We start from the raw sequence: 1,153,433 nt of genomic DNA, 5'->3' as shown, positions 1-1,153,433 counted from the left end.
CCTAACTTTTGTCACTGGATTTTGATGATTCTGGAAGAAGAAGTGAGACTGATGACTTGGTTCATCTTTGCTGCACGTAAATTCAGTTCATATACAAATCAAAACATCACTCCATGCTATTATTGGTCCTCTTTAAAAATGAAGAAATAACACAACAATCATAATAACTCTGTGCCAGACACCATGCTAAGCACTAGGGTTTCAAAGGGAAATACAAAAACCGGCCTAGCTCAGACAAACAACTATGTATAAACAAGACATGTACTGGATAAATTTGAAAAAATCAACAAAGGAAAGCGTTGACAATTAGGGAGGACTGGGAAAGGTTTTTTGTAGAAAGTAGGATTTAGGTTTGAATTTGAAGAAAACCAGAGAATCCAACAGACAGAGTGATGTAAGAAAACATTCCAGTTATAGAAGAGAGCCCCTGAAAGAAAATATAGAATGCTTCATGAACATCCCCTTTTCTAGACACTTAAGACTCATCAATTCTAAAATCAGAAAATTATCCTTCTTTGATTTTGCCCCTGGTCACCCTTTCTCAGTATTCTCGTCCTCAGCTTCTCAGAATCATTTGAGTTGACCACAGAGCCCCTCCTTTGCTCTGCCCTCAGACCACAAGTCCTCCTTCTAGTCCAGTTCTGGAAGTCATCATCTTAAGAAGCATCCCCTATGGAGATGAGATCTGACAGATGGTTTTGTGGGTGCTACAGACAGAAAAAAAGATCTTGCAACTGAATTCCTTGGTGCTGTCAAATGGTTCAACATCAGGAATGGATATGATTTATCCATGAAAATGACATTATAGATGATACACTGACATGTGCTTTTCACCCTAAGGACCATGGGGCTTTTCCATCTGATTTGTAGCTGAAACCTTCATGTGGGCCATCTCCCTTTTTTAGAATGTGAAATCCTTGAGAGGAGGGACTGTTTTGTTATTCTAATTATATCCCAAAGGCTTGGCAGAATTCAGGCATTTTTGGATCAAAAGGTCAAACAGGCACTGATGGTCTAAGATGAGGCAAGAGTCCAAAGACCAGATATAGCAACAGATCTGAGCTCATCCAAGTCTTATATTCCCCAAATCTGTACCTATTCCTGCCCTTTGGCTCACCCTGACCCCATCATCTTCTTCACTATGGTCACTATTATACCACAGATACCATTTCTTTTGGTGAAAACATGAACTTGAGTGGCAGTAGTCTCTATGTGATACAGCAGGTCAGTGCTACAGAAGGGTATTAGGAAAAAGGATGAAGGATTACATGATCATAGATGCAGAGTTGGGAGGGACATTAGAGATCAGTGAATCCAAATTTTTTTACAGATGAAGAAACTGAGGCACAGAGAAGTTAAAGTGACTTATTCAGAGCCATACAATTAGCAAATATCTAGAATAACATTTGAACCTAGATCTTCCTGATACCAGGTTCAGAGTTCTATCCATTGTTCCATGATACTGGTGGAGTCAGAAAGAGTTTCACAAAGGGTGGCATTAAATCCAATCATTAAAGAATGATGAAAAGGGGAAGAAAAGGCAAGATAATAAAGACAGCAGCAACAATAATAGAATTTAGCTTTATAAATATTAGCATAGATAATGAGATAAAGGAGATATTATTCCCATTTTGTTTATGAGAAAACTGACACAGGGTCAAACAAGCTTATGAGAAAACTTGCACAGGGTCAAACAAGTTGGCAAACATCTAAGGATATATTTGACTTCAGTTCTTCCTGACACTACAACCCAAGAGATCAACATACAAATCTTCTTCCCAGACTAATTTTTAATGACTGGACATATATTCAATCCCAAACTTTTCAGTAGACATACTGCCATTTTATCACCATTAAGTTCTATTGATCATAAGTTTCTGGGTTTCTCTTTAAACTATGTGGGTCAACTATTGGTACTTTGTGTAGTAGTTGTAGAAAAAGTAGCAGTAGCAGCAGCAGCAGCAGCAGCAGCAGCAGCAGTAGTAGTAGAAGTAAAAGTAATACTAGTTATAGTAATAGAAGTAGTAGTTTAGTAGAAGTAGCAGTGGTAGAAGTAGTACTAGTAGTAATAGTAGAAGTAGTAGTACTACTACTAGTAGCAGAAAAAGAAGAAATGGAAGTAGTAGAACTACTACTACTAGTAGAAGGAATAACAGTAGTGGAAACAGTAGTGCTAATAGTAGGAGAAGTAGTATTATTGCTACTAGTAGTAGTAGAAGTAGTACTAGTAGAAGTAGAAATAGGATCAGTAGTAGAAATAGTAGTAGTAATAGTGATAGTAGTAAAGGAAGAAGAAGTAACAGTAATACAAGTAGTACTAATATTAGTATCAGTATCAGTAGTAGTGTTAGTAATAGTAGTTGTAGAAGTAGCAGAAATAAAAGGAGGAAGAAAAGAAAAAGAAGGAAGAGAACAAAAAGGAGTAGGAGAAAGAGTAAAATAGAAGGAATCTGGGACATAAATTAGCTCAATCTCTTAATTTTATACATTTGAGAAGCGAGGACCAAAAAAATAAGTGAATTGCTTGGTTACAAAGATAGGGAGTAAGTAGAATCAAACTGGGCAATGATTTCTGAGCACTATCTAGTTTGTTTAGACGAGATAGGATTAAGACTTTATTAAAAAAAAAAAAAACCTTCTCAAACCATTTTCTCCTCTGGCTTTATGTCAATACTATGGACCTTGCCATCTACCCTTTGTCTTAGGGCTTTGGAATCTTTCTATACTCCTTGCATCTAACCTCTCTTGTGTATGTTGTCTCCCCCAATTAGAGTATGAGCTTTTTCAGAGCAAATTGTTTTTCCCTTTTTCCTATCAGGAGCATGGTGCTTAGATTATAGCAAGTGCTTAATAAACAAACTTTTTTTATACATTCACCATCTCATTTAATTTCATCCTGTGAGGTGTTATTACTAATTTTATAGATGAGAAAATTGAATCAGATGGAAAGAAGAGGAAAGGAAAGGAATATATAAGCATTTGTAGTGCCTATTACATACCAGGCACTGTGCTAAATATATATATATATATATTTATGATACATATATATATATTTATGATATATATGTATGTATGTGTGTGTGTATATATATATATATATATATATATATACACATAAATATGTATAGATGTGTGGGTATGTATGAATATATACATAAGTATGTATATATGTGTGATTATATATGCATATATATATATAATATTACAAATACACAAATCACAAGAACCTTATAGTTATGATCTCTATCTTCCAGATGAAGAAATGAGGCAAGCATAAGCTAATTAACTTGCCCAGAGTCATATAACTAGAAAGTATCTCAGGCTTCCTTTCTAGAATGTGAAATCCTTGAGAGCAGGGTCTGTTTTGTTATTCTAATTATATCCCAAAGGTTTTCTGAACTCAGGTCTTCCTCACTGCTTCAACAGTTGCCTCGTACCTAGATCAGAACTGTTCAAATCTCAGCCCTGAAGGGTCCTACCTGAGTCACTGGGGGCAATTCCCCTACTCTCCATAAACTTCAGTTAGCTAGTGTCTAGCAGGAATAAGAATATTATCTCACCTCGCTACCTCATAGGGTTGTCGTGAGGAAAAAACTTTGCAAAATTAGAACATTATAAAAATGAGAAAACTATTATTTTAACATTCTTAAGTAAGCTACATGGGTCACAGGGCTATAAAACTATAGAGCAGGCAGACTGTGGAGATGATCCATCCAACTCCCCTCCTCATTTAACTGCCAAGGAAACAGATCGGGGAGGGGGAGCAGAACTTAGGTCTCACAGTCCTGTCTCCCGAGGGAGTCTCCCAAGTCCTGTATCTTTGCCCTTTCCAGTCCTGCCCCTAATGTGGCAGCCCATGAAGCATTTACCTACTCTCCCAGCTCTGATGGAAGGGGATAGATCCAGAAAGCACAGGAGTTCCTCAGAGCCCCCAGCACTAATGTGAGCATTCAACAGGTGGCACCCTTCCCTCAGTCAGAACCTTCCAAGCTGACTTGGGAAGGCAGATCCAGAAACCAGCTGAATTTCTCTTCCAAACAATTGTATCAGTAGTAGAAATAGAGATCTCAAAATAGAGATCTTTCCCTGAAGGTCGAGGCTGAGTGGTGCTTCAGATAACTTTGAGTTAAGCTCGTGGGAGCTTTTGAGGGGTACACAAGCTTTTCCACAGAGTCTGAGACCAGACATAGATATAGACTACGGAGTGAATCTGAAGAGAGGAGAGTGTCAGATGAGGGAAAAGGTCATTTTGGGGGGCCACAGACGCTGGTCCAGAGGCCTGGGGCAATTCGACAGCTTTTCTTAAGGGAATATTAGAGGGCTTTGAAGTTTGTCAGAAAGGGCTTGGTCCCTGTAAGCCATATGAGCAAGAGAACATTGAAAAGTATTAATATTTTCCTAAGAAGGCTGCCCAGATTTAGCATTAGAGGATGTGGTTTGAATCTCAGAGATCCAGGGGTCCTCAAACTACGGCCCATGGGGAAGATGTGGCAGCTGAGGATGATTATCCCCCTCACCCAGGGCTATGAAGTTTCTTTATTTAAAGGCCCACAAAACAAAGTTTTTGTTTTTATTGTAGTCCAGCCCTCCAACAGTCTGAGGGACAGTGAACTGGCCCCCTATTTAAAAAGTTTGAGGACCCCTGGAACTTTAGGATCTATGTGATTCTGGATAAATCAACTCCCCTGTTTAGGACTCAGTTTCTCCCTCTGCACAATTTCATTTCCTGCCCTCATAAATTAGTAAAACTTGTCCCTAAGTATTCTCTATGCTCTATGCTAAGTATTCTCTATTCCTCTTTGGCATTTGGCAACATTTTTATATTCTTTTAAGGCTGGCAGAGACAGTGTGGAGTGGTGGAGAGAGTGCTGGATAAATCCTACTCTAATTTATACTAGCTGTTACTCAGAATGCCGAACAATTCTTTATGTTAAAAACTACAGGTCAAATGGTTGATCTCTTTAGCATCTAGCTGTCCTTGTACTAATGAAATCATGGAGACAGTGGAAAAAAAAAAAGAATAATGATAATGAATTCAGCTGCAGAAGAACTGAGTTTCTCTGATGCCCCACTTCCCTGATGTGTCTTTAAGTTTTCAGGGCTCTCTCCACTCTAGTGTTGCTTTATTTTCTCATGAGAGTGTCCCCACCATCCCCTTCTAGAATATGAGCTCCTTTGGGAAAAAAAAATTGAATCCCTAAACCTAGCAAAATGTCTTGCCTATGTTAGGCCCTCAATAAATGTCTGCTGAATTCAATTGAAAAGGTCGGAGTCAGTGATCCATGCAGTCCCTCCCAGTTTCAAATCCTATGATCCCTAGTTATTTAGCTAACATTAGGAAACCACGCGTGCTGGCAGAATTATGAGAAACAAATGAACATGGCTAAAAAAGATGGCAGTCGAAGAAATATCAAACAGAGGGGAGTCCTGGGGTAGAAAAAGCAGAGGCCTTATGGGGAAGAAGCAAAGGAATGATTTATATTCAAACATCAATATTACAAAAACAAATAATTCTGAGAACTTGAATAAACTGATGGAGAATGAAATGAGCAGGACCAGGAGAACAATTTCTATAATGGCAACAACACTGTCAAATAAACAACTTTGAAAGCTTTGAGAGCTGAGAGCATTCCTGATTCCAGAGGACCAGTGATGAAATATGCTCTCTGTTACAGAGAGGTGATGGATTTAGGGTGCAGCATGAGATAGAGATATCTGTTTAGAGCTATTGAGGGAATTTGTTTAGCTTTACTGTGCATATTTATTGCAAGAAATTTCTTGTTTTTTAATCTTTTCTTTTTCTCCCCAATCAGGTGGGGGTGAAAGCAAAAGAAAATAGATTTATGTTAATTAAAACAAAATATGAAGGTGGCAGTGGAGGGAGGAGGTGCTACAAATAGGAAATGCTACATACACTTTCATATGAGCTCTCTATGATTAGTTTAACTTAATTGATTTATTTTGTTAGAAGAGATCTCTCAGGAAATGGAAATAATCTGTAAATATATGTAGTATAAAATAAATATATTAATAAAACTAAAAATGATTTTGAAAATGTAATGAATCCCACAGACATGCCCAAGGGCATTCATACTTTCTTATGGCAGCAGGGGCCTCAAAGACTCCATGCTAGAATCTCTGCGGCTTCTGCTACCATGGGACACAACTGGACCCTCAGAATAAGTCCTTTTGAGGGGTCCATAGAGGTGGGGAGTTTTGGGGCATCAGAAGGCCCCTTCGCAAGCTGTGACTACCTAATGCTAGGCACCCAAAAGATCCAGCCAGAAACCCATAATCTGTAAATTCACAATAGTTTGCCTGGGGCTCTGGGAGGAGCCAAATCCAATTCAATATTTAGTGTTAGATTATTCATTCTATTTCTTTGTTCTTACACATGATCACTGATCAGTAATTTGACCTTATTTCCTAGCTCAGCTGATCTCCCTCCCCATTCTCTACCCTAGTCAGAAAACATATTTTATGTATTATGGATCTATTTGTTTATTTTCAAAGTTGAGCATCTCAGAAAAAAAAATTTTAGATTATCCCCATGATCAAATGACTCAAATGACATGGCCTAACATGATATGATGATAGTGATAGTAGTCATGCTATAACCCATGACCAAAGTAACCCTAGACTCATACAGACCCCAGTTCATATTCTGGAGACTTATCAATAATCACACACATTGACTCATGCATCTAACCAAAGAGTCCCCAAGGAACATCATTATCTTCCCTAGAGATATTCTGTTTATCTCCTGAAAACAACCTAGACTGCTAAAGCACTACGACTTGAGAATTGTGAGTCAAGTGGGTTGCTGGCAATGTGCTATATAATGCAAATTATTAGAATTATTATACTTTACAAACTATGGGGAGGTTGTATTATCATGGGAATTAATCCGAATGGTTGCCAAGCAGGAACTATAACTGGTGCATCCCCAAGCCCACTCCACAAAAGCTCAGCACCCTGAAAGCAGAGACTAAGGACACAATTTTTTCTATCATGGCATGAAAGATATTGATGCCAAAGTCACCAGACTTTACAGGCTAATTGTGCATTTTCTCCTTTGTACATTGTCTTTGAGACATCCCCATACAGGACATTCCATTTATTTCCCATCACCTTATCTTTGCACAGCTTCTCCTTTTGCTTGAATATAGTATGCTTTTATTTATCTCTATATTTGTTGTTTCTACCCAAAAGAATGAAAATTTGAGTGAAGAGCTCCTTCTCTTATTGTGTATGGTACTAAAAAGACTGTCTCCTAGAAGGCACTTAGTATTGCTTCTTGAAATGAATGAATGAATGAATGCTTGGACTTATATCCCAGGCTTCTTTTGCCTATCCTTATTATCTTGAGAAAATTACTCCCCTTCATCTCTGAGCCTCAGATCCCTAGCCCATAAATGAGAAGCTTGGATTATGTGAGTGCTAAAGTCATTTAGAGCTCTGATAGTTTATGCTTTTATGATTCCTCCCAATAATGGGAGTAAGATTGGAATAGAACCTTCCCTTTTTCCTCCTCCAATAGTCTCTTGGGTTTGTGAATGTAAGCTTTCAAAGATGTGATGTCATTGAATGACTATGTGGGAGTTTCATCCTTCTGGCAGTGACCTCAGTCCATCCATCAAATAAGTACACCCTTGATTATACTGCAGGACAGAGGACCTTAATGATCAGTTGGAAATTATCTCAGGTTATTTCTATACTGATTCACTGAAATGTTCACCCTGGGAGTTTCTATAATAGGGGCTAATGTTAGTTCTGTGGTTCTCATATGACCCAATTGTTCACTTCACCATGCTTTTTGGAGAATTCATGAGTATTGAGGTATGTTTTCCTGCATTCTGAAGAAGAGTTGTTGAGATTACCCAAACATTTAAATGTCAAGAAATATTTCCCAAAGCTGATTCCACCCACACCCTGAAATTGCAACCATTGCTATACTCACAACATAAAGAAAGAAACTTTTTAAGGAAGGATCTACATGGAAAATCACCCATTGAATAAAAGAATTAGGCTATGCTTGAACCAGCTAAAAGATGGGAGATATTTAGCTTAAATCAGGGGAAACAGAGAGAACATGACTTTTACCTTCAAATATTTGAAAAGATGTCATGTGAAACACAATATTTATTTGTATGGACCCAGAAGGCAGAAAAAAAAGCAATGCAAGGGAGTTACAGGAAAAAATAATTGTGGGAACATTTTAGGGACTAGTACTGTCCCCAGGGGAAAGGAATAATTTGAGATATAATATTTTGCCAGTGGTTGGAGGCATTCAAACAAACAGTAGACAACTACCAGACAGGCATTATAGGATCACAGATTCAGAGCAGAAAAGGACCTTCAGGTTCATCTAGTCTAATTCCCTCAGTTGAGGACTGAAGGCTATAAATGATTTATGTGACTTGTCCAAGCTCATGCAGACAGTAACTGAAAGATTGAGTATTTGAATGTATTTTTTTCTGACTCAGAAACAGCTCTTTGCACTTTTCACTCTTTCTTTTTTACTATGAAGGGGAACCAAGACCCACTGAGATTAACTCACTTCTCACTGTCACAGAGGTAGAAGTAGAAAAACAAGAATATAAAATTGGATTTTCTCATTCTAAAACTAAAATTATTTCTTCTATATCACTGTGGAATCCTGGTATTGGATACAAGGTTGGACTAAATAATCTCTAAGGTTGCTTTCAGGTATCCAATGTTACTCTTCAATTTCTGTTACTCTTTTGAAAATAACCAGTCATTAATTTAGCAGCATTAGAACCAGTAATTTTATCATTGCAAACAAACAAACAAACAAACATACACACACACATACTACATTTTGGAATTAATCAATGAATAAGCATTTAAGGGCAGGAGCTATGCTAAATTTTAGGAATCAAACACAAAAAAGCAAGACAGTTCTTTTCCTTAAAGATTTCATATTATCACAGGGGAAGATGATTCATATAGGGTAGTACAGAGGCAGAGAGAAGTATTTTGGGTGGGGAAATCAGTGTGAGAAGAGAGTGGAGTCACAGGGATAATTTATCCATCTGTCTTTAATAGATACGATGATGATGATGATGATGATGATGATGATGTGATCACTCTTCTTAGAACTATCCCCTAGGTGATATAAGAAGCAGGAAAACCTGAGTACAAATCCCAACTCAGATACTTACTAGCTGTTTGTTCCTGGACAAGTTACTTAAGCTCTCTGAGTCTCAATTAGCTCATCCATAAAATAGGGATAGTATCTGGTCCACAACATTGTTATTAGGAGCAAATGAGATCACATATGCAAAAAGTAATTAATAAAAGTAGAAGTCTACATTGGAGATGAATAGACTAGATGGAGTGGATACACACCCAACAATAACTAGAATATGGCAGGATTGGGAGAGGTAGAATATAGAAAATAGATAGTATGGCTTAGGTTAGACTATGGCATAAGAAAACTGTGGCTACTTAGAGTGATAATCAAGTTATTCATTTCTACTCTTTATCTATGGGTGATCTTTTCTGTACCATTGATCCCAGTCAGATGATTTGTCCTGGGCCTGCTAATACCCCCTGGTCCCAGTTCAGGAAGCCCTCCAAAGTTAAGGGAAGGTTCTATATATAATTTACAGCCAATCAATCACAAATTCCATTGTGGCTAATTCAATTACCATGAGTAAGCATAGCCAGAATAGTTAGGTAGTAATAACAATCCTTCAAACATTACAGAATATTTGTATAGCAACTTGCAAGGTAGGTGGGGCAGGGAATATTATCTTTATTTTGTGGAAGAAACTGAAGGCCAGGGGAATAAAGTGGTTTCCCCACATTCACAGGGAAAATACAAATCTGTTCAGGATTGAAACATAATGATTTTTAGGGTAATAAGGGGCCATACTATTTACTGAAGTCTATATGAATGAGTTCAATTTATTATTAATATTTTGTATTTCTCTCAGCAGTGCTGTATTATATCCCTAGCAAATGCTTAATAAATAAATTTATCGAATGAATGACCTTACAGATTATCAACTTCAACTTCTTCCACTCCATTAAAAGATGAGGAAATTGAAGAACATATAGGTTAAGTCACTTGCCTCAGGCAGGAGAGGCATTCTTTTTACCAATTAATTTGTGGTTCCGCATCTGATGCATTGAAAATTCTGAAGCCAAACCTAAAGCAAGACCATTGAATCCCCCATCACGTGGTAAGATTTTGGTATCTATTATCTACAAGACCCTAGTCACCCTGCTTCCTTGCTCAATTGTTTTGGTACCTGGCTTATAGTTTTTTTTCTTTACCCCAGCTCCTGACTTTATACTAGACTTATTGATTCTCCCTCAAATATTGCAACTATTCAGTTCTCCAACTTACTCACATATCCCCAAGTCAATTCTCCACTCTATTTTAGCCATATGTCAAGATGGTCATACCCTTGATCTTGCCATCACCCACAAATGTACCATGTCCAGATTCAAGTATTCTGAAATTTCCTTGTCTGAACATAATTTATGGGCTTTTCCCCTCTCCCTCTGCCTTCCTTTATAGGGTCCAACATTATAGGGTCTTCAGCAACATTATGACCGCTAATCTCTTGATCCCCTCAATTCTCACCCAGACCATCTTCCCTAGAATAGCTATCCTAGACTCTTTCCTTCATGTTGACCTGTTGTTAAATCAATTCAACCATTTAATTTGCTGCTCTCTTGAATCCATTATACCCAGTCAAACCCCAGATTTGTATTACTTTCAGCATTTGTCATTTTCTCACTTACACTCATACAACTGAATAAAAGTGGAAACATTCCCAGTTGTTCTGATTGGATTTACTACAAATTTACATTTATTATTGTTCAGTCATTTCAATCATGTCCAACTCTTTGTGATCTTGATAAAGACATTGGAGTAGTTTGCCATTTCCTGCTCTGGCTCATTTTACAGATGAGGAAACCAAGGCAAACAAGGTTGAGTGATTGGCCCAGAGTTACCCAGATAGTAAATTTTTGAGGTCAGATTTGAACTTTGCTCTTCCTGACTCCAGGCCTAGAACTGTATCCCCTGTGCCACCTGGCTGCCCCAAATTTATTTTATACAATCTTAATTGGGCCCTCACTACTGCTGGGCAGTCCTGCTATAACTCTTATCAATTCATCATCAGACTCTTCATAGCAGCTCTTCCAAAGCTCCTTATCCATCTCATATTTCTCATGATTCCATTCTTTCCACTGAGAAACTAACCTAGGAGACCCATCTGGGCTCCAGACTTTAACCTGATTTACTTAAATTGAACAGTTTTAGAATGTTAGCGCTCAGTGGGGGAAATCATGGACTAAGTGACTGTTTTGAAAGAGGAAATCTTGATACATAATCTTCCTTCTAACATAATAATTATGTGGCCATAAGCTTAGGTTTATGGGTTTCTGTTGCTTCATTCATAAAATATCAGTATTATAATATCAGCATTATCTACCTCAAAAGAATGTTGTGAGATTAAAATGAGATAATAAAAATGTTTCATAGTCATACATTTCCCTTTTCTCATTAGGAATGCAAACAGTCACTCAAGAAACATGTATTAAGTGCTTACTACATACCTAATAATTAGGCCTGGAGGTACACAGAAAGTCAATAGCATGGTCCCTGACCTTGAGGAGCTCACTTTATAATGGAGAACACAATCTATACACAATTATTCATCTATAAGACATGTACAGGATAAATGAGAGGTGATGTGCAACCCCAGAAAGTCAATGTGTCTGCTTAATTTTTTTCCCAGGCATAAGACCCCATATTCTTCACTACCACCCCCCTCAAAGGTCCTTAGCAATCATTAACAACTTTACTTGGAAAAGGGCTAAGTCAAGTAAATGTACTTTTTTTTTTTTTTTTACAACTTTTACCCTGGGTGGTTGTTCCACTTCAGCAGCCCTGACATGTCCTTTATGGCAGGAGGCAAAACAAACAGGCCCTGGCCTAGGCCTGGGGAGGCCAGAGAGGAGAAGCTGAAAACAAAACACAATTTACTTACGATTAAAGTGCTGAGACGCTTAAAGCCATTACATTTCAGTTAGCGGCTAAGTGAAAATGTAACTACTTTATATATTTCACCAAAATTAAACTTAAACCTACAGAATTAGGTTTATTAATTTCTGTCAGGACTCAATGGGGAAATAAGAATAGCCATTCATTAAGGGCACACAATTACTGGAGACAAAAATGAAGGCCTGCACTATTAGCCATAATAAAACTGTTGAACACTGAGGAAATTTTCATTAAATATAATCCGTTCTTTATATTACTACACTTAATCCTTGCTGTCTACTTCTGTGTTTCCTCCAACCTATTTAATTTTATTACTTAACTTTTTATAAATGTTTCTTAATATAATTATGATTAAATATGGGGGGAGGGGGAGAGGATAACGTTATTCTCTTAAAAAGAAAAGGCTCCTCCCCCACTCCTATGAAAAATGGTTTTTACAAAGACCAAGTACTAAGTAGGCCTTCATTATTGTGTCAAGGCTCAAATAAGAGAAGAGAGTTGCATAAATAAGGAAGAAATCTGCCTTTAAGCAGTTGCATTCTAATGCTTTATATTAGCCATTTTTAAAAGTTCTTTGCCTTGCTAAAAATTGTCTGTAAATATTTGTGGGGTCACACCATATAATTATCAGACATGGATCCCCAAATGCTATTGTTCACACCATGGCAAAATATACTTGTTATTCATTCTGATGCTCATTTTAAACACATTCTGGGGGATGATTCAGAAAGTCTAATATCAGATAAAGAATTAAAGGAAGAGCTAACAATTTAATGCCAGTGGTGGGATTATCTAAGGTCTGATGGCAGAATTGATCATGTGATTAAAACCATGAAGGGAAGAGGAAGGTCAGGTTTGCTATATATTTCCCCCTGAGACGATGTGGTTGAGTTGAGAGCCATAGGTTCTAGTTTTGACTCTTCCATTTATTGACATCTTGACAGTGAATATTTGGTTTCAACTTCCTTTTATTTATTTTTAAAATGAACAGAATCAAAAGAATACTGTATATAGTGACAACAATATTGTTTTAAGAATAACTTTGACTATTAAAAACTAAATTAATTACAAAGAACATGTGAAAGAAGATGCTATTTATATCCCGAGAAAGGATGGGTAAATAGAATCATGTATAGAATGGTTTTACAAGTATATTTGTAAAACCATTCTATATACAATTTATATAAATAATTGTGTGTATACCTTCTATACATAATTGTGTATACATAAATATGTGTATATATATTACATACATATATACACACACACACACATATACATATACTTATTTTTGTCTAATAGTAGCTATCTCTAGGGTAGGGGGGATAAAAAAAGGAAAAAAGCTATATGATAATTTTATTACATATTTAAAAGGAATAAAAAGCTTTACATAATACATTTGCAATTTCATACATAATCATCTTCTTTTTCTATGGCATTATTATAGAAATGCTTTATTTCTAAAAGTTCAGGATAAAATAAATGAATTTTGTTTTTGGCAATTGGGGTTAAGTGACTTGCCCAGGTATCAGTAAGTATTAAGTGTGTGAGACTAGATTTGAACTCAGCTTCTTCTGAATCCAGACCAAAATCTATCCACTGCATCATCTAGCTGCCCCATAAATGACTTTTTAAAAAATGGAATAAATATTCAGAAAAATAATGCCTATACTATATAAATATAGTATAGAAATGTATTTTACCATATAAATGTATTATCTTCCAATTAGCCTATTTATAAATTATTTGTAAATAAGTTTTTTGCATGCTGTCCCCCTCTTTTATATGGACACTTTTGCTTTGACTTATAGTCATCAAGATCTTTCTGCAGCACTTAGAAGTTCAATGACTTGTGGCTGGGTCACCTAGTCAATACATATAAAGAGCTAGAACTTGATCTTTCTGTATTCAAGGCTGAATTTCCATTCATGACAAGATGCAATTATATCTTATATAGTAACTATATATAATTATATATATGCATATAACAATATATACAACTATATCTTATATAGTAAAGATTCATGATTTCATATACTACTAAGTTTTTCTGCTCTTCATTGTATAAGGAAAGATTCCTATATGTTGATTCTTATTAAATTCATGATTTTAAAATAATGCTTTTGAAATAAATGCTAACTATAATAATCAGGAAAGACAGAAATGAAGGCCAGTTCTTAAGCATAGGAAATGAAGAGGTTAAAAAAATCTCTATTTTCAGAGAATACGATGGTATATTTAATAAACTTGAGACTAAAATAAATAATTGAGATAATAAATGGCTTCTGAAAGATAGTGGGATATAAGATAAACCCACAGAAATCCTCTGCATTTCTATAGATTGCTTGCACAAACCAAAATAAATTAATGGAAAGAAAAATACTTCATCTTCCAAAATCTGTGATTTCATCAGTGTGGATACTCCCTCCTCCTCTACTCCCAATCAACACAGATGGCAAACCTTCCATCACTCAGTAGACAATTTTTTTTAACAGTTGATTGGCCAAATTTTTTAGAAAGCCCAAGAGACTGGAAAGAAAAATCCGTCATCCTGAAACCAATGTAGTGAGGAATCTCTCTGAATTTAGCTAAGCTATTTTTGCATGGTAGACATAATACATCCTTTCATATATTTTCCAGTGTGGTTGGGACCTGATGGAACTTGCACTCTGACAATATAGCCCTCATAAACCCATGAATATTTTCTCTCCATGATGAGAAATTAAGAAGAATATTGGAGAAGGGAAAAAAATTATGTAAAATAATTTTTAAAGTGTTAAATACCTGATCTTTAAACCTAGCAAGACATATATAAGCCCTTTATGAAACTATCTTTAGTTTTAAAATAAATATAATAATTAAATAATTGGCATAATATTCAATGTTATGGCTGGCTCAAGCCAATATAGAAAAACAATTATATGAACTGATGCAACACTAATTACAATACCAATGGAATAGTGCATATAATTAAAGTACTAATGAAATTCATATGTATGAAAGAATAAATTGAAAAGGATATTTAATGAAAATAAAGAAAAAATAAAAACAAGGAAGTGTGAATTACATTGCCAAAATTATATTGTAAAACAGTAATTATCAAAACTATCAGATATAGAATTCTTTGGCATTTAAAAAATTTGGGATGTGGATATTTTTTCTACAAATATAAATGATATTTCTACAAATATATACAAATATAATTGAAGATTTGCTTTGGTCAAAACAATCCTCACCAATTCTTCATTTTCCTCTCAGGTTTATTAAATAGACTATGATATCTTCTGCAAATAGAGATATTTTCAAATGATAATAAATAGCATCCTATATGAACTATAGTCAAGAAATGACTTTTGAACTTCATAAAAAATTACAAAATGAGGTAGAAATGATTAAATTCAAGTTGTCATGTGATTATCTTATTTGAGTTGTATAATTCTATGGAAAATTAAAAAAAAAAACCCCAAACAACTGGGATTCTTGTTCATTCTCATTCTCTCTCTCTCTCTCTTTTTCTCTCTCTCTTTCTCTATTCTTCTTCTTCTTCTTCTTCTTCTTCTTCTTCTTCTTCTTCTTCTTCTTCTTCTTCTTCTTCCTCCTCTTCTTCTTCCTCCTCCTCCTCCTCCTCCTCCTCCTCTTCTTCTTCTTCTTTCTTCTTCTTCTTTTCTTCTTCTTCTTCTTCTTCTTCTTCTTCTTCTTCTTCTTCTTCTTCTTCTTCTTCTTCTTCTTCTTCTTCTTCTTCTTCTTCTTCTTCTTCTTCTTCTTCCTCTTCTTCTTCTTCTTCTTCTTCTTCTTGTTCTTCCTCTTCCTCTTCTTCTTCTTCTCTATCTCTCTTTTTCTTCCCTAATTTTCTTGAGAAAGGTAATAGCACACTGCCAAAGAAGAATCTTGCAAGGAAGAGAAAAGATGAAAATGGTAATCAGCACCAAGGCTTGAATGAACAAGCCTGGCAATATGCTTTTGCTTGACTTACCACAACCTGACATAATATAATGATAGGTCTCTTCAAACTCAATTGCGCTGGTCCTTGGGCAAAGAGCCCAAGGGGACCATTGCAAGACCTACCCATTTCTTTTCTTTTTCCTTATTAAAGCCTTTTATTTTCAAAACACATGCACAGATAATTTTCAACATCCACCCTTGCAAAACCTCATATTCCAATTTTTTTCCCTCCCTCCCTTCTCTCCCCTAAATGGCAAGTAATTCAAGTTATTGAGTATATATGCAATTCTTCTATACATATTCCTACAATTATCATGCTGGACAGTTTAAAAAGAAAAAAAATAAGAAAGGAAAAAAAAGCAAGCAAATAAGAACAAAAAAGGTGAAAATACTATGTTGTTATCCATACTCAGTTCCCACAGTCCTCTCTCAGGGTGCAGATGGCTCTCTTCATCATAAGGAACTAGCCTGAATCACCTCACTCTTAAAAGCATCCAAGTCCATCAGTATTGAGCATCATTTAATCTTGTTGTTGCCATATACAATGATCATCTGATTTTATTCACTTCACTTAGCATCAGTTCATGTAAGTCTCTCCAGATCTTTCTTAAATTATCCTACTGATCATTTCTTATAGAAAAATAATATTCCATAATATTCATATATCATAACTTATTCAGCCATTCTCCAATTGATGGGCATCCACTAAGTTTCCAGTTCCTTGCCACTACAAAAAGGGTTGCCACGAAAATTTTTGCACCCTGTGTGCCCCTTTCCCTCTTTTAAGATCTCTTTGGGATATAATCCCTGTAGAAACACTCCTGGATCCAAGGTTATGACACAGTTTAAAAGTTCTTTGGGCATAGTTCCATATTGCTTCCCAGAATAGTTGGATCAATTCACAACTCCACCAACAATGTACAGTGTCCTAGTTTTCCTACATCTTTTCCAACATTTATCATTATCTGTTCTTGTAATCTCAGTAAATCTTGGAAGTGTGTAGTAGCACCTCAGAGTTGTCTTACTTTGCATTTCTTTGATCAATAGTGGTTTAGAGCATTTTTTTCATTTGACTAGAAATGGATTTAATTTTTTCATCTGAAAATTGTCTGTTCACATCCTGTGACCATTTATCAATTGAAGAATGACTTGTATTCTTATAAATTTGAGTCAATTTTCTATATAACTTAGAAAAGAGAATGCCTACACTTTTTATCTTGGCAGAGTCTGTTAATGTTTTTACCCTGCCAGTCTAGTGTTGGAAATCTTAAATTCACATCCATGCCACAAAGAAGCACAGTTCTTTAAGAGAAACTAATACTGATTTTTTAAATCAATAGAACAATTGAATAACACAGATAAAACAGTATTAGGATAACACACATAATATAATATTAGAACTCAAGGTAGAAGTAGACATTTTTTCCTATGATGAGTTCAAGATTGCAAAACACTGGGGAAAGAAATCATTGCCATTTGGAAAAATTGAAGAGCAGTATAACTAGAAATGTAATTAAAAGTAGATTTCATATGTTATGGTATAATTTAAAAACAGATTCATGACTTAAATATAAAAATTTAAAATAGAATGGATAAACATGTGTGTACAGATATATTATATATGTTATATGTACATATATGTAAATGAAATTAATGGGATATAATTTTTTTGAAAAAATGTCACCTTTTAGACATTTTGTTTTATTGAATCAGGTGTTTTTTGGTAATCAATACTTTTTTTGGCAAATCAATCAAATGCAATGAGATCCTGTGATCTTATATTGTCCACATTTTTAAGTTATTTATAATATGTTAAGAGGACCATTGCTAAATATTACTTGGAAAAACCCAATTATTGACTATGAATATTCTCATTGAGGAAGTCCTTGATTCATATGTAGATGATTCTCATAACAATTTCATATAAGTGAAGGAGTAGGGCTATAAGTTGATCATAGTTGAAATGCTCTGAAATGTTTGTATTTGTCCTTCAGATACCTTTCATATAAGTCACTCAATACCCTCACAATTGTATTTTCTCCAACATGAACCTTCCCTAAATATGCTATATCCAATCCAATTCTCCCCTCCCATTTTTTATAACTGAAGAACATCAGCAAGAGATATAGAATCACTCAAGATAATTTGACTTTTTTTCTACAGATCCATGCAGGAATGGTAAATAGATGAAAAACTGTTATTAAGATTTCAACAAACATTTGGACACTCCATATATCTTACGTGGAGTCTCACACACACACATGAATATGTACATACATGTATACACGTGGATATGTACACATTATATTAATGTATGTATATATAATTACTTTGTATATGTGTACAATATGTAAATTTATGTATTTATACATGTATAGATAAATACAAATGTATCTTACAGTATAGGTAAAGAAAGAAACAGATATAATGGAACAGAAAGTAAATAATGGATTTCATCGTTTTCAGGAAATTACAAATATTTTATATATTTGGAGCTGTAATTTCATTTCTGTAGGCACTCTTCCATCAATGAAGATTGAGGCCATAGACAATCTGTCTATTCTGTACAACTTTTGGCTATTAAACAAGTTTTTGAAGTGGAAGGATTGATTTGGAAGAGCTATTATGACCAGAGAAGGAAGAATAAACAAAGTATAAAAGTTTAGTGGGTCATATTTAAGCCTCCTCTTTTGTGATAACAACAAATCTTTCATAACAATTAAAATTATTCAAATGCTCACTTGGGGAAAAAAAACAACTTTTGACCAACTTTTTCATTTGATTACCAAATAATTTCACTCAAGAGTGAGGGCAGGGTTGTCACTCAACATATCAGATGTCTTCCTCCCAGAGAGGATATGGCTTGTCTACCAGTTGCTCCCTAATCTAGCTTGCATTTTCATAAATACATCAAGGCTTGCAAAATGCTTTACATATTTTAATTCATTTGCTCCTCACAATAATTCATTACTATATGATATATGCTATTATTATTCCCATTTTGTTGATGGGAAACTGAGGCACAAAAAATTAAGTAAATTGTCCATGATCACACATCTGATAAATTTCTGAAGTGGGATTTGAACTCTAAGACATCACTTAACTTCTCCTTGATATTTCCATACAACCTTTTTTGTCTTATATCTTCTTGTCCACCTTCTTAACATCACTACTCCTAACTCTTTGCCCCATGTAACAGCCTTTTCGTATTGATCATCTGCCATTTCATTGACTTTTAGGAGATATTCAGCTTTACTGCTTTGGAAGCTTTAATGTCCTATGCCTAAAGTCACACAAAATCATCACAAGAATACTGGCATTTGGAATATGAGCCTTTGTTATCACTAAAGCAAAGTAATTAATAGCCACTTGAATAATTTTTTTTATTTAAGATAGTAAAAACAGAAATTAAAATAAATTAAAGATACTATATTCCATCCCCTCAACTGGTATATTAAGTTGGTATATTATGTATGGTTAAGGTGTGTAAAATCCAATGCTGGTGAGACTGTGAAAAAACAGGCACTAATTTTATAATACTAATAATTTTTTTTGGGGGGGGAATAATTCAATAATTTTGCAAAGTGATTGATGATGAAAAGCTATTTTTAAAATCATCAGGAACTCTGCTAAGTGATGTATTCATAAATAGAAAAGTAAGACAGTCCCTACTTTAAAGGAGCCCACATTTTAATAAACTGAAGCAATACCAATTAGGGGAGTGGTTATGATCAGGAAAGTTTTTGTTTTGGGAGTCTTGGAATTGGTGAGTGGAGTCAATGAGCAGTCAGATCTTATAGCCCTTTCTAGAAGTAATGGTCGTATTGATTTGATTCCTGTTCCTAGAGCAAGATATGGCATGTATATTGGTAGGGGCTAATGAGTGGAACATGGGAAAAACAGAGGATACGCACACTACATCAGGGAAGAAGGCAGGATTTCTCAAGATATCCAGGATGGGCCAGCTAAGTAGAGTGGTTATGTGCCCTGGAGCACCACTCCTGGAATCAGGAGCATCTGAGTTCAAATCTAATCTTTAGACACTCAGTATTCAATAATTGTGTGACTGTGCAAGTTATTTAACCCCAATTGCATCCTCCTCCACAACCCCGCCAAAACCCCAATTGTCTAAGTGTGAACTGAAGTCAATTAGCTACATATAGTCATTGAGGTGAATTTATATTTACTCTCTGGATAATTCAGTTCAACAAGAAGTATTGAGTAGGTCAACTTATTGTGGGAAAAGACATATTGTCTGGTCCTAAAGGAAACTGCTTTTCCAGGTGTGTAGAAGGAAGAAGGGTAGTAATGGAAAGAAAGCAAGATGGCACAAAATGGATGAATGATACTACAGACCCACTGCCTTGATGAAACTATGCCCTAAAGAAATAAATAAAAAGGAAAAGCATAAATCAATCTGTTCAAAATGATAATAGAAGCCTTATTCATGATAAAAACAACAAAATTATAGAAAAAATTATATTTCTCATTTGTGTATTTGGTTTTGTTGTTGTTGAACAATTTTAGATTTAATTTTAGATTAAATAAAACAATGTGGGGATGTTAATATCCTATCTACATAGTACCTTATGCAGTGTGACTAAGTGTGTTGTTAATCATTTCATAAATGTTGAATATATCTATTAAGTTAACAAATATTTGCTGATTGAATATGAGTTCTTGTTGCTAGTTTGATTAACCTTGTGCATGTATCTGTCCTCTCAGTGATTTCTAGTAAAATTTGTCTTATCTTGATCCTACCTTGTTATCTAAGTCATCTGGTCCTGCCTTAGACATTGAATCTCTGTAACCCACCCCATTCCCACACATACACACACACACACACACACACACACACACACACACACGTACACCATTATTTAATTGTTGTTTGTTGTTACTGTCATTGTCATTTTTGTCATTTACAAAATCCATGGACAATCTATAACCTGTACACTTTTGCTATGAATGGATGAAATAGTAAATATAAAGGAACATGAGAATGTTGGGTATCCAAATTCAACTGCAAAGGCAGTCCTTGTACTCAAGGAGCTTGCATCCTAAAGGTGAGACAACACAAATAGAATATGGTAATGGATGGGGAAAGTTACTTTTTATTAGAAAATTACTGGGATGGCAAATTAAGCAATAGGCAAATAGATTAATGCACCTTTTCTAAGAGCAAGATTTGGGAGAGAAGGACAAGGCAACTGGCAAGAAAATGGCTAGAGAGTAAGTGAAACATCACTAAGGTCTGCTTAGATGTGGCAAATCAAATGACAAACTCACTTATCAGAGCGACCAGTGCCCTAGTGTGGGCATTCTATAAACGAAAAGATCAAGTCTTCCAGGGAATGACCATTAATCTGGGCAGCAAGGCAGCTGGGATAAGAATGGTAAGGAGTATGGAGATAGCCACATGCAGGAGAATGTTTCAAACTGTCTTCATTCTATTCCATCCTGCCTCACATATAGATATACCGTATCCTTGCATATGGATATGTCATACTGAACCAACAGGTGGTAAATTAGAGATAACCTTTGAGCTGGTAATCAGAGAGGCAATTCTAGTGTATCATGCCTATTTATGGGTATGATAGTGTGGTCAGTCATTCCATTTGAACAACTCACATGATTTCTTCCCTTTATTGAAGAAAGTCATCCCACCCCTTATAACAGAGAGTGATTTTTAAAGAGAAATTAGGTGGGGCAGTCGATAGAGCACCAGTTCTTAAGTCAGGAGGATCTGAGGTCAAATCTGGTCTCAGACACTTAACATTTCCTAGCTGTGTGTTTCTAGGTAAGTCACTTAACCCCAATTGCCTCAGCAAAAAAACTCCAATAATAATAAAATAAAGAGAAAGTACCTTCTTATAGTCAGAAGCAAAGGGATGTAATAGACAGAACATTTGAATAAGAAAACCTGATCTCAGGGAGTAATTGTACACTTTACTTCTGAGACTCAGTTTCTGAACCTGTAAAATGGAAGACAATAACATCTGAGAAACCCACCTTACAGGATTGTCAATAAGGATAATACATTGTAAAGATTCACTTTTTCTTATTTTTCCTTTTTTTTTTTTCCCTAACAGTATTAGTGGTAGCATTCGGCCTGAATGGAATCTTGGGGGAGGGCACTTCTCCTTCCATTCATTGTAACTTATAGAACACCCTCCACCCTTAGAAAATACATTGAAAAACATTATTCTTCAGAGAACTATTATTTTGTCAGTCTGAATGCTTCCTCCATTGATACTAATCAAAACCCTTTCAAAAAGTGGTAGATTGTAATGGGCTGAAGCTCGAGTTGAAGCACTGAGGTCCCAAGAACATGAGGCTAGATAGTAATTGGACCATATTCTATTAATATATATATATGCTTGGAGAAAGAATGGCCCCGCCCACTCTTTGTGCAAGTCCTGATGTATTGTATAGGAAATGACGATTTTGGTGGGTGGAGGCAGAGGGATGGAGAGAGAAGCCAAAAGAGGCTGCTGGCTGGCATCTTGTTGCAGCTATTCACATTGCTAATCCCCCTTCACCTCAAAAAGAATAAAGATTGAAGAATTTCCCTTAACCTGAATTCCTGACTCTGGCTGATTTTAAAATATGCGGTCATCACAGTAGATAACCTCCATGAATGGCCAAAGTAAAAAAGCTATCTATTGGTCAATATGCACGTGATTTACTTTCTTCCCCTTAGCTTGTTCTTTATGTGAGAGACACAACAATGAGAGACATTCTAGTCATTATTATCAATGGGATCAAACCAGCAAGATTCTATACTCCACTGGTACAGTTCCTGAGAAACTAGATGTACTCAAACACCATAATGATGTTAATGAGAAGGATGAGAAGAGATGTGAGACAGTAAAAAAACCTGAGTTACTATTATCTAGTGTGGAGCAAAGTCAATAACTAATTTCTCAGGGACAAATGTTAGCCTAGGTGAGTTTTTTCAATCATTGTTTAAGTTGTAAATGTTCTAATTGAGAGGCGGGGATACAGTATAAAGAGCTATTTAAACAGCATGACATTGATAAACATTATGAATTTGAGGAAAGGTATGAAATTGTTGAACATGTTGCTTATTTCAAATATCATCCCATGGGATAATAATATCAACAACACTAACAACTCACATTTAAGTAGTGTTTTAAGATTTCAAAGGCTTTACACAAATGATCCCATTTAACCTCCATAAAATTCTATAAGGCAAAATAAATTCTGCTATAATCCACTAATTCCCAGAATATCTGAACTGGATGACACTTTAGTTCATAGAACAGGGAACAGAGATGGGAGTGGCCACAAAACTTAGTCAAAACTGGAAAAGATCTTAGAGATCATTAATCCAATATCCTAATTTTACAGAAAAAAATTAATATAAAAGATCTAAGTGATTCTGAAGATCTGGCACATGGAAAATAAACTAGATTTGTTCCTCTCATCTCTAAAAGGAAGAACTTATTTCAGGGAAGCACCAGAACAAGTCATAGAGAGGCAGATTTTGGATCAACATGAGGAAAAATGTCCCACCCATGAAAACAGAACAAATGTGGAATAGACTACTGACTCATGACAAATCTATTAAAGTTCTGTATAACAAAGTTTTCTGCATGGAATATGGACCACACAACAAGATAGGGAGGGGCAGACTAAGACACCTTTTCCAGGGGAAATAAGCACAATTAAGGACAGAAAAACAGTTAGAACTAAGGGTGTTACCATGGCCTGAGGAGGTCATCAGGAATCTCCAAAGACTAGTGACCCCTTAGTGAGGGGTATTGCAGAAAAGAACCATACATAGCTATAGTGCATACTCAATTATCCTTTAAGTCACTTTAAGCTCTAAGATTCTCTGATGCTGCCCGAATAAAGTGACAAAATAATATGGGTTAATGGGGATAGTATTCTGAAACAAGAAGAGAAGATGAATGTATTGGAAAATTTAAATAATGTAAAACAAAATATAACAATAAAATGTATTTTTAAAAAGAAGTAAATATAACAACTGAAGCTGGATCATGTGATATCCAACACGACAATAAAAATTGACATTGCTTCTCTAATATAATCACAGAATTTGATTTTAATTACCCTATCCAGTGGTTCTCAAAATGTGATTTTTGCTCCCTAAGGAGTTCCTAAGGTCTTCTTAAGGATCTTCTGAAATCAAAACTCTTTTTGTAAAAATACCAAAATGGTTCATTTTCTAATATGGTAAATATTCACATACATATATACAAGTGTGCCTATATGTATATTTTTATATATGTATATCTGCATATATATATACATGTATGTATATATATATATATATATATATATATATATAGAGAGAGAGAGAGAGAGAGAGAGAGAGAGACAGAGACAGAGACAGAGACAGAGAGACAGAGAGACAGAGAGATAGAAAGAAAAAAGTGTGTCTCTGTGTGTCTGTATATATATATATATATGTGTGTGTGTGTGTGTGTGTGTGTGTGTGTGTGTGTATATATATATATATATATATATATATATATACACACATCCCACATAAACAAAAACTCTTGGTGGTGGTATGAGGTTCCTTAACTAATTTAAGAGGATAAAGGAATTCTGAGACCAAAACAGTTGAGAACTTCTACTATATCCCAACTCACATTTGCTGTGAAAAAAAACCCTGATATGAATGACAGTGTCTTGAAATCCAAATTGCTTTACACAAAATGTAGAGGGCTTGTCAACCCATGATGATTTTGAAGAGAAGCTCCCTTAGTTCTGGGCTAACTTTGATCCATGTATTTGAGGTCACATGGATTTGAGTGTTTCTGTCAATAGCATAGACTTTTATCATCTTTACCTACCTATTCTAGGTAACACTTATCAAAGCTATAAGCACTACACAGGGTTACAGTTGACATTCTGATAGAATTTGTGGCTTGTATATATGCCAAAGTAGTACAGAGACTACTCCTCCATTATCTCTCAGTCTCAACACAAAACCAGCTTTCCTTCTAAGTAAGCTTCATTTACTTCTCTTCTAAATCTTTTTTTTTTTTTTTACTGGTTTTGCACATTTTTTTCTAATGAGTTAGGTGCTGCAGACTACTCATACTACTATGAACCTCCCTATTGCCCCTTGTCTGACCCTCAGCTTTAATTCTCCTGGGACTGTAGTATTCTATGAGTCATCACTACACAGAATCATTGAAAGGATATTGATGAAGTCAAAATGGCAGAGAGAAGCCAGGGCATTGGCTGAGCTCTCCCAGTCCCCCACAATTATTGTAAGGATTGTGCCCCACAATCAACACTAGATCAAGCCTCTAAATGGATTCTGGAATAACAGAACCCATAGCTTATGATATCTTGGGGTCTTCAGGAAAGTTCTATCTCACTTGAGCAGGAGGGAATGTGGTCTGGAACAGGCTCAGCTCTAGGAATCGAGCAGGAGGCTCTTAGTTAAAATACAGATTAGCTGCAATGGTCTCTCCATTCTGACTCAGAGAGCCAAAGGTTCAGCAGGCCTTCTATGAGACCTGTAACCCAAGTGCAGAAGGAAAATTGTGAGTCCCCAAACCCAAGAATAACAGGTGGGACAAGGCCAGGCCAACCCAGCTCAGTGGGAAAGCCACTGACAGCCCCAGCATGGAAAGTCAGTGAGAGAGCCCTGTCTTCCTGCAAATGAAGTTTGGGACAATCTTCCCTGTTCCCTGGGAGCAAAAAACAATAAGGATTCTAATCATAGGAAGGTACTATGATGACAGGGAAAATCAGAAAACAAAACCTAAAGGGGACAGCAATAACAAAAATGCCTACATATGAAAGCCTCAAAGGGAGATGTGAACAGCTCTCAAATTCAAAGGGGTCTCTTGGAAGAAATAAAAGTAAATTTAGAAATAAGGTAAAAGAGATAGAAGGACAAATTTGGGACGAAAAGAGCTACAAAAGGGAATTATGGGAAAATAAAAGTAAACAGCTTGGTGGGTGGGAAAGCCAGCAGTTTGGACAAAAAAAAAAGACAGTAATTGACTGAGGGCAACAACTCCTGATATAGAATTGACAGAATGGGAAAAAATTCACTGAACAAAACAAGTACTTAAAAAGTATAATTGTCCAAATGGGAAAAGAGGCAAAAAATTAACTGAAAAAATAATTCATTAAAAATTACAATTGAACAAATGGAAGTGAACTCAATAAAATGACTCAATGAGGTATCAAGAATCAGTTAAAAAATTAAATAATGCAAAAACAGGAGAAAATGTAAAATAGTTCATTGGAAAAATAACCAATCTCAAAAATAGATCCAGGAGAGATAATCTAAGAATTATTGGACTACTTGAAAGCCATGATTAAAAAACAAAAGAGCCTGAACAACAGCTTTCAAGAAATCAAGGAAAACTGCTCTCATAGCCTAGAACCAGAGGATAAAATAGTCATTGAAAGGTTTCACTGATTGTTTCTTGAAAGAGTCCCCAAAATGAAAACTCCAAAGAATATTGCAGCTAAATTCCATAATTATCTGATCAAGGAGAAAATACTATGAAACAACCAAAAAAAATTTAATGTCAAAGAGCCATAATCATGATTAGTTAAGACCTAGAGATTTCCACATTAAAAGATCAGAGGGCCTAGAATATGATATTCTAGAAAGTAAAAGCACTTGGACTGCAACCAAGAATCAACAAACCAGAAAAAACTGAGCATTATCTTTCAGGGGAAAAGATGGACATTCAATGAAATAACATTTCTGATGTAAAGACCAGAACTGTATAAAAAATTTGTTCTTTAAATGCAAGACTCTAGAAAAACATTAAAAGTAAAAAAAAAAAAAAAAAGGCAACAAAGCACTATTTTATAGATAAAAATTTTTACGTTCAGGATTACACATAATTTAAACAATATCAGATTGCTTCCTGCCTTGGGGGAGGGGAGATGTAGGAGAAGGGAGGAGGGAAATTTGAAACACAAAGTGTTAAAAAATGAATATTAAAATGTTTACATCCTTACATAGGAAGACAATATTTGTAACTCTTTACAATTGTATCTTTGTTAGGGAAGTTAATATTTACATAGATGATGTGATTATGAATTGATCTTAATATAGTGACACAAAAAAGAAATTAAGGAATGGAAAATGTATTGTACTGGAAGAAAAGGAAAAAGGACATAAAATGGGGTAAATTATACCACATGGAGAGATACAAAAGTGCTATAACTTTAGAGGGAAAAAAGGGAGAGTGATGTTAAAATCTTAATTTTAATCAGATTTGTCTTAAAGAGGAAATAACATACATCTTTAGTTTGGTAAAGAGATTTGCCTCATCTTATAGGGAAATTGGAGGAAAAAGGATAAAGAAAAGAGGGAACTGATAAAAGGGAGGGTAAATTGAGGGAGATAGGGGTCAGAAACAAAACACTAGTGAGAAGTGGAAAGGAGAAAAGTATAAATAGGGAAAATAGGATGGAGGAAAATACAGTGTTAATAATCATAATTGTGACTGTGAATGGGATCAACTCTCCCATAAAAATAGATTGAAACAAAATATTTCACCTTTTTTTTGTTTGTATTTTTTTTCTCATGATTTTTTCCCCTTTTGGTCTGATTTTTCTTGCACAAAATGAAAAAATTTGGCAATATGTTTAAAAGGATTAAGATGTATAGCTTATGTCAGATAGCTTTCTGTTTTGGGGAGGGGGGAGATAAGAGAGGGAGAGAAAATTTTTTTGAACACAGAATCTTTCAGAAATGAAGATTGAAAATTATCTTTTCATATATTTGAAAAGAGTATACTGTTGAAAAAAATAATTAATTTGAAAGGATATTGATATCCTTGTGCTAACTTGGGAGGAAAAAGATGAAAGGAAGAAAATTTCAAACTCAGAATTTTACAAAAAATGAATGTGAAAATTATTTTATGTGATTGGAAAAAAATAAAATACTATTAAGTAAAAAGGATATTGATAATTACAACTATGCATTTTGTAATTTTAGCTAACATTCATATATTGCTTTAAGGTTTTCAAAATAATTTATAAATCTTCTCTAATTGGCTTTTAATGATGGTCTATGAGATGTACTTTTTCCCATGGCACACTTTTCTAAAGGTAACCCAGCTCACTCTTCCCCATATTAGTTTTGTGCCTTGCATATTGTACTTTCCCAGTGACTGCCCCACTATTAGAGTGTTAATGTATATTATTAATATATTGATGGTTATCTATACATTTTCATTTCATAGTCTAGGAAATAACCATTTTTTATCCACTTTTTTTTTTTTTTGCTGTGTAGATAGGTATATTACATTCTTTTTAAAAACTTATTTATAAGAGGTACATATGTAACTTGGGCCTTGAGTTGGTGCATTGACTAGAGCCCTGGACTTGGAATCAAAAAGACCTTTTTTTTTTCCTTTTTCTTTTTTTCCAATGTATTTATTTTTAATTCACATTTCTTTATGACTCACATTGGAAGAGATAAATCAGAGAAAAGGGGAAAAATCACGAGAGAGATAAAAAATAGAAAAAAGGAAATAAACTTACATTCACTATCCATAGTTTTTTTTTTTTTTTTTTTTTTTTTTTTTCCCTTTCTGGATGCTGATGGAATTATCTCTCTAAGGTCTATTTTGATTGCTTAAGATCCCTGAATCAATGAGAAGAATCAAGTCTGTCATAGTTGATCATCATAAATTCTTGCTCTTGTGGTGTATAATGTACCTAATTCTGCTTGTTTTTGCCTTACTTATAGAAGGCTCTTCAGTGTGTTTTGAAATATTATTGTTCTGTAAGAAACGATCTGCAGGATGATTTCAGAAAGGCCTGGAGAGACTTACATGAAGTGGTACTAAGTAAAGTGACTAGAACCAAAAGAACATTGTATGGAACAAAAAAGATTATATGATGATTAATTCTGATGGATGTGACTCTTTTCAGTAATGAGATGATTCAGGCCAATTTCAAAAGACTTGTGATGGAGAGAGCCATATGCATACAGAAAGAGGATTAAAGGGACTGAATGTGGTTTACAACATAGGATTTTCACCTTTGTTGTGGTTTGCTTGCTTTTCTTTTTTCTTTCTCATTTTTTTCTATTTTTGATCCAATTTTCCTTATGTAGAATGATAAAGGTGGAAATATGTATAGAAAAAAGGATGGGTGGTTAGGGAGAACAAACAGAAAAGAGGGAAAAAAAAACTGAGGAGGTGGTAGACAGAAATAAAACAATAGTAAAGTGTAATCGTATAAAAACAAACAAAAAAAAGATTGTAAGGAAAAAGAGGACAAAACAGAGTAAAGGTAGGAAGGAGGGAAATACACAGATAGTAATCATAACTCTGATTATGAATGGAATGAAATCTCCTCCCCCCAAAAAGAAATAATTAGCAGAATGGATTGAAAAACAGAATTCTACAATATGCTGTTTACAAGAAATACACTTGAATTAGAAAAAAAGATAAGGTAAACAGAGCAGAATCTATTATGCTAAGATAAAGCAAAAGCAATAATAGACCCAATTAGAAGAGATAAAGGAGGAAAACTATATTTTTCTAAAAGTTACAACAGAAGATGAAGTTATAACAATCAATAATAAATATATGTACCAAGTGGTGTATCATCCAAATTCTTAAAATAGTTTATGCACAAGCAAAAACAATGCAAATAAGATTAGGAGAAAAAACAGAAAACTGGAAAATATCTTTATAGCAGTCATCTTTGATAAAGGCCTCATTTTTCAAATATATAGAGAACTGAATCAAATTTATAAAAAAAAATAAGCCGTTCTTCAATGATAAATGGTCAAAGGATTTCAATAGGCAATTTTCAAAGGAAGAAATCAAAACTATCTCTAGGTATATGAAGAAGTGTCCTAAATCACTTTTGATTTGAGAAATGCAAAATAAAACAACTCTGAGGTGCCATCTCATATGACAAAAAAAGAAAATGATGAAACACTGTTGGTCAAATTGTGAACTGATTTAGCCATTCTGGAGAGTAATTTGAAACTATGACCAAAGGGCAACCAAACCATGCATACCTTTTGATCCAGCAATACCACTACTAGATTTATATTCCAAAGAAATCATTAAAAAGTGGGAAAAGATCCACATGTACAAAAATATTTATAGTGGTCCTTTTCATAGTGGCAAAATATTGGAAATTGAGGGTATGCCCATCAATTGAAGAGTCCCTGAACAAGCTGTGGTATATGAAGATAATGCACAATAGCAATAAGAAATAGGCAGATTTCAGAAGAATCTTGAAAGATTTGTCTGAAGTGGTGCAAAGTGAAATGAGTAGAACCAGAAAAACATGACCAATGTCAGCAACATTGTATGATGACAAACTATGAATAACTCAGACTTTTTCAGCCACATAATGATCCAAGATAAGTACAAGGGGCTTGTCAAGAAAAATGCTATCTACATCTAGAAAAAGAACTGATGGACTCTGAATGAAGATTGAAGCATATTTTTTTTTTACTTTACCCTTTTTATGTTTTTTTTCCTTTTGATCTGTTTCTCATTTCACAACTATGACTAAAATGGAAATATATTTTACAGAATAGCACGTTATTTCCTTGCAAGTAACTCTAAAATCTATCTATCCAAGCCTCATCTCTTTGTTAATCTCCAGTTCCACATTGTTAATTTCCTGTTAGACATCTCCTACTGGATGTCCTATGGGCTTTTCAGACCCATTAGGACCAACACAGAACTCATGATATTTCCTCAAAAATCCTCTCATTTTCTTAAAACTCCCTTATTTTATGTTTAGAGCATCACCCTCCTTTGAGTCACCAATGTAAACAACTTTGGTATCATCTCCAATTCTTTATTTCCCTCTCCATATCCAGTTTCCAAGTTATATCAAAGGTGTAGACAGGTTCATAATCTCTCTCCCATCTTTCTATATGCTGATATGGATTCACTCTATTTCACATTCTCTTTCTTCTCACCTGAACTTGGAACAGTGCCCTAATTAGTCTCCATTTTCCCATTCTCCCTTCTGCATAATCCAATCTCTTCACAGCTTCCAAATCGATATTCCATAAACACCATCTATGAAATTCCCTTGCTCCAGAAGCCTCAGTGGTTTCTTATTGACTGTAATACAATACAAACTTATTTAATTCCCTTAATGATATGGCTCTCTCCTATCTTTTTTGTTTGGCAGATTTAACATTACTCTGTTCCTGTACTCCATAAACTATTCATATTGGCCCATCTGTTTGTTTCCTATACATAATATCCCACAATCCAACTCTGAGACTTTGGATCAGCTGCTCCCCAGAATGCTCCCCTCTTCAATTCTGCCTCTTAGAATCCTGAACTTTCTTCAGGGCTCAGTTCAAGTGCTGCCTCCTATAGAAAGCCTATGTGGACCATTTTTCAATGCTAATATTCTCCATTCCTTGAAGTTATTTTCTTTGAATATATTTTACATTGCTTACATATTGCTTTCTCCTCCATTAATGTAAGTTCCTTGGTGGCAAGAATTTTTTTGACATTGTATGCTAAGAGCCTGGCACCCTCTGTGGCTTTTTTATTTTTTGTGAGGGATAGGGAGAAGGGAAAAATTCAGTCCTATGATTTCATTGGTCTCTGTAATTCATAATAAGGTAACTTCCTACTGACATAGATTAGCAATTATTCTATTGTTGGATTAGAGAATTACCCACAGAGCTGAAAATTTAAATGCCTTGTCCAGAGTCACATACCTAGTATGTGTCAGAGATAGTTCTTTAACTAAGGTTTTCCTGAATCTTCACTATCTTTTGTCAGCACATAATAGATATTTGAGAAACACTTGTTTAATTGAACTGAATTGAATCTTCATATTTTGTAAGGATTCTGTCTTACATTTAAAGTTCAAATAACAGTGTCAAATGGTGCAGTAGATATTGATAATCAAGGGTAGTCAACCAAAGAGTTCTCTGCAATAGCTTTCCATGAGTCATTTGCAATGATCTAAGCATGAGGAGAAGCTTTTTGAGAAAGAATCTTCAGATAGTCACAAAAAGTCTAATTTTCCCTTTTTTTCATAAGCTAGCTAGTGAGATTGGGAGAATTACAGGTAAGGAGAAGACTAATGATTTTGGAGTGAAGTCAGGAAAGGGAAATTAAACCTTCCTCAACTGTCAATGTGTCTGTACTTCAGGATGCTGGAGATCAGTTTGGATGTGAAATTTTAAGAAAAACATGAACAATTTGAGAATCACATATGAACTGATCATTTCTCTCATGTCCACAACCAATTATTCATTGAGATTAAGATTTTCCCTTTTTATTTCCTCTATAAGAAATCAGCTTCTTGTAAGTTATTCAGTCAGCTTCTGAAGGACATTTCTGATACATGAGATTGCTTTTCATTCTCATGTGAGACTCCACCCAATTAGGTGATCTTACAAATAGAATCCAGTCCAAGCAAGACTTTGCCCTTAAGAAATAAATCCCTGTCTGTCTTTAGTACCCTTCTTTAGAATTTAGAGTGGTCTAGCTTACAAAAGAAACCAAGCCAACAAAATCTGGGTAAAGAAGACTTTTTTTTTTTTTTGCCCAGATTGCTAGAGGCAGCTGGATTTCATACTTAGGTGATATGGGAATGATGTTATATTGGAAGACTAGTTAAAGGAAAATTGGAATATTTAATATTTCCTAGTAGAACAGGAGCTAGGAGTAGAAGAAAGGGCATACAGCATGAAATCAAGAAATCAGGATTCTAATTCCATCTTGCACATGTCATTAAAGCTCCTTGAACCTCAGTTTCTTTATATGCAAAATGAGGATTGTTGGAAAGCTCCAATATAAACTGCTTTGAAAGCAACTTTTAAAGTGTTACAGAAATGTCTATGACTATTACTATTGTGATTACTATTACTATTACTGCTGCTATTACTACTACTACTGTCTAGTACTAATGAGCTCTCATTTTTCCATACACACAACAGAGCATAAGTTTAGTTTCTTTTTAACATTTGTTTGTTGTTATAGAGGTTGCATGGATACTATATCCATGTTCTGTCCAAAGGCTTTGTTTATAAAACTTTCTCTTCACTATTCACCGAAACACAAAGCCTAGTAAACAGTCTCTGCAGGCTCTGTTGGATGGTGATTGGCAGTAAGACCACAGATGACAGGCCTATTTTTTTTGGCTTTCTTCACAATTTCTTTAGACTCCAGATAAGCCCCGGGAGGCTATTCAGCATCATTACTTCCCTGATCAGTGGAAAGAATGATGAATTTGGTATCAGAAGATGAGGAACTTCCTCTGATTCCCAGAAATTCAATTTATAATCCTGTGCTTTATTTTTCAAATCTGTAAAATGGGGACTGATAATGGAACGACTTACCTTACAGGGTTGCTCAAAGCAAATTAGTTTGTACACCTATAAATAGTATAGGAAAATTATTTTGAAAGATAATGGGAGGTCTAGCAGCCTTGCCTATCACATTAATAAACGAATGGAATCCCAAATATCTTGAGTTTGGGATATCATAATGAAGCATTTTGCCAGGAGATAAATTATTCCTATAGTTCCATTCACCAACTTTTCTCCTCAGCTCTCTCTGGATCCCTGAGACAGCATGGCATAGAAGAGTAAAGCTTCTTAAACTGTGGGTTGGGAGTCCAATTGGGGTGTCACATAATTGAATGTAGGGGGCACAAAAATTGGCAACAATAAAAGCTTTCTGCATATGCAACAACCAAAACTTAATTCAAAATAAAATGTGCAATGAATTGGAGAGTTTCTGGCCATGTATGCACATGTCGCATCACACTTTCACTGCATCCTTGGTTCTGAATATACAATGTGCACACTTTGCACTTTACATGACTTCCCACCACACAATGCCAACAAATGCTGCCAGAAACAACTCAACTCAAACTAGAGATTCTTGTATGTTATGAATTTCAGTGTTTTTACTTTACATACAAAATTTTCTGCTCTTACAGAAACTTATTAGTTTAACTATGGAAGATAAAGGTTTTTAATATTTTCCCACCATAATTCCTCAACATATAAGCATCAGTAATATATCTTTGGATTGTATTGTTTAGAATGTTTGGTTTTTAAAATTGCTGTTATGTCATTCTTTTACAGAAACATGAGTGTTTAATTGCAGCAAATAAAGACAAAAACTCTTTAATAATATTTCTTCACCATCACTGCCATATATGTAAATGTGAACATCATTTAAAAAATTAAACATGAACAAATATAATTTCATAAACAAGAGTTAGTATTTATTTAAGAAATTATTAACAATGTTTATTTATATTTTTGGACAAAAATATTTTGCAGTTATGAATAAGTAGCTAAATTCAGACAAAAGAGGTAAAAATACTTATGACAATGCAACAGTCTTTGCTACCAGGTTAAAATATACCTAAATTGATGAGAAAAAATATGTCAAATCATTTTTGCAATATAAATTTACTTCTAATAATGATGATGGTTAGAATTTCCTTACTTGATTTGTAATGAAATTTTGGCTGTGGAGAACATGAGAACAGCCAAACTAAAATGACATCTTAATGCCAAGCATGCAGCATAATACAATAAGCCAATGGAATATTTTGAGTGACTTTTAAAATCTTCAAATAAAGAAGAACAATGTTTTGAGAATTTTGTACTGTAAATGCAAAGTATTTATTTGCATCTTATGATATTTCTTATTTAATTGCAACAACAAAATAGGAGATTTTGTGTTACCTGCTCCTGTTAAAATGTCAGAATGGGAATGATATGGGAAAAATATAGGGATAAAAGTCCTTTATCAAATGATACTGTTTCCAAAAATATTGCTGAAATTAGTAACGACCAATTCCCCAGCTTATTATCAGTCTTATGTAAGCCCAAAGTTGGCAATTCAATTAGATAAAACAATTGCTCTCTAATATGACACAATTATTACTTTATGTAAGATGTTTATAAAAGTAGCATACATGAAGAATTGTTGTTTTGTTATACTTTGAAAGGGCACATAAGAGTGAAAGATATAAATCTTAAAAGTCACTGAATTTTTTTTAACAAATGAAGGTATATAGAGGAAAAAACTATTGAAATCGATACAGATAGAACTGAAACAATGGTGGGCGAGAATGTTAGATTTGTAGCAAAAATTAGGCAATGAACATATCATTTTTATTTACTGCATGATCCATCAGGAGGTACTTACAGCCAAAAAATATGAAGTTAGATGTTGTGCTTCTTGACATTATCAAAATAATTAACTTCATTAAGAGTTGTGCCCTTAACAATCATTTATTTTCAAACCTTTGCAAAGACATGGACTCTGATTACAAAAGCTTATTATTTCATGCAGAGATAAGGTGGTTCTCAGAAGGGCAAATTTTAAACAGATTATTGAAATTGAAAGGTGAAGTTGCTATATTTTTGACTGAGAAGGAATCTGATTTTGTTCATTTTTTCATAATGAGTTATAGCTTTCAAAACTGTGCTATTTGTTGAATATTTCTTTTAAAAAGTCTATGTTTGTTCAAAGAAAAAATTGTAACATTTATGTTAAATTATAAAATTGAAAGTTTTATTTAAAAAATTAACAAATGAAACAATAGAGTAGATAATGATTCTCTAGAAATGTTTATAGCTACAGGTGGTCTTATAATTGAAAATAAACTTCCCAAATATTTAATTGCAAGTGTTATAATTGATCATCTGAAGAGCCTGTAGACACGTTTTCAGATATATTTCCCTTCATATTTTGATTCTAAAAAATTAAGTTGGTTCATAAACCATACTCAATTGAAAATGTTTTTAAAAAATCATCTGCCATTAAAAATTCAAGAAGAATTTGCTGAGTTATCAAGTGACACAAGTTTAAAACTTGAATTTCCTTTTGAAAAAATCATTAAGTGAATTTTGGTTTGGGATTTGGACAAAATTTCCAACAATTTCTTAAGTGTTCCTAATCATACTTCTGCCATTTTGTACTATATATTTATGTGAAACAATATTTTCAGCATTGATGATTATAAAATCAAAATATTGATCAATTCTGAAAAACATTAAAGATGCTCTATGTCTAAAGTATCAACTATTCCACCAAAATTTAATTCTTTTTTAAAAGTAAAGAAGCAGGGGGCAGCTAGTTGGTACAGTAGATAGAGCACCATCCCTGAAGTCAAGAGAACATGTTTTCAAATCTGGCCTCAGACACTTAACACTTCCTAGCTGTGTGTTTCTAGGTAAGTCACTTAACCCCAATTGCCTCAGCAAAAAAAAAAAAAAAAAAAAAAGTAAAGAAGCACATCAATCTCATTAGTAGACAAATTTACTTTCATCTTTAATAAATGACAAAATGATATGTATACCAAAACATTATTTAAAATATATTTCTTTATGATTTATTATCAGCAAATGTTTGATTTGAATATCCATTTTATATAGCTGTATACCTGGTGCCACATCATAATTTCTGAAGTGAAAAAGGTCCACAAGTGGAAACAGTTTATAAAAAAAAAAAACTGTCAGAGAAGAAAGAAGCCAGGATTCATAGTGGAAGGACCTGGTTCTAAACTTACCTCTCCTACTTACAGGAGCTACTTACAAGCTACGACTATGGGTGACTTGTTTTACTTCACCATGTTCCAGTTTTATCACCTAGAAATGCATAATTCAGGCTAAATGAATTTTAAGTCTTTGATCCCTAGAATCAGTCATCTGGAGGTTTTTAATGATTATGTCTATAGGTCAGCCTTTAACTGAGTAAAGTATCCAGATAACTCAATTTTGCTTTCACTCCTTACCTAGAATGTTGACATTGGGCATATCTGGCTTCAGGAATCCTAAGATCATATATTTAGAGAAACTCTTTTTTGTAGTTAAGGAAACTGAGACCCAGAGATATTAAGTGATTTACCTAAGATTCTTTGAATAGAAGTAGGCAGGAACTGGTGTCTCAGGAACATTTGCTTGGCTTATACATTATTTAATGAGACCATGCTTGCTGACCTCTTCAGGTCCCTCTGAAATGGCTCTGGGAATGCAGCTGATCTGTGATTTGACAATTCCAGTGAAGGGAATTAAGGGATTCAAAGAGGAAATAGATGTGAAAATCCCGTTGGACACATGAAACACTATCCAAATATAAGGGAAAGAAAAAATCTTGAGAAGATATTGACAATAGTCATTAGTGAATTAGCAAGGTTTTCTCTATTTAAGGTTTTGAATCATCGCTCCAGTATGGTAGGGGAAAAGGAGTGTGATAGTTACACATTACCCTGTACTCAAATCTCAACATTGGTACATGAAAACTATATGTCTGTGAAACATTTATTTCTTCTCTCTGAGCCTTCTTTATTTACAAATGGGTTAATAGTTCCTGCCCTCAGAAACCTCAAGATTCTTGTAATTCCAACATCCTTAGGAAAGCACTTTACAGTCAAATGTGATGGGGCAGGGTGGAGTTCTGCCACTGCCTTTTTTCCTCTTTAAAAAAAAAAAATTCTTTGTTACTAAGGGAAAGTCTCTGAACTGGAGGAGGGTTAATTGGATATATTCCAAAATGAAATAGGTATGAATAATTATTTTAAAATTCTATTTATTTTTTTATTTTTTACTGAGGCAATTGGGGTTAAGTGACTTACTCAGGATCACACAGTCAGGAAGTGTCACATGTTTGAGATCAGATTTGAACCCACTCCTCCTTGACTTCAGGGCTAGTGCTAGATCTACTGCACCATCTAGCTGCCTCTATTTTAAAATTTTCTTAAAAAGCTTTGGGAATAGAGTAGGATCAATTACATTTCTGGAATTGGTGCTTTCCTCAGTAACCTCTCCTACAGTCTTAGTTTGATACCCACATAACTTACTCATAAATGTGTTATAATCTCACTATGGAGTTGTAATCTCCTGTAGAGTAGGGACCATGTTTCTTTTATCCATTTATTTTTCCAAATAGTAGACATGAAACCTTGCACATATTAGACATTAAATAAATGGTTAGTACAGTGAGTATATATGTGTAGGGGTGTGTGTGTGTGTGTGTGTGTGTGTGTGTGTGTGTGTGTGTGTATACAAAGAGACACAGAGAGAGAGAGAGAGAGAGGGAGAGATCGACAGACAAGATTTTAGTTGGAAGAGACCTCAGATATTATGTAGTTTCATTCCTTCATTCTCTGAGAGGAAATTGAGTCCCAGAGAAAGAACAAGACTAGCTCTAGGTGATATAGATAGCAAAGACGGTATATGATTTGCTTCAGTTCCCAAACCAATGCTCATCTCAAATAATTGGATAAATTGTAAAGAGACAATCTCTTGAGCATATTGATGATTTTTTTTTTTTTAGCACATTGTTGATAAGTCATCAAGGAGATACAGTGATTTTTAGACCTGACTTCAAATCCTGCCTCAGAAATTACTATCTATGTGATTTGGACAAGTCATCTGACTTTTCTGGGTCCCTTTTTCTGCTGACCTTCCAAGTGCTTTTTTGTGTCTCTGGGCTAAGAAGTCTGGAAACTACCAGCACTGTGGCTGTCTCAGAGGTTGGACCCAGTTTGGGGTAGGGCTGGATCCGGGGCTGTGCCAGGTGTACCGTGCCCTGGGACTCCCACCCTGATATCTCAGACCTTTTCTGCTGAAAAAGTTCTACTTCTTTTTGGATGTTCTGATGGTCCAAAATTTATTAAAGTCATTATTTAAAGGAATTTGGAGCAGTTTGAGGGAGAACTTGAGCAAATCCCTGACTTTACGCCATCATTTTGGTTCTGCCTCCTTGAAATAATTTTATAGATGAGGAAACCTAGGCAACAGGGTTAAAGCGATTTGTCACACAGTTTATAAGTGTCAGAGGTCTGATATGAATTTAGGATATTTAGTATTCCCTACTTCGGGCCTGGTGATATAGCCATTATGCCTCTTAGTTCTGTTGACTTTTTTTTTTTTTTTTGGTTTGTTTAAGACAAAACTAGTTTTCAGGATGTTTTTGAGGAAAAATAAAGGAGCACTTTCTCCTTTCATCATCATCTTTAGACTATTACCTCTGTGTCAGCAATTCATTCCAGCTTGGCTAGTTAATTCCACAATGGTTCACTGATGCTGATGCTCAGCTCTTAGAATCTATACTCCTTCCTCTGAATCCATCTCCATAGACTTTGTAAGTTCTTTCAAGAACTTCCAAGAATGACACAGTCATCCTTGCAGTTCAAAATTTTCATAAATAAATTTAATAAACAAATAAGTTTATTTGTTTATCACTCGTGTCTGGAAAGGAATGCTTGTCCCTCTGAACTATACACCTCTGCCAATCAATTTTCAAACCTCTATCACATTAGAAATCCATGACATTCAAAGTTACTCTCAGAACCCTGAGAGAGAGTAACAGTAATCATCTTCTTGGGACCTAGGCTACCAGTGCTAAATGGAAATGAAAGGCATTCCCAGAGATACTCAAACATTGAGTTCCTGAATGAGTGTAGAGACCGCTGATAATTCAGTTCAGAAGTACAAGTTTAATCAGATCTAGAGGTTAAAAGGGCTTTAGAGATCATTTTGTCCAACCCTTAGATTTTACAGCTAAAGAAACTGAAATCCAGTGCTAACTTTTACTACTGCTATTTGTAAATACATCACATCCTTCATACACTACAAACTCTTTGAAGATAGAAACTGTCATTTTTCATCTTTGTATCTATATTGCCCTGTATCTAGTACAGAACCTGAAACATAACAGTTACCTGTAATTTCTTTTATCAGGAAGACTGAAGCTGTAAGTAAATTTAATTCAGAAGTTCTGACTATGTATACACACTAACTCCAGCACCAACATGAGAGAAGTGAAAAAGTGGGGTGAGGATGGGATAGGGAGGTTGAACTAGGCAGTTTAAGGAAGAATGAATGAGCCCAGGTTAAAAACAAGACAGGTAAAAGCTCCTATGTCAATCAGTAGTCAGATCTAGTCCATGAGCAGCTGCTACACTTATAGCCTGGAACCTAATCTAGATGGCCAGACAGTCAGACAGCTAGACAGACAGACAGACATATAGACAGATAGATAGATAGATAGATAATCATCCACAAATCAGGTTGGCATGCTAAATATATGGAACCAAGTAAAGGAAGCAAATGGGTCAAAGTCTCCAAGATTTCTTGAGTACGAAATATCTTCTTGACATCTTTGCTGTCTGGAGCTTCAAAGAGAGAACAAAGATTCACAAAATCATAGAATCTCAGAGTTAGAACAAACCCCAGAGCTCATGTATCGTAGAAAGGATCTCTTCTACAGAGCCCCAATCCCAATTCATCATTTAGTTTTGACTTGGCAATAATAAGAAATAGTATTAGAAGGCATTTTAAAATTTGCAGACTATTTTACTAGTATTCTCACATTTAAGCCTGATCACAAATCTGTGAGGTACAATCACAAACATCTCCATTAAAAGATGAGAAAGCTGAAAGATTTAAAACTCCTTGTTTGTAAAATGAATAGTTGCTCTGAATGAATTGTTAGGTCTCTTCAAGATCGAAATTTATTTTCCTATGTATTCATGGTCATTATTCATGGTCATATATAAGTAAGATATGAACTCACATCTCAAAATCCATTCTATGACATTGCTTTTATATTTTCTATGACAGTTATCTAACAACAGAGAATCCACCACTTTCATGGTAATCCTTTTCATTTGGACAGCCCTACTAGACTGTTTTTCAAACCAGATTGAGTGTAATAGAAAAATTTCAAATCCATTGGTGAGTTAGAGGGGAATATATCCCATATGTGTAAAGACATCCTTCAGCAGAATGGGTGGATCAAAACAATTCATTCCAGAGGCCATGAAGGTGACTGAAGCAGGTATTGTAGAGAACTTAGAACTTAGTCAAACTTCAAAGAAATTAAGGTCATCCACTAATTTTCAAGTCATTGCTGGTTGTCTTGATTTTTGGCTCACCACTGATCTTGAAAGATTCATTTAAATTGAATTCACTCACAAATCAAGTAATCACCCCATGATGTCATTGGTCTTTTCTGAAAATGAAAGGATCAACAATAACAATAATAACAACCTATTAAATTATCATTAAAAAGATTTTCCCTAAAACAGGCCAAAATTTACCTCTCAAAAACTTCTAACCATTGCTTCCAATTCCCCTCATTGAAGCAAAACAAAACAAGCCTGATTCATCTTTTCCACTACAACTCTAATATTTAAAGCCAACAATCACAATCTATTCCCATAACCTTCTTTTGGTCTTATCTTCTTCAGGCTAAACATCTCCAGTTACTTCAACAGATTTTAACACAAATCTCATCTTGTTTCCTCCTCATTTCCACTTTTCAATGTCCTTACAAAAAATGATGTTCAGAACTGATCAGAATGCTATAGATGTGGTCTGATCACAGCAGAGTAGTATGAATATCACATGGGTTCTTAACCTGATGTCTGTGAACTTTAAGAAACATATTCTGAAAATTATATTTCAGTATAACTGATAATTTTATGCATTTGAAAACACTTTTCTTAGAAGGGATCCATTGGCTTCATCATATTGCCCAAGGTATCTGACATACAAAAATGATTCATTGAGAACCTTAGGCTCTTCCCTTATTTGTTCTAGACATTATATTTTTCTTCTTTTGGGGTTGGCCTAGAAAGTTCCCAATTGGATGTTAAGTGGCTAGAACGTTTTCAAATGAGGGTGGAAATCCATGACCACCACTGCAGTTTATGGAGCAGCCAGCCTAGATTATTTTGATGGACATAGTTTCCAAGGCCACATCAGAGACACAAATCCTTCTCAGGACAGGACTACCACAAAGGTACTACAGTCAGGTGATCAAAGTAATCATCCACTAGACAAATGTCTTCCAATAAATGTAACTTAATGGGCCAGCCAACTTAGACTCTGGGGGAAAGATGGCAAAGCAAGTTTGGAGTAAAAAACCTTCCTCAGACAGGCATGCATTTTCAACCTTTCTCAGAAATGGGGGAGAAATTGGTTTTCTTTATTAATTCCATCTCCTCAAGTTCCCAATTTGGTGACAACAGTTATGTGTGGTAACACACTTAAACCTCACAACTAGCAGAGTTAATTTAATGAAATGAATATTCTTGAGATGACCTGAAGGAAAAACATATATCAATCTCAAAACTATCAAAGCCTCCTGACACGTCTTATTGTAGAGCTCAGAAAAAATAAACCATTTATGGAGAAGATTAAGTGGCGATGTGGATTTGCTTTTGACATATCTTGTCTCCAAATCTAAGTGGAGGATTTATTAGAGTGCTCTCATGTCAAAGAGATCTCATTTATATGATAACACATCTGTAATGTTTTACAAGTGCAGCAGTCCTAGTTCAAAATGGGGCTTTTTGAAGTCCTAAATGATAGTACCTGGAGAGGTATGCATGATTACAGTGCGTGGTGGCAAATGAGAGACGGCGTCTTCCTCCTGCTCTCAGCATTAATCGTCAACACAGTGGGGCCATAAAATCATAATTGCTTCTTCAAAACTTATCATATAACTGGTACAAGCTGCAGTCAGAGAAATGGTAGGCAGGAGAATGCCTTCCGCTCAGGAGACTGAGATCCTCTAGTGCTGTCTTTTGGCCCTGATACTTGGCTGCATTAGATCATGTCTAGGAATGACCCATGAACCAGATTTGCCCCAATAGCTATGTCATTCTAGAAGGAAGGAAGGAAGGAAAGAAGGAAGGGAGGAAGAAAAGAAGGAAGGAAGGAAGAAAAGAAGGAAAGAAAGAAGGAAGGAAAGAAGGAAGGAAAGAAAGAAGGAAGGAAAGAAGGAAGGAAGGAAGGAAGGAAGGAAGGAAGGAAGGAAGGAGGAAGGAGGGAGTGAGAGAGGGAGAAAAGAAGGGAGGGAGGGAGGGAAGGAGGGAGTGAGGAAAGAAGGAAGGAAGGAAGGAGGGAGGGAGGGAGGGAAGAAGGAAGGAGGGAGGGAGGGAGGGAGAGAGAAAGGGAGGGAGGTAGGAAGGAAGTAGGGAGAGAGGGATGCTGGGAGGGAGGGAGGTTAGGAGGAAAGGAGGGAAGGAAGGAAAGAGGGAAGGAAGGAGATAAAAGGAGGAGGGAGGAAAGAAGAAAGGAGGAAAGAAGAAAAGAAGGAAGGAAGGAATAAAAGAATGAAAAAAGAAAGAGAAAAATAGAGAAGGAGAATGGAAGGAAGGAGGAAAGAAGGGAGGGAGGGAAGGGAGAAAGAAAAGAAAGGGAAGGAAGGAAGGCAGTCAGGAAGAAGGGAAGAAAAGAAAGAAGCATTCATTAAACTCCTATTGTATGCCAGGCAGTATACAAAGCACTGTGAAAATATCCCCTCTGATTCAATATTTTTCAATCAGCAAACATTCATTAAGTTCTGACTATATGCCAGGTACTATGCTAAGAATGTTATATGCAATGTCTTCAACACTGTTAATGTAAAAAGAAATCATTAAAAAGTAGCTGAATTCTAATAATTTTTAAAGTAATGATAATTTTAGTGAACAGATAAGAAAACATTCTTCTCTCTTGATGGCAGTGTCAGGGGACTTCTGAGATGGAATGTTGTTAGATAAATTCTCTATATGGTATGTTTTAGTATAATTATTTTTCTTTTTAATAAGGGAGGGTTTCATCTGGGTGGTGAGCTTTTTAAAATTTCTTCATTATTTTTTTATCTCAGAAATTACTTGCAGCATGACAAAAGACACCAAGCAAACATACATATCTTAAAGGAAATATAAAGTTCAAAAAATACAGCAAAACCACCTCATTAATTTAGAAGAAAAGGAACATTTCTATTATGCCTAATTGCAAAACAAGATCAAAATGAAGATAAAGCAACAAACGTTTTTCCCATTTAGGATTTATATTCAATGGAGTTATTTGAAAAATCCACACATGCACATATGTACACAGCAATGCATACATAGAAATGAACATATTATTCACTAACAGATTGAACATTGTTCCTATAATTATAGTAGGTAATGTTTATAATAGTACTCTAAAAGTTTATATAGTGCTTTATATATATTATCTCATTTGATCTTTCTAACAATCCTATGAGGTATATGCTATTATTACCCTTTCATTCAACTTAATTAATTTCAATTATCCATTTTATAGATAAGTCTCAGAGATTAAATGGCTCATTCTTGGTCACACGGTGTGTAAGTGTCAAAGATGGCATTTGAGTCCAAGTCTTCTTGACTTCAGGTCTATCAAAGAAATAATGAACTAGGGATTCTTAACCTGGAGTCTGTGAACTCTACCCAGTCCTGTCCCCCACCTCTACCCTTCACAACTATATTAGTACAATTATTTTCCTTTCTAATCTTATGTAATTTATTTTATGCATTTAAAACATTATTTTGATCATGTGTCAATATATTTCATGATAACATCAAAGGGGTTGGTGCACAAAAAAAAGTTAAGATTCCCTGTACTATCCCACTGAAAAATATAGAGTACTGAGGTTCAAGCTTAGAACACCCAGTTCAAATCTTCCCCAAACACTTAATTAGCTGTTTAGCTCTGAACAACTCACATCACTTTTCTCAACCTCATTTTCCTCATCTGTAAAATAAGAGTGTTTGTTCTGATGGCCTCTAAATTCCAGGTTCTAAATCTATGATTCTAGGATCCTAATTCAACAAACATTTGCTTAATATCTGCTGTGTACAGGGCAGGTGGACAATTATAGCAGATAAGACACACTCCTTGACTCATAGAGTCTATAATCTAGTAAAGAAAATGTTGGTCTAGCAACAACTTTATGAGGTAATGTAACTATAATTACCCCCATATATATGGCTCAGAGAAACTAAATGATTTATTCAAATTCAGACATCTGGGACACACCAAAATCAAGATTTGAAATATGGACTTGAATTCAGTTTCATCACTTTTCTACTATAACATATTGCCTCTTCCATCCCAAGCCTGGAGCTTTGTCCTACTCATCAGGACTCACATCAGGGGAGGGAGAATTCATGAAGCAAGGCAAAGAAGAACATACCAATGATTCAAACCAATCGCAAGAGTTGGGAATAAGAGGAAAAAAGACAAACATGGGGCAAACAAGGGATGAAACATTTCCTCATCCTTCTTTGGACCCCTTTGGTAACTTACTAAACTCAGAAGAGATTCTTACACTATTCTCGGCAGCTGAGAATATGATGTAATATGATGTAATCATGTAGTGGACAGGGAATAGCAGGAGATGTCACAATGGTTTTGGTTTCTAGTACCCAAAAGTGTAGGAAGTTAGGTGACGCCAGGTATAGAGTGCCAGATCTGGAGTCAGGAAGACCTCAATTCAAATATGTCTTCAGATATTTACTAACTGTATAACCCTGGAATAGCCACTTGTTTGCCTCAATTCCTCATGTGTAAAGTGAACTGGAGAAGGAAATGGCAAACCACTCCAGTATCTTTGCCAAGAAAAGCCCAAAATGGGATGATGAACAATCAGACATGACTGAAACAACACATTAGTATGTGACCTTAATTCAGGGTGATAGCCTCTGAAATTTCAGGATGTCCCCCAAGTCAACATAACTTTTCTTTAGGAGTCACACTCAAATAAGGAAAGGGTAGTTTAAGCTCTTAATATCCTACAAAAAACAGACAAAACCCCCAGAAGTTCCAAACTGTTTAGAAATTAATTATTGGATGGGCTATCTCTTAGAGTTCAGTGTTCACAACACACTGCCATCTCTTTGCTGTTGTAGCCTAGACAGCTGGATTTTTCTTTCATCTAATCAAGACATTGGCTCTGCAGATTGAAATGATGTATTTTCAGTCCAAGTTGGGATACTTCCCACTAAGATACTTAAATATCTTCAGTCTGAAAACAAAAATAGCAGGTATTTATATCATATGTTTTGTGGCTTATAATTTCCTCCATATAAATTATCTTCCTTGATTCTAACAACAACCTATTGGATAGGTCTTATTGTCTCCATTTATAGATCTGAAAACTGAAGTCGTCTATCATAGAATGAATATGTTTTGCCCAAGGTCATCAGGTTCCTAATGGCAGGACTCAAAACCAATTCTTCAGACTCCAAATCCATGGCTTGTTCCACTTTTTCACAACTGCCCTCAAAGAAATCATTATTTTTAATGGACAAAGTGTGCTAATGGACTTTTCTTCTAAAGATCATGAGGCTTAATTTATTTTCTAAAGTGATACTAAATTCTTTAGTATTCTTTAGCATCACTGCTCATCAATTTAGTATCCCTATTCAATTTAGAGTAATCTGAAATGGAAAACTGACTCAAGACAGCCTTTATTTATCACTATGAGTAATATTAGGATGACTTTGCACTTTGCCATACAGCTTAACTGACCTATCTGTTACTCACAGAATACTTTTTTCTCCCAGCTCCAAACCTGGAAAGCCATCCCTCATACCTAGAAAGCACTCTTTCCTTATTTCCTTCTCATAGTTGCTTTCTTCCTTTAACATACAGCTCAAGTACCAGCTTGTGAATGAAACCTTTGCTGACAGTTCCCCACCCATCCATCTAAATGCTAGCCCCCTCCTAACCAAAGTATAGTTTATGGAACAATTTTGCTTATATTTAGATTTACTTACTTTCTATTAGGGTTGGGCTTTTTTTGTTTGTTTGTTTTTGTTTTGTTTTAGTTTGTTTTGCTGAGGCAATTGAGGTTAAGTGGTCACACAGCTAGGAAGTATTAAGTGTCTGAGACCAGAATTGAACTCAGGTCCTCCTGACTTCAAGGCTGATGCTCTATCCACTAAGCCATTTAGCTGCCTTTGTGTTTGTTTTTTTAATATAAAACTTACTGCAAATAAGAATAGTTTCATTCTATGTATTTGCATCTTTAGGACCTGACATATAATAGACATTTAATAAATATTTGGGGTGTACAGGTATTCAAGAAGAACTAGCACCTTTAGTGTGGGGGCTTGCCAATTTCTTTTCAGAGCTGCTTTCAACTTTTGTGTTCACCTGGCACTTAACTCTCACCCACAGCTCCAAGAAGTTGTACCATTCACAGCAACCACACCTTGATGAAACATCTTTGCAGATGGGCTAAACCAGGTTGAGAATAATCTATAGAGTTCAATCCTGTTAGTGAGTTAGAGAAATGTCTATTCTAACCATGTAAAGACTTCCCTTGGTGAAATAAATATACAGATGAGAACAATTTGTTCCAATGGCCATGAAGGGCATTGTGGAGTGCTTAGAGCTTAGTCAGACATAGAAGATGCCAAGGTTATGCAATGCAACCTGAGCCATCACCACTACTCCTGATTTTTGTCTTGTCATTCGATTTCAATGATTCTGGAAGAACCAGTAAAACTAATGACTGTACAATTCTGTCTCACTTCAATCCAATTCACAAGGAAGCCAAAACTTAATCCTCTTCTATCATTGATCCTCCTAAAAAACAAAATACAAACAATAATAATAAATATTTGTGATTGATTGATTGCTATGGCATTTCCTGTTCAGTTTTGTCAAAGTATTTGTGATACCATTTGAGACTATTGTTTACCAAAGATATTGGAGGAGTTTACCATTTTTTTTCTTCACCTCATTTTACAAATGAGGAAACTGAGGCAAACAGGGTTGTGTGACATACATAGTAAGCATCTGAGGTCAGATTTGAACTCAGGAACATAAATCTACCTAACTTTAGACTAGACACTCTATCCACTTTGCCACCAAGCTGCCCCAGCTAACTTAGGGCTTGCTTAATTGATTGCTATAGAGACTAACATCTACTACTATTATGATTACTGATTCTCCAAAGAAATGTTCTGCAATCATAGTTACCCCTAAGATGATAATCCTACAAAGGGGGCTACTCTTACAATGGCTACTAGCTATGACTAACTAATATGGCAACAAATGGAATGCCGACCATTGTGAAACCAACCATGATGACAATGACTATGATTCTGACTACTATGACAAGAATGAATGCTTATGATAATCCTTCCTATAATAGCTCCAAAGTCAATGTGTCATAATGGACTGAGGCGTCAACCAATTCAGGAGTCAGGAAAATGGAGCTTCATATCCTGCCTTAGACATACTAGCTAAGTGACTCTGAGCAAGTCACCTAACTACTCACTGCCCCAGGCAATTTTCTAAAAATAAAACTTGTAGATTGGCAGAAGAAATTTCTACATTGTGAGTTTGCAAACCACTTTCCATATCTGTATGTGTTTGTTCTCTTGTTGTTTTTGTTGTTGCTGTTGTTTTAGGTAGCATATAATTCTATACAACTTTATGATTTCCAAAGTACTTTATTTCCCCATAATTATATGAAGTAGAGAGTAATGACAGCTCTCTCCCATCTATAGTGGAAGAATCTGAATTCAGTGTCATATCTAATTTTCCATAGCTTTTAAGTGACAATCAGGATTCAAATTCAAGTCTTTTTTTTTTTTCTTTTAAACAATTGTCAGTGAAGACTCTGTTAGTTGATCAGTCAATGAGTCAAAGAACATTTATTAAGTGTTTACTATAGGTCAGGCACTATGCTAAGCACAGGGGTTACAAAAAGAGTCAAAAGATGATTTTTCTGTCTCTCTCCCTCTGACCATCTGCCTATCTTTTTCTCTCTCAATCTGTTCACTTCTATCTTTTCTTCAAATAAATGTCTGGCCAGCATGATGTTCCTTTAACTGTAATGATTGTATTTAATTTTCATTTTAAATTCATACCATTGCTACATATTGGCATGGTGTCTAGTGCCAACTGATCCAGCCACAAGTCTGCTTTCCATTTAGGGATTGGACTTCTCTGGGTTAGACATATGCAGAGGTCTGGCTTAATGCATAACCCTAATTATAACGTGGAATGAAGCTGTTGCTGACTGCAGCACTTTCAGGCCTAGAATCAAGGAAAATATCTAATGGGGGGAGAAAAGATACCCAAGCTCCACCTCCTCCAGCTGCCTTATCTTTACACATTTTTTACATTAAACCTTTTCTTAATTGAGTGCATAATACAGCTATAAAACAGCAGTTTAGATAATGTAGTCTTCCTGTCAGTTTCTATAGGTCTATTCTAAGCTTAATGGGATTTTTTGTTAGTGTTTGTTTTTTCTCCTCCTCCTTCATGCTTTGCTAAAATGGGCCCCAATTCTCATTAATGATGTCTGCAGTTTTGAAGCCATGGAGGAAACATAAGCTAGGAAGAGCCATTTCCTCAATTGGTGCAGCATGCTTTGAATCTTCTATACCCACTAAATTTCAGGGAATTTGGGCAAAACCCATTTGCCTCAGGGTTGGATGGAGAGGTGACTATTCCTAAATATGGTCCCAGAGGTACAAACTAGAAAACTTTACTATTTCAGTCCCTTTGCCCAAACTGTTCCCTATCTCTGTAATGTCTTTCTTGGCAGTAATAGAATTCACCCTTAAAAGTTGAATCAAAATACAATTTCTTCCCAGAAGTATTTCCTGATCTTCTCCCCAGTCGGTAATGACCTTTCCTCCTCAATAACACTATGTTGATACTTATCCTATATTCTCTTTGTTAAATCATAAACTGGGAATAGCATGTACCAAAAGTTTTAATGAAGTTTTAAATTTTATTAGCTTAAAAATTGAATAATTATATGATATTTATAATAGCTTAAACTATTAAATCTTAAAGCTACACCAAGACTGGCAACTCTGGGGACAAGAAACTTTCCTGAACACCAAATCCTCCTTGTAGAAGGAATCAGACCTATATGATCAGCTAGGTGGCACAGTGGATGCTATAGTGGGGCTCAATCAGGAAGATGAATTCAAATCCAACAACAAGCACTTACTAACTCTATGACCTTGGAGAGGTCATAACTTTTGTTTTTCTCAGTTTCCTCAAGTGTAGGATGGGAAAAAAAGTAGCATCTACCTCTCAGGATTGTTGTGAGAATTAAATATTATCAAAGCACCTGGAATATAGAAAACACTAGAATAATATTATTACTATCTTTATTACTCTAAGTCAACATGATAAACTCAGACAGTGTTAAGAGAGGTTGTGATAGTAACATAAATCTTTTTTTTTTCTGTTTTTAAGCATAGTCTAATGTGTCAGACTATCACCACTCTGGATATGTCCCTTCCTTCTAACTAACATTATTATTATTATCAGCAGCAGCAGCACTACCCTTTTTTCTTTTTTCTTTTTTTTTAATTTTTATTTAATAATTACTTTATATTGACAGAATCCATGCCAGGGTAATTTTTTTTTTACAACATTATCCCTTGCACTCATTTCTGTTCCAATTTTTCCCCTCCCCTAGATGGCAAGCAGTCCTATATATGTTGGATATGTTGCAGTATATCCTAGATACAATATATGTTTGCAGAACCGAACAGTTCTCTTGTTGCATAGGGAGAATTGGATTCAGAAGGTATAAATAACCCAGGAAGAAAAACAAAAATGCAGATAGTTCACATTCGTTTCCCAGTGTTCTTTCTTTGGGTGTAGCTGCTTCTGTCCGTCATTTATCAATTGAAACTCAGTTAGGTCTCTTTGTCAAAGAAATCCACTTCCATCAAAATATGTCCTCATACAATATTGTTGTTGAAGTGTATAATGATCTCCTAGTTCTGCTCATTTCACTTAGCATCAGTTCATGTAAGTCTCGCCAGTCCTCTCTGTATTCATCCTGCTGGTCATTTCTTACAGAACAATAATATTCCATAACGTTCATATACCACAATTTACTCAACCATTCTCCACTTGATGGGCATCCATTCATTTTTCAGTTTCTAGCCACTACAAACAGGACTGCCACAAACATTTTGGCACATACAGGTCCCTTTCCCTTCTTTAGTATTTCTTTGGGATATAAGCCCAATAGAAACACTGCTGGACTACCCTTTTTTCTAGAATCTCTACTACTTGGAAGTGTACGTATCACAAACTTCCATGGCCTGTGTTTGTAAAGTGAAAATCCTGGAGGAAAAAGTCATCTATCCTGCAATATCAGAAGTAACTGATGCTCTATACCTAAATGAGAACTTACCCTTCTCTATTAAGTCTTTATAAACTCTCTTGGAATTAATCAACAGAGAGAAGACACAAGAATTAAGAGACATAGGGAAAAACTTGTTATAGGAGACTGGATGTTACTGGAAATTTGTAGGAAGTCAGGCAAGTCCAGATATGTCCCCTTTATCTAATAATGACACTACTTAGGTTCAGATCCTCATGAACTCACACTTGGACTTTTGTAATAACTTGCTGGTTGATCTACCTACTATAAGTCTATTTTCTATTCAAACTGCCAAAGTGATTTTCTTAAAATATATGTCTGACCAAGTTATTCCTCTAACTCAATAAATTCCAGTGACTCCCTATAACTTCAAGGATCAAATATAAAATGTTTGGTTTGGCATTTAAAGTCTTTCATAACTTACCTTTCCAATCTTCTCATACCTTAAACCAACTTTCCCTCATATTTTCTTTAATCTAATATCACCAATACATGAATTTCCTTACATTTCCTCAAACAAGACATTCTATTTCTGAACTCTAGGAAATGTCTTTATCCATTCTCCAGGCCCAGAATGCCCTCCCTTCTCCTTCCCACCTCCTAGTTTCACTGACTTGACTTAAGTTTCCCCTAAAGTCTCACAATCTCCAGGAAGTCTTTCCCAATTTCTTTTCATTCTCATGTCTTCCCTCTGTAGATTATTTTCAATTTCTCTTGTATTTTTTGTAAATAGATGTTTATATGTAGTCTTTCCCATTAGACTTTAGAGCTAATTTGAGTCAGGGACTGTTTTTTGTCTTTCTTTGTATCCCTAACTCTTAGCACAGTATTTTGAACGAAGAAAATCCTTATAAATATTTCTTGTCTGACTAGCTGACTTAACCTTTCATTGTCCTAGGCAACTGCCTAAGAATATAAATTGCTGAGAAGATGCTAATCTGCATTGATAGCTGGAGTTTTCTTACCTAAAAGGTCCCTACATCTGTTAAATCACAGATATCTTGTTGACATACTAAAGAATGTCAGATGATAATAACCAGTAGAAGAAAGAACTCAAGATCATGTCAATGAAGGATTTATGGAAGGACATTAAGCATGAAGAACATAAGATTAGGAGAGGACATGATAGCTGTAATTGAGCTTTTGAAAGCCTATTATGGGAAAGAGATTAGACTTAGTCTGTTGTCATGGTGGGGCAGAATAAAAACTAATGATGAAAGTGCCATAGAGGCAGATTTAAAACTAACATGTTTCCTAATGATTAGAGTTCCAAAGTGATGGGTTGAAGAGGATGAGAAGTAGATTGTGTAAACTCAGAAATATCACTACTTGGATCTCCATGTGGGAGAGAGGGTTAGGCAGCTGATGAGTAGTGTCTCTCTCTCTCTCTTTTTTTTTTTTAACATGATAACTTTATTATATATTTGAAAGGAATAGCAAGCTGTATATGATAGATTTGCAGTTTCATATGAAATCATCTTTTTATATTGTTATGGAAATGCTTTTTTTTCAGTCTATGATTTAAAAATTAAATAAATACAAATTTAAAAAAATATTCATGCATATCCTTTAATTCTCCTCTCAAGATTGAATGATTCACATACGCCAAGGGTTTCCATTCAAGAGAACGAACTCTTATAGAAGATTACAATTCCATCAATCAGATTTGTTTGGTTTAATAAGCAACACCCCTTTCTCTCAAGATTGGTAAGAAGTGATCTTAACTATTCATATCTTAGAGCAGTGATTCTCAAAGTGTGGTCCACGGAATCCAGTGAGTCTTTGAAATCCTTTCTGAAGGTCTTCAAAGTTTTTTGTTTTTTTTTTTTTTTTTTTATAATGTGGCAAATATCTATAAATTTAACTCATTTTAAACAATTTTAAGCAAAAACTCTTTGGACAGATCATCAATAATTTTAATAGTATAAAGACACTATGAAAAGTTTAAGAACCACTGTTTTAGAATGTATTATTAAATATCCCAGCTATTTGAAAGAGATAAATATTTCTATCTTGTTGATTGAAACTGAATAGAACTTCTACCACCATCAAATCCAAGCTATCATTGTGATGATTGTGAAAGAAACCCTATTTACTTGCAAAGAATCCATTTGCTCCTACTAGAAGACGATCAGGAGGTTGAAAGCCATTATTTTTCAAGCCCATTCCAGTTTGGATAGCACTACTTGTTGAAAAGTTTTTCCTCACATCAAACTTAAAATTGTCCCTTTAAACCTTGTATCCTTCATGAGTAAAGACTTTCTTTCTTTCTTTCCTTCTTCTTCTCTCTCTCTCTTTTTTTTTTTTTTTAGAAAATGTTTTGATTTGTATTCAGACTCAATCAGTTACTTTTCTGAATATGGATAGGATTTTTTCATCATAAGTCTTTCAGAATAGTTGCGGATGATTATACTACTGAAAATAAGAAGTAATTTATAGCTGGTCATCCCAAAATATTACTATGAAATATATTTATATACAGTATATTTCACTTTGTTCTTGGAGGACTTGCCAGGTTTCTTCTTTTCCTGAGAGCCTCCTGCTCATCATTCCCAGTGACCAATAATATTCCATCAGAGAAACTTGCTTCAATTTTTTTTTTTTTTTTTTTTACAATTAGTATTGCAGATTTTATTTCCTCTCATTTATTCTCTCTCTCCTTTCACCCTGGCCATCTTCAAAAGTATTTTGCTACTGACCATTCCCTCCCCTAGTATGCCCTCTCTTTTATCACCTACCTCTCTCACATATCCCATTCCCCTCCTATTTTCCTGCAGAATAAGATAGATTCCTATACTCCTGTTCAGTATATATGTTATTTCCTATTTGAGCCAATTCTTTTGAGAGTTAGGTTCACTCACTCCCCCTTTTCTAACCATCTTTCCCTCCACCATAAAAGCTTTTCCTTGCCTCTTTTTTTTTTTTTTTTATGGCAGATAATTTATACCATCCCACTTCTCCCTATCCTTCTCCCCAGTACATTCCTCTTTTACCCCTTAATTTCATCATTTTTTAAAAAAGATATTATCCCTTCATATTCAACTCATACCTATGTCCTCTGTCTATATATACTCCCAACTGCCATAATGATGAGAATGTTCTAATGAATTATAACAGCCTCCCATGTAGGCGTGTAAACAAGTAAACCTTATCAAATCCCTTAACATATCACTTTCCTGATTATCTCCCTATCCTTCTCCAGAATCCTGTATTTGAAAATCAAATTTTCATTCAGTTCTAGTCTTTTCATCAGGAATGCTTGAAAATCCTGTTTCATTGAATGACCAACTTTTCCTCTGAAGGATTAGAGTCAGTTTTTCTGGGTAGGTGATTTTTGGCTGCAGTCCTAGCTCCATTGCTCTCCAGAATATCATATTCCAAGCCCTCTAGTCCTTTAGTATAGAAGTTGCTAAATCTTGTATTGTCCTTGGAGTGGCTCCACTATACTTAAATTGTTTCTTTCTGGACACCTGCAGTATTTTCTCCTTGACCTGGGAGTTCTGGACTTTGGCTATAATATTTCTTGGAATTTTTCTTCTTGGGATTTCTTTCAGGAGTTGATCAGTGAATTCTTTGAATTTCTATTTTATCCTCTGGTTCTATACTCTGAAGACAGTTTTCCTTCATAATTTCTTGAAAGATAATATCCAGGCTCATTTTTGATCATGGCTTTCAGGAAGACCAACAATTTTAAAATTATCTCTCCTGGATCTATTTTCCAGATCAGTTGTTTTTACAATGAGATATTTCACTTTTTTTTTTTTCTATTTTTCATTTTTTTTTGGTTTTGTTTTGTTGTATCTTGATTTCTTATAAAGTCATTAGCTTCCATTTGCTCAATTCTATTTTTTAAGGAATTATTTTCCTCAGTGAGCTTTTGTATCTCCTTTCCCAGTTGGAAAGATATTCTTTTCCTCATTAGATTTTTATGTTTTCTTTTGTATCTCTTTCAATTCTTTCCCTGATTTTTCTCTATCTCTCTTACTTGATTTTCAGAGTCTTGTTTGAGCTTTTCTTTAGCTTGAGTCCAATTCTTATTTTTCTTGGAGGCTTTGAATGTATGAGCTTTGATTGTTGATTTTTGACTGTGTGTTTTGATCCTTTTTGTCACCATAATAACTTTCAGTGGTCAGATACATTTTGTTTGTTTGTTTTCTGCTCATTTTCCTCACCTATTATTCTGCTTTTAACTCTTTCTTAAAGTAGGGCTCTGTTTCCAGGGTGGAGGCTGCACTGACCAAGCTTTAGGAGTTTTTATGCAGCTGTTTTCAGAAATCCTTCTAGGAATTTGACCACACTCACTCTTTTTCTGCCCTGGAGCTATTATGTGTATTCCAGGCCCACTGTAGTTGTAAAATGTACTATGCTGGCCAAAGCTGGAGCTGTGCTGATCTGGGCTGCACTGGGACTGAACACCAGACTTTCACCCCATTGCCACAGACCTTCTCCACTGATCTTTCAAGTCTTTCCTGTTGTCTCAAGGCTGAAAGGTCCAGCAGCCTTCAGCACCGCTGCTGATTCAGCGGTCCTGCCTTACTGATATTGGGGTCTGGGCTGGAGCTGGGCAGGAGTCAGGCCAGACCTAATCCAGGATGGGATTGCATACTGGGTTCTCATTCTGATTCCACAGACTTTTCCCCCTGATCTTCCAACACCTGTATCGTATGTCTGAGAGCTCTGCAAACCATCAATACTGCTGCTGATTCAGAGGTCCAGCTGGGGCTACATGCTGGACTCCCACCTTTACTGCTAAGCTTCTAAGTTGCCTTTGGCTGAAAAAATGTTCTACTCCATCTTTTGGGATGTTCTGATGCTCTAAGATTTTTAAATGCCATATTTAAAGGAATCTGAAATAGTTTAGGGGAGTTCTTACTTTTACATCACCATCTTGGTTCTGCCTCCTTGTGTTTTTTAACTTTTAGATTTTATGATTTTATTATTCTACTACACTGTTTTAACATCTAGGAAAGAGTGAAATAGGTAAGCTTTCCTTAAGCAAAGGGGGTCTAGAAGATAATGTGATTCCAAGAAAGTATTTGCTAAGAACAGAGAAGGGAAAAGAGAAATAGAGAAGGAGAAGAATACAAGTGTACAAAAATTCAAGAAAAGAAACTGAGTTCAGGCTCAGAAATATCTGGAATGGCAGGGCAGCAAAGGCTGGTTTCATGACTCAAGAACAGAAAGTCAATTCCCAACCCTTGGAAGATCAATGATTACCACTGGGTGGAATAACTCAATGGTAAGATGGTAGAAGAAGCCCTGGTAGGCAGTTTAAGGGCATTAAATCTAAGGGAGAGACAGTTTTGTTATGTTTTATTTTCTTGCTATGCTGTGGGTTCATTGTGAAAGCAATGATTCATAGGTATATATGTAGTAATAAGGTATAGTAGAAGGCTTGGCCTTCCAGGAAGTACTTATTTTATTCCCCACCATCCCATGTTCCTTTTGATAATTATCAATGAGAACTAAGAGAAGGAGAGAGAGAGAGAAAAAAAGAGAGACAGAGAGACAGAGAAACAGGATCTGGTACCTGATCTGGTAAAGAATAAGACTCAATAGATTCATTATCTAAGTATTACAATCATTCCTGTTTCTCCTCCGAAATCATATTACTTTTGAACAAAAACCATTGTTGCTCTTTTCTTTGAGCAACATTCCATAACTTTATATTATACAATTTGAAGTTTTTCAAAGAATATAACCTTTTAGTTTTTGAAAATTTATTTTTGCTGATGCCTTTTGTTTTTGTAACTCACTCACCTCCAAATATACCTTTCCTTGACTCTCTTACCCAGAATTTTATCTTTTGTAAAAAAAGTTTAAAAACAAAGAGAAAAATGTAGTTAACAAAACTAAACACTTGACAGTTTATGCAATACCCTTTTATAGTGAAATTGACTCATCAACATAAACATGGAACATGAAAAATTATATAAAAACTAAATTCCTACTAGTCTTTTAAAAACACATGTATGTATATTTGTATTCATGTGTTCAGTAATAATAGCAATAAAAATGTCCTGTAATATTATCTCTAATTTATCCTGTATTTATCTTTTTTTTTTTCTACATAGATGTTTGCATGTTACAATCCTCATTGAATTTATCTTCTTGAGGTCAAAGTCTTTTTTAAACTTTTTTTTTTTATCCCTGAAATTATAACAATGTCTAGAATATAGTAGGTGCTTAATAAATGCACATATTAACTTCATTTTCCTCTACTTGCTTGTATCCCTTTCTGACCTTAATTTTGCTTACTTCTGTGAATTTAAAATATTTTTGATACTTTTTGACATATCTGTCATGATCTATTTATCTCCCTTCCCCCACTAAATAGGAGTACACCATTGTAACAAATAGGTAAAGGCAAATAAAAAAAAGCAATCCATTGGCCAATATCTCACTTTGTATCACTAGACCATTCCCTCTCTATCAAGAAGTAAAGAGGTATATTTTATCAAGTCTTCCAAAGTTGGTTGCTACTTTGATTGGCATTCTGAAATCTTTCAAAATCATCTTCATCAATATAATTGTCAAAGCTGTGATGTAACTTGTTTCTATTCATTTCACTTTGTATCAGCTCATAGAAGTCTTCTTATTTTTCTCTAAATCTATTATATTTGTCATTTGTTATGCTGTGATAATATTCTATAACATTCAAATTCATATCCTAAAATTTGTTCATCTATAGAGTGCACTTTTGTTTTCAGTTCTTTTTTATAACAAAAAATATAGCAATTAGTGGACAACTTTCTCTCTATGACATTCTTTAGTTGAATTAATTGTGGATATATGGGCAAAATAAGGTATTTTCTGCCTTCTAAAAAGGCAAAATAAGGTATTTTATGAGCCAGAAAGGTTATATGCCTTAAGTTGTAGTGATAATCTCATTGAGCACCTAACACAGAGCCTGACATCTAGTAGTCATTAATAAATATTTGCTGAATAAATAAATATAGTTTCCTAGTTTGAACATTGCTTAACCTCAAGCTATACCTTAATTGGAAAAAGGCAATAACAATTATTCAGTAAGAAGAGATCCAGAATCTGTATAAAAGAGTACTTAACAAGAGGCAAAAAGCACTTGTGTGTGTATGTGTGTGTGTGTGTGTGTGTGTGTGTGTGTGTGTGTGTGTGTGTTGGAGATTGGGGAAAATTCAACAATGTTTAGAGTCATGTATCGGTCAACCTAGCTTCTGAGTCATATCCATATGTGGCCATTAATTTGTCCAGTCAATCTATTGGGTACTGGGGTCAGACTAATGGAAAAGTTCACCTTGATTAATCAGATTGACTTTGCTTCAATCCATACCTGCCATAAAAATAATGGTTAAAATGCATAGGGTGACCTTATTAGCCAACTCCTTCTGAAAATCAAATCAGCCCTACCTTTGCTGATTTCCAAGAGATATAATCAATAGTTCCATGGTTCCCCTCCGAGGGACTCCGAGTTGTAGAATGCTTGGTCAAAGCAACCTTCCTTGACCATGATTACCTGCTCCTTCATATCAATACATATCACTCCCAACTCTCTAGTTTCTCTATCTCATTTTTAACTCCATGTCTACTTTGCTCTCTGTAATGTTTATCCTAATGTTAGCAAAGCACTCCCCACATAATTATGTCCCATACCCTTGAAGTTACATTGTGTATATAAATGTTTTGTATTTACTTATGATTACATGTTCTTTCCCCAAAATAAAAATGCAAGCCTTGAAGAGGAGATGCATATGACTTTGTCTTTGTATCCCCAGTACTTGTTACTTAGAACACAGCAGGTACTTTTACAAAATTAGAATGAGTTAGAAACAAAAGAATTACTCAAACCCAGGTTTCCTCCATGACTAGTCCAGGCCCTTTGACTGTAATTCAAAGTGATGACCACCTTTCAAAGCTTAGTGGACTGCAAGGATATGGAGATAATGAGGTCATTGAAGGAGAAGCCATTGGAAATTTGGGTAAGATCAACGAGAGCACAGCTGGACAATTTAATTTTCTGAGTTTACGAGGCAAGATGAGATAGGGTTCCATGAAAATATTGAATATTGGCAAAGGGGGAGGAGCTGTGAATCTGGAGTCAGGCTGATATTTGGGTCCAGATCCTGTTCCCAACAGTTGCTATAGACAAGTCACTTCCCCTATCCAAATCTCAGATTTCTAATCTCTAAAATGGGGAAGATGGACTAAAGATCATCTAGGACTTCCCTTCCAACTTTACCTCTTGTAATTATATAATCTAAAGTATATAATCCTAGATGTGCAGTATTGATTCCTTTTTTCCCCTCCATGTATAAGTTTCATTGGTATTTCCTTAGGTTGGAAGTCATTGGCTCAAATGCAGCATTTTAATCTGCAATGCACTGATCCTCACAGGAGATGGGTGCTCTTATTCCCATTTTATAGGTGAAGAAATTGAACATGAAAGAGGTTAATTCCTCTGTTCAGTGCCTTATCTTTTAATTATCTGAAGCAGGATTAAAACTCAGCTCTCCCAACATTTTATCACTTTATTCACTGTACCACCTAATTGCCACCTCTAGTTAGTATTGTCTTGCTAACTGTGTTTGTCAGAGATCAGAGTCTTCTGCTGGGTTCCTTCTGGTTTACATATGCTGTTAAGGGTCAGATACCTTGTGATAATGAGATTTCCAGAGGGAAATATGTCATGAAATAGTGTAAACCTTATTAGGGGCTGCAGTATAAATTCTTTTGCCAGAACTTGAGTGAATGGGAGGTCCAAGAAAGGCAAAATTCTGATGAGTGGAAGAGAGAATTGCTGGATTAAGTAGTTGTTTAGTGAAGGTGTTTCTGGAAGGTGGAGCTAAAGATGATACCAGTTGGAACAGGGGAGAAGGGAGAAAAGGAGAACAGGAGATTCTAATTTCAAACTTTCCCACATCTCTTATCTTTTTAAGGGCCAGGCTTGGCCTTCTATGCACCATGTCAGGAATTCTCATTTCCCATAAGTAACTGAAAAAGACCTGCACTGGTGTGGGATTTAGTAGGGGAATCCTGGAGGAAATCCCACATGTAAAAGTGACTCAAGTACAACAGAAGAGCTGGCAAATCCCAAAATCCTGTCTCTCCCCAGCAATAAAATCTACGAGGTCTCTGAGCATGGTACCTGGAGACCTTCCCACTGAAATTAATATAAGTGCTGGGAGTTTTACAGTATGTATGACAACACAAAAATTATGCCCCTTCAAAGCCAAGAAAGATCACAAGCTGAAAATATAAGGCCAATTAGGAGAGCTGGAAGGAAAGAGGCTCCAGTCCTTATGTGGTTTAGCTTCTTGCCCAGACAGCAGGCCTTAACTAAACCCAGATGGTGGACTGGAAGGAAATGTTCTTTCTACAGAGGACTTCAAGAGGTCATCTAAGCCACAACCCTGCCTCCAGAACTATAGCAAAAAATGCCCAAGTGGTTTTTCAGCATCAAACTTCCTTAAAGGGATAGGAAAATGGCAGACCTTTGGGGACTTTGATGGCTAGTTTCACTTGTCACCTGGTTGCCTAGAGAGTGGCGAATACGAACCAGGACATAACTCCTGAAAAGAAAAGTCTTCAAGGAAGGACTTTTGGCCAAAGAAGGACTCTCTTTTCAGGAGACTATATGAAACAACATATGGATGACCCTGATTGCTGATTTACCTCCCTTGGCCAACTCAGATGAAATAAAAAAAAGGGGGGGGGAATGTGTGTGTATGTGTGTGTATGCATTCATAAGAGAGAACGAGACAGATAGAGAGAAAGAGAAAGAAAAAGAGAGAAAGAGAGAGACAGAGAGAGAGAGAGAGAGAGAAAGAGAGAAAGAGAGAGAAAGAGAGAGAGAGAGAGAGAGAGAGAGAGAGAGAGAGAGAGAGAGAGAGAGAGAGAGAGAGAGAAATGCTATCCTGAAGACTGAGGTCTAGATGATTTCTCAAATTTTCATGATTCCTTAACAGAGAAAATTCTCTTTTAATATCAATTTGGGCTATTTACAACTTACTCCATGGGCAAGGAGTTGGGATACATAATTATAGTTTTTGTTCCCTCCAACACTTTGCATTTGAAAATCTCAATTCACTGGCATATACCAGTTTGTGATTGCCTATCATGTCCAAAGGATTCCGAGTACCCAGTTTTCTAGATTTGGGACATGTATCCCTTTATTTCTAGATGAATGACACTTAGATATCCAGCCTAGAGTGGAGATCAATGGCCATTGTCTCTGGACATGATGGTCTTAATCTTCTGTGTTTCTTGGAAGTGAATGTTCAATTACAGGACCCTCCTACTACATCTATTTTATTTGAGAATAGGTGTCCTGCTCTAATGCTAACAGTACCAGTAGTAAACGAATGTAATGATGAGGCTTAATTCATGGACTCCTATACAAGGCAAAGCAACATAGGTTCTTCATACTTGCTAGTTGTGTGACTCTGGGCCAGTCATTTAACCCTGTTTGTCTCAGTTTCTGCATCTGTAATATGAACTGGAAAAGGAAATGGCAAAACACTCTAGTATCTCTGCTAAGAAAACCTCAGATGGGGTCACAAAGAGTCAAACAGAACTGAAAATGATTGAATACCAAATATTATAACAGTAAATAGAAGAGTACTTCTATAGACTTTAACTTAACACAAATCATCTTTTATACAATGACTTGGGTTTGAAGGCAATTCTGGCTATGTTAATTTTTCACAAGTCACTTCCCCTTTTGGATATCATCTGTAAAACAAGAGGTTTGGACTGGATAGGTGATCTCAAAAATCCCTTTGAGCCCTATATTCTAGGAATTTCTAATATGTACATATTATTATCTCTATTTTACATGTAATGAAACTGAGATTCAAAGAGGTCAAATGTTAAATGGCTCATTCATATTTCCTTACCTAGCAAATATTAGAGTCACATTTCGAATCATTTTTGTTTTAACTCCAAGCATGGGGCTCATCCAATCTTTCCACACTGACCAGTACAGGAGAAGAAATCAGTTGCCAACTAGGACAAGAGTTTATCCCAGAATGAGAAGCAAAGAAAGTTATTTCCTTTGGAAATACATATAGATGCATAAAAACAGTCTTTAACTTCAGAAAACTCTATGTTTGATATCCATTATAGCAGGAAATAATGTCCATTTTAAAATCAACCCATCTCATCTTGTTCACTCATTTAGAAATGATGATGACAGTGGCTCCTTCTCCAGTGCCTGGAATGTACTCACTCCTCATGTGTACTTCATAGGAACCCCCTCTTCTTTCAAGAATCAGCTTAAGTATTGCCTTCTGCAGCAATTCTTTGTTGATCCCTCCCAATTGCTAACACCTTTTCTCCATGCTACTTTATATTTCAGTTTATTTTATTTAGATTTACTTGTATATGCTGATGATAAATGCTTAATGATGATTACTTATACATATGCTTTTCATTCTCCCGTGTTGAAACTATGCATATATGTATTAATATCTATCTATATACATACAATAGATAGTAATTATAAAATCTAGGGAGATGGTAGATACAACATAGACAGTAGGTTATTTTAGATAGGGGAGTATTAACCAATGCTAAGTGTGTGAGGGGGGATAATAAAGAGATACTGCATGCAGAAAATATCCCTAAATCTCACATTTGGGAGTTTTAGATATAAAATTGTAACTATATTATAGAATTATAGATAACTATATCTCTCTATATACATATGTACATATGCATATATGTTCAAGGTTAATATAAAGTAGTATGTGCTAAAAAGTAAAGTAGAAAAAGAAATTTTGCTTTCAGAGGGCAGAGATATTGGGAAAACCAAAGTAACTTTCAGAAGATACAGATGTGACGCCATGGGAAAGGTCAATGTTAATGTTAGGTTCAATAAGTCTTACCAAAATTAAAACTAAAATCTTTGCTATGAGCTGTGTTGGGATAGGAGTCTCACAGCTAGACTAGATGTTCTGATAATTGACAGGCTTTAATGGTGCTAATTTAGTCAAGACTTTTTTACAGGTTACTTGAATTTGAGCCAGAGTTAGGACTGACTAGATAATTTCCTGGATTTTTGCATTAATCACCCAGGTGCTATGGTGTCAGGTTGACATAGTCTTAACCAATGTCAACCCAATACCCAGAAACACATTACTGAGTGTTGACTCATTGTCTCAAACACTCAAGCACGGTACACTTGATGCTGTTTATCTTCTAATTGGTGAATGTTGAAATGTTGAGTGGTTTGGCAGTCATGGATTCTGTTTCTATTCCTCCTCCTCAGTTGGGGTAGGGGAATACAGGATCTTGAAGCATTTGAGGAGAGATAATCCCTTCTTACAGAACCTCAATAAAGTCATGGAATGAAGGGGACTCTAGTAAAAAATCTCTTAAAATAAAATTTAAAGCAAATACTTCAAAACCTGGGTTTAAAGCAGGGATAGTGGAATTGGCCATTTATATACACATTGTCAGAGCTGGAATTATCCTAGGATGCTTAGATCATAGAATATAGAATATCAGATCTGAGACATTAGTACATAGGATGTTAGAACTGAAAGGAATGTTAGATTATAGATTGTTAAAATGAGGGATCTTAAAACATAAGATATCAGAAATAGAAGAAGACCTTAGGATACAGAATGCTAACATCAGAGAGACCTTAGAAAAAGAATATCAGAAATAGATGAGAGCTAAAATACTGTTGATTCCATTCATTTGTATAGCTAAGAAGGAAGCTCTCCAAAGTCTATATCTATTTTTTTTTGAGTGTGTTGTTCAGTCTATCCAGCTTTCAGTTTGCTTCTCTATGATCCCCCAAAATATCCAAGTGTTTTTTCAGCCTCAAACTTCCTTATGGCAGACCTCACTTTTGGGGGAGGGTAGAAGTTTCACTTCTCCAGTGTTTTGATAGATGAGGAACTAAGGTAAATAGGGTCAAATGACTTGCCCAAGGTCATGCAGTTTATATTATTTGGGGGCCTCATTTGAACTAAGGACCTTCTAGCTCCCGGGTGGTGCTCTATCTCCTGAGTCACCTAACTGCCCCATATCTATATCTAACTATATGTATATTATGTATATGTGTATAAATACATATGCATATATATGCATGTATATATATATGCATATATATTTATTCACACATACATTTATACACATATTTATCTACATTTATAGTTCTAGTTAGTTAGGAGCTGACACTTAATCTGGTTCTTTTCAAATTGGTTCAATCCATGATAAGCTTGGATTTTACAGCCCAAGAATATGTACTATCCTTAAAACAATTGATTGGAAATCAAATTCTCAGTAATCATTTGTTCGACCTGAGCTCCAAAGCTAACAAGATAGCCATGAGTTTCCTAGCATGCTACAACTTGCTAACCATGAGTTGTTGAAGGAGAATGACTTTGGCTTGCTGGCCAACATGTTAAACAGAAGCTTCAGGCCAAGGCTTTGACAGGCACATAAGCATGGTGTAGGGAGTGCATTACGAACACCATGAGCCTCAGAATCACTAATAATACAGAGAGGCCAGATAGGAAGTGGGGAAAGAGAGGGGCATTTGGATCATGGCCAAATTGGGAAACAGGTTGGATTTCTCCAGAGAATTCCCTCCTCAGGTACCTCTCCTGGTTCCCTCTGTTGTCTGTCAAGGAGTAAGGGCATCCTAAAATGCACAAGCAAGGGGTTGGGACTCGACATGTGTCTTTCTAAAGAGATTTCTTTTGTAGAATAAGCCACAGGGAGGGAGGGTAAAAGCCTATGTTTAACTCGTGGGAATTATATTAATATAGAACTATTGCCTCTAAATAAAATCCAATTCCATATTAATTAAGCACTCACGATGTTAAGAAAACTGTGTTTGACTCTGGAGAAAATATCAAGCTTAGATAAAAAGGGAAGAAGACACACATAGAGATAATTATGTTATGAGGAGGAGGCAGGTTGGTAGAGTGGAAAGACTACCATCTCTGGAGTAAAAGGACATGGATTCAAACTGCAACTCTGAGATTTATTGCTTATGTGACCTCAGCAAAGTCACCTGCCTTCTCAGGACATCTATTTTCTTATCTTAGGAATGAGTCATCTCTTTAATTCCTAATGGTCCGACATAGCTGATTTTATAACATGTGAATTAGAGATACAAAGAAAATATACTTTGAAGTAAGATGGACAATCCCTTCCTAATAGTAGGAATTTGATGATGCTTCTAGAAGTAGAAGGGATTTGAATTTGATCATGGAAATTGGATGTAAATTGGATATAATAATAATAATAATAATAATAATAAACAAGCAAAATTTATATGATACTTTAAGATTTGGAAAATACTTTATTTATAAGTGTTCTTTCATTTTGTCCTCACAACTACATTGAGAGGTAGGTGCTGTTACTATCTGCATTTTACAGATGAGGAAACTGAGGTAAGTAGAGTAATCTCTGTTTACCTTAAAGGCTTTTACCTTTAAAGACTTGCCCGGGATCACATAGCCAATTCCTGTCAAATGCTGGATTTGAACTCAGGTTGTTAACTCCAGGCCTAGTGCACTATTCACTGTACCAGCGAACACCATAGATGGAAGGAGGGTTTTCCAGGAATAGGGAACAGTGTAATTATTCACCAGAGTCAGGAGAGTCTCAGGTAAGAGTTCTTAACATTTTTATACCATTGCTCACAACAGGGAAATCTCATCAAGCCTGAAGACACCTCTCAGTATAATATTTATAAATGCATGATATAAAATAAATGGAATTACCAAGGGTCATTTTTGACTCTTCATGCCTCTTTTGGGGTATTCTTCACAGAGATACCAAAGTGGTTTGCCATTTTCTTCTCTGGCTTATTTTACAAATGAGAAAACTGAGTCAAAGAGGTTAAGTAACTTACACAATGTCACATAACTAGTAAGTGTCTGAAGCCAGATTTAAACTCAGGATTTCCTCATTTCAAATTTGATGCTCTATCCACTGCTCTACCCAGATGCCCACAAATAGTTAACAAAATGTTAAGAAAAAAAAAGTTCAGAGATCTCATGTTAAGAAGCCCTAGTCTAAAATATATTGAATTCAAAGAGAATCTCAGTCTGCTGAAGTATAAAATGTGATGGAGGCTGTGCTTACAGATTATTGAAGATCCTTAAGGAAATGAATGACTTTATCACTTATTTACCAGAGAAAGATAATAATGACAACAGTTTGAAGGGTGGATTGAAAGGGATAGAGAAGAAGAGGCAAGGAATGGCAGGATAGTTTAAGTAGTTTAATAACAGTTTAGGCAGTTTTTGATGAAGTTTGTAATAGGGATATAGTGAAGAGAAACAAAGGGGAAAAAAACTGAAGGAGGAAGCTATTCCAGGGCCTTTTCTACTTCAGAGAGGATATTGGACTCTAAGAGTTTATGCAACTCAAGATACCCTTGAATCTGTGATAATGGGGGCTCCAGGACTCTTCCATAGCTCCACAGTCTTTGCCCTTTCCTAATATTATCTCCCACAAAACATTGGAAAGCATCCCTCCAAATGTGCTCTCTGAAATTGCCCACAGTTACCTCCAGAGATACGGTTTAAATAATGTCTGGCATTTATTGGGGCTACTCTGTCCTTTGGTTAATTACATTCCCAGTTCGAAGAAACAAGTGAAAACAGCCCTTTCATAACAAGATTCTTCCTGTAAACTGCAGTCATTAGATGAGGCTCATTAAATCACATTATAGCCATGCGACTCCATTAGCTCATTCTTGGGGACCAGAATTAGGCAGGAGAAAATTCCTGAGTTTCCTTCCCCCCCATCATTCCCCACCTCCAAAAGCCAATACTCCATTTCTGATAACAATAACAGGGAAATCATGGCAGAATTTCTATACTGGAAGAAAGGTTTCATAGGTTTCAGTGAGGGGGGGGCAGCATGGGGAGAGGGACTGATTAGTTTGCAGAAGAAGAAAGGAGGGCATCTCTGTGTCAATCAGTGCACAACTTTGGGGCTAGTAAAGCTTGCTGATGAGTCATGTTGTTTACTGGATCCTTAACAAAGGAGAGTGTGGGCGCTAACTTCTCAGCTCTATAGAAGATCCCTGCTTTCCTGCTGCCAAATGTCCTCATCTTGGCTCTATTCAAAATACAAGGAAAATGAACTTCCTACATATGGGGCCTAATGACATTTAGAGAGCACAAATCTGAGAGTCAGAAAAATATAGTTTGAAGGTCTGATCTTCAGACTTCCCCAGCTTTCTGATTCTGAGAAAGTCACCTCAGGCCCAGAACCTATATTTCTTCATTTTTTAAATAGGATTTAGGGACTGGATCTGTGATTAATTTTGCATAAGGAGCATTCAAGCAGGGAAACATTCTTTATCAATACAGGTCAGTACCTTCTCAGAAACTTATAAGCTCAAAGAATTGCCTGGAGCATTGGAAGATCAGGTTGATATGCCCAGGGTTAGCTAGGATCTGTCAAAGGAAAGATCTGAACTTGGGTGCTCCTGGCTTATAGGCTAGTCCTAGCCACTGTGCTATACTTCTCTTCTTTAAAATAGGACTAGTAATGGATATACTGTTTCATATGTTTCTTGTGAGAAAAGCTCTCTATTAAGTGGAGAACAATTTCAAATCATTTCTATGAAACTTATATGAAAAATAAATTTATATACACATATATACGTGTTTTTGCACATACAAAAAAGGTGTTCAAGGAAAATTAACATCTCTTGTGGGAGGATTTGCTGAGTCCTTTTCAGAGCTGCTCATTGACCTTTGGTATCTACCTTTCACTCGACTTTCAATGATGACTCCAAGAAGCTGTAATGTGCTGGCCACATCCCATAAAATCTCCTTGACAGACAGGTTAAACCAGGCTGAGGGTAACTGACAGCCTCAGACTCAATAGTCAGTTAAAGGGAAGCTTACCTCAAGGATGTGAGAACTTTCCCTGGCAGAATGGACAGATGAGAACAATCTGTCCCAATAGCCATGAAAGTGGCTGGAGCAGGTCCTGTGGAGCACTTAGAGCTTAGTCAGACATTGAAAAATGCCAAGATCATACACTGCATTCTGGACTATCAACAGCCATCTTGAGTTTGGTCTTGCCATTGAACTTCAATAACTCTGGAAGAGAGAGAGAGAGACTGATGACTATGGAACTCTGCTTCATTTATATCCATTTTGCCCATGAGTGAAACATTGTAATGTCATTGCTCCTCATCAAAATTGAAAGAAAAGCAATGAAAAAACCACAAAATGTTGACATGTATATTGAATTGGGTACATACATGTATGCATGTATGTGTACATATATTTTGTGTCTATTATATGTATATACATAACATATATATTATATATGTAACATGAGTTGCAATGTGACATGATAAAGGGCCAGCCTTAGAATGAGGAAGACCTAGATTCTTCCTCTGAAGCATGTTAACTGAGAGACCACAGGCAAACCACTTAACCACTCAGTACCAAACACATCTCAGAGCCTATATAGGTTGCAGAAGATAATGATCAGAGTAGTAACGAGTGTTTCTAGAGAACTTAAGGTTTGCCAGATTCTTTACATCTGTTATCTCATTTGATGAGCTCAAGTTCTGCAATTGATAAAAGGAAAGACTGTCCTTAGCCAGTGAACAATTGTTGAACAATTATGTTATATACAGTCCACAAAAATCTTAGTCCAATTTTAAGCAAAGATTTTTGGGATATCATGTTATTCTTATGAATAATATATGTACGTAAATAAGTGTTTAAATATATATAATGTTTATGAATAAAACTGCATATATTGTATATATTTGTGTATATATTATATATACGTGCATATAAGCATATACACATATGAATATATTTACAAATTTATATACATCAGAAACTTATTGGACAAATCACTTAACTCTCTTTGCTTTGGTTTCCTAATTTTCTACATGAGCTAGAGAAGGAAATGGCAAACCACTCTAGTATTTTTGCCAAGAAAATCTCGAATGGGATAACAAAGAATCAGACATGACTGAAATGACTGAAAAAGAAACAACAATAAAATATGTTATAGAGATACATTTATGTACATAGTGACTATGTCTTTTCATTCTGTTGCAATGATGCTTGTGTACTTACATATATACATACCCATTTTGAGATCTTGCATGTTATGGCAGATAAGAATTTTCAGAGTCATTTTATACATCACATGCATTTTGACATATGTCACATACCACATATAACATACATACATAATTAACTGAATTTAAGTAAGTGGCTCTTACCCTAACTTTGTTTCATGGACCCTTCTTTAAAATAATATTTTTAAATGATGAATAAAATACTAACTTTTAGTTGAAAGAGAAACTAAAGAGCTAATTTGTAGCTCTTTACTGTTTTGTAGGAGGCAGGTAGAGAGTGCAATGGAGCTGGAGTTAGGAAAATCTGAGTTCAAATCCAGCCTTGGGTACTTATAAGGTCTGTGACTAGATAAATCTTTGTTTTCCTCATCTATAAAATGAGGATAATAATAGCACCTCCCTCACAGAGTTGCAAGGGTAAAAATGAGACAATATTTGTAAACCTCTTTGCATACCTTAAAGAGCTATATAAATGCAAATTATTATTATTCATGAAACCCCTGAAATCTATCATGAACTCTTTAGGGGTCCTTGAAGCCCAGGTTACCAAGTTAAGAGCCCTGTATCTGAGTTTTATATCTTTATCCTTTCAGTGAGATATAGCTGGAGTAAGAAAAACCATTTACCTACACAGTCATAATCAGGAATGACTATCCAGTTGGAGGGCCCTGTCCCAATTATAGCCCTTGGACTTTTTTATATAGAACTAAACCATTGGTCATAGGATTGAACCACTGGTCATAGGATAAAGAAACTTATGTCTTCTGTCTCTTCCACAGTATGTACTTAAGGAACTATTAGTACAGAGGTTGCCTAGAAATGTTTATTGACTGAATGAGCGACTATATTACCTGCTAGCTGGGCAGGGTGTTGATTAAGAGCTAAATAATGCTTTCCTGTAGCCAGTCAGGAGTAGAGAATTGGGCAGGAAAAGGTAGGTCTCCAGGATCTGTAATTCTACAGGGTATACTGCCGGGAAGAGTCAGGCTGAGAATGTTGATGAGTCAAGTGCCTGGGAATCAGTAACATCGGGATTAGATTTTCCTTTGATCTACACATGGGTTTCAAAGTAACAGGAAAAACATGTCTCTGTTTCTGCTAAACACAAATTGCCTGAAAATGGAGTTGCAGCTGTTTCTGTGGGCTGACTTCTGACAGGCTCTGGGGTCTTCTGTCCTTAGCTCTTCCACCAATTTTGACATATTCCACTGACAACTCTCAGAAAGGTTCCAAGAGGCCAGAGATGCCTACGTGCAAATGGGCATGTTGTCAAACTGCTAGAAAACAAGCTTTCTTTGGGAGGAACCCTGGGAAACACGTACAGTTAACTGAAGGGAAAAGGGGTGAATATCCCATTGTACTAGAATCTGGTGAAATGCACATCTGGAGTATCAAAGTCAGAGCTGAGTATCCCACTTTAGAAAAAAAAAAGATATGAGTTGGAGAATATCCAAAGGGTGATAACTAGAATGGAAAAAAGTCTCAAGCCCATGCCATGTAAGGATCAGTTTAGTTTAGAGAAGACTCACAAAGGACATGTCCGTCTTTCTAGCCTTCTAGAAAACAGGAATTCCCATTGAATGGTAACAAGAGACGGCATACCAGCACTGAGGTCCCATTGGTTAGCTGAAAGAGGAGGATCATTGCAAATGTACTAAGGCTCCAAACAACAGGGTTAGAAAATAATGTAGAATCAGAGGATCCCAGCTGGAAGAAAACTCATAGACCATCAAATCCCATCTATGAGCAAGAACCCTTCTTGTGACATCTCTGACAAGTGGTCATTTAGCCTTTATGAACAAATCTCAAATAACATAGAACTCAATACTTGCCAAGGCAAATCACTGAGTCAGAAAGTTCTGAATGCAACTTTATTTAATAACTGTGTAGTCTGAATGTGTTGCTTAATATCTTTGAGCCTCAGCTTCTTCTGCCATATCCAAGTGGGATTAGACTTACTCTCTTTGGTCCTAGCTGTAAAAAACTAAGAAAATATAATGGAAGTTGCAAAGAGGCAAATTTGGGTCTCATCTCAAGACCATCTCAATGGATGGGTGGTAATAGAAGGAGGGAAAGAATTTGGGATTAAAAATAATAATGTCTCAAACAAACATTCTTAAAGTAAAAACTATCCCAAAGTAAAATGGTGGTTTCCCAAAGTTTTGGGTTTCTTTTTTGGAAATCTTGAAGAAAAGGTTTGATGAATACATGTTGAGTATCAGATGAATCAGATGGCCATTGAAATCTCTTCTAGTTGTAGAATTCTGTAGTTCTGTAAAAACCAGACCAGGAGCTAAGAGAATTAGAGTTAAGTGGCTCTGCTACCTGCTGTCTCCATGACCTTTTCTTCCCTGGGTCTTTCCTTATCTGTAAGATGAGGTGTTCAAAATGAAGAGAATTATAGCTCAATCAGCTGATAAATATTTAAGTAACTACTCACATTCTATATTGAAGATCCCTCCCCCCCACTACTTTTTTTGTTGTTCTAAGGGTTCCTTTTAGCTCTAATGGGCTACAATTCTCTTTGTTAAAGATGACTTAAATAAGTGAGCTCTTTTCCTGCTTATGGGGGAAAAACTATATTAGACATAAACACAGTTCTGCAAGAAGTTAGATTACAGACCAGTAATGATACTGGATTTTATATTCAGACTTCACTGTGATTAGGCCCATTTCCTCATAGTCTGCCATGCCCTTTATTCTTACACCTATCTCCATGTATTTACTCATGCTGTTTACCTTCCCTGCAATTTATTCCATTTTTATTTCAGCCAAACTAAATCTTAGTTAATCTTCAAAACATTATAAAGCATATACATGCATGGTGTGGTACGAGTGAATCTCATTCCCTGATAACTAGTTAATAAACTAAATGTCCACTTGGACTTCCAGTACCAAGTATTCTATATCATCATCATAGTTAGCAAAGCAACAAGAAAAACAAAACCTGATGGCCAATAAATGGGAACTGTACCCCCTCTACATTCCATAATCTTAATGCAATGAGAAATTGCTTTGCTTCTAGCAATAGCTGACTGTTTTGGCCAAACCCATATCATAATTACCAGCTAGAGTAGAGCTTTTTTGTTTCTCTGTTACTCATGTCACATCCCAGAATTCACATGGCCACTTTCCTATAGTGTCAAACACATATACAATGTGAATAGATTCAATATTGAACCTATAGCCAAGAAAAACTTAGACCTAAAGGTAATTAATTGGCTTAATGGAAGTGACCTTGTAAAGATGACATATTTCTTTCCTGTTCAAAATGATCAAAAAAGGGACTAGCAGTATCTCTACTCGCTCATGTTTTCGTTTAGCTCATATCTCTCAAATAGTTGCTTATATATCTCTCAATGATACCAAATCTTGAGAGAAAAGGAATGAATTGAATTGTAGCAAGAGACAATGTCCCAGCACTGAGGACCCATTGGTGAGCTGAAATGGGAGGATCATTGTAAATGTCATAAGTCTCCATATAACAGAGTTAGAAAAGAATATAGAATCAGAGAATCTCAACTATAAGAAAATTCATAGACCATCTAACCCCACCCATGAGCAGGATCCTTCCTGTGTCTTCTCTGACAAGTGGTCATTCAGCCTTTATGTGCAGCCCTCAAATAAAAACTCAACATCTGTCAAGGCAAATCATTGAGTCAGGAAGATCTGAATGCAAATCCAACATGAAAAATGTGCTTAGTTTCTCTTTGCCTTAGTTTCTTCTTCTGAAAAACAGAGATAATAATAGGATCAACGGAGGTAATATATGGAAAGTTCTTTTCACTTTCATATTCTATTTCATCTAGACCCTAATTTGTTCATTTAATGAATCCTCTCAAATGTGTTACATTATTCAAATTTGCACTATATATTTGTGTTGCACTGGAACCAATGACTATGTTTTACATAATTATAACCTTAAATAGTACAAATGTAAGCACTTCAAGGGATTGATTTTTTTTGGTGGAGATTTATCATTCAGTAATAATCATATAATCCATTATTATGGGCCTTTTTTCTATTACCATTTCTCTTTTGGGTGATTCTAATGCTTAAAAGTTTTTACTCATTTAGAGCCAAAAGCAAATTCTATACATGGTTTTGCACTCTGAGGCCAGACAAAATCTGTAACACATCACAAGAGAGCCCTTCAAGTACTTAAAGAGAGACATAACCTCCTCCCTGGGCATTCTCTTCTCCAGGATAAATATCTTCACATAATTCTTAAGCAGCAGCATCTCTAGACCTCTTAGGATCTTGCTCACCCTTTTGGATTTTGTTCATATCCTTTCTCAAATGTGGTGTCAAGAACTAAACATTCTACTACAGGAGAGCTTTAAAAAAAAGAAATTAATTGGGGGGGGGCATCAGTGTTTGATCTAGATGGAGAAAAATCATTTAAAGAAAAAGGCATCAGTCATTCCAGAATTGTGTAAAACCTGGAAACCATTTTGTAATTGATGATTCCAGCATATTTCTGAAAGTGGAGTGGTACAAGTGGGGATTGAAAGAGGTTAGAGAAGTTGAATTAGTCTTAATGTCCTTCCTCCTCTCTTGACTAGAGAAGGATATCATAAACTTTGAGAGGTCAGAAGATACTGGATTTCCTTTTAACATCCTAACCCCCCCAAAAAAACAGCTTTATTGTTGTGTCTTCCTTCAGAAGGATATGAGCAAAATACAGATACACTGGAGCAAAAGCAGTTTCATAAGTTCTGCAAGAAGTCTATGAGGAAGCTATATCATGTTTACAGAAATCCATAATATCATCAAAAGGTCTCTTAAGAACTATATTTAACCTCTAGCAGACTTTTTTCTAAGCTTGAGTCCACGTTCTCCTGGACTCCATCTATACATATAAAAGAGCATTTCCCCAATTTGGGGAGAGAAGGTTTTAACTAATTGTACTTATATCACTTTAGTAAATATCCCTTTCTTAAATTTAATATCAGAACTGATGTAAGCTTTATCATAAAAAAAAATACACCCACCCTCTTGAGGTGCTTTAAAATTTGAAGGAGAAAAGTATCAACCACTTTCTATGGAATCAGCTTACTGTTCTCCTATTTCCAACAATAAGCTGTTTGATCTGGTGATGATCTTGAAGATCATTTATTACAACTCAGGAACTCAAGTTTAAAGGCAGGATGTACTAAAAAGTAATCCAGAAATTTTTGGCCATATATGATCACTTAGTCTCCACTGAGGTTAAATCAATCTTTTCCCTGTCCATCACACCCACTTTGCTCATTCTTACCTCTCGACTTTTGCTTTTCCCTGTCACCAAAGTTGTCTTTCCTCCAACTTTCTCTACAAATCCTACCAATCTTTCAAGACCTAGAACAAAGCTCACCTCTTCCATAAAGTCTTTTAGAACTACTCCAATACAATGATGTGCTTTTCCTGGAATATTTTCTATCACTTTGGGTTCTTCCCACCCAGGTCAGCATCTATAAAGTGTCCCAAAAGTTTCAGGCAATTTAAAGTCAATAGATCTTTTAGACTTTAAGTTATTAAACATTAAAATGATACTGAGATTTGGGGGACACCTTGTACTTGTTCTTTCATCTTTTCATTCCCTAGGGTTTTTTCTTTTCACCGTGATGATAATTTCTCTGAGATATGGGACAATGTTTTGTACTTCTTTGTGCTTAATACCTTAATACCAAGTGCTATGATAGGCACATTGTAGATGCCCTTTGTAGTGGGGAGATAGCAGCATATAACAGAGGACCTGTTGATTTAGGAGCAGATATCTGCTACACATACAATTATCATAAGAAAGGATAATTTTTTTCACTTTCCTGAAGCTCTTCTTCTTTACCTATGAAATGGACATATGCAACTCAGTTCTAATTAGGGTGTATTTCAAGGTGTTATTATTTGAGGTTATAATTATGTAAAATGTGGTGATAGCTTCCCTCCCAATATAAATATGCAATGAAAATTCAAATAATGCAACTCCTTCAGGTGCTCCTTATTCATACTAAAAAGCATCTAGCTTAATGCTTATTATATACAAGACTGTTGGAAGGAACATGCTATATAATGCACTATAATAATAATACTATAATGTTATAGTAAAAATTTATTAGTGTATTTTCAAATGACCAGAAATCCCATCAAATTCCATCAAACAATACAGATCTAGGCATAAAGGAGCTCAATGTAAGGGGCAGTAAGGGCTAAGAGGGCATCATAATACACGAACCATGTTTGGAGTCAGGAAAACCTGAGTTCAAATCTATCCTCAAATACTTATTAACTGTGTGAGACACCTTGAAAAAGTCTCTTCATCCCTGTTTGCCTCAATTTCCTCATCTGTAAAATGGAGTTAATAGTAGTTACTGTCTCCCAGATTTGCTATGACAATCAAATGAAATCATAATTATGAAGTGCTTAGCACAGTATATGGTTTGCAATAAGTGCTATATGAATGTGTATATTACTGTTATTGTTGCTTTTGTTGTCATCATTGTAGTTGATTATCTTCTGAGTGAACTGAGTAGTAATTACACAGAATTCAGTAAATGGAGTGAACTGGACAATGAAAAGATGGCTGTCTCTGTGATACTTGGTGAGCTGAGAAGTGGATAAGACAAAGGGCACAGTCCAATTAATTATTTCTCACATGGTCTATGAAAGGGATATGGTTCTATGAGAAAGTTTTGGATTTAGTCACAGGACTTGAGTTCTAATATTTTTACTGATAATGGCAATAATGATGATAATGACATCTTTGTACAGTGCTTTAGAATTTGCAAAGTGCCTTTATATGAATTATCTTATTTGAATTTCACAACAATCCTGAGAAGGGAGGTCAACAAGGATCCCCATTTTAGAGACAAGGGTACTAAGGCTTAATAAGATTGAGTCTGTACCATTGGTACAGAATTAGAAAATATCAGAAGCAAGAGTTGAATGCATTTCCTTCTGATTCCAAGTCCACTGCATAATACAACTTAGAGGGATTACATAATCATTGTGATCATGATAATAATGATCATTTGGATAAAGCTTTAAGGCTTTGCACGCATCACCTCATTTGATTGAATCCCATAAGCCCATGAATACAGATCAGTGGACCAGCATTCAGTTGGGTTTGCTTTTCCTTTGAGTGTGGAGACAAAAATAGAGAGGATTTTGTCTCCATTGTGGCTGATCTTTGTAGAGGGCTGCTAACCATTGCCACTGAATCCTTTACAGGACACTTCCCCTCAAGTTGCTATGAGAACATGAATCATCTCTTCCATACAATGGCAGCAACTGTAACCCTCAGGATCAGCCTCTGATTTGTTGCTGTTTGTTCTGTGCTCTCCACAAGATAAGCTGTTGTTATTGCTTTCTTTGGGAACAAGCACGACATGATTGCTGGAGTGTTGAGAATAATTGGACCAAATAGTCATACGATTAATGCAAACAGAAAGACTTCATCTGTTTCCAGTACAGCCGATGTACTTCTGAGCTTGGGGGGAGGCTAGACTCTCTTTTTATTCTCTCTATTTATGAACAAGTAGGCTTGAATTCATTGCTGCATATCAGTCCCTATCCGACTTACATTGATTGCAGAGGAGAAAGGCACCTTGATGGGGTTGCTTACCCTGGTTTACAAAATGAGGGGATTGTCTCTAGATGACCTCTAAAGTTCCTTTTAAACCTAAAACTATTATCCTAAAAGTTATCTAATCCAAATTCACTTTTCAGAAAAAATAAACTGAGGTATAGGTGAACAGTGATGATGTAATTAAATACTTTCAGATCTAGCAGGAATGTAAGCCCTTCATGTTTACTGAGGAGGGAGCTCAGATCCACAATTCAGTGATTTGTCCAACTAGTAGATGACAATATCCAGATTTTCTGGGACCAGATCTACACTGGCTTATGCTTGGACCAAAGAATTACAGATTTTGAGAGGGAAAAGATCACCAAGGTAATTTAAACCTAGCCTTTTATTTTATAGCTGAGAAAACTATGGACCAGAATTTGTTAACTAAAGTAAATAAGGGATGCTACAGAGGTAGCAAGTGACAAAGCCAGGATTAGAACTCAGATCCTGCAACTCTAAATCCAGATCTTTTCCACTGTACTGTATGGCCTTCCATGACACCATGCAACCTCTACTCTATGAGGAAGTCCATAATTAATTATCCTGTGTTCTTTTGTCATCAGCCCAAATCACAGAGAGAGCCAAGCTCTTTATTGCTTGGTTTACTCCATTCCCTAAATTCTATGTAACCAAAAAAATGGGAGAGTGAGAGGGAAGCAAGAACACAGCATTGCTTTCCAATTTTGTGACCCCATATGTTTGTTTCTTGTAAACACAAGATTGTGAAGTAGATTTGACTCTGAATAATCATAGTTGTTTTATTTCTGCCTCATCTCCTACTCAAATAATCTAGGATCTGTGTTTTTCTTGCCCTGGTGCTTTAAATCAAAGGATATCACAGTCCTTCTACACTTTAATAGATGGTCTGATGAGTTGATGAAGCTGGGGAAAAGGAAAAAAAAAAGAATTATCCCCTTATGAGATTCACTATCTTCACAGGGTAAGAAGCTCTTTCAGGCATAACACACTCAGTCTTTCTATTCACCACCCAGTAGTAAAAGAACATGGTGATGATGACTTGATTTATACATACATACACTTATGCTGAGTAACTATCATCTCCCTTCATGCAAATCAGGAATCCCAAGATGCTTTGCAGACATTTTATCTTAATGCATCAAACATCTTAAATGCATGCTACATGTTATGGGGGAAAGGTCACTGATTATAAATTCTGAAGACTGGCCTGAGTCTCAGCTCTAACAAGAACTAATTGTGGGATCATGGGCATGGCTCTTTCCCTCTTTGGGACCACCTTTGATCATCAAAAGGCCTGGAATAGTGAAAGGGACATGGGAGGATCAGCTGAAGGATCAAGATGGAAAGTTTTTTAAATTTTAGGGGTTTTCTGTTTATTGGGGGGGTTGTTTGTTTTTCCCCACTTAATATCATTTTATTTTTTCTAATTATATGTAAAGAGAGTTTTCAAATTCATTTTATAAGATTTTCAGTTCCAGATTTTTCTATATCCCATCCTCTCTTCCTCCCACCCCAAGACAATAAGAAATCTGACAGAGGTTATATACATATAGTCATATTAATAATATCTCCACATTAATCATGTTGTAAAAAAAGAATCAGAATAAAGTGAAAACCAAAAGAAAAAACAACAAGAAGAAAAGAGAAAATAGCATATTTTGATCAGCATCAAGGCTCCATAATTCTTTTTCTGGATGTATACAGAATTTTCCATCAAGAATCTTTTGAAATTGTCTATTATTTTATTTATTTTAGTTTTTGTTTTTCAAGGCATTCGGGGTTAAGTGACTTGTCCATATTCACACAACTAGTAAATATCAAGTATCTGAAGCCAAATTTGAATTCAGATCCTCCAGACTTCAGGGCTGATGTTCTATTCACTGCATCACCTTCATGCCCCTGAGGTTTAATTTAGAGAAAAGAAGACTTAAGTATAGGTTTCCATGACAGTTATTTTAAATTATTTGAAAGGTTATCATCTTCCCAGAGAGAAGAACTGGGAGCAATTGGGCATAAATAAAAGAGAAGCAAGTTGAATATTGGAGTTAGGAAAAATTTTTCTAAAACTTTGAGTCATCTTGAAAATCAAATGATCTACCTTGAGAAGCAAAGGGCTGCCCCTCATTGGAGGGCTTGAAGCAGAGGATAAAAGAACTCTTGATATATAAGCCATAGAAGGTCTACTTTGTCAGATGTAGGAAGAAAAAGGTGGCTACTGACATCTCTTAAAATGCTGAAATTCGAGGATTCTAAAAAACTCATCATTAAAAATGGAAAGAATGATACTTGAATTACATAAGTCTCATTATGAAGCTATTGACCTCCTTGATTTCTTTAAGTTCAACTAAAATTTCATATCTTAATTTTTCCTAATTGCAGGGTCTTCCCTCTTTTTAATTAGCTTGTATTTATCTTGTATTGAACTTGTTTGTACATATTTGTTTCTTTGCCTCCCTTATTAGATTGTAAGCTCCTTGAGGGTCCAAACTATCTTAGTATCTTTTTTGAATCTTCAGCATTTAACACAGTATAAAAAAGAATAAATTCTTAATGGTTGATTGATAAGACTTTGAAAGTTATGGAAGCAATAGTGATCATCATGTATTGGAAAATCCTTTATAAGTCTTCTTCATGACTATTTCAAATCCTAATATTGCAGAGAAACTTGAGAAAATGCACACTACAATTCTGTCAGAATCTGTGACTTCATCCCTATGGGTCCTCACACAATCTATACCTCTGATGTCTCTACACATCCTGGTACATGGTCTCATGAGATGCTGTGGCCCCAGAAATTCATTTCCTTGTAACCATCATTTTGGTACTGAGCTTCTGACTGGGCACATGTATGATCATGTAGATATATTTCCTTGACCTACTTTCCTTAGAGAACTTTGAAAGGGACTTTATGGAAACAAATACTAGTGTTGCTGTGATTTTCCCCCTCACCCACCAAGAATCTGGCTGTAGCCCTTAGCAGGGTTCTGCTTTAAGTTTGATGAACTGCTCCACAAATGAGTTTAATTGTTTTTCCCTGGTATTACACTAAATGGAATGAAGATTAAATCCAATTAAATAAAAGAACAAGCTTGCACTGACTTTGGCAGAGAGAGTCTCATCAATTTGTGTTTGCACTTTGCAAAAGAAACATGCCTGGCACTGCTTATATGGAACTGCCCCCTTGGGCTTTGGCCTGGGAAGTCTATCCCACAGGCCTCATTGGAAATCTGGGTACGTTTTATACAAGCTCCCTTCAGTGAAATCATTCGTATATATTCAATAAACATTTTTTAAACACCTACTGAGTGCTTGGAACTGAATGGGAGGAGTGGAAATAAACAAAAATTAAATAAGACACAGTCATTTCCCCCATGGAGTTCATAGATAAAGCTCTGAGAGAAGAGGACAGTTTTGGTGATCTTCTGAAGTCAGAAGTTCTAGGTTCAAATCCTATTTCTGACATTTATTAGATGTGAGATTTTGAGCCTTACTTTTCTCATCTTTTGATATCTGATATCATTTGGGTCTATTGGATTTATTATCCTAGGAGATAGACTTTGAGCAACTTAATATAATTTACACCTCAATATTCACATTTGAAAAATAGGGATGATACTATTCAGACTTTGTACATCACAAGGCTTTAGTTGTTCAGTCTTTTCAATCATCCCTGATTCTTCATGACTCCATTTGGGGTTTTCTTGGCAAAGATACTGGAGTGATTTGCCATTTCTTTCTTCAGTTCATTTTATAGATGAAGAAACTGAGGCAAATAGAAAAATAGTAAAAACAGTGATTTGTCTATGTCCCACAGCCAGTAAGTATCTATGACCAGATTTAAACTCAGGAAAGTGAATCTTCTTGAATCCAAGCCCAGCCTCTAGCCATTGCTCCACTTAGCTACCAACACACAGGGCTGGTCTAAAATAATAACTTGGTAGACAATAAAGCATAGTACAAAAGAGAATTATTTTATACATAGCAATTGAGGTATGATAGGAGGTCATGAAATAGTATACTATATACTATACTATAGGTGAGGAGGAGCTATGTCAGTGTAAGTCCTCTGAATAGATCAAACCTTATAAATTGATCAATTAATAAGCATTTATTAAGCACATATTCTATGTAATATGTTCTAGATACTATAGCTATAGATACAAAATGAAGAAGTTTATATTCTATTTGGGAAGCTACACATGCATAAATATATGTTGCTCTTTGCACACAATATTACATCTCTGGACTTGAGACTTTTTCTCTAGCTGTCTCCCATGCCTGGAATTCTCTCTCTTCTCACTTCAAACCTCTGACTTTCACAGTTTTCTCCAAGTTTAAAAGTTCTGCCTGATGTAAGAGGTCTTCCCTGGTCTTCCTTAATTTTAGGGTTTTTTCTTTGAAATTATTTCCAATTTTTCATAATTGTTTATTTACATAGTCTTCTTCCCATTGGTCTGAGCATTTTGAAAGCATAGGCTGTTTTTTACTTTTATTGTGTTTCCAGATCATCTTTCTGAGTTCAAATCTGTTCTCAGACACTTACTAGCTGGGTGACCCTGGCAAGTCATGTAATATTATTTACCTCAGTGTTCGTCTCTGTAAAATGAACTGGAGAAGGAAATGACAAATCATTTAAGTATCTTTGTCAAGAAAAACTCAACTTGGATCAGGAAGAATCAGACAACTAAAATGACTTATGAAATATTATTCCCATTTTGCATAGTACCTAGTGCTATATATATATGAAATGAATGAGTTGATTTGAGTATTTCTAATTTCCTCCCAGCCCAATTGATGAAATCTCAGAAGAGGAAGATAACAAACAACAAGCTACCTTTGAGTTCCAAATAAAAATTTTCACTTAGTCATCCTTGCATAAAGTGTAATATTCTGCTCAGTGGAAAGATAGCATAACTTGCCATTGACAGGTCAAAGATCAGCCACATCTTTTGTGGCCTTAAAATCAAGCCTCCCAACTCTGGAGCCATCTGAGGCACTTCAAGAGTGTGACTTCTATCAATAATAAGAATCATCCATGGAAGAATACCCTTACTCTTAAGAGAGAATAATTCTTCTCATCTTGGGGAGAAAGAAACATATCTTCTCTTTTCAGAATCAGCCAAAAGCTACTCATTAGGGATAACATATGAAGGAACAAGGAAAAAAGTCATAGCAGCTCCTTATAGTATGACTTCTGGGAAGAGAGAAGTGAGTCAACAATGGAATAGGGAACTAGTTGTAACATTTGAGTTATGAGATGCTGAAAGTGTCAGTCCTCAGGAGCTATGGTAGACAATCTGCTCCACATTGAGCAGCCCATTGGGTAGCAATAGAAAGTTAACCCAAAAAGAGAAAGGGTACCATGGGATCCTTCAGTACCAGAGATGTGCATTTCTCTGGCCACCTATGCTCACCATATGTGTGCTTTATTACCAATGGATTCTATGCCCCTTTTCTTCAACTGTTGTATGTATTCAAATATTATGTATATTGAAAGGACGATACAGCCCAGAATATGGGAAAGGATATTTTGTACCTACTTTTCTTACAATGCCATCTCAGTAAATGTCTTTGTTTTGAGCTAATTGTGTCTATTGGCTGATTCTTAGCACACCAGTGTAGGTCCAACAGATAAAGTTTTAATAATGTAAACTCACAGAATCTTGAAGAAAGCAACCTACAATTTCTAGGTACAGGTTGCAGAAGGGGTGAGACCATAAGGGATGTTACATACATGAAATAAAGACCAGCTTCTTTTTCTGGGAAGGGCAACAGAAAATTTTGAAAGAAACAAGGGGTTCTAAGAGGAGCATATTCCATCCATGAGCAAAACCAGTGTAAAGATAGATAGAAGATAAAGCATACATATGAGGGAATATAAAAAGTGTCAGTCTAGCCAAGTTCTTAATAAAATAATTTCTAAATGAAATAGTATTTATTTTTAAAGTGTCTAATGCAATGCCTGACACAGAGTAGATATTATAGAATGTTAGCTGTTGCTGATGCTACCACCACCACCATAACTACTACTATTACTACTACTACAACTACCACTACTACTGCTTTTCTTTTCCTTCTCTTCTTTCTCCTCATCATCCACCTCCACTATTACCTCCTCCTTTCTTCCTCCTCTTTCTCCCTTTCTGCCTTCTCTTCCTTTTCTTCTTCCTCCTTCTTTTTCTCCTCCTCCTCCTCCTCCTCCTCTTTTTTCTTCTTCTCCTTCTCTTTCTCTTCCTTCTACTATATTAACTATACAGTAAACAGAAGGAAATAATGTGTTTTTTATTTTTTTATTAAAGGTTTTTATTTTCAAAACATATGAATGGATAATTTTTCAACATTGATCCTTGCAAAACCTTGTGTTCCAAATTTTCTCTTCCTTCCTCCACCGCCTCTCCTAAATGGCAAGTAATCCAATATATGTTATATATGTTAAAACATATGCTAAATCCAATATATTTAAACATATTTATACAATTATTTTGCTGCAAAAGAAAAAATCAGATCAAAAGAGGAAAAATGAGAGAGAAAAAAATGCAAGCAAACAACAGCAAAAAGAATGAAAATATTATGTTGTGATCCACACTCAGTTCCCACAGTACTCTTTCTGGGTGTAGATGGCTCTCTTCATCACAAGACCATTGGCCTCAATCATTTCATTGTTGGAAAGAGTCATGTCTAGCAGAATTGATAATCACATAATATTGCTGTTGCTGTATACAATAATCTCCTGGTTCTGCTCATTTCACTTAGTATCACTTCATGTAAGTCTCTCCAGGTCTCTCTAAAATCATCCTCCTGATCATTTCTTATAGAACGATAATATTCCATAACATTCATATAACATAATTTATTCAGCCATTCTGTAATTGATGGGCATCCACTCAGTTTCCAATTTCTTGCCACTACAAAAAGGACTGCCACAAACATTTTTGCATATGTGGGTCCCTTTCCAGAAGGGAATAATATGATAAAGTTTAAAGGGGAAATTGGTACCAGGCTGTGAAAGACTTTAAAAGCTAGATAGGGAAGCTTATAAATTTGATCTCAGAGGCAATAGAGAGCCATTGAAGTTTGCTGAGTAGAAGAGTAATATGGTCAAACCTGTATTTTATGAAAATCACCTTGAAAGCAATGCAGTGAAGGATGCTCCATGAGTTTGGGGTGTGGATTGTAAATGATATTTCCTACAATTACTGTGAGTTATAAAGAGTGCTATTGGTCATCTCACTGTGATATATAAACTCTATCCAGGCCCATAGATATGAAGCCATGAACCAATATTGTAGTTGCTGATGTCTCTATCTCCTGATAGAACAGTGGTTAACATTCCAGAACTTGAAATTGGTAGGGAGCTCCACCTAATACAAAAAACTCTTTGTATTAGCTCCTTTGATAAATTTGATACTTTGAAAAAATGACATTGCATTAGCAGGCATGTAGCAGGGACATATGGTTTAGTGACAATTGACAGATTTGAAGTCAAGGGAATTCCAAATCCCTTAAATGAACACATCTGAACAGGTCACTTCTTAACCTTTCTGATCCCCAGTTTTCTCTTTTGTAAAGTGGAGGTGATGCTAATGGAACTTCCTTTGTCAGCATTATTATAACAGCAGCAATATTTTATAAACTCAAAAACTGTAGAAATGTGGAATAACCCCCAAAGCAGCATTGTATAGTGATAGTAATATTGCAAAGGAAATGAATCATCCCTAGCTTTTGGATGAGCTATGCCATGGACTCTCTCTCTGTGACCTAATGTCTAAGGCTTGTGGGATCTTAGAATTAGAAGGGGGAGGAGGGCTTAGGGGTCATCTAGACCAACCTTTTTATTATTAAACTCCAGGAATTGAAATGACTAACCCAAAGTCATATAGGTGGTGAGTAGCAAAGTCAGGTTTTGAGCCCTGTTCTTTTAGCTCCAAATCCAGACCTCAATCCTACAAAACATATTGTTTTCTCATTAATAAAATGAGAGATTTAAATGAGTAAAGGAATAATAATGGTGATCATCTAGCACAGATTTTCTCAATTGGTATAATCTTAAGAGCAAAACTTTTACAGGATTTTGAAAAAAGGGACATCTTATCACTTCTATTTTTGATCCATAAAATATTACTACCATAGATGAATATAGTCAAAAATAAAAAAACTCCAGACTCTCAGAAAATCAGATAGAGATCTTAACTACCCCTGCCTCAAAAAAGGAAATAGATTTAGCAGTAAAGAAACTACTAAAAAGAAAAAAAATTAACTCCTGGTCCGAATGGATTCACAGAAGAATACCATAAAAAATTTAAATAGTTAGTATCTATACTTCAACAATTATTCTCTTTTTTTTTTTTTTTTTTTTTAATAAATTTTATTTTATTTAATAATAACTTCGCATTGACAGAATCCATGCCAGGATAATTTCTACACGACATTATCCCTTGCAATCACTTATGTTTCGTTTTTTCCCCTCCCTCCCTCCTCCCCCCCCCCCCCCCAGGATGGCAAGCAGTCCTATATATGCTAAACATGTTGCAGTATATCCTAGATACAATACATATTTGCAGAACCAAACAGTTCTCTTGTTGCACAGGGAGAATTGGATTCAGAAGGTAAAAATAACTCGGGAAGAAAATCAAAATTGCAAATAGTTCACATTCATTTCCCAGTATTCCTTCTTTGGGTGTAGCTGTTTCTGTCCATCATTTCTCCAATGAAACTCAGGTCTCTTTGTCAGAGAAATCCACTTCCATCAGAATACATCCTCATACAATATCGTTGTCGAAGTGTATAATGATCTCCTGGTTCTGCTCATCTCACTTAGCATCAGTCCATGTAGGTCTCTCCAAGCCTCTCTGTATTCATCCTGCTGGTCATTCCTTACAGAGCAATAATATTCCATAACGTTCATATACCACAATTTACCCAGCCATTCTCCAATTGATGGGCATCCACTCATTTTCCAGTTTCTAGCCACTACAAACAGGGCTGCTACAAACATTTTGGCACATACAGGTCCCCTTCCCTTTTTTAGTATCTCTTTGGGGTATAAGCCCAATAGAAACACTGTTGGATCAAAGGGTATGCACAGTTTGATAACTTTTTGGGCATAATTCCAGATCGCTCTCCAGAATGGCTGGATTCGTTCACAACTCCACCAACAATGCATCAATGTCCCCGTTTTCCCGCATCCCCTCCAACATTCATCATTGTTTTTTCCTGTCATCTTAGCCAATCTGACAGGAGTGTAGTGATATCTCAGAGTTGTCTTAATTTGCATTTCTCTGATCAATAGTGATTTGGAACACTCTTTCATGTGAGTGGTAATAGTTTCAATTTCTTCATCTGAAAATTGTCTGTTCATATCCTTTGACCATTTATCAATTGGAGAATGGCTTGATTTTTTATAAATTTGAGTCAGTTCTCTATATATTTTGGAAATGAGGCCTTTATCAGAACCTTTAATTGTAAAGATGTTTTCCCAGTTAGTTACTTCCCTACTAATCTTGTTTGCATTCGTTCTGTTTGTACAAAGGCTTTTTAATTTGATATAATCAAAATTTTCTATTTTGTGATTGGTAATGGTCTCTAGTTCATCTTTGGTCACAAATTTCTTTCTCCTCCACAAGTCTGAGAGATAAACTATCCTACGTTCTTCTAATTTATTTATAATCTCGTTCTTTATGCCTAGGTCATGGACCCATTTTGATCTTATCTTGGTATGTGGTGTTAAGTGTGGGTCCTTGCCTAATTTCTGCCATACTAATTTCCAGTTATCCCAGCAGTTTTTATCAAATAATGAAATCTTATCCCAAAATTTAGAATCTTTGGGTTTGTCAAACACTAGATTGCTATAGTTGACTATTCTGTCTTGTGAACCTAACCTTTTCCACTGATCAACTAATCTATTTCTAAGCCAATACCAGATGGTTTTGGTGACTGCTGCTTTATAATATAATTTTAGATCAGGTACAGCTAGACCACCTTCATTTGATTTTTTTTTCATTAATTCCCTTGAGATTCTCGACTTTTTATTGTTCCATATGAATTTTGTTGTTATTTTTTCTAAATCATTAAAATATTTTCTTGGAAGTCTGATTGGTATAGCACTAAATAAATAGATTAGTTTAGGGAGTATTGTCATCTTTATTATATTTGCTCGGCCTATCCAAGAGCACTTAATATTTTTCCAATTATTTAAGTCTGACTTTATTTGTGTGAAAACTTTTTTGTAATTTTGCTCATATAATTCCTGACTTTCCTTTGGTAGGTAGATTCCCAAATATTTTATGCTATCAACAGTTATTTTGAATGGAATTTCTCTTTGTATCTCTTGCTCTTGGATTTTGTTGGTGGTGTATAAGAATGCTGAGGATTTATGGGGATTTATTTTGTATCCTGCTACTTTGCTAAAATTATGAATTATTTCTAATAGCTTTTTAGTAGAATCTCTGGGGTTTTCTAGGTATACCATCATATCATCTGCAAAGAGTGATAGTTTGGTTTCCTCATTGCCTACTCTAATTCCTTTAATCTCTTTCTCGACTCTTATTGCAGAGGCCAGTGTTTCTAATACAATATTGAATAATAATGGTGATAGTGGGCAACCTTGCTTCACTCCAGATCTTACCGGGAAAGGTTCCAGTTTTTCCCCATTGCATATGATGCTTACTGAAGGTTTAAAATATATGCTCCTAACTATTTTAAGGAAAAGTCCTTTTATTCCTATGCTCTCAAGTGTTTTTATTAGGAATGGCTGTTGGATTTTATCAAATGCTTTTTCTGCATCTATTGAAATGATCATATGGTTTTTGTTTGGTTGGTTGTTGATATAGTCAATTATGTTAATAGTTTTCCTAATATTGAACCAGCCCTGCATTCCTGGTATAAATCCTACTTGGTCATAGTGTATTATCCTGGGGATGATTTTCTGTAATCTTTTTGCTAATATTTTATTTAAGATTTTAGCATCAATATTCATTAGGGAGATTGGTCTATAATTTTCTTTCTCTGTTTTCAGCCTACCTGGTTTAGGTATCAGTACCATATCTGTGTCATAAAAGGAATTTGGTAGGACTCCTTCAATCCCTACTTCTTCAAATAGTTTATTTAGCATTGGAGTTAATTGATCTTTAAATGTTTGATAGAATTCAGATGTAAATCCATCTGGTCCTGGGGTTTTTTTCTTAGGGAGTTGATTGATAGTTTGTTCTATTTCTTTTTCTGAGATAGGAGTGTTTAGGATATTTACTTCTTCCTCTGTTAGTTTAGGTAAGCTATATTTTTGGAGGTATTCTTCTATTTCATTTAAGTTGTCGAATTTATTGGCGTAAAGTTGGGCAAAGTAACTCCTAATTATTGCTCTAATTTCCTCTTCGTTAGTGGTGAGTTCTCCCTTTTCATTTTTAAGACTAACAATTTGATTTTCCTCTTTCCTTTTTTTAATCAGATTTACTAAGGGTTTGTCTATTTTGTTGGTTTTTTCATAGAACCAACTCTTAGTTTTATTAATCAATTCAATAGTTTTTTTACTTTCAATTTTATTGATCTCTCCTTTTATTTTTTGAATTTCAAGTTTAGTGTTTGATTGGGGGTTTTTAATTTGTTCCTTTTCTAGCATTTTTAGTTGCAAGCCCAATTCATTGACCTTCTCTTTCTCTATTTTATACAAATAGGCCTCTAGAGATATGAGATTTCCCCTTATTACCGCTTTGGCTGCATCCCATACATTTTGGTATGATGTCTCATTATTATCATTTTCTTGGATGAAGTTATTAATTATGTCTATAATTTGCTGTTTCACCCAATCATTCTTTAGTATGAGATTATTTAGTTTCCAATTATTTTTTGGTCTACTTTCCTGTGGCTTTTTATTGAATGTAATTTTCAATGCATCATGGTCTGAAAAGGATGCATTCACTATTTCTGCCTTACTGCATTTGAGTTTGAGGTTTTTATGTCCTAATATATGATCAATTTTTGTATAAGTTCCATGAACTGCTGAAAAGAAGGTGTACTCCTTTCTGTCCCCATTACATTTTCTCCAGAGATCTATCATATCTAATTTTTCTAGTATTCTATTTATCTCTTTGACTTCTTTCTTATTTATTTTGTGGTTTGATTTATCTAATTCTGAGAGTGCAAGGTTGAGATCTCCCACTATTATAGTTTTACTGTCTATTTCTTCTTGCAGCTCTCTTAATTTCTCTTTTAGGAATTTAGATGCTACACTACTTGGTGCATATATATTTAATATAGATACTTCTTCATTATTCATTCTACCCTTTAGCAAGATATAGTGCCCTTCCTTATCTCTTTTGATTAGATCAATTTTTGCTTTAGCTTGATCTGAGATCAGGATGGCTACCCCTGCTTTTTTGGCTTCACCTGAAGCATAGTAGATTTTGCTCCAACCTTTTACCTTTAACCTGCATGTATCACCCCGCTTCAGGTGTGTTTCCTGTATACAACATATTGTAGGATTCTGGCTTTTAATCCATTCTGCTAACCGCTTCCTCTTTATAGAGGAGTTTACCCCGTTCACATTTATGGTTAAAATGACCAATTCTGTATTACTTGCCATCTTGTTGACCCCGGTTTATGCTTTTCTCCCTTCTTACTCCCTTACCCCCTCCCTTACCCCCCTTCCCAGTATTAAGCTTGTGAGCTCCCCTTGCTTCTCACAGCCCTCCCTTTTTCAGTATCCCTCCCCTCCCCTTAGAGTTCCCCCCCCCAACTTACCCCTTTCCCTCCCAGTTCCCGTATTCCCTTCCACTTAGCTTATTCCTTCCTTTTTCACTTTTCCCTTCTCACTTTTCAATGAGGTGGGAGAAGTTTCACCATAGATTGAATATGTCTAAAATTCTTCTCTTACTGCCAATTCTGAAAGCAGTAAAATACTCACTATTTTCATTCCTCTCCATTCTTTCTCTCAGATATACTAGGTTTTCTTTGCCTCTTCATGAAATGTAGTACCCCCACTTTCCCTTTTTTCTAGTACAATGTCCTTTCCTCAACTAGTTTCTAGAACAAGGTATACATGTATTTTTTATACATCTTTACAGCCGAAATATAGTTCCCAAGATTAATCTTTACCTTTTTAGATTTCTCTTGAGTTCTGTGCTTGTAGATCAAATTTTTTGTTAAGTTCTGGCTTTTTCATCAGAAATAGATGAAATTCGCTTATTTCGTTGAATGACCATCTTCTTCCCTGGAAAAAGATGCTCAATCTCGCTGGGTAAGTTATTTTTGGTTGCATACCAAGTTCCTTAGCCTTTCGGAATATCATATTCCAGGCCCTTCGATCCTTTAATGTGGATGCTGCCAGATCCTGGGTGATCCTTATTGTGGCTCCTTGATACTTGAATTGGGTTTTTCTAGCCGCTTGCAGTATTTTTTCCTTTGCCTGAGGGTTCTGGCATTTGGCCACTATATTCCTTGGTGTTTTGATTTTAGGATCCCTTTCAGTAGGGGATCGATGAATTCTTTCAATGTCTATTTTACCTTCTGTTTCTATGACTTCTGGGCAGTTCTCTTTGATAATTTCCTGGAAGATAGTGTTCAGGCTTTTTTTTTCATCATACTTTTCTGGAAGTCCGATGATTCTCAGGTTGTCTCTCCTGGATCTGTTTTCCAGGTCTGTTGTCTTCCCCAGAAGGTATTTCACATCCTTTTCCATTGTTTGATTTTTTTGGATTTGCTTGACTGATTCTTCTTGTCTCCTCGAGTCATTCAATTCCAATTGTTCGACCCTGATTTTCAGTGAGGTATTTTCTTCACTCACTTTTTTAAGATCTTTTTCTAATTGTCCAATTGAGTTCTTTTGTTCTGTGGAATTTTTTTCCATTTCGCCAATTTTGTTTTTTAGAGAGCTGTTTTCTGTTTCCAGTTCACTAATCCTATTTTTCAAGGATTTGGTTTCTTTATCCACTCTCTCTTTAACTGACTTCCCCAGGCTCTTTTGCCAAGCCTCCCTCTCCTTTTGCAGAGCCTCCCTCTCCTTTTCCCATTTTTCTTCTAGCTCCCTTGTGAGAGCCTTTTTAATTTCCTCCATGAGATTCATCTGTGCTGAGGGATATAAGGTCTCCTCCTTCGGGGATTCACCTGGGGACTGTTTGTTTTTAGTCTCCTCAGGGTTTGGAGTCTGCTCTTTATCTGTATAAAAGCTGTCCAGGGTTAAATTCTTTTTCAGTTTCTTGCTCATTCTGTCTATTTATCAAAGACAAACTATCAAAGAAACAGAAGGAAAAAAAACCCCTTGAATGGAGGCTGCTTTCTTTGGGGGAGGGGCAGGGTATTCGTGAGGCACAGGTCCTACTGTGCTATGGCGCCTGCGCACTGAGATCCGAGCGCTCTGAGATCCGAGCGGGCTAAGACACTGTGGGGGAGGGGTGGCCAGGTCCCTAGAAACTCCAGCTGTTTGGGATTGTATTCTTCACCCCCGGTGTTTTTAGCTTCTCTGCTGGGCTGCTGACTTGCTCCTATAGCAAAGCTCTCACCGCAGAGATGGCTGCGGTCCTACCCCCTCTCCGCTCCACCCGGTTCTGAGCTGCTATCTGTGCTCTGGTTGCAGCTGCTGCTACCCGCAGACTGCTTCCAAATACCGTCCCCGCCCTCGCGCAAAAACAGACCTTTCTTGACGAGTCTCAAGGATGGTTTCTCTTGGTAAGTAATTGTATGGTTTTTTTTTCAGTCGAGCATTAATTCAGAGGCATGAAATGAAATGAATAGTGAGAGAAAAACACGGAGATTACACAGAAGTGTATTTCCTCTCCGCCATCTTGGCCGGAAGTCCTCAACAATTATTCTCAAAAATGGAGAAAGAAAACATCCTAAGAGAGCCCTTTTTATATAACAATTATAGCCCTAATACATAACCCAGGGAAAGATACAACATAGAAAGAAAACTAGAGATAAATATCATTAATGAATATTGACTCCAATTTTTAAAGCTTCTTTTATTTTCAAAATATATACATAGTTTTCAACATTCACCCCTGCAAAATCTTGTGTTCCAAATTTTTTTTTTCTCTCTCCCTCCTCCTCACCCCCTTCCTTGATGGCAACCAATCCAATATATATTAAATGTGCAATTCTTCTATATACATTTCCACAATTATCATCCTGTGTGAGAAAAATCATATCAAAAAGGAAAACAAAATTAAAACAAGCAAACAACGACAAAAAATGAAAATACTATGTTGTGATCCACCCTCAGTTTCCATAGTCCTCTCTCTGCATACAGATGGTTCTCTCCATCACCAGTCCTTTGGAACTGGCCTGAATCACTTCACTCTTGAAAAGAGCCATGTTATCAGAATTGTTTATTACATAATCTTGTTGTTGCATACAATGTTCTCCTGATTCTACTCACTTCACCCAGCATCAGTTCATGTAAGTCTCCATGCTCCTGAATCAAAGGGTTTGTGCAGTTTGATAGCCTTTGGCCATAGTTACATATTGCTGTACAGAATGGTTGGATCAGTTCACAATTTCATCAATAATGCATTAGTGTCCCAGTTTTCTCATAACCCCTCCAAAATTCATCATTATCTTTTCCTGTCATCTTCCTCAATCTGGGAAGGGTGTAGTGGTATTTCAGAATTGTCATAATTTTCCCTTCTCTGATCAATAGTGATTTAGAGCTTTTTTTATATGACTAGAAATGGTTTTAATTTCATCTGAAAATTGTCTATTCATATCCTTTGACCATCTATCAATTAGAGGATGATTTGTACTCTCATAAATTTGAGTCAATTCTCTATATATTTTAGAAATGAGGTCTTCAACAGAACCTTTGGATGTAAATTTCCCCCCCTGATTTTACTGCTTCCTTTCTAACATTGTCTACATTGACTTTCTTTGTACAAAAACTTTTAAAGTTAATATAATCAAAATTATCCATTTTTAATTTCATAATGCAATCTAGTTCTTTGGCCACAAATTCCTTCCTTCTCGAGAGATCTGAGAGGTAGATGATTCTTTCTTTTTCTAATTTGCTTATAGTACCACTTTATATTTAAATTATGAACTCATTTCGATCTTATCTTGGGAGAGGCTGTTAGATGTGGGTCAATGCCTTTCTGCCATACTAATTTCCAATTTCCCCAACAATTGTTTGTCATATAGTGTGTTATCTCAGAAGCTGGGGTTTTGGGTTTATCATACACTAGATTATTATAGTCATTGACTATTGTATCTTGTGAACCTAACCTAGCCCACTGATCAATTACTCGATATCTTAGCCAGTACCAAATAGTTTTGATAGCCGCTGCTTTAAAATATAGTTTTAGGGGAAAAAATATGTATATGATGTTATCTGGCAGAGCCAAGCTGCCTTCATTTGCATTTTTCATTAATTCCCTTGAAATTCTTGACCTTTTGTTCTTCTGGATGAATTTTGTTATTATTATTTCTAGCTCTATAAAATAATTTCTTCAGTGTTTGATATGGTACTGAATAAGTAGATTTATTTAGGTAGAATTATCATTTTTATGATATTAGCTTGGCCTACCCATGTGCACTTGATATTTTTCCAGTTTGTTAGATCTGACTTTATTTGTGTGGAAAGTGTTTTGTAATTGTGTTCATATAATTTTTACTTTGTCTTGGCAGGTAAATGCCCAAATATTTTATATTATTTACAGTTATTTTAAGTAGAATTTCTCTTTGCATTTCTTGTTGCTGGACTTTGCTGGTAATATATAGAAATGCAGATGATTTCTGTGGATTTAGTTTGTATCCTGGAACTTAGCTAAAGTTGTGACTTGTTTCTAGAAATTTTTTTAGTTCATTCTCTAGGATTCCCTAAGTATAGCATCATATCATCTGTAAAGAGTGATTATTTGGTTTCCTCATTACCTACTCCAATTCCTTAAATCTCTTTTTCTTGTCTTATTGCCAAAGTTAACATTTCCAATACAATATTGAATAGCAGTAGTGATAGTGAACAATCTTATTTAACCCCTGATTTTATTGGAAATGGTTCTAGTTTGTCACCATTACATATGATGCTGTGCTGATGGTTTTAAATAGATGGTACTGATAATTTAAAGGAAAACTTCATTTATTCCTAACTCTCTGGTGTTTTTATTAGGAATGGGTGTGGAATTTTGTCAAATGCTTTTTCTGCATTTATTGAGATAATATGATTTTTGTTAGTTTGGTTATTGATAGAATCAATTATGCCAATAGTTTTCCTGAATTTCTGGTATAAATCCTACTTGGTTGTAGTGTATTATCCTGATGATGACTTACTGTAATTTCTTTGCTAATATTTTATTTAAGATTTTTACATTGATATTTATTAGGAAAATCAGTCTATAATGTTCCTTCTCTGTTTTGAACCTATCTGATTTAGGTATCAGCACCCTATCCTATGTCTTAAAAGGAATTTGGTAGGATGTCTTCTTTTCCCATTTTCCCAAATAGTTTGCATAATATTGGAATTAATTGTTTTTTAAATGTTTAGTAGAATTCACATGTAAATCCATCTGGTCCTGGAGATATTTTTCTCAGGAAGTTGATTAATAGCTTATTCAATTTCTTTCTTTTTTTTTTTAAAACTTATTTCCAAGTCTCATAATCTGGACAATCTATATTTTGTAATTATTCATCCATTTCACTTAGATTATCAGATTTTTTTGGCATACAATTGGGCAAAATATCTCCTAATTATTGCTCTAATTTCCTTTTCATTGGTGGAAAGTTCACCTCTTTTATTTTTGTTACTAGCAATTTGATTTTCTTCTTTTCTTTTTCTAATCAAATTAAGTTTATTTTGTTGGGTTTTTCATAAAACCAACTTTTTTTTTTATTTTTTCAATAGTTTTCTTATCTTCATTTTGTTAATCTCCCCCTTTATTTTTAGAATTTTTAGTATTTAATTGTAGGTTTTTAATTTGTTATTTTAGTTATATTCCCTATTGATTGATCTTCTCTTTCTCTCTTCTATGCAAGTAAGTATCTAGAGATATAAAATTTCCCCCTAAGAACTGCTTTGGCTGTATCCCATAAATTTTAGTATATCGTATCATTATTTTCATTCTTTTGGATGAAATTATTAATTGTGTCTATTTTTTGTTGTTTTACCCAGTCATTCTTTAGGATTATGTTATTTAGTTTCCAATTAATTTTTGGTCTTTTTCCCCTTGGCCTTTTATTGCATGTAATTTTTTATTGCATTATGTTCTGAAATACATAGGATTCCCTAAGTATAGCATCATATCATCTGTAAAGAGTGATTATTTGGTTTCCTCATTACCTACTCCAATTCCTTTAATCTCTTTTCTTGTCTTATTGCCAAAGTTAACATTTCCAATACAATATTGAATAGCAGTAGTGATAGTGAACAATCTTATTTAACCCCTGATCTTATTGGAAATGGTTCTAGTTTATCACCATTACATATTCTTTTTCTGCTCTTCTACATTTCATTTTGATGTTTTCATGCTCTAATACATGGCCAATTTTTATGTAGGTTCCTTGTACCACCATGAAAAAAAAATGTTCCTTTCTGTCTCCATTTAATTTTCTCCAAACATCTTTCATACCTAGTTTTTCTAGAACTGTATCAAACTCCTTAAACTATTTCTTGTTTATTATGTGGTTCAAGTTATAGAGTTCTTATAGAGCACGGCTGAGATACCCCACTAGTATAGTTTTGCTGTCTATTTCTTCTTGCACCTCCATTAACTTCTCCTCTAGGAATCTGGATGCTATATCACTTGGTGCATATATGTTTATTGATATTACTTCTTTATCCTTTAGCAAAACATAGTTTCTTTTCTTGTCCCTTTTAATTAGATCTAGGTTTTGCTTTTGTTTGATATGAGATCAGGATTGCTACCACTGTTTATTTTACTTCAGCTGAAGCTTAATAGATTATGCTCCTTTTATCTGTATTCTATATGTATTACTCTGCTTTACATGTATTTCTTGTAAACAGCATATTTTAGGATTTTGGCTTTTAATCCAATCTGTTGTTTACTTCTGTTTTATGGAAGAATTCATCCCATTCACACCCACAATTAAAATTATGAACTATGTATTTCCCACGTCTTATTTTCCTCAAGTTATGGTTTTCTCTTTCCTTTCCTCCTTTCCCTCCTCCTTAATGTTTTGCTTCCAACCACCATTTCCCTCAAGCAGGTCTGCCCTTTTACTGTCCCTCCCCACTTTTCTTATCCCTTTACCTTCTATTTCTGTTCTCCCTTCTATTAGCCTATCTCTTTTCTTTCTCTTTTCCCCTTCTATATACATATAAGGTGAGACAAATTTCTCTATGAAACAAAATACATCTGATATTCTCTCTTTGAACCAAATCTGATGAAATTAAAGTTCACACAATGCTCATCCCCCTCCCTTCTTTCCCTCAGTCATAATACTTCATTTTTGCCTCTTCATGTAAATTAAATTACCTCTTTTTATCTCCCCTTTCCTCTTCTTCAAGTAAAATTCCTTTTTCATCCCAGTTTCTTTTTTATATTATCACAATAAAATCAAATCAAACCTATACCCTCTAACTATACTCTTAATAAAGATACAGTTCTCAAGAGTTAAACATATCATCTTCCCATATAAGGATGTAAACTTTTTAACCTTTAAAAAATATAATTTTTTTTCTTTCCTTTTTACTTTCTTATGATTCTCTTGAGTTCTATATTTGAAGATCAAATTTTCGGCTCATCTCTGGTCTTTTCATAAAAAATAAATTAATTTCATCTATTTCATTGAATGTTCATCTTTTCCCCTGAAAAATAATGCTTAATTTTGCTGGATAGTTAATTCTTGGCTGTAGTCCAAGCTCTTTTGACCTCCTGAATATCATTTTCCAGGCTCTTCAGTTCTTTAAAGTAGAAGCTGCTAGGTCCTAGGTAATCATAATTGTAGTTTCTCAATATTTGAATTGGGTTTTTTGGCTGTTTGCAATATTTTTCCCTTTATTTAATAATTCTGAAATTTAGTTATGATATTCCTTGAAATTTTCATTTTTGGGTCTCTTTCAGGAGGTCATCAGCAGATTTTTTTCAGCAGCTATTTTACTCTGTGGTTCTACCACATCCAGCAATTTTCTTTGATGTTTTTTTGAAAGATGTTGTCTAGGTTCTTTTTTTTATCATGGTTTTCAGAGAGTCCAATAATTCTTAGATTGTATTTCCTGGATCTCTGAATATCCAGGTCAGTTTTTTTTTTTTCCTGAGGAGGTATGTTACATTTTCTTCTATTTTTCATTTTTTTTGTTTCATTTGACTGAGTCTTGATGTCTCATTAAATCATTCACTTCCATTTGTTCAATTATAATTTTTAGTAAATTATTTTCTTCAATTAGCTTTTTTATTTCCATTTATATTTGGCTAATTGAACTTTTAAATGAGTTGTTTTGTTCATTGGATTTTTTTTCCATTTCACAAATCCTGTTTTTGAAAGAGTTGTTTTCTTTTACCATTTTGCCAAATCTATTTTTAAGGGATATTCTTCAGATAATTTCTATTTCCTTTTCCAAATTCTCCCACAAAGCTCTCATTTCTTTTCCCCATTTTTCTTCTAACTCTCTTTAGTGGCCTCAGTATTTGAAGTATGCTTTTCCTATAAAAGCTAGCTGTCAAAGATATTTTTGCTTTTTTGTTCATTTGTAAAGGTTGAGATGTGCTCTTAGGGAAAAGGGGAGATTGTCCCAACCTTTCTCTACAGACAACAGCAGCTTTCACCTACCCAGGGGCTGGTGCTTCTGACTTCCTTCCTGTGCTGGGGGAGCATGGCCAACTCTCTTATTATGCTGATGTCAGATCATATTTGCCTTCTATAGTTGGACTGAAGGTCTCACAGCTACTCTGCTGATCCACTGGCTTCTGAAGCAGGACATGACAGACAATGCTGCTGTATTTTGGCTAAGAGATTGGCTCAGGAAAGCCCTTCCACCCTGGATTCCTGCATGGGGCTGCCTCCCTGTTTGTCCTTCTCCTCTTGTCTCCGGTGGAGACAGACCTTTCCTGAAGTTCTTCTAAAATACCTTCTGCTGGAAATTTGTTATACTCTAAATATTTATGTGTTCTGTCACTCCAAAATTGGTTCAGAGTTTTGATCTGGTGTTAATCTGAGTAAGCTGGGAAGAGCTGAGACAAAAGCCTGTCTACTCTCTGCAATCTTGGCTCCACCCTCCACTTCAAAATTTTTTTTAAAAAATCTTGTTAAATATAGTAATTTATTCAGGATATCATTAATTGTGACCAAATGATTAAGATATTTAAATAATGGATAAAAGATCATTTACATTGAGAAAATAACTAACAAAATCATATTAAAACCCCAAACATTAAAAACTGCATGTTATTCTCAATAGATACAGAAAAAGCTTTTGAGAAGGTATAATACTTTTATGTTAAAAAAAAAAAACATCTCAGAAAGCATAGGCATAGAGGAATCTTTTTATAAAAATTATAAAAAAATCTATCTGAAACTACTATAATCTTTTCTAGTAAAAATGAAAGTGAAAAAAGATGTTCAATCTTTTCACTATTATTTGTTATAGTTCTGGAAATGTTAGATGTAGCAATATAATAAGAAAAAGAAAATGAAGGCATAAGGATAGAGAAAGAAAATATAAAAATATCCCCATTTGCTAATAATAGGATGCTTTTTGAAAGTGCTATGAAATCAACAAGATATGATTTGAGATAATAACATTAACAAAGTTGCAGGCTACAAAATAAATCCTCAGAAATAAACATTGTCATACAATAACAAAACACAAGAAGCAACAACAAAAAATGGGAAAAAATCCTATTCCAAAAAGCTATAAAATTTATAAAATGTCTGGGCACACAAGAGACTTGTATAGATTCAAAATAGTTTCATAAAGAAATAAACACTTAAATAACTAAATATTTAGTATTTATGTCTAGGCAGTGCCAACAAAATAAAAATGATAACACTGCCAAAATTATACTATCTATAGTCTTTGGTACCAAACTCCATTACTAGGTTTATACTCCAAGTCATCATTAAGTCAAGAAAGAAGCTATTAAAATCCCCGTTTGTTGAACAGCTAGATGGCAATGTGGATAAAGTACCTCAGACACTTAACACTTCCTGGCTGTGTGACTCTGGGCAAGTCACTTACCCTCAATTGCCTCAGTAAAAAATAAATAAATGAAATCCCCATTTGTTTCAAAATATTTATAGCAGTACCATAATATTCTTCTCTAAAATGTAATCTTCTCTGGGAGCAGGTTTCTTGGGGGAATTCTGGGGACAGCCTTCATTTCAGTTCAGTAATTACCCCAAATGCAGCCAGAAGTTAAAGTCCAAATTCTTTGTTGTCTCTTTCCAAATCTAGTCTCCTTTTCTGTGGCCTGGTTAGCTTCCTTAGAAGCCTTCTGTAGTCTTGATTCTGAGAGCTTGAGCTCTGGCTTCTGAATCTCCTGGTCTGATTCCTGGTTGAGGCTCCTAGCTTATATATGCTGTCTTAAAGGTGTGTATCTTGTAGAACTCTAGCAAGTACTAAGTACATGCACTGAACTAGAGAACTATTAAATACCATTCTAAATAATCATTGTCTCTATCAATTCCACTGACTTAGCATCTTGTTTCAAGTGCTGGCCCATAACAGTACTTTTTTGATATTGGAAACAAAATAAATACCAATTCATTGAGGAATGATTAAACAAATTATAGACCATAAAGGTAATGAAATATTCTTGTGCTCTTAGAAATAATGAGGGCAATATATATATAGCAAAATATGGAAAGTCTATACAGAGTGAAATCAACAAAATTCAGAACATAATATACATGATACCTATAACAAAGTAGATAGAAGGGAGAGCTAAAAACAACAACAAAAAAACCAAAACAAAAAATAAAAAAATATTTGTAGTTAAATTATAAATATATATATATATATATACACATATATATATATATAATTTTATATATAAAAATAAAATATAAATGAAATGAAGAGAAGCAAGAAAACATTCTCATCCTGCCCCTTTATGGAGCTGGGAGATCATAGGTATTATACATTGCATGTTTTGAGACTTTTTTTAAAGATACCATTCAGTTGTGCTGACTTTTTTTCTTCCTAGAAAAATATAATATAAAAAATGATAAATGGAATAGATACTTGGGATAATTATTGTGACAAGGGGAGCAGGAGATATCAATAAAATTTCATTTGATTGTTAAAAATTATATTCAAAGAAGAAAAAAATTTAGTGTCTCTGTAATTCTTCAGTTCTGTGTATAATATTTTAGGAATTAACTCTCTCTGCCTCTGTCTCTTTCTTTCTCTGTCTGTCTATCTCTCTCCTCCCCACCACTTATATATGCATATACATATATGAATATATGCATGGATATGTATACATGCACATACATATACATGTGTTTGTGTATCTATATATGAGTATTTTTTCCTTTGAATGTGAACTTTCAGAAAACACACTATTTTAGGAATTAATTTTTCAGTAGAATCATTCTAACAATACTACATAGGTAGTCCCTTGGTTTGTGGCATATGAGTAGAGTCAACCTTCCAATTTCCAGTGAAAACAATACCAAGTTGAATTTAGCATTATGGCAGAATTTGACTCTTCATATAGCATCATGGATTGATGTCTTGCATTGACATCCAGCCTATGCTGAAAAGCTTATGATCCAAAGATGGCTCAGCTCTATCCCACAAACATAAATTTGGGAGGCCTGATCAAATAAGAGAATCTTTCATTTGATGCTTTATCTAAAAACATACTGCATGTTCTAGACTGAGATAAAAGAAAAGGACAATCTGAAATGAAATTGTAGGGCCACATTCTCTTTCCCCTGCCCCAATCCTGTTCCTATCCTTAATGCACTGGATACAGTTGGTTGGCTTAATGGATTGAGTCAGGATTTAGGGTGACCTGAGTTCAAATCCCCTTATTCACTTTCTAGATGTGTGACCTTTCTTTCTAAAATATGAATAAAAAATAGCACCCATCTCATAGGTTTGCTATGAAGATCAGATAAGATAATGCATTTAAGGTGATTTGCAAACCTAAAAGTGCTATATAAATGCTAGTTGCTTATTATTATTAAAATCACCATTATCCTACAGAACCACAGAAACTTAGACATAGAAGAGATCCAAAAGGCCATTTATTCTAACCTACTCTGGGAAATTATGCCCTCAATGACAAACCTGACAAGCAATCATCCAAACTTCCTTTGAAAGCCTCTGCTGAGTGAACACCAATATTTCTAAAAGCAACCTGGTCCAATTTTGAATAGTTCTGGAGGTTTAATCTACTTCTTTCAATCTACTACCGTAGAAAAGACTACAAAAATCATGTGGTCTTACTTCCTTATTTTATAGATTAGGAAGCCCAGAATAAACAAATGTAAGTTGGTAGCCAAGTGAAAATTTATAATGACCACGTATTTAAAATCAGCTGGAGTCAGGAATTCAGGTTAAGGGAAAAATCTTCAATCTTTATTGAAGTGAAGAGGTGAAAAAAGATTGCGATAGCAATATGGGCAAGAAGGATTGCGATAGCAATATGGGCAGCTGCGACAGGAAGCCAGCTAGCAGAGAGAGACCTGAGCTGAAAGGCTGTCGCAATGGCAATGCGAGGAGTCTCTCCTCCCCTTCCTTTTCCACTCCCCTGCCTCCACCCACCAAAATTGTCATTTCCTATACAACACATCAGGACTTGCACAAAGAGTGGGCGGGGCCATTCTTTCTCCAAGCTTATATATTAATAAAGTATGGTCCAATTACTATTTAGCCTCATGTGCTTGGGACCTCAGTGCATCAACCCGAGCTCAGCCCATTACAAAAATTAAAAATCAGCTCTTCAGGGCAGCTAGATGGCACCACAATGCACAGAGCATTGGACCTGGAGACAGGAAGACGAGTTCAAACAGGGTTGCTGTGAAAATAAGAAAAGAGAATATTTGCAGAACAACTAACTTTGTGCCTGATACATAATACATACTAAATTAATGCTAACATCAAATTTATTAATTAATTAACACTAAATTAATACAAAATTCTCTCCTCTTTCTTTCCTTTTTACTCCTTTCTTTTTCTTCTTCCCTTCTTCCTTTTCCTCCTTCCTTCCTTCCTTCCTTCCTTCTTCCCTCCCTCCTTTTTCTCTTCCTTCCATTCTTTTTCTCTCTCTTACTTTCTCTTCCTCCCTTCCTCTTTCTCTTCCTTTCTTCCTCTTTTCTTTCCTTTCTTCTTTCCCTCCCTCCTTTCTTCCATCTTCCCTCCCTTCCTGCTATCCTTTCTCCCTCCTTTACTTTCTCCCTCCCTCCTCCTTTCCTTCCTTCCTTCCTTCCTGCTTTCCTTGTTTCTTTCTTCTTTCCTGTCTTCCTTCCTTTTGCCTTTCTTCCTCGCTCCATTCCTCTCCCACTCTTTTCCTTTCATCCTTCCTTTCTTCCCTTCCTCCTTCCTCTCTTCCATACTTCCTTCCATTCTTTTTCCCTTCCTCTTTCCTGCCTTCCCTTCTTTCCCCTTCCTTCCTTCCTTCCTCAGGCCATTGCTTATATGGGTGATGGATAAATAGGCTAGAATTTTTCGTAGGTGGGTTTGATTAAGTCTTCCTCATCCACCTAGGATAGTAGATAAGATTGCAAGAGTGATGAGGATATTTATATTTAGGCACGGGGCAATTTGGTAGAGGATGGATGTGGGGGCAATTTTTTGTTATGTTAGAAGAATCATTCTGGTTAGGAGTGGGATTCCTTGTGTTACTTTAGGCACTCAGAAGTGGAAGGGGGTGAGGCCTAATTTGATTGAGAGGGCTAGAGTTATTGAGATAGAGGCTCATTGGTCAGAGAGTTAAAATAGTGTCCATTGGATTGTCGACCATGCATTGCAAATGATGGTAAATATTATTATTATAGAAGTGGTGGCCTGAGTGAGGAAGTATTTTGTGGCAGCTTCTGTGGCATGTGGGTTATTTGCTTCCTTCCTTCCTTCCTTCCTTCTTTCCTTCCTTCCTTCCTTCCTTTCTTCCTTCCTTCCTTTTTCTCCATCTACATTTTTCTGTCTATTATACCATTTCAGGGAAAATTTTGGTTTAAGATCTTCATCTTTGTTGTTGGACATGGGTGTGACTATCTCTCTCACTTATTTTATGTTTTTCATTTCCAAACAGGGAAAGAATTGGACTTGCTGACAATTTGGAGCACTGGAAATTAACTCTGAATATAACCTGATTTCTTTGCATTCTCCTAAACTGAGACTGGAAAATTTTCTCTTTGCATTTCTTCAGCCAGTATTCTAAACTACTATTTACTAAAATAATAATCCCTTTCAAATTCACTGCAAACAATTTTGCTTCAGGCTGTTGCTACCAAATGGTTGGTCACTTCCAGTAATGACCAATTTTTCAGGGCCTATTGCTTAAGTGATTAAGCCAGTTATGATTTCCCAGGGCATATGCTATGGATAGGATCCATTAGCACACAGGAGGGCTGCTGGCTGCAGTGCTGAGCTGGAGGGTAAGCTGTTTGGGTTTGATTTTTTTTTTCAGAAATTTGCATACGCTTTAAGTCTATGAAGGGTATGGAAGAAAAAATGGGGAAGAGTTTTAATTAAGCTGTACCCTTTCCTCCTCTCCATTTATAATTTTACTTCTTTAGTGGACCTTTGACTGTCAAGATATGGTTTCTCTGGGCCTGAATGTTGCTAAGGCTGAGGAATGTTTGAGAAGGACCATCAATTTCCATAGATAACCTACTTCTAACCTGAAATCCACTTCAGCCTCTATTTGAGCTAGTTAAGTGTCAGTGAAGAGAGTACTGTGTCAAAAGTAAAGAAACCCTGAGCTCAAGGTGGCCTCAAAAACTAGCTATGTGATCCTGGGCTAATAATTTAACCTGTGCCTGCCTTGGTTTCCTCAACTGTAAAATGAGGATAATAATGGTCCCTATCTTGCAGGTTTGTGATGAGAACTAAATGAGATCTACAATTAATAATTTATTTTTCCTTTTCTTTATTTCCTAGTGGCAAAACTAGAAGATTTTTTTGAGATCCTTTATGCTAATCTACTCATTTAAAAGAGGTAAAAAACTGAGGGCCTTAAGAGGATCTCGATTTGATTTTCAGCTCTGCTGTTTATCAGCTATACAAGTTACTTCTTATGTTAGAATCTTCCTTCCAGTTCTTAAAATGTTTTAATTAATAATATATTTTATTTTACCCCAAATACATATTAAATTTTTTTTAAAACATTTGTGTTTTTTTTTGAAGTGTTGAATTCTATATTTTATTTCTCTCTCTTTACTCCCTCCCTGAAAAGGCATCAGATATAGGTTTTAGATGTGCAACCATGCAAAACTTTGCCATATTTACTCATTTTGAACAAGATCAATCAGCATTTATTTATTTAGGGAAGGGGGAAGCAATCAGGGTTAAGAGACTTGCCCAATGTCACACAGTTAGTAAATATCATGTGCAGAACTTGAATTCAGGTCTTCTTGGCTCTAGAGTTGGTGGTCTATCCACTGTGCTACCTATCTGTCCCTCAGCATGTATTTATTAAGCAACTACTATGTGAAAAAAAAAATTAGTCCCTATCCTCAAGAAGTTTGTACTCTATTATTCAATGATCTCTAAGCTCTATTTCACTTCTAAATTCTGTGATTCAAAGTGACTTGCTCATGAAATAATAACTGGCAAAGATAGGATTCAAAATACAGAAATTTGGCTCTTCTATATCCCCATTTTGTTTCTGTCATGTAGAAATAGGTACTGATATGCAAGAGAGGAGGATATTAAGAAGAAATCTTTCTTGCCATTTTCATGGTAGCAAATAATTGGAAATTGAGAGGATGCCTATCAATTGGGGAATGATTGAATTAATAATTGTGGTATATGAATGCAATTGAATACTATTCTGTAATAAGAAATGATGAACAAGAAGATTTCAGAAAAATCTGAAAAGACATATGAACTGATGCAAAGTGAAATGAGTAGAACCAGGAAAACAAGGCACATAGCACTGGCCACAATGTGTAATAATGATTCAGCTCTTTGCTTTTTAGCAACACTGATCTAAGAGAAGTAGAAAGGACTCATGAAGAAAATATTATCCATATCCAGATAAAGAACTGATGGATTCTGAATGCAGATCAGAACATTTCCCCCTTACCTTTTCTTTCTCATTTTTCCCCTTTTCATCTGTTTCTTCTTGTATTACTATTATTAATATGGAAATATGTTTCACATGATAGCACATATATAAACTATATCAAACTGCCTATATCATGAGAGGTAAAGGGAGGAAGAAATTTTTGAAATTCAAAATATTGTAAAAATGAATGCTAAACTTTTAAAAATTATTATGACAATTTGATATATAGACAGGGCACAGGTGTGAGTTGAATATGAGAGATAATATCTAAAAATGATGAAATTAAGGAGTGAAAGAAGAATGTCTTGGGAGAAAGGAAAAGGGAAAAGTGGAATGGGGCAAATTATCTGCAATAAAAAAGAAGCAAGATAAAGCTTTTACAGAAGAGTGGAAGAAGGAGAGAAGAGGGTGAGTGAATGAACTTTACTCTCATTAGAATTGGCTCAAAGAGGAAATAACATATACACTCAATATGGGTATAAGATATGTTTTATCCTGAAGGAAAATAGAAGGAAAATGGGATACGGGAGGATGGGAAGGGTGATGAAAGATATGGCAAATTGAATTAGGGAATGGTCAGTAGCAAAACACTTTTGAGGATGTACATGGTAAAAAGAGAGAGAGAGAGTAGAAAAAATGGGAAAATGGTTAGGTATAGAAATTGTAAACAGAATTTTAAAAGAAGTTTCTCCGATAGGGCCTTATTTCTCAAACATAAAGGGAACTGAGTCAAATTTATAAAAAAATAAGAGCCATGCTCCAATTGATAAATGATCAAAAGATATGATTTGTGCCCAAAGGGCTATAAAATCATGTACATAATTTAATCTGAATACCAAAAAAGATTTTTTTAAAAAACAGAAAAGGATGTATACGTTCAAAAATATTTCTAGTAGTTCTCTTCTCAGGGCAAAAAAAAAAAAAAAGAAATTGAGAGGATGGCTATCAATCAGGGTATGGCTGAATAAATTGTAATATGTGATTGTCCTGGAATATTATTATTTTGTGGAAAATGATGATCAGGATGCTTTCAGAAAAAATATGGAAAGTCCTCCATGAACTCAAGCAAAGTGAAATGCATTGGATATAAAGTAATGGCAAAGTTTTGAGATAACCAGCTATAAATGACTTTGCAATTCTCAGAAGTACAATGATCCATGACTATTCTAAAGGCCTTATACTGAAAAATCCTATCCATACCCAGAGATGACCTATGGATTTTTTCACAACATGACTTTTATGTAAATGTTTTGCATAACTTCAATGTTGTTTCTTAATGGGAATTAGACTGTGAGAATAAAGGACAGAACTTAGGACTCAAAAGTTTTAAAAGCAAACATTAAAAAAGTTGTTTTAAATGCATTTGAGGGAAAATATTAAATATTTTTTTGAAATGAATGTTAATATTCTTGACATCTAACTGGGAAAAATAAGATACTATTTAATAAAAACTAAAATAAAACAAAACATGCAGCCATTTCCTCATTGGCTTCGTGAGACCATTGGAAGCATTTATGACAATAGCAACATGGCATAGCACAATGAAAAGAATGAAAAGAAATAAACATCTCTTAAGTAACTACTATTTACCAGGCAGTTGTGCTAACTACTTTACAAATATTATTTCATGTGATGCTCACTAGAACCCTGGGAGACAAGAGTTATGTACTATTTCCTTTTTACAGATTAATCTAACTAAGAAACAGAGGTTAAGTGACTTGCCCATCATCATACAACTTATAAATATCTGAGGCCAGATTTCTAACTCTCACCAACTCCAAGTCCACCAGTCAAGCCACCTCACTGAACCTGTGATTTCACTGATACAGGGAATGCACTTTATCAGTGCAGGTCACTAAAATTTATGGTCCTAGAGAGTTGCCTACAGCACTGAAAAGTCAATTTGTCATCATACAAGCATTTTGTGTCAGAAATGACACTCAAATACCAATCTCCCTGTCTATAAGATCAGTTACCATTTGTAGAGCACTTTCGTGCTTACAAGCTGCTTTTCTGTGTTATCTTCACAATCCTGTGACGTAGATACTATACTTGTCTTCATTTTACAACAATTCTGTGAGGTAGGTGCGATTATTATACCCATTTCACAGATACGGAAACTGAAGAAGAGAGCAATTAAGTGATTTGGCTAAGCATACATATTTAACAAATGTCTGAGACTGAATTTGAACTCAGGCCTTCCTGAATTCAAGTCCAGCAATGTTCTATATCTTATGTATTTGGTAATAGATAGCATGGCTTCAGTTGAAAGGGTTCTGGGTTATAATTCAGGCACTACTACTACCTGACTGTCCTTGAACAAGTGAATTTTTTAGTCTCCATTTTTTCTTTCCAAAAGTATGAGAAGGAAAGATTAAATATTTTCTCAGATCTTTTCTAGGTCTAGCCTATGATTCTCTAGTGGTTCCAGTTTAAAAAAAAAAAAAAAACAACAACAACAGAATACAATTAGAGACAACAGGTGGGTGCTGTAGTCTGGGAGACTGGGAGGCGAAAGGGCAAATCAGACAGGAAGAATAGAAAGGGTAGGGGCAAGAAAAAAGGCAAGGCAAAAAAAAAGAAGAGTGGAAAAGAAAATCTGCTGTGGTACAGGGGTTAACTTTAATATAAGCGGAAAATAAAGGAGAAAGAGAAACTAGGAGAGAAGGAACAAATTACATAATATAACAGATTTAAGTGGCTTATGTTATCAGGGTCTAGAAAGGGACCTTAAAAATCATCTGCTTATGTTTCTACTATACTTGTATCCCAAAGAGATTATAAAGGATGGGAAAATGACCCACATGTGCAAAAATGTTGTGGCAGCCCTTTTTGTAGTGGCGAGAAAATGGAAACTGAGTGGATGCCCATGGTCTATGAATGCTATGGACTATTGTTCTATAAGAAGTGATCAGCAGGATGATTACAGAGAGTCTGGGAGAAACTTCCATCAACTAACCTTAAGTGAAATGAGCAGAACTGGAGATAATTGAGCGCAGCAACAACAAGATTATACAATGATCAATTCTGAGACGTGCCTCTCTTCAACAATGAGATGATTCAGGTCACTTTCAATGGTCTTGTGATGAAAAGAGCCATCTACACCCAGAGAGAGGACTGTGGGAATTGAGTGTGGTCACAACATAGTATTTTCACTCTTTTTGTTGTTGTTTTCTTGCATTTTGTTTACTTTTTCATTTTTTTCCCTTTTTTATCTGATTTTTCTTGTGCAGTATGATATTTATGGAAATATGTATAGAAATATTGCACATATCTAACATACTGGATTACTTGCCATCTAGGGGAGGGGTTAGAGGGAAGGGAAGGGAAAATTGGGAACACAAGGGAAAATTATTCAAGTATATACATACATATATACATACATATGTGTGTGTGTGTGTGTGTATGTTGCTTATGCAATTGTAGTTAAGTGACTTGCCCAGGACACACAGCTAGAAAGTGTTAAGTGTCTGAGGCCAGATTTGAATTCAGGTCCTCCTGATTTCAAGTCTGGTGCTCTATCCACTGTGCTTCCCCCAAGCATATATTTTGAAAATAAAAAAGCTTTAATTAAAAAAAATTATGTTTTCTCTCCTTTCATACAGGAGAAAGCAAATCAAACACAAATTATTAGTTCAATATCATAGATGTGGTCAGCAAATGAAGTAGGATTTGAATCTAGACCCCAGCTTCCAAATCTATTCTTCTGTACCATACACACCTCATTTAAAAATATATTTATTTTATTCTGAACTTAAAAAAATAAAACAAGCATTTCTAATATATTAGAATAAAAAAATATATACGAAACTGCAAATCTATAATGTAAAACTTGCTATTCCTTTTAATATATAATTATCCTGTAATTTAAAAAGATTCTTTTCTTGGGTTCAAGTTCTGTCATTTTTTTCTTCCTTCTTCCTTCCATTATCCTCTCTAGCTGATTTGAAATTATCTGAATTTAGATGTTTTGACTACTGTTGAGCAATCCATTAGTATATGAGCTCTACAAGAACTATTTTTTGCCTGCTATAGCACTGTACGTGGCACATAGTAGGTACATAATAAATGCTTATGGGTTGAGTGACTAAGTTAGACTGACTTAAGAATTCAATCAATAAATATTTTATTAATCACCTACTATGTGTTAAGAACTATGCTAAGCTCTAGGCACATCATGGTGGTGGTGGTCTTCCTTGCTATTTGTTGCTATTGCTTCTGCTGCTGTTGTTGCTGTTTTTGCTATTGTTGCTGCTGTTTTTACTATTGCTGCTGCAGCTACTGTTATTGCTCTTTTTGCTTTTGCTATTGTTGCTATTGCTGCTTCTTCTTGTTGCTGATTTTATTATAGCTGCTGCTGCTGCTATTGATGTTTTTGCTGTTACTGCTACTGCTATTGCTGTTGCTATTTTTACTATTGCTGCTGCAAGTGTTGGTGTTGCAGCTGCTGCAGCTGTTGCTGCTGTGGCTATTGTTGAAAGTGTCCACACTGTATAATTACATGTATGGTTTTCTTGACAAAGATGTTGAAGTAATTTGCTATTTCTTTTTCATTTTACATATGAGAAAACTGAGAAAACAGAGTTTAGTGACCTGCCCAGAGTCACACAGCCCGATGAGTACCCAAAGCTGGATTTCCACTATACCATGTTGCAACTCCTGGGCTACAGAGGAAAAAATTCCTGCCTTCAAGAAGCTCACAGATTAATGGAAAGACAGCATGCAAACAATTATGCCCAATAAGTTATTGAAAGGATAATCAAAGGTGATCAACAGAGGGAGGGCACTACTATTGAGAGAGGATTTCCTTTGCACCTGGGACTTAGAGACAGCCAGGGCAGCCAGGAGCAGAGAAGAAGAGGGGGAGAATTCCAGACAAGAGGAACAAAAGAACTGTGGTCTCTGAGTTTCTCCCTGCTGTAAACAGAGCCAAGAAAAGTAATTATCACCATTCCATCCAGCAGCATATCGCCTTGATGATGTGATGCAAATACTGGTCTAAAAGGTACCTCCTCGAATTCCTATTTCAGAGGGATAAGAGCTGGGGGGGGGGTCGAGCACCCAGATGTGTTTCGGTGACTGAGCAGATGTGAATCAAGCGGCCACAGGTGCTAATGGTGTCTGGCATGGCATTTGCATGCATCCAAAGCCACTGCAGGTGTCCTCTCTGTGAACCTATCCCCAGGCTCATCCTGGAATTAGCAATGGGCTTTAACCGCAGAGAGAAGTCGGGGTTTCAGCACTTTCTCAGCATTTGTAAATAGGCAGCAGTTTCTATCATCACCTTCTCACGGGGACATGCCAGGTCAAGGGCAAAATAGTCTAATGATGTCTGGATCGGGGATTAGTGATTATCTTTGAAACTTCTAAATAAAGAGAAGGTTTTTTTGAATGAATCACTGCTGTTTGTGGTCTAATTGACTTTTTCTGGAAAGATTATTATTAATAGTTAATATTATTTATAAAATAATTCCTATTAATCTTAGTATATGACATTTATATGGACTTCCAAAGTTTGCAGAGTACCTAATGGCTATCATTTAAGTTGAGTCTCACATCAATCCTGTGTAGATATCAATGCCTGTCAAATTTATCTGATAAATTATTTTCACAGTTGACAAAATGGAGACAGCAAATGCTCCCACAGCCTGTTGAGTATCAGAAACAAACTTTGAGCTCAGACCTTCCTGTCTCCCAGTTCACTAGTTCACCCACCACTCCAGATTCCCTCTATAGAAAAGACTTTTTATAAAGGGATGAGAATGTATATATTTGTTTTATCCAAAATGGTCTGAGATTTCTTAACCTCAATCCTCTCAGAAAATTATAAGGACAAGGTATTTGAGCTTAAATTGTAAAATAATCTGTTATAATGGCTACATTTAGAAATAACTGTACTGTTCCCACTATCTGCCTGAATTAAACCACTTTCTTTTAATTTTTTAAAAAAATTTTTCTTTCTTTTTTTTTTTTAATAATTATAACTTTTTATTGACAGAACCCATGCCAGGGTAATTTTTTTTTTTACAACATTATCCCTTGCACTCACTTCTGTTCTGATTTTTCCCCTCTCTCCCTCCACCCCCTCCCCCAGATGGCAAGCAGGCCTATATATGTTAAATATGTCACAGTATATTCTAGATACAATATATGTATGCAGAACTGAACAGTTCTCTTCTTGCACAGGAAGATTTGGATTCAGAAGGTAAAAATAACCCGGAAAGAAAAAACAAAAATGCAAACAGTGCACATTCATTTCCCAGTGTTCTTTCTTTGGGTGTAGCCGCTTCTGTCCATTATTGATCAATTAAAACTGAGTTAGATCTTCTCTTTGTCAACGAAATCCACTTCCATTAGAATACATCCTCATACAGTATCATTGTTGAGATATATAATTATCTCTTGGTTCTGCTCAGTTCACTTAGCATCAGTTCATGTAAGTCTTGCCAGTCCTCTCTGTATTCATCCTGCTGGTCATTTCTTACAGAACAATAATATTCCATAACATTCATATACCACAATTTATCCAACCATTCTCCAATTGATGGGCATCCACTCAGTTTCCAGTTTCTAGCCACTACAAACAGGGCTGTCACAAACATTTTGGCACATACAGGTCCCTTTCCCTTCTTTAGTATCTCTTTGGGATATAAGCCCAGTAGTAGCACTGTTGGATCAAAGGGTATGCACAGTTTGATAACTTTTGGGGCATAATTCCAGATTGCTCTTCAGAATGGTTGGATTCGTTCACAACTCCATCAACAATGCATTAGTGTCCCAGTTTTCCCACATTCCCTCCAACATTCATCATTATTTTTTCCTGTCATCTTAGCCAATCTGACAAGTGTGTAGTGGTATCTCAGAATTGTCTTAATTTGCATTTCTCTGATCAATAGTGCTGTGGGAACACTCTTTTATATGAGTGGAAACAGTTTCAATTTTATCATCTGAAAATTATCTGTTCATATCCTTTGACCATTTATCAATTGGAGAATGGCTTGATTTCTTATAAATTAGATTCAATTCTCTATATATTTTGGGAGGCCTTTATCAGAACCTTTAACTGTGATGATGTTTTCCCAGTTTTTTGCTTCCCTACTAATCTTGTTTGCATTAGTTTTGTTTGTACAAAGGCTTTTTAATTTGATGTAATCAAAATTTTCTATTGTGATCAATAATGGTCTCTAGTTCATCTTTGGTCACAAATTTCTTCCTCCTCCACAAGTCTGAGAGATAAACTATCCTATGTTCCTCTAATTTATTTATAATCTCATTCTTTGTGCCTAAATCATAGACCCATTTTGATCTTATCTTGGAAACGGTGTTAAGTGTGGGTCCCTGTAAAAACATTTTCTTGCCTGAAATTAATGTAACCCGAACCAGGGCACCCTCTAAATAGGAGTCTTCCAGTTTCAATTTGCTCCCATTTATCTGAGCAAACATTTAGTGATAGAGGCCATTGCTTCATTTTAAAGATGAGAGCCACAGGCTGGGAGGGGGACTTGCTAATGGTCATATAGTTTCTAAATGTCAAAGTTGATAATTGAACCCAGATCCATTATTCTTTGTATTATGCCACGTCCGCATTCAATAACCTAGATATATCTGTTTATTGCTGTGTAGAGGATCCAGTTAGGGAATTTACCAGAAAAACAAAAAGTCAACTCTTGATAGTCATTTTAAAGGTTTACCTCCTTATGTCTTCCTGAGTTCCAACCCAGAATGGAAGTTGAATTCATTTAGTCTCTTTGGACTTTGAGAAAAATAAGTTTCCAATCCAAAATTATTCTTCTCACACCTTCAAACCCTCCTTCCACCAATTCCATTGCTTTCCTGTTTTCTGGAAACTGACACAGTACACAAAATAAATAACACAGACATTTAATGATAAATTGCATTTATATAATACTTTAAAGCAGGTGCTTTACACATATTAGCTCAACTGATTCTCACAGCAATCTTAAGACATAGATCCTATTAGGAGTTCCATTTTTAAGATAGGGATACTGAAACAGAAAGAAGAGTTGAATCACATTCACCAGTGTCACACATTTTGTAAGTGTCAGAGACAAGACATGAACACACATTTTCCTGATTCCAAGTCCAACGTTTTTATTTAGTATTTTATTTATTTAGATTTCCAACCTTGTACAAATCATTAACTTATCTTACCTTTATTATCCTCATCTATTAAATGGGGATAATAATGGTACCTACCTCCCAGAGTTTTTGTGAGGATCAAATGAGATAATATATAAAGCATTTTGCAAACATTAAAATTATATGTACATGCAAGATTTTTCTAATATCTGGGCACTGAGTTCCCTGGTCACCACTTTTAACTTGCCTGTTCTAAAGCTTTCTCTCTCAATGACTCTGCGCCTGGCTATAATCAGAATTTTTCCTCATTTTCCCCAAACCAAATTCATCTAAATGTCCCAATTTACTTCCCATTTCTATCTACTCCACCTATGTAACACAGAAAACAGGCGTCCTCATATGTACCAGATGTCTTTCTTCACCCAGACAAGGATTAGCATAAGACATCAACATATCTTACAAGGTCAATAGCACTTCAATTCCTCCAGGCCCAGACAGGTTAAGGGTAAACTTTCAGCCTATGTATGATTCACAGAAAACCCTGAAGGTAGGAAACACCCTCCCCGTGTTTCCCTTGAAAACTGGTTTGGGTGGGTAAATATGGCTGAAGTGATCACCTGGATAGCTCTTATTGAGGAGGTTGTTCCCTGGGGCCAGGGCCAGAAAGAGAAAACTAGGGAAGTAGTGAAACCCAGTGGTTCCTCTGTTCACACCCCTTTTTCACCAGTGTAGAAGAATAGATTATACATGTGCAGGATGGCTGAGACATGCCTGGACAAGAGATCTTGGAGAAAAAAATCTAAAGGCTTTAGGGGACTGGGAACTCAATATGAATCAGTGGTGTGACATGGGAACCAAAGATGCTAATGTGATTCTAGAATGCATTAACTGAGGAACAGTGATCAATTCCCAAAAGCTGGCAATGGCGCTGGTATCCACTGTCCTTGGAAGACCACAGCTAGAGTACTTTGTTCGGTTGGCCATAAAATATTTTTTGTTGGACATTGATTGACATCTCTGAAATTTTAGTGTCTATAACAAGATCAACCAAGATAGTAAGAATACTGAAGACTAAGTCATGTAAGGGTTTGCAGAAGAAAAGAGGAATATTTAAGCTAGAGAAAAATAGAATTGTAGGGGAGAGAAGAAAGATCCTTGTTATCTGAAGAGCTGTCATATGCGAAAAATGTTAGACTTGTGTTGTTGTTGTTTTCATTCACATCTCTTGGGAAAATATAGATGTAGATTTTTGGTCCTGTGTAAGGAAGAGACTTTCTAAGAATCACAGTTTTGTTTTGTTTTTAATAGAATGGATGAATATGAGAAATGAGTTCCCCATCACTGAAAGTCTTCATGCAGAGAATGAATAATCACTTAATGGAAACATCCAGAGGCTTTCTGTTTTAGGTAAGAGATTGGACCAAATGACCTCTGACATCCCTCCCACTCTTTCATTTTAAGAAATTCCAATATTAGAGATAAGCTCTATATCCAAATGGAAGTGCTCTTATCACCATAAAATCTATTAACCGCTTGGACATCTCCAGTGATCCCGATCTTTTTTCCCTAGACCCAGATGACTGGAGGAAAAAAGTGAACCTGGTTAATTTGCATAGTCCTGCCTCACTTTAATCCAATTCACTTGCATGTTATAGCATCACCTCCCTGAAGTCATAATCCAATTCACTTGCATGTTATAGCATCACCTCCCTGAAGTCATGGTCCTCTTCAAGAACTAAATACAAACAACAACAATTGGCCACTTCCTCAATGATCAGAAACAGGCATACATAATTTTTACACTCATCCCAGGGATTGTGTGTCCAAAATAATACCAGAGGGCAATGGAGAAAATAATAAGCTCTCTATGAGTTCTTAAGAATCTAATTACTTCTGTCTTCTAAATCTCAAACTGCTTTCATGAGTGGAAGTGTCCATCTCTTTAATTTATGAGGTGAAATGTGTATATATTTATATAAATAGACTCATGATTCATCTCCTTCCCCACAGGCAAGAAACTCTTTCTATCTAATGTGCTACATTTCAATAGACTTCAATTATAAGCATGGCATAATAGGGTGGACCCTATCACATAAGCCCATTCAACTATATACAGTTCTTCATCTATATTCAGTGAAGTAAAATGAATAAAACTAAATATTTATCACAGACATAGGCATAAAATTAACTAATCTATTGCTGGCTACTTCCCCAACACAGGGGAGTTTCATCCCCATTAGTGAGTTTCATCTTGGAGCTTGTAAGCATCCACCATTTATTTGCTTTTCCATTCATAGATTCTCATAGGATTAATGTCCAATCAATGGGGAACTTGGGATCCAGAAACTGAGATCCCCAGTCCTTCCCTCTTTTCCTCCTTGATTTGTACTTTATTGTTCCCAGTTGGCTGATCTAGTTTCCCAAGTGTGTCCTAACACGGTTGATTCTTTGATGAGGCAGCATTGGATCATTGGAGTGATCAAGTTCAGTGGAGGGAGATTTTCCTGTTCCAAGCTGATTATGTCTGCCTATAATCACTGAACTTTTCCCTTCACATGGCCCTGACTGGCTGTGTCCTTTCTGGTTCTGTTCCAATCATCTCATCCACTTTTAAACCTTTTTTAAAATTTTAAACTTAAATATAAAATAAAGGGGAAACATTGCCATGTGCATAGTAAAATATGAGAGGATTCAAAATATAAAGCAATACAATTCAATTTCAAAAAAGTTTGTTTAATACTACACATTGTGTTCAGAGCTGTCCCATCTTTTCTTTGGTTTTCTTTTGCTCTCTGCTATGCACTTTTTAGTTTATTTTTCCTTGTCCTTCCCTCTGCAAAAGATTAGAATTAAACTCAGATACATTCATATATAACATACATATGTATACATAGATATTTATAATCATATACATATACATTTATATATATGTTACACCATACTATGCTTATTTCCACTTATCCTCTGTTTCTCTGAAGGTTTCTTCCTTCACAAGTCCAAACTTTCTGTATTTTTCTAAATCTACCAATTCATCATTTCCTACACCACAACAATATTCCAATCTCATGCTTTCCAGTTATTTTAAATAGTCTAAAACAATATTGATTAATATAGTTGACACATGGTATATTTTTCTCTTTTGGTAAAATCTATTAAAACTTTTTTTTGTCTGATATCATGATTTCTACCTTCTGCTTTTTTTACATAATAAATTCTACTCTCAATCTTTCTCTCTCATTTTTATGACATTTCCTGGAAGCAATATATTGTTGTGTTCAAAATTTTAATATATTATCTTTTTCCATTTTATGGGTAAATTAATTCGGTTCATATTCTAACCTACAATTGCTAGTTATTTATTTTTCTCTTTCCTATATTTCTCATCATCCCTCTCACTATTCTTGTCTTCACTCCTCTGCTTTGCTTTTACCCCTCACCCTATTTCTATCTCTCTTGACTCCTATACTTTACTTATATTCTCTACCTTGCCTTGCCTTCCTGTCCCCTCCCCCAAACCAATTCCCTTGCCTTCTTATCTTTTTCCTGAATTTAGAAGAAATTAAAAGATTTTTATACTCTTCCAATGAGAATGAGGCTTCAGATTTTTTTTTGATATATATTTTTTCCTTATTTATATGAGATACTTATTCTTTTTTCATTCCCTACCTGGTTTATATACACGTGTGTGTGTGTGTGTATGTGTGTGTGTATATGTACATGTACATATGCATACATATATGTATATATACCACCACCCCATCACATTCAGCTTAATCCAAGTCTTTATTTCAAATCACCTTAATAAAAATGACACAAGAAACAATTGATAATATTTTCATATATAAAAAGTAAATGATTCTACTTTATAAAGTTTATAAAGTTTACTTTATATTTTTCCTAAATATTACATGTTGAATTTTTCCTTAAGTTCTGCTGTTTTGTTGCTAATATCTGAAAATCTTTAAGTTTATTAAATATCCATTTTTTTTCATTTTTAGGATTATATTTAACTTGTCAGGGTAAGTTATCTTTGGTTATATAACTCTAGCTCTTCTGTTCTATGAAATAAGTATTCCAAGATCTACAATCCTTCAGTATAATAGCTAGTAGGTCTCATGAAATTCTTGTGGAAGCACCACAATATTGCAATTGTTTTTGCTTTTGACACTTCTGAAATTTTCTCCTCAACGTGGGAGCTTGAAATTTTGTCATAATATTCTTTGTAAGTTTTCCTGTTGGTGGTAATAAGTGGATCTTAGAACATCATTAGCTTCTCTTTGGCAAATGCTAGTTTTCAAGGAATTATTTTCTTTCTCAAGTGTTTGGTTCTCTATTTCAAGTTGGTTGATTTTGTTTTTATCATTTTCTTGGATTGTTCTTTTTTTGTTTCTAATTTTCCCTCAATATCTCTTTTTTGATCATTAAAGTCCTTTTTGAATACTTCTAAAAAAAATCTTTTTTTGCTCTTGGGACTATTTGATATTTCTCATTAAAAAGAGTGATTTTTTTTTTAGCTCCTTTATCTTCCTCTAAATATGAACCCTATGATCTTAATCCTCATAGTAGCTATCTATGGTTGGGTTATTTCTCCTTTGCTTACTCCTTTTTATTTTGTTTTATGTCCCAAACCTCAGGTATTTTTTGCGGTTATTTTCTGTGGTCTGTCCTAGGCTCTCTTCTCCACTCCTGCTAATCCAAAAATGATCTTATTCCCTGAAGTACCTTTGCAACTACAATTGTAGTCTCTTCCCTAGAACTGAAATCAGGGACTCCACTCTCTTGCAAGTGCCCTCACCACATATGTGCTAACTCCTTTTTCCTGGTCAGCACAAATGGGGAAAAGTCTGGTCAGCAAAGGAGTGCTTGATGTCTCTCCAAAGTGAAAGGTCCTTAATTTCCTCCTACTATCTATGAAATAAAAGTTTCTAAGACTGAGGCCTTCTCCCAACTCAGGTGAAACACTGTCCCATCTCCTTGTTGATTGTACAGAGTTGGTCTATAAATATTTGCACTTTGACTGAGGTCTTTTTAGGGTCTTCTTTTATAGTGTAAGGAGAACAACTGCTTTACCTCAACTTTTGTTTATTTCTACTGCTCTATTTTCCCTCTGAAGCAACATTCTGTCTCTTTGGGAAATCAAAAGTTTTCTGACTTACTTCCCCATCTTCCCAGAGTCCTCTCCTTAGACTCATCCATTTATCTTGGAGAACATACATTCTTTCAGAAGCTTTAAGGCCTTGACTTAAAACACTATAATAATGGTTTGTTTCTTCTTCCTTTCCCTGCCTGGATAGAGAAGAGTGTATATGATGAAGGCTGATTCAGGGAAGTAAAAGAGTAGGGGAAGAGAATAGATTTTTTTTCAATCATTGAAGCATCCATATCTTAATTTTTTTTCTATGAACTTTTGAAAAAAAAAGGAGAATTGTGAAGTAACTAAAGATTAAAAAAAAAAAAAAAGCACCCAATACCTTTCAATCCAGCAGTGTTTCTACTGGGCTTATATCCCAAAGAGATCTTAAAAAAGGGAAAGAGACCCACATGTACAAAAATGTTTGTGACAACCCTTTCATAGAGGTAAGAAACTGGTAACTGATTGGATGCCCAATAGATGGAGAATGGTTGAATAAGTTATGGTATATGAATGTTATAGAATGTTATTGTTCTATAAGAAACAATCAGCAGGATGATTTCAGAGAGTCCTGGAGAGACTTAGATGAACTGATGCTAAGTGAAATGAGCAGAATTAGGAGGTCATGGAACATGGCAACATCAATATTATACAACAATCAATTCTGATAGATGTGACTCTTTCCAACAATGAGGTGATTTATGCCAGTTCCAATGATCTTGTGATGAAGAGAGCCACCTACACCCAGAGAGAAGAATGCAAGAACTGAATGTGAATCACAACATAACATTCTCACTCTATTTGATGTTGTGTGCTTGCATTTTGTTTTCTTACTCATTTTCTTTCTTTTTTGATCTGATTTTTCTTGTGCAGCAAGAGAATTGTATGAATATGTTTATACATATTAGATTTAACATATATATTTAACATGTATAACATATATTGGATTGCTTGCCTGGGTGGAGGAGAAGAGGGAAATTTAAAACACAAAGCTATGAAAGGGTCAATGTGGAAAAATTATGTTTTGAAATATGAATATGTTTTGAAAATAAAAAAAGCTTTTAAAAATATAAAACAAAAACAAAATATAGCACTCAACATGATGTAGACATAAAGGGTGTTACCCTAAACAAATTAGGTGAGCAAGAAATAGTTTACCTATCAGATCTATGGAGAAGGAAAGAATTTATACTAAACAAGAGATGGATAATATTATGGAATGCAAAATGAGTAATTTTGATTACATCAAATTTAAAAGAGTTTGCACAAACAAAACCAGTGTAATCAAGATTAAAAGGAAGGCAAAAGAACTGCAACACAATTTTTTACAGCCAGGATTTCTGATAAAGGTCTCATTTCCAAATTATATAGAGAATTAAGTTAGATTTATAAGAATAAGTTATCCCCCAACTGATAAATAGTCAAAGAATATGAATGAAAGGATGAATGAATTGTGTTATAAGAAATGATGAGATGGTGGATTTCAGAAAAAACCTGGGAAAGCTTACTGAGCTGATACTGAAAAAAGTAAGCAGAATCAGGAGAACATTGTGCATAGTAATAGCAGCATTTGTGAGATGATCAAGTATGACTGCCTTAGCTCTTTCCAGCAATAAAATGATCAAAAACATTTTCAAAAGACTCATGCTGGTTAATTCCATTCACATCCTGAGAAAGAACTATGAAGCCTGAATGTAGATTGAAGTATACTCTTTTCACTCTTTTGTTGTTGTTTTTTTTTTCTTTCTTTTGTTTTTTTCCCTTTGTTCTGATTCTTCCTTCACAAAATAACTAGTGTAAAATGTGTTTAACATGATGTATATATGTATATACATATATATGTATAACCTAAAAAATGCAACACTTACTGAATAGATTATTTAGTGGACCTGCTTCAACAAATCACTATCTGTCTCTGAATGCAATTTCTTTACCTATAAAATAAGGTAGATAAACCAGGGGGTATCTTTTTTTTTTTTGCCATGGAGTATTTTGGCATGTTTTCTATAGCAGCTAAGAATGAGAGGCAGTTAGTTGGCACAAGGTAGAGTGACAAGTTTAGTTCATAAACTCATCTTCATGAGTTTAAATGCAGATGGTGGATTTCAGAAAAAAACCTGGGAAAGCTTACTGAGCTGATACTGAAAGAAGTAAGCAGAACCAGGAGAACACTGTGCATAGTAATAGTACAGGAAGGAAATAGCAATCCAGTATCTTTTCCAGAAAAACTCCAAATAGGGTCATGGAGAAGTGGACACAAGTGAAATGACACAATACATATGCATATACTATATATGCATGTGTTAGAACACACACACACATATATATTTAAAATGATAATTTATGCATGTATATATTATATTATAAGGTATACATATTTGTTACATAAATATATAATAATTATACATATGTGCATATATCAAATAAAAGATATATAAGATATATATTTGTTGCATAAGACAGAACAACTATATAATTCATATTATATACAGCAAATATATATCATATATTATAAATATACATATAATATGTACAAGAAATATGTCTAATGACTATATTTCCATATGTTTACTTTTTTTTGTACTCATCCAAATACATTTTATGCACTTAAAAAGATTATTTTGAGAAGGAATCAATAGGTTTCAATACACTGCTAATGGTGTCCATAGCACAAAAAATGTTAACGAATGCAACCTTCCTCCTAGAATGTCTCTGAGATTCTTAACAATTTATGCAATGTACAAGAGGCAAGCTGCAGTAACCAAAGGTCTTGGTCCTTTAGGCACTTCCACTAGTATCCATCCACCCCTGTGAATGATGATAGAAAGGACACTGAGTTTTGTTGTCCTTTTTGTAGAATAACATACACTTTTGGCTTTGTTTCTTCATTTGTGAAATGAACTCATGAGCCAAGATGATCTCTGAGGTCGCTTTTAGGCAGGGATGTGCCTGCAAATGTTTTACAAGCAGCTCTCTGAACATGTGCTTTTAAGTATAATAAAGTGCCTTATTAACATTTTCACCATCACTTTCTTAAGCTTTGGCAATCAGGTAAACAATTTCTCAAGCCCTGATTTGTAGTTTCTGTATTTGTGTTCGGGCTGGTTCTAACTAGCTTCAGCACACCCCTGCTGTTAGGGCTAAATCCATGATCTGGTGATTATTCCCAAGGTCATCCCAGGTACTCATCATTCTCAGGTGATCATCCCACCCACAAGGCAGCACAATCTACTTTCCTCAACTTCTAGGAGAAAGCAAAAATCTGCCACTTAGGTCAAAGCCATAGAAGTTGCAAGAGGGGCAGAAGGAGAAAAAGGGGAAAAAGAACAAGAGAGAGAAAAGCAAGGAAGAAGAAAGAGGAAGGGGAAAATAGTTCCATAAGAGTGAGACTTTTCTAGGAAATTTTTTGGACAAAGACCAGTTAAAAGACAGGTGCTTTTCCCATATCTCTATCTTTCTCTTTATTCTCATTGCTCCTCTACTTTTAGGGGGACAAATGTAAGGAATGGAAGGCTCATGGCTCAGAGCTATGTCAGACAAATCAGAGGAAGTTAAAATCTGGTGAGAATGGAATAAAGTCACAAAACTTTAGAATTGAAAGAAAGGATTCTTTTGAGTCCTTCTGCAACATAGCAGACAAGAGGTCTTCCAGCTATTGCTTAAAAAATTGCAAGGGGAAAAGGAGAAGCAACTCCTTATTAAGGCATCCATCTTATATTTGTTAGCTTATTGTTCAACAAGTGAGGGGATGAGGTTTCTGATGAATAAACATAATTTTTTTTGTATTTGAAATTATAAAACATCTTACATAAATTATTTTATTTGATAGCAATAACCTTTAATATAAATAATGTAAGTATTATTATCCTCATATTACAGATGGGAAAATAAAGTTTTGCAGAGGTTGGGTGTAAGGTTTACAAATCTCTGAGAAGGGTAATGCAAAGATTATTGTCCCTTTTACAAAGCTGATGAAACTGAGGCTGGAAGAATTAAAATACCAAGTTGACACAAATGAGTCAGAAGCAACGGTCTCCTGATTCCGAGTTCAGAAAATATATATGTCCAAAGCACTGTGCTAGATACTAGAGTTACCAAGATAGTTATTGATTCTGTCCACAAGGATCTTAGAATTAAAAGAAGAAAAAAATAAATAATACATAACTAGGTAGGAAAGTGAGATAGGAAAAAAAAATGAAAATGCCAGGCCAGGGGAGTAAGAAATATGAGGATAAAGATATTTCTATGTTAAGTAAAATGAGTAGAACCAGGAGATCATTATACACAGCAACAACAAGATTATATGATGATCAATTCTGATGGACATGGCTCTTGTCAACAATGAAGTGATTTATACCAGTTCCAATGATTTTGTGATGAAGAGAGCCATCTACACACAGAGAGAGGACTGTGGATAACTGAGGGTGGATCAAAACATGGTATTTTCACTCTTTTTGTTGTTGTTTGCTTCCATTTTGTTTTCTTTTCCATTTTTTCCTTTTTGATCTGATTTTTCTTGTGCAACATGATATTTGTGGAAATATGTATAGAGGAATTGCATATGTTTAACATGTATTAATGATCACTTGCTGACTAGGGGAGGGGATGGGGGAAGGAAGAGAGAAAAATTAGAACACAGGGTTTTGCAGGAGTCAATGATGAAAATTATCCATGTATATATTTTGAAAATATAAAGCTTTAACTAAAATAGAAGAAAAGAAAAAGAAAACTACACTGGCATTTCCTCTCCTTTCCCTCCAAAAGAAATCTCTAACACTTGGGTGTGTCAGGAAAGGTTTCATGGAAAAGGTAGAATTTTGAATAGGAAGACACATAAACAGGAAGAGCTGGGACATAAGAGGAAAAGGGGCCATTCCAAGTTATGGAGAGCCATTCTAAACAAAAGCAGGACAGTACAGTATCAGAGCAAGGCACAGGAAAGGTGCCATTTTGGCTGTAAATTATACTATGGCAAGGAATATGACATAAAGCAAGTTTAGAAAGATAATTGAAGGTTTTGAATTGAAATTTTTCAGGTGTTGGTATTTTGTTAAGTAGTCAATAGGAAGCACGGAAGACTTTCTAGTGCAAGAATTCTCATTACTCAAGCTATGGATTAGGAAGGTTGTTCAGGTGGCCACCGAAAGCAGGCTTTTACTGTTTCTTCTACGATCCATTATCCTTTGCCATGATGTAGTACAAAGGCTAAAGAGAGTGACTCCAATAGCATCTCCCAATTCAATAATAACCTCTTAAAATCAGATGGACCAAAGTTTCATGCTTAAACCATATTTAGGCCTCAAAACAACAATGATAAAAGTGTAGGGACATACAAGGACCGGTAACTTCCTCAGGATGCAGAGGCAGCTCTCATATGATAAAATCAAAAAATCCCAAATATAGATTGCCCCTAACTTGATCTTCCCTAGTTCACCCTGTGTCTTCTCCTGGGGCTATAAAGACATATCTTCCAGGGAGAAGTCTTATTCCCTGTACCTAAAGAGAGGGGCCTCTTTGAATTGAGTGGCCAAAAAAATCTGCTTTATGTTTTATTTTTAACCTGGGTATCATTTCTTCAAAATACAGAATTCCCACAGAAGAAATCCTTCTATCAGTACAGAATGACACTTCCTAGCTTAGAGTTTTAGGGAACTGTCCAGATGACAGGGATTAAGGAAAGTTCCCAAGGACAGGCTTCCAATATCTGTCCACAACATAATTGAAGTCCAGCATGACTACTGGACACTAAGACCAGTTGCTTTGTATGCCATTCTCCTGCCTGTCTATTATAGTCTTATGTTATATAAACAAAAGCAGGGCATTCAAAAAAGTTAGAATCCTATTCTTTTTTACCCATCTCAAACCACTTTTGAAGTCAGGAGCCAAGAGCCTGCCATCACTGGTGATCTTTAGGCAAAAGCTAAATAGGAACTCATTAAGGAAAATGGAGAGGAGATATCTGCTTGGGAAGTGTTTGAACTGAATGACCTCCACATTCTTCTCCAACTCTGAGCCTCCAAGATTCTATTATTCTCTTTCTTCCCCTCGGCATTAAACAGGAAAGCTTCCTCATGGTCTGCCTTGCTACTGACTCTCCCATGGCATATCCTGGCACTGTCAAGGTGGGTCAAGAGAGGGAGAGTCTCCCTCCCTCCCTCCCAAGGCTGAATCATCCTCTTTCTTTTCACTGGGGGACAAAGGCTGGGCAACTCTGGATGAGAGCCTAATGGAGAAGTGACTCATTCTATAACATGACTCATATTTATTACATAAGAGCAGATTGAGTCTGTTCAGGTAATCCATGTGCTCCATTCTGGCTCCCAGGGAGTCAGAGAATGGCCTCATGCCCAAGTGAGGCAGGGCTCTTACCACTTGGCTCATTTGAGGAGTCAATAGTGTCAGTAGAATGAACAATGGGTAGGGACCAAGCTAAGTGCACATGGACTGCAGGATTGGATCATGCTAGAGTGGAGTGTTTCTCAAAGGGCGTTGGAGTTTCGGCAAGATGTGCCTTCAATTGGATGGAACATTTATCTGAAAGAGCACATGGATACCCAGATTGCTCAACATTCCTATAATGGGTTTTGATTCTTCATGGCAAAGAATAATACTGTGCCAGGGCAAAAAAGAAAGATTGAGAACCATTGCTTTAAATGGCACATCTTCCAGAATGCTCAATACAATCCCAGATTTAGGACTGGAAAGATGCTTAGAATATAGTCTAAGTGCTTTATTTTATATATAATTAAATAAATACCAAGAGAATTTAATTTAATTCTAGGTCTTCTTGCTCCAAACCTAGCCCTTTCTTCTGTACTAGTTTCTATTCTATCCTGGGCAGTTAAGTGGTTCAGAGCATGGAATCTGGAGTCAGAAGGATTTGATTTCAAATCCAGTCTCCAACACTTACTAGTTGTGTGACTTTAGGTAAGTCACTTAAACTTTGCCTCAGTTTCCTCCTAAAATGAACTGGAGAAGGCAATGGTAAACCACTCTAGTATCTTTGCCAAGAAAACCCCAAATGGGGTCACAAATAGTTTAAAACAACTAAACAACAAACTTATACCCTGAGCCATAATTAGTAACTTTTATACCTGGGAAAGATACTATATCTTGTTCTTGGAGCAGTCATATAAAGTATGGTCTCAAATCAGAAAGTGGAGCTGGGGGGAGGAATAGGGTTGTAGTAAAGATCAGCAGAGCAAAGTGAAGGAAGACAGCATTCCAGTCCATTACCTGGTGGCTTCATTTTAATTAATTATTTTTGCTTATTAAGGTTTTATTTATTCAATTAAAGGATTATAAATGCTAACAGGCTAATTGCATGAGCTTTTGTACTTGGATATTTAGTTTGTATTTGAGGAATTAGAACAAAAGTGCCAAATGCACACATAGCCCACAACACTCCACAGAGTAGCTGAAATCAGACTAAAATATAATAGGGAAACTTTTAACAAGATAAATAACTATACAACAAAATACAGATAATGTTAATGTCTGGCTTTCTAAGTTATAGGGAGTCTTATCTACAATATAGCGGTCCCCCCCATTTCTTTTTAAGTTTGACACAACTGAGGTAGAGTGAGTAGAATTGTTTTGTCTTCATTGAAACTATCTTGTGCAATGAGCAGTTTGTATAAAAAGAGAACGCAAGAGAGAGACCACTGGAGGAAGATGATATTATTATAATAGGATTCATTCATTCATCCATGAAACATTTACTAATCATATATTAATTATATGCTCCTGCCTATATTAGATCCTTGGGAAAACACAATTTACATGGTACCTATTATTATAGAAACTATCTAGGATAAGACAAAATGACAATACAATAGGAGGCACAGTAGATAGAAAACCAGATCTGGAGTCAGGAAGACCTGAGTTCAAATTCAGCTTCAGACATTTAATAGCTTTCTGACCTTGAATACTTAAACTCTATTTACCTTGGTTTCTCCATCTTTAAAATGGGGAGAATAATAGTATTTACTTTCCAGGCTTGTTATGAGGATCAAATGAGATATTACTTGTAAAACACTTAACACAGTATCTGGCACATTTAAAAATACTAGTTATTTTTATCATTATTATAATGTCTGATAAATGTTTTAAAGAAGAGCCAGCTGAAATTCTATATGACACCTGGGAGGGAAAGTCATTACTGATCCCAAAAATAATAAAGGTTTCCCAGTGGAGTTAGCATTTGATTGGGGCCTCTAGAGATATTTGGGACTATTCATTCATTGGCTAAAAATAGGTTTGTGTTGGGAGAAATAAAGAGGAAGTAGAGGAGAAAATATCAGTAAGGAAAGGTATGGAAGTAGAAAAATATAGGGTAAATTGACTGGTATTAATATAGCACAGAATTTAATTAATAAAAACAGCTAGCATTTATATAGCACTCTAAGACTTAACAAAGAGCTTTACATATGGTAACTTGTTTAATCATCATAACAACTCAGGGAAGAAGATGCTATTATCATCCCTATTTTGCAGATGAGGAAGCCTAGGCAAAATCTGTGTGTGTGTGTGTGTGTGTGTGTGTGTGTGTGTGTGTGTGTGTGTGTGTGTATGCTCAAGGTTTCACAGCTAGGAAGCATCTTGAGGGATATTTGAATTCAGGTCCTCCCAATTCCAAGCCCTTGAGCAATCTCCATTTTGCCATTTGTGGAACAGGACAGAGTATAAAATATTAATGAAAGTATCCCCTAATTTCAGCCCAGTATTGCTTGGGCTCATCCGTATCATGCTCTATAATATTGTACATACATGATAATAAGGAAGCCAAGTTTAAGGAATGAGTCCTCCTGTAGGCTTTTTGAAAGGGAACAGAAGAACATGGTTGATGAATTTCCACAACCACTATTTTTTCTGATCTTGATTTCTGGACTGTTCCTCCATGCAGCTATGTTGTCAGTCACTAGGGGACTGGTAAATAGCACTGATGCTCTTCCCAGAGGTCCTCACTATGGAAACAACTTCAAGAGTGAATCCTTCTAACTATATGCCATTGGAAAACACAAAGGACACATAGAAAAGAAGGCCACAAAGATGTGCTCAGACCTGGTCCTATTATATGCAGGATTTATACAGCAAACAAGTGAGTATCTTTTACAGGTTACTACAAAGGAAGAAGGGAAGGATGATGACACTGTCCTTGGACCACGAGTCCCACATCCCAGCAGGGCTCTCTGTGCAACTTTGCAGAGAACCAGGGGGCAGAGGCTGGCAGAGAAAACCTAGATTACCCTTGAAGCTTTGTTAGGAACCCTAGAAATGCCAGGCTGATTCGCAAATGCTCATCAGTATTAGACAAATACAGGAGATAGATACAGTGCTTCAAAGGAAAAATAGGGGGAAAATGGCTTTGAACTTAGTCTCTAGTCACTTTCCTATCGGATCATCCTCCTCCTCTCCATAGAATCGATGAAGTCATATATAGTCATATATGTATTCTATGACTATATATAGTCATAGAATCACTGAATCTCAAATTCCATGGAAGCATAGACTTAGGAACAATGGTTCCTCAGAGATCAAATATGAGTCAATGAATAAGCATTTATTCTGATCTTTCTTGTGCAGCAAGATAATTGTACAAATATGTTTACATATGTTGAATTTAACATACATTTTAACATGTACAACATATTGGATTACTTGCCATCTAGAGGAGAGGATAAGGGGAAGGAAGGGAAAATTTGGACCACAAGGCTATGCAAGGATAAATGTTGAAAAATTATACATGCATAGGTTTTGAAAATAAATAAAAAAACTTTAATAATAAGAGATAAGTATTTATTAAACCCCTATCTACCAGAATACTCTACTGGAAATTAGGAATACAGAGGAAAAAACAAAATTGTTTTAGCCATCAAGGATTTTATAGATAATAAATATATGTAAAGGTATAAAAAAGGCAGCTAGATGGCTCGTGGATAGAATACCATTCTTGAAGTCAGGAGGACCTGAGTTCAAATGCAGTCTTATTAACTGTGTGACCTCGGGCAGAAAGTCAATCAATGCCAATTGCCTATAATAAATAAGAGTGATTAAGAAGGAAGATAAGGTCCCAACAGCTAGGGGAGGAAGCCAGAAAATCTTGATTTAGAAGGTGACCCTTTCAGACTCAGTGAATGCATAACTAATCTCTAGAGGAAGCATTCTATAGTGAGTAAAGTGTATTCATTATAATCATGAAACTTCAGTTCCAAGCCTGCCTCAATATTTACCATTTGTAGAATCAAAAAGAAAAAAAAAGTTTCTTAACCTCATAGCCTCACTTTGCATTTGTTAAAGTCTGGTACTACACATTTTACAAGACTGAGGTCAGCATGCAAATGTTGATATCTTTGGTTTCCAATACCATTTTCATTTGCAAATAGATTTTTTCTGTTTTCCCACATATCCAGTTTTCCCTTATAACCAAGATGAAAAAGTGAAAAATCAAAAACACTGTCCAAACCTTAACAACAGTATGCGCTAAGCCAGACAATATATGCCATATTATATATCTCCAATCTTCCACTTCTGCAAAGAAAGGAGAGGTTGATTTTCTCATCTCTTCTCTGAGACTATGCTTAGTGATCATAAATACAATGTTCATCATACATGCACGATCTTTTTTTCCTTTCATTTACGTTGTTATAGTATGACATTCTGCATCCATTCCTATACTTCTCTGAAGCCTTCATTGACCTTGTTCCTTACAGGGCAGTTATTGTACATCATATTCAAGTACCATGATTTACTTAGCCTTTCTCACTTGGGAGATGTCTACCTTATTTCCAATTCTTTGCTCCTAAAAAAGTGCTTCTGTGAACACCGTGTTTTGATTGGGGTCTTTCTTTCCGGTTTTGACCTTGTTGGGATATTTATATAGCAGAGGGATCTCTGGGTCAAAGAGCATTTACAGTTTAATCACTTTTTAAAGCACAATTTCAAATTGCTTTCCAAATTAGCAAGCCCATTCCATAGCTCCCCTTATATTCTATTAATATGCCTCCTGTTCTAGAGTCCCATCAAATATCATTTTGAGTTATTGTCATTTTAGCCAATTTGAGATTGATTGATATTTTTGTATCTGATTACTTAACACAATAAGCTTAAGTACTTATCCAATAAGTACTTAACAATAAGCTTAATAAATGATTGTTCTATATAAACACAGATTTTTTTTCTCTACCTTCTCCATTTGGATTGTTTTATGAAGATTCTGAGGATCACCTGGCAAGGTAAGGTACCAGATATTAAAGTTGTTTTCTCCAGCTAAATTGCCAACAATTAGACTTTATTGCAGAAAACCCAGTTTTGATGGGCTGATCACATTGTTTGAAAAATACATTATTACAGACTAAGCTTTGAAGGATATATAAATATATATAAATATATTTACATGTATATGTAAGTATATATGTGTATGTATATGCATATGTATGTATGCATATATCTATATATACCCACATGTGTGCTCACACACACACACACACACATACACACACACACACACACACACACACACACACAAGCCAAATATCTCCTATACTCAGGACTTTTCATTCTAACAGTAGAGATAATACATAGAAGGGAATGGTAGCCAGGAAAAGATGTTTTGGCCTAGGACTCATAGGGATGGTGAATGGAATAAATGGATGGTTCATTGACGCAATCTTTCTAGAAGCAAAGCAAACTTTGATTAAAGCTTTTCTATAAAATCCTCAATGTATTCATTTAGTTTCTGCTTATAGACTTTTAGTAACAGAGAGTTCATTACTTGCTATGGTAGTCTTGCTCACTTTTTGTTGGGACGTGAAGCTTTCTTCTTGTTCTTCCTTCTGAAGCAGATAAACTTTATGGTTTTTTTCCATGTAACAACCTTTCAAATACTTGAAGAGGATAAACACTTTCTCCCCTAAATTCAAAGGTTGTTTTTTTTTTTTTTTTTTGGCTCTTTCCTCCCAGTCACAATCCTCATTTGCTGTCTTGGGAAGACTTTGCTGCTTCACTTGCAATAGGAAGGGATGTGCAGGGCATCCCCAAAGTCTTGGTGCAATTTTTCAGCTTCAATAATTATCAGTGTTTAAATGCTCCAAATTTACCCTACAAAATGGTTAGTTATTTACATTTTAAAACTTTGACAGTTTTTTCAGTTGCTACACTTTGTAAAAATTTAATAGCTACTACTCAGTGATTGAAAGGGTTGCATTTGAAATCCAAGCCTTAAGATAATCCAAAGATTGAGGTCTCAAGTGCATATACAACAGGTTTGATGCGGGCCCACAAGAGAAAAATCTAATGGAGCTGGATCAGATGACCTAGATGGCCAACCAAGAAAACTTCCTTTATTGATCTCCCAGTCTGAGAAAGTGTCATCTAGAAAATTTCACACAGGCAATGCATAATGACAGGGATTCTCTGTTGTTAAGATTAAAAATATATTGTTTAACATTCACAAAACTAAATGGTTTAAAATCTTTTGCAACAAACTCTCAAATGATATATCTGTAAGTTTGGAGGATTTATATTTATGAAGTTACTAAAACTTAAAATTACATGAAGACTTTGGGGATGCCCTGTACTAGGATCTATTTTTCCTACTGTAAGTAAGGTCAGGACCTCCTGGGACAAATGGAATTTCTCTAACTGTGAAAAATACATACAGCAGTTCTGTGCATAGCAACAAATCCCATTTAGGAAACTAGGCTTGGGAATCCAAAGGGAGCTTAAAAAGGAAGGTGAGATAAAAACTAGTTAAATGTGAATATGGCCTTAAAGTGATCAAGGGAAGATATCACAGTGGGCTAGAAGACTTCATGGAAAAGAAATTTGACCTTAAACTTGAAAGATAAGTAGAGCGAGGGAGAGTGGGGAACAGGAAATTCCCGAGAATATAAAGGATCTTGAATGACAAGCCAAGGAGGTTAAGGAGGATGAAGATGAGGATTGAGAAAAAGTCATTAGATTGGATAATAAGCATGCTTTGGGCAAATTGAAGAATGCAGTCTGAGGATGAGATGAAAATAAGATTTCAAGGAGTAAAGGAAAGAGGAGTTAGAAAGGAAATAGAAAGAAACAATGGGATTCAGACTACTTTTTTCAGAAGTTTGGTAAATGAGAAGAAGTCAACATTTAGAGTATGTTAGATAAAGATTAGAGGAGATGAGATTTGTCTTTCTACATTGAGCAGTATTGAGGATGGATGAAGATGGATGGGAAAGAAGCCAATAGAGAGGGAGATGTTGAAGATAATGATGAGAAAGAAGAAAGAGTGTTGGAAAAAAGTCTCATTAGAATTTGAAAAAGAGAATGGTGAGCACAAGTTTAGGTCTTATTTTGGATGCTCTTCTCTCTCTACCTTCTCTATCTGATTTGTCTCACAAAGATTCTGAAGATCATGTGGCAAGATAAAGTACCAGACACTGAGGACCTTTCTCCATCTAAGCTTACAAGTATTCAACTCTACTGCAAAGAGAGAAACTCCAATGGATTGGGCACATTGTTTAAATGCCAAATATGTGCTTGCCTAAAGGACTATTTTAATTTAAATTTTATTTTTATTTAATAATAACTTTGTATTGACAGAATCCATGCTAGGATAATTTTTTTTTACAACATTATCCCTTGCACTCGCTTATGTTTTGTTTTTTTCCCCTCCCTCCCTCCACCCCCCCGCTAAGATGGCAAGCAGTCCTATATATGTTAAATATGTTGCAGTATATCATAGATACAATACATATTTGCAGAACCGAACAGTTCTCCCGCTGCACAGGGAGAATTGGATTCAGAAGGTAAAAATAACTCGGGAAGAAAATCAAAAATGCAAATAGTTCACATTCATTTCCAAGTGTTCCTTCTTTGGGTGTAGCTGTTTCTGTCCATCATTTATCCATTGAAACTCAGTTAAGTCTCTTTGTCATAGAAATCCACTTCCATCAGAATACATCCTCATACAATATCGTTGTCGAAGTGTATAATGATCTCCTGGTTCTGCTCATCTCACTTAGCATCAGTCCATGTAGGTCTCTCCAAGCCTCTCTGTATTCATCCTGCTGGTCATTCCTTACAGAGCAATAATATTCCATAACATTCATATACCACAATTTACGCAGCCATTCTCCAATTGATGGGCATCCATTCATTTTCCAGTTTCTAGCCACTACAAACAGGGCTGCTACAAACATTTTAGCACATACAGGTCCCTTTCCCTTTTTTAGTATTTCTTTGGGGTATAAGCCCAATAGAAACACTGCTGGATCAAAGGGTATGCACAGTTTGATAACTTTTTGGCATAATTCCAGATTGCTCTCCAGAATGGTTGGATTCGTTCACAACTCCACCAACAATGCATCAGTGTCCCCATTTTCCCACATCCCCTCCAACATTCATCATTATTTTTTCCTGTCATCTTAGCCAATCTGACAGGTGTGTAGTGATATCTCAGAGTTGTCTTAATTTGCATTTCTCTGATCAATAGTGATTTGGAACACTCTTTCATGTGAGTGGTAATAGTTTCAATTTCTTCATCTGAAAATTGTCTGTTCATATCCTTTGACCATTTATCAACTGGAGAATGGCTTGATTTTTTATAAATTTGAGTCAATCCTCTATATATTTTGGAAATGAGGTCTTTATCAGAACCTTTAATTGTAAAGATGTTTTCCCAGTTTGTTGCTTCCCCTACTAATCTTGTTTGCATTCGTTCTGTTTGTACAAAGGCTTTTTAATTTGATATAATCAAAATTTTCTATTTTGTGATCGGTAATGGTCTCTAGTTCATCTTTGGTCACAAATTTCTTTCTCCTCCACAAGTCTGAGAGATAAACTATCCTATGTTCCTCTAATTTATTTATAATCTCGTTCTTTATGCCTAGGTCATAGACCCATTTTGATCTTATCTTGGTATATGGTGTTAAGTGAGGGTCCTTGCCTAATTTCTGCCATACTAATTTCCAGTTATCCCAGCAGTTTTTATCAAATAATGAAATCTTATCCCAAAATTTAGAATCTTTGGGTTTGTCAAACACTAGATTGCTATAGTTGACTATTCTGTCTTGTGAACCTAACCTTTTCCACTGATCCACTAATCTATTTTTTAGCCAATACCAAATGGTTTTGGTGACTGCTGCTTTATAATATAATTTTAGATCAGGTACAGCTAGACCACCTTCATTTGATTTTTTTTTCATTAATTCCCTTGAGATTCTCGACTTTTTATTGTTCCATATGAATTTTATTGTTATTTTTTCTAAATCATTAAAATATTTTCTTGGAAGTCTGATTAGTATAGCACTAAATAAATAGATTAGTTTAGGGAGTATTGTCATCTTTATTATATTCGCTCGGCCTATCCAAGAGCACTTAATATTTTTCCAATTATTTAAGTCTGACTTTATTTGTGTGAAAACTTTTTTGTAATTTTGCTCAAATAATTCCTGACTTTCCTTTGGTAGGTAGATTCCCAAATATTTTATGCTATCAACAGTTATTTTGAATGGAATTTCTCTTTGTATCTCTTGCTCTTGGATTTTGTTGGTGGTGTATAAGAATGCTGAGGATTTATGGGGATTTATTTTGTATCCTGCTACTTTGCTAAAATTATGAATTATTTCTAATAGCTTTTTAGTAGAATCTCTGGGGTTTTCTAGGTATACCATCATATCATCTGCAAAGAGTGATAGTTTGGTTTCCTCATTGCCTACTCTAATTCCTTTAATCTCTTTCTCAACTCTTATTGCAGAGGCTAGTGTTTCTAATACAATATTGAATAATAATGGTGATAGTGGGCAACCTTGCTTCACTCCAGATCTTACTGGGAAAGGTTCCAGTTTTTCCCCATTGCATATGATGCTTACTGAAGGTTTTAAATATATGCTCCTAACTATTTTAAGGAAAAGTCCTTTTATTCCTATGCTCTCAAGTGTTTTTATTAGGAATGGCTGTTGGATTTTATCAAATGCTTTTTCTGCATCTATTGAGATGATCATATGGTTTTTGTTTGGTTGGTTGTTGATATAGTCAATTATGTTAATAGTTTTCCTAATATTGAACCAGCCCTGCATTCCTGGTATAAATCCTACTTGGTCATAGTGTATTATCCTGGGGATGATTTTCTGTAATCTTTTTGCTAATATTTTATTTAAGATTTTAGCATCAATATTCATTAGGGAGATTGGTCTATAATTTTCTTTCTCTGTTTTCAGCCTACCTGGTTTAGGTATCAGTACCATATCTGTGTCATAAAAGGAGTTTGGCAGGACTCCTTCAATCCCTACTTTTTCAAATAGTTTATTTAGCATTGGAGTTAATTGATCTTTAAATGTTTGATAGAATTCACATGTAAATCCATCTGGTCCTGGGGATTTTTTCTTAGGGAGTTGATTGATAGTTTGTTCTATTTCTTTTTCTGAGATAGGAGTGTTTAGGATATTTACTTCTTCCTCTGTTAGTTTAGGCTAACTATATTTTTGGAGGTATTCTTCTATTTCATTTAAGTTGTCGAATTTATTGGCATAAAGTTGGGCAAAGTAACTCCTAATTATTGATCTAATTTCCTCTTCGTTAGTGGTGAGTTCTCCCTTTTCATTTTTAAGACTAACAATTTGATTTTCCTCTTTCCTTTTTTTAATCAGATTTACTAAGGGTTTGTCTATTTTGTTGGTTTTTTCATAGAACCAACTCTTAGTTTTATTAATCAATTCAATAGTTTTTTTACTTTCAATTTTATTGATCTCTCCTTTTATTTTTTGAATTTCAAGTTTAGTGTTTGATTGGGGGTTTTTAATTTGTTCCTTTTCTAGCATTTTTAGTTGCAAGCCCAATTCATTGACTTTCTCTTTCTCTATTTTATACAAATAGGCCTCTAGAGATATAAGATTTCCCCTTATTACCGCTTTGGCTGCATCCCATACATTTTGGTATGATGTCTCATTATTGTCGTTTTCTTGGATGAAGTTATTAATTATGTCTATAATTTGCTGTTTCACCCAATCATTCTTTAGTATGAGATTATTTAGTTTCCAATTATTTTTTGGTCTACTTTCCCGTGGCTTTTTATTGAATGTAATTTTCAATGCATCGTGGTCTGAAAAGGATGCATTCACTATTTCTGCCTTACTGCATTTGAGTTTGAGGTTTTTATGTCCTAATATATGGTCAATTTTTGTATAAGTTCCATGAACTGCTGAAAAGAAGGTGTACTCCCTTCTGTCCCCATTACGTTTTCTCCAGAGATCTATCATATCTAATTTTTCTAGTATTCTATTTATCTCTTTGACTTCTTTCTTATTTATTTTGTGGTTTGATTTATCTAATTCTGAGAGTGCAAGGTTGAGATCTCCCACTATTATAGTTTTACTGTCTATTTCTTCTTGCAGCTCTCTTAATTTCTCTTTTAAGAATTTAGATGCTACACTACTTGGTGCATATATGTTTAATATAGATACTGCTTCATTATTCATTCTACCCTTTAGCAAGATATAGTGCCCTTCCTTATCTCTTTTGATTAGATCAATTTTTGCTTTAGCTTGATCTGATATCAGGATGGCTACCCCTGCTTTTTTGACTTCACCTGAAGCATAGTAGATTTTGCTCCAACCTTTTACCTTTAACCTGCATGTATCACCCCGCTTCAGGTGTGTTTCCTGTAAACAACATATTGTAGGATTCTGGCTTTTAATCCATTCTGCTAACCGCTTCCTCTTTATAGAGGAGTTTACCCCATTCACATTTATGGTTAAAATGACCAATTCTGTATTACTTGCCATCTTGTTAACCCCAGTTTATGCTTTTCTCCCTTCTTACCCCCTTACCCCCCTTCCCAGTATTAAGCTTGTGAGCACCACTTGCTTCTCACAGCCCTCCCTTTTTTAGTATCCCTCCCCCCCCTTAGAGTTCCTCCCCCTAATTTACCCCTTTCCCTCCCAGTTACCGTATTCCCTTCCACTTAGCTTATTCCTTCCCTTTTCACTTTTCCCTTCTCACTTTTCAATGAGGTGGGAGAAGTTTCACCATAGATTGAATATGTCTAAAATTTTTTTCTTAATGCCAATTCTGAAAGCAGTAAAATACTCACTATATTCATCCCTCTCCATTCTTTCTCTCAGATATAATAGGTTTCCTATGCCTCTTCAAGAGATGTACTACCCCCACTTTCCCCTTTTTCTGGTACAATGTCCTTTCCATATCTAGTTTCTAGAACAAGGTATACATGTATTCTTTATACATCTTTATAGCCGAAATATAGTTCCCAAGATTAATCTTTACCTTTTTAGATTTCTCTTGAGTTCTGTACTTGTAGATCAAATTTTTTGTTAAGTTCTGGCTTTTTCATCAAAAATAGGTGAAATTCGCTTACTTCATTGAATGTCCATCTTCTTCCTTGGAAAAAGATGCTCATTCTTGCTGGGTAAGTTATTTTTGGTTGCATACCAAGTTCCTTAGCCTTTCGGAATATCATATTCCAGGCCCTTCGATCTTTTAGTGTGGATGCTGCCAGATCCTGGGTGATCCTTATTGTGGCTCCTTGATACTTGAATTGGGTTTTTCTAGCTGCTTGCAGTATTTTTTCCTTCGCCTGAGGGTTCTGGCATTTGGCCACTATATTCCTTGGTGTTTTGATTTTAGGATCCCTTTCAGTATCAATGAATTCTTTCAATGTCTATTTTCCCCTCTGTTTCTATGACTTCTGGGCAGTTCTCTTTGATAATTTCCTGGAAAATAGTGTCCAGGCTCTTTTTTTCATCATACTTTTCTGGGAGTCCGATGATTCTCAGGTTGTCTCTCCTGGATCTGTTTTCCAGGTCTGTTGTTTTCCCCAGAAGGTATTTCACATTCTTTTCCATTGTTTGATTTTTTTGGATTTGCTTGACTGATTCTTCTTGTCTTCTCGAGTCATTCAATTCCATTTGTTCGACCCTGATTTTCAGTGAAGTATTTTCTTCACTCACTTTTTTAAGATCTTTTTCTAATTGTCCAATTGAGATCTTTTGTTCTGTGGAATTTTTTTCCATTTCGCCAATTTTGTTTTTTAGAGAGCTATTTTCTGTTTCCAGTTCACCAATCCTATTTTTCAAGGATTTGATTTCTTTATCCACTCTCTCTTTAACTGAGTGGGATGACTTCTCCAGGCTCTTTTGCCAAGCCTCCCTCTCCTCTTGCCAAGTCTCCCTCTCCTTTTGCAAAGCCTCACTCTGCTTTTCCCATTTTTCTTCTAGCTCTCTTGTGAGAGCCTTTTTAATTTCCTCCATGAGATTCATCTGTGCTGAGGAACAGATGATCTCCTCCTTTGGGGATTCACCTGGGGACTGTTTGTTTTTAGTCTCCTCAGGATTTGGAGTCTGCTCTTTATCTGTATAGAAGCTGTCAAGGGTTAAAGTTTTTTTCAGTTTCTTGCTCATTCTGTCTAATAATCAAAAACAAACTATCAAAGAAACAGAAGAAAAAAAACCCTTGAATGGAGGCTGCTTTCTTTGGGGACGGGGCTGGGTGGTGTTGCCGAGCTTTTTCTACAGACTATGAGCACTAGTGAGGCCCTAACAGGACAGCGATGGCTGTGCTGCGTCTGCGCTCTGAGATCCGAGCACGCTGAGATGCTGTGGGGGAGGGGTGGCCAGGTCCCGAGAGACTCCAGCTGTTTGGGGTTGTATTCTTCACCCCCGGTGTTTTTAGCTTCTCTGCTGGGCTGCTGACTTGCTGCTGGAGCAAAGTATCTAATCCTGTAGCAAAGCTCTCCCCTCAGAGACGGCTGCAATCACGCCCCACCCCATCTCCGCTCTGCTCGACTCTGAGCCGCCTTCCATGCTCTCGCTGCAGCTGCTGCCCGCAGCTTGCTTCCGATCTAATAACCGTTCCTGCCCTCGCGCAAAAACAGACCTTTCTTGTCGAGTCTCAAGGATGGTTTCTCTTGGTAAGTAATTGTATGCTTTTTTTCAGTCAAGCATTAATTCAGAGGCATGAAATGAAATGGATAGTGAGAGAAAAACGTGGAGGTTACACAGCAGTGTGCTTCCTCTCCGCCATCTTGGCTGGAAGTTCCTAAAGGACTATTTTAAGGAGAACTCACGCAAAGCAAATGCTCACATGGTTGTCAGAAGAAGCAATACAAGCATACTCTGAAGATTTCATTAAAGAACTTGGACTCAATTGTGAGAAAGGGAGTCACTAGCAAGGGACTGTCCTCATCAAAATAAATAAATAAATAAATAAAAGCTGTCCTTTCTGAGTGGAGCAGAATTGCGGCAGCCAAAAAGAAATATAAGATGAACAAATTTAGACTCATCTCCCTTCCAAATATTCACATAAACTATTTATGCCCAACATATGGTAGAGCCTTCCAAGCTTAAATTAGTTGGATTAGTCACACTCAAACACCTTGACCCCAACATAATGATGTTATTTGATCTTCTTCAGGAAGTTCAACAACCAACCAATCATTAACACTTAGATATTCAATATCTTCACAAAGATAACTCTTACATATAGATAGATAGATAGATAGATAGATAGATAGATAGATAGATATAGATATAAATGTACCTATATCTATATAGTTCTAATCACTCTCCTGAGTTCCAGTCCTATTTATCCAACTGCCTACTGGACTCCTCTTGCTGCATTTCCCATAAGCATTTCCAGTCTAACAAGTACAAAACAGAGCTCATAGCTTCCCTAAAAGCTCACTCCTTCTCACTTCTGATGAGAGAGCAATAATTCTTTTTTAGACACCCAGATTTTCAAACTGAGTCATTCTTTCTTTTCAATCTCATCACTTCTCCTTCCCCCCCATTTATATCCAAATAGTTACCAACTCTACCTACAAAACCCCAATTTTTTTCCACTCAGATCATAACTAACCTTGTATCTTAGAGATTAATTTGCACATAAGCTGTTAATAAATTATTCATAAAATGTAAGGTTATTGAAGTACAGAGATTGTTTAATGTTTATCCTGTGTACCTAATATTTAGCACCAACATGGTACATTTATTGTTATTATTGTTCAATCATTTCAGTTGTGGCTGACTCTTCATGACCCCATTTAGGGTTTTCTTTGCAAAGATACTGGAGTGGTTTGCCATTCCCTTCTCCAGAGCATGGTACATAGGAAACATTTAATAAATGCTTGTTTGTTTTTGATTGAATAATTGATTGGTATCCATAAAAGTTTCAGTTTGATTATCACCCTTGAATCCATTTGTAATTCCTCCATTTGTTAGTTCCTCCCAAATTACCTTATCTTTATATTATATCATTTTTCTCTTATCTATGAAAATGTTCTCCAAGTAAAATGTCAGTTCTTTGACGTTATGAACTACATCATGTTTTTATCTGTATCTGAAGCACCCAGTAGTTACTGGAACATAGACAATGCTTAACAAATACCTCTTGGGGAACAGTTAGGTGGTATAATAGATAGAATATCAATTCTAGTGTCAGGACAATTTGAGTTCAAATCTGACCTCAGATACTCATGAGTTGTATGATCCTGAGCAAATCATTTAATTTGGATTGCCTCCAATAAATAAATAAATAACTTTTGGTTTATTGTTGGTTGTTGAGGGAAGAAAAATGATTCTGGAAGAAGAGGAGAGATAGAGATGAAGTCATCAAAGTCATTGAGTTATGTTCCTCTTTTTGGATACTATCTTACAATACTTCTGGTTTTCAGACATTTTTGTTACCATATCCAGAATATATAAATTTTAGCCATGCAATAAAAAAGTTAAGATCCCCCAAGTGTCTGCCTATTCCAATGGGATTTCTTTGTCACCAATTTGTTCTCTCATATTCTTGAGTTCTGTGTCTGTTGTCCTATTTATGGTTTCCAGGTGTTTGTTAGCTTCATCCCTGAAAGCCAAGGAGGGGGAGGAGAAAGGAAAGAAGGGAGACTGGGGAGATGGGAATGGGGCTGTTCTCACAGGAATCGGTAACAGGGAGCACATCTGTGAGAACAGCTGGAGACAATAGGCTCTGTTCCCAACCAGGTGCAAAAGGAGATGGAACTAAAACACCAGATGTTACTAGAACCCTAAATGGACCCAGTAAAAATGCTGAGGATCTCAATTTCACATAGTGTTTGATTATCCAGCATGAACTTTATAAGTCAGAGTTGGTGGATTCACTCTGGGGAGTTTGTGGTGCTCTGGAGATTTATTTTTGGTTAGTTTGTGGATGTTCATCCTGTCACTCACTTGGTCTTTGGAAAAACTGTCCTCCCTGGTTACAGTTCAGAGTTGCCTCTGCCTTTCAAAGATATTAGTCAGATTCAAACTCTTTCTATCTACTTTGTATCACACTGTTTAGAGGTCCATGTGTAGACCATATCAGACACTTAGTAGATATTTGTTGGATGAAGACAGAGAGCATCATAAAACTATGTTTCACGTTTGTGTGAATTCAGAACTAATGTACTATGAGCAGAGATGACCTCTATCCTTAACAAATGTTCTCAAGCAGGGTTTCAGCTATTCCTTATTTTAATTCAAGATAATTGTTTTTCAGTGGGAAAAAAAATCAGGATGAGGGACTGTCCCAAGGATCCTGGCACAGACTATGGGAATATATCAAGAGACTGTACTTTGGAAGAAGTCAGGGATATAGTAACTGGAAACAGATAAACATATGTACACATATACATGGAGATAAAGAAACAAAAAGATAAAAAAAAGCAGAGACAGAGAGAGTGTGAGGGTGAACAAGAGAGAAGAGAGTGAGAGAGCAGATGAGAGAGAAAGAGGGATGGGGAGACAGAGACAGAGAGATAGAGAGAGGAAAGAGAGAGACAGAGAGACAGAGGGATAAAAACAGAGAAACAGAGACAGACAGACACACAGAGAGACAAAGGCAGAGTGATAGGAAAGACAGAGACAGAAACAGACAGAAATAGAAACAGAAACAGAGGAGAGGGAGAAAGAAAAAGGTGACAACTTGTTGCAGTGAAACTAGAGAATTCTAATAAATCTGGGTAACCCTCCCTCTGTATCTCTCTTTCTCTGTCCCAGTCTCTCTGTCTCTCTCTGTCTCTCTCTCTCTCTGTGTCTCTATCTCTCTGTCTCTGTCTCTCTCTCTCTCTCTCTCTCTGTCTCTCTCTCTCTCTCTCTCTGTGTGTGTGTGTGTGTGTGTCTCACACACCACACAAATACGTTTATCTAGCCTTAAAACACTAGCAAGATAGTACTACTACAGAAAGTAGTACAGAAAGATTTATATACTAAGTAAAAGCTGGGTCAATATTGCTACCTTTCCTAGGGCTATTGACAGTTCAAGAAGTTATATTTCTGTGTCCTCAACAGAAATTCTCTTTCTTCCTTAGAGTGATAGCAACAAGAAGCTTCTCTGAAAACTAAGACTTCCTACCTTCATGATACCGAAGTGGGATGTGTTCTCTGCTTCCCCCTTAGCTGTCTTCAAAAACTCGAAAGTCTCTTATGTGGAAAAGACCTGTCTGATTTATTTTGAGCCCCAAGTATAGAAATAAACAAAATAATTGGAAACTGAAAAGAGAGAGAATCAAGAATAGTCTAAGAAATTAAATCCTAACAATTAAAACTGTCCATAAATGGAATGGAATTTTTGAAAAATAAGTAATGAGTTTGTCTATCAGGGCATTCATATTTTAAGAGAAAGGATCATGTTGTTCAAGAGACTTCTGAGATCCCTTCCAGATCTGAAATTTCTTTTGAAATCTAAGATACTATGCAGATGCATGCTGTCTGAAAAAATGAACAAGACTCTAAATTCAATTACCATAGTTTGCATCAATAGCTCCTGGTGGCATAGTGGATTAAATTCAGGTCTGGAGTAAGGAAGACTTGGAATTCAATCCTGCCTCAGCTAATTACTATCTGTGTGATCTTCCTTAAGCCAGTGAACCACCATTTGCCTCAGTTTCCACATTTGCAAAATAGAATAATAATACCTATCTCCTACTTTCCAGGGGCTTAATGAGGATCAGATGGAATAATAAGCATAAAGCATTTAGCACAGTGCCTCACAGATTGCTATTTTGATCACAGAATAATGTCTTGATTTATGTATGAAGTGGATTTAAGTGAGACAGAGTTGCACAAAGTCATCAACCTCACTCTCTCTTCCATCAGAGTCCAGTGGCAGGACAAAAGTTAGGATGACTGATGATGGTCCAGGATGAGATGGATGACTTCACGACCAAGCACCAGTCACTCTTCATTTGGTTGTGGACATTCTTGGGTTGCTGGGGAAACTGTCAGAATATTACTCTTTTATGAAGGGAAAAAGAGAGAGAGAGAGAGAGAGAGAGAGAGAGAGAGAGAGAGAGAGAGAGATACATATATATACATACATATATATGTTATATCATGAAATATGTTGTAATAATACATAAAAATACATAATACATATGTGTAGTATAGAGCAGAGGATGTCCAGCAGAGTCCAAATTGAAGAGAGATTACCTAGGGATGAAGATGTCCACCTAGTGCTATAGCTTAATGATGACATTTTGCTGAGAACATCAAGCTGAGAAACATTGCAAAGGCTTCTAAGGGAGATCCAAAAATAGATGAGAGCTAGCTAGTAGAAAGTAAATCTTTACCATATTATTTTACTCTACCAAATAAAGTGCTTTTGTATAGTCAACAAACAATAGTGAAATTGAGACTCCCCAAATTCTGTCAATTATGTGACTATATGGTCTGCCATTATATAGTATCTGAAAATGCCTACCTGTTCCCTTCTAATATCTCCATCAAGGATACCTTTAGTGAATATGTAAATTATTCTTATGAAAACTTTGTAGAGAGAAGAATTGGGCACAAATAATAATTTATTGAAAAAACATTATTGTTTTTTCAGTATTATCTGGTATCTTTTGCTCTCAGGTAATTGGGAAACTGATTATGTCCTTAAAGTTTTGCCCCCTCCATCACTGAATTTTTCTTCTTTATTTTTCATATCTTTGTTTTCTTTTGTTTTCATTTCCTCTTCATTCTGAGGCTCACATAGTGACCGTGATGGTATAGTACAAATTTAGCATTTCTGATGTCATTTATAAAGAAAAAACAATATGTCCTAGAAATCTTGGCAGATCTCTTGTTTCACCTGTTTGTTATCCTTCTTCAAGTTTCATATTTAAATGAACTCAGAATGCTCTGACTTAATTAGGTCTCACACCAAAATTATAAAAGCTTACTTTTCTCTCCGATTTCATACTGTTTCAATGAAGCAATAGTACTCATAATTTTCCATTCTCTTTGATAGTGTTACTGTACAAATGATTTTATATTATAAACCTGTGTTGCTTTTTACTGTTATACTTCTCATTTCGGAAGAAAGCTGACTAAAGTAATTTCTAAGGTCTTTTGGCTTTCTTCTTCTGTTGATTTCCTTATATCTGTTGTACATCTAAAGGAAAATGGGATAACTCATACACATCAATTTCTCTTCTTTATGAAAATTTTCTATCTTTCTGCATCAATAGTTCATTTAATTAGATAATATCAGAGTGGTTCTGATTGCACATCTTATATTTTCATTTTTATTATTTCCTGTAATTTAGTGTTGACTTGATTGTTGCTCTAAGTCAAAGTCTATGTAGAAAGACAACTGATTAAAAAAAAAAAAAAAACAACAGCACTGGAAGTCAGTTGTTTCATACTTATTAAGATATCTCCAGTTTCATTTATAATGTTCTTGGTGTTTCTTAAAAACCAAAACCCCCAAAATTAGTGGAATGTGCATATAAAGCTTCTGGTCTATACTTCGCTTGTGTTCATTTTTTGATTTTGAACCACATTTTCCAAATCTTTTTTGGTCACTTGTAAATTAATATCACTATGTGCTAAAATTATTTGTTGATTGAATCTTTACAGATTATCAAGTTCTTCAGATAATTCTTATATTTCTCCATGTTCTGAAGCAGGTATTGGTACACAAGTGGTTACCTTCATTGTAGACTTTTTGCTTATATTAGTCATTAGAAGACCACTGAAAATGACCAAGTGAAGAGAAAAGATCATCAGTGAAACATAATAAAGAATATTATTCTTCTCTTCTTCCTCACTCCTCCCTAACCCTGCCCCCTTCCCCCCCCCACATACCACACACACACACACACACACACACACACACACACACACACCTCTTAAAGCTCTAAACTGCATTAAGACTTTTGGGACAACACATGTTAACAAAAAACAAGCTATATGTAGTAAATTCATAATTTCATATTCAATCCACTTTTCTTAATCTTCTTTGAATAGAGATATATTTATGCTGGTGAAGAACAACCATCCCATGAAATAATGCTTCTTTGATAAAACCAATCCCATCAATTGCTTTGTTTGCCTATACAAAAAGAATGTTTGAGCCAAACTTCCATTTAGATGCAACTTCTTTCTATCTTATGATTTCATTTATAATGTGAATGTTAATGTTGATATGATTTAGTTCCTCCAGTGACTTTTTGATCATTAGAGAAGGGTATCAATAACATTTAGGTTCATGTTTATAGACCATCTAAACTATTGAGTTCTTGATACCCCATTTTCTATCACTGTTATTATTTTTAATAGAAAAAAACGGAGTGAGTCAGAAAACTGAGAGTTTTGGATTTTTGTTGTTGTTATTACTCAAGTTGATGTGACCAATGCATTCACTACCCATTGGACAGCCTATTGGTAATAAGTTTTTGCATACTCATGAAGGCTGATTCATGAAAAGCACAAACTGTTTGTCACCAGAATCATATTTGAAGTCTTTTTGAAATGGTAGAATTTGTCACATTTTTTGGTATTTGGGGATCATAGAATTTGAGAATCCAGAATCTCCTGTGATAAAGCATTAGACCAGAACAAGATGCATATGCTGCTAATTATAATGTGTGATATCATAAGTGTATTAGGTGGGTACAAAATAGTTTCTGAGATCTGAGGGAGAGGGTTATTCAAGAAGGAAGATTTATTACCCTATAGCCAATCCCCAGGCATTTTTCACCTAGTAGGTGGAACTAAAGAATGATGAGGGTGAACAGAATAATGATAAAGTATTATTAAGCACTTTCTATCTGCCAGGCATTGTGTTGAATGTATGGATAAAAATACAAGCAAGCAAAATAAGGGAAATCTATGGACATTTTCTCAAACTGTCTTCTTCATAAATTACAGAAATGCTGAATTTTATTCAGAGACTAATAAAAATAAAGATTTATCAATTTTCTTATTCAACTTCATAGTCCCCTGATAACCATTTGTAGCTTATAACCTCTAATCTACTCCAACACCCTTCTTTTTAGAACAATACTCCTCCTTCTACTATGTTATAGTGGATATACAGAGAGCACAGACTACAGACAATGAGTGTATCTGACCAACAAGTTAAATCCTGCCAGATCCAATCAGAAAAGATAAGTCAATGGGCTGGATTTTTGGACAAAGATAGACTAGGTGAGTGTATAATCAACTTGTGTGCTGCTAGGTGACCTTGATTCTTTTCACTTAAGTGAGGAATGATATATTCAAATATGAATGAACAATGGGAGACCTATCAATAAAGTCCAGGATTGGGGCATCCAGTCTTTTGTCCAAATCTCATGTCCTATACAACACAGATTCCAATGTGGTTAAACTTTCATTTTTGAGGCTAGAAACAAAGTCATTCAGTAAGAACAGAACTACTCTTCAAAAAGATTGTTTCTTGCCCAATAACAACAGAAGGGCTCCTGTCTTTTCCTGGGTACAAATCTTATTTGCTCAGACAAAACATTTGCTTCTTTTTTTCCCCCTCTCTCTAAGGCCTTCTCCAAATATTCCAAAATGAAAGGGTCTGGAGGAGATAGGCCATCAGTAAATTTGCCTCTGATTCAATATCTTTTTATACAAATGTTATTTGTAAACTAATCAATAAACTTTTTCTTTTTGTTGTTTGCACCTTGAGAACTCGTGGCAGCGACTGCTGAACCATGAAAGAGCTTTAAATAGAGATCCACCTCTCACAGCCCCTTTCTTTCCCTATAGAACTTAGAAGCCAAGCCAGGCTGTTTGCACTCCGGGCCATGTACAACTAATCTTTATGGAAATATTCAGATTGACTAAGTGAACTGGAGGGTTTTCTGTTTGGCAGAATAAGGCAAGTAAACGCATTCCTGCTCTAGAATAAATCACTGGTTTGAGGGCCTGTGTTTTCTTTCCTTTCCTCCCCTTTCCCTCCACCCCAATTCATGCCTAAATCAGAAAATTCTTGATTTTTTCCTTTTTTTTTCATTTATTTATCTGTTTGTTTATGTCTCTCTGTTTATTTATTTATTTGTTTGTTTGTATTCCCCCACCCCCACCCCGTAAAAAGACACTGACACCTTAATATTCATTTGAGTTGAATTGACAGGTCTTAGTGAAAATAGCATCAAACCTGGACTTGGATGGTGTTTTATAAGCTTGGCTCTGTCCCTAATAATGTGTAAGCTTTAGCAAATTACTTCTGACTCTCAGTCAGCTTTATAATTTCACCTTTATAAAATAATTAAAATCATTATTTAATTACAATGCTATAATATTTAAAAATAAACCTTTGCAATATCTCTCATCTTTTATTTTTTTTTTGTGACAACACTGAGAGCTAGTGTCCCCTCCCCCCTCCCCCCACCACCACCATTTTACAGATCAGAAAATGGAGGCAAATGAGATTAAATGAGAAGCAGGATTCATGCACAGGTCTTTCTGATTCTTAAGTCCAGCTTTCTATCCACTGGCCTACATTACTGCCAATAATGACAGCTAGAATCTATATCAGGGATTTTTAATTTTTTTCCATTTGTTACCCCTTTTTGCTTGAGAAATCATTAAGGCACTCTAAGCATGCAGGTATATAAAATAGATATATAAATAAAAAATTTGCTGTTAATAAATCAAAATTTCATGACCCCCCCCCCATACACATTCAGGTATTGGATGCCACATAGAGTAAAAACACAGTTTAAGAAGGTTTGATCTATATAACCCAGTTTTATAAAGCACATTGCATGTTACTTCCATCAATAAAATGGGAGTATCATTTTTTTCTTTTGTAAAGCATTGTCTCATTCAATCCTTTCATTTTGGTGGGAAAATAGACCAACAAAAGTTAACTGTCTCACTCTATGTCACTTAACTAATTAGTAGAAGAACAAAACAGAACCAACATCTCCTAACAACAAATTCAATGCTCTCCCTTAAGTTTAGGAACTTCAATAAATATATCACCTATGTAGAATGTAGTGCCTTGACAATTTCCAACTTTAATTTTTATTGATTTGCTACTAATTGAATATTGAGTAACAAGCTTATTATGAACCTACCTTTAGGATACCAAGCTCTTAGGAGTGGACAGAATGCTGTATTTAGAATAAGTTCAAGTCCAGTTTTAGACACTTCCTAGTTGTGTGATTCACTTCATTTCAGTTTGTCTCAGTTTTTTTTTTTTAAACCTGGGCAATAGAAATAATAATAGTACCTATCTCACAGCATTGAAGAAAGTATCAAATGAGATATTTATGAAAGTGTTTAGCATAGTGCCTGGCACATAATAGGTATTATATAAATGTGAATTTTTAATCTGTTATCCCACTAGCCAATCTGATGGAAAATTTGTTTCTCAGTTAACTCTGCCCTGTTCTTTCCCCACTTCTAGATTTGATCTGACTCTGCCTTTGAGAACCCTTGTGGCCACATTGATCTAGCCATTTGCCTCATCAGAATAAGGGATCATCCTTGCTTTTAGCCCTAGAGGTGGAGAAATCAAGTTCCAGAAAGAGGAAGTATCAACCAATCAATACTAGTCAACAAATAATTATTAAGCACCTACTATGGTTTGCCTAAGATCTCACAGTAAGTCAGGAAGAGTCAATAATTATTAGGAATAGCCTAGCACAGGGCTTTGTATATAGTAGAAACTTAATAAGTATTTTGCTTATTTATTCAATGAACTTCTAAATAGGAAGAGTACCATATAGTCCCTTCCCCCATAACAGAATTTGGGAGAGCAGTTATGCTCCCTTGCTCGCCTTACTAGATGGCTGGCCAAACCATCCTCATTTTTATGTATGCTAGGAAGTAGGTAAATTTTAAAACTTCATTTAGTTTATGAATTAAAATATTGGGGGAAAGGGTGCCCATCAATATCCCAACTTGGCTATTTATCATTTTAAGCCTTTCTTAAAGCCAGGCTAACTTCAGAATTCAGAATATACATTAAAAGCCAAAGGCAAATGAAATTAACATACCCAGGGAATAAATTAGTGGCTGTCTAGGGGAAGCATTGGGATTCATTCCTGTCTAATGTCCAGTGAAAAATTCTCTAAATCCAAAAAGACTGGGAAGGAAGGGGGAAAGATGTGCAGCACAGGACACTGGATTCAGTGCAAAGAACACTGGATTTAGTATCAGAGGCATTGATTTTGTCCTGACTCTGCTAGAGATTCTCAAAGTAGAAAGGGATAGTTAGTTAGCAAGTCCAACCTGGCCTGGAGCAGGAATACCCTCTGCACCATTAGTTAGCAGGTAGTCTTCTAGCCTCTGCTGATCATTTCTATTTTATCCTCGATATAATTCTCATTTGTACATAGTTGTTCATATGCTATCTTCCCCATTGGATTGTGAGCTCTGAGAGCAGGGATTGTTTTTGCCTTTGTTTTGTCTACCCAGTGCTTAACAGCACTCCTAAGCACAGGTATGAGTTAACAAATGCTTGTTGATCAACTTTGATTTAATTCTGGCTATAGCTGTTCATTGAAAGGAAAATATATATTCATCCCAGAGTTCCAACTGTCTGGAAGTATTTGGTTTGAGAACCTTGAGTCAGGACTGAAATCAAAAAGTTCTGAGTTCAAATAGAGCTGCAGTTACTTAATAGCTATGCAATCCAGGCAAATCTTAACATCTGCTTGCCTAAGTTTTCTCAACTGTAAATCAAGAATGATAATGACTGACTTCCTAGAATTGCTGTAAGAATCAAATGGGATATCTGGAAAGCTAACCTTGCCTTCCCATAATTTCTAGTAATTACTCAAAGTTTTGTTTTCTAGGGCTAGAGCAAAAGAAGTCTATTCTTTCATGAGCTTTCCTCAATCTATAACCTGCAAGATAATACCATCATCTACCAACAAGATTATAGTGAGGAATCAATGAGGTAATAAATTTAGAGGGTTTCTCAAACTTTAAGGTATTATGTATATTAATTATTATTATTATTTACATATAGCCCTTCAAACATGTGAAAGGCAGGTGTTCTGTCCCCCTTAATCCTAACATTGCTCCTCCTTTAAACCAATTCTTTTTGGAAAAGTCACGTACCTTCCTCTCATTCTGTTTGTTTTCATCAATAAAATGAGAGGGATTTAACTGGACATAGAAAATATAGCTCTTGTGACTGTCCCATGAAAGGCCCAAGATACTGACTTTCTTAAAAATGTAAGAGATGTATTACATAGATGCATTACATAATTATGCAGAAATGATTACACAGAGCAATAATTGGGCCTTGAAGGCATCAGTCTAGATTGTTTTTCATTTTATTTTTTTCTTTTTACCTCCTCCCTTTACACAACATTTTTGGAGTTTCCCCTTTGCTCAACACTTGGTGACAGTGGCCGTCCTTAAAACAAACACTTTGTGTGTGGTGTAGTCGATCATTGTAAGTCGCTCGACTCCACGGCTACAGTGATATAAATGGATCCCCACGCAACGGGATGGTGATTAATGGTAGGAGACCTCGGGAGGCACAGGAGCTCCTACTCTCCCCTTGCAGTTGGCATTCACCCCACTCGCTCAGCCACCACACTAAGGGATATATAATAGACATGGGAAGACCTATAAAAGTAACATCTGAAACTGCTGTTGAGCTGAGTATTGATTTATTCATTACGATAAATTTTTTGTCATCACTCGGCAATTGCTCTATCGTGGGAAGAATTGATGTCTGTGGTTGGAAGCAAGGGCCTCCTGTGCAAAACTTTTTCCCCCTTCTGTAATTTCCTGTAACTCTTCTGAAGAATCATTATTCCTTATTACATGGCTCTGGCATGCCACCTATTTAGATAAATGTCTGAACAAGTATGCAGTAAATATTCATAGTTGCTCATGTGTCAACAATATATGTCGCTAATTAGATAATTTAGTGGTTCAAATAAATAAATAAGAAAATAGAAGAACACCCTGGAAAATAGTAGTGTGCAAAGGATTCTAATTGTGTGCCCATCAGCAAAATAACAACTTTCTGGTCTCTTCAGGAAAGCCATCTCAGACACTGGAAACCGATTCAGGGTCTGCAAGAATATTAATTTACTACCAGTCTGCAAGAATGCCCATGTACTACTGGTCACTGAGTTAGTAATTTAATCTAATGGATTTTATTTTCTTCATCTAGAAAATAAGGGAAGATAGAGTAAATGATCTGCAAGGGATTTTCCTGTTTGAAATGTAATCCTATAAATTACAGAGATTATCTGTATGCAGCCAAGCAAATGGACCATTAAGGATGGATAAAGCATTTCTGCAGTTTAACTAGTCTTTCTCAAGCATATCTACTAGAACTCATGGGAAGTGAGTGATTGCTAGACAGTATATGTCTGGGAATGTGATTCTCCATAGTTATTTTTTAGGATTTCTTTATAAAGGAGGAAGAGAGGAAGAATGAAAAAAGATGTAGTGGGAAGAGAACTATTCCTATGCAACCTGAGGCAGGCCACTTTGTCTTATTGACCTCAGTTTTCTTGGTTGTAAAATGAGGAGATTGGACTAAAAGACTTCTTACTTTTTAAATATAATATCTGAGGATTGTGTGAGGAAGTGGTAGAAGAGGGAATTGAGAAAAAGGATATCAAGAGAAATAGAAGGGAGAAAAACAATAAAAAAGATGAGGAAATCTAGGTTTTTGTAATTACAATTACCATGATTTATTGTCAAGGTTTTACCACATTCATCAGATAATCTGTATATAATAACAACTGATATAATGTTATTGTGACTGCAATAAAAGAATGAAAATTATAATAGTAATAATTATTTTATTATTATAAAATAATGAGATCTTAAAGATCTCATGAGACCTCAAGTCTGGAAGTGGTTATTTTCCCCAAGTTTTATATGGGCTATTTGTGAAAAATCATTTTTGTAAATCACAGATGTAGCCCCCATCTGTGAACTAGATACTGAATGAGCTAGAATAGAGGGAAGGGACAAGAAGGGAATGAACATTTATATAATACCAATTATATGTCAGGTACTAGGCTAAGTGCTTTATCAGTATTACATTATTTGTTCCTCATAACACCCAAGTGAGGTAGGTGCTAAAAATGAGTCACAATAGAACCAGTTTTGGTCCTTCATATACACATGTATGCAATCTTCTGTGCCTCCCAAGCAGATGGAAAAAAGGGGAAGACAGAGAAAACTTCTGGGAAAAACTCACATGAAAGTGAGGAAACTTATCTTTCCTGCACATGTGTATAAGAGTCCATTTGTCCACCATTTCTTTTAGATACTCTGTTCAGGGTTAGCCTGAAGATCTATTGCAAACTCTTGAGACTAGAGTCACCCCAAATTCAGCTCTGGGCTATGAACTATCTCCCAGTGGGTTGGAATTTTCATCGTCTTAGGTTTTTGTTCCTTAATTTCCAAAGCTCAAACACACCAAAGTGGGCATAGTTCTAGTGTTTTCTACTCAGTGGAATACATTACATGAGTCATATTACTCTAATTAAGTTCTACCCACAGTTCCTCAAGAATACCTCAGGACTCCCCATTCCATGTGACTCATCATTTTCTCAGTTCCATTTTTGATTTTCCAAGTTTGTATCCCAAGATCCTTTCATAAACTTCAAATATTTCTAATATCTGAAATCTGTCTCCAGGGAGCATTTGCTCTTTTGCCTCTCCATTTTGGCATTATATAGCAAATAATTTTATGGGAACTACTCTGTAATGTTGTTTGGAATGTGATTTTGATACTTATACACCTCTTCCATTTTCATTATTTTTTATCATTTCTCTTGAAATTTTTGACCTTTTGTTTGACCAAATTTTATTTTATTTTTGTCTCATTTTATAAAGTAATCCTGAGCAACAAGAGGATACAGTAAATACAGTACCAGGTCTGTAGTCAGGAAGACCTGAATTCAAATCCAGTCTCAGATACTTACTAGCTGTATGACACTGAACCTTACTTGTCTGTTTCCTCATCTATAAAATGAGCTAGAGAAGGAAATGGCAAATCCCTAACTTTTCCAAGAAAATCTCAAATGGGATCACACAGTCAGAAACTACTGAATAACAATAACAACATGAAATAAATCAATATAATTAAATAGCACCACACTAAACCACTAAAGTAGTGAAAATAATATCATTTTAGTATTTTGGCATTATACAACTATGAATAACAAAGAGCTCTCTAATTATTTGTCTTCCTTTATGTCTCTGAAGAATATCTTATTGTATTCATGCAAGTCCTTACTAGGTCTTGTTATGTTGACTCTACTATATTTAATTACTATATTTAATTCATTTTGTAACTATTTTAATAACTTTATCTGATTTTCTAAGTACTATAATTATTTTTGGGGTTTTGTTCATAATCATCTATTTGCATAGATCTGTGTAGGTCTGATCATGTTACTTTCCTGCTCAATAAAATCTAGTTAGCTCACTATTGTTCTAGCAAACAATGTTAGCATCTCTATTTGGCTTTAAACCTTCCCCAAGTTGAGCCCAGCCTACATTTCTGTTTTTATTATGCATTACTCTTTGTATACTCTATAATTCAGCCAAATTCCTGAGCGGTTCCTCACTTGGTACTCTGTGTTCTATCTCTGTCTTTAAAACAGCTGTACTACAATACTAGAATACATTCTCTTACTTATGTTATGATCACTTGTTTCCCTCAAAACTCAAAATGTCACCTTTGCTATTCCTCATCCCCCAGGTTCTTGTGTATTTTACCCCCAACTATACTTTTATTTATTTTATATTATTTATTTATGTACAGATTGCCTCCCTGATAGAATGTAGCTTCTTGAGAGTAGAAAGTTTTCATTTTTATTTTTCAATAGTGTTTACCAAATGGTAGGGTTTAATAAGTATTTTTTTTGCTTATTAATTTCCTGGTTAAATAGTGCTTTTATTAACTTTTTGTTAATCCTTATACTTCTCTGAGTGAAGGATCATACCACCAGAGGATATAGACAGCATTGTGTCTTATTTGGTTTCTTTACTTCCTCAAATACTTTTTCCTCAACATACTGTCACACTTGACATTTCTAGATATGTATCAAATGATAGTGGTAGCAATAAAAACCTTTACTTGACCTGTTATCTTGTTTCAATAGTTTATAGTGTTTCTTCATTAAAGATTCTAGTTTATTATGTTCAGCAAATATCCAATTATTTCAATTGTTGTGTCTTTGATATAAATGAATTATGTATTCTCTCAAAGATTTTCTGCATCTTTTAATATAATCACATGATTTTATTGATTTTGTTAATATATGTGCTCTATAATGTTTATAGTGTTCTCTACTGTACCATGAAAAACGATGAAAGATTATTTCAAAGGATCCTATATAGTTTGAACTGACAGAGTGAAGAGAGTAGAACTAAGAAAAAAGTTTATATAAGGATAACAGTGTTGTAAAAAAAAATTAGCTCTAATTAATGCAGTGTCCTACCATGTCTCCAGAGGACTTATGATGAAGTATGTTATCCACCCTCTGCCAGAAAATTGATTGACACAAAGTGGAAAAAGAGACATACAAATATGGATGTGACTACTATGGGGATTTGTTGTGCTTGACTACATTTATTTGTTACATGGTCATTTTTTCTTCTTTTTTATAAGAAAATAAAAGCAGGATAGTTTAAAAAGTAACATATAAGATATTTCATATACTCTTTTGAAAAGTAACCAGAATGTAGTGAACATTTGCAATTTCATAAATAATGTTCTTTTTGTGATCTATTGTACATACAGAGATGCAATTTTTGTTTTAAGATCAGAATATTAAAGTTGTCTGACATTGCTTAGCTGTGTATATTATCACCTAAGGCTAATGCTCAGTGCTGGCTGAGGAGCAGGGGGAGTGAAAATTTGAAGAAATCCTTCCAGAATTTGTAGAATGTCTAGTGCCTTCCCCTTTGCCCTCAATTCCTTCTTCCTTTTCATTCTTTTCCTCCTTTTCTTATTCTCCTCTTCCTTCTTGACCATTCTTTCCTTTCTCTCTTCGTCTTTCTCCTTTTCTCTCTCTCTTTCATTCTTTTATGTTCCCTTCATTTTTTCTGTTTCTTCCTCCTCTCTTCCTCTTCCCCCTCAATTTTTACCTTGCTTTCTCCTCTCCACATTCCTAATTTTCTTTCCACTTTACCACGATATATCAATAGCATGTTGTTCCCTCAAAAAATCTGAAAGATTAAAAGAATTATATTGTAATATTACATAATTCTATTACAAAGAAACCTTCCAAGAGATCAGGGGAATGCATTGGGTTTCCAAAAGTTTCCAGACTGCCTAAAATTGAGCAGAAATCTCCTAAATCATCTAGCCATGGATCCTGTCTACATCCAAACAGTGATTTCCTTCAAGACTTTTCCCCATTCATCTCTTTGGAAAGTTCTATTCGTGCTATCCATGGTCCTGTTCCTATAAGCTCCCGGAAGAGCACTGCTGCAGTTTGCTTTGTACCATGATTTGCATTGGATGAGCCAGCTCTCACACAGAGTCAGGGACTGGGGCCAGAGCCAGACCAACTGGGCGGGGGTGAGACAAAGGGCAAAAGAGAAAGATTATAGGAAGGCTCAATTGTGGAATCCCCTAGCTTAAACTTAATAACACAGGCAAGGACTTTGGGCTTCTGATTCAAGCTTTCCTATTACAAAACACATTTGGATTTTTTGAAATCCAAGCCTGGCCCACCCAGGATCAGATTTTATTGTACCTCCTAATTCACTCTAGCACATCTAGGATAGATACTCCTAGCCCTTCAGCCCCACCCTGACTGTCAGTTTGAAGCCTCTGTAATCTAGTTTAGTCTCTTAGTTAATTAGAATGCCATTCAATAGTTATCATTGTAGGTAAAGAGAATGCCATATATAACCTAGGACTTGAATATTTTGTAAAGGTTCCCATGGAGAAAGAAATTGAAATTGTCCAAATGTGGTCGCATGTAGTAAGGCAAAGGGTCACACAAAGTAGGAATTGAATACACATGTGTCCTGAATGTTAAGGAGGGCATTCTGGATCCAGAATAAATGAGGCTAAATAGCCTTCAAAGTGCCATTCAGCTTAAAAAAAAATCTATGATTTTGTGAAGATTAGGTCCTTGGATCAGCTGATTATTGCCATAGTGTCATTGCTAAAATCATCCACCAGATGAGTGGGTGAATCTTCATGTGAGACAAGCAATTAAGCCCTCTCTAACTTCCAATGAAAGGTCACAGAATTAGGCATCTTGTGTGCCACCCTACTGGTAAATCTGTGTTTAACAATTTTCTCCTGAAGAATGGCTCAATAAGTATGTAATAAAATATTGTTGTTCTATAAGAAATCATGAGCTGACTGATTTTAGAGGGGAAAAAAGCCTGTAAAGAATTACATGAACTGATGCTGAGTGAAGAAAATAGAACCAGAAGAATATTATACACATGGAGAATATTATACAACAGCAAGATTGTGTGATGGACTTGGCTCTTCTCAACAATTCCCATAGATCAAAGACAATTGCAATAGACTTGGAATGGGAAATGCCATCTATATCCAGAAAGAAAACTATGGAGACTATATGTGGATTGAAGCATAGTATTTTCACTTTTTTATTTGCTTGCTTTTTCTTTCTCATATTTTTTTCTTTTTGGTCTTATTTTTCTTTCACAACATGACAAATATAGAAATATGTTCAAAATGATTGTTCATATAAAACCTATATCGCATTGCTTGCTGTCTTTGGGAAGGGGGAGGTAAGAGAAGGAAGGAGAAAAAAATTGGAACTCAAAATCTTATAAAAATGAATGTTGGATTCAAAACTGTTCCACTTGTTCAGTGATGAAGATAGCCATCTACACCAAGAAAGAGAACCATGGGAACAGTGTGTGGAACACAGCATAGCATTCTTACCCTCTCTGTTGTTATTTGCTTGCATTTTGTTTTCTTTCTCAGTTTTTCTTTTTCTTCCTTCTTGATCTTATTTTTCTTGTGCAGCAAGATAACCGTACAAATATGTATGCATATATTGGATCTAACATGTATTTCAAAATATTTAACATGTATTGGACTCCCTGCCAGGTAGGGAGGGGATGGAGGGAAGGAGGGGAAAATTTGGAACAAAAGGTTATGCAAGGGTCAATTTTGGAAAAAATTACCCATGCATATGTGTAATGGTCTGAGGCTTGAGTTGATGCACTGAGGTCCCAAGCACATGAGGCTAAATAGTAATTGGACCATAATCTATTAATATATATGCTTGGAGAAAGAATGGCTCCCACCCACTCTTTGTGCAAGTCCTGATGTGTTGTATAGGAAATGACGATTTTGATGGGTGGAAGCAGGGGAGTGGAAGAGGAAGCAGAAAGAGAGACTGCTGGCTGGCGTCTTGTCATGGCTGCTCACATTGCTATTGCGACTGCCCTTCACCTCTGATCCCTTTTTCACCTGCAATCTCCCTTCACCTCTGCTAGCTGGTTTCCTGTCACAGCTACCCATATTGCTATCACAATCCTTCTTCACCTCTACTGAGAATAAAGATTGAAGATTTTTCCTTTAACCTGAATTCTTGACTCCACCTGATTTTAAATACACGATCATCACACATATGCTTTGTAAATAAAAAGCTTTAATAAAAAATAAAAATGAGCATTGGAAATTATATTTCCATGGATTTGAAAAAATAAAATATTAAGAAAAAAGATTCACTGGAACAAGTGCAAGATTTTGGAGGGGCCAACAGTGTCACAATAAAGTTCTCAGGGCTAGAGTTGAGGTTGGGATGAAGATGGAAGTTAAGAGTAAGGTGCTGAACTCTTTGACAAAAAAGAGGGAGAATGGTCTAGAGACTGGTAGATGAATACAAGAAGGATTTGGACCAGGTGACATAGAAGAGTGGACCTTCAACCTCAAAAGAAAAGAATGAATGTTATGGCTCTAGTTTAAGAGGGCATGAAAGAAACAGCAATCAGAACCAAAGAGACTGGCCAAGGTTTCAGGGTTTCCTGGGAAGAGCCAGGTTCCTATTATAGAAAGCAGGTAAGAAAAATAGTATATCGAGAGACCCAGGAAAAGGTAGAATATGTTTAAAAGGAAAAAAAGACAAGAGTTCCAGAGGATATAAAAGAAAAAGACAGAAGAGGCTATGGAATTTGGAGGGTTGTTCATCCAACTTGTATCTGAACAGAAAACATAACCATATCACCTGAGGAGGTTCAGCCTTTAGAGGAAGATTTCAAGCGACAGACAACCTGTTACCTGCCAAAGCAGTCTCGTCTTTGCTTTCACTCTAAAGGTTTTCTTTATTTCAAGCTTGAAGCTCTTTCTCTGTACCATCTGGCTATTGCTCTTCATTCATCTGTCATGGGCCCAAGTATAATAACTAGATAGTGGAAAGATCTCTCCTTACCAGGAGTACCCTTAACTTCTATTCTCACATTCTTCCCTGGCTTACTGACATCCTGAAACCCCTCTGAATCATCTGGGCAGTGGAAAGATTTAGTATCACAAGGACACTTTCCTTTCTTGTCTCTTTTCTTCAGCCTGGTCATTTGACTGCTTACACTCCTTGAAAAAGATTGAAATCAAAAGTCCTATTCCTTTAGATGAGACGTCTTCCTATTCATCATAGCTCCACACTCTGCCATCATACAGCCCTCTCTTCTGATCTACTCATGTAACCTAAGAACTTTGGCCTTGCCATCCACCCCACCACTACTCCTTTGGGATTTCTGGATCTTTCTGCCAGCATTGTGGTGGAATATTCTTTTAATATGTTTCCTTCTCCAATTAGAGTATGAGTTACTTGAGTGCAGCAACCATATTGCTGTTTCTTTTTGTATCCCTAGTACTTGATAAATACTTCTTTATTCTTCATTCAATTTAATCATTCATTCTCTCATTCATTCATCTTCTAGAAAATAGTCCTTTAAGAACTTAAAGCCAGCAATCATGACTCCCTCCCAATCAGATCTTCCTGTCTCCAAGTTAAGTAGCCCTACATCCTTCAATTAATTCTCTCTCTTTTTTTGAGGCAGACAGGATTAAGTGACTTGCCCAGAGTGACACAGATAGGTAAGTGTCTGAAACTAGATTTGAATTCAGGTTCTCTTGATTCCAGGGCAGGGATTCTAGCCACTAACTAATTCTCTTGAAACAAGGTGGTGAGATTCTTCCCCATCCTTAATGTCTTCTTCAAATGTGTCAATGCTCAGAACTAAACATGATTTTATATATTTATTATATTAGGGTAGACTTCAGTAAGATCATCACCTACATTGTCCACCATTCTTCTTTTACTGCAGTTTAAGAGTTCATTAGATACTATTTGGCTGCCAAGTTAAACTGTTGTTTGTGAGTTCACTTAAACCTGAGATGCCCTAATGTGTAGCTACCATGACAAAATAACCATACAATAATTGCAGCAGTGATGATATTGATAATGTTGCTAGTGCTGATGATAAAATTCCTCTTTGCCAACCTTCCAGGGATAAAATCTGTATTTAGTTCATTTAGTCCTTGGATTCTCATCCATTATGGGCTCCATGCCCAAGCTCAGGTACAAAGGAGATAGCATTATAAAATTTAAAGTCTTTTCTAAACCATGAAAAGACATTTCAAGAGATAGTCGGGGAGGACTTTCTCAACAATCCTCTTAATATAGGTGAAATACATTTTTTCAAGAGAGAAAAGTAATAAGTCTGAGAAAGATCTCATAACAAACTGGTAGATGAATGCTGGATTTTCTGAATAGGAATAGGACTGCCTGCCTTTCTCAGAGCTGCCAAAGTCTCAGTATGAAATAGTGGGTATGGTGGCTGATCTGAAGGGAAGAAGAGTTGGGTTCAAATTCTAACTCTCATTAGCAATGTGGCTAGGTAAATCACATAACCTCTCTAGGATTTAGTTTCTTCATCCACAAAATGAGGAGTTTGACTGTGATGACCTTCAAAGTGTCTTCCAGCAATAATGCTGGATCCTATGATCCTATGAAATGTCTTAGCACTTTGGTTGTTGTCAAAATGCTTCCCCATGAGCTTCAGGCTGTAAATGCTCCCGATAACACGTGTCAGCACTGTGACTTCAGGACAGCTTCAGAGCAGGAATCTTAATGTCTAGACAGTTTAGGCACCTTAGATATTTACTATTCCTGAAATGCGGATAAAATTCATTGTTTTCTGGTATGTCTAAATTCCTAGGATAAAAGTGAGTCAGTAAAGGCCATTTTTTCTCATTCTTTTATTACATGACTCAATAAAAGGCACTGATTCTGAACTTTCCCCCCACTCTTTCCAAAGATTATTTTAGAGAAGAATGCTGATATTCAGTCATTAGCTTATTGCCTAGGTTCAGAAAAAAAAATGGAGTTGGCACCTTTCAGTCACCACCTAGGAGTAGGAGTGGGAGAAATTGGCCCAGTTAAAGTGGATCTTCAATTACTTTTCCCTTAGCAAAGTAAAATTCTGAGGTGTCAACAGTATAGTTCGGGACTGTTCTTGTGCAAAAAGGCTCTCTCACCATTGGCTCTGAAGTTTTACTTCTATCATTGGAGAAACATGACTATAATCAAACTTCTGGTCACAGCATCCTTTTCACCTTGTCTATTTCTCCTTTTTGTAATTATTTTAAAAAAATAAGCACACTACTATTGCTGCTGCTGCTGCTATTACTATTACTACCACTACTACTACTTCTATCACTACTTCTACCATCCCCACTACTACTACTATCTCTCATCACCACCAACACTACTACTACTACTATTTCTATTATTACTACTACTACTATTTCTATTAGTATTACTACTACTACTACTATTATTATTATTACTACTACTACTACTACCATTACCACCCCCATCACTACCACTACTACTATTACTACTACCACTATGAGATAGTTAGATGACCCAGTGTAGAGAGAACTGGGATTGGAGTTAGGAAATTGTTTAACCATTTTCAGTTGTGTACAACTCTTTCTAAAACAATTTGTAATTTTCTTGACAAAGATAATGGAGTGGTTTGCCCTTTCTTTCTTCCTTCAAGTCATTTTACAGGTGAGGAAACTGAAGCAAAAGGGTTAAATGACTTACCTGGAGCCAAGTTCAAATCCATCCTCAGACATTTATTAGCCATATGATCCTGGGAAAGTCATGTAATCATTGTTTGCCTTAACTGGAGAAGGACATGGAAACCCATTTTTGTATCTTTGCCAAGAAAATCCCATGAACATGACTGAACAACTAAACAATAACTAAAAATGATGATGATGATGATGATAAATGACCTTTGTATACTGCTTTTAAAATTTTAAAATATTTTATATACATCTTCTTGAATAAAATGATAATAAGACTGAAAAGTCTTTATAACCCTTAGAAGTAAGTATTACAGATATTGTTGTTTCCAGTTTCCAAATGAATAAACTAAGGTTTATAGATGTCATGTGATCACATATGCTACATGTGATAGGGCAGCCCAAGATCCAATAGATCCTATCAAACTGCAAAGGCTCAGAGTTTATGCCTGATATATTTTTTGTGCAAGGATCAGCCCAGTATAGTAGAGAAAATTTCATCTCCAAGTTAGGAATAGAACAAAGAATTGTTTAGTCATTAGCACCTATTCCCCAGTGAGCCACCCTCACCTTACTCTCAGCTCAGTTTAGGGTTACCAACCTTATGAATAAATGCTAAACCCAGACTGTCATTTTGAGGTGCCTCAAATCTTGCCCATTTCATTCCCAGTTTAATTTAAAATTTGAATTTCTCCTTCTCAACAGCAATTTGTCCCCATAAAAGTATCCTCTTCTACCTCTCTCTTACCCACCTTCTTTTAATGTGTTATCCCCATTTAGAATGTAAGCTTCTTAAAATGAGGAACTGTATTGTTTGGATAGGTTTATAGTCTCTCCATTTGTCACAGTACCTGGCAAATAGTTAGGACTTAGTAACTATGTTGTCGATGTATCTACCATCTATTTAGAGATTGACTTCCCATATTCTTATAAAGGAGAATACCACATGAATGAAATTGTAGATCCACTAAATGCTGAAATCTCAAAATAATATGATACACACATATCATACAAAATTCATTTTATTAACACCAACATTCTTTTCTAATGGTGTTATATAGGTATGGTATAGCCATATATGGATATCACCATGTATAAAGAATTATGATTATGGGGATTCTGGAAAGATGGTGGAGTAAGTCAGAAATTTCCAGGCTCTCCAGATTTCCTACACAAATAAATACAAAATTGCCAGAAAATGAATACAGAAAAAGTAAAAATAAAGGGATAAAACAGTTGTTCCCCTAAGACAACTTGAGAGGACCTCAGTGAAGACTCCCAGATTATTCCTCTGAATCAACAAATACTAGACTCTGAGGGAAGCAGAAAAGACCTCAAGAAATTTCACCTCTGGAATTCTTGCCTTGTAACCTCAGGAACTTTCACCTCACAAGCTTTCATCTAAAGAACAGCAGATGTCAAGTGAGGAAAAATAGAAGGACTCTTGCTATTTCTGGAAGTCTAGGCTAGCTTGCTGATCAGGCACAATGTCTGATGTGAGTGAACAGTGAGCACACAGCAGGTGCATGTGGTACCAGAGGAAACAAGAATGTTTTGGGAATAATGTGATTGGAATTTAGAAGAGGAAGAAAGGAATCCCTGAGGTTAAGCCCCAGACAGAATTCAGAAAACAATGGTTAGAAGGACCAGAGGCCTAGGGCAACATTAACCACAATTCAGGAATAAAACTTGATAGTAATAATATTAAGCTGCTTAAAATAAAGGACAAATTAAAAATAAATATGAGTAAGCAAAAGAAAAAGAAGCTGACAGTTAATAACAACTTTGGTCTAAAAGAACATATGGTTTCATAAACAGAAGAAGATACTGAGGTAAAAAAATGCCATTCCTTACCCTAAAGAACTATAAAGTAGTTGCAAACCTTAAAAGAAATCATGGGAGGACTTACAAAGGAATTACAAAATTAAATAAGCAAGAATGAGGAAAAGTTGAAAATAATTCAAGAAACTTATAAAAAGGAAGTTAATTAATTAAAAAAGAGAGATTCAGAATCACAAGGAAAAAATAAAAAGGAATTCAAAAATCAATTAAGAGAAAATAAGAAAGAATTAGGGGGAAAGAAATTCAAGAGAATTGTGAAAAAAATTAACCAATTTGAAAAGGAGATACAAAATCTAAAAGAAGAAAATAACTCCTTAAAACTAGAATTGAGCAAATGGAATCAAATGATGTTACAAGAAATCAAGATATAATAAAACTGGAAAAGAATCTGAAACATCTCCTTAGAAAAACAATTGATCTGGAAAACAGATGGAAGAGAAACAATAAAAGAATTGTTAGAAATTTGAAAGTTATGATTAAAAAAAAAGAATCTGGTTAAAATATCTCAAGAAATTATTAAGAAAAAATGACCTAAAGTTTTAGAACAAAAAGGCAAGTAAAAAGGGAAAGAATTCATGATGACTACTTGAAGATTCTAGGAAGAAAACTTAAATAAATGATATAGACAATTTTCAAAATTCCCAAATTAAAGACAAAACATTACAAGCAACAAGGAAAAATAATTAAATTCTACAAAAAAAATCAGGATTTCACAAAATCTAGCAGATTATACACTAAAAGATTGCAGATCTTGGAACATTATATTTCAAAAAGCAAAAGCGCTTGCATCTAATAATAAACTTATGCAGCAAAGTTGAACATAATTTTGAATGGAAAAAATAAACATTTGATAAACTGAAAGATTTTCAGATATTTTTAAGAAAAAGACCAGAACTCAATAGAAAATTCAATATAAAAAATTCAGAACAATATAAGAAAATCATTAAACATTAATTATAAGACTCTGACAAAGACTAAATTGTTTACTTATTATATATGGTGATGTTTTCAATATTCTTAAAAATCATTCTTAAGGTAGTATGAAAAAGTTGTAGCTGAATAGTGTATTATGAATTAATGATTCTAAAAAACAGAGTTGGGTAGGAAAAGATAAAAAGAAGCAATTATCTCATAAGAACAGGGTGTGAAAAGAACAATATAGAAGAATAATATAGAAGTGGGAGGGGAGGGCTGATAATGTTGGAACTTTACTCTCAGTGGGATTGAGGAAGAAACAAAGTAAATATCTGAAGATATTTAGAAATCTTCTGAATTTCTAGAGAGGTAGAAGACTGAGGGATAGAATTAGGAAGGGACTTTTTAAAGATTAGGAAGGTGAAGAGAAAGGACAAGGAAAGTGATTATGGCAGAGAAGGTTAAGTAAGGAATAAGAAGGTAAGGTAACTAAGATAGGGCAAGAAGACAGGCTGAATATACAATAGTGAGTAAAAAAATAAGATGAAGGAAAATTCACAAAAAGTAATTAGAATTTTGTCAAATCTCTAAGAAGATGAGTCATTCCCCAATTGATAAATGGTCAAAGGATATGAATAGGCAGTTTTCCAATAAATAAATCTAACAAGTTATACTCACACAAAAGTGTTTTAAATCATTATTGATTAGAGAAATACAGATTAAAACAACCTTGTGATTCTTTTTATTTACCATTTTATATCTACCAGATTGGCTAAACTGATAGAAGGGAAAAGTGACATATGTTGGAGGAATGGAAAAATTGAGACATTGAGTCATTGTTTGTGGAATTGTAAAATGATCCAACCATTTTGAAGAGCAATCTGGAATTTTGGCCAACATCTTATCAAATTACCTGTATATTTTGATCCAACAATATACTATTTGATCTATTTCCTAAAATGATTAGGAGAAATGGAGAAGGACCTTTATGCTTGTTTGGAATAAACATAAATTAAAAATAGAATAAAAGACTTTTGATTGCAGATGACCCAACTGGTAATTAAAAAAAAAACATACACACATGTTTACTTGCATGCACGCATGCACTCACATTCATAAAACGGAAGCTCAGAAGAGACACAGACTTAACTAGAATCAAACCCATAGAAAGTGGCTATCTTTAAGTCTTGGCTCTATGTCCAAGCCTCCTTCAATTAGATTTAAGCTGTCTCTGGAATGGTGAGAGCCACCATACTTTACCCACAGAGATGGGGCCTATCTCTGGCCTCAGTATTCCATGATACAGAAGCCTGACTTGCCTCAAATTTTATTAAATAGCATCTAGGCACAAGTGATTGAGAGGTGAGAGAAGTTTTCTAACATTTAGAGCAGAAATTATGGAAACTTAGAGACCAATCCCCCAATTTCTTCATTTTAATGGAAGAGAAAATGGAGTTGAGAAGGGAAGTTGACTACCTAAAATCACATACCAGGAATGCAGTCAGGTCCTTTAACACCCAATCTAGCACTCCTTCCACTCTACCACAAGAGCAAAAGTCAAAGAGTAGCAAAAAGCTTGTGGAAGCATCAGAATATAATGGGAAATTATTGAGTAGAGCCAAGGGAACTGAGATTAAATACCAGTTCTGTCATCTCTGTGTCACCATCATTTCTTACATCACAGTAGTAATCCATCAAAATCATATACCATACTGACTGCTAAGCCATTCCCCAAGTCAATAGTTTTCTCCTCTGAGGGTCTCACTTTTCTTCTCTGTGAAAATGAAGATCTTGGATTAGTTGCTCTCGAAGGTTCCACCCTTCCAGTTCCAAGTGCCAGGAGCTTTCTCTCTGACGCTTTTTGTCTATGTAACTTGAGGGAAGTCAGTTAGACTTTCAAGGCCTCAATATTTTTCTCACCGTTACGAAATTAGAGGGTTGACTTAGCCTGGGTGAATAAGAGCTCTCTCTCCCTCTCATTCCCTCTCTCCCTCCTCCCACCTCTCTCTTTCTCTCTCTCTCTCTCTCTCTCTCTCTCTCTCTCTCTCTCTCTCTCTCTCTCTCCCCCTTTCTTTCTCTCTATCTTGTGGGGATGGTGGGGAGAGAAATGATGATGAGAAGGTGCTTGGAGCTTCTGAAACCAAAGAATACTGCTGGGAACAAACGAAAACCATAATAGTTCTATCCTTATACTCACTTTCCATTAGTAATCATTATTTTTGTTCTTTTCCCTGGACTGGATATTGTTGCTTTTATTTTAAATAAGAAAAAATCAAATTCATGCAGATATACATATTCACATACCTGTAAAAATACATATATAAATGCACCTAGACACATGTATATGCAGATACCATATACATCTTAATTGAAGTGTCTTGTTTTTTTATATTATAACCATTTATAGATTATTCACACTTCATCTTTTATAACAAAGTAATAATGGGGGGAAAGTAATTTACATGATAACAGTTATGTATTTAGAGGGAATAGCAAGTTGTACATGGTAGATTTGCAGTTTCATGTGCAATCATCTTTTTATTGTACTGTGTTATGGAAATGCTTGTTTTGCTCAGTGAATTGAAAATCAAATAAATTTGTGATACAACAAATAACAAAGTAAAACAGTTAAGTATAACTAATAATACAGTGACTTCATCTGAAAGTGCATGCAGAATTTCATAACTCTAGCACTCCTCCAATTGTTCTTAAAAAAACAAACTGAAATCTAATTTTCTCTCCCATCCCCTACCTTTCTGGGGAGGGAAAGCACACAAAGAACAAGTCTCTTGGAATAAATGTGAATTTATATATATACATACATACACATGTATGTATATCTGTGTCTCTGTGTACAGAATAAATATATTTAAGAGATCACTAAACAATCTCTCCTTAAATCAAACCATCTACATTGGTTAAAACTTTAGACTTTTATCAAATAAATGGAATGTCTTTTCCATTACTTTATCATATCCTCTGGGAAGCCTAGAAAATAGCCAGACCAAGAAAAAGAAAGAAAGTGAAAGGAAAAAGGAGAAACTGGGGATTCAAGATCAGTACTTTTGAAAAGATCTGACCCATGCCCTTCAACAAACAGGAACCTTGCCAAGTAAGGCACATGCAACTATGGGTCTAAGCATGGAGATTGAAACAGTATCCAACCTCTGCTTGAAATCCACCACTGATGGAGAACCTACCACTTCATGACCTACCTTTGATATGTGATTATTAGGGAATTCTAGCATCCAGGAGAAATTTGATGCTTCACAACTTCAACTCATTGTCTCATCCTCTGTGATCAAGTTGACCAAGTTCCATATTTTCTCCAAATGACATGAGTTGAATATTGAATACAGGATCATCTTCCCACAAAGAACTGATAAGCAGGTGTTGGGAAAAGAACACTGAATTTGGAGACAGAGACTTGAGCACAATACCCTCTTCTGCTTTTTATTTCCTCTATATCTTTGGACAAGATTCTACCTCTCTCAAATTTGTTTCTTCTTTTGTAAGATGACTTAAAGGATAAAGTGTTGAATCTGGAAGCAGGAAGACCTGAATTCTAATCATAGTCCAGACACTCACTTGTTGTGACCTCTGTCTGTCTGCCTTAATTTTCTCAATTGTAAAATGAGGACAATAAAAGCATTTGCCTCCCATGGGTATTGTGAGGGTAAAATGAGATAATATTTATAAAGTGCTTTGAAAACTTTCAAGTGCTATATAAATGCTAGCAATTATTAAGAGGTAATTGTATCAATTTTTTATTTGGCTTAAAATCTATGGTTCTGTAATATTATAGTATTTCATCAGTTCTAAGTAACAGAATTCTTGAAAACTAACACAGAATAGATACAGACAGAGGTCACCAAGATGGTGAATAAAAGCATTTGGACAATGGTGTATTGTAATTGGAGATTTACTGTACTTAATCATACTAGCATTCTGACACTGAGTAAGTCTCTAAACTTTTTTAGCCTCAATTTTCTCAGTTAGAAAATTAAGATAATAATAATTGATAAAGAATAAATATTTCTGAAGTATTTATTATGTCAAGCACTATGCTAAGTTCTAGAGATACAAAGAAATGCAAAAATGTTCTTTCCGTCAGGGAGCTCATTTTCTAATGGGGGAGGCAACATGCAAAAAAAAATGTGTACATACAAGCTATATAGAGTGTTGTTTATGACAGGCAACTTCAGAGGGATGGCACTATAACTGGAGTGGGGATGGGGAACCAGACAAGTCCTCTTGCAGAAGCTGGGATTTGAAAAGGGACAAGAGTGGTAAGTAGAAAAAGATAGCATTCCAGCTTTCTGGAATAGCCAATGGAAAGGCAATTATACCACTTCCCTCCCAGGGTTGTTGTGAGATAACATGTAAAGTGGTATCTAAACCTCAAAGTTCTAGCTGCTATTATTACTATTATTATAATTGTTCTTATTTGCCTAGAACCAAGCCACCTAGATCAGCAAACAAAATGAAGGATGCTTAGCCTGGAGGAAAAGATAACTCTGGGAATGATAACTGGCTTCAAGTATCAGAAGCAAAGGGATTGACCTTGTCCTGACTAATTATGGAGGACAGAACTTGAAACTAGTTGGAAGCTGTAGGGTCCCTCCCAGCTTTAAGATTCCATGATTCTCTTAAGAATTCTTGGATTGGCTCAAAAATTGCAAAATTAAAGAAATGTAAAAGCAGAATTGGCCTTAGTTCAAATTGGGGAGGAAACAAAGTTTTCCTCTTGCTTTTGAGGACCCTTTTCAGTTTAAATGCTACCCTCCCTTGGAGGTTCCCCTCCCCCACATTCCTTCCTTCTTCATCCTATTTTTCCTCCTTTCTTTCCTGGCAAATGTCTACCCATCAAACCTCACCAAGGTCTGTGCCAGGCATGAAAACTAATCTATAGAGCCACTCCCAGCTGAGGTGTCAGTGGGTGGTTTTTACTTTTCCCAAAGCCATATTTGTATTTTACAGTAGCCTTCAGGAATCCGGAAATCTGACTCAAATAGAGGGATGGATTTCACACAAGCCAGGAGGGAGTATATTTTGTGGCCTTTCAGAGCCCTCTAAATTATACCGTGGAAGTTTCTGCTTGCTCTGTATTCCTTTACATGGGACCTTCCTTCTGTGGGGTCAACCAATGAATCTCAAAAAAATAAAAACAAACAAACCTAGAACAGAAAAGACTTTTGACCAGGAGTCAAGGATCGGCTCTTCTCTCTGGCTTTGGGCTAATGTCTCCCCTTCATAGGCCCTAGCATCTTATAAAATCTATAAAAAGGCAACAGTCAATGGATAGCTAATGAACACATTCAATACTTTTTATTATTATATATGCTTTTTTGAAACAGAAATTGATTGTCATGTATTTTGAATTCCACATATTGTGAATTTTGAATCTGTTGGGCATATGACAATTTTTTTTGTTTTTATTTTTGTTTTTTCCCCATCTTTCTTTTTCTATTTTGTTCTTTTTTTTCTTATTTTGCATTTAAGTTTTAATTAAATAAATATATGAAAAAGAAAATAAAAACTAAAAAAAATCAAATATAAGTATATACAAACATATACATACACACAGAGAGACACTAACACATATAGGCAACAATTAGATAAGATGATTTTTTAAGATCCCTCCAGTTTTTTTAACTGTGACTACAAACTCCCCACAAATTTTACATTCTGCCCACAGAACTAAAAGATCAGGTAAGTTCTTCCAATCTAGAAAATATTAGAAACCTGACTAGCCAGAATCAATTAATAAGAATTCCTTAAGTAAGTACTAGAGGCTGACACTGTATTAATAGCTAGAGATACAATAAAAGAAAACAATCCTGGCCTTCAAAAAGTTTACATTCTAATGGGAGGGGGCAATGAACCAATTAGAGGAAGCTGAAACCCATAGAGAAGAATTGATTTGCTCGAGTAACCTGCAAGGTGAATAAGTAACAGGTAGGGATATACAAGGTACATACAGGATACTACAGAGTAGATATAATGAAGGCAACAATAATACATACTAAGTGTAAGGAGAGAAGGACTGGAAAATCTCATTTCTAATCCAGTCTGGGAAGGTCTGTCTTCCTTTCACAGACTCATGCTGAATCAGGTTATAATCAACTTTTTATAAGTGAACTTTTGTAACTAAAAATGTCAGGGAGAAACAGTCACAAAAGGTTTCATAAGAACTTAGGGAGATTCCCTGGAGGTTGTGGGGGAGAAAGAGAAATAAGCAACTCCAAAGATACAGAATCTCTAGCCTCTCTCCTTTTGTGTGGGGGTGGGAGAGAGGAGGCCACTAGGATCTCCAAGGAGGCCTTCATTGCCATTCCTTGGCTAAGAACCAAGGGCAGAAATTCCCAGCACTGGGTTGGAGACACCCCAGGGATTTGCCAATTATCTTTAGACTAGAGTTAACAGTCTCAAAAACAAATCCATTTTAATTCTTTCTCTCCATCTCTCTCTTTTTTTTAAAAGTACTTCTCTGGTGTAAACTGGTCACTTTATTTAAGTTTTTGAAAGATTTGAGGTAATTCCTAATAAAGCTTTATAAATCCATGCTTAGAGAATAGCCTCACCCTTCATATTGTGTGAATGAGAGGGAGCCAATCATTTGGTAGAAATCCAGACCTCAAGTCAGCCAAATTCAAGTAAAGATAAAATGAATGCTGGGCTCACTCTAGTCTCCACTCTGGTTACTTTTCATTAAAAAACAAAGAAAAACTTTTTTTTAAAGAATCACAGAATGACAGAGCTAGGAAGGATTGTAGAAATAATCTTGATCACTACTCAGTTAAAGTGAGAAAAATGAGGTCCAGAGAAGGGAGGTGTTTCGTTGAAAGGTCCATAGTCATTTATTTGGTAGCAGAGTCAGGGCTAGAACAATGGCCCCTGAGTACAATATTCTTTCCATGTGAGGTTTAAAATGTTTGAGAGATGTAATTTCTGGGTAGTTAGTCACTTCATTAATAATGATAACATTTCCAGAAAAGAAATCAGGGGTACTGTCAAATGCCAAAGACCTTCATAGTGATTGCTCAAGGCTTATATGGCCTTGGAAAAGTGGGTGTTTCAGAGGGTGGCAATCAACTCTGCTTAGTTAACAAGTAATGAGAGAACATATTATTATAATGAAGGGGCTGAACTTATTTTAGTGTACCATGATTATGACATTTATTTCTAAGTTATCCTTAGATTCAGAAAATCCAGACCAAAAAATCTATATCTTCCACCTAAGTTTGAGAAGAAAAAAGGTAGTTTTCTCTTAAATTCTTTGGAAGATTGGTTGGGGGGTCTAAAAGATGGAAGAAATTTAATTCAATTGCATCATCAGTAATGTCCTTCAAAAGACAGAACTTTGAAATGAAGATTGTAGAAAAAAGGGAACTCTGGATCTCCTCAAATCACTAGTTCTAAATAATCATTTCTCTCATCCACCATCACTTTAGAAAACATATGAATAAAATTAAATTGCATATGGCATTGAATGTATTTTAGTTCTCATTCAGTTTGACTTCTTAATAGCCTTTTACATTGGTGATAACTCTTCCTCAGAGATATTCCCTCTACCCTGGGTTTAAGAAATACTTTGCTTTCCTAGTCCTTCTCCTGATTCTTTAATCACTTAAAAAATCTTTCTTTTTGAATGGTCTCTTATTCTTTTTTAAATTTAGTAACGTGGGTGCCCCCTAGATTCTCTTGATTTATACCTTTTCTTGGGTAATCCCACTAACCCTACTCCAAACCCAATTACTATGCAAGTAGACTCTCTATGCAAGAAGACTCAAATCTCCATCTATATCTCTGACATCTCTTTCATGCCCTATACTTTTATGTCCAACTTTCTGTACAACTTCTCTACTTGGTTATCTCACCAATATTTCAAAATTGTTATGATCCAACCAAGCTTATTGGCAGTCTAATTCAGTGTTGACTGGAAGGAGAGTGGAACAAAGACATTGAAATAATTGGAAGCAGAGCAACAAATTCTTCCTTTAAAAGATCTCCTCCAGAACAGATATAGAAAATATGCCAGACTAAATATTGATGGTGATATACAAAAAAAGATATACAGTGAATCATTTGATTAGCCTGCTTTTCTATAGAAAGAAAGACAGAGGTTTGGGAACATAAGATCTGTCTAACCCCACATCATGAATTTTATTGCCCATGAAGAAACTGTGTACTATGAGAAGATCAGGAGAGAAGTACATACCAAATGCCAAATTACCAATTAGTAACTTTCACACCCATTAGTCAATTCAATTCCAGATGGATTGATAAGGGAAGCTATTTCCTCAATTGTAGTATTCCTGCATAGGAAAATCTGCATGGTGTTCCAAGAAACAAATTCAGAGGTAAGCAGCAATGCTGTTTTTTCAGACCATCCCAACTCCCAACCTCTCCCCTACCATGAGCAGAGAAGAACTGGAAAAGAAGAGAAAGAAAAAGAAAAGAAAAAAGGAGAGAAGACTACTTATTGTAGTCAGTAAAAAGGTGGGTTTGAATCCTTCCTCTGACATTTAGCAACTGTGTAATCATGAGCAACTCATTTTACCTTTTGAACCTTAATTTCCTAAACTGTAAAATAGGGATGATGATGATGATTCTGTTGCAATTTATAACTAAAACTTATGGAAGAATAACCAGGAAAGGAAACCTAGAACAAAGAGAAGCCTAAAGTTCCATACTGAATCAGAAGAGCTTCTAGCTGACTAATAGGGACTAACTCCAGGATTCTACTGTTGGCTAGCTACAAATTTAGGTTAGGAACTTACAAAGCTTAAATGAAGGGGGCACAAATCAAAATTTGCCCTGATTTAGACCACTTTCATGTTACTGAAAGCTTGCAGATTTCAAGCTTATTCCTAAATTCTGAAATAATATAACATGCTTTCCCCAAGAAAACATCAAAGAAAACCAAATCTTCTCTTCATAAGTGTGAAGATCTTAGTATTAACATCAAATCTGAAGTCAGGAAATAAGTTGGGAGAATAAGTAAACAAGATAAGAATTCCACTATAAAGAACCTTCTATGTTGGTAGAGAATCTCAAAAAGGCAAATAAAGAAAATTACCTTTTAAAAACATTTGCAAGCAAATTTTCAGAAAAACACAGTTTCAGTTCAAGTCCAATCAGAATGATTGGAAAACATTAAGCAAGAGTTTTTAAAAGTCAAAAGAAGTGTTTTCTTATAAAGAAATGAACTCTTGAGGAAAATATTCAGAAAAGAAATGAGAGTCATGGAAGAGAATTAGAAAAAGAATTAACTAGTTTAGCACAAAAGATATAAACCTTTCCCAAGCAGCATATCCCCTAAAAAATAGAATGAATCAAATAGAAACTAATGACTCCAAGAGACAACAAGAAACATTAAAACAAAATTGAAGGGCTGAAAGAAAAAAAAGAGAGAGAAAGAAAACATAAGATATCTCGTAATCAAAAAATTTGAGCTGGAAGGTAGATTGAAGAGGAAAAAAAATAAGTATCATTAGGTTTTTTAATGCCTCAAACAAACAAAAAAAGAAAGACATCAAGAAATCATTAAAGAAACCTGTTTAGTTCTCTTAGACCCAGAAGACATAGTTCTAAGTCTTATGATCTTAGAAATTCAAATATCAAGATCCCTGTCTTCATGGTAATTATAATTCAATAATGATTTACCACCTAAATATTGATAAATATAAGACAATACACTACCATAATAAATGTACAGGAGTGGTACATAAGATCATGAGATTTAGATACTAAATTAACTTATAGATTATCTAGTCCAAACTGAATCCCAACCTCATTTTATACTGTATGTGAAAAAATTGAAGCCCAGAGATAAAGTGATGATGGATGAGCAACAGATGGAAGGTTTAATCCTAGGTATGTAACTCAAAGTCCAGCCTTCTTATAATAATTTGATTTTTCTTTCCCCCATATCTAACACCAGTGCTCTGCAAACAGGATATGCATATTAACCATATGATAAATTCAGTTGGTCCTTGAAGACCATCTCTCTCATTATTTCTTTGTGGTGAGAAAATTCTGAGGAAATTCTTAGGGGGTGATGGAGTTGTTGAGGTGATCTTTGAGGCTGACCTTGAACAATATTCCTGAAAAACTATCTTCCTTGATAAACAGCTAGAAAAAGGTTTTGCCAATAGAAAAAGTGTCAACATCTCTCATTCAAATTTCCAGAGAGCTACTGAGGTATTCTCTGCTTATGGGTCCCTTCTCCCAGATCCTACTTCTGTTTTCTAAATTTTAGGAATGAGAGTTTAGTCCAAGCAAAGCAAAGAGGCCTCTCAGGGCAGGCAGCAATCAGCCTTCCTAAATTGGGATTGCAGTCCCATAATTAGCCAAGCAGCCAATTAAATCAGCCAAAGAGATAAAGCTTGGCTAGAGCCCTAGCAAGGTAAGCAGACCTACTCCAAATTATTCCCTTTCCCCCAGACATTAAGCTAAATGTTAATTAACCATATGGGCCCAAAGGAAAGGAATAAGCTGCTTCTCATAGTTCCACAAAGGACTGAGCAAATCCCCAGGGGCAAATTTTAGATGTCATTTTCAGAAGCATCTAACTTACTTGCCTCCTTTAGAAATAGGCATGAGAGGCCAAGAATGGGAATGTAACTGGAACCCAGATCTCCTGATACTCAAGTTAACACTCTGTTTCTTACTTCATTTATCTGAATAAAATCCAAGTAAGCTTTTGTCTTCCTTCAGGGAAAAAGAAATAGAAATGTAGGCAAATTCCAAATGATCAGTGGCTTTTCCCACTATACCATTTAAGTGTTCCCATAAAAAACTCATGGGAAAACAGTTTAGGATCACCTAAGGAGAAAAAGCAAGAAAAAGCTGTGTTTTATATCAATTGTTTCAAACTCAGATAGAAATAGAATCACTAAATTGCGCAGATTCCTTATAGGTGCATATTGAGTTAGAAAACTCTGTGTTAACATTATCTATGTTATATTGTATTTGTTTTCATTTTATTAAATATTCTAATTATACTTTAATCTAACCCAACTGCACTGGGGAGTGTTGTTAGAAGTATTCGATTCCAGCAAAGTGAACATGAACGAATTGCTTGATCTCCAATAGTCTCTCTCTCCTTTTTTCATCTGTCAAATGAAGAGGTTGATTCTACTATAGTGGAAAAGAACAATATTTGATTATTAGATTTAGATTATTAGATTAGATTTAGAATACCCAAATATGAACCCTAATAATGTTCCTCATTAGCCATGGGTAGTGAATATGCTCTGAGCTCAATTTTGTAAGGCCAGTTACATCTTCTTAGAGTTTTAGGATTGTATTTGAGGGATCAAAATATCTTTCTCTAATACCTTTGGCATAAGCCACTATTCCAGATGAGGTTCCCACACACAGCTAGCCACCAGTTAATAACTAGTCCCCAAAGGTATTTATTTCTAAGCTGTGGTAAGAACAGAAAGCAAAATATTATCCTTATGTGCAGCACTTCCAGGAATATTCTTTTCTATATCATCTCAATCTCTGAGAAAAGTAGATTCAGGCTTTATACAATTTCTACATAGCATGGACCTTTCCCTGGATTAGCTGGAAAAAAATGGAGGGAATTCCATTAAGACCCCAGGGAGGGAAGGAAAAATGTTTAGATCTATGCCTGGTCTATGTTTTCAGTAATTGCATGGAGGAGTTATTGAGTGGGATATACCTCATTGATTCCAGAATAAACTATAGCTTCATCAGTACCATCATGATGATAATAGGCTCTCCAGACATTTGAAAATGTAGAGTAGTATCCTATGAACTTTTCTTTTATTTCCGTGACTCTAAGCTTAACATTCATACATCTATAATCATTTCTAATAGTAAAGAAAAGAAAGGGACACAAGAAAAATTCAGAGGCTACTTCTACCATATTGCCAGTGAGTGGACATTTCATCTTGAATGGAAGACCAATGGTGAGAGGTATCCACTTTAATTCATTCATTTCTTGAAGAAATACTTATTAGGCACTACTATTTTTCATACCCTGAAAAAAAATCAGGAACAGTTTATTCTAAAGAAGTTCACATTTTCTGGGGATTGAAGTTTACATTCTCTGGGGATCAGATAAGTAAATCCAAAAATAAAAAATAAATTCAAAGTAATATTTAGGTGGAAGAAAGATTATTGTACCAAAAATTTCTAACACTGAAATCCTTTATTCATGATGAAACAGATCGAGAATGTTCATTCATTCAACAAACTATGTGCCAGTCCCTATGTTAAATAATCAGGGTTCAGATATGAAATTAAAATAATTCCTACCTTCAAGGAGCTTACATACTTTTTAAAATTTTCTTTTCTTTTTTTTTTAATTAAAGCTGTTTATTTTCAACATTCACCTCTGCAAAACCTTGTGTTTTAAATTTTTTTTCTTTCCTTCTTCCCACACCCTCCCCTAGAAGACAGTAATGCAATGTTAGACACATGCAATTTTATATATATTTTCACAATTATCATGTGACACAAGAAAAATCAGATTGAAAAGGGAAAAAAAAGAGAAAGAAAACAACATGCAAACAAACAACAATAAAATGGTGAAACTATTATGTTATGATCTACACTCAGCCCTCACAGTCCTCTCTCTGGATGCAGATGCTCTCTTCATCACAAGACCATTGGAACTGGTCTGAATCACCTCACTATTAAAAAGAGCCAGGTCCATCAGAATTGATCCTTTTGTGTAATCTTGCTGTTGCTGAATCCAATGTTTTCCTGGTTCTACTCACTTCAGTTAACATCAGTTTATATAAGTCTCTCTAGACCTGTCTGAAATCATGCTGCTGATCATTCCTTATAGAACAGTAATATTCCATAATACACATATTCTATAACTTATTCAGCCATTCTCCAACTGATGGGCATCCACACCGTTTCCAGTTTCTTGCCACTACAAAATGAGTTGCCATATTTTTGCATATGTAGGTCTTTTTTTCTCCTTTATGATCTCTTTGGAATATAAACCCAGTAGACACACGGCTGGATCAAAGGGCACGCACAGTTTGATAACCCTTTGGGAATAGTCTTAAATTGCTCTCCAGAATGGTTGTATCAGTTCACAACTCCATCAACAATAGATTAGTGTCCCAGTTTTCCACATCCACTCCAATATAAGTCATTATCTTTTCCTGTCATCTTAGCCAATCTGAGTTGACAGCCTCAGAGTTGCCTTAATTTGTATTTCTCTGATCAATAGCGATTTAGAGTATCTTTTCATATAACTAGAAATACTTTCAATTTCTTCATCTGAAAATTATCTCTTAATATCCTGTGACCATTTATCAATTGGGGAATAGCTTGGATTATTATAAATTTGAGTCAATTCTTTATATATTTTAGAAATGAGGCATTTATCAGAACCTTTAAATGTAAAATTTTTTCCCAGTTTATTGCTTCCCTTCTAATCTTATCTGCATTGGTTTTGTTTGTACAGAGTTTTTGACAATGTAATCATATATAATATAATTTGGGGTCCCTTTCAGGAAGTGATTGGTGAATTCTTTCAATGGCTATTTTACGCTCTGGTTCTAGGACCTCAGGGCAGTTTTCCTTGATGATTTCCTGAAATATAATGTTTGGGCTCTTTTTTTAAATTATGGTTTTCAGATAATCCAATAATTCTTAGATTGTCTTTTCCAGGTGAGTTATTTTTCCAATGAGATATTTTATGTTTTCTTTTCTTTTTTCTTTTTTTTTCATTTTGTTTGAAGTCTCTTTTAGTCATTAATTTCTGTTTGTTCAATTCTAATTTTAGCAAATATTTTCTTCAGTCAGCTTTTTTATCTTCTTTTGCATTTGCCCAACTGACCTTTAAAATGAGGTGTTTTGTTCATTGGATCTTTTCCTTTTCACAAATTCTGTTTTCAGTGAACTGATTTCTTTTTCAAATCTATTTTGTAAAGAGACAAATGCTTTTTTTCATTTTGTCAAATCTATTATGTAAGGAGTTGTGTTTTTTTTTTCCATTTTAGTAAATCTATTTTTAAGTTTTCTTTAGATAATTTGTTTCCTTTTTTCAAACCCTCTTGCAAAGTTCTCATTTCCTTTCCCCATTTTCTTCTAACTTTCTTTTAAGAACCTTTTTGAATTCTTCCAAGAGAACACAAGAGATGTTCTTTGGGGCTTCATCTGGAGATGATTTGTCTTTAGGATCTTCAGAGTTTGAGGTCTGTTCTTCTCTTTCTCCATAAAAGCTAACTATGGTCAGAGTTCTTTTTGTTTTTTGCACATTTTTTAAAGGTCAAGGTCTGCTCCTAGGGCAAAGAAGAGATTTTCCCAAGCTTCCTCTACAGAGGACAGTAGCTTTATGCTGCCCTGAGCCAGTGATGCTGATTTCCTGCCAGGGCTGAGTGGGTGTGGCCAAGTCCCAAACTATTCTGGAATTCAGAGGCTCACTATTTGCCTTTTGTATTTTCATTCCATGTCTCACAGGTACTCTGCTAATCTACTAGCTTCCATCCAGGACAAAGTAGCCAATAGTGCTGTATTTTAGCTAAGAGCCTCCTGGTAGATTCCCTAGTGAGAGGAGACCACACTGCCCTGGTCCTTGTTCTGTGCTGTGCTTGGCCCCTCCCTCTGTGCTCAATTGAAACAGACCTTTCATGAAGTTCTTCCAAAAATATTTTCTGCTAGAAATTTGTTACACTCCAAATATTTGTGGGTTCTGTCACTCCAAAACCAGTTCAGAGGCTTTATCTGGTGTAGATCTGAAGGACACCAGGAAAAGCTCAGATAAAGACCTGTCTATTCTCTGCCAACTTGACTCTGATCCAAAGCCGATATTTTCCTCACTGGTTAAAGAAGTCATTTTCTGCCTCCTGGATTCTTTACTTAGCCTTAATCACTGATTAGGAATGGCCTCAGTCAACAAAGATGAGTTAAAAACCTTATGGTTTCCCACTGCATCCAGAGCCATCTCCAATTGTCTCAATCTATATTTTGCTATTGGAACCAAATGAACTGGAGGAGAAAGTCAAGCTGGTGACTTTGCACAGCCCTCCCCCACTTCATTGCAATTCATTTACATGTCATGATATAACTTCCCTGATGTTATAGCTTTCTTTGAGAATGAAGACCAAAGAATTATTATTAAGCACCATTCATTGTAATAAGCACTGGGTTGCAAAGAATAGCAAAATGTAGTCCTTATTTTCAAAGACCTGACAGTTAAGGACTTAAGAGTTGAAATGTTATGTTGGAAGAATAATAAATCATTCAATTTAGATGGAATATAGAAATCACTGAACAATATTGAAATAAAGCTTGGAAGGCAAGTTGGAGCCAAATGGTGGATGGATGGATTGATGAGATGGGAGATTGATGAGTTTGGTTTTTGTATATTAGAGGCCATGTTTATGTATCAAAGACAAAGTGCTTTACATATGTTAACTCAATTGATTCACATAACAACCCTGGAAGTAAGTGCTATTATTACCAATTAATATATGAGGAAGCTGAGATAGAGGTTAACATTAAACCCAAGGTCACAAAGTTAGTAAATATCTGAATCCAAATGTGGCCTAAAAATCCAGATCAATTAGACTATACATATATATAGTTGCATGGGAACTAGGTGAATAGAATCAATAGAGGATTGAATCTGAAGTCTGGAAGATCTGAGTTCCAATGTGAATCTAGACTCCCGCTATATGACTCTGGGCAAGTCATTTAACACTAAATGAGCTGGAAAAGGAAATGGCAAACTACACCAATATTTTTGCCAAGAAAATCGTCAATGGCATCAAGAAGAGTTGCACAAAACAGAAAAACAAATGAACAACAAAAAATAGAGTGCTGAAAGAAGTTTGAGTTTTGATTGATGAATTAGAATTAGAGATGGTAAATGTTGGACTACATTCCAAAACAGAGAACAGTAAGTTCTGCAAACTGCAAGTCAATGGACTGGACTTTTATTTCTGGGAAAAACATAAAATGAATTGTATGATCATTTAGTAAAATTTTATTTATGTCCTTTGTATTTATATCACCTACATTACTCCTATTACATCCCACCTCCCACCTATCCCCTTTACAGAGAGCTATCATTTATAATGTCAAATAAAAAGAAAGGAGAAAAGTTTCACAAAACTAACACATAGGAAAAAATCAGAAATTATATACAGGGCTCTATGCTTAATCATCTACCATCTGTTTAAAAAAGGGAGGATGAGATAGGATGAGAAGGAAGATAATACCTCATATGTCTTCTCTGGGTCATAATACTTACTGAGCATGGAAAATAGGTGCCACGATTATCCCCATTTTAGAAATGGGGAAATAGGCAGATAGATTTTGTGACTTGCCCAGGATCACACAGTTAGTAAGTGAGGGTAGATTTGAATGCAGGTCTTCTGCCCCAGACCTAATACCTGTGACACCAATTGCCTCAGTGGGACTACAGCCTCTCATTCTGGGCTCTTGCTGTTACTAACAAAGACTAAAATTGAATTTATTTTTTCTTTATCTCTTGCCTTATTGATATAAAAATTACTTTGCATTAAAATCCTTAGTTCTTTCTCAAGTAAACCATACTTAGTAATAATAGTATTAATATATTTTAAGGTTTGCAAAGCACAATAAATATTGCCCCATTTCCCTATTCTATATCTGTGCTATTGATTTTTAAGCCTAAGCATATGATTTTACATTCCTTGCTTTTAAATTTCACCTTATTAAATTTGGTCCATTATTTTAACCCGTCAAGTTCTTTTTTGATCCCAATTGTGTTTGTATAATATTTTGTATAAATATTAGCCATGCCTTCCTCCAAGATCTATGACAACTACAGATATGATCAGCATCTTTGTCTCTGTCTTTATACAAACCACTAATAAATAGTTATAAACTAGAATGAGTAGCATATAATTTACTTAGCTACACTTAAAGATACTTCTCTCCATGCCAGCCCTGAAGAGTCATCATCATCAAATCCTTACCAGTTTAGAGATCCTGGACAAGATACAACTCTATTTGCCTCAGTTTCCTCATCTGTAAAATGTGCTGGGGAAGAAAACGGCAAACCATTCTAACATCTCTGACAAGTAATGAAAAAAAACTCTAAATGGGTTCATGAAGAATCAAGCACAATCAAAAACAACTGAACAACAAAAAACAAACAATAACCAAATTGATATACTTAATTGCATTTTAATTCAGTCTGAATCCCTCTATTTTGTTCATAAGAATATGGGATAAAACTTGGTTAAATGCCTTGCCTCCTACTATATATAATTCTTTTAATACACCAGTCTTGGAACTAGTCCATTCATAGACATTTATTAGGGGCTTAACATGAGCCAAGAGCTGTGTGTGTGTGTGTGTGTGTGTGTGTGTGTGTGTGTGTAGGTATATATAGGATCTACACAAAATAAACACATGATAACTTCAAAGAAGGGAATAGAGGAAGAATATTCATTCATTCATTTAACTTGTATTAAGTACCTACTACATATCAGACACTCCACTAAACAATCAAAATGGATAGACAAAAAAAAAACAGTCTTTACTTTCAAGGAACTTATAACTGGGGGAACAAGAGGAAGGACAGCAGAGACAGCAGCAGCAACAACAAAAGATCTACAGAAGATCAAGAGGATATTACAGATGCATATAGACTAGAGGTAGACAATTCTGGGTAAGGAGCAGCCAGTGTGACTGAATTTTAAAAGGGTTTTAGAGGCATAATGAGGAAGAAAATAAATAATTAAATGTGAAGAACTTTAAATACCAGAATAGTTTATATTTGATATAATGAGATAATAGGGAGCCACTAAAGGCTATTGCGGGATAAAAAAAAAAGGGTACAATGATCAGATGTACATTTTTATTATTTATTAAAAATAATTTTATGTTATACATGTATATCCATATTTTACATATTTCCATATGAGTCATGTTGGGAGAGAAAAATCAGAATAAAAGGGAAAAATCACAAGAAAGAAAAAAAAAACAGAAGAAGCAAAAAGGTGAAAACAGTATGCCTCAATCAGTGTTCACTCTTGATAATTCTCTCTTTGAATGTATATGGCATTTTCTATCTAAAGTTTATTGAAATTGTCTTGAATTACTGAAGTGCTGAGAAGAGCTAAATCGATCATAGTTGATCATCACACAATCTTGCTGTTCCTGTGTACAATTTTTTTTTCCTGATTCTGCTTACTTCATTTCATGTAAGTTTCTCCAGGCTTTATTGAAATCAGCTTGTTCATCAGATGTACACTTTAAGAAAATTGCTTTGGTCATTGAGTGAAGAATAGATAGAAACGAGAAAATGAGCCAGGGAGACCAAATAGGAGTTTATCTTAAGAGCAAAGGAAGGAGGTGATGGCCCAAGCCAGTGTGGGAGGGGATAGAAGAAGACTGTAAGAAATGTTGTAGAGATAGAACCCTTGCCAAAAAAGGAAATTGAATTTATTTCCTTTCTTTTAGGATATTACATGGGTTCTTAGTGATCATCATATACCCCTAAGCTTCTGAGAAGATGCAACTTTCATAATATATTCCAAAATATGACCAAGGAGGAACTGAAAAGAGTCCAAAGTTTGAAAAATATACTTTCTTCCTCCTTTTCTATATCAACATTACAATTGTTTCATTTCAGTGCCACTGCACCCCTTCCATCTCCTCATTTTACCAGATATCGGGGAGAATGTAGTTTTTTCGCAATTTTCGCATAGGTCAGTTTGAAAAAAAAAAACAAGGCAGATTCAGGAGAGCAGACAAAAGATAAATTTGGCTTGGCAATGTGTAGGTTCCTTATAAGGGTACACAGTGAAGTGATAGGAACAGTGATTCTTCTCAGTCAAACAAGGAAATACTAGGAAAAATCCAAATAGCAACAAAGGCTCATTTGTTTGCATTGAAGACAAACCTTTGCTTGGAGCAGATCATTTTTTAATAGCTTTTTATTGACAAAACATATGCATGGGTAATTTTTCAACATTGGCCCTTGCAAAAATTTCTGTTCCAACTTTTCTCCTCCTCTCCACTCTTTCCCCTAGATGACAGGTAGTCCAGTTAAATATATTAAAGTATATGTTAAATACAATATATGTATATATATTTATACAGTTATCTTGCTGCACAAGAAAAAATCGGATTTAGAAAGAAGGTAACCTAGGAAGAAAAACAAAAATGCAAGCAAACATTAATAGAAAGAGTGGAAATGCTATGTTGTGGTCCATACTCATTTCCCAGTGTTCTTTCTCTGAGTGTAGCTGGTTCTGTTCATTACTGATCAATTGGAACTGATTTGGATCCTCTCATTGTTGAAGATAGCCACTTCCAACCAAATTAATCCTCATATAGTAGTGTTGTTGAAGTGTATAATGATCTGGTTCTAGAGCAGATCAATTTTTAATTACACTCAGCACAAGTCTCATTGACATCAATAATGAGAAGAATGTTGGTTTTGGAGTCAAGGGATGCTAGAATTCCTGTGTTAACATTTAGTGGTTGGGTGAGCTTAGGATAAATTATTTCCCTTCTCTCAAACTCATTTTTCTCATCTGTAAAATGGAGAGAAGTCAACAAGCCTTTACTAAGTGTCTTTTATATACTAGGCACTGTTCCAAGACCTTAAGGATATAAAGAATGATTTAAAAAATAAGAAAAGACACCAAGGTCCTTTCTGTAGCTAAAGCATTGAGCAGTCAATTCTACTGTAAAGAGCACAACTGTGATAGGCTGGCCAGAAGAAGCAATACAAGGATGCTCTCAAGGGTCTTTCTGAAGAATTCTGGAATTGAATATGAAACATGGAAGACACTGACAGAGAACTACCTATCATGGTATACCCAAATCAAAGGAAGTTCTGTATAAGCAAAGAAAAATTGCAATAGTTCAAAAGAAATATGAGGTGAGAGACATCTTCACTCCAAATGTTTATGTAGACTATTTGTGCCTGATGCTGGTATGTGCAAAACTCATACTGATCTGATCAGCCACAGTCAGCCACAGTCAGCCACACTCTATTTGGATCCCAAAATAATGGTAATTTTTGTTCTCTTCAAAAACAATGGATAACAGCCATCTTTGTGTGTATGTGTACACATACGCAAATGTATATATATATGTGTGTGTGTGTGTGTATATATATATATATATATATATATATATATATATATATATAAAATAGGTGCATATAAATATAGCTATATGTATAAGCACATACATATATAATATGTCATATATGCATATGTATAAACATACACATATTTATGTATATACACATACACATGGATTTTAGAGAGAGAGAGAGAGAAAGAGAGAGAGAATAAATGAAAGCTAATATCAGAAGAAAGGTGCTTATATTAAAAAGGAACAGTAGGAAAGATGTCTAGGATTTTAGATTTTAGCTGAGAATTTAAGGAAGGCAGGAGATAGAGATAAGAAAGGAGAACTCAACATTTCAGACACACGGAACAGCTTGTGAAAATGTATTTGGACAAAGGAGTGTCTTGGGCATGGATTCCTGATCCATGGGTCAGTGCTGCAATCCTAGAGTATATGGAAGGGAATAAGACATAAGAAGATTCAAAAATTAGGAAGAAGCCTCATTATAAAGGTCTGATAAAAAAAGAGGATTTTATATTTGATCTTGAGGCAATCAGGAACTACTGGAAATTGTTGAAGAGGAAACTGTTGTGGTCAGAACTATACTTTAGGAAGATCACTAGTAAAACTGAGTGGTATGGGGACAAACTTCTACCATGGAAATCAACCAGGAGGGTATTACAATAGTCCAGTTACAAAGTGATGCTTTTTGGACTGCCTGCCTCACAATACTGACCAAAAAGAAAGCTATACAAATGTCAGTTATTAGTGTCTCATACGAACTGCACTTGCAAATGTATCATTTTGGATAGTATAGCTCTATCTGTACAAGTGTTGTTCTTTCTTTCTTTCTTTCTTTCTTTCTTTTTTTTTTAACTATCCTCTCATCCCCAATTACAGACTTATTCAATCCCTCCTCCTCAAAAATCCCTTTTTTCAAAATGAGTTCAAATGACCTGGAAAGTTTAGGACACATTCAAGGAGAATACATTTTATGAGGAAGAAATGGCTTTCCAATAGTCACTGTGATGGAAGTGGTAACAGAAGCCTCCCTACTCACCTCCTTCTGTACCTGGAGACCATGAGTCCTCTCTTAATTGCCCTAAAGAATGATGTCTACCCAGGCGTACGCTATAAATAATAAATTGGTGAGATAGTAAGACCTAGAACTATTATGCTGGTTGTCCTAAAAATCTGCTCCAAGTAATTATGAGCCCAGTAGAATGTCTACATTTGTAACTGAATTTTAATTAAAGAAAAAGGTGGTGCTCATTACAGGAAGAAGTGCTGTTTAGGGATTTAAATGCAGGTCGGGAAAGAAAGAAGGCTGAATTTGATTGCTCCCCACTGCTCCCTCTTGGACACCAGCAAGTCACTCAATTCCTCTGGGTTCAATTTCCCCTGTTTTTTAAAATAGGGATAATAAAACAGCGAGAAAGCACATGAAGATATTTGGTATAAAGTAACAAGCAGCCTGATTTTCGTCTCCCAGCTCTTCAGAGCACAACTCTCTTTCTCTCTCCAGAGCCTTTATGGAAGAAAACAGTTTCTCCTTCATACCTGCTCAGGGAGAGGTATTCTCTGTCCCCATCTAATCTACATTTTCCAAAAGAGCCCAGACAATTAGACCAATAAAATATGATATAGGTGAGCCCTATTTTAAGAAAGCCCGATAGACATCCTCCTGAGGTAGAGAAAAGTAGCTTTAAAATGTTCTGTAGTTAGGAAAGATAAGTTGTTCTGATTATAAAAGAAGAGAAAAAGAAAAGGGAGAGAGAAAGGGGGCGGGGAGGGGAGAATGACAAATTGCTTCCAAAAAGAATGCTGGATGTGAAATTAGAGGAGCTGAGTTCAAATCCTTAATCTATCGCTAATGACTTCTGATGATGAACTAATCACTTAATCACTTTAGAGATTAGTTTGGGGTTTTACTAGATGACTTTTGACCTCTGAAATCCCGAACTATGGGACTAGATTATTTGGGTAGATCATCATAGAGAAGTCCAATTCACTCACACATACTCCCAGAAAGATGTATTTTTTTTTAAAGGCAGTACAACAAACAATGGTCAAAAATCCAAAGAAAAATAGCACAAAAATCCAGGATTATTAAAACAAACAAACCAATCTGAAGTCACTGGGAAAAGATTCTTCCAGGAAAATTATTACCATAGGTTTAAAAAAAAAAAAACTAGACTCAGACAATAAATAATCATAACTATGAGTGTAAATATGAACTAACCAATAAATGGAAGAGGATAGCAGAATTATTAAGAAAGCAAAATCTAATAATATAGTATTTACAAGACACAAACTTGAAACATAAACAGTTATTTAAAATGATGGACTGAAATTGAATTTATTTTGTTCTAGGTCAACTTAAAACTAAGGTATAGAAATCATGTTCTTAGAGGAAATAATTTAAAAAGTAATTAGAGATAAACTAAGAACCTACATTATTTTTAAGAGCACCAAATACAGTTAAATACTATCAATAATATGTGTTTGTATATACATATATATGTATGTATATATGTGAGCATTCACACACACACACACACACACACACACACTCTAGTGATATAGCATCTAATGTTTGATGAAAAATTTAATCAATAATTCAGCAAAATTATATTATTTGGGAACCTCATAATACTTATTTTGAACTTAGAAAAATCAAACAAAAATATAAATGAGGAAGAAGTAATGGATGTGAATAGAATTTTATAAAAAAATAAATGAAATTGATCTCTGATAATTTAGGATAAAAGCAATATGCAAAATCTCAAGTATTTACAAGCCATTTACAAAAATAAATTGATACAAGAGTATAAAAATCCCAAATAAATGTAGAAAAGCAAGAATATTAAAAATTATTTACTGATATAGTAAAAAATCAAGGCACGATATTAAGCAAAGCATTTAAACTCAAAGAAAAACTAATTTCTGTGACCATCACAAGGTAAAAAAAAAAAAATTTGAAAGACCTAAAATTTTTGTTTAATTCTATGACTAGCCACAAAAGCAATTGTCAGAATTATATGAGGCACTGAATAATAATTAAGCAACTTGCCTAGATTCACACAATCAGTACATGTCAGAGGCAGAACTTGAATTCAGGTCCTCTGTATAGGAAGAACCAAGGAAGAAGCATGCTGCCCACCTCAGAGAAAGATTATGGCCTAGAGTTATACAATAAATAATGCATTTCAAGACATAGCCAATATGTGGATTTATTTTGCCTTGTATGCATATTTGTTTCAAAAGAGGCTTTAATTAATTAACTAATCTATTTATTTTATAAAATTTATTTATCCATTATAGAAGAGGGTTAACTTGAGAAAGAGATAAAGTCAAATATTGATTTAATATTCAATATTTGATTTCATCCTATAATTGATTCTCTTCTTAACTGCCTAAACCATGTTTCTAAGTTCAGAAGTTCAGCTTTCCTCTCTGAGCTAAATTGTCCCATAAATCCCCTTAATTTAAAGAAATATATTATCTTTACACATCTTCGTGCCTGTGCACAATTAAAGAAAATCTGTTATCTTACTAAGGAACCTTGTATATCCATATACAATTAAGGAAGATCTATTATCTCACTAACAACCTTGCAAGATGCAGGTGGGCAAAAAGCCTGTTATCTCTGCTTCATTAGTCATTCTTCAAGAAAGTCTATTAACCATGAACCTAGCTAGCTATGCAAATGGACACCATCAATGGGATTTCCAGAACAATAAGATGGAAGAAAGGGTTGTGGCAAGTCCTGTATTCTAGTCTTCCATCTAATTGAATTATTTTCCATCATTTATGATGTTTCAGATTTTGTAACCAATAATATTGTTTTCCATCTATGATCTTTCTATTCCTTGTTTTCTGGTACTTTCTAAAGCTTAAAAAAAGTTAGTAAAACTTACTTTTAGCTTGTTGTCATTCATCCTTTGTTTTTGAAGAGGACCAATGATATCATAGAGTGTTATCTTGAACTGTGTGGTGATGTGGATTTAAGTGAGGGAGAATTAATCCAATTCTCTCTTCCTGAGTCATGGAAGGTCAGTGGCAAGGCAAAAGTCAAGACAACCAAAGATGTCCCAGGATGCAGTGAATAACTTTGCTATTTTCAATGTCTGACCAACTCCTAAGTGCTCCAAAACATCTTCTTTAGCCATCTTCATAGCTATTGGAATAAACTGTTCTTATCTACACAATCTACTTAGGAAAGCTTTCCACATGCTTGAAGTAGATATCCCTCTAACTCACCAATGGGTCTCAAGTCTCTCAGTTATTCTCACCTGGTTTAGCCTGAAAAGGTTTTACCAAAGTATGGCTGCCACTACAGCTTCTTAGAGCCATAGATGAGAGTTGGTAAGAAGACACAAAACATGGATAAGGAGTCAAAGCTCATCATCTCACACCAGAGGTGCTAGTCGTCTCTGAACATCCCATACACAAGGGCTATGTAGGAATTGTAGAAATAAGAACAGTATCAATAACTCATGTCCTATGTTTAAATTTAAACCAAGTATTGTCCACTAGCATGGCATCAAAAGTTAAGACCATTTTCCCCTCACTTTTTTTTTACTCTCCTGGAGGCCAGACAACAATGAAGAAGAGGTAAGCAGAAAAGGCTGGAAGCAGAAAAGGTTGTTCTACAAAGTCTTTTATTAAAGTCAAATATTGTTTGGATTAAAAACATTTGGAAACTACATGTCTACAAAGGACATGTTACAAAAATTGATGAATAAATCAATATAAGGTTTGCTCAATAAAAACTAGTTATTGCAAATCCCCGCTACTACTTTCTTACTGTATATAATTTATTTTTGTAAATGTATTTTGTATGTGTATTTGAAATTTACTCAAAAAAATGATAGAATATGGTTTAAAAAAATAAAAATGTCAAGGCATGTGGAGAAGTAAAGAAACTAAAAATAATTGTATTAGGTAGAATTTTATTTATTCTCTTCTAAAATGTACAAATGTGTTAACTACAAGGGAATTTTAACTTACTGAGGAGTATAAGAAATCTTTTTTTTGGTAATTTCTAGACTTGCCATTAAATTGGGCATGCTAAAAACTTTGTCACTAAGTTTACCTTAATTTCAATTATGAGAGATATGGTGCCGGGGGCGGGGGGTAGGGGGGGGAGGCTAGTGATAGTTTTGCCTTCCAAAAAAGAAATGTTATTATTAAAGTAAAATTTAAATGCACAGAAAACAGAAAGATGTTCAGGGGAAGACAAAATACATTCAAATATTTTTAATAAAAATTAAAATCCATTAAAAAACTAAATCTCTAATCTTAAAACTTCACCACATCACTGAATTTTAGATCTGGAAGTGACATTGACTTTCTTCCTCTTCAATTTTTCCACAAGCAGTTTGTCTGAACATTTATTTTGGTCCTGTACACCCTTCCTTGTATCACAGTAATTTGTGTCAATGTCATTTGTAAAATGGGGGTAATGATAGCACCTACTTCCCAGAGTTGTCATGAGAATAACTTGAGCTAATATTTGTAACGCTCTCAGCCAAACTAAAAGCACTATACTAGCTAATTAATTAGTATTACAGGTACCAAAGATCCAAACAGAGTTTCTGTCACACCTGTCCCTTGTCCTTTAGCAAGGGGCAAAAGCACTTGTCCTATTATCCACAGAACCAGAACACATGCCCTAATTCCATGGAGTAATCTTCAGCTCATCCTAACTACCACTGGATAAAATGGTCATACTTCTCCACCAGAATTTCACCATCCTGAATAAACAGATGACAAATACTTGCATCACAAATAAATATAGGGCCCAAAATAACCTTGGAAAAGCAACAAATCAGCTGTACATCATCCCAGTATTATTCCAGACAAAATTGTTACCCACAATCACCTAAACATAACATTGACCCATAAAAATCACAGTTTATTTTTTAATAGATGTCATCACACAGAATACTCATAACCTCCAAAGTATGTGGAATGAAAAGCTCTCAAAACATAACGACCTAATGAAAGGAATCAAAACCATGTGGGACACAATAAGAAGTACTTCTCATCCCCATTATTCTGTCTGCTACTACTACTGATGTTCCTAGTGATTCTAAAACAAAGGGACAGTGGTAGTAGTAGTAATAGTAGTAGTAGCAGCAACAGCAGTAATAGTAGGTAGTAGCAGGAAATAGTAGTAATAGAAGCAGCAGCAATAATAGCAGTAATAGTAGTAACAGTAGCCGTAGTAATTGTAGTAGTTGCAGCAGCAGTAATTGTAGCAGCAGCAGCAGTAATAGAATAGTAGTAGGAAAAACAGCAGCAGCAGCAATAGCAAGTAGTAATTATAGCAGCAGTAATTGTAGCAGCAGTAGTAATTGTAGTAGCAGCAGCAGCAGTAATAATAATAGTAGCAGCAACAGCGGCAAAATAATAGTAGAAATAGTAGCAGCAGCAGTAATTGTAGCAGCAGCAGCAGCAGCAGCAATAGTAGTAATAGCAGTAGTAGCAGCAGCAGCAGCATAATAGTAGTAGGAATAGCAGCAACAGCAGCAGCAGCAGCAGAATAGTAGTAGGAATAGCAGCAGCAGCAACAGCAACAGTAGTAGGAATTGTAGCAGCAGCAGTAATAGTAATAATAGCAGCAACAGTACTAATAGTACTAGTAGTAGCAATAACAGCAGCAATAGTAGAAGAGGTAGCAGCAGCAGTAATAATAGTAATAGCAGCAGCAGCAGCAGCAACAGCAGTAGCAATGGCAGTGGTAGTAGAAGTAATGGTAATTATAATAAACAATAATTACTACTAGCATTTATATACCACTTACTCTGTGCCACAGTATTAAACACTACAAATATTATCTCATTTGTTTTTCACAATAACTCGGGATATGAGTGCTATTACTAACTTCATTTTACAGATGAGGAAATTGAGGCAGATAAGATCAGATGATTTTCTCAGGATCACATACTAATAAGTATCTAGAGTCACTTTTGACCTCAGGCCAAGTGCTCTATATCCATACCTCCTCCTGGCCATATGATTTTCTCTCTCACCAGAGAGAGAAGGATGCCATTACACAGCTCCTGTCTTCTTGCATCTCAATGAATAAACTTGTTCAAGATCCTCAGGTTTTACATTGTGCCATACCATGACCATTCTCAAAAAAGGGCACAGTGACTTGCAGTAGAGTTGGCCCTAGGGGTAGGGAGACATGGTAGCTCATAATATAATTAGATGGATAATGTTTGACCTAAGCCCTTCCAACAGTTGCCCCAGTCATTTTTAACTTCTTTGAATAAATTCTTCCCCCTTCTCATCCTTCCACGTACTCAAAGTTGCTCATATTTACTGCCAGACACAATGTTTCTCCAAATGATACGTCTCTGAGTAAGCTCTGTCTCCAGAAAGATACCACTCCTCTATTGAACATCACGCCCTCTAAGACCTTAATCTATATTTCTCCTAGTAATCGACTCCAAAAACCGATTTGATTTGTCTTATAGCAGATCACTTAAAACCAGTTCACAGATTATTTGGTTGGATTTACTATTTCCTAATTTCCCCCAAATGCTTTGAAATATTTTATTTTCTTACTTTGCAAACACTCCTACATAATTCTTTTCTCCGATTGTTATTCTTCTGTTTAAAAAGTAGATTTTTATTTATATCTTTTAGATTTCCTAGATTTCCTGCCCCTCAATTGTTTATCAATATCTGGATAATAACCTGCATAGTTACCATGCTTTGAGAAACCTTTCCACATGGTCCAGTGCTACATTTGAAGTCGGAGGAGCTGAATTTATTACTGCATGTCTTTGGGTGATTCTTTCGTTTATTTGGACCTCATCTATCTATAGGGGGGTGAATTTAATGACCTCTAAGATCCCTCACCGTTTGAAGCCTATGAACTTCCAAACCTTTACATTAAAACTTTATAGGCAGAATGAGCATTATCTCAATTTATAGATGAGTAAAATGGGATATAAAGAAGTGTTCAGCCTTTAAAGCTCTTCACAGCCTAGCTTCTTCAAATCTTACCAGACTATTTATTTATACACTACTTCCTATACTTCTCTAGGGTTCAGCCACACTGACTCTCTGCCCTAACTTTGTGTAACTACTGACCCCAGCCATGAACTACTCCCTTTCCTCATCTTTTTTTTTTTTTTTTAATCCCTGTATCTCCATAAGACTTACCAAAAGTACCATTTGATTCAAGGGGTTCTTTCCTGTTCTCTCCCAAACTCTAAACTGCTAGTACTTCTTCCTTAAGGAAGCTAGGTAATGCAATGGGTAGGGCTCTGGACCTGGAATCTAGGAGGCCTAAATTTAAATCTGTCCAAAAGATACTTTCTTGGACATACTACTTAATCTCTTTCTGTCTCAACCTCATTGTTGGCAAAATGGAAATAATAATAGCATTGTTTTCCTAGGGTTTTTGTAAGGAATAAATGAGATATTTGTAAAATATCTTAATACCATGTCCAATACATAGTAGAAGTTATATAAATACTATATAATATTTAGTTTATTTCTTCTACATATATGCATATATGTATGTATATCTATCTATATAAGTGTATATATAATATATGCATACACACATGTATATATATACATATATATGTGTGTGTGTGTATACATTGTCTCCCCCATTAGAATGTAAATTCCTTGAACCATTTTGCATTTTACTTTGTTATCCTCAATACTTAGCCCAATGCCTGTTCATAGAAGGCATTTAATAAATGCTTGTTGGTTGACTGAAGTAGCAAATTTTATCTCTACTTGTAATAAGTCGTGTCCTGACATCTGGATACAGAAACCAAAGGTGCTGAGAATCAGGCTTAGACTGAATAGAGGAAGAATATTTTAGGTCAAGGCTGATTCTAGGCCCTGAGGGGATCATTCTGCTCTGTTGTATAAGAAACTGTGACCTGATTAGATTCTTTAGAGTTTGAGTAGTATGAAACCTGCATCAAAAGAGTTAACTAATTCTTTCTTCTCTCCACCCTCCTGGACAAGAGCATGTTTTTGTTTGCAACTATCTATTTGACATCACAGGCCAAGACTTTTCAGCAGTATTGATGAGTGATTTCTGCACAGACCCTCAGGTGGCTAAGCAGGCTGATGAGTTTGTTGTGGCAGCAGGAAAGACATCATCAACTCCTTTTTGATGTACTGTTTTCCTCTGTGGCCAGAATTTATTAGAATTGAAATGTATTTTTGTAAGCACAGTGTAGGAGGAAGCATCTTGGTCTTATCAAAAGACCTCAGCAAAAGTCCTATCTTGGATATTTACAAGCTGAGAAAAGCATCACAGGATATAGTGATTAGAATGCTGTACTTGTAGCCAGAGGGGAAAAAAAAAAAAAAAAAAACAAACAAACAAACAAAAATAACAACTGGGTTCGAATCCTATCTTGGACACTAAGAGGCAGTGTGACTTAGTGCATAAAATTGTGACTTGAATAAAGAAGTCTCACAATGGGATAGTGATAAAATAAAGACCTTTTTCCCATATCCTATCTATGATACTGACAGGCAGTCCAGTTTAGTGGATAACTGAGCAAAGATCCAAATCTGCCTGATACTGAACCCCAGTTTCTACATCTGTCAAATTAGGATGTTAATATCAGGCTCTGCTTCCCAGGGATTTTGTGAGGGTCTATGCTAAAGCATAAAAAGTGCTTTGCAAATCTTAATTAGACAAATTAAGTTGGTATTATCACTGTGTAACTGTGCAAGTCACAACCTTTCTGACCTTCAACTTCTTTGTAAAATAAAGCCAATACTCCCCGAAATACCATCTATCTCAGCCTCCATTGCATGAAAGATGTGTGTAGTGCCTTGCACTTATAAAAAAAAAAGAAAACCTATATAAATCCCAGTTATTATTACTATTATTATCCACTTGGCCACACAAAAGAATCCTTTTGCTCAAGTCTCTATTTCCTGATTTATGAAGGAGGGTAATAGTATTCCTTCATGAGATAGTGTTGAGGGAAGCCAGGCAAACCACAAGATCCCAGTGTCAATGTAACGGCTCTTATCCTCCTTGAGCTGTCGCTAAGAGAGAGAGAAACAAAGAGACAGACAGAGACACAGAGACAGAAAGACAGAAAAACATTGAGAAAGACAGAGACAGACAGAGATAGAGAAATGGCAGGAGGAAGATGGAGGTGGAGAAACAAGAGACAGAGAGAGACAGAGACAGGAACAGAGAGACACACCCAGAGAGACAGAGACAAAGAGGCAGAGGCACACATAGAGAAAAAGACAGAGATAGAGACAGAGACAGAGAAAGACAGAGACAGACACGGACATTAGAGACACATAAACAGAGACATAGAGAGACAGACAGAGACACACAGAGAAAAACAAAGACAGAGAGAGAGAGACAAGGACAAAAAGAGATTTGCGTGGGCGCACACACCCCAAAGTTTGTTGTCTTGATGGGAAGCAGTGGAATTCAAGAAATGCTGGAGATCACTGGTGCAAAATTAAAAGTGTAAAACTTTCTACTCTTTTTCCGGGGCAAAAAGGGAAAGACCTGAACCGGCCCCTAGGTTTATAGGGGGCTTTTTCTATGTGTGCTAGATAGGTCTTTGAAAAGCAGTCCAAATTTTTGGATCCCTCAGAATTAGAATAGTAGGGGTGGGTGGGGTGGGGGCGTGGAGAGGAGGGAAGAGTGTCCGGGAGGGGCGGGGCGGAGTGGCCCCTATTTGGTCAATAACAGCCCTTTGCTGCAGTCTCGGTTACTTCCCTCCTCCGCATTATTCAGATTCATACATTGTGTTTGCTTTTGTATCCAGCACACAACAAGGGTCTCTTTGTCCTGGTACAAAGGCCAATCAACTATGTGCTGCAAATAAGCCTCATCCTCTGCTGGCCATTATGAGTAATTGTACCGGCAGTTCCCCCGTCCGCGAGGACCGTAAACCTATATTAAAAGACAATGGTGGAGAGAGGCCATTGAGCGGGGATAGTCCTCTGGTAACCCTCCAGGCCCCGGACAGACAACAAGGAAGGCATTGATGGGAGACAGAGAGAGTCAACTAAGCCCCAGCGGTGCGGGGATGACCACATTGCTGGACTGTAATGTGGCTTTTGTTGCTTTTGTTCGGCAGGCGGGCGATGCTCCCGGGCACATCAGAGGCCCAGCTGTTTAGATTGCTGCCCGGGAGGGCCAGGGCAAAGGGGCAACGGGCAATGCCGCCCCACCCCCATTCCCTCTGCGGCTTGCTCTCCGCTGGGCCCCCTCATGGCCCACCGTGGGGTCTTGTTCAGTTATAATAGAGATTGTCAAAAGAGAGGGCGCCTCGGCCAGCTCCCCTTCAGATGCTGAAAGTATTAATTCATTAAGTTTCCACGGCAGTCTGACCGAGGGTACACCCCGAGTGTCTTGTGCCCATTTACTGTTCACTAAAGACAAAATGGGTACCCACAATGGGAGAATAGTATGTGCTGGGGCAGGAGGGAAGGGGAAGAGGAAAAAGAAAAAGAAAAGAAACAGGAGGGAGATGGAAAAGAAGAGGAAAAAGGAGGAGGAGGGGAAAGAGGAGAGGCAGCAGCGGGGTAGATAATGGAGAAGAACTAACGCAGAGGTTAATAATGTTGAATTTTGTTGTTGTTGTTCTATTATTTCTTAGCTTGGGAAACTCCCTTTCATCACTGATGCAGATAAACAACTATTATGTGACTTACAATTTTGGAAAGTTGGGGGGTTGCCCAGCGCCACTGAGAGGTTAAATGACTTGCCCAATCAGGGTCACACAACTACAACGTTTCAGAAGTACCACTTGAATGCAGAGCCTCCTTTTTTATTTTCTAGAATACACTGGCTTTCATCAGTAAGGAAAAAGGGGTGATGATAATGGTTATAACTCATTTTTCTAGAGCATTTTCATATTTGCAAAACATTTGACAACAGCACTACTATCAATATAGATGCTGCACAAGTCATCTCCATTTTATAGATGAGGAAGAAAAGAACCAAATGACTTTTTATCCAAATTAGTTGCTTTTAATCTTGCTTGGGCATAAATGTTTGCATGTCATTTTGGTCTTTGAAAGTAAAAAGTTTTCACAAGATATTTGGTTTTGGTATTTTCTATTTTTAACACATTGTAAGCATTTAAGATGTGCTTGTTTTCTTGACTTGCTTTTGGTTATGAGTCAGGAGCAGACTTTCCCCTCTATGTCATGTTACCTCTCTCCAAAGTGATCAAATTCCACTTGACTTTTGTGTGGGCCTGGCCTTCAGTGAAATAAAAATGGGTCTACTATTTTCCATGATCAGAAGTAGAACAGAGGATACTTCTGTCTTTTTGATGGCCTTGTGCCAAGGAAAGAAGTATGTATCTCTTAGAACTGAGGAGTTTTCTCCTCTGTAAATGAAAGGATTGGGCATCAGGGAATGACTTCTAAGGTGACTTCAGCTGTAAGTCTTAAAACTGTCCAGCTTGTTGCTGATCTTCATCAGTAGAGGGAGTTTCCATACTGGAAGTTACAAAATGTAACTTACATTGTAATTACAAATCCAGATTTTTCTTTAAAAGTTTTTTTTTTAAACTATTAATCTAAAAGCTTCTGAAATAAATAACTTGTTCTTTTTCTTATTACTCTCCATACTGTCTATACTCATAGTTCCATGACCAATTATACATAAAAGCTTATTGCATTATAAAAAACAAACAAGCAAACAAAAACTGGCCAGGACTTTTCAGATGAGCATCCTGAACTTTCAACTCAGGTTCAGGTGAGTCTTCACTATGAGATGGAAGAAGGCAGTTTGGTGTAATTGGAGAAAAGGGCTGAATTTGGAATCAGAGACCTGGCTTCACTTTCTAATTCTGTTCTCTGGATGATGACTGCTTACTTTGGGCCTTAGCTTTCCTCCATAAGATAAAAAGGCTATTCAGAAAGATTATTATACATAATAATGTAGCTTTTGTACAGAAGAAATACCTAAGGAAAAAGATTGTTGGATCAAAGAGTACTATACTCTTGGTTTAGGAAGAACCTTGGGCTCCACATCCCCAGCTGTACCAGGAACATTTTCCCGTCAGGCAAAAACAATTATGATTTTGTGCTTTTCCATATTTCCTCCCACAAATAGTCTGGGTGGGAAAGTGACAGCAAAGGACAAGACTGGGGACAGAGAAGAAATTTCAAGGATTTGAACCCTCTGCAATCAGGGATCAGGTTGCTTCAAGGAGCCAAAAATGGTTCTATGGCTGCCAGGATTTGTTAAAAAATAAAAACAAAAAGAAAAAGTAAACTAAACTAAAAAACAAACAAAACTACCTAGAGAGTAAGGATACCTTACAGTTTAATTAAATCTTTCATACAGGACTGTCATTTTAGGGCCCCTCCAAGGGATGGATACATTTTTTTGCATTGTGTTTCTACTGAGGTAAGAGGTCCTGAAGTTATCCCCAAGAAATTTTGTCCACAGGGTCAGACTTCTTCAGGAAAGGGAATTATTTATTCCCATCAGGTATATTTCCAAAGAAAATAAGACACTTTGATCTCTCCCATTTCACTCCCCTCAATCTGAACACTCTTATCACTCTGAAGATAAGACATTTACTTTTCTGGGTGCAGGAGATTATCTGAATAAAATGAGGTTCCTCTGACACCCTATATTCATCACATCTCTCTGGGGCAATTGTGACTAGGGGGAAAAAAAAAAAAAAACTATGTCCTTCATTACAGCTGTGGTCAAGCTTCACAAGGGACATGTATGCTTTTTTTTTTAATCCAGCATCCAGCTTTGACCATAAATCTCATCTCATTGTCTTTGAAGTAGAGGCATCATCTGCTTGATGAGTCAGAAATACTTCAGTGCAGGACAGACAGGGACTTTGGGAGCTCAGTTCTCTTGAATACTGCTATCCAAGGTTTGGTATGGCTCATGCTTGTGCCTTAGGGCTCTTGGCCCTGAGCAGGTTGGTTAGTGGCCTGAGCAACGCATTCACAATTTGCTCAAAGTAGCATTTCAAAACAAAGAAATATATCAGGTGAAAAACAAACCTTGGAGTATTTTTTTCCCTCTGGATGTATTTTATTTTAACCTACTTTAAACAGCTTTGAATGTAATATGGTCTCAAAACAGAGTACTTTGTTCCAACAGAAAAAAATGATAATAAACAATGAACTTGTCCTCCAATATATGAACTTATATGGACTTCAGATTCCTTGTGGACAGAGACTATTTTTTGCCTTTCTTTGTATTTCTAGCACTTAGCATAGTAGTAACAAGCACTTAATGGGTGCTTAACAAATGCTTCTTGAGTTAGAACCTAGAAATATGAATTCATCAAACATGTGGCTAAAGGAAACTTTAGAAGATAAAATGTAAATGCTAGAAGGACCTTAAAAGATAATTCTAGTCAAATTTTCTTTTTTCATTTTATATATAGGGAAATAGAGGACCAAATAGAGAAAGTGATTGCTCAAAGCCACATAACTTATATGGCAATAGAATCTTTTTGGTTGTTGTTTTTGGTAAGCAGGATTAAGTGACTTGGTCAAGGTCACACAGCTAGGAAGTATCATATGTCTGAGGCAAAATTTGAACTCAGGTCCTCCTGAATCTAGGGCCTGTGCTCTATCAGTTATACCAACCTCCCTCTCCTGTAGTAGAAATTCTTTTCTTGATGTCTGTGGAGCTGTTTTTTTTTTTAATATTCTGATGACAATATTCCAATATAAGTGGTTTTCCTTGTAATCTCATATATCTTATTTTTATGCATTTAAAAATATTATTCAGAGAAAAGGTCCATGGATTTCACTGGACTGCTAAAGTTTCAGAACTTTTGTCCTAAATCACATATGAAGATCTTGAAGAGCAAAGTCAACACATGTTTTTGCATCCATTTTTCAGGGTATTGCCTACAGACCCTGCTGTCAAACAGTCAAATGACTTCAGCTACCTTGGAAATAGCTATTCATGAGAAGGGGTCAATTCAATTAAAACAAAATCAATTACACAAAATGATTGGTCAAACCTATTTATGATTTGTCATCATCAAATGTAGCTGTCAGTATACCTGATTGGATTTGTTTATTTGTAAATTCCCTTTGAGCTCTAGCAGTCTATGAATTATTCTTTGAGCTTACCAGATAAGAGAACATGTAGCTCTGCCATTTCCAGAGATCACACTATGCTCTTAGAATTAAACCACAAGAGCTTTTTTTTCCTTTCTTTCTTTTTTTTTTTTTTTGTGTTACCTCACTTTTTATTTATTTATAATTTTAAAAGTTATTTTTACTTCCAATAGTATTTTCTTTTTCCAAAGACATTTAAATATGGTTTTCAACATTCATTTTTGTAAAACTTTGTGTTCTAAAATTTCTCTCTCCCTTCTTTACCTCCCCCATCCCCAAGACAGCAAACAAATCTGATATAAGTTAAGTTTGTGCAATTCTTTTAAACATATTTCCACTTTTGTCATGTTGTGCAAGAAAAATCAAACCAAAAGGGAAACAAAACTACAAGAAAGAAAAATAAACAAACAAAAAAGTGAAAATACTATGCTTCTATCCACATTCAATTTTCATAGTTTTCTCTCTGGATGTGGATGATATTTTCCATAACAAGTCTATTGGAAATGTTTTAAATCACCTCATTGTTGAGAAGAGTCAAGTCTACCATGGCTGATCATCACAATCTTCTTGTTACTGTGCACAATGATCTCCTGGTTCTACTCACTTCACTTAGCATCAATTCATATAAGTCTCTCCAGGGCTTTTTGAAATCAGCCTGCTCATCATTTCTTATAGAACAATAATATTTCATTACATCCATGTGAGGCATCCACTCAATTACCAATTCCTTGACATTACAAAATGGGCTGCTTCAAGCATTTTTGCACATGCAGTCCTTTTCCCTCTTTTATGATCTCTTTGGGATGCAGAACCAGACTTTGCTGGAGCAAAGGGTATGCACGGTTTGATAGTTCTTTGGGCATAGTTCCAAATTGTTCTCCAGAATGATTAGATCAGTTCGCAATTTCACCAACAATGCATTAGTGTCCCAGTTTTCCCACATCCCCTCCAACATTTATCATTATCTTTTCTTGTCATTTTAGCTAATCTGAGAAGTGTGAAATGGTACTTCACAGTTGTCTTAATTTGCATTTCTTTAATCAACAAGGATTTAGAGCATTTTTTCATATGACTAGAAATGCCTTTAATTTCTTCATCTGAAAATTGTCTGTTCATCTCCTTTGATCATTTATCAATTGGGGGATGATTTATATTCTTATAAATTTGAGTCAGTTCTTTATATATTTTAGAAACGAGGCCTTTATCATTAACACTGGCTGAAAAATTTTTCCCCATAGCTTTTTGCTTCCCTTCTAATCTTGCATTAATTTTGTTCTGGAAGAGCTTTTCAATGGAGGACTCTGAGCTTTCTATTATCCACCTGTGTGGGCCCTCAGAAATCCCATTTCATTAAGACATTGCTTGTTTACTTTATGGCTCCATAGAGAATCAAGCACAGAATAGAGAAGGAACCAGAGTCCTCCAGTCAAAAAGTCTAAGTTTTAGTTGCTTAGTTGTCTAATGACTATGGCAAAGCACAATCTCTCAAAACTGAGCTCAGTTGTATTGCTGTTTGTTATATAGTTTGTATAAAGTATTTGTATAAAGTGGGGGCTATAATACTAGTGTTCTGTAACTCACAATTAAATATTTTCTAAGTTCTTAATGTGCTCTAGGTACTGGGCAGGCATTGGGGATATAAAAAATGAAGAGTCTCTACTTTCTGGGACATTCTTATATTCTGCTGGGGTTATGGGGAAGAAAAAAGATAATATTTACATAGATAAGAAAATGGAAAATACACATTACATAAATAGAAAATGATGGAAAGGGAAGAACCTAGTACCTTAAAAAAAATTTAATGGCTTCTTACAGGTGGTAGCAATTAAAATAAGCTTTAAACCAGTTAGGAGTTCTAAAATGAAGAGATAAGGAAGGGGGATCTTTTAGCCATGGGAAAAGATTACTTAGAGACATAGAGTCAAGACAAGGGATAGCAAAGTTCAGTTTGATGTGTTGGTGGGAAAACATATGTAATCACCTTGGAAACATCTAGTTGAACCAGATTGTGGAAGTCTTTAAATTCCAAAGAACTTATACTTTATCTTAGCAGTAATAGAGAGTCATTGATAATTCCTGGAGAAGGGTGGGAGGTGACATGGTCAAGCTTGTGCTTTATTAATATCAATTTGGCAGTTGTAAAGAGCAAAGTGTGGTCCAGAGAATCCTGGGAGTTTCTGAAACCCTTTCAGAGGATCTACAAATTCAAAAAAAATTTTTTTGTTATTTCTAATATGGTAACTGTTTAAAAATATAACCCACACAAACAAAAATTCTTTGGATAGATCCTCAAAATTTTAATAGTATAAAGATTCTGCAAACAAAAGTTTGAGATCCACTGGTCCAGCGGATGAATAAGAAAGGGAAAAAAAAATGAAGAGGAATTAATTAGGAACTTTGCTTGTAAATCATTTTGCAAAGTGTATGATATAATGTAAACTCTGATACTCATGTTAAAAAATGGCTCTGGAGAGAACTGATTCAGATTCACAGAGCAATGATTTGTTTTCTTCCTGACATTCATCAATTAAAAAAAAATAGCATTTCTTCCCTTTCCTCTCTCTCTCTACTTGTGAGAAGGGACAAAAATCAAAAGCACCTTCTATTTCTCAGACTTGCCCAAAGCAAATAGAATTAAACACTGGTCCAAACACCTCCATCTATTATCCTGGTAGAGAAACAGGGGTTTCCTTTCCATTGCCTGAATAATGTTCTTGGAAGCCTTCATCATCAATAAAGCACTCTGGTGATATTTCAAGGGCCTAGAATAATGAATAACAATTAGGGACATTTAAAAAGTAATATTTTTCCCTGCAATTTGGAAATTGATGTATGAATTTGAGGACCCTCCAATTTCATCAAATAAATGGTTTCTTAAGTCAGTACTTTTCATCAGACTGGAAACCCCCTCCCCTCCAGAAGGTTAGAAGAATTGGCATACCTGTTTGCCAATTCATTCATTTTGATGCTAAAGAAACTTAGATATTAACCAAATATGACTACTCAAATTAAAGCCAAGCAGAACCTTTTACCAACTGGGGATCCAGCCACAGGAAATCCCATTGGGTACTTAACCACACAACTTATCTTTCTCTAAACTTTTGCTTTTTCTCTTTTTTGTTTGATTTTGATTTTTTGTTTTTCTGAGAAGTCCAACAGAAAGTTTTGTCAAAAAATCTTGGAACTAAAAGGACAGAATTAGTGAATGAAATAAGCAATGGGGCTCCAGGAAAGCATGATGTATTATTATTACTGTTTACCTAAAGCAGTCCACAATATCTTTCACATCAGTCTCCTATATCTAATACCACTGTCCCTGCCCTGGTCCAGGCTCTGATGACCTTTCCTCTGTAATACTGTCCTAATCTCCACTCATTCCCTTCTCCCATCCATTTTGATCACAAAAAGCCAGTGTAGTCTTACAATAGATAGGTCAGACTATGTCCCAGAATCTCAGCATCTCAAAACAGGAAATGATCTCAGAGCTCTCGACTTCCTACCTGTGCCTGAGTAGTCATTCCCTTTTACAGAAAATATCCCTGAAAAATGTTCAGCTAGCCTGTCTGTCTTGGAAGAACTCCAGGGAAAGGGAACCTCTTCTGCTTGATCACAGCTCTAACTCTTGTTTTTGTTTTTGTTTTTTTCACTAGGTCTTATTGCTTCCATAGTACCTAACTCAGCACTTGGCACATACTAGTTACTTATTAAATGATTGATTGCTTCTATCCATTGGTCCCCTAGGGCTAAACAGAACTGTGTAATCTATCTTTCCCTATTTCAAATCCTAACATAAAGGTCCCCTGAACTAGGCAGGTCTTGATTCCTCCCACTCAAAAATCTTCTGTGACACCCTATTGTAAATAAAATAAAACAAAACATCATCACTTTAGTCTCACATTTAATATCTTCCACAGGCCTTTCTGATGGCTCTTTCTGGCTTCATTACCAACAATTCCTTATTTCTGAATTATGTTTCAGGAAAATTAGCCTCCCTCTTCTATGATCTGTTCCTTCTTCTTCCATCTTCATGCATACCCTTCTACTAAATCTGATTCTTTGGAAATCCTTTTGGTTAAATTCAGGTGCTACCTCTTTTAGGAAGTCTTCCTTATTCTCACAGCTAAAACTGAATTCTCCAGTTTTTATAGAGTGAAGTCTCTTTCCTAGAGATTTCTATCTGACATAATGTTCTGCCTTTGGAACCTGAATTTGTTTAACTCTTTTGAACCAATGATGTAAAGAAAGCCACATGGATCATTTTTAATCTTTTGGGTGCAGAATTGTGGTAGTTGATCAAATTATTAATCCCAGGACCGAGTTAAATTAATTTATTTTCATTTTTTTTCTCTTTCTCTCATCATTGGGCCTTACCTTAAAAAAGAAAAAAGGAAGGAAAGATGGAAAGAAGGGAGGAAGAAAGGAAAAAGGAAAGTGAGAGGGAAGGAAGGAAGGAAGGAGGGAGTAAAAGAAGGAGGGAAGGAAGGAAGGAGAGAAAAAAGGAAGGAAGGAGGAAAGGAAGTAAGAAAGGAGGGAAGGAAGGAAGGAGGGAGGGAAGTAAGAAAGGAGGAAAAGAAAGAAGGAAGAGAGGAAGGAGAGGAGAAAGGGAAGGCAAGGAAGAAAAGAAAGAAAGAAAATGAAAACCTTAAAGAAAAAGCAAAATAAATTCCCACGATAGTCAAGTCCAAAAATATCCAAATCTTACTCTGCACTCCATATCTTTCACTTCTCTGTCATAAGGTCGTCAACACACTTTATCACTGGTCTTCTGGGATCATGATTAGTCATGGCATCAAGTAGTATTATTAAGTCTTTACAAATTATTTGTCTTCATGATTTTGTTGTTACTATACAAGTTTCTCTTTCAATTCTCTCACTTCACTCAGTATCTGTTCACACAAATCTTACCAGATTTTACTACAACCATTCCTTTTGTCCTTTCTGATGGCACAATAGTATTTTATTCCATTTCTATACTCAATTTGTTCAGCCATTCTCTAGTTGATGGACACACCTCTGTAAATGGTTCTCTGCCAACATTTTTTTGTACATATGGGCCCTTTCTTTGATCTCTTCAGAATATAGGCTTGGTCAAGCTTTTATCTTCATTTATAACTTGAGAATCATACTCACTTGTAAACTTTTGGCTCCATGAATGCTAAGACCTCATGATTAAGCCTCATCTTTTTTTGTAAGCTTCCTAAAAGACACAGAGTTCAGATGCAGGAGAATATCTAGTGTATTGGCAAAAGCTTTGGAACTAGAGTCAAAAGAAGTAGGTTCAAATTTTCCCTTTGTAACTAGTTATGTGTAACTGTGGTCAGGCCTTATCCTCTCTCTCAGGCTCAATTTCCCCTTTTGTAAAACAAGATGATCAGCAAGTTTCTTGTATCACTTTCCTTTCCCTCCCCCTAATGCCTTCTAGTCAGAATCCAAATTCCTTGAAGTCAATTTTTCCCCTCATTTTTTATGTATCCAAAACCTAGTTTAGTGTTTAGTCTCCAGTAGATGTTTAATGAATGCTTGTTGGATTGAATGGAATGATCAAACTATAGTTATCTGATTTATAAAAAAGTATCATTATTGTTGTTCAGTCATATCTGACTTTTTGTGACTCCATAGACCATGCATAGAGTTTTCTTGGCAAAGAAACTAGGGTGTTTGACATTTCCTTCTCTAGTAGATTAAGACAGAGATGAAGTGATCTATCCAGAATCACACAGCTAATAATAAGTGTCTGAAGCCAGATTTGAATTCCTGACTCAGGGGTCACACCTGAGCCACTCAGCCATCTCTAATAGAAAAATACAATCATCTTCAATTCCCCAAAACCAAGGGAGAGGTCCAGCTGCCAGGTACTAGATACAGCCATGTATCTTCCTCTATCACTAGCACAGATGGGTAATAAGCCTCTTGACCACACTTTGTCGGACATTGGGTGGAGGTATGATAAGGAGCATGAGAGACTTAGTTGTTAAATATATACAAATGAGATGGTTGCCAATACTTTAGTGAGTCCGATGCTGAGCTGCTAAAGCCACTGTCCTATCCTAGACAGCAGCCCTGGGGGCCTACAGGGAAGCAGATTCTAGAAGCACACGAGCCATTCAGGACATCACACCACAGAGGGCTGGCTTTTTGCCTGTCCCATGTGCTTTGTCAGCATGAAAGTCAAAGAAATGAGAATGCTCTTTCAAATTGCTCATCTGAAAGTGGTCTGTGGGACAGGAGGCTGCAGGCCTGGCTTTCTACTCTGTCCCTTTCATAATCCCTGCTCAGATGCTACCAATTCTGACTGGGGAAAATCTCATGTTTCAAAACCACAACCTGTAGATTTTACCTTAGGTTATTTCAGAAAACTTAGATCTGTTAGAAACTTTAAAGATCACTTACATAATTTTTTGAATGCTTAAATTTATTGCTATTTCCCCCATTAGAATGTAAGCCCCTTTAGAGCAAAGACCTTGCTTTTTGCCTTTGTCTCTAGGGTACCTAGCATAATGCCTAGAATAGAGCAAGTATAGAAAATAGATCTGCAATTTCATTGATATAAAGAACTCCCAGATGAGAAAATTCCCTCCATCAACACAATGCAGCTTACACCCTTATGGTTGTTTAGAGTAATGAAATATTAAATGACTTGTCCTAAAATCACCTAACTAAAATATTTCAAAGGAGAGATTTGAACTTTTATCTTTCAGTTTAGATGCTGATTCTCTACATGTAGTAAGCATTTAATAATCATCATAAAAAAGGAAAAAGGACCCATATGTGCAAAAAATATTTGCAGAAGCCTTTTTTGCAGTGACAAGGAACTGGAAACTGAGTGGATGCTTATCATTTGGGGAATGGCTGAATAAGATATGGTATATGAATGTTGTGGGATCAGCAGGATGATTTCAGAGAGGCTTGGAGAGACTTACATGAATGATGCTAAGTGAAATGAGCAGAACCAAGAAAACATTGTATATAACAACAACAAGATTATGTGATGATCAATTTGGACAGACCCACGTCCTCTTTTCAACAATGAAGTGATTCAGTCCAATTCCAATAGATTTGTGATGGAGAGAGTCATCTGCATCCAGAGAGAGATTGTGGGAACTGAGTATAGATCACAACATAATTTTTCACCTTTTTAATGTTGTTTGCTTGCTTTTTGTTTTCTTTCTAATTTTTTTTCATTTTTGATATGATTTTTCTTCTGCAGTATGAGAAATGTGGAAATATGTATAGAAGAATTGCACATGGCTAACATATACTGGATTACTTCCTGTCTAGGGGAGGATATGGGAGAAGGAAAGGAGAAAAATTTGGAATCCAATGTTCTGCAAGGATAAATCTTGAAAACTATACATGTATTTTGAAAATAAAAAAGCTAAAAATAATTATCGTTGATCCATTGCAGACAGCTAGATGGCAAAGCAGTAGATAAGAGTGCTTGTGCTTGGAATCAGGAAGAATTCTCTTCATAAGTTCAAATCCAGCCTGAAATACTTACTCTACTCTGTCGATACAAACAAGTCACTTAATCCTGTTTGCTGCAGTTCTTTATCTGTAAAAATAACCTGGAAAAGGAAGTAGCAAACCACTCCAATATCTTTGCTAAGAATATCTCAAATGGGGTCACAGTGAATCTGAAACAACTGAACAACAACAAATTGATTGATTGATTTAATGCAACTACTTCATTTTATACTGAAGGAACTCAAATTCAACAGAGGCATAGTGATTTTCCAATATTACTTAGGCAATAGGAGACTTAAGAAATCACTAATCAAAAAAGCATTGATTGTGTTTACTGTGAGCTAGGATTTGTGCCAAACATCAAGGTTGAAAAAGAAGGCAAAAGACCATGCTGGCACATATGAGGTTTTTTTTCTTTCACGTCACAGTGTGGACATATTAAAATTATAGTCTACTGAAGCCTATGGGACTTTTCTTTTCAAATGAACTCTTTTCCATCTATGCCCCCCCCCCCCATATTGTATTTCTATAGTTGGTTATTTGAATCTAAGGGTAGAACTTTATTTTTGTCCTTATCGAATTTCATTTTTTTAAGATTTGGTTGCTTGTTTTAGCCAGTTATCATCCTTTTGGATCTTAACTCTCATTCAATAAATTAGGTAGCCATTCTAGTTTTGTATTCTAAATACATTTTATAGAACATCACCTATTTTGCCATCTAAAATCTGAAATCCCAGGTGCATAGATAAATCCCTGGAACAGTCTTCTAGAGATCTATTTCTAGGTTGAGGACTACATAAAGCATCTGTATTTTCCTCAACATGGGAAGTCCTCTCTGTAACAATTCCTTCCACTAACACAGATTGCAAACTATTTACACTAAGTACATATAGTCTTAGCAAGTCTCTTGAGGCAGAGTTAATATTTTTCAGATCTTAAAACCCCAAATAAATGTGAAATATAATTATTATTATTTTCCTTTCTACGTGGGAGGAAAGAAAGGAAGGCTCTCTCTTCCCAGTAACATCCTCTAGCATTTTCTCCTTTAGCAAAACCTTCTTTAAAATACATATAAGATTGGTTTTTGTTTTGCCATGTGCTACTTGATTCAATTTGACCGAAAACATTGTCTTCATTGAATTGAATATAGTCATTTTCCAGCACAGTTCAGGCATGAAGGTAATTAAGACAATGAAGACACTGATACGCATTTGAGTAGCATCTTAAGCAGTCCCCCTTTTAATCCTCCTATTAGCTTGGTTTTGTTCATGCATGTGTGGTAGAAATCAGTAACATATCAACCCTATCACCAGCTCAGACTTTGAGATGCCCTGGGGAAAGGCACCATGAGTATGAGGAATAAGGTTTTAATGCTATTAGATCTCTCGTATTTTTGGCACACAACGCTCGCACATGTGATTAATTCTTGGGAAGTCGAGAGTTTGAGATCTGGGTTGTTTAAATACTGTGGCCTTCAAGTGAACTTTCTAAGTTCTAAAATGGAATGAGCCATAATACCTTTTGAGACAAATGTACCTTTGCAAAGTTCATTTACAGACCCAATGACCCCCCAGTCATTAATTCATTCCCTTAAAAATACCAATAACAATCCTTCAAATTTCTATAGGATTTAGATGTTGATAAGGCACTTTGAAGTAGGAAGTACATTGTTATCTCAATTTTTCATATGAAGAAGCAGGCTTAGAGAAGTAAGATAACTTGTCCATGTCTACATAGCTTATAAATGACATAGTTACGATTTAAACACAAGTCCCCAACTTCACTGTTCTTTCCACTATATCTTGTTTACCATTCATAGGGAAGCAGTTAGAAGCTGTGAGACTTGTGTGTTTGTCACATCAATAGTACATTGATTGGAAATCAGATCTTTGAGTCAGACACAACTCTATCTAACACTATCATTACTAGCTTTATACTTTCTTTTTTATTATTATAGCTTTTTATTGATAAAATATATGCATGGGTAATTTTTCAACATTGACCCTTGCAAAAACTTCTGTTCCAATTTTCCCCCTTCATCCTTATACCCCTTGCCCTAGATGGCAAGTAGTCCCTTACATGTTAAGTATGTTAAAATATATGTTAAATACTATATATATATATATATATATATATATATATATATATATGTATATACATATTTATACAGTTACCTTGTTATATTATCTTGTTATACCAAAAAAAATTGGATTTAGAAAGAAGGTAAAAATAACCTGGGAAGAAAAACAAAAATTCAAGCAAACAATAACAGAAAGAGTGGAAATGCTATCTTGTGCTTCACACTCATTTCCCAGTGTTCTTTTGCTGAGTGTAGCTGGTTTTATTCATTACTGATCAATTGGAACTGATTTGAATTCTCTTATTGTTGAAGAGGGCCACGTTCATCAGAATTGATCATCATATAGTATTGTTGTTGAAGTGTATAACGATCTACTGGTTCTGCTCATTTCAATTAGCATCAGTTCATGTAAGTCTCTCCAAGCCTCTCTGTATTCATCCCTGCTGGTCATTTCTTACAGAACAATAATATTCCATAACATTCATATACCACAGTTTATACTCAGCCATTCTCCAATTGATGGCATCCATTCAATTTCCAGTTTCTTAGCTTTATTCTTTCAAGGATAGCACCTGGCTGTTGTTCTTCTGACAAAGCTTTTGAGAATTTAGAAAAGTATTCAATTTAATTCAACAAATATTTGTTAATTGCTGACTATGTCCAATAAGTAGAAGCTTGATATTGTGGATAGAGCACTGGACTTAAGACTTAGTTGTGGATAGAGCACTGGACTTAAGACTTAGGAAAGCCTCATTTCAAATTCTGTCTCTGACACTTGCAAGCATGGACAATTTATCTAATTTTTCTGAGTTCCTGATAACTCTCCTACAAAATAAAAGAAAGCTCTGTGGGAACTCCACCAAAGAAATTTAAGATTGTTACTCTATTGACTTATCAGTTTTTTGTATTGTACTGTGCAAGGATCTGGGGATACAAAAAGAAAAACAAAGGAAGTTCCTAACCTCAAGGAGTTACCATTCTCCTGAGAAGGTAAACAATGAATGTTATTAAATAGTATCAGAGGAGAACTTCAATGGTTATTGTGCTCCAAAGTCATCTATTCCAATGTACTTCAATTATGTTCAATTATGCTAAAAACTTGAAACTATGTTTTTAGAACATGAATATGCCAGGTGTGACATGAGTAGTTAGTGACCCACTGGTCACTCAATGATAAACATTGCCTAATACTTCTCAGCCTAATATTTTGAAAAATTATCTAATTCATCCCTGTGATAGTGTAAACTAGAAGAAGATCTTGCCTTTGGTAGAAGTTCCCAAGTTTCTTTCCCAGTTTCATTCTCATTCTTCTGCTTTGTGCATCAGATTTTAGCAGGATGGAATGAAACTTCAGAAATCTACCTTTTATTTCTAGGTCCATGATTTCCTGACTTTGGTCCATTTCTTCCTTCAGTAAATATTCCTTCCCTTCCTTGGCCACCATTTCCATTAGTTGTCCTTTGCCCTATTGTGAAGTCCTTAAAAGACAAGAGTTCTTTTTTGTGAAAGATTATTGTAATGCAGTGGTTTAGACCATGTCTGACAAGTGATCATCCAAGCTTAGAGACCTCCAGGGAGAAGAAAACCACTAATTCCTGAAGTAGTTCAGTCCACTTCCAGAGAACTCAAATTGTTGAAAAGTTTTATTTTGTTTTGATTTCTCTCTCTCTCTCTCTCTCTCTCTCTCTCTCTCTCTCTCTCTCTCTCTCTCTCTCTCTCACACACACACACACACACACACACACACATACCAGCCTCATCACTTATATTAGGTTGACATCTATTTATCAACTTCTTTGGCCATGCAGGATAAACTGAATCCTTCCATATCACATTCATTCAAATAACTGAGGATTTCAGATTTGTTTTTTCCAAACGAAATACCTGCACATCCTTTACTATCCTTCATATGATATAATTTCACTTTGGGATCTGGTGCCCTTTAATGTTCTGGTTACTTTCTCTAAATGCATTTTTTTTGTCACTCTCTCTCCTATAACATGGCACCCAAAACCAATCAGGGAAAAGGACAGTGGGGTGCTCCTTTCTCTTGGTCCTGACACTACATCTTTATTACTCAATTAAAGACTGGGTTATCTTTTATAGTTGCCAGAGAGTGGCAACTTTATTTTTGGGGGTGGGTTGTTGTTGTGGAAAGAATTTAGATTTGGAATCAGAGGACTTGGCTTTGAATCTTTACTTTGTCACATGTTGCCTGTATGACTGTGGGCTTATCACTTGACCTTTCATAGCCATGTGTAAAAGGAACAGATTGTAGTGAATGACTTCTAGGTCTATGATTTTTAAATCAATTAAAAAAAAAACAAGATCTAGTCCTATACAAATAATTTCTCATTTGCTGCTCACAATAACTCTGTGAGGCAGGTGCTGTTATTATCCCCATTTTACAGATTGAAGAAAGTTAGACTGAGAGAGATGACTAGCTCAGGGTCATATAGTTGGTAAGTATTTAGAATAGGATTTGAATTTATGTCTTTTTGACACAAAGTTTAACACTGTCTATTGTACTAGATTTCTGCTGTTGAAATTTATTAGCTATCAATACTATCAAATATCAGGATCAGGTAATGGAAGTTCCCATGGTCTAGGACTGAGCAAATGCCATGCCTGTCAAATTCCTTTTCAGCAATTCAAATTATTAGCTTTATCTTCTTACTTCCTGTTATCATCAGTTTCAATAAAATATACTTTCTATGCCTTCCTCAAAGTTATTTCTATGAATCAGGGCTCAGAACAGAGTCCTGTGGCACTGCCTTAGAAACTTATCTCAAGACCTACAGTGATCCATTCCTCACCATTCTCTGGATTCATAATTGTGCGTGTGCGTGTGTGTGTGTGTGTGTGTGTGTGTGTGTGTGTGTAAATTTCACTAATTATATTGTCATCCAGATCATGGTTAATAATTTTAATTTCATCTTTGCATTCATTGCCTACTTCCATGACATGAGGTATGTCCCATTGCCTTCATGTCCATAACTTTCACTTCTGAAATGGAAGTTAATCTTTTTTTCTGTAGGATACAAGGAGGATTAGTGGAACATATTCTCTTCTTTGCCTTTAACTCTTCTGAAAACACAAAAGTTCATCACAGAGGATGTATTATATCCCAGCAGCACAACAACCACATCCAATAAACAGAAGACAAAGAGTTAACTCTGTGTATTCTGACCAGGAGTATCTGTGCTTACTGACCAGCTGATAGGGGAATCTCTCAAAGGGCCTACACACTAAGATGCACACAGCACCCTAATGTCAATTACCTATGACTGAGCCCCATACCCAAGACACACATAATCAGAAGTAAATGGCAGAGCAGGAGAAAGGGCAGTAGACAGCATGAGTCTTTAAAAAGTGACATTCCCAGAACCTCCCCTATGAGCTGGATGGAGGCTGATAATTTGAGTGACAATGCCAAGCAATAAATAGGCTACTCATATGAGGATTTACAGATTTTAAACAGCATAAGCCACCAACCACATATCAAACTTGGATATTCTGTGGCCAAGGTTCATCATCATCATTATGATCAGATGAACTCTGGATTTGATTATGTTCCTTTCCCCCAGATGAGTTTATTTGGAATCAACAAGACTTCCATTGGAGCATCTTATTATCCTCCTCAAGGTACACAAGTAGGCTTGGGGCTGAGTTGAACACCAGAGGAACCCAGGAAGACCCCCAAAGTCTCACAGATTGATAAGCAGTAATGGAATTCCCAGACTGCTTCAGGTAATGGAAGTTCCCATGGTCTAGGACTGAGCAAATGCCATGCCTGTCATATATCAACCATGATAAAATAACAAGGGGGAATGGGTTGTAAACAAGAGATAACCAGGGAAGAGTTTCTCTTTTGCTGGCTTTTATTCTATGATTGTTTGTCCAGGAGAGGAGAGCATATGAAAGCAACACTAACCACAATGCTGTGAGAAAGTTATTTAATGTGCTTGAACAGTAAACAACTCTCTTTCTCTGTTTCTAGAGCTTTGTTACTATCTATATTGTATTATTCTCTATGATGCATTCCATGGAGGGCATGATATTGCTAGTGTCTTGGATTTTTCTTTCTCCTTCTTCAGTCTCCCAACTGGGAGTGTTACCTATGAGGAGTAAGTAGTTTGCCAAGATTGTTAAACATAGGATTTAAAGGGGGCAGCCATGAAGAACTCAGCAATCAAAAAGCTTGACCTGAAGGCTTTCCATGCCATGAGAATATGGTCTAGTAATCTCTGGGTTTTGTGCTGTGTTTATCTTCCTTGCCTGAGGTACTCACTAACAGTGTTTGTACTAAATGCAAGCAGTGCTTCCTGTTTGGGGAAATGGGTTTGAGGAGCATTTCTCTACATTCCAGCTTAGTAAAGTCAATGAAGAGATATTGGGCAGGGTGGAAGAAATACCCTGAGAATAACATTTTGAGGAAGTAGGGAGTAACCAAACGGGAGCTAGGAATTTGACAAATGGGGGAAAATATTGACACAAAAAGAAACTGAAGGATCAGAGGATCAGGCATTTAGGGATGGGAATCTTGGAGATCATTCATTCCAACTACTTTTTTTATAGATGAGAAAATGAAGGCCCAGAAAAGTGAAATGAGAAGAAATTGAACCAGGAGACATTACTATAAGTACAGATCCACAAATAAACTGCAAAGTTTCATGGAGTAAATATCAATACCTTTCTATTGATTGATCAACTGATCAGTAAAATGTATCTATAATTATTAGAGGATGCAAGAAAACCTCTGACTTCTCAAAAGATAAAATGATCTAGATTATTGATTGATGACTTCCTGATGAGGGTGGTAAAATTTAGAACAAGAAGAAAAATCTACCATTGGTGAGATTTAGATGGAATCAGGTTCTAGGTCAATATAGGTTTTTCAAATTAAAGTTGACTATAGTGTAATGGCTCACTGGTAATAATTTCCCCATCAGAGGTGATATTCAAGAAAACAAACACTCGTCAAGGAAGTTGTACAGTGGGTTTCTATGTTAAGGAAGAAGATGAACTATATTTATAGTTATGTGGCTTTGAGAATTTCCATCTTGGCCAGATGAAGAGGAGAGTTCACTCTATCTACAAGTATTGATTATTTCCCATGTACCCAGACCTATCTGTATTGGTGATATAGACTAAAACATATCATACAATGAAATATGTTGTTGTAATCATTCAAAGAGATAAAATACTGGTAGGGAGACGTGATATAAATGGAGGAATTGCAAAAAACAAAAATTATAGTGAATCAAGGGTTCTTCATTTTTTTTAATATTAGATTTTCTCGGCATTCTGGACAAAACAGTGGATCCCTTTTAAGAGTAATGTTATTAAATATATAAAATAAAAAGTATAGAATTACAAAGGAAAACAACTATATTGAAATATTAACAAAATATTAAATTCAAATTGTTATCAAAACATCAAAATTGTTACAATGTTTAAACAATCTAGTTGATGAATCCCAGGTTAATAGATATTATTATATCATAATGAGCTGATGAATGTTTGCCAAAGTAATGAGTGCTGTGGCAATTCAGAGAAAGTTTGCTGCAGTTTGGAATAATCAGGAAGGGCTTCCTGGACATGGAAGAGTCTAGGTTGGATCTTGAAGGGTAAGAAATTGAAAAAAAAATGAGTAGTTTGATTTTCCCTTAGAATATTACAGATATAGATTCCCAATGGATACAGATTCTGGCTCAGAAAAACATAGGGTTTCCTGCCTACTAGTTTCTTCCATATACAGTTGGCTGCCTTGCCTGGATGAGCAGCTCATGTCCCACTCTGTGCATTCCTTCCTCAGTCCACTGAGTTACGAGTATGCCATTTGAAGAGCTTTCACATTCATCTGTCTCCAGGAACAATTATAGAAGGAATGTTTACTTTGCTTGATAACATTTATAGTTCATCTACTGGGCAAATATTTGTAAGTCCTTTTAAAAAAATCTATTATTAGGAAAACTCTTGTAAGAAAAAATGTTTTTCTAAAACATTTTCCGCTTCATGCTTTGGGCTATGTGTGTGTGTGTGTGTGTGTGTGTGTGTGTGTGTGTGTCTGTGTGTAATTATGTGTATCTGCCCATATCCTTCAATTGAGCTTTAATTTTGTACATAAATAAAAAGATATTTTCATATTAGATTATAAACTCCTTGAAGATGTTTCTTATACTTGTTTCCAGAGTAATGGGTAGAACTTACAGAGATAGACACTTAGGTTTGAAAATTTCATGTCATTATCCAATTATATTAGAGTTGGAAAGCACAATACCCTCTTTTCACAGATGAGGAAACTGAAACCCAGTGAAGTGACTTGCCCACGATTATAATGGCAATCACTTACTGAGTTCAGATTCTGGTCATGTCCAGCAATATTTTTAGATTATTATAATATGTATGCAGCCTGTGACTGACCACTGTCAGGGTTACTACTGAGGTTTCCTTGTCAGATGCAGTGAAAAGTAGATAGCTTCCTAAATTGTCTTTTTGTATCCAGTCACTGCAATCCATATTCCACATAACTATCAAATAACTGTTCTGAAAGGATAAAATGTGTCACTTCCACGCTCAAGAAGCTTCAATGGCTCCCTATCATCTCTAGAATAAAATGCATATTTCCTCTATTTGATTTATAAAGCTTTTCATACTATGGCTTCAGACTCTCTTGCCAGGATAATTTCCCCATTGATGGTGATATTCAAGAAGACAAACACTTATCAACGAAGCTGTAGAGTGAGTTTCTATATTAAGGAAGAGGATGAACTATATTTGTAGTTACGTGGCTTTCTCTGTTTCTGCTTGTTTGTCTGTCTCTCTTTCTTTCTTTCTCTCTGTCTCTGTCTCTGTCTCTCTATCTCTGTTTCTTTCTGTCTCCCTTTTTCTCTGTCTCTCTATCTCAATCATTGTGACTGTGTCTTTCTGTGTCTTTTTATCTGTTTCTCTCTGTCTCTGTTTCTGTCTCTGTGTTTCTGTCTGTATCTATGTCTCTGTCTCTCTCATATACACACATACAGAAAGATAACTATAGCTAAATTAGCCTATTTCCTCTTCTCCATTTTCTGTTGTGATCTCTTGTCATAGGTTATCCCTCATGCCTGGAATGTATTCCTTTTTCCACTTCCATCTCTTGGAGTACCTCTATGCCAATTCTTTCTCTAGGCCTTTTGTTGATTTGTACCCACATCCCCAGGTCTTTAATACAGTAGGCACTTAACATATGCTTGTGAATTGACATATCTTCTGAGATCCCTTTCAACTCTTAGGTTCTTGAATTTTGATCTTTGTATCTATTGCCAAGCTCTTGCATGGAATCTTGTGCAGAGTTAGAACTAAATAAAGATTTGTCCGGAAGAATCACCAGACTCCCTTTCTTCCATTTATGCAGAACCTAAATTGGGCATGTCACAATAGATGGTTATCATGAGTATCTCCTATTTGGAGGTATTGTCTCTCTAGGGCAGTTGAGACAGAAGGAGAGCATAGGCCAGTTGTTACTGACTACATTGACACATCAGAAAAAGGGAAGAGAACAAATATTCAATCATTGCAAAAAGCAAGATTCTGAGAATACAAGTTGAGTCTGACAAATAGTCAACTCCTCTAAAGTCTCCACATCTTGATCCCCATCTTGGCCCTTCACCACTGTACCTGGCTTGTGGCTTTCCATAATCACTTGAATTTTATCACTTCATAGAATTCATGTTCCCAAATAGATATGATTGTACTTTGATCTCAATTTTACCTGTGTTCCTCTTTCTCCAGTGATTACTTTAATCATTAGCAAATGTTGGCACTCTTCAGGGGATAGAACACTTGTAACCAACCTTCTTTCTATGAGCTTCTTCTTAGAATAACACACATATGCTAAGTCTTTACAACTTGGTAACACCTGCCAAAATTTTATGATTCACTGGCACAGATGCTACAATAAGGAGGAATGAGAGGAAGACTTTAAGATTTATATGTAGCCCTCAGGTACCTTTATTCTTTCTACTCCCCTTCCTATTCTCCTGATTTAGATTTATAAATCATCTTAGGCAGATTGAGAGACAGGATTCCATTTAGGGTGATTCAAAAAAGCATTCTCTGTGATTACTTGCATACTGGGCAGAAGTTTAAGTTGTGTACAATCAAGAATGAGAGAGGGACTGTTTCAATGGGAAAAGTGAGGGAGGCTGCCTAACATAAACAGCTGAGCATAAATGCCAGTGCAGACAGCAAAGAGTTCCAGGGATATGTGGCCTCTGCAGGTGGTGCAGACTCCGCCTGGTGGAGAATCTATGGGGAGGAATCTACAGGAATCTACAGCTGTGTTGGTCACTCTGCCCTGGTTGCAAACTAGTAGATCAGCAAAGAAATTATAAAACAACCAACACAAACACAAAAGATCAATACTGAACCCCCAGACTCCAGAATCTCACAGGACCTGGCCATGCCCACCCAGCATAGGAGTGGATCAACACTGACCCAGCCCAGCTGCAGATCTTGGAAAATCTCTTCCACCCTAAAGGCAGACCTTAAATATTTTTAAATGAGTAAAAAAGTAAATAGGACCCTGATGATAGACATATTCTATGGTGAAAGAAAGGGACAAATTTCAAACCCTGAGGAGACTAAAGGCACAATGTCACCAGATGAAAACCCAAAAGGTAATATAATCTGATTCCCATCATGCAAGAAGAAGATTTTTTTTAAAAAGAAGAAATTTTAAAATATCTTAAAAGAGAGCTAGAAGAAAAATGGGGAGAGGCAATGAAAACCTTGCAAGAAGGTTCGGAAAAGGCATATAACTCATTAAAAGATAGATTTGATAAAATGGAAAAAGAAAGCAACTCCCAGAAAAACAGAATTTGTGAAACAGAAACAGAAAATAGTTACTTAAAAAGCAGAATTTGTGAAATGGAAAAAGAAAATAATTCCTTAAAAACAGAAATTGTGAAATGGAAAAAAAAATTCCATAGAACAAAATAACTCATTTACAAATACAATTGGACAAATACAAAAAGAAGTAAAAAAAGTAAATGAAGAAAATAATTCACTAAAATTCAGAACTGAACAAATGGAAATGAATGACTAAATGAGACAACAAGAATCAGTCAAGCAAAACCAAAAAATTGAAAAATTAGAAAAAACTGTAAAATACCTAATTGGGAAAACAACCAACCTGGAAAATAGATCTAGGAGAGACAATCTAAGGATTATTGGACTCCCTGAAATACATGATGAAAAAAGAGACTGGACACTATCTTTCATGCAAAGAGAACTCCCCAGATATCATAGAATCAGAAGGTAAAATGACCATTGAAAGAATTCACCAAATGCCTCCTGAAAGAGACCCCAAAATTAAAATGCCCAGGAAAATCATGGCTAAATTTCAGAACTATCAAACCAAGGAAAAAAATATTACAAGCAACCAGAAAGAAAGAATTCAAATACTGAGCAGCTACAATAAGGATTACTCAGGACCTAGCAGCTTCCACATTAAAGGTTTGAAGGGCCTGGAATCTCATATTCCAAAAGGCAAAGGAAGTTGGAATGCAGCCAAGAATAAATTACCCTGCTAAACTGAGCATTTTCTTTCACAGAAGAAGATGGACATTCAATGAAACTGGTTAATTCCATTTATTTTTGATGAAAAGACCAGAGCTAAACAAAAAATTTGACCTCCAAATCTAGAACTTAAGAGAACCATAAAAAAGGTAAAAAGAAAAAAAAAAAAACTTTTGAGAACTGTATTTCTGCTATAGGTATACATAGAGAGTACATCTATAAAATGAATTTACTGGGATAATATAAAAACAAAACTAGAGTTGGAAAGAGGATTGTAATAGAAAAAAGGGGAGGGGCAGTTAGGTGGCACAGTGGATAAAGCACCAGTCCTTAGGAGGATCTGAGTTCAAATCTGGCCTCAGACATTTAACATTTCCTAGCTGTGTGACCCTGGAGAAGTCACTTAACCCCAATTGCCTCAGCAAAAAAGAAAAGAAAAGAAAAAAGGGGAAAGTGGAGGTAAAATGAGGGAAATTACATCTCAGGAAGAGTGTGAATCTTACTCTCATCAGATTTGGTCCAAAGAAAGAATATTAGATATATTTGGTTTCACCAAGACACACCTCTCATCTTATAGAAAAGTGGGAGGGGAAAGGAGAAAAGGGAAGTGGTAGGCTAAATAGAAATAAAAAGAGAAATAGGAGGGGAAAAGTATAAGAGAGGGGAAGGGTCTCTAATGAGGGAGGACTGCTTGAAGCAAGTAGTGCTCATAAGTAGAATACCATGAAGGAGAGAAAGGGGAAAAAAGAAAGAGAAAAGTATAATTTGGGGTTAATAAGATGGCAGGAAATAAAGAATCAGTAGTTTTAACTGTAAATGTGAAAGGGGGTAAACTCTCCCATAAAACATAAGTGGATAGCATACTGGATTCAAAACCAGAATCCTATAATATGTTATTTACAAGAAACATATTTAAAGCAGAGTGATACATACAGAATAAAGGTAAAAGACTGGAGCAGAATCTATTATGCTTCAGGTGAAGTAAAAAAACAAACAAACAAACAGAGGTAGCCATCCTAATCTCAGTTCAAGCAAAAGCAAAAACTGATCTAATTAAAAGAGATAAGGAAGGAAACTATATCTTGCTAAAGGGTACCACAGATAATGAAGCAATATCAATATTAAACATATATGCCCCAAATGGTGTAGCATCTAAATTCCTAAAGAAGTTAAGAAAGTTGCAATAAGAAATAGACAGCAAAATCATAATAGTGGGAGATCTCAACCTTGCTCTCTCAGAATTAGATAAATCAAACCACAAAATAAGAAAGAAGTTAAAGAAGTAAATCAAATACTAGAAAAACTAGATATGATAGATTTTTGGAAAAAATTGAATGGAAACAGAAAAGAGTATACTTTCTTCTCAGGACTTCCTGGAACCTACACACAAAAAATGATCATATACTAGGATATAAAAACCTCAAAATCAAATGCAAAAAGGCAGAAATACTAAATGCATTTTTTTCAGATCACAATGCAATAAAAATTACATTCACTAAAGGGCCAGGGGGAAATAGACCAAAAAGTAATTGAAAACTAAATAATTTCATCCTAAAAAATGAACGGATGAAACAGCAAATCATAGACATAATCAATTACTTCATCTAAGAGAATGACAATAATGAAACAACATAACAAAATTTATGGGATGAAGTCATATTGGTAATAAAGGAAACGTTTGTATCTCTAGATGCTTACTTGCATACAATAGAGAAGAGAATATCAATAAATATCAAAAAAGCTGGGGAAAAAAACAAATTAACCCCCCCTCACATACCAAATACCAAACATAAAATTCTAAAAATAAAAGGAAAAATCAATAAAATTGAAACTAAAAAAACTATTGAATTAATAAATAAAACTAAGAGTTAGTTTTATGAAAAAAACAACAACAAAATAGATAAACCTTTAGTTAATTTGATTAGAAAAAGGAAAGAGGAAAATCAAATTGTCAGTCTTAAAAATGAAAAGGGAGAACTTTCTACAATGAAGAGGAAACTAGAGAAATTAAGAGTTACTTTGCCCAACTTTATGTCAATAAATTTGACAATCTAAGTGAAATGGAGGAATACCTACAAAAATATTTATTGCCCAGATTAACAGAAGAGGAAATAAATTACTTAAATAATCCCATTTTAGAAAAAGAAATAGAACAAGCTATTAATCAATTCCCTAAGAAAAAATCCCCACAACCAAATGGATTTTCATGTGAATTCTACCAAATATTTAAAGAACAGTTAACTCCAATACTATATAAACAATTTGAAAAAAAATAGGGGATGAAGGACTCCTGCCAAATTCCTTTTATGACACAGACATTGTACTGATACCTAAATCAGGTAGGATGAAACCCTATTTCCCTAATGAATATTGATGCAAAAATCTTAAATAAAATACTAACAAAGACATTAGAGAAAATCATCCCCAGGATAATACACCACAACCAAGTAGGATTTATATCTAGAATGCAGGGCTGCTTCAATATTAGGAAAACTCTTAGTATAATTGGCTGTATCAATAACCAAATTAATAAAAAACCATTTGATTATATCAATAGAAAAGCATTTGATTGTAAGAAACGACCAGCAGTATGATTTCAGAAAGGCTTGGAGAGATCTACATGAACTGAATCCTAAGTGAAATGAGCAAAACCAGAGGATCATTATACATGGCAACAACAGCACTATATGAAAGTCAATTCTGATAAATGTGGCTCTTTTCAACAATGAGATGATTCAAATTAGTTCTACTTGTTTAGTGATGAAGAGAGCCATCTATACCCAGAGAGAGAACTGTGGGAACTGAGTGTGGAACACAACATAGTATTCTCACTCTCTCTGTTCTTACTTGCTTGCATTATGTTTTCCTTCTCAGTTTTTCTTTTTCCTCCTTCTTGATATGATCTTTCTTGTGCAACAAGACAATTGTATAAATATGTATACGTATGTTGTATCTAACATGTATTTCAACATATTTAACATATATTGGACTACTTGCCAGGTAGGGGAGAAAATGGAAGGAGGGAAAAATTTGGAACAAAAGGTTTTGCAAGGATCATGTTGGAAAAATTACCCATACATATGCATTATAATAAAAAGCCTTAATTAAAAAAAAAAAGAAAAAAAGAATGAGGGAGGGAAAATGAGCAGTCAGATGGTGCAGTGGATAGAGTACCTTGTCTGATGATCTGAGTTCAAATCTGGCTTCAGGCACTTAACTCTTCCTAACTGTGTGACCATGGAAAAGTCACTTACCCCTAATTGCCTCAAGATAAGAAAAAGAAAGAAAGAAAGACTGAGGTGGGAAGATTAAGAGCAATGATGAGTTTTTAGAATGGGGAGGAATCACTGAGATGCAAACAAAATTAGAAAACAGCAAAGGAAGAGTAGTTAACCATGGTATCAGAGGAACTACAAGAAACTGAAACACAATGTAAACAAGTGGGAGGAGCACTCAGATTGGTTCCTTGTGGGATTTGGTGAAGGAGAGGGGAACTCTATCTCAGTTATCATGGTCACAGAAGAAGCTACAATATTTTTGAGTCTTCCTTTGCTTTTGTTATGTTTCCTCAGTATTTTTACAAATGGGTAGTTAGGATCATACATGACAGGTTATCTTTTCCCAAGAAGTTTTTTTCTCCAAGGTTCTTTTCAACATGGGGCTTCAGCTCAAAGGAGTATCTCAGAGTAATAGCTGCACCGGGATGGTGCTTTATCATTTACAAAATGGTTTACCTGTATGTACTACAAGAAGCAACTTACTGATGGCATTTCATGACCATGATTTGGTCCATGTGTGTGGGAATGATGCTGTCCATAAGTGGGGCACGTTTCCTATTTGTACAACAGGGAAATTGACCTTGACTGAACAACCTAGGTAAAGCATTGCACCGATGACCTTTTACAATTGTGGGCCTGGAAAAGGAGAAAGGAAGGAAGGCCTGGGGAAAGCAATCCTCTTATTGACTTGGCATCCCTCCTGGGCTCCCTATGAAGCACAGTCACTCTCTGAAGCCACAGGAGAATGAGCCGGATGGCTTCTGGCAACAGTGGTGAGAAAGGAAAGAAGGTTGAAGAAGGCCACATGGTAAGGTACATGTTCGGTGTGAGAAAATGGTAACTGGAAACAGCTTATGACCTGACCAAGGAACTTATCAGAAGACATCAAGTAGGTATCATGGTTATTGCCAGGAAACATCTGGTTTTGTCAGGAAACTGATGGACTTTTCTAATGAAGGCACATCTGTAGTGAGAGGAGGGTGGGGCCCGAGAACATGAAGAAACATAAACTCTTGAGGGAGAAATGTAATTTTAAAAAATCCTCTGGTGGCCTTTTTCCCTTTTTGGCTTCATCAAATGGCCTTGTTAGTATTTATCTTGGATGGATTTGATGCAGGTAAATAATAAATGTCAGGGCAGGATAAGAATTCTGAGAGAAGAACTTTGATTGGAAAAAGGGCCATTTTCCTGTTCAAATTGTCAAGGAAGAAAAAAGAAATAAACCCACCTGAGTTTGGAAAGTCTGCTTTGGCTTTTCTTAGGAGAAGTAAAAACATAATATCGCAAGCTAAGTTTTCTTGAAACTATTATCAATATCTGCTAGTAGACTGCCCGATTAGATTCCTAATTAACTTAGGCCCCAAGGTGATACATGATTCTCATAGACCAGTAATAAGAAAGTATCTATTTGAATATTGTGAAGATTGCTGAGTAAAGATAAGAGAGAAAAAAAAAAAACTTTGATAAGAAATTCTAAAGTAGAGAATGAAAGAAGAGATAGTAGTTTAAGATATTTAGATATTTCTAAGTACATGGGGTTAAGAGGTCAACACGTGTTACATGTGGTTTATGGAAAAAGGCAATAAATAGAGACCAGGCTTACCTGGGAAATTTTGGACTTTTAAGGTAATGATTTCCAGGATGGGAATCAGATCTGATTCAAAGTGTGTAAAGACTAAGAACTCTTTATAACCAGAAAGAGACCATTTTGCTTAGGAGTGACATTGACCAAGGAATGAAACAAAAAGTTTGGAGAGTTAGAATTTCTACTATAAATAACAAGGGTTAATTAGCAGATAAATCCAAAGCATATCAGCACTCATTCTCTTTGTCTTTTTATAGTTTACAAAGCCTTCGAGGTAGATAGCAAAGTACTGTCACCCCCATTTTATAGAGGATGAAACGAAGATTCATAGAATTCACTGGAGGGACTTTTTCCATGATCACATGGTTAGTACATTTTGAGTCCAGGACTCAAATCCGTGTTTTCTGACTTTTAATACCATTTTAACAATCAAATTAACAAACACTTATTTATTATTTATTTATTTGCTGCACGCATAGCACTAAACTGGGCACTGGAGTCACAAAGATGTATCATAGACTCAACCTCTAGGAAACTTACAATCTATCGGTAGATGTCACATTTATACAAACTTTAGAAAAATGAGATCTGTGCAAAGAAATGGTTCAGGCAAAGATCTGTGACAAATTTGAGGTTAAGTAATGATTTTCATCTGGGAGTGGGATTGGTTGAGGAGCTGGAGGATTTCTCAGAAGAAAGGACACCTGAATCAAGGTGGACAAAAGATAGAATTTGAACAGATTTTCCTGGAGGCCAGAACTGTTCACAGAGGACATTTTGCATCTTCAATCTGATGGTCAATACTCATTCAGTATTCCTGCAGTCTCTTTCATTGTCCAGCTGACCTGTGTATTACCATCTGCATGTCAATGATGATATACCTGATCCAGAACCATGTATTTCTTGCTTGATGGTTATGGCCAGTTCAACTAGGCAATGATATTAGGGGGGAAGGGGAAGGGATAAGGAAATATTATACTTGTCCTATGTTGGTATGGTCCCCATCACTATTGCTTGAGCCACTAAGATTTCTATGTGAAGGTCAGGTCCTCTTCATTTCCTTCAAAATCTAAAAAGTGTTTCTTCCTAAGCCAACAAAAAGGTCAGTTCTGTTGGACATCTTTAACTTTCTGTTGACCAAGCCATAGGTCTTCTGTCTTCTGCAAAGTTCTATGATTTTCAACTTCTTTGTTTTTGCTTACTTCTGAAATTCTATCATCTTCCTCGCCCTGTCTCTGAATTTTGAAAGATTATCTAACTTAAATGCTATTCTAGTAACCTAAATACTATTCTAGTAAATCTCCCCTAATGCCCTTAATTGAATCCTTCTGACTTTGCCAGAAATTTGTTTATATCTCCATTTTGATGTAACATTTTAATATACACAATCATTATTCAATCAATGTATAAGTATCAATCATATACCTACTATATGTTATCCTATGTTTGAGACTTATAAACAGAAAAGTGAGGCAATCTCTGCTCTCATTAGGCTCACATTCTCATAGAAGAGACAAGGCAGCTAGGAGACAGTGAATAGAGTCTTGGACTTGAAGTAAGGAAGGTCCAAGTTCAAACCTTGACTCAATGGCTTATTTGTTATGTGACTCTTGGTAAATCAGCGTCAGTTCCCTTATTTATAAAATGAAAATGATAATAATAGAACCCATCTCTTAGAATTGTTAGGAGGATCAAATGAATTAAAACACATAAAAGCATTTTGTAAATCTTAGAGCAATATGTAAATGCTAACTATTGTTTTAAGTCCATGTAAAAATAGATTCAATATAAAGTTTTAAAGATGAACAAACAAAATAACAAACACACACATACACAAAGTAGGTATATACAAAGTAGTTTGAGAAGGAGAACACTAACAGGAAGAGTAGGAAAAGCTTCATGCAAAAGATGGTTTTCAGGATGTATATATTTTTTCTTTTTTGAGAGGACAGCCAGGCAGGGAGGCAATTAGGATTAAGTAACTTGCCAAAAGTCACTTAGTAAATATATGAGGCTATATTTGAACACAGGTCCCCCTAACTTCAGGGCTGGTGCAAATTAAAACAATTTTGAGGTTCTATCTCATACATTAAATGACTTTCCTACAATCCAATAATTGTTTGTTGTCTTTTACACTTGAAGAAGACCAAAGTAACATCACTAAAAAAGAGTATATGTACAGGATAGCAGACTATGATGAGGAAACCAATATGAGCTGGGAAGGCTCTACCATAGCTTGAGTACAAATAGTCTGCAGGAACATTTGGAGTGGCAATATTTCTAAATTTGTGAATCTCCTACTTCTTTTGAGCTACTGAAATTCTGCTTTTCTCATAGAGCACTGCACTTTCTTCGATGTCATCATGCCATACTAAGTGGTTTTTTGCCACTGTCTTCCATGTCTTACAATTGAGTCTTTTTATCATAGCAAAGAACTAAAAATTAAGAGGAGGTTATCAATTAAAGAATGTCTGAACAGTTTGGTATGTGGATATAATGTTACTAAACCATAAGAAATGATGATAGGAGTGATTTCAGAGAAGACTTCAATGGAATGATACATAGTAAACTGAGAAGAAGGAAAGAAGGAGAGAGGAGAAACAGAGAGAAGAGAAAGGGGGAAGGAGAGGGAGGGAGGAAGAGAGGGAAGGAAAAGGAAGGAAAGAATGGAAAGAGGAAGAAAGATAGGAGTGGTGAGAGGAAGAAAGGACGAAAGAGAAGGTGGGAAGAAGGAGGAAGAAAGGAGGAAGAAAAGGAGGGAGGAAGCAAGCAAGGGAGAGAGGAAGGAAGGAAAGGAGGAAGGGAGGGAGGAAGGGAGGAGATGAATAAAGAAAAAGAATAAAGGAAGGAAAAAAGAAAAAGAGGGAAGGAGGAATGGAAGAAGAAAAAAAGGAAAGGGAGAAGGAAGAAAAAAGAAAGGAGTAAAGGACAGAAGAAAGGAAAGAGGGAAAGAAAGAAAAGAATCATTAATGCTTTTTTCCCCCAATTCACAAAAAAAAGAACAGAAGGAAAACTCGAAGTAATCACAAACAAGCAGGACACATTTGAAAGTTAAATGTTGACATTATTATACATTTAAAAGGAAAAGAAAGCTGTATTTAAGACATTTATAGTTGCAGGCATATTTTTTCTCTGTGTTCTATATGGAAATACCTTTTTTCTTTGGCATTTAAGTGCTCAGTAATGTTTAAAATAGGTATTACTTCCTCTTTGTATTTATCCAGTTCTTGGCACAAAGTAGGCACTTAATCTTTGCCAACTGATTGATCCGTATCTATATGAAAGTCATGGATCTATAACATCTGGAGGCAGGGCTGTTTTTATTTTTCAGTGTGTTCCCAGACACTTAGCATGGTACCAAGCACATAAAAGGACTCCACAAAAGCTTCTTGACTCGACTTGACTATAATTAAGCAGTACAAGGCTCAGGCCAGAAACTAGTAATACCATGAAATCTCATAGCACTGAAACAAGCCTAAAGAAAGGAAGATCTGCTCTGGACCTGGCATCTTTCACATGGGAAAACATAGGTGTGCAGCTGGGCCAGGCCGCACCCTGGGACCTCTGCAGCTAGCCCTCGGTTCCTCTTTACAAAGCCTGCATCCGGTGCCTGTGAATGGCTAAGGTGGTCTGAGCAGCATTGTCCGAGGCCTTGGTAATAAACTCTGCCAAAAGAGTCCATAATTCTGTCATGGAGCTCAGCAAATACAATGAGCAACCAGAACAAGAGGCCAGGGCTGGGCCGCTCTTTAACAATAGTGCCGTCAGACAATCTATCAACATTGCCTCTGCTTTGTCTCATCACCAATGGCTTTCTTTCTCCACGTGGGCCTGTTCTCCATCATTTCACTCACATGGACTCCTTATGGCCCAGCTGGGAGATTTCTCCTTGGGCCTGAAATTCAATTTTATTTGATTTAATTCAATTCAAGAAGTATTTATTAACTGGTTATTATGTGGAAAACACTGTTCTAAGAATTGAGAGAGAGAGAGAGCAATTATCAATAAGATAGAATTTCGTTCCTGGTTCTCACTCTGAGACTCTCATCTAGGCTTCTTGTATCATGGACTATATTAAGAAGTCTGGCAAAGACAACAAATAGAATAAATGGAGGCAACTAGGTAGCTCAGTAGATAAACATCTGGGCCTGGAGTCAGGGAAACCTGAGTTAAAATCAGGCCCCAAAAACTTACTAGTTGTGTAATTCTGGGCAAATCACTTAATCCCTATTTGCCTTAATCCATTGGATAAATACATGGTAAATAATGCTTGTATCTTTGCCAAGTTAACTCCATATAAGGTCATGAAGAATCAGACAATACTGCATGACTAAACAACAATAATGCAATACACAGGATTGCAAAAGAAATCAGTCAAATGGAAATAATGAAGACTTTTTTTTTCTTCTCATCCAAATTCATGGAGACCCTCCCTCTTAATTCTATAAATCCTCCGAGGGTTCGTAGGCTTTAGTTTAAGAACACTTGGTCTGGTGGAAGGTTAAGACCAGTAAATGCTGGTAATTTGGTATTGTATGGTATGGTAATAGATCATATAGTATTTACTAAAATATGGTAATATACAATATTGCACAATGATATATAATAGAGGTGCAAAGTGCTATATTTATTTTGAGGGAAAACAATGTAGTGAGCAGAGGGGATCTGAGAAGGCTTTTTGGGTGGAGGTGAATCTGAGTTGGGCTTTAAATGATGGGTAATATAGAGAGCAAGTCTTTGAGACAGGAAGACCTGGATTCAAATTCTGCCTCCAATGCAGACTGGCTTATTTGACTCTCAACATGTTTCCCATTGCCTCAATTCCCCAAGCAAGTCTTTAGGGCTATATATAAGTTGCATAGCAGGTGCTGGTTTGTATTAATAGAAGGAATTTCTTTACTTGAAGTTCCCAATCTGAGAAGAGAAGAAATACAAAATATGAGAAGACAACTTCATTCAAAGCATGGAGATGTGCAGAATCTGTGCTGGAAACAAAGAGTTGACTAGTAAAGAATAAAACATATCAAGGGAAATACTATTAGCTAAGACTAGAAAGAAAGGATGTCATGAGACTGAACAGAGTCTTGGAAGTCAGGCAGAGTCGTCAGATTTCTAAAACTTTGATCAGAGCAATGAATAATCAGGATGGTGAATAATCAGGATAGTGGCCATGATGTATAGTGATTTGTGAATGAGGGGAAATGGAGAAAGAAGAATCAGGGACATCGATTAGAAGGCTGATGCAAAACTCCAGGAAAATTTTGAGGAACCAGGCTAGTATGTCAGCTGTCATATATCCTGTGGAATAATTAGCCATCTCCCTTTTAAAGAACAGGGTCTCTTAAGGTGCCCACAACCTTCCAAGGAGTCAATGGATAGATTTCAAGGAATCCATCAACTTGGTTGGGAAACTATCCCATCTTTACCATTCTACCACCACACTGCTCAATCAAGCTTGAGAGTTTGGTTCTTTCTTTCCCTTGTTTATTAACTTGTTAACTAGAAATACCAGAAGGAATCACCCAAGTCTTGCTTCAGGTTTTGCACTAGCAACAGATGAACCTCTATACTGGAATAAGGATTATTTGTGGAATTCTTAGCAATTTTAAGATAAAAAAATAATAGAATGTATACAATTATCATGTCCTACTGCACTAATGGATAAGAAAGATTAATGAGCTGACATTTATATTATATTTTAAGGTTGACAAATCCCTACATTTCTTAAACAGATTATTATATATCTAATTTGGATAATTAAAGATAGTTAATATTTACTTAATGCTTAACAGCTTACAAAGTGCTTTTCGGGTGTTTCTCATTTCAATTTCACAATTCTGGGAGGTAAGGGATATTATTATCTCCATTTTATAAGTGAGGAAATTGAGAAAGAGGTTAAATAACTTAACCAGGATACTGTAACTAGTAAATGTTTAAAGGAAATTTTCTTTTTTTATTAAAAATTTTTATTTACCAAATGTATGCATGGGTAATTTTTCAACACTGAGCCTTGCAAAGCCTTCTGTTCCAAATTATTCCCTCCTTCCCCCCACCCCCTTCCCTAGATGTCAGGTCGTTCAATACATGTTAAATATGTTAAAATATATGTTAAATCCAATATATATATATATGTACATATACATATATATTTTTATACAGTTATCTAGCTGTACAAGAAATATTGGATCAAAAAGGAAAAGAAAACTGGGATAGAAAACAAATGCAAGCAAATATCAACAGAAATAATGAGAATGCTGTGTTGTAGTCCACACTCAGTTCCCACAGTCCTCTCTTTGGGTGTAAATGGTTCTCTTCATCACAAGAGCCTTGGAATTGATCTCAACCATTTCATTGTTTTTAAGTTGGGGAATGACTGAATAAGTTATGATATATCAATATTATGGAATATTATTGTTCCATAAGAAATGATCAGGAAGATGATTTCAGAAAAGCCTAGATAGATTTACATGAACTGATGGTAAATGAAATGAGCAGGACCAGGAGATCATTATACACAGCAACAACAAGGGACATAACTCTTTCCAACAATGAGATGATTGAGATGCTCTTGTGATGAAGAGAACCATCTACACCCAGAGAGAGGAAATTGAGTGGGGATTACAACATAGCATATTCACTCTGTTGTTGTTTGCTTGCATTTTGTTTTCTTTCTCATTTTTTCCCTTTTAGATTGGAGTTTTCTTGTCCAGCAAAATTGTCGTATAAATATGTATGTATACACATATATATTGGATTTAATATATATTTTAACATGTTTAACATATTTTGGATTACTTGCCATCTAGAAGAGAGGGTGAGAGGAAGGAGGGGAAAATTTGGAACGCAAGGTTTTGTAAGGGTCAATGTTGAAAAATTATCCATGCATATGTTTGAAAATAAAGAGCTTTAATTAAAAAAAAAAGTGTGGTTTCATCTAAGAATGAGTCCAATGATCTATTTGGAAACACAAGTGTTTGAATGTTTTATCCACCTACTTCTCTCTCCAAACTTCTTTCTATCTCTCCTAACTAAGAGATATGGCATAGTTGATAAAGTGCTGGAGTTGGAATTGGAAAGACTTGACTTCAAATCCTGCTTCAGATAACAAATAGTTATCTAGTTGGGACTGGGCAAATCATTTGATCTTTCTCATCCTCAGTTTCCTCATCTGTAAAATGGGGAATCATTTACACAAGGTTGTTGTTGTAATCAAATGACATAATAGGTGTAAGGCACTATGAAATAATGCTAATAATTATTACTGCTACTTCTATATATTGAGTAGAGAATATTGAATATGGAGTCTTGGGACTTAAGTTCAAAACTCAGTTCTGCCTCTTATAATACTTGTTAAGGGACCTTAGGGGTATCTTCTCCTCTATGTCTCAGCAGCTTTCTCTTCTTAAAGAGTCTCCTTCTGTTTCTACAGCTTTCTCCTGTTTGGAGATCTCTCCACCCCAAGTTCCTTTCTCTGATTGGTCATTTCCTCCAGGAAATTTCATTTTAAGAAAGATGTTAACCCATCCATCCAGGCAAGCCATTTTTACTCCTTGGATACCATTCCAGGCACAGCCCACTTCTTTCTCCACCATGAGTTCTCAAGAGTACCTCTGCCTAGCTCAACTTTTCAGCTCCCTTTTATGTGTTCTCATCCCTTATTATAATATAAGCTACTCTGGGACAAGACTGTATTTTTGCTTCTATTTATATTCCCAGAATTTAGCCCAGAGCATGCCATATAATAGGCACTTAATAAATGCTTATTGATTTGAATTGACTTGACCTCCGTTTCTTACTTTGTAAAAAAAAAAATAATAGAGTTGGACTAGAAGATTGCTAAAGTGTCTCTCTACTTATTTGTGGCATTAGGATAAGAGCACAATGCTGAGAGAATGCAGAAAGAGATGCTTTCTTAACCTAGCTTTTCCAATAATTCTAACCTATGTTTGAACCTATGGTAACCATCACCATGAAATGGTGATGAAGAGAGAGAAATAGAGTGAATGGAAGAGACAGAGACAGAGGTACATAGATAGATAGATAGATTTTAACCTCCTTTGTACAAACTTTTAAAGCCTTTCTGGACACCAATAATAAAATAGAAAGACTTAAAGCTAAAGGAGATGATTAAAATAAATTAATAATTAATTATTGAATTAAATTAATTATAATTTAATCCAGTGGTTCTCAATGGCTTCCACTATTTGGGATTTAACTTGCCAAACTCTAGTCTCTCAGCTCTCCTTTAATGTAGTCCACTTAAGCATTCAGTGTGCAGAGACTCCTAAAGACAAAGATACTGTGTCATGGACATAGGACTCTAATTCATTCACTTTAATTTTCACAAGAGGAAACTGAAGTCCAAAGATAGGAAGGAACTTGCTGAAAGTCGTACAATGAGTTATTGGAAAAGGCAGGATGAGAATCCAGCTGTTTAGACACTGTCTCCTAAATGAGATGCTACAAGTCTGTTGAATCTGGTTGGAAAAATAGCATATAACAATCATTTATCTGGTACAGACAGCTTCCATTTTATAAAGCAGGGGCTTAATCTTTATGAAGATTGAAAGTGACATGTCCAAAGTCCCTTAGTGAGATGCTGTCAGAAGGAGCATTTGAACTCAGGCATCCTAGATCCAACACAGTTTTCATGGTACTAAAATGTATATGCTCACTGTTGACTTCAAAATTAAAGTTCATTATCACTATCCTTAAGGGCCCTTTGAATAATTCTTGTTATATTGGGTTATCTTGTTATCAAACTTTACTTAAAATTCACCATTTTCTCTGGGAAATATAGTGCCAAGCACTTGGGGAAATGCCCCAATTTCTTTCTTTGCAGAATAGTATAATACGAAATCCATTCATTCACTCATTCATTAAAAATAGATAGCAATTGCTTTACTACCTGCAGAGCATTTTGTTTGGTGTTAGTTGACAAACAAGATTCAATTAAGCCATGAAAAAATTTTACTCTATGAAAGTTTAAAGACTAGTAGGGGAATAAGATACAAACAGTTGACCATGATGCAATGGAAGGTATAAAAACATCTTGCTCTCTCAAATTCTGAATGAATCTGAATATATGGGAATAAGACAAAACTGACTTCAATAATGCCCTGAACTGCAGACTAGGGACATCATTGAAAGGCAAAACAAAACAACATATGATATTAAGGAGAAGCTGATGTACTGAATAGCTGAGACAAACTTGCTTTGCAAACCTGAAGTAATATAAAAGCATAGGTTATTTTGCTAATGGGCTTTTATATGTAAAGGCAAATTGAATCCTGTCATTTTGAAATGATCTCCACCAAAAGTCTATTGTGTCTACAAAACAGTGTTTTTGAGAGAAAAGTCTTTAGTATCATTGGTTTTTATCCATATATCATAGGGTCTTAATAAAAATTTAAATACCATCGCACTTTAATTATATTGTACAATGGTAGGTGTGTTAGTCTTCTATATGGCATCACCTCCAATCTTGGGATTTTTTTTTTTACTTATGGCTGTGAGGAGAAAGATCGTAACATTTTGTGTAAAAAATTCCAGTCCTTGCAGCCAAGTTAGCCATAAACTTGACTTGCTTCACTGGGAATAATGGTTCTCTTACGTTCCTTGAAATGACATTGAATTATAATGACTGCAATTGCTCCTTGGATCAATCCAAAGAAATAGCATTTCCATCAAAGGAACTTGATTTTCATGAATTGAACTGTTTCAGAGTATTCATCCTTTCATGAAAATAAAATCACATGTCTAGATCCCATATTTTTCTTGGAAAAATCATTTAAAAATTTGAACTACCTGTGAAATACAGACATAAGATGTCCTCTCCACTTAATCTATGGTTTCAAAAATTCAACAATTAATTATTAAAATAATCCTAAATTTAAATTCAACAAATATTTACTTACTACCTATTGTGTTTAAAAACCTGTATTCAGGAATGAGGAATATAAAATCACAGGAGCATACAAAAAAATAACATGATGTCTGTTTTCAAGAAATTTACAATTTAGAAAAGGGTTATAGAAGGAATTTGAACAAATATGATACAAGGTGTTGTTCAGTCATATTTGACTTCTCTTTGTCCCCCTTGGGATTTTCTTGGCAAAAATACTTGCCATTTTTTTTCCCAGTTCATTTTACAGATAAGGAAATTGAGGCAAATATAGTTCCCAAGTCACACAGTCCATAAATGTCTTAGGCTAGCTTTGAACTCAGCTCCTCCTGATTCTGGGGCTAGTGTTCTATCTATTATAGCACTTAGCAATCTTGATATAAGGTAGAAATGTTATAACAAGGTGATCTTCCTATTCCTAATCCACTACTCTAGGCAGGTCACACTCCATTCTTCAAAATCATTCAAAGACCTGGTCTTGACTGCTAAACAAAGTTTAAGCTTGAATCTAGCATAACCTCCTTAAGCTGACTTCAGTCCACCTTTCCATGCAGATCCCGATCTATTCTGTTTTCCAGCCAAAGTGGATTATCTGCCATGTCCTACTACATCTCTTATTCCATCCTGAAATGCCTTTCCCTTTTCTGGCCTATTGAGAATCTATTTAAGATCTAACTAAAAATGAAATGTTCTCTATGAAATCTTCCATGATTTCTTCCTTCCTATTCTTAGGCAAGGGAAATTTGCCTTCATCTACTCTCACAGTATTTTCAAATAATCTTTTGAATTTTTGATATTCTAATTTATGATATTGGTCTGAGTACATACCTCACCCAAGTTTTAGGCTCTGCTTGATGGCAGATATCAAATCTTGTTTATATTTGGAAATATTCCAGCCCCATGAACAGGGATTTGTAACAAAGGAGACATTTAGACATTTCATAAGGTTTATGGAATGAATCAATATATAAATAAGTGATAATTTGGATTTTCAAATAGATTTTTTTAGCTTCCATTCAGATACCTAGTGTTTTATAGACATAACAAAATTTTCAGAAAGTAGTTGAATATTCTTGAAATGAATGACAATGTCTTTACCAGACATTAAATTTTTCAGAAAGTAGTTGAATATTCTTGAAATGAATGACAATGTCTTTACCAGACATTGAATTTATCAGAAAACTTTCACTCCTACTATTCCCATAATTCTCCCAGCTATCTTGATTCCAATTATCTCCTAAGAGTTCAACAAGAATGAGAAATAGGGAGCCCTTATCCTTTCTTTCTCCAGCCTTCATTGCCCATATCCTACCAGATGCTGGAAAACTTACTCTTCTACCATGCTAACTCCCTATTCTTAATGCTTCCCAGAACTGGGCTCTATTCCATTCTTAGCTATCATTTTCTTCTGAATGTATATTGGTTGGAACATGGCTGCTCAAATCATTATAGTGAAGAAATCATTAATTATAGGCATACCTCAGAGATATAATAGGTTCAGTTCACATCCTCACAATAAAGCAATTCACACATTTTTTTTTTTTGGTTTCCCAGTATATATGAAAGTCATCTTTATTCTATGGCATTGTCTAGTAAATGTGTAATAAATAGCGTCATATCTTTTTAGAGGTATATATCTTAATTAAACTTTTTGTGGCTACAGATGCTAACCATCATCTAAGCCTTCAGTAAGTCATAATTTTTTTGTTAGTGGAGGGTCTTGCCTTGATGTTGGCTGCTAGTGGCTGTGGCAATTTCTTCAAATAAGGAAACAATGAAATTTGCTTTATCTTTTGAATCTTCTTTGACTTGACCATTTAGAGAACATTATAGGATTATTAATTGACCTAATTTAAATATTGATACTTAGGTAATATGGAGACCTAAGGAGGAGAGGAATTGGAATAGATAGTTGAGTAAAGCAGTCAGAACCCACTCACTATTTATGTATTAAGTTCACAATCTTACAAACGAGTTTTGGGATGTAGGCTAAACAATTACAATAGTAACACCATAGATCACCGATCACAGATCACCATAAAAGATAAAATAATAATGAAAAAGTTTGAAACATTGTAAGAATTACCGAAGATGTGACCCAGAGACCTGGTATGAGTCCATGTTGTTTAAAAAAAAAAAAAAAGGATGGATAGACGAGATTGCCACAAAATTTCAATTGATTAAAAATGCAATGTTTGTAAAGCACAATAAAACAAACTATTCCTATACAACATCTTGGTAATATTATGAACAATCAAGCCTTTCCATCTGCCCTGTCTATGAAGCCTTCCATAGATATTGTTCCTCAGTGTGAGATGCTTAATAAAGGCTTTTTCTATTTGTATTCCAAGAGCTTAGCATAAAGCTTGGCACATATAAATATTTAATAAATGCTTTAAATGATCAAATTTGTTTAAAATGCTTAATATGTTTTTCCATTCCTTAAAATGCTTTTCCATTATATTAAAAAGTTTATTAATTTTAGCATATGCAAGTCCTGTTCTAGGTATGGGGAATAGGCTATAATACCAACAAATAGTATTCCTCAAGGAACTTACAATCTATTGGAAGGAGAAAGTATATACACACTTAAGTAAATACATAGTATATTCAAGGCAAGACAAAAATCAAGAGGGAAAATTAATAACAATTGCTAAGACTAGGAAAGATTTAATATGAAATCATATTAAATCCTCTGAAGAAAGCTAGGGATTCCATGAGACAGGAGAATACAGTGCAAGCTGGATGTGAAGGACCACTTATACAAAGACACAGAGGATGACAATATTAAATGAGCCTGAAAAGATGGATGGGAAGCAGATTGGGAATGTTTTTTCATGCCAAACTGAGTATTTCATACTTTATTCTAAAATTTTCAGAGAATCACTGAGTATTTTTGAGTAGAGAAGAGACAAAATCAAATTTGTTATAGAAAGACCAATTCATTAGTTCTACAGTGGATGGAGTAGGGGAAGAGAATTCCCAGAGGCAAGAAGATCAATTAGGAGAATATTGCAGTAGTCCAGGTGAGAGGTAATGAGGCCTGAACTAAAATGGAGGTTATATAGGTAGAGAGAAAATGTAAGAGATGTTGTGGCAGGAAGACATATAAGAAAGCAATTTATTGGTGAAGTAAAGGAAAGCACTAAGGATGATCTCACAACTGTAAACTTAGCTAACTGAAAGGATGGAGTACTTATAATTTCAATGAAAGATTTGGTGGAGAGATTAGGTCAAGTGAAATGATAATGAATTCTGTTTTAGACATATTGAGTTTGAAATGCCAATGGAGCATCCAAATAGAGGTATCTAACAGGCATTTGGTAATAAAGAACTGGAGCTTATGATTCAAATAAGTGGATATGTGGGTTTGGGAATCATCTGCAAAGACATGACAAACAAAACAATTGAATGGGAGAATACCAAGCAAAAGAGTATAAAGGAACAAAGAGACCCCAAAACAACACCTTAAGGGAACGACTACATTTAGCAATGAGAGAAAGATGACATAACAGGAAAAACAAAAATATACAAACTTTGAAAATCATTGATTTTTTAGTTTAAATAGTAATAATCTCATGATTTCCATTTCTTTGTTGATTTGAGATCTGAAAAGCACTTGTTTTCCAATGATTCTATGAAATAAAAAGTGCAAATATTAAAATCTTCATTTTATAGGAGGATAGCGATATGCAGAGAATAGAAATATCTCTGTTAATGTTTACATGGCTACTGCTTTTTGAAGATAGGATTCAAATCCATGTTTGCTGACTTTAAATTCCCTTCAATAAAATTCAGCAAATATTTATCCAGTACCTACTATATTGAAGGCATCTAGCTTGGTTCTGCAAAGACAAATGTAGATAAAATACAAATTCTACCCTAAGGTGCTACCAGACAGAAGGTTTTATAGTTAGTACTGGAAGCAATAGGGAACCACAGAATTTGATTGACTAGGGAGATGATAGCATCAGGCTTGAATTATAGGAAGATTAATTTAACAGCTGAATGGTGACTGAAATAGAATGGGTCCAGACTTAAGGCAAGAAGATCTAAAGCATGATCCTCACAAAAATGGACTGATTCCCATTTTATAGGCCAGTAAATATAGGCAGTTCTTACTCCACATAAGGGAATTGTCCTGCAGCCCTCTACGTTAAGCAATTTTTACCTAATGTAAATTTTCCTCTGATATGGAAGAGAGAGAAGGGAGACAGGAGAGGGCAGCATGACCCTGGAGGGAGGGGAATAATACCTCAAGGAGAGGTGAAGGCCAGGAACAAAGGAGAGAGAATAGCAAGAGGAACTTGCTGAAGTCCAGGGACAAACATTTATATGGAGTACTGATAACTGAAATACAGAGACTGGGGGAAAAGGTGGCAAACAGGGCAAAGGTCTCATCTCTCTATGCTGGAAATCTCAAACCAAGTCCCCATCAGGTGGCTGTCAATCCGAAGGTTTCTTTAGTTATTTTAAAGGTTTATTGTTGTTGTTGTGGTGGTGGTGGTGTGTATATATGTGTTTGTGTGTATTTTCCTGAGGTTTTTTAATACATAATTCTCTCAGAATTCTTTATGTGAAGTCAAATTTGTATAAAACAAGACCTGTCTGTATAGTATAACTAAAATGAGGAACAGAGACATTTGAGCATAGGACACCTGGAAGCAGACCTAATAAACCTGCCTTTTAATTGCTAGCAAAAAGAGCATTTTCTGAGTCAATGTAATATCAGAGCCCCTGCTGGAGAAAACATTCAGTGCATTCCTCTCCTGTGGATGGAAAATGCCACACAGTGGAAACAGGAGGTTCAAACTTGGTAATGAATTAAACCCTATTGATTGATGGGAGAAAGGGCTGAGACTTGGGAACTCATAGAGAAGCCCTGAGAGGTAGGAAGCCCACAATAATTAGTTTGCACCATTTTTGTTGTTTGCGTTTTAGGTATCAGATCAATAAAGTAACATTAATAATTAAGGACTGGGATAAATATACCAATTCTAGATTAGAGCTCTGAGCTTTGAAATTGCTTGTGTCAAAGGCTTTTTCTTATGCCCTGATCTCCACAAATGTATAGAACAACTGAATTCAGAAAGAAAACTGAAGCTCTCCCACCTGAGGTTACTTGGGAGTTCTATTCCCCTAATTTAGGCAAAAGGGAGATAGGTCTTTTTTCAAAGAGTTGTTTATTGTTTTGGTCTCCCCATTCTTTATGAGAAAGCCTCTCAATAACATTCTTCAAGTAAGGGACAGTAGCTCAGAAGAAGCACCATACTGGAAATTCAGCTTGGACTGTTTTGGGATGGCCTTTTCATCAAAGACTCATCATTTACTAAAACATTGTCCCACTTTTATTGGGAGATAGCAAGCATGACCATAGAACATAGGACAATGTGATATTCTGGATAGAGTCCTAAATTCAGGACTTTCCCGAAAGGAAAATCATTGTGGCTACTTATCAAACTCATGGAGCAATTTCAATTTTTTAAAAGATGTATTGAAGATAGGAGCAAGGACAAATAACTAAAGATAAATAAAAGTAACCACTTAATTAACAGGTATTTACAAAGCTCTAACTGTGGACTAGACAGTGCTTGAAGAGTTGGGGATATAAACAAAAAGAAAAACATAATAGTTACCTTCAAGGGACTCACAATTTAATAGGGTAAATGATATATTTACTATGTACATATAAGATTTAACTATAGATATTACATACATCTATATTAATATGTATGTATAAATATATAGTAGCTATGTCTCTTATAATATTTTATAAAGTATATAATGCATGTGTACATATGTAGTATGTATATATGTATATATATGCATATATGAGTACATATAATGCACAATATAGTATATTTCTATATACTCTGTGTATATATGTTCTCTGTATTTGAGTGTATGTGTTTATGTATGTGAGCATTTGTATGGTAATCTTAGAGAAAAGACCCTAGCAGATGGCAGGAACTGGAAAGATCTCTTGCAGAAAGTTCTTTAGAATAAGTCTTGAAGGAGTCTAATAGGTAGAGATGAGTAGGGAGAGCATTCCAGTCATGGGGAATACTTATAGATAATTCATGGAGTTGAGAAATGGAGTGTCTTGTTTAAGGAATAGAAAAAAGATCAGTGTTGCTGGATCATAGATTATATAAATGCAAGTAAAACACAAGAAGAACAAAAAAAAAAAAAAAAAAAAAAAAAAAAAAAAAAGAAGGGACCAGATTGTGAAGGGCTTTGAAAGTCAAATGGAATTTTACATTTCATCCTATAAGTAGTAAAGAGTCTCTGGGGCTTACTGAGTAGGGCAGTGACTTTTTCAGACTTGTACTTCATTTTTTTTTCTTTTCTTTTTTAATAGTATTTTATTTTTTCCAAATACACATAAAGAGTAAGACTCTTTTTTTTTTTTTGTAAAACTTCATGTTTCAAATTTTTCTCCTCCCCCCTCTCCAAGATAGCAAGTAATCTGATATAGGTTAAATATGTGCAATTCTTTTAAAAATATTTCCCATATTAGTTATGTTGTAGGGAAAAATCAGAAGTAAAAGGAAAAAAAATCACAAGAAAAAAAGGCAAACAAAAAAGGTGAAAATAGTATGCTTCAATCTGAATTCAGTCTCCACAGTTCTCTCTCTGAATTCAGATGGCATTTTCCACCCCAGGTCTTTTGGAATTGTCTTGAATTACCATATTTTTAAAAAAGATCCAAGTCCATCACAGTTGATTATTATGTAATCTTCTTGTTTCTATGTTCAATGTTCTTTTGTTTCTGTTCACTTCTTTCAGCATCAGTTCACGTAAGTCTTTCCAGGATTTTCTGAAATCAGCTGGCTCATCATTTCTTACAGAATATTTCATTACATTCACATAACTTAACTTATTCAGCCATTCCAAGTTGACAGGCATCTATTCAATTTTCAGTTCCTTGTTATTATAAAAAGGGCTGCTACAAATGGTTTTGCACTTATGGCAGATCTGTAGTTTAGGAAGATCACTTTGGCAAATACATGGAGGATGGACTAGAGCAGGAAAAGGCTTGAGGAAGATAACCAAGCAGCTGATTATTGTAATAGTCCAGACATGAGTTGATGAGGGCTTGAGTGTACAGAAAGGGTTGTATAAGACAGGGCTTCTTAAACTTATTGCACTCACAATCCCTTTTCACCCAATAAATTTTTATGTAACTTTAGATACATTGATATATAAAAAGGCATACAAATCAAATATTGATAATAAATCATAATTTTGTGACTCCCTTCATCAGTTATGTTCCAAGTGAGAAGCACTTAACTCTCATTTTGATTCTGTTTTCTCTTTAAAGGGGATGGTCTTTAGCTTGTACAGTTAAAGAAGGAGTTCTGAGTGGATGATGAAAGAGTATTTAGCTAACCTTAGTGAATTCAAGAAAGTAGACCAAAGTAAACTATATATTGAAGCAGGGCTTCTTAAACTTTTTCAACTCATGACCCTTTTCCACCCAATAAATTTTTATATGATCCCAGCTTGGATCTAAGTCAATCTGGTAGCATTTGTGCATGTACAGTGCAAAGTGTACATGTTGTGTGTTCAAAACCAAGTCTATAATGCAGTCTTGTGATGCAACACAGACAAGCACTGCCAGAAACACTTTAGATTTCATTACACATTTGATTTAGAATTAATTTTGTTCAGAAATCTTTTACTGTTGCCAAATTTTTGTGACCCCCCCCATTCACTTACATGATCCACAGTTTAAGAAGCTTTGTCATAAAATACTGAAGCCATTGGCAGATATGATTTCTAAGCTGTTCTCAGTTACCACTGAAAAACTGGGAATGAAGAGGTGCCTCAGAACCAAGAACAGTAAATATTGTTCTTTTTTTTCTTTCTTTTTTTTAGTAAGAGTCAGCAGGCTGTAAGCCAGTGAGACTGATTTTAATTTCTGGAAAATACTAAAACATATTATTAAGGAGATAATCTGAGATCACTTAGAAGGGGAAGCAGTGATCATTAAAAACCAACATGACTTCATCAAGAACAGGTCCTGTCAGACCAACCTTAGGTTCTTTTTAAGAGGATAGCTATTCAGGCACATGAAAAGAACACAACACGTCTGGTTTTCAACAACTTCTCTCATGCTATTTTTATGAATGACTTAGGAGCTTAGCAGAGTCAGAGTTGGCTGAATGAATTCTAATGGGTTACTGTCATCTTGGAAGAAAGCCTCTAGAGAAATTGTTAAGAAGTGTGTTCTTAGTCCTGATGATAATCCACATTTTTATCAGTGACTTGGAAGAAGCCATTACTGGATATGTTTTCCAATCTGTGAAAGATAGCTAACTAACTTTATGATACTCGGGACCCCAAAAGATCTCAAAAGGACAGAATATTGGCCTAATCAAATAGAATAAGATTCAATAGGAATAAATGTAGTATTTTATACTTATGTTTTTTAAAAAGGTGTTTCATAAGTGTAGTTACATAATAGTTTTTGTGAAAAATAACGGGTTATTAATGGTCTGAGAGTTCAGTGTGAATCCATAGTTTAACACAATAGCCAAAATATTTAATGCTATTCCCAGAATTCACTGAGAATCATAATTTCCAGAACAAGGTTATCATACTGTTTTATTTTCTCTTGGTCAGACTATATCTAAATACTAGGTTCACACCTAGTACCTAGTACTTTGGGACACCATATTTAAAAAAAAAAAAAACTGAAGAATTATCTATAAGAGTACATAGGTAAGATGATAAGACAAAAGGAGACCATTCTATATAAGGAGTGGTTGAATCTGATAGGGATGATTAAGGAAGTGATTCTTTAGCTGAGCCTTAAAGGAGGAGAAAGATTTCAACAAGCAGATGTGGAAAGCAATCCATGCCAGCCATGGCATAGGGAATGCCAAGCTATGAAAAAAAAAGTACAAATGATAAGAAGGACTGATGGAGAAATGGCAGATTCTTCTGTTAGCTCAGTTTTAAAATAATATTCAGAGAAAGAAAAGATAAAATAATATCCAACAAACAAAAATGTACTTATCAAGTATCTTCAATATCCAAAGCTTTTTGTGGAACATTGTATTTAATAGACAACTTGAAAATATAGTTAAATTAAGCCTTTAAATAAAATTAAACCATATTCTAAAAATATGTTTGGGCTGTGGGTATTAATACAAATGCATTCTTATATCAAATGCCATTACAAATATAAATGCCATTCTTCAATATTTCTTCCAAGAACAATTCATAACCAAAAGACTGGAATGTACTTCAGTGATGACAACAGTAGGACAATTCTTTACAACCAATTGCCGCCTTTTTAGTAATTAACATGTCCCATATGGAGTGAAAGGTCATTCCTCATTCTCTTTCAGGCACAGTCTTTAATATTTACCAAATAGTGTTGTATTGTTGGAAATGTCACAGGTGCTAAATCACAGAGGTGATTATCCATGGGTGATTCATGATGACTTTGTTCATTAAGAAAATTACAACTAATTTATTTGGGTGTTATATGTGCTCTCCTCCCAAAGAATCCAAGTTGATTAAAAAAGTGAATTATGTTCACCATAGTTTCCTGAGTCAATTTCACCCATGCAACATGAGCCATAAGTTTCTCCCAATTGAAATTCAAGAAGAAGAATGTCTCACTGTCATTTTCATTTCACTTTGGGGCTCTATGAGAATTCTAAATTTTAAGTTTTCTAGAAAGAAGAGATTAAAAAGATTCAAAGGAATAAATGATTTTGTTTTTTGCCTTTCTAGATGGGAGTAAAACCATATTCAATTCAATTCAATTCAATTCACGAACATTTCTTAATAGCCTTCCCACCATAAGTAGAGCCCAGAATCTTATTAAAGTCATACTTCAATACAACAAAAGATCTGTGATTTCATCAGCCTGAATGCTGAATCCATAGTATCTAAAGATTTAGACTAGGAAATAATCTCAAAAGCCATCAAACCCAACCCCCTCTATGAGGGGATCTGGACAAATAAGGTGACTTGTCTAGATTTATACATGTATTAAATGGGGGAAACTTTTAATCCAGATCTTCCTGACTCCAAATATAATGTTCTATTCTAATACACCAATGCAAATCTTATGAGACAGAGATAGAGACAGAGTTGCTTTTGCTGAAAAAAATCATCTCCAAATTAGGTAGGAAGAAGGCAGGGTTTTGAACCATTCCACCCTTAGCTGAGCTGATTCTCAGAGAAAGAAATACATAATTTGTATCCAAGCCTTTACTCAAAGCCTTTCAACTTTTTAAAAATTACCAGAGCTCCTGTTTCACTGGCAAAAATGTGAGAATCTAGAAACCCCCAGCATTTGGAGAAAAAATTTGTGCAATGCTGGTACAAACAGCTCTAGCAATTTAGTAAAAGAAACTTGGGTCTCAATTCCTTTATCTGTAAAATAAAGGAATTGGACTATATGACTTCCAAAGTCACTTTCAACTCTAAATGGGTGATCCTCAGATTCATATTTTTCCTACTTCAAGACCTCTCTCTATACGCCTCTAATGTAGAGGAATCCACCTCCTCCAGAGGTATATTGTTTTACTTTGTTTATGTTCAGTCCTGTTTGACTCTTTGTGACCTCATTTGTTTCATTTGGGGTATTTTGGCAAAGATATTGGATTGACTTGCTATTTTCTTCTCCAGTTCATTTTTTCAGATGAGGAAACTAAGGCAAATAGATTTGATTTACTTGCCCATGGCCATATGAATAGAAAATGTGTCTGAGGCAGAGTTTGAATTTAGGTCTTCCTCTGACTCCAAGTCCAGCACTCTATCCATTACATCACTTACTTGAACCTGTTCTATTTTGGGGCAACACTAATTGTTAGACTGGAGATCAAGAAGGATTTCCTAAATGTATGTGTTTGCAATTTCCACCCTTGGTCCTGGACCCACCCTACTGGGCCAAAGAGAAAAAAGTTAAACTCTCTTCTTTTTGTTTATAGTCTTATTTACTGCTTATTTGTTGTTTTTCCTGTTTTTGCTATTTAATGCTATCTCCCTGCTTTATTTTTGTCATCATTGTTTGCTTTTGGGTTGATAGTTCCCTTTTCTATGCCCATAGATTATGGAAATTTAGACCAGGCAATAGAGACATTGAACAACCACCAACTACTACTAATAGAACCTGATGGACGCCCCATCCCTTCTCTGGTTTCCTCGATCTCTCTCTCACTAGACTCTCCTGATTCTCCTTCAAGTTCTCTGGAAAGAGCCTACCCGGGACTGAAAAGTCCATGATTTCTAACCTACCCCTCCCTGGAAATTTAAAGCTAAACTCCCAACAATGAACTGTAGTCACCCCATCTCAACATCCTCCAAGAAATGTTAATGCATAACAGTGGGCTCCTATGCTTCTTAGTCCCCAGAAGATGTCTGTATGGAAATGGAAATATTCATCCCTTAACCTTAACCTTTGAGGAGAAAATAATGAGAAGATTTCTCTACCCCCAAACAAAGGAGATGTTATTGAATAAGAAGATAAAGAATCATGGCATCATAGAGTCAGAGATGGATGAGATTTCTGGGACCATTTTATTTTACAAATGAGAAATTAAGTCCCTAGGTCCTTTTCTTCAAGATAACTGACCGAATGCAGAGTGATAAGACCACAAGTCAGGCAGAATCCAAATTGTGGGAATTAGAATCCTCTTTAAATTGACACTTACCTTCCCATTACATCCTCCCCATAAACACTCCCTTAGTGTTACTTGATGAGTTAGTTGTAGGAAGCTCAGAATTGGAGAGTGCAGGGATTCTGGGAGTAGAGACCTCCTCAGGGATGGAGTCTTAGGCATCAAGCCTCTAGTCTTGGTGCTATTCTCCAAAGAAGGCAAATAAAAACTGAGAAACTTAAAGAACTCCTGACTCTCATTAAAAAGGTATTGAAAGAAAGAACAATGGGAAATTATCGTGGCTTGTCAGGATTAATGAGATATTGTTTAGGGGCAGCTTTGAGTGTAAGTGAGGCCCCTAGGGTGAAGGCCAGGGGAGTTTGATGTAGAAAACAGTGATCCATAGGTTTGAGATGCTCTTTAAATACTAATAATTTAGATGTGTACAATGCTTTTCATCTCATTATGCTCTGAGTAAACACATTGCTCTTTAAATGACTATTAACAACTGGTCCATGTACATTAATCAAGGCCATCAAAATGAAGAGTATCTGCTGCAATCTACAAATTAAGACTGAAGACCTTGGGCTTGGGAAGCCTGTAGTTTTCCTTCATCCCTGACTAACATTTTTGGATGCTAATGATAACGATACAGAAACAACAACAATAGCTAACATTTATGTAGCATTTTAATCTTTGCAAAATATTTCTTATAGAGTCTTTCAAATGAAACTCAAATATGAGAAAGATGTAATTATTATTCCTCCTTTTAAAAGGGGAGAAAATGTGGCTTGCAAAGTTTAAGTGACTCATGAAAGGTTTTGTTGCCCAATCATATCCAGTTTTTGTGGATCTTCTTGGCAAAGATATTGGAGAAGTTTGTCATTTCCTTCTCCATATCATTTTACAATTGAGGAAACCGAGGCAAATAAGGTTAAGTGAATTGCATAAGATCACATAGCTTATAAGTGTCTTGAGTCCAGATTTGGATTCAGGAAGAGTCTTCCTTACTCCAGGCCTAGCTCTCTATCTATTGTGCCACCAAGCTGTTCTTTTCAAAAGTTTTATAGCTAGTAAGTTTCTAAGATAGAAAACATAGGACAGAACTTAGCTTAAGAAAGTCAAGGTCTTCCATTGCATCCAGGGCCATTTCTCATTGTCCTGATTTATATTTTGACACTGGTCCCAGATGGCTCAGGAGGAGAGGGTGAGGCTGGTGACTTGGTACAATCCTGCTCATTTAAGTCCAATCCATTTGCAAGTCAGAATATCACCTTCCCAATGTCATGGTTCTTTTCCATGACAAAGTACAAACAACAAGATAGAATTGGATGACTGTTTGCTTTAGTTCTTCACTGTAAAATGAGTTGTAAAAGGAAATGACAATCCACTCCAGTATCTTTGCTAAGAAAACCCAAATAGGATCATGAAGAGTCAGACATCATGGAAAAAACTCTACAATAACAAGATAGGATTATGAACTCAAGTCTTCCTAACTCATCATCCAGGTTTATTGTTATTACTCCAAACTACTACTTTCATGACCACTTAAGAAGACAAGACAAAAAGATCTATGTCTGAGTAAGATAAAATAAACTGTTTAAAAAGATGAGTTGACCAATCCACTCTAGTTACACGGTTCTAAATAGCTGAAGTCAAGAATATGTTTAAGTGTTTTTTTTTAATTCATTCCTTCATTTATTTAATGTACATTAATTAAGTGCCTACTATTTTAGAGCACCATACTGGGTTATTAGAGAGTTTAAAAAATGCTAGTTTCTTGAGATATCTAATTACTTTATTTTTATCATTTCATCATACACTTAACACAGGGCTTTAAGCATAGTAGGATAGTCATTGTTGTTGTTATTGTTTGTCATTTTTTCTTGAAGGGGATCATGTTACCAGGAAGGTGCTATACATTGTCCCAAAAACAGAAATCTAGCCTTTAAACAACAAGAGGAAGGTTTCAGTGATGAAAATTTACATTCCTTTTCGGCAGAGCAAGTGCAAATAAGGCTATATGATACTTTTTGTGGACAGAAGAAAGGGAAAAAATAAGGAAAGAAGGAAAGAAACAAAGAAAGGAGGGAGGAATGAGAGACAGAGAGAGAGAGAAAGAGAGAGAGAGAGAGAGGGAGAGAGAGAAAAGAGGGAGGAAGGAAAAGAAGGAAGGGGAGAGGGAGGGTAGAAGGAAAAGGAGAGAGGGTGGAAGGAAGGTGCAATGTTGCCCAACTGTCCAGTTTCAACTGGGTCCCAAGTGAGACAACTTCTGCTCCTGCTTATAGAGATTGTTTTTTTGTCTTTCATTCTCAAAGATTACCAAATGAATTGGATTGAAGTAAGGAAGAGCTGTACAAGGTTACCTGCCTCTCTTTCCCCTTCAGAATCATATAGGTCCAATGGCAAGATATAGATCTACCCAAAAGAATGTAAATTTTGATCACTGAGACCTCCCAAGATACCTTGGGGTTCACAGGCTAGATTTCTTCTCTTAAGGACCTTACCTTAATAACTTACCTTACCAAATCACTGGCTTATTGACTGGCCAACAATAGGTTCCAGGCTAAGTCCCAATTGAGAGAATAGTACAATTAATAAATTTATTAAGCACCTACTATGTGCCAAGAACTCTATTAAGCACTAGGTATACGAAGAAAGGCAAAAAGAAAAAAAAAAGGTCTCTTCCCTCAGGCCTTTCACAATCTAGTTGGGATGGTAACATACAAACAGAATAGATAAGAAGTATTGAGAGAAGACATTAGAATTAATAGGGATTGAGAAAATATCTCTTTAGATGATAGGATTTTAGCTGGAACTTGAAAGAAGTCAGGGAAGCCAGGAGGTAGAGATAAGAAAGGATAACATTCCAGACATAGAGAACAACCAGTGATAATTCGCAGGCAGGAGTGCATGAAGAACTGTAAAAAGTACAGTGTCTCTGAACCAAAGAATAGGGCAGGAAGGGAGAGGGAAACAGTGCTAGCATTGTAAAAGGCTTTTAAAAGATAGAGGATTTGATATTTGAAACTGGAAGCAATAGGGAGCCATTAGAGTTTATTGAGTAGGAAGTAGACATGGTTAGACCTGTGTTTAGGAAGATCAGTTTAACAGCTGAATGGAGGATCAATTGGAGTAGATAGAGAGTTATGAAAGAAGACAACTAGCAGCAAATTGCAGTAGTCCAGACATGAGATGATGATGGCCCTTACTAGAGAGGTTATAGTTTCAAAGTAAAGAACTGGACTTTTTTATATGAGATATATAACAAAGATTAAATTGGCAAACCTTAGCAATAGGGGGAGGAGAAGAGCAAGGTAAGAGAGTGAGAAGTCAAAGCAAACACTTGGATTGTGAGCCTGTGGGATTGGGAAGATGATAGTATTTCATAATATTAGAGAAAATAGGAAGAGGATGGGGTTTTGGATGACAAGACAATGAGTTAAATTTTAGACATGTTGAGTTAATGATATCTATGAGACATCCACTTGAAGTTATCTACTAGGCAATTAGAGATTCAAAATAGGAGATCAGCAGAAAGATTATGTAGATAGATAGATAGAGATATAAATATAGGATATATATTGATTTTAGAATCATCAGCGTAAAGATAATAATTGAATACATAGGAGCTGATAAGATCTTCAAATATGGAGGAAGAAGAGAAGAAGGCCTAAGACAGAACTCTATAGGACATGCTGTGGATCACCAATAAATATTTGTTGACTTAATAAAGTATGATTACTTCCTTGATAGAGCTTACCGTCTGGAAACAGTTTTATAAGACACAAATACACATAACTGTAATACAGAATAACAGATAATATCCTGTGCAAACAAAATTCTGTCTTCAGTCTGAAGAGAAAGGTAATTTCTGACATCAAGAATTAGGGAAGAATTCCTAAGGAGATGATATCCAGTTGAATTTAAAGGCTGAGTAGGATTTCTTTCTTTTTTATATATATTTTATTTTATTTTATAATAACTTTATATTGACAGAATCCATGCCAGAGTAATTTTTTTACAACATTATCCCTTGCACTTGCTTCTGTTCTGATTTTTCCCCTCCCTCCTTCCACCCCCTCCCCTAGATGGCAAGCAGTCCTATATATGTTAGATATGTTGCAGTATATCCTAGATACAATATATGTTTGCAGAACCAAACAGTTCTCTTCTTGCACAGGGAGAATTGGATTCAGAAGGTAAAAATAACCCGGGAAGGAAAACAAAAATGCAAATAGTTCACATTTGTTTCCCAGTGTTCTTTCATTGGGTGTAGCTGCTTCTGTCCATCATTTATCAATTGAAACTCAGTTAGGTCTCTTTGTCAAAGAGGATTTCAATAAACAAAGAGGAGAAGAGAGGAAAATTCCAAATATAAATACCAGAGATGACCACAGGCAGAAAGGTAGATGGATTGAGAGAACATTTTGGAAAGAGTAGAAACATTTAACTGGAGAATATAGTGTGGGGAAAGGAGTTATGATAACATATACATAACTCCTTCCTATGATGCTTTTCACTAATGTCCTCTTTTACTTCTGCTCCTTTTTGAAATTCTTCATCTGTTTGATGTTGCAGCCTATTCACACTCACCATGTCTCTCTTCTTTGACCCTTGTGTGATATTCCATAAGGTATATTATTTTGGCAACTACATGAAGGATACATTGGAGGTGGGAAGACTTGATAAGAAGCTTTTACAATCGTTCAGGCCTGTTGTGATTACAGTGAGTAGACTACAGTGTTGGCAATTCACAGTGAATCAAACACAGCATTTCAGAGAAGGGAGGGAGTCTAATTTTACTTACACATGAACAGGAACTTCTTATACAATATCACTGACAAGTAGTCAGCCAGGAATCAAATTGAAGGAACAGATTTGACTGGGATATCCATATGAAGGATCAAATAAGCAGGAAATGTGTGTAACACATATAATGTGGGGGGACAATTCTTGATGCTTGACAAGCTTTGGGTAAATTTTTTGCTAAGTCTGCTCCTAATAAGCATTATGTGTATTCTGTTCCCTGTTGAGCATCCCATCTTCCACCTAGCTAGCCTTCTACTATACAGCACTCTTCTAAGGGAATCTAATACTTTGTCCAATATCTACTAGACTGGTTGTAGTTAGTAAGCAGAGGGTGGTTATATTTTTTTCAGTAGAAAAAAAGTTCAAAATAGATAAATGAACATAAGGTTGGATGGGTGGGTAAATAGAAAGATATAGTTATATAAAGATAGATCCTTTATTTAATACTTAGTATTAAATATTATGTGTCAGGCACTGTGCTGAGTATTGAGTTTATCAATATAAATAAGTAAGTTAGACAGTCTACTCTTAAAGAACTTACCTTCCAATAGGAAAATATAATAGGGAAATTGGAAAGGAGAGAAAAGGGAGTAGTATAATACATCAGCATATTTTAGAGATAGCTGGCAGTTGGAAGCTTGGAAATGGTCAATACAAGGTAAATGTTCACTTATCAGATCTCAGTGTGGTTTTAAGAGTAAACAAGATTTCAGCTAAGAATAATGGGAACTTATTTGATTATGAAACATCTCCTACTTAGAAAAGACCTACAGTTCTCAGTTCACCACTAACAGAAAAGTATCTTAGTACACTTCTTCAGTCAATGGCAACCAATCAGCTGAACTAATCCTATTTTAACTAAAGTGCTAAAAGAAGATAACTAATATCCAGGATAAGATCTTATCTGCTCTTTGAATTCTTCTCTGTAGAACCTCAATTCTACTGTCCTTTGACTATGTATCACAAATCCAAAATCCATTTTTATTATTGGTCCTCAAGACCTGGCTGAGGCAAAGATCCCCAAAGTTCTATTTTCTCAGACGCAAAAAGATCACAGATTTAGAGCCGAAAGAGAACTTAGATACCACTTAGTCTAAGCCTCTCATTGTGCAGATTAGTAAACTAAGATTCAAGAAGGTTAAGTCACTTGTTGGTAGTTACAGAAATTAAAATTTAAACTCAGATCCCTGGCTTCAGAATCACTTCTATGTTTACCCTAATACGTTACAATTTTAGACCAATTTTAGACACATCCTACTCTTCTGTTTAGCACAAATGACAAGGGTGGAAGAAAAGTTCAAAGGCTAATGAAGTTGATGCTGCTTCTTATAAGCAATAATTCTCAGATGGTCTATTTATCTGTTTGTCTGTCTCTGTCTTTCTGTCTCTGACTTTGTCTCTGTCTTTCTGTCTCTGTCTCTCTGTTTCTATCTCTCTCTGTTTCTGTTCTCTTCCCTTTTCCTTTCCTTCTCCTTCTCCCTCTCCCTCCCTCTTATGTAATACTTGGAAGGAATTATTGTGTTCCTTCTAAGTTTTCTCTTTGCCAGACAAGACACAAGCACCTTTTCATGGTCAGAGTATTTACACATTTCTAAAATTTGTTAGAGCTTCCATTCCTTTGTCATAGCCTTTGAGAAGTTGGAGACATCTACAGGTTCAGGCAGAGCCATAAGTAGGGTGGTATAATGAGAGTTTTTCTCAATGGTAAAGAAAGTAAAAGATACTGACAATACTTCAGTAGGTAGAAACATTTGACTTAATGGATAGTTATCAAGAATACTTAGTTTTAAAAAATCAAGTTGTCCTGCTTCTTTCCCTTGGTAGCAGCATCCAACATGAGCACTTATTCTTTCCTAACCTACCACATTCTTCTCCTTTCCCTTGTCATAGCCTACTTAGTTCCTAAGAGGAAAGTCAGAAATAAGCACTACTCTGTTCCAGATACCATGTTAATCACTTTACAAATGTTATTTCAACACCTATTATGTCTTGGGAACTTTTTCCCCTCACATTTATTGTCCTCAGAATCATTCCCTTCCTATGGGACTCTCTCCTAAGATCTTTCCCCAACTTCAGGGAACCTTCTATCTCTAGATCAAAGCTTCTCCTTTCCCCAAAATCCAAGGTCTTTCCCTGGGGTCTTTACTCTATTCCTGCCAAAACCCAATTCAACTGCACTGGATCCGACATCACCATTGTTCAGTGCTACTCTGGGCATTGGAAGATTGATCTGAGAAACAGCATTCATGAATGCAAATAATGAGAGGACATGTAAGGGGAAAATCAAAGCTGTAGCTTTTAATATAACAAGACAGGAAAGTGAGAACCTAAAAACACACTTTAGGGTGGATAGAATTTGAATCAGTAAAGTTTCTGGATCTTAACTAGTCAATTAAAACTTCCTGAAGGATGTGAAATTTTTAGATCATTCGAAATGACATTAGAAAAGTCAACCATTGAGAAGAACAAGATGACTATCCCTGGGAAATGATGCTATTCATGAAAAGGTTAATGGTGCAGGTATAAGGACAGTGACTGACAAACACAGAAGTGTAAAGAATTGCAAAAGTACTCAACTAGTCCCCCTCTCATGTTATAGATGAAGAAATTAATGCTTAGGAAGGAGACAATGAGGTCATAAATAGAAAAGAAAAAACATCCATTATTTAATGCTCTTGTCTTCATACCCAGTTTTAGCTTCCACCATGTCACAAGATGCTTTGAGGGGGGATATTTTTATAGAATTTAAATGGACCACATAAGTAATCTAGTTCAATTTCTTTATTTTACAGAGGATGAACTGAGGTCCAGTGCCTTGCTTTGATGATCAAAGTTAAGAAGCACCAGATCTGAGACTCAAATTCAGGTCTTCAGATCTAAGTATATTATATATATGCACACACACCTACATATATATATTTGTGTGTATATGCACACACATGTATGTAAATACATAAATATATACATATAAATATATGTAAATGTATATAAACATATATACATGTGTGTATGTAAAAATATATCTTATCCTTTCTACTATACTAAGAGATATTTCACAAGACAGAGTAGTGAAGAATATATTTTAATGATAGTTTATTAAACTTTTGGTGATGATAATATTTATGTAGCTTTTAAAGACTTTGCAAAGTGTTTTACAATTATTATTTTATTTGATCATTAGAACAACCCTGGTGGGGAGAGGTAAGTATTATTATTATTCTTCATTTAGCCAATGAGGAAACTGAGACAAACTGAAGCTAAGTGATTTTTCCAGGATAACATAGATTTGAACTCTTTCTAACTCCAGATTAATTTCTATTTCCTTTAAACTATTGCTATCAGATGGATGTACGTTTAACGTTCTTGGTCTACATCCTTTGGTTGATCTAATTGCCCAAACTACTTCTTGTGTCTTCTAAAGAGATATAATACTAGTTAAAGATATGGGATGGGTTAGCTATTAAATGTTTTATTTTATGTTCCATTGAATTGCAAACTACCTTTCTTTCTAAAAGATGATAACTACTCTTAAAGGAAACAAACAAAAACCCTTGAAAAATCCCCTAACTCAAACAAAATTGAACCCTTACCTAAGCAGGAGTAAAGATCATTCATCAATTTCCCCCAGGAGCACTCTCCAAGGTGCCATTAAGAGTGCTCAAGAAGATCATCTTCGCTCTGCTGATAAAATAGGTCAAAACTAGGAGAGTGTTATGGTGATAAAATGTGATCTATTTTACATCTTAAGTGTATCTTACCATCAAAAACAACTTGACCCCTTTGGAGAACTTTTTCTTCATTGTAAATCCTTAAAGCTGCTTAGAAAATCAGGCTCATGGGCCAATCCTGACCTGAGGTCTTTGTCCATTTTCCTAAATGACTGTCAATCATTCTGGCTTGAAAATAAGTGCTGTCTCTTATACTGAACTATTTTCAACTGTCTTCTCATAGCATTTTTGAATTTGAAGGGATGCTCCCCTTTTATTTTGGTCCCGACCTAGAATTTCTTTTCTGGGAAATATTAAAGGTTTTAAAAGTTCTTTTACTGAAAACAAATTTTCCACTTTTTTCTTTCTCTTACTCATCAGTAATTATTGATTTAATGTTTAATAAGTGTCAAGCATTGTGCTAAGAACTAGGAGTAAAAAAGGTAAAAAAAAATCCCTCAAAGATCTTTTCCTTAAGAAGCTACTATTCTAATTGGGGGGATGACATAAAAACAACTGTTTACATATGAAATATAGATAGGTAGACAGATAGAAAGATAGATACATAGATGGATAGATAGATATTTAGATGGATGGAGAGATAGATATGTTAAATTGGAGGTAATTTTATAAGGAAGACATTAATGTAGAGGGGAGGGGGCAGAGCATACCCAAAAAAGTTTATTGTAGAAGGTGGGCTATGAGCTTTGTTTTGATAGAAGCTAGTTTGGTGAGGAGAGAAAAAGGGAATTCCAAGTATGGAGCTGCCAGTGAAAATCATTGTTCTATAACTTGTCCTAAAGAGTCACCAGGTTCACTGAGACATTAAAGGACCTAGCTACAAGTTGGATTAGATAGTTTCTGAAGTCCATCCAATTCTGTGAATCTACAATTTTCATCTTATACCAATTTCTTCTATGTTCACTAAATTCTCCAAATGGAGTTCAATCAACATGGTAGAAACCTTCTTTTTTGTCTCTTAGTATTAAATTGGTAGTGATGTAATATGGGGGCTTTTCATCTATTATCCCTTGATTTCACTGTATTGTTACTCCATTGCCCTTACCAGACATATAACTCTTTGAAGATATTGATGGTATCTCTTGTGCTTGATTAAGTATATAATTCTTCTTCAGTAATCTGTTCTAGATTATACATGTCCACCACAAATCTATTTATTTAACACTGGATCAGCTCCAGTTTTGATCTTTGCTTATTGTGGTTTCCTAAGATCTGCAACCATCATTGTTGCTGGCAAACAGCTCTTGCCAAAAAGAAGGGTTTTTGTTTTGGAAAGAATCTAAGGTCATCAAAAATACTGTTCAGTTTCCTAAATAGAATCAAGCCAACTTTCTTCCTGTTATTCAATTTTTAAATTCATTGCCCATTTATAGTAGTCTATGTATAGATTGACTGGTTTTGTGGACTATCTCTATCAAATAGTCAGTCAACAATCATTTATTAAGTGCTTACCATATGTGAAACATTGTGCTAAGTGCTGGGAATGCAAAGAAAGGCAAAAATAATTCCTCTCTTTGTGGAACATATTTTCTATTGGGGTAGATAATATACAACTATGCACATATGAGAAATGTACAGGGTAAATGACAAATAACTTCAGAGGGAAGGCACTATTGGTATGAGAACTGGAAAAGGCCTCTTGCAGTTGGTGTGATTTGAAGTGAAACTGGGAAGAGAGCAGAACTGAACATTGAATTCTAGGCATGGAGGACAGTGAAAAGATCTGGAGTTAGAAGACAGAATGTTGTATATAAGGAAGAACAAGAAGAAAAATACGGAAGGGAGTGAAGTGCAAGAAGACAGGAAAGGTAGAAAGTGAACAGTCTTTAAAAGCAAATTTTTATTTGATCCTAGAGGCTGATTGGAAGCTACTGAGTAGGAGATTGAGTGGGAAATTGAATAGTAGAGTAACATAGTTAGACCTGAGTTTTAGAAAGATCATTGGTATTTATCTGAGTGGAAGATGGACTTGAAAGTAGAGAAATTTGGTGCAGAGAGACCAATCAGAAGCCTTTTGCCATATTTTAGGCATGAAATGATGAGGCTCTATATCAGGGTAGTGGCTATGTGATGAAAGTTAAGGGGATGTAGAGGATAGATACTCCAAAGGTAGAAACAATAGGAGTTAGTAAGAAAATAAAGATGATATCTGTATACTGTAATCTGAAAAATAGAATTTTTCCCATCTTTTTTCACCTCTATGTGGTTTATTAGACTGTATTTTTGTACATTTGTATAGCTCACTTAGGAGATTCTATGATATTCCAGGATATGTTATAATCAGTACAATATTATCCATAAAAGCTGAAACACCTGGAAGACATTGTCATTTATAGGGAATCCTCTTTTCATTTAGTTTAGGACATAATAAGTGTTTAATATTTTTTTTCATTCTTTTCCTTAGTCTCTCTTGGACAACTTTATAAGAATGGAAAACAGCTTTTTTTGAGGATGTAACTTACAATGTTATACCTCTCTTGCTTTTTAGTATTCAGAGATTCTAAAACAAAGTTTCTCTCTATTGTTATGGCTCTTCAGCCACCTTGTATGATCTTAACACATGTATGTAAGATACTTTGTAGGAGGAGAGCCATTGAAGCTGTATTTTGCTCTACCTCTTATATTTTCACATGCATATATGGTCTATGATCCTTGTGGTCCAGATTTCCATAAATATCATCTGGTCCACTCCTTCATTTTATAGACATCTAGAAAGGAGAAGGGACATGTTCAAGGTCATGTGTCTAAATCAGGAGAGTGGCAAGAGTTGGAATCATGTAATCACAGAGCATGATAGGTGTGTTCTTTGGGAGGGAGAAGCAGTGAATATTAGTGGGAGGTGAATCTTAGATCCAACCTATGACCAGAAAGGAGAGCAAATGTGAATACAGTTGGCAAACACTAGAAAGACTGAAGTTTGAAAGAGTATATTTGAGCAAGCTCAGTAGCAGTGACCAGACCTCCCAATGTCTGAGCTCCTGATCTCGTGCTGATCTGTCTTGAATCTCTTCTGAAACCACTTTTATCACTCATTTAAGCCCCCCGTCAGTGCTCTGGAAGTATTTTTCTTCCTTTCTCCATCTGGTTTTTGATATACTTCTGAATCTGTCCTGTAACATCTATTCCCCAGGTAGGATTGTCTTTTCCCTTACACTGTTTGCCTAATCCTATGCACATGTCTGCTCTGTTTCCTACAGGAAATAACAGGACCCCAGCATCTTTACTCCTAGCAAAGAACCTTTTCTAATGCATCCCTCTGTTTCTCTTTGTTCTATTACCCTGACATTTTATTAGCCTCCATTGTTGTTATTATAAAATAAATCAGAAGAATTTTAAAATATTCAGTGGATGAAATCCACAAATGCTGTTGCTCATCAGTGATTCTCTCACAGCTCTGATACTTTAATTGTGCGAGAACAAATACTCTAACCCATTACTTTCCTATCCCAAAGAGGAAAGAACAAGAGGAACTGAATGATCTCATCCCCTCTGGGAATCACTTTTTTTCTATCAAGAAGGAAGTCTGTCTCTTAAAGTTGGCACTGATATTAGACGCTCAGCTGTCAGGTTCTTCTCACATTTATTCTGAATGAACACAACCCATCCATCAGTGCTTAAAGAGTTTTCTAACAGTACATTGACCTTGAATGTGGCACATTGATTTTCAGTAACGCATCGCAAATAGGGTCGTTACTGAGTCATCCAACAGTGAATGTGATTGGGAACAGATTTCTGGAATTCCAATACAGTGCCACCTGCCTCCGATGATGGATCAGCCTACTGTAAACCATCAATCCTCACCTAGCGCTAAAAAATATGACACCTGGATGAAATTTATCATTATGTACAGTGGGAGGCAAAATAAACGTATCTACCTGGGCTTTGCAGCACTGGGCTAGCCTGTAGGGACATCAGCTTGTTTTGTTTACAGCAGCATTTATTTACAGAGATGTTTTTTATAAAGACCCCCCCTTTCACACATCCCCATTCCCCTAGGGGGTAGCAGTGGTGACAAAGATGTAAGCACTATAGGGAATTAATTCTGCAGCCAGGATTGAGCTAGAGATAAAAAGTCTGGATCTTAAGCTGTTAGAGGTTAACACTGGATCAATTAAGGTGATTGTTTCCTAGATTGCATCCGACAAATATACACACACAAAGGGGATATTAGTGAAATGGGAGAGGAGGAATACATAGAAATTAACTGATGCTAAAGTAAAAATCAAAAGGGAAAATGATTTTATGTTCTTTTAAAATGTCCAATCATCTTTTGAAAGAAAAGAGTTCATTTAAAATGGGACCAACAAAAGATTTCCTGAGTTTATAATCTCCTGACTGGGCAAGAGTTACCATTTTTTTCATAAACTTTAATAAGCTTTCAATGGCTTTATGGCCCTCAAGATTCATAATTATTTAAATCTTTGGGATCTGTGCTGATTATCATAGATGCTAGGATGGAAGGCTGCTTTGAATATAGGTTGTTCATACATTAATATGTACTATGCCTTAATGCTGCATTATAAGAATACCAATTCGTGTTTCATCCAAATTCCCCCAGGTCTTAGTTTACTTACCTCTAAAATAGAGACAATAACATTTAATTTTTGTATCCTCAATATTTATTTATTTTAATATAATATATAATTATAGCTTTTTATTTTTCAAAATACATGCAAAGATAATTTTCAACATCCAAACTTGCAAAACTTTGTGCTCCAAATTTTTTCCTCCTGCCCCACCTTCCCCTTCTCCTATCAAGTAAGTAATATAATATAGGTTAAACATGTGCAATTCTTCTAAACATATTTTCACATTAGATAATAATATTTATATTATCTACCTCATAAGTTGTGAAACTCAAATGTGAAAAGGCATATTTATCAAAAATGTTCGTGGTTATGCTATTTTTCTAATCAAAGATGGCACATTATGATTTTTAGAGCTTTAACTAGGGTGAGGTGATTAGGGTTTTGCCTCAGAGTATCCAAATTTAAGAGGCACTGTTAGCATACACACTCCTTCAACAGAATAGTTACTATACTTAGCACCTAATTAGCAAGAGTAATTTGTTAAAATAGGACACTCTCAGATGCTTAGTATTTGCTTGTTTCTTCTTTGTCAGTGTGTATCTCTTTCTTTCTATGTCTCTCTGTTTCTCTTTGCTTTTCTCTGTCTCTGTTTTTTGTCTTTCTGTCTCTCTCTCTCTCTCTCAATCTCTCTCTCTCTCTCTCTCTCTCTCTCTCTCTCTCTCAATCTTTCTCTCTCTCTTTCTCTCTCTCTCTCTCTCTCTCTCTCTCTCTCTCTCTCTCTCTCTCTCTGTGTGTTTGTATGTGTATGTGTATGTCTCATTTGCAAGTTAACTATTGTCCCCACCAATGGCCAGCTGAAAGTTACTTACTTTTCAACACAAGATGCTAAGAGAAAGAAAGGATTTGGGGAGAGCAGGGAAGAGAATTAAACAGGAAAGCAGCAGAGATTCAGACATTGCATTAGAATCAACATAAGACTTAAACCTGGAAAGAACTAGACAACTTAAGTAGAGAGTATAAATATATACATAATATACATATGTTTGTGCACACAAACATAAAGGTACATATGCATACACATATATGTATGCATACATATATGTATATATTGAAGTGTGTGTGTGAGAGAGAGACAGAGATAGATAGAAACAATGGCAGAGACAAAGAGACACAGAGAGAGAGAGAGAGGAATGAAGAGAGAAGACTTCTTTCTTCATTATTACCTTCCCCTCTATTCTCTTCCAGTTTCATGATGAAAGTATGTATTTTATCCATCTCCTTTCTCTTAATGACTTTTACAGACACTGCAAATAAGCCATTAGGCAATGGCTGAAATGAAAATAAGCTTTGTCCATGAATCAGAATCTATTTCTATATTCTTAAAAATAGGGTATGACTTTGAAAGGTCAGTGTGATGCCACAAGGTTCAGTGGTCCACCTGGGCAAGCACAAGAGGTCAGGATCAGGCATATACATACATTAGACCAGCTGCCACTGAGCTTCCTAGACCAGGATCAGTCTCTTTAGTTTTTTCCTCATCAAGTAGTCTTTATTATCTCTAAAACATGCACTCTCTTCCAAAATTCTTTGTCACTGTACTTATAATGTAATTAAAATGGCATTAGATGTGAAATCAGAAATCTGGAATTTAAATACTGGCTTTTATGTTTTCTACTTATATGATTTTGAGTAACTTACCCCCCTTCAACTTTCTCTTGGATGTAATGTGAATTATTTTTAACTTTGTGTTGCTTTTTTCACTTAAAAATTTTTTCTCTCTAGTTCAACTCAGAAAAAGAAAGAAAGAAAAAGAAAGAAAGAAAAAAGAAAGAAAGAAAGAAAGAAAGAAAGAAAGAAAGAAAGAAAGAAAGAAAGAAAGAAAGAAAGAAAGAAAGAAAGAAAGAAAGAAAGAAAGAAAGAAAGAAAGAAAGAAAGAAAGAAAGAGGGAGGGAGGGAGGAAGGAAGGAAGGAAAAAAGGAAAAGAGGAGGAAGGAAAAAAGCAAGAAGCCCTTCAATTTGACCTTAAAATAAGAGAGGGATCCACCAGGAAGGCAGCCAGGCATGTAGTCTCAAAGACACAGTCACAGAGATGCCAGGTCATACCATGTCTGAAGGGAGGCCTTATTTCCCCATAGTCTCTAAAAGGGTACCTCATTATCATCACCAGTTAAAAGTAATAATAATCACCAAAATTTATATAGCACTTTACAATCTTGTGACCTCTTTTTTTGCTTCATTTATACATCATAACAATAATTATCAAGTAAGTTTTCCTATTGTCCCTTTTAATAGATTAGGTAACTGAGGCTGATAGCAGTCAAGTTATTTGTCCAAGGTCATGCAGTTATCAATTGTCTGAGGAGGATTTGAAATCAAGATTTCCTGAGCCCAGGTCCAGCATTCCACTAGAGCAGGGAAGAGGAAAGTTCTAACAGAGAGGGATCTCTCAATTTTCAATTCAGTGTATTTTCCCTAAAGGAGTGATAGACACATAATGCAATATCAAACCTATACTTAAAGATTGTCCAAGCTTGTTATTATTAGCTTAACCCTTAAGATCCCAGGGTTACCTCCATACTTGAATGAGACATCCATCCAGAAGGGTGCCTCTTCAAAAGGGTGAACCAATGTGACTCTGAGTCCACACTTCCAAAGGAGCATCAGTGAGTACTATTTAGGTAAGTGTGTAATGACATTTGGCTAATTACAAGTTGCTTGGATGAAAGAAGGGGTTCAAGGGTCTGAATTTCATAATTAATGTTTATAAGACACAAACCTAAACACAACATCCATGTCTTGGGGTTGGTTTCTGCTGTCAGGGAGACCTGAAAGGCTTACTGCCAGATGATAGGAGCAAACCCAAACCTGACGTAGTAATGATAGACTAAAGTTTACTTCAAGCTGTGGGGATTTGGGGAGGTTTGAAAGTGCCTATCTCCCTTTCACTATGTAATTAAAGCATCTTGTTGGGGCAAAGAGCAAGCCTGCCCTACAATACCAATGAGTTTCTTGAGCACTTCCCCTAGGACACATGGAAGATAGGAAAGGTACCAGTTTTGGAATCTACTCTCTCTTCAAATGTCCAAGGAGCAGGGATTTTGTGGACCCTTCTAGAACATGACTTAGCTCATTATTTTGCTACCAAAGCTTCAGGCTTTCTGTGAGCAGCATTGAGAGGACCATAGCTTAAAGCTGAAAGGATGAAAACCAAGTTTCCTGACTCCAAGGACAATGATATATTCACTCAGTCATCAATCAGGTTCTGTTCTAGATATGTTGAGGTTTAAATGTGTAAGGGAAGACATGAGATATGAATAGACAGAGTGTAATTGTTGAAAGAAAAGGGCAATAGCCTAAAAGGTTCTGTTATTTTATACTTTCTTAATGCTCCTTAGGTCCAATGAGAAGCATTGATTAGAATAGTCAGAAACAAGATTTGATGAAGAGTGTTCCAGATTTGGAATCAACTAAATGTATTCTGGCTCTTCCTGTCTGTATGATCATATTAAGCTAACATGCTCTTTCTGAATATTAATCTCTTCATCTACAAAATAATATTCCATAATATACCTCCCTCATATAGCTACCAGGAGAATTAAATGAGATAATGAATGTGCATGTGCTGTGTAACTTTCCTATGAAGCCACATATTAGTAAATATAAAGGATTGTTATTATTGAGTATGTAGAGATAGAGTAGGATTTCATTATGGGCATCCAAAGGGATTACTCAAATCTAGTTCTGTGTAGATTGGGCTGGGAAGGAAGGAGGCAACTTTATGCACAGATTGACCAGCACAAGCTGACGATTTATAGAAATTTTTGGAAGACGCTAGAGGTCTTATTGGATCGTGTATAAAGAAGGTATTTGCATTGAGTGGAGAAAAAAAGAAATATCTGCAGAAGAAGAAAGGCTGACTCCAATCCTGACATTACAACTAGCTATGCAGTTTTGGACACATTGCATTTCCTAGCCATCCTTTAAAGATCTATTTACAAATTATCTTCTCTAGAAAACCTTCTCAAATTTTCCTATCAACTCTTAAGATCTATGTAGTCTTTGACAGCAACTTTGTAACTCTGTAATGCACTTAATTAATACTGTGTCTCTTATGTGTTCGTGTTGTATCTCCTTTCTCTCTCTTCCCTCCCTTTGTATTCCACCCATGTTAACTGCAACTGCTCTTTCCAAAATTATCAAGGATCTTTTCAATGCCCAATCAAAGGAATTTTCTCAAGGCTTCATCTTTCTTCACCACTTTACAGCATTTAATTATTTGGCTGATCTCTCTCTCTCTCCGCCTAAATACTCTTTTGTTTTATTTGTTTGTTTGTTTTTGTAATGACTTCTTTTGCTTCTCCCTCTAACTGTCTGGCTACTATTTCTCAGTCTCTTTTGCTGGATTATAATTCATGTTCCTCCCTCTAACTATGACTATACTTCAAGATCCTCTCATGTTCCCCTTTCTCTTATCTTTTTTTTTTTTTTACTTTCTCAGGGTGATCTCATTAATGTCAATGCCTTCAATTATCATTTCTATCAGATGAATTCCAGATTTATATACCCAGTCCTTGTCTCTCTCCTGAGCTCCAACCCTATTTCACCAACTTCTTCTTATATTTTTCCAATGCATATTCTAATTCAACATGTCCAAAACAGAATTAATTTTCTTCTCCCCAAAACCTATCTTTTAATTTACATTGCCCACTTCTCTGAAGGATGTCATCATTTTCTTCTAGTAATATAGATTTATAATCAAAAAATCATCCTCAGGTCCTCGGACTTGCTTTTATTCCACATAACCAAACAGCCACAGGTTCTTGTTGATACCTCATCACTATTTTCACATCCATCTTTCTTCTCTCCAATCACACAGCTATTACTCTGGTTCAGGATCTCACAGATTTCTCATGTGAACTACTGTGAAAGCCTGATAATTTATCTCCTAGCTACAAGTCTCTCTCTCTAATATATCCACTAGAGAGTTATCTTCTGCTCAAAAAAAAAAAAAAAAAAAACACAACACACAAACAAACCAACCCCAAACTGGTTTATTGTTTCTACAATAAATATTTTAACAACAAAGAATCTTTGTTTTTGTTAATGACCTCTGTATGTATAGGAATAGAATCTCTGAGTCAAATGGTATGCATATTTTAGTCACTTAGTTTGCATAATTTCAAATCATTTTCCAGAATGATTATATCAATTGAGAGTTCCACCGACAATGCAGCCACATACCTTTCTACAGCCTCGTCAAAATTTCTTTTCACATGTTTTGTCATCTTTTCTAGTTTAATAGATATGAAGTAAAACCTCAGGGTTGTTTTTGATTTGCATTTTTCTTATCTTGATCTGGAGCATTTTTCATATAATTGTAAATAATTGCTACTTATCTTTTAAGAACTATTTGTTCATAACCTTTGACTATTTATCCATTGTGGTGACTCTTGGTCTTAAATTTTTTAAATCAGTTGTCTATGTATCTTGGATAGCAAACCTTTTGCAGAAATACTTAAGGCAAATAATTTTGTACTTATTGACTATTCCCCTTCCCTAAGTATATTAACTTTGTGCAAAATGTTTTCACTTTCATATAATAAAAATTATTTATCTTCCCTTTTGTAATTGCCTTTATCTCTTGTTAGGTTATGAATTTATCACCTAGCCATATTTGTGAGAAGTATATGATCTGCTCTACTTTAAATTTTTAATGATTAAGTAAAATATAAGGTGTAGAGCTAAAACTAATTTCTGCCAAATTTATTCCCAGTTCCCTCAGCAATCCATATCAAAGCGACAGTTCTTTTCTAAGTCTTTTATGTTTTTGGAACACTAAGTTATTATCATCAAATATTTCTTATTCTTTCTTGTTCATTATGTTCCATTTATATAATTCTCTATTTTTGATATCAAATAATTTTGATGATGATAGCTTTTTAGTATGTTAAAGGTCTAGATATTGTTTTCCCTTCATTTCTACATTTTTTATTATTTTTCTTGATATTCTATGTTTTTTTTAACCTTTAAAGGCATTTCTTTTATATTTTCAATTGTTGTTCTGTTGCTTTTTTAGTCATGTCTGACCCATCATGAACCCATTTCAGGTTTTATTGGCAAAAATATTATAGTGGTTTTCCATTTCCTTCTCTAGTTCATTTTGTAGGTAAGTAAGCAAGGGAAAAAAAAAAGGTTAAATGACTTGCCCATGATCATATAGCTATCAAGTGTCTGAGGCCATATTTGAACTCACAAAGATGAGTCTTTTACACTCCAGGGTCAGTAAATTTTTGCATTGTGCCATCTAGCTGCCCTTAGGTAATTTTGTAAAGTATCCCTTTGCCAGTTTGAGTTTCTGGCATTATTTTTTTTATAGCTTTGATATTTTTATTATATTAGAGCAACTCATCTATGAACATTAAATCTTCATCTAGCTATTGTTATTTCTCTTAAGATATTTTTGTAATTGAATCTGTATTGGTATTGACTTGCTTTGGAAAATTGACTCCAAAATATTATTTTTTTTCATTTTATACATATGTTTAATGTGTTTGTATTATTATTTAGACTCATATCCTTCTTTGCCCCTCTTCTATATATGTGTGTTATATTTGTGTGTATATATACATATATGTTGTGATATGGAAGCCACTTGCTAGTGGCTGCTGGATGTTATGAGAGCCACCTACCAGTGACTGCTGAGGATCCAACTCAAACCAGCAGAATGGATCCCTTCATGTGAGAGGATGATAATGATAATACAAGGAGACTGAGAGGCAGTTGCTTTGTCTGACCTCTCTCCTCTTCCCTCTGCCTTCAGTTTATTTCATTCCCAGTCCAAAAGCAACTCCTTCAGATGTTATGATTCCCAGCTGTGAGGCTGTCTGAGAATTGACCTGCCCCTTCACCTAGGTATGGTCCTTAACACATATACATACATAATATAGAAGTGTTGTTGATTTTGTGGGTTTTATTTTGTAAGCTCCAACTATGCTGAAGTTATAAGTTATCCTAAATAATTTCTTTTAAGGACCCTTAAGATATTCTTAGAAAACCATTGTATCATAACCAAATAGAAATAGTTTTATTTCTCTTCTTTGTGTATCACTATGTGTTTAATTAAAATATTATAGCATTATTAGTGTTTTTATAAACAGAGCAAAATTATTCCCTTCATAAGTATTCAATAGAGATAGTGTGTTATAGTAGAATACAAGATTTTGAGTCCATAAGAATTAAGTTCATATTTTGTCTCAGATATCTGTTAACTATATGGCCATGGAACAGTTAGTTCTATAAGCTTAGATTCAGTTTCTTCATCTGTAAAGTGGAGATAATAACTACTCAATATATAGTGATATTGAAAATCTTGAAGAATTAAGTATGAGATGATTATAATGATGATGATGGGGATGATGATTTCATTCTCATCTTTTTGGTAGAATACAAATAAATATGATTTTGAGATGTTTCTAACTTGATATAATTCTTTTATATCTAGTATAAAAGTAAATATATTGATGGCATATAAATTATATATGTGTGTGTATATATTGTACATATGAATACAATAAACAATTTCTATAATTGAATAAAAATATTGAATGATTAAGCTCATCTTCTTCAGGATTCTCAGAGGTATTTTGGTATAACTCCAGTTTATCACTAGCATCATTATTAAATGTTCAGTGAATTAAGTTGAATTGTATTTAATTGAATTAAATTACTCTTCTCGAATCTCAGTTTCCCTATCTGTAAAATGGGCATAATATTATCTGCCAGCTCTCACAGAAAGATAATAAGTAATCTAAATTTAGAAAAAACAAACAAACAGAGGTTCAATCATTTTTTGATGCTGATTATGGTGTGGAGAAGGGAGAGAAGGACATAGGGACAATGAAGTTGCCAGTACAACCAAAGCTTCTGCCAATAGAGCAGAACAGTCCAGTTCTTGTCCTTTCCCTCAGTAGCTGGGGAGTTTCCAAGTCCTTCATCATATGTACTCAGAATTCAGGCTGTGTCTGTCTGATGAAAAGCAGTAGATCGAAAAAATGGTCCATCTGGGCTGTCCAGCTGTCTTAATGTCCAAATCAGACCAACTACACAATTGATTCAATTGATTGTGCAGAAATCAGTCCTGGAGACAGCTAAACACCCCAATCAATTCAGTTTCCATCTGCAGACAAGCTCCTGCTTTAATTTATAAACCCCAGGCTCAAATCTGCTCTTTACTTTTCTACTTTCCAAGTAGGAAAGCACTGCCCTGGATGTAAAGCAAGAGAAGCCCTACATAGGGGGTTGTATCTAACCATGGCTTTAGAAATAGGTACCATAGAGATCATGCAATCAAATCTCAAATTTGGAAGGGACTGATTTGTTTTAACCGGGATGACAGTAGTATCAACTGAAAGCTGAAAAGGACCTGTGTGTCTTTAAGTTCAACATCCTCATTTTATATATGAAGAAACTAAATCCCACAGAGGTAAAAGTCTCCTTAGTGGCCATCGCCTGATCAAGAAGTCCTTCTATAATATTTACAATAAGTAGCCATCCAGTCTTTTCTTGAAAAGTTTCACTGAGGGCAGAGACACTGTCTCTGGAGGCAGCCCATCCCATTTCGAAACAGAATTATTATAAAGTTTTAGTTTGCCTTAAATTCTATATTTGCTATTTCTAAATTCCCATTCATTGGTCCCCTGAGGTGGTGAGGGAGACAGTCCAAGATTAATATCCCAAATCTCCTCTTCTTGAAACTAAATATGTACAGTTACTTCAACTAATACTCATGCAGCAGAAAATCTAAGTTCTTCAGCATCCTCATTTTCCTCCTCCAGATACTTCCCAACTTGTCAAAAATCCTTCCTAATTGAATTATCAAAGAACTTCTACTGTTTTGTTTTTCAATTTAGTTATTCTTTCCTAAGAGATAGATTGCAATACATCCGTTGCCTTGTTAGTGACTGAAGACCATATGATTCTGAACTTGGAGTCAGAAGACTTTGATTTAATTGCAGCCTTGCTCTTTGGTAATCCACAAAATCTTGGGTAAGTCAGTTAACCTCCATAAACTTCAGTTTCATCCTCTATGAAATGAGAAGGTTTGGGTCTTATAGCCTCTCCTACCTATGAACTTATATTTGTTTATTATAAGAGACAGAAGATGATAATATTTGTCAGCAAATTATGTTGCAGTGCCAAAAATGGAAATATTCCTGGTCTATCCCACAGGTTACTAGTCCATTATTATATAACTTAGTATTTATTATTAATGAAATGACTGTAGATACATTTATTCACAGAAAATAGCAAAGAAAATAGCAATTGGGAAGACTTTGGCTGTCTCCCACTGTCAACTTGTTTATTATCTAACCTCATTTTAGTAGGTTTTTTTTTTAAGGCTCTCTGGCTTTATCTACATAGATACAGCATGGGGAAAAATAATTTTTCATTAGTTACTTGGCATGACATAAACCACCTTCCTCTGCTTTTTACTATTTCATCAAATCCTAAAATTTTTAACCTGTACTATGATTTTTAAAAATTGAATTCAGTTAAACAGACATATTTGACAATGTCTGCAGAAAGCAACTAACAACAACAAAAAAAGATTTTTCTAGTCACAGTCTGAAAGAGAAGGCAGCATGATATATTAGAAAGAAAACTGTAATGGGAATTGGGAGACCCGGATAACAGTCCCAAATTCTTCTATAAACCTGTGCAACCAAGGTAAGTAGATGGCACAGTGGATAAAATGCTGGGCCTAGAGTCATAAAAACCTGAATTAAAATCTGACAGATATTAATCACCTATGTGACTTTCAATGTCATTTAATTTCTATTTGATTCAGTTTCTTCAAATTAAAATGTGGGTTATAACAGCACTTCATTTGCAGTGTTATTGAAGGATCATATGCAATAATATTTATAGTGCCAGTCCTGGCATATCATAGGTGCTATTCATATGTCCTAACCATAGGTAATACATTCTTCCTCTATGAGTCTCAATTTCCTCATATTCAAAATGTAGAGTTTTCACTAGATGACCTCTAAGTACCTTTTCACATTTAATGTTTTAGATTTAGTTGATAGAAATTCTTTCTAATGATCCATCTATATGGTGTCACAATGATGGTGATTCAGAGATACAATTCAACTTGACAAATATTTATTATTTATTAGTCGTTTTCAAGGCACTGCATTCTGGATTGAGGATATAATACTGGAAAATGGAAATGTTTTTGACAAAAGGGGTTCACATTATTTAATACTTTGAAATTATTGAACCTCAGTTCCCTCATCAGTTTAAAAGATCACACCAGTACTCCCAAATAAGTGTGACATAATGGTGGTACATAGAAAGCTGACATCAGAATCATGAAAAACAGGCTCAAGTTTTTCTTCTGACAAATGTTTCTATTGTGGCTCTTAGAAAGTCCCTTTGACTCTCAGTGTACTAACCTCTCCAATTCTTTAAAAAATTTATTGTATTTATAATTTATGGAACATAAGAAACATTGTTATAAGAAAACATAAGAAAAAAAGAATTGTTATAGCATAATATAATTACAATAATTATAAAATAAAATTAATTTAAAAATAAAAAATTGATAAAAATTACAAAATAAAAATAATATAATTTTTAAAAAACTTAAAATAATTTTTAAAAATTTGCACATGAAACTGCAAATCTATTGTGTACACATACTATTCTTATAAAATATATAAACAAGTATGTAATTTTTTTTTCTTTCTATTTCCTTGTTGGGGTTTTCTTGTTGGATTCTAGTTTCTAATATATTCTGCTACCTCCTTCCATTTTATGGGTGAGTTTATCCCATTCACATTCACAATTATGTTTATTAATTATATTTTCTCCAATCCATTTTTTCTGTTTTATTCTCTGTAGTGGGCCAGAACTCTGAAAGGGTATGCGTGAATCTAAGACAGCAGGGTGCTTGTAGTTAAGTACCTACTCAATGTGAGATGGTGGTTCTCTAAGCACATAACTGATATAATGTAATGATGTGGTGATATGATGTTCTACAACTGCACATGCCCAGTCTGGTGTCATAATATAGTCACATTGGGGTATTTTAAGGATGTCCCAGAGACAGAGGGCTCTCTCAGCCGCAGTGATCTTAGCCACAGAGAAGACTTTAGGCTCCAGACTCCAGAATCCAGACTCCACTTTTGGCCAGCCATGTATCTGCTCTCCTGCCTCCTTTGCTACACTCCCCCAACTAAGCCCAAGGCTTCCGGCTGATCCTGAGGCCCACCAGAGAGCCAGCCCAGACCCCTCTCAAAAGTCAGATTTTGTGCTTATTACTATTTTCCTCGACCCTCCATCCCTTCTATAATTCTTCTTTTTCTCTTATTCCCTTCATCTCCCAGTTCTCTATTGAGTAAAATAGATTTCTATAACCCAATTGAGAATCTGTGTATGCATACATATATATTCTTCCTTCTATAAACTAATTCTTATGAGACTGAAGAGGAATTGTTGCCTGCCACCACTACGCCATTTTTCCCTCCACTGTAAAAATTCTTCTTGGTGTGCCTCTTTTATGTAAGAAAATCTTCCTCTTTCTATTTCTCCCTTGTCCCAATGCATTCCTTTTTCTCATTTTTTCAGATAATTTTCAAATAATTGTCTCATACTCACGCCCTCTGTCTATATAGCCTCTTCCTATCTGCCCTAATAATAACAGTTCTTAAGAGTTAACATGTATCATTTTTCCTATATAGATATGCAAATAATTTTATTGAGTCCCTTATGATTTCTCTTTCATATTTTCTTTCTTAGGCTTCTCTTTTGAGTTTTGTGTTTCAAAGTGAAGTTTTCTATTCAGCTATTTTTTGGGGGGTAATTACCCATCAATAATGCTCTAAATTGATTTCATTAAATGTCCATTTCCCCACAAAGGATTATGCTCCATTTTGCTGGGTAGCTGATTCTTCATTGTAATCCTAGTTTTTTTTTTTTTTTTTTTTTTTTTTTTTTTTTACTTATGGGATATTATATCCAAATATTTCTACTCCCTTTAATATGAAAGCTGCTAGAGATTTGTAATCTTCTCTGTGACTCTGTGATATTTGAATTTCTTCCTGGCTGCTTCAGGTATTTTCACTTTGACTTAGGATCACAAGAATTTGCTATGTTATTCCTTGAGAGTTTCATTTTGATATTTCTTTCAGGAAGTGATTACTGGTTTCTTTCAATTGTTATATGATCCTCTGGTTTTGGAATGTCAGTGAGGTTTTCTTTCATAATTTCTTGAAAGATGCTGTCCAGGCTTCTTTATTATTTTTTTTCTTCATGGCTTTTAGATAGTCCAAGGATTCTTAAGTTATCTATTCTGGATATATCTTCAAGGTCAATTATTTTTTCCAGATATTTTACTTTTTCTTCTTTTTTTTTCATTCTTTTCATTTTGTTTGTCTGATTCTTGATTTCTCATGATATTAGCTTCCACTTGCCCAGGTCTAATTTTTAAGAAAATATTTGAGTGAGCTTTTGTATCTCCCTTTGCCTCTTACCAATTTTGCTTTTTTTAAGGAATTTCTTTCTCCAGTGAGTTTTATACCTCTTTTTCCATTTGGCTTTCAAAAGAGCACTTTTGTTCAGTGAATTTTTGTACCTCTTTTAACCATTAGGCCAATTCTGATTTTAAGATGTTGTTTTATTCAGTTTTTGTACTCTTTTTACCAAACTATTAATCCTATTTTCATAACTTTCTTGCATAATTTGCATTTCTTTTTTTTTTCAAATTATCCTTCACCATTCTTCTCTTTCTCTTTTTTCATTCTTTCAAGAATTCTTTTTGGGCTTGTATCCAAGTAGCATTTTTCTTCTCAGATTTTTTTATAAGTGTTTTTGCATTGTTGTCATCTTCTGAGATTGTGTCCTTGTCTTCCCCATTTTTGTAGTAGCTTTTTATGGTCAAGTATTGTTTTACTGTTGTTGTTGTTTGTTTGTTTCTTTTTGTTGTTTTCAGCTTATTGTTTTTCTGGTTTATTTCTTGACTTTGAACTTCATATTAAAATTAATCTCTACTCATCCAGAGGTGAGAAGGTACTATTCAAAATTTCAGGCTTTTTCATGCTGCTATTCTAAGAGCTAGTTATAGGGATCTACAAGCTTTAGTTGCTTATGAGGTTATGTAATCTGATGGGAGGTGTAGTTACTGTTCACTGTGTCTGTGTTCTCATTTTTATCCAGAAATGGCTGCTTCATCCGCAATGGCAAGTACTAGTACTCCTTTTGGCTCTGGTACTATGATCAGGTCCCATGCTCACCTTCAGTTGGAAGCATTAGAACTTTTCTCTGCCTTGGAATTGTCACCAGGCTCCCTGTTCCCTTGTGAGTGACCACAGGTGCCCTTCTCTGACCTAGAATTGTGATCTAGAACTATATATGAGCAATAAACTTGTTAATCCGTACCAACTGTACATAGTGCCAACAAAGAGTCCCTTATGATCTTTTTCTAATCAGTTGTTCAACTGTCTTAGAGTCTCTGAACTTAGAGCTGCCAGTGCCATAGTGCTTCTAAAACTCACTGCTGGTATTGCCACTGAATATCCTTCCTGAAGTCATGGACCTTTCCTGTTGATTTCCTAAGTTGTCACAGGCTGGACAAATTGTCTCTCCTTGATATTTTGTTGGAACTTCTGCTACATAATTTGATTTTATGCTTTATTTTTAAGTTGTTTAGAAAGGAATATTGGGAGACTGACTAGGTTGTTATTTCTACTCCACCTCCTGGGTTCAGCCTCCTTGAAAGCTTCTTCATTAATAAAACTGCCTACCCCTTTCCTCTACAAAATATGTTGTTGTGAGGTTCACATGAAATAATATATGTTAAGTGCTTAGTAATTATTAGATATTGTTATTTTATTAACAGAGAATTGGATGCCAATAGAGTCAAATGTGTTGAAGTCAACTCCTAGCTAGCTAATGAGAGCCAGTTATTAAATTTTCAGTGTGAGCATTCAGAGCACTTCAGAAATTGGCATTAGCTTGATTTATTTTATTGATTGTCTAGACTTAGAAAGTCATGAAAAATGTTAATAATACAGATTAAACTTAACATTTTGTCTTTTTTCCAAAGAGCTGGATGTCAAACAGTTAGCAATATACCCTTGGATCAGAATATTGCCTTATTTAGAAGGGTAATAAAGAGGAGGTCCAAACAAAGTATTCCAGGAAATGTGGAGGGAGGGAGGGAGGGAAGGAGAAAGGGAGAGGGGGAGAGAGAGAGAGAGACAGACAGACAGACAGACAGAGGAAGAGAGACAGAGACAGAGAGAGAGAGCGTACAGGAAAGATGGACAGATAGAGACAGAGACAGAGAGACAAAGAACTTTACCTGACATTGGTGCAAATTTCGTGGAAGAAGTAGCCCTGGAACCTAAAAGTAAGAGAAAGCTAGAGATAAGAAAGGAGAGATACATCTTTCCAATCATGTTGAGTTATCAAAGAAAACGAACAAAAATCAGGAAATACTAGTTCTGGGGAATAGTTAACAGTCTGATTTGGTAACTATATAGAGAATATAAATGAAGTAATGTGGAAAAAAAAGGTTAGGAACATCTGGAGTAAGGAGTAAGCAAAGCATGTTGTTTAGTAAATTGCCATTTTATCCTATAAGTAATTGAAAGTCATAACATTATTTTTAGGCGGAGTTGTGACTCAGAAATGCCTCCTATGAAGATTATGAAAGCTGCTATGTGTAAGATTGATTTGAAAATGAAAAGATAGTAAAGGAAAAATTAAGAAATTATTTCAAAGAATCAAGTTAGAAGTTACAAGGTCTTCAATTAGAATAATGATGGAAGGAAGACACAAAGAAAAATGTTATAAGTATTGTGAAAATAGAAGCTACTACACTTGGCAACTGATGGGACATAGCTACAAGGATGTGTTAGTTGATATTTAACAACTAGCGCTTTGAAAGACAAAAACTATTCTAGACACACATTTAATTTTAACCTACATTACTAATATTTCTTTCATTATTTTAGGTTGTCTAAATAATTGACAAAACAATGTCAAGACCACATTTATAGCATTTACTGTTTTCTAATTTGTAAATGCTCACATTGAAAAATCTGATAATAAGCTTCCTTAGAATAGAAAAAGCTATTTCTATCATACCCATGGAGGTGAGAAAAAGAATAGAGGAAATTTTTTAAATCTGAGGTTTAGATACTTGAGGACTTGGATAACTATTTGGTTTTCTAAATTTCTGATCTAAACAATCCTGTGGAAAAAAAATGACATATGCAGCTATTCTGCTGTGTGTAAGTACCATCTAAAGCAATGTTTTTACTGGAGACTCTCAATGTTTTTAAGACATTTGGGAATTTCTAGTCATCCACAGAAGGTCTTATGAAGTTCTTGCCTTTAAAAAAAATCCTCAAGCAAGATGAATTTAAAGTTCATAGTATTGCATGGTGCTCTTAAGTAGGACAGAGAATGGAAACATTGCACAGTTAAACAAATAATAGACTGAACTTTCTCCAAAAAAAGTTCATTGGTCTAAGTAATCCCGAAACTATCAGTCAGCTCACTGATTTTAGGGGGGAAAATAACATTCATTATTCCATTAAACTTCTGGGAAATCAATTCTTTGGTACCATGTTGACCAAACAATAAGTGACCTAACAGAGAAATTTTCATTCACTTCTTTGAAGCTTGCAAGAGTGCAAATAAAACAATGAAGACAATCCAAAACAATCTGCTTTCCCCACAATTTCATCTTGCTTATGTAGATTCGGAAATAGTCATTGGAAGAAGATATTACATATTTCATCTAAGATATCTTTATCTCATTTTATATAAGAAATCCTGGTATCTATTTCTCTCATTTAGGGAACTTCTTATTGACTTGCTTAGTAATCTCACACCTTTGAATAAGGGATCTTCTAACTAACTTGGCTGCAGAAGCAAGAATTTTCTACTGTATTCTATGACAAAATAGTCAGACAATAAGCCACCCAAATGCTTTACCTATTTCATCTATTTTAGTGGACCAATAAGATTATGTCAGTCATTGGGATCGATGGTCTGGCATTAAGCTATTTAATATAATTAAAATTAACTGACACAAATTGAGAATGAGATAGTTGGGAAAAGATCACTTTCCTCAAACATTTTCAAGTGGTGTGATAAGAAAAAGGTATTAAGCTTGTTATTCATGGTTTCAAAAGATAGAATTAGGAGAAAAATTAGATCTGTTCAATTCAAAGAAGAACTTTTTGATAGTGTTGTCCAATAACATAATGGACTTCCTCTGGAGATCAATGATTCATGGATGTAGAGTTGGGGTGTCTCTCCGGGACCATCAAATCTACCTTTATCCTTTTTAAAGGGGAAAATGATGCCCAAAGTAGTTAAATAATTTGTCTGAGGTCACATAGGGGCCAGAAGGGTGGGATTCAATTTTATTTTAATTCTGGTCTCAAACATGTTTTCTATTTTATATGCACTGTCTATATTACTTGAGAAGACAGTCAAAGCCGATAATTCCCCACCATTTCAGGATTTCAGAGGGACACCATATAATCACTTATCAGAGATTCTACAGATGAACTGATTCCTGCTTTTACAGAAGTTGAAAATGAGAAGGGACATCAGAGGCCATTTAGTACTGCTTGTGAATGAAATTAATCCCCATTATAATATCATAGCTGACAAATAGTGATCTAGCTTTGGCTTCATGACTTCCAAAAGTGGGGAACCTATAACCTCTCAAGGCAGCTCAAACCACTTTTGGATAGCTATATTTATTTGAAAGTATCCCCTGATCTACCTCTTTGCAATTTTTGACACATTATTTCTACCTTAGGTCAGGTCTAGACTACATCAACTCTGAAATCCTTTACAACTACAGAATTCTAGGATTCTCTTTGATTTTATAATCTCCTTTAGGGAAAGAATGAGATTCATGCAGGGCCAATTTTTGTATTTTATCTTGTACATTTTCCCCTTCAGTATTCTAATGTCTTTCCAGATATCAGAGTCAGAATTAAGTATAAGTAACATTGTCATCCACCTGTGATGTGACCTATTTGGAGAACAAGAAGCACTTTATAACACTGCAAAATCCACACTTTTTAACTACCATAACATTCATCTCTCTAAAGTTGGGATTTGACTTATGCTCTAGTGAAGCAAGGGTAATAGGTTTACAATCTGACTACTTTGTTGGGTGCACTCTATCGTTAGTAGACAGTAAGATAAAATGATCCATTTTTAAACCTCCTCTCCAATCCAGCTTTCACATAGTTACACAATTATTGTTTTCTTAAATCATATTTTGGTTTTGTATCAATTACATATAAAAGCAATTTACAACATTTTAGTGTTTTTTTTTAAGTTTTGAGTTCTAAATTCTATCCCTCCCTTCCTTTCCGCAGTCCTATCTAGTATGGCAAGCAATCTGATATAAGTTATACATGTGCAATCATGTAAAATATTTCCATATTAGTCATTTTGTAAAATAAAACTTGAACTAAAAATAAGTTCATGTAAGCCCACATTTTTCAGAAATCATTCTTTTTGTCATTTCTAATAGTACAATAATGTTTCATTACAGTAATATACCACAACTTGTTCAACTATTCACCAATTGATGGGCATGCTCTCAATTTCAAATTCTTAGTCACTATAAAAAAGATAGCTTTAAACCATTTTTATACAAATAATTTCTTTTTCTTTTTAAAAATCTCTGTGAAACCTAATAATATTATTGCTGAATCAAAGAATTGCACAATTTCATTGTCCTTTGAGTCTAGTTCCCAATTCTTCTCCAGCATCAAAAGTTCATTGGTATCCCAATTTTTCTTTTCTTTCCTTTTCTGTCCCATTAGCCAATCTGATAGGTGTGAGGTGATACTACTATAATTATCTTCTGAAGGTAACTCTGATGATGTCCTTCTGCCTATGAATTCAAATAGATACTCCTCAGCTTATTATTGAAAGCCTTCCCAAATCTTTCTCCAAACAACTTTTCAGCCTTATTTCATTCTAGTTACTTTCACACATTTTCTAGTCCAGATAAAATGCTCTCAAGTTGGTCTTTGAGTTCAGAATGTGATTTGTCTCTGCATTCCAAAAGGCTATCTCCTATGCCCATAAAACTCTTCTTTATCTACACTACCATCCATATTTCTTATCTTCCTTTAAGATTCAGTTTAATTATATTACATAGAGTTTTCCCTAATCTTTGTTAGAATATTATTGTCACACAACTTGCCTTCTCTTTTGTCCTTTTCACTCCCTTCCTGATATTCCCTTATCTGTGTAGACATCATATTCCTTGCAGTGGAATATATTCTTCTTAAGGGAAAACATTGTTCTAGTTTGCTCTCCAGAGCTTAGAACATATCGGAAGCTTTATAACTTTCTGTTGACTATACCACTTAATCCTCAGCATTTGCGCACAAATTTTTTTAGCATATAAATCTTACAGCTTCTTGATGGCTTCTATACTTCTTCCCTAAGTTTCATACCATTCTTCCACAAAAAGCAAAGCATTCTTGAGTTATCTTATATATGAAATACATGTCAGGGGGTGGCAAGGAGATGCTATAGGGCTTTGTGAGCATGTGTTGGTGTCAGTGTGGATGAGTATATAAACATATTTGACTTAGGACCTCAATTGAAGCAAAGAATAATAGGTTTACAATTTGCTTTGTTGATTGAACTCTACCTCTAGCAGATAGTAAGGTAGAAGGATAAATTTTTAGCTTCCTCTTCAATCCATCCTTCACATAGCTACTTAAGTTATCTTCCTCAGCCTTGTCTGGTCTCCTTTCATGTGAAATAAGCAAAAACTGTAAAGGACTTTTAGCTCTTCCTCTAGATGTTTTTACATTATCCTGTACATCCTCACATTGCCTTATTGTTGGGCAAAGGGAAAGTAAGGTCTCTAGGTGAGAACATCCTTATATTTATCAGTAACAGACAACCCTCCCCCCATACACACACCAAGAAGACCTGAGCTATAAATATTGGAAAATATATGACTTTTGTAGTTAACTAAGTACTTGTTGATGAGGGAAATTCATTATTTCCTGATAATTTGGATTTCTGTATATACCCAGGATTTTGTGCTATTGGAGCATTGAGTGATAAGCTGAGCTGAAATGGTATAGCCCAGACTAGAATCACTAACTATCAGAACCAATACTCAAAGAACATCTTGACCAAATTCCATAACAACTGCTACAAATGTCACAAGTTGTTATCCAGTTTCTACTTGATATATAAGGTACTCCTTTCTATGTAGCATTAGATATACTGATAGGAATATGAATCTTTACATAGAGCTGAAACCTCTTTCTCTGCAACCCTCTACCTCTACTTCAATTCACCAAATCTTAGTTCTGTTCTTTAGAAGATAACTCAGCAAATATTTGAAAACATCATTTTCTTCACTCTGTGATTCTGCTCTGTCCATGCTGTCTGATTAAACAAAGATTCTAAGAATAAGGCAGAAGAGGAATTTGGTGGCTAGGCTGACCTGTTGGGATACCAGCCAAGTAGGAGGTGACGAGTCAGGTGTGGAATCACTTATATTAGACAATAGAGGAAGGAAGAGAAAGGGTTGTCCCAGAGGAGTGGGAAAGGAAAAGGAAGGTCATCAGAGGAAGCTACTCAGACAGGCTGGACTGTGAATGTCCCACTTCCCATCAGTGCTCACTGTCCAACAACTTTCCTTTCCCATCACATCAGCTTCCAACTGTCTAGGCAAGAAACTAGAAATAAAAGAATTTTTTAAATCTTCCAAGACAGTTTAATCATTTTGAAGTTTAGTTATACTATGAAAAAGAAGGGTTAACAATGCAAGAAAGATGTGCTTTTCAGAATAAAGTAACCTGGAGAAAATTGTGGTCATGAAGTCAAGAGATATGCTTGGTTCTATGTATTAGTTCTATTACTAACTGGGTGACCTTGAATTAGTCATGACCTTAACAGAGCCTCAGTTTTCTCATCTGCAAAATGAGAGTGATAACACTGCCTAGGGGATATAGTTAATAGAGTTCTGGACCTAGAGTCAAGAGCTCTTATTTTTCTGAATTCAAATCTAGCCTTAGACACTTCCCAGGTACATGACTATGGGCAAGTCATTGCTGTTTGCCTCAGATTCTTCATCTGTAAAATGAGTAGGAGAAGGAAATGGCAAACTACTCCAGTACCTTTGCCAAGAAAAGCCCAAAGGGGACCACAATGAATTAGGACTGAGAAGACTGAGCAACAACAACATACCCTCTATGGAGTTCTTATGAATTCAATTCAATTGACCATTTATTAAATATCTGCTTTGTTCTAAGTATTGAACTAAGGAAGGAGTGAAGGAATAGGAAGATAATAGAAAAAGTTTCTCCTCTCAGGGAGTTTACATTCTATTGAGCTAAATTCTATTGCATGAAAAGTTGAAGGGAACACTTTGTAAATTTTAAGGGATTATAGAAATGTGATGTGTTATACTATTAGTGTAGTAATAACTACATGTGGTGCAATGAATAGAGAGCTACCTTGAAATTCAAGGCAACTGAATTTAAGTCCTGTCTTGGACACTCATTGGTTGTAAGAATCTGTACACGTCATTTAACCTTTTAGTTGTCCCTAAGCAATTCATTGAGACTATGGGCTACAGAGTAGTTTGCTCATCTAAATGGGTACAAGAAGTTTATTCACTGGGAGTTCCCCAAAGCAGGTAGGAATAAAACCCAAACCCAAAAGTTTTATCCATAAGATGTCTCTAAAGATCTTTGATTTGCAGGAATAACAGCATTCAGGACTAAAAACCAGGATCTTACCTGCAAAGGGCAGGAAAGAACCGAAATATCTCTACCTCTAATCCAGGCATCATGTTTCTATTGACCATGTTTTCTAGTCACACTGGATTCATTCAGCTTATAGACCACTAAGACCCTGCAATTTTTTAAATATAAACTGCTTTCTAGTTCTGTTTCACTAATCTTGTATTTATAAAGTTTATTTTTAAAATAGGAACATATAACTTTATATTTGACATTAAATAAATTTATGATCTTTTCCCTTCTGTAGTCTATGGAATCCTAGTATTAAAGATGCTTAGAGGTAGAAGTAAATTTGAAGAACACCTACTTCAACCCAACAGAAGCATAAATCTTCTCTATAGCATTCCTAAAATTGAGTCATCTGACCTCTTGCCAGATCAACAATGCTGAAGAATGAACTAAATTTCAGAAAAGAAGGAAAGGAACATTTTACTTTCTATCAATTCAAATTGTTGTCTATTTCTCTTTGAGTGAAGTAAATAGAGTGTAGGTCTTGGAGTAAAGTTCTGAATTCAAATCCCACCTCAAATAATTACTAGCTATGAAACCCTGCACAAGTCATTTAATTTCTATGTGCCTCAATTTCCTCATATGTAAAATAGGAATAATAATTATTATTATTATAGTACTTCTTCTCTCTGGAGCTAATGTAGACAAATTTCATCCTTCTTCCATATGACAATCTTTCAAATAATTAAATATAATCATTATGTTCCCCTAATTTTTTTTTTTGTTTTCTAGGCCAAGTGCTTCCCATTATATCAAATGATCTTCAGATGGAGTCATCTCATGTACCCTCAATATTTTGATATTTGCTTTGGATGTTCTCTTACTTGTCAATATTTTTCTTAAAATGTGGTATCTAGAAGTGGCTTTTCTAGCAGTCTAGAGAGATGGTAGATATCTCCCCCCCAGATCTTGATATGATACCTCTTTGAAGGTAGTCCAGATTTGAGTTCATTGTTTAGCAACTGACTCAAGTAGAACATGTCTGGGTTACTGAGTCTAGTGATGACCTCCACAGTTTAGGAAGGATATTGACAAATTAGATATTATTCAGATCATGTTCTTCTGAATAATTATTCAGAAGGTTCTTGAGAACTTCCCATTTGCAGACTAATTGGAAGAATGAAGAATAGTGAGCCTGGAACAGAGCAGATTTAGAGCATGAGGAAAGTGGGGAAGAAGGTGGGGGCTATGGAGAAGATTCTGGCTGTATTCAAGTCTCTGAAGAACCTCATTTTAAAGACAGAATTGATTTACTTTTCTTTTCTTGGACCTGAAGGGCAGAATTAGCAGCACTTGTTAGCTGTTGAAAAGATATAGATTTTGGGATTCATGTCAGGAAAAATATCATGGAGCCATCCTCTCATGGAATGAGCTACTTAGAAGGTAGGGTGTTCTTCCTCCTTGGAAGTATTCAAGTAAAGCCATATAATCATATCAAGGATTTTTCAGTGGGCTGATGGATAAAACACTGAACTTAGAACAAGAACCCACTTGAGTTCAAATCCAGCCTTAAAAACTTATTGAGCAAGTCAATTGGCCTCTGTTTGCCTCAGTTTCTTCAACTATTAAATGGAGATAATGATAACACTTACCTTTGTAAGTCTTTGTAAGACTCGAATAAGATAACATCTGTAAGATATTTAACAGAGTGTCAGGCACATATTAGATACTAACAAATTATTACTATATCTATGATTTAGGAATATCTAGATATTCTCTGGTATCCTTTTCAAGTGTGAGGTTCTTTGTGTGAACATTTGCTGTTAGACTGACAGTCTAGCTATATATACAGATAAAACTTCACAGAAGAGACAACTAGAAGCTACTATATCTGTGTACCCATATTTGCCAGTAAGCTTTTTATAAAATTGGTAGCTTTACAACATTCACATTCCACTTACTCAACTTTTACTTTACGGTGCACACTCTCTACTGATTTGTCACTTTTTTGGGGTAAGATTATGTCTCTGAGTAAGCTGATTAGTCTTAGACTGATTGTTTTAAAATAACTCAAGCAGCATCTGAATTTATTTACATACATGATATTGCCTTCTATAAACACAGCTGTACGCCAAAAGAAAATTCCACAGTATTTTAGGAAGTGAAGCCAACAGTTTAGCTGTAATAAAGGCAGCCTTCACTTTCTCCCTCTTCTTTTCTGGACTGGGTTTTACTCAGAGGATTGGGCAGAAATAGTTACTGCCCAGAAGGCCCATAGGTACTTGGGGAATGGGATGATAGCAGCTGTAGGGTGCTGAATCCCCTGGATGCTGGCAGGCACTATCCTTATTAAGGGTAACTCACTGATATGGAGAAAGAGCTCAGGGCTAGGAGACAGGAGACCTGGTTTTAGAATGCCAGTCCTGCTGCCTCTGGAGCTGTGAGATGATGGACAATTCTCCCTTCTTAGGTTTAAGTTTGAGAATCTGTAAAATTAAGAGGTCAACCTAGTTCATCTCAAAGTTTCCCTCTAGCTCTGGCATTCTGGAAGCCTGCGTTATGTGGCAATGCTGGAATGCCATGGCCAGTGGGCACAGATGGTTGTGCTTAAGACATTTCAGTGATTCAAGGATTCATTGAGAGAGTTATCCTCTTTGTACCCACATGGTTTTCAGTTCTCTATACCTGTATGAGCTGCTGTAGAGAAATTTATGTCTAGTGTATATATATATAGGATATATTTTATGTGTGTGTATGTGTATGTATATGTGTATGTGTGTATAGCAGGAAGAGTGCTCTCGTGAGATATAGATAGATAGTAATATGAATGAGAGAGACAGACAGACACAAAGACAGAGTGAGAGGACAGACAGAATGAAAAAACGAAGGATAGAAGAGAGTGAAAGAGGAAGAAGAGGAAAATGAAGGAAGAGGAGGAGGAGGATAGTGAAGGAAGAGGAGGAGAAGGAGGAGGAAGAGAAGGAGGAGGAGAAGGAGGACAAAGAGGAGAAGGAGGAGAAGAGCAAAAAGAAGGACAAGCAGAAGAACAACAAGAAGAAGGAAAAAAAGAAGAAAGGAGGAGGAGAGTGAAGTGAGCAAAAGAAGAGAGAGGGGAGGAATAAGAAATAGAGAGAGAAAGAGTGGGGACAGACAGAGAAAGAGATAGAGACGGAGACAGAAAAAGATAGAGGCAGAGAGACAAAGAGAGAGACAGAGAGACAGAGAAATATCCCTTAGTGGTCAATTGTACATGTTGGATCCCCTGATCCCCTGATAATAAATACAATCTATCACTGATACATAATCAGGCCTTGCCAACATAGGAAACAAGTACAGTCCTAATGAGGGAGGCCACTCTAGTGGCCTTTGCCTCTTAAGACCCCTGGTTACTTCTACATCATAATAAAGCATGGAGAAGAACTCCAGTTTATCACCATGAAAATAAACTCCTGGATACCAGAACGACTTGACATTTCTCTTTATATTCCTAGCCCCATGCACATAGTAGACACTTAGGAAATGCTTGTTGAATTTGAACTGAGAATTTATTTGCTCTTTAAGCAACTCAAGTTTTTCAGCCACCCTCAAAGTTTTAATAGATACATCAGGAGACAGCATTCTAACTAAGTCAGATGTTTCAAATGTTACAAGCATGGAATCAGGCTAAAACATTTGAAGACATTTATTCATTTGAATGTGCCAAGCATTTATTAAGGATCTATTACACATCAGTTAACTACACTAGATGCTCAAGATAAAAAGACAAAGAAGAAAACAGTCCCTGTCTTCAGCCTGCATACATTTTCCTGAGCAAAAATCATTTTAATTAAGGAAAAGGGATATGGACTTGACTTGATATCTCAGTCAGTGCATGTTAGCAACTTCTCAGCTATGTATAGTCTTAAAGGGATGGTAGTGACATTGCAGGGGTCCTCAAATTACAGACCACGGGCCAGATGCGGCAGCTGAGGACGATTATCCCCCTCACCCAGGGCTATGAAGTTTCTTTATTTAAAGGCCCACAAAACAAAGTTTTTGTTTTTACTATAGTCTGGCCCTCCCACAGTCTGAGGGACAGTGAACTGGCCTCCTATTTAAAAAGTTTGAGGACCCCTGAAAAAGAAATAATATCAAACTCACAAAGAAAAGGAGACCAATAAATTGCATATAAGAATCCCTGAGGGTCACAGATTAATTTAGAAAATCACATAATTACCATTATCTATGTTCTATTGTGTCTTTTGTTTATTTTGTTAAATATCTCCCAATTATATTCGAGTCTGGTCCTGGCTTCTTTAGAGAGAATTGTGGACTAAATGAGGTGTTTATCCTTCTGGCCTTAAGCACTGAGAGGTTGAGACTTGTTCAGAATCATTAGGTAGGACACCAACACAGGTATTCCTGGCTTAAAGGTTCTCTAGACACTCTGTCATGCAGCTTCTTTAAATGGAAAAGTAAGAAAAGCATGTTCAGAGAAGGTATGGAGGGAGTAAAGAAAGGGAATGGTTTAGAAGTGCATTCTGTCCTCATGATGAAAAATGCTACCTCCAGAGAAAGGACTGCTGTTGCCTGAATATAAGCTAATGTATATAATTTTACCTCCCTCCCTCCCTTCCTTCTTTCCTTCTTTTCCCTTCCTTCTCTTCCTTCTTTTCTCCCTCCCTGCCTCTTCCCTCCTCCTCCTCCTCCTCCTCCTCCTCCTCCTCCTCCTCCTCCTCCTCCTCCTCCTCCTCCTCCTCCTCCTCCTCCTCCTCTTCCTCCTCCTCCTCCTCCTCCTCCTCCTCTTCCTTCTCCTCCTCCTCCTCCTCCTCCTCTTCCTCCTCCTCCTCCTCTTCTTCCTCTGCCTCCTTCTCCTTCTTCTCCTCCTCCTTCTCTCTCTCCCCCTCCTTTTCTTTTTCCTCCTTTCCTCCCTCCTTTTGTGTCTGTCTGTCTGTCTCTCTTTGTCTTCTTGCATAAAATGACAAATATGGAAATGTGTTACATGATTAAACATGTAAAAACCTAAATCAGATTGCTTATTATCTCAGGGAGGAGGGGAAAGGAAGGAGGGAAGAATGGAATTTGGAATTCCAAATTTAAAAATAAAAAAGATAGCACATGTTAAAAATCATTTCACATGTGATTTAGGGGAAAATAAAACATGATTTTTCTTTTAAAAAGAAGTGTATTATGGTCTATAACCAAAAGCACAAACTGCTTAGACCCTATTTTCTATATGTTTTAAAATGTCATTTTCATTGTATCTTCCATAATTAGAGTTTTCTATTTGTTTCCTAGTCTATTGATTAATCACAATTTAAAAATTAATTTTAGAAGGCTTTGTTATGGTTGAAATTATTTATAAAACACTTTAAAAGAGTGCTATAGTGGGCAGAGGGCTAATATTGGTTTCAGAAGACCAAGGATCAAATCTAGTTCTAACTTTTTCTAGATGTATGATCCTAGACAAATCACTCTGACACTCTGAGTCTGATTCTTCCTTTGTAAAATGGGGTGGTGAGATAATTAATTTTTGTTCTTTCATAAGATCTTGGTAAGAAAAGACTTCATAAACCTCAAAGCACTATAGAAATGTCAACTGTCATTGAAAGAGAATGATTTAATCAACAAATGATCATTTTGTACTATTTGAACAGAGGAACCTGAATGAAGGTAACAGAAATGTGGAAATTTTGACATTTCTGCCATCAAAGAGCCTAAAATCTAGTTGGGGAGCAAAATTACACTGAAATATTGAAATGACTGTAGGATCTCATCAAATTGGGTGTTCTCTCCCACAATGCAGATAAAGCAATCGTATGTACTTATTCATCACATTGACTATGAGTGTGGATAAGAGGGAGCTTATTACACCATAAAAATGATGAATATGAAGATTACAGAGAAGTATGGGAAAAATTTACATGAGATAATGCAAAAGGAACAGAACCAAGAAAACAAAATATACAATCACTTCAACAATGTAGATGAAAAGAACAGCAAAATCTGAATGCTATGACTTTATAATGACAAAGTTTTGGGTGAGAAGAAATGATAAAATAATAATTGATAATAATTTGTAGTGCTTTAAGTTTTGTAAAATACTTAAAAATATTATTTATTTTTATCTTCACAATAGCACTGGGAGGTGTTATCTCCATTATATAGATAGGGAAACTGAATGGGCAGGGGATAATGATTATTCCAGTTTAAGTATCTAAGGCAGCATTTAAACTCAGGATGCTGTGCTCTGTGCCCTTCTAGCTGCCTCTCTGCTTTGCAAAGCTGGGGGACTATAAGTATGAGATCTTGAATATACTTTCAGACTTGGTTGATGTGTTTGGTTAGTGTTTATTCTGAATTATAAAGGATAGTTCTTTTGAAAGAGGATATATATATATATAAACATTAAGGTAATATCAAAGATAACACATACATTTAAACAGTTCATCACAGAGAATTCAGTGAGATGCTGGTATTTTCCCTCACTTTGCATTTGTTATTCCTTGGATCAATTAAAGAGACATGAAATAATCATAGCAATAATGAAAATAACAAAATTTGGACTTGGAGTCAGAAAGAACAGCATTCAAATAATAGTAGGTAGCATTTGTTTATGTAACCCTTTAAAGTATTTACTTTCAAAGTATTTTACAAATATTATCTTATTTAATCCTCATGAGAGCCCTGGGAATCTAATATTATACAATTTTAAAGTTGAGGACATTAAGACAATTATAGATTAGGTGACTTGCTCAGATTCATAAAACTCTTAAGTATCTAAGGCCAGATTTTAACTAAGGTTTTCCTGATTTTAGGACCAGCACTGTATACAGTGCCATCTTGGTGAGTCATTTTCGCTGAATCAAGTTTTTCATGATACCATTTGGGGTTTTCTTGGCAAAGACAATAGAGTGGTTTGCCATTTCCTTCTCCAGGTCATTTTACAGATAAGGAAACTGAGGCAAAAAAAGGTTAAGTGACTTCTCTGGGGTTATAATAGCTAGAGTCATATAGCTAATAAGTGTCTGAGACCAGATTTTAACTCCTGTTTTCCTTATGCTAGGACCAACACTCTATCCAGTGCACCACCTACCTTACCCTGTGCTACCTTGTCACCTCAAATACTAGTTGTATGATACTTACAAGGACTAATGGGACTAATGATGTCTCTCAGAACCTCCATTTCCTCATCTATAATTTTGAGGGTAATTATCCCCATAATATTTATTTCACTTCTTGGTTGTAAGGGTTAAAAGAAACCAATCATGTAATAAAACTACATTACAAACCTTAAAATACAACACATATGACATTCAAGGCACTGTATAATTATAGCCTATCCCAAAAAACTTAGGACCATTTTAAGCTTTAGTAACTTCTGAAGTCTAAATTTTACAACCATGCAAAACAACATTTGAAAGGCTGATTGTTGAAATTTTTCAAATATGTATGTCTTCCTTATGCAACTTCAATACAGCTATTGTCTGTTCAATTTTTCTTAGATTTCCTTAAGTGCTTGTTAACAACTGAAACGATTGCCTTGTAACCTTAACCTTATGACCATCCAAAGAGTGAAGTTTGGCGTACCTACATGACAGGTTTGAAGACACTCCACAGGAAAAAAAAGGCTAAGAGAGATAGATTGGGTAACTGAAGTGGCCCATCTTGAATATCTTCTGTACTCTTGTTGTGAGAAAGTCTCATCCAGGAACTGCTGCATACACAATACCTAATGATACAGTTCCCTTTCCTGTTAAATTAGAATTTCAAATGTCAAAATTTGCAAAACCAACAAGGAAATTTCAACAATTAAACTTTCAAAAGATTTTTTTTTTTTTTTTTTTTGGAAACTGGCTGTGATGATAGCAGATCTCTGGACATAGTAGGTACTTAGAAGATTTTTTTTTTTTTGAATGACACTGACTTTTGCTGTTACTATTAGTAACATTTAAACTTCAAAAGTTTTTAAAGCTTAAAACTGCACAGAAACTTAGGGACAACATGCATGTATGAATATGTGTATATGTATAAATATACATACATATATACATATATACACATACATATATGTGTGTATATATATATATACCCACAAATCATGCACACATGTGTCTACATATTTATGTGGGTACACACACATAAATCCATATATGTATATAAATATGATGCATGCATACATGTATATATGTAAAAAATTGCATCTATCAAGTCATTTTGCTAATAGCTATTAATATTCTACCCATTTGATACATAAAAAAACTGAGAACCAAGGATGTTTGATAGCTTGCCCACAGTCACACAATTAATAAGAAAAAGAGGTAGGAATCCTGACTCCAGATACCAGAGATATCATATTTTCAATCACAGGTTAAGAGAATATTTAATTAAATACACATTGTTCTGGAGAGGTTTTCAATAGCACAGGGTTTCAGAGTAGTAGTCTGGTGAAGAGTGAAATAGTGGTTAAGGGAAGCTTCATGGAGGAGAAACATGAAGGACATATAAGGTGTTTCAAGGTAGGAGAAAATTGAAAGCCATATTAGAGAAGGACAAATCAAGGCATAGAGTTGAGAAATGAGGCTGGACTACTCATGAGACAGAAGAGCAAAGGTTATATCTTAGGGATGAAGTACAAGCTAGAGACAGAAGAATATATTTATCTATTTCTCCCTTTTATGCCCAAGTCCTGGGATCCTTACTTCCAGATCAAGCAGAAAATTTATTACCAGTAGAGTTTGTAAAGTGCTTTATATGCACAATAAAATTTGAGCTTCATATTAATCGCAAGGGGTAGGTACAGACCTGAGGCTCACAAAGATTAATTACTTTGCCCAGGATCATACAACCAATGAGGGTCAGATGCAGGATTTGAATCTAGGTCTTATGACTCTTGGCTCTATACTCTTGTCTCTTATGTACTTGCCATTGTTTGTGGCAGTGAGTATGACCAAACTACTATCAGGAGGCATAAGACAGCCACTGCAAGAATTAGTATAATGCAAACAATTTCTACTAAGGGCCTATTATGTGCAAAGCTCTGCTATCATCACAGCCTATCTTAGACTAACTTTCAGCTCTCCCCATGATAGCCTCCTGGGACAGCTCCATATTGACAAAGCAGAGTCACTCTCCCAGCTCTTCAGAATCATTGAGAACTAACTCTTGATTATGTGCTGGGAATGTAGAGAGTATGTGGTTAAATAGATGAATTCAATGAGCCATAGATAGATCCATAGAACTAGAAGAGACAGTGGTAATGATGTTCCATGCTTACATTTTATAAATAAAGGAAAATGAGACTCAGAAATAAGATGGCTTGGTCAGACATAGCCCAGAAGACATAGCCAAGGCAGAATTCACTTCTAAGAACAAGTTCCCTCACTACCATGTTTTATTTTTACAGTTTCAAAAGAGACACATAATCTTTGTTTTTCTCCCTAGTTTGAGGGATACATGAAAATATCTATTGAAATCTTTCTCTTCTTTCAAGATTCAACTCAGTCATCATCTTCCCTGGTCTTCCCACATGAAAATGCTTTTTGCCTCCTCAGATTTTTTCTGGACCTCTTTGTTTGGTTTTCTTCTATCCACCTAATTTTGTCCTATTGTACCACAATGATTTGTGTATATGTCACACCCCACTTAATAGACTCCAAGCTCTCTCATTTTATACTATTGCATTGCCAGGACCAAGGATAGTGGCTTGCACCTCATAGGTGCTTAATAAGCCTTTGTAGAATTGAATTGAATATCTGAGCCACAGAGTTGAGCTTAGTTGAGCAAATAAGCTCATTACTCAAGAAAGTAAACATTTTGAAGTTGAAGTAGGAGCAAATTGACACAAGGACTTTTCCTCCCAGAAAGTCTCTCTCCTGATAGCTTTAGCACAGCTTCAGAAGAGCATAAGTGAATATGTATGTGATCTTTGATTTAACTATCCCATTCAAAGCATGTGCAGATTCCCTCCACCTTCCCTTGTCCCCTTTCTCCCTTCCCCCTTCCCTCTTCCAAAGTATAGCCTATCATTAGCTGCTATCTGGAATTGACAGTGGAGTAATTTGAACTCTGCCTCCCAAGGGCCTATTCCTTTACTTCCCGCTCCAGGAATAAGGTGTGTATTGATTAGATATCAGACTGTAATTGGGCTCCAATCTCTCTGCCTCAAGATATATGATGGAGATGACAGGAAACAGATACCCTGTTGCTACTTGTAAATAGTCTGGTTGAACAAAATGGTTGGTAACCACTTCAGTGCCGTGAACTTTTATTACCAGACCAGAGTCATTCTATCACTCAGGTCAAAATATTTTGGGGATGCTATATGTATGTGTGTGTGAGGGGGTAGGGAATGGAGGAAAGAGGGAAATAAGCTTCCCTAATAAAGCTGAAATGCCACTCAATGCCCCCACCTCTATCCTCTGGGGATGTTCCCAGGCAGTGGTTTACAGTTGGATAATTGTGCACAAACCATTTCATTGAGGAAAAATTAATTGCATCCATAACTTTAGTCTGATCGAGTGATTAATGTAAGGAAAGAGAGGGAGAACAGAAAGTCCCTGAGAAGGTGAACCCCAGGGGAAGATCTATAGAATCAAGAGGACCAGGCTTGCAGGTATTGGAGATGATGTAGCAGAAAAATTAGGCTGTAGATAGGGAGTGCCCATAGGTCAAAATTTGGACAGCGCCAGATGCTATACCACTCACTGTTTGGTTTAAAAGTCAGTCTTAAGTGTCCCCTCTCAGAATATTACTTTCAATGATCAAAGAAGCTACAATGTGCTGATTTGTAGGCTTGGAAAAGAATCAGAGGTACATAAAGACATGGAGTTAGAGCTGAGAGAGACCTTAGAGGTTATTTTATCCAATCCCCTGTAAACCTGGGTTAGCTTGAGATCCTTTCTCTGGATAGATATCAGGGACTACTGTTTTCCCATTTAGGGCTAAATTGTGTGTTGTCAGAAATCAAGTATAAGGGTAAAATTACTTTGCAGCTAGCTATGGATGCAGGCACCTCCATTCTAGAAGGAACTTCTCCAGTTATGTTAGAATAGCTCTCTCCTTTTTCCCCATTAAAATCCTGGCCTAAAATATTTTTTACTCCCACTTACCTGCAATTCTTTCCATATGCTGTTGATCAAATCTCTGCTTGTGTTCTCTGAGGCTATTGGGAAAAGATGCCAGAGAAACAAACACTAAGGAGAAATAAATGTGACTTTATACATTTTTAATGTGTAAAGTTTAATATATTTAATAAATTTTAATTTAATTAATTCAATAGAATCTAAATGCATTTAAATAATGGCTATGGTTCATCTTCATGTCTTGCCAGCAGTTTCATCTACTTATTTGTCATTTCGGTAATCTTTGCCCTGTGAACTTGCATGAATTTGGGTCATTTTAAACTAAGATAAAGGAAAAAGCTATAGCAGTTTGATCCTCTCAAAAAAAAATCTATGGCTTCATATAAATCACTATAGGTTCAACTTTACAGTCTTGATATGGGGGAGGCTTCTATCAGCAAACAGGAAATCAGGCTATGTCTAGACTTTACTGTGACAATCTTGCCCCCACCCTCCTTCTTTATATCAGAAGGAGCTAATCAATGAAACTTTGAAGGAGGAAGTAGTGAGAGGAAGGAAAGGTTCTCTGACTGGGTATCAAATGCTGTCTTTCTGCAGTGGATAAAGATGGGCTAGTCTGAAATATCCAGCCTCACTGAGGATGTGAAAAAACACCAAATTCTGAATTGCATCATCAGCATTGTTCCCACTTAAGATTGTGTTTAATTAGCCCAGGGAAGAACTGTAGAAAATAGCTGGGGCTGTTTGTTTCAGTATAAAGAAAATGGATAGAGAAAATCATGTGTTGCTGGTAAAGCCTTAGAATACAGAGCACAGAATCTCAGACCTGAAAGGACCCTTAGAATGTAGAACGTAGAAATGTCAGAACTAAAAGGACACTTAGAATATACAGCACAAAAATGTCAGAACTGAAAAGACCCTTAAAACCTAGAACACAGAAACTACAGAACTGAAAGGATCCTCAGACTGTAGAATACAGACATGTCAGAGCTAAAAGAACCTTTAGAATGTAGAACACAGGGACGTCAGAGCTGAAAAGATCTTTATACCCTAGATCACAGAAATGTCAGAATTGAACGAACCCTAAGAATATTGAACACAAAAATGTTAGAACTGAAAAGATCTTTAGAACCTAGAACACAAAAATGTCGGACCTGAAAGGACCCTAAGAATGTCGAACATAGACATGTCAAAGCTGTGTGATATAGAACAGAGAACACAGAAAATCAGAGCTTAAATAATACTTAAAATATAAAATACAGAATGTTAGAACTAAGATGGATTTAGAATACAGATAGATATGAAAGAGAGATAGATACAGAGAGAGACAGACACTGAGATAGAGGAGAGGGGGAGAGAGAGAGAGAAAGAGAGACAGAAAGACAGACAGAGAGACAAAGACATAGAGAGAGAGACACAGAGACAGATAGAGACAGACAGAGGCAGATACACAGAGACCAATAGAGACAGAACAACAGAGACAGACAGAGACAAATAGAGTCAGATACATAGAGAGAGATACAGAGAGATATACACAAACACAGACACACTGAGAGACATAGAAGCAGAGGGAGAGAGAGAGAGACAGGGAGAGAGAAAAAGAGAAAGAAAGAGGGAAGAGGAGAGAGAGTAAGGGAAGAGGAAAGAGAGGAAGGAAGGGGAGAAGAAGAAGGAAGGGAAGAGAGGGAGGAGAGAGAGAGAGATTTTGTTCCAGACACTGCACTAAGTATTTGGGATACTAATATAAGCAAACAAGAGTCTCTGCCCTCAAGAGCTTACATTCCAATCTGAAAAAGCAACAAAAAGAAAGTTGGCAGAGGAGGGGGCAGTTTGTATACAGTGAAACAGTTGGGAGATATCCAGGAGCAGCTTAGAATCTTAGTTCCTAGAAAGATGAGATAAAATCTATCATCTATCAGAACTGGGAAACCTAAGGATAAAGTCCAAAATTGAGGCAAGGGAAATAAGATAGCTGAAGATGATTGACAGCAAAGTGAGCAGATTGAATGTCAAAGCTGGAAGCACCTTAAAATAAGTAAAGTCCACACTGAAAGGGATATTAGACATCATCTATACAACTCTACCTCCCACCCCTTCATCCTCAGTTTTACAGATGAAGGAAGTAAATTTCAGAGGGAAGGGCTTGATTCAAGACCCCACAACAATTTCTTAGAAAAAGCAGGAGTAGCACCCATTTGTCCTGGCTCCAAGACACTGGTATTTTGTTACTATACTGCATATCCTCCTTATGAACTACAATTACTTCTTTCCATGTGATTTCTAGCCTGGAATAGATGTTTATGCTGAGTTCTCCTTTTTCCCACCCAGTTTATGACTGAATGATTTTCCACCTGCATTGCTATCCCCTGCAATATTGAATATTAGTTTGTTTTCTCTTGTTCCATCCCAAATTTGGAGAAATAGAAGGACCCCGCAATGGAAAATTGAAGGGTTCTTCTTAGACTCCAAAATATTTCACTCTTTTATCCCTTCATTATGAGGCTACACATTCCTGTAAAGGAGAACATTCCTCCAAAGCCTACAGTTCTCTCTGCCTCTGTGTCACATGAAATTCAGATGATCCAAGCATTAGAATCTCTATGGAGAGGCAGTGTGGTACCATGGAAAAAGCAGAAGACCAAGGCTTAAATCCCAAATCAGCTACTAGTAATCAGTAAAATGTGTCACTGTTAAAAAAAATGGGGGGGGAGGTAAAGCTCAAAAGATCTTCCTTGCTCTTGTTGCAAAGATGTGAGATTTTAATCAATATATGTGTGCAAATGAAATTTATAACTTCCCTGTAAGAATAATTTATCCCATGAATTGGTTCCCCTAAACAGGAATATACAGAGAATGCTGGCATTCAGGGATGAGAAGAGCCTTAAAGATTCTCTAAGTCAAACAGCTTAGGTCACACAGTTAGCTTGTGACAAAGTCAAGACTTATGCAGATCAACCAGATCTTCTGATTTTCAGTTAGAAGCCCTTTCAAAAGTCTTACTATACTTTCTTTTTCCAAATATTTTGTTTGCCTATTCTTGTGTGATGATGTTAATAATTACCATTCACATTATGCTGAGAAATCATCAAGTTTTTTTTCATTTCAAAAGAAAAGTATTCCCCAAAGATTTTACCCTTAAATGATAGCACTTCATTTGTTCTTCAGTTTTGGATAAAAAAATTATAAATATGTGCATGCATGCACATATATTCTGTGTGTACATAGCACAAAACATACAAATTTAATATAGTAACATTGTTCCCCATCATATAGATATATATGTATATACATACATATACATATATGTACACACCCAATATACATGCATGGACACGTATTCACACATATACAGCAAATATACGATTTGTGTACACACACCTCTCTTTAAAACCAAACAGAATTATTAGGTTAGAAAAGCACAAGATGCTACTACATTTCCTGGTTTCAAAACAAATAGCCAGATGAAATTTATGTATACTTCTCACTCACATATCCCATCTTTCTTTTTTATTATAGTTTTTTTTTTAATTTTCAAAATATATACCTGGATAATTTTCGACATTCACTACTATAAAATCCTGTGTTCAAAATTTTTCCCTCTCTTCTGTCTACTCTTTTCCCCAGTAGGCAAGTGATTCAATATATGTTAATCATGTGCAATTCCTCTACACATATTTCTAAAATTATGCTGCATCAGAAAAATCAGATCAAAAAGGAAAAAAATGAGAAGGAAAACAAAATGCAAGCAAACAACAAAAAGAATGAGAGGTGGGAAAATCAGGACTTTGGGTAGAAAGGGCTAGGACTAGAGGGTAATTTCTACTCCAAGAGTTCCTGACAAGGATGAAATCACACATCTGGACCCCAAAAAATAAAGGAAGGAGGGCTGCAAAAATATTAACAATGACACTATCCCTATTCTCAAAGAGTTTACATTCCAATGGAGGAGACAAGTACACATAGAATATTCATAAATATTAAGCATACAAAGAATTTTAATATAAGATTGTTTGTGAGGAAGGATATGTATGAGGGAAGGAGTGGAGATCAGGAAAAGCTATCCCTTAACCCAGGCCAGGTCTGGCCAATCAGAACTCAAAACAAAGCATGAGCTAGCTGTCAGTCTTGGTCAGAATATTTCCTTTTTACCAGAAGGAGCAATCTGAACCTCCCCATTTAAAGTGTAGTAACCTTTCATAATAGTCCCTAAGTACATGGATATATTCTAAGCAATTGTTTGTGATCTTTTTTTTTCTCAAATGTCAACTTTATTTAACTTCTTAGAAAATTTCAGTGTAGCTTCAAACTTGAACAAACAAGAGCTTCAGAGTAAAATATAAACTTTAGCAACCTCAATAAAAAGAGATGGCAAATGTCTGTCACTGTTTGAGCAGTTATTTCAAATTGAGGAAATGTTATGGGCTGCAAGAAGCTCATCACATCACAGTCTCATTCAGAAGAGCAAGACATGTAGAGATAGTATCATATCTTTTGGGCTCAAAGCAATGCTTATGTACCATCCCCATTGTACATGACAAATGGTATGAGGAGCCTTTTTCTTTAGCCTCAGACTATGTAGTCCCTCTGAGCTACACACCAGCCTGGACTCTGCTTTCCTGTCTGTATTTTGGTCTTCTTTGTCAGTCCTTTGCTGAAAAACTTTTCTGATATCTAGGCTTGGCTTTTACTTAGTCCCCTATTTTTTTGCTTTTCCAATGACTGAATCCCCTCCCTTTCCATGTGACCCACTTTTTGACAGCAAGATTTTCCATACTAGTTGACCTATTTCATACTCCACAAAATGGCAGCTACCAACTCTGATCCCTTTCTGGCCCTGGCTCTGGATTCATATATGTGGGGTTCAAGGGAAAAGAGACCCATTTCCTTATATCCATAACACCCAGATTCTCTTGAATTTGGGAGAATTATCATAAAGAGAGTATCGTAGAGAATTTCTATGATAACTGTTGGATAATTGGTTTTTTTGGGGGAAGGAGTCAAGTGCATTAATTATAACCCTAATTATAATAAGAATTAATGTATGAAAGAGGGTCTGAGTTTCTAAATCTTTCTACGTATTAGACTTGAGCTCACTGAGAACAAGGATTATTTTTCTGATTTTCTTTGTTTTCTCATTGTTTATCACAGTACCTGGCACATAAGGTAACAAAAGTTTGATTGACTTGTTCTATAATCCTGGCAAGGAGCAGTGTGTTATGTGGAACAGAGAGGGTTGACCAATTCAGCAAAACCCTGGTTTAAGGCCTACCTCTCATATATATTGTCTATGTGGTCAGGAATTAGTAACTTAACCTCTCAGTAACCTCTAAGAATTTGTTGTCTAAGACCAAAATTATGGAGGCAAAACTGATGTACATATATGGTGTAGGGGGCTAAGGCTAGAGGATAATTTCTACACCAAGAGTTCCTGACAAGGATGAAATCACACATCTGGACCCCAAAAAATAAAGCAAAATCTTGCCAAGAAAAATCCAGCCTATATGGAATAAATAGTAGTGGTATTCATCTATGAATCACAGAAAATGTGTATAACAGCAGAGGATTTAAAATTGGAAGGAACTTTATACATCAACTATTATAATACCCCTGTGTTATAGGGCCAGGAAAAAATGCTCAGAGAAAGGGCGTGGCTTGCCCAAGGTCACAACTTTTACTTGACTCGTTAGTAAATTCAGTGATCTCTATTCGATGAAGTATAATTTCCAAATGTTAGCAAGGGGATGTGCAGAATTAAATGCATGCTTAGTGACCTTGATAAATGAGAGTGGCTAGGGGCCAGGACTGCTGGACTATGACTATTTTCCACATGGGAAACACTGTGCCACTGGCTGGGAGCTGTCCAATGTTTAAACTTATTTTAAAGAGGAAGAAAGAGGGTGTGTATTTCTGTGTCACTATAATACTAGGGTCAATGCCCATTGTCCAATATAATGTTGATCTGTTGATAAAATAAGCCTGGACCAAAGCTAATAATAATAATAACAACAATGGCAATAACTGAAATTCCTATTATGTTTTAAAGTTTGCAAGGCATTTTACATGCATCATCTTGTTTGACCATGTGAAATTTTACAAAAAAGGAAATTGAAATGTCAAGTGACTTTTTTTCTTTTTAATTATACTCCCAAGCATCTAGCATAGTGACTTAAACACAGCAATCACTGAAGAAAAGCTTATTGACTGAATGACTTGACCACTAGGATATGTTTGAAGGGGTATTGGAAAGTAGTTCTTCCTCATTCCATGGCTATACCTCTATCTACTAACACACTGCTATTTATTACCTGTCTTGAAAGGACACAGATTTTCAAAATAGCAGAGCCAGGATATCAACTCAGGTCTTTTGAATCCAAATTCCCTAATTCTTCTGATTTAGCATTCTGTCTTACTTTGTGGTAAGCACTGAGCATTGAGGCTAGAGTCAGGGAGACCTGAGTTCAAATCCAGACTCAACCACTTTACTATGTGACTCCAGGGAAATCATTTCCTTTCTGTCTGAATTAGTTTCCTCAATTATAAAATGAGAGTGGTTTTACTGCACTTACCTCTCAGCATTGTTGTAAAGATTAAATGAAATAATATTTAAAGTGTTTAGCACAATGTCCAGAATACAGTAGCTACTTAATGAATATATGTCCCCTTCCCCATTTACTAAAAAAAAAAAAAAAATGTATTTTGAGTATATTTCCCCAGAGTGGAATTGGAGACCTAAAGAAAAATTTCAAATTATTCTATCCAATAAAGAGGAAAAACAATCCACGTAGCTAAATAATTGAGGTGTGTTTTGTGTGTGTGTGTGTGTGTGTGTGTGTGTGTGTGTGTGTGTGTATGTGTGTGTTTGTGTTTTCCTGGCTGGAATAATTTGAACAATTGCCTCTACTCTCCACTTCACTTCATTGTCTTCATCATTAGCTACTGACACCCTTCTTAGAGTGAAAATGATATTTGAGTGAATGGCTTGAATCAATTCCTTCTATTGCTGGTATTCAACTTGCACTTCTCAAATTGCTCACCATTCTTCAGGGATTGCAGTATAAGCACGAAGGCCATTCAGAGTTCCCAGAGTCAGTCCAAAGAAACAGCCTTGGTTTCTATTCTGTTCTTTCTGCTTACTTTCCCTACAATATCACCCCCAACCCCATTCCATCAGCTTCAAACTTCTTGGGCTTGATGATTCTTTTGAAAAACTAAGCATTTCCTTTAAAGTGGTTTTTGGACTCTTGCAGCAGCCTGTTTATGCTGTTATAGCGAAAGTTATGTCAGGTTTCCAACAGGCACCTTTCTCTTCAGCTCAGCAAACTGAGCAAAATAACCATTTTGTGCATGAAATTACCCCTGGTCTGCATGTGAGTCTGGGCTGCTCAGCATCCTCCACCCTGATGATCTTCCCTTGGTTTGAAAATTGGACCCTGCAAAAGGATGACTTTCTTCCTGCCAGGTTCTAAAATTGCTACCTCCTGGAAGAGAAAGTATTCTGCATTGGTCCTAAGTAATTGTAAGGACTGATTTTTTCTTCATTTCATTTTTATTATTTATTAAATTTGCATCATCAGATTTCAGTAATAGTTATATAGAATATAGGATGATAGATTTATTGTTAAAAGGGGCTTTAGAAGTCTCTAATTCTATACCCTCATTTTAAAGATGAGAATTTAGGATTCAGACAGATTAATGATTTTCCCTAGGTCACATTGGTGATAAGTGGCAAGCCTAGGATTTGACCTTAGGTATTCCATTTCTTAATCTAGAATTCTTTGTACTGTATCATGCTTCCTCCATGTTTGAAGAGGTTTGAAGAGGCGTCATAAGAAAGTTCACAATCAGTACAATACTACTACTTGGGAGACAATATGGTCCAATGACAAGGTCATTGGTTACAGGGTCAAAGGACATAAATTTGAAGCCCAATCTTCTCATTTCCTGCCTGTGTAACTTTGAAAAAGAATAATCATTTTTAGCCTTAGTTTTCTCATCTTTTAAATGAACTGCATGATATTAGATTTGATGGTCTCTTTTAGTTCTGTGTCTATGATCTTGTGATACTCTAGTAAATCCTGTTGGAGAAATCATGCCAAGCAGAAACTACAGTAACTCAAAAGAAACAAAATATGAGGAATAAATATGATATTGGTCCATGACAATAATAATAATAATAGAAATTCTTGTGTTTTAAAGTTTGTAAAATTATATATATATAATCTAATTTAACCCTCACAACAATCATATGGAATTTGCCATCTGTATCTCAGAAGCATGACTATTATAGTGTAATAGAATTGCAAGATTTAGACCTGAAAGGACCTTATAAATCAACTACTTTATTTTATCAAGGAGAAGACTCAGAGAGGCTCAGGAAACATAGACATTTAAAGATAGATGGGATTCAATTGTTCTTGCAGTCCCAATTCCAAAAATTCCTCCCCATCTTCCCTATAAGCGATCAAAATCCCAATCAAGTTTATCCCTCCTCTTCTCCCACACGAAAGGAAGAAGCAAAACAATGAAGCAATGGGTAGGAAGGAGTTGCAAAGGGACAGATTTAGACTCAACATAAAAGAAGTCCTCCTAACCATTAGAGCTGTAGAAGATAGAATTGCCTCTCTTAGTATGCAATGGGTTTCTCTTCATCGGAATTTGTCAAATAAAGACTAAATATCTACATGTTCAGTAAAATTTAGATGACTCATTTTTGGAGAAGTCCATCCAAATATAAGTTGGATTAGAGCCCCTTAAGTTTCTTTCCAACTTTGCAAGTCTATGATTTTAATAATAGCTGATAACAAATAACAATAACTATCATTTATATATTATTTAAAGTTTGTAAAGCTCTTATAATTAAGATCTCATTTTATATCCCCCAAAATCCTGGAATGTTATTATTTCCGTTTCACAGATGAGGGAACCAAAGCAAACAGAGTTTAATCAACTGACCAAGATTACAAAGCAAGTAAATGTAAGAGGCCAATTTTCATTTCAATTTCCTGACTAGATCCAGTGCAATGTCCCTTGCAACATTTATCTGCTTACAAAATCAGTTAAGCTCTGCAAAATAAATATAGATATATATATATATATATATATATATATATATATATATATATATATATATAATTCAACAACAAGTTCAGTTCAACAAACATTTTAAAGTGTCTACTTTTGCATAAGGCTCTGCCACAGAAGCCACAAAAGATGAAGGGCCTCTTAAGAGAAAATGTAGGAACATAGAAACCTATTTGGAGCTAGAAGGAATCTTTTGATTTTACAGTGGAGGAAACTGAGATTCAAAAGCTTCTGTGATTTGTCTACTTTCAGAATGTGCTACGTGGCTTATTGCATCATTGGACTTAAAAGCAGAGCTCAAAATCTCTCAGGCTATAGCTTTGTGATTCTGGGGGAATCATTTCAACTTTTTGGGCCTCAGTTTTCTTATCGGTAAAATAAAGTTAATATTAGGACTTTCTTTAGTGAGTTGTTGTGAATACAGAATGGACACATTTTATAAGGTTCTATATAAATGCTAGCTATTGTCATTATTAACTGACTCACTTTTATTCTCCTATATAATAACACTATGAAAATTTCACTTATAGAGAATTCATTTCTCAAACACATTATTCTCCCATTCTCCAGTCTTATTGAAACATACAATCTGAATGAGTTCTTACAGTCTTCCTACTTCTTTGACAGGCTATTCAATAGCACTCCCAGCAAAGTCTTTCATTTTCCATGTTAACTAATGCCATCCATGAGACTAGGTTACTTGCTGGTGCTCTTAAGTATTTCCATGGGATTGAAAGCACCTGATTTTTTCTTTTCTCTCTTCTGGTCCCACAGATTTCCAGGCTCCTGGCAAGTGAGGGTGAAAATAAGGAAAGAAGAAGGGATCAGAAGAGATGCGACAGGGCATGAGTGATGAGAAATTACCACCTAACTAAAAGAGCACACACAATACCAAATCTCCATTCCTGGCTTCCCATATAACTCAGTTTAAAGCCTTTCTTCTGTACTTAACCTTTCCCACTCCTCCTCTTCTTCCCTCTGACATTACCTCCCATTTTATCTAAATCTATTTTATACCTTTATAGTTGTTTACCTATTGTTTCTTCCATTAGAATATGAAATCCTTGTTTTTTTTTTCCCTTTTCTTGTATTCCCAAGAGCTTGATTCTAATGCCCAGCACATAGTAAGAGATTTCACAAATACTTGTTAATTGACTGATCTACAAGTGGGTTCTAGAACTGGGCATGAAATATTTCACCTGGATTGTGAGATTTCATAACCAATCAGAAAAGAATAGATATTTGCCTTTGTAGTGAAGGACATCCATGAAGAAATAGAGGCAAATCCGAAAATTATTCATTGGTTCTGCAAAAGCAGAAAATTAGGTGAAACAACATTACAGGAAAACAATTAGCTTCGTAGGAATGATGTCATAAATGGGCAATGGACCAAACAATGCTAATACTAGGGTTTGGTTATAATGAATTGGTAATGCTATTGTTAAATGACATTGGAAGTCTGTGAAATGGTGTTTCCACAACATAGATCAAAGCATTCTTTGCACTATGGAAGTCCTAGGGTAGGACCTTAAAAAAGCCCATAGAGGAAAAAAAAATTCACAAAGTTATAGATAGCACTGTGTGGTTTATAAAGAACTTTCCTCCCAATAATCTTATCAAATAGGCAATGAGAGGTTTCTTATTCCCATTTTAAAGAGGGAGAAATAGAAGATCACACAAATTAAATATATTGCTTATGGTTTCATAGTTGGGAGGCAAGTTTTAAAATCAGTTCTCCAGAGTCTCAAGTATAATGTACTTTCCGGCATTCCTCATAAACTCTCACTGGTGCCTAATTCTATCTTTTTCTCATTCTCTCTCTCTCTCTCTCTCTCTCTCTCTCTCTCTCTCTCTCTGTATACACACACACACATATATAGTACATATAAGTATATATGTATATATAGTACATATATACAAATATGTATATATGCTATATATACATATATATGTTATATATATGAGTATATTTTCCTTGTCCATCTCTTTTTACATTGTGAATATGTTTTGCTTTGATAACATGCTTGTAATTCTTACTTTAGATTCTCTTAACAACTAATAAATTTTGTTCTAGTCCCCCTCATTTTTATTCTATCTAAGTATTGTTGTTTTTAAAGTGTTTTTTAAAAAGTAACAAAGTATAGGATTTTGCTTTCTTAACTAAACCATGTATATTCAAATATTTGTATATGTAATGTTTGTTTGTTTTTGTTTCAGAACATGGAAATTCCAGGAAGCTTTCTTAAAGCAAATGTTAAACATATCATTTCTTCACCCTCTGTTAAGTAAAATGTGTCCTGTTGGTGTGTTAGTTTAACCACATCGAAAAAGTTAACAAAAATAGGCTAAAATCTAATGAAAAATCAATTTAGGGCTCTTTCTGTGAGAGAAATCTGAAACAAATAAAACAGCTCACTTTGGAAACTTGAATCAGAAGCTGAAAAAAAAAAAGGCCAATGTGTTTTTAAGATACTTCAAGAATAGAGGGACACAAGGAACGCAGAAGAAAAATGCCTTTGAAAATCCTCCTCTTCTGCAGGTATCTTCTTCAAAACCACATCTGACATGGATCTAATTTCCTTACTCAATAACTTCATCATTAAACAGTCACACATCACAAGCAACATGTTTATCATTTTAACATTCCTTCAAAGGATCAGGTTTAAATTATGGATGGAGAAAACACCATAGGTTCTGTTCTTTGGAGGGGGAGAAAGATCTATTAGCGTTCTAGAAAATGAATATTTAATACCATTTGAAAGACAGATTACAAGTGTAGTTCAGATGTGTTAACCCTTTGAGCTCATTCCAGGACCTGGAGGTAAGAAATGATTCATTACGCAGTTTACCACTCTTCTGGATGTCACAGAAGGGCCAGAACAAGCTGAGAAAACGTGATTTGGTGATAAGGATTTGGTTTGATGTTGGAGGGACTGCAAGCAGACAGGCACATTATGTTCCTAGTGGAGCTTTGAATTGATTCAATCCCCCTTCTGTTTGATCCTGGACAATTTTAACTTCCCTAGACAAAGAGGTGGCTGAACTGAATGGTCTCAAAAGTCCTTTCCAGTTCAGAATTATCATGATGCTCTTAAAAATTATCTGGAATTATTCAAGAAAAGCCACTAAATTGCTTATACTCTTTGACTTAGAGATCTCACTTGTACATATATAAACACACCAAAGAGGGCAAAGATAGAAAAACAGTCTCTATATGTACAAAAATATCCAAAATCTGATATTGAAGTTCCAGAAAGTCAAAAGCATGGTCTTTCATTGCTTCATCTTTTTACCTTGTCTCTACAACTAAAATGTCATCTGCAAGAGAGTGGGGCCATTTTGATATATTTATCTGTTGCCTATTATTCCATACAGTGTCCAATAGCTTTAAGTAGATACTCAAAAATTTCTTATTATTCTATTGACCATCACTTGACTAGGCTATGAGTAGGCACACCAGATAAAAAAGAATCCCACTTAAATTAAGCCAAATGCCTTGTGGATATAATAATGACCAATCTGATCTCTAAAGGAGAGATTAGGAGACACCTCCTTTCTTTAAAGAAGTAAGGACTATATCTGAAGACTAGAAGATGCCTTCCCTGACTCATCCATTGCATCACATAATATGAAAATATCTATCATATAAAAATAAAAAGCATCAGTAAAACTTTAAAGGTAACCAAAAAACAACCATCAGTTCTCTTTATTCTTTACCCTATAGACACAGTCTTAGGAATTCCCTTTACAAATCTGTTCCCAACTGGTAAGCAGAGGAGCAGGTGTGCAATGAAAAATTCTTAGCATCTTCTATTCCCCCAAAATATCTTCACCATCTACTTAAAAATCCCATTGTCAGAGTCATTCCTCTGAATGCACATAAGGCCTGTGCCATATTTAACATGACTACTAGTAGTATGTCATTTTTATAAATGAGCATATTAGAATTTAAACTCCCAGATGAAGATTGTTTTACCAAACAACCAAAATATCACTGGGGATACTATAGCCAAGAACATATTTAGTATTTTAGCAGTTTTTCTTGTCTTATTCTGTTCTTTCTCTAACCCATCCTCCCCACCAATTACTGAGTAGTTATAATTCATTAATATAATAGTGTCTCCTCTACTTCAGTGTCTTACCATTGTCTACTGGATAAAGTATAAATTTCTCTGATATCTAAGGCCCTTAAAGCAAATCCAGTGTAATTGTATTATTCAAAGTCATATTTCAGCTTTTCTGAAAAAACACAGAATTTACTAGTTTGATCTCCCTTCTCTTTCTCAAATACGTCTCTCAATCACTTAGGGCTTAATACATGCATAAGAATAGTCCTCCAAGTGCAAATATTTGCCACCATTGAAGAAATTCCAAAGAATATGCTTCTCCACTCAAAGAAGTTGCCAAAGAAGAATCCTTGGTGTGTTCTGAGAATTTTAACAGAATAGAAGCTTCTTGAGGAAAAGAATTATTTTCATTTTTTTTTTTATAATTCCAAAATTGGTACAATAGCTGTTATATAATGGGTGCTTAATAAATAATAAATAAATAAATAAATAGTAAATGTTTTTTTTGGAGTGAATCAGAAATTGAGGAGATGCCCATCATTTGTGGAATGACTGTGATAGATTTTGTGGTATATAACTGTGATGGAATACTATTGTGGCATAAGAAATTACAAATAGGAAAAGCCTGGAAAGACTTACATGGATTGATACAAAGTGAAATGAGCAGAAACATGAGAACTTTGTACACTGTAATAGCAGTACTTTACAATGATCAACAGTGAATGACAACTGTTATCTGCATTGCAAGGGTCTAAGATAATTCCAAATGACATATGATGAAAATGCTATCCATCTCCAAAAAGAAAGAACTGATGGAGTCTGAATGCAGATCAAAGCATACTTTTTCTTTTTTTTTCCCCCTTGGCTTTTTTTGTCTGTGTTTTCTTTCACAACATGACTAATATGGAACTACGTTTTGCATGACTAAATATGTATAGCCTATGTCAAATTGCTTGCCTTCTCAATGAATGAGAAGAGGGAAGAAGGAAAAGAATATTATCAAAATTTAAAAAAAATGAATGTTAAAAATTATTTTTACATGTAATTGAGGGGAAATAAAATATTAAATGAAAGAGACAAAAAAAGTTTGCTGGATTAAATTTAATTAAGTTGAATTCCTGAATGGAATAAGATGTCAGCTTCCCTAGGCGACTTCTTTAAAGGGGATGATACTCCTTTGAATATTTGTGATTATTCTGTTATTTGCATGTGCTTTATTAATGTGTTATTAATGAATCATTCTCAGTGTTTTAGTATATATTCTGTATTGATATTCCATATATATATATATATATATATATATATATATATATATATATATATATATCTGGAGGTCATAATGAATTAATAACTCTTATCCAGAGAATATAATCATGATCTCAGGTGGATCTCTGTATGTGAAGCATGTATTTTACTTATAATGAGATGTCTATTTAAATGGTTCAGTACAAAAAAATCAAAGTAGAAAAATCACAAGTACAGCTAATGGAAAATAAGTAGAAAACATACAGGTCACCTGATGACCAGCATGCATGTAAAAATTAATATACAAGAAATCATCAAGGCTGAACATGAACCTAAAATGAAGAGGTTCCTTCCTTATTAGCACTTTAATGTAGCAAGAGAGAGAGATGACAGGGATTATTTTCACAGAAATCCCCAAAACACTAAAGAGCCAGCAAAACATCTCCAGCCTTTTGAGTGGATTCCCTATGAACTCTGTACAGATGGTCACTACCACAAATTGCATAAGATGACAATATGAACAGTTCACATTTCTTAAATACTCAAACCTTGATGAGGCATTTTCCTTATAAGGTTCCATGAGATGGGTGATTATTATCTTCACTGTATAGATAAGAAAACTGAGACTGAGGGAACTAAATGATTTGCATACCATTTTAAGGTTTTTAAAATCCTTGAGTTGAAAGTACACTTTATGTTATATTTATTCTATATTATATTAAATTATATTCATTATTTCAATTGATTCTCAGAAACAACTTTCTCTGGTAGATACTATAAGTATTATCTCATTTTGCAGATGAGGAAATAGGATCAGAGAGGTTAAGTGAGTTGCCCATCAGTACACAGCTCGTAAGTGTCAAGCATGGGATTTGAACCTAAGCTTTTCCTGGCTCCAATGTCAGCACTCTTTCAAATAAACCACTCAAGTGTAGATGCTCAGACTGCCCACATGATTAAGCACATAGATTCATCAAAGTAGAAAAATCTATGCATACAGTATGCCCAACACAGGCAAGCATGCATGTATATACAATTGAATTACCAAAAGTCAACAGAGGTCAACAGACTATGAAATCCAGGGTAATGAGGCACTCTCTACTCAGGGTTCCTCTACTCCCACCCCTCCTCCCAAGCAAGCCTTGGGAATTCCTATCTCAGAATCTTTGCTCTTCCCCAGTCTGTAACCTCCCTCCCTCCCTGCCTTCCACTCTTTGGATCCCATTTTGTCTTAAAGAATGAAGTTTGTGACAGTAATTCATTGCCAGTAGAAATTACAGAAAGATTATCTTTAAGGAATCCGGATTTTTGCTGATCAATGTGAATCATTGGACAAAATGGCGGTAACGTATCTGCAAGCTATAAAACTTTGTCACCAGCTGAATGCTTAGAAAGACATTATCAGGAGGATTATATGCAACATGACCTTGTTGTAACTAACACACAACAAATGCAAAGACGAGTCTCAAAACAAGAATTCAACTGATAAACTATACTCAAACTAAAACATTCTCAGAGACAAAATTGTTGATTGTTCAATGTTACACTGATCCATAAAATTTAAATACAACATTTTAAAATAAATAAATAAGTTTATATTCATAACTTCCAAATAACATGGGATTAAAACTTTCAAAATATGGACACCTTGTGGAAGGAAAAATACTCACATAAGAACTAGATTAAGTACAAACCATCTTCATCTTCCTATCTGATGCTTTTTTTTTTCCTTTTCAATTTTTTTTTTTTTAAAGAAACACAACATATACAAATTTAGAGACATCTTCACTTCAAATACTCATTTGGACTATTTGTGCCTAACTTGTAGAGTTCTTTGAGTTCATAGTGTTCTGATCAGACACAGTTGGACACCGTATCCCTTGACCCTAACATAGTGATTTTGGTCCTCATGGAGAAGGAAGAATGACAATCACTGAAAATATTCCAACAGCTTCTTCAATGAGCCTTCAGAGAATGAGATTACATGCACCTGTGTCACAGTTCATGCATGAAACTTTATATATAAAAGAATAATAGCAGGTTAGGAACTTTTCCCAGGACTGTTCCTTGGAAAAAAATAAAGAACAAAATAACAATTATATTAATAACCAATATTTATAAAGTTTTTTAGATTTGTGAAGTTCATGACTTCCATTTTCTTACTGGAGTCTCACTACAACCACAGTGTGATATATACTACAGACTTTATTATTTCCATTTTACAAGTAAAAAAACTGAAGTCCTAGCACTCAGCAAATACTATATACATAGCAAGTACTTGTTCAATGTGTGTTAACTGACTAGTTAAAAATCTTTCCCATTCGACAGTTGCCCCCATATTGGATTTGGAATATTGATACTGAAGCACTATCACTCCTCTACCTGGTATGAGTTCAGCTCATGTTTGGATCATTGCAATAGCCTGCTTATTAGTCTCCATACCTCTAGTCCTACCTTCCACTCAACCATGGGAATGACCTTCCTAAAGCATAAATCTGACCACATATCTACCATACTCAATAAGTTCCAGTATCTGCTTATTATCTCCAAGGTCAACTATAAAATCCTCTGTTTGTCTTTTAGAAACCCTTCACAATTAGATCTTTCCTAAATATTTCCATTTTCCCCCTCAAATATTCTGTGATCCTATGACATTAGCCTTCTCCCTGTTTTTCCCATATAACTCACTCCATCTTCCAGGTTTGTGGCTTTGTCCTCTCTGACCCCCACTTTTGGAATTCTTGCTCTTCTATCCACAACTTTGAGATTTCACTGTTTTTTTTTCCCCAAAACTGCTCAAATCTTACCTTCTGCAGGAATCCCTTCTAAGTTCCAATACTATGTCCTTCTTCTGCTTCCTATGGACAGCTTGCCTTTGAGATTACCTCCAATTTACTCTGCATATATCCTACATGTACTTATTTGTTTTTGTCTTGCCTCTCCCATTAAAATGTGAGGTCCTTGGATGCTCATGATATCATTTACTTTCCTTGTGTTGCCATGGCTCAGTACAGTACTTCCCGTGTAATATACATTTTATAAAAAGCTAATTAATAGAGTGACTAACTGAACCTCAGTTTTCCCCTCTGTACTATAAAAGAAGTTATCTAAGCCCAATATGTTGTGATCTCTACTCCTATTAAGTGAACTTTTCTTTGGTAACTATCATATAATTTCCTAAGTTCAGTTTTTCTTTAGAAATCCAATTCATGTGGTTGGGAATCCAGGAACTATTGAAACTCACCATCATTTTGGGCCCTGATTATCTTCATGAATTAAACTGACCTCTTTAGAGCCAGAACCAAATAAATAAATAGCCCAAAACAAACAATTAATAAAATGATTTTGGTCAAGCTATGAAAAGGTTGTGATTATCAGCCTCCGCAATGGCTCTCAAAACAAAATCACATCCTTTCACGGTATTAATTTCTGCTTGTGGGAAAGAGTGGGGTCTGAAGGAACCTTTTCCCCCTGGAAACAACTGTTGTTCTCCCTGTTCTTGTTGTGGGCCATATAACAGAAAAGGGAACAGCCTCCTCTATGTTCCCTCCCAAGCATTCTCTAAATATTCACATTCTTAAGATGCCAGCTCCTTCCTTATTTTCTCAATTCTTTATTTGTTTATCCTCAAAAGCTCCTTTGTAGCTGCCCACAGAGATCTGGGAAAATGTATAGCGGAGCCCTCCCTCCTTAGACCCTACAGTAGAATACCAAAGCCTTCATTCTCCAACTGGAAAATTTTCCTGTGAATAGATTCACTCCCCAAGGAGGTGAGATGGGGGAGGAGAGAGTGAGGGCACAAGAAGCATTCACTGCTTAAAATCTGTAATATTTCTTCAATTAGATTCTAGTAAGCATAGACACCTCAAAAGTTAAAGAGGCTTAAAAAACAGAATTTTGACCCACCTCAATGGAAGTTATTATATCTTGAAGCCACTTAGATTATGAGGTAAGAGGTCAGTGAAAAGAGATTCAGACTATAAGTCAGGACACTTTGATTCAAATCCTGACTCATCATGACTCTCAAAAGCTATGTGAGAAAGAGAGAGAGGGGGAGGAAGGAAGGAAGGAAGAAAGAAAGGAAGGAAGGAAGGAAGGAAGAAAAAGAAAGAAAGAAAGAAAGAAAGAAAGAAAGAAAGAAAGAAAGAAAGAAAGAAAGAAAGAAAGAAAGAAAGAAAGAAAGAAAGAAAGAAAGAAAAAAAGAAAGAAAGAAAGAAAGAAAGAAAGAAAGAAAGAAAGAAAGAAAGAAAGAAAGAAAGAAAGGAAGGAAGAAAGAAAGAAAGGAAGAAAGAAAGAAAGGAAGGAAGGAAGGAAGGAAGGAAGGAAGGAAGGAAGGAAGGAAGGAAGGAAGGAAGGAAGGAAGGAAGGAAGGAAGAAAAAGAAGGAAGGAAGGAAGAAAAGAAACAAAAAAGAAAGAGGCAAAGAAGGAAACAAGGAAGGATGGAAGGAAGGAGAAAAGAGAGAAAGAACAAATTCGCCAGTGACAAAACAGCTATTAAGTTTTAGGGGTAGGATTTGAAGTCAGATCTATTATGATGCTGTCTGGTATTCTTTTCCCTAGGCCACACTGTCTCTCAAGTACTCTAAAAAATGTAGTTGTTGTCATTATGTTGTCATTAGGCAAGAACTCCCAGGTATTTTTTTTTTTTAGTAAGGTGAGTCAACTAGCATTTATTAAGTGCCTACTATATGCCAGGCAATGTATCAAGTACTGGGATACAGAGAAAGGCAAAGAACAAGTCCAGTTCCCAATGACTCCAATGGAGATCTATAAATAAGTCAGAATCCTGCTGGCTGTGAGCTTCCCCTGCCCCTCCTCTCCCAGACAAAAGCAATCTCCCTCTTTATAAACCAGTCGTTGCACATTGTCTGAATCTCTACTTTGTACCTATCCCACTCTTCCTTGTATCACAATTATTTCTATATTTGTCCCTCCCAATTCTACCTTTTCCCCTCACTATTAGATTTTAAGATTCTTGAGAGCTGGACTAGCTCTTCACTCTCTTTGTATTTCCACTTCTTAGAAAAAGGAGTTTCACTGGATAGACATCGATTTGAAATTAATTGGAAAGAATCTTCCCAACAATTTTTACAGTTCTTAGGGGATAAGGACTAGTCAATCTGGGTTTAAATGATTTGCCCAGGGTCACACAGCTAGTAAATCAGGTCCTCCTGATTCCAAAGCAACTGTTCTATCCACTGCACCATCTATCTGTCCCAATTATTATACTTTTTTATTGTATTAAAAGATGCACCTAACTTCCATTTCTTTACAACTGTCTAATTCATTTATCTCCTTAATTCAAAACCCCTTTATTCACTGAATTCATAAATTTAAAAAAAGCTAGTTATAGTTCTTCCTTGTTTTATATCCATTACTTAAGTAGCAGTGTCTAAAACATACATTATAGAGTGACCCAAGATCACATTGGTCAAATCAAGGCATTTGTTCCTTTCTGAGTACATATCAGGAAGGACCTTGCTAGGAGGAAGACCATACTAGCCAGATTTTTGAAGGGACTAAATATTATATGTCAAATAAAGGTTTTAGTGAAGGAATGGAAGAATGTATACTTTGGAGAATTGCAGGAGGGGAAGATGGTGGTGGTGGGGAGGAACACACCATTGATTATCTTTAATCAATTGATTTAGCTTTTATCTTACATAGGCCCAGAAGAAAGGACCTGGAATAACATGGGGAAGAAGGGAGAGGAAAATTGCACAATATCAGATTTGGGTTCAATATAAGCAAATGCTCTTTAACAATCAGAGCTATTCAAAAGGGAATAAGCTGTCATTGGAAGGGGTGTTAGCTGGCTCTCTTCTGCTTGAGATCTTCAAACACAGCTTAGATGATGATTAACAAGGGGATCCTTGTTCAACTACAGGCAGGACCACATGGCTTCTGAGATCCTAACTCTGGCATCCTATGATTCCAAACAAGTCTATGAGGACTGTCTGGGGTCAGCAAGCAATTGTGCAACTCAATGTTCAGGAGTTCTTAAACTAGGGTCCATGAGCTCATTAAAAAAAAAAAGCCGTTAACAATGTTTCAACGTAATTGGTTATCTTTGTCATTCTATGTATTTATTGTTTGTATTGACAAATTCTTAAAGGGGGCTCTTAAGCTTCTCTAGACTCCCAACAGGGTCCATGATATTAAAAATCATCAAGAACCTTTGCCTTAGGCAAAAAGGAACTGCTTTCTCCCTACCTTTCCATGGTCTCACCAATATAGTCTACTGTAAGATGAAGTTTGTAGCCAATTTTCATTTGTGAAATCTCTATTAATCCTTAAATAGTTTCAGTCACATTAAATGCCTGACTCTGGAACTTGAGCTTTCAAAGAGAAAAATTAGATTTCTTATGATGCTTCACAGCTCATAAAATCATAGATTTCTTTAGGTCTGGAAGGGATATTATTGTTCAGTCGTGTCTAACTCTTTATGATTCTATTTAGGATTTTTTTGGCAAAAATATTGGAGTGATTGCTATTTCCAGCTCATGTGACAGATGAGGAAACTGAAGCAAACAGCATTAAGTGACTTGTCCAGAGTCACAAAGTAGCAAGTTTCTGAGGCAAGATTTGAACTCAGGAAGAGGAGTTTTCCTAAATTCAGGTCCAGCACTTTATTCACTGTGCTATCTAGCTGTGCTAGAATGGATTTTAGAGATCCACTAAAACAACTCCATTTTTTCAAATGAGAAAACCGAGTTCCAAAGAGATTAAATGAATTGCCCAAGCTGGCATAGATAGCATATACCAAAAGTAGAATTTGAACTGTAGTTCTGTAGCCCCAAATCCATCAAGGTTTCTAATACACTATTCTGTCTCCTTTCTGTCAAAGTCACAGTTTTTTTTTGCCTCAGAATTAACAAGGAACTGCCAAAAAGCTCCAATGCCAGGACAATAGCAGTGGGGGTCCTCATTAGGGATATATAATTATCTGAAATTTCAAAAACTAGGGGATGAAAAGGTGAGTAATCCAAAAGAGTACTGGTGCCAAAATAGTCCAATCATTCACTGTGAGATGAAGTAACTAATTCTTGGGACTGGGCCAGGTTAGGGAAAGTTTACTATCCATCTTGGGGTCATTAATTACTGCCTCTCCTATGTCTGAAAAGTCATGTTTGCACTTGGCTAGCCTGGCTGAAGAGGAAAGCAGACCCATGGATTTGACTGTGAAAAACAAAGTATAGAAGCTATGTTTTTATGTGAGTGAAGCTAAACAGTCAAACAAATTCAACAGGACAATGTCCACTTCCATTCTAAATATTATCTACTCATGGTGGAAAATATCTGGCAGGTGGAAAAAGAGTTCTACCAAAGGAATTAGCAACCTGGTTTCCACCAGCATCAATGGACTCTTAGGTACACAACCAAGAAGACAATTCAATGAACACTAAATATGATCAAGACATTTGTTCAGATGAAATTCTTCTGCTAATAGATCAGTAGTTAAATTATAAATGAAGTTACCCAATTAAGAAATTACAACAATCAATAGACATCTGCAAGAAAATTCCAAATCATGAATAATCAGAGGAATCCAAATAATCATACCAATGTTTATAACTCATCAAATAAGCAAAGACTGAAGAACCATGTTGGAGAGGTTAGGGAAATAGAGTTATTGTTGGTGGATCTGGGAATTGATTCAGCTGTTTCAGAAAACAATTTGTAATTATGACTAGAAGATTTCCATACCTTTCTAAATATACATTGTTTCTTCTTAAAATCAGATGAGAATTAAGTTCCAACATTACCAGCTCTCTATCTCCACCTGCTTCCTCTGTTTTAGTTCTTCCTTTCATGCCCTATTTTTGTAATATAATTGCTCCCTTTTACCTTTTCCTATTCAATTTTGTTTTTTAGAATTTCGCCATCATACACAACTCAACTCCAACTTTTGCTTCAAGCTACCTTAGTAATGATGACAATTTTAAAAACACTGAAAACTTTTTTCATATATAATAACTTAACAGTTTGATCTGAATGAGTGCCTTACAATTAGTCTTTAATGTTTACCTTATATTTCTTCTGAATCTTTCATATTATTGAAGAAAACTTGCTAAACTATCTATATACTTTGACCTCAAGATTCTAGTAATAAGATTATGCCCAGAGGTTACCAAAAGATGGGAATGGGGGTGAGGGAGGAGGGAAATTCATATCTATACAAATATTCCTGAATATTTATGGTCATCTTATTTTTATAATAAAAAGATAAGAACAAAATAGGGACAATATTTGAGAAGTGGATGAACAGATCATGCTATATGAATGCAATGGAATATTTCTGCACATAAAGAATGACAAATATGAAGAATTCAGAGGAACATGAATGGCATATTAAGTGACAGTGAAAAAGGCAGAGCCAAAAGAACAATGCATACAGTGACTATGATAATGGAAATGAAGGCGATGTGGAAAGGCAACACAACTGTCCAAATTCAATCTTAACACTCCACTGGTGAATTTAAAGGGCAATTATGTCTCTGGAAATATCTAGGTGCGGGGTTCTGAATGGTGTTTTGTTGTGTTGTTGCTATTTTGTTTTTGGTTTTGCACCATTGACTCCCTTGGCAACAATATAGTAAAATCTGATGTCTTCTATAGACTATAAAGTCTATAAAGTCTTCTCAGTCTATTGTTGTTAAATGCATAAAAGTACATAAAATACAAAAGGAGGCAATTCTACTGAAATAGTTATAAAAAGTTTTTGCTGCTGCTGAATTGTTTCAGTCATGTCTGACTCTTCCTGACCCTATCTGGGGTTTTCTTGGCAAAGCTCCTGGAGTGATTTTTCATTTATTTCCTTCTCCAGTTCATTTTACAGATGAGGAATTAAGGCAAACAGGGGTAAGTGACTTGTCCAGAGTCACACAGCTGTAAGTGTCAGAGACCAGATTTCAACTCCTGAAAATGAGTCTTCCTGATTCAAAAGCCTACTGCTCTATCTACTGTACCACCTAGCTGCCAATATAAAAATACTAAAGTTGAACAAACAAAAATAAAATATGATGGAATACAGATTAAGATTCCTTGAGCTAGTTAAATATATAGAAGATTTGGAACCAACAAGACTTAAATTAAGATCCTGCCTCAAATACTTACTTGCTGTGTGACCTGTGCAAGTCTCCAACCTCTGTGCCTCGACTTCCATGTCAGAAAAAATAAATTTAAAAATGAGATTTTTGCACAGTATAAAAAGATGTGACATCCCTACAGGCAGTTTGGTCAGCTGAACCATGTATCTTTCCATGCACATGTTCTCCACCAAGGAAGATCTTCATGGGATAATAAGGTAGGTAGGCTTCCAGTTATTATATGTTGACTTGGAGAACTGGTTCATCTTGAAGAAGCAGTACCGACTGCTTCTAGGATTCAACCCTGAGCTTTAGTCCCCTAATTTTGCCAGTGTTTATCATGTACTAATTAGCATTTAATAAGGAGCAACTAGGGAGCCCACACCTGAGACAATAAACCACCTCATCCCAGTTTGACTGATGAAGAAACTCAGATTAAGGAGAGTCCACACAGCTAATTGTTGTGGGGGAGGGGAAGTGGCACAATTAGCACTCGGAGCCTCTTGGATAAAAATGTCCTTGAAGTCAATGGCAACCAAGCCAGGTAATTAACTTTCTGAGACTCCTTTTTGAGTCACCAACTTGAGTAACATAATTATCAGGAGCTGGATCTGTTTCAACCAAAGCCAAGTTCTGCAAAGTAAAATGGATCCAATTAGCTCCCCCAAATCCTCCCCACCAATTTCTCCTTCTGGGGCCCTTGCACAACTCAGGAGTTCTGTGCCCTGACTAGGTATTGGGTAAGTTGGATTTGTGTGGATTTGCAGGCTATGTGCCTGACTTTCCTAGGCAAGGAGTTAAGAGAATGCTGGTGTTGATTAAAAAAGAGTGCCAAACTTCTCCTATGCCACTGAACCCTCTCTAAAGGCTGAGGTTAGCATGTGTAGTAAAGAAGGAATGACCCTCAGAGCAAGGGAGACCTGGGTTCAAGGTTCTGCTTCTCATAAGTCTAGCTGTGTGATCCTACACAAGTCACTCCATTTTTTTTAGCATTCTTGAAAAAATTTTAGAATGTAATTGTCATATATATAATATAAATTTATGTTTAATTAACACACTTTTTTTAATTTTCCTCCTTTATTGGAAAAAAAAGAAAAACAAGAACATATATTTATATCTATATTTTTTATTAACAAGCATTTACTTTCTTTCATTTTCTTTCTTTATTAAAAAAAAGAAAGAAAAAACAAGATACATCAAATGTTCCTATTTAAGCTGGTCAAATTTCCACATTAACTATGGACAAAAATATATCTAATTACTACAAATTGTATAAACTCTGCTGACCTACATGAGTATAAAGAGGTCCCTCACCTAGGAATCTTTAATATCAATGAAATCATAGACCCAGTCCCTCATAGAGTGAGGGTTTGATTCCTTCCCTTTCGGGCCATTTATCAGTATCCCTCTGGCATCATTTTTTGGGAAACAAGTTCTTTCTTTGGATTGCTGAGAGGGACTGAGAATGTTTGGCAATGAAGCAATAACCATGGGTGGTTAACCTATGAGAGTCCAGATTTTTAGAGGCCTTTTGAGGCAGAACTCTTATACCTTTCTTACTGTATCTCAGCTCCTTCCTACCATACCCCCTATACTCTGCCCAACAGGATGGTTAACTGTCTCTAATATAGGGCCTTTGCTCTCCAATATGCAGAATCTTTCCCACAAGATTCTCTAAACCTTGCCTCCTCTTCTCTATAGTCTCTATTTATTCACATCCAGCCCATTTCTGAAACCCTAGTTCTCTTTCATGAAACCTAATGAGTGACCTTTGCCTGATCTGAAATCATGACTTTTTTTTGGATCATGCTTATTTTCTCATACTTTGGATAGAGTGCTAAAGCTAAAGTAAGAAAGACTCTGATCTTAGATACTTACTAGGTGTAAGACCCTGGAGAAATCACCTCATTACTGTCTGCCTCAGTTTCCAACTGTAAAATGGGCAACCTAGATGGCACAATGCAGAGAGCATCAGCCCTAAAGTCAGGAGGATTTGAGTTCAAATCCAGCCGTGCAGTTGTGATGAAGTTACTTAACTCCTGTTGTCTCTAAAAATAAATGAATTTTTACAAACTGTAAAATGGGGATAGGATAATAATAGCACCAATCTTTCACAGAATTGTTGCAAGGATTAAATGAAATAATATTTTCCAAAAGCATGTAGAACAGTGCCTAGTAAATAGTAGATACTACATAAATGCTCATTCCTTTCCCTTACCCCATTCTACCTATTAAACTAATTTTGCTAACATGAATAAGAGGGAAGATGGTATCATCAGAACAAATTAGGATTGATGTGTCAGTCTTTGGTTTCTAATCCTGGCTCTCTTGCTCCCTTGCTATGTGAATCTGGACAAACCACTTTCTTTCTGTAAGCCTTAGCTTCCTCAACTGTGAAATGGGCATTATGTATAATATTTTCACTATCTTCTTCACAGGATTACTCATTTTACAATCACCACAGTGTTATAGAAATATGAGTTACCAATATTAATGGAGTAGGGAAAATCGCTGTGAACTGGGCTTAGCTCAAATGCTGCCTTCTATGATTTCCCTGTTATTTGAGCCCTTTTTCCTATAATACTTTGGATTTTGACTTTTCCCCTCTTACTTTGTTTTGTTTATGTTTTTTTTTTTTTTTGGTAGGCAAACTAGGCAATCTTTTGTCTCATTTCTTACCTAGCCTTAAATTACCAAATCACTGAATGGGTGTTGCCTCAAACAAACTGAGACTTGGGAAAGACTTCAGTTTAAAAAACCCAAGGTCTTCTATTGTACCTGGAGTCATCTTCAGTCATCCTGATCTTGCCACATCAGTCTTGCCACTGAACCCTGATGTCTCTGGAGGGGAGAGTCAGCCTGATGATTTTCCACAGCCCTGCCTTACTTAAATCCAAATTACTTGCAAATCATTACCCCCCACCCAAAAAGTCATTGGTTCTCTTTGAGAATGAAGGACAAACAACAAACAATAGCAATAACAACAATCAACAATGTATTTACTTTGTAATAATAACAGTAGTTGCATAGTACAAGTATAATATTAGCATTGAATTATATATAGTAGTATAGCGGTCAAAACCATGGAAATTAAATCAACTGGTGTTGAATGGTAGAAACAGAATTAGAATTCAGGTTTGTTATACATATAATTTTACCATTTATTAAAGACAAAATCAAATTTGCATACTAATGAGATAGCTGCAGTTATTTAAATCTTAATTTTTTAAAATTGTTTTTAATTTTTTAAAATTTTTATTAAAGCTTTTTATTTTCAAAATATATGCATGGATAATTTTTCAACATTGACCCTGGCAAAACCTTGTGTTGCAAATGTTTCCCTTTCATCCCCCCACCCCTCCTCCAAATGGCAAGTGATCCAATATATGTTAAGCATGTCAAAAATATGTTAAATCCAATATATGCATACATATTTATACAATTATTGTGCTGCACAAGAAAAATCACATCAAAAGTGAAAAAAAATGAGAAAGAAAACAAAATGCAAACAAATGACAAGAAGAGTAAAAATGTTATGTTGAGATCCACACTTAAATACCACAGTCCTTTCTCTGGGTATAGATGGTTCTCTTCATCACAAGATCATTGGAACTGGTCTGGATCATCTCATTGTTGAGAAGACCTATGTCCATAAGAAATGATCGCAGTATAATCTTCTTGTTGCCATGTACAATGACCTCCTGATTCTGCTCACTTCATTTACCTTCAGTTCATGTAAGTTTCTCTAGGCCTCCTAAAATAATCCTGCTGATCATTTCTTACATTCCTATGCCATAACTTATTCAGCCATTCTCCAACTGATGGGCATCTACTCAGTTTCCAGTTTCTTGCCATTACAAAAAAATGCTGCCATAAACATTTGTGCACATATATGACCCTTTCTCTCTTTTTTGATCTCTTTATGAACCCAGGAGAAATGCTGCTGGATCAAAGGGTATGCACATTTTGACTACCCTTTGGGCACAGCTCCAAATTGCCCTCCAGAATGGTTGGATCAATTTCAACTAGTGTCCTAGTTTTCCCACATTCCCTCCAACATTCATCATTATCTTTTCTTGTCATCTTTGCCAATCTGAGAGGTATGTAGTGGTACCTTAGAGCTGTCTTGATTTGCATTTCTCTAATCAATAGTGATTTAGAGTACTTTTTCATGTGACTAGAAACAGTTTCAATTTTTTCAATGAAAATTGTCTATTCATATCCTTTGACTATCAATTGGAGAATGACTTAGAATTCAGGTTTTTCTGATTCCAATTTCTTTCTAATATACCATGTTGCCATTGGAAAGAATTTCAAACATCATTTATTTTAATTCCCTCAGTTTATAAATAAGGAACTGAAATCTGGAGAAGAGGTGCTACTTACTCAGTGCCTAATAGTCCTTAAATGGCAGAATTGGACCTAGAATTTGAAACTCCTGATTTCTTTCTGGTTCATGGTCTTTTCCTACTGTGTACTACTAGGAAAACTGGGGGGAAATACAAATTATAGGATGAGGGTTAGAAGAACATTGTGATCCAGGCAAGAATCTCTGAATTGACTGTGAAGAAAATACAGAAAAGGGAAAAAGAAAAACTGTTTTTAAAATGCTCATTTTATTCCAGGGATGGCTTTTTGAGTAGTTTTGACATGAAAAATCCCTTTTCAACGTTCTTTAGCCATTCAGTGGCTCCCTGAGACAAGCCAGGCTCTGTCAGAAGCTGGCAAGAGGAGGCAAACCAGACGAGGCTTTCTCTGAGGCCATTTGTGACCACAGTGGTCCAGAGTAGCCCAAACCTTGGTCTATAGCAGAAAGACACCTAAGTCTCTGTCTTCATGGTTGGAGTGGAAATTGCCAGGGAGTCTGTAGAAATTTGTCACTACTCTACAACCACCAAGAAATAAAGTTGATATATCTGAAGAGGGAATAGGGAAGAAATGAAGAAATATTTTTTTTCCAGTTCAATCCTCAATCTGCTTTAGAAATAGGAGTAGGGTAACTTAGGAATGAGAAAGAGGAGGAGAATGTTGGGCAGGTTGCAACCAGGGCTTCTTTTTATCACTTGACTGAGTTGAGCTTCCCCAGATCAGTCAGTTCTTGCCAAGCCAGTGCCTGTCTGATGGTAAAACCCTTTGAAGCTACCTACAAGTCCTCTTTCGGGGAAACATGATGATGAGCCCAAATCCCCTTTGTGGACCATCTCTACATTGCCAGTCCTGTATTACACAGCTAGGGGAGAAAATGAATCCCCTGTAGAACCAGCAATAGCCCCACCCACCAATAGAATGTAGATGTGATCATGAGTTCCACTTGAATGATTCTGCCCATTTTCCTGGAAGGAAACCAGGAGTGATTCAAAATATTTTTACGTCATTGAATTGTTGAATGTAGAGCTATAAGTAACTTTAGAGGTCCTTGAATCCACCCCTTTATTTTAAATGAGGGAATGAAAGTCTAAAGACAAGATGAGATTTCTCAAGTTCTCTCCTAAGCTTTAAACCCAAATCTCTAACTTTCTGGTGTTTGAGAGTTCTGCTACTATTTTTCCTTTATTTTCGAGGAGGAACTATGACATCACAGGATGATGTCTTGACTTGTTTCTGAATTGAATTTAAGTGAGGCAAAGTTGCACAAAATCTCAGCCTCTTCCAGAGTCACCAAGGTCTATTGGCAAGGCAAAAGTCAAGGCCATGATGCAGTGGATGATTGTGGCATCTTTAATGTTTGACCAAGCTCTAAGAGCGCCACACTGCCTGCTTCAGCCACTTCAGGGCCATTAAAACAACCCATTGGAGTCAGAAGAACCATTCAAAATCAGGAAAAAAGGAGATGCTCTTGTCAGAGACCTAGACTTCAAGATAAAGTAGAGGATATTGGATTTATACTCAAATCAGATTTGTTACCAATCATCCAAGTGACCTGGAACAATTCATTTCAACTCTGTTTCCTCATTATAAAATGAGAATAGTGGACTAGATGATTTCTAAAGTTCATTAAAGGTCTAAATTCTAATACCCATATCTTTCTTTTTAGCTTCAAAGCACCTATAATACTATTTCTCCTTGCCAGACTACATATGACTTTATGCCTAGAGATCAGAAAACTGTCAACCCTGCTCATCTTGCTTTATATCTTCATCCCAGTTTTTAAAGCTAGGAGGGACCTTAAAGATCATTTAGTCCCAGGGTACTTCTTTATTTCTTTTCCATAGATCTTTTTGGGAATTTTGTAAAATCTATGGATTCCTCAGAATAATTTTTTTAAATAATAAAAGGACATTCTGGATTTCAAAAAAGTTTAGTGAAAATTAATTTTCCACTATCTAATGCTATAGGAGCTTTGTAATTTCTTCATAGGACTTTCAACAATCCATGGAACTCATATAAAGAACTTCTTATATGGACCAATTCCTTTATTTAACAGACAAGTGAGAACCAGAGTGGAATGACTTGTCCTCAGTATGAGTATTTGTTAAATAGCAGAACAGAAAAATTCAAGTCTTGGTTCCCTGACTTGAAATCTAGTGCTCTTTTTTCATTGAATAATACATTGAACAAGAAAGGGTTAAGAATAGAGCTCTTGGGCACATCATCGGTGCATTAATCAACCTTCTTTGGTTCTGGTGATGACATTTGAAATCCATTTAGTGAAGCATCTCTCAATCCACAGATATCTCATCTACAGGATGTTAACATAGATTTCATATTTACTCTCATTCCTAGCACTGGATCATCTTACAAATTTGACAGTATGAATTCTGTGTCTATATTTTGTAGTGTAGTAAAAGTACTGCCCTTTAAGTCAATAGCCTGAAATCAAAGTCTAACTCTCACTTTATCTTCATGACCAAGGACAAGGTATGTTACCTCTCTTGAATCTCAGTTTCATTACCATTAAAACTAATGATGATGATGATGATGATGATACTATGAAAATTGTTGTGAGGCAACAGATTTGTCAATTTACTTAAAGTATTATAGAAATGAAAATTATTGTTAATGATGATTCATGACCAGTCATGATATACAATAGAGGAATTTGTTTAGCATGACTATGCATGTTTCTAGTAGGGTTTTCCCCCCTTTCTTTTTCTTTGGAGAAGGAAATGAGAAGAAGAGACTTCTTGTTTAACAAAATCTCAATTAAAAATAGACTCTAAAATTATGACATATTAAAGCTTCAGAAGCCTGGAAGGTCATCTAGTAGAGCTCTTAGAGACCTTTTTGGTCTCAGGACTTCTCTTAACAATTATTGAGGACACCCCTTCCCAAAGAGGTTTTATTTAGATGAATAATATCTATTGATATTTACTGTTAAGAAATTAAATGTCTTAGTTTAGGAAGGGCAGGTGAGACAGAGGGCCAGACTGAGTTCAAATCTCAACCTCAGATACTAGTAGTGTGAGCAATTTAGTCTCTTAACCCTGTTTGCCTCAATTTTCTCATATGTAAAATGAGTTAGAGAAGGAAACAGTAAACCATTCTGACATCTTTGTCAAGAAAACCCCAAAAGGGGTAACAAAGAGTTGGACATGACAGAAAACATCTGAACAACAACAAAAATGTTATTATGAAAATGATTTTGACCTTGTAGAGCCTCTGAAAAAGTTTCAAGGATGTCTAGAGATCTCCAATTGAGAACCACTGATCTGGCCTAATCCTTCATTTTAAACGTAGAAGTAACCAAATCACAAAAAGGGCAGGTGAGATCACCTACTCACAGCGAGCTAGCTCTCTTACTGTTTAACATTGCATGTTATGTCTTTGGACAAGAGACATTTCCTGAAACCTCTCAATTCTAAATTCTGACCTATTCTGCCCACTCTGAAGAACACTGAGCCAAAGAACTTGTATTTGAAACCCAAATGACTCTACCATCCACTGTGACTATAATCTCTATGACCTCCAACTAATCAACTTCACTCTCTGAGGTAGTTTTCTTTCATCTGTAAAGTGAAGGGGTAAATTTATATGATCCCAGTTCTCCTTCTAAGAACCAAACTCCCCGATCTTCCATATCCTTCACCCCAAAGTAGCTAAGATAAGTGCCATTCATTCCTGCCTTCTCTGCCATCTATGTAGCAAGTGAGTCATTAGTACATCTCAAGACACTGAAGATTTTAGGATAACCTGAGGCTCCCAGATAGGCTGGAGCCCTTGGCTCACAGTAAGGAGCCAATCAATGGGCTTTTAATACTAGATGTTTTAAAAACACATTTTACGTCTCTGGTGTGAATGTCTGTATATCAGGGATAAGGGTGTTGCCTGGTTGTGGAAAAGGAGGTTATTGTGTTCACTTGAGCATTTTGAGGCATTGAGGGAGCCTTGCCTTTCCATGAAGCTGAGATTTATTGAGCTGAGTCAAATTACAGTACATCCTAACACAGCCTGGAATATAATTGATCAGCCCTGAAACACTCTACTGCATTGCATCACCAATTTCAAGAAATAGCATGTTCTCAGAAATAGGTATGATCTGGGAACGACCCTGGGGCCAAACTCTGCCCACAGGAAGATCCATTCTAGGGGATTTGAAATCAATGGGAGGGGCACCTGAGTGAATTCAGCTATTACCCACTTTGTTTAAGGAATCAATCCAGTTAGCAAGCATTTGGCTGTCTCGAGTCTCTCCTTATAAATGTGCAAAAAACAACCCCTCTGAAAATTTCTGGATAATAAATCATAGCATCATAGGTCTAAAAACCACAGAGGCTCTCTGGTCCAGCTCCCCTTATTTTACAGATAAAGAAAATAAGGCTGAGAATGGAGTAGAGAAGAAGTTACATCCTATAATCCTGGGCAATTTGTGAGCAAGTCACTTCTCTCTGTTTACACTTCTGGAAAATGGGGATGAAACAGGATAGCTCTCTGTAAAACATAAAGAAGTGGGAGCCTCTACCCTCAAACATATATCTCATCAAACAGTTGGTTAAGTTGTTAGGCCTCGAATTAGCAAGCTGGATTCAGCTTGTGAAAAGGAATAAGAATTGGAGTTGTGATTTCATTTGTACAGGAAATAACTGGAAGAGGAATCTCCCTCTATTAATTCAAGTTGGTACCTTCTCTGAACTATTTACCCAACCTCATGCAGCCAGGATGTGTCAGAGAGAAGAATTGAACTGAAATTAAGACTGAGAAATTGGGTACAATCAATCATGTTTGTCTTACTTCATTTTCTGTGAAGTATAGAAAATATTCTAGATTTGGGGTTCTGACTTTGGATACTGGCTCTGCTGCTGACAGCTCTGGGACTTTGGGCAAATTATATTCCTTCCTAAAGCCTTAGTCTACCCTTTGTAAAATCAAGGGGTTAGACTAGATGTGTACTAAGGTAACTTCCAACTCTGCCTACTTTGTCTGTCTGTCTTTCTCACTCTGTCTCTATGTCTCATTCTCTGACTCTGTGTCTGTGTCTCTGTCTCTGTCTCTGTCCTTTTCTCTGTCCGTCTCTCTCTTTCTCTGTGTCTCTGTCTCTCTCTCTCTGTCTCTTTGTCTCTCTGTCTCTCTCTGTCTCTGTCTCTCTTTCTCCTCATCTCTCTCTGTCTCTCTTTGTCTCTCTGTCTCTGTGTGTGTGTGTGTGTGTGTGTGTCTGTCTGGCTCTGGCTCTCTGTCTTTGTCTCTGTCTCTCTCTCTGTCTCTCTTTCTCTCTCTCTTTCTCACCCCTTAGGACCTTTAAAATTCAAAACAACAAAAAAATTATATCCTGAAAATCTAAAAAAGCTTCATAAACTCTGAAGACTAGCAACAATTTGCAGAGCAAGTGTTTATTTTGCTTTCCAAGAGGTTGGATGCTCAATGAAGTAACACTTGGAAACAGAGACATGTATGATTTTTATTTACTGGCATTTCAACAAGAAGGGAGACTTTGCACAGGACCAGAGGAAGTGTCCAGGAGTCTGCCTGCAGCATCGTTCACCCCCAAGGCATTCCAGAGTGATTTAGAAACTTTATGAGGCTTGAAACATAGCCACCTTTGGCATGAAAAGCATCAACACCTCCCCCAATGAGGACAGGATGTGTAGGACTGAGCCAACTGAAACTCCTGATGGAATGCAATTACCACTTGGGATTATCAAAGACCACCTGGAATAAGTCCAGGTTGGGATTTTAACTCCTGGGACAGACATCAAAGGCCATAGAACACAAGCATCTTGATACCTGGGGAAAAGCAGATCAGGGTAGTCGAAAGAGACATTGGGACTCATATGCAGATTTTATTGATCGATTCATTCATTCTTTCATTAAACAAATTTTTATGTGCTGTTTTGTGTTGAGAGCACTGAGCTCAGAGTTTCAGATACAAAGTTGAGATAAGATATGGTCCTGCTCTGATGGCACTTTGAATCTAATAAAGGAATGAGATATAGACCCAGATGTCAATTATACGCAAGAATATGAATCTCCTCCCCTTCCTTTGGGTACCCCAGGCTTGGGGGTGTCACTGACTTGGAGGAGAAACTGCCACGGATTTTGTGGCCAAAACCACATCCTGCATGCTATGAATCTGCCTCTCCTCCAAGTCCTTTCTCCAAGTACAGACTTGGTTTGGCCTTGGTGAGCTGAGGAAAACAGAGAGCAATGGATCACCTCTGTACCCTATTTTCTCTTCCCATGCTCCAGGGGTAAGGGTGGGGGAAGTTGGCAGAGATGGGCAGGATTTCCCCAGGAAGGGATCCTGGAGAGCATCAGAGGGAAGCAAGAACCATTCTGCAGAGAGTGTGTCTCCTGTGTGAGGCTTGCAGGAATTTTGAATTTATAAAAATGAGTGTCTTTATATGGTCAGTGGGCTGAGTGGAGGAAGGAAAAGAATTGTGATTATGTTTAAGTAAATCTTGAACATCCATGTCTGTGTCTAATTAGACTTATAAACTCACCGGGTGTGAATTCACTGTCATTGCTATCCAACCCCACTTTTTAGGCTATGGAAGTGTAATGTGGTAATAATGGATTGGAAAAACGCCAATTAACAGACCCTTGTGTGACTGGGAGGTGGAGCCTACATATGGATCTGGAGGGCAACCCAATGATTTTTAATATATGATGGCTATCATCTACATAGCACTTTAAAGTTTGCAAAGCACTTTTTCATGTCACCTTATTAGACCCTCTCAATAACTCTGGGAAGTAGGTGCTATTATTATCCCTATTTTCTAGGAAAAAAAGCAAAATAAATAAATAAATAAATAAAACAAAAATTAAAAAATGACAAAACAAAACAAAACAAAACAAAACAAAAAAAAAAAGATGAGAGACCAAGTGACTTGTTCAGGGTCACACAATAAGAATGAGACTAAGAATTTAAACTCAGGTTTTCCCAACTCCAAGTTAAGCACTCTATGTAGCTGGTTTTCTGGATGCTATTTTGATCTGGAATGGGAGGTATCTTCTTAGTCCTCCTTAACCCTCCTTAGACTTTTGTACATATTCTTCTTCCCACTGCACTGAATCAATATATCAGAACATCCTTTGATATAAGGATATATCAGGAGGAGAATGGGGATGGAGGATAAAGATGCAAAAGGAAAGATTTGCTGGCATGGTTAGCAAAAATTTTCTTAGGACCAAATCCTTTCTCAAACTCTTCAGAAAGACTTAGCCATAAACTATCTGGGTTCTATGAAGTTCTGGAAGAATATTAGATTAGGAATCAAAAGACCTGGATTTAAATTCTGTCCCCACACCTAATGTAGGGTCTGCCACATAGGAGCTGCACATTAAATGTTTTGAATTGTTTGAATTGTGTAGAGTAGAAAGAACATTGATTTTTCCAGAGTCAAAGGCCTGAATTCGAATTTAATGTCTGATGCTGTATGATTTGGGGGAATGTTATTTAATTTCTCTAGGTCTTAGTTTCACCAATTATAAAATGAGAAATTTGGATTAGATGGATTTGGGGATTCATTCCTTCTCTAGCTCTCCGAGCTTATGAATTGATCACTACTTTGAAAAGTAAAGAATGAAACAAAAGGGAATAAGCCACAGAAAGGGAAAATGTGATAGAGTAGGGAGAGAAAAGTTGAAAGAAACTAAGAGTATGTTATATTTCTCTGGAAGGCAAGGACCAGGACTATTCCTGTTTGCTTCCTGGTATTTGCTAAGTTAGGGGAAGGTGATTGGTTTCCAAGGGTATAGTAGGAGCAGCCATGCACCCAAGGATCATCCAAGAATTGGAAAAGTGTAGTTTTATACAAGTTAGAAATTGCCTAAGCTCTTAAACCCAGTGTAAAGAAGTTAAAAATATAGAATATAAACATAACATTGTTCTGGTTCAGGTGCAAATGAAAAACCATCAAGCTGGTAAAATAATTTTATTCTCATTTTCAAATCATGTGCACACACACACAGTGGGTACAAGATAAAGATTGAGTTTGAGGGTTTGTTTGCTTTCTTTTGCTTTTTTAAATTTTACTCCATTTTAAGATTCTTTCTGAACTTCATGTGCTTAAAAATGGTTATTTCCTCCATCCTGGGTCATAAAACCTGAAGCCCCATTTATCTCTTCCTGCTAAGATCATGTCAGCCTGAAGGCCATAGCCCAGATTTCTGGGACAAGCAGCTATCTCTGGGATGAATAGCAGGAAACCCACATGTGCCTGAGGTTGGGGAGGGGAGCAGGGAGGAGGAAAAGGAAGCTGCCTGCTTCAGTTCATGTCACTGAAAGAATGATGGTCAGATCTCCCATCTCGCCATAACAGCTGTTTGGCTAATAAAAATTGACAGAGTTTGTCATAATCAGTCTGTTCTCTCCAGCGGGAGACTTTAAGCTGAACATTTGGGGATCTTACGCACAAGCAGTTACTGAGTGAATAGGTTGCAAAGATGAGGCCATTTTTTTCCCTCATGACTGGGAAACCCATTGCAGAATGTAATTCCCAGAACCAGGCTTGGGTGTGAATTTTTAGAAACCCCATCACATTCAAAATGGCCCCTGTGAAATCCCAGGAAATCAGAGGGCTTCTCCAAATACCTAATAATTTTATTTCATTTTAATCAATGGCATTTTAGCTTTGGGATATTTTAACTACTAGACTCCAATTTGGTTAATAGGATCATAGATTTAGAATTGAGGAGGTTCTTCAAGGTCATATGGGCCCAGCCACTCCTTTTTCAGAGAAAAAAATTGAGGACCAGAAATGTTCAATGACCTTTCCCAAAGTCATGCAGTTAGAGGCTATCTTTAAAATAGTGTCCTCTGGCACTGAAGCCATATCTCTTCACTATGTTTCCCTTTTAAACCATCAGAATTTCAAAGAAACATCAAATAGAACATAAAAAAGGAAGGAGGGAACATCTGTCTTGACATTCAATATTCACACATAGATGACAGGCAACATTACCAGTGGATCTGTAATATTATTTATGTAAGTATAACTTGAATAATATGGCCTCCCAACCCATGTCTTCCCATAAAAACTCTATTGTGGCCCAAACCAACATGATGAAGCCCTTCTCACATTCTCTTGACTTCCCATAAATCCCAGCAGAGCACACAAATTGGCCCTTGGTTATCCCTCACTTTCAGCAATGACTGACCTGACTTTTCTTCTAGTGATTCAGTTTTCTGATCACATTCTTCAAATCACTTCTCCTGAATAAATTCCTTGTTTGTAATCTGTCACAGTCACCAAATCTTACTCATGCGGTCCCTATCAGCCAATTTCTATCTAGTCCTTAAAAGACTATAGGTTTTAGGTGAAATTTTGCTTTATTTCATTTATTCCTGAAGAATATTCTTATAAAAACACTAACATTTTAAATTGGGGTGGGTTTTTATATATAGGTACCTCTTTCTAGAGAAACAACTATAGTAACAGAAAAAGACATGAATGGAGATGGAGAATTCCATAGTACATTTTGTCACAGTGGGTTGATGTACATCTTATTCTGGCACACTTTGTTCTACTACTCTGACCCCTTTATCCCTAAAGGGTATGGAGAAGATCAACGAAAATGTACTTTGCAGACTGTGTCGATAAACACCATCTACCCACTACTTGATTCTTCATTGACCTTGGGCCAAGTGATTTCATAAAATCACAGAATTTCAGGATTAGAAAGGATTTCAGAAGTCAAAACTCTTTCCCATACCTGACCAAGAATTTCCTCTGAGCATCCTTGAAAAGAGATCATTCAATTTCTGTCTGAAGTAATGAAGAATCTTTAGGACAACTGTAATTGTTAGAAAGCTTTTCCAGACATCCAGTTCAAATTGATCTTTTTGTAGTGTCTATTCTTCTGCCCTTTGGGGCCAAGAGATGGTCCTCTTTCCTAGGAAATATCATGCTCCATCTTAAATCTTTTCTAGGCTAGTTCCTTCAGTTTATGATTATAAGGATTTGTCTTCCATTCTCTCCTTATTTTATTCATTCTCTTCTTACATTCCCCAGTTAGTTAATGTCTTTCCTAAAATATTATGTCCAGAAAAGAATACAAAGATTTTAAGCATACTTTTATCAGAACCAAGGAAAATGAAACCCAACTGCCACCATTGTTCTGAGTTCTAAGCATAGGTTTCAGTTCCTAGATCGATAAAACAATACCAAAAAACTGAAAAAAATCTGGATTTTGGATTTTGAAGGGTTTTTCCAACTCTGATAATCTAGGAATCATGTAATCCATGTGATCTTTAACTCTGATCCTGTCACCTTCCTTCATCATGGCTGGTTTACATCTTGTTTTATGTCTCTGAAGAAAAGGGCAAGAGATAGGACTGGCTTAATAAAACTTTGTTGACTTGCTTTGACTTATTTCCTTGGAACAGTCCTAGGACTGACCTGAAGGTTCTGGGCTGTGTCTCTTTGGGTTTATCCTTATTGTACCCCTTTTGAATCATTATTTTTTCCTGATTCTGAGTCTTTGGAAGCCTCCTCAATGGAAGAAGAGTCCAGGGTAAGATCAACAACAAAGTTGAGAAAAGGCAGAGAGAGAGAGAGAGAGAGAGAGAGAGAGAGAGAGAGAGAGAGAGAGAGAGAGAGAGACATAGAGAGAGAGACATAGAGAGAGACATAGAGAGATACACAGAGAGAGAGACAAAGACAGAAAGGCAGAGACAAAGTCAGAAACAGAGAGAGACAGCCTGATTTCATCTCAACATCTCAACAGAGTCCACACAAAAAGAAAATGGGTTAAGAATGTTGAATACATACTTCAGTTATTCCCTTGCTAGGTTAGAACAAAAGGGGGTTGAGGGAAAAGACAGTCTGTCCAGAAGGAAGACTCAAAAAAAGTCTTCTTAGTGTTCCATGGGTAAAATAACTGGAAGACTACCCCTTTTAATTAAATAAGGAATATCTGTGTATCTCTCCAACTTTCTTCTTTGTAGCAACATTCATATCTTCCTTGATTTCTCCAGATTTCTCTGGAGAGAAATGGAAAAATAGATGTCTCATTAGAGAAATGGTAACTGCAGTTCTGATTTTTAATTTTTTATTTTATTTTGACTTAAAAATTAAAATAAAACAAGCATTTACATAACATAGTAAAATAGAAAACAGATGATGTTCAGGGACTGTAGTTCTTAGGAATATAGGAAAGTTTGCCAAAGATAGAGGAGTCTTTAGGATGTGATGGCGCTTGAGGAAGGGTATAAGCATTTAGATAGCACTGATCATGTACCCAGTCCTGGGCTAAGTGCTTTTTACAAATATTGCCTCAGTTGATTCTCATAACAACCATAAGAAATAGTTGCAATTATTATCCCCATTTTGCAGTTGAGGAAATTGAGGCAAACAGGAATTAAGTAACTTGCCTAGAGACCTGGATCCAGGTCTAGCATTCTATCCACTGAGTCACCAGCTGCCTCTAATGACATAGAATAGCAGAGAATGTGGGGAGAATTGTAGTATATAGACACCAGAAGGTCAGAACTGCAGGGAAGTTTGGGACAAAAATCTTGGAATGGCAGAGGTGAAAAGGAAATGGAAGGTCATTGCTGAAGGATTCCTTAGGACACATCACTTAGGATTTCAGAGGTGGAGGGAACTATAGCAACTCGAACTGTGAAAGACAGAGCTGAAGGGACCTCAGAACAGAGAATTTTATTGCTAAAATACAATGTAGAATCTACCTAATCTCAACCTCACAGAGAGAAAACTGAGACCCAGGGAGAAAAAAATGAAATCCATCCTCTGGCATTTTAAAATGCAGTTTGTTTGGGCTCATTCCTATATGGTGAGATACGATTGTTTGAAGGATGTAAATGACAATCCTGAAATCATTTTTCTTATTCACTTGGGACCTGGCCTTGCACAGGGCAGAAATATAATAAATGTTTGCTGAATTGATTTGAATTCAGATGTCTAGAGTGCACCTGACCATTTGCACAAATGAGACTATAGCCCATTTTGTAATCATATCAACCTTTCATAACTAATAATTAATATTTGCATTTCATAAGTAGAGTGATAGAAGTTGTGATAAGATGGCAGGAAGAATTATTAAAATAGATTTCCAAGCCATCCCAAGCCTGTAGATGGTAAGAAATTACCCCCCTTTGCTTTAAAGTAAGATGTGCTTATTAATTGGTTTCTGTGAAAAATGGGAGACCTTGGTGTAGAGTTTCACTGCTAATTGTTTCTCTCCTGTCAAGGGGACAGTTTCACCCATTCCTGATGGAAACATTAGCATAACGACTCTTGGTATTGCTCTAACTTACTTCTGTATCTTTTCCCTTAAGTGATTTTCAGCTCATCTTCACTTGTTATTTCCTAAACTCAACATTCTATCTTCTATTCTGATGTCTTTCTGTACACCCAGGCTGTCATTCATACCTCCAATTCACTCACTTCTCACCTCTGCTTCTTAGAATCCAGAGTGTCCTTTAAGGGTCAGCTCAGAAGTCATGTATCCTGCCTGTTCCTCACCAGTTATTAGGGGAGCTTTTCCTAATCCCCTTAGATGTTGGGTTTTTCCTCTTCAAATTATTGTGTATATATTTATCTGATCATGGGTTCTATCCCTCTGCTTGATGAGTGGATGGATGGATGGATAGATGGATGTATGAATTAATGGGAAGAGGAAGAAGGGAAAAAGTTACTAATTGAACACCTACTGTGTTTAAGCCTCAGCAGTAAGCTCCCTACATGTACCTGAAAATGGCATAGTAGAGTGAACACACCAATCAAATAAGTGTTGGAAATTAGTCACAAGTGAGCATCTTAAGATTCTGACCTGTAAGTACTTCTGAAAATCATTGTAAACTACTGTATAAAATAAAAATGTTAATGTTTGTTTTCAAGAAAAGTTTATGAGTATTTGATTTTTCAAATGTGTCGACACTGTTTAAAAGTTACATTTCCCCAAATTAAAAAAAAAAAAAAAAACCTTTGCCAGAGGGATATATCTATGAAAATTGCCTAGATTTTAAGTCACATAACCTCATACAAACTAGGTGCTTTACAAATAATCTCTCTTTATAATTGATGAATGAATGAATAAGTGAATGGATGAAAACATTCATTTAGCAATTGCCATATGCCAGGTACCATATTCAATTCTAGGGATTTAAGTATAACTCTTACCCTCAGGGTGCTTTCCTTCTAATAGGGTGAAATTACATGTACAAAACACTAGTGGTTATGGAAGAGAATAAGTCATAGAGGTAGTAAGCTGATCCAGTTGGAAATTAGATGCCTTCCCCTTTCTGAAAGGAATGGTGTTTTTGATTTGATTAGTCTTCCCATTCAAATGCAAACTCTTACAAGAAGGGAGATTGAACACACTTCCAGTTTAACATGATGCCTTGTACACAGTAGACACAAAATAAATATCAGTGGTCTTTGAATGGAAATTCCTGTTTGTCCTTCTTTGGAGAACTTGCTCACCCCGTGGTGAACCGAAGTTCCAGGAGGTGTCTATCTTACTCATTTCTTTGCTACCAGCATGAAGTCAAACATATGTATGTATAAAAGGTACAGCAATAACTCCTGTCTCCTTAAATCTATTTCAAACATCCTGAGGGAAAGGGGGATTTTAAAAGAATGACAGTGTTTGAGTGAATGAAATTATTGCAGAATGATGACTCTGTTATAGGGTTTAATGTGAATTTAATAAAAGGAAGAATGATTCCTACCCCCTGCTTACCAAAAATAGGCAGCTTGACATGGTTATTACTGGTTTAAAAAATACATGTAAGTATCCTATTTCAACTAGTTCACTGTGAAGAGTTGAATTCAAACAATTTTTCTCCAAACACAGCAGGGTACCATACTACCTCATCCCATAATTCCTAAATAGAGCTCCATAATTCTGGTGTCAAGTGTAAAAATAAAAAAAAATAAATAAAAAATAAAAAGATGCTTAGAGGGCCCTATTATCTAGAGACATAAAAATCTGCCATAGGCCACTCACTGTATACCACAAGAGTTAGTGGATCTCTTGATACTAGAGTACGGTAATAATAAAATGTGAACTGCTTTTGTTTTAAAATCGAGAAAGAAAATATAGAAAAGCTTGTAATTCCTGGATGTTTGGGCAAAAAAAAAAGCTTCAAAAAAAAAAGCATTTTGAGATGGCAGCTTTTACGTCATTGCATAGTTTTAAAATCTACATTTTAAAATTAATTTCCATGAGAATCAAGGGAAGAAACCAACTTAGCAGCTGTATTGAGCATTATCATTATTGTCATTGTGGTTATATAAAAGCTGACATTATTGTAGCAATTTTAAGTTTGCAAAGCCTTTAGTGAAATAATATTATTCAATCCTCAGAGCCACTCTATGAGGTGGTTATGATTATCCCCATTTTGCAGATGAAGTACCTGAGGCTTTGTTCATGCCTTTTGCCTCTCTCAATCCACTATACTTGTCCAATCCAGGACATTAAAAACCACAGCACCATTAAAAAATCAAGTATCGTTAAACCTGGGGATATAGATAAGGGATGAAATAAGCATTTATATAGCACCCATTATGTGCCAGACACTGTACTAAGCACATTACAATTATGACCTCATTTCATTCTCAGGACAACCTTGGGAGAAAGCTACTATTTTTTATCCCCATTTTATAATTGAGGGAACTGAAGCAAACAAGTGACTTGCCTAGTATGGGTCTGAGTTTGAATTTGAACTCAGATCTTCTTGATTCAAGAATCATCAGTCTATGTATTTTGTCACCCACAATTATCAGTATAGTTTTCTTACAAATAAGGACGATAATGACCAAGATGGATGAAATTACCTTTGTCAATTTTACATTCATATTGGCTCAAGATGTCATAGTGAACAAGAGTACTTGGACTTGAAGTCACAGGACATGATTCATATGGAACAATAAAAAGTCGAGAATCTCAAGGGAATTAATGAAAAAAAATCAAATGAAGGTGGTCTAGCTGTACCTGATCTAAAATTATATTATAAAGCAGCAGTCACCAAAACCATTTGGTATTGGCTTAGAAATAGATTAGTTGATCAGTGGAAAAGGTTAGGTTCACAAGACAGAATAGTCAACTATAGCAATCTAGTGTTTGACAAACCCAAAGATTCTAAATTTTGGGATAAGATTTCATTATTTGATAAAAACTGCTGGGATAACTGGAAATTAGTATGGCAGAAATTAGGCAAGGACCCACACTTAACACCACATACCAAGATAAGATCAAAATGGGTCCATGACCTAGGCATAAAGAACGAGATTATAAATAAATTAGAGGAACATAGGATAGTTTATCTCTCAGACTTGTGGAGGAGAAAGAAATTTGTGACCAAAGATGAACTAGAGACCACTACCGATCACAAAATAGAAAATTTTGATTATATCAAATTAAAAAGCCTTTGTACAAACAGAACGAATGCAAACAAGATTAGTAGGGAAGTAACAAACTGGGAAAACATCTTTACAATTAAAGGTTCTGATAAAGGCCTCATTTCCAAAATATATAGAGAACTGACTCAAATTTATAAAAAATCAAGCCATTCTCCAATTGATAAATGGTCAAAGGATATGAACAGACAATTTTCAGATGAAGAAATTGAAACTATTACCACTCACATGAAAGAGTGTTCCAAATCACTATTGATCAGAGAAATGCAAATTAAGACAACTCTAAGATATCACTACACACCTGTCAGATTGGCTAAGATGACAGGAAAAAATAATGATGAATGTTGGAGGGGATGCGGGAAAACGGGGACACTGATGCATTGTTGGTGGAGTTGTGAATGAATCCAGCCATTCTGGAGAGCAATCTGGAATTATGCCCAAAAAGTTATCAAACTGTGCATACCCTTTGATCCAGCAGTGTTTCTATTGGGCTTATACCCCAAAGAGATACTAAAAAAGGGAAAGGGACCTGTATGTGCCAAAATGTTTGTGGCAGCCCTGTTTGTAGTGGCTAGAAACTGGAAAATGAATGGGTGCCCATCAATTGGAGAATGGCTGGGTAAATTGTGGTATATGAATGTTATGGAATATTATTGCTCTGTAAGGAATGACCAGCAGGATGAATACAGAGAGGCTTGGAGAGACCTACATGGACTGATGCTAAGTAAGATGAGCAGAACCAGGAGATCATTATACACTTCGACAACGATATTGTATGAGGATGTATTCTGATGGAAGTGGATTTCTCTGACAAAGAGACTTAACTGAGTTTCATTGGATAAATGATGGACAGAAACAGCTACACCCAAAGAAGGAATACTGGGAAATGAATGTGAACTATTTGATTTTTGATTTTCTTCCCAAGTTATTTTTACCTTCTGAATCCAATTCTCCCTGTGCAGCGGGAGAACTGTTCGGTTCTGCAAATGTGTATTGTATCTAGGATATACTGCAACATATTTAACATATATAGGACTGCTTGCCATCTTGGGGGGGGGAGGGAGGGAGGGATAAAAACGAAACATAAGTGATTGCAAGGGATAATGCTGTGTAAAAATTATCCTGGCATGGATTCTGTCAATACAAAGTTATTATTAAATAAAATTAAATTAAAAAAAAAAAAAAGAAGAAGTCACAGGACATGGATTCCATTGTCTTAGAAATAGTTCCCTAGGGGTCTCAATTTCCTCATCTGTATAAGTAAAATTTAAAAAATTGTATTTTTGGAGGCCATATTACTTAATTTTTCTGGACCCTTATTCTCATGGTGCTCACTATATGGTTAAGGGACCCTTAGAAGTCTCTGAGATCCTTTTAGGGTGTCCATGATGTGAAAACTATGTTTATAATGACACTAAGATATTTTCATTTCAAATATGATAAATATCAATAGATATAACTAAGAGTGTCCTGGTGGATATTTAGCAACCATCTCTTCTTGGAGGAAAAATGTATGCACAATACACTTTTGAGTTTACTATGAATTATTAACATTTTCTCCATCACTTTCTTAAGTCTGGACAATCAACAAAACAATAAATCAAGCCCTCATTTGTAGCTTGCATATTTCATACTGGAAATTTAACAGTTGTCTTTTGTAAGCCCATTTGACTTGGCTCCAGAATACCCCTGGATATAACCCATATAAACAAAAAGCTCTTTGGGGGAAAGGGGTCCTCATTAATTTTTAAGAGTGTTAAGAAGCCCTGAGACCCACAATTTTGAGAACCACTGCCCTAGGCAATTCTCTAAACTCAAAAGTTAAAAAGAAGTTGCCTCTGCATCAGAGAAGAGAATTTCTACATTCTGAATTCTCTACATTGGTGAAGTCATGAATCCAGAATATATAAATACACACAACATACTAGCTCAATCTCTTTAAACATTTAATGACTTCCAAAATTTTTTCCCAATAAAGAAGAGATGCTAGGTGACTCAATGGATAGGCCTGGAATCAGAAAAATCTAGACTCAGATCCAGCCCAGATACTTATCAGCTACTGATGAGTAGCTAATTTTTGCCTCAGTTTCCTCATTTTTAAAAAAGAAGATAATACCATCTATTTCCCAGGATTTTTTTGAGACTCAAATAAAATAATTGTAAAGCATTGAGCAGAATGCCTAACACATAGTAAACACTGTATAAATGTTAGTTACTATTACTACCACCATTACTACTTCTACTACTACTCTGCTACCACCACCACTACTACTATTACTAATACTACTACTACTACTATCACTAACACTACAAGTATCATTACTATCACACTACTACTAGTACTATTACCATCACCACCACTACTACTACTACTACTATCACTCCCATCACTACTACTACTATTACTATCACTACCATTCCAAGTACCACTAATACCACCATATTATTACTAGTATTACTACCATCACCAGCACCACTACTATTATCACTACTACCACTCCCACCACCACCACTACTACTACTACTACTAGTACTGCAACTACTAATATCACTACCACTACATGTACTCTACTATCACCACTACTACTACTAGTACTAACACTATTACTATCACTATCACTACAAGTACCACTACTACCACCATACTACTACTAGTATTACTAACATCACCACTACTACTACTACTATCACTACTCCCACTCCCACCACCACCACTACTACTACTACTATAACTACTCCTACTCCAACCACTACTATTACTACTAATAATACAACTACTACTCTCACTACCACTACAAATACCACTACTACCACCATACTACCATCATACTACCACTAGAACTATTATGACTACCATTACCAGGACCTTAAAGATTCTGCTTTTCCCAGGTGGTTTTTGCCCAGTCTACATGGGGAGTGTATGAGAAAATGGTTGAGATGCTTTTCCTTGGAAGGGTATCTATTCTTCATGTAGTTGAGGCAAGTCATAGACTCTCTCTGGACCTCTGGTTCATCATCAGACTCATGAAGGGAAATCTTCCTGATTTTCAAGCCCAGAACTCTATCCTCTGCACCTCCTGGTTGCCCCAGGCCAATCTTACTTTTTACAGAAGAACACATGTTGGCTATGGCATGTTACACCCAGAGTGAACAAGGCAAAATTGCCTTTATCTTCACCATGCCTGAAGTCCAGGAGGAAGAGGCAATCTGGTCCCCGATGAGTGAAGAGCTAGGATCAATTGTCCTAGCTGAATCATGTCCAGAACAAGCCCTTGTAGAAGAGACTGTCCCACTGAGCCTTGTACACCAAGCCACATGGTTTCAATTGGGTCAGAGCCCAAGCTTTGGAACCCCAAGCCAGAATGGGAATCAGGTCACTGGCTGATGTGTTATTGGAAGAGCCCTAGGCTCAAAAGGCAGTGGGTAGTGATCAGCCTTCCAATACTGGATCTATCTCTTGAACCATGAGGACCTTATACAAATCTTTCACTCTCTTTTAGCTTCAGTTGGTGACCCCAGATCTCTCTCACCTCTGACCTTTAGTTTGTAATTTACCCCCTGAACTACCCTTTAGGTGATGGGTAGTTCAGGGGGTAAATTCCAAACTGAGTGACTTTCTTCTTCAGCTATCTACCTCATAAAAACATGGGTTATATTTCATAATTTTCTCCTTTGGGCAATATTCCCTGGCATTTACATATAACTTGGAGATTGGCTAAACTCTATGACATAATTCCCATTTGAGATTCACAACGAGCCTGTGAGGGTGTGCTATAATGCTTACTGCATTGTACAGTTGAGGAAACAGAGGCTGAGAGAAGCAAAAATAACCAGTCTAAAATCAAAAAGGTATCTGAAGCAGTATTTAAACCCAGGCCTTATTGTAGGAACTGGAAATAAATTTAGAGTAATTAGAGTAGTAAATTTAGAACAATAATTAGAGGAGTAAATTTAGAGGTGGAAGAAAATAAACAAAGCAGCTAATGGATGAGGTTCAGATTGGTTAAGAAGCACAGGGGCCAGCAGAACAGCATTTGAACCAAACTCTTTGTGACTCCCAGTACATTAATCTATGTTCAAATGCCACGCTAGATGTAACCTGGCTGTTAGAAAGGCAGTGATACAAATGAAACATAACAATCAGCATGGGGACAAGACAGAAATCAGAACACACGTTGATCAAGTTGGGTAGGTAGTCCAATCTTACTATGTGACGAAAGTCTTCCTAGTGTGTCTTATGGACTCAGAAAATCTTATAAGCAATTTGATCTTGCCAGGAGAAAGAAGTAAAAGTTAAGTGACTCATCTGTGATACAGGTATGGAGGTATCACCAGAGCTGGAAACAGAATGTGTGGGTCTGATGACTCCTCCAAATCCATTCTCACTACCAGGAAGACCCTGGAGAAATAAGAGAAAGAACAGCAATGGGTAACTCCACTGAGGAAAGTTCCTTTGCCTGTGCTTCTCTAAGCAAGGGGAAAGAGAACCACCAGACCTAGTCATTCATCATATGAGGAAAGGAACAGAAAAAGAAGATAAAAAGGATCTCATCTTAGCCACTTAGCCAGTATTTAGCCACTCATTGCTCTTCCTAGACTCTCCAGTCTCTCTGGAGTAAGGGTTCTTAATCCTGGTTGTTTTTATTTAATTTGTGCATGTGTGCGTGTGCGTGTGTGTCTGTGTGTGTCTGTGTGTCTATCTGTTATGGAACATTTTGATAGTCTGATAAAGTCTATGATTCTCTTCTCAAAATATTTTTAAAGATGTACAAAACTGGCTTTACAAATCAAGTCAATGACATCGAGATAGTCATCAGAATACTTTAAAACAACATAATTTACAGATCTAAGTTTAAGAAGTCCTTGAAACTTTATTCAAAGGCAAAAGTACAATTATCTGCATTGTTCTATGGATTTTTTTTTCTTGGCAATGCCATTTATGTCCCCTCCTTTCCAGCCCCACTGATAGTACTTTAGGACAGTTCCTCATCACCTTCCCTTCTATAGTTTTCTTGCTTCCCGTTTCATTCCTCTCGTTCCTGTTGTCCACTCAAAAACCTTTGATGGCTTTCTATTGCCTGTAGAATAAAAAACACACTCCCAAGCCCTTTTAATTTAAGTACTTCCACAATCTGACTACAACGTACTTTCCCACACTCATTTCACATTAATTCCCTTCATGTACTCAGTGTCTCAGACAACCTGAACTATTAGGTAGAATAGTAGTGATTTGCTCTTGGGTTCATGCCTTCATTCAAGCTGTCCTGAATGCCTTTAATATACTACCTCCCTTCTCTCTCTCTCTCTCTCTCTCTCTCTCTCTCTCTCTCTTCTCTCTCTCTCTCTCTCTCTCTTCTTTTTCTTTTTTCTCTCTTTTTCTCTCTCTTTTTTTCTCTCTCTTTTTTTCTCTCTCTCTCTCTCTTCTCTCTCTGTTTCTCTCTTTTTCTTTCTCTTTCTGTCTCTCTGTCTCTTTTTTTCTCTTTCTGTCTCTTTCTCCTTTTCTTTCTCTCTCTGTCTCTTCTCTCTCTCTCTGTCTCTTCTTTCTCTCTCTCTCTCTCTCTCTATCTCTCTTCCCCCTCTCTATCTCTCTTCCCCCCCTTCCTTCCCATTTTTATATATCTTCCTACCTATCAATCTATTTATCTACCTATCTGTTTGTCTGTTGGTCTATGCATCTATCTATTTAGCTGTCTGCCTGTATATCTGTCTATCATTATCATCAATAATTATAACAACAACAATAATAATAATGATAGCTGGCACTTTGCTAAGTGCTTTGCAATTTTCATTTTAGTCTCACAACAACCCTGGGAGGTATTATTCTCATTTTCTAGATGGGGAAACTGAGGTAAACAGACATTAAATGACTTGTCTAGCATCCTACAGCTATACAAAAATCATCTTATTTCCAGGTTCAGAGCAATTAAATTCTATCCAACAAGAGAGACAGGGTTGTCTAGTGATTAAAGTACTGGGGCTACAGTCACAGAGAATGGAGTTCAAATTTAACCTCTGACATGTACCTTGGAAGTCACTTTAACTGAGCCTTAGTTTTCTCATCTGCAAAATGAAAAACTGGGACTGAATTATCTTTAAGGTGTCTTAAATTTATGATATAATGGAAAAGCATTTATCAAGTTGCCCAAGCATTGGGGATACAAAGACAAAAATGAAACTAGCCCATGCCCTTAGAACAACTAGGTAGCAAAGGATAGAGGATAAGCCTTAGAGTCAGGAATGTGACCTGAGATATTTTCTAGCTAGACAAGTCATTTAACCCCAGCTGAGAAAGAAAGGAAGGAAGGAAGGAAGAAAGGAAGGAAGGAAAAAAGGAAGAAAGAAAGAAAGAAAGAAAGAAAAAAAGAAAGAAAGAAAAAAAGAAAGAAAGAAAGAAAGAAAGAAAGAAAGAAAGAGAGAGAGAAAGAGAGAAGGGGAGGGAGGAAGGAAGGAAGAAAGAGAGAGAGAGGGGGGAGGAAGAGAGAAGGAGGGAGAGAAGGAGAGATGCATGGAGAGAGGAAGGAAAACAGAAAGAAGGAAGGAGAGAAAGAAGGGAGGATGAGAAGAAGAGAGAAGAAAGGAGGAAGGAAGGAAAGAAGAAAGAAAGGAACGAATGAACGGAGGGAGGGAGGGAGGGAGGGAAGGAAGGAGGGAGGGAAAGAAGGAAATAAACTAGTTCTTGCTCTCAAAGAGTTTATATTCTATTGAGGGAGAATAAAAATAAACATACCAGACATATATTAGAAAAATAGACATACTAGCTCTGATGAAATTGTCCTGATGAATGAGTCCTGTCCAACCCATTAAAAGTAATCTCTCCTTTCTCAAATTTTCTTCGAGCATTATTTCTAGATCTTTCCTTTGCCCATATTATGTTCTAATTTGTGTTAAACTTATGTACACACCATATCCTACCCTTCAACCCCCATCTCACCATTTGTTATTAGTCTCTTTGAGGGCAGTGTCCAAATGTCCTCGTTCAGTGTGTGTGTGTGCGCGTGTGTGTGTTGGGGGGGGGGGTTGTTCTTAGCACAAACACTAAACTAAAATAGAAATGAACACAGCCTCTCTGAAAAGCTTGAACCCTCCCCTTAGTCCAATAATCACAACAGGAACTTAGATATAGCCTCTAAAATTAAAAAAAAAGTGTTTTACTTATTAACCTATGACATAGAGTGAAGAATTGGTTTGTGTGGCCTCTCTTATGTGGACTATTTTCTCTCAGTGATGTTAGAAAAATAATTCAACACATGCCTGTCCTGCTGCCCACTCCAACCTGATCCCAGGTAACTGCCCAGCTGCAGCTGGACCACTCTGAGCTCCAGCCCAAACAGAGCATGAGATGAGTTTAATGGATTACTGGGGAGTCCGTGATTGCTGGGCAAAGCACCTGTGGAGTCCCCCCCATCTCCCTTCCGTCCCACTGAAGGAGCATGGAGAAAGGAATTGGCGCAGCCCTTGCTTTATGAAAGGAAGTATTTTGTCATTCTTCATGCTTTCATTAAGAGGATTTAGAGCAGAGGAGGCTGAAATGGGTTCGTGTTGGCACAAAAGTGGTAGATTAATAGGAAATCTTGAAAATAGTGAAGCATCTGATTCCAGCTTTTCCATCAACAAGCCCAATAAACCAAGATGAAACTATTAACATACAAATAGACAGGCTTCTGATTAAAACAGCAGCCTCCAGACGGCCTGGAAAAGACCTCTTCACACAGAAAGCAATTATGATGTGGAATGTAGTCCGATTCACCTCCATTTGCAGCAAGCTCGGAAAATCAAAATGTAACGACTCATAATTTTGTAGAAAACACTGTTGGGAGGGGGGGGTAGATGCCTGGACTTTATTATGATTTTTTAAACTTATAAAGAATGCAACTTTACAAGGCAAAACCCTCATGGATCTGAAACCTCTTCCTCAGAGAACTAATGTGTCATGCATACACACGCATCGACAAATACGAAAACGGCCTGTTTATAAATGAATGGATCTGTTGGACAGATTTCCTGAAGTTAATGGGTTTTTTTGCTGACGTGCCACTCAAACTGGCCACTTTAAATAAACAGTCTTTGACTTTTCGTTTTCATTCCATACCAGGAGCCAAATTCCTCAGCCTGAGCTCCTTTAGCCACACGAAAAGGGCTCAAAGTTCTAATTCTAAGAGGTCAAATAGCTATTACTATTGGGTTCTCTCGAATGCCGGGGGAAAACCTATTGCTACCCTGTGTCATGGACTATCTTCTCTCAGTGACATTAGAAAAAGAATTCAACTAAACGCTCTGTGTCTTCATTGGACTGTCCCCATGTTGGCTAAAGTATTTTCAATAATATAAAAAACATTTAAGGGTCAAACATTAATTAAATGCTGAGACTACACAAGCAGAAAAATAAAAACAAACAACAAATAGAAAAAAATCTCTGCTCCCCAAGAGTTTACTTTTAATTGTGACAAATTGGGACTTTTCTACTTTTCTTGCCTTCTTACACATCACTCCATACAAGCTATGATCCAAACCTCCTGGCTTACCTCACATCCCAGCCTCCATTCATCTCCCTCGAAGCTTAGAATTTCCTGTAAGCCTGAGTTCAAGTGCTGCTGTCAGCAGGAGACTTTTCACCATATTTCTAGATGCTAGTTGCTTTCCTTCTGAGCTTGCCTTGGATGTATTTTCCTATATTCATGCTGTCTCCCCTTCTTAGAATGTAATCTCTTTGAAGACAAAGTATAGTACCTGATATATAGTAAGCACTTAACAATGCTCATTTTTTGAGTACTTTACACGAATTCTATCATTTAATTCTCACAATAATCTTTTGTGGTAATTATCCCCATTTTTCAGCTGAGGAAACTAAAGCTGAAAGGATAAATCATATGCTTCAAGTTCAGCACTTAGCTCAGTACTTGGCATGTAGGAGATATTAATAAATGCTTATTTACTTGGCTTGACACAGTTAATAAGTGCTTGAGGTAAGATCCAAATCCAGTCCTTCCTGAGTACAAGTCCAGCATTTTACCCAATATTTCCAGATGTTGTTCATGGCATAAACCACACATATAGTACCATGGTAGGCACTGAGATTTATGTAATAATGAATAAGATATAGTCCTTACTTTGAAGATGCTTAGAATCCCATAAGAAATGAGAAGTATCACTTTGATAACTGACATTCTATTGGCCCTTAATTTTATCCAGGTGGGTATTACCTAAACCAACAAAGATAGCAACCCTTCCAAATGTTCTCATGCTCTATGACTTTTGTTCATAACTTTTCATAAACTCTCTGTGAGGTCTTTCTGAGAACCAGAGTCCTTATTCTTCTTCTCTTAGTAACTCAGGATTACCAGTGCAACATTCAACGGTTTGTAAGTTATTTCTTATGAGCCAAATTCACCCCACTTCTACCTTTCTTTTTTCTTCCACTAAAAATCTCCAGCCACACAAAAATAGGCAGCAGACCAGATTTGGCCTGGAGGGAGTAGTTTCCTTATCCTTCCTATAGTGATCTTAACCAATCTGTAAAAGAGAAATTAGCTTATTCTGCTCTGTCCCAGAAGAAAGAAGTAACAACTATGGGAACATTAAAGAAACAAGTTTGGGCTTTTTGTCAGGATCAGGAAAAGCACGGAGTAACTGATCTAATCTCAGTCTTACAAATCAGGGTGAACAAGGAGCAGAAGAGAAACAAGAACAGAGAAGGGTGAGATAAATGTATGTCTACAATAGGGCTTCTTAACCAGTTTTGGGCCATGGAACCAGTGGGCAAATTGGGGTAGCTTACAGGCCTTGTCAAAGTGGTAGAGTATATGAAAGTTGAGGTCAAAACTGACTTCAAACACTTTCTGGATGTATAACCCTGGGAAAAGCATTTTAACTTTTGCCTCAGTTAATAATAATAGTACCTGCCTTCCAGGATGGTTAGGAGAATCAAATGAGATGAAATTTGCAGTGTCTGGGACATAGAAGGCACTATGTAAATGTTACATATTCTCAAAACAATGTTTTTGAATACATACCAACCCCCCCCATAGGATTGTATGTAAAAAAAAATTCATTATATTTTAAATAAATATGTAAATCTTTCCAAGTCTGCAGATCCCCTGGAATCTATTCCAAGACTTCTTAAAGGTTTATGAATCTCAGAATAAGAACTTTCCATCTAAAACTATTTATTTGAGTTTTGAATCTTAATTAAGCTTATTGTTGTTTCCAACCTATTATATACAATAGAAATCAGCTGTTTTTCTCAGCAATGCATGCATGATGTGACATCCTGAGATCCATCAAATCTGATGGCTATTACTTATTTCTGATGATTTCTGTAGGGACAAAGGATAACAACAGGAGCAATGAAGAAAGCATCCATCCATATTCCATCTCTTCTCAATAAGTTGCTGAGTACTATTGATTCCACCTCCTTAAGGTTTTGTATACTCATTATCTTCTCACCATTCCCAGGACCTCCATTCAAGTTCAAGGCCTTATCACCTCCCCCAGCTTCCTGCAAAAGGTCCCTGTTTGATCTCTCTGCTTCTAGTCTTTTCTCTCTCTAATCCATCCTTCATACAAAAATTTATATTTTTAATGCATAAGTCTGACCATGTAATTGCCCTGCTAAAGAAGTTCCAATACTTTCCTATTGACTCTGGGTTACAATTCAAATTCCTCTCTTTGGTATTTAACACAATAACTCAACAATTTAGCTTTATTTCAATTTTCTTGATTGAGTTCCCAATATTCAGTCTGCTTTTCACTCCATCACTCAGCCTTCTCTCCCACCAAGATGCTCTGCTTCTTCAGGTTTCTTATTCTAGAAGATCCCTTTACTTTTCAGCCCCATTCTCTGAATGGTGGCTCTTTCCCGTGTCTTCATTTTTGACTAAAAGAGGTCTACCTAACATGCTAGATGCCTTCATAGTTTTATCTCTTGGTAATAATGAAACATATGTGAGTTATCCATCAGGTATGCCTCACTCTCCATTCCTGATCAGCCTATCTATCATGATTTTTCTAACATTTATTTCATTGGTCAATAACCTTTGGAGTATTTCAGGGAAATATTTGAGGATCTTTATTTCAGGGAAAAATTTTGTGGGTATTTTTTGAAGGGGGCATCTTTAAAAGGAGACAGCTAGGTGGCTTGAAGAATAAAGCATTGCACTTACATTCAATAATATTTGAGTTTATACTAATTAGTGTAACTGGGAAGTCAATTTAACTTGAATATATCTTAATATATCAGTAAAAATAAAAACAATAATAGCACCTTACCTCATTAGGTTGTTGTGAAGATGGAATGAAATAATATATGTAAAGTAAATCTTAAAAATAAATAAATATAATATAATATATGCATATATACAAACACACATATGTTTATGTATATACATTATACACACATAAAATAGTTGGGTTGTCTTTATTGTTATTTATTAAATTAATTTTGCCATTTCTCAAAGGCAATAAATTCTATTCTTTTCCTCTTGTATAGTTTTGGACTCAGTTCACTGACATATTATCTATCTAATATGATGTATGTATTTATATGTGTGTAGATATACACATATACACATACATATATACACATACATATAGAAATCTATCTATCCATCTTTTTCTATATCTCTGTCTCTTTCTTTCAGTAGCAAAATCTGAATCTAGATTCTCTTACTCCAGAGCCAGTACTCTTTCCACTATACCATACTATACTGCTGGGAGGAAAATATGTACACATTGTCCTTGGATGGACAAGAAACATACAACCCAAGAGATATTTGTTATCCACTTAGTTTTTCCTAAATCAAAAGACAAATTCTGTTAAATATCTTTGACTTATGGACCTCATCTTAGACTGTGATATTTTGGGTCTTGATGCAAGCAACTCAGAATTATTCACATTCAAGAATATCTGGAGAATTAATTATCTATAGAGAATGTCTCTTCCATTTGATTTACTCTATTCTAGATCTTTTCCATGACAGTAGAACATACCTTTCGAAATTTTGTTTCTTTGGCTAAATACTTAGCTTGATAGTAATTACTCAAGGCTTTTCAAAAATGGTTATGTCTATTGTTATATTGCAAGGAATTTTTTTTCATTTTAACTTGTGTGTGTAAAAAATATTTTATTGGAGAAGAGTCTTTAAATCAATGTTTTTCTCTACCAAATCAACTTTGTTTTGGTCTCCCTGAATCATTAAGTATTTCTCATTCAAACAAGTTATAAAATTCCATATCCCCTGGATAGCCTTCTTGGACTAATTAAAAAGAAAATAACCTGGGAATGAAAAAATCTAGATTCCAGTATCAGCTCCACCATAGGACATGGCCAAATAGCTTTCCTTTTCTAATCCTCATTCCATCAAATACAGGTGAAAGTGTGATGATCTATACACTTTCCAAGACTGCTCACTACCCTGTGGGAAAATGCTAAAGAAATAGGATCTATGTTAATGAATACTAGTGGTATATGTTTAACAACAGACTTGAGGGAGTTAAATACACACAAAATGCTTTTTAACTTTAATTTGCATTATTAATATTTTCTATATCAGATATATAGATACACATATGTACATATATGGATACATATATATTTGTATGTTTATGTGCATATATAATGTATATATAAACTTTTCTCTATCACTATCACTTCTGACGTCCAACTAATACACATAATGATAAATTAAGTTCTGAATGATGTTTTTACAAGATATAAATGCTCATACTGAAAATTATACAATCAGTTCTTAATTTTGAGCTGCCTCTAGCATGCTACTGCTCACAACCTTAATTTTTCTGTTGTCCCACCATATTTTGCTTCTTTGAAGGCACATAATGTTAACTGGTTATTTATTTGATTCAGGTACTAGTTCACTATTTATCTTTTATCTTCAGATCCTTTATGTCTTTCCACATCAGTATCATTTGCTTTGCTTACAAGTACCTCTAAATCTGGGATCCTAAGTGTTTCATTTGACCTGTTGTTGTCATGCTTAGCTAAGCATTTAGTCAATCCCTCTTTTTGGTGAGTTCAGTCCCTGTATGTACCAGTTAACTATTCAAAGAAAAGTGTTTCCTGACCACAAATTGCCCTCTGAACCCAACCAGTTGTCTCAAAAAAATGCCTACTGTTGGCAAAACTGCACTGAATTTGTAGTAAGACCCAGGATTTGAATCAGTGTTTATACTTAGCAACTGTGTAACCTGTACAAATTTTATTCATTTTTTGGGACCTGATTTCCTTATAGGGAGAAAATAGGGATTTGATTCTAATCTAGAAAATTCTTTCCTGCTCTTAAGCCTCTGATACTCTAAGCAAGAATGAGATGGAGATGAGAACAAGTATGGAAGGTTCAGTAGAAAAGCATACAGTGTACATATGCCTAATAGTGACTCAGAAGCATCACCTTCTTGCAAAGAAACTAACCTCTTCTTTGTACCTCAGTAATTCAGGGTACTAATCCAAACTCACACAAAAAGTAAATTCTGTTCATGTTTCAGGATATTTTTTAGGTTTTATTTGTATAGGATTCATTCAATCAAATAAAGATGCCTAGAATAGAAGCCAAGGATATAGCCTGGGGGAAAAGAAGAAATCCCAGCTCTGCAACTTATAAATTGTATGAATTTTGGCAACTCTCAGTTTCCCCATCTGTAAAATAAAACAATTACACTAGATAATCTCTAAAGTCTCTACTAGATCTAAATCCTTTGATTGGTTCCCTAATCTATTCTATTTAATAATAATAATAATAATAGTTAGTACATGTTATTGGTCAGTTGTGACCACTATCATGACTTTATTTGGGATTTTCATGGCAAAGATATTGGAGTAGTTTGCCATTTCCTTCTCTAAGGAAATACCATTTTACAGATGAGGAAACTGAGGCAAATAGGATAAAGTGATCTTTCCCAAAGTCACACAGCTAATAAGTGTCTGAAGATGTATTTGAACTTAGTTCTTCCTGACTCCAATCCCAGCTTTCTATCTGCTGCACTACTTACTTAGTCTTCTAACACATATTATACTTTAAAGTTTGCAAAGCACTTACCAATGCTAAATCATTTGATCCTTATAAGAAACTGTGTAAAGTAGAAACTATGATTATTCCCAACTTATAGATGAAGACAATGAAACTCAGAAATATTAAGTGATTTGCCTCCAAATTATTAGTCATACACAGTCAATTAGCAATTAAACAGTTCCTGTGTTCCAGGAACTGTGTTAAGCAGTGGGGACACAAAGGCAAAAGACAGTCCCTTCCCTTAATGAACTTACAATCTAGGGCATCTCATGATCCAATGAAAAATAATGGCGATTAAGTATCTGAAATAGGATTTTACTTTTTTAATTCCAAGGCCAGTGCTCCATCCACTGTTCTGCCTGTTGTTTTTTTGTCTTTATTTTTTTTTAAGATAATTGATGACATCACCAGTTACTCATTCAATAAATCAAAGAAAGTATTTCTGATTGGTTGAATAGGGATGGACACTAAATAATTCGACATGGACACCATGAACAGATGTTGATAATTCTTAATATTCTCTTAGTTTCCACAATATCCTGTCTAATCCCTTCAAGGAAAGTCTTTCTATTCCAAAAATTTGTCCCCATTGAATATATAATTATTTACCTGATGGAACTTTGTGAGTAAATATTACTTTAAAATAAGATATCTTTTTTTTAATAATGACATGGTAGAAATTGTCAGTCTAGATATATCAAAATATTTCAAATTCATGAATCATTAAATTTGCCTGTCTGAAAATATGAAATGGCCTACCTTCATTCAGTAAGTTCTAGGTCAAGTATACATTCTAGCTGGTCTTCTTTGTGATTATGGTGCAGAAAAATGTGTGGAACCCTAGAGTCATCATCATCATCATCATCATCATCATCCAGTCTACTATAGGATGGAAAGAAACTTATTCATTTATCATCATGATTTGGAATCCAATCAGGTTTTCTATATTTCATAATTTTGGTTTTTGTGTACTGAATTTTGGTTTATTTGATCAAATTTCTTGGACAATTTGTGTTCTCATTCTCCTCTCCTCCCCCTGATAAAAATCTTTTTTGAGGGAGAACTTTATTGGTTATGGAAATGTTTTTCAGTAAGCAGTCTCCTAGCAAGGAACTTCTCATTGACTTTTATCCTCTGTGATTTAATGGATATTCAATAAATATGGTTTGGTTCAGAGAAAGAAATTACAATTTTTTTTAACATTATAGATAGATCTGTCACTGATCTCCTTCCCAATAATTGCTCTTTAATGTGTAGGTTTGTCCAGGAAAGAGCTTTCTAATACAACCAAATTCAACTAAATTTAATCTCAAATAAACATTAACTTCATTCCATTCAATTTGACAGATATGCACTGAACTCCTACTGTATACAGGTCCTACTGAATCAAGGATTAATTAAACAAGGTACAATTTTTGCCTTTGGAGAATTTACAGTTTAATAGGAGGCATAAAACATATACAAAGAATTTCAAATTATAATTCAATTAATATCTATGTGAGTTCTAAAGAGTGACCTAAGAGACTCACAAGATCTCTTTTACTGGGGAGATCAGTGAAGGCTTTATAGATTCTAATAGGATAGGGCTCTTCCTCTACTGATGCAGATTTGCACCTTCTCTACAATTTAAGAGTCTTAGAAACTTGCCTAGAGCACAAAGTGGGTAAATTAATTGCCCAGGGTCACACAAGCAGTATTGCCAGAGGCAAGACTTGACCCTAGTACTTCCTAGCTTCATAGTTAAATCTCTATGTCACACTGACTCTCTTAGCTAGAATTAGTAGTTAAAATATAAAGTGACCAGACAGCATATCACCGGCACCCCCTTCTCCCCTGCGCCACCTTGCTCATTTCCCTGCTGCACTCAATAGCCTCCTCAGATCTGCTCTCCAAGGAACTTTGGGTTCCTGACCATGGACACAGATGCCCCACCACCTTTTGCCTCAGGCACAAATATTACTAGGTGCTTGACTGTTGGAGCAATTTAAAGAATAAGGAATTCATGAATTAAAGTGAATGGAAACTTGTTCCTCTATTTTAAAGTTATGTCCTTGTGGATATGAAAAGAGGTTATTGCTTTTGGAGGAGAAAGGTTGCTTTTCGTTGTTGTTGTTATAATTGCCTCGTAGCAAAAGTTCAAAATTAATTCTAAAATAAATTTAGATATTTTTAGTGTTACTTGACCACATCCATATCTCCTGGGTGGGTAATGTCTCAGGAAAGAGAGGTGATAGCCCATCAGATATAACATCACCCAAAGCCTACATGAATATATCTATTTCCTTTCTTCCTCTCCTGCTTGTTCAGAGAACGTGCTGAATTTAGCCTCATCTAATATCTAGGTTATTTTTCAGGCTAGTTCACTACAAATATTATCAAGGTTTAGGAAAACATTTCAGGCCCCCAGCAAGGGTTTCACTGAAGCAGATGTTACTGGGACGCCAGGGTACAAGATAAGGTGTTTCCTACCACAGGAAGTTTCTTCTCATAGCGAGTTCACGGTTGATATTTACATAGGAAGGAAAGTCAGACTCAAAACAAAAAAATAAAATAAAATAATAATAATTTCACAATGTTTCATGTATATGTTTTTCAAATGCCCCAACCCAAGTAACCCGGTTTGAGAAAGACTGACCCTGCATTTCTGAACTGATCCTTCCTTCTAATCTCCGGGTTTCCCTCCTAAGCATAAGACGCAGTGAGAGGTTTGCCTAAATCCACTCAAAGAGATAAGCACCGTTCAGCTTTGAATGTTCATAGCTGTTGTGTGGGAAATAACTCATACCTCCTTATTTATCTTCATCCTCACTCCCCCCAGTAACCACGGCCACATGCACCCCTCCTCAACCAACCAAGCAAATGCCCAAAGATGTTCTCCACAAATGGATTAGCAGCTGAAATATTTGCTTTCATTTCTAAAGACTTCACTTCAGAGCTTGTTTGTCCAATTCTATAGTTCAAATTAATTTCATACTTCAGGGATTTGCTGTGTGCACTGACAGAGTCAATGACAGAAAGGGAGTTTTATCGGAAAGGGTGTTAGTGGGGGGACTAGAGGACTCAGGGGATAATTTGGTAATGGGCTATGGAGACTTCCTTTTCTAGGTCATTGGTTCAAATCTAGAACCTGCTTGGCAGTGATTGAAAATCATTACTCTCTGACAGCTGCTTGATGATGGGCCCAAGATGGGATGGAGTTTCATTCTGTTCCTTCAGCATACTGTAAAACTGGAGTTTATAGTAGAGAAGCCAGGGATTAACAGGAAGCAAAGTAACTGAATTGTCAGCTCCTTTTTCCCCAGTGAAATACTTACTGTGAGAGGTGACATAGGAAGTCAGTTTGTAGAGTCCAAGTGGATGATTAGACTAGAAAAGGTAGGAGGATTTGGGGGCTCATCTTTTGTCAAAAAAAAATATGATTCCATAGTGAAAAGATACAAGATGGGAAAAAATGTTTAACAGTCTCTATCAGTCAGTCACTTACTTGGGGATGAGATGGAGTGGGAGATAGAAGGAAGCCAAAATAAGGGAGACATGGAAAGTATTGATGGCACCTGGCCACACAAAAGAGTTGTTCGAGGAGAGAGTCCCAAATGTAATTTATATAACAAATAAAGATGCAATATAGGGAGAACTCTTCTTGTTTCATTGCTTCTGTTTAGATTCACCAGCTCTTGGAGACATTTGTAGAGATCCTACAAGAAATTAGTATTATCTTTCTTGGGCTGCAAGGACCTTTTGCGGGATGAAAAATCCGAAGATAGATGGGAAATTATCTAGTTACAACCTTTTCCTTCATCCAGAATTCCAGTGTAGCCGTGATAAAGATCCGTGTTTTTAAAGAGCTTTACAAAGTGTCTTTATCATAATATTCCCCTCTGAATTTCATAGTACAAACATTATCTCCACTTTACAGATGAGAAAAAGGAGGCTCAGAGAGAAGTAATTTGCCCAAAGTGATATCTTGAGAGGAGATGGAACCAAGATTTAGATCTAGCTTCTCTGCTTCCATGACCAGTGTTCTATATTCTTTAAGCTTCCCTTCATAAAAATTCCTTTGGAAGATAGATACCAAATAACAATAGAAAGTGCAATGGATTTAGAATGAGAAGACCTGGATTTGAATCTTACCTCTACTTCTCACTGACTAAATAAACAAGTTTCTCTCTGTGGATTTCATCTTCCTTCTATGCAAAATGACTAGTTGATCAAAACTGTAGAGGTAAAAGGAAGCTTAGAACTTCATTTTTTAGATGAGGAAACTGTTGAATGACACATGACCTCCCTGAGGTCACCACATACAGAATTTGAACCCTGGCCTTCTGATATGGCATTCCTTGAACTGTGCCAAAATTGTCTCCCACACTGATTTTCAAGCTCCCATCTAGCTCCAAATACTATATATGGCCCCTTTATGGTTTAACATTCCAGGCCTTTCACAATCTGACTCCAACCTACCATTCCAGTCTTAAAATAAACTATTCTAATTCATCTTAAGCACTAAGATACTAAATAAACATGTTACTATTGTTACTATTTTTATGTAATCTCTGTTTAGTTAGAAGGACAATAAGCATTTACCAAGTACTGATGATGTGCTAGGTCCTAGGGATATAAAGAAAAGTAAAAATATGGACCCTCTCAAGGAGTTTACAATTCAAAGGAGAAGACAATTAAGAAGTAATTAAGTACCTTTGAGCTACATATAGGAGAGTAGACAAAAGTCTATCAGAGAAAGGAAGGCAACAGTAGTAGCTGAAGGAACTGAGAAAGGCCTCCTACATGAGTTGAGATATGAATTTGTTCTTGAAGGAAGCTGAGGAAACTAAGAGACAGAAGTGAAGGGGCAGAGCATTGCATAAATGGGGAGCAACTAATGCAAAAAGGCAGTCAGGAGATGGAGGGTTGTATCTGGAGCACATCAAGGAAGCCAGAATAGTGGGATCATAGATTGTCTGGAGGAAGGCAATATGGAGACTGGAAGGAAAATGGAATTTTAGTGCAGTGGATACAGCCAAAAAAAAAGACTGAGAAGGAGAACAATATCAGAGGGAAAAATTGGAGAAGAGAAAAGATTTAGCAGGAGAAAGTACTTAACAGTTTGAAAGTCTTCAGAAAGATCAAGAAAAATGAAGCTTATGAAAAGGCCTATTATTTTGACCATTTAGAAATCAGTGGCAACTTTCCAGGAGGCAGTTTCAGTTGAGAGGCAGAGATTACAGAGGAGTTAGAAGTGCTTGCAAGAAGAAGGAGAGGCACTAAATGTAGACAACTTTCTCAAAGAGAAATAGACATATTGGATGATAGCTAGTAAAGATGGTGTAATCCACTGAGGAGTTTTTAAGGATTGTGGATTTGAGGGTTTTCAGGATTCTAACCTCAAAAACAATGGTAAGATCTTGCTCTAGAAGATTTTCTATCAAATTAGACATTCAGAATTTGCTTTACACAGACTGCCAAGGATAGCTCCAAGAACTTCATCATCATTTCCTTCATCTTCATCATCCTCACCACAATTGTCAGTGCTTATATAATACTTTAAGATTTGCTAAGTAAACCTTATCTCATTTGATACTCACATTGATCCTAGAAGATAAGTGTTATCCACATTTTACACATAAAGTAACTGAGTCAGATATCACAAGGCTAGCTAGCATGGATCCTAAGGCAGTATTCAAACTCAACTCTTCTATACTCCAGCTCTAGCACTCCATCCAAAATACCACATGATGAGGATTTTGGGAGGACATAAAAATAAACAAAACACAATATCCTCCTCTGGCATTTTGTAAGACTTAATTCATTCAAAATATTTATTCATCACTGATTATGTACCAGGAACTCTTCTAGGTCCCATCTTGAAAGAGATTACAATTTAATGAGCAGAGACACCATATAGATAGATAAGTAAATGAAAAAATGTATACAGTCAGATGATGACCTGCCAAAGAAGTACAAGTAGGGGAAAAGCAGAGACATGAGAAAGACATTTTATAGGAGATACCACTGGAGATTAACCTTGAAAGACATAAGTGGGTTTAAGAGATGGGGATGAACAGGGAGTGCATTCCTAGCTTAGAGGATAGCATCATACCAATACCAGGAGGCTTGTTATGCTTGTCCTGAGCTTCAAGTGAGAAAATTGGTATAAGCATCAATCTGGACAAGAAAGAAAAGCAATGATTGGAGCCAAAACAGAAACAATTATTATTTACAAGATTCTGAGCCATGAGAATCCAAACAATGACCAAGTGAGGTGGGTGGCTGGGACCTGTTGTTGGCCAATCAATAAGAGAATGAGAGGTGTCAGAAAGCAGTAACTCAGAGAAAGCCTGATGAGAAATTCAATAGTAGGCCAGCATCTATACTTGAATGTTTAACCACCAGAGGTCTCTCTGTGATGTTGTCTTATACTATTCACTAATAAGGATTAAATAAATACATTCTAGCTATATATGAGTATATATACTGGACTGGTTTGCCATTTCCTTCTTCAGCTCATTTTAAAGATGAGGAAACAGGCAAGCAGGGTTAAGTGACTTGTCTGGGCTTCCACAGCTAGTAAGAGTCTGAGACAGGATTTGAACTCATGAATATGAATCTTTCTCCCTCCAAGATGAGCAAATATCCACTGATAGCTAGCTGGGATTAATGGAACATATATGTTGTTCAGGGAGAACTAACAACACTGGTGTGAGGGTTTGATCAGCCTTTTTCCCAACTGCTCATTCACTTTGGGTATCTTCCTATCACCTCCTTCTCAATTGTGGCTCCAAAAAACTATGGCATCCACAATCACCACACCTCAGTAAAACCATCTCTGCACATGAGCTAAAAATTGAGTTTTGGGTACCCAACATGCCTCAAGCATGAGTTGGGAGTGTCTACCCTAAGCATGTGAAAACTTTCCCCAGCAGATTTGGTGGTTGAGAACAATTTGTTCCAATGACTATGAAGGTGACTGAAGCAGGTGTTGCAGAAGGCTTAGAGATTGGTAAGATATCAAAAAAACCAAAATCATTCATGCATCCTGTGCCATCATCAGTCATCCTGATGTTTGTCTTGTCACTTGACTTCAATGACTCTGGGAGAAAGAGACTGTTGACTTTGTGCAACTTTGCCTCACTTAAATCCAATTCACTCACAAGTCAAGACATCACTCCTGATGTCATTAGTCCTTTTTTGAAAACAAAGGATAAATCACATATAAATATATACATTCATGATATTTCCAGACATTATTTCCAGACACTTCACTCATCACCAAAAGTTTCTGTAAGGTATTATAAATTCTCTCTGGTTCTCAGATAGTCAATTACCTCCTTTAGCTCTGCCCTCAATTCACCTTGATGATCTAAAGATTTTGTGCATATGGACCTATCCAGTTATATTCTTAGCTCATCCCTACTTACAATAAAACAATAACAACAACAACAAAAAAATACTTTTTCCTTTCCTGTTGCACTTTGGTAGAGTCTTTCTGCCTTCCAACAAATGTGGATCAGCAAACAGGAGTATGATGAATCTGGGCCCTACATTGTCCACTGTAAAATGGATTTGATCAAAGGATGTAACATGATAAGTGCTTCCAATTAAAAAAATGAAATTGACATGGTGATATATTCCTAATTATAGAAGAAAAGGAATCAAACAAATACATTAAGTAATACCCACACAGATTAGATGTCTGAAACTCTTCCTAAGATCAAACAACTCCAACCCTTATTAGTCTTCACTCAAGGCACAACCTAGAACTTGGAGGAACTTTGTGTCAATGCTTAGATTTATTATTTATTATCATATTACATTATATTATTACATAATTATTTTACATCAATTTTTATTAATATTATATTTACCCTCTAAAACCCAAGAGTTGAAAGGACACAGTTAAGGGGCTCAGATTTAAATTCCCCCAAATCACCTTGCTTAAAAGAATGGGGAAAGTCAATTATTCATAGTGTTCTTAGGTGAATTTATTTAGATAATTGTCTTGATATTCTTCCTAACTCATATTTTAATGCTAGTTAATGTGGCCAATGTCTTTTCTTCTCTTTAAGTGAGTACAAAGGTAATACTTTCCACAGAATATGGCCAGCCTAAGTCTATGAATTCTGTACAAGCAGCCAGACAGTTATTTCTTGCTGGACAATTCCTTTCTTTTTAAAAAATAATAATAAATTCTAGATTGGCCTATATACTACTTCAAATCAAGGTAAACCTGATTCTGTCCACTCTGACAGTTATATTAATCAAAAGAGTAAGTACTCATACAGACCTTTAAAATTCGCAAAGCACTTCACAAATAGTATTTCAGTTGGTATTCTCAATCCTGGGAAGTACATTTTATTAACCCATTTTATAGATGAAAAAACTGAAATTGAGAGTAGTTATTAAATGACTTGTCCAGGATGGCAGAGCTAGTTTCTAAGGCAGGATTCAAACTGACATTTTCCTGACTCCTGTTGCTTAGTGGCCAGGTAGGTCAAATTTTTAAGGACAGGGTCAATTCAAGATATGAGACCCACAATTTGTTTCCTAAGTTCATTACTTCTTTCTTATTTTCTTTTCCAACTTCAAGTGGACCAGAATGAGGAAAGAATTTCATCTCTTTCCTTATCTTCATAATGAGGATTTGTTACCAATTAGTTACTCATTAAAATTTATTAAGTGTCTGTGCTAAACAATAGAAATACAAAAAGAGACAAAAAGAAACAGCCCCTGACCTCAAAAAGTTTACAATTGAATGGAGTTTACAATCTACCATCTTGTTTAAAGTGCAGTAATAATTTCTAAAAGGAAATGATATTAGAGATTTTGTCTAAGATCCCTTACAACTCTCATACTCTAATTCATTTTATGTTCTATGATTACTTTCATTTCTGAAACATATTTTATACTTATAAGGTTTTAAGTGGCCTTCTACCCTTAATATTCTTTCTTCCTGCTTTTCTCCTTCTCCCACAAGCAGAACCCATCTGGAAAGTGCTACTGCTCTCATTGATTGGATGAAATGGGAGTCACCAACTACATTTCTTCTGATGAGATGAAAGTCAACTGGACTTTACCACTCTCCCCAGGACGAAGAAACCAAAGCACAAGGTTTAGTGACTCACATAGGTACAAAGTGACAGATCCCAAGTTGTATCTTTTTTTCAATGAACCATCCTGGTTATGGGAAATTGGATCTGAAAGCAATTCCCAGCAAGGAGCCCAGACATGCTGAAGAGCACATCTCTGAATGACGGGCCAGCCAAAGGAATATGATTGTACTGAACACACATAATTAATAATTGGGAGGGGAAAAGAAGCTGTTTTCCCTTGTAATTAAGTCACTCTAGAAGAGCTAATGAATGGCATTAATTACACTTGAATGAATCAAAGGCTAGGAGATTGTGACCTGTTCCTGGGCGGGACCACAGACTAGTTAGTTTAGAAGGAAGATTTACTGTTACTCTCTTTCCTAGCTAGCATTAATGACTGTGACAGAGAAGCCAGTGCTGGTGTTCTTCATCATTTCCTTGGTGCCAGCTTTGGTTCAGAAAAGAACCTTGGTCTTTGCATTGCCCAAGAGAAGTGTCTCCCCTCCCCCCATACCCTGAGAAACTCCCTGGGTTAATTTCAGGAAATGGGAAATGGATTCAAAGCTTCCCTTCAGCTATCCAGATTAATTTCCTATAACCCAGAGTCTAATGTTCCCACTAGTTTGAGCCAAACAACACAGGAAGGAAGGGCTCCCTTTGGCAGCACAGACAATGGGTCCTAGAAAGTCATTTTAAGGCTTCGGAGATATGCCTGGGACCACAACATTCTGAGAGCTTCTTATTTGGTTTCTCCAAATCAGAGGTTCTTAACCTTTTTGTTTGTCTTTTGAACTGCTTTAGCAGCCTAATGAAATATGTGAGCCCTGCCTCAGAATGTTTTTATATGCATAAAATAAAATACATGACAGGACAAAGTAAGCTAATCTTATTGAAATACAATTCTTGATTATTTTTTAAAGAAACAAATTCATTAGATTAATAGAAACCACTTATAAATAAAAATAAACTGAAGGAAGACCCCTAAGGGGAAAAAAAAACTCGTTATAGTAAAAAAAAGTCTCTAGATTTGAAACTAAAATAAGGATGGCTAGGTATAGAGCTATTAAATATTCAAGATCTTTTTCCCTCTAGTTCCTACTCAATCTAGATGCCTAATCTACTGTTACTCTTGACTCTAACACAGATCGGATCCTTCTGATTTCTAAAAATTCCACTTGAGATCAGAGATGCTGGTTTTATTAGTGTAATCTGTATTTAATGACCTGATGCTTCTCATCAATGCCCCAGAACACTTATACTAGTGTTATTGCAAGGATCTAGAAGACACTATATACAACTTGGAAAAAGCTTAGTCATATAGAACCCCCAGATTTCTTGAAGGAACAAAAGCAATAGGAAGTCTCATAGACAAAAAAAAACAAACAAACAAACAAACAAACAAACAAACAAAAAAACAGGTACCTTAGGGGCAGCTAGATGGGGCAGTGGATAGAGCACCAGGACTTGAGTTCAAATCCAACCTCAGACACTTAATACTTCCTAGCTATGACCCTAGGTAAATCACTTAAACCCAATTGCCTCAGGAAAAAAAAAAAAAAGACATCTTCAGGATTATCTCTTTCCCTTACCCCATCATCACCCTCATATTGTTCTATCAACAAGACTTTATTCAGTATGATGGTGGGGGGTATATAGAAGAAGGTTTTTTTTTTTTTTCCCATCTTTCTCCATTTAGTTGGGAAGCTTTGCTTTGTTTAAGCAGATCCATACTCCTCTTCCCTGCTGATTTGTGGGCCAGGACTAAGGTTTCTATTTCTGCTTTCTGCAGGATCATCAGGAATTACGGATCAGCAGGTCATTGTGCACTAACCCCTCATGCAAAGGGCAGGCTTTGCCTCTAGGCCAGAGCAACCCCACCCCCACTTCAATCCTACCCCTATAGGAAGAAAGGGAGTTGCCCAGATAATGGAGCTGTGAGATGTTCATGTTCTATGTATGCTAGTCAAAAGAAGGCCTTATTAAAAACCTAATGCCCAACTCTCTTGCCCTTATGTCAACCCAATCATACTGCAGTTTCAGGGTAGGAAACTCCAGAGGAAAAGGGGAAAACAATCAAATGCCATATGGGGAGGAGCTTTTGTAATTGAATTAAACCAATGAGGTCTCACTGAGAAATCTGCAGCCCTGGACTCAGCAGGGCCATTCTGTGCCAGCCGTGCAGAGGAGGCTGGCACAATGATTTTCTTTCTCTCCCTTTCTAGTCCATTCCCCTATATGCTTTTTATAGTAAGAAGACTAGTGTGGAAGTCAGCCTGGATTAGAGTTCTGGTTAAAAGATACTGAGCAAATCATTTTTTTACTTGTGATTTCTTCAAGAGTTTTATCCAAGATGACCTGATCAGCTGCTGGTAGCTCTCAGCTTCTCTGTTCTCCCTGCCCTCACAGTCCCAGATTAAGAGAAGCATAACATAAATTATTATTTATAATAATTTATGTAAATTAATACACAAATATATTTATTTATAACATAAATAAACATTAGATCTGATAGCAGTTCATGTCTCAGTATCAGTCTCAGGTTTTTATTATGTTTTGGTTTTTTGTTTGTTTTTCTGTAAAACAGGGACAAAAAGTACTTCATAGGATTGTTGGAAGGAGAGTGGTTTTGTTACCTGTATTGTTTTTCTAGACCTGTGACCTCATCCAGTTGAGGAACTCTTACTGGAAAACCAGCTTCTATGACTATCAATCAGCTACTCTTAGGTTTTACTTTTCTTCATAGCCCTAGAGCTTAGAACAGTGCCTGGCATATAATAAATGCTTAACAAATGTTTGTTGATTGACTAACTGTAACCTATAATCTTAAAAAGATGATGGACCACCAAGACTTTAAGATACTTTTCCTTGGTCACATAACCAGTACCTCAATCCCTTTCAATTCAATTCAATAAGCTTTTATTAAATGACTATCATGTGTTTAGTATTGAATACAAAAAAAAAAGTCCTTTTCTTCAATAAATTCTAATGGGGAGGAAACAAAATATATACAGAAAAATAATTTTTAAAATTAATGTTTTTTTCTAATAGCAAGGGTAGGAGGTTAGCCATAACATCATGTTATTGCTATTGAGATATTAAATTTTTCATTTACATTTACAAAGATGAATTATTATTAATTATTCTTTCTTCTGATTTCATAGAATAAAAGATTTAGAGTTAGAAAAAGGACCTTAGAGACCTTCTTGAACAACCGCCAGATTTTACAAATGAGAAACTAAGGGCAAAAGAAATTGTGGCCGGCCTAGAGACTTTAGTCCCTGAAGCAGCATTTTAACCTGGGTCTTCCTGATTCCATATTTGCCACTTTATTAATTAAAATGTGTTGCTTTCCTTACTACTGTGTTTCAGGGGAGTTTGAACTGGGATGGATTATATATTCTCTCCCTAATGGATTTGGAGGAATCCCAATGACCAGGAAGCCCCCAGCACCTTCCTCGTGGGTCTGTTCCTTTCTCTCTTGTTGTTTTATTTTGTATTCATTATGTTTCACCTATTTTTTTAAATTTATGTAATAAAACAAGACTGTTCATATCTATCTTGTATACTCATAGTAAGAGCCTGCCTCAGAGGAGCTGGAAGCTCCTTTGGGAAAACTATTACATCATGATGGGTACCTTCCTCTGCACAGCAATGTGATTCTGCCCATCTACATTCTGCTGCCAAAAGCTATTCCAATCCCATTGCTCTGATCTGATGCCAATCCCAAGGCAAGTGAGAGGGGTGCTAGAATCCCCAGGGGGCTAGCAAGCAGGCAGGCTCACAGCTGCTCAGGCACATGGGGATCTGGGTGGAGGACTTCCAATTTCAGCAACATAGCTTCCCAGGGCCAGGTAAGTAGGCAGGCAGGCAAACTGCCATGTGCCCCAACCACCAACAATATGCATAGCTCTCAAGATGGGTCCCTGCACAGGCTGGCAGGACAAAATTTATATAAAAGGAAAGAACCTCAGTTTCTCCATCTGTAACTTAGATATGTGTTTATTTGTGTGTGTATGTGTGTATATATATGTATAGATATATATGTTATATACATATGCATATATGTACACACATAGAAACAGAGAGAGAGAGAAATATTTACAAAGTTGCCATGAGGCTCATTTGAAACTTGTATACAGAGTTACAGAGTGTTTTGGAAATCTTAACAAGAAGTTCTACCAACTTTACCTGCTACTATTACTGTTAATAACAGTTAAGGACTTAAAAATGAAAGCCACAAAATGTCAACATGAGACAAGATCATGGAGGCTATCCATTCAGAGAGTTCCTCAATTTGAGAGGTAGCTGAGTAAAACAGAAAGGGCACTGAATGTGGTATCAAGATTTGAATTCAAATCCCACACCAGATATTTGCAAAGTGAGGGACTGAACTTTTTGGTTTCCAATGTTCCTTCCAACTCCAGATTAATATTATATAATCCAGCGGTTCCAGAGATGAAGATAACCTCAAAGATAGGAAGTTAATTAAATGAATGAGTGAATGAATGAAGCATTTATCAAACGTCTACCATGCGCAAAGCATCATGCTAAGCTAAGAACTGGAGATACAAAGAAACTTAAGATGGTCTTTTCTCTCAAGAAGCTCACATTCTAATGGCCAAGATCATAAACAAAATTTCTAGCAAATCTTGAACAATAAATTCAATGATATTTGGTAAGGAAGGGACTGTAAATTTCCATCAATCAATCCAACCTACTTGTGTGACATTTGTTAATAACTGCTAGGAAAAAATGTAAATAAAAGCCTTCTAGGTATGATTCTTGGTGCTGGAGATGCAAAGAACAATCAAGAATGAAACAATCTCTATTAATTTAAAGGGTTTACATCCTACTTGTTAAGATAAGAGTATGTAAGATCTTAAAAGAATAAATACAAAATAAAAACAAGGGAGGGAGAGAGGGAGAGTCCTAGGAGGAGGTAGGAAAGGTTTATGTAGAAAGGAGAGCTTGAGCGGCATCTTGAGTATGGTAAAAGGACTCTATGAAGTGGAGACAAAAGTATTACTAAGTCATCAGAAGGGGAGATAGAATACCATGTATGAGAATGAACAAGAATGTCAATCTGGCTGTACCATAGAGTGTACACAGAAGAGTAATGTGTAATGATGCTATAAAGGTAGGTTGCAGATGGTTTATAAAGGTCTTTGAAAGCCAAATAGAAGAGTTAATATTTTATTTTATTCTATAGAGGAAAAGAAACCACTGGAGGTTTTTGATTAGTATTCATATATAATCAACAATAATCAATTATCATATGATTAATATATAACTATTAATTAATACATAATTAATGATAATTAGCAACTCACATTTATATATATATATATATATATGTTTTATAATTTATGCCTCATAGTCAATTAGTAAGCATTTTAAGCACTTACTATGTGCTAGGCACTATATTCAGTAGTAGAGATTAAAAAAGGCAAAAATAGTCTCTGCCTTCCATAAGCTTGCTTTCTAATGAGAAACACAACAACCAAAAAAACTATGTACATACTAGATATATGTGTCAATGAGAAAAATTACTAGGATTGGATACATGGAAGACCCAGGAAAGATCTTTTATAGAAGGTGGGATTTGAACTGAGACTGGAAAGAAGCCAGGAGACAGAGGTAAGGAGCAAGAGCATTCCAGACATAGTGGAGCAGAAGGGGGAAAGTCACAGGCTAAGGAGACAAAGAAACATCATGTGTGAGAAGTAGCATAAAGGCTATTATTGTCCTCATTCTGCAGATAAGAAAAACAAAATTCAGGAATGAAATTGCTGATCCCATATCTATTAAGTGGCAGATGCCAAACTGAGAAAGTTTTGACAAATGGTTTGCTAAAATGCTCATAAACTAAATATATATATAGCCAGAGGAATGGCCTCACATTTCATTAGCGTGAAAATTCAGGAAATTAAAAAAAAAATTAAAGCCAACTTTTCCTGAAGACTTAATTACAAAGCATGTGATTTTTATTCATCAAATGAACTAAAGAAATTCATTTTAACTAAACTTATTTTAATTAGCAATTAAACTTTACTTAAAATTTTAAAAAAAAGGTTTACATGAGAAATTTATATATTTCTGGGCACTCCAGTAGCATACCAACATATATTGAATTTCCTGATCTATTTAAGTCTAATAAGTCAATTGGCCATTGTTATTTCAACACTTTAATAAAAAATATCGATGTGGGTAATTCCTGCAAAGGGGCAGCTCAGTCTGAATTTTCCTAGGTGTCCTTCTCCTATTCTATTCTTATTCATCTCTTTCCATAAGTCCTTCATAGAGGAGCTATAAAATATATCAGGGGACTTCGTCTAAATTCTTAAACATTCTCTGACTACCTTCTTCTTATCATACAATTCACCTTTTCTGATTATATTTTTTTTTTGTATAATGCCATTTATACTACTTCAAGTCAAGTCAAGTCACAAAACACTAAATTAAGCATTTATTAAGTACTGGAAGCCGTTAAATGTTAGGTATGTGAAAAAAGGCAAAAACACTGGGTCTACCTTATGGGGGAGACACCATGAGAACAGCTATGCACAAACAAACAAGATACAAACAGGATAAATTGGAATTATCTTAGAGGAAAGACACTAACATCTAGGGGAACATAAAAAGCTTCTTGAAGACATTACCTGAGACTTGAAGGAAATCAGGAAGCAGAATGAGGATGGAGAGAATTCTAAGAATGGGAAGTTGGCCAGTGAAGATTCCCTGAGTCTGAAGCTAAAGTGTCTTCTTCATAGTATAGCCAAGAGACCAATACCACTTGATCTTATAACATGTGGACGAGAGTGAAAACCAAGAAGATGGGAAAGGTAAGAAAGAGCAGCTTATGAAGGGTTTTAAAAGCCAAACAAACAGAGGATTTCATATTTGATAGTAGAGACAAGAAGGAGTCCTTGAAGTTTACTAAATAAGGGGGTGACATGGTCAGATGTGCACTTGAAGTACTTCAGCCTTCCACCAACCATATCTTTCCATTGCCCTTTGGATCAACCACTTTATTCATTCCTTGAAGAATATGAGGTTCCATGATTCACAGTGATATACCATCATCAAAAAGAATGTTACTTTTAAAGATGAATTTTTATATAGAGAAGCCTATTGGGACTAATGAAAATGGGAAGCAATTTCCCCTATATGCTGACCAGATCTCTTTTTCTGAAATTTGGGGTCTGGCCAACATATATCTACTGATGAAATCATTCAAAGGTCTGCCTATCCAACTGCATGACAGAGGGTGGACAATAGACATTCAGCATAGATTTATATATATTTTTCCCGCTTTTCAAGCCAAATTCTTTTGAATGGTTAAAAATCTCACTTAGGAGACATTGTAGTATTCCAGATCTTCAAGCCATGAACATAATGTCATCCACAAATAGGAACATCTGGAAGAGCTCATCATATACAGGGAATCCCTGTTTCATTTGGATGCTATATGGGACATCTTCCATGGCTATGATAAACACATTTGTTGAGCAGATCTCTCACTGTTCTTTTTTTTTTCTTTTGCCTCATTTGATACTTAAAATAAGAGGATCATTAAACAAAGTTTTTTGTATGATTGCATCAATTGAAGAATTTTGGATAACGAATGATTCTGCCACTCCTTCTCATGTGACTGAAGGCAAGTCTTTTCATCTCTGAACACTCTTTAAGATTCCTTCTAGTTTTAAACCTGTGATCCTTTAAAGTTGTTCATTTTTAAAACAATAACCAGAGCAGGCACTTGAACTGTCTAAAACATGCAGTCAGTAGCATGATTGTGAAGAAAAGATTGAATAGAAATCTTACATGTTTTCTTCTTATATTTCATCAAGGATATCCTTAGTATGTGTATAGATTATATCCCTAACTATTTAATAGAGATGAGAAAGAAGGTATTTGAGTCAGTATTATAGATGACTACCACGGTGCCTCTTTTTGATAATAATACTTCCCATAAGACTTTTCCAGTCAACTTTCCCCTCTTTGAGATAACTTAGCAAGAGAGATCTCATGCTTTTCTCATTGGTTTATCCAAGCATGGATGATTAAATCTCACCACTCTTTCTTTCTTCAACTTCATTGTTGAATTTTAACTCCTTTATATTACATACCAGTGATGCTGTCAATAATACCATATTTTTAAAAGAAATCTTTCCCATTTTTCACTTGTTTGCTGTCCTATTGGTTTCATTTATAAATATTACTGAGGTGTCCTGGCTTAGAAGAGTCTCATACAAAATTTACTTTCTTCTCCATATGGTAAATCCCTTGGTTCATTCTCTCCAATTATCCTGTTTCTATCTTATTTATAAACAGTTGTTTGCATGTTGTCTTCTCAATTAAATTGCAAAATCCTTGAGGCTGAGAACAGGAACCATCTTTATTAGTGTCTGCAATGTTTAGCAAAGTACCTGGAATTAAAAAAAAAAAACTTAATAAATGTTTATTGACTGATTGACTGATGGGATCATTTGGAAGGGATATTAGAAATGACCTGGTCTATCATCTTACAAATGAGGAAACTGAACTCAAATGATTTGTCCTGACTTTGAGTCTAGCACTCAATTCAGTACCCCACCAAAAGATCTTTTAGTAATCTTCTACCATTCCCTTAGTAATATTTTTTAAACAGTTTATTTCTTAAATCTGTATTTCCTGTACTTACTCTCTCTTTGTGTCTCTCTGTCTGACTGTCTCTTTTTGTCTCTCAGTTTCTCTTAGTCTCTGTGTCTGTCTTTCTGTCTTCCCCCTTTATTTCTTTCTCTCTTTCTCTTTATAATGGGGATAAGTGTTTTGTGGTTAATGAGGTTTTTGAAGACTTTTGGTTTTCTCATTGTGGTGATTGAATTAGTTAAATTTCTGTAGGAAATGATGATTAGTCTCTAGATTATACTCTCTATCCAATCCAATTTTCTAATATATTCAGACTACATATAAATATATACATGAGCAAATATAATATTAGTGTATATTAGACTATAGCTATTTTATACAATGTCTGCCCATCTTTTTTCTAACTTCTTCAAACTTGTTGTTGATATTAACCTTTATTAATAACTCAAAATTTCTGCAGGTAGATGGCCAATGTAGAAATGACTCCTGGAGTTGTTTTCTTTTAAGATAGTCATTTTCACTGTGACATTTGTGGCCTACTGTTTCTAAACTATTCTTGCTTTCTTATTGAAGAAAGGATCTAGAATATATGGATAGAAAGATTAAAAATATTCTACAAACCATTTTAAAATTATATTTTCCAACATAATCTTCATTATCTTCTCACCTTAGCTCTGAAGTCACCAAGTACCAATTTCTATATTGACTTGGTTTGAGGAAATTTTGTCAATGTTTTCATAGAATTTCTCTATTTTATCCTCTGTAATATAAATTTGTGCATTTATTTTCATAGTTGTCTTTTTACTTATGTGGATCATGAACACTATTGAGTATAATGACTAAATTTCCTATAAATTATTTTTGTCATCTTTGGAAAGAATATAAAGTTATCTTTTAATTACTTCTCTAAGGCTGAGAGCCTTCCATCTATTTACCCAGAAGAGCTTTATATCTTCTGGCTTAATTTATCGTAAGACTGCCAAGGATGATATTTTCCAGTTCTTCCAAAAGCACGTCAATGTGTTGGTCACTGAAAAATGACCACACAGTTAGAGGTAAGTTAATGTTTACAAGTAGCTCTAAAAAAATGTTCAGTTTTTAATACCTATGCCATTGTCACTTCGGGAAATGAAAGGATGCTTCAGTAACATGATTGAGGGCAGACACCTTTAATTTACTTTGTTAATGGAGTTTCATGGTGAAAGAATTCACCATCTTTTGGCCAACCAATGATTATAATGATGGTGAGAGGAAGTGGGGGTGATGATGATGATGATGATGATGAAGAAGAAGAAGAAGAAGAGGAAGATGATGAAGAAAAAGAGGAGGAGAAATATTATATAAAGGTAGATCTATGTATAAATAGATCTTTTGTATTTATCACTTTAAGTTTTGTGAAGTATTTTCCATAAATAGGTGTTATTTTTATTCCAATTTTATAGATGAAGAAACAGTCAACAGATATAAGTACTCGTCCAGAATTACCAAGTTAGTGTCTTAGGACAATCTTGAACACAGTTTTTTTCCTGATTCTACTTTCAGTACTCTATTCACTGTACCAGTAGTGATGATATGTATGGAAAACTTTTGTTATAGAATATTATTTATGAACACCACTTGGTTATAACAAAGATTGGTCAGGAAGTACCTGTTCAATTTCATGAGATCTAATCAATTTAATACATTTATAGAGTATGCACCTTGGTTGGAAAGAACATGTTCTAGACTAGGCTCTAATAGGGGCAACATAGTAATTCATAGTTGTTATTCAGTTATTTCAGTCCTGTGTGATTCTGCAAGACCCTATTTGGGGAATTTCTTTAAAAAATAATGGAGTGATTTGCCATTTCCTTCTCCAACTTATTTTACAGATGAGGAAACTGTGACAAACAGAAGTAACTGATTTGCCCAGGATCACTCAGCTAGTAAGTGTCCGAAGCAAGATTTGAAATCAGGCCCTCTTGACTCCAGGTCTAGCATTCCATCTATTGTGCCACCTAACTACCCTTTCAAAAGTTAATAAAAGGAAGTTTATTTAGCCATAGCATGGATATGATTCTAAGCAAGGAGAAAGCACTGGCTCAGGTAATCTCCCTTGTCTGTAGACAGAAACATGTCTGGTCAGCATGACTCGTATGGCAATGAGACATCAGCCAAATTTGAGCAGCATTAAAACTCTCTGTGGGATGGCTTCTTTTATGTCTTTAGGTGACTAAAAGTTTCATCAATGAAGTCTTAGCCCTCAGGAGCAATTAGGTCAATGGGACAGATTCTTTGCATGTTAGAAAAAAAACTAGTTTAGTCTACATAGTAGAAATCATAATAGATATTGCTTTTACCATCAGGCATTCGCCATGTGTCTTATCTCCTCCTGAGATGACTGAGACATTTCTCTACTCCAAAATGATTGATGACTGACATCCAAAAGGAAGCAGCTCCTCCAGAGACTCCCTCTTCTTCAACTATAAGAATAGTTCAAATGACTCTTGCTTGTATTCTTTTTCTCATCCTTTCTCTTTGCCAGATTTCTGTACTAGAGCATAGCAAGGGGAAGGAGGAGGGGAATTTTTTTCTTCTACCCCCAGTTAGAGGCTAATGAGTATAATGAGATGCTTGGGTATTATATATCTCTCATATTTGTTCATATGTATTTGTAAATCTTTTGCATCTCATACATTTTCAGTGTGGAGGAAATTAAAAGCTCTCCCCTACCCACTGCCCATATTTTATACTGAGTGCCTATGTGGGAGTTGAAAATCCAGTTAAATACATTGGGAAAATCAACATATGAACTATATACCTAAACTGTATTTTTAAATATTTTCCTGGCAAAGTCCAAGTGGGGACATAACAAGAATTAATGACACTTTTGGAGTCATCCTCTAGAACTGGATCATTCAGCAAATGCATATTCCATTTTACTATGTCTAAGAAACCTGTGTTTGGTGGTATTAGAGTGATAAAAATAGAAGTGACATGGCCTTTGCTCTTAAGGAACAAGTGATCTAGTAGGAAGGAATAACATGTATGTAAACTCTGATAAATACTAGACATAAGCAAATAGGAGGACACTAAAAATAGCTCTATGTTAATGGAGAGAAGCTACTTTAAGAGAGACCACAGAGAGTAATAGAAGAGAACTGAACTTAGTCAGAAAAGTTGAGTTCTAATATTGGTTCCACTGATGACAGTTGGGACCTTGAGCAAAGTTACTTCACCTCTGAGGAAAGAGATGAGGAGAGGTAAAGTAAGGAGAGGAGAAAAGAGAGGAGAAGAGAAGGGAGTAGAGGGTGAGCAGAAAGCAGGGGGAGAAAAACTGATTTCTAATGTCCCTTTTAGTTCTAATTCATGTGATACTATGTCTTTGGGTCAGGGAAGGCTTCATGAAGGAGACTTGGAGTGATAAAGAGATTTGGCCAGTGAGTGGCAAGGGCTGGATTTGAACAAAGGTTTTTCTGACTCCATCTTGCTATTTATTGGACCAACTTCCCTCTCTAATTCTAGTCAGTATTTTTTTTTTCTAAAAGTAGTAGGACATTACTCATTTTTTTTTGAAAAGGGACACAGCATGGTCAGATTTGTTCTCTGAGAAGATTATTTAACAACTGGGTAAAGGAAGGATTATGGACTAGAAACTGGAAGATTAGTTAGAAGGCATTTATAATGATGTTGTTCATCCTTTGTTTTCAAACAGCTCCAATGACATCATGGGGTGATGTCTTGACATGTACTTGTGAATTAAATTGGAGTAAGGTAGAATTGCACAAAGTTGTCAGCCTCCAGAGTTGTCGAAGTTCAGTGGCAAAATAAAAGTCAAGATGATGGGCAATGGCCCAGAATGCAGTGGATGATCTTGGTATCTTGGATGTCTGATCAAGCTCTAAGCCTTCCACAGTGCCTACTTCAATCATCTTCATGGCCATTGGAACAAATTGTCTCATCTGCCCATTCCAAAAGAGAGAAGTATTCTCATGCATGGGGTAGACAGTCCCCCAACTCACCAATGGTTTTGAGGCTTGCCAGTTAAAACCTGGCAATTTCAACTTGGTTTAGCCCATCTGCCTAGTGTTCCCACCTCTTCCCAGGTAATTGGGATTGAGTGATTTACCCAGGGTCATATGTCTATGTATAATATTCTTTCACTAATAATAATGTGGGTTAATAGCAGATGGTTATATGAAGTGTCTGAAGTTGAATTTGGACTCAGAAGCTCCTGATTCCAGGGCTTTATTTACTGGCCACTCAGCTGCTCCCTACAATTGATTTTACCTAGGTGTGGCCACTAGACAAATTATAAGTTCTGAGATGGGTGACAGGTAGACACAAAAAAATGGATGAGCAGTCCTAAAAAGGGTTCTTCAAGCCCTCACATCAAAAGTTCGAGTCCTCCCCTAAATACTTCAGCATTTATAGTAATCTGAGAGAAGCAATAAGGGCTTGAGCCAAGGAATAGAATGGAAGAAACTGAGGCAAGAGGTATTTGGAGATAAAATGAACAGGTGCTCCTCTAAATGCATTAGTTTTTGAGATGACATTATGAACCATATTTATGATAGCAAGCTATGAAGTCACCATGTGGTTCAATGAGGAATAAAAATCTTCTTGGATGTGGAGCCATTGCTACTGGATTCAAATCTCATCTCTCAAAATTAATATATATGTGACTAAACTTCCTAGAACTCAATTTCTTGGGCCATACAATGAAGGAATTGGACTAGATACATTCTAAGGTCTTTGCTAGATCTAAATCTAGATCTCATACAATAAAGACAGCTCCCTTCATTATCATTAATCTTTCTGCTCTAGTGAGGAAAAAAAGGCAAATAAACACATTCTTTGTATTTTCAAAGAACTGGTAAAATCAGTCCACCAGGAGAGCTCCCTCACTGTGCTGGGTTTGCACCTGAGGGACCAGGTTTGCTGATCCTACCAGGTTAAAATGACTGAAAATCAATTGGACTTGACAGCTGTGGAAAAAACTCAATGTACAAACTGTTCAGCAACAAAGCGTCTTCCAGCTGCTACAAAATGAGATGGCAGCAGAGCCCCACTCACTGCCTGTGATCTCCCTACCAGCTTTCAATTCCCAACTGTCTAGCCAGGCCCTTTCATGGCCAATTCTATCTCTTGTAGGAATTCCCAGTTTCCTAGATATACATTCACCCTCTTGGATAACTCCCCAACAATTAGGCAGTTAACTCATTGATGAACTCGCCAAATACACATACACACAAATACAATAAAAAGACTAATAATATAATAAGAATAAGAATACTTCAATGATCTATGATTTTCTTGAAACAAGTAACTCTCACCAAGACTAAGTCCAGTTCTTCCAGTCTTGGTAAGTGATTTTATTAATGACAGGAGCTCATGGTCAAGTCTCTGATAATCTGCATTTCTCTAGACTGGTCTTTTAGAGACAGTCTGTCATCAATCCATCTCCAATTTACAAGACTTGCAGGAGTTTTTCCTCCTAAGATACAGACTTTGAAAGCCCAGGGTCCTCTTAAGAAGGAGAAAAGGCATCAGAACCTTGAGGAGAAGATATACAAATGTATGTATGTGTGTGTGTGTGTATATATATATATATATATATATATATACACATATATACATATATGTATATATATATATAGGTACCAAAAGCTGGGTGATGGATTCCAAAAAGGAGTCTTGGAGAACTTTTTATCTTATTAAAGCTTTATATTGTATGGATGTGAGTATGTGTGCATATATTCACATAAATGCATATATGCATAATCTATATACATATATTCACATATATATAATATCTATACATGTCTATGTGCCCTTTTGCATATATTAATTGCAAGTTGGAACTAAATGCATATAAGTATTATGTGTATAATAAATATACAATATTAAATAGTACATACATATTATATATAAATATGTATGTTATACAAACGCACATTTAGTTCCAACTTTTGATTTCATCAATGTTAGAAAGTTCTGAAGTGGAAACCCTTCCCCCAACACAACCTATGCAAATTATTACTTCATCTGAAACTTATAACTTTAGAATGCTGCCTGAGAGATCCTTAAAGATTGTCTTGTATCAAAGGTAATGCTTAAACCTATATTGTCCTTGCTCCAAGGACAACCCTTTTGCCAACAACTATTTCTCAAAAGGAAAGAATATGCCCAGGAACTTAAAGAGTATTTTAAAGAAGCATTATGACATCATGGGTAGAGAGTTGACCTTGAATTGGGGAAGTCCAGAATTCTCTGACCTATCTCTAACACATGACCATGTGATCCTGGCCAGGGCTCTTATGAGGAAAGGCAAAAGTCAGTCCTTATTCTCAAAAAGCTCTCAGTCTTATGGGGGAAATAACATGCAAATAACTATGTATAAACCAGCTATATTCAGGATAAATTGTAACTAAGGAACAAAGGAAAGGCATTAAAATTAAAAAGGATTGGTAAAGGTCTCTTATGAAAAGTAGGATTTTGGCCAGGACTTGAAGGAAGCTAGTAGATGAGAAAATAAGGAGAGAAAACAATCCAGGATATGAGACAGATATACAGCAAGGAAGCATCTGGGGACAGATTTGAACTTTAGTTTTCCTGACTGGAAGGTCCAATACTTAATCATCATCACCATCCCCACCACCCCTACCACCCCCACCTTCTTGTTGTTATTGTTTGTTGTTGTTGTTGTTGTTGTTGTTGTTGTTGTTGTTGTTGTTGTTGTTGTTGTGTTGTTGTTGTTGTTGTTGTTCTTCTTCTTCTTCTTCTTCTTCTTCTTCTTCTTCTTCCTCCTCTTCCTCTTCCTCTTTTTCTTCATCTAATATTTATGTAGCACTATGTGCCAAGCACTGTGCTAATCATTTTATCTTATTTGAACTTCAGAACAACTCTGGAAGGTAGGTGCTATTATCTCCATTTTACAAAAGAGAAAACTGAGGTAAATAAGGTTAAGACTTGTCCAGTCATACAGCTAGTGTCTGAGGTTGGATATGAATTCAAGTCTTCCTGACTCCAGATTCAGTGCTCTATCCAAAGTACCATCTAGACATCTAGAACACTAGGCATAAGGCATTTGTAAGGCATTTGATCACTAAAAAAATGGAGGACACAAAAACTTCCCACAAGTGGGAAGAAGAGATGGAATGTCCAATTGTCCAAATCCAAAATCATTTTCCTATTTCAGATCTCCACTCAGCACAATATATGAATAAGTCTTTGTTGTTAGCTCTACTTTGTAGATTTATCAGTCTCTGTGCATAAGCAGAGATGGGTCTCAGCTACTACTCAGTCATTCTTACTTACACTCCTTCTGTCACTGCAGACATAAATGCCCTGTAGGCTACTCTGTTTGTGGTGTGAAGAGTACCCATCACACGCACATAGAAACCACACCCATGTGCTATTTTCTAAATTCAGAAATGGCTTTGTGGCTCAGATTATTCTAGTTTAGATTCATCTTCACAGGCACATAAGGCAGTCACGCTACATATCTGGATAGCTTCAGAATATCTTCTAAATTAGGTTAATTTACCATTCATTAATTAATCATTAATTAACTAGCTCCTACTCTAGGGAGTGACACCAAGTGACTGAAGGGGAACCTTGATCTCCCAGCTGAAAGAGTTTTCTCCCTCTTCAAAGAATTCTGGGTTCAAGTTCCATCTCTAAAACATACTGGCTATGAGATCCTGCATAAGCAAGTCACTTAATTTTAGAGCATCTTAGACCCATGGTTCTTATGTGTGTCCATGAGAATTCTGGGGCTCTCTGAAAACTTTTCAGGTTTTCTACAAATCTACATCTTTTCAGGGGCTCTACAAAGTCAAAATTATTTCTTTTTATTTCTAATATCATAAATATATATTTATCACACATCTATCCATCTATCTAACATGAGCAAAAATACTTTGGACAGATTCTCAATAATTTTAATAGTTTAAAGATATGGAGAATGAAAAATTGAGAACCACTCTCTATGACTAAATCTCAGAGTAGGGGTCTTCCTGAGTTAGGAAAAAGAATTTCTTTATGGAAGAGTTTCTCTGCTAGTGAAATCACAGGCCAATCCTTGCTCTTGAACACTTTTTCTAAATCATTTTTCCCCAAAGATCTCACTTCATATTACAGTTATCTGTGTCAGTCAGTTAGTAATAAACATTTATTAAGCATCAATTCTGTGCCAGATACTGTGTTAAGCACTGGAAATACAAAAAGGCTAAAGATAGTTCTGATCTTGAGAAGCTTTCAGTCTAATAGAGGAACTAATAAGAAAACAAAGATTTACAAATAAGCTATATATAGGAAAAACTGGAAATAAATAAGAGAAGAAAGGTATTAGAATTATGTGGGAGAGACTTTCTATAAAAGTTATGGACTTATTTGCAGGTTTTAGGGATCATGTTATTTTTACCTTTGCATTACAAGTGCTGAGGAAAGTGCCTCTCATATAATAGATGTTAAATAAATGGAAAGAGTAATTTGGAACTATGCCCAAAAGGTTATAAAAATCATGCAAAGCTTTGGATTATAGAATAAAAACACTAAGCATATATTCCAAAGAGATAAAAAAATCAAATAGAAAAAAAATATATGTACAAAAATATTTATATTAGCTCTTTAAGTGCTGATAAAGAATTTAAAAGTGAGGGGATGTCAATAAATTGCATAATGGCTAAATAAATTGTATATGAATGTGATGGAATACTACTGTTACAAGAAATGATTAGCAGAATGCTAGAAAATCCTGGAAAGATGTACATGAACTGATGCAAAGTTAAATGAGCAGAATCAGGAGAAGACTTCACATTGTAATAGAAATATTGTAGGATGATCAACTGTTAATGACAGCTATTGTCAGAAATACAATGATTTAAAACAGTTCTAAAGGATTTATGAAAGGTGCTATCTTCAAACAAAAACAAGAGAAATCTGAAAAGATTGAAGCATACTTTTTTTCTTTCCTTCCTTTTATTTTTATTGGTATTTGTTTTGTTTTATGTTTTCTTTCATACTTGACTTTCATGGATATGTGTTTTTCATGCTTATACTTGTATAACATGTCAAATTGTTAGGCTTCTTAATGGGAAGGGGGTGAGAGGGAAAGATTTGAATCTTGGAATTTGAAAAAAAAAGAATGTTAAAATTGTTTTTGCATGTAATTTGGAGAAAATAAAATGTTTTGTTTTGTTTTTTAAAGTGGACTGAATTGAAAATCTAAGATTGGATTCTACTTTCATCACTTACTAGCCATATTGCCTTAGGCATTTCATTTTCCCCTTCCCTGGTGAAATCCAACTTTCTTGATTTCGGTTTCTTCTATACAATGAGAGGGTTCTCAGTGATGTGAGTGTTTCATCAGTTATGCTATTTAAGCCTCTTTGTTTTTGTATAGTGATGAGAGTGTCCCATAGCTAATTCTTCACATCAGTACAGAGGCACAGAAATGTCCTGTAGGTTTTCCTATCTAAATGATCTTGTTAACACAAATTGATGTTAACGTTACCTTAATTTCATCATCTAAGCCCCACCATATCAGATCTCAGATTGAGGTTTGGATTACATGAAAATTTGACTAGTCACACAGTTTAATTGCAATAATATTTGCATTGATAAAGTCTCTTTCATCTAGAGAATCTCAAGAAAAGCAGCTTTAAAACATAAATTACAAATAATTATGACTTTCAGAACAGCTAACTATTATGTTCACTTTACAAATAAGCAAACTGGGCTGACAGAGGTAGTGTCACAGAGTTAACAATGAGAGCTACCATTTAGAGGCTCTCTTTTGGTTACCAAGCACTTTAGTTAGGTTATCTCAATCAAACTTTCGAAAAGCAGTTAGAGGGAGGCAAGGCAAAGATTGCAATCCTTATTTTACAGAGGAGGAGATTGAAGCTCTGAAAGATGAAGTCACCTGCCCAGGGCCATAGAGCTAGTACTTGGCAGAGGGGTGACTTTAAACCATTTAATACCAGTTCTAAGGCTTCTAGTCACAGGCTTCTGAGAAAGGACACAGAGCAGCCCTATGGGAAGGCTGTCTTTGAAGCCAGTTTAAACCAGCAGAAGTAGAAAGACTGACAAGAAGATATATTGACATGAAAGGTATATGGGGAGCAGAAGAGATGGAATCAAAAAAGGGTGATCACAAAAGGTAGGAAACAAAGAGAGAAAGGGGAAGAGAATCCCTGAGAAAGAAAAAAAAATATCAGAAAATGTTAATCTGCCTTACTCAAACCTTTTCCTTTTCTTCTTCTTTCTTCTCCTCTTCCTCTTTCTCCTCCTCCTCTTCTCCTCTTTCTCCTCCTCCTCCTCCTCCTCCTCCTCCTCCTCCTCCTCCTCCTCCTCCTCCTCCTTCTTCTTCTTCTTCTCTTTCTTTCTTCCTTCTCATCTTCCCCTATTCTCATTTATTTTTCCTTCTCTTCTATCCTACAACAGCACTTTTCTTCCCTCTTGGATGCCAGTGGAAAGAAAGCCAGGAAGTCATACCAAGTCAGAAAGACTTCTGGTATGGCTCAAGGACAGACTAAAATTTGCCCTCTCTGCAGCAGTTTGGCTTCATTTTGAATTCCTCATTATCTGAAGTGGCGTTTCTAGAGGAGAAATTGTTTGAGGATCATAGTAGTTCCAAGATCACACTATTAAGAGACAAGAAAGATTAGGAATCTATAATGGTAGAGGCCTAATATACTACGAAAATCACATATCCCAAAATATTAACTCTCCCTGAATTGAATGTGTTCCCTGAAGTGTATATAGGAGGAGCAGTCAAGAGACTAGAATTTATGACCTTAGATACTAATTTCTCTTCTTTGTGATTTAATGTCTTTACCTATAAAATGGAGATAATATTTTCATTACCTATGTAATTGTATCACAAGAGAATTATGGAAAAGGCTATGTAAACCTTACTTTAACATTCTAGGGAAATAAAGAAATTATTATAATTGTTATCTTTTACCTCAGGGGGTTACTGGTAAGGGTTAAATGAAATTATGTATAGAGCAGTGCTTGAAACACTTTAAGGCAATATACATAAGGACTTCTCAGCCACTGGCTCTAAATTTTGACCCTTTCACTTTGGCCCTTGTCCCTATCTCTTTCTCTACTGGAAGGTTGGAATCCATAGGATGGGACCACTTTGGGTCCTAATAACTGAATTTTCCCCTATACTGTTTTGAATCAAGCCTTTATTTCACTTCCTAGCCACTAGCTCTATATTATGTTATCCAAGGAAGATCATCTCTTTCTTCATTCCCCCTTTATATTCTGTTTTCTCTTATTGGAATTCAAGCACCTTCCATTCCTCAGTTGATAAATGATCAAAAGATATGATCAGGCAGTTTCCAGAAAAATAAATAAAAGTCATCAATAGTCAAATGAAAAAAAAGTGCTTTATATCATTATTGGTTACAGAAAGGCAAATTAAAACAATTCTGAGATAACCACTTCACACTTCTCGGATTGACTCACCTGACAGAAAAATAAAATGACAGATAGTCCATCCATTCTGGAAAATAATATGGAGCCACTTCTAAAAGATTATAAAACTATACATATCCTTTGACCCATAAATGCCGCTACTAGATCTATATCCCAAAAAGATCAAAGAAAGGAAAAAGAACATATGTGTAGAAAAATATTTATTGCAGCTCTTTTTGTGGTGACAAAGAATTGGAAACTCAGGGATTGCCAACCAGTTGGGAAATGGCTAAACAGCCAATGGCTAAACATACCAAACAAGTTGTGGTATATGAATGTGAAGGAATATTATTGTGCTGTAAGGAATGACAAACAGAATGGTTTCAAAAGAACCTGGGAAGACCTAAATAAACTCGTACAAAATAAGTAAGCAGAACCAAAAGAACCTTGTATTAGAATTGTTGTATGATGACCAACTGTGAATGACTTAGCTACTCTGATCAAGATAATGATCCTAGACAATTCCAAAGAATCTATGATAAAAAAATGTCATCTGCTTCCAGGGAAAGTATGAACTTTGAGTGCAGCCTGAAACTTAACTATTTTTAAATATTTTTTCTTTTTTCTTATTATGTGTACATTTTCTTTTGCAACACGACTAATATGGAATGTATTTTGCTTGTCTTCACATGTATAGTTGATATATTACTTGTCTTCTTAAGGGGTGAGGGAAAGATGGGAAAGAGAATTTTTTGAATTAAAAGAGACATTGGGGCAGCTAGGTGGCGCAGTGGATAGAGCACCAGTCATAAAGTCAGAAAGACCTGAGTTCAAATTTGACATCATATACTTAACATTGCCTAGCTGTGTGACCCTGGGCAAGTCACTTAACTTTAATTGCCTCAGGAGAAAAAAGAGAGAGAGAGAGATGTTAAAAATTTGCATATAATTGGGATATATACACATATACAAATATATACATATATTTGTATATAAATTTATAAATACAAATATATACATTATACACACTTAAAAAATAATTTAAGCCCTTTGAGGTCAGGAATTATCTTGCTTCCCTACTATTCATGCCAGACACAAAAAAGCATTTAATATCTCTATCTATCTATCTACCTATCTATCATTACAGCAATATAAATGTCTGTACACATAATTAATATATGCAGGATTATAACTTCTTGATTCAAAGTTCTTAAACCCAAAATCATCTTCCATGTAATTATTGGTTTATTTTTGGAAGATAGTCTGATTGGGGTTGGGTGGGTAGAGGAAACAAAGTATTAAAAGATTTAAAAATAACATACAATTTGCAATAAATGACCATTTGTGGTCCTAATAAAGTTATGAAGAATTGCAATTCTCTTCTTTTGATGAATTAGTAGCTCACCATGTTTGTAGCATGTTATATGTATTCTTAGAAATATCCTCTGTGCTGGTTAATTTTTTAACTACTTTTTTTTTCTTTTTGTTGCACTGAATAGAAGGGTAGAGTATATCTTGAAATGACTGTTATGGAAAAATAAAAGACATTTGTAAAACTTTAAAAAAATAAAAAGAAATGATATAAAAAGAATGCCTAAATTACTGTGTTTTGTGACACCTGGATAGAAAGTGAAAAACTCAGTCATTTGGGTTTTCTAACTACCCAGTTCTAGGAAACATGAAGACCAAATGTCAGTATGATTTTTATTTTTATTCATGTGGCTGATATAATGTAGATACAGTTACTATGTCTGATAAAAGTCAGACAAGGAATGATACAATAAAAATACAAATTAAAATGCTTTCAACCTATTTTTATGGGATGGCATCTTCCCCTCCCTCTAAGAAAGAACAGGAAGAAAAATGCTACCAAAAATGTTCTTATACTTTGAACTTGAATAAAATCTTAGAATTGTAGAAGTGGAAGAATCCTTTGAACCTCAAGTATAAGAACTGGAACATAAAAGAAAGAAGGTAGAAGAGGTAGAAGGGAATGTAATGCATAGAATGTCAGGGCTAGAAAGAATGTTAGAACACAGAATGTTACAAAGGGGTGACACCTTAGAAGTCAGAATATTAAAACTTGGTGAAATTTTAGAACATAAATTGTTATCAGTGCTGGAAGGAACCTTAAAAGTGATATACAGTTGAGATAATGAGATGCAAAGAAAAAGGAAAAAAAAATAGTCTAAAGTAATAAAATAAGTTAAACAGCAGAGGAGGAACTAGAGCTCAAGTTTCCTAGTTCTTGGTCCATTGTTGAATAATTGTATTTTCAAATGGCTTCATTAACCTACTTAGATCAGCAACTGGGTCTATGCAGAGAACTCTAACCCAAGCCTAGTTATGAAACCAATTGGAGAAGAGCCAATTTCTTCATTTCAATCGAGCCTGGGTGGAAGGAAAAAACCAATCAATTCCGATTTGGATTGCCAAACCACACGGCTCCCTGTGAAAGTCAAGAGTTGTTACTATTGGCAAAGGGTGTGCAACACCCTATGGTGCCTTGATTGAATTAGATCCTGCACCAACAGCATTAACTCAGCAATTTCTTCTCTGCGATGCGGCGAAGAAGTTATTAGTTCATCATTAAGAAAAACCATTTGCAGAAATTGGGGGAAATTTCTTGCAGAGGGAGCTGTCTGCCCTTGTCCAGAGGAAAGTGAAGGGGCCCAGATCTGTTTCCTTTTAGGCCTGATTTCAGAGCAGAATGGGTCGCTGGCAAATTTTAGTTTCCTAAGGGAATTTCTCTCCTGGATCCAATGCAGGAATCTTGAAAGGAACTCCAGGAAATGGAACATGTTCGGTGAGGAAATCCCTCTAGAAATACAATGGCTACAGAAAGAATATGGATTGTCTTTCTGGGCAACAAAGATGACCAAAGATTCAGATAAATACAAACTTCCTCTGTGGGAAGGTTTCTACCCTAAAGAATCAGTTCCTATCTCCAAGTAGAGAATCCAAACTTGTTTCGGAAGGGTTAATGGTATATCTTCTCCCTTTGGCATCTCTCCCAGCCTAAATCAAGCCTGCTTCATCTCATATGGAAAGGAAAGACAAACTGTACAGATTGAAAACATCTGTATAGTGAGTGAATGAACCACATGGCCACAGTGTCATGCCGAGATCTACTTATAACTGTCCCCTTTTGTTTGACTTTAGAAGAACAGCACAAATAAATACAGTAGGTTTTGTTTAAACAAAGAAGACTCTGATCAATAGGGGTTTGTATAGCTTACGACCTTCAACCATAAACAGAAATTTGAGGTAAAATCCACAAATCTCAGATCAATTACCCGATTATTTACCCTTTGGCACTCTGAAGGTTCAAGTCTCCTTTGCATATTAAACAGGGAGGGGAGAGAAGATGAGAAGGACAGTATAGAAGGAATGGGGAGGGTCATATGAATTTATAATTGTCAGCCATTGGGGTTATGCCAGCTGTAGCTTTTCAGTGTAAATATGATAGTGTGGAGCATATAAATCATTTAAGATAAATTGTAAATTCCAGGACATTTAAGCTGATGTTCCTAGGAGTTTTTATAGGCTTTTTGAAAGATCCAACCGTCTGCTATTAAGCCTCATTATTATCAGTGAAAGAATACTGTATATAGACATGAAGCCCTAGGTTCAAATCCTGACTGTCATTTAATATCTTGTATAACATTAGGGAATTCTTATTTCCTTCTCTCTGTGTTAGTATCTTCATGTGCAAGAGGAAAGGATTTTATTAAATATCATACATGGTCCCTTCCAATTTTAAATCCCCAAACTTTTTGAACTATGATTTCTTATAAATAAAATCCTGTCCCAGGTCCCAGATAGTATTTCAGAGTGAGTGGGAATCTGAGAGATCTAACATCTTACCATCTTGGTTACATTCCCACCTTCCCATTATTTTAGGCACAGTTTGCACTGCATTGTAGGACATGGGTTTGGGGAATCCAATGCCTTTAGAAAATAATTCTACAAGGCTCTTCTCAGTTTATATAAGGTCTCCTTTCCTAGAGACTAACTGAGTACACCTGCTCCTGACCTCCAAATTCTCTAACACATTTCACTGTTGTTCCTTACAAAGCCTCCTACCACAGCTTCATCCTCTAGTTCAGGACTAGTTCAATTCAACAAAAATATAATAAGTACCATTCCTCCCACTCTCAACAATCCTGAGGCTCCCTAATGAAACATCCTCCTTTCCAAGCATTTCCTATATTCCCAATTCTTTCTCTTGCTCTCTGACCACCTTTTAGCAAAAGGGTCTGACCCCACCCCTCTCTCCAAATCCCATGAGAATCTGGTTCTTCTCCAACAAATTAAAGAGATATTAATAGATGAAGGCATAGCATCCACATTTCATAAATACATCCATCTCCTCCCCTCCCTTAAGAGACAAAATATTAGATACAATTTTAACACAATTTGTGTTAAATCATTCATTCTTTAGCATAGAACTAGGTTTGAGTAATAGGGAAATTAGCTGAAATTCACAATAACTATCCAAAAATGGAAACCTCATTAAGCTTGACATTATGCTTCTGCCAAACAGGCCCATATATTGTTCTCCTTTCTTCTTTCACATGCATGTTTATTGAAATAGCTGTCTTCTTTCAAGCTCCTGCTTAGGTGTTGCCTCTTCCATGAAGCCTTATCTGATCCTCTTAGATAAGAGAGATTCTACCCTCTCTCCTTGAATTACTTTAGTGAGTGTTTGAATTAAATGGTTGACACTGGAATAAAATATTGAATTCTAGATTTGTTTATCTAAGAATGGATTAAATTTTGAATAAGTGGTATCATAAATAATGCCCAATTCCATTACTTTAAACCACTATTCATTGTGTTTCTAGCATAACTGTTGGCCAAACTGCTAATAGAATCCAAATGGAAGGACTGGAGTGTTACTTCTTGTCCTGAAATTTTGTCTATACCCTGAACACTGAAAAGGAACACATAAAGAAGAAAAAAGAGGACTCCAAATCATCCTTGAATAACTAAGAGTCCAAGATCTCATGGTCCAGGCTCATCTTTTCATTAATCTGCTCTGATATCAACAGCTCTGATTTCATTCTGAATGATACATCCAGATGTCACCCATTTTCCACAGGGCCTATGTCTTCTATCATTAAAATGAACTCAGCAAAATCATAGGTATGAAGAAGAAAAGTCCCTTAAAGGTCATTTAGTTTAACCAACCCTCCTTTCTTCTGTCCTCCTCCTCCTCCTCCTCCTCCTCCTCCTCCTCCTCCTCCTCCTCCTCCTCCTCCTCCTTCTCCTCTTCTTTTTCCTCCTCTTCCTCCTCCTCCTCTTCCTTCTTCTGCTTTTTCTTTTTCTTCTTCTTTTCTTTCTCCTCTTCCTGCTCCTCCTCTCCTTCTTCCTCCTTCTCCTCCTCCTTCATTATCATCATAATCATCATCATCTTTTTTCTTCTCCTTCTTCACCTTCTCCTTTTCCTTCTTCTTTCACCTGTTTTTTTTCTCATTAACTAGCTATAATGTCACCAACAGAGTTTATTGAACAGAGTTTTATATTTTTGCTAAAATCACATACAAATCAATTATATATTTTATTTTTCCTTCATCCAAACAAAATCTAGTGATGCTATTTCTGTCTTTTGTGGTCTTTGGCGGGGGGGGGGGGAGGAGGGGGGAAGGGATTAGAGCTCTGACTGATATCTTCACATGTTTCTATAGGTTTTGCTTAATATTTATGTTAATGAACTAAGAATCATATAAAAGAGTTCATGTATTTTGTAGACTGTGCTCTAGAATCCTATATATAAAAACAAAAACTTTTATCATCATGGGCTGCTTTGTATTAAAATGAACTAAGTAGATATAAGCTTAATTCTGTATTACTTATGCTTTACTGGGTCTCTAGAAATGTCAAATAATACTATTCTTGTAAAGGTGCATATACTGAGTGAACTCCAAGAAAAGCTATTGAGAAGAACACATTTATCAGTGGTAATATAGTATAGGATCTAAGGTCAGTGACCTTAATCTTCACAATGTTACCGATTATCAGTGTGACTTTAGACAAGTAATTTCCTTCCTCTGAACTTCAGTTCATCATTGATTAAAAACAGGCTAGTAATATTTGCCCCTCTTGCCCTATAAAGCTGTTGTGAGTCTCCATTTAGATATTATTTACAAAACAAATTGAAAAATTATTCCTAGGATCTACTACAGCATTGTGAAATTCCAAGCTTTCTTCAGAGTTCAGTTCAAACCACCTGCTACCAGAGGCCTCTCCTGATTTTCTTCTAGACATTCTTTATACTTCACTACAAATGGCTTTGAATTTGCCTTTTTATGAATTTTGTATTTATTTACTTTGCTAAGTTTTCTTCTCCATAAGAAAGTTTGCTCCTAACCTAGAGTTTTCTTCTGGCCCAATTCCTCCTCCACTCAACTGCCAGATTGAGTACAAATTATGATACTATCATACTTCTACTCAATAATTCCACTGACTTTCTATTGTCTTTCAGATAAAAGATAATCTACTCTCTTTTAAAATCCTTTGAACCTGATCTAACTTTCCCTTCTCTTCTCTTCTTTCACTCTCTGGCTCTCTTTCGCTCAGTCTCTCTATCTCTCTTTGTCTGTTTCTCTCTGTGTGTCTTTCTGTGTGTCTCTGTCTCTCTGTGTGTCTCTGTATGTTTCTCTATGTGTCTCTATACATATCTCTGTGTATGTGTCTCTCTGTCTCTTTGTGTGTCTGTCTCTCTGTCTCTTTCTCTGTGTCTCTGTATTTCTCTGTGTCTGTCTCTCTGACTGCCTCTCTCTATGTCTCTGTCTCCATCTCTCTCTTCCTCTGTCTCTCTCTCTAGTTGTCTCTCTGTCTCTGTCTTTCTGTCTCTGTCTGTTTCTGTCTCTCTGTCAGCCTTTGTCTCTGTCTTTCTCTCTATATATCTGTCTGTTTCTTTCTGTCTCTCTCTTTCTCTTTCCTCCTTCTCTCTCTGTTTCTTTCTCTGTCTCTCTCTATCTCTCCAATCTACACAGTCATCTATTTAACTATCTATCTATCATCTACAGCACAATAGAGCACAGTCTAGACTCAGGAAGACCTTGGTTCAAGTTGAGCTACCCTAGAGAGACTTACATGAACTGATGCTGAATGAAATGAGCAGGACCAGGAAATCATTATATACTTCAACAACAATACTATATAATGATCAGTTATGATGGACATGGCCATCTCCAGCAATGAGATGAACCAAATCAGTTCCAATAGAACAGTAATGAATTGAACCAGCTACACCCAGGGAAAGAACTTTGGGGGATAACTATGAACCACTTACATAAAATTCCCAGTCCCTCTATTTTTGTCTGCCTGCATTTTTGATTTCCTTCACAGTTAATTGTACTCTGTTTCAAAGTCTGATTCTTTTTGTACAGCAAAATAATTGTATGGACATGTATACACATATTGTATTTAACTTATACTTTAACATATTTAACATGTATTGGTTAATCTGCCATCTGGGGGAAGGGGTGAAGGGGAGAAGGGGAAAAGTTGGAAAAAAAAGTATTGTAATTATCAATACTGAAAAATTACCCTCTTTTCCTCTCTTCCTACTTTCCCCAAGCACAATTTTCTATATGTAAATTTTTTAGATTCCCCAACTTCTAGGGCTTTTTCTCTAAACAACTTTGTATTTATTCTAGTATGTCTACATACATTTACAGGTATACCCACATGTGCACACACATATATTCATAACATGTTGTATAATGGCTATCTTATAAATGTGTGATATATTCCATATAATGTATTTTTATTTACTCAATTATCATGTCTATAGTGGGTTTTATACATGTATATACACATGCATGCATGTCATACAATGCCTATCTTATATAATATATGACAAGTTAGATTCCATATAATATGTATCATATTTACTCAACTATCATGTCTCTAATGAGTTTTATATATATACACATTTGTACATATATGTTATATAATACCTATTTCATACAATATGTAATAAATTATAATTATAATGTGTAACTATTTATGATATAATATATTAAAATATAAATACATAAATATTGTATATAAATATAATGATAAGTGATAAAATTTAACATATGTCCTATTTACTTGACTAACCATGTTTGAAATAGGTTTTGTTGATTGAAAAAAAATAAAAAACAAATTTAATGTTTAATACAAAAAAATCCCTCAAAGTAGTCATCAAGTCTTTATTTGAAGACTTATGGTGGTAAAGAATTTACTATCCCTTTAGATAACCCATTCTACTTTAGGACAACTTTTTTCTTATATCAAGCTAAAATCTGCCTCTGCAACTTCCAACCATGTACTTAGTTTTTCTCTCTGGGTACAAATAGAATAAGTTTCTTCCCCTTCCACAAATGCTTCAGGACAACTGTCCTAAACTCTCCTTATCTTTTCTTTCTTTTATACTCCCCCTCTTCCCATAGGACATGATTTCAAATCCCCTCACCATCTTAGTTGTCTTATCTCCAATGCATTATTCCCTGAATCCTATTTCCATGATTTACTTTGGACAAATTATGTAATCTCCTTTCACTCAGTTTCTGTATCTATAAGATTAGGTCCCTTCCAATTCTAAATTTATGATCCTCAAAAAAAGAAGAAAAAAAAAAGCAGGTGAAGGAAAGACACATATATACAAAAGAAATTATAGCAGCCCTTCTTAAAGTGGCAAAGAACGGAAACTAATAAAGTCCATCAATTAAGGAATATTTGAAGGAAATTATTTTAGAGAAATCTGAGAAGATTTAGAAGAAGTGATACATAGGGAAATCAGCAGGACCAGAACAACTTAGACTATAAGAGTAACAAGGGAAAAAATGAATGGCTCTGGAAACATTCTGATCAATGCAATGACTAACTACAATTCTAAATGAATTATGATGAAAAATCTGATCCAACCAACTGAATATGCATAATGAAACACACTTTTGAGGGAATATATTCAATGTGGATAGTTGTTTTGCTTGACTATGTGTGTTTCTTGCAAAAGGTTTCCTTTTTTTTTCTTTTTCTAAGGAAGGGAGAAATAAACAGAAAAAAACAACCAAAGTTTGTGTGTTGAAAAAATAAAATATAATTTAAAAATTAATTGTCTTATGATGTCTCTTTAAAAGTCTTTCTCAGAACACCACAATAGGCTCAGAACTAGTTTGGCAGTCAGACTGATCAGTCTCCAAAGTGCTATATGGACACATGCATATGTATACATGCAACTCACTCCCACAAGCCTGTATCTACATTCATGAAAAAGATGGGCTGCAACATGTCTGGTCTATTTATAATGGCCCTCATTGAGACTCACAAAATAATGAATCTAACTTCAGTTCATCTTCCCAGCTCTAGTTCATGCTACTCCTTTTCCAGCAGAGAGTAGTTTGAAATGTACTCCTTTTCCAACATTTTGCATTTCAGCCATAATGGATTGTCAGCTACTACTATATCCTCTGGCTTCTGAGCATTCACAGGTTATTTCTACTGGCTGCAACACAATCTGTCCTCACCTTCATCTCCTCTTTCTTCAAGGCCCAATTCTTCATCTATGAAGTTTGTGGTTCCCACAGGTGACAAAGTTCTCTTATTTCTAAAAAATACTTTGCATCTCTCCTTTGCTCCTACTAGCTTCATCTTTTATCATGCACACATCATGGATAGAAGATAAGAGATTTAATAATCCAATGGGACTATAGGGGGCATGTTGTCTAGTCTCCCATTTTATAACATGCCACATAGTGGATGGAGAATTCCAGTTGGAGGAAAACACATCTCAAATTCTGTCAGACATTTACTAGTTGTGTGGTTCTGGGCAAACCACTTAACTTCTAGCAGGCTCAGTTTCTTTCACTGTAAAATGGGGATAATTATAGGGTTACAGGAATGATTAGAGGAGATAACACGTAAAGTGCTTTGTAAACATTAAAATACTATATAAATGCTAGTTGTTTTTGTTATTATTGCAGATAAAAATTGGAGAACTATAATTGTTTAGTGATATGTCCAAATTTATATGGGTAATAAGTGGTAGAACTAGAATTCAAATTCAGGTCCCTTGGCTTATATAATATAAATAATGTAATTATCTCTATTATTATTAATGATTTATAACAATTTAATTAGGTTAGTCATACTTGTACCATCCAATATGAATATACCTGTATTAGAGATACCAAGGACCTGCTTCTAGGAGACAAAAACACTGGAGCTTGCTTGGACATTCCAATTTGACCTACCATGAGGTTGGGAACAATTCCTTTCTTCATTGGTTCCATAGTTAAAACAGCTTACATTTGTGATTCTACCTGTTGAAGGCACAGTCACTCCCTCTTTTCAAATCCATCCAAAGACGAAGGCCAGATACTGAACTATACACTGAATGGAGCAGAATCTGAGAGCCACTAACTTCTCCCCTTAGCCACTGTGACTTTGAGAAAAGGGCTTAAGACTTGGGTCTTGTTTCATCTGTCATTTTCAGTTCTAGATACAGGGAATAGAGTTTTAATCTGGCCATTGAAGCCATGGAGAATTGGAAGTCCAGATTTTAGGCTGGATATTACTACCAATCTAGCATGGAAGTCTTGAGAAGTCTAAGATCCCTGAAGGTAAATCCAAGGATTTACCTTGAGTTTACTACCATTAATGCTAATAAGGAACTAAACTAAACTGTGAAGCTAATCTCCCTCCCCTCCCCAGAGATCAAGTTGGTATAGGGGAGAATATGTTCTAAAGTATTGAAGGAAAATATTTCTATGCTTACTTTTGTTCTATCTTTGAAGCAAATATTCCCTTGTAAAAGTGGATTCAGCTGTTAAGTGGTTAAATGGAACTGGAGTGCTTGGGCCCCTTAAATTGGGAAAACCCAATCTATGAAAGCTTGAGCCAATAGCAAAGGTCAGAAACCCTCCAACCCTCTCAGGGTACCAGAGAACCCTAAGGAGGGATGAAATGTAACACACCTGGTTTTCAAGCAGTAAAGAACTAGAATAGCCACTGTTAAAACAATAATAATAATAATGCGAGAGGGTGAGGAGTATATACATTTATGTGGTGCTTACTCTGTGCTAGTTTTTTTTACAAGTATTATCTCATTTATTCTTCACAATAACATGGGTGCTTTTATTGTCTTAATTTTACACTTGAGGGAACTGAGGCAGACAGAAATGAAAGTCACTTGTACATTCAGCTAATGAATGCCTGAGGTCAAATTTGAACTCAGGCTTTCCTAACTCCATGCCCAGTGCTCTATCCACTGTGTCACTAGGTTCCTCTGAGCCATGAGGACAATATCAGTAACAGTAACAAGGGCAATGACAATAGCAATTAACATTCTAAGGTGCATAAAATGAAGTATATTATTAGACTGCAAGCTTCTTGAAGGCAGGAACTAATTTATTTTTTCTGCTTTGTTCCCTCTGTGCTCAACATAGCCCCTTATATGTCATCTGGGTAGAAGTCCTGTCTTCTTGCACATGTGGAACTTTGCAGCGCCTACAGCCCTTCCACCCTTGGCTCTCAGGATCCATTTGCCTATTGCCACTGGACATTCTGGGGCACTATCAACCTCTGAACCACTGTTGAATTTCAAATCCGTTCTTGGTTGGGAAACCAATCTGAAACTTGATTCAGCTTTTTGAAAGTCAAAGTGGCCTTTGCATTTGGAAATTAACTTTTCCTAGCACCTGGGGGTAGTTATTACTTGTAGGACACTTTAGGAATTTAAAGTTGATTGATTAATTGATGGTAAAAATTATATTATGTAAATGCAAATGCAAAATTGAGTTGAGTGCTCACTGTGGCCCGAAAGCATTTTTAAAAGGCCAGGTTAGGCCTGAGGAAATTAGAAGTTTTTTAGTCCTTGCTATTAAAAAAAATAATAAGTCAGACTATAACAATGCCATGAATGAAGGCCAGAGTTTCCTTCTCTTTTTCCGCCATGTTATCGCAATGTATTATCACAATGTAACTATTCCCCCTGTAAACTCTGATGTAAAGGAATCAGACTGAGCCTTTTGTTAGAGTCTTTTTTTCCCCTTGCTTCTCTGTCTTATCAAGCTTATGAAGCTCATAAACATCAGAACACCAAACAACTTAGGCAGATCGAAAGACAAGGCCTGAAAACATTGTGATAAAATGAAATTGAAGATGGTGCCACAAAAGAATCCGTGGCCATTAATTTTTATAGCTGATGCAGCTACTAATATTTTATGAGGTTTGGAACTATTGATATATATTAAAAAAAAACACCCTAATATCTGCCCTTTGTCTTTTTTGTTTTAATACCAGAGATGAAACCAAGTTGTTCTTTGGAGCCAGCTGCATCCCAGCTAATAGCCCTTTTCTGCAGAAAATGTTGCTTTCCTAGATTTTCTCCGAGGGAGAATGGTTTTATTCCATCACCACCAACACCCCAATCTTGCCCCACAGAAATTTGTGAACTCCTTTTCAAAGTATTTCCTCTCTCTTCTCCAGTTTTTCCAAGACCTAGTTCTATCCCACGAGGATTCAGTTTACCAAGTCTCTGGACTGAGTTGTATGCAGTGCTTCTATTTAAATGTAGATTTCTCCTTTCCATTGGGGAGTCTAGTGAAAGGTTTTCCACAGCAGAATTAACATCAAGGTGAAAACAGGGACCTGGGTAAAGGTACAGTCGTCCCTGAGCCCATGCTGTGAAGGGCTCATTCAAATGGCCCAAGTCATTTATTCACCACTTGTCTTGTATACCACTGGGAGCAGCTTTGCTAGGCTCAGATCTATATATTTACTGAGGGCAGGATACAAAACTTCAGGTCAAGGAAATCAGATGGTAAGGGCCAGTCCAGAGACCATTAAGAATGCCTTGCCTAGTGCATTGGAGGGTTGGATTTGATGACCTTTTAGAATTAATAATAAATATTATTACACAAGAGTATTTAAGGACAGTATGTTATCTGTTTGGCATTTGGGAACTATTCATTTTCATAGGCTGGAGAAGGGGAGAGAGAGCAGCTGGTCCACTTCAGAGCAATATGGGGTATCCTGGACTGTTCCTTCTAGAATAATATTAGCTAACATTTATATGGCACTTTAAGGTTTGCAAAACACTATATAAATATTATTGTACTTAATTGTCCCAACACCCCCTGGGAGGCAGGTGCTATTATTTTTTCCATTTCACCAGTAGGGGAACTGAATCCCATAGAGCTTTAATGACTTGTCCAGGGTCATACAACTAGTAATTGTACCAAGGCAGGACTGGAACTCAAGTCTTTTTACCTCCAAATCCACCACTCTATTCACTAGGCTATCTAGCTGTTATCTTATAGCTTTTGTGTAACTTACAGAACTACTATTAGTCAAAATAGCTAGAATTTACACCCTAGGAGTTCTCTACGTAACTCAGAGCAGGGGACTAAAAAGTAAGTTTCAAAAGGGAACAAATTAAACACTTATCAGGATCAAAGGCAGATTTTTTTGACTTAGGAGATCCAAGATAGCTGACTAGGAGTTTTATTTAGTTTTATCATTTGTCAACTCTTCATGACCGCTTTTGGAATTTTCTTGGCAAAGATAATGGAATGCTTTGTCATTTCCTTTTCCAGCTCATTTTACAATTGAGGAAACTGAGGCAAATGGAATTAAGTGACTTGTCTAGGGTCACATAAGTAGTAAGTGGCTGAGGTTGGATATGAATCAAATCTTGATTGCAGTTTTGATGTTCTCTCCATTGTGTCATCTAAGTGTCCATCAGGACTAAAGAAGTCTATTAACTTTCAGAAAAAAAGGATATGAGTTTATAGGCAGTGGTGAGAGTACTAATGTTGGAATCAAGAGAACCATAAGTCACAGTTTTGATTCCTAACTCTGACACTAATTGTGTGACCTTCAACAAGAGACTTTGCAAATTATAATCTCAATTTTCTTATCTCTGAAATGGGACTAGCAACCATTTCACTCCCTGCCTCATAGAAATCAATAAATGAAATTTCAGTTATCTTTATATTTTAAATCTGGGCTTTACTATTTTCCTATGAATTTAGAAGCAAAGAAGTATAATCAAAACCTGCCTATAAGATTTATCAGTAACTGTGTGAGCTGGGGCCTCAGTTTCCTCATCTGTAAAATGGGTCTAATAATCATTTCATTCCCTGTCTCATAGGAATAAAGTTTCAGTTATCTCTCTATTTAAATCTGTTTTTTTTCTTTTCCCATGAAGTTAGAATCAAAGGAAATATAATCAATCCTGCTTATGATATTTACCAATAACATGTGAACATGAAGTAGGTTAAAATACCCTCTCTGACATCTTTGTGACCTTGGACAAATAGCTCACCTTCATTTAGCCCGACATACTGAAGATGTTTCAGCTAGTTAATAATAACTGACCTCTTACTTCGACATTTGCCAAGTGTTTACTATCCTGTTTGAGTCTCACAATAACAGCCCTGTAAGCTAAGTAGTACAAGTTATTATCAACAATCTCAGAGACATGAAGTGATTTATCCAGGGTCACAAGTGTCAGGAACAGGATTTAAATCCAGTTCTTATAACTAAACCCAGACTTCATCCATTAGGCTATAGTGCCTAGTGCTGATCTTTAATCTTTTGCCACCAAAGTCCCATGATCCTGTGAGAAGATTAGCTAGATCAGTGATGTCAATCTCAAATAGAAATCAGTGCCAATAACCATACAGGAGTGTCCTGGTGCATTACATATCACCTTAGCTTTATAATGTAATATTATCTAAATTATTGTACTTTTTATTTATTTTGTTAAATATTTCCCAATTACATTTTAATGTGGTTCAGGAGGCACTCAGGAATGTTGTAAGCCAGGGCCACATGTTTGACACTTTGAGGCTAGATGACCTTATAGTTCCTTCTAGTGCTAAATCCTAGGACAGGTTAAAAATAATTATTAACATCCTCAAGAAGGTGATAGGAAGGAAGGAAGGAAGGAAGAAAGGAAGGAAGGAAGGAAGGAAGGAAAGAAGGAAGGAAGGAAGGAAGGAAGGAAGGAAAGAAGGAAGGAAGGAAGGAAAGAAGGAAGGAAGGAAGGAAAGAAGGTAAGTATAGAAGGAAGGAGGGAAGGGAGGAAAGGAATAAAAGAAAGCACAAAAGAAAATCTTTCATGAACTAAAATATTTATAACAAAATTGTTGGAAGCAAAGAACTAAAAACAAAGTAGGTGTCCATTGATTAAGAAATAGCTAAACAAATTATTGCATGTGAATATAATGGAATATTACTGTGCTATTAGAAATGATGAATACATACAGAGGAGCATAGAAAGATTTATATGTACTGATACAGAATGAAAGGAGCAGTGCCAAGGAAACAACATGCACAATAACTACAACAATGTAAATGGAAAGTACAATCATCAAAAAAGAACTGCAAATGAACATTTAAAAATTGTTAAGAATAAGCATGGTCCCACAGAAGAAATAGAAAAAGACACTTCCTTATACTGGGTTTTAGAGTTAGTGAGAAAGAATCCACAGGTGTGGGCCATTGAGAGATTCTTTGGTGTGTTTATTTTGCTTACATATATTTTTTTAAAAATATTTTGTCTTATGGGGACTAGCTCCCTGGGAGAAGAAGGAAGACACAGGAGAAATTTTAAGTGATTTAAGAACAAAAGATATATTAAAAATTATTTTTAAAATCATTATCACCATTTCCCTATCTACCCTTTCCCTTTCCTGTCATAAATGATAATGGTTTTTTTCTAGACTATTTGCATCAGAGCCCAGCCAAAAGCAGTAGAAAGTGATTGTAGTTGAGAGACAGCATAGGAGAAGTTAACAGCTTGCAGAGATAACTGAGGGGGCCTGAGATAACATGGAACTCCATTGGGACTCCAGAAAAAGATTCAAGGTTCTTCCTTCCCCCCTTTGACAATCTGATGGAAAGCACCAGAATTTGCACCTCATCTGGTCTAAATATTCCATTTACAAATGAACATTGTCCTGCATCATGGGTTATGGGCGATTTATGTTTATTTAAGAACTCAGTTTGCAGGAATGTTTTCCAGACGTGTGGTTTGCCGCAATAGACAGTTGTTGATATTCTGTTCCCATGAGCATTATAATATGTTTTAAAATTGCGACACTTTAAAACCAGATGTTCCTCATAAGCTGAGCAGAAAAGGAGCTGGGTAGGATTGTCATTTGGCATGAAACCTAGACTCTTCAGGCATATGATGGAAATGAGCCCCATGAAGGACTCCATGAATTCTCTCCTGTGAAAAGGATTTAAAGAACAGTAGCTATAGCATATAGGGTATCCTCATCTCTATCCAACATAGCTTAGGAAAAGGAGAAGCCATCCATAGATCACCTACCTCCTTTGATTCACAGAACTCTTAAAATGTTTAACAATTATATCACTAGTGTTCAATTGCAGTCTTATCTGAGATTATTTGGATAATTCTTTGTCAACCCTTAGGTTAGATAATTGGAGATAGGCTGAAGTGTGTCAAAACTGGGCCTAGACAGCACTTGAGGCTACATTTAAAAAATAATAGACTTGAGAAAGCTGATGTTTTCTATAGCACTCAGCATGGACCAGGCATTGTAGTAATGTCTGGTTCTACCTACCATTCAGGATCCTTGGATAGAGCACCAGCCCTGGAGGCAAGAGGAACTCCGAATCTGGCTTCTAATACCTACACTAGATGTATCACCCAAAACAAGTCACAACCCCAAGTGATTCCAAAACAAAAATAGTAGACTGGCAGTCAGGAGATCTAGGCTCTTGCCTTTAAATTGCTATAGGTATATGTAGACGGCACTGATTCAAAGGTTCTGAATTCAAATTCTGCTTTTATGGTGGCTGCCTGTGTGATTCTGGATAAATCACTTAAACTCTCAGGGTTTCATTTTCCTAACCATAAAGTGAAGACAGTTCTATAGCTATGATTCACTGAGCTTTATCTTCCTAATCAATCAAATGAGGGAACCACTAAAGTCAACCTTATAGTTCTCTCACATGCTGGGATTAAATGATGCCATGATTTTCTGATTCTGTTAGATTTGAACCTATTTGAATTTTGAACCTAGATTTAATACTCTGTGCTGTTTGGAGCCTGCCAACATGTGATCTTAGCTGAACTATAGTTGTTACCCCTCTTTGGGGATCAGATTCCCCATCTGTAAAATAAGAGAATTGGAAGAGATCTCTAAGGTCTCTACTAATCTATGTTTCTAGGTCTTTGGGGTTCCCGATAATGTGTCCTGAGATCTTAACCATCTAGACTTAAGGGCACAATTTTCTTAATTCAGTTCCATCCAGTTTAAAACAATGACTATTAATTGGTAATGGCATGCAAGGCTCTGTGCTAGGAAGAAAAAAAATAGGGCAGTCCTTATGTAACCTCAGTTGGAAATAATTGTTGGTTCAGTTGGGTCAGAATGAGTCTCTGGGTTTATATGAACCAAATGCTATCTTGAGGACTTTTCAATAAGCATACCACTTTTTGGATAGTCCCTCAGTTCGAAGAACATCAGAACTGAATTCATTTTGCTTCCTCTCAGGCCGTCCCCTGGGAAATTCAGAATTTATCTCACCTTCTCAAGGAGACACCATCAAGGCTGGAACAGAAACCTTATCCCTAAGGAAACAAGGATGCAGGGCAAAACCAATTCACAATATCAAGGAACTGATGCTGTCTAGGGAACTATACCCCATGTTCAGGAAAGAGTTTAGGAAACAGAGACAAAATCTAGGTTATGCACACTCCATAGAATTTGACAGGGAGAAAGGAAAAATCTAAATATAGTGCTTTAGGAAAATATATGGCAGAAGAAAATGCTTGAGAGATCAAAGAAAGTATTCAAGGAAGAAGGAAGACATACACTTGAATGGACTTTAAAAGAAGATAAAGATTTTAATAAGTGGAAAAGACACAGAGATAGGAGAGGGCAGGATAAAATCCAAGAGTGGTTATCAATATAATTTGATGGGACAATAGACTGCAAGAATGATGGTAGTGTGAAATAAAATTAGAAAGCCAGATTATGAAGGACTACAAATGCCTGGCTAAAAAGTTCATATGTTATCCAGGAAAGAGCTACAGAAGATTTCTGAGCCAATGAGTAATATTGTCATTTAAATTCTTTGTGGGAGAGAGCTTTCTGATTCTGTCTATGGTATTTTCTAACTTTGATATTTTTTCAATTTACAAGTATTTTTTTTTCCTTTTGCCAACTCCCTAATTAAAAATAAAATCAAAATACATATAACAAAAGTGAAAAGTCAAACAAGAAAAATTCCCACATTGACCATATCCAAAAATGAATGTCTCATTTTTCACCTTGAGTCCATCATCTCACTGTCCAGGAGGTGAGTAGCATTCCCTATTTTTGGACCTTTAAAAATTGAATAAATCAAACTTGTAAAGACTTTGAAAGTCATTCGTATTGAAAGTGTAGTTGTTCTCCTGGTTCTATTCATTTCACTCTGCATCAGGCCAAAAAAGTCTTCCCAGGATAGTCTGAAATCATTCCTTTGTCATTTTTTATGGCTCAATAGAATTCTGTTGCATTAATATGCTACAAATTTGTGCACCTATTTCCCAATTATTTGCCTCCTGTAGTTTCTTGTTCTTTTCATTACAAAAAAGAGGTGCTATAATTTTTTTTTTTGTTACATGTAAGTCATTTTCCTCTTTTATTTGATGTCTTGGGAGTATAGATCTAGGAGTGGCATTCTTAGATCAGAGAATATATTTAATGACAGTTTCAGATTTCTTTCTGAAATGACTCTTCAAATTTTCACCTCCACCAAGAGTACATTGATGTGCCTGCTTCCTATAATACAAAGAACCCCATTAGTTTTTCTGTCAATCATCAGTCCAGTCCCAAGTATCTGTGTACAGATCAGACCACTTCTATTTCCAAGTAATCCAAGGAAGTTTAAAAAAGATCTAACTATGAAATATTTTAGCATTCATCAGAACCTTGGCCTTCAGGTTCATTGTACCACATCCTATTGGCATTTGTCCTCATCATTCATGAATCTTTAAAAAATTTTACTTTTATGTGAGTTTTCCAACCAGATCTGTGCCACATATTAATATTCAAAGGTTCTTGAAGTCATCAGTGATTCAGCTAGATGAAATGAGTGGCCACCATCAAAAGAATAAATGGGATCAAGTGTAGTGATAAAAGATTCCCAACTTTGAAGAAGAAATTCCTAGCACTGCAAGGAAAAAAAAATTCATCCTTCATTTCTTTTTCAAAAACAAATTAATCCAATATTTCCATATGACAGTATCTCACTCACTTGCCACTGTATCTTATATCAAGGATAAAGAATCAGCTCCCTGTTCCTAGATTTTCTTTAAATACAACATCAATCCTGATCTGATCCTATAATATAGGTCACATGGTAAAGAAGGGAGGAAAGGCTCCATTATAATTGAATAAATGAGTTCAGTAGTGTTCCCTGTATGCAGTGGGACCTCAAAACTCTAAAACAAAAAAGAAGCTTAGTCACTAAAGAAGCATTCACAAGAACTAGTCTGTAGATTTTTTTTAAAGCACTAAAAATTTTAGTGAACCACAAATTCAGTAATTCAATAATATTACAAAACCTTCAAAACAGGTACTCTGATCTTAGACTACATGAAGGAAGGCAATATCTAGAATAGGAAAGGTGATCATCAAAAGGCTGTTTAATATAGTTTTAACCATCACATTTTAAGAATGATCTTGATGAACTGGACAATAATTAGAGAAGGAAAAAAATGAGAAAGGAAATGGGAATCAGGCTATATACCAAGATCAACTGAATTAACTGGGATGTTCAAATTTGATGGGTCATGAAGAAGATCCAGAATTTAACAGAAGAATTCTAGGATATTTCAAACACTTTTATTGACTTTATCTTCCCATAGCAGCAACATCTTATCTTTTCAATATAGTTATTTTTTCAGTGATGCATGTACAACAGTAAGAAATGGAACAGCCCTAACTCCAAAGCATTAAAGATGAGCATCACACAGAAGGCAATGGAGTAGGTGAATGAAGGCTGCAACATAAAACTAATAAATAAAACTAAATGCCAAATAAATCACAAAATAAACCTAATGAAAGACTCCAAAGAAAAAAATGACAGATGACAAATAGATTACTAGAGTGTTCCACTTCTCAATGCTGGAAGCAATTGAGGAAGATGGCTAGCACTTTGGGTGGACAACTTTATGGTAAGATTTTGGGAGAATATGGGGAAGAGCCACAGAAAATATCTTCTTGGAGGAAATTCCAGAAATAATGAGATCTCAGAATCATTTTTTATCTGATAGTTTAAGTTTGAGGGAAAAAAAGACATAGGGGGAACATAACTTCTGTCTTCAACAATTTCAGAATTTGTCATATGAGAAAGGGGTTTGGACTTATTGTACTTGGCCCCAGGGGGCAGAGAACTAGGATCCGTGATAGCAAATTATAGGAGAGTAGATTTCAGTTCCATTTAAAGAAAAACCTCCTAACAGAGCTATCAAAAAGTGGAACGAGCTGCTTGGCAGGCAGTGTACTTCCCCCCATAGGAAGCCTTCAACTACAGATTACATGAACACTTGTCAGGGATTCAATAGAAAAGATTTCTTCTCAGCTAGAGGTTGGATTCGACCTGAAGATAGCTTCCAGATTTTGGATCCTGGGATTCTATAAAGAAGGTATCCAGAGGATTATGGACCATTAACAAAGAAAGAGACATGGTTTAGTTTGGTGCTATACTAAGACTGAGTATGGGTCATAGCTAGTCATTGGTAATTCAGAATTGGGAGACATTACCAAGCCCTGTTCTCTGGGCCAGAAATAGATCAAGATAATATACATAACATTGAAGGCCCGAAAGATCCTGAATGGTAGGTAGAACCAGACATTAATCACTGCCTCTCCCGTTATAGTAGTAGATGGCACAGTGGAAAGAACTCTGGGGCTGGAGTCAGGAAGAAATGAATTCAAACCTGGCATCCAATGTTTTCTAATTGTGTGACTCAATAGCTTTTGCTTCCTTTTATACCTCTATTCTTATTACAATGCCTGGTCCATACTGAGTGCTAAAGAAATATTAGCCGCCACCACCAGCACCACCACCACCACGATCATCATCATCATTATCATCATCATCATGTAACCTATAAGCAGCCCCAGACAGCTCACAGCTGCTGGTTGGCATTGGTCAAGGAAAATTTCTCTTTTGAAGTTCCCTCTACTAGTGACATCATAGATCTGAATAGTAACAAAGGCTACAAACATGTTTTTCTTCAGTTGAGGTCTCTTATGTGGAGCAATACTTCTTGTAGTCACATCACATGTTTGATCAATGCTCATAACTGACTTAGTCATTCACTCAGCTCTAATTTTGTCCTTCTCCCTCCCTAATAAGATTCTTCTACCACTCTGTACAAAGCTAGTACAGAAGGGAATCAGCATGGTCTGTTGAATCTATTCCAAGACACCCTAAGTGCAGCTAGAGCCAACAGGTTAAAAATGTGACCTGAAACCTGGGATCCCTCAGAGGGTGTTTTCACACACCAAGTGAATGGGGTCCCCACTGAGCAGCATAGATGGAGCAAGCAGGGAAAGAATGCTGGCCCCCAGTGGCCACATATTTGGACAAACACAAAGCTGTCCTGAAGAACTATACTGCGGGGTTTGGACAATTTTTACAAATACATTTGTCTTTTCAAGAAAAACAAAATCAATGAGAGACAACACAAATGCCTTTCCTAACTAGAAATGGAGTCTTTCTTGGCACAGTATAATACATTGCTCATGTGGCTCAGTGGCTCAATTCCAAATAGCACCTTAGTCATGAACTGAAGTACAGTTATGTTCATTCTAAGAATCAAAAAAGATTTTCAGAATTGTAAGACCCCTACTTTAGAAAAAAAATCCTAGTTTTACTGCTGGAATAGAACATCATCTAGCCTATCCCCTCATCTCAAACATGAGATCATGTAACCACCCTTGTTGTGGTATGGAATAGAACCCTGAGGTGCACAGAAGCTAAGTTACTTAACCTAGATCTCACTGTGAGTGATAGAGCCAAAGCTTGAAACCAAATCTCCTAAATCCTAGATGAATATTCTTGTACCTAAATTTCAATCTCATTACTCTGTGGTTACATCTAGCTTTTCACCAGGAGGGATTTTTACTTAAAGCAGAGAACACAGAATATCAAAACGGAGAGAGATCTTAGAACATAGAATGTCAGAGCTAGCAGGAGCTCTAGAAATCATCTTGTCTGATCTCATTTCTTTCAGATGAAGAAATAATACCTCCATAAGATTAGGGCTAACTTCATTTTCATTTTTGTTTTTCTTCCCGGGTTATTTATACTTTCTGAATTCAATTCTCCCTGTGCAACAAGAAAACTGTTTGGTTCTGCACACATATGTTGTATCTAGGATATACTGTAACCTATTCAACATGTAAAGGACTGCTTGCCATCTGGGGGAGGGGACAGAGGGAGGGAGGGGAAAAATCGGAACAGAAGTGAATGCAAGGGATAATGCTATAAAAAATTACCCTGGCATGGGTTCTATCAATAAAAAGTTATTTAAAAAATAAAAAAATAAGATTAGGGCTAAATTCATTTTCAATAGCTACATTGTTAAAAGACAGAACAACAAGAAATTTATTTAAGCAGTTTCAACTACCTTGAAATAGCTGCCTACATTTTCATTGAAACAGATTTTGGATTTGGTAGATTCAAATCCAAATATTTGAGGTTATTTTCATCAATCAGCTCAAATTTGTTTTTTTAATTCTAAAGTTCTTTAAAGTAACCATCATATAAAGGGCCAGGGAATTTCCCAGAAGTCAGAATTCCTTTCCTGCCTACACACATACCCCTTCAGACAGAACATCCTTAAAACACAGATATTAGAGATGGCTTTTAAGATGAGATCCCCCCAGGTAATGTATTCATTGGATCTCAAACTCTACCACCATGAAGCTCTTCCCCATCCTTAATATCACAACCAGAATCCATGTTCTTTTGATCTATCCTCTAAAAAAACAAATCCCAGTTTTGGAGAAGTAGAACTCTCCAAGCCAAAGATATTCTGAATCCTTAATAGACAATTTGCTGGATTCTCTGGATTCCACATTCTGACCAACACAAGAGTGCCTTCATTAAAAGAAGCCTTGAGTGCACTATTTCAAAATTACATAACCACTCCATGACAGATTCCTGCCGGGATCAGACCATCCATTGGTCATGTCTGGAAAAAACTCAGTCTTTCTCAGAGAAACAAAGTGTTTTGCCTCCTATGTCTAGGCTGGGCTGCCAACATCAAAATGGAACCTGGTGTAGCTGGGGCTTGCAGTAATTACACCTCAGGCAACATAATCATTCCAGCTTGATGTGATCATAATAAATAGGCCATTTTCATTTGAATTATTGCTCAGCAGCTTCCCACAGGTAAGCACATTTTCCCCTAAGCCAACCAGTAGACAGTGGCCCACCCATTAAAGAAGGCCCATCCCAGGTAAAGGGGATGTGGCATCTTCTGCTGGGCAGAGAAAAACCACAGAGTTCTAAAAGCCAGGAATCAATGGCCTGGTCATCCTTCACTTGGAAGCTGTTTAGTTTCATTCTCTGAGCTATGTTTTAGAAAGGATGGTAAAAAGCCTGTAGAATAAAGCATAAGAGAACCAAAGGTAAATAGGGAGGTTTTACCTAGTGAAAAAGAAAGCAGGGGAAGACATTCTTGCTGGCTTCAAGTACATATATGAAGTTTTATCCTATAAAAGAGGGATTAGTTTTATTCTGCTTGGCCCTCAGGGGCAGAATAGGAATAACGGGTTGAAGTTATAAAAAGGCAATACTTTCATAAGAGTTTTCATATGACACAGTCTTAGTAAATGCTAAAGTCTATCTATGTAACACTTTAGGGATCATTAATAAGTTGTTCAGAAAAAAGGATATAGTGATCACAAAAAGAGGGCATGGCTTCATTAAGAATAGGTCATTTTTGAAAATGGAAATATGTTTAGAAGACTTCACATGTTTAAGTTTAACTATATTTGATTGGTTGCTATCTTGAGGAAGGGGGAGAAAGAGAGATGGGGAAAATGTATTTGCATACATGGAGTGTTTCAATAGTCAGTTTAAATTTAAACTATTGAAGTTTAATCTGCACTAAAACTTGAAATATTGTGAGTGTATGTGTGTGTGTGTCTATGTCTTTGTGAATGAATACATTTATCAAATTTATTCCCTTCAATCATTCAATCAATAAACGTTTATTAAGCACTAACTAGATGATAGTCATTGTTCTAAGTGTTAAGCACTGTGATATTCCTTTGTTATTTATACACACACATACATACATATATATATATATAAACATAATATATATGCATATATATACACATATATGTATATATGTACATACGTATATATATACTATGTATGTATGTGGACATATAAACAATATGTATGTGCAGGTATTTAAATACAATATTATGAGAATTGGTCCATAACTTTCACCAGACTCCCAAAGAGATTCATAACAAAAAAATATCAAGAATCCCTACCCTGGATAGTGTCTGAGACCTCTTCCAACTCTTGGGAAATTCTGATTCCAAATCTGTAAATCCAAAATTCTGAGTTCCATTTTTGTTCCTCAGATTGGATGTTCCAGGTTACTTCTCCCTTTGAACCTTAATTTCTTCATCTGTCACCCTGAGATAATCACGTTACCATCTGACTCTCAGGGCTATTGGGTGGGGAAAAAAAACTGAAAATCTTATTGAAATATAAAGCATCCCTTTTTCCTCTCTGGGAGCTTATTTGGTATAAAAGGCAGAGGCCAATAATGGCTACCATTAATGAGGCAGACTCTCCTCAAAAAAGATTTGATTCCTTTTACCTTGGTACATCCTCCATTCCCTGGACAGGCTGCTCAGTTGGCCAGTCAGAGCCTCAGCCACCTACAAGCTTGGGGAATATCAGGGACTGCTCACTTAAATGCTTCCATCTAACAGGATTTGTCTCATTTTCATAATAAGGCACCAGAAACAGTTCTTTTGACACAGAGCCATGCTTCATTGAAGTTATATTTTTAACTTCATATCACTTTCTATTTTGAGCCATGTTCGAAAGATTCTAAAGAGCTCCTCGATGGGATTGAAAAGCAAGAAACAAGACTTGCTTTGAAAGGAGGAGAATATGCTTCTTTATACTTCCATTAAGACTCCTTGGGCTCAGTTTCTTGAGAAAAGGGAGCACCCTAGACCCAGTGAAAGCTCTATCTATAGAAGACTTTGGAATCTTCTAGCTCAATCATACCAACAAGATCTAACTGATTTATCCCTTTCAGCTCCCCCCAAAAGAAAAGTGTCAATTAAAGCTAAAGTTGCATCTCTCCTATAACTTGGCATAATATTTTATAAAGAACAAGTACTTAATAAATGCTTGTCAAGTTAAATTAAAAAATGATTTTGTTGCATTACCTTTTTCTACTAGACTATAAATTCCAGTGAGGGCAATGACTAATTTTAACTAAACTTTGACTCTCCCTTAGCCCAAGCAAAATACATGTTTATAAACAACTGACCTCTAGTTATATATGGGAAATGGGGATATGGAGAGAAATATAAGGATTAATGATTAACATTAAGAGAATAGTTATTCATTCCTAGAATGGGAAGAATCAGACAGAAATTAGTATTATCAAGCATTATGTATTTATCAAGCACTACATGCCAAGCACTATGTTAAGTGATGGGGATGCCAAGAATGGCAAAAACAAAAATAGTTCCTACTTTCAAGGAGCTCAGAATTTAGTGAGAGAAACCATATGGAAACAATTAGTTACAAACAATATATTGATTTTATTGTTTTTCAGTTGTGTCTGATTCTTCTTGGCAAATATACTGAAGTAGTTTGCTGCTTCCTTTTCCAGCTCATTTTACAGATGAGGAAACTGAGGAAAACAGGGGTGCCCAGAGTCATATAACTAGTGAGTAAGAAATATGATTCTTCATGACTCCAGATCCAGCACATTATTATCACCGAGTCACCTGCTTGCCCATAAAAATAAAATAAACAGGGTATGTTGGGGCCAGTCTTGAAAGGGAAGGCATTAAAGTTAAGGAGGATTGAGAAAGGTTTTTTGCAGAAGATGAGATTTTAGTTTAAATGTGAAGAAATCCTGGGAAGCTAGGAAGTAGAAATGGGGTGGGAGAACATTCTAGATATGGAGGACAACCAGAGGAAGACTTGTTTGGGAGTAGAGAAAGGGAAAGAAGATAAATAGAAAGCATACTACTGGACATTGATCCAATGTGTCTATGAGGGATGGGGAAAGAGGAGGGTTCCTCCTGTAGGCTAGCTTCTTTCAGTCTTTATTTTCTGAGTAGCATAAGAGTACATCCTTTTTAGAAGTCTCAGATGATTCCAATAATAGAAAATCTGGAGTGAAAAGCAAGAGGGTTAAGGTGACAGAACCCAAACCCACATTTATTTTTAGGTCTCCAATCTATTCTTCAAATCACTGCCAGAAACATCTTCTCATACTTTGATCTACTCAACAATTCATGTGAAAGTATCTGGGGATTTTAATTGACCACAACTTCAACTTAAGTCAATAGTAAAGTCATAATTGTGGTGGGAAGACTGGGAGTCTTACCCAGAACTCCATGTCCAGAGGAGCACAATTCTCCTCTACAGCCCAAAGGTCATTGTCCCTAGAACTTGCTGTTTTCTCATTGCTGGTGGCAGGAACATGATCCATTAGGCTCCAAGTTATCAATCCCAGGCCAGCTTTTGGGAAATGGGTTTTTCCCTTTCCTAGAATGACTGTCAAGAGTTCCCTGAAATTCCATTCCTAACTCCAGAAAACCAGCATCTGTACTATCATTGCTTCACCCAATAAATTGAGCCTCCTCCATCATAGATTGTCCTCTGTACCAATAATCCCTTCCTCTACTAAGTTTTGATACCATTTGCCAGATTAGGAAGACTGATGCTGATACGCAAAGTACTCAGAGGCAACAGAATTTGGCCCTGTATTGCTCAAAGAAATTTCTTTAAAACCCTTGGAGGTAGGTAGGTAGAATAAAATCTTATTATCATTCCCATTTAACAGATAAGAATAAGTAAGGTCAGAGACAGACTACACTGATGCTTGGTTATACAGAGTTAGGAAGCCAGGACTTAAACTCAGGCATCTCTCAATCCATATTGAGGGCTCTTTCCTCTCCATCATTCTGTTTCTTTTAAAAATGAATGGTATTCCTATGGAAGGACTCATAGAGCTGTCATTCCCACCAAATTCCAAGAATTCAGTCAGTCAGGTTTTGCTGGTGTTATCGTTAATAATATATCCTCTAAAAGTTCTAAGCATGAATTATTTGCAGTCAAAGTTTAATGATAATGGCAAGCTTCGTGCATTAATTCCCGAGGCTGAATAATGCAGTACCTGTGCCCAGCCGGTCGATAGAATTTATATTTCTCCAAATGTTCCTCATCTTTGTGCTCACAGAAAAGATAATCAATCCTTCCTGTGGGCCATAGCTCAGCCACAGAGGAAAGACTTGACTTCCTTCATTGAAATCAGTGACAGACCTCTAGCTTCTGTTTACAAAAGAGACTTCACTCCATGGTCTGGACTCCTCAATAGAGCCTCAGACAATAGTTAGTTATTAATTAATGAGGGTTTTCCTCACAGACCCATTGCTCGAACGTGTTCTCATGTTGCTGACTGGGCAAGGAAACTCATCTGGCTGAGAGTACATTAGATCCTACCCTCAGTCCACACTAAGAAAATAAAAACCAAGACTCCGCCCTTATGGATTCTCTCCTTTTTTCTAATTCTCCTTTTACTCTGCCATCTTCCTTTTCTTTTTCTTGGATGTCCTTTCCTTCCAACTGCTAATCCCTCTCCATATCAAACCTTCCCCCTACAAAATTTTAAAATATATGGTGGAGGAAATGATGGTCTGTTTGATGAAAGCAAAACTTTCTTTCTCTTGAAGCTAGCAGAACTGTCTAATGTCAGGTCTTTCTATCTACAAAAGAAATCAACACAGTAGAAAGTTAAGGCTGACTATTTACCACATTCCCATAAGCAGTAGAACTAGAATCTTTATGACCAGTAGACATCTCTAAGTGGAAAATACCAGCTCTCTCCAATTTTATCTATGTCAAGGGTAAGCTTGGAGCAATAAAGGCCTATATCTTTAAAAGAAATGGATGGAGTTCTGGACTTTGTTCAAAATATATCTTCAAGTGATTCTAGGTGTCATCATTTCTTTGGGACTAGGTTTTCTTTTCTGTAGCATATTTGAGATTCAAAGATAATTGAGGGATCCATGAAAAGATGGCATTTATAAGGATTGATGAGGGCTTCCTATATAAGATGAAATTTTAGTTAGAACTTAAAGAAATCCAGAGATATCAGAAGGTGAAGAAAAAGAGAAAGAGCCTTCCAGGCATAAAAATCTTGTTTATGGAAAAGCCAGGAAGCTAATGACACTGGGCGGGGGGGGGGGGAGAGAGGGGAGAGGAGAGAGAGAGAGAGAGAGAGAGAGAGAAAGAAAAAGAGACAGACAGACAAAGAGACAGAGAGAGACAGAGACAGAGACAGAGAAACACAGAGAAAGATAGACAGAGAAACAGAGAGAAAGAGAGACAGAGACAGAGATATGACCATAGACAGAGATAGAGAGACAGAGGACAAAGTCAGAGAGCTGGACAAAGATAGATGGAGGGAGGGAAAGAAGAAGGGAAGGATGGAGGGAGCAAGAGAGAGGAGAGAGAGAGAGAGAAAGATGGACAGAGACAGAGAGAGAGGCAGAGACAGAAACAGAGACAGAAAGAGGAGAAAGTCAGAGAAATGGACAAAGACAGAGAGGGAGAGGCAGACAGAAGCAGAGTGGCAGAGACAGAAAGACACAGAGAATCAGACAGACAGATAGAGAGAGAGGGAGGAAGAGAGGGACAGAGGAAAGGAGAGACGGAGAGAGAAAAAAAGAGAAAAAGGAAGAGAGAAAGAGATGGACAGAGACAGAGACAGACAGAGGAAGATAAACAGAGAGATGGACAGAGATAGAGAGACAGAGACAGAGACAGACAGAAGCAGAAAAAGGGAAAGAGAGAGAAGGAGACCATGGGGGTGATGGTAACATGATTGGACCTGCATTTAGGAAAATCGATTTAGTGACTGAGTGGAGGACAGATGGAAGTGGGGAGATACTTGAAGTAGGTAGACCCACACTCAGTCTAATACAGTTATCCAAGCAATTTCAGAGGAGAGAAGAGGACTTATTTGAGATATGACACAAAGATGGAATAGACAGGCATTGGCAACGGCATGGATATAGAATATGGAGTTAGGAGTGAGAAATAGTGAAGAGCCCATTATCTCTTTTGGGAGGCTGAGGGATTGGTAGGGTCTTTCCTTTACATTAATAGGGAAGGTAAGAAGGCAGAGGATTTAGAGGATAAGATAATAAGTTCAGTTCTGGACATATGTGTACTGGACAACCAGTTTGAGATGTTTAAAAGACAGTTAGAGATGCTAGCTTGGAAATTGGGGCAGAAAAGTTATATTTGAGAAACATTAACATGAAAATATAACTAAATTCATGGAAAGTGACAAAATCACCAAAATGGGACTAGAACACAATAAAGATTAAGAGCTTCAAACTAAACAATCTCTAATGTTCTTTGTAGTTCTAAATCTTGTCTACTTCCAAGTTTCAGACTTAAACATCCCTTTCTAGGGGAAATCTTTACTAGTCCCCTTGCTGCTGGATTACCTACTGTCTCTTCTGGATGGCTCTTGTATGAATCTAGGTATATCCACATGTCTTTTTCCTTGTTTGAATGTAAGCTCCTTGAAAGCAGAGACTGCTTTGACCTCTCTCTTGCTTAGTACAATATATGATACTTGTTTTGTAAGTTATTATGAATGATAAATTAAAATGTGAACTTTTTGTTTGATCAATAACAAAAAAAAGTCTGTATGAGTATCATATATCTTATAAGGAAAATGAATGTAATGATACTTGTGCTAATCACCTCATAGATAGTCTTTTTTTTGAACAGAGAATTCTCCTTACGATGATTTTGGGATTAGAAGGGCTGCCAGTAGAATGGTCCCTTCCCTCAGGGATCCTTAGTAAAGTCGCTGAAGAAATTCAAGAGGTGATTGGGGGGGCGGGGTACAGTAGTGAATCCCTCTAAAATTCTAATTGGAAGCTCTATTTTACCTCATAAATTAGTGGTTTCTAAAAGCAGTAGCCAGGATCTTATGGAGAACCATGGTCTGATTCCAAGGGATATGTAATCGATCATTTTCAGAAATGAGAAGATGGGTTACATCGCACCCTCCCCAGTGTAGCCAGTTGCAAGATCTTCCATTAACCTCCATCACTCTCTCTAGTTCCTCTGTGCAAGTGTCTAGTTCCCTTCTGTATTGAGCACGGGCCACAACACTTTTATAACCTAATCCTTCCCTGGGGGCTCATAGCAGCTGCTACCTAAGGCCATTGGGAAAAAATCCCTTCTCCCAGCATGTCCACCCTCTAGCCCCTAGATCATTTTGTAGCTCTAGGAAAGTAACCGGTAAGTAAAAGCCCCACTTTGCTCTTTGTGTTTTGGGTAGATAAAGTGGGCTCCACAGCACAGGCAAGTATGGAATATGGATGGGTTGCAATATGCCTTGAAGATTTTATGACATTATCTTTCCTCCCAAACCCATCCCTTTTCTAAATGTCCTATTTTTGTCAAGAACACTCAAGCTGCCACCTTTGATGTGGTCTGTCTTGTAACTTCAAATTCATCTTTGACTTCTCACCCAACACATCCAATCAGTTGCCAAATCTTGTCATTTCCAAATCCATAATATTTCTCTAATCTAACCTATTCTCCCAGTTCAGAAAGTCATTATGCTCCTTCAGGCTAACATGACCTCTCATCTGGATAGTTGCACTAACCTACTAATTGCTCCCTGTCTCAAGTCACTCCTCTTACCAATACAATCTGCACCCAAATGCCAAAGTGATTTTTCTCGGGTGTGGATCTGAACATATTCTCTCTTACTCAATAAATTCTAGTAACTTCCTACTGATTCTACAACTAAAAAGTATTATAGCTTTATCTCATTCACTTTAGTTAGTATTGTGTTAAAGGTTGGTGATCTATACTATTAGTAGTACTATTGTAAATAGATGTAATTTGCAAATAAATGGATTTACCTATAGTAGAGGTACCTCTTCTTTTTTTTTTTAAATTTTATTATTAATGTGGTACATGATCAAAAGAGTTTAGAGACCACTGTCTCAGGAGCCAGTAACATATTACTTATTATAAAGAGCCATACTTTTGAAATTGTTCTTAGGTCTTGGCTATGTTATCAATGATCTATGTAACTTCAGGCCAAGGTCCTTCTCTCTGGGTCTCAGTTTCCTCATCTGCAAAAAAAGAAAGGGTTGGACAGAATGTTCTTTAGGGTCCCCTCCAGCTCAGTCTTCTGATCTGTATAATATGGTACAGGACCTCACCAAATTGATGATGGTGCTGTATCTGTTAAAGGTGGCAGTGGGCGGCAGCAAGTTTGTCTCTCAGTGCTGGGGTCTCCCCCTGAGATAGGGAGATTTCTATCTTGCTCTTTTCTCTGAGATTGATTTAACTTCAATGTTTTACTGTTGGCCAGCAATTCTCTCTGCATTTTAAATCCCACCTTCCTTAGGTGTGGAACTGAGACCTGTCCTCTCCAGGCCTGAAAAATTCCGTCACATAAATCATAGAGCAAGGAGATTTTTATGCAAAATAAAGCACTTTCCATGCCTTTCCCTCTGCAATGATTACATGATTTCCCCCTGAAACTGAACAATATACGTTTCATAAATAGAGCCTCCTCTCTGTTAGCAAACCTTGAAAATGGATTATTTGTTGGCTTTGCATTCCCTCTTCCAGGGCTGCAGTCATCACAGGGCGGTTGGTGTGGGTACCCAGAAAGAAAAGAGAAATTAAAAGTAAAAGTGATCAGTTACAGTTAGTCTATTCTCCTAAGAGAAGGAATTGCCCATAGAGAACAGCAAACAGCCTATCGAGAACATGGATCATGAGGTACCTCCCAGTGCTCTTGACCCTGAGTCTTACCAAAAGTCACAAAACTACAAACTGTCAGGAGTAGAAAGATCCCTAAACAGAGAACAACAGAACTTAGATTCTAAAACATAAAATGTCAGACCTGGAATAATGTAGCAGGGAGATCTGACACTCTCATTTTTACAAAAAGGGAAACTGAGGCCCTAAGTGGAGTTGCCTGAAGTCACATCATTAAGTTAAAGATGGAACTAGGATTCCAGTGCATGACTTCTCATTCTCATCTATTTCTATTAAACCTTTTCATGTTCTCATTCAAAAGTTTAGCACTTCTCTTATTAGCTAAGTTAAATGATTTCATTGGAAGGATATCCAGGTTGCCATCTTTGATGAGTATTTTGCTTTTGAAAGACTCATTCTGTTAATACTCCTAAGGAAACTGATGAGGAGGGAGGGATAGAAACTTAAAGGCACTTCGGGATAAAGCCCTGGGACTGCCAATGTTTCAGAGCATACTATTTTCTCTCCATTTAGAAGGAAGAATGTCCCAGAGATGTTCTGTATCTTTGGGTATGACTCATGCTTTAGCTGAGTCCAACACAAGCCATAACATTGCCTATGAAAGGGTGAAAGGAGACACCTGTGGGATGATAGCAAAAGGACTAAAGTGAGAGTCATGAAACCTGGCCTTGATGCAGATTTCCCCCTTTGAAGCTTACTAGTCAAGTAACCACAAGGAAAACAACTTCTCAGGTTGCAGTTTCATCCTTTATAATACTATTAAAACAACAACATTCCTGAAGATTGTTACGAGGAAGATGCATTTAAAGGTTATATTATTATTGTTGCTGCTATAACTACTGTTACTATTACTACTACTACTGTTACTATTACAACTAATATTATGACTATCACTATTGCTAGTACTGCTGCTATCACCATCATCATTACTATTACTACTACTAATTTTACTACTAGTATTACTATTGCTACTATTACTAATTTTACTGCTAATATTATTATTACCACTGCTACTCCCACTATTTTTACCCTTCTACCTAGAGGTGAGAAGGTTATAAGTTGCTTACTAAAGAGCCCATAGGGAGTGAAATAAGGATGGTATGGTGGTCTAAGCTTTGAACTAGTTTTAGACCAGACACAATTCTAGGAAATAGATGCTATTATTATCCCCATTTGACAGATGAAAAAATTGAGGCTGAGAGAGCTAAGTGACTTTTCCACCTACTTAAATGTCTAAGTCTGGATTCCAACTGAGACTTTTCTCACTCCAGTCTCAAGGCTCCTCAAAGATTCCAACTTAAACTTACATTCTGAGCAGCTGATAGGAAAAAAACTTACCTCAGTCACACTTTTTTATAAAATTGGGAGCTAGAAAGAATGATAACTTACCATGTGTGTTATAGTAGGGATTTTTTGTATTTATGAGTTATACTAGGCTGACAAGGTCTGTTCCAATTCCGAAATTCTCTGATTCTTTGATCTTTAAGTTTATTGTTTAGTTGTATCCAACTCTATCTGTGTACTATAGTAGCACAATACTGTCCATGGGATTTTGTGATGCACGTGAGGCTAAATAGTAATTGGACTATACTCTATTAATATATATGCTTGGAGAAAGAATGGTCCCTGCCCACTCTTTGTGCAAGTATATATATATATATATATATATATATATATATATATATATATATATAGAGAGAGAGAGAGAGAGAGAGAGAGAGAGAGAGAGAGAGTATACATATAAATATATAAATTTCTATTTAGCTTCACGTGCTTGGGACCTCAGTGCATCAACTCGAGCCTCAGCCCATTACAGGATTTTCTTGACAAAGATATTGGAGTGGTTTGCCATTTCCTTCTCATTTTAAAGATGAAGAACCTAAGATAACCAGGGTCACATAGCTAGTAGGTGTCTAATGACAGATTTGAATTCAGGTCTTCCTTGATTCCAGGCCTATTATCTATTGAACCACCTAGCTGCCTTCAAGATTAGTGGTATCAAACTCAAAGAGAAACAGGGTCATTAAATTGTATATAGGGATTCCTATTGGCATCTGTATTGACTTAAGAAATGACACATTAGCATTATCTATGTTATATTATATTTTAATTTATTTTGTTAAATATTACCCAATTACATCTCAGTCAAGTTCTGATCACCTTGGAAAATGTTGTTGCCTATGAAACAACTCTCCACCGTATGTGTGACATCTCATTTTAGGATCAATCAGTAATCCAATTTTCCCCAGTACTGAAGAAAAATTGAGGCCCAGAAAATGAAAATTTCTTAACCAAGTTCCCAGATGTAACCTAATCCTCATTAGAATATAATTTCTTTGACCCTGAATTCAGGGCTATTTATATTACATTGTGCTACCTCTGTGTAGGATTGATCTGGGTCAACATAGATTTCTTTGGATTTTCACACTTAGCACTCCCATTTAGTTCAGATATATAGTTCAGGGTCTCTGACCCTGGTCAGTCTGAGAAGCAACAAGGTGGTACCATTGGTCCTGGAAAATAACAGTTACCCTTCAAATTTAGTCAGATCAGCACATTTGGAACTTAATATAATATAGATAATACCTAAGAATTAACTTTTGTTTAAATTGGGCTTCTGTGACTGATAGTGGGGTTCCCATTACTCTGGATCTATCTGGATATCTAATTGTTTTGGACATGGATGAGATTCTTGGATCAGGTATGATTTTTACTAAACTGCAGCTGATTTGCCTTACAAAACTCCTTACTGAATTTATAGTGTAACAATTTAAAGGGAGGGTGCTTAAATATTATAAAGAGTAGACTAGTTTGAATTATGTTCCAATATTCTAAAGCCTTCATTTACATGTAAATAACTGATATGCTCATCATAGTGATTCTTATCTATTCCTTCAAAGAATCTCATTTTTTTCCTTAATAAAATATTATGGTCTGGGTTTGATATATTTATGAACTTGAAATTAAAATTCTTTAAACAAGCACTCCCTTGTTTGGACTTTTCCTTAATTCAGAATTTTTCTCACCTTACCCCACCTGGCTCCTATCGAATAGAAAAATTAACTTTCATCCTGAGCCCTAGTTCTTCTAATTGGTGAGCATCTACCATAGCCAGCCCCACCTTTGACCAAATAGTTCCAAGCCATCTTCATCCCAAACTCCTGCCTCTCCAACCTCTACTTCCCACCCAGTACTATCTCTTTCTGACTGTCAGCTTTTGATTGATGAACATTTTCCAAATCTAGCACCACCCTAGATCCACAGTGCTGCCTCAGACCCATTTTTGTGACATATCAGCCACCTATGTACTATTTAAATCAATACTTTTATTCCTGTCAATCAATCACTCTATGACTCCACTCATTATCTCTGTAACATCTCTAAACAAAACACTCCCTTCTATATATGTTGCCTTCCTCTGTTAAAACATAAACTTCTTGAGGTAAGGTAGGAATTTCCTTACAATCAATGCTTATAAGATCTGGGAATCCTCATTAAAATTTACAATCACACTATTGAGTCAGGTTCTCTAGAGCAAGATTGTATCTCTTCCCTCATGTTTCTAGGTTATCCCTGAGAGATCTAGGATGACTTTCCTTAATGTCATTGGTACAAACACCCATTATGGTATGTTTTCTCCACTGTAAAAAGCCAGTGATAAATGCCTTAATTCAATTTAACCAATTAACTTTTAGAAATGGGATAGTTGTTATGGCTGTGGTTCAATAGTTAGAATTATGTCCAATTCTCTATGAACCTTTTTGGGATTTTCTTGGCAAAGATACTGGAGTGGTTTGCCATTTCCTTCTCAGCTCATTTTACATATGAGGAAACTGAGGAAAACAGGGTTAAATGATTTGCCTGTGGTCACATAGCTAATAAACATCTAAGACCAGATATGAACTCAGGTCACCAAATTCCATATTCTGTGCTCTATCTAATGCACTACCTAGCTGACCTACTAAATAGGATGTTTACCACAAATATATAACAAAACCAAAAGCATAAACATCTTCTCTTCCTCTCCTCCTGGAAGCACCTGAAGCCTGGAAGCTGTAGGCAAACACCATTATAAGAGCACCTGAACGAATAGTCTCAAACTTACTGTCACTACTACAAACATTTGTCCCATGAACCACTTCCAAATACTGGATTAATCTATATCCCAATCATTTTTGGATTGGATCCTTCAAGTCATTCCCTAGAGCTTCACTTCAAGAAGTCTGGAGCTTGGCCAATTACAAAATCTAATTTGGACTCTAGGTTCTGGACCTCTGGCAGTACACCATTCTGACCTTTTGAAGCTCATGAATTCATGAAGGTTTCCAATACTCCTTTACTTATTACAGGAAGAATGGACACAATAGAGAGAGTTAGAAGCGATAGTAAAGCCATGTCTATACAGACTCCTGTGTGGACTAGTGATGACCGATTAAGACCTGAGACCTCTCTCTCCTTTAGGAGGTATACAACATTTCTTGACTTTACAGGTGACCAAGCCAAAAAGAGCTAGAACAAGGAGACCCACTTTGGCTGCTTAGTGGCTTTGAAATGCATCCCAGTTCCAGTTCCACAGCCAATCAAATAAGCTACTCATCCATCATCACATGATTAATGGATCAGAATAAGTTGTCTACACATGCACCAAAATACATATGGAAATTGTGTAAGTCAAGCATGTTGTACATGCTTAAAAGGACTGGACTCATTGGTTTATTCCATCCCATTCTTACACTTTTTTTTGTATTTTTTTCTAATGCTTAGTACAATGTCTGACATATAGTAGGCACTTAATAAATGCTTTATTTCATTGATTCATTCATTGAAGGTACAGTGGCTTTTGGTCAAAAAAAAAATCTGGATTCAATTCCAGCCTTGAATACATCCTGAATCTATAGCCACTTAACTATTACAAGACTATAAATAACAGAAAAGGTGCCAAAAGTATTGATAGAAGGAGTTCTTAGCAGGAGTTCCCTAAATTACTGAAATCACAGGTCCAGAAAAAAACAGATAAGCAATTAAATATAAATATTTTAATCAATATAGTAATGAAATCTTAGGATTTAGAAGAGGGGTTCCAGGGGTTATTCTTATTCACTCAAACCCCTGATTTCACACATGAAGAAATGGAAATTCAGAGAAGCTAAGGTCTTGATAGAAGGACAAAGGGAGAATTCACATTATAGTGGCAAAGTACAGATTCAAATCAATGCAACTGATTCCTAGGTCAGTGTCTTTCCCAGATACTGACCCTAACTCTGTGATATTTCATGATGTGGTGTAGGTTTAGAGTAAGGGAAGGAGCTTATGATGGTTTTCCTTTACCTATATACCAGCTCCCACTCCAGGACAACTAGATCCTTCTGCAACCATATCCCATAGTGAGTTTTCACTTGAATGGATGGGATAAGGGGAATGATACACTTGGAACAGCTTGTATAAGCAGAAATAAAACCAACAATTGCACTGAAGAAACTTTTAGTTTGTGCAGCCTAATTTTCTAAATCCGTATCAGAATAGGAAAAAAAAAGCGTTGATCCAGGAAAGTTAGGTTTAATTATTAGCTCTGACACTGACTCATTGCGTGACTTTAGATGAATTATTTCCCTTAGTTGAGCTTTAGTTCCCCTCTCTATAAAATGAGAGGTTTGAGTCTAGATGATCTCTGATGTTCCTTCAAATGTTTTTCAATATTTTTTTGAGGAAAAACTAGCATAACCTACAAGACCAAGTTTCTCAGAGACATTGCTCCTACCACATCCTTCCTCCTCCTAGGTATTAAAACTCCTACTGTGCCATTACACAAAAGGTCTCTGTCTGGCTCCTTTACTATCCTCCTGACATCTCAGAAAGAGAGCTCTGAAGGAGAAAGGACAATTTAGGAAACATTTTTCTAGAACCTGAAGTAGTTTTCCTTTTATTGGCTGACTATAAACAGTCCTAGAGAAACAAGGAATTTGGTGGCCTTGTCTGGAAGTAGCAATTGTCCTTCCTAACCATAGTTCATTTGCCCTATATTCCTGGTTGTAGCAACAAAACTGAAGACAAAGGGTGATATCTGGGAATTACTGATAGAGTTAGTTTTTCTTAGGATCCAATAACCCATGGTCAAAACATGCATGCTCATTTGAGCTCTCTATAGCTCATTATTTTCTTTAAAAAATTGCCAATTATTTATGGGTAACTGGATCAACTTAAGTATGATTTGGACTTTTATGAGAATATACATTTTAAACTATAGCTACCAATATGGCCATATGTTAGATCAAAGGATCAACCTCCAATCTGCCAGAACAGAAGGTACTGTACAAATGCCAAGGCAAAACTGGTTATGAACATCATGTCTGCACCCTTCTTCTGATTCAAGGTATATAGGAATCCAAGAAGGAATTAGGGTCATTATTATGAAAAGCAATACCAGAAATTGTAAGGTGTAAGATGCCTTAGAATAGAGAAATCAGAACTCCAAGAGATTTCAGAGAATATGTGATCAACACTTCAATTTATAAATGAGAAAACTGAGACCTGAGAAGAGGTGTTTGCTTCATGTTATGCCATGACTAAGGGATAGTAGCATGTCTTCTGACTTCAAACTCATACCTTTCTAATCTCCCATTGCTCTCAAAAACACTGAGAATAAGTTCTTCAAAAACCCACCTTTGTAAAATAGAAAGTGGACTAATTGGGTCACTTTGGGGGAACTCTTAAGTGATTCTGCCTACTCTCCAACACCATCATCACCCAACCCAGATTATATATCTCTACAGGTATTACCATAAGCCAAAGTAACTGAGACTGTCCCAGAGTCTCAGTCAAGTGCTTTGTGTCCCTGGATCCATAACTATCATGAATTGGGTCCAATTTATGGAATTACAGATATAGAGCTAAAAAGGACTTTCAATCTTATTTTCCAACTCCCTCATTTTCCAGATGAGAAACTGAGGCTCAGAGGTTAAGTGACTTGTCCAAGTTCACACAAGTATCCAGTAGCAGAGTTAGGAATTTGAATTCTGGTCCTTTGACTAGAAATCTAGAATCCTTTCCACCAATTATGACTCCAATTCTTAATGCAGTCTTACTGGGAAAGCCACTACTTTCTTGGTCTCCACCAAGAAAATAAAGGGTTAATGTTTCTCTAGAAAATATGTGTGGTTTTTTTTTTTAAAATAAGTGTTGTCTTTAACCACAACAGAGGATATTTGCTTTTTCTCAATGAGAAAAAATAATTTCCCATAGGTCCATATAGCTCATACTGTGAATCACAGACCAGAACTCAAATTTAGTTCCAGCTTTTATAAATGTGTTCAATGACCCTACCATCTAATTTTATTAGAATACCAGAATTGGAAGAGATCTCAACATTTATCAAGCCCAACATCTTGCTGAGCAGGAATCCCCCATGGAGCATTTATGACAAATTATCTAGCCTTCTCCTGAAGAACTACAAATGATGACTAACCTCCTACTGAATAAAGGTGACCTTTTTCCCTCTTGAAAAGCGCTAATTGTTAAAAGTGGGCCTCAGACACTTATTAGCTATATGAGCCTGGGTATATCATATAACCCTGTTTACTTCAGTTTCTCATCTGCAAAAATGAGTGGGAGATAACTCCTGTATCTTTGCCAAGAACACTCAAGTGGGGTCACAAAGAGTCAGACAGTACTGAAAATGATTGAGGAGAAAAAAATCACTCATGTCTAGATCTAAGATATTAAATTCAGAAAAATTCCTCACAGTTTAGCCAGAAGATGTTGAATTAATTATTTTGAACATGGAAATACTTGAAGAATATTTATTAAGTTATAGGAATGTTTGTGTTAGTTAATCAGTCAATCAACAAGCATTTATTAAGTCCCTCCTATATGCCAGGAACTAAGTGCAAAATTACCCCAAATGCATTAAAAAGACAATTGCTTATCTGTAGGAGCTTACAGTCTCCTGGGGGAGACAACACACAAATAACTAGGTACAAACAAGCTCTAAACAGGACAAATTGGAAATAAGGAAGTAAAGGCACTTAGCATGATGTCTGACATATAGTAGGTGTTTAACAAATGTCTATTATTGACTGACTAAAATTAAGAGGGAAAAGGAAAAGTTTCCTGTAGAAAGTGAGATTTTAGTTGAGACCTGAAGGCAGCCAGTAATAATTAGCCTGATTCCTGAAAATTTGGAATAATAGGTTTCCTAGAATTAGGTAAACTTAAATAATTTAATAAAAGTAAAGGATAAGTTCTTTGATTATTCCTCTCCAAGGAGGTAAGATTGTTGTCAAGTTATTTCTGACTCCTCCTGACCCCATTTGAAATTTTCTTGACAATAATACTGGAGTTGTTTGCCATTTTCTTCTTTAGCTGATTGAAAGTGACTTGCCATGGGTCACAGAGTTATTGGTTTGCCATTTCCTTCTCCAGTTAATTTTACAGATCAGGAATTGAGGCATCTCCTTGAGTTATTTGAAAATACCTAATTGATAGCCCAAATGCTATATAAACTATTTGAAAAAATAGGGAATGAAGGAGGCCTACCAAATTCCTTTTATGATACAGACATGATACTGATACCTAAACCAGATAGGTTGAAAACAGAGAAAGAAAATTATAGACCAATCTCCCTAATGAATATTGATGCTAAAATCGTAAATAAGATATTAGCAAAAAGACTACAGGAAATCATCCTTAGGATAATATACCATGATCAAGTAGGATTTATACCAGGAATGCAAGGCTGGTTCAATATTATAATTGACCATATTAATAACCAAATTAACAAAAACCATATGATCATCTCAATAGATGCAGAAAAAGCATTTGATGAAATCCAACATCCATTCCTATTAAAAATGCTTGAGAGTACAGGAATAAATGGACTTTTCTTTAAAATAATCAGTAGCATCTATTTAAAACCATCAGTAAGCATCAGTAATGGGGATAAACTGGAACCATTCCCAATAAGATCAGGAGTGAAACAAGGATGCCCACTATCACCATTACTATTCAATATTGTATTAGAAATGCTAGCTTTGGCAATAAGAATTGAGAAAGAGATTAAAGGAATTAGAGTCGGTAATGAGGAAACCAAATTATCACTCTTTGCTGATGATATGATGATATACTTAGAGAACCTCAGAGATCTACTAAAAAGCTATTAGAAATAATCCACACATTTAACAAAGTTGCAGGATACAAAATAAACCCACGTAAGTCATCAGAATTCTTATATATCACTAACAAAATCCAACAGTTAGGGTTACAAAGAGAAATTCCATTTAAAGTAACTACCAGTAGTATAAAATATTTAGGAATCTATCTGCCAAGGGAAAATCAGAAACTATATGAGCAAAACTACAAAACACTTTCCACACAAATAAAATCAGATCTAACCAATTGGAAAATATTAAATGCTGTTGGACAGAGTGAGCAAATATCATAAAGATGACAACACTACCTAAACTAATCTATTTATTTAGCACTATACCAATCAGACACCGAAAAAATTATTTTAATGACCTAGAAAAAAATAACAACAAAGTTCATATGGAAAAACAAAAGGTCAAGAATTTAAAGGGAATTAATGAAAAAAAAAAATCAAATGAATGTGGCCTAGCTGTACCAGATCTAAAATTATATTATAAAGCTGCGGTTACCAAAACCATCTGGTATTGGCTAAGAAATAGACTAGTTGATCAGTGGAATAGGTTAGGTTCAAAGGACAAAACAGTCAATAACTTTAATAATCTAGTGTTTGACAAACCCAAAGACCCCATCTTTGGGGATAAGAACTCACTGCTTGACAAAAATTGCTGGGAAAATTGGAAAGTAGTATGGCAGAAACTAGGCATCGACTCACACTTCACACCATACACCAAGATAAGGTCAAAATGGGTTTATGACCTATGCATAAAGAATGAGATTATAAATAAATTAGAAGAACATAGGATAGTTTACCTCTCAGACCTGTGGAAGAGGAAGGAATTATGACCAAAGAAGAACTAGAGATCATTATTGATCACAAAATAGAAAATTTTGATTATATCAAATTGAAAAGTTTTTGTACAGACAAAATTAATGCAGACAAGATTAGAAGGGAAGCAATAAACTGGGAAAACATTTTTATAGTCAAAGGTTCTGATAAAGGCCTCATATCCAAAATATATAGAGAATTGACTCTAATTTATAAGAAATCAAGCCATTCTCCAATTGATGAAGAAATTAAAACTATTTCTAGCCATATGAAAAGATGGTCCAAGTCATTATTAATCAGAGAAATGCAAATTAAGACAACTCTAAGATACTACTACACACCTGTCAGATTGGCTAGAATGACAGGGAAAGATAATGCGGAATGTTGGAGGGATGTGGGAAAACTGGGACATTGATACATTGTTGGTGGAATTGTGAATATATCCAGCCATTCTGGAGAGCAATTTGAAACTATGCTCAAAAAGTTATCAAACTGTGCATACCCTTTGATCCAGTAGTGTTACTGCTGGGCTTATATCCCAAAGAGATTTTAAAGAAGGGAAAGGGACCAGTATGTGCAAGGATGTTTGTGGCAGCCCTCTTTGTAGTGGCCAGAAACTGGAAACTGACTGGATGCCCATCAATTGGAGAATGGCTGAATAAATTGTGGTATATGAATATTATGGAATATTATTGTTCTGTAAGAAAGGACCAGCAGGATGATTTCAAATAAGTGGAGTGGAGTAAGTAAGTGGAGAGACTTACATGAACTGATGCTGAGTGAAATGAGCAGGACCAGGAGATCATTATATACTTCAACAACAATACTATATGATGACCAATTATGATGGACCTGGCCATCCTCAGCAATGAGATGTACCAAATCACTTCCAATGGAGCAGTAATGAACTGAACCAGCTACGCCCTGCAAAAGAACTCTGGGAGATGACTATGAACCACTACATAGAATTCCCAATCCCTCTATTTTTGTCCACCTGCATTTTTGATTTCCTTCACAGGCTAATAGTACACTATTTCAAAGTCAGGTTCTTTTTGTACAGCAAAATAACCGTTTGGACATGTATACATATATTGTATTTAACTTATACTTTAACATTTAACATGTATTCGTCAACCTGCCATCTGGGGGAAGGGATGAGGGGAAGGAAGGGAGAAGTTGGAAAAAAAAAAAAAGGTTTTGTAATTGTCAATGCTGAAAAATTACCCACGCATATATCTTGTAAATAAAAAGCTATAATAGAAAATTTTTAAAAAAGAAAATATCTAATTGAAGTGGCAAAGATAGTACCCTTGTTTTAGATACTTGATGACACATTCACACCTAATCCAGACATCAATGGAATTAATCAAAGCTTCTAAGTGGAGAGGTATTTATCAGCTTCTACAACTTTTACTTAGGATTCCTAATTTTGCTCTTTAGGGTGGACTAAAAGATAATTTATTGCTTATCTACGTATAGTATTTTAGTTACTTGAAGACAAAGACTATAAAATTTTATCTTCCACCATCTTCCCTCCTTAAATTTTCTTTTCTTCAGTAAATCAACTCTGTCTTCTGCATCTGAGCCTTAGCTAACATCAATTACAGGCCCTCCATGATTTTGCTGATGTTCCTTTGGATATGATTCAATTTGTGAATGTCTTTTATCCAATGTATTGCCCAGACTATGCAACAAGCCTCCCAATTTGACTTGGCAAAGTAGAAAAGAGAGTTTCTAACATCACATCTCTCTGGACTCTGTGCATTTATTGATGCAGGCTAGGGTCACATTAGTTTTTGTGTTTTCCATGTCATACTCCTGGCTCACATTGAGTTTACACACAGGTTCACAAAAATTCTGAGATCTTTCCCTCTCAATATGCTGTTTAATCTATTGGTCTGCTGCCTAAATATCAGTTTCTCAATCAGCCAATTAAAAAGACAGTTCTTTTTTACTGCAGTATCACATTCCTAGAACTATGATAATAACAACAATAATGATGAATGTGAGTATTATAGTAAAGTACTCAACAAGTATTTATTAAACATTTGCTTTGTATCCAGAACTGGCCTAGGAGATGGCAATATAACAACAGAAAAAAAATGAAAAATCCATGCCCTCAGGAAGCTTACATTTTAACATCTTTGTTTTTCCAATTCATATTTATGTGGTACTTGAAATTTATAAAGGAGGCAGGGTATTCTAAAATATACAGGGAGTTGGAACTCAAAGCTACTGAGTTCAAGTTTATCCTCTGACGTATACTGGCTATGAGACAGTTAGGTATATTGGACCTATAGTCAGGAAGTCAAATCTGACCTGAGATACTTAATTGGGTGTTTGTAGGCAAGTTATTTAATTTCTTCCTCAGTTTCCCCATCTGTAAAATTGGGGTGATAATAGCAGCCATCTCCCAGAGTTGTTTGAGGATCAAATGAAATATTTATAAAGTACTTTGTAAGCCTTAAAATCCTATATAAATGGTAGCTATTATCATAATTATTATTAGACAGATGCATTATTATAACATTGTTTTGATAACTGTTACTACAATTAGGAAGTTGAAAGGTGCAAAAGCTAAACAGTAATAATAATAAATATATTTTTTTTCCAGTTCTTTACCCCTAAGGTCAAAGACTACCCTTGTGATTTATACATCCATGGATTTATTTATGGCATAAGTAGTTTTCAATGATTGGCTCCCAAAAATCAGAAAACTCTTCTTTCCTATCCTTTCATGTCTTAAAGATTCTCCCACCATTATTCAATTGGGCATATCATGGACTGATCATCAAATATGACTCTTAGTTGAGAAATTCCACTGTATCTGCAGTCAGAAGATCAATATTAAAATCCCAGATGGTCATCTTCCTACCTATGGGACCTTGGGCAAAACAGTTCCTTTCTCTAAGTTTTGGTTAAATTGCCATAGATTATACATTTATATATAACTGGAAGATCTCTGGGATCCCACAATGTTAAGATCCCAGGCCTGAGATAGAAGTTCATGCTTCTGGGAAACTCAGAGGATGTTTTTTAGCTTATAAGGAAGAGAGTTATCTTCTTGAGAAATGTCCTGAAAACAAGAGGAGAGAGAGATGAAGGCGCACATATTTATGTACCAGGAAATTACACATTTCCCTGAGTTGATTGTATTTTTGCTCACCAATTGTCCGGTGTCAGGAGGAATTATGCTCGCTGACTGAAGAGGGGGTCACATTTATGGATTTTCTGCTATTATCCTGCCTCACCTCAAGCTTGCGTGGATCTAACACACTGACAAATACAACGTCTGTGAGTGGTCTTGTAGCAACTGTGCCTCTAGAGACATGGGAAGCTGAGCACATGCCACAATGGGTGTGATCTTGCCACATCACCCAGATTTACATCTGCTCAGTATATTTTTAGCTTGACACATTTCTTGTCACTGAAATGAAACTGGAGCTGTCAAACACAATTGAGAAAGAAAGGACCCAGCTTAGGCTACATCTCCTCAAGCAAAGCAGAGTAGAGTTACCTAAGAGTTACCTAAGTGAATCTTCAATGGCTCCTATCCAAAAGTGGAAGGAGCTGTCTCATTAGGTAGTGAGGTTTCCATCATTAGAATTATACAATTATACTACAAAGTTTAGAGAGATAGCTAACATATTGGATGATAGACTCAGAGGTTGAAAACATTTCAACATGCTAGAACAATGAACTGAAGATCAGATTGAAAGGAACTAATGCACAATCCCACACTTGGATTTAAAAAGTCACCTGGGGAGTGAGGAGATATGGTACTAGACAAAAGGTCATACAAATAATCTAAAATGTTTTAGTGTTTTTTTAATGGATTTTTTATGGATTATAATGATGGTTGACATTACCATAGAATTTTTTATCAAAATATTTTTATTAAATTTATTTATTATTTGATTTTCCACAGTGGCATCTAAAAACAATTTTATCACTCTTTTAAAAACTTTGAGTTCCAATTCCTCTCCCTTCCTCCCTCTCCAACTTCCCTCTTTGAGAAGGCAAGCAATTTAATATATGTTACACATGTATCATCATACAAACCATTTCATATTGTGAAAGAAAACAAAGACCAATAATAGCAACAACAAAAATACCCTCAAGAAAAACAAAGAAAATTTATTTTTTTAAAGTATGGTTCAATCTATATTCAGACACTATCAGTTCTTTTTTTGACTATGATAGAATTTTTCATCTTTAGAGTTATCTTAGATCATTGTATTGTTGAAAATAGCCAAGTCATTCACAGCTGATCATCTTACAATATTGCTGTTATTTTGCATACAGTACATTTCACTTTACATCAGTTCATATAAGTCTTTCCAGCTTTTTCTAAGAGTATCCTGCTCATCATTTCTTATAGCATAATAATATTCCCTCATAATCACATACCACAATTCATTCATCCCTTCTCCAATTGATAGACCTTCCCTCGATTTCTAATTCTCTGATGTCAGAAAATAACTGCTATAAATATTTTTGTACAAATAAACCCCTTCCCCCTTGGCTTTTTATCTTTTTTAAGATACATATTTAGTAGTGATACTGCTAGGTCAAAGAGCAGGCATGGTTTTATACTCCTTTAATCATAGTTCAAATTGCTCTCTAGAATGGTTGAATTAGTCAACAACTCTACAGATGAGGCATAAATGTCATATTTTTTTCCTGTATCCCTCCTACCATTTTTCATCTTAATTTTCTGTCCTATTAGCCAATCTAATAGGTATGAGGTACTACCTCAATATTGTTTTCATTTCTACAATCAATAGTGAGTTAGAACATTTTATATGGCTATGGATAGCTTTGATTATTTCATCTGAAAACTTCATATCTTTTCATCATTTATCAACTGGGAAATTTCATATGTTTTTGATAAATTTGACTAAGTTCTCTATATGTTTAACAAATGAGGCCTTTATAAGAGAAGCTTGCTTCAAAATGTTTTCAAAGTTACTTTTGTTAACTGTATTTATCTCCATCCTATTCTCCCCATTCATTCTATTTTCTTTCTTTCTTTTCACCTTATACCTCCTCAGAAATGTTTTGCTTCTGACAACCTTCTTTCCCAATCTGCCCTCCCTTCTATTACTCCCCTTTTCTGTTATCCTCTTTTTCTCTTCCTTTCTTGTAAGACAAGATAGATTTCTAAACCCAATAGAGTGGATTTATATAGTCCCCATTTGATTTAATTCTGATGAGACTAAGGTTCACTCATTCACCTATCTTTATCCCTCTTACCTCTCTACTGTAAAAGTTTTTCCTTGCTTCTTTTCTGTGAGATAATTTCTCTCATTCTACCTCCCCTTTTCCTTTTCCCAGTACATTCCTCTTTCACCCCTCAGTTTTTTTCAGATTTCATCCCTTCATTTTCAACTCATACCTGTGCCCTCTGTCTATGTATAGTCCTTCTAACTCCTCTAATAATGAGAAATTTCTTATGAGTTACAAGTAACACCTTCCCCCATAGTTAAATTGTATTAGGTCCCTTATGATACCACTTTCCTGTTTACCTTTTTATGCTTCTCTTGAGTCTTGTATTTGAAACCAGATTTTCTATTCAGCTCTAGTCTTTTCATCAAGAATGCTTGAAAGTCCTTTATTTCATTGAAAATTCACTTTTCCCCCTGAAGGATTATATTCATTTTTTCTGAATGGGTGATTCTTGATTGTAATCCCAAATCATCTAGTTTCTAAAATATCATATTCTAACCTTTCTGATCTTTTAATGTAGAAACTGCTAAATCTTGTGTTATCTGTCCTATAGCTCCATGATACTTGAATTGTTTCTTTCTGACTGCTTGTAACATTTTCTCCTTGAGTTGAGACTTCTGGAATTTGGCCATTCTTGGGAATTTCATTTTGGGATCTTTTTCAAGCACTGATCAGTGGATTCTTAAATTTTCCATTTTATTTTCTGATTCTAAAATATCAGGACAGTTTTCCTTGATAGTTTCTTGGAAAATGATATCTAAGCTTTTTTTTGACCATAGCTTTTAGGTAAGTCCAATATTTTTTAAATTCTCTCTCTTGAAATTATTTCCCATGTCAGTTATTTTTTCAATGAGATATCTTACATTGTTTTCTATTTTTTCATTTTTTTTCATTTTGTTTATTTCTTGATTTCTCTTAAAGTCATTAGTTTCCATTTGCTCAATTCTAATTTTAAGAATTCAAGAAAATTTTAATATTTTCTTCAGTGAGTTTTTGTAACTTCTTTTTCATTTGGCCAATTCTACTTTTAAAGGAGTTTTTTTTTTTCAGTGAATTTTTGTGCCTCTTCTTTCATTTGGCCAATTCTGCTTTTTAAGGCATTCTTCTCCTCATTGGCTTTTTATACCTCTTCTACCATTTGACCTAGTCTGTTTGATAAGGTATTATTTTTTCCAGTATTTTTTATGTGTCTCCTTTATCAAGCTATTGACTTGCTTTTCAAGATCTTCTTGCATCAGTCTCATTTATCTTCTAATTTTTTTTCTCTGCTTTCCTTACTAATTTTAAAGATCCTTTTTGAACTCTTCCTAAAACCAATTCATTTTTTTCTTGAAAGCTTTGTATGTAGGAATTTTGACTTTTGTTTTGCTCTTCCTTGTCACTAGAGTAATTTTTTGTGATAAGAACTTTTTTTCTGTTGTTTGCTAATTTTCTCAGCCTACTACTTGAGGATTAACTCTTTGTTAAAAAAGTGTTCTGATTCCATGGGAGAGGGTGTACTGACCCAAGCTTGAGGGATTTTGTGTAGCTTTCTTCAATTTCACTTCTAGGAATCTGTAAGTTTTCACTTCTTGCAAGATGATATGATCTAAAGAGAGGAGTTTACTACCTGTGCTCTGGTCTCTGAGTGATCACAAGCCCTCTTTTCTACCCTGGAACTATGTTGAGGGTCCACCATCCCCTTCTACTATATCCACAATCTCTGTTATATTAATGCTCTTCCTTTCCCTGGGACTGCTACCAAAATTATAACCCAGACACAAATAAGGGTGCTACCTCAGTGCTTGCAAAGAAATCCCTATAATCTCCTTCTGACCAATTATTCAACCTTTTTACTGTCTGTAACATATTTCAGGAGCAGCCACTGCCTCCCAAGTTCCCAAGACCTACTCCTATTTTGCTGTGGTTGGGTCCATACTGGCTCTATCTCTGCTGGATTACGCTTTACTCTCACTCTAGTGCAACAGATCTTTCCTGCCAACCTCCTAAATTGTCTTGGGCTGGAAAACCATTTTGCTCCATCTTATTGTGTTCTACTGTTCTAAAATATGATAGAGTCATTATTTAAAAACATTTTGGGAGTTTGGGGAAGAGGTTAAGAGAGTCCCTGCCTTTATCTACCATCTTAACTCTACCACCTCTCCATAGCATTTACAATTTTCTTATTGATACTTTTCTTCTTCTTTATGGCATTGTCATTTTGAAGTGACTTATCCCAACTCTACCTTAAAAAAAGAACCCTACTTTGTAATAAATAAGTATAGGTAAGCAAAATAAATAATACATTCAATACAGTAATCTTTCTAAAGAGTATGCTTCATTTCACATCCCTAAATCCTCCACTCCTCTGCCAAGAGAGTGGAATTGTACTTTTATAATCAGTCTTCTAAATTCATTCATTCATCTTTTGGTCACTTCAGCAATCAGAACACAGAGAGTCTTTCAATGTTGTTATTGTTGTTTTTCCCCTACATTACTGTAACCATTTTGTACACTGTTTCCTTGGTTCCATTTGTTTCACTTTGCCTAAGTTCCTACAAATCTTTCCATTTCTTTGGATCCCTCATTTCTTATGGCGTAATAATATTCCACTGCATTCTCGTTGATGTAATCATTCTTCTCTTGATGAGTACCCCCTATTATATTTGCAGTTCTTGACTATTCTGATTAAAAATGAAACAAAGATTATAAGAGATAAAGGCCTAAAAACATTGGTAGAGAGATACTAAGGGGCTGATGAAAGGACACCAAAAAAGTACGGCTCTTTATATTTTTGTACTTCTGAGAGTACTTTTATGAGTATGTTTGTAGGTATATACTTATTTATGTACTTACGTACTTTTCCATTTTCCTTTTATCTCATTTGAAATTAGGGGTACATTACACCTAATGTTATCTGAAGTTTCCAGAACACTATATACATCATTTGCATTTGGTCCTTCTCATTTTCTAATCTAGTTCTATCTCTTTCCTGATTTTAAACCCAAGGTTCTTGTCACTGTGCCAGGGCCTAGTTACAAACTCAGTTGGAGTCACAGTGTAAGGGAACAGCCCCAGTCTGAAAGCTATTGTTTTCTAGCACCAAGCACAAAAGAGATAGTGTCAGAGAAATATGATTGAACCTGAAATCAAAGCACCTAATTCTGAATTCCATGTCTTCCCTTGGGCAAAACCAAGGTATTGAACTGAACAACTTCTAAAATCTCTTATAGCTCTAAAATTGATGATTTTTTTGGTTGTTTTTAGGACCTCCATGACTTAGGAATGAGGAGAGATGGGGATTATATATGGCAAACTTTGAATCTTACAATCCACTTTTAAAAATAGTTATTCAAGAAAAATAATTCCTTAACTTACTCTTTCTCTGATTCTGTATGTCTCTGTCTCTGTCTTTATTTCTCTCTTGGTGTCTCTTTCTATCTCTGTATCTCTCTCTTTGTCTCTCTATCTCTATCTGTAAGTGTGTGTATGTGTGTGTGTGTCTCTGTAGGTCTGTCTCTGTCTCTGACTCTTTTGCTCGCGTGCACGCACACACACACATACACACACACACATACATACATGCATACATGCATACACACCACTGGCAAAAAAGGAAGGAAACCTTTTCAAAAGTCCTGAAAATACTTAGTATTTTCCCCTAAGGATGTGTGACCCTGTGGATTTGCTTCAAAGAGGTCATTTAATTGGGTTGCTTAATTTCTTACTTATGTTTTTGTTTGAGTCATATTATTTTTGAAATGTTCTCAGTCACGAATATGATGGAATTCTGGCACTTGACATATATGTGGTGTTTTTATAGGTGAACATCTGTGGATACTCATTGTACAAATTCTTGAAAAGGTGAGTACTTAGTGTCCTGAAGGACATTTAAGGTACCACTCCAGCTGCTGTTGCTGCAGAAATGATACAAAATCCTCTGGGAATATATTCCCTGGACTGTCACCTGGCTAATCAAGTATATATCATTAATCATTCCTGTCTCAGACTTTAGAATATTACAGATTTAAAGCTAGAAAGAACCCTCCAGATGATCAAATCCAATCCTCACATTTTACAGCTAAGACATTGGTTAAGTCACTTTATTTGGTAAGAGATTTATCTAAGGTAACATAGCTAGAAAGAGACAGCAGTTAAGAGTGGAATTGAAGTATGCTGATTCCAAATACTATGCATCTCTCTCCCGCTGTCTCTCCCTCCACCACATGGATAGGAACAGATTTCCTGATATAATAATTAGCAAACATTAAGTTCTGGGAATAGAATAAAAACAACAACAACAACAACAACAACAACAATATTAATACCTATCCTTCAGAAGCTTACAATCTAGTCAAAGGAGACAACCTCTATTAGTATGCTAAATATAATACGTGTATAGATATATGTATCTGTGTATATATGCATGCATATATGTGTGGGTGAGTGTGTGTATATATATATAATATATATATCTGTATATATACATGTACATAAGTATACATGTAGGTGGGTAGATAGGTAGGTAGACGTATGTATGGATAGATAGATAGATAAATAGATAGACAGGCAGGCAGGCATTCAGATAGAGAGAGAGAGAAAGAGGGAGATAGATAGATAAATAGATAGATAGATAGATAGATTTTTTGTATATATGTGTGCTGTTATTGCTGTTCAGCCATGTCTGACTCTGAGACCCCATTTGGAGTTTTCTTGGCAAAAACAGCTTAGTGGTTTGCCATTTTCTTCTCTAGCTCATTTTACAGATGAGGGTCGCACGGGTAGTAAGTTATCTGAGGTTGGATTTGAAGTTAGGTCTTCCTAAGGCTAGGTCCTGAGCTCTATCCACTGCATCATCTAGATGTCTTATATGCATGTATCTCTTGAGAATGTATTTTTTGTATTCATACACAGATAAACACATATATGTGCAAAAAAATACAATGTTTCTGTTTTTCTTTTGTATAAAATTATAAGGATATGTGTTGTCTCTCCCAATTGACTAATTCTTCAGAGCAAGAATTGTTTCATATTCTGTTTTAAAACCCCAAGCACTGAACACTGTGTCTGGTGCTGAAGAAATATTTATTGAATGGTTGGTGGGTAATGTGTATTTCTGTGTGCATATATTAGTATGTATGTATATGCATATGTTTGCATACATGTGTTTATGTGTGTATTTATCTCTGTGTTTTTGTATGCATATGTATATGCTAGTGTGTATGATTAGGGGAAGATGCCAGAGCTAGTTTTGCATTGTGTGTATGTATATATATGTGTATGTGAGTGTGTGTACATGTGCATGTATGATTATGAGGAGCTGCCAAGGCTAATTCTGCATTTTATGTATGTGTGTGTATGATTATGAGGGGTTGCCAAGGCTAATTCTGCATTTTATGTACGTGTGTGAGCACGTGTACATGTGTGTGTGATTATGGGGGGGGTGCCAGATCTAGCTTTGCATTGTATGTAGGTATAGATGTGTATGAACATGTACATGTGTGTGTGATTATGGGGAGGGGGGGCATGCCTAGTTCTGACTTTAGGAGACTTAAGGAGGTGATGCTCAATAAAGACTTGGGACTAGATGAAACCATTAGTTAGAGGGCACAGGTTTGCATAGATGATGGGCTATATACACTATAAATGTGTCAACTGACATAAAAAAGTTAAGAAACCCTGATCTATTCTAGCCATTTTCCTTTTAGAGAAAATGAAACTGAATCTCAGATGAGATGAAGTGACTTTAACCTAGTCAGCAGCAAAACTAGCATCCCCATCCAGGTCCTCTGATACTCTAGCAGCTGAAGCTTTCCCATGTTGACCCTCTCACTCGAGCCAGGTTAGGTTTTTGAATGTGTATTGGCGAGTGAATGTTAAATTCAAGGGGTGATCCTCACTCTGGGTCACTTCTTCCCCCTTGTGTAAGGTTCAACATTCAGGGAGACACTAATAGTCTAACCCTTAATTGAAGGATCTGCCTGGCAAGGGTCATATCCTTTCTGCAATTTAAGCTACTGTTGTATGAATAGGCCCTCTAAATTTATCCACTCTCCACTTTTCCAAGGCCTGGACCTCTCTTACATACTACTAATAATAGCTGACACTTATACAGTATTCTAAGCCTTGGAAAGAATCTTCCTTACCTTATTTCATTTGAGTCTCATTTTTAGCATATAAGATTGGTACTACCAGTATCAGTATATCCATTTTACTAAGGGGGAAATTGAGACTATAAGGAGGTAAGTGTCCTGTGCAAGGTCACATAGCTATGAAAAAGGGATTGTGAAGCCAGGTCCTTCTGACTGTAAGCCCAGCACACTTTCCACCAATCAACGTTTGACCTTCTATTCCCAAGGGTAGGACTGCCCCAGCTCAGGCAGGGACTCACTGCTTCTGACACATTTGTTACAGCCCACATCTTCTTTCAAAGGACTCAGAATGAGAATGGCATATTCATGCTCATTTCTGCACTGACCTAATTTCACCCTAATTGCCGAAAAGAAATTCCCCAATTTGTTATAGTGCCACAGCGATGTGGAGTGTCTAGGTTGGATTTTTTTTTTTAAGTTTTTAATTAAAAAAGGCTTCAGGAATTCCCTAGGCTTTCTCTCCCACAGCCTTCCAACTCCCATTCCTTCTTATGAGCCATTCTGATGGAGTTAGGACAAGTACAAAGGAAATAATGATGGCATCTTTGCAGTTCTTATTCAGTTGCTTTTAACACAGAACTTTCTATACAAGTCAACACCATCTCCAGTCCCTTTGCTTCACCTCTTTGGAGCTATTCCTTGTGTCCTCCTTATCTCTGCTGGTTCAAAATCCAATCTTCTTGCCATACTAGGTTACTAGAATAGAGAGGAACTAACAGCAACAAGCTGGCAGCTTACTGGTGGCCAGAAGCTAGACACATAAAGATCAGATTCTGCTTAGGGAGTTTTGCCTTTCATAGCAACTGGACAACCAAATCCCAATTTCTGAAAAGCTAAGATCTTGGAAGAACAAGATGCAGGTGTGAGGGATCATGTGCAAGCCTTCATTAAATAAGGAAACCAGTGTCCATTTCCATAGGATTTTTTATAGCTTACAAAAAAGTTTTTCACATTTCTCCTGGAAGTCAGTGAACTATGGTGGAAAGAACACTTAACTAAGAGCCAGTGGACACCGGGTTTAAATGTCACCTCAGACATATCACATCCCATTCCAGATATGAAGATCCAAGTTTAAATTCCATCTTCGATATTTATAAGATGTATGACAGATATTAATTAAATCATTTAATGTGTCTGAGTCTCAGTTTCCTCATCTCTAAAATGAGGTTAAATACTAGCTGTTAATGACTTACCTCCCAGGACTATTGGGAGAATCAGATGAGATAATTTCTTTTCAAACCTTAAGACACTAAGAATAAAAAAGCATGTGTTATTAAATAATACTTAGGCAATAGTAGGTTCAAGTCATCAAATTGTCCTGTTTGCCAGCAGCTAACTACAAATGCCCTACTCCATTCAAGTACTATCTGCGTGTATGTATGTCTGTGTGTGTGTGATATACACATATAGACAAAAAGACTACATATATATACACATACATACACACACACACACACACACACACACACATATATACATATACATGCAGAGTTTATATATTACATAAAGGTAGTTTATATATACACATTTATATATACACATATATTCATACATATATACATCAATATGTACTTCTTGAAAACTAAGTTACAAGAGCAAGGGAAGGAAGGTTTATCCATTCTCGTTTCTGTCACTCCTTGTGGTCAATTTGATAAATTCTACCCACTAGGCTTGATTAGATAATAGGCTATGAACTCTAATCCAGTCATCTGATGAGTCCTTCCCTAGTATTGGACTCATCACTTGCACCCAGACAAGTAAAGCATCCAAACCAGTAAAATTCCACGAGACAGGTCTCCCTCTCTCAAGTCTCTCCCCACTCCAATCTATCTTCTAGTATATTGCAATATTGTTCTTCCCAAAACACAGATCTGACCATGCCCCTTCCCCTGCCCCATTCAATAAATTCTAGTGACTCCGCATTATCTCCCTAATCAAATATAAAACTCTGTTTGGCTGTTAAAATCCTTGGTAACCTGGCCCCCTTCCTACCTCGCTCTTGTATATATCCTATGATTCAGTGACAGAGGACTCCTTGCCATTCCTTTCACAAAGGTTCTTTATGTCCTGTCTTTGTGAATTTACCCTGGTTATCCCCCATTTCTGGAACTCTCCCTTCTTATCTCTGCCTCCTGGCTTCCCTGGCTTTCTTCATGTCTCAATCCTCCTTAATCTTACTGCTTTCTCTCTAAGACTACATTCAATCTTCTTGGTATTTATCTTGTTTATATCTAGTTATTCACATGTTGTCTCTCTCCCATTAGACTGTGGACTTCTTGAGAACAGGGCTTGTGGTTTGCCTTTCTTTGCATCTCCAGTACTTTAACACAGTGCCTGGCACGTAATGGGTACCTCAAAATATTATTAATAACTTTACTCATGTAGCCCCACCATACTCACTGGGTTCCAGAGATTGGGGTTCTCATTTGCTGAGTGCTTGATTAAAGCTTGGTACAAGGGCTGCTTTATGTTTTTATCTCTGTCTCTGGGCTTATAGGAGTCCTTTGTTTCATAACTTTCTGCAGTGGTGAAATGAAAGCTGACCCATACCACTAATATTGTACATTGAGTATCTGGGCAGGAATTGGGGAGCCCTGTTGTACATATCTGGGGAAACTTAAATATAAAATATACTTAAGATTTATTTTAAATTTTCATCCTGCAGAATTCCAATTGTGAGCCTAATATGCTAAAGAGACAATGACTCTTAAAAAAAAGTTCCCAGATCTGAATCTGATCCAAGTGATTCAAGCCTCTTTGGAGAGTCAGAGTCTTAGAAAATATAAAATATGTATGTGTATATATAGTAAAAAAAAATTTAAATAGTTAATAAATAATTTTGGTGGGTGAGGTGGATAACTAGATAGGCCTTCTACAGAGGTTGGTATTTTCTAAGCCATAAAAGAAGCTAGGGTTTCTAAGAGGTAGAGATAAGGAGAAAATGCAAAAAGTTAAAAACAAAGGTCTCCAAAGCTGTTGCTGCTCCATCAACTTCCTCATTATGTCTTTCTTGGGAGCCTTGAAGACATAAGCAGAACTGGTTTTGCTTGCAAATCTGATTTAAAAAAAAAAAAAAAAAAGCTTTGCAAACTTCCCAGGTATGGACACAGGTGGTCCCTCACAAAGAGAGCCATGCACTCTTCATGTCGAGCTTTTTGATTCGTGCTACATTAAAATAAACCTTCAGTGTCAGCTGCTGGGGCTCACATTATGACTATTCTAAATGTATCGTTTTCACCAAGATGTTTTCAGTATTAATCAACTGGGTACCATGGATTTGACGCTTTGGTATTGGAATACAGGTTTTGTCGTTATTTATTTACCGAGAGGGAAATAGAACAGTAGTTCCATTTGCCACTCCTAAATTTATTGTCAATCCTTCTGTGTGGTGTAAAATTGTTAGTCATCTCCAACAGCTCTCGGAAATAAGCATTCCAAATATATTCTCCTACTGTACATAGATGTGCTGATCCCACTCCTTGCAATTTTGCCAGAGAGTATCTGAAATAGTAGATCTAAATGGTAGGGAATGAATCTTTGGAAGGAAAACATAAAAACTGGAGGGCTTCTTAAAAGCCTAGGAAATGTAAGGAATTGGAAAGAACTACTTGGCCCACTTAAATGCTCCCCTCAAGTTAAATCACCAGCCTGGCACTGGGGCAGGCAACATTTACTCATGCTTATCTCTGCAGCAAATATCAAGAGCAAAGACTTTCTATTGTGTGTTTCACTCACAGTACTCATGCCATCTCTTCAGGAGCCCCCTAAAAATCCCCCTCTAGATATCCCTACAGTGTTCATGCTATGCAGACACAAAGCCCACCTTCTATACTGCTCTTCCCTTTTTTGTCTATTACCTAAATTAGGAAAACTTGCCAGAAATAGCAGCCAAAGGTACTTGCATTTGTTTGGCTTAGGACAACATAGAAACCCCCAAACTTTTGCAGCTCCTTAGCAGAGCTGATCTTCTGAGATATAGCCAACAAGCTTTTGTGGTAGCACAAATTTCCTTGGGATAGAAGCACTGGGAAGTTATCGTTCCAAGACTCAGAAGGCACCCACCATCTCAGCTCTAGAGAAAATCAGCAAGAAGATGGCCATCCTCTCACTCTTTAAGAAGCTACATACACAAAGAGATGTTTTCACATGATAAACATTCTAAGTTTTCCCTGGCCAAACAAAACAGGGTCCTCAATAGGATCATGTTCACAGACAGAATCCTAGAAGACCCCTGGATTTTACCAGCAGCCTTTCGATAAAGGGAGCCTGCCTAAGCAATCCCTCAAGTAAATCCAGACATAGCTGCACTCTCTCCCCTTTTAATCAACCTAGCATGTGGTTAGCACTTTCTGTTCACTCCAGTTGTATAAAAGTTGCATGGATGGCATAAATTTCAAATACCAGAGTTAGAAGTAACCAATAGGATCATCTAATTCATAGGTCCTTAACTTGGGTTTCTGACATCTCTCTCTCTCTGTCTCCCTCTGTCTCTGTCTCTGTCTCTCCTCCCCTCCCCCCCCCCAGGTCAGGCAAAAAACCAAGAAGAAACATTATTAATCCACAGATGACATCCAAAAGGCATGAAACCTTATTCCCACCCCCAAGGAACTTATAACTATAGCACCAACAAATCATTTTTAGTTGAAATTAACATTAGAGTTTAACAAATTCAATCATTTCATTTTACAAATAAGTAAATTGAGAATCATAGAGGAAAAAAGACTTCCTCATTGTCATAAAGCCAGTAAATTAGGAGGTTGGGGATTCAAACTCATACTCTTGGATTCCAAATCCATTTCTCTTTTCACTGCAAATCCTACATGAAAAGCAGAATTAACTCTCAACAAATAATCAGAAAATAATATATGACAATCTGCCATCCATAGCTAAATTTTGTGGAAACAACCAATGGGAAATATGATCAGAGAAAAAAGAGCACTCATGAGAACTTTCTTCAGTCTGAATCTCCTTACCTATAAAACAGGGACAAAAACTGTTTCACTGACTTCTCAACAAGGTTATTGACAGGGGCAAATGAGATAATGATGTACCAGAGATGAAAACACCAGAAAGTCACCATTCCAAGTGGGACTCTGGTCCCAGAAGGCTTAGGAAGCCAATTTCCATTCTGTCACAAGACCTATATCTAGATAATAAGGACAGCTGCTGAGAAATCCTGCCCCACACCCTACCTCCTGACACTCCATCCACATCAGAAATCTCTTTTCATCCAAAAAAGAAACATTCCCATTTATAATGATTTGCTTCTCTTACAGCCGTGCAAGGCATCCAAGTAGTGTTAAACGGCTGAATCCAGTTCTGCTCAACAATCCAACATAATAACAAATGTTTTTATTTTATTTTATTCTATTTTTCCGAACCATATGGACTTCCCAGTTCAATGCATCATCGCTTGTTTACTCTTCAGCAGCTGTCAGCACCCAGCTGATGCTATAGAAACTCTCTGATGCAAAGTTCCAAACCGCAAGTATATGGAAATCATCTTCCCAAACCCTCACATCCCAACGGAGAATTTCTGGAAAGAAAGGGGGGGCACCTATAAATAACCTCAATTTTACTATTGTTTCAGCTGTGATAAAGCAGCCTGAGGAGCTGCTTAATCAAAGGCAGGCCTTGACCTTTTGCAAGGTACAATTTACATCTCATAGCCAAATGCAACTTTGTGCTTTCGTCTCTTAATTACTAAACTGATGATTCAGAAGTCAGCCCTGAGAACGGGAGTTTGGAAATGTGATCCCCTGTTGGTTTTTCGTGCTCTTTTTATTTATTTATTTATTTTCACTGTGATCATGAACAAAAGAAGCCCCATGACCCTGAAAGCCAGCCAAAGACATTCAACCTGGCCACACTTCCCGGCATCTCGTTCCTTTGTCATGAAAATCAGTTGCCCAAATTCCATCCCAGAGCTTTAGCACGTTAATAACAATAACCTGCTTATTATGAAAGATGCTCTGAAGGCTGTCCTGATCTATTTCAGAGCTCTATCCAGAAGCCAAATTGGTAAAACATTTTCCCTTTGGATGGCACACCTCTTCTTGGTTAGTCTCTCTCATAAATTCCTATGAGTTGTGGCTATCTGGAGGCAGATGTTTCATGGAAGAGGAGAGAAGTAGACTTGGAAACAGGATTGATATGTTCATCTCCTAGCTCTGAAACTTAGCACTTGTGTAACTTTGAATGTTAGTCATTTGAAATCTCCAAGCCTCAGTTTCCCATTCTATAAAAGGGTGATGGTCATTTTAGTCTCCTTCATGGGCATTTAGTGATAAATGTCCTTCATAAATCTCAAAGCACTGATCTTACGCACTAAACTGTGAGCTTGGAGGGCAAGCCACTGCGTTTTATCTGAGTATCATATTTCTTTCAGCACTAATGATCTCTGTATGTGGAACTTAATAAATGTAAATGAAATAAATGAATTCAGTTGTCTAAGGTAGAAGTTGATAATCCTTTTTGGTTGTCATGGATACATTTGGCAATCAGTAAAAAAAAAAAAAGAACTTTTTAATTGCATAAAATAAAATATGTAGAATTTCCAAGGAAACCAATTATCCAGGGTACCCCAAAAGTTTTCTTATTTAGCTATCTTCATGATTTCTTTTGAGTATTTTCTTGGCAAAAATTTCCTTCTCCAGCTTATGTTGCTGATGAAGAAACCGAGGCACGAAGGATTAAGTGATTTGCCCAGAGTCACACCATGAGTGTCTGAGGCCAGAGTTGAAACACAGGTCTTCCTAAGTCAAAGCCTGGCACTCTATCTACTGTACCACCAAGATATGCCCCTAAAACATCTTAATGAAGCCTAAAAAAAGCCTTAATGTACTTATTTTTCAACATCTTATATAATTATTAATTGTTCACATATTTTCTGTTTTTTTCTCTTGTGATTTTTCCCATTGTTCTGATTTTTCTTTCCCAACATGATTCATAAAGAAATGTATATTTTAAAAGTTAATATGTACATATACATATATATAGAAAACAGTTTATACATATATATGTATATATATAATATATATATATACACATACACACACACACTTAAAACCAGAAAAAAATAAAACAATGTAAAAAAGAAATAGTTACCAGGGAAAGCTAGGTGGCTCAATGGCTAGAGCACCAGCCCTAAAGTCAGGAGGACCAGAGTTCAAATCTAATCTCAAACACTTGACACTTCCTAGCTGTGTGACCCTGGGCAAGTCACTTAACCCCAATTGTCTCAGAAAAAAAAAAAAAGTTATCAAGTAAAACAAAACAAAATAAAATTAGCTGTTGGGCCCTAGGCTACGAACCCCTGATCTAAGGTCTCACAGTTTAGAAAATGCTTTCCTCAAAACAATTCTATGAAGAAAATAGTGACCCATTTAACAGATGAGAAATTGAAATTCACTTGACAAAGAAGTCCCATAGCTTACGTACAAGTGAAGTGCAGGTGTTTGAACCCTGTTCTGCTTCTGATTTTGATTAAGTAAACATTCCACTGACCACAGGAACTTCTAAGGTCAAGAAATAATTTAGGGAAGGGTGAAATAGGCATTAATCAATTGAGAACACACCTAGATTGTTCACTAGCTGTGAACAAAGCCCAGAAGGGACACCTTATTGAATCAAAGACATTTCAATTAAGTGCCACAGGAAAGAAATCTGTTCTGATTGGTCATGCCTGGAGGAACTTGTATTAAAGGACCTGCTAGTTCAGAACAAAGAATTAGCAGAACATGGGGAACCAGAGAGAGTAGGACTGTGTTATGGTGAAGAAGGGAAAGATCAAAGGAGGACCATTGGCCCTACAGACATCTTTGGTTAATGACATCTTCAAGGACTGAGGGAAATACCAAGAAAAAGTCTATTCTTTCCCCAGTTTCCTTGCTGGGTGCCTGTTTATTTACTCTGCATTTCAGGAAATTGGAATTTTGGCTCTACCACAAAGAGGCCAAACATTATCAAAAAATAACTATAAATATAAATGAAGGCAGAGAGCCAAACCCCTGCTTAAATGGTACGAGTTTTCCTGACTGGGGGCTCAGAGTAAGTGTGATGGTATTCCTAATGTTTCATATCATAAAAACTCTCTGAAGCAGCAGAGAAGGGAACCCCAAGGACCCATTGTATTGTGTTGAGGCTTAAAATAACCTCATTATTGTTAGAGTGTTGTGCCACTTTTAGATAGCCCTGAATTTTATAAAGTTTTCTTTAAATCAAGTTTAAAACTGTCTTTAAGTTCAATGTACAATAATGTCCAACCATTCCAAGGCTGTGTGTGAAAAATGAAAATAAAATTGTTAGCAATGACTAATAAGCTGTGACTACGCATACTGAGCTTAGCTGAGTTTCATCAGTCCTTCCTTCATTCATTCATTCACTCATTCATACAACTGAGTAAGACTAGGTGACACTAGAAACTGAAGGTGAATCTAAGATATATTGCTATTCTCCTTCAGAACAGTCAGGTAAACTTAGCTCTCCAGACAGGATATACACTTATAGACAATTAATATGCACCTCCTGTGTGTTTCTTTATACTCGTCACTTCAGACCAGAGAGAAGAAACATAATTAGTAAACTCTGCCTTCAGTGAATATAAAAATTATATCAGATCCCTTATTTGCAATACTTTACAATTCATAAAAAAAAAAGCTTTATTCACATTTTACAGATGAAAAAACTGAGGCTAAGGGAAAAAATGGCTTCCCTAAGGTCACACCGATAAATAAGTTTTAGAAGATTGTTGATTTCAAGTCTCTCTCTTTCCATTATTCCACAGTGATCAATCACTAATCATTGATTAAATGTCTAATATGTGCCAGAAGATGGGGATACAGATACAAAGAATGAACTGATGACCACTTTAAAGGCTCTTACATGAGGAACATGGGATTGGGAGATGTTAGATCATTTGTACTGGATTATGCAGTGCCTTTACATCTGTCAGTCTCAGTTTCTCCATTTGTCAAATAGAAAGTTTGGAATGATTTCTTAGGTACCAGTCAGCTCTAAAATTCTGTGCTTTAAAATCCTGGAGAAGAGGATACTATACCCAAAAGGGTCCAACAGGGCAGTTTAGAGCTGCCTCTTGGCAACTGTTTTTGCAGCTTTGCTAATGAGCAAACTGGTCAGACCAGTCTGGAAACTCCAGTTCTTCATCACTTTCCTCAAGTATGCGGATTCCCAAGGAGAAGACATTATACATTCTCCAGGGACATTACATCATTTAACCACCATGGTGAAATCTGACCTGGGTCATTTTGATAAGGTGAAACAGGCTCTCAATTGACAAGACAAGTCTTCCCAAAGAGGAAGTCCCTAATATCCTTCACAGCCTCCCCCACCCCCATATACACATCCCTCTAAACTCTATCTAGTCCATAACTAAAGTCTGCATTTTAAATGAGGATCTTTTATTAAAGCAGGTGCAGAATTTGTGTGATCCCAAGCACACAAACCACATGCATACTTATACATATCCCATTCATCTAACACTTCAAGGTTTGCAAACCATTTTCCTTAGACCTCTCTGGTGTTCACAGAAATTTGGAGTGTGAGGGGACATTATCCCCATCTCCAGATGTAGAAACTGGGACTCAGAGACTTCTTCAAATGACTTGCCTAAAGTCACACAGCTATTAAGTGCCTGAGGCAGGTACTTTGAATCCATGTTTTAATAACTTTAAATATAATACTTTGTCCTTTATGCATCATAGCCTTATTAGCTGTGCAGTTTCTGAGAAGTTTCTTAAGGTTCTCAGTAAAACATGATTAGCAATGTCCTAATCCTTCTCTCTCTCTCTGTCTCTGTGTGTCTGTGTGTCTATGTGTCTGTGTGTCTGTGTGTCTCTCTCTCTCTCTCTCTCTCTCTCTCTCTCTCTCTCTCTCTCTCTCTCTCTTTCTGTCTATCTGTCTCCTCTATGTATGTGTGTCAATGATTATCTCTCTGTGTCTGTCTGTATTCCTGTGTGTTTGTGTTTCTCTGTCTCTCTCTGTTTTTGTCTCTTTGATTTTGTCTTTGTGTGTGTTGTGTGTGTGTGTCTGCCTCTGTTTCTCTCTCTGTGTGTCTCTATCTCTCTTTGTTTGTATCTATGTCCCTATCAGTTTCTGCCTCTCCTTCTTCTTTGTGTGGTTCTCTATTTCTATTTCCTTTTGTCTGTTTTTGTGTCTCTGTCTCCCTAGCTTTCTATTTATGTGTCTATCTTTCCGAGTCTCTTCGTGTTGCTGTTTTTCTGCATTTCTCTCCCTCCTTTTCTCCTACTCCTTCCCTGTCCCCCTCTCCCTTCCCCCTCCTTTCCCCCCCTCTGTCTCTGTCTTTCTTTCTCTGTGTGTGTCTCTCTCTGTCTCTGTCTCTCACATACACATAGACACATACATACACACACACACACGCAACCAAAGACTTGTGTTCTCTCCTAGGAGCTTTCAATATTAATGCTAATACCATATGGCAGAGATATAATACCAAACCACCTTCTTCATAAGAGGGCAGCAACCTAATCTGACAGTTTTAGAATGTTCTTCCAAGGCCTAATACCAATACAATTTGCAACATTTCGTAGAAAGTGGTAGAGGCCAGGCTCTATCAATCAGCTCATGAAAATAAGTCTAGACTAGGAACCAGGAGATGTGGGTGGGAAGATCAGTCCCAGAGAAGGGGAGGAGCAGGAGCATGGATACTACTCTTTCATTAGAATAGTTGGTTTGAACCATCTATTTATTATCTTTGTGGACTCAAATAAGTTGCTCACTTTGCTCATTTGCTGAAGGAAATGATTGGATTAATTAAAATTTCCTCCAATTCTAAATTCTACAACCTTGGGTGCTCTAGATGGAATTTTTTTCATCTATAACATAAAGGGGTAGAATAGAAAATCTCACAGATCACTTCCCCCTCTGAAATTCTATAAAAGTAGTAACAGTTCACATCTACTTAGCACAATACCCTTACAAATCCCTCTTATATATACTGGCTCATTTCATCTTCACAACCTCTCTCCTCCCTGCCCATTGCATCTTAAACTGATTTTACAAATGAGAAAACTAAAGTACATGAAAGGGAAATAATTTTTGCAGAATCACATAGCTGATAAATGGCTGAGCTGGAACTTAGAACGGTTAAGATTTAGAACCAGAAGGAACCCTAGGGCTTAACCAATCCAATCCTTTCTTTGTCTAGATGGGGAAACTAAACCTCAGAGATGTAGTCACATCCCCAAGACCTCATAGGTAATAAATACCAGAACTTGAGCTGAAGTCCATAGTGATGTGACACTGTACCCAATTTTCTTTCCACTATACCAAGAATGGCAAAAAGGCAGTCAAAACTCTCCCTACATCCACCTTTCCTCACTCTCTCTTTCATTTTCCTTAACAATTCACAGCCCTGGCTAAAGAGATCAATTCTTCCAGGGGAACGGGAGAACAATAAATGCATTACTGAAAGCAATTGGTTTAGAGAACAGCAGTTATTTAATCCATGAATTCTAGCAGTTTCTAACTCCCCCATTAGAGTTACCACTTGGGCCTCTAAACTGTCCCAGAGAAAAGGGAATGTTTCTATTCATGAGAAAAACAGCTCTACTTTTTACACCCACCTCCTTCCCTTTCTATAACTGCTATTAGTACAACTCAAGAAAATACAAGTTTTAGTAAGTCCTTTAACCAGCAAAAAGGAGCAAATTAAGTGGAGGATGAAGGGAAGACAGGATTCTCCCTTGTCTACCAAACAGCCAAATCCAATAGAACTTTTGGCTTAAATTCCAGGTGAATCAGTTGACTTATTCTCCCCTCTGAAAATTCATGGTGCTGAAGTGACAATTATCATAAAAATTATTTCTTTAGTCACTCACTCAAAACATTTGATGAGTACCAGACATGAAAGCAGCTGAAGTAGGTGCTGTGGAGTGCTTAAAGCTTGGTCAGACATCAAAGATGGCAGGTTCATCCAGTGCATCCCCTACCATGTCCAGTCATTTTCACTTTGGTCCTGCCACTGAACTGCAATGAATGGAAGAATGAGTCAGGTTGATGGCTTTGTACAACTCTGCCTCCCTTAAATTGATCCATGTATGAGTCAAGACATCATCCTTATGATATCATTGGTCCTCTTCAGAAATAAAGAACAAAAAACAAGAGCCTACTAACATCAAAATGCCACTCTAAATTTTAGGGAAGATACAAATATCTGATTTCGGTTCCTGTTTTCTCAGAGCTTACAGGTTATTGAGAGAAAAGACAAAAGTACCAATAACTGATAAACCAGAAAGTAAGATTTTAGTATAATGGAGAGATTCAGAAAGTGTCATAAGAAATTTGAGAGATTGCTTTTTAGCATTGGGGAACAGGGTTGGTTGAGAAGACTTTGCAGAGGGAACAGTCACAGTCAGGACTCACAGAAAGAGAAAGATAAACAGTTGGAGTTCATCCCAAGCATGGTGATTGACAAGAATACAGGATTTAGACACAAATAGGTGATAAGGAGACCATTTTGGCAAGAAGATGGAATATCTTAAAGGGAGTAGAATGAGAAAGGTTGGAAATGCAGTTTGGTGGCAGATACGGAAGGCTCTGAATACAGGCTTAATAATTTATGTTACATTCATTAGGTAATGGGGAGCCCTGAAGATTTTTGAGCAAAGGAGTACGATGTAATTGGAGCAATGCCTTAATTTGATGACTCAGGCATCTGGCAAAGGGTTGATTGGAGAAAGAAGAGAATGGAAACAAGGAAATTGGTTGAAATAGCACAGATGGGTAGATATAAAGACAGAAACTAGAGTAGTGACAGGGGGATTAGAGATTAGGGTACCCATTCCAGAATTATTAGTAGACAAGGAAGTTCAGAGTGAAGGGAGATTCTGGCTTAAGGGTTAGACCTTCCTTCCAACTTAGATTCTGCAACTCTGAGACTAATAGGGAAAAGAAAATGAATTAAGGGAAAGATATAGTGGGTAGGGACAATAAATAGCAAATCAAAGGAGAAAGGACACACTCCTCTGCATACTGCATTAATCACCACCAATACAGCAGCTCTATTTTTATACCAATATTAAAGGATAAAGTCAATGCAATTTTTGCATTTTCCCTCTCCTTCTCAAATTACTTAGGACTCAGAGGAGAAAAGATGACCTGCCAGTTTGCTGACTGGAGACTTTAGACTGAATTGGTGAGACAGTAACTATTGTGTATCCGGCGTAGTGCCAAATGATGATTTATCAATCATCTGACTCATTTAATCCATACAGATATTTTCGTCCCCATGATTTTGAGGCAGCCCTTACTAATCCACTTTGGACACAAGATTTTCCTTGTTTGGTGGCCTATTGTGATTAAATGGGGAATTAGAGGAGAGGAGAGAAAGCTGAGACTTTGAGTCGGGAAGACCTGGATTTGAAATGACCTTCAGATACTTAAATGCTAACTTTGCATCATGGCAAGTCACAAATTCTCTGGATCTCATTTTGCTTAACTGTAAAATGGGATGATAGCATGTACCTCATAAAGTTGTAGAAATCAAAAGGGACAGATAAAGTGATTTGTAAAACTTAAATCACTATATTAATTTAAGCTATTATTAGTATTATTATTTTTTCTCCCACTGCTACTCAGTTATCAAACTTTCACATTGTACTGCAGTACAATGAAAGCCATTTCTCAATAACAGAATTAAGCTGACCATAACACATTCAATTTGTTTTAATGGGTCATTGGCATTCATTTAGGTGGCTTGGCCAACCACTGATCCAAGATATGCATTAAGACAGGCAAGAAACTGTACCAAGCAGCAATAGCCTTGCCCACTTATTGGGGGCACTCCTGACATCTAGGTTTCCTAATTATATTCCATGTTAACAGCTAGGTACACTGGAGAGAAAGAAGGCAGATTTGTCCAATAAGGCGAAATCTCAGAGTGATTGTTTAGATGATCCTGAAGCTTTTCCTTAGTTGAAGTAACAAGAAATGAACAGAATATTTAAGTTCTGAAAATGCCCAAGGATTTTGAGGCAGGAAATGGGTTGTCACAGATCACAGCTGACACACGTTATACAAAGAGCGATTTATCTTCCCACATTAACAGCCCCTTAGATTGAAATCTGTCTTTATAATGTTTTACCTGCACTTGAGTGATGGGCAATTGAATTCATCTGTTTCTACTTTGCTAATTTAGTCTGCAAAAGAAAACTTCTCTTGTAGTGACTTTAAAGATGAAAAAACTGCACAGATTATATTCTTGAATATAATTATTCTTGTGTATTTGAGGGTTTGTATGATTCATATATGTTTATATTTGTATATAATATGTTATGTATATATATCTATCTATACACATACACACATACATATACATACAGACATATACTGGAAATAACACTGGTATTGGATTCAAAGATGCCCTAGGGTCAGGTCCTGAATTTGCCATTTCCTAATTAAATGTCCTTAATTAAATTAGTAGACTCCTTGGAATTTGGTTTCTTTATGTGGAAGGAGAGAAGGAAGAGAGGGTGGAAGGAAAGTAGAGAGGAAGGAAGAAAAAAGGAAGGGAGGAAGGAAAGAAAGGAGGAAGGAAGGAAGGGAGGAAGGGAGGAAGGGAGGGAGGGAGGAAGGGAGGGAGAAAGGGAGGAAGGGAGGAAGGGAGGAAGGGAGGAAGGGAGGGAGGGAGGAAGGAAGGGAGGAAGGAAGGAAGGAAGGAAGGAAGGAAGGAAGGAAGGAAGGAAGGGAAGCAGAACAAAAGCATTTATTAAGAACTCACTCTAGGCCAGGCACTGTACTATATTATTATTATTTAATAATAAATATTTTCTCATTGACCCTCAAGATAACAATGGGAGGTAGGTGCTATTATTATTATCCCCATTTTACAGATGGGGAGACCAAAGCAAACAATAATTTGCCCAGGATCACCCAGTTACCAAATGCCTGAGGTCAGAGGAGCATCTAGGTCTTCCTGACTTCAGCCCCAGCCAAAACTGCCCCTTAATGAGTCGGTCTTTCACAGGCCCAGTCACAGAACTGAATACAGATAATGAGATGTTTAACCAGCTGATCCTTTTATAAGATGTAAAAGAGCTCTTTGAGTGACTTAGAAAAGAAGCAATGCCATAGAATGAAGAATTATAACCAAACCTCCAGGTAAGCTTTTCAAGTCAGTTTGGTGAATGGAGAGCCACAAAGAAGATAATACCCAATGCATGAGTAAAAGCTATATAGAGCTAGGAAAAGAAAAGCTGTAAGAGCTTATATGGAGTTAGGAGCCTAGAAGCACAGACAGAAGTCAGGAAATCGGGGAGCAAGGTTGATTGAGCCAATGAGCTGAACTTCCTTCTACCCCAAAGACACTTTTATCACAATAGGGTAATGCTATATCTCCTTATCTCTTTGAGCATCATAATAGACTTTTCTCTGGACAGAGGGAAGTTTATTTACATTTATTTGTTTTAAACACTGTTTGTTTATTTGATAAACTCTGCTAACCACTGGCATTTTTTAGTCAGGTTTTCTTACTGGAAACATATGAAAGGGCAACATCTCCAGAGAAGAAATAGAAATAGATCTAATCCTGAAGTGTTTTGCCAGAAGTACTGCTCTGGCTGGGGATTCAAGGAGCCTAAAATGATAAAGAGAATTACAAATCCATTGAAACTGCTTCCTAGGAAGGAAATACTTTATACTTGGAAAATATCTGGGCATCAAGTTAGTAGTACTGTGAGGGGCAAGTAGGAGAGATTAAACAGCCAGTGATTTAACAGTCTTGATTACCATGAGACTGCTACTCACAGCACAACAGTGTTCTGAGGCAAGTCTATTGTGACCTGTAAGATGCCTCAGTTACTATTAATAAAATTATTCATGTATAAGATATATGTGTAGGTATGTGTATATACATGTAGCCCATGGTCCTGACAACTCATCTTCCTCAGACACTTATAAGCTGTATAATCCTGGGCAAGTCACTTAATCCTGTTAGCCTCAGTTTTCTCACTTGTGAAATGAATTGGAGAAGGAAATGGCAAATGTCCAAAAGGTGGCCAGTAGGATGATAGAAGGTTCAAGTTCATGCCTTATGGGTTAAATGAACTAGGAATTATGGTTAGTCTGAAGAAAAGGTCATAGGAAGAATATGCTAACTGTGGGAGTCTTTAAAAGCTTGTCCATAAAAAAGGGAGTCAATGTTCCTTTATCAAACTCCAAGGAGCACAACTAAGACAAATGAGGAGACCTAGGAAATTTAGGTTGCAAATAAGGAACAATGTCCAATCTCCTAGAGTTATACAAAAGTGCAGTGGACTGGTTACAATAGGTGCCCTCTCATTAGAGTTCTTAAGGCAACACTGGATGATCATTGGTTGAGTATATTGTAGAAAGAACTTAATTTAAGCTATAGTTGGACTCAGTGGTCATTGAAGGGACTTCCAGTTTTCAGATTGTGGTTAACTTTGATTCATTTGTAAAGTGCTCTAATACAGACACAAACATATATACATGGGTACAATTTGTTGTACCTTTTTTTTGAAGCTTGAGAAGTCATTTGTGTCTTTGTTGATCTCTTTCCAGTTATAAGTTCTACTCATATGTCAGCAGAGCCTGAATTAGGAAAAGTTATTTCTAAAAGGGAGGAATTTTCTTTTTTTTTCCTTTTTTTCTTTTCTCCCCTATCTCACTCTAGAGATAGTCATCATTACACCTAAACAAAATAAATATTATCTAATTTGATCCTTCCAACAACTCTAGGAGATAGGTTTTTGTTTTTGTTTTTTTTTTTTTACTGATTTTATTAGATAAGGAAACTCAGGCAAATAGTAATTAAGTGATATGCTCAAACTCACCCAGCTAGTAAGCATCTAAGGCCATATTAGAATGCAGGTCTTCCTGACTTTTGGTTCAATGCTCTACCCAGAATTCCACCTAACCATCTCTAGAAATGGTGAGGAAGGTAGATGGCAGAGGACTCAGTGGATCTCTTTGGTGGTCCTGTGAAACTTGTAGATTCTTTCTCAGAATTTTTTTTAGAATCCAAAATGGAAGGAAGCAATAAATGGTGTGTTTTTTTATTCTGCTGGACTCTCTGAAATTTTTCCATGAACTTTGCTATAAGGATTCTTCCTATATATAATGTTGGTTCAGAACAGAGAATAGCCTAAACCATTAAAGGTTTTCTGAAGGATCATTATGTTGGAAGGGATCTGAAACACTTGGAGTATAATGGAATAATCTAACTGGGGGAAAAAAAGAAACCATAGTGGCACGGTAGAGAGAGTGCCAAGACTAGAGCCAGGAAGATTCATCTTACCAAGTTCAAAACCAGCCTCAGACACTTAGTAGCTGTATGATCCTGGATAAATCACTCAGCCCTGTTTACCTCAGCTTTTTCATCTGTAAAATGAACTGGAGAAGAAAATGGCTATCCCTTCTAGTATCTTTGCCAAGAAAACCCCAAATGAGATAACAAAGAGTAGGGCATGACTGAAAAATCACTGAATGACAACTGTCCTTCACCATCAGAATAGTCTGTAGGTAAAAAGTAGGTTGGATCACAATCTACAACCTCTCCCCATTTACTCCCATATATTCACCCACCATTGATGAGTACCTACTACGTTCCACTATATCAGACTGCCTCCAGCCATGCTTCCCTTTACTCCTCAGACCTCTCTTTTTAGCTGAACATTCCTCTTTTGATTTCTGGTTCTGTATCATAATCAATTAAGCCTGATATAGCTACTAGAAAAAGGTCAAACTTTGGGTCAATTTACCTTTCTTGTAACTTCATATGCCATAATAGCCCTCTTTGGCTACCACTCCTATATGCACACATGTGTATCTATATACATGTATATATGTAGATATATGTCTATATAGATATAGATATATAGAAATCTACATCTACATGCATGTATGTATGTATACCTGAAATACCTAAATGACTACCTCACCTAGCTATTGTGAGTGAGTTATGAGGCTCAAATGAGAAGGCACATATCAAGCTTTTATAGATACATGATTCAGCATGCTGGATATACTATCTTTCTCAATAAAGCTAGGTTCCATGTAACACAGCTGGTTTGTATTTATAATCCGCTCATGGAAATTACTTTTTATTCATGTCTTTCTTGCTCTGTATATATGAAAATGTGTAGATACACACACCTCTCCACACCCCTATATACACTCAGAAATATGCACTTATATATTTATGTTACATGTTAGAAATTCACATATATATACATATACAGTTATACATATATATGCATGTATACACACATACACACACACACATATATACACACATATATATGTATGTATGGGTAGACATCTGTTATTTTCTCCTATTAGAATATAAACTCCTATAGGGTTAGAATTGTTTTTATTTTCCCTAGTATTTAACATGGTGCTTAGCATATGGTACGTATTTAATTTTTTTTTTCATTCCTTCAGTTAGATGGATTAAAAGAATGTCAAAGGACTTGATCTAAAGAATAGCCATTAATGGTTCAATGTCAATTGGAAGAAAATCTCTTTCCTGAGTCCTCTGCTGCTTAATGCGTTTGTTTTATTTTGTTTTTTTAAACCAATGACCTGAATAAGTATATTTTTGTCACTTATTAAGTTTGCAAATGACACACATCTAGAAAGTACAGCATTATGCTAGATGATGGAATAAGAGAGGAAGTTTGGCTTATTGTATGGAGCAATGGCCTTGAACAAAGAAAGACTTGGTTCTGAATCATATTATGCATGTAAACTTACTTTTCTCAGTTTAGATTGTCTCATCTGTAAAATGAAGGTAATAATAGCTATAGGACTTATCTCCAAAGTCTGTTATGAAGTTTGGATTAGATTACGCATGAAAGCACATACACATTTTAAAATACTATATCTATGTCAGTTATTACTAATCAGAATCCCTTGTCAGTCTTAAATGATGGTAAGAATGTACCAAGATGAAATATAATAGGATAGATGCAAAAGCTTGTAATTACCTTCAAAAATCAATCTCATATGTTCTGGAGAAGAGGGTTATGAGTAAACAGAGTTTCCCATGAGAGGTTATAAATACAAGCCAGCTGTGTGACATGGCAACCTGGCTTCATTGAGAAAGGTAGAGTAGCCAGCATGATGGATGATATATTTATGAAAGCTACATATGCTCCTTCTCATTAGAGCCTCACAACACACAACAACCCTGTGAGATAGAAATGCCAGGTATTATTTGAGAAATAAAAGGACTTCTTAGTGGTCATATTTCTAGTAAGTGGAAAGACAAGGATTGAAACCCATATATGTCTCCTGATTCTTAGGTCTGATGCTAGGAGTTTGCCCCACTCAGATCATAGGATGATGAGGCATCCACTTCTGAGAAACACAGTGACAAGCTGGAACATGTATAGAGGGAATGGATGGAAAATCTCTACCATATATGGAAGAGCTGGAGGAATTGAGAATATCTCTTCTAGAGAGGAGATGGCCAGAGGAACATAATAGTCACATTCAAACACATAAAGGTCTGTCTTTTGAAGAAGGGATTAGGAGTGTTCTGCTTGGCCTCAGGGTTAGAGTGGGAAAGAACCAGGACCAAGGAAAGAAAGATAAGAATGCCATAAGAATGGATGGAACCAGAGCTAGCCCCGAGCAGAACAAATTGCCTTAAGATCATCTTTGTAGGTCTTCTGTTGGAGGCTGAATGATCACTTAATCCTGAATTTTGTAGAAGATCCTGTTAAGGCAGGAATTAGTCAACAAACTCTCCAAGTATCCCTCCCTCCAACTCTAAAATCCAAAAATATTTGAATTTTCCTTAAACATGTAACATGGGTTTCATAAGAAAATGGACATTTTTACTAAGTTGTATTTTAAAAAATAAAACTAATGTGCCTTCATTCTTTCAGGCTCCTGTCCTCTTCCTTTTTAAACTACACACACACACACACACACACACACACACACACACACACACACACACAGAGGACCCTAACCTTCCCTATCTGTTTTATTGACAAAGGAGGTCACACCCACTGCGAGAGAGTCACATTTGTAAGTCTTCACTTTCCTTCCCCTAATACAATTAGCCAGATGGCATGGCATTATAAAATGAAAGAAAAAGCTAAAAATATATTGATTTTTTTTTCCTTAGGGGTCATAATATTGAAAGTATCATTCCAAACCAAGGGAGAAACTCATTTCAAAGAGAATTATAAATTTAAAACAGTGACATTTTTAAGAGATGTATAACAGAAAAATACAAAAATAGGCCTGTTATTCTATTAGCCAGTTTGGATTTTCCCTAATATAATACTAAGGGCTTGCAACTGCATCAGAAAAGTCACTACCATTATTAATTTGCCAGATAAATGGCTTCTGTATCTTGGAACTTTAAATGAAATGGAATTCACTAATCCTAATTGGTTTGCCTTCTACCGGAATTATTTCCCATTAGTTCAGCCCGTTTCCTTCTTTTTCTACTTGAACAGAGGAGACTTCTCCAGCTCAAAGCCTTGGGGTATACTTCGTGGGTTTATTAATTACCAGGTCTTCATTCAAAGGGGTTAATTAAGCAATAACTTTCTGTTGACTGGAGTATACAAAGGCATAAAAGGCTCGACTTCTCCTGCTGATTAAGCACTGAGATGATGGTCCCCATCCTTTTACTACATGTGATCCAGTAAAATAAAATTCTTTCACCAAGTTTGGGAACATAACCAGCTCAAGATACTTGGTAGCAATGTAAAGGAGCAGAATTATACTTCATCAAAGGATTAGATTAAAAACAAACAAACAAATAACATAACAAGGTTAAATGGGTGAATTTTTTTTTTCTTCACCCATAGTAACAACAGCTCACATTTCTGTTCCTGCTTTGGTTTTACAAAGCACTTTGCTCCTCATTCAGTCAGTCAGCAAGCATTTTGAGGGCTTCCTATGTGCCAGGATCTGTGCTAAACACTGAGAGTGCTGTAAGCCTCTAAAGCAGATGGCACAGGTATAATTATCCCAAACACTTGGTGAATCAGTTCAGCGATATACTACTCTCTACTTTTGAATTCCTTGCCTCCTTGTCCCAGTGCTGATCACTCCATTCCAAACACCAATCCCGAATTATTCCCACCATCTGCTTGCTTCACTTTTTTTCATATGCTGCTTAATGGAAATGAAGGAAGCCACAAAATTGTTCTTCTTGTTGCCCTTCGTGTTCAATCATTTCATCTGTGTCCAACTCTTTGTGACCTTATTTGGGGGTTTGCTTGGCAAAACTACTGAAGTGGTTTGCCATTTCCATCTCCAGTTCATTTTACAAATGAGAAAACTGAGGAAAACAGGGTTAAGTGACTTGCTCAGGGTCACACAGGTAGTAACTATCCATGGAAGGATTTGAATTAATGAATGAGTCTACTGATTCCAAGCCCAGTACTCTATCCACGGAGTCACCTAGTTGCCAAAAATTGTACTTAATAGCCACTAAAAATGTATGTTATCTAATCACAACAGAAACGGGCAGCTAGAAGGTACAGTGGATATAGTGCAAGGCCTGGAGTCAGGAAGACCTGATTTCAAAGGTGGACTCATATGCTCATTATCAATATAACCCCTGGCAACTCACTTAACTCTGTTTTCCTCAGTTTTCTCATCTGTAAAATAAGTTGGAGAAAAAGATGGCAAACCATTTCAGTCTCTTTGCCAAGAAAACCCAAAATGAGGTCATGGAAGGATCAGGCACAACTGAAAAAAATGACTGAAAATAACAATTTTAACTGAGCCCTCATAAAAGCAAAGCAATCCTTCTCTTCCTTTAAAGCTTTTCTTCTACCTTCAAGTACCCCCTTTCCCCATCTCACCCCATCCTCTAAATGTAAAACAAAACAAAAAATGGCAACATGTGCCAAGAGCTTATTTTATATCCTTCTGACACTGCTCCCTTATTCTCTCTTTTACTCATGTCCAGTGAAGAGGTAGCCTTTCTCTTAGCCAAGAGTAACCACTTTATCTTTGATTCCACCCCCTTTCATCTTCTCCAACAGAATCTCCCCTATCATCATTGCTCTCTGTCATTTTCAATTGTTCCTTCTCTAATAGCTATAAATATACTCATGCTATCCTAATCTTTCAAAAACCTGTACTACCTCTCAGCGTCTCCATCTAAACTTCTTGAAAAACCTTTCTAGATGAGACACTTTCCTCCCTTCTCACTGTCTTATAAACCCTCTACAATCTGGTTCAACTAAAACAGTTCTCTCTCAAATTATTCATGATTGTTTATTTGCCAAATCTAATGGCCTTTTCTTAATCCTCATTCTTCTTAACCTATCTGCATCATTTGATTATGATGATTACTTTTCCCTTCCAGATATTTTCTCCTCTCTGAGTTTTCCTGACATTGCTTTTATTCCTTTTCCTACTTAGCTAACTAGTTTTTTTTTTTGTTTTGTTTTGTTTTGTTTTGTTTTGTTTTTTGGTAAGCCTCCTTTATTGGATCTTCATCCACGTTTTATCCACTATTTCTAGATATGACTCAAGACCCTCATGGAACCACTCTTCTTTTTCCTCTGCATCATCTTACATGGAGATCTCCTTAGTCATGAGTTCAATGATCATTTCTCCTCTCAATAAATCTGGCTCTAATCTCTTTTCTGAGCTATGGTTCTATATCACCAGCTGTCAATTGAACCTCCTGCCTATTATGGCCTATAAGTGTCACAAACTCAACATGTACAAAATGGGACTCATTTTCTTTGCCCTTAGATCCAACTCCTTTCAGAAATTCCCTATTACTTCTATGGATAAAACCATCCTCCCAGTCTCCCACATTTGTAATCTTATTATAATATTCAAATCCTTACTCTCCTTCAATCAATATATCTGTTGTTCATCTTTTATTCTTGAAAAGGAGCAGTGACATCAGGAGGGTGATGTTTTGATTTGCAAGTGAATTAAATTTGAGTGAGACAGAGCTGTGCAAAGTCATCAGGCTCATCAGTCTCATTCTTTTCTTAGTCATTAGAATCAAGTGGTAAGATATGTCTAGATGACTGGTGATGGCCCCCTCTCATATATGTAGCCCATTGTCAAAAAACTTGAATTTAAATATGGTTCTATTACTTACAAAAAGCTTGTGTGATCTAAAGCAGATCATTTTCCCTTTCTTAGTTTTAGTTTTTTCTTCTTATTTTTTTTTATTTTTTATTTGTGAAATGAGGCCATTGGAAGAGATGAACTTTAAGGTCTTTAAGAGCCCTGAATTTTATGTATATATGAGTGCACTGGATTCAGATGGAAACAACAATAACAAAAGCAACATGACCACTTCCTTCAAAAGTTACAATTTAATAAAAGGCACACAATATGTATACAGTAACTATAATCCAAGTTAAAATGTGAAGAGAAAATGAGACTCAACAGAGAAGGAAGAAAGATTAGAAAGAGAAGAAACATTTGTTAGGGAAGCTAAAGGAAGGCCTTAGAGAGGAGGTGACAGCTAAAGTTGACCTTGAAGGAAAAGAAAAAATTTAGTAGGCAAAGGCAGGGGAAACCACCTTTTCTAAAAATGGGAGTCTATGTTCAAATGTGAAGAGAGAAAACTATTCAAGATAAGATCATTCAATAGCCAGTGATACATTTGACTGGAATATAGAATCCACAAAGGGGAACAACAGAGAATAAAACTAGAAAGATTAATGGAATCCATATTATGATGGACTTTGAATGTTGGATTAGGTGCTTGCACTTTATTTTATAAGTAGTAGGATATGCTATCAAACAGAAGAGAAAAAAAAGTGAATAATAAATGGAAAATAAGCCAACATAATGAATGACTCTGCCAAAAAAAAAAATCCCTAAAAACAAAAAAACCTCCAGTTGTTTTATATGTGCCATTTTTGGAATAGTTATTAATGACTTTATTCAGAAAGCCCTTCTAGTTAATTAACTCAGCACATGGGGTCATTCCCTAAAGGCAGGTTGGGGTAAATGCATAATACACTTACAGGAAAGCAAGGTAGGATCTTGGAAGGCTGACAAACTTCTTAACAGAAGAAAGCTAACAGGTGGTTGATTTGTGAAAAGCCTGCTTCACTTGAAATGAGGTAGTAAAACAGTTTAAAAAGAAAAGAAAGGTACCTACTGTCCTTTGTAAGGAGTAGGAGGAAAACATTTAGAAGGCGATGATCAAACCTTACTTCCAGAACAGAGAATGTCAAGTAGCTGGAATCAGTACAGAATATGGCAGAATCTAAGCTTTTTAAAGATGGAGTCTGGTTTGTTTGTTTTTTAAACTTTTTATCTCTGGTGACTGGAATGTAGTAGATGCTTAATTAGTATTTGTTCAAATGAATTCAATAATGTTATAGAATCATAGAATCATTGGTAAAAGAACCTAAAAACCTGCTGAGTTCAATAGTTGAGAAAAGAGAGTATTTTAGTGACTTGTTTGTAGCCACACAACTAGTAAATATATCTCTGATAAAGGATTTAATTTTGAACCCCACAACAAGTGGCCACACAACTAGTAAATGTATCTCTGATGAAGGATTTAAACTCAAGTCTTTCTGAATCCAAACCTTGTGCTCTCTATACATTGCATTGACTAGTTGTTAATGGCCTTTGTACATCTTTAATCAGTCTTCACTGAAATAGATTAAAGTAGTGTCCAGGTCTTAATGTCATATTTTAGAAAGGAGACTAACAAGCTATGGCATATTCAGAAGGTGACCAGGATGATGAAGGGATCAGAAAATCATCCTATATAACAAAGACTGGTTGAAGGAACCAGGGAAACTTAGTCTAGAGAGAAGATGGGAAGGAAATAAGCATTTTTATAATGCCTATTATGTGTTTAGCTATGCACTTTACAAATATCTCATTTGATCTTCACAACACCTTCCCTGAAATGTTTTTGTCCCCATTTTACTTTGATTGAGGAAACTAGAACAAACAGAAGTAAAAAGGCACAGAATTACAAAATTTGAAGACTATTCCATTGAAGGAGTAGACTTACTCTGCTTGACTTCAAAAGACAGAAGTGTAAGGAGCAAGAAGTTAAAAAAAAAAAAAAGGCAGATTTCAATTCAAAATAAGAAAAAAAACTTCTTTAAAATTAGACCTGCCAAGCAAAAACATGGGTTGCCTCAGGGCTTATGGATTCCCCTTTATTGGAAATCTTTCTACAGAGGGATGATCACTACTTTGTCAGAGAACCATGAAGGAATTCCTGCATTAGGACTAAAAGGTCTTTAATTCATTAGGCTCTGATTCATCAGATTATCTTATCTGTTACAATTGTCTATGGAGAAAGGAATGGGCTGGGTCATATAATATCTTGATTTCTGTTAACAAATTATCAAATTAAATATAGACTCAAATGAGCACCAAATCAATGTTTCTACTGATCTAAAGCCTCTATTCTAAGAATATTTGAATATTTATCAACAGAAATATAAGATAATTATGTTATTAAAAGCCCTAAGGAGGGCACCAGACTATGTCACACTCTTAAGAGTTTTACAGAGTTTCTAGTTCTGATGACAAAATGCATGCAGGTTCTAATTCATAAGGTCCAGCCACTTTATAGTCACATCCCCTATAAAGGATTGCTGAATTTATTCCTCATATAAAGAGAATTTCATATAGAAATCCTATAGCATCATTCCATATGGAAGCCAAGCCTACCATATCAAACTGGTATATACTGTACAATATGTACTCATTGTGGACCACAATATAGCATTTTCCCTTTTTCTGTTGTTGTTTGCTTGCATTTTGTTTTCTTTCTCAGTTTTTTTTTTTTTCCTTCTTGATCTGATTTTTCTGGTGCAGTAAGATAGCTGTATAAATATGTATACATATATTGGATTTAACATATATTTTAACATTTAACATGTGTTAAATTACCTGCCATCTAGGGGAGCAGGTGGGGGGAGGAAGAGAAAAATTTGGAACAGAAAGTTTTGCAAGGGTCAGTGTTGAAAAATTACCCACGCATATGTGTTATAAATAAAAGCTTTAATAAAATAATAAAAAAAAACAATATGTACTCATGTCAGAAAAAATAAGATACAAACTCAGCAACTAATGGATACCACAAATTGATACTGATATACGCCATGAGTAGGGAGTCCTCCAAATAATCCAAATTACCCAGATGAGTATCCAGCTTCCTTTATGGATACTATATCCCAAGAACTTCCCCAGGTTCCGACCAGTATCTGGCCATTGGCTCCCTGAAATACCTGTGTTTCCAAAATTAAGAGGACAGAGTAATTGAGCCCTCTCCTATTCTTCCTGGATCCCAGATTTTAAAAAGGGTAGGACACAGGCTTTCTCTTATACTATGATTATAGAGCTTAATGTGTTGACTGAAGGTGAGAGCAAGAAATCCAGGTGATACCTCTTTGTAGCCATTAAGTACGGCTCTGGAGATTTTTATTTCCTAAGTTGATTTCACTGTGCATTTGTGTTTTGTGGTTTTTTTGGTGCTTGTGTGTCCCAAGAGAATGTCCTGTACACTGTACCACTGTATGGCCTGATGGAAGGTAGTAAACACAAAGAGCACCAAAGAGTTTGGCAGAGAACTCTTTGTCACTTAATCAATGAAAGCTACATCTTTGAGAATACCTAAATTCTTCCCTAGGTTTTTGGACATGCTTGTGTCAAAGGTCATAAAACCATAAGTTTAGATTTAAAGCTAGAAAGGACTTTTGAGAATATTAAGTCCAACCATATCATTTTACAGAAGAAGAAACTTAAATCAAGAGTTTACTTTAGTAAATTCCCCAAGGATCAACAGACAGAAAGTGAAGGCCTAGATCTGAACCTTAATCCTCTGTCTAACTCCAATATTCTTTCCACTGTATCCTGCTTGACACATTTTTTTTTTTTTAACCTTTGATTTTAAGATTTTACTTTTTAGGTTAAACAAGTCACCACTAAACATTCTTCACTTAAAAACTATTTCTAGCAAAATAATACCTCACCAATTCCCTAGAATCTACTCACAAGTCCCTGAACAGTTAATAATCATAGGACCCTGATACTTTGGTACTAAAAGATAGTCAGCGTAATTCTATGACAAAAAAAAAAAAATACAACTTGTGTCCTCTGGGAATGGCTATTAGTTTGTTCATTTTAGGATTAGTTCAACACCTAAAGCAGAAAACCTCAAACCCTCTATAAAATACATTTATTAAATAATTATTATGTTCCAATCACTGTGCCAGGTGGGAATGGGGGAAAGAAGAGGGAACAACCATTTATTAAGCACCTACTAGGTTCCAGGAAGTGCACTAAGGGCTTTGGTTGGTGGTGGTGGTTGGTCTTCCTTCTCAAAGGCAACCAAAATGACATCACTATATTAGAGTTGAATTACAGTGTGTCCAACTATGGCTGATCAGACCAATAGGAGCTTGGAGTACTCTGCCACAGGTTAGACACAAATAGTCCATAAAAACATTTGGGATGGTTTCTCTAATTTTGCACATTTTATTTTCATTTCTTCTGGGCTAATTCAATTCTGTTTTATTCAAAGAGCACAGCACTTTCTCTAACGAGGGCACAAGTAATCCCTATGAACATTTGAGGTGGATTCTCCATCTCACATTTCTTCTGAGCTAATTCAATTCTTTGCTCATAGAGCATAGCATTTCTTTGATGAGGGCACATTATACTGGATGGTCTTATACCAGTTTCTCCCATGTCATAAAATAGATTCTAAAGTTCTTAAGAGATACTTTGAGTGTCCTCATATCACTTTTTCTGACTACTTTGTGAGTGTTTGCCCTATGTGAGTTCTTCATTAAAATATATATATATATATATATGTATATATATATATATATATACATATATATATATATATATATATATATTTGGCATTCAAAGTGGCCAGCCCAATGGGAGTTGTGCTCTCTGCAATAGAGTTGAGTTCCAGAAAGGACCTCAATGTCTGCTATCTTATACTTCCAGGTGATCTTCAGAATCTTTCCAAGACAATTCAAATGAAAGTGATTCTGTTTCCTGGCATGGAACTGGTATATTGTCCAGATTTCACAAGCATACAATAATGAAGTCAATACAATGACTCTATAAACCGTCAATCTTGCAGTCAGTCAGTCTATTACAAATATCTCATTTGAAATATTTGGAATACAAAGGCAACCAAAAAATTCCTGATATCAAGAAGCTTCCATTCTATTGGAGAAATATGATATACACAGTTAAGTCCAAAAGTGTAATTTGATAAGGGAAAGGAAGCTAATAGCTTAGGGGACAAGGGCAGGTTTCCCTTAGAAACTGTGTCTTGAATGAACCATGAATCTTAGCCTCAAGCATTAGATAGAGCACAAGAGGAAGCCTTCACCAAGTATTTCTCTTTTTTTCATCTCTTGAGAAGCTCAATCACCATGTACCCTAGTGTTACTGCAGATCTAGTGGAAGAGCTGGCAAACAGAAGCACCTTAAAAGCAGAGAACTTTTGATTTACCTGTGGACAGAGAGGAAGAGCCAGGGAATGTGGGGAAGAACATGGGCTCTAAATTATAAGAAAGGTGGCTGAGAGGTCAAAGCCTCCCATTCAAGCAGGCAGCTGAAGAGGGTCATGGATCCTTGACTGGTGTGGAGGCAGAGTGCTCAGGTCCCACCAGGACCTGCCCGAGATCTCTAAGACCCTGTCCAGAGGCCACTGTGACTCAGGCCTTGGGGGAACTGCCTGGCTTGGGCTATAGCATTTGAAAGAACAAAGAGGAACAGTTGTGACCTGGAGTTTACAAATGTTTTTCTTACAGAACCGCAGGGGACAGTCTCTTTGGTGAGTGCGTGTACCAGATGGCTGGGGCTTGTCAGCTGGTTACAATCAGACCTTGCACCACTGAGTTAGTGTATCCCACACACTCAGCAAGATTCTACTGAGTGGAAAAACTCTGATTTGCTCCATACCTAGAAAGTGCGCTCTTGGGGTTTGGGGGCAGAATCCAAACCCAGCAAGGAAGCATAGAAAGAAGGTCACGGAAACTGGAGGCATCTCGCCCTGTGCCCGATGTCTCAGTTATGGTTTTTGGTGTCAGTGTTGGGGAGAGAGACCAGCTGGTTCGTCAAGTTGGCATAAGCTGAAAAGCAGGAGGGGTTGGATGTTGTAATATGAGAAGAAAAGAGAAAGAGAGACCGAGAAAAAGGAGGGAGAGAAAAGGGGTAATAGAGAGATAGAAAGGGAGGAGATGAAAAGGAAAAGAATAAAGAGAGAAAAATGAAAGGAGGAAAAGGAGAGATAAAAAAGAGAGAAAGAGTTAGAAATGAGGAAGAGAATGATAGAAAGGGGGAGATGAGAAAGAAAAGAGTAAAAGGAAGGAAAGAAGAGAGAATCAAAAGAGAAAGAAAAAGACAAAAAGAGGGTTGAGAAAGGGAGAAGGGGAGAATAGGGAGACAGAAAAAAGGGGAAGGTGAGAAAGAAAAGAATAAAGAGAATGATATGAAAGGAGAAAAGCAAGAACTAAAAAATGAGAGAAAGAAAGGAGAAATGAGAAAAAGAAAAAGGGGGATGAGAAAGAAAAGAGTGAAGAGAGGAGATGAAAGGAGAAAAGGGATAGATAAAAATAGAGAAATAAAAGGAGAAATGGGAAATAGAAAAAGAGAAAAAGGGAGATGAGAAAAAAAGTAAAAGGAAGAAAAGAGGAGAGAGAAAATAGACAAAAAGAGAGTGAGAAAGATATGAGAATAGAGAGACAGAGAAAAAGGGGGTGTGAAAAAAGAAGAGAGCAAAAAGGAAGGTGAAAAGGGGAAATGAAAAAAGAAGAAAACAGAGAGAGAAAGGAGAAGAAGCAGAAGGAGAAAAGTATAAAGAGAATGAAGATAGAAATAAAGAATACAAGAAGGGAGAAAGAGAAAAGAGAAATGCATAATAGTGTTACAGAAAAATAATGAGTATGAGGAAGGGGAGGGAAAATAGAAGAGAAATAAAGAGGGTTAAGAGTGAATGAGTGAAGGAGCTAAAGAAGGAATAGAAAAGAAAAGAGAAGGGGAAAAGAGGATGAAAGAAGAGATAAAGAGAATAAGAAAGGAGGAGGGGAAGAGGAAAGAAAGAAGAAAGACAGAAAAAGAAAGGAAGAATTTGATATATAGTCTGTATAAAAACCAAACAATTTTAAGAGTCTTTTTTTCAAAGGGTGGAGGGTTGGGTTAGGATGGATGTGGTAGGGATCTGAATGACAGCACTATCCATGGAATATACAAGATAACTGAGTCCTACTGAGTATCTCTGGTCACACATATGGCTCAGCATTGAGAGACTTGCTTTGGGATAATGAAGGAATCTCCTCATTGCTCCTCTGGGCCTCCTTTTGCCTCTATGAAACATTGGCCTTCGAGTCAGGAAGAACAGCCCACTCACCAGACCTTAATAAGAATGACTATGACTTTTGACTCATGTTCCTCCATCCCTAAACATCCCACCCCCCCCAACTTCTTATTGCCTCTGCAGCTGGAAAGGCTACCCAAACACAAAAGCAAGCTCTTGAACTCTACTTCCTAGAAAAGCCTTTGGGTGAACTTCAAGCCCCAGCTTACTATTCGGCTTATGCTTCTTTTCATAAGCACAGGTGATCAAACAGTAATAGACATGAGCTTTTGAGGCATTCTGAAGTTCCTCATTCACAGAACTGTGAGCAGGAGAAGAGTTCTGTGACTGCAGTGAGATGGCAGAGAGCACTGTATTTGGAAGCAGCTAGAACTGAGTTTGAATCCTGTTTCAGTAAAGTGACACTAAGGCAATAATTTTACCTCTCTAGGCCTCCATTTCCTATGGGAGCTTGGGCTCCAGAGTCTGTCCAGCTTTAAATCCATGGCTTTGTGATATGCTAAACCTTTTCTAGAGAAGATGATCACTATCTGGGAGATGAGCTCAACCCATGCTCTTGCACCAAGAGATATGAACATTGAGAAGAGGTAAAGGTGAAATGGCTATTTTACTAAATTTTGTATTTTCTTGGCAAGGAGACTGGAATAGTTTGATATTCCCGTCACCATCTCATTTTACAGCAAAAAGTTATCTTTTGCCAGATTTAAGCTCATGAAGATTAATTTTATCTTAATTTGCATTTAGGGGCTGTTTATGTTTTAGGTGTGTGTTGTATGCATTTGTGTGTAAAGGAAGTAAAGAAGTAAATGGTTGCTCTACCTTTATAAAAGGGAATTTGTTAATCCCTATGAGGAAACCACAGACCTGAATGAAACTGCTTTTTTTTTTTTTTTTTAAAGAAAGTGCTTCTTAATCTGGAAGTCATGTATAGATTTCCATGAATTCAAGTGGGGAAGAAAATTCATCTTTATTTTAACTAATCTTTGATTTCATTTCTGACTGAATCCAACCCTCTGTCTATTTTGTACCTTGCCATTGTGTTTGGAGATCAGAATAAATAAAGAGGTAAAGTTAGTTAAGACAATTTTTATTTGCTTTCCAACCAAAGAAGAGGGAGAAAGGAGAATTGGTATAAGCAAAGCAGAAAATGTGTGAATACTTCATCCATTGGCATAACTAGGTGGTATATTGGTTAGACCTCTGGGCTTGGACTCTGGAAGATTCATCTTTATAAATTCAAATCTGGCCTCAAATACTTACTGAGCAACTCATTTAACTCTCCTTGCCTTAGTTCCTCATTTGTAAAATGAGTTAGAGAAGGAAATGGCCAACCACTCCAGTCTTTTTACTAGAAAACCTTAAATGGGGTCACAAAGAGTCAGATGCAACTAAACAACAACTTCACTCATCTGTTTAAAACAGATCTGAGAAGCCTTTTCTTCCAGCTCCCTCATTTTATGAGGAGAAGGCTGAGATTGAGAGAAGATAAAGTGATTTGACCATGTTCACACAGGTAGTAAATATCAGAAATGGAATTTGAACTCAATTCTCACTGAGCCTTACATTTCAAGAGGTCCATGAACTTAAATGGGGAAAAAATTACACCTTTATTTTCATCAACCTCTAGCTGAAATCTGGCATTTACTTCAATTACTTAAAAACATTTTTTTTTTTCCGGGAGAAGGAGTTGTTTACAGAAATCCATGATATGGAAGTGGTGAGGAATTCCCGCTTATTCCATTGTATCAAACTCTTTCAATTAGTAATTAGAAAAAAAATAGTATTTAGGGCAATATGGATTCTATAGGGAGATACAGGCACATTATTAAAGATTTCCTTCCCTTGAATAGATAACTCGATGAAGATATGGTAATAGATACTGTAGGCAATTGGGGGAAAGTGAAGCAGGTCCTTGTGGGATGGAAGAGTTTGTAAAGACCTCATGGAACAGGCAGAACATGAGTTAGATCTTGAAGACTTTTGAATGCAAACAATGGTTGGAAGGATTTGCTGTAGTGTCACTTCTTAGATAAGGAGGGTTTTGATCCTCCTTCTTGATCCTCTTATTAACAGTCTGTTACTAACCCCCTTCAGAATTAATTTGTATTTATGTTCTGTTGATGTGCCTATTTAAGGTGATGATTATAAACCATTTTTACATCATGGTTCCTCTTTGGCAGTCTTATGAAGCCTAAGAACATCTTCTCAAAATAAGGCTTTTAAATGTATATTATAAAATACATAGAGTTTCCAAAACCCAACTTATACTAAAATAGCATTATCAAAATATTTAAAAAAAAAAAACAAATTAATTGACCCCATTTTAAGAATCTCTGTTTTGTGTCTCCTATTAGAATATAACATATTAGAAGTCAGGGACTTTTTCAATGATATTGTTTCTCAGAACTTAATACAGTGCCAGCCATAAGGCACCTTATAAGTACTTATTAGATTGACCTCAAATTAAAACATCCATTGGTTTGTGTGAGCATTTTGTGTGTGTGTGTGTGTGTGTGTGTGTGTGTGCATGCTTGCATACTTATGAAAATACATTTTAACAAACCAGATTCTATGTGGCTGTTTGAGAAAATTCAGTATCTACTTTTTGTCCACCCTTATAACCCTCCAAGTTTCAGAAAATCTTAAAATCTTAATATCTTAGACTTGGAAAGGGCCTTCCAGGATATCTAATTTTACCTCCCATTCCAGCAAAGAAGGGTAGACATTCAACCTGCTATAGTATCCCTAAGAAGTGATTGTCACATCATGTGTCTTGGGTGACTGATCATTGATTAGAAAACTTGAATTGTGGAAATTACTAGATATTTTAAATATTGACTCATACCTACCACCCATGTGACCTAGAACAAGACATGATCTCCCTGCCCCTGAGTTTCCTCATCTGCTTTTTTTTTTTTTTTTAAAGCAGGGGTCGAAGGTAATTGAATTAGATAGTAGAAGGAGTCCTTTCCAACTGAAGATTTGTGATTCCATGATTTTTAATGTTTTTTCCTATTCTAAATCCCAAGATTCTTCTGCAAACATGACACTCTAGTTTTAATATCATGAAAATCTGCAGCAAGAAACCACAAAAAAACCACCTCCTTGGACAGTAGCATTTGAAATCACGTAGGTCCACACACCTCTCTATATCCTTGAGCTAGAAGGCTTGTTCTAACCTGCTTATCGTTCCAAGGCAAATAGAAGGCAGCCTTGCCTTTTGTAAGGCATATCCAAGAATACTTAGAATGAAATCAAAGATGTGAAATAAGTCTCTTAGATCTCTTAGCCTCAGTCATTTAGGAGAAGAGAGTTGTAAAGTGTCTGATTAGAGATTGGGTTTGGTGCCTACCCAGTGAAATCCTTTGCCTTTCCAACTAACAAATAGCAGAGGTATGAAAGGAAACATTCAGCCATCCTACTCTGAATAGGAGGAATTAGTTAAACTAGCTCTTCATGCTATTGAATCCTTCTGTCTTAAGTGCTATTACATCAGTATTCTTGATTTTGGAAATAATACCATGACTTCTGTAAATCAGAGATAGATAACTGGGAATTAAAAACACAGGATTGTGGAATATTGTCTCAATCTCCCAGGTGATATCTATGCAATTAAAAACAAAACAATAAAAAGATAGAATTTAGGAAGTAGATCAATGCTGGCAAAAAAAACAGTCCTGTTGGGATAAGTGTTCTCCTTTTATTCAGCTCGGTCTAGTGGAAAGAGTACTGGCTTTCTTGTCAGAAAACTTGGATTCAAGTTATTTCATTGATATCTATAGCCATTTACACCTCTGTTCCTCTTTTTCCATATCTATAAACTAGAAATAATATCTGTGCTATTTTCCTCCTGGGGAAAAGTATTTTGCATATTTCAAAGTTGAATATTAATATGATTGCATGATCTGGGAATGTCTGGTAAAATTTAGTACTGTCTCTGTAAAGGGAATGTAGTTTTGAACTAGAAGTCTCTAATACCCTAAGAATGCTAGATGGATCAGTCCCTGGAGTGCTAGATTTGATTCAGGATGCCCTGAGTTCTAATCCTGTCTCAAACACTTATTACTTGTGTGATCCTGGGCAAGGCATTTAATACTACTGAATTTTAGTTTGTTCATCTTTAAAATGGGAATAATAATAGTATCTGCCTCCCAGGATAGCTGTGGAAATCAAATGACTTAACATATACTGTTTTTTCAAACTTAAAAATGCTGTATAAATGCTAGCATCATCACCACCATTAATAATAATTTCCTAAAGCATCATCCTGTTATATCTATTTTATTGGTTTGAGGTTTACATTTTTCCTTGCTAGAATGCCAAAAATAAGTATGAGGACACACTGTGAAGCTCAGCATTCCCTAGATCATCTAGTTAATGTGTTTTGGTTTGAATTTTATGCATAAAGGCACTCACAGAATTTAACATCCGTCTCTGTGTTGCTTGGAATCAGACCAATGATGAAACATGAAAAGTCAATGGAGCAAATCTGTAAAGTAAGGAGATTGGACTAGATGAATTCCTGAAGTCTTCCAGTTCTAAGTCCCATCATACTACATATTTTGTTCTACTTCAACTTATCAAGTAGAATGTTATCTCCTTAAGGGTAGGGAATCTTTTTGCTGCTTTTTTCAATCGATATATGCCATGGACTTACAACAGTGTTTTATCCATAGTAGGTTTTTACTAATTGTGGACTAAATTTAATTAAGAACATTTTATATTCTAGTCCCAAGATCCTAATCATCATCATTCTTCTTCCCCCAACACAAGAGACAGTCTTCTAGTCACTGACTGGAAGAAGGAAATGAAACCAATTGATTCTAGAATGGAACCATCTATACTTATATCATTCCTTCCTTCACCCATCCCAAGCTGTTATTAATAAAATAGACTAAAGGTTAATTCTAAAATTTGTTGAAAACCTACTATGTGCAAAGTGTTAAAGATACCAAGATGCAATAGAAAAACTGATCCTGTCTTCAAGGAGTTTATATTCCACTAGAGGATAGAAAATGTAAAATGTAATATAATTGGAGAAGGGATAGATAGTAACATCTAGAAACAATCAGTAATGATTTTCCAGAGGAGATGGGTTGTTGGGTAACAATTCAGTTACTCTAGAGTTTTAAAGTTTATTGCTTTCTTCACACTAGCTGAAGAGAGATAATAATTGTTTTCTTTCCCTCCCCCCCCCATTTTACAGATGAAAAAACTGAGGTTTGAAGAGTGACTTGATAAAGTTCACACTTTCCTTGTAGATTGCAGAGACAAGATCTGAGATAGGGTCTTCTGGTCCCAGTGCAGTGCTACACCAAGCCCTCTTAACTGTGGCTTCTAAAATAGAACAAAATAGAAAGGTTATACTGGAATGTGAGAACATGAACATGAGTTCAAGTGCTTACTTTGTCACTTTTCTTTAAAAAATACATTTTATAGAGCTTTTGCTTTTATATCACTTTTACTCCCAATTTATTTTGCCTTCTCTCTTCAGAGAGTTATGAGAGAGAGAGAGAGAGAGAGAGAGAGAGAGAGCGCCAAGTCAGCAAAAATGTCTGACATTGATGATGTTCCAATATCTATAGTCCCTTATCTCTGCAAACTGTGAATTTAATGAAATCACTTCCCTGGCCCTCAGTTTCTCCATTTGTAAAGCGAGAGAATTGAACTATTAACTCCCTCAGGCCCTTCCCTGCTCTGACATTTTATGATTCTCAGAGCAGACATAATCAAAATGACTTTCAGCTGCTGGTCTTCTGACATATTCATCATGCCGAAATCTGTGTCAATCACTTAGACAAAGAACAGTGAAACAGATGGAATGAGTGAATAGTGCTGCCATGTAGTTTATGGAACACATAGAAATGAAATGCAAAGAGCTCTGGCTGCAGAGGCGGGAAGCATGGAGTGCTTGTCCCACCTTAGTGAGCAAGCCCCTTCACTTTACTGGGCTTCAGTTTCTCCCTCTTCAGAAAGAAGACCAGGGATTAGGTCATCTCTGAGCTGGTCTTCTGCTCTAAGATTTAGAGCTCTAAGACTTTTTTTCCCCCCCTGAACTATGTTGGTTGAGTATGAGCTAAGCCCCCAGATTTTTACTCTAAACCTTCACACCACAAGTGACTCATTGCTAATCTCTTAATTTAGGGATGAAATCACCATAATCCAAAATGAGTGTAAAAGTCCCAACCTCCCTTTTGCATTAAAAGCTAAAGAAATTACAGTTCTCAAAATGGTTGGAAACAGAGTTGGAGGAGGGGGGAAAGAGGAAGTGTTCAGCCAAGAAGAAATCCTACAGTGCTTGGGACCCCAAGGAGTACTCTTTGGCTCTGTCCTAGCCAGAACACTCACATGGACTGGTACTAAAGGCTACTAGAAAACCCCCCAAATATGCATTTCATCAAATAGAAGAGTGTTCCAACTCTTCCTAATGTCCCTGCAGGGACAGAGCACAGTTGCTAATCAGGGCTGTGCCTGTCTGTTAGAAAATCCTGAATCCCCTTTTCTCCTATTCATACCGTCTCCCAAACACATACTTACGAGCATAAATGCATCCATGAATGTGTATACTCTCACCTAATAGACTGGAGCTTTGAATTACCACTTCAGAAAGCAATAAAAGCAAACTTACCAGGTGGATGGATGTGTGTGAGAAAAAGGGAGACAATGCAATTGAATGCTACCAACTTTCATCAGAGATCTACTCCTTCAGAAAAGTACCCTGTGATTAACTCAGCATGAAAAGATGGGCAAAACTTTTAACCATGGTCCCTGCCCTGAAGTAGTTTTTAGTATAGATCCCAGCTTCTTAAACAGTGGTTTGCTACCTCAGTAAATGTTTGGTTCTATATCTGTTTTATATATCTATATTCCTGAGATCATGAAAAAAAAGTCTTGGGTGAAAAAGGATCATGAGTGGAAAAAAGTTTAAGAAGCCCTGGTCTAGATAATGGAGAGAAAACATCACGATAACATGGAAAGAGCAATGGATTTGGAGACAGGACCCTGGTTCAAAAGCTACTTCTCTGATTTAGTACCTCTTGTACTAAATGACATCTGGGTCACATCTAGATAGTGCCATAGTGAATTATGAGCTGGGGCTCAAGTCAGAAACATTCATCTTCCTGGGTTCAAATATAGTTTCAGATAGTTACAACCCAACATGATCTTGGGCAAGTCACTTAACCCTCTTTGCCTCAGTTTCCCTTATAACATGAGCTGGGGAAAGGAAATGGCAAATTACATTGGTATTTTTGTCAAGAAAACCAAAAATGGGATCACAAAGAGTTGGACATGACTGAAAATGACTGAACATGAACCACTTACACCTTAATACTTTGAAACCCCATAGAATGAAGGGATTTAATTAGACAGCTTTTAATCCTTCTCCCAACTCTAAATATATGAACCAATTATCAGAGTAATGAATCAGGGAGTAAGCCATGAGTGACTACTATGTCACTATTATGTAAAGCACTACTGTGTTTTACAAATAATCTCATTGGATCCTCACACCAACCCCAGGAGATAGGTGCTGTTCTTATCCATATTTACAGTCAAGAAAACAGCTTTTCTAGACTCAGTAACTGAATCCAGATTTGTACTCCCTAGTAATACCCACTAGAGTTTAGCACAGTGTAAGCATTTAATAAATACTTGTTAACTGATTTAGTCATACTAACAATCTTTTTAAATTTCTGTAAGAAATCTGAAGAGCAGATCATCTGGGGACGACAGGGAAGAGAAGGGAAACTTCATGGATTCTGTGTGTTTCAGCTGAGCCTTAAAGGTAAGTTAAGAGAAAGAAGAGATAAAGAATTTGTTTGTTTGTTTGTTTGTTTTTTGGGGGGTGCAATAAGTGGCTGCATTCTAATCATAAAGGACTATAGTAAAAAAAAAAGGCATTGGTTTAGGAGAAGAAAAGAGAAACACAGAGAGAGAATCCCAATTGCCCCTTTTGATAGTATTGGGTTTGGAAAGTGAAATGGCCTAAGAAGTAGTCTCCATGAAGAATGGAATGCACATAATGCTCATTGGAAAAACATCCTACTATCCTTTCATTTTCCAGTGAGAAAAGAGAGAGGGTGATGAAAAGGGTGAAGGGAACCCCAAGTTCATGAGTGAACATCACATCATCAGATTTTAATCTGAATATGTATTTAAAACCTCAAATGTCATCTCACTGGCATTGTGTTCACTCATATCAGGCTAGAACTGTAAGAGACCTTAGAGATTATCTATACTAAAGGTGCCTTTTTTTGTATGTCCTGGACCTTTTTTGGCAGCTTGGTGAGGTCTATGAACACTTTTGCAGAATAATGTTTTTAAGTATACAAAAGAAGATAATAATACTAAACAGAATTTATGTGTTCTAAGCTTTACAAAGCACTTCACAAATATTTCATTTAATTTTCATAATACCCATGACTAGATAGGGTAACATAGGAAGCAGACCAATAGAAATTCAAATCCCAGACTTTTTGACTAAATCCAAGCAAGGTCCTTTCCTTTAAGACCATGACCTTCTGATACTTCAAATCCTGTTGTATGTGTATAGTTTAGTCTACAGTGTGGTATAATTCAGAGGATCTTAGTCTTTTTTGAGTCATGAATCCCTCTGGCCAATCTGGTAAAACCTATGGAATTCTTCATAATAACTAACTAGCATTTATATAGAGTTTTAAAGTCTGTGAAAGTGTTATAAATGTTATTTATTTGTGTTTTTAAATGAATAAAATAAAATACATCTGATTACAAAGGAAATCAGTAATACTGAAATTGTTATTTTTTTTTCTTCTTTTGCAGGCCATTAGGTGAGTTGTGTGTGACTGGCAAGCGTTCAGCATCTGAGGTTGGATTCGAACTCAAGTCCTGATTTCAGGACCGATGCTCTATCCACTTCTCCATCTAGCTGCCCCTAGTTTTCGTTTGGTTTTCATTCTCAGACCTCAAGTTAATGTCTTGCCTTGAAATTAGAAAAACCTAAGTTCAAATTCCCCCTCTAACTCATGCTTGCAATGATTTAACATCCGCATGGACGAGGGAACCTTGTTTATTAAAAGCAAGTGATCTACCTATGTGAAGGGGCTTTCTACGCCTGGTCTGCCTAAATAACCGAGAGTTTTGTGCCAGATGTGTCCGAATAAAAGGGGCATTTTGTGCCTGGTCGGCCTAGATCTCCGGTAAACTGGGATAAAGGGGGTCTCTGTGCCCTGTCTTCCTAGAAGAAAAGGGGCTTCTATTTTGACGCAGGTGAAGTCTCCGACCCAGACCAAGTCACAGGTGTGTTATAATTCGCTTGGATGGTGTGACCTTGCCCCAGTCGTGTTACCTTTGTGAAGAGCTTGGCTGAGGTAGCCTCTGGGACCCCCTCCTTTTTTGGAGCCTACGCATCCCAAGCTGGGTCAATGCATTGAGATTTTGGGGGGGATTTTCAGAGCAGCCAGACTTGGTCTTCCAGGTCTCCCTCTTGGGCCATGTGAAAAGTCAGTAGTGATGGGCAGGGTGAGCTTTAGAAATGAAGGGAGGAGTACAACCGACTGCAGGCTAGTGATGATAATTTGCAAAAGGAGGAGAGAAACTTGAACTCTGGCGTCTCCAAAAAGCGCCCTGTTTGTTTTTTGGCAGAGAAAAGCAGCCCTGGGCCCCCGGGACTCCTGGCTCCAGGCCCAGCCGTGCACACCTCCTATTGGCCCTTGTCCGGCTGTTGCTGAGCGGGCTGCCCAATGACCGCCAAGGACTTCGACAAGCCCCACCCCGCTCTTGGCCCGATCTCCATCCCTGCAGACTGGGCTGTGGCTGTTCCTCACCCTGGGGATTCAGAAAAAGGCCAAGTTTTTATAAAAGAAGCTAAGGCAGCAGGGCTGAGGCTGAGGCCCCAGTGCCGCCGACCCCAGGGGCCCAGCTCAACTTGTCAGACCCATTTAGTTTAGGGCCCTCACCCTTGTTTCAATTTTTAAAGATTTACAGACTTTGAGATCCCCTAAAGCAACCCTTTCCTTCCCCCCATTTTACAGATGAAAAAGGTGAGACTGGAGGAAAAAAAAACACTTGCCCTAGTTCTGACTCTTAAGGACTCTACTTAAAAAATGATCTCGTCTGGTCTGGTCCACACCCATCCCAACCCCACCCATACACTTGCAGGTAAAGAACAAGAGGGGAAATTACACTAATTTTGGCTCTTGAGAATATTACTAATAGAAAGCACTGGATAGATGCTTGTTGTCTGCTTGACAAAAACGAAAGACCATCTGACCCCTTTCTCATTTTACAGGTGGAAAAACAGGTTCCGGGATGGAAAATTGCTTTAGTTATTAGGTTATTTATTATTTAGTTATTTAAGCTAGAAAAGAACTTAGAAATATTCTGGACCAACCACCTTTCCCTCCCTTTTCCACTTTCTCTTTTGAGGAAATGGAGGCCCAGAGAATGAAAGGTCCACCTACTATCTCTTACAGTCAGTGGAAGGGCTAACACCAGAACCTATCTGGTTCTCTTGAACCCTAACTCAGTCCAGCCCAGCTTAAGCCAGCCAGGCCTGTGATCTTGCTTGTATACTCCACACTGCTCTGGCTCTAAGAGCCTAAAGGCAGAGGGCAGGACTCAAGTTTTTCTTCTGTTTTCCTGTCTGTCTTTAAGTCTTTAAGTTGTTTTTTTTTTTTTTTTGATTTAATAACTTTATTAACTTGGAAAACTCCTGGATGATACTAGACTTCATTTCCCAACATTTCTCTCTTCCCCCTTTGCTCTCTCTGCTCCTCAACTTTTGGGTCTCTTCCAGGGCTAAAGCTTCTCTGAAAGTTTGTTATTAAAGGGCATTGTTAACTCTTCTGGGTCTGTTTCCTGATTCTGGCTTTCTGGAAAAAGCCAAGAGAAATCTAACAAAAAGTTATAGCACAAGTCCACTTTGCCAACCTAAAGGGTCTTGAATGCTACGTGAACTTGATTTTGGCAAAAAAAAAAAAAAAATCAGCCCTGAAGGAATTGTATATGTCTATCTGTGTGTGTGTTACTGTAATTTGATTTTAATAGTATTTTATTTTTTTCAAATTTATTCAAAGTTAGTTTTCAACATTCATCTTTGTAAAACTGTGTGTTCCAATTTTTTCTAACTCTCCTTTTCCTTTTCCCTTGGCCAATACAGAAAGCAATCCAATATATAGGTAAAACATGTGCAATTCTAAACATATTTGTCATGCTGTACAAGAAAAATCAGATCAAAAGGGGAAAAATCATCAGAAAAGAAAAAAAAAAACACAAGCAAACAACAACAATAAAAAGGTGAAATACTATGCTTTGATCCTTATTCAATCCCTTTAGTTCTCTCTTTGGATGTGGATGACATTTTCTATTATAAGTCTATTGGAATTGCCTTGAATCACCTCTTTGTCGAAGAGACAAGTCCATCAAAGTTGATTGTCACATAATAAAGCTTCTGCTCAGTTCATGCAATTCTTTCCAGGCTTTTCTGAAATCAGCTGGCTCATCATTTCTTATAGAACATACTATTCAGTTACATTCATATATCATCATTTATTTAGCTATTCCCCAATTGATGAGCATCTACTCAATTTTCTAGTTCCTTACCACTACAAAAAATGCTGCCATACATATTTTTTGCATATGTGGGTCTTTTCCTCTTTTATGATCTCTTTGGGATACAGACCCAGTAAAGACATTTCTGGATGTAAGGGTATGTACAGTTTGATAGCCCTTTAGCCATAGTTCCAAATTGTTTTCCAGAATGGTGGGATCAGTTTACAACTCCACCAACAATGCATTAGTATTCCAGTTTTCCCACATCTCCTCCAACATTATCTTTTCTTGTCTTCTTAGCCAATCTGAGAGGTGTGAAACCAGAAAGATTCTGAGGAGGATTTTGATACAAGGACTGTCAAAAAAGAGCAGAGCTGTTTTTTTGTTTTGTTTTGTTTTGTTTTTATTTAACTTTTTTGACTTTCTTTCCTATCCTTTTGGCAGTCTGGTAAAAATCTGTGTCTCCTTCTCTTAATAACATTTTAAGTACATAAAATAAAATACTTATAAGATTACAAAAAACTCAATTGCATTAAAGTTTATATATACATATGTATATATGTACATATGTATATGTAAACTTTTTTAAAGTTCATGAATACCTGATTAAAAAACCCCTATCTAGAAGCCATGAATGGTAAATCTGACAGCAAGAAACTATTGTAATAGGTGGGAATGATATTCTAAAATTCTAGTGGCAGAAGTGAGAGAATCAATGTTCAGGATATTTCAGAAGGAGAATCTGTACAACCTGATGACTGATTGAATATGAAAGGTAAGAATGAAAGAGATCCTACATCCCTCAAGGTTTCAAACATAAGGAGACTGATTGAAGAGTAGTGCCACAGACAAAAAATAGGGAAGTGAGATAAAAAACAACAGGATTGGGGGAGGGAGAGGAACAATATTTTTCATCACCTTACTGAGGGAAAAGAGATACTATTTTAGTGTTTGATGCTTTGGGGGGCAGGGGGGATGATAGGAAGTTCTATCAGAATTTATTTCTTCCTTTATTGTGTCCACATCTGGTATCTCAGAAAACAAACAAAACAAACTTGGACCTCATTTTCTTAAAAAGAACATACCATCACTGACCTCAATTCTCATGTCAGAACAGGAGCCTATTGTGATATAACTTAAATGCCTCTGCTGCTGTTTCCCTTTTGTCCAGTCCCAGTGTTGGAGGTCGTTATACTTAATGTTCTCAAATTTTTCTACCAGATGCCAAATAAGGGTCCCTTAGATTATAGGCATCATAGACTTGCTAATAATAAATATCCCTGAACATGGACTAAGATCTCTTGGATATTTCATTTTTTTCAATGGGAAATCAATCTGGTATATGGAAATTAGCAAACATCAGGTAATAGTTTAGAAAACAGAGCCTGGACCAAAATGATTTGCTTGGAACCACAGATTGAATCTTTGGAAATGAAAGTTAATATTGGGTTATGCTATATACCATGCTCAATTCTCTCCTTGGGTTTGCATGGAAATTACAACATATTCCATCGGCCTGAGGCAAAAAGATGAAGCAAATGAAGTTTGTCATCAGAATCTCTACCTCTTCAATCTCAGTTCCCTTTTCTTTTTTAGTGACTACATCATGCCCTCAGCCTTCCTCATTTCAGGGCTTCACCTACTCTACCACTATTCTCCTTGAATAGTATCACTTTCTTTCCCTCTCTATCCCCATTAAAAGCACTTACCAGTCCAGTGAATAAACACTGGGCCTGGAATCAGGAAAATCGAATTTAAAATCTGGCCTCAAACTCTAGCTAGGTGATCTTGGGCAAGTCACAATCGTCATTTGCTCCTTTTCCTCATCTGTAAAATGGGGTTAAGCAACCTCTCAGAGTTGTTTTGAGAATCAAATGAGATAATATTTGTTTTTTTTAAAAAATCATACAAACCAGGCACATCATAAATACTATATAAATTCTTATTTCCCTTATGCTAACTTTCTCTCCACTAAATCTGTTCATTGAAACTTATAAGTCAATACCAGACTGTTTTGTGGTGGTGACTAGCTTTTCTAATCCTTAATAAAATATTTCTATTAGTTTGTATGTTGATGGCTTAAATTGAGTACTTTGAATACTAACATCTATACAAGGTAGGGATTATTATCCCCATTTTTAAAATCAGACAACTGAATATAAATATAGATATATAAAACATATACATACATATATATACATATACATTTATAAAATACATACATACATATATGCATACATATATATATTTATATAACCATATAGATAATAGGGCTCCCCAGTAGGTAATTAAATGACCAAGACTCAACTAAAACTGCTTTTCTGATGATTATTAGCCTGTTCTGTTCCCTTTCTAGAGTTCTTTGTATTTTCAAAAGAATACTAGTTGGTAAGTTAGAGCTTTAACCCAAGAGAATGATGAAAAATTTTAGAAATCATGATAGAGCACTGGAAATAAATTTGTCTGGACCCCTAAAATCCAAACATCACAAAGGACAACAACTTTGGGTATACATAGAGCTACTCCTGCAATTTGCCTTCTCACTGCACAGCCAAGGGCCACACTACCCATCATTTCTGCCCCTACTCCTTTGCAAAGTACTTAGGAAGATCATAGGGTAAGAGACTGTTGAGACAGAACACCACCCCAGGCAAAGTACAAACATTCTTTGAGAGTGCTGGCCTTTTTGCCAAATGTTTCCACCCTTAACATAGAGTAACCATGTTCTACCATCTCATTGCTCACTTAGGTGTGCCTACGTTCAAATAGAGCAGGCAGGCAAAGGCCACTCACAGAAAAGATGATGGGTCAGAAAGGATCCACAACCCAGCTGCAAGTTCAGAGGGTGTTGATAATATAGTAATCATTACTGATGTTGGATCTGTTACCAATATGTTAGTTACACTGGGACTGAGACCTGGGGCGGTTTATAGAACATCCTAAAGGATAAGTCTTTCCCCAAGGACATATTCAGAAATCACAAATACGGGTACAGAGGGAAAATCGTTCAGGTGAGCAGATTTCTCAAACTGTGCTGCTATTCCACAGTCACCACACTTCACACGTTGTTCTCTCTTTTCCCACTACAATCTCCTCTCCAACCAGTTACATGGTTCAGTTTAGGATACACCCACCCAGAGACCTCAGTGCCCCCTTTTTAGATTTTTTTTTTAAAGATATGCTGCCTATCAGCAACCTCAAAGGAAGAGAGAGGGTAGTGTCTTCATTAGAACTATTGACAACAGCTGCTTCCTTCCTGCCTCACAGCCCAACTTCCCTGCCTCACTGACTGTGCTAACATTAAACTCAATGGGAATCTGGGATTGACTTCCGACCCCCAACTGCTGTTGTTCTGCTCACTGTTACTCCGCTGCCCAGACATCTGCCTGCATCTGTTCTCAGTTCAACAACAAGTATTAAGCACTTACTGTATGAAAGACCCCATGCTCAGACTCAGGAATAAAAAAAGAAAAAAAGAAAAATGGCAACATTTCTTCCACCAAGAGATTACAATGTAAATAAATAGTCTATGATGAATAGATAGGTGGTACAGTGGGTAGAGTGCCTGGCCCAAGTCAAGAAGACTCATCTTCTTAAGTTTAAATGCGACTTCAGATATTTATTACCTGCTTGACCATGGGCAAGTCACTTAAGCCATTTTGCCTCAGTTTTCATATCTGTAAAAAGAGCTGGAGAAGGAAATGGAAATGGCAAACCACTTCAGTCTCTTTGCCAAGAAAACCACAAATAGAGACACTGTGAGTTGGACCCAAGGGAATAACAACAGGCTATGACACATATTGAAATAAACCTTATACCAGAGAGTAGGTAATACAAGCAAAGGAAAGACTGAGACAAAGAGAACTAAGGAAAACTGAGAAAAGATGGAAGACAATCCTCATAGAAGCTGGACCTTAAAGGAAGATTTTAAGGAAGGAAATAAGCATTTATTAACCCCTACTATGGGCCAGGCATTGTATTAAAGCTTTATTTTTGTTTTTAAACAAATATTTTGATTGATTTTCACATCAGTTCAGAAAAGCTAGTGCTATTTTCTCCATTTTATAAAAAACTGCAGCAAATGGAATGAAATGACTTGCTCAAAATCATCTAGCTAGAAAGTATCTGAGGACACATTTGAACTCAGGTCTTCTTGACTCCAGGCTGCGCTCTCTATTCACTATACTACTTAGTTGTTGTTGTTGTTGTTGTTGTTGTTGTTTTTTCATTTTAACAGCTACAGATGAAAATGGAGTACCCAAGCATGATGACTAACCGAAGTAGGAAAGGGCAGGCTGAGATTAAGGAACATCTAGTATCAGTTTGGTGGAAACGAAATTTATGAATAAATGTAACATAAGAGAAGATTGCAAAGGTAGGTTGAAGTCATAGGATAAAGGTCTTAAACATTAAACTAAGAAGTTTGTATTTAATCCCACAGGTCAATGGGTTCAACTCAAATAAAAAACTACAGTCACTAATTCTTACCCCATAAATCCATGCAACTATGTATTGACTTAGTTTTAAAATCAATGTTATGCTTTATTGTATTTTAAATTTGTTTTGTTTTAACTACTTCTTATTTACATTTTAATTTGGTTCCACTGATCTCAAATATGTGGCTAGGTTGTTTGTGCCTTAACCATTAAAAAAAAAAAATTCCATGGGGAAAGTTAAATGACCAAACTTATGCCTTGTATTTTGGTTCCTAGAAGGAAAAGATTGAAATTGAGATAGACTAGAGGCCAGAAGGTTGGAGACTTCTACCAAATTTCAGACAACTAATGATGAATGTGGTAAAGTAGGAAAAGGGAAAATAACCTAGAAGTCAAAGATGTGACCAAGAACGACTTAATAGGAATTGGCAATTTAGTAGATATAGCACAGATTAAGGGATGAGGGAGATGAAAGAAGATCTAAGAGGACTCTGAAACTCAAAAGAAGGAAAGTTTGGGTGATCTGTTTTAGCCAACTTTGACAACGCCCAAAAGTTGAAAGTGGGCTTAGCAACACAAAGTCAGATCTAGAGTCCATGTAGCCATCTTCAGCCCTCTTTCTTTCATGAACGGGGAAAATGGAGATAAGAAGAGAAAGAAGAGGAGGAGGAAAAGAAGGAGGAGGAGGAGGAAGAGGAGGAGGAAGAGGAGGAGCTGGAAAAGGAGAAAGAGAAGAAGGGGAGAAAAAAGAAAAGGAAGAAAAAGAAGAGAAGAAAGAAAAAGAGGAAGAAGAGGAGGAGAAGGAGGAAAAAGAGGAGAGAAAGTAGAGGAAGAAGGAGAAGAAAGAGAAAGGAAGAAAAAGATATGGAAGAAGAGAAAAGGAGGAAGAAGAGGGTGAAGAGACAGAGGAAGAGAAGGAGAAGGAGTAGGAGAAAGAAGAGGAGGGAAAAGAGGAGGAAGAAGGGGAGGAAAGGGAAAGGAAGAAAAAGAGGAAGAGGAAAAAGAGGAGGAGAAGGAGGAGGAGGAGGAGGAAGAGGATGAAGAGACAGATGAAGAGGAGAAGAAGGAAGAGAAAGAGAAGGAAGAAAAAGAGGAAGAGGAAAAAGAGGAGGAGAAGGAAGAAGAGAGGGAGGAAGAAGAGGAGAAGGGATAGAGGAAAAGAAAAAAAGGGGAAAAAGAGGGAGAAGGAAAAGGATGAGGAAGAGGGAAAGGAGGAAGAAAAAGAAAAAGAGAAGGTAGAAAAAGAGGAAAAGGACTAAAAGGAGGATCAGAAAGAAGAGGAGGAAGAAGAGGAAGAGGAAGAAAATAAGGAAGAAGAAGAGGAGAAAGAGGGAGGTTTTCTGGGCTTTACATTTTTGATAGATTTTCCATGGATGTCAGTTGGCTCACTATCCCAGTAAGAATACTGCCTCCTGCCCACAGAACATAATTGTCAATGAATTCAGATATATGGTATGAACTAAAGAAGACTGTATTTCTCTTTTCAAAATCTAGTTTATCTCATTGATCTTTATTTTTTCTCATCTTGCTTCTGTATTATTATGTTTCAAGTAGGCTTCCCATCTGTATGCAGATCAAGTTTGAGATTTTGAAATAGGATCTTTGCATTTTTTTTCTATTTTAATTAGTATTTAGCAGAAGCTTAGGAAAGACTTCACAATTGTGCATCTTGAGAATTCTTTTTTCTGACTTCTTTCATTCGTGTTTTCACTGAAAGCAGTGGAGAAAAATAAGAGTCCTGGACATGGAGGAAAGTAGAGTACTGGTAATGGTATCAAACGAAATGGCTTCTAGACCTAGCTCTACTAATTATTACTTGTGTGACTTATCCTTCATGATCTAAGAGAACATTGGTAAAAATTAATAGGAGAGGAAGAAGTCAGTTCTATATAAGGGGAAAACAAAACAAACCTCAACATTTAGAGCTGTCCAAAAACAGAATGGACATCTTCGAACAATTCTGCTTTTCCCATTCCTGGAGGTCTTCAGAATCCCACCTTCTGCAAAAAGCCTTTCCTGGTCCTCCTTAATTAATTTCAGTGCAATTATGAAATTATGTTCATTTTTTCCTCTATTTCTTGTATAACATAATTCTTCACATGTTATCTCCCCCATTAAATCACGAGCTTCCTAAGAGTAAGGGACTCTTTTTGTTTCTGTATTTTTCCCTTTACAACTCTAGGGCTTAACACAGTACCTGGTACATAGTAGTTACTAAAAAATGTTTGTTAATTTGGCTTGATTTAATTTCAAACAAATCCTAGATGGCCACTTGTTGGAGATTTAGAAGACCAAGGGGAGCTAGATGGTGCAGTGGACAGAACATTGTCCCTGAAATCAAGAAGAGCTCAGGTCAAATCCAGACTTACACATTTAACACTTAATAGCTGTGTGATGCTGGGCAAATCACTTAAATCCACATGCCACAGAGAGATTTAGAGGACCAGATTCCTATGTGGGTAGTGGATTGAATAGTGTGCATGATATTCATAATAAAAATCATTGGATCTGGGGTCAAAAGAACTGGGTTAATATCTTGGTCCCATTTGACTTTGAAAAAGTTATTTCCCTTCTCTGGGCCCTGATTTCCACCTCATATAAAAATGAAGTATCCTTATGTTTCTATCTTATAATTCACAGAATCTGTGATTGTGAAACAATAGACCTTTGTGAATCTCAATTTCCTCCTCCATAAAAAAACAGCATAATGATTTGAACTGTCTACCTTACTGGACTTTTAAAAAATAATTAAAGTGCTATAGAAATATGACCTATTATTATTGACTGTAAAGGGTCAAGGAATAGTTGCTCCATATATGTTATATGTATAGTCACCTCAATTATACTTGAAGGGGAAATTGGAGATGGATTTTATCTTTAAATAGTTTATCATCACTGTAGAAAATGGGAAGACCTAGAATTGTCCTGAGCTGTACATATTTCCCTTTTAAAAAACAATGACTATTTTTGTACTTGCATCATGCTTTGTAATCATTTCTGTTCATCACTCTCCACAGTAAGTATGGAATTATCATCCATTTGACAGACAAGGAAATCATGATGCAGTGGAAAGAACATGGAGTTTAGAATAAAAAAGACCCAAGTTTGATTTTCTGCTTTACCACTTATTAGCTGTGAGACCCTGGGCAAGACTCAAGCCTGTTTGTCTCAGTTTCCTCCTCTGTAAAATGATCCGGACAAGTACATGGCAAACCATTCTAACATCTTTGCCAAGAGGACTGCAAATGAGGGAAGAGTCAGACATGAGTAAAATAACCTAACAATCATAATAGCTTTCTACCTGTGTAAACCCCATGGGCAAGTTCATTCCCTTCCAAAGGTCAAATACAACCTACAGTGAACCATAACTTGATTTTTGAATTTTTCTTGATTAGTTGACTGACAGGGAAGCTTGTTTCCTTTTAATGGAAGGAGCTCTCCAATAGCAGAATGGGCTGCCTCAGGAGGTTAGCGCCCTCCTCATCTTTGGAGGTGACACCAGGGAGTCAGAGTTGGAAGTAACAATAACCTCAGAATTAACTTGGTCTAGTTAACTTGGACTTGAGTAGGAATATTTTCAATAACTTTCCAGTATGGTGCTCATCCATCTTTAAGATGTCCAGTTAAGGACTATAATCAGAGGCAAGCTATTTTACTTTGGGGTAACACTAATCCTTATAGTTTTTTCTTACATCAAACCTCTTTCAAAGTTTTTTCCATTGCTCCTAGTTCAGCCCTCAGGGGGTCAGGCAGAAAGGAAATGTAATTTCCCTCTTCCACATGACAGCCCTTCAAATATTTGACAATAGCTATCATGTCTTCAAGCAGAGATTAGATGACCCTTTATCCAGGAGTCATGAGTGTATGAGGGAACTCCTGCTTAGATGGGCTATAAAACATATAACTCATAATGTTAAGATTCTATGTTAAATGCTATGTTCACAGAATATGTCTTGTGGTAGCTATAGATAGGGGAAACTCCCATACCCACCTCATTTTATATATCAAGAAACAACAACAGTCATAATAATAATAATAGCCAACATTTATATAACACTTTGAGGTTAATTAGTGAAATATGTTTATTTACATTATCTCATTCTCAGCACAACCCAAAGTGATGGTTACTATTTACCATCACTTTTTTTTTACAGATTAGGAAACTGAGGATCAGGGAGGTTTAAGTGACTTGATTAGAGTCCCATAGCGATAAGGATTTGAGATGGGATTCAGACTCTTGTATTCTTGATGCCAAGTCTGGTGCTCTATCCATTATAACATTATGCCTTTCCAGAAATTAAGAAGCCTCCTAAGGACTTCAGAGAAGCTTAGAATTAGACTGAACTAGCTTCTGCCATCAAATGCTGTGCTCAGACCCCCAGCCATTACCCTGTCTCTCCAGTAGCACTAGCAATTAGGCGCGCAGTCCCTCATCCCCAAATTGCCGACAAGGAGAGAGAAGCAGCTGAATGTCACTGCAGGATGCAGAAGATGGATGATGGGGTTGGCTTCCTCTATCCTATTGACTCAGACAACACCAGTCTCTCCATCTCTCCTGTCTGCATCACCTCCAATTTATCCAGATGGACATCACTGTGAATTTCAGTCTGGACTGGAGTTCTTAAAGCTTTGGCAAGAGCAGCAAGTACATGGCAGAGACCAAGACTTTGGGCCATTAGAAGGTCTGAGCTGTGGTCATCAGGAAATAGGAAAGTCCAAATTTGTGCTTGTCTAGAATCACTGGCTGTAAGTACTGGAAGGGTCCTAAGGGGGAGTGAATTTAAACCCCTTTCTTTATTTTTCAGATACAGAAACTGATAGATTGGAAGGCAAGTATCTTGTCCAATGTCATAGATCCTGTTAGAGGGTAAGCTGGGATCCACATAGAGTGATTTAAAGTCCAGTATTCTTTTTATTCTAACATGTTTTTTTTTAAAGCACAAAGGAAAATCTGAAGGGACGAGAGAGACAAAAGAAACCAAGTTCCCCAAGCAAGGAGTATAAACAAAAAGGAATAATTAAAGCAGCAATGGGGGGAGTCTGATGGTCACTTCTGACTTTGTGTCTTGAATTAGTACCACTTGAATGAATGAAAACTTATCAAACTCCCTCATTTTTCAGAGGAAACTGATTTTCCAAGCTCAAACAAGGTATGAGGGACAGAGCCAGATTTTGAACCTAATTATGCTAATTCTAAGTTTAGTGTTCTTTCTGTTGCTATTATTTCTGACTTCTTAAAGAAGGTTATGGGCTGCTGGGTAGTACCGTGGATGGATTTCTGGAGTTGGACTCATATTGAAGGATACTATAGTAGAATGAGTCCTGGATGTGGACCTAGAAGTCTTAGGGTAAAACTATGTACTCTGTCACTGCCTACCTTTGTGATTTGGGACCTCTTAACCTCAAAGCACCTTTCTCATTTCAAGAAGGAAAAATGGTCAGTTTTGGAGGTTCCTTATAGTTCTAGTTCTATGACTCCTTTTTTCTATTCATCAAAGGTCAATTTGAACTCAGGTCTTCCTGACTCCAGGCCCAAGGCTCTTTCCACTGCTGTACCCATCCTCATAAAGAAGAATTAGAGTGTTGGTGAGGAAGGGGACCAGGGTAGACCCCTATAGCATGGCTAAAAATAGCAAAGACATTGGGACAGCTAGGTGGCACAGTAGATAGAGCACCATCCCTGAAGTCAGGAAGATCTGAGTTCAAATCAGACCCTGGACACTTAACACTTCCAAGCTATGTGACTCTGGGCACGTCACTTAACCCCAATTGCCTCAGCAAAAAAAAAAAAAAAAAAAAGATAGCAAAGACATGCCAAAGTAGCCTGGTTCTAGGTAAGCTAAGGTGAAAATTCACATTTCAGTACCCTTCTCTTTGATGTGCCTCAGTTTCTTCCATTGTCAAATGAGGGCATTGAACAAGATGATTTCTGATATCCCCCCTTTCAGTTTTAACATTCTAAATCCTGTGACTTCCTTGCTTCACAGTGGCTTTAAACCTCATTCTTTATTAGAGAAGGTCCTTTATGTTCTAGTTGACGTAAGTGGATTTACAAGCAATGACTGGCTTTTTATTTTGTTTGAATTAGCTTCTCTGATTGTTACTTCCCTGTTCTGACATCTGGACCCTATCTTCTCTGGAGACCATGATGCTTGTCACTTTTATAATCTAGTTATAAATCCAAGAGGACCTGACATTAGTCTAAGGAACTTATCCAATACCATGTATTTATATCATACAATAAAAAGACCATAAGATGACATGTGTGCATCAGTACCAGCACTAGTCCAAATCCCTTTCTTGTGGTCTAATCCTGAGAGAGGTAGCAATACCGCCTCCACCCCTCCAAAAAATCAATGATGAACTAGAATAATACAGAACTGAAAATTGCTATGAATAGCTCAGGAACATTGGTCCATGAGCAGATTTCTATTTGAGTAAACAATATTACCCTTTCAAATACATTCATTGGAGGTAAGCAAATTTACTAGTTACAGATAACTCAATCAAGAATGTACACTTGGGAAGGAGCATATGACCTTAAACATAGTAGGTAATTAACAAAAGTTTATTTTATCGAATTGCTTAATTTGACTAGTACAATCCCTTTGGTATCTTCTGGCTAAACTTTACATATGTGTAGTCTTCCCCTTTAGAAAGTAAATCCTTGGAGGGACTTTTTTTTTTCTTTGTATCTTCAGTCCTTAGCTCACTGCCCAGCACATAGTAAATGCTTGATAAATTCTTGTTAACTCACTAAATCCATGTATCATCTCTGGCTACTTAGGTCAATGTGTTAAATTGATTCTTTCTTCTCCTTCACTCCCCACATACAATCAGTAGCCAAGTCTTGTCTTTTTTTTTTTTTTTTTTTGGCTGAGGCAATTGGGATTAAGTGACTTGCCCAGGGTCATACATCTAGGAAGTGTTAAGTGTCTGAGGCTAGATTTGAACTCAGGTCCTCCTGATTTCAGGACTGGTGCTCTATTCACTACACCAACTAGCTGCCCTCCAAGTCTTGTCTTTCATACTTCTGCAACATCTCCTGAATCAGAACCCTTCTCTTCAGTCACATGGCCACTGCCTCTTGTTTAAATCCTTAAAATCTCTCATCCAGAATATTGAAATTATCTCCTAATTAGTCTCTTTGCTTACAAGTCTCATCCCTATTCAATCCATTCTCTAAAAAGGTGTAAAATTGACATTTGGAAAACACGTCATCTCGTTCCATACCCTATATCCCTTCTCTAACCTCAACAAATATCTTCAATGACTTTCTCACCTTTGCAGTAAAATGCAAAATCCTCACCCATGCAGTCACCAAAATCTGGATCCCATCTATGTTTCCATTTTTATTTCCTATTATATCCCCTCATTCACTTTTTCTGCTAGTCATGCTGACTAGACAATTGTCTCTATATTTTATTTCCCATCTCTTTGCCTTTCTGTGTTGGGTATGTTCCCTCCTGACCTCTTTCTCCAAGGATCACTAGCTTCCTTCATAATATAGTCAAGTAATAACCTATATCCAGCCTTTCCTTCTCTTCTCTTCCTTCTCTTTAATTCATGGTATTCTCTCCCTTTTGAAATTATTCTGCTTTACTTTGAACATAATTATACTTACTTTGAACATCTGTGGACGTGCTAAAGACATTGCAAATTACTCACCTACCTTGTGTGGCCAGGAAGCTTTCAGCAAGAGTTCCAGGTCTTTATTTTATCCTCACTAGCAACTTTTTTCCTATCTTACTGCCCCCAGTTACACTCATCTTCCACCAAGGTTCTTTTTCCAGTACTAGCTTGATTCCAAAGCAGAGCTAAGATCACATATACAGACAATGGTCAACAAATGGTTGAAATATTTCCCTGGATCTGCTAGCTGAACCAAGATCCCCACCCTACCTTCTTTCCATCTGGTAAGTTATTTTATCCTTCTATCCACATCCCTCTTAATATTTGTCTAATCAGAAGGCTACCTACCTCCCTGTACCTCCCCACAGATATCACTGAAAAAATTTCTTCTATTCATTAATATTAAATTAGCTCATTTTATGCCAAGGAAAGCAGGATCATACCTTATCCTATCACACCTTCCCTAGGACAGAAAGAAATAAAGCCTTGTATAAGGTGCAAAGATGTTTGGAATGCAATCATAAAATCATTGATTTAGATAGGAAAGGGAAAAGTTTAATACTATTATTTTACTCTCATTATTGTCATTATTGTACAGTAGAATGAGGGCAATTAGGTGGCACAATGGATAGAGCTCTAGACTTGGAATCTCGAAAGACTCATCTTCATGAATCTAGCCTCAGATTATAGCTATGTGATCCTGGGCTGGTCACTTAACCCCTCTTGCTTTAGTTTCTCATCTATAACCTGAGCTGGAGAAAGAAATGGCAAACTACTCCAGTATCTTTGTCAAGAAAACCCCAAAATAGGGTCACAGACACTCAAAGTCAAGAAGAGTTGGACATGATTGAATTGACTCAACAACAAAATGGTGGGATGGTTAAAACAAAATTAGGTCTCCCACACACTGAACCTTTGCAATTTCCCAGGAAGACTATGCAGTCCAGACTTGCTGTGTCTGTGAATACTTGGCTTTCACAGTCTCAGAAGCATTGCTATATGTCACATAGAATTCTGAAGGGACCCGGAGGGTGCATGAAGCAAAGTCCAGGGAAGCACCGAGATGTCAACATTTTCCAAGGGAAGCGTGTTCTCGCAGGCATTAGTAGACACAAGTGGTTCCAAGAGTTCAGGTTCAGTTAAGCTTTGGACAAACACCTGGGGCTCTTGGAGACTTAATTAAAACAAGCTTTAACTTAAACATTTTGTGAGGTACGCCCATTGCTAATTTCCTTGGCCAAGTTGGGGTTTATGTCTGTGCAACGGTAATCCTGTAGTTACCTAAAAACCAAGTGTTCAATTTATGAGCACTAATCTTATTTCATCTCAATTCAAGAGTGATCTCTCTCTGTCTCTGTCACTATGTACATATTCATATTTACATTAATTTATATGTATACATATATGTCTACATAAGTCTGTTATATATAAAAGACAGCATATGCTGTATTTATATGTGTATATATATATATATATATGTACATGAGTCTGTTATATATAAAATATAGCATGTGCTGTGTTTATATGTGTATATGTATGCATATATGCGTACATGAGTTTGTTATAATAAAATATAGTATTGCTATATTTATGTGTATATGTATGTGTATATGTGTACATATATACACATATACATGCAAATGGATGCATCATACATACATTCATACATATACAAAATAGACATATATACTTATACATGTATAGATACATATATAATATGGGCATAAAGATGCATACATATGATGATTAATGTGGTCATACTCCAGAGTTCTGGACACCAGCCCCCTTCTGCAAATTGTTGTTATCAAGACCCCTTTCCTAGTATAAACTTAAAATAGTGTAAGCAGTTTCAAAGTTTCAGAAAAACTTCACCTTTACAGCTCTTAGCTGTGGGCTAGAAAGCTTGGCCACCCAGTTTACTCCACAAGTCAGTCTAAACAGCATATTAACTAGTGTTGGTTAGTAAGCTGCTAAAAGAGTGGAGGCCCTCTTTGAAAGATAATGAACAAACTAGATGAGGTACAAAAAGCTTTCTGGGAGAGAAAATTACTTGTGCTAGAGAGGGATGAACTTTAAAAGCATTCAAAGCCTTTTTCAGTTTGAACAAGCTTCAGATTTATATCTAAAATTCCGCAAAATTTCTGTCAATTGGAGGGAACCCTAGGGCTGAGAATATCCAGAAGATAAATTTTCCTTGCATGAGCCTAAATGAAGAAGAGGGATTTTTTTTTTCCTATTCTTGTCCATGAGATACTGATTATGAAAGCGCTTTGAGAAATATGTGTATTTATTATTTTCACTCTGTTAGTCCCATTTTCCTTTAGGGAAAGATGACTTACTTTTGCAGGAAGATTTTTCTGATCTCCTTCTGTTGATTATCTCCAATGTTTCCTGTTTATATTTTGCATATGTATGCATATAGATATTTGCATGTTGTTTACCCTGTTAGACTGGGAGAAAGAGCAAAGTCTGTTTATTTGTTTGTTTGTTTGTTTTGGTATTTCACTGCTCAATATGGTGGCTGACACATAGTAGGTCTTTAATAAAGGTTTGTTGATTTGTCAAAAGCTGTCCCTTTGCCTCTGCCATCCCTGGAAATACAGAGAATTGGGAAGCCCTGAGATGTAAACATCTGGTACAGCTTTATTTCCAACTCAGTGAATGCTCCACTGAAGGAATGAGCCCAGCAGGATGCTGGCTCAGCTCTGTTGATTCTCTAAAGGAACTTTAAAAGCCTCCACTGGCACACCTGCAGGCAAGCCCTTTCCTTTGCCTACAATTTGCCATCTTTCAGTTACGTGACCTTTCTTCTTTGGTGTCTGCAAGCCCAGAATTCCCTCCTCATGTAGGTTTCCCTACCTGTCCCTCACCTTTGCAAATTTCTGCACTGGTCTATTCCTGCGGTCCCCTCTGCCCATAGACAGTGCTCAACCAGATTCAGTTCTTCCCTGGGTAACCTTGAGATCAATGTTCCCTGAAAGGATGAAGTTTTCAATCAGTTCACCCAACATTTAGTAAGCATTTGCTATGTGTCAACAATGGGCTAAACGCTGAGAAGATGAATACAAGCAAAAAAAGGAAAATAGCTTCTGGTCTCAAAGAGCTTAAATTCGAATTAAGTCAACATATAAAAGAAAGCTGGGAGGAGAAAAGAGAAAGAGGAAAGTCAGGAATTTAGACAACACTGGCCTGAGTGTACACCATAAAATGAACCAGTCATTCATAGGGAGAGGCTGAAGGGATGCAGGATCCATCCATTGTTTGAAGTCTAGGGTGAAATGAGCTTCCAAGATGAAGAGAAAATCCAAGAGAGTCAGAAATGTATCTTGAAATGGAAACAATTATAATTTAAAAAATTAAAAAAACAATGAATAAATACTACTTAGCCTTCTGTTATTACTATACCTCCCACTGAATACTGCCCCCTCCTCAGTGGTTCTGGTCCCATTTTTACACATTCCTGAATGATGACCTCTTCATAATACACCCTAAAACATGCTCTGCCCATTCTAACTTTTCTTCTGCCATATGCGTTGGCTATGGAGATCAGTATCCTACTACATTTCACCAACCCATGACAAGTATAATTTTCCAGACAGTGTGTAGGAAGAAGGTAGTGAGTCATATTACATCCTATCCCTGAGGTATACCTCTTTCAGGGGCCCAAATCTGTTTTGTCTTCAGGAATATGTGGCCCATGAACAATAATGCTGAAAAAAATTAACTTTAATAAAGAAACAAATTTCTCTAAGACCATGAAATGTCCCTAAACCCAAACACTGAATGGTGAGTTCCAAAAGGACATCATCTTCTTGAGGGAAGGGCTATTTCCTTTGATTCATTGTATTTCCAATTTGTAGGTGGGTTCCCAACAAAAATTGTTCTAGATTTTCAATAAATGTTTATTGCATTGAATTGAATTTAGCTACCTGTTGACATTTTCCTAAAGGGCAAATCCCAAATGCTTGTGATCAAAACAAACAAACAACAACAACAACAACAACAACAAATGACCTTGAATTACATCGATGGAACATAGGAGATCTAGGAATTTAGAATAGTCACGGGTATAAATAGGGGAGGAAAAGTGAAACAAACTAAATTTCATTCTTCAAAATTACTACATATAATAAATGCACAATATCATCTCCCATTAAAATTTTCCTTTAGTTTCTGATTATAATCTGGAAGTGAATCTGAAATCTCAAAGGCTATGTCCATTGAGTGCAAATACCAGCAGGTCCTAAGAAGCTGGAAAATCTCTGAGGAGGGTCTAGTGACAGCCTTCGTGACTGTCTATTATGCTACAACTCCCTTGACCTTGTCCTTGACCACCTAGCTTCCTTTCAAATTCATATCAAATCCTATGTAGGAGTCTTTTCCTGGTCGACCTACCATTCTCCCCCCTCCCTCCACTGCCTTTCCTGCTCACATTACTTCAATAAACCCTTTACACAGATTGTATTTACCTACAGACATGTTGTCTATTCTATTACAAGATATGTTCTTAGAAGACAAGAATTGTGGGGTTCTGTTGTTGTTTTTGTTATTTTTCTTGTAGCCCGAACACTTAGCTCAGCGTGTTGCACATAATAAGTGCTTAATAAATTCTTGCTGACTTATTGTCATACAGGACTTAACTATAAGGATATAGAGGCTTTTTCCCAAGAAGTTAGGCTATCAGGAGGATAGCTTTTGAGTTATAGCAGCTCAAGAAAGTTGTTTTCAATAGGGGAATCATGACCTGTATCAATGGAGGAGATATTCACATGGACAGAAATCATTCATGTTCGGATGCATAGAAGTATGTAACAAGAAAAATGATACTGGTATCTAAATTTCCTCATGGAATTTGTAATATAATTTATAAAGGACACGAGAGGTTTTGTGGAACATAAGAACTCTCTGAAACTCATTTTAGGTAATACTGAACAGGGACTTTTTATTATGTCAATGACATAAACAAATATAGGATATTGGGATGGTTTTTACCATCCTTTCCATAGCACTGAAATACTCAATTAGAGCCACTAAAGTTCTCATGACCAAGTTCATTCAGCTATGGTTTAGTTCACTGAAAGTCAGGAGGGAAGTGAGGAAGGAGGGCAGATGTAAGCACCCTGTATTGACCTTATCTCCTTGGTATTGTCCAGAAAGCAATGGAAACACTTTTCACTATTGGGAGGTAAAGGGCTCAGAAAGGCATTTTTACATATTAGTGATGACCCTTGCATCTCCCTCCCTCAAGTATCCCCTGCTCCGGTTGCTACTTGAAATGTCCTCCTCTTCTCTCTTCTTTCTTCTTTTCTTTCTCTCATTATTCCTCCTCCTGTCGATTGAAATGTGAGCTAGAGAGTAGGGACTAATTTTTTATATTCCCATTACTAAGCACCATGCCTGGCCCATAATGGATGCTTAATAAATACTCATTAACTGACTAACTGCGTCTTATCCTATTCTTTTTTTCTCTAATTTCTCCTTCTCTTTTTTTTTCCTACTTATATCTTTTCTTTCGTTTGCTTTCCTCTCCTCCCTTCCCTTTTCTCTTTGTCTCTGTTTCTCTCTCTGTTCTATGTGTGTGTGTATTTCTCTCTCTCTCTCTCTCTCTCTCTCTCTCTCTCTGTTTCTGTTTCTCTCTTTTCCTGTGTCTGTCTGTCTCTCTCTCGCAAACATTTCTCTCTTCTTTTCCTTTTTTTCTTTTCTCTCATCTTTCTCCTTTTCTTTGCCAACTTTTCTCTCCACTTTCCTTACTTCCTTTTATTTGTCCTCTGATTCTCCTTCTTCCTCTCTTCCCTCTTCCTTGACCCTTCTCTCTCTTCCTTCTGTATCTTCTTTTCTTCAGACAACTTGACCTTAACTTCTACATATTTAAAGGAAAAAACTCAACTCTTTGTTTCCTCATTTAAAAAAAGTCACGTCTAATGTTGTTTTAAAATTTTATTTAAAAATACATTCTATTGATTTTGTCTTTGTAGCACAAGCATTTCCCACCCATCTTTCTAGCTTAACTATCCCTTAAGGATTTATTGGGCCAAAACATATAATATAAATGACATTTGACAATGTCTACAATATGCTATCAATGTGCTCTCCTGCTTCTCTGCTTTGAAGGAAGGAGTAAAAGAGTCACATTTTTATCTCTCAAAGATTGGTAAAAGGCTTCAAGGTCACAAATGAATCAGAAAGGCAGTTGAAAAAACATTGAATTTGTACCCAGATCTCAAAATCTGTCTCCTAATAATTCAGTGACTTTAGATAATTCATTATGTCCTTTTATTCTCATTTGTAAAACTGGGATGATAGTGATGCTCGAATTACCTATTTCCCAAAGTTGTTAGGAAAATCCCTTCCAGGGTTTAGCATAGTACCTGGCACAGAATAGGTGCTTAATATTATTGGTTGATTGATTGGAATGTAAAGTACTGAAAGGAAGCACTAGATATTATAGCCTGGATAGGTTTCTGCCCTCTGTGGAATGACCTATCCCCTGCCATCACGGGCACATTTGGACAAGATTTATTTTATAGGAAATTGCTAATTTACAGTCCATTTAGTAGGATGACTTCATCATCATTATTTATGTAAAAATTGGATTTCAAAATCATCAATATTGCCTTATTGACTTACTGTGTTTTGTCATGGAGAGCATGAAAAGGCAGGGGGACTTACGGAAGAAGGGTTGTAAAAAGATCCTGGGATGGTTTTAGTTTAATTTTAGCCAATGAAGTTGTTTAACCTGGATGGAGATTGCAGGATTTGCTTTCCTTCCAGGGAAAGTTTTGCACTAATCCTTGCAGAAGCCTGTTTCCTATTGCAACTGCACCTGAGTTTTGCAGTTTCAAAGTAAGACTGGGAGTGTTCAAAATTGGTACTTCCTTCATTGTGTGTTCCTCCCTCTTGCCTAGGGCCATGCAACCTGACATCCCCATTGGGTTCTCTGCTCAGTTGTACTAGGAATTGAGGTGACATATTTGCAATTAAAGGGTGATGTCAGTTGATACAATGCCACAGACATCAGTTAAGTATTATTCCTTAGAAAAGAAGTTCAAGATTCAATGCAAGGTTGGTAGTGATCCAGGGACCTGACTCATTTGGACTTTGGTGAGAGTCCCAGCTAGCTAGAACATGTTGGAGGTTTGGAAGCTTCTTCCTTTTAAACTAAAGAAGTGAAAACTGAAAACAAATATCAGAATAACACCACACCAGACAATAAACCATTACTTTACTGTTTAGGGGCTCTGCCAGTTTTCCTTCTGTTAACTGGAAAAGCAATGAAATTCTCCTATATTTTCTTCTCAGTCATTCATGCACAGAATCATCATGGAAACTAGGAATTTCAAAGCTTGATGGGAAATCATAGGATGCATTCTGAATAGAAATCCTTTCCAGAATCTCTGGCAAGGAGATGTCTAGCCTCTGCCTAAAAACATGCAGTGATAAGGACTTCATCATCTCACCAAGTAGTCTGTACCAATAAAATATTCTTCTTTCTCACTTCCAAATTCTGGCGTCCTGGTTTCGTTCATAACTCAATCCAAAGCCCATGTTCTATATAAAATTAAATCCTTCCTGGACCACCTCTGCAACTGTCTTCCCATGCAAGGATCTTCATTTACACTGTATCTAGCCTGTAGATACATAGTTATTTATATGGTATCTTCTTCCATTAGAATGTGTGCTTCCTGAGGCCAAAGATCTATTTTTGGTCTTTTCTTGTATCGCCTATCATATAATAAGCACTCAGTAGATGCTTGTGACTTCCCTCTTAATGTTGGGACTTTTCCTTTTAAGATTAACTCCAATTAATCTTGTAAAAATAATAGTAATAACAATTTACTAACACATGTAATGTCAACTACATGCCAGGCACTGTGCTAAGTGCAACAACAACAAATAACTAACTTTTATATAGTATCTACTTAAAGTGGTTATTCAGTCATTTTAGTCAAGTCCAGCTTGCCACAACTCATTTTAGGGTTTTCTTGGCAAAGGATGGAAGTGGTTTGGTCTTCAGTTCATTTTACAGATGAGAAATTGAGGCAAATAGCATTTAAAAACTTACCCAAAGTCACACAACTAGTGTCTGAGGCTAGATTTGAACTCATAAAAGGAGATGGTCCTGATTCCAAGCCCAGTGCTCTATCCAGTTAGCCACCTGGCTGCCTTTACTAGGCATTGTACGAATGCTATGATAACAACAACAACAACAAGAAGTATTTATATAGTGCCTACTCTGTTCCAGGCATTGTGCTAAGTGCCATAATAAATAATAATAATGATAAAAAATAATTTTTCTATGGTACCTATTATATGTTAAGCACTATGCTAAGCATTTTGTGATTATCTTATTTGATCCTCACAGCAACCTTAGGAGATAGGTTATATTTCCCATTTTACAGATAAGGAAACTGAAGCAAACAGGTCAAGTAAATGACCCAAGACCACACAAGAAAGCATCTGAGATCAGATTTGAACTCAAGTCCTCCTCCAGTCCCTGCAGTCTGTTCACTATACCACCTACTCCCCTAGTAGGAACTTAATAAATGTTAGTTGAGTTATGATTAAATATTGGAATTTTTCTTTACAAGCAGATGTAAAAAAAAAAAAAAAGGGAGGGGTGAAAAAATTTACATGATAATTTTATTATATATTTAAAAGGATTAGCAAGTTGTACATAGTAGATTTGCAGGTTCACATGCAATCATCTTTTTATTATATACTAGTTATAAAAATACTTAGTTTATTCCACAAATTAAAAATTAATTCTTTTTTACCAAAAAAGGAGGGGCAGAACAAAAAACAGCTATAATCTACCTCTTTGCCACTTCTACTAATTGGGGTCAATCAAAATCTTCTTCTATAGGACGCCCATTCAAACCATGTCCCTTCTAGTTTTAGTTCCTCCTATAGCATAGGCCATTCTAGCAAATCTCTCCTTCTTCATATGTTGTAGCGTGCCAATGTTTTACTCAAAAAAGACAATAACAATGGCCTAAAGGTGCTCTGTCCAGGTTAGAAAACAATAGATCTATTAGCTCTAGACACTAATAATCACTAGTATCACATAGTACTTTGGGTTTGAAAAGTGCTTTACAAAATATTATCTTATTTATTCCTCATAATAGTCTTGTTAAGTAGTTATTATGCATATTCATCTGTTTTGCAGATGAGGAAACTGAGACCGATAGAGTTTCAGTGACTTGTCTAGATCTTACACAGCTAGTAAATGACTGAAGACAGATTTGAATTCAGTTCTTCCTGATTCCAGATTCCAGATTCCTCACTTCACCTAACGAAGTTGTAAGCTCACATCCCACTATTGATTCAAATGATGATGCCCTGTATAGGACTCTTCTCCCCCCAAATGTTTTTCACATGCGCCCTTTTTTCTCCTTCCTCTTCTATCCTTGTGTTTGATTTTTTTAAATTCACATTTGGAGTTTTATTATTATCCTTGTTCCATTTCACCTTTTTTAAAAGTCTAATTCCTCCCTCAAGAATATCTGTGTCTTCATTTGTTCATTCATTCTTCCATCCAACATTTGTTTGTGCACTTGCTACATGCATGCAAAATTTTGTGTTATATGTCATTACATTACATATGTTATATGTCATTACATATGTCATTACATGCTATATATTACCAATATGCTAAAGAGCATATTATATATAATTATATGTATATTTCATTATATGTTATTATATGTTCCAGCATAGAATAGTGACTTCTTTCATTCATGTGAAACTTTGAGCATGACATGTAAGTTTCTTCCAGTTTTAAATTTTTGTGTGTATATGTGTGTGCATGTATGTGTGTTTATGATTCTAAATGTTCACATTATGTATAGTATAAAGATTAAGAATTTGAAGTTTTAGGCTTAAATTCTATCTCTGCTACTTACTAGACCTTTTACTATATCCAAATGTCTTTACCTTTCTTGGTTCCTTCATCTGTCAAATGGGAATAATGCTATCTACCCTCCTTACCTTGCAGGATCATGGTGAAGAAAAAGCTTTTTGTTGTAATTGGCTATAAAAGCTCAAGGTAGTAACAGAATTGTCTTCATCTTTGCTACATGGAAGAAAAAGTAATTATTGGGAGACAATCTATTTCTATTCACTAGAGCCTCCCAATCCAAGGGGAATACTGGCAATGCATTATATATTTGTAAAAACAGATAAACAAAAAGTAATGTGCCTATATGGAAGCCTAGAAAAAATACCCAAATGACTCTATGCTAGTGTTTTGCATGATTGTAATTTTGCAAAAATATGTAATTTAGGAGAGAGACAATATGGCAGCTCTGCCTGCACTGAGAACATGGTTATATTTCTTACTTATCCGTGAAATAAATTATCCTGAGCAAATCCCAACTGCAGATAAGTCCTTCTCCATCTGTTTTTCTACAAAAGAAAAACAATGAAAATTGCCTTCACACAACAATTACACAACTGAGTCTAGAGTTATAAATTTATAGGAGAAGGAGAAAGGGTATTTTTTAATGGGTTTTGGTTAAGAGCCAAAGATCCTTAAATAAAAATTCTCTCAAAGTGCTGCAATAAACAGATGACGATTAAACTTAAATAGTCGTCAAGTTAAGTTAAATTCAATTTAACTTAAATATTTATTAGGAGTGAAAGCAAACATAAATGAACAAAAACAAAATCTTGATTCCTCAATTGTCTTCTCTCTTTCCCACAATGTATCTTTGGCAGTTTGGAGGCAATTTGGAGGTTTTATTAACTGGTACCAGAAGGGTTTTGCAGTCAAATCCATTCCAGAGAAGAATCCATTTGTAATCTTATGAAATGGGGCCCAACTCAGAGCCAAAAGGGTTAAAATGAAAACATGGAGCTTGGGAATGAGCTTGGATATGAGTGGGTGAGGAGAAGTGATGAAGAGAAACAGTTGGCAATGCAGAGATATTTGTCTAGAAAAAGACAGATCACCTGGACAGGCAGCAACAAGTCAGCTTTTGGTAAAGGAAGCAGAGATTCTTGGATGAATGGGCTAGCATCCTCCTCCAATATAAGCAGATCTGTGATATGTTTTCAGTAGGTGTAAGGGGAGACATAGACCAATGGGGAACAAAAGGCCTTGGATACCTAGAAGACACTCCACTCTTGAATTTTAACACTCAGAATAAAGACTGCCTCCTAATCCCCCAACCCCTTGAGTTTAAGCTTTCAAATTTCTACTCTCCATTACTTAAATAGGTTTGGGGAAAGGATTGAATTCAAATAACTTTTAGAAGAAAAAAAAAAGCTGATTAAATTCTGTCAAGGATTGGTTGATTTTAAACATGGATGAGATTTGGCCAGATTTGGTTTTTTAAATGATTGTGTTTAGTTTTAAAAAAAAGATTTTAAAAATCCATTTAATATCAAACAGCTAAGTGGAAGTCCTCCTCTGAGAGGCTTTATTGTGGTTTAAGGGTGACCCTGGGTTCTTCGAGGCTATGCCAGCCAAGAGCAAGTTTTGGCAGGCCTTGCCAAGCTGGAAAGGCTTCAATTAAAAAGCCCAGCAATGGATGAGGTTTGTTATCTGAGGATTAGTCTGTGTGGAGAATGGAGGAGAGAGACTTCTCACCAGGAGTCTAGTGATAAAGGGAGATGTTTGCTTTTTACTCCCCATAACCGCCATCAGGGTCCCCTGCCCTATAACCTCCATGGTCCCATAATATCACATAGATCAACTAAACAGAGAAGACAGAAGGGATCACAGGTCCAGAGGGAATGTTTGGAATTCTCTTCTATAGAAGAGAAATGACCAAAGATAATGTTCATCTCAGGGGTAGACCCAGGCTCAATGCATATCTAGGTAGAAGGCATTGCCAGTAGAACAGGAGCTACTGACCTATCATCCATCACTGCCTAAACTTTTGTTATACTTTAAGACCCAGCAAGTTACAGCCAATTTGATGTTTAAGCACTTCCCTGAGTAAACACATCCTATAGGGGAACATGAACACAGTTACAAAGGCAAAACCCCATAACTAATGCTCCACAATGGCAAAAATTCTCATGGCTCTCTTGCTCTCCTCTCCATCCAAAATGTTCAGCTCCAACATCACAACATAAAAGTCTATCTAAACTCTAGAGCCTTGGGTTCTCTTTCCCTGTTTTATTAAGCTATCTATAGGCAAGAGAAAGAGAGAGAGAGACAGAGAGGGGTGGGGCAGAAACAAATAGAGGTAGAGAGATAAAGAGACAGAGAGACAGGGAAGAGAGAGACAGAGACAGAGAGAGACACACAAAGAGAAACAAAGAGAGAAATGAGAAACAGAGGCAGAGAGAGACAGGGAGACAGAGACAGAGGGAGAAGGAGAGTGACAAAAAGAGAAAGAGGCAAAGGGAGAGGGAGAGAAAGAGAGAGGAAAAGAAGAAGGAGGAGGAGGAGGAGGAAGAAGAGGAGGAGGAGAGGGAGAGGGAGGGAGAGGAAGAAGAAGAGGGAGAAAGAGGGAGAAAGAGAGGGGGAGAAGAAGAAAGAGAGGGAGAGAGGAAAAAAGGAAGGAAGGAAGGAAGGGAAGGAGGGAAGTTGAGAGGGAGAGAGGGAGGCAGGGAGGGAGAGAGGGAAGAAAGGAAGAAGGGAGGAAGAAAGGGAAAGAGAGAGGGAAGGAGGAAGGGAGAGAGAAAGGGAAGGAGGGAAGGAAGGAGGGAGAAAGGGAGAAAGGGAGAAAGGAAGAAGGAAGGAAGGGAGGAAAGAAGGGGAAAAAAGACTAATATCCTTATACCTATTAGCAGCAGCTCTTGCTCCATTATTCATACAGTTCTATTGGCTTTTCTCCTTATGTTAGTAATAGTAATATAGAACACCATACACAATGGGTGTTCCAAAAGTCTTAGGAAACAAAACTATATTAAGGATTTTAAAGGAATTCAGTAAGTTTAAAGTATTTCCAAGAGTAAGTATCATTGCATGGAGGCCCCGCTACTGCCCCAGCTAGTAGTGTTACTTAAGACTGAGCAGTTAACACTTTAAATCTATACTGTATATGTGTCAAGTTAAGTCAGGTCAACTAAGCACCTACTATGTAACATGAATGTCCTAGGGATCAAAGGAAAGGCACTATTTAACAGAAATCAGGAAAGTTGTACTGCACTTCTAATAGCCTATCTTTTCTGCTATAGCCTTCTTGGGTAAGACATTCTCAAAGAATATTAATGATCTGACGGCTATGATCTATTCTAGTTTTAAACATCAGTTAACTGAGTTAATGAGAATATGGGAGGGACAGAGAACAGCACAAGAAAAAGCAAAGAGGCAGAAAATATGGCCCAACAAACAGAGGATTTGGAGGTATCTGAGCTCAGCCACTTACTGTGATTTTGTTCATAGCCCTTAACTGCTTTGGGCCTCAGTTTACTCATGTGGAAAATTGGGGGGAGGCATCTTGGATTGGCTGAATTGTGAGGTTCTTTTTAGTTCTATACCTGGGATGCTGTGATACTGTGTCTAGGACACAGAAAATAGTTCAACTTGTTACAGACAATAGGGAGTAGGAATGGTAAACAGGCAATAAGATTGTAAGTAGGATGGAGTTAGATTGGAAGGAATTTGTTCTTTATTAGGGAAATGGGGAAAGGGAGAAGAATTAATGATTTTTTTGAGCAGACAAATGATATAGTTAAACACGAATACCAGGAAGTCAAATCTGACAACAATGTGGAGGTGCAGGGCAAAGAGTCTGGGACCAAGATCCCTATATTTATATACAACTTCAAGCTGCTATATTCTGCCTCCACTTCTTCTGTCATTCATTCTCAAATCTTTCTAGTTTGTCCTTAGAAATCTTCATTTGACTGAAATGGCTCTCTCCACAGTTGCCAGTAATCTCTTAATTGTTTAAACAGATCATCTTATCCTTCTCTGCCCATCCATTGCATGCAACATTATTGGTCACTTTCTCCTCTCTTTCTTGTTCACCCCTGCTCTCTTCTGGCTTATTCCATCCAACTGGTCCTTCTTCTGTCTCTTATGCTCAGTCTTGTTCTCATTCAGATCATGCCATTTACCTGTACAGATTCTCTAGGGCATTGTTCAAACCCTCTCTTTTCTTTCTATTGTCTTCCTCTTGGGGAACTTATCATCATGCCATTGTCTCTATGATAATGATTCCCAAATCTACCCAGCCCCAACCACTTCCCTCAGCTTCAATCCTGCATTACCGATTATCTATTAGATATTTTAAACTGAATTTCCTGGATATATCTCAAGTTCAATATGTCCAAAAGAAAACTCATTCCTCATCCCCAAGTACCAATCTACTTCATTCCTAAGCTAACCCATTTCTGACAGACATCCCAATTTTCCCCATCATCTCAGTTCATAACTTTGATTCTTCACTCTTTCTCATGCCATATATTCAAATATTCACTAAATTCTGGCATTTTTCACTGTCTCTACAATACATCTCATCATCCCACCCCCAGATTATTGCACCAGCCTCCCAATTGGTCGCCCTGCTTCAAGTGTCTTCCCATTTTCGTCTGTTCTCCACACTCTTGCTACAGAGATTTTCCTTAAGTGACTCTACAAACTCCAGTAGCTTCCTATTGCTTCCAGAATCAAATATAAATTCCTAGACTTATCTTTTAAAACCTTTTACAACCTGGTCTTGACCTCTTTCCAGCCTCATTGCATATTGCTCCTTCATCCCATATCCTGTGATTATCTGTTTCCCATATATGACATTTCAACTCTTGTCTCTTCAGTTTTGTACTGTCTATGCTATAGACCTGGGATGTACTCTGTTGTTACCTCTACCTTAGATAACCCCTTTATTCATTCCAGATGCTGCTTGAAACATTTCTTTCTACATGGAATTTTTCTGGATGCTCTCAGCCACTCTCCTTTAAATCCCCTTACAATTGCTACCACTTACAATACAAAATTTATAATACATATGATACAATATAATGCAACTAATTTATATTTTACCACTATTTTGTTCAATATAAACTCATTTTTGCCTGTGTTATCTCGCTTCCATTTCACCCCCCCTTTTAATGTAAATCCCTGTTGACTCTTCCCCCATTCCTCTCTTTCTCCCTCTGTTTTTCTTTCTCTCTCTGTCTCTCTGTCTCTCTCTCTGTCCCTCTGTTTTTCTGTCTCTCTGCGTCTGTTTCTCTCATAGGCCATATGACTGTTTAACTTGGAATCATGAAGAACTGAGTCCAATTTCTCCTTCTGTTAAACACTAGCTAGGTAACATTGGATGGCTTTCTTAAGCTTTCAGCCCTTCCAAGCTACTCTTTCAGGGTATAAAGTATATCGTATTTGTTCATCTGCATTGGTGTAGGAAGTTTGCACACTGGAAATTCCCCCAAGAGTGACATGCCAGGTCATATCCTAAATAAATAATCACTTCTACTAAGTGAAAATTCCCCTTTCAGATTTCTCATAACACCTTTCCTGATTTCACCTTAATATTTATTGCACTCAACATTTTATTTCCTCCCCTGCCCTACTTCCTATCACTCAATCTCTCAACCCTATCTTCTTCAGCAATTATTTTGTAAGACCTTTGAAGATAAAGCCTGAATTGTCTCTGCCTTTGTATTCCCAGACTCAGTTAAAGGTAATGTATACAGTAGGAACATAATAAATGGGTATTAACTATGCTGAATAGCAACAGCATAGATATACCTATACATAATTCACATTACCATTATGTATGTGTGCATTTCTATACAACTTTGTAACCTGCAGTTATGAGTTGACCAAAAGAGAAGCCACACCTGCAGACACACAGACTGGAGGCGCCCATCCTCCCTCCTTGGCATGGATTGCCCTTTCTGCTAATTCCATCAATATCCTAAATAAATAATCAAGCTGTAAAACATAATTGAACAACAGAAAATAAAGCACAGACAATGGAAGTCAGGGGATGACAAGTGTATTGGAAATCCCCACCATCCATCATGCCGTCAAGACTGTTGAGACGTCGGCTGCCTAAAAGGCTCTCTCTGACTCATCTTGGCAGTGCAAACCAAAGCAGAGGCTTTGGCTTGGCAGGACCTGACCCCAGAACCCCCAAACATAGTGGTTGTTAACTGGAATGTTCCTTAATTCCATGCATTAAGATGATTCCTATGCTAGGAGGGACAACTGACTTTTTTGTTCATTGTAATAACTTTCTAGTGACCTCTGTTTCCTTTGTTCATGTCTAGAGAGACTCATGAGGTAAAAGGGCTCCTAGAGATTATCTGAGCCAATACCCTCATTTTATAAGTAAAGAAATTGGAACCCAAAAAGGATTTTGCTCAAGCTCACATAGCTAATAAATGGCAGGGCTTGGACTCAAGATTCAATTCAGCTAAATTCAACAATTATTAAGCATCCTCTAGGTGCAAAGTACTATATTAAGTGATATACAAAGAGAAAATTGAAAATTTCTGTCCCCAGGGAGTTTATATTTACTGAGGAGGGGTAAGGATATACACACAGAAAAGTGTATATACATGGTCCAGTATTACAAGATTTGGACTTACATGGAACAACAGGTTTAAAGTTGGGGGATTAGTCCCCAAATCAGTAATACTTTGATTTATTATACCCTTATTCAGAACTCCCTCTGGAGAATTTCTGAATACAGCTTAGGCATAAGTTAAATAAAGGTCATGTCCAAATCTAGGTAAAAGAATTCTTGGATACTATACAAGCATTCAAGGAAGTAATACATATCACATATAAGACATAACAAGACTTCTAGTCTCTCATAATCAAGGCAAAAAACACATGAAAACACATATAATAGTCTATAAAATCGATACAATTCTCCTCCTTTTCTGGCAAGTCCTACTTTACCCAGGGACTCATGGAGTGTCCTTGACTCATAGAGTAACCAGTAGTTTAGTCACTCCTCCAAAGGGAAACAAAATTGGGGTTGCTAATGAAACAACCGCTTGGTAATAATTTCTGTTTTGACTCAGATCCCTATTTAGTTCCAGGATTCACAATACCATCTTGTGAATTGGATTCCTCTCACAAAGGAAACATACCTGTGGCTATTAGACAGGTAATTCTTTTCCTATTAGATTTGAACTATCCACTATTCATGGGAAGATGTAAAATCTATTCTCTTCTTCCTAACCTTGCTTCATATATTGGACTTTCTAGGGATTATATGAGATGAAAATAAGGAGGAAGTCCCTGAGTGGTCTTCAAATTTCAGAGGCCATGTGCATGATTCTTTTCTCTCCAAAAGAAACTAGTACTGATTTAAAAAAAAAAAACTTTTAGGACTTTCCTTTGTTATAAACTTAGATTGTAGAATATGAAAATTTAGGCTTGCCAAAGAGGCAACCTTTGTCTCTGACACTGCCTGTTCAATCTTTTCTAAGAGAAGATTGGATTTCAGGGATCCCACTGTCTGGAAAGTCACTCTTATTCTGTCCAAAAAAATTCAATATCTCTCACCATTTTGCTGCCCTGATTCCCATCTCTATGAATGTTTCATGGCCAAGAGATTCTACCTTTACTTCTCAAAAGCCTGGGCAAAGAACTGCCCTATATTATTGTGTGGACAAGGGCATGAGGACCACCTATGGATGATTCCTGTGTAAAAGAAAGTAATCTCAGTCCTATGTTCACTTTAAGCTCAGCTATACTTTTAAGATCCCTTAAGAAGAAAAGCCAAAAGAGAAAAAGAATTGAGCCCAAAATGAAAATATATAGGTAATTTATAGTTAAGAACAAATGATGGCTTTCCCTTGCACATCTCATCAAAATGTTCATCTGGAAACCATCTTTAAGGAAACACCTTGGGATATGTTCCTGCTTTTATAGATAAAACAAAAGATGACTTTTCCTTGTACATCTCATCAGAATGTTCATCTGGAAACCATCTTCAAGGAAACACCTTGGGATATGTTCCTGCTTTACTTTAAATGTTACAATTAAAATCCTAAGCAAAGGTTCAGAACCTTATAAGCTCAACAAATTGATCAGGAAAATCCTTTAATCAATCAGTTCTTCACAAGTAAGTAGAAGTTAATTTGAAAAAAGAGAGAATATTAACTGAGAATCAGGAAACATTTCATGTAAGAGGTGATTCCAGAGCTGAATTTTGAGGAAAGGTAGGGAGTCTGTGAGGTAAACTTGACATCCACACAGTTACTCTGCCCCAAAGCAACTCTCTCATATAGGTTCTAAGGGGGTGTTTCTTCCTACTAAAGTTTACAAGCCCTTACCAATAAGCCTCTACTTAACAGTTAACTACTTGACACAATAAGCTCAAATTGAACCTTTACTAAGAAGATATGATAAAGTAAGAGTAATTATAAAGCATCACATAGACAGATATACACACATACACACACACACCGTAAAATATCTATGGGAAGAGTGTGTCCTAAATTAGAGTGTGATGATAAATAGGCAAATATGTAAGGAGCACATGTGACCAGGATAACACATGTTTCTGCTATTGCAGAATCTCCATGTCCTTTCTTCCCTCATGGAGTGATTCCCTCCAAGCAGAGCTTCTCCCCCTGGTCTCTTTAACTGCTCTCAATTGCCTGGGCTAGCTGTCTTGAGCACAAAAGTACTCTTGAGTAATGTCTGTAGATATTACTTTCTTTGAAATTAGCTGAACACTGCCTCTATGTATCTATGGCATGTTCAGGAAGGACTGACATTTCTAATGTGAGGGCTTGTGGAGCCTATTCATTCATTTTTGATGTCTATCTCATTCATCTAAATCTCATCTATGACTCCAAGAAGCTGTAACACGCACAGTAGGCTTACCTCAGTAAAACCGCCTCTGCAATGGGTTAAACCAGGTTGAGGGTAACCAAAAAGTCTCAAACCCATTGGTGAGTTAAGGGGAGTGTCTTTGCCAAGCCCATGAAGATCTCACCAGCAGAATGGACAAATGGGAACAACTTGTTCCAAAACCCATGGAGGTGTCTGAAGCAGATGCTGAGGAAAGCTTGGATTTTGATCAAACATCAAGAATAACAAGGTCATCCACTGCATCCCAAGCCATTGCCAGTCATCTTCACTTTTGTCTTGTCACTGAACCTTGATGACTCAGAGAGAATGATGATGATTTTGCGCCATTCTACCTCACCTAAATCCAGTTCACTAGTCGAAATATAGCCCCCTAATATCACTGGTCCTCTTTGAAACGAAGGACGAACAACAACATTGTTTCTGTTGGGTCAGTGAGTTTCTTCTTCCTGATAAAAGTAGCTTCTTTTAGCGAACAAGTCTCTCTGCATCAAGATTTCATGACCACTAGAGAGTAAGGAAGACAGAAAATCCCTTCCCCCTCACTGGCCTCTGATATAGGTGCAGAGGTCACATGCCACAAAGCTCCTTCCAGACTTGACTCACCTACACGGATTTGAACTGTGTTGACGGACTCCAGGGCTGACAGGTTTAACTCTTTTAAAGGGCTCCAGGGGAATGGTCAATTATCAGTCAGCCAATCCCCAATTCCCCTTCCAAATCAATCAATTAACTCGTTCATACTTCTTAAAGGAATGACCAAGCATGGTCACATTTTTTATAGTTAATTTTACACCTCATTAACATAGTAATACCTCATTACCTTTCTTACCTGCCCTTTGCTTTCTGTGACTATATTAACCAGTTGTGGGGAGAAGGGAGACAAGAAGGTGAAAATCAATATGTTGAAATCCAGTTTCACACTCCTCCCAACCCCCCAGGCATAAAGTATAGCCTGTAGTAGAGGTCAGACATTGAAAATGGAGTTCTGAATTTAGATAATAACTAGTAGACTAGTTTGATTTCCAGATAGGATGCATGAATGGAAACAATATGAAATACATTTAGAACAAAAATCTGGAGTGAGATTGAGAAGGGCCTTAAATGTCAGGCTGAGGAGTTTGTAGTACATCTTATAGGCAACAGAGAACCACAAGAGATTTTTGAATGGGGAGTGATATGATTAGATCTGTGCCTTAGGAAGATATTTTGGTAGTTATATGGGCAATTTATTGGAGAGAGGAAAGACTGAAAGCAGGAATATGATTAGGAGGCTGTAGCAAAAATCCAGGTAAGAGGTAATGAGTTCCTGAGCTATGGTTGTAGCTGAGTAAAGACTGAGGGATATGCATGAAAGGTGCTTTGGAGGTAGAATCAACATGATTTGGCTACTGTTTCTTTATGGGTATGGAGATAAGATGGAGCTGTATGAGACAGAAGAGAAAAGGGTAACTCCAGTAACATGATCAGATGTGTGTGACTAAAAAGACACTGGTCTCTTAGATATAAAAAGGGAAATTTGGTATATGGTCAAAATTAGAGAAAAAGTTGTCTTGTTTTTTATATATTGAGTTTGATATACCAATGGGGCACCTTCACTTTGATCGTATTGCTATCATCTTCCACTTTCCCCTTATTCACCTCACTTTCTGATGAAGAGATGTCTCCTTTTTAAGGCTAATTCTTCTAAAATCCTTGACCCCATCCCATCCTGTCTTCTATAACATATTAAAGCTCCCTTCTATCAATCCCACTCTCTCTAATATTCAATCTCTACTGTTTTTTTTTCCCCACTGATTCCTTCCCTATTCTCTTCAAACATACATGTCTCCTTTTCCTTAAAAAAATCTTCACCACAGCTTTCAATTCCTAGATATCACTTTAAACTTTTCCAATTCTCAGCTAAACTCCTTGAAAAAAAGTTTCCTCTTCTTTCTCTTCTAACCCCTCAACCCTCTGCAGTATGGCTCCGACCTCATTATCCAAGTAACTTGTTGTTTGTCCTTCATTATCAGAGGACCATGATATTAGGAAGATGATTCTATGACTTTCAAGTGAATTGGATTTCAGTGAGGGAGGTCTGTCTCCCAACCTTTACTTGGTCATTCTTTGGGCCCTGATGGCTCAGAGTGAGTATAAATAGCAATTCAATAGAGTAGGATCTTTCCAAAGTTACTAGCGATCTCTGAATTGCCAATAGTAATGATCTTCTCACAACCTTTATCTTCTGTGAGCTTTCTGCAGCATTTAACACTGATACTGCAGGAGACAGGAGTGTCTCCTGGAGAATCACTCCTTTCTGGATTTTCCTGGCATCATTCTTCCTTGTATCCTTCCAGTCTGTCTGATCATTCCTCAATTGCATCTGTTAGTTCATTATCAATAATCACAGACCTTTAACTATAAGTATTTGCCAAGCTCTATCCTGGGAACAAAATTTATTTTTAAGAAATGGAATCTTCCCAGTTTGTCCTCTGTTGGTCTGATTCACTTAGAATATAGCCCCAGCATTCCTGTCCTAGAATTGCCCATCACTAAATTAGCTTTGCCCTACCCTTTGAATTGCTTTTTCTAATGGAAGACTAACTATTTCCACTACCTCTATTAGCTGTACACTTCTGAAAAATAAATCTGGCACAACACCTGCTGAAGTTCTGAATGTTTCCTTGGGGTTCTCCAGGAAGTCATGTAGATCATCACCTTCCAATGTGTACCATATGCACAAGTTAATATTTTGTTAATTTTGCATCTGATACTACATGTCTTTTTTTTAACATAGATGTATCCACTGGGTGAGAGTAACTTTACAAAGTGATCTTAAAGAATAATAACTTTTAAAATTCAGTAAAATATTTTGACTACTCATCTTATATTTGGTATGATACTTCTGGGGTTATCTCAGAAGAGGATACATAGAGAATAAACGATGCTTATTAGTTTGGTTCACAAAGAGATTAAAATTATTTTAGCTCCTATCTGAACTAATAGGAAAAAAATCTCTTCTCTCTATATACTCACACTTTGTGACCACATGTAGTTCTCATAAGTTTATTTATCATCTCAATGTAAATTGAAATATGCATATAATACGTGTATTCATATATTCAAACCAATAAGCATTTATTAAGTATCTAATATGTGCCAGGAACAGATGTATATAGGTATGTTTGTGTGCATTTATGTTTGTATGTATGTATGTATAACTAACTTTAGTCTCTTTCCCTGGCACTGGACCCACACCATCAATTGCCTATTGGATAATCTAACCTCAAATTCAACATAGACAAAATAGAACCAGTTATCTTTCCCCACAATCCCATGGCTCCTCTGAACTTCTCTACTTCTATCAAGGGTAGCCACCCAAGTTACTAACTTCAGAGACTTTCTCAGTTCCTTAATTTCCAATCCCCAACATACTCAATCAGTTTCCAAATCTCCTTGTTTCTGCCTCTAAAAAAACCTTTTGTTCCAACTTTTTTTATCTAGGCAACCACTACCCTAGTCCAGGTCCCTACTGCCTAAACTGATGCAATAGCTTCTTAACTGGATTCTCTTGACCTCAAGTCTCTCCTCTCTTCGATCCATTCTCTACACAACTGCCAAGTGATATTCTTAAAATTCAAGTCTGACCAAGTCAGCTTAATAAATTCCAGTGTCTCCCTATCGTCCCTCTGATCAAATACAAAGTTTTCTGTTTGGCAATGAAGGTCCTTCACAACCCGATCCCAATCTACTTTTCCAACCTCATAATACATCATTCAATATCATATATTCTATGTTTAGCCAAACTATGCCTTTGCACTGGTGATAATCTCTCATACCAGGAATGCACTGACTCCTTACCTCTGCATTATATGATCTCTAGTTTCCTTCAAAACTAAGCTCAAACATCATTTTCTTTTTTCTTTCTTTCTTTTTTAAAATTTATTTTAAACAAATACAAAATAAGAAAAGAAAAAAATTGCCGTTTGCATAGTGGAACATAAAAGAAGATTCAAAATACAAAGCAATATATTTCCATTTCAAGAAAGCTTATATAATAAGTACTGCATGTTTGGTTCAGGGATGTTTATCTTTTCTTTGTTTTCTTGTAGCTTTTCTTTTGTTCTGTGCTGGGTATCTTTTCCTTTATTCTTTTTTCACCCTTCCTTTCCCCCCCAACAGTAGGCTACAATTAAATGAGGACATATACACATATATGCACACATATAACACACACACACATACATATACACACATATACATACATATACATATATCCATACTTATTCATATATATATATATACATAGATATCTATATTCATAGACATATATACAGATATTTATTCATATGCATCTAGAATATCACTTTCTACATGAAATGTTCCTCTTTCTCCTAGTTAGAAGTGACTTTCTCCCTCAATTACCTAGTATTTCTTTTGCAAATATTTTGTTTATATTTATATATGTATGTGTTGTCTCTTCAGATAAAACCCAGACTTTTTGAGGAACAGGAGTAAACTATTTGTCTTTATGTACCCAGCATCTAGCAAAATGTCAGACATACAATTTGGGCATAAAAAGTATTGGTTATTTGATTTGCTGACTTATTAGGCATCAGTATAAAATGTGCTCGAATCTTTGAAGAAAAAAAGCTTCAAGAAGAAACATGTACCTGCATGCCCTGTGATTGGTACTCACCTACCCCCAATTGTTCTAGTTTTCCTTTGTAATCACTGCTCTCTCCTATATTGGAGAGAAAGTACAATTTTTTTTTTCTCTCTAAAACTTCAGCAACATTGTTATAAACAGCAAATGGTTAATCCTTGAAATTCCAAAATGGAGTTTTATTCCCCATGCTTTCTCCTATAATTAGGGGTTCAAAGTCCATGTGCATAAGCCTGGCCTGTTAGTTTGCCAATAAATATGTAGTAAGTACTTCCCATGTGCCCATCACTATGCTAAGTATTGGTGATTCAAAAATTATAAAACATATTCAGTCTCTGCTCTTAAGGAATTCACTATCTATTGGGGGATGGGAGGAGACAACATACAAACAACCAGGTCTAAACAAAATTAAAAGAAAATAAAATGGTGGTCATGTCAAAGGAAAGTTTTGGGATTTCATCTACCATATTAAATTCCTCTTAGGTATACAACTTTTGGTAGAGTTATGTCAAGAACTGAAATCTTATTCTTTGAGTTCAACTCTCCCAAACTTTGTCTTCACTTTATAGATCTGCTGGTTAAGTGTCTAATCTTTCAAGGTGAATTTTTCATTTTTAAGCTAAACCTAATTGACTCCAAGCTAAGAACTGGGTCCCTCATTCCAGAATATGAAAAATGCTGCAATCATTTTTATGTAAATCAATGACCAGACCAACATTAAGCCAGAAAATATAGGATCCTAGGATCTGGACCTAGAGAGGATCTTTAAGAGCATCTGTTTCACCACCCTCTCATTTTATAGAAGAAGAAAGAGGTCCAGAGAAATTATGTAACCTACTCAAGTTCATAGAGTAAGTTAGTAACAGTTCTACAACTTGTACTGAGGTTTCCTCACTCATAATCTACCACACTATACTATATAAGGTATTGACCTTTGTTTTTAAAAATGTTAATTTTTAAAAATATTAATTAAATGTTATTAAAATAGTCATGTCAAAGGTCATATATCTTCTAAGTACTTAACAAAACTGTCATGTTTAAGTACTATACAAATGTCAGTTACTATGCCTATAATGGAATAAAGAAGACAAGTTATTGAGGCAAGCTGACCAATTTGAAGGGTAAAGAAATAATGCAAGTGAGAAGTGTTAAAAGTCTAAATTGGTGGCTGTGGGGGTAGATAGAAGACAAATAGTTATTTGATCTGGATTTTCATGGAATCCATGTGGGAAAGAAAGTGTTGTTTCTTGTAAATCTTTGGCAATGAATTGGGTATCAGAATGAATTATTATTGTGTTTTCTGGGTAATGGAAAATATTTTAGTCGTGAGAGATAAGGCAACTATATAGTTTCAGAAGAGAAGGAATTTCAGAGTGAATATAGTCCAAACACCCAAGGAACTCTATCCTCAACAATATTTTTTAACAAATAATCATTCAGCCTCTAATTTAAGGCTTCTAATGATAGAAATTCCATACCTGTCAAGCCTCTTCTATTGTAAGATTGTTCTGATTTTTAGTGAGGCTCAGCTGAATTGAGATCTGCCTCTCAAAACTTCTACCCAATGTTTCAAGGGAATGCTGGCAAATGTTTAATTACTGACTCTCCCCTTGACATACTCTTTATGTTCAATCTGCATTATGATAATTTTCTCCATTGTTTTCACAGGGCAAGACAATTAATAAAATAATAAACTGAGTTCGGATTTTTAGCATTTTCCAATTTCAATATATAGATACCTTGAAAATTAACAAAACTCTCTTGAGTTTTATGAGTTGATTCTAGCACATCTCTGAATTTCCTTGTTTTATCCTCTGAGACCAAGCAGAAGACAACCTAGAATCTGTATTCAAATTTTTTCTTTAACAATGAGTACTTATATAATCTTGAATAAGTATCTTAACCTTCCTTGGTCTTACTTTTCTCATGTATAAAATATGTGGATAGAATTTGATCTCTGCTTTCTCTTCCAGTTCCAGATCTATGTTCTTAGGGATAAGATGTTACAGGAGAAAGAGCCCTGGGATTGGAGTCAAGAAGACCTGAATTTAATTCCATTTCACACATTTATTGACTATGTGACCCTAAGCAAGGCACTTCATTTCTTTCTACTTCAGATTTACAGATGTAAAAGGGGGATAATAGCAGCACCTACCTTCCATGGTTACTGTGAGGATCAAATAAGATAATATTTGTAAAGCCATTTGTAAAGCTTAAGGTACTACATTAATACTGGCTATTACTATCAATATCTTGATTATATTCCCTGATGGGGTTTCCCAGAGAAGTAGACCAGATAAATAGGCCCTGGCAAATGAAGTCATATAGACTTAACTTCTTAGATTTACATGTGTTGACAAGGTTAGATGCTCAGAAAAATAAGGTGTAGTGGAAAAGTCCTGGATTGTTGTTAGCAGAGATGTATTCAAGTCGTATCTCTCGTTGTATGACTATAGGCCATTTACCTCTATGAACTTCAATTTCCTCATCTGAAAAAATGGGCTAATAGTGTTTTTACTACTTAACTTCATAGGACTGTTCTTAAAAATACTTTGCAAATTATAAATATCTAGAGGAATCTGTATTGTGGTATTATGATCTATCATAGCACCTTTGGTCATTTTGGAAAACGTAGGATTCAAGATAATAGATTAAAAAATGAAGCAGTAGCATGACAAATGTGGAAATATGTTTAGGAGAATTGCACATGTTTAAGCTAGATCTTGCTTGCTGTCTTGAGGGGTAGGGAAATGGAGAGAGTAAGAGAAAATTTTGGAACATAAGATTTTGCAATAACGAATGTTGAAAACTATCTTTGCATGTATTTGGAAAAATAAAATACTATTAAATTTTTAAAAGAACCTAACAATGAAGCAGAAACAAATAAACCTGATGCTAGAGGACTTGGGGAGAAGGGGAAGAAAAATTATGAGGGAAGAAATCTTTGGCTATTAAAAACTCAAGCTTCATAGTTGGACCAGTCTTTAAACTGGTTTGAGAAGATGATTTGACCTGCCAAATTTATATTTAGCCTGAACAACTGGAAATATCCCACCAAGTTACATCACAGACCACACACAAATGGTGTCAAGAGGTTTTTTTGTTTTGTTTTGTTTTGTTTTGTTTTTTAACAATGTCTAAGAGGTGAAGCATTTAGCCTTGGAGGAGAGTTGAATACATAAGCACACATACATGCATGTACTCACACACACACATTACCCAGAGAAGACACACTTGAGAAGAGAAAGAAAGATTTAAAGATTCATAACCTTACTCTGAGAATCAATGAAAAGATGGATACAGACATCATTGAACAAATGGACAGATGCATAGACTAAGGAACAGAGAAAGCTATAGGAAGGAAAGTCAAGAGAGTAGGAAAAAGGGTTTTGGAAAGAAAAGAAAATTAATGTGATCTGTCTTGGATAGTGGGTAAGAAGACTTGAAAGATTTCCTGAATTGTAATATATTAGGCACTTCTGATTTCTCCTAGAGGTGAAGAAATACTGAGAAGGGATCATCCAACTGAAATATAAGATTTAGAGTTGAAATAGACCTTAGGGGTCATAGACTCTACTTGTCTCATTTTACAGAATGAGGGAATTTAAACCCAGATACATTTGGTAATTTACCCAAGATTATATAGCTAATGTCTGATATAGATGAAACCTAGCTACTTCCGACTTCCATCCTGGCCTTAGAGCCTTCTCCAGTCTGGAAGAAAGACTGTCTAGCCTCAATCTTTCTGCCCTCAACAAATTTCTTTTCTACCACTGTTATCTTGAGCAGACATTCTTCAATATCCACCACAATCTCCAAATGTCCTTTCACTTACACCTATTCCTCTCAAGAACTCTCATTCCATTTATAAAAAACATTTAAAATTCTTTCCCTCCCTGAGGCAGTTGGGGTAAGGTGACTCTCCCAGGGTCATACAACTTGGAAGAGTTAAGTATCTGAGATCAGATTTGAACTCACGTCCTCCTGACTTCAGGGCTGGTACTCTACACACTGTGCTACCTTTTAAAACAAACAAACAAACAAAAACTCTAGCTTCATCTCTGCCAGTAATTTTAGTTGAGGCTATACCCAAATATTTTTTCCTCCTAGTAAATATTTCTGGTAATTGTTTTAGAATCATTCTTTTTTCCATGTTCATGTCTTGAATGCCCTAGCCACCATAACAATTCATTATGATGGTTGGATTTTTGTTTTTCTTTTTATTTTAGCCATTCTTCTCACTTACTTCTGACTTGAGATTCAATGTTAGGACTGGGATCTGTCACATTTCTGGAGGGGAAGTCCAAGCTGGTCATGCTACTACTTTTTTAGGGTCATTGAATGTTGTGTTATTCCAGAGTCAAAGGCACAGATTGGGGACCTTCAAGTTTTCAATGCTATCAAAGTGGTCTGATCCAGGGAAACTCTAATAGCTATCCCCCACCCTCAGCCTTTCTACTGAGCTCTGGGAGTTTCTGTCTGAATTTGAGTATGTGGGGACCGCTGCTAGGTTCTGTCCTTATCAACCAGCTCTATTGGTTCAGAGCAGCAGAATCACAGTCTCCTCTTTGAGCTGGTATTCCTGTTTTTGCTTATTCCTCTACAAATTGCATTGGAAGCTGGAAATTAGACCACACTCTGAGTCTCTGGTCTAAGCCACACCATTGTTGCTGCTCTTGGCTTCTGAATTTCCTCTTTCTCACTATTTTGCCCAACACTTCCCTGCCACGGGTGCTACTGCTGTGCAGCACAATCCTCTTACTCTGCCCCAAATCTATGATCAGAAACTGAGAAGTAGGCAATAAAACTGCCAGTTTATATCCATTCCCATTACAGTGCCTTATGGGTCTCAAGGTAGCTTGGTCTGAATCTGAAACCTTCTCTTGCACATTGAAGTGCCTCTGGGGGCTTGCTCCTGCTCAACCTCCTCCTCTATATCTTCAGCCTACCCTTTAATCTCCATAAGCCATAGCCTTCACAAAGGACTCACTGCAACTTTTGCTAAAACTTCCCATCAGGATTCAGTCTAATACAACTAGAACTATTTGGAGGAGTTTGTGGACAGGCACTCATTATATTATTTCCTGTCACCTTACTATATTGGCTCTGCCATCATTTTCAATATATGGATGTTCCCTCAAATACCCTAAGTTTCCCATTCCTCAATGTTCCTTTAATCTACTCTATACTCCATGTCAGCTACACACAGAAATGGCCACATACCTGATCTGTCATCACCTACAAGTATTCTACTTCCATATTCATGAACTGGAATTTCTTTATCTGAACAACATATTTTATCAGTGCAGCTTTCCTTCTGTCATAACTCCAGATCCATTCTTCTTCCTCCTGGTGAGCTTCAAATGCTACATCTCTCAGTTCTTTCTTGGGTCATCACACCTACACTGATTGTTCTCTCCTATCTTCCCCATGTTGAATCCTTGTTGAAACCAAGTTCAGTACTACACTGTTCTATTACCTGCCCCCCTTTCTCATCACTAATCACACCTTGCTAACCCTGGATTGCTTTCACCATCTGTCTTTCTCACTCCTATTCACATACTGCTAAACAGAGCTGAAGAAAATCACAAAATCATGCTGAATGGGTTAACTACACATTAAAAAAAATCTAATTTCAGTGAAGCCTCCAGTATGGTAAAGCAATCATTTCAGTCCTTTCTGTCAGATTCAATATCCCATTCTCCAAACCTTCTCATCTCTCTTTAAGCCTTTTGTGGCAATTTAATTTCATTCTCAAAACAATTCTAGAAGGTAGGAATCATTATCAGTATTTGAACTCAGATCTTTATGGAGGAAGGCTTAGATCATACCTACTGAACTACCTAGCTATCTTATTACTACATCACTTAGGAAACCCAGAAGGGTATCCTGGAATGGAGAGAGCACTTTCTCTCATCATTGAACCTACTTTCTCCAGGATTATTTTGACTCCTTTCACCTTTGCTGAGATGTATCTTAGACTCAGTCAGAAAGAAAATATTTGGAGGGCTAATCTGTCAGAGTAGACCAGACTTTCTTGACTTTATGAGGTCCCATCTCTGGAGGTCTCCAAGAAGAAGCTAAATGGTCACTTTTCAGGAGTGTCATACAAAGGAGTGTATTTCATGTATGAGTTAGGATGAATAGCTCACTAATTCTGTGAAATGGGATAATGGAACACTTAGGGGTCATGATGGTAGTCTTCCATTATCTCAAAGGAAATTATATAGAAGATGGATTGAACTTGCTTTGTTTCATAACAGAGAGAAGAACTTGTATCAGTAACTGGAAGGTGTAACAAATTTTGACTCAGTATAAGAGAAAATGTCTTACCAACTTGTCCTAAAGTTCCATGGACTATCTTTGGAAGTAATGACTTTTCCACCACTAAAGAGACAAGATGGTGCAGTGAAAAGAGAACAAAAGAACTGGATTTCAAGTTAAAGAATCTGGACTCATATCCTAGCTCTCATAACTTGTGAGAATTTGGACAAATCACTTGCATTCTCTGGGCCTCAGTTTCTATCCTCTTTAAAATCATGCAAGTGGATTAAATTTCTGAGGTCCCTTTCAGTCCTGTTTCCCCATATCAGGACGATTTTAGATAGTATTTCTCTTCAGGTACTGGTACAACTAGATGATTTGAGATTCCTTTGAGTTTTCTTGCTTATGAGTCTCTCTTTTATCAAATACAATTCCCATATAGAACTCTATGCTTACTTTCTCTCCTATTTTCTTCTTTCTTATTTCCTCAGCATCTCATTCTTTTTTTTTTCTTTCCCAGGAAGTTCCATCTGTGGTTCAAAAATCCAGGGATGTGAAAATGTTGACTTACAGCCCTCTAACAAATGGACATTATGTTCTATTTGAAGACTAATGAGCATTCGGTTTTCAACTTCCATCTTCTTTTAATCATTCAGTTAATGTCATTGGATTTGAAGAAACATCACTTCAGACAAATCACACAACACTCTTCCACATGTGTCCACATTGAGATACAGATCCGGGGAAGAAAAAATGTTGAATTCCAAAAATTAGTAACTCTAAGCACAAGCTGCTGTATTCAGTCAGTTATTCTCATAACCAATGGTCTTAAAATCAGCTGTTATTTGACTGAATGGATACTTGGGGGAGTTGTGTGTTGACCTGTGTACAGCAATGATGCAGAATAAATGGCATTAGTTCTGGTTTTACTAGAATTCTCTTAGAATACTGTCTATACTAAGTGTCAACTTCCCCTCCTCTCCCTCAATTCTAAACCTTCTGCAATCTGCTTTCTGACTTCATCATGAGACTGAAACTGTTTGCCAGTGATCTCTCAATTGCTGTGTCTAATGGTCTGTTCTTAAGTCTTACTGCAGCCTTTGACATTGTTGATCATTATCTTTTGCATATACTTTCTTCTTTAGGTTTTGGTGACATTACTCTCTTGGATCTCCTCCTACCTGTCTGATTCCTTTTTGTAAATCGCATTGATTTAATCTTTTAAGTATCTCACTTATATAAAGACCCTTAACCATGGGGTCTTCCCCAGGGCTTCAGCCTGAGCCCTCTTTTTTTTAATCCATGCTTTATTCCTTGGTTGTCTCATAATTTCCCATAGATTCAGCTATAATCTTTCTGCAGATGATTCCCATATTTATAAATGTAGCTCTAACCTCTCTTCTGAGCTTGTCTCACATAACTAGCTGCCTCTTCAGTATTTTCTATCACTTGTCCAGTAAGTAAATCAAACTCAAGAGATCCAAAACTGAATTCAATCTTTCCCTTCATATTTTTTTATCATCTTAATAACTGTATAGGGTATCACCATCCTTCCAATCACTGAGGCTAGCAATCTAAGTTTTATTACAGAATTCTTATCTTTCACATAGGATTTTAGAATTACAAATAATGAAAGATCATTAGTATAAGCCCCTTCGTTTTACAAATAAGGAAATTGAGGCCAGAGAGGTTTTGTCTATATCAAGTCAGCTTTAGGAGCTAGACCCTCACCCTGATCTTCCAAGCTTGCTGTCCTGCTGCTGGATCCTTTGAATGGAATTTATTTTTTTTTAATATCTTTTTATTGATAGAACCCATGCCAGGGTAATTTTTTACAGCATTATCCCTTGCACTCAGTTCTGTTCCAATTTTTCCCCTCCCTCCCTCTACCCCCTCCTCTAGATGGCAAGCAGTCCTTTACATGTTGGATAGGTTACAGTATATCCTAGATACAATAGATGTGTGCAGAACCCAACAGTTCTCTTGTTGCACAGGGAGAATTGGATTCAGAAGGTATAAATAACCCAGGAAGAAAAACAAACATGCAAGCAGTTTATATTCATTTCCCAGTGTTCTTTCTTTGGCTGTAGCTGCTTCTGTCCATCATTTATCCATTGAAACTCAGTTAGGTCTCTTTGTCAAAGAAATCCACTTCCATCAGAATACATCCTCATACAATATCGTTGTCGAAATGTATAATGATCTCCTGGTTCTGCTCATTTCACTTAGCATCAGTTCATGTAAGTCTCGCCAGTCCTCTCTGTATTCATCCTGCTAGTCATTCTTTACAGAACAATAATATTCATAATGTTCATATGCCACAATTTACTCAACCATTCTCCAATTGATGGGTATCCTGAATGGAATTTCTAAAGACCATGCCTTAAGTTACTAAGCCATTCAGCTTTGGAACTCCAGGTCTAGAACTATGCTGTCCCAGTTGATGAGAGCTCACTCTTTCTACTACACCCAGATCTTCAACCATGCTTAATCCTAGTTTAACTCCCTGCCTTTCCTCCATGTGAGTGTGCCCTAGACCCCCTCCTAATTTTTCACTTCTTGCTCTGGAAGTAGTAACCAATTAATACTCCATTGCTTGAGGAAAGAGCATATCAATCAACTTTTCTAAAGCTCCACTCATTATCCCTGTGACTTACCGAACCAAAACATCTTTTCCTAACCACCATGCCTTTCTCTTTGCTATATCTCCTTATTAGAATGTAAATTCTTTGAAAACAGATCCTGTTTCTTTATTTCTGTGTGTGTGTGTGTGTGTGTGTGTGTGTGTGTGTGTGTGTGTGCCTCTAGCACTTGATGTTGTACTTTTATTTGGTCTTCCATTGAGAAATTTGCTAAAAGTCACAGAATTCAACCCAAGCTTTCTGATATCAAATTAAGCCTTGTTCCCAATAGTCCATGCTATCCTACAGTCCCTGCAACTTTGAGATGCTCTATTCTATGTTTAAGGGAATTTCAATCTGATATTCTATGTATTGGTCTATTCCAGCTCTGATAATCCATGTTCTAAGGACCTTTCCAATTCTGACATTTTATGTTCTAACTTTTTATTTTCTGTATTCTAAAATACTATTTATCTATGACTTTTTCTGCTCTCTCTTCTAAAATCCCTTCCAACCATAATATGTTATGACATCCTATGAAATTCTTGATGGTATACCCTGGATTCCTTTAACAGGGCTTAGAAGGTGGGTAGAAAAGGAACAAGGAAATACAAGCATCCAGGTAAGCATTCTTTAGCCCAAAAGACAAGACAGGAGAATGTTGACAACAGGTAGTAAATGTCAGCCATTTAATATCAGTTTTAGTCAAATATTGATCCATTTTACTTTCCTTTTACAGATACAAGCATCCACCAGGCTCTCTACCTAGTCAGGTCTCCTTTAAATGCTTTCTATTGATCCTCAGGTCTATTGTCTTGGTCTGCAATATCAGATTTGGATATGCCTTTAGCTTTTTTGGGTCTTGTCCTCTGCTCAGTTAATGCCCCAAATGCTCCTTTTCTTCTGAGAATAACTGTCAAGTTTCTAATCTAAGTTCAGATTTTCAGATGAGATTTCTTAACTCTTGACATGAACTTAGAAAGCAGAGAGGGGCTAACCACAGTTGTTATTGTTTGCCCTTCATTCTTGAAGAGGATCATGGCATCAGGATGGTGATTCTATGATTTACAAGTGAATTGGATTTAATCCAGGGAGAGCTGTACAAAGTCACCAGCCTGAAATTCCCCTCCAGAGTCATCTGGGTCCAGTAGCAAGATAGATCAGGATAACTGGAGATGGACCTAGATGCAATTGGGAGACCTTGGCCCTTTTATAATAAGGTTTTTTAAGGATCTCAGTTTGAATGAATCCATACCCATTCAGTGATTGAGGCTAGGTTGTTGTTGTTGCTTGTTCTTTGCTGTCAACAAGGACCCTGACATCAGGGAGATGATGACATGCAAATTAATTGGACTTAAGTGAGGGAGGGCAATGCAAAGGCACCAGTCTCACTTTCTCTTCTGGAGCCATATGCATCCAGTAGCAAAAAATAGATCATGACAATGGGAGATGGCTCTGGATGCTGTGGAATTCCTTGACTTTTTTAAGCAAAAGTCTTTATAGGTCTCGGTCTCAGTATAATTGAGCTAATGCACAATCAGTAATTAGAGTTAGGTAAAAAATAAGGCAGACTATATCCCAAAGAAATCACAGAAAAAAGGGAAAGGTTCCACATATGCAAAAATGTTTGTGGCAGCCCTTTTTGTAGTGGCAAGGAACTGAAAATTGAGTGGATGCCCATCAGTTGGGAAAAGGCTAAATAAGTTTTGACATATAAATGTTATGGAATATTATTGTTCTGTAAGAAATGACCAACATGATGATTTCAGAGAGGTCTGGAGAGACTTACATGAACTGATGCTGAGTAATGTTGTACATAGTATCAAAATTATGTGATGATCATCTGTGATGGATTTGGCTCTTTTCAATAGTGAGGTGATTCAGGTCAATTCCAATACACTTGTGATGGAAAGGGCCATCGGCATCCAGAGAGGACTATAGGGACTGAATGTAAATCACAATATAATATTTTCACTTTTTTGTAGTTGTTTGCTTGCATTTTGTTTCTTCTCATTTTTTTCCCCTTTTTGATCTGATTTTTCTTGTGCAGCACGATAATTGTGGAAATATGTATAGAAGAATTGTACATGCTTAACATCTATTGGATTACTTGCTGTGAAGAGAGAGAATAGCGGGGAGTGAGAGTAAAAATTTGGAACACAAGGTTTTACATAGAGTGAATGTTGTAAATTATTTATGCATATATTTTGAAAATTAAAAAAAAATAAAATAAAATACCTTATGCTGAAAAAAAAATGAGGCAGAGAATGGTTTCTTTTACCCAATTCACAAAAAATCAATCTGGGAAGGGAAGACCCTTAGGGGTGTTGGCCAAAACAGAAATAATTGTTATTGACATTCACTCTGATCAAACTTGGTTATCCTAAGACTGATTATTGGTCAATTAATGAGAGACAGAATGATTTGGGTTTAAGGCACAGTCCTAGGTGAGGTTTCAGTAATCAAAATGTACATTTCTTTGGACAGGGCATTTCTAAGTAAGAGTATGATGAAGGAAAGGAAGAAGGAAACGAATCACAAGAGGAACAAAGAAAGGGAAAGGAAAATAAATAAAGGAAGAGGAAAGGAAAGGGGAAAAAAGGAAAGTGTATCTAGTCCAAAATCTTTCTGAATTGGAAATCATCTTTACTTCAAGATCTAGCCAACCTCTGTTTAAAGGCCTCTAGTGATGAGTAACTCACTACCTCTGGAGATAGGCCATTATATTTTTGGACACATTTAATCATTAAATCCGACATTCTTCAAATCTCTTGATCCTTGGAACTGTTAGCACTAAATGTCTTGCTTTCCAGAGATGATTTTGCTTTCACCATCTCTAGTAAATGAGCTCTGTAACTTTTTTCTCCTACTACTGATGATTGGTGCCACTTAAGCTTGTCTGGGGTTAGGGAAGGGGCTGTTGATAATTGCATAGTTCTTGATGTGAATCCAATAGATCTTCATAAAAGTTGAACTTGTGGCTATCCCTGCTCTTAGTGCATTATTCTGACTTTTTGTGTATAGAGTGGCATTAATAGCCTAGAGCCTGGCACATAGAACTTAATACTTGTTTACTTCCTTCTTTCCTCCACATAAGAACCTTCCTTTACTATGAAATGAGAAAAGAAAGTACTATATTGACATAACAAGAATAATACTGACTGTTCTTCCAATGATCATCCAACACTTCCCATCTTATACAATCCAAAAATCTATTCCTGATTGCTTGCTACTCACCTCATATTTTGTGATAACTCTTTTTGAGTATATCTCAGCCATGACTGTGGGAAATCTCATCTCTTTTGTCTCTCCACATTGCCAGTCTCCAAATCTTAAGTTACCTTACAGCACAATGCTGGTTACATGTTAATTGTACAAAATAGCATTTGATTTATTAAAGTATCAACCTATCTTCCAAGCTCTCTTTATTTGGAACTAACAACTAAATTAAAGACTAGTAACAATCAATGAAAATATTTCCTTTTGGAAGATTTTTTTTTGTTAGCTATTTTCTATAGATTTTCAGGATTATAGAGAAAGACATGGAATATTTTTTGCTCATTTGGTTTATAATCACTGGTAAATTATCAGCAAAATGGTTCAGTGAGAGGTTGTGTCTAAGGTCAGATTCTTTTTATGTCAAAATAAAAATAAAAGAATATCCTAAAATAAAATAAAAATACAAGTTGGAAAATGAAATAATTCACCATAAGGAAAATTGCAGAGAAAAAAATCAGTTGAGATATTTTAAGATTGAATAAACAACAACCTAAAAGTAAAATTAATAAATATTAAGGGCTAAAAGAATTTAGATGAAATGTCTAGAATAAAGGGATAATACTAGTTTTTAAATAATATTAACCAATATTTCTATAGCACTTTAAGGTATGCAAGATACTTCATAAATATTATCTCATTTAATCTTTATCACATCCTAAGAGTTAGATAATATTACCATCTTTCATATTATAAATGAACTAACTATGGCAGAAAGAGATTAAATGATTTGTCCATGGTCATAGTAGAAAGTGTTAAAGGCTAGATTTGAACTTAGTTCTGTTTTGTATTTCAGGTCCTGAGCTCTATCCACTGTGGCATATAAATGCCTCTAGCATTTCAAAAAATAAAACAATTGCAAAAATAATGGAAGAAGTGTTAGATGTAAGTTCAATGTAAGAACTAAAATGAAGTATGGAATTTCGAAGATAAATTACAATTCTCAAGTAAAAACTCAATAAAAAACAAATGAGGAAGTCAACATTTAGGAAAATGGTATTAAATCGTATATAGTAGACACTAAAAAAAAAGATTTGCAACTTTATATAAAAACACGATAAGAACGAAGGGACTCTAGTTTTCAACTATAAATTTTTATTAGTCTCAAATATTTAGAGACTAAATAAAAAATTTAAAATATAGCAAAATTAGAAGATTACTTGAGATCCCTATATATATATCCAAAGCAACTGACATTTAAATCAGAATGAAGTGAGACAATTTGAGCATTAATAAAAATTATAAATAAAAACTATAAAAAATTGATGAATCAAAAGTGCTAAATATTATATTTTAAAGTCATTTAAGAATGCATAGAAGTGATCAAATACACACAACACCAACAAACCAGAAACTCAGATTCATCTCATTCAGAAATGGAGTTGAAAAATCCCAATATTTCAAAATGAATGAATATAACAAATAGCCAGAAATGGTTCCTTTACAAGGCAAGGAAAAAGTTAAGAAATCATACAAGAGTAAGAAAATATATTAATAAATAATAAAAATGTTGGAATATGATGGAGACAAAAGCAAATTAAATCAATTTATATTTCAAATAAAATAAATTGCAAAGCAAAATTTAAGCAACAATAAAAAATTCTGCAGAACAGAGAAATTTGGATCATTTATATTATAAAAACAGAGTAAAAATATGAAAATATAGCAAACAAAAAAACCTTAAGAAATATAAGCATCCATATAACCTGGAAAAAATCAAGCAAATAAATTGGTGCTCATGTACTTAAAGGAAGAACTTGGATGAATAGCTTTTATAAGCTCCACCTTGTTTAAGATCTATAGAGAAAACAAGGAAAAAAAGCTTTAATGGATTGAGTCCATGAAGGAGTATTTAAAAACAAGAAAGGGAAAGAATCAAACATTTCTTAGAATTAGGTGCTACAAATTAAGATAATTCTAACAAATGAGAACAGGGATTGAAATAAAAGAAGATTACACACTCATATTTAGACAAAGCTTATAGTCTTTTAGAAGCTCACTTTTTTTGATCATTGTTTAGGAACAAATGTGGATTATTTATTTGTGAACTAAGATAAATTAAGACTAGAAGAGAAGCAGAGAAATAAAAGAATTGAATTGATATTTCTTGGAATGGAGTATCTATATAGTTTAAGGTCATGTAAACAAAGAATTGTTGTAGTGTTAACCATAGCATGGCAGCACAAATTTATTGAATGGGAATAATCTTGCTTTTGTGGCATCGAAAGTAAGATCAAGGAAAGATCCTGGAAATGGCTGCATGAAGGAGAACCTTCTGTCTTCACTGGCTTGACTATATAAAAGCAAATAGCCTACTAGGCCTAACTAGGTTACCTCTAGAAATGCAATCTGAGAAGTCATATAGAGCTTTATGATTTTCTAATACTGAAAACTGTTCTAATACTGGAGACTATTCAACTAGTTACACATGGATTTGCAAAAAGGGACCAAAATAAATTTATTATGCTTCAGATAAATGGAGATGGGAAAGGGGGAAGGAGAATAAATAGCATTGAGGAAATAACCTCAATTTGCACCAAAAGACTTGAGTTCAAATCCTCTACCATTTTTTCTTCATATGGCTTTGGGTGAATCATAATTGCCTGCAATTCAGTTTTATCAACTTTATATTACCTTGTGGGCTCCTTTCAACTTTAAATCTATGTTTCTATGGTTGCAACCATAATTTTGGGTTAAAAATGAATACTATCAAGGAAACTAACAAAAAAAAAAACCTTATATTATGCTTACTGGTACCATAGATAATTAAATATTATTTAATTCTATGTGCATTCAAATGACAATGCATCTAAATATATTAAAGAAACACTAACTGAAAAAGAACTAATAGGTCCTTTTTGAGAACTTGGTAAATCTATTAGAAAAAAAGAAGAAAAATCTAAATATAAACTAAATATAGGAAAAACAATTGTATAACTATGAAACTTATTGAAAGATAATTTTTAAAGTATACTTATTTTTCAGTCTCAAATGATGCCTTTGAAAAGTTGATCATGCGATATAACAAGAATGTATAAGTAAATGTAAAGTAAAAAATATAAAATATATTCTTTATAGACTAATGGAATAAAAATTGTAAACAACAACAACAACAAAAATCAATAAAAGAGAAAGACCAAAATAAAGATATCCTAAACAACAGGTAGGTCAGAAACAAATAACAAAAAGAATAAATACTTATCTCTATTCATTGCAATAGAAAATTGTAACAACAGTAGTCTAAAATGTATGGAATGTAGATAAAATAATCTTTAAAAGGAAATTTGTGTCTGAAATATGTATTAGCAAAAGAGAATAAAAAGGAACTATATGCAATTTAAGGGGAGAAATAACTAGAAAAAATAATAAAATGAATAATCCTTAAAAATCAAGAGAAATAAAATTGAAAACAAAAAAATTGAATAGGAAACTAACACCGAAGACTATCTTTTCCTCCAACAAAGCTAATAGAATACAAAAACATTAGTTGATTTTACTTACAATGGAAAGGAAAAATCAAATTATAAAAAAGTCAAAATTGGGAATGTTAAACTCCTAATGAATAAGAAAGAAATAGAAAAAAAAATATCAGAAATTAGCATGCCTAAAAAGCTACTAACCAATCACAGAATTTATATATGTGTGTGTGTGTGTGTGTGTGTGTGTACACACACACACACACATATGCATTATGCTGGCCAATTTCAGAAAATAGTTATAGTTATAAACAAAATCTGGAGATAATTCCTTTGTTCTTCCTACTTTTTCCTTTAAGTTGTATATATATGATTGACTTCCTATTAGTATGCATATCTATACATACACATATCTGCACATGTGTATACACATATGTGTACAGCTATACTCACATGTGTGTATCCAAGTCATAAAATAGAAAGTAGAAATCTAAAGAACTCACTCAGATGAAATTGATTAAGGAATATATAAACCCTTCATAAAAACACTATTTTTAAAAAACTTATAAATAAATCTTACCAGTTATTAAAAAGCCTTGTGCTACATAAATTATTCTCCAAAACAGAAGAGAATGATATTCACTGAACTCATTTTAGAAAGTATATTTATGTTACTCAAATGACAAAAGATTAAAGAAAGGAAAATACATATACCAATTAATATCATTAATGCATATTGATACAAAATTAAAATTCTAAATAAAATCTTAATAAAGAGGCAATAATGACATACCATAACAATTATTCATCATAACCAAATAAAATGTATACATGACTAAGGATGTAAACAAAATGATTTAGCATTGGAAAAAGTTACCTTAATTTACTTGAATTTTAGGGTCATATGAGTTTTATCAATAGATACAGAAAATGCTTTCAACAAAATATGGCACTTATTTATGTTTAAACACACACAAGCACACACACACATCTTTTCTAAATATGCTCAAAAGTGTTCATCTTTAACCAAGATTAAATATTATTGGTAATAGAGAAGCAAATATTGGAAGTTTTCCCAAAGAGATGAAACATGGCATTTTTATTTGTCATAATATTTAAAAAAAAAAGATTAGCTATAGAAATAAGGAATTTTAAAAATTAACTAAGATAATAAACATTGACAAATAAGATGTTATGGGTTACTTAGAAAACCCTAGAGAATCAATGAAAATAACTAAGATAATTGAATCCTTCAGCAAAGTAGTAGAATACAGAATAAATCCACAAAATAATCTACATTTTATATTATGAATTAAAATTGTTAAATACATAATTAAATATGTAAAAAATATTCATGAAAAGGGAGAAATATGGGAAGATAAATTTCATTTTAATGATAAAATTCATTAAATATATGAGTTAACTTATCAAATTGTATACGGGTTTTACATAAATATATCTACAAAATAATGTTACTGAAATGATAGATGACCTAAATAATTGGAGAGATTTTCAATGTCCGTGGCTCAGCCTCACCAATATAATAAAAATGCAGATGCTACCTAAATTAATCTAAAGATTATGCCAATCAAACTACCAAGGGAATGGTTCCTGGGATAAGATAAAATAATAACAAAATTCACATGAGGAAACAAAAGGTCAAAAATAGCAAGGGAAATAATGAAAAATAGTAAGAATGAAGAGGGTCTTGTATTATATTATCTCAAATTATATTATGAAGAAGTAATTATCAAAATTATTTAGTACTGATTAAAAACAGAAAAAAATAGATCAGTGGAATACCCTAGACACAAATGCAAGCACAGAATGTAGTGTTTGATTGGATTGTAGAGTCCTGAATAGAGGTAAGGTCTACTAATAAAATTGAAGAGCAAGGTTCAGGCCAAGTTTTTAATGGCCTCTTTAAACTCTTCCACCAAAGAAAGTTGTCTTTGTTCCTAGAGGTAAGAGGGAGCCACTGTAGTTTATGGAATTTAAATAATATGTGATTAGATGTGTGCTTTAGGATTCTTTTGGGAAGCTGTGTACAGTATAAATTGAATTGAAAAAACCCTCTAGACAAAGAAACAAAGTCAAAAGTCTCTTATAACATCCCAGGCAAGAAGTAATGTGGCTCTTGATTAAATGGGTGGTAGTATGTCTGCCCTTTCCTCTGAGCCAGGATGTACTTAACTCTCTTGGGATTGTGAGTTGAGATGACAGGAAGGTTAGAAAGCCCAGGTCTGGATCATTGGAACTAAATTTGAATCAATGCTGAATATGTATGATACATGTGTGAACTTAGATAAGTACTTTCCCCACTTTGTTCCTTCTTTTGTAAAAATAAGATGTTACATAAGACAAACTCTAAGATGTCTTCCTGTTTTGACATTTTCTGTATTAGAAGAAAACTATCTAAATTTTTGCTTTGATGCTGAGATGCAGGAAAAGAAAAGAAATTTATCAATAATTTCTTTGTTTTGCTTAATACTGGTTTGTTTGTGTTATTTGGAGGAGGTGAGAATATTTTTATGATAGCCATCTCTTTGATGATGGTTATAATGTCACATAACAAGATTCGTCATTTCAGAAATTTAGAAAGTGATTTTGAAGCAAAGAGGAAATGGAGGCATAGGTAAAATTGTGACTTTTTTAAGTTTTGAGTTCCAGATTCTCTCTCTGTCTGTCTCTGTCTCTGTCTCTGTCTCTGCCTGTCTCTGTCACTGCCTCTCTCTCTTTCTCTGTCTCTCTTTTTCTGTATCTGTCTCTCTGTCTCTGTCTGGCTGTCTCTATCTCTCTGTCTCTGTCTCTGTCTTTCTTTCTGTCTCTCTGTCTCTTTCTATATGTGTATCTCTGTCTTTGTCTCTGTCTTTCTCTGTCAGTCTCTATCTGTCTTTGTCTCTCTCTCTGTGTCTCTTTGTCTCTGTCTTTGTCTGTCTCTCCTCTCTGTGTCTCTATTTCTATTTGTGTGTATCTCTGTCCCTGTCATTGTCTCTGGCTCTGCCTCTCTTTCTCTGTCTCTCTTTTTCTGTTTCTGTCTCTTTGTCTCTGTCTGTCTGTCTGTCTGTCTGTCTCTTCTCTCTCCCCCAGCTCATCCTCTATCCATTGAAAAGAAAAGTAATTTAACATCTGCTATATGTGTGAAATCATGCAAAACATATTTCTATTTTAGTCATGCCCCTCCCACCAAAAGCAAAAAAAATAATAATAATAAAGTGAAAACAGCATTCTTCAGTTTGTATTCAGAGTTCCTCACTTCTTTCTCTGGAGTTAGATAGCATTTTTTATGATGAATCCTCTGTAATTGTTTTGGATCATTGTCCTGATCAGCGTAGTTGAATCTTTCATGGTTGATCATTAGGCACTATCACTACTGCTACTGTTCAATGTTCTCTTGGTTCTGCTCATCTCACTTTGCATCAGTTCATTTAAGCCTTCCCAGATTTTTCTGAAACCATCCCCCTCATCATTTCTTATAGCACCTATTTCAATATAATCATATACCATGACTTGATCAGTCATTCCCCAAATTGTGAGATTTCTAAATGTGGTAGTAAAAGGCCACAGTTTCCAGCAACAATGTGCTTAGGTCCATCTTCAGCATTCAGGACACCTCATAATCTTCTGAGGCAGAAGAAGAGGAAATCCCATTTTTGGACCACTACTCCAAGAAGAAAAATATTTCTAAGAGATTCCTTTTGCCTTTAACCTTGCTCTTTGACTTTGTAAAAGAAGATTGTGAGAAAATGTGAAGAGAATGCACAAAGCTGAAATAATGGTAAAAAATAACCAGGGTTTTATCAAAAAATGCCAGAATTTACATAGTATTTAGTCTATAGTAGGTCAAAACAACTGAGTATCTAGCATATAGTTAGCAAGAATAATTTGATAAAAAAATTTTAAAAATGTTAAAAGGATCCAACTTCCCCCTCTTCCCTAATCTATAGCTCCCCATCTAATCTCCTCAACTGCTCCTGCCCTGATTTCTCCCCAATGAAGAGTCTCTTTACAGGGGAAAGAAATGAGGATCTGGATTAGGTTGGTGGTTGTATAGTTCTATATCAGTAGCCTCATAGTATCCTTGAGGAGGAAGGTCAAAGTAAAGGGTAAGGAAGGAAGACATTCTGGAGTTATTAGCCTTGTGTCCCCAAGTCTGGGATTTTGTTTTGTGGTGATTTTTAATGCTAGATTTGCTAGTTATAACTCTGAAAACAATGCAGAAATTAAATTAAAAAAAACTTTCTTTTCCATAAGTTGTGTGCTAAAGTATATATGTTATCACCTCCCTCACGAATCTTTGAAATCCCCAAGGGATTTCAAAACAAATCACCACCACTGTCAACAATAACGTGCATTTCTATAGCATTTTAAAAGTGTAACCAACACTATTTTCACTTTATTCTCTCAAGTTATTCCTCTTTAAAATGAAGGGTTTGGACACAATGATTTCTAGGATCCTTCTCCTAAATCTTTCTTATGAACCAAATCCTAGGAATATCTGAATCTCCCTTAAGGTAATACTTCTCTTTCAACGTCTCGCCTTTAATCCTTTTCTTTTCTACATCCCTCACTCACTCAGCATTTAGTATTTTCCCCTTCCTCAAATATTCATGGAGCTCTTTTGGTTCTATCATAACTCCTACCCTGTGTTTATTGATAGAAATGTAGGTTATATTCCTTCAACAGAGAGTAAACTTCTTGAGGGCACAAAAATTTTTATTTTATATTTTGGATTGGTGTGTGTGTGTGTGTGTGTGTGTGTGTGTGTGTGTGTGTGTTTAAATCTCCAAGATCCAATATTATACAAGATTTTAAAAAGTTGTTGAATTTAAACGAATGATTGACTTGATAACTTCTATTACTGGATTGAAACTATTCTCTCAAAAGTTAACAATGATCTTTTAATTGTCAAATCTGCTAGTCTTTTCTCAATTTTCATTCTTCTTGATTTCCTTGCATTATTTGACACTATTTGACTCTTGTTTCCCTCGAAATTATCTCTCTTCTCTGGGCTGTCACGACACAACTCTTCTCCTTCTAATCTGACTACTAGTTCCTCAGTTTTATTTGCTAAAATTTAAATAAATCATATGCACAAAATTCCTCTTATCTATTTCTAAGACTCCTGTCAAAAATAAATAAATAAATAAATGGGTTTAGAAGAATACTTGATGCAACATGATAACTGATATGAGGATTCATAAAGTCCTGGATCTTCAATGTAGATCCTGAAGTGACCTCACAGGCTATCTAATCAAACTCCTCATTTGACATATGGGTACATTAGGAACAAGGGACAGAAATATAAGAGACTTCTCATCCAGAAGAAAATTGAATTTGCTTAGCTTGATATCAGAGAGCATAATTGGAAGCAATGGTAGAAATTGCATAACAAAAGAAAACCAAAGAAAAACTTCCCAATCAAAGCTATCAAAAGTTTAATGGGCTGCCATAGTTTAGCAAGGAAACAAAGAAGAGGCAGAAAAACAAGACATTATGATCAGGAAGAGGAATTTCAGAGTTTATCATGAAGGAGATACAATAGTTTCATGTTATGGTAAGGTCTGAAATGTCTTCAAGCCTATGGATAGCTGGGGTGGTATTGAGATGTAGGTCATGGCCACTGAGGAAGTAAGAGAGTTTATATGGATATTAGAAGACCTCAGGAATGGAGGCAAGGTTGATGTAGAGAGGAGCTCTGTGAGAGAGGTGCTGAATTCATTGGCAAAGGAAGGAGAATGACTTGGAAAGCAACAAGAATTTCTACAAGGTAATTAGTAGGAAAATTGAACCGCATATAAGAGAAGCTGTTGTTGCTTGTCCTTTGTTCTCAAAGGTGACCAAGTTGGTGATACAGTGACATATAAGTGAACTGGATTTAAGTGAGGGAGAGCTGGGAGAGCTCACCTTCCTCACTTTCCTCTCTACAGCCATCTGGATCCAGTGGTAAGATTTAAATCAGGACAACTTGACCTGGATGCAATGGGAGATGATGGCTTTTTTAAGCTAATATCTTCAACAGATCTCAGTCTGACTGAGGCAGTACCCATTTGGTGATTAAAATTAGGTAGCAATTGAGACAAAGAATATCCTCTTTAGCCCAGTCCCAAAAAATCTAAATAAATAAATTAATGAATCTGGGAGTAAAAGAACCTCAGGGTTTCTGGCCAAAGCAGAAATGATTGCTGTTTACATTCAATCTATAGAAAAACAAGACTTGGAGAGAGAATGGGAAATAGCAGATGCTCTCTTGGGGATTCCCCCACTGGCACAAACTCTCAGACCTTATATTCTTCATTCTTAGATAATTTCTCAGAGAACAAAGACAAGTAAAAGTTACAGAAGATATCGCTCTGATTCCCTATGCTATAGGGAAGATAACCTATATTGTCATCCAAACATAGCAGAACAGAAGAATTCTTAACAAAACCATGAAGAGTTAAAGCTGGAAGAGTGGTCAACATAAGCACAAGAGTGGTGAGCTCATGCATAGAGCCAGAGCAAATTTCACAAGTGCACATTGAATTTCTACCTAGGTTGAATGGTCAAGAACCCCAAAGACTGAGAGATCAAGGTGGAGAACCTGCTAAAAGATGTGCTACTCTGAATTCTTTAGCTGGATGATTGTCATAGTCCTACACACTTCAACTTCCTTGCACCCATCTATGTATGGCCTAATCTTTTGGACACTCTCCACTAGATATATTCCAGCTTATCAACATCTTTCTTAAATGGCAATCAAGTAATTGAACATAAAACTCTAGATGTGATATGATCAGACAAACTATACAGTTTCTCTCTCTGTCTGGATAGCTAATTTCTTATAATGTGGACTAAGATTGTAAGATCTTTTTTCAATTGTCATTTACTTGAAAGATAACATGTACACAAGAAAAAAATCAATGACAATAGAAGAAAGGCAAGGACTTTTGCCAAATGAGGGACAAGACTTGTGCTTTAGGAGTTTATGGGTGGAGTTAAGTGATCATTATTCATCACACCTCACTTTCAGTAAGTGATAAGATGCTGTCTCAATTAGATAATCAATCATAGGCTTTAGACTAAGTGCAAAAAGTTTTTCAAAGCCTTTTAATGAAGAAGAATGATTTAATGAAACAGGATTTAATGAAGTAGATTTTCAAAGAGGACAAGTAACTGAAAGATTTCACCATATCCCCTGGGTCCTGTAACAGAGTCGCTGGAATGAGACAATTTCAGAAATTGGAGCAAAGCATGACTTTTCAGTAAAATTCTAGAAGAGGAACTATATGGAGAGAAAGGAGAGGCCATTGCTTTGGCTTTGCCCTGGTCTCTTCTCCAGTTTGACTAGTTTGACCAGAGAAGGACTTTGCAAATTTGGAAGGATCTAGAGGGACTTCCCATCTTATCCTGAAAGGGAAATGTAGCCTTTCTGTGTGATCTGATAGTTATCTAAATGATTAAGAATTGGAATAAGAATCCTCAGAGCTTATTTGATCTAGAATTCTTTTTTTTTTTTAAGTATGTACAACTTTTTTTTTTAATTAAAGCTTTTGTATTTTCAAAATATATGCATAGACAATTTTCAGCATTCACTCCTACAAAACCTTGTGTTCCAAATTTCTAGATGACAAGTAATCCAACATATCTTCTTCTTTTTCTTCTTCTTCTTGCATATTTCCACAAATATCATGCTGCACAAAAAAATCAGATCAAAAAAGGAAAAAAATGAGAAATAAAACAAAATTTAAGCAAAAACAACAAAAAGAGTGAAAATGCTAGTTTGTCATCCACCCTCAGTTCCCATAGTACTCTCTCTGGGTGCAGATGGCTCTTTTCATCATAAGACCATTGGAAATGGCCTGAATCATCTCACTGTTGAAGAGAGCCACATCCATCAGAATTTGATCTATAATTCTTTACTTGTGTCCATCATTTAAAATAATCTACTGGTTCTGTTCACTTTGTTCTGTCTCAGTTCATATAAGCTTTCAGACATTCCTCTTAATTTTTTATATTTGCCATTTATTAGGGCATAGTAATATGAGATTATGTTAGTATGATTTGTTCAGCTATTTCCAATCAGTGGATGCCCATTTTGTTTCTGATTGTCTGATACTGTAAAGAGTATGATTTTAAATATTTTTGATTATATGGTATCTTTTCCTCTGTCTTTGATTTTCTTGGGATATATGAAAAGTAATTGTTTTCTAGAAACATTAGAGCAGTTTACAGAATTTGGAGAGTCCAAGCAACCGTGTGAGTTTCAGAAGGGTATTGGCCAATGACAATGGAATCACCTATAAATAGATACATAAAGACAGTCACTCAAAGATGGTAAAGGCTTCAAAGAGTATAATTCTTTTGCAGAGAAATGTCAGCTATGGATTCTAGAAATGTGCCAACTCTTAAGAGTCTAACATAAATCTCAACACTCAAGGAGAACTTGATGAAGCCTCCATGAAAAGAGAAGAGGACTGACTTCTAGCATCACTTAAAAGATATCTTCCTCTGGACTAAGCATTTTCTATAAGTACAGCTCATTATCTTTATACTTAAAGATTGAATCCAGTCTCTCCAGGGACCTTATGCATGCAGCAGGAAAGTCTACAAGAATCAACTATTTCTGCTATACCTTCTCAGAAAATATCTTTGCTAAAAGATATTTCAGCTGACTGGTATTTAACGGGAAGCACACTGATAGGGGCTCATTAGTGACAGTAATAGAAGCTTAGCTCCTCAGGACTACCCTTAGAACACTGAGGGTAGTTAATAGTCAACTGTCCTCTGGGGAGCCAATCTGCTAATGCAAGTGAGAATTAGGAAAGTAGATCCAGAGGGGGTGTTACATATTCATGTAAGTACCCAGTATGTCTTCGTAGATTTAGCCCAGATATTTTATGCATTTTGTAGTTATTTCTAATGGAATTTCTTTTTCCACTCTCCTGCTGGGTTTTGTTAGTAACAGAGAGAACAGCTGTTGATTTTTTTTTTAATTTTGCATCCTGCTATTTTACCCTGTCACTAATTGTTTTGATTAATTTTTTCATTGACTCTCTAGGATTTTCTAAATAAACCATTGTATCACATGCAAATATGGCTAATTTTGCTTCTTCTTAGCCTATGCTTATTCTTTTAATTTCATTGCTTTAGAGCAAACCAGAAGAAAACTTAGTTAAATGCCACAGAGTTGGTGGCAATTCTTACCCACAAGTGTGTGTATTAAAAGTTACTAACCTTTCTTCCAATCTCAGTGAAGGTAATGCTAACCTACTCTTTTATATAATACCAGTTGAACCTTGAAGGAAGAGCAGAACTTAGATAAGCAGAGAAGAGAGACATTTTAAGCAAGATAAATAGGATGAACAGAAGGACATGTTAAAGGTAGAAAATACATCTGACCCATGACCATTTTAGATTTCTGCCAACTTACTCATTAGCTTTCAGAGTCTGATAAGACTACAGCATTGTTTTCAATAGTTCCTTTTCAACCTATCCCTATTGAAAGGGTCTTTCTTTGTCCCATATCCAACTATCCAAAAAATTCCTCTTCTCAGGGGCAGTTAAATGGCACAGTGGATAGAATGCCAGCCTCAGGAGGACCTGAGTTCAAATCTAGCCTCAGACACTTAACATTTCCTAGCTGTGTGACCCTGGGCACTTAACCCCAATTGCCTCAAAAAAAAAAATTCCTCTTTTCATTTCCCCACTAGTCCATCCTAACTGCTACAAGAATCCAACATGCCCATTTTAAAGGTGCAGAATTCCCAATGGTAGAAATCATACTATGCCTTTATAAGGCAGTCATAATCATCAGATTTAGGTTCACATTAAAATTGTCACACATCCATAGACAGATAATTTCAATTTTCTGCCCTCAATTTTCCTAAATGTAAATTGGGAATAGAAATAATTTTACAAAGATATCATAAAGAAACAGTTTGTAATGCACAAAGCACTGATGAGTCATAAGATATTCTTACTTCTTAGAACAGTAGACAAACAAGCAAAATATAAACTTGAAATAACTCTCAGTCAGCCAAGGTCAGGAATCTCTTGGAATCTCTCCCCCTTCCCACCATGAATTGAACTATCTTGTAATCAGGTGGCTGAACATGATTATTGGTTCAATGTGACTTTCTTATAGTTTGGAATACTGAAAAAAACTGATATGGAACTATGGGATAAAACTGAGATTCTAGCTAAGGAACTGAATCTAATTTAGGGGTCCATAATATTTTGAGGCTATGTACCTCTTTGGCTATCAAGTGAAATAAATGGATTCCTCAAGATAATGTTTTTAAATGCATAAAATAAAATGCCTAAGATTACCAAGGAAAGCAAGTATATTTAAAGCAGTTATCAAAAATCCCTGATCTAGAGCCATCCTTTACTTTTATATATGGGGAAACTGAGGCCCAGGGAGAACTTTTCCTGCTGTCATACAGCAAGTTAGCAGCCCCTGCTCTATTCACACCACTTCTAGAGGATGATACTTAGTTCTGAGAGTTGTGTTCTAAGAAGGTTCTTAGCAAACTGGCACATGCCTGTTTTAGAAATGATGGGTGAGAGTTGATACTCAGCCCATGGGTTATTGGAGGAATTGGAAATATTTAGAATGGAAGGAGAAGACTTCAAGGAGGAATAAATTGTTTTCCTTAACTATGAGAACTGTCATATGGAAGGAAGATTAGACTGGGATTATTTGCCCCAGGGGCTAAGACTGAAAGAAATGTATAGGAATTGAAGAGATATAAAAGATGGGAGGATAGGATAGAAATGGAGGAAACCCTTCCCGCAATCAGAGTTATCCAAAGATAGAGGAATGGGATACTTTGAAAGGTACTGATCTCCCCATAACTCAAGGTCTTCAACTAGACACTGGATGACCATTTTCCAGTAATTCTATAGAGAAGATTCTTAATAGATAGTGGGGTTTGCATTCTGAAGCTCCTTAGTTTTTAATCTTAGTAATTTGAGGTCTCCGTTCATTTAATCCATCATTTTTCCTACTTGCCCATGAGATTATAAGAGATTGAGACTAGAGACAGTCTTCTGCCTCTTTTTAATATCCCCCACATTTAGCACAATGTCTGATGTGTAGTAGGTGCTTGATAAATGTTTACTGATTAAGTGATTTCCAAGCTTATCCACAGTATTTTTCTTTTAACTGGCCAAGAGCTCTGTGCACACACCGTGGACCTCCTGAGTGTGGACGTGCTCAATCTTTTTTGGGGGTGGGGAAGAAAGCACAAGAAGATTTTTCTTCTTAATCAAATCTCTCTGGATCAGGCTTTACAATGGATAGCATCCTCACAAACATTCCAGAATTCTTACAAGGAACAATAAGAACTGAACTCCAAGTGACCTCAGCCTGCTAATCACTAGCTGATTACTAGCTAATCTGTGGCTCGTTCAGGACACTGAATCCCAAATCACTTTGGACTCTGCTGGGCTTTGGCCAGAAGTCACCTGGTTGGGAGCTCTGTTAATAGACCAGTGGTACGAGGGTCACAGGGTACAATACAGAGAGGTGAAAGTGTCACCGTTCAAGGATTCTTCACCATGGTCATTCTTTGGAGGTTGGGGTGGGTGACTGGGACAACAAGACCACTATTTGGGCTACCAAAATAAAATAAAATAAAAAAAATAATAAGATAAAGAATCAGCCAGAGATGAGTATTTCTTTATTCCCATCAAGCACCAGTCAAGATAAAGATAATGAGTCCCCTGATAATCACATCTGATAGTCAGTTAGGAGTTCTCAAAATGCTTTCCACAAATTAGCTCTCTTTCTTTTATTTTTTCTTTTCTGAGGCAATTGGACTTAAGTGACTTGCCCAGGGTCACAAAGCCAAAAAGCTTTAAGTGTCTGAGGTCAGATTTAAACTCAGGTCCTCCTGACTTCATGGCTGGTGCTCTATTTACTGCACCAACTAGCTGCCCCTAAATTATCTCTTTTGAGGCTCACCAATCTGACAACAAAAGTAGGGGCTACAGGTATTATTAATACCATTTTATATACAAAGATTAAGAAGTTAAGGAACTTGACCAGGATAACCCAGCTAGGAAGTCTCAGAAGTAGAATTTGAATCTAGGGAGTCCTGGTCTCATTCATGGCCGTTTATCCATTATACTAAATTGCTCCCAGGATACAGTGAAGAAAGATTTGGTATCAAGAGGGCTGGATTCAAATCTCAGCTCTGTTGCTTACTACCTGAAAAATGCATGGCAAGTGATTTTTCCTTTCTTCTGAAAGACAGTTCAACTAGATGGTCTTTAAATACTAATCCCTATGGTTTCTGGAATGCCCTGAGTAAAAGCTACCTGTCACTCAGAAAGGTGCTTGTAGCAAGAAGCAGCTCAACAGCTTTTTTTCAGAACTGTTAGTCACCCCAAAATCTTAGCTACTCACCTAAGAACTGTCTTTCCTTATCTCCCCATCCTATTAGAAAGATACTCAAGCCTCAAGATCTCAGGGGTTTCTAAGCCTGAAGAAAAGACTTAATAAAATGCTACCTTTGACCTGGTCCTTCAATTCTAGGAAGCGGTTAAATGTTTGACCATTTCCCCTAAACATTTTTAAATAGTTAATCAGGTTAAGTCAGTTGAGTGTTGTTTTTCCATATTTCCCATCTTATTCCCAATTTCCTTGAGCAAAAGTATTCTTTCTTGAGACTGTGGATACTGAGTGTGGATCACAACATAGTATTTTCACTCTTTTTGTTGTTTGCTTGTATTTTGTTTTCTTTCTTATTTTTTTTTTCCTTTTTGATCTGAATTTTCTTGTGCAGCATGGTATTTGTGGAAATATGTATAGAAGAACTGTACATGTTTAACATATATTCAATCACTTGCTAACTACGGGGTGGTGGGAAAAGGGAGGGAAAAATTAGAACACAGGGTCTTGTGGGGTGAATGTCAAAAATTATCTAGGTATGTATTTTGAAAATAAAAAGCTTTAATAAAAAAGAATATTCTCTGTCTTTCATCTCTATCTATCTCTATCTCTTTCTGTGTGTCTCTCTGTGTCTCTGTCTCTTTATTTCTTTGTGTCTTTGTCTCTATGTGTCTCTCTGTCTCTGTCTTTGTGTCCCCTCCCCCCGTCTCTGTGTGTTTCTCTGTGTCTCTGTGTCTCTGTCTCTCTCTCTCTCTGTGTCTGTGTCTCTGTCTCTCTCTCTCTCTCTTTCTCTCTCTCTCTCTCTCTCTCTCTCTCCTCTCTCTCTCTCTCTCTCTCTCTCTCTCTCTCTCTCTCTCTCTCTCTATGTGTGTGTGTGTTTCTGCTTCTTCTCCTCTTATGTATCTTTGTCTCTATCTTTTTCTTTTTATCTGCCTTATCCTGACCCTGTAATAAATCTACTTTTCATTTTCCTCTCTTTCAATTATAGTTCTACAACTCAATGAACTAGTCCCTAGAAACAATGTAGAACTTCAAGTCATGACTGGATGAATAAGTCCCAATCTCTCTAAACAGTGGGAAGGGAAAATGACCAAATGGTGGAACAGACAAGCTTTGGTCCCAATTCAGGGATTCCATTGCAAAGGGAAGTGTAATCCCAAGATCAGAGGCTTTAAAATGCGAACCTATTTCAGGGACTAGGTAGTACAACTCTCTCCTGTCACAGATGATAAAACTGAAGCCTAGAAAAGTGAGATGACTCATCCATGGAATTAAACACAATTTTCCAGAAATGTTCTAGCCAGCTGAAGAAGGATCATAGGATTTAGAGCTCAGAGGGACTTTAGAGATTACTGATTCCAATCCACTTCTTTTACAGAAGAAAAAACTGAAGCTCAGAGACATAGACAATGATGCAAAAAGAGAAGACTACTTCCAACTTAGGTTGGTGGCCTCCAAGTCCACGATTCTCCGGCCAGTGTTCAGTCACTAACACATAAACCATCATTTATTTATAGCACAACAGAATCAGGGGATTTTGAATTGGAAGGTCCTTTAGAGGTTGTATTGTTCAAGTCCCTCATTTTCTAGATGAGAAAACCTAGGCCACGAAAAGTTAAGGAACTTTCTTGTCAAAATCACAACATTCCTAGGTGATGGATTTGGAGTTTTCATCTAGGCTCTTTTGACTCTGACTCCAGAATTCATAACATATTATCCTTTCTAGGAATATTTTAGAAAATTTAAGGCCTTTAAAAACTAGTAAGTTCAACCCCCTGATTTTACAAATAAAAAAATGAGCTACCAAGAGGGACTTGCATGGGGTTCACTTTTTTACATAAGTATCCATGGTGGGATTTAAACTCAAGTGTTCTTGATTCCAAATCCAGCACTCTATCCACTATATCAGTGACTCTTAATTTGTTTTCCAGAGGTCCTCAAGGTGTTCCTGAAACAAAAAAGTTTGAGAATCACTTTTATTATATTGGCTAGATGGTCTAAAATTCCAAATTTGGGGATTTATGGTTCAAGAGATAATTAGGAATAATTAGAATTGTCCAAAATCAAACCACGTAAGACAGACTCCTTATGTATCTGAGTTTTTTGTTTTTTGTTTTTTTTCCATTGGCATGGACAATAGAGAATGGAATATACCATTTTCTTTTCTATCAAGTCCTGAGATCTCATATTGCACTGGAAGAAAACCTTGGGCCAAGCTCTGACCAAGGCCTGTCCTGACTGGAATCCATTTTGCTGAGTATAGAGAGTTATGTCTGTCTTACTTGGTTCTGCTTTAGCTAAAAAGTATCACCTTTGCTCTTCCTACCTCCACCTTGTCCCAAAGTTGCTATCAAGCATAATAATTCTTTTTTTCTTTATTAAAGCTTTTTATTTTTCAAAACATACCCATGGACAATTCTTCAACATTAGCCCTTTCTTAAAAAATCATGTGTTCCAATTTCCCCCCCTTCCCCCATGCCTTCCCCTAGATAACAAGTAGTCCAATATATGTTAAATATGGTAGAAATATATGTTAAATCCAATATATGCACACATATTTCCACAACTCTCTTTCTGCACAAGAAAAATCAAGTCAAACCAGAAAAAAAAAAAAGAGAAGCAAAATAAAATGCAAGCAAACAACAACAGAGAGAGTGAGAATGCCATGTTGTGAATCAAACTCAGTTCCCACAGTTCTTTCTTGGGGTGTAGATGGCTCTCTTGATCACTGAACAATTGAAACTTGTCTGAATCATCTCATTGTTGAAGAAAGTCACGTCCATCAGAACTGATCATCATATAGTCTTTTTGTTGCCGTGTATAATGATCTCCTGTTTCTGCTCATTTCACTTAGCATCAGTTCATGTGAGTCTCTCCAGGCTTCTCTGAGATCATCCTGCTGGTCATTCCTTACAGAACAATAATATTCCATAACATTCATATACCATAACTTATTCAGCCATTCTCCAACTGATGGGCATCCACTCAGTTTCCAGTTTCTTGCCTCTACAAAAGGGGCTGCCACAAACATTTTTGCACATGTGGGTCCCTTTCCCTCCTTTTTTTCTAATCTTGTCAGGCAGAATAGTTCTGATTTAGATAGCATTTTTTTTTGTCTTCTTTCTCTTCAAATAAGAAAAAAAAAGTAGGCAATTTATCTCTTTGACCACAAATAGAAAGCATATGGGCAAAAGGAAGAAGAGGAGAATCTTCAAAGAGGAAACCCAACAATTGAAAATATCTAGAATCATCTTCTAAATAAATTCAGCATATGAAGGGAGAGCAACATGTCCTAAAAGTCTTAGTGAAGTTTTAAGTTGTTAAAGCTTAAAACCTCACTAGGAGATTTGAGACATTGTGGCTATAACCAAATGTCTAATTATAAAAGAAAAAGGACATCAAGTCTCCTTTTTACTAGCTAAGTACATAAATTTCCAACGTTCCTTCCCACCTTTCTACCTGGCAAAGGCAAATGCCAGGCAAAAGGTAGCTCATACTAAGACACTTTGTGTCTATCACACAGGCATTTCTTTCATTCATATAGCCCCAGGGAAGGTCCAGCCCACTGATTACCACCAGAATGGCTTAGTTGGGACAAATATTATACTATTTCTGAATTCTCCTCCACATGTAAACCTTCAAAAGATTCCCTTCTGTAGAATTATGAAAGCCTACTTTTTGAATCCTATAGGATCAGGGGATCGTTGATTTAGTACAACCCCTCTTATCTTACAGAACAGAAAACTGAGGCACAGAAAAATCAAATAATTTGCCTAGAGTCAATAGGATTTGAACTCTAATTTTTTGACCTCAGACCTGGATCCCTAAACCACACTTCTCTTCTAATTGATTATCCATATTTTGAGAGAAGTAAACCAAGTACAGAAAAATTATTTGGTTTTCTCTGAATTATTGAACCTATTTCAAGACAAAAACCTATACTATCCTGTCCTGGATGCCCTTTTAATGTCCTATTTACCACATAGCACTTCGGTTCACTATAATAGAATTCATTATTAAATTATTCAACTCTTATTTTGCTTCTGACTCTATGTGTCATTTTTGCACAGAAAAGGACAAGGCAAAAAATGGCTAATAGGGAGATGATACCCAAGAAGGGAGAATTGGGATGTGTTTGGTAAACTACCTTCAGTTGAATAACATCTTCAGGTAAGAGAAAGAGAAGGGAACAAGTTCTTATATAGCACCTACTCTGCACCAGGTACTATATTAAAGCTTTTACAGATATTATCTTATTAATCCTCCCCAAAACTTGGGAAGTAGGTATTATGATGATCCCTATTTCATAGTTGAGTAAACTGAGGCAGAGAGAGGTTAAGTTACTGGTTCAGAGTTACATAACTAATATTTTAAGAAGTAGAAGATGTTATGACTGAGACAATGGCAATGATCTCAGACTGTGAAAAACAAGAAAGATATAATTGGACTGAAGCGGAGCAAATGTCCTAATTTTCAAGAAAAAGAAAGGAATAAAACCATAGGCCAGTGAGCAAGTCTTATATTCCTGGCAGAATTCTAGAACATAGTATTAAAAGTATGATTAGTGAACATTTAGAAGAGGAAGTGGTGACCACAAAGAGTCAGCCTGGTTTCATCAGAAACAGGTCGTGCCAGAACAACCTTATTTCCTTTTTCCTTGTTGTCACTAAACTTGTAGATAAGAGGAATGCTAGATTTGGTTTAGATATAGGTTATTTAGATTTTAGCAAGGTATTTGATAAAGTCTTTTGTGCTATTCTTGTGGAATAGCTAGAGAGATGAAAGATCTAGAGGTTAGTGCTGTGAAATGACTTTGGAACTGATTAAATGGCCAATTCAAAGAGTGGTCATTGTGCCTTTGATGTCAACTTGCAAGGTCTCCATTAGTGAGGAGTACTTATGTTTGGCCCTGTGTTATTTATTGATGTTTTCAGTAAAGATATAAATATTGTGCTTGTTGAATTTGTAGATAAATACAAAAACTTTGTGGGAGAGCAAATGCATTATATGATGGTAAGGATTAAAAAATATCTCAATGGGCTAGAACAGTAGGCTATATCTACTATATCTACCATAATAGGATACAATTTAATAGAGACAAATGTAAACTCAACTTTGGTTCAAAAAATCATTGTCACAGGAACAAGATCTAAACAATAACTCAAGGGAAAAAAGTTGGGGAAGCTAGGTAGTGCAGTGGATAGAGCACCAGGCCTGAAATCAGGAGGACCTGAGTTCAAATGGCCTCAGACACTTAACACTTCCTAGCTGTGTGACCCTGGGCAAGTCACTTAATCCTAATTGCCTCAGAAAAAAAAATCCTAAGAGGTTTAGTGAACTATAGTTGTTTTGTGAGTCTGTAGTGTATAATCTTGGGTTGCATTAAGAGAGGGAAAGTACTTAGGATAAGAAGGTGATAAATGACAAACTTTCTATATGTTGTCTCCATCATTCCACATCTGGAATCATTCTAGTCTTTTCTGGGCAGTGCATTTCAGAAAGGATAATCCAAAATATATATGGAGAAAGCCAAATGGAATGGTGAAAGTTTTGAGATTATATAATTGGGATAAAGGCTTTAAGATTACATAATATAAAGATCACTTAAAGGAGTAGATTAGAAAAGTCTTCTCTTTAATGATTATCATGTAAAGAAGGATTTGAATTATTTAGCTTAGTTCTAGTTGTCAGAACCAAAAATAACAGGAAGAAATAATGATGAATCAAATTTAGATTTGTTATATAGAATTAAGGCCATCCCAAAGTGGAATAGGCTGTTTCCAGAGATGGTGGATTTTATCTTTTGTCTCTCTCTCTCTTTTTTTTTTATCTTTTATCTTGTGTTATTTCTATCTCTATGTATTTTGTTGTTGTAATGTTATTTTTGAGGTAATCAGGGTTAAGTGATTTGCCCTGGATTACATAACAGCTAGTAAGTATCTGGAATTGATTTGAACTCAGATTCTCTTGACTACATGGTCATCCATTGTATAATTTAGCTATATCTTTCAACAAAGAGTCAGATGATCCTAGATTTTGTAGAGGAAGTTTTCATTCTGTTGGTGGTAAGATTAAACAGCTTCTTCCAGTTTAAAAACTGTTGATTCTGTGAGCCTTGAAAAAGTTGTCTTCATATACTACCCATACTTTTGCTCTTTGCGCAGGCTCTCATAATGTGGTTTCTGTTTCCACCATTTTGTTTTTAGTCTTCTTTCTCTTGGACTTCATTTTAGCTCATGATAGATCAGCAGTTCTACTAAACTTTTCTGTTGCTTTCATCTCTGAGATATTTTGTTTTTTGTCTTTCTTTTAATTTCCTTCCTTTTTTCTTTCTTTTTTCCTTCCTCACTTCCTCCCTTTCTTTCTTTCTTTTTTCCTTCCTTCCTTCCTTTCTTTTTCTCCTTCCTTCCTCCCTTTATTTCTTTCTTTCCTTCCTCCCTTTCTTTCTTTCTTTCTCCTTCCTTCCTTCCTTCCTCCCTTTCTTTCTTTCTCCTTCCTTCCTTCCTCCCTTTCTTTCTTTCTCCTTCCTTCCTCCTTTCTTTCTTTCTTTCCTTCCTCCCTTCTTTCCTCCCTTCTTCCTTTCTTTCCTCCCTTCCTTCCTTCCTTCTTCCTTCTTCCTTCCTTCTTCCTTCCTTCCTTCCTTCCTTCCTTCCTTCCTTCCTTCCTTCCTTCCTTCTTTCTTTCTTTCTTTCTTTCTTTCTTTCTTTCTTTCTTTCTTTCTTTCTTTCTTTCTTTCTTTCTTTCTTTCTTTCTTTCTTTCTTTCTTTCTTTCCCCCAGCTTCAGTTAACATCTCTGTTCAGAGAATTTTCAGATCTCTAGCACCACTTCCCACATCTTTTAAAAGATCCATCCATATCTTTAATTATAGCAGGATAGTTCTCTTTAGATATCCCACTGCAATCTCAAATTCTACCTATCCAAAATTAAGGTTATAATCTTTCTCTCTGAACATCTCATCTTCTGATTTGACTATTCATGACATACACATGCACTTGGTTTCTTATATTCAAAATCTTGGCATTTGACTTTCCTCTGTACCTAACCTTTCATATCCAATCATTTACTAGGGTTCCTTTCATATTCTTCTCCTCTTTTCTCACTGTTACCACTCTAGAGTGGCTTCAGTGAAGGGCAAAATCCTCAATACCACTTGCCTGTCAAAAATCAGAGTTCAAATCCTGCCTTAAGAATTTATTGTGTGACCTCTCTATATACTTCAGTTTCCTTATCTGTAAAAATAAAAGACTTTAACTCAATGTTCTCTATGGTTCCTTTCAGATCTGGATCTTGGACCCCATGTTTTTATGACTATTGAAATGTCTTCTAACTTTCCCATTTATTTCCTCTTTACCACACCGACCTTTGCATAATTCCAAAGTAATCAGTTTCTTCATATGTAAAATAAAGTGATTGCACTAAATCAAAGGTTCTTAATTCTTATGTCACATATGGCAGTCATGGTGAAACATATGGATCCATACATACTGGTGCTTACATTCACAACTGAAGGAAGTTTCAGTTAGATGTTAATAAAAGCACTGATGTGTTTTTCCCTTCTCCAAACTTAGGAACCTCTCAAAATCTATCTATGGACCCCAGGTTAAGAATTAAATCATGTTGAAAGCGTCTTCAATTCTTCATCCTAGGATCTTATACTAAACTAAAATGCAAGGACTCTTGCAGATATGTTCTAATATTTGAAATCCTTCCAACCTAATATAACTGAATAAGTCTTTGTTGTCATCTTACTATGTACAGATGTCATGTCAGCCACTGGAGGCAAGGGGAAACAAAGAAAAGTAAAAAATTGCTCCTACCTTCAAAGTGATTCCATTTTAATAGAGAAAACAATATTATACAAATCCACATAAGAGTAGTAACTTGAAAGGAGAGAGCCCAGACAACTAAAATAATTGGGTTAGGTTTCCCATGTGAGGTGGCTCTTGAACAAGAAGACAGGGATTTAAGCTCTCTATGACAGAATTTCCTCTTCTGTAGCCTGAAATGGACTTGATGACTTCTAAAGTGCCTTCTCGTTGTGCTTCCATGAACCTAAGATTCTAAGAAGCAGTAGGAAGGCAAGAGTGAATTCCTGGTATGGGGGACAAGAATGAGCATAGGATCTTGCCCATACCCTAGTATTCATAGTAAACGTTTGGCAGAGGTATTAAAGATCTACTTGGGCAAGATCCTTCTTCACTAAGTTCAGCTTTGCCACAGAGCTCCTCCCTTTTCTGTTATTCCCAGAATTGTCTACCCATCAACCACCTTCTGAGTGAAGAAGGCAATGTGGTATCCTATACAAGGCTCTGGGTTTTGAGGAAGAAGACTGTAAATCTAGCCCTGGCTCTTCCCACAGATTTGGGGCAAATCCCTTTCCCCTGCTGATTCCTCATGTGGAAAATGGGAATAAAAATGCCTGTACTATCTGTCATGAGGAATTGTGGAGGAGAAAGAGAAGGAAAAAGGAGGGATAGAAAGGGGATAGAAGAAAGGGAAAGTCAGAGCAGGGAAGGAGAGCTGGTCCTCCCCAAATATATCCTCTCCTAAAACCTTTGAGTACTCCTAGAATATGATCCTTTTGCATACCTTCCTGGAAAAAAAAAAAAAAAAAACATCCAAAAATCTTTTTTCTTCATCCCCCCTCCAAGCTTAGAATTAGAATGTTCTTTTACCTTTTAACCATGGCCAAAAGAAATGTGGCTTAGGCTCAGAAAACAGCCTGTTTTTCCCCCTCCTCTTTGTACTACCTTTCCAGAAGTTGTTGGAAGTAGGGTGGGAGCCCAACCTCCTGAGGGAAAGAAGAGGCAGATTTGTCAATGTGAAACTGCAGGAGTCCCCAGTCATAAAACCACACCTTTGCTCTCTAACCTTTTTTAGACAAGGCAATCCCTTTAGGCCTAACTATACAATTTGGAAACATAGAGGAGAGGAAACAGAAGAGAATGGATAAACTTTATCTATTTGGGAAAATGGAAGCCAGCAAGGCCATTGTACTACTAGGAGATTCCTTGGACAAAAGCAAGAGAAAGGAGTGAGTTCTGGCCCTGGCACTAGAGAAAAGGTCAAGGCAGAAACTTTCAGAAATGGCATGTTTTTCTTAGAACTGGGGCATACAATACACACAAATTTGAGATTATCTGTGACAACTATCTAAAATTAACTGTGGTTTTCAAATGAAAAACATTTAGGGAAGGATCAGATAAGGAGAGGGGGGCCTATTTATAATATTTGCCACAGGAAGAAATAATGGGGAGGGGGTTTCTGTATGAAACGAAACTGAATGTGTTCCATATACCCCCACAAATTATATAAAATAATATTGAAGGGCTGGCGGGTGGGCTCACTCACTCCTTCCTGGTGATTGGTAACAGAAAGAAGGCTTTTTATCACATCCATCAGTAGTTAATGGGAGAAAATTTTGTTCCACAGAGAAATTTTCCCAGTTGCATCTGGTTCTGGGTACAGCCTGACTTCTGTCTCTGTCCTTCTTATGGGATTCTGCCCAGCATTTATTTAGAAATAAATTGAAACATTTGCCAGCAATGTCTGATTCTGAAGTGGCTAATTACAGAATGATGTGACCGCAAACTGATAATAAAGTCACAAATCAGAAACAGCATCCAATCTGGCATCAGGTATACCATGCTGTAGCACTCATTACTGACCAGAAAGTCAGGCTGCTTTGAGAGAATCAAAGAAATAAAAACAAACATATATTCTTTTCCTTCCCCTTCTCCCCAGCCTCTCCCCAAAAATCTTAGAGAAGTTCAATTCCTTTCAACCCAATAAGAATTTATTAAAGCTCCTACTATGTATGAAGCACTGAGTTATCCAGGATACAAAGACAAAAATGTTTGTTAAAATTGGTTCTCTAACCATGACAATTCAAATATTTTTCCTATTGCATTTAGGGAAACATTTTGTTTTCCCCGATACAATTTTTTCTTTTCTTTCTTTTTTATTTATTTTTTTTAACCTCTAGTACCTAATATAGTTCCAGGCCCATAGCAAGAACTTGATAACTGTTTACCACTTCACTGGTTCCAGTGACTTTTTTTTTTTTTTTTGACAAGGCAATTGGGCTTAAATGACTTATCCAGGGTCACAGAGTGAGTGTTAAATGTCTGAGGCTGGATTTGCACACAGGTCCTTCTGACTCCAGAGATGGTGCTCAGTCTTACACCTAGCTTCTCCTACTTCCTTGCCTTTTCATGGTTTTTCTAAATCTGTTTCCATAATATTATCCATCAGTTTTGAACAAAAGACTCATATTTTTAGAGTTCAGAAGTCCTAGTGAAATAGATAGTTTAAATTCTATAGGAGAAATAATGTTAAATTCAGGGCCTGGGTTCAAATTCTAAGTTCTCCTTTGTAATATCTAATACCAGTATACCTATCTGACCTGTTTACTTATCCCTAAAGACTTTGATTCTCTCCTCAAGAAAACAAAGGAGTTAGGCTAGATGAGCATATGAAAGGCAGACAAACGAAATATTAGCTCCACATACTTGTCAGTGCTGTTTATCAGAGCCCTTCAGAGAACAGCCAGTTAGTTTTGACCTTCATGAAATTCTTTGAGGAAGGATAGTGACAAATTGTACCAGATCAAGAAAAAGAAAACCAGAATAGTGAGAAGACTAGAGACTATAACACAGCAGGACCACAGGAAGGAGTTGAAGATTTCCATCTCTGGAAAAAGACTTAATGAGATTTGGAAAAAAAAATGGAGGTGTTCAATTAAATGATCTCTAAGGTCCCTTTCAGCTAGATCCTATGACTCAAGCAGGGATGTCCTAAAGTCAGCTTGAACTAGCTAAAGATGATTATTAAATTTTTGGTGTGATCACTTATATCACAGAAAATAACAGATGGCTATAGAACAGACCTAGGTTTACTGTTTTATTGATTTCTAGACTTATCAAAGTGATGGAAGGAATGTTAATGAAGATTACATTTAAAATTGCATTGAACATATATTATTATTTTTTTCTACTAAAGAGCTGGATGTTAAACCTTTACCAACATACTCTCTGATTTTATGTCTTAGAATACTTAGTTTTCTTCGAGACTCCACTCAAGCATCACCTTCTACATGAAGTCTTAACTGTTTCCTCCAATTTCTCATATCTTCCCTTCTCGAATTATTTATTATATGTTTGTGTACATTATACATATATTATATAACTACATGTACACATATATGGGTGTGTATATATATATATGTTACATATATATACATACATACTTATATATGTACACACACACACACACACTTGTTGTTCACTTGTTTTCAGTGTCTGATTCTTCATGATCTTGTGAGTTCTCTTGGCAAGATACTGAAGCAATTTGTCATTTCCTTCTTCAATTCATTTTATAGATGAGGAAACTAAGGCAAATAGTGTTAAGCAACTTGTCCAGGATCATACAACTAGGAAGTGTCTGAGGTCAGATTTGAACTCAAAAATATGAGTCTTCTTGATTCCAGGCCCAGCACTCTATATACCTCACCACCTAACTGAAAAATATGTGTATATGTATACACATATATTCTCTCTCTACATACACACACACACACACACACACATCTAGATGTATTTGCATGTGTATATATTGTCTCCTCAGTTAAAATATAAATTCCTTGAGGACTGGAACTGTTTTGCTTTTGGCTTTGTATCCCTACTTTGCACTTTGCATATTGCCTGAAATACAGTAGGTACTTAATAAATGCTTATTGTTTGGTTAATACATCATATAAATTGTATGAAAGGAAGGACTGGATGTGTTAGAACCAGCTGAACTCATGAGATACAATTGTTACATTTCCAATGTAAGTATTTATACCTTGGAAATAGCAAAAGCTACAATTCAAGGATTGATTTATTGCTTTGTTTTGTTTGATTTATTGAATTGTTTATGTCCAGACTTAAAATGATAGAGAAAAGGTTAATGATCCAGATTACACTTAAAAACATGTCTTACATTTTCAGAGAGCTGATTGTTAAATTGTTAAAAATTTACCAGTTCTTGAGCACCCCAACCTTTTCACCTTGGTCACCACAATTGGTTGCTAGTGACTGGGCATCAATTCATTTGCAGCAACTGTTTTTCCTCTCAGTTATTAAGGAATAAATCATCTGTGCTTTTCCCGAGCCTAAAAATTTAGAAGTATGGATTCTATGAGCCCAGGTCCCTCATCTTAGAAAGACTTGCCCACAACCATAAAGCCAATAAGCAAAAAAGAGAGGGCTTGAATACACGTCTTTAAACTCCAGAGAGTGTTCTCACTACTCCTCAGATACCCAGTATTCAGGCAGGTTATATGTTAGAAAGCAGAACTAGGGGAGTAGCTGGACTCTTTGTTTCAAAATATTTTTGCCTCGAGGGAGTTGTCCAGGCCAAGGTCTGTCTTAGGGTCATGTTCTCCCACTGCCTTATCTTTAACACTCTCTGTCTCCCAGTAGAAAAACAACATTCAAGAGAAGCTATATGAGCCTAATAGCCATAGGGTTCTTGGCTTTTAAATCTTGTATCGCACTGTCTTTGTAGATCAGTTTTTGGTGATTCCAAAGTTCTTTTTTTTTCCCCCTCTGGGCACTGTCAGGCTAATAAGGAATGTATGATCCTAAAATACCAAAAAGAATCTACAATTCTGATGACCACTGATTCCACAAATTCTAAATCCATCAGAGGCAGTGGCAACACATCTTACCATAGGAGTATAGTAGTTCTTTTTGCTCCAGATACAGAGAAACTAGATTCATATCTTGCTTTTGCTAATGACTTTGAATGCAATCTTGGCCATGTTTTTAACCTTTCTTAAACCTTAGCTTCTGAATCTGTAAAACAAGGATCCTGGACTCACCAAATCAGAACCTCAAAGTGATCTGGGACTTTATCTACTCTTCCAAAATATGCCTGAACACACTCTTTTGCTAACATATCTATGATAAATGGTCATTCAGCCTCCACTTAGAAAACTTTAGTGAAAGGGAACCCTCCAACTACTGAGGTAGTCTCTTCTACTTTAGGAAAGCTTTAATTGTACAGGGCATTGTTTTCCTCATAATAAGTCAAAATCTGCATCACCTACTATTTTCTAAAGTCCAAGCCTAATCATCTTTGCATCATCTTCCTCATCCTGCTACCCCATCCCCAGTTTTCTCTTCTCCAGGGTCAATATTCCCAGTTCTTTCAACCCAAGTTCTTATGGCATAGTTTCCAGACCCCTCAATACCCTGGTATAGGATCATAGAGTTTAGAGCTAGAAGAAATCCCAAGAGTATCTAATCTAATCTAATCATAGATTACAAAATCTCAGAAGTAGAAGAGACTCTTGAAACCACAAATGCACAGATTCATAGAATTCAGAATTGGAAAGAACTTCAGTTGCTATACAATACAACACACACTTGAAAGGAATCTCTACTATAACACCTTTGATAAAGTATCAGTCATGCCAGTTTCTGCTTGAAGACTTTCATTGAGTGGGGAACCTACCATCTCTTGGGGCATTCCATTTTTGGACAGCTCTAATTATTAAGAACTTTTTTCCTAATATCAACTAAATTTTTCCAGATGTATTTTCTACTCATTTTTCTGGCCTCTGAGGACAAATGTAATCCCTTTTCCTATCCTAGCATTTCAAATACTTGAAGATAACCATCATTTACCCTCTGAATGTTCTCTTTTCCTGACTAAATATCTTTCAACAATTCTCATCCAGGTTCATCTAGTCTAGAGACTGCCTAGACCCAATTCTTCTGTCTAAGATCCCTTTCAGTTCTAAAATCTGCTCATCCTATGGGCAGAAATAATGTATTTTTTTTGTTTTATTTTGTTTTTAATCTTTCAGCCTGAAAGCAAATTTCCTGTACACATAGCAAGTCTTAATGGAAACCAAATAGTTCTTTGACAAGCCAAGCTCTGCATGCCCCTAAGACAAGTGACCAAGTGTTAAAAAAAATAAAACATCAACAAAAATGTCTTTTAAAATATCACGGCAACAACAACAACAACAACAACAAAATGACCAACACTAATTTGAAGAGTCAGACATACTTCTTAAGGTTGAAAAGGGGTGAGCCTGCCTTTCACAAGACTCTAGCTTGAGGCTCTATTTGCAAAAGTCTAATCATTTCCCTGGCAAGGTTTTGTTTATCCAGTCATTGAAAAAAAAATATGGTAAAGCCACTCTTACTTTCGGGCCCCCACAGAACTGTTTTTCCAGCTGTTTAGTCTAACGAGGATACCCAAGGACCAAGTTTAGAGATATTTTCCTCTGCATAGAAGGAAAGTTCTTTCCCGCAAACTCCTTCTCCAACTTTGCTACGCGCCGTTCTGCATACAGAGCAGTCTATTTATATGGTTTTATCACGCACCTGTTTGGATATGGGCTGTTTTCTGGTATTTAAACATACTATTTCTTGCCAATTGCTTTATCTGCACAGTTCCATGCTTTTGCCGCAAATGTTTCTTATTAACCCAGAAAGAAACATGAATTGCTCCCTGAGCATTATTAGCGAGGACCAAAATAACTTAATTGTTAGTTACTTCTAACATGTTATCACGGAAGAACTATATACTAGAAATTCTTTCAAAATACTGAAGAGAAGATTTCACTCCACTAAAAAATGAATAACACAGCCTTTAAGCTGTTGCTCTTCTGTGGGAATTTTTTTTTTAATGGAGAAAGAAAAAAAGAAACTTTATTTTTTCTTTTAAAGTTTCAAGTATTTAGAAAAGATTGAGCTAGTCTGCTCTGTGGAACAAGAGGGTGATTTTTTTACCTAGTCTGATAAATGGCATTAGTGACTGAAATTCAAACACCATGGAAAATTGTATCTATGGAACAAGCAAGTAGTCTCTTACTGGACCATACTCCCAACCTTTTCATCTTGCTAGGACCTGCCTAGCAAGTTTGTGCCTTGCTAGCCTAGGCTCTGAGAAGCCAAGGGTTGCCTCCATGCAAAGGAAAGTATGTGTCTTGTATGTACCTAACACCAAGAATCTCTGATTTCACCAGCATGAGGATTCCCTGGTGGAAGGACTCCTTCCATCAACATATAGAGAGCCATCTATGACTCAGGAAATAAGTCCCAAAAGTGTGTCTGAGACATGTGAACAATAAATAACTTGATAGGGATCATTTTGAGAGTGAATACACACAAAGGCAGAACTTTACCCATTGTCCCTCTAACTCTAAAGTCATATCACACTGCTTTTTTATCCAAAATATTGAACACAAATATGCTTACCATTACCAGAAGGTTGACCACTTTATGATAAAATTATTTAGCTACAATAAGTCATGGAGTTAACACTAAGGTTTAGATAGTCTGAGATCTCCATTAGGGAAGGAAAGGGAAGAGAATAAGTATTTATTGAGCACCTACTAAGTGCCAGAACAGTGCTAAGTGCTTTACAAATATTATCAGAGTTGATCCTCACAACACTCCTGGAAGGTAGGTAATATTATAATGATCATTTTATACTTGAGAAAATATAGCAGACAGATGCTGACTGAATTGCCCATCGTCATGCAGCTAATAAGTCTGTGTGTGTATACATATTTGTGTCTTGTCTGTCTGTCTGTCTCTTTGTTTCTGTATCTGTATCTCTGCCTCTCTGTCTCTGTCTCTTTCTCTGTCTCTGACTCTCAAAGCCTAAAGCAAATTAGGGTTTTAGTAATGGCTGGCTCCTCAGACTGTTCCTTGGGACTTTTCTGTTATAATGATCTTCTTTTCAACTTTCTTGATCTGATACATGATACATCTCTCTCTCTCTCTCTCTCTCTCTCTCTCTCTCTCTCTCTCTCTCTCTCTCTTTCTCTCTCTCTCTCTCTCTTTCTTTCTCTCTCTCTTTTTCTTTCTCTCTCTCTCTTTTTCTTTCTCTCTCTCTTTTTCTTTCTCTCTCTCTCTGTTTCTTTCTCTCTCTCTCTGTTTCTTTCTCTCTCTTTTTCTTTCTCTCTCTCTCTTTTTCTTTCTCTCTCTCTGTTTCTCTCTCTTTTTCTTTCTCTCTCTGTTTCTCTCTCTTTTCTTTCTCTCTCTCTCTTTCTCTCTCTCTCTCTTTTTCTTTCTCTCTCTCTTTTTCTTTCTCTCTCTCTTTCTTTCTCTCTCTCTTTTTCTTTCTCTCTCTCTCTTTTTTTCTTTCTCTCTTTCTTTCTCTCTCTCTCTTTTCTTTCTTTCTCTCTCTCTTTTTCTTTCTCTCTCTCTTTCTTTCTCTCTCTCTCTTTTTCTTTCTTTCTCTCTCTTTTTCTTTCTTTCTCTCTCTTCTTTTTCTTTCTTCCTCTCTCTCTCTTTTCTTTCTCTCTCTCTTTCTCTCTTCTCTCTCTCTCTCTCTCTCTCTCTCTCCTCTCTCTCTCTCTCTCTCTCTCTCTCTCTCTCTCTTCTCTCTCTTTCCCTCTCTCTCTCTCTCTCTCCCTAATTGCCTTATTACTTTTACATCTAGTACTTTATAGCCAATTAAGGCCATACATTTTTCCACAGTTGTATCCCATTCTTTCCTGCCTCTAGTTGTATTCCTTCTACTTGGTATCCCACAGGTGTCTCAAATTCAACATATTGCAAGCCCAGGCTCCTCCCAAACTCCCCTATTTCTGTCTCCTATTCTGATGTCAAAAGCATCATCTTTTAGTCACTGAGGTGAACAAACTTGGGTGTTTTCTCAATTCTACACTTTCCTTCACCCTCCATATGGAGCAAGGAAATATATCCAGCTTCCAAATCTTGTTAGTTTTCCCTCCATTATAACTCATGCCACTATCATATGGCCACCATCTTAATTTAGGTTTTCACCACCTCTTACCTGCACTATTTTAATAGCTTCATAATTGTCTTGCTCTTTCATATCTCTTTCCTCTCCAAATCAGTTTCCCTTGAGTTTCCAAAATGATTCCCCTGAAGCATAGATCTGAATATGAGATTTCCCTACTCAATAGATTTAAATGTCTCCCTATTGCCTCTAAGATAAACATATAAAGCCAATCTCTGGTTTTCAAAGCTTTTTGTCACCTGAATCCAACCTGCCTTTTCAACATTATTATATAATATCATATGCAATATATATTATATAATATTATTCCTCTTTCTCTAGTCTACAATCTACCCTAATTGGTCTTCCTATTGTTCTTCACAGTATTAACTGTGTCTTATCTCTTCACGTTTGCTTGATGACTCTACTCATACATGAATTGCACTCTCACCTTATTTATAACTTCCAGTAACCTCAGTTTCTTTCAAAATTCTGTTCAAGGCATCTCTATTCAAGATATGAAATCTTTCTTCTTCTTTCTAGCCATTGGTACCTTCTAACACACCAGTCTTTTTTTTAACCTAGTATTTATTTATATATGCATATATTTTATATTTTCTTGAATGCATGTTACCTCCCCCAATAGAATATAAACTTCTTGAGGCAAAATTTATTTCATTCTTATCTTTTTATCCCAAATGCCTACCGCAATGTCTGGCACATAGAAAGTAGACAATAAATGTCTATTGAATGATCAATTAAGCAATATTTTGCCTATATTGTCTTCCCCCCCACCTTGGGATTCTCTTCTCTACAGTTATACTTGTCTAATTTCTCCCTATTCTTTAAGGGTTACTCAAATGACATCATGCTTTAATATTTTAATGTCAATAAGTTCTTTGTTTCTTCTCCTTTAAAATCCCATTGCCTCTTCTCACCCATTTGAACCTTACTTGTCTAGGCCCAAATACATTTTTTCTAGGTCTACTATGTCTACATGACCTATGGCAAAGTAGGGTTTTAGTAATGGTTGTCTGGCTCCTCAGACTGGTTCTTGAAGACTCTTCTGCTATGACGACCCTCTTTTCAACCTTCTTCATCTGATACATGAGAGTAATTTCTGTTTTTCTAGGTAAAGATATGAAGCTCCAGAAGCAGAAAAAATTACTTCCCTAAAGGAACATTCCAATCCATTTATTAAGTTTTATTTTTTAAGTTTTTAAGTTTTTTTTTATTTTTTTATTTTTAATTTTTTTTAAAAAATATTTTATTTTAGTTTTTTTTTTGTTTTTAAGTTTTATTAATTATTTATTAATTCATTTATTAAGTGCCATGGCATGTATTGTATTATTAGACATTGGGGATACAAAGACATCTCCCTTCCCATAAAGAATTTACATTTTTGGGGGGAAGCATTTTAGAAGCAGATAAATCTGCATATGAACTTTTGAGGAGCTGAGAGAGAGCATTAACAATTTAGGAGTCCAAGAAAAGGTTTCCCAGAGACAAGACACTTGACTTCCCCCTCTTTACCCCTTTTATATAGCTGCCTGAAGAAAAACAAAGTGGGGAGATGGAGCCAAGATGGCAGATTAAAGGCAGAAACTTGCAGAACTCTCCCCCAAACCTTTCAAAATTCCTTGAATTAATAACTCTAAACAAATTTTAGAATGTCAGGCTACACAAATATTGAGTAGAAGAAAAAATAAGGGACCCAGAATCATAAATATAATAGATGGTAATATAGATACCCAGAATGTAAATTATTGTTTCAAACACTTGCCCCCATCCCACCCCCATTATAATTATTGTTATCCCTAATCTGTGAAATATGATCTTGTAAAGAAGAGTATGAAAAAATGATAGAGAGGAATGAAGATTGAATCATGCAACACTCTGGAGCCAGGGCACCCAAGTTTCTAACATGCCTAAGATACTCACATGGGCAAATCACCTAAGCACCCCTAAGTGCCTGTTTTCTCATCTGAAAAATGAGGACTTTGGACCAAATGTCCACTTAAATCACTTTCAACTTTACACTTGTGACCTTATGATAATGACCAAAGATAACTTTGAATAACTGAGTCACTGAGATGGTTGGAAAGACCAAAGGGAAGATTCCTGTCCTATATGTGGCTTAGATTAGATACTTCAACAGAAAGAATATTAGATTTGAAGCCAGGAAAATTGGGAGCAATTGCTGCTACTTATCATTTGTGACTATGACCATGTTATCTATTGGGCTTCTTTAGTTTCCTTTTCTATAAAATAAAATGATTTCTGGTGTCCTCTCTAGTTTTAAATCTATAATCTTCTTTCATCTTATGGCTGTTAGTCTCTTCTGTTTTTGAGATTCTGAGATTGTATGATTTTATTGGTACAATTGGTACAATAAGAATAACAAAAACAAGAATAACAAAGTCAGAATGAGCAGATCAATAAAAAAATATTTTTTAAGCACTTATGATATACCAGAGTGTTGAAAAGTACAGGGGTGGAAATACAAGCAAGCAAAGGACTCCTTGATCTTAAGGATTTTACATTCTAATAGAGGAAGAGGCAGAAACATCAATAAGGGACTGGGATACAGGGAAGAGGGTTTGGGACAGGGAGATCAGAAGGAATGGTGATGGAAGTCAACAGGAATTTGATTGACCTGTTCTTACTAGGAATGATAGTGATGATTCAGTTACTATTCTCAGAGCTAGAATTGTGACTTGGCATGAGATAGTTAGGAGAGTGTCATGGCAATTCTAGGTCTGGGCAGGATAAGGTGACTACTCATCAATTTGAGCCTGGTCCTAGACCAGGATGGGTTTGTAAATATTTAATAATGGAAGAGTTGGAGTGATGAGTAGATAGAGCACCAGCTTTGGAATCAAGAGGACCTGAGTTCAAATTTGACCTCAGACACTTTCTAGCTGTGTGATCCTAAATAAAGTAGTTAACCCCAAATGTCTCCAAAAACAAAACAAATAATTTCACTAAACAAAAACATAAACAAAAAACTGATGAGGGGACAATCAATAAAACAACAAATTAAAAGTATTTGCTAAAGTATTAATGCTCATCCTGAAAATTTAATAATCAGCTCTCACAAGCCCATTGAACTGACCTTAGATAAGTCCTAAGGGTAGAAATCCAGGGTCTGATTGAAAAATGGGGGCTGTGGAAAGATTTACATGAATAGATGCTAATGAAGGAGGCAGAACCAGGAAAACATTATACACAACAACAGTAAGGTTGTGTGATGATCAACTATGAGAGATTTGTCTCTTCTCAGCAATTCAGTGGTCCAAGGCAATTCCAATAAACTTTGCATGGAAAATGTCACTCACATCCAGAAAGAAAACTATGGAGACTGAATGCAGATCAAAGCACACTTTTTTTTTTCCTTCCTGGTTTTTCCCTTTTGTTCTGATTTTTCTCTCCAAACATGACTCACATGTAAATATGCAAAAAATGAATGTACATGTATAATCTAAAACAAATGGTCAAGAAGTGGTTTGGTGGACCTGAGTCCAGGCAACATAAGGTTAATTTTGAAGTCTAAAGTAGAGCATGTGGACAAGAGTTCAGGTAGAGCATTTTCAGCTAACTTTGGTTCCCTTCTCACTCATTCAACAAATATTTATTAGACAGCATAATGGCTTTTAAGTTTTGGGAAAGGGCTTGGGGAGAGGTGAGGAGATTATAAAGAGAGCCCAGGGGTAGAAGCAGCTAGCTCTTCCTAGGCCTAGTTGAGCCTGTGGGCAGCTCTCAGCAGAGTTTGCACATTTCTGCTTTTCTGCTCGGCTTGGGGCACCATAGATCCGAGTCCAGAGTATCCAGGGTCTTAGCTGCCCCATACTCTGCCAAGCGCCCATGACTTCTGCCCTGCTGGGCATAGGGCACTGCATTCTTCACCACTCCAGTCAAGGGAACAGAAGCTCCAGCAGAGAGTTCAGCTCTCTGTCTATGGGAGTGCCACAGAATGACTCACGTTTTGTCCTGGCAGATATTTCTTAGCCCAGAATGAAATTTTCTGAGTTCACCTCAGTGAAGGAGTTAATTTTCCTAACACAGAGTTTAAACATCATTTTGCAAAAGATGCTTCCTTCGCTCTGCCAAAGTCCTTTCATCTGCTGCCAGAGTACACTCGGTCTCCCTCTCTCCTGCTCACTTAACATTTCTCATAAGAGACCATACCCAGGAACCAAGTGTAATGAGGTCAAGTATCCAGTTACTGTTTCCAAACAGCTGGATTCATAAGGCACGTGTTCAGCCACGGAGAAAGGGAGGGTACTGGGCAGTTATCACTGGCACAAACCTGGTCGCCATGGGGTCACCTTGGCCACAATCTCTCTGTCCTCCAGTTCCACTCTACCTATAAACGCTGGCTAAATCTCCTCTTGGCTCACAACAAAGAAAGGCTGGGATAGATTGTTCTTCTAAGCGAAGAAGGGCTTCAGGAGACTTAGGGGATGGTGAGGGGGGCTGGACAAACAGAGAAGAGATTGATGTTCACAGTTCATTTCTATTGGAACTCCTTCCTTGAAATGTATAGACTTGTGACTTCTATTAAATAAACTTACTGAGATTAATTTAAGGCAGGTTTTATTTTATTTTGATAAAATCACCTACTATGTTCAGAGTATTGTGCTTAAAGATGGAAGAACATATAAAATTTCAGATGAGACGAGGCCTTTGCTCTCATGGATCTTACAGCCTGACCTTGCAACCTCTGGATCAATGCCCAAATGCCCTCTGGGGTAACACAAGCAAGGATTGCTGTGCATTTACATGTTCTCTCTCCCTGACTATGTTCCCTTATATTTCAAACAAAAAGGACATTCAGTGGGAATTTATTTCACATACAAATACTATGTAGCATGCAAATTTTGCTTTTCTACTAAGAAAATATAAGGACATGAGAATTGTCACAGTAGGAAAGACTGAGGGTCTTTTGGGGCCAGGGGTTCTGACTAATAAAGGCCTTGGAGGATAGTTTTGCAGAGGGACATAGTATGAGCCTCAGAGCAAGAAGTGAAGGGGGAACTTTATTTTATTTTTTTAAAAATCATTTTTAAGCTATGACTTAGAAAATGCCCAGTGAACAAGTCCATCACATTTACTGATGACAAAGAACTGAGTGAAATAATTAATCTGCTGAATGATAGAACCCCAAAACATTTGGTTACAACAGACTAAAACAGGGGTTTTGTAACTTTTTTATATCATGGACCCTTTTGGCAATCTGGGGAAGGCTATAGAACTCTTAAATACATAAAATGAAATACATAGAATTACAAAAGAAACCAATTAGAGTGAAATATAGTTATCAATATGTGTATTTTTTTTAATTCATGGACCCTAGGTTAAGAATTTCTCAGCTAAAATTATGGGGCTTAATTGAATAAGATGAAATTTAATAAAGTTGAGTCAAGTACTACCCTTTGGGCTTAGTTACCTAGAATTAAAGAGATGATGGCAGATAGGGGGAATAAAAACACAGGTTGACATAAAAAAATTCAAAGGTTTTGGTAGAATGTAAGCTCATTATCAGTCAACATATGGCAAGCCCAAAAGTGAAGGTTTTGTTACACTATACTAATTTTTATTAGTATGGTATCTAGAATGAAGGAGGTTACAGTCCTGCTTTGTTTGGAACAAACTGAGTCTGGAGTTCTGTGCTCAATTTCCTGGGGGCAATGGTTTAAGCAAGCAGGGGTCCTCAAACTACAACCCCCAGATGCGGCAGCTGAGGACGATTATCCCCCTCACCCAGGGCTATGAAATTTCTTTATTTAAAGACCCACAAAACAAAGTTTTTGTTTTTACTATAGTCTGGCCCTCCAACAGTCTGAGGAACAGTGAACTGGCCCCCTCTTTAAAAAGTTTGAGGACCCCTAGTGACGTCATCTTATTATCGAATACAAACTCTGGGGGTTGTTATCCCAGCTCCCACATACACAGAAGATCAGATCTTCATTGTAGTTACTATATGCCCTTAGATCTCGGGAGGGGAGGGTCAACCTGATTGGTTGTGAGGGAGAATCTTCTAATGTTATTATTAATGAGCCCCCATCCTTGTGGTTCCTTCCATGATTATAGGAGGTTTTCAATTAGTCAACAAGACCTAATTAACTTTAGAAAGCATGAATGATTCTGAATCTCTCTGAAACCGAGAATAACTTTATAATAATAATAATAATAATATAAGGCTTTAAGGTTTGAAAAGTATTGTTCATATGTTATCTCACTTGATAATGAATGTTGTATAGATGACTCTTTGGGTCTGACCAAGCTTCTTCACCTTTTTCCAATATTCTTCTCAAGCAAAATCACTTTTAGTTTGCCCAGTGGCAAATCGGAAACATCTAAATTTATCAAGATCTTTTACCACTTAGTTGGAATGCCTCCAATTAATTTGATTCAATTGAGACTCATTTCTCACCAGTAAGGATCCTGGAATAAAGCAGTTTACCTTTTGCTTCAGGCAAGATGGAGGTAATTTAATCAATTTAGACACCTGAACCCCACTCCTTATATCTACAAATGTAAAGTGTTTATTTAGGTTCAAAGAATCAACTTTATGAGTAGGGCATGGGGGAGATAAAATAGGGAATCATCCACATACAAAAGTTCTGAGTGTTTTTCCCCATTAACTCAATATGAATCAATAATGTGATATGTTAGGTATAAAATCCAATATAATGTTTGGAGTGGGGGACAGGGCTGGAAGGAGTAATCAGTAGCTGAGATCTAGGACTCACCTTCTAGCTCTGCCCCCAAGTCATTTTTCAAAAAGTCCATGCTTTCTGGAAAATTTTACATGAAATGATACTAAGTAAAGTAAGCAGAACCAGAAAAACATTGTAAAAACAGCAAGATTGTATGTTGATCAATTATGATAGTTTTAGTTCTTCTCAGCAGTACAGTGATCCAAGACAATTCCAGTAGACTTTGGATGGAAAATGCTATCCCACATCCAAAGAAAAAATTAGAGCCTGAATATGAATCAAAGAATACTATTTTTATTTTGTTGTTGTTTTCTTGTGTTTTCCCTTTTGTTCTGATTTTTCTTTCCCAATATTGACTTATATAGAAATGTATTAGAAAATGTATATATAGCCTATAGCAGTTTGCTTGTTTTCTTGGGGAGAAGGGAGGTAAGAGAGGAAGGAAGGAAAAAAAAAATTGGAGCTCAAAATGAAGGTTGAAAACCATCTTTACTTGTAATTGGAAAAATAATAAGCCATTAAAATTGAAATTTTTTAAGTCCATGTTTTTGCCGTGCCTTAGCGTTATGGATATTTGCCTGGTCTGTCGGGTGGAAGATTTATCCTTCCTTCCCCATCAACAGACATCAGAATAGCAAGAGGGAGAGACAAGGGAGGAACATTAACCCTGCCATCTAACTTGAGCAAAACTATTCCAATAGGTTTTACTGCATGGAGGCAGCAAGGGCAGAGTCCTGATTCAGGGAGTGTCCAGAGCACATCTTCACACACACACACACACACACACACACACACACACACACACACACACACACACACACACACACACCCTATGACTCAGCTCCCTCACCTTTGTCTTATACTCAGGATTACAGGGTTGCAGCAGCTGTTGTTCCACATACACCTTTTCTTTCATTAACAGAAAACATCATTTGGATAAAACTACGATTAACTTATCTGGCATTAATTTCCCTCCATAATCTGACTTCAACCCATCTTTCCAGGATTCTGTTTCATGCACTCTTGGTTTCAGCCAAACTGGACCACTCTACATTCCCCAATCTGCTCCTTCTCTCTCCCATTCCCATTTATTTGTGCAGACCATCCTGGATCCTCCCCTCTCCTCACTTTTTGAAATACTCTTCTTCCTTTAAAATTCAACTCAGGTAGTGAGATAGAGTATAAAGAACACAGGCTCTTTCAAGCAGAGGAGCCTGACTTTGGTACTTACTCCCTCTGTGACCTAGAGCAAGTCCTTATGCTGGAAGCAGCTGGATAATGCTATGGATAGTGCATTAGTTCTGGAATCAGAAAGATTTGAGTTCAAATTCATCCTCAAACACTTACTAGCTATGTGATCCTGGGTAATCTCTCTTTATATCAGTTTCTCAATTATAAAAACAGGGGAAAGGATCAAATTGAAATAATAATTGTAAAGCACCTGATATTTAGTAAGCACTTAATGAATGTATGTTTCTTTTCCCCCTAAGCATCTATTTCCTCAACCAGAAAAAAAAAAATGATCCTTAAGGGACCTTGTAGATCAAAACAAAACAAAACAAACAAAAACAACAACAAACTGCATGACTGTGATCTGGTCCAATAATCAACTGCAAATTAGATTAGATGAGGTCCTTTCTGTCTATGAGTCTATGATCTTATTTCTCATGAAACTTGGTCTGATTTCCATCATATTGCTGTGAAGACAGCTCCATTTTTTCAGCTAAGCTCACTGAGACTATACCAAGTTAGGTTGATTTGTCCAAGTTCACAAACACACATCTAGTGAGTATTTGAGGAAGGATTTTAATTCGGGTTTAGTCCCAAGGACTCTACTGTATTACCTAGATTTTTTCCGACAGGCATAAAACCACAATTTTTATGCTAAAAGGGACCATACACGTAATGGTACATATGAGGAAAGTAAGTCACAAAAATGTTGTTACTTTGCCAAGGTCATGTTAAGTAGTCATTGAATCCACAAGCATTTATTAAAAATTCACTATGTGCCAGGCACTGTGCTAAGGGATACAAAGAAAGGGAAATGAGAGTCCCTGAACTCAAGGGTCTCATCGACTACTAGTGAAGACATCATGTAAATGAGTATATAAGCATATAGTGAATGATAGAAATGGGTTTTGAACCTGCGTTTCCTAACAGAAAATCTAGAGCCTTATCCCTGGCACTGAAGCACTATTTAATATGAAGTGGAATTGTTTGGAACAACCAAAACAGCTTTCAATTGGAGACATACAGCAGTGGATAAACCAGAACTGACCCCCGAGCTATCCATTTTGATCATCTTTCTCTAAAAACTTGCCAATCAAAACATTCTCTCTCAGCTCTTAGATTCTACAATTCTAGGGCAATGTACTCAGATTTGATTCATTAAATATGTATTTGGTCCAGCGGCCTGAATTTCAGAACAAAACACACTAACTCCTTTGAGGGAGAGGTGGCACAGGAGAAAGAATATTGGTCTTGGTATCAAGAAGCTGTGATTTGATTTCCAGGTGTATCTGTATCACCCTCTGTTTCCTTACCAGCTTTATAACTAAGAATTAATGAGCCTCAGTTTCTCATTTGGTAAAATGGAAATCCTTTATGCTTCTGCTGCCTGAATGATCACATGAGAACGGCCATGATAATATTTTGTTTAAATAAATTCTTCAGTGAATCCGTGCTCCCATACAGAATGTCAACCATTTAGTCATTAGACAGCTGATGATGTCGGTTTAACCCATTTTTGTGATTAATCAGAAAAAGGGATTTTCTCGGCAGCAGCAGTATCCTTGTACACATATGCAGGGGATAAGAACAGATTTTGGCATCAGAAGACTTCATGAACTTGAAGGAAAAGTCTTGAACTTAAGAATGTGAACTCCTGGGGATGGAACTCCATTTCTGGAGTAGATGACTTTGGGTTAATCATTTTATTTCTCTGGGACTCAGTGAGTAAAATGAAGAGGCTGGACCAGGTCCCTTCCTGTTCTAAAGGTATGATCTGGCTTTAAATCCTGGCTCTTTTATTTATGAATAACCCTGTGTGTGCACATTGCCCTTTCTTATTTTCCTAAAACAAATATAAGAAGGAAAAGAAAAGAAAGAATAAAGAAAAAGATAGGATGATCTGATTTCCAAGGTTATTTCTGTCTCTGAATTTCACCATTTTTCCAAATCCCTCACTATCAAAAATTAAGTTACATTTGAGTTTTTTTTTTTAATGGTATGTAGCACTTTAAAAATATGTTTTCATTTGGTCCTCACAGCAACCCTGGGCGGGAGAGGTTATTGTTCTTCTTATCTTATAGATAAGGGGAAACAGTGGATAAAAAACACTGAATCTGGAATTAGGAAGATTTGAGTTCAAATCCATATTCAAATATTTCCTAGTTATATAATCCTGAACATGCCATTAAGCTCTGTTTGCTTCAGTTCCCCCATCTGTAAATGTAAAATTGATAATAATAGCACCTACCTGCCCAGACAGTTATGAGGATAAAATGATATAATATTTCTAAAGTGCTTAGCATGGTACCTGACACACAGTATGCTCAATATAATTATTAGTTATTATTATTAGTGTCAAAGCAGAAATCAATCCCTAGTCCCTTGTAAATCTTTAGTTGTTATTCAGTCATTTCAGACATGTCTAATTTTTCATGATCCCATTTGGGGATTTTTTTGGCAGTCATAGTAGAGTGGCAAGCTATTTCCTTCTCCAGCTCATTTGACAGATGAGAAAACTGAGAAACAGGGTTACGTTAATTGCTCAGAATCACTTAGATAGTAAGTATCTGAGGCTACAGGTGTTCTTGATTCCAGACGCAACACTTCCTATTGCACCACCTATCAGGAAATCTTAGGGGAATTAATCTATTATAAGAATCAGGAATGAAGCAGCTAAGTGACAAATGGGAGAGATTATTAAATCTGGAGTCAGGAACATTTCAGATTTGTTTTCTTCACATTAAAGGAAATCTTTTTATTTGAAGTATTTTTATACAAATTGCTGAAATGTGTAAGCAATGAAATGTACAAGCTATTTCATGGATAAAGAATGATTTCATTGACAAGGTTATTTGGAATGCAAACATGGGAAACACCTTCCAACATCCTTATCAATTTTGCATTTTTCTCTTCTCCTGCTTCTTCTCTTCTCAAAGTATATGAAGAAAACCCCTCAATTTAAATCCCATCTTGAGCAATTGCTCATTAGCTAAGTGATCTTCAGAAAGTTACTTAAAAAAAAAACTCCATTTGCCTCAGTTTCCTCAACTGTAAAATAAGAATAGTTCCTACTTCTCAGAGTCATTGTGAGGACTCAATAAAATAATATTTTTAAAGTACTGTATAAACACCAGTTATTATTATTAATTAGAATACTTTATTTAGTCCTTTTCTCCCTCTCTCTCATCCTAGGTCCTAATTTGTGAAGACTACCACAGAGAGAATTCTGATCCCAAGTGGTTGCAGTGAAGTTCTGCCCAGTGAGTCATATCCATTATGCCCTTAAATAAACATCTGGGATCTTTTCCCTACATGGAACATGATAAATATCATGGGGAGACCCCCAGGTATGTAAATAATATAATCTCTGCCATGAGCTCTGGTTCTTCAATTGCTCTGGCATCAGTAGGTAGAGCAGAGTTATCAGAAAAACATCTCCACTGCTGGTCATTAATTATTCTTTTATCACAAGAAGGGAAGGAAGTATTAAGAATAGACATGTAACAGAGTCTATATTAAGTTGTCCATCCAACCCAGGCCTGGAGCAGAGGTGAGAAATCACCATCATTAGGTAACCAAGCACAACCAGTATCTTGGCACCTCAGTGCTATTAACAGTTATATCAGATTTAGAATTACACAATCTGAGAACTGCAGAGAGGGATGATTACCAAAGATCACTCAATAATCACCCAGCGATGGCTGAAAGTCCCTCTATATCACCCATGAGTGCTCATTCAGTCTCTACTTGAAGATGTCTAATAATTTGTTCAATTTTGAGATAACTTGAATAAATGAATATGCATTTATTAAGAACCTCTACGTACTAAGCATTGAAGATATGAACAGAAGCAAAGCTATCTATGTCCATTCTAATTGGGCAAAAAAATTATACAAATGGGAATAATGGCCAAATTGTTGTTTACTTTTGAAAAGGAAAGTTATAGGATGGTAAGTGGAGCCACGGGGAAATTGATAGACTAGCAACAATGGTGTAGTGGACTTGATCCAAAGTTATGGCTACAGATTTAAAAGAATAGGGGAGGAAAGGGATGGCCAGGAGGTTGGAGAAAAAGAGGAGATGGCCAGAGGGAAAGAATGAAGAGCAAGGGCTTTTCTGAAATAATGATCCAGAGAAGCAGTCACCAATAGGGAAAGCAGGGACCCATGGTAGAAATCAGCCAAAAGCATCAAAGCCATTGATGAAAAAGAATTGCCTAGAGAATAAGAGCTTTTCCTCATTTGTAGCTAATATCTAGTCCTCTCATACCTTCCACTGTTTTATCCTAGTTTTGAGCTCTGTGACCAAGCAGATTGTCTAGTTCCTCTTGAAGATAATAATCATGTACCTACTAGACCTTCTCTCCTCTACATTAAATTTCCCCAACTCTATAATTAAAATTCATAAGACTTAGTCTTGTAAAATGAGCTGGAGAAGGAAATGGGAAACCATTGCCAACAAAACTCCAAACAGGGTCACAAAATGGCAGACACAACTGAGACAAGTGAACAATACTAAGAGTGTATTCTCCAGTCCCTTCACCCTTAGCTCATTCTCCTTTGGACATTGGTTGTCAATATCCATTCTAAAATGATTCTCATAAATGAAGACAAAACCCCAGCTGTGATGTGACTGAAGCAGAGTATGGCAGGCCTATCAAAAGTTTTTTATGGATATTTTATTGATTCTACCTCTTGTTCTTTCACTAAAGTATCCCAATTTGTTATTAATTATAGGTAGTCCTATAGACAGCGTGTTCATAAGTGTAAGAGAACAGATTTAAAATTTTCATTTTGGAAATCAGCAAATGCTACAATTCAGGGATTTACTGGTGATTTTGTTGGTAGTCTAGACTTAAGAAAATGATAGAGAAAAATGAAAAAATTTTCAACAATTATTCAGGTTAAACTTAAAAGTGCATTAATCTTTCCCTGGAAATTCACTTACAAAACATTTACCAACACATCCCTGCCTCTCCCTCTGTAGTCCCAACCCAGGAATTTACAAAGCCATCTCTGAACTGAACTCATTGAGCCTCCCTCTTCTTTATCTTGGATTAAAGGAAGCTACTCTAAAAGTCTAGCATAAACTTGAATTGGGTATATTAATTGACTTTATTCTACACTTTATTTTTTGATTCTCTGTCATGGCATGGAGGTGACTCAAGGCTTCTCCAAAGCTCTGTCAAATCCTACCAAACTGGAAAAAGTCTTCAAGTATAGGGCCAAAGATAAATCTTGTACTGATTTTCCAAAGACTAACTTACAAGTGGGGGGAGGAGGAAGATGGCAACCAGAAATTCATTCATTTATTTGCTTATTTGTTTGTTATTTTTACAGCCTCAACTATTCACAATCATGTGTCAGAGTATTGGAGGGTTGTAATTTTTAAGGGTAGATCCACACCAATAAAAGAAAAAATTCTTGAACTACTGAAGTAAGATCAAGTTGGCCATTTTATGGCTGCCATGTCCCAATGTCTACTTCCACTAATCTTACAGTAAAGTAAAGGCCTCAGGTCTTTTTTGCATCAACTTTCTTCTATAAGCTCCATCTTGCCCATATTCACAATTCTGGGAGTCAAAAGACCAGGTCTTTTTTTACAGTTGTGTAGTAGACTGTTTGTAACAGTAAATTCCTCCTTTAATTTCAGTTCTATATTGGGAAAGTTATCTTTTAGGAAAACAAATAATGAAAAGGCCCCCTGGCTCCTGAGGTCCGGGGCTGAATGTACACCTCCCCGAGCAATGGGAAACAGCTGTGGAACTCCAGCTGCCATTCAGAGGAGGGAAATCACATTCCAGGGGTGGAAGCCCATTAGCAGCAGCCACCCCCTTTCCTCTACCACTCCCCCCCAACCCAAATCCTTTTGGTTCCGAGCTATTTCTTTTCTCTTTATGAAAAAATAGTGACTTTCTTGATACATATTTTATGGTGTCCTGGTGGTGTTTACTATCTAAATTTAGGGAACCAGGGCACCCTGGAATGAGAGTCTGGTCCCTGGAGAGCTGGCTCTGAAGGCTTTTCGCCAGCCCTCTGTAAGGAGTTTTTCAGTGTGTGGGTGGAAGTTGAAAAATCGAGGTAATTTAAACTAATTATGGGGACAACGAAAAGAAAGGCTGTCGAATTCCAGGGAAGTTTAGATCCCTGATTAGATTTTACATTTTTTAAAAAGGAAACCTAAGAAAAGAACATGCTTGGTTTCTACTGAGAATAGATATTTATACACTCAAAATATAGAAAAAAATCATGCCCTTGTTTTCTTGACTTGTTACTCCAAACCAGGCTAGTGCAGAAAGAGGAAGACAAAATGCACTGAACTTTGTTTTGTTTTTCCTGTGGGTTAGTTTGCTTTGAAAGATCTTCCTTAAAACCGCCTTCTCTAATGCTTCACCAAGGTGTGGACGTGACTCTGTGTTCTCAAAGGCAATATAGCCCAGTAGAGCAAGAGTTCTTGCAACTTGAACAAACTGGGGGGGGGGGGGGAAACTTCTGATGAGGATCTGCTGATGGATAATGGGTCTGGCCTGTGAGGACCAATCCAGTGAAGTCTAAAAATGTTGGTCCAAAGGGACAGCTACTGGGCATCTTGGGGTTTGGTTTCCGATTTGTCTTCTGATCATAGCAACTGATGAAACTACCAATTGTTCAACCAATCAATAAGCATTTCTCCAGGGCCTATAATGAGCCAGGCATTTTGGACATGAATAAAAAGAATGACACAATCTCTCTCAAAGAACTTGTGTTCTTTGGATGGAGATAATGTGTACATAATAATAGCTAACATTTATATTATCATAAATATGTGCTAGACACTTTGCAATTAGGATCTCATTTAGTCTTCACAACAACCTAGTGAGTTAGGTGCTATTATTACTCCCATTTTATGGCCCAGGAAACCAAGGCAGACAGAGGTGAAGTGATTTGCCTGAGGAAATTTCAAGCCACAGTGTTCTACACTATGTGCCACTCACCTACCTTTTACATATATGTCAAATATATTACACTTTTGCCTCACGTATAAATGAAGAATAAATACAAAATTTAAAATAAAGCAATTTGAGGAGAATTCTAGAACTTGGAAGAATCAGATAGGGTTTCTTGTAGATTAGGAGTTTTTAATCTAAGATCTGTGAACTCATTTTTTATTTTATTTTTCAAAATTTTGGAAAGTACATTTCAACATAATGGGTTTTCTTTGTAATTCTATATATTTTGCCTTATGCAGTTGAAACTATTATTGGGAAAAAGGGCTCTTGGGTTTCACCAGGTTACAAAAGCAGTTCATGACATGAAAAGGTTAAAAATTCCTGAGATAAAGAATGATATATGAGTTATATCTTGAAAGAAGAGAGGAAAGCACAAATTCTGGCACATGGTAAGTTCTTGATAAATTATCAATAATAACAATGATAACACTTCATTAATTACCGAGGGCAGTGAGCTAACACAGTGGATTGAGCACTGGGCTTAGAATCAGGAAGAATCATCTTCATAAATTCAGATCTGATCTCAGATACTTATTAGGCATGACCCTGAGCTGGTTACTTGACCCTATTTGTCTCAGTTTCCTTATCTGTAAAATAAGCTGGAGAAGGAAATGGCAGAACCACTCTTGATATATTTGCCAAGAAAATTCCAAAAATGGGGTCATAGAATAATAAAAACTAAAATAATAATAACTAACATAGCATTTTAAGCTTTGCAAAGAATTTTATAGTTATCTGATTTGATCCTTACAACAACTCTGGGGTTACTTGAGTACTTGAATTATCTCCATTTTATAGATGAGGAAAATGAGGCAGTCTGTGTTGAAGTAATATGACAAGGTTTACATAGCTAGTAAGTATCTAAAGCCAGCTTTGAATTTAAGGCTTCCCAACTCCAGATCTAACCCTCTAATCTGTATATGTCTCCATAAACTGGAATTTGTCTCTTGGTATATTCTCATCATTTAGCTTAATACCTAGAACACAGTAGGTATTTAAGAAATGTTTAATGACTGACTGATTCGTTGTTTATATATTTATTCCTCTATTAAACTGAGAACTCCATAAAAATATAAATTGGTTTTTGCCTTTTTGCATTTTTTAGTGATTAGAACAGTGTTTAGCACATAGTAGGTCTTTAATAAATGGATGCTAATAAATGTCTATTGATTAACTGAACTATGAATCCTAAGAAATAGAGGTGTTACAATCTATGATGTGACTAGTGACTACCTCAGTGCAACTAGAAGTCTCTAAAATGTGAAAGCCTATACCTACACCATTTCATTTCCTTTAGCAGCACAAATAGCTTTAGGACTTTTGATATTATTGGGCGGGGGGGTGAGTAAATACTACTTTTATCCCCTTTCCTTTAAAAAAAACTCATGATTTATCCACTTGATATTATTCTTCCACATTGTTAATGATTATGTGGCTGAAAAGACCATCCCTTGGAAGCTAGCCCTCCTGTCTACAGCCCTCTGCAGACACTGCTAGGCTGGTTTCCAATCCATCTCCATGTCTTGTACTGAAAGCTTTGGTAGACATTTGTGTCTCATTGGCATGGAGAATCCAGGTCATTGCCATACCATAAGAGAATATTACGGGATGATTTTTATTATTTTCCATTATCATTAATGTGAGTTCCTTGAGGTAAGGACTATTTCTGTTTCATTTTTCACTTTGTAGCTTCAATGGCCACCACATAGTAAGTACTTAATAAATGTATGTGGATTGAATTTATTAAAGCACTTTGTGCCTGGAAGAAAGAAGAAACATGTAAAGTCTTCTTTCCCATTCACTTCTTCTTTACTTGAACTTCATTTCACTTGATTTCTCCTGGGGGTGTGCTAGAGTCAGTTTTAACCAGCTTAAAAAAGCTGCTTATTAAATTATCCAAGTGAATATTTACACCTTGGAAATTGGCAAACTCTACAAATCAGTATTTGGTTTACTTTTTGTTGATTGTCTAGATTTAAGAAAGTGATGAAGAGAAGTCTTAATAATTCAAATTAAACTTAAAAATGTGTCCTACATACATTTTTTGTCAGGGATCCACTCGGTAAATAGTCTCTTACTTTTCTCTTTTTAGCTCCAAGCTTAGCGTTTACAAAGCCTTCCTTATCTCCTATCTTATAGAGTTGCACTTTTCTCTAGTTTTGGAAAAAAAAAATTGCTAAAGACACAAACCAAGGAGTCCCTTGATGATTGCTCCTAGAGGGAGATACTTTAAATGTCCTTTCTGAATAGCTTCCGAAGAAAACTGAATTGCAAGCCCTGTATTTTGATGTCATCTCCCACTCCAAAGGTATAATGGTAGATAGGGTTTTCCAGATTGCTGTTCTTTCATACCTATGTAAACTGCTGTCTCTCTGTCCCTGGGGAGTTAGAAGAAAGGTTGGGGCATGTTTGCTGATGCACATACTTCTGCATTTTTTTTACTGGTGGCAATAATAATGATAATTATATATTCCTTTTTTTCCTTGTACTACCTGGCCAAAAGCTACTCTCTGCATGAGAGTAGCCTGGCAAGTCATAAAACTCAAAACCAAGTCTCCCATTCCCATGAAATCCCAACAAAAGAGTGACCCATGCCTCTTTGAAATAAATTTTATTGATATCTTGTGTTTTTATATAAGCTATATTTCCCAATGCATTTCTCTCCCTTTCTCTCAGGGAGACCTTCATAATAAAGAATTTAAAAGAGAAAGAAAAGTAGTTCAATAGTCCTAACCTACTTATTGAAAAAGTCTTACTTCATAGCAGAAATTCTTAACCTGGGGTCATTCCATGAATTGATTTAAGAGCGTAAACTTGGAGGGGGACAAAAAAAAGCCATATCTTTATTGCAATTTAATTAGTTTCCTTTGTAATCCTATGTGTTTTACTTTATATATTTAAAAAGCCTTATTTAGAATTAGGATCCATGGTTTTCATCAGACTGCCAAAGAGGTTCATGACATCAAAAATATTCCCTGTCTTAAAGGCATTATTCCACAATCATAGTCTGCAACCTTCCTAATGATGTTCTTTTATTTGCTTTTTGGATCCAGGTTTGGTCTTTGCAATTTCATGGCGTTCGTTTTAAACTTTTTTGAATGAATAAATAAATAATTGAATGAATAAGTACATATGTCAATTACAGAACCAAAGGCACTATTCTCAAGGAGAACACAGTTGAATCAGGAAACTATACACAAAGGAGAAAGATGTTCTGAAAGAGATATTAACCAAATTGGTGAGTGGTATCATATGGGTTCCTCTTGGGAGCAATGGTAAGGCTGATTTGATCATGGATCTAGATGTAGGAGAGAAGAAGATGTGAGCATAAATGCTCATACCTTGAGCATTCATAACTTAAGCACCTCCTACCTTGAGGAGATGGTCAAGGAGTTTGGGAAGATTTTCACACTGTTTTAGATATCATGCATATTGTTTTAGGCTTTCTTCACTGGGCATCAGTTTATTCAAGTCTTCCCAGTCTTCTCTGTATTTATCATATTCATAATTTCTTACAGAATATTAATATATCATTATAATGATATACTAAAATTTGTTCCATTTCCCCAAATGATTATGCCTTATATCTTTTAACTATCCATGAAAATTATTTGTTTGCGTGTTTATTTTCTTTGTTTTTCATCAAAGAAGATGAGAACCATATACCAACAAAGTTGTCTGAACAGACTTCTAGCATATTGGAAGCAGCCTTAGTTTCTTAGACTGGAAAAGTTGGATGGGACATTCAGGAACACTGTGTTCAATTCCTTTATCTTATAGATGTGATTAAAATCCAGAGTACTGATATTATTTTCCCAGGGTCACAAAACTGGTTGGTGACAGATCTGATCCAAAACCAGTTTCCCCTTCAGTCTTGTGTTTTTCTCATTAAACAATTGCTGATCTCATACAGAATGTCTGATGAAGTGGTTGGGTAAGGTGACTCTCTCAGCCCCATCTAGGGCTAACGACATAATTACTATCCATGGGACTTTGGGCAAATTGTTTCATCTCATTTATCATACTGTCTTGCAAGTAATGTGGTATAGTGGGAAAAACCCTGGATGTTAAGTCTCAGGAAATGAGTTCAAATCCTGATTCTGTCACTTACTAGATGTGTGACATGAGGCAAGTCTTCTAAATGCTCTAACCTTGAGTGGTTTACTTCCAAAATGAAGTGCACTACATCAGGATCATTTAACAGTTTTTGTATCATAATACCCTTTTAATTTTAGTGAAGCCTCTAGACCCCTTCTTACAATATTTTTAAATGAATAAAATGAAATCTACATGATTACAAGGGAAATCCGTGTGTGTGTGTGTGTGTGTGTGTGTGTGTGTGTGTGTGTACGTATGATTTTTAAAAGAAGTTCATGAACTTCAGGTTAAGAAATGCTGAACAAGATGATCTATCAGGCCCTTTCCAGCTCCAAATCATATGGTCCTAATCAGATCATCATTTTTGTAAAAATTCCTATCATGAAACCCAGAGGATTTAACTCACCCTAAATCATATAGTTATGACAGAGCCAGGACTAAATGCCAGGTCTCCTGACTCTTAGTCCAAGTTTTTTTCCCATTGTACCTTGATTATCTTTTAAGATAATATAATCCTCCAAAGTACCTGATCCTCATCTATAACAATCAAAAACAAATGAACCAGAAACAAAACAAAACAAAACAAACAAACACAACCAAAACACCCCTCAGTCCAGTTTTTTCTTTAAAGGACACTGGTTACTTTAAGAGCTGAAAGAGATCTTTCAGTTCCCTCAATTGTAATCTTTCTTTCTGTCATCCAAAAGTCCTGGCTCACCACGGAACAGGATTTGGTGTAAGGGATTCAACTGCTTAGCCCACTGTGGGGGGAGGAAGAAGAAGCTGCCATCTTATTGCATGCTCCTAGAATGTATAAAATGAAGTCATGGGGCTACTAGCACCCAGGAATGGGCAAGAAGGCCACGTGGTAGGCTGCCAAGGGTTCCGCAGGCTTCTTTATGTAAAGTGATTTGCAATCAGTTCCAAGTGATTACGCATTGTCTCCCATCGATTGGCACAAGGCATCCTTGACAGAATAATGAGCTGCAGCTGATGACAATCACAGTCTACTGTCTCTCTGTAAGTTTGATTGCACAGCCTTCCACTTTGGCGGTTGAGCCCCCATCACCACTACAAAGTACTGCAAGCAAGGTGGGAACTTTAACACTGCAGAAATCCAGAGGGGAGAGACAGATGGATTCCCTGCCAATGACTTGATATTTGTAAAACAGACTGATCAGTTTCTTTGCTTTGGATTAATGGGGCAATTTTCTGTCTTCAAAGTCCCAAACACATTCCCTCAAAAAAAAAAAAAAAAAAGAAAAAGAAAGAAAGAAAGAAAAAGGAAAAAGGAAAAAGAAAAACATGAGAGGGGAAGAAGCTTGGGAGACATCTGAAGACAAAAGATGTCTACCATCTCATTCAAGGTCATTCAACAAATATTTTGAAACCCCAGGTGATTCGGGTATAGAATGAAGTGGATCTCTAAAATCCACTTCTAGTTTTAAATCCTGTGATCAGATGACACAAGACCAGCTGGGAAGCTCCATAATGGAATGGGGACAGGAAGGGGAAAATAAACATACAGATGGCTAGAAAGTGAAGGCTCCATGGAGGAAACATGACTGAGCTGAGCCTTGGAAGAAAGGGATAATTTAAACAAATAAAGATTGGGATGGAAAGAGGAAAGAAAGTTCCTTCCAAACCTAGAGGATATGACCAAAGCATGGGGAGAGAAGAATTTTAGGATGAAAACTGCAAAGAATAGTAATCCCATTTGGCAAGAGGGTTGAATCTGTGAAGGGAATGAGATAAGGTTGAATGGGTAAATTGAAGTCATATTGCCCTTCATTTAGAATAGGAAATTTATATTTTTTGAGGTAGACAAAAAAGAAGCTACTGAAAGGGCTTGGTGTTTTGTTTTGTTTTAATTTTTGTTGTTTTTAGTACTGGAGTGAAATAATCATAAATTAGTAATTGATAGCTGGCATGGAAATTTAAAGTTCATACAACCCTTATAGATGAGGAAAGTTAGGACCCACAGAGGTTAATTGATTTTCTTAAGATCACCTGGGGAAAATGAAAGAGCCAGATCCTCTGTCTCCAAATCCAACAAGATTGTACCTGAACTGGAGAGAATATTTAGGATATTTTTATTGACTCAACGAACATTTAGACTCTTCACTGGAACATGGGAGGAGAAATGAGGCCAGTGAACTAGAACATGAAAATATGAAGGAAGAATATCTCTCAGATATTTCTGTCCACTCTATCTGTGAACTAAAAACCAGTTTCAGAAAGGGCTTAAACAAGAATTAGTAGATTCTTTCACGGAGCCTGATTGCTCTCCTGTTGTCAAGGGAAAACATCTGTTTATTTAAATTGAGATCTCATTTTATCATAGCCAGGAATGCCTCTCAATAAGAGATAATGTGCTTGAATTTCACGAATTGTGCAAGTCTTAAATTTCCTAGTTGGGATCCGCCTTCTGTCCCTATATTTGTAGACTACTATCTTCCAAAAAGATACAGAGTTTTACTTAAAGCTAATAAAAGAGTTATACTGCAAACAAGACCCTAATTTATGAATTTGATAATAGCTGGTCCTTGTTGGCAGACATTTAACCTATTTCTTAGACCTATTTATGGAGTAAGTCTGGTTATGGAGTCATAAGCACAAGTATCTGAATAACCAAGCAATCAACCTAGGATAAAATCTAATTTTTTTTTTCTTAGTAACTTTTCATTGAGTGGGAGATGTCAAAGTAGTACAACTTAGTTTTAAAAATAATAACAAAAAGTGCTTGCCTTTTGTCATCAGTTATGGTACCATGAATGGAAAATTATAAAAATCAATCGATTTGACATTAGAGGACCTGGATTCCTTTTTTTAAATTTTTTTTAATATGTTGAAGTATGTTAAATACAATATACATGTACCTATTTATACAGTTATCTTGCTGCACAAGAAAGATCGGATTTAGAAAGAAGGTAAAAATAACCTGAGAAGAAAAAAGCAAAAATGCAAAAGCAAACAATAACAGAAAGAGTAGAAACGCTATGTTTCCCATTTCCCAGTGTTCTTTCTCTGGGTGTAGCTGGTTCTGTTCATTACAGATCAATTAGAACTGATTTGGATCCTCTCATTGCCGAAGAGAGCCACGAAGGACCTGGATTCTTACCCAGCTCTGGTCCCCAAATGAATTCTGTAATCTGAGACAAGTCACTGACTTCTGGGTCTCACTTTTTTCCTCTGTAACATTAAATGTTATAGATAATGAAATCTGTAAAGATTATTTGTCCTTTACATCTATAATCCTGGGAAAAATCCTCCCTTTCTCCTCCAATCTATTAAATTAACTACTTTTGCTTTTTTACCTTTCTCTTTTTCAGCTAGCATTTATATGGCCTTTTAAAGTTTGCAAATCACCTTATGAATATTTTCCCTTCACATTCTCCCACATGGGAGGCAGGCTCTATTATTATTATTCCCATTTTACAACTGAGGAAATTGAGGCAAACAGAGGTTAGGTATCTTGCCCACGCTCACAGAAGATTTGAACTTAATACTTCCTGAGTCTGGATCTGGCACTCTATCAACTATGCCACTTAGATGGTCCATGTATTCTCTGTTCCAGACAGACTAGGTTACCCTCTTTCCTCTGTAATTTCCTACCTCCATTAATTGCTTTGACAGTTCCCTTTGCCTGGAAGATTCTTTCTCCCCATCTTTTCCTGCTATATTCCCATCCAATTAATCATTAAAACTCAATTGAAATGCTACCTCTTCCATGAAACAACCCTCCTACCTCCTATCAGAAACAACCATTTTCCCCCTTGAGTTTCACTTAACACTTTTTTTGACACCTCTTCAAGTGAAATAATGTTTGTAAAGCACCTAGTGAACCTAAAGTCACTATACATAAATTCTCTATTATAATGATCTGTCCTTGTTTATTCTCCTATTAAACTATAAGCTCCATGATGTCAGGTCACTATGAAAGCACTATGAAGTACTTTCTGTGATGAGGTCAGGAACAATACCTTTCTAAACTGTACTCCATCTGGCTCAGGTGCCTAACATAATGTCCTGGCCATAAAAAGGCATTTAACATGTGTCTGTTGAATTGAATAAAATGTACTAAAAAAAATCTTCATTCCATTTGCTAAATAGTAGAATCTCCAAAATAGAACCATGAAGACACATTAAAGCATACTTTAATTAAAATGTAGAACTTTTGCTGATTTTACAAAAATACACCTGCAATGGAGGAAAAGTGAGTACTTTAACCTAAATTACCAAGAAGAATATGACTGTTGATCCAGGTCACTGGGAAAGAGCTGGGAAATATAAGAGCTAATTTTGGGGAATCAGGAAGCTTAGAATTGGGTCCTAGTTCTGACATTCATTCAATATATTTCAATTCAGCTGAAACCAAAGCCTATCTATTGTGTGACTTTAGGCAAATTACTTTTTCCATTCTATATCTCAGTTTCCAAATCTGTAAGCTAATAATAACAGCTAGCATTTGTATAGCATTTTAAGGCTTAGAAAGTGCTTTATAAATATCTCATTTTATCTTCATGGCTACTCTAAGAAGTATTATTATCTCCATTTACATATGAGAAAACTGAAGAAGACAGAGATTAAGTGGTTTGCTGAAGGTCACACAACTAGGAAGTGTCCAGTTGGGTGATAATGCCCAAGGAACTTTCCAGCTCCAAGTATGATCATATGATCCTATGAAGTATATTCTGTGATAAAGGGAAAAAGGAAGGGAGAAAGTAAAATGTTTCCCAGTAAGATAGGTTTCCCTGCCCTTAGAAAGCTTACAGTCTAATAAAGGGACAAGGCACAGAGAACTATATTCTCCCACTTTCAGGATGATCAAGAGATGTAAAGACCTGTGTACTATGAAATGAAGGAATAAAGGGGACTGAGAGAAGGCTTTCTGGAGAAAGTAATATTCGAGTCAAACTTTAAAGATAGTTAAGAAATCAGTAGGCAAAGAAAGAAAAGGATAGGATTATATAGGCACAGTATAATTAAAGACATGGAAAAAGGAATAGGTAAAACATATTTAATAAAATAGACTACTACAGAAAGGGGAAACAATAAGAGGTAGATATCTAAAAGGTGAGAAATAGAAGAGTATCAGATTGTGGAGAGCATTGAATGCCAGGCAGATTATTTCAAACTTTACTTATTAGGCAAAGGGAACCTTTGAAATTTTTTTTAAAGCAAAATATTGATTTTACCAGATCAATTTGTGTTGTAGATACAGAAATATGAAAAAAGGAGAAGAAATAGGAGAGAATGGAAGAAAAATTTACTCTGTAATTATTAACAGTATTGCAAGCAGTTGGTATGTGGTCCTATGCCCAAACACTGGCATTGAGTACTACTACTACTACTAACACTACTATTATGTCACATTTTGCTGATGGGAAGATTTAGGCAGAGAGAGTTTAAATGATTTGCCTAAAATAGACAGCCTGAGGGCAACTAGATGGCACAATGTATAGGGTAGAGGACCTGGAGTCAGGAAGATTCTTCCTGAGTTCAAATCTGACTTCAGCTGGGCAAATCACTTAACTGCCTCAGTTTACTTTTCTATAAAATGACCTGGAAAAGGAAATGGCAAACCACTTCAGTATCCTTACCAGGGAAACCCCAAATGGAATCATGAAGACTGAGACACAACTGAAATGACTAAAAAACACAGCTCAAGTCATGGCTTGTTCACAGTCTTCTTGACTCCCACTCTTGCACACTAAATCCTATACCACCGTGAACTATAAGGCTCTTCCTTCTTCTGATAGTCCTGGAATTTTGACATTACCTTATTATTATTTTGGGTGGGGGGGGCATTCCAAAAGAAGCCACCTTTAGCAATGAGCAGATGGCCTTGAGGAAGCCTCCCAAGGAGACCTTTGAGTGACTTCCTGTCAGCAAGGCAGGAACAAGCAATTGACCCAATAATCCAGGAATCTGCACGAGAGGGAAGAGCAAGAAAGATTCCTTGTAAAAGGAAAGCCTTGGTGGGGAGCAATAGGAATTACCAGATAAGTTTCCTGCTTTTCATCCACTTCCTCAGTGTCCCCTGGAAGAATATGCTTCCCTTTCTCTCTCAGAAAGTCAATGCTCATCGACTAGGTGGGAATTCAGAGAAAAGTGCCTTCACAGGGAAATAGCCTGAACAACAAGTAGTATTATTTCCCCTAAGAAACACAGCCTGGGTTTCACTCCTCTGGATTTTATAAGTCCAGTCTTTGGCTCTGGCTATCAATTGATTTGGTGCAGTCCAGTGAGACATAAACCAAGTGAAATTTTTATTCAGATTCTCTGGCCCATGGCTGTTATGTCTCCTTAAGGAACAAAAGACTTACTGAAATGAAAGACAAAAAAGCCTGGTCAACTCAACCCGTCTATCTCCCACCCAGACATTCTTCCTTGAGCATTTGAGTACTTGCTCAATTTAATTTTAAACATCTCAAGTCTTCTATATTTTGTAAGAGTCATTGAGACCTCATTTCCGACACAAAATAGGAGGCACATTCAATTTGAGGAAGCAGCATGGCCTTGGGCTGGACCTGGAGTCAGCCAGTACCAGGAAGGTTTGACAGTTCTGACAATTTCTAGCAAGTCTGTCAATCCCTCTGATGCCTCAGTACTCTCATCTGTCAAATGGGGATACAATACCTGTACTAACTAGCTCAGAGTGATCTTGCCAGGCTCAAATGGGACAGTGTATATAAATAAAGTGGTTCATAAACCTCAATATGATATATAAATGTCAACTCTTTCATTTTGGGATGAGGGAGTAATCTGAACAACTTGTGACTTCCTTGTTCTAGGGAATTCCCCGTGAGTATTGTCCTTCTGTTCTATTTCAAGTTTTAAAGAAGAACCTGGAATTCTAAGATATCGAGTGACTTGCTCAGGATCATTCAGCTAGATTCTGAGGCAGGAAACAAAATCTGGAGTCATCCTTGATCCTATTCTCCATGATAGTATTAATGTTTACATTTTTGACTTTATAATTATTGTTCAATGAAATAAAGGGCTTTGTAAAGCTTAAAGTTCTACATAAATACTATTATTGCTAGCTAGTGAGTTTACAAATAAAGTGCTTTGGAAACCTTAAAATACTATGAAAATGTTTGTTATTATTATTAATGATAATAATCAATAACATGAAAAAGACCTTATATAAAGTTCTATGTAAATATTATTATTAATAATAGCAAATAAGATTACATATCAAGTGCTTTAGAAACCTTAAGACACTATGAAAATGCTTGTCATTATTATTATTATTAATAAATAGCATAAAAAGACCGTATAAATTTTAAAGCTCTATATAAATATTATTATTAATAGTAAATAAGATTACATATCAAGTGCTTTGGTTACCTTAAGACATCATGAAAATACTTATTATTATTATTAATGAATAGTATGAAAAAGACCTTATAAACTTTTAAAATTCTACATAAATATTATTATTAATAATTACAAATAAAATTACATGTCAAGTATTTTGGAAACCTTAAGGCACTAGGCAAATGCTTATCATCATTATTATTAATAAATGAGATATATAAAACACCTTGTAAACCTTAAAGTTCTATATAAATACTAATTATCATTAATATTAGAAAATGAGATGGCATATAAAGTGCTTTGGAAACCTTAAGGCACTCTATAAATATTTATTATTATTCATTGTAAATGAAATAATAGTAAATGCCTTATAAACCTTAAGCTTTTATAGAAATGCTAATTATTATTGTTTTTGATAAATGAGGAACATATGTTAAGCATTTAAAGTTCCAGGGAAATATTATCATTGCTGTTGTTGTTAGCAAATGAGGTGACATACATAATACTTTGCAAACCTTAAGACACTATATTAATAATAATGATAATAAATGAGAAAACACCAGATATTGTGCAATCATTGAAGTGCTTTATAAATGTTAGTTACTATTCATGTTTTGTTATTATTATTTATATTACTTTTATTATTGCATGATCCCTGGCTAGCTTACAGAAACAATTCTAGACTTGTAAGCAATCAGACAATATGTGTAATTTAGTCTGAGATGCCCATCTAAGTCAGCTTTTAAATAAACCTAGAGGGGCATAGATGAGGGGTACTTTCTCCCCTTAGAAGGTCAGGAGAGTGGCCCCAACTCCCTAGCCCCTGCTGCTCTTACTTCCATTTCTTCTCTTCTTTTTCTTCAATTCTTGGCACCAAGAATACAAGTCAATGGGAAACCATTAAGTATATAAAAAGAAATGCTACCTTCCGACAAATGATACTATCCCTGCCTGACTTCGCCCTCTCCTTCAGGAGACAAGCTGGGGACGCTCAGAGCTTCCTGTTTTGTTCAGGCAGAATGCTGTGTACTTGGGATATGACTGTAAATCAATAGCTCTATCTGAAAGGTGACATTTCCCCAACAGGGGCATCCTGGAGCCTCTCCGGAGCATTCTTCTGGTGTCAAATGTCCAGCTTCCTAAATAAATTATGAGCACCCATCTATCAACCTCACCCAGATCATGTCAGCGCCTCGTTGTGTGAACATACTCACACATACATGTGTCTATCTGGCTATACCTAAGCCTCATAGATAGGGCAAGGCAAAAGTTCCTATTTCCCAATTTCCAATTCTCATTATTTTTCAATCATGTCTGACTCCTTGATTTTTTTGTTTGTTTGTTTTGTTTGTTTTAACAGTTTTAGATACTGGAATAGTTTGCCTTTTTTTTTTCTCTAGCTCATTTTACAGACAAGGAAACTGAGGCAAACAGGATGAGGTAACTGTCCCAAGGTTACTCACACAGCTAGTAAGTAAGGTTTGAACTCAAGAAAATGAATCTACCCAACTGTAGACCTAACACTCTACCATGCAACTTAGCTGGCGTCCAGTTCTAACCATGACCTAAATTCTGTATATACACTAGGAATAAATGTTGAATTGAGGATAAATATCACTGTTTTCATTCATCCATTTATTCATTCATTTAAAAAAAAAAAACTTTTAAACTCGCCCAGTGTACTAGGTATTGAGAGGATGCAAAGTTTAGATAAGATACTGTCCCTAGCTTCATTGATGGGTAGGAAATCAACAATTCTCCTAGTCTAGGAGGATAAGACCCAAGATAACCTCCATGGGCAACATTGTATATTAGAGAGCTCTGCAACAAAAATCCCTGTTAACTCTGCTAGCAAGGAACATTTTAAATGATAGGACTCACTCAACTGAAGGAGAGAGAAGGAGAGGGGGGAGAAAAGGGGAGAGAAAGAGAAACAGAGAGAGAGAGAGAGACAGAAAGAAACAGAGACAGAGACAGAGACAGACAAAAGACAGAGAGACAGACAGAGACAGAGGCACAGAGACAAAAAAGACACAGAAAGAGACACAGAAAGAAACAGAGAAACAAAGACAGAGAGACAGAGAAAAAGAGACAGAGATAGAGAGAGAGACACATACACAGAGAGACAAAGAGAAAAAGAGAGAAACAGAGAGACAGAGACAGAAACAGAGACAGAGACAGAAAGAGACAGAGACAAACAGAAAGATAGAGAAAGACAAAGAAAGAAACAGAGATAGTGGGGCCCCAGGTAGGCTGCTCACTTCCGTTTCTGGTTCATATGGTCTCCTCTATTTCCACACTGGATGATTCACCCTCATATAGACATCTTCCTTCTCCCATTGACCTTTCCAATTCTTCTTCATGTGTTGTTATCACCTATTCGAATCTAAGGTGAGATCAGGAACTGTTTTATTCTCTTAGATTTATTCACTTGGCACAGCCTAGCACACAGTAAATGCTTAATTAACTTGCTAACTTACTAGTGAGCCTGCACCATACTTAACTGAGAATCCCCTTTAAAATCTTCAAGCTAAGACATTGTCCAGCCTCCACTTATAGGTTTCTAATGATGGGGAAATTTTTAGGGCAGCCTTTTCATCTTTTCACCAGACCTAATTATTAGAGAGTTCGTTTCTTTGCTTTTCCTTCAATTGAGCTAAATTTTATATCTTCATAATTTTTGCCAATTGTTCCCCAAAGCAAAAAAAAAAAAAAAACAACAAAAAACTATTTTAACCTCGCATCCACATGACAAACTTTAAAATATTTTAAGACCATGATTTGTGTGTCTCTACTCCCCTCCCACTTGATCCACTCTCCGTCCCTCACAAGGGAGTTAGGTGTCCTCGGACCTAATTCAAATGTGGGTTCAGATACTTACTAACTTTGTGACCCAGCCTTAGTTTCTTCAACTGTAAAATGGGGATAATAATAACACCTAACTAGAGTTTTTGTAAGAAGAAAACCTGATAATATATGCAACACACAAAACATGGTACCTAGCAAATAATAAGTACTTAATAAATGTGTTTTTCCTTCCCAAGTATTTTCTTAACCAAGACTAGCATCACTATTTCCTTTAACCCAACTTTGTTTGAACTGGCCTCCAAACACGTCATCACTGTCATTGTTTTTCTCTGAATAAGTTCAAATTTATCCACGTCTTCTCTAAAATTGATGACTAAACTTGGACACAATCATCCAGTTTTGGCCTGACCTAAGGCAGAAGATAGCCAGGATCATCATTATCATCATTCTCCTCATTCTTTTTACAATGCTTCTATTCATGTAACTTAAAGTCATGTGAAAACTTTTTTGTTTAGTCCTATTATTCTCCCTGGAGTACTAGATAGCCATAAATCTACCACTGGACAATATGATCTCAGAAAAATCAAAATTATAAGGAACTCAAAGAAAAATGGAAAGAATTATGTTGGATATAATCAATTATTGAACAGAAGAGTTGTAAAAGGCCCAAACTGATGAAAAAATATATCTAGAAAAAGGATGTAAGATGGTCATATAAAGAAACAGTTGACCAACCCAACTGATGTACTGATACCCTGAAATATGAAAATAAATAAAGGAAGGTATATAATAAATTAAACTGATCTTTTCTGACAATTCTATAGCGGTAGACTGGAACACGGAAATAATGCTAAAATCAAAGTAAGCTAATCTGGGTTTAAGTGCAAATCTGAATGTCACTTATAATTCAAATATAACTTAAATGTCACTTATAATCTGTGTATCTTTGGGAAAGTTATTCTCTGGGTTTCAGTTTCTTTATAGGAAGCGAGAGATCCCTTCTCACTATGAATCCATTATCTTATCACATGAACAAGAATTGCATAGATGAAGATAAATGTATGGATGGTTTTGTTATTTGCTCATCTGTACTGGTAAAGGGAGTCCCATCTTGAGGAGATCACCAGTTTATTAAACTAAGGTCATATTAGTTTTCTTGGCTGTCTTCATCATTGTCTCAAACTGCACCTGAAATCCACACAAATCCTCTCAATCCACTTCTTATCCACTCAAAAAGTTTGGTTTTCTTTTATTTGTTTGTTTTAAAACAATCTCCCTCAACCTGACGTCATGCAATTGATTACTTGAACCAAAGTACAGGACTTTACATTTGTCCCGTAATTTATTCTGCTTTATAGGTGAGTTCACAAATAGGTCATTGTGGACAGAAAATGGGGCAAAATGAGCTCAAGATCTAGGGCAAATGACATGTAGTTTCTTATGTTGCTGCCTGTTCAGACGTAGGTACCTCCCAATGAGAGAACGAAATGTTACTAAACATGTATTTAAAGTCAAACACTTTCAAACATGTAGCAGTACTCATTACTTAACAATTTCCAAATTCCTTGGGGGCAGATGTCATCTACTTAGTTCAGTTTTTTTCTTTACCTATAACTATTGGTATAGACAAAGAAAACTGAATTTTCAGAAAGAATCAATAGTTTAAAAGATAGAAAATAGGGTCATGGCTTCAAAATGATCCTTAGGATAATTTACTCTACTTATACTTGCAAATTATACATAGTTACCTAACAGTGGTATAAAATAGTGAACAGATAGCTGATGATCTTGTCTTGGGTAATTAAATGTAATTAATTTGTAGCTAATTCCAAATTCTGGAACCATTGGAAGCTCTCCACAATTCTTGGCAGGGAGGGGAGGAGAGGTTTGCTGGCCAATTCTAGGTGGGAAGGTTCAGTACTGTGTAGGAGGGAGGCAGATTGGGTAAGAACAAGCTTCCAGTATCAAGGAAGAACATTTTCTTTCCCAAAATAAGGACTTAGAGAAACCACACCAGTTACCCTCAGGAGTTTGAAAGCTGAATGTTGAGAGTATGCATAGAAGCTTAGCATATAGTAATGGTAGGAATAAGCCCCTTCAGGCTTGAGGATAAAGGGGTTTCCCCAGAGTACTCACAGAAAGAAAATTTACTTTCTAATCATATAATTATTGTCTTATCTCATGTATCATTTTCAAAAACAAATAATGTAAGTATTACAACTCTTAAAAGAAAGTTTGCACTTTCTTTTCCTTCACTTCCTTTCATAGGGAACATGATTGTTTGATTAAATATTACAGGGCACTCTGTGAATAGGAACTAAGTGGAATTATGTATAGAGTTGTAAAACATAGATTCAGGAAGATTCAATTCAAATCCTGCCTCAGGCACTTGGTGGCTGCGTAATTCTGACCATGTCACTAAATCTCTATTTGCTTCAGTTTCCTTATATGCAAAATTCATATTTCTCGGAATTGTTGTGAGGACCAAATGAGACCATATATGTAGGGCAATATGTGAAATATATGTGTGTGTGTGTATACACATATATTTGTGTTTACACACATGCATATATGTATGTATATATATATATACACACACACATATATGTATATATGATACATCTATATAAATAGCTATTATTAGTAAAATTATATTCAGTTTTAGTAGAATTTCGGTCTTAGAAAAAATCCTCTGGAGATGTCCAGAACTACAAGTATAGGATGAGATCTTGTATCTTTACATCATTATCTCCAACAAAAGATAATTCAGATCTCTTTTAAAGACCTCCAGCTACAACATGTTGCCTGCTGAGGTACTTCATTCCACTTTAGGAGTGCCCAAATTATTAAGAAATTATTCTTTATATGAAACTGAAATATTTCTTCATATAACTTTCATTAATTTGTCTTGCTCCTAATTCTGCCCTCTAGGTCCAAGCAGAACAGTTCTTATCCCTGTTCTTTATAGAAGTCTTGAAATGCTTGAAGACTATAATCATATCCCTTCTACATCTTTTCTCTGGGACAGATATCCTCAGCTCTTATAACCAATTTCTGCAGTGACATGCATGGTCTGGAATAGAGTCAATACATGAATATATATGTATATACTCTTACCAGGAAGGAAAGTGGGATTATCACCTCCTTCATTCTTCCTATTTTGCATGTACAGCCTGTCCCTCTCTACATAGTTGTATACAGGGTGTCTCAAAAATATTAGTGCAGCATTAAGCTATTTAATTGTATGGATGCATTACACAGCCATATATATGTATATGTGTGTGTGTATACATATATATATGTATGTATATACACATATACATAAATGCATCTGAGCATCCATATCTTTGTGTGACACTGGACAAATGGTTCCAAGTATCACTTCATCTACATCCTATTTGCCAACCACTAGGCCCACAAGAGAGATCATGATTCAGAATAACTTCCACTCTCCTGATTTATAATTGCCTCTCTTGACCACTATTTCAGGAAAGTCCTAGCTCTGGTTTATCTTGCTCCCTCCTCTCAAGCCACTTCCTCCTTGTTTCCTGCCTTACTACTCTGCCCCACTGCATGAGAATCTTTTCTCTGACCTCCTTCTTTTCCCACTACTTTCAGTTTTGGAATCATAAACCATGACCAAATCACCTCTGCCATTGTTCCTGGTTGGGGTGTGTCGATCTACGCCCCTATGGCCTCACTCACCATCCCTGTAACTTTAAGACTAAATTTCTCTTCCTTGGCAACCATCATGCTATGCATGTTGTTGTTCCAATTGCTTCTAGAGGGCAGGGACCCATCTTTGATTTTATATTCATCACCTCAGTAATTAACAAAGTGTTTGCCATATGGTAAATACTTAATAAAATCTTGTAAATTCATTCATTCATGTCAGAAGGAGGGCGTTATCCCAGATATTTCTCTAAGACTAGCATTTTATGTACTATATACATCATATATATACATATATGCATGAAGCTGCAAATCATAGACAGACAAGATGCCACTCTGATTGGTGAAAGCAATTTCAACATTTCTACATTTGGATTTCTACACACTGATGAAATCACAAATCCAGAATCTGGGCATATATTTGTAAGTGACTCTGAGTGTACACATATACATATATACCCAGATGCATATGTTATATATACGATACACATTATGATTATGTCTTCTCCTACCTGCACATGAATGTACACATATGTGAGTACATGCATTTGTATATCACATATGTGCCTATGATGTTCTTTTCTGTAAATGCTGTGGATCATGTTACAAATCTGGGATGATGAAATCTCAAATTGGGTAATGGAAAAACTGGAGAAGCAAAGGCAGGAAAGAAGGCCAAGAAAGTCTGACAAAAACACAATCATCCCCCCAACAAAACTAGAGGATTTGCTTTAATCTTCTAGTAAGATCTATGCTACTTAAAACTGGGCAGTGATGCAATGGTAGCCTCCACATAGCACAAGCTAAAGGCCTGTCTTACTCTGCGGTAGGTCAGCCAACAATTGTAGAGCAGAGGGACATGAGCTGTATTTAATTCAGGTAAATCCTTGGAGTCTTGTATCTGACAGCATGTATTCACTGACTTGGTGGAAAACATATATTAAATTAATTATTTCCAAAGTTCCTCTTGTTATTCAACACCTGGGATCTAAATAGCAAGGACTTTGTTTATTTAGGAGATTATATGAAGTGTTAAAAGAATTGGAATTTCTCAAGGCTTATTCAGATATAGCTTCTTGGATTTCACTAAATTTGGAGAATGAAACTTTCTTCTTGAGACTGAGAGACAAAATTGTTAGATCATATACCTTCACTAGAAGCCATTTTGGGCTAGAGACCAAAAGGCAAATCTGTATTTAACTCCAAAAGTAAAGAAAGGTTCCACACGATCCATTTTTCATTCACTAACCTGGGTTGAAGTTCTTTTGTTCACTAGAGACAGGACAAGACACTAGAAATTTGGCCAGTCCAAAAATCAGTCTCTCCCTATCACAATACACAATATACATACACCCACACACCACACATATATCACATATCCCATCCCCTCTCCCAAAGAAAGCATCAACCTAGTTTTACCCCATATAAAGGCTATGGTCTTAAGGTGTACTGGCAGGTTTTTACTTGCCCTGTAACTCATGACCTTTGACTTATCATAAAATAAATGCTCACATGTTCTATAGTTGGCAAGAAATTGGATTTAATTCAATAATTATTTATTAAGCACCTAATATGTGCCAGACTCTGAGCAAGGTATCGGGAAAGTGGGATACAAGAAAAAATTAAATAGTTTCTACCCTCAAAAGCTTTACTTTGGGCTTGGGGATGGTAGCAATTAGGGATAGGGACTTGGGATTTGCTTGGAATGGAAAATTTCTCAATGAGGAAAATTAAGTCAACAAGCATTAATTAAGCACCTTCTATGTTCTAGGCACTGTGATATATAGTAGGGATCCAAAAAAAAAAAAAAGGCAAAGAACATGATTCTTGCAGTCAAGTAGCTTACACTCTAATAAAACTCCAACTCCAAGTCTCCAACAGCCACACACCCTTACCCAAGGCCACAGTTCACTACACCATTCCCGATGGTGACATAAGTCAAAACGATAATACAATCATAGATTTAGACTTGAAATGTACCTTAGAGATATTCTATTCTCTCTCCCCTCCCCAGTGATAACAATGAGAAAGCTGTGACCCAAAAAGATCTCACTACTTACCCAAAATCAGGCAGCAGTAGAATTTGAACCCACTTCCTCAAATACAGCATCCTTTCCATTTCTCAAACTTAGAGAATGATAATACGATTTTTGAACTGGAAAGGGCTTTAAAGTTCATCTAGGCTAAAATCTTTCATCTAACATCTGGGAAAACTGACACCTATTTGGGATGAAGTGTCTTGCCAACCTGCCTATGGCAACATGGAATAAAGTTATTCCCAGTAAATTTTACATTTGTATTATGAATGTCACCCACTCCAGTTCAAAATGCAGCAGCGTCATTGTGAATAAAGAACACAGCAGGGGAAACAAAACTCCCAGAATCCTGGGGAGAGAGTTTGGCGACAGTTTGTGCCATATACACATACACACCGACACAAACACACAGAGACACACGCAATAGGCTCTCCTCCCATTGCACTTTGTAGCTGAGACCATGGGCTATGGAGTTTAAGAGACTGATTGAATCACATTATCTTGGGAATAAAAAGCATTGCATAAGTGAAAAAAAAAAAAAAAAAAACCTCACTGTCTTTGGAATCAGAGGACCTGGATTGAAACACATTTGTTATCCCACTGCCTCTGTGCCTTACATTAGGGAATCAGATTCAATAGCATCTGATGTATATTTCAGGTATAAATCTAGTTATCCTTTGTTTAAAAAAGTGATACCACCATCAGGAAGAGCTTTCTCAGCTGTTTGCCTCCTATAGGTGTTATATAGTCATCTGCTGCGTTTGGGGAAATGAGAGCATGGTTTTTAAAGGAGGGAGCAGAGGCTGCACCAAGAATGGGAAAAGTAGGTTTTCTAGAACACAAAAGTTAAGTGCATAGAACTCAAACAGGGAGAGCTTTTATTTGGCAAGTTAGTGATCCTCTCCGTTCCTCAGTTTTCTCATCTGTAAAACAGGATGATCACTCTGGGTGACTTGCAAGATGCCTTTTAGCTCTAATTTTTCCGGTGTTATATTTGATTCAACAAAAAATTGTTAAATATCTGAGACAATTGAGATCCTGTGCTCTATATCCGAGGGGTAAAAATATGAAAATCACCCAGTCCCTTATCTCAAGGGTCTTATAATCTAAAAAGGTAAAAGACATGTACATAAGCAATATACAAGGAGAGAGTGAGATTAAGTGCAAAGAGGAGGGCGAAATAAAGTATTATGAGAACTATGAGAAAGGAGAGATCATATTCATCTTCCTGGAAGCAGTAGACCTGGTACTAAAAGGCAATGTACTACAACGGAAGTACCAGAATCTTTGGAGTCAGGATTTAAGCTTAATTTCCAGTTGCTAATAATTTTTATACTTGTAGCCTCTCTGAGCCCTAGCTTCCTCCTCTAGAAAATGAAGGCTAGTTGTTCCAGGTTTTCTCTAAATCCCCATTCATCTCCAAATTCAGATTCTATGTCATGACCCTTGAAGGAAGGGAGAGGCAGAAACATGTGGGAGATTATATGATATAGTGGGAAAAACAATGGATTTTGAATAAAAGGATCTGGATCATAGGCCTGCCTAGAACTTGAGTAGGGTGGTCTGCATGTAACTAGAACAGCCTAGGAAGATCATTGCTATTAGCCCTTCCTGAAGAAGAATAGTCTTCCTAGAGAACTCTAGCATACCCTTGCCCATCAGGTCCATAATCTATGTATAACTGTGATGAGTTCAAATTCAGGCTCCACCATCTTTGTTTCTTTGGATAAGTTGATGAATTATCTGTGCCTCTATTTATTCATCTGCAAAATGGGGAGATTGAAGAAGACATACTCTTAGGTTGCTTCCATTTCTAAATCTATGATCACATTATTCTATGAAACCTGCAGGAAAGTCTAAACCAGGTCTAAGGATGATGTAAATAAAGCACAAAGACCAGAGAGGGCACGATGATCCTGAATAGTCCAGTTTAGGTGGTAGTTATAGTGAATTAAGATACATATATATAATCTACACATACATCTATATACACATTATATATATATAAAATCTACACATATACATAAATATACATAAAAATACATATATATTCCATAAATTAATAAGCATTTATTGAGTACATATTGTATATCATGCATTGTATTAAGGACATAAAGACATAAATTAAATAATCTATGCCCTCAAGGACCTAATGTTCTATCAGGGGAAACTGAGATTAGATCAGCAGTTTGGAGCCAGCTATATTGTAGAACATTATCAGTGCCAGAATTAGACATTTATTCTTACAAGCAGAAGATCATAGGTTTTAGAGCTGCAAAAAATGTCATAGTCAAAGAAGATAATGTTTGTGCCCTTCATAGATTTATCAGAGAACTTTAGAACTCAAAGGTACTTCAGGGATCAGGTACTAAAACCTTTTCCAAAGCCAGAGAGAGGAAGGTACTGACATAAGATCATAGAAGTGGATGTAGTCCTCTATAAAGTCAGATAAGTCTCAGCATCCCAGGCCATGGGGACAGCACCCAGTGTCCTCACCAGAATTGAACTAATCTGTGATATTCCTTGAGTTAAAAATCATCCAGTGGTTGACAGACTCTATTCATGTCACCATCTGCCCATTACTGACCATCCTTCCAACCAACCTTTCAATGTGTCAGTATACAATAGGGTCTTATCAAATCAGTGAAATCCAGTACCTATTTATTAAGTGCCAACAGTGTTCAGAGAGTCCCACAGAGGAAAGCCCTGTGCATGTTTGGATAGAGTCCCCTTAGAATCTTTATGTGATGATGGAGGTTCCACATGCTTTAAAATGAAAAGGATGATTGGGTTGAGATCAGCAACCTTGGAAGAAGAAGCCACTTTGATGAAATTCCAGATATGTTAGAGTATGGAAGTATTGTCCGAGGGCCTTCTTCCTTAGGCTATAGTAATCCATATGCAGTGCTACTTAATAAATACATGCAATGATTTGGCAAGACTGCACTGTGTCCTGATACACTAGAAGGCTTGGTTAGAAGGGAGGTCAATATTGAGAGAAGGAAAGGTGAGTGGGGTCTGTCACCTGGTTGAGTGGTTTTTAACCCAAGAGAAACCACAGGAAGTTTGGTTCAGATGAGACGACTGCCTCTGAGAACATGACCTGGACAGCCCATGAGAAGGTGGTGTGACTTCCTATGGTTTGACAGAGTCCTAACCCTACTGCTCTGACCTTATTAAAGTGCCTTCTCATTGGGCAGTAAGTAGATACTAGAAATATTGTCTTCTTTTGACCATGACTGTTCTTTACATTTATGTCACTTTCTTTTGTCTCTTTGTATATTGTCTACTTACACATCTTTCTTTCATTGGATTCCTATATTGGGACTTGTCATATATGGAGACTTCTCCTTTTCTAAAGAATAATCAATTAGCGAGCATTTAAGCACCTGCTAAGTGCCAGACATTAAATTAAGCATTAGGAATTTTTAAAAAATTCCTTCCCATCAAGGTACAAGATTCTTAGTTCCACCAATCATTATTAGTTCTTCCTTTAACAGAAAACAAAGTAATCTAAATCCCTCCCTCTTTTTTTGAATACTTGAATTCAATAATCACATCCCTCCATATCTTCTTCTTCAGGTTAAACACATATAATTTCTTCAACCTATTTTCCCATGGCATAGTCTTTGATTTCTCCACCATTCTGATTTCACTCTTTTGGACATACTCCAGGTTGTCAAATATTCTTCCATAAAGGTCCTACTCAACAAGAGAAAAATTCTACAGGTGTGATCTATTTTAAGGTAGTTCTATCAAGATTAGGATCTTCCATATTCTGGACCAACAAAGCCATTTTCATTATTCTGTTGCCTCAACTGAGTTGCCATCTACTAAAAGTTTTATTTTTTTTCTTTTCATTTTAAGACTTACTTTTGTTTGTGTCTTTTGTTTAGCATCATCATTTCCAAATATATTCCTTCCCCCTCCACCACCCTATCTCATCCCTCGTAACAAAGTATACTTAAAAAGAAGTATAAAAATGAGACTTGAATATTTATTTTATTGAAAGAATGAAAAAGTCACTCACCAAATACAATGGATATATCAATTGTGCCTGGCAGAATATAAAGTATTTCATATTCTTAAGTGCCCACCTCTACAAAGAGGGAACCACAGATTCTTCTCTCCCTAGATCTCTTTCACATGACCTGTTCCCCAACTATGCTTTTTCTCTAGAAATTTAGACATTCATTTCTAACTCTTCAGCTCTGATAACTAAGAGAAAAAGTGAATGGCATTCTAAGAGTGTAACCATGATATAATAATTAATTAGTTTCACCTCAGTATTGGGAAAACATGTATTCACAAGAATTCCCATTTTATTTATGTGAGTTTTTTGGTGGCCTATAGGTATTTGATTTCATTTACTCTTTAATCTCAAACTATAGTTTTCAACATAATTTTTACCATTCTCTCTTCTATCAATATTTATATTGAAGTCAACAAGCAACAATTTGTGTATTGCTTTGATTTGGAGCATTATGTCAGGCTCTTCATGGAACTTATCTATTTCATCTTCTTCCAGAGATATGACGTATCATTTGAATGTTCTTTCTAATGTTGATCTAAGAATACGTCCTTGCTGCTATGTTACTTATTAAGAGGCAACTCTCAACTGTGGATTAAGTTCAATCCTGGTGAAGCCAGATCTCCAGAGAGGAATTAGTGTTTTTGTTGCATCTCTTTGAATCTCAATCCCCAGAGGGAAAACATGACTAAACCTTAATTTTGGTTTATGTCTTTTAAGATTACCTCAAAGGAAAGAATATAAAGTCATTCAATATATAATGTGAATCAGGTATGGAACAGCTCTTTATCTCTTCCACACAAAAGAAACACTATACATAAAAGACTCATAACCATGCAATACAAAAACTTAGAATAAAATATCTTGTTTTACTTTCCTGAGAATTTGGGATTTAACATTAGAACATGAAATAGCTTATAGAACTATTAAGTAACTATTTCACATTTCACCTCTGCTTTGCACTATCCAAACCAACTACCTCCAGGTTCATATCTTCTAGCAAATCAGACTAAGAATAATATTCCTCCCCTTATTAGAGGTCACTCTTTCCAAAGCAGAAACCACGCTTGTCCATCTCTGAACAACAGTTCAGTTTCTATGATTTTTTTAAATTCACAGGGCTACCTTTGAGACTCGACACAACCATCTCAGGATTGCTTGTGATGTCATTCTTTTTCAATAAATAAAGGAGAAGGTAAAGCCAGAGCCCTAAAATCCTAAGAGTACAGACTCATCCAATCCCACATATGTGCTTTAGCTACCATGTGCTCATAGTTTGTTATTTATCCTGTGCTAAGGGGAAAAACATCAATCTCCTCCATCACTCTTTCAAGAATGTATAGTTTCATCAAATGGGTAGAGGAGAGAGCAACAGAGAATAAGACAGTTCCTTTCAAAATTTCATTAATTCATTAGCTCTTCCTGCTCAGTTGTCAGTGAAGGGAAGATTTAGACATCTTAAAGCAAAAGGATCTTCAGTATTTAGACATATGTGTCCCTGGGGCTCCCCAGAAGTATCCAAGGAGCTCTGGTACATGCTTCCTGAGATAGTGCCTACAGAGGATTGGGCTGTAATCCAGTCCAGAGCTGATGGGTGTTTAGATGATAGATGATGGGTTTAGGGTGTTTAGGTGATAGATGGCCAAAGCCAAGTATCTCATAATGTTTCTTGCTTTGTTTAGTAATATTATAAAAACAAATCCACCAACTAATTTGCTTTCTTTTTTTTTCTTCCTAGGAAAACTTTTTCCATTTAGCTATAGCACCATTATGCTTTCTGGTTTCATTAATCCTGAACATGTTAATATTGATGTGGTTCATTCCTTCCAATAACACAGCAACTCATTGGTCATTTGATAAGGATCTCACATCTAAGACCTAACTGCTAAATTAGTGTGTGTAGATGGTCTGACAGCTTTGTAATAGTTGGCACTCTCTTCCCTCTCTTCCATTGCATTGCCACTCTCCCTACAGAAACAGATCAGTCTAAAGACCATTTTGCAGTTTTTTGTTTCCAGAGTTGCCTTGGCCAAATAATTCATCATCTGTGGCCAATCTGCTGCTGCTGAACCTCTCTGTACTTGGCTAGGCTGGTCCTCAGACAGCAGACACATTCTGATGCCAGGACCATATATTAAATCTTTCTGGCTTGTTGGAACCTGCCAGAGTGTTTGATCTGTTGGCATAGTCTTGGAGAATCTAGAGTAACCATCAGACCAGGATCAGTTTTCTGAGTAGGACTTTGAAATACAGGAGATACATAAAGTAAAATTAAAATTATACTATGCAATCATCATCATTATCAACAACAACAATGAACATGTATTAAGTGCCTACTATAAGTCAAGCATTAAGAATACAAAAAAGAGCAAAAAGTACAGTTCCCTGTTCTTGGGATATCACAGTCTATTGAGAGTAATAGCATGTCAACACATGTATAAATAAGATATCAAATCACCCTATGCTATGTCATATTATATGTAAATATATGTATGTCTATACACATGCATGTTTGTGTATATGCCTGTATAAATTGGGTATGGTTTCAGAAGGAAGGCACTGGCCCTAAGATTAAAGAATTCTAGAAAAGACAATTTGCAGAAGATAGTGCTTTGGGTGAGTGTCAAGGGATGATAGGGAATCCAGGAGATGGAGATCAGGAGGCAAAGCATTCAGGAATGAGATACAGCCAGGGAAAAGGTAGAGTAGGAATGACAAGACAAGTATCACTGGATTATAGAAAATATAGTATAAAAAGACTGGAAATGTAGGAAGGAGCCATGTTGTGAAAGATTTTAAAAGACGAAAAATATTGCATTTGCCCCTAGAGATAATAGGAGTCATCGAGTAACAAGGTCGGATTTGTGCTTTAGAAAAATCATTTTGGCATTTGGTAGTATATACTGGAGCTAGGAAGACTAAGCAGTAGGCAATTGCAATACTCTAAGCATGAGCTGAGGAAGGCCTATAATACAGTATATATATTATAAAATTGGAGGGAAGGAAATATAAGGCACAATCATGTCCTATAGCCTCCAGACAGAGAGATAAGTAATATCAGTGGACCTCTGAGAGCCCAAGCAATCATGGGATTATTCTCATGAATCAGTGGGGAAAAGCTTCTGAACCAGCTTTCTCTGACGACAAGAATACTTCTAATAACCATAAACTCCTGTGAGAACTTGCTATATTTGGAGTCACATGACTAGCTAGTCCATCATGTTGGGCACAGAACTTCTCCCAGTCCACAGAGCAATGGGAATGTTGTCTGGAACTTGTCTAAGGAAAGGTGTGGATTGAAACAGGATTCCACTGGCCACCCTTATTACAAGGTCAATAAAGGCAGATGCCCATTTGGGATGCAACCAAACTTTGGATCATAGCTCTCACTAAGTAGATTAAACCACATTTTAACACATAAAATTCTTTCTTAATAATTTCTCTCCAGGTGCAACTCCTTGAGAAAAGGTTCCTGTTTGCCAGCCCTTCCTGTCTCTCCCTTTCCCAATATGGCACAAACACCCAGACAGCACCCATTTTACAAGGTTGTTCTCAAAAGGTGATGATTAGATCGCAATGCAGAATAAGTTTGGATGCCAAGGAGCCTGGCAACACAATGTTTCTAGATCTGGCTTGGTCCCAAATTCCACATTTTTGAAGATAGATTGATGATTTCCAATGTACCACTATTTAAAAGATATAAAACAATCTAGATTAACCAAAAACAAAAATTAAGAAATAATAATCTATATTATCAAAAGTTAAATGAAGAGTTGTCTACAAGAACTGGACTAGAAATCAGGAAGATCTACTTTTTTTCCTTATTGGATATGTAACCGAATATACTGTACATATAATGTGTATGAATGTGTATATATGTATACACATACATGTATATATAGAGATAGATTAATCAATATATAGATACTTATGTAGATATATATACACATATAGATGTGTGCGTGTTTGTGTATCTGTGTGTCACCTTTTCTGCTCTCTGAGCCTTGATGGTCTCATCTACCAAATGCGGAGAATGGATTTATGGATCACTGAAATCTCTTCCAGATCTAATATTGTATGTTCTATGATGCTTTTGCAAAGCTTTATGAACTAGATAACATCCAAGTGGAATCTTTTAAGGAGAGAAGATCCCTTTTTCTAGCCCATAAGGATTTTATCCCTTAATCAAGTTCTTGAGAACTTATTCTTACTCAAAAAACCTTTTCTGATTCTACAGACAGGTGAATGTCATAAGTGTGTTAATTCCTATAATGATCCATTCATTGTTATAATATGAAGCCTGGTTCTTGTATTCTGAGTTGTAATTTGGCCAGTCACTAGGATTCTTGGTGCTGGAAAGGATTTGACTAGTTACTGTTTAATAACTATTTATTGAGATCATGAGCATTCTTCTAATCTTTAGTCAAATTCTGAAGTACTCTGTAACTCAAGGAATTCCCCCTACAAGATGAATTCATACAGATTCTATGAGGGAAGGGGAAGGAATCCATTGACCAAAACTAACTGACATATTTAAAAAGTTGGAAATTATATGGTATACTCCAGCCATAGTTTCCCATTTCTGCAAAGAATCATGCAAAAATGTTCCCGTATATCTGTTCTCTGGGGCCAAATTATAATTTTACAGCATTCAGCTTTGATTGAGTTATCATTGTTCTTTTTCATTTACGGCGTTTGCTTTTGCCTTGAATCCATCCATGCTAGTGCTGCTGCTGTTTATCTCTAATATATCCTGTGTACAACTTGTTTGTGCACAGTTATTTAGATTTTTTTTCTCCCATATTAAACCAGTAGTTCTTTGAAAGAAGGGATTTTTTTGGTCTTTCTCTATATTCCTAGTATTTACCAAAGTACCTGATACAATTAGGAATTTAATAAATATTGACTGACTAGCTGGCAGTTAATATGTCTTCCCATCCTTTTCTGTATGTATCATATTTACTAGTTCTTTCAAAATAGTACAATGTATTCATGCACATAACTTCTTTAGTCATTCCCTAGAAAACAGTCCCATCACTCTGTGGACTGGGAGAACTTCTATGTATCATATGATGGACTAGCTGGTCACGTGACTCTGAGGCATTCTGTTTTGCTTAATTCTTTATTTCAAAAAGTGCTACAAAACATTTTTTGATGCATATGGTTTCTTTCTTTTTGACCTCTTGCAACCTCTAAATACCTCTAAAAGTTTTACTTATTGTTCCCATCATACATTATAATTACCCACAGTGTTTTAGTTACATAAAATTCCTTTCTTTTAGACATTTATATTATAGTTGTATTATTTATTATATTACTATAATATAATTATATGTGGATGTTTATTTATATTTATATTACAAGGCAACTCAAAATAATGTTGGAAAAGGTTCTGAGATGTTTGGGCAAATGACAGTCTCTTTAGAGCTCCTGTAACATAAGAGTTAGTGTCTTGTGTATGCTTTTAAGGACTCCATGGGTTTCTTAGTTGCAGAATTGAATGACTCAATTACTCAATAAATTTTATTAAGTATCTGCTGTGTTGGCATTATATTAAGCACTGGGAATACAAAGAAAGGTAAAGAGAATCCTTGCTCTTAAGGAGCTCACAATCTAATGAGAGGAGGCAATAAGCAAATAATATGTGCAAACTATATGCACGATTTTAATCTTACAATAATCAACAGAGTGAAGATGCTGTAAGTGAGAAAAAGAACTCGCCATAAATGGCAAGATTTTAGCTAGGATTTGAAGGAAGCTAGGGAAGCCAGAAAATGGAGAAGAGTAGAGAGAGAATCTAGGCATGAAGAGCAGCTAATGAAACTACAGGAATGTATTGTTCAAGGAAGAGTATGATCAGTGTCACTGCATCAAAAGGTACATGGAGAGAGGGGTTTGAGGTCTAAGAAGACTGAAAAGAGTTGAGGAAACCATGGCCCAACGCATATTGATGCATCCTGATGGGATGGAGAAAGGCCTAGAGTCAGAAAGCTTGGAAACTTTTTTCTATATAAACTTATTGGTAGGCAAGAAATCAGCCAGTGTGGAGAGAAAGAAAGAGGTTAAGCAGATTCTATCAAATGCAAGGCAGCAGTCAGCTAGGAAACATAAACTGAGGAACACATCTTTCCCATTTCTGTTCAGATGATGACTAAGGCCTGTCAATTTTGCCCTTATAGTGCCTTTCACATCTATTCCTTCCTTGTCCTTCTCATTTTCCCCACCTTAGTTTAAGCCCTCATTACCTCCACTCCGTATTATTCTCCCTTCATTCACTCACATCCATGGGCAATATATCCACTTATGATTGCCTAAGTAGTCTATCAATGCACAAAACTATTCTAAAATTCCCTGATAGAAATGATTTCCCTACCTCTTGACTTTCACATAATGTTATTGGTCCTTATTTCATACGCTCATAAAATAGTGTATATTTTGTCATTTGTATACATCACTCCCCACTAGCTTATAAGCTACTTGAAGTTAGGGGCCAAAGGAAGTCATCTCACTCATTAGCTTTTATTGAGACTGAAAATTTCCCCTTTTCTACTGTCTGGCTTAACTTGTTGTGGATCTTGGTGTTCCCTTCAAATCCTGCTCCTTGGAAACCCTTAGGGAAAACTATCTATGTGGGTTGTGGCTTTGCAAGTGCCAGGCATTTGGGGTTTGAGGCACCCTGACAGAAACATCCTCCGCCAATGGCAGAGACGCTGGGATAGGCAAATGCCAAGAAGCATGATTGGCGCCACCTTGACCTAGTTCACACCTTCTCCTGGGAATGCATTCAGAATAGACGGCAAGGTGATCCAGTCACACTTTTACTGAAAGCAGAGAAAGAAGGACCATATGAACAAAATGTTTCTTAGACCTTGATCATTAATTCTGGAGTTCAGAGAGATTGTGGAGTCTATCCGGTCTAAACCACTATTTGCGTGGAGGGATAAACTTTAGAATTTATATAGAACCTACTGTGTGCCAGGCACTATTACATGAAGGAGATACCAAAAAAGGCAAAAAACAATTCCTGTCCTCAAGGAGCTTCCAGTCTGGTAGGGGAGACAACATGCATACAACTATGTGTAAACAAGATACAGACAGAATTGTTGGAGGGAGAGAGCTAAGAAAGGCTGGAAAAACCTCAACTGGGACTTTAGCTGAGACTTCTGGGAATCTAGGAGGCAGAGAGAAAGAAGGAGAGCATTTCTAGGCATGGGGAACTGAAATCCAAAGAGGAAAAGAGGTTTGTTCTGGTTCTCAGAAATAGCTGACAGTGTAATCTGGATTGAAATTCAAGTCTTCTGACCCCACATCCAGCATTCTTTTACAGTATACCCCAAAGGACTCCTAAATGTTTTTATTCAATCTGTACAAGCAAATGAAATTAAAATGCTCAACTGAATCTTAGGGATTTTTCATTTGTTTTTAAAGGAGACAGTTTGGAAATATGGAGTTATGAGACCCAAGTTTTTGTCCTGGCCCCAACACGTGCTGTTTGACATTCAAAAAGGCATTTCTCTGAACCTTGGCTTCCTCTATAAAGTAGTAAATTTCTCCTCTATTATTAAACCCTGTAAAATGGGTATAATAATACACTATGTAACTCAGAGGGATGGTGAGTAGAAAGAACTTTCATAACTTTGTATCAATATACAAAGAACAGCTATTTTTATCATTCTTAGCAAGGTACTTGGCATATATTAAGTGTTTAATAAATTCCTGTTGCCTCTCTGTGTCTTAACTTCTTGTCAGTGTATAGTACATCTAGATCCCAATTAATATGAATGATGAAACCTGTGATATAATTGCATATATTCAGATTTGAATTTTTAAAAAAATACATTTATTCTAATAGAAATATGTAGTAAGAATTCAAATAATAAGTCCCCTTTAGGGCATTTATCATTCATACTAATCAGGATGAGGTGGGGATCCAGAGTGAAGAAGGTTTGAAAGAAAGTGAAATACCAGTAGATTTGGCTTTCTCAAATGTAATCATGAAGACAGAAGAGATATAGGAAGATAGCCAATGGGGATGGTGGATCAAGTAAGGGATTTTTTGTCTGTTCATTTTTTAAGCATGGGGAAAACACGAACATTTTTATAGGCAGTAGAGTGTGACTATTAGTAGAAAGATCTTATTGAAGAAAATGGAAAGGATGGAATAAGGAACATGTAGAAGGGCTCCAAAATTCCTTTATCTGATCATTATATTTTCTTTTCCCATCTTGCCTTACATCTCATTCCTCAAAAACCTATTCTCTGTCTTTAGTACCTTTATTTCTATCCCCCAATTCCTTAGTACTATTCTGGGCTACCTCTCTTTCTCTGGCTATTTCTTTTCACTTGTAGCTGAAGTTTATAGAGTACTGACCTTAGGATCAGAAGTCAATCAATCAACAAGTATTTATTAAGCTCCCACTATGTGTCAAATACTGTACTAGATGCTAGGAATATAAGTATCAGGAATGGAATGATTTATTTCCCTCAATGAATTTACATTTTATTGAAGAAAACAGTATGTATAAAACATACTTTTTATATTAAAACATAAAAACAAATTTCTACAGGTTAGTCAAACACAAGAAGTTTTGAAGAAAATATATTAATAAGGAGAAGGAAGGAGATCAGGACAGCCTTTATGCAAAAAAAAAAAAATAGTAAACAGGCAGAATATTAAAGGAAGGAGGTACTCCAAAGGTGAGCAGAAAGTACATAAAGGATGACTAGAAGGGAAGCGAGGGAAGATTAAAACACTTATGTAGCACCTACTATGTGCCAGCCACTGTACTAAGCATTTTGCAAATACTGCATCATTTGATCCTCACAACAAGAAATATATTATTATCCCCATTTTACAGTTGAGGAAACTGAGGTAAGTAGAAATTAAGCAATTTGCCTAGTATCTTACAGTTAGTAAGTGTGTGAAACCAAATCTGAACTTAGGTCTTCCTACTTCCAAGAAAAGTTTCTTATCCAGTAATCACCTATCTTTTCCAAATCATGAAGATAGAAGAATGAAATAGAATACCATATAGGAAAAATAAAGAAAAGTCTGGTTTATCTGGCATGCTGGATTCGTCTGGCTTCCAATACATATTGGTTGAATAAGTCAATTAATCATTCAGTTCTTCAATCAATAATCTACAATGGTAAAGGGAATTCCTTACAGAGGAAAGGGAATTCCTAATGCAAATAAAATCATAGGTCTTATTTTAATAAAAAAAAATCCTGCATCCCATATGCTTCTCTCTGTTTGTAACACATTCTCTTGAAATAAGCTGGGCAAAATATATTAGCTGTATTATCATTTAGGAGATAGTCAATGGTGAATGAGATAATTAATAAATATTTAAGTGCCAAAAACTGTGTTAAATAGTGGGCATACAAATACACACAAAAAAGGGGTGGGAGGGGGAGGAGGGAGGAGGGTCAGGAGCAGAGAAGGAGGCAGGGAAGAAAGGGATAGAGAGAGGGAAGAAGAAAGAAGGAAGGCAGACGGGAATGAAGAAAGGAAGGAACAAAAAACAAAGGAAGAAAGGAAGGAAGAGAAGAAGGGAAGAAGGGAAGAAGAAAAAGATGAAAGAAGAGAGGAAAGGAAGGAGGGAAGAAAGAAGGAAAGAAAACATTCTCTGTTCTACAGAGAATCTCATGATAACAGCCTCTCATAATAGAATGACCACAATCCTCTTTGAATTTCATGCCTTGGTGGTAGTGGGAAAACAAGGTAATCCCTACAACCTGTGTCTAGGTCAATATCAAGAATATTGGCTTCTGTACCTCATTCCCTTGTATGATATTATTATCAAACCCCATCCTGGATTATTCCCCAGAATCTTCTCACTTCTTTCTTAATAACCTCAGAGATTGACTCAGAGTCTTCTTCTCCATCCCCACTTCCTCTCGTTCTAGAAGATTTTAGTAGACATATTGATGTTTTCTCAAATGCCCAAATTTCTCATTTTCTCAATCAATTCAACTCTGATGACCTATTCCTTCACTTTAGAAATAGCCCTCTTTTGATCTTTCTACTCAAAAGGATCACTGTACTTTTGATCTTGCCATCACCTACAAGTGTTTACTATGTTCCTAAACTCCAAAATCCTTTATCTGATCATTATATTTTCTTTTTCCATCTTTCCCTATGTCTCACTCCTCTTAAACCTACTCATTGTTTTCATTGTTGACCTTCAATCCCTATATTCTTTATTACTATCTCTGGCCACCATTCTTTCTCAACTAGACTCTTCTCCCTTTCCAATATTGAACACTCATTGAATCAGTTCAACTCTACACTGTCCTATATTCTAAAATTTCTTTTTTCCTTGTCCTATCACCAACTGTGATTTGTAAAATTCTGATCTTGCATTACTCCCAACATATTCCTACTTCTCTTCTACTCACATGTTGCTAAATGGAATGGGAGGAAATCCCTAAACACAGATCTACCATAACTTGATATTACCTAATCTCAACTTGGTCTTTATCATGACAAGAAAACTTCCTCACTCCCTTTAATTGATTGTCTTTTCCATTATCAGCTATTTCCCAACCTTTTACTCTCTTCTCGAGTTTCTCATACTTCTTCATGCCCCATCATCTCTGCTGAGGACCTTAGCTCACACTATACCCAAAACATTAGAGTCATTTGTAGAAAATTTTCTATTTTTGCATCTTCATTTCACATTGCCCTCTCTTTTATTCTTGTCTCAGATGAAGAGGTAGTCTTTCTCTTCATCAAGACGAGCTCTTCTACAGGTATCTTTACACCAGCAAATTGTCCCCACTATCAGCCCTATCCTGTCACCTGTCCTTTTCCCCAATCCTTAAAAAACCCTTACTAAACCAACCATTCCCACTAGCTATCCTCCTATATATCTTCTGTTTTCCTGATTGAGAAAGCCAAAGTAACCATTACTTTCTCTCTCTCTCACTTGCTTTCAAACCTTCTGCACTCTGGCTCCCCACCTCATCATTCAATTGGAACTGCCCTTCCAAAGTTATAGATGATGTCTTAGTTGTCATATTGAATAAATTTGAATATTGAATGAATGAATTTTTTCAGTCCATTTTTGAAACATTTGACAGTGATGATGACTTTTTTTTTTTTTTTCAGGCTTTTTTTTCTTTTTTTTTTTTTCTTTTTTTTTTTTATTAAGTTTTTTTTATTTAATAATTACATTATATTGACACTCATTTCTGTTCCGATTTTTTTTCCCCTCCCTCCCTCCACCCCCTCCCCTAGATGGCAAGCAGTCCTTTATATGTTGGATATGTTGCAGTATATCCTAGATACAATATATGTTTGCAGAACCGAACAGTTCTCTTGTTGCGTAGGGAGAATTGATTCAGAAGGTATAAATAATCCGGGAAGAAAAACAAAAATGCAGATAGTTCACATTCGTTTCCCAGTGTTCTTTCTTTGGGTGTAGCTGCTTTTGTCCGTCATTTATCAATTGAAACTCAGGTCTCTTTGTCAAAGAAATCCACTTCCATCAAAATATGTCCTCATACAATATCGTTGTCGAAGTGTATAATGATCTCCTGGTTCTGCTCATTTCACTTAGCATCAGTTCATGAAGGTCTCTCCAAGCCTCTCTGTATTCATCCTGCTGGTCATTTCTTACAGAACAATAATATTCCATAACATTCATATACCACAATTTACCCAGCCATTCTCCAATTGATGGGCATCCATTCATTTTCCAGTTTCTAGCCACTACAAACAGGGCTGCTACAAACATTTTGGCACATACAGGTCCCTTTCCCTTCTTTAGTATTTCTTTGGGATATAAGCCCAATAGAAACACTGCTGGATCAAAGGATATGCACATTTTGATAATTTTTTGGGCATAATTCCAGATTGCTCTCCAGAATGGTTGGATTCGTTCACAACTCCACCAACAATGCATTAGTGTCCCAGTTTTCCCGCATCCCCTCCAACATTCATCATTATTTTTTCCTGTCATCTTAGCCAATCTGACAGGTGTGTAGTGGTATCTCAGAGTTGTCTTAATTTGCATTTCTCTGATCAATAATGATTTGGAACACTCTTTCATATGAGTGGTAATAGTTTCAATCTCATCCTCTGAAAATTGTCTGTTCATATCCTTTGACCATTTATCAATTGGAGAATGGCTTGATTTCTTATAAATTTGAGTCAGTTCTCTATATATTTTGGAAATGAGGCCTTTATCAGAACCTTTAACTGTGAAAATGTTTTCCCAGTTTGTTGCTTCCCTTCTAATCTTGTTTGCATTAGTTTTATTTGTACAAAGGCTTTTTAATTTGATGTAATCGAAATTTTCTATTCTGTGATCAGTAATGGTCTCTAGTTCATCTTTGGTCACAAATTTCTTTCTCCTCCACAAGTCTGAGAGATAAACTATTCTATGTTCCTCTAATTTATTTATAGTCTCGTTCTTTATGCCTAGGTCATAGACCCATTTTGATCTTATCTTGGTATATGGTGTTAAGTGTGGGTCCATGCCTAATTTCTGCCATACTAATTTCCAATTATCCCAGCAGTTTTTATCAAATATTGAATTCTTTTCCCAGAAGTTAGGGGCTTTGGGTTTGTCAAACACTAGATTGCTATAATTGATTATTCTGTCTTGTGAGCCTAGCCTTTTCCACTGATCCACTAATCTATTTCTTAGCCAATACCAAATGGTTTTGGTGACTGCTGCTTTATAATATAATTTTAGATCAGGTACAGCTAGGCCACCTTCATTTGATTTTTTTTTCATTAGTTCCCTTGAGATTCTCGACTTTTTATTGTTCCATATGAATTTTGTTGTTATTTTTTCTAGATCAATAAAATATTTTCTTGGAAGTCTGATTGGTATAGCACTAAATAAATAGATTAGTTTAGGGAGTATTGTCATCTTTATTATGTTCGCTCGGCCAATCCAAGAGCACTTAATATTTTTCCAATTATTTAAGTCTGACTTTATTTGTGTGGAGACTTTTTTATAATTTTGCTCATATAATTCCTGACTTTCCTTTGGTAGATAGATTCCCAAATATTTTATGGTATCAACAGTTATTCTGAATGGAATTTCTCTTTGTATCTCTTGCTGTTGGGTTTTGTTGGTGATGTATAAAAATGCTGAGGATTTATGGGGATTTATTTTGTAGCCAGCTACTTTGCTAAAATTATGAATTATTTCCAATAGCTTTTTGGTAGAATCTCTGGGGTTCTCTAGGTATACCATCATATCATCTGCAAAGAGTGATAGTTTGGTTTCCTCATTGCCTACTCTAATTCCTTTTATATCTTTCTCGACTCTTATTGCCGAGGCTAGTGTTTCTAATACGATATTAAATAATAATGGTGATAGTGGGCAACCTTGCTTCACTCCAGATCTTACTGGGAAAGGTTCCAGTTTTTCCCCATTGCATATAATGCTTACTGATGGTTTTAAATATATGCTCCTGACTATTTTAAGGAAAAGTCCATTTATTCCTATGCTCTCAAGTGTTTTTATTAGGAATGGATGTTGGATTTTATCAAATGCTTTTTCTGCATCTATTGAGATGATCATGTGGTTTTTGTTTGTTTGGTTATTGATATAGTCAATTATGCTAATAGTTTTCCTAATATTGAACCAGCCCTGCATTCCTGGTATAAATCCTACTTGGTCATAGTGTATTATCCTGGTGACAATTTTCTGTAATCTTTTTGCTAATATTTTATTTAAGATTTTAGCATCAATATTCATTAGGGAGATTGGTCTATAATTTTCTTTCTCTGTTTTCAGCCTACCTGGTTTAGGTATCAGTACCATATCTGTGTCATAAAAGGAGTTTGGTAGGACTCCTTCAATCCCTATTTTTTCAAATAGTTTATATAACATTGGAGTTAATTGTTCTTTAAATGTTTGGTAGAATTCACATGTAAATCCATCTGGTCCTGGGGATTTTTTCTTAGGGAGTTGATTGATAGTTTGTTCTATTTCTTTTTCTGAGATGGGACTGTTTAGGATATTTACTTCTTCCTCTGTTAGTTTGGGCAAGCTGTATTTTTGGAGGTATTTTTCTATTTCATTTAAGTTGTCGAATTTATTGGCATAAAGTTGGGCAAAGTAACTCCTAATTATTGCTCTAATTTCCTCTTCGTTAGTGGTGAGTTCTCCCTTTTCATTTTTAAGACTAACAATTTGATTTTCCTCTTTCCTTTTTTTAATCAGATTTACTAAGGGTTTGTCTATTTTGTTGGTTTTTTCATAGAACCAACTCTTAGTTTTATTAATCAATTCAATAGTTTTTTTACTTTCAATTTTATTGATCTCACCTTTTACTTTTAGAATTTCAAGTTTAGTGTTTGACTGGGGGTTTTTAATTTGTTCCTTTTCTAGCATTTTTAATTGCAAACCCAATTCATTGACCTTCTCTTTCTCTATTTTATACAAATAGGCCTCTAGAGATATGAAATTTCCCCTTATTACCGCTTTGGCTGCATCCCATACATTTTGGTATGATGTCTCATTATTATCGTTTTCTTGGGTGAAGTTATTAATTATGTCTATGATTTGCTGTTTTACCCAATCATTCTTTAGTATGAGATTATTTAGTTTCCAATTATTTTTTGGTCTACTTCCCCCTGCTTTTTTGTTGAATGTAATTTTCATTGCATCGTGGTCTGAAAAGGATGCATTTACTATTTCTGCCTTACTACATTTGAGTTTGAGGTTTTTATGTCCTAATATATGGTCAATTTTTGTATAGGTTCCATGAACTGCTGAAAAGAAAGTGTATTCCTTTCTGTCTCCATTACATTTTCTCCAGAGATCTATCATATCTAGCTTTTCTAGTATTCTGTTTACCTCTTTAACTTCTTTCTTATTTATTTTCTGGTTTGATTTATCTAATTCTGAGAGTGCAAGGTTAAGATCTCCCACTATTATAGTTTTACTGTCTATTTCTTCTTGCAGCTCTCTTAGTTTCTCTTTTAAGAATTTAGATGCTACCCCACTTGGTGCATATATGTTTAATATAGATAGTGCTTCATTATCCATGCTACCCTTTAGCAAGATATAGTGTCCTTCCTTATCTCTTTTAATTAGGTCAATTTTTGCTTTAGCTTGATCTGAGATCAGGATGGCTACCCCTGCTTTTTTGACTTCACCTGAAGCATAGTAGATTTTGCTCCAACCTTTTACCTTTAACCTGCATGTATCTCCCCGCTTCAGGTGTGTTTCCTGTAAACAACATATTGTAGGATTCTGGCTTTTAATCCATTCTGCTAACCGCTTCCTCTTTATGGGGGAGTTTACCCCGTTCACATTTATGGTTAGAATGACCAATTCTGTATTACTTGCCATCTTGTTAACCCCGGTTTATGCTTTCCTCCCTTCTTTCCCCTTTCCCCCCCTTCCAAGTATTAAGCTTGTGAGCACCCCTTGTTTCTCACAGCCCTCCCTTTTTAGTGTCCCTCCCCCCGCCTTAGAGTTCCTCCCCCTATCTTACCCCTTTCCCTCCCAGTTCCCGTATTCCCTTCCGCTTAGCTTATTCCTTCCCTTTCCACTTTTCCCTTCTCACTTTTCAATGAGATGGGAGAAGTTTCACCATAGATTGAATATGTCTTAAGATTTTTCACTTAAAGCCAATTCTGAAGGCAGTAAGATACCCACTATATTCATCCCCCTCCATTCTTTCTCTCAGATATAATAAGTTTCCTATGCCTCTTCATGAGATGTACTACCCCCACTTTACCCTTTTTCTGGTACAATGTCCTTTCCACATCAATTTCTAGAACAAGGTATACATGTATTCTTTATGCATCTATATAGTCAAAATATAGTTCCCAAGATTAATCTTTACCTTTTTAGATTTCTCTTGAGTTCTATATTTGTAGATCAAACTTTTTGTTAAGTTCTGGTTTTTTCATCAGAAATAGATGAAATTCGCTTACTTCGTTGAATGTCCATCTTCTTCCCTGGAAAAAGATGCTCATTCTCGCTGGGTAAGTTATTTTTGGTTGCATACCAAGTTCCTTAGCCTTTAGGAATATCATATTCCAGGCCCTTCGATCTTTTAATGTGGATGCTGCCAGATCCTGGGTGATCCTTATTGTGGCTCCTTGATACTTGAATTGGGTTTTTCTAGCCGCTTGCAATATTTTTTCTTTCATCTGAGGGTTCTGGCATTTGGCCACTATATTCCTTGGTGTTTTGATTTTAGGATCCCTTTCAGTGGGTGATCGATGAATCCTTTCAATGTTTATTTTTTCCTCTGTTCCTATGACTTCTGGGCAGTTCTCTTTGATAATTTCCTGGAAGACAGTGTCCAGGCTCTTTTTTTCATCATGTTTTTCTGGGAGTCCAATGATTCTCAGATTGTCTCTCCTGGATCTGTTTTCCAGGTCTGTTGTCTTCCCCAGAAGGTATTTCACATTTTTCTCCATTGTTTGATTTTTTTGGATTTGCTTGACTGATTCTTCTTGTCTCCTCGAGTCATTCAATTCCACTTGTTCAATTCTGATTTTCAGTGAAGTATTCTCTTCACTCACTTTTTTAAAATCTTTCTCTAATTGTCCAATTGAGTTCTTTTGTTCTGTGGAATTTTTTTCCATTTCGCCAATTTTGTTTTCCAGTTCACTAATCCTATTTTTCAAGGATTTTACTTCTTTATCCACTCTCTCTTTAACTGACTTCTCCAGGCTCTTTTGCCAAGCCTCCCTCTCCTTTTCCCAAGCTTCCTTCTCCTTTTGCCAAGCCTCACTCTGCTTTCCCCATTTTTCTTCTAGCTCCCTTGTGAGAGCCTTTTTAATCACTTCTATGAGGTTCATCTGTGCTGAGGAACAGACGATCTCCTCCTTTGGGGAATCACCTGGGGACTGCCTGTTTTTAGTCTCCTCAGGATTTAGAGTCTGCTCTCTATCTGTGTAGAAGCTGTCTAGGGTTAAAGTCCTCTTCAGCTTCTTGCTCATTCTGTCTATTAATCAGAGACAAACTACCAAAGAAAAACAGAAAAAACTGGAGTCTTTCTTTGGGGGGGGCTGGGTGTGTTATCGAGCTTCCTCTACAGACTGCAGGTGGCAGCAGTGAGGCACTAGCAGGACTGTGCTGCGCCTGCGCTCTGAGATCCCAGAGCGTGCTGAGTCACTGAGGGGGGGAAGGGGGGGGGCGGCCAGGTCCTGAGAGACTCCAGCTGTTTGCGGTTGTGTTCTTCAGCCCCGGTGTTTTTAGCTTCTCTGCTGGGCTGTTGACTTGCTGCAGGTTCCAAACCTGTAGCGAAGCTCTCCCCGCAGAGACAGCTGCGATCACTCCCCACCCCCTCTCCAGTCTGCTCCCGTGCTCTCACTGCCGCTGCCCGCCGCCTGCGCCCGATCTAAAACCGCCCCAGCCCTCCAGTAAAGACAGACCTTTCTTGGCGGATCTCAAGGATGGCTTCTCTTGGTAACTATTTGTGGGTTTTTTTCAGTCAAGCATTGATTCAGAGGCTTGTAATGAAGTGGATAGTGAGAGAAAGCGCGGAGCTTATGCAACTGTGAGCCTCCTCTCCGCCATCTTAACCGGAAGTCCCCATGATGACTTTTTAACCTGAGTACTTATTTTCTGACATTTTTCTCTCCTGGTTTTTCTTCTGTCTGTCCAATGGCTCCTTTTCAGTCTTCTCTCTGTTTCCTCTCTCATTTTGAATTCATTAGTTCCCATAGATTCAATTATTATCTTATGCAGATAATACCCAAATATATAGCCTCTTTTCTAAGCTATAGTCCCATATCACCACCTTCATTTTTTCACATATCAAACTCAATGTTCCACAGGAATTTCAAACTCAACAGGCCCCAAAATAAAACACATTCTCTTTCCTCTCTCCCAAGATGCCCCCTTCTGTTAACTTTCCTGTTACTGACACCCAAATATTCTCAGTCACTGAGGCCTAAAATCTCAATATCATTTTTGATTTCACATTCTCAATCATACCACATATCCACTACAATGCCAAATATAGTCCTTTCTACCCTCACAGCTAAGGCTTCCTTCCCCCTCTCTGGAATATTCTATTCCCTTACCTTCAACTCTTAAGTTTTCCTATTTTCATTCAAGGTTTGACTCAAATCCTACATGCTTCAGGAAAACTTTCTTATTCCCCCTTCACCGGCCCATACCCCCCCACACCTTTCCATACATACATGTTTGGATCCTTCTCTCTCGATTTTCATGTACTGAAATAGTAGTTACCAAATGTGACTTACAAAACTTAGGGGTCTTGCATTATTGCCACCATATCCCTGCTTCCCTTCTACTCACATGCTGCTAAATAGAATGGGAGGAATCATAAAACATAGTTCTACCATAAATTTATATTACCTAACCTCTACTTGGTCTTTGTCATGACAAGAAAACTTCCTCACTTCCTTTAATTGATTCTCTTTTCCATCTTCCCATGACAGCTATTTCCCAACCTTTTACTCTCTTCTCAAGCCTCTCGTACTCCTTCATGCTTCACCATCTCTGCTGAAATGAAGTATGTATCTGATAAGTTGCATGTTGTCTCCTCCATCACAATGTATTCTCCTCAGAGGCAGAAAAGAGTATGTATCTTGTGTTACTTTGTACCCCCAGTACTTAGCACAATGCCTGGCATATGAAAATAGCCTATAGCATTATATATTTGTTAATTGTTGATGGAGCTCTCCTCAAAAGCAGTGGATGACTTCCCAAACTCTGTTTTTAGGAATGAAATGAAATAGCTATGCACAGAGATAGAGCTACAAAAATGAGCACTGGAACAAGTGGTCATTTGCCCATGGATTGAGGAGGTAAGGGGTGACATGACTTGTCTCATTTTCTGGTTATGGACTAAAGCAGTTAGGGACAGTTTTCTAGTCACTCCAGGAAGCTTCCTGCTTTCAGAGAGCTATTTTAAACAGCATAAAGCCACCTGGCTGGGTGAGATGGCTCTCTGAGGACAGACCTGGGCCCTGAGAGGGGAGCCTAGGAATGCACAAGTGCTCACAGCTGTAGTAATTACCTCATAATTGTTCACTTGCTCACGCACCATTCCAGAATCTCCAAGTACAAAGAGACCTAACAGGTCACCTAGTTCCATCTCCTCCTTCAGCAGGAATTCCTTCTACCTATCCCGATTCAGCCTCTCCTTGAGTACCTCCAATCTGGCAAATATGTGAGGCAATCCATTCTGTTTTGCAATGCCTCCCATGCCTTCCACTCATAGCTCCTTAGTTCTGCCTTCTGGACTGGCCAAGAAAATGGCATGTGCTATGGGAGGAGGAACACAAAATCTGACATCAGAGGGTTTAGGTTTGAATGACAACCCTGATACTTGTTGTATGACCTTTTCTTTGGGCCTTGTTGTTGCCCTTCTTTCCTGACAAGAACCAGACATCACAATGTTAGAGTCAAGTTAGTGTATTGAACGGTGACTGATCAGACCAACAATAGGAGTTCAGAATACTCCGCCACAGGTTGGAAACAAGGACATGCCATTGTTGTTGGTCCTATGCCAGTATCTGCCTTGTCATACAACCAATTCTCAAGTTTTTAAGAGAAAGTGTCTGAGAGTAAAAAAAAAGGTTTGATAAGTGAAATGGGCAAAACCAGGAAATCATTGTACCCAGTATTGTACAACAGCAAACATTGTACAACAACAAGATTATACAAAGATTAATTCTGATGGACGTGGCCCTCTTCCACAAGGAAATGATTCAGACCAGTTTCAATGGTCTTATGATGAAGAGAGCCGTCTACACTCAAAGAGGACTGTGGAAACTGAGTGGGGACCACAACATAGCATTTTTATTCTTTTTGTTGTTGTTTGCTTACATTTTGTTTTCTTTCTCATGTTTTTTCTTTCTGATCTGATTTTTCATGAACAACATGATCACTGTATAAATATGTGTGTATATATATGTATACATATATATGTATATCCTGGATTTAACATATTTTTAACATGTTTAACATATTTTGGATCACTTGCCATCTAGGGGAAGAGGTAGGGAGAAAGGGTGGGGGGGATTTGGAACACAAGGTTTTGCAAGGATCAATATTGAAAAATTATCCATTGCATATGTTTTGAAAATAAAAAGCTTTAATAAAAAAGTTTCTTATAAGAAGCAGCATTTGAGCTGAGCTTTAAAGGAAGTGGGAAATTTTGTGAGGCAAAGATGAAAAGGAAGAACATTGTAGGCATACGGAACAGTATATACAAATAAGCTGAAATGGAAGGACAAACATGTATTAGAGAAGAACAAGTTGGCAGGTTGAGTCAGAATATAAAATGTGTGAATGGGAAGATTTGCCATATTTTGTGGTTTCCTTCTAGTCTTCATTCCTCTCAATCCCAATATAGCATTGACACTATTTACCACTCCCTCCTCAGAATTCTGGCATTGTGTTCTCCTTTTCAGGATCATCATGGGAGTGTCCCCTCTTCATGGCCATATCCCAGGATTTTGTCTTCGGCCCTCTTATACTTATATATTCTCTCAGTGATCCTACAAGCTCCCATGGGTTCATCTCTACATAAATGATTCCCAGATCCACCTATCCAATCCAAATATCTCTCTCACTTTCAAGTTCAGCCACATTTCCCTTAGGAATCTTATAATTAATGTTTCCAAACTAGAATTCATTTTTCTTGTAAAAGTCTCCTAACTCTCCCAGTTCTGTTGATGGTGCTATGATCCTTCTAGTCACTCAGGTTGAGTGTATGACATAGACTGAGTCATAGACTCAGAAGGGAACAATCTATACCTAAAAGAATCCCCACTGCAACACATCCAACAAATAGTCATCCAGTCTCTGCTTGAAAAGTAACAAGGAAAGAGAATATATCACCTCTTGAAGCATCCCACTTTTAGATAGCTCATTCTTGACTTTTCCCTTTTTGTCACTGCAATCTCCCATTGCCAATCACTGACTATATCTTATAAAATATTCTTTCACAATATTCACAGCTATATCCTCATTTCCACTCACAACACCCTAGTTCAGGTACTTATTATTTCTTCCTGAGCTCTTGCAATAGACTTCTAAATTGTCTCCCTGCTTTGAGTCTTTCTCTTCCCAAACCATTCTACACTCAACTGGCAAAATGTTATTTATTCCAATACACATTCCTAATATAATTCATGAATACACTTCCCTGCTCAAAAACCTCCCATGGATCCCAGTTTTCCACAGAATAAACTGAAAGTCTTCTTTGACATTTAAAACTTTTCACAATAGGACTCCCGCCTACCTTTCCAGACTAATTATACATTGCTTTCCACACACCCTATGTTCCAGCCAGACTGGCCTACTTACCCTGCACAACTGAAATGTGTACCCTTTCAATCACTGCATCTGGGAATTCCTAATTTCTTTGAGATTCAGCTCCAGTATCACTTCTGCATGAGGCTTTCATGGTCTCCTCAGCTGCCAGTACCTCACCTTGATATTTTTTATAAGTTCTGTATATTTCTCTGTATATGTACCTTGTCTCCTCTCCTCCACTGGAATGTAATTGCCTTGAAGGTAGGGATCATGACTTTTTACTTGGTATTTACCAATACTTGGCACAATGCCTGGCACAAAGTGTGTTCTTAATAATGTATGTTGATTAATTCGTTAATATGACTCTACTAAAAACACGTATATTAATCAGTTTATTTACTTCATGAAATCTTTCTTCAATGATTTTAAAAATATCTTTTGGAATAATAAGCATAACATTTTTAATGTGTGCAAAGAAAAGATAGAGACTGAAGGTTTTAAGCTTTGATCCTGAGGTCAAATCTAACCAATGGAAAAGGAAATGTTTACAAGACTCTTGGTTTCCTCAAGCAAAGAAATATTGAATGTAAATTTATCAAGAGTTTGGAGCTATGCATGTTAAGAGACATGTTGGCAACACAGCAAAAAAAATAGTTCTCACATTAAATCATAATTAATAAAAATTTAAGAACAATATTTTAATAGATGTTGCCATACCAAATACTCATAATTTCCAAGTTACATGGTATGAAAAGTTTTTGAAATGTAAATATGAGAATCAAGATCACCTGGGAATAAGATGAAGTATATATCATCTTTCTTGTCCTACCTGCAACTGGAATTATATGAAGGAGACTTTTAGGGGCCCCATAGAGGAACCTACTATTTTTATTTAACTCTAAAATGTAGATTTGTTGATTATATATTCAATCATCAGTAGAAAATTAAATTAAAAAAAATAATAGCACCATTGTGACTTGTTCTTGGATTATTTCTATATGAACCTCATCAAAAATAAAAAGAATGAGATAAAAATAATAAACAATTTTTTTGAAATTATGTACATGATTTCATTTGATCTTCACCACAATTCTGATATTAATCTTCATTTTGTAGATTCAGAAACTGAGTTTTAGAGGGTTTAACCCAAATTATTATACTTGCACACTAATGCATGGTAAATAGATGAGAGTGGTCCTTTATAATATAATGTGAGGTCCTAAGAAGCAGGCTTTATATAGTAGTTGGGGTATCTAAGACCAGAAAACCCTGAATTTCTAAGAGGACAACTGGGATGATTCTATGTTAACACACTTTAGTTCTCTTAGGCTGGTTTGAATAAAAGAGGAGAAAAGGTTCTTTATTGGAGAAGCATCTTGAGCTCCCTCAGGGTAGGAGTATAGTGAATAGATGCCCTAGGCTTCTGAAGATCTAGTAGCTAGAACTTTGGGGTCAAATAAATCTATGCCCTTTCCCTCGAGACTAGGACCTCACATCTTAATACAGAATGACCCACCTTTCTCCAGGTTTCCACTCCATACCTGAGCACAGATCAGCCCCCATCCTCTCCATTCTTCATAAAGACTAATATAACTAGGCCATATTCTTATTTTTGACTGAGTAGTATATAAGCTCCTTGAGAGTAGAGATACTTTGTTTTTGTCCTTGTCATTTCTGGCTTGTAATAGTGATAAAGTAGCACTTAATAAATGCTTGCCAAAAGAATTTTGAGGTATGCTGTGAGCAATTATTAAACACTTGCTGATATGAGATAATGAATTCTATATCACTTGTATGCTTGTAACTTTGATTTGATTTAACTTTCAAGGTGGCTAAGACCACTGGGATTTAAGCTCTGGCTTGTTACGTTTGCTTCACTAATTTTTGGCATGTTGATAGATTTTACCCAGAAATAAATATAGAAGACAGTAGAGGTTAACTAACACTCCTTGCTGTAGTGTATTGGGTTTTTTCTCCTTTCCATCCCATCCAGAGTACTGGAAATAGACTAGATCATAGAATAGAGAACTGGGAGAAATTAGACTTTGAGTACATCTCCCTTTGTTCTATAGCCTGAAAAAGTGAGACCTAAAGAAGGAGCAAGTCCTTGTCGAATTCATGCATCTTGCATTTGACTAGATGAGGAAGGTCACTGATTACCTCTTCTGTTTAAGGGTTGCCTACTTCAGCTAGGCTGTTTTCCTGGAAGACAAAGAGCAAATCATCTACTTTTTTGAGTACCTGTGTACTTCTCCTCCCCTTAAAAAAAATGCCTAGCACAGGGCTGGACACATAGTACCCTCTCCTCAATAAATACTGGCTGAGTTGCTCAAACCACTTAAAAAACTAAATTTGACCAAATCAATAGCAGCCCTAAAACAATTTGGGTTTCTGTTTATGAAACCAATTTGAAAGTAATGAGAGAAAATTAATTTTCTTTTTCCTTAATTGGAGAGGCTTTCCTTTCCAGAGAATCCCAGACCTCAGCGACTCCTAGGATTCAGCTATTCCATCTGCTTGTCACAGGCCTGATGGATAAGTCCAGACCCACCATCTAACTAACTGCAAGAAAATGCCAAGGCCCAGCTTAGAAAGCCATTCCAGTGTCTAAGAAACTCATTCGATCCATCATGTAGTCAAGTCATATAATTCTCTAACTGGGGAAGTAGCAGGACTTAAGGGAAAGATCACTGGACAAAGAGGCAGAGGATCTGGGTTCTAATTTCAGCTCCATAAAATCATCTTGTAATGTTAGCAGGTCACCTACCAAATACAAGCTTAAGTTTAGATTAGATGATCTCTAAAGTTTCTTCCAGTTCAGATATTTAATGTTCTCTGGCATAAATCTTCTTTCAACTCAAATTTTTGTGTTCTATATTCTAAGAACCTTTCTAGCTCTGAATAAACTTCCTCTGGCTTAGATACTCTAGTGACCCGGCATTTTGTTCTATATTCACAGAACCCTTCCTTTCAACTCTGACATTCTGCAATCTATTTTTAAAGATTCAATGAACTCTATACTCTAATTGACTATTGGTAACTTCTCAAATGCACATGCCCTCTGATATTTGCATTAACACAGGCTTTCCCCCAAGCCTAAAATGTGCTCCTTCTTCTATCTTTGAAAATCCTGTTTTGACTTCAAGGTTTAACTCAAGTACTATTCCCATGCTGATGCTAGCTCCACCCTCACTCCCAGTTTCTTGCCCACACACCTCAGAAAATAACATTTCTCTTCCCAAATTGCAATAGCATTTTGTCTGATTCTCTCCATTGATCCTGTCACCTTCTACCTTTTACTGTGCTGTACTTAAATGCATGTCATATGCAATTTGTACTCCTCTCCTTCTATCCCTCACATTCCCATTGTCAACACAGATCTTTGGCACATCCCTATAGGTGAAGGAAAAATATTTGTAGAATTAAAATTTCATTTTTGATTCTTTTTATTTGAGCTTGATCATTTACTTAGTTGAATTCTGAGATTCCCTTTTCTTCCCTTCCCTTCCCTTCTTTTTCCTACATTCCCTTCCCTTCCCCTCCTGTTTCTTCCTTTTCCTTCCCTTCCTTTTTCTTCCTTATCTTTTCTTTTCCTTCTCCTTCTTTACCTTTACTTCCCTAACTTTCTTTCCCCTATCCTTTCCTTCCCTTCCTTTTTCTTCCCGTCCTTTCTTTTCCTTCTCTCCCCTTCCCTTCCTTTCTTTTTCCTATCTTTCCCTATCCTTCTCTCCGCTTCCCTTCCCTTTCTTTCTCTTTCCTGCCCTTCCCTTTCCCCTGAACTGAGGAGATAAGAAAATGGAATAGTGAAGGGAAGTGGTCTCATTTAAGCACCACCATACACGTACTGGCTGTATGACCTTGAGCAAAACATAAAACTTTTCAGTGTTTCCCCCAAGTAACTCTGCCAGAGTCTGAACAAAAAGATAGCTGTCTTTTAGATCTGCACTGGTATGGGGAGTTTCCTCAGGGAGGAGGAGGTTTCTCCACCAATGCAGTCTCAAAAAGTTCATAGTTAGGTGCAGGGACCACAAAAACAAAAGCAATCTGCCCAGAGGGGTCTGAAGCAATGTTTCCAACTGCTCATGGCAGTCCAGATCATTAGAAGAAATCCACTTGCTTCCCTGGTGTCCTCATATGATTCCATCACCCTCTCTGACAGCAGAGGAAGCACTCATTTCATCATGCATTGATTGATGTTTTCATTCTAAATTCAGTATCAGGACTCAGAGAGACAATGGTCCTTTCTCATACTAATAAAAGTTATAAATATTCCTCACTTATCTTTTGCTCCATAATCCAATCTTAGCATTTCATATTTAAAAATATGCCCATCAGTGGATCTACATTGGAAAATATATTTTGCATCAGATAATTACCATGCATTTAAAGGGCAAAATTAGAAAGCTCTGAATCTGCCTCACAGGCTTAATTAGTCCATTCTTCTCTTAATGGGTGTCATTTGGACATCTAACTCACCACACAGCACAAATACCCTAAATGGGCATTATGGGAATGGAAAGTCCAGTCCACCTCCAGATCAGGCAGCAAACCCTGCTGAGGACTTCCTGGGTAGAATGCGCTCTTCTCCAGTCTACCTTCCATACAACTGCCAAAGGATTTTAGCTAAGTACAAATCTGACCATGTCATTCCCCCACACATACTCCTCAAATTCCAAAGACTCCCTAATTGCCTCTAGGATAAAATATAAATGCCTCTGTTAAGCTTTTAAAGATCTTCACATCCCGGCCCAACCTATATTTCCAGAATCATTACTCATTACTCCCCTATCAAATGAGATAACATTTGCAAAACATTTAGCACAGCACCTGGCACATAGTAAGAGATTAATAAATGCTTGTTTCCTTACTCTTCCCACACTCCCAAATACAACCAAATTAGCTTTCTATCTATTCCTTACACACAGCACCCCATCACCTGCCTCCTTACCTTTGTGTTGGCTTTCCTCCATAATTAAAATGTATCTTCACACAAACACCTCCCAGAATCCCTCTCTTCCTTCAGGGCACACCTCAAACATAAAACTATTCCTGAAAGCCCCAATTGCTAGTATCCTCACTCACTAACTACCTTGTAATTAAATTCCTTGTCTTTATTAAGTTTATATTTATTGTGGGAGGATGAATGGTGAAATGGATAGAGGGATGTCCTCAAAATCAAGGAGAGTACAATCTAATAAGGAGGATGATACCCCAACATCTAGGTACAAATAAAACATTTACAGAATATATTAGGGACAATCTCAAAGAGAAGACCCTATTATTAAGGAGAACTGGGAAAGATATCTTGAAAAGGATCAGGTTTTAACTTAAAAGAAGCTCCAGAGAAAAGTCCCATTTTGTCCTTCAGGACCTAAGGTTCCTCACTTATGCAATGGAATAATCATCTTCCTGTTTCCTTCAGAAGATATTACTCTGTGCAAATTAGGACAACTCTGAGGTACCACTACACATCTGTCAGATTAAGATGGCAGGAAAAACAATGATGAATGGGGATGTGGGAAAACTGGGATACTAATGTATTGTTGATGGAGTTGTGAACAGATTCAACCATTCCAGAGACTAATTTGGAATTATGCCCAAAAAGTTATCAAACTGTGCAAACCCTTTCATTCAGCAGTGTTACTACTAGCTTTATATCCCAAAGAGATCATAAAAAAGGACCCACATGTGCAAAAATGTTTGTGGCAGTCCTTTTTTGGTAATGTCAAGAAACTGGAAACTGAGTGGATACTCATCATTTGGATAATGGCTGAATAAATTATGGCATCTGAATGTTATGGAATATTATTATTCTATAAGAAACAATCAACAGGATGGTTTCAGAGAGGTTTGGAGAGACTTACATGAACTGATGGTAAGTGAAGTGCCAAGAGATCATTGTACACAACAGCAACAAGATTATATGATGATCAATTCTGATGGACGTGGCTCTTTTCAACAATTAGATGATTCAAGCCAGTGACAATGGTCTTGTGATGAAAAGAGCTATTTGCACCCACAAAGAGGACTGTGAGAACTGAGTGTGGATCACAACATAGTATTTTCACTCTTTTTGTTGTTGTTTGCATGCATTTTGTTTTCTTTCTCATTTTTTTCCCTTTTTGATCTGATTTTTCTTGTGAAGCACAATACTTATAGAAATATATATATATATATACATATATATATATATATATATATAGAGAGAGAGAGAGAGAGAGAGAGAGAGAGAAATTACACATGTTTAAAATATATATATATATATATATATATATATATATTGGATTACTTTGCCATCTAGGGGAAGGGGGAGGGAGAAGGGAGGGAAAAATTTGGAACACAAGATTCTGCAAGAGTGAAGGATGAAAATTATCCATGAATATGTTTTGAAAATAAAAAAGCTTTAATTAAAAAAAGCAAAATAACAAAAATGTATAATATTACGAAAAAGGAAAATATTACTATGATAATCCCTTTTAATATGTAGACATTTTCTTAATAATTCATGTTGGTAAATCATGGCTCCCACCAGAAGATTGGAAATCCACTGTCTTCTATTTTCTCTAAACCCTCATGATGGTAAATATTCTTGTCTAGACTTTTGGGGCAAGATTGCTCAGAACCAGCCTTGACAAGATTGGAAATTGTCCGAAGGCACACCCAGAGCTATGCAAGGGTTCTTATTTACTTTTATCTCTAATGTATAGGAATGAAAAAGTGAGAACACTTGGAATAAGACAGTCTGATTTCAAATCTTGGTCCCAAAACTAGGTTTGTGGGCTTGGGTTACTTATTTCCCTTCTCTGAGCCTCAGTTTCCCCATCTATGATATAAGAATAAAAATCTTTGGCCTAAAAGTTCTTTTCTAAACTTTATAGCTCTACAATAATGTGATGATATATTATTATGTGATCTTTTAAACTTCTTGACACTTATATTTGCCTGTTGTCCATGAAGGCCAAAGTAAGGTCCTTTTTTACAGAACCCCAGAATCAGACAAAGTGTGTTGGTTCTCCCTCAGCACAGGCAGCAACATGCCAGGGGAGACTTGGAGCCTCAGTGCATGAGTCACAAAGATGAATCACCATTTTCTGTGTGTGTGTTTTTTTTCTTCCAAACTGTGGTTTTCTTTATAATAAAGCCGACATTGTTCCTTTGCAGCCACACTGTCCAGTTCTGTCACTTTGAGGAGTTAGAGTTAGAGAGTAGTGGATAGGCTTTCTCTGTTGGAGGCAAAGATGAGGCACCAAATGGGAATTTGGAGCACATTAGCCCCTAGACAGGTCTTGGCAATTAGATCTTGTTAGGAAGCACCAATATAAGATTCATCCCCTCACCAACAATGTAAAGGTTTGTAACATCGAGGGATTCCTACTTAAAAGGGACCATAGAAGTTATTTTGTACCTCCCCCTCATTTAACAAAAGAGATTGAAATCCAGAGAAGACAAATATATAACCCAAGTTCACACAGAGAGTAGATGGCTGAGACAAGATATGAATCCAGTTCCCTCACAACAATTCAGTGTTTTTTCCCTCTAAACAATACCGGATTTTACTGATGGTGGTGATTTTTGTAGAGCAGTTCAGATGGGCTAAGGAATAGACACTACCATCTTGATTCTAGTCCTTATACTGAATTAAAAGTCCCTTGAGGGCAAATGCAGTTTAAAGTAATAGAAAAAATATCAGACTAAAAATATAGTAGTCTAGATCAGAGGTGTCAAAATCAAAACCCATTGGCCAAACTACTTACAAAACAAGGAACCAGATTAAAATGCAATTGGGAAATATGTAATAAAATAAATTAAAATATAATGCAACATAGATAATGTGAATTTGTGGTATTTTAAGTAACTGCTCAGACCACATGTATATATATCTATGTGACTTTGATACTATCCATCCATACCACTAAACCAAGAATCTAGTAGACAGTTGAACTGTTGTACAGTCTGTGCAATTTACCAGTCACATATTTTTGAGTCAATCACTCTCCTCTGAGCTGTATTTTTCTAATGTATTAAATGGGTACATGATTCCAACTGAAATGCGTCATAGTAGACTGGAGAATTAACACCAGCCATGAAGACAGGTAGATTTGAATTTGAGTCTGTCTCTGAAACATACTAGTTGGGTGAACCCGGACAAATCAGTTGTGTTCTCACATAACTCTGAAACTAAGTTACAGATGAGTTACTCATAGTTTCCTATATCAAAATGCCAATAAAATCATAGATCCCAAAATACTTCCTCTGAACAAAACAAATCACAATCTACTTCCTACTACTCCACAGAGTTATCATGAAGTTCGAATGAGATAATGGATATGAAAATACTTTGTAGCTATAATATACTATATTAGTAATAAAGAATATTATTCATTTATTCAAAATACATTTATTGAGTGCCTTCTGTTTATAGGTCACAGAGGAAGATACAAAGTTAGGAAAATAATAACCAAGTCTATCATTACATAACAGTTAAGCTTGACAAAATACTTTTACACATGTTATTTCATTTGATATTCACAACAACCCTGTGAGATGGATGTCATTACTGTCATCATTTACAGATGAGAAAAAAAGGTTGAGAGAAAATGAGATATTTTCCAAGGTTGAATAAATAGTAATTATTTTAAGGCAGAATTTGAACTCAGATATTCTTGATTCCAAATATACTACTCTATCCAGTGCTTCTTAAGTTCAGTTTAATAAGTAATATATGTAATGATCATACACAATATATGATAAGATACTGGAGAAATACCAAGTGCTATGTCCAATAGAGATTGCCACTCATGAAACTTGAGAAGAGAGGAATATGTAAAAGCAATCATGTTACTGATTCTTTTATTTTCTTTGTTTCTGATTTTTAAAATGTGTTGTCTTTTTTTAATCGAAGCTTTTTATTTTCAAAACACATGTAAGGATAATTTTTCACCATTGACCCTTGCAAAACCTTGTGTTCCCAATTCTGCCCCTTCTCCCCACCTCCTCTCCTAGATGGCAAGTAATACAATATATATTAAACATGGTAAAAATATATGTAAATCCAATATAGGCATGTGTAGTTATACAATTATCTTGATGTACAAGAAGAATCCATGTTACTGATTTTTGTTTAAGTTTTTCTGTCAATGTCTTGTGTGTGTGTGTGTGTGTGTGTGTGTGTGTGTGTGTATGTGTAGCATTTCTTTTATGTAGAGGAAATAAATAGCTGTCCTTTACCTGACTGACATGGAACACTGTGTATCTTTCTCAGAGAAAAGTCACTAGGAATGAAAAGGAATCCCGAAAAGGCCTTCTTTAGGAGCTTAAGCATATAGCTTATAGATCACTATAGAAGACTAAGGACATAATAGCTATATTCAAGGATTTGAAAGGCTGTCATGCAGGAAAGGATTCAGGCTTGTTCCATTTTGCCCAAGAAAACAGAATAGGGAATGATGAAATTGAAGTTATAAATAGGCAAATTTCTCTTGATGTCAAGAGAAAAACAAACAAACAAACAAAATCCATCATAACAATTAGAGCTGTCCTAGATCTGGCCTGACTTGGGGGGAGGGGGGAAGGAAAGGAGTTGAAGCAAAGCAGGCTGTTTTCCTTGCTGTGGGATGTCTTCAAGCAGAAGATGGACAACAACTATCATGACAGCATTTCCTTTTCAGGAGTGGATTGGAGTAGATCACTTCAAAGACTGTAGCTTGGTGCTACTATATCTCCATCTCTTCCCTTTTTCTGTCTCTCCTAATAAAGTTAGCTCAAATCAAACGCTATCATTCATGGCATGGGGTATAGGGTGTATTCAAGTAAACTAGTGCCCCTAGTGTGAGGGCTGCCAAGCTCTTTTCAGCACTATTTTCCACCCTTGGTAACCATCTGATACACTTAACTCTCACTTGTGACTCCAAGAATCTGTAGCATGCACCATGGCCACACCCTAGTAAACCTTTTCTGCAGACAGACTAGACCAGGTTGAAGGTAACTGAGGAGTCTCAGACTTCATGGTGAGTTCCAGTATGTGTGACCCCAACTATCTGAAGACCTTCCCTGGAACATGAGACTAATTTGTTTCAATGGCCACGAAGGGCAGAAAAGTAGGTGTTGTGGAGCACTAAGAGCTTAGTTAGACATTGAAACCACCAGTCATCCACTGAATATCAATCCATCGTCATCTTGACTCTGTCCTGACATTGGATAGTGATGACTGCAACAGAAAATGAGACCAACAACTTCACGCAACTCTACCTCACTTTATCCAATTTATGCATGAATCAAAAGACATCCTCATACCTAATAAAGTTACTGCAATCCAAAATCAACAAGCTGGGTGCTATTTTTAAATCTCATGGTGGTACACTATTTCTTTCTTCTTTGTACCTTGGGCCATTTTGGTGCCACAGATAATTCTTTAAATTTTAATAATTTGCCATAGGTTGTACTAATAATTCTAGGACAGACATCTATCCTGTACAGACTCAGAGGAGCTCAGTGTCACAAACTATCTGCCCAAGAGTTCTTCTCCAGTGTTCTAAGTTTATCGCCTCTTCTCTCATACCTATTCAAGTAATAAGGAAAAAGAAACATAAGCTTGAACATACTCCAAAAGCAAAGAATGAAGTCTTGTGTTGATTGTGGGATTTCCCTTCTGATTTATTACAGTGTCTGACATATAGTAGGTGCTTAATAAATGCTAGCTATCTAACTTATACCCTATTATCATTCTGTATTATAAATTTAATCCTTCCTTGTTTTAATGGAGGATGATATGCCTAACTGCATATTAATGCCATGTGTATATGTGTGTGTATGTGTATATGTGTTGTCCATAGCTGTCCTATAGTAAGTTGCCTAAAGGCATATCTAGCTTGTTAATTTTTCTTCTATTCCTGTCCTTTCTCTAGAATGATACCCTTTCAACACTCTCATATGTTGAATACTCCTTATTAGAAACTTTGACCTTCCATATAAGCTCATTGATTGGTGCCTCCCCATCTGTCGAAAGAAGGTACAGTAAGATGCATGCTACTAAGTGAAAACTCTGGCATCTAGACATTTTCTCAATTCCCATGAACCTCTCATGCATGTTAGTTGGGACAGCTGTGATATCCTAAAGAGAAGAATGGAAAGAGTGCAGGGGAGCTTAGTATAATTTGGGTGCCAATACAAGGCATCTCCATCCTAGATATTGATTCCCTTTTAACGCCTTTGATTGCTGAAAATCAGTATGCCCATGCCCAGAATCCTTTGGAATATGTCCAGATGCAGTTGTAGTTGAGTCTCCAGAGAACATCTTCAATGAATCTTTGGTACCTCTAGGTGTTTTTTTGTTTGTTTGTTTGTTTTGTTTTGTTTTTGTGGTCCATGGTCTCTCTACCTTCAAATGTAGTTACTTACTTTAATGAAATGTATTAGAGAAAAAAGATCTATTGCTCTGAGTATTCTCAGGGAGTTATTTTCTACCAGAAAAATCTCTAAGTCCCCCCAAAAGCAGCTGCAATGGATTGGGCTAATGCCTGCAAAGGAAATGTTTGTAATTCACAGGAAAAAGCAACCCTTTGCATGGCTGATAGTATCCTCATGAATTTTTTTTAATCTGAGTGACAAGTTTAATTTATGATTGTGCTTTTTCCTTCCAAGCACAAAGGGGAACTAACCACATGGAAGGAAATGAGAAAGTAGGACATGAAACTAATATGATTTCAGCATGATTGTAGGGGAAAAGGAGAATAAAACAAGAAGGGAGAGAGAGCAAAAATGACAGAAAAAAAATAAAAACAGAGATGAAGAAAAATGAGAAAGAGAAATTACAAAAGAGAAAAAAGAAAGAGAGAGAAAAAGAAAAAGGAGAGAAAGAAAAAGAAAAAGAAAAATCAAGATAAAGGGGAATAAATGAGAAAAGAAAAATAAAGAGAAAGAAAATAAGAAAAAGAAAAAGAAAGAAAGAAAGGAAAAAAGAGAGGGAAAGAGGGAGGGAGGAAGGAAAGAAGGAAGGAAGGAAGGAAGGAAGGAAGGAAGGAAGGAAGGAAGGAAGGAAGGAAGGAAGGAAGGAAAGAAGGAAGGAAAGAAGGAAGGAAGGAAGGAAGAGAAAAAAGAGGAGAAAGAGGGAGAGAAGGAGATAGAAGGAAGGAAGAGAAAAAAGAGGAGAAAGAGGGAGAGAAGGAGGAAGGGAGAAGGAAGGCAGGAATGTAGAAAGGCAGGAAAGCAGGAAAGAAAGAAGGAAAGTAGGAAAGCAGGAAAGAATGGAGGGAAGAAAGGAGGAATGGAGCAAGAGAGGGAAGGATGGAGGAAAGGGACAGACTTCAGGAAAATTGGGCAAATATTTGATTTTGCATGAATTCCAGTCATGAAGTTTCTCCAGGCCTGAGAAGAATTGCTCACATGTAGGGTCCTGCAGAATAATAACACAAGATGTTCCTAAATCACAGCTTATCTATTATAACTGAGAAGGATCTTAGAATATACAACAGAAGATGCCAGAGCACTTATTCCTAACCTCTACCTTTACAGCTGAGGATATTCAGGTTCAGAGACAGAAAGTGACTTGCAGAAAGTTGCATAGTCAGTCAGTGAACAAGCTGTGACTTGAACCCAGGTCTAGTGACTCTCAGTCCAGTGCTCTTTCCATGATACTCGATGACTCCCAGAGTTGCATGTTTTAGGAATGAGCCAGTCATAACTCATAAAAAAATAAATAGGTGAAATTGTGCAAAAATAGTCCTTATGGAAACTCCCAGGGCATTTTGGATAAGTGTGACAGGTAACTCACATACACCAGCAGCGAGCTCCATCAGCCCCAATGTTTCCTAGACAACGATCAGCAAAAGAGAGGACCCATGCAGCCATGATTTCTGTGGAGGCAAAGAACCACCCAAGTATAAATAAAGCAGAGGAAGCTCGCTCTGCAAAGATTCCCAAACATCAGGTTTTAGGGTGCTTGATTTACTATTCAAGTGGCTCACAGCTGCTGGGAGGGGCGGAGGCACCATGCCAAGGAGAGGAGACAAGGGTAGAGCTACAACAAGAGAGGAAAAGATTGTTTGCAGACTAGACTATTAAATTGACTTGGAAATAGTTCCCCTCATTCCCCCATGCATAAAATAGTTGTCTATTTCAGATGGATTACCACAAACTCCTAGATAGGGCACTTAAGTGCTGTTTACATAGCACGCTAATTGCAGTAATGGAGCCCACCCCTCGTTGTTACCCAGTTCCAGTCCAGTTTCCCTCATAAGCTTCATTAGCAGCATCCCTATTTGTGGCTCTTTCTCTCATCCCTCAGACAATGAGCTTAAGTGGGAAAGATATAATTATTCATTTTATTGCCACGAAAAACAGCCAACATTTAATGTCCACAGGAACACGGGCTTCCCGAAGGGAAATGATATCAGTACACGAGAGGGAACTGAGACTGCAAGAATAGTGGGGATCTCACCTGGACATCGGACACCGAAGGACTAGCAAGGGCAGAGGGAAGAGAAGCCTACATTTTACACCTTGGGTCTCCTGCTCTGTCAACTACATTCCCATAAGCACCTTGGGAGTCATGGAAGAGCATCATCTCAGAACTGGAGGACATCTCAGAGAGTGTCTTGTCCAATCTGTACCTCTTCTCCAATAGCAGGCATCCAGCCTCTGCTCGAATATCTCCGGATGGACAACTCCCTACTTATCAACAGCAACACTTTCCACTCTCACAATTTTTGTTTTAAGATTTTGGTTTAAGTTGTCCCCCCATCCCCCATCCCTTTCATATTGAGTGTAAATCTTTCTCTCTTCAATTTCCAGGTATTCCATATGGCCTCTGGAGCATTGAACTTGAATGGACTTGTCCTTCCTCCTCTATCCCTCTCTTCCTCCATTCCTTCCTCCCTCTCACCCTTTCTCCCTCTCTCTTTTTCCCCTTCCTTCTCCCCCTTTCCTCTTTTCCCTCTCTCTTGTGTTTGCTATTATCTTAATTTGTATTTTAAAGTAGCCATTTTTCTAATTATTGGATTATTTCTGCAGTTCAATTGGAACATTAAAAACTGCCATATATTGTTAAAAAAACAAATAGGGGCATCTAGGAAACACAGGGGATAAAAGGGCCCTCCTCAGATATTTCATATTTACTAGTTTAAAAAAAAAGACCTAAATTAACTCCTAATTCAATGACTTAGAACTTTGTGATACTGAGCAAGAACTATCTTTTCTTGGTGTCAGTGTTTTTATCTGTAAAATGGGTGTAATAATAGCATCTATTTCATGAGATTGTTGGGAGAATCAATTGAAATCATGTATGTAAAAATCTGTTTAAGTCTAAAATATTATATACATATTAGATCTAAGTGGTGGTATTGGTGGTATTATTATTTTCTCTTTCAAATGAAAATGCTTCATATGTTGAAAGACAGCTATTATATGGCCTCTTATGTGTTTTTTGTTTTTTTTTTTTTACTTTTGCCAGACTGAATATTACAAGTTCTTTTAATGGATCAGCATTAGGCATGGTTTCAGATCTCTACCTCCTTCCAAGCACCTTCCCTTAGATCTGTTCCAGCTTGTCATTGAGTCAATCAACCAGTTATTTCTGAGGACCTACTATGTGGCAGGCACTGTGCTAGGAGATAGGGAGAAAGAGGGGACTATATAAGCTCCTCAAGGAGCTTCCCATCCTTCTATCTCTTTCTGTCTCTTTCTCTGTCTTTCCTTGTTTCTCTCCCTGTCTCTTTCTCTGTTTCTCTGTCTTTCTGTCTTTGTTCTCTGTCTCTGTCTCTCTATCTCTCTCTCTGTTCATCTATCTCTCTCTTTTTGTCTCTATATCTCTTTTTTCTCTTGCTCTGTCTCCATCTCTCTCTCTCTCTTTCTCTGTCTTTCTCTCTGTCTTTATTTCTTTGTCTGTCTCCCTTTCTCCCTCTCTCTATCTGCCTGTTTTGTCTTCTCTCTCTCTGTCTCTCTCCTTTTGTCTCTGTGTGTCTCTGTGTCTCTGTTTCTCCCCCTCCCTCCAAATCAGGAAACTCTGTCTGCCATTTCTCCCATCCTCAAGCCTTTGTACTGACTCTCCCTGTAATGTTCTCCTTCCTTCTACCTCTTAAAATCCCTGGTTTCTTTCAAGCCACCCCCATAAAACTATTCCTGATCCACTCCAAAGCTGCTCTTACCACTCCAGTGATTTTGTTTTCATTTTGCATATGTTATATTTCTAATTATATTGTACATGTCCCCACCGTTAGACTGTAAACTCCTTGAGGGCAAAGAATGATTTTTATCTTTGAACATGTCATATATTATGTCATATAGTAAAAATTTTAACAAAACTTGCTTTCTTGTTGATTGATTTTTCTTTGTTAAAAGGCAAGGTCAAAGTTCTTTCTAAATTGTAGTACATAGCATGGGACACAATATGCCAGATGTCTTCTGACCAGAACAAAAAACAACAGGCCTGTTATCTCCCTTGTTCTGAAACCATTATGCTGTTAATACAACCCCTACATGAGCAGATTAGTTGTTTTAGGCTATGACATCACTCTCTTGACATATTCAATTGGTAGTCCATTAAAATGGGGCTTTTTCAAATGAATTATCTCTCTCATCTTATACTTGTAAAATTGGGTTTCTAAAGCACAGACTTTTTCATTTAAATTATATCATGTTAAATTCAGTCCATCATTATATCCTGTCAAGATTTTACAAGATGCCAATTCTGTCATCTCACATACTAGCAATCTCTCTCAACCTCAAGTCATCCCCTGGTGTGAAAATCCTACCATCTCTGTGTTTATGCAACTCATTGATAAAAAATGTTATTCTTTTTTGTGTTTTCCTTTTTGTTAGGGACTTGTCAAATTTAATAATCATGAATGTTTCAACATACTATGAACAGAAAAAGAAAACTCCATATAAAATTGGGAGGCTCAATTATGTACTTCATTTTTAAGGGTATATTCAATTTAACAAAACAGTAACAAAATTATCCTGTTTGTCTCTGTCTTTGAACTTCCGAATTCTTTTGTGTATTTTAATGTATCATTGATGCTTTTTTTCTTCACATTATTAACACTACCCATCTAATCTTCTCTTCTTGATATTTCCTTATAGAAGTCCTCCCTCGTAATCAATAGATATTATCAAACTAAACAGATCCATACATTGGCCATGTCTGAAAATGTACTCATTATGCAACTTTAGTCAATTATCTCTTAGCCAAGAGAGAGGAAACATGTTTCATCTATTGGTCTTTTGAATCATTTGCAAAATGTTCAACATAACAAAGGCTAAATATAGATCCATGGATAACTCTACTACATACAGTTAGAAATTTTCCTACAAGCCCACTGGATTGAAACCCATCTCCACTCTTTGTACCGAAATATTCAGCAGTTCCAAACTACCATAAATGGATGCAAATTGAAGTACAGAAATAATTGTGGTTTACTCAAGATCACTTAAATGGTAAATAAACAAGGTGACATTTGAACCTAGGATTTCTGACTCCAAATCTCTAACATCACTCCACTATTCCTCTTGTTTTTTCTCTACCTGGGCAAGGCAGCGTTTGAAGGAGGCAGGCTGGGAGGTACTAGATATGGGTTCCAGCCATGCATGGATTTTTCCCCATATCTGGGAATAGGGTTCCAAAGGGCCAGAGTCTCTGGTTCAAGTTTACAGCCCAGTGTTTTATTCTAGATGTCACTGTGACCTTGGAGTTAATGATTCAAAGATCATGTGTACCTGATGCGCTAATGTAATTTTCCCAATTTGGCTCACTGCTAGAAAGGACTAGCAAAAAGACACAGTATTCCTCACTTTTGTCATTTATTTAGATATCCAGCACCAGCAAATATTTGGGGAACATCTACTATATACAAAATCTTATGCTAAGTTTTGAAGAGGCATAATATCAGCCTGGAAAATGAACAGTGGAAATTTGTCTGTTTTTTAAAAGAATTGATTGGCCATGTTTTCCAATGCCAGAATAAAAACTCACATTTCTCCAGAGCTTTTAATTCACAAGACACTCTCTTCAGAACAATCTTGAGAAAATGTTATTCAGCAGTATTATTTCCATTTTACAGATAAGAAGACTAGGGTTCTGATAGACTTGATGACTTTTTGTAAATATCACACAGTACTGGGATTCAAAACTAGATCTCTACTGATTACAACCCTGTGTTCTTTCCACTGTACCATTATGCATACCCTTTTCTTCCCTTTTAGTCAAATCAACAAGCATTTATTAGACACCTACTATATGCCAATTAAGGTGCTAAGTAATGGAGATACAAAGAAAGGCAAAAACAGGCCCTGACTTCAAGAAGCCCACAATCTCATGAGGAGACAACACGTAAACTACAACGAACATGCACATTACAGACAGGATAGCTTGACAATAATCATGCAGGGAAGAAAGACAAAGCATTATATTAAGAGGCACCAGGAAAGTTATTTGTAGAAGGTGAAATTTTGGCTGAAACAAAAAAGGAAGTCAAAATAGGCAGAAGAGAAAGATGAGGAAGGAAAATATATGGAGTCAAGGATATTCCTAGGCAACAGACAGCAAAGAGGATGGTATAACTAAAGCACTATAACTCAACCAATAAGGTATGCCAGGGGTAGGAAAGGTAGGAAAGGACCAGATCATAAATGGCTTTAAAAGCCATCAAAGAGTAGGGTAGAAAGGGGAAAGGATTAATATCAAAGAATATAAATCTGAGCTTCCTAGAACAATAGAATCTCTTTCCTGATTATGAAAATGGGAAAAATTAAGAAGCGTAGATTTAAAAGCCTACCACAAATACATAGCCTAATTCAATGTGGTCTCCTCCGGAGTATAGCCTTATTCTCTTATCTCTCAGGAGATAATGAGTTCTTTGGGATCTCTCATAGCACTTTCTGCACAACACTCTAATACACTTACAAGGTGATATTGTGTATCGTAATTAGCAGTTTTGTTATAGTATTTCCTAATGGGAATGTAAGCCCCGCTGAGGGCAGAGATTGAGGTCTGTCTCCATTGTGTGTCTCCCCTAGCACAGCAAACAGGACTAAGTGCAGAAGAGCTGTTTAACAAAAGCTGCTGTAAAATTTCTGATTATTCCACACAATGTGCAGAATTCAAATAAGATCAAATAGTCAATGATGCACTAAAGGGCAATAGAGATATTGACATGTGGGCATTGCCTTATTTTAAGGTAAATACTGAGCAAATATAGAGCAAGGATGACAGGTTGGTCTCAGTAATAGTCTGTATCCAACAGGGACACAAAAACTTAAGAGGACCAGATCTCTGCAGGATGAGCCAAAATAAGCAGAAATAGAAAGTGGGTGAAGCATGATTGTTATATCTGATCTTATATTGTGATGAATGGCAAGAGACTCCAAATTGACCATTCTGGATCCATGTTTCCTCCATCTCTAAGCTAATCTTCACCCAGCTGTCAAATCAATATTCCTAACACAGAGATATGATGTTGCCACCTTAGGGCTTAAAAATTTTCAATAGCTCCCTAGTGCTTCTAGGACACAGTCCAAAATCTTCAATGGAAAGTCCTTGCCTTTAGAATCCAGGGACTTTGGCCTCCTTCTTCTTCATACCCTCTCTCCTGATATCCTGTTATTTTATTTGGCTAGTCCTATGCCTGTAATCCTCTCCCTTCTCATCTCCACCTCCAGTCTTTTCTAATCCCCTTTCGAATGGAATTGGAATGAATTGGAATTTCCAATGAATTGGAAAATGAGTAGATACTCATCAATTGGGCAATGCCTGAACAAATTATGGTACATGAAAGTAATGGAATATTATTGTTCTATAAAAATGATGAACAAGCTGATTTTATAAAGGCCTGGGAAGATTTATATGAATTGATGCTGAGCAAAACAAGCCGAATCAAGAACATATTATACACAATGACAGCAAGAATATGCGATGACCAGTTATGAAAGGCTTGGTTCTTCTCAGTGGTTCAGTGATCCAAAGCAATGCCAGACTTTGGACAGAAAATGCCACCTGCATCCAGAAAAAGAACTAAGGAAACCGAATGTAAATCAACACAAATTATGTTCACGTCTTTTTTTCCTGTTGTTGTTGTTGTTGATGTTTATCTCCTCATGATTTTTCCCTTTTGCTCTGATTTTCTCTCCCAACATGGTTCATAAAACAATGTGTATTAAAAATAAATAAATTTACTAAGATATTTAAAAAGTACAAAGTGCCTTCTCTCTGATGATTACCTTCAATTTAAACTTTGCATATTTTGTTTGTAAATAGTTGTTGCACGCTGTATCTGCCATTAGACTGCAAACCCTTTGAAGTTAGGGATTATCTTTTGCCTTCCTTTGTATCTCCAGTGTTTAGCATAATGCCTGACATGTAGGAGGCTTTTAAATAAATCTCTGTTGCTAAATAAATCTATGTTTCCTAGTATTTCCCTTAACAATTCTCTGTTTCAGTCAAAATGTTGTGCTAGTACTTCCCCATGGGGAAGATCACCAACTTGTGTGTCTATGTACAAATAATCCCTCATATCTAGATTGGCAGCCCTTCTCATTTCTGCCCTATAGAATTCAAGTTTCCTTGAAAGCATAGCCAAGTGCTATTTTCATCAAGAGGCCTTTCCTGATGCTATCAGATATTATTGCCAGATAGGTAGCAAAGTGGATGAGTGCTGGATCTGGAGTTAGGAAGACCTGAGTTCAAATCCCACTTCAGATACTTATGAGCCATGTGATCCTGACAAGTTTTTCTCTGCCTCTGTTTCCTCAACTGTAAGATGAGAATAACAATAACATCCACCTCCCAGGGTATTATGAAGATCAAAAGAAATAATATTTATAGAGAGCCTAGCACAATGCCTAATAGAGTAAGCACTATATAAATGGGAGTTATTATTATAATTTCCCCTTTTGAAACTATTTTGGATGTTTGTATATGCATAGCATTTATATGCATGTGCAAATACTATTTTTCTCCACTAATATATAAGTTTTTTGAGAGCAGAAACTGTTTTGTGTTTGTCTTTATAGACCCAGTATGCAAATAGTACATGTTTACAAATGTAAATTAACTAAATTAAATATATCATCAATTCCAAAGCTGAATCAAATTTCTCCATGGATTAAGGTTGTTTAATACTTTTTTGCTATAATACTCACCCCCAAAATTCAGAATAACACCTTAATTATGGATTCAGCTATATTTTAGAAGAAAAAGGAAGAATCTGTGTGTGTGTCTTTGTCTTTGTCCCTCTGTCTTTCCCTCTGTATGTTTATATAATATATGTATAGATATATGTATGTACCGACACATATGTATGTGTATATATGTAGAGGGCTGAAACTCTGAAAAGGTGTACTTGAATCTGAAACAGCAGAGCACTTAGGGCTAATTACCTACTCCATGTGAGATAATGGTTCTATTTACATATAATTAGGTGAGATGGTGATGTGATGACTTTCCTCAAGACTGGTGCTTGCTGAATGTGTGGTGGTGAGGTAATCGTAGGCAAGGATTGGAGGGCTGAGGGAGAGAGGTCAGAATCGCTCTGCCGCAGGACAAGGAGGAGAGATGCTTCAGTCTCTGGACTCTGGAGTCCAGGATTCATCTCTAATGAGCAGAATGGCAGTTTGCCTGCCTCCTTCACGTCTCCTCCTAAAGATCAAGGACTTTGACTGATCCTGACTCTGACTGATCCTGAGGCCCTCCAGAGAGCTAGCCTACATATATATATATATATATATATATATATGTCAATTGAAAGTTCTAGAGCAGTATCCTCTTCCTAGTAGATGACCTAGAGAAATGTTAATCAAGTTTGATTTAGTTAACTAGAAAAATAAGATAACACACTGCCTAAATATGTAACAAAGAAATATGGAGAGGTTATCAAAATGAAAAGAAAAATAATCTCCCTATTTGTTTCTTTATTGCCCAAACTTAATACTCCCCTTTATAATTTTCATAGTGCCATGATAGTTTTAATTAACAGTCTTTTAAATTATAATCAATGAATACTGTATTTATTCTCTGCATTCAGTTTTTAAAATATATAGAGAGATACAGATATATGTGTATATGTATGCATACATACTTATGTATGTGCATGCATGTGTATATGGTCATCTTCTGTATATAATATATAGTCATATTATGTAAGAAGTCATCGTACACATACACACACACACACACACACACATATATATGTATATATATACACACACACTTACATTTCAACCTTTTGGGGTATTTTAGGAAAGTGAGAGGGTTTGACTTAATGACTTTTATGATATAGTGTTTGCATGCAAATATAAATGCACATATGTGTATACTTACATATGTATACATGTAGTGCATATATGTACATTGTGTACATGTATACCATGTATATATGTATATGTATGATCTTAGTAACAGACTCTCCCAATTAGGAATTTGTGGACATGGGCTCAGCAAACTTACCTTAAAAAAAAAAGTAAGATTTAATTCTGGAAGAGATCTTAATAAGATGTAAGCCCAAGCATCTTTAACTTTACTTGTGACATGGATCTATTTGGCATTTTGATGAAGTCTATGGGACCTTTTCAACACAATGTTTGTTTTTTTTCAAAGTGAAAGAAATTATAAATTTTAATTAGAAGCTAGTAAAAAAAATAAAGACTCTACTCCCTTCCTGAAATATCTCCATGGACAACCAGGATAAGAATCCTTGATCTAGAGTGCAACCCCTCCTGTGACAAATGATGAAACCAAGACCCCAGACTGGGGAAGGTTTTCCTGAAATCACCCAGGCAATGTCTTCATCCCTTAAACTGAAATCCAGTGTGACTGGATTTTTTTTTCTATGTACATAATTTGCTAAGTCAACTAGTAAGATAAACAAGATTTTAGAGGTGAATGTTTAACCTACTGAAAAGGAAAAGCACATAATGATAACTCGTATTTGTATAGTCCTCCCAGATGTGTAAGGTACTATATACATGTGTCACTCCTTTTTTGTTATTACAGTTGTTTTCTTTCTTTTTCCAGACCAGACAAATGAAGCTCAGCCCAGCTAAGTGATTTCCCCCGTTCATTCAGCTAATAAGTGTCAAAGCAGGAGTTTGAACTTGAGTTTTCCAAATGTAGCATTTTTCCCTTCCTAGTGCCTCAGCATGGCTTATAAGCACTTTTGAAAATAAACAATTAGTGTGCCAATTATAAAACATAGTTTTTTGTTTATTAAAGCAAACACCTCCTCTCCAAGAATACATTGCATTTGAAAATGCTACATTTACCTTTGTTCCCAAAATATTGCCATCTCAGTGTCCTAGGGACCATGAATTATTATTATCTTAATGACTTCTATTTCCTCCCCAAAATAAGCATAAAGTTGAAACAATCCTGCTGGGTTTCTGGTCCTTTGAGTTCTTCTAGCAGTTTTGAGACTTTATAGTATCATCAATGGAAAGTTTGGGGACCAAAATAAATAGTGGTAGGCTGTCTACCTACTGAATCAAGACAATGAGTCAGTAACTTATCTCAGTGGGGACTCTCAGTGTTTTATGAGTGACCCTCCTCCATTACCAAAAAAACAAAACAAAGCAAACAAAAACCCAAGCACTCTTTGTTGGCTTCATGAGAAATAATGTCTTCATAAATATTCCTATTTTAAATTAATTAAAACTGAAATTTTGTCTTATTGTTCTTACAGATTTGGTAAATAGCTTTCATAATCATTGGAAACATCCCACTATGTTCCAAGTAGGAGTGGGGATAAGAGAAACAGAAACACTTTTGTACCAATTCACATTTCTCTATCATCTTGTAATTTATAAAGTTTTTTTTCCCCCAACAATCCTATGAGGTGAATGTAAAATCCATTTTACAGATGAGAATTAGGCTTAGGAAATTAGAAATGATGTTGGATTTGGTGTCCAATGATCTGGGTCTAAATGTTGGAGAGGTGACTTACTATGTAGTGAATGAAGTGTATTGGGAAAGATCATGTGATTATATAACTAATAAGTATTACAAAGTGTAAGAGTTGTGATTCAAAACCAGTTTTCCTGGAAGTGAATGGCATAGAAGAGAGAGAATTAGGCAGGAAGTCCTATATTCAAATTCCATCTCAAACTCTTACTAGATGGGTGACGCTGAAATCAGCCATTCAACCTTTGTGAGTTTTTAGCTCCTTAGCTATAAAAATCATCAGTTTTGTTTTGATAACTTTTACAATCCCTTTTACCTCTAACATAATATCTTCTGATGCTAGTATATTAATTCCCAATGTGACTTTTAGAGCTAGACTATCTAGGTTGATCATTTTAGCAAACCACTTGCAAACCATAGTATACAAGTAAATGTTTAACAACTAGTTCTCCAGGGGGAAAAACACACATAATATACTTTTAAGCTTAATCTGCATTATTAATATTTTCTCCATCACTTTCTTAAGTCTAGACAATCAACCAACCAATAAATCAAGCCTTGATTTGTAGCCTTTGCTGACTTCTGAGGCATAACATTGCCAAGAAAACTCATATGGAGTCATGTAGAGTCAGACATAACTGAAAAATGACTGAATAACAACAAGGTATCCATTTACAGGTTATTGTGGTATACAGAGTGAGTTGTTTATACAAAGTTCTACCAGATGCTTTCCAGTTTTCCCAGCAGCTTTTGCTGTATAGTGAACTATCCTAGCACTTGAGGTTTGTTACTCTTTGTTATGTTTATTTGCTTCTGAATCTTGCATTTTCTATTCCACTCATCAACTTTTCTATTTTTCAACCTGTGTAAAACAGAATTGATGATTATTGCTTTGCAATACAGTTTGAGATCTGAGACAACTAGATTCTTTCCTTTCTACTTTCTTTTTCATCATTTCCTTTGATATGATTGTCCTTTATTACATATAATTACATATTTATAAAGATTTATATAAATAATATATATTTATAAAGATATATATAACATAACATAATAATCCGTATTATCTTTAGATAATTTTTTCTAGCTCTCTAAAATAACTTTGTCAGTTTGATTGGTATATCATTAAACAAGTAAATTAATTTATATAGAACTGTCATTTTCATTATATTCACAGGATTTAACAGGAGCAATTAGTGTCTCTTCAAGTATTTAAAATAGTTTTTGTTTCAGTAGTTATTCCTTATAGTCATAAAATCCCTATGTGTGTTGATAGAAGACTATTTTTTTATTTTATTGTTATTTTGAATGAATTTTTTTCTTTTCATTTCTTTTGAGTTTTGTTGGCAATAAATTCAAAGGTTTTTCAAAATTTTATTGGTATTTTGAATGAAATTTCTCTTTTTTAGTTCTTTTGAGTTTTATTGATAATAATTTCAAGGATTGATGATGGATTTATTTCATGTCCTATTTTTTCAATGGTTTTTCAATATTAATTATTTCAGTCAATTCAATCAATTAATTTTAATTGACTCTTAAGAGTTTTCCAAATGGAGCATCATGTCATCTTCAAAAAAGTAATAATAATTATATTTCTTTTTTCCCTATGCTTATTTGCTCTTTTTTCTTTTCTTGTCTATATTCCTAGTGCTACATCAAATAGCAGTGGTGATAATAGACATCCTTGCTTTATCCCTGATCTTATTAGATATGCCTCTAGTGTTTCTCTCTCATAGATAATGTTGATTCTTGGATTTAGTTAAATACTATTTAACATACTAAAAAATATCCATCTAATCCTATTTTTTTTAAATTTTTTTGACACAATGAATATTGTATTTATTTAAAAACTTTTCCTTTCACACATTAATGAGATTATTTGGTTTTATTGTTTTTATTATTAATGTGGTCTAGTGGGTTTATAGTTTTCCCAGTTTTTAAAGCCTGGTGATAATGTAGAATATTTTGCTATATTGCTACAGCCTCTTCGCTAAAATATGGTCTAATAGTTTGTCTATATTTATTATGGATATCACTCTATCGTTTCTATGTTTTCTGTAGAACCACTTCTTGTCCTATTTTGCAAACAGTTATGCAATATTGCAATGCATTGATATTTGATAGATTCTGTAAAATCAAATTGAATTCATCTGAATCTGTGTATTTTTCTCCTTGGTATTCATTTGCAAGTTGTTCAATACATTTTTCCTAAGATTAGTTTACTTAAATTATCTGTTTTTTGTCAATCTAGGTATTTTGTATTTTTGAAAATGTAATGTAATCATTTTGAAGAGTGTCATTTGTCAATTAGTACTTGATCCTTTCTGCTATATCCACTCCACTAGACAGGAACAAAATTGAAACACTTGCAAGCTTTTCTTGTCTCTTCACTGGCAGGTATTTTATGGTGTGACCTTTTTTTCCAGTCGTTTTACTCTCTTCTCAATCTGCTTCCTCTCTTTCATGCTCTTTCAACTATTACTTCTCTTTCTAGTTTCTTAATGGAGTTTACATAAAATGAAAAGTTAGTAGTAAATCATAAAATCTTAACATTCAAACAGAGATTGGGCTGCCTGCCCTAACTTAACATTATGTTTATCTTTAACCCTTGGACTCTTTATGTTAAGAGCAAAAATCAGGATATAGGAAATGTTTGGGTAAAAGGAATGAGCAGAATATGTTAAAGTATATGCTATTAAGCAGGTACAGAAAGAAGATAAGGGGGAAAATGAACTTAAAGCTTCTTTCAGAATTGGAAGAAGTACACTGGATACCTTCTTCTTCTCTGAGATGCCTATAGAAGTTATAGCTTCTCTCTCTATCACAGCTCAACTCTCCTTTGTTTTTCTCTTCTTCTATTGCCCCCGTTTTAAACTGTTCTCTTTTGAATTTTTTTTTCTTTCTGAGTTATTTCTTTTATTTTTCATCTCTTGTTTTACTTCATATAAATACTCCTGTAATTCTTGTGGCTTGAACTTTTTAATATGACACTTTTCTTGTAGTTTATTTTATAGAGTTACTTTCTTCTGAATTTATCCCTTGAGTATCTTTTGAGCCTAATATTTCTTCAATATATTCTGTTTTCTTTTGCTTTCTCCTATCCCTAATCCTAGTTCCTGATTTGGAATTTTATAAAAGGGTCAGCCTCCAAACACTCCTGCCCTCTTGGATGGAGTAATCAAACACTTTGGTTCAGACTTCAATTTCCTAGGCTCTTACTGCTGTTTTCCATTTTTGCTGGTACTTTTGCATCTCAAGTTCCAGACAATTTCAGTCCCTCCTAGACTTTTCTAGATCAGAGAACTGTAATCTTTAAGTTCTCCTGGCATATATTACATCAGAATTTTGTGCTTGTCAGGCCCCAAAGAATAGATCATCCTTGACACAGCACTAAAGCACTGGATGTTTCAGTTACCACTGGGGTACCCTTTGTCAGAGAGTTGGCAGGCTTCTAACTTCTATACCTTCCATCTGTTCTTATGCGTTTCTTAGGTGGTAGCCCTCCCTAAATACTCATACTTCTGGCTATCCTGAACAGCTCTAGGCAGGACAAAAATACTTATTATTGTTTCTTTTTGAATTTCTTAATAATGATTTGATCTGGTCCCTTTTAAGGTATGTGTCTAAAGTATATATGATAGATCTAAGCTCTTCTAAGTTGATATAGTAGATAGAATATTGGCCTAGAATCAGATTTTTAGATCATATCTGGCTTTAGACACTTACTAGTTGTATAACTCTGGGCAAGTCACCTAACCTCAAACTGCCTCTGTCAACTGTAAAATGGGCATAATAACATCTGCCTCAAATCAGATATTATTTGCAAAGTTCTTAGCATAATAGTTGACATAAAACAGGTTCTTAATAAATGCTTGGCTTGTATCCTTCATGCTTACCTGATTTGCTTTAGCCAGAAGTTCAAACACAGATCCTCTAAGATGAATGCTTCCCATACAAAATCATACCTTTCTTTTTTTCCTTTCTTTTTTTTCCTATCTAGGAGTATTTAACCCAGTTGAATGCAGTGACTTCCCCCAAGATAACTGGGATCAGAGGTCAAAGACACTAGACTCACCATGGCTCCATGTAAGTCTTCTTTAAATCCCTGACAACCTAAAGCATAAACAGGACATGTATTTTATCAGATGACATGCTCACATAGCTCTCAGGCCTTCCCTGTGTTTGTTTTTTCTAAGTTACTCATTCCTTGTTAACCACTAATTTCCTCAAAACAGGGGTTAGATTGTGAGTTCTGTGCCTTCTCTGTTCACATGCCTCTATGTAGTTCCCACTAAAGGATTTCATGCTCATCCGTTGAATTAGTGTCAACGAGCAGGTTCCAAGGAGGGTCTCTGGATAACCTTCACACAGTACAATCCCTTTAGGGAAGAATAAATCATCCCAAATATTGACGGAGGCAAAGGTCCCCTTGGGGACAATAGGACCTAGATTTTTGGCTTTCTTCCTCCTGTCATCCCAAGATTGTCTTATTTATTTATTTATTTTTAAAGAATTGCTAGGAAAATATACAGGTAACACTTTAGCCATTTCAACAGAATGGATCTGAAACTTTGCCAGTGTAGGGAGCTCTTGTCTATGGCCTAGGAGAAGGAAGGGAACAGACATTTATTAAGCATCTACTATATGCCACATAAGCACTTGGAATATTAGCTTATTTGATCTTTACAACAGCCCTGAAAGGTAGGTGCAGATTTTACAGATGAGTAAAATGAGACAAACTGAGATTAAGTGCTTTGCCCAAGGTCACACAGCTAGTTGTTGTCCAAAACTGGATTTGAATTCAGTCCTTTCTGATTCCAGAACTAAAACTGTATCCCCCTGTGCCAACTAACTACTTTACCAAAGAAGGAGAGGAGGAATAACCATTTATTAAGTGCCTACTGTGTGTCAGACATTGTGCTAAACACAAATAAGTAGGTCAGTTTTAGAAATGATATAAAGTGACACATTCAGAATCACATCCTGTTAAAATTAGGATTTGAACCTAGCACTTTCTGAGTTCAAATTTCCTATTTTATTGCTACCATAAATCAAATATAATAACCACAATCCACAAATTAGAAACATAGGCCTCAAATGGTAGGATATTGGGCTACAATTGTCTATCGCCAGAGAGACAGCATGAAAAAGTAATGGACTTGGATTTAGGAGCTCTGGGGTAGAGTTTTGGTTTTCCTCCTTATTCTCTCTATATTCTTGGCCAAGCCCCTTCCATCTCTTCCAGTGATGCAAAAATGGATAGTAATACCTGCCACCAGTGGCTATTATAGAGTGACCAATGGATATAAAGCTCTGTTAGATTTATCTGTTAGATAAATTCAAGCTATTATTAATTAGTCTTGTTTCATAAAAAAGCTTTCAACATCTACTCTGAGAGTTAATTTTCAACATTTTCCAAATCATCTGACATATAAAGTACATGAGATATCATCCTCGATCTCTCTCTTCCTAATAGTTTCAATAAAGTTATTAAATTTAACCAAAGTGTTACCGACTTCACCCAGAGGAGAAATAGTAGTAGTAACAGCAACAGCAGAAGGGAAAGTAATAATAGTAATAGGAGTAGTAATGATAGTAGTAGTAATAATAATTATTATTATGCTACATTAGCATGTAGCAGAAGTAGTAGTAATAGCAGCAATAGCAGCACAGTAGTAGTAATGTTGGTGATAATGGTGGTGATGCTGGTGGTAGTAGTATTCTTTCTATTTGTCTTATGCAGATATTTCCTTGCATGATTTATATCTGACCTGAGAAAACATTCTCTCAATTCCCTATTTATTATAAAAAATCAGAGCAAATAAAGAGCTTAGATATCATCTAGTATAACCCAGTCATTTTACACAGGAAGAGACTGTGTCTGGGAAGAAATCATACATTTTATGGTGAAAGGGACCTTAGAGAATATCTAGTTCGACCCTTTCATTTTACAGGAGAAGAAACTGAGTCCCACATGAGTGAAATGAATTGGCCAAACTCACAAAATTAGTTGTGTCAAAGGTAGGATTTGAAGCCAGGTCTTCTAACTCTGAGGTCATTGATCTGTCCACTATATTACCCTTCCTCCTGAGTAAGGGATTCACCCAAAGTCATACAGGTAACATGTAACCAGACTAGTTTTGAACCCAGTTATTCTTCTTCCAAGTTCAAATGCTCTACAACAACAATTTTATTGAAGTGCCTGTGCTAATACCATTCCAGAGATCTTTAAAATTTAAATCAAGCTAAGGAATGATGAGATCTATTATGCACAAAGGCATTGCACAGCCCAGTCAATTTTAGCTATGAACTTAGCTTCATGAACTAAATCTGTTTAAAAGAAAAAAAAAAGGAACAAGTATCCCTTGGAGCCCAAAACCCCTTCAGTAAATGCTACTAATCTCATTTTAAGCGTATTTTGTAAATACAAAGGTTGGGTCAATAGTCCCAGAGAGACCACATTTCCCAATAATGAGAGAAAGGGCCTATCCAGTAGAACCAAAAACTTTTCCTTGGTAGTTTATGTCAGATTTCTAAGTCCTGGATGAAACCTTAATGCATAGATGACTAATGAATCCACCTAATTAAGTTTCTACAGCATTCCAGGGGTAGAGTGTCAAATGTTTGTTTCCAGTTTTCTCCTTGCAACCCTGCCAAAAAGTCCTCCCTCCCTCCCTCCCCCTGGCTCCTCCTCACACCTTCCTTAGGGTCTATCTGCTACATTCCAATGTGGTAAGAAATCATGGCTTTTTGATGAGGGTAAAAAATTCATTTCCCAAATGTTTTTTCAAGGCTGACAACCACTCCTGCCTCACCTCTCCAAATAAGACCTAAAATGGGGAAGCAAGCTGGCAAAAATTATAACCCCCCACCCTATTTAGGGGTCCCTGAAAAATGTCATTTTCAAAGGACAAAAACCTACTTTCCATAAAGCTCTATGCTAAAAGATTGTAATGTGTATTTAGCAAAAGTAGGCTTTTTATGTTTAATATACCTCTAATTAAATTTAATATAATATAAGCCCAGCATTGAGTAGGAGGAGAAGATTAGGCTGGATGTCATTTGGGGACCTACATAATATGTTCAATGACCCCAAGCTGTTGCAAAAGCCCATTTTTTTAACATCAATATTCTCCTGGTGATGCTTTGTGACTGCAAACCATGAAATACCACAATATCAGAAGAATCTCAGTGGCAGGTCAATGGAAAGATTCATTGTGGGTGTAAGCAGGTTATAACACATTACCAATGATTACATTATACACCAAGGACATGCATGTATGATCAGAAAAGGAAGTGGGCCAGTCAGCTAATAAGACAATGCAAAGACAACCTGAGGGCTACTTTCATATCCCCCACTTTAGTTTTTATATATGTACTTTTTTTCCAATTGATAATCATTTATTTTATTTTCTACCACTTTCCATCAAAGATAGAAAGGAAAAACAAAAATCTTATACAAATTTACAAACAAAGCAAATTCCCACATGAGCCATGTCCAAAATGTCTCTTTTTACACCCTGAGAGGGATGACACCTATAAGGAGCTAGGAGCATACTTTATCATTCATTGTCCACTAGAATTATGGTTGGGCATTGCATTGATCAGAGTTCCTAATTCATTCAAATCTGCCGTCTTTACAATATTATTTGATTCTTCTTATTCACTTGACATCAGTTCATACAAATCTTCTCTGAAACTATTTCTTTCATTATTTCTTATAGCACAATAGTATTCCATTATATTCATGTCAAAATTTTTTGAGAAATTCCCCAATGAATGAGTACATCACCTGCCAATTTTCTAGTTGTTAGATAAAAAGGTTGTTATAAATATTTTTATATATGTAGGTCCTTTCCATCTTTTATTTATTTATGTACATAGTTCTAAGATCTGAAAAGTGCCAGAAGAAGGAAGGCTTTCAACATGTTGGGTCTATTCTCCATGAAGGATGTATGGAAGGACATGGACACAAACTTAACAAGGCAAATATAAAATTTCTACATATAATGCCTCAGTAGGATAGATTCTATGTCAGTAGACTAAATAACTTGCCTTATGAGACACTTCGTTGTTTTTGTTGTTGTTTAGTAGATTTGACTCTTTGTGACCCCATTTGGGGTTTTTCTTGCCACATATATTGAAGTGGTTTGCCATTTCTTTTTCCAGCTCATTTTACAGATGAGGAAACTGAGGCAAACTCCAGGTCCAGTGTTCTATGCGCTATGGCATCACCTAGAAGCCAGGAAAATTTCCTACCAATAAAATCTATTTTAAAAGTAGAATACACTGCTCAAGGAGGTAGCAATTTTCCCCAAACCAGAGGAATGAGGTGAAGTATAAATGATACTTGTCGGAAAAATTCTAGAGGGAATCATCTGTATGGGTATGAGAGGACTAGATGGCCATCCTTGCTCATAGCCTTCCGCTGGTCCCTGAACTAATTCACAGGGACAAGAGCAGCTCTCAAGCTAGCCAATTGTTTAATCTTCAATTTGACAAAACCATTGACCCATCTCCTTTTCTCATCACACATGCATGTCCTTAGACACAGCCTGAATAATGCAATTCCAAACATCATTCCTTTTTTGCAATGCCATTATTATATTATAATCCACCCTCCCTCACCCCAGAAAATCATGAAACATTTTGGAAATATCATTCAATTCATCATCTATTTTGAAATCATCATTTTTATGGAAATCACTGCCCTTAACAATGTTGGTTCACCTACTAGTCACAGAAATGAACAGTGTCACACGGGCATGCCTTTCTAGAAACACACACATACGTTGATAGTTGATATTTATAGTTAGTGGTATGCTGGGAAATGTTTAACCATTAGCTCTCTGGATTTAGTTTAATCTGAATTATTAACCGTTTTCTTTACCACTTTCTAAAGTCTAGACAATCAACAAAACTAAAGAAATCCTAATTTGTAACATTTGCTGATTTTCAAGGTGTAAATGCTCACTCTAAAAATTTAACAATCAGCTTTCTCGATGATGTAAGCAGGCTTTAACTTGCCGCTGTATAGTGGTTATATGTGGTGTATGTATGTGTGTGTCATGTGTTTTAGTAAGAAAATTAAGTATGACTTTATATGAGTCACATAAAATGTTTGGATATCATCTTCCTAATCTATAAATGTGGGTCAGAGGTGGAGAAAAAAAGTATCCCTTTAAACTATTTCCTATGTTCTTAAATTTGGTTTTGTTTCCCATTATTCCTTTTTTTGCGCATTCCCATTTTTGTTTCCTATTTCTTCATTTCCTAATTGTTTCCTATTATTTATTTTCTGTTATTCCTTTAGTCCACATTTTCTCCCTTTATTCTTATATTTCCTATTTGTTTTCTATATGAAGTTGAATGTTTTTCATAAAACTAAAAGGCATGGCCAAAAAGTAAGCCTAAGCCAAAGTTAAATCTGGGCAAACATCAAAATTGAGTGAAAATGAAGAGGTCCATGAGAGGCTGGTTCTCAAAAATAGCAGAATCTGAACATCAAAGATACCTATGACACTGAAAACTCCAAGGGCTATCAGTGTGGTCTGAAGATGGAAAGACCATGAAGTAACAGTATTCAAAGTACAAAGAGGGCTCAGATATCGCCCAACCCATGAATTCTTAATCTTTAGGGACACCATTCATGGATCCCTTTAATAGTCCAATGAAGGCCTTCTCAGAAATGTTTATAAAATGAAATAAATAAAATTACTAAAAACCCAATTATATTGAAATATAGCTATCATTTTTTAAAAGTGCACAGACAGAATAAAGAGCTTTTATTTTACAAAGAAGGAAACTGAGTCACAGAGAAGTGAGATGCTTTATCCAAGGTCATTCAGCTGGTAAATGTTTAAAATTAGGATTTAAACCCATATCTTCTAACTTCCCATCTCATGCTCACATCATGAGTTTAGAATATCTGACCTGTCCATCTGGGCTGACCTGGTAGTCATTACCAATCACCACAATCCAGTGATAAACTAAGACCATGAAGGCAACAGAATTGCAGAAAACTCTAGACCAGATGTACTGGGGTCGAGGAGAATCAAAAACCGAGTCAGGAGTCCCTGGGAAGTAGCTGTTTTTCAACAGCCAGAACAAGTGACCATTAATTATATACGTTCTTTCCTCACCTGCCATACCCCAGGAAACTAGGAAGAGCCAAGAAAGCATTTCTTAAACCTGGGGTTCTATTGCCAGGCCTTCAGAAATAAGCACAGCTTGAGAGATTCCCTTACAAAGGCCATGACTCCCCTCCCTCCCTAGCAAGTGAAGTGGAAGCCTCCAGTCTGGACAGACTGTCCTCTCGATCCCTCTCTTAACAATCATTAGCCATAAGGGCTTCCGAAAGCAATCTTCTTCCAGACCTTTGGTTTGCTGGGGTGGGGCCTGGCCAGCTGATGTTACTTACCATTGGTTTGCGAGGCTCTCCATATAAACATGTCGAGTCTCAAGTTGATAGCTCAACCAGGCAAGATCTCACAGAGCTTAAATCTTAACAGAGCCCATTCCACATGGCCCCCAAACAAGAAGTCATGTGGGTAGATGTCCTGAGCAGGGAAAAATGTTGAATCTGGAGACAAAGGACCTAGTTTCAAATTCTGGTTCTACCACTTATTCCCTGTTTGAGTTAGGGCAAATCATTTTATCTTACAGGCCTCAATTTACCCATCTGTAAAATAAATGGGTTGCACTACCTGACCTCTCAGTTTCCTTCTCAATCTATAATATTGTGATCCAAGACAGTATAGACTAGATATCTTACCAAATAGAAGTTCTAGATTTCTCCCAACACATTTGGGGAGGAGGAAATTCCAGAGGCAGGGGCCAGGGATAGCTAAAAAGGGAAATATTGGGTCAGTGGTGTTCTGTGGCTGTGTCTCGTTGAGTTCCTTTGGGGATTTGTATCTGTCAGAAAAGATCTACCCAATAAAAACGGGTCACTAAAATGGACTTTAAGAAAAGAAAGCACAGTCGTTTACAATGTACCTTGGGCTTAAGGAAAAGATTCTGCTGTGAGAGATTTCCCTGCAGTAGTTAAATCTTAATGAGGGGCAGCCAGGCTGGCCTTATTCACTCAGCTGGGGAAGCTCTTCTTGAATGGGATTACTTAAATAAGTTAAGGACTGACCGGTCTACTTTACAGCAAAATTTGTTTTTGAGTGGAGCATTAGGAACTGGATGGATCAGCCAATATGGGAGTCCTGCAAGGGTGAGGATCAGATCATAGCTCTGAACACCCTGCACCTAGTCCAGTGGTCTGCTCACAGAAGCTGCAACACCTACTCACATTTCTGAATGCTTTAAGGTGAAACAAAGCCCTCTCCCCCAGCAATACCAAGTTAAATGAGAGTGCTAGGCTCTCCTACGTGAGGAAAAGGAGGTCTTTCTTAGGAGGGACTTAACCCATATGTCAACTAGAAAGTATCAATCTCACTTCCCCTGAAGCAGTAAGTATTTGTTGAATTGGATTGAATGTAATTATTCAGATCTATGTCTCTTTCTATGATGGAGAGATAAGGACTTAACTCTGAGTTCTCTTCAGCACCTCAAAGACAGGACAATTGATCCCAGGAAAAAGTTCTTTCTTTCAAGGTGTTTGCATTTCTTCCTCCCAGAACCCTCATGTGGTGGGCTCCTTGGGGAACCCGAGGATCATGGTTCATGGAAAGCTCCTTAGATTAATTTCATATATATTACACACACACACACACACACACACACACACACACACACACACACACACATCCCCCTCAGGCAATTGGAATTAAGTGACTTGCCCAGGGTCACACAGCTAGAAAGTGTTGTGTCTGAGACCAGATTTGAACTCGGGTCCTCCCAACTTCAGGGATGGTGATCTATGCACTGCACCACCTAGCTGCCCCAATTGCCTATATTTTACAGAGAATGATAACATAAATATATGAAGCTACATAATTCAAATCCAGGTCTTCCGACTTTGGGACCACTTATTAAAGGCTGAATCATTACAGTTTTACCAAGCAGGGAGAGGATATTTTTCCAGGCAATTGCGAGAGGATCTTGGGCACGGGGTGAAGCAGAGGAAACAAAAGGCAGTGACTGTGGAGATGATGATTATAAATATGCAGGGAGAAGGCTGCGCTGACCTGACATTCCAAAAGCCAGACCCGTCTGTCCGTCACGTGACTAGGAAAGCCCCAATCACAGGCGAGCCCATCTCTGTGGCCCATCCGGGAGGACCGGCCACCGGGAACTGTTAAGTCCGATTAACCGGTTAAGGCTGCAGACTACACTGGATCCTAGGCTGCCGGCGGCCCTGGGTCCTCTTTACCAGCTCTCCTCCTTGGCACGCTTCCTGCTTTCTGAGTAGCAGCTGTGCACAGTTGAATAGTAAATCAAACACCCTAAAAAACTGTTGTTTTAAAACAATGTCTCAGATTTCCCATATATTTTATTTCTATTTTTCTTCACAACCACCACTGCCTCGGGGGCCTCGGTAGTAAACTCATTCAGGTAGTAAGTAACCGCTATCCTTGTTTCAGTGGAAATTAACGAGTGGGTTAGTTACCATTGAAAAGTGGTTTTGGGGGTGGAATTTACAGGCAGTGAAAATGATAGGCCCGCATGCTGTTATGAAACATAGTCTTAAAATGCTTTCCAGCAGGACGTGGCTTTGGTTGGCAGGGTTTCCTGGGGACACGCGTCACCAGGGACGGTCCTGGAGAGCCTCGGGTCTTTGGAGACCCCATTTAAAATCTAGGAGACTGACCCTCTTCCCCTAAGCAGCAGAACTGTTCCCAGATTGTCTGCTTTTTGATACCCCGCCAACACACACTCACTCACACTCAAACATCCTCCCACCCCTACCCCAGAGCCACTGGCATAGACACTGTGACAATGTCCCCGAAATGATCACCCCGTAGGTATCAAACTTCAGCATGGTGAACTGATGGTCCTCATGTCCCAGTGCCTGCTCTTCCCTCACACACACACTCCCATACACACCCATACACACACACACACACACACATTCACACACACACACACACACACACTCACACACACACACACTCCATCCCCCACAGCCATACACACACACACACACATTCACACTCACACACACACACTCCACCCCCCACAGCCATACACACACACACACACTCACACTCACACACACACACTCAAACACACCCATACATTCACACATACACACACACACAACACACACACACACACACACACACACACCCTAGTCCCATTCCCCAGGGTAATCAAGCCTAAGCTGTTTTCGAAATCCTTAACTCTCCTAACCCAGTGGCCTTTCCTCTCCCTTCAAAAGAGAACTTTGAAAAGGCATCATCAAAGGGATAGGAATACCACAAAACAAAAAGAAGACAAGGTAATTAAAACACTAAACTGGATAAATGGTCTCTTAAAATAATCTTCAGGCAATAGAGCATGGGCACCTGGCGTACCATTAGTGTGCCCAAGCCAAGAAAGCAGGCATCATGGGTATCAGCAAACTGGAGGTCATGTGTGCCTACTACTATCTGTCACTTTGATTTTTCTCTTTCTCTCTCTCTGTCTCTTTCTTTCATTTTCCTCTTTTCTCCTCCTTCCTCCTTTTTCTTTCCTTCCTTTCTTCTCTTTGTCTCATCTCTCTGTTCTCCCTCTTTCTCTCTTTCTCTCTCCCCATTTTGATTCCTCCTCCTCCCTTCTTCTTTCTCTTCCTTTCCTTTTCTCTCTCTGTCTCTTATATCTTTGTTCCCCTCTGTCCTTTCCCCCCTCACTCTTCTTTTCTCCTCCTCCTCCTCCCTCCTTCTTTCTCTTTCCTTCCTTTCCTACCTTTCTTTGTCTCTTATTATCTCTCTATGCTACCTCTCCTCTCTCTCACTCTTCTTCTTTTCTCCTCTTCCTCCTCCTTCCTTCTTCCTCTTTCCTTCTTTTTCTCCCTCTCTTTATCTCTTATTTTCTCTCTGTGTACCCTTCTCCTTTCTCTCCTGCTTTTCTCCTCTTCCTCTTCCCTCCTTCTTCCTCTTTCCTTCCTTTTCTCTCTCTCTTTGTCTCTTATTTTCTCTCTGTGTTCCCCTCTCCTCTCTCCTGCTTCTTTTCTCCTCTTCCTCTTCCCTTCTTCTTCCTCTTTCCTTCCTTTTCTCTCTCTATTTGTCTCTTATTTTCTCTCTGTGTCCCCCTCTTCTCTCTCCTGCTTCTTTTCTTCTCTTCCTCTTCCCTCCTTCTTCCTCTTTCCTTCCTTTTCTCTCTCTCTTTATATCTTATTTTCTCTCTGTGTTCCCCTCTCCTTTCTCTCCTGCTTCTTTTCTCCTCTTCCTCTTCCCTCCTTCTTCCTCTTTCCTTCCTTTTCTCTCTCTCTTTGTCTCTTATTATCATTCTGTGCTTCCCTCTCCTCTAGCTCTTCTTCTTTTCTCCTCTTCCTCCTCCCCCCTTCTTTCTCTTTTCTTCCTTTCTTCTCTCTCTTTGGCTCTTATTATCTCTCTGCATTCCCCTTTCCTCTCTCTCTTTCTCTGTCTCTCTTGCTGTTCTCCCTCTGTACACACACACACACACACACACACACACACACACACACACACACACATACGGAGCCCTACATAAGCAAAGATATGTCAGGAAACTCAAAGATAAAGCCAAAAACATGTCCTTGACTCGAACCATTCTGAAAAAAAAGAAGAGAAATACATATACACACATCCAGCAGTGACATAGATTATGCAGGAAATAATCAGTCTGAGCTTGAGGTCCACAGCTTTTGTTGATTTCTGTTATAATTGTAGTTTTAGATATGCCTGTCCTCAATGAGGTCAACAGAAGTTCTGTGTTCGGATCAAGAAACTATGTGACCCTTCCCATTCTCACTAAAGCCGTGTATTGGTTTCATTTGAGGAGAAAAATAACATTTAAGAAGCAAAAAGAGGGGGGAAAGCTCAAATCTGTGGTTATGAAGCTCATATAAAGTTGTTCCAGTTTTTTGGCAAAGACATTCAAAAGCTGGCTGATTTGGCAGAAGCAGTTCTGAAAACATAACATTTTATTTACCCAGATAAATATGATACTCACTACATCAATTCAAGGTACTTTGTTACACGCCTTACATGCCGTACTCAAAAGACCAGAACAACTCCTTTAGAGTTATGTCAGTGACTGGAAAATAAGCCCCATAGCAGAACATGCTAATAGATTTTTAAATATGCTTTCCGGACATACCAAAAGGCCTCCTTTAAATAACGCCCACTCAGGCATCTTTAAAATAAAAAATGTGAACCTTTGACCGGAGAGAAAACCAGGCTCCTTGATATATCTCTCTCATTCCAGGAGCTGGAAACTCTTCAGCCATTGTCCATGGAGGAGGGAGAACTCCTGGCTAAGTGGCCCCATCCTTCCCTCAAACAATGACTGCGTTGACCCTTTGCCTCTTCCCTTCCCCACATAATTACCAATTCAGAGGCAAAGGCCTGAAAAACGTTGAGTTTCAAACCCAAACTCTGAGAGTTGTCAGAGAATTTTAAAAATCCATTCAACAAACAATTAGTAAATGCCTTCTCTATGCAGAAGACAAACCCAGATAAGGCTGTACATTATCACATTTAAGTATATAACTGTTAATATACAATCCAAGGGGATTGTTTCACCATCTTAAAGAGCTCCAGGAAGAGTTCTTCTTGATTGAACATTAGAAAATGGCAAGAAATTCGTCAGTTAAAAAAACAGGAACATAGATCATAGATTTAGGGATTTAGAATTGTAAAGGACCTTAAAGGTCATCTAGTTTGACCTGTGCATTTTACAAATGAGGAAACTGAGACCCAAGGTTAACCAGGTCAGAAATGGGAAACAGACTGAGCAGAGGTTGGAGAGTATAAGGTTAATTTGGAACACAGAAAGTTGGACTAGAACCTTTAGTATAAAAGACATGTGAGGTGTAAGGCTGAAAAGACAGGCAGAGGCCAAGTATAGATAGAAGGACTTAAAACATTTGCACTCAGGAGGCACTGGGGAGCTATTGATTATTCTGAGAAACCAAAGAGAAAGCAAGAGACAAGGGAAAATAAAGGAGAATCTTGTTCTCTTAGAATACTGCTCTCCTAAGGTAATAAATAACTTCATCTAGTTCAAGTTTATTTGTAAACAGTGGCCTGAGCTAAGACTTCACCCTCTAAGTCTGAGCCCAGAGCAAAAGCTTATTCCTGAGGTACAGAACATGAGCTTAAGGAGTTATGGAAATTCTAAAACAAAATGAAACATTTGATTAGCCACATACTTATAAACAGAAAAAAGGAAAGGAAACAAAAAGCAGAATTGGGCACAAATCCCAATGGGATAATTATCAGATATAGGATCAAATCATTTTACCCCTTCTGAAACCCAAGTTTTGCATCTATAAAACTGAGATGAAGATAATACTTATGCTTCCCAAAAGTGTTAATAGGAAAGTTCCCTGTATAACGGAGCATTCTATAAATTTGAATTTAGATAATGGTATTCAGAAAAGATTCACATTCACAGAGGAATGACTCCAGTGGGTTGTATGGCTCTTATACCCAGGAGTTTGGGAATGGTAAGCATGTTATAGTGGTTAGAGCAGTGGACTTAAATTCAGGGAGTCCTGAGTTCAAATCTCACCTGAGATAGCTATGTGACCCTCCTTGTATCAGATTCCTACTTTGTAAGGTACTCTTGAGGCTCTTTCAAATCCAGTATCAGATACCTACTGGCTATATGATCTTGGGCAAATAACATAACTGATGATTGACTCAGTTTCTTAATCTATAAAATGGGAATAATAATACACTACTCTCAGAGCTATTGTACAGATCAAATGAGGTATTTATAAAATTCTTCACTGAACTTAAAGTGCTACAAATGCTAACTATTATTATTTCATTTGATCCTCACAACAATGAATCAGGAATTATTACTCCCATATGAGGAAACTAAAGCAGCCTGCCTTCAAGTGGTTATCTGAGCTGAAACTTGAATCACTACATGTTGTTGCCTTTCTATATATTTCTTTGATAAGCTTTGATCTAACAAGCTATACAATTAAGGCCTAGAATAGGGGGACCTTGGAGTTGACTCTTTTCTCAAAGACAGTATGAAATGGTAGGTGGAGCCTGAGTTTGGATTCAAGGGAGCTAAATTCATTTACAGGTTGGTTCTGCTACTTACTATCTTTGTAATTATGGGAAAGTCCTTCAAATTTTTCTGGGCTTTAGTTTTTTCCTCTGAAACAGAGGTAGGAGGTTGGACTAGACTGGAGTTCTTATGAAGTCACTTCCTTCTAGGTCTATGGAGCAATAGATTTTAAGGAGTTCATGAACGTGGGTGCTATCTATTCTTTTTCATTTATCTTTAGTTGTCTTTGTTGGCTCAGGCATTTTATATGCTGCATTTAAAAACATTCTTCTAAGACAGTCCATAGGTTTCCAGATTATCACTAAAACAATCCAGAACTCCAAGGCAGCTGAACTCTAAGGACTCCTGAAGCACAAGTCCTGTCCTGGAACTTGAGGACCAAGACAATGGTAGATGTGTGGGGTTATTTTTACTGTCATTTTTATTTTCTTTGAAAACTCCTTCTTTAGTTAAGGGCTAATAATGAGACACAAAGACCTGCTTTGGTCAGGCTCTCACTAACTATTGAAAGACTAGGTCAGTGTGACCCCATGGCCCAGATTTTCTGTTAAAAAGTTCTCATTTTAAGGGGGGAAATGTCTTTTGAAAATAAATGGCTTTGCAAAAAAAAAAAAAAAAAAGGTAAACAAAACCTTTTGATTTTTAACTTGGGAAATGCATGAGGAAGTGGAAGTAGTGTGTCCTGATGGAACCACTGAGCAGCTATTAAATATCCCCAACATCTGGAAAAACTCTGGGCAGAAAGAAGGTAAGATTGGCCCAGGGGACATCGAGGCTTTTGTCTGGTGTCTGAACCCCATCTTTGCCACTTTGTGATTCTAACACATCTGATCTTAGTTTCTTCTGATATTGAGGAGGGTGAATTATATCCCTTTGTTAGGGCAGCAAGGTACAGTGGATAGAGTACCAAGCCTAGAGACTGGAAGACTCATCTTCCCGAATCCAAATCCAGCCTCTGACATTCTAGCTGTATGACCTTGAGCCTCAGTTTCCTTCTTTGTAAAATGATCTAGAAAAGAAAAAGGCAAATGCCTTGAGTATCTTTGCCAAGACAACCCTAAACGGTGTCACAAATTTGTGGACACGGGTGGAAAACAACTGAACAACAATGACAACAACAAGACCCTTTCCAGTTCTTAATCTTACATTTTTCGGTTCGCTTTAGCGATGTGTGGTTAAACTAGATATGGGGAAAGGGGGAGCTTGGCCTTTTACCCCAGTTCAGTTTATCTCATGCTCTCATAGTGTCGTTGGCCCGTCAGCTCAGTAGAGTTAACTCTGCCCTGGAAAGATGTTATACATGTGGTCACCTAAGGTTGTATCATGGGTCCCTGGGGAGACAATTTCTTTTGTTAGCTGCCAATTATGTAGACCTCCTAGAAGAGGCAGGAACCGTCCTTTCCTGGGCCCCTTGCCAAGCGGTGGCTGTCAGGGCAGGACTTACATGCAAACAGTAACTACAAAATGGGCAGCCTTTCTGATAGTCTCTCCAGAGAAGCAGTGATGGGATTGACCAGGAAATTCAATAGTCCCATGGTTACCAACAGAGATGGCTCAACTACAGGGCTTCCCTCTGAGAATGTCTCTCATTCACACTGTGTTTCTTGCAGGTTCACAGTTGTTTGGAGATTGTTGCCCTCGTGAGAATGGGAGCTCTTTGAGGGCAGGGCTGTGTTTTTACCTTTCTTTGTAGCACAATGTCGGGCACAAAATAGGCCCTTTAGAGATACTTCTTGATGGTGATGATGATGATTGCTTTGGTGCAAGTTTCCCAAATGAGTTCTGAGACCTGCTCTAGAGAAAGACTCAAGTGCAGTATTTCTGATTTGGGCCAGATTCGTGACTGTGCCACAGCTGACTGCAGAATCTTGACCAAATGATTCTGGTTCTTGGTTTCTTTTTATGGTAAATGAGACAATCTTTCAGTTTTAAATCTTATAGTCCTATAGCATTGTGACTTATGGTTTTGCTAGCTGTGGGGAAAGAAGGAAAGAAATTCTGTTCCTTTTCTGGTCCTCAGTTTTCTTATCTGCAAAATGAGGAGTCTTGGAGCAGATGATCTTAATGGAAATCCTATAATGAATCAAGGAACTTGGCAGAATGCAGAAACTTTCCAGAGTATAAGTGATTCCAGAAAGCCCCTCTTCCTATGTCCCCACCTCTCAGCATCCCTCTACATGGCCTCCTTCCCAGCAAGCAAAAGCTTCACTTTCATGACAAGAGAAAAACAATTCTACTCAAAATTCTGGGTTTTCAGTTAGTCTCAGGCAAACTTCAACAGTCATCTCCTCTCAATTGCCTCCCCCCACTCTCCCAAGCCTCTGATACAACATTCTTGAGGTTTCACCCTCTCCGAAGGGGCCTCAGCATCATTCTTACTTAACTTAATCTGTCATCTCCTAATCTGCCTAGGGCCTAGAGAGGGCCATATTGGCAAGAATGTTCACAGGAAGGGACCAACCAGAGGTGAGCGTTTACCCTCTGGACCGACCTGCCTGGGGACCCTCCGTGAAAGCTGCCTTTGGAAGAAGGTGACCAAACCCTCCATTCTCCTCCACAGGCTTCCTTGTTAGGGCGATGATGGATCCCCTTGTCTGTACCCCCTCCCTCCTTCTCCCCATATCAGCTGAGTAATCTCCCGGCGCATTCTGACACACAGCTGCGAGAGATGAAAACTGTACTGTTGATAGATGAAACTTTGGATAAGATTACATGGTTTTGAATATCTTGATGACATATTTGTCTGAAAAGTCTTTTAGAGGACAGCCTAATATAAATGCGAGGAAATGTTTCTAATGACTAGCATTTGTCTACATACTTAGTCTGAAAAATTAACATTCATGTGTCTTTGGCTGTCATTTGCATTTGTATGTGGGGACGAACTTTTGAATAATCATTTCTTCAAGCTGAGAAGAGTTAACTATTTATTCCATATCCAGTAGGCTTCCTTACCAAGACAACAGCAGGGAAACTGTGCTTTAGAAACAGGTAGCTTAAAACGGGATGGAGGACATGCGGCCTGGGCTTGCTGCTGGTGTGTAAGCCATGACTATGGCTTCACCATTTATTGTCCTGAATCAGTGACTTGGGATAGATATTAATTGGTTACCACATCTGCACTGGGCATTCCCTCTGCCCTCACAATGAACTCAATCCCTTTTACCTGTTTCTGGACATTAGTAAGCAACTTAACAATATAAAAAAGAGGAAGGAACACTAGGCCTGGAGAACTGGTTTGTTCCAAATCCTGATTTTCATACTCATTAGGTAAGTGACCACGAGCAACCCTGGTCCTGTCAAACATTCAGCCATTTCTCCTAAGTCCCAGATAGCCTCCTGAAAGGTAGGGGCAGTTTCATTGTTGTTTCTGTATTAATGAAATTAGTGTAGCACCTGGAAATTAGTACTTAACATATGCATCTCAAATCTCTTTGCATTTCTGGAACTTCCTTAGAATTTCAAAATGACAGAATCTAAGAAAAGGGAGAGACATCAGAAGTCAATGGTCATCTAGTTCAAACCATTTCTAAAATGAAAGATTTCTTCTATAGCTTTTTCCCCAAGGAATGGTGGCCCAGCCTGAAATTTTACATGCACATACACACGACAGAGAGAGAGAGAGAGAGAGAGAGAGAGAGAGAGAGAGAGAGAGAGAGAGAGAGAGAGAGGAGGGAAAGAGGGGAAGGGAGAGAGGAAAAGAAGGGGGAGAGAAAAAGGAAGGGAGAGAGGAAAAGAAGGGGAGAGAAAAAGGAAGGGAGAGAGGAAAAGGAAGGGAGAGGGAGAGAAAAGAAGAGGGAGAAAGGGTGGGAAAGATGGAATGGGGAGGGAAATAGAGGGAGGAAAGAAGAGAGAGAAAGAGAGAGAGAGGAGAGAGAGAAAGAAAAGAGAGAGAGAAAGGGGAGAGAGAAAGGGGAGAGGGGGGGAGAGAGAAAGAGAGAGAGAAAGGAGAGAGAAAGGAGAGAGAGAGAGAGAGAGAGAGAAAGAGAGAGAGAGAGAGAGAGAGAGAGAAGAGAGAGAGAGAGAGGAAGGAAAGAAGGAAGGAAAGGAGGGACGGAGGGAGAGGGAGAGGGAATGAGGAGAAAGGGAAAGACAACAGAGAATATCTTGGTAATTCCACCGTCTTTTCTCTAGTCTAATCAGTCCTAATTCATGGAATCACAAAATCCCAACTCTCAGACCTGGAAAAACTTCAGAAGGCATCTAGTTCTATCCATATCCAAGCCACCGACATGCAGAGAACCTGGCTCTGCATACCTAGCCTACCCTCTGTTCTTTTTTGTGCCACTTGCAGCCTCCTCAAGATCTGGTTATCCAACTCACTCGATTACCTCTAGTGAGAAGGAGAATGAATGACCTCTAGAAACATCCTATTCTGCTCTGGTACACTTATAAACATGAAGAAAAATGACCTTTGTTTTGACTTATGCATAGTAGAACCCTTTGGAACTTAGCAAGACAAGCCAAATATCATTTTTCAGATAGCAAATACAAGACACCTTATTTTTCTCCTTCTCCAAGCTAACAATCCTACTTTCTTCAATCATGTATCTGGGTCTCCAGACTCCATACCAAGGTAGTCAACACAGATTGGATTCATTCAGTCTTCTGGAAAGAATGATGCACAGCATTCATAAATTTAGTGATTTATTCCAATGTTAATATTATTGATGCTACTCTCCCCTCCCTCCCAATTTATTTATCATGGCCCAAGTTCCAATATTGTATGCCTCAATTTTTAATCCACTCAGAAAAATTGCTAAAATAGGCTTCCATTTCCTTTCAGGTAGATGACTTCATAAGGCTTTGCTGAAATTTGAAAGCATATCCAGCTTAATCTGGTGTCATTCTACAAAAGTTGCACAAGTGACCCTGCCATAGAGAGACCCAAGCAATCTTACTCTTACCTGCATGCCACAGTGAACAGATCACAGCAATCAGTAGTGTAGTAGATAGAGTGCTTGGAATCAGGAAGACCTGTGTTCAAATATGATTTCTCATTCTTACTACCTATGCGATGGAATTTGAGCAAATAAACTTAAAGTCAATCTGCCTCAGTTTCTTCAGTTGTAAAATGAGGGTGATAGTAGCCCATACCCCACAGACATGTAGTAAGGATCAAATGAGATATTTTTAAGTATTTGGCACAGTGCTTGACAGTAGTGATGTGTGCTTATTTCTTTCCTTCCTCTCCCCTTGAAGGAATTGGACTCAAGAAGATCTAAATTCAAATGTTTTGTCATATAATTGCTAGTTAAATAACCCTGGCAAACCCCCTAATTTCTATCTACTTCAGTTTCCTCATCTTTAAAAGGGGATAATAATAGAATGTATCTCCTGGAATTACTATGAGAATTACATGAGACATTATAGGTAAAGCACTTTGAAAATCTTAAGTCATTGCCATTATTAATAGTGTCGTTTTCATTATTGTCATCAATTGGTTCATGTGACTTAATAAAGACCAGATAGAATGATTCCACTGTTAGGCCCATTGAAATTCTGAGAACTCTTATGTCATTTGCCAATGGTGGTTCTTGTGTGTAAATAAAAGCTTAGCTAAAAAAAAATGTTTTTGATTAACCCAATCCAAGAAACATTAAATAGCTATCATGTTAAAGCACCAAACACTGATAGCTGGAAAATGTCTCAGACTATGCTCTTAAGGAGCTTAAAATCTAATGAGGTTGGGAAGAAACAGAATTGTATAAAGTTTACATAGTGCACCTAGGGAAAAGATCCACAAAGTTCTCAGGCAGAGAAAGAAAGAAGGAATGAACAAAAAAGCATTTATTAAGTGCTTACTATGTGCAAATCAATCAGCCTATAAATAAGAAAGTAAGATATTCCCAGAGACAAAATACATAGAGAAGCTTTCAGCTGCAAGTCAGATGGGAAGGTTTCTTAAACCATAGAAAGCAGTGAGCAAGCAAATGGTTATGCATTTTCTTTAATCAATTTCCACTGATACAATCATACAATTTTCTAATTTGAACTATTTGACAGTCTTAAGGTCTTTGAGGGTGAGAATTTACTCTTATGGCTCTTTAATAGCTGTGGTTATGGCACCCACAGAAGCAGTTGCCAGGCTATATGTCTTTATAAAAGTTGCTTCCGGGGCTGGTGGCTGTGGGGACTGGCCTGGAAGCAAGACCAGTGAGTGGTATCAGAGGGAGCTAGTGGTGCTTCCATCCTAAGGCTCTTGGGCATCCTTGACCAGTGGTGACAGTTGGTCAGCAGTTGGTGTTGGTAACAAGGAGAAAAGTGGGTCCCTTCTTCACTGAGTAATCTCTTTAATGATGATTGCAGAGCCCATGCCAGAAGCAAGGTTGGTGATCTGGGGATAGTGCTATTCTTAAGGTGCTTAAGTTCAGAGACCTAGGCTAGGCTAGGGACTTAGATCATCAGGATCTAATGGAATTTGTCTGGCAAGATGGGAACAGTGAAGATAATGGTTTGATCTGTCAAGCACAGACTGCTTCTTCCCTCCCTCTCCCTCTCCCTCTCCCTTTTTCTTTCTCTCTTCCTCTCCCTCTCCCTTTCTTTCTTCCTCTCCCTCTCCCTCTCCTTCTTCTTCTCTCTCTCCCTCTCCTTCTCCCCCTCTCTTTTCTCCTCTTCTCTCTCTCTCTCTTCTTTGTCTATTTCTCTCTGTCTCTTTCTCTTTGTCTCTCTTTCTCTCCCTGTCTCCCTGTCCATCTCTTTCCTCTTTCCCACTGTTTCTCTGTCTCTCTCTGTCCTCTGTATCTTTCTGTCTCTTTATCTCTGTTTCTCTGTCTGTGTATGTGTGTCTGTCTGTCTCTGTCTATGTCTCTCTCATTGCTTCAGTTAATTACTGAAGTGGAACGTCCACGGAAGGCTTCATAGATCAGGGAGCAGTCATGCTGAGCCTTAAATGAAGACTTTCAATAGGTAAAGATGAGAGAGAAAAGTATTACAGATAAAAGGGGCAGTCAGCATGAATACATGAGGGGAGATTGGGCAGAATGGAAGTTTCCAATTCCTAATCTTGAAGAAATCTACTTGTAAAATGAATAATCTTTTTGCATGCAAAACAGCATAATCTAGTGGAGATAGTACTATATTTGTATGAAGTCAGTAAGCTTGAGTTCAAATCCTGGCTCTTTCACTTGGTTCTTTGTGTCACTGAGGTAGGAAGTTCACTTTTCTGTGTCTCATTTTTTTTTTTTTTGTTCATTAGTATAATCAAAAGAATGGCTGCACTCTATTCATTTTCACTGTCATTGTGAAGAAACAGCTTTGTAAACTTTCCAGTATTAAAGGGTGTTATTAAATCAAATTGTCCCCTAAATTCCTTTGTTTTGTAAGATTTTATGTCTAGCATGTCTTATTAAAGTGAAGTACACCTGTCCTGTCCAGCTCCACCCTACTCCGCCCTACCTAAGGTTGCCAAGCTGCCAGGATTTGGCTGGCTTGGCTGGTATTTTATCACAGAAGCCATTTACTTCTCACAAATGTGCTTGCTATATTAATGGCCAGGTTTTGATTTTAGTAAGCCTGCCCCACCCTCTCTCATATCTCTCATGTCCCCTTCGGACAGGGGCAACCACTGGTGCCACAAAGGAAGTAGTGAGAAGGTACCTTGGCAATTTCACAATTCTAGAGCTTCCTATAAGCTTTTTCAACCCTAACATAAAAAAGATGTCTCCTATCCAAGCATCTAAGAAAAAAAAAAAAAAACTTCATAAACTTGGCCAGAATCTGCTCTTGTTCAATATAAGAATGAACGTTAATGGGTGAGGTAACTGAACTAACCTGCTATGAGCTTAATTTTGTTGTCGTAATATAGAGAAATTTAGAATGTGGCTCTTCTTTGCTCTCCTATTTGCATGCTGAACGGCTCCTGAAAGTTGCTATGGCGATTGATTTGACCCAAAATTTCCGCTGAATCATTCCAGCACGTACACAAAAACATAAGTGTGGTTTGGGGCCCCGTGCACAGCAGACAAAGACGATGTCTCCATGTTTCACTTGTGACTCACCTGTGGTCATGCGTGGGCCTGGTTGGCACTGAAGCCAGACCCTCCCAGGACAGGAGTTGTTGGCCCCCAACCAGAGGGGTGGGGTACAACAGGTTAAGATGACCTTGGGTAAAGTGATTCCTAAGCTCCAAGTTATGTAGCATAGTGGAAAGTGTTTTAGTTTGGGGTAATGATTCAAAGATTGGCCTTATTATATATTAATCACATGACTTAGAGAAAGCCCTTTACCTTTCCAAGTCTTAGTTTCCTCCTATGTAAAATAAAAATATTAGATTAGATGATTTTCAAGGTCCTCTTCAACTCTAAGTAGAGGGAATCTTAGAGTAGACAACGATGACCATAAATTGCAAGAAATTGCTGCCTTACGTGTAGGAGTCAAGGTTCATTGAAAGAAACCATTTTGATAGTCAAAAAAAAAAAAAACACTCAATTCTTGATTAAAAGAACCAGAATTTCCAAAATAAGGGAGGTGAAATTTCCTCTGTATCCTATCTTGACCAGACCATGCTGAGAAAATTGAGTTCAATTCTAATTCTATATGCCTCATTTGAGGATGTACATCAATGAATTGTCTTGAATTTGAAAAAAGAAAGACCAAGATGCTGAGCAGACTGGAGACCAGACCCAATGGCATTGATCAAAGGACTTGAAGATGTTTAACCTGGAAAAGAGAAGACTTAGGGAAAAGGATAATTCTTTTCAAATATCTTGAAAGACATGATGTAGATGAATGATTAGATTTAATGGTTTCACAACAAAGGTCCTACATGGAACACATGGTATAAAAATACATAATGTTGACATAATTGAGATAATGCAGATATTAGCACAAATTAAAACTATATAATGAATATAATTAACCACAATTATGTGCCCCCACACCTGAGAATTTAAAACAAGTAGGTTGATATCTAAAAAGATATCTAAATTACCAAAACAAAAAATAAAGGTCATGAAACAACCTGATATCAGAAAAAGAAATCAAGAAAGCAAACAATTAATTGTCTAAAAAATGATGAAAGAAACACTGGTCTAGATGAATTTGCAATTTTATCAAATGTTTAAAGAGCAATTTACCAAAAAAAAGTATCCACAAAAATAGAATATTATATATGCTCCTTTTAGGAGAAAAATATGGTCCTAATACTGAAACCAAGGAGAGTGACAGCAAAGCAAATTTATGAGTATTGATGCAAGAATTTCATATAAAATCTTTGCAAGAAAACTATAGCAATGTACTAGGAAATAATTCATGAATTGTATGCATAACAGGGATGCAAAAATGGTTCATCATTTAAAAAATTAGCATAATCATTCAATAAAAAAAAATCACATTATTATTTCAAGAGATTTTTAAAGCCTAAAACAAAATATGGCAACATTTATTTTAAAATTAAAAAACTAAAAGGCATAGATATAGAAAAGATCTTTTTAATATCATCAAAAGAAAAAAATGTAAAATCAAAGGAAATTGTTATTTGCAATGGAGAGACACTAGAAGTTTTCTCAGTGTGAATAGTAGTAATATAAAAATTTCCTCTTTCCTTACTATTTAAATTTTTTATATTTTTCTATAAATTCTAGTCATGAAATAAAACAAGAGAATTAAAATAAACACAAAACCATCAAGAAAGGAGACAAAATATTTAACTGTTAAAAATATGATGGCATACTTAGAAAACCCCAGGGAATAAGCAAAGAAACTAATTGAGATGATTAATAGCTTCAACAAAGTAGTTACAAAACAAATCTAAAAAGTCAGTAGCACTTCTATAAAGTACTAATAAAAATAATAAGAAAGATTGTTCTCAACAGAATCTCTCATTATTTTTATTTTTTATGGTTTTTAATATGAGCCATATCCCAATTGGTAAATGATCAAAAGATATGATTTATACCCAAAGGGTTATAAATTCATGCATATCTTTGACCTAACAATACCACTACTAGCCATGAATACCAAAAGAAGTTCAAAAAAAGGAAAATGGCATATACATACAAAAAATATTCATAGCAGCTCTCCTCAGAGCAAAAAAAAAAAAAAAAAAAAAGGAAATCGAGGGGATGTCTTAACTGGCATTAGTGTTTATGATGGAATATTATTTTTCTATGGGAAATAACGAGCAGGATGCTCTCAGAAAAAGCAACCACAACAACCTGGGAAGTACTCCATGAATTCAAACAAAGGGAAATGTACTGTATACAAAGTAATACACTCTTTTGGTATGACCAGCTGTAAATGACTTTGCTATTCTCAGTAGTGCAATCATCCATGACTATTCTGAGGATTTAATGTTGACAAGTCCTGTCCATACTCAGAGATACAACTGATTGTGGATGAATACAGATTGAAGCATTCTCTCTTTTTTTCTGTATTTCTCTCTTTTTAACTTAATTTTTCTTGAGGGTTTTTATTTTCATGAGAGTGGGAAATCTACATTTTCTTTCACAACTTGACTTTTATTGATATGTTTTGCATAACTTCACATGTGCTTTCTTAGTTGTGCATGGGAATAAGGAAAAGAACCTAGAACCCTAAAATTTTTTGAAAATGTAAAAAAAAATGTTTTGAATGTAACTGGAGAAAATATTAAATAAAAAAGTAAATAAATCTAAAAAATATATCTCATTTGTTCTCATTTCCACATGTTAATATATGCTGTTCTTAGGAGTAAACTCAAACCAGCTAGCAAGAACTAATTGTGAAATTTTCGATGGAAATCAACAAATACTACATGCTAAATCTTGATTTATTGTCTTTTTGATTGTTTAGATCTAATAAAGCATTGGATAGTTAAAAAAAAAACAACTTTTAAGAGATTTAATCTACTGAGATATTCATAAAATATATGTAACTGTAAAATAATTTTTAAAGAAATAAAGGAAGACATTCTCTATTTATGGTTGACTCATGCTAAAATGTTTAAATACCATTGCTTAAATTAATTGACAAATTTAGTGCTGGACCTATCAACTTGCCAGGGGGATCTTTTGTAGATTGCCTTGTAAAATTATGAATCTCATGGGAAATATTTTAAAGGAAAGAATAAAGGGGACCTACCAGGACCAAACACAAAACTATATTATAAAGCAGCAATCATCAAAACTCTGTGACATTGGCTTAAGAATACAAAAATATCAGTAGAACATATTAGATAGGCAAAAACCAAGAACAACTTTTAAAATGTTCTAGTGTGGGTTAAAGACAAGAATATAAATTATCCCCTATTTAATAAATAGCGTTAGGTAAATTAGAAAGCCATTGAGTAGAAACCAAATATAGATGAGAAACTTGAATCATATCACAATAAATTCCAAATGGACATGGGACCTAAACATAACAATTTGATCTAACTGTTCAGGGTAACAGTTTGGAATTATGCAAAAGAAATTGCCATAGTGACCATTGTTTGTGATATAATAATACCATCATAAGACTTACATTCTAGAGGCAGCTAGGTGGCACAATGGATAGAGCACCAGCCCTGAAGTCATGAAAACTGAGTTCACATCTGCAAATCTGGTCTCAGATACTTAATGCTTCCCAATTGTGTGACCCTGGGCAAGTCACTTAACCCAATTGCCTGGGGGGGGGGGGGAAGGGAGGGAGGAAAGCTGTGTTCTAAAGAAGTCAAAGACAGAAACAAAGATTCATTATGTAACACACATAAAATATCACTGTAAGGGGAAAAAAAATCTGGAAACAAACTACTTGTCAGTGAATTGAGGGCTGGATAATAATGCTAAATACAACTAACATTTACACAGTACTGATCATGTGCCAGACATTATGTTAAGCACTTCACAATCATTATTTCATTTGATGCCCACAATAATCCTAAAAGGCAGATGTTATTATCTTCAATTTTTAGGGTCACACTGCTAGTAAATAAATGTCTGAGCCCAGATTTAAATTTAGGTTTTTCTGACTCTAAGTCAAACTATGCTGTATAAATGGAATGGAAATTTAACATAAAATAAGAAAATGTAAATATGAGAAATCTAAAGAAAGATTATAAAATGTGGATGAATTGATATAAAGAAATAAGGAGAACTAGGCAAAACATACAAAAACAACAAAAGTGTAAATGAAAATTTTAAGCCCTAAAAGAAAGCTAAAATCTATGTAACTGGTTAGAGAAAAATAGAACAGAGCACCAGCCCTGAAGTCAGGAGAACCTGAGTTCAAATGTGGCCTCAGACATACTTACTAGCTAAGGCCTGGTTAAGTCACTTAACCCCAACTGCCTCACGAAAAAAAGGAGGAGAGAAAAGAAAAGAAAAGGAAAAGAAGAAGAAAAAATAAAGGGGGAAAGAAAGAAAAGGAAAAAAAGAAAAAAAAAGAATAGAAGAAAAAAGAAATGAAAAGAAAAAGAAAAATGAAACTAAAGAGATCATACAATATCTATCTTCCCTCTTTGCAGGGACAGGGTTATTTTGCATATATTATCTGACACTTTCATTACCATTTGTTTTTGCTTAATGGGTGATCCCCAGAGGGAGTAAATCCAGAAATGACAGTGATGTAAAAATATAAGGTATTCATAAAACAATATTTAAACTTTGTTTATATATATGTAAATATAAATATATAATGCATATTTCATATACATATAAATCACAACTAATGGTCAAACATCAACTAATACAATAAGAAATAATAGTAAGAAAAATCATTGATTAAAATCTGTTTTTATTACTATCATCAAGGTTTATCTTTTCTTTGATATAATGAAAATGTTCTGCCTTGAAAGCCTTCAATATCATCTAAGAGTGAATTATAATGTATTTTAATTTACAAAAATATGAATGAATTTTACACATTACACAGTAGTGAGCTTCTTTATGCTTCCATTTATTCAAAATTATAAACCAGAAATGTCCTCTTCTTAAAGATAATAATGCATTCTTGTTCACAGAACAGACATAAATAGAATACTTATTAATGAATATTTTAATTTTTCTTCTCTGCAGTGGACATAAGTGTTCATTATTTATCTATGGCATGTCTACTGTCCATGCATATGTATAGATTGTGAGTGAGAGAAATAAAGACAGGGATAGATGGATGGCTAGACAGAGATAGCTAGCTAAAGACCTGATTGTAAACTCTAATTGTTAATCTGTGTATTCCTCAGCCTTAATAAAGTGCACTGACTATAGTAGTTGTTGTATTGGATTGGATTAAACTGAATTGAACTGAATTTTTGTTTTATTCTTTTTTCTGGTTGTCAGGGGGAGATTGCCTCTATGAAAAAAAAATATAAAAGGGGCTTTGTTGGGTAGAAGGAAGGGGGAAAGGAAAAATGATATTAACTAACCCAGCTCAAACAGTTTGTGGCATTTTCCTTCTACATTTTCTTCAACATCTATGTGGTCAAACCTAAGTTAAGTGAGGTCAGCAGGAAGGCAATAAGATTTCCTCTGATGCCTGGCCTCTGCCCTCAGGGAAGGGGAAATAAAACTGACAATTTTATTCAGTTGGGGAGATCAGATCTATTGTCTTACTGAGTTGACAGCTGTCAAAAAATGAGAAATGTCAAATACCCTGAGAAAATGGATTGGGTAGGTGGGGTCTAGTTTGACCATATTTTGCCAACTCGGAAGCTATTGGAAATCTGTGTGATCTTGGTCCTCTTTTCACTTCTTTTATCTTCTGAAAAATGGAGATAATAGAATCATCTATGTAATAACTTTAGGAATGCGGGCAAGATCCCACCTTAGAAAAGGATTCTGCAATTCTCAAAAAAGCAAAAACAAAAGACTGAGCCTATTTGTACAAATTGCCCCTGGGTATGGACATACCCTACTCTTTTCATCTTAATGCTTCGTCAATCAATTTAATGGGACCCAATTCCCAGAAGTGACTAGAACTCTCCTTTCTTATTCACTTTTTTTTTTTTTTTTTTTTTTTTTTTAATGCTGAGGCAGTTGGGATTAAGTGACTTGCCCAGGATCACACAGCTAGGAAGTGTTAAATGTCTGAGATCAGATTTGAACTCAGGTCCTCCTGATTTTAGGACTGGTGCTCTATCTACTGCACTACCTAACTGCCCCTCTTATTCACCCTTGAGTCACATCTTGAAGGTAAACTGTGCTTGCCTAGTTTCTAGAACTTTTAGTTTACTTGGACTCAAAAACTTGTGCATTAGGAGCAGCTAGGAGACAGAATTGATAGAGCACCAGCACTAAGATCAGGAGGACCTGAATTCAAATCCAACCAGTATCAATTTACCCATGTGTAGACCTTACATTGTTATTATAAGGGAAAAAAGGAGGGGGGGATCACTTGGCAGCCTTTAAAGAATTATTGAAATATGAAATGTTAATATGAAGAGAAGCTTGAAAGTAGAAGGCACTACCTTGGAGAGTGGGGAGTTCCCCATCATTGGAAAGTTTCCAAGCTGAAACTGGATGATCAGTTGTCAGGGATTATGTAAAGTATTTCTGCTGAAAAAAGGACTAGACTGGAAGAGATTGCCTTTTAAAGTTTCTTCCAGCTCTCAGATTAAATGGATGGATGGTGCTATTATTGCAGTAACTGGAGCACTCCCACACTGCGATCCCTTCTAAAAGCTCTCCTAGGTTCTTGGTAAACCCACATCAACTCCAAAACCACCATAGCTCACAAACCCATCAATATGTTTATTTCATGACTCAGAGGACATAATCAATTCATAAATGAGATTATCACACAATGGCAGAATAAGAAAATAGCATATATGATGTTCAGGTAGGACTAGTTGACCTTCTCAGGGCTACTCACTCAGTTTTGATATCTACTTTCACCCAATTCTTACCTGTGATTCCTATACCAGGTTAAGGGAATGGACAAGCCTCAATACTGAAGATGAGTTAGGGGGATGTCTACCTCAAGCATGTGAAGACTTTACCTAGCAGAATAGGCAAATGAGAACAATCTGACCCATGAAGGTGGTTGAAGCAGGTGCTGTGGAATGATTGTTCCACCTTCAAAGATGCCAAGGTCATCCACTGCATCTGGGGCCATCTTGAATTTTATCTTGCCCCTAAACTTTGATGACTCGAGAAATAAAAGTGAGTTTGATGACTTTGTGCAAGTTCACCTCACTTAAATCCAATTCATGCACAAGTCAGACATCCTCTTCCAAAGTACAAACAACAATAATACAGATAGTGAAGAGACCCTTTCATCTCTATTACTATCTCCTCCATTTTCTACCCATCTACCAGGTCCTAGTTTTTGTACCTGCCTAATATGTGCACACCATCAAACAAACATAATAGCAAAGTAATAAAACAGTAACATAATTCAAGACATGCAAGTAATTAACATGTTCATTAATAAACATATGCAATTACAGACAAGACATATTACCCAAGTAAACATTAGTATTATCATATATAACATGTGTAACAATTCCTGCAGTTTTATCTGCCTCCACATAGGTTAATTTTGAAGCAATTAGGCTAAATTTAGATCTTCCATAACCTGCTGATTTATGAGCCCTCATATATGAACTAGTTGAAGTTATGAACTGATCATAGCCCTCATCAGAATTAAGATCCAACATGCCTATGCTGTGGAGTCCATGGATGGCAACTTTAAAAAGGGAAGGTAGTGCCCATGTGTGATCCCTGCTACCAGGGTAGCTGAGTCTAGCAGATGCTAATTCCCTAAAGGTTAACTACATCAATTGGATGTCTGTATTAAGTTCAATATTATGGTAAGTTTCCAGTGGCAAAGAGCCACTAAGGTGCCACAGGAGAGGCAAACTGGCCCAAGTCAAAAAAGGATAAACTCAAGGTTCTCATGCCAATCAGACTAGAACCAGTTGGATATGTAGTCAAAAAAAATCCTAAAAATCCTTTTTAAAAAATCCTAAATCCAAAAATAAATAAATAAATAAATGACTGCATTTCTAACCCAGTTGAGATAAGAAAACTTATATATATGCACATGTTTAGGTATAAGTAGATAGATATAGATATAGATATATACACATATGGGTTGATATTGTGTATATGGATTCGTACAGTGAAGGAGAGCATTTGTAGCTCTAAAGTTCCTTAAATTTTCAAGGCAAATTGAAGACACATTATTTATAGTGAGTTTTTGTTTAACCCTGACCTTGAAAGGAGAGAGGGATGAAGACAAAAAGCCAAATCAGTGAGTCATGGAAAAATGAAGGAATATAGCGCTGTAAGCTAGCAGATGGATGGAAAACCCAGAAGAAATCAGGATGGACTCTGACTACATATTGGAATAAAACATTTTCTCCATAAACCTAATGCTCTTTCTCCCGTGATTTGTACATCAGTGGAAACAGTCAATGCACTTAGAGAACACAAACAGAGGGACATACATGGAAGAGACACAGGTAACCATGGCATGCTTGTGGGAAAATGTTCAATAGTGGAATGTTTGACTGGAACATATAGATGGAACAACTCCACATACATAGAGAACTTACATGACCACACATACTGCAGGGGCAACACACAACTCCCAAACTTCAGAAGGGCTTTTTTCCTGGTCCCTACTGGTTTGGCAGAGCACATAATACCGATGTTGTTTTGCCTGGTTGGTCTCATACTGCAAGAGCAGGTTCCTTACATGTTGCTCCTAGTCATTGCCAGAGATGACTGATGAGCATGGAATTATGAAACTTCTCTATTCACTTAGTTTCTAGAGTTCTTCTGAAGTCCTTAGCTGAATTGTTAGTCAATATAAAGAAAAGAAGAAAGAATACCTTTCTTATCACTTTCAACTTGAAGCCCAAAGGCTTATTTTTATCTCTTTCAGAAAAACACTTTTCTGTGCTTTTATGTATTATACTTTTATATTTTTATATTTTTATCTGTTATGCACACAAATACATTTATATTATGTGTTATTTATATATATGTTATATACACATATATATCATATGCTTTTACATGTTATATATACATATATCATATGCATATGCATTATGTGTATATTTGCAGGTTTGTACTATGGCTATATGTGTGTATTACATATATATATAATAAAATATAATAATAAAATATATATATAACATATATCATGGATACCACTTGCATATATACATACATATATAGATAAATGTGGCCACATATATCTTCACAAACATATATAACTTGTGCTACATTTGTATGTTGTGTGTATATGTATGTATATTTGTGTATTATAATATTCACTGACTCTTGAGAGTAAGTTCATATTAATTCTACACTTAGAAGAATAGTTATAAAATGATTTTTGCTTCTGATTGTCCTCAATCAGAAAGAAAAATTCTCTAATAATGGACTCTCTCTTTTCTTTCATTTTTATTTCAAATTGTCTAGTAATTCTCAAAACTTTGGCTGTAATAGGGTCCTCCAAAAAGAGAGTCTTTTCCTCAAGATCCAAGCTCTTTTAGAATACAGAAAAGCCAAGTAACTAAGAAGAGTTTTCACAGGTCACCCACCCAAAGTATAAGTGGCCTTCCTAAAGCTCTCCTTACATGAATACCAAATACCAAATATCAAATACCACTATTTTTTTTAAACACTAACTTTCTGTGGGGATATTGCCCCTTGTCTTCAATAGCTAGATTTAACTACTCATAGCCTTTGAAAACATCTATTTGACTTAGGGTAAGGAAGTCCTTGTTACTTACTAAATGTCTACTTGTCAAACTGTATCCTTAATAAATTTTTCAGGGGTTTCCCTTCTAATAAATCAGCAAGGGCTATTTGGTTCTAAGACCTCAGTTTTCTTAATCCTAAAACCCATTATGTTATCCCATGAAAATGAATAAAAAGGAGGAAAAGAAAGGAAAAAAGATCTTGGGGGAACCATTTTTAAGACAGTACCCTCCATTTTAATTAAGTCAAGCCTTTGTTCTAAATTCCTTCCTTCATTGAGTATATGTGATCAGCAATAAGCTGTCAGCTTTCCTGCACAATTAATATTTAAATTCCAAATAGTGTCTTATAGTTTCTCTCTAATACTACCCCTTATAACTCTGAAAAAAAGGTCTTCATTCACAAATGACCCAGACCTTTGGATTAAGAAGAATTAGAGCAAAGAATGTTCAAATCTCAAAAGAAGTTCTAAAAATCAATTGTTTCAATTGCATTTTATAAAGGAAAAAAAATTGAGGGGAAGAGAGGAGTCATGTACCCAAGAAACTATATCTAAAACTTTCCAGAAATATTTTCTTAAAAGTTTCTCTTATCTCTCAAATAGAAAATAAAATTGCTATAGGAGATATTGACCCCGAATTCTCTTGCTGAACTAGAGCTCCTTCTAGATGACTTGTACCTCCCTTTATTTTAAAGACTAAAGCAATGCTATTTGTTGTTTTAAACCACTAATCTACTAATCTATCTATTAATCTAAAACTACTAATCTACTAATATAAAACATTTTGAAAGACTTCCTAAGACTGTTTCTAAATCTTAGAATAGATGCTTTCTCTCTGTGAGGCTTTGGCCTATCATTTTTCTCTAAGTCTTGCTTTCCTTATTTAAAAAATGGGATATTAATACTTGTACTACCTGATTCCCAGGGTTGTTACAAGGAAAGTGCTTTGTAAACTCTAAAATATTTGATGGGACTGTTATCTAATTGATCTAGACACTCCCTCCAATGGTGCAGATCATAATCTATACATGTTTTTCATGCAATGGAACTCTTATTCATGTTCTCCCATAAATTCTTTTTTTTTGTACTCCCATAAATTTTTCACAGAGCACCCACCCAAAGTATAAGTGGCCTGTACTTTCCTAAAAATCTCCTGATATTACATGAATAACAAAGTAGCTTATGGCTCCTCCATTGATTACCTCTAGCTCTTGTAACATGGTTGATCCAATTGCAGTTTCTCTTTCATTTAAAATTTTCTTCTTTTTTTTTTTATCTAAATTTAGCAATCATTGATCAACCCAAACATTTCAATATGCAATAAATGCAGGATTGACTATTTATGAAAACATAAGCTTGTTGGATGCAGTACTTTTTTAAAAGAAGCATATTAAATTTAACAAAGCTGTAACAAAATTGCCCAGTTTATGAAACCATATACATTTGTGGGAGAAGGGGGTTTGTTTTTTTCTCTTTTAAAAAAAGTGTATTGAAGCTCCTTTTTTTCTTTTTGTATTTTATCTCTATCACTACCCACTAATATCCCTTACCCTGAATAGAATCCTTCTTTTGTAGTGAATAAAAATAAAAAATAAAGAAAAGAAAAATATTTCAACACATTGACCATGTCTGAAAATGCATATCCTCTTTTGCAAACCAATCAGCTCCCACATACCTATTCTAGCAAAGACCTGAAATTCAGACTAGACAAAATAATCATTAATAAATCCAATGAGAAGCAAAGTGTCTTCTGCCACTCCAAAACCACACAGTTAGCCAGAAGCCCACAGGCAATAGGAAAGAGGGCTGCCAGCAAAGTTACAGCCAACACAACTAACAGACTCCTAACATGCCAAGAGACAAGGCAGAGACACATGTAGCTTGTAAGACTGCGTCCAGAGGCGGAAGAGCAGAGGATTCCTTGTAGAAAGTTCAAGGGTGATCAGAAAGTTACAGAGTAGGAAATTTTGAAGTTCTGGGAAGTGTTAGAGACCTCTAAGGAACAGTAACACTCAGATTGAGGCTCTCAAAGATCCCTGGGTCCTTCGTATTTTGTCCTTAGATGCAACAACAAAAAAAAAAAATCACAAAAAAATTCAGCTCTTTGAATCTCAAAGGCACAAGGAAGTCAAAATCCACATAGTGAAAGTTACTACAAAAGCCCAGATGATCCAGGGCAAGAGCAAATAGGGTCAATTCCCTTCTCCATACCCATGAAATATTCACAATAGGAGATAGAGCCTGGCCCTGGAAGGATCCTGGGGCTCTATAGGACTTTAAGATCTAAGGCTGGAAATAAAGCAAAGAAGACCCCAATCTGCATAAAAAAATTGTTGGGATCTTGCATTTTTTTTTCAAAAGAATGTGAGAGTAACTTAGTAACAACTACAAGCAGAAAGTCAAAGAGGAAAAAATAAATTTTCCAGGATTATATGTTTATCTAGAAGAAATGAAACAAAAGAGGGAGAAATAGAACAAAAGCTCCATGAAGATTTGAAAGGAGGAAAATAATTTAGAAGAGAAAGTTTCCTTTTTTAATAACTTTTTATTGACAGAACATATGCATAGGTAATGTAAAAAATTATACATTATCCCTTGCACTCACTTCTGTTCCGACTTTTCCCTTCCCTCCCTCCCCGCCTCCCCTAGATGGCAGGTAGTTTTATACATGTTAAATATGTTATAGTATATCCTAGATACAATATATGTGTGCAGAACCATACAATTCTCTTGTTGCACAAGAAGAGTTGGATTCAGAAGGTAAAAATAACCTGGAAAGAAAAACAAAAATGCAAGTAGTCCATATTCATTTCCCAGTGTTCCTTCTCTGGGTGTAGCTGATTCTGTCCATCATTGATCAACTGGAACTGAATTGGATCTTCTCTTTGTCAAAGAAATCCACTTCCATCAGAACATCCTCACACAGTATTGTTGTTGAAGAATATAATGACTTCCTGGTTCTGCTCATTTCACTCAGCATCAGTTCATGTAAGTCTCTCCAAGCCTCTCTGTATTCATCCAGCTGGTCATTTCTTTTTTCTTTTATTTTATAATAACTTTTTATTGACAGAACCCATGCCAGGGTAATTTTTTTACATTATCCCTTGCACTCGCTTCTATTCCGATTTTTCCCCTCCTTCCTTTCCCCCCCTCCCCTAGATGGCAAGCAGTCCTATATATGTTAGATATGTTGCAGTATATCCTAGATACAATATATGTTTGCAGAACCGAACAGTTCTCTTGTTGCACAGGGAGAGTTGGATTCAGAAGGTAAAAATAACCCGGGAAGAAAAACAAAAATGCAAATAGTTTACATTCATTTCCCAGTGTTCTTTCTTTGGGTATAGCTGCTTCTGTCCATCATTTATCAATTGAAACTAAGTTAGGTCTCTTTGTCAAAGAAATCTACTTCCATCAGAATACATCCTCATACAGTATCATTGTTGAAGTGTATAATGATCTCCTGGTTCTGCTCATTTCACTTAGCATCAGTTCATGTAAGTCTCTCCAAGCCTCTCTCTATTCATCCTGCTAGTCATTTCTTACAGAACAATAATATTCCATAACATTCATATACCACAATTTACCCAGCCATTCTCCAATTGATGGGCATCCATTCAATTTCCAGTTTCTCAGCTGGTCATTTCTTACAGAACAACATTTCATAACATTCATATACCACAATTTACCCAACCATTCTCCAATTAATAATCATCCATTCATTTTCCAGTTTCTAGCCACTACAAACAGGGCTGCCACAAACATCTTGCACATACAGTTCCCTTTCCCTTCTTTAGTATCTCTTTGGGATATAAGCCCAGTAGTAACACTGCTGGATCAAAGAGGATGCAGAGTTTGATAACTTTGGGGCATAATTCCAGATTCCTCTCCAGAATGGTTGGATTCATTCACAACTCCACTGTAGTGTTCTTCTTTTCTAATATATAATCATTCTCTAGGAGCAGATTTCTTGGGGTCCTTCTGGAGGCAGCCTTAGTTTCAGTTCAGATCAATAATCACCTCAAATACAGCCAGCTGTTAAAAGTTCAGTCCTTTATTATCTCTTCCAAAATAGCCCGGTTAGTTTTCTTAGATTCCGAGAGCTCTTGCCACTAGTCCTTTTTCTCTTCCAGCTTTAGCTTCAGCCTCCAGCTCCCTCTGAATCCTGGCTCTGAATCTCCCAACTGAATTCTGGCTCTCTCACTCTCCTAAACTGACTCCTGATTTGTGAATCTCCTGAAGTCTCCTTCTCTTCCTGGAGGCTTCTAGCTTATATAAGCTCTCTAAAAGTGTGAACGCTAAAGTGTGACCTCTAATGTGTAAACTCTCTTAAATGTGTGAGCTCTAATGTGTGAACTCTCCCAAAGGTGTGAACTCCAAAGGTGTGAACCAATTACATAAGCATTGTTTCTATCATCTCTAGTGACCTAACACCTTGTAAGGATTCTAATATCTCCTGCTTTCTTTTGATTTTAGAATATAAGGTGGTTGTGACTTCCCTGGCTTCTCAAGGAGGTGAGAACCCCAAAAAAGAAGGTGATCACACCTTCTCTGACTCCTCAGGAAGGGATATGAAAACACCAAAGGAAATGGGAAATCAAATCAGATTAGCAGGTTTTTGAAGGGGCTCATTTGAAACAGGTATACATAAATCCATCAATATGGGAGGTATTACATATAATTACATAAATTACATAAGCACATAGCAATATAACACATGCCAGAAGTGATGTAACAAATAACATGAATCAACATGAAGAATTTATACATGTCCATAAGTCCTAGAAATAGTCCAAAAGAAATCTATTGTCCATTTGTTCATGTGCCAGGAATCCAATAATTCCTGCAAGTTTTGAAGTTCTGCAATAGTCTCATCAACAATTTTTCATCTCAAAGAATCCAATGATTCCTGCTGATTTTCAAGAACTGAAACAGTCTCATCCTGTGTTAGAGAATCCAGTGATTCCTGAAGATTTTAAAGTTCATTGTCAGCCATGTTCTTTCAGTGTCAGATGTTTCTTAAATCTTCTCCTTTGTTTTGAGGTTTTTCTACTTTTCTCTCTGATGGACAAGGCAAATACAATGCACCAGTGTCCTAGTTTTCCCGCATCTCCTCCAACATTCATCATTATTTTTTCCTGCCATCTTAGCCAATCTGACAGGTGTGTAGTGGTATCTCAGAGTTGTCTTAATTTGCATTTGCCTGATTAATAATGATTTGGAGCATATTTTCATATGTCTATAAATAGTTTTAATTTCTTCATCTGAGAATTGTCTATTTGTATCCTTTGAAAAGAAATTGAACAAACGATAAATGGGCTCCCTGAGAAAAATTCTTGAGGACCAAATGGATTTATAAAGTAAGTTCTAGTCAACATTAAAAAAAAAAAAACAAATTAATCTAAATACTGAATAAACTATTTGGGAAAATAGGTAAAGAAGGAGTTCTTCCAAATTCCTTTCATGACACAAATATGATTTTGATATCTAGACCAGGGAGAGCAAAAACAGAGAAAGTAAATTTTAGATCAATTTTCCTAATAAATATTGATTCAGGAATTTTAAATAAAATACTGGGCTTATATTTAAATAAAATAAAAATAAAAAAAGAAAGTACAGTAATATATTCCAAAGATCATACACTATTACCAGGTAGGATTTATACTAGAACAACAGGATTAGTTCAATATTAGGAAAGCTATAAGCATAATAAACTATATCAATAACAAAAATAACGAAAGTCAAATGATTATATCAATAGATATAAAAAAATTTGTGACAAAACACAAGAAAAAATTAGAAAACACCAGAATAATTGGATTTTTTTCTTAATATGATAAGTAGTATCTAAAAAAAAGCATGCATTTTCTTTAATCGGGATAAACCAGAAATCTTCCCAATTAAGATCAGGGTACAATATCACAACTATTATTCAATATTGTACTAGAAATGCTAGTTTTCTACTCATATTAAAAATAAGGAAGCTGAGGCTGAGAAAAGAATATATGTAAATACTTGGTAAATCATTAATCCTACATAAATATCAACTAAAATAATAAAAATTACTATTACAATCTCTTATCTGACCTTAGACTAGGCATTTTGTTTTCCCCTTGTCATTGATACAGTGAGGATCTGTTTCTTTGTATTTTGGACTTAGTTCTTATCTCATGTATCACAGGAACCACTTATTTCTTCCAATTTCTCACTAAATAAAGCCTGGCTACTTCATTCTGCCACATTTTGGCACAGTACAAAGAGGTTTCTGAATGGTTCTCACTTCCCATTTACACACACACACACACACACACACATCCCTTTGATAAAAAGATAGATACATATGAGGAGATAGATGGATGGATGGATGGATAGATGGATGGATGGGTGGGTGGATGGATGGATGGATGGGTGGATGGGCAAGCTAACAAGCAGACTGACAGATTAAGAGGTTGGATAGCTAGGTAAGTAAATGGTTGGATGGCTAGGAGAAAGATGGATAGATGAATGGATGGTTGAATGTAGAAATGGGAGTCAAAGGAATAGCATAGCTGGAATTTATGGAATCAATTCAGGGCTGAAAGACCCCCTCCCTCCCTAGACCTGAAAAGATTACAGTAGCCAGTAGAGGGCAATGGAACTCTGGCAGGGGCAGTGTGGTAGAGACAGTATGATCTGTATTGATGACAGCTGGGAGAAACACCAACCACAAATAAGCAAGATTTATGGAAATAAGATATGTAGGGACTTCTGAAGGTAAAGATGGGAATTTTTTTCTACCAAGGACTTTGAGAAGAGGCAAATCAAAGGCTATATACAAGTAAAAATCAAATTAATTCTATCATCTTGTGTTTGGAAAGACATTAGAGGGTTGCAAGAGAAAAATATAAAATGTTCACCTCCCTTAGTTTTAAAAGTAAGAACAGAGGTCATTTACTCAACAAATATAGCTAATATTTTGAAATATACTTAAATTCCATGTTATGGCCAGTTAAAGTATACTGGTTCTTCAAGAACTCTGCAATTATTTCTTCCAATTCCTCACTAAATAAAGCCCAGCTACTTCATTCTGCCACATTTTGGCATAGTACAAAGAGGAGGAAGTCTTTAAATCACTGGTTTTTGAATGGTTCTCACTTCTCATTTACACACACACACACACACACACACACACACACACACACACACACACATACACACACATCTATCCCTTTGATAAGAAGATAGATACATATGAGAAGATTAGAATCCTCTCTCTAAAATGGAAACAAAATGAGAAAATATAAGTGAAATACTTTGTAAATCATAAGCAAAATATAATACATTGTGGTTACTATAATTATTAACATTTATGGTCATATAGAAGCCAGGAACACAGACAGGGCCCTATTTCTCCCTGGCCAAACTCAGCAAGTAGAGAAGACCTTATTGGAAGATCATTGAAAGGGCATCCCTGCAGAGGCCAGAGGTTTCCTGTACCTAAAGATATAGAAAGCTTTGCCAAATCGGACCCATTAGCTGGAGACTAACTGAGATAATATCTAGCTCAGACAGTGAGGGAAGAAGTTGCTATTGGGAACCCGGGTGAAAGTTAATGGTCAATTAGAAAGATGCACACATTTAAAATGTCAGAGTAGAAGGGACCTTGGAGACCTCCAGTGTGGACCTTTAAGTTTTAATTCTTTTTGTTCATGCATATACATATGTAACTATGTACATATATACACATGTATGTGTATATTTATAACACAATAATTTCCTAATATACTCCTGGCCCACTTTTACCTCATAGAAGCCCCTATTTTGACAGTCCAGCAAAATTAACTAAAATGATTTTGTGTCTATAGTCAATATTTGATATTGATAGCATTTCCTACCCCAATCCTACACATACACACACACAAACACACACACATATGAAAACATATAAACATGCATGTATGTGAGTGTGTATATATATGCATGTATATGAATATATATCCATGCATGTGTATAAATATGTGTTAATATATGTACAATCTATACATATGTGAATATGTGTACGTGTTTATATGTACATGCCATTGCAATTTATCTTTGTTCAGTGCTTTAGGATCCTTTGCATTTGTATTATTGTAGTTATTGTGTATATTGTTCTCCTGCTTCTACTATGTTCATTTGAGAACATTTCCTACAAGTAAAGTTCAGGCTCTCGGATTACTCTCCTCAACCCCATTTACTCTGACATGTTAAGGTCTCCTCAAGGAAACTGTCTACTTTTCCTCATGGAGTTATAAGGATGTAAGCCTAGCTTTGTCTTGGGCTGCTTGTAGAATCCTAAAGTTGCCTTTCCTCAACATCCTCAATTGTGGGAAAGATACAACCACTAGTCATGGCTCTTATGAGGACACTGCTAGAAAAACAAATAGAAAATTAAACTCTTTCAGTCCTTACAAAGTGGGCAAGATCTTCCTTTGGTCAAAAGGTAGGGGATGAAAAAGAGACTAATGTCCTCTTCCAATTCGTCTCTCTCCCCAAAGTGATTTCCTCTTGGAATCCAGCTCAGTATTAGAATACTTGCATTCAAACTGTTTTCCTTATTTTTAAATAAATTCCACAAGGCATGAAGAAGTCTCTTTAGACGCTTCAAATGTAGTAACATAACTCCATATTATTCATTCGTTTTCACTCTTTGCAAAGTAATGAAGTATTTCTTGAACACATTAAATGTCCTTGGTTGATTGATTCAATAGCAATGTTTAGACATGTTTCTAACTAGTTCCTGGCACTGATTGATTGATTCTATCAAGGAGTCTAGATTCTCTATAATTATTGAATAAGAAAACAATCCACTTATACTAATTTCTCTATATATTCCTCTGTTTTTTTATATTTGTCATTTCTTATGATATAATACTTATGATATAATGACATTACAATTTATTTAGTCATTTCCCAACCTTCACTAATTTTATTTCAATATTTTTGTTACTACACATTCTACTGTGAAAATGGTAATATGAATGGGACATATATTGTTTTCTTGGACATCACTGAGCATATGCCCAGTGGTGGGATGGCTAGTTAAGAGAATATAAACAGTCTCTTACATAATTTCAAATGTTTTCCATTATCTTTGGGTTCAATACCATGAACCATGTATGAATACGTCTGATTTTCTGTAGCCCATGAATTTTAAATATATTGTATTTTTTCCTTTATCAATTTGAGGGGTATAAGATGAAATTTCAGACATTCAAAAATTTTATTTCTTTAATTGTTTGTGATTTGGAAGACTTTTTTATTATTAATGATCACTTTTAGTTTTTTTCTTTTGAAAATTGCCTATATCCTTAGGCCATTTTTACTGTTATAGAATTACTTTAGTGTTAATTCTCCATATATTTTGTATATCAAAATGTTTTCTGATATATTTGATGTTAAAAGAAACACTTCGTACTTTTAACTTTATTTTAGAAATATTATGTTTAAAGAAAGGAGAGTCCTTAAAAATTTATATAATCAAAACTGTCTTTCATTTTTGATGATTCTATCACTTTGTTGGTATTCATTGTCTCCCTAAATATGTTTTTGAAAGGTACCTCCTTTTAAAAACTTCTCAATTAAAAATAGTTTCTGAAATTTTTAAAAATGTAGACCATGCATTCATATGGAGTTTGTTGTGATTTCTGCAATGTTTCTTTCCAGATTTCCCAAAAGTTCTAGTGGAATTGAAGCCCATTTTCCTTTAGTTTGTACTCTTGGAATTATTAAAGATTTTTTATTGTATTTCTTCATTTGTAGGTTTCCCTTACATATCTTATTTCTACTTATTTATGATTTTATTTTCTTTTTTAAATCAGAATCCTAGCGAGGATTTTTGATCAATACTGCTTTATGATATAGTTTGAACTCTAGCAATTCTATGTCCCCTTCATTCTTAGAAAAGTCTTTAACTTTTTTTCAAAAGAAAGTCTGTTTTATAAACATACAACACACATACACATGTATTTGTGTGTCAGTCTTCTGGAAGATTTTTTTTTGTTTGTTTTATTGTGTATTTTTTTAAATGTAGCTATAATTTTCTAATTTTAATTAGGTAACACAATTCTTTTCATTATATTGACCTATTCCAGCAATGAATAGTACATAGTTTTACAATTTATATTTGCTTTTGAATTTAAATTTTTACTTGCAAATAATTTTCTGCATTCACATTTGTTAGAATTCTACATCTTGGTAGATTAACTACATGTTTTATCAGTAATAAATAGAAAAGCTTATGCCAAAATAAATTTACTTTTGTTTCTTGCTACTTTAGAAAAGCTAAAGGCTTTTAAATTTTTTAAATTGAATGTCAGAAGTTCTCTGAGTAAACCATCCCATTCCTCCCAATAGAAATATTTTCCTCTTCTTTTCCTACTGTTATTCTGCTTTTCATCTTTGGTGTTCACTTGATCTATCTAACTTTCTCACCTGTGGCTCCAAGAAGCTAGAGCATACATGCAGGCCACAGCCCACTGAGCCATTTTGGCAGATAGGGTAAACCAGGCTGAGGGTAACGAAGGAGTCTCAGACTTACTGATGAGTTAGGGGGTGTAAAACTTCTCCTGGAAGAATGGGCAGATGAGAACAATGTGTTCCACAATGGCAGCTGCAACAGGCATTGTTGAGCACTTCAAGCTTGGTTAGACATCAAACACATCAAAGTCACTCACTGTGTCTTGAGCTATAACCAGTCATCTTGTCTCTGTCCTGCCACTAGGATGTGAGGACTCTGAAAGAAAGAGTGAGGATGACGACTTTGTGCATCTCTGCCTCATTTAAATCCAATGTATGCATGAATCAAAAGCCATCAGCCATACCATTTTACCATTTTTACCTATTTCAAAGCCCTGTGGTGACAGACAAATGATAAAGCAGCAGAAATAGATTGAGAACTGTAGTTCTAATCTAGCACACAGGCAGCCCAGGCCGTAGGATCATTTTCTCACTTGAAGCAGCAGTTGGATTTGGCAACTTTTTAGTGACTATCCCAATCACCTTCTGGTGTGAGAAAGAAGTTAAGGTGCCTAAAGATCATCTGTGTATCCGCTTCTGGTCTGATGACAGTTTTGGGGAAGAATTCCACACTGTGGTTGAAACACAAAAAAAAGTGCAAAAATTTCTGCAAAGATGATTCTACTTACCATTGGTAAAGGTGTGCACATTTATAGACAACGCAAAATCCAAGAGACCTTGGGGCAGCTAGATGGCACAGTGGATAGAGCCTTGGCCCTGAAGTCAGGAGGACCTTAGTTCAAAATCCAGCCTCAGACATTCAATACTTCCTAGCTGGGTGACCCTGGGCAAGTCACTTAATTTCAATTGCCTCAGCAAAAACATCCAGTAGACCTCAAAGAAAAACAGCTCTTGCTATGAAGACATCAACAAGAATGGCATCCAAACAGCAGCCTTCAGTGAACAAGAATGGCAAATGAAGGTCAATTTACTGAAGTTGAAACAGGATAGACATTTTTTTAGAGTGGTCATAGTGAAGGAGAGTGCCATGAAGCTGATGTAGATTTACAAAACTAATCTCATCAACAAGCATATATATCTTCCAAAAGGCATGAATGACATCCTCGTGATAATTTAATTGCCACTTGCAGGAAAGGGCCATGTTACCGTCATCAGTGTCTATACTCTAACAAAGTGAACCCTAATGAGTTCAAGGAAACATTTTTACGATAACTGGAGATCCTTATCACCAATATGCCAGAGAAAGACAAGTTTATAATTCTGGGTTGTTGGAATCTTTACAAACTGCTAACTCATTAGAGTTGATAGATTATTGATCTGATCTTACAAGAAGATGTTTTGGGCCAGAACCTGAAGGTACTAAGTAGAACTAATTGATACAATGCTTGTGTTCACACCTTTACTCATTGGAGTTCACAAGTATGTGAGATTCACAAAGCTGGGTGACTTTAATACTAGAGTAGGTTCAGACTACTAAATATGTGGAGTCCTTGGAAGGAATGGAGTTGAAAAGAGCAGCAACATTAGTCACTTACTAATGAAGGCTTGTGGATCTCATGACCTTCTCATCACTAATACTGTCTTTTAATTACCCAAATGTAATAAAACTTCATGGATGCACCATTGCAACAACCATTGGCATTTAATACACTATGTTATTGTAAGGAGAAGAGACAGATAGTATGTGAGAGTGATGAAGACAAAGTGTGAGCCAGCACTGGACTGATCATAGACTTATCCTCATCAGCTAAATATTCTCATTTAACAAAAGCCACAAGGCAAAATGACTACCAGAAGGCTTAATGTCAACAGATTAGAACACTCCTAAAAAAGGGAGCAGTTCAAGTTAGCTTGAAGGGAAAGTGGAGCCAACACATGACTGGCAACAATGGAGCAGAAAAGGAGTGGGCAGCTTTCAGAGATTTGGTGTACAGTGCTGTATTTGCTTATCTGGGACAGAACAATGCAAAAATCAAGATCAGCTTATTAGAAATTATAAGGAAATTTGGAAGCTGCTAAAGAAAAATGAGAACTTCACAGGTTTACCAGCAGGATAATTCATCCATCTCTAATAAAGCAGTATTTAACTCCATCAAAAGTAAATTATAAGCAAAGCTTAGAGGGATGCAATATTCTTGGCTCAATAAAGACAGATGAAATTCAGTTTTGCACTGATAGTAGCAATCCAAAACACTTTTGGAATGCCCTAAAAGATGTTTATGGGACAAAGACCTATGATGCATCTCATCTACTTAATGCTGATGGAACCACATTGATTAGTGAAAAGGGCATAATTCTAGAGAGATGGGCTGAACACTTTCATCATGTTTTCAACAGAGCATCATCAATCAATGCTGAAGTCACTGACTTTACTCAGGTTGAAGGCATTCCCTCCCTAGCTGAAGTTCCAACTGAAGAAAAGGTTTTGAATGACATCAGGCTCCTTTACTATGGCAAAACATCCAATGCTGATTCTATTCTAGCTGAGATTTACAAGGTAAGAGGTTCATTGCTCATACAAAGGCCAATTGAAATTTTTCAGGTTATACGGCGAAAAAGTAATTATCCCCCAGAAGTGCAAAGATGCCATCATTGTTCATTTCTAAAAAGGTGAAGGCAAAAGATTGTTGGGTGAGGAGGAAAGGGATGTCTCAGTCATTTCTGGAAAGAGTCTTGACAGAATTCTCCTTAATAGACCAGTCTTTTACCTGGAAGATGGTCATCTATCTGAGAGTCAGTGCAGGTTCAGAAAAGGCCAAGTAATGATCAAGATGGTGTTTGCTGGCCGACAATTCCAGAAAAAATGCCAAGAACAGAACAGAGATCAGTTTATCTGACCAAAGTCTTTGATATTGTCAGTTGTGAGGGCATACGGAAAATTATATCAAAATCTCGTTGCTTCATCAGTATTGTATATTTTCATGATAGCATCCTTTCCTGGGACCTGGATAATGGACAATGCTCTCACACTTTCCCAGTTATTAATGGAATGAAACAAGGCTGTGTGCTTGCTCCTATGATTTTTAATATTATGTTTTCAGTCATGTTTTCAAATGCATTCAATGAGGACAAACAGAATCAAAGTCAGCTACTGCCCTGATGGCAAATTCAAATTGAAAAGGCTACAAGAAAAGACCAAAGTGGAGAGGCTGTTGGTACATGACTTTTTGTTTGCAGATGATTGTGCACTCAATGGAGACTTTTACTCTGCGATGCAACAAAGTATGGATTGGTTCTCTGCTGCTTGTCTTAATTTTTATTTAACAATTAACAGCACAAAAACACAAGTACTCCATCCACACAATCCACAGCAAATAATTTACAGCAAATGAAAAAGTTTTACATTCTGTGGAAAAGTTCACTCATTTTGGCACTATACTTTGTAGGGAGTACATGGTGATAATGAGATTGATACATGTATTGCCAGAGCTAGCTCGGGTAAAGCTCCAAAGGAAAAATGTGGGAGAAGAGGTATTAGGCCAACTACCAAACTGAGGTCTACAGAGGTGTTATGCTGACCTCATTGTTGTATGCTTATGACACTCGGACAGTGTACCAGCACCACACCAAGAAACTGAATTGCTTCCATTCAAATTGTCTTAAGAAGATTCTGAAGATTACCGGAAGGATAAAATACTAGACATTGAGTATTTCTGGAACTAAACTGCCAAGTATTCATATAGTCTCAATGTCAAACATATGCTTGCCTAAAAAACTATTTTATGGAGAACTCACACAGGGCAAGCACTTACTTGTCAGGAAAAGCAACACAAGGACACTCTCAAGATCTCTCTTAAGAACTTAAAAATCGATCATAGGTCATGGGAGACACTGGCACAAGTCCAGCATGGTGTGCCCTCAACAGAGAAGGTGTTGTGCTCTATGAGCAAAGCAGAATTGAAGTAGCTCAGAAGAAATGCAAGATGTATAAATTTAGAGAATCCACTACATTTGTTCTCATGGACTATGTGCTCAACTTGTGGTAGTCTTCCAGCTTGTGTCATTCTGCTCAATCATTGTCAGACACACTGTAACTTGACTCTAACATAATGATGTCATTTTGGTTCCCTTCAAGAATGAAGAAAAAGCAACCAACCATTGCTGAAAAGAAAATGAAATGGACAAATATCCCCGGAAAGGCTTATAAGACTTAATAAAAGAGTTAACTATGTAAATGTTAAAAAGCTTGGAACAGAGAGTTGAAAAATTTGGCAAAAAATCTTCTAGAGTTATTTCCTAGGAGTCTCTTACTGACAGGATTTCTTCATGTATTAGGATTTTTCCTTGATTGGGCATTTCCTCAATCTCTCCTTTATTATTTTTTGCCTATTTGTTCTGTTTTGTCCCCACTGATATCTAATTGTTGCATTTCATTTACTTATTTAATTACTGCACTTGTCACTGGTCAGGAGGCAAAAAGTTCCATTTTAATAAGTATCAAAAGAAGATTTTGTTAGAGTGATGCGTAAAGTTTATCGATGTTCCACATGAAATAGTTTCAAAAAAAATTTTTTTTTAATTCTGTGGTGACTGATCAGAACTTGAAATGGAAGATGTAAATAGTCATTGTAGGAAACCAGTAATAAGAGCTTTGAAGATGTGTCTTTTTTTCCTTTTGATTGTAATTCTTTAATGATTCATGTAGAATATTTCTAACCTTTTTTGAAGTAATGGTAAGAAATCTTTTATGCCAACTCATTTCCTTAAAAGAGTTCCTGAATTTACATTTAAAGATACTAAAGGGATAATAAAGGGCAACAGAATTGCCCAAATTCACATATGGCAAAATCAGGATTAGAATCAATTCAGGTCAAATGCTATTTCCAATATTCTATAATTCCTTCCTTATTCTCAGGACAGGTACCAAAGACATAAGAGAAATTTTCAGTCTATAAACAACAGGGTTGAAAATAACTTGAAAGCTACTTATTATGCATGCGTGCATGCATGTGTACATGTGTGTGTTTAATGTTGGTCAATTTATACTTTCTTAAAATTTATTAGAAAAAATGGAGGATTCATTCACATTAAGACAAATAAAAGAGATTATTCCTTTTTCCTTCTCAGGCCAGCTTAAGACAAAATATAACATTGAAGTACAGAAATTATGGGATTCTTTCTGTGAGTAACCAAGCAAGTACTTTCCAATAAAAATTCATTAATCAATCAACAAGCACTTATTAAACACTGATTATATATAAGACATTGTGCCAGACTGTGATTATGCAAGTATAAAAGTGAGACAATACCTGATTTTAAAAAGGTTACATCCTACTAAGGAGTGAGCTGTGAGGAGTTAACACCACAGGAAGATAGTGGGGAATGTTCTTTTGGAGAGTTGTGATGACATATAATTGAAATTCCTTGGAAAGACATTGGAGAATGAATAGACATTCTACAGCTTATCTTATTCTGCTAATAAGGTGGTGGAGAAAAGCCTTATTGATTTGCTATGAAACTATTCAGAAGGCCTTGGCCTTCTAATGTCTCAACCCATTTTTGCATGACTTCTTGATGTTATTGTGATAAGAGAAAAGAGACAGTGATGCACATTTCTCAACATCTGAGGATAGTTTTGGCCCATGAATTTCAGACTTAAATTTCAGTTCTTTGCTTTGCATTTCTTCTTCAATTTAGGTGAAGGATATTAATCAGGATGTCATGACTTTGTGAGTTTTGAAGGGTCAAGAGAAAAATCCATTAGAGTTCCAGGAGTCTGAAAGTAGAGTCCAAACCAGATTTTATAGCCAGCCCAACACTGATCCCAAGAGAAATGAAGAGAGACATTCAGTATTCAGCCAAGAGATACCTGAGACAAGGAATCAGATGGATATGAATTTGATGAAACCAATGTTATTCAGAAAATGAATTATGTCTTTTCCTACTTTCTTCCATCGTTGACATGCAAAGAAGTCTGCTATAATGAGTACCAAAGAGAGACTACAATTGTTGGAGGAATGGGCAAAAGTTATTGATGCTCACCTGTTGTTATTTTAATATTTTATACTTTCTAGAAAAAATGAATAAAGACATAAGAGATTGATTGGGATGATATGGGAAGAGTGCTCTGAGGCACTGAGCAATAGTTTTTGCTATGCTATCTAAATAAATATTTCTTTGTATAAAAGTTATTTGATATTAAAAGGTTAAATGGAACTGAACTGCTAATTTTTGGTGGTGAACAGTGGAGAGAACATACTGTAGCACAGACTCAAGAGAAGAAATACTCTACTACCTTTCAAAGGTATCCCTAAAACAATGAGTGACCGATTTAACAGCAGAATAAGATCGGCATACTTGCTACTTGCAAAACAAATATACATTGATGTTACACTATCAGCTGAGAGAATTAGTTAAGGTCTCATGAAGAAGGTTGCATTTGAGCTTTGCTCTGAAGAAAAAAAAAGAGTTTTCACAAAGTGGTGGTAAAGGAGATGCTATTATACAAAGGGGACATACTGGGCAAAGACAGAGAGGCAGGTAATCAAATAATGTGTATAGAGAAAAGCAAGTGAAACCATTTGGCTGAAGGATAAGGTTTGTGAGGAGAAAATGTAATCAGACTCAAAGATAGTCTGGAGCCAAATAATAAAAGGCTATTTAATGTCATAAAGAGAAAATCTGATTTTATCCTAAAGAAAACAAGGATCTATGGAAGCATTTTGAAATGGTCAGCCTGGAACTTTGGGAATATTTGGGAATATCAGTTTTTTCAGCTATAAGGAGGATGGATTAGACAGTTTCTTCCAGACTGGAATTTGATGGTCAGTGCAAACTCCAAGTAAAATCTGATGAGACTGTAATTATTGTAATTATGTGAGTTGTTGTATAAGAGGAGAGAAAGGCAAAAGATAGTTTTGTTTTGGGCACGTTGCATTTTAAATGTCTTGGGGAAGCTAAAAGAGATAGGTTTGGGATAAAAGACAATGAGTTCTGGTTCAAGTGTGTTGTGTTTGAGATATCTTTGGGCTATCTAGGCAGCAGCTGGAAAAATGGGTCCAGACTTAGGGTTGACTACGTAGTTTTAGGAAGTGTTTCCATAGAAAAGTGGATAAGATCACTTTAGTCATGTGTGCAGAAAAAGAGGAAAGCCCTAAGATGAAGCATCCTTACATAGAAGGAAGGGCATGAATGATGGTCCAGAAAAGAAGATGGAGGAAGATCATTCTAAAAAAATAGAAAAATAGAAAGAAAACCACAATAAATCTTTATCTTAAGGACACATGGAGTAGAAAATATTCAGAAAAAAATGGTGATTAACCACATCAAATAATTTTTAAAAAGCCAAGAAGGATAAAGATTGAGAAAAAGCCATTGGATTTAGCAATAAAAAATAATTTTATGACTTTGGAGAAAACATTTTCAAGTAAGTAGAAAAAAGTTGTTGACAAGGGATTGGTGGGGGCTGTGAGAAAATGAAGATTAAAAAGTATAGACAGTTTTTTCTAAGAGTCTGACTTTGAAAGGGAGCAATAATATAGGATGATAGTATGAGGGGATAGTAGGATCGGGGGAAAGTTTTTATTGAAAAGGTGTCTTTGAAAACAGTGGGGTAGAACTTGTTCTGAGATTACGTCCCACTTGATCCAATATAAGTGCATAGTTATTTGCATATCTTTCATGCCATTAAAATATAAGCTACTTAAGGTTAGGACAGAAACAATTTATTTTTACTTCTTTGTATCCCTAGTATTTATTACAATAGATAATGAGTTCTTTCAAAGAGGGGATTGGTGTGGTTTGTCCTTTTTCTGTGTATCCTCATTGCTTGGCACAGTACTTGGTCCATGGTTGGTGTTTAATAAATGACTGGCTCACACATTATAAATAATTAATGTGAAAGAAAGAAAAGGAGGAGAAGAAAGAACAATGAGAGAAAGAAAAATAGAAGGAGAAGGAAGAAGTAGAGGAGAACATCACTTTCCTGGAAGAGATGGAAGTGCATCAAGGTACTAGCAGATGAAGTTAGAATTAGTCAAGAGCAACCTCATTCTCTAAGACTGAGGCAAAGAAAGAAAGCATTAGAGCAGAGGTGATTTGATTTGGTTTGGAGATGGAAGTGAGGAGGAAAGAGAGCTTGTAACAGACAAGCTTCTTTTTTTAAACACTGAAGCATGAAGCGTGGATCTCAGAAAATAGAGGATTTTGGAGGGTGTCTATTGTGTAAAAGAGTCAGTTATGGAAATATTATAAAAGACCTGGTATATAGGAGCAAGGGCAAACTTGAGATCGGATAACATAAATATGATTATAGTGAACCCAATCAGCCCAATTAAGTGGCATTGAGCATTACCCAAGTTTGAATAAAAAAAGGGAAATGACAGAGTTGGAGTTTAGAGAATGTTGGGTAGGTATCAAGCAATGGAGCAAGGCATTAAAGGAGAGTCTAAAGTTGAACCAATTATGTAAAAGGCATTGCTCTAAGGGACAAAAGTAATTTCAGAGCAGAGGAGTTTGAAAAATTAAGGGGAAAAGAGACTAAAGATAGTGGTAAGGATGGCAAATTTGTTTGTGGAAAAAGGAGATCAGAGGCATTGTGAAAGCTGGACAAATATGAGGTATTAGAATAATTTCTGTTATAGATTGTAGAAATCAGATGATTGTGGATAACCTTAGGATCAAGCATGTGATATGTTCTTCCCTATTAGGGTCATCCTCCTAACTGAATTCTCCCAACATTTCCCCTCCAAAAAATCTTTAAAATAACATCTAAAATTAAATTTGAAGTAGCAGAACAAATAAAAAGTGAAGATGAGATATTTTCCTGGCCTAAGAAATCTTAAAAGATCAGCAGAAGAAATCTATGACAATGGGATGGAGGCTTGTTCTAAACCCATATACACTGCAGGGACAATAGCAGTGGCAGCAGCAGCTTCAGGAACTTTTGACCTAGGGTCAAAGAGGATTTAACAACTGTTCAGAATGGTATTATAGGGGACCCTTTGCTAGCACTGAGTACAGCTAGTACTGATTGGCAACTCTGTTGTCAATAAATAGTTATTTGCCAGAGTTTCAAGGTAAAAAGGAGTGAAGTAGTAGGTGACAAGAAAGCAAGGGTCTTGGTCACAGTTCCAAAACAAAGAGAAGCACATGTAGCTACAGGGGACCAAGAACCATTCCTGGGTAAAAACCAGAATGCAAACATGAAAAGCATTCACCTCTCCCAGGTTCATACCACCATACTGTAAGCATTACAAAACTTGCTGAGCCCTTGAAATAACTGAAAACAACTGTAGGAAAAAGCCTGAATCTTGGGACAGTGTCTACTCATCCACAAGGTGAGCAAAGCCCAATTTTAACATCATGTCTAAAGTCAAGAAATAGGCTAGAAAAATGAATAAACAACAAAAATCTGACTATATAAAACTATTATAATGATAGGGAAGACCAAGACATAAACTCAAAAGAAGATAACAATGTGAAAATAAGATATAGACAAAACCTCAAAGAAAAATGCTATCTGTACCCAAGCCTAACAAGAATACCTGGAACATAAGAAAGAGATGAAATGAAATTGTTGCAAGAAAATTATGAAAAGATGATCAAAACCTTTGTAAAGAAGGCACAAACATACTAAAGAAAACATCTTTAAAAAGAAAATTGGTAAAAGAGGCATCAAAATTGACCAAAATAAAGAACTCCTTAAAAGCATAGTTGGCCAAAAGGAAAGTTCACTAAGAAAACAATTCCTTAAAAATTAGAATTGGGCAAAAGTTCATTAAGGAAACAATTCCTTAAAAATCAGAAGTGGGCAAATTAAACTAATAATTCCTTGAAACATAAAGATACAATAAAACAAAGTCAAAAGTGAAAAAATAGAAAAAAGTGTGAAAAATATCATCAATATCACAACTTACTAGAAAATAGATCTAGGAAAGCACACTTCAGAATTATCAAACTACCTGAAAGCTATGATCAAAGAAAGTGCCTAGAATATCACATTTCAAGAAATTATGAAGAAAAATGCACCTGATATCTTAGGTCCAGGGGATAAAAGGGAAATTGAAAGAACTACCTCCTAAAAGAGATCCCAAAATGAAAACTCCCAAGAATATTATAGCCAAATCACAAAGCTCCTAGGTCAAAAAGAAAAAAAAAACTTCAAACATTCAGGGGGAGGGTGGCAGGAGGGGAAACTATTGTGGAGCCACAGTCAGCTTCCACATTTTTAGCAGTTTCCATATTAAAGGAGCAGAGGATTTTAAAATTGCAAGCAAAAATAACTTACCTTGCAAAAATGAATGTAATACTTCAGGGAAAAATTGATATTTAGTGAAAGAGAGGACCTTCTAGCATTCCTGATGAAAAGACCAGAGCTGAACTGAAAATTTGACATTCAAACATAAGACTCAAGACAAGCATAAAACGGTAAACATGAAAGAATAATAATCATAAGGGACTCTGTAAAGATAAACTGTTCATAGTCCTATATAGGAAGATAATATATGTAATTCCTAAAAACTTTTAGGCAATTAAAGGAAGTTTACATAGACACAATGCATGAATGGAGTCAATTATGTTGGCAGGATCTCCAAAAGAAATGAAGGGCTGAGAAAGAATGAAGGTCTAGGAGAAGAATTTTTTTTCTTTTAAGAGGTACACAAAGAAGAACTTTTACAATAGTAAGAATAATACTTGAACCTCACTCTCATCAGAATTACTGCAAAGTCAGAAGAATATATTTGCACACTTAGTTGTGTATATAAATGTAATTTACACAATAGGGAAATAAAAAGGGAAAGGGATTAGAAGAAGGGGTATGGTAAAAAGGGAGGGCATATTAAGGGAGGCCATACTTTGAAACAAAATAGGCTTTTGAGGAAGGATGGGATAAAAAGAGAAAGAAACCAAGGAAAATGAGATGAAGAAAAACACACAGTAATCATAATTGTGAATGTAAATGGGATGAGCTCACCCAAAAAACAAAAGCAGATCACAGAGTGGAATAGAAACTAAATATGAAAATATTTGTTTACAAAAGATACACTTTGAACAGTGAGATACATAATTAAAGAGCTGAAGCAGAATTTCATATGCTTCAGCTGAAGTAAAAAAAAAAAAGTAGGGGTAACAATCACAATCTCAAAGAAAATGCAAAAATAGACATAATTTTAAAAGATAATCAGGAAAACTAAATTATGCTAAAGGGACTAGAGTCAAGCAATATCAAATATTTTACAGCAAGTTTCACTGATAGATGGCCTTATATTTCAAATATAAACTGAGTACAGAAATGAATAAAATCTATAAAAATAAAAGCTATTCCCCAAATGATAAATGGTCAAAAGATATGAACAGATAGTTCTCGGAAGAAATTAAAGCTATCTATGGTCATATGAAAAATTGCTCTAAATAACTGTAGATTAAAGAAATGAAACTTAAAACAACACTGAGGTACTTCATACCTCTCATATTCAAGGTCACATGCATATTTGATATTATATTGCTTGACTTTTCAGTGGGTATAGGAGTGAGGGGAAGGGAGGGAGAGAATTTGGAACTCAAATTTTAAAAAGAAAAAACTGTTAAAATAGGTAAATTAATGAACTGCTGGTGGATTAGTGAACTGATCTAATCATTCAGAAGAACAATTTGGAACTATGACCAAAAGACTATGAAACTACGCATACACTTTGACCCAGCAATAACACTATTAGGTATATATCTCAAATAGATCAAAGAAAAAGGAAAAGAACAAATATTTATAGCAGCTTTTTTGTGGTGGCAAAGAAATGAAAACCAAAGGGATGCTCATCAATTAACAAATACATGAAACCATTTAACCTATACTGGATTGCTTGCTGTCTAGGATGGGGAAGAGAAAGAGAAAATCTGTAACACAACATTTTGCAGGGATAAATGTTGCAAACTCTTTCTTTGCATATATTTTGAAGAATAAAAAGCTATTTTAAAAGACTTTTTAAAAAAAGAAAATGCATATTTGAAAATTACTAATTTTTTCTAAGCATCAATAAAACTTTTAGAAAATTATTTTTTTTATTTAAAAAAGAAGAAGTTGTGACATATGGTTGTGATAGAATACTATTGTGCTATGAGAAATGACAAGAGAATGTAGTTTCAGTAAAACATGGCAAGACATATATGAACTGATGTGAAATGAAGTAAGAACCAGGAAGTCGTTGTGCACAGCAACAGCAATGTTGTAATGATGATTAACTATAAAAGACTTGGTTACTCTGATCAAAGGAAGAAAGGTTGCTGAAGAAAGGTTGATGGAGAGTTTTAAAGTGGAAGTGAGGAGCAAAGAATATACTTCCCCTCCTGGCAAAGAGAAGCTAGGGGCATGACAGAAGGTACATTCATTATTGAAGAGGGTGGCTAGGAATGTAATAATATGGAGATCCAGGGTTCTATGGTTGCAAAAAAAAAAAAAAAAAAAAAAAAAAAAAACAAAGAATGTGAGAGGAAGAGGTTTAATATAAACAGTAGTTTGTTACTATTATTAGTAAAAAATAAATTTAAGATTTAAGTATTTAGATTTTTAAGTATTCAAGTTCTGTAAAAATGCCACTAATCTTAGTATATCTGGGATTTATTTTTTGTAGTCATAACTGTTGAATCATTCTTCCATATATGTATGTACCATGAGTCATATTCCACATTTAAATTTCTCCTCCTTGTCAGGGACCCTGAATCTTTGAACTGAGTTGCTATCTCAAGTTTCAAGGGAACAGAAACTTTAAGATTAGACTCATTATTTTTCCTCTTAAACAATCTTTGAGAACAATCACTCATTGATTAAAACTATCTTTTGCTTTATTCTTGGCTACACATTATGAGCTTTACATTATTAATATCAAATCCAGCACTAATAACACTTGAATACTTAAAACTCTCCTAGCATATACCACCTCATTGGAGTCTCCCACTGATTTGTAAAATAAGGTAAATAGAATGAGGGAAAGGAATAAGCATTTATTAAATACCAGGCACTATATTCAGTGCTTTACAAATATTATCTCATTTATTTTTTATTTTTCACAACTAGGTGGTAAGTGCTCTTATTATTCCCATTTTGCAGATGAGAAAAAGAGGCAAATACAGGTTAAGTGATTTGTCCAGGTTCACACAGGTAGTAATTGTGTAAGGTGGATTTAAAATCATGGGCAGCTAATTAAGTGGCAGAGTGAACAGAATTCTGGGACTGGAGTCAAAAAGACTCATCTTTCTGAGTTCAAATTTTCTCAGATGCTTACTAGCTGCATGTAAGTCCCATATCCCTATTTGCCTCGGTTCCTCATCTGTAAAATAAGGTGGAGAAGGAAATGTCAAAACTACTATATTTGCCAAGCGTGCATGAATGGGGTGACAAAGAATCAGATACAACTAAACAGTGATATGACAGTGATTTGAACTCAGACGTTCCCGATTCTGATTCTAAAAACAGTACTCTATCTACTATGCCACCCAGTTATAACAAAAACTACATGCATTGTTATTTGATAAATGAGGAAATTGAGACTTAGATAGTTTGGGATTTGCCCATTGCTCACTAGTGATTCATGAAATCAGGATTCAAACTCAGATCTTCTTGACTGTAAGTCAATTATATTGTATTATTTCTCATTATAATGCTCATTATGTATATTAACTTTAGCAGGTACTCCTGATGACCCCTGAAATAGAAAGAATAAAAAGAAAGAGAAAAAAAGATCAACAAAACTAATCAAAACAGCAAATTAGTTTGAGAGTACAGTGTATAAAATGTTTTAAAATCATAATCTCCTACCTGTACAAAGAAAAAAAGGTACATTTTCCCATTTCTTCTTAGGGACCGAGTTTAATCATTATAATCACATTGAATTTCTGTGCTTGATTGGTTGGTTAGTTCTGTTTGTTGTCTTTATGTTATTGTTTTCCATTTTTTCTGGTTCTCGGTATATTAGTATGAGTCTTCCCATTATTTTGTAAAGACTTCATATGCATCATCTCTTACATTTTTGTATCAAAATTTGTTTAGCTATTCCTCAATCAGTAGGTTTCATTTCCTGTGATATGATGAAAAAGAAATTATTATGAATATTTTTGACTCACATGGGACCTTTCTTTTTGGTTCCAACTTCATAATTAAAAGTGTGGACTTTTCAGTCATTTTAAAAGCTTAATTCCAAGTTTCTTTCCAGAATAGTTAGATCAATTCATGGTTATTCCAAGAATGCATTAGTGTCTCTAGCTTTCCAGAGCTTCTCTAATACTGTCTTTTTCCATTTTTTGTCATCATTGCTAATTTGTTGGGTTGGAAATGGAACTTCAGAGTTATTTTAATTTGTATTTATTTTCTTTTTAAGTATTTTGAAATATTTTCTCATATGTTTGTTAATATTACAAAATGACTCCTGATCATATACATTTGTTTTATTTCTTTATGTAGCTTGCATATCAGATTCCTATCAAAGAGATTTTGTGAACAGTATTTTCTTTGAATCCATGGTTTCACTTCTTATCCAAGTTGTATTGATTTTGTTTATATAAAATCTTTTCAATGTCATGTAATCAACATTGATTATTTTAACTTTTCTGATTACTTTTTCATCAACAACTCATTTCATTAACAACTTTCTTCCTACTTATAGTTATGAAGAACATGACCTGGGTCTTTTTTTTTTTTATTTGCTTGTTTTTAATAAAATGACACTTCTATTATATCTGTTTTGAGCTTATTTGTGACAAATGGGCTAAAATGCTGGTCCACATTTAATTTTTGTTAAAATGTTTTCTAGGTAGGGGTAAAGGGAGTTGTTTCCCAAAATAATTTATGTTTTCAGATTTATTTATAATTATATTATTTATCCAGATTTATTGCTGAGCTAATGAATATAGGTGATTCTAATTTTTTCTTACCTAGTCTATTCTACTAATTTACTTTTTTTTTGCTTAATTTGTATCTTCTCTTGTAACTTCTATTAATTAACTTGTATCATACTTGATGATTACTGCTCTTTGAGTATTAAAAATGCTATTCTCCTTTCATTATACTTTCATCTTCTCTTTTCATTATTTCCCTGGAGACCCTAGAATTTCTGTTCCTTCAAATTAAGTTTCTCATAATTTTGCCTTTTTTTATAAAGCATCTCTTTGCTAGTTGGGTAAAATATCAGATCTACAAATTAATTTAAATAGCATTGTCATTTTTATGATATAGCTTTTTTACATGTATTTATAATTTCTATGTGTCTAATACATTGCTATAAATTTATTGTGTGACATTGAGAAATATGTATATTTTTTGTTGTTCCCATTCAAAGGTAACATAGGCTTTTGATTTCTCAGTTCTTCAGCAATTTATTCTATTTTTTAATTTTCTTTTTTATATTAGATCTTTATAACTCTAATAGAAGAAAATTAAAATATCCTTATAATTAAGATAATTTTTACTCTATGGAGTCCCATTCAAGTTAATAAATATTTTGTATTAATACTGGTTTATATTTTATAGTTATTTTAAACATAATATGATTTTCCTTTTGCTCTTCTATTCCCCAAATCCATGAGCATTTACATTATTTCCACTTTTTTGCTACTATATAGATTGCTACTATGAAAACGTTTAACTATATGGAAACTTTCTTTCTCAATTTGACTTTTGTATATGCCAGGCCTAACTTAGTCCATTCAAATATTTCAGGATTGGGACTAGAATGCAATGAAACCTTAATATAAGTTCAAAACAAATTCATTTACTCACAATATTTTTAAAAATCTATAATTTACTAAAAAGAGTCAGTCCTTTTCTCTACCTCCACACTGACAAAAGGAGAAATCCAGGGTCAGAAAGACATCTATTAAGCATTTATTAAGATCTTAGTATATTCCAAATACTTAACTAAGCTCTGCAAATGCAAAGAAGGGTAAAAATATTGTCCTTTCCCTCAACTACTGCACATTCTAATGAGTGAGGCAACATGCAGTTATGTACATATATCTATATGTATTTATGTATAATATTTCCACTAAACCTCAAAAATATCTTATAGGCTAGGCTTTTTTAAAAAAATATTTTATTTCCCCCCAAATACATGTTAAAATAAGATTAACATTTGTTGTTTTTTTTTAAGTTTTGACTTCCAAATTCTCTCCTTCCCCTCTCCCTTTCCTGAAACAGTGAATAATTTGATATAGATTATGCATGTGTGGTCATGTAAAACATTTCCATATTAAATATTATGCATAAGAAGATTAAAAATGGAAGGAATGAACAAATGAAGGAACAAAGGAAGGAGGAAAGGAGAGAGGGAAAGAGGGAAGGAAGTAAGGAAGGAAGGAAGGAAAGAAAGAAGGAAGGAAGAAAGGAAGGAAGGAAGGAAGGAAGGAAGGAAGGAAGAAAGGAAGGAAGGAAGGAAAGAAGGGAAAAAAGAGACAGAAAGACAGAAAGAGACATTAAGCACCTACTATGCTACCCCTGTTCTGAGTAGTAGGAATACATACAGAGAAAGGTAAAAAGATATTCCCTGCTATCAAGGAGCCAGTTTCTAACAGGAGAGAACCACAGAGAGACAGAGACGGAGACAGACAAACACACAGAGAGACAAAGACAAACAGCCAAAGACAGACAAATACACAGAGAGAGGGAGAGGAAGAAGGAAAGGAAAAGGGAGAGGGAGAGAGCAAGAGAAAGAGAGAGAATGCTTCAGTCTATATTCAGACAATATCAGTTCTTTCTCTAGAGATAGATTGTATGCTTCATTTGTCCTTTGAGATTGCTCTGGATCATTATAGTTAGGCTGGATTTTTCATATCCCTAGTCCTGTGGCACTGAACCATTCCAAGGATTCCTTGCCTCCTTTAACTTATAATGATACTCAAGCTTTGGCATTTGCCTAATTCTCTCCTTATTTGTGGAAAGCACAATTTCTTGATGTTCCATCCCAGCCTACAGGTCAAGTATCATCTTTGCCACAACATCCTTGAGGTATATGCCTAAGCAATTGAATCTTTGGGTCAATGAGTGTAGATAATGTTTTCCTATAAACAATCAATGGAAGACCCTCCTCGCATTCTAACAGACTTCCTCTGGTTCATTCACCATCTAAAGGATATCATTGCAAAAACAATTGTCCATCTTCATTATCAAGAAAGACCAGTACACCTTTTGAAGCTCATACATGACAATGCAGATAACTCTTATTCCATGTTTATCTTTCTGTGTATCATTCTTACTTATATCTATCAGTCATTTTTCCATTGTCTTTTTAGATAGCTGTCATTCTGATCATTTCAGGAATGTGGGCAATTGTTTGTTTTAACTCAAACATTTTTCTGAGTTCAGTCTGAAAAAAACAGAGCCATGTGTCTCCAAGTGATTTACCCTTAAGTTTTAAATTGCTCTTTAGATTCCTATTGCTTCTCAAAGGCACATCTGGTCCTGAACAGTCCACATTTTTTTTTTCTCCCTGGCTGGGGGATTGGAAGGGATGAATTACAAAGAGCATTAAAGTGGGAAGGAGTATGGTGGCTATGTTCTTAAAGGTCGGAGTTTATGCATCCTTAAAAATCACTCTGAAGAAATCACCTCTGAAGCAAGCCAGATCATATTGGGGGAAAGGAGGGAGGGTGGAATTAAATTAAGCAGCTTTAATATCAGCAAAGTAGCACAAGCTAGAAAGGGAACCACTGCGGTGGATGGGCCTGGCGGCAGATTGACGGGAGCCTGCTTGGCAGCTGCACAAGCACCATTGGTTATCAGGCCCACCTCCAAGGTGTTTTGAGAACTTAGTGCAAATGTGCTAGCATCATGTTTTAATTAAACATTTAATATGTATCATGCAAATTTATTGATTCTGCCAGGAAAAAAAAAAACCAAGCTGCTATTTGCAAATTTCCTAATGTGTGCTTCATGTGGTGCAGTAGCGAAAATGACTCCAACATTTGGACACCCTGGTGTAGTGAAAAAAAAAAAAAAAAGCCCTGGCCTTGAACCCGAGGCCTGTGTTCACATACTGTAGGAGAAAGAACTTGAGAGCTGGACTAGGTGAACCAGGGCTAGAATCTTCCTTTGAGGCACTGGACAAATCAGTTAATTTTTCTGAGTTCACACTTTGAGAGAATGTGGGTAACAATAATACACTATCCATCTCAGAGAGTTATTATGAAATTGCAGTGAGATAAGGTGCTGTAATAGTTAAAATTCTTTAAAGATACGTTATTATGATTATAATACATATTCTTGTTATTATAAATTGTCATCATGACAAATATCAGTTTTCAATCTGACTTCCAGGGCACAAAAGGCACTGTGAGAGACTGAAGGGCTTGAATGATAGGAGGAGGAGGAAGGAGGTGATTAGAAATACCCATCTGAAAAGAGTGACTCACCAACAGAGAATTTGTCTACTAGAGAATGACCTTTTTTCCACCTAATTTGGGCAGCTAGGTGAATAGGATTGATGGAGAATCAAGAAGACTCATTTTCAACCTCAGACACTTCCTAGTTATATGACTGATCCCCTAAACAAGTCACTAAATCACTAAAGCCTTAGTTTCCTCATCTGTAAAATGAGCTGGAGAAGGAAATGGCAAACTATTCCAGTATCTTTGCCAAGAAAACACCAAATGAGGTCACAAAGTGGGTTTTGTTTTTGTTTTTGTTTTTGCCAACAGCAATTATAAAGCTACCTCCAAAAGATATAGTCTGTAGTACAGTAGAAATAGCACTGGCTTGATTGTCAAAGTATCTGGCTCAGGTACTGGCTCTTTACTTCTTTACAGTGTGACACTAGACATATATTTCCCCTCTTTGGGCCTCAGTTGCTTACTCTGTAAAATGATAAAGTTAAACTTAAGCATCTTTTCCCATTCTAACTCTGATTATCTAGGGGTTACTCCTCCCCAGATATGGCCTATTACCAGAGATACAGAAAATCACAAATCCCACAATACTTTAATATAAGGCTAAATTCTAACATCTTTAAAAAATACTTTGCATTCGATATGGAATGGTCCTCCTTGACAGGCATTCCCTTATCCCCTACTGACTCTTCCCCAACTCTCCAAAAATAGACCCCTGCTACTGAAATGTTCTGCATGTCTGTAGATAATTTTTAAATTGTTAGGAATATTGTTTTCAACTAAAACACTAAAGAGTTAGATTTGTTCTGCTTGTTTAATAGAACATAGTACTAGAAGCAATAGAGGAAAGACATGAGATGGTAAATTTGAGCTTGATGTCAGGAAAACCTTCCTAACAATCTTCTAGTAAAGTAAAACTTGTTACACAAAATTTTTTTTGGTATCATGTACAACATACTTTTTATTTCCAAGGTATGGAAGGTAGTGCCTCCTCACTGGTAACCACTTCCAATTGAAATAGGGTTACTACTCACTTCTTGAGATGTTGTGTAGAAATTTCTGCTCAGGAATAGATTTAATCATTCAAGGAGAAAACATTTCTTAAGTTTTATTCGGTATGTCAAGAGCTAAATGAAAATCCCTGCCCTCAAGGAGTTGACAACCTATATGGATATTAAGTATATTCAGGATAGACATTAAATAACAAAGTGATTAATTAGGTAGAGTGCTCACAGCTAAGTGAATTGGGAAAGGTTTCCTTTTGAGAGTGGCACTTGAACTGAGTTTTGGAGAAAAATAGAGATCTTAAGAGGAAGTGGAAAAAATAAAATACTATTCAAGTGGGGAGGAAGATTTTTTTTAAAAAGAAGTGAGAATGAAATAGTAATAACTTTCAGGCATGGGGAGACCTGGAAATAGGAGTTGTCGACAAAATCAAAAAGATAAAGTTGGCTGAACTCTAGGAGGTATGAAAGGGAATAATGAACAGGAAAGCTGAAAAGGTAGACCTGAACCATGTGGGAAAAAGACTTTAAAATGTCAGAGGTGTGTATATTTGATTTAAGAGGTTATCAGAAATCACTGGGATTTATTGAGCAGGAAAATGCTTTAGAAAAATCACTTTGGTTGATTTTGGTTGGACAAAGTTTTTGTTTGGTTAGAATTCCCACCAAAACACTCAAGTTATTTGTCTCATGTGTAACACATTCTCTACACATGCTTATGCCCAAGCAACTGCCAACAGGCCTCCTAAAGGAAGTGTTTTTCCATTCAATTTAAAGGTTTTATTCTTAAGATGCTGATCACTCCCCCATCCTTATCCATTTGCTGATTTTCAGAACTCATCCATGTTTGGTCAATGCAGCAGAATTTTACAGGCAGAGTGGTGCACTGAAGAGTATGCTGACCTGGACCTCATCTCCAGGGCTCACTCTTCTACTAAGTTGCTTTGTGATCTGGAGCAAGGAACTTGTCCTCTAAGTTTTGGTTTTCTTCTCATAAAATGAGCTCTCTTACGGAATTTGTTGTGACCATCAAAAGAAAAAAAATATACATGAAGGAACTTACAACAAGATATGGATTTTTTAATTTTTTAATATTCTACTCAATTCCTCTTTTGACAACTTATCAAAACATAGATCTGACCCAAGTTGTAGAAGGCTTATGCTCCTGTATTCCAAACTCTAGTGAATTCTACCAGACTGGAAAAGACTCAGCAAATGAAGTCTGCATCTGTCATCAATTAGCCTCCTTCAATTCAGAGATGGTCAGGATCAGAGAACTGTATCTAGATCCTCCAGATACTGAATGTTTTTGTCTAAAATAGGTCATGAAAAGTCTCCATCATGGTCTAAATAGACTATGGTCTGCCTCAAAGGAGGCAGGATCCAAAAAAGAAGTAACTACAGATCCTGAAAGTATTAATATAGTTTTATAATAAGATGAAAGGATTCCCAGTGTCACAAAGCTGCCACCTTAGGTAGCATCAGGTTCAGCTCCTTCATTTTTTCAGATATGACACATAAAGGCCCAGCAAGGGAAAAACTACTTTTCCAAGTGTAAGAATTAGAATTTGAACTCAGGTTCTCTATCTACAATTCCAAGTGTAAGAATTAGAATTTGAACTCAGGTTCTCTATCTACAAATTCAATTATCTTTCCATTCTACCATTCTACCTTTCAAATCCTACATTTGGGGATTATCCAGTCTTAACTGAGTTAACCCCATAAATCAGAATCCAAGTTTCTTCCAGTGAGAATCATCAGAAGCTGGGCAAAACCCAGGATCACAATAACTAAGTTATTTTGCATCAATTCCTATCAAGGACAACATAGACCCTTAGGACTGGGCTAAAAGTAGAACAGCCTCTTCTTCTTTAGAAGAAAGATCAAAAGAATATAACATTTAAGGTATGAAAGGACTTTATACACAATCCAGTCTAAAGTATTTAATAGATGAAAAAATTAAGCCTGTGGGGGGGGGGGGTCCATAGGGTAACTTGCCCATGATTACACAGGTATTCAATATTATCTGTAGAATGTAGGTTAGCTAATGTTTAAGGACATGTCATCTAACTTGAAATAGGTGAGCGGAGAGAGGCAGTTGTAGTGTATACTGCTGAAAATGTTTTTCTTCAAACAAAAGAGAGATGGACAGAAAGAGAGAAAGGGAGGGAGGGAGGGAGGGAGGGAAAGAAGAAGGGAGGGAGAGAAAGAAAGAAAGAAAAAAAAAGAAAGAAAGAGTGAGAGAGAGAGAAAGAAAGAAAGAAAGAAAGAAAAGAAAAAAGAAAGAAAAGAAAAAAGAAAGAAAGAAAAGAAAAAAGAAAGGAAGAAAGAAAAAAGAAAAAAGAAAGAAAAGAAAAAAGAAAAAGAAAAGAAAAAAAAAGAAAGAAAAGAAAAAAGAAAAGAAAAAAGAAAAGAAAAAAGAAAGAAAGAAAAGAAAAAAGAAAAGAAAAAGAAAAAAAGAATGAAAGAAAAAAGAAAGAAAAGAAAAAAGAAAGAAAGAAAGAAGAAAGAAAGAAAGAAAAAAGAAAGAAAGAAAAAAGAAAGAAAGAAAGAAAGAAAGAAAGAAAAGAAAAGAAAAGAAAAGAAAAGAAAAGAAAAGAAAAGAAAAGAAAAGAAAAGAAAAGAAAAGAAAAAAGAAAGAAAGAAAGAAAGAAGCAAAAAAGCAAGCCTTCCTAATCAGTTTGGTTTTCCTGGTGTGGGAGGAAGCTAACCACATATTTCTGTGAACCTCACGTTCATCTCCCCCGACACACACCCCCGCTTACAAGATAACTTATGCATCTTTTCAGAGTAAGGAAGTATTAACTTCCCATGCCTCTCACTAAGGCCTCTAATGCTGTACCCAACACTCCACATCCTCAGTTTTGCTGACAGCTATAGCATTGAGTTATTGTTTTTACTCATATTTAAATGAAGACACTGTTCCTATGAGATGAGCCAGGAGAATCTCATTTCACCTAGGACAGACATAGCAGCCAAAAGAGTTATGCTATCTCGGATTATGTCAAAGAGAAGCACTGAGGAAAGAGCAAATGATCATCAAACCATGACAGAGAGAATTCTCTAAAAATGGGTGATTCTGGTATTGTAGTACTCCAGTCCTGTCTAGATCCAGGATGACGATACCTCAAGGGCTTGGCCTTTTCAAAGAATATCAATAAATTGTAGTCCATCCAGAGGAGAGTGACTAGGCTGTTGATGGGTAGGAAGAGCAAATGATAAAATGATACAAAGATGGGCTGAAGAACCTAGAGATGTTTTGCCAAGAAAAGATAAAATTTTGTGTTTTTTTTAAACAACTTTTATTTCTATCTTTAGATTTTATATCACCTTTATTTCCCAATATATCCATCCCTCCATCTTCTTTTATCAGAGTAAACTATTCTTTGTAACAACAACAACAACAACAACAAAACAACTCTAAGAGTTAGATGGTTTAGTTAGTACTAGGATGGGATGTGACTTCAAATCTAGCCTTACACACTTACTAGATATGTGACTATGGGAAAATCAATTAACCTATATTTGTCTCAATTTTTTCATCTGTAAAATGGGCATAATAATAGCACTTACCTCCCAAAGATATTGTGAGGTTCAAATGAGATTTTTCTAAAGCATTTAGCACAGTGCCAGGCACATAAAAATGTTAGGTATTATTACTGATTTTTTAAAGAAAGAGTAGAAAAAAGTTGTCTTCAAGGGTTAGCATATGGACAAGAAATTAGACTTTTTCTATTTGACCTCAGAGGGAGGAACTAAGAACAATGAAGAGCAGATTTTTAGTTTGCTAACAGATTGTTAGTTTAGTTAACATTTCTTAACAATTTTTAATAATTGAATGAGTTGCCTTGGGAAGCAATGGGCACCCCAACACTGGAAGGTCTTCAAGTATAGGCTGGATGGCCACTTATCATATAGGGATTTCTGTCCAACTATATACTACAGATGCTTCAAATGTCCTCTGAGGTCCTTCCCAACTTGAATATCCCATGATTCCTAAATCCTCTTTGAGGATGGATGCTGACCTAGAAGACAGAAGAAAGCAGCTTGGTTTGCAGAGCCCAGGTGCAGCTGGCAAGCCTGCCAGCCTGAAATCTCAGCTGGTGACCTGTGAACTAAGCAAATTTAATACAGAAGTCACTGAGCAAGAAGCAAGCGGGAACTCTGTGGGCTGTGTCATCCTCACAGAGCGACTCTCCGGATTACAACCAGCCTTCAACCCAATTAGAAACTGTTAATTAGTTTTGTGTGCTGCACAACAGTTGGAGAAAAAGGTCACTTTGATATGTGCACATTCTTTTTTTTCTTTCCTTCTCTCTAAGCCTCAGAACTTCCTTCAAGGAACAGTAGGAAAGTGGTAGTAAGCAATAGGAAATGAGATATATTTCTATTCATGGCTCACTCATTGGTCTGAGAACTTTTGCATATAGTGAGTCTCACCACCTTCCAACCCACAGATTTGGAGGAGAGAGATGAACCCTTGGGTTCAGCTACCATGACCAGTCTGGAGGTGAGGAAGCTGAAAAGAAAACAGGTAAAAAGAGGTTAAGGAGTCCCTCCCATGGTCTGGGATTCAATGACAGTATGTGTTTGTCTCCTGCTCTGATTGGGATACAGAAAATGCTGGAGGAAAATGCCAATTGTTCCATGAAAAGCTATTTATATTATGATTTTCTTCTTGTCCGTCTGTGTTCCAAGAGAACAGGAATTCTTAAACCTTTTGTGCCACTAGTACCTCTGGTATTCTGGTGAAGTCTCCTGACTACTAAGAACCATATTTTTAAATGGAAAAAAAATAGGACTGTATAAAATTGAAATATAATTATCAAATTATAAAGAAAAAAATTCACAGATTCCTCTCAAAATCTATGTACAAACCAGGTCAAGAGACCCTTCAATAAAATATAAATTCTTTTAGAGTAAAGTTTGTTTTTATTTTTATCATTGAAGCTAGGAGGTACAAGGAATAAAATGTTGGATCTGAAGTCAGAAAATCCAAGTTCAAATTTAGACACAGATTCTTACTAATTGTGTGACCCCATGCAAGTTTGCCTCAATCTCCTTATCTGTAACATGGGGATAATAATAGTACCTACCCTCCCAAGGACAATGTTTCAAGAGATAATATTCTTTATTATTATTGTTATTAAAACTTTTTATTTTCAAAATATATACATAGATCATTTTTAACATTCACCCTTGCAAAATCTTGTGTTCCAAATTTTTTCCTCCCTTACACAGCAAGTAATCCAATATATGTTAAACATGTAATTCTTCTATACATATTTCTACAATGATGCTGCACAGGAAAAATCAGATCAAAAGTGGGGAAAATTAGGAAAGAAAACAAAATGAAGCAAACAATAACAAAAAGAATGAAACTACTACGTTGTGATCCACACTCAGTCTCCACCATCCTCTCTCTGGGTGCAGATGGCAAGAGATAATATTTATAAAGCATTAAGCACAGTATCTGGCACACAGTTAGTTTTACATAAATGTTAACTTATTACTATGGGACTGTACTAAGCTTTGGCTCTCTTATTTTAAGATGATGGAAATGAAATGATCCTGCCTATACTGAAGAGGTGTGAGGAGCTTACCCTCTGCTAGGACCACAGCCATTCAAAAAGGGCCTAGGAAATGCCCACTCCCAATGCCATCTGTGTAGAAACAATCAGAAAACAATAGTGAGCTGTACATTAGAATACCCTTGTAAATTATGGTCTTTCATCAGGATAATATTCATTTCTATAACCTCTATAGGTGGAGCTGATCTTATACAAGTCATTGAAACTTCCAGGAAATAGATAACACACTGGAACAGTTCAAGACCATAGATTTAGAGGTTAAAGACACAATAGAAGTCATAAATCAAGCCCCTGATTTTTTTAGATAAGAAACTGAGGCTTGCTTTGAGAGGTGACATGACCCATTCGAGATCACATGAATAGTAAGTAGTTGAACCAGGATTTGAATCCAGATTTTTCACCACATTATTCTACTACAGCAGCTACTTTTTTTCCCCCAAGATGGCAGATGGAAAAACCATAAATAGAACTGAAAGTACATTTTGATCCCTTGATAGGGAATTGGATCCTATCACAATCAGCCAGCTCCTTTGAAAGTGACCATGGAGAACATAGAGAGACAAATGTAAAAGGCTAAACAGCCAAATGGACCCAGGCTTCACGATGCCTAATCAATACTACTTATTCCACTACTTTACAAAGAGAGAGATGAGTACTGATTTCTGCTATGTCTTGAGGAGGCAATAAAAGAGTGGTTTCCTTTTTTGTCCTAGGTTGAAACAAAAATAGGACTTAGCATAATATATTCTCCATGTTCTAGATTATCTTCACACATAGACTGAGCTATAGGTTCTGAAAAAAAATACAAAAAAAAAAAAAAAAAAAGGTTTCCCTAAAATGCTCTTTGTGAACATAGTGAGAAATTAAACAAAGTTTCACTTTGGGATGGAATTTACTGTGATGGCCTGTGATGCCACACATATATATATATATATATATATATATATATATATATATATATATAATCTATTTTCTTGTAAGTTGGTACAACATGATGAATAGAATCTTGGATGTGAAAAGTCAGGGAGATTTGGACTCAAATTCTGCCTCTGACACTACAGGACCATGGACAGGTCATTTCATTTCTCTACTCATATTCTCTCCCTATCACAGTGATGAAAGAAAGGTTCACTGTGGTCAATGTACTTTGTAAATGTTAAAGAACAATATAAATGTAGATAGTTTTTTTTTTCTAAACTGGATATCATTTAATTACACTCATCCAGAGAAAATAATTCTAGTTTTTCTCTCACTATGTATTTGAGGATTTAATTTTCTTTTCTTTATAAATTAGAGGTCAAAGCTTGGGTTTGTTTAGAACAAACTTGCTGACATCATGCTACCAAGTTTTTCCATTCTTTTACACCTGAGGGCACACCTTATCTCCTTCAGGGTAATACAGAATTGGTTTGGTTTGGTTTGGTTTTAATGCAGATAAAGAATGGATTGATGATGATTGATGATTCATATGTTTCCAGCATTCCAGATCTAGCTATCTTATTGTATCACTTAGGGTGACTACCTCATTTCCTCTGAGAAGAACCTGTGATTTCCTTTGTGTGTGAAAACTCTATCTTGCAACTGCTCTTAAATTTATAGTCAAAGAAAATTGCCTGGGACCCCAAGAAAGGACCCAATATTCCTTAAGCATACAACTAGTATTTATCAGAGACAGATGTTAAACCCTGGTCCTTCTGACCACAGAGACAGTAGTCCTCTCAGCCCATTGTGCCAGACTGTATCTCATATGTATAAAATTAAGTAGAGGAGTGAATGATGAGAGATTAAACATTGAATTTTAGAGGTGATAAATAAAATAAGAATAACGTAGTTCGATCTATCATTTCACAGATGAAGCCAGACCAGCGAGTGATGACTTGAATGAGCTAACACAATTAGCTAGTCAGATCAACAACTATTTATTCAGTTCTTACTATGTACCAGGTGTTAGCATGAATAGAGCTGACAGCAGAATCTAGGTTTTCTGACCCCTTTGAGAAAGAGTGCAGAGCTCCTTACAAAGACACCATCATGGCCTTCTAATGCAATGGTTTGCACTTACACTTGTTCATCCATCAGGCTTTTTAATAGAAAAGGTAAAAATGTGCTTATGCATAAATGGAAAAAAACTGCCTATGTGATATAATATAGGAATCACCAGAAAGGACCATAACCCAAATAACCTGATCTAATAGGGAGAACACTGGATTAGCAGTCATGGATTGAGACCTGGCTGTGCTATCAATGCTCTGTCTGCATGACCTCAAATGAATGAATGACTTCGCCTTTCCAAGTCTCAATTTTTTCATCTATAAAATTAGGGTAATAAAATTTACATTCCCTGTATCAGAATTGTCATAAAGATCAAATGTAGAAAGATGTATAAAGTTCCATGCATTTGAAAAGTATTTTATATATATATATATAATTATATACATATTATATGTTGTGTGTATGTATGTGAGTATACAGATAGATATAGATACAGATGTGCATATATATATGTATACATGTATGTATATACGTATACATATATGCATATATGTATACATGTGCATATATATATACATGTGTGTGTGTGTATATATATACATATATATATATTTACAAGTCATCCATTTATTATCATTATAATTGCCCTTAATCAGTGCTACAAAGTCCATCATTAGGATTGCTTTTCTTTAAACCAGCCATTAGCCTTTTCTAAATATCTTTATAAAAATTAACTTTAATTTCTATCTTTTGTTTTTATACCACCTTCATTTCCCAATAAATCCCACCATAGTGAACAATTTCTTGTAAGTAAATAGACAAATGAGAGAGACAGTAAGATAGATAAATAGATAAATAGATAAATAGATAGACATAGACAGATGGACAGAGAGACAGACTACAGACAGGTGAATGAATAAAAATAAGAAAGTGAAGATGGCAATGGGGAATCAATTTGAAAAAACTAACTTACAGTATTCAAGCCTATAGTATATGTTCTGAACATGTAGTCCCCCGCTTCTGAAAAGAAAGGAAATATACTTTCTTATTTGCTTTTTAGGGACAAGCAAGTTTGTTATTCTTCTTTCTATTTGATATTGTTAGTATCACTGGGGATATGGTTTTCCTGTTTCTGCTTAGTTCCTTTTGTATAAGTTCATATGAATTTTCTCATTAAATATCATCTTTGAACCTGGCATATCTTTGTTACTTGTGGAGAGGAGGCCTTTCTCCATCCAAGTAGATGAGTTCATCTGGTCACTTTTCTCCCTTAAAGGAAACTGAGGCAGTGAGCTAAAATACCTCTTTCTGCAGGACACTTTTCATAGTCACATCAAAACTGTTCAATGAAGCAGTACAACTGAGAGAGCATTTAATCTGCAATCAGGAAGACTTACATTCAAATTCAGTCTCATACTTATTAGTTCTGTGATCTTGTACAAGTCATTTGATCTCTGTCTCAGGTTCCTCAATTATAAAATGAGAATAACCATAGCACCTATCTCAAAGAGTGTTATGGGGATCAAATGTTGTAAAGTATTTAACACAGTGCCAAACACAAAGTAGATATTCTAAGAATGCTAATTCTCTTTCCCCTTTCCTTCTGAAATTATCTTCTACTTCTATTGAATGTATGAGTTGTTTCCATATTGTTTCCCATATTAAATTGTAAGCTCCTTGAGAACAGGGACTGTGTTTTTACCTGAATTTGTATCCCTAGCATTTAGCATAGTACCTGATACACATAAGTGCTTAATAAATGCACCTTAATAATTGCACCCACCTCAAAGAGTTATAGTGAAGGTCTAAATGAAATCATACATATAAAGTTCTTCATAAACCTCAATGCACTATACAAATGCCAGCTATTGTTGTTATTGTAATTGTTGCTGACAGACTGAAGAAGGGCCAAGAAAAAGAGAGAGGAGCTGCTGAAGACCAGCTTTGTCACTTCTATTTTACAGAGACCCATCCTTAAGATGTGACATCCCAGATTTGGACTCTATACTTCAACTTGTTGTCCAAGTATCCCCCTAGGCCCATGCCATCTGCTACGGTCAACAATTGGATATTGAATGGACCAGTCCTATTTTCTGGTCATTTTCTTAAAGACAGACCTTCACAAGGCTGCAACAGAACCATATCAGTCCTTTATTTTCAAGTCTATGAACATCTCTTAAGAGGAATGATGACATAAAGAGAAACCAGAGAGACTGCTGGCTCATAGGAAATCCTTTTGCTTCTCTGACACTGACTTTCTGTTTGAATCTGTTTGTCAGAGACCTGGAAGATCTCTAAGCTCACAAAGAACTTTAGAGGTCATCTAGTTCAACCAGAACCTCAACAACTATCTCAGCAAGAGTTCACTCAATCTCTATCAGAAGACCCCAGGAATAGGGAACCCACACACTCTTGAAACAGCCCATTCTACTTTGGGAAAACTTTGATTGTTAGGGAGTTGGGGTTTGGGATTTTCCTTGGGAGAGATGTGTAATATTAAAAAAAATCCAGATTAAGAGACAAGGGAAATGGGGGACTGAATCTTGCCTCTTATCCTTATTAGGTAGGTAACCACTGTAGCCCTCTAAACCTTGATTGCTTCATCTATAAAATCTATAAAAAAGTGATAGGGATAATAATGTTCATAGTACCTACTACACAGGTTTCTTGTGAGGATCAAATAAAATTATGTCAAGTGCTTTGTATACCTTAAAGTATTTTAAAAGTACTCATTATTCATGTCAAATTGAGTCAAAAATCCATCTCTGCAACTCTTAGTTCTATATTCTGGGGCCCAGAAAATCAACAAGTCAAGTCAAAAAGCATTTATTAAACATTTACTCTATATCAGGTATTGTACTAAAGGCTACAGATACCAAGAAAAAAAAGTCCCTTCTCTTAAGGAGTATATATATATATATATATATATATATATATATATATATATATATATATATATATGTATGTATGTATAAATAAAAGTAGAGAGAAGGCAATAGCTTGGTGTGGGGAGGGGGGGGGAAGGGAATGACCAAGAAAGATCAAACAGGATTTGAATAAAGATTGAAAGGAAGCCAGGGAAATCAGGAAGGATCAGGCATAGGGCAAGAAAAGCCCAAATAGGGTCATGAAGAGTCAGACATGATTGAAATGAATGAATAACAACAACTATCTCAGGATAGTTGCTTTTTAGCAATAAGACAATTGTACCTGAGGCCAGACATCTTTCATCCATTCATATAGGCAGCCTACATTTAGAAAGATTGTTCCCATAGGAAATGATTTTCCACAACATGCTTCTATTCGTTACTCAGTGCTCTAAACTGAATCCTGCCACCATGATGTTGTTTCTACAATGCTCAAATTGAAAGCCAACTTCATTTGAGCCTATGGGCAAAGTTGTGTAAGCTTGTCTTCTCTGTGAGCTTGCCTGGGGATATCTGGGATCCAAAATATTCTAATTTCCTCTCAAGTCCTCTGAACAATGTTACTGAAAGAGAATTCACAGAAATATCCCAGGCTTTGAAGCCCAGAAACTTGGGTTCAAATCTACTTCACTTACTTGTATGATCTTTGGCAATTCAAACTCCCCAGATTTTAGCCCCTATAAAATGAAGGCATTAGTTGGTTTTTGAGGCTCCTTCTGATACCATACCTATGATTCTGTGATTATATTGGCAGTCGTAGAACAAACTAGACAGAGTTTGGACAGCTGCCTTTATGCTGGGCAGGCAACCAGATATGCCCAAGGAGTGGGTACATCCCATGCCACAAAAGGAGAAGGCAGGCAAGCTGGTTGATATGACTGACTCTAAAAGCCAATAGGAAATTGACTTCAGCAGCTTGGGGAGAGTTCCCTTTATGTTCAGATTAAACATCCCATAATGATGTGGTTCCAGGTAGAGGAAACTATAAGTGGATGGCTGAAAAAATGTAATGGAAAGAGGTTGGGATCTTCCATCAGGGGGAAAAAAAAAAAGGTCTAAATCTTGATTCTGCATTTTGCTAGTTCTATGATCCTTATAAGTGATTTCTATATTAAACCTCAGTTTGCTCCTCAGGAAAACAAAGGATTTGGCCTGGATCATTGCTAAAATTCCTTAGGTGCTTAATAAAATGATCTATGATAAATATATTTAATATCTAAATTATTAGATCTAATCTATCTAATCTACAAAATATCTAAATCTATGATACTATGTGTTTATCAAGGACTGGCTGTTAGAAAACATCAATCTGTGTATGTGGCTGTCTGTCTGCCTCCCCCTCTTTCTCTCTCTTCCTGTCTCTCTCTCCCTTCCTCTCTCTTTTATATATATATGTGCATCTCTGTATATGTGTATATAGAATATGTGGGAGGAATATAGATATAGAGAGACAAATATATATGAGATAGATATATCTATACCTATGTGTAGAACATTTGGAGGAAATACATATGTAAAAATATATGAGATATATGTATATAAGTATGCATGTGGATAGGCTATTTGGGAGAAAAGAGAAAAGGAAAAGGGTGATAGTCTTAGGACGTTGGCCCTCTTGGATGGGTCATGAAATATTTGAGCTAGAAGTGACCTTAGTAGTTACAGATGAAAAACTGAAGAAAGAAAGTTCAACAATATGTCCAATAATCAGGAGAGTCAGGAACTCAGAGACCATTCAGTCCAACACCAGCCCCTTCACTCCACACCATTTTATGGAACAGGAAAGTGCAGCTGACAGAAGGGGAAAAACTGTCAAAGATTACAATCTAATTAGTGACATAACAAGATCTAAAACTCACGTACCCTGATGCTGAATTCAAGGTTCTCTCAATCAGTTATCCTTAGTCATAAGTAAAAAGAATAAATTCATTTTGTTGCACACACTAAAAGGATTTTTGTGTATGTTAAAGTTTAGAAGGTGAAAGAGAGCCCGCAAATACATGTTTCCCTTCCACAAGAGTTAATTTCGTAACAGCAAATAGAAATCCCAAATCTCAAAAGCTGTTTCAAAAAAAGAACACTGACTAATTTCAAAAGCTTTGTTTTATTCATTTGCCATGATACCATTTTCACATGGGCCTGTTTGCCTAATATTGCTGAATCCTCTCAGTGGAGAAGTTTCCAACAGAAGAGTTCTATTGGCAGAAATCCAATGAGGGGGGTGTAGAGGGGAGCAGGGCTGATGCAGAGGGGCAGGGAACTCCCCCCTTTGTCTGTAGAGTGGCCAGATGGACTGTGCCTCAGTCTTAGGAGCCAATAATAGAAGCATCCCTGCTCTTTGCTGCTCTGATCTTCCTCTCTCAATAACAACCATCTCAGGGATCTACACCTACATACAGCAGAGGTTTGCACACTTGACTACAAAAAGGCAAAAACAGAAATCTTGCATCCAAGTTCTCTTGTGCAAAAAAAAAAAAAAAAAAAAAAAACCTTTTAGCTGAGGATTTGAAAAATATTGTATCAATGTGGGCATGGCAGTGTCTGTGACCAAAAGACTCAGCCATCTTACTAAATTGATATGAGTCCAGAAGACAAAAGGGGTGTGTGGGGAGCTGAGAGCCTGGGGAGGGTCCCTATTGATTCTGAACAGGGAGATGTTTCGTGTGACCTAATGATTTCCTAGAAACAAGGATCATTCTCTCCATCACATCCTGTCCCCTCATGGAAAAGAGAGATTCAGTCACAAAGGCTGAATCAGGGATGTGAGGTAGGTTGATGAATGAAAGGTACAAGGATCATCTCAGCCTAGAAACAGGACAATTGAACTATATGTAAGCATGGTGATATGGCTGACAATGAGAGCTGGTGTTTGTACAAAGCACTTTATATACATGTTGCCTGACTGAATCCTCATTAAAAAAAACAAACAAACAAACAAACAAACAAACAAACAAAAACAGTTAAATGTGTCTTTGCTATAGGTATTTTTTCAATGCTTTGATGGGTAAATGAGATGTTTGTAAAACACTTAGCACATAATAATGCCTGACGCATAATAACTGCTTATTCCCTTCTCCCCATTTCTCAGATGAAGATACTGAGACTCAGAAAGACAGTATCACATAATAGCAAAAGGGTTGGGCAGGGAGTCGAGTGACTTGAGCTATAATTACTGCCTCGGATGTGGGCAAATCATTTAACCAACTGTTCACTCCATAAATATTTATTAAGCTCCTGTGACAGGCACTGGGAATACAAAGACATAAATGAAACAATCCATGCCCCGAGGGAGCTTACATTCTTATAGTGCTTCTCAGCACCTCAGTTTCCTTATTTGTAAAATGAGTATGATAACACTTACACTCAACCATAAGATTATTGTAAGGCAAATTGTTTTATAAATGTTAAGGCCCTGAATAAAAAAGGATTTATTTATAATTATTATATTATATATGCATTATATATTACATACATAACTATATTTATATTATAATTATTTATAACTGTTATTATGATTTTGTACCACAGTTCCAGAGCAGAGATATAGAGGCAATATTCAAACACAGGTTATTACTGACTGCACGTATAATACATCTGACATCATAAAATACTAATAATGTTAATTCACATTTCTAATGCCATTAAGTCTTGAAAACATTTCTCTCTCAATAACCTTTTGAAGAAAATAGTGCAAAGATTTTCATTATCATTTAGAGATGAGGAAAGTGAAACTTTTGAAAAGATGAAGACAGTTATTATATTTCTCTTAAGACTTCTCTCCTCCAGGATAAACATCCCCAATGCCTTTAACTATCCCTCTCAACATGCTAGGTTCCCTCTACTGGCTATGCTCCAGCTTATCAGTGTCTTTTCTAAAACTGAGCACACTGAACTGAAACTGGGATTCCAGTTGGGATATGACCAAGATGGACTAGAAGGTGACTCCCTCATCCTTTCTTCAGGATACATCTCTTAACAAAGATGAAAAGAAAATTCACTTTTCTTCACCTGCCACATGACATAATACACCATTTACTAAGTACAAGGTTTCAAAATGGACCTTTCAACAACAAACCTATATTAGGAGAAAGCTGTTGAGGAACAGAGTTGCCTGAGGTATATTGGTACTTAAGGGGAATGAAGGAGATAATTCCTTTTGATGCAAATGTACATCTTTTAATACAAAAAAAAAAAAAAATCAGTATCTTCTGCTTTCTGTATAACCCTATCTTGTAATTATTTGTTTTCTACTAAAACAAGGCTCATGAGTTCTAATGAACATTTAATTCTGGGAGATGGTAACATATAAATGACATGCTTTTCTAACTTTACATTGAGTATACATGTAGTCTTTGCCTTGGTTTTACCCACAGGTGAAGAGACTTGCTGATCCAGAAAAAAGATATTTAAAAAAGAAAATAAAAATCTTTCACACAGACACACAGAGAAATCTAGGGGCTGTGAGGTAACAATGATTTGTTAATTTTCTCTAAATTGTTTTTCGTTTTCAATTTTGGACCATGGAAATAGGTTCTGGAAATCCTTAAGTTTACACAGATACGAAGTGGAATAATTACACCAAGAACATGCTGGTGATAAGCACCAATTGCATCAACTTCACCTAAGGCAGAGTGATTTAGAAACTGATTAATTGGTCTGTTGTAGATAGCTACATGGAAAAACTTCAGGTTCAAAAGCCCACTTTGGAAAATGAAAGATCTGGTTTAGTGACCTGCAAAACTAATTAATCAGAGAGATATAGCCACATATTCTGGATGAAGCCATCTAACAAAAATATTCATTTTCTGCTTGAAAAAACCTCCTTCCTCCCCCCCCCCCCAAATATGGGAAACTCACTGAGTCCAGAGCCACCCTTTTCTACTTTGGGTCAGTACTGATAGTGAGGAAGTTATTTCTTACACCAAGCTAAAATGTGTCATTTCCCCCTATCCTTCCTGGTTCTTGCCCTCTGGAGCTAAACAGAACATGCCTAATCTCTCTTAAACATGAGAGCCTTTTAGATAAGTGAAGACAGGTATTATGTCTCATTTCCTCCTTCCTCCACTTTTCCCCTCCCTTTCTCTCCCTTTCCCCCCTCCCCCGCCATATCCCAACACTACACAAAGCAAATGATTTCTCTGAAGATGCTCTAATGAGCTGGGTCTACATTGACAACCAAAATGGAATATTTCAGGTTGAAAAGTCTCCTTTGGAACCTCAGACATCTGGCTAAGCTATTTATGGCTCTCAATAATCAGAAAGGCATTGTCAAAGATTCTGGATTACTTAGTTAAGAGAAAAAAATAACTTTTCTTCTTCAATAGGAATTTTTTGAGATTTTTATGTCTAGAATTTCCTGCATGATCAATTCTCTATTTTACTTGTATAGACACAGTTTATTATAATCATTACAATAAGATTGTGGCTGCCCGTGTTTTGCTGAACTAAGGCTCAAATAGTATACACTCTAGTGAGTGGGTTATAGTGGTAATATCCACCCCTATTTCAAGTGATATCAGTAGAACATCTTCTCAAAAGTCTACATTGAACAGAACCAAGAATCATTTCCTCCTAAATGTGCATGGAATCGCACACTGCCTACACTCGATAAGCTATTCTTCCCTTTTCAGACTAGTCTGTAGTTGCTGTTCTCTAGAATTTAAGGTATTTTCCCCCAATCAATGATGGGGATTCTGTGGTTACTAAAATTAACTCTAATATGTTTGCCCGCTATTATCATGCCCTGAAGATGCAAAATGCAGTTACCCTGTCCCAAATCAAGTATCTGTCTTACACTTACATTTGTATCCTTCCGGGTCTTGGTTTGCCTTAACAAGTATGCCCAATCTCTCCCATGCTCAGTGCAGGAGGAAGGTATAGTTGAGTTGTTAATATCATCATTTCTGGGAGCACTAAACTGGAACGTTGTAGCAATGAAAAAGGGAAACGAGATGAGACACTAATTGAGGGGAAAAAAATCACAAGATGATCCCCAGTAACATCAGAAACCAAAAAGGAGATTATATAGGGTCAAAAACCAAGACTCTGTATATATAACAAAACCTCCAAAACTAGAAATACACAGCATCACAGGGGAGGGAGTGGAAGTCAAAAGGAATTGAGAATTCCAGAACCAGGACAGGTCAAGAAGAAGGCTTCCTAATTCTATTTTACACCTTGAAAGAAAAATAAAAGGACAGAATATATTCCTCAACAAGAATTCTCATTTGGTAATAATTCAGAGCTTTGGCACTGCTGTAAAAAATAAATAGATAAATATATTTTATTCTATATTGAACAGCTGGATTTCACCAGGATGAGTCAAGACCCTGAAAAAAAAAAAAAAAAAAAAAAAAAAAACTTCCTCTCTCCCCCTTTCAATCTCATCAATACTACTGAACTTTCCTTAAGACTCATGGGTTCCCCAAACATATAGCATTCACTGGAATTCAAAGTTAGTCCAGTAAAACCCATTGTGTAATTTGATCTTCTAGGATTCAAAATAGAGTATGCATCCCCAGAACACCCCTCCGCAAGATCCCCAGCACTAAAGTGAAAGGGAGAAGGCAATATAGCCATTCCTTCACCAAACAAACTCTTGTTGATTTCTTCTCATCCCTGCAACCCTCTCCTGCCTCTCCTAGCTCGAACTGTGCAGGAAAATCAGAATTTATGGTACATATGTTTGTGTTCCACTTAATAAAAAAACTCTATATTTTAAGATAAACTTTGTTAGTAATTCACGAGGTAAGTGACTATTTATGCTAATAAGGCAGAAATATATTCTCAAGCATAATGCATTACATAAATTTGAATGCAAAATGTTCCATTATGAAGTAAATACAGGTAATGCAAATAATAAATTACCTCTAATAAAAATTATAAAGGATGTGTCTTCAAAGGGAAAGAGGCTTCAACTTGCAAACGGGAACAGCTTAAAGAGAAAAGAATTAATAAATGGTGAATTACTCTGATGATTACTTAGCCCATAATTCACCTATTCATAACGACTCGGAGTAATCAGACCGTTGTTTCATATCCTCAAATATGAGGCAAGACTGTTTCCCCAGCAATTCCACCCTTATCAGATTATCGTGTCTGATTCTATTAATTTTCTTCCATGAATCTGCTAACAGTGATTTGTGATTTACTTACCCTGCTAACTGATCTGAAGACTGTTAAAAGGATTTATCTAACACTGTACCTAAGAGCAGCTTAGGCAGAGCGATCAGTTACTCTGAACAATTCTTTCGCAAATCAATTCCATTGGTTTTATAGTTAAATTTAGGGAGCAGTGTTTAGTTCCCTGCCATAAAACCAGAAGCTGGATAAACAAAGGTTGTAGGGGGTCTACTCAACTTGATAATTCAATCCTTACTGTTCTTTATCTATTTATCTATCTATCTACCTACCAATTCTCATAAGTTAAATCCAAGTCCATATATACTTACATCTTGAAACCTGTGCTAATCTTTCTAACTTTGGTTACAAATAGTTTTTTGTATTGAATTCTAATGTATGTACTTATTTGAAGCCACTATTGTGTATTCAGATATTAAGATTTCATAGCCTTACACATGCTTTTACACATGTTCCAAGAAAGCAAGCCACCCCCAACCTCCTGCAGTAAATATTCACTGATTTCAGAAAGTTAAACCATTTTGGTATGAATTGGTCATGGAGGTCAAATCCATGGTATTCTCAATTAAGGAATATTATTCAACAGAGATCCCTGTAGTACAGATAGCAAGAGAATATTAAAAGGGCAGAGGTGGGGGTTACAGATCATATTATACTTGAATGAGATTGGCATGGATACGGGGAAAGAAGTATTAGGCAAAGGAAGCCTAAGGAAATTTGGCCTGTTATCTGCCTGGAAAATCTGAAGGCTGAATAGTGCTAATTAAAATGACAGGATTCAATTGTCACAAAAGAAACCCTGCTATTAAGGGTCTGTAAATGTTTAGATATCCCTCGTGAAAAAACTAAATTATGAACTCAGAAACTGCAAAAGATGAAGATGCCCGTTATAGGAATGAGCTACTCCTGGGACATCTAAAAGCTATCAATGAGGTTGCCTTTGTCTTAAGAAATAAGGATTGGTAGAAAAAGGCTGTGCAAATAAGAGGGGCATACATGATCACTTAACATTGGTGCCCACCAGTAAGCCATGCCATGAAATGGTACAGGTACTGCTGTTAATGCTCCACATCAACACATACAGAGTCTTTGGGTTTAATTTACAGCAACTGCTGACAATGGCATTTGTGAGGGTCCATGGAATGTTGATTTCTCTTTGTCTTCAACAGAGTTTATTCAGGAAACTCAGGAGTTTCTATGTGAAGCTACTTTATATATCGCTTCTTCCAGCCATTTAAAGGGACGAGGATAATTTCTCCAAACTCTTAGCATAAAAAAATTCCTATACTGAACAATGCTAAAGAGTATCAACACTATCAGTAAAGTGACTTAGATCATTTCAGATAAAGAGATAAATGAGCACATTTGGGCCAAAAAAATGAAGCCACTGAAAATTGTAGCACTATCATGTGAAGATGCTAAAGGACATGCGATATTTATCTTATTTAGGGAAAGCCTAAATGGAAGAAATAAATCTTACCTTTCGGTCACATGATACAAACCTTTAAGTTTACTAGGTATAAAATCTTTACGAACAAGAAAGTAAGTGGGGAAGGGGGGCTATTTGATTTCACAGATATGTGTCAGAATGACAAATTAATAGACAGCTCATTCCTCCTCACAAAGTACTACTGCATAGCAACCCTATTAAACAGAGAGCAGTCCTGACAGTGGAAAATACACATCTAGGAAATTCTGAAGAACGAGAATTTCAGGTGGATTTATTTAAAGATCCCAAAATATTTTGGGGGAGTCCTAGACTGGTCCCCAGTTGGCAAGTGAAAATGCCAAAAGGTCTAGCACAGTCCTGCACCGTGAGTGACACCCAAGGCCCTGTTATAAATAGCAAAGTATGTTGTGGGGTGGGTGAGACCGTTCTGAAGTGCAATGTTCAAAGAAGCTGGTTTAATATATGACTAAGTGTCAGAAGTCAGGTTTCTGAGAATTACTTTTCAGATAAACAACTTTATAGCACTGCACTTAATCTTACTTACTCAAGACATCTCATTTATCACTGAATTACAAGTAACTTTAATTCTATTGATATTGCCATAAAATCCGCTGGAAATCAGGGATGGCAGTTTTAAAGGTTTGGGTCTCAACTACATCATAGCCTAGGGATCACACACACAAGAATCTGAAGGGGTCCTTCGACCCGTCCCCACCTTTGATGACAAAGAGTAAAGGGGACTGGAGAAATGGGTGGCAAGCAGGAAGGCACTCCTGGATCCAGAGAAAGCCACCACAGAGCCCCTTTTCCGATTCCCTCCCAAAACAACTTGCTCAAACCCTTTCCCTACACCCGCCAAAGCTTCCGACCCAAACGCCAGCTTTTTCCTTGAATCAACAAAACTGGACACTCATCAATTTAAACTGACCTTTGCCGAAAGGTGGCGCTGTCGAGGTTAAAACCAAGTGCATCCAACAATGGTTTTCACTCCTCGCTCCTTTTTCTCGATTTTCAGATTTTTGTTCAAACCCCCTTCACCATGCCAAAAAAAAAAAAAAAAAGGAAAAGGAAAGAAAAGAAAAAGTAAAATAAATATGAACATCGTTCAATTCTCTTAATTAATTAAGCAAACCAAAGCTCCAAGGGGGCCTCGAGTTTTGCAAAGGCAATGTCCCCCTTTATAAAAGATTCTTCCCCACACCCCCAAATCTCTGCCTTCCTCTGGCCTTTCATTTTAAAATCTTAGAAACAGAGTTTCTGTATAAAGTTAAAAAAGAATCGATCCAATAAACTGAATTAGCTATTGGCATGTACAGCAAAAGGGGGGGAAGTCCTCTTCAGCTCCCCCCCCCAATTCCGGGCAAATCAAGAGCCCTGTTTACAATTTAACCCTTGGCGGGAAGCACATAAGGGCGGGGGCTCCTTTTCCCCTCGGTGTCACGATCAAGTACGAAATAATTAACTTAAATGAGAAAGAGCAAAGGCCGTAACAACCTGATAAATGGAGGTTGGATTATACTTACACTAGGGGTGTATGTGTGTGTGAGAGAGAGAGTCAGACAGAGATAGAGGAGAAGAAAAAGAGATGAAGAAGGAAAAGGAAAAAAGCAAAAAAAAAAAAAAAAAGGAAAAGGGGAAAAGGGGGGTGGGTCGGTAAATAAAAGGCCAAACTACAGGCAAAGTCTAGAAAGGAGCTCATTCTGCGTTCAGCTACTGCAACTCTGGAGCTGTTCTTGAGTTAACATACTCTCTCTCTCTCTCTCTCTCTCTCTCTCTCTCTCTCTCTCACACACACACACACACACACACACACACACACACACCTCCCCAGCAGCCCCATTAGTGCATCCATTCCTCGGGGCCCGGGATTCCTCCGAAATGTTTTTCAAAAAAGAGAAAAATAAGCTGTAACCAAGGAGGTTGACGCGCCGGGCTTTCCTTTATATCCTCCCCAAGGTACTGCAAAGGCTGACGGCAGATTCTGGACCCAGGTCGAAATTCCACCTCCTGATTCCCTGAACCTACTCCTATCGAACCTATCGATTCCCATTCCGTGCCCAGGTATTTGCCTGGATTCCCAAGCCTAAGCCAGGTGAGCAGGCTAACAGGCAAGGGATGGGCAGGTAGAGAACGGGAGACAGAGGCAAGCAAGGACGAAAAACTAAGAAACTGGCAGGAGAGCTGCGAGGATAGTGAGCAAACTGCACTGATCTCTCACAAGCCAGAGGGATCTGAGACTGCATAGACTATTCCAAACTTCGAACAGATGAATATTTGGGCTCAAGTTGCCGAGGCTCAGGAGGAGGGATATGGAGCACAGGAGCAGGATGCCCCGGGGCACCTGGCCTGCTCAGAAAGCACCCAGGCAGAGTAGATAACAGACCCGAGGCTTCCACAGAGAGAGAGGAAAACGTCCGACAAAGAAATGGGCAGTGAGAGCCAAGAGAGTCCAGCATCCACGAATCGTGAAGATCTTTGGGATTTTAAAGCAAAGGGAAAGTAGTGTGCCTCGGACTCCCCTAGGTCCAATCCCTCTTTTCATCAATCCTCTCCCTTTAATTAAAACTGCTCTTCTCTCCTCCTCCCCCCCCCCCATTCCCCGGAAGAATGTGTCCAGGGAAGGGTTAAAAATCCTAGTCCCAGCTGACAGTCAGCTGATTGGCCTCTGATTGACAGCTCCGAAAAGTTTCCTTGTTTCTATACTATTATGCTAATCGGGGCTGGTTTTGAGGTCCCTCATTGGTCCGGAGTCGGAGTCAATTTCCCAGCTACGTCAGAACTGCTATAAAACTCAGCAATTGCTTTAAACTCTTCTTGCTGGATGAGGCTTTAAAATATTTTTCATCTTCTAGCCATAGCCTGAGCTGACTTTTTCCCCCCTTTCGGAATTTGGGTTGACTCCCCTCAGCCAGCCCCCTTCCCCTCCCCCCACCCCCAGTAGTTCGCTTTCCTCTTGGCCATCCCCACTGCACCTCTCCCTTGCACTTTGCACTGGGGGGAAGGGGGGAAGAAAAGAAGGAAAGAGAGAGAGAGAGAGACAGAGACAGAGACAGAGAGAGAGAAAGAGAGAGAGAGGCATGAAGTGCTGAGCTCCCCTCTTGCATCCAGCCCCAGAAGCGGCAGCGGCGGCGGCGGCAGCAGCAGCGGCAGCAGCAGCGGCGGCGGCGGCAGCAGCGGCAGCAGCGGCGGCAGCAGCAGCAGCAGCAGCAGAAACAGCGAACGGCGCAGCACGCCCGCCGCCCCCCAGCCCAGCCCCCGCGGCCAGCTGCAAACCCCGAGAGCGAGTCCTCCCTATGCAAAAAGGAGCGAAGAGGTGTGGGAAGGGGGCGGCCCAAAGAGAGCAGCCGCGGCGCTCCGGGACGCATCCCCTGGTGCCGTAGGAAAGCCGAGTCCCGGAGAAGAGAAGGGACAGAGACTGAGACCGAGGCAAAGGCAGAGGGAGACTCGCACACACCCACCCACCTACCCAACCCAGAGGCGCACACACGCAGAGACACAGACCCACAGACCCACACACACACGCGCGCGCACACACACAGAGGCGCGCGGGGGGGAGGGGGGACGCGCTCGGGCGTGAGCGGGGGCCCCGGCCGGCCAGAGGGGGTGGGGAGCGGGGGCTTGCTGCGGGTGGGCCTGTTGGGCGAGGGGAGCGAGAGGCCGAAGCAGATCCTTCCCGGCAAGCTGGCTCACCCGCTGGCGACTCAGCACAGTTCGCTGGCTCCCCTTCTTCAGCCCATCTGGAGGAGCAGCGGCGGCGGCGGCGGCGGCAGAAGGATGGCATCAGAGCTGGCAATGAGCAGCTCCGACCTGCCCACCAGTCCCCTGGCCATGGAATATGTTAATGACTTCGATCTGATGAAGTTTGAAGTGAAAAAGGAGCCGGTGGAGACGGACCGCATCATCAGCCAGTGCGGCCGCCTCATCGCCGGGGGCTCGCTGTCCTCCACGCCGATGAGCACGCCCTGCAGCTCCGTGCCCCCCTCGCCCAGCTTCTCGGCGCCCAGCCCGGGCTCGGGAAGCGACCAGAAGACTCACCTGGAAGACTACTACTGGATGACCGGCTACCCGCAGCAGCTCAATCCGGAGGCGCTGGGCTTCAGCCCCGAGGACGCGGTCGAAGCGCTCATCAGCAGCAGCCACCAGCTCCAGGGCGGCTTCGATGGCTACGCCCGGGGCCAGCCGCTGCCCGGCTCCGGGGGCTCCCTGGGCGCCGAGGAGGTGGGCTCGTCCGCCGCTGCCGTTGTGTCGGCCGTGATCGCGGCAGCCGCGGCGCAGAGCGGAGCGCCACACTACCACCACCATCACCACCACCCCGGGGGCCACCACCACCCGCCGGGCGCCGTGCCCCCCACAGCCTCCGCCGCCTCCGCTGCAGCCGCAGCCGCAGCCGCAGCGGCCGCGGCCGCCGCGGCCGCCTCGGGCCCCGGCTCGTCCAGCTCCAGCTCCAGCTCGTCCAGCTCCAGCTCGTCCGGAGGCGGCGGCAACGGCGGGGGCGGCGGCGGCGGCGGCTCGGCTGCGGGGGCCGGCGCCTTGCACCCTCACTCGCACCCGCACCCGCACCCGCACAGCAGCCTGCACTTCGACGACCGCTTCTCCGACGAGCAGCTGGTCACCATGTCAGTGCGGGAGCTCAACCGACAGCTCCGGGGGGTCAGCAAGGAGGAGGTGATCCGGCTGAAACAGAAGAGGAGGACCCTTAAAAACAGAGGCTATGCCCAGTCGTGCCGCTTCAAGAGGGTCCAGCAGAGGCACGTCCTGGAGTCCGAGAAGAATCAACTCCTGCAGCAAGTTGAGCACCTCAAACAGGAGATCTCCAGGCTGGTCCGGGAGCGGGACGCCTACAAAGAGAAATACGAGAAATTGGTCAGCAGTGGCTTCCGAGAAAACGGCTCGAGCAGCGACAACCCGTCGTCTCCAGAGTTTTTCATGTGAGTTTTACACTCAAATTCAAGCTTGCCACCCTAATCAGTTCTCCATGTGAATGAGGTCTGGGCTTGGGGCTTGCTAGTCCAAGAACCGAGCTTGCCACCACCCAATTGTTTTTTTTTTTTCTTTCTTTCTTTCTTTTTCTTTTTCTCTTTCTTTTTCTTTCTTTCTTTCTTTTTCTTTTTCTTTTTTTTTTTAAAGCAACACTCACAAACCCAACATACAAAGTCCTTCCCTGAGTTTTGTGGTCGCAGTTGTTTGTTTTTGGTGGGGGAGGGAATGGGGCTGGCTCACTTAATTGCCAACCTTAAATTCTCCATGACTTGCTTGCTATTTTTTAACCTCCCCCCCCCAACACTTGCTCAATGTTCAAACATCCCAACTGAGTTCTTCATGTGAAGCATGGCTCACCTTTGAAACCTGCCGTCATTCACTTTTTTTTTTCTTTTAATTTTTCAGTTCCTGAGCTAGTGTTTCTGGGTTTGTTGTTGTTTTGTACTTTTAAAAAAGCATTTATTTGGGGGAACTTGCTGTGTTGCCTCCATTCATCTTCCACCCACCACCAACCCACCTCCACCCCACCGGAAAAAAAAAAGAAAAGAAAAAAAATCAAAGTTTTCTTTCTTTTTTTCCCTCCCCTCCCATCTTAAGTTCTTCATGTGAGATTGAGTTTGCGGAAATGTGAAGTTGTAGACTTGCAGCTTGCTGAATCCCATCGGTTTTTAGCGTTGTTATGCTAAACTAGAGAAACCAATCCCGATCAACCTGCCAAAAATTCAAGCCTGCATCAATCAGCCTGCCTTCCTTCCGGGTGTGTACATGTGAGTTTGGGCCTTAGCCTGCCAAACTGGAGACTTTTAGTTTGCCATTAGAAACTCATTCTCATCTCATGCATTATGCTTGCAACTTTGTCTTAGCAACAATGAACTGTTAACTGTTTCAAAAGACTTTATGAAAAAAAAGAGACGTTATATTAATAAAAAACCTGCATGCTGGACATGTATGGTATAATTATTTTTCTTTTTTTTTCTTTTTGTTTTTTGTTTGTTTGTTTTTTTTTTTTTTGGCTTGGAAATGGACTTGGAGACTATTATGGCATGGCATCCATACTTCTGTTTATTGCCTCATCACTTTTTGAATTGAGAAAGCAAAAAAAAAAAAAAAAAAAAAAAAAAAAAAAAAAAGCAACCCTAGACCCTCCTTCCCATGAAAGTTTGCATCTGCTCTAAAACTGCTTTGAGTTCCTCAAACTTCAGACTTCCACTTAAATGCACTGAAGGCATTCCCTGTCAAAGATGCCTGAATGGATTCATAATTTAATGTGGCAAAAATTAAAGAACTTTTCATGGTGTTTAAGAGCAACAACCCAGTTTGGGAACTAAAATTGTGCTGTTGCCTAAAAGCAGTCTAAAATTTATTTTTAAAAAAATAAAATCTGCCCCATTTTTCCCCTTTTGGTCATTGTCAAATATGGAATGCTATGGGTTCCTGGTATATAATTTAATTCTAGTTTTTATAATCTGTTAGCCCAGTTAAAATGTATGCTACAGATAAAGGAATGTTATAGATAAATTTGAAAGAGTTAGGTCTGTTTTAGCTGTAGATTTTTTAAAAGATTGATGCACTAAATTGTTTACTGTTGTGATGTAAAGGGGGGGGTTAGAAGTTTGCAAGGGGACTGTTTAAAAAGTAGCTTATCCAGCATGTGCTTGCAACTTAAACATAAGTTGGGTATATGTAGTCCTTGCTATACCATTGACTGTATTTGAGAACCAAAGTATTAAAAGGGGGAGCACCCCATTTATATCTGTAGGGGGTATTTTACATTCAAAATGTATGTGTTTTTTTTTCAAAATGAAAAGTATTGGGGACTGAATTGCACTAAGATATAACCTGCAAGCATATAATACAAAAATTGCAAAACTGTCTAGAACGCTAATAAAATTTATGCAGTTATAAAAGATGGCATTACTGCACAGTTTTATGATGATGCAGATTTTTTTACAGTTGTATTGTGGTGCAGAACTGGATTTTCTGTAACTTCAAAAAACAAACAAATCCACAGTTTTAAAGGCAATAATCAGTGAATGTTATTTTCAGGGACTGACATCCTGTCTTTTAAAAAAAAAAATGGAAAGTAAACCTTACCACAATAAATTTAAAAAAATCTTGTCAGTTATTTTTCTTTGACATTTTGCTGTGCAAAATTGTTTTATATCTTGAGTTACTCAACTAACCACGTGTGATGTTCCTCTGTGCTTTTTCTTTCATTTTCAACTCTGGTTATATCAAAAGAAAGAATAATCTACAATAATAAACTGCAATTTTGGATTCTGCACTCAAGTTTCTTAGTGTATAGTTTAACTGGGCAAAGCCATCCCCACCCCTACTCCCAATCCCTATCCCAAGAAGGACCTTAAAGCAAACTTTCCTTCAGCCAAGAGTTAATACAAGAATTGGAGAAAAAGAATTCAGGCTAAAGTCGAGATTGTAGTGAGATGTTGGTACCCCCTTAGGAATCGGTGATATTTAACAGAGGTCAGAATCTTGACCTCTCCGGGGATTAGTTCGAACTTCTCTGTTTGGAAATGACTAAGGCCATAGAGGTCGTCCCTCTCTTGTCATCGCTCCATAGGAGAGACAGGACAGAGAGAGGAGTTTGCTGTCATACTGACCCTTTTTCCATTTTGATCAATTGTTTGATCACCTTTCAAATAAGAAATGGCAGCCAGTGGAAGGCCAGGTGTTTAGGGGTAAAGTGTCCACTTCACATGAAAGATAAACAGTTTTTGGTGTGTGACTGGTGATGGGTCTCCCTTTTACTACCCTTCCTAAATACCAAAGGTTTCTTGTTAGAGGTCTGAGATTTACTATAGATTTCTAAAGCAAAAACATTTTTTCCCACCACCTTTAATTTTATTTACCCTTAAAAAAAAAAAAAAAAAAGTTGTGAATGACACAATCCCAAGCAGATCTTTCTCAAACTATACTGAGAAATAAAGTAGAGTTGGGGGGGGGGGGAGGGGAGGGGAGGTGTGGTTTAGAGAGGGTGTTTATCTACCCAAGCAGGGAGTGGTGATTTTATATTATTGAGAGATGACCAAAATGGGGAGTAGACAGTGAATGCCTTCACTGGATAAGCATTGGATTTTTGATTTATTTAAATTTGCCCAAATAGTGTGTGTTCAGACCGACTAGAACATTTTTCCCTTTTTTTCCAATCTCGTGCTCCCTCTCAGAGAGAGGTCACCTGAACATTGACCTATTTTGAATGAAACAAATTCATGTAACTGTTTCCCAAAAGCATTCGATTGGACTCTTTGTAAACTTCCCCCAAAGCCCTAATAGAGTAGAAGACAAAAACAGTACTGTTTAGAAAACACAGGCCCACATGAGTTTTCTGAAAGAGAAGATAATATTGCTACTGCAAATGGAGAAGGACTTATTTAAAAGATAACAGGTTGTCCTCTCTGAATCAAGTTCTGATCCCTTTATTACCACCACCACCCCCTTTCCTTTACCCTGTCTCCTCAACATTATAAGGCAGTTAAGTGTGCCCTCTGGCATCTGACCTTTTATCTTACCGCACATTGGATAGTGGTGCCAGAATTATAGTCAAGTTAATTGATGCTTATTTTTAGTTAATATACAATCTTAATGGCAAACTTACTTTCATTGGGTAATCATGAAGGGAGTAACTTATCTAAATGCTTTGAAGGTTTTCTCTCTACCACCCTGTGTTTAGTTTTCATTTAAGGGTTGGGGGTTCATGCTCTCTGGAAGTAGCCTTCGAAAACACCTCCACAGTTGGGGCATTAGTGAATTTATGGAAAAGAAACCTTTATGATAGAAAAGTATTCAAGAAACAGGTATTATAATGAATACCTAACAGCATTTTTATTGGGGAGAAATATATTTCTCAAATGACTTAAACATTCTATTCTAAATCTCTATAGCAATTTAATAGAATAAATAGTTTAAAACAAGACCTGGCCATGTATTATGTATATGCTAAATAAGAGGTAATAGAAAAACGGGATGAGAATATGATTTTGTTTTCAATATCTGATAGGAAAACCAATTCAAAATAAAACCCAGCAAGGAATCTTTTGAGAGACTTTGTCGTATAGTATGTAATACATTAATTTTAGAAAAGAACTGGGTATTCAGTCTAATTGATGTGTTTTACAAATAAGTCTTTATCTCAAAAAAAAAAGAAAAAATATATATTCATAAAAGCATAGTTTTTCCCTTAGGCTGTGCTTGAATCTTTGTGTAAAATAGTGTTAACATTCCTTTCATTCCAACTCCCGAGTGAGCTACCAGAAAGTTTGAGCCATCAGGAGGACCCAACACATACGGAAATTCTTGGCCGTGTCTATATTCAAAATGTGTCCTTATAAAACAATTAACATGAGCGTTAGGCAGTGAAAAATCATTTACGTACTGGAAAAACAGGCGTGAATGGTCTTCGTAGGACAGCCTCTTGATTCAGTCTTCATCAGAGTTTAGCTTCATTTTAGGCAATTTGGCTTGTCAGAAAAGGGGAATAACCTCCACATAGTTTATTGATGCCCGGATTCTGCAAAAGTCTCAGACTCTGCCTTTACTAACTACAAGATAGAGGATGCCAGTGACTTCCTTCTGTTTTAAGACAAGGGGAAATGGGAAAGTGCCTGTGTTTTTTTGGTTTTTGTATTTTTTTTTCTGACTACAACTATGAGGAGCATTTATTTTATTTTTATTATTTGCATAAATATCTTTAAAAACTAAGCAAGTTTTCCTTGTATAAAGAAAGTCTTACCAAATAGTATATAGTAGCAAGAATATTGCTCTGAAATAATTCACAACTCTAATTAGGTTTTTCTGGCCAAGACTTCTAATTGAGGGATAAAAAAAGTATCAGAACTTCCCCAAACAAATGATTGTCTTGTTCAGTCCAGAAATGAGTATATTGGTGCAAGACCTCAAAATGAATAGCCCTCCCCTTCTCTTTGGACTTAACCAGTGCTGCATTTCTATTGATATAAATAGCTGGGAGTGAAAAATACATGAATGATAGCAGTGACAAATTTTCAGTTTAAGTGTATTTTATGAGTCTTTCCCCTTCTTCTGTTAGCCCGAATTTGTGTATATACATATATATCCCCTTTCCTCAGCATTTCCCACCTCTTTATTATAGTTCTTTTCATTCAAAATTTATTCTTAATTTTATCTATCATTTAACTCAAAGAGAGATTGGACTTGCTGATTTGAGTGAGAAAATGACACATATCAGACTCATTTGTCCAAATGCTATATCCATGTGGGTACCTTTTAGACCTGCGCCGCCACCCCAAAAGGAAACAGTCTATATTTATGTCTAAGCTCCTGATATTAACTTTCTGATCTTGCTACTTCAACACCTGTTTACTTTTGTAATTCATTTAAAAAAAAGAAGCCCAATTTTTTTTTTAATCATGAGGCATTTGGTAGTCCTAACCCAACATTTAAAACTTAACTGTTCAAATGTTAGTTGAATTCAATAGAAAGTAAATAGAACCATGTTGGTAATAACCATCCCAAATGTGACAGATTACCTTCCAATTGACTGTGGCCTGTCCATTCTGAGTATTTCTTATCCAAAAATCTACAGCTGCAGAATCAAGTGGGTAGATTCAAGAAAGATACCAGGATGTTTCAAAAGCATTTTTTAAGCAGACAAATTCAATTTAATAGTCATTTTAACATGAAAATGCAGGCAGCTTATCTATCTTCCTCTTATAATATGTCAGAAAATATATTTTAAAAGCCTGTACACAGAATAGCATTTTCAATTTTGGTTCTTTTGGAATAAGTAAGATGGAATTATAGGGCACACAACTTCCCTTCAAAAAAACAAAATAAAACATTTTTTTTTTTTTTTGGTGGTTAGACTTAGCTTTCATTTAATTCTATGCCATGAAACAGGAAAAGGGTGGTACCATTGTTCGCATTAAACATAGAATAAAAATCCATGTCGTGTTGCCTATTTACATGTCTGTGGACTAGAAGCTTTTTTACAACTTATTTTCTCTTCCTCCAAAATGATTATTGTCACTTTTAGCTTTTCCTCAGGATCTCAAGTGAACAATTTGGGTCCCATGTCCTCTCCATGGTTAAGATGTTTAGAAAGAAAATAGTATAATTTGCCTTCACGCTTTTTCCTTACTCTAAAATCAAAGACATTGAGCCCTAAGTAGTGAAAAATGAGGGACTCTAGAGAGGCTGAAGGCTGTAGGTTCCAGATATGGGATTCACACTAGGTCTTAGTGAGGTTGGAGGCTGTAGGCCACAGGAGAATTATCTGGGCTCTGGAGAGGTGGAAAGCTGTGGACTCCAGGGATACACAGAATTCTAGGAGGTTTAAGAAAACTGAAAATCCAAAGAAATCACTCAGGTTTGAGTTGGAGAAGCATTCTAATAAGACACATTCTGACCCTGTTACTGTTTGATTTTATATTTAAATCTCCCAAACCTAGAGATCATACATCCCCAGAAAATGGGAATTCACTGGAAGAACCACTCCACCCAAGAAGCTGAACAAACCCAGCTCTGTGCAGTGTTTCTTTCCAGCGGGGGTAGAAGATGGGGTGAGACAATCCCAGTCTCCCAGCCTGTCTCATGATTGTTGTGGCATAAAGAATTACAGTCCAGCAAAAATGTGTGAGCATCCCTACCCTTTAGAGAGAAACAAAACCCAACCCAACAGATCAAATTGCTGTGCACGGAGGCGGAGCAGAGATCAGGGAGCAGGGCCCTGCTCTGGATCTGATGTGGTCTATCCTCAATCGGGAGCAAGGGCTTCCAAGTGAGGGAAGAAGGAAAGGAAAAGGAGGGAAGGGACTCAAAGATTGGGGAGCAAGCTTCCAAAGATCCCAGTTAGCAATGACCTCAATTTGCAGCCTCACTTCCACCTGCTTCTTTGACAGGATCTGGCCATACTATTCACATCTGCCAGTTATTAGCAAACTTCTTGAAGCCTCATCTTTTATAATGTTCTTAAGTCAGACCGGCAGTTACACACACACACACACACACACACACACACACACACACACACACACACACAAAATCCTTCTACCATTGTTACAAAATTCTAAGGAGTGACCTGTTTCTCACATAATCCAGAGACTCCCCCAAAATGCTTAATTTTTAATCTGCAAATACACCATGTTGTATTATACATTTTTATTGTGATCATATTTCATAACAGCTTGACTTGTTATACCAATATTTTTATCTCTATCAAAATAGTTTTACAGCAATGGAAAGTCTGGTTATGGGGTTGGATTTTTTTTTTGGTCATTTTTTTATTTTTTATTTTTTAAAATCATCTGTGTTCTCCATATGCCTGGGCAATGGAACAAAGTTAGAATAAAAAAGATCAAAACAGCCCACCACAATAATAAGATCTTTAAAGAAAGCAAAATTATACCCTCACATTTGAAAAACTGTATATTCAAAGTCTTGAGGCTAGATACTTAAAAAATCCTTTTTTTACACATAGGTTGTGATTTCCAGGCAATATTTATACAATTACTTACATGAAATCATGGAAGTTTATCTCTAGGCCTTTGCCCTATATACTACTAGTTTGTTTTTGTTGTTTTTTTTTCTTTCTCTCTCTCTCTCTTTTTTTTTTTTAATAAAAACATCCCTATAATCAGTACTTTGGATTGCAAAATTGCATTCTTTCCTTGACCACAGATTCATTCTAGATCTTTAGTTATGATTTGAAAGGCTCATTAATTCTTGGGAGGGGGGTGCTGAGGAGGTTTGGGGAGAGGACGTAGGAGAGAGGAAATGGCTTTCCTATATTTCCCCCAGGACCAATGCAAAGGCCTAATGAAGTCCTGGATATGAGCACTGTATCCAGTGCATCCCGAGTGCTCCGAGTTTTCCGCTCTTGGCCAGTATTCTGATCATCAGTCTTACCTCTTTCCAACTTAATACTCAAACTCATCACTTGTCTTGATAGTTTCCCCTGAGGGTAGCAAAAGGCAGGGGACAGGAAGGAGAACTTTGAAAAGAGGAGAGGAAAAGATGAGAGTAGCATTCACTGAATTTGGGTTTATTGTGGATCCTCCCAGGTTTGCCTTAGAATCTTAAACCAAAAAATAAGGATCTGGATTTAACATTCCTATTTAACTACAACCCAAATTTGCTTTAGTTTGTCCCAATTCACTGCCAAAGAACATCATGTTTTTTCTTTGAAAATTAAAGGAAAACCAGAAAGTTGTAAAACTTTCAGAATCTAGCACAGAATAAAAGATAGGTGCACCTGATGTTGAATGGCAGGGAAGGGTGAAGAGGCACAATTAGGGACCCCAAGAGAAATGGGAAAATGTCACCAACCAGAACTATTTTTATGATCCCAACTCATCATCAGATGTTCATTCTAGGATCATTGCTATGAAATCTTTATGCACAACAGAAGATCTTTTTTGTGCGGTAACTGACAATTCTCGGATATAGGCTAATACCCCCAGAAATTGCCCACATATCAGATACCAGAGCGACAGAAACCAATCTAAACAGCCTCTTATTTTGCTATCATAAAAATTATTTCCTTTTTTATCTTACTTGACGCATGTTTTCTGTACACCCAGGATGAGTGCCTCCAATCCTGACTGTGGCTTTAGGGAAGTTTTAGGGAATTTGGAGTTTACCTATTCTAGCTGGGCTGTGCAGCTCAGATATCACAGTCCAAGTATTCTAATCTTTGCCCACAAAGCTAAACTATTTCCTTGCCTTCTTAAAAGGGCTTTTTTGTCATAGGAAGAAGATTCCACACCCAAATACAATAGTATATGGAGAACATGCCAAAAGATGATCAAACTCTCGTCCATATAGTTCAAAATTTTATAAAGGTAGGAGCTTAGTGAACAGAGACTTTTTATAGATGGGTAAACTTAACACATAGAAAGAGGCAAGAGGCTCTCCCAATCATAGCTATGTAGCTGCTGAACCAAGTCTAGATTGAATGCTATCTCATCTCATCACAAAATCTAATTTTTATTTTTTCTTTCCAGAATACTTTACTTGGTTTCTAAGGTAGTAAGGAGGCAGAGCTGGGCATAGGCTGAAGTAGACCAAGGGTCCCTGATGCCAAAAGAAGGAAAGGCAAAAAAAAGGAAAGGGAATTTCTGCCCCTCCCTCAATTAGACCCTCCTACCATCTGTGAAGATTACTCTCTTCTCTAGCTTCATTTTTGTCTTTCTCTGCATATCACAGTTATTTGTACATGCAGGCAGCTCAGAAACATCCTCTATTTTGAGTAAAAGATGTAGTCCAAGCCTTAGATTAGCAGAATCCAAAGTGCTTCAGAGAGAGCTATAAGTTTCTAAATACATGACATGGCCCCAGCCTCAGTACTTTCCCAATACAGAGTTCCAGAGGCAGATAGTACCCTTAATGATTATCCTTCCTGCTCCCCATTCCTGCTACCACTCCCCAGTTTCAGGGCTACCACTTACTTCCTGCATTGATCACCAAGGCAAGCCTCTTCATCCTTAGAAGAGAGATTTGACCCCAACTCTCAGTGCTCCCAGTTCGGGGCTTTCTCACCAGATTCCCTATGCATTCTAACCTCTTCCCACCTACCTGCCACTATGTGTCTTTGGATCAAAGGTTAGGATGGCCAGCTTCCCTTTAGTCAGGGCAAATCCTTAAATGCAAAAAGAAAAAATGGGAGCTTTGGTCTGGCTGGTGTGGGTAGGGATGGGGGAGCAGAGGAAATAAAGGCTAGCTTTGCTTACAAAGAATTCAAGGCTAGCCCATGTCTAACAATTAATGTCAGCTACAGCTTGCTCTGGTCTTTAAACCCCTTGTCTTCAACCATATTCCTTCTAATTCTACCTTCCAATGCCACATGTTAGGTGTCCCTAATTATACTCCATTGCCTGGGGTACCTATCAGCCTATTTTGGATCTGCTATTCTGTTATCAGCATATATTTATCACTTATTATTATGACTTCATTCAAAGCAGAATAGTCAGAAAATTGAAAATCTCAGAGATTTACAAGTTGGACCAAATGGTTTCTTAAGATTCCTTCCACATTTAAATCCACGATCTTATTAAGCAGACTATAACATCCTAGAAAATTGGCTGGGTGCCTCTCTGAGTTCGAACAGAAGAGGCATAAGTGGAAAAAAGTGGGCCAAGATTTGATATCTAAGACTGTCTTTGGGCTGGGGTGTATTTTTTAACCATTTCAAGTAATTTGTTTGGTTTTCAAATAAAATCTTTCTCCTTTCTTTTTTATCTCCCTTAAGATGCAGACCCTGAGTTCAGAAAAGAAAGCGAGAAAGAGAAAAAAAAAAAAAAAAAAAACAAACTACAGGTTTGAGAAAGCTTTAGGAAAAGATTTCCTAAGTACATTTACATTTTTGTGTGGTCTAACCTTATGGCCTTAATGAAATAAAACAGGTCAAAAGAAACTCTACTGAGAATCAGGTAGCACATTACTTCCTATCCCTAATGTACTTCCTCTACCTCTTTTTTTTTTAAAAGAAAAAGACCCAGTAATCTAAAAGTTTGGACTCCAAATGGACTATGATTTCAGAGACAAGATTCTAGCATCTTCTGTTCTTTTAAGGGATCAGCATTTTTTCCAGAGGGAGTGGGAAGTATCTTTGGACCCTCTGAATCTGTTTAAAACAGAAGGCCTTACTAATGTCAAGATAAACACATTGAAGCGGGGAAAAAATGATTTTGGAATGGGAGACACTTTCTCCCCTTTTGCAGTGTCAGATAAAACATTACACTTTGATAGCATAGGAAAAATCGGTCAACATTCGGAGATTCAATCTGTGAAAAGACCAAAGTCGTGTCTTTCCTGTTTCAGGCATAGGGGCTTTCATCTGCTTTTATTGTGGAACTCTTGCAAGTGGCATATCACGGAGGGGAAAAGCTATTAAAAGATAAATCTGAGGTACCCACTTTGTAAAATAAAAATGATCACAAGTGCTAAATTAATAATTCTGCTTAGCTTTTTATTTGGTGTCATGCTATATTGGCTGAAGTTTCCCTCTTACAAGCACCTTGTTCTATAACCACCAGCATTCCCTGAACCAAACTCCCTCGATTTGCTAACTGTGGGGAGGTGTGCAAGCAGGCCTCAATGTGGATCTTAACTATTATACATCTTCATTCAGCCCATGACCCAGCATGAGTTAATTTTTTAAACTGTTCCTTGGAGATATCAATAAACTTTTAAAAGCACTATCCCAATCACTAAGCAAACCAGTATGTGATTAAAGATGCTGGTTCCGTTTCCTCAGAGCCTTGGTTTTGATTAGATATTGGGGTCCAGCTCAGGACAGTTGTTTACAGAATTAACTCAGTCTAGAATGTAAAAGTAAGGAGGATAGGTTAACCAGAATCCTTTGGGTCTTCTTCAGATATGAGAACCCTGAATACCACCACCAATTTTGAAACTGCATGAGTTCATTAATGCTGTCATTAATGAATTCACCTACTGGCAAGCAAGCAGAGTTCATCTTAAAGAAATGTTTCTTCTTTAAGAGATCCTGGGCAAAATGCCCTTTTTCCCCCAATCATTAGGATACACGGGAAGGCAGAGGGGCATATCTAGCAGCCTATGGAGTTATAACTGCTACAGAATGTTTTCTTCTAAAATGGAAAAATTTGTCTCATGAGAAATTATCTCATCTACATTTCATCTCCTCACCATCTAGTGTATGTTTATAAGAAGCCAGTAAAATGACTGAAATATTGTATTCAAGTTTGCTTGAGATCATAAAGCCTATTCAATTGATTTCTAAAAGAATCAGTTCTAAAAATTTAACTTTGAGTCAATAGTTCAGTTTTGAGTTGACTTTTTAAGCTGAAAACACATTTAGTAATTCTAATATCAAATTAAACAAGACAGATTGCTTTTTGAATTCAAAATTCTATAAGGCTGGCATGTTGATTTTTGTGTTTGTTTGAGGTTTAGAGAAAAGATTCAAATGTGACAAGAAACTGATATATAATGTCTCTTTGTAGAAGTAAAGACGCGATTTAAAAGTTTAAAGTATTTTTTAAAATATTGTTAACATGATATGTGAGTGAACACTTGTGATTTAACCAGAGCAACACAGACCCAGATAGATGCCATTAAAATCCGTTTATCCAAGAGATTCTGACACAGCCATAATATTTAAAGAACATTTAAAGATAATTGGGGGAGAGGGGATAAGAGGGAGGTGTTGTGGTGAAAGAGATTAAAAAAAAAAAAGAAGGAATTTTAGGTCCAATTACTTCAGTGAAACAGGTTTTACCATATGCATTTGTGTAATTTATCCCTTCCTATCCATTATAGAAAAACAGATGTAGGAGATGAGCAAAAATAAATAAATAAATAAAGAAGTAATAACTAACTCGCCATGCTAAGGGGGAAAATGTAGATTGACTTACTGGTTTATCACAGTTATTGTACACAGATTTGCTGTAAGTGTGTTGAATTTTTTAAATTAGATTTTAAATATATTTTGACAGTCTGAACTTGAATAGTGTGACTAAGTGTAGGGAGAAATGACAGGTCTGTTTTGTTATTAAACTGCTGTCTGGAAAATAATATGCTACGTACAGTAAATGATAATTATTTTGCCACTGACATTAATACAGCTAATAGCAATAAGGATTTTTTTTGAACCATAGAAAGCTAACTACTTTGAATTACTGGGCTTTGTTATTCATTGTGAAACAGAAAGGATTTTTTTTTCCAAGCAGTTTAATTTTCATATCACCGTTCCAAGCACTCCCTGCTACTAATTTAAATATCGAGTAAGTTAATAAATAAAAGAGTAGTACCTAAATGGTTCTATTTGTTAAGAGAACATCTGTAATTAAAGTTAGCAATGTTAGCAGGATCAGCCAGCGTGTAATGGCATAGAATCAGGGAGTATTTTCACACATGCATACTAGCTCATCCTTCCAGAAGAAAAATAGTGGGGTAGGGAAGATACTCTGGGGTTTTAAAGAGCAGGTCCTATATTCCACAGTACTATGCCTCTGGACATTCTTGGGTTAGTTATAGGTCAAATAAGAGACTTTGAGGTCACCCTGGCTTGATGGATCTTTGGTGTCCATGCCAATGAAATATCCTCTCCTCCTTCTCACTTTGGGCTATAGTCATCTTGATTGCCTAAAACCTGATGAAGATCTAATGCTCACTAGGATACCTCCAGTCCAGAGTCTCATTAAGGACAGGAGAGGCTCTTAGTCTCATTGTCTTCTGGTCGACGGCACTCCTATGTCAATAGCATTGAAAATATTACATGAGTTGTCCTATAATTAAATTAGGCTTGGTCTTGGTTTGGGTTAATTCTGATACATATAGCAGTTAGGCTACCATTTACATAGTGTGTTTGAAAATATTTTAATGATTATTAATTTCAATTTGTTTATTTTAATATATTTGCCAAATTAGGTATCCAAGAGACTCCTCCACATCAGTGATGTGAGAATTCCTGTTGCCGAAGTCCAAAAGGTACTTTTTTTTCTACTCCTTTGCATGTACTTCATTCATTTCAATGAGTTGTCCATATGAGGAATTCCTGTGTAGGAGGGCAAAGGGAATCAATTGAGCCATGTCTCTTTTTCCCTAGGCCCCAACACTAAGCTCATGTCTGTTTGCGTGGTGTCAGATTGAGGTTTTCACCTGCCAACTAAGGAGATGGCAAAGGGCTGAGATTCCGGGAATGGGTTTCTATGCCCAAATCAGCATGTGTATGTTTTCAGCTATGTGCCCACATGCAGCCCAGTACTCTCTGCAGACAGCTATATTAATGATTTCCTCCATCTGATCCACTTACTTACCTTTGTACCTTCATGGGGAACCTAGCATTTGGAATGATCAGGCACACTGACCCAAATCAGTAAATCTCAACTAATACTCAACATGCTAAGATCCAATATTTGATTCACTGACACATATATAAGAGAATTATTGGGGGAGGGGGTAAATGGAAGCAGAAATAGGGAAAGATGATTAGGAATCCTCACTTTTCCTTATTGTCATATCCTCATGTTAAAAATGTTGTGATTTCAAAGCAAGCAGTATCTTCTCTCTTCTCTCTACCCCAAAACAAAAAAATAAAAATAAATATACGTAAAATATAAAAAAAAAAAAAATAAAGAATACGTAAAGTTCAGACTAGCTCCTTAAGCTTAATTGTAGGTCAGTAATTGAGATGGGAAGAAAAGCTCATAAGTAGAGCATGGGAGGAGAGGGGGGAAAAGAGAGAGAAAATCTGATTTTTATTAGGCATCATGGAAAAAATGAAATCTAGCCATGTAAATGGAGTTTCCTGCGTGGCTATCACTGTGCAAATTTAATCATGAAACTTTTGCATTCAGAAGCCAGGCTCCCGCCTACACTCACACAGGTCCTTATTTATTCTGGGTCATGATTTAAGGTAGTCTCGTTGTTGCCTCTTTATTGGCCAATGGAATGAAAGTTTGATTTTATTTTAGTAACATTGCTGCTTGCCAGGAAATCTGTGAGAAATATGTACTTCTTGGTTTGGTTTCAAGAGGAAATACAGGAGTTGGGGGCATGGTGATGGAGGGGGGGCGGAACCACAAATCAAACTGCCCCAGGGTTACTACAAATTCACAAGGAAAAATATTTAAAGGGCACAAGGAATTTGGAGCAATAGAAGAGTCCCGATTTTATTCCCCTCAAATACAACGTTTGTTGACCTCTCTTGGCTGTTAATATGGGTTTCATTTTAAATACATCACTTTTGAGAACTATTCCCCACCAGAGGGAAGCTCAGGGTATCCTTATATTATTGGGGTTTCACCAGTGTATATACTTCTAGCTGTCTCTGCAACCCCATCCTTCCCTTTGTAAGGAAGCTTTGCACGCCAGCCCTGTGCCATCGTGATCCCTCTCTGCTCACCACCAGGCCTGAAATCCTTTGAAACAAATACACACCGGATACAGGAGGAGTTAATGAACTTCTGTGGCAAGGTTCACATTGGTCTGACCCCTATGGTAATATTTCATATAAGGTTACTGGTTGGGGAGAAATCAAATTTCAGCTATGAACGTGATTGACAGGTGAGCACAAGAAAAAAGAAAGGCATCTGGTCAGATGGGGAATTTGGGGAAGAGGAGGACAATTCTGTGAAGTTTCTCGGTGATATTAGAAATTATAAGCTTAGATATGAAAAGTCCAATATTTTATCCTCTCAAGAGGGTTCCTTAGTTTATTCTCAGAAAGTCAATTTGGTTAAAGGAATTTAGTAGCAGAGCCTTATAGCAGTGGACAACTGTCTCAGCAGTCCCTGGCTAATTTCAACCACATGAAGCCTTATGGCTCGTTGAGGAGCTGGAAATAGATCACAGCCATTTTGGGTACAAGTTAGCTGTTCTACCCTTGGTCCTAGAAATATTATTTAGATTATGTTTTATTTCTAACATGCATTCCAAAATATGTGTTCCAAGAGTTGCCTCCAAAGAGCTAAATCCTTAGTAATTCACGTATTTTTAAATATATTTTTATTCAGATCTTTTGTTTTCACGTGACCTGAATCTCTCCCTGTGTTGCTCCTTTTATTCTCTCCCAGATTGCTATTCCATATTAATTCATTTCTAAGACTGCCTGGACCCTTACAAACAGAAATGATTGTTTTAAATCAGATGAGATATGGTGATCACTCTATGTTAAAATATTTTTCTATCATTGGATTTCAAAAGCAAAATCCTGGCATGTGGGATTTCTGGATGTCATATTGTCTCCTCTTAACCCAAGGGAAACTTTTCAGGGATGGTATGTCATGTAAACTATTATGTCACAATCATTTCCATAGAAACAAGCAATGGTGACTGGACCTTCATGAACAGGGTGGGGTGGAGAGATGGGCTCTCTATTAACAAATGAGAATTGGCTCCCAAAGTTTGCCTTTCAATATGAAAAGGATGAAATTAGATGATCTGGACTGGGTGGTTTTCTTCTTAAGGGTGATCCAAGATGAAAGTTGGTCACTCTTCCAAACAGATTCTCTTGTCTTAAAAATGGAATGATACATAGATCCAAATGATGACAGCTAAGGTCATTCCAGGTTTCCTTGTTCAGCAAAGACTTTCTGAATTTTTGCCAGGAAAAGCCCAAGTGTAACAGCCTGGTCCATGACTTTTAGGGCAAGATGGGTAGATTCAATTCTTATTGGCTAAGATTGCATGTACTTTTCGGAGCAGTACATTCAACTGACTTATCTTTTATTTTCTTAATAAACATTTTGCCTCAGCAATGGAACAATATAATTACAGGGATACTCTTCCCTCTCCTTTCTTCTCTCAACTTGGTTTTGTGAAGACAAATGTTAATGCATTTCTTAAATGTTAGGAAGATTTTTTAATCATTTCCTAAATTGTCCTGAAAATCTCTGGCCATGGTTTCTAGCTTCCAGCAAAGAGGTAGGAGCTAAAGAAGATACTTATTTGATCTTGTGTAAATATCTCATTTTGGTAAATATTTTCTTCCTCCTTTACTCATGAGGATCTAGAAATGAAATCAAAGCAGCTTTTCTTACACAAAACCTTGGGTTCCAAGGTGAAGCATTGTTTTTAGAATAGCATGGGTCCTTCTTGTCTCTGAGTCTAATCAATGGCTTCCAAACCGTTCATTTAAGAATTAAGGGCTAACCTCCTTCAGAGAGTAAAAGATAGTGAAGGATAGCAGTTAGCCTTGGAACCTGTATGACTGAGTCCATAATACTGTTCTCAAGTTAGATGGCAAATTATGATGGCAGTGAGCGGAGGGCAGCCTGGAAAGATCCAGTGCTGGGGTCTTATTTTTAATTTCCATTTAAATTATTCCTCCCCTCAACCCCCACCTGATTTTTCACATGGCCTCCTGATTTCTTTCAGCCACTCAGGCCTGGGCCCAATCCCGCCTGGCTGATTTAATCAATTAATTATAGTAAAGCATTTGCAGGTCTCTGGGCCTAATGATGCTGTGTGAACTCCTATTATTCTTAGTCAGCTCTCTGGGACTTTTGGGAGGTGTGGATTTAAAGAGCGAAAAAATGTTATGTGTTTGGAAGGAACAAAATGACTTCTGGAAAAAAAAGAAAAGAAAAGGAAAAAAAAGTAGATGGAGCTCATTACTTATAACACAACGATGCCTCCTTGAAGAGCTTTCATTACCAATGCATACACATACGGGTACACAGACACACACCACCTGCCAAAACTCTGGTATCCCGCTGCCTTTATTGTCAGCTTCTGCTCGCAATGTTTCTACTCTTTTCACCTGCTGCTCGCAACTCTGATTCCCTCACCCCACTCCCCACCCCCACCCCCAAAAAAATAGAGAGAGACTGTAACTTTTTTTTTTTCCCTCTTGATTCCCGAAGAAATTCTCAGCCATAAATTAGCTAAGCGGGAAAAAATTTTGCTTGAAATGTTTGGAAAAACGCCGCGGTAAAAACAAGCCAATGGAAATGGCCCGCTGTGCCCCGCTTTCAAGCGTGGCTGCTCTACAGGAGAGATAATAAAGATATTAGCACTCATATAATTTCAGATCGGAAATGAAACCAGACATGAAGAAACAGTCGCTCCAGCTGTTGAGTGGAAATCAAACTAGCAATGGGGATTACAGGTACCGTCACTGGAGACAGCCCAGCTTCTGAGGGATGACCTCAGGTGGAGGCTGCTTGCAGATATTAACACCTAATTAACAATCCACCAGAGCACCCTACAACTTAATCACCAGTGAGGTGAGAATGACAATCAGAAAGAGGGGTACAAGCAGGCAGGCAGGCGGGCAAGCGGAGGAGGGATTTCGCGCACGTACACACGCGCGCGCGCGTACACACACACACACACACACACACACACACACACACACACACACACACACACACTCACCCCACCCCCTCCACCATTCCTACCTCCTCCCAATGCATCATCTAATAACTGGTTATTCACACACAGCTAGCCAAGGCTTCTTTTTAGTCATTTCAACCTATTGAAAAGCACAGTAAGTTCATTTGCTAGCCGCGGAGGCAGTGGAGGTGAGAATTGAATTGATCTGAAATACTCTGAAAAATTGACCCGGAGGTCATTCCTAGTTTAAATTGGGTTCTCCAGACAAAGTTCCTTTCTTCTCTCCCGCATGCGGCTTTTGCTTCCAGCCAAGTTAGCCTGCGTTGTGTAATTATTTAAACGTCCTCTAATGCCAGGGTTCTTTCCCCCACCCCCTTCAATGTTAATCAAAATAAAGACCTTTTGTTACTGATGATGGTTAATTAAAGGGCTGGAGTCTATACCGCTGGGGTGAGCTGCTGGGGTATTTATATATTGGAAGGAGTTTCATTCCTGACTCAGTGTTAGGCATGGGTGGATGAACTCAGGCCAAGAAAAGGCCTTTTACTGCCTTGAGCATGACACAGGAGGTTAGGAGCCATCATTTCCTAGCAAATCTGGAGTTCCCAGTTAGACATTGCAGGTGCATTGCACTCCCTGCATTACCTTGACAAGAACCTGGTGTATAGCCGCTGATCGACAGAAACCAGCATGTCACCCATAGGGCATTGGGGCATCTGAGCTGTTCCAGACAATGGGTATCAAGCATCTAGTCCTTTGAACTCCACCTCTGTGTGTTAGCCTGTGCTAATGTGTGTAGCCCAAAGCTGATATTTACTAAGCCACCATCCAATGTCGTTTTGTTAATGGTTCCTGAATTTGTGATTATTTTTCTTTATCATACAGTAAAGTAAAGAGAAGGGTGGAAATGAATATTTCGACTAAACCATTTTGGGGGGTGAATGAAGAAAAGCTTTGCTAATTCCTAATTCATTTGTCCTTCCCAGAAGCAACACCAATATAATATAGTCTTCCTTTCATTCATGCCCCGTTAGCATCCGCCCCTGTCCTAAGCACTGCTCTCTTCAACCTACAGCATTATTCTCCTCTTTCCTTTATTGACCAGTAATTATTTTAATTTATTTTTATTTGCTCTATTATATTATTGAATCATTTTGATGCCATGAAGAAAGGAGACTGGCAAATAACACCAGAATATAAGGGTATAGAAAAGTACTATTATTATTCTTTAGTTATTACTACTATGAGGTTTGAGGAATGCAGGGGAGGGAGAAGAGTGAGTGTCCTAGATTGTAACACACCCATTATTGTTTTGCTTTTTAAATTTGTACTATGCTAAGTTGACAATTTAAGAAAATTTAGATTCTTACTGAGTAGGGAAGTCTGTCCAGTTAAAATCTGGATAACTGAAGCAATTTAGGATATCTGAATTGTTTGGATATCAATCTCCTTTTTGGTCTTTTCTGTCATAGGGGTGGGGGACACATCCCCACATTTCTGGAGGCTTTTTTTCAAATTTTTATTCTACGGTGATAGGGACCAGTGTGGAAATAATGGGTATGTCATAAGTCTCCAGTTGCTGGAGACTGTCCCCTACAGACAAATAGGCACATGTGCAGCATTCATCAACCAATAACAGGTTTGGGCTGAGAGAGATTGAGTTGGAGACTTTGGACCTAGCAAGCCAAGGACACCCCCTCCTTCCACACTGAGAGTGGGAGCTCGCTCTTATTCAGCCAGAAGCTAGAAGCTTCTGAGGAGGCAGGGAAAAACTGTTCCCCTGTTTTGAGGATCCGAGAAGAAGGAAGAGTTTGTTTTTGTTTTTCTCCTCTGTTTTCCTGAACTGGCTGGCATTTTGATGCCGAAACTGCCTCTGTTGGTGATGCTTTTTTCTCCTAAGTTGCTGAGAGAACCTCTACTATTTCTCTCTTTGACCAGGGTATTATTGTATAATTCCAACCCCCCCCCCCCCATAGCATCTCCTCTCACCATAAAAAGGAACCTTTAGTGGTTTGCCACGGTTAAACTGTCAAATTTTTGTTCAAGGGAAGGAGAGTTCCTAGTGTGTGACTCCACTATAAATTCGACAGGAGAAAATTTGCAGGGCTGTTTAGAATGCAGTTATTCAGGGAATGCATCCTTTTACTATTTCTTTACAATTTAATTGGAATTGTACCGTTGTAGGGTTTCCGCTCAAAATTTTTTTTTTACTTTGGCAAGCTGCAGTAAAATGGCTTGTAATTTATAATCAAAGTTTGGTATCGTTAAACTAAACTGTAAAAACTGGCTTTTGGGTTTTGGTCGTAAAATAAATATTTGAAAAATATAGCAATGAGGCTAGTGCAGTGGAGTCCCCATCAGTACATATATATCTGTGTGTATGGATATATGTGTGTGTGTATATGTGTATGTATTTTTTACAGAGGTAGAAGCAATACTAGGACTGAAAACCTTATTACAAAAAGGTGACATTTGGATAAACATATGAATGGAGGGATGCACTGATGACAATATAAACACAACTCTTGGAATTTGAAAATGAACCACTAATTTATTCTCTAAAACCCCCTACTTACATTTCCCATTATCTTTATGTTTTGCTTAAGATTTTTACATTAAAGGGTAAAAGATTGTTCAGGCCAGAATTCTCTGTATGTTGACTATAGTGCTTCTTAGCTAAGAAGTTTTTTCCCCCCTAACAAGGAAGCTCATTTAGAAAGAAATGTTTATGTGAAGAGCTTGTCAGTTGGCATTTTTACTGGTGCGCTAACCCAAAGGTAAAATATAAAGCCATGTCTTTTCCTCACTGGCTTGTTGTTACTAGAAGGGTTCCTCCCTTGTTAGCTTGATAAATAATTTTACTAGGGGGAATCTGCTGAATTTTTATGCCTGCTGTCTCTTTTCTGCTTGCTGCAAATAAATTTCCGCACTCCGAGGGCACTAAAACTCCAAACACATGGTATTTTCCCACTTTGCTGCCGGTCGTCTGAAATATTTATTTCATCTTCTGTTTTTAATTAATTTTTTTAAAGGAAAACACGTTTTGCAATTATTATCAAACAAAGATCAGCAGTGTACTTCTCTGCATCTTCAGGCTGAAGTGACAAGTTTGGTTTCTCATGGGGAGGGGACTAGGGGAGCACACCTCCGGTCTGTTTATTTTTATTTTTGTTTGTATTTTCATATTGAGAACAAATGTTATTTATGGTAGAACAAAGTGGGGGAAGTTTTGTGTCACAGATGATCATTTCTGGCATTTCCACTTTCAATTCTAGAGACATAATGAAATAAATTAATGGAATGATAGAATACTAGGAAGAAAAGAAATAAGGGAGGGGGTTGTGACATGGGGCAGTGAATGTGATGAAAACTTTGTAAAGGAAATAACACACTGTGGCAAACTGGAAATGACATCAATTATAAATAGCAACATAAATGCTCAAACTGCCAACATGTCCATTTGGACTTGAATTTAATTTGAACTAAGGTCAGTCTAGTACAGCTAGCTAGACTTGAATAAGGATGTATTAGAAACCAGTGTATAAATGTGTTTTTACTATATATGAATGTATATGTATATGTCTGTGTGTGTTTGTGTGTTTGTGTGTATGTGTGTGTGATATAAGAGAGAGAAAGAGAGAGAAACCATATTTCAAACCAATATTTCGATATATATTAACTGTGCTTCAAACTAATTATGGTATGTGTTATACACACATACATATCCACATGTGTGTGTACACACATACACATATTTACATGGCTATTTGGCTAATTTGAAAGATCCGTGATTTTATCCATACTCACATTCATATAGCATGTCACATCCAAGTCCTTACAAGCCTTTTTATTCTGTATTATTCGTGTCTATGTTGTCCCATTAATCTTCCATAGAAAAATCTATCTAACATGCTTGCTTGGCACTTTTTGGTATACAGTTAGTACCAGGTATCCATTTGTTTTTTTTTTCTCAATTTACCTCTTTGTAACTTGTGTTATATATTATCATTCTGATAGATTTAAAGCAAGAGACATCAGATTATATCTACAGCAGCTCTTTAATTTTACAGGTGGGGAAACTGGGGTCCAGAGTTATTTTTTTTAATGCCTTACTCAAGTCATTTTTTGCAGTAAAGAGTAGAAATGAAATTGGAACCCAAGACCTCTGATTTTAAATCCAGTGCTTTAAAAAAAAAAAAAGGAAATTCACTTTCTCTTCAAATATTATTTCAATGAAAAGACAAAAAGTTTATATATTGATAAGATATTTATAAATGAATATGGAAAATTGATGACTTATCTTGTTACAGGATGAGGCTGTTGTTGGGCATTAGAAATATATTGCATAATCTCACTAACTGCAAAAGGGGTGGAAAAAATGTCCAAATTTCAAAATGACAGAACCTCATATGGCATTCCACTCCTGCAGGTGATCTTGAAACCTAGTTAGGAAACAAAAAAAAAAGTGCCACTAAGGTGCAAAGATATTGGAGACATACTTTAAAAACAAGGCCATTCATATCAGGAACCATTTCAAGGTGATCTGAGAATTAGGAAGCAGAAGTAAGCCAGATCCTGATTTTCTTGGAACAAAGATGGATAAGATGAGGAAGAAATATAGATTTGTACATGTACCTCCATCTTTCTCAAATATCAAAAAGCCAATGATCTTTTCTGTGAACTTTCACTTCTCTAAGGTCCTCTATAACATTTGCAAATCGTAATTTTAAAATTAGAAATACCTTGATCCTATGGTCCAAATGTAGCTACATTTTTTATTGAAGTGTACCTTGAACACTCCAAACTCAGAGCATTTCTCCACTAGTTAGTTACATTCCAATTTATCAGGGATTTCAAAGTTCACTTGGGTCTTTGAGCTGTGAAAGATGAATGTGCTTTTTTCTCCAACTAGGTCTTCATTTTACATGCAGTTCTGAACAGTAGTTAATGCAAGGGACCTGGATATATCCTCAAAGCATATTCGCTGTAAAAGGCCCAAACACAAGAGAATTGGAGGATTTGTTGCTACTATTGTTTGTTGTTGTTGTTAGAAAAGTCATCTTTCAATTTTCTTTTGGTCACCTTGAGTCTCTGCACAAATCACCTTCCTTTATGTGAACCCCAAGATCAAAGAAATCCACTGATTTTTCAAGAATAAGAAGGTATTCCTTTGAATTCTCAGTATTCTTCAATATCTCTAAAATTTCATCACTCTTCTATTATGTCCTTGTTTCAGCCAATGTGTCCAACATTAATTGAAAGCTATTTGAGAAACAGACTCATAGATAGTCAAAATAGCAAGGGGAGCTTGGAGGTTGCATATCCCAATCCGCTTCATTTCACAGAAAAGGGAAGTAGTGAAAAGAAAATAGTATCTGTTTAACAAAAATCTGATTAATTATCAGCAGTACTCCTGGGTGTTCATCCATGGAAATAAATAGGTAAATAAGACATGGACCATGCCTTCAGATAGCTTATAAATACGGGGGGGAAAATTTAAGAAATGACCTTGAAGATCATTTGATCCAATCTCATTGTTTTATAGAGTAGGAAAGTATAAATTTAAAATGATATCAATGGAGTTCACTTTTGCTTTAAGAGAGAAAAGGGGGACATGTTATTCTTTACTTTAACAGAAGAATCATAAAATTTACCACTTGTCCAAGGTCAAATCCAGACTCATACGAGCTATGTGACTCTAAATAACTCATTTAACTTGTATCCGTATAAGTTTCTTCAAGGAATAATCAAAGCACTTTCTTCAATAGGATTGTTTGGAGAATAGAATGAAATGACACAGATAAAGCATTTGGCAAGCTCTAATGCATTATATAAATGTTATTTATGATTTTATGATTATTATCATTATATTATCATCATCTTGGTATGGTAGAAGCCTGATTTTGTGGAAATTGAATATGCCTTTACTATTAATTGGTCATGTCCCTCATGAAATAATTTCTTATGTTAACATAGTGTTTTATGGTATACAAAGAGCTCTCATGGACAGTCTTACTTGAAACTCCAAAGAGCCTTACAAATATTATTACAACCCTTTTATAGATGAAGAAATTGAAGAGAGAGTATATTAAGTTATTTGCCCAAGATCACACAGGTATTGAAGGTCAGGGCTGATATTCAGATCTAGAACAGAGGTTCATAGGATCACAGATTTAAAGATATTATTTAATAGGCATATTTAATACACAGTGTAACCCTGTTGTTTCACAAACCAGTAAGCTGAGGTCCAGGGGAATTATGAGAATGACCTAAAATCATTCAGGGAGTATTTGGAAGAAGCAGATTTGAAACCCAGTTCCACACACTTCCCAGATTATTCCAGGTAAAAAGCTTCCAGTTATGAAAACCTTTCTCTTCCAAGAGAGAATACCTCTTTCTCTATGAGACACTAATATCAAGATGCAGAGGTCAGTCCACAATCTCACCCAGAATGGTGCTAGAAGAAAATAATTGATGAAAGGGAAAATTGGAAGGAAGGTAGATGAGAAGGAAGATAGGATAAGACAAAATACATCAGTTTTGGACCCCACACCTTAGCCTGAGAGAAACTGTTATTTCTTATCATCCCTTTCAAAATCTTTTCAGCTTAGAAGCCAGCACAATCATCAGGAAAGGACATGGGCTCTCAAGCCAAAGATCTGGTTTCAGATCCCCTCTCTGAAAATTACTACCTGGTTGATCTTGGACAAATTTCTAACTATTCCTAGAATCGGTAGAATGAAACAGATAGGCTTGACCTCTGAGGTCTTTTGCAGCTCTAAATAATATAAATTAATAGCAAATATAGGTGTGCATATACATATATAGTATATGCACAATACACATATATTTACATATAGATACATATTTATCATCATATATGTGTATATATACATATTTGTGTTTGTATATATATATGTATATGTAGCTATATAGGTATGTATATTATTGTGTATATAAATATATTGTATGTCTACACACATAAACATACAAGTAAATACATATATTTACATATAGACACACTTAACATCATACATATGTATATACACATATTAATGTATACATTATATATATATGTATACATATAACTAACATAATATATGTAATACAAGATTATAGATACAGAGGCATATGTATTGTATATGTAAATTTATTGTATGTGTATGTATATATAACTAATATATACATATATGTATTATATGTGTGTATATATACATACATGTATGTTTATGTAAGAGTATATTCCCTTAAAGTTTGCAGAATCACTTAAAAATCTTATTTCATTTGATCTTCAGAACAGTCCTAGGAAGCAGGTACTGTTATTTTCCCATTTTGCCAGTGTGTAGACCTGAGGCAGGCAGCAGTTAAGTAATTTACCTAATCTCACACAATTAGAAAGTGGCTAAAATGGGATTGTAATTCAAGTCTTCCTGACTCTAGGCTCCACTCTCCACTGCTTCTTCAGGAAAAAGATAGGCCTTATCCAATGGTATTGCCTATTTTTTCAAAAACAGTCTTCACCCCTGGTAAAAATAAGTCACACCTTCATGTCTTTCTTAGACAACAAAGAATTTAGCATACAGTGTCTCATCCGATTCTCACATTGACCCATGAAACGAAAATGACATCCAATTATTTCCATTTTATAAAGAATGGGAAGTTAGGCTTACAGATATTCAATAATAACATAGCAGAGGGGAAATGGACTTAGAGTCAGGAGACCCAGGTTCAAATTCCGGATCGTATACTTGCTAGCTGCAAAGGCAAGTTGATTCAGTTCTGAGAATCTCATCTATAAAAGCTACTCTTTGTAATAACTGACATGTAATTTATGGTTTCAAATAGCATTTTATAGATAGTGACTCTCTTGATTCTCACCTGGCATTATTGTGCCCATTTTATAGATGAGAAAACAAAGTCAGAGATTTAGTGACTTGCCCAGTATCACAGAACTAATAAGTGTCTTAGATGGGATTTAAATTCAGGTCCGGCACTCTATCCCCTACAATAGGCTATATAATGTCTTGGGTCTTATAATACTTATATTGTTTAGCACATAGGGGCCTTTTGACAAAAGCATTTTAGAAGCCTTAATGCACAATATGAATGAAAATTATTACTCAGATATATTTAATGATGATGAAGACAGAATGTACTGATGGAAAAACCATTCTTATAATTTCTGCATCTCTTTTTGTATCCACCAGTCTTTCTTAAGCACATATGAGTTCAGCACTAGGTGTATAAAGATATCAAAATAAGCCACAGCATAGCTAGTCCCTTACTTTTGCCCTTGAGTATCTTACACAATGTAGTCTAATTTAAATTTAAATATCATTAGTCAAATGTCAGCATTAACCAAAAATTTAACCAGCACACTGCTAGACTTTTGAATAAAAAAGAGATTGTAGACCCAGGCATCTGATAAATGTGCATCTGGATAGATACCCTCGACTCCCAGAGTTTGAGCTCAGCCACTCCCTCCTCCCCACACTCCCACCCCAGGAAAAAGATTTGCTTTAAAGAATATGGTAATTTTCCAAGGGATGAAAAAGAGCCCTGTTAGAAATCAGGAAGGAAGATAGCTAAAGTCTAAAAGTGGCTTTGAACCAAGAGGCCAGATACATTACCTGCATCGAGGAGACATGCTCTATGCCCCAGGAGTCCGGAGCATCCAGGGAGAGGAAAGAATGGTGTTATCATCCCAGGCCAAGTCTAGCTTAAACGCTTCATTCTGTAGATAATAACGAACCAGGAGTCAGGTCAGATCACAGGCAGAAAGACTCATTCCTAGTTTTAGGCAGCTAGAACAGTTAATTCTCTGAGCAAACCTGTATGTTCTACACTTTTACTGTATATCTTTTATAACAGAGTGTTTTTTTTTCAGACTCAGCTGTATAGAATAATTAAAAATCAAAGTCACAAGGAAACTATAATCTCACAGAGCTCAGATTTTCTGTATTTTCCCAACATTTTCTGACATTGGAAGTTCTTCATTAAGACCCCTATCCCAGAAGTCCTTAGCTAGGAATTGTGAACTTTAAAAAAAAATTTTTTTATAATTGTATTTCAATATAATTGGTCTCCTTTATAATCTTATACATTTTATTTTATGCATTTATTAAAAAAAAATTCTATTCTGGGAAAGGGATCACAGGTTTCACCAGACTGTCAAAGGAGTCACTGAAACAAATATTGGTTAAAAATCTTTGTAAACCTATCTTATCCTTCCTATAATGGCCAATGATCTAGGGTAAAGCTTTTTAAATTATTGATTGAGACTCCATAGGAGATCAGTTAACTAAATGTGAGTGAGGGTCAGAAAATTATGATTATCAGTAAATGTTTTATTTGTATACCAATTTTATATAACTATAGATCCAAGATCATGTAAAATTTTAGGGGACAAAGAGTCATGAGTTACAAAAGTTTTAAAAGCCCTGATCAACAGGGCTTTGGGCAGATTCACTAGAATCAGGATGTTACTCAAATTCTGGTCCTGACATTTACTATCAGACTATAAGAATCTACCTTTGACCTCTCTGAGATTCAATTTCCTCCATTTTAAAACATGGCCATGAAAAATGACTCAAATGATATGTTGTAGTGGATAGGAGATTGGCCTTGGAGTCAATTAGCCCTGGATTTTAGGAAAATTTGTTTCTTAGCAAGAACAGGACAGACAGGAGTAGGGAGACACTTGAGGAAGGGAGATCTACCAAACGCTATTGAGGTAGCATAAATATGGGGTGATACAAGGTTCTCTCAAGAGGAGAGAAAGAGTATATATGAGAGATGTTATGAAAAGAAAGATGATAGAACTTGACACTTCATTGGATATTGGGGGAGGAGGGGAAATAAGAGAAAATGAGAAATTGAGAATGAAATGAGGTAGAGAAGCCTAGGTAACTGGGAGAGTCATGATATTCTTAAAAGAAAGGAAAGTTGGGAAACAGTGGAGGGTTTGGGGGAAAAGATAGAGTTCATTTTTGGAGATGGCTACTGGATATTAAGAAGTCCAATAGGCAACTGGAGGTGTAAGACTGAAGAACAGGAGAGAGATTATGGCTAGATAATAAAATTTGATAATTATCTGCATAGATTGAATCTATGGAAGTTGATAACACCAAGTGAAATTGTATAGAATAAGAAAAAAGGGCCCAGAATAGGGGATGACCACAATTAATGGGCATACCTTTGATGAATATCCAGCCAAGGAGAGGTCAGATAAGTAGAAGAAGAATTAGGAAAGAACAGCCTAAGCAAAATGTAGAGACAATAAAGTATGGAGAAGAGAGTGACTTACTCTGCCAAAGGCTAAAGAGAAATCAAGAAGAAGGAAGACTGAATAAAGACCATGCAATCTGGTGATTAAGAGACCAACAATAGAGAGAGTGGTTTTAGTTGAAAGTTGTGTTTGGAAACCAGACTGCAGAAAATTAAGAGGAGATTAAAAGGAAAGGAAATAGAGGCACCTATTGCAGACAAGGGGTTTACCTACCAAAAAAGTCAAGAGAGAAAACTAGTAGTAGGATGTATCAATGGAGGGTTTTTTTTTTTTGGGGGGGGGGTGGATGGACATTATCGGGAAGCATTCAAGGAGAGATTGAAGACTAGTGAGAGAATAAAGCTGATATAAGAAGCAAACTGCTGGAGAAGATGAGATAGAATGTGATGACTTGTACATGTAAAGGAGTTTATCTTGGCAAGGAGAAGTGCTCCCTCTTCTTGGAAAATGGGAGTGAAGTAGGAGAATATGGCAAAAACCATTTGAGTGATATGAAATAAGGAGGAGGGGAAAAGGAGTTTTCACCAAATGGTCTCAATTTTTTAGTGAAATATGAGGCTAAACTGAGAGGAGGGAGGGAGAGCCATATGAGTTTTGAAAAGGGATGAAAAGATTCGGTAGAGCTGCTGTGCATAGTAAGTTAATTATGGAGGCATAAAAGGATTGTCTTGGCACAAAAAAAAAAAAAAAGCTCAGTGGGAATTATATAACATAAACTCATAGTGGACCCAGTCAGCACAGTTTCATGATTTTTTCCAGCACATGATTAGGAGTGAAGGCAGACAATGGTGGGAGTAACTCAAGGCTGGATTATTCTTTTCCAAGAGAGAATTCGAAATCATAGGGAAGGTGAAGAACAGGTTTGGGGTTGGAAGGCAGAGGGAGAGATAGACTGTCATCAGATGGTTAGGGATTTCAGAGTTCAGGAACATGATGCATTTCTGGGTGATCAAGGAGCTATCCAATTCTGTGTGTGGCTGAGGGAGGATAGAGGAATAGGTCCTGGGAGCTAAGTAAGTTGAGGAACTGAGGGAGTATCTATAAGTAGATGTTAAAGTTTTCTGCTATTAAGGCAGAAATTGAGGAGAAAAGAAAGATTGTGAGCCAACCACTGAACTCATTGAAGAAGGAAGGAGAGTGTCCTAAAGGTCAGTAGATAAAAGCTACCAAAATCTTGATTGGGTAATATATAGGGATTGAATGAATCTCAAAAACAGAGAGGTTGCTGAGTAATGGGGGTGAAAGAGAACCTGAAAGTTGTGGTGGGGAGCAAAAATTATTTCACCCTCTTCTAAGATTCTGTGATTCTCCTGTTTATCATATCTCCCTCCTGGTCTATGAACTCCAAGAAGGGAGAAACTGTGCCTTCATCTTTGAGACTCTCTCACTGATGAGTCCAGTACTTTATCTAGAGGAGTATTATCTAATGTAGTTGAGTTGAATGAATGAAACATTCTCTTGCATTGCTTGACTGGCCTGTGAACCCAAATCAGATGTCTGAGAGACAACATGGTATGGTGATTAGAGCACTGAATTTGGATTTGAATCCTACCTCAGAACACTTACTAGTAGGGTGATCCAACGTAAATCACTTGACCTCAATTTATTCACTTGGTAAATTGGTGGTAATAACAGCATCTGCCCTGCCCTCTCCCCCCCCATTGTTATGAAGATCAAATGACATAATATTTATAAAGCACTTCAAAAACTTTAAAATATATTTTATGTATATATGTATACATGCTATGTGTATACTTTATAAAATACTGTACAAATATATAAATAATGTTAAAATACTATATAAATGTACAAATATTATCTATCATTAGTATTCTCATCAAATCCACTGTTTAAGCCTTAGAAGAAAACAGTGGGAGCAGAGAGAGCCCCTGAACTCCATGAAGGGCCCTGACATTGCTGGGCCTGTCTGAGTCAAAGCTATTTTTGTCTCTGGGCTCTCTCTCTCTCTCTCTCTCTCTCTCTCTCTCTCTCTCTCTCTCTCTCTCTCTCTCTCTCTCTCCTCTCTCTCTCTCTCTTCTCTCTCTCTCTCTCTCTCTCTCTCTCTCTCTGGGCTCTCTCTCTCTCTCTCTCTCTCTCTCTCTCTCTCTCTCTCTCTCTCTCTCTCTCTCTCTCTTTTTAGTCTGTGGAACAGTCTGGGTCCCACCTCCTCTTGACCACCTGAATGTGCTTTGCCTTTACCCAGGATAAAAGAGACTTATGTGAGTTAATTGAATTACTGCCTGCTTTGTTCAGAGAGCTGTGGCAGCAATATCATAGATTGCCATCCTTTCTCTGTCTCTTCTTCATTGTCGACAATACCAGCATCTAGTGGGGGGGAGGGAGAGTTGAATGGGAGGAATCATGGATAGAAGATTTAAAATCTTCCCCAGTGAGCCCTCTCAGAATCCCATAAGAGCTCAACCTAAAGACACTTTCAGAGTCCAAAAGTTTCTTAGCCCAGCCCAGACTGGCTCACGCCTCCAAAAAAACTCCATGATGACAAAGACCAGTGAAATGCATTCTCTGAGCTCCAGAGAGAAAATAAGCACTTCTTTTCTTCTTTTTTTTTTAATTTATTTTTTTTTAAACTTGGAAGTGACTTTAAAAAAATCCTTGGGGTTTTTTTTGGAAAAAGATAAGAGGTAGGGCAAATAAGGAAGGAGGGAATTAAAAAAAAAAAAAAAAACAGCAAAAAAGAATCAAACTTGGCAACTGTATGGCCTCCTGGATAGAGAACTGAGGCAAGAGCCAAAGGCCCTGGGTTTGAATCTTAATAGTTATGTAGTACAGAGCAAACAAATTTATCCCTGGGAGCCACAGTCTCCTCATCTGAAAAAAAAAAAAATGGGAAGGCAATAAGATATCATAATGGAGAGAAACTGGAGAGAGTCAAGAAGCCCTGAGCCTCAGACACTTATTGGCTGGATGACCTTGAGCAACTTTAGTGCTGTCTGCCTCAGCTTCCTCACCTGTAAAATGGCAACATTAATAGCACTGACTTCCTAGTATTGCTTGTAAAGGTAAAATGAAGTACTATTTGTGAAGCGCTTTACAAACCTTATATATATAAATGTTAGTTATGGTTACTGTTGCATTTACACCTCCAGTGCTGAGCATAGTACCTGCTACAAAGTAAACCCTGGTTTCTTTCACAGTCTCAACTGTTAAATGAGTATAATAGTGGCACCTATCTCACAGAATTGCTGGGGTGATACAGTACCTAGCACGTAGTAGGAGTTATATAAATACTTATTCCCTCCCTTTATACAATATCCAAATTTGTGGTAAAAGGAAAAAAAAAACCATCAGGCTGAGAGACAAAAGCATGAGTTAGAATTTCTGATTTGTTGTGTACTCCATGGTTGTGATTTAACCACTTTAAGCTTCAGTTTGCTTTTTTGGTAAGAAAGAACAAATGAATGGAAAATAATTTGTTATTTTATATGTTGTTGTTCAGTTCTTTTCAGTCATATTGGACTCTTTATAACCCTATTTGGGGTTTTCTTGACAAAGATACTAGAGTTGTTTACTATTTCCTTCTCTAGCTCATTTGACAGATGAGGAAACTGAGGCAAACAGGGTTAAGTGTCTAGCCAAGACGAAGTCAGTAAATGTCCGAGGGCAGATTGAATTCAGGGAAATAAATCTTCCTGACTGCAGGAACTCCAGGATGCCACTGTGCCATCTAGCTGTCTGTATTTTTTATTTGGCAAACTATAATATCTGCTAAGCAGAGATAGGCCCTACCTTCAAGTAGTTTAATAAGGGGGAAAATAAGCGAGCATGGGCCAAATGGAGCACTTTGTGCTGGCAACTTACAAGACAGTAAGTGGGGTTATGGAGGGATGGAGTGACACATCCTCTCCAGGAACAATGGCAGAGTTGATTTGATCATGCTTCCAGAACAGATGAGGAGAGGGGGCCGTTGGTAGTATTGTCAAAGAATATCATCCCTACTCAGATAGGAAATAAAATGAAACATGACAGAGACCTACCTAAAATAGTGGGTCACATGAGTCAGTTATCAATCAGAGGAGTGAAATGTTAGGGCAGATGTCATAGAAAAGATCTCCAGGACATGAAATCTGGTCCAGGGAGCAAGGAGGTTGGAAGGTCTGTCCAGAAAATGTCTAGGAAGTAACAGTTAAATCCTAGATGCTGAGAACAGAAAATAAAACATCTCGTGCCTGTTGATAGAGAATTGGGAGACTACAGGGACAGAAGGCTACATATCTCTTCAGATGGTTGTTGTATGAAGCTGCTTTTCTCCTATTGTTGTTTGTTACTAGGGACAATCTGATTGAAGTATGTGTGTATGTGTGTGCGCGCATACTCAAGCATAGGAAATTTCAGGAACTGAATTTCCAGAAATTATTAGAATGTACCAAAAACATCAATAAGTCTTATCTTGAATGCAATATTTTAAATGATGAGGGTGGATAAGATTATTTATGATCACCCTTCCAGCTCTGAATTTCTATTATCATTAGTTTTGGTGTTCTTTCTGTGTAACTCTAAATGCAAGGCAAGATTTCCTTAAAATGAATTTGTATGAAATACATTTAATCTATGGGATTTAAAAAAAAATACTCAGAAAAGTATATACGAAGCGAAGGCCTGCCATCCCCAGACCATCTGGAAATTCTGCAGACTCATCCTGAATAAAGTTTTGCCTTCTTCTTCCTTGTGGACAATCAGAAATTCTGAAGTTTGTCCAAAACTGGCTGCTAAGTTTTCCATTTAAAAACAAAAGGGCTTTGTTCTCTTGCTACTCTTTTCCCAAATGTGGTTTTTCCCCGCCTTGGGATCTCTTACTTCAGTAGCACAGAAGGGAATTTCTTTCCCTAATCTGTGGAGACATTCCCCGCCCCTCCCCTCATATTTCCTCTGATGTTGAAGAGGCTCCTCTTTACATCCCATAGAGGAGCCGCATGTCCATAGGCCGCAGACCCCAGGGAGGAAGGAGACAGCTCGGGCAGCCAAGAACTCCAAGCTTTCCTCCATGACTTTGACCAGCTGGTACTGCTCCACATCCCAGGTGCTGGATTGGAAAGCCCCTTTTGTATCTTTACAACACCCTAAGGACAGCCCCCCTGCTGCCTGGAGAAGGAGAGTCCATCTGGTTTCCTCCATATCCCACCTAGCCTTCGCCTTTTGTTTTGGTTCTTTTATGTTTCAAAGCTGCTATCCCATCACACCCCTCCCACTTACTTCCATCATGTGGAGCTCTCCCTCAAGACCCAAGGCCCCACCCACCAACAATCAGGGAGGCTTATTTCTTTGCAGGCTAATCAAGAGACTGGTCCCAAATGCCCAGGAAGGGGTAGAGCTGCAGACTGGGCTATAATGAATTAGAGATAGGGAGGACCTGATCTTAGAACTCTAAGGTTCCTTACAGAGCAGCTTGTCTAGGGATTCGGAGTCAGATTTATTTATTTGGGGGTCGGGTGGTATGAATGTGGATGGGAAAAATATATCTTTATTTCATCATTAACTTCTTTCCTTTGTAATTCTGTGTAATGTATTTTATGCATTTAAGAAATGTTTTTCTGAGATGGCAAAGGGGTCCAGAACACACACACACACACGCACACACACACACACACACACACACACACACACACACTACCACAACACAACACAACACTAGTACACTTCCACTATCAGTTTCAGAGACGAATCCTAAATTCAGATGCTGGCATCTCCACGTGGTAGCTAGTTCCAGTAACCACTTTAGGATTCAATTATCATGGAACTGTACAAAATACATCAGGGATCTCCAGATCTCCCCTTTTTTTGTTGTTTTAGGAATTCCCCTTCCCCCCTCCCCAACTCCAATTTCCCCTTATCAAAGGAAGGTTTGTGGTATAGCAAAGAGCCCTCAGTGAGGAATCAGGAGGCCTCAATTGCTTGCTGTATAAGACCTCAGGCAATCCATTTCATCTTATAAAGTGGCCAAAGCTGGGGTCTTTAATTCTGGGGAGGGGGCAGAGAGACAAGAGGTCTAATCAGTGAACTTGAAAGTGAAAAATAAGGTCTATCTATTTTCACTGATCTTTCTTTCCATTTGGAATCCTATTTTTCTGAGTAGGGTCCAGTACAGAGGCTTTAACCAGATGACTCAAGAGACCCATGACAGCAGGATGGTTTAGAGACCCTAGAAAATGCTGAAGGTCTTTTCCTGTCCTAAATCCCATGATCCTATGAGCACCAGTGATTATTCTGAATTTTCTCCCTTTTTTCTGTTCCTGTCACGGTCAGATACTACAGGGGTCCCAAGGTAGAGAATAGAAGGCTTGGCTGATGAATGAATGCTGTCTAGATGAATTAACATCAATGCATATTTCTAAAGTCATTTACCAAATATGATTAAGTGGGTCTCAGTTTCCTCAACTGTAAACTATTTCGATACTTAATGGGTCTGTGATTTCATAGATGTGGATGTTCAGCCCTCCACTGGTGTCCCATCCAGGGAGTTCTACTGTCTGTGTCTTTCTGTCACTCTACCATAGTGCATGCATCCTCCCATCTACTGGGAATCTTTTTCTAGACTAGGGCATCTTAATCTAAGGCTCCATGAATTTATTTTAAAAAATATTTTGAGAATTGCATTTCAGTACTGTTCAGTTTTTTTTTTTTGCAATATTAAGTATTTTATTTTATGAATTAAAAAATTTCTTTCCGAGAAGGAGATTATAGACTTCACCAGACTGCCCCAAAGGATCAGGATACCAAAAAAAAAAAAAAAAAAAAAAGGTTAAGTACCGTTGCTCTAGCTCATATAAGATCTCACAGATGCCTGTTTAGTCTCTGAGCTATCCATCTGTTATCCTTCATTCTCTGCAATAATGATGCATCTCTTTACTGGGTAATATGTACATTCCCTTGATGGTATCTTTTTGGCCCCTTCTTACATATAAATTAGTGTTAGTATATCTGTAAAATAGAAATCCTTTACTCTCAGGGTTACTGTGGACAAAAAACACTTGTAAATCCTATAAAGCTATAAAGATATTTGTTGTTTTTTATTTGATTGTTTATTCATTCTATTGTTTGTTGGTGTATTTATTGTAACTGTTATTATTCCTACAATAGGCCTATGACAGATGTAGTTCAAGTGACATCTCTATTGGGGTCCTTAAACAATAGATTGCTGAGTTTAGACTTGATCCATAGAAACTAGGGAGTTTTAGCAGGTTTTTGAGTAGAGGAGTATACCCCATTACAAGTGATATTTGAGATGTTCCTGGAAAAGAAAAAATAATATGGTCCAGGTACTCCATCTTCTGCCATCCACAGGGCTACATCAGTGATTTCTGGCTGCCAACTGAGAATTTGGACTCGCTATATAAAAGGAAGGAGAGTCCTACCATCCCTTTCATGGCCAGAGAGCAGTCAAGATTATCCTTTCTGTTGTTATTAGGGACTTGTTTCTCTACTGAGTCCTTCTTCCCTGTCACACAGTGTAACAACATCCAGAGTTACATAGGTGCTTGTGCAGTCCTGTCTGATGAGATTCTCCTCCAGCAGCACCCAGAAATTCAGCAACGGTCACTGAGCTAAGGCTATGTATGCTCAGGAAGGAGCAAATTTTTCCAATGCTTCATCCAACTTTTCTCCTCCTCAAAATAAAGAGATCAATATTTCTGGGCCCCCATATGGACCAGGAAGAAATTAGCTCCCTAAAGAGCTAAGAGCTTACAAAAGAAGGTGGAGGGGGGAACCATGTGGTAGCATTATAACAGTTTGATTCCCATTCTACAGAGCTTTAAGGTTGATAAAGTGCTTGCCTTAGAACAATTCTGTGTGGCAGGGCATGCAAGTATTAATCCCCCATTGTACATCCCAAAGGAAAAGGGCTCAGACTCATCAGGGGAATAGTGAATGAGGTCTTTCCTGATCCCTGACTCTGTAATTGAGTTTAGGGATCCAACAATAATCATATTTCAAAGATCAATGATTTTGTCTGCACAAGCAGTCCTAGCATCAAAAGAATTAGTACCAGGAAGGACCTGAGAAACACATGAAGACCAACCCTCGGATTCTACACATGAAGAAACTGAGACAGAGTGCTTACCCAATTTCTCTCAAGTCACACAGCTAGAATTAGAATTTGAACCCATGTCCTCAGTTCTAAATACCCTATTTTTCCTGTTCTGCCAGAATGCTCATCCCTCTATACTTTCTGATGCTTTGGGGGGTTTTAAGGCTGGAAAAATTAGTGCTTTCCACATTAAGACCAGTCCTCCATCTTTGGGCCTACACTCAAATCTTTCCTGAGTTACAGGACCCTCCAGGGGTTGTCCTGGGCTGGTAGTGCCTTTTTCAAAATCCAAGTGTGATAACATTAAATCATATTTCTAAAGAGTTTTCTAAAGAGTTCTTTGCCCACAAGGTAAGTATGAGAACCTCCGTTGTTCAGGTGAGGAAACTTAGTGAAGTAGACTTAATGAATTGCCCAAGACCATACCTGGGCCAGGTTCTAACTTGAGTCTTCTAATTCCAAAATCAAGGCTCTTCCCTCCCACTCTTACACATTGCCTCTCACAATGAATTTAAAGTCCTTTTTTTGCACGTTGTGTTTAATTCCCAGTTGCCACCAACCTCACTGTCCCCTCAGCCTATGTCTTTTGTATTATCTCTGATGGCTTACGTTTCTTTTCTTGCAGCCCCCTCCCCAGTTTTGTCAGCTTAAGTGTTGCATTTATATTTTGAGATTTTGCATAATATTAGTAACTTGCATTTATACATGTATTTATATCTTAAGGACTCTTGAACACATAGAAGGTATTCCAAAAGTCTTAACTTTAATGGCAAAGTCTCCTAGCTTAAGTCTTAGCTTAAACTTTAACAGTTGAAGACTGCACTAAGTCTTTTGGGACACTCTGTACTCTTTCCCATGATCCTTACAACCCTCTGAATATGTTTTATTATACCCATTTTACATATGAGGTAACTGAGACCAAGAAAGCCTAAGATCACATGGCCATTAAGACACAACAGATAGAGCCAAGCCTGGAATCAGGAAGACTCCTCTTCCTGAATTCAAATCTGGCCTCAGACACTTGCTAGCTGTGTGATCCTGGACAAGTCACTTATCCCTACTTGCCTCCTGAACTGGAGAAGGAAATGACAAACCATTCCAGGAAAACCCCAAATGGGGTCAGGAAGACTCAGACACAGCTGAAAAATGCATGAACAACAACACAGCTAAGTTACTATCTGAAGCAGGATTTGAACTCTGTTCTTCCTGACTCAGAGTCCAGTACTCCATCTACTACCCAAGCTAGCTATCTCTTTCTGATTATCTTATCCAGCTAGTTGACTATTAGATCAAAGAAGTCAGGAGTCATCATTTTATTTAAAGTCTGTAAATCCTTTCTGTACATAGCACAGATCTTGGCACACAGCAGGTGCCTAATAATTGTATGTTCATCTGTTTTACTACATTTTTGTAAAAAATGTTTTTCATGTAAGAACCTGATTTTAGCGTTAGGATTACAAAACAAGGCTGCTGTTGTTCGGTCATTTTACACTCTCCATGACCCTATTTAGGGTACTCTTGGCAAAGATAATGGAGTGGTATGCTATTTCCTTCTTCAGCTCATTTGACAGATGAGGAAACTGAGGCACACTGAGGCAAATGGGGTTAAGTGACTTGCCCAGGTTCACCTATCTAGTTGGCAAAAATACTGGAATGGTTTGTCATTTCCTTCTCCACCTCATTTTACAGATGAGGAAACTGAAACAAAGTGTTAAAAGACTTGACCAGGGTCATAGTGTCTGAGGCCAGATTTGAACTCATGAAGATAAGTTCCTAATTCCAGACTATGGTATTAAACACAGTGCCATATTGCTGTCTCTGCTCCCGAAAAGTTTACAGTAAAAGCGAATGAGATTCACATAGTGAGTGCCTATGATTGTGGGGGCAGGAGCAGATGATAATGCACAAAGATAAAGTTCTAGGGGAAATTTGAGGACCAGAGAATTATTTTCAAGTGGGTAAAAGAGGGACAAAGTGGAAATGCAGGAAGACTCTATAAAAGAGGTAACAGCACCCAAACTGGGTCCTTAGGGAAGAGAGAGTCTTCCAGTTCTAGGCAGAGCCAACAAAGAGAAAAAGAGAGGAGAGCAAAGGGAGGGAACAGAGTGTCATTATGACTTGCCTGTTAATTAAGTGGGGATCAGTTTATTCCCATTTGACAGTCAGGAGGATGGAGGCTCAGCGGAGCTCAAAGACAGCATGTAGCATCCTATCTGTGGCTCTTGACTCCCATCCTACGCTATCCTCCACCTATCTTTTCTAATAACATTAGATCAGACTCCTTATTGCATTAGTCTTACCCCTTGATTCTACAAGTAAGGAAACTGAGGTCCAAAATGGGGAAGCCTGGGGATATGAACTGGTTTGGGCCAGCTCATTTCCTAGCCCAATGTCAGTTCTAGCAGGAATCGAGCCCAGGGCCCAAGAGATGACCTAAGAAAGCCAATTAATAGTTGACACTGTCAACCCCCCTTCACTTTGGATTTCAACTCCCTTTTGAATTAGAGCCTCAGAGGTAAAATGCACTTTCTCTAATCTCCACACAAAATGGATTTTAGCAACTGGATTTTATTGAAAAAACCACCCCCTCCTCCCACCCCCAACATTTGAAAACATATTGTCTTCTTTCCAGTAGTTCATTTTGCTTTCCAAAGTGATTAATGAATTAAAGATGCGGTGTATTTATTCTTTTGCCTGATTACCATTGTGTAATAAATCTAAGCAGTGGGGTTTGTCGATAGGAGAAGACCAACCTGCCGCTTTGGAAAATAAAGGTTTATACATCAAGATTAGCGTCCAACTCCCAGACTCTGAATAAAATGCACGTGTAAAAATAAATGGGTAGCTCAGTGGGAAGCCAGCTAGAAGACTGAAGTATGATGGCAACCCTGCCAGAGAATGGCTTTCTACATCTGTCTCTGTTGACCAGTTGGGGAGATTTATAGAATGCCAAGAAAACCCCGTGATATTACGGTGTTAATCCAATCCAAACCCACTCAGTCAACACTTATTAAATTCTTTTTCAAATATACTGTTTTAGTCATTGAGGGTATAAAGATGAAAAACCATAATTCCTGCCCTCAAAAAGCTTAAATTCTCCTAGATGACACAAAATGATTTGGAGTCCAAGTCATGGTTCTTTCATTAAATTCCTGTATAAATTTGTGCAAAGCCCTTCTCTTCCTGGGCTGAGTTTGCTCTTCTATATAACAAAAAGATTGGACTAGATGCTCTCTAGATATATATGGAGAACTTGGCAGGTCAGGAACGTAGAAGGAGCTTGGTCTTATCTTGCCTGCTCTCCTAGAGCTAGATTAGGTGACCAGTCAACAAGATTAACCCCAATAATATCATCACAGCAGCAGAGTTAAGTCTAACACTAGGAGTGGTTAAAGAAGTGCCATTTGCGGTATTGAGGTGTACCATTGTTGGTAGGCAGAATGGCAAATACTCTGGATTGGGAATTCTGATGCCCTGAGCTCATGCCAGGGGTCTTCTATTAGTTTGTTGTTTCCCTTTGAGAAAATTAATTATGGTTTCTAGACTCAGTTTCTTCCTTTGTGCATAGAGGAAAGAGTATAGATTAGAGGTGTTAATCTTGTGACGCATGAAAAACTCCCTGTTAGTTCCTTACCAAATTAAAATGTAAAAAAGAGAAATGTTTAACAAAAATAAATAAATAAATAAAAATCTAATACAGCATAAATGATTGTTAGTTTGTGATTTTCTAAATCAATATGGGGCCACAGGGATTTCTACAGTTTGGCACCATGGTTGATAGAGAGAATGGTAAATGCATAGAGTCAGAGTGATCTGAGTTCAGATCCTGCCTCCAGCACTTACTGGCCATGTGATTATGAACAGGTCTCTTGATCCTGTTTGCCTCTGCTTCCTGATCTATAAAATGAGCTGGAGAAGGTGTTTCTAAACTATCATTGATAAATAATAATAAAGGGATAAAAACAACCACCATTTATGTAGCACTTTAAAATTTGTAAAATGTTGGATATATATTCTCTCACTTGAGATAAAAAAAATGAGACTTGAATGATCTTTTAATAGTGGGACTATATTTGCATTGTTGCTCCCACACTACCCCTTGCCCCTGTCTGAACAGCATCCAGCTTTACTGGTGTACTTTACAACTTTATGGGTTGTATTAATAGCAAACCCCCAAACAGTGATGGAAATCCTGACCTTTCAAAGCTAAATCACAAAGGGATAGAAGTGTCATCTCTTCTTTATGCATTTATTTCTTTTTATACATTATACACTTATTTTTGCATGGACCCAGAACCTAGTTCCTGAACTGGAACCTTCATGAAAGATGCCACCTCATGATAACTCATTCCCTTGGGAAAGGAATCAGGGCTAAGTAAAAGCAACTGTATGAAGTCATCAGAGTTTGTCTTTGGAAATTCCAGCCTCATTCATTTCTCCATTTTGGGGAATGGGAAAAGCAATGGATTTGAAGAGGTCCTGTATTCAAATCCTAGCTCTCATACTTACTAACTTTGTAACTTTGAGGAAAGTCATTTCTCTAAGGGCCTCAGTTATCAAATTCAGTGACTTCTAAGATCTCTTGCCACTCTAAATGATGATTTTATGATTCCATGACTTTGTGATTCCTCTCTCTAGACTTCCCCAGCCTATTGGATACCCCAGCTCTCTGAGCAAGAGAAGTCCTGCCCACTCCCCTAGTCAAAAAGTGCCCATCCTGGGGTTTAATTCTCACAGGACTTTGGCACATTTCCTCTTTCTGCAGACTAGCTGCTCTTCATCTACATAATTGGGTGTGAAAAGATGGTGAGAATTTTCTATCACATGACCCCACACAAACAATTGTCCATCTCCAATATTCTCTCTTTCTATGGACCCTGAAGAAAGAACACAATAAATCCATTGGGACTAAGGTATTATTAAATGAAAAGGACCATCAAGTGGTACAATGGAAAAGGCATTAAAATTGGAATCAGAAAATCTGACTTTACCACTTGCCACTCGTCTTAACTCCTCATCTTACAATAGGAGAGTTAGACTAGATCAGTAATTCTGAAACTTGGACCAATGTGCTGTTAGATGATTTAGAGTGATTTATCACCCAGGTCACCCAGCAGAAAAATCAAGGGGTAATATGTTTGTACTTCTGTGTCTTCTCAGTAAATATCAGGAAGAAAGGAAGAAAGGAAGGAAGGAAAGAAGGAAGGAAGGAAGGAAGGAAGGAAGGAAGGAAGGAAGGAAGGAAGGAGGGAGGGAGGGAGGGAGGGAGGGAGGGAGAAAAGGAGGAAGAAGGAAGGGAGGGAGGGAGGGAAGAAGAAAGGAAGGGAGGAAGGGAAGGAAGAAGGAAGGCAGGGAGGGAGGAAGGGAAGAAGAAAGGAAGGAAGAAAGAAAGGAAGGGAGGGAGGAAGGCCCCACAGTGCACAAATGATAAAATAACTAGTGTACTCTGGGTAGGAAGGCTCCTTTTCACTCTCTGGCTGCGGGTTCCATTTTGATGCTCTCTGTGCCCCTCACAGGGCTCTGGCCTTCCTTCCCACTTCTTCCCTCACACCAGCACCAAGTGCTGCTTTTCAAGTAAGAGTTCTAAGAGGCTGGGCAGCCCATAAGGCAGGCCAGCCTCAAAGGGCCCGGCCAGACTCCACCCAGCTCTTCTGTGTGGAAGGAGCAGACACGAAATACCCAGCTGTAGATAAGAGGCGAACCTCCCCTTAGGATTTTACATTTAATTATACAGTGAAAAAGCCTCTTAACAAAGAAGCCCTGGAGACCTGGGGGGCTGGGGGAGAGGGGGAGGAGGAGGAGAGGTAGGGCTGTTATAAGCAAGATTTTGCTACAGGAGCATTGCATCCTGCCCCAGGGGCTTTCCAGGGTGCCTTTGAAATCCATTCAGTTGTAGCCAGAACAAACAGCTGTAACAGTCTGGGGCTGTCTTTACCTAAACCCTAATAACATGATTGCAGGTGATTTTTCTCCTGCCTCCATAGATGAGAACTGAATAGAACGCCTTTCCCTATCTTTTCCTTTGCTTGTGCTTCCCAATTACATGGGATAGACAACATAGGGAAAGATATTTAGGGGTTGTCTCCCCATGAGAATGTGAACTTTGAGAGCAAGAGACCCCAGCATATAGCTCAGTGCCCACCATGTGATAAATGTTTAATACATGCTTGTTGATTGACTGAAGGGAAACCTGGCTAAGGGAAGGCAGATTCACCCCAAAGATAAGGGGATGCATTTTAATGTTAATCATTCCCCCATCTCAGATCTCAGTTTCCACCTCAAAAATGAGGGAAGAGATTTGCCTAGGTGATCTTTAAGGGTCCCTTCTGATTTAAACTCCTCAAGTTTGCCTCCATGCCTCCAATTCTTGATGCTAGTGACCAAACAATGAGAGAGCGGTACAGGTCACATCTGGAAGTGGCTTTGCAATCCATCCTGGGCTCCAATGAACTTGAAATAGGGCAGCACACATTTCATTGGTCCAGGTCAGTGAGGCTGAAGGAGAACAGGAGTGGGTATGATGGTGCTAGTTTCAGAAGAAAGATTCTCCAAGATATGTGGTGTTCTGGGGAAAACTTCTGGACAGGGGAAGCCTGCTTTCAAATATCAGTTGTCAATTCTTGTTAGTTTTACTGACTCAAATGCTCTGAGGCTCAGTTTCTTCATCTGTAAAATGGGGATAATAGTGTTGTTAGCCTGAACCACACACAACTATTGTGAGGAAAGTGCTTTGTAAATCTTAAAGTTCTATGGAATTGTAGCTTCTATTTTTCTCTAGAGATCTCCAGGAGCTCCTATTTGTAGGTTGTTCAGACTTAGAGCTAAGGTTTCTTTGACACCATTTAATTTAACCCTTTCCTCCTTCATTTATACAAAGCTCAGTGTGGCATTTCACTTGCTTGAGATCACACAGCCCATTGGTTATAGCATTCTCTGAGTTGATATCACAATCTTCTGACTCATGTACAGTGTTCTTTCTCCCAGCTCTTTGTTTACAAAGGAAGGAGAGATGCTCGGAGTGTTTTGAGCTCCTGTGTATGTGCATTTCCAGTTCTTAAATCTCATTGGATTCTCAAGCTCCTCCATGCCTCCAATTCCAGAAGACTCCTCTGGTCCCAGGACACATGTACCATTTAACTCAGGTTGGGACTGGTTCAACTCTCTGAAATCCCCATGGTGATTGTTCCTCGCTCTCTCCTGCTTCCTGTGTGGATTATGGTTGGGGTAGACCAATTTCAGTGGGCCCATAGAAGGCATTTGCAATACAATATGTCAATGTGTATGTTCAAGTGTGATCTTTTGAGAGAGAGAATGAAAGAAAAGGGCAGTGAGAGAGAGAAAGGGAAGAAAAGGAGAGAAAGAAAAGGAGAGAATGAAAGAGATGGAAAGAAAAATAAAGGAGAGAAAATGAGAAAATTGGCAAGGACAAAGAGGGAAAAAATGCACCTGGCCAAAAGTAGTTTGCTCAGGTGTGGGGTGGGAGAAGTCTGTGCTAATTCCATAGGCTCATTAGAATTTTGCTGTAGAGTGCTAATGATCTCTGAAAACTCTTTGGAAGACTGGGTATACAATGACATGTCACAAGGCCAAGTAATGATGTTATTCCATTATAAGGAAAAATCTTCCTCCCTAAAGCTATCCAAAAGTGGAATGGATTGCCTTGGGAGGGAGGGAGTTCTCCATCACTGGAGGTCTTCAAGAAAAAGCTGGGTGAACTCCCATCTGTGATGTCATAGGGGAAGTTCCAAGTCAGGGACTTGATTAGACTAAATACATTTTGAAGCTTCTAGATTCTGGGATTCCAAGTCCTGAGCTTCTGATGGGATTGTAGTTCTGGTGAATTCTAGCAGTATAGACAAGTATTCTCAACCTAACTCTTCTCTCATAGCAGCAAACTGGGTTGAGTTCAGTAATGGAGTCCATTATCTCAATTCTCCACTGTGTTGCCTAGAGGGAGTCACAATCAAGTCTTCTAGAAAGAAAGGTCTTAGAGTCAGAGGGTGATAGAAGTTGGTTTTGTTTTGTTTTTTTTTGATAGCTCTTTCAATTTTCTCATTGTAGAGACCAATAAAGCAGAAAACATTCATAAAGTTCCTACTGTGGACCAACCACCTACTAAGGGCTAAGTGAAAGTGACTAAGTGAAAAAGACAGCCCTTCCACTTAAGGAGCTTATGGTATAATCCTGCTGCAACTGAGGCTTTAAGAGAGGAAGAAATATGTTTAGGGCAGTAAAGTGATTTATTTCATAGAGGACTGAGACCTGAGTTCAAATTCAGCATCAGTTATTTCTGATCCATATGATTCTGGGCAAATTATTTAACCTCTTATTCTTTCCCTGGATCTGGAGTCAGGATATAACCCAGCCTGAGACTTACTAGTTGTGTAATTGTGAGCAAGTCACTTTACCACTCTATCTTAGTTTTTGCGACTGTAAAATGGGGATAATGATAGCATCTACCTCTCAGGGTTGTTGTGAGGATCAAATGAGATAGCTGTAAAGTGCTTTGTGATTCTTAAAGTGCTGTGTAAATGCTATTACTGTTGTTTTGTTGCTTAGTCATTTCCAACTGTTCATGATTCCATTTGGACTTTTTTTTTTTGCAAAGATACTATACTAGACTAGTTTGCCATTTCTTTCTCTAGCTCATTTTACAGAGGAGGAAACTGAGGCAAACAGAATAAAGTGATTTGTCCAAAATGGACGCTCCTTGAGAATAGGGAATATTAGATCGAGGTCTTTGTATTGCATCCAGCATCCAGCATCCAGCAATGGCATATAGTAAGCTTTTAATCAACATTGATTGATTGGTAGGTGGTTAATAAATGCTTGTAACATGAAAGTCTGGATTGGAAAACAGCCTTTAGCCATCCTCAACTTTAGCCCTTTTCCAGAGATCGCTCTATCATCCAGTGAGTTTAGAAGAAAAGAAAATGGACCGATTCCCTTTCCCTTCCCAGCCCGATAACTAGTGCCAGTCCTTAACACTGTACGTCTCCACTTGATTGGAAGTGCCAGGACTGCAGGGCTTGGTAGCTCTCTCCCTCACCCTGGCCAGTTTCAAATCATTTTGATGTCCTCTGTCAAAGCAACTAGGGTTCAAACACAAGGTATGAATTATGGCAGCTCCTTGCGAAGTAGCTCAGAAGCACTGGGGGGAGAGGGGGGAATGACCTGCTCTGGGGGTAGATGTTTCCAAGAATACAGACACGTGCCCGCTCCTTCCCCAGGACCTGTCCACCTGAGCTCTTGTATGTAAACCAGTGTGGTACCCAAGGGCACACGAGTGAAATATCGTTTCATCAGCATCTTTTTTTCATTTCTGTTGGCTCCTACAATTTTAAAATGGAATCATGTTTAACATCTTAATTAGGGATGGTAATGTACAACAGTTTTTTTATGAACATCCAGTAATTTAGTCTCCAAGTAAATTAGAGTAAATTTCTCCGCAGTGACAACTCAATAAAACAGGGGAAGGCTCCCGTTTTTCAATCACCTGACATCTGTTCCCTGTTTCTACCAGTGAGCTAATGTTACCAGGACAGGTGAGGAGGATGGAGCCCAGGGGGGAAGCTGTGATTTCTAATTCCACCAGCTGCACTCTTCTCTTTCTAAAGGCCAATTGTCCTGTTGGGCCTGGTTGCTGCCAGCTGAGAAGGTGCAGGAAATGAATGCCAGGACTTCACACCTACTCCCAGCAGGAGAGAGTCCTTAAAGAACCATGGCTGGTCAAAATGAGTCAAACAGTGAGCTAGTCTGTTGTCTATTCACACACATACAAACATACATACTCACAAAATAGTGATTAATTCAAATGAGAGCATTTGAGTGTATTTCTCAGCATAAACCTTTGGTATCATGAATCAAAAAGAAGTTCACGGTTTTCTTAGCAGTAGGCAAGCTTGGTTTATAGTAAATCCCACTCAAACCACTTCCACTGTCCCCTTGTTCAACACATTTGTTTGATAAGTTGTATTGTGGTTTCATTTAAAGAAAAAAAATGGCAATTGAATGAAAAGCAAACAACCCAGACCCAGCTTTCGAATGAGTTGCTAAATAGTCCCAGCAAATCCATGTTCTCCTTCTCTGAGAGAGCTGTCATGGGAAAGAGGGATTTAGCTTTTTCTGCTTGGCCCAACAGGGCAATACAGGGATCATTGGGTGGAAATCTGAGGGAGGCAGATCTAGGCTCAATTTAGACCCAATAAAAGCTCTTACTATTAGGGTTATCCAAAAGTAGAATGTGGAGCTCCCTCCTAAACTCCTTCTGCCGGTCTAGTGAATTTTGCAGCCCCATTCTCCTAACAATATGTGTGTGTGTGTGTGTGTGTGTGTGTGTGTGTGTGTGTGTGTGTGTTTAATACATTCAATAAAATATATAGGATTACCAAAGAGATCAAAGATGAATGAAAATAAAGATGAAATTTTATTTTTCCCATCCAAGTTCATGAATCTCTTGAAATCTCTTCATGGACGGCTCAAGGAGGAGTCTGTAGGCCCTGGCTATAAAAAGTTGCCTGCTCAGTAATGGGTTGAATCACATGGTCTCTGAGGGCACAGCTGACCTTGAGGTCCTATAATTCTGAGGTTTCATAGGCAATACATTATTTCAAATTTAGAAAAGAAGGTAACCACCTGCTATAGGGTTGATGGATAACCCTCTTGATGACAAAAAATAAATTAAGAATATAGATGTTTTCCCTTATTCTGCAGATTTACAAGATTTCAGAGCTGGGAGGTACCCTATAGAACTGTTCCTACAATATTATTCCCATTGTTCAGAGGAGAAAACTGAGGCTCATAGAGATATTTAGCTTCCTCAAAATAAATAAATGGAAAGATCACTATGTTGTTGCCACAATCAGCTGAGAGATATTGTTCAGAATTCAGAGAAATTAGAGAATTTTCTATGGAAGACAACATTGTCCTGGAGCTGTTCTCAATCCATTGGAGGACGCTCTGTTAAGATGCTTCCAGCTGCTAAGGATCTAGGGCTTTTTTTGTCTTCAAATTTTCTCCTGGTCATTCTCCTCGACCTAGGATCCTCCCCCTTGTCTCATCTCTTTCTAGAACAATAGAGAAAGTTTTTGCTTCTCCAGTCACTGATTAAAGACTCAGGGACCAGGGTTCTTAGTGCTTTAAGCCCTGTGAAGTCTATAGCTCCCATGGCTGGAGCAGAGAGAGAGAGCAGGAAGTCAAGATCCTCTAAGTGGAGAGGGAGTTCATAGGAGAGATCAGTGGGAGCCTCAGTGATAAGTTGTGGGTGGGATGTAACCGAGGGACTTCTGGGAAGTTTGATCAAAGCTCTTTGAGCTTATGGGGATGGAGATGGGGGAAAGGGGCTGCTGTGGATATGTTGGGAATGTGGGCCTAAGGGAAATGAGAATTAAATTACATAACCACACTTTATCTACATCTTGGGAAAACGCCAGTCCTTTCTGGACATCAGTTTTCTTATCTGTAAGCTGGGATACCCCTAGGTAGGAAGGTAAGCTTCCTACCCCTATAAGGTTATTGTGAGGAAATGCTTTGTGATCTTTAATTAAAGAAATGGAAATTACTAGCATGTTTCAAATTGTGAATGATCTATCTAACGATCACATCCCAGCCTATTCATCTATGCTGAGTCTATGAGTTTGCTACTAATTCCTCTTGGCTCACGGATTCATTAAATATGAGAGAGAAAGAGAGTCTTATGGTATAAGCTCCTCATTTGATATATTAGTAAACTGAGGCCCAGCAAGGTTGTCACTTGCCCAAAATCAAACAAGATAGTGCTCACAGAGCAAATAATTAGCAGAATCTCTTCTTTCTTCCTCCTTTCTAATATAAAGGAGAGATTTTATTTTTTCTGTTTCTCTTCTTTACACACAGGTTTTTATGGCATGGGTGAGTGAGTGGATGAATGAGGAGAATCTAGTCAAAGTGAATCTGTATATGAGAAACATGAGCAAGAATGGAAAATGAAGTTGATTTGTTAAATCCCTGGGAATGGAGGACTTTCTAAAGGTTTGGACACCAGGAAAGATGCAGAATTGTCCTGGGTGGTTGTGATGGTAGCCCGGATGACATTTTCCTAAAAAATAAAAATAAAAAACAGGAGAAACCAAATCATGAACTGAATAAGTCAGAAGCCCATTGAAGTCATAAGTCATGAGCAAGAAAGGAAATGATGATGTGAAATCAATTGTAATAAAGTCTTGGTTTACGCAGGCAGAGAAGTGGAGGGCTGAGCAATTAGCTGATAAATTCAATCAATGCAGACGGCCAATCAGGAGATTCCAGCCTCTGGAACAATGTTATTTCCACAGTGATAGGATATATTTTACGTAAATTTGCCCCAGCTTCTCTCTCTCTCTCTCTCTCTCTCTCTCTCTCTCTCTCTCTCTCTCTCTCTCTCTCTCTCTCTCTCTCTCTCTCTCTCTCTCTCTTTCTCTCTCTCTTCTCTCTCTCTCTTCTCTCTTCTCTCTCTCTCTCCCCCCTCTCTCTCCCCCCTCTCTCTTTCTTTCTCTCTCTTTCTCTTTCTCTCTCTCTTTCTTTCTCCCTCTCTCTCTCTCTCTTTCTCTCTCTCTCTTCTTTTTCTTTCTCTGTGTGTGTGTGTCTCTCTGCATGACTCTGTCTGTGTCTCTCCATTTTTGTGTCTCTCTGTTTACCCCCTCTCTGTTTCTCTTTCCCCTGCCTTTAATTTGCCAAGACTGTGTTTAAATTTACTATGTCACCTTGGATAAATCCCTTGGTTTTTCTGAACTGGTCTCCTCATTTGTAGAATGGGGAATGAATAACGGAGATCTCCTTCCAACTCTCTGGTGATCTGTGACTGGATGAGGGCAGAAGCACTAGACTGGAGGTCAGCAGACCATGGTCCTGGCTTGCTTCACGGCCTTTGGTCAATCCTTTGCTGTTACTGGACCTCTGCTTTCTCAAATGAGGTCACTGGATTAATTTTTTCCTAAGGTTCTTTCTAATTTTAAAGTCCTGTGATTGCAAAACCGAGACCTAGAGAGTTTAAATGACTTGCCCACACACCTAATGAGAATTGAGTGCGGACTCAAACCCAGGTGTCTCCTGACTTCAGTCCCAGCATTGTTTCTGCTGCATTACACGTGAGCACAAGGGGCTGAATGCCCAGTCCTGTCTGGCCTGTATAAATCAGGCCATTTGGAACTGACCCTGTTTGTCCAACTTCCCAGAATCCTCCTCAACCTCACCCAAAATTGTAGTTGGAAGCCCCTCACCCCCACCCCATGAGGCTCTAACTGTTCCAGGGGGTGCTGCTGGCTTACTCCTTGCATGGAGAAGTCACAGACCTCCCTCCCTCCCCCCCCACCCTCAAATGTCTGATATTTGCCATTGTCCATTTTTTTTTCTACAGAAACTGAAACTTCAGGAAATTACCTTGGCTGAGAATTCTTCGGTAACTTCCCCAGCAGCCCAGCATCAATATATCTGGCACTCCCTCATCCGCTGACTGTCTTATTTATGCAATTGAATTGAAAATAAAAAAAAAAATTCCCATCTCACTGGCTGAAATCTGTCAAAAGGAGGATCAGCTGAAAGAGGGATTGTGTATGTATGAGGACTGTAGGGAAAACAAAGAGGGAGAGAGATATGCTTGTGACTGAGAGACAAGCGCAGATCAGACCAGCTGGAGCGAAGACATTAGCAAACTCACCAGGATGGGGTTGTGGAGGAAAGGAACAACTCTTTTAGCTATTGTACTGAATCATTTTCATAGAGTGAGACCAATTCCCCCCCTCCCCCTTCCCCCTTCCCCTCCTCCCCTTATCTATGCTATTTCTGAAAATGAATAGTGGAGCTACATATTCAATTCTACAAAATTGCTTGTGCAGGTCCCTGACTTGGGTCTATTTTTAGTGACCCAACCACTCCTAAAATCATTCATTCATTCATTCATTTATTTATCCTGTCACTGAACAAATGCTAGGTTATTAGGTGTTTACTGTTTAACAAGAACATTGAGTCCTGTGCTCAATGATAGGGAAGATAAATTCAAATAGGATACAGTCCCTACCCTCATGGAGTTTGCAATCTAATAAGGGGTTGATGCAACAAAGATAATTATGATAACTTTATTACATATTTAAAAGAAACGGCAAGTTGTTCATAATAGATTTGCAGTTTTATGTGCAATCATCTTTTTTATTATACTATGTTATGGAAATGCTTGTTTTATTCCATAAATTAATAAAAAATTGGATGCAAAAAAGCAAAGCATTATAGTTCATAATAATACTTGATAACTGTATAGTAATAATACTTGATAACTGTAGGAAGAAGGTGATTTTTAAAAGTGCTTTGAGGGTCTAGGAAGAAAGTTGGGGAGCCGGGGCGAACAACATGGATTAGGGAAGTCTTGGGGAAAAGGTATGATTTCTGAATTGTGCTTCAATTCAATAGAATGGGTAGTAATAACTAATATTTATATAACTACTTTGAAGTTTGAAAAATATTTCCTACATTAACTTATTAGCACCTCAAAAAAACCCTGTGAGTTAGGTATCTTAGGAATTTATTATCTACCTTGTACACACGAAGAAGGTGGGGCTCAGATATTTTAAGGGATATGTTCATGTTCACACAATTTGAGAAGTATCAGAATACAGATTTGAACCTAGAATCTCCAAATTCAGGTATTTGAATTATAGGTAATTAGAGGGCATATAGTCCACTCCTGTGCTGTGGGACAGCACAGCGCTGAAGCTTTCCCTAAGTGAATGGCCATCGAGATGTTGAAATCTTCCTTTGCCCCCATAGACAGGAAGGTATATAGACACATTCACATCCTTCTTATTAGATGAAGCCACAGACTTTCAGAGGTTTCTTCCCTATAAGAATGTCACTGATGAACATACTACTTTTCCCTAAAACTCACATCTCTTCTTGAACCTCATAGATCCAGAATAATCCTCATAAAGTCCCCTTAGTGTCCAGAGAACATCTTGCACAGTTCAGGTACTGCTCCCATGTTTTAATCATAGGAAAGACCCTCTCTCAGAGCCTCCTTATTTTTCCTTTATAGATAATTCTGACAAACTAAGTTATATTGTTCTCCAACTTTCAAAAGATTTAAGCCAACTAATTAGACAGGTGCACATTGACATAGCTAGAAATAGCAGCCAACCATCTAACAATGAGAAAGAAAATTATGAAAACTATAAAAAACAGACCTAGACATTAAGAAGAAAGAAAGAAAGAAAAAGCCAATTTTTGCAAAAACAAATAAATAGCTTCTCTGAACATGAAAGCAATGTTTTACTAAAGGAAAGAAGAAATTAATTTTTTAAAGCACCTACCATGTGCCAGGTATTATGTTAAATGCTTTACAAATATTATCACATTTGATCCTGCCAGCAATGTTTCAAGAAAGATGTTACTATTAACTCCATTTTAAGTGTTTTTAAAATGTTTAAGACATTACCATTAGAAAGTGAATCAGAGGGAGGTTTAAGGGACTTTCCCAGGATAACACAGCTAGTGTCTGAGACTGGATTTGATCTAAGGTCTTCCCTATTCCAATCCCAACACACTCTCTATACTCTGTCACTTAGTTGCCTCTAGGCACAGTACAATAATTGAGGTTTATAACGATGGCAGCAAAAGGTTCATCCATAATGGTTACTATAGTAAACACTTAGCTATCCAAATTCTGCATCTCTTGAAGGGCTCCAGGGAAAGTAAGATCTTACTGTGGTCTACATGAGTATACCCCTGAAATATCAACTATAAATTGGTCCACTAACAGATTGTTTTGAAGTGTCTGTTTTATATAGCACTGTGGGAAAATCTAGAATAGGAATAACAAAAAACTTATGATAAAAAAATGCTATCCTACCTGGAGAGAGAACTGATTGTGTCTAAATATCGCATCTTTTTTTTTTTTAACATTATTTTCTTGAGAGTTTTTGTTTTGAGGGGGAATCTATGTTTTCTTTTACAATTTGGCTTTTATGGAAATATTTTGCATAACTTCAAATGGGCCTTCTCAAGGCAGGGCTAAGGACAAGGAGGAAAGAAGAGAATCTGGAGCTCAAAGTTTTAAAAACAAATATAAAAACTTGTTTTACATGTAACTGAAAAAATAAAATATTTAAAAGACTTCTCTTCTGAAGTTAGGGATAATAATAGTCCCTACCCTGCATGATTGTGTGGAGGAGTATGCTTTTTTAACTTACTGAGATGTATTTATTGAGGTGGAGGGGGGTCTATGGTTTCATTGGTAAAGGGAATTCTCTGTTGAGTAAATTCCTTCTATCAATGCTAATTGGATGTTTTGCCTGGAAGATTAAGGAGATAAATGACTTACCCAGAAATCAGAGGTGGATCCTGAATCCAGGTCAGTAGTCAACAAGCATTTATTAAACACCTAATGTATGCCAGGCATTGTGCTAAGTCCTGAGGATACAAAAATAATAGCAAAAACTGTCCCTTCTTCCACCGAACTCACAATCTAATAGAGAAACTCATCGCCTAATAAAGATATATGTTATATATTATTTGATTTATTCCGTGTGTACATATAATATAATAAAGGTTTATTATGTAAAATCTTACTGGGATTTTAGAGATCAAATTATCCTCTTTTCTTATAGATGGAACAATGATTGGAAGCCCAAAGTAAGAGAAGTGACACAGAGGTTAATGGCAGAGCTGGGGTCAGATCCACAGGATCACTGATTTTTAAAGTCAAAAGGGATTTCAATGACCATTTGGTCCAATCCATGCCTGGAAAAAAATCTCCTTGATAACATACCTAGCAAGTGGTCATCCATCCTTAGCTTGGAGGCCTCCAGGAGTCCTGCCTTCCAGACCAGGGCTTCCTTCCCGACACTGGGCTGGGAGCTGGGAATGGAAACAATGCCAGCTTCTCTGATTGGGCTCACTCCAGTGCCATGAGCCTGCTAACCCTTGGCAAAGCAGCAGATTGTATTCCAGAGACAATATGCTGAGGCATCTTTTTAACAAAGGTGCTTTCTGGGCAAAAGCTGACTCCAAACTGTCTGCCTGAATTTAAAAAAAAATCCCCATGCCACTGTAATAAAAATGGCTCAGGGTTCCAGAAGAACCAGGGGTGGGAAAGAACTTGGAGTGTCCTTAGGACCTATCTAGCAAAAGGTCATAAAGTCTGAGGCCCACCTCTTTCTGTGTCTTTCTGTCTCCCTGTCTCTTTGTCTCCACCTCTGTTTCTAGCTCTTCTTTGTCTCTGTCTCCTCTTTCCTTTCTTCTTCTCTCCATCTCTCTCTTTCTATTCTCTCTCTCTCTCTCTTCCTCTCTCTCTCTCTCTCTCTCTCTCCTCTCTCTCTCTCTTCTCTCTCTCTCTCTCTCTCTCTCTCTCCTCTCTCTCTCTCTCTCTCTTCTCTCTCTCTCTCTCTCTCTCTCTCTTCCTCTCTCTCTCTCTCTCTTCTTCTCTCTCTCTCTCTCTTCTTCTCTCTCTCTCTTCTCTCTCTCTTCTTCTTCTTCTTCTCTCTCTCTCTCCTCTCTCTCTCTCTCTCTCTCTCTCCTTCATCTCTCTCCCCCTCTCTGCTTTTCACACTCTTTCTTTCTTTTTCTCTTTCTCCTCCCTTCCCTCCAAGTCTCTGTATCTCTCAGCATGTGTATCTCTCCCTCTCCTCTCTTCTCTCTTTCTTTCACACTTTCTCTTTCTTTCTCTCCCTCCTTCCTTCTCTCTATTTCTCTCTGTCTCTTAGTGTATATTTCTCTCTCCTCTACCTCTGTCTCTGACTCTTCTGTGTGTATCTTAGCAGCAAAATGAAGGCAGAGAAAACCCCAGAAACCTCCAGGGACCAAAGATCAGGGTACAAGTTCAATAACTATAAAATTATTAAGAACACAATTTTTATTATTACTAATATGTTATATATGTACTAATGATATATAATAGATTTTTCATTATTAAAATTGTTTTTCAGTGATGGCTAATCCTATTTAGGATTTTCTTGGCAAAAATACTGAAATGGCTTGCCATTTCCTTCTCCAATTCATTTTACAGATGAAGAAACAGAAACAAACATGATGAAATGATTTACCCAGGGTCACACAGGTAGTAAGTGTCTGAGGCCAGATGTGAACTCATGAAAATGACTCTTCCTGACTCTAGGGCCGACACTCTAATGTGACACTTAGATGCTCATAGAATATATGTATAGATAACTATTATTCTTAACAATGTGTATGTATATATATATATATATGCATATATATATATATCATATTTATTCACATCATCCACATTTGTCTAATACCTTATGTACTTAATTAGGTTTATTAAATTTTAAAATTTATACAGAACCTGTGATTTCACAGAACCCATCGAGGAAATATCTTCAGTCAACAACCATTTTTTAACCACTTGCTATATTGCCAGGCACAAAGCTAAGCTCTGGTGATAAAAAGAAAGACGAAATCACAATCTCTGTCCTCAAAAAACTTGCCTCCATTAGGGAAGCATTATATAAAAATAGTTAAATGAAAGATACATACAGAGTAGATCTATCAATAGAGCTTGACTGTGGCTTTGCAATATATATAGCTCAAGGGAATCACTTAAGGCACTAAAAGAAAAAGGACTTGACTAAGATCACACAGTGAGTACATGTTAATAGGCAGGATTTGAACTTGGATCATCCTGACTTAATTGGGTTATAGAAGGGAAAAATGCTTGAGTCTTGCTAGGAAGAGTTCCCATCTCAGTACAAGAACAAGAATTGACCTGTTACTGAATCCTCAGAGGATCTCTGGTTTGAAGGTAGGGGCAGAAGAAAGTAATGCAGTGATATAGAATATTAGCTAGGAAGGGACCTTAGAAGTTGGGTCTCCCCAAGCAGAATCCAGTGGGATCAGCATCATTACTTTGAGAAGGCACCAGAATGCATGAGACAGAATTAAAGTAACTTGGGATCCTATGCAAAAGTGGGTAAGGACAGAAATGGGCAGGCGGCCATTGGCACAGTATTGCCACTATTCTGCTATAGCTAGATATGTCTATTGATTTGGGGTGGGAGTCAGTGGGTAAGTTGGAGGTCCTCAGCAGTTAGCAGCAGAATGAGGGAATGCCTACTGAACCCAAAAGGGGGAAAAAAAAACTTTCTACCCTAAATTTCTGTAAGGGTGCTGATACTTACAAAGCACTCTACTGTCAATCTAATGGACAAGGCAAATGCTAGCAGATTTTATGATGTCAGAGGGGTCAGGTCAGGGATGGACTTTAGACATCATTTAACCTAGCTGTCTCATTTTACAGAAAGAGAAACTGAATTGGAGGGAGAGAGAAAGACAATGGCCTGTGGTTAATTACACAGTAAGTTACTGAACTCTAGAAGAGCCTTAGAGGTCATCTAGTTCCCAGCTTCTTAAACTATGGTTGATTACTCAATATTGGGTCTCAAAACTTAATATGAAGATTGCAAAATTATGATTAATTATCCATAAATTTTGATTTGGATACAAATTGCCCATATACCCAAGGTCACATAAATGTTTCTCAGGTGAAAACAAGCCATGAATGGGAAAAGTTTAAGAAGCTCTATTAATTTTATTTTTAATTAAATTAGACATTTTTTCAACCTTGTCATCTTACAGATGAAAAAGCTAAAACCCAGAGAAATATAATATACAGATAATAAGAGTTTATTTATTTATTTGTTTATTCATTCATTCATTCATTTGTTTGTGTATTTATGTGAAGTGCTTGTTTACTCCTATTGTACCTGATTCCTCAAGCCTGTATCAGGGCTGGTTTTGCCAGCTTTTTCAATTTGATTGCAGAAGGTTATGGATGTGCTGGTGCTGCTGGTAGTGATCATTGCAGTCACATACATGGTTCCCATCTGTAGGCTGCGGTGGTCATCCCATCCACAATCTAACTGCTGAAAGTCTGAGAAGCAAATAAGGAGCTGTAAACAGTGACTCATCGACATTCCAAAGGGCAGGAGATAACAGGTACTCTGAAGCCCACTCATGTCAGTCAACAGCCCCATGGGAAGGAAGTTCAGGGTAGTGATGACTAAGCATTGGACTTGAAATAAAAATGTCTGGGTCCCAGCCTCTTGTTACTTGCTAGTACTTTCGGCAGCCTGATCCTCAGATGACAAAAACACAAGACAGTTCATCCTGGGTTTTTATCTCAGTATTTTCCAGCTTGCTAGGGAATCTGCCAACTACTGTGCTCTGCTGGCTGGCCTTTGAGAGCACAGGCTTTTCTCCATGTCAGGAAACAATGGGACTGGAGGAAGCCTTTCGTAAAGATCTGCTTTATTATGATATTGATATGGGAGAAAATAAACCTGATAGGATTCATCTCCATACACTCATGTGGCCCAGGAAGGAGTTTTCAAAAAAAGAACCATCACATAGGCTGGACCTTGATACATCCCCAGCTGAATTCTGGGAACCCAAGGGTGCTGGGGCCATAATATAGACCAGTAGTTCTCAAAATCTGATCTAGGGACCCTCCAGGGCTTCTTTCAGGAGCTTTTTCAGTATGTTCATGAAATCAAAACAACTTTCATAATAATAATGAGATATTTTAATTTCTAATTCAGTAAATATTAAAAGATATATAAGCAAAAATTCTTCAGGGTCCTCAATAATTTTCAACCCTTAATAAAGAGTTCCTGAGACCAAAAAAAAATGTGAGAATAACCATAGTAGTCAGAAAAGAGCCAAGATGCTTTTGTTCACTGCAAACAGCCTTTTTTAAGACAGCAAAGTTGTTCAGTCCTTTCTGCCAAATAGATTGGACTTATATCTGGACTTTCAAATATCAAAAAAAAAAAAAAAAAAAAAAAAAAAAAAAAAAACCGTGTATGCCAGATTGGGAGAAGCAAAAAGTGAGGGAGGCAACCACTGAGTTTAAGGCTCCTTCATTTGACCATGGCCAATGAAATCTAATCCAACCCAATAAGGATTTTTTAAATATCTATCATGTGCAAGGCAATGCTTCTTAGAGCTAAGCTAGTCTTTATTGTTTCTTCCCAGGGAGGGATTCAGAAAAGAATCTACTTCTTTTCTGAAAGTGCAGAAGTCTATAAAAATCATCATGATTTTGAATTAGAATGGCCTTTGAACTTAAAGGCCTCTGGAGTCCCTTGTGTTCCAAATCTATGATGTTCCACAAATTCCCTAGCTCAGGGGCAGCTTCATGGTACAGAGGACAGAGCACTAGATTTAGAATCAGTTTGAATCTGGATGCTTAGTTGTGTGATCCTAGTCAAGTCTTTTAATATGTTTGCCTTAGTTTCTCATCTGTAAAATGATATCAAAAACATTTAACTCCCAGAGTTGTTGTGAGCATCAAATGAGATATTTGTGAAGCACTTAACACAGCGCCTGACATACAGTTAGATACTACAAAAAATTAACTAATATTACTATCATTAGGTCAGATCTCTTTCTGAAAGCCCTATGATTTTCCAGTTTTCTTTTTGTTGTAGTTGTTGTTATTAAAATCTGATAAATAGAAGTGGCTATAAGATGAATGTATAGCAGGATAACAGGTCTATGTTATTATAATAATAATAACAACAATAACAGCTACGATTTACCTAGTTACTTAAGCTTTGTAAAGTGCTTTGCAATTATTATTTCATTTGACTCTTACACTGACCCCGGGGAGATAGGTGCTATTATTATCTCCAATTTATAGATAAGAAAATTAAGGCAGATTTGCTTAAGTTAAACAGCTAGTAAGTGTCTGAGGCAGGATTCGAATCCAGGTCTTCTTGATTCCAGGTCTAGTACTTCTCTAGGGCTTCAAAGTTGAGATTACACTTTTCTCCTAACAGCCTTTAAAAAATACATTAATTATGACACCCAGTTTATAGAGTTGGAAACTGAGGCCTCAAAAGGGAGGCACAACTTGCCCAGACTCATGTAGTTAGTAATTTGAACTCAGTTCTTCTGACTTTCAGCCTAATTTGCTGTACATACCACCTCTTCCGGGGCTTATGGATCCTCCATTCTTATCCTACACTAGGATGTGGGTAAATTGTTATATAATCTCACTTTGTGGTCTGTTTCAGTGGATTCTGACTGCATCAAATAGGACTACCTGAAGCTAAAAGAAAGTCAACATCGATCAGGACCATTTATGAATAAAGACTCTAAACATCCAGCTTTAGAAATATAGATGATATTTAGAAATAGATCCGAAAAGACTTATGTAATGGGTTTTAATCAAATCTCGAAGAGGAATTGGCCAATAAATCACATCTTGGGAAGAAATTGACCAATAAATCACATCTTGAAATGAATGTGACGGATAAATCGTGTCCCAAAGAGAAAACAACCACTCGATCAAATTCATGATACGTTTGTGAAAACGACCAATCTCTGTTTGTTGTGACTTTCTTTCTTTGCAGAACCACTATAGTAAGCAAAGGTTTAGAAAGAGAGCATGAGTGTGTCAGTCAGGGTGATGGGAGACAAGTCGGTATACACACATATGGGAAGAAACTTGCTAGTTGGCAACAGACCAACTGATAAAGCACTTTCCCTGTGCCAAACACTGAGCAAAATGTTGGGGAATCAAAGAAATTAAAACCATCCTCTCTGTCCTTATATTCTAAAGGAGATACAACAGTGTGTGTGTAAACCAGTGTAAGTGGAAGATGATTTTTAGATGAAAAGATTTACAGTAACAGTTTAACATTTATGATAAACATTTATCAATGTGCCAGACCATTATGCTGAGTTCTAAGGATACTAATAAAAGCAAAAGACAATCCTTGTCCTCAAGGAGTTTACACTCTAATGCAAACAATTATGTACAGACAAGCTACCCAGGAGTTAACTGAGCCCCAGAATATAACATTTAGTGACTTCCTAAAGGTCATAGACATAGGGCATTTAAGCTATTAAAGCTTAACACTGTACTAAAAGTTGGGTGAACACACTGTGTAACTACAAGGATTCAAAGCTAAGTCATTTTTATACATATCTGTGATTTCAGAATGACTTTTTTTTTCTAGGAGGGATCTAGATTTGTGAATTCACTGTACTAAAAGTTGGGTGAACACTAAGTCATATTTATACATACCTGTGATTTCAGAATGACTTTTTTTTTCTAGGAGGGGTCTAGATTTGTGAATTCATCATTATAGGGAAATCTTGGTGAAGGGATTCCCTTTACTCAAACAGATGGTCAACTATTTTAGTTTTAGAGAGCTGCCTAAAGCATCATCAAGTTGTTACCTCCTCATGGATACTCAGGCAGGATTTGAAATCAGATCTCCCTTATTCCAATGATGGCTTTCACTTTTCTTCAGAGTCCCTCCAACTTATACAGATTTCTGAAGTGTAATTCACACTGCTTATATTTAAAAACCCTTTAAAGTATTCAAAATTCTCTCGTTTTGAACAGACCTACAAGGTACATACAAATGTTTGCTTATTGAAGTATCATTTCCATTTTAGTGGTGAGGAAATGGAAACCCTGAATAGAAAAAATGTTTTTCTCAAGCCTTAGATTAAATACCAGAATATGGAATTGAATATTGTTCTTTACATAAAGCTTCCCTTCATTATGATTGTCACAGCACTAAATACACCCTTCTGCATTGTAACGGCCATTCTAATTCATAGCCTAGATATTTGTGTACATGTACCATCTACTGGCATTAGACTGTGTACAGGAATTAGGTCTTCATGACCATCTATTTCCTTTTGTTCCTCCAAGAATCCTGCACCTAAATGGGGCTCAGTACATGGTTGCTGAATGAATGAATGTTGAATGATACTAATCTTTATAATAATACCATTACTTAAATTTTCAGAAGTGCTAAAACTTCTGGTTTTTCCTTTGAAAAACAAAGACTTGTGCAACTTTAGGGTTTTAACTGACTTCCATAACTACCCTAAAAGGAGGGGAGATCAGGTTTTATTAAGAAATATTTAAAAGATGAAAAAACAGAGACTTAGGAGGCCAAGTGACTTGCTGGGTCACACAGGTAGCAAGTGTCCAACCTGGCACTGGAATTTTTATCTCCTGATTCCAAGCCAAGGATCTTTCTATCATATGGTGACTATGTCTATCTCCCACCAATAACAGAGGTTTTATATATATCCTCTTTCTTTGCTCTATCAAGTTGGAGGATTCTGAGCACATACCCTATTAAACATGATCACCTATATCTGATTATCTCTTATCTACCACAAATATCAGAGATAATATAGAACCTTTTTCTTTTACCCATCAAAGTAGGGGACTGCGGGTGCTAAATATCACATCCCTGTTAAACATGATACCTATAGCTGATTTTCTTTGTTATAAGGATAGGGTAACCTCTTTTTTTGAGATTCTCTTTTTGTTTTTTATTTTTTCCCAATTACTTGTAAAGATAGTTTTCAACATTCATTTGTATATGATTTTGTATGATGATGATTTATGTATGATTTTTGTCTGATCCATATTTTTTTCCCTCTCCTTCCCTTTTCCTCAAGATGGCAAACAATCTGATATAGATTGTACATGTACTATTGTATTAGACATATTTCTACATTAGTCATGTTTTGAAAGAAGAATCAGAACAAAAGGAAAAAAAAAGACAAGAAAAAGAAAAACAACCAAAAAAGTGAAAATAGTGTGCTTCAATCTGCATTTAGATTCCATAGTTCTTTCTCTGGATGTGGATAACATTTTCTATGATGGAGCTTTTGGAATTGTCTTTTATCATTACACTGCTTGCTAAGGAGAGCTAAGTCTATCAAAGTTAATCATTACACAATATTGCTGAATGAATGAATGTTGAATGATGCTAGTTTTAACAATAACACCATTACTTAAATTGTCAGAAGTTTCAAATGTGCTGAAACCTCTGGTTTTTCCTTTGAAAAATAATGGCCTGTAGAAGCTGGAAAATGAATGGATGCCCATCAATTGGAGAATGGTTGAGTAAATTATGGTATATGAACATTATGGAATATTATTGTTCTGTAAGAAATGACCAGCAGGATGAATACAGAGAGGACTGGCGAGACTTACATGAACTGATGCTAAGTGAAATGAGCAGAACCGGGAGATCATTATGTACCTCAACAACGATACTGTATGAGGATGTATTCTGATGGAAGTGGATCTCTTCGATAAAGAGAGCTAATTCAGTTTCAATTGATCAAGGATGAACAGAAGCAGCTACACCCAAAGAAAGAACACTGGGAAATGTATATAAACTGCTTGCATTTTGGTTTTTCTTCCCGGGTTATTTATACCTTCTGAATCCAATTCTCCCTGTGCAACAAGAGAACTGTTCAGTTCTGCACACATATATTGTATCTAGGATTTACTGTAACCTATTTAACATGTAAAGGACTGCTTGCCATATGGGGGAGGGGGTGGAGGGAGGGAAGGGAAAAATCAGAACAGAAGTGAGTGCAAGGGAAAATGCTGTAAAAAATTACCCTGGCATGGGTTCTGTCGATAAAAAATTATTTAAAAAAAGAAAGAAAGAAAAATAATGGCCTGTATAACTTTAGGGCTTTGATTGACTTTGCCGTAACTACCCCATGAGAAGGGGAGATCAATGTTCTCTCGATTCTGCTTATTTCACTTAGCATCAGTCTATCTAAGTTTTTCCAGATTTTTCTGAAATTTGCCTGCTCATCATTTCTTACAGCACAATAGTATTTCATTACAATTCACATATCACAATTTGTTCAGCCATTCCTCAAGGGATGGACATCCCCTCTATTTCCAATTGTTTGCCAAGGTAATCTTTTTGTGTATTTCTGTGTGGGAGAAGGGAAGTTGGGCAAGGCAATATATATCTAAAAGTAACTTTACTGTATTGCAAAAGACACTAGTAAAATTCAAAAAAAAAAAAAAGCAATAAAGATTAATTCAGGAAATTTGGATTGACAGCTCCTATTTGAAGCATATTTTCAATATCAAGACTATAAAACTCCACCATGGAAAAAACTCATCCTTTGCCTCACTGACTTTGATTTACACCTATGTCCCAGAGCCATGGAATGTAAAACATAAGAACCAAAAGTGTCCTATAATGTGGGCATGGATAGGTAGTCAGGATGGTGGGTCTGCCTGGGCACCCTGACCTGGTGAAATCCCATCAACCAACCAAGCATATCTAGTGCCATTCAGCTAGGCTTCGTTAGCATCCTAAGGATGTGATTAGCATTTCCTCAGTGTCTTGCATGGAATCTCAGGTGCGATTATACCCACCTCGTTGAGACCTAAAGAAAGAGCAAAAATCGCTGTGTCTGCTTTTATAAAGAAGCTAATGGGCTTCCCTTACTATTTCTCTCAACTCAGGATGCAGTGTATGATGGCAGAAAGGGGGGTAGGGCAGGAGGCAGATGACCAAAAATTGAATCTTGATGCTGATTCTGGAACATAAGCATCTCTTCTGAATCTCAGTTTTTTGTTTGTTTGTTTATAAAGCAATTAAGATTAAGTGACTTGCCCAGTATCACACAGCTAGTAAGTGTCAATCATCTGAGGCCAGTTTCGAAGTCCAGTCCTACTGACTCCAGAGCCAGTTCTCTATCTACTAGGCCACCTAGCTGCCTGAGTCTCAGCTTTTTTAACAATAAAATAGAAATAACACCAATAACCACGTGCCTTACAGAGTTGTTTCGTGCTTTGTAATCCTTAAAAGTGCTACAAAAATGTGAGCTGTTGTTATTATATCCTTATCTCATTGGAAAATCATAGGCAGATATGGGTTAGAAATACACACAAAGTATAATAAATAGTTTGAAGGATTATCTAAGATTGGAAATGAGCATTTATTAGGCTAGCAGTGGATAGAATAACGGACTTGATTCAAGGAAATCTGAGTTCAAAATAATTTCAGACACTACAAGCTATGTGAGCAAGTCACTTAACTTCTATCTACCTCATTTTCTCTCACCTATGAAATGACAATTGTATATATTTCCAAGTATTAATGTAAGGATCAAATGAAATATTTATAAAGTACTTTGTTAAGCCTTAGCAGCTAGATGGCACAGTGGATAGAGCACAAGGCCTGGAGTCAGGAAAACTTGAGTAAAAATCTGGCCTCAGATACCTCCTAACCAAAAAAAAGAAAAAAAAATCTTAATTTGCCTCAGTTTTTCCATCTGTAAAATAAGCTGGAAAAGGAAATGGCAAATCACTCTAGTATCTTAGCTAAAGAAAACTCCAAATGGAGTCATGAACAACAGTAATAAAACTGCAAATCTTAAAGTACTATTTGTTGTTGTTATCATTATTATCATTTTAGTCCTGGTGGTCTAATTGGAATAGGAAGAACTTTGTGTGATTCTAAACCATGAAATAATCCTGAAGAACTTTTCTTCTGTGGTAACTGTGATTCCATCATTTGTGCCAGTTCATGCATCTCCCTCTGAATTCATTCTTATACACTAGCATATTAAGTGAGATGTGTCCTGTCTCTAAGTTTCTGGAAGATTTGGGTCCCCTCAGGCTTGGGGTGAAATTCTGTATCTATGTGTAGTTTACAAAAGGAGTTAGGGGCCTTGCCTCTGCTCAGGTCTTGATCACTGATAAAGACTAACCTCAGATTTAGCTCATGATATTCTTGTGTGAGAGGGATGATAGCAAGCCTCCATCATTTCATGTTTTACTGGTTAGATTTTAATGCCGTCTGTAAAGTTTGGCTGAATTGAATAAAATGCCTCTTACTATCAAGGAGAAATACCTTCCAAAAGAAAAGATTATATCTTCATGTCAGTTGGAGGATTTGAATTATTGCTGGATAGGTGTAGTTGGAGTTGAAAAGATACTAGGGATGAACATTAGGGAATCACAGAGTGTGATGGGGCAGCCTTCCCTACTACAATCAGGGGGCATGACACATACTTTCCTGTAGTCTGAGGGGGAAGTCTGGTCCATTCCATTAGTCATTTATTGTTATTGTTACTTTCTCTTAAGAATACCTTATTCACAGTGCAGTCATTCTGCTTGTGAACAAATCACTCAAGAAGCATTTATTAAGCACCAATTATATAACTCCTGAGGTACCTGAGTGACACAGTAGATGGAGTATAGGGTCAGGAATTAAGAAGACTCATCTTTGTTGATCCAAATCTTGTCTCAGATACTTAAGTGAGCCTGGGAATGTCACTGTATCCTGTTTGCCTCAGTTTCCTCATGAATTTGGGATATGAGCTGGAAAGGGAAATGGGGCAAACCACTCCAATTTTTCTGCCAAGAAAACTCTAAACGAGGTCACAAAAAGTCAGACCAATTGAAATAATTGAACAAAAATATGACAGTCTTGATCTTAGTACTGGATGTACGAAGTTGGGTTGTACTAAGGAATCCCAGAACCCACTGAGAAACACCAGAAAGTCTCTCTCTCTCTTTTTTTTAATAGCCACCTTCTATTAAGAGGACCTAGAATCTATTCAGGCTGCTGGACAGCTTACAAGGCTTAAATAAAATGTGAGTCGTCAACCTTTTTCTCACTAGGAAGATCACTAGGCTTTGCCATCAGCCCTGATACTGCCTCCTTAGGTCCTCCTAGTTTTTAACCAGGTGTACTGATTCTACTAAAGAGCTTCAGCCCTTTCATTTGACTTATTAATGTAACTCAATGACTTCCGGGACTTTCCATCTGATCCTTTGCTGCACCTTTAGGAATTCTGAACTTTCATCTCTCCTTATATCCAAACTTTCTTTTATGTTTTGTCTCCCTCAATTAAAGTATGGATTCTGATAACAGGGACTGTTTCAATTTTTCTGTTTCTATCCTAGCTGCTTAGAATGATACTTGGCAACTGGTAAACACTACCAGTATTAAACACTTAATAAATGCTTTTTCACTCATTCATTCATGAGGGGGCTATTATATCTATACAGATAAATATATAAAGATATAGGAATAAAAGGATAATACAAGAAAGATATTCTGAAAATATTTAAAGAATAGAAAAATTATTTCTGATGAGGTAGATGAGTGGAAGGCTTGGGTAGGTAGCCCCTAAACTGAGTTTCAAAGGAAGTTTAGGATTCAGGAGATGAAGGTCAAGAAGAAATTTATGAAAGCATGAAGTACTTTATAGCTTCTGTGGTTGGAGCATTTGGTGAAGAATTTACACAATTTGACAAATCTTCATGGATTTGATATCTTTTCTATTGGAGGATTCTACTTACTATTTTTTTTTAAGCTGCATGATATAAATTGTAGGGAAAACAATCAAGCTAAAACACCCCTTCCATAGGAATTTGGCAAAGTAGTCGCCTTAGATTAACCACAGGGGAGAGTGTTGTTAATTACTATTGGATTGAGGTGTGTGTTGGCCTGAAGGGGAAAATAAACTCTCCTAACCCAAAAAGTAGGAGCAATTAGGCCAACAGCATTAGAAAAGCCAAGTTTGCAAGTCAAACCTGTCCCTGAGCCACTGTGCTGAGGTCATTGAAATTGGCTACTCATACCCACAAAATAGGGAGGAGCCAACTGCTCCTTCTTTTATTCCCAGAAACCCTCACATCCCCCAGTTTTCAGAGAGTTTTGGAGAAGTCCCAGGTGGGAGGTCTCAAAGAAATGGGGAGACTCAGCCAACAGCCACCTATTTCATCCCCTGTGGCCCCCGACTGCTGTGCTTGGGACTCTACAGCCTGGAAGTTGGCCCTGGCTCTAGTTAATCCAACCAGTACTGACTCATCACTTTGCTGGAGCCAAAAATAATACTGCTGGGCCGTGGGAGCCGCGTGGACACACGGCCCAGCTACTGAAAGGATCCTTGGGGCTGGGGCCTGGCTTGTGTTTGTTTGGTATTGTTTCATAGAATCTCAGTTCTCATCCTGAATTTCTGTTGGCTCCTTGTACTGGGAGGAGGAACTTTTGCTATGGACTACTGTTATAATTTCATTGTTGCCGTTTATATGTGACTGGATCTCTGATTTCATAAATATGGGCTCTCCCCTGGACCATGGTGCCCACAACCAATTCCTCTCTTCCTCTCTTGTATCATTCTTGTCTCTATCTATCCATAGCTCCTTCACAGGATTCTGTTATACTCCCATGAAATCTATCTAACACACACTGTACTACAAAATCCGGAGGTAGAAGAGTCCTTAGAGATCATCTGGTACAAACCATTTATTTTACGGAGGAGGAAACTTCTAAAGAAGCTGGGTCAACATGATATAGAAGTGTTTAACATGATGGATTTGGAATCCAGAAATCTGGGTTTTATTCCCAGCTCTGCTGCTTACTAGATGAGAGAACTTGGGGAAGTAATTTATCTTCTCTCAGCCTGTTTCCTCATCTATAAAAATGACTTGTGTTAAGTCAGATAATTTAGGTAAAATGCCTTTAAATCTTAAAATACTGCATCAATGCAATCACTTAACATCAAAATTATTCAACTATCATGAAGTAGACCAAAGATTTGAATCCAGTTCTGATTTTCAGTTCTAGTGCCCTTCCCATAACCCTTACCTCCTATCCTTATAAAGCCTATTCAGTCCTTCTGTGTGATTGGTAGATCAAGAAGAACATGCACCTTTCTTGATATCATTATTGCAAATTTTTCTCATGATTTTAATTAGAAGTACAAGTATGGCTCTGGAATGACACAAGGCAGTCTGGTACCCTCCTACTTGCAAAACTTGGAATCTATACTTCATACCCCTTTCCAGGTGATTACTTCTTGACATTCAACAGGCTCATTATTATTATTTGCAGAACTACCCAAAGTGTTTGTTGGATTGAAGATGTAGTGCTAGAAAGATCCTTATAGACCATCTTATCCAAGACAATTTGGTCTGCCCAACTCTTCATGACTCTGTGGACCATAATATTCCAGTAGTGTCCATGGGCTATTCTTGGTAAAAATACTAGAATAGTTTGCTATTTTCTTCTCTAGTAAATTAAGGCAGAGGTTAAGTGACTTGCTAAGTGTCTGAGGCTGGATTTGAACTCAGATCTTTTTTACTCCAGGCTCACATTCTATCCACTGAGGTACCCAGCTGCCCTTTAGTCTACAAAGAAACTAATTGAGCCCTATAGAGGTGAAATAACTTCTCTACCCAAAAATAATGGCGTCTTAACCTAAATTAGGCTATAGTAGAAATATACTTTTCCCTCCTTCCTTTAATCATGGATGGATCCCATCATCAACTCCACTAATTACATAAGTGGACATAGTACTATGGTTTTCTTTCCTAGTCAAACCATATACAGAGTCCTCTATTCAGTCCCGTGAACCATGTTTGATAAAGAACATAAGCTGAAGGGCAACCCGAAAAAGATGACCAGGGAACTAGAGACCATGCCATATGAGGATTGGTTCAAGGGACAAGGATATTTAGTCTTAAGAATATGATAAGAACATTTATCATTTGTATAAATAGGCGTGTATATATATATATATATATATATATATATATATATATATATATATATATATATGTATACATTTTCCTTTTATCCTCTCAGCAGGAGAGTTGAGTACTTTTATTTTACAGATACTCTTTTATAGACATGGAAACTGAAACTTATAAAGATTAAGGATTACACAAGGAATAAATACCTAAGCTCAGACTTGAACTCAGACCCATTGATTCCAGGTCCAGCAGTATCTACTACATTACGTAGCTGCCTAAGAAAAGAAGGCTAACATGGGACATGATTGCCATCTTCAAGTATTTGAAAGATTAGGGAGCTGCTATGTGGCACAGTGAGTAGAGTGCCATCCCTAAAGTCAGGAGGACCTGAGTTCAAATCTGACTTCAGATACTTAACACTTCCTAGTTGTATGACCCTGGGCAAGTCACTTAACTCCAACTGTCTCAGCAAAAAAACAAAAAAGAAAAGAAAAGAAAGAAAGAAAAAGAAGAGAAAAAAGTAAGATTAAGTAGAGGTAAAAAGATTATCCTCAGAGTAATTCTGGGAGCTAAGTGATAATATGATCTCCATTATATAGATGGGGAAATTAAGGCAGACAGAAGTTTAGAAATCTACTCAGGAAAGAAGCAACAACACATGTATATCCATTCACTTGGATGTTTTGATTTTTACACCAGAATAAAATAATTGTACTCTAAAATTTTTTATCTAGTCACTGAGAGTTCTTGGAGAAAAGCAACATGATAACTTGGATCCATTCCACACAGAGATTTGGGCCCCTTAAGAGAATAACCCAACTTCACATTTTTAGAAGGTATACAGTATATCAAGAAAGTATGTCTTTCAAGCTCTGTGATCTTGGCCAGGTCCCTTAACGTCTCTCTTGAATCAAAGGATCTAGAGTCTTTCACGCATCTGGTTGAATAATCTTTTTCAGATAAGGAAACTGAGACCTAAAGGTGAAATCTTATGCCTATGGGTCACACAGGTAACAGGCAGGATCACTGGATCATTGCTATAGAGATTGAAGGGACATTTAAGATCACTTAGCCCTATCAACCCAACCTTGTTCAAGGTCACACAGCTATAATAAAATCTGGATATTAACCCAGTTCTTCTGACTCCAAATTTATTGTTCTTTCTTCCATAATTATTATTAGTCTTATTTTCAGTTTCCTCATCTGTAAAGCAGTGACAATAATATCTGTACCAGTGCTCATGGAGGTTGTTGTGTTCTTTTCTCTATAATTGTTAACTATTTTAGTTTCAGTTTCCTCATCTGTAAAGCAGTGGTAATACTTACACAACAACTCATATGGTGGTTGTGAATTTTAGATGAGTTATTGTATGTAAAGCCACATATAAACTATATAGCAAACTTTGGGGTTCCAGCCTTGTGATTTCCTTGGCACAGGGAATTCCCAATATAGAAACTCCTCCACAGTTGCTGTTTGGTAACTGTCTGTGCCTTAAAGTCTTAGAGAATCACCAATAGCACTGAGAAACTTGTCTTCAGCCCCATAGCCAGAACACATCAGAAGCAAGATTTAAAACCAGATCTTGGAAATGAATCTGGAAAGAAGCCAAGAGAACCCAAAAGTAAAGGCAGGGGGAATGGAGAGATCACCCTAGGCATGGGGACACAGGTAAGGAGAAAGGAGATGGGTGTTGAATTCAAGGAATAGTTGGCAGACTAATATGATTAGATCATAGAGCATATAAAAGGGGAATAAGACTAAAAAAATAGGTGGAGGACATATTGTAAAGGACTTTATCCTAGAGATAATAGGGAGCCACTGGAATTTATGGGAGGACATACCCAGACCTGAGCTTTACCAAGAGGAGGAAATTGAGTCCTAGAGAAATGAAATACTTCATCCAAATTCAAAAAGAGAGCAAGGGGGAGGGTTGGAATTTGAACTAAGATCCTTTAGTGTTAAATTCAGGACTCCCTACTGTGCCATATTGTGTCTCAATAATAAATCATTATGATGAGGTCTTTAAGTTGAATCCAAATTATCACTTTTGAGTTATACTGCTGAAAATATTCCTGTTCAATTTCAGGTTAAACAGGTTGCCCCTGAGGTATTTTCCAGATTAAAACCTATTATCCTATAATTCAAATAAACAACAACAACAAAACCCAAACAATCCAGGAGTGAGGCAGCACTTGTTGTAAGCTGGGTATGTATGCAGAGTGTTTAGGATAAGCCTTATGATTGCCCTGTGAGAAGTATTCCTCTCCAGTACTGCTTGGTTTCTCCTAGCACCTTATCATCTTACAAAATTTTTCAAAATAATGAGAGGTGAAATGATTACCCCAGAATCCCACAGCCAGTGTTTGTCCAGGATGGATCTTGAGCCCAGGTTTTTCTGGCTTCAGGATCAGCTCTCTCTTCACTGTACTTGACACTGACTTCAAATAAATTCATTTCAACAAAATATTTTTAAGACATGGGACTAAGAGCTGGATCTTCAAAGACAAAGAAAGTGCCTTCTTCAAAGGGCTTTTCTTTCATTGAATTACATCTTTGTGAGTCTCTTAATCTTACTTGATCTTTTTATTATTTATATTTTATTGTATACTATTTAATATATTTATTACATGTTATTATTTTATTAGTTTTTTAACTAATAACTATTTTTTCCTTCCTCCCATCATAAAAGTCAGCAAAAAGATCTTGGTTAGACATGAAAACAAGATACAAGAGAGACTAATTAGGAAACTGATTAAATTTCTAACTAGATTTTGAATTGTAAAAAAATCACATTTAAAGGCAAATTTTATTTCAAAATACATTTTATTTGGAGTATGTAATGCTATTGATAAATTAATAATAGCTAAAATTCATAATGGACTTTGAGGTTTGCTAAGCACTTTACAAACAAGAGTTTGATCTGTGCTTTGTCTATGATGAGGGAAAAGCTACTGACTGAAGTTCAGAAGATGGGGGCCTAATGTGTTAAGAAGAGACTAGGACTGGGAGTTCAGAGCCTCGGGTGCGATTTCCTTGACTAGGTGGTGACCTCGGCCAAGACTTCCCTCCACTTGACTCCCAGTTTCTTCCTCTGTAAAATGAGGGACTACACCTTCATAAATCTCTAAGGATGCACCCCCCTTCCTGTTTTAGCACTCTATGAATCTATAGTTCACTCCTATCCCATAAAGGACTTCTCTGGAATTAATATAGAAGGAAGATCTGAGTTCAAATCAGTACTCGAGATACTTACTAGCTATGTGAACACAATCAAGTCATTTAATTCTTGTTCACCTTAATCCACTGGCAAAGGAAATGGCAGATCATTCCAGTATCTTTGCCAAGAAAACCCCATAGATAGTATGATATGGCCTACAGGGTCATGAAGAGTAGGACAAAACTAAACACCTCAACAGTGGTAAGGTGAGTACTAAATAACTTACAGAGTAAGAACGGTTCTGGGTGACTCTTTGGAGACCCATAAGGATAAAGGACAGGCAGCCAAGGGTGTGTATCTCTGGGGTCAAGGTCAGGAAAGCCTTGCTCTGGGCTGCTCTGTTTCCTACCCTCCTCTGTCCCCAAGGACATACACCCACACCCTTGCACTGGGGAGCTTGGCAGTAACTTTAACTCTGCCCAGTGGAGTTGGGCCATTATTGTTCTAAGGGTGAAGGAGGAGGCAAGTCCTATTTCTTAACTAACTCAGAAGAGCACTGGATAAGAAAATTCCTTTCTCCTTGTTCTCCTGACCAGAGTGATTCACTTGAGAGGTCAAGCAGAGGACAGAGGAGGTCTGAACAGAATAAGCAGAGTGAACCCAAGGGGATGGGACCTGATTGGAGGATGGCCATTTCTTCCTCCCCCATCAGATAATCTCGTTCCATTTATGGCATCACTTGCTCAGAATATAGTGAGACCAAATCAGACATTCAGGTCAGATATGCAGGCAGATCAGAGGGGATATGTGGGCCCGATTCCCACTCTTGTTCCTTTTCCTATCTTTCTACAGAATGAACAAAATGAAATTTCCAAATCTGTTCAAGGTGGGAGGGAATGGCTAGAATACCTTTTATATTCCTGCCTTTATGTCTGTGAGCTTTAACATAAGGGATGGCTTTTAACTAATAACTATTTTTTTCCTTCCTCTATCATAAAAGTCAGCAAAAGGAGCTTGGTTGGCTATGAAAACAAGATACGAGAGGCTAATTAGGGAACTGCTTAAATGTCTTATTAGCTTTTGGACTGCAAAAAATCACATTTAGAGTCAAATTTTATTTCAAAATACATTTTATTTGGAGTATGTAATACTAATAATAAATTAATAATAGCTAACATTCATAATGCACTTTGAGGTTTGTGAAGCACTTTACAATTATTACCTCACTTGCTCCTCAAAACAATCCTAGAAGGTTGGTACTATTATTATCCTCATTTTACAGATAAGGAAACTAAGATTAAATAACTGGCTCTGGATCACACTGTTGTTTAAGTGGCTAAAGCTGAATTTTAAAAATTCAGATCTTCCTAATTCTGTGTCCAGACTGTAGCCACTGTATCACCTATCCACCTTCCGAATCTATTCTCTGCAGAATACAGTATAATACTTTTGCGACTGGGCTCACAATTTCTTGCCAACATTTCTCATGTGCAGTATGTGGCTGAATGATTACAATATGGAACATTGGACAGAATGCTAGCCTTGGAGTCGAGGAAATCTAGGTGTAAGCTGTGCTTCTGATTCACACCAGCTGTTTGACTATGACCAAGACACAACCTCTCAGAGCCCCAGGCAACTCTATAAGGTTGTAAGTTACAATTATAGGCTACCTGTCCATTGCCATAGGACAAAAAAACTTCCAGATTGGGAATTTCCTACATCAATGAAATCATAGATCCAAAATATTTCCCCAGACCTTTAAAGTTGTCTTATAAATCAGAGAGACATATAGGCATCTAGATGTAGATAAAGAGATAGATAGATGATGGATGATAGAGAGAAAGATGATATTATATATATGGATAAGTAGATAGAGATAGAAGATAGATACATAGTAGATAAATAGATGGTAGATAAAAGTAAATATATAAAAGATAGGTAATAGATAGAAAGGAAAATAGATGATAACTGATAGATTAATAGGTAGACAAGTAGATGATAGATGATAAATGGATGGAGATTGGTTACAGAAAAGTAAATAGAGACAGATAAAAGATTGATAAGTAGATAGATGACAGAAAGATAAGTAGATGCATAGAGAGATAGATGATAGATGCATGGATACATTATAGAAAGATAAATGGTATTTAAATAGATAATAGGTAGATAGATAGACAGACAGGTAGTTAGACAGATAGTCTTTGAAAAACTAGTAACCTAACATTCCATGGGATAGTCATATGTTAGTCATCTTACAAAAATTATATGTACTACTGTATATCTATTTTTAGATGCTCCCAGATAGTCTGAAGCATTTCAAGTGTCGGCAAGAAGTAGCAGAGTGGCAGAGGGATGATTGGCTTAGATGGCGGTAGATGCCAGTCTCAGCTCTTCCACTAAATATGCACAAGAAAGTCTTTTAATTTCTTTGAGCCTCAGTTTCCCCATCTGGAAAATGGGAATAATAATCTTTGTCCTACTTGAGTATTGTGAGGAAAATGTTTTGTAAACTCTATAAAAATCCTTATCATCCTCAGGCAATCTTTTTGTTAGCTGGAGGACTTTTTTAAATTGAAATTTTAAAAAGTTCACTAAAAAAGCTGGAAATGAAGTCATATGTAAAAAGGTCTCATAGCAAAAACATCTGTTTAGACCTATTCCTAGTCACTCTCCATTTAGTCCTTTTATTATACTATGAGATGACCAGTATTGGGCAAATAGATGGCATAGTGGATTGCAGAATCTGGAGGAAGGAATTCCTATTCAAGTATGACCTTAAACAACTAACTGTGGGACCTTGGACAAGTCATTTGTAAAATGGAGATAATAATAGCAACTAACTCTCAGGGTTCTTACAAGGATAAAAATGAGATAATATTTATAATGTGCTTAGCATAGTGTTTAGTACATAGAAGATGCTATGTAAATGCTATTATTATCCATATCAGTTGTATAGCATTTGGAGTACACAAAAACCTTACACATAACAGTACTTTTACCAAATGTAGCAATTAATACATTATAATTATTATACACTAGCTAAATTCATGAAAATATATTGCCCACTTTAAATATTTATACCTCACTAGTTCCTATACAACTAATGACCCCATGTAACATTGTTTCACCTAGAGTCATATTTTCCTGAAACTAGTTAGTAACATTAGGCAAGATATATTTCTATGTATACTCATGTTCCATCTACCTTCTCTGATGTTGGTCATATTTTCTCTTCTTTAATACAAGGTACACTTAAGTTTTAAGAAGTTATTGGTTACAAAGAATAGAATAAAATAGATACATATAGAATTTTCAAAGTATACAGACGATGATTAAAAATGCTATAGAATTTGCAAAATTATAGATTTTTTTCTAGTCTTCATCATAATTTGCCCTTACTGCTCAATGGAATTATGTAGCCCTATTTTCCTTATGGAAGCTAATTCCAATCCAGCTTCCATCCTAAAATATACACGAATACATGACCTAGCTGCCATATTTGCTGGATGTTAACACATCCTGTCTCAGTTCTTTTGATAGAATCCTACTCGACTATTTTTCCCAGCTAGCTTTGCATGCCAGTCCATTCTGTTCCTCTTCTCAAGGTCATAATTGTACCAACAGCCTAGCTGCAAGCTTAGACAGCAAATCAATGAGTTTTTCTTAATAACTTAATATGTGTCTGACACTGTGCTTGGTTCTGGAGATATAATGAAAGACAAAATAATGGTTCCTGCCTTCAAGGAGCTTACATTATATTGAGGAAGATAACATGAAAATAGCTACATACATACAAGAAGCATATAGAGTAGATGGGAAATTATCTCAGAGAGAACGTACTAACACTGGAAAAATCATTAAATTTGAACTTTTCCTTCTTTTGTTACTTATATCTATGGGATCTTGAGCAAGTTACCACTATTCTGGGTCTCACTTTTCTTGCTGTAAAATGATGTGGATATTTTTCTCTGGGATCCCTTCTAGTTCTAAACCATGTGATTCTAATGGGGTGATAAGTGGCCATCCCTTCCTACGACCCATCAGGACAATATATAGGATAATCTGGACACTCAGACATTATTTCTTTAGTCAAAACAATTCATAACAAGGTAGCCAAGGAAGATCATTGCTTTCTGTGTGAACAGAGGAAAAGTTGGCTGCATCAGGACCTCGGGATAGGATCCATGTGCTGTCTCAAGGACGTTTGGAGCACTAAGCGGTTCTTTTCTCCGTCTTCCAGCCTTTAGTGCTAAATATACATACGGGTGTCTCATTATGCCTGGTCCTCTATTATCACCCCAGACAGAAACCTACTTCAGGACTGGAAATGATGTCAAAGACTCATGAACAATTACAGTCAAATTATTCAAGACCAAGAAGAGCATAAGGAAGGTGTTTCCCTGTTTCTCCTAATGATTGCATTTAGATATCTTTTAAGATTATCTTTCTTGGGGATATTCATGTAGGTATTAGTTCATAGAGGTCAGAGAACAGAGTCATAGAATTACAGAATGCCACTGAGGGATGGGACCTTAGCAGATCAAACACAGCATATCAGATCTGGGAGAGCCATTAGCACTTGGAACATCTCTCGGTTTCTGTGGCATGCTCTCTCCTGGCTCTCCTTCTGCTTATCTGATTATTCCTTACAATCTGCCAAATCATTATCCAACTTCTGTCCCTTTAAAAGTGGTCATTCCACTTGTCTGTATTCTAGTCTCTGTTATCTTGTCTTCTGGCCATTATTATTTGCTCATGGAGGTTTTACGAGCTCTATACACAGACAATTCCCATATCTATATATCCTATTCATTCTCTCACTTGAAATCCAGTTTTTCTTCATAGGATCTTATCTTTAAAGCTGGAAAGGAACTTAGTAGTCATTAAGTTCCAGCACAAAGTAGGCACTTTATAAATGCATGGCTTACATTCATATTAGGAATTTAATAAATGCTCAACTTAGCTTTTTGACTACCTCACGGAGTTATTGTGAGGAAGACCAAATGAGATAATATTTATGAAACACTGAAAACTTTAAGTGTTCATTATTTTATTGCATTTATATAGTGCTTTCAGTTTGCAACAATCCCTTTCCAAACCCTTAATATGTAGATTATAAGCTTCCTGAAGGAAGGAGTCAGTGGTTTTTTTTTTTTTTTTTAATTTCTTTCATTTTCTTTGTATGCACTATATATAGTGCATTTCCTCGCACATGCTATCTGCTTAATGGGATTGAATTGAAAATAAGCCATGACATCTGAGTATAACTTTGTAACATCGGGCATTGAATGCCAGACCAGAGAACAAGCCTGGGAAATCAAACATAGGATGTCTAGTGGATAGGACCTTAGAATTAAGCTAGTCCAACTCTTTTTATTTTAGCAATAAATGGTTTAATGATAGCACTAAAATAGACCAATAGAATTTGTTTAGAGAATTTTATTGAAGATATACTAAGTTGGCCATGGAAATTAGTCTCATTTTAAAGAAATTCTTCAAAGGAATATTCTATATAAACCACTTAATTTTCTACTGAGTTTCTTAAAATTTCTCTAAGGAGTTGAGCTGGCATCCACACTGACCTTGGTGAATCAGAAAAAGGCTATCAATTAAGGTGTTCACAGTTATAGAATACAGCTTCCTCATTTTTAAGAAAAGAGAAAATAAAGTCAAAGGAAGCAAAAAGATCCATCCAACTTCAAAGTTGGCTAGAGGAGAAAGTGGCATTTAGACCAGAGAGGACTCCTTCATCCGAGGTCCATGATCTTTCTAGTGCTTCAGGCAGCTTCATCATTTGCTTCTTAGTCTCTGATGTACATTGGAGAACATACTTCCCTTTGTTAGGATCACAGAAGGGATCTTAGAAGCCATCCCTTCCAACTTTTTAATTTCACAGGTGAAAAAACTGAGGCATAGAGTGGGTAAGTGACTCTTTTCCAAGGCAACACATATAGTAAATATCAGGGTAAGATGCTCCTCTGACTCCATACCCATCACTCTATTCCATTGCCATGCTGTCTCCATATCACTGAATCAGATTTCACCAGAGCTGAAGGTTTATTGTATGATGTCTTTGAGAGGCCATCTTCTATATGAATCCAGTCCTGTCTGTTTTAGGGCTACCACTTGTAATTATTTGAGATTAACTTCGGCTCTTCTTTACTCTTGTGTGTGTATTCCATCCTCAAGTAGAATAAAAAGCTCCTTGAAGAAAGAGATTGTTTCATTGTTGTCTTACCAGGTACAGTACATAAGACAGTGCCTTGAAGAGAGCAGACACTTGATAAATGCTTGTCAAACTGAATTATCCACTGGTCCATCCTCTCATCTCTCAGATTGTGTGATGTAACTATTTACTTAAAAGTAGAGAAATAGAATCTCAAACACTATAACTTTCAGAAAACATAATTTATGGTCTTGGAATCACAAACTTAGAATTAGGGGAGACCTTGGAGATCATCTAGTCCTCCTGTCCTCATCTCATTTCACAAATGGGAAAACTGAAGCTCAAAAGAGGAGTGATTTGTGGAAGATCACACAGAAGGTGATAGAGCGATAAAGCTGGGATTTGAATCCATGTGCTCTCACTCTAAATCCCACATTCCTCTCAGTGGGTTATACTATTTCCTCACCTGGAAAGAAAAAAAAGTGGAAGCTTAGAATCAGAAGTTCTTGATAGATTGCATGCTGATTGGATTTGTGAACAACCTACAGCTGGGTTAGGATATTGAGTAACTGAATCTGGGCCCAAAAAAGATTACTAGGACAATGGATCATTCTAACAAAAGGAAATTTAATGAAGATAAATGTAAAGCCCTAGACTTGGATTAAAAAAATCAACTACTAAAGTGCTGAATGTAAACTAAATGCTATGTAATTTAATGACCAATTTTGAGCCTAGAAAAGAGAGAAGGAAATGCATTTTCTTCATTTTCTGTCAAAGGTGGGGGACTATGAGTGTTAGTTTTTAACTTAACCAGGGCTTCTTAAACTTTTTCCACCCATGATTCCCTTTTGCTTGATTGAAAAGTTTATAAAGTGGGTACATAAAATTAGTATTTTTTAACCTATTTAGTGATTTAGTGATAATCAATCACTTGGTGATAATAAATCATAATTTTGCAACTTCCACATTCAAGTTACAAGATCTCATATGGAATTATGAACCACAGTTTAAGAAATTGGGAGTTAGACTATAAGTGTTGTGATGTGTTCAAGTCTCTCTGATAGTTGCTTAACTATTGCTTAACCATTTTTATCCTTTTTTCTTTCACTGCAAGGAAAGTTTCATGGGTTATGAGTATGGTTGGGATATCAAGAAATGAATATGATGTAAAGCATAAAGTATGAATAAAATATTAAAAGCTAAAAATTAAGAATAGCAAGTACAGAATAGAGACCACATGGGACAATAATTCTTGTGGTAAAGATTTCAAGTTTGATATGAATCGACAGTATGTAATGGCAGCCAAAAAGTGATGGGCTCTCAACCTATTTGAATAGAATCCTGGTGTCTAGATAAATGAAGTGACAATCCTGATGCCATCTGCCCTGATTAGCCAGGCAAGAAGCATTTATTAAGTTCTTCCTATGTATGGAACACTATCTTAAGTGCTGGGAATACAACGAAAGGCAAAAAACAGCCTCTACCTTTCAGGAGTAATGCGTGTTAATGAAGAATACATATAAATGAGAGACATATATAAAGAGTAATTGAAAGGTAATCTCAGAGGGGAAGGTATTAGCAGCTGGGAGGGAAGAGGAACTAGGAAATGCCTCCTGAAGAAAGTAGGACTTCAGATTCAAGGACTGAGTCTTGAATGAAGCTAAGACAACCAAGAGGTAAGAGGTGAGATGATGGAGCCTACCAAATATGAGGGGACAACCAATGAAAAGGCACAGAGATCAAAATGGAATATCCCATTGGAAAACCTGCAAGCAGGCCAGTGTACCCAGAGGCTAGAGTATGGGGAGGAATATTAGAAATGTAAGAAAATTGGAATGGTAGAAAAAGGGCAAGTTGTAAAGAACTTCAAATATCAAATAGAGGAGTCTATAGTTGGTTCCAGACTTCATCTGGACATCACATTTGAGGAAAGCTATTTACAAACTAAAGAGCATTCACAGGAGGCCAATCAGAATAAGAAGATGGCTGGAGGCTAAAACATAGCAGTGGAAGGGAATGGAAAAGTTTTTCCTGTGGAAGAGCAGAGAGACAGGGGACATGAGAGTAGTCTTTAAGCTTTTGAAGGGTTGTTGTAAGAGAGGGATTAGACTATTCTGTTAACTCCCTGTGGAGGAACTAGGAATAATAATACTTGGCAGTGGCAAAGAGACATGTTTCAACTCAATTACGTTAAAACTTTGTAACACCTGGAACTTTTAAGAAAAATATTGGGCTGCTTTGAGAAGGAAGGAGTTCCCCATCATTGGAGGTCTTCAAGAAAACAAACTAATAGACCCACTTATCAGGATAGTGTAAAGGAGATTTCTACTCCAGGGCAGGTTGAATGAGTTGGCCTCTGAGTTTTGTCCCATAATTCTATGTGTGCCCATCACCTCTCCAGCACAGATGTGCTTCCTGGCTAGCAGCAAATCTGACATTGGTGCCTGTTTCCGTCCATCTGGCAGGAGATCCAGGACTGGATGAGGAGATTCATGACCAAAGAACACAGGCCCCATTATTATTTGCTATGGACTGCCAGCTTCCTCAGGGAGTTTTCAAAATCCCAGGCCTTACCCCATTGTCAGAGTGCCAGCTATGTGCAGGCTGCTGGAGACAGAACCTCCCACAGCTGCTGGCCAACCTTTTCATTCACTGCCCTGCCCTGAAAACCTTGCTTTGGGGCATAAATCTCTGTGTAGGTGTCCCACCATGAAGCTTTTAAAAAGGAGAGCTAAAATTTATCTTGGCAGGATTAGGTTTATAGGATTGGAGATTTAAAAATGAAAGAGACCTCAGACATCATCTAGCTCAAACCCTCATTTTACAGATGATAAACTGAGGCCTGAAGACATTAAGTGATTTGACCAAAGCCAAACATGGAATAAGTGGTAGAATAAGGATTTGATGGGTTTTCTACTGGACCAGACTTGGTCCGGTCACGACATGATGAGTAACTTTCATATGATCATAATAACCGATATGAGAGAAATGGTGGCAAGGAGGATAGAATGCCAATCTTGGAGTCTAAAAGATAGGAGTTAGCTCTATCACATTCCATTTATGGGAGTTTCTTGGTGCTCCAAGCTACTTGCCAGGACTATAGTTTTCAGAGAAGGTGATAATGGTCCTATGGTCCTATAATAACTAGACTTACAGAGTTAGTGTTCTTTTTCTCCCCCTCCCCCCAAAAAATAGAATTCTCACAATGGGTATATATGACCTTTTAAAATTTTCAAGTAGTTTTCACATGCTTTACAGAGAGTACTGTTTTTTTTTTTTTGTTTGTTTGTTTTTGTTTTTGCTAAGGAAACTGGGGTTAAGTGACTTGCTCAGGGTCATATAGCTAGGAAGTGTTTGAGATTTGAACTCAGGTCCTCCTGACTTCAGGGCTAATGTTTTATGCACTGCATCACCTACTGTCCCAGAGAGTACTGTTTCTTTTAAATTGTGTTTTGAATTAGAGATTGGTTAATTCTCATAACAACCTCATAAGGCAGAAAAGGTTGGGGTTAAAATCAATGTTTCTGCACTGCATTATTACTCCCAGATGAGGAAACTGAGTCTAAGCTGTTGAGTAATTTGAGAGGAGATGGCTAATAGTGTCAGGATGTTCTCTCAAGCCCAGGTCTACTGGACCACTGTGTGACCCTGAACAAGACAGTTAATCTTTTTGTTCTTTACTTTTTTCTGCCTATAAAATGGGTTAAATCTTTCCTGCATTAATTAATGTCTGAGTCATGACAAAAATATAACTAGGAATTCATAGAATCTGGAGCAAATTTAGTTGTGAGTAGATTGAGAGAGAGGGAGAAAATGGCAACTATCCTCCAAGAGCTTAGCCTTCACCCCTACGGTGGGGAGGAAGGGGGGAGGGTTAGGAGAAGGGGCATGCAGGTAGGCCCTGGGAGAAATAACCCAAGACCTCTGATTTCCAATGGAGAGTTCTTTCACCGACAGTGAACTTCCATTGCCTGACAAAGTAATACCTGAAATGATTATATTATTATGAAGAAAATTATAATAGCCTCTTACTTGAGGCTGGAGGTGGACAAAAATACCTCTAAGAATCCCTCATAGGCCTTTTATTCTGTAACTCTGTGAGGCCATTAGAAGAACTAACATTTTTATAGTGCTTTACATATACAAAATGATTAATGCCCATTATCTCTCATGATTCTTACAATCCCATGAGGTAGAAAATTCATTCATTCATTTGTTCATTCAATAAACAGTGGCTAAATTCTTCCAGGGTAACAAAGTACCAGGCTAGGAGATAAGGGAGACAACATACACACATATAGAACTACATACATATACATATAAATGTATACATACATATCCACATTTATCACAAAGGCCCCTTTCCCTCACAGAGTTCCTAGGGATATGAGACAAAGATAAAGATAATACTTCCACACATCTATGAAGTTGTGATTTCTTCAAGGTACATTGTTACTTTGGTGGTGTATATCTTAAACTATCCACAGCTTCTCATCTGGGTGATTCTGTTCCATGTCTTCTATAAGTTCTTCATAGAGGATCTATCCCAACATGCAGGTAGCCATCCATTAAGTCTTTGAAGGTACTGTGCACACAAGAACATTGCTTAGGTATCCCTTACCTTCACTATCTGATCAGTTCACTTCCTTTTCCTAACATGTATTTGCTATATGATATTTCTCACATGGAATATTGAGTGTAGGGCATTATTGCTAATACTCTGCAACCCACCTAGGTCATGAATCTTTTTTCCACAGTCCTTTAGGGTGTCTTCCATATTGATTCAGTACAGATCATGATTATATTATTCATTTATTAATGATGTTATATCATTCAAATTACATAATATATTTATTTAATAATAATTACAAAATATTGGTGTTAAAAATAGAAGCTTTTGTGACAACTTGGGGATGACTTGTTTCTCAACAGCTTTTGGTGTTCACAAACTGTTTTGTTTTGTTTTTTTTAGTCAAACAATTAGCAAGTTTTAAGTGCCTACTATGTTCTCCTAGCCTCTGAGGGAAAGAAAAATCATCATCCTCAAGGAGGTTCCATATCGTCAGGGAAGAGAGAGAGAGAGAGAGAGAGAGAGAGAGAGAGTAGAGAGAGAGAGAGAGAGAGAGAGAGAAGGAGGGAGGGAGGGAGGGAGAGAGAGAGAGAGAGAGAGAGAGAGAGAGAGAGAGAGAGAGAGAGAGAGAGAGAGAGAAGGAGGGAGGGAGGGAGGGAGAGAGGGAAAGAGAGAGAGAGAAAGAAAAACAGAGAGAGAGAAGGAGGGAGGGAGGGAGGGAGGAAGGGAAGAGAGAGAGAATGTACTCAAAAATAATACATCAGAACAAGATCATTTTTTTGAGGGGAGGCACTAAGTGAAAATAATTCCGTGTAGCAATAAAGGAACACTAAATATTATCCTTCCCATTTCATAAACAAGGAAACTGAGGATTAATAAATGAAAGGATCTGCCCAAAATGACCCAGCTAGTAAATGAAAGAACCTAGATTTGCGATTTCATTTCCTAATGTGAAATCCCAAGGTCCAGCCCCTCTGCCATAGCTGCCTTCATTAAAGGCTTCACTTCATCTGTGACTGGGAACCTTTCTCTTAGGAGGATGAAACTTCCTCAAAGTAGCTGTTGTCCGAGGTGTGCGCTTTCTGACTGGGAGCAGGTTTAAGGCTCAGCTCCCAGAGTGCTTCAGGTGAAGTGCAGATGGAACGGGCGAGGGAGATGGCAGGAGCCTCGTTCTCAGCTGGGCACTGCTCGGGCGGCAGCTGCTGCTGCTTCTCTCAGTTCGTCATTCCTGAGACCATAGGTAGAAACGAAAATAGCAATTCCTGACAGCTCCATTTCCTTTTCCTGGCACCGAGCTGCAGGGGAGCTGGAGGAGACCCTATACATATGCAAACGAAGGGAAATCCTACCCAGGAAGATGCTCGGGCTGTGGAGCTCGGAATGGAGGCGCGAGATTGCAGGCACCAGGCACTGAGCGTAGTGCAGACATATCTCTATTCTCGAGGATCCCCGCGTAGTTGGTAATTTAAAAACAGAAACCAGACACATTTGCTTGGGACTGAATTAGACGGGTGGTAATTTTCAGATCTGTCCTTGCTGCATTTAAAGCAATATTTTGCCAAACCTTAAAAAAAAAAAAAAAGCTATAATGATAATATTGAGTATAATTATAATGTCGATGACAATAATTTCTAAAAATCATAATAACCACCCCTGTGTCTAAGAGTTTTAAGCTTTCCAAGGTGTTTTCCTTGCAACAACAACCTTATCATCCCCCTATTACTGAGGAATAAACTGAGGCTCAGAGAAAAGTGACTTTCTCAGAATTACACAGATCATACATAAATATAGAACTGGAAGGGATCCATCTTATCTAACTCCTTCATTTTACTGAAATGAGGTCCAGCCATTTAAGATATTTTGCCCAGAATCATGCAGACAATATAAGGGATTTGAATTCAGGTCTAGAACATGATCTGCCTCTTCAACATCAGAATTGGGATTCAAATTTTGGTCTCTTGAATCCTAAGTCCAGCATTCTTTCTTCTTCCCTTCCTATAAATTATATTCATTGCTCCACTGCCCTCTGGAGAGACATCTAAACCCCTTTTCTACATGATAGCCTTTCAGATCTCTGAAGACTGTTATAATGTCCCACTTAAATCTTCATGCTAGCCATTCTTGGATGGAAGAAGGGCCAGGTCCTTAGTCTCCTGTCCCTTTGGACAAAATCAGCATTAGCATCTTTTGATGTCTTTTCATTTTAAGGTGGTGGGTCTTCAAGTCAGGCTTTGACTTTTTATGTGATTTAGATTAAGCTCGTGATTGAGCATTAGGATGTGTGTGTGTGTGTGTGTGTGTGTGTGTGTGTGTATGTGTGTGTGTTTATGTGTAAGGAGCAGGGGGAGTTCAGACTCTGATCTCATGCTGGAAGTCTCCATACTGAACATAGATGCCAGAAAAGACCAAGATTTTCCCTCCTTTGCTTTATCTAAATTTTCTCACTCATCTCCTCCCCAGAGAGTAGAGTCCTTATCAATTAGGAATTGCCTCAGTGGTCACTGGGTTGGTTTTTGTTTTATGCTACCTGGGAAGTGTGAGGAAAGTTAGAAAGCAGCTATGAAAATTTGGTTTTTTGCACCAACTGTCCTTGACTTCTGACAAAATTATCTGAAGAATAACGGATTGCTGCTACAGGAAGAAAACACCATGGGCATTTTTTCTGCAATGAGCGTCAGGTATGAAGTCAGGGAATAAAATGAGATTGGAGCACAGTTTGAGAAGAGATCCTAGAAACCTAGAAGATAAATTAAAATGGTGTTCTTACACACCATCTTTGGTTATCTAGACTGACTTTAGTGGTACAGAAATAATATTGGAGGAGGTAAGTAATCTGTGCTGTTGAGAAATTTGTTTCTCACCCATCCTGGGCTGTGATTTCCCTTCATTATAAAATAAGATCTGTAGATTTGATGATCTCTTTTAGTTTATTTATTAATCTATGATTCAAAGTGGGTACATGCACTATAAAAGAGTACCCAGAGCCTATTTCCCTTGTGAGGAAAGGGAAGATTTGGGAGGTTCAGGAAAAGGAGAAGGTATAATTAATATTTCTATTCCACCATAGGATGTAGGTGTTTTGGCTTATGAATCAGAATCTCCTGTGAGCTTGTTTAACTTGGATCAATTTCTCAGAGCCTAGAGTTGATAGACTCACAGATAGAGTGCTGGAAGGCCCTCTACCCCCATCATGACCTAGGTACCCAGAGAGTTCTAGCCTGAGTAGTCAACTTATCCCTCCTTTTTCTTTATTACACCAAATGGCTTTTCTCTATGCTGCTGTGCAGTGAACAGAGAACTACATTTGATTTCAGAAGTGGATTCTTATTTTAACTCTGCTACTTGTGATCTCTGTGATCTTAAACAAGTCTCTGTCCCTTCATTGCCATCAGTTTACTTTTTTAGTAAAATGAGGCATTTGGGTAATATTAGCTCTAAATGTTGTAACCCCATTATGAAGCTGTTTGTTTTTTAAAAGAGAAGAAAGATTAATCGCAGACTAGAGCTGGAAGGAGCTTTGGAGGTTTTTGAGTCTGGCTCCCTTCTTTCTCACATGAAGAAATTGAGGCTTCAGAGAGATTAAAGGACTTGCCCTAGCTAGCCAATGACTGAGGGAGAATTTGAATCTTCCTGATTCTAAGCATGTACTCTGTACTTTCCTGTAATGTCTAACAGAAAGGATCATGAAGTCTTATGTCAAAGGATGGTAAATTCAAGTGAATTCCTGGTGACTAATTTCTTTATCCATATAACCCCAAAGGCCTTTGGATTGTCCCAATGATATTAATGGTCCAAAGTGGCCCAAGAACCCAATCTGAAGCCTCTTCATTTCAAAATAAGCCAGGGAAATAAAAGCAGTTGGATGGACACCAGATAGAAACTGAATAAATGCTAAGCTCACCAAAGGGCAAATTGTGATGAAAGATAAGACTGTTAACCAAAAAGCCCCTATTTTGGACCCTCACATTATCCTTCCTCCAATTGACCATTATCACGCCCAGAATACTTTGGGAATGAAGGGAATCATGTAATTCTGGCATGGGATGTCTCATTTGAATGATACCTAAAAGCAGGAATGCCTTCTACAACACTACTAGTGTTAGTGGTCATCTGACCTCTACTCATTGAGAATCTCATTGTAGTAGGTAATTCATTACTTTCCACTATTAGATTGATTGTATTGTTAGGAAGATTTCACTGACCTCTTAAGCTAAAATAATAATAATCCCAATTATAGAACATTTTAAAGCTTACAAAACATTTTCAATAAAATAAATCTAAGAAGTGGCTACTATAAGCATTAAATATCTCTGTTTTATAACAGAGGAAACTGAGACTGAGATAAGGAAATAAACTGTCTTAGATTACCCAGATGGTAAGTAAAAGGGCTAAGATATCAGCTCAGAGCTTGACTTGATGTCCCCTGTAACTTATACTTGCTGACCTGGCTCCACCTTCCATGCGTAGGTCCCCTGGTTCTGATGGGCAAACTTTTGCTTAATTGTTTAGGAGCCCGGGACTTCCTGTCATTTCCATGGTTTCTCTTTATTATCTCCCAATACTCTTTTATATATTGTCTTCTCATTAGAACAGAAGCTCCTTGAGAGCAAGAACTGTCTTGCTTGCTTGTTTATATAGTTCCAGGACTTAGTCCAGTGCTTGGCATTATCTCTCTGTCTCTCTCCCCATGTCTCTGTCTCTCTGTCTCTATTTCTGTCTCTTTTTCCTGCTTCTGTCTCTTTTTGTCTCCTCCTGCTGCCCCTTTTTCTTTTTCTCTTCTCTTTGTTTTTGTCTCTGTCTCTCTTTCTCTCAATTTGTCTCCTTCTCTTCCTCCCTTTCTCCTTATCTCTCCATTTACAATTTATTTACCTCTAGCTTCAATATGTCTTTCACATGATAGCCCTTGAAAGACTGCAATAGAAGATAGTTTTATATCAATCCTCTGTTATCTTATCTTAGACAAACATCTCTACTTCTCTCAACTAGTCCTCACAATTATGTTGCTGTTCATTTGTTTTAGCCATGTCCAACTCTTCATGATCCCATTTGGGGTTTTCTTGACAAAGAAATATGAATGATTTGTCATTTCCTTATGCAGCTTATTTTAGAGATGAAGAGAAAACTGAGGCAAAGGGATTAAGTGATTTTTCCAGGGTCAGATTTGTCTAAAGCCAGATTTGAACTCAGGAAGATGATGACCAGTTTTAAATACCTTCCCAAAAGGCAATATCTTTGGCTTGAAGATATTTGGTGATAGAGAACTCACCATTTACTAAGAAGGATCTAGGTGGTATGTAGTGGATATATAGACCTAGAATTGGAGAAACCTAAGTTCAATTTTGATCTTGAATGTCTCTGTCTGTGTGTCTGTGGGAAACCACTTAACTTCTATCTGCCTCAGTTTTCGCATCTATAAAATGAGGATAATAATAGCACTTACTTTTCAGAGTAAGATTAAATGTGATAGCAATTGTAAACCATTTAACACCATGGCTTATAGTAAGTGTTATATAAATAATAACCATTATTATGATTACAATCAATATAGTCCATTTTGGAACAACTATATTCTCTAAAAAACTTTTTGGGATTTTTTGCTAGTGGGGTCTATATCAAGTTATCTAACCTTTGGCAGTCATCAGTCAGAACCCCTTGTTAACACTAAGAATCGTGCACTGAGTTCAAGGCAAAGTAGATTCAGAGAGATCAGGATTAAGAGAAGACATTAATTTTCACATCGGGTCACTTGAACTTGGCTAATCGCTGAAATGCTGACCCATAAACTTCACTGATCTTTCCTTCTAATTTTTCTGCTTTCATAAAAGAAAGCCAGGCATTTCCAAGCAGGCCAGTCGATTTCCCTAAGAGCCTCTGAATCTCTTCTTTCCCAATCCTCTGGGGTTTTGCATTTATTCATTGGCAATCTTCGCAACTCTATTTTATCTATAGTCAAGCTTTCCCCTTTCTTTTTATCCTGTCAGTATAACTTGGCACCTATAGTTCTTCAGGAGGCCAAAAGACATTATTATTCTTGTGATTGTTTGTTGTTGTTGCGATGATTAACATTATCGTCATTATTATGATTTACTATCTTTCTATTGTGTTTTAAGGTTTAGATAGAGAGATAAGTGTTTCCTTCCTAACAACCCTATTAGGTAGCTATTGCAAGTATGACTCTCTAGACTTAAATGAATACATGAATGATCTGTGATTTTTTTCAGCATTTATTTGTCTTTGCAAAAAACTCCTTACACCAATACAGATCATAGCCAGTTTATGGCTTAGTAGATAAGTCCCAAGCATTTGATTATGACACCTCAGCCAGGTAACTAAAATGTATTAAACACCTATTATGTGCAGGCATAGTGCTAAGTGCTGAGGATTCAAATGGGGGGGGGAGACAATTTCTGTTTTCAAGGCCCTCACAGTTTAATGGGAGAGACATTATGCAAACGTATTATACATACATACATTTATAATATATATAATTGGAAATAATCAACAAACTGAAGGCACTGAAATTAAAGAGGTTCAGGGAAGTTTCCTGTGGAATATGGATTTTATCTGAAGAAATCCAGGGAAGCCAGGAGACAGAAATGAGAAAAGGGAATATTCCATGCACAGGGCTGGCCAGTAAAAGTACCTGGAATTGGGAGCAAGACTATTTTATTCAAGGAGTAGCAAAGAGGCCAGTGTGAGTGGATCAAGGAGTATGTGGGAGAGTGGGATATAAGGTATAAAAAGATTGGAAAGGTAGATGTAATGTGTCTTGCCCAGAATTTCACAGCTAGGAAATGTCAGAGGTAGGATTTGACTCTAGGACTCAACTCCAAACCAGTCTACTATCCTTTCTATCAGGCTACTTTTATTATCCCTGCTTCATATATAAGGAAACCAACTTTCAGAAATGGTCGGTGATTTGCCCACGTTATCATGGGTCAAAGCCAGCATTTGGACCAATATCATCTGATTCTATTTCAGATGCAATTGTTGGCTGGACCAGTGATATGCCTACAGTTATTTATAGGAACACGGCATCATAAAATTTGGAACTGGATAGAATCTTTGAGATTGTCTAGTCCAGCCCTCTCAGTTTAACAGGGGGAAACTGAGTCTCAGAATAGCAAAGTCACAAGGTCACATAGCTGGTAAGCATCAGAGGAGGAACTGGAATTCAGGTGTTCAGACTTTCCATCTAATAATGCTTGGCTGTAATGGAACTATAGTGGTTCTCTGACAATTTTATTGAAATTGATATGCTATGTATTATGTTGAAACATTTTTATGCTCAAAGGAGAAAAAAATTAAATCTTGGTTGGTTTTAACAACCAGACAATTGAGGTTAATTTATTTCATATTATACCAAATATGCACCATTAAAAACCATTAGCAACAGAAGGGAGCAGCACCGATTTAATTATTATCTTTTCATTATCCCAGGATTTGAAAATGTGATCTATTCACCATCGTTTCTTACTTTTCTTCTGTTTGTCACCACTGCATTTCACAGAAGCTATTTTTCAAAATCAGTCTGATTTCTTCCAATGGTTGCAATCCCAACAGCAAGGGGAAGGACGTTGCTTTTTTTCTTTTGAGCGCCCCAGACCACTCTGGGCCCACAGCACAGAGAAGGAGCTGTGTTTCTTTTTCATTTTCTGTTGTCTTGCCAAGTCCGAATGGGATTAAATGCTCTCAAGGTCTCTGGACTATCACTTTACCCCAAACATCCATCCCAAGCATTCGAAGAGGCAGAGAGACTCTGCATAGCTATTTATTTTAAGTGCCTGATTAAAATTTCATGAAAACAGGAAGTCAGGGGAAAAGAATAGATTGCAAGAACGATGAAATCCGGGGCTTTGTAATTTTTAGCTCACAGGGAAGGGGGAAAAAAAGCGTTAAGTCGTAAGGAAGGTATATTTTCAGAATCGTGCTGCGGCCACTAATAGCATATTTTGTCACTGGCTGGGGAGCTCATGAACTAAGAATGGTCCTAATTTTTAAAATATTATTACGCAGTTTTGCTCTCATTTAGAAATTGTCACCTTAAAGTAACCTAAAGCTTCTCCCTTGAAAACCACCCCTTCGTGGATATCCCCAAGCTCTTATGTGCTGTGTTATTTTCTATCTGAGCAGTTATAAACATTGTACTGTCATGTCTTTATCCCACAGAATCTCTCTGTAAAATTGATCTAATCAGGTTAGAGTAGAAAGAGCACTGCATTTATACAGATTCTAGTATTTAGACCTGAAAGAAAAGCCACAACAAGGACTGAATGACAAGGGCTTTGTCCCAGGGTACTGAAATTTGGAGGGTGATGACATAACAAACAATTTCTTCAGTAGCACAGAATCAACTTCTGAGTTTATTATCTAGTTATGTAGTAAGAATTATTAGTTTAAAAAGGAAGCTATGCAGGCCTGTAGCCATAAACTAAAATAGCCTGCAGTATTTGAGGACACATTTTCATGCCTTGCCTCAGATGAAAAAAATGGCTAGTTACAGATCTAACTGGAAGACTGAAGATCTCATCCAGTCTAGAGGTTGGCAAATTATGGCTGCAGTGGGCCAGTTCCAGACTGTCACATCTTTTTGCACTGCCTGGAGCAAAGTATGATTTTTATCCTCTAAAATAAGGTTTTATTATATTTTAAAGTATAAAAAATAATTTTTAGTTTGGAAAGATTTGGTCTGAGAGTCATAGTTGGTAGACCCCTGATCCAAGCCTTTCCAACTCTTGCTCTTTATGAGTAAGGATTTTTTTCATTTCTTGTATGTGCAATCCCAATGCTTGGCAGAGCTTTGTATATTGTATATTTTACAGAGGAGAAAACTGAGGTCCAGAGAAGTTATTTTTATGACTTGTATAGGGTTGAACATGTCTTAAGCAAAGGAGCAGGGATTCAGGATAGAGCAGGGTAACTTCCCATTGCATCAGCTTGGAGTCAAAAGGAGCAGGATGAAATCATGACTCTGCCAGGTTTCAGCAAATTTGTAGAAGGGACTTCAGTCCCATCACCTCCTCTTTGGGGATTGTAAAATAGTGGGATTAATTAGCTGACCTTTTGAATCTATGAAATTGTATTACAGGGCTTGGAATGGGTAGAGGAACAGATGAAATAATATGTGTGTGTGTATATATATATATATACATATATATATATATGTATATGCATATACTATATCTACCTATATACTATATGTATGTATATACTAGATCTACTTATATGCATTTTTGTATTACAAATACATATATACATGCATATGTATGCACATTTGTGTAGATATCAATATATATATTATATGTGATTATACCTTATTTACTTTACAAATTGTGTGATTATATATTTATCCCATTAATATTTAATTACTACATGAAACATATATTCAAGATAGCAGGTAACTGTACTTTAGCATTTATTAAGTGAAGGTAAGTTGTCACCCCTGAATAAGTGCCTGAATAAAAGAAAATATTTAAAAATAAATTTTATTCATGTCTTTTGTTTAAATATCACTTATATTTTCTAATGTAATTCTTTTGCCATTTTCCCAGAAAGCCACATACCAAAAACACTTGTATCAAAAACACCAAAAAAGAAGAAAAGTTCCTAATATCTAACCAACACATTGTAAAAATTTGACTTTATCTGTTGTGTGCCATACTCATAATCCCCTACCTTTGCAAAGAAGGAAGGGAGATACCTTCTTATGTTCTTATATCTCTTCTATGAGATGAAACTTGGTCATTGGAATTTTGTAAAACTCTTTCAGTTGCTTTGTTGTTCCAAGTCCTTCCATTTATATCGTGGTAAATAATTATATACATATATGTGTGTATATATATATATATATATATACACATATATATATTGTTTTTACTGGGATTATGCATATGAGAAATGAATAAATGCTTACTCACTTGGCATCAGTTAGTAAAATTCTTCCTGTGGTTCTCTCCATTCATCATATTTTTTAAACAACTTAGTAACATTTCATTACAGTCATGTATCACCACTTGTTAAGCCATTCCCCAATCAATGAGCATCCACTTTTTTTTTTTCCAATTCATTATTACTACAAAAAGCACTGATGTAGATTATTTGGTCTCCTTAAAGTATATGCCTATCAATGTAATCTCTGAGACAATGGATAATCCCAAATTGTTTTCCAATATAACATAATAAATTCATAGATTCAACAATACCCATTAGTATACTGATATTGCCATAAATCCTCCTTCACTATTTCTATATTTTGTTAACTTTCCCAATTTTCTCAGTGTAAGGTGAAACCTGAGAGAAATTTTTTTTGATCTGAATTTCTTTTACAATTAATTATTTGGAACATTGTTTCTTATGGTTGTTGATAGTTTACAATTCTTTTGAGAATATTTTAATCCTGCAATGACTTTCAGTTATATATTTCTGTTAGATGCCTATTTATCTTTGTTATCAGACTCTTTTCAGAGATATTTGCTACAAAAGTTTTACCAAGTCTACTGTTTTCCCTCTTCAGCTAATTTTTATAGATGAGGAAAATGAGGTAAACAGGGTTACATGACTTGCCCAGGTTCACATAGCTAGTAAGTGTCTGAGGCCAAATTTTCAACTCAGGAAAATAAGTCTTCATAACTTCAGATAAATCTTTATAACTCCAGGCTTGGTGTTTTGTTTTGTTTTAGCCACTGCATCACTTTGTAGATCTGGTTATTATGCCTTTTTAAATGTAGTATAATTTGAAATTAGGGTGGTAGTTGTTTGTTTAAAAGGATTTTTGACAGGAGAGGGCAGGGTCATCATATCATACTGCTGACTTGTATGGCACCTGTAGTCTACTAAATCCATCAGATTTTTTCTTCAGATGCACTAATCATGCTTCCCGATGTCTTATACTTGAGAAATTGTGCACTCAAGTTCAAGATTGTGTATTTATTATCATATTTTATTTTATCAGATATGCCCTAGCATATTATTCTCCCTAGATATTTTTGTGTCCTGATTATGTTACCTATGTTAGCTCACTCTCCTACCTGTGAGTCATTTGCAAAAATGTACCCCAACCATATATCCTCTCTGCCTTTAGCCAGGTTATTGATATAATTGCTAATACTCACTGATGTCTTTTGTCCCGAGACCCTCCATGCTCTTGCTACTGTCTCTTTCTGATGAACTATGTTTGGGGGATGATTTTAAAGATGTCAGTCCTACAATCTTCAGGGAAGATTGCCCCAATATTCACTGGATTACATAGTGTTAGAAACAGAAAAGAACTTAAAATAGAATTCCTATCATAATTCATGGGAATTTGTGAAGAAAGCATTCTGTAGACTATGAAAGGGAAAAAAGTGCCAGGGGAATAGAGTTATGATTATTAGAATTTTTTCTCCTAAACCCCGGAATTATGGACCAGCTTCCACTAAGGAGCTCAAAGAATTTTGGAGACTTAATCCAATCTACAATTGTGTAACCTCTTCAGCTATTATTAGGTGACGTGCCTAAAACTCTATACAAGCCATTCATGGATGTGTTCCTGATCCAAGGAATCTCCCTGCTTCCAAGCCAAGATGTGACTGGCAGTCATAGCCAATTCCCCAGTTTGCCCAGGCTGACCTAGGGGACAGATATTGCCATAGGGCTGCCTCAGCTATGGGGCAGCTGTGGGATATCCCTAGCTGGATTCCCCACAGATTTACAGAATTTAAGAATTGAAAAGAACTTCAGTAACTCACACTTCAATGGAATTCTCATCATAACCCATCTTACTAAACATTGGAGGCAGCTTTGTGGGGTAGACTACTGGCCCAGAATCAGAAAACTCTGAGTTTAAATGTGGCCTCAGACACTTTCTAGCTCTGAGTGACACTGAGTGAGCCTTAATGACCTCAACAATAAAATAGGAATAATAATAGCATACGCATTCTAGAGTTATTGAGAGCAATAAACAAGATATTTATAAAGCATTTTGGATGGTACTTGGATGCTTACTAAATGATTATTTCCTTACTATGACTAATGACCTTCAAGGAGGAAGTGCCTTCTATGTTTTGAGATGGCCTGTTCCACTTTCAAACAGATCTTATAATTAGGAAGTCTTTCCTGACATGGAGGCTAAGTTGCCTTCATCACTACTTTATCCACGCCTTATGATGTGCCCTTAATGATGAATCAGACCTTTATCTACCTGAAGACAGCTAATAATATGTCTTCTCTTCTTCAAGCTAAACATCTCCAGTTCATTTGACTAATCTTTATATGGCATGGACACAAAACCCTTCCCTATTGGAAAGGAATCCATTTCTGTTCTTCCTTTGAACATTTTCTTGTTTATTAATGTCCTTCTAAAATCATGACATCAGTACTGAACCCAATATACTCCCAATGTGTCTCCACAAAGATTGATTATTTTAAATACCTGGCTTCAACTGTCTACTTTCCCACCATAGTAAAAGAAGTCTTTGCACAGAATCCATCCATAGACCCAGATCTATCTCAATTATGTGGAGAGGTTATGGATGAAACAGAAGGTAGAGAATTACCTCACTGTAGCTGATGACAGCAGATTCAGGTGAGATTCCTATTTGAAGCAACATATGAACCAGTATCAAGTTTATTAAGTATTTACTACTTGCCAGGCACTGTGGGTATGGGATTGAATCATGGAAAACAGATAGATATATGCTGTGTTGAATAATAATAATAGCAATTCATTTTTCCAGCCCTTTAAGATCTACAGAACACTTACCCTCAGATAGGTAGTGCAGATCCCAAGACCTTTCTATTATATTCTCACCTCTAAAACTCCTTCCAACTTGTAATATAAATAAATAAATAATTCAATCAGTTTATTCCCATCATTTTCGCAGTAGAAGTCAGCAGTCCATTCAGGGAACTTCAAGCCAATATTTGCTTTCGGTTAGACTCAATTTAACAAATATTAATAACTAACAACAATAATAAATTGTCTTTGTATGTCACTAGAAGTCTTGGCAAATGCTTTCTTCCCAATAACCTTATGAGGCAGGTAGCCTAATTATTCCTTTCCTCATTTGACTAAGGAGTAAATGGATGCTCTGAGAGGTTAAATAATTTACTCACTATCACATAGCTTCAAAGTATATTGTGGGATTTGGACCTAGATGAATTGGCCCAGGGAATTATATAATTCAGCAAGTATTTATTTAGTGCTTATTATGTGGAGCAGCTAAGTGGTGCAGTGGATAGAGCTCCAGCCTTAGAGGACCTGAGTTCAAATCCAACCTCATTTGTGTGACCCTGGCCAAGTCATATAACCCCATTTGTCTCAGTTTCCTCATCTATAAAATGAGATGGAGAAGAAAATGGGGAACCACCCTACTACATCTGCCAAAAAAATTCAAATGGGTAATGGAGAGTTTAGGACACAACTGAAACAACTCAACAACAAAAATGTTCCAGACATTCAGGGTAAAAAAAAAAAAAGGGCATCTCTGCCCTTAAGATGCCTATATTCCACTGAAGAGAAGCAATATTTACACAGATGAGTAAACATAAAACTGATAAAAAGTAAACACAAAAAATTCAGTAAGAAACAACTAAAAGGAAAGAAAAGAAGGAGGAGAAGAAAGAGGAGAAAGAAGAAAAGGAAGAGAAGGAGGAGGAAAAGGAAGAGAAAGATGGAGAAGAAAAGGAGGAGGAGAATGAAAGGAGGAGAAAGAAGAAGGAGAAGGAGAAGGAGGAAAAGGAGGAAAAAGAAGAAAAAGGAGGAGGAAGAGAAGGAAGAAGAGGAGGAAGAGGAAGAACAAAAAGAAAGAAGAAATGAGAAGAGAGAAGAAGAGAGAAGAAATGAGAAGAGAGAAAGAAGAAGAAGGGAGAAGAGGAAAAAAGAAGAGAAGAACAACAAGAGAGAAGAAGAGAGATGAACAACAACAAGAGAGAAGAGAAGAACAAGTACAAGAAGAAAGAAGAAAGAAGAAGGAAGACAAAGGAAAAATGAAGATGAGGGAAGAAAAAAGAAGAAGAAGAAGAAGAAGAAGAAGAAGAAGAAGAAGAAGAAAATGGAAATAAGAAAGAAAGAAAGAAAGAAAGAAAGAAAGAAAGAAAGAAAGAAAGAAAGAAAGAAAGAAAGAAAGAAAGAAAGAAGGAGAAGGGCAGCTTGCATTTATATAAGGATAGAGATTCTAAATAGGTGACAACATAGGACACTTGGAGCCAAACTACGCAAAATCACAGGGGTGAGAGGTAGAATGTCATGTATGGGAAAGGTATATAGGCCAATTGGAAAAGAAAATACAGTGCTTGAAGGGAAGTAACATGAACTGAGTCTAGAAAGATAATTTGGAGACTTTCAATGCCAAATTGGACTTGGTATTCAAGCCTAGAATCACTGGGAAGCCAAGGAAGCTGCTTGAACATACCCACTTGCTATGTGTTTCATGCTTTGCACCATATATGAATAAAACTCAGGAGCTGTTCTCAAGGAATATCATGGTCTTTTCTTTCATGAATATCTAAGACCTTTCATTCAGACCACATTTCAGAGTGTGTGGGACTATTTGTTTGGGTCTTCCTCTGCTCTCTAACATCCCTTTGCTTCAGCAGCATGCCCCAGACTTCTCAGCTGTCATACATAGAACACTGTCTCTGGACTCAAAGGCACAGATTTCAAGTGCTATCTTTGATGATCTTAAGACAAAACCCTCTCCTCTTAGGTGTCCATTTCCTTTTCTATAAAATGAGGGACTTAAATGATCTCCAAGGTATCTGAAAACTCTGGTTTTGTGTTCTCGTGTGGACCCTTCTGTTTTGGGGGGATTCTAAAACAGGGGCTTCCAAGGTTTTCCTGAAGCAAGCCATGTGATCTGAAATTCCTATGTGGAGCCTCATAAAGTTTTATTGATGACAATGATGAAATATAGGAGCTATTAAAAATATGGGGGTGAATTGGTTTGGGATGTTTAGTTGTAAATTGAAAACAATCTCAGAATGGTTTTTATCAACTGTATTCATATAAAGATGCAGTATTATATATCCAATGATGGTTTCTTGTCAATTTTGATCCATTCAAATATCAGAATACTGCTATTTAACAGGTATTCTATTATTGATAGACTGAAAACTCTTTGAGGACAGAGTTTGACTTTCATCAACAACACCAGATATTACCTGGTACATAATATGTACACAATACAACATTGTTGGTTGATTAATTAATTAATTAAGTGCTATGAAGTCAAAGGCACTGGACTGATTTAAATTTGTCTCCCATAAGTTGAGCACAAGGCATTAAGGATACTATAAGTAATGTACTTACGGTTACTTTATGCTAAGTGCATTTCACTTTGCTTCAGCTCACTAAGTTTTTCCAGGTTTCTCTAAGAGCATTCTACTTATTTCTTATAACACAACAGTATTCCAATATATTCATGTACCATAATTTTCAGTCATTCTCCAAATGAAGGGCATCCCCTTAATTTTTTATTTATTGCCATAAAAAAAGCTGCTTTAAATATTTTTGGGCATATAGGTCCCTTTCCTCTTCTCTCTCTCTCTCTCTTTTGGGAAACAAATATGGTGGTATTGGTAGGTTAAAGGATATGTATATTTTTATAGTCCTTTGGATATAGTTACAATTTCTTTACACAATAGTTGAATCAGTTCATAACTCCACCAACCGTGCATTAATTTATCAATTGGATCAATTTGTATATTTTTGACTCAGTTTTCTATATGATTGAGAAATGAGGATTTTATCAGAGAAACTTCAAATTTTTTCTACCATTCCTATTCTTAATTACTTCCCTCCATTCTATTTCCTTCCTGCTTTCTCTCTTTCACTCTATTCTTCCTCAAGTGTTTTGTTTCTGACTACCCCAACTTCCAATCTGCCTTCCCATCTATTACCTTTTCTTTCTCCTAAATCCTTAATCTCTTATTTCCCTATAGAATAAGACAGATTTCTATACACAATTGAGTATATCTATCTTATTCCCTCTTTGAGCCAATTTTGATAAGAGTAAGATTTTCTCATTCCCTTTTACCTCTCCTCTCTTCTCCTGACTGTGATTCTATGATAATTAAATTATTTCTTTCTTGTTGCTTGCAATATTTTCTTCTTAATCTCTAGAATTTGGCTATAATATTCCTGGGAATTTTCCTTTGGGGATTTCTTTCATTAGTAGATTCTTTCTATTTTACCCTCTATTTCAAGAATATAAGGACAGTTTTCCTTGATAATTTCTTGAAAGATGATATTTAAGCTCTTTTTTTGATCATGGCTTTCAGGTACATCAATAATTTTAAAATTGTATCTCCTGGATCTATTTTTCAGTCAGTTGTTTTTCCTGTGAGCTATTTTACAATCTTCTATTTTTTCATTCTTTTGGTTTTGTTTTATTGTTTCTTGATTTCTCATAGTCATTAATTTCCACTTGCTTACTTCTAGTTTTTAAGGAATTATTTTCTTTATTGAGCATTTGTACCTTATTTTCTATTTGGCCTATTCTACTATTTAAGGAAATTTGTTTTTTTCCTTCAATTAATTTTTGTGCTTCTTTTCCGATTTGGCCAATTCTGCTTCTTAAGGCATTCTTCTCCATATTGACTTTTTATGCCTCCTTTATCATTTCTCTTTCCCTGCTTTTAAGGTATCATTTTCTTCAGTATTTTTTTTCCTTTGCCAAGCTGTTGGCTGATTTTTCATGATTTTCTTTCATCATTCTTATTTCCCTTCTCAATTGATCATCTACCTCTCTTGCTTGATTTTCAAAATCCTTTTTGAGTTCTTCCATGGCCTGAAACAAATTAATATTTTTCTTAAAGGCTTTGGAGATGGGATCTTTGACTTTATTTTCTTCTGAATGTATGTTTTGATTTTCATTGTCACTATAGTAGCTTTCTATGATCAGAATTTTTTTCTGTTGTTTGCTGATTTTCACAATCTTTTTTTTTTTTTACTTTTAACTCTTTATTAAAGTAGGGCTCTATTTCCCTAAGTAGAGAGCACATTGTCCCCAAGCTTCACTGGTTTTATGCAGGTGTTTTCTGAAATGCATCTAGGGACATGTAGTTTTCAGTTCTTCCAAGGTGTTATGATATAAGAAGATATAAGAAAATATGTTTACTACTCTCTTGGCCTATGTTCTGGTCTGTGAGTGACCACAAACACTCTTTTCTGCCCCAGAAGTGTGACAAAGGTCCCTGTTTCACTGTTGCTGCAAGCTCTGGTATGCTAGTGCCACCCAGGACTGTGATCTAGATCTGAATTTGGTCAAAGCAATAAAGTCCTGCCTCGGGCTTACAGAGAGATCCTGTAATTTCCTTCTGAGCAGTTATTCAACCCTTTTTACCATCTGTAGGCTGAAAATTCTAGAAGCAGCTGCTGCCTCTGTTTATTCAATGATTTCTGCTCCTGATTGATGGGGCCAGGTCTGTGCTGGCTGGACAGCTTCACTCTTATCCAGGTGTAACAGATATTTCATGGTGACCTTCTAAATTGTTTTTGGCTGGAAAATTATTTTACCCCATCCTTTTTGTAGGTTCTATTGCTCTAGGAATTGCTGCATGGAATTATTGAAAAGTATGTGGGGAGAGAACAGGCAAGTTACTGCCTTTTCTCTGACATCTTGATTCCAGTCTCCCTCCTCAACCAGAGATTATTCTTATTTTCTATCACAGATCCCTTTGGCAATCTGGTGAAGCCTACAGACCTTTTCTCAGAAGAATATTTTTAAGTATCCAAAATATAATGCATAGAATTGCCAAGGAAAACAAAAGTTAGTAAAAATCAAGATGTATATTTTTCCCATCCAAGTTTCAGATCCCCTGAAATCTGTCCATAAACTCCAAGTTAAAAAGACTTGGCTTAAAGTTTGGCCAAAAAGCTATATTCTTCAGGTAGTTAGTTCATATGACTAATTCAGTCAATTTAGAGTTGTTTTTCCTCCAAAATACCAAGTGAGCCTTGCCCTCGCACCAAAGCAATTATATTCTGGGTGCATAATTTCTATAGATTTTCTTTTAGATTTGAGGGGTAATGGAAAAACAGAGGGAATACTTTCTAAAGTTCACTGGCTAGTCATGAGAAGGAACTCTGCAAGTTTTCTGCCTGGAAAAAAAATCTTCATTCATATCCAGTAAAGAATGAGGTAGAGCAGGGGAAGAAAATGGGCCTTTTCCATGGGCAGCCATGTAATGACCTTCTCCAGAGATTTCAAATCAGGAGAGAATGGACAGCTAGCTTTCTGTTTAGTTACTGGTCTGCTGGGAAGTTGGGGAAAGAACAAGATACCCTCTCTAACCCTATCTCAGATCAAGAACTCTGTGATGACAAGACAGAAGGAAGCCAGAGACATTCTAGGAAAGTCATCGTAAGAGTTGATGACAAGCGGAAGTGCTGAGTGAAGTCTTTTTGCCCTCTCTATCTGCATAGAGGAGATCTTTGTTTTTTCTTTTTAAAAATCAATATGATTTCCCCCCCAAGGATACATCTATTAAACACATATTAGTTGTGTTCACATACAATCCTCCACTGTGTAATTAACTCTCAAGGGATTCTGTTAAGAACTGATATTTTGTGATTTTTATTAACTGAAAGTAAAAGGGAGGCCTCAGCTACTACAGAGCTGCTATGTTGTTCTACATACCTCCAGCAAATGATATGCATGGGTTAACTCTCTCATCTTCAGGCTCCCCTTTTGCCTTAAGAAAGAGGATGATGAGACCCAATCCTGGGTGTGGAATATGCCTGCCAAATTCCTCAGTAGGGTCATCTGGCATCTATATTTTAGAGGAATCCCGTGTATAAATCCATCCTGGAATCATAAAAGGGACAACTAAAGATGAAGAGGGAAATATGGTCCTGACTCATCACTCTTCTATTAATTCTGACACTCTACTCCAACTAGTCCACAACTCACTTATGGACTTAAATCCATAGAAGGAGAGCATTTGTCTACAGCACTATTCATAAGCTAAAATAATTTTAAAAATAGTCAGAACTGAGAGGGACTTGGCAACATAGGGTATCTGAGTTGATAAGGATCTTAATGTAACCATAATGAACATTTTAAATCATTTAAAGGTTTTCAGTGGATAGAGCATTAGACTTGAAGACATCTTCATGAGCTTGAAGGAACCTCAGAACAGAAAATGCTAATTTAATTCAGTAATCATATATTAAGTACAAGACCTTAGAATTACCTTCCTTCCTTCTGTCCATCTTTCCCTCATCCTTATTTCTTTTCTTCCTTCCTTTTCTGCTTTCTTTTTTATTTCCCCTTTTTTTTTTCTTTTTTTCCTGGATAGATGTGTGACCTTATCAAAATAGGAATCCCTAATGAGGAAAACTCCCTTTATTAACTCATATTGGTACCTAGTCAGCAATTTATAGTCTTAGTTGTCTGGGGCAATGGACTTTGCAAGAGGGAATGTTGAAAACTATGCATGTTTTGAAAATAAAAAGCTTTATTAAAAAAAACAGCTCTCAATCTACTTTACCATATGTTTTTTCAGGCACTATGAATATAAAACCAAAACGTGAAATTCTTATAGAACATAGAATGTTAGGACTGGAAAAGACTTTAGAATATAGAACAAAGAAGGTAAGAAGTGAGAAGGGCCTTGGAACAGAGAACATTGAATGTTCATTATAGAAGTGACCATAGAACATAGCAGGTTAGATTTGGGATCCTATGATATTAGAGCTAGCTGTCATTATTGAACTGAATTAAATTTCAGAAAAGAGGGAATCTTAGAAGTCATCTAGTCCCATTTTACAGGATGAGAATTGGTGGGTTGATGTCCTTTGTTCTTGAAGAGAACCAAAATGACATCATTATGTTAAAGTCGACTTACGGTGTGTTCAATAGTGGCTGATCAGAGCAATGGAGCTCATAATGCTTTGCCACAGGTCAGACACAAATAGTCCCTATGAATACTTAAGGTGGACTCTAACTTTGTGCATCTCTCATTTCCTCTGAGTTAATTCAATTCTGCTTTGCTCATAGAACACAGCACATTCTCTGATGAGGGCACACCATGCTCCCATGTAATACAATCATTTCTAAAGATCTTAAGAGAGATCTTGACTTAAGATACACAGAGAATAAATGACTTGTCCAAGGTCACATGCAAGTCAATGTTGTCACCAGGAATAGAACTTAGGTCTTTAGATGCCCATGTTGGGTATTTAGTTAGGAGAGGGATGGAGAGAAAAGACTACTAAAAGAGTGGGAGAATACAGAAATGACTGACTCAGGAAGGATGAGTCAAGATACTATAATTATATTTTGCATTTTCACACAGAGATTATTCACAGGATTATAGTTACCTGTGATGCAAAACATGCGATCTCTTTAGGGTTGCATTGTCACACCGGCCGTGGTTTGGGACAGGAAGTGAGAATCTTTTGGATTACAGTAATTAAAGCCGCAAGGAGGAAATTTTGGTATGTAGAATAGCATTGCCTGGCTTGGAATCGAGCCAGCTTGTCAGGGTGAAATCCCCTTCTGGTACAGTAGAGCTTGGGGTTCACTGGTGATGACAAGCAATAAAGCTTTGGGTTTTCTGTTGCAGTTTATGGGAGGAGAGAAAGGTAATGTAGACACTTCTAGAAAATAAAAAAAAAATATTATTACTTCTTAGAATTGGAGAATATTAGAACTTTAAAGGTCATCTAATCCAATCCTCTCTTTTTTTTACAGAGGAGGAAAGTGAAAGAAAAGCTCCCAAAGGTAGCAAGGATCACAGCCACAATTCAAATTCAGGATTTCTCTGACTATAAAACCAAGCTACCTAATATTAGAAAGCTCCATGAATAGCAGCTGCCACTTATATCACACTCTAAGTTTTAAAAAAGCATTTTACACTTATTTCCTAACCTGATCCTTGGCAACATCCCAGGAAGGCAGATGCCACAGTAGATGTTAAATGATTTGCTTGTCTAGTGTCACATAGGTAGTGTCAGAGAAAAGATTTGAATCCAGCTCTCTGCTGACTGCAAGTTTAACAATTTTTTCCATTATCTCATGCTGAGATCCACATAGTCCACTGCCTTATATGTGACCAGAATAAAATATTTTCATTGTGACCAGTAATCTAATCCTAATTGTTGTGGTCTTCCATAAGTAATACAACAGAGACACAAAGAGTATGACACTCAGTAGTTGCTAGACTGGATGAAGATTCCCCTTCCTCTACCCAATTTACTGGTTGGGGAATCTGGAAGAAAATCCCAAATGCACTTTGACCTAGGGCCTCAGTACCAATGATTTTTTCCTAAAACTGTGTTATTCAAAGCCATATGCAATCTGAGCCTACATTACTTTGTCTAACTCACTCTCAGTCCATTTCCTTGCAAGTCATTCCAACCAAATTCCAATCTTTTCAAATCTGTCCTTTTCCTATACTCCCATTTCTTCATGCCTATATTTATCCCTTCTTCCTGCCTAGAATGGATCCCCCACATCATTTTTATCTGTTGAAATCCCTCCTGTCTTTCAGGGCCTACTCCAGATATAATCTCTTCTATGAAGTCTTCTCAGATTCCCATAGTCTTAAGTATTTTTTCTTGCCTCAGATTTCCCACTACTACTTTGTCTAAATTTTTCTTTTGTCTCTTTCATATTCTAATTTTTGCTATAACTAATTTCATCCATGTTGCATTCCCAACCCTTTGGATTAGAGAACAACAAGTATGTGATTTCTCAGCTTTATATCTCCAAAGCTGAACATGGAACTTTTCATCTAGTAAACACTTAATAAATATTGGTTGAATTGATTTGAAGTGTGAGAGTTTGGGGACACTTAACCTAACATTTGAGGGTCCTTCATGTTCCCCAGCTGATAGAAAATGTGGTTAATGGAAGAAAGCATTGACTGGGAATTAAGAAATTCAGAATCCAGTTATTTCTTTACCACTAATTTGCTGTGTGATTTTCAGAAGGTCATTTCTTTTCTCTGGTTCTCAGCTTCCTCATCTGCCAAAAGAAAGCTAGTGTTGACCAATTACAAAATGAATATTTATTAAACACCTACTAGGTTTCAAGAACTGAGTTTAGTTGAGGAATACAAAATGAAGCAAAAAACAGTCCCTGCCCTGAAGGATCTTACAATCTGAAGAGGAAGATTCTCCCATTGCTATAGCACACTACATTTTGTATAGCATATTCCTTATAATGCTCTTGTGAGGATAGGTAATACAAGTTTTATTATTTATTTCCTGCAGTTAAGGAAATTGAGACTCAACAAGCAGAATCTGCCCACAGTCATCCAGATAAGGTGATTCAAATACATATTAAAAAACCCATCTTCTGACTCCAAGTTCTGGGCCCTTTTCTCTATACTTTATTCCCTTCACATGATATAATGGGATAATAATAATATGTAATAATAATAAGGTAAGGCCTAATATTAGCAGCTAGAGGACCAGTTGTTTTGCAGTCAGAAAGATTTGGATTTGAGTCCTACTTCTGGCATTATCATATGTGAACACAGACAACTTTATAAAAAACAACCTCAACATAAACAACCTAACTTCACAGTGCCTGAGACAAATTTTGGAAGCTATTAACTACAAGCAGATTGTCTATCTACAGTGACAGAAGACATTTCCTTGACAATAGGTTTTTATACTGATGAAACCAGAAGACCAAACTCTACCATGAAGGGGTGGAAACAGACAGCCAATGGCTAGTGATATTTATAAATAAAGTGCATTTCTTATGTCGAAGGTCCTCATATAGAAAAAAGAGATCAGGCATCCATTGGGTGAATTCTACCTTCTCTGACTCTTTTCTCTCACTCAGATAACTTAGGAATTCCTCTGACCCCACTCAACCTATTTCTCTAATTCCTTTTTCAAGAACATGAGTTCACAAGCCTGAAAAAAAAAACAGCTCTTTTTCCATGTAAAATAAAACAAGATTTATGCAGAACTCATGGGAAATAATAACCTTTGCTCCTAAACAACCATGCCCAGAAGCTTAAGTTGTTATAGGAGGTAGTCAAGAATATCTTTTCTTTTTTTTTTTTTTTTTTTGCAGAGACTTGTAAGAGTCTTGGTAATCTTGCAATCCAACTCCTAACACAATGCCAAACAATAGCGTACCTCTGGATTCTACTCTCATGCTATAGCATTTGCTGAACAGTGATATCATAGGAGCATGGTCATTGATCAGAAACATTCTACTTTTCAATTTCCAAATGGGTCTGCATCCTCAGTATTGGGTTGGATCAATGTGACTTTGTAGTTTGATGTTTATTCATCATTTTTTTTCTTCAAGTATTTAACTGGATCTTCTCTTATTCCTATTAGCATCTCTTTTGGGTCTTGAAACTGCTAGTATATACCTATCAACACAGACTTATGGGCATTAATCACCTACAGAAATAATTTTTGTCTCTCTGAAAAATGCCAAGGAACATTGATCTAGTTTCTCCCCATTATGGAGAACCAAGTTGCTGTTTATCCCCACTCTCTCCAATTTCTCTTTTAGTCTATTAGCAAGCAACCAACAAGCATTTATTAAGCACCTACTATTTTCCAGTAAGATGCGGTGTAGCCTGATCAGACATAGAAAAGGCCAAGTCACCCATTACATTTCCAGTTGTCCTGACTTTTGTCCTGTCACTGAACTTCAATGACTTTAGAAGAAAGAGTAAAGCTAAAAACTCTGCACAACTCTGTTTTTCTTAAATCCAATTCACTCATGGGTTAAGCTATCACCCTATAATATTACTAGTATTCTTCAAAAATGAAGGATGAACAACTAAAATAGCTATCTGCTACATAGGATACAAAGACAATAGAGGAAATAGTTCCTGTCTTCAAAGAGTTTTTATTCTATTTAGTGAAACTAAATTTCTATTTCTATATGGAAATATGTGTGTATTCTATACATATATATATAACATATATATGTATATATGTATCCATATATATCTACACATATGTGTATAGGTATATAACATATATAATAAATCATAATATGCATAATTTCTCTCAATAGATTGAAAAAATATATATGTGTGTATAGACCTATATATGTATATGCATGTACCCACATATATACATATGTACATTAAAATATGTGCAAAGTAAATACCAGATAGTTTGAGAGGAGGTAGGAACAACAAGGGAAACCATAAAAGGCTTCACATTAGAGAATATGGTATCCAAGCCAAGCTTTGAAGAAAGATAACCAGGAATTCTGAAAGGAGGAAGTAAAGGGAGGATGTGTTCCAGGAATGGGGGACAGTTTGTACAAAATCTCAGGTTGGAGATGGAATGGAATGTGTGAGAAGCAGTGAGAAGGCCAGCTTGGCTGGATCATAAAGGAAGGGGAGTAATGTGTCAAACAGAAGCTTCTGACCACAGCAGCTTTCTCTTGGAACAGCCACTAGTGATGGGTAGGCTTTGAACAGGCAGACCTAGACTAACATCATTCCACACAAACATGGCATGGGTTCTGGATGCAAATTTTTTCCATTGGAATAGAACTAGGGCAGAATGAACCAGGGCCTCCTGGAAGGGAAGTAGGAGAAGCTGAGGGAGGAGTGTGGAAGGCAGGCTAGAATTGTAGAAACAGTCAAAGAGAATTGTAGCAGTCATAGTTGATCCTGCTGCATAATAGGGTGGAAAAGCTTCTTAATCATCATCATCATAATTAAGTGCTTTAAAGTTAGCAAAATAAGAGTTATTTGTTTTCCCTCTGTAAATATGAGATGGAAAAAGAAATGGTAAACCCCTCCAATATCTTTGCTGGAAGAACCCCATTTGGGGTCATGAAGTATTAAATATGACTAAAAAACTAAACAACAAAAAATAACATATGTTATTTCATTTGATCCTCAAAATAACCTTGTAATGTAGGTGCAATTTCAAGCCTGAAGAACTGGGTTTAAGGCTCAGCTTTGCTATTTACTATCCTTTTGAGTAAGAGAACCTGCATTCAAATTCTGGCTTTGCTTTTTACTGGAGAATTTTGGTGAATTGTTGTCAATTCCCTTTCCCTCTTTGATAAATAAGGGATCAGGCTAGATGACCTCAAAGGGCTCATCCAGCTCATGCATTCTATTATTCTATAAAAAATAATCTTGATAGTTGATACTTTTGTAATACTTTAAGGATTACAAAGTGTTTTTTTTTTATCACAACTGGACTTTGAGGTGGGCAGTGTAGGAAATATTACTGGTTGGGTCAACATTGTGTAGCACTGAGAAATCAAAGTCAAGTAGAGAATGTCAAAGTTGGCTCAGAATTTGTTCTTGTTCAGTCATTTCAACTTACAAATGATGAGCCATAACCTTCAGCCAAAACTAGTCTTTTTGCTGTTGTTAAGTCATTTTTCAGTCATGTCTGATTCTCTATGGCCCTCTTGGGGGTTTTCTTGGCAAAGATATTGGAGCAATTTGCCACTTCCTTCTCTAGATCATTTTATAGGTGAGGAAATTGAGACAGAGTACAATGACTTACTCAGAGTTACACAGCTAGTAAGTGTCTGACACTGCATTGAAGTCAAGAACATGAATCTTCCTAACTTAATCCCAGCATCTAGCTGCCCACCCAGAATTTTGGGACGATCTCTTCTCATCTGCTTGATTGACCAGGTGAGGAGACTGAGTCTCGAAGAGAATGAATGTCTTTTCAGTTGTCACTCAGCTAGCCAAGTGTCCGAGTTGGGATCTGAACCCAGCTACTGTTTTTAAATCCAATGCTCTTTTCTCTCAACCTCATGGCTCCTAATATTTAACCTTATTTAAAGTGAGCCCACCACTGAATGCCTCTGGGTACATAGACTCATTATGAAAATATGTAATGAAGCAAAACAACACAGCCACCAGCCTTGTTCCCAAGAGGAAAACTAGCATCTCTTATAGATTGTTACAATGAGGCCATCCCCTGTGTGGCCTGCCTTTGTTATTAGCTCTTCCACAGCAGGCTCTGTTGGCTGAGGTGTTCACTTGTTTTTCATCTTATAGAAGGAACAAAGCACAGGAATATTGAATTGAATGATTATTCTCTTACTGACCTTTTTGCTTCTTTCAGTGTCTAGAACAACCGCTCTATGTACCTAGATACTTAATGAAGATTGGTTAAATTGAATCGTGTCAGATTGAATGGTAATAGATAAAAAGGGTGAATTTATAATAATAACAGTTGACATTTACATTGCCATGTAATCTTTGCAAAATGCTGAATATAAATTATTTTACTTGATCTTCAAAATAATCTAGTGAGGAGAAAGCACTGGATTTGGAGTCTGAGACCCAAGTTTGAAACTTCGTTTTAATCATTCACATAATCTTGATGGTCACAGTTATTTAACTTTTAAGGTTTCATCATTGTTAAATGATGGAATTCAATTATTTTATCTCTGCATTTCATTCTGGTAAAATCTATGTCCCAGGCTATAGAATCAATCAATCAGTAGCAGTACTAGGTCTAGATCTCAGAGAATCTTTGGATTCTCCCCAACTCTAACCTCTCTTTAGAGTCTTGGGAAGCTTGGTGGAATGGATCCAGGATTGTTATTGAATCCAGTTCCCTTACAGCAGAATGGGGAAAGAACTGTAGAGCATTATGAGAAAATGGAGAGGAGAATGGGGTTCAGTTAAGAAATTCACCTTGAGCAGTGAAAGAAAGGCTACCCCTGAGAAATGGCTCCTTTTCACAAAATATCCATCTTCTGTTATAGGAACATGAGCATTCCATGTCATCATGTATTGCTCTCCTTAGCAAAAGGGAGCTGAGTGGGGCTCTGCTCTTTGTGCTCACCAGTCATAGCTTTGGAGGGAAGAAAGGAAACAAAAGCTCAAATTGTGTTTCTGTGGTGACTTCTCATTGACACTCTTACTTTCTTTGTTCTCCCCCATCTTTTTCTATCAATTTGACAATAATCCACATCTATCTATCTATTTTATGAAAACTGAATCTCTCTATTTTGCCCAGGCTAGAGAAACAGCTTGGTCCACTTATGGATCCAACTCTACTACTGATCAACATGAAAGCTTTGACCTGTTTTGTTTATGACCTAGGTCAACCCTCATTGGGCAACTTGATCTCTTACCACTCTCACTCCCAATCCCTAGGAGTTCACCATATTGGTGCTGGACTTAATGGGGACACCTGATTGATTTAGCCCATTATATCTCAGATCTCTAGAGCTCAAGTAATCCATACACCAGCTTCCGCCTTTCCAGTAGCAAAGTTGCTTGGTGTCCTTTGTTCTTGAAGAATACTAAAATGACTACCTTAGAGTCAAATCAGTGTATCTGACTGTGACTGGTCAGACCAATGCAAGCTCAGAATGCTCTGCCAGAGGTCAGCGACAAATAGTCCCTATGAGCATTTGGGAGGAATTCTCTAAATTTGCATGTCTCGCATTTCTTCTGAACTAATTCAATTCTGCTTTGTTCACAGAGCACAACACTTTCTCTGCCGAGGGCATGTCATGCTGGGCAGTCCTGTACCAATGTTTCCCATGTCATATAATCAATTCCAAAGTTCTTAAGAGAGACCTTGAGAGTTCCCTTGTATCACTTTTTCTGACTGTCTTGTGAACATTTGCCTCACTCCATCTACAAGGAACTTAAATATTTCCTGACTGCTTTAATTCCCATGAGCCAACCCAAATTCTAGTCACGACACTCCCATTTACCAGCTTTGGAATCATTTTTGTATATCAAAGAATTTCAGAACTGTACTTAGGGGATCATTTAGTCTAGTCTTCTTAATTTCCAGAGAGCAAAATTAAAGCCAACTCTGCCATTTTGCAGATAGGAAAACTGAGACACAAGAAAATGAACTGCCCAAAATGACCGCTAGTGATTAAGAAGAGGTGAGTTTTTTGACTCATAGGTCAATGAAATATAGTCATACCATATAGATTTCCACCACATTCCACTTTTTGACCTCAATTTCAAAAAGATAATAATCTTTGCAAAACTAACCTCACTGAGTTATCACAAGGAAAGTACTTAGTAAACTGGAAAGCACTAAGTGAATATGTGTTGTTATTGTTATTATTTTTATCTAGACCCACCAGTTCATCCAGTTGAGAACCCCTAAGTAGGGAATTCCCTCTGCCAATACAGATAAACAACTTACTCACAGCTTAGGGTCTAAGAGAATTTCCTGGAAAACCAAGAAATGAAATCAGCAATGTATTAGCAGCAGGATTTGAACTCAGGGTTGTTGTAAGGATCGAATTAGATAATAATTTTAAAAACTCTTAGCACAATGTAAACTCTATATAAATGTTAGTTATTCTTATTCTTATTCCCGACAGTGAGGGTGGGGTTCTCAATCCATTAATCATAATGTGTTCTCTGTTCTGGTGGTGGCCATTGTCCACCATCATCACCATGATTATCTTCAGACCAGAAATTAATTGATGTATCTAAGTCCCTATCTCAATGCAAGTCAGCAAATCATTAGATTATGGTTTTATAGATTTAAAGCTTGAAAGGGACTTCAAAAGTCATAGAGTCCAATGCCCTCATCTTACAAATGAGGAAGCAGACTAGAAGGAGTTAAGCAATTAACTACATATCTAGTATGCATCAAAGGTAAAACTTGAATCCAGGTCTTCCTTAATACTAAGACCAGACCTCTATACACTTATGAGCCTATTGCCTCTATTATTATCCTACTATTATTATTTGTATTATTTTCAGGAAATCTTCTAGAAATGAAATATTCTTTGCCCCTCCCCAAAGCTTTAGCAGTCGTCATCAGTTTCTTAAAATGATTGAATTACACTATAAAGTGCTAAGTAAAAGGCATATGAATGTGTTTCCAAGATAGTATCAAAATGAATGCATAACACAACATCTCTCATTATTATTCAGCAAGTGAGAAAAGTTCAAATTAAAAGTCAAGGCAGAACCAGGATGAAAGAACGATGGGATGTGAGTTATACAAAACACCTGTTAAACTCCCATTTGAGAAATTCAGAAATGATGAACCAAAAGTCTCAGCTGTTTCTACTTTTTTCATTGTTAAGTAATTTTTGGTCATGTCTGATTCTGTGACCCCTTTGGGGGATTTCTTGGCAAATGGAGTGGTTTGCCATTTCCTTCTCTAGCTTATTTTATAGATGACAAAACTGAAGCAAACAAGATTAAATGACTTGCCCATGATTACACAGCTAGCGTCAGAGTGATCCAGACACTAGTCTGGGGCTGAATTTGGTCTTCCGGAGTTTAGGACTAGTATTGTCAACTGCACCTATTAGGGAAAATTAGGGGACTTGTCTAGGTTAGTTACTAAGTGATTGAGGACAGATTTTAAACCAGGAAAAGGAGTCTTCTAGACTCCAAGTCCACTAATCTATCCATTGCAGCCAGACTTGAGAGAGACCTCAGAGGATCTAGTTCTGGTTCAGCCTTACTCTGAACTCTGATTCCCCCTACAAGAATCTGTAACCTGTTGCTTGAAAACTCCCCATAATGGAAAACTCACTACTTTCCAGAGAAGCCCCATGTATTTTTCTTAGGAAGATTTTCTTTATGCCGACCTTAGATTGTCCTTCCTGTAACCCTCAGCCACCGAACCTACTTCTGCTGCAACTACTTAATTCTTATAAATGGTTCCCTTTTTTGTCTCATCCATCAGTAAAATATAAACAAATTGAGGGCAAAAATTATTTTGATTTTCTCTCTCTGATGCCTAAAACAATGTGTGGTATATGGCAAGTGCTTAATGAATGCTTATTGATTAATGGAATTTGAACAAATCTAATGACTCTTCTACCTGGAATCATAGATGTTCATGTAGGAAGGGACCCTAGTGTAATAATAAAAATAGCAATAATAGCAACTATTAGCCTTCATATGATACTCTAAGACTTACAATGTTCTGATCATAGAGATAATAGTAGTAATATTAATAATAGTAGAATGTTGAGTATTAATAATGATAAATGAGATTTATCTAGTATTATAAAATTTACAAAACTGCTGCATCTTATTTGGATAGAGAACACTAACTACACTATTCCTCAACATATTTGAAGTTTGAGGAAAGGATTTCTTTTACTATCAAGAAATTTCTCAGATTACCATATGACAGTATTTGTACTATAAATATCCTGCTATTTGAGTAAATATACAATGCCAAAAAGCTACTATAAATTCACTGTTTTAAATTAATTTTATTCCATTAATCATAACATTTGCATACACTTGAAAAATAGTAACATGTATATATGTATGTGAGAGACAGAGAAACACAGAGACAGATTATTTATCCAGACTACAGAAGGTCTGTTGTATTTTCTTGGCAGACTGAACCATACAGTATATAGTGTCAGAACTAAACAAAGATCAAAATACAATAGTGGGTATAAATATGGATTCATGATCACCTTATACAAACTCCATGGTCCCCAAGTGTGAAACCCATTAACAGGAAATCTCTTATCTGGTCTAGAGAGGTAAGATGATTTATCTGAGATCTCTACCTAGTGAGGGATTTAAACCCATGTTCTTTGCCTCCAAAGCTGTATTGTCTCCATTATGGCTCATTTTAGAAATTAATAAAATGACTATGTGAGTGGGATAAAAATTTACATACATCCATACATACTATATATATATATGTATGTATGTATAAGTAGATGTGTGTGTGTGTGTGTGAGTGTGTGTGACAAAAATGACAAAAGCATTTTTTGTGCCAAAATTGTGCTATGGATTTTTTTTTTAGTTGAGATATATGTGTTTCAATTCCTATTTTGTGAATTGGTAAAGAGGTGATATAGTATTAACCAACTATGACATAGTCTGGGAAATGCTGCCAGATTGAGGAATAGTTTTAATATTTGGTACAATGAATATGGAGAATTTGTTGTTGATGGTGGTGGTGAACTATTTCATTGGTGTCTGATTCCTTATGACCCCATTTGGGATTTTCTTGGCAAAGATACTGGAGTAGTTTGCCGTTACCTTCTCTATGTCATTTTACAGAAAAGGAAACTGATACAAACAGGTTAATTTGCCCCGGGTCAAGTCAATTTACAGATAGTAAATGCCTGGAGCTGGATTTTATCTCAGGTCTTCCTGACTCTAGAACTGATACTCTATCAACGGCACTTAGCAGAGTAAATTTTAGAACATGTAAAATAGTTTTTCAGAGCAATTTTGCCTCCAAAACTTTTGAGAAGCTTAATTACTACAAAGGGAAAGTGGATTCCTATAAAGCAATGCCAAAGATCATTTACTTCAGCCCAAAAGAAAAAGAAACCGAGACACACATTTATTTAATAACTTGCCCAAGATCACACAGTAAGTAGAAGGTTCAAGATTTGAACCCATGTTCTTTTAATATAATTCCAGAACTTTTTACATTATACTACACTTCTAATCATTGCTCCTTTTTAGTATAAGTACATGTAAAATATGTGTAATAAATATGCATAATAAAAACATAAATAGCATCTAAATATATATTTATTACTTTAGGAGGGGCTAAATACATACTTTATGGGGGCTGCATGGATTTGACTTCATGTTGCTTTTGTGGTGCCCAAACATCAGACATGGACATCCAGCTCATGCTGCTGAATGTGACCAGCTTCCCAACCTAGGGAAAAGAAGCCAAGATCCCCCAGCTTTATCTCACTTTCCCATGAGTGATACAGGTGACTGGTATGCCAGAGAGCTCTCTGGTATGATGAGCTCATATGTTTCCTCATCTTTTCTTCTTAATGTCGAACCTAAAAGATGGAAGACAGTAACAGGCACAATATAGGGAGGAAAGAAGATGCTTCAGATCTCTGAGTGGGGGTAGAATAGGATGTGTTCATAGAACAGGGTGCCTGCCTCCTGGCAGGTTAATAAGTATGTCATTGACAGAGTTGGGGAAATAGAACTTGGATTTGAAACTCAGAAAATTAAATGAAAGGTATGCATCCCCAAGCCCTCAGGGTGCTCTATATTCAACCCTTCACCCCTATTTAGCTCTTTAGTATTTCTCAAATCTTCTCATATGAACAGCATAGAACCCAAAAATTAATTGCCCTTGTGTGGTCCTGGCCCTGTCTCCTTAACCTATACTATGAAGTATACTTTACAGTAACTAGCATTGATATAGCACTTTTTAAAGTTTATAACACACCTTTTTTCTGCTGTTTCCATCAATCCTCACAATCATGGGTGGTAGGTGCGATTATTATCTCCATTTTACAGATGAAGAAAATGAGGCAGACAATGGTTCATTGACTTGCCAATGTCCTATAACTAATAAATGCTTGAGAAAGGAATTAAATTGAGGTCTTTCTGACACTTTATCCACTATGTCATGTAGCTTTCCTAGGAAACTGACACATTAGAAAGGAAAAATTACTCACCGAAAGTCTCAAAGGTAGAAAACAAGCAGTAGAATTGGGATTCCACTATCTCCTAACCCACAAGCCAATATTCTTCCCACATAGCATGCTGTCCTTAGGCTGTTGGGCACCACTTTTGCTCTGTCCATACTAGAAACATTCTCCACCCATCTCCTAGATTCCCCTCTATGTACCATGGGAGAAAGACTGAATACTGTAACTTTTTCTAATGAGCATAGAGCTCAACCAGGCAAACATACAACAGTCTGTTATCAATTGGAAAAATGGAGTCAATAATAACCAGCCCACCCTTTTTCCTGCTACAATGCTATGTATTCCTCTTCTGTCTCATGATTATTTTTTAACCTTACAGCCACCCCTACGCCATTACATTTGGAAAAGAATTATGCTTACATTAATAATTGTTTCCAAAATAATCACTTCTCATTTCTCTCAAATTGTTTTCAAAAGATCCCAATACCCTAAAGATTTTTTTCCTGCTTAGGGACAGAGTAACTAATCAGGCAATTGGTAGATACCTGGTTTGGGGAGTTGGAAATCAGGTGGAAAACAGAAGTTGGAAGACAAAAATGCCCCAAAGCACCTCTAGAGGGAAGGGAAGTCCTAGTGAGGGTACTTTACATCCTGCCCAACAGGAATCCAATAAAGAGATGGTAGATGGTTATCTTGTCGGGAAAGACTGATTGTAATGTAGCTCTTTTCAAAGATTGTCATGGGGAAGAGAAATGAGACTTACTGGGTGTGTTTAGCCCCTGAGGATGGCACTAGAAGCAATACATAGATTCGACAGAGAAATAGATTCTGACTCAACAGAAGTAATCATTAGAACTGTCCATCAAATAGGACTACTTCTTGAGGTAAAGATAGTGAAGTCATTATCAGAAGGGTTCAAGCAGAAGCCAAGGCAAGAATGATGGGAATGGGATTTCTCCACTGGATAAAAAACTAAAATTGGTGACTCCATAAGTACTTTTCACCTCCTAGGTTTTGTGTTGCCAATTGGTTAGTTTGGACACAAAAGAAGTTAATAATATCATGATGTTTTTATGACAGCTAAATAGTAGGTGCTAAATAAATGCTTATTTCCTTCCCCATCTTTAGAAAATAGAGGGAAAATGTAGACAAGAATAACTCAGGATGAGAACCATTTGCAACAATATAGTATATAAATCAGATCAATGAACAAATCTTTTAGAAAAATCCATGAATATACTGGTATCTAAAAGCAATCTTCAATGTCCTACCGTCCAGATTCTTCATGATGAGGAAGCTAAAGCCAAGATTAGTTGAATCATTTAGCCAGGTTCCCACAACAAAGAGCAGAGCTGAAATCTGAATGTAGGTCTTCTCCATTCCTGGGCTGATTTCAGACAGCAGACTCAGTCTGTTAATAAGGATGTAATCACAGCCTCAACAAAACAGTAGAACTTTATAGGATTTATGCTCAGCTGACATCACCAATACTGATACAAGATGGAGGCATGAAAGTAGGATTTGTGAAATGTGGATATGTATATATACACACACACACACACACATGTTATGGCAATATTGTACTACAAAAATAAATATTCTGTAAATATGCATATATAATAAGTGCATATATAGATGTATAATATGTGTAATCATACACATGTATCATGTGTACAAAATATATAATTATAGTAATAATTTTAGTAATGTTTTACTACAAAAAGAAATATTCCATAAAGTGTCTATGTATATATATATATGCATGGAAGTTTATATATATATATATATTATATGTGCATAATTATACATGTATATAATTATATATGTACATGTAAATTATAGTAATTATAATTACAGAAAAAAGAAATGGCCTATAAAGGGACTGTGTATATAAAATGTGTATATATATGTATATTACATATATGTATATATACATGCACAGATTATGTGTGTAATTATATATGTATATATAATATATACTTATAGTAATATTTTAGATGTAATTATATTATAGCAGTTAAATGTTTTATTTTTTAAAAATAATATCTATAAAATGGTTATGTACATATTTATATCTAAATATATGAATATCTGTTTGTACACTTATATATGTATATATACATGTGTAGAATTACATGTGTGCATACATGTACATGTATAAACAAAATTGTAGTTATCATTGCAGTAATGTTTTACTATAGAATTAAATATCCTATTGAAATTTTTTACATATAATTATATACATATACATGATTATGTATATACATATATAATATAATTGTAGCAATATTTATATATAATCATTGTATTGTGGTAATTATAGTTAGTTGTAGTAATATTTTATTTCAAAGAGAAACAAATACATAAATGACTATATACATACATATATGCATATATATCTATTGTATATGTATATAATTATACACATATAATTATTTATTAGCACATATGTACATATCAATGAAAAATTATAGTATTAAAGTTATAACTACAGTAATGTTTTATTACAGAAACATCCTATAAAAAGGCTCTGTGTGTATACATACGCACCCCTGTATGTATACACATATGTGTGTTTATGTAAATTATACATGCATATATTGTGTGTATATGTATGAATAATATAATTGTAGCACTATTTTATGCAATATTGTAGTAATTTTAGTGATTATAATTAGTTTTATTTTCAAAAAGAAATAAATACATTATAAAAGGGCTGTGTGTATGTATATATACACACATATTTATATGTGTGTATTTTATATATATATATACATATACATATATACATATACATACACATATATACATATATATACATACATATACATATATATATTATATAAATTATGCATGTATGTTGGAATCTTTACAAATTGTTAAGTCATTAGAGTTGATAGAGACAATAATTATCTAATTTAGCATGGTTCAGTATCACTGATCTGATCTTACAAGGAATGTTTTGGGCCAGAACCTGAAACAAGGTACTAAGTAGAACTCATTGATACAATGCTTATATTCACACCAGTACTCATTGGAGTTCACAAGTATGGGAAATTCACAAAGCATGTATATGATTGTGGGTATGCATGTATATATAATATACAATTGTAGTAATGTTTTATATATAATTATAGTATTGTGGTAATTATAAATATTTTACTTCAAAAAGACAAATGCTATACAAATACACACACACATATATATATATTTAATATATATATATAATATATTTGTATCATTATATAGGCATGTGTACATATACCCATGTATAGATAATAAATTATAATAATGTTTTACTACAAAAAGAAATAAATGTCCTATAAAATGGCATCCAAATCCAACAATTCTTGAGCAAAATTCTTGCTGGCCTTCTGCACCTTCCTAAAATCTGCCGAAGGCACTGACCAGCCCTTGAGGAACCCCCTACTCTGGGGACTCCTCTGTCCCATGTTTCCTTCCCATCTCTGTGGCTCCTGAATTGCCCGGCTGGATCTCAAGGCTTGCCCTTTTCTCACTCAGCAGCTTTGGCCATGCACTTTCACCATGCCATCTCACTAAATATAAAGTTGTGAGCCTTTTGGGGGGCCATCCATCCCTTCAAGAATGAGAACCTACGCTTATAATTGTCTTCTTATTTAAATTCTCATATTCCCGAGACATGTTAAGCCTTTGTTTAAGCCAAGACGCTTTTAAAAGCAAGTCTTGGATCTGGGCCACGGCAGTAAGGTATTGAGGGGTCATTTCTTTACTGGGTTATTCTCTTTTGCTGAGGAAACACCTCCCCAGTGCTGGCATTGTGTTAATAAGAAATGATAAAGGAGAAAGTTTTAGGGGGAAAGTAAATAAGGCATTTCATACATCATTTCGGGGACGTGCCAGAGTAAAGCAGAGAAGAATAACCGCCCGATAGCGAGCTAACAGATATTTCCATGAGTCAGCGTGTCTTCCTGGGTTCTTGCTTGCTATTGCTATTGGAGTTTGGCTTATCTGCTCCTCTTGGCTCTGCTGGGCCCAGAATTCTGAGGTAATTAGCAGCATTTCTCTTCTGCAATGAGTGCTAATGAAGGCTCATCTCTACAGAGACTGGCTATCAATTGGAGTTGTTTTTGTTTTAGGGCAACCCATTGGAATCTTAAGATAATAACAATGATTTTAGATTTACTTAATGCTTTCCCCACATTGCCTCCATGAGGTAGACAGTCTAAGAATCATTATTCCCATTTTAAAGATGAAGAAGAAAAGGCATGGGAAGGCTAATTGACATATTTGAAATCAAACAATTAATAAGTAACATGGGAGTTCAAATATAGACCTTTTGACTGTTCTTTCCCCTGAATTACTCTATTATTTTCTATTTATTTTATCATAATTATTTGGACTTCATAACTATTAGTGCATTATGTGTGTTGCAATACCTCTGACAAAACTGCAAAACTTAGACAACTTACTTATTTACTTCTTAACTTACTTAATTTCTCTGGTCCTCAGTTTCCTTATCTGTATATAAGGAAACTGGCCTAGACATCCAAGGTTACTTTTAGCATTTGATCTACAATCACTGTAATTGTGCAAGTTTAAAGTAGATGAAGGTCAATAGGATATAGGTAGAATCCAATTCTTCTTACCCTCCATGATGAGGAAGCCATCACAAAGGGACTAGGACATTTAGACAATGTTAGAAAGGAAATGATGAGGCTTCATTGGTGCCTGGAAAGTCGAATTATAAGCAATAGTTCTGATCATGAAAACCCCTGCTTTTATTAATTAAATATAAATTCAATGTTTGACATTTTAAAAATCCTTCAAAACCTTGTCCAACCTGCCTTTCTAGCCTTTTTGGAATATTATTCCTTTTCATTCATTCTTCAGTCAACCCATGATTGGTTTTAATAGTCTTCCTCACACCCAGTATATCCTCTCACACCTCAGTGACTTTGCATAAACCATTTCCTCTGCCTAGGATCCATTTCCCCTTCACTTCTACTTAGAATCTTGACTTTCCTTTAGAGTTCCTCTCTTTAGAGACCCCTCTGATATCTTTGCTTGCTATTATTGCCTCCCTCATCCTATTACCCTATACTTATTTTTACTTTCTTATTTGTGTACATGTTCTTCCTGAACCCCAAAAAGAGGAGGTAGGCTTCTTAGGGGAAGGGAAAACTTCATATTTGCCTTAGATCCCCAGTGCCAAGGACATAATTGGTACTTTGTTCTTGAAGACATGCAAGTGAGTTGTATTTTAGTGAAGAAGGGCACTGTGCTAAGTCACTAGCCTCCTCTTCTTCTCTGGAACCATCTGGGTCTAGTGGCCAGATAAAGATTAGGAACATCGGACATGGTTTAGATGCAGTGGGAGACCTTGTCCTTTCTAAGTTTACTAAATATTTGTTGATTAATTGATTAAAAAAGGTGTGAATCTACTATTGTTTCAGGCAAAACGGGAACTACAAATAGCTGTAGGAAAGAGTCAGGGAGCACCCAGCCAGACCTGCCCATTTTTGGGTCCTACAGGAAGTTCACCTTTTAGAACTGAAGTTGAACAATACTAGGAAGTAGAATGATCTCAGGGCGAGGAGTCACAGTTAATCATCATATAATCACAGTATAATCACTGTGAAGAAAAGCTTATATTATTTTATAAGCTTTATAAAATGGAAACAAGCTGCTCATCATTTCTTATAGAACAATAATATTCAATTCCATTCATATACCATAACTTATTCAGCTTATTCAACTGATGGGCATTCCATCAGTTTCTACTTTCCTTGCCACTACAAAAAGGGTTGCTCCAAACATTTTTGCACACATGGATCCTTTCCCTTCTTTTATGATGTCTTTGGGATACAGCTCCAATAGAGATACTGATGAATCAAAGGGTAGAAAATGCTATTTAAATGTTGATTTCTTTCTCTCCTATCAAAATACCCCATAGCCGAACCTGACCACAAGTCTTAGAAGGTTGTTGGATAGTTTCCATTTTATAGAAGTATATTATTTTATAAGCTTTTCTTCACAGTTGAAAAAATCCAACAAAGGAACCAAAGATGAAGCCCAAGAGAGCATGGCCGACTCTGGAGTCAGAGGACATATTTATGTGACTTTAAGCAAATTATTTATCTTATCTAGACCTCCGTTTCTTATAAAATCTGTATAATTTACAGATCTGTAAAATGAATGAGTTCCTACATTTCCAACAAGAAGATCCTGGTTCTGACATTTCATCTAATCTCTCTGGACCTCAGTTTCCTCGTTTAGAGACTGAATTGATTGAATTAGATAATTTTTATGGTCCTTTTGAGGTCTTTATAATTCTATGATTCCCAGATGACTATGCACAATGTACAAAATATAGTTAATAAGCGAGGGACCACCACTAGACAGCCTAGTACAAAGAAGCAAAACTTTGCAGCTCTTGCTTAGACTTAGTGGGAATGAGAGTCATGGCTGAACTATGAAAGGAAGAAATGAACATATATTAAGCATCTACTATGTGCCAGATATATTGCTCAGAGCATTATATATATCTCATTTGATCCTCACAACAATGCTATGAGGTAGGTGCTGTTATTTTGTCCCATTATACAGTTGAAGAAATTGAGGCAGAATGGTAAAGTGACTTTACCAAGATCACACATCTTGAATTTAGGATTTCCTGAGTCCACCTGCAGTATTCTATTGCCACCTGGCTATCTCATGACCCTGAAAGGGGATTCTTTGCTCAAAAAAGATGAAATAAGTGAAAGAAGAATCCTTTATCAAGTGAAATAAGAATCCTTTATCAATGTATATATAACATATATATTAATATTTTATATATATATATATGTGTATATAGAATATATGCTCTTATGAGCAAAACCAGTGGAGAGCATTGGGAAGAATATCAGAAGCAGCCACAGAACCAATATTGTCATGATCAAGTTGAAAGGAAGTAAGACACCATATGCTTCATATTTCAAAATCTCTTTTTGAAATTCAAACCAGCTCTTCTAAAACCCAAACCAATGTTCTCTCCAGGGGTGTCTCTCCACAATACCATGATTTTAAAAGAAAGTCATTAGATCCTAAAAAACAGATTTGCCAGCTCTAAAGGACCTATGAAGGAAGATCCTACATACCTCCAGAGAAAGAACTGATAAATAGAAGTATATATAGTATAATTTTACATACATTTATAAATCTGCATCAAATGACAGTCTTCTCTAGTGCAGAGTGGGAAGAGTGGGAAGGAAACAGTTCAACTTTAAAATGTAACCAAAAATTAACAATTTTTTTTTTTTACCAAAAAGCAAAAAAAAGATTTGCTTCTTTCTAGAAGAATGGCTGGGGGGGGGGGGACTTCAATCTGGTGCCTAAGAAAGCACGAGTCCCTGGAGAATTTCTGCAATTGGATCAGATGAGCTGCCTGCCCTGGGAACCCCACTAAGAATGAATTAAGATAGCTGAGCCAGAATAACAAAGTCGTTGGCCAAGATCCTCAGGTCTTTCCTGTCTTGTGTTGGCCCAAACCTGGCAGCGTCCAGCCAGGGATAGAGGGATGAGTGTGGGGACCAGAGACAAGGCCATCCAAGGAGACGGGCTGCTCTCAGAACCACAGCAGGGCTCTCTGCTCTTTGGGGCCATGTTTAGACTCAGCTGCCAGTGTGGGCTGCCAGCCACACTGAGTAAACATTCAAGTCCTTATTGGGTTTGTGCATAGTAAAATACAATCTGCATTTCACATATATTCTCTCCCTTCCCTCCTACCCTCTAAGAAGTGGTTTCTTAAAGACCACTGTGGTTTCATGTCTTCCTTTCCCTTTGGCAAAGACAGGTCCTATTCTGATCTCGCTTCTGTTTAAAAAATTGTATTTTGCCTCAAGGGTGATCTGGATTCAGAGATGATGTCACAAAGACTACATTTAAAAAAGTATGTGCCAAATAGAAGAAAACCATAGAATCCAAGAACCAGAGGGTTGGGGGTGAGGGGGGGGAGGTAGAACATATGGATCTTTCAATTTAACTTCTGTCTGAATAGAAATTCATTCTGTAGCATACCCAAGAAGTTCTCATTCAGCTTCTATTGGATGACAGGGGTAACCTCATCCCAAACATATTTCTCCTATTGCCAATTTCATTTTCTTAAAAGGAACTACAGTCTCTCTAAACTACTTCCAAATAATATGACTACCCCTCCTTTTTTCCTAAGTATTCTTCCAGCTAAACACTCTCAATTCCTTCAATCAATTCTTATATGGCATGATTCTGAGGCTTCCTCATAATTCTAGTTACCTTGCTTTGTACATTCTCCAATTTATCCTTGTCTTGCTTAAAATGTGATGCCCAAACTAGAATATATATGGTATTTGTGTGTGTATATGTGTATATATATATATATATGTCAATATATAAAATAAATTTTATAATAAATATATTAATTATTAAATATTAACATTTAATAAGCAATATAACTATAAAATAAATTATATATATATGATAAGATGGATTAAACAGGATGATGAAGCATGCTAGCATATCCTTAACAATGGAATCTCCATAGAAAGGAGTATTTATTAGTAATTATATTATTTTATTTCTTTGACGACCAGTTTCTTCCTACTGAAGAATGGGGTAGGCTAAGACCAAACATTAGAAGTTTCCTGTACTAACTTTGCAGATGAGATGGAGAGATGTGAACCAAATATCCACATAGTTAGGTCAGATAGTTAGGTCAGTTCAGGCCTAGTTGTAGTTGAACATGTTTTGTTAGCCAAGAAAAAGATGCAGATTTAAGATTCTATATAGAGCCTAGTAAGGACCAATAACTAAAGAGAACATCTTGAGGGCTACAGAAAGGAACTTCCCTGGAACTGTAAATTACCACTTTGTCATGTATGTTCTATGTTTGATCTCATTTTTCCCTAAACTCCTTAGAAGTTTGTCAGAGACTTTGGGCTTGGAGTAAGCTTTATACTAATTCTTATTATAATCCCTTTCTAAAAGGTAATTTAATCTGGCTGACTACATCAACCAATAATCATGAGGGAGTGGGGCAGAAAAAAAGTAACAAAGTTGGGGATCATGCTATGTCTCCCAAATCCTCAGGGTTAACTCTAAATCGCTTTGAGGATATAGTAGCCACACTCTAGGGATCCGAATTGTCACTGTGAGTGAGTGGGTATTGACAGCAGGAACTAAATACAATTCTTTACTTAGGAATAGTTCCCTCAGAACACATGCTTCAGATGTAAAAAAAGGAAAGAAAGAAAGGAAAGAAAGAAAGAAAGGAAGGAAGACAGGAAGGAAGGATAGAAGGATGGAAAGAAGGAAGAAGGAAGGAGGGAAGGAGGGAAGGAGGGAGGGAGGGAAGGAAGAAAAAGAAAAAATGCCATTGATAAAAACATACCTAAAAATTTTTTTTTAAAGACTAGTTTGGATTAATTAGGATCAAAGAATCTTTCCAGTTTTGACAAGTATATGCTCTATGTTCTAATACCCCTTGCACTTCTAATATTCTGTAGCTGTTTTCTTCTATGAAACATATAGATGATGAACTATATAACTATTGTATAAATTGCTGAATAAAATTCCATCAGGATTAACCAAACATCTACAAAATAAAGAGGTTTGGATCTTAATTGTCCAAATGTTTTAGCTACATATTCTATTTTTATTAATTACTTGCTAATTCTTTACCCAGCTTAATTATTGGTCCTTTTAGATTTGCAGATCACCCTGGAGAATGCTGTCAATCGGGACAACCTAGAAAAGTAAAATCAGTTGGTAACTGCATCCTCTCAGTGGATTTTCCCCTTGAGTGAAATTCCATTCCTTTACAGTGTTAACACCTTCATCAATGCAGTAGATATATCCCAAAAAAGAAAAAAAGTCTCTTGAATATAGTGTGAAGTTTCCTCTCATAACTAATCAATTTTCAGGATAGTAAATTAAGATATAGAAGATAATATATGTATGTATGAATATACCTCAATTATGTGTAGAATGTATCATATAATAATATAAATATATATTTTAGATATTGTGTACATATATGTATGCATGTAATTTAACATCATATATTAATATATTATGTGTGTATATATGTAGGAGAGAGAGATAGAGAATTACAGAGAGAGACAGAGACAGAGATATGGTTTCAGGAAGATCAGAGTTCAATCCCTTCTCATGTGTTTATTTACTATGTGATTCTGTATAAGTTTTTTGGGGGGTTTTTATCTTTTTTTTTTGCCTCAGTTCTCTCACCTGTAAGATAGAGATAATTTCGCTATTAGCTGTTAGCTATTAGCAACTACCTCCCAGGGTTATTTTGAGGATTAAATGAAATTATATATTATACTTCTTTGTAAGCACACACACATATATATGTATGCATACACATATGTATGTGTATATATATTGGCTATTAATAACAACAGCAATTTTCATGACATTAGGGAAGTATTGCTTAAGAGATAATAAGGGTCATTTATTGGTGAATAAGTTAGCCTTTAGTGTGCACTAAATTATAGAACATTACATTATAGACATTATAGAACAATACAATTCTAAGAACATTAATAAAAATAAACTAGAGGTTTTATTGAAACCCATCACTACAGTGTGGGAACCATTTCCCCTCCTTCACCCCAAAACTTCAGTGCTTTAGGCAATAATGGCATAAAAACATTTGCAAAGCATTTTCTTTACAAGACCTCATTTTCTCTCCATAGCAACTCTATGAGGTAGGATTGCTATAATTATTATTATGCTCATGTTACAGATGAGGTAAGTACAGAGGACGTCCCAGGAATTAGTGCTGCTATCATATTTACTAGTAAATATGCACTTATTAAGTCAACTATGTCTCATCCACCATGCTAAGCATCATGGATAGAGAAAAAGCTGAAAATAGTACCTGTCTTTATGGAGCTTAATTCAGACTAATTGGGAGATAACATGCAAACAATTCTGTGCAAACAAGATATATACAGGATAAATTTGAGATAGATTAGAAAATGAAAATTGTTACAGAAACAGTATGGTGTAATTGAAAGACCATTGGTTCTGCATTAGAACCGGGGTTTAGATCTTGCCCCTGATACTAGCTATAAAACCTCAGACAAACCATTTAATCCTAAACTTGTTTAATTGTAAAATGGGGGTCCTACCTCATAAGATTGATGGGAAAATATGAAATTATGTGCTCTGAAGTGCTAGAAAAATGTTAGTTACTACCATCACTACTACTGTTACTATTGGAAAAACTGGTTGAAAATTTCTTAATCTATTTCCAGATAGTCTGACTTTGCAAGCATCTCTTTGCTTTTTTTTATGGGATTGCTATTTTTCTTCTAGATGATGCTTGTTTCAACTTTCAGCTAGAACATTATAGCAACTCTTTCAAGTCACTTGGTATCTACTCACTCTAGGGAAGGAAGGGTTACTTTTTGCTGCCTTAATGAGTAGGAAGAATTAGTCCAATCTCATAAAGTAAGCTGTTTCCTACTTTTACCTTAGAAGTAGCTCATGAAGTTCCAAAGGACTGAGCATTTGGCAAGCTGCTAGAAAGAGAACTGCTGCATACTTCTCACTTGGTAGGCTTTCTACCATTAGCATTCATTACTTGGAAGCAATAGGAAGTAAGTTGTGGGTAAAGTTCCAGTCTTGGAGTTAGAAAATTTGAGTTTTGTTCTTGGATAAGTCATTCTAGTTGTGTGGCTTTTTGCAAATTACTTGGTTCTCTGTGCCTCAGTTTACATAGCTGACTAATTAGGTTAAACATGCTTATGCTACCTATTTCATAAGTGTTTTATAGAAAAGTGTCAAAACTTAAAGCAATTTTAAAAGCCTGTTATCTCTTATTTCCTGACATGAATCTTTTTCATTTCCCCGAAAACTGGTATTACCTTCTAACTTCCATTTTTCTGTCAGTGACACTACCATTCACCCACTCACCTAGGCTTGAACCTTACCGTCATCTTTGACTACTCCCTCTTCCTCTTCCCTTCCCCCAACATCCTGTTCAACACCAAGTTCTGTTGATTCTAACTTCATAACATCTTTCATATCCGTTCTCTCTTTTCCACCCCCACAGCCACCATCCTTATTCAAGTCCTCATTACCTCTTGCCTGGACCATAATGGCCTCCTGACTGATGTATCTACCAGTAAATCCTTCAGACGCTGCCAGAATAAACTTCCTTACATATAGGTCTAACCTTGTCAGACTCCATCAATCTTCCATGGCTCTTCATTACTTGTAGAACAAAGTTTAAATTTCCTAGCTTAGCTGTCTACAGTTTGGTATCACCTAGCTATCTATTTTGATCTCATATTCCAAGTATTCTACATACCTGTCAAAGGGAGTATCCTTTGAGTCCTCCCTTTGTCTAATTTCTTTGTACTTTTCTCTGTAATTTCTCCCCTCCATACCTTTGCTTATGACATTATCTATGTATGAATTATGCTTTCTTTTTTCTGTACTTATTGAAGTCCAGTTCACAGGCTATCTCATATCCAAAATATAACAGGCTGTCTTGAGAGATTATGGGTTACTTCACTTTGAAGGTTTTCATATACAGATTGGTTGATTACTCATTATATACATGAAAATCCCTTTCAGGCACTACTTAGGGCTCTGGTGTCTCTTCCATTCTCAAAATTTTGTGATTTTGTGAATCTGTTATTCCCCAAGGAAGTCTTCCTTCCTTGCTTTTCCCAGTCTGTAACAATGTCCTCTTTATACCTTCAACTTCATTCAACACCATATTATAGTGCCTTGTACACCTTAAAGATATATATATATGTATATGTATATGGGTATATATATACACACACACATACATATATATAATATATATATGTATACACACATATACACATATATATATTATATATATATATGTATACACACATATATACATATATATCTTTAAGGTTTACAAGACACTATATATATATAATATACACACATACACACAGAATCACACAGCAATTTTCTTGGCATTAGGGAAGTATTGCTTAGGAGATAACATAAGGTCATATTTTGGTGAATTGGTTAGCTTTTAGAGTGCTTTGGAATAGAGACAATACAATTATATACTTAGTTTAAGATACTACTATAAATACATTCCAAATTTTTTTGGGTATATTTTATGCTCTACCTGCTTCCCTTCCTTTGATCCCCTAAATAGTAAGCTCCTTGAAGGTAAAACCCTTTTCATTTTTGCTTCTTTTCTAGTAGTCAGCACACAGTCTTACACAATAGACTCTTAATTCAGTTCAATAGTTTTTCATTGTCTTCTTGGCAGAGATACTAGAATGGTTTGCTATTTCATTCTCCAGGTCATTTTACAGATAAGGAAACTGAGGCACACAGGATTAAGTGCCTTCTCCAGGGTTCCATAGATATTAAGTGTCTAAAGACAGATTTGAACTCAGGAAGATAAGTCTTCCTGACATTAGGACTGACACTCTATCCACTGAGCCACCTAGCTGCCTTAGATCCTTAATACAGGGCTATTGAGTTGGATTGGTTTGAATGGAATGGTATATCAGTTTCATTTCTACAGTTGCTGACCTTCTAGGGTTGACCAATCTCTCCCAGCAACTGTTCTGCCATTCCGTGGCACAATGGTTCTCTTCATTAATTTCTAGTTCACTGTACTCTGAGAGAATTGTTAGTAGGTGTAAAATCAAGGGTTCTTTATTTTGTCATCTCTCATATGCATTTGGATCTCAATATGCCCTAGTACACTGAAATCCAAATTTTTAATAGCCCATCTCTATTGGTAATTTGTTAAAAATCAATATGCATTCATATATGCATATGTATTTATGTATATGTAGATATTTATAAATTATATTGCATACACACAGTACTGGGTATAGTTTGGTTCTAGTGGCTGTTGTAGCTAAGAAAATTAACTCACCAAGATAAGTAGCTCCAAATAGAAGAAGTGTATCACTGACTGTGCTTACTAAATCATGATACTCATTTTTCAATCCCATCCACCAATTATGCAAAATGTTTTTATTGAAATTCAGCCAGGAAATTTCCATCTTCCCTGATGTCAATCAGTTGTTCAGGCAAACTAATCGGGAAGGTGTTGCATTTTAATATTTCAAACAAATGGGTTCAAAGTCTACCGAAACTTATCATTTGAAAGATTTTCTAGAAAGTTAGAAAATTGTTTTCCAGTTTTTTTGAAGTAGATATGAAACTTTTTAGATTATATACTTACATCATATGTTAAAATATAATCACACAACAATGAAATCTCTCCAAACTTGCATTCTCAAAATTCTCTTCCCATAACACAAATTTGTTTTAAAATGCAGGTGCTTTCTCAATTATTTTGTTGGTATGTAAGGCATAACACAAATAAATATCAAAAGTCATTCCCCAGTGGACAAATGGTCAAAGGGTATGAACAGAGTAGTTCTCAAAAGAAATGGCAAAAAATTGCTTTAAATTGAAAAAGGCAAACCAAAACAATTCTGTTGGCAAATTGGCAAAGATAACAAAATATGGCAAGTCAATGTTAGAGGCATTGCGGAAAGACTGGCACATTAATACATTGTTGGTGGAACTATGGAAAGGGTCCAATCGTTCTGGAAAGTGATTTGGATTCATGCCAAGAAAATGACTAGAATGTTCATACCCAAATATTTTCAACAGCTTATCATCAACACACATAAGAAGAAATCAGGAGCTTGTGCAGCAGTTCAGGAGGAGAGATCGTATAGGAAGAAATTGGGTGACAGTATCTGAGAGAAGGAAGGAGATATGACCCATCTTTTTGATTAGTTGTTCCTCCATCCCTGCCAGTACATGCACCCATTTGTGACACATGTCCTAATGAACCATAGTATTTTCCAATTCTTTAATGTTCTCTTATAGTCTCACATCAAAACTAGTATAGAGACATAAGTCTTAGAGGTAATGGATGTTGATCTGACAAATCTTCTGTATATATCAGAATCATAAAGTAGTTTGGGGGAGAAAGGAGCAAGCCTTAATTAAGCATCTACCACATGCCAGGCTTGTACTAAGAAATTTACAAACATTATCTCATTTGATCCTTATCTGAACCCTTTAAGATGCATTATTCTCATTTTATAGATAAAGGAAACTAAAGTGGACAAGTTAAGTGACTTGCCCATGGCTGCATAAGCCATACACAATTGTCTGGGTCAGAGATTTGAACTCAAGTTTTCATACCTCTATTTACAGTGTCACCTATGATTTAGTCATACAAACAACTATCCATGACTACATCTGAAGCCTGAGGAAGGCAATCAAGATATCTGGGTTTGAAATCCAACTTTGACTTCCCTCCTGGATCTTACTTTCCTCATCAGCCATATCTGTCTCACAAGGCTGCAATGAATAAAAATGTTCTTTGAAACAGAAACATTATTTATTTCCATTTGCGAAATACTCTCCTTTCTCACTTTTACCTTCAAGATATATGAACAGTTTCTGAAAGGCAGGAAAAGACTAAACAAGAGATGACTCTAGAACCTCAGAGGCTATTTTGGCGACCTTATAGTAGATCTTAGCTAGGAAAATTTTCATTATGAGCTCAGTGATATATCATGTGATTGTTGTCCTAGGATCAATCTAACTAAGGGTAGAAATCTGGTCACCAAATCATGAATCACTTCAACCATAGCAACATAAAGGCATCTATTAGAACAAAATTAGGGATAGAAAGCATACCAGGGGAAGGAGCATCTAAAGTTTGATGTTCCACATAACTGAAGTTCAAATGATGGAAATTTCTAGAATGCCTCATCAATTGGAGAATATGTCTAGAAAATAGGATAGCCTCTTCCTTGCTCTGGGAAGGGATCTATTTCCTCGAATAAGTTACTTAACATTTTAGAAAAAGAGGAAGGGAAGGAAGGAGGAAGGGAGGGAAAGAGGAAAGGAAGAAAAAAGGAAGGGAAGGAAAGAGTAAGGGAAGAAAGAAGGAAGGGAGGAAAGGAAGAAAGGAGGGGGCAAGGTGTTGAACTAGGGGTCATCATTATACCATTTTGGTTTTAGAAAATCCTTGCCTGTTTCTGAAACTACTCCATAATCCATTGTCAAGAGCTCAAATCATGGAGCATCTACATGAATCTGAGAGGTGAAAAGGTCTCAGAGGTTGCCTTATCCATCTAATACTGGAATAGAATTAATCTCCCAAAGTGGACATTCAGCTTCTACTTGAATGCTTCTAGTGATGAGTAAATGACTACCTACAGAGATAGCTTATTCCATTTCTGGACCTCTCTGATTGTCAGGATATTTTTTCTTTATATCTTTCCCAAATCTATCACTGTGCAATTTCCACCTATTAGTCTTAGTTCAGACCTCTGGTTCTTCAAATGCTCAAAGATAGTGTTCATCATGATCTCTCTAATTATTCTCTTGTCCAGGCTAAATACTCCCAGTTCCTTCTGTTTGCCCTGGTATGATATCATCTTGAGTCTCCTCTCCATCCTGGCTAGCTATAACAACTATGATTCAGGAATTGGACACAGTGTTTAGGAAAAGTTATGAATATAAACACTTTGGAATTTGTTACTTTCCTAAGCCTAATTTTTTAGCTTTCCCCCAGGCAGAGAATAGACCGTAAATAACATTTCACTGAAATGTACCATCAAAAGGGAATGTGGATTATGTTGTGTACATGGAAATGTTCTTTTTTAGGTATTTTTGCATTTAAGTTCAAAATGAATAATTTAAAAAAAAAGAAGAATGGAATGTGGGAAATAGAGTTTATAATTTTACCAGATACAATGGGTTTAGAGCCAAAAAAAAAATCCTAAAAGCCATTTGGTCCAATGTCCTCATTTTATATCTGAGGAAGCCAAGAGCCATAGAGTTTATGGACTATTTAATCACACAAGTTGAAAATCAGAAGAGTCAGCATTCAAACCCAGGTCCTTGGATTCTAAATCAAATTCTCTTTTAAACTGGGTTTCCAGATCAGGAAGAGGTGCTGATTTAATGAGCAAAACTGAGAAGAAATGACCTGCCCATGTTCAAATTGTACTCAAGACTTGGGCTTAGAACAAGAGCTATTGAATCCTGGCCCATTGCTCTCACCACCATGCCAGGTTACCTTAGTACTCCTCTTAATCATAGCTGAGAAACTCTTGGGGGAAGAAGCAATTTTCATTTAAGTTGAAAATTGCAATGGCTACAGAAACACTCAGAATTATTAAGAAAATGATGCCCTCAAATAAATGTTTGAAATAAATGGATGTTATTGGCTCCGTAGGAAAGATACCTCAAAGCCACTTCTCTCAAGTCCAAAATGAGAAGCAAATTAAGAGATGCCCTTCAAGCAGCTTGGAAAAAACACAGAGTCCCTAATAAATATCTCTGCAATCCAATTATAACATTCAAATCAAGGAGAGAAAAGACGGTATAAAATAAAAAGAAAGCCTTCATTGCCATTGAAACTACAGGCTGCTTCTCTGTGTCTACAACCAAAGGGAATTTCAAAGTCAGCATTATGGTGGAGAAAAAGTGTCATGTAAATGAGTGTGAAATAATCAAATTTCTCTGGTGGAAATCAGTGCAGTTGTTTGATGTCATTTTGACATTCAGCATAATTTCAGCATCAACACTGAAGTTTAAGGGATCAGGGCGTGTGCATGAGATTTATATGCTACAAAGCCAGTCATCAGGAAAATCTAAATCAGACCAAAGATGGACACGGGGGGGGGGGGAAGGGGGAGTAAGTTTTTAAAATGAGAATGCCTTAAAATCTTCAATTACATTAATTCAAGGAAAGGTAGGGAAGGAGAGACAGAGAGATCGACAGACAGACAGAAATACACACAGAGACAAAGACAGAGACACACACAGAGACAGAGAAAGACACACACACACAGACGGAGATGGAGACAGAGACGGAGGCACAGAGACAGAAAGAGATACAGAGAGAGAGAGAGAGAGAGAGAGAAGAAGGAGGAGGAGGAGGAGGAAGGAGGGAGACACACAGAGACAGAGAGAGACTAAGAAGGTTGGGGGAAAAAGTGGTGGTGATGGGGAAAAAAGACAAAAAGACAAAGAAAGACAGGAGAATTGCGAAGAGGAAGAAGGAAGAAGAGAAGGAAAGCGAGGAGAAAAGGGAAGAAGGAATGGGGGATGGGGAGATAGGGTACAGGGGAATAGGGACCAGGGGAGAGAAGAAAGCAGGGGGAGAGAGGAGAGGAAAGGAAAAAAGAGAAGAGAAAAGAGAGAGGGAGAGTTAAGGGAGGGGGAAGAAAAATTGACAGACAGGCAGACTTACCTCTTTGGGGTGAGTTGCCAGGAATCTGTCATTATTAGTATAGGTTTGAAGGTACCCATTCTATTAGAGAAAAATAAAATAATAACTGAATATGCTGTTAAAAGCTTCCTCAGTACTTTTGTTCAATATTATATGTTGCAAAGTCCTTTCCACCCTTAACATTCTATATTCTAAGATCTCTTCTAGTTCTGACTTTCTTTGTTTTGAGACCCCTCCAAGCTCGATAACTGTGATTCTTTACTCTTAAAGTTTAAAATGAGAATTTTCAGAGATTTCAATTCAATTCATTTCAATAAACATTCTAACACACCTACTTCATAGTAAAAAGACAGTAGGAATAGGCATTAGGGATAGATTTCTGCCTTCAAAGAGTTTACAACCTGGTAGAGGGAGGAATGACTCCTATACTATCCACATAATTTTGATCTAAGTAAAATTAAAACAAATGCAAAGGAGAAAGGCAAGATGCTAACTTGAAGTCAGATGATTACCTTCACTTAAGAATGTGAATTTATGGAAGGCTTGTTGGAAGAAATAACCTTTGAATTGGACTTGGGAGAAAGGTAGGGACTTCAGCACATGGAGATGAGAATGGGGGAAATGCATTCTGCCAGTAAGAGATACAGTGATCAAGGGCAAGAAAAAGCAGGATGAGAATGAGAAGTCAGTAGTGGTTAGGTTTGGCTAGGATACCAAATATTTAAAAGGCATTATTGTAAGATAAGGGTAGAAAGGCAGATGGGAACCTGACTGTGGAGGATCTTGATTGACAGGATCAGAAATTTATACCTTATTTCAATGGTCTTCAAAGTATGGTCTGAGGATTTCTAGGATCTCTGAGACACTTTCAGGAAGTCTGTGAGATCAAAACTATTTTCAAAATAATAATATAATGTTTTAACTTCTAATTCAGTAAATATCGTCATATATGACCTACATAAATAAAAGCTCTTCCTCAATATTTTTTAAAGAATCTAAAGGGATCCCCAGAACAAAGAGTTTACAACCTGGTAGAGGGAGGAATGACTCCTATACTATCCACATAATTTTGATCTAAGTAAAATTAAAACAAATGCAAAGGAGAAAGGCAAGATGCTAACTTTTTTTTAAAATTTTTTATTTAATAATTACTTTATATTGACACTCGTTTCTGTTCCGATTTTTTTTCCCCTCCTTCCCTCCACCCCCTCCCCTAGATGGCAAGCAGTCCTTTATATGTTGGATATGTTGCAGTATATCCTAGATACAATATATGTTTGCAGAACCGAACAGTTCTCTTGTTGCGTAGGGAAAATTGGATTCAGAAGGTATAAATAACCCGGGAAGAAAAACAAAAATGCAGATAGTTTATATTCGTTTTCCAGTGTTCTTTCTTTGGGTGTAGCTGCTTTTGTCCGTCATTTATCAATTGAAACTCAGGTCTCTTTGTCAAAGAAATCCACTTCCATCAAAATATGTCCTCATACAATATCATTGTCGAAGTGTATAATGATCTCCTGGTTCTGCTCATTTCACTTAGCATCAGTTCATGTAAGTCTCGCCAGTCCTCTCTGTATTCATCCTGCTGGTCATTTCTTACAGAACAATAATATTCCATAACATTCATATACCACAATTTACCCAGCCATTCTCCAATTGATGGGCATCCATTCATTTTCCAGTTTCTAGCCACTACAAACAGGGCTGCTACAAACATTTTGGCACATATAGGTCCCTTTCCCTTCTTTAGTATTTCTTTGGGATATAAGCCCAATAGAAACACTGCTGGATCAAAGGGTATGCACAATTTGATAATTTTTTGGGCAAGATGCTAACTTGAAGTCAGATGATTACCTTCACTTAAGAATGTGAATTTATGGAAGGCTTGTTGGAAGAAATAACCTTTGAATTGGACTTGGGAGAAAGGTAGGGACTTCAGCACATGGAGATGAGAATGGGGGAAATGCATTCTGCCAGTAAGAGATACAGTGATCAAGGGCAAGAAAAAGCAGGATGAGAATGAGAAGTCAGTAGTGGTTAGGTTTGGCTAGGATACCAAATATTTAAAAGGCATTATTGTAAGATAAGGGTAGAAAGGCAGATGGGAACCTGACTGTGGAGGATCTTGATTGACAGGATCAGAAATTTATACCTTATTTCAATGGTCTTCAAAGTATGGTCTGAGGATTTCTAGGATCTCTGAGACACTTTCAGGAAGTCTGTGAGATCAAAACTATTTTCAAAATAATAATATAATGTTTTAACTTCTAATTCAGTAAATATCGTCATATATGACCTACATAAATAAAAGCTCTTCCTCAATATTTTTTAAAGAATCTAAAGGGATCCCCAGAACAAAGAGTTTGAGAACCCATGCATTGTTTAGTAGCCATTGGAGAGCCACCAAAGACTTCTGAGAAAAGGATTTATGTAACAGAGTGTAGCTTTAGGCATATGATTAGAAACATAGCATTTAATAAGTGTCAGGCACTATACTAAGCACTAGGAATACTAAAATAAGGAAGGCAGTTCCTTACCTCAGGGTGCTTATATTTTAAGAGCAGAAAACAAGGTGTAATAAATGGGAATTGTAAGAAGGAAGGAGGAAGTTAACATAAGAGAGAAAACTGTTTATTGATTGATATGGAAATGATTAGAAAGTGAGATGAACACCTAGATCTGGGCAAGAGCAATAGAAAACTCACCAATCACAGCCAAAGGCAGTCCCAAGAGAGGGGCCAACATTTTTCTGGGGAAGAAAGGGAGATGATCTCCAGGGGAGAAAACTCAGTGTAGAGATGACTGGAAAGGAGGTTGTTCTGATAATCTAGGTGAGAGGAGATAAGGGTCTTGCCTGAAATAGGATGATGGCTGGGATGGGGTCTGTTACTGTGGGTGGAGGGGGTTAATTCAGGATTTCTCTAACACAGTCACTAACATTTTCTGGTAGACTTAAGACAATTGGGAAATGTTACCTAGCAAGGTTTTATTGTGGCTGGTATTCATCAACTTGTATTTTATCTTGTGAATTGCTGGAGTCCCTCAAGTTTTCACTTCAAATAAGACCAAGAATTCTCTCTTCCAATATTTTTTGGCCTGCAGCTGACTCCAGTGAATTTGTGATGATATAACTAGCAAGAGAAAATCACTAGCTATTCATCAGATTCCACAATCAAATACTGCCGAGACAAGACCAACTATTTCCTTGGAGTTAAAAGTCACTCAGGAGATAATTTAAATATTAGTATTGAAGGTACCACCATCAACTTCTCAACTAGGTTTTATCCTTGATTCTCTTTCACACCCCTCAATCCAATCAATTGTCAAGTCCTATCTTTTCCATCTTATCATCTCTTGACACTGTTCCACCTCTGCTGCCAGACTGGTGAATGACCTCACGCCTGGACAATTGTAACAGGCTGTTGGTTGGTCTCTATGAAGTCTCTTTCTAATTCACTTCCATCCTTCACTCAACTTTAAATTGATCTTCCTGTGGTGCAGTTCTAACCAAGTCAAACCTCCATACCCCTATTCAATCATTTTATAACATCTTTTAAAAAATACTGTTTTTTTCTGTCTTATACCTAACATCTTCCCAACCCCACCATGTACTCTGGGATTCATCGACATGAACCTCCTTTAGTTATTCACACAAGATATTTCATCTCATGAACACTGGGCATTTCCCAGGCTCCTCCCCTTCCTTTCTCTCTGTTCTCTCCGTTCTCTCTGTCATCCAGCTTCCCAGCTAAAATATCATCTTCTTAGTCTCTTTCCTCTGTTGATTACCTCCAATTACCTATATAGATCTTAATTGAAAATAGTTGCTTGAAAACAAAGACTGTCTTTTGTCTTTCTTTGCCTTCTGGGACATAGTAGATACACAATAAATGCTAATTAATCGACAGTCTCTACCCACAAAGAACTCACAATCACATGGTGATCAATACCTCACACAAAGTGGAATGTACATATATCATCATAAGACTATGACAACACCATTTATTAAATACCTACTATGTGCCCAGATCTGGGATTATTGATGCTGCAAGAGGTATAAAGTTAAGATAGAGCAATCAAGAAGGAAAATAAAACATGAATCCAGATAATTATAATCTATAATGTTACATGATGGTTCTGTCAGGTTTATACATAAAAGGTATTACTGAGATCCAAGAAGAAAAGACTAATTGGAAGGAGAGAGAGAAGGCTTCTGGAAGTAAGGGGCTCTAAATTCAACAAGTAAAAAGAAGGGAAAATATTGTAGACACTGAGAATACACAGTCATAGGGCATGAGGCTAAGAGATCATGGCACATTAATGGGATCAGGGTTTTTGTTTAGTTTGGCTGGAAGGCAGAATGTAGGGACAGGAGGAATATGACATAAGCCTGGGTAATAGAGTAAAGCCAGTAATATCACCTAGTGGAAAGGGCCTTAAGCTTGGAGCCACCTGAAATCTTATCTCAGATCTGGCATTTACCAGCTCTGTGACCTTGGACCCAGACCTCGGTTTACTCAGCTGCAAAATCAGAACAGTAATTCTTGTTTTTTGTGATGCTGTCATGAGGAAAGCATCATAGGAAGGTGAACTGCTATTATCAGGATCAGCAGTACTTGAGACACCTGATCCAGGCTTTATCAGAACAAAACTTGCACCCCCTCCTCCCAAAAAATCCTTGATAAAGGCTTTGTCCAGTCTAAGATAACAAACTTCTAGCAAGAGTGCAACTTAGAAAGAGTGTGGGTTCTGAAGAAAGGAATTCTGGATTTTATTCCTAGTTTTATGGCTTACTGGCTGGGGAACCTTACACAAATCATTTAATCTCTCAGTCATAATCTAAAAAGTGAGAGAGTTCAATGGCATGGCTTCTAAGGTCCTCTCTCCTGGGCTCCAGCTATGAACTTACCTCTTTTTAGAAAGCCTATTTGAATTCATTCATTCATTTATGCCAACATTTACTAAATGCTTACTAAATATAAGGTCCTTTTGTATACCTCTCATTGCTTCATCCTTTGCATCAAACTGACATAAAACATTTGTCATGGTTCTGCTGCTTTTTGTGGACAAGCAGAGTGATTAAGTGGCTTCGTGGACTGCATTGGAGCATCTCTAGGTGTGATAACCTGCTTCTGAACTCAGAGATGATCATATTATTAACTCCTCTGGAAACTTAATTCAAATGACAGTCCTGCTCTACTAAAAGCAAGGGCTATCCACAAGCCATGCTATATAATGCCATAAAAAGAAACAACTCTCTTAAGAAAGGGAGTTTCTAGGAGAAACTGTGATAACAGAACCAGAAAGTGTCATACACAAAATGTAATAAAGTACAGTGGAAGAACATTGGCTTGGTATTTGCGACCTTCTGTCGATAGCAGACTTAACTCACTGGAGATGGATACACCAGTCTGGCCCTCAAAAGCCTGTTCTCCTTTAGAAACAAGAGGGGTTTCCATCTGTATGAAAGAGGGAAGATCTTACATGTATACTTTTTTTCTTTTCTCAATTTCTTTTCCCATATCATTAAACTACAGTTATATAAAGAACATTTTTCTTGTATCCTTTCCTTCTCTTTTCCTTTCTCTTCCCTCCTTTCCTTTCCTTTCCTCCCTCTCTTCCTGCCTTCCTTTTTTGCTTGCTTTCTTTTCCTTTTCTTCTATTCCTTCTTTCTTTTTCTCTCTTCTTTCTTCCCATCTTTTATTCCTTTTTTCTCTCTTCCTTTCTCTCTTCCTCCCTTTCTTCCCTCCTTCCCTTTATTTTTCTCTCTTTCTTCACAACCCCCCCATCTCTCTGTTCCTATGTCTATATCTTTCTTTCTCCTTCCCCTTCTTTCTCCCTCTCTTTCCTTCTTATGCCCAGATCTGTCAGATGTTTCAGGTGAGAAACTCTGCACCCGAGCATTTAGGGACATGCAATAACAAGTCCAATCACTTACCCAAGGCAAAGAACCAGTCTGCTTTAGAGTTCACATTAGAATTGAATCCAAGATTAGCTTCACTCTCCTGTAAGATTTATTTACGAGAAATGGTTTATTTAAAATCAAGCTCAGAGGCAGAGACAAAGCAGTCTTCCTTACACTAAGAAACCTATGAGTTTTAGTAGGAGCAATATTGTGGGGGAAGCTTACATTTAGTGGCATAGTGGATAGAGTACAGGGTCTGCAGTCAGGAAAATCTGAGTTCAAATCCATTCTCAAACTCTTATTAACTGTGTAATCCTGGGCAAATCACATAACAATGTTTGCCTCAGTTTTTTCATCTATAAAAATGAACTGGAGCAGGAAATGGCAAACTACTCCAATATCTTTGCTAAAAAAAAAAAAAAAAAAGCAAAAAGAACAAACAGGGTCACAAAGAGTTAGGTACAAACTAAACAACAATAAATTTTAATTTGGCTTAGTCCAGAAGGTTCAAGGGGTTTTTGTTTGTTTAAATGCAGTAGGCACTCATGAGCCATAAAAATCTAATTTAAATTACTTTACTAATTGAAATTTTAAAACACGTAATACAAAAATGCAAAAGATATCAAATCCAGTTTAGTGCCAACTTTGTTGCTAAGTCAAGAACTAAAGAAAGCATCCTGCAGGCAATTTAAACTCAAGAAAATATCTCTGACCATACTTACCTCCCTTAAGCATCCCTATCTTTTTTAATTACTGAAACCACCAGACCTGGAAAGCCTGGAGTGAGGTTGAGCCCGAAGTAGGGAGGAGAACAGTTTGAGATCACAACAGTTGCCATAGCCTAAAAGTCCATCTTGTGTTCCAAATAGAAGCAGATAGAAAAATACTGACATGTTTTTTCTATCAATGTCAGAATTATAAAAGTGGGATAACACATGATCATTTGGAGAAAAGTATGCTACAAAGAAAGAGTATATATAGATGGAGTCTCCAAAGAGATACAACTTAAAGGATCCATTGAAATTATCTGTTCTGACCTAGTGTTTTTACAAATGAGGAAATAGAGACTGAGGCATTGTCATTTTTAAGAGTTGTAAAGTAGCAGTAGAGCTGGCACCCAAATCCTCACCTTCAAACTTTTTCATTTGATTTGATGTCTGACCCACTTTCTACCCACTCCCTATACTCCTAACCCCCACTTCAACTTTAGTTCATATTTATCTAGTGAATTTGCAGAACATGGGAAGAAGATGCACAGTTCATATAAGATTGCCTGTGCCCTTCTAAATCTTGCAAATCTGGTAAGAAAAAAAAAGGTGACTCATATACAAATAACTATAATAAAAAAATCACATGTGATAAAATACAGCAGAAAGCTTCAAATCAAGAGCTATAAGTTTCAAAGGAAGAAAGTTATTAACTACTTGGGACTGGAAGCAGAGAAAATTTAGTGGAGAAATAGCATTCAAGCTGGATCTCCTCTGGACTTCAGTTCCTTAAATGGGGCTAATCGTCATCATCACTTTTGCTGTGTTGAGGAAAGTAGTAAAAAGAAAAAGAAGTTATTGTATTTTAGCTGAAATACTACCTATGATCACAGAGCTTTATGATTTGGCTTATTTATATATACTTTCAAGAGTGACTCAAGTTGTTTGGGTTGGGTTTTTTGAGTTGTTTTTTTTTTTCCTAGTAGTCCAGAGCAGACGATTTCTTTGAACTCCTTAAGGAGAGGGACTGTCTTTTGCCTTTCTTTGTATTTTAGTGGGGTGAGGTAGTTTAGCAGTACCCTAGAGGCAGATAATTTAGCTAGCTTGTCAGTGCCTTGCTGGGAGTGAGGGTAGATGAGCCCAATACTGGGGGCAGAGCAGTGGCCATCACTGACTTCATCCAGCCACACCCTACCTCATTTGTCAGCTCTTGTCAGCTCTCATCCACCCCCTGAAATATCATTCTTCCCCAGTGGTCATCTTTTCTGTAGGGCAGAAACTTAGAGGTGTCTCACTGAGGTTTCCACCCACTAATAGCACCCCAGGATGCCTTTTTCACACAAGAAGGCTCCTTCTCCAACCCAACTGCCACCATTATTGGCATCAGGTGATTTCTATAAAATCTGTAAAATGGGGACAGTCACAGCATCTCTCACAAGGCTGCTGTAAAAAGACATATAGGTAAAATACTTTGTATGTAGCATTCTATAAATAGTAGTTACCATGATCCTTGTCATTAATAATATGATCTTGGGCAAATTACCTTCTTTTTCAGAGTCTCAGTTTCCTTCTCTGCCAAATGAGGTGCAGTGTGGGGGATTTTGATGATTGCTAAGCTTTGACAGTCATTGATCCTCCTGATTTCCCCTGGCTCTAGCCTAGGAGTGATGGGACATAATGGGAGGAAGGGAGGAGTTACTTAAAAGCATCCAGCTGCTCCAAGGGAAGGGCTCTCTAACAGATTAGCTAAAAACCCCTCTGTTCCTCCATCCCTTTAACTTGATGAGATTCTCAATCACCTGTTTCCTATCGCTTTTTGTCAATTCCATTCCACAGCTTAGGTGAGAAGGCATCAGGCTGATAGGATGAGACTTTTCCCCACACTGGGTTTATTAGGTTTAGGTGAGCAAATCCTCTTAAGAAAAATTATTCATCAGCTGGTGGCCTAATTTTCTCATCCTGGGGCCGAAGCAGATTTGTTTTGCATAAGTGCATTGATTTTGCTCAATCCATGGCATGCAGACTTGGGATTCATTCACTGAGAAAGAAAGTGGTCCCCCAGCCTCCATCCCTACAGAAGGGAAAAAGGATCCCTTTATTTTAGGGAAAGTGACATAAGGGAAAGAAATACTTCTCCCAGAATTAAATCCTGTACTGTCATGGTTTGGCTGTGTGAACTTAAGTGAGTCATTTCCCTTTGAGCTTTCCCCATAAAATGAGACCAGCGGTACTTATACTATCTAACTCACGGAGATTTTAGAAAGAGAGCACTTGATCAAGTGTAGCTTTTGTTAGGCTGATTAATGGACTTAATTATTGGTGTTGCATTCAATGCTGACCTAGACAAGGTGAAATAAACCTTTTTCTCAAATCCTATGTAAGTCGTGAGTTTCCTAGATAAATGGGATTTAGGAATGTTTTTAAATTGTTCAAATTTGTGGCTTTTCCCCTTCCCCCTTTATAACATACCTATTACATTCTTCTCACTTGGTAGCCTGCTTGGATCTACCCAGAAAACAGTTTATTATTATGATATTCATTTCAATAATTCAAGACTATGATTCCATCAGTTGGAGTGGTAGGTGTCTTCCTTCCAGTGATATAGATGGTGGTCACTTCATGCTAAATTTTTCCCATTAGACTACTATGAACTCCTTTGACAGCAGGGACCATGTTTCTTCCTTTCTTTTTATCATCAATTCGTATTACAGTGCCTGGCCTATAGGATGCACTTAAGTGATTGTTCATTGATTAATCTTCAGGAATTACTGTATTTGGAAAAATCCATACCTAGTACCCAACCTATTGGCAACCAGCTTCTTCCCACTTAGCTAGGCTTCTCCACAAAGGATAGATATAAGTCATTATTGTCAGTTTATAACAGTTCTTTCTCCAAATTTGTAGAACTTAGAGTTTGAGTTCTAGGTAAAATGGAAAGAGTGTTATATGGAGTCAAATGACTTGAATTAAATCCTGGCCCAATCCTTCTCTACCTGTGTGATCTTGGGCAAGTCACCTGTCAAAAATGAATAAGTTGAACTAGATGACTTCCCAAGAACTTATGAACTCTCAAGTTATGATCTTATAATTACAAGGACTTAGAGTCACCTTTCTTCTTCATTGAAATACTGAATCACAACTTCAGTGGGAAATGATGATACCTGCTGCCATTTTTATAAGTCTTTGTAGAGAGTCATTGTCTCATCTGTTATAAAGCTACAACCATATAAGGAAAGAAAGAAAATTCACCAGTTTTCTTAAGATTAACAAAACACTTTTTACACAGGACTCTTTTAAGTTAGGTAAAAAGAGGATTTAAAACCCTATTTTTATAAGGAGAGGAAATGAATAAGATTCAAAGGAAATGAAGTCCCTTTCCAAGGACATAACAAGTGTGCTAAGTGACACAGCTTGGGACTCATATCCAAATGTCTTCCTATCCCAGTCTAGGGTACTTTGCATCAGACCCCCACTACTTATATTCATCCTACACTTTCCAAAATTCCCTCACTTCTCTCAGGAAAGTGCTTTCAGAATAACTCGTAGCTTGGGTAATAGCTGGCACCTCCCTCCATGGTGGGAAAGACAGAAATGATTATTTAATTAACTCTTACTGGTTGGGAAGACTTATTCTTATTTGAATAATAATTCCCTAGAATAATGCCCAATGGTATCACTCAAGCCACCAGGGACCATTAGATTTACCATCAGGAATCCAGAAAAAGAAAACATGCTTCTCTTCTCTCTCTACTTTGTCCCACTTTCTTCTCTCCCCTTTCCGTCACTCCTTCTTCTCTTTCTCACAAAAGTGTTTGTTCAATAAACATTTGCTGGACATACAATGTACCTGTCAGATGAGGGAAAAGACACAGTGAGAAGAAAGAAAGTCTTGAAAAAGGAAGAATGGATGATTGTCTCCCTCATTCCATCCCTCATCTGGTTACTGTGAAGGAATCAGGACTAGATCTATGATTTCAATGCCATAAGGAATTCCCAGTAAAAGAAATCCCTCCACCAATCCAGGTCAGCATCTTCTCTGCAATTTGTAGGTTTAGGGGAGTTCCAAGAATACCCTTAAGGTGAAATCATTTGTCCAGGGTTTCACAACCAGCATGCATCTGGAGTGTTCAATTCTTTAAATTTGTAAGTTACAGAAAGGTATACAATGAAAGGTGTTTCTTCACCTAGGAATTTTCTAAGCCAGGCAAAGCACTGAGCCAGTTAATATCTCTAACACTTGAAGATTTTTTTATAGCTTTTTATTGACAGAACATATGCATGGGTAATTTTTCAACATTGTTCCTTGCAATCACTTCTGTTCCAGCTTTTCCCTTCTTTCCCTCCACCTTTTCCCCTAGATGGCAGGTAGTCTCATACATGTTAAACATGTTAAAGTATATCTTAAATACAATATATGTAGCACTTGAAGTTCTATGAGGCATTTTCTATATATGTATATTTCAATCTCAAAAAACCCTCTGAGATAGATACTTCAGGTGCCCCATTTTACAGATGAGAAAATTATGTCTCAGGGAGGTCATGATTTGCCCATGGCCACAGAGCTTTTGATAAGTTTTAGAAATAAGATTTAAATCCATGTCCTTCAGACCACGCGGTAGACCAGTACTCTTTCCACCATGTTTTCCTGATCCTCTATGCTCCATACATCTCCCAAGTATTTCTAGGCTCCAGTATTAGGTGATCAGTGTTGTAAATCCCTTTCAGATCTAACATTCTATGTTTATATCTTAAGGTTCTTTCCAGATTACATCTTCTGAAGGCCTTTTTTCTGGGAACTTTACCTTGAATTTGGTATCAAATGGCCATGCCCAGGTTTTGTCTGTGGGGGAGAATCTTATTTTATCTTTAAGGTTCTTAGACTACAATCAGGAATCTAAGTGGGTCTGATCTTGAAGAAAAGGACAGATACTGTGTTTGGAGATGAAAAAAAGTTCCATTCTCATTCAGATATGTGAGGGGAAGGCAGAGAACAAAACCTGCCTAATAGAAGCACTAATAGATTTAATAAAAATAGATAATAATAACAGATCCTGGGAAGAGATCTAGGGATGTGGCATCAGCAAGCTAGCTTCCCTAGTTCAGGGCTTCTTTATTTTCATAACATATGCATGAATAATTCTTCAACACTGATCCTTGAAAAACCTTGTGTTCCAAATTCTCCCCGCTTTCCCTCACTCCTTCCTCTAGATGGCAAATTATCCAATATATGTTAAACATATTAAAAATATATATTAAGTCCAATATACATATACATATTTATACAATCATCTTGTTGCACAAGAAAAAGAAAAAAATGAGAAAGAAAACAAAATTCAACTAAACAACAACAAAAAAGGGAGAATGTTATGTTGTGAATCATACTCAGTTCCCACAGTCCTCTCTCTGGGTGTAGATGGTTCTCTTCATCACAAGACCATTGGAACTGGCCTGAATCATGTCATTGTTGAAAAGAGCCACCTCCATCACAACTGATCTTCATATAATCTTGCTGTTGCTGTGTACAGTGATCTCCTGGTTCTACTCATTTCACTTAGCATCATTTCATGTAAGTCTCTCAGGGTCTCTCTGAAATCATCCTGCTGATTGTTCTTATAGAACAATAATATTCCATAACATTCATATACCATAACTTATTCAGCCGATCTCCAATTGATGGGTATCCACTCAGTTTCCAGTTTCTGGCCACTACAAAGAGGGCTGCCACAAACATTCTTGCACATACAGGTCCCTTTCCCTTCTTTATGCTCTTTCTGGGATATAAGCCCAGTAGAAACACTGTTGGATCAAATGGAATGCACATTTTGATAGCACTTTGGGCATAGTTCCAAATTGCTTAGATCAGGACTTCTTAAATTTATTCACGATCCTTTTTGCTCTAGAAAATTTTAGGTGACCCCAGGTGTTTAGGTAAATAAAATAGGTATGCAAATCAAACATTTGCTGATAATAAATGAAAATTTCATAACTCTGCCATTCAGTTGTGAGATGCCATATGGGATCATGAGCCACAAGTTAAGAACAGACTAGAAGGGGTCTCCATGCAGAAGCGGTCCAGAATTTGAATTTACTCTTGGTACTGCTTCTTTAGTGTAATGGCCTGAAGCTGGGGGGAAAGAACAGGAGCTACTCAGTTTTTTCCCAGTTCCTCCACCCCTCACCCAGGTTCTGACCTCATGGGATGTAGCACAGTCCCAATTTACAGATAATTATAAGGAAGTAGCAACCTCTTCAGACTAATTTTCTTCATCTGTAAAATGATAATATATAGCATCTATTTATAGGACATTATGAGGCTTAAATGAGATTAAGTAAGAAAAGGACTTTGCAAACATTATAGCCTTAACTAAATCAATCATTATTGTAGTGGGCAACTAGGTGGCACATTTTATAGAGCACCAGGAGTGGACTCAGGAGGACCTGAGTTCAAATCCACTGTCAGACACTTACTAAGTGTATAATCTTAGGCAAGTCATTTAACTCTGCCTCAGTTTCCTCATCTGTAAAATAAGCTGGAGAAGGAAATGGCAATTACTCCATTATCTCTGCCAAGAAAACCCCAGATGAGATCACAAAGAGTCAGGCATGACTGAAAAAACTCTGTTATTTCTAAATATGAAAGGACTAATGAATAGACTGTGTCCATTTGAAGGGTCCTTTATCCCAGGTCATGAGTTCTATTTATGGTGTACCAAAAAGAATGTTAGATCAAAAGTCTGGTGACCTGGGAATGATTTCAGATTTGTTCATTTACACTCTTACCTCAAACAAATTCTCTTACCTTAATTTCCTTCTCTAGCAAAAACAAAAGGGAGAGGAACTAAATGCCACCTGTGGTCCCTTGCAGCTTGCTCATTGGTTTTGCTTTTCTGGTTGCAAAACTAAGGCATTTTCTAATGAGTGACTGGCAAGACCAGCTGTAGGAACACAAGGCTCCTTATCCCCGGGGATGAACTTTTTAAGTCCCAAGACATGGAGTTTCAAACTCGAAATGCAAATAAATCCTGACTGCTTTGTAACTACATCTCTCTTGGATAAATGGATTGACAGGCTGTCTAATTTCCTTGTACTTTCTATATTCAAGCACCTTCGTACTCTGCTCTGAAATGGTCTTTAAAATGCAGGCTGCACCAGTTGGTTCATCCATATGCTAAAATGGCAGCAGAGTTAGTTACCATGCAGAATGAGAGAGCCTTGAGTAGGGTGGGGAAGATGTGTTGGTGATGGGGAACTCAGGAGCCAGCCCAAGCTCTCTTAAGTCACGCCTTTAGTCTTTCTATAAATGGGACACACATTTTCTTTGCCTTCTCTTTATACACCCTGAGAAGAACATGGAACTAGGAGACAAAAGACATGGACTCAAGTCTTTTCTTTCTCACTTATTGCTTATGTTATGTTGGGCAAATTACCCTGCCTTTGTGAACCTCAACTTTTAAATCAATCAAATGAGAAGAGTTTGATTTTACAATCCACACTGAGTTTGGAGTCAAAGGTCTTGCTTTTGAATTTCTTCTTTACTTCTGATGCGTGTGACCTGGACCACAGGGGTCAAATTCATGGCCCACAGTCTGTAAAACTCCAGAATACTGCCTGAATCAGATAAAAATGCTATTGGGAAATTTTAATAAGATAAAGATAATATTGATAATGGTAATTTGTGGTTTTCTCAGTAAATATGCAGCTCATTTGTATTTGAGTTTGACACCACTGACCTAGACCAATGTAACTTTGCTTTTCTGCTTTTCTATTTTCTCTTTTATAAAAATTACAGAGTCGGCCTAGATTAGGGTTCTTGATTTGTTTTATGTCATGAACCTCTTTGGCAATCTGCTGAAGTCTATGGGCCTCTTCTCAGAATAATGTTTTTAGAGGCACAAAATTTTTAAAAAGCATCAGATTTCAAAAGAAACCAATTATACCAAAATGGTTATTGGAATACCTGTTAGTTGTTTGTTTGTTTGTTTGCTTTTTTAATTCACATACCCCAGGTTAAGATTCCCTAAATTAGGTGATTTCTAAGGTCTTTTTCAGTTCTAAAGTTCTGATTCCAGGATTTTTCCCACAAGGTATTTGAAAAATACTTCTATGTTTGAAGAAGATTTAATTCAATACAAGTCCTGTTAATTTCATTTAAAAGCCTCAGTTCCCCATCTGCATTGGAAGTAGACATAATGATTCCTTTGGCAGCATTTTAGAGTGACTAAGCAAAAACTTTGGGGACTAGTGCATACAGTCCCTATAGCCAGGAGGTGTCATATAAAGAAATATGCATATAGAGGAACACACACTCAGCTGATTGCCCCACAGGAAATGGAGCCTATCATTCCCTGGGCTTCAGTTGTGATTCTAGGAACAGAGTGTCTTAGGGAAGGGACCCAGATGTCAAAGCCAATCTCACTCCTCAGGAGAAATGTCTTTTCTAAAATCTCCTATAATTTATTCAATTATTAAACTAAAATCTTAGGATAAGAGCTATTTAAGCTCTGTAGTAGCTCAATCTGTTTTGGGATACCTCTGATTCTAACAATCTAAAGCAGGAGAAAAGAAAAAGATGTTATTAGAAAGGCACTTCTAAAGAAGGGAGAATGCATTTCCTTTGATAACAGTAATAGTAGTAATAATAATAATAGTAGTAGTAGTAATGATAATAATAATATCTGACATTTAGATAGTTCTTTAAGGCTTCCAAAGCACTCTATCTAGATTATACCATTTGATCCTCACAGCAAATTTAAGAGATAGGTTTATTTAGGATCCCCTTATTACATGGAGAAACTGAGGCAGGCAGAGGTTAAGGTGACTTTCCTATTGTTGAACAACTAGTAAGTGTCTGCAACTGGATATAAACTCAGGACTTTTTAATTTAGGCTTTAACTGTCTCTAGAAAAGTATTCCTCTTTTGGATAATTCTAAATGTGAGGAGGAGCTTCTGAGTAGTGCAGTAGAGCTGTAGTCAGGAAGCTCTGAATTCAAAATTGGCCTTAGATACTAACTGTGTGATCTGTAAAATTATCTGGAGAAAGAAATAGCAAACCAACTCCAGTGTCTCTGCCAAGAACATGCTAAATGGAGTCATGAAGAGTTAGCTACAGCTGAAAATGAATGTGAACAAATATGAAGAAGTTTTTTCTTTGATTCTTTGTTATTTCTACCCATAAATCCTAGATTTCTTCTTGGGGATCAAGTAAAAAAAAAGCCTGATCCCACTTACATGTAATTGCCTTTAATATTTGAAGGCAGTTATCATAACCCTCCATCCCCATCTCTTGTCACCCACCATCACCACCATGTATTCTTATTTTCCAGGCAAATCATGCTAGTTGCTTCAGCTAACCATCATCTACCAGAAATTATTCCCAACATAGTCTCTCTAAGGCAGAGTACTGCAGCACCATCAATCCTTACTTGGGGATGCTATGTTTCTCATAACAAAGCTTACAATTAATTATCAATTTGTTGGACCACCTAACTTCTTGAAATGTGGTTTGTGACCCCACATGGGGTCTCATAATTGATTGTGGGAGTCATGAAATTATGATTTATTAATTAGTAGATGTTTGATTTGTATACCTATTTTTATACTTATATACCCAGAGTCACGTAAAAAATTATTGGGTAAAAAGGAGTCATGAGTGAAAAAAGTTTAAGAAACCCTGCAGTGTAGCACACTATTGCCTGATATAAAGTTGGCAGTTCACTAAAAATGGGCAGAGCTTTTACAATCTGCCAAGCTATACTTTCCCTATCTTCTCCTTGTGTGGTTGATTAAAATGAAAAATAAATAACACTTTTTATATCCCATATTCATAATCAATATGCAGAAGGGCAAATGCTACTAGGAGTAGAAGGCTTCTCTGACTGACTACTGGGAATCCTCTGCTGACCATATTAGCCTGTTTACTAGGATCCAAAATGATCCTAGAAGGGTTGAATGGTGAGGACTAATCTAGTATAAACAACAAAATCCATTGGTTTTTTTTAATTTTTATTCTTTATTTAATTTATTTTTTTTGCTGCATCACACTACCTCCAAATCTGACTCCAATATATTTTCATCTTCCTCCCCCCTCCCCAAGTTCCTCTTCTTCTTCCTTGGGCTTTTTGGCTTTCAAATGCTCTTAAATGATTTCTATTACAGTGCTTGGCCGATTAAGGCTTAAATATCTCCTCTTCAGGGTTATTTGCATTTTAAAAAAATTTTTAGAAAATTAAAGCTGAAAGGAATCTTAGAGATGCTTAAATCCCATCCCCTTTTATTCCAGAAGAGGAAACAGATGTCTTCCCAGAGAGGGAACTGATTTGTCCAAAATCAGATCATCTCATTGTAGACCCTTTTCATTACTTCATTCTACAGGTAACTCTTTTGGAGTACTGACTAAAATCCCACTTTCTACAGGAAGCCTTTCCCAATCCCTCTTAATTTGAGTGACTTCCCTATATTGATTATTTTCCATTTATCCTGTATATAGGATGTACATATTTGTCTTCTTGTTGCCTCCCCTATTAGATTGGGAGCTCTCCAAGGGCAGATTGTCTTTTGCCTTTTTTTTATATTGCCAGCTCTTGCTTAGCACAGTGCCTGGTATATAATGAGCACTTCACAAATTCTTATTGATTAATACTAAATTTTGGCCTTCTATTCCCTGTAAGAGATCTTAGGCTGCATTGATAAGAACAAGAACTAAGACAAGGGTGATGATTGGTCAACTGCCCCTCTCCCATGGTCAGTGTATGAAATATGTTCATTATGGGGATACTTATAGTGCCAGACACATAGCATTTAATATTTTCTTGATTGCTTGATTGACAAGCTGGATCATGTCTAGAAAATGGCAATCAGGCTAATGAGGAAAGAGATTATATCATTCAAGATATGAAAAGATTGAAAGAATTTTTAACATGGAGATGAGAAGACAGTCCAGGGGGTTCTTATCCTGGGATTCATGAACTTATTTTCAAAAAAAAAAAAACACTTCGATAACTGTATTTCAGTATAATTGCTTTCTTTTATAATCCTATGTGCTATATTTTATGTATTAAAATATTATTTTGAGAAGGAAGCTATCCATGGACTTCACTGTCAAAAGGGTCCATGACACAAACAAAGGGTTAAGAATCCTTCAAATGAGAATATGGTCATTGTTTGCAAGTTTTTGAAGGATTGTCCTGTAAAGAAGGAATAGATTAGTTCTGTTTGACCTTCCAAGTAATAGCTACAAGCAGCTTCTAGAGACTGATAGCAGGAGGAGATTTGCCAGGAATTATAACTTTTCAAAAGGGGGATGGGCCATCTCTATGGATAGATCTTCATTGCTGCAAGTCTTTAAGCAAAGACTAGTTAATTCTGTTCAGGATTATCTAGAGGGAATCTTGTTCAAGTTTGGATTGGACTATTTGGTTTCTGAGGGCTCTTTGACATCCAAGAAATTAGAATTCTTTGAAAGATTTCGCAATGCCGTGCTGGTCATTGGTTTATGGTTAACACACTTAGTATATTAGTATAATATAATTTTTATTGCTCTCATCAGCCAGAGAATAGAAGAATAAAGGAGGCTGCTCCTCCATTCTAACGGTGGGTGTTGGTGTTTGAAGCATGGAATGAAGAGTTATATGGAAAGCTTTGGTTCTAAAATGGAGGAGCACCCTATATCCCCAACAAACTATTTGAAAATGATGCATGTGGTCAATACACAAGAATATCACAGAATTGTAGCTGATTGGAGCTAAAGGAGCCTTTAGAAAACATATTATTTATTTCCCCCTAATCCTTCCCATTTTACAGATGACAAAATTGAAATCCAGAGAAGGCACTGTCCAAGGTCGCATAGTGTGAGAAGAGATTGGAATTCCTCTGTTCCCATGTCCACAGCTCTTCCCATGACCTCTGAATGATTCAGGGATCTGTAACAGAAGCCCATTGCAGTCATAGAAATAGGCCGATTTTTCTCTCCCCCCTCACCCCCCCCCGTTATATAGTTATGGTTATATAGTTAAGACTTCCAGGGCTTAAATATGTTTTATTTGTACAGCTTGTAAACCTTAAGGTAATTTATAGAGTCATAGATTTTGACCTGGAAAGCCTTTGTGTCCTACCCCTAGTTTTACAGATAAAATTAAAAGAGATTAATTAATTTGGGTCACACTGGGTCATACAACTACCTAAGATCTGAAACAGGAATTGAACTCAAGTCTTCTTATCTTTAATGGTCTATACACTCTATGACATACAACTTGCTGTTACTTTAATGGGCTATATACACTATATGACATACAACTTGCTATTACTACTACTATCATAGAGATTATTAATTTTATTAAGGATTGTTCTTGCTATAACTGGATCCATAGTATCAAACTCAAATACATAGATATTCCTAGAGGCTACATATTGACTTAGAAAACCACAAATTCATATGATCTAGGTTGTATTTTATTTTTATTTCTTTTGCTTAACATTTTCCAAATATATCTTAATTTGGTTCAGTCCTCACTTCCAAGTTTAGCATCTTTGAACTGGATGATATCAATGAAATATTTCAAAAATCAAAGGAATGTCTAGCCTGGGGATGGATTGTTTCTCTTTCAAATGCAGCATAGACCTTGATGGAGCTTGGGATCCCTGGCCCTCCTTTCCATCCCTTGGGCTTCAAGCCTCAGGAAAGTTGGGAGAGCAGGAGAAAGCAAAACATATTTGGGGAATAATGTCACCAGAGTTGGAAAGGCAATGGTGTCTCTAGTAAAGAAAAGGTGAAGGTAGGGTCTACCTTTCTTTGCCTTTCCTCCCTTGCCTGAAAGACCCCTCTCCACAGACCATCTTTTCAGTCCACTAGATTAGTCCCTCTCTCTGAGACCTTTGGGCTATGGATACAGGCACTAAGGTCTATGCTGCATTTGAAAGAGAAACAATCCATCCCCAGGCTAGACATTCTTCACTGTCTCTCAGTACCATATTTCTCTGGAAAGGAGTTGTGGAGAATCGAGGCACTTCAGGAAGAGAGAGAAAGGGGAGATCATCATTCTGAAATTGTTTATCACCATGTCTTCCTGGGAATTTTCTGCCTCCTCCATCTTCCATTCTTCCTTTATAACTTTGGCTTTCCAAATCTCTTACACATCATCCCTACTCCATGGAGGAAGGGTAAGATTTATAATAGGATATTTCTGTATCTCTACATTTCAACAGCCTATCTAAAAAAAAATTGTTGTATCGGAAGAGAGTCAAGAAAACTGGAAGTCTCTTCCATCCCACAGATCCTAAGACTCTAGAAAAATACGGACTTTACATTTGACAAACTCCAACACCTATTCCTATTAAAAACATTAAAGAATATAGGACTAAATGCAGTTTTCTTCAAAATGATCAGTAGCATCTATTAAAAACCATCAGCAAGCATCATATGTAATAGGAATAAATTAGACCCTTCCCAGTAAAATCAGGGGTTGCCCACTATCACCATTACAATTCATTATTGTATTAGAAATATTAGCTTTGGCAATAAGAGAAGAAAAAAACTAAAAGAGAGTAGGTAATGAGGAAACTAAACTCCCTCTTTGCAGATGATATGATGGTATACTTAGAGAATAAGCTAAAAATCTACTAGCAACAATTCACAACTTCAGCAAAGTTGTAGGATACAAAATAAATCCACATAAATCATCAGCATTTGTACATATTGCCAACAAAGTACAGCAGAAAGAGATTCAGAGAAATTCCATTTAAAATAATTGAAGATAATATAAAATATTTGGGAGTCTACCTACCAAGACAAAGTGAGGAACTATATGAACACAATTACAGAATACTTTCTATACAAATCAATCTATACCAAACTCCCAAGAAAGTATTTTATAGAGCTAGAAAAATTAATAACAACAAAGTTGTTTGGAAGAAGAAAAAGTTAAGAATTTCAAGGAAATTATTGAAAAAAATGTTAATGAAGGTGGTTTAGCTATCCCAGACCTAAAAAATATGTTATAAAGCAGTAGTCATCAAAACCATTTGTTACTGGCTAAGAAATAGAGTAGCAAACCAGTTAAATAGATTAGGTTCACAAGACACGATAGTCAATAACTATAGTAATCTATGTTTAATAAACCCAAAGACCCCAGCTTCTGGGATAAGAACTCACTATTTGACAAAAATTGCTGGGAAAATTGGAAATTAGTATGGCAGAAACTAGTCATTGACCCATACCTAATACCCTACACCAAAATAAGGTCAAAATGGGTCCATAATTTAGACATAAGGGTAATATTATAAGCAAATTAGAAGAACAAAAGACATTCTGTCACTCAGATCTATGGAGAAGGAAGGAATCTGTGGCCAAAGAAGAACTAGAAGATATTATGGAATGCAATATGGCTAATTTTTATTATATTAAGTTAAAAAGTTTTTGTGTAAATGAAACTAATGCAAACAAAATTAGAAGGGGCAATTAACTGGGGAAAGTTACAATCAAGAGTTCTGATAGAGACCTCATTTCTAAAATACATAGAGAATTGACTCAAATTTATAAGAATTCAAGCCATTTTCCAATTGATAAATGGTCAATTGGAATTTTCATAAAAAGAAATTGAAACCATTTCTAGCCATATAACAAGCTGCTCTAAATCACTATTAATCAGAGAAATGCACATTAAAACAACTCTGAGTATTGACTAAGATGACAGAAAAAGATAATGATGAATGTTGGAGGGGATGTGGGAAAACTGGGACACCAATACATTGTTGATGGAGTTTAAAGTGATCTAACCACTTTGAAGAGAAATTTGGAACTCTGCCCAAAGGGCCATCAAACGTGAATAACTTATAATCCACCAGTATTTTTACTGGACATGTATCCCAAAGGAGGAAAAGTGAAATGTTTTTGGAAACCCTTTTTGTAGTGTCAAGAAACTGGAAACTGAGAAGATACCCATGGCTGGATAAGTTATAGCTTATGAATGTTATGGAAAGGATGAACAGGATAATTTCAGAGAGGCCTGGAAAGACTTACATGAACTGATGCTAAGTGAAGTGAGTAGAACCAGGAGAACATCATACACAGCAAGAGCAAGATTATTCAATGATCAGTTCTGATGGACATGGCTCTTTTCAATAGTGAGATGATTCACACCAGTTTCAATGATCCTGTGATGGAGAGAGGACTGTGGTAACTGAGTGTGAATTATAAACATAGAATTTTCATTATTTTTGTTGTTCTTGTATTTTGTTTTCTTTCTCATTTTATTTCTTTTTGATATGCTTTTTCTTGTACAGCATGATAATTGTGGAAATGTTTATAGAAGAATTACACATGTTTAACATATATTGGATTACTTACCATCTAAGGGAGCAGGTAGGAGGAAGGGAGGGAAAACTTTTGGAATACAAGATTTTGTAGGTGTGAATGCTGAAAATTATTTATTTATATGTTTTGGAAATACAATGCTTTACAAAAAGAACTTTGATCAAGGCAGCTCCTAAGAGCTCTTCCATCCCTAATGCTCAGTATACCTAAAGTTGGTCTCTTAAGTTTGGTAATAACTCATTATATAACCTATAGAATCTTTCTGTTGAGTGATCTATCAGTTTACAACAAAATTTACTCACAAGTCATATCTTTTGACCTAATAATTCCATCACTATGATTATATTCTGAAAGTAGTAACAAAAACAACTAAAAAAGAACCATCTATTCAAATATATTGATATTAGCATTATATATAATTGCAAAAAGCAAAAACAAACTTTATAACAATCTAAATGTATAACACTAAGGGAATGATGAATTAAATCATGGTACAAATTATAATGGGTTAGTAGAGTTATTGAAAGCAACCAATATCTCAGTGGATAAACATCTGGAGTTTGTGGAGTTCAGATCTGGCCTCATATACTTGCTAGTGATAGAAGTTTGCCTCAGTTTCCCCATCTATAAAAGGAAATGCAAACTAATATCTTTGCCAAGAAAAACCCAAAGGGGATTCCAAAGAGTCAGACACAACTGAAATAACTGAACAATTACAACAAAGAATGATTAAGATGGATAGGTATAAGGAATGCAAAGAAATCAGGATTTGTTTTTATGGAATAATGCACAGCAAATAAAAACAGCCCTAGAAGAATGATATGATATGATCTTAAGAGAAATGTAAATCAGAATTAAAGAAAAAAGAATGTTCATGGGGACTTTCAAGGAAGTGATTGAACATTGAAATCACTGAAATGTAAGTAGTTACTAAGCAGCCTGGGTTATTCATTTGTGTGTCCAATATTAAAATTTCAGTAAAACATTTTAAAAATGCATGTATACACTTGACACATTTTCAGCTCAGTTTCTTGAGTTGAATGGGTCTTCCTTTGTGACTGAGCAAATTATTTTCTCTCTCTCTAGGTCCTCAGTTTCCTATTCTGTCAGTTTAGGCGATTCCTAACCACTCCTCACCCCTTAGCTCCAAGCTAAGTCCATTTTAAAACCAAAAAGGGATTTTATTTTAAAGTTCCAAAATTTGGAAAGTCACTCAAATTGTATTCCTTAAATCGAGGTGACTTACAAAAGCAAAGGTTGATTGCTTGTTTGTTTTTCTTGTTAATATTTGTGGGGGAGGATTCGCTTATATGGACAAGCTTGTGTTTACAAAGAGCCGGGGAGTGGATTGAGTTACTTCAATCTCTCTTTCTATCCCTTCTCCCCAAAGCATCTATCTGTTCAATGAAAGGCTTACCCCTCCATCCTTATCCTACTTTCTGCTCATAATAAGATTTCTTAGATGTCAAATAGAAAGAAATAATTGACCTGAGCACCTACTTATCAAAAGAAATCATTTAAAATGGAAAACTCCCCAAAGTCCAATTACTTTGCAAGGGATAGAATGTGAGTAGCCTCTAAATGTCAGTTTTGCAGTATGCTAGGGGTTTCCTCATGGACTTGTGGCCCTTTTCACCTTCCTTCCCCCCCAATTCTAAGGATGCCTTTTATGAACCTTTCCTTAAGAGCAGTTTGTCATGCTTGACCAGGGTTCAAAAATCCCTCATTATAGCTCTAGGGTTCAAAAATCCCTCATTATAGCTCTAGAAGTAGACACCATCTTTCTTTATAAGTTTCCAAATGGATTCTTAATCAGTACTAGTTCCAGTCTCTTCCTTTCCCTCTCCCCTTCTTCCAAGTGAGCAACTTCCTAAGTGTCAGTCTAGTAGTATATTTTAGAGTCTTTCTCTTTGAACTAATAACCAAGTGGCTATTTCTATTCCACCCCCCCCAAGATGTCTTTTGCTCTCAGATCATGTTGTTGTGTTTTTCCAAAGTTCAAAATACCCTAGGTAAGGCTTTGCTAATCATAATCTACATTTCCAAATGGGCTGGAGTCTATGGTAATGACTCTCCCTTCCTTTCCTGTTTTGCTCTGCCTTTGAGAAGACCCACGAATAGGAAATTAAGGAATTTACTTGAATTTTCTGGAATGTCTAGAGGTCTTCTATAAAAGGGTAGAAGGTGGGGTGGGAATAGAGGCAGGGAATGGACATTGATCCATGTCTAAGTGAAGGAACCAGGAGACCTTTCAGCTGAGTCCTTGTGCCCTTCTCCCCATTTATCCCAATGATTGGAAGAGTCTTGGGGCCACTAAACACACATTTTTCTCATCCAGTCCTACTCCCAACAAATCATCTGGGTCATCCCTGTTTGTGCTTTGGGACAACATTTTATTTTAAATCCCAAACCAATTAAAAATATATTTTGTATAAGGTCAAAAAAAAAAAAAAAAAGACTCACCTGGGCTGAGATTTCAGTGTGCCAAATTTCAGCTAGAAAAGAATTGAAACCGACAACATGTTACTAATTGGAGAATTTGAGCAGTCCCTTCTGCGCTGAACAGGTTTTAAACACTCTAGTTAAGAGTATCTGGCCATTTACCTGAGCTGAGGAATAGGACATGGGAAGCATCATGTCACACCTCCAGATTTAGTATTCATGCTTCAGGAAGAAGTCTTAGTTTCCTGCATTAACACTATTAATTCAATTATCTTCAATTCAACAAACATTTTATTAAATACCTATTGATACAAGGCTCTATGCCAGACCTCAGAGATCCAAAGACCAAAAAAATAATGGACTCTGTCCTCAAGTAGCTTATAATTACATAGGAGTATATGTAATACACAAGAAAGTATGAGCCAAGGTAAAATGTAATAGGAACAACGATGTTTGAATCTAGTGTCCTAGGAAAGCTAAACTGAAAGAGGTCACATGATGGCTGGCATAAAATAAGTGCTTAATAAATGTTTGTTAACTGATTCTTAGTCAATTTACTTATCATAGGACTATGCTCATTGAGTTAGAAGGAAGTTCAAACCATTTAATCTAACCTCTTTTTTATAGATGAACCAAGTAGCCAAATGACTTGTTGAAGACCACACGGGTGGTATACTTCAGAACTGAGATTCAAACCCAAGTCTTCTGACTACAAATCCAGTCCTTTTGTACTCCAATGCTTTTCATAGAAAGAGGGAGAGCTATGGGAGCAAGAAGACAGTAGCAATTCCTGCCCATAACTAAGAGGAACCCTTGTCTCTCTTCCTCTGATCCTGCTGGCAGTAGAGACTCCAGCCTTCTGAGCTGCCATTCTCTAATATGACAATTATATTGTGATTATAGATCCCCGTCTGTTACAAAGAAGAGCCAGAGAGCCAGAGAGGATACTCTAGCAAAGAAATATCTCTGGAGAATCTAGTGACCTGGTTTGTCTCCTCTTTTTGTCAGTAGATTGGTTCTAACCAATTCAATATTTTAACTGATGACTTGTACCCACCTCCAACAGTTGATAACCATGTATTAAGTACCTTCCATGTTACAGATTTTGTGCTAAGCACTAGGGACACAAAATAAGGCAAAAGGTAGCTCCTGCCCTTGAGGAGTTTATAATCTAATAAAGGAGGCAAAAGGGAAATGAATAGGGGATAAACTGAAAATAAATAACAACAGAGGAACCAGAATCAAAAGAAATTGGGAAAGACTTCCTGTAGAAGTTGGGTATTATAAAAGTCAAGGAGCAGAGAAGGGTCTGAAAATGAATTGGCCATTCCTGGGCAAAATCCCATCACTAATGGGCATGGAAATTGTAATCCACCGCATTTTGTTTTAATCAGGGTCAATGTACCTAGGTATCCTGGTAGCCCTCCTCTCGGAGGGATTTACCACATTGGTGATTGATAGTGCAGACATGGGATTGGCTTTGACCTTACTACAGCTCAGAATTCTCCAATTAAAGCAGTACACCCATCTCAACCTTCTGAGCAACAAGACCTAGAGATGTGTGCCACAATGCCCAAATGGAAGGGAGTTTTGACATTAGGATGGTGAGACTTCAAGACACCTGAAGGAACCTGAGATATTTTGCCTGGAGAAAAAGAAAACTAAGGTTTGGGAGAGATGGAAAAACATGAATGTAATTACCATCTTCAAGAGGTTAAAGAGTTGTAATAGAAAAATAAGATTATGTTTGTTCTGTTCTGCTCCAAAGAACAGAGCTAGAAGAAATAGGTAAATTGGTTCTATTTAAGGAAACTTCCTAACAACTAGATCTCTCCAGACATTGAATGGTCTGTCTATGGAAGCAGTGGGTAGTAGAGATCTTTAAGCAAAGGTTGGATACCCACCTGTTGGATATAATACAAAGGGGCTTTCTGCACACGTGAAGATTGGACAAAATGACCTTGAAGATCCCTTCCAAGTCTGAGACTGTGATGCTGACATCATGTTAACCATGTGTTTTATTCATATCTGGATAAAGTCTTCTTTGCTGGGCTTTGCTATGAGATGTCTGAGGGCTTGACTGCTAAGAATCTGGTGAATAATGTGCTTGTATCTCAAGTTCAATGACAGTTACATCCTTAACAATACTTACTGAATCCTTCTCTCTTTTCTCCATGGACCTTGTGTCAGAAGTTGCCAGTCATGAGAAGGTGACACAGCCATTGCAAAAGCCATCATCTATTACACAATGTAGACTAGACTCCACTGGTATGGCTTGTTCTCATGTAGCCAGAAAAGACTGGGATTGGGGGCGAGTGTTGGCCAGGAGGAGCCAAATCACTGAGTTGGCAAGCATGATGTGGTCTTTCATCTCTCTCCATTGCAGCACAAAGACTATCAGATCCTGCTCCACTGGAAGAGCCATTATTCAGTCACAACATATTGGTGAGCAAGAGAAATGCTCATCATCATTAAAAAGACCCCGTGGCACTCCACCCCTCCCTCCCAAGAACAAGATCATTATTGACAGTCCCAGCCTTACCAAATTCAAATTACAATATTTACAACACATTCTGCCTACCTGCCCTTTCTACTGAAGCAAATGTCCTCTTTTGCTTCCTGTCCTAGACTTTCTGGGGCATTTTCTTGGCATTTTTACATACAGCTTATGTCCTGGAGGTTGTAGTTAACATGAGGAAAAGTGTTTTCCTGGGCAGAGTTTGGGTGACATTTATCTATTATAATAGCTTCTGTTTCTACAATTTAAAAAGCTACTTCCTCAAAAGTGCCTTGTGAGGGAGGTAGTATATATATCATTATCTTTACTCTACTGTGGAGGAAACTGAGACTCCGAGAGAGCCTTGTGTATAGAAGAAAAGGTGATAGATTTGAAGTCAGAGAATGAAGCTCACAGTTCTCTTTCAGCCTCTATGGCGTTGTCAGTTTACATCTCTGTACCTCGGTTTCCTCATCTGTAAAATGTGGAAGTTGAACTAAATGCTTCTAACATCCTTTCTTGCTCTAAATCCAAGATCCTCTCATTTTCCACAGCTCTTATAACTAGTGTGGGGCAAAGTCAAGATGCAAATCTATGTCTCTAAAATCTATTTACTGTAATTTTCCTACTGTACCATGTGAAGATACAAAGTCCACTACTAACCCCAAGTTCTACCCTATCTCATTCCCATCAGCCCCACTGGTAAAAGCAGGGGTTGGTGCTCTATTTTCTTTTCACCATGCTCATGTAAGACCCTTCCCCAATCCAGAGCATCCCCCAATCCCTTCTCGCATTTTTGCTAGGGGGACACAGAGAGTCTAAGTGATTTGCCCAAGCCAACACAAGGCAACCAGTAAGAGAAACAGAACTAGAACTTCCCCTTAGGATTCTGAAAGCCAGGCTTTAAAATTTTGATTTTCATGTTTTTTTTTTTTTCATTTTCCTAAATCATCCCATTTCCTAGTCTGCCAGTCAGGTTCCTAAATTACAACTTTTACCCACCCTCCCACCCACCCCACTGTGTTATTCATAGCAGGACTCCTTTGAGAGAAGAGAGGGGGTGTTGTAGAAAGGGCACTGACCCCAGGGACAAGAGACCTACATTTGGATCCCAGCTCTATCTCTTACTAGCTGGTTGTGTGAATGTGAAAAAAAAAACTTATATAAGTTTTTCTGAACCTCTATTTTTGCACTTGTACAATTAGGATGATATTTGTAGTACCGATCATATAAAATTACACTGGAAGAAAGCATTTTAAAGGGCAAAAGGCTCTGGAAATATGCTTTTTACTGTCCACATTTTTGTATTAGAAAGGCAAGCCCCACCCCACCTCCTTTCAGCCAGGCCTTTTCAGAAATGAGCCTCACCATGGACAACAATGACCTCATGAGAAGGTCCCAGGGCCCAGCTGGCCTCTGGCCTCTCAAGAAGCCATAAATTATTGTGTTAAGGAGACCTGAAAATATGGTTTTAGCACAGGGTGAACTACCCAAGTTCTTGCTCTAGGACAGGCCAACGTTTGACCCAGCCCATACATAAAACAAAGATGGTCCCAGGGAGAGAGAGTTAGACAAGATTAAATGTGGTTCTTCACATCAAATGTGGCAGCTTCATCATCTGCATTATAGCTGCAATGGAGAGAGATGAAAGATCACATCGTCCAGCAGGCTAAGCTGGAATATAGCTACAGACTTGAAGGATTGTTTTAGGTTTTGATTTTTTATATTGTTAGATCATTTTATTGAGACAGTTTATTATCTCCTCAGCAAATGAGATGGTTTATAAATATGGCTTAAACTTTAAAGTCTTTTCTTAATATCAGTTATTGTTACCTCAATAGATACATTTCTCGATGTCTTAAATACTTTTGAAGACTTTAGTGGGAGCCTCAGTTTTCTTACCTGTAAACAAAGAGATTGGTCTAGAGGAGACATCTCCAAGGTCCTTTTTAGATCTTGAAGCCTGTGATTTTGTGTCTTGGCTGTTCCTTCTCCCATCTCTATCTAGAATAATCTTGTGTGGTAAGCAGCAGCAGGGACAGAGAAAGGAAAGGAAGGAGAGACATGTTTTTCTAGCTTGCCAATATCCCCCATGTTTCTGTGTCAGCCCATTCCCACTTGTACTTCTTAATAAGCCTTTCCTGACCAGCAACAGCCCCCACCCCAGGCAAAAGGAATTTCTTTCTCTCCCTCCTCAGATTTCTCATGGGCATTTGGCAGGGACTTCTCAGTTGCACATCCTGCCATCATACTTATTTGTGTCCCTGGCTGTTCCTCCTATTAAGGACTCCTTGAGTGAAGAGTCTATGTCATAGCTATCTTTGTATCCCCAGATCCACTAGTAGCATGTGGTAAATGTTTAATAAGTGAGAAAGAAAGAAAAAAAGAAAGAAAGGAAGAAAGGAAGGAAGGAAGGAAGGAAGGAAGGAAGGAAGGAAGGAAGGAAGGAAGGAAGAAAGAAAGAAAGAAAGAAAGAAAGAAAGAAAGAAAGAAAGAAAGAAAGAAAGAGAAAGAAAGAAGGAGGAGGGAAGGAGGGAGGGAAGGAAGAAAGAAAGAAAGGAAGAAAGAAGAAAGAAAGAAAAAAAGAAAGAGGGAGAAAGAAAGAAGGAGGGAGGGAAGGAGGGAGGAAGGAAGGAAGGAAGGAAGGAAGAAAGAAAGAAAAAAAGAAAGAAAGAAAGAAAGAAAGAAAGAGAAAGAAAGAAGGAGGAGGGAAGGAAGAAGGAAGGAAGAAGGAAGAAGGAAGAAAGAAAGAAAGAAAGAAAGAAAGAAAGAAAGAAAGAAAGAAAGAAAGAAAGAAAGAAAGAAAGAAGGAGGGAGGAAAGAGGAGGGAAGGAAGGAAGGAAGGAAGGAAGGAAGGAAGGAAGAAAGAAAGAAAAAAAGAAAGAAAGAAAGAGAGAGAGAAAGAGAGAGGGAGGGAGAAAGAAAGAAGGAGGGAAGGAAGGAAGGAAGGAAGGAAGGAAGGAAGGAAGGAAGGAAGGAAGGAAGGAAGAAAGAAAGAAAGAAAGAAAAAAAGAAAGAAAGAAAGAAGAAAGAAAGAAAGAAAGAAAGAAAGAAAGAAAGAAGAGGGAGAAAGAAAGAAAGAAAGAAAGAAAGAAAGAAAGAAAGAAAGAAAGAAAGAAAGAAAGAAAGAAAGAAAGAGGGAGAAAGAAAGAAGGAGGGAGGGAGGAAGGAAGGAAGGAAGAAGGAAGGAAGGAAGGAAGGAAGGAAGGAAGGAAGGAAGGAAGGAAGGAAGGAAGAGAGAGAAAGAGGAAAGAAAGGAGAGACAAAGAAATGAAGAAAGAAAGGAGAAGTGGGTGGTTCCTTATCTAAATTCTTTAAGGATTTCATCACTGAAGTTACTTCCACCACCAAAGCAAATTCCAATGCCTTTCTGTCTTAGTAGAGTTCATCAACTGACTCCATTCTCAAAACCCTTTTACTTTAGTAGAACCTGACAAAATTCAAGTTCTATTTCCATAGCCTCTAGGAGCCCACAGTCACCTCCCGGCCTTAAGAAGGTATTAGAGGAGGAAGATTACATGTAATTCTTAATCTAGTACAACAAAAGAATCATTGGTATGCTTATCTATGAATGCAAATCTTAACTCTTTATGCCTTAGCATAAAAGTGGCCATTGCAAAGTAACTGGGTTTTTTTTTTGGGGGGGGGACCCCACATGTCTCTCTATCTATGGTGCTGGTCAGGATGTCTCTCATTAGGAATCAGGAAGTCTAGAATGTGATACTGCTTCTCAAACAATATTAGAACAGGGTTTTCCATGTTTGAATGCTCACCTCAGCTCCAACATTCTACGTCAGGTGTTTTTTGCCTATATAGTATCATAGGCTTCTCTGGAATCTTGGTAAAGTTAGTGGATCCTTCTCGGAATGTTTTTAAATGAATAAAATAACACATGTTGAATTTGAAAGGAAACCAGTTATGTTGAAATATAATCATAATCTTTTTAAAGTAATTCACGAACCTCAGGTTGAGAGTCCCTGTCAAGATTCTTTGTTCACCCTTCCATCTTTGACATTCTATGTTCGAGGAGCTCTCTGAGCTCTGACAATGAACAATTCTATCATCAATAATAATAGACAAGAATGATTTCTATTATATTATTACTGTATATCATCTCATCTATTTCTATGTTATCACATTTAAGTGAGATAACCCCCATGGATATTATTAAAAACCATTTTATGGTGAAGAAACTGAGAATCAGAAGATTAGTAAGACTCATTCATGATTAAACAACTGATCAAACCCAGGTCATCCTGAGACCACACTCCATCCACTCAGCCAGGCTACCTTAGTCTTTAAGAAGTGTAGGAATTTGCAAGGACCCTCTGTGTTGAGCATAGGTAGTATGAGTGCTTCTTCCTGTATTTTATTGTGCCATCAGCTCCATCTTTCTCTCTCACCCCATCTCTCTCACCCCATATTGCATTATATATGTATATGGACATACGTTGATGAGCAGATATAATATTTATGTATCTATATGTAGACATATAGATGCAATATAAATCCATTTATGTGTGTATAGTTGGGTATATATGTGTGAATAGACAGATAAATTGATGGTCATATTCCATATGTACATGTATATGTACAGATATACATATATAAGATATAAATCTATGTTTTATATATAAACATACATATACATATGTATATATACACATATACACATCGATGGCTATACACAATACGCATATGTATATATATGAGAAACATGTGCCTGTATATATATATAAATATGAGAGAGTAAGAAAGAAAGAGAGGGATGGAGGGAGAAAGAGGAAGACACAGAGAGTAAGGGTAGAGAGAGAGACAGGAAAAAGGAGGAGGAGGAGAAAGAGGAAGAAAAAGAAAAGAAAAGAAGAAGAAATTCTACACTGAATGAACTCTGCTGCTGTACTTCATTCTGACCCTGTGACTTTATAAATAATAGATCCCAGCACCTTAAGCCAGCCGACCATAAGAGGGAGGACAGCACCATGAGGAATAGCATCAATGGTTTCTAATTTACATTTTATCAAGGACTTTTTTTTTTGAAGCCTCAGAAACAAAAAAAAAAAAATTAAGTCCTACTGTATCTTTAAATGGAAAATCTATTTTAGTAGCAGGAAGCTGTTATATGGTTTAAGCAATTATTTTTATTGTCTGTCTGGGCATAGTTTTTAACTGCAGGCAGAGAGTCAATCAATAGCATTATAAAGGCCTGCTCACCCTGTGCCCTTTCTGAAGGGACATTGCTCGGCGCCTGCGCTCTGAGGGGCTCTGTTTCTGTCCCCTGCCTGGGCTACCTGACAAGATACAGGATGGTCATGGACAGCTGTCACTCTTCCCTCCCATCTTGTCTGTCCAGGTTCACCTTTGAGGATCATTTGGATCATGAGATCATGGACTTTAGAGCTTGAAGATATCTTTGAGAATATATTGTCTAAGCCCTTATTTTGTAGAAATAGAAGCAGAGGCGTTGGGGAGGGGTTGGACTTGCCCAAAATTGTTCAGATAGCCAGTACATTTTATTCCCCTTCTTCACGTGGGCTAGTAAATTCACTTCCAGAGTCCTTTGAGGAAAGTGGACAGTGTCGATCCGGGTGTGTTCTGATCTCTGAAAGGATAGCGAACCATTCTCTGGTTAGAGAAGTGATGAAATAACAGTGCAAAGATTTAGTCACAGAATGCTGGAGGGGGAAGCACCCTCAGGAGCCATCTCATCCAGCTCACTCCCCATCTCCCAGTGTAATCTTTCCTGCAAAATATTCAGCCAGGGGTCTGAGGATCTCCAGTAAATAAAGAGACATGGATCTGAACCCTGCTTCCTATCTGTGGGAACCTAGGCAGGTCACTATGAGGTCTTAATCTCATCTGTGATTTGGGAATAAGAGTCCTTGACACAGTTCCCTCACAGGGGCAGCTCAATTGGTCAATTATTTATTAAGCACCCACTCTGTACTACGCTAAGCTCTGAGGATACAAAAAGAAGCAAAATACAGGGAGCTGGGATAAAAGTGCTGACCATAGAAATGTGAGCTGTTAATAAAAAAAATAGAAACTCATTTTCTGTTGTGAAAATCACAGTTCTTCCCTCCTTACTCTATGGTGTAAACAGACACACATGACCATGAACATATATAAATTACACAGATATGTAGAGGTGTGAGAAATAAAAATGTAGTCATAACAATACATATACATATATGTACACATGTATGTGTTATTATGAAATTTAGCTCATGGGGAAATAATCATCAAAACACATAATTCTATTGAAGGAAGGAAGAAGAGGAACAGAAAACAAAGGAGAATCCCAAAAGGAAGGACTAGAAAGGAGAAAGTAGAGAGGAATATCCATGTGTCTGATACTATCCCTATCTCAGTAGAGAATAAATCCATCAACAAGCACATATTTAAGCACCTACTATGTGTCAGACACCATGGTATTCATTTAGAATCCAAAGGCAAAAAAAAATGAAATAATACCTACTTTCAAAGAGCTTGTATTCTATTTCAGCACTGTGAATAGAGTGTTGGAGTTAAAAAGAAGACTTGAGTGTGAGGAGGGATAAATCACGTAGCTTCTTTTCTCTTCAATATCTTTGTCTGTAAAATGGGATAATAATAGCACCCATGTCCCAAATAGTTGGGAGGAACAAATGAGATAATATGGATAAAGTGTTTTGTAAACCTTAAAGAGCTCGATAAATGCAATTATTAGGGAAATTTCTGTGTACATATGTGTGAATATAGAATAGATATGAGATAGTCAGAAAGAGGGCTCACTAGAAGTTGGGAGGAATTTAAGAAGAATATGAATGTAAAAATTATCACTTAAATCCTCTGAAGAAAGCTCATCTTAGCATACAGTTACCTGGGGATCTGTGTGGCTATGCAATTGAACATATTCTATGGTGGGTCCTACCAGACTGGAGAGATTTCCAATATGCCCCCAGTATAAATTCTTTGAGTGTTTTCTAAGAAACAGCTTAGCTAAGTGCCCCATGACTCATCAACAAAGTTTTTACCGCCCAGGGATGAAGACTTTTTGTCAACAATTCGTGAAACTATTATGATAGCTAGGGTATTACTTCATTCTTTGTATTTGTATATAATTCCTGGTACACAGTAGGCATTTGATAAATGTTTGTGGATTTGATCGTAATCTATGTCAACGAAAGGAATGCCCACAATGATGACATACTTTTATTGCAAAATTCATTCATTCATTCACTCACTCATTCAATCAATCTAACTACCAAATTATTTGTCAAGTACCTACTATGTGACAGGCACCTGTACTAAGCTCTGAGGATACAAAGAAAGGCAAAAAACAAACAAATAATTCCTGCACTCAAGCAGTTCACTGTCTAGTGAGAGAGATAACATGCAAACCACTATGTATAAATAAACTCTATGGAAGAAAGAGGAAATAATTAACAGAGGGAAGGCACAAACATTAAGGGCATTTGGGAAAGGGCTCTTGCAGAAAGTAAGACTTTATTAAGAAAGATAGGAAGGCCAGAAAGTAGAGATGAAGGAGAGCATTCTAGACATGAGGGACAGCCGGTAATAAGACATTAGGAATTAAAAGATGAAATATATTATGCAAGGAACAGGAGGGAGGTTATTGTCATTGTATCATTGAGTTGATGATGGAGTATAAGATAGAAGAAGGGCAGCTATGTGGTCCCCAAGTTGGAGCCAGGAAGACCTAAGTACAACTCTAGCCTCTGATATTTCCTTGCTGTGTGACTCTGGGCTAGTCACTTAACCCTATTTGCCTCAGTTTCCTCATCTGTAAAATGGGCCAGAGAAGAAAATGGCAAAACTACTCCAATATTTTTGCAAGAAATTCCCAAATGGCATCTTAAAGCATTAGACAAGACTGAAAAATGATTAAACAAGAAACAATAAGATTATGAAAACTGGGAAGATAGCAAGGGGCAAGTTATAGAGCACTTTCAAAACCAAACAAAGGATTTTACATTTGATTCTGGTGATAATAGGGAATCATTGAAGATGATTAAATGATATAGTGCTTTTTCAGTTTAGGAAAATCAATCTGACAGCTGAGTAAAAGATAGACTATAGTGGGAAGAGATCTGAGCTACCAGCAATTAATTGCAATTAAAATTTTTTAGTTAGTACTCCATGCAGTATTGGGGTCCATACTAAGAGATACAGAATTGAAATATAATACAGTTCCTGCCCACATGGAATTCATGGTCTAATAAGTGAAGACAAAGTTCTGAGAAGACAAAGAAAATGTTTCAGTATGTCCCTAGAGTAGATAATATTCTAGCAATCAGAGTAATGATGATGATGGTAATTAATTCCCCCTCTCCTCTATTCTCTCTCATATTCAGGGAGAGTAAGCTTCCCTACATTCTGACATTCCCTAGGATTCCTGACTATAGGCACCTCACTAGGCAGTGTGACCCCCTAAAGGGCTCCAGGCTAGGAAATCCCCATGGTTGAAGTCCCTATACCAGAGGAAGAACATATTCAAGGTGAGTCAGTGACATTTTCTATGACCTTGATTAGAAAGAAAAAAGAATAGTGACTTTCATTTTTTATATAGAGAGCTTTTTTCAAAGACCTCAAAATTTTAGAATCTTAACTATTAAGTAAGAGGCAACATGATATGATAAAATGAATAAAACTAGGCTTTGGGAGTCAGAGAAATTAAGTCAACTATTAATTCTGCCTCTTCCTAATGGTGTGAGCTTGTACAATTCATTTTCTCTCCCAAATCTGTAAAATGAGGGGAATGACTAAGGTCACTGGGCCCTTTTTCAACTTAGAACTTCAGTCTAAATTTTATGAGAACAGTGCATGGAAGACAATCTCAAGGAAAAGGGATTGGACTTAGTTTCAGAAAGCAAATTAAGAAGTAATAGAAGCTTCAGAGAGGCAGATAATAATTATAAATAATAATAGCTAACATTGATATAGTGCTTGCTATGTGCCAGGAGTTGTACTAAGAAATTTAAAAACCTTACCTCAAGTGGTCCTTATAACAACCTGAGAAGGAAGGTGTCTATTATTGTTATTATCTCATTTTACATATGGATAAATTGAGATTCTGAAATGTTCAGTGGGGAGAAATGAGGGCTCACCCCCGCCGCACCACTCACTGAATCACAATTGTTCTGGGGGGCACTCACCCCTCCTGCAGCACTCACTGAATCACAGCTGTACTGGGAAGCAGGAGGAAGGATGACTTTGTTGGCTTCAATCCAAACAGAGCAGTGTTTTTGGGTTCAGAGAAAAGAGCACAAGAAAAAATTCAAGGAAGTTCATATTTCCTCAGAACCCACACTCCTATCTCTCCCTGGCTCACATGATTTATTGGGACATCCTTCACATTGCTGAGTAAAAGTGTCTCCAGGACGGATGCCAGTTTGGGGAGCGTGATGAAACATCTTTTTCTGCAAATTCGTTGGAATTCCCCGAGGAGGAAGGAGGATGGGCAGGGGAGGCACACTGCCTGCTTCTCTGTGTTCTGTGTTGATGATCTTTTTATTTCTTTGATTTCCCTTTGGAAGCTTAAGATATCCCCTCTAACTAGTCAGATGGTGTTATTATTCCCTGATTTATTCTGCCTAACCTGGATGTGTACATTGCCTCCTCAAACTTGCTGGGAAGGTAGGACAGGTGCACCACAATTTTCTACTTAGCTGATTAGTCTCCTGTGAGGATGGCAACCCAAAAAGAAAGCTGAATCAGCACCTTTCCTGGGATTTGGTTCAATTTCCTTTTCCAAGCAGCCAGCAGCATGGCTTAGTGGAAAGAATCTAAGATGCAAAGTCCAGAGTCCTGGATTCAAGTCCTTGCTTCAATATTTACCACTCTGGGCTATTGGGTAAATCATAGGATAGCATCACTAGAGCTAGGAATGACTTTAGAGATTATTCAGCTCACTCCCTTAGCCAATTGCCTAGGGTTACCTAGCTATCACATATCAATGCTGGGTTTCAAAGCTACAGTGCTCGTTCCTGATACCCCACTGCCACAGAGAATTGTAGGGGTAGAAAGCATTTGGTAAAACCTGAAGTGCCAGATGAAATGTGAGGCATTATTACTAATAATAATATTAAGAAAATGATGAAATCATTCAATCCATTTTAGAGAAAGAAGAAACACTGGAGTTTAAAGAATTTGAAAGTGATATTTTGGAAAACCATGATCTTATGTGTGCATTGTTATCCATATGTTGACTCACCCATTAGATTGTAAATTACCTGAGGGAAAGTTAAGACAAGTCAAAAAGCTTTTATTAAGCTCTTGCTTTTCATTAGAATTTGTATTAAATATCAGATACAAAGGGAGATAAAAACAAACAAAACCAGAGCCTGTACACAAGCATATGTATTGCTGTGTATATGGATGTAGATAGATTTTTCTCTCAACACACACATCTGAATGGATGTATTAGATAGATAGATAGATAGATAGATAGATAGATAGATAGATAGATAGATAGATATAAATCTATCTCACTCTCCATCCCCCACCACACACAAATATACACACAAGATAAGGTGAATTGAACAAAGCTACCAGAGAATATTAGATAGAGTTGGGAAAACTCATCCTCTTGAATTTAAATCTGACCTCAGACACTAACTAGCTGTGTGACTCTGGCAAGTCACTTAATCCTGTTTGTCTCAGTTTTCTCAGCTATAAAATGAGTGGGAGAAGAAAATAGTAAACCATTCCAGTATTTTTGCCAAGAAAACCTCAAGTAGGGTTACAAAGAGTAGGACACAACTGAAATATGATTGAATAATAACATATCGAGTGTTATCTAAGTGGGATGTCACTAGAGATGTGAAGTTTGGGAGAGGATTGAGAAAAGACTTTTTGTAGAAGGTAGCATTTGAGTGGTGTCTTGAAGAAATTAAGAGGAACTAGGAGACAGAGATGAGAAAGAACCTTCCAAGAATGGGGTAGGGGAGTTGGGGAACAATTAATGAAAAGGCACAGATATAGAAAAGTTGGGCATTATGTATAAGGAGAAAAAAGGCCAGTATCATCAGATGATAGAATATGTGAAGAGGATTAAAGCTTGGAAGATTAGGAGGGTGGGAAGGGGACAAGCTATGAGAAGCTTTAAAAGCCAAACAGAAGATTTGATATTTGATCCCCAAAGTTAAGAGGGGGCATTGTTGTTTATTGAGTAGAAGAATGACATGATCAGACCTGTGCTTTAGGAAGATCATTTTGGCAGCTCAATAGTTGATAGACTCCATTACAAAGAGACTCAAAACAGAGAAAATAATGAGAAGGCTAGTGCATTGTTGAGGGGGGTGTAAAAGCCTAGAGGTAGAGTAAAGATGTCAGTGGAGGAAGAAGGGGAAATATACAAAAGATATTATGGAGGTTAATATGATAAGGACATTTTTGCACAGTGTCTCATGCATAAAAGTTACTTAATAAGTACTTGACTTTTTGTCTTGAATTCTCCACGTATAGTTCCAGTGACTGAATACTCTCTGTCCTACCCTCACCTAAGTCTTATTGGCCAGTTCCACCTAGGCAAAGAGATGTACAATAAATGGATACTAAATGGATTGTAACTCATAGACTGGGGATACCCTGAGATATGTGAATGGGGAAGCCCACTGCTATCTCTGAACCTGAGATGTATCAAATGCTTTGATCCCAAAGTGATAGTAACTACTATCATACTCCGCATGAATGTAGTTCTTTAAAGTTTGAAAGGATTTTCACATCCATGATCTCCTTAGGTTTTAATGTGTTTCTAGTTATATTGTATGGTTATAAATCATGACATTACAGTCTAGGAACTGGAAGTGACAATAACACAAAGAAAAATTGAGAGGTATATGGTGAGTGTGGGCAGTCTTACATATATTACAAACCAGGAGTTATGAAGTTAAACAAAATCACTGAACTATAGGGAAGAATCAACATGAAATGGCTAAAAAAAAAAAAAAAAAAAAAAAAAAGATCATGGCTAAATTGAGCAAAAATCATGGAGGATCCCATGTGTTCTTGGGCTTTCAATCTCAGGAAAGGTTGAGGAAGGTCCCAGGGCTTTAAATGGATCCTCTGGGTTGAACTTATTGGAAGAAAGTCTCTCAGAATGGACAGATACAGATGGGCTGCAATCTACATGATTAGAAGGAAATAGATTGCTAAGATCCCAGATCCATTTAAGCGTATCTCAGCAGAGTTTCACAATAGTCCACTGAAAATATCCAAGGCAGTACTATTCTCCTCACTAAAAAGATGATGAAACTTTTCCCTCAGACAGGGAAAGGCTTTTTGCCCAAGGTCATACATAAAGTTGATCATCAAGCTTAGATCATTTACCTCCTGCTCCAGTATTCTTTTGCCAAGAGTAAAATAGGGGAAATAATAGAGTAGAATAGGGAAAATAATAGCATTGAGTTGAGTGGAGTTGAATTGAACTGTACTTATCTGAACTTATTGAAGAATATCTTAGGGCAGAATTAAGGACAACGGTTTTAACTAGGTAGAGTTTCACAAGTTCTTAGGGTGACATGTACCAAGAATTCAGATCCTAGAATCAGAAACCCTGGACTTAAATAGCCCCTTGGCTAATTACTACCTGTGTGCACTTGAGTCCCCTCCCTAGTACTCAGCTCCTTCATATGATAAATGAGGAGACTGAACTAGATGGCAATTGAGGTTTGAACAGAGAAAAAAGGCTTTGGGAGAGAAATTATTATAACTGAGAAAAGCAAACCCTGAGATCTTGTTTATTTCTTAAGGAGGAAGGAAGGAAGGAAGAAAGGAAGAAAGGAAGGAAGGAAAGAAGGAAGGAAGGAAGGAAGGAAGGAAGGAAGGAAGGAAGGAAGGAAGGAAGGAAGGAAGGAAGGAAGGAAGGAAGGAAGGAAGGAAAGAAGGAAGGAAGGAAGGAAGGAAGAAAGGAAGGGAGGGAGGGAAAGAGGGAGAGAGAGAAGTGAAAAAGGAAAGGCATTACAAAGAATGGGAGAAAAGGAGGGATGGAAAAAAACTATACCTGCATGCCAGGTATAGTGCTAACTGGTGAGGATACAATTCATAAAGAATAGTACTCTCCCTCAAGGTACTTATATTCGAATAAGAGAGGGCAGCAACACATAGAAAGAAATGGTAGCCAGAGGGAGTATTTTAAATTGGAAAGTTACAGGGATGATGTTTGGGGAGGATGAGTTAGCCAAGCGGGAGGCCAAGAATAAACTAAAAGTCACATCAGGTAGACTTGAACTAGACTTGAAGCAGTTGTGTTTGGAATCAACTTTTCTGAATGTGTCTCACTATACTGATAGGTTATCCCTATGAAAGATTTTCAGCAAATAGTCCTTTGGAGTCACAAAAGTAGATTCTCAGAATTTAGAGCACTGAAATTCAGAGAGCATCTAGTACTGAGCAATGATTCTTTATTCAATCTCCCTGTATCTTCAAATACTTCTTGTAATGGGAAACCACCTCCTCTGGCAGGCTAACCCAATTTTATATGATTTTTCTTGATAATGAATTGAAAGTTACCTCTTGACAACTTACCCATCATTCCTAGTTTTGCCCTCCAAAGTTAAGCAATGCAAATATGGCCCCTTTTCCCATGATGGCCCTTTGCCTACTTAAACACCATTATTGTGTTTCCTCTGTCTTCATCTCTCCACCCCAAGTCTTTCCTTCTTCAATATAAGTATCCTCCATTCCTTCATAGGATATTTATATGAGCTAATCTTGAGGTCCTTGTTTAAACTGGTACCTTCTCCTACAAATTCCCTTGCTTGTTAATGGGTTTACTAAAACATGGTACCCAGTTATGAAGTGAATATTCTGGATGTGCTCTCCACAGGGCAGAGTTCAGCTCAGCTATCATCCCCTGTGTCTCTAACAGAATACTATTCAAAACCCATGTCATGTAAGGGAAAGGCATGAGCACCTGAAAATTCTCCGGAGGTGGGGAAGCTGGGGTGGGGAGGAGTCATGGATTGAGAGAAGCGAACAAAATTACTTCTGGCTCTGGGTCAAACCTACATTTCCTGGTCCTCGTCTTCCTTCCCTACCCCCCTTCCTTCCCCTCTTCAGAGACACAATCAGCACATTGCTAGGGCATTGCTATTCATTTGCAAATGGCCATTAAAAATGAAATGAGGATCTTGGATTGATTGAACTCAATCAAAGAGAATAAAAAAATGAAGTGGGAGAGATGATCAGCCATAAGGAATTAGAGGATTTTCCTCTGTAAAACTGATCACACTGAAGATCGTTGATGATTGCTAAACGCTACAGGCAATGTGGTGAAGTGGAAAGAGCTCTGGATTTGTTTTCCTTAGGTCTGAGTTCAAATTTTGACTCTGACAATGTATGAACAACCTGTCCCCTCTTTCCCTTTCCAATTTTCTAAGCCTTTGCAGTCCTCCCCACTTTCAACAAGATTCATCCAACCATCTTGACCTGCCAGCTGTTCATCTCCCAACTTGGTTCAAAGGCTTCCCCAGCTAATGCTTTTCCCTGTGAGATTATATTCATTCCTTCTACTTTGTATATATCTTGTATGTACATAGTTATTTGCCCATTGTCTCTCCCGATGGAATGTAAGCTTCTCAAGGTCAGGGACTGGTTTTGCCTTTTCTTTATATCCTTGCACAAAATAAGCAGTGAAATGCTGATTGACTGATTGACTGATAATTGTGACTGACTGGCTGAGGGACTGCCACCAAGTTTGTTCTCTTCTCAAGTCTTCACTTCCTCTATCTGTAAAATGATTTCCAAAGCTCCTTCTAGCTTATGATCCTAGGAGGGATTTCTCCCTGGCCTTCTTAATTCTTAATATTTCATCTTCTCAGTTTTCCAGAATGGAATTATCCACCCCAGAGTGGGCCAGATGAATGTGTGTTTCAGAGAACAAAGCTGTGAACCTAGTGTCTTCCTCAACTGACAATAACATCTCCTAAGAGTTTCCAGGGTTCCTTTTGGACATTTACAACAACCAAGGGAAGTAAAATGATGCATCAAACCTTAAGTCCCTAAGTTCTGCATAGTCTAATGCTCAGTTTAGTTAAGACAGTGCTTGCATCCATGATACTCTGAGTCCAGTAAATGGATGGGATATGGCATGGGATACCCATTATCATATGATAAGGGCATTGTGAAGCTGAAAAACAAACAAATGAATAAATAAAGAAATGAGTAAATGCATGAATGAATGAATGAATAAACAGATAGATAGATAGATAGATAGATAGATAGATAGATAGATCTATAGATAGATAAAGTACTCTTAGAGATCAAAGGAGGAAAGCCCAGAAAGATCAAGAAGATCAGGGAAGGTTATGGAAGGAAATGATCTTTGATTTTGATTTTGATTTTAAAGGAAAAGTAAGAATTCAGCAAGTGAAAATAGGGGGAAAGAGATTTATAAAGCAGGATGGGAAATGGTATTGGGATAGGGGCAGAGAATAATCAAGTAAGATTACAATGAAGAGTATTTAGAGATAAATAATATAAAATAAGGAAATGTAAAGTTGCACGATGTGGAGGACTTCAAAGACTAAGATAAATACTGCAAGGATAAACCAACTGGGTCTTCCCTATGGCTCTAAAATTTAGAGGGTGCACTCAACACTGGCATTCCTTACTTAAGGAATGCTTAGAAATAACTGTTGCACCTAGTTAGGAAGAGTAATAGTAAACTACCAGATGGTGTTTCCTCTGCCCCACCTGCTATAACTGCAGGTGACTTTTCTCCCCACCCCAACCGACTTTGTCTTAAAAAGTTGATTTGAAGGTGCATTTTGTGCTGCTTGTCCCGCATGCAGATTTCATGAAGCTTCCACCTGCTTCTTGCCTTTTGTAACGCTTGCCCCAGGCCTGAAAAATGCTAAACATTTCTAAGCAGAAGTGCTTTAAATTTTGAGATTTATTCAGGTAGTGGAGGATTTCAGGAGCTAAATGTTTCAGAGGGGTGTGTGTGTGTGTGTGTGTGTGTGTGTGTGTGTGTGTGTATGGAAGCTGTATATTCTCCCCATATCTGGTTCAGCCCAGATGAGCTTTAAATAACACATCAGAAGGCATTCTTAGAAACCAGCGGAGTAGCCGCCTTTGGTGCTGATGTGAGACAAGAACCTGCCTCTCAGAAAGGCTTACGAGTAGCCTCAGGAGGAGCTCAGGAGAAGAAAATGGTGGAGTATAAATTAAACGCACGGTGCAATATCAATCGCGGCTGTCTCTTTGTCGACTTATTACCCAAGATTTATATGTGATGCAGAGAGGACGGCTCAGTGACACATTTTAATTTAATTAAATTTCTGTCGGATTGATGTTGGATCAATCAATAATGTTAATGTTTTTGCAATTTGGAGATTAAAGTATGGACAAGGGGCTCCAAGTCCCTGCACCACCCAATGGCTTGAGACTACCCTTTCAAATTGCTCCTTCCAACTCTCTCCCCATCACACTGATTGGATTTGATGTCTATTCCCCTGCCAGAAATCTCCCTCCCATTGGCACTACCTCCCTCCAAAACAGGTTAGAGGCAATGTGGTGCGATCACAAGAGATCATCCAGTCCAATCCCATCATTTTATAGATGAGGAAACCATCATCCAGACAGAAGAAAGAGTCATCCAAAGTCACACAGGTGATAACAGAATTCGTATGCGGATCTTCATGTTCAGATTCAAAGTCAGAGTTTTTTCTTTAATTCTAGTATTAATATTCTCAAACTTGATACCCCAGCACATGACTTATGCATATCTCGTACCCAGGTTCACCCTGGGAACCAGATAGGTAAATTTTGGATAGTTTACTTCTACTCTCTGAGAATAATCAGTTTCTTGATCTCTAAAATGGGAACAACAATCACTGAACTCCTTACTTTCTAGAATTTTTATTAAGATTGATTGGGAAAATGGAGCTCATAACCATAAAGCACAAGATAGCTGTGAGCTGATTTTATAAATGTCATCATTATTAGTTTAATTATTATTTATTATTGTTGTTGTTATAATGACTAGGACAATGTAAGTATCAAAATAAACATAGTTTACATGGAAAAAATTAGCTTTTGTTAGTGGAAACAAAAGTAGACTGAATTTCTTGCCATATTTTTCAGTCATTCATTGAGGATCTATCGAAAACAGAACTTTGTTTATATGATGTTCTATGTAACACTTCAAGGATCTTTGATTGTCAGGTGAAGCCTATGAAACCCTTCTCAGAGTAATATCTTAATTGTATAAAATTCAGAAAATTGCAAAGGAAATAAATTATATTGAAATGTACTTATAAAAAATGTTCGTAGACCCCCAGACTAAGAACACTTATTCTAAGCTTATGAGAGAGAGTTTTCCCTGAGATTTTATAACCCCTTCCCCATTCCAAATCCATTCTTTAGGACTTTAGCCTCTGTAGTTAGATGTATCCTTGGGCAACAGACCCATTGTGCTACCAGACTTTTTCTTGAAACCTTTGAGTTCAATAAGACTTTGAAGAATTAAAGTGACAGGTCAACCAAGGGGCATTGGAAGGGGCCATGGTATTGGTTGCTTGTCTGTATTTATGATTTACAAAGCACTCCTTTGGCAGCAAGAATATGTATTTTTATCCCCATTCTACTGAGGGTGAAAATGAAGCTCTATAGCTGACATGTGACCAAACCAAGATTGTATAATTATGCAATGGCAGAATTGAGACTTTAGTCTTGATCTTCTGACTTCTGGGTCAAGGACTATAACCATTTTTTATATCTTGATGCTATTAATACAACTGAATATGATTAGTCTGTGCAAATTTAAATAAATATTGCAATTTTTAATAAGCCGGCCCTATTTCATGAGAATTGTTAGTTGTTTACTTCAAATTTGTTTTTATGTGTACCATAACTCATAAAAACTTAGTTTTTTTCTTTCCATTTCTTCATCAATCAGTCGAAAAATATTAAGTACCTACTATGTGACAGGCACTGTACTAAAAGTTCTTGCCTATTTCCTCTAGACTTCCTGTTTATTCCTTACAGGAGACTTAATTACAAAATGTGCAAAACAGCAAAAATGCGCAAAGAAATTCTTTCCCTGGCCAAGTTACACCTCCTGTTATTAAATGGTCATGGGATTCAACTGTAAGGGACCTTTGATTAGAGATAATTGAATCAGAGACTTCTTAACCTGCTGTCCTCAAATCTCCTCAGGATCTGTGAATAGATTTTAAGGAGTCTATGAACTTGGATAAGTAAAGAAAATTTCATCTTTGTTTTGATATATTTGTTTTGCCATGTATTTGTATGTATTTTAAAACATCATTCTGATAAGAAGTCTATAGGCTTCACTAAATTGCCCAACACATTAAGTCTAACCCCAAATCCTAAACAGAAAAAATAACTGAGATCCAGAAAAGACACAGAGTTTCAGTACTGAAACTTTACTCCCTTCCCCAGAGTCTCAATTTCCTCATCTATAAAATGAGTTAAACTAGAAGGCTTCTGTAGACCTTTGAAGCTTACTATTAGGATTTTCAAAGACCCTAATTCCAGTGTTCTTGCCCCTGAGGTATCCTACAGGAAGTTACTTCACTAGCAAGAGTTCTGGGGTGCTGATCCCAATAGGGCTTTCTTTTGGTGACCATCTCCAAGAAAGCCTGTGTGTGCTGAAGCCAGTTTGATAAGGCTTCTGAGAGCCAGTTGTTAAAATTTTGGGATGAGCCTTAATACCTCCCAAACTGGCAAATCCTCCAAATCAGGCCTTGATTTATTATTTTGTTATTGTCTAGATTTAAGAAAATGATGGAGAAAATATTAATAATGCAAGTTAAACTTAAAAGTGTGCTGTACATACTTTTTTTTCATATATATATATATATATATATATATATATATATACTAATATATATTTAAAGATTAAGCAATATCTACTAATATTCTCCTGTCTGTGTCCATGGGGTTTTCTTGGCAAAGGTACTGGAGTGATCCCCCATTTTCTTCTCCATTGGCAAACAAAGGTTAAGGTCATACAGCAAAGATGTTTCCAAGACTAGTTTTGAACTTAGGTCCTCCCATCTCCAAGCCCAGTACCCTATCCACAATGCTACCTGTCTAAGATTTGTCAATCATGTAATATAAATTATTTCATTTAACCTTCTTGTTAACCCTTTGAGACAAATGCCACATGTGGGACATTATTACTGAGAGAGGTTACAAATCTAAGGAAAATTCAATCTAGAACCTAACAGCTCTGGGTTCAAATCCTAACTTTGCCATTCACTAAGGTCTCTGTTTCATCAACTAGAAACTAGAGGGTTAGAATAAATATTTGTAAATATTCAGAGAGGGGAAGGGAAGTTCAGCCAGCTTGTAAGAGATAGAAGCAAAATTCCAATTTTAATCTTCAATGCCATTCTCTTAATTCCCCTGCTTATGGATTGATGTTTTGGGGTTTTTTAATTATTATTTTTTTAACATCCAGGATGCCAATGGGTTGTATTTTTTTCCTCATCCAAAACAAAGCCCAGAAAAAGCTTCTGCAAAACACAAAAACTTGGACTAACTTCTCAAAGTCGTTGATCTGGGGGACTTTGGGGTCATGCAGTTTATCAGCATTAATTTTATATTTAAAATTGTTATTTCCCAATTTTGAAAAAGTCTCAATGCTAATTATAGAGCTTGCATGGAGTATAATAGTAAGAGTCCTGGACTTGCCCTCAAAAAAACCTGAGTTCACATCTTGCCCCTGACATAGAAATAACTGATAATTATATCTCATTTTAGACACGTCAGTTCATGCAACCCTCACATGCTGCCTCTGGATAAGGTACTATCAAAAAACTGAGGCTTGGAGAGTAGAAATAATGTGTTGTTTTCTCTTGTCTGGGATAGTGTGACTAGTTGGCGTCTGGGGATCTATTTTTCTTTTTAAATAATAGCTTTTTATTTTTAAAATATATGCAAAGATAGTTTTCAACATTTACCTTTGCAAAACCCTGTATTCTAAATTCTTCTCCTTCACCTCCCCTATTCCCTCCCCCAGACATCAAGTAATCTAATATAGGTTAAACATGTGCAATTCTTCTGTACATATTTCCACATATATCATGCTGCACAAGAAAAATCAGATCAAAAAGAATAAAAAGGTGAGAAAGAAAACCAAAAGCAAGAAAACAACAACAAAAGGGTGCAAATACTATGTTGTGATCCGTATACAGTCTCCATAGTCTTTTCTCTGGATGGTTTTATCCATTTTAAGTCCACTGGAATTGGCTGGAATCATTTCACTGAAAAGAGCCACGTCCATCACATTTGATCATCACATAATCTTCCTGTTGCTGTGTACAATGTTCTCTTGATTCTACTCACTTCACTTATCCATTCATGTAGTCTCTCCAGGACTGTCTGAAATCATCCTGCTAGTTGTTTCTTATGGAACAATAACATACCATTACATTCATATATCAAAAGTTTTCCATCCATTCCCCAACTGATGGGCATCCTCTCAGTTTCCAGTTCTTTGCCACTACAAAAAGGGCTGCCACAAACATTTTTGCACATATGAGTTTTTTCCCTTTTTTATGATCTCTTTGAGATAGAAATCCAGTAGAGACAGTGCTGGATCAAAGGGCATGCACATTTTGATAGGCCTTTGGGCATATTTCCAAATTACTCTGCAGAATGGCTGGATCATTTCACAACTCCACCAAAAATGCTTTAGTTTTCCAGTTTTCCCACATCTCCTCCAACATTTGTCAATATTTTTTTCTGTCATCTTAGCCAATCTAAGATCTGTGTAGTGATACCTCAGGGTTGTCTTAATTTGTATTTCTCTAATCAAGTGATTTAGAGTATCTTTTCATATGACTAGAAATGGCTTTAATTTCTTCATCTGAAAATTATCTGTTCTTATCCTTTGACCATTTATCAATTGAAAAAAAGGTATGTATTTTTATAGATTTGAATAAATTCTCTATATACTTTAGAAATAAAGCTTTTATCAGAACCCTTGGATGTAAAATTTTCCCAGTTTTTTGCTTCATCAGGAGCTTTGTTTGACGTCTTCCTAATTTCATATCTGGTCTTCCTTCTGCTCCAACAGGAGTCTCACGTTGACCTGGCTCTGTTTCTGGGGCCATATCCTCATATCTTTTAACTGGGGGAGCAAATAACACCAGATACCACAGTCCATGAACTAAAATCCAGGATGCACACAAAGGATATTCCCTTTTCCAAAGCCTCGATAAAAGTCTGCTTTCTTTGTTCCAAATCAGGACTGTCCAAAATTAGCATGGGGTCACTCCCCAGATAGTGCAACTCGAAGGACATAATATTATCTAATCTTCCACATGGGATGTGATGCATTCAGAAGCAAAAACAAGTGTAGTTAACTGTCAGCTATTTGGTTCAATCCAGAGAACATCTCTAAATGATCAATAATTTAAAAGTACCCTAGTTTTCTTCCCTGGAGACAAAAATGTTATAATAATGATAATGATGTTCAGTTCCGGGCGCCACATTTTAAGGAGCACATTGACAAGCTGGAGCTCATCCAGAGGGTGACCAGGAAAGTGAGGGGACTGGAGACCATGTCATACAAGTATTGATTGAAGGAACAGAGGCTATTTAGCCTGGAGAAGAGAAGACTTGGGTGGAGGGAGGGGGTGGTGTATAATAGCTGTCTTCAGGTATCTGAAGGGCTGTCATGTGGGTGAAGCATGAAATTTGTCCTGGCCCCAGAGGACAGGATTAGGAACAACTGGGGAAAGTTGCAGAGAGGCAGATTTTTGACTTGATGAATGGGATAATTCTCCAATCCAAAGAATGAAAAGGATGAGAGGAGGAGACTGAACCATTGTAGATGTCTGTTGTTCAGGGAGAGAATGCATGAACACTTATAAGAAGATGGGGTCCATGGGATTCCTTCTCTGGTCTGAGTTGGGCTTGATGATATCCATGATCCTTAATGACTTTGGGTTTTCTAATTAGAAGCACTGGGATACAGAAGAATAAGCACAGCATCTAGACCCAGAAGCCCTGAGTTCTAATTCCAAATTCATTAACAACCTGATGATTCCCCTGGAAGTCATAACTTCTGTAGATGGCAGTTTCCTTAGATGTAAAATGAGGGATTGCCTCTGTTGGCACAGGGGGCCAGGCTTGGAGTCAGATAGACTCATTTTCCTGAGTTCAAATCTGGCCTAAAATGCTTACTAAATGTGTGAACCTGGACAAGTCACTTAACTTGGTTTGCCTCAGTTTCCTTATCTGTAAAATGGGCTGGAAAAGGATATAGTAAGTCACTCTAGTATCTTTTTTAAAGAAATCTTTATATGGGTTTTTGTTAAGAAAAACCTATGTGAGGGATTAGGATCCAATCATTTTAAACATCCTTTCCAAAGTCTACAATATATTCACATATCGCCATTTATTCAGCCATTCCTACTCGATGGGTACAGCTTTAGTTTCCAGTTAGTTGGGTGAAGACACTATCATTCTACATGTATTCTGTGGAAAAACATAAAGATGAAAAGTGTGAAATAACAATAATGATAATGTCAATTAATAGCGACTAATATGTCTATAAAAATTTAAAATGCACCTTCCTAAAACAAGGTCAGGGCTCTTTCCTCTCCACCATTTATTCAACTTTTGAAGTTGTCATAGATTCTTTTTAATGACTGTCTACTTTAGATACGCACTGTGTCTAAACATTTGTTTATTAACTAAAGGAAGGGAAAGGATATTGTAATGAATTGTGCTGCTGAGGATTTTAATTCTCCAACTGACTATGTGAAGGAAAATAGACTCACCACAACAGTAGATATTTCCCTGCTTAAATAGTGACCTCTCTCTCTTACAGATTTTAATCAAACATTATCAAAAGTAACAGTGGTTTCTCCACAAAAGAATATTGTCCATAAGAGACTGACCTAAAGTCGATATTTTATTTAAAAGACCCTGACCAGTCAAGAGAGTGAGAAACATGTTTCCACAAAGCTATATGAGCACTTCCATTTGTATTCCCCATCACCCATTCCTCCAGATATTCTTTACCCTGGATAACTCTACCATTCCCACAGATCCAACATATATTTTCCAATGATATTCTTGATCATTATGAAATTAGGTACACCAAGAATTAGGAATACAAGCAATAAAAGCTCATTATAAAATTGTAGTTTTCATGTGAACATTTATTAAGTACTTTCTATATCAGGATACACTACTAAAATCTGAAATAGAATTCTTAATTGTTCTTTCATCATTATTATTATTTTGTTCTTATGATTTTAATGGAATTCAGAATTTCTTTTGAAACTTATCATTCTTCAGTTGCTATTTCTTTATATTCAGTATTCTAGGAACCATTGCTGACAGGGAGAATAATTGTATTGTAATGAGACAAAAGTAGTATGATATTATCATCATCTAGTATGTTTAAGCACCTGTATACCAGTCACTATAGTCTCGAGGATATAAATAAAAAAAAAATTAGGCAATCCCTACCCTTAGGAGGCTTACATTCTACTAAGAGGATACCACATTTTCTTGGAATGGTGGCAAGGGAAGGGACATTAGGTGGACAGAAGGATAGAGAGTTGAGTGATGGGGTAGTTTTCATACTTTTCTCATTAGTAACTTGCTTGACTTTTTTCATGAGCAAGAAGTAGAAAGAGAGGAAGAGATAGTTATGATGGACAGAAGGTGCCAAAATGGAAAGTTGTTAAGATCTAATTTTGGCTAAGCTCTGATGGGCCATTTATTAATCAGCTACTATATAGTTTTGGGGACTGGAGGGCATATTGGATAGAGTCCTGGACCTAGAGGCAGAAAACCTGAGTTCAAATCTGCCCTTAGATACTTACTATCTAGGTGATTCTGGGCAAATCACTTAACCTTATCACCCAGCTAGTGAGGGTCTTGAAGCCAGTTTTGAAACCAAGAAGATGAGTCTTGATTCCAGCCCAGTGCTCCACTATACCACTTAGCTGCCCATGGTAAGTGCTTAATAAAAGCTAGTGCTAAGATTAAAAAAAGAAAAATTGTTACTTCCCTCCAAGATCCTTCTTCTAAAAGGGAGAGATAACAAGTAACAAAACTCCAGGAATACCTTTTGTTGAGAAAAGTAAGAGATAGTGAAAGCTCTGCTTTGGAAACTGAGTCCCTCCCTTCACAGTTTCACCATAAAGGATATTTTAATAAGCTTTGAATCCAGAGATTTTAGAAAGTCAAAGGCCAAGGATCTTAGACATCATTTTGTCCAAGTTTGCATGGAAATTCCAATGGAGATGGTATTTATTATGATCTTTTTGGAAATTTTCATACATGCATCCATCTATATCTATCCACTTTCCTTAAAGCTTTTTCATATAAGTTGTTCATATGATCATTTGATGCTGGCAAGGACCTTAAAAATCATCTAATCTAGTCCCTTATAGATTTCATTTTACAAATAAAGAAACCGAGGTCCAGATAAGTATTTTAAACATATTTTCCTGGGAAGTTCTGAGTCCTAGAGCATTAAAGAGACATCATGTCAGAGGCTTTTCGGGGGAATGGAAAGAGTTGGATGTAGAGTCAAAGACTTGAATTTCTGTCCGATCTCTTCAACTGACTAGCTATGAACTTTGGTCAATTCAATAATCTTTCTGAGCCCCAGTTTCTCTGAGAAACTGAGATGATAATGCTTGTTGTATCCATTCCAAATGAGTCGCTAATAGTAGCACCTAGCTCACAGGGCTGTAGTAAAGATTTATATAATGTATATATAAAACATACATATATATATATATATATATATTATATATATAAATCTCATTTGATCTTTATATATATATATATGCACACACACACACATATATATATATATATATATAGAGAGAGAGAGAGAGAGAGAGAGAGAGAGAGAGAGAGAGATCTTTGCAAACTTTGAAGCAATATATAACTTATCATCATCATTATTATTAACTATGATCTACTGAAGATATGTGAGTTATTTTGATCTAGGGCAACTTACTCACTTTTACAGGAAGAAAGTAAGGTCCAGAAAAGGAAAATGACTTATCTAAGACCTCACCACAGGTTAATGCCAGAGCTGAGATTAGAATCCAGGTTTCTTCTGGGCCAGGGAAAGTATAACCAGTGTATACAAAAGTCAGCCTGCCTTTTTCTATGAAGGGAAACCATGGGGAATGCTGCAAAGTGTACTTAGGTACAATGTCATTGTGGGCCCTGAGCAGTCAGGCAGCAACCCCTTTGGGGTGTCAGGTCACTGTCGGGGTGTCTATCATGTCACTACCCATTAGGATGAAGCCTTGTTGGGGGAGGGCAGGATCCCCAGTCTATCCAAGCTGCTCTTGTAATGAGCCATGTCACCGCAGCCTCTTGCTGTCCGGTACATCTCTCTTCTGGGGAAAGTACATACACATCTGTATGTACACATCTATAATTTATTGGCTGGTTGGCTCATCAAGTCTATTGGTTTTCATAGCTACACTATTGTCAGCATGTTTCAGGATGAATTTGCTGCTGACATGGGTGAATGAAAAAATACTGACATTTTTTGCTATTGACCTTGACATATTTTAGTATTATTATTAGTAGTAGTTTCATTCCATGTGGGATCATCGTCCGAATGGGATCATGTACAGAAATCCAAGTGTGACTTCATTTTGCATCATCCTTCCACACTCAAGGCTAGGATGTCCCTCCAGTCAAATGGAAAAATGACTTCCAGGGGACAGTTGTCCTTGAGGAATGTCCAGTGTGGTGAATCTGGAGATGGTCACCGATGAGAGATAGTAAAGTCTGTTCTTTAAAGTCTTAACCTTCCCCAATATGGTTTCACTAAGAAAGGGTATTGGTGATTTAAAATGCAACCAGAAAATTATAGAATGGAAAGTGTCAAGGACTTTGGAAATCATGCTATTCAAGGTCACAACCAGAGTTCACACCTGAGATGACTGGACCTTGTCCAACTTCAAAAGGTTTAGAATATTGAGCATGAAATGTCAGAGCTGAAAGAGCCTTTAGAATATACAACACAAAATGGTAGCATTGGAATGACCCTCCTAAGAGAACAAAATGTGAATGAAAAAAATAATGACATTTTTTGCTATTGACCTTGACATATTTTAGTATTATGTCATATACTAGAAGGGACCTTAAGGAATCACAGAATTATAATCCCAGACTTGGAAGGGACAGCTACCGTGTCTTCCTTGAGACCTTTCTTTTAGCTAAACATGTCCCATTTATTATTTGATTCCTGTATGCCATAGCAGAGGTCACTTAGTCTAAGTTTCTCGATTTCAAAAAGAAGGAACTGAGACTTAGAGAAAGGAAGTCACTTACTAAAGGTCACATGATATGTGAGTGTCAAAGCTGGGAAGGAAACCCAGGACTCCTGACTTACAGTGCATTATTCTCCCTCTAAATCCGGGGTTCTTAACTTTTGTGTGTGTCTTGGATCTTTATGACCGTCTGGTGAAGTCTTTGGACTTCTCAGGGAAAAAAAAAAGTTTTTAAATGCATAAAATGAAATGTGAAGGATAAAAAAGAAATCAATTTTATTGAAATAAGATTATCAAGGTAATTTTTTTTATGTAGAAAGACTTCTGCTCTAAATGAATGAATAAAATAGCTTATGGAGACAAAGTTTATTTTTTCTCGATGAAATTTCTGCCCAGCTTCATTTGACCACAAGGTCCAAAAATATCCCACGAGCACTTTGGTTATCACCCACAGAATCACTTAAGCAAATTCTATCTATCTATCTATCTGTCTGTCTGTCTATATATATTATACACATACACACACACACACACACACACACACACACACACATCCATAAATCTAAATATTTTAAGGATACAATGCAAGTCTGGAAGGAGTCTTTGTAGTAAGAAGGAACAAAGGACATTTATTCAAATATGCAACAAAGGAGCAAACTCGTTTTTGCACACAAATAGAATCAATAAATATTCAAAGAAATTAAAGCAGTTCTTGGTTTTAAAAAAGTAGAATCCAGAAAAAAGTAGAGATGCCCCAATTGACTGAAGAATCAGTGTGTTATAATGGAAAGAGATGTAATGGATTTGGACTAGAGGATGTGAGTTCAAATCCCTCCTCTTATGATTGAGCAAATCACTTAAAATCTATGGACCTCTGCCTCCTCATCTGTAAAACTAGAATGTTGAATTATTTGGTGAGGCAACAAACATTTATTAAACACTTTCCAATGTCTAACTCCTAGGCTCTGTGCTAAATACTACTTACCAAAGAGAGTTTAAAACAAAAGCAGAGTTCTATCACCTCTAAGATCCCTTGGAACTGTTGAGAATGACCTGGGTCATAATCTTAAGTTATTCATAAAAATGTATATACTGTAAGAGGTCTAAAACTATTTTATTCATGAACCCTTTCTCAGATAAAGTTTTTTAGATAAAGAAAATAAAATACTTAGGATTTCTAAGGAAACCAATTATATTGAAATAAAGATTTAATTTTTCTCTGCAATTTAAGTTCACAGATCCCCTAAAATCTAGTAATGGATCTATGAACCCCAGGTTAAGAAACTCTAGGCTAGAGGGAGGAAGGGTTAGTCTTGGCTTGGCCCCTACATTCAATAGACATCCCAAGGTCATGTTGAAAAAGTGACTGCTTAGAGTCAAGGTGACTTTTCTCATCTCTCCTATACATTTGTATTGGGGGGGGGGCGTAATTGCCACACCCCTTCGGCCTGAGCATATCTTGTAGCACACAGAAACTTTTCCTATGTGATTTGGGGACATCACATATAAAAGGAAGTCTGGCACCTACTAGGCTTTTTGTCAAGCTGAAGGCTGGATCCTTGCTCCTATTTAATCAACATTTCTTGGATGGAGGAGGATTACTGGGAGAAAGCTAAAGAGCTAGGTCTTAATTTCTTGGACCCACTGAGGATGAGATATGTTTACCTCCTGCCGAGGTGGCTATCAAAACAAAAGGGAAATATTTCTGTCCACAAAGCCTGACTGTGACAAGCTCTGTCCCCAGAGATGAATGGTCTTTTCCATGGAGGCTTTAAATAGGAGTCAGAATGAGAGTGAGCAGCACTGGGTTGAATAATTAGATTGTTCTTCATAAATCCTGGAGTGAAGACTTTCAAGCAGGTCTATTATGAGTGTCCTATGTTAGCGGTAAGCTTTATGTGGTGTGGACACAGCCTTGTGCTATGCGTTGATGATGGGTAAGTAAATCACCAATGATTGGGGCTAAGGGATGACAACTCCCTGTTAGCCCTGTGAAAATTGTCTCCTTCAAAACAGCAAGAATGCCACTCTCCTTGTCTTCATTATCATTATTATTATCACTAAAACATCCCAGGGTCTGGCACCTAAGGCTAACTAGGGCCATTTTGAACACTTGATTTGTAATTGATCACTTTCTGGGTCTTTTATGAATATGTGCAAATGCACCTAAAAACCATGACTGATGCAATGGTCGGGTTTGAATCTCCAGTGATGAATTTACTGAGGAAAAGTTAAGAACATCATTTTGAGGTCACTTACATAAGAGATTAGCCCAGAGGTGATGTTCTGTTTGCAGTAGTCTATTGTCATAAAAAATATATATAAAAAGAGAAAATTAGACTTGTTCTGCTTGATGAGAAGAGAAGATAAAAATGAGACTAAGAATAATTCATTTATTCATTCAATAAATATTTATTAAATTCAGACTTACATGCACAGTACTGCACCAGGGAGGACACAGAGTTTGGATAGGACATTGTTTCCCACTCTTAAGACTGAGTACAATTGTCTTTAAAGGCAAATAGATGTCACTGAAACTTTTGATAGGCTTACAAAAGCTATTAATTGAAAATTGCTGTAGAAGTTTATTTATTTGCTATATTTTGTTTTGTTTTGATTTTTTTTGTTTGTTGTGAAAGGACCAAGACTTTCTCTTGAGGAATATGATTGTTGCTTAGCGGCAAACCAAGTTCCGTTCTCTGGATGTTCAGAGTCCTCAGAGAATACTTAGAGTCAGCAGGAATGAATGAAAAAGCATTCAATAGGCACTTACTATGTGCCAAACACTTTGCTAAGCACTGCAGTTATAAAGTAGCTGTGGTTTGTTGTGTGAAGGTCCAGTATTTTGTCCCTAGACAGATTCCTGGAGGTGGAGTGGAGGAAGGAGTTGACCCTTTCCATATAAGGAGACAATGGGCAGTAAGATGAGTTGTCTGGTGATTCTTGAAGCCCTGAGTTAGCTGTGAGTCCCAGCACTGTTTCTTACAATGATGATAGGTCAGTGATGACGGAGTCCTGACACAAGATAGAGCAAATAATGCTGAGACAGAGGAGTCTCAACACAGGAAAAGAGCATCCATGACGGAGACGAATAATTTCAGATCAGTGTTGTAAATTATCGTGTAGTGGGCCATTGGAGATCGAGGGCTGATGGCCAAAATGAAGTCACCAGTACCTGTCTCTAGGGTCCCTGGGAAACTATACCTGGAAAGACATTCTAGAGGGAGAGAGATGCTGAACAGTCACAAGTTTACAACTCCCAGAGGCTCCCATTAGATGGGCGTCAACAGACACTGATTTTCATGACTAGCTGCAACTGGGCATCTAAATGAGTTCATTGTACCAACCCTGGTAGAGTTTATTCTCTAACTATTAGCTGTAAGTTATAAAGACAAAGATTTTGGCTTGGAAAGGGAAAAAAAACTCCTGGCACTCAGAACTGTTGCAAAGTTAAATGCATCTAACAGAGAGGAAGTAGATCCCCCATTCCCAGAAGTATTCAAATGGAGGTTAGCTAACTTTTCATTGAGGATACATTGGAAGCAATTCCTGCTGAGGTTCAGGTTGGCTTGGATGCCATCTGATAGTCCCACTAGCTTTGAGATTCTTTAAGTCACTTACTGGAGTCATTCAAGCTTATTTTTCTCCTTTGAGGAGAGAATGTAAATTGCTTAAAAATAGAGGTTATTTCATTTTCTGCATTTATAATACCTGACACATACAAAGTATTTGATGAATGTTCATTGGTTGGTTGATTTGAGATAGTCCATGGTTGAAAATTTATTGATTTTAATGGGTCATTGTTCAGGCTCCTACTGAACTAACCTAGACTGAGAAATTCAGGGGGTAGAACATATTTTTCTTGTGGGAGGATGTAACAAACACACTCACGTACACATGCATACTTACAAACACACACACGTGCACACAAAACTGATTGAGGTAAATGGATTGTCCCTCCTCTAATGCTTCATTGTGGCTTGAAGGAACTTTGGGGCTCCTAAAGGTTATGCCAGCAGAGTGGATGCCCTGAAAAGTCCTACCAAGGTGGGTAAGTTTTGAGCACAGGGTCCATGGAGGACCACCTAGATCAGTGGTTCTCAAACTTTTGTTTTCAGTATCTTTATCCTATTAAAAATTATTGAGGATCTCTCCAAATCGTTTTTGTTTATCTGGATTATATTTATAGACATTTACATATTGGAAATAAAAACTATTTTTGAATTTGTAGACCCTCTAAAAGGGTTTCAAAGATCCCCAGGATTCTCTAGACCATACTTTGAGAACTACTTCATTATATATTTATGCATATAGATATATACATATGTGTGCATTTAAGAATATGTGTATATGTGGATATATATCTATGTATATATATATATATGTGTGTGTGTGTGTGTGTGTGTGTGTGTGTGTATGTGTGTGTTTGCAAAATACTTTATCATTATTATCTCACTTTATCTTCTCAACAATCCCATTAAAAAGATGCTATTAGTATTTTTATTTTACAAATGGGGAAACTGAGGTAGACAGAGGGAGGATTTGTTGTTTATTTTTTAAATGACTTGTCCGTGTCACATAGCAAGGAAATCTCTGACACAAAATTTAGATTCAGATCTTCCTGACTTTGGGTCTAGCACTTTACCCACTGCAATAGGGAAAACATGCATTCCAGTGAGTTTCTTAAGAACTGGGACTGGTTTTCCTGACTTTCTTTTGTCTCCTCAGTGCTTAGCATAGTTCCTGACACATAGCAGATCCTTAGTAAATATTTGTTGACTTGACTTGAACTAACTAGTTGTGTGACCAAATCACTCAAACTCAAATGTTCTAGAGCCAATGACACTCTTAGACTGAGTTGCAGAGAAAGTGCCAGCCTCTATGTGTATAGAGATTATTCTGTATCCTCCACTTCCAGTTCCTCTTTATGGGTTGTCTTCCCCAATTAGAATTTAAGTTCCTTGAAGCAGGAATTATTTTGTTTGATTGTGTTTATATTCTTAGCACTTAGAATAATGCCAGGCACATCATAAGTGTACCAGTTTAGATCATAAATTTAATTGTTTTATATCTATCTATCCATCCATTATTTATTCATCTATTTATCTAGCTAATTTATCCATCCATCTGTTTATCTATCATCTATCTATCCATCCATTCAACATCTATCAGTTATCTTACTATCCATTCATTTTTGATCATCTATTTATCCATCTATCTGCGTATCTATCATCAATATACTTAGCTAGCTTGCTTTCCATCTATTTGTCTATCTTCTATCTATCCGTCCATCCATCTATCATCTATCTATCTCTAATTTTTAATCTATCTATTAGGAATGACCAATACAGAAAAAAAGGGTTGGTTTGCTCCTTAATCTGAGGGAAAAGATGGATAGTTAGGTTAGTCTGTAGAGAGTGAGAAGAATAGTAATACATATACATATACATACATACATATATATATATGATTTTAGAAGGATAGGTTAGGTCCAGCTTTGGAAGGACTTTAAATATCCAGCAGAATTTATATTTTATCATAAAAGCAATAAGAAATCCTTAGAATTTATTAAGTAGGTGAATGACATGATCAGGCTTGTACTTTAGGCTGGAAGATAGATTGTGATGGGGAGAAACCTGAGGTGGAAAAATCAGTTAGGAGGCTATCATAATATTCCAGGTGAAAGGTGATGAATGATAAAATGATTGTTTGAATGATAAAAGACAGATTACAAGCTCCCTGAGGGCAGAGATTGTGTGTGTGTGTGTGTGTGTGTGTATTTATAGGTCTGTGTATATATGTATGTATTCCCAGAGGTAAGCATAGAATATTACAGAAAACAGAAGGTTCATTGATTTTAATTGTTTTACATCACTTTCTCTCTTCTGGAATATGCTACCCTTATCCATAGGGATGTAGAATATTAGAAAGAGAAGGAGCCTCTTATTTTATAGAGTACAAAACTGGGACCCAGAAATATATCTAAATACATACAATTATTAAGTAGAAGATACAAACCCAGGTCTTTTATTTTCCAAACCCAGTAAACCCTGCTACCTCTTAAATTCATAATATCTCTACTTCCTGAAGCCAATTTTGATCAACCAATATTTATTAGGTACTTACTACACATAAAGTTTTTTGCACTGTACTAGGGATATAAAATGTGTTTGTAACATTAAAAAAAGAAGATATGAAAACTTAACATGCATATATTTCCCAAAGAAATTTCACAAAGAGTCAATGATCTCTGCTTGTGAAATCAGCCTGGGAAGTGATGTCTGTCCATCATTCTAGCCAGCAAACCATGGATAGAAAGAGGGACAGGTGCTATAAAGCAATCTCCCATTCCTGGCTCTCCCAACAAAAATGAGGTTCTCTCCTTCTCTCTCCTAAAAGTTCTGCATCTTCTATTACGTAAGGTGCTTAGGTGATGTGCCAATAAATGGCGTATGAATACTTAATAAAGGTGCCATGAATTATAAATGGCATGGAACTTATCTACATTGCTTCCTAATTGATGGGAGAATGGTCCTTTATCTTTTATCAAGACTCATGGGAGGTAGAAGGTGAGAATGTATTCTGACTGATAAATTTTAAAATTTGTTAGTAGAACCATCAAAAGCTACATGGAAGCGTCACCATGGGGACAGATAAAAACAGGAAGACATTGTTGACCAGGAAGTGTGCTGGGGAAGTAGATGATGCTGATCTGGAGAGAAGTCAGCTGAGGATTCCCTAAGATGAGAATCACTGCTTAAAGGGGAGGATTCATTAAGAGTAAATACAGACTTGCATGCAAACAGTAGGCAGCCTCCATTATTACTCCTATCATCATCAATCATCATTACTATGGTAGCTCCCATTTTTATTATACTTTAAGGTTTATTTAAATGCTTTCCCCATAATGACCATATAAGATGTGAGGTGCATAGTACAGATATTAACATCCTCATTTTATATAAAAAACCTGTCTTTTTTTTAAAAAAATCTTCTATTTTATATTTTATTCTTTGAACACCAATGACCAAATAGCAATATTTTTAAAAATATTTTTAAAATTAAAAAATTAACAATTATTTTTTTCATGAACAGACTTTTTTTCCCTTTCCTTCTTCTCTCTACTAAAAAAAATTAGCAAAACCCTTGCAATAAAAATGCATAGTCAATAAATTCAAATTAATGCATCTCCATCTCTGAAATTGTACCTCATATCCTATCTATTCCCAAGGTTTATTGAATTCATCTTTGTAACTTCTCTCAAATAAGCTCCTTCTTCTCCTGTGATACTACCAGTGTTCTAGTACAAAACCCTCATCACCTCACACCTGGATTATTGCAGTTGATAAATCTGCCTGCCTCTAGTATCTCCCCATTTCACTCCATCTTTCATTCAGACACTAGAGTGATTTTTCTAAAGTTCAGATTTAATCTTGTCATTTCCACAACTACCACCCCAATTTCTAGCCCTACTCAGTAAGCTTGGGTGCTTCCTTTTACCTCCAAAATCAAGTACAAAATGTTCTGTTTGGCATTGAAAGCCCTTCATAACCTAGCCCCCTCCTACCTTCTTCCCCTTCCACCTTCCTCTATTGACTATGGCCTTCTGGCATGAACAAGATACTCATCTCTTGATTCAGGGTATTTTATCTGGCTGTTTCCCATACTTGGAATGCTCTCCTTCTTCTACTCCAACTACTGATCTCCCTCTCTGGCTCCCTCTAATTAAAGTATTTCAACTAAAATCACATCTTTTACTGGAAGCTTTTTTCCCAGCCCCACTTAATTCTAGTGCCTTCTCTCTGCTAATTATTTCCTATTTATCCTTTCTTTATATTTGTTTATATATACTGTCCCCTATTCAGCTGTAAGTTCAATTGAAGGAAGGGAACACCTTTTGCCTCTTTTTGTATGGGCACAATGCCCAGCACATAGTAGTCACTTAATCAATGTTTATTGATTGATTTTTAAAAATTGAAATTAGCTATCATCTTTTATTTTTTTTAAAAATCTCAACTTTTCTCATACAATTTATGGTGTAAGGAAACTTTTAAAAATGCTGGTTATTTATTAAATATGTATTGGATTTGGATTGGATTGATACAATAAGTTCTTTCAGATAGCTATTTCTAAGAAGCTAAATGGTGCAGTGGTTAGAGTATTAAATCAATAGTTAGAACTCAAATCCAACCTCAGACTAGCTAAGTGATCTGGGGTAATTTACTTTTATCTTTGTCTGCCTCACTTTTCCCATCTGTAAAAGGAATATAACAATAGTAGGCACTGTCCAGGGTTCTTGTGACAATAAAATGAGAAAATATTTATAAATCCACTTCTAAACTTTAAAGATATAGATAGTAAATAGATAGATAGATAGATAGATAGATAGATAGATAGAGTTACAAATGCTATTATTGCTAAACTCACTGAAACTCAATCTAGCAAGCACCCATTCACATGTAAGCATTAGTGGATCAGTCTCCTGACTATCTAAGCTGAGTAATATATTGCCTAATAATGAGAGAGTAGTAAAACGCTGTTTACTTTTTTTTTAATCTACTGTTTGTACTTTATACCAGTTCAGAGAGAGAACTTCCACAGTGGGAGTTACAGAGGCAGATTTCAGCTTGATAATAGCAAATATTACTTAAATGTTATAGTTGGCTAAAAGTAGAAAAGGCTGCATTGGGAGGTTATATTTGCTATTATCATCAGAACAAGATTGGATGACGAATTCTAAAAGAGATGTGGAGAATATTCCTGCTCAGATGCAAGTTGACTTAGATGATCTCTGGGTTCACTTTCAAATCTGAAATTCTATAATTTCACTATTATCAAAGATCAAAAAAAGAAACTTGCCAGGTTGAATGGATGTCAAGAATACACAGTTTACATTGATGTTTGTCAATAAGAAAACATTGCTTCAAATTGGATTATAATGTTGTTTAGTTATTTCAGTTATGTATGATTCTTTATGACCTCATTTGGGTTTTTTTTTTTTTTGCAAAGATACTGGAGGGTTTTCCATTTCCTTCTCCATTTTACGGATGAGGCAACTGAGCAAACAGGGTTGAATGATTTGCCCAGGGTCACGTAGCTAGTATCTGAGAATGGATTTGAACTTATGAAGATGAGTCTTCCTGATTCCAAGTCAAATGCTCTATCTACAGCATCACCTAGTATCAAAGGAATATATGCAAACAATAAATTTGTTGGGAAAATTACATACATATAATTTGTGTGTGTGTGCATATATATATATATACACAAATATATGTGTATATTTGTTTATATAATATCTAAGATATTTAAAATATGTAAGATAATATGTAATGTCCCTTTTAGTCTAAAGTTCCTATAATTAATATCATCATATAATAACTGAGAAATAATAACTGACATTTATGTAGTGTTTTAAGATTGGCAAAGTCCTTTCATTGTATCATCTCATTTGAACTTGAATACAGTCCAATGAGGTAAGTACAACAGGTACATATCCCCATTTTACAGATAAAGAAACAAGCTGAGAGAAGTTAGCCCAGGATCACATTGCTAGTAAGTGTCTAGGTCAACACTTCTATCCATAGGCCACATTATTTTATTCTATGTCCTTTGCTCACGGCCAGGGACACGGGGGATAGAGGGATAGGAGACACATCGCCAACCCTTAAAGAGCTCACCATTTAGTGGGAAAGAAAATACATGTTTGCACGGAAAAATAAGTGACATTTGAAGGTATACAAAGAGGTGCAGACAGTAATAGTCTAATGCCAAGTGCCGCAATAGGGAAATTATAAGTCCTGGATACAAATTGGGCTTATGTCACTTGTCAACAAGGCATGTAACTTGGGCAAAGCATCCCTTCTCCTGCCTGCGTCACCTCCACTCCCTTCTTCCCTCCCCAGGCCTCAATAAAATGAGTAGCTTAAATGAGACAGTCTCCAAAATCCCTTCCAACTCTGTCATTCTTTGTTCTAAGGCACCGTGATGCTCTAACCTATTACTGACCTTAGATCTCTTATAAATATGACTCAAAATAATTCAAAAACAACTTTGAAATGTGTATTCTCAGAAATCTAATTAATAATAATAATAAAATATCTAACCTTTACTTATCTCTTTAAAGTTTGCAAAAGATTTCAAATGTATTATCTCCTTTGAATCTCAAAATAATCCTCTGAGATAGGTGCTATTATTATCCTGATTTTACTAATGAATAAAGCTCTAAATGGGACAGTCAAGTGTATAAAGTGAGATTGTAATATTGGACTTCCTGACTTCAAATCCCATAGTCTGTCCATTTTATCAAGTATCCTAAGACTTAGTTTGAACCTAGGATTGCAAAGATCAATAAAAGTGGTTTCCACCTCAGAAACTGAAGTCACTAAGTTGTACATGAGAATCCCTATAGGCATTGCATTGACTTAGAAAACCAGATATTCACAATAGCTATGTTTTGCTTTATTTTATTTATTTTGTTTACTTCCCAGCTACATTTTAATCTGGTTCAGATCACACTCATAAGTGTGATTATTCTGATCTGATTACCGTTGGTCCATATGGTTTTTCTAAGAGTAAAAATAAATGCCAGGGTAGTGTACACTTACTCATCTGTCACAAGTGTAGACAGGGTCCTGAGTAGAGAGCTCCCCTTCATCACACTAAAATCTTAGACCATGAACAAAGCAAAAATTAAAGATATCTTTCTGGAACAGGGTAGGGAGGGAGACAAAAAGACCATATTCTTCTTGTAGGTAGAAGGTAGCAGCCATGAGTCTATCAGAAAGTAGGCTGTATTTGCTTGAAATCACATTCCCCCATTGACTCTCGGGATTTCCAAATTCCCCACTCCTTGGCTTCCTCTGTATCTTTCCAGCTTCACCCCTTTGGGAATTTTATAATTGACTGTCAGAATTTCCTCACTGGTAGCCAGAGAGAAGACCTGGCAGTTCTGCCTGAGGAAGAAAAGTGACTTAGTAAGTCACCTTTTCTACTGTCTGAACAAGGTTACCCCTCCCTAAAGTTGAAAGTACACATTTTAGATTCAAGCTGGGTTATTTCATTAAAATCAACACTGTTAGTACTAGAGAATCATGGCACTAGAGAAAGGACTTTGCACATAGTTATTTGCTCATTGCTCATAGTTATTTACTCCCTCATTACACTGTAATCTCCTTGAGGGCAGGGACTTAGTATCCCTTTTGCTCCAAATAGTATCTGGCACATAGTGGTCCTTACTGAAGGTTATTTGACTGACTGACTGACTGACTGACTGACATTGAAGAAGGTTGTACAATAAAAAGGAGACTGGATGTTAGGTCAGAAGACTGTTTCACGTACTGGCTCCACATCTTACTAGCCTTTGGATTTTAGGCATGTTACTTAGCTGCTCAGCACCTCAATTTCCCCAGCTGTGAGATGAAGGAATTGGAACAGTGAGTTTCTAAGGTACATAAAGAATGCTGGAGAGATGTAGGTTTTCCATTCAGACTCTGCCACTTCATACTTATGTGAATTTTAGTCAAGTTACATCCTTTCAACCAGAGATGTGTTGGTAAATGCTTAACATCTGAAAAATGTATCCACAATATGCTCTTTCATTAAATCTGCATCATTTTGATTTTCTCCATCACTTTCTTAAATCAAGACAATCAACAAAACAAGAAATCAAGCCCTGATTTTAATCATTTGCTCTCATCATGGCTATAACTGATTTCTGTACACCCTTTCTTTGAGTTCCCTACCTATGATCTTCTTCTCTATAAATCCATAATCCCCTGTTGCTGCATCTTCATAGAATTGCAAGCTATTTGATTTTGAGATTACCCCAGAGATCATTTTGGACTGGGGTCCTTGGCATCTGTGGGATCCACCAACCCTAAAGGTGTCCATGGGAAGATTTTTGGGGGAGGCAAGTGTGTAATAGAGGAAATTATATTTTTATTCTTACCAACCTCTAACTGAATTTAGTATTTCCTACCATTATGAATGAAGGCAACAAATCATTATAGGTTTTTAGGCAGCTAGGCGGTATAGTAAATAGAATACTGAACCTGTAGCCAAGAAACCCTGAATTCAAATCCTGCCTTAGACACTACCTGTGTGAATATGGGCAAGTCACTTAATCTCAAATTCTTCATCCATAAAATGGAAATAAAAATAGCATTTACCCACCCTGTACCCCCAGCCTCCTACCTCCTACCTCTGGGATCTTGAAAGAATCAAAGCACATAACACATAAAATTCTTGCAAATCTTAAAGTATTGTATAAATATAATTTTTAATCATCATTATTATTCTTTGGGGTCCATAAACTTCAGAAAATTGGGATCTAGAGCAAAAAAAAAAAAAAGCAAGGTCTAGAACTCATGTGCTATATTACCCACTGGATTTTACAGAAGAGGGAAAGCAAGGTGGCCAAAATTAAAGACACTCAGTAGTGGGACTCATATCTGAGTCTTATGCTCCTGGAATAGTATCTGACAAGGCTTCTCTCAAGCATATCCTCCAACAGTCCAAAGAGCCTTATTAGTATCATTCTCCTTCCAAGCCAGGCTGTCTCAGATTTTTCTCCTGCTTCCCGGCAGTTTCCTCTTACTGGAGCAGGATGACAATGATGAGATGAAAACCATAAAGTCTTCAGCACCGCTGTTTTGACAGGCAAGATTACCTGCTGTTGTGTGATATGATTAACCCAAATTAACCCAAAACAACACCCAGTGAAAATTACCAAGGAGAAAAGAGACATCAAGTTCTATTGTCTGCTTTGGTGATGGAACAGCTATTTCCTCTTCATTATTGCTCTTTCACAGGTGTCGTGGGCTGAAAGGTATTTTTCTAAACATAGACAAGTATAAAAATTTCAAATCTTAGTGCACAGTTGTTAACAACTTATAGTCCTCCCCTCCTTCCTTAATTTCTCCATGGACTACAAGCCTAGTGATAATTATCTATTCAACTGTCATTCAAATATGACATTTTCTTTCAATTCAATTCTGCAAACATTAATTAAATGACTACCAATCACAAAGCACCATCCTAAGTGCTAGGGATATAAAAACAAGAAACATTTCAGACCCTCAAGGCCTCATGGTCCAGTGGAAAGAGCATGGTTCTGGTCAAAGGATGCCTGTTACATCAAGGGCAAGGCACCTGACCTCCTTGGGCCTAGTTGGGAAGTGTACTATCAGAATAGAAGAGAAACCTCGTAAGTTGGGGCATGGAATTTTGGAACTGAGAGGGATTTCAGAGCATATTTACTTTAATTTTGCAAAGGAAGAATTTGATCATGCAAATAATAGAAGGACTAGAGTTGATAACTTTCTCTTTGCTCAGGTTCTGTAATCTTTCCAATCCAGTGTCAAATTTAAGAAAGTCAAGTGAAAATGGGCAACAATCCAAAGAGAGAGTGAAGGTTATGAAATAAGAGAAAATGAGATCCTGTGATAATAAGGAAAACAGATAGGACTTTTCAATGTTTAAAGGGTTAACATTCATAATCAAGAATAGGGTGTGGTCATTGTGATTTTCTATATTTGAATAATAATTATACCTATATCCCTACTTTATAGGATTGCTGTGAGGAGAGTCTTTTGCAGATTTTAGTGGACTATTGAAATGTTGGTTTGTCAATATCATAAATAATGATCTAGAGATTTTGGGGGAAAATACGGACTATTGAGTTGTTCTTCCTACTTTCAGCCTCCACCCCTATCCATTTCCTGGCTGTGCTTCATACTTTTACCATACTGATGTTACTAAAATCCAAATATGATGATTTTACCCTCCTACTCAGGAGCCTCCAATATCTCCCCACTGCTTTTTGCATAAACTACAAAATCTTTAGTCTGACATTCAAGGTTTTTCTCTACTTTTACAATAGGAGCCTTGTCAGAGGCACATTTCTTATTACTTTCCTCCACACACAATCTTCATTCTAGTTAAAAAGCCTATTCCCCACCCAATGAATCTCATCTCTGCCTCCATTCATAGGCTGTCCCCTCCCAGTGTTCATATCTGGAGTATACCTGTTGCTCATTTCTGCCTCATAGAGTCTCTCACTGCCTTCAAAACCTTCAGGGATTTCTTCCTAGGCTTTTCTTGATCTCACTGCCCACTTTTCCCCCCATCCACTGGTAAGTGATTTGAATATGCTTTTACTTTGGATGTGATTTATATTTATTTACCTGTGTCCAGGGTATATGTTATCCCCTCCTCCATAGAACATAAGCTCCCTGAGGACAGAAATTTATCCCTATCATACATTATAAGTGCTTGATTGAATTGAATTGGATTGAATTTAGTATGTCATTTCTGAGCATGTTACAAGGAGTTTTCCTCTCAACCAAAACAAAACAAAATTTAAAAAGCAAAACCCTGAGTTGTTTTGGTCACAAATAGAAGCTTCCCTCTCCATGGCAGGCAGTTGGCGTCTTTGGGGGGGCGGTGTTGGGCAGCTGCTGTAGAAGTTGGTACACTATGAGTAAGAATGGTATCACCATCTTAGTCACACATCCTGAAAAAAGATCTGGGCCCTCAGAGGTCACCTTATTGGCCTTCGTGACACTCTACAGAACTTTTCGGGTTATCATGGACAGAAATTCAGGTCTTTGTTCTAGAATAAGGACTGTCCCTTATATATCCAGCTAGGTTTTTTTTTCCCTAGATAAAGCTTTAACTTCCCACTCCAGTCTGGGTCTCAATCCTCTGGACACTGAGAGTTCATTCATAATGAAGAATTTCAATATGGAAGAAGAAATGTGATGAACCAGACTTCATGGGATCTGAGTTTGAATCCTTCCTCTGTCACTTACTATCTATATAAGCTTAGACAAAGCACTTGGCTCTCCAGGACTCATTTTTTTTCATCTTTAAAATAAGGGGTTGGATTCATAGAATTCTAAAATTCTTTCCAATCCTAAAAGGATGAACCTATAAACTCTAGAATATTGAAGCTAGAAGAGAGTTTACAGACCATCTAGTCCAACCTTCCCATTTTATAGATGGGTAGTGATTCCCCAAGGTCACGCAGTGAGTGCAACAGAAAGAGCACAGGATTAGGAGACAAAGGACTAGGATTGACAGACCTACAATCTGGGGGCAATCCCTTCACCTCCCTGGGCCTTTGTCTCCTCATCTTTAAAGTGAAGAGACAGCCAGGTATGTAATTCCTGCTACAGGAAGGAGAGGGTGAGGCTGGTGTTTGGATCACGTAAGCTCAGCTGTTCTGAGTAACAGTGGACTAAACACTAAGTCTGATGTCAGTTTGAGAAGGCAGGAATATTGGAGCAGAGGAATACTGATCTTTCCAAAGAAGGCAAAGGCTCCTAGGCTGAATACAGAACAGATCAAAGCCTCCGGGATGATTAATAGTGGGATCAGGTCTGTAAGAGGTATCACTCCTAGCCTGGATAAGCTAGGAGACCCAGCCTTAAAATGATTAATAGGGTAGCTAAAAGGCACAGTGGATAGAGTGCCAAGCCTTTAGTCAGGAAAACCTGCTGGCCTCAGACACTTACTAGCTATGTGATCCTGAGCAAGTCACTTAACCTTGTGCCTTAATTTCCTCATCTGCAAAATGAGCTGGGGAAGAAAATAGTGAACCACGCTAGCATATCTGCCCAAAAAAAGAGAGAGCATAAAGAGTAAAAAAATTAAACAACAATAAATTCATTTTTAATAATTAATAATAATGACAAATAAAATTTGTGTAGTGTGACCAGCATAGTGTCCATGAATCTCTAAGTAATTTACAATTGCTACCTCATTTGATCCTCACAACAACCCTGAGAAGTAGATGATCTTATTATCCCCTTTTTCAGATCAGGAAATTGAGGTAGTGGTAAGACAGTTAGATGGATTGATAGATAGATAATGAGAGAGACTGGCAGATAGAAATAATGAAAGAAAGAAAAAAAGAAAAAGATGGATAGATAGAAAAGTAGATAGAAAATAGATAGGTGAATAGATAAATGATAATAGAAATAAAGGCATGAATGAATCAATGAATGAAATAAAGGATTAGAATAAATGATTTCTGATGTCACTTCCAGCTCTATGTCCTCTGAGATAAGTGACAGTCAGAATCTGAATTGAGGTCTCCTAATTCCAGGCCGACTAAACCACTTTATCCTTAAAAATTGGATGAACCTAAAGAGTTGTTTGAACAAGCTTTTTCTGTTCTCTGACTGAAATTAATGTGAAGGCCAACCCTGGCACCTTTTCTTTCTTCCAAAAGAATTTGTTCATCCAGAATAATGACAGGGTTATACAAACTGAAAGGACTGATTGACCCGAGATTTGTGGTCACATTTTGGATCTGTTCCCAAGGCAGCTAAGTGAGGCTTGGACACTTTCCTAGTACCTTGTGTGTTCCTCTCAAATGCATGCAGGATAGTCTTTGTATTGTAGAATCTCTTCTTTCTCTCTGTATGATCTGAGGGAGCCCAGTCCCAAATTTCCTATACAGTAGGCATTTAATGCATATGATTCTTGACTGAATACATGAATTCAAACCAGAGTGTTAAGTGGGAGACATCCTCCTCGTGGTGTCCTTCTGCTCCATTTTCTCCCTGTGCGGATGAGACGGGCAACTTGAACTCCTGAGTCTCTGCCTCTGCTGACCTGATCAGTTCCCATGGGGCTAAACTCTCTCTTCATTCCCCACTTTGGGTATTTGGCAATCTCAGGAGGCAGCACTGGACTGAAGAATTAGGAGGGCAGGATCCCAGTCATTGCCATCCCACTTTATATTTGTGCATCCTTGAGTTCTCCCTCTCTGGTCCTTAATTTTCTCATTTGCAAAATAGGGCTAAGAAAATTTCTATTCCCTACCTCATAGGATTATTGTGAGAAAAGTATTTTGTAAAACATTATATAAAAGTATTACCATGACTTAAATATTTCTGGTGTAGCTGATATCTTAAAGATATTCCCTTGTATTATGCAGATTGCAATGCACCTAGACTACCCATACCCATCCTGTTCAATTCAGATTTTCCTTTAAGCTTGCCTTCAGCATTTCCCAACCCCCGATGTTTTGGGATCTCCTCTTCAATCTCTTTATATTGGAGCCCAAGATTATCCCTGCACTCGCTGTGGAACCAACCTACATATTACTCTCATTGAACCATAGTTTTAAGGTTCGGAGGGGAATAAGAGACCATTAAGTCCAATTCCCTCATTATACAGCAAAGGAATTGGAGTCCAAGAAGGAGAAATGATTTGGCTAGGATGACACAGCTTGTAAGTAACTAATTCAGTCTTCCCATCTCCAAGTGCCCTCCCATCCCTTCTTGGCAGAATTCCAAATGTCTTTAGTATTTCCTTAATTGTGTATAGCAATTGAAGCTTTATAAATACTTTGTCACACACACACACACACACACACACACACACACACATCCCCTCCAATCTTCACAAAAGCCTTAAAGGTAAGTCAGGGCCTTATATTAGTCTACCTACTTTACAGATAAAGTTTAAGATATGAGAAGTTCAGGGACATTTTCCATGTCTACCCAAATTTTTAAGTACATGGTTAAATCCAGAATGCAGTTCTTGACTCCCAGGCACCATAGCATCCCATGCCGCATCTTAAAAGGAAATGTCTCTTTTTGCAATAATTATCCATAAAGAGAAACGACCAAGGCCCCCCCTTCCTCCCTTCCTCTCCCCCAATGTTAGAACAATAACAACAACAAAAGGCTACCTGTGTTAAACAATGCTTTGTCTAAAGAATGGCTTCCTTTGGGAGATTGAAGACCCCTTTAATAAGAACCCAGATAGGATGCCAAATTAAGTCTAAGCCTGATTGATTGTTTTTATTAAGACTGTTCTGCCAGAAAGAATGGTTTGGTGTAGATACAGTAATGTCTTACAGGACTCCATGCCAATTTGTGTTCTCAGCCACACTGCACTAATCAAAATGGTTAAAAACAATTATAAGAAAGTTATCTCAAGGGGATTTAGGGATACTTTAAAAACAGCCATCTGAGTCAGACTTGGAGAGAAAAAGCTGGTTCCCACTTCCCTACCACCCACTGGAACCCCTGGTTGTTTGCAACTGGATTCACCTTCTAAGTGTCAATCATGAACTCTGGTTCTTTTTATGCTATTCTGGCCCTGGGAGTCGCATGAGTTTTCACCCCCAGATCAGAACTAAGTTGATGATAGATAGGATTTCTGCCCCCCTAAATGCACATACTCAGCCCAGCAGTTCAGCAACTAAAGGCTTTTTAAAGATTCCACTAAATATCCATTTTCTTTCAAAGCAAAACAAAATTAGCAGGTGGGATGAGTCAATTAATCAATTGTTGATTTCTCTCTGGATCTGGAAACAACTTGTGGTAAGTGAGGATTACAGGGCTAGTAATCCTGCCAAAACCTTCATATCATTATCACCAGATTCAATATAGAATAGAAAGAGTTTGGATGGCAGGGAAATAGCCAGATTTGAAGTCAAAAGATCTGGCCTCAAATCCTATATCTGCTGCTTATTTCAGTGGCATCCGTTCCCTTTTCTGATCCTCAGTTTCCCTATCTATAAAATGAGGGCATTCAAGATATAATTTCTAAGGTTTCTTCTAGTTCAGTGATTCTAAGTAAGTGTTGGTAAATGATTAAAAACTGGTTCTCTAGAGAATGGACAAGGGGTGAATGGACATCTAACACATTTTTAAGTTTAATTTAGTCTGCAGTATTGTTATTTCCTCCATCACTTTCTTAAGTCTAGGCAACAAACAAAACAATAAAGCAAGCTTTGTTTTGATTACACCAATTTCTGAGGTAAAAATAATCATATTGAAAGTTTAATATCCAGTTCTTTTGAATAGGTTGGAGATGGTTCCAAAACTCCCCTATTTCCTAGGACAAGATAAGACAAAAATCTCTTGGCATTCTAGAACTATACAGTTTAGGGGAATTTCATTTCTCTTGGCAAGTGATTCTCTCTGACTATATCTGACCTTCTCCATATGTTTGATACCCAGTTAATCAGGGCCCTTTTTTTCAAGCTCATTATACAGATTCTTTTATTTCAGCAGGCCTTGGTACCTCCTACCCATTTACGTTAGAGTTTTTCACTGGGTCCTTTAATTACCATTTTGGCCACTAGCCACCATTTTGAAGGGAGCTGGAGTCAGGGACAGTCTGTATTTGGAGGCCCCATACCCAGAAGGAGCCTGATGCATCCCAGGGCACTGAATGGCAGAGCACTGAAGGAAGGATTTAAGAGGCATCTTGTCTCAGGTTTATCTCTCAGCACCTGCTTTATGTCCCTGGGCAAATCCTCAGCTAAGTTCCCCTGAATTGGAAGTCTTCAATCTGTATATGGATGACCATTTATTGGGGATATTATAGAGAGGATTCCTACTTAGGTACAGGATGGGTCAGAGATACCTTTCTGCCCTGAAATCCTGTGATTCTATGATTTCCTCTTTCTAACTCTCAGATTCCTCATCTCTAAAAGGAGGATTAAACAGAAAAAAATCCCATCTGTCTTGCCTACTTTATAGGAGTGTTATAAGGATCAAGTGGGTGCTTGGGATGTTTAATAAATGTTTGTTGATTGATTGACTGTTGAAATGGACTGCAGAAATTGTAAAGTGCTATATAAATATAAAAGGATTATCACTGTGCTTACTTCAGGTTTCATGAGCAGTAGTGAGCACTGATGGCATTAACTGTTCAGCAATCCTGATTTTCAGCAAAAACTCCAATGTGGGAGAAAATCAATTCAAAAAATACCTTTTACATGCATGATACATACATGATGACTATGTTTGATGATAAAGTCACTGGAGTTGCTCCTAAGCAACAGAAGAGAACCATGATCATTTTTTTTAATCAATCATTTTTATCATAATTTTTATATCTCTAGAATCTCATCAAATGCCTTAGACAAATGAAGTGCTAAATAAATGGATGGAATACAGAAATCATCTGTGATTTCTTCAATTTCATTCTACTCTTTCCTGCCTTCGTAGAATGTTTCATGAATGATTGTGGCCCAAAGTCTTTATTCCTGGAGGATCAGTTCCCTGATGGTGACCCTTCCCTACCCAAAGTTGAGCTGATCTTCTTACCACAGGCACTATCTATTGTTGAATTGTAGAATGACAACCACCATATCTCACATCATTACTTTGTGGGGATAACTCCCTTCCTTTGTGTGATTTATCACTCCATTAATGCATATAGATCACAGATCCTCCATGATTTGGTAGATGATTTTGGAGAGATCGTGATGTATCACCCTGTGTTCCATTTGGGGATGAGCTTCTCAGCACTTAGCCAAGTTGGCTGTAGAGTTACTTTCTCTGACACTACACTCAAAAGTCCTTCCACATTAACTTTTCTGTGACTCCATGACTCCATCTAAGTTATAGCCCCCATGTTGCTGATAAAACCTCTTCAAGCCCAGAGTCTCTTTCTTGCCATGCTAAGACATTCAGATAGAACTATATATATATATATATAACAATAGCAATAACAACAATAATTACTTACTACAAGTGTCATCTGTATGGCTTTCCAACCTCCTATAGTAGTCAATCCTTGAAATATCTTATGAGATGAATAAGGGAAAGTATTATTACTCAGATCAATTTAACGAGCATTTATGAAGTATCGGTCATGTGTTAAACACTGAGTAGGCACTGGTGATACAGAATTTGAGCTGAAGTAATTTCAAAGCCCACAGATGAGTAAGTGCTATAGGTATGTATGTGTTTGTATATACACAATTATACACATCTGTACACATACACACAAATGTATATGTATGTATAATATATGTAGGTACACACATGTGTGTATATTTATACCTATATGTATGTGAGTATATTACCTTGTTCTTTACCTTATTTTTTACTTTACTCTTACCCAGATTGCCTCGTATTATGTTGCACTTGTGTGTCTGTGCATATATATATACAAGTATATGTGTATATACTTGTGCACATTGCACACATAAATGTATGTGCACATATATACAAATAAAAAATCCAAAGTAATTTTGGTATGGTTTTAAACAACCGGGAGAATTTTATAAAAGCATGTTCTGAAAAGTTAAGCTTTGAAGCAAGTAATGCAGGAGGTACAAATAAGAAAGAAGAACTTTGAAGAGACAAGTAGGGAATGCAGGATGTACAAAAAAGGATGGGGGACATTCTGTGGAAAAGTGGAATATTTCACAAAGGAAATAGTATTGTGTTAGTTTGGTCAGAGCATAGCTTATGAAAGGGAATAATGAGAAATCAGTCCAGTAAGTAAGTGAGAATCAGATATTGAAGAGTCTTTATGTCAATCAGAAGCATTTATATTTTATCTTAGAGGCAAGAGGGAGCCATTGGAATTTCTTGAACAGGAGAGTGACACAGTCACACATGTTTTATATTAATTTAGGGAATTGACAGCTCAGAGTAGTCAAGTGCTTTAAAACCAATGAACAAATTGCTCGAGGCTGTCCCAGATTTTTTAAAATATCTTGAATGTTCTGTTCATGGGCCTAAATGTTTCAGGATGGAAGGGAGGCACTGGTACAGGGATAGGGGCATGAAATAATAACAATACTCTTTAACATCTAGATTTCTTTACTTGGACCTGTGATTTCATTGGGCTGGGGGGACTCACCCAGAGAAAACTCCTTGTACCAGGACAGATCAGGAACTGTTCTGTGACTTACCTTTTAGAGATTTACCTTTAGCAATGTGAGATTAAGTGACTCCCAGATAATATGAATCAGCAGTGGGACTGGTATCCTGAACTTTCTTAACTCTGAGTAGGCCTGATTTCTAGCTTCATTCATTGAACAACCTCATCATATTTGTATAGGACATCACCACCATCATCATAATATATGTAATATAATATAATAATGGTAACATAATAACAATAAAATTGTTATTAATAATAACAATAATAAATAATAATAAACATTGCTTTAGGGATTACAATGAAAATTGCTCGTGATACTCATGATAAATATTCCCAATTTAGATATGGATAAATAGGGAAGGAAAACAACTTGTTCATAGATACATAGCTAGTCAGCAAGAACTAAGGTTCATAAGATTATAGGTTTAAAGTTGGAACAGAGTTTAGAGGGCTTTATTTTACAGATGAGGAAACTGAGGCAGTAAGCTATAGGACTCAAACCTAGGTTTTCCTGATTCTTAGACCAGCGCTTTATTCTCTACATCACCAAAGTTTAGAGTTAAAATCAGTAAATAACCTTAGAGTCTGTCAGGCTAGCATTTATTCCAGGGTAGCTGCTGATGGCTATATGACAGAATGGCTAGAACGCTGAAATCAGGAAGGCCTGAGTTTCAGTGGTATGACCTTGGGTGGGTCACTTACCATTCAGATTTCCATTGGGAATTTCCTTTTCTGTAAATTGGGAATAATAACCACAATACCTACCTCACAGGGTTATAAGGAAGATCAAATGAAATAACATATATAAAGTGCTTTACAAACCTTAAAGCAATAAATAAATGCTTGTTATCGTTATTATTATGGTTAATTCCACTAATCCATTCCTTTCCCATCTAGTACCCCATTTGACTCTCACGGCAGCCCATGAGAAGACAGGAGAAAGCTTATTTATAAAGTAGGAAGCCATATCTTTAACTAGTCTCAGATCACTCACCCAGTCAACCCTGCAGCCTGGGCCTCTTGACTCTGGGTCAGGCTTCCTTTCCTTCATATTCCGCTATGATCCCGGGGGGTGGGGGAGGAAGGCAAGCTGGCTCTGTGCCAGGGACCCTGTAGACCTGTCACGTCGCAACCCAAAGCAGCCAAGTCCCTCGTGGGCCTGGGCCCCCGGCCCTTGGGTCTCCACCCACTGCACCCGGCCCCTTAATACAAAGACACCCCTGCTAGTCCTAAGTGGCCACAAGCCAAATTCATTCCAGAAGGCAGGATTCCAGCGAACCATTGGTGGATCAACTGGGGCCTCCTTTTCCCCCACATGCCTCAGTGAATATTTCAAAAGTTCTGGGTTTCTAATTGTGGTGGCAAGTTTAAGTGGCACCTAATCCGCCTGGCGTATTAACTGCTCTATTTCCAGACCATGTGCTTTGGTAACCAGGCCTGACACTTGCTGAGTTAATAATGACTTGATTCATGGGTAATGCCGAGCACAGGAGCCACATAATCTGCGGCGGGGCAGAAATAACTCCCCTAATTAGAAATGCCTGAGGGAACCCCCTGCAAAGTAGCTTGGAGCTCTGCATGTGGGTCCCCTCTCTTCCCTACCCCTCCCTTTGTGCCCCAACCCCCAGGGCCACCGCTCCTTCCCCCATGCCTGCTGAGAGCAGGAACCAGCCTCTTGGAGAGCCAGGCTTGGGGAATGCCATTCCAGCCCTAGAAATAGACATTGTAGGATTCCCAGTCCCTTCAGGTCTGGCATTGACTTTTGAAACGGACCAAAGCTCCACACTCCCTAGAGAGGTAAAACACCTCTTATTATAGGGTAAAATAATGTTTTTTAAAAATAGCAATCTTAGGCATTTATATAGCTGTTCAAATATATTATCTAATTTATTACTTACAATCACTCCTGGAGGCACGGCTGTGAGATATTGATCAATTATTAATAAATAAGCATTTATTAAGCACCGACTGTGCTGATCATTGGGGATACGAGCAAAAGAATGAAACAATCCCTACTCTTGCTCCTTACTTTGACATGTGAATATAGAGCCAATGAATAAATAGCCACTCACTAGATCTGGGTTCAAATTCTGCCTTTACGACATACCAATTATGTTATATTGAGATCACTTAACCTCTCAGGAAGGAAAGAAGGACCTCAGGGCATAGTCTGAAGATATAAATTAAAAAACAGTTGCAACTCCACTTGGAAGAGGGAGTATTCTCACCAGAAAAATGAAAAAAAAAAAAGTCCAGATAACTTCTGCCTCCATTGCAGAACCTTCACCCCTACTTCCCGCCACGAAGTGCACTGCACACAGAAGCCTAACTTGGTGAGGCAAGCACAGGAATTGTTGCCATCTCACCATGGAATAAAATAATATACCAAGAGGGGGTATAGCACTTTGCAGGACCCCAAGTTAGGGAATGTTAGCAATAAAGGGAGTCTTAGCCTTAGATCTTATCTGCTGAATAGATTCTAGCCTAACACCTTTTTTTTTTTTTTTTTAGAGGCAATTGGGGTTAAGTGACTCTCACAATTAGGAAGTGTTAAGTGAGTGGGGCCACATTTGAACTCAGGTCTTCCTGACTTCAGGGTTGATGCACCAACTAGCTGCCCCTAACATCCTCTTTTTACAAGTAGGGAAAATAAGGTGACAATGGAGACCAGATCAGAAGATTAGGGTTGGAATCCTTATTCAGTCACTTCCTGCCCGACCCCACCTCCCATCCCTGACAAGTTTCTTCCTCTCTATAATGGAGATGCTAGCAGTCTTACTCCCTGATTCACAGTGGTGAAATCATTGGGAAAGAGCTGTGATCACAGCTGGAAAGACATCATTCCAGCTCACCCTCTCATTTTACAGATGAGGAAACTGAGTTCTAGAGAAAGGCAATGTCTCATAGATCGTGAGGATCCAACAATGGGCAACTTGCTTGTAATCTGTAAGGCTTTATGTGAGATGAATTTTTATTGTTTTTATGTTCACTACTCTTTCCCCTGGCACCACTACTGCTTCTCCTTACTTAACCCCTAATAAGAACACCCATTTGGTTTCTTCCCATGGGCAGAGAAGGCTGGCAAACTGCTCTCAGCCTGTTTCTTCCCTCCAAAACAGGCACAGGGAACAGAAGTAATAGCATTAAGCAATACTGAGATCTCTCAGTCCAGAGCGGAACTTCCCATGTCCCTCCCGGTGTTAGAGTTTTGAAGCTAACTTTGAGATAATCTCCTATTTGTATATTTGTGTGAGAACTAAGGAAAGGTTTCCTTAGAACTTGGAACAGACTGAAGAGGAGAGGAGAGAGGACCAGCAAGTATACAGTGTCAACACTGACTTCCCATGTTGGTCTGGGCACAGGGATGACCTTGACAAAAGGAGGGGAGGCTCCAGACCCTTTAGTAATTAAGGGAGCTACTGCGGACTCTTGGGGCTCGTGCCCCACCTTTCCTCAAAATCCCAAGTGCAAAAGGATGCTCAGCAATGTCAAGCCCAATGCCAGAGATGAGAAGTAGGACGGGCATTATGTTTCTAGTATTTCTCCCATATTTTCCATAAAGAAATCTTCAGGGCCACTAAAGCAAGGCAGGGGAGCTTATGAACTAACATAATTGAAGGTGAATGTATAGACGTAAAGATTTAGAGTTGTTGGGGACCATAGAAGACAGTTATTTCAACCATTTGTTTTACAGGTTAAAAAACTGAGGCTTAGAAAAGGGGACTTGCTCAAAGTCCTGCAGCTATTAAGTAGTACAAACTGAATTCAAACCCAATTCCTTTGATTGTACTATTGTGCCATAGTATCTTGAAAATCAATAATAAGTGGATAAACCCAGGAGGCCCAATACATAAGGATTGCCTCTGTGGGAGTCATAGAATCAGAAAAGGGTACAGTTGGATGGGAGGGAATTTATATAACTCTTACCAGGTACTGTATTGAGCACTTTACAAATATTATTTCATTTGATTCTCACAACAACCCTGGTAGATAAATTTTGTTATTATTCTCATTTTACAGTTGAGAAAACGGAGACAAATAGAGGTTAAATGACTTACCCAGCTAGTGAGTGACTGAAGCTGAATTTGAAATCAGATCTTCCTAGCTTTGAACTCAGCATTTTACCCACTGTGCAAATCTACTTCCTGTTATGGACAGATAGGACCCTCAAACATAGATTCTTGAATGTCAGAGCTTGAAGGAAATTTAGTTATAATATAATCCAACTCCTCTCTTTTTATAGAGGAAGACATTTTCCTTTTCTAAATGACGTGTCAGGGTGGCACAGAATCACTGAAAAAGACAGGACTAAAATTCAGGTCTCCACTGCTTAGCCCAGTGCCTGGTACATAGTACCTTAGTGTTTTACAGATTGGAAAATGGAGGTTCAGAGAAAGTTCAGTCTGTAAGACTTGGTAGGTACTTCATAAATGGTGACTGATTGATTTTTAATCCATAGACTTTCTATGCATCATGTGAACTCCATCGCTGTGAGCCTTGCTTTGAGGATGACCACATTCTCTTTGGGAAATCCAGAGATAAAAATGACTGGAAGATGGGGGTGTATGGAGCCAAGTGCCCCTCAGCTTCTTATCCTAAAAATGTTATCAGCCACTCCAAAGGGTCTTGCAACACTTTTGACAATCTCATTTCCTTTCCTGGGCACCAGGCCAAGAATAACAAAGCCAGGCCTCTGGGTGATACTGGGACAGGGCCGGAAGTTGCCATGTTGCAGGGCTCTTTGGAGGCATAGACGGAGAGCAGAATTCTAGGCCAGTCCAGCTGAGTGCCAGCGGATCATGAGCCCACAGACCACAGCCTTCCTTCTTAATAGTTAGTCTCAGATTGACAAGTTCCCCTTTGAAAGTATTTTCTCTCTGTCTCCATCTTTCACAGCGCCTAATGCATGAAACATAGGCTGATAATTATTCAAGGCTCTGCTTCAAATCAACTTTTTCCAAGAAGTCATCCCTGATTCTCGTTAGCTGAAAATGATTTTCCCTCAGCTGATCTTATAATACCTCGTACTCTTCCACATATCACCTATTTTATATTACAATTTTTCTATGTATCCAATTTCCTTGTCTTATTGTCTTCCCCAGAACTTAGCACAAGACCCCTGTACATAGTAGGTGCTTGTTTAATGAATTGAATGCATGAGCAAAGCAATGAAAACATTTAAAAAAAAACCCTTTATTAACTCATTATTGGGACCTTTTGCGTATTCAGATGCAGAAAACAGGTAGACATGTTAACTGGGTTAAGCACGCTGACTGACCATGTGCTCAACTAAAAATAATTTATTTCAACATCATAATGACTGCTCATATTTCTATGACTATTCTAAGGATTTCAAAGCACCTTCCTCATCCCAGTCCAGGACAGTTTGCTCGTTCAGTTATTATCATCCCTGCATTAGAGATGAGGAAATTGAGGCTCACAGCTTTGGGTATGGAAATAGAGCGCGCAGGTTCAAATATCAGCTTTGTCACTATCCGTTTGACCTTGGACAAATTCCTTTACCCTCTCAAATCTCACTTTCCTTAATAGTAAAATAAAGGAGGTTGACCTGGATGATCTCTAAGGCCCCTTGTGTTCTAAATATATGATCTCAAGACTTTCCCTACAACTACACCATTACTAAGCGTCAAAGACAGAGTTTAGAGACAGATGGTGTGCCTAGTCTAGAATTAGTGCTAATTCTCTGTATGAGAATATCTCAAATATGAGAACTCCCAATTAGACATATCTATGCAGTGCTTTTTAAGTTAGCAGGTACTTTCCTTATAATAACCTTGGTTATTCCCTATTTGTGCTAGAAGACAAAAGGAGAGGTTTTTCTCTGCCCTAATGATCTCAACACAAATCACCAATCCACCCAAGCACTCCATCTCCAGTCTAAAATTTTAAATGGTAAGTATGATAGCAAGGGTTTTTAGCAACAGAGGAGAGAAGGTTTTATAGGGGAAATGACCTCCATCCCACAGTAGTAGATTCGGGGTTGGGAAAAAAGGAGAGGAAGAGGATAGAGGAATTAAGGGAAAAGGAAAAGGAGGGGAAGATGGAAGGAGAGAGACTGACAAGGAGAGGCAGAGGCAGAGAACGATGGAAAGAGAAGAGAAATGAGATAGAAAAAACAGAGAATAATAGAAAAAAAACAAAAGAATAACATACGAGGGAGTAAAGAAAAGATGGACAGTCATGAATGTAATCTCTTCTATTATTACATATGCTTTCTTGAAATGGAAATTTATTGTTACATATTTTGATGTTCTGCTGTTCACATAACAATGTTTGGTTTCCTTTTCTTTTCCTATTTTGGTTTTTTATTTTATATTTAGATTTAAATAAATAGTTTTTTTAAAAGAATAGCTATAAGAGACAGAAAGAGAGAGACAGAGAGAGAAGCCATTTCAGCCTGATAGAGAGGACGGAGGAAGGGGAAAAAATAATAGTAAAGTGAAGTGGGCAAAAAGAAGGTGCTTGTTTGAGAGGGAGAAAACAGCTTTATTACGTGCTTAGCATGATGGACTATGAACCATGTTTGTTTATTGAACCAGCTGGATAAATCTGAGCCAGGCTTATCACTCAAATCTAAACCAGTTGCATGTCTAAGTAAGTGAGCAGTGGGGGATCTTCAGGAGCCAGTTCTTCACCTTGTAGCTAGCTGGACATCACCCATCCTACCACCCCAGGCCTCTTCTAAGTCTTTGTCAAAGCAATTTTGATGGATTGTAAACTCAGTTATGTCCCCAGTATCACATCAGTGGCAACATTATAAGAAGCAGAGTGCCAGAAGGAGAGCTGTGATAGTCCTGCCCTCCTCTGCCCTGGTCATACCTCATCGGGAGGATTGTGTTCAGTTCTTGGAGTCATAATTTGGGAAGACATTGAGAAGCTGGAGGGTATCCAGAGGAAGTCATCCAGGGATGGTGAAGCCAGGCGGTAGAAGAAACAGTTTGAAAGAACTGGAGATGTTTAGCCTGCAGAAGACAAAATTTGCAGAAAACATGAAAGCATTTGTCAGGCTGTGATGTGGAAAACGAATTACATTTGCCTTGCTTGAATCTAGAAGTCAGGACCAGGAGCAATGGGTAGGAGGAGTTGGATAGCATTCAATTCAGGCTAAATAAAAGAAAAACTTCCTAATAATCGAAAATGTCCAAAGGTATACTAGAATATCTTTGAAGAGATATTCTCTATGAATGTCTCTATTTTTTCTATGAAGAGATAAATATATCATAATATTTTTTATGAAGAGAGTGAATGACTCCATATTAGAGATGCTTTTCAGGGGATTCCTGCTAAAATAAAGGTCAATGCACTTTTTATTTCCTTCACAGGCTAACTGTACAATATTTTGGAGTCCAATTCTTTTTGTACAGCAAAATAATGGTTTGGACATGTATACTTATTTTGTATTTAATTTATACTTTAACATTTTTAACAGGTATTGGTTATCCTGCCATCTGGGGGTGGGAGGTGGGGGGAAGGAGGGGAAAAATTGGAACAAAAGATTTGGCAATTGCCAATGCTGTGAAATTACCCATGCATATAACTTGTAAATAAGAAGCTATTAAAATGTAAAAAAAAAAAATAAATAATAAAATAATGGTTGGACAAGATGCCTTCCAGTTCTTGAGATTCACTGGGTTTGCGGCTCTCTCCTAGAGTTTTATAAGCATGTGCAAAAGTGAATTAACTTAAAGTCATTCTATAGGATGAAATGCACTTTTACTGGCAGTGTAGGGGAAGGCATGCTACTGGCTAATTACAATCTCCAAGGCTGGGCCTGATTGGCTGATTTAGACAATGGAACCCCCAATTCAGGGCAGTGAAGCAAAGAGACCCTAAGGCCCAGAGGTGGAGAGAGGGAGAGAAGGCAGGGAGCTCTTCCCAGTAGGAATGAAGCTTTAGTTACACCCAGCATCTGCAGAGAGAGAGTTTCCAGCCAAGGTCTATAAATTGGGAACGGTGTTAACACAGTTAGTTATATAACAGAGGGCCTAGAGAGCTGGGAAAAACAGAACAGACCCATTTACTTCACTTTAAGGCTGAATCTGAAAAACTTCAAGATGGTCCTAACAAGGGAGCAGCCTATGTCACTGTATATAGCCCCTGTTTATTTCATTGTAAATTATTGAGATGTTAATTGTATTGTAAACAAAACTGTTGACTTTCTTTCCTTTCCAATTAATGTCAGAAAGCTCTGAGCTGGGACAGAGCTGCTGGTTGGATTTTTCTATGGAGGTACAGGAGATGCCCGGAGGTGTGATATGCAAGGGTTTCACAGTATATGAAGCACCAAACCTGAAGGCAGGAAAACCGAGCCTCGGATACTCACTAGCTATTTGTAATCCTTAACCACTGCCTACTTCAGTTTCTTTAACTCTAAAATGGGAAAATAATAGTACCTACCTTCCAAGGTTATCAAATCAGATAAGATTTGTAAAGTGCTTACCACAACTCTTGGCAAATAATAGCTGCTTAATAATTACTTGTTCCCTTCCCCAGATAGATAAAGACAAGTATAGGATAGTAGAAGGATTTGTAGTAAGATCCAAGGTTGAATTCTCTCTCTACTAGCTGAAAGTTGTTCATTTATTCATAGGTTCATGGAATCATATCAACTAGTCCAGGGCTTCTTAAATTTTTTCCACTAATGACCTCTTTTCACCAGAGAAATTTTTACGTGACTCTGGGTATGTAGGTATACAAATCAAACATTTACTGGTCATATCATAATTCTGTATACTCCATATTCAGTTTATGAAACCCCATATGAGGTCACAAACCATAGTTTTAGAATCTGGGTCCTCTCAACCTCAGTTTCTTCACATGTAAAAAGGTGTATTGGAAAGAAAGACAAGGGATTGTATTAGTTAATCTTAAAAGCCCCTTTCCTCAGTTTTCAGAGGAGGAGGAATTAAGAGTTGGGGTGAAGCAGGAAAGGACAGAGAAGGCTTGTAATTCCACTAGTGAATCTGGAGTCTAGAAGACCTAAATTCCAGTCCTGTTTCAGACACTTACTAGCTCTGCGATCCTGGACAAGTCACTTAAACCTGTATGTTTCCTTTTTTTCCCATTTACAAAATGCATTAATAATAATATCTATCCCACATGGTTATTGTGAGGAGACATGTAAAACCATTTGCAAATGTTTAAATCATTATATAAATGCTAATTACTATTAATTAACCACTTTTGTTTGTTTTTCTATTCTCTATTCAGTTATTCATTCACTCAGAAAATATTAAATGCCTACTGTGTGCATAGTCTATTCTGGGCACTGGGGGGGGAGGGGGGAAAGAGGAGGGAAGGAGGGGACCGGAATACAAAAAGTTTAAGCTAGACACAGTCCCTGACCTCATAGAAATCACAGACTAGAAAATAATTATTAATAGATATTAATAATCACATAGAAATCACAGATTAGAAAACAATTATTGATGATAATAATCACAATAAAAAGAATATATAATAGTACACGACAAGTATGTTGGAAGGGTATAAACAATATAGGGAAAGAATTCCTGTCAGTGGGGAGCAGAGAAATCTCCCTGAATGAAGAAGCATTTGAGGAATTCAGCCATTGAGGATGGGGAGGGAGGGAGAAACATTAAAAATACAGGAAACAATGTGAACAAGGGAACAGGGAGGTCCATGGTAACTTAAAGGGACAATTTGAACGACTGGTCTACTCTTAGTGTCCCCAGGCAATAAATACAAATTACAGCCGCAAACTGGTTGTGAGCAAAGCGTTTCCATTTTACATAAGCCTAGGGGGCCTGGGTATACTCCGAGGGAGGGGAGGAAGAGAAATGGGAGTGGGGAGGGAAGGGAGAGGAGGCCCCCTCTTTGGTCTGGATGCAATTTATACTCCAGAAACTGCACTCTCCAAGGGTCAGGCTTTTCCCGTCTCCAGCGACCCCCTGCAATGCTTCTGCTAACTGGTGCATCCAAGTCAGAGGCTTGTGGCTGCAGCACGGGGACCGGAAGCCCTGCGAGTCCACAAGCAGGTTCCCAATTCACCGTGCGCAGCGGAGCCGCGTACCCTTTTAAGAGACAGCCTGCCTTCTCTCCTCGCCACTGCTTAGTTTAGAATTGACTGCAATACTAATTAAAAGCAAATTGCTTAATCTCCTTGCGTCAGGCTGGGGAGTCTCTCCTTAGAGAGGAGGCCTCCTGTGAACCGGGCAGAGGATGCAGAACCCCTGCGGAGGTGGAGGGAGGAGGGAAGGGGTGGGGAAGGAGGGAAGGGGGAGGAGGGGAGAGGAGGAAAGTAGGGAGCAAGGAGGAGGGAGGAGAGAGGGGGAGGGGGGAAGGAGAGAAGAGGGAGGCGCATGGGTCTTGGCTCCATCGATGCCGCAGTACTCCCTTGTATTCAGGCCAGCCAGCAGCCAGAGCCCGGCCCCAGCCTCTGCCAGCAGGTATCAAAGCAGCGATAACGATATTTGTGTTGACTCATTATATAATAGTATAACCGTGTTCCGCTATGGGCCTCTCCAGTGTGAGCAGCCCATTTGCTGGGTATGGATGGTCCCCAAGCCGGGCCCGATGTAACCCGAGCCCCTTTCAAATGGTGCCAGAGACAGAAAGCCTAATGTTCCTGGTTCAGACTTAATTAGTTCCAATAGGCTTGAAACCATCTGCATAAACTGCTGCAGCTCCAAGCCCTGCGCACACTGGACTCTTTAGGGGAGATAAAGCCGAACCAGAGAAAGAATGAGCATCTCCTCTGCAGGGCCTGGGAGGTTGCACCTCCCTTCCCAGATGGGCACAGAATCAGGGGTGGGTGAGGATGGGGAGGCACTTTGGATCATTTGGGTCAACATTCGAGGGCAGTTCCCTTTCCCTTTGAGGGGATATACTTTTTTTCCTCATGGAGACCACCAGCCCATGGTCTTCTGGATTAGAACTCCACGGCCTCAGGAAGTGCCTTAGGAAGGCAGGTTCAGAAGAGGAACACCACAGTGTTCGGGTGATGGCTGGACTGAGAGGCGGGTGGAAAACCATGAAGCAAAGTGGAGGTGATGGCGGCCATGGAGAGGAAGGACATCCCTTAGAGACCCGATGTGAATCCCCTAGATGCTGGCCTATTTGAACAAAGACTTCCATTTTTTGGTAGTTAGGCTCAGCCAGCACCATCTCTGGCAGTTCACAAAAATCATCATCATCAATGTATTTAACACTTTAAGGCTTGCAGAGCACTTCACTGCAGTATTTCATTTGATCTTCACAATTCTATTGGATAGGTAATATCATCATCCCCATTTTACAGATGAGGAATAAGAAAGGTTGTGTGACTTGCCCACAGTCTCACAGCCAAAAAGTATCTGAAGGAGAATTTCAACTAGGGTCTTCCTGATTCCAGGTCCAGTGTCACCCACTCTACTGAGCCTTTGAGGGTTCCCAGATAACAATGTAAATAAAGTTGGTGATAGATGATAGTTCAAATACCCATGTGAAAGAGAAATTGCTGAGAGTTCAGTCTTTAAAAAGACAGCAAGCCTATTCTCCCTCTCATCTTTGAAACTGCCATCTCTTCTAGCCCTTTAAAGTTTACAAAGCTCTTTATTCTTCAAAAGTCCCCATGAAGCAACTAACACATGCCTTATTATGCTCATTTTGCAGATGAGCAAACAGAAGTCCTCAGAGAAAGGAGAAAACATGAGGGATCTAAGCTGAAGGGAGTCTTGTAGCTCATCCAACTTCCTCATTTGACAGATGGAGAAACTGAGGCTCAAAGAATTTAAGTGATCATAATTCATCTCCTGGTTGTTTCATTCAAATAGAACACTCCGTCTAGAACATTCTTCAGATTCTGATAGTTACCACAGATAATCAGAGATGATGTTCAAACCCAGGTCTCCTTACCTTAAATTTAGTATTTCTGCAGCTGGCTACCATTTTGAGGAGCAAGGGATAGGGACAGAAGTCGAGTGTGTTAGTGTCTTTTCCATAATTACCCAGGATTAATGCGTACTTGTAGGGAGTGATGGAAAAGCTGGGGCCATAGTTTGGATTGGAGGAAGACTGGTAAGAATTTACCTTTATAGCCATTGGCTTTCTAATTTCAACTCTCCCTTAAGGAGAAAAATATGTTTTGGGGGAGCTTTTTAGGTGCCGTCTTATTCTTACTGAAGCACATTTAGGTAATACCTCAAGAGGAAGAATAGTATAATGGAGAGGAAATTGACCTTGGGATGAGCAAGACCAAACTCTGCCTCTTGGCACAGATTGGCAGTATGCCCCAGGCAACTCTCTATGATTATAACAAGAACTGCTTCAGAAGGCCAGCTAGAAGGAGTTTTCTTATTAAGATTCCCTATAGGGAGCTCCCTACATCAAAGAAAGGACAAGGTCCAAACAACAGTAGAGCATCTCATAGTTAGTTTCACCACCTGATTTTTATTTTTACGACACTCTCGTGAGAGAAGCATGACAGTGATAGGTTGGCTGGCTCATCCGTGGCAACGTAGTTGGCACAATGGATAGGGATTGACTTGGGAGTCAGAAAAACCTGGGTTCAAATGTCGCCTAAGAATCTTACTGGCTATGGGACCCAGAGCAAGAGACTCAGTTTCCTCAGCTATGAAATGGGCATAATAAAAATAGATTTCTAGGATTGTTGTGACAATCAGATGAGATAGTTGTTTTTATAATAGGTTTTATCTTTCAAAATACATGCAAAGATAGTTTTCAACATTTACCCTTACAAAAATTTGTGTTCCTGATTTTTCTCCTTCTCTCCCCACCTCCTCCCTCTTCGAGACAGCAAAGAATATAGGTTAAATATGTGCATTTCTTCTAAACATATTTCCATATTTATGAGGTGATATTTTGTAAACAAATAGTAGGTGCTATTTAAATGTTTGTTCCCTGCCTGTTCCCATGGCTACATAGCTAATGGGTGTTCGATGTAGGATTCAAAGACAGGCTTCTTCAATTCTGCATCTAATTCAACAAACATTTATTAAGCACCTGCTATGTGGTAGGTACTGGTAATATTAAACATAGGCCCCTTCTATATATAATTCAACAAACATTTATTAAGCAACTACTATATTCTAGGTACTGGGTGACAATAATCATAGATTTCTTTTCTATTATTCAATAAGCATTTATTAAGCAACAATTATATGCGAGGTACTTGTGACAATAAACATAGATTCATTCTATATATATAATTCAACAAGTATTTATTAAGCAACTACTATATACTAGGTACTTGTGAGAGGTCTATGTTTATAGACCTCTTCTATTCTACATATAATTCAACAAACATTTATTAAGCACCTATCATGTCCTAGATACTGGTGAGTTAAACATAGGCCTCTTCAACTCTATATGTAATTCAACATTTATTAAGCAACTTAATAAAAGTAAGCATTTATTAAGCAACTACTGGATGCTGGTAGATACTGGTGACAATAATCATATATCTCTTCTATTCTATATATAATTCAACAAGCATTTATTAGGCACCTACTCTGCACTAGGGTCTGGTAATTAAAAGACAGCACTATAATTTTCCCTGCCTGCAAGAAGCTTATATTCAGTTGGGAAGACTTTATAGCAACTTAAGTTTTGGGATGCTGTGGATTCAGTCTCACAGAGGTATTTAGAAAACAGCAGTGGAACATTCATCTTCCCAAGATACACTTAAACAATGACAGCAGGTAAGGTGGAGAGGTTGGGGTGGGCAGGTGAGCTGGCGGCTAGAGATGGCGCCCGGCATTCCGACATGTGTAATCTGACAAGGGAGACTAACCAAAGCCCTTTCAAGTCAGGAGTTTTGATGTCAATCCAGGATCCCCACCGGGGTGAGATTCAAGTTGCTGAATCACCGGGTTTCAGTTAGCTCATCCACAAAAGCCTGGAGAAGCAAAGAGCTGGGAATTAGGAGTCAGAAGCGCCATGTTCAAATTCCAGCTCTGGGTGACCTTGCATAAATGGCTCCAAGTTGTGGCTTCCCCCTCCCCCTTCTGCAGTCCTGCTTCCAGCCCAACCCCCACAGCCATCATGTGGGGAAGCGTCCCCCATGGAGATGCTGCCTGACAACTGCTCCTGCAGCCAAAGCTACTCAAGACCCAGAAAAGGAGGGTCTCTTTACCAAAGTCCTTGGCGTTATCAAATAGAGCAATATCAGAAACTGATGTGATTTTTTTTCCCCAGTGGGAATGACATCATTAAAGAAGCAATTGCCACCTGCTTTGATGCTTCATCCTAAAAGCCATGGGGCCTTTCCGCCTGACTTACAGCTGAAAGCTCTGTGCGTGTTGTCTCCCCCATTACAATGGGAGCTGCTGGGAAGCTGGGACTGTCTCATTTTTCCACTATACCCCCAGCACTTAACACAGTGTTTTTCACTAAGTGCCAAATAAATATTTTTTATTCATCCTCTGGCTCTGTTTACCCATTTGTAAAATGTAGAGGATTGGATCAGAGGAGGGAAGGAAAAAGAAGAGAAGGGAAGGAAAAAATGAGAGAAAAGAGAAGGGAAGGGAAAGGAAGAGAAGGGAAGGGAAGGGAAAGGAAGGGAAGGTAAGGGAAAGATGGAGGGAGAAAGGAAGAGAGGGATGAAGAGAGAATTTATTAAGTACTTACAATGTGCCAGGAATGATCTTAAGTTCTGGGAAAAGAAATTCAAGAAAAAAGACAGTCTTTGCCCTCAAAGATCTTCCCCCATTAAAAGGGAGGAGGCACAAAAGGGAGATGAAAAGTCAGGGTGGGAATGAGGAGTGGTTTTAAGGTCCAGAAAATCAGGAAGACAATAAAAAACCAGTTGGCCTGGAGCCATCCACAAAATGGGGGCTTCCAAGTGTAACTCACCAATGGGAGAAGAGGGAACAATTTTGCAGAGGAATAGTTCAGGATAAGTGGGTTGCAGGGATAATAGGGTATCCCAGGACTGGGAAGCCCTCAGTCATTGAGAGAAGTTATAGGATGAGACAGCAGATAAATCTATCCATTCAATAAACATTTATTAAGTATCTTTTGTGAGAAGAGTTCCGTGCTAGACCCTGGAGAAGCTCCAAAGGTTAGCTAAGAATCCCAGTTCTCAAGGAGCTCCTACAGTAGGAAGACACAAATAACTAAATTCCCCAATAGTACTTAAGTGTATTACAGAGGGACAAAGAGCTTTGCGAGGGTCTGAGCAGGCAGGGAAGATTGATGGGACATTGGACTTATGCTTTAAAGGATGGCAAAGTGAGATCACAGCATACTGAAGGACAAAGAATAGTCCACTTTGCCTAGAGGGTAGTGTAATCTCTGATAAAATGCAGGCAATAGATTGAGGTTGGTTTGTAGAAGACCTCAAATGCTAGTCAAAAGATTAAAATGTTATTCAGTAAGTAATAGAGCTTCTAAAGATTCCTGAACTGTAATACAACTAGTTAAACACATAAGATTTCAAATCTAAATAAAATATGATATGTGTGTGTGTGTGTGTGTGTGTGTGTGTGTGTGTATCAATATCTCAGAATAAGGGTTAGGGGACAACGAAAGAACGTGTAGATTATGTTCTGAAACCCCTCAGAAACCATTGTCCTACCCCCTTACAACCAAATACCAGCTGGCTGTACACCAAAATTTCAACCCAATAAATTTGGCTGCAGAGATGGAAGCTTTATGTGTGGGTTGATTTTCATTTTCTGGTGTGGCTGTTGGCTTACCACAAAAGGCACTCATTTAGAAAGCATTGGCTGCTAAGTGGTGGGGAAGATAAACCCCCCTAAAACCCAATTCAAAAGCTATGTGACAAGCCGACTGAGACTGGAGGGGAGCTGTATCAGGGTAAGAGGTGGTTGAGTTACTATTGAAAGGCATCCGGAAGGGAGTTCAACATTGGGTGGGCAGAATGCGCAGGAGAGTGAATCAGCAGGAGGTGATGGCACCAGCCAGTTATTCAGATGTGGGGGGAGATCAATAAGGAAGCAGGGAAGGTGAGGGGTCAAGTGTATTTCAGTTCTGACTTCTAACCAAAGTCAGAGACCAGATATAGAGGCAATCAGTTCACTGACAGTTTTTGCAAGACTCTAAAAAAAGTCTCCAGATTTCTTTTCTATGAATATTAACCTTTCCTTTTTTCTTGATTTTAAGAGGCAGCTAAAGGTGATGGATAGGTCCCATCTTTTGACTCTTCTGTTCTCACAAATCTCCATCCCCAAAAGGACCTTCTTCCACTAAAATACCTGAGGTAGCCACTATTTCTAAACTTAATTCTGTGCCCCAGCACTTAATGGCCTTCTGTCCATAATAGATGCTTAATAAATGTTGTTTTCGTAGAATTAAAGCATCAGGATATAGACTTGCATTCTCTCCGACTATGTGATTACACTCCTCTACAAATCCAGACCTATAGAAGCAGGGGGAAGGATTATAGGACCAGAGATTCAGAACAAGGATATATTTCCAGATCATCTACTCTAAACTCTCATTTTTAGGTGAAGAAACTGGGGAGAAAATTCACTAAACAGTGAAATGATTAACCCAAATCCTAACTCAGCTGGGCTACATAGGTGCTCTTCTGCAAAGCTTCTTAAACTGTGGGTTGTGACCCTCTGTTGGAGTCACATAACTGAATGTGGAGATTATAAAAATATGATTTGTTATCAGTAAACATTGGATTTGTATACCAATTTTGTATATCTATATACCCAGGAGTCATATATACTCAGGCAGAAAGGGGTCACTAGTGGAAAAAACCTTAAAAACCCTGCTTTATTGTAAAGCCAAGATGTGAAGCTCCTGACCCCAAATTCAAGGCTCTTTTCATTGTACCACATTGCATTTTGTGACTCCATGAAAAATTTCAAATTGGGTTCCAGAAAAGATGGAGGTGTCCAGTAGATTGGTCTTAAACTTGAACAAACCACATATATCTCAGGTCCAATGTGGTCCTGTTTGCTTTCATCTCTAGATTTCACTGGCTTTACCATTGGTGCTCCTGAAGGAGCTTTAGTAGAATCTTCCTGTAAGTAGGGAGTCACAAAACCTTCAAAAACTTGCTCTTTTTGACTTTCCCTCATAGATAATCTTTAAGAAGTCAATGATAGGAATCATGCAGCTTTTGCTTATTATGAATACCTAGTAAGACAGGGTGTACTATTTATACCTCCTAACCAAGGAAGGAATGGTCTTAGTGGGCAAGAAGTTATGACATAAGCAATGGGTCTTAATTTTATATAATGTTTTAACATCCTAATGAATTTTAACCATGGTAGGATATGTCATATAATGGGATTTGTTTTTGTTTTTTGTCGAATTCAGTACCACGCTTAAAAACCTCAAAGACTATTGCAAATATCCATCTAAAAGGGCAAATTTCTCAATGAACCTAATTACACACTTGAATGGATCTCATTCATGGAGATCTGCCTTAAGCACAGCTTCTCAATTCCATCTTATCACAATCTCTTGTCCATGTCCTTTCATAAAAGAATATGTTACTATTATGAACATATATGCTATTGTATTTTATTTATTTTGTTTAATATTTCACAATTGTATTTTAATATGACTGGTATCTCAGCAATGAGGACCTTGGGGCTGTGTGTTTGACACCTCTGTTTTAAAATTTGAAGGCTACAAAGGTAATCAATGGTAGAGAGAGGTCATTCTGCCCAAGCCATAGTTTGACACAATATAAGGGATACTAGATTTATAAACAAAGAACTGGGATTTGAGAAGGTCTTCAGCCTGTGGCCTACCTGGTGATAATAGCACCTGAATTTGACTGGACCAGTTTTCTTACAATACATCTTTCCGTTGACATTTGGGCTCTTGTTCTAAGCCTTGCCTGCTTCATTGGACCTACAATAAGTGATGCTCTGATGGAACTGTTCTTGAGAACCCGGGGTCACCTCCATGTCATAGTAAAAGATCAGGGGAAGACTAAAGTGGAGGGATTACTCTTCTTGACCCTGTAAAAAACTGCAGAGGTTGTAATACTGAATCCCGTTGACCATGCCAGTTGAATTGGCAGAATGTGCTGACGGATGGTGTCCTATTAGCTCCTGGCAAGTTCGGTGTCCCTCTTTCTCAGTACGCTAAAGCAAGGAGGCCTTCATTATTGACAGCTGGCCTGGAGATAGTAGATTGAATTTCAATTCATATTCTGGCTCTGACATTTGCTAGCTGTGTGATCATGGGTGACTCACTACACCTCTTAGGGCCTCAGTCCCCTCATCTGTAAAAGTAGGACATTAATATTTTTATTCCCTACCTCACAAGCCTATTGTGAAGAGACTACCTCGCAAACCTAATAGCTCTGTATCAATGGGAGATAATATTATATTTGCTCTGTGTGAGGAGACACATTTCTATGCTATGTGTATATCACACACAAAAATGACCCTTCTTTCTTCTCTTTCTCTCCTTCCTTCTCTCCCTCTCTTTCTTTTCCTTCCGTCTTTCCTTCTCTTCCTTCTTTCTCCCTCCCTCTTTCTACTTTTTCTTTTCTTTCTTCCTTCCTCCCTTCCTTCTCTTCTATCCTTCTTTCCTTCCTTAGTTCTTTCTCTTTATTCTTTCTGCCTCCCTGTTTTTCTCCTTCTTTTTTTCTTTCTATATCCTTTATTTTTCCTTACTTTCTTTTTCCTCCTTCCATGCCTCCTTCCAGTCTCTTTTCCCTCCTTTCTTCCTTCTCTCTCACTTTCTTTCATCTCTCTCCAAAGCTATCTCTTTGTCTCTGATTGTTTCTCGCCTTCCCTCCCTCTCCCTCATCTCCTCTCCGTATCTCTCTCTCCCTGCCTCTGTCTCTGCCTCTGCCTCTGTCTCTGTCTCTCTGTCTCTCTTTCTGTCTCTCTCTCTGTCTGTCGCTCTGTGTGTGTGTGTCTCTCTCTCTCTGTCTCTCTCTGTCTATTTTGACTCTGTCTTGCTTTGTCTATCTCTGTCTCTTCTTTACCTGCCTTCAAAACTAGACATCATCTAGCAGGATGATCACCTGCTTTGGGAATCTACAAAATTGTGTGTAAAAGAATATTTGCTCTTTTAGCCATCTAAGGACACTGGTCTGTAGCTGTACACTGGGCATCCAAATAATCGATCTTATTGATTTTTTTCCCCAAGTGTCTTCTGTCAGGACAGACACAAAGTGCTAGGCAGTCTCCCCAATCTGCAAGTGTATTATTGGATTAATATTCTTCTATGGCCTCTATTGTTGTTGAGATATTATTTTTATCCTGATGATGTCACCTAACCATTTTTCTCAGACAAATTACACCTCATCATCATCATCATCATCATAAGGGCTGACATTTCTATGGCACCTTAGGGGTTCAAAAACCATTCACTTCTGTCATTTCAATTATAATACACAACAGTTTTTTGAAGTAGATAGCGTGAGAGTATTTATACTCATATTACAGAGGAGGAAACTGAGGCTAAGGAATGATTTGCATTACAATTACAATTATTACAGCCAATAATAGTCAAAGCCTATGTCAGTTTTTCTGATAGCTTAGCCTTCAGAGTCCTTTCTATTTTGTCACCATCAGGGAAGTACTAGCACCCCCTCAACCCAGCTTTCAAGAGCTAATTGTTAAATTTTCTGTAAGAACAATTAAATAAACTATACATTGGAAATTAAACTTTTTGTTTGCCTAAACTTGAAGAAAATGATAGAAAAAATGTTAATAATTCAGATTAAATTTAAAAGTGTAGCCTTTTTGGTAAAGGGAAGGAGGATGGAATTAGAGAACTGGTTGTTAAACATTTACCAGTATATTCCTGAGTGAGCAGCTGTTGGAAAAATGCATTTTAAAATAAAAACACTAGAGAAATGAATGCTGTTGTTATAGAGTGATTATTTTTAGCTTACTAGATAATAGAAGAATACTCCTGAAAATGTTTCATCTATTGCTGACCAAAAGAACATCTCTCCCAACCAGGGACAGCCTCAGGGAAAAAAAAAATGTTTTCAGAGGATAAGGTAGTTCCATATAGAGGAAAGAATACCAGATTTTGAATCAGAACAATTGAGTTAAAATTCTTAGCCCTTCTTTGATTTTTTCCTCTATGACCTCAAGCAAGTCACCTCAGTTCTCCCTTTTATAAAATGAGAGAAGAACAAAATAACCTCTAAGGTTCCTTCCAAATTTAAATCCTTTGGCTGGTGATGACTGATTAAAGAGTAGTATGAATAGTAATGGATGAAATTGATAGGCTTTAGAGGTTTGCCCCGTTGACCTTGGGTCTCCCCGTTACATAGCCTCCAACATGATTTCTAAACCTCCTCAATGTTTACCCCATCATCATTTTAGGGTTGATGCTGGCATCAAGAATTCATGAAAATGGACAAGGATTTTCTTTTCAGAGAGAAAGAACCTGGCTTCATTTACTCCCAGAAACAGACCCTAGAGATAACAGGAGAAAACAGCAGACAAGGGAACTGGGCAGGCATTACAGTCTCAGGTCTGACCCTCTGCAGTGTACTCATCGGTGAATTGTACTTCCCTCCATTCACTAGGACCATGCTTGTGTGGCTGAGACCTAATCTTCTCCTTGAATAAGTAATTTCCAAGAAACTGCTGACCTGCAGCTGGGCTACCTATTGAGTGACCTCAGTGGACCTCACTAGACCTCAGTTTCCCCATATGTGAAATGAGACTTTTAAAGTAAGTGGGCTCTAAGATTTCTTCCCACTCCGAAGCCCATATCCAGTGATTCTAGGTTATTAGCTACTCACTTTTTCAGTAGCACTTTTCACAATGCTGATTAAAAGGATAATGGTTTTCACTATAATATGTATGAAAATGTTTGTTTATTCACACAGACTTAAACATAATAAAAATCTAAGCAGATCTTTAGAATGGGAGTTTGTAATACATAACAATAACATAGTTTAGGGATGAGTTTTCAACTAGGAAAAAAAAAACTTGTCAGTAGAAGCCGAGGCTGGGGAAACAGAAGACAGAGTTTGGAGGGTCAAAGAATTGCATGGGTGTAAATGTGAATTATAGCTTGCTAGGTTTGTATTTTGTAATAGTTGCCCACATCTTTCTGTCATGGTTAATGGCTACCACTTGGCTAATGTACAGCCAGGATAAGCAAATTTGATCTGTTGAAGTAAAAAGAGACTGGATTGCAAAACTGGAGACCTGTATTCAATTCCAGATCCATTACTAGAAGACATGGCCTTAAGCTAATTACTTTCCCTCTGTGGACCTTCTTAAAATGAGGTAGGATTGGGCTGAATGATCCCTTAGGTCCTTTCTAATAGTATGTGATCAAGTCAAATCACATCTGGGATATCGTGTTCAGCTCTGACTGCCACATTTTATGAAAGGTGTTGGAAAGCCAGAGGGCATCCAAGGGAGGGATACCAGGACGGTGAATGTCCTTGAGATCATGTCATAGGAGAAACCATGAAAAGAAGTGGGAATGTTTAGCCTGGAGAAGGGCACGGTTATGGAAGACATAATTCTTTAGAATGATTTGAAAGGGTGTCATGTGCAAAAGGAATTAAGCTTGTTCTATTTGGCCCCAGAGGAAAGAATCAGAACTAATGGATAAGAGTTGCAAAGAGTCTTCTTTAGACTTGATGTAAAATGGAAACTTTTACAATAATCATTAGAGTTATCCAGTAGAAGGGGCTGTCTCAGGTCGGAGCTCTCTTCCACTTCCGTATGGTGTTGAGCTCTAAGCTCCTTTCCAATTCTAAGACTTTGGGTTTCTCTGATCCTTGGATCCCAAGCCAAACCAACGTTGTCCACCAAGTTCCATTTCCTCCTCTTGTCACTTATTTTCTAGAACTCAGCGCATTTGTGCGGATCTGAAAGTAAGGGAAAGGTGAAATCTTGTGACTCTGGAAGCCAAAGGACTGTTTGGAGGAAGGACTGAGATGTGTTATTTCCTTCTTTTAAATGTCTTCAAGTTCTCCTACAATGCTGTCTTTTCGGTGGGACAAGAGGCCAAACAGAACACACAGTCTGACTGGTGTTAATATTAAACATCTGAACCCTGAGTTATTGCCCTCACCTTCCTAGCACACCTTAGCCCCCACAGGGATTTCAATTCCTTGGAGGAGGGAAATTAATTCCATGTTTTGTCCACATTTAGACTTGTGTATTTCCTGTGCAAACACTGCTGACATTTATGAAATCTAATTTAATAAATGTCTATGATATAGCACTCATTAACATACCGCAAAATAGCTCCAGAGCAGCCCATTTTAATCAAATAAATGATCACTGCCATTACCACAGCCTGTCCTTTTATTAAGGAGAAAACCAGAGCAGCAACATGGGAAAGGACACAGTTTGTGTTGGCAGTAGGTGACACATTCCCTGCATCTGGATCTGGCGGCTTCACACCTCGAGCTCTTCGGTGGGGATTGGGTCTCAAAGTGTTTGCTCACGAGATGAGAATATGAAAAATGGCTGATCGTAGATCATCTCCATAAATCTTGCAGACAATAAGTCATAAAACCTTGTGTTCTTACATACGGCAGTAGCCCAGGGATGGTGCTGCCATATGTGAACAAGTGCCTCTAGAAGAATTGTGTTTCCCTTGGAAAACAAAACAAAACATAACATAACAAAAAAAAAAAAAAAAAAAAAAACCTTCTCTACTTGTTTACAAAACCTGGAATTGAATTGTCTACAAGGAACTTTGCTTTTTCTTTTAATTTTTTTTATTTCATTGATTTTTTCCCAATTAAATGTAAAAAGATTGACATACATTTTTTAAAATTTTGAATTCTAAAGTCTCTGCCTCCTTCCCACTTCCCAACCTGAGAAGGTAAGCAATAAATGTCCATTATACTTGTGAATTCATGCAAAACACATTTCCATATTAGTCACATTGCAAAAGAAAACACATACAAAAGAAGGAAAATAAAGGAATCTTTTTAAAGTATTCTTCAATCTGTGCTCAGAGTTTCATCAGTTCTCTCTGATGTGGAAGTAGATGGCATTTTTCATCATAGATTCTTAGAGTCATTATTTTGATTAGAGTAGCAGTCTTACGTAGTTGATCATATTACAGTATTGCTATTACCATATACAACATTCTGCTGGTTCTGCTCACTTCATTTTGCATCAGTTCATAGAGGTCTTTCCTAGTTTTTTTGAAACCATCCTCATCATCATTTTTATAGCATGATATTCCATCACAATCACATGCTACAGTTGTGTTCATCCATTTCCCAATTGATGGACATCCTTTGAGGGAATTTCCTTGTGCTGGATTTGATGTCTTCAGATCTGAGTTCAAAATTAGTCTCTGCTATTTACTGGTTACCAGAGCATGAGCTCATAGTACCTTCCCTTTTGTGAGCCTGTTTCTTTTTGGTGAAACAAGAGGGGTTCTGTGATAAAACCTGATAGTTATTCCTAATGTTCTTTCTAGTTCTAATTCCTCTCATTCTGTAAGGAGCCCCAGTGCCCTAATGAGGAAACCTTCAGAGTTCCAAAATTATTTTTCTTTGTCACAATGGAATGAGCAGATCTCAGGCTGGGTGGGTCTGAGTCTGAGGCAGCAGCAGCAGCTCAGGTATTCCAAGTCATTTCATTCAGAGAATAGGGCTTCTTGTTCCCCCTAAACTGACAGCAAGCCTCCTTCCCTTGGAAAATTGTCCTTCCCTAATGAGAAATGCCTGGTTGTTTTCTTTCCTCAGTCGGTTTTCATATCTATCAACTAAATTAAAGGAGACACAGAGAGAAGTCCCACATTTTAATTAGGCCCAACTGATCTCCATCCTGAGTTCCTGAACGCACAATGGACTGAAGGCTGGCAGCTCCAGGAAGGAGGGCACCCAAATGGACTTGTTGTTTTCACCAGGACTGTCCATCCTTCTCTGGCAAGAGACATTTCTTTTGTTAAACCTCTTTATTATCTATCTTGGGCGGCTATACACACATGCACACATGGAATGTAAATAACACCCAGGGCTTTGGAATAATTCTCTGTGGGGCAAGGCCTTTGCAGAGGAACCCTGTTATTTACCATTTCAAAGGCTTACACATTTCCAGCCTAAAACACTGATTCTTTATCATAGCAAGCAGTGTTCTCCCGGCTTGTACCTAATACTTCAACTACATCTTATCTAGAGCTCTTAAAGGGACCCTCCTTTCCTGTGATGATGCTTTTGATCCAGCAAGCATAAACATAGCCCAGTCCCTGGTACTTGGTCAATTGGAGAAAATGCTAGGAAACCCAAATAGGAAGTTGGGGATGGGGGTGAGTGAGGGAGCAAGGAAGCTATTAGAGAGGCTGCATACAGAGCAAGCACTAGATTAGGGAGTCAGGTATTTTATCTCTTCTCATCCTCCCTCCTGTGGCTTCTACCAGCCTGTTCTTCCTTCCTTTTCCTTCCTTCTCTCCCTCTTGACTTTTCGGGTCCCTACCATCTTCCTTAGCCTTCTCTCCCACTATCTTCTTCCTCCTTTTTTCCTCCCCTCCCTCCTTTCTCTCTTTCTTCCTTCTTTCTCATCACTCTCTCTCTCCTCCCTATTTTTATATCTTCCTTTCATTTCAACTCTCCCTTGTCCCCTCTTTCCTTCCTCTTCTTCCTTTCTTTCTCACCCTTTTTCCTCTTTTATGGGTCTTTTCTGTCTCCTCCATTACCTGCCACTCTTCTCTCCATTCTTTCTCTACCCCCCACCCTTCCTTCTCTCCTTGTCCTTTTCATTTCCTCCTCCCTCCCTCCTTTCTTCCCCTCTCTCCTCCCTTACACCACCCAAAGCACGTGATCCAGAGCAATTAGCCCAGTGCAAGGCCTGGCTGTCCAGCCATGCAGAGGAGAATAAAATATCTCACCAAAATAGCCAGACTTGGCCATTTGCTGTGCACATCGAGGTTTGCAAGGAGCACGAGCAAAATTGCCCTCACCCACAAAAAAGGAGGAACCGGGAGGAGCCATTCTGATATTTGGCACAATGCATCAGACAGTCTGACTTTGTGCTATTCTTATGCTAATTATTTTACCAAGTGATATTTGATTGTTCCTATAAAAGGTTTATGTCAGTGTAATTCACCACAGGCTTTTTAAAGACCTCAGTACACTGAAAGAAATGCACACAGAGTCCATTAAAGAATTAGGTTCTATTAATGTTGCAAAGTGCCACAAGGTCCTCTTTTAGGCTGAAAGGAGAGGAGGATGGACTCTCCTCTCCAAACCTTTCATCTTTCTCCAGGAGCAACAAAGACCTCCTCTGAGCGAATGCTCAGAGTTCAGTGTTTGGGACATGAGAAAACTTGGTGGATTGGGAATCAGCTATATTCAAAAAGGAGGATAGACTATGAGTCAAAAGACCCACTTTGCATTTGGAGTTATGGTCCTTACCAGCCAGATGATCTTGAGTAAATCCATTTCCCTCTCTGGGCCAGTTTCCCCATATGTAAAATAAGAATCTTGAATTAGATCATTTATAAAGTCTCCTCCTGTTCCTTCTTCCTGTGTCTTATAGTCTGTCTCACCTCTAAAATTCTATATTCCGCATATAGGTCCTTATAAAGGGTTTTGTACTTTAAAGTGTTATATAAATTCTAAGTATTATTATTATTATAAGGTCCTTCCTAACTGACATTCTGTTTTTGATGTTCAAAATTTCCTTCCAGTTTTCTATAACAATTTCCTTTTTTGATTTTGTATTCTAGAAACCTCGCATGTAGTGGCCACCAAACAAACAGGAATTGAACTGAATTGGCATTCTATCTATTTTCTAAGAGCTATCCCAGGTCCAACATCTATCTTCTGTCTTCTGAGATCCCTCCCAATTCAAACATACAATAATCTATGTTCTAAGATAACTCCTATCTCTGGTATTCTATGATTCTGTAAAATACGCACAGAATTTATTTTCTTAATCTCAAAGTAATATGGACACTAGTTGTCTCCCTGAAGACACCCAGAGCTCTAAGATCTGTGATAAGGGCACCAGGATGTTCAGGAAATTTTCTAATGAAATCCTCACATGTCCCTCTCAGTCGGGAAATGTTTAGCATCTGTGGAAGGAGACAAGAAGACGGTTGGCTCAGCATTGCCTCCACAAACTTTGCATTCTCTGATTCAGCCCCAGAGGGGCAAGGTTCCTGAGAGCAGCTAACCGGCAGCCTCTTGTCACAGGGCATGTTCTCTGCAGTTGCTTTTTATTTATTGGAGATGAATAATATCTGGAACTGCCATCAGATGCAGCCCGTGGGTAGCTTTTGGGCTCATAGCAGCTGTCACAGAAGCTGGGATCAAGAATATCTGCACTCCCACTTGTCTTGTAGAGGAGGCAGTGTTTAAGGTTACTCTTAGTGAAAGGGTCTTTCTCCAAATGTCAATAGGGAGGATTTCTCAGCTGATGACTGATATTATTAAAACATAAGCTTCTGGAGGGCAAAACCTGATTCACTTTTTTATTTATAACACCAATCTCTAACAGAGTACTTAATATATAGTAATCATTTAACAATCATTTACTGTTTAATTGATTGATTATAAAAGTAATTATAATGATGTTGTTATTATTGTTTAGTTGTGCCCCTGTGTGTCTTATAAGTAGTTGTTTTCATGTTGTTCCCCATCAATTTGTGAGTTCCTTGAAAGAAGATACTAACTTTTTATCCTCTTTCTCTTATCCTCAGTACTTAGCAATACCCGACACATATTTTGCTGATGTTGTTCAGTCATTTTTCAGTCCTATCTGCCTCTTCCTCATCCCATTTGGTTTTTTCTTGGCAAAGATGCTGGAGTGGACTGTCATTTCCTTCTCCAATTCATTTTACAGATGAGGAAATGAAGGCGAAGAGAGTTAAGTGACTTGCTCAGGATCACATAGCTAGTATCTGAGGTTAGATTTGAACTCAGGATTATGAGTCTGCCTGATTCCAAACCCAGTGCTCTATCTACTGCACTACTTTGCTGCTACCTGACATATACTAGGTATTTAATGAATAGTGGTTCACCTGAATTAACTGTGTCAATCAATCAATAAACATTACACCACTTCTCCTGTATGTAAAATTACGTGTGTTTTAGGACAAAACTCACCTGCAGAGCTTCCCTTCCCATTTATTCTAGATCCCTAGCATACCCAGGCCAGGGAAAACTGTTCCCAGAGCTTCCATAACAATAGGCTGCCTCAGTGTGCACACAAGATCTTTCCAACCCCCTAGTAGTGAACTAAATGACTGAGGATTTAGCATGGCACTTGGAAAAGGTTTCTTACTAAGTCTTGCTGAGGGTATAGACCTAGGGATCCCCCACATACTCTTCAATCCAGACATATCCCCCTTCTTGCCATTCCTCCCATAAGCTACTCCATTTCCCAGTTCTATGTATTTTACTGGCTTTCTGCCATGTCTAGAATTCTCATTTTCTTCTCCCCTTTCTAATTTTCCTGACATTCTTCAAGTCCCAGCTAAAATTGTACCTTCTTCAAGAAACCTCTCCTAATCCCCCTTAATGCCTTAATGCCTTCTCCTTGTTGATCACTTCCAATTTATCCTGTCTATATTTTATTGGCACTTAGCTGTTTGCATGTTTTCTCCCCCATTAGACTGAGTTTCTTGAAAGAATGAACTCTTTTTTGCCTTTCTTTGTATCTCTAGCCCTTAGCACAGCGCCTGGAACATGATCGGTAGTTGATAAATATTTCCTGACTAACTGACTCTCTTTGGGACTAACTTCCTGTCTTAGAGTTAAAGAATCTCAAGATTGGAAAGGAACTGAGTGATCCTCTAATCTACCATCTCCACAAGTGGGAAAAAATTGCTTTCTATGAGATCTGGCCTCAGTTTGAAGACTTCCAGTGATGGGGAACTCTGTACCTCACAAAGCAGCCCTTTCTATTATTGTACAACTCTTATTATTGGGAAGTGCTCCTTTACATCCAGTCAAAACTGGCCTTTCTGCAGTTTCCCCAACAGCTTCCACTTCTCCCCACTGTTACCAGGCAAAACAAACCTGATTCTTCTTCCCCATGACAGCCCTTAAAAAAAATCCTTGAAGACAGAAATCATGTCTTCTCATTTCCAAGCTAAGTATACTTCATTAATTCACCTTCAAATAAGATATTTTGTAAAGCACTCACCTTTGTGCTCCACACCTAGTTGTACCTAAATAAATGCTTGTGTATTCCCTACCTATCCTCTTTACGTAGTTGCTTAAGGCACCAAGAGGTTGTAATTTGCCAGGATCTATCCACTGGTTCTTTCTCACCATCCTGGCTGCCCTCATCTGCTCATGAGACCTACCCAATATCCTTCCTAGAATGTAGAACCCAGAGCAAAGGATTTTTATTCTATACATGCTCTTTTGCGTTCTGTCTGAACACAACAGCTCCCAACTAGAGTCTCTGAAATCGACATTAAGAAGCATTATGAGCCATTATGTTAACCTCCTAGAAGTACTGTCCTTTGAACATCAGTAAGCTCTTTTGACCACCAAAGCAACAGATATGTCTCGTGTCCCTGTGTGGTTTCCAGACAATGGAGCAGTTACTTAGTGTCTGTCGATACTGTAGGAATCTCTTCTAACAACTTACTGTTTATCCATAGTTGCTGAGCCTTTTCAGGGAGCCATAAGGATATCCTGCCTCAATTCTGACACATGCTGATCTTGATAATGGTTACAGTGTTACATGTCTCCAGTGAATGGAGGAGACAGACAAGAGCTGCTGCCTCCAAGATATTGCGGGACAGCGATAGTGATAGGGAGGCAGAAGACCTTGATTTGTATCTAAACCCTGCCAATCATCCTCTTTGTGACCTTACATGAGTCACATGCCCTGAATAAGCCTCAGTTTCCTCATCTATTAAATGATCCCAAAGGTCTTTTCTAGCTCTATGGAGCCCATTAGCACTGCCACGTTAATAACCTCTCCATTTATCTTACGACCAAGAAAAAGAAAAAAATGCCTACTGTACTAAAGGGAAGAACCAATCCAATCCATTCCGGTTCAATGAAATCTATCAAGCATTTATTAATGCCAAGTAAATGTGTTAAGGGATGGAGATAAAATGATAAAGCAAAAGTCCCTTTCCTCGAGGAACTTAATATCTCACTTAGGGAGTTATTTCATGGAATTATAAGTTTAGATCTGGAAGGGAAGTAAAAAGTGGAATGCTCAGTTTGGGAAGTCACAAATAGACCAATGTGCCTATATTGGGGAGTTTGTGAAGGGCAGTGATCTCTATCAATCCTATAAAGGTAGACTGGAGTCAGATTGCAATGGACTTTAAATGCTAAGCTTGGGAATTTGTCCTAGAACTATCAGGGGGCTGCTAAGAGAGTCATGATCAGACCTAGGTTCAGGCAGAGCATTCTAATAGCTTTGTGTAGGAGGAATCATTAACCAGTATGAATGGGAAAAAAACCTTCCAAATGACCAGGTCATCTTCAGAGCCTCATCTAGAAAACATTGACTCCAGGAGTTTCCTGAAAATATTTGTCATTATCTGTCTCTGATGCTGTTTCCATACTCATCACCAAGGTAAGGTTTACCTGCCCTGAGAAACAATTCTACATTACATGCCCATGTGTTCCTAATCTGATTTCACCCAGTGACTCCAAATAGAAGCTCTAAGTCCATTTCAGAATACCTCAAGTCACTTTAATATATGTGCTCAAGGTCAGATATCCTGGTGTGCTAGAACATTTGAGCCAGCCCACTGAACCGAATTAAAGGTTAAAGCTAACTGGGTATGATGTTGAGAAGATTACCCTTAGATTTGATATAATTCATTGGGAGTAAGGTAGGAGAGTGTAGAGTATAAAATATATCCTATAAACTTATGTATATAAAAAGATATAAAGGAATCTTCTGACCCTAAAGTTTGAGAATTGATACCCTGGATAATGGGAAACTCCTTATATTTTTTAAATAACCTTCTAAAATCTAAAACCTAAATAACTTTCTAAAATCCATAGAAATGGAGCCAAAGTTCAATACAAATTAGTATTATATTCCATTCCATTCCTTTCTATACTATTCCACAAGCATTTAGAGAACACTTATTCTCTGTAGAGCGTCAACCAAAAATAATACTGAACACAATGTTAGGAGACCTGGGTTCAGATTCAGCCTCTGAGAATTACTAACTCTGTGTTTCTGTTCTCTATGGAATCTCCATTTCCACATCTATAAAATGAAGACAATCATACTTGCACTACTAGGGAAAGAAAGGGAGGGAAGGAATAAGCATTTATTAAGCACCTATTATCTTCAGGTATTGTGCTAAATGTTGTTAAAATGTGCTAAAAAATACTACTAGATTATTTACTAACAGTTAGTGAGAAAAGAATTTTGCAATTTGTAAGGCTGTAGAAGTGCTGGCTTCTAGTCATTTTCTTGTTACATGAGAACACTAAGGTTAAATGGATCAAGAGCTGGTCTTGGAGTCCTAATAACTTGGATTCTTACTTCTGAGACATACTGGCTGTAGGATTCTGGGCAAATCTCTTCAGCTGCTCCTTGCCCTTTGACAACTTTCTCGTGGCATTAAGTTGTATTAATAGAAAGTTCTCGGTACTGAGACTCTCTATGCACAGCAAGATCACAATTTTAAGCAAATATACATTATCATCATTAGGAGTACATCACTGTAGCACATTGGATAATGATGAGAGGGTGGAGGGAGAAGCTATTTAGGCTGAGAAGAAGAAATAGAAATGGAGTTCAGGGCCAAGTCAAATGAAATGTGTTACTGTCTTTTGTGGTAAGACTAGAGAGTATGACACCATGAAGCAAAATGGAAAATGGGATTCATTTTTCAGTATAGACCTGCCACCACATGATGGGGAGAAAGGGGCAGGACTGACTTTGGAGATGGTCTTGTTCCTCTTCATAGGGAATGGGATATTTTGGGGTCAGCCTGGTGACTTTCCAGTTCTGGGTCTTTGCCTGGGCTTGCTTTATGACCATAAGTTGGACTAAGTGGTCTCTAAAGTATATGTGTTGATATTCTAGGCTTCTGTCATTATTTGTGAGGAACCCAATCCTATAGAACTCAGCATAGAATACAAGTATATTACCATTTCTTATAAAGCCAATGTCTTTCCCTACCATTTAAGGGTCAATTCTTAGGCCACATAAGAAAGTAATAAATAACTGCTCACATTTCTATAATATTTCCCAACTTGCAAAGCACTTTCCTTCCAAAAAGCCTATTATATATGCAAATTAAAATCATAGGAATATTATGATGACATATTATCATGACAGAAGAATATTGTGATCTTCATTTTGAAAGGGAAGTAGCTCAGAGTTAGAGAGAATTGACTCATTCAGGGTCACGTAGTTAAGAAATATGGGAGCCAGGATATGAATCCACATTTCCTGACATTACATCCAAGGTTCTACCCAGAATACCATTCTGCCTACCAGTTCAAGTTAGGATTAGCTTATTTGCTTAGGGGTAAAGTAGGTTTAATGTTTGGGTAGGATTAAGATTAGAGCTTAAGGTTAATATTAGACTAAGGGGACATATAGGAGGCTGAGAGGCTGATTTGAAAATGGAGGCGAAGTAGGAGTCAGAAGCACCAGTTAAGGTTTATTATCAGAGTGCTTGTTAGGAAGTTCCTGAAAAGTTAGGGTTAGGATTAAGGCTAATGTTTGTGTGAGTGTATTAAAAGTTAGAGTTGGAGTTTAGGGTTAGTCTAGGAATCAAGGTGAGTTTAAGAGGACTGGTGTCTTATTCAGTCAGTGAGGAATAGAAAGTACAACCAGAAGATTGAGGGAGGATTTGATTAGAAATTGGAGGCACCTGTAGGGTGTGAATCAAAGCCAATTAAGGTCATGTTCAGGTTTATAGTGAGATTTAGAACTGGATAGTTAAGAGTATTGTTAAGATTAGAGTTTGGAATTAATATTAGGTCAAAGGGAAGTATGGGGTTAGAGTTAGGATTCTGCTGCCTAGGGTTTTGGGTACTGAAACAGATACAGGACCAGGTTTTGCATTCAGTTTATATGGCAAGCTAAAATGGTAGAGGAGGCCACATAAGCTTTAGAAGCAATCCACTGGGTCTCAGTTCTTTTCATGGATGAATTTCTGAGCGTGTGGGATGAGGACAGAGCAGCTGTCCTCCTTATGAGGATCATAGAATTTAGAGCTAAAGGGGACCTTAGGGAACATCTTGGCTAACTTCATTTTACAGATGAGGAAGTTGGGTCCCTCACCCACAGGTAGAAGGCAGTAGAACAGGATATAAAGCCAGGTCTCCTGCTCTGGAAATAAAGTCAGTTCCTATTACTCCAAATCATTTGGTCCCTTTTCCAACCTAAGTGACATGGCTCCTCCTGCCAAGGCTATCTTTTCCACTACAGAGTGCCAGCTCAGTAGAACTGGGGCTGAATTTTCTTTTTTCCCCCTCCTACTGGAAAATCCAAACAGGCTCATTTAATCAGTTCTTTGTTTATTTCTGCCATCTTGGGAGTCATAAACATATAAGAAAAATTAGTGTGAGGCAATTCGATCCTGAATCCTTTCCCTGGTATTCAGTACCCTCACCTTGCTGCTTGGGCACCTCCCAAATAACTTTGTTTTCCCAATTCGGGAAATGCTGCTGCTGACTGGAAGCGCAGGCTCAGATTAAAAGCATCTCAGTGGACATGAGGATGGCTCAGAGGCATTGCCCAAAGAAATGCCAATGATATTCACATGTAATTTGTGGCAAGGCAAACTTGGATTTAATCCAATCCTCGCATTTTAGAGATGAAGAAACTTAGGTCCAAATAAATTATTTGACTTGTCCAAGGTCACACAGATAATCAGTCACAGAGTCAGAGCTGGAAACCAAGTCTTCTGTCTCCAAATCCAATAACCTATCTATTTTGTTGCGCTGATTCCCAAAATGAACAACTAAAAAGCTCACTTCTTCCTTTTTAAAAATGATTTTGGGTGGTGTCTAGGGAAGAAAAAGAAGAAGATACCTTTCAATAAGTGTGTGGGGGGGGGGAATGAATGAAACATTCATGTTAGAATATATTTTGAAGCTTCCCAGTGGGAGTTCTGAGTATTAGACAGGCTCTGGTCAATGGTTTCCACCTTTCTTGTGAGTTAAAGAATAAATAAACTATTTTCCCTGCCTCCTTCTTCCTCACTGAAGGAACTGAGGCCTTTTCTCCCTATGAAGAGTAACATAGAAAGATCCATATAAACTTTCAAAAGCCTTGTAATAGAACAAAGCACAATTTTTACTATCGCAAAATCTTTATGGATCGCCATCCTTGAGGTGAAGTTATATCCTTTATAGTCACATTTTGGTAGTTTCTGTAAATTATTGAAGGCATTTCGTAAGGTAGGTGCTCTCAGAGCGAAGACAGGAAGGAGGCCCCCGCCTCCAGTCTAGAGGTAGGTTAATGATGACTTTCTTGGTGCAATGTGTCCAGGACACTGAGGTTAATAAAACCCGTAGCTCTTCTTCATGGGTATCATGGGATGTTTAATGTTCAAGAGCGTGCAGGACCTTGGCTTAATGTTCTGCGTGAAGAATAGCACTGCCAGGCCAGCATCATCCCCAGTGCCAGGGCTGCATATTAGTACATGTTCAGAATGGGTTCAGCCAGCTTGGGAAAGTTTTGGTGCATCAGAATCCTGCCCAATGCATACCTACCACCAGATCAGCTTTCGTTCCTGGTGTCCTAAAGTAATCTAGCCTGGTTGGTTTGCCTAGGAGACTCATTCTCTGCCAAATAACACCAAAACAGGAAGTAGGTTTGTAGATTCTAGACTCCTAGAAAAAACAGAGCTAATGAAGACCTTTGGACAATGTCTCTGTTAGTATTTCCCAGACTATGCTTTGTGTAATCAATTGAACTCCCCAAGCATTAAAAAAAAAATACTATAGGCCAGTTCTGAGTTACATGCTGAAGAATACAAATCATTCAATCAGGTATTTATTAATCAGTCAATAAACACTTATTAAGTTCCTACTATGTACCAAGCACTCTGCTAAACATCTTCAGTTTCTAGCTATGTGACCAAATCATTTAATCTCTTTAAATCTTGTTCTCTCTCCGTAATCTAAGAGTATTAGATTGAATGATCTCTAGACTCCTTCCTACTGCAAACATGGCCAGGATGTGTATGAGGCAAGACTTGAACCCAAGTCTTCTGATTCTGAGGCTGACTCCTTATCGAATACAGGAATCTTCCTCTATTCTATAAGAAGTCCTAAATTTTGTATTCCTTTTTTGCATAGATTGTAGGTAAGGACTAAAAAGTTTATTTTCCCCATTTGACAGATGAGAAAACTGAGGCTTGGGATGTTAAATGACTTGAGCAGAGTCACATAGCTAATAAGTGTCAGCTGTAGGATCATAGGGTCAAAGATTTAGAGTCAGAAAAAATTCTTTGAGGCCATCAAATTCAGTGCCCCCCCCCGCTTTTTTGACAAGATAATTAGAATTAAGTGACTTGCCCAGAGTGTCACAGCTAGTAAGCTTCAAGTTGAACTTGGTTCCTCCGGACTCCAGGGCCAGAGCTCTACCCACTGTACCACCTACCTATCCCAGCCCCTTCATTTTACAGATGGTTCTCACTGGATTCCAAATCTAGCAATCTTCCTCCTGTGACATAGTGCAAAGATATGAATAAGAACTGTTCCTTGTGGACTTTATCTTGGCCCCACCCAAGTCCTATTCATTATGCCATCACAGAATTAGGCTTTACTAGTTTTATTCCTGCACCCTGTATAGGTACTTTCTCTCCTCATTTCAATCTTCTGTTTTTTTTTTTTTTAACTCAACTCCCACCTTAGACATTTACCAACCGTGTGATCCTAGGAAAGTCATTTAACCCAATTGTCTCCAAAACAAACGAAACAAAACTCTGCTCAATTTTCAACTTTGGGAGGAGGGCTTTTTCAAATGACAACCCTACCCCCTCACCACATCACTCCCCACCCACACACACACACACACACACACACACACACACACACACACACACACACTCCCAGTCCTCACACACACACTGCTGGTTCTCCTCCCCACCCTCAAATGATCTCCAATTTTAGTGAATATATTATGAATGAAGTTATTTGCATGTAGTCTCCCTCATTAGAATATAAGCTATTTGGGGACAAGAAAGTATTTATGTCTCTTTTTATCACCATTGAGAAACATAGTATCTGATATGTAGTAGATCTTAATAAATGCTTCTCAGCAGACTTCCCATCCAACCCTTGCCTCTATTATTTCCCACTGAATCCAGTCCACCCTTTACCCCACTCTACTAGACATATTAGACTAAAAAAACATAGACTACAGCTTACATATCTGGACTATGTAAAAGCTGAGAAACAACCACAGGAGAAGGAAGCAGAGAGGAAAAGGATCCTTGAAGCAGGAAAAGCCTGCGTCTGGGACCATGGACAAAGCGGCCCAGAGAGCAGAGTCTTAAAGAAAAGGCCACAGTCCTGCAAAATCAGGGCCCCAATCCAGCCCCTTTAGAAGCTGCCATTGTTATCCCAGCAAACCATAAGGAGGCAATCACAGCAGTGTGAGTGTTTATGGCACTGATGGATCTGAAGAGAGGGAGAAACTGGCTGGCTTCTTTTGAAAGTAAAAGGCCAGGACTGACCTGCTCTGGATTAGTCACTCAGGTCCTGGGGTCAGCTAAAAGTGGTCCCCCAAGGTGCTAGAATTTGAAGAAGGAGAAAATAACTTTCTCCTGAATTAGGGACAAGATAAAGGAATTGATACCTGAGTTAGGTCTGGAAAAGGGGACTTCCAAAAAAAAAACTGTAGATTGCTACACTGGGGACTTCAAAAAAAAAGTCCTACACTACACTTCTATATACCTTAATAGATGATCTTCATATGCAGGAGAGTACAATGGAAGGGGAAGAAAAGAAGCACTTATTAAGTACCTACTATATGCTAGGCACTTTACAAATTCTATCTTACTTGATCCTTACATCACCCCTCTGTGGAGGGAGCTATTATGTTCCTTATAGGAGACCAAGGCAAACAGAGGTCTGCTTTCACTAGTTAGTGTCTGAGCTTGCCTAGCTCTATCCACTGCTCACCAGTTGACTTGTGAGGCAGCTCTTGGGTGATGGGTAGTTCTGAACTTAGCCAGTTTGGTCTTGAGATAATACATAGTCATCACAGGTTCATACTTGAAATACTGCCAGCTTGGTGGCAGTTCCACTGGAATTGTCTTTGAGAATCCCAGGCTCCTCCAGGCCACCAGTAGAAAGTAGAGGAAGACATACATGGAGCATTGAAGATAATAGGAAGTAACACTAATAGGACATTTATATGAGTCCATAAGTCCATACTATACACATACATAATACATAGAAAGTCACATATATATATATATATGAGTGACAAAGATAAAGACAGAGCAGAGATAGAGACAGACAGACAGACAGACAGAGATAAAGGGATGAAGGGAGAGAAAGAGGGAGAGGGAAAGAGGGAAAGGGAGAGGAAGAGAGCAAAGGAGAGAGAGAAGGAGAGGGAGGGAGAGAGAGAGATGTATGAGGCTACTAGGTGACTTAGCGTATAGAGCACTGGGTTTGGAATAAGGAAGACCTGAGTTCAAATTCAGCCTCACTAGCTAACTAGGACAAGCCACTTGAGTTTTGTTTTCCCTTCCAATGGAAAAGGAAATGGCAAACTACTCCAGTATTTTTGCCAAGAAAAACCCATGGACATATTAGTGTACTATAGTCTATGAGGTAACAAAGAGTTGGACATAATCATATGACTGGATAAAAAGAAATATGATTGTATACATACATGTATTCACATATATATGTACGTATATAAATTATCTTTCTAAAGCAATAAAATGGACATTTAGATAAAGCTATAGAGATACTGATATAAGGCATGGGGGTGGATATACATGCAAATGGAAGTGGATATGGAAGAGGGTGGGGAAAAGGGGTGATGTTAAAGCAAGTTTACAGACTTCACTTTAAAAATTCCCTACTTTGACTGAAATTCTTGAGAAGGTACAAGACTCAGTGTCCCAAAATAGCAATTAATTAGATGAACTAATAATCAAGTTCTTAGGTGTGTTCTAGATGGGAAAAGGGACGCTTGTTTAGCTAGGTTTCAAGTCCAGGGGCCCCTACTGAGTTCCTCACTTCCTAAAGAAAAAGAAATCCTTCCTTAATGGCTTGGGACAAACCCTATTTATCTGCTTAGCTCAGAGTCCAAGGCAATACTGGAGCCAGCTCAATGTGGGTCCCTTAGATGTATGTTTATTTCAGTCACATTTCTTATCAACACATGCCCTGGACTCTTCAATGACCAGACTTTGGACAATGATTTGACTGGTACGTGGCAGCTCTGTTGTCCCTGGAAAATCCTATAAGCCCTTTCTTGTCATATTTCTCCCCCTTCATTACTATGGAGAAAGCTGAAAATCAGTTGCCAAGGTGTCAGTTAAGTATGAAACATAAAAAGAGTTGCCAGAGTAGTAGCAGACTAGGGCATGCAAGTTCTAGTCCCGATTTTACCACTAATTAAAATAATGACCCCTGAATCAGTTATTTCCTCCTTGGGCCTCAGTTTCCTCCTCTGCAAAATCATTGAGTTTGACTTAAATCATAAGTTCTTCACTTTTGGGGGGATCCTGGATCCCTGTGGCAATCTGATGAAATCTATGAACTTCTCAGAGGGATGTTTTTAAATGCACAAAATAAAATACAAAGCATTGCAAAGGATACAAAAAGTTAGTGAAAACACAATTAAGTTTTTCTATCTAAATTCATGCACACCTTGAAATCTATAAATAGACTCCTTGGGGGGCTATGGACCTCAGATTAAGAATCTCTGATTTATTTAGGATCTCTAAAGATTTTGTCAGTTCTCAAGCCTATGCTTTGCTATAATTATTATAGCATATTATATTATATCATATCTTTATATTTTATCATACCTTCCCATGTCATATAATATCATATCATGTTGTCAGTTCAGATCATATAATATACATAATTAGCTGAAGATGAGTTCACATATGTCATGTCATATCACATAATATATCAGATCAGATCATAGATTCTATCATGTATAAAATTAAGATGAGCTCATATACCATATATAATAAGTTTAAGATGAGCTCACATATATCATGGCATATCACATTACTATATCAGAGCACATAAGATTAGATCAATATTCTAGCATATATAATAAGCTTAAGATGAGATCACATATCATATGTCATATATGGAATGGAATACATGATATAAGGTTAAGATGAACTCACACATATCATGTTATATCATGTAACATACCAGAGCACATAATATCATGTATTATATACCATAAGTTCAAGATGAACTCACATACCATATCATATATATAATAAGATAAAGTAAATTCACATTCTAATACTTGTATATAGCTTTAAAGAAGCAATCATTTTCCCACATAATCCATTTAAAAAGGCATAATCATAGGAAAATGTCTTGTCCTAAGACCATTTCTAGTTAAACTCCATTGAAAAATATGAGAATAAGGTAATAATAACTGACATTTATATACCTTTTTAAAGTGCTTCTTTTTAAAACCTGGTTGAATTCCAGCTCCAAGAGTATGTGGCCAGAGAGAAGTCACAACCTCTGTGAGTATCACTTTTCTCAACTGCAAATAGTGCCTACCTCACTGGGATTGCTGTCAGGCTAAAATAAGATAATCATATGTAAAGCACTTTACAAACCATAATGAGCTATCTAAACACCAGTTGTTATTAAGAATGGCTAACATGATCCAAGAGAGGCAACATGGTGAGGTAGATGGAAATGACCTGGGCTTAAGTCCAGCCCAGTTCACTTCTGTACTCACTAGCTATGCAACTGAGGGCAATTCATTTAACCTTCATATACCCCCCAGGAAATTCTCTTACGTTTTTAAGTCATAGAAGCATTACAGATTTCCCATAGCTGGAGGGAATGTCCAACTGGGACAATGTCTCCCTTCATTGATGAAATCACAGATCTAGATTCTCCTACCACCATCACACCCCCAAAATGCACTCAGTAGATTAAAAAGGAGCCTCATAGAACTCTCTAGTCTCTTGCCTATTGGATCTCCCCTATCTGGGTATGGTTTGGGGGCTATATGCCAATAACAGCACTAACTTGTTTCTATGTAGCTGATTTCTCCTCCTCAGGCCATGGCTACAGATGCACCATCGTTTTGTTGTTGTTGTTGTTTTATTTCAAAAGATGGGCAACACCACAGCCAAGAACCACTTAAAAGGTCTGGCCAGGCTGATGTGGATGCCCAGCGTCTATTCTATTACTTAGTATAAATAATGTAGTAGTGTGCTTAGGGGAGGAGTGGTACATCTGGGCTCTGTTCTTCCTGCCAACCCAACAATCCCTTCCCAAGAAAGGGTAAGGCAAGCTTTTCTTCTGCTCACACAAAACCATACCTTCCCCATGGCCCCAGGGCCCCTTGAGAGTTTACCCATGGGGTAGAGACTGGAAGGTCAACTTAGGAGTCTGTTTCTAATCCTAACATACAAGTGCACATCTGATCCAGATAGAGGGGGAAGGGGCAATAAATGGATCCTATCTCCAAAAATGCTTTAAGGTCTACAAACTACTTTCTTTGCAGTAAGGCTGTAAAGCATTTTAATTATTATTCTATTCATTGTTCATTTGAGGACTTGGCTATGGGAATATGGAATTATAGAAAGGGCATCAGGAGTGGAGTTAAGAGAGTGTAATTTGAAATTCTCACTCTGCTACTGTGCCCTTCCCTTCTCCATGCCTCAGTTTCCTAAAAAAATAAAAATAAAAAAGGGAAGGGGTCAGACTAGATGAAATCTTTGGACCTTCCTATCTCTTAGGTGGATGATTCTATAATCCTATTACTGAGAAAAAGCAGGTCACCTTCCTATGCCAATTTTCTCCCCATCTCGTGCTTTTCTATCTACAAAGAGATTCACACCTGCCCTTTGACAGGGCAGAGACTCCTATGTGCTGGTTTCTAGAGACTAGTTTATAATCACTACCAGCCTAGCTTCCCCAGCAAAGTTAGGACGTATCAGAATTTGGATGCACATTTCTGATTTCCTGGGACCATTGTCAATCTTCCCACCCACCTGCATTCAGGAACTGGCCAGAACCCATCCCTTGGGAGTTAGACTAGACCTGCTCCTATACAGGAAAGGCAACAATGAGCCCCCATATGAAAGACTGAGATTATCCCCTTCCTACAGCAGTAGTAGAAAAAGCATTAAATGGGAAGTCACTGGTCTGAGTTCAGATCCCAGCTCTGCCCTCACTTACTACTTCTATCACCCTGGACAGCACTATGGCCCATAGCTCTCTTATCTGGGAAATAAAGCCATTAAGCTAGATGACTTCTAAATTTCCTAGTCCTTCTCTCTGTTTCTGTTTCTCTGTTTCTCTGTGTCTCTCTCTTTTCTCTCTTCTCTCTAGTGCTCTTTATGTGTATATATGTATATGTGTATGTATGTATAAATGCATCATGATAAGCTATATAAAATACAATACACACATATAATGTGGCATATTTATAAGATATCTGGGTATATACACACATACACATATATGTTATCTTTCATTTAGACTGTCCATAAAATATGGATACCTAATTGCTTGCATGTTTTCTCTTCCCTTCCTTGAAGGTAGAGATCATATTATTGCCTTTCTTTCATTCCCAATATTTGATTCAGTGCCTGGCTAAAACATTGGTAAGTACTTAATGAATGCTTGTTAATTGATTGTCTCTTCCAGCTTTATATCTATGATCCTATCATCCACTGAGTACTTAGAGTCCTACTTCTCTCTCTGGCCTCGGGGACTCCTGGAGCTCCAAGCCCTCCAACTAATATAAAGGAGTTGCTGGTTTTGTTTTGTGTTTTTAAAGTCCACCTAAATTCCTTGGATAGCAGCTGGTAACTGAACCATGAGAGACACACCATAATACAGCCCAGTGGAGATGTCCAAAATCTAATACAACATTCTAGAATCATGGACTAAAAGCAAACAGAGTCGGCCCCTAAGGGATTGTCTAGTTTAGTCTTTTCAATTTACAGACAACCACACTGAAGTACAGAGAGACAATGATACAGCCCAGTATTTTGGCCTTTGATTCACTTTAAACAGTCCAATCTTTGGAAAGGGATAGAGAAGAATAGGTTCTAATATTTGTTGGTATATAATGTGACATCTATCTGTCTTTCTCTATCCATCTATTTCTATCTCCACTTCTCCATTAATCTCTCTTTTCTTATCTTACTTTTCTCTATCTCTCCATCAATCTGTTCATAAGTACATATATACATATATAGGCATATACATATAGCATATCTGTGCGTAGACATATATGTGTGTGTATATATAATATATATACATACATACAAAGAGAGCAGAGGGTCAGAGAGAGAGAAAGAGAAGAAAGATTCCAAAGGCTTGATATAGTTTTCCATTATTTAAGCTTAAAACTGCAGTAAGACTTTTGGGACAACTTGAGTATCTATGTAAATTTGTTTATGGATGTATGCATATATATATATATATAATGGTTTATTGTTAGGTGGTTTATACAAGTTTTAAACAAACTAAATGTTTTATACATTAACTTTTTGTTTTTCCTTGTAATAAAAACTCCACAATAATTCTAAAGAAAAGTAAGGGAATTGTAGGAATAATACTATCTTTTACTAGTACATTAAGATTTACAAAGCACTTCGAATGTATTAGTTCTTTTAAGTCTCACAACAACATTAAGAAGTCAGTGTTCTTTCACACTTTGTAGATAAAGAAACTGAGACTCAATGTGGTTGTGATTTGACCAAGGCCACACATTTTAAATGTCTGAAGTAAGATTCTGCCTCAATTCTTCCTAATCACAAGTCTAGCATTCTATTCAATATGCCACCTAGCTGGCTAATAGGCAGTGTGATCATGGGAAGAACACTGACTTGGATGAGCACTTTGAACATTCAATTATTATTTCATTTTTTCTCTTTACTAAAATTTTTAGTATTTGTTTTTTTAATGATAAATTCCAAATTCTCCTTTCCTCTCTCCTTTCCCCTCTTTGAGAAGGCAAGCAATTTGATATATATTATACACCTATAATAGAGCAAAACATTTCCAAATTTACCATGTTGCAAAAGATATAGACCAAAAAAAAAAAAAAAAAAACCCAAACAAACAAACAAAAAAGAATTTAAAAAGTCTAAAAAATATGTTTCAATCTGCATCCACATTCCATCAGTTTTTTTTTTCTTTAGTGTCAGATAGCATTTTTCATCATAAGTCCTTTAGAATCATCTTGGATTATTATATTGCTCAAAATAACTCAGAATGACAGTTGATCCTTGTCCAATATTGCTTTTACTATATACAATGCTTTACTGGTTCTTCTCATTTCACTTTGCACTCAATTCTTGTAAATCTTCCCAGAATTTTCTGAAAATATGCTCATCATTTCTTAAACACTTTAGTAATTTATCACAACCATATACCACATCTTGTTCAGCCATTTCCCATTTGATAAGTATATCTTCAATTCTTTGCCACCACAAAATGAGCTGCTATAAATATTTTTATACATATAGTTCCTTTTTCTTCTTCTTTTCCAATCTCTTTGAGGGATAACCTTATTAGTAGTATTTCTGGATCAAAGGATATGCATAGTTTTATAACTCTTTGGAAATAGATCCAAATTGCTCTTCAGAATTAATTGATTAGTTTACAACTTCACTAATAGTGCATTGGTACCCCAATTTTTGCACATTCCCTCTAACATTTATCACTTTCCTTTTCTATTTTATTAGCTAATCTGATAAAAGTGAAATTGTACCTCAGAATTTCAATTTGTATTTATTTACTCAATAGTGATTTGAAGCATTTTTATATGAGTACAGATAATTTTTATTTCATCTTCTAAAAATTGCCTGTTCATATCCTTTGACCATTTATCAATTGGGAATAATTCCTATTCTTATAAATTTGATTCAGTTCTCTATGTGTTTGAGAAATGAGGTCTTATTGGAGAAACTTTCTATTAAAAAAAATTCCCCCAGTTTCCTGATTTCAATCTAAATCTTGGCTGCATTGGTTTTGTTTGTGCAAGAACTTTTTAATTTGATATAGTAAAAATTATCTATTTTATATCCGTAATGCCCTCTATTTTTGGTCATAAATTCTTTCCTTATCAATAAATCTGACAGAGAAATCATTCCTAGCTCTCCTAATTTGCTTATGATATCATCCTTTATTTCTAAATCATATATCCAGTCTGACTTTATCTCAATTAACAGTGTGAGATGTTGTTCCAGATCTATTTTCTTTCAAATTGCTTTTTAATTTTCTCAGCAATTTTTTGTCAAATAGTGAATTTGTGTCCCAAAAGTTTGGATATGCAGGCTTATCAAACATTAGATTACTATATATATTTGTATACTTAATCTATTCACTGATCCAGCACTCTTATTTTTAGCAAGATTTTTCCAGTGATTATCACTTTGTAATATGGTTTTAATGTTAAAAGATAAGCATGACTCTTAACTCTGCCATTTACTTTATGACATTAGATAAGTCCCTTTTCCTATCATGTCTTCTTTCAGTTTTCCCTATTCATGTAAAGTAATAAGGTTGGGTGAGATGATCTTTAAGGATTCCTCCAGCTCTGACATATGATGACTTTATTCTAAACATGGCAAAATAATGTTATAGTAGATCAGGGTGGCCTTTCCAAGAGTGCAAAAAGTATCCACATGTTATAGACATGAAATAATTATCTTGTCTTCATCGCATGGTTCACTCACTTTGAGAACTTCCAAGATATTTGTGTAGTATCATACAATGTTTGCTGTATCCATAGCCAAGAGAGTTGAATTTGAATTTTGGCACTATTACTATCTATATAAGCTAGGTCCATGGAAGTTTAGCTGACTACTAATAATCTTGAGGTTCTAGGAATAATCTTGAGGGTTTAGAATTTTGATACTGTCATTCATAAATCCCCACAGATATGTTCTTTTCAAAAAATAATGAATTGACTCCTGGAAAAAGATATTTTCAGAGACAGCAAAGCAAGAAGAATTGGTACAAAACATTCACTCTAAACTGAGGGCACATTTTCCACTTTCACAAACAAAGCTTCTGAGAATCAGATAATGACAGCAATAAGCACAACAATAAGTGACATGTGTATCATTCTTTAAAATTCTATAATTCTTTGTAAGCCCTAGGAGAGAATTAATTCAAACTCGGAATACAATGGTAATGAGGCACACACAGAAAAAAAATATGTATGGCAAAGGGGTACCTCCCTACTTTTTGCCCCAGAAGTTTTTCTCTAAAGGAATTTTTCATGAAGTTTTCATGGAGTAGAGCTCTGGTGACGGCTAACTCACTCAAATGCTCAGTAGTACTGCTTCCTCAAAGGATATGACCTCTCCATTGAATAGACAGCTCAGTTGCACATGTTCCACATAGGGTGTGGTGTTTTGGATGAATCCACTGCTGGTGTGGGTCAAGGAGCTTACTTGACTACTGCATTGGCTCCTTACCAATCACATCTGTTATTGGGCTGGGTCACTCAATAGCCACTCTGTAGTCTATAGTGCTCCCAAGGTCAATGCCTGGGTATATTCAGATCATTTGATTTTTGTTCATGTCTCAAGACCTGTGTCCACTGCTCCCAGTTGTAATAGACTCTGCTGCTGACTACAATCACCAGTGTGACCTTTGATGAGGCCTCTGGATTCCACATATTCACATAATTGCTGCCTGGATATATCTACCACAGAATACTTGTTCAAGTAATATTAAGAAAGAATAACCACAAAGAGACAGAAATAGGCATGTGTTCACCTTTGCCACAACTAAATGAGAGATAGAAACCATGTCCCTCCCCAATCCCAGTCTGAATGAAACCCAGCTTCAAGCAGTTCCTCCACCTTTACCCCCCGTAGCTATAAAGGAAAGAGAATGAGAAATGACCAGGTCTCCCCTTTTGTGTGTATATGAAGTCTGGATCATGACCCCTGAGTCATCAGCTCTCTTGACTCCAAAGCCAATTAGAAGACTTTTTATCATCACACAGTACTAAACCCTAAGTCACACGTGGCTGAAAACCAGTTTCCCAAAGTCTCATGTGCTTTCATTGAAACAGGCAGACACAATTTGGGCATTATTCAAAGTCTCGCCCTAACATATTCCTTGCTACCCATAAAATTAAAAGGTTAGAACTGATGAACTTCAATAATATTTAAGGCTTATATTTAAGGATATTTAAGGGTAGGAGATCAACATTCTGGCTTATACTTTTAATATCCCTTTTATTTCAGAGTAAAAAAATCCTAATTTAACCTATCTGTATACTCCCTGCTTTGGAGAAGCGTAGAAAATATTTTATTTTGTTTTGTTTTGTTGGTTTGGGTTTTGTTTCTTTTTTTTTCCCTACCGGCTCAGTTGTACTATCTAGTTTGCTTCCCTAATCCCATTCAATCATTGGTCAGCCACTAGGGGGCCAAGCTGGCATAGATCCCAGAGTCCAAATGACTCAGGTATTAGGACCATATTGGTGTCACCTCTGTTTCCAACAGGACCTGGATCCAGGGTCATGTCTCCCTGACTGTCAGAAGTGAGCAAACCACCATGCTGACCAGCACAGGCAATGAACTCCCCTGTTCTTAGCACCTAGCTCCTTGGGCTTAGTCATCTAGCCTTGTTTCTCACTACCCACATGAAAGCTTTCCAAGGGCATGCAAAAATGGCCTCCCTTCTGATGCTGGGGTGTGAGGAAGTATTAGAGGGGCTTCAACCATCCTCAAATACTCTTAGTGCCACTCCTAATTTCCTTTAATTGTTTGTTCTATTTGTGTAGCATTTTTCTTTTTCTTTCCTTTTTTTCTCTTCTATTATCTTCTGTTTCACTGTTTTCTCCTCTCTGTTGAGTCTCTTTGCATGTATGTCATTCTGTCTCTTCCTGTGTCTCTTGTTTCTACATCTGTGTGCGTCTTTTCATATTTGTCCCCAGACTTTCCAGGAAAAATAAAGGTATAAGCATGAGATATAGAGCTAAATGTTACCTTTTCTTTTTTTATTAAGTCTCTCTATAGATATCCTCTCTCTTCCTCCCCTCTCCTTCCCTACTCTTTTCTCATCTTTTCTCTTCTTTATCTGTTATACATTAAGTGCTTAATAAATGCCCTCTTTTTCTCTCTCCATATCTCTCTCCTTCCCTCTTTCCCCCTCTCATTCTATCTCTCCCTTTTTCCTGTCCTCTCTCCTTCTCCCTCCCTCGATCTTTCTCTCCTTCTTCTCCCTCTTTTTCTCTTCCTCTCCCTTTCTCTTTTTGTCTCTCCTTTCCTCTTTTTCTATTCATTTCTCTCTTCACTCTTGTCTTTTTGCATGTACTTTCTCTGCGTGTGTGTGTGTGTGTGTGTGTGTGTGTAGAGTTTCTCTGTCTCTCTCTATATATAATATATATGTGACTTTCTATCTATTCTTCACTTTATATCTCTCTACTTTCTCTCTCTCTTTCTGTGTGTGTGTGTGTGTGTGTGTGTGTGTGTGTGTAGAGTTTCTCTGTCTCTCTCTCTATATATATAATATATATGTGACTTTCTAGCTATTCTTCACTTTATATCTCTCTACATAGACTGCTTTCATTCTTTGACTCTCACTGTACAATGTGTATCTTTCTTCATTTTGCTCTGCTCCATTTCCATCTCTCTCCTTCTCATATGTATACTTCATTCTTGTATACGTGTCTCCTTTTCTTTCACAACCCACCTTGGCCAGTCTACCTAGAAAATCAGAACCATAATCATTAAGAATACTTTCTCCTAGTGCTAAAATAGTCTGATGGCTAGAGATACAAAGGACAAGCTGATGGGGAAGTGATAGTATAGGTACAAAGGATGCTCTAGCCATGGGTGTGGTCATGCCAGGATAAAAGGTAACCAATCCTGAGTGGGTTTCTCTCTGCATTTCTATGGGATCTGGGGGGAGAAGAGAAGGATGTCATTGTGATAATAGTTTCTGGATTTTCACGGAGAGATAAAAAGGCTGAAGTGATTCCTCGGACATTGTAGTCCTGATTCAAAGATGACAGGGGAATTGTAACCAGGGGGAAAGGATACTCACCTTAAAATCATTGGCCTTCAAGCCCACCCCAGTTGTAGGAAGTCATGATCATGCAGATCAACCTTGGTATATAGGTCTGCATTCTGAAAGAAAATATCCTGAGCCCCAAAGAAATCAATTCTCTTCTGTCAAAGGAGGAGTCAAATGAGCTGATCCCAAAGGTACTGCCCTTCTAGAGGTATAATCCTTTGGCTCTGTGGCTTTGCGGGCTATGTCTCGGCCCAGTGACAGTCTTTGTTTTCCCCATTGGCAAACAGAGGTTGCCAAAAGTATTGGGAGTATAATGAGAAGTAACTGAATCAAAATCATGCAAAGGAAGTAAGTGCTGAAGAGGATAATCAACATCCTTTCGGAATAGATTTCCTGCCAGGGAGACAGGAGCAAAGGGAACGTGGTCCCCAGGGGGCCAAGGCAGCAGACAGTGGTCCTGGAAAGGAGAGAAACAGCAGAACTTCCTGGAAGAGAGTCTTTCAAGTGTGTGATTTCAGCAGAAGAAGGGAGGGGGCTGTGCCCACTGGACAGCACTGAGAGGAGGGGTCTTTATTTTCCCTGCACCCTTCTCCCCCACTCCCGGAAGAGACAGTCGGCTGAATAATGAATACAGGGGGAGGGTTGGACTCAGCAACAAGAAGAGGCCTAGGATTTGGCAGGTGAATGGCATTTTAAAATTCCAGGGTGCACACTGGATATTATCTTAGGAAGCCTTGCTCCAGCCTGAGAAGGTTCTATTTTAGCCATTTCATAAATTTGATACAATTCAATTCAATTCAATTCATTTCATCCCAAAGTAGTAAAAAGAAGAGATCTGGAGGTAGAAGACTGGGTCTGAATATAGCTCAGCTATTTTTTTAACCTATATTATATTAAGAAAGTTAGTTCCTCCTCTCAGCCTGTCTCCTCATCTACAAGGATTAGATCCAATCCAACAAGAGGATTGGACTAGAAAAGGAGTCTTAGCTAAGTGGCACAGTGTGGGAATTAGGAAGACCTGAATTCAAATCTAACCTCAGACATTTATTATCTGGGCAACCTTGGGCAAAGCATTTAACTGCTGTCTGCCTTGGTTTCTCCTATCTGTAAAATAAGAATAATATTACCACCTACTTCCCAGGGTTATTGTGAGGATAAAGTGAGAAGATGTTTTAAAAGCACTTTGACAAGCATGTAAATGCTAGTTATGATGATGATGATGATGATGAAGACAGTGATGATGATGATGATATTGTGGCTTCTTTTGACAGCCTGGTGATGCCATGAGCCCTTTCTCAGAATAATCTTTTAAAATACATAGAATTGCATACAGGGCTACAGAGGAAACTAAATCTATTTAAATAAAGCTATCAAAATATTTTTAATTTAAATTCATAGATCCCAGATTAAGACCACCCTGAAGCAGACAAACTTTAAGGTTTTCTCATAGACCATAAGTTTAGAGCTGGATGGTATTGAGAGGCCACCCAGTCTAACTCCCTCGTTTCACAGGTAAAGAAAATGAGAATCAGAAAGTTAAAATCATGAAGTCGTCAAAACATTTATTAAGCACCTACTGTGGATGCCAGGCACTGTGCTAAGCACTGTGGATGCAAAGAAAGCAAAAAAAAAAAAATGCCCCTGCCTTTCAGAGGCTCACAAAGTTTCATGGACAGTAAGCAACTGAGCTGAGATTTGTACCCAGATCTTCTGAGTGTGAATGGCCAGCTCTATCTCTTGAACTACAGTGTGAGATCCTTATTGGAGCAGAGAAGCTTGAATTAAATAGTGCCTACTAAATATAAGACACTTGCTTAGCAATCAGACCACAGAGCTGAAAACTGACTCAGTCCCTACTCTCGTAAAGTTTGTAAACTACTAAGGGTCATAAAACATGCCAATGAATACATATGAAAAATGGCACAGTAGTAGGGGTAAAGGAAAGATTCCCAGAAGATGTTCTAGGAAATATTCAGAGAGAGGGATCCTTTCCAGCTGGGAGAAATCAGGGAAGCCTCTGCAAAAGATGATACCTGAGCTGGAGTCCCAGAGGAAGAGAAGGATTTCAAAAGGCAGAAATAAGGAGGGAGTGTGTTCTAGGCACTAGGAATGGCCTGAACAAATATATAAAGATTCAAGGGGCAGGACAAGATCAGAAAACAGCTGGTGGTCCAGTTTGGCTGAGGCAGAGAATACAAGAAAGGCAGTAATGTAAAACAAAGCTAGAATGATGGGTTGGATTCAGATTGAGGGATGGAGGTGAAGAGGTGCTTTAAATGTCAAGCTAAAGAGTTTGTATTTTATCCTAAAGTCCATTGGGAATCACTGAGGGTTTTTGCCAGGACACTGAAATTGTCGATGAGTACATTAAAAAGATTAATTTGACAGTGATGTAAACTATGGGTTATAGAGGGAAGCACATAGTAGGCAATTAATATTTTTTAATGTTGACAGAATAAATGAAAGACTGAAAACAAGGAGGGCAATTAGGAGAAAAAAAAAAAAAACTACAACAAACTGATGTCCAGGGAAAGGGACACAGTCAAGATCATTATTAAAGAAAATCTAAAACCTAGTTTCAAAACCACACCATCTAGATGTAGAATATAGAATGTTAAAATTTGTGACATAGGATGTCAGAAGGAGGAAGGAACTTTAAAATATGGAACTTGGAATGGAGCTTACCACAGATATAAAGTATCTTACAACAACAGAGAAAGAGGTAGATGTTAGAACAGAGAATATCAGAACTAGATGGTACATTATGACTCTCAAAGAAAGAAAGCATGATAGAAAAGACAACATTAATTGTCAAAGCCAGAAATTACTATGGGGATCATGTAGATTAGGAAGTTTTTTGCCTGTTCTATTTTATGGATTCCTTTGGTAGTCTGGTGAAAGATGTGGACCCCTCTCAGAATTTTTAAATGCAAAAAATAAAATGTACAATATTACAAAGGAAGTCAATTACATTGAAATATAATTTTCAAAATGCTTTTTAAAAACAAATTCATGGTCCCTAGTTCTAAGAACCCTTGGAATAGATAGCAAAGGAGACTGGGAAGCCACAAAGCTAATAAACTGCAAAGACAAGATTAGAACCCACGAATTGAGACTAGGAGTTCAATGTTACACACTCCATCCAATGTTCTTTCCACTATTCTAAGTAGTTCTTTTCTCCCAGCTATGGTTTGTTTTTTTTTTTTAACTATTTGGGGGGTTGGGAGCTAAAAAATATCAGCTAAGAAAAAGCTCTTGTGGAATATTACCAGCAGCAGCCAGCTCTGCTGTAGGGACCCGCCCAGGAATAGTAGGGGAAAGCAGCGTGGGCGCCCTACTGGCAAGCCTCATCTCTCAGAGTATGGAAGGTACCACCTCCCCAGCTTGTTCCGGCCTGGAACAACACTGTGGGTCCCTATCAGATTATCATACAAAGCAAGGGCAATTAATTTCTCTGCCCTTATCTTATCTCCACGATCTTACAAGCTATTTCAAAGTTGAGTTTCTCATTTCCAGTTCCTGAGCGCTGTCTGCTACATGGCTAAAGTTCAGAAATCTATAATTCAAACTCCCAAAGCCAACTTCAACGGGCGGAATACTCTTCCCACGCTGGGTTTTTCATAATTGGTTTTCAGAGTGGTCTGTCCTGCGATGTGTAATTGTTAGCAGTTGTAAAAAGATAACTCACATTTTTTTAGAGCTTAAAGCTTGCTCTGTGCAGATAAAAACTGTGACAAATTATGTTCTCCCAAATCATAAAAGTCGAGAGACATGTTAATAACCGAAGGTGAAGTTTCATTTAGAGGTCAGTAGGAGCTATTAAAGTGGTCAGTAATTCCAGGCTTCGCCAGTAGTGATTTGACCATATCACTTATCTACTCCAGCCCATGCTTAAGTATCTCCCTCAGTGAAAATATAATCCATGGAGAGTAATACGGCAGGTCAGGGGTAACTGTGGAGAAAAGCAATATTGTCGAAATAAACCTAGCTTTCAAGTAGAGACATTCAAATTCACCCAGTCCATTAAATGTTTCAACGGTAACCATTTTACCGCTGCATTTGGGGAACACATTAAACGAGGGAGAGGGGAGAGGGAGGGAAAGAAATGAAATGGATTGAAAGACAGTGAATTGGGGGAGAGAATGAGAGAGAAAGAGAGAGGGAGAGGAGGAGGAGGAGGAGGAGAAGGAAGAGAGAAGGAGGAGGAGGAGAAGGAAGAGAAGGAGAAGGAGGAGGAAGGGAGGGAGAGGAGAGAGAGAGAGAGAGAGGAGAGAGAGAGAGGGAGAGAGGAGAGAGAGAGGAGAGAGAGAGAGAGAGAGAGAGAGGAGGAGAGAGAGAGGAGAGAGAGGAGAGAGAGAGAGAGGAGAGAGAGAGAGAGAGAGAGAGAGAGAGAGAGAGAGAGAGAGAGAGAATAAGGAAGGAAAAATACTCATAGAACATGAGAAATTGAAAGTGAGAAAGTAAAAATCAGAATGAATAAAGTGAAAATAAAAAAAAGAAGGAAAAGGGAAAAGAGGAGGGAGAATAAAAGAGAGAATGAGATAAGAGAATAGAGAGCTTTTAAGAAGAAATAAAAAGGAAAGGAGAGAGATTGATAGAACAAAGGAAGTTCAAAAGCTTTGATAAAATAGAGCAATATATTTAAAAATCTTCTTAATTTCCAGGCTGAAAAGTAGGTTTCCATTAAAGCAAAGGTGAGATAACTGTGGAAAGATTGCTGCTAGGGAAGTGGAAGGTTCAGCCAATGAGAATTCAGACCAAAGCTCATCTTTATGTACACACCAGTGGGTGGGGAAGTAGGGTTGACAGTTAGTCAAACTATAAGTTATTTTGAAAATAAATGGTTACTAACCCATTGCTTGGATGAGTTCAACTGATTCTTTTTCAGAAGCATATAGTCACATTTATGAAATGAAAACTCTGATGTATTAATGTTTCTTACATTATTCTCTCAATGCTGAATGAGTTTCTCTATTGTGGAGGGCAGAAATAGCACATTCTTAAGATAATTCACTCTGAACTACAGGAAGCAGTGGATAACTACACTGGTTGGACTAGATGAACTCTGAGATCCCTTCCAACTCTTGTTTCATGGAGTAGAACCAACTGGGTGAAATCTGTCATCATTGACTATATGAACTTGATATGTCACTCTTCCTTTTGGATCTCAAATTTTTGTAAAGTGAGCGGCTGGCCAAGATCTTAGAATCATAGATTGAGAGTTGTAGGGTCTTTAGAGGTCATTTAACTCATGCCCATCACCCTCTTCCATTCACTTTATTTAATTGATAAGGAAATCAAAAAAAAAAAAAAAACCTAGGATCTTAGATTTAAGTAGTAGTTAAACTATGATTTACAAATGAGGAAACCGAGTCCCAAAAGAGGTTACTGAGCTAATACCTAGTTAATAGAAGTAAATGTCTGATGCAGGATTTAAACCTCAGATGTTCCTAACTTCAAGTCCAAAGCTTTATTCAATCAACCACACTGGCTCTCCCTTCAAGCAGCATCATGGTGGTAACAAGCACTGGCCAGCAATTGAGAAAGTTTGGTTTTTAGTCTCCAAACATGTTGTAAACATTTTCCTTTCCCTGGACTCAGGTTTCTGATTAACCAAATGAATGCTGTGGGCTGCATAAATATGTCAGGTTCCTTCTATCTGCCATTCAGACATCTAGATGGGACAGTAGTCCTTGAATTCAAACTCAGCCTCAAATATCTCCTAGTTCTGTGACCTCAAGTGAATGTTTCCTGGGATAATAATACCCTCTACCTCACAGGTTTATTGTGAGGATCAAATGAGATAATATTTTTAAAGAACCTAGCAGAATGCTTGGTGCATAGTAGATGCCTTATAAATGCTTATTGCCTTTCCTTTCTATCTCTAGGAATGAATTTTGAATTCTCTGACACGTTTTCACCTATTTTTTACATTTACAGGATTAAATATAGGCTATTTAAATTATTTTTTTAATACTCAGAATAATGTTGTTGGTCATTTTTTTTAATATACTCACACATGTTGGGGAGGGGCATTCTGGACCCATGATTTCATTGGTTTAGGAACTGAGAGAGCTATAAAAACTGTCTCTTCCAGTGAGTGAAGATTGACAACTCATCTGGAATTTATGTAGATTAGTAACATAACTCAGTGTCTGGGGCACTGAGAAGGTGAGTTCCTACACCATGGCTACATAACCACAGTAAGTCAGAGTCATTGTTTGAATCCAGTTTCTTTTAGAAGTAGACTTCCAAGGTAGCCTTCTATCTACTATATTATATTTGCATCTTTTCCTATGAGGTAAATTATACAGTCTATAGTAATAATAGCAAGTATTTCTATGGTGTTTTACGGTTTGCAAAGTACCTTACAAATATTATAGCATTTATCCTCACAGAAATTCTAGGGGTAGCTGCCATTGTTATCTCCATTTTCCAGATAAGGAAATTGAGGCAGACAGAGTTTAAGTGCCCTGCCCAAGATCACACAATGACTGTGGATGGATTTGAATTCAGGTCTTCCTGAGTACAAGCCCAATTATTTGTCTATTGGACTATCTAGTTGCCTCAATAACACATGTGCGTATGTATATACACATGGATGCACACACATGTGTATATGTTTGTATTGTACATACTTACTTTGTGTGTATCTATGTATTTTATCATATTATATATTATATATATATATACTTTACTTCTGTTAATACTGCCTGATTGAGCAGTTCAGCCCACGGTTTACTGTATAAACAACTTCAAATATATTTTCAGACAGCTTCCATTGTACAACTGGCTGCAGTAACACACACATGTTTGTGTGCACAATGGGTGTATTTTCCTCAGGGCAGCTTTGACTTGCTAATGTGATATTGTGGTGAGAAATGCATTTCAGAGCAGACAGTCTGCTTGAAAAAGTCTACACAATTTAGTTTTTCTATAATGTAAAAATCTTAATGGCCAAAAAAAAAAAAGGTTTTTTTTTTTAAAGGTTATGAAATACATGCTCAAGATCAGAATATCACAAATAATTCTAGTAAAAGTATTTTAAATGCATTACGAATGCACATAATTATATGTGTATTTTGCTTCTTTGTGGATCTATCCATCACTTAAACATTGGGAAGTTAAATAGAAATTAAAATGTATTGTAAGACTTAAAATCAACTCTTATTTCTCAAGTGCTTCAAGATTCACACACAAAAAAAGCTTCCTTTCTTTCAATAACTCTATGATGTAAAACAGTGTATCTTTCCCCATTTTATAGATGAGAAAGCAGATATCCAACTTAAATGAACAAGATCAAATGTCAACATCAGGAATCAAGCTGTTAAGTATTGGAGGTGAAAATCTGAACCCAGACCTCTTAACTCCAGGGACACTGATGTTTCAATGTGGCATAGTGGAAAGAGCAGAGGATTTAGAATCAAAACACTAGGTCTGAAAATCAGTCCTACTACTTACTACTGGGTGACCTTAGAGATGTTATTTAACAATCTGGGCATCAGTTTTCCCAATTCTAACCTAAAAGAGTTAGACAATAATTGGTCATTACTGGGTCCTCTTCCAGTTCTGGAGTTTAAGGTCTTTGCATTATACCAGAGGCAATAGGTATGGTGAAATAAACTTTGGATTTGAAATCAAGAGAGAGTTGAGTTTAAATCCTAACTCTAATCCTTATGATACTGCATAATACTTCAGAGACAATGATCTCAGCTCTAGTATTACTAGTAAAGGGATCTATAAACTTTATTAGACTAGGGGGAAATGTGAGCTTCTTCTAGCATGGTGGAAAGAGTACAGAGCTGGAAATCAAGAGGTTTGGATCCAAATTCCCCTAAAGAAACTTCAGATAAATGTCTTAACTTTTCTGAAAACAAGAAGATTGGAATAAAGAACCCTAGAGGTTTCCCTATTGCTTTAAATCTATAATCCTATTTTACTAATCATCTGTGGAATCTCTAGCCCAGTTTGAACTGGACTAGCAGATTACGTTTCCAGAGTCAGCCAATAAACATTAAGTGCCTACTCTGTGCCAGGCATCGACCCCTAAGGAAATGACTGTTTCTCTTCTCAACCGAGGAATTAGATGTCTTTAGTACTGCTATACATGACTCTTCCTCATCTGGTATGCTCTTCAGTATAAATCAATTAGTAATAATTATCTTTTTTTTTTTGAGATCCAATTGGGGTTAAGTGCCAAGGTCACATAGCTGACTAGTGTTAAGTGTCTAAGGTCAGATTTTAATTCAGATTGATCCCTGGGAAGACTGGGCTCAAGCTTGAAGCATGAAGCTAATAAAGCATACAAGTAAGAATGATGTGGTAATGAGGGGTACCTGGTCCTGAAGGTCTTTTCCCTTTTGAGGAGTCTTCACTGAGTCAGTTCCTGCTTGTGATGATGAAGTAGTTGTTCCATTCAGCTGGCCTGACTTTGTATAGGATAGAGTGTCTTGGTTGATAGGACAACCAGGTCCTGGATCGCTCAGCTGTTGTGTTAGCTCCTCACCAGATACAACTGTTGATTAAACCTCTGATATCTTTAATGGATCTCCCAGCCTCATCAGTAGCCAGAGAACTTCTCTTTCAAACTATTCATTATGTAATATCAAGAATAAATATAAAAGTAACAGAGACACTGTGAGTTCAAGGACACTTGGCAGACCATTGGGGACAGAACTGTCCCTGTCCCTTCCCTGCCTCTCATCCTCCACAGAAGTTCTTGCCTCATCAAGAAAGAAAAATACAGAAGGGCCAAAAAAGGGATAAATACATCCTTTTGTATGCAAACTCAGTTCTCATTATTCAGTCAACCAGAAGACTTCTTGTCTCCACAAAACACCAATCACTTGTGGAAATAGCCTCAACGGGTTCATTCTGATGCAGAAGAAAGCATATTGTATATGTTCTCTATGACCCAGAAAAAGGGTAAGTTTGAACTTACTCTAAAAATCTGGTCTTCAATGGACACTATTCAAATTAATTTCCATTCATTCCCATGAACTCTCTAGTCTGAAAACTTTCAGAGAGGAGTTTTCTATAGAATATTCAGCGTATGCAGTTTGTACCAAATTTACACCCACCCACAGTGGGTGTCAATCAACCTGTTGATTGATTGGCAAATATATTATCCTTCTTAGAACTCACCTGTCAAATGTAGATGACAGAGAAAGATCAGGGGAAAATCCAGCAATGCACATCTTAAGGATCATTAATCATAGAATTTAAAAGAAGAAGGAGATCAAGAATCAGTCCTTACCTTTGACAGATTAGGAAAATGAGACCCAGAGGCATTAAGTAATTTCCTCAACATCCTTCAGGGAGTAACTTTCATAGGAAGTAATCTGAACTTATGTCTGCTTCAAATCTAGTGTTCCTTACCCCCACCCTTCACTCTAGTATTCTCTGGTTAGGAAATTCTATTTAACATTTTCGTTGCCCATGTTTGCATTGTCTGTTCACATTAGAAAATACTTTACATGCTTTGGAATAAAGTCTGATCCCTTTAGTCCCTCTACAACTCTCTACAAGCTGGCTCCACCCTATTTTTCCATCATTATCTTAGACTACTACCCGACCTGCTCTTTATGCTCTGGTTAAACTAGATTTATGGCCTTTCTCTGATCTCAGCCTGCCCTCTTCAGCAATTCCCTATAGGTGGAATGACCTTTCCCCTACCACTTCTATGTCTGCCTTTTGTAATTTTTCCTATTTTTTTAATATTTCTTCAATTAATAAATATCTCTTTTCTCTCCCTCCCATCTTCCCCACCTCACTGAAAAAAAAAATGAAAACAGAATTCTTGTAATAAATATGTAGTTAAGGAAACAAATTCCCTTATTGGCCATGTTCAAAAATATGTATCTCTTCAGTCCTCCATCACTGATTCTCTGAAATCATGCTTGTTCATTGGGTTAATCAGTCCTTAAGTCTTTCAAAGTCATACATCTTTACACACAATTTCATTGTTTCCAAAGTTCATATGTCTTTACAATGTTGCTCTTATTGGATAAATTGTTCTCCTAGTTCTGTTCATTATATTCTATATCAGTTCATACAAATCTCTACAGATTTCTCTGAAACCATGCCCTTCATTTCTTGTGGCACAATAATGTTCCATTCCATTCATATACCATAGTATTTGGCCATTCCCCAACTGATGGATACCCCCTTAGTTTCCAGTTCTTTGCCAGGCAATCAATAAGCATTTATTAAGCACATTATTAATGAGTGCCAAGAACTTTGCTAAGTACTGGGAACATAGAAAAATCAAACACAAGAGAGTCCCTATTCTCAAAGAACTGATGTGTGTGTATGCATATATGAACATGTCTATGCATCTGCATCTGATACAAGATAGATATATAGATATATAGACATATATACACGATATATAGGAAAAGTAGAGAAAAGGCAGTAGAATTAAGGGAAGATCAGGAAAAAGAAAAGAGTTTAATCAGGATAGCAAGAAATTTAAGGACTTTTTATGACACCATCAAAAGAAGCGTTTAAGAATATTTTTGGTAAACACAGACACTTTTACTCTTTCTTAGAGCTCTTTGGGATGCAGGCCCAATCATAGTATTGTTGGGGCAAAGGGTATGTATAGTTTAATTCTATGTGTTTCTCAAGGCAGTGGCTAAATGCTTTCCCACATCTCCCTTCTCAGAATTCTCCTGATAATGTGTGTTTTTCTTTTATATGGTTATCACTCTCTTATCTGTGTTGTGCTTCTCTGCATAAGCCTCTTTTATCCTCTTGCTAAACTCTCTGAGGAAAGGTTTTGTGTATTACTCATCTTTGTGGCCCATTCCCCAGCATAAGACATTACACATAGTAGGTGCTCAATAAATGTCTGATGGATAACATGAAGTATTACTGGCAAAGTGTTGGTTTTAAAATCCAAGGACTTAGATTCAAGTTCTAGGGCTGCTTCTATAAGTGATAATTGACAGAAATTGGACAACGTTGCCCTCTATGCAGAGGAGCATTTCTCCAACTCTATACCAAGCCTGTAGAGACATGGGATGCACTGTCCCCAAATGACATCCCAGGGAATTGCCGGCCCTGTCCTGTAGCTACATACATGGTGGGATCTCATCCCTCAATTGAATATGTCCCTGGATATATTTTCAGCTAGGGAGTCCCACCCCTGTTGTTACTGGCCTGTGTGACTGACCAAGTCACATAAATTCTCCAAGCCTCATTTCTTTCATCTTTAAAATAAGGGGAATGAACTAGGTGTTCTCAGAGGTCCATTCCAGACCTCAATTTATGATGCATTGAATTGAATTTGTCAATGTTGAATGATAGTTATGACTTGCTATCCATGATTTTACATTGAATCATTTGTTTGTTTGTTTTCAGTAGTAGGAATAGGTTTCCACTGATTTATTTGCTCACTCTCTATCACCTGGTCACTCTGATGTCTGGGAGTGAGCAGTGGGAATGCGGGGTGGAGGGCAGCAAGCTGGGATTAGGAGAACAATTCTTGGTCAAAAAGCTAACTGACAAAGATTGGGGTTAAACCCATTGCCTTGACTTTCTTAGCACCATTTGGCAAATACTCAGTTTCATTCAACATTTATGAAGTATATATTATACGGCAAGCCCTGTGCTTGGATGGTGAGTATTAAAGAAAAAAAAAAGACATGATATAGACCCTTTCTTCAATGGGCAATTCACTCTAACACCTGAGTCTGAGGGTGAATGAACATCATTAGTTATGAAATTTAAAAGCGCATATATACACATACATAGGAGAGCATGCTCTTCTATATGTCCAAGCAGGCCAATTTCTATTACTTTCCCCATTCCTATCAGGAGTCATAAGATCAATATGACCTTCCTCACCCAGATAATAATGACAAAACAACCACAATAATAATATCAATAATGACAGCTCTTATTTTTAAGATAGTGACAAATGGAAGGGTTTTCAGAAGTAGAAAACCAAGATGGTGAGCAGACCACAAATCAGGCCATACAAGGATGAACTGAAAGAACTTGAGATGTTTTTTGGCCCAGAAAAAGGAAAACTATAGGGCCTTGTGATCAATGTATTCACGTGTTCTTTAAAGGCAGAGAAAATAGCAAGAGTGAAGGAAAGAAGCCTCAAAATTAAATGGAAAGACCTGGATTAGAAGGCTGATTTAGACTTAATGTCATGGACATGCTACCTCATCCCTTGGAGCCTCAGTTTCCCCACCTATGAAATGTAAATGTCATTACCACAGAGCTCTTCACTGTGCTGAGAGGAGAAAAGCATTTTGCAAACCTCCAATTACTATGTAATGTGAGTTGTTTTATCATGGAGAATAAAAATTAAATGTCTCAGAGAGCCAAATTAAGAGCAATGAGTGAACTTGTTAATAGACAATCTGTCTAATACTAAGGCAGCTCATCACACAGTGTACAGTGTGCTGGGCCTGGAGTCAAAAAAATCTGTGTTCAAATTTAGCCTCAGAGAGTTACTTCACCACTGTCTGCCTCAGGTTCCTCCTCTGAAAAAACAAGGACAATCATAACAGCTATCTCCCAAAGTTATTGTGAGGATAAAATAATATTTGCAAAGTACTTTGCAAACCTTAAAGCAACATATACATGATTATATTAATGGTTATGATTATGAAAATTCCTTAATAATTAGACACAAATGTGAAATGGGCTGACTCAAGAGATAATGGGGTGACTCTATAGCAAGTTATATAATCACTCAGGGGAATGTTGCCACTTGAGTATGGAGTCAGATGCCCTCTGAGGTCCCTGTCCAGCTTTGCGGTTCCTTGATTCTGTGGTGCTCTTCAGAATTGTTCCACAAGATGCTCATGAGGTAGGTAGGTGGGCATTGTGAGAATTAGCATCCTTATTTTAGAGATGAAGAACCCAAGACTCCAAAGTTTAAGAAACTTTTCTAGGATCATACCCCTCAAAAGTATCAGATTGGGGGTTCAGACTCAGATATCCTCACTTTATGTCTAACACTCTTTCTATTATATCATCTAATCTCTTTATAAAAAAGGCCAATACTTTAGTGTTTCATGATCATAACCCAGCAACTTAGCAGTGTACTCTCAAGGAAGATAAAACAGCTTTTGAAATCTCTTTGATTTATCTTTCTCTTCTCTCCTATGAACAGGCCACCATTAAGACTCAGGCCCTAGAGAGGAAAATCCAAAGAGAATGAATGGATACAGCCACATTGAGTCAGTTAATTCTGACCCCAATAATGGATCAGATTCTTTCAAAGGAATCTTATTATCAATCAACAGCAGTTCTCAAGGGCCTCCTCTGAGCCTGTTAGCTTTTTGTACAGCCATTGTAAATAACTGGAATGCTTCCCTTTCTCTTTTTAGACTTATATTTCTCCATTTTCCAGATGGACAAATTAAGGCAAAGAATGTTTTGTTACAAGCTTATCAAGAACTATAAAGGAAGGCAGTGTTAACATCCATATTAAAATCAAGTCTAGGCTCACAGCTGCAGACCTAATTCATAGAGATGTTCTGCTCTCTTTCAAATATCTTCATACATTTTTAACAAGGTGGCAATATTACCCAGATTGCTTAATATATCCATTCATTCAGCAAACATTTTACAGAGCTCTGGGCTTAGTGGAGGAGGAGAGCAATCCAAAGAGAGAATAAAGATCAAGCCTTACCCTCAGAAAGCTTGCAGGGAAACTCTGAGATTGAGTCACCTAGCATTTAAAACTGAAAGGGACCTTGGGGATCGTCTGTTTGTTTTATAGTGAAATATATGAAGTGATTAGAAGAGGACAAGGGTTCTGCAGGTGGTTGCAAAGCTAATCAATCTTAGAGCTGGAACTTGAATTCAAAATGGCTGATATTAAGTATTGGGCTTTATCCACTCTACCATCCTACCTGCTAGAAGAATTTAAAACCCTTAGAGATCTTCTAGTTTCACCATTGACATCTCAGACACGGGAAGGAAATTACTCAAAGTCTCACAAAGCCAAAGTTTAGAACTTGATCTTCCACTTCTCATTCCACATAAGAGGTCTGGGTCCAATCAGATGGAAGCCTTATAAGCTGTGTAATCTTAAGCAAATCTTTTCTCCTCTCTGAAACTCAGTTTTTTTTTCTTTAAAATGGGGTTAATAATGTTTGCAATAGTTTCTTCACAAGAATTTGTGAAAAAGTAAAGTGGTAAAAATGAAATAGTGAAATGGTAAAATAAAAAGGTAGACTTTTGCAAGCAAAAGACCTGGCTTCAAATACTGGTTCTCTTAATGTAATGTCTCTGATCTTGGGTGAGACAGATATTGAATCTCAGTTGCCTCAACTGTCCTAATAAAACTTAGATGACCTCTAAAGACCCTTGCCCTCTAATCCTTTCAGATCATTCAGAGAGAATTTTGAGAGAGGGGGCTTTTGGAGACAAAAGAAAAACTAGAAAGACTTATAAGGGTTTCTGTATCTGCCAAGGACCGCTTCTTTTCCTGGGCATGGGGATGGGCCAGCGGTCTTTGCCATAGTGAGTGACGATGTCAGACTGTCCTTTGGTTTGTGGTCCAGCAGCTATTTGTAGAGTCTGGAACGGATCCTGATTCTGCTGTGGTCTCTTAGCAATCCATAGAAAAGCCACACATTTTGAAGTTCTTATCTTATGAAGGAGAAGGGAGGGTTTTAGCAGGGACATTCAAGTTTTCAAGTTCATTGTCAAAGAGGCAATCTGGGAACTTGACAAGAGCACAAGCTTTGGAGAGATGAGGTTATAATGTGATTCTTGCCATGAACTCACTGTGCACCTCTTTAAAAAGTCCCTGCCTTTCTCTCTGCCTCAGTTTTCTGCTCTGTAAAGTAGAGATAATAATATGGATATTATTTATCTCAGAGTCATAAGGAAGAAACAAAGTATTTTGTAAATTTTAGACCTAAAAACATTTTCCAGAAATGGGAGATGAGTAAAATATAGACAAAGAAAAGGGGGAAGGGAATATTTTGTCTGTAGGTTGCACCATTTTAGTTCGCTGGAGTCATTCATGGAGATCCTGTTGTCTTTGGATGACACATGTTGGGCAAATTTTTGTTTGTCTTTTTTTCTGCACTGGATTGTAAGCTTCTTGAAGGCAGATACCGTGTAATCTACTTCTTGACTCTCTTTCCACATCTTAATATGGTACTGGCACCTAGACTGCCAGCAAATAAAGTTTTGCTGATTGGTTGATCACGTGATGATTTATTGCCAAAAATCTTCTATTGTAAGGCCAGTTTGCTCATAGAGTCATCTAAATGGAGGATGGCAAAACCAGAGATAAGGCATGATAGTAATCATAGCTGACATTTTTGTAGCACTTTGAACTTTTCACTTATTGTCTCATCAAGCCTTGATTTGTAGCATTTACCTATTTCTAAGGTGTACATACTAACGCTGAAAATTTAATCATTATCTCTCACAAACTAGTAGAGGCTGCTTCCATTACACCCATCCTATCATTTTCTACCCTCTAGGTTCAATCAGGACAAGTAAAATGCCCTTTCTACAAGCCAATATTTGAAGACCTTAATCATGGCTTCCTTAAGTTTTCTTTTTTTTCAAGCTAAATATCCCTCCTTCAGTTAACTATTTCCCATGATAAAGTTTCCAGACATTTCATCTTTCTATTATCCTTTCTCAAGATCTCATCAAACCCGAGCACAGAACTCCAAATATGATCTGATTACATGGGAAAATGGGATGCTACCCCCTGCCTTGTTTTTTACACAAAACTTTTATTAATGCAGTCAAAGATCTCATTAGCTTTTAAAGATGCCATATCGCTTCGGTGATTCATTGAGCTTGCATTAAACCAAACTGCCAGGTCTTTTTTCATATGAGCTACTGTTGTCAAGCCCATCCCCCTTAGTCCTATGCTTATGAAATTGATTTTTCTTAAATCTAAATGCAGGACTTTATATTTATCCTTGTTAAATTTTATCCTTTTGGTTTTGGCTCATTGTTTCTAGTCTATCAAGATATTTTTGGATTTTGGCTCTCTTATCTGATATAAATACTTTCAGCATATCTGTTGATAAACATACCTTCTATCTGCATCCTAATTATTGATGGAAAAGGAACACAGGACAGGATCAAGGACACAGCTCTTTAACTACTGGTAAAGATCTCTATCTAGGTTGATATTGATCCAAAAGTCAACACTGTAAGGATACAGTGGTCCAATATCTATGAGTCTACCTTTCTTCATTTGGAAAAAATTTAAAAGAATTTGTCTAATATGTTCCTGAAGGAGAAGTAAAATTAATCACAAGTGTGCCTCTGATGAATCAGTATTGAAATTTATCCCTTCTCTCCCCACCAAAAAAAGCATTAAGACTTGGCATAAAAAAGCATTAAGACTTGGCATGAAGTTCTTAGTGAACCTATAATGATTCCTAATGATCATGTCTTTCTTTTCCCAGAACTCATGAATTGTCTGTTTCTTAATACAGTCTAGAATTTTGTCAAAATTAAGGTTAGGAGTCTGCAGTTTTTGGAAGTCTTCCCAACTCACCCCCTTTTTGAACATTGTTAATTTTTATCTTCTATTTACCATGACTCCTCAAAGACTGGTACATGCGGTTTCATGACTATCTGAGAGTTCTTACAGAAAACTTGAATTAGAAGCTAAATTCTTCTCACTTTCCCAATTGGGGTAGCTAAGAAGTGCAATGGATAGAGTACTGGACCTAGAATCATGAAGATGTGAATTCAAATTCTGCCTCAGATACTTACTAATTATATGACCTTGGGCAAGTCACTTAATCCTATTTGCTTTATTTACCTCATCTGTTAAATGAGCTAGAGAAGGAAGTGACAAACCAGTAACTTTTCCAAGAAAAACTTAAATGAAGTTACAGAGTCAGGCAGTACTGAAACGACTGAACAACAAGGTCCCTCATTATTTCTTCTCTTGGAATTTAGTTATTTTTTTGTCTGTCTTATTTCTACTCCCTTCAAATTTGAAAATTAATATCATTGCTCATGAATTATAGAAATGGAATGAGAGATGATTAGTTCACTTTTCTTTTTATCATCTCTAGGTATTATTGTATTTTCACCATGTGGTGGGACCCTCCAGTGATGTGCTAGTCAATGTTTAAAACCACTTCTTTCCCTTTGTTTTTCTTGCTTTTGTTTCACAACCTGGGTATTATGCAAATATATTTTATATGATTTCATAATTCACATTATATTGCTTACATTCTAAATGGGTGGAAGAGGGCTAGAGGGAGAGAGGCAATTGGAACTCAAAAAATTAAGATAATGCTAATCAATAAATTAATTAATAAAATATCAAATCTTAAAACTTGACTCTTTCAAAGTCACACACATTTTTAAAATTTAATCTGCATCATGAACATTTTCTGTATCACTTTCTTAAGTCTAGGCTATCCACAAAGTAACAACGAAGCATTTTCCAATTTCCAAAATATAGATGTTCCCCCTAAAAATTTAACAAGTGGCTCTCACAAAATGATCCAAGCTGGTTGTAATATAATCCATGGTTTATCCCTTTCTTATGCTTTTATTCTGGATCTGATTTTTAATATACTCATAGATCTGTGACCTCTTTGTTTTGGTCATAATATTAGAGCAGATTATAACCTCTGTGTACCTTCTCATCTTGTACCATTCTTGTCCCATATCTAATAATAACAATAACAATAATGAACACTGGCATAGCACTTAAAAGTCTGCAAAGTGCAACATGTCATATTATCTCATTTCACCCTCTCGAAAACCCAGTGAAGTAGGAATTATTATTATACCATTGTATAGATGAGGAAATTGAGGCAAACAGTAATCAAGTAAATGACTCATGGTCAAATAATTAGTAAGGATCTGAGGAAGAATTTTAATTTATTCAAGTCTTTATGTCTTCAAGTCAAATACTCTATAATAATCATAAAAATAACTAGCATGTGTATAGTGTTTGCTGTGTACCAGGCATTGTGCTTAGCATTTCACAAATATTATTTTGTTTGCTTCTCTTAACATTCCTGGGAAATAGATACTCTTACTATCCCCATTTTCCACAGGAGGAAACAAACAAACAGATATTAAATCACTTCTCCAAGGTCACACAACCAATGAGGATTCCAAGAGTATGAACTCAGGTCTTCCTAACTCAAGGCCCACTTGAGTGCTATCTAATACTCTATACAGATGAGAACAACGTATAAATAAATTATCCAATGTCCAGCCAAATCAACAAGTATTTAGTACCTACTCTGTTCCAGATACTGTGATAAGCTTGGAAAATACAAAGAAAGGCAAAAACAGTCCCTGACCTCAAAAAGCTCCCTATCTAAATTGTTTTGGAGCCCTATTGGAGTTTTTTTTTTAATATAGTATGTAGATCAGTACAATGTTCTAGCAGTCCATCATTAACCTTCATTCCTGATATAGAACCAATCTACTTCCTTTCTCCAATCAGACATGCCTTTAATGCATAACTTATCCAAATGTAGCAAAAACCTGCATTTGTTCTCTTTAAACTTTTTAGTAAGCTTTAGCTTGTTCTGAGACATCATGGCTATATTTACACAGACATATGATACTCAGAGTTGAGCAGCCTTATGGTGGATTTAATCAATGTAAAAAGCCCACTAGATATTCCAGGCTAAAAAGAAAAAAAAAAATTAGTTAAAAATAAATAGTGTTGAGGCTTTTTTGTTTATTTGTTTTGATTTTTAGAATAGGTTTTGGGTGCTTGCCAAATCTATTTAACTATTAAAATTTTTAGTTTAGTGTAGATTAGACAGCCCTGGACTTGGATTTGAGTCCCAGCCTTTCTACTATGCGGCAATGTTCTTTCATAGAGTCATAGAATAGAGATGGGAATGAGGTCCTCTAGTCTAACTTTCTCATTTTTCCATATGGGGAAACTGAGACCCAGAGAGGTTAAATGATTTATTCAGAGGTCATAATAATTGGAATGATTAGAAATGGGATTTGACCCCAGAGCTAATATTCTTCCTACTCTATTGTGCTTCTTGAGCAAATTACCTCTCTAAGTCTCAGAAAAGTCTGAGAAAAAAACCACATTTACATAGCCTATCTTCCAAGGTTGGTTTCCTTACAAGGAAAGCATTTTTAAAGCATAAAGTGCTTAAAATGCAAATGATTTTAGTTTTATTATTACTAATATTAGGCAGTCTATTCTATGGTCTTTCCAATATATAGGTTAGTCTTAGAAAGGAAACTTCTTCAGGCAGGATCAATAACAATTACAAGATGAGATTCATATTTGACATAGAAGAAATATGATGGAGCAACCTCTGCAAAGCAATTCTGTTAAATAAAGCATCAGCCAGAGAGTATACGCTTTCCAGCCCACACAAGCAATGTTACTCTCTGCACTATTCTGAGCCAGATGCAAAGTTAGGCAGATGTTACTGGAGGAGAAATCTCTACTAAATGCGATTTCTTTAAATGACCTCAAGTCACTGAAAGAAGTGGGGAAGGAGGAAAGGAAGGCAGCTAAGAAGCTCTAAGTGATCAATAAGCTAGTATCATTCCAGATGTGAACCCTTTTCCAGAGATGTACAACTGAGCCAAATGTAATTAATGCTAAGGATGCTCACACACCTCAGTGTATATGTGTGTGGGGGTGTGTTGTTTATTTGTTTGTTTTGCTGGTTCCTAAGGTTCATTTTGGGTGTTTCCAAGGGCAGCCACAGCTGGGTTGGGTAACAGGCCAAATAGCACAATTACAGAATATGTAACAGGATGATAGTTCACGTGGAGAAAAAAAAATCAGGGTTTGCAGAATCAGAATGAGTCAACAGTGTAAGACAATGGTCCAAAAAATAAAAAGCCACTAAGATCTTTGTCTGAATTGAGGCACAATGTCCAGAATGAGACTGGCTACAATTTCACTGTCCATGGTCCTTTTAAACCACATCTGGAGTATTGTGTTCAATTCTGACACATTTTATGATAGACATTGACAGGATGGAAAGCATGTAGAGGAAACTGACCAAGGTGATATATAAAAGGAAGGATTAGAGACTATTCCATATGAGCATCAATTGAAGAAACAATGAAGTTAGCCTGGGAAGAATGAATGAATGAAAAGGCATTTGTTAAGTTTTAATAGTAGAATAAACTTGACAAGCAATGGGAAGAATATGATGGCTTCAGTTTTTTTTCAAGGGCTATAACATGAAAAAAGCATCAGAGTTGGTCAACAAAGACTCAGAAGGCGGAATCAAGAGTAGTGGATAGAAGTTACAAGAGTGGCAGATTTTAGCCCGATGTGAGGAAAAACTCCTAACAATTAAAGTTATCCAGAAGTGCAATGGATTGCCTTGGGAACAGAGTTTCCCTGGAGGTCCACAGGCAAAGTGGGGTGACTTGCCAGAGATGTAGCCCAGACTTCTATTCAGATGTGGGTTGGTCTATGAGGGATCCTTTACCTTTTTTGCATGCCATAGGCCCTTTAGGCAGTCTAGTGAAATTACTGGATCCTCTCTCAGAATGTTTGTAAATGCATAAAATAAAATGTCTAAGAGGGTAAGAGAAAAATTTATATTATTATTGAATTGAACTATATTGAAATTATTAAGTTATGTTGAATTATATTGAAATTATATTGAAATAATTATCAAAACCCCTTTTTTTAGAGTTCATAGCCCCAGAATAAGAATAAGAAACCCCAGAGGCTCTCTGAAAGTTTGTTCCTGTCCTGAAATTCTATGATTCAATAAAATGGAAAGAATTGTCTCCCCGATCTTCAACTCTGTTCATCAGTTGTAACCTAGGAAGAAAGAGAGAATAAAAGTATAAAAGAGATACTTTTATTCTCTTATAAATAAAGTTTTTTATCAAGAGGCACTTCATAGTATCATAGGGTTACAGCATTTTAGAAAGTAGTGACAGGATCATGGAAGGTTAGAGTTAAATGGACTTTTAGAATTCTTTCTCATGGTAAATATGGAGATTGGAAGAAAAAGGGACTCAGAAATGGTACTCAATGTACACTCAGGGCTTTCCCACTCATTTTCCAGAAATAAGATTTGTTAATTCAACAACACATCTTGATTTAACTCGTAGTTTCTGAAATCTGTGTTTCACCCTGGAGGAGACACACCTTGTCCCTTCTCACTTGGAACCAATCTAATGATGGGGGAGGGAAGCCATGAATAGAAATAAATACAGCATTTATATTCCACACTCAGAAGTTTCCTAGTTCCTTCCCCAGAAACACCCTAAAGAAAATGACAGGGGTCCATCTCTTTAGGAGTCCTTCAGGAAGAGCTCCACTTGCCTGCTGACTCTCTCAAGAATTAATTTCTTTCCCACTCTGTTTTCCCAGAGTAACTTCCAAATCACAAACACACTTATCTCTGCTTCAGATCAGCCTGCAACATTAGGAGTATGGATCTGTTTTCCAGACTGACCGTCTGACTTTCTGACCTGTGTTGTTCGCTCACACAGAAGTGCATGATATGACCCCTGTTAAAACCACAATTAGCCTAAACCCTTTACAGGAAATATTAGCTTGGTAAGAAGGGAGATACCGTTAATAGGAAATCACATGATTCATACAGAGAGCATATACATGCCTCTGAATGTACATGAATCCAACTTATCATTGATCTGTTTAGGGAACGGAAAGGTTAACATAGATATTAGCCTATCTGTTCACTTTCAAAAAGCCCAGTACAAGGACTGGCCCTTCCTGGACAAATACCAGAATGGATCTGATCAAGGAAGAACACGAGGTTGAAAGGCGGAGTGGGGAGATGGAAACTATAGAGTAGAGGAAAATCTAGAAACTATACCTCAAACATTGGCACTGATTACCAGCTAGGAGATTTCAGGCAAGCTCTCTACTTCTCAGAAACCTAATTTTCTCCTCTGAGAAAGTGATGATAAAGATCCTTATACTGTCTGCCTACCAAGGTTTAAGGGCAAAGTACTATCTATGAATCTACCACTCATCCATTCTTATTTATCTATTTCATTATCAATTAAGATCATATATTTTTAAAAATATCACAAACTTTGAGATCCTATGGAATTATTCATTTTGGTCAATATTATTACTATTATTATTATTGAAGAAAAGAACTCTTGATTCTCAATGTTTGTTCTTACCTAAATAGAGCCAATAGTAAAGAAAGAGGCACACAATAATTTATTAAATTGCCTATTATGTGCCAGACATTGTGCTAAGTGCTTGAAAGATCTTTGATCTTCACAACATCCCTGGGAGATGAGTTATTATTATACCCATTTTACAGTTAAGAAGACTGAAACAGAGTCTAAACAGGGACTCACAGCACAGCATCACACAGCCAATAATCATCATCATCATCATCTCTAATACATTATATATATATATATATATATATATATATATATATATATATATATATACATGTATATATATATATACATGTATATATATATATATATATATATATATATATATATATATATATATATTACTCTGTGCCAAGTACTATACTAAGAGCTTTATAATTATTATCTCAACTGATCTTCATAACAATCTTGGGGGATAATCATCATTTTACAGATGAAGAAACTGAGGTAAATAGAGGTTAAATGACTTTACCAGGATCACACAGTTAATACGTGTCTAAAGCCAAATTTGAAATTTCTGACTCCAGGTCCAATGTTTTACTGTGCCACCAGCTATGGATAACTCTCCAAAACAGGATGAACTGTTTTGATTTAGTTAGACATTAAGTCTGTGAAGAAGAGTAGAATGAAACTAATCATCAATTTCTAGAGTTATTAATTCATTCATTCATTCATGTGCTCAGTGATTCAAAAAACCTGGATAATGCAATACTACCTACAAAGCATTTCATTAGGTATTTGATGAATAATAATAGGAAATAGGCAACCAACATACCCTAGTAAAACCATCTCAGCAGACAGACTAAACCAGATTGAGAGTAACTGACAGGACTTAAACCTGTTCATGAGTCAAGGGGATGTATACCCCAAGTGCATGAAGACTTCCCCCCGAAAATAGGCAAATAAGAACAATTTGTTCCAGTGGCCATGAAGGTGGTTAAAACAGGTCCTTTAAACAGGTACTATGGAGTATTTAGAGTTTAGTCAGACATCAAAGATGTCACGGTTATCCACTGCACTTCAGGTCCTCACCAGTGTTCTGACTTGTGTCCTGCTACTGGATTTCAAAGAGAGAGTAAGGCTGACAACTTTGTGCAATTCTGACTCACTTCAATCCCATGATATATTGGTCTTCTTTGAAAATGAAGGACAAACAGCAAGAGCAGCAATAGAAAACTTGAGATAGTTGAGATGGTTCTTGCCCTCAGAGAGCTTATACTCTAATGTAAATATATAGTTATATATTATACATAATATATAAATAAATTGTTTATTATATATTATACACATATAGCTAAAATATAAATTTAAAATATATAATATATGAATCTAAAATATAATTATGTAATTAAATTTTTATTTATTATTATACAATAGTATAATTAGTATGCTAATAGTATAATTATATAATACATATATATTACATTATGTATAGTATATATAATATACATATAATGTAATATGTATCATATTATAGTAATATAATATCAAATTAATTTGTAATATGCAATTATATAGTTGTATATTATATATTATATAATACATATATTATAAAATCATACTATATGCAATATAATGCTTTATCTATACAATATTATAGTATATATACATATATATAAAATGTAATTCTGTATGCAAACAATGATATAATACAAATATTACATAATTATATTAATTACATGTAATTACAACATAATATACAATACAATACAAAATATAACAGTACAAGATAGCTAAAAGAAAACTGGATTTGAAAAGAACAAATTCAGGTTCAAATCTCATGTCTATTATTTGCTATCTCTGTAACTTTGAGAGAGTCATTTTAATCCTCTGTGGGTCTCATTTTCTTCCTTTCTAAAATGAATAAGGGGTAGACTCTATGATTGATCCCTTCCCAGAAGATATCTTAATATTTTATAATAAATGCCCAAGAGGAATATAAGTGCTCTAAGATCAGATAAAAGGAGATCAGGGGAAGCAGGGAAGGTTCCTGGAGGAAGTGACATATGAACTAGGCCCTGGAGAATGAGTGGGATGTTAACAGGTAAAGATGAAGAGAAAGACATTCTAGACAAAGTGAATGGTGTGGGAAAAGGTAGAGATGAGAAAATAGTTATCAGTTAACAAGCATTTATTAAGCACTTGCTATGTACCAAGCACTGTCAGTGCAAAGAGTAGCAAAAGGTAATCCTTGATCTCAAGGAGTTCATGGGATAATGGACAGGGGCAGTGGGGGAAGAGCAAGGAGAGGCGATGTGCAGGCAATGATGGAGAATAGTATGGTTTGTCTAGAGAATAGTGTCTCTAACTGACTGAATGGAAAGAAATCAAAATGAGATAATCCTGGAAAGTTTTGAGTCAGACTGTGTAGGGCCATGATGGCAATGAGGAATTAGCCTTTATTCTGTGGAAGTTGATAACCATTTCTGAGTGTTAAATGATTTATGTCCCTCAGATCATTGGACTGCAACTCACTGACCTGTCCTTTGGTGTCCATAATAGGAGCGAAAGTATGTGATAGTGGAAAAACATTAGTCTCAGAGCCGGAGAAGCTGAGTTTAAATTTCAGCTATCATTTACTAGATTGATGAACCTAAGGAAGTTTGTTTGTTTGGGGGTTTTTTTGCTGCTCAGTCTCAGTTAGCTCATCTGTAAAGTGGGACTATAAATACCAGCTCCACCTACCCTACAAATTGAGCAGGAAAATGTTTCCAATCCAGGAAAAAGTTGCTCTGCAGAGGAAGATGTCAGAGTAGCTTCCACCAAGATGACCCCAAAGTCAGCTGGGTAAAATTCTATATACTGAATACTTGGCAGATATCATACTCTAAACTCACTGGCTTACTGTAGAAGTATATAAAGAGCTTTATGAAAATAACAAGAGGTTATTGGGTCTGGAGAAAGAGGCTATATATTCAAATCCCATCTGGGAGGGATGGCTACCACTGGGTGAGGACCTTGAGCCAAAGTACTTCATCTCAAGATGCCTCAGTTTCTCCATCTGTAGAATGAGTTGGATTTGATGACTTCTGAGGTTCCCTCTCCTCCATCCCTAGATCTGGGATCTTAACAGACTTGCCCAAGATCATACAGAAAGTAATCGATAAAGCTGAGATTTGGAACAAGGGCCTCTGACTGCAAATCCAGCCCATGATACCATGCTGGTCCTACCAAGTTAAAAATGTTTTTAAGAACTGGGTCTGATTATTAACTATGTGTCTTCTTTCAAGGATCAATCTGGATGAATGCAGAGGAATTCATCTAATTTTAAATTCAACAGGACTCCAGTGATCATTCATTTCAACTCCTTTATTTCCCTGAGACTGAGAGATGGGCAGGTCAATTTGATAAATATCTATTAAGTACATACAATGCTCAAGTCATGAAATAGACCCTAGTCTAAAAGGGGTTAATATTCTATTGGGAAGGAATGAGGATAGAATATATACATAGACACTAAGACTCTAAAGAATGTAGAAAGGTATTTGGAAGAAGGGAGTTGAGCCTTGAAGAAATCTAAGGCTTCTAAGAAGCAAAAAAGAAAGAAATGTTTTCCAAGTATAGAGAAGGGTTTATGCAAATACACAGAGCTGGGATTAGATTGTCATGTCCAGGGGAGGAGGAGGAGGAGTTAATCTCTAAGGCCTATCTTGGATATATTGATTGACTGGAATTTAGATTGTATTTCTGAGATTAATATATGCTTAATATATAATTTATATTATATGTAATATAATATAATTAATATAAAATGACACTAGAAAGATAGTTTTGTTGGAGCCTGATTGTAGAGAGCTTTAATTACTAGGAGAAGAAGAAACAAACAAACAAGGAAGGAGAAAGAAAGATAGACATATAGGGACAGAAAGACAGAGAGATAGACAAAGAGACAGAGAGAAGGAAGGGAGAAAGGAGGGAGGAAGGGAGAGAAAAAAAGAGGAAAAAAGGAAGGAAAGAAAAGAGGAGAAGGGAGGGAGGAAGAAGTATTTTTTTAGGATCTTACTGTGCTAAGCATTGTGCTTTGTGTTGAGGATACAAATAAAAGCATACTAGCCAGTCTCTACTCTCAAGGAGCTTACTTTCTAATAGAGGAAGAAGATGCATAATGAGAACTGGAAAGAGAATGGTAAGATGTTCTCAATGGCCTGGATGGAGATTTCCAAGACTGTTATGATGATGTGAACCTCCAGAAGCTCGGTTGATAGGCACTAACGTGTTTTGGCCATACCAAATTGTGATAATATTTCAGTCAATTTTGTGAAGAGAAGGAAGAATATACCAAATGAAACTGTAGTTCTTTACAAATGATAAAGTAAAATTACAATTAATGACTAATGGCAGAGCAAGCTATTGGAATTGTTTTTAATTTAAACAGTTTTCTGTGCTGCTCCTACCTTGATTAATCCCCTCATTCCATTTAATAGCTATATACTGAGTGACTGTTATGGATAAGTCCCTGTGCTCAGTGCTGGCATTTAGGAGGGGAGAGCATGCAAGAGCGGCATGAATACAGAGGAATACCACTATTTTACATCACAGGAAAGCTGTGTTCCCCCTCCGCCCCATTATATGGTGCACTATAGATAAGAAAGAAAAGCAGAAAAACCAGGCAGAGAATCAGGTTTGCTATAGAGTTACAGAACAGAGAATAGTGGTAACTCTCCCAATTCATCCAACCTTGATGCCCTCAGGGAAATAAATACCTTGGAGGTAAGCTTAATTCCCTCTTCCTGAGAACAGAAAAGCCTCAGTATCAATTTCCTAGGGCTGCTGAGCTATAAGTAAAAATTTCAACTCAAATTTCTCTAACACTTTATAGTCTTAAACTTGGGGGTCAAACATCAACTCTACAAATACAGGAAAATAGCAATAGCAAAGTAATAGTTAATATGAAAAAGATCTGGGAGTTTTAATGGACTCAATGCTCAACAATTCAACACGGAAGTTCTATCACTTTATAGTCTTAAACTTGGAGGTCAGACATGAGGAAAATGTCAGCAATAACAAAGGAATAGTCAATATGAAAAAGATCTGGGGGTTTTGGTGGACTACAAGCTCAACAGTTTAATATGGAAGTCCCTCTATCTCCCCCCTTAAAAAAGGTTAATGTCATTTCAGGCACTGTTCAGAGAATGATAGTACCCAGAACTAAGGAGGTACTTTCCCATATCAGGACAAAAATTCAATTTTAGGTTCTACATTTTAGGAAATACATTAGTAATCTGGAAAATATCTGAAGGAGCAAGACAGAAGCACACAATGATTATTTTAAGGAACTGAGGGTGCTTAACCAGGGAAGAAGACTCTAAGGGGATATAAAAACTGTCTTCAGGTAGCTAAAGGTGGAAGGATTGTCCAGTTTGGTCCCAGAAGATAGAACTGGGAATTACTGGTGGCAGTTGCAGTGATCTCAAGTTGATACTGGGAAAACTAAACAAAACAATAAAACCTTCTTAACAATTAGAGTTGTATGAAGAGTAACAGGATGCCTCATGAGTTAATAGGTTCTCCTTCCCTGAAGGTTTTAAAGAAAGGCTCCATGATCATTCTCCAAGAATATTGTCAACATCACTCCTGCTCAAATACAGGGATGTCTGGGTGATGTCGGAGATTCTGTGATCCCTCATAATTCCAAACATCACATCCCACATGGATGAGGGAGGTGGCCCAAGAGCGCTTAACCACATTTTACAGAAGAGGAAGCAAAAACTTAAAGCTAAAGTGGTTTTCTCAAAGTCACTCATTAGGACTTCAAGAGCAGCATGGTTTCTATGGTACCAAACTGCCTCTTTATGCAGCTGAAAAGGGAGGGAGAAATCTATAGGACAAGAACCGTTCCTTCTCTAGTATCCACAAGGGCATATCACTAGGGGCCAAATGTACAATAATGGGAACGGAGCCCAGTTGCTCACAAGACAGCTTCTACTATGTCGCTTTTCTTACTGACTATCCAATTATGGAGATTTTTTTCCCCCTTGCTTTCAAAACACTTGACTTCTTTTCTTACTGGGAGCAGTTATTATTGCAACCTGGACCCACTGTTTAATTGCAGTGTGCATGTGTATTTGTGTATATGTGTGTATACACATACATATATGCATATATGCATTTACATATACATATATGAGGGTGGATAGTCATACAAACACATATTCTCCCTTTTGGCCTGATTTTAGCATCTCACACAGTCTCTGAGCTCTTGGTATAGAAACATATTGTATTGGAAGTCAAAACACCTGTTCCAAATCCTGATTACGACTTTCTGTGGTAACTCTTTAACTCTAAACAAGTCATTTATCACTTCTGGACTGCAGTTTCCTCATCTTTAAAAGAAGAGACTTGGACCAAATGACCTGAAAGGTCATTCTCAGCTTTAACATTCTATGATCAGGATGGCTACATGGTGCAGTGGATAAAGTACTAGCTCTGGATTCAGAAGGACCTGAGTTCAAATTCAGTGTCAGACACTTAACACTTACTAGCTATGTGATCCCTGGCAAGTGATTTAACCTCAACTACCTAGCCAAAAAAATTCTATGGTCCTTGAAAAAAAAAAAAGACCGAGATTTCTATTCTTTTGTATATATCACCTGCTAACAACCTCAGAATTATGGACAGAGACTTGTATAATACTATTACTCAATGAAGAAATTGTATGAGTGAATAAAATTGGGAGCATCAAAGAGGTTTTATTTTAAATTTAAAACAATATCAATCACATCGCCCTGAACCTAACCATCAAATTACATCTGCCATGTTTCCATTTCAATTCAATCTAACAAATTTTTAGCACCTCCTTTATCTGCATGGTAGAATTTTAGATAAGTGAGGGCCATTAAGGATCACCCATTCCAACACCCTCACTTTATAGTTGAGAAAAATAAAGCCCAGCAAGGAAGAGAATAACAAGACCACAGAAGAAGTAAGTACCAGAGAAAGGAGTCAAACAAATATACTACAATTCCCTTATCACTACTTCTCCTCCTACTTCAAGTTCTTATGCTTGAAATAGAGGTTTCGAATAAGATGCAGTCTTTATCCTCAAGGAGCTTATAATTTAAATGAAAAATCTAAATTTGTCATTAATTTTAGAATTAAAATAGAAATCTCTTCTGTACTAGAAGACTGCTTTGTGGATGATAAGATGAGTGATTATCCAGGGAATCTATTTTCAGGCTGGGAGGGGAACAGAAGACTGTAAAAGGTTTTTTTTTGTGTGTGTAAAAGTTTTGAATTTTGAGTTCAAAGTGCTGGGCTTAATATCTAATTTTGCTATTTTCTAACTATGATCTTGGGAAAGTAATTTAACTTTTCTAGGCCTCAATTTTCTTATCTGTAAAAAAAAAGTGATGAAGCAGATGACCTTCTAGGTCTCTTCTGAATCTATGATCCTTGAAAGCAGGGGCTATTTTTATAATTCTCTTATTCTCCCACCCCTCTGCCTGAGCATAGAGACTTATGTGATTGGAAGTCACCCAGTATGTAGAAATTGAATGAATATGTGGAAAATCCATTAGATGATGAGCTCCATGAGGGCACGAACTGTCTGTCATCTTTTTGAATCCCTAAAACTTAGTACGGTGCCTGGAATATAGTGGATGCTTAATAAATGCTTATTGAATTGAATAAGTTCAATTACTAAGAATTGAAGTTAGAAGTGACAGAGATTTTTTTTAAGGAAAAACACTAGGAATTAAAATTTTGATCCCTATATTTGATCCACCTATATATATAGATGGAAGAAAGAACCATAGAGAAGGAAAATGACTTGTTGAAAGTCTTTGAAATTAATCGTCAAATTATAAAACTATATTTATATTTCAATTCTGCTCAATTCATTAAAACTTCCATTGACTCTGGATCATAGTATTTGGAAGCTTGAAAATCCCTTAAGGATCATCTAGTCAAATCTCTTCTTTTTACAGATGAGGTAACTCATTCCCTGTCACTCTATATATTCAAATAATTGACTCATTTGTCATTTCCACCTTATTCCTATCCTATTCTCACTGTTCATGAGGCTAATATCACAGTGTAAGATGATCCTCATCAACTCTGACCCAGACTACTGCAATAGCCTCCTATTTAATTTACTTACCTTGAGTCTCACTCATCTCAAATTCATTCTCCACATAATTACTAAAATGATTTTTCCTAAAATCCAAGTTTGACCCTATCCCTCCCCTACTCAATAAATTCAAATAGTTCCCTATAAACATTAATATTAAACATTAAACATAAGTATCTTTGCTTGGTGGTTAAACATTTGGCCCAATCTTCCTTTCTAATTTAGTCTTTGTTCTTCACCAGTGACACTCCATCTAATTGTCTTCCATACCTGAAATGTGCTCTCTTCTCAAAATTGCCTTTGAGCCCCACTTATTTCCTTCTCAACTTCTCAAGTATCACCTTCTGCATTAAGATTTCCCTGATCCCTCTCCTAACTTCCAATGTCTTCCCTTCTCCCCCCAAAAATGAATCTGTATTTACAAAATAGGTTTTTTATGCGCTTTTACATACTCCCTTAGAATATAAACTCCTTAAGGGCAAGAAGTGTTTTGGTGTAATAGGCACTTAAGACATGTTTATTGATTGCTTGATTATATTACTTTAGGCAAATCACTTCATCTCTCTGGACCTCAGTTTCTTCATCCATTAAACATAAGAAGGATTTCAACTAATTGAATTCAAACCACATTCCGTGGCTAAGATTATGTTTCAATTATCCCAAGTGAGCTTAGTGATGGAGTAGGAAAAAACCAATGGTCCATGTCATTCAAAAAGAATTCAGTGCTAGTCCCCCTTCAACTGATTGTGAAACTCTGAACTTCAAGTCCCTTTCTTTCCCTGCGGTTCCTTCTTTCTCAAATATAAGAATCCTAGGATCACAGAAAGGACCTCTAGGGCTATTTGGCTATCCCCTCTCATTTAGTGACTATCTGGTCTCAAAAATCCTTTCCATTCCTCACATTAAATAAGCTTAAAGTGACCTCTTCAACTTACTGTGTAACACTAGCCAAGTCCCTCACTCTCTCTATAAGCTCATAAAAAGAGGGAATTGAACTCAAAGGTCTCTGAGGTCTCTCCTAGCTCTAATCTCAGTGCGCCCATGACTATCCTGATGGTTCACTTTTCTTACTTTGTGGAGACTTGGGGTGGAGAGGAGTACATCATTCATAGGCATTCATCATTCAAAAGCATCTGGTTGAGCGCTCACCATATTGCACAGTAGATTTCTCCCGACTCTGATTCCCTCTGGTGTTGTTGCCAACTTGCGCATCAAATCACATGACTTGATGTGGTTGGTTCTGAGCTACCTCCTCGGGTCACCACTTCAAAGACATTACAGCTTCTCTCCTCATTATTTCCAGTGTGATGTAATCTTTGAGAAGACTGGCAGCACTTGCAAGAAACCTGTTTCAGATCTCTATTAATATTTTAACATGCTTTTAAGAAAAGTTGGCCTTTTGTAGAGTGTCTCAGAGCAGACATATATAACGGGTAATGATAGATATTACGCTCTGAGTCCCCATTCAGTGGATATATTTTTCTTATTTGGAGTCATTTTTTAACATCTATTATTAAAAAATCTTCCTTGCCAGTTATGTGTTTGCTCCTTCAGTTCATAAACTTGTTTACTCTAAGCAAACCCCTTCGATCCTCATGCTGTTAGGTTCAATTCAAATCAACAAATATTTCTCAGGCCCCTCGTATGTTCCAATAACTGGGGATACTATGACAAAAATGAAACATCTTCTGTCTTCAAGGAACTTCCATTCTGCTGGTTGGATATAATGTGATCTGAAATAAGTAAATGCAAAGTCCTTGGAGTAAGACAAAGGAATTTCTTGAGAAGGGAAGGATAATAAGTAACTAGGAAATTGGGAAAGGTTTCACGTGATAGTTGGCAGTGAGCTGTGCTCTAAAGGAAACTAGGGATTTTACAAGACAGAGGTGAAGAGGGAGTGCATTCCAGACATGGAAGGTCACTGATGCAAAGGTACAGAAGGGAGAGATGGAATGTCATGTATGGCAAATAGCAGAGAGCTCGGTGTGACTGGGACTTGAATTAGGAAAAGAGAATAATATAAAGCAGTCAATGAATCAACCAACATTTATGAAGCATTTATATTTTCCAAGCAAAGTGCTAGAAATAAAAAGGTGAAGTAAGAGCATGTAATGACTAGAAAGGTAGAAAGGAGAACCATATTGTAAGATCCTAAGCCTGCCCTGGCTGAGCTCTTTCTTCTGATGTTTATCTAGTACTAGATTGGAGTCCAAAAGGTTGAAATCAAATACCTAAGTCATAAACTTGGCTGGTTGTTTGGAAGAAGCCAATCTTTTATATTTATCTAAGAGATATCATTTATCTTTCTTGGCCTCTAAAGGAAATCCATTGACTGTATATATATTTAACAGTGTCTGTCCAGATTTATCGGCTCTCATCATCCTTCCCTTTTCAAAACCTTTTCTTTGCCTTAATTTCTCTGTCTTTTGATGACGCCACTGTCTTCCCAAGGTTCATTATCTTAGAACTATTTTTGACTCTTGTATAAACAAGTAGTTGACAAGTCCTGTTAATAATTACTTCTACAACATTTTCCTCATCTCTCTTCCTCTTCATTTACAAGTCCATCCTTTTAGCCTGGATTTTTATTACTTTTTTTTTCCCCTGACCTACTGTATGAGTTTTCTCAAAGGACTCCCTTCAATGTCTTCCTTCCCTAATCCATTTTTGTCCACTAAGTCCCTTAATACACCACGATGGTCATCACTCTTCTACTCAAAATCCTTCATTGGTTCTGCATCTCCTTATAAATCTTGAATATTGACATTTAAGATCCTCTAGCAAGTGACTCCAGACTCAGTCTTCTCTTTTTTCCTTTCCTCTCCTAGTGTTATCTACGTTTCAAACAAATTGGACTTTTCTCCATCTCCCTTTCTTGTCCTACCCTTTCCTACTGTGAATTTGGAATTAGAGCTGAAAGGTAACTTAAAGGTCTAGTCCAACTTCCATATTGTAAAGCAGAGGAAACTTAGGAACAAGGAGAAGGGACTTAAACCAAGATAACATAGGCTGATGGAGGAAAAGCAGAAGAATTTTTTAAGTACCTACTATATGTTGAGCATTATGCCAAGACCTTGGCAAATATTCACAACAATTCTAGGCTCTAAGATAATAATTCCCAATTTACAATTGAAGAAAATGACATGGAGATAAAGTAACTTTCCCGGGGAACCTAGTAGAATCTGAGACTGGATTTGAACTCAAAACTTCCAAACTAAAGGCTCAAAGTTCTATCTACTGCACCACCCAGATAGGTGGGAAATAGAAGAATTAGAATCTGTAAGACTCCAAATCAAAAACTATGTCCATTCCTTAATGCTTCTAGATATCTGTATCTCCACTTTGTTTCCCTACTAGACTGTGAATTCCAAAAGGACAAGGACCATTTCTTACTTATTTTTGATACACTTCCCTAGAACCTACCATAGTAAGTAGCAAATAAATATTTGCAGAGTTATAATATCCCCTTACATGTCTGTGAATTCCATGTAGTAGAATTGGTGTTTTTTCTCAGCATTGAGTATCTCTTAGAAGAAAGCAATTATCTGAACATAGTAGGTACTTAAGTGAATGAATGACTCTGAGTCCAAAAGCCTGGGATGAAATCCTAGGTCTGCTACTTGAGAGCTCTATGACCCTATAAGTTACTTCCCTTCTCTTAGTCTCAGTTTCTTTTTTTAAAAATTGGGGGCTTTGGATTAGATGAACTGAAAGGTCCATTTTAATCACAGATTCTAAGATTCTAAAAATACTTAACAGGAAAGGGCAGAACGGAGAACAGGGAAGCAGAATATTCTGCTGGAACATAGAGTACATGCAAAGAAGTAAATAATAAAAGATGTACTAGATGAAAGTCAGCATCAGATTGTAGAAGGCTTTGAAAGCCAATGTCAGAAGTTGATACTCTATTTGAAAGACAGTCACCAAAATGTTGGTGATTCTATAGCTTCTGAGCACAAAGGGAGGCACTGACAAGGGACAGGAACAGAGGAGTGCTTCTCAGTCAGGATGTGATATATAAACAGTTCAAGACACAATCTCTGGGTAATTAATCATTTTGTTCATTCTTACTAACAAAAATTAATAAAAGGATGATCATTTTGGCTGTCTCTTATAAACCAACAGTGGATCATGGTGGTCTATTGATGCTTATATTACCTTGGAAATTTGGGTCTTTGAAAACAGATGGCAATCCACTCTGATTAACAGAATGTGTATTATGATGAGGGGTGGACCTATTCTAATGAAGGGTTGGGGAATATGACTTTGATTGTCACTCTCACTACCAGACCACCTCCAACTTCAAGGCAATTTAGACAAAGGACCTATATACCCCACACATGAAAGCCTGAGTAGAACACCATGGGCTTCTCCAGTTGGGTAGGGTCTGAACAAGACTGAGGAGAATGTTATATCCAGTCTCATGATTAGCCCTATTCTTCAGGGACTAATTTGACCTAGTAGATAATGAAGAAATAGGAAGAGAAAATAATACTGGATCTTCCCAATAGTAATTGGTTATTAATATAAGAGAGAAAAAATCATTTCTCTCAAGGAGGAAACTTTGAAAAATAAACATAATTTAGTTAAGAGTTCAGTGTTGGTTTTTCAGAAGAATCATTGCCAAATGATTTGAACTGACTTACATTAGCACAATTTACAGGAGTTTCTAAGTTCAGCACAACTTACAGGAGTGTCTAAGCTCAAAACAAGGAGAGAATGAAGGTTCAAGTTTGATTAAATGTTACATGTGAGGTGAGAAAATTAAGATGAAGTTGATGGCTAGGAGTCCAAGTAAGAATGAAGGGTAGAGGTAAAAGAAGGGAATTAGAGGAGGGCAAATGAGAGTGGATATCAACTGAGCCTAAGGAGAAAGGAGAAAGAAAGCAACAAATATGTTGTTAGAGGATTATGAGTTAATTTTAGGAAGAGGTTCAAGGGAAGGGAGCAGGTTGAGTTTGACTGATGACCCAGCCATCATAAACAGGGAGAGAGACACATTGACGGTACTGGCCCAGAATACAGCATTTTATCCTGCATACTTGTTCAAGCATCTTATTAAATAGCAGTGGTTTGGATAACAAGATATGCTTCTGAAAATAGTTCTTCATCTTCAGATCTTCAGAGTAGTACCAGAAATAGTGAGAGACAGTAATAACATAGTGGATAGAATATTAGACTCAGAGTCAGGAAGATGTGAATTCAAACTATGTCTCAACTACTTAACTAGCTGTGTGTCCCTGGCCAAGTCACTTAACATATCTGAACCTTGATTTTCTCAATTATAAAACAGGAATCATAAATGGCACTTACCTCATAAATTTGTTGTGAGGACAAACTAGGATATTAAAAAGATCAATGGCTGAGAGAGATTCCAGAAGTCATCTGGTCCACTCTTTTAATTTCATATACAAAGAAAATGAGATCCACAAAGATTTACTTGTCCAATATCATAGTTATCAGCTGTTAGGGATGAGACTGGGATAAAGGTCTTCTAACTCCAGAGAGCCTCTTTTCTTACGTACTAAAATGATTTCTGTAACAGTCTCAGGTATCATTGCCACCACCATAGGCATCAGTTATGGATCATTTTAATATTTGTAAAACACTATTAGATACACTATTTCATTTCTCTCTCACAAAAATCCTGTGAGATAGGTGTTATTATCCCCATTTTACAGATGAGAAAATAGATATGGTGACTTGGCCTGGGAATACAGCGCATAAGTGACAAAAACAGAATTTGAACTTAGGTCTTCCTCTAAATCTAATATTCCATCTTCTACCAGAGGTGTCAAACTTCCTCTGCCCCTACCAGCACCCACAAAACTGCCAAACAGAATCAAAATAAAATATAACATAAATGATTTTAATTCATGGTTTTCTAAGTCAATGTATGGCCAGCAGGGATCTATTTGAGTTTAACACCATCTTCCAAGACTTAACTGGCCATCATCCCCCTTTAACCCTTTCTTCCTCAAAAACCATCCATAAGGTAAATGGAACAGGTCTTACTTGCCTTATTTTACAAATGAGAAACCCGAAACTCAGAAATGTTTACTGACAGCTATTGAGTACTGAATTCCTGGTTTTAAGTCCAGCACTCCTTCTATGAGGCGGATCAATAATCTGAAACAGGCTAGTTGTTGGGGAAATCATAATTTATTTTTCACAAGGGTCTGCATAAAACACTAGTTCCCTTGCAAGATATTATTCAATTTCTGCTGAGCAGTAGGCCATAGGTTTCTACTCCAGTTAAACATTGTGCTGGTTGCCAAGATATACATTGGGGCTTCAGGAAGAGAAGAATAGCCATCCAAGGGACAGTTTGAGTTGACCTTCTCAATTTCAGCTTCTGGCCTTATCCTGTATGCTTGAGTATACTCTCAGAAGTCTGGTCCAGTAAACTGCCAGGGTTTTTGTCAAAATTATTTCGATGTATTTACAAGCTCTAAAGCATTTGGAAAGTAACATTTCCCCTTCCGGGAGGAATAAAGACAATATACCATTCTCAAGTACCTCTCTGTCTTACTTAATGGAATGACTTATGGTACAACATACACCATAATGCTGAGCTTCACTGAAATACAAATTTACTAGTCTAGCTGGTCTTTCTTGGCAGTCAATGCCATGATGACAGAGTTCTGGGTCTTTTAGGAGAACAACAAAGCCCACAGACTTCTCTTTCTGGGACTGCATTTTGTTCTTTGATAATTAACCATGAAATGAAGTGACCACATAAAAGAGCAGGGTGTTGTGGCTATAGACTTCACACAGGCTTTTGGATAGGATTAAGGGTGTCTCATTACATAAAATGCTTCTGTGTTGGAGACAACATCCTCTAACATACAGTTCATTCCCCTATGGAAGCTTTTAGTCCCAAATTTGATGAATATCAAGGCAGGATCTAAAGGAAAAACTCCATTTATCTACCCCAACTCTGTATAAGATAACAAAGAATGCCAAGAACCTGAGTTCAAATCTCATCGCAAATAGTTTTAAAAACCTAGGCAAAATCATTTTATTTTCCCTCGCCTCATAGAGAAAAATAGAGATAACAGTGCTTTTGTTGTTGTCATTTTTTCACTTAGGTCCAACTTTTGGGGGTTTTCTTTGCAAAGATAATAGTGCATTTAAAGAGCTTGGCAAATACTAAAGTGTTATGTGTATGTGAATTTTTATTATTAAATCAAGGAGAGAACCTTTTTCTGTCCAGTCTTTAGGAAGCCCTATAGTGAAAAGAGTGAAGTGGAGTGGATGCTGCGATGCAGATATATTGGGGCAGGAGGAACTTGAATAAGTCAGGCTCAGTTCCTAGTGAAAGTCAGTGGAAACATTAGATAAGTCAGTTAAGAAGTATTTATTAAGTTCCTTCTATATATTATGCACTGAGCTAAGTACTGGGATACTAATTTAAAAATTAAAATAACACATATTCTCAAAGAGTTTATATTCCTTGGGTAAGATGTGAATAAAAATAATAGCAGTAGTAATAATAATTGGTATGGTAAAAAGATATTCTGACTTGGAATCAAAAGCCCTGAGTTCAAATTTTACATGAGTTATTTGTAACCTGTGTGACCTTAAAAAATTCAGTTAACTTAGCTAGAAATCAATTTCTTCATATAAAAAGTTGTTGGACTCAACAGCCTCTGAAATCTAAAGTTACAATCCTAAATTCAGGGAAGACATACTGGAGATCCTGCAATATCCTTTTTCCTCAATATGGGGGTTGTAAGTGTCACATCTATTATTATCCCTGTTTTACAAAGGAGGAAGCTGAGCTTAGAGGGAAATCATTTGTAAGTGTGTGAATATGATCTTCCGACTCTCACTCAACGATTCCAGCATTACACTTGTACTTGTTTGGTCTGTCTCTCTGAAACCTTGACTATCCTCACAGAATCAGCTTCCATGGCTATCCATCCTTGTTGGATGGTGTATCTTAATGAGTTGATTGCTGAGGGGATTGTGGACAAGGACTCAACCAACCAGTGAAGGGTATGCTCTGGAGCCATCAACCTGTCACCAAGCTGGGGGGAGGGGGACTGTTATCAGGAAGAAGGTGATGACAGTTCTCCATCAAGAGGACTGTGGATCATCGGGGTGACTCTCACTTTTAAGAAACTTAAACTTGCCATTTCAAGAACATTTCATCAGGTAGCTGTGACTGCCAAGTGAAGAAATGAACAGGTCCCTGGTGAATCTGATAAATGTGGTCAGCCAAGTGTGATCACAGGAGGGAAATGAAAACCCTTGTCTTCAGTCAGAGTTGTTGGAATTGAATGATCTCAACAATTGCGTCAACTCTCCTTTTAGCCAGTGTAGACAAAATATACATTAGTCCATACACTGGATAAATGGAGAACTGAAGACTTGATATAAATTTTTTTAAAACGTAAAGCAACAAAACTTTGAATTGATTTCCTGTGTCCAAAACTCACCCAATATGAAAAGGCACAGGAGGATTAGAATGTACATGAGTGAAAAAAATAATAATGAAACTTGTGTGCTATTAGTGTTAGCATTAGTATTAGTAGCAAGAAGGGGGAGGAAGAGGAAGAGGAAGAAGAGGAGGAGAAGGGAGAAAAAGAGGAGATAGAGAAGAAGAAGAGAAGGAGAAGGAGGGAGAAGGGGAGGAGGAGAAGTTTTAGAAGGAGAAGGAGGAAGAACTTATACCTGATTCCCAGAAGAAGAACCCTGAATCTGGATTAACTGGATGTGCTTTATATCAAGATAACAATACCAGTAAATGTTGAGACAAGAGTCAAATTCAAGTATTCTGATGTCAAAAGCAGCACTCTTTCTGAAAATCATAACTAGGATAGGCTGACTGGGACTTCCTTGCATGTCCATTGTCCTGGAGCATCATCCTGGAGCATGCTGCCTTCCACCTCGAGATTGCATTACCAGTGAGCTTCCTTTGTCCTAGGCACACAAATCTGCTACCCACAGTCCTCCTCTTTCTTCCCCAGACATTTCACTTTTTGCTATGCTAGATGCACACTTTTCTAGGGATAATATGTTTCTGAGGACAGAGAAAAGATGTTAGAAGTAGGGATACATGAGGAATGAAGAAGATAACATTCATTAAACACCTACTGTGTGCCAAGCACTGTGTTAAGCATCTTACAAATATTATCTCATTTAACTTTCACGACAATGCTGGGAGTTAACTGTCATTATGGTCCCCATTTTACAGTTGGGGAGACTGAGGTGAACAGAGCTTAAATGACTTGCCAGAGTCAAACATTAAGTACCTGAGCATGGATTTGAATTCAGGTCAGGTCTTCCTGATTCTAGTCGCAGTACCTAGAGTCTTCTATTCACAATGCAACCTAGAAATGAAACATGAATTCATGAAACAGTAAACCTATCTACAGGAATGAGAGTTGAGAAGAATCTTAGAGATCATCTAGTCCAAACACCCTGTTTTATAGAAGAGAGAGACAAATATCTCTTTACTCCCTCCTTTCTTCCTGACCTCTGCCACCTTTGTTCAGGCTGTTCCCCATCCTGAAACTTTTCCATCTCTCATTCCCAATAACTGAAACCTTTTGCTTTTTTCAGTCGATCTTGAAGGCTTCATAAAGATTTCCCTGCTTTCCTGCCAGCTGCAAATGATTTCTTCTTTCTCCAATATCTCCTGTGTGACTGTTTGGACTTTGCCCATGCAATTATCATCTAACATGTTAAATCACAACAAGGTGAAACTGCTTCTGTCAGTCTACATTTCCTGCCATGTAACATAGAAATACTAATGGTTTGGCCAAGGTCCTACACAAGAAATTGGCTTTTGCTTTCTGTTAATAAGATTATTTGAAGTTATACATATGTGTGTGTGTGAGAGAGAGAGAGAGAGAGAGAGAGAGAGAGAGAGAGAGAAAGAGAGAGAAAGAGAGAGAGAGAGAGAGAGAGAGAGAGAGAGAGAGAGAGCAGCAGATATTGGCTAAATATGAGGGAAAACTTCCTAACAATTAAAGCTGTCCAAAAATGGAAAAGCTGTCTTTTTAGGTAATTATCTCACCATCATTGAAATGTTCACGCAGAGACCATTTGTCAAAGATATGAGTCAATGATCTTATGGCATGAAATCACAGACCAATGCCTACTATAGTGGGGTGGGGCTGGGGGGGAGGAGACAAAAGAAGCCACCAGATGCCTGAAGTTCAAATATGGCTCTGCTACTAACAACTTACACAATACCGGACAACTTACATATGCTTGCAGAACCTCAGTTTCCTGATCTGTAAAATTAGAATATGGAACAGATTCCTATGATCCCTTCTAATTCCAAATCCCAGGATTACTCTGTTGGGAAGAGCTTCTTGCTTCAGGCAAGTATTAGGTTAGTACCCTTCCAGTTCTGAGAATCTAAGATCTTATCTAACACCTTTCGGCACTCATGCCAACTTCTCAAATATCATCAAATGTATCCTCTGCACATTTCTGTATGAGAAGCAGCTGGTAGGAACTGCCAGATTTGATGTGAAAGCTGGGATGATAGGATGGTCCTGACATCGATCCTGGATGTGTCTCCTGCAGCAGTGTATCATAGCTTGGGCAAGTCAAGTAAAAGCTGCAAGACGCTAAGGAGAAGATGGACATGAAGAAGGCTTGGTTGGCCTGATTAGCATTCCCAATATCTGGGATTCTGCCAGTGCGGTGAGCAGGACTCCCTTCCCTTTGAGGTAGCTGATTCCTTGTTTATCTCCATTTCCCATGGAATCACAAGAAAAGGAAATTTCAGAATCTTAGCTTTGGAAGGGACCATGGAAATCTAAACACTCTATCTCATCCCCTGCACATGCTCATCCAGCATTTACTTTAAAAACCTGAATGAGGAAAAACCCACTGCCTTTTTATGCATCCTAGACCACTTTTGGGTAACTCTAAACATCAAGGATTTCCTATCATCACTACTGCCACTATTCTGTTGTTCAGTTGTTCAAGCTGTGTCCAATTCTTTCTGAATAAAGTGCCAGGTCTAAAGTTAGGAAAACTCATCTTACTGAGTTTAAATCTGGCCTCAGACATTTACTAACAGTGTGATCTAGGCAAGTCACTCAATCCTGTTTGCCTCAGTTTCCTCATTTGTAAAATGAGCTGGAGAAGGAAATGGTCAACCATTCCATTACCTTTGCCAATAAAACCCCAAATAGAGTCACAAAGAGTTGTAAAAGACTAAAACAACTGAATGACAATAATACAGTTATCAAAATATTTTAATAAATTGTTTTCAGACCCAACCCTTGCAACTCAGGAGAGAGATGAGGTCTTCCTTAAATGGGAAAGGCAGAAGATATTTTAATGACTTTCTTTCACAGCAGCACAACCATCTTGCTACGCATGGACTGGTACCTGAAGCATCACCAAGAATTGTTGTTTCCCCTTGTTCTCAAAGAGGACCATATGACCAAGAGACATGATGGGTTATAATGTAGAGATCACTGGATCGAAAGCCAAGGAAGTCCATCTGACTCCTAGCTCTGTCATTTATGCATTCATTGTTTCCATCAGTAAAATGGAGGAACATATATATACCCTGCCTGCCTCAAAGAGCTGTTCTAAGCATCAGAGACAGGAACGTTGGAAAAGTCTGTGATATTTGTACTTTATTTACTGCCTTCAAGTTTACCTAACAGTTTACAGAGTTAATGATTTGAGCAACTATGTGAGATAAATATTAGAGGTATTATTATATCCATGATATTCATGAGGAAGGTGAATTTTAGAGCGACTAGGTGATTTGTCTAGGAGCACATATAGGTTTCAGGGGCATAATTCAAATTCAGGTTTCTTGACTTAAAGTCTAACATTTTAATCTATTGTCCCAAGCTGCCTCAGTGCAATATTCTACATAAATAAAAGAAGGCATTAGTGAGGGTGTCTGACATGAACAGGCTCACTCTATCACATCATCTTTTTTAGTCCCTGAGGAAACTGATTTCCCTTCACATGTCTTTGTTACATTTGTCTGTGAGAAAGTGGTTCTTATTACCCTATAATCTTATTTAGCACAATTCAGAATGATTTGAGTTCGTGTGGATCTCAGATACTTCCTAGCTATGTAACCCTAAATATAAGTACATTTTCGCCTTGTTTCTTTATATGTAAAATGGGAATAATAGTAGTATCCCCATCACAGGATTATTATGAAGATCAAAATGAGGTAATATTTGTAGAGTGTTTAGCATACTGCCTAGCACATAACAGATACTTCATAAATGTTAACTATTATTATCCAGCACTTAGCATAGTACCTGGCACATAGTAGGTGCTTAACGAATGTCACCTATTATTATTCAGCACTTAGCACAGTGCCTAGAACATATAAAGTGTTTAATGAATGTTAGTTCTGTGAGATCTCTTCTTCTACCACAAAAACAAGCAAATTTTGAAATAGATAACTTTAAATCAGATCTCCAAGTTGCTAAACCATAAAGTATTAAAGAAATATTTTCAAAAATAATAGAGCATAATTATATCAAAAGCAAAAAGAGTTTTGTAAATAAAATAAAATTTTAAATGTTGTATAGTTCCTTTTTCATATTTTTCTGTTTTGAATGTGATTTCTAACATATGGTATATTAGTACAACACTATTTGTAAATAATTATAAATAAATATGTGCATATCTGTTGTATCTAGGATATAGTATAACATATTTAATATGTACAAGACTACCTGCCTCTAGGGGAGGGGGAGAGAGGAAAGGGAAAAGTTGGAACAGAAGTGAGTACAAGGGATAAAGTTGTAAAAAAATTACCCAGGCATATGTTCCGTCAATAAAAAGTTACAATCAAAAAATAAATATGTGTGTATTAGAGATATATACTTATAGGAGTAGGTGATCAAAAAAGCTTGGAGACTTCTGGTCTAGAGGTCTAGAAGATAAAACACCAACTCTCCAGCCTGTCCCTTTACAATATGGCTCCTATCCACTTTTTCCAGGATTTTCTTTTTCTTCACCCAAAATTCCAGCAAAAATGGACGACTAGTCATTCCTCGCTCTTGTGGTACCCTCTCATGCCTCTGTATATCTTCACGAGGCACTTCCCATGTCTATACCATCCTTCACCCTGATCTCCATCTAGTGAAATTCCTCTGTTTCTTCAAGGATCAGTTTAGGTTACACCTCCTTCACCAACCTTTTCTTGATACTCCCCACCTCCAAGTAATCACTTTCTCCTCATTTTTCCTAAACCCTTTTATCTGTATCTCATCTTTGACTTATTGTATTCTAATTTACCTGCACAACTGTCATATTCTGCCATTGGATTGCAAACGTTAGGGGAGAGGCCATGTCACTTCCAAATCCTCAGCACCTATCATTATGACTTTACAAATAGAGATGCTTAAAAAGATTTTGTAGACTTAAAGAATAGTTCCAATAATTTCTACAGATTTTTGGTGGGGAGATTTTTTTAGGGGTTTTGCAATTATCAGTGCTCTTTACTCACAACATCTCCAGAGGGAGGTCACAGGAGTTCAAACTGGAAGAGACTTTAGACAACATCTAATCCAACAGAAATGTTATTACCCTCACTTAACAGATGAACAATGGAGGCTCAGAGAAGTTGACCATCATACTAATTATAAGTGTGACTCAAACCTGACTCTTCCAATTCTAACGCCTACCCACTTTTTGCCACCCCATGAAATCTCTCTCTGTGTGTCTCTGTCTCTCTCTGCCTCTCTCTCTGTCTCTCTGTCTCTGTGTCTCTGTCTCTATGTATGTGTGTGTGTCCCTCTCTCTGTCTCCCTCTCTCTGTCTCTGTCTCTCTGTCTATCTCCCTGTCTGTCTGTCTCTCTCTGTGTCTCTGTCTGTCTCCCTCTGTCTCTGTCTCTGCCTCTCTCTTTCCCTCTCCCCCTCTCTTCCTTTCCCTTTCTCTCCAGCAACTATGTGCTTTAGCTGAGGTCTGTAGGCAGTGAAATTTTCTAGGTTTCTTATTGTTTTCCAGATGGTGGCTTAGCTCTAAGTTCTTTTAAGCAGGGACACTTCAGGAGGGGAAAAAGAAGGCATTTCTGGTATATTGTCTTGGCAACCAAAATGGGTGGAATTCAGAGGGAAAGTTTAATAGGACTGTGTGTCTGCAGATGTTTTGATCCACTCCCAGAGTTCTCCCTGCAGGTACCAGCCACCCTGTTCAGAGCAGAGAAAGTAAGGGCCCCATCCCAAAGAGGCTGCAGTCTGACTACTGCTGTGAGCCAAGTAACAACAGATCAATAACCAGGACATCATTAGTGTGGTCAGTGGAAGGGAACTTCCTCAAAGAAGTAGGTTTTCAGCAGAGATGAGAAGGCCCGACAGAGAGAAATGATGGGAAGAGAACAGTCCAAATCAGAAGTGCGAGAGCAAAAACTTCATTCTGAGCCTAGGAGATGGGCATCTCTATGACATCAAATCTGTATACTTTGAAATGTTAAAAGGGGGAGGCAAGAAGAAAGAAAGAATGCACAGGGAATAATTAGAAAAGGATGACAGCTTTGGAACCTTCAGCAGGAAGGGAATGTCATTGAATTCTTGGGCTGCGTCCACATGGCCACAAGCACTGTCAAAATGCCTTTGATGCACCTCAATTGTCAGCAAGTTTTTGCCAAGCAGTAATTTTACCCATGTTTGGGGCCATCTTGAATGTATTTGCCACTGTTCCTAACTAGTGGTCACTAATGTTTGTTCTTTGGAATGGTTTACAGAAGTTAGAGTAGAGGCTGGAAAATAGTAGTATATCTTAGGGAACAGGGACTGGGCAGGTGGTTCCACTAATACAGGGAAATTACAAGTGAGGAAACCTTTTCAACTAATGGAGAGTGTCATCCTCTCTGAAACTTAGTCTTTGTGAGTTTCCTAGCACCCTAGCACCCTATAAGGATAAGAAAACTCATCCAGAGACATATAGCCAAGATGCATTAAAGGCAGGATTTGAATCCAGATCTTCCTAGCTTCATTGTCAGCTCTCCAATTAAGCTGTCATATTGTCTCTTAATTAGTTGGTGCATCTTAAATACACTTAAAAATACCTTCTTTGGGAGTAGCTAGATGGGGCAGTGGTGAGAATACCAGTCTTGAAGTCAGAAGACCCTGAATTTAAATCTGATCTCAGAGACTTGATACTTGGTAGTTGTGAGATCTTGGGCAAGTAATTTAACCCCAAATGCTTCTCTCCCTTACCCCCTCATAAAAGTCTTATTTTTTCTCCTTGTAAGAAAAATAATAACTTTTTGTTAGAGAAACTTGAGCATCAAAAATGCTCCCAAATCATAACTGTTTACAGTTTTATGGTTCTTTAAGGCTTATCAGATTTTAAGTTTAGAGAGTTAGAAGATCAAAAGCATAGAGAGGAATTAATTTGACCAAGCTCATATAGATAATATTCTAGGATTCAATTCCAGCTCTCTTAAAGCCAAATCTTGAGCTCTTTTCTCTATCCTTGATTCTGCTTCTAATTTAGAAAGTGCTTTCCCCAAAAAATAAATAACCCCATGAAAGGAACAGGAAAAGGTTACAGTCTTTGATTTTGAGGGATGAGCAAAGTGAAATTTGTCAAGGAATTGATAATTTGTCCTAGATCCCAGAAATAGTGTCAGAGCTTTCTCTTAAACCTCAATCTTTGGCTTCCAAACCCAACTCCCTTTTGCCTTATCCATTGTCTCTCTCTAAGATGATTCTTTGCTGAGATAAGCGCCATGTTTAAAAGACTATTATCTATATAGACTTAGAACCTCATTGTGATTTAAAAAAAAAAAAAAAAAAAAAAGAAATGCCCAGGTCAAACCACCAAGTCTTTTTTAACCACCATGGGAGAAATGATGTATTTTTAAAGTTGAAGTTGCTTTCAAATGTTGGTATTCCTTTTGATTTGCTTATTTGCTTGTGATTTTCAGATTCCTCCCTAGGTCCCAGTTTTCTCCTCTGACCAATGAAGAGATTTAATTAAATATCCTCTAAGGTTCTTTCAAGCAAAAAAAAAAAAAATCCTATGATTCTATTCACACATTACTATCATTCTGGAGTACTTTCTTTCAGAAATCTTGCCTCAAAATGCCATGTGCAGAGAAACACTGAGCGAGTATAATAAGTGTCCCCCTCAACCACTTTATTAGCTTGACTATCACACCCAATACCAGCTCATGGGCAAGTCACTAAACATCTCTGAGCCTCATCTGTAAAATGGTGATAAGAATGACTTCGTAGTCCAGGGGTTTAGGTGAAACTTCAATCTATTCCTCTTTCCCCTAGACTACTAAGACCTCTGATCTTAAATTTAGTACTTCTACAATCTCATGCTTTCAACATAGAAATATGTTAGGTCCTTTGACTTTGCAACATTCTCTTTCCCTCAATGAAATGAATTGCTATATGAATGTCTCTTAAAGATATTGTTCTGTATTATACTTATAGCACCCCTATGGAATTGACAACATCCAGTCATCAGTATCCCCATTTCACAGATGAGCAAAGTGGAGTGATTATAAGACCAGATTTTAGACACCCAATTTCTTTCAAGACTTAAATATCTTAAATTGGATGTCAGTCTATTTTCACCCATTTACACATTTGGGCATGTTAATGTCATGCCAGCTGCTGGAGAAAATCAAGTGTGATGTCTATTGTGGAACACTCAGAAGGGAAATGTCTTTGCAGAAAGCTGAGCAGATACTTTTGTTGGAGGGCACATAAATCCATTCTGATTGGCAAATGGAATTTGTGAAAAGGACTCCATGGTGAAGTTTGGTTTAGGTGAAAAGCAGCAACTATTCACTTTCCCCCAAGTGAGTAATCATACTGAATAATAGGATGCTGTTTTCAGATTAAAGAAGCTAGGTGGCTCAATGGATAGAGTATTGGACATGGAGTCAGAAAGACTCCTTTTCATGAGTTCAAATCCAGCCTCAGACTCTTACTAGCTGTGTGACTTTGGGCAAGTCCTTTATCCCTGCTGGCCTGTTTCTCCATCTAGTGAAATTCCTCTGTATAATGTTATAGAGAAGGAAATGGCAAATCCTTAGTATCTTTGCCAAGAAAACCCTAGATGGGGACATGAAGAATCAGACAAGATTGAAATGACTGAACAACTAATTTTGAGACTGTTCACAGAAGCCCAGAGCTGATCAGCATTTAAAGGTCATCTAATCCAACCTATACCTGGACAAGAATCCCTAAACACAGACTATCTCATCTTGGTTTCAAAATCTCCAGTGAGGGGGCAATGGCAGACCATTTCCATTTAGGGCAGCTCTAATTGTCTGGATGTTTTATTTGGTTTTGATTTACCCTGAAATCAACCCTTTGTCTCCTTCCCTGAATTCTCCGTTACACACTTTGGGCCAGGCAGAACAAGAAGCGTCTCTGGCTGTCTAACACAGTGCTCTGAACACAGTAGTTACTTAATGATTATTCAAAGAAGAGAGTGAAGAAAGAAATACATCTTATCCCTTTCAACATGACAGCCCTTTAGATATCTGAAGACAGCTGCCATGCCCCTGACTTCCCCCTCCCCTCACTCCAAGTGCTTTTCTTCCCTTGGCTAAACATACCCAGCTCATTCAACTATTCCTTATATTTCATGGCCTCCAGTCCCCTTCCCAATCTGGTAACCTTCTTCTGGATGCAGTCCATCCTGTCGATGGCTGCACTGATATGTGTCACCCAGAATGGCCCGAGCGGGGGCTTCAACATGGGAGAAGAAACATGACCAAATATGTGCCTGGGAAAAAAATCAATATGGCGTTCAAAGTCCATTTCTATATAAAGGTGACACAGTCCTTTAAAAATAGCTATTCAGACCCATTGTGCAGAGACACTGACAAAGATTGACAGCTTTTCGAAAGGTGTAGTGTTCCCGAGCTGACTGCCGGGCCTGGCTCACCAGATAGAGATCAGTAATTCGATCTGGAGAAGAGAGTTAAATGTTAGAGGTTAAGCTTCCATGTTCTTATTACTAATCAAACTTCAACACTTTATTTGAGCATCATCAGACCCTATAAGGGAAGGAAAGGATCCAAAGCATTTCACCTGCCTGCTTCCTAGCAAGCTTCTGCCTGCCCCTCATTTCCTTTCACAGATGCCGTGGGTGGAAGCAGCATGTTATACTGGGGGAAAAACACTGGATTTAGGAGTACTAAGGCATGGGTTCAAATTCTCACTCGGCAACTGGATTTGTGAAGCATCACTTTGGATTTCTGTGTATTGTGGAGTGTTCTTTTTATTTTGTGAATTCTGCATGTTACTTATATCACATTATAACAGTTATTATAGCAAAAACTTATTATTACATGTTACATAGTACATTATATTTTTCATATTCTACTATGCCATGTATGTTATAACAGCTTATATGTATTATCATATGTCAAACATATTTTCAAATCAAATGAAATATATCTTATATCAAATCATATAGCATATAATATTAAACATATTATAACATGCCAATGTTTTATAATAATCTATCTGTGTCATATATCATATCACAATATATAATATTGTGCATATTATAATATGCCACATATATTATAACTTGTGTTTATTCTATTTAATCATATTATGACATAGCATATAAGATCCCAATATACTATAACAATACCTATGCTATTACATTGTAATTTATCATATCATGTTATATATTTCAATATTATGAGATGTCAAGATATTATAATAATAGCTATTATATTACATTCTAATTTGTCATAATGTCATATATTTCACTATGTTATAATAATAACTTTCATGGTGTATTATATCACATCATATTATATACTACTATGCCACATATGTTAAACAGCTTAAATTTATTATATCAAATCATATAACATATAATCTTAAATATACTACATATGCCAATATCTTATAATAATTTGTCTGTATCGTATATCTTATCACAATATATAACATTGTACATATTATAATATGCCACATATATTATAACAATAGATTGTGTTTATTAAATTATATTATGGCATAACATATATATATATATTATGAAATGCCAATATACTATAATAATAGTTATTATATTACATTGTAATTTTTCATATTTGGCATAATATAATATTAAGCATATAGTTCAATATGTTACAATAACAACTTATGTTGTATTATATCACATCACATTATAATATAATATAATGCATATTATAATATGTCAACCTGTTGTAATAATGTTACATTATATGATATTATGTTACTTTACATTACATTATGTTATGTTACATTATCCTATTTCACTTTAAGGTTTGCAAGATACTTTACAAGTATTATCTCATTTGAGCCTCACAACAATCTGACAAGAAAAGTGCAAATATCATTCCCATTTTACAGATGAGGAAACTGAGTCTGAGAAAGTGACTTGGGAAAGCTAAGTGGTGCAGTAGATAGAACATAGCCTTGGAGTGTGGAGGAACTGATTTCAAATCTGACCTTAGATAGCTGACATTTATTAGTTGTATGACCCTGAGGAAGTCATTTAAGCCTAATTACCTTGCAAAAAAAAATTATTTGCTCTGGTCACTGAGCTAGTAAGTATCTGAAACAGGATTTGAATTCAGGTCTACAAGTTTCCCCCTCTCTCCACTGGGCCACCCAACATATGTTCACTTTAAGCCTAAGTTGCTCTTGATGAAGGCAAGATGGCTCCAGAGATCATTTGCACATGTCCTGCCAGAGAAGCATCTATTGCAGAGCAAAAATTAGACGCTGGGACTGGAGACATAGGGACTGCTTTGAGTGTCAGCCCTGCCAGCCAAAAGGGTTCTGGTGTAAGGTTACTTTGAGGAGCCTGGAAGTGGATGCTTTTGCTTGGGGACCTATAAAAATGAACATCCCCAGGCATCTCTTCCTAGTAAGCCAAAACCCCACTTAGAATCCTAGGATATCAGAGCTGGGAGGGCCCTCAAGCCACAGAACGTCAGAATTGAAATGGTCCAGAAAGTACAGAATGACAGCTGGGCAGGACCTTAGAATATAAAATGTCACAGCTGAAAGGGACCTTAGAACTTGGGACGTCAGAGCTAGAAGGGCACTGGAGCCTCTCGCAGGAGAGGCAGAAAGTGAACAAATACCAAAGCAGGAAAGTGAATTGACCAAGACCACATAGGCAGTCAGCAGCGGAGACACCTGAACACAGGTCCTCTTGCTCAGAGTTAATATCTTTTCCATCATGCAGCCTCTATCAATCTTTGGGAGCTCAACCATGAGGGGCACTGGATCTTAATTCTGGACAGGGCTCTACCTGCCTAAACAAATGCATTCTTTCCTTCCATACACCAGGCAAGGAAAGGAATCTGCTCACTCATGCCTTACAAGAGGCTCTTTTCTTGGGTCAGAATGATTTTTTTTTAAATGCAGATATGTGATGAAGTTATCCACAGGGCTGAAAATTACTGCAAAGAAGCCCCTGGGCATGCCTGAGCAGCCTCTCCCTCTCCCCTCAAAGATCCCTCCCAGCAGGGAGTTATGGCTGTCACCACCTCATTTGCTGGGCTGGGCCCCATTGCTCCCTTGAGTGAGACCATTGGTTGAAATGGGCTGCAGAGCAGGAAGCTTGGAAGGATGGGTGGGAAATTTTCGGACTCATCTGGTGATATGTCTCTTTTCCTAATGGAGTCGATGCGTCTATGAAGTAGAGCACAACCAAGAGTTAGTGTCGCATTCTCTGGCTGTGAGCCAGAGTAAGAAGGAGGGCACACAGAAAGTGATCGTCTATGAAATATTGACATTCCTTGACCAAGCCTTCACATTGCCAGGGGAAGGATCACAGCATCTCAGAATCTAATGCAGAATGTTTAAAGGCAAGTTGGGAGATAGATAGATAGATATAGATATAGATGGATAGATGTGTATGATATATTACATATATTATATGCCTATATAATATATACTACATATATCACATATAAATATAAATGTAGAAACACAAATATATATAATGCATCTTATACATGTGCATACTATACATTGAATATTATATCTGTACATATATGCATAATCCAGTGTTTATTGATAAAATTCAGTGTGTACATATAGGTGTGTGTATATACACATACACACATATGTGTGTACATGTGTGTATGTATGTGTATATATATATATAAAATCCAATAAGTACATACATATATGTATGCATGAGTATACATATTCAATATGCATTATATATATTATATATATATAAACACTGGTTATAGATATATATATCTATACAACATAGATATAGATTGAATGAAAAGTGTTCCTTCAGATAGAGTATATGTATAGATAAGTATAAGTGTGTATACATGTATATATACACACATATATATGTATATTATATAGATATAGCTGTAATATAGATAAGTAGATATGAGTATTAAATGAACAAACAATATTCCTTCAGATAGAGTGTATTTATAGAGGGGTGTTTGTGTGTGTGTGTGTGTGTGTGTGTGTGTGTGTGTGTGTGTACCAGATTTAGCATCAGAGGAGTTAGCAGATAAGTGGAGAAAGGGATAGGGGTCAGCAATTCAAATCTCAGTTCACCATTTGTTTCTTGGAATACATTTCTTAACTTCCCTGGACCTCAGTTTCCCCATTTATAAAAAGAGAATAGAACTAGATGAACTCTAAGGGCTTTTTCATTTTTGGTCTATGATATCATGACCTGTATTCAATTCCTAACCTTTTTTTCTTTACAATCTATGTGATCTTGGAAAAGTAACCTGGATCTTAGTTTCCCTCTCCAAAAATGTTGTTGTTAGACAGTGGCATCCAGTTCAAATAGAAACATGGCCACCAAACCCTAACATACATAATGATCCCTGCAACCCTGATACTGCCTTAGACGGCCACGTATAATAAATTATCCAAGGTTACCTCTCTTAGCCCTCATGAAAAGGAAGGGAATTCCAAGTGAGAAGGTTGAATTTGACTTACCTAGATTGTGACCCAGGATTCAAAGTCACTTGTTTTGTGATTCTATCCAAATCCTTTATCCACCTCAAGCCTGTTTCCTCATTTCTAACAAAGAGATATAGATATTTAGCATCATAGATTTAGGGACAAAAAAAGACCTCAGAGTTCATGAAACCTGACCTCATTTTCAATCCCTGTGCTTTTCAAGAGAATTGACGTGCCTGGAGTCACACAGCTAGTAAATCTCTGGCTATGAAACTAGTTATCCTATATATGTCTTGTGTGAACATAACTGTCTGCATGTTGTCTCCTCCCAATTAGAATGTGAGTTTCTTAATGGAAGAGATTGTATCGGATTTTTTGTTTCCTTAGTACTTAGTCCAGTGCCTGGTAAATCAAAGGTACTTAACATATAATTTTATACATATGTGTATGTGATCTATGTGTATATTTATAAATAATATAATATCATATATGTTATGACATAATATGATATGTTATGATATAACATAATATATAATAAATAAATAAAAGGCTGTCTGTCTCCTTGATTCCAGTCAGAGAATTGAGCCTTACTATATTATGTTGCTTCTTACACCTCCACGGACAATTATAAGAAAAGTCTTCTGTAACATTTAAGACCATTTTAGTTGTTGTTCTCATCATCATAATCACTATTCTATAAAAACAAAATCTTTTTAAATTCTCAAATTCTCTTGGTAGTGTCGCATGCCTATGAGTCATGTGAACGCCTCCATCGCCAAAGAGCTGAAAGTAAGGATTACCCAAAGGGCAATGAAGAGGCATCCAGAGGGTGTGAACAGATTATGGCATGTTACAAATAAGTAGTTATGCAGAACAAATGGTGTGAAAGATGTCATCAGCGAAATGGACAACCAGAAAATAGAAGGGCTGGCCACCTAGCCTGAGTTAGAGAGAACTGGTGTGCATCAGTGGGATCATCAGGGATGTCAGAAGAATTTGAATAAGGACCCCAACCCATTAGATGGAACTGTCATGAGAGGAATACAGATTGGTCAAGTATGTGTGGGTCACAATCTGAACCACAAAAGGGAATACTCACTTCAACAAAATCATAGATCTATTTGGTGCATTTTGTATTCTGAAATTTATTGGAGCATTAGATTAAAATAAAAATCATCTCATTTTGGAAGCCACTCAAAAGGGAGAGGGAGAGTGGGGAACTGCCTGTCTTTTTTCTTGTCCCTGGAAGTCTGAAGGCTGTCACTGTGACACCCAGCCAGAGATCCCAGAGAATTGCCCTCTAAAGGTTTGGGTCAATGTCCTGAAGCCTGCTGGGAGGATCTAAATCTGTCTTTGGAGACCCAGCCGGATCCCCTGGTCCAATTTCCCCGACTCCCCCGGCTCTAATAACAATGCTGGTATTTGAAAAACAAACAGCTTATATGTCTGTGTGAGAAAAAAAAAAGGCAGTAGGCCCTGCTTTTCCTTGGGTGTTCAGGGCTGTAATGTGAGGAAGCAGAGCCTGGGAAATGTGCTGCCTTGAGTTCTATCCAAATAGCTAAGAGACACTGGGAGCAAGAACATGACACTGTCAACAAATTGACAATTCACATTCCTTCATGTGGTGTCAGGCAGGCATTCAGCGCCACATAGGTTTGTCCTCCTGCCAAAAGGGTCCAGCTTGTCTCCCCTAGCCAAGTGCAATTTAACCCCAGAAGAGCCAAAGATATGGGAGCAGGCTACATGGGAGAGCTCTCAAGCTGGACTGAGAGAATCTGGATTCAAGTTCCAGCTCTAACACTTCCATTGACAAAAGTGATCTGATGATTGGAGCCTTCCATTTCCTTATCTGCAAAACCAGGGGACTGGACACGACTCCTTATGTTTCTTCTCAATGACTTCTAAACAGATCATCCATAAACCTGTGGGCTGATGCTAGTACCAAGGTCTTGGGCAGAGGAGAAAATAAGTTTTCCAATGGCCTCTAGTCTGCATATCCACCAAGCATACATCATTTCATTTCATCCTACAGACCTAAGCAGGAAAAACTGCAATGGGAAGAATGATAGACTGAGGAGTAAGGAAGCCAGGATTCAAATCCCAGCTGTGGTACTTCCTACCTACATAATCTGGGGCAGATTCAATCTCTGGGCCACAGTTCCCTCATATGAAAAATGCAACTAAAACAAGAATGTTATCAGGAAAATTCTTTCTAAACCTTAAACTCTCAATAGAAGGAGATTGTGTTAATTATGTTTCTTCAGATGAGGACATGCAGGAATTTGGAAGGGAATACCATGCTTTTAAGAGAATGATAATTCCTAAAAGAATATAGCATGGGAGTAGTAGAAAATATGCTAGATTTGGAGTCACAGGACCTGGATTCTGATCTTGGTTCCAAGTCTTATTAGCTACATCCTCCTGGACTATTCATTGAACTTTCTGAAGCTGTAGTTGCATTATCTGTAAAATGAGAATAATAATAATCACACTTTCTCCCTTTTGAAATTGTCAGGTTAAAAACCATGTTGTAATCCTTACAAAGTAGCTCAAATACTTCATGCTTTAGGGTCTGGTGTCCCAGAGAAGTACTTGTTGCTATTACTACCACTATTGATGATAAATTCATTCTCCTTCAGAACTTGGCAGGTTTGGTTTAGGGATTGCTTACTAGGATGACTCCAAAAAGTACTTTTTGCTCCAAATAAAGTCTGTGCCCTGAGCTCCAGTATAAATGATCTGTCAATATCTCCACATATATGACCCACCAGTACATCAAACTTAACATGCCCCAAACAAAGCTTCATCTCTTCACCCCTGAATTCACTTCTCCTTGAATTATTCTTATTTAATGACTCAAGTTACTCAAGTTTGTCATCTCTTCCTCTTTCTTCAAACCCACAGTCAATCAATTGACAAGTTCTATTGATTATCTATCTCTTCCTTTCCTTCCTTCCCCTCTTCTACTTCAGTCTCTTATCAACTCTCCCTCAGACTGCTACAATAGCCTTAAAATGGCAGCACTCTCTCAAGTTTGTCTCCTTTTTGATCCATTCTTTACAGGCTGACAAAGAATCTTTCTAATGCATGAATCTGATCATGTCATTCCCCTGCTTAAACTTTCAGGGACTCCCTGTTGCCTCTAGGATTCTATATAACTTCTTGAGTTTGGCATTTAGCTGTTGTTGAGTTGTTTCAGTCATGTCCAATTCTTCAAGACACTGTTTGGGGTTTTCTTGGCAATGTTACTAATGTGGTTTGCTGTTTACTTCTTCAGCTCATTTTATAGAAAAGGAGACTGAGGCAAAACAGGTTAAGTGATTTGCCCAGGTACATACAGCTACTAAGTGTCTAAGATCAAATTTGAATTTAGGGAAATGAACCTTCCTGATTCTAAGCCCAACGCTCTACTCACTGTGCCATATAACTACCCCTTAGAATTCAGAGCCCTCCATAATCTGACTCTAAAAGAACATGTCAGATGTATTTCATATTCCCCTCTTCAAAATATTAGTGCTCCCCAATTTGGAACTATGCTCAAAAAGTTATCAAACTGTGCATATCCTTTGATGCAGCAGTGTTACTACTGGGCTTATATCCCAAAGAGATACTAAAGAAGGGAAAGGGACCTGTATGTGCAAGAATGTTTGTGGCAGCTCTCTTTGTAGTGGCCAGAAACTGGAAATTAAATGGATGCCCATCAATTGGAGAATGGCTAAATGAATTGTGGCATATGAATATTATGGAATATTATTGTTCTGTAAGAAATGATCAGCAGGAGGATTTCAGAAAGGCCTGGAGAGACTTACATGAACTGATGCTGAGTGAAATGAGCAGGACCAGGAGATCATTATATACTTCAACAACAATACTGTATGATGATCAATTCTGATGGACGTGGCCATCTTCAACAATGAGATGAACCAAATCAGTTCCAATAGAGCAGTAATGAACTGAACCAGCTACACCCAGGAAAAGAACTCCAGGAGATGACTATGAACTACTACATAGAATTCCCAATCCCTCTATTTTTGTCCACCTGCATTTTTGATTTCCTTCACAGACTAATTGTACACTATTTCAAAGTCCAATAAAGAGGGGAAAAGTTGAAACAAAACAAAACAAAAGGTTTTGCAATTATCAATGCTGATAAATTACCCATGCATATATCTTGTAAATAAAAAAGCTATAATAAAAAAAAATCAGTGATCCAGATGAACTAGATGACTAGTTTTTCCTAGTCTCATCATTTCTTCTCCCAAATAAGTAAACTCTATAGTCTGTAACCCATCCATGAAACTGGCTCTATTCACACCCATCTATTTAAAATATTCTTTCTTTCTAGATCAAGCATAAATCTAACTGCAGATACTTCTTAGCCCTCTGACCCTGGGTAAGTCACTTAGCTGCTTCCTGTCTCTGTTTCCTCAATTGTAAAATTAGAGTAATAATAGCAGTTCCCTCAAAGGTTTCTCCTGATAATTAAATGAGATTTTGTAAAGCATTTAGCACAGTGTCTAGCATATAGCAGGTACATAATAAATGCTTCTTCCCTTTGTCCCTCCTAAAATACTGACAATATTACCATTCAATGAACTCTAGTTGAGAGCACTTCCCGGGTTATAGCCAAGATGGTAGAGAGAATACATGTTTCTTTCTGACCTTCTCCTACAACCCTCAGACTAATTAGCAAACCCAGCCTCTGAATTAGCTCTGAACTGGCAATGAGCTCCCTAGTTGCTCACTAGTTCCTTCAGTATTAAATATAGAAACTTCTAGTTAGTCTATAAAGCCTTTCAAATTCTGACCCCTTCTTTCCTTTCTATTCTTCTTATACCTTACTCACACCCATGTACTGTAGTGACATTGGTCTCCTTGCGGTTCCTCAAACAAGACACTTCATCTTCCACTCTGTGCATTTTCCTTTATTCTCCCACCATGGCAGGAACTCTCTTCTTTCTTTGTCTCTCACTCCATTCCCACTCCCCCAATCTCTCCCTCATAGTCATCCCTGGATTTTTCCAAGTCTCAGCTAAAGCCCACCTTCTACAAGAGATCTTTCCCAATCTTTTTTAACTGTGGCTCCCTTCTATCTGTTGACAAAGTCTGATTTATCCTTAGGTCTATATATCTTGTTTGTACATGTCATTTGCATGTTGTCTCTTTCTATGAATTGTAATTTCCTGAAGAGCAGGAGCTCTTTTTTGCTATTTTTTTGTATAGCCAGCATTTAACTTACTATTAAGTACATAGTAGATGCTTAGTGAATGCTTATTGATTGATTTGTTGACTTACTAGCATAACCTCTCTGTGTCAGTTTTCTTATTTCTGAAATGTGAAGAGTAGTATTTAAAATGTGTTCTGAGCACCAAGCTTTTTAAGCCTTAAAGTGCTATTGAATTATCTATTCTGAATGTGTAAATAGCAATCATTTCTGCTTTGACCAAAAATCTTGAGGGTCTTCCCCTTTCAGATTCATTCACTGTTTTATTTATTTAGACTTTTTTTTTTGGACAAGGTGGAAGAGGAGATTCTTTGCCTCAATTGCTTATATATATATATATATATATATATATATATATATATATGGATATAAAATATCATTTTTTCCTCATAACCCTGAGGTAGAGGTGTTATTGTTATACTATATATCATATAATTATTACATATAGTTATTATATTTTAGGTTACATTATTGTCATTATCGCCATTTTATAGACAAGCAAAATGTAACAAATGGACCTTAAGATACTTGCTCAGGATTTGAACTCAGGTCTGCTTTATTCAAAGTCTAATGTTGTAACATTTAGCTTCTGATGCTCTGGTTCTTTCTTCTTTAACTCCCTAAGCTTTGGAGAATCTCCATAGTTAATCAAAACACCCTAGAACATTCTGTGAATGCCAGAGGACGCATACCACCGTTGGGGAGGTAGCTACTTTCCCATTTCTGGAGGGCTTCCAGAGGAGCTCGAATAACCTTTCACTGAAATGTTGTAGAGGGCACTTCTTCTCTAGTACTGATGGAACCAAATGACCTCTGATGTCCCTTCCAACTCCTATGACTCTATAATGTTTCTGAGTTTCATGAAAAACTCCCCAGCAAAATGGATGAGAGAGCTTATATGAAATGAGGTATCTTTTTGCCAGTCACGCCCCCACACTCCTTCTCCTTCTGGGCCAGCCCAGAATCTAGCTGTACCCCCCAATTTCTGAGCAACACCTGAGCCTTCATTAGCCCTACTTTCTTTCTGCTATTAATTCAAATCCCTAAATACAACACTATTCAAAGATGAAAAACATGGGACTGGTTTTCCAGCAAGGAAACTTTTGAAATATGAGGAAGATAATTACAATCACTGCCAACCTTTGTAGCAATCTTCATCAGGATCCTTCAGAAAAATACAGTTGATATTATAGCATTAAGAAGGAAATTGTTAAACAGTACTAAAATGGCTAAAAGGGGGAAATCAGAATAATCTTAGAAAGGAGAGTTTTTATATTTGAGGCAATTTTGGTTTTTAAAAGTATCATACAACAAATTCTGATTGTTTCCCAGACACATTTTACTTTGTCAAATTTCTGTGTGTGTGTGTGTCTTTCTCTTTCTCTCTTTGTGTGTGTCTATCTGTCTATCTGTCTATTTTTCATTCTTGGTCTCTCTCTCTCTCTCTGTTTCTGTCTCTCTGTCTTTCTCTGTCTCTTGTCTCTCTCTGTCTTTGTCTCTGTTTCTCCCTCCCACTCTCTTTCACAGACACACACACACACACATACTCTTTCTGACTTTGTCTATCTTTATTTCAGTTTGTCTTTCTTTGTGTCAGTCTCTGACTTTCTCTCTCATACACATAAGAGACATTAAATTCCTATTTAATTTTGAAGGTGTCATTTTCTTTCTCATTCCAAGCCCTAGAAAACATGAAACTGATCACTCCATACACAGGACATGTCCCTGTTCCCAAGACCAGTTGGGAAACAGGACCTACATGTGCCAACACCCCAACAGCCCCCTTTTTAGTATTCACTATTGATTGCATGGTGGGAAATTAGTCAACTGAAATAATTCCCAGAAATTTGGCTAAGTCCCCAGGAAAATGTGTGGGTGGCCTGAGTAATTTGGGTGGTCATGAGTGTTAAAAATCCTGGTACCCATCACTGTGAGAATCTAATTCAAAGATGTGTAGAATGTCAGAACCTCTGAGATCATGTAGTCCAACCCTTCCTCTTTTTGCAGATGATGGGACTGAAGGCAAGAAAATGGAATTGATTCATCTAAGAACATGCCGTCAGTTAGTGTCTCAATCAGGGCCTAGACCCATCTTTCCAAATGTAGTTTGGATTTCCCTTTTCTGCATCATTTTATGGACTTAAAATGGTTCCACATTCCCTTGAAGACAAGAAGATTCTGATTGGCCAAAAAAGCTTTTCTAATCCTTAGAGTGACTTCAGGGTGTTCTTTTAGTTTCCATAACCATTTATTAATCACTTGCTGTGAATTTGGATTTTCAGTGGCTTAGGACAGGCTCTAGTAAATTCCAGGGCCATACAATTAGAGCTGAAAGGTGATTCAGATGTCATTTATTACAAAACTCTCCTTCTACAGGTGGAACAAATGCAGGTCCAGGGAGGATGAGCCACCTACTCAGGTTCGCACAAATAGTAAAAATCAGAGGCAAGATTTGAACTGTGATTCCCAGATTCCAGATCCAATACAGTGTTATAAGAACAATGTAATGAAAACAGACAAAATCCTTGCTGGATGTTAGAAGGTAGAATAGCTATCATTAATGGTAACTCACTCCTTCTAGAAGGAATGAAACACTTGGCATTTTGATAAAATTAAAGAATTATCAAAGCATTGATAAATTTGATTACTAATACTTAGATAATTTGGTACATGTGTGGTTTTCCAAATGTGCATACTCCTTCATAGACTCTTATTGAAGCCTCTATCTTTTTTATCTAAACATCATGATTCCTGCCCCCCTTCTCCTTAAACCTTCTACAGAGGATCCCATCCAGAGAAGTAGAGTCCTTCCTTTGGGGTTTTAGGGGGTCTAAATCTCTTGGGAATTTGTGAGTGCCAACACTCAGGTTTGCATTTGTTGTCTATTACCACACATGTATATGATTTCAAATCCACTAAACATCAAAGACCCAAAGTATTTTTGCTCTTTTTTTGTCTTTTTGGTACTTATGGCTACAGTATAAAGCATCCCACTTCATTTCTTTTTTATAATAATAGCTTTTTATTTTCAAAATAGATGCAAAGTTTTCAACATTCACCCTTGTAAAACCTTGTGCTTCAGATTTTTCTCCCTCCTCCCCCAGACAGCAAAGAATCCAATATATGTTAAACATGTGCAATTCTTTTCTATACATATTTCCACATTTATCATGCTGCTTTCTGCTAGACTTTTTATGGGGAAAGGGAGACAGCATTGTGATTTCTATTTGACAGATGCAGAACTAGTATTCCTAAGAGGAACTATGACTTGTCCAGGGTCACACAAACTGATAAGTAGCAAAACTCCAAATTCAAACTCAGTCCTCTTTTTCCAGCAGCCAGTGCTCAGTTCTGACATAATTCCTCGAATCCAAAACTGTCAGAAAACACTCCTCTCATCCCAGCCTGAACCCATATTGGCAGTACATCTTGTGATCCTATAATTTTTCATGGTCTCTCAAATAGGTGTCACTTCCATTAAGAAACCTGATCCTGGTACCAGACACCTAGGCTTTCACAGCCACTAACCAATCAGAGCCAGCCCTGTGCAACATATCCCAGTGAGAGCAAGCAAGTTAGCCAAAGCTGCTTAAATGGAAAACCATTGCTTTCCATGTACACCAGAAATCTCTCTCTGCAACTCCCTCCTTCTACCAGCACCCCCACTCCTTAATCATTCCTATTTCTGCCCTCTGAGATAGAAGAGAGAAAATCTATCTTCCTTTCCTCATAAAAAGTCTAGCAGAACATCATTTCTTCTTTTGTAGTTACATTGTCTTATATGTGGGGTAGCCACTGTGAATTGGTTGAATTAAATCAGAGGTATGTAAATAGGATGTTAGCAAATGAATGTTAGAATTGGAATAGTAAATAAATAATTGACTATCAGAAATCTTTCCTGATAGCTTGTGGTTTTGACTCTCTACATTCAAAGTCTAATGAACTTTGAGACTCACATCTTCTTAGATTTGATTACAAATTATCTAGTCTGATTACCTCATTTCATAGACAGGGAAACTGAGGCTGGAGTTGTGGGTAGGGTTGCTATACAAAGTTCCCAAATTAATATTTTAAAGAGCCAAGATTTGAACTCTATGTTAAAAGCTTTTTTTTTTAAGTTTTGAGTTCCTAATTCTATTCCTCTCTCCCTCTCCTCAAGAAGGTAAGCAATCCAATATGATTTACACATGTGCAATCATGTAAAACATTTCCATAGAAATCTGGACTTCTGAATTCAGATCTAGGGCTCTTTCTACTATACCATCTTGCCTTATCATAAAAATATAGCTTACAGATGGAAGAAATCTTAGAGACCATTATATCCAAGCTCCTCATTTTATAGATGATGGAATCCTCCTTTAAGGGAGGTTAAAGGAATTGCCCAGAGGCACTTAGTCTTGGAAATAAGATTTGAACTCAGGTTTTTCTGGCCTCCAAAAAACACCTCTATCCTCTATGTTTCCTCTAGAAGCTAGAAAGCCACAATCCCTGTACAGATCATAAGTTTACATATAGGCTTGTATGTATTTTTAGATTAGAAACGCTTCCGTCCATTATATTGGGAGTTCATAAGATAACAGCTGATAAACAATGTCAATAGAAGGGATTCATGGCTGTAAAGACTTCAGAAGTAGTTGGGGGTAAGGGTGGATTAGGTGGAGTGACATATCATGAGAACACAATTACAGTGCTTATGGTTTGCCAGTATTGTGCCATTAAATGAAGTCTCTCAAATAAAACCTTGAATGGGAGCTATAATAAACCCCTTCTTTTCTCCTAAAGACTGCTGGCCAGAGTTTATTAGTTGTGTTTTACAGAAGGTCTCTCTCTGTTGCTCTGTTTCAGAAGCTTTCTGCCACATGATATTTCCCCAGTTAAGCCAGGTATCCTTCAGTGATATTGGGGTGAGGGAGAGAGAGAGAGAGAGAGAGAGAGAGAGAGAGAGAGAGAGAGAGAGAGAGAGAGAGAGAGAGAGAGAGAGAATGCCAAAGGCAGGGAGGGCCATAATTTAGCTTCTGCAGAGCTCCCGGGATAAAGACATCCAGTCCTTGCTAAATGGAGAAGGAGAAAGATGAACCCACAGGGAATGTTGTCAAGTCTCAAAGACAAGGAATAAATAGTGAGCTCTTCCGCGTCCTTTTAAAAGTGACATTTCAGCTTAGCAAGAAACTCGGTGTGATGGATGGTGCTGCTGCTGGCTCAGGGCTTCGCTGGGAGAGTGACAAGACTGCCCCCCACCCAAATCCCCATTTTTAAGCATCCTGATGGCTGGTCATAGGAATAAGATCATGGGATCATAGAAATAGAGCAGAAAGAAACCTCAGAAACTACCCAGTCCAACTTTTTCATTTCTTCCAGATGGGGAAACTGAGGCCAAGGGAGGGTAAGTAATGGCCAAAAGCCTCAACCAAAGGTAGTAAACATCATATTTCAAACCTGGTTCCCTGACTCCAATGCTAGTGGTCTTTCTACTACACTGATGGACTTCCTGACTGGGAAGATAACTATTTAGCCACAAGGAGGCTTCAATTTCAACTCTGCTTCATTGTAGACCATTGGGTTAATCTCATCTTCTTTCTGGGTTTGAATTTACCCACTAGGAAATGAAGGCATTGGTCTAGATTATTTCAATGATTCTCACCCCCTACCACCAATGATAACATTCTAGGTTCTATATCCCTAAAACATAATTTTGTTGTTGTTGTTTGTCCTTTGTTCTTGAAGCAGATCATGACATGCAAGTGAATTGGATTTAAGTGAGGGAGTAATTGTAAAGGAGCTCCTTGAGGGAGATGCAGATATAGAAAGCTTATAAGAAAATTCACCTATAAATGAAATCCAGAATGACAGGCTATCATATTAAGTTTATCTACTTGAACTTAAAAAAGAAATCTTTGTAATCACTAACATTTAGGATTATCAATATTGTTGTTTCTGTTCTCTGAGTCATAATGACAGCAATAATAACAGTCATGGAACTGTAACATTTTTAACCATTAAAGGAACTTTCTCAAATAATAAAAAATAATAGCCACTATTTCAATATTATTGTTCATTCTTCATTTTTGAAGAGGACCAATAACAGCAGGAGAGTGACATCTCGACTTGCCTGTGAATTGGATTTAAGTGATGTAGAGATGCACAAAGTCTCTTCCAGCTTCATCAAAATCCAGTAACAGGTCAAAAGTCAGCAGTGACAATGGCTGGGATGCAGTGCGTAACATTAGCCTTTCTAAATTAAGATCTTTCCCAATTCTCAGTTTGTCTGAGGCAATGCTTATTCAATGTCTAAGGGCAAGAATGAGATCAAAGAGGGCCTAATTTATCATTACAAAAATATCAAAACCTAAACAATGAGTAAACTTAGATCACACCCATTCAGAAATTAAGATGATACATTACCTATGTCTATAGGATTATGGAACAAGGAGGACAAACATAACTAGTTCCATTTTATTGATGAGTTAAAGAAAGGATACATAGTTTATCCAGGATTTGTTTTTTGCTGGGGTTCCCACACATAAGCATCAGTTCTGTAGGGGAAAAGGTACAATTGTTATATGTCTATTTTTACAAATAAGGAATCTGGAACTGAACACTGGTTCTGAAGTCCAAGGATTTGAGTGAAACTTCCAACCCTGAAGCTTACTCCTTATCTGTAAACTGAGGCAGGTAGGTCTAAATAGCCATGATCCTACTGTCACATACCCTCTCTAACGCTGGAGATAATATTTAAACCAGAAAATTCTCTATCTGAACTCAGCACTAGGTTTGTCCTAGACTGGACTAAATCTCTGCACAAAGAGACTTCCATCACCCCTGACCTTCACCTTGGACTCTAGGAGTTTGTGATGGATGCTCATCAACTCTGGGCAGTTAAGTTTGACCGGAACATCTCTTCAAGGCACAGACCAAAGAATGCAAACTTCAAACCACCACATAAATGGACCGGAAAACATTTACATCCTACACAGGTCAAGGTTAAGTGCATCATAGCAAAAGAGTGAGAGTAATTGTACAGCTGAGAATGGAGAGAGTAGTAATTTCCAGAAAGAGCAAGCTGTCAACTCACTTCTAGTCAAAGAAGGAGATCAGGAAGGCTTCTTGGAAGAGGTGGGCTTTTAGGGTGCTAGTTGAATGATGGGAAAGAAAGGATGTTTCTAGGGCAAGGACAAAAGGACTGTTTGAGGTAAGGCTTCAGGGTTGAAATGGGACAAGTGGAAGAAAGGGAACATCAGAAGGAATAAAATAGCATAGTAATTGAAAATGCCCTACTCATAGGAAGGTTTGAATGTTAAGTAAGGACTTGGAATTGTCTGTGATTTAAAAGGACCCTAAGAAGACAATCCCTAAGAAACACATAAATGCTTTAAATGGTTTGAGGGATATATATTAGTTTTCTATATCAGAGATCTCTTTCTAGGACACCTAGTCCAGCTTATAACCCCCAAATTTTCTAATCACAGAATTTCAGGGCTGGGAGAAACCCCAGAGGCCATCCAGTCCAGGACTTCTTAAACTCTTTCTACTTTTGACCCCTTTTTGCCCAGCAAATTTTTGCATGGCCCCAGATATATAGGTATATAAAATAGTCCTACAAATCAAACATTTACTGATAATAACCATAATTTCACAACCCCCAATTCAGTTAGGAGATTCTAAATGGGTCACAAACCATAGTTTAAGAAGCTGGCATCTAGTCCCTCCTCTCTGGCTTGGAAATATATCTGATAAGATGTCAACCATTCTATAGTTTGAAGACCGATGAAAAAGAAACCAGCATTTTCCAAATGAACCCATCCCACTTTGGGATAGCCTAATTGATAGGAAGTTTTCCCCTCCCTAACTTGAGCCTAATCTCTCTCTCTGTAGCTTCCTCCTATTGATTCTGTGGTTTCTGTCTGTGGTTTCGTGATGGCATTAAAGTGTAGACCAAATATGATTATCCCCATTTTACAGATGAGGGAATTTAAGAAAGGTTAAGTAAATAGTCCAGCATTTGGTTAGGTTTTTTTGGTGGGGAGAAAAAAGCTTTGTTTTTTGTTTGTTTTTCTTTCCTGGAAGGACCATGGGGTAGAGTTTGTGCTTAATAACACTATCTTACAAATAAGGACGTTGAGAATTAGTCTTTCTTCTGGTGTCAAAGGCCTTGGGTTGAATTCCCACCTCTCTATCTATGTCATTCTAGGAAGGTCACTTATTCTCTTTCCCATGCTGCTTTTCCATTCATGCTGCTTTCTCAATCTAGTATAAATCTATTGATCTTCATTCCACCTGGTGTATGGGCTCGGCTTATAGGTTAGATGCTTCAGTGGGAGGCCTTCCTAGGCACAGAATTTGGACTCTAGAAGGAATTTTATGCATCTTTAATCCAGCCTCATACCTGAATAGAAATCGTTTGTACAACATTCTTGAAAATGGTCAATAGTCTCTATCCAAAGTTATCTCCAAAGGAAGGAGAAACCACCTCCATTTCAGACAGCTCCCACCACTTTTGAGTAGCTCAGCTTGCATTATCATATATCTGTATGTATGTGTATTATCCTATATGTCCTATTTGAAATCTAATTCATTCATCCTATTTGAGTGGAAACTGCTCCCTTCCCTCACTCTCCTCCCTACACCATTTTTCCATCAGGTTCCAGCAAAAGAAATGCAGAAGTCATGAATTGTCATTTACTTCTGAGTTTATTCCATATAAAAGGCATCTTGTAAATTAGAAACTAAGAGCTAGGTGAGGAGGAAGATAGTCATGAAAGTGGCCTTTAATTTTTTGTCATATGGAAAAAAGATCAGACTAGTTCTGCTAGTTGTGAAGAGTAGAAACTAGAAGCAATAAAAAGGGGAGCAAAGGAGACAAATTTAAAGCTTGGTGTAGACAAAAAAAATCTAACAAAATAAAACAAGCAAGAATGTTTGATTAGAAATGCTTAACTTCCTAGATTCTCAGAACTGAGCAAGTCACTTCATAGTCTAAGCAGTCAATGGATGAAGAACCTCCCTTCTAGAATGGCCAACAAGAAGTCATCTTGTCTGTATTGGAAATATTCAAGTAATGTGGAGCTACCAAAAGGCAGCCCATGTCTTTTTTAGAACTAAAAACACCACTAAGACTTTTGATACATCCTGTGTTTAACATGTTTTGCCCATCATGATGTTTTATATAAATGTATGCTCATTTTATAACCCTGGTTATATGGGTATGTTGGGCTGGAATCAGGTTTTGCTGGGTTTTCTATCACTACCTTGATTGGAATCCAACTCCAAACCTCCTTATGCTAAAGCAGATTTGATAACAGCATTAGAGGGAGAAACCAGAAAGTATTCTGTTTCTTGTTTAGACTAAAATGTTTTTATAAACCTTTCCCAAACATTCCAGCTCTAATAGAAAGAGTTGAGTCAGCAAGATCTGATTTGGAAATATGTTTCAGGTATTCCTGACTGTGTGACTTTGGACAAGTCCTCTTGAGTCTTCATTTCCTCACTTGTAAAATGGGGACAAGACAGCACCTAACTCATCAGTGCCAAAGGAAATGGGTGGTTTTTACACCTTAAAGTGATTTTTAAATGCTACCCATTCCATTATTACCACCAGCCTCAATCTCTAAGTTTTTGGGGATGAGAGAGACATCTTCACAGATACTATATTTTTAAAAATCCAATTTGTTTTGTGAAGGGAAAATCATATTAGAGTAGAAAAAGGCCTGGATTTTGGAGTCAGAAGAACTGCTTTCAAATCCTGCTTCTTTCCTATACTATCCATTTCACCTTAAGCAAGTCAAATGAAGACTATTTGGGCCTTGATTCTCTTATTTGATGAAAATTGGAGGCAGGAAATTATTAGGATGGGGATAACTAACATTCATCTGGCACTAGAAGGTTTTCAAAGTGCTTTACAAATACTGTCTCATTCTATGCTCATAACAATCTTGGGAGGCAGGTGCTGTTATTATCCCCATTTTGTAGATAAATCTTTAAAATAAGGCACTTACACTAAGTAACTGACTTCCAAGGTCCTTTTCAGACCTGACCTATGTACTTCCTTTCCCATCTTCCCTACAAGGACAGTGTGGCTAGCTTTGAAGCCTTTCTCCATAGGCTAGCAGCCAATGTTGAGGAAATCTCCACCTCAGCTTACTATAGGAGCTTGCCTGTGTGGATGCAAACTCCGCCAGATGCAGGCTAACAGATGTTGTACAAGCTCCTGTCTTTCTACGCATCCCCTAAATCATGTCTCTTCAACTCCTTGGTGCAAGAAAACTGAGCAGCCCTTAGAACAGAGATAGATGCCCATCTCTAGGGTGAGACAGCTGTCTTCAGGCTAAGTACTGTAATGTATGGGACAGCCCTTATCTTCTTGGTTAGGAGAAGGCTTGCTTTTCTGCTTCTTTCCACTCCCTCCTCATGTTTCACACTCTCCATTTTGTGCTTATCTTCCTTTCTTCTTCAAGTAGTATCCCTGCACATATGCCCAGTGAGAAATAAAAATTCCAGATGAATTGAGGTTATTTTTTTTTCTAAACAGGTATCTAGCAACCAGCTAGTTTGAGGGAATCCATCCTTTATTTGTGTTTCTTGGAACCAGTTTATGTATGCAGGGTATGACAGCCTTTGGCTATGGAGCAGATATTGGGTGATCAGGGCACTTCCAGGGCCATTTAAATACCAGGTGAAGCTGGCATATTGAAGCCTTTTACAGAGCAGGGATCTGGACTGGTTGTGGTGTATATGAAAGGAGAGTTTCAGAGTTGGACAAAATATTACAGGTCCTGGAGTCTAATCTCCTTATTTTTAGGGGATAGCACAGGGAATCAGAAATAGGGCAGTGATTTGGTTGAGTCAATAAGCATCCTGCACACAGCTAAGTAGAAAAACAAAGATTCACACCCAAGCCTTCTGATTCCAATCCAGGCTTCTCTCCTTCACACTGGGGATGTTTGGGGCCACCACAGGTCGGGAAAAGTGGAACAGTCTGATCCAATTTGGCCACATGCCTCAAAGACACATTCTGAGCAAGCATGGGCAGTATCAAGTCACAAGGAATTAATTAATTGCTTTTTTAAAATGACAACAACATCACAACACCTAGAAATCTATTGTCTCTGAAAGTACAGAGAGCTAGACGATGTATGTCCAGAAATGCCATTTTGTTCAGCGGGTCCACACATTAATAACTGAAGTTTGACCTGATATGATAGGGACTCTTTCAATTCTTCAAAGAGTAATTCCCGCTTACCTTTTTTCCTCTTTTCCCCTTCAGGTTCAACCCCTTTTATCACACTAAAGTGCCAATCAATATTGCGAGATAGATGTTACATCTTAGCTTTTTATAACATTACTTGTCCCAGAAGGGATACTGTATCTTTAAGGAAATGGACCCGATATCCTGTTTCTGAAGGATTAAAACACTTTAAAGAGACAGAAGAGGCTGTAAACCCCTATCATATTCTTATTCTCTCTTCATTATCTTGTCCAGTATCTATCCCTGCTGAGTAAATCTGGTTGTGTGTTTCTCCAAAGTGGTCATAAGAAGAAATTTATTTACTCCTCTTTGCACTGGAGGGGCATTACTGAGCTTCAAGGCTCTCCGAAGTAATAAAGATTTTGCAGTGTGTGCAAAAGGAACAGAAATTCAGAACTTCTTCCCCCTCTGAGGTCGTTTGGCCATCCAAAAGGGGAGTCACTTCTCATTTTCTGACAGGGTTTATTTCCGTAAGATTTTCCAATTAGTAGGAAAAGGTCACACTAATGTTAGCGCCATACAAAAGAAGAGGATCACGCTATGCAAATAGAGACATCCTTGAAAGGACAATATAAAAAATATTGTATTTTCCTCTTTCCTTCACTTAAAAATGGGGCCCCTTCTCCATTGTGGCCCAGATCCATGGTTCCCCTTGGTTTTGTCGATCTTGCTTTAATGGGAAAAGCCAACTAGCCCCATTTTCTGCTGCCTCCAGATGGAGGCCATGCGCTTGGAAATGGTGATGGCTAGGAGGATGGGGCAATAATAGTGGAGTGGGGTGGAATCCTAGGGCCAGGCCAGGAGCTATGCTAACTTTTTTAATGACTGGAGAGTCCCCAGAGCAGCTGACCAGCCAGAGTGTCTTTTCCAACCCCTTCTCTAAGTCTTTCTCTAATGCTGTCTTTTTCCTGCTTTTGTTCTCTCTGGCTGATTTGTGGAAAGGATGGGAACTTTTCATAATAGGCAAGGTCGAGAGTAGCATCAGGAAAGCCAAATTCCAGCTGGGCCAAGAACAAAAGTCCGTGATACCAATTAAAATAGAGTAAGTGGGCAGGTTCTCTTTGGATGGTTTTTTTAAATCACTCTGATACCTTTTTTTGGTACTTTGTACAAGTAATTGAAGAATGTGATTTTTTGCATCAGCTAGTCTGTATTTAATTGACAAAGAAAAGAAATTAGAGCTATTTTGGTCCTTAGAGATCATCTAGTCTGGGGTTTCTTAAGCCTTTTCCATTCACAACCTCCTTGCACCTGAGAAATCTTTACATAATCCTAAAGAGGCATTTAAATCATACATTTACTAACAATAACTCATAATTTCAGAATCCCTACATTCAGTTACAAGACTCCATGTGAGATTGCAAATCATAGTTCAAGAAGCTGGGACTAGTCCATGTGAGCCAACTGGGGTTCAGTGAGAGACCTGTGGGACTTGGAACTTGGGACTTGTCCAGGGTAACACTGACAGTAAGTAGAGCTAATATTTAAGCCTGTCTCCTCTGAAACAAAATACAGATGATCTTTTTACATTGTCCAAGTGGTCATATGAACAACTCTGGACCATTTTGGACCAAAGATGCATGGTGTGGTCTGGGAATTCAGATATTTGTTCAATATTTACCTGCTCAGGTATAAGGTCAGTATGTGGATGATTAGGGACAATTAAGAAGAATGGAAGGATAAAATATATATGGGGTGAAAAATCATTTCAAATCATGATCTGAAAGGGTAACCAAAATGCTGGACTAGGATGAAGCCAAAGCAATACCTCTAGGTAAACATCTTCAAGTTTATGCCAAGAATTGTGAAATAGAGATATTAAAAATTTGGGGTAGGTCAAATAACCCCATAAAGGGGGAATGCAGCATGGGATATTGACCAATAGCAGTTTATCTTACGCAGTGTCTCAGAGATCTCATCTTTTGATGATTGTGAAGTGCTAGTCACATACCCTCATCTCTCTCTTAGCTGTATCTGCTCCTTTATAGGCCTAGGTGAAACTCTATTTCCAGAGAACAGGAAGAAAATGGAAGAGACTGACAATAGACTGGCCTTTCCCCTAGAAAGCCAGCTGTCCCGAATGTTTCATCAGGCATTGTAGGCTTCCCCCACCCCCTCTCTTTTTGCTTAAAAAGAAGCACAGCTGGCAGAAAATTATGTGGCCAAGAAATGAAAATTTGCCAAATACCTGTCTGTTCTCTTTCTGTTTGGGGCACTCCTCCCACTCCTATGGTAAACTATGGTAGTTCCTGTTTTTTTTTTTTTTTTTTGGGGGGGGTGTTCATAAACACAGAAATAGAGATGGAACTTGATGTGTTTGTTATTCCAATACAAGCCAGGGCCTATTTCTGCCTCAGCTCACTGCAAATATAACAGAAACACTACTCAGACTAAGAGTTGAGGGGAAGGTTTTCCATGTCCCATAAAGAGAGTCAAAATTATATGTTGACCTCTATTGAATTAAGTAGAATCAGTACAACTTCAAACAAAAACCTTTCCACCCTTCCAACAGAAACAAAATGATCCATTAGATCATAAGTTCCTTGAGAGTAGGAACTATCTTTTGCCTCTTTTGATATTCTTGCCTAGCATGTGGAAGGCATTTGAAAAATATTGATTGATTGGTTAGCTGGCTGATTAATAGTATCTCAGAGTTAAAGGGGATCTCAGAAGTTATCTACTACTATGATGGTGGTGGTGATAATGATGATGATGATGATGATGATGATGATGATTCCCATTTCTACATCACTATAAGGTTTGCAACAAGCCCTTTTCATTGCAACAGTACTATTTTAGGGAGCATTGCTATTACTCTCCTCATTTTACAGATAAAGAAATTGAGCTTCAAAAAGATAAGTGTCAGAGAAGGAATTTGTATCTCATGATCCCTGCTCCAGATCTAACACTATTTCACCAATACCATACTGCCTTCTCTGGTTTTCAAAATGAAAAATATATTTTGCCAATGAATAGGTCAAGCTCTTCATGTCCAAAACAATGTATTACCTTTCTCCTTAAACATACCCCTTCCTTCTACTATCCTCATTTATTGTAATTATTCTAGTCACTCAGATTCAGAATCTAGGCATTGCGATCTGTATTGTCACTGAACCTCAAATTACAATCAGTTGTCGATTCATGTTGATTCTTCTTTCTCAATATATTTCCCATCTCTCTACTTATACCACAACCACCCTAGCCCAAGTCCTCATCATCTCTCACCTCAATTATTGTAATAACCACCCATATTGTTTTTCTCTATCCAGTTTCTCCCCTCTCTAATCCATTCTCCATAAAAGCGTCCAAGCTGATATTCTTGGAGAACTAAGTATGTGACTTCTCTGTTTCAGAACCTTCTTCATTGCCCCTCATAATCTAGTTCTATTTTCCTCCATACCGATCACTCATTCTTAGCCCTCACACAATCTATGCTCTAATCAATTGATCTGTTTTCTGTTCCCAAGATCCAACATTCCATCTCCAGCAGTATTGTCTTTGTACAGGCTGCTTCAGATTCCTAGAATATCTCTTTCCTGTATTCTGCTTCCTGAAACCCTTTATTCATTTCCAGACTCAGCTTAAGTTTCAGCTCCTTCAAGAGGGTTTTCCTGGTTTCCCCAGTTGTTAGTGCCATCCCCACGCCACTACCATTACTATATTTTGGGATCTTGTGTTTACTTATTTGTCTTCAATTTGTAGAATGTAATCTCTCTGAAGGCAAGTATATATAACCTTTGTATTTGTATCCCTAAACCCTAACATAGTATTAGCACATATTAAGTTTGAAATAAATGGGGGAAAAGGAAGGCAGGAAGGCAGGCAGGCAGGAAGGAAGGAAGGAAGGAAGGAAGGAAGGAAGGAAGGAAGGAAGGAAGAAGGAAGGAAGGAAGGAAGGAATGAAAAAGACAGAGAGATAGAGAGGGAGGCATACACACAAAGAGAAAGAGAGAGAGAGAGAGACAGAGAGAGAAAGAAAGAGAGAGAGACAAACACAGAGAGAGAGAGAGAGAGAGAGAGAGAGAGAGAGAGAGAGAGAGAGAGAGAGAGACTTATCTAATCGATTTAGCAGAGAATACCTCAATGTTCTTTTTTTCAAGCATCTCTTCTTCCTCTTGTCCTTGGATTTTCTCCTTCAATGACTGTGAGATTTTGTTTGTATTTAAACAGCAATATGATATGGAGATTGCTCAAGATGGGGGGTGAGAATCAGAGTAACTCTGTGAGTCTCAGTTTTTAGATTTGTAAAATGGATATGTTTTCACTTTGTTTTACTCTCTTTGGTAGTGATAAGCAATATTAGTCAGTGATAAATATAATCACTTTACTTAAAAAGAACAACATTCAGTGCATGATATGTACAATTGTCAAAGTAGAAGACATTGAACATCAAATGACTAAAATAAAATTTGGTGAGGTAAAAATCTTATTACTTAACATTTAAAATATTTGAATGGCTGGCAAAAGGAAGAAAGAAACTTAGTCTGCTTGGCCCCAGACAACAGAAGCAGGACCTATAGAAGGTTGTTACAGTTTCTGTAGAAGATAAATCTTCCTAACAATTGGAGCTATCCAAAAAAAAAAAAAAAAGGAATGAGTGGTCAACAAAATTAGATTTAGCATCTTTGGGGGAATGCTGCAGGGCTAAGGTATCAAACATACATGGCCTATGGGACACACTCCTGAGTATAACCCAAACAAGATTAAAATAGAATTAGGAAATATTGAACAAAAGAAATAAAAATACAATAAAATATAAATAACATTACATTTCAAAACTAAATAAACATATCACCCATGGATATCCTTATTGCGCATATTAAAGGTTCTATTTCTATTTGAGTTTCCACTGCCAGAGAAGATACTTTTTACTCAGATATAGGCTAGATTGGAAATCAGCTGAGGTCTCTTTCATCTGGTAGATTCTGTGATTGTGTGATAAAGGGTTCAGGACACATGAAAGAGTATAGTATGAAACAAGACTTAAAAGTAAGTTGCTATTCAATTATATAAAGTAGATTAGAATGAACCTTGAATGTCAGGCTAAGAAGTTTGTTGTTGTAGTTGTAATTGTGGTTGTTATTGTTATCACTGTTGTCATTGTGTTATTTCCCCATAGGCAACAGGGAGCCACTGAAGGTTTTTGATGAGGACAGTGACATGTCAAGAACTGGGGAGGAATTAGTGTAGTCAATCTTTAAGCATAGGAAAGAAATTTTTTTTCAATTCAATTCATTAAACATTTATTAAGCAAACACTAATCCCTAACATCATATTAGTACATACTAAGGATACTGAGTATGTGCTGCGGATACAAATAAGAAAAAGAGAAATGTTCTCTCCCCTCAATGAACTTACAGTCTAGTGGGGAAAACAACTCACAAAAGGAATTCAAAAAGGGAAGATGGGCACCATTGAGGTACTTAGGGCAGGGGCATGGTAGCTCCTGGAGTCAAAGTTGAGAAAAGTCGCTAATTCCAATAGACTCAGGATGGAAAATGCCATTCCCATCCAGGGAGAGAACTATGGAGACTGAATGTGGATCAAAGCATAATATTTTCACCCTCTTTTGTTCATTTGTTTCCTTTTTTCTCTTTCATGGTTCCCCCCCCCCTTTGGTCTGATTTTTCTGCACAACATGACAAATATGGATTTTTTTTTAAGAAAGAACATGGAGTTGCCTGGAAGATTGTGAGCTTTTTCTAAAGGAAGGCTTGAGGAGGAGTTAAGTTCTTCATCTTCCAAACTTCTAACCACGGGAAAAGACAATTGAGAGTTTAGAAAGTGTGGTATATTAAAATCTGTATCAATTGGAATAGTGATGAGATTTCAGATGACCGACTTTTATTAGAGCTGGGCATGGTATGGGAAGGAAGTGAATTGAATTGAAGAATGGAGAAAGTTCCATAAGGGATGTCCATTTCGTGCAACTATCAGAACTTCTAGGCCAGAAAAGCTAAGGTCCTTGACTTGACCAGTCCTCCAACAAATATTTACTGAATGGAAATACTAGTTGAGCCTCAAGAAGGATGTTTCAAAACTGTTGAGTATAGATACCCTCTGTGATTTGAAGGGGGACAGAGGGAGGTGTGGGAGGTACAGATCAGGGATTGATGAGAAAAGATTTCCTTTTACAAAAGTTGGACAGTTAAAGTCAAAGCAAGCACCTGATTCATTTTACTGAGCAGACATATCTCTCCCTTTTGCTCTAGGAGTTGTGCCTCAGTTGCTTTGTATGTCACAACATTCAACCTATTAAAGGGAACTCAAAAGTCAATGAAACATTTAAGACTTTTTAGACATTGCCAAAGACAGGCAAGTCTAATGTCCCACTTGTAACAGGTAGAAACCAGGTGATAAATAACCAATTAAAGACATAATCCAGCTAACATTTTAAATATTATTGATCAAAAAGCAGGGGTTTACTTGTTTTAATGGCTTTGGCCAGAATATTTTCAATTGTTACACTAAGGTTATGAACACGTCCTCGGCAAGGAAAATCCTTGATTTCATGGCTAAAAAAAATGACACAATTACAGCAATGTTTGCCTAAGTGAAAAGAGTTTGGTCCAATGTTATAGTCACTATGTGCCCTTAAGTGATTTTGACATACCTTAAGGAAGTGTGCTTCTCTATAGATACAAAACTGGTTCCACATTTGCAACCAGGAGACAATATGATTTAGGAAGAAGCATGTTGGATAGAGGATCAGGGGACTTGCTATAGTCCAGGACTCTTCTCACCTCTATCACTAACTCTCTATATGACTTTGGATATGTCATCCTTCATCTCTTATCTTGTCTCTCAACTTTCCCATAGTTTTCCTCCTGTATAAAATGAAAGAGTTAGATTAGGTAGTCTCTCTGGCCCCTTCTAGCTCCAAGTAACTTGAGTCATTCTATAACTCTATCATTATTTTAAATAGTTAATAAAAATCAATAGCCAGGTAGCTGAGGGGCAGCTAGATAGCAGAGTGGACAGTGTTAGGATCCAAGTCAGAAAGATTTGAATTCAAATTCAGCCTCAAACATTTACTAGCTGTGTGACTTCAGGCAAGTCACTTAACCATGGTTGCTTCAATTTCCTCATCTGTAAAATGAGCTGGAAAAGGAAATAGCAAACTACTCCTGAATCTTTGCAAAAACAAAATAAAACAAAAACAAATGGGATCCCAAAGAGTAGGACATGATGGAATGACTCAACAACATCAAACTGAAATGAAATTGAAATTGTTGTGGAGACATTTCTGTCTTCCCCATAGGAAATATTTTGTCAAAATCCTATGTTCCCCAACAGGTTTATTTTAAAAAATAATTGCTCAGAATATAATTGCTGCTACTCTTGAAGCACAGACATTTCCACTATGTCACAAACAATAAAGGAGAAAATAACAGAAACACAAAGAAATGTTTCAATCAACTGTGATCTGTACTGCTCTGCCACATGGAGGTCTAACTGTGGTTTCTTGCTCTCCCATCTTCCAAAACACTTAGCTATACAGTAGTATAAGGGCCAGTTTAGAGAACATTAACCCAGAGACCTGGGCTCTCTCTGCTTCTCCTATTACCTGGAGGCAAACTCTGAGGAAGAGAGAGACTAGTGTCCATCTTAGGGATTCCTGCCTCATAAATCAACTTTCTCACATCCCTGAACCCACTGACAAAATTAAATAATAGCAATAGTAACAGATAATTCAAAAGAAGAACTAAAATTCTGGCATAAAAGGAAAGGAGTGGGAAAAATCAACTTAATTGGGGATGGGGGTAGGAAAAAAGAACTCTTAGAAAATGAATACAGAAATGCAAGCTATGCAAATAACAGGCAGGCATTTTGGAGGTACCATTCTAAGGTTAAAGATTTCATCAAATTGAATGTAAACCTCCTAGTTAAGAAAAGCAGCAATAAATAGTTGAACTTCTAGAATTTTAGAGAATTTTCCTGAGGTATTATATATATGAATTGGTTGATAAAGTCTGAGAACCAGCCCAGTTGTGCTGATGAGGACAGGTCCCCTAGTCCTACCTATTGCCCAACAGACAAATGTTCATTTGCTCAGTAGAGAAACAATAGAACATGGACCCAAATGATAAAGCAAAAAACAAAGAACATTCTACTGGACTAAAGACAATATCCTGTATTCAGCACTAGAAAATAAGCTTTGCCTCCTCATTCACCCTCTGGAAACTTAGTTCATATTTCTCCAATATATTTACTAGGTAATTAATGTTACATATCTGGTTTTATTCCCAAACTAAATTAAAAACTCCATGAGGACCGGAATCCTATTTTTTTTTTAGACAGTATCTCTCCTAGCCATCACTAAAGAGATCTGCATTTAGCAAGTATCTAATACCTACTAGGTGAATTGGATTCAATTCAAATATACCATATCTTCATATCAGAGTATAAGTTGCATGAGGACAGGAATTAGGTTTTATCTAAATTTTGTATCTTTCCCATCATTTAGCACAGTGCTCTCCCAACCACTATGTTTCTTTCCTCCGTGTCAGTATTTCCTTTACTGATAAAGATCCCTAACCCTTTTGTACTTAGCATATGGTTTTCAAGAATTTTTATGGCTGAAAAATTCACTGGAGACCAAGTCAGTGATAAGCCTCAAGGAACTTAGCTAGACTAAGTGGGTACTTAACGAGCACTATAAATGCATACAACTAGGTCCTTCCAGCTCTAAGTCTTCACTTTGTGTAAATAATCTTATGACTATATGATTGAGGAGGAGGACAGACTTAGCTAGCTGATTCTCAGCGATCAGACACAGCCATCCACTCTCAAGCCCATCCTTCCTTCTTTCCAGGACTTTCCAAAACTTGCACTTTACTATAGCCATCTTCAAGAAACCAGGATCACCCCCAAGCTGCACTGAAGCAATAAAGAAGGACTTTAGAAGAAGTTGTACACAGCTGGCACTTAATGGATGCTTACTGATTGTGAAATAGATGACGGGAAGCCCTGTTTTTTCACTGGGGGAAAAGCATCACACCTAAGATTTCTCTAAGAGCCCTGTGATGTTGCTGCTACCTTTGACACCTCCCCCAATCTCCCTGCAAAGTATACTCGAAGCTCCCAGACTGAAGGACTGGGAGGGAGAGGCAGCCATTAGATCAACCCATCCACCCCCCCACCTCCTCCCTGCGCTGACCTCCTAGGAGCTGCCCATCCACTAAGTGTTGCACTTGGCTGGAGTTCCCCATAGTCATTTGGTTAATGGGATGAACAGACATTTTAGTGACAGACTAGCCTTCCATGCTGCAGCCCATCAAAACTAATCAGTTGGCCGTTTTCCATTTCTCAACAACTGACAGCTTCACAAGGAGGGTTAGTGGATGGTAACTTTTTAAATTGAAGAACTTGCTAAATAATGGCAATTGGAACTTGGCACGAGTCTTTTAAGGGAAGGGGGGGATAAAAGAATCCATCCTGCTTTTTGGCCCAAAGAGCTAATCTTGTTAGTGACTGACTGATTATTAAAAGGTTCTCCCAAAGACCCCTGAGAAAAGCAATCATCTCCAAATCGTAGTTCATCTCTTCTCCATAAACTGAAAGTATGAAGAGTTAGAGAGGGAGGAAGTCTATTTTTTTCCTTCTATACTTTAAGAGGAACATGGATAAACTGCAGAATCTTAAGAGGAAGGCTATCAGGGTAGGATCTTGAGTCTGTCATATGAAGAAAATTTTAAGAAACTGGGGATAAGTAGCCTGAAGAAGAGAAAACTCAGGAGATACATGATGATGATATTCAAATATTTTTAAAAACCTGTCTTGTGGAAGAAGAATTAGTCTTTTTTCTTTTTCTTTTTTTTTGGGGGGGAGGAGGTGATTTTAAATCTTTTTTTAATCATTTAAGTTAATTATTTATATTGAACATTCTTTTTTAATATTTTGAGTTCCAAAATTCTTTTTCCAGCCCCTCTCCAATGCACTGATAAAGCAAAAAATATATCAATTATACATATGAAATCATACTCCCAAAATTTCAAAACTTAGCATTGTAGCAAAAACAGCAAGAAAAAATGGAAAAAAAATTATACATCAATTTACAATGAGTTCTTCAGTTTGCTCTCTGGAGATGAATAGTATGTTTCATCATGAGTCCATTGGACTTGTCTTGATCAGAACAGCTAAGTCATCATTCAATATTGCTATTATTGTGTACAATGAATTCCTGGTTCTAAAGATACACTTCACTCTGTATCAATCCATATAGATTGTCATGAGATTTTTCTAAAACCATACCCCTCGTTTTTGTGTTGTTGTCATTATTGTTATTGTTCAGTGATTCAATTATTACTTGAATCGTCATGATGATGTTATGGGGGTTTTTCTTGACAAAGATAATAGAGTGGTGTTTTAATTTAAGAAGGATTAGTCTTATTCTGATTGGTCCCACAGACCAGGACTTGGAGAAATGGAAGGAAAATTTTTGCTCAATATCAATGGGGAGGAAAAAAAACACAATTAATTACTAATAATGACAGCTGTCCAAAAGTAGAGTGGGTTGACTTGGGAGACATTGGGTGCCCTCTCATTCGAGTTCTTCAAGCAAAAGCTGGATTGTGTCACAATGGAGATTGCTTTGGGGTATGGGTTTAACTACTGTTATTATATAATTCTTGATGGTTCTCCAGGCAGTTCTTTCTCCAATATTTGCCATGCATAGAAATTTATAAGAAACCCTAGGGATTTCAAATGCCATATCAATGGGCTAAGCTCTACCAAATCCATAAAGCTGAGAAGGCTTTGATTATGTATATGAAGATGGACTCCATCAGTCATCTTGATGAAAGGGGTAGAAGAGGCTCAATACCAGGAAATTGGCTACCCGAGGATGAATATTATGGCTATAACTATTCATAAAACCCTCTTCTCAGATATAGATGGATTGCTCTCCAAACGAATGGAGGGAATGAGCACCTCAAGGAAATCATAGACCTTTTGAAATGTTGAAAAGGGAGAGAAGATTTAGGAGAATGCTACTGCTATCCTCAAGTATCTGAAGAAACATTATGTAAGCCAACCCTTATGGGTCACAGAATTAGGAACACCAGATCAGAATTGCCAGAGAGCGATTTCAATGAAAAATAAGGGAAAAGTGGTTTCCTATCCTTGGACTTGGACAGGAAGCCCTGAGTTCAAATCCAGTCTCAGACATTTACTATCTGTGTGACTTTGGACACCTCACTTAACTTCTAACTGCCTGATGCCTCAACTATAAAATAGGGCTAATAATAATTGCACCTACCTCCCAGGTTGACTTATTAAAAATGCTGTTTAGACTTTATGTCCTATAGAAATGCTAGCTGCTGTTCTTTTTATCATTATCTTTATTATCTGCTCTCATAGTCAGGAAAACCTGGATAAAGGCCCTACCTCTTATATTAACTGGTTGTATGAATTGGACAACAGTTGCTAACCTACATTGGTTGGGGAAATTTTCTCTTTAAAGGAGTTTCCCTATTCACCCTCTACTCTACAATACCATAAAGAACTGTGATTTTGTCAATGTGCTTTTTCCATCAATACAGATCATGGTTCCCTCTTTACTCCCCCCCCCCTCCCCGAATAGACAATCCTACTGAGTTGCTGTGCTTGAAGCTTTCTTTACCTTATGTAAAAAATAGGCAATTTCTGCTGGCCAGCTTTCTGCTGATGAGTGTATCAGTAGCTCCAAAAGCATTGCTTAAAATTGCCCCCTAAATGGTGTTAGGCAGTGAAGACACAAAGATTAGTGTTTGCCCTCAAAAAAAGTTACATTCTATTTGGGAGAGGGGAGAACATGTGCCTAAATAACTCAATGTAAAAATATATATGTACAAAATAAGTCTATGTAAGAAATATACTTTATATATAACATGTATGAAATTATCAACCAGACATATGCAAAATGAATATAAGTATTTATGCTGTGTGATAGAAATTATATGGAAAATTATGTTTCCATATGGAAAACAATAAGAGAAATAATAGAACATATAATAATAGAAAGTAGCATTTATATAGCATGTTAAGATTTGCAAAGAGCTTTACCTATATTCTCATTTGATCCTTACATCAATTTTGTGAGTTGGGTACTTTTATTATCCCCATTTTACAGATGAAGAAACTGAGGCAGACTGAGATTAAGTGACTGGCATAAGGCCATATAGTTAGTCAGTATCTGAATCCAAATTTACCTTCCTGACTCCAATTCCAGCGCTCTATTCACTGTACCAGTTTTTTCAGAAGTAGACTGCTCCTCGGAAGACAGGCATACCATAGTCCACTGCTGGACAATTGTCAAACCCCTTCCAGTTTTTTGTTTTTGTTTTTGTTTTGAGAAATCCTTTGAGAGGCAAGAGTTTCCCCCCACATATAAGCACTGGAGAGGGAATTAAATGAAAGAATAAGAGCTATGTGGGGGAGGGGGAGGGAATCTGTCTATCTATTTATCATCTGGCTACCTCACTATCTATAAAATCCCTTAGTTTTTTATGCTTTCTTTATGAAAAAAGAACAAAGTCCAATTTGGAAAGAACTGAATTTCTTGGAGGTCTTTAGGAGAACCTTTTAATCAGCCAGTCACTAACAAGATTAGCTTTTTGGACAAAAAGCAGACTCTTTAAAAAGCTTCATGCCAAGTTCTAACTGCTATTATTTAGCAAGTTCTTCCATTTAAAAAGTTAACAGCCGCTATCTGTCCTCAGAAAGCCTTCCCAGTCCAGTTGATCCTGCCAGAGCTAGCAATCTCCAGTCTTCAATAAAGCATTGATGGGGGGCTTTATCAGGAGTCCAATAATAACGGAGTAACAATGCTGCCTTACATCCCGTCAATTAACAAGCATTCACAGTATTAAGGACCTACTAGGAAACAGACCTTGCACTCAGGGAATTTACATTCAAGCCAAGCTGCGCCACTAGGAAGGGGTCCAAAGACTCTCGTCCTGGACATGTGGCCTGAGGCAACTACGAATCCCGATTTCTGGGATACAATGGGATAATGGGAAGGAAGAAAGGTCTTTGTGAACCTTAAAGCACTAAGCAAATGAAAACCTTTGAATTTCGGAATAAGTGCTTAGAATAGTGGAGGCTAGATGTGGAGTCTAGAGAGCTGGATTGAAATCCCACTTGCAGCATTAACTCGTTTTGTGCCCACTGGCAGGTTGTTCAACTTGTCAGAATTTAGATTCCTCATCTGTAAAATGGGACTTATAATTCATGTATCATGTACTGGCGAGGTTGTTCAGAACAAAGTACTTAGCAAGCCATAAAGAGCTAAATAATTGAAGTACAGTGTATTGGATAGAGTGTGATTCTCCGTGTCAGGAAAGAAGGAAAAAAAAATACTCTGAATTCAAATCCTGCACATGAGTTCAATCTAGGCATGAGACTAATACTTTACGTTCCAAAGAAGAGCATGGGGAATGGGGGAAAAAGGGAGAGAAGGGGCGAGAGGATAGAAGGTAGGGAAATGGAAGGAGAAAGACAGAGAGACAGAGGCAGAGAAACACAGGAAGACAAACAGAGAGAGACACAGAAAAGGAAGGGCAGGGAAAGAGAAAAGAGAGAGAGGGAGGGGAAGAGAGCAGAGAGGAGAAGAAAGAAGAGGAAAGAGAAAAAGAAAGATAGCAGGAAAGAGAAATATATACAGAGTCAGAGACACAGACACAGAGACAGAAAGAGAAGAAAAAAAGAAAGAAAAGAGGAGATGAAAAGAAAGGAGGGGAAGGACAGAAGGAGAAAAAAGAAAGAGAAAATAGAGAGGGAGGAAAAAAGGAGAGAGGGGGGAGGGGAAAAGGAGAGAGGGGAGGCCGGTGAGAGATAGAGAGGAAAAAGCTAAAGAGGCAGAAAGGGAAAGAGAGAAAGATAAGGAGGGAAAAAGAAGAGAAGGAAGGAGGGAAAGAGGGAGGGGGAAGGAAGAGGTAGAGGGAAAGAGAGACAGAAAAAAGAAGAAAGAGAGAGGAAGGAACAGGAGGGGAAAGAAATAGAAAAAAAAGAGAAGAGAGAAAGGGATAGAAGGAGGGGAAAAGGGAGGGAGGAAGAGGAAGAGAAGGCAGAAGGGAGAGGGAGGGAGGGAGAGAGAAGAAAGAAGAGGTCCATTTCCCAACAGCGTGATGATTTATTTCATGCCTTTGGATATTTAAGTAGTCTACATTATACAACAAGCATCTGCAATGTTTATTTTCTCTTGCTTTAATGTGTGGGACCCATCACAACTCCATGCACACCCCAGGCACTCAATAAATGTGATTTATGGAAGATGTAAATAAATCAGAGCCAAGATAACTCCTGAGCTCATTAGCTTGTGTGTCCATCAGTCAGTCCCCTACCCTCTAACCAAATTGACAAAAGAGAACAATCCTCACTAGCTTAAAAAGGAAAAACAAAAACAAAAATCATAAATCGGGAATATGTGGGCTAAGGTAGGAAGCAGAATAGCCTGGAAAATAGTTCCCTGGAGTAGAAATCTATGATGAGGGGCTGTGTTCTCAGCACTACCATCTATACCTGCTGTGTGACATTGAACCAACTACTTAACCTCTCTGGGCAGCTGCTCCCTCATTTTGCTAGGCTTCTGCAAATGGGGATGATATCTATCCCTTCCCTGCTGATGAGAGTTCTCTGAAGTTGATCACATTGCTTCAGACTCCTGAGCTTCCGTGATAGACTGAGGGCTTCCCCGCTGAGGAACTAAGCAGCTACCTTTCCCCAGGGCTCAGACCTGGACATCATCATTCTATCCTCTCCGTACAAACACTGCAGGTGCTCCCCACGACTCACAGTCTTGTGAGGAAAGGATGAAATAATACATGTAAAGCATTTTGCAAACCTAGAAGTATTATATAAATGTTAGCTATCATCATTGTTTTCAGACTCCACCCCCATCCTCAGGCGTCCATGGAAAAATAGCAAGAAGCAGCATTGCCTGATGTCTTGAAGAAAGATCTGTACCCAAAGTCCCCTGACATAGCTCAGCCCTTGGTATCCAAAATGATTGTTTGATCCCCAGCTAAGGGATAATAATGGACCCCTAGAACTACCCTGCACCCCCCTCCCCAATGAAAAAAGAGAAAAGTATCTCAAAGAATAAATATAGGCAGTGGGAAAAGAAAGGTCTCATTTATATTATTTTTATTTATTATTTTAAAGGGTAATTTGGCTAGTATAGGAGCAAATAGATGGCAAAAAGAGCACTCACCTAGAGTGCTCACTTGAATTCAAATCTAGCTTCATGATTCTGGCCAGTTCCAATGGTCTTGTGATGGGGAGAGCCATCTATACTCAGAGAGGACTGTGGGGATTAAGTGGGGATCACAGCATAGTATTTTCACTTTTTTGTTGTTGCTTGTTTCATTTTGTTTTCTTTCTCATTTTTTCCCTTTTGGATCTGATTTTTCTTGTGCAGCATGATAATTGTGGAAATATGAAAGAATTGCACATGTTTAAGCTATATTGGATTACTTGTTGTCTAGGGATGGGGTGAGGCAAGGGAGGGAAAAAATTTGGAACACAAGGTTTTGCAAGGGTGAATGTTGAAAACTGTCTATGCATGTGTTTTAAAAATAAAAAGCTTTAAAAAATTAAAATAAAAAAATCTGACCTCAGACTTTTACTAGCTCTGTGACCCTAGGCATGTCACTGAACCCTATTTGCCTCAGTTTCCTCATCTGTAAAAATGAACTTAGGAAAGAAATGACAAATCATTTCAGTATCTTTGCCAACAAAACCCCAAATGGGGTCACAAAGAGTGGGATAGATACAACAAGAAGACCATTAAATCCTTTCCTGATGGCTAGATTTCCTTTAGATAGGAGAAGTGAACCTGCACATATAGAGTGTTTTGAGTGAATGCAGGCAAAGAGGCTGTGTTCTAGTGGAAAGAACACTAGAACTGGGTTTGAATAAAGTACCTGAGTATTCACCAAAGTACTTGAACACTGACTCTGCCCTTTTTAGCTTTGTGAATTTTGGTAAGTCACTTCCCTAATTTCATCCTCTGTAAAGGGAAAGGTTTTAATGAAATAATCTCTATGATTCCTTCTAGATCTTAAATCTATGCTGGAGAATTCCTGAGCCTCAAGGATTCACTGAATCTAAATTCTAACCAGTTGATTCTATTTCTTTAAATCTTGAACAGATTTTTACTTAACTATCAGAGTGACCAGAATAGAGAGAGGTTTATATGTCTCCAATGTTATCATCAGCATCCTTACAATCAAATGTCATATTTACATAATGTTTTATGGGGTTTTTTTAATCCCTTGTCATATATCATAAAAGTGTACAGAGAGGGACCCTGGACTGAATCATCTTGTCCAATCCCTTTACTTTACAGATAAGGAAGCCAAGGCCAAAAGAAAAAAAAATTACTTATTCCAAGTCATATAGGTAATAATAGGCAGAGATCAGATTTGAGGTCTTCGGACTATAAATCCTATTTTTCAACTCTTTCTCCAATTATCAGTCTTATGAAAATAGAGTGTGTTATATAAAGCCTTATATTCTCAACGGTTTGTAGACTAAGATTTGAATCTAGTACTTCTGATTCCATAATCAATATTTTCCCCCATGCCATGTTGCCTATACTACAGAGTACATTAAACCTTTATTTTATAAGAAGTCTGATTGCAAAATTCCTTCTAACCATAATTCAAATCAGTTTCTTTGCATAGCATTCTCTTAAAAATTATATCTGATAAGTCCTGTTCTTCACTACTCTTTCTAATTGCAGAAATCTGTTTCCTATTTCTCCTCTGATCTAGAATTTCCAGAGATACCTTACTATCAATAAGTAAAAGTCAGCCTCCTTTGCTCATCATTCAAGGCTCTCCACAATTTGGCACTACAGTACCTTTCCAGATTTATCTTTTTCTTTATCCCATGCACTTCAGGCAAACTGTACTACTCTCTGTTTGCTTTGTGCCTGCTGCTCACATGTTCAGTACCTCTATGCTCATAGATGTGTCATAGTGACCTGTCTTGTCTTCTCTTCTTCAACTGGTAAATTCCTATCCAGCCTTCAAAATTCAGCACTAAAAGCCAATTCCTCCATTGAATCTTCTTTCTTGTTTTCACCTCATATTGACTTTGCTGATCACTGTGCACTCATATGCACATCTCTGAATACTATATAGTTGGACTTTATCTTTACATGTTTCATATCTTCTACTAATCTGTGAACTTCACAAGAGAATAGAACATACTTTGTTGACTTCCCCTCAGCACAAGTGCTCTATCTGCATACAATAGGCATTTCATAAATGTTTGTTAAATTTTAATGTGAAATATAAAAAACTGTCAGTGGAAAATGTCTAGCAGATCAGCACTTATTGAATACTTTGAGGCTTTCTAAATACTTTACAAATATCTCATTTGAGCCTCACAACAATCCTGGGAACTAGATGTTATTTTTATCCCCATTTTACAGATGAAGAGACTGAGGTAACTTGCCTGGAGTACCAAGTCTCATACAGGTCTGAGAAAAATTCAAACTCAGCTTGAGACTGCTAGACTAGCCCTCTATTTATGAAGTGTTTTCTGAGAGGAAGCAGGGTGTTTGAAAGAGAGAGCTTCCCTCCTAGCTAGGTAAAACTGGGTTCAAGTCCTGCCTTTGAAACATGTAGCACCTAGGTCAAATCATTTAACCAGTTGATCCCTTTGACTAGAAAGCACTCACTATATGGAGAGAATTTCTTCACTCAGAAGTTCCCTATATCAACAAAATCAAAGTTCCAGTCTCTAGCCCTTTTATTTTCAAGGTACCAGAAATACAGAGACAAATTCCAAGCAATCTCTACCCTTGAGGGGCTTATAACCTTGGGAGGGGGATTATATTAATATAGAAACATCCTTAACTTTGAAACTAGCTTTAAGATTTTGCCCATCATCACTAAAGCCTTTGTCCTTCATTTTGTTCTCATTTTTCCTTCTTTCTTTAAGCTCCAACTCATTTTTTATTAAAAAAAAAATGAAAACAGCCATGTAGCCAATTGTGATTGAATTGTATACATTTCTCCCCACCAGGTCTGAACTGTAGCAGTCAGAATGACATAGTTCAGCCCCAGCTTTCTCCTAATTCAATTAATTACAATCCTCATGTCTCAGATTGGGAAAGAGATCCATTAATCTTGTCATCACTTGGTGCACATCTCCTCTATTCTACTGCGTATATGGTATATTTTATCTGCTTGTTTTCAGACTCACTGGGCCAACTCTCTGTTAATTTTCAGCATTTAAATAATAGAATATTGGAACTTGATGGAATCTGAGAGATCATCCAACCTAAGTCCTTTGAATCACAGAAAAGGAAACTGAGGCCAGAAGAGGAGAGAAAGATTGACCAGAGTCACATAGCCAGTAGGAAGAATAAATTCAGATTAAAGATATTGTCATTAGATACTCTTCCTCCTTATGGAGGCACTAGGAAGTTGGGTTTTAAGTTAGGAAAAAATACTATCAAGGTATTTCTAATCTGCTGTTCTGCTATTGTCTGGGCCTGAGAGCCTGTCATTGTTAATCAACTAAGCAAGTGCCATTTAGTCACAGGATGAGGAGGTTTACTGTGATGGCTCCCTAGACAATTTTATTCCTCACCCTGTGAATCAGGACAGGGGTTCTTTTAGGGAGTGGAGCATAGAACATGGAAAGGAATAAGAAACTGTTACTATACTTCCATGGTATTTTGTGAAAGACTAATAGCCTTTTTTCATAATAAATAATAAAGAATCATAGGCTCTTTTTCAATTAATTTAGAAAGGAAAAGTCATTGGACATTGGTTATATAGCTGGGGTGATTTGTAATAGACCTCAGGTAGAACTTCCTGATGGTAAATTTAAGTTGGTATTTTAATGAATTGTACCAAAGAAACTGCACAAGCTCTTCTTCCAAAGACTCTTCAGAAGAATGTTTTCCTTTCAAGAGGGTTAGGCTCAAAGCTTCCTAAGAGCCAGATGGAGACTTTATTCCCTCAACATTATAGAACTTCTTCTCTTCCTGGAATGGTCTAACCAGAATCCCTTTATCACTGATATGATTACAACAAGGGTTTGACATGAGAAAGCCACCTCCATGTCTCAATGACTACCCCTTTGTTAAACTATCTGGAATCAACTCTTTACAAGTGATCCAGTTTAATAAATGCATTCATGTCCATCCATCTAAGTTTTTTCTCCTCTTTCTCCTTCTCTTTCTCTTTTCCTTCCTTTTCCTCCTCCTCCTCTTCCTCCTCCTCCTCCTCCTCCTCCTCCTCCTCCTCCTCCTCCTCCTCCTCTCCTCCTCCTCCTCCTCCTCTTCCTCTTCTTCTTCTTCTTCTTCTTCTTCTTCTTCTTATAAGAGCATCTTTACAGTTCTTTTGTTCACTCACCGGAGGGAATTGACCCTTCAACTACATAGATTTCTACCATGCTAGATACCTTTTAGCTCCTATATTCACTAGTTCAAATATCCCCAGTAATGACTTTAGATAATTCTCAAAATATCAACCCAAACACAAACAGATATATGTAGCACTAATGGGTGGTCTCACGAATGACTTCCATTTTGTATAATCCTGGAAAAATTTCAAAACACTTTCTACACAAAGATCTTGGGAAAGTAGGTAGTGTTCCTATTTTAGTATTTATTTAGGATTTATTTAGTATTTAGTATTCCTATGCAGTGAATAGAAGAAAAAAGCACTATGGAAATAAACTCACAGCTGAGGACTCACTGCATGGCCCCTGGAACTTCTAAATGCAATTTTTAAAGGAGAAAATGTAAAAGAGGAAAAAAAAAAGCCTCTACACTCTCCCCAGATTTCATAGCATCATGAATTAAAAATGACTCCCCCAAACACCAGCTGCCATAAATTAGCACTAGTTGCTAATTATTAGGGACAAAGCAATTTCATTAGTTAAGGTTTATGAAGATGAATGTAGAAGACAGGCCCATCCTAGGGCATCATCTCTCCTTTATTAACACATAGAAAGTTCATGCCTTATGAAAGGGATCTTGGCAAGCAGGGCACTGGGGGCTCATAGGGGTCTAGCACAAGAAGGAATCTTAAAGATGATCTAGCCCCCCCTCTTCACACATTGCCTCCCATTTTAGAGGTGATTTGGTATCTCATATAGCAAGAAGCTGAGCCAGGATTTTAGTAGAGGGTGGATGGAGGGGGAGGACTGCTTAAGCAAATAAGTTGCATCTTCCCTCTCCTAATGTGTTTTACCAGAGAAATGTAGACTGTCACCACTAAATTGTGGACAAGCATTAGTATGGCTGAGACAGTGGAGGTACTGCTGGGGGCTGTGGAGGTGAGAGGGACCTGCCGGCACGGGAACATCTGCCAAATTCTGGAGAGAGGAAATAGGAAGTTTCTGTTCTTAGGTTGGGCTCCTGTGCAAAACTCAGAGAGTGGATACCAAGAATGACCCTTTCTTATTCCCTTGGGTAGAATGAATGAATCCAGACTGTATTCTGTTTCCAGGTAGCATTTTGCATGGGTTAGCAGAGTGATACTTGGCAATGATTGAAAGGTTCAGGGTAACAACAGCACCCCCAGCATTTGATCCTGGATCTCCTTCCCTTGTGAATCTTTATGACATCAAATATACATACACACTTACACACACACACACACACACATATATTTATATCATACATACTTGTGTTATATTGTATTGTATTGTATTGTATTGTATTATAGTATTGTATCCTCCTTAAAAACTCCTCAAGGACTGAGAATTATTTCACTTTTGTCTTTGTATCTCTAGGATCTGGTACAGAGCAAGTACTTAAAATTGCTTGTTGATATATTAACAGGGTAGGGGAAAGAGAGTATTTTATGGCCATCCATGTAGGTTTCTGTTATTGCTGTCCACCACTGGTTCCCTCCTTCCTGCCCCTATGTGGCCTACCTCAAAGCTTCAGAAGCAAGAGATGATGAGAGCTAGGTTCGAATCAGGCCCTGCCTAACTAAATTGTACCTGCAACAACCAAGTATGATCCCTGTGTCCTGACCCTAGAGGAGGGTGCTTAGGAGCCCTGGAGATACTGGACTTTGGGCTAGAGGAAATTGAATAATAACAGATGCAACATCTATAAGCCCAATAGAAATAAACTGCAGAAGGAAAGCTTGATCTAGAGGAACTCATCAGCCATAACCTCAGGGGAGTTATCAGCGAGGAACCCCTCCTCATCTCTTCATTCCTCCCTTGATCCCAGCTTTCCATCATGCTACAAGGCTCCTCTAAATGTGCAGTCTGAGATTCACAATTGAAGAAAAAAAGGAGAAAGTTTCATGGCTAGATAGTTGATTTTCAAATCTGTGTGTCCAGCTTTTACCAGTCTCCTTAGTTCAAGGCTCGGGTCAAGAACAATCTCCCGTCCAAGACATTTCCTCATCCTGTCCCCCAGGAATTAACACTCTTCCCCCCCTGAAAAAAATTACTTTGTATTTACTTTGCGGATATCCATATCTACTTTTCTTGAATGTGTTATTTATAATAGTAAAGTGTTTGAGGCCACATTTGAGTTCAAGAAGATGAGTCTCCCTGATTTCACTCTATCCACTGCACCATCTACATGCCCAATATTTCCTAGTGGTCAAATCCATAAGAAAGCCCCCCAAAAAATTGTGGCCTTGCTCCAGAAATAAGTGAATGGGGGAGACAATATTCAAGGAAGGAATGGCAGATGGTAAGTGTGGAAAGGACACAAGCCAATCAGTATCCAGAAATGCAGGAGCAAGAGAAATCAAGAGGGGACCAGTTTAAGAGAACTGGCTCTGGCAAATCATGTTGTCAGACTGGCCTGGCTGGCCTCTCTGACCCACCGCTGGCACCTCATTTTCCCATCAGCCCTTGGGCTGCGTCAGGGACACACATTGTCCTGGCCTCCTACCCAAGTTGGAATCTGAACATCTGAACTCTGAACATTTCCCCCTCAAAACATTGCTTTCTTTGATGCTCTGTTCTGTAATGGTATTAGGATTTCATTGGAGTGGGGGTGAAAGAGAGAGAAAATAGATTTCCATTCATTTAAAAAACAAAAGCGAGGTGGGAGTACTCCAGTGGTAAAATGTTGCTTTTACTTTTGGATAAGGTCACTCTATTATTCATTTTCTTTAACTGTTTTATAACTTTGTTATGAGACCTCTCCTGAAGTGGGAGTAATTTATAAAAGACTGTGTTGTAACACAAAACAAATTCTTTTTAATGTAACGTAATACCAAAAAAAAAAAAAAAAAAACCTTCAGTAATAATGATAATAAATGGGAAAGGGCAGCTAGGTGGCCCAATGGATAGAGCACCAGCCCTGGAGTCAGGAGTATTTGAGTTGAAATTTAGCCTCAGACAAGTCCTAGCTGGACAAACCACTTAACCCCAATTGCCTCCAAAAAATAAGATAATAATGAGTGTCAGGGATCTTAAAAGTAATCCAGGCATGTCCTGTCCACTTTATTTTATTGGTGAGGAAAATGAGTCTGAGAAAGACAGCCATGAAATGGCAAAGTTGGCATTTGGAAACCAGTCCTCTGACTCCTGTTGGTACAGGACATCTAGGAACCTGGCATGCCATATTTCTATGGAGAAAATCATTCTTAGTTGCAAACAACCAGTTTACGGATGAACTTTTGGAATATAGCCCATTTATAAATTGAAGTAGTTGTTATGGGAAAGAGTCCTTCCCTTGGAGTTCAGAAAGCTGATCTTGAATATTTGGAAACTGTGTGATTTTGAGTAAGAACCTTTTATTCTCTGAGCCTCAGTTTCCCCATTTCAAAAAAATGGAGATAACTTCTCATACTTGATTTTAAGTACTGTAGAAATGGAAGTTATTGTTGAAGGGTTTTGCAAGCCTTAAATCACTACAGAAAAGTGAACTAGCCTTATTGAAATAAGGGGAAGTAGGGTAGGAAACACAAACCCTTCTTTGAAGGGATATTTGCAGCTCAGAAGATATGTTGTCTTTAGTTAAGCCATAGCAAGCAAAGTTGGCATTTGCATTTCAAACAATAATTTACCTCTTCATTTAAAGTATTTTTTTCTTGTCAAGATGTAAATTATCTATATAGAGCTTAGCAGAAAAAAAAAATTGGTATTTAGATATACTTCTTAGTCTCCTTAATTACAGGTATGGATATTCAAACACAGAAGAATATCTGGATCCATCTTCAGCCATCTTCAGCATATATTAGGTCCTTATAAGCAAAGATACCAAATCTCATAAATGTCAGCTTATGTTGATCTGCTAAGTTGACTAAAGAGAAAACTGAGGTAGTTTCAGCCAGACACTTCCTTCCTTGTAACTCTTTTTTTAAAAAAAAATATTTTCCCCAATTACATCTAAAAATAATTTTTAGCATTCAGATTTTTTTTTAATTTTGAGTTCCTCTTGTAATTCCTGCAGCTGGTTTTCCTCTGTGAGTCAAATAGCTCAGTCAGTCAGTCACGAATTGTTGTTGTTATTGTTTGTTCTAGTATTTATTAATCAACTTGTAAGTCCCCTGGACTGTGTTAAGCACTCATTGATCATCCTTGGTTTACAATGTAAACAGAGGCTTTCTCTGTGTCACACATCGACTTTGCCTTGGGTCTATTCCTCTGAATATGTACATGAGGACTCACAGTGAAAGGTCTGTCCCTTTCCCTCTTTTCACTTTCATTCTGATTTATCTCTGACTTGTCTCTATGCTTAGAATCCACTGGGATACTAACCACTTCTCCATGGATACCACATGACTTGTGGTATCCATGGAGATCCAACCTATTTATGTGAGGAGGACTTTTCACTCCTTCTAGAATAAACTGTCAGAAAAGGCTAAATGCAAAGTCTCCTACTTGGGTTCAAACAATCAACATCACAAGCCAAGAGGAGCCATGGCTACATTGTAATTACTGGGATATTAGCAGTCACAAAATGTCATAGGAGCTATCATTGTGTCATTACAACTAAAGAAGTGAAGAATATGTTCTTATATGTACTTTGATAAACTAAATTGCATTAAGAAATGCCTGGGATCTAGAATGGGGCTGGTCAGAATCTGCTATCTTTTCTCTTGATCATGTTATATATGGAATATTAAGTTCAATTTCCCAACTATGTATTAGGATGGATATCAACAAACTGGAACAGGAATAGAGAGTGATTGATCAACATGAAGTTCCGTGAAAGAACTGGGATTGTTAAGTCTGGAGTAGAGAAGCATTAGGGAAATTGAGATTGCTAGCTTCAGATACTTGAAAAGCTGCCATGTGGAAGGGACACTTGTTCTCCTTTGCTCCAAAGGGTAAAACTGAAATCCACAAGAAATCACAGAAAAAGAATGATTCTGGCTTTATATATATATATATATATATATATATATATATATATATATATATATATATATATATATATATAAAACCTTCCCACCCATTGCTGTTATATCCTTTCAGTCCTGATAGGATCTTCATAACCCCATTTGGAGTTTTCTGGACAAAAATACTATATTTTTGCCATTTTCTCCAGCTCATTTTATAGATGAGGAAACTGAGGTAGAGTTAAGTGACTTCCCCAGGGTCACACAGCCATTAAGTATCTGAGGCTGGATTTGAACACAGGAAAATGAGTCTTCCTGATTCCAAGTCCAGTGCTCTAGCAGAATTGTATAAAAGTGGAATAGGTTTTTTTTTTTTTTTTGGATAGGTAATGGGTTTCTCATAATTGGAAGACTTGGAGGAAGCATTAGGCAGCTAATTATCAGAAAGGCTGTAGAACATTAGGGTAAGGATTAGACTAACCCCATGATCTCTGAAGTTGTGCTGACTTCTAAAGTTATTTGACTCAAACAAGCAAGCAAGTATTTAAGTGCCTGCTAAGTGACAAGCATGTAAGATGCCAATACAGAAACAAAGCTGATAATTTTGCCATATTGCATCCTTCACGGGTCAGACGGTTGTTACCCAATAGAGAAGTAGGTTCACTTGGGACAGGTAAGCGGACCCCTGTAAGCTGGATATGGACATACTTTACCATGCAAACTGGGTCCCTTGTTTTATTCCTGAATCACATTTTCCCCAGATTGTAAGCTGAAATAAACATCTATGGTAAAAAGTTTAAAGTTCAATCCATAGCCCAGATGTTTGGTCTCTGAGGTGTCAAACATCTGGTTGGATGCTTGACATTATATAAGATAAAAAACATACAGGAGATTTTGTAAGTTGTTCACTGTTTGACTGCAGCATAAACTAGATGGAGCTTTTAAAATATGAAGGTGCTATAATTAAGCTCTTCTAATGTTTCATACCCCAGCCCCAAAGAAACCTTAAATAACTACAATATTATATTTAATTAATAGATTTGGAGAGAAAAGGAAAAAGAGTAGAAGTCATAGAGTCTGAAGGGATGTAGGAATATAGACCATCAAAGTTAAAAAGGGCTTTCATCGAGATCAGTGCTCTCATTTTACAGAAGAAGAAACTGAGACCTATGGAGAGATAAGAAACTCTATAGTCTATTGAGTCTGGGTGCAGGAGTCCACTTCTCAGAGTGCTTTCTGCCTGGGCCAATAGCAGAATGTCACTGGGTAAGTTCTGTCCACTTCTCCAGCACTTCCTTGCACACAGCCCCTGTTCTACCAGGAGAAACTTGGTTTCCAAGGTCAATCAACTCTCACTTCACCCACTATTTCAGCCAAGAGAGGGAAATAAGTTTTCTTTTAACCTAATATGCCCTGATGTTTTTGCCAGGGATGACTTGGTATCCAAAAGACATTTCCCCAGTAAGAAGAAGAACCCAAATTGGGGAAGTAAAGCTAAAATTTCACAAAAGAGGAGGGGGGGACAGCAAGTGATTCCTGTTTCTAAGCTGAGACTAAGGGGCAGGAGAGGGGTAGCAAGGGGAGACCGGAGACAAACAGTGCCGGATGTGCCAGAATATAGATCCAAACATGTCCTCAATCCCTAAACACATTGGTTGCATGTGACTTGGGTACATTTGGCTATATAGAAACTGGCCAGAGTGAAAGGCAGTTTCCTGGCAGCAACTCAGCTTGGGGCGGCTGGAGCAATGAAGAGTGGAATTATTCTTCAAAGGACTCAATTTTAATTACATACTGCTTTAAGAATATTACTTTCATAAACCCCTGCTACCTGTTTTTCCTTGCAAAGCCAAATGGAGCCGTATCAAATCCATGAAAGGTTCCCAAGTCACAGTGACAACTTGCCTTCTCGGCTCCGTAATGCTGGGTCTTAGCTCATGTGCCAGTGCTGGAGATTACTGATGCAGCAGCTTGCTGGCTCCCAGACTCTGAAAAGCATTAGCCTCCCCCTCCCCATCCCCACACCCCACTCCTGCCCTCCCATTTCATTAAGGATCTGGCTATGAATCAAGGAAAGGTAATGTGTTCTCCACACAAGGGCCCATGCCCATAACTTTTACAGCCCCAGCCTCCCAAAGTGTTGGGATGTTGGTTCCTCACAGATCTATCAAATGAGAGCCAAAAAGCCCTCAGAAAATAGAATATAAAATATCGGATGTAGGAGAACCCCTAACATAGAAAGTCGGAGCCGGATGAGGCCTTGAAACACATATGTAAGACCGGGAATGTTTAATTTGGGAGAACCTTTGAAACCCAAACTCTTAGAAAACAGGACACAGAATTTCAGATCTGGGAAAGTCCTTAGGATAAAGAATGTCCAAGCCAAGAATGCCATTTTTTAGATCAAAGAATGCAGGAGCTGGAAAGAACCTTAGACCAGAGAACACAGATTGTCAGAAATGGAAACAGCCTGAGAGCATAGTATGACCCTGCTGCAAATGGCCTTGGAAATCAGATGGTATACCTCCCTCCCTTATAAAAATGAAGCAACTGAGGGCCCCACGGGGAGGAGAAAGGCTGCAGGAGAGGAGGGGAGAGGGGAATTGTCCAAAAAGTAGCAGAGCCAAGATTCACACCTCTTCCCTCTCCCATCCCATTTTACACAGGGAGGGGGGGAGGGAGGAGGGACCCTGAAGCTTAAAGAAGAAAAATGACACGACCAAGGTACTATCCCACTCTGCTCTGTTTGTCAGTCAACCTCCATTTCCTTGTCAAACATAGGTCCCTTATCCAATTCTTCCCATCCCTCATCTCTCTCCCTATTTCTGTCTCTCTCTTTCTCTTTCTTTCTCTCTCTCTTTCTTTCTTTCTTTTTATTTCTCTCTCTTTCTCTCTGTCTGTTTCTGTCTCTCTGTTTCTGTCTCTTTGTGTGTCTCTGTTTCTCTGTCTCTCTCCCCTCTTCCTCTTTTTTTCTGTTTCTGTATCCTCTCTGTCTCTCTTTCTGTCTCTCTCTCTCTCTCTCTCTCTCTCTCTCTCTCTCTCACACACACACACACACACACACACACACACACACACACACACACACATACATTTTTTACCTACCTTGTACATATTACCCCGAAATATGCCTCCAAAACAGGAGATCATTGTCCTGATGCTTCCAATCTCATCACTCAGGTCCCAGGAGATCTCACCTGGGGCTGCCACTTTTGATCCTGAAAACAAGGGTCCCTTCCACCAGCCTTCTCTGTTTTCTGGGAGCAATTCCCCCAGGGCCAGCTCTTTTGTCTCATGCCCACACTCAAACTCTTTGGGTTTCCCTTTCAAGAGTTTCATTGTTCTAGATTATTTATAGTCTATTTTTGAGTACTTGTTGGGGGTGGAGAGGATGATCAAATCTGACTCTGTTCAGGGTTAGAGTGATCTGATTTATTTCCTAGTCCAGTTGTTCAAAAAAGAGATGGGATAAAGATGAGTTATCAAAAACAAACAAATAAACAAACAAACAAAGATGAAATATCCATCCCAAGGACCACATCCCATATCTCCATGACCTGCCAGAATACCTAAATGGGTCTAGGTAGTTGGTTTATTCCAGTGAGTCACTAGAGTGTTATGCAAATTCAACTGATAGAAGAAAAAAAAAATCTTGTAAATACAGTAAGTTATATGCATTTAATGAGTTGTTTTAAATACCATAATAACTCCTTCTGAACTCCTACAACTGCCCCATGTTGATTATTTTAGTCACATCTGGAAACAAAATTTAGAAAGTGAAGTATGCCCTTCTCATCCATCTTCTTCCTTAACAGAGATGTGGGCAAATGCATGAATTCTCAGTAGGTTTTAAACTAAACTAAAAATTTGGGATATGTGAAGTGACAAAGAAAATACTTTTTGCAAAAACATTAAAAGTTTGAGAGCAGCAGCTAGTTGGCTCAGTTTATAGCACATTGAACCTGGAGTCAGGAGTTCAAATCCAGCCTTTTAACTTAATTTTTTACATTTAACTCAACATTTATGACACTGGGCAAATCATTTAACCCCAATTGCCTCTCAAAAAAAATAAATAAATAAACAGAAGTATAAGGAGAATCCATGTGATACAAGTCAGGAAAATCTACTCAAGGATCTCAGGAAATATGGGTTCAAGGTCCAGCTCTGCCACCAATTTACTGTATTAACTTGGGCAAAGACTAACTTCTATATCTCATTTTCATCAGTTGATACTGGATCCAATAAAAATATCTACTCTAACACTCTTCTCAAAGACCAAACATAGACAAGAAAATACCTTAAAAAATTAAATGTCACACACACATTCATTCTGTTGTTGTTCAGTCCTGTCCAACTCTTTGTGATCCGAAGAACCCTAGCACGTCAGTGCTGTTCATGAGGTTTTCTTGGTAAAGATATATTTTAAAAAAGAAAAAAAGCTTCTTCAGTGACTTGCACAGGGTCACAGGGCCTGAGGCTGAATTTGAACAAAGGTTTTTTCCTGACTCCATCTAGCTACCTCCATACACACCTATCCACATGTGTTTTCCTCATGCTGTTATCTTTCTCCCCAACATGAATCATCCAAAATCAGTAGGAGTCAGGGAGCGTGATGATTCTCAGCAGGAACTTTTTCTTATCCTGGATACCCACTAGAGGAAGGCAGCGTATCTTCCAATTAGCCTCAACACCCCCTATGGATTCCCCAGCTAGGAGTCATGAACTGCCAGATCATGGAGTAATATAGAAGGAAGAAAAGCAGTATCATTTGCTGCAGGCTTTTTTGCAAAGGTCCAACCTCAGCAGTGGGCTGGGTGGTCTCTGAGGCAATGCAGTAGACTGGAATAGTTGTTGGACAAAATAAAAATGGATACTTCCTAGTTTTGTAACTGTGGGCAAGTCAAGTTCCTTTCATCTGGAAGAGTTGGAGACTCAGCTTATTAGTTTGAAACTCCATTTTCTAATGCAAGTGATCTCCTTATTTGCAGCTTAAAATCTCAGAGATTTGCCTAATGCAATGAGAAATCAAGTGACTTACCTAGAGTCATATTGTCAGTATGTATCAGAGGGAAGACTGGAACTAGGAGATTGCTGGCTTTGAGGTCAACTCTCTATTCATTAAACTATACTTATATTCTCATAATGATACTATGAATCTCACATAGTGTGAGAATTTATTGTAATAATGAAAACATTTTGTAACCCTAGTGGGGGGCAGAGTGGGAGAGTGGCTAGGGACTAGCCTCACAAGCAGAAATCAAACAATCAACTAGTATTGGTCAAATAGCTATTGTGCGCCAAACACTGTGAGAGGAAGACCTACCTCTGATCCATAAGGGATGTGTAATTTAGGGCAAATCATTTAACCTACTAGTGCCCCCAGGTAACCCTCTAAGATTATAAATTATAGAAGGAGGTAATCTACTTTAGTAGAGAGCTCCAGGCAAAAATAAATTCAAATTCTGGGGGGTGAGGGGGGAACCCTATATAAATGTAAGCTATTTTATTATTCCAGGAAGGTAGGTGACACAGTGGATAAAGTGGATAAAGTGGAGCAAGGAAGGTTCATCTTCCTGAGTTTGAATCTGGCATCAGACAGACACTTACTAGATGTTTGACCCTCGGCAAGTCACTTAATCCTGTTTGCCTCAGTTCCTCATCTGGAAGATGAACTAGAGAAGGAAATGGCAATCATCCAGTATCTTTGCCAAGAAAACCCCAAAATGAGGTCATAAAGAGTTAGATATGTTGTAAAAAAATTTATATTTTATAAAATCATTGCACTAGAGATGTAGATCTGAAAGGGATCTTAAAAATCAAATAGTCCAACTCCCTCATTTTACAGAAGAGTAAATGAAGCTTCTGCTCTCCTGGTTAGTGAGCCTTTAGATGTTGCTACCATTTTAGGATTGGTCCTAGCTATGCACACTTCACTCCCAGAACAGCTTACTCTTCAGGTTTCTTCATCTCTTTAACAGCCACGTTGCTCCATAAGAGTATCTTCTGCCTTTCCAAATCCCCCTTCTGTTTAATCTTCCTTTACTAGAATATGAGCTCCTTGAAGACAGGAACTGTCTTTCTTTATGCTTGTATTTATATTCCCAATAATTAGCACGTATCTATCATAAATTAAGTGTTCTCTGTCTCTATGTCTCTTTGTCTCTTTCTATCTCTCTCTTTCTTCCTCTGTTTCTCTCTCTCCCTCCTTCCCTTTCTTATTCTGTTTCTTTCTCTGTCTCTCTGTCTTTCTCTTTCTTTCTCTGTGTCTCTGTCTTTGTTTCTGTCTTTGTCTCTGTCTGTCTCTCTATGTGTATGTTTTTCTCTTTATCTGTCTCTATTTCTCTGCTTCTATTTCTCTCTCTGATTCAGTCTTTCTATCTCTGTCTCTCTGTCTCTGTCTCTCTTTTTTCCTCAGGGGACATTGTGAATGTTCTCCATGGAACCCTGAAAAATACTCCTTGAGCAAACTTTGGTCCTAAGAGAAGCCTAGGGAGAACACAGAGAACTGAGCCATGACCCAGCTTCCACATAATCTGAATTGTGACTTGGGGACACCAGCACACAGAGGGGCAATGCTTGAGCTTTCCAGATCCCCCTTAGCTTTCCTGGGTGGTACATTCATAATTTTAGATGCCCCTGAAAGCACACCAGTCATTTCATTATACATATGAAGCTAGCTTTGACCTTCTTGCCCTTTGCAACCTGGTCCTATTCTCTTGTCAGATTTCTTAGATTTTACTCCCCTCCATGCCTTCCGTGGCCCACAAAAAAATGGCTGTGCTTTACCTCCCACTGGGCACTCTTAAATTCCACCTCTGTGTGCTTGATTTAACTATTTCTCATCTCTATTCTACTTCCTCTTCATTTTTTGTCTTTGAAATTCTTAGATTCCTTCATGACTCAATAGAAGGGCCTCTTTCTTCATGAGGTCTTTTTCAGATTACTCTAGCCTCCCTCTAGTACAGTATCAGGCACATAGTAGGCACTTAAATAAAATCTTGTTGATTGATGGAGACTCACCCTTGTTAGTCAAGAAAAATAGGAATCAATTAACCAAAAACTAATCTGAACATATAATTCCCTGGCATTGTTATAAGATAGCAGTAATTAATACCAATTAATAATAATAACTAGTTCTTATGTAATGCTTTAAAGTTTACAAAGCACTATTGGCATGGTATTCATTGATATTTCATTACTTCCAAACTGGATTTGGATTTCTAAGCGAGAGTCTGGAAATCATCCCAATTCTTCTTTGTGAGACCTGTGTGCCTTTAAACATCTCTCTAGGCTTAGGTTTTTTATCTATAAAATAAGAAAGTTGTAATAGATGACTCTTGAAGTCTTTTAAATCCTACAATATCTATACAACCTTTGGAAAGAGTGACATGTTTAATAATGGAATACATTGTGTGCTCAATTGCAGAAGAGATGCTGAGCTATGGATGGATCAGTATGTTTAAATGTTGAGGTATCTCATTTCAACAAGATTTTGAATTTTAGGAATTTATATTTTCAGAATGAATTAGGAGAATTTTTTTAAAAACCCAGGTGTTTGTTTAAAAATAAATAAATAAATAAATAAATAACAACATTGTAGCTTTCCCAGGTCCCTGAACACTGGAATCTCCTATCACTTAAAAGGACAAGTAAAATTTATCACATTAGCAGTTATGTTCAGCACCAGGAGGCTGAAAGTTTACATTAATTTAGGCCTCGAAAAAAAAAAAATTTAGGCCTCGAGCTAAAATCCCTTTGTTTCTCCTCCTGCCTTCTATGGGAGCCTTTTATTTTGAGTTTTACAAAAAGTCCGAGGCATTGATCCGTAGAACTTTAAAAGTTTATTTCAATTAGAAATATTTCACATAAAGATCAAATTAATTAAATTCTACACCTTAAAGTTCATCTTAATTAGCCATTGTTCTTTTCTTGATTAATTTTCTGGGCTTCAACCTGGACATCTTCTAATAGGAGTTTGGTGCTCTCAACTAAGAATAGACACATGGCCATAAGTCTTCTTAAATTGGAGGTGGCTAGATGGTATAGTGGATAGAGACCTGGACCTGTAGTCAGCAAGACCTACACCCAAATCCAAGACCAGATATTACTAGCTATGTGACCCTGACAAAGTCACCTAAGTACTGTTTTCCTCAGTTTCTTCATCTGTAAAGTGGGGATAAAAATAGTTCCTACATCAGGATTGTTGTGAGGAAATAAGAATATTTGTAAAATACTTAACATATTGTCTGGCACATAATAGGCACCATTTCAATGTTATCTAGTAGTGGTAGTAGCAATAGCGATGGTGATGGTGGTGGTGGTGGTGGTGGTAGTAATACTAATAATAGTAATAGTAGTAGTAATAGCAGTAGTATTAATAGTAGTAATAGTAGTAGTAGTAGTGGTAATAGTAGTAATAGTAGTAGTAGTAATAGTAATAGCAGTAGTATTAATAGTAGTAATAGTAGTAGTAGTAGTGGTAATAGTAGTAATAGTAGTAGTAGTAATAGTAATAGCAGTAGTATTAATAGTAGTAGTAGTGGTAATAATAGTAATAGTAAAATAATAGTGGTAGTAGTAGTAGTAGTAATAGTAAGAGTTGTTGTAGTAGTAGTAGTCGTAGTAATAGTAGTAGTAGTAGTAGTGGTAATAGTAGTAATAGTAATAATAATAGTAGTAGTAATAGTAGTAGTAGTCATAGTTATAGTAATAGTAGTAAAAATAGTAGTAATAGTAGTAGTCATAGTAATAGTAGTGATAGTGATAGTAGTTGTAGTGATAGTAATAGTAGTAAGAATAGTAATAGTAGTAGTAACAGTAGTAGTAGTAGTAGTAGCAGTAGTAGTAGTAGTAATAGTAGCAGTAACAGTAGTAGTAATAGCAATAATAGTAGTAGTAACAGTAGTGGTAATAGTAGTAATAATAATAACAGTAATAGTAGTAATAATAATAATAGTAATAACAGTAATAGTAGTAGTAATAGTAATAGTAGATTTCAATACAATTCAATTCAACAGACATTTAGTAAGCCTCTACTAATGCAAGATTCTGTGGTATGCATTAGGCATATAAACCTCCAAATGGTATGGGAGTGAAATATATACAGAGATAAGGAAAACATAAAATATTCCAAAGCAATTATCCATTTTACTCTAGACTAAAAAACATTTGGTACTCTAATGGCACAATAATCTCATCAGTTAGGGAGTTCCCTCCAACAATGAAGATCATAACCCATCCATAATCTCATCAGTTAGGGAGTTCCCTCCAACAATGAAGATCATAACCCATCCATACCTGCCTATAGTGAATGATTCTTGCCCCACATTCTCCCCTAAGTTCACCACCAATGATGCCACCAAGAGGCTGGAGACCTTCCTCATTTTTTCCTGACATCTGGGATATACACTGGCTATCTACCTGTCCTTCCTCATTCTTGCCAAAAGAGCAACCCATCTTACCTTCCTACCACATCATTTCTTGATGACTTCTTATATTCCTGATCATCAGAGTTTCTCATTGGCTTTGTTGTTGTTATTCTTGTAGCTGCTGCTACCTATCATAATACCTTTCCATTGTTCTCCATGTGGGACTCATTTTTAATTCTACTTCAACTGTATTCCATGTCCTGCTGCTATATAGAAACCTAGTAGAATGCTAATAATTATTATAATAATAGCTAGCATTTACATAGCACTTTAATGTTTGCAAAATGTTTTATTAATATTATCTTTTTTTATCCTCACAACAATCCTGGGAGTTACACACTATTATTATCCTCATTTTATAGATGAGTATGTTGAGCTCGATGGTCTCTGAGGTTTCTTGCAGTCCTATATCTGTGACATCTGAATAGCAGGGATATGACGCGATTGTTATATCCCCCCTCTAACAGCCTATGTTATGAGGTTATTTAGGGTACAAAGGAAACCTTAGCATATTTGATTTACCCTTTTCAGTACTGGTCTGAAATTGCTCATGTCCCAAATAGCAACGGAAAGATTCATGGCGGTCGTAAGCAAGCTATAGTATATTACTCCTGAAGATATGCACATGACGTTCCCAGCTGAGCATGATAGTATCTCGAAGGTTGAGTCTATTTTCCTTGCCTACCTCCCAGCAGGCAGCATCATTAGATTGGCAAAGACTGCCAAAGATGGGGTGAAATTATATCTTTCATTTGATTCTCCTTTTGGGCGAACATTTGAATTTTGATTGGCATATGCTAATTAAGGAGGGCATTTTCTAACCCAGTGATTTTTTTCCACTAGCAGAGATACTGACTTTCTCATCTACTCATGAAATGTATGGCATTCGGGGGCAGCCAGGTGGTGCAGTGGATAGAGCAATAGCCCTGAAGTCAGGAGGACCTGAGCTCAAATCTGGCCTCAGACACTTAACACTTCCTGGCTGTGTGACCCTGGGCAAGTCACTTAACCCCAATTGCCTCAGGGGAAAAAAGAAATTTATGACATTTAAAGGATTTTCTAATGGCACAAGAAAAGGAACTCAATAATCTCCATGATTTGGTATCATCCGAATTTTCTGGCCTTCTTTTGTTTTCTTCCCCTCCTATCCATTCACTCTCTGCTCTCACCAGACTGAATTAGCCTTTTCACCTCCATATATTCTGCACTTTTCCACCTTTCTGCTTTTGCTACTCTTCCCTGTGCCTGGAATACTTTCCCCATTTCTTTCCCTGATGACTTCCTCCCTCTTCTTTAAGGTCTTGCTAGACTGTGAACTCTATGAGCCTAAGGAAGCTTGTCTTGTGAAAACTTGTACTTTGCACAGTGTTCCATATAGAGAAGACCACTCCTGTTTGTTGACCTTCACTGGGGTCTGATTTGAAGCCATGGAATAAAATGAAGCCAAGGAAAAATATGGGTGAAAGACTAGAGGAGAAAATCCTTCATTTTATGCTGGGGGATTAATTCTTTGAAGTGAAATGGCACAGACTTCTGCACCAAGAATAGGGGAAGGGAATGGTCTGCCAATGAAAGGACTCTACTGGCCTAGGGGGCTCCACCCTGGTACACCAGATCCCTTGCCCTCATCTCCATGGTGACTTGCATTAAAGAAGGAAGACATTTGGAATCATTTACTAAAATGGACAGCTGTGGCAAAAAGGCTTTTTTTCAATTTCGGTCTTACCGTCAGATGTGACCTCAAGCATTTTTAACTGCTCTCAGAAACTTAAGTAACTTCAGTCAGACCTAGTTCTAGATCATGGAAAAGATCAAGTTAAAAAAAGAAATCTGAAGAAGATAAAGTGCTGAGTGTCATTCTCCAAGGTAGGGATATAAGACTGATTTTATAAGCTGATTTGAATCCTACCTCGTAGGTAGTTGTGTGAAATTAGGCAAGTCTTAATTTTCCTATCTGTCAAATGGGCATAATAATAACAACCATCACCTTGGGTTGTTATGGGGAATCAAATGAGATAATATACATAACAGTACTTTGCAAATCTTAAAGTTAAACACGTTAGCCATTCTTATCACCTGTAAAATGTTGGATCTGGAACTCAAGTTCTAAATCCCATGAGCCTATTTCCCACTGCTGGGTTTTCTGGTTTGCTTTTTTTCCCCTTCCAAATACTAAACAATGTCCCCTTCCACGTTCCCCTTTCAGGTTTCTACCTGTCAGATCCAGACCTAATCTCTCCCTTGGGTGACTTCCTAAGTAGCAATTTTGAGAAGCAACTGACTTTCCTTGTTTATAGGAAGTATTGTTCCAGAATCTCTTTGAATCTGTGGTCCAGAGTCTCTCCTTGAAATCCTATCCATAACCATCAAATTGAATTTATTTTTTTAAAAATAATTTTTCCTATTCCTTGAGCTGGTTACATTTCATGATGCTTAAGCCTCAGGCACCAAGATTGGAAACTATGGCTCTGACTAATAAATAATAAAATCAGAATTTGGACCTTTGTCCTCCACCTCCTGAGCCTGGAAGGATCTTCTCTATTAGATCAGACTATTATTATGAAGGGGAAATTCTGTAATTTCTTGTTTTATACAGACCATACCCAGTATCTAATCCACGGCTAATACGTAGTAAGCATTTCCTTAACAAATGCTTTTTTATTGAGTAATTAAAAGACTGACAAGCTGGCACCGGCATTCTATCAGATTATTGTGGACAAGAATGAAGTCTTAATAGAAATCCAAATTTAAGCTTTCCCCAAATCCATTCTTGAGGCATGGGACGTGCAAACTGTGAGGACTTTTGGATCTGGGCATGTAAGCATGTCTGTGCACACGCATGCACGCCATTTGAAAAAGTCTTCAGCCGCAACTACAACCAACCACAGCAGTGAAAACTCTCCATCTCAGCACCTGCCAGGGCACAGTTGCTGCTGCCAAGACTAACTTGGTACCAACTTCAATAATATCCCAATTCAGTATTTAAATAATTCGACAAGACTCCTTGGAAGCCAACCAGGGGTTGCTCAAGGCAATAACTTTCCTTTCAGGAGCCTGAGTTGGGATCTACAGTTTCCCAAAGATAATATAGCCCTACCCCATAGTTAGGAGAAGTCTGGAAGAAGGGAAAATATCACCCAGAGAATAAGAAAAACACCAAGATACATTTATAACAATGGCTGTCCACTTCAGTTCCCAAGCAGGAAGCAGCCAAGCACATTGCTGAGTGTGGGGGCAGCCCAATGGGGGCTCTTCATGCCCACTGCCCACCGGATTGCCAGTTTATTGTATCTTTGGCTTCCCCCTGACCAATCCCAGTTTTCCTCCATCAGGGAGCCCCAACCAGGGGCGCCTTGGGAGTGAATTAACAAGAGAGGTTTGAATAGCTCTGGAAAGCTGATGTTTTCATAGAGCTAGAGATTCCTAGAGGCTTAGAGAGGGAAGGGAGCTGAGAGAGCCTAACACAGCACATTGTACGTGCCTGATAAGCCTTTGTTGACTTCATTTGACTGTAGTTTGAACCTTTCATGTTAGAGAAGAAGAAAAAGAGAGACCCAAAGGTATGCTTTACTTCAGGATACACAGGGGCTACTGACAAGGCTGGAGACTCTGTCTACTGACTCTCAAGAGGGGCTCTTCTTGATGCTGATATGATTCTTGAACTTAAAGATCATCTGCCAGGGGTTCTTAACCTGGGATCCATAAACTTGCTTTAAAAGAGAGGGAGACAGACAGACAGACAGAAATAGCAAGAGATAGGGAGAGAGGAGAGATAGACAGAAACAGAGAAATAGAAAGGAGAAAGACAGAGACAGAGATACACAAAGAAAGAAGAGAGACAGAGAGAGAGACAGAAAAAGAAAGAAAATAGATGATGTAAACATGTATTTATAGATTAGATATAGATAAATATAGACAAATAAAAAGATAGATAGATAGAACCTAATGTGTCTGATTTCCTTATCTTCCTACAAGGTTCATCTAAACTTCTATCTTCTGTAAAAAGGTCTTTTCAAGTCCCCCTTAATACTAGTCTTTTCTCTGGCATTATCTCCAATTTATCTATTTTCCATTTGATTATGAATACCTTGTGGGCAAAGAATATTTTAGCCTTTCTTGCTGTATTCACAGCTCTAGTACAGTGCCTGGCACACAGTAGGTGCTTAATAAATATTTCTAGAGTTGATTTGATATTTTAAGCATATATATTTTTATTTTTTACATTTGAAAACATTCTGAGAAGGCTCACTAGGTTTCATTAGATCATCAGAGAAATCTATAACACATTGCAAAGGTTAAGAATCTATGACCTAGTCCAGTTCTTTCATTTTGCACATGACAAAACTAAGACTCAGAGAGAGAGAAAGAGATTTATTTGTCTAGGGTCACACAAGTATTAAATGAGTAAGAGGGCTGGGGCTCAAACCCAGGTCTTCTCACTCCAAATCCAGTGCTCTTTCCACATATTCTGGATATTTCTGGATTACTTTTTGACTTATTTCCTTTTCCAACACTGTCATGCCTAAAGACTCTGGATTCCAACTACTGATTAGATTTTCTTACTGGTTACTGGCCTCCCACATATATTTTCCCATCATACTCACCCTGTTTGGAGCCTTTGCAAATACTACAACTTTTGAAACCATGGACCAAGGGACAAACTGGCCCCCTACATATAAGAGCATAGCTGAATTATTTGTAAACATACAAGGCTGATTCTTTGTGTTTTAAGCCAAACTTGTTATTTCACCCATGTAAAGAAGCTTCTGGTGAGAAACTCCCTGACCTAGAGCAGGTCAACATTTTTTTACAAATTATAGTCTCAGAGCTTGCTTGGAGCACTGAAAAATTAAGTGTCACAGAGCCACACAGGCAGGGGGCTTCATGGGTAAGACCCAAACCTGGGGGTTCCTGACTCTGACGCCAGTTCTGCATTGATGATGGCATTTTTGCCTCACCAGTGCATGGCATAATACTTGGCTTGTAGCAGGGAGCATTAATAAATGCTTGTGGATTGATCAACAAGCTCACCAATGACGCATTGGCCAATAGGGAATCAATATTTTTGATACAAGATAAAGAATTTTTCAAGCACAACTTCGTCAAGGAGGAGCAAACAGCCCTATCCATCCCCTACCAATTCAGGTCAGCAATTATTTTCTAATTCATAGTATAAGAGCATTACCTGGAGCACTGAGAGGTTAATGTGCTATGCAGGGTCACACAGCCAAAGGCAGTAGTAGAAGCTTAAGTGAAGTCTTCCTGACCAGACCTATTGTCTATCCACAATGCCATATTATCTTGTCTTCCTTCCAAGCCAGGAGGAAATGATTCCCCAGGTTTCATTAATTCCTGCATCAGCAAGTTCATCACTTTGGATATTTATCCCTCTCTTCAGCTAACTGACCACGGCTCACTTCTGCCCATGTGACAGAGAATGTCCTTTAAGCCAGAGTATAAGTTACAGTTATGTCACCAGACTATTAACCCCAGGATATTTGCATTATTAGCCAATTTCCTAAGCTCTTAGAGGTAAAGCAGCTGCAGAGATGTTTTTCCCATTATTTTTTGTAGGGGTGAGGAGTAGAATTAGTTGTACAGCTCTGACAAAGGTGAAGGGCTAAGGAATGACTTGTCCATCATCTCACAGCAAGTAAGTTTCTGAGAGGATTTGAACTCAGGTCTTACTAATTCTAAGTCCAGTGCTCTATTAACTATATCAATTAGCTGCCTCAAAAAAAAAAAAAAAACCCTCTTTCTTCCCTCCCTGGAAATGGTGAACCCCTACAGTATCTTTGTAAAAAAATAAAAAATAAAAACTTCAAATGGGGTTACAACGAGTCAAATGCACAATAAATATATTTATTATAACCCCAACTCTTTTATGTTATATTATATTATAACCTTACTCCTTTTCAGTCAGTTTCCTATTAAGGGTCTTTTCCCAGGGATCAGCCACACCAAATGCCTGCCTGATAGGAAAATATGCTGATGAGCCATTAATTTATGACTCAGGTTTAGAGCAAGAAACACATTTATAAACAGGCTCTAAATTCTTTTTCCCTTGTTTATGGTTACCAGAATTATTTTTTTTCACTGCCCTCTAGGCCATCTCAATGTGGTAGCATTATAGAGATCAGGAGGGGCCCAGTAAGGAAAGAAGGGGGAAACAGTTCAGTGAAGTAGATTTTCCAATAGATTTTCTGATCATTCTTAAATTTCAGAGCATAACTACTCACATTTTTCCATAGCATTTTGATGTTAACAGAGCTCTTGCCCTGCAATACTCCTTGGGAAGAAGGTACTGGATGACTTATAGGTATTATGCCCAAGTTAGAGATGAGGAAACTGAGGCTTTGAGAAGGTCACTGGCCTGCCCAGAGTGGTAGTCTGTGAGTTATCACAGCTGGTTTTGAATGTAGTTCTCCTGATTACAACATCTGCACTCCCTGGGCTATGGCAAGATGAGACAGAAGTTACAGAACTCTAAGGAAAGCACTTTATGGGGAAGGATTTATGCAGTGGATTTGGAGGCAGGGAATTTAATGTTCCCTGCTATTTAATGTATGGATCATTTCGGTGAATTGTTTGACTGTCATCACCAGTATCATAATCATAACAAATTTATAAAAAAACTTTTAGAGTTGCAAAATACTCATTTGAGTCTCCCAACAACCCCATGAGGTAGGTATTATTATTATCTTCATTTTACAGATGAGGAAATTGAGGCAAAAAGCGGTTAAATGATTTAAGCCCAGGGTTTGACAACTATCTTAGTCACTAAGATAGGACTTGACTAAGATAGGATTGAACTCATCATCCTGAACTAAGTCCAGCACTCTGTACCTTTCCCCCGCTATTTAATCTCCATTGCTTCATCTACAAAATGGTGGGCAATGGGCTATATATGACCCCTGTGATCCTTTCAAGTTCTAAATCTTTGATCTGATAAGCTCTAATGCTGAATATTGCTTTTAAGTCTGGGAGAAAACTATTTACTTATAGAAACAACTTGAAAAGGAAATGTATATGTGTATACCATTTTATATGCCACATAAATATATAAATATATCTATCTGGCATGGAATCATAAAGACTCATCTTCCTGAGTTCAAATCTGGTCTTAGATACATACTAACTGGGTGATTCTGGGCAAGTCATTTAATCCTGTTTGCCTCAGTTTCCTCATCTGTAAAATGAGCTGGAGAAGGAAATGGTGAACCCCTACGGTATCTTTGCCAAAAAAAAAAAAAAAACAAACCTCCAAATATGGTCACAAAGTATCAGATGCACAATAAATATAATATATATTACATATGTAGTTTATATAATAAATATATATATAGCATACACACATGTGTATATATAAAGGCACATATGTTTATATAAAATACTTCACCAAGGTCAGCAAAAACAATGGACTTAAGAAAAGCAGAACTTCCACTCACGGCTGGAGGAAGGATTATGTGCAAAATTGCCAATCTGACAAAGCTGATGAAATTAACTGACTCATCTTCAGCTAGCAGACAAAAGTTACGTGCCAGAAGGTACCATCCAGAAACATGTCTGGGAAAAACCCTATCATTCCTTTGCTCAAAAGCCATTAGCGATTCCCTGATACATATAGAATAAATAACAAGTTCCTTATCTGGGCATTCAGAGATGTACAGACACTTGTGTCTTCTCCAGGAAACATCCAGGCGTAAGAGTGACCATGGAGAGATACGGAATTTTATGTCATATAATGACACACTTTAAAAGATCGGAGATTAGAGAATTAGAGCAGAGCTGGAGGGGACCTGAAGGTTGTCCAGGTTAACCTCTTTCTCTTATAAATAAGAGAACTTGAGTTGCTTGTCCAAAGTCACACAAGTCAGAAGTAACAAAGAAGGACCTATTTTTAAAAGGAATTTAATTATATATTAACAATAGTATTAATAATAGATCACACTTATGTATACATATATCTGTACATGTCTGTAGAGATATACACAGTATGTATGCACACATATAAATAACCTAGGTATATTATGTGCCTATATTTCTTTATCTAATTTATATTACATACAAACATATATGTGTACACACGTGTGTGCATAGGTTAGTATGTGGAGAGAGATACAGAGACAGAGACAGAAAAGAGAGAGACACAGAGAAAGAGGCAGACAAAAAGAGAGAGAGACAGGGAAATAGACACAGAAATAGAGAGAAAGAGACAGAGGCAGGGAAAGAAACAGTTACAGAGACAGAGAAATAGAGTCAGAGAGAGCCAGAAAGACTGAGACAGAGAGAGACAGACAGACAGAGACAGAGACAGAGACAGAAGGAGAAGCAGAGACAAAGAAATAGAGCCCGAGAGAGATAGAGACAAAGACAGACACAGAGAGAGATGCAGAGACAGAGAAAGTGAAAAAAACAGAGAAACAGAGTCAGAGACAGAAAAGAGAGAGACACAGAGAAAGAAAGAGACAAACAGAAAGAGAGAAAGAGACAGGGAAATAGACACAGAAACAGAGAAATAGAATCAGAGAGAGACAGAAAGACTGAGACAGAGAGAGACAGAGACAGAGAGACAGAGACAGAGACAGAAGGAGACACAGAGACAGAGAAATAGAGCCAGAGAGAGACAAAGATAAAGACAGACACACAGAGACAGAGAGACAGTGAAAAAGACAGAGAGAGAGAGAGAGAGAGAGAGAGAGAGAGAGAGAGAGAGAGAGAGAGAGAAATAGAGCCAGAGAGAGACAGAAAGACTGACAGAGAGGCAAAGACAGAGACAAAGACAGACATGGAGAGGGAAAGAGACAAAGAGAGATACAGAGAGAATGAAACAGACAGAGAGAGAAATAGAAATAAAGACTTTACTGTTTCAAATCATCTCCCCATACCTTAGCTATCTCATATGGTCTTTACAAGAAGCCTGGCAATGTTAAGGGACAAAGTCACAGCAGTAGGAAAAGAAAGAGCAGAACTTTGAGCCCAGGTTCCATGATTTAGGAATACAAGTCTCTTAAAAACCTGGTATATGGCATATATCGTGTGCATTGTAAAGAACAGCCAGCTGTCATCACAGTGGATAGAATGCCTAGCTTGGAGTCAAAAAGACTCCTCTTCCTCCATTCAAATCTGGCCTCTATGTGACCCTAATCAAACTGTTTGCCTCAGTTTCCTAATCTATAAAATGAACTGGAATAGAAAGTGACAAATCACTCCAGTATCTATGCCAAAAAAAAAAAAATCCCAAATGTTGACTCTGTGAGTCCATCCATAGATGGACCATCAGAACCACAGGTCTTAGTAAAGGTTTTTGACTGGATTCATACATCAACAATGTCAAATTCAAATAGAAATGAGGGCTACTAATCTGTACACAAGGATCCCTGTGGGCTGCATATTGAGTCTGCTTTAAAATGTAATATTATCTTTGTCTTATTGTATTTTTATTTTGTTAAATGCTTCCCAATTACAGGCTCAGGCTGCATCCAGGAGCATGGAGGGCTGCCTGCAGCCCACGGATGGCATTTTCGATGCCTCTGCATATGTCCCACTGCCCCCTACGATCTTAAAGGTTGGAATTGCTTAAAGGCAACCTTAAAGGTTTGAATTATTGAGATTGCAATGCACTCATCCTGCCAGAAATGTAAACAAAAGAGCAGTTTTAATCTAGTGCTTTGTACAGCTGCCGTTTAGTCGATCTTGAGTCTCAGGCCTTTGAGGAGGTGTGAAGTCTAGTACCCACTATTTGCAAACTACTCCTGTTAGGGAACCCTGGGTCAAAACCTGAGGAAGATGCAGCCTTTGCTGGGAATGGGGGATTTTGGGGGTGGGGGCAGTACAACTGGGCAATGGAAAATAGGAAGGGATGATCTAAAAGACCCTTTCATGGGAGCTGAGTCTTTCCCTCTCTCTCTCATCTGTCTCCATATGCCAAAGGTCCAATCCATGTGTGTTAGGTCAGATTATTCCCCGGCGTGAGCAAAAATCCTGAAATCCCTCTATGTTTCTCTTATAAAAGGCAGCTCTAGGCATAGCAGAAAGTGTTTTGTTCTAAGAGTCAGGGGATTCGGTTTGAAACCTGTCCAAAAAATACTAGCTTTGTGATTATCTCCTTCCCCTTCCTTGTACTACTCCCTCATTCTCAGTTTCTTCATGTATAAAATGGGAATAATATTTATACTCTGTCTTATAGAACTATTGAATATATTGGAAGAAATGGGGAAAAATTATTAAACAATAAAGGTTAAGGGCTGTCCTGAGTGCTAGACATTGAAGAAATAGAGACAGAAAAAAAATTGTAAAAGTAATGAATGCTTTGTAGATCTCAAAGCACCATAGAGATGACAACTATTCCCTTAGGCCTATGTCTCTAGAGGATGAAGGAAGAGGTTGGTCTGGGATCCTGGCAAGTTTTCCCTTTATCCACATCTTCCCTGGACCTGAGCAAAAGCTTACCTTAGTGACCCACTGTGGATCAGAATATAATCTTCTCAACTAACCAACAAGGGAGAATTGGGCAGAGAGAGACCTAGAGGGACCATGTCAATCTTTCTTCTGATTCTTGCATTCTGTTATTGAGGGATCCTTCTTAGAATCAGAACTTTAGGAGCCTTAGAAATTCTTTAGTCTAATTACCTCATTTTAAAAAGGAGTAAAATGAGGCTCAGATACAGACAGGGATTTGATGAAGGTCAACAAGCTAGAGTGAGGATTTGAACACAGGTCCTCAGTCAAGGATCAGAATAGAAACTCAGATTTTTGTTAAGGCCCATCAGCTTCTTACAAAGATCAGTATGAAGGCTGGCCTCCAAAGATATTGACTAAGTGAAGTTTTTCACATGGAGTGATTTGGGGACCTTGGGAACAGAGACCCCCTACTCCACAATTTTCTCTCCTTCTATTGCCACTGTTGGGCATGATGCCTGCAAGTCCACTGTTAGAATTCATTCCTGTGGCTGTATGATCCTGGACAAGTCCTTTAACTTGGACTGCCACACCAAACAAACAAAACAAACGAATGAATGAATAAGTAAATAAATAAATAAAAAGAAAAATCACTCCTTTACATCCTGAAGGCTTTTATAAAACAGATAATGAAAGAACTGATTGCTGGGATGATTTCCCCTAACATTATTCATCCTAAGGTCTCTTCCAGTTTGGACAAACTCTTTGCTGTGTCCTAACATCTCTTTCAGCTATGTAATTCCAAGGCCCGTGACCTTCCAGAGACAGATTATGAAAATGTTCATGACCCTTTTGCTAGAGTATTTTTGTCTCAAGCACTAATGACCAACGTTTTTACCTGGGGGAGTTGGTCACCAGCTGAGGGCAAGACCCTTGGCCCCAGAGGCCACAGAAATTGCTAGTGAGGGGGAAAGGGGAGATGGGGAGGCAGCAAGTTCACACTTCATCAGCTTCACTGTTTTGCAAAGGGTTGGTCTTCACTAGCATCACTGAAAGAATTAAGTCATTCAACACAAAGTGTCTGTAAAGGATTTTTGGAAGGCTTCCCCCTCCCCCTCTTTCTTTGTCCTTTCTTGTCAAACATTTCCCTTGCCTTATCCCTATTCTCCTCTGTCTCACTGGGGAGTTTGTGCACAAAAAAAGTACATTGAGATAGTATAAGATGCTCAGTGAGGAGGAACCAGACACATAAAATAATCACTTTCTAAAGAAATCTCCCCCTCTCTAAGCCAAAAGGGGATTTTCAATAGTTCTCTCACCCTGCCAAAAGCTTGGATTCCTTGCAGGCATGATGTCTTTGAGGACAAGAGCCAAGGCAACTGTGGTCCGGCTGAGCTGATTCTTACTGTCTTTTTAAATGATCAATGTGGATCCCTGTACGATCAATCGGCTGCAGTGATCCACATTGATCATTGAGACAGCCCAAGTCGATTGGGTCAACAGTGCTAGGGTCCATTTTGGTAGCCCTGGGAATAATCCATGCTCATCCTTACAACTACTCTTGCGCCAGAATCACAAGGAAACTGAGACACAAGGGGAACAAAGTGTGCTTAAGTCAGAGTGAAACGCCTTAGTCTTGCAATCTCCATTATGGTTTTGGGAGGGGATACAGCAAAGAACAAATTGATCTCAAAGAAATTAGTGGCATTTGATAAATTGAAATAAATGAGGAAAGGAAAAAAGGAAAGGAAAGGAAAAGGAAAAGGAAAAGGGAAAGGGAAAGAGAAAGGAAAAGGAAAAGGGAAAGGAAAAGGAAAAGAAAAAGGAAAGGAGAAAAGGGAAAGGAGAAAAGGGAAAGGGAAGGTCACCCTAGATTTCTTTCTCCACTATATTTCCTTACCTTTCTTCTCCTCCCTTTTAATCAGTTTCCTTTTATGTTTCTTCTTCTGTTAGAATAGAAGCTCCTTGAGGACAGGGATTATCTTCCTTGTTGCATGTATTTGTGTTCCTAGTGGTCAGCACAGTCTCTGAAACATAGTAATTGCTTAATAAATGGTCACTGATTTGGCTTGATTAAAAAGCAAACCTCAGTCTGTCATAGTGAACCTGGAGTCAGAAAGACCTGGCCCCCTGCCAGGTCAGACTAGCTATCAGACCCTATACATGCTATTTAATAACTCAAGGCTTCTGTTTTCATGTCTATTAAGGTAGACTCCATGACCTTTAAAGTCCTGTCCAGCTCCAATCTATAATTTAAGATATAAGGGTAAACTATAGCAGGAAAGATCCTGATCTTTAACCTTACAATGCTAGGGGCCAGGGTAGGGAGAATGGCAAGGCTTTATGTTTTACTCGGTTTCTCATCACAAGCAAATTGAAGCTTTCAGCCCATCTCACAAGAATGTTGGCATATTGAGACAAATAATCCCTGAACTAGACAGGACCTTGAAGGACACTGAATCTGACCTCCAGCTGAAGCATTAATCTCTTCCTGTCAGGGGTTCATAACCTGGATGAACTTGCTTTTTATTTTTAATTCTTTGATAACTTATTTCAATATAAATCTTCCTTTGTAATTCTATATATTTTATTTTATATATAACATATAAATATAGTTACCACATTAATATATTACAATTTAATATAATAATTAATACATCATATGAATATCAAGTTTTTATTTTTAAAACATTCTGAGCAGTGGCCTACAGGCTTCACCAGACTGCCAAAGGGCATAAAATCCCTTGTTCTATGACATTGGTCACCCAGTGTCCATTGTGTTGCATTTCTCCTTCTGCAGCTCATGAAGCTTTCCGTGTCCTATTCATGAAAAGCCAGCAATCTCCAGCATAAACAGAAAAACCTACGTTTGATTATGTTAAAAGCAAGAATTCTAACTAATAGAATATTTTAAAACCAACTCAGTTACCAAGCTAATCTTTGAAAAACCAATATGATCCAAAAAACACCATAATTTCAAAATGCCATTTTGTTGGGAGATAGTCTGGGAAGCAGAACTAAGATTTTGAGGAGTCCTAGAAAGGAACCTGAAATCTCATCTAGTCCAAGAGTTAAGAACCCCTGAGTACATAGATTTCCCCAATGATATTTTTTTCAGGTTCTTCAATGAGGACTTGATGTCAAATAATAGGTTGAAACATATGAACTGTGTGACTGTGGGCAAACTATTTTACTTCTCTGATGCTTTCAAATGACAGGATTTTTGGTAAGGAAAGATTTTTGAAAATTTTCACGTGTTTTAGAAATATAAATTATATATATTTTTGGTAATTCAACTGATACTTTTCAAAATTAACCTACTGTTTGACTACATTCAGTGACTTTTTTTTCCAAGAAAGCAATGTTTGTGCATAGATGTTACCTTAAAATATTTCCCTCTCTGTGTTACTCATCAATTTCTGAGATGTGTATATGCGTGTATATGTTGGGGGTAGGAGGAAAGGAGATGGGTGTGTTCACTTCTGGTTTCCAGCAGGCCCTGGAACTCGAAGTGTTCCTAATATCACGAGAAAAGTTGCTGACATGTTATTTTAAGCCAGGCCAGAAAGCAGAAGTCCTGACCATCTTACAAAATATCCCTATTTGGAGGCCTCTGGGGGCTATCTCTGGCTTTGGGTCCCTCCATCTGAGAAGGGACTCAGTATTGAGGGCCCAGTCAAAAACCATTTTGTTAACTCTCTACTCCCAGTATGTGTGTGGTTGATCTGCCATTCACCCACAGCTCATCCTGAACCCCAGAACCTCAGAACCTTCATCAAAATGCTTTTTTTGGTAATTCATTTAAGCTATTCATCATGTTTCCACTGACTAGACTGTATCAATCCATTTTTCCTTTTTGATTCCTTGATGGGAAAGAGGATCACTGGGGATAGTGGAAAAATCACTACTTTGGGGAATCATCAGAACTAGGTTCAAATTCTGGACGGGCTGTTAGGCCCAACATTTAATGAAAACATTTGGTTTTTCTATTGCTCTTAAAAGTGAAAGATGACATGATATTACAGAAAGAGTATTAGATCTGAGATCAAAAGCCCTGGGTTCAAATCTCAGACCTACTATTGCCTCCCCCATGATCTTGGGAAAAATCACTGCCCTTCTTTAAACTTGTTTTCACATCTGTCATGCATAGTGGCAGGGCTAGATGAAATCTCAGTTCCCTTCTAGGAATAAATTCTGAGATTGGATAAGAAGTATCAGATTTTCCAAATCCCTTTTTGTGGAGAAGAGAATTTGGGGAGCAGTGCTCAGCCATCCTTCACATGTAACATTTGAGAAATTCTAGAAATATTGGAGAGGGCTCATCCCATGGCATTTAAGGGAATCTACAGATCCCTATGCAGGTTATTTTCCAGCTGATGTATCAAGAAAGAAGAAGAGCAACATCATTTAAGACTTGGAAGACCCTTGAATTTTGTCTAGTTCTAAGAAAGAAAGAAAGAAAGAAAGAAAGAAAGAAAGATTAGGTAGAGGTAGAAAGAGTATCCTCAGAAAAATTCTGGGAGCTAAGTGATACTATGATCTCCATTATATAGACGGGGAAACTAAGGCAGACAGAAGTTTAGTAATCTACCCCAATTGCTTCAGCAAAACAAAAAACAATATATTATCCTGAGCAGAGGCCTATAGGCTTCATAAAACTGCCGCCTGGGGTCCATGATATTAAAAAACGTGAAGACCCCCCGCTTAATCCAATTCCTCATTTTCCAAGCAAGGAAAATTGAAACCTTCTTGACCAAGGTTAAATGACTTGCCCAAGATCGCGTGGGTAGGGCGTGAAGGAGCCCGGGCTCCTGCGAACAGAAGGCAGCCTCCTTTGTATGTATTCTGCCTCAGTTCTTTATGCTCTGGCGGAGACTTGCCTAAGAGTCCAACATGGTGCTCGACTGGCCTTTGGAGAGCTGAGCGTGGTGCCGAGCCCTTCAGTCACCCAGAACGTGTTGCCACAAGCCGCTCGAGCCCAGAGGCAGCATCTGCGGCAGTTCTGGTCCGAGGCGGTTCCCCAGCTGGGCCCAGGTCAGCCAGGTCCAGGGCACATGAGCCACCAGCCTGTTCGCTGCTCGATCTCTCCCTCGCAGCGGCCCCGCCTCGCCCTGCCAGTCCTTCTCCACGGCTGAGAAGTCCCAGCCCCGCTCGCTTCCTCGGCGTCCCGTCTTGGGGGAGCTGTCAGGGGATGCTCCTTCATCCCGGAGCCGGGCTAATAGCAGGCAGCGCTCACCTGCCCGGGGGTGACCGTCCCCGGCGGCTGTGACGCGCTGCCGGCCGCTCCCTCGCCGGGATGGGCTCCTCTCCTGTTGCCATGACCTTATTTTATTGGGTGTTCTATACAAGCTGAAATGGATATTAGCGGTAATTACTCATTCCACGCGATTCTGTAGGTCACTCTTTGTACCAGAGTGGAAAACCTTCATTGTCTACATTGCTTAAATTGCTGAACAGCGCGCCATCAGCTCTGAATTAGTGCTCATTAATGAGCTGGGGCTGCGAAAAATTCCCTATTTATTATTCAGAGGCCAAGTATCATTCCGGCAGCTGCAAGGCAACGCTGCTCAGGGGGCTGTCGCGGGAAAACCACAATTTTCTGGGGTTTTCTTTTCTTCTTCCCCCTCCTCTTTTTCTCTTCCCCTCCCCCCTCCCCAAAGGAGGCGGTGGAATGGACAAGGGTAGTGGAAATGGGGGCCCCAACATACAGCTTGTACTTTTACTCTGAAATCAAATACCCAAATTGGGGGAGGGGTCCCTCTTCTGTTTTGTATATCTAACCTGTTCCACTGATCGACTACTGTTTTTTTTCCCCTTTCTTTTTAATTTTTTTCAATTAACAAGCATTTGTTTTCTCTTCCTCCCCCGCTGAGAAAGAAAAAAGAAAAAAAAAAAAAAGACAAAACCCTTGAAATAAATATGCATAGTCAAGCAAAACAAATTCCTACATTGACTATGTCGAAAAACGTATGTCTCATTCTGCATCTTGAGTCCATCATCTCTCTGGCAGGAAGTGAGTAGCAATTCTCCATCGTTGGTCCTCTGGAAACCTAGATGATCATTGCTTCGAACTATTTTTTTTTTTAAACCAGTATCAAATCGTTTTGATAATTACTGCTTTGTAGGGTACAAATCAAAAATCCTCCCCCACCCCCTTTCTCCTTGTCCTGAGCAGCAGCCTGGATGTTTAAAGAGCTGTCTTTCCTGATCCTCTTTATCCTTATGCAGAAAACACCTGCCCCCACCCCCCTTTCCCATGATCCTCCTTTGTTCCCTTTGTCCCTGGGCTTAGGAACCATAAAGGGCTGCTTCTGCCTGACAGGAATTTTAGAAAACTATAAGTGGTTAAACGAGTTGTGTACGCGATCAAGGGTCAAAACAAAAAAGCCCGATAACTCTTCGAAAGGAAGATTTAAATGTGTGGGTATTTTTTTTGGGGGGGAGATGGGGATTGGAGGGACTGGACCTGTGCTTTCACTGATGAAGAAAACTTTCAATAAGGAAACTCCCTCTCTCAATGCAGATCCACTGCAATGCTTCCTTATTTTGAAATGTCCGGGGCACTGAGAGATTAAGTGCTTTTGGAAGAGTCACACAAACCATAGGCATCAGAGACAGGATTTGAACCCGTTTTCCTGACTTGAACTCTGAGATAGTTCTTGGTCCACGATGCTACATAGTGTCACATATATTTGAGAAACAACAAAATAGATTGTATGTAGGTAGATGGCTATTCCAGGATGTCATAACCTCCCTAAGGCTCAACTGCTTCTTCCGTAAAATGGGAATACCTGTAGTAGCTCCTCCTTATTGATTCCATCAGAAGATAAAAATGTATTAATGGATTTTGCAAATCTTAAAGTTCTCTATTAATTTCAACCATTATATGTAAATATGCAAATTAAGTTTTAATAGCTTATAATTACACAAAATCTTTCGGGATGCTATACGTGTGTGTGTTTGTATGTGTGTGTGTAAATGGCGTTTTAATGTTTGCAAAGTATGTTATATGCACACAATACACCTGTGAGGTCGATGTTACAGGTATTTTTATATCCCCATTTTCTAGATGAGAAGATGGAGGTTTGAAGAAGCTACATGCTAATAGAAGTATTATCAGAAGTAGATTTTGAACTTATGTGTTGGGGGTGGGGGGGATGTAAAGGGACTGCAGCATGGCAAAATGAACTGACCTAGAAACTAGGAGGAGCAAAATTCAAGTCCTGTCTCTGGAATATCCTGACTTCTCTATATGTCCTAGGCATTAGATTTTGGTCCTGGGATTCTAAGAGGTCTCTAAGATGGGTAGAGTCAAAAATGATTTTTAAATACTATGTTTTAATTTCTAATATATAAATATCAATAGATATATCCTATGTAAACAAAAGCTTTTGGGGGGACTCCTCAATGATTTTTAAGAGTATAAAGAGGAAAAAGAACTGAAACAAAAATAAAAAAATTGAGAACTGCTGTTCTATGCAATTTTCTAAGATTGTCTAATATTAAGACCCAAAGAGAAAGTGCTAACATTTATAGGCAGGGAATTTCCTCACTGGGAGTTCCCTACATTAAGAAAATCACAGGTCTCAGTTGTATCTATGCATCAATTTATCTATCTATCTAAATATCTATCTAGCTGCCTGCCTGTCTATCTATCTTTCCATCTTTCTAGCCACTATCTATCCATCTATCCACACATATATGTATGCCTGAACATATATATATTATATATATACATATATACATATATATATATATACACACATACAATATATTGATGTGTATGTACATGTACATGTCAGCCTCTGCTGAAGTTCACTTCCAATTTTTCCTGGTGCAAAGATGGCCCCTCGTCTCATTGGCTAGACAATGAAATCCCTGCCAAACTGGAAAAGTGTGACCTAAGGGCCCTCTAACACACTATGCCCTGAGATCTGAGGACTAGCCCCGCTCATTTAAGAGAGACTCATCACCGGCATGACCACAATGTGATGAAATCCCCTGCCAAAAACACTCCACTAACGAGTAAGGGGCTTGTGATCACAATGGTTCGGGGAATACTCATGCTCAAGCAAGTACAGAGCTTTAAAGAATTAAAATATGCATGTGCTCACAGATATCAAATGAAGTATAGTAAAAGTCTATTTCTTAAAAATAAAACATTGGATAATCCAGTAATAGAAGCTGTGTGGTGAAATGGAAAGAGCATTGAAGTGGAGGTGAAAAGCTATGCTTTCTAGTCTTGCTTCCAACAATTATATTTACTTTGTGGCCATGAAGAAGTTACTAAACCTCTCTGAGCTGCCTTGCTTTCTGCCTTTGTAAAGTGGCAATAAACATGTATTGTCTACTTCACAGGATTCTTCTAAGGCAAGCGTTTTGTGTGTCTCAAAGTTGTAAAGCTTTATCCACACACAGAGGCAACTCCTCTCATAATGCTCTATAGTTTATTTTATGCATCCAAAAATACCACTCTGAGAAGAGGTCCAAAGTAATCACCAGATTGCCAATAGAACCTACAAAGTAGTATGAAACCATGAATTACTACTAATACTACTATTATTTTATCAATACGAGCTTCAACATGGAATGTCCTATTAATCCTGTCATTGTAGCAATAATTTGGGGTATATTATAGGTGCTTAATAAATGCTTGTTGACTGTTGACTGGTGGATTCTGTCAGAAAACAAACTCTTCCTGGCTTCCACAATTGGCATTAAGGACATCTTGTTCTAGGACATCGTGCTTGGGAGGGTTTGCTGATGAGCATGACAGTATTTTTGACCCACTAGCCTATTCAGAACTATTCAGGTTCTTCTTGATTAGAAAGGTCAAGTGTGTGTGTACATACATGAGAGCCACACCTGAACAAAATCATTATTAAGCCTTTAGGCCAGTAAATAAATTTCCAACCATGGTTTTCTATTTAAAGCAAATTTAAGCCACATGTTTATTATCCATTTTTCCACTTATTTTATCCAAATTCAGCTTTGGAAGAGCCTTTTCCATTCCAAGAAGCCTCTTGAGATGCCTTTATGAGCACACAGGCCCTTCTTTCCTTTAAAACAGGAAGTATATTTAGGAAGCACTAAATTGTGAGATCAGCCGATATGGACAATGTAGACCATGACCATGACAGCAGATTCTCCTGTGCCTGCCACATGGTTCTCCCATTTGTGTCCCAGGGGAAAGAATTTGTAAATACTCATTGCAGCAAATACTGCTTTCCTGATTGTTAGAGCTGCCCTCACCCCTTAGAAATGGCATTGCATTTATACGGTACATAATTATATGTATATAAGTATGTATACATGTATGTATACATATGCATTGTTCTACCTCCCCAGTAGAATGTACACTCCTTGAATGAAGGGACTGAAATCCCTTCAATAGTAAATAAGTGCTAATTTAACTGACCAGAATTGAATTGAGTTATTTATAATATGGAACATGAAAGGCAGTGCAGCTATTTGTAAAAGCTATTTGTAAAAGTCTATTTGTAAAAGACTCATGTCTGAGTGAGGAAAGAGCTTAGTTCTGACACTTCTCCTGTAACAGTGATTGACTGTGTGACTGTGGATTAGTCATTCAATCACACAGTGAACCTAGACAACTGTCTAAGACAGTAAGATGCAGCACAAGTACCAATGGGCATAGGCAGAGTGAATTGCCTTATTGTGAATTCTCTGGCTGTATTCAATCACAGGATGGATGGATGGATGGAAGGAAGGAAGGAAGGAAGGAAGGAAGGAAGGAAGGAAGGAAGGAAGGAAGGAAGGAAGGAAGGAAGGAAGGAAGGAAGGAAGGAAGGAAGGAAGGAAGGAAGGAAGGAAGGAAGGAAGGAAGGAAGGAAGGAAAAAAGAAAAAGAAAAAGAAATCACTTGTTTTCAACTAGTTTGGAAACATAATGTATTCTGTAAAAGAGAAAACCCCTTCTCTGGAGTAGGATGTAGTGTATTCTACACTGGATTTAGGGTCAGAAGGACTGAGTTTGAATTCCAGCTCCCAAATTCAAGTCTTTCTGAATCCAAATTCAATGCTTTCAGGGGTCTTCAAACTTTTTAAATAGGGGGCCAGTTCACTGTCCCTCAGACTGTTGGAGGCCTGGACTATAGTAAAAACAAAAACTTTGTTTTGTGGGCCTTTAAATAAACTTCATAGCCCTGGGTAAGGGGGATAAACGTCCTCAGCTGCGGCAACTGGCCTACTGGCCATAGTTTGTGGACCCCTGCATCCACTCACAAGGCCAATTCCTTTTGTAATGTTTTATAGTTTATTTTATGCATCCAAAAAAACCGCTCTGAGAAGAAGCCTGTAGTAATCACTAGATTGCCAACGGAACCCACAAAACACACAAACATTAGAAACCCCTGACCTAGATGATCTAAGGCCTTTTCTAGAGCAAAATTGCATCCTCTTTATGATCGGAGTTCCTAAAGGACCTGTACCCTACCTCATGTTTGCAAAACTAAGAGAGGGAGAAACTTCCAGAACTAAACCACAAATTAGCATCACCCAGAATGGGAAGAAGGAAAAAGAAAAAGAAAAAAGAAAAAAAAACCTCTTAAAGAAGTGCAGCTTGGGTAATTCTGGAAGACCACATCTCTCCCAGCTGCGTACTCTTTGAAGAGCCTCAAGCATCTTTAACTTCCTGCTATAATCGTGGGCCAGGCTCTGAAGATATCTTAAGCCTCACTATTTATCTGCCTGGCGAGGCACAACACTTACTTATTAAAAACATATCTATCATGGTTAATGACTTGATTTTTTCCCTTTAATACGGCCCAATGACAGGTGTAGAGGGAAGATGAGCGTCAGATGCCGGAGCAATATGCTACCGCCGTCTTAGAGATGCTTTGAACATCAGCATTCCTTCGTGGTACCAGAGGAGAGAGAAAGCCCCCACACATACACATACTCACACACACACACACACACACACACACACACACACACACACACTCCAACCCACACCCACAGATTACACGCCTGTGCTAGATAGAAAATCATGCCATTTGCAGTTTCAGATAAAAGCATGTTGAAGTGCATATGGAAAACACCATTAGGAGGAACTCCAGTGTGCCCAAGTAAAACGGGTCATTAGGCTTTCGTTTGGCGGAGAGTGTCTCCCATCTGACAGTGCCGAATGGTAGCGTTTTTAGGAGCTTATGTTCCCAGTTACATTAAACAGACAAACAGATTGACTATTTTGCATTTCTCATTTGACAACAGCTTGTCTTCATTTGCCGCACACTGGTGGTTGGGCTGAAAGCATGGAGGATGAGCGGATCCAAGGTCCTGGTTTTGAATAACAGCAGATGCCGACGTTTAACTTCAAAATCAATCAATTCTTTTTCCTGAGTATGGATAAAAGGTCTAGTGAAGCGCCTGAAGGCGGATTTCTGCTGTTTACAGCTGAGAACACGGAAACCACATTCATTACAAAACTTTCGGCAGGCGTTAACCAATGTGGGTCATTTTTACTTAGGAGGTGTTCGCCGGAGAAGTTCTAATTGAGGCCGAATGAATATAATGATGTAGCCAGGATCCAGTGGGTCTGCCAATTAAGAGGAGGACGCCATTCGGCTACGGAGGAGGGGGGCGAGGAGAGGATGGAACGTTAGGAATTGAAGGCGATCGGGCCACGGCTCAGCTGTTCCGTCGCCAGGCCCGCAGTCCAGCATCCCGGCGCAGTGATGAAGAGTGACATACAATGGAGCCCCTTTCAGGCAGGCCGCTTCTCTTGGTAGCCTCTGGTAGTTCCCCTAATTAAAAGCTTTCTCCAAAGAAGGAAACATTCCAGCGGGCCGTTTCTCTCTGGAAGCTTGGAGAACTAACTAGCCCGAGTCAAAACGGAATTCTGCCCGTGTCACTTTCCCCGACTGCTTGCGGCTCCGCTCGAGACAGAAGTTTGAACTCATTAAAAACCAACAATTTAACTCCTTTCCTCCAAGACCGTCCTCCCCGTTTGAATGGGCACCCGGGGCTTTGGGGCAGCGGCGATCCGACGTGCCAGTCATCAAATTCAGGCAGTTCTCCCTGTTAGGCTCAAGGCCTCGTGTGTAGCGGGAGGGAGGCAACAATGAGAGCTACATCGCTACTTTCCTTGTAGAGTTTACAATCTTTTCGGAGGGAAACTAATGTAGATGGAGAGAGAGAGAGAGACATGGCGGGGGCACAATTAAGCGATGGGGAAAGGAGAAATTCAGACAAAGGGCTCGAGGAAAAATGAGGAGAGAAAGGATGTTTCTCCATAGGGTGTGAAGGAAGGCTCAATGGAGGAGAGGGAAACCTTAAAGGAAGAAGTTTTCAAAGGAGAAGGCACAAAAAGACAGTGCTTTCAGACTAAGTGAACTTCCTATATAGGAATTCTTAGAGGCTCCAGAACAGAACAAGATACTAAAGCAGCTGCAAATTCAGTTTGACTGAAAGGAGTGTAATGTGGATTAATACTGGGAAAGAAAGCTGGAGACATATTTTTTTAATTATTATTTTTAGCATAGGAGTGATATAGTCGAGGCTGTGCATTTTTAAAACAAATTATTTTGGCCATCGTGTGACAGATGCATTGGCTGGTGCTACTACTGATGATGATGATGATGATGATGATGATGATGGTGATGGTGATGACAATGATGGCTATCATGATGAGTGATTATGACAGCTAGCATTTATTTAGCACTTTAAGATTTGCAAAGCATATTATCTATGATGACGATGATAGCTAAGAACAATAATAGCACCTCCTATGAGCCAAGCACTGTGCTAAGTGCTTACAAATGTTATCTTGTTTAATCATCCTGGGGGATAGGTATTAGATCCATTTTACTGATAGGAAAATGAGGCTGAGAAGGTGAGTGATTTGTTCAGGAGCACACTAGCTAGTAAGTAATAGATGCAGCATTTGAACTCAGGTCTTTCTTGACCCCAAATTCAGCATAATAGCTAGTATGTCTGTCACCTGTGAGACAACTAATTGGGTCTATCTAAATGATGTAAAAGTGAAAGGACTCTTCAGCTATTTGTCACCCATTGTTAGCCCAGGAGGCAAATAGACTGGTAGGATGGTTTGGGGTTTAGTCTCATTTGTGCTTTTGACTTTTAGATGACTCAATAAATAGAGTGAAAGCTTTGGACTTCAGAATGGCCTGAGTTCTAATCCAGCCTCAGAAACTTATTTTTCTGTGTGAAATAAGACAAGTCACTTAATCTTTATCAGCTTTATCGACTGTAAAATGTGGGAGTTGGTCTAGATGATATATTCCCTTCTAGCTCTAAAGACTATGATTCCAAGATCTTGGAGAATCATCTTTTTTTTTTCTAAAGAGGGAAAGATGTAGAGTGACTCTAAGGTCCCAAGGAAGTCTGACTCCATGATAATGGATGGCAAATGTTTTGAAGATGTTATCCTGAACGTCTTATTTTTGGCCATCCCTCTGACAGTCTACATTCCTGCACCCCTACAGCTAGTCAACATCCCTTCCCCAAGAGACTACCTCCCTTTGTTTCTTGAATATTGTGTTTGTCTCTCTTGGGCACTGGAGCAGATCAGAGAGGATATGAAGACAGGCATTGTTTCCAGAAATTAGTATAGCCCCATTCGTTTAGACAACCCGTAGGGACATTTTATATAGTTAACAAGGGCCATAACGCACACCCAATCCCAGTTTTCCCAATGAAACCCTCCATTCATTATGTCATTTACAAAAGGGCAACACTAAAGATTTCCTAAAGATTTTTCTTCCTGTTTTGTTAGAACTCTCAAGTTTCATTTTTCATTTCAGGGAACTTAAATCTGTAATTGACATGTCTAAATCATGAGGGTGCTGACTAAAATACAAACTCAAATGAGAGAATACCAAGTTTCAGTAGAATTTTGAATACTACCTTTTCTTCAAAAATCAATCAACAAAAGTCGAGCTTTTGTGGATTTGTTTTTCTGTTTTAGGAACTGAAACTTTATTTTTAGAGAGAGACAGTGCTGGACCAGATGATTTCTAAGGCTTCCTTCAGACAGTTCTCAATTCTTCGAGGAGAGGTTGGCCACTGAGTGACAACTTTGTTTGGATGTGGTGACTCACAAATCAGCATCACAGAAACATCAGGGAATAATGGAAATCATGCTTAATTTGGGGTCAAAAAATTTAAAATTAGATAAAGCAACAGGCCATGGACTCAGAGGGACCTGAGTTCAAGTTTAGTTTCAGATACTTACTAGTTATATAACTCTGAGCAAGCCACTTAACTCTGCTGCCAAAAAAAAAAATCCCAATTATATATGACCTTGGCCAGGTAATTTGAACTCTCTGGGCTTCAGCTTCCTCAACCATAAAATGAACTAGATGGCCTCTGTACTGTAGCTCCCTCTTGCCCCTAGGATGAAAAACAAAGTCATAATTTCATTCACTTTTCTAGTGATATTTCATATTACTACCTTCTATACAATCTTATTTCAGTTAAACTGACTTAGTTCCTCATAAATAGGTTCCCCTGCTTTTGGGACTCTGTCCAGGCTATTCCCTATGCCTGTTATGTATATTCATTCTCCTCACCTCCATCTTTTAAATCCCTATCAAGGATGGGCACCCTCCATCTAAGAGCTATATTGGATGAAGCAGTTGATTATCACAATTCAGTTATTTTTCAATTATATCTTATTCTTTGGGATCCTATTTGAGGTTTTCTTGGAAAAGATACTAAAAACATGTCATTTTCTCCTCCATCTCATTTTACAAATGAGGAGAGACAGAGTTAAGTGACTTGCCTAGGGTCATATAGTTAGTAAGTATCCGAAACTGTATTTAAACTTAAGAAGATGAGTCTTTTAATCCACTGCACCTTCTAGAGATGCCTTGAACCAGTAGATAGCATTTTTCTTTGACTATTACTTTTTACTTTTATTGAAAGCAGTTAAATGCCATAGTGCATAGCATGCTAGACTTTGAGTACAAATCTAGCCTCAGACATTGACTAGCTGTTATTACCTTGAGTTATTTCATTTAACTCCTTTTAAAGTGTAATCTATAAAACAGGAATGATAATAGCACCTACTTCCCAGGATTGTTGTGAGAATCAAATGAGACAGTATTTGTAAAAATGCATAGCGGGATAATAATAGTACCTACTTCATGTGGTTGTTGTGAGGATCAAATAAGATAATATTTGTATGAGTATTTTGCAAATATCAAAGCACCACATAAATGCTAATTATTAGCGTTATCACTATCATTATTACTATTAACTCATCTGTATACAAATCACACATCAATACAACTCCATCTCAAATCAGTAGAATTTAGAACACTTGAAGATAGAGACTTTATTTTTGCTTTCATATATCCAGTGATCATTTCTAGTGTCTTGAGCAAAGCAGGGATTTGTCAGTGGGATTAAATCAACTTTTTTGCACAGTTTAAAAAGTGTGATTTTTAGCACCAGTGCTTCCTTTGCCACTGCTCTAGCATCGTTGTGGCAGAAGCAGGTTCAGGGTGGAGGAGGACAGAACTGAATGATTTTCTGTTTTTCATTCTTTCATTCAGTACAGTGTCACCTACAAACAGATGGGCCACAAAAACTCAGGGTTTTTTTTTAATACTAAGGCTCCTAATTCTCTATGACTATGAATCATGAAACACCACAATCATAGAGGAATCAAAATTGCAGGTGACCCAAAGGGTAATGGAGGCATGCAGTGAATGTAAGTAGGCTGTGCGTGTAGCCAATGATGACTGACCTGTGAGTGAGTAAGAGACCTTCAAGGACAAGGGTGTTTGGAAAAGGAGGCAGACTGGACAGATAGTGAAGAGAGGGACCAGAGATTTGGAGCTGAAAGGTGACATTGATTCCCTTAAGATATCTATTTTTAAAAAACTGCCAAGGTCTCCAATGTACAGTCTGAAAGATTATCAAAAAATATGGGAGAAACACACAGGAGAAGAAGTAGTTAGTTATAAACTGTGCCAGTGAATGCCCATAAAAATGAGAGCAGATCTTTCCAGGACTACACACACATACACACACACGTATGTATATATTGCATGTATATGTATAAATGTATGTATACGTGTGTACATAAATGTACATGTGTGTATCCACACGTGAGTTGCTTTGCCCATAAAATCCCTCATGTAATGAGTTATTTTTTGATTATTTAGATAGGCTAATCCTGGTTGTAAGGAATTTCACCCAGTACCTGGACCATGGAGGGAGCTATATAAAATGCTATTCCATTCCGTTCTTCTTAATCTTCAGAGTCATAACTGAAAAATTTTATACCCAGAGAAATGGTCAAAAATTACTCCAAGGGAAAGTATTTGGAGTAAAGGGATGAAAGGGATAACACAACAGGGATGAGAGAGGATAGAACCCCAGAAGACTGGGAAGGAATCTACCCTTGTGCATCATCTGATAACCTTCCATTTTAACTAATTATTCTTATTAATTAGGTGCTAAACTTTGCTATTTCTTTGCTGGAGAACTGTAAGAAGGATTAGAGTAAGAATTCTAAATTCAGAACCCTCTAAATTTGACACCCTAGGGCAGAGATCTGATTGCCTTACCCTAGTTGCAAGTTTGAATCCTCAGGCGATAAATGCAGAAACCTCGGCTGACCTGCACTTTAAGATTTTCAGCATGGTAAGGATTTGGTGGCATGGTGCTCTGCTGCCATCGCTATCAGAAACTCAGGGTCAACTTCATGCCATGAAGAAGTATTGGAAAAGAACTTTTAGCTGATAATTGCCTTGTTTTATAGTAGAGACAGCATATTGCGGTTCCCTGAAATGGCCCTACAAACCCAAAGTACTGATTTTGATATTCAAAAGGCATTTAGGTTTTTGACAGCGGCACTAAAAGATAATGATGAAAAGTACAGTTGATTGCCTGGTTTTCCTCCTTCTGTCTCCCTCTCCTTCCCTGCCCACCCCACTTTGTGGCAATGCTGAGCCCAGCCTTTAGGTCTTTGTTGTCTTAATGGAGCCGGAAATGAGAGTAGAGCCTGGAATTGGCTGTTTTTCCCCCTCCATCCCTTGGTTTTGGCCTGGCAGACAAAGCCTTGTATTGCAGGAGTGGAGTGCAAAGCTTTCCCTAGATAATGAACAAAACCCTCATTAATAGGAGGTGGGATTTCCTAGTCACAGTTTTTAACGAAAGGGCAAAGGTCCCCCATTAAGCAGAATCCAGTCTAAACAGGACTGTGTAAAAGTACAGGGGGAGAAGAAGTCAAATATTTGTTCGCTTTTCTCGACTCGGTCCGTGTTGGAGAAAAACAGGGGAAAGCCCGTGAGTGATTCAATGGCCACATTCAAGCTACAAATTGCTGCCACTTGCTTTTTTGTAGCAGGACTTGTTGCCTTTGAGTGATATTGCCCGTCAGCTCCTTGTATGCACAGTCAAACAGCCAGGCAGTGACAGATAGACTGAAACTCAGAGCTCCTCCATCACTGCTGAAGGATCCCCCTGGCTGGGAATGGTGAATGAACACAAGCCCACGATAGTCCAGCTCCTGAGTGATTGTTCCCAGTGTAGCTCTGCCAGAAGGGGAGAAGGGGAAAAAAAACACAGGGCCAGTATTTGAATTCCAAGAAGCTCTTCTTCCGGCTACCTATATGAGTCTGTATAACATTAAAACCCTTATTATAATAACTAGCTTGTTTTACAGCTTAGGGCCATCAAGTCCTTATGATTCTTTCCTCTTCCACTTAGAGAGTTTATTGTAGATAATATAAATTTGGTTACAATGACTCTGAGCCCCCAGTTAGGAAAATTCCTACATTTGGCCAGAAATTGGGCTCTCTCATTAATTTTACATTTATATCTGCCTTTAGTTAACCCTGGCTTCTCTAGGGTTGATTTTAAAATGAAGAACTCAGGAAATATTGGGGGGGAAATAAGGTTTATATTATAAGGTCTGTAGATAGACAGGCAGTTGAAAATGAAGTTGGGAGAGGAGGTATGATATTATGAGTTTAAGATTTACTACTTGAGTGATCTTAGGCAAATCAGACTAGTTGGTCTATTTTTCATATATAAAATACATATTCATATAATACATTATGTATATGTATATATTTTTTCCTTTTTCATATATAAAATATATATTCATATAAAATATATATTTTTTCCTTTTTCATATATAAAATGAGGTGTATTGGACTAGGTAGCTGGATGGTGCGATGGATAGTATTCTAGACCTACAATCAGAAATCTGGTCTCTGATTTCAAATTTCGTTCCAGACACATACTAGCTGAGTGACCCTGAATAAGTCACAGTTTCCTCACCTGTAAAATGCAAATAATAATAGCACCTATTTCTCAATCAAGGATCAAATGAGGGAATTTTTATAAATTTTTTAGCACAGAGCCCAGCACTCAGTAAATACTATGTAAATCCTAGTTTTTATTATTAGATTATCTCTTATTATCTCCAAGGCACGGGTTCTTAACCTTTTTTGTATGTTGTGGTTCTTTTTGACAATCTGATAAAGCCCATCAACTCTTCCTCAGAATAGTTTTTAAATGAATAAAATAAAATGCATGGGATTACAAAGGAAATGAATTATACTGAAATGTAGTTATCAAAATTTTAAAAACAAAACAAGTTCATAGATCCCAGATTAATAAGCTCTGCTCTGAGGTCTCTCCGAGCTGGAATAAAAAATGACAGTGTCATTTCAATGTTAAATCCTGAGCAAACATAAAAACTTTCAGTCTTATTATACTTTAGAGTTTTGCAAAATGTGTCCTTCACAGGGACCGGTGAGGTAGTTGTTAATATAAACATTATTATCTCCATTTTACAGAGAAGGAGGCTGACGCAGTTATCCTGATACCAGGTTTCAGGTTAGGTCTAGGTAGATATCCTACCAAAAAATGGCTCCTCAGATCAGAAATTCAAACTGGTCAAGTCAACGAAAGCCAAAGGAGAAAGACCAGGCCAGTGGTTGGACTGAATTTGCCTCTAGCTGGGGCAGAAGAGATCTAAATTGGACAGCACCAAAGTGCTGTGTCTGGTGGATTTCTTTAGGGGGCAAATGGAAGGGATGTTAGCCTTGGAGTCTGGGATTCAGGATTTGGGTCCAGGCGTTTCTGGTGACTAGTTGTGTCTCCCCAGCCAAGAAATTACATCTCTTGATGATTTCTTTTCTTGAATTTTAAAAGGAATTACTACCTATCTCTCTGATTAGGGCTCAAATGTTACATAACATACACATGCATGCATACACACAATGCACCATGCATGGGACGTCATGCATGTATAAAATGTGTGTGGATGGTGCATTATGGTATATGTATAATATGTTTGTACATATATACATTTGTGGATATAGGTGTCTGTGTATACATCTGTCCAAGGGAACCACAACACAACAAAAGGTTAAAAACCCATGCCTTAGAGATAACTAGAGATAGTCTAATAATAATAGTTAGCATTTATATAGCATTTACTATGTGCTAGGGACAGGAGAAAGAAGGAAGAGGCAGCTTTCAAATAGGATGAGTGATTCTGGATCATTGAAAGTGATCTGGGCTTGCTGAGACTTAAGCCTAGGAAATAAATCAAGAGAACCCAGTTATCATTGCCCTGCCTCTCTCCTCCCCACAAAGGGGGATTTGCATTGTCTCCAATCAGGTAAAACCTTTTTAATATAAAGCAACAAAAATGACCTCTGTAGAATCCGACCCAGTCTGTCCTAAACACACACACACACACACACACACACACACACAGAGGAAAGTTCCCAATCTTGGCATCCATCCTTTCCTACTTAGGGGAAAATTGTAAAGGACTGCTTTTATTATTTAGGAGTAAGGAGAAGGGGAATGTATTTCCTGTACTTCCCTTTTACTTCACCCCTCACCCAGGTCTGAGGTTTCTCTTTGCGTCCTTGGGATGTGTATGAAATAAACCAGAGCCGATGGTCAATTGTAATTTGGCCAGAATAGATAAAATTTAGTCCGTCCAACTAGGGAGACTTTGAACTGCAAAAAGTTAGCAAATACAGGATAAAAAGCTTCAAGAAAAGTCCACAGATTTTGAGCCCTGCTTTTGACAGGGATTTGGAAGCCCTCTTCCAGATCCAGCTCCAATCCCATTTACTTCATAGGGCTTTCTGTACGCCTGAGTAGGGACATCCTTTGCCTCCTGAGAAGGTCTTGGACCTCTTCTGTCCATGGGCCTTATCTGTTAGGGTAGGGTGCAGATGGGAGAGTGCTGGACATTGAGCCTGAGACCTGCCACCCAAACATGGTTCTGGACTTAACTATTGTGGGACCTTGGACCATTGTGAGTTTGTTCGCTCATTTGTAACCCTTCAACTTTTTACCTTACAAAGTCTTTAGGAAAAAAAATGCTCTTGCAAAATCTTAAAGAACCTTAGAATGTAGATGGTGCCGTGTATAGAATATTGAGAGTCTGGAAGATATGTTCAAATCCAGCCTGAAACACTTATTGCACCATTCAACTCCAGGCAAGTCATATAACCTTGTTGAGCCTTACTGTCCACATCTGTAAAATGGGAATAACAATAGTACTCACAGGGTTGTGAAGAGGATCAGATGAGATAACATATGCAAAATACTTTGCAAGCTATACAGCATTTATATAAGTGCTATTTTACAGTAGTTATCACTAACTCTAGTAATGGGAGCTACTATTATCCTTAGTATTATTGTGTTTTACAGTTATAGATCTATGTATCATAAGCCCTCTGAAAACTCCTTATGGTCAGGAAACAAGCCTCATTTACTGTTTTATTTCCCCAAAATCCTGAGTTCCCCAAAGCCCGTGTTGTTGTAGTTATTGTTGTTGTAATGGTTATCAATGACTCATTTTTTTCAGTCATGTCTAACTCTTCATGACCCCATTTAAAGTTTTCTTCACAAAGATAGTGGAGTTCTTTGCCTTTTCCTTCTCCGGCTCGTTTTACAGATGAATAAACTGAGGCAAAAAGAGCTAGGTGACCTGCCCAGGTTCACACAGTTAGTAAATATCTAAGGTCAGATTTAAACTCACAAAGAAGAGTCTTCTCAACCCCTCTGTCCACTGTTGCCATTTAACTGTTCAAAGAAGTCTTCAGAAAATGCTATTTCTTATTCCCAATGAGGAGGAATCCCAGAGCATCTGAACTAGGAGGATCTTTGGAGCACTGGACATTGGGAGACAGGAGAGCCCACAGAACAAAGGAAAGAGCCTAAATGATCATTTTATTCAACCATTTTGCAGATTAATCTATTAATTAGCAAGTATTTATGAAGCACTTCCTTGTGCCCAGCACCATGCTAAACCCTGAAGATACAAGTACAAAGAATGAAACAATCTCTAGTTACAAAGAACTTACATTTTAATAGTGAACTTTTCATTCTAATAGAAGAAGAAACAGAGACTTGAGAGTGGAAGTGGCTTGCCTAGGCTCTCATTCCTGAGACTCAAGCCTAGATCTCTCATCTTTTAGTTATGGTTAGAATGAAGGTTGAACCTGGAGACAAAAAGACATAAATTCAAATCCTACTCCTGGTCAATGTATGAATGTGGTTCCCTTCTCTGCAGCTATGTAAAATGCAGATAATAAATAACACCCATAGTACCTACCTACAAGATTATCAGGATGGGCAAATGAGATCAAAAGTAGGAGGCAGTTTGAAAACCTTAAGGCACCCTGTAGGTGTCTTGGCCAGGATTCTCCACAGCACATCAGGTTACCTCGCCTGGGGCCATTTTAGCCTCGAGTTGCTGTGTATAATTTTTTTTTAATGTTTGAGACAATGATTATTGCTATTCTTTTATCACATGTCCCGTTTTCAATTCTATCCATCAGATAAAAATAGATCAGAGGACAATCAGGAAAAGCAGAGCCATGAATTATTATTAATTAGACTATGATGTGACCTAGGTGCTCCCCAGACTCAGCTGACCCCTCTCCCACCACTACCAATTCCATTCCAGCTTTGTCCCCAAATGAGCCAAGAGGTTGCCGCGTCCTTTCAGAATTTCCTAAGAACACGAGTGTGGGAGATTGTGTCCATCCACAGGTAGATTGTGATGGAATCCCAATTACCCCATGGATCTGCCTCTGTCTTACAATCACCAAATCTCAGCTTATTACGGAAAATCTGTGGGGAAAATCTCTCGGTAGGGCCTCATCCAGAGAATGACCTACCCTTTGCAGAGGACTCAATACTGAAATTGTCTGATCACATTGTCTGATAAAGATAAAAACCTTTCTCCCATCACACCCCTCCTTCCTCAGCCCCCTATATCTTCATTTTCTTTCTCCTTTTCTAAAGAATTATCCAACCAGCTGGACAATGTAGAATGATGCTGAGAGTGTTCTGTCCTTATGAGCTTATCGTGTTGCCCTGGATTTAAAAGCAGAGAATTTGAGCTCTGGTACCCTTGGGGTCTTGAGGCATGTGAAGTCTTTGGACCTCAGTTTCCTCAATTGTAAAATACAAAGATTGTGCTAGAAGATGTCTAAGGTCCCTTTCAGCTCCCAAACCTGTGCTTCCCTGATCACTGCCTATCCACTTTCCTCCTCCTCACCTAGAAAATCTGAGCTCAGTGTGTCTAAGCCAAGAAAAAGGAGGAAGAAGAATAATTACAGCACTTCATGGGAAAACTAGTCTAAAGACTTGTTTTCTAGTTGGACTCTAGATTACTTTCTAGTCTTCTGAAAAACTAAAAAGGTTGCATGGAGCACTAGAAGAAGATCATATTTTTCATATTTTTTTCTCAGTCACTAGTCATGTCACCTAGAGAAGTCACTAATATCTTTGTGCCTCAGTTTCTTCATCTGAAAAATAGGAAGTATGAGGATCCATGGCCTCTCTGGTCCCTTCTAATCCAGTTTCATGATCTTATGATTTTGTGCTATGAATTGTGTATCCCTATTGGCTTATTATGAAAATAAAAATCATAATTTTGTAATAATAATTACTACAAGACTATTTTCATCCCTATTGAGGTGAAAAATATTATTTATGATGAAGATAAAGTCGTGGTTTATAAGTTTTATAGGTACTTCACAGTTAGGAGGGAGAACTGGATTTCTATAGGGCAGAATTTGGATCTACAATATTCTTGATGGATTGAAGTCATAAGCCAAATCTAAGTAGACAAAATTTATTAATGGAATTTTAAATAAATGGGAATTAGATTTGGTTCACTTCCTCTTAGAAAGCAAAACTAGGAGCAGTGGGCAGTGCAAAGAGGAAATTTATGGATCAATAGAAAGGGAAAAAAATGCTTCCCAATAATTAAAGCTGTCTAAAAATGGGATATACTCTTATGCATTAGTTGTAGATTCTAAAATAAAGGTCCTTAACTTTTGTTGTGCGTTGGCCCTCTTTAGCAAGCTGATAAAGTCTAAAATCCTTTCTCAAAATAATGTTTTTTTCATGCATAGTTTAAAATACAAAGGAAACCAATTATATTGAAAAGATCTCTCTTCCCCCCCTCAAAAAAAAAAAAAAAGTTCACAGAACCCAGGTTAAAAACCTCTACCCTAGAAGCCAAAGGGATAATTACTCATTGATGATGATTGAGAGGATTCTCTCTAGGTTTAAGTTGGACTAGCCGATCCCTGGGGTTCCTTATAAGTCTGACATTCTTTGATTCTTTGAACTGCAAAGTCCTGAGCTTGGCTAAAAAAGCCAAGTGACTACAGAAATGATGGGAGAGTTTTTCTAGTAACTAGTCAGGTAAAAAGAACTGAGAGTTTCAATAGATTGAAGATTTAGTAGAAGCCGGCAGTATAATACTGGGGTTCAAAAAAGTTCATTCACAGAAATTTAGCTTCCATACCAAAGGCAGTTTCCCTGACCCTTTCCCCTGGTTAAAAGATATCTGACCATGTCAGGTTCAATTGAGGGAACTTCACTTTAGCAAGGATATGGATAAACTAAAAAGTGTCCAGAATGGGGCAACCAAGATGAATACCAGACCATAAGATATAAATAGGAATGTTTCATCTTCATTATGGAAGGACATGATTGACAGCTTGTATCTGAAAGTCCATTTTTTAGAAAAGCCAAAAACTCTAAAAGAAAGAATAAGGACTGACTTTAAAGAGTGTTTTGGGCTTAACATGTTAGAGAGCCTTCTATGAATCTTTATTCTGAAAATAGAAGGAAAGATGAGCTCCCAGTTGCATAGGAAAATAATTAACTGTATAATTCCCTTAATTATTAACATTTACCTTGACCTCTCTTCTAGTAGATATTTGAGCAAGGATTGGGTGATCCATTTGCCCAGGATATTGAAGTGGGGATTAATCAAGCAAGCAAGGAGTCAGACTAGATCAATCAATCAATAAATCAGTCATTCAACAAGCATTTATTAAGCACCTACTAAAGTAGGTTAGAACCACCAAAAAATGAAATAGTTGTTGCTCTTAGGAATTTACATTCTATTAAATAATCTCTAAAAACTCTTCTGACTTAAAATTCTCTGATTCTTTGTGGAAGATAGTAATAGCTATTTGGACCATTGGACCAATCAGAGCTAATCCTTTCCTCTGTTCACAATGAAAGGGATCCAAATATCTACTCTATTCTTGGTGGCCACATTCTGAGGTTGAATAGACTGATATTCTTAGACCTGACTGCCTTTCTCTTGGACTAGAATAATACCCAATGAGGTAAAACAAAATTTATCTCTGCCTTCTCAGCCTGTATAATTCCTATTTTCTGCTATTAATCTTCTACCAATGGTGTCCACCCAATATGCTGGGGTCCTTCCCATAGATTTCTTCATATTCTGTGGCTACCAGTTTCAAAGAACACACAAATGCTTAGTGTTGCATGGCTTTGTCAACATGGAAATTCTAGTCCTAATCCCAAGCGCAGATAATCTGTCTAAGGTGACACAGAAGATGTGTCCCATGGGGTTGGCTGAGACTGACTAATTCTCCTAAAGTCACACAGCCACTAAGTGCCAGAAGCAGAATTGAGACCCATGTCTTTCTGACTTCACTCTCAGAATGATTCCATTCTGCTTTTATTGCTCAAATAATCACCCAAGGAAAACCCCCCTGACTAAATGCATCATATGCAGCCCTTTAAGGTGCCCTGTTGAGTACAGATATCTAGGCAACTTTTACGGAGTTTTGCTGAGGGTCATTTTGAAGCATGTAAGTTTTGATTGTTTTATGCTGTATTTTATCTTGATGTTTCAGGAGGTGTTCAAACTGAATACTTAGATCTTACAAACACATAGACTAAGAGGAATAAAGTTTCAGGTCAAAATCCAAACTGGTCTGGGCTTCAGACAAGGAAAGCACATCTCAAGCCCAAGCCAAAGTCCAGTCAACAATTTTGCCCCTAGTGGTTATCAGAAGGACAAGATGAGGGAGGGATAGTTAACTCTGATGCTAGAGGACATGGATTGCAATCTTAATTCTGTTGTTTATATCCTGAGCAACTTTGGCCAAATTATTTAAACTTCTGGGTCTTTTATGTGTTTATATATAATAATCAGTTAGACTAATAGAGTTCTTTTTTTCTTTTTTATCCTGAATTTAAGAAATAAAACAAGCATTTCGATAACACAGAACAGAATAAGATGATTGTATATCCAAATTAACTGCAAAGGATTTATAATAGAAGATGCTATCTGCATCTAGAGAAAGAACTAATAAATAAATGCATGGATAGAATGTGATTCTGGGCAAGTCACTTAAGCTCCAGAGCACTTAGGCCCTAGAAAAGGTAATGGCTGACCACTCCAGTATCTTTGCCAAGAAAACTTATGGACATTATGGTTCACAGGGTCACAGTCAGACATGATTGAACCACCAAACAACCAAAATAAAGACCATTGGCTCAATTTGCACTGGTACATGAAGCTTAGCTGGACATGTTCCTTTTCCTTGTGTAGTTGGGTCAGTGAATCTCTGCGATGGTTTAGGCCCCAGAAGCAGGAGGTTGAAGGAAGAGATTAATGCGTTCCTGCTTGGACTCAAAGGGCTTTTAAGAAGAAAGATTTGAGCATTAGTCTAGTCCTGAGGAATGACAGAATGGTACCATCAAGTCCTCAGAGAATGATCCTACCAGTTTATAGGAAAGCATTGACCAGAATCGAAAACGTTGTTTGATGAGATAAGGGCCAGCTTTTGTGGCCATCTTTAGTCATCTTCTCTGAGCTCCCCAGGAGACAGCAATCTTATAAATTATGGAGTCCCTTTCTTGGGAATACAAAAGTATTCCCAAGCATATATTTCATTTCCTGTGTTGTCTGAGCTAAGATTAAGGTAGACCTAATCCCCATAAGAGTATGGAAAGGACCAAAGTTTGAAATATAACCCTGATAATAACATGCTGTGATGGTAGCCAAAGCTTTTCATTTTTTCAGCTTCTTTAACCTATAAAATTGAAATAGCAAGAGATGGTGGTGGAGAAACTACTAAACAAGTACCAAAAAGACACTTTTGTTAATTTGTGAAAATGGTAAATGGACCTTTTTTCAAAGATAGTATACTATCAAGCCGTGTCAACACAGCTCCCTGAAAATTGGCCAAAAATATTAAAGCTGGAAAAACAAAAGTTCATTATTCACCGTTCCATGGTATCAGAAAACCAGTGGTTTTGGCTCTTCTGCTGAATAGATTGATTTTTAAGAAACTGGATTTATAGAAGCAACCAGTTGCTTATTTAGTAACTCACATTTTTATAGTTCTTGTAGAACGACAAGCTTCACAATATGTATCTTGCTAGTATTTTCACATCCATTATTAGATGAAAAAGCTGACCCAAACTCAATCTAATCTAAAACAAAGATTTGAACTCACATCTCCAAATTCTGATTCTTTTACCCGAACCATGCAAGCTCTGTGATTTTCAATTCCCTTATCATTAGGTGAATTGACAAGCCATTGATCTTAAATTGATGCTTACAGAGAATGAGACAAACTGAGAAGCCTGTTTTCTGTTGCTCAGATCTTACACTTCATCCTTCGATCTCAAACCTTTGAAACAATTGTTCCCAGGCCTGGATTGCTCAGTTCCCTCACCTCCACCTTTGAATTTTCCTGACTTCCTTTAAGATTTAGTTCTAATATAATCCTCAGCAGGAATGCTTTGCCTGACCTCCATGCTCTTCTCCCCATCCCCAGCTAATGCTTTCCCTCTGAGATTAACCTCTATCTACTCCACATATATCATGTATATATCTCATGCTGTCTTCCCCCATAAAAAATATGACTCTCTTGAGTGCATTGTGTGTACTTTCCTTTGTATGTGTGAATATGTGACATATTGTTATATATGTATATATATGCAAGTGTTATATATGTGTACAGTATATGTATATGTGTGTGTATATATATATACATACATATAGGTGAATATCTATGTTTATACATATACACACACGTGCATATACATACAGTTGTTCAGTAATGTTTAGTAACTCTTTCTTGACAAAGATGCTAGAATAGTTTGTCATTTCCTTCTCTAGCTCATTTTACAAAACCAAAGAAAACAGGGTTAAATTACTTGCTCAGGGTTACACAGGTAATAAATGTCCAAAGCTACATTTGAACTCAGGTCTTTTTGATTCCAGGACCAGTGCTCTATCATCTGTCTCACCTAGCTGCCCAATATATATTACATATGTGTATATATTATGTTTTATATGTTTACAGATAAATCGATCAAATATTTATTTAGTGCTTAAGGTTAGCAAAATCTTTTGCAAATATTGTCTTTAAGTCTCAGCTCTGACACCCAGCTTTGTGACTCTGGGCCAATAAATCAACTTTTTTAGCCCCCTTTTCTCTCTTACTTCTCTCCAACGTACTCAGTTTCCAGCCAAGGAAAAAAAGCATTCTTTTGCTGGTGATCATGTGTTTGATATGCCCTCTCCTTCTAGGATTATAAGGGAGGTATTTGCAGAATTATTATGTTGTCCTTAGCAGACACAAAGGTCATTTGGAGCTCTACCAAAATCTCCGAGTTCCCCTTCCTGCCCATCATTTTGTGTTAAGTTTTTTGTGTCTCCTTGGGACCCTGTGACATGGTTCCTAATGGCTAGAAACAGATTGCCCTGTGTAAGTGTGTATTCCCAGGGAGAGTAGAATTTCTCTAGACAAAGGTCCAGTATTTGTCTCTGGCAAAGCTAAAGACTAGCAAGAACTGGCCAAATTTTCCTGATGGGTCAAAGCAGTAATGGAAATTATCTATAGGCTTTCTTAGTGAAAGCGGAGCTGAGAATATTTTTCCTAAGCCTTCTCTCATTCTCTCCCATGAGATGCAAACTCAAAGTGAGCGCCTTTCACTCACAACTCATTCTGTCTAATCTTGCTGTGGGTACCATTAAAGAATCCCCAAGGAATTGAATGGACCAAATGGTTCTGACAGACTTGATCCTGCCCAGTAAACATAGTCTCCAGCCAGGAGCACTTAAGACCTGGACCTCTGTCTCTAAGATTTGGGTTTCACGGACATAGAGAACCACCATCTAGAATCATTAAGCAGTCCAGGCAAATACCTAGGACCAGACCACAAGCTAGGACTTGCATCCGCTCCAACCAGAAACGTTGCAGAGTTCAGCTGTAGAGAAATGCAACCTCTTGCATTAATAGACCGTGGCCCCTTCCCTCTAAGCCCCAGGAACCCCTGGTTGTCCTACTGCTTTCCCCTGTGCAGAAGCAGCTGGGTTTGGAGCATGGCAGGTGTCTAACAGCTCACTGCAAAGCTGCTTCACAGGAAGTGAAAGAAAGAACCATGGCCAATTGAAACTGCAGGAGAATACAGGCCTTAATGCCTAATTAACCGCCCTCAGTAATTTCACAGATTTGGGCTGCTGTTGGAAAAAAAAAATTAAAAGCAAACATACACAGAGAGCAATGAAGCAGTTCCTGGAGGATGACTATTTCTCAATGTCTAACCCCCCACCCCATCCAACAACCTGCTGAAATAACACAGAAGGAACTAGTTATTCCTGGTATTATTCTCACTGTTTTGGAAAGTTTTCACTGGAGAGCCAAAAAAGCAATTCTGGAGAAATCTGAGTAAACCTATGCACATATGAGTCTGTGTGTATGCATGTGGGTATGTGTGAATGTGTGTGGGATATATATACACATATATATGTATATGAAGAGAAATGCACACAGATCAGAGTGTGGGTGCATAATATATTGTATGATTTTGTGTATATGATTGGTATATATTTATAAATGTGTGTACATATTATATATATGGGAGCAATATTTCTATAATAAAGCATGTCATAATTATAAAATATATAAAATATAATTATAAAATATCAGATTTAGACTCACAGGAGGATTTGAATTCAGTTTCTGCTGTTATTTTTAATCTAGCTGAGATTAAGAAAATCAGTTAATTAGCCAGCCTTCATAATTTCACAGTTCTGGTCTGTTGTAGAAAAAATAATAATAAAAGCAAGCATACAGGGAAGGCAATAAAGTCTTTGGTTTCCCCGTCTGTAAAATGAGGCAGTTGAGCTGGATGATATGTTCTTCATTCCACTAAACTTTCTGAATATATATGTATTTTATGTGAATGCGTGCTTCTATATATATTTATGGATACTCTGTGTGTGTGCACATGTTTTTGTGTGTGTATCTAGAATAAATAGTGTGCTGTAATAGAAGGAGCTCTGAATTTAAGACTCAGGAAACCTGGTACTTCCTAACTGTATAGCTTAAGTCAGGAACTTCCTCTCTCTGCACCTCAATTTCCTCAAAAGAATAAAATTGACTAAGCTCACAATTCTGGAAAAGCTACGCTTATTATTAACAGCCATTATGTGTAGATTTAAGATTTGTACATCTAGGTTCTGTTATTATCCCATTTTATAGATGAGGAAATTGAGCTAAGAATGGTTTTAAGATCACTCAGTTAATAAGTGTCTGAGGCAGGATTTGAAATCAAGTGTTCCTGACTCCAAGTCCAGCATTTCATCCACTGTACCTCCCAAAGCTTCCTTTATTGTGCATGGCATATGTCTCAGCAAATCCCTTCAAGGCTCCTGATTCCTAATCTGTAAAAAAGGAATTAGATTACATGATATTTTTCCTACTCCAAATCTGTGATCTGATGATTCCCTTGAGACTTCTATCACCCTTTAATTACCCTCTTGTGAAGATGCTAGTTATGAGTATTGTTATTCCCATTATACAGACAAGGAAATTGAGGTTCCTGTAGGTCAAAGAACGGGGCCAGGTTCAACTCCTCTCCAACCCCAACTGGTCCTTCATTAAAAACTGCCAGTGAGGGCAATCAGACACAAGCCAACATGTTAAGCCAAGACAGCTATTAAAACGCCTTTAAGAAATGTAAATGGGTCAGGAAACGTTAAGGAATTTAAATGGGCATGTAATAAGTGTGTGTGGGTTTCTGGGCCACTATTCAAGCCAAATAGTAAATAACTATTTTCGGCTCTGGGATAGGTTGATATATTTGCATTCACATGTGATCCCGTGAACATCTATTTATACCTTGTCGTTAAATATCTGCAGCCTGAACGGAGATTCGCCATCTTCAGTGACAATCCAGGCAGGCAGGCACTGGAGTGCTGGCCAGAGAGGATTGTTTTTTTTTTTTTTTTTTTCCTAACTAGATCGAGAGAGAGAGAGAGAGAGAGAGAGAGAGAGAGAGAGAGAGAGAGAGAGAGAGAGAAAGGAAGAGAGGGAGGGAGAGGAAGGAGAGAGGGAAGAAGGGAGAGGAGGAAGGGAGGGAGGGAGACAAAGAGAGAAACACAAGGCGGGAGGGAAAGGGGAAAGAGAGAGAGACAGAGAGGGAGAGAGAGAACACATATTGGAAGGCGAAGGGGGTGGTAGGGAATGGAGGAGATGTGTGCTCTCACTTTGAGACCTTGTTGTGCCAAGTTTTACCCTGAAGCCAAATTTTCCGTCCCTGCAAAACCTGAAGTTTGAATGGAAAGTTTGACAGCGCAAAGTAACCCACCAGCCTTTCTAGTGCTGAGGTCTATGAGATAGACACTCCTCGGATCAGCCCGCCCCCACCTCTCTAATGTTTCTGGGTCGGACGCTCGCTCTGAGAGCTCCGGGAGCCGAGCCCTGCGCAGGACCCAGCGATGGGCGGTTTCTGCCTCGGGACATCTCTGCTCGGTTTTCCGGTTCCTCAGTGAGTCCGACACCTTAAGGCTCAGTAGGGCCCCCTCCTAAGAGGCTCCTGCGCGAGCAGGGACTTGGGAGATAAGCAGAGACTCCGTCCCTTGAGAGACCTCTGGGGTCTGACGATGGTTCCTCACGAGACATCGCTTCCCCTAGGTTTTCACTTCCATAAAATGGCACCACACCTCTTGCAATCACCACCATTGCCACCCTTCCCCTCGGGGGCTATGAGGAAAGTGCTCCTGTAAACCCTCAGGCCCAATAGAAAGTGAGCCGTTCCGATCACTTCAGATGAATCTCAGATGTTAAATGGAGCCTGTTATGGTTAACAAGGCCGTGTCCACTTGACATAAACCACTAAGAGTTACCTTGGACAACTGAATTTGACACTTCCCTTTACAAAGACCTTCATATAGAAGGAAAGAGGGCACGCTCCTCACTTGCTCTCTTGCAAAATGTATATTTAGAAAGAGAAGAGGCAGCTTCCTTTGCCGGCCAGCTCTTGCGTAACAAGTCACCGGGGTGGATGGCTGGAGGGTGTTTTTCCCCCATTGAAGAATCCAAAGGATTAAAGGAAAGAAAAAAAAAAAGTCATACAGAGCTGGCAGTTTAGTTAATATTTATGTTTTCTCATTGTTATGTTTTTGAATGAATGCATATGTTTTTAATATTTTAAAAATATTCATATTGACTGCTAGGAATATCTTAGAATCAAGACAATTTAACATGGCAGAAAGACAATAAAATGCAAAGACCTGGGATTCAAATCCTACCAATGGTGTTTACTATCCAGAAGATTCTGGGCAAATCATTTAACTCCCTTCATCCGTGAATTGAGAGAGATGGATGAGATAGCCTTTGAGGAAACTGAGGCAAACAGGACTAAGTAACTTGCTCAGGGTCATATGACTAGTGAGTGTCCGCAGCCAGATTTGAAGCCACCTTGCTGCCCCATACTTTTTGGGGGGGACCATTATATAATTCACAGAGGAGTCAGTCTTCACCTTGGGAGAGATTCCCTTTCTCCCAAGCGTACTTTTATCAATATTCAGTGACAACAGCAAAGACAATAATTATAGCCTGCACTCCTAAGTCTAGAATCATAGCAAAGAAGATTGTGTATTGGGTAGAGCGTTGATACAAGAAATGGTATTGGGTGGAAATCAGGGAAGAGAGAGCACCTTAGAACCAGAAAGAAGTTTAGAGAGCACCCTATCCTCTCATTTTGCAAATGAGAAAACCTAGAGTGGGAAAAGCCATTCACTCATTTAACAATTCAATCCAACATATTTACTAAGATCCTACTACACTCCAAATATATTTGCTTTACAGAAGAGGAAACTTGGAAGTGCCTTGGACTGAGCTTCCTGAGGCCATTCTTAAAATGGCTTTTAATTATTGGAAATTTATCTTCTACATTTTTGCCAGAAAACATCTGTAACATAAACTTGCCTATGTGCTTCTTGTTGTTTGGTTGTTTCAATTATATCCAAGATTTTGTGACCTCATTTGGGGCTTTCCTGACAGAGATACTAGAGTAGTTTGTTATTTCCTTCTCCAGCTCATTTTACAGGTGAGGAAACTGAGGCAAACAGAACTAAGTGACTTGTGACAGTCACATGATTACTGTCTATGGCCAGATTCAGAGCCATTATGTTGCCCCATGAAGACTATTATTATTCACAGAACAATCAGTCTTCATCTTGGTTGTCATTCCCTCTCTCCCAAGCATACTTTTATCAATATTCAATCTCAATAGCAAGGACAATAATCATAGCATGCACTCCTATATGCATTCCAATTTATTATCAGACAATCTTAATATCATTCTTACCATTTTATAGCTGGGGAACCTGAGTCTCCGATAAACGAAGGTCAGTTGGCTGAGGTTTACTTGCGACATTTTTAGATTCTCCATTTTCATACTTCAAAGCCTTGGATATTTCATCAGTGTGAGCACTTCTTCCATCATTACAGATACCCAAATACCTCACCATCACATTCTGCTATTAGAGTTCTCTTCCTACATACAAGTCCCTTTGGACCCTAATATGCAAATGTGCCCATATAACCTAAATGGTAGATGCACTGTACTGGTCAGAACTCAGCCCAAGTATTTGTTGTATTCTGTTCTCAGGACCTTGTTTTAGGTAGGAAAATGACTGTATACTGTGGGATGTGTTCTGTAGATAGTGAGATGCCTTCTGAGAGGTTGTGGTTCTGTTCAATCCTGCTGTAGTGAAGTTCAAATAATATTATTGTGCTTCTTTAAGGAACCACATCAACTCAGACACTCCTCCCAACCTTTCAGATGACTGGAGTCCTAGGCTTGGAATCAGGTACAACTTGTATAAATCAAGTGGTAGGCACTTAACAGCTGTGGGACTTTGAGAAGGTCACTTAAATCTGTTTGCCTCAGTTTTTTCAACCATATATTGGGGATAAGAATAACATCTATCTAGGTTGTTGTGAAGATCAAGTGAGATAATATTGGTAAAATACTTAGTATAGTGCTTAGAACTAAATTAAACTTAGAACTAAACTAAAATGATCATTTTTATTTATAAATACTTTCTTTCCTTCCTATTTACTACTCATTTATCCCTTTTGAAATCATGTGCCTTTCCATCAATTCTTTTTAGGAGTCTATCCAACATGTTGGGATCTTTCTCTAGATCTCTTGATATTGTATGAAAACCAGAGGAATATCTGGCATATAACATGTGCTTAAGATAAATGCTTTATTTATCTACCCATCTATCTCTATCATCTGTCTGTTTTTCCATCCATTTATCAATCCTTTAACCATCTACCCATTCACTTTTCTATGATCTCTATCTGTCCATCACCTATCAATCTATCTCTGTCTATCCATCTATACTTTAACCATTTATCCATCCATTTTCTATCCTCCCTCTTTCCATCTGTCTTTTATCATCTGCCTATCTATCCATCTCTCATCTGTCCATCTAGCTATTTATACATCTATCTTTCCAATCATCTACCCATCTATTTACCTAGCATCTATCTGTTCATCTACTTATCTATCCACCTATCTCTCTATCTATGCTTCCAAATATCTATTCATCTCTTTCCCTCTGTCTCTCTTTCACTCTCTGTTTCTTCAATTCTCTCTCTCTCTCTCTCTCTCTCTCTCTCTCTCTCTCTCTCTCTCTCTCTCTCTCTCTCTCTCTCTCTCTCTCTCCTCTATTAATGGAGACTGTGAGCTGATCTTGTTCTTATTACCTGATTAGTGCATCTTCTTTTCCAATCATATACATTTCTCTCAAATAATATTCTTTTCTTTAATCCTGCCCTGCTCTTCACTGGTAGTATATTGAAGGCCTCTTGAACCCACCTTGAGCCTCTCCATCTTCCTTTGAGTGAAGCAGGATATAATTCTTTGGGGACTGCATTATTCCATAATTGCAGCTATATGTCCCCAGAAGATTATAACCTCCCTGAGGGCAGGTTCCACTTCTATATTTTGTCCTTATTCCCCAGAGTCAGCCTTGGTGCCTTTTGCATAATAGGCAATTAATGTGAATCGAATTGAATCACTGAAAAAAAAAAAAATCGAGTGTTAACAAAGAGAGAAACATAGGTTTTATTAAAAGATTTTGCACAATTTCCCAAAGGCAATCCAGGCAGCTCTCCTCCTCCGGTTCAGTTCTGGACCACCTGTATTGTCTGCCCAAGATATAAGTACTGATGGACAGATAACTAGAATACACAATAATATCGGGCACCTGTCATGCTTCCGTCTTTTCCTGTCTTTTCACCTCAGGCAATCTCTTTCTCACAGGTCCACACACATTCTGTCTAACCCTTTTCTCTTTCCTCTTACAATTCTTCCCCAATTACCTCAGGAAAATCTTCTGCTTCTCTTCTTTCCCATCCTTTCTCTCTCCTTCCATAGATTTTTTTGTGGGCTGCCCAGGGGACTGACTACCAAATATGACATTATTTCTAGGGAGAGGTCAAGTTCATGTTCTCCATTTATTAGAAGCAGACTGTCCTCTTTCTGTAAATTCCCATCATGAAACAGAAAGAGCACTGGGCTTAAAGTGAGGACATGTAGGTCCAAATCTTATCTATAACACTTACTAATGGGATGATCCTATGGAAATCATTCCATCATAAAAGAGTCGGAAGAGTCTAATCCCCTTATTTTACAGTTGGGAAGACTGAGATCTCCGAAGATAAAGTGGTTTACTCAAGTTTACATAGGGAGCTATTTCTCACAATCAATTCACTTCTCTGAGCCTTTTCTATAAAATGGGAATAATAATAGCTTCACTATATACCACAATAGTGGGATCAAAAGATTCCACTATTTGGAAAATGGTTTGTAAACCTTTAAAATATTACAAAAGTGTGACCCATTTTGTTTGTTTCATAATCCAGAGAGACCAATGTGCGTTATTCTCTGACCTCCAGATCTTCTCTTTGCCCACATTGGAACAGAATTCATCCTTCCCAGAGAACCACACTATCGTTCTCTCCCCTCTGCCCACATACTTTTCCCAAGGTTTATTCATATACAAGGGTATCAAGGGCCCCATCTGGGTGCAATCCTTTACTTTACATCACAATAAAATAAGATGCACTTTTTCCCTGTAAATGTAATTTTTTCCTCTTAAAGATTACTGAAAATTACTTTTGCAAGTTAGTCTGAGGACTTATCATTTGAGAAGTGTTCCAGTTTCCATGCTAAATGCCTCACATTATTGTGAGCAAGAAATGCTGTGGAGCCAATGAATTAAGGTGACAGAAATCAGACTCCTCATGGACGTCACCAGAAACCCTTTCTTTTCCCTCCACCATCATGGTATTTATAGCCTCTTCCAAATCAGTTTGATTCATATTGACCTTTCTTTAAGAATGAACTGTAATGCAAAAAAAAAAAAAAATCTTTTGGTTTTCTTTGAAGGCACTGAAGCTGGTATTTAAGTGTGGAGATGAAACAAAAGCCTTCCTCAGTCACAGGCTGCTTCTCAAAGGGGGAGCCCAAGGTTGGAAATTTCTGCGATAATCAAGGTTGGGCAATATGGAGAGTGCTAAATTGTCTTTCTGCTCTGCACCCTCCATTCTCCTAACGTTAATTCTCCTCAGGTGACTCTCAGTCCTTGTGCTATCAAGGATCTGCAGCTGCAATCATTTATTCATGTATTCATTCATTCATCCAAGAAGCATTTATTAAACAACTGCTGTATACCACGAAGGTCATTTGTATGCTCAAGGTCACACGATAAAATAGCTGGGATTTGAACTCAGGCCCAGGCAGTTCCAAGGTCAGCGTTTTCCCATTGCTTCAGAATGTCTTAAGGATGTTGGAAGCCATTTAGTCTAATATACATGATATAGAATTATCCTCTGCAGCACACTTCACTGGGGATCATCCAGCATCTGCTTGGATATTTCTGTGATGGGATCTCAAGAATTCCAGGGCAGCCCATTTCCTTTATTAATCAATAAACATTTATTAAAGTGCCTACTATGTGCCAGGAACTATATTAAGGACATGATGATGATGATGATATATTCACTCCAAATCTTGGAAGACATCGTCATGAATACAAACAACAGTGGGACATATTTAAGATAGTCATTGTTTTCAGGTCCCCCCGGGTCACCCCCAGAAGTAGGTATCCCCCTTGGAAGCACAGCCCCCTCTGAATTTAGCTCTCCCACTAGTACAGCTTGCCAAACTCCTAGTCACTCATGCCTCCCAAGACCTGAGCCTGCCACTTAATTAGGTTGTAACCACCAGTGCATTTTTTGTGTGTGTGCTTGCAAGAAATCAATGTGGACCCAGCAAATGACACAGAGACACATTACTTCTGAAATAATAGCAGCTCTGTTTTGAAAAAGGAGGCACTTAACGGACCTGAATACAAGATCCAGCCCCGGCACTTGGTTGAGATAATAGTTTGATAGAAAAGGAAGCTGGCAGATCGCAATAGAGAGAAATCACTTTGGAAAGAGCTTTCATCTCTTCCCTCACCCGCCCCCGCCCCTTCCTTGGAAGCTGATAGATTTGCCATTCTGTATGAAGAGTACATCATTCTCTATACATGCTCCTATTGTGCTAGAGAAAGTGGCTATGATATTTATCTCCGCACTAGTAATGGGGAGCTAATGAATACACAAAGCCAGGGCATTCCTGGAAAGGTAGCACTTTCCCCTTTAATGGCCCACGTTTTGTTTGTCCTTTGCCCATGGTCTGGGATTCTATCATCTATCTCTCCTTTTTTTTCTGAAGCCCTCACCCCACCCACCCACTCTATAATACATAAATAAACACTTAATTTTATGTATATCTATTTATTTGCATGGTATATAGTTTGTGGTCCTTCCACAGTTTAATTGCAAACATCTGGAAGGCAGGAGCAAATTTTACACATCTGTGTTTATTCTAACAATGAGTACTTACTAACAAGTAACAGGTATCCCACTTAAGGTAGAGGCAACATGGTTGAGAAGATAGAAGGAAGTTCACATTTCGCTTCTGACACTAGCTATGGGCTAATACTTGATTTCTAGATGCTTCAGACAACTCCTTAGAATTTACCAAGTCACAAATGTGTTGTCACTTGGATTGGTGAAGAGAATTCCCTTATTAGGATGCAGAATTATCCAGTCAATAAGCATTTATTAATTACCTACTGTGTTCCAGGCACTGGGTTAAATGTTGAAGATACAAATGAAAGTCAAAGAAGGTATCTACCCTCAAGGAACTTAAACTCGAATGAGGAGTTTACTATCTAATGAGAAAAACTATATACCTAGTGGTCATCCAGTCTGATCCTGTACTTTATACATAGAAATTCAATAGCCTGCCCAAAACTACACATATTGTGAATGTGGAAGGGACAACTAAAACTCATGAAGTCCTGACTCCAAATCTATTACCCTTTTCATTATACAACAATAAACACTAAAGATTTAGTTGGAGGAAGGAATCTAACATTCACCTCTTACTCTGATCTAGATAATCCATAGCGACAAACCAATGAATAACCATTCTATTCATCCCGATTTGATAAATATTTATTAAACTCGAACTATATTCAAGATTCTGTGATTTGGTACTGAGGATACAAACACAAGCACTTGCATTCCACTGGAATTATATATTTAAAATAGCAAAGGATTTACTTGAGATACACTAGCAATACATACTAGAGAAGAAAAGCATTGCCACTGAATCATTCTTAAACTACCCCTCCCTGCTTCCCTATCCCCACTATATAAATAGATTCATTCTTTCCCAGGCTCACAAGGTGACAGAAGGGAATAGATACCAATCTGTTGCCAATTTTGGTGGGAAACATCTCCTTTTTTGAGCCCTCATGGTACCCATGCCTAGTACACAATAGGTGTTTAATAAATGTTTACTGATTGATTTGTTGATTGATTCTACTTCTCACAGCTCTTTGGACTAATCCAAGGATTCTGCTATTTCTCAACTCCATCCTGCATCCCCTTCTATCATGGTTGGAAAGCTTTTAAATACTGATCTCTCTCCTCTGCTGCTCTGCTTTGGTACCACCAATGAGATTTCACATTTGATTGTTCTTTACTCTTTTCTTACCTATAGCCTTTGCCACTCTCTGATGCTCTGGTGTAAGGGTCAGCACTTTTTAGAATGAGATCACCCCAGTCAGATACTTGAATATGTTTTTAAGCATCTACAAAACCTCTACAAAAAGGGGCTACTGAAAAAGCTGTGAGACTGACTTGCTTCTCCAACAGGAGGTCCCCAGTCCTAATCTTATGTGAGTGAAGTTGACTGAATTTGTTTCATCTCTTCTCTGATTTGGGGTGCCCCAATAGCCAACGCCTCCCAGGGAATCTTTCTGAAACTGGATATAAATCCAGATCCCCATTTTCACCACTCTTTCAATCCCATCATTGCTTCTGATAAGCAGTTTCTGACTCTGCCTTGAAGCTTTGGTAACCCTCAGGAAGACACTAGAAAAACTGGAAAGGAAAGATGGGGTTAGCAGCCTCTGCTCAGTATCTCTCTCATCATATCAAGGGTTCTGAATCTCCATTTAAACCTTTATTTATTATCCTACCCCTATACTCGTTATCCCCTTTCCTTCAGACTCTCAGCTCTTATATCTGTAAAGTGATTATAATAATATTTGTACTATCTGTCTCGTAGGATTATCGTGAGGAAAATATTCTACAAACAATATGGTGGCTTTGTGGTTCAGGTTGAAAGCATTGGCTTTTCAGCTGAGGATCCTGGATTCAAATCATAACTGTCATTTTCTACCTGTGAACTGAATGGGGAGAGAAAGGAACAAACATTTATTAAGCACCTACTTTGTGCCAGACACTATGCTAAATACTTTATAAATATTTGATCCTCACAACAACCCCTATAATCAGATACTTTAATTATACCAATTTTACCTTTGGAAAATTGAGACAGAGGAAAAATGTCTTGCTCAAGGTCACACAGCTAGGACAGATTTGAACTCAGATCTTCATTTCAGATCCATTCTGCTACTTTGGTGCCTCTAGGCAAGACACTCAATGTCTCTCTAGACCTCAGTTTCCATATCTGTACAATGAAAAGGTTTTACAAAATGACCACTTCTTCCATTAGAATCTTTCTTGATCTCCCCATCCCTAGCCCCAACATATACATCCCAAATGTTAGTATTCTCCTTCCTTCTTCAGTGTACTTGTAACCGTCTTATTTTCCTTGACTTATGCCTACTTGTAGACATTCTGTACCTCTTCCATAGAATCTAAAGCCAGTGGTTCTCAAACTTTTGTTCTCAGTATCTTCATGTTGTTAAAAAAACTATCGAGGATCTGTTCAAAGAGTTTTTGTTCACATGGGTTATATTTATAGCTATTTACTATATTAGAAATAAAAAATAATTTTGAATTTGTAAACTCCCTGAAAGGGTTTCAGAGACCCCAACAATTCTTTGGACTACACTTTAAGGACAACTGATCTAAACCCTTGAAGGCTAGATTTGTTTTATTTCTTAATTTGTATTGTGGGTGTCTGGGAAGTACTTGGTGCACTGGAAGGAGCATTAAGCGAATAGTCAGAGGACCTCGATTCAAATGCTGAAACTCATACTTACCATTTTTGTGACCATGGCAAGTAACTTAGCTTCCATGGATCTCAATTTTCTCATCTGTAAAATGGGGAGATGCCTTTGAAGTCACTTTCAGTTCTATAGCTATGAAAATATGGGATCAGGGTATTCTTCTGAGCACAATTTGGCTTGTCAGTGGTCAATTCACTTGACCTATCAATACCCCCAAATAAGTCTCCAATGCTCCCATTACAGAAAAGTTGAGAGGCTTCCATATCCCCCAAATCACACTATGAATCCTCCCACCTCTTCTCTGCCCCATAAAAAGTCTCTAGTGTATTACCTATATAAGTACTTAATAAAAGTTTGCTGAATTGAATTGAACTTCTTAAGAAGCCTCCCCTAAAGCTTATTTCCCTGGTAGATGGCAGCAGGCCATCAGAGGAGCTTCAGCCCCAAGGCTGTGGTTCACTTTTTATTTCTTTCTCAATCAATAGAGCTGGACCAATAATCCTTGATTCCATTTGAAACCGAAAGGAACGAAGAAAACATTCTGGTTCTCCTCTGGTCTCCTTCACTTTCTCTCCCTCCTCCTTTAATTATCATCCCGGGCTTCCAGGTCTTAGGACAGACTCAGGGGATTTCAAAGAACCGCAGAATGTCAGAGCTTGAAGGGGCTTTAGAGACCTTCTAATCTAATCCCTTTCTTTTAGGTATTGGAAAACTGAGCCACAGAGAGAGTTGGAGACTTTTTCAGGGTCAATTAACAGGAATCCAGGCCCGATTCCAAGTCCGGTGCTCTTTGTACATCTCTCTGAAACAGCTTCTTCTTATAAAGCAGAATAGAACCAAAGTCTCCCATTATGACTACAAACACCATTCCTCCTCTCCTTCCTTTTTCTACCAACTTGAAGAGAATGTCTATTGAAAATACATCCAGTCTGTAGGAACGACCCTAAAAATATACTCTGAAAGTAGGGGAGGGGGAAAAGATAATATAAGTGAGACTAATACTTTATCTAATCCTGAATCTGAGTCTTCCCAACACTGGATTTCCATACGGGAGGTACTTAGAGCTTAGGGCCCTGTACTATAAATTTTTATCAAATTAAATCAAATTGACTCTAGTTATTGGCAATGAGGAAATACAACCATGGGAAAATGAAGACTTTCAACTATTTTTAACTGTCAAACTGGTCTGACCATCATATTTCCTCTGATCTGGGGCCCAAGATCAGGGCAATATAACTTCTTCCTGGAACAACCTCTGGGGCTGGGGACACTTTTTTTTTTTTTTTAACTTTTTAAAAGAGTTTGAAAAGTGGAGGGGAAAAGCCATTTTCAATGAGTTTGAACATTCAGATCCATATTAATTAAACCCCAGGTTACTGAAAGAACCCATAGAAGCAATCAAGGAAGCACTGTCAGTAAATCTTTAGATATTATGAAGAACAGGTAGAGCCCCAGAAGACTGAAGGCTTAAACATTTTGTCTGGATTTTTTAAAATGAGGAAAAATGGATTCCAAAAGCTGTAGTTGGAGCTAAATAGCAATCCCTGTCAAAATTCTAGAACAGCTTATTAAAAAGTGAGTTGTAATACTTAGAAAACGAAGTGGTCATCACTCAAGAGTCACTATGGCTTGACTGAGAACAAATTATGTCAAATTAATGTCATTTTATTTCTTATCTTTTGGACTGATCAATCAAGGGAATGACAGGTAATGTATTTTTATATTTTTTTTAAAGAAAGGTTCTTTTTATTTTACTTTTAAAGTGAAACACTTTACTCTTCATCTTGGCCCCTTCCTACCATCTTCTTATGCCTTTCTCCCTTCTACTTTTCATTCCAAGAACATTAACTACCTTGCTGTTTGCTGGACAAGACAATCTCCTGTGTCTGGAATTCTCTCCCTCCTCATCTTCCTCCTAGTTTCCTTCAAGTCTTAGCTGAAGTTTCCCCTTTTACAAAATGTCTTTCCTATTTCTCCTTAATGTCCCTCAGCGATTACCCCAAATTTATCTTGCATCTATCTTGCCTGTGACCTGTACATTATTGTTTTTATACTGATGTCTGCCCCATTAGACTGCTGAGTTCCATGAGAACAGAAATTGTTTTTTTGCCTTTCTCTGCATCTCCAGCACTTAGCATAGGGTCCAGCACATAGTGGGAACTTAATAAATTCCAGTTGGCTGACTGATTGCCCTGTCAGTACCATATTCATCATCATCAACTTACAAGATGTTTACAAAAGAGAAGGAATAACAGAAATGTGAGCTGTTATTATTTCTGATCCTATCCCCAGGTGTTAGTTCCCTTTCCCTCACCAATTAATTTTCCATTTTTTCATATATTTTATATTTATTTCTCAGGTTATATGTTAAATTGACTTTTTCCCTTCCCCACTCTAAATTTGGGGTTTGGGGAGGGCAGAAGCTATGTATTTTCTTCTTGTTTTTTTGTTTGTTTGTTTCCAGTACCTGGCACACGGTAGGACTCAATAAATGCCTGGTGAATGAATGGAATGATTGTCCTTGAAGTTCCTCCTATCATCGTCATGTGTAAGATACCCTCAGATCAGTTAGATCAAAGCATTTGATTTAATGGCTTGACTTGGGCATAGATCACAGTCTTACTCAGAAAATTCTATCCATTTCCATTTAATTTCATTTGGTATTTATTTAGGCTGCTGGAGTTCTGTATGCCAGGCTCTCGGCTGGGCTGGATTCCCATGAGGTCCAAAATGAAAGAGAATGGGGAGCCCAAATAAGATCTGCTGGATTGCTCTCTCTAGTGACTACTAATTCGTTTCAGTCCAAAGCGATGGGGAGTATGACTATGACTGTACAGGAGAATCTCTCGTAGGTGTTTTTCAGAAACATTTCACTTTAACCCAGCTCAAGAGAATTCTCTTTTGCATTTTGTTTTGTTTTTACTTCTTTATAATCTCCTAAGGCCAATTTTTTCTCTACCTCCCAACATCATGCAATTATAAAACTGGAAGTAATCTTAGCATGTGGAATATGGAACACTAGGAGACAGACCTTAGAACATGGCATGTAGAATGTCAGAGATGAAAGGAACCTTCGAATGAAAAACATTAGAACTTCCAAGGACTTTAAAACAGAAAACACAGAAGATCAGGGCCAGAAGAGTCCTCAGAGATTGTCTAATTTGTCACGGATCTTTTTGGCAGTCTAATGAAATCTATTGGCTGCTTCTCAGAATATTATTTTTAAAAGAATAAAATAAGTATATAGAATTACCAAGGAAATCAATTACATTGAAATAAAAATATCTTCTCCCTCCCCTCCAAACAAATTCATAAACTTCTTGAAATCTAACTCCAGATTAAAAACTCATCTAATCCAATTCTAATAGGAGCAGAAAGAGGGACTCAGAGGAAAATGATTTGTTCAGAGTCTCACAGATAATCAGTGACAGCACCAAGCCTGAAACCCCAGGCTTCTAAATCCGAGTCCAGGGCTTGGGTAATCATTCAGAGCTGGAAAGAGCTATCCACGCCATCAGGGTCCCCCTGTGATTCACTGTGTTCCAGAATCAGCAGGAAAAGCAAGTTTGTGGTCTGGTCCTCAACATCTGAGTCCACATAAGATGAAGGGGCCCAGGCTCTGTAATAAATGAGCTTGCCAGGCTTCTGAGTCGGGGCTCCTGTGCAGAGAGAACACATTGGCTGGCAAGTGGGCCAGCCGGGGCTGTTCTGGTATTGCTCTTGGGCTGAGGCTAAAGGGGGCTTCAGGTTTCTGCCCTTTTAATGTGGCACCTTTCAAAATTGAGCTGCTCTTGAAGTGGTTTTGTGTATGTATGTGTGTGCGCGTGTGTGTTTCTGAAGTTTGCTCTAGAGAAATCCCCTCTAAGGCAGACCATGCTTTGCTTCTACCTCTTAGACATCCGGCTCCAGAGCTCTATGAAAGTGGTTTGAGCTGTTCTCACCTTCTCTGATCAGGGTTTTTTCTGCTCTTTCCTATTTCCCTCCCTTCTCACCTCTACTTGACTAAGAACTAGCAGAACAAATCTCCCTTGTTTCTTGGGGCCGAGGACTTGGCTTCTTCTTCTGCATTTAGGGGTGGGGAAAATAAGTCTAGGTATGGAGATGTAGTGGGAAGAAGACAGGATCTGGGGTGGAATTCTGACTCTCCAACTTAATAGCTCTGTGACCTTACTTCTGAGAGCCTCAACTTGCCTCCTATAGAATGAGGACATTGGATTTAGAATTGAAAGGAATCTTATTTATTGGTCATTCAGTCAAACTCTCTCATTTTTCAGATGAGAAAACTAAAGCTTATAGAATAACCCATGATCATGAAGGTTGTACGTGACAGAGACAAGATTTGGTATCAGGTCCCTTGATGTCAAGTAACAAAGCTAGGTATTGTAGGAGATAAAGTACTGGGTTTGGAATTAGGAAAGCTTGTCTTCATGAAATCAAAACTGGCCTCTGGTTGTCTCACCCTGAGCAAGTCACTTCACCCTGTTAACCTCAGTTTCCTTATCTGTAAAAATGAGAGGGAGAAGGAAACAGCAACCCACTCCAGTGTCTTTGCCAAGAAAACTTCAAATGGGGTCATAAAGAATCAAATATACATGAAAAAACTACCATTTCTCCCTCCACTGTTCCCTCTAATTGATTGGAGGCCAAGTGATTGCCTCTGATAGCCCCCAGGGCTATCCCTCACCCTTCATGCCCTTTTCTCCCCGTCCTTGTCCAGCATCCTCCTGCTGCAGAATCTTCTGCCATTGTGCTGTGAAAGGTACCCTTCAGCTCAAGAAACTTTAAATCCCCTGAAACTGACTGACTGCTAAGTCACAGAGTCGGAGCTAAGCCAGCCTTCTCCCTGCCTGGCCCAAGGCAGGAAGGAACCTTTCTCCCTATCCCCGCTGCTCATTAATCGTGGGATGCTGGGGCTGGAAGGGTCTTTCAGGATCATTAACCCTCTCGTTTTACAGAGAGAGAACGAGAGTCAGAGAATGAGCCTAACTTGCCCACAGGCAAATAACTAGAGTGGCAGATTCAGCCTTGAACCCAGCCCTTGACAGGACTCTTTGGCCAATGCTCTTCCCATTTGGAGGTCCTGTCTTTCACCTACAAGAGACATGCAGAGGTGGATCTACCTTTAGATCTGGACCATTCTAACTCCTCTTCTGAGCTAATATTGTCTACCACTGTTTCTTTAGTTATTATCTAAGAAATAATGTTTTAAAGCACATCATAACTGTTAAGTGCTCTATTAGAGTCAACTATTATGATCATCCTTTTCTCTGAAAGAAAATAGCTCCAAAAGAGACTTTTGTTTAACATATTTAGGGCTAGATTGAAAGGTCATTGGAAAAGGTATCGTGGAAAAAGTGCTGGCCCCAGAGACTGGGGTTCAAAACCTGGATCTGCTGATTTGGAATCAGGAGAGCATGTATGTTATCTTATAAACTCTTCACTCATTGAGGGCAGGGATACTTTTATTTTTGTCTCAAATCTCCAGCTGCTAACCCAGTGGCTCAAACATAGTAGACACATCATTAAGGTTAGTTGATAAATTAATTGGTGTAGACATTCCCCTCCTTCTGAGCCTCAGTTTCTTCCCCAGTGAAACAGGGATAATAATAATAATAAAGACCCTATCTACTAAACAAGGCTTTTGTGAGGTTCAAACAAGATGATATAAAATGCTTTGTAAAATTTAACGACCTAAATAAATGTCCACTCTCCTTCCTAGCAGGAATGGCCATAAACTCTTTAGAGCTGTTGTTCGTCATCTGTCCTTCAGGCTTTTGCAAGGGAAGAAATGAACCAATCTATTTTCTAAGGGAAGGTTTCCCAACCATCGTAATAATTCACATTTCTAGAGCTCTTTAAGGTTTGCAAAGTGCTTTACATATGTTATCTCTCTTGATGCCCACGACCCCCTGGGAGGGAGAGATTGTTATTGCTATCTTACAAATGAGGAAGCCAGAGCCCAGGGCAGCTTTGTGCCCAGAATCTCATAGTTAAAGCGTTGGAGTTTCCTGATTCAAAGTATAGCACTCTATATACCTCAATGTCTGTGTGTCTATAAAAATATAGACACACATAAGGATGTATCTGTATTTGTATAAATATATGGATATATATTTATGTATGTATATACATGGAGGTATTATATATATATATATAGGTATTATATATATATGTATATATATACATGGAAGTATTTTATATATATATATGGATATATATTTATGTATATATATATATATATACATGGAGGTATTATATATATGGATATATATTTATGTATGTATATACATGGAGGTATTATATATATGGATATATATTTATGTGTATATATATACATGGAGGTATTTATATATATATGCATATATATATATGGATATATATTTATGGATATATATACATGGAGGCATTATATATATATATGAATATATATTTATGTATATATATATATATATATACATGGAAGTATTATATATATATGGATATATATTATGTATATATATACATGGAGGTATTATATATATGGATATATATTTATGTATGTATATACATGGAGGTATTTTATATAGAGAGATAGATATATATTTATGTATATATATTTATGTATGTATATACATGGAGGTATTTTTTATATATGGATATATATTTATGTATGTATATACATGGAGGTATTACATATATGGATATATATTTATGTATGTATATACATGGAGGTATTTTATATATATATGGATATATATTTATGTATATATATACATGGAGGTATTATATATATGGATATATATTTATGTATGTATATACATGGAGGTATTTATATATATATGGATATATATTTATGTATATATATACATGGAGGTATTATATATATATGGATATATATTTATGTATATACATGGAGGTATTTATATATATATATGGATATATATTTATGGATATATATACATGGAGGCATTTTATATATATATATGAATATATATATTTATGTATATATATATACATGGAAGTATTATATATATATGGATATATATTTATATATATACATGGAGGTATTATATATATGGATATATATTTATGTATGTATATACATGGAGGTATTTTATATAGAGAGATAGATATATATTTATGGATATATATTTATGTATGTATATACATGGAGGTATTTTTTATATATGGATATATATTTATGTATGTATATACATGGAGGTATTACATATATGGATATATATTTATGTATGTATATACATGGAGGTATTTATATATATATGGATATATATTTATGTATATATATACATGGAGGTATTATATATATGGATATATATTTATGTATGTATATACATGGAGGTATTTTATATATATATGGATATATATTTATGTATATATATACATGGAGGTATTATATATATATGGATATATATTTATGTATGTATATACATGGAGGTATTATATATATGGATATATATTTATGTATATATATATATACATGGAGGTATTATATATATATGGATATATATTTATGTATATATATATACATGGAGGTATTATATATATATGGATATATATTTATGTATATATATACATGGAGGTATTATATATATGGATATATATTTATGTATATATATACATGAGATATTATATATATGGATATATATTTATGTATATATACACATGAGGTATTATATATATATATGGATATATATTTATGTATGTATATACATGGAGGTATTTTTTATATTTGGATATATATTTATGTATGTATATACATGGAGGTATTTTTTATATATGGATATATATATTTATGTATGTATATACATGGAGGTATTATATATATATATATATATATATATATATATATATATATATATATATGTATATATATATATACACACACACACACACACACATACATATACTATACATATTAAACTATATAGTTACCTCAATAAAGTTTGTAGAGAAGGAACATTCAAATATTCCAACTCTGAGATCTCATCAGTGCAGGAACCTGTCTAATGTTGCAGATCATATCCTATTCCTGCCTCCACATCCTATATAGCTTTTGTCCATATCCTCTCATGGCTGGTAGGGGTTTGTGGGAGGAGAGGGCATCCAATGTACTTGAGGGTAGTATAATCCTAGGGAAAGAGTACTGACTATATTCAGAGGATTGGCCCTGATACTTGCCTACAGGATCTTTGTCAAGCCATTTAATCTCTAATCGGTAATCTGTAAAATGGGTGAGTTGGGGAGTTCTAGATGGCCTTCTTGTAGCTATAAATCTGTGAGCCTTCCTTGAGTTTTAGTGACATCACAATGACATCAGTGGAGCATTGATTAACCATTACTTTCAACGTGGGACCAGCCCACTTCACTTTTTTATATATCTCTTTGATGACCCCCTTTATTCTGGCTTTCCTTTGTTATACTTTTTTTATTTTTTGTAACACATAACAGCCTCCTCATTGCCTTCTGGGTGAGAGTAATGTTCAGATCTCCCGTGCCTCAAAGCTAATACACATAGTTCAAGGATTATCATTCCCATTTTACTGATTTAAAAAAAAAAAAAGGAATCTTAAATAAATGAATTGATTTGTCCAAGTTCACTCAGGTGACCATCAGAATTCTTTTAACTCCTTGAAGGATACCCCATGGTTTTGAACGTGGGATCCATGAGAATTTTGCTCCCTGAAAAGCAGGGAATGGGGAGAAATTCTGCTCTTTGAGGTTTGGAAGTGTAATAGAAAGTAGGTCTGCGTGAGGTTGAGGTTGGCGCGGGTTCCTTCCTTCTGTGGCGTTTTCTCAATAAGTCCCGGACTTTACCCAAGCCATTTGCATGAGAGGAAGTCGGAGAAGCAGGGACAGTCCCCACATTGAAGTCGCAGGCCACAGAGGAGGAAGCTGAGCAAAAAAAAAGGAGAGATTAACAGTCATCCCATGTTGGCCGCTGAAGTTCACTGAGGTTTCAAAATGGCAATATTCTTCACAATGACCTTATTTCTGCGCCGAAACTCACAATCCCATTATTCACTGCTATCTCCCTCGATCGGGAGGCCTCATGACAAATCAAGGCAGTTGGGCCCATCTGAGAGTGGAGGCCGTAACGCAGGCTCTCTGCTGCCGTTTCCTCGGCCCCTGAGAGATAAGGGAGCCTGGCTGAATATCTGATGAGATGATTAAAAGAAGGTCTCAAATGGAAAAGGGCTTTGCAGGGATAGATCCACTCTTCCAACCCTAGACTGAGCGATCTCTACCATGGCTCTTTTTAATTTAACTGGAAAAAAAGAGGATGACTTTGGAATCCTAACATGGCAGGAAATTGTTTAGTCAAATATAGGGATATTCAGAAAGGTATTCAGTAAGTGATTAATAAATGCTTTTTGGCTGTTGATTGACCAATGAGCTGAGCAGATCTCAGTAGGGGCAGCAGGTCCATCTCCTTGTCTGTTTTTCTGAGTTTGGCGTCTTTTTTGAAATTTATCTCACTCTGCTTCTTCTATAGAATATCTGCTCTGTTCCCTGTTGCCATAGTATGCTGATAGATTATAAATTTCTTGGCAAATATCAATCCACAAGCATCTGTTAAGTACCTACTATATGTTAAGAACTGGGCCAGGATTGGGGGATCTATGTACAAAAGTGAGGCAACCCCTGACTTTTATTGGAGAAATAGCCCCTTAGGATCATGAAAGCCGGCATGATTCTCAGGAGGTCAAAGAAACCTCTTGATTGGATTTTGTTGATGAGGAAACTGGAACATAAAGTGATTTGGGTTTTTTGGATCCAAAACCTGAGACTCTAGAATCCTACTTTTCCCACTGTTATTACCTTTCTTTTATACCACATGAAATAGGTAGATGTAAGATTGGGGAGAGGGGGAGACAAATTTACAATTGGGGAATCAGAAATAGACCCAGAGGGTCAGTCGAGTTTGTCTCCTGAGTCTTTAGAAATGGACTGATGAATCTGCTCTTCATTAACTTAGAATTTGGAGTCATCGCCAAGGCCACTGGGCTTGGAACTGGATGGGATCGTGGTGTTGAGATTTAATGGCTCTGTGGTGCTAGACAATTCATTCTAGCGCCTTGAAGAGACAGATACAAAAGTGAGACAGTTTTCATTCTATGAGAGGACCACAAAATTAGAGACAGAAAGAACTCATAGGCCATCCCTTATTTTGCAGAAACAGGAAAGACTCAATTCCCTCACCATGGAGATGGTGAGATCAGAGAGAGGATCAGATGTGAGTTAAATCAGATAACTTTTGAGGTCTCTGAGTTCCTAGGATACTGGGACTGACTAGCTCACAAGGCTTTCAGGAAGGAAAGGAAACCCTTTGTAAAGCTAGAGAGCGAAGCAATAGAATGCATAAAGTATTGAGTTTGACAACAGGAACACCTGAGTCAGAACTTTGTCTCACATGTTCACTGGCTGATCTGGGCAGATCAATTAACGTCTTTTGCCATGAATTTTCTCATCTGTAAAGCTGAGGTAACAACAGGATTGTTGTGAGATAACATAAGTAAAATGAAAATCTTAAAGTGTTATCTATAGAAGTTAGTTATTCATTATTTTTAATTTTTTTTATTTTAGTAGTATTTTATTTTTCCAAATACATGTAAAGACAGTTTTTAACATTCACCTTTGCAAAACCTTGTGTTCCAGATTTTTCTTCCTCTCCCCGTCCCTCCCCAAGACAGCAAGCAATCCAATATAGGTTAAATACCTGCAATTCTTCTAAATATGTTTCCATATTCACTATGTTGCACAAGAAAAATCAGGTCAATAGGGGAAAAAAACCACACACACAAAAAAGCAAGCAAATAATATTATTCATTCTTTAAACAAAAAATAATTAGTTTTGTTATTCTCTGATCACATCAGATATGACTTAAAGGCAGTTAGAAGGCATGTGGATGGGGAATTGGGCCTGGTATCAGGAAGAACTGAGTCCAAATCCAGTCTCAGTCACTTTCTAGCTGTGGGCCCTGGAAAAGTCTGCCATAGTTTCATCATCTATAAAATGACAATAGTGATAATGTCTACCTCCCAGAGCTATTGTAGGCATAAAATGAAATGGTATTTATAAATTGCTTAGCAAATCTAAAAGCACTATGGAAATGCTAGTTATTACTATTGTTGTGGTTGTCGATTAATAACAGAATCCTCCTCGTTTGCTTGATTTCAGCTACTTCCTAAGGATCAGAAAACTTTGTCAGCAGGAAAGAATTGTGGGATATTGGGTTACAACATTTAGGATCGGAAATAACTTTAGAAAACATCTAAACTAATCCTCTCATTTTGGAGATTGAGGGAACTGAAACCCAGAGAAGGAAGGGAGACTTCGGATCAGAGATTTAGAGCTAGAAGGTGCCTCTTGAGACAACTAGCCCCACCGGCTCATTTTATAGATAGGGAAACTGAGGCTTAATTAACAAGATTGAATGACATACTTGAGATCATACTGGTAATAAGCAAGAAGTCTGATCAAGGAATGAATCTTCTTGTGTTCAGATTCCAAATCCAGAAGTCTTTCCACTGGACTGAACTGTTACTGACTCATATCAATTCACACAGGTATTAAGAGGCAAATAAGCGATTCAAACCTGTGTCTTAGGACTCCAAATCCCACGCTTTTTTCCCCCTGTTAGACTATTAGGAGGTACCAGAGTGTGCAGAGTGCTGGATGTGGAGTTAGGAAAATCTGAGTTCCCTTATTAACTGGGTGACTTGGTCAAATCACTCTGTCTGCCTCAGTTTCTCAGCTGTAAAATGTCCCCATTTTATATACTTCTCTGTCTCTTTCTCTCTCTGTCTCTGTCTCTCTCATTGTGTCTCTCTCTCTCTTTCTGTCTGAATGTCTGTCTGTCTCTCTTTCTCTGCTCCCCATCTCCTCCTCTTCATTTATAATCCTGCAAGATAAGTGCTGTTATATCGATTTTACAGCAGAGGAACCTGAGACAGAGAAACTAGGCAAACTAGTAAGGCGAAAGCCTCATGGGACTCTTGTGAGAATCAAAAGCAATAATATTTGCAGAGTGCTTAGAATGCTTAGAACACAGTAGGTCTGTCAATAGAAGGTTATTAAAAAAAAAACACAGTAGGTGCTCTATAAATACTTATTCCCCTTTTCCCACTGTGCCAGGAAGCTTAACAAACCTGAGCTTTGTGTCAGAGTCAGCAAACCATCGACATTTAGGAAGGATCCCAGAGGTGAGGAGGCTGCTGCCCTTCAAGCAAGTTCTGTCCAAGTCCTGAAAGACACTCCAGGTCCTCCGAGCCTCTCTCCAGTGCTGGGAGCCACCCTGTGCATACTCAGTGGGTTAGGACCAGAAGCTTTCCGATTTTTCCCCAAGGATGAGCAGACACCTTTCAAATCACACAAGACCTTGACGTCTGTGATGTAGGTGAAAGTTAAAGCGGCCTCTCAGTGAGATGTCTTACAGGGAGGATGTGACTAAGCTGGGCTAGGGCTGCCCCACTGCTGGTAACTACATGAAAACACTGTCAGGGAAAACATACAAGAAGGGAACCATGAGAAAGTGTGCCCACACCCTCTCCAGGAACCCCTCGAGAAAGAGAAGGCAGCAATGGCCCAGGAAATACCTGACGGGGTCAGAACTGGGAACTTCTCAGTTAGCCATGTAACCTGAGGCAGTTTGCCTAGTTTCTCTCTGTGTCTCAGTTTCCTCTGCTGTAAAATCGATAATAACAGCACTTATCTTGCAGGGTTATAAATGAAAAGAGAGAGAGAGAGAGAGAGAGAGAGAGAGAGAGAGAGAGAGAGAGAGAGAGAAACATTCAGACAGAGACAGAGACAAAGAGAAAGAGACAGACATTCAGACAGAAAGACAGAGAGACAAAAAGACAGAGACACATACAGAGACAGAGACAGTCAGAGAGAAAGAGAGACAGACAGAAATACATTCAGACAGAAAGAGAAAGAGTGTGTGTATTGGAGGGCTAAGAGGTCCAATATATATTTACAGGATTCAGAGGATACATATTTTACATAATACATATAATACATATTTTCTATATCTTGGTTTAGAGATATGACTAAAGCCATGTAACAGAATTTAATTATTCACTTGTCAGTCCAGTTACCAATTTCCTCGTGATTTTATTACAGTTTTCATGTCTTCAAAGGTGTTGATTACTTCATCAGATCAACTCTACTTTGGAGTATCCTTTTCCACAATCCTGTGATCAATACTTACTATACTTTGCTAATCCCCACAGTTCACTTTTTTATTGCCACATTCATAATACATCGCAGCCAAGTATAATTTTTTTTTTAAAAAAAAATGAAAAAGTCAGGCTCTATGGTCTCTAAGGACACTTCCAGGTTTAAATCTATGATCCCGTGGTGATCTGTTCTAACCAGAAAGCGATCAATTCAGAGATGTAGAGGTAAGTGGGAGGGACAGACTTTGGGGGTTTGGAAGCTTCTTTCAGGCTCAGGTTCTGCTGCTCCTTTATTTAGCACAGTGCTTGGAACATAGTGGATGCTTAATAAATGTTTACTGATTGGTTGTTCTCAAGAGAAGGATTTTTTTTTTTTTTTTGAGCATCCAGCCTGAGCCCTCTTTCTGTTCCCCATAAGATCTGGGTCCCATTGCTACCAGGAGAGATACTCTGCAATATGATCCCTTTCCAACAGTGCTCCTAATACCTCCCATCACCAAGAGCCACATCCCCCACCACCCCACCCACCATTGTCCTCTCAATTAGTTTGAATATTAATCAGCAAAAGAGAATAAATCCTGCACTTGGAAAAAAGACCTGGAGTTAAATCTGGTTCTTTTCCTTGCTAACTGTATGACCTTGAATGTTGCTACTAATCTCCTTGAAATCTCTTCTGTAAATTGAAGGAACAGGATGACAGCTCCTCTTCCTCGGAAGCCTACAAGCCTATGATCTTATTAGAGGCGGACTAGAAGTTCTGGTCAGGAAGGATGAAGAGATCATTAGGGCTCCATCCCTTCTAGTTCCGAGCGACTGGGATCCTGGCCTAGTCCAAGTTACCTGCTACTCCCGGGAGCAGAGAGAAAGAGTTTTTCTCCTGGAAGACTCTGCCAAATGTGATCTCCCTTGCATCCATAGATCCCAGAGAAGAAAACCTCTCTGCATTTTTTTTTCAAACTTTATTTTGTCTGAAATAAACAGGATAAGGTTTATTTTTCAGGCAAGGGGAAAGTGAGTGCTTCTGTCTCATGCCTCTAACTTCTCCTCTCCTTTATTTATTTTATATGTGAGAGAGGCAAGGTAGGCTAATGAAAAGAGCTTTGGGTCTGCTGGGCTCTTTTTTCTCTCTGTGTGACCCTGGACAAGGCCCAGCCCCTTTCTGGGCCACAATTTATTTGTTTGTAAAATGGAGTTTTGGATTAAATATTCTCTAATGTCCCTCCCAAGAAGAGATGCTAAAAAAACCTTTTAGTTAATTGGTATTGTCATATTTAGGAAGAACATAAACCCACTGTCTTAAAAAAAAAATATTTTTGTGGTTATTTCCAAGCTCATTGGAGCTGAATGTTACCAAATCCTTCTAGGTGCCTTTAGGCAAAAATCAACATAGATTTGCTTTGGTGGGGACCATCTGGAGCATCAACCATCTTAGGGGACCCCCTGAAAACACATGCTTGAAATTTTGTACATCATGCAAACCGAAAGGAATTTTTAAGAAAATTATATTTCCTGAAGCCAACAATCACATTGCTTGGTATAGTGTAACCACGGGAAATCTTTAGTGTTCATCAAAAAAGGGAGGCTGAGGGAGTGGCTCATTTATCCTCAATCATAGTCAGCTTTGCAGGACTGGAAACCTTGTGCAGAATTACAATAGCATCTCTGTGTGGGTGGCAGGAGCTAGTGAGTCTATGAGCGGCAGACCGAATGCAAACCCTATCTCTTCCAGTTGCCTCCCAGGAAATACACAAAATAGAGCTTCAGTCACATCTATCCAATATTTTGAGGGGCTCCAATTATCAACTACACTCTGGTGGGGCTGCTGATGCTCTCCCGGATCTGGCCAAATCAAACTACTTGATGTATTTCATCCCGGCAAAGCTAAAGAGGACTGAATTCTTAATTAGTGATCCTAATTGTGAAAAGTTTCAGGGATGAGTCAGACCTTGTGACCTAGCACCAATGAAATATATAATGGAAAAAATATATAGTATTTGGAGTTGGAAGAGCTGGATTCAAATCCTGACTTTGTTGTTGTCAAATCACTTTATCTCTGGACCTTTCTTCTTCGCTAAACAATAAAGGAATTAGACAATATGATCTCTTCCAGCTCTAAATTTATGTTTCTCTGGCCTTAACACAATACCTGGCATTTAGTAAGCATTTAATAAATGCTTATTGCCTTGATTTGTTTCCTTAGAGATCTTTTTGGGGTTTTTTTGCAAAGGACAAGGCAATCTGAATTAACACAGGATCACACAGCTAGTAAGTGTTAAGTCTATGGTTGGTACTCTCTATTGTACCACCTTGCTATCTCTTGTTGTCTTAATTTCAAAGCTTGGATCTGCTATTTATTATCTGGGTAAATTTAGGCAAAATCATTTCCTTTCTCTGGACTTCAGTTTCTTAATCTATAAAATGTAGAGGCTGGACTGGAAGGGCAATGAGGTCTCTTCCATTTCAAAATATCATGATACCTAATCTTGTTCTCTCCATTCCCACCTCTTTGTGTTTGTCACATTTTCTCCGTGACCATACCAAACAGTCTCTTCATCTGGGTCCCAAATCCTTCTGAGCCCAGCTCATTTACCAACAAATCCAATACAATTAAGTGGATTTGGAATGTATTGAGCAACCAGGACCCAGATAGCATTCATTAACCTCTTGAAGTAAACTTGGAGGGGCAGCCAACGTGGATAGAGCATTAGTCCTGGAGTCAGGAGGAACTGAATTCAAATATGGCCTCAGACATTTAACATTTACTAGTTGTGGGATCCTGGAAAAGTCACTTAACCCTAATTGCCTTGCAAAAGAAGGTAGCCTTGGAGGTGGCAAAGCACCCCAGGAATCAGTGCTTTGTGATCCAACATTTTTTCAACCACTTGAATAAAGACAGATTTACAGATGAAACAAAATTTGGTGAGGGATGGCAGAATCCAGGTCCAAATCAACGGGGACAATCTGGAATAATGATTCAAGTCTAATGAAATTAAAGTTATTAAATGTGAAATTATACTTTGGGCTCAAAAAAAAATAAACTTTGGAAATACAAATTGAGTAGATTGTTAATCATCAACATTAATGATGGCTAGCTTTTATACAGCACTGGGAGGTTTGTGAAGCTCTTGAATCTCATTTGGTCCTTATAAAAATCCTGTGATGTATGTACTATTATTAATCCCATGTTGAAGAGAATACTGAGAACGAGAGTGGTAAAATCACTTTCCCAGAGTCACAAAACTAGTAAGTATCTAAGACCGGATTTGAATTCAATTCTTTGTGACTGTTAAGTCCAGACTTCTAGTCAATGGGCTGATTTTAGGCAGAGATGAAATATTCATTATGATCATGAGCAAAATGTGTCAATGCAAAGGGATAGGAAAGAGAGGACAAAATGGCGTATCATGAAATTTAGAACTAGAAGAGATCTCATGGCTGTTGGAGGCCAGCCCTTCATTTTACAGAGAAAGAAAGAAAGTTAAATGGATTGTAAGCTCAATGTCAGTTAACAGCACAATAAACCTGCCCTAAACATCATTTCTCCAGGATGCATTGAATGGCATATTAGGAGAGTAAGAGATCAATTCTGAGTTGATTTTAAGATAAATAAAATAGAGCAAATCCAGAACAGGGCAATCAAAATGGTGAGATGGATAATTAAATGAGAATCATTTGAAAGAATAAATCTAAAGGTTGAGCCTAAAGACAGTATATGGTGGTTGTCTTTAAATATGATTATTGATTGATTGGTCGGTCAGTTGATTGGTTAACTGGTAAAGGGAAAGTTAAGCCAATGGTTGTCTGTCTGGTTCTATTAATTGTGGAATCCATTCATGTACACCCACAAAGCAATAATGGCTGGAAATGATAACCCAAGTGCTTTGTATCATCCTGCATCCCCAGGCTATGGTGAAATTCCCTAGAGAGTCAACCCTGGTTGGTCCACCCTTTCTAGACTGCTAGGTTCCTTTCCGGAACTCCAGAGATAAAGAGGGAAGTAAGAAGTAAGAAAGGGTTTTAAAAGGAAAGTGGTTCTCCACCCCTAAGATGATGATGAAACTTCTGGGAAAATTGATCTAGAAAGACCTATTAAGGGAATAGGGATGATTCAACTCAAAGAAGAGACGGCTGGGGGAGACTATCTTCTGAATAGTGGACCATTGAAGGCATTAAAAATGTGACTGTCCTGATTTTCTTAAAAACTAACAAGAAGAATGTAGTTTGAATATAAGGAAGGCTTTCTTCAATGAGACGTGTTTAACTTTGAACAGTTAAGGGAGTCAAAGCTTCAAAGGGAAGAGCTTTGAACTTGTGTCCCAAAGACTTCATTTCAAATCCTGGGTATATTTACTATTTGGTCTTGGGCAGATCACTTCACTTTTCTCGATCTTAGTTTCCACATCTGCAAAATGAGGGGGTTGGACAATACAATTTCTTAGTTCCTGTTTAACAATGAATCTGATGATTCTAGGAAATAGTCACAGTTACATTTTACCCACAAAAGGTCCACTTTCTCCAAGATTCAGCACAGCGCTTGGCCCATAGTAAGCACTTAATAAATGTTTGTTTTCTTAATTTAATACAAATACATATAATCTGTATATACGTATGTATATACATTATATGTATACATACATAGATAAATGTGTTTGTCATATATACACATATGTATAAACACACATAATTATGTGCTTGTCATATACATGTGTGTATATATGAATACATGGATATGTTGGTGTGTTTGACATATACATGTATATACATACATACATATATATTTATATTACACATACACATATCGATATATATTCTCCATTTACTGTGGGCCCAATACTGTGTTCCCCTCCCACAAATATTTTGGGAGAGAATTCTCACCAGCATGAAACAATGAGCAATCAAGAAAATAATCAATTTCTGTAGTATTTTCTAGTTTATAATTTTCATAATGACTTTGTGAGGCAGGAAGTATGTCATTTGTGCTCATTTTATAGATGTGAAAAACTGAGGCTCTGGCAGCCTAATATAATCTCTATATTATATAAGTGACTTATAGACAAATTAGAATTGGAAGAAGAAAAAGAAAGGTATGATCCAAAAGCAGGGGTAGGGGTGGGTAGCATTGGTTTTTACGTCAGAGGACTTGAGTTCAAATCTCAGTTTGATTCTTTACTTCCCAAGTTATCTTGTATATGTCATTTTCCTTTTTCAATCATTAGTGTTTTCTGTAAAATGAGAGGGGCTGGAGTAGATGGTTTCTGAATAGATCAGCTGGATTTATGGGTAAGTCACCTGGTGCCCCTCAGGACAAGTTTCTAAGACTATATGTTGCATAGTAGCTAAGGGAGAAACAGGAAGAGAAACAGAGACAGACAGACACATAGAGAGAAACAGAGACAGAGGGAGTCAGAGAGATAGACACAGAGAAAGAAACAGAGAAGTACAGACAGAGAGATGGGGGAGGAAAGGGGGAGAGGAGAGAGAGAGAAAGAGAGAGAAAGAGAGACAGAGAGAGTCAGAGAGAAAGACACAGAGAGGTACAGACAGAGAGACAGAGATGAAGGGGGGAGAGGAGAGAGAGAAAGAGAGAGACAAAGTGACTAGACATAGAGAAAGAAACAGAGAAGTACAGACAGAGAGACAGGGGGAGGAAAGGGGGAGAGGAGAGAGAGAAAGAAAGAGACAGAGAGACAGAGAGAGTCAGATAGACACAGAGAAAGAAACAGAGAGGTACAGACAGAGAGACAGAGATGAAGGGGGGAGAGGAGAGAGAGAGAAAGAGAGAGACAGAGAGAGTCAGAGAGATAGACACAGAGAAAGAAACAGAGAGGTACAGACAGAGGAACAGAGAGAGGGACAGAAGAGAGAGACAGAGAGACAGAGAGAGACAGAGAGACAGAGAGAGACAGAGAGTCAGAGACAGAGAGAGTCAGAGAAATAGACACAGAGAAAGAAACAGAGAGTTACAGACAGAGAGACAGGGGGAGGAAAGGGGGAGAGGATAGAGAGAAAAAAAGAGACAGAGAGACAGAGAGAGTCAGAGAGATAGACACAGAGAAAGAAACAGAGAGGTACAGACAGAGGAACAGAGAGAGGGACAGAAGAGAGAGACAGAGAGACAGAAAGAGAAAGAGAGAGACACAGAGACAGAGAGAGACAGAGAGTCAGAGACAGAGAGAGAAAGAGAGAAAGCTTTCTCACTAGAAGTTCCCTCTAACAATTAAATCATAGGTCCACAAATGCCCCTCCTAACCTGCTGCCACCAAGAAGTAAATGAACAAGAAAGGTGTTTTGTTTTGTTTTTTAATTTGGAAGGTTTTTTTTTAACAAGTTAATTTTTTTATGTCAATTCATTAAACATGGATTAAACACTTGCTATAGACATATATATGTAGTTCATGGTGAGCCCTGTATGACACTATAATCCTCACTAAGACTTACATCTTTTTGCCTTCCTTTTCTTTCTCCCTTTCACTTATTCCAGCAAGAGTCAGTTTCTATCTTAAAAGACAATATAATAATAAAGACAAGCATTTATATGATGCTTTAAAATTTGCAAAGGAAATGTTATCTCATTTTATTCTCCAAACTACCCTGGTTGTTAGATAAATCTAACTTATCTATTATTATTCCCATTTTACAGATGAGGAAGCTGAGGCAGGCAGCATATGTGTGTTGTGTGTTTGTGTGTGTATCCTACACATGAGGCAGCTAGGTAGTTCAATGGAGGGAAGACTGGACCTGAAGTCAGCAAGACCTGAGTTCAAATGTAACCTCAGACATTTAGTAGCTGTGTGATCTTGGGCAAGTTACTTAATCACTTTTTAATCTACTGGAGAAGGAAATGGCAAACCACTCCAGGATATTTGCCAAGATAACCCTAAGGACAGTATCATGGGCCATGGGATCAGACACAAATATTTATGTAGTTAAAGGCACATAAATCCCAAACCTATGACCTGTAATTTCATTGGTGTGGAAATTCCCTTCCTCAATTCAGATCAGAAATTAATCTTTAATTTGCGTGTGTCAGAGTTGTCTGAGTTTCTGAAAAGTGAAGTGACTTTCCTGTCGTTACATAGTCCTATGTATGAAAGGAAGCATTTAAATCCAGATCTTCCTAACTCTAAGATTTTCTGATTTCCATTATTCTATCTTGTTTCTCTTTTAATGGACAGAAAAATTAAGATAGATTTTTTTTATCTGCCACTTTAAACATTAGATCATAAAATACTTGTTGATATTTTTTATTATTGTCTAGTTCAAACCCCTCATTTTAAAATCATACTTTTATTAGTGTGTTTTGTTTTTTATCTCTTTCCTTACTGAATATATCCTTCCCTCTCCCCTGATAAACTTTGTAACAAAGATTTTTAAAAGAAAGAGATAACATTTTTTTAAAGCAGTTCAGCTGCTTTTTCACTCCTTTTGTTGTTTGCTTGCATTTTGTTTTCTTTTTCATTTTTTCCTTTTTGATCTGACTTTCCTTGTGCATCATGATAATTGTGGAAATATGTATAGAAGAATTGCACATGTTTAACATATATTGGATTACTAGCTGTCTGGGGGGAAGGGAAGGGAAAAATTCTGAAATACAAGATCTTTCAAGGGAGAATGTTGAAAATTATTTATGCATATGTTTTAAAAATAAAAATCTTTAATAAAAAAAAGACAAAACGAGAAAAAAAGCAGTTCAGGCAAAGCAATGCATGTACTAATACCTAAAGCTAAAAGCACATGCTATAGTCCATAACCAGAGTCTAGACTCAGACCCTAAATATCTAGGAAGAGGGGAAATATCACAGTGAATTTTCTTACTTTTCTAGAATCAAGCTTGGCCACTGTCATTTTACATCTTTCTGATTTTTAAAAACTTTCCTTTATTTATATTGTCCTAGTCACTGAGCATACTGTTTTCTTCTGTCCTCTCATTTTGCAAATTGGAAAATTGAGAGGAAACAATTTTCCCACAATCCCTGAGCAAGTTAGCAGCACAACCAGCCCTACATTCGTCTTTTTTTCTCCCTTTCCAGTGTCCTTTCCCCTACAGACTGAGAGTTTTTCAGTTCTCTCTGTGTTTTCCCATTTCAAAGAATTTTCTTACCTCTTTTTGCTAAGTCTTCTTAAGTCCCTGCATTCAAGGTTTTTTTTTTTTTAATTTTTTTTAATCAGTCAACAAATAAACACAGGTTCGTGTTCTCTCAAAGTTTCACACAACCACCATGTGACCTCCTGAGTTTTCTGCGGCTCTCGGCCTCTGTCTCTCAGGAAATGAGCCCAATGGGTTTCCTCTCTCACTCACTCTGCTTCCAGAGGTGCTGCTGCTGGTGCTTTTGCTGGTTTCCACCTCCCTCCCCATGAATACCACTGTCTTCTCACGACTGAGCATCTCCCAGAGAAGCTCATACCTGGAAACAATTTTCTGGGGCTATCTAGAGGAGACTGGTTTTCATTACCTTACCAGTGGAAACCAGTTCTAAATGACCTAGAAATGTTCCATCACCATTTGACTCACACTATCTCCATCTCCCACCAATGGAGGTCTGAGTAAATAAGCTTTCCTTCTCACCACCTGTATAATTTACTTGCTTCCTCTGCCTCTCAGCCTCAGTTTCCCCACGTATAAAATGAACAAGTTGGACTAGCACTTAAATGCTTGTTGACTTAGCTTACTGATAACCAGGGATATTTTTCCATTCAATTTATTTTTCAGTTCTTCTAAATTGTCTCTTTTCTCACTTCTCCTTCTATGTTGAGAAAGCAAGAAAAGCAAGACCCATTTTGAGTATGTATTGACCAGCTGATAGCAATGACCCTTCTGGCTCTCAGTCCTATGATCCTATGAGTTGTGTTCATATTTTAGGTTCATCAAAGGGACTAATCTGATGAAAATGGCAGGATAAAGGTGAATGTACCGTGATTATTCTTTTGTTGGATCAGGACTTAGGACTGGCATGTATGATTAGAATGATGTTCAGCCCGGGAAATTGTCAGGGAATCCAGGGGAGATGGGCAAAGCTGACAAGAAAGGACCAATCAGAAGAGTTCAAGCCTCAGTTTCTTTCTTTGTAAAATTAAGTGTTTAGGCTAGTTAAACTCTAAGAATTTGGAATGGGAATTATGGAATTAAGAAGATGATTTTAGCTCTAACCTATGGTTTTATGTGAGTAATTCCAATGTTACAGATGAGGAAACTGAGAGTCTAATTTAGGGGGGCTGAGTCTTGCTGAGATAGGTGAAGGGGAAGGATAAAAAAGAAGGAAGGAAGAAGACACAGGGCCTAGTGTGGGGCATCTTGGGGCGGGGGAAGGCTGGGACACACTGTTAAGAGGAACAGAAGTGGAATTTCAGAACTGTCCTGACTAATGTAGGTCACCTTATGTTAGATGGCTCCAAGCAAAAAAAATCAATACCCTGAGTTTCTTAAGGGAGGATGTGGAAAGGGAGAATACTGAATCTCGGGGACAGCCAGAGGCTCCAATAATATATTTATTTAGCACTTTTAAACTTTTCAGATCTCTTTCACATATGTGATCCCCAAGAGCAGTATGTGGCAGTGCAAAGCGTCAGATGCAAGTCATATCATGACCACTCACTAGCTTTGTGACCTCAAGTAAGGTGCTTCCCCACTCCAGGTCTTGGGGATTGTACTGTCATCATCATCATCATCACCATCATCTCTATCACTATCCTCATCATAGTTCGCCTTTTTATAGCTTAACCTTAAAGGTTTGCAAAGCACTTTACAAATATCTCATTTTATCCTCACAATAACTTTGGGAGGTAGATCATTAATATTGTTATTATTCCAATATTACAGATGAGGAAACAGAGAGAGACAGAGACAGAGAGAAAGAGAGAGAGACCGAGAGAGAGACAGAGAGAGAGAGAGAGAGAGAGAGAGAGAGAGAGAGAGAGACGAGAGAGAGAGAGAGAGAGAGAGAGAGAGACAGAGAAAGACAGAGAGAGACAGAGAGAGACAGAGAGACAGAGACAGAGAGACAGAGAGAGAGAAAGAGAGCGAGAGAGAGAGAGAGAGACGAGAGAGAGACAGAGAGAGAGAGAGAGAGAGAGAGAGAGAGAGAGAGAGAAGAGAGAGAGAGAGAGAGAGAGAGAGACCGAGAGACACAGAGAAGATCAAAGATAGATACAGAGAAAAGAACAAAGAGTGGAAGGGAGAGACACATAGAGACAGATACAGACAGATGGACGGGCAGAGGAGAGGCAGTTCTCAGGAACAATCCCCCCTCAGTCTCAGGAATTCTGGTCCTCCCTACATGTGTACAGAATATTTCTGCTACAGAACCCGAATGACTCTTGACAGCGCCACGCTCCCCACTTAATGAGAGACTGAAGCCTCACACTGACCCTCACAACTGCCAGAGGAGAGAGTTCATTTAGCTGAGAGATTCCTGCCTGCTGCAGACCTTCGGATTGAGGGTGACTGATGGGGGTGTCAAGGAAATTGCCTCTGGGGCCAGGGTGCTGCCCTAATCATTTCCCCATCCACAGCAGCAGCAACCCCGGATCTCCTTCTGTGCACCTGTCACTTGGCCGGCCCCACGTGGGCCCAGAAGGGAAGCAGGCAGCTTTCTGTGTTGAGTGGAAGAAGCCCTGACGGTGGGGATGTCATCAAAGGATCACCAGTGCCCGGCTATTTATGCAGCAAATGACTTATCCAAGCATTGCCTGCAGACTCACTGTGTGCCAAACAATGCGGGAGAATATACATTGTGCACCAGACCCCATCACTAACCTCACAGAGCTCACTCACTGGTGGGGAGCAATCAGTACAACAAACTCACTTTTATCAAGCACCTACCAGCCCCTGAGCAAAGATAATGGAGTCTTTTGTCATTTCTTGCTCCAGCCCATTTTACAGATGAGGAAACTAAGGCAGAGTTAAGTGTCTTTCCAGAGTCATAAAGCTAGTAAGCATCTGAGGCTGGAGTTGAATTCAGGTCTGTATCCACTGCACTTCGGTGCAGTTCAGGAAACAAGTATCCTGATTTCTGCCATTTATCCTTTAAAACATTTATCATACAATCCTGTATATTTTCAGTCCAGAGTCATCAATGGAAAATCAGTTAGAGATTTTCAAGAAGAGAAAAATGAGATAAATTATTCTGGAAGATCAAGGAGAAGAACTTAGTCTTAGAATATAGAATATATTCTCCCCCTTAGAATATAGAAAGAGGAGGTGGGGAGATCTCCAGAGAGGGGTTTAGGGAAGGGTTGGTAATAAGGGCCTTCCCTCCAGTGGCAGCCATGGGAAGAGAGGGAAGGGGACAGATGCAGGAGATGAGGCAGAAATGAAATCTATGGGATTTGGCAACTGCTTGGACCTGAGGGGCGAGAATGATGGAACAGTCAAAGATAACCCCAAGGTTATGACCATGGAAGGATGGACAAATATGGTACCACCGATAGAAATAGTCCAGTCCGAAAGAGGAGCAGGTGTAGAGGGAAAGCTGATCTCTTACATCCCTCCTAGGTCTATAATAAGCTCAGTTTGGGATGTGTGTCTTTGGCGTAGCTTTAAACCAGAGGATTTGTACATGGCCAGTTTTCATACTTTGAAATGGAATTATGACTTTTGGGACACCTTTTCTCCAATTCTTAAGACCCAAAAGATTAGGATTGTTAGGGGAACGTCCCCTCTAGCTGGATACCCAGGAGCTAAGATGGAGGTTCCTGCCCTCATTTGTATTCTGATGATGGCCCGACTATG

At 37.0% G+C, this 1,153,433-nt stretch overlaps 1 protein-coding gene, 2 long non-coding RNA genes and 1 other non-coding gene across 4 annotated transcripts; 2 read left to right on the top strand and 2 right to left on the bottom strand.

Annotated features, from left to right (window-relative positions):
- Positions 1-530,390: 530,390 nt before the first annotated feature.
- Positions 530,391-530,516, bottom strand: LOC127552697 (U6atac minor spliceosomal RNA). Its single transcript, XR_007951550.1, has one exon. It is a non-coding gene; the product is annotated as a U6atac minor spliceosomal RNA (small nuclear RNA).
- A 140,160-nt stretch (positions 530,517-670,676) lies between these two features.
- LOC127547981 (uncharacterized) lies at positions 670,677-679,003 on the bottom strand. The gene is made up of 2 exons (XR_007950298.1): positions 678,710-679,003; positions 670,677-673,437 (listed from the first exon to the last, which is right to left on the bottom strand). It is a non-coding gene; the product is annotated as an uncharacterized LOC127547981 (long non-coding RNA).
- Positions 679,004-718,881: 39,878 nt separating this feature from the next.
- Positions 718,882-724,322, top strand: MAF (MAF bZIP transcription factor). Its single transcript, XM_051975107.1, has one exon. The coding sequence runs from the start codon at positions 720,833-720,835 to the stop codon at positions 721,988-721,990; it is 1,158 nt and encodes a 385-aa protein (XP_051831067.1). The 5' UTR covers positions 718,882-720,832; the 3' UTR covers positions 721,991-724,322.
- A 44,239-nt stretch (positions 724,323-768,561) lies between these two features.
- Positions 768,562-771,701, top strand: LOC127547980 (uncharacterized). The gene is made up of 2 exons (XR_007950297.1): positions 768,562-770,193; positions 771,557-771,701. It is a non-coding gene; the product is annotated as an uncharacterized LOC127547980 (long non-coding RNA).
- The last annotated feature ends 381,732 nt before the right edge of the window (positions 771,702-1,153,433 follow it).

This window comes from Antechinus flavipes, chromosome 2 (assembly GCF_016432865.1).
Source record: "Antechinus flavipes isolate AdamAnt ecotype Samford, QLD, Australia chromosome 2, AdamAnt_v2, whole genome shotgun sequence".
NCBI classification, from domain to species: Eukaryota; Metazoa; Chordata; class Mammalia; order Dasyuromorphia; family Dasyuridae; genus Antechinus; species Antechinus flavipes.
This window is presented reverse-complemented; position numbering and strand designations above follow the sequence as displayed.

What these genes read in the sequence shown, in the direction of transcription:
- MAF (XM_051975107.1), top strand. Translation starts at nt 720,833, where the DNA reads ATGGCATCAGAGCTGGCAATGAGCAGCTCCGACCTGCCCACCAGTCCC.